The sequence below is a fragment of the Staurois parvus genome, unplaced genomic scaffold (assembly GCF_062004578.1).
Source record: "Staurois parvus isolate SC_StPar_1 unplaced genomic scaffold, SC_StPar_1.0 ptg000229l, whole genome shotgun sequence".
NCBI classification, from domain to species: Eukaryota; Metazoa; Chordata; class Amphibia; order Anura; family Ranidae; genus Staurois; species Staurois parvus.
This window is the reverse complement of record NW_028318025.1, coordinates 6,036,531-7,189,963: the sequence shown is the minus strand read 5'-3', so window position 1 is coordinate 7,189,963 and position 1,153,433 is coordinate 6,036,531. Positions and strand designations below refer to the sequence as shown.

Here is a 1,153,433-nt window from a genome sequence, read left to right as displayed (position 1 = left end):
TATATATAGCGGCCATTTTGGAAATCTTCATTTGCCTGCAGTCATTGAACAGAGGCAGACCGCTCTGTACTAGGGACAGGGACAGAGTTAGGGCCACAGAAACAATACTTGGGGACAGAGAGAAGTTACTTAGGGACAGAGAACCATTACTCAGGGACACAGACTTGTTAATGAGGGCCACAGAATCGTTCTTTAGGGACAAAGAAACGCTAGTTAGGGCCACAGAATTCATACTCAGGGACAGACAGAATTGTTACTCAGTGCCAGAGAATTGTTACTTAGGGCCACAGAAACGTTATTAGGGCCACAGAATTTTTACTCAGGGACAGACAGAATTGTTACTGAGTGCCAGAGAATTGTTACTCAGGGACAGACAGAATTGTTACTGAGTGCCAGAGAATTCTTACTCAGGGCCACAGAATTCATTCTCAGGGACAGACAGAATTGTTACTCAGGGACAGACAGAATTGTTACTGAGTGCCAGAGAATTGTTACTCAGGGACAGACAGAATTGTTACTGAGTGCCAGAGAATTGTTACTCAGGGACAGACAGAATTGTTACTGAGTGCCAGAGAATTGTTACTCTCACAGACACAAAATTGTTACTTGCACAGACACAGAATTGTTACTTGCACAGACACACAATTGTTACTCAGGGCCACAGAATTCATACTCAGGGACAGACAGAATTGTTACTGAGTGCCAGAGAATTCTTACTCAGGTCCACAGAATTCATACTCAGGGACAGACAGAATTGTTACTCAGGGACAGACAGAATTGTTACTGAGTGCCAGAGAATTGTTACTCAGGGACAGACAGAATTGTTACTGAGTGCCAGAGAATTGTTACTCTCACAGACACAAAATTGTTACTTGCACAGACACAGAATTGTTACTTGCACAGACACACAATTGTTACTCAGGGCCACAGAATTCATACTCAGGGACAGACAGAATTGTTACTGAGTGCCAGAGAATTGTTACTCAGGGACAGACAGAATTGTTACTGAGTGCCAGAGAATTGTTACTCTCACAGACACAAAATTGTTACTTGCACAGACACAGAATTGTTACTTGCACAGACACACAATTGTTACTGAGTGCCAGAGAATTGTTACTCAGGGACAGACAGAATTGTTACTGAGTGCCAGAGAATTGTTACTCAGGGACAGACAGAATTGTTACTGAGTGCCAGAGAATTGTTACTCAGGGACAGACAGAATTGTTACTGAGTGCCAGAGAATTGTTACTCTCACAGACACAAAATTGTTACTTGCACAGACACAGAATTGTTACTCGCACAGAGACAGAATTGTTACTCAGGGCCACAGAATTCATACTCAGGGACAGACAGAATTGTTACTGAGTGCCAGAGAATTGTTACTCAGGGACAGACAGAATTGTTACTGAGTGCCAGAGAATTGTTACTCTCACAGACACAAAATTGTTACTTGCACAGACACAGAATTGTTACTTGCACAGACACACAATTGTTACTGAGTGCCAGAGAATTGTTACTCAGGGACAGACAGAATTGTTACTGAGTGCCAGAGAATTGTTACTCAGGGACAGACAGAATTGTTACTGAGTGCCAGAGAATTGTTACTCTCACAGACACAAAATTGTTACTTGCACAGACACAGAATTGTTACTCGCACAGAGACAGAATTGTTACTCAGGGCCACAGAATTCATACTCAGGGACAGACAGAATTGTTACTGAGTGCCAGAGAATTGTTACTCAGGGAAGACAGAATTGTTACTGAGTGCCATAGAATTGTTACTCAGGGACAGACAGAATTGTTACTGAGTGCCAGAGAATTGTTACTCTCACAGACACAAAATTGTTACTTGCACAGACACAGAATTGTTACTCGCACAGAGACAGAATTGTTACTCAGGGCCACAGAATTCATACTCAGGGACAGACAGAATTGTTACTGAGTGCCAGAGAATTGTTACTCAGGGACAGACAGAATTGTTACTGAGTGCCAGAGAATTGTTACTCTCACAGACACAAAATTGTTACTTGCACAGACACAGAATTGTTACTTGCACAGACACACAATTGTTACTGAGTGCCAGAGAATTGTTACTCAGGGACAGACAGAATTGTTACTGAGTGCCAGAGAATTGTTACTCAGGGACAGACAGAATTGTTACTGAGTGCCAGAGAATTGTTACTCAGGGACAGACAGAATTGTTACTGAGTGCCAGAGAATTGTTACTCTCACAGACACAAAATTGTTACTTGCACAGACACAGAATTGTTACTCGCACAGAGACAGAATTGTTACTCAGGGCCACAGAATTCATACTCAGGGACAGACAGAATTGTTACTGAGTGCCAGAGAATTGTTACTCAGGGACAGACAGAATTGTTACTGAGTGCCAGAGAATTGTTACTCTCACAGACACAAAATTGTTACTTGCACAGACACAGAATTGTTACTTGCACAGACACACAATTGTTACTGAGTGCCAGAGAATTGTTACTCAGGGACAGACAGAATTGTTACTGAGTGCCAGAGAATTGTTACTCAGGGACAGACAGAATTGTTACTGAGTGCCAGAGAATTGTTACTCAGGGACAGACAGAATTGTTACTGAGTGCCAGAGAATTGTTACTCTCACAGACACAAAATTGTTACTTGCACAGACACAGAATTGTTACTCGCACAGAGACAGAATTGTTACTCAGGGCCACAGAATTCATACTCAGGGACAGACAGAATTGTTACTGAGTGCCAGAGAATTGTTACTCAGGGACAGACAGAATTGTTACTGAGTGCCAGAGAATTGTTACTCTCACAGACACAAAATTGTTACTTGCACAGACACAGAATTGTTACTTGCACAGACACACAATTGTTACTGAGTGCCAGAGAATTGTTACTCAGGGACAGACAGAATTGTTACTGAGTGCCAGAGAATTGTTACTCAGGGACAGACAGAATTGTTACTGAGTGCCAGAGAATTGTTACTCAGGGACAGACAGAATTGTTACTGAGTGCCAGAGAATTGTTACTCTCACAGACACAAAATTGTTACTTGCACAGACACAGAATTGTTACTCGCACAGAGACAGAATTGTTACTCAGGGCCACAGAATTCATACTCAGGGACAGACAGAATTGTTACTGAGTGCCAGAGAATTGTTACTCAGGGACAGACAGAATTGTTACTGAGTGCCAGAGAATTGTTACTCTCACAGACACAAAATTGTTACTTGCACAGACACAGAATTGTTACTTGCACAGACACACAATTGTTACTCAGGGCCACAGAATTCATACTCAGGGACAGACAGAATTGTTACTGAGTGCCAGAGAATTCTTACTCAGGGCCACAGAATTCATACTCAGGGACAGACAGAATTGTTACTCAGGGACAGACAGAATTGTTACTGAGTGCCAGAGAATTGTTACTCAGGGACAGACAGAATTGTTACTGAGTGCCAGAGAATTGTTACTCTCACAGACACAAAATTGTTACTTGCACAGACACAGAATTGTTACTTGCACAGACACACAATTGTTACTCAGGGCCACAGAATTCATACTCAGGGACAGACAGAATTGTTACTGAGTGCCAGAGAATTGTTACTCAGGGACACCTAATCGTTGAATTAAATAGTATGTCAGACAACATGCAGAGGAGTGGCAGAGGAGGCAATGTTTTAGGAGCGAGCAGACGTGGCAGCAGAGGAAGGGGTCGAGGCAGCAGTATTCGCAGCCAGAGGCCAGTGCTCCCGGTGTCATCCAGCGGTCGTGTCTCCACCGACAACCCTGCCGTCATTGATTGGTTGGCTCGGTCGTCTTCCTCTTCCCAGGTCACCTCTGACACCTACAGCCAACGGTCGGTGGGTACGTCAGACACAACCGTTAGTTGGCATGGCCCGGGACCAAGCCCACTGAAATCACGTGTCCTCTACCTGCCCCTGTCCTTTGCTGTTCCCTCACCAAGCGAAGTATCGCATGCTGTGGGCTCAGCCCCACTGTACAGTGAGGAAGAGCTAACAGAGGGCGGTCAGGAACGGGGGGAGACATCGGCCTTTTCAGCAGCCAAGCGAACAAGTACTGGCGAGGAGAGTGGCTCGGTAGCCGGTCTAGAGACAGGTCTGTCTCCTGACCCAGACGCAGCCGAGGGGGCTAGTAGTGAGGCGGAGACCCTACTTGATGATGAGGAGGTTGATCGCACTTGGCAGCCTCGTCGTCATCAGGCAATTTCTTCCGCATCATCAGGAGAAGAGGGTGGCAGCTTGGCAGCGAGCAAAACAGTCGGTGGGTTGCCCAGGAGACAGCAGCAGGGTCGCATCAGTGTCAGTGGAGCCAAACGTCCACGGAGTAGAGCACCAGCTCCACTGCAGCCTACCACCACGGCCAGTAGTGGTGCCGGTGCGCACGGAGGAAGTAGCAGTCAGCCAGTGAAGAGTAGCGGGGGCAAAGTTTCCTACTCGGTGGTGTGGCAATTTTTCCTCAAGCCGCCCGAGGAAGTAAACGTAGCCGTATGTCGACTATGTGGCCAGAAATGCAAGCGTGGCCAGGGGGCCCATGTTGGGACTACAGCGTTGCGTCAGCATATGCAGCGTCACCATTCGGTGGCCTGGGAAAACCGTGATAAACATACGGCGGTTCTGCCTGCCCCAGCCCCCGCTCCATCACCCGCTCCGTTACTTGCTCCGTCACCCGACGTCGTCAATCGCCCTCTATCAGCCAGTCAAGGCTCCAACACCTCTGCTGAGGGGAGTTGTCGCTCATTGGCATCTTCCGCTCGTTCAGATGCTCCTTCTCCTGCTACTCCTCTTCTCGGATTCCGTCAACAGTCTTTCTTGGAATCCGTATCCAAGAGACAACAGTTTGCGAGCACGCACCCGACGGTGCAAAAGCTGAACGTCCTCCTGTCCAAGTTGCTGGTGCTGCAGTCCCTCCCTTTCCAACTGGTGGACTCAGCACCTTTCCGAGAAATGATGGCTTGTGCCGCGCCGCGGTGGAGAGTGCCAAGCCGTCATTTCTTTGCCCAAAAGGCAGTGCCAGCCCTGCATTCACATGTAGAAGAGATGGTGGGCCAGTCTTTGAGCATGTCGGTCTCTGCCAAAGTGCACGGCAGCGCCGACGTGTGGAGCTGTAACTACGGTCAGGGACAGTACATGTCATTTACGGCCCACTGGGTGAACGTGGTGCCGGCACAGCCGCACCAGCAACTTGGACAGGTCACGACGCTTTTGCCTCCACGTTTGCACGTCCTTGGTCCAGCAAGCATGTCCGCCTCTACCACCTCTTTTTCCGCCGTGTCCTCAGCCGCCACCCCCGTGCCAAGTCCCATTACCCGACCGGCATATCACATGTGCAGGGCGCAACGGTGTCACGCTGTGCTGCACCTGGTATGCCTTGGCGAACGTAGTCACACAGGGGAGGAACTGCTGAGTGTAATGAACAGAGAAATCGACAGATGGCTGTCTCCGCGCAAACTAAAAATCGGAACCATGTTGACTGACAACGGAAAGAACATGGTGTCTGCTCTGCGTCAAGGAAGGTTGTGCCATGCGCCATGCATGGCTCACGTGTTCAATCTGGTTGTCAAGCGGTTCCTAAAATCCACCATCCCACTGCAAGACATCCTTAAAATGTCACGTAAACTGTGCATGCATTTCAGCCATTCCTACACCGCAAAGAACACCCTCATTGAGCTGCAGCGGCAGAACGGAATTCCACAGCATCGCCTGATCTGCGACGTTGCAACAAGGTGGAATTCAACCCTACACATGTTAGACCGCCTTTACGAGCAGCGAAAGGCCATCACCGATTTCCTGATGTTACAAGCGGATAAAGGTACTCCCCTGTGTAACTTAGATGTCAGCCATTGGCAGCTCATGCGTGACACCTGCCGCTTGCTCAGGCCCTTTGAGGAGGCCACGCTATTCGTGAGTCGGCAGGACTATGGGATGAACGACGTCATTCCTCTGTTGCACGTCCTGGAACAAATGCTGTTAACAATGGCTGGTCAGGGTGCGGTAGACGTGGCGCACAGATCTCAACGCCACATGACCCCTGTGGGGGCAGGACAGGAAGAAGAGGAGGAGGTAGAGGAGGACATTTGTGCTCAGGAATTATTGAGTGAAATGGGTGGTTTTTCCACTCAGCGGACAGGAGTGGAGGAGCAGGAGCATCTGGTAGAGGAGGAGGAGGAGGAGACAGAGGACCCAGACGCACCGTGGCAGTATGCTGTGGAGATGGAGGCAGGGAGTCCCTCGCATTCCTTGGCACAAATGGCCCATAGCATGCTCGGTTGCTTGCGTAGCGACAGCCGAATAATAACCATCAGACAGAGGGATGACTTTTGGCTGTCCACCTTGTTGGACCCTCGCTACCGGTCCAAAATGGTGGCCTTTTTCACACCTGCTGAGAGGGAGGCCAAAATTACGTACTATAAAAACCACCTATGTAGTCAGTTGGTCTCTGCCTTTGTGCGCCAACGTCCATCCTCAGACACTGTGGGCCCTGTGCGCTCGCGTTCCGCTGGCATGGCAGCAGGGGAGGGGTGGGGTGGTAGGAGCAGTGGCAGCTCCACCAGCAGCGGCTGCCTCAGTCTGCAGTCGATGATGAGTAGCTTTCTTCACCAGCGCAGTGAGGAAACTACTAACCAGCCGCAGCAGCAGCAGCAGCATCAGGTGGACCTGGAGCAGGAGCTCAAACAACAGGCTTGGGCCTACTTGGACAGCACCCTGCCAACCGAGGTAGACAATCCCCTTGACTACTGGGCAACGAAACTTGACCTTTGGCCCCAACTAGCTGAATTTGCCCTTGAAAGGCTGTCATGCCCGGCCAGTAGCGTGGCATCGGAGCGCGTGTTTAGTGCGGCAGGAGGTATTGTAACTCCGCGGAGGACACGACTGTCCACCCAAAGTGTGGAGAGACTCACGTTTGTGAAAATGAATCAGGCGTGGATTAGTCTGGATTTCAAACCACCAGTTCCTGACACAACTGACTAAATCCGCCATGAATCATGCCTCAAACATGTGCCACTTTCAGGTCTCCTCACACTGCTGGTGTGTTGAATTTTTTGACATAGGGTGCTGGCAGATTACGGGCCTCCTATAGCTGCTGCCAGGCCCCTAATCTGCCATAGGCCCCTATATACCGCCTCCTCCTGCTGCTGCCAGGTCCAGAGTCTCTCATGGGTCCCTGTACGGCCTCCCATTGCTGCTGTCTCCATCGCCACACTCTGCTGCCATGTGCCACTTTCAGGTCTCTTCACACTGCTGGTGTGTTAAATTTTTTGACATAGGGTGCAGGCAGATTACGGGCCTCACATAGCTGCTGCCAGGCCCCTAATCTGCCATGGGCCCCTATATACCACCTCCTCCTGCTGCTGCCAGGTCCAGAGTCTCTCATGGGTCCCTGTACGGCCTCCCATTGCTGCTGTCTCCATCGCCACACTCTGCTGCCATGTGCCACTTTCAGGTCTCTTCACACTGCTGGTGTGTAAAATTTTTTGACATAGGGTGCTGCAAGATAACGGGCCTCACATAGCTGCTGCCAGGCCCCTAATCTGCCATGGGCCCCAATATACCGCCTCCTCATGCTGCTGCCAGGTCCAGAGTCTCTCATGGGTCCCTGTACGGCCTCCCATTGCTGCTGTCTCCATCGCCACACTCTGCTGCCATGTGCCACTTTCAGGTCTCTTCACACTGCTGGTGTGTTAAATTTTTTGACATAGGGTGCTGCAAGATAACGGGCCTCACATAGCTGCTGCCAGGCCCCTAATCTGCCATGGGCCCCTATATACCACCTCCTCCTGCTGCTGCCAGGTCCAGAGTCTCTCATGGGTCCCTGTACGGCCTCCCATTGCTGCTGTCTCCATCGCCACACTCTGCTGCCATGTGCCACTTTCAGGTCTCTTCACACTGCTGGTGTGTAAAATTTTTTGACATAGGGTGCTGCAAGATAACGGGCCTCACATAGCTGCTGCCAGGCCCCTAATCTGCCATGGGCCCCAATATACCGCCTCCTCATGCTGCTGCCAGGTCCAGAGTCTCTCATGGGTCCCTGTACGGCCTCCCATTGCTGCTGTCTCCATCGCCACACTCTGCTGCCATGTGCCACTTTCAGGTCTCTTCACACTGCTGGTGTGTTAAATTTTTTGACATAGGGTGCTGCAAGATAACGGGCCTCACATAGCTGCTGCCAGGCCCCTAATCTGCCATGGGCCCCTATATACCGCCTCCTCATGCTGCTGCCAAGTCCAGAGTCTGTCATGGTCCCTGTACGGCCTCCCATTGCTGCTGTCTCCATCGCCACACTCTGCTGCCATGTGCCACTTTCAGGTCTCTTCACACTGCTGGTGTGTTAAATTTTTTGACATAGGGTGCAGGCAGATTACGGGCCTCACATAGCTGCTGCCAGGCCCCTAATCTGCCATGGGCCCCTATATACCACCTCCTCCTGCTGCTGCCAGGTCCAGAGTCTCTCATGGGTCCCTGTACGGCCTCCCATTGCTGCTGTCTCCATCGCCACACTCTGCTGCCATGTGCCACTTTCAGGTCTCTTCACACTGCTGGTGTGTTAAATTTTTTGACATAGGGTGCAGGCAGATTACGGGCCTCACATAGCTGCTGCCAGGCCCCTAATCTGCCATGGGCCCCTATATACCACCTCCTCCTGCTGCTGCCAGGTCCAGAGTCTCTCATGGGTCCCTGTACGGCCTCCCATTGCTGCTGTCTCCATCGCCACACTCTGCTGCCATGTGCCACTTTCAGGTCTCTTCACACTGCTGGTGTGTAAAATTTTTTGACATAGGGTGCTGCAAGATAACGGGCCTCACATAGCTGCTGCCAGGCCCCTAATCTGCCATGGGCCCCTATATACCGCCTCCTCATGCTGCTGCCAAGTCCAGAGTCTGTCATGGTCCCTGTACGGCCTCCCATTGCTGCTGTCTCCATCGCCACACTCTGCTGCCATGTGCCACTTTCAGGTCTCTTCACACTGCTGGTGTGTTAAATTTTTTGACATAGGGTGCTGGCAGATTACGGGCCTCCTATAGCTGCTGCCAGGCCCCTAATCTGCCATGGGCCCCTATATACCGCCTCCTCATGCTGCTGCCAAGTTCAGAGTCTGTCATGGGTCCCTGTACGGCCTCCCATTGCTGCTGTCTCCATCGCCACACTCTGCTGCCATGTGCCACTTTCAGGTCTCTTCACACTGCTGGTGTGTTAAATTTTTTGACATAGGGTGCAGGCAGATTACGGGCCTCACATAGCTGCTGCCAGGCCCCTAATCTGCCATGGGCCCCTATATACCACCTCCTCCTGCTGCTGCCAGGTCCAGAGTCTCTCATGGGTCCCTGTACGGCCTCCCATTGCTGCTGTCTCCATCGCCACACTCTGCTGCCATGTGCCACTTTCAGGTCTCTTCACACTGCTGGTGTGTAAAATTTTTTGACATAGGGTGCTGCAAGATAACGGGCCTCACATAGCTGCTGCCAGGCCCCTAATCTGCCATGGGCCCCTATATACCGCCTCCTCATGCTGCTGCCAAGTCCAGAGTCTGTCATGGTCCCTGTACGGCCTCCCATTGCTGCTGTCTCCATCGCCACACTCTGCTGCCATGTGCCACTTTCAGGTCTCTTCACACTGCTGGTGTGTTAAATTTTTTGACATAGGGTGCTGGCAGATTACGGGCCTCCTATAGCTGCTGCCAGGCCCCTAATCTGCCATGGGCCCCTATATACCGCCTCCTCATGCTGCTGCCAAGTTCAGAGTCTGTCATGGGTCCCTGTACGGCCTCCCATTGCTGCTGTCTCCATCGCCACACTCTGCTGCCATGTGCCACTTTCAGGTCTCTTCACACTGCTGGTGTGTTAAATTTTTTGACATAGGGTGCAGGCAGATTACGGGCCTCACATAGCTGCTGCCAGGCCCCTAATCTGCCATGGGCCCCTATATACCGCCTCCTCCTGCTGCTGCCAGGTCCAGAGTCTCTCATGGGTCCCTGTACGGCCTCCCATTGCTGCTGTCTCCATCGCCACACTCTGCTGCCATGTGCCACTTTCAGGTCTCTTCACACTGCTGGTGTGTTAAATTTTTTGACATAGGGTGCAGGCAGATTACGGGCCTCACATAGCTGCTGCCAGGCCCCTAATCTGCCATGGGCCCCTATATACCGCCTCCTCCTGCTGCTGCCAGGTCCAGAGTCTCTCATGGGTCCCTGTACGGCCTCCCATTGCTGCTGTCTCCATCGCCACACTCTGCTGCCATGTGCCACTTTCAGGTCTCTTCACACTGCTGGTGTGTTAAATTTTTTGACATAGGGTGCTGCAAGATAACGGGCCTCACATAGCTGCTGCCAGGCCCCTAATCTGCCATGGGCCCCTATATACCGCCTCCTCATGCTGCTGCCAAGTCCAGAGTCTGTCATGGTCCCTGTACGGCCTCCCATTGCTGCTGTCTCCATCGCCACACTCTGCTGCCATGTGCCACTTTCAGGTCTCTTCACACTGCTGGTGTGTTAAATTTTTTGACATAGGGTGCAGGCAGATTACGGGCCTCACATAGCTGCTGCCAGGCCCCTAATCTGCCATGGGCCCCTATATACCGCCTCCTCCTGCTGCTGCCAGGTCCAGAGTCTCTCATGGGTCCCTGTACGGCCTCCCATTGCTGCTGTCTCCATCGCCACACTCTGCTGCCATGTGCCACTTTCAGGTCTCTTCACACTGCTGGTGTGTTAAATTTTTTGACATAGGGTGCAGGCAGATTACGGGCCTCACATAGCTGCTGCCAGGCCCCTAATCTGCCATGGGCCCCTATATACCGCCTCCTCCTGCTGCTGCCAGGTCCAGAGTCTCTCATGGGTCCCTGTACGGCCTCCCATTGCTGCTGTCTCCATCGCCACACTCTGCTGCCATGTGCCACTTTCAGGTCTCTTCACACTGCTGGTGTGTTAAATTTTTTGACATAGGGTGCTGGCAGATTACGGGCCTCACATAGCTGCTGCCAGGCCCCTAATCTGCCATGGGCCCCTATATACCGCCTCCTCATGCTGCTGCCAAGTCCAGAGTCTGTCATGGTCCCTGTACGGCCTCCCATTGCTGCTGTCTCCATCGCCACACTCTGCTGCCATGTGCCACTTTCAGGTCTCTTCACACTGCTGGTGTGTTAAATTTTTTGACATAGGGTGCAGGCAGATTACGGGCCTCACATAGCTGCTGCCAGGCCCCTAATCTGCCATGGGCCCCTATATACCGCCTCCTCATGCTGCTGCCAAGTTCAGAGTCTGTCATGGGTCCCTGTACGGCCTCCCATTGCTGCTGTCTCCATCGCCACACTCTGCTGCCATGTGCCACTTTCAGGTCTCTTCACACTGCTGGTGTGTTAAATTTTTTGACATAGGGTGCAGGCAGATTACGGGCCTCACATAGCTGCTGCCAGGCCCCTAATCTGCCATGGGCCCCTATATACCGCCTCCTCCTGCTGCTGCCAGGTCCAGAGTCTCTCATGGGTCCCTGTACGGCCTCCCATTGCTGCTGTCTCCATCGCCACACTCTGCTGCCATGTGCCACTTTCAGGTCTCTTCACACTGCTGGTGTGTTAAATTTTTTGACATAGGGTGCAGGCAGATTACGGGCCTCACATAGCTGCTGCCAGGCCCCTAATCTGCCATGGGCCCCTATATACCGCCTCCTCCTGCTGCTGCCAGGTCCAGAGTCTCTCATGGGTCCCTGTACGGCCTCCCATTGCTGCTGTCTCCATCGCCACACTCTGCTGCCATGTGCCACTTTCAGGTCTCTTCACACTGCTGGTGTGTTAAATTTTTTGACATAGGGTGCTGGCAGATTACGGGCCTCACATAGCTGCTGCCAGGCCCCTAATCTGCCATGGGCCCCTATATACCGCCTCCTCATGCTGCTGCCAAGTCCAGAGTCTGTCATGGTCCCTGTACGGCCTCCCATTGCTGCTGTCTCCATCGCCACACTCTGCTGCCATGTGCCACTTTCAGGTCTCTTCACACTGCTGGTGTGTTAAATTTTTTGACATAGGGTGCAGGCAGATTACGGGCCTCACATAGCTGCTGCCAGGCCCCTAATCTGCCATGGGCCCCTATATACCGCCTCCTCCTGCTGCTGCCAGGTCCAGAGTCTCTCATGGGTCCCTGTACGGCCTCCCATTGCTGCTGTCTCCATCGCCACACTCTGCTGCCATGTGCCACTTTCAGGTCTCTTCACACTGCTGGTGTGTTAAATTTTTTGACATAGGGTGCTGGCAGATTACGGGCCTCACATAGCTGCTGCCAGGCCCCTAATCTGCCATGGGCCCCTATATACCGCCTCCTCCTGCTGCTGCCAGGTCCAGAGTCTCTCATGGGTCCCTGTACGGCCTCCCATTGCTGCTGTCTCCATCGCCACACTCTGCTGCCATGTGCCACTTTCAGGTCTCTTCACACTGCTGGTGTGTTAAATTTTTTGACATAGGGTGCTGGCAGATTACGGGCCTCACATAGCTGCTGCCAGGCCCCTAATCTGCCATGGGCCCCTATATACCGCCTCCTCATGCTGCTGCCAAGTCCAGAGTCTGTCATGGTCCCTGTACGGCCTCCCATTGCTGCTGTCTCCATCGCCACACTCTGCTGCCATGTGCCACTTTCAGGTCTCTTCACACTGCTGGTGTGTTAAATTTTTTGACATAGGGTGCAGGCAGATTACGGGCCTCACATAGCTGCTGCCAGGCCCCTAATCTGCCATGGGCCCCTATATACCGCCTCCTCCTGCTGCTGCCAGGTCCAGAGTCTCTCATGGGTCCCTGTACGGCCTCCCATTGCTGCTGTCTCCATCGCCACACTCTGCTGCCATGTGCCACTTTCAGGTCTCTTCACACTGCTGGTGTGTAAAATTTTTTGACATAGGGTGCTGCAAGATAACGGGCCTCACATAGCTGCTGCCAGGCCCCTAATCTGCCATGGGCCCCTATATACCGCCTCCTCATGCTGCTGCCAAGTCCAGAGTCTGTCATGGTCCCTGTACGGCCTCCCATTGCTGCTGTCTCCATCGCCACACTCTGCTGCCATGTGCCACTTTCAGGTCTCTTCACACTGCTGGTGTGTTAAATTTTTTGACATAGGGTGCTGGCAGATTACGGGCCTCCTATAGCTGCTGCCAGGCCCCTAATCTGCCATGGGCCCCTATATACCGCCTCCTCATGCTGCTGCCAAGTTCAGAGTCTGTCATGGGTCCCTGTACGGCCTCCCATTGCTGCTGTCTCCATCGCCACACTCTGCTGCCATGTGCCACTTTCAGGTCTCTTCACACTGCTGGTGTGTTAAATTTTTTGACATAGGGTGCAGGCAGATTACGGGCCTCACATAGCTGCTGCCAGGCCCCTAATCTGCCATGGGCCCCTATATACCGCCTCCTCCTGCTGCTGCCAGGTCCAGAGTCTCTCATGGGTCCCTGTACGGCCTCCCATTGCTGCTGTCTCCATCGCCACACTCTGCTGCCATGTGCCACTTTCAGGTCTCTTCACACTGCTGGTGTGTTAAATTTTTTGACATAGGGTGCTGCAAGATAACGGGCCTCACATAGCTGCTGCCAGGCCCCTAATCTGCCATGGGCCCCTATATACCGCCTCCTCATGCTGCTGCCAAGTCCAGAGTCTGTCATGGTCCCTGTACGGCCTCCCATTGCTGCTGTCTCCATCGCCACACTCTGCTGCCATGTGCCACTTTCAGGTCTCTTCACACTGCTGGTGTGTTAAATTTTTTGACATAGGGTGCAGGCAGATTACGGGCCTCACATAGCTGCTGCCAGGCCCCTAATCTGCCATGGGCCCCTATATAACGCCTCCTCATGCTGCTGCCAAGTTCAGAGTCTGTCATGGGTCCCTGTACGGCCTCCCATTGCTGCTGTCTCCATCGCCACACTCTGCCATGTGCCACTTTCAGGTCTCCTCACACTGCTGGTGTGTTGAATTTTTTGACATAGGGTGCTGGCAGATTACGGGCCTCCTATAGCTGCTGCCAGGCCCCTAATCTGCCATAAGCCCCTATATACCGCCTCCTCATGCTGCTGCCAAGTCCAGAGTCTGTCATGGGTCCCTGTACGGCCTCCCATTGCTGCTGTCTCCATCGCCACACTCTGCCATGTGCCACTTTCAGGTCTCCTCACACACTGCTGGTGTGTTGAATTTTTTGACATAGGGTGCTGGCAGATTACGGGCCTCCTATAGCTGCTGCCAGGCCCCTAATCTGCCGTAGGCCCCTATATACCGCCTCCTCATGCTGCTGCCAGGTCCAGAGTCTCTCATGGGTCCCTGTACGGCCTCCCATTGCTGCTGTCTCCATCGCCACACTCTGCCATGTGCCACTTTCAGGTCTCCTCACACTGCTGGTGTGTTCCATTTTTTGTCATAGGGTGCTGGCAGATTATGGGCCTCCCATAACTGCTGCCAGGCCCCTAATCTGCCATGGGCCCCTATACCGACTCCTCATGCTGTGACGTTGCAACAAGGTGGAATTCAACCCTACATATGTTAGACCGCCTTTACGAACAGCAAAAGGCCATCACAGATTTCCTGATGTTAAAAGCAGATAAAGGTACTCCCTGTGTAACTTAGATGTCAGCCATTGGCAGCTCATGCGTGACACCTGCGCTTGCTCAGGCCCTTTGAGGAGGCCACGCTATTCGTGAGTCGGCAGGACTATGGGATGAACGACGTCATTCCTCTGTTGCACGTCCTGGAACAAATGCTGTTAACAATGGCTGGTCAGGGTGCGGTAGACGTGGCGCACAGATCTCAACGCCACATGGCCCCTGTGGGGGCAGGACTGGAAGAAGAGGAGGAGGTAGAGGAGGACATTGGTGCTCAGGAATTATTGAGTGAAATGGGTGGTTTTTCCACTCAGCGGACAGGAGTGGAGGAGCAGGAGCATCTGGTAGAGGAGGAGGAAGAGGAGACAGAGGACCTAGACGCACCGTGGCAGTATGCTGTGGAGATGGAGGCAGGGAGTCCCTCGCATTCCTTGGCACAAATGGCCCATAGCATGCTCGGTTGCTTGCGTAGCGACAGCCGAATAATAACCATCAGACAGAGGGATGACTTTTGGCTGTCCACCTTGTTGGACCCTCGCTACCGTTCAAAAATGGTGGCCTTTTTCACACCTGCTGAGAGGGAGGCCAAAATAACGTACTATAAAAAACACCTATGTAGTCAGCTGGTCTCTGCCTGTCTGCGCCAACGTCCATCCTCAGACACTGTGGGCCCTGTGCGCTCGTGTTCCGCTGCCATGGCAGCAGGGGAGGGGTGGGGTGGTAGGAGCAGTGGCAGCTCCACCAGCAGCGGCTGCCTCAGTCTGCAGTCGATGATGAGTAGCTTTCTTCACCAGCGCAGTGAGGAAACTACTAACCAGCCGCAGCAGCAGCAGCAGCATCAGGTGGACCTGGAGCAGGACCTCAAACAACAGGCTTAGGCCTACTTGGACAGCACCCTGCCAACCGAGGTAGACAATCCCCTTGACTACTGGGCAACGAAACTTGACCTTTGGCCCCAACTAGCTGAATTTGCCCTTGAAAGGCTGTCATGCCCGGCCAGTAGCGTGGCATCGGAGCGCGTGTTTAGTGCGGCAGGAGGTATTGCAACTCCGCGGAGGACACGACTGTCCACCCAAAGTGTGGAGAGACTGACGTTTGTGAAAATGAATCAGGCGTGGATTAGTCTGGATTTCAAACCACCAGTTCCTGACACAACTGACTAAATCCGCCATGAATCATGCCCCAAACATGTGCCACTTTCAGGTCTCCTCACACTGCTGGTGTGTTCCATTTTTTGTCATAGGGTGCTGGCAGATTACGGGCCTCCCATAGCTGCTGCCAGGCCCCTAATCTGCCATGGGCCCCTATACCGCCTCCTCATGCTGCTGCCAAGTCCAGAGTCTCTCATGGGTCCCTGTACGGCCTCCCATTGCTGCTGCCTCCATCGCCACACTCTGCCATGTGCCACTTTCAGGTCTCCTCACACTGCTGGTGTGTTCCATTTTTTGTCATAGGGTGCTGGCAGATTACGGGCCTCCCATAGCTGCTGCCAGGCCCCTAATCTGCCATGGGCCCCTATACCGCCTCCTCATGCTGCTGCCAGGTCCAGAGTCTCTCATGGGTCCCTGTACGGCCTCCCATTGCTGCTGTCTCCATCGCCACACTCTGCCATGTGCCACTTTCAGGTCTCCTCACACTGCTGGTGGGTTCCATTTTTTGTCATAGGGTGCTGGCAGATTACGGGCCTCCCATAGCTGCTGCCAGGCCCGTAATCTGCCATGGGCCCCCGTACCGACTCCTCATGCTGCTGCCAGGCCCGTAATCTGTCATGGGCCACTGTTGTCGCTTGTTGGCATATTCCGCTCGTTCAGATGCTCCTTCTCCTGCTACTCCTCTTCACGGATTCCGTCAGCAGTCTTTCTTGGAATCCGTTTCCAAGAGACAACAGTTTGCGAGCACGCACCCGACGGTGCAGAAGCTGAACGTCCTCCTGTCCAAGTTGCTGCTGCCAGGCTCGTAATCTGTCATGCGCCCCTGTACCGCCTCCTCATGCTGCTGCCAGGTCCAGAGTGTGTCATGGGCCCCCGTACCGACTCCTCATGCTGCTGCCAGGCCCGTAATCTGTCATGGGCCCCTGTACCGCCTCCCCATGCTGCTGCCAGGTCCAGAGTGTGTCATGGGTCCCTGTACGGCCTCCCATTGCTGCTGCCAGGCCCGTAATCTGCCATGGGCCCCTGTACCGACTCCTCATGCTGCTGCCAGGCCCGTAATCTGTCATGGGCCCCTGTACCGCCTCCTCATGCTGCTGCCAGGTCCAGAGTGTGTCATGGGTCCCTGTACGGCCTCCCATTGCTGCTGTCTCTATCGCCACACTCTGCCATGTGCCACTTTCAGGTCTCCTCACACTGCTGGTGGTTTCCATTTTTGTCATAGGGTGCTGTATGGCCTCCCATTGCTGCTGCCTCCACCGCCACACTGTGGCTCCACACTCTGGTTTTGGCCCCGTGACTGCCCAAATGAGTGAAGTGTGCGGTGATTCTAAGATCGACGGCACTCATCTGCATGTCATACTGACTGACAGTATTATTTCTCTTCCCCAGCAGACTCCAAGGGCATTTAAATTAAAGGTACAGTGTTCTGCACTAATATTAAGTCTCTCTGAAGCCTAGAAACACCCTTTTTTAAGTTAAATTCACAGCGAATTTATTCGACTCGAATCGAATATTGTCCACGAATTCGCCGAATCAGTCGAATCGAATTTTTCATTTCTTCGCTCATCTCTAGTTGTCACACCACCTTCTCAAATTCAGTCTTTCAAAAAGTGAGCTCATAATATTCCTCTTCCTGATGTCCCCTCCCCCAAACGGTTCATGAAGATTTATAGCACAATTATCAATCCTTCTACTCATTCTCCCCTTCTTAATAGACAACACCTCAATGCTAACTTCCTTGTTATTTATTGCCTCGACTTTTAAAGTTACCTTCTCATTGACCTGTGTTTACACTGGATATCCCCCCTTCAGTTCATCATGAATGCTGCTGTTAGACTAGTAAATCTTTCCAATCAGTCATCTGCTTTGCTCCTCCCTGGACCTCTTGGTCTCTTGACAAATCCTCCAATACTTGTCCTTGGGACTTCTTTAGAGCTTCTCCCATCTTCTGGAACTCCCTATTACATTATTTTCAGCTATCTTCTACTCTATTTGCCTTTAGGCAATTCCTGAAAATTAATCTCTTCTAGGAAGCCTATCCAACCTCCATCTAAAAACTGTATCTCTACTGTCACATACCTGGTTAGTGAGCCTGATGTGAAGAGGAAGGCCTCTTGTACATTTTAGGCTCAGGGGCCACTGATGGTGAGACAATAACCACAAGAGCACGGCAAGGTGTAAGTGCCTGTGGTCAGTCCAGTAGTCTGCATACGTAGAAGCAGGACACCAGGAAATGGAGCAGTTGTCAGTAGGCAGATGTGGCAGCAGGGCAGGCTGGCAGCAGATGAGCTGGCAATGTGCTTGGATGTGCGGAAAGGAGCTGGAGCCAGACATGTATGTACTGGACTGAAGAAACTGTAGCAGGCTGGATGAGCAGGATGCAGTCAGACAAGGTTGGTAACAGTCAGGGAGATCAAGCATAAATGGCAGGCAGAGGAGTAGTTGGGTTACAGGCCAGTGTCAGCAACAGAGGGGCAGATCAGGCATAAATGGCAGGCAGAAGCACAATCTTGGGACAAGTTAAGGTCTGGGCAGGCAGCAGACAATCATGGTCAGGAACAAGCTGGGTCAATATCAAAAGTCAAGCACAGAAATCGGGAGCAAAGCACACAGAAGCTGTAGACCAAACAGCAATTAGCCAGTGTTGCAGCCTTGTTTAAATAGCCCATTTGGCACCAGTATTGGTGACAGGCATGAACGCATGCATATGTGAACATCTGTGGCAGTCTGCCCGGCCAGAACTCAAGCACAGAAAACAGGAGCAAAGCACATAGAAGTTGTAGACCAAACAGCAATTGGCCAGTGTTGCAGCCTTGTTTAAATAGCTCATTTGGCACCAGTATTGGTGCACATCTGTGGCAGTCTGCCCGGCCAGTTACCAGCCTGCGCATGTGCATACGAGTGCTCCCGAAACTTCATCTGTGTTATGGGCAAGCCTTCCTTGACATCTACTTTCTCATCAGCTCCTCCACCATAGGTTTTTCCTTTTGCATCGTTTACCGTTTAGATTGTAAACACTCACAAGAAGGTTCCTCTTAATTTCCCTGTTTTGAATTGAAACTGAGCTGTCTTCCTTTACTTTGTAAAGGGCCATGCAACCTATGGGTGCAATGTAAATCCTGAATAATAATAATAATAATCATCAAAATATTAAAGTGGTAGTAAACACTGTATCCTAAATTGTACCTACAGGTAAGCTTAAGATCATAGATACCTGTAGGTAATATCTCTTAAACGGTGCAAGTTTAGGAGATATCCTTATCAGCAATAGCCGATTACATCACCTGTGCATGCACAGTGATGCTCTGCATTTGGGGCATACAGTATGCCATTGAATGCAGAGCACTGTGCCGCGGCCGTGGCTCCCTCGTGCATGCACAGGAGTGAAGTCCTCATGGCCCCAGTCATTCAGATGGTCGGAGTCTACAAACCCAGAAGGAAGATCTGGTGAAGATGGACATCCTGGCAGCAATGACAGTGTGCTGCTGGAGGGCTTAGTTTGAAAGTTAAGTATGTCATAATGTGCTAGTATGTGGTGCATCATAGCACATTATTGCATAAACCTGCAGGGTATATTTTGTACAATTTACTACCACATTATTAAATAGCTAGCATATGCTTGTTGGACATGCTGTAGACCCCCAGGGGTTCTTCGGGCTATGCCAGGCAGTGGTTGCAGGGTCAGTCACCCTGCACAATGGGGTACATTCTTCTGTCTGCTCATCAATGAGCTCGAAGGCAAAGGCCACATTCAACTGAAATTAACCTTAAGGTTGGTCCCCAACCTTGAGATGAGCACTAGAGAAATAAATGTGTGTACCCAGTAAAACATGTTGTCCCATGCTACTACACACCTTGACTGGGAACTGTTGCATTTAGGAGGAACACCAGAGAGCCAATGCCCACTCCACTCATCCAGCATACTTCTGCCATCTCATTCCCAGTGACAGAATAGGGTCCTGCCCTGCCACTAGCGTGGACCTCATGTGTGCACTTCGTTAACTCCTTCCGTAACACAGGCTCGGCTATGGTGGCTATGGGAAACCGACTGCTGATGAGGGAATCCGATCACTAACGCCCTCGCTACTGGAGGACGCTCCACCTTATCCAGGTACCGCACTTCACAATAGGGTGCTATTCACTTGACTCCAGTCCCTGCTTACCCTTTGCAAATGCTGACTTCCTTCACTCCTGGTGCCGAGTTAACCTCTTTAGACTGATTTTCTTCATATCCCGTATGTGCTTTAACTGACCCAAGTTCATTTAATTGCCATTGACCTTCATGTTTCCCTTTAGTAATTTCAGACCAAGCTTATGAAATGTTTAACAAACTTTACTAAAAATCTTTGCAGCATAACATCTCAAAGTACAATTCACAGTTCAGAAAGTCTTGACTCTAACTAACTATACTGCTTAGTGGCTGCTCGGGTATACCTTATAAGGTGATAGTCCATTACTTGGTGGTTCTCCAGAAAAGTCCTATCTTTCAATGGACTGCAGAGCCCAGCAGTCCCCCTCCTTAGAATGGTGTCACAACATTCCTAGCCACCACACAGTGACCAAGGACCAGGTAACGGCTTCTGGAGCAAAGAGCGAAAATCTCTGCAAAGCAGCTGGAGATTACATTTTTATGACTTGTCTCTATCTTCTTCCCATGCATACCACACTGTATGCAGAGCCCTTCCCCTTTTAATAACAGCACAGGGGAGAGGACAGAGCCCAGAAAGAGTGGGAACTGCAGAGACAGTTTTAACTCCTTCTCAGCATTGGCAGCCTGTCTCACTTGCTAACAGAAAAAAATCCACTATGTAGGCAACCTGCCTACAAGTGGATGTTTTCATTTAACGAGTTTGCGTTTTTTGGCTTGTAGAAAGAGTACTCAAGCTTACATTAAGCTATCTTTTTTTAGTATTTGTTTTTCCTCCCTTTTTTCTGAGGCTGTTTTTGGCACAAGAACTGGTCTAAGCTTACCTTTTATGAGCAGGTAAGTCCATAGAAACGTAAAAAATATTGTATTTTGCCTTCCCTATTGACACCACTATAATTTGCCTAAATATTTCCAAAATGTCTACATTTTTGCCAAAATTTCTAGTAACAAAACTATTGTCTACATTCATCCCTATTTTCTCCATAGTTTACTCCTAAAAAAATAAAGCTAAAGCCTCCAAACTTCCTACAATTTGTTTGGTTGGAAAAGTTTATTAGAATGGTTAATGCTTTTTTTGCAATACCACACTACATTGTCTTAAAAATTTAAAACTGAAGTTTAGAATGTTTTATATAGCACCATCCCCATTAAATACTGTATGTATAATGGTTTGTATCCCACCTCTGACAGGCTGCTGAATCTTGTAACAATCCTCCCTTCATATGGTTTTTATAGCAGTTGGATATTGCCCTCATCAGCTATGTTCAGTTGGTGTATGGGATAACAGCAGCTACTGCCAATGTGAATAGTTGTGCCTCTTGCCACCTACTTCAGCCCTTTCTGCCATTTAGAAACCTTGTACTATTATTCTCCTACAATGCATCCTGTTCTGTGAATGGGAAATAGAGATCCTGTAATTCATCCACCCCTCCTCCATTCAAAGAATGCATTACAATGTGGGATAATAGTAGTAGGAGGTCTCTGAGTGGAGAAAAGGGCAGAAAGGGGATGATGAGTAACTCTCTCCATTAACAGTAGCTGCTGTTAACCCCTACAGCACTGGAAGATAACCATTCAAGACAAAATTCAGTGGCTATGACAGCTGCATTCAGGGAGGATTTTTACAGGTCATGCAGGATGTGGGATACACACCATTAGATATAACTTACTGTATGTGTTTGGTATCTTCCAAAAATGTGCTAAACTTCAGCTTTAATGAAATATCAAAACAGCGTGCATCAAATCAGACCACAATTCCCTGAAACCCCTCTTATCACTGTATCCATAGTTGTTTGCAAAAAATTCAGAATATAGACTTCAGGTATGTGTTTGATAGAAATAACACAAAAACAAACGCAAACACAAAAATTGGTGTGGCGCTATAACTGTAATCTATTGCAATGACAAGAAAACAAATGTGCACACTAGGACTATAGTGCACCTCTCTCTAAAACCAAACAGCTCTAGTGCATAGACTGCAGTGTAAATAAAAAAATCTATATGGTTAGTGCTCCACTAAAACCTCAAACATATGATGAAGGAAGTATATGTGATTTGTTGCAATAGTAAAATATCGGTAATGGCACTGAATGTCATATGTCTAAGCATATACTGTGATGATTAGATACCAGATTGGATTACATTTATTCACAAGACTCAAAGACTTTTCTGTGGATTTAACACATGTTTATTTACTCACTATGATATGTACCCTATGGTGATTTATTTATGTGGCATATATTTTTCAAAGAATTGTATGTTTAGGGGGAGATGCACTATAGTTCATGTTTTTTTACATAACTGGTGTGCCCCTGGGATTTTTAATTTGGTTATGCTTTGATATTTTTTGTATAAATTGCAGAGCTAGTTTGTAGGCATTTTTCTTTAAGTAGAAAACATGAAAGTTTTAAAGTTGAACTCAAGAACCTTACAAGTCCTTCTTTGCAATGGGGCTGCACATGCACTGCAAGGGTTAGGTACTTGTTTAGTCTAGGGGAAGGGAAAAGCACTTTTACTTACCTGAACCCTTGAACCTGCACTGCACAGGTTAACTGCTTATTTAGTCTAGGGAAAGGAAAAAGCACTTTTACTTACCTGAACCCTTGAACCTGCACTGCACAGGTTAACTGCTTATTTAGTCTAGGGAAAGGAAAAAGCACTTTTACTTACCTGAACCCTTGAACCTGCACTGCACAGGTTAACTGCTTATTTAGTCTAGGGAAAGGAAAAAGCACTTTTACTTACCTGAAGATCTACTCCCCTACAGTCCAACAGGGGAACCATCCAATTACATCCTTATGTCCAGTGCAGAGCTATGGTCTTGATGATGTCAGAAGACCTTAGGCTGCAGGGAAGAAGAGGCTTCAGGAATCGGTCTAGGAGCCTATTGGAGCAGAGGATCAGGTAAGTAAAACTGCTATACCTGGTCCCTTAGGTATAACTGAGCTGTCAATTCTTGTAGTGCGGGTGTGGCCCCATTGCAAGGGAGGGCTTTTTAGTTTCCAAGAGTTTAACTTTAAAGAATTGATGCGTATTGTTATGTCCCCATATGTTTCTTTGTTTGTTTATTTTGAGGGGCATAAACTATGCATTTTTGAAAGACACTTCAGTAGCAGAGCCTTCCTATGGCCTCATGCACAATGCTGCTCCTAAACTCCCGTTTAGGAGCTTTTTGGTGTTTTTTTGCCAAAGCCCCTGAACTCAACTCAATAGAAGCCCATGGGGTTGATTTACTAAAACTGGAGAGTGCAAAATCTTGTGCAGCTGTGCATGGTAGCCAATCAGCTTCTAACTTCAGCTTGTTCAATTAAACTTTGACAAAAAAAATGGAAGCTGATTGGTTTCTATGTAGAGTTGCACCAGATTATGCACTCTCCAGTTGTAGTAAATCAGCTCCTATGTGTCCATGTACACATAGGCTTTTACCAACGGTTAGGAGCAGCAGAGTTTACAGGAAGTTAAATGTTCCTCTCCTGAACACAGACGAATCTCATTCAGGAGACGAACATTTGGGAAAACAAGGCAAAAGTGAGCAACACAAAACGTGTGTAAATGCTCCTAAGTGGCAGCTGAGTTTAGGGCTTAGGCATTTATTAATTTTATTGTCAAGTACTGTAGCCAATTAAATAAATAAACATTCAAGCACTAAATGCGCAATACCATATTTACGTGCATTTTTGTAGCATTTTGCGTTTTTCTGCCGCCAGGAGAGTTAATGTCTACGGGTGTTCCAGTGTGCATGTAGCTTAACCCTATAGCATTGGGCCAGAATATGAAATGAAGCAGGGGCAGACATGAAGTGTTGTACACCTGGACTGCCAAGATACCAGCAACCAGTCAGTGCAGCTGTATTTCCATCCTTTTCTGGCTCTAAGTGCACCATAAACAGTGGAGGCCAAATGAAGAATCCCATGTCAGGCATATTCTGATAGTTAATATATCATAGCATATACAGATAGTTTTTTTAAGAGGGTTAAAGTGGTTCTGAAGGTTTAAGGTTTTTTATCTTCAGTGTGCATTGGTCCCCCCAGACCCCCCTATACTCACTTGAGCTTGATCTCTGTCCAGAAATTTGCACAGGAGACTCGGCTTTCCCAGGTCTCATTCTCCTCATTGGCTAAGACACAACAGCAGGAGCAACTGGCTCCCGATGCTGTCAATCACAGCCTGTGAGGAGAGCCAAATTCTACTTTGCTGTGTCTTATAGGCACAGGGAGCAGGGCTCGTGAACAAGCACGGACCAGTGCCCCCATGCCAAGCAGCTTGCTATGGGGGCACTGCTCGAGGGGAAGGGGCCAGAATCGCCAGCAGGGGACCTGAGAAGAGAAGGATTGCGGGGCTGCTCTGTGCAAAACTACTGAGCAGGTATGACATGTTTGTTATTGAAAAAAACCGGCTTTAGTATAACTTTATGTATCTAAATGTATCAAAGATTTGCTTTTTTTGTATCATGTTTTATACTTACAGTATATGGTACTTTCTTTGTGTTTGCTGTTCAACACCACACTTTGAAAACAACAAAAACAAACTTGATAATACATGACACAATGACAATATCCATTTAACTGTGACTATCTTATGATGCCGATCAAAATATATTTGATGTTATAGAATTAGCATCAGTATCAGCAAACATGCCATAGTTACATTAATTCAGATACTTTGCCAGGCAGCTTTCCTGAGGTAATTTCATACACAGGTGCGGTTCCGTTACATGTAGAATGACAAAACCTTACACTCCATCACTGGAGCATGACGTCTCAAAATTCTAATATAATGAGAGCCTTGGCAGCTTGCATTGAAGGGAGACAGTGATTAACAAAACACTTCAGAGTACAAGACACAGCAGTACTCAAACAAAACAGTGATGATCTCCACTTAATCGAAGAAAAGCCCACAGCATCTGCTAGAAAGGATGATCTAGAGCCATACGGTGCTATTGCTCAGATAGACTGTCATCTCCAGAGATCAAGAACCATATGCTCTACTCAAGCACAAACTCCATAGAAGTTAATTTTCTGACAAAATGCTGGGATAAATATGACATTCAAACAAGTGTGCTCACTCATCCTAAACATGCGCTCATCTACATGCATCAGATTTATGCAACGTTTAAAGGCAAGCAAATATAATTTGTCTGGAACACAAACACTGTCATACAGGCTCAGGTATAATTAATCTTTGTCCTCTCTGCAGGTTTATGTGTTCTACTGATTAACAATTGCAGCAGTAAACTTTTGAAAAAACAAGTACTCTGTTGTTAAGTCTACCAAGCGTTGTATAGAGTAGTCACAATTAAATTGATGGTATGCAGGGTGAAGCAGATCAAGATCTAATAGAAGCATCATAGAATAAATTTAGTAGTTAACTTTAAGAACTGCATTTAGGAAAAAAGTATACATAATTTCAGATAATATGCACATTGAATTCTGTTTTGTGTTTAGCTGATTGTTCACAAGGCTTGTTTATGGGAAAAGATTTTATTGGTGTAGCACAGGATTATAAAAAGTTAATTAATCTGAAATGTATATATCTACACAGAAGATAGATATAGGATTCACAGTAACTGATTTAGTTAATTATGTGTTAAGCAGTAATCAGCATTACTGTGATAACCAGATTTTAAAATGCTTCTAAAGCCCCACATACACGATGAGAACATTGGGTGAATATCATCCGTTTTTTTCTTTTGTATGCTAGTCTCATGTCAAAAACGAAGAGGTTACTCAAGTTACAACAGAATAAAAATTCAAAAGTGATATAATATATTGTATTTTCACAGGAAAATTGTACTGATTAAACTAAAATTGTACGATCAGGTATCGTACGAGAAAAATGTTTGTGTTTGTCCCTTCGAATAATTTCAGACAAAATCTGTGTACTAACGATCTGATTATCGTATGATAGCTTTGTACAATTTTCTGACCGGGTTTATTTGGCTTAAACTTAGGAAGTAGAGAAGTGTAGTATTTACTCTATTAGAGTGAATCTATCACTAGTTAGAAAAGTTGCAAAAAATGGCACCTTGTAAAGAAAGCAGTTAAAACTCTCTTGTCCCTCCAGCATTGATCTTTAGGTCCCATAAACACTTGGGGATTTGGAATCGCAGGCAGAATCGCCACAATTCTGCCTGTGATTCTAAATCATGCAGCATCCACCCAAAATGAGTGGTGCGCATTTGGGTGTCATTCATTCATTCTGCAATGATTGGGACTCCGCAGAATCCCACTGCAATTGCAGCAAAACATGCCTTTTAGAATCACATGAAGCTTTTCATCCAAACAGGAATTCTATGCATGACATACAAAGTGTGAACGTGGCCTTACTCTTTTGTGAGAGCTACACTAGCTGAAAGATGTTTAGCATCCTTCACTTGTAGATAGGGAACAGTATCTAGCACACCCAAAGAGTCAGTGTCAAATGCAGACAATTCTTCAGAGGCAGGAATCTCTTAAAGAGAGAAAATGTTGACATTGGGGACAGGTAAGTAATAACAATTTTCTATGCAGGGTGACATTTTGTACATCATTTTTCAACCGGCAATAGAAACACTTTAGAGCTCATTCTCACGTGAGTGCTTGCTAACCCTTTGATCGGATCTCCAATGGTCACCTCAACGCACACAAGCGGGGTCGCTTTTCATCTCCTGCTCCATCTCCACAAGATTCTATGGATTGAATCCTGTCGACCACTTCTGATTCTCCATCCTGCTCCTCATGTGGTGAACCGTTGCCACCCACACAGTCGCTATTTGCAGGGTTTAGTCAGTTGACCCTCTACCTGACTGTTGATGTTGCACACTTGTATCCTTATGCTTGTCAGTTGGGCCCCCTCTGTTTTCCTTTTACCTTCGTTTGACCAGTTCAGGATACATGCTGCTCTAGATGGGAATTTTATTGGTTCGCTACTTGGTTTGTTGTTTGTCATGTTTGAGCTGTTGTTGAGCCACTATCTCACCTGGGCGACTCTCGGTCCCGGCGACTCAGATGGTTTGGGTCCGGCCTCTCGGAGGCTGTGCCCGATTTGCCGAGGCCGCCGACACCGAGGTTCTCTAGGTACATTGCTCGCTGATTTTACTACTCTCTTTCTCACCAGGTTCGCTTTAACATGCCTTTGTCCACATGCTGTCTGCCTAGCTGCCTGCGTACCTGCGCACTCACCACTAGCCCTTTTGGTGCCCTGTTTTTTGACACCACTTGGGCTACACCTGCTCACCGGGCCACCTGGGTTCTGGGTGTTCCCGGGGACCGTTTTCTTTTTCTTTTTTTTCTTGGCCTCTTTATGGTCTGCTTTGTTTACCCTAGAACACCCCTCCGTTTCCCCATCCCCACCCTTGCTCTCACGTACGACTCCACGTTAATGCCTAGTTCCAGTATCCGCATATTCTCCCTATGCCTAACCCGCAAGTTATCTCTCCTGATGGTGCCCCATTATTTATCTAATCAGTGCCTGCTCTATCCATGGGTTCCCTGAATATTCTCACCCTGAATGTTCAGGGTCTTAACGTTCCACAGAAGCGCAACAAAGCCTTCCGCTCTTTTGCGTCTCGTAATGCCCATATAGTCTGCCTTCAGGAGACACACTTCACTTCTACCTCTATTCACAAATTTTTTGGCCCTCGCTACCCATAGGTCTACGCGGCCTCTGCTGCTACTAAGTCTAGGAGGGTTTTAATTGCCCTTCACCGTACTACACCTTTTAAGTTACATACTGAGGTAAAGGATCCAGTGGGTCGCTATCTCCTGCTTGTTGGGCATTTACTGGACTTTGAGGTTACCATTGCCACTTATTATGCTCCGAACCAGAGTCCTCTGCCTTTTCTTTCCCATCTCTTCTTGGTTATCGATCATCATAAACGAGACACGCTCATAGTCTGTGGAGACTCTAACTATATAATAAACCCCTTTCTAGACAAATCCCCGCAGTCCCCCGCACCGCACACCCCCAAACACTCCTTCCAATCCATACTGCAACATTACTCACTGGTCGATTCTTGGAGGGAAATCAATCCTATTAAACGCCAATATACTTTTTACTCCCACCCACATAAGGTTTTTTCAAGAATTGATCATATTTTTATGACCGCTAGTTCTTCTCCCCGTATTTTGGCTTCCGACATCCTACCGATTCCCTGGTCAGATCACTGTGCAGTGACTACCACCATTGCCTCTTTGGCTCCATCTCCCCCTGATCCCTCTTGGACCATTAACGAAAGCCTGCTGGCTGACCCAGCTCATTGCTCGGAGATAGCAGCTGCGCTTAAGGATTATCTTTCCTTAAATCAAACCCCTGAGACCTCCCCCCTCCTACTATGGGAAGCTCACAAACCTGTACTTCGCGGACTCTGTATCAGTAAAGCCTCCTTCCTGAACAGAGAAAGAAGACAGAAACACCTCCTCCTTGAACAAGCTTACGACCAATCTCATACCACCTTCCAAGCATCCCTCACCCCCACTAACAAAGAAGCCCTTGAGCACTCTCGACTAGCCCTGGATCTTTTCCTTACGGACCAAGATCTCGACACAAATTCTACACAAATTCTACACTAAAGCCAATAAACCTGGCACTTTTCTTGCTCTCTCTCTCCGTAAACTAGACCAAACTGTTAAGCCTATTCAGTTACGGACCTCATCTGCAAATTTCACCAGCAACCCCAAATGGATTCTGCAAACCTTCCATAAGCATCTCTCATGTCTTTATTCTGCCTCCACACCCTTTGACTCTTCCTAGGCCGAAGCCCTTTTTGCTTCCCTTCCTTTCACGAAATTGGCCTAAAATCACCTTGCAGCACTGGAACGACCTATCTCAGCAGTCGAAACCTTAAATGCTATTAATTCCTTAAAGCCCCGTAAATGTCCAGGACCAGACGGCTTTTCTGCCACGTATTATAAAAAGTTTGCCCCCATACTCACACCTGTTATGACAAATGCGTTTAACGCCATACTTTCGGTTCATACATACCTTTAGCTCAGATACAGTGCAAGCCAACATATATATGATTCCCAAGCCGAACTCAGATGACACGCACTGGTCCAATTACAGACCAATCTCCCTCCTTAACGTAGATGTTAAGCTGTTAGCCAAAATCCTATCTACTCGTCTCAACACATGCATTGGATCCCTAATCCACAATGATCAGGTTGGTTTCATACCAACCCAGCAAGCAGGGGACAACATCAGGCGTGTATCCCTCTTAGCACATTTAGCCAAATCTCGCAATATTCCTGCCTGCTTCTTGTCTTTGGACATACAGAAAGCGTTTGACACTGTCTCGTGGCCTTACTTACGCTACATTCTGTGCCGGTGGGGTTTTGGCCCGCATTTCTTAACCTGGATCTTTTCACTCTACCAGGGCCCCTCGGCCAGAATTAAATACTTAGGGCATTGATCTGCTCATTTCCCAATTTTGCGTGGCACCAGACAAGGCTGTCCCCAATCCCCCCTGCTTTTCGCGCTAGCTATAGAACCGCTGGCTCTTTTGATTAGGTCTGACCCGGATGTTCGTGGACTTGAGATAGGAGGCACCTCACATAAACTGTGCTTATTCGCGGATGACGTCCTACTTTTCCTCACCTCTCCCTTAATATGCACACCTACCCTTCTTCGCCTACTTGATAGGTTTGGCACGCTCTCTGGCCTTCAAATTAATCCCCAGAAGTCATTGGCGCTCAATATCTCGCTCCTACCCAACGAACTTACTCACCTAAAACTGATACTGCCGCTCTCATGGTCGCAAGGCTAGTTTGGCTAGGCAGGATAGCTGTTGTGAAGATGTCAATCCTTAGCAAAATCCTCTACCTCTTCAGAGTTCTCCCTATCCCAGTACCCGCCCACTATGCTCACGTCTTGCAGCGCCGCATTTCCACCTATGTTTGGGGCAAAGTCCGCCCCCATGTTCCTTGCTCTACTCTATACCGATCCAAACTCTATAGAGGTCTGGGCCTCCCTGAAATTAGCAAGTATTACCAAGCGGCACATATGGCATAACTGCCAAAGTACCACGCCACCCGCGAAATCCCGCAGTGGGTTATTCTTGAATCTTCTATTCTTGCATCGAGTGCAACCCTTTTTCTATAGCAAACCTTCTTTGGCTGAGACGCGTTGACCGCCGCACGATTGCGAATCCCATCACCTCACATTTCTTGTTCCTTTGGGATACACTGAAGTCTCGCTATCTTCTACAATCACCCCATAATCCCCTCCTTTCATACCTTCGAAATCCAGCCTTTCCCCCAGCCTGATCCGCATCACATATCTTTACTCATTGGTCTACGGCTGGTCTCACCCAGACCCGACACTTCGTGTTCGGGAATACATTTAAAACCTTTGCCTCTTTATGTGAGTCCCATAACCTCCCTGTCTCTGAGTTATTCAGGTATCTGCAATTGAAACATTACTTTGCTCCATACACAATGGCCACCAACCCAGTATCTACTTTGTCTCCATTTGAGCGAGCATGCCTCAGGGACCCCCATAGACGGGGCCTCATTTCCTATTTATATTCCCTCTTCACAACCTCAACCGTGTCTTCGTTACCCCCGTACACAAACAAATGGGAAGTGGATTTAGGCCGGCAAATTGACCCTTCAGATTGGGACCTCATTTGGTCCAATACCAAAGAGTCGTCGCAGAATATTGTAGCCCTGGAGACCAACTACAAAGTCCTGACCCGCTGGTATCTGGTCCCAGCTAGAATTGCTAAATTTACCCTTGACTACCCCCCAGCTTGTTTCAGGGGCAGTGTTAATCACTCTTCCACTGTCCACACTCCCCCACACCAGACACACCACAAATGGTAGCTTGCCACCACCCAACAGTTTATCCGCAGAACGGTCTGTTGGGACACCACACACACACAGATCTCCGTCTGGCAGATCTGCTACCTTTACAATCTGCACTCAATCTGCCAGCACACAGTGCAATTGCATACAGATTGGCAATGAACTTGACCGAGCATTTAAAGACACTAAAATACAATACAATCTAATCTCTCAGGAGATATGAGCCCGTGCTTAAATACCAAGAAGTCACTTATTAATTTTATGATTTAATATCCCAAAGTGGGCAGTGCATAAAATATGTACAAAGTATAAAAAGTTACAGAAAATACAAGAAATACAAGAAGACACACAATTGACTATTCACTATAAAATAAAAGGGAATAAAAAACAGATATAAAACTTTTATCAAGATTTATCCTGCGACTGGAGCAAGTCAGGGAAAGTCAGCAATGCCTTAGTCGATCGAACTAGCTCCATACGAATCACAACGTCTATACCTCAAGTCCTCAATTTATGGGAATATGGACGTAGGCTGGACATGAACCCTTGGCCAATCAACCCTGGGGGGTGTTCCTGTACCAGCCCACATGACGTTCTGGGTGCTGAAATGCCCAAAGTCGATTGGATCAGGACCGGTTTGAATCACCAAGTCAGGGATTGAATTTCCAACACCAGCGCATCAGTACCAATCACTGTTCAGCTGTCGCAATCCGGCACCACATAACCATTTCCTGCATTTTTCTGGCATGCTACGTAGACCACAAATACGGTTTTTACATGCAGATGTAGCCCACAGAATGACCAATCAGAAGGAAGTATTTTCATCTCTCTGCAACTAATATTTTAGCTTTTATGAGAGATGAAATCTATTCCTTTGAGCTGTGATATACTTTAAAGATCCCCAGACACAAAACGTAGCCCCCTGGTGTCATGAAGCCGAAAAGTCTGAGTTCCTCTTTTAAACTTCAGAAAGGTGGCAAAATCTGATTATAGACAAATCTTATTGGCACCCAGGTATCACTTCCAGCCTGGAAGCTGCTCTTTCTTTTCAGATGCTAATGAATGAGCACATGTCTCTGAATACCTATGACTGAATATTTCTTTAATGACAAGGAATGAAACTAAATCTACAGTGTCATATTTTCTACAGGTCACATCTCAGCAATTCAAATCTTACATGTATGTTACACATACCCATTGTAAATGTTCAGCCTTTCTTCCCCAGTTGTTTGGATTTGTGAAACATGTCCCAACACATTTGCTGTGTTGTTGATTGATATGGTTTAGAACAGGAAAACTAAATAAGCACAAACTACATTTAGGGCCAATTCGGATCAACGGAAGTTTATCTGGAAAACAATCATTTCCAGAGTGTCCTATTCACAATATAATGCTGCGCTGACCTGCGTTGAGCTAAAATGCAAAATGTATGCATTTTAGCGCAACACAATGGATGTAAGCAGATGTAAGTGGATGTCAATGCAATGCACAGGATATCTTGTGAAAATGCAGTAATGGATGTCAATGGTTGCTAAAATGGATGGAAATGTACATCCATTTTCCATACATTTTAGCGCACATCAGTTTGAATTGGCCCTACATTTTACCATGATTTTTACACTTTTTACAGCTCCAAACATCCAACTTTGAGGCAGACTTATCAACACCAGAGGTACATATACTGTATACTGTACATGCTAATGTATTACATTTGTTGTTTGTTCTCTTCGCTGTCAACATACATTTCAATTCAACCATTTTAAAATGTTTTTTTACCTCGTTCTTCATTGTTCTTGAGATGGTTTATCTGCTCCTTCTAAGCATTGTATTATTTCCTTTTCAATGGTATGTAAAAATGGAACAGAAGTGACCTGCTGCATCCTTAAAGCATCCATGGTCAAATGTAAGTATGTATTTATTAATCATACCTACATATGCATATGTTCATATTTTGCTACTAATGTTTTTATTGTGCCCAATAGATGGTACATCTCAAACTGAGCCAGGAGCAAGAGGGGAACAAGAAAAAATGTTCTGGAAGTAAGTTATGATAGCTTCCTTCCAATCCTAAACCTCGTCTCTTTAAATGCTCTCAAACGTACAATGTGACTAGTTAGCTTCAAATTTGCATCTAGTGTTTTTTGAAGGAATATTAAATTAGGTGTCTTTAATTATTTTCCTTTTTTTTTTTAGGCACCCAAAATAATCATCCAGAAAATACAAAGGGGAAAAACACCTCAGAATGGCAAATTCCCAAAGTAAGTGCCATACTGCATTATAGTGAAGGATTGTAGTTGAAGGATGCATTCCCAAAAAGGAGGATGGGATTTTTAAAAGCAGTCAAGTTTATGGTAAACACTAGATTGTATTTTTACATCACAAATGTAAAGTGAAATACTCAGCAAGCTAAAAGTATCTTTGTGCTTTTCATAGTGCCCCAAAGGCAATGCTGTCATAGAAGAAACCAATCCTTAAATCAGCAGATCGCCCTCAATGTCTCGCTTAGTCTAAATTAGTCTAAACCTCTGAGAATGCTTAAATCAAACAAGTAAACATGTTATTAATGTCATGTAAATCTCTCTGCAGATCTTCCACCATCTTGGCAAGTGGCAAGAAGAGTCACAAAGGACCACTACTCAAGAGAGAAGAAAACAGCATTTAAGTCAAATCAAGTCAATTATATAGATAGAAGTACAGAAGTGGATTATGAGGCTGCAAACCAAACATACATGCCCTGTGGTGAGGAACGTTCAAGTGACAGCAATGCCAGTTGCAGGAAGATACCTCTCTCAAGACCCAAGAAAAGCAGACAGAAGGAAAGTTTGAGTGACAGCAGTATCAAGCAAATATCAACTACCCCTAACAAGAAGAGGAAACGATCAGATGGTCGACAATGCAATATGAAGTATACACATGCAGAAAATGTGGCATTGATAGAGAATCTGGTTAGTGTGTATGACAAGTTGCAGGGTCCCAACATGCTTAAGACAAATCAATCTTGGAAAAGCAAACAGTGGAACAAAATTACAAGAGCTGTCAATTCAGTGGGAATAGCACCCTGTAGTGATGAGAATGTGAAAAAGTTGTACCAAGATTTCAAGGGCAATATCAAGAGGAAAATGGCCTTGGACAGGAAGGAAAGATAGTCTGACAATGTGTACTAACATTAGAAAGCATGACTACAAATGTCTAGATTTTTTATCTAGTAAATGGCACTTCATCTTTCTAATGTACATCTTAGATGTCTAACTTGTTTGCTTGATTGCTTATCTCATTTCTTCTAGGTAAAAAACTGGTGGTGGATTACCAATTTCTGTTCTTATGCTAGACTATGAAGAAAAGCTGATACCATTTATCCATAAGAGACTGTGACAGGACTGTGCAAAGGTTTAGATACCTTATTCAACAAGAGCGGTAAGTACATTGTATTAGTGAATATTCTATATTTTAACTTTTCATGTTCAATGTTGATGCTGGGTTTTTCCTTGCAGCCATATTGTACGCTATCAGGAGGATCTGCCCCCTCCTTCGAAATACAATGCCGGTTTGGCAAACTTTTCTTAGAGGTGACCATGTTGCATCTTTGTCCAGTGCTGGATTTATCCTGGATTTGGGTGAGTTTTCAAGAAGGGGAGGAGATGGGCCAACTTTGAGGTAATCAGTGTCTGTTCTCTTGCAGATGACCCCACAGAGGAAGAAACCCTCCTACTATATTCTGAGCCAGCAGATGGTCCTGATCTAGGCTTCACCACATCTGATAAAAATGACGACAACTTCAGCCAGTCTCCAGAACAGCAGCCTAGTGTTAGTGTTGAGGTAATCAACTTTCTGCCAGCATGTGCAGGTTCCCAAACAAAAGATGACAATTTAACACACAGTTCAGCAGATGTTAACATAGTTATATAGTTAGTCTGGCTGAAAAAAGACAAAAGTCCATACAGTTCAACTAAAAAAAAAAAGTTATAATCCTATACCCACAGTTGATCCAGAGAAAGGCACAAAAGCCAGCAAAGCATAATCCAATTTGCTCCTGCAGGGAAAAAAATTCCTTCCTGATCCCCCGAGAGGCAATCAGATATTCCCTGGATCAACTTACCTATAAATTTTAGTAGTTCAGTTATATTATGTGTATCTCGGAAAGAATCTAGGCCTTTTTTAAAGCAATCAACTGAGCTTGCGAGAGCCAATTCTTGAGGAAGTCTATTCAACATTTTCATAGCTCTTACTGTGAAGAAACCTTTCTGTACTTGGAGATTAAATCTCTTTTCCTCCAGACATAAAGAGTGCTCTCTTGTCCTCTGTGATGACGTAAGAGTGACTAACTCTACACTGAATTCACTATATGAACCACTGATGTATTTATACATGATGATCATATCCCACTTAATTTCCTCTTTTCAAGAGAGAATGAATGCAGTTCCTTTAATCTTTCCTCATAGCTGAGCTCCTCCATGCCTCTTATCAGTTTGGTTGCCCTTCTCTGTACTTTCTCCAGTTCCCCAACGTTCTATTTGTGAATTGGTGCCCAAAACTGAACTGCATATTCCAGATGATGTGTACTGCATATTCTTACTAATGATTTGTACAGGGGTAAAATTATCTCTCTCTCTTTCTGGAGTCTATACCTCTTTTAATACAAGAGAGGATTTTGCTCACTTTGGAAACTGCAGCTTGGAATTGCATGCCATTATTAAGCTTATGATCTATCAGAACTCCCAGATCCTTCCCTATCATTGATTCCCCCAGTTGTACTCCCCCTAGTATGTATGATGCATGCATATTCTTAGCCTTCAAGTGCATAACCTTACATTTATCAACATTAAACCTCATTTGCCATGTAGCTGCCCAATTAAACAGTGCATTGAGGTTGGCTTTTAAGTTTGAAAGGACGTTATCCCACTGCACAGCTTGGTGACATCTGAAAGACTGAAACCTTTAATCCCAGACCCTATATCGCTTATAAATATATTAAAAAAGTAAGGGTCCCAACATTGAACCTTGACAACCCTAGACCATTCAGAGTATGAATCATTAACCACTACTCTCTGAATTCAGTTTTTCAGCCAGTTTTCTATCCATTTACAAACTGAATTTTCCGAGCCTGTAGACTTTACCTTACACATTAGTCATGTGTGGGGAATTGTATAAAACGCTTTTGCAAAATCCAAGTATACCACGTCCCCAGCCACCCCTCTGTCCAAGGTTTTGCTCACCTCCTCATAAAAAGAAATCAGATTTGTTTGACAACTTCTGTCTTTCATGAATTCATGCTGTTTGTTGCTTAAAATATTTTTTTCCAGCAGGAACTCATCTATGTGGTCTTTCATTAAACTCTCCAGTATCTTCACAACTATAGATGTTAACCTCCCTAGCGGTATGATTATGTCCATATTTCTGTGCTGAAAGCGGTACATTTTTTTGCATGGAAATATGTATTTTTTTTATTGTAGGCCTGTAATTTTTAGGAATAACTCACTGAAATCTGTCCGAACAAGAGTCTAGTAAACATTCCGGGTAGGATAAAACTTGAAACACAAAATCATAAATTATAATTTAATAAATAATCATAAAAATAATAATATAATATAATAATAAATTTAATTCAATAATATAATCAAACCAAAAACACTGAAATTTGAAATATAGCGAAAAGTTCGCACATCGCTGAGCAAAGTCGCAGAATCGTTTTCAGTGTCTGATGATGAATTTCCCCACGAATCGTTATCACTCAATTCTGCAAGTGGTTCTGATTTACTATCGCTGTTCTCTAGCTGGTCTAAAACCGCTTTTGACCTAAAGGGACGCTTTTTGGACGCCATGGACTTTTCTAAGTTTCCAGGCAGAAAGAACAGTCAAAATGCAGGCAGGACGCAGGACAAAGCAGTAGGGACAAAACGTATGTGAAATGGTTTGAAACAGTAATGTTTTACTATGTCATATTCGTTTATTAGAAAATTACATTTTCTAAAATGTTTAAATTTGGCGCCGGTTCTGGCCCCCGTACGTACCGACGCTCGCAGGGACCAAAACACGGAAGCCGGATACCGGCATCGGCCGGAGGAGATGGCCGGGGACGCATTGCGGGAGCGAAGGACAAGGTAAGCGCTGCAGGGAATCCCTGAGCAACGCCGCATGGTAAGCCCGAGTGTAGCTCAGGGATAGCGCTTTTGGTACTGAAACTTTACCCCGAGTTACACTCGGGAATACCGCTAGGGAGGTTAAACTAACAGGTGTATAATTACTTGGTAAAGATTTTGATCCCTTTTTAAATATAGGCACCACATTGGCCTTACGCCAATCCAGTGGTACTATGCCATTCATTAAACAGTCTCTAAAAATTAGGAAACAACAATGGCTCTGAAATGACAGAGCTCAATTCTTTAAGGGTCCTTGGGTGTGTGCCATCTGGTCCAGGTGCTTTATTCACCTTTTTTCTGTCTAAATATTTCTGGATCATATCAATTGTGAGGCAATATGGATCATCTGGAGCTGTGTCAATACCATGCCCATTATGGACAAGAGGTCCCCCATGCTCCTTTGTATACACAGAGCTGAAGAAGGCATTTAATAACTTTGACTTCTTTTTGCCCCCAGTCTCCCACTCTAAATTATTTTGTAAAGGGCCTACATGCTCTGATCTGACCTTTTTACTACTAATATATTTGAAGAAATTTTGGGGGTTTGTTCTGTGTATCTTTTGCAATCTGTCGTTCGTTTTCAACTTTTGCTGTCTTGATTTCCTTTTTACAAATTCTGTTATATTCTTTGTAATGTTGAAACAATAATAGTGTTCGTTCATTATTATATTTAAAACAAGCTCTTTTCTTATTATTGATAGCTTTTTTAACTTTGGCCTTAAGCCACATAGGATTGATTTATAGCCTTTTAAACTTGTTGCCCATGGGAATATATTTTGCAGTGTGTTCAGATACAGTCTTTTTGAAGACCTCCCATTTCTGTGTTGTGTTCATCGATGCCAATATTCCCTCCCAGTCTAAGTCTTTGAGAGCAGCTCTCAGCCTTGGAAAATTAGCTGTCTAAAATTTGAGCATTTTTATTTTTCCAGTATGTGCTTGTTGTTTACAGCCAACAATAAATTAAATCATGTTATGGTCATTGCTACCCAGATGTTCTTTTATATGGACATTAGTAATAAGCTCTGAATGGTTTGAGATTACCAGGTCCAGCAGAGCATCATTTCTAGTTGGGGCCTCTATGAACTGTACCATAAAATTGTCCTGTAGTAGGTTTATACATTTTTGCCCTTTAACTGTTCATGCAGTGCCATTACTCCAGTAAATTTCCGGGTAGTTAAAATCCCCCATTATTATCACTGTCTCAGCCTTTGCAGCTCTTTCAATCTGTGCAAGGGGCTGAGTCTCCACCTCCTCATTAACACCGAGTGGGCTATAACAAACTCCAATGATTACCTTTGTAGTATGCACCACCATGTGCAGTTCCACCCATAATGCTTCAGCCCCATCACACTTTCCATCAACTCCATCATGCTATCGTACTATATCGTACTATATACACTAAATCTTGACCGAAACCAACAGCAGAGTGAGAGGTTCCACCGAGCTCAAACAGAACATTGTGAAATGTTAGAGAGTCATTAGAGGGTCATTTAAATACCATTGAAGTAGAAGTTAAGGGCATGAACGCATATAATGCAGTACAAAAGACACTTGATTTACTCAGTCAGTGGCTTAACAAGTCTTCGGGCATTAATGCACCGCCTGATTTTGCCTCTCCCTCTGCTATTGCTTTTTCATTATGTTAAACTACAGCCACCAGTTTTTTGTTTAATGACTCTTTTTTATGTGACTCTTGTATTGTACTGCAAGAAAGTGTAACTAAAGGCAACATTTTTTTGTTCTGGATACAGCAGAGAGGGGTTAGAACATCAGTCAGTTTTTTTTTTTGCTGTCAGTGCCCTTTTAGGGAGATGCACTCCCTCTATTTCTACTGTTTCTCCTTATCAGTGAAAATGAAAGGACTAGAAAAACCCACATTTTGTCTGGTCATACAAACAATAATAGAAGGTGATTCTCACCAATGGAACACAGATGGTGAAAACAGACTGATGGGGGTTCTCACACTTCCTTCTGTCTCCAGAATGAGAAAAAAAACAGTTTTGCCCCTAGTTACACTTTCAAGTCCTTTTGGATGTTCTGTTTGGCAAAGTAATTGCTATATCTTGGCACATGTGTGCTTTTTCATGATGGAGAATAGGCATTTGGTGCTATTTACTAAAACTGGAGCCCAGCTGTTCATACTAACCAAACAACTTCTATATTCAGCTTGTTCTATGAAGCTTGGACATAAACAGCTAGTAGCTGTTTATGTCCAAGCTAGGCACAACTGGGCACAGATATGCCAGATTGTATATGCTCCAGTTTTAGTACATCTCTCCACCATTGTCACTCTAGACTTTAAACCTAGTTCTTTGAGCCTAAACATAGTGGGATAGGACACCAAAGTACTTTTGGCATATACCTCAAGACATGTAAATACAGTGGATTTGCACAGCATTGGACATATTGGTTTTATGGGTTTTTTTTATTTCTTTTAATGAAGGTTTTTGCAAGCAAACATACTAGAATGGTTTTGTGTGGCAAAAACATTATTTGCCTAAGATAACTCCAAAGATTTTTGTGTAAAATTAAAGTATTATCACTACATGTGAAATATGTTTAACCAAGGGCTCTGAGCTTCAACAGAAGCTACTGACAAGATCAGCTTGTGTTGAAGTGAGAGGGTTACAGACAGCTAGAAAACAACATGGTAAGATTTACAAAGTTTATGCATATCTTAAAAAATAGCTTTGTATAAAGCTCTGTCAGACTTCATTGCCATGCTCATTGTGATAGGAATTAGAGATTGGTGAATTAGGGTCCTCCTCAGTGTCTTGAACCTCAATATCCAGAAGTAATCCTGCAAGATGGGCTAAGTTATGAAGGACGCAGTAGGGCAAAAACATGTCAGCAATTTTTTCTGGGCTTCAGTGTAGAAAATCACCAGATATTGAGATACGGCGGAATCTGCTTTTAAGGACCCCAAAGGTATGCTCAATGACACATCTGTAGCTGTTGAGCACCTAAAGAGTGGTTCAACCACTCCTAGTAACCATCACAGACAAAGATAGCCAGAATCACTTAAGTATACAGTTTGAAAATGCAATTTTTGAACAACAACAACATTATATCATGATGAGTGGGTAATAACAGCAAGATTTCTTCCAAAAAATGATGTAACTGCAATAATGGTATTTAGGCAATTTTTCTAGGCCACATTTTCATAAGTAAGAGTCCAGAGAGGTATTCAGGTCTGCATATTTGGATATGCAGTGCATCAGGCCAAACCTTTAAAACAATCCAAAAACAGACAGATCAAGGAGCCAGATTTTAACATTCATGGGTAGCTTTATTTTGATAATGGCAAAAATATAAGAATATATTTTGCCAGATCAATGCAAAATTGAAAAAACCTTCCTATTCTCACTAACAAATCTATCAGCAGGTATCTGACAGCATAAACTATCACCACATACCAACAGTAGCAGTAAGCTGCTATTTGCATATGAAGAAACATAACAATACCTGAGCTAGCTTATAGGTAGCTCAGGCAACAGACATTTTATTAGGGAATATGGCTGGGGCGTACCTAATCTCTACTACCAAGAAGTGGATAAAACTGCAGGTGACTTGGAGAAATTCTGAGGTAAGGCTTTCGGAAGCAGCAGGAAGAACGTCTATACTCCATGCTGCTGCTGTTAGCTCTGTTATTTTGTTTTAGCTGCAGGTTTGCTTTCAACTCCCATTGTTCTACTAAATTATGAAAGCACTTGTTAACCCTGAACACTTCACAGCTTTTTATAGCTAAGGACAAAGCAAATAGAAAGTCTTCAAAAACCCCATACCCTATCTTTTCAAAAATGTTGACTAAAACTGAACAGATAAGGATAACTTGATAAATAAAATCAATTAGGCCTCTTGCAATCTGCAGTGGAGGTAAAATATAACCCATTTTTTACAATGTGCCTTTGCACAAAGGCACGTAAACAAGAGCCATGTATTCCTCAGTTAAAAAAAACTAGGAAAATCAGCATTTTTGGTGAGTAATTTATGCCACAGGCACGCAAATGCAAACAAATACATGCAAAATGTCTGAAATTGTGTCCAAAAAGCAGATGCTCAAACATCAATACCGTGTGCAAGAGGCCTTAGAACAGTGGTTCTCAACCTTTCTAATGCCGCGACCCCTAATACAGTTCCTCATGTTGTGGTGACCCCCAACCATAAAATTATTTTCGTTGCTACTTCATAACTGTAATTTTGCAGTGGGAGGACTAGCGCCCCATCACTGATGTCAGTGGGATGAATAGTGTCCCATTGTTGGTATCAGTGGGAGGAATAGTGTCCCATCATTGGTGTCAGTGGGAGGAATAGTGCCCCATCATTGTTATCAGTGGGAGGACTAGCGCCCCATCACTGATGTCAGTGGGATGAATAGTGTCCCATCGTTGGTATCAGTGGGAGGAATAGTGCCCCATCATTGGTGTCAGTGGGAGGAATAGTGTCCCATCATTGGTGTCAGTGGGAGGAATAGTGCCCCATCATTGGTGTCAGTGGGAGGAATAGTGCCCCATCATTGGTGTCAGTGGGAGGAATAGTGCTCCATCATTGGTGTCAGTGGGAGGAATAGTGCCCAATCATTGGCGTCAGTGGGAGGAATAGTGCCCAATCATTGGCGTCAGTGGGAGGAATAGTGCCTCATCATTGGCGTCAGTGGGAGGAATAGTGCCCCATCATTGGCGTCAGTGGGAGGAATAGTGTCCCATCATTGGTGTCAGTGGGAGGAATAGTGTCCCATCATTGGTGTCAGTGGGAGGAATAGTGTCCCATCATTGGTGGCAGTGGGAGGAATAGTGTCCCATCATTGGTGTCAGTGGGGGGAATAGTGCCCCATCATTGGTATCAGTGGGGGGAATAGTGCCCCATCATTGGTATGAGTGGGAGGAATAGTACCCCATAATTGGTATCAGTGGGAGGAATAGTGCCCCATCATTGGTGTCAGTGGGAGGAATAGTGCCCCATCATTAGTATCAGTGGGAGAAATAGTGCCCCATCATTGGTGTCAGTGGAAGGAATAGTGCCCCATCATTGGTATGAGTGGGAGGAATAGTGCCCCATCATTGGTATGAGTGGGAGGAATAGTGCCCCATCATTGGTATGAGTGGGAGGAATAGTGCCCCATCATTGGTGTCAGTGGGAGGAATAGTGCCCCATCATTGGTGTCAGTGGGAGGAATAGTGCCCCATCATTGGTGTCAGTGGGAGGAATAGTGCCCCATCATTGGTGTCAGTGGGAGGAATAGTGCCCCATCATTGGTGTCAGTGGGAGGAATAGTGCCCCATCATTAGTATCAGTGGGAGGAATAGTGCCCCATCATTGGTGTCAGTGGAAGGAATAGTGCCCCATCATTGGTATGAGTGGGAGGAATAGTGCCCCATCATTGGTGTCAGTGGAAGGAATAGTGCCCCATCATTGGTATGAGTGGGAGGAATAGTGCCCCATCATTGGTATGAGTGGGAGGAATAGTGCCCCATCATTGGTATGAGTGGGAGGAATAGTGCCCCATCATTGGTATGAGTGGGAGGAATAGTGCCCCATCATTGGTGTCAGTGGGAGGAATAGTGCCCCATCATTGGTATCAGTTGGAGGAATAGTGCCCCATCATTGGCGTTAGTGGGAGGAATAGTGCCCCATCGTTGGTGTCAGTGGGGGGAGGAATAGTGCCCCATCGTTGGTGTCAGTGGGGGGAGGAATAGTGCCCCATCGTTGGTGTCAGTGGGGGGAGGAATAGTGCCCCATCGTTGGTGTCAGTGGGGGGAGGAATAGTGCCCCATCGTTGGTGTCAGTGAGGGGAGGAATACTGTCTCATCGTTGGTGTCAGTGGGGGGAGGAATAGTGCCCCATCGTTGGTGTCAGTGGGGGGAGGAATAGTGCCCCATCATTGGTGTCAGTGAGGGGAGGAATAGTGCCCCATCGTTGGTGTCAGTGAGGGGAGGAATAGTGCCCCATCGTTGGTGTCAGTGGGGGGAGGAATAGTGCCCCATCGTTGGTATTAGTGACACAAACGATGGGGCACTATCCCTTCCACTGACACCAATGATACTTACCTTGCTGACTCCTGCTCCAGCCTGGGCTCGCTCTCTCCCTCTCCCATCTACAGCCTGCATACCTGGCTGCAGCAGCAAAATTTGCACTTACCTGTCAGCTGTCTTCCTTCTCTGGCCTCTCTCTTCACTCGTTCCTGCAGCTCCCTCGATCTTCTTCGATCTCCGCGCGCTGCCGCTCGGCTCCTCCTCTCCAAGCTCCACCTTCTCGCCGGTGATTGGCCGCCTGTGTGCCTCTCCTGAGCTACAGTTCCGGTGGCCAATCTGTGGCGAGGAGGCGGTGACAGGGGCAGCATATCATCCCGCCCACACATCGCCGGAGACAGCAGCGGTGTCTCGGTTCCTAAGACCATCGGAAATATGTGTTTTCCGATGGTCTTAGGCGACCCCTGGGAAATGGTCGTTCGACCCCCAAAGGGGTCGCGACCCCCAGGTTGAGAACCGCTGCCTTAGAAGGTTTTACCCCTTTGTGACCAGGGCAATGTTTTGCAAATCAACCCAGTGTTAATTTAACTGGCAGTTGCATGGTCATGCAACACTGTACGCAAATGAAATTTATATAATTTTTTTCACACAAATAGAGCTTTCGGAAAAAAATATATTTTCTACTTTCTCTTATAAAACATGTCCAATAGAAAAATCGAATTTCTTCATAAATTTAGGACAAAATGTATTCTGTTACATGTCTTTTGGTAAAAAAAAATCTTATAAGTGTATATTAATTGGTTTGTGTAGTTACAGTGTCTACAAACTGTGGTATATAGCAGGGGTGTCAAACTCAATTTCATTGCGGGCTCTACCAGCATTATGGTTGTCCTCAATGAGCCAGATATATCTGTAAAACTCAAAGTCTAGAGCACTCCAACCCCCCCGCTTCAGACATCAAGAGACCCCCCCCCTCCACCACCACCACCACCATCAGAAGTCCAGAATCTGCTGCTGAATGTTGAGATGAGGAGGAGAGGCAGAGATGAGCCTCCCATGGCTGCACAAGGGAGGTGACGTAGCTTCAGGAGAGGTGCAAGGGCCACAAGAAATGGCCTGCAGGCCTTGTGTTTGACATATGTGGTATATAGACTGGAATTTACTCAGCTATGATGCTATACTGGTAATGGCAGTGATCAGAAACTTATATTGGGACTGTGATAGGGTGGCGGGCAATCTGGCACTAACAGACACTATCTGGGAGGGTCACTAACTGACAGTTATTTCAATAATACAGTGATAATACTTAACACTGACACTGGCTAGGAAGGGGTTAACATCTAGGGGCAATCAAGGGTCTAACAATCTGTAGTGTGTGCATTGTGTGTAATATGTGCTGGTTTTACTTTACTATTTGGCTGTTTTTTTCTCTTCCTGCTTTCAGGGAGAATAAACAGCCAGTTCATAGTACACAGATTTCTGTAATTTTGTAAACACAATATCATTACCTGAAGTCAGCTGCCAAACTTTGTGTGTGTTTGGACATAGCACGGGTCGGCAGGGAGTGCTTTCTCGTGTGCCCCAAACCCAGAAGCAGGCCAACCATGAACATGTATGTGATTGCGCCTGTATTCGCTGCCCCCTCAGTATATTTACTGAGCCCTGAGGTGGGTTTTAATAATGCCTGTGCCTGTGCTTTTTTGGGGACAGAGACAAGTATTTCAACTTTTATAGAGATTTTGGCCCTTGCCTATTCTTTCCAAAAATAAAAAAATGTAAAAAATAAGAAAAAACATGTCTGGTGTTGGGCTGTATGGGTTATATTCCTGCTTCTTATGGATTTGAGACAGACAGGCACAGCACTGAATCAATACTGGTTTCAAGTAAGAATAAGGGGGTGACGGGGCGATACACATCCTGAAACCTTTTTTCAAAGGGACACAGACAGCAAAAAGCTGATGGGGACTTTAGCCTACGCTAGTGAAAAGTGTTTTTACTTCTTTCTGTGTTGCTGCTGGAGATTAATGCAGGCCATAGACGGATCATTTATCGGCTGAATTTTCGTCCGCACAAAAAATTGGCCGATATACACGCCATTAGTGGGGCTCGCCCGTCGGCTGTTTTTTCGTGGATTGTCTCATTTACTTTTATCGGTCATGCTGGAAAATCCAAGAAAAACGACGATGGTGGCAGCATCGGCAACGGCGCTGACTGATTTTTTGTTTATCGGCGAAAATTCGGCTGATAAACTATACGTCTATGGCCTGCATAACCCTATTTTTCTGTCAGGTAAGATAATTGTCCCCAGAATAGGAAGTGAGGGGGAAACCTCTGTAACCTAGCCATAAACAGCAGTAAACACTCCCCAACCAAAATATAACAAATGTTTCAGCTGGACATACACTTTAAAGTGTATACATAATCGACAGATCTGGTACCTATACAGTCAATGTTTGCTATTTAAGTGGATACCTGCCATCCACCCATAGTCATAAGAGGTCAATTATCAACAGATTAGGCCTAAAACCAATTAGTTTGCCCAGTACTGGGCCATACATGGATACCGTTAAATACAGTCCTGTGTGTTTTATATTTCCTTGCCTAATAAACATGTTGATTAGTGATGACTTAGTAGAGACTTTTAATGATTGTAAAGAGGTCAACTTTTTGATTCACCTGGACAAGGACCAGATTAAAAAAGTTACATACTTTGTAGTATTCATAAGCACTGTAAAAACTAATAAAAACAATTAACAAAACAAAATGGCTTGCAAGTATGTGTTAAAGAATATAAGAAAATGTGCAAACTATAGAACTGTCATTTTGCAAATATTCAGAGTGTAAGAAACTTAAAAAAGACATTAAAAATCATATTATTATTATGAATATTATTATTATTATTATTATTATTATTAATAATAATAATATTAATAATAATAACAATAATCATCATCATAATAAGATGAATAAATAATCACAATAAAAAGAAAAATGGGTCAGGGCATTCTTACATTTTCCCTTGTGTTATGACATTCAGTGGGATGCTTGTGACATAAGTCCACCAGGAGAGCGGAACCTTTATAAATGTAACACTTCACTAAGAAGTATCACTACAGTTTCTGAAAGGAAAAAAAAATCTATTACCTGCATAATTGCTTGTGTCCTCCTCCTGTACTACCTCAGTGCCACAAGCTAAATTAAAAATAGCATTCCTGCAATTAATGGCTTGGCCGGTATGACCTGGTATGCATATTTTCCTCAGTTGTTAGGAAATCATATTTTAACAGCCTTCATGGAATATTGTAATTGCATAATTAATATGAATACTGATGAGTACCCCCTAGTGTATGTCATTAGCAAAACTTGAACAGAACTAAAGAAGTGAGAGCTCATTTTAGTGCTTCCAATATACATGTTGTGATGAGTCCTACTTTATTAGTTTTATTTTAGACCATGTTAAAAAAAAATCCACTTAGTTATAGAAAAATACCATTAAAAAAAGAAGAAAAAATCTGATTAAAGCAAAATGTTAAAAAAACACAGAGACCTCCTTCTGAGGGAATATAATTTTATTTAGTCTCAACAGCTTTAATTGCTTGCAGGGTCAAAGTTACAAGTTCCATAAATCTACCATCGGACATTAATATTTGGAAAGATATAAAAAACTCTGTTTCTTGAGAACATATCAAATTAGAGAGCTGTTAATGATGTTACAGATTAAAATACATATTTACCATACTACCATTTAATAAAGAAATACATTTTTCCACTGGCAGATGCAGTAGATTTTGTTATATTTATTAAGCAAATTGTTTCATGTGAAATTGCGATTGTTTATCATTTAGAAGGGAATCTAGCTCTGTACCTAACTTTAAGATTAATGTATGTGCCTTTTTCTGCTGTCCAGGTGGACCATTTAATGAAAGTGCAGGAATAGATGCAATTGCATCTAGATATGGGAGGGGTGTAGTGACCTGGATGCCTTTGTGCCTTATATAGGTTAAAGAAAAATCAAATGAGGAAATATATATAAGCTGCCATTGCTGACCTCGTCTGTTTAGAGAAATGGTAGCTACCTGGTTATTACCCTAATTCCATGGCTTTAATTAATTCTAAGGCATAGCTTTTTAATAAGCATGCAGATCAGGAGTCCAGGCTTCCCTTTGGCTTTCTGAAATCTGCATGCTACTCTCAGGTCAGTGACTAAAAAAATATTGAAACCAGATACAGCCATGGAAATAAAGAAAATAGAGGTCACCAATAGAGACAAGTGAATCTGCATGGGTTCGGTTTGCAAACTTCTTGAATCTTGCTTGCAGTTCACAAACTTTGTAGCAAACCCCACTGAAGTCTATGGTGGGAGAATCTTCTTCTTTAATTCTAAGAATGATATTGTCAAACAAAAGACTTGGGAAGCTGGGCACTCCCATGGAGAACACATACCAATGCCAAAAGTAAAATAAAGAAGTAAATAAACAGTATCTTTCCCTATAAAGATTTTTCAGCTCTGTCTAACAGTTCCAACATGCAGGGAATATAGAAAGGGGCCTGTGTTAATCATTCTTTCAATTTACTGGCTCTTGTAAGTCAGCTGACCTGGGGCAAATGCACTGCATTATACAGGTTGTCCCTAAAATATGGACACATAGGCAAAATGCATATTTTCAATAAATGTCAATACATTTTTCAACAACATATTATTTAATTAGAATATTAATCAATAACATTTTCAGTGTGATTTCCACCATTTGTGATGCAAAGTTCCATGAACATGAACCCAATGCAGTAACTCCACATGTCTGTCAATTTGAGCACATTCATTCATGATGCATTACTTTAGGTGATTCATATCTGTGATTTTCATTGAGTACCCCAAAAATGAAGTCAAGGGAGTTAAGGTCTGGTGAGCTTATGCAGTGATATATTATACACATACTGTATATACACATATAGTGAAATTTCCTATGTGTTTAGACTTCAGGGACACCCTGTAGATTGTTTTGTATTTCTGGCAGTGAACCTGTAAACTTTGCATCCAAATGTTTGTGATTTGCCCCAAGCCCATGGTAGCTGGTTCCCTTGTCAGCAATAGCAGCACAGAGATTCCCCTCAGTTCACTTTAAAGAACTGTGGGATAGGCAAAAAATCACCCTTTAGTACACCCCCTACACTAAACAGTTCATGAAATTTTGAAAAATCCTTACCATTTAGGAGAAAGGTCTAATTGAATTTGCATTACCTCATCTCTGTAATTCAAAAGATAACAGCATCTGCTCTGCCAAGGAGGAGATGTAACAGCAGGGATTACAACATATCCTCTCTTCTCTAGCAGTAAAAGGAAACTACAGTTCCCATTAACCACAGGGAATTGTAGTGGATGTGGGTGGGTACACTTGACCTGTACATGTGTCTGAGAGTTTCGGTCCATGCTCCACGGGGGCTGAATTACATCAACGCTTCCTGGAGAAAAAACTACAGAAGGGATGTGCCAAGACCAGAGGCTGGGGGAATAGGAGTCATAGCAGCCATTGGTTTTACAAACAGGAAACCAAAGCAAATTAACGGTTTGATTTGAAAATTAATAGGTTATTTCAGAGCAACTGCTGAGTGAACCAGAAGATTGATGGCATATTTAGTGAAGGTAGGAACTCTCCAACAAGGACATGTAAAGAATCTTTTGCCTGGAGTTCTGCTTTAACACTGTTTCCAGCAGTCACTTTAATTTTGCCCCTTTGACCCTCCAGGAGTGAAGAGAGAAAGTCCTGTGTAAGCTCCAAGTCAAATTACACAGGGCTGAGGACTCTCTCCTCTGAGCATATATCACCAAGAACCAGCGCTATCACATGGGAAGTAAAGAACTGATTTCCATGTTCCCCTATATGTGAAAGTACCTGGTAATTTTTATTCCCATTTGGTGGCCAAACGGAGTAGAGGAAAGGAAAGTACTGTATGTTCTACTGGTGGGGTAAATCTGTTGCTCTGACCTGCATGGGCAAAGCACAGGTTTAAAAAATAAAAATAGTTATGTCAATCATCCAATCTTAGCACTTTTAAATGCTCATGAATAACTGTGATATCAATAACTGATCTCAAATTTCCATATATGCCACTGACATAAAAAAAAAATGTTACTTGGTTTATAGAATATACAGGTAATGATGTTTTCAGTAGTGTCTGCTACACATGTATGAGCATCAGACAGCATATAGGTATTAGGCAACTTATAGAAGTTGTTTGTTGAGCATAAAGACATGCACATACTCTATGGGTTTTGGGAGTAATGTTACCTTTGCTGTTAAGGTCAGTAGTTTTCAAGCTAATATAATCATTTATTTCATGTATAAGGTTTAATTTTCTTACGTCTTTTTCAGATATATTTTTAAGACACTGTTAAAGTCAAAGGAAAAACTGCAGCACCATGTCCATGAAAAATGCATTTATAGGAAGATAGGAGAGAACCTCACTCCTTCAAATTAAGGACTTTATAGGTGCAAGGTCATTCAAGCACTACACAATTGTCAAGATAAAACCACTGAAGTGGTTTTAGCTTGACAATTGTGTAGTGCTTGAATGACCTTGCACCTATAAAGTCCTTAATTTGAAGGAGTAAGGTTCTCTCCTATCTTTCTATATTTATTTTTAAGAGTGATATTTCTGACTCGTAGTACTGCATTGACCCAAATAAAATGTTTCTGTCTATATATAATTCACTGCATGGCCTTCACTCAGATTAACTCAAATTTGATTAAGGTCCACAAAGAGCTGTAGGATTCCCCATGTTCTAATTGACCTGGTAAAGACTTTTGGTTATATATTGATGCCTCTGCTAGGAATCACTGAACATTTTTTGCTCAACTTTGTTCTCGTCTGTTTTGGTAGAGTGGGGTTTGTTTGAGCCAAATCATCTCTTAACCAGCCCATAGATGACTTGATTTTCTTTCCTTCCACCATGAGTGGAAAAAAGAAAATTGCTCAATTCCCCCATCAACACAGTGAGTGTTGATGGGGGAATGCCTCCCACAGAGCTATGTGTTCTGCTAGCAGGGGGCACAGGGAGACTTCCTGACTGGCAGAACACAATGATTACTGCTAGCAGCTATAGTCAGCAGCAGTAATTGCATGTATAAAACCCAACGGGCTGGTTGTACCCAAGTTGATTGATGAATCAACTTGGGTACAATCAGCCTGCCCATACATGCCTGCTGAACCGGACGAATTTCAACCCAAGTATTGGCCGGCTTTAGACTGTTGACACAAGTTGTAGCAAGTGTTTTCACTGAAAGATTTCCTCTCTATTCTTGTCCCAGTGACAACTCAAAATTTTAGTTTGGCCATCACTTTCATTCTCAATAATAGTGACCCTCCAGACAAATTGGTAGGGGTTCTAATCTTTCCTCGCTCTATCTGAGATGTCTTTAGATACAATTTGAAGTGTATAATAAAAAAATGTATGCCAGATCTTTCTTAATGGTATGTTCTATACTGAATTTCATATTTGAAATAAAAGGGCATAGTGAAAATGAATCTTTTGTAATGAAAATCTAGCAGGTGTGAAATATGAAGGAATTAAGTACAGTAAATATGAAGAAATTTGGTAAAGTCGACATGCTCACTTGTTCATGGGTCTTCTACGTTTTGAAAAAGTTGGACAAGCCATTTTATACAGTATGTTAACTGTGAAAACAGCATTCTAAACTTTGTGTTTGATCACCTGCCAAACAACACAACCCCCAAACTGCCAAATTAAAATAAAGCTGAATATAAATGATATAATATGTATTAAGTATACTTTAGTAAATAAAACAACAAACAGGCAGTAAAGTATTACTCTTCGTGGATATGTAACCTCTTAATGTTAATGAAGTGATCTGCAGGGGAAGTGGAGTCACAGGAGCAGTCAGCCCCTAGCACACAGGTCACCCGTGAAAACCAGAGTTCCATTTTTCTTCCTACTCCCTAGAGGACATCAGGTCTCTTGCATCATTAGCGGGACTAAATCTGACTTTCCCCGGCTCTCCTAATTTCCTCTTTGTAATTATAGGTCAAGCTCTCCCTTTTTTTTAAATTATCAAACCTTTGTTCTTATCAAAAATGAATAGCTAAGAATAAAATTATGAAAAGAGTTCTGAGGAAGAAAAAAAATTTCAATTAGAAACTCAAGCTAATTTGGTATGACCATAGACTGTCAGGCACACTGACAGTCCTCTATTATGCAGTCATTTGGGCTTTTTTAAATTAGTTATGTTAATGTCCTGTGAGTGAATGTAACACTTGGATAGGACAAGATTTCTGCAATTAATTTCTGCAGTCAGTGGAGAGACACGCAAATTTATTTTCCCCCTCTCTGGGAATTGGTAGCGGAGGGTGTGAGGTGGTGAAAGTGCATTTAGGAATGAAGTACAAGCTAAACACTAGCTCTAAATAAAGCAGAAACAATGGGAGCCACTGCCTCCTCATTCATTCAACTGACAATGTTTTGCAGCTTAAACCTGTTTTATTAATTATGTTTGACATTTCCTTAATTAGTTTCATTTACACCAAATCAATCCCTACTGCTGTATGGCACCATTCATCATTTTGAAAAATTTGCATACTGAGTGCTGACTTTTTCTACTTAATTATACATTAAAAGTGTCAAGCGTGCTTGCTGCCTGGCATTATCTGCAGCAGAAAGGTTTGTGGCTGGACTGTGATGGCATTAATCATTAACAATCCTCAAGTGCTTCTGGGTAATATCTGGAGAATAGAATGACTATGGGTTTAATGCTAGAGAGCATAAGTGTTTCTTCTAATGACCCAGGGCAAACCAAAATAAATGACCTAAAGCACATAGTCTAATGGAATTCTGGAATTTTGCATTTTCTTTATTTATTTTGGGTGATTACACCACTGCTGTTGTCTTGATAATTTTTTTGCATTATTTTATACAAGGTATTGGAAAAAGAAAATCTGCCAATTATTTAAACTTTAGCATGACTATGATTAGTTTATTTACAAGAGTATGATCAAGATACTACATAACCAAGATGAAATAGAAAATAAATACTGAACATTGCAACAAATATTATTTTCAAGAGATCGATATCGCATGCTGTGGGTTAATAACAAGACATTACTTATTAACTGTACAATTTTAAAGATGTGTATAAATATATATACATACATACATACAGTGTGTGTATATATATATATATATATATATATATATATATATATAGTATGTGTGTATAAATATATATATATATATATAGCTTATACAAGGAGAATACAAAATAACACATACATAATACATACAGTGTGTGTGTGTACATATATATATATATATATATATATATATATATATATATATATATATACAGTCTGGTCCATAAATATTGGGACATCGACACAATTCTAACATTTTTGGCTCTATACACTACCACAATGGATTTGAAATGAACAAGATGTGCTTTAACTGCAGACTGTCTGCTTTAATTTGAGGGTATTTACATCCAAATCAGGTGAACGGTGTAGGAATTACAACAGTTTGCATATGTGCCTCCCACTTGTTAAGGGACCAAAAGTAATGGGACAATTGGCTTCTCAGCTGTTCCATGGCCAGGTGTGTGTTATTCCCTCATTATCCCAATTACAATGAGCAATGAGCAAAACAAACCCATCAGAGAGATAGCAAAAACATTAGGCGTGGCCAAAACAACTGTTTGGAACATTCTTAAAAAGAAGGAACGTATCGGTGAGCTCAGCAAACGCAAAAGACCCGGAAGACCACGGAAAACAACTGTGGTGGATGACCAAAGAATTCTTTCCCTGGCGAAGAAAACACCCTTCACAACAGTTGGCCAGATCAAGAACACTCTCCAGGAGGTAGGTGTATATGTGTCAAAGTCAACAATTTCAACAATGTCAACAATGCGTTCCTTCTTTCTAATGTTTTTGCTATCTCTCTGATGGGTTTGTTTTGTTTTTTCAGCCTAATGATGGCTTGCTTCACTGATAGTGACAGCACTTTGGATCTCATCTTGAGAGTTGACAGCAACAGATTCCAAATGCAAATAGCACACTTGAAATGAACTCTGGACCTTTTATCTGCTCATTGTAATTGGGATAATGAGGGAATAACACACAGCTGGCCATGGAACAGCTGAAAAGCCAATTGTCCCATTACTTTTGGTCCCTTAACAAGTGGGAGGCACATATGCAAACTGTTGTCATTTCACTTCAAATCCATTGTGGTGGTGTATAGAGCCAAAAATGTTAGAATTGTGTCAATGTCCCAATATTTATGGACCTGACTGTATATCGTGTGTGTGTGTATAAATATATATATATATATATATATATATATATATATATATAGCTTATACAAGGAGAATACAAAATAACATGCTTGTATTTTTTTCCTGCAGTTTGTTCGTCAGAAGTTTATCCTCAGGTTCAGCTTAGACAAGTCTGCTTATGTTAATTTGTCATGAAATTGTCTAAATAAGCTCTAGCTGCCAGGAAACTTTTAAAATATATACCAAGCAAGATTGGCTTACTTTAGGCATCAGATATATACTATCCTGTTAAGTGCATGCATGCTAAGTAATGTGTAATTGTAATATTTAAAGGTATTTATTACCTCTCGCAGAAATTACAGTACTCCCCCTGACAATGCCCTCCCCTGCTTTTCTCTCCACAGGGACGGCACCATCTTTGCTTAGTGGGCTGAGATGCTGCCTCAGAAATGACACAATCATGTGAATCCTAGTGCCTGTGCCATGCTTGGCTGAGTTCACAAATCTCTGACATAGATCAGATTGCTGCTGAAGTCTCTACTACAAAGTTATAAAGATGCAGTTTGCACAGTGGAGGGAAAAAGGAAATATTTCTACTACTTGCAGCAGAATGAAGGCATCATCTCAGCCTAGGCACAGCCACTGGACTGGAGCTCAAGGATAGGATAACAGGATAGCAGAATTTTAATGATAACAGATGGAGCTTTTCTAGGAACATATACAATTGCTCTATTTTGTGACAGGTCAGGAATTTCTTCATGAAATGTGTAAGGTTATTGAGAGCTCCACTGTAAGCTAAACTTTAGCTGCTAAAGGAATTCTGAAAGCAGGCTAGTGGTGGTTGTAAGGTAGAAGTCAGTAAAATGTAAATCCAATAAATAGTAATTGAAAAAAAACTTGTTATTGATTACATCAAAAAATAAACTTGTCATTACCTGGTATCATTGTGTAACAAGTGTATTATTCTACTGGTTCATGTCATGCCACCATTGATTTAGGCCCTGTTCACACCTAGCTAAGCAAGGGCATCACATTTTGCACGCCCTTTTTGTGCATTTTTTGCTGCGTTTTAACTTTACTAGGCTGGCCTCTACTCCAAAAACATTCCAGAGTAGTTCCTGTACCATGTTTTGGAGTTAACATTGGCACATTTTTGGACAGCATGATTTTATATGGTTTTTACATGCAAGGACAAAGAGGAATACTATAGAGCACTGGTCTCCAAACTGCGGCCCGGGGGCCGGAAGCAACCCTTTGCTTGGTTTTATCTGGCCCCTGGGGCACTTTTCCTCCCACTGACACAAGACACTATTCCTCCCACTGATACCAACAATGGGGCATAATAGTTGCTACTAAAATCAACAACTGGGCACTATTCCTCTCATTGACACCAACAAGAAAGCACTTTTCCTCCCACTGACATCAATGATGGGGCACTATTCCTCCCATTGACACCATTCATGGAGCGCTATTCCTTCCACTGACACTAATGATAGAGCACTATTCCTCTCACTGACATCAATGATAGGTCACTATTCCTCCCACCGACACCTATGATAGGGCACTATTCCTCCCACTGACACCAATGATGGGGCTCTATTCCTCCCATTGACACGAATCATGGAGCACTATTCCTTCTACTGACAGCAACGATAAAGCAATATTCCTCCCACTGACACCAATGAAAGGGCATAATTCCTTCTGCTGACACCAATGATAGGGCACTATTCCTCCCACTGACAACAACAATGGGGCACTATTCCTCCCACTGATACCAATGATGGGATGCTATTTCTCCTAGTGACACCAATGATGGGGTGCTATTCCTCCCCCTAAAACCAAAGATGCATTGTTTACTCCATCTGATGCCAGGACAATTTCTATTTCCGATGACCACAGTCCGGCCCCCCTAAAACCTGAAGGACAGTAAAAAGTTTGGAGACCCCTGCTATAGAATATCACTTGAGTGACAGTTCCGAGTCTGCAGGAGCTGTTGACATCCATAATGGTGGTGTACAGCAGATGTGTTATGGATTTTGGATCTGGAGAGGTTTTACAAGTAAATTATGTGCCTAAAATATATTAAATGCACATATAATTCTATAGGAAGATTTTTTGTTAAAAATCATGTTCTGATGGCAAGGTTTAGGCAGTCACACAACAAAAAGTATTATTAAAAATGTAAACTGCATACAAAAGTTCAGAACACATTAAAGTCAAGTACATAACAAATTATACAAACTCACTGATATTTTAACTGGATTGTGAAATAGAACCTATATCAGGTTATTATTAAAGTCTAAAACTTTCACAAATTTACATTGGGACTCAATAAACTGTGTTTTTTTAATATTGCAATTGTTAATTACTGTATATCATCAACAATAAATTCCAGAAAAGAAGTTCACCATATTTATTATATTGCAGTTTACCAACTCATGGATGTCGTCTGCATTAGATTTTTTAGGCTTTCTTTCTCATGTTTTAATCTGGTGATCCAGCACGTACGTCTGTTGTTTTACAAAAGAACAAGCTCTCTTACAAATTCATCAGTTAAGAGTGTTGAGACAAATCCTTTACCATTAACAAGGATGCTGACAATGATCAAATTTTATTTATTTATACAAAAACCTTTATCCCAAAAGGAAAAAAAATCAGTTTGCTGTACCTGATTTTAAAGTGTGAGCTGAAGTTTGGATTCAATTTGTTAGTGTATTTAAATCTGCTAGTACATGTAACCCTACCCTTTCCCCGAGACTGACAATGCTGCTGTCTGCTGTGCCCCTTGTACTTATTCATCCAAAGTGGGGGAATTCTAATAGAGGAGGTGAGTTACTGGCCAGATAATACCTTTTTATTTTTCCTTTTGAATAGAGTAATAGAGTAGAGGGCTATAACCTCTGTCAGGGTTTTTTGTTTACTATACAGTATGTACCCCATTGGGGAGATTTCTCTTCACTTTCTGTGCCATAGCCAATACAGTAAGTGAGACTAAATCCCTCCAAAGTGAGGGAACCCTGGTGTGTCACCAGGGTCACCAGAATTACTGTCCCCACTGGAAGATTTCCCCTCTATTAGTGTTCTGTGTCAACTCAAAATGTGGGATTTTCTTTTACTTTCACTTTCAGTGATAATGGTATACAGGACAAATAGAGTGGGTGAATCTCCATAAAGGGGGCGCAGACAGAAAAAAAAATTGACAGGTGTTCTGATCCACCTCCAGTCTATCCAAAACTAAAAGAAAAAAAAAGATTTTTAGTTACACTTTAATACTTTATTACAGACTACTTCAATGCAATCTTATCCCTGACATCATCTACAATTGCCACACTTACATCCCACAAATACTAACTGCTATATTATAATTAGGAAAGATTATTATCTGTATCATTATTATTGATCATATATATAGTCATTATCATTAGGGATGAGTGAATATGTTTGGGTCCAGCTCACACAGTGTTCGTCGAACCCATAAAGTCCAAAAATGACAAACCTAAACCAAACCTCATTGAAATTTAGTTTCCAATAGTTTTATTCAATAATTTTACAAAAAAAAAACCAAGAAGTATTATTGAACAATGTTCCATCATATATATGGATATAAAACACCAATAACGACAAATTCTGCCACAACAATTGGCAGTTAAGGCAAGACATAAATTACAGCCAGTTCGAGGTGTATCTCACCTAACCAACATAGAAAGTACAATAGAAAATAGAAAAAAGAAGAATAAAGAGGACAAAGGAAACAGTAGAAGGAAAATCAAGAGGAGGGTCATTAAGGCACAGAGAGGTATTGAATCTACGGGTTCCATGTGTTATCAAATTTTTTCGAATTATTGTGCAGGATACAGGTAGATTTGTCATTAACCATAATCCAGTTAAGTTTCTTTTTAACATAATCAAGTGGAATCACCGATTGCCTCCAATGTCTAGCTATAGTAGTTCTCACTTCCAGAAGTATATAGGAGATCAATTAATGGGATTTCTTGGAATTATCTGGCAATTTGTGAAAGAGCACCATCTCCAGGGATCTGTTAATATTTATTCCTGTCACCAAATTTACCAAATTGAACATGTGAATCCAAAATCTAGTTACAAGCAGACATTGCCACCAGATGTGATGCATAGACCCCACCTGGCCACAATGCCGGAAATACATTGCAGAAGCAGACAGATGCAACCTTGAAATCCCGGTAGGAACCAAATACCATCTCAACAAAGTTTTATAATTTGCTTCAATTAAGGTAGTATTGATAGAAGTTTTGGACAGTGCCAAGGGGATGTCCTGCCGACTAGGACAAGGAAGTCAGCCCAACGATGGAGATTGCTCTTGAGTGTTTTAAAGAGGGGAGGGTAATTAGCCTGATAAAGCATCTTGATGGAAGCAAAAGAGGTGTATTCCTAAGCAGGGTAACAATTTACTCGCCCATTGAAAATCGTAGGAAGTTCTAAGATGCCGTTCTTCAGATATGGGTAAGGAAACATTAGAGCTGTCGTTTTTTGGGAATTAAGGGAAACCCAGGTTAGAACAGAAAAGTGGTGTAATAATGACAGTAAATTAGGGACAGTTATCAAAGGGGAAGTAATATACATAAGAACGTGATCGGCAAATAGGGCACATTTATGTTCCTGTTGTGCACAATGGATGCCATGGACTTTGGGATGAGACCAAATTGCCATAGCCAAGGGTTCAATTGCAAGCGCAAAAAGCAGTGGAGAAATCGGACAGCCCTGTCTAGTACCTCTTCGGAATGGGAACAAGCAGGATTTGTAGCCTTTAATGGAGACCTGGGCCAAGGAATGCAACAAAGCAAGAAATTTCAGGCCAAATCCAAAGGCCTGCAGGGTAGTAAATAAATATTCCCACTTCAAACTATCAAAGGCCTTATGAAGGTCCAGGGAAAGGACTAAGAGTGCCATAGAAAGAGGAGCATCCCAATGGGAACGGGCAGCTGATATCAGGGTAACAGATCTACGAATCTGGTCCAATGTTTGACCACCCGATATGCATCCCGACTGGTCTTTACCAATATATTGTGCCAGAAAGGAGTTAAGGCGTGCGGCCAGAAGTTTCGTTAAAATTTTCAGATCGCAATTTAGTAATGAAATAGGGCAATAATTATGGATATCAGTGGAATCTTTATTGGGTTTCGGAATGACACTAATATATGCCTTATTCTCATCTAAAGGGACCATACTCTCTCACAATGAATTAAACTATAGTGTCATATGAGGAAATAAATTATCATAAAAGGTTTTATAACATTTGTTAGAAAGGCCGTCGGGGCCCAGGGATTTATGTGATGGTAGTAATTTAATAACTATTTTGAGCTCCTCAGAAGTAATGGGTTGTTCCATAAGCTCTTTATGGGCTTCAGTAAGGAAAGGAATAGACAAGGATTCCAAGAAGGATCGAATGGAAGAGGGTTCTGCTGGCTGCGGTGAACCATATAAAGAAGCATAAAAATTCCTGAAGGATCTCCTAAGGATACTGTGTGATAGTATCCCCCGTTAGCAGGAACTTGGGCAGTGCTGAGTGAGTAAATTTGGGGATAAGCTTACGAAGAGAACCTTGTCTATCCCGCCATGTAAAAAATCTATGATTCATCCAGCATAGTTGTCTTTCCGCCCTTGGGATCAGGCAGAGGTTAAGCTCCAGCCGGGCGTGTTCCACCTTAGATAAAAGATCCGAGGTCGGGGAAATTTTATGTTGGGCAGCTAACGATTCATATTCTCTAGATTTGACTGAAATCAACTCTTCATGGGTTTTTTTTAATTCTGGAGGACAGTAGGATAAAGAAACCTCTAACAGAGGCTTTATGGGCTGCCCAATTAATAGAGGGATTTATATCCTCCACTTAGTAAGGACTCGTTCAGTCACCAGTGTGGTTTAATCATTTTAACCGTCAAATTAGAGAAAGTTAAAATCACAGGGTTGTGATCCGACCAAGGAGTCGATATAATTTTAGCTGAGTGTAGCTTAGCTATCATGTCCAAGGGAACTGAAAAACAAGGCCACCTGGTTCGTATTAGGAACATAGTAAATAAGAAAAGACACCATATTACCTTCCAAATTTCAGAGGCATTGGCGAAAAAACAAGTCAGAAAATCCCTATGAATATATCTGGTGGTAAAAGAAGGGGAAAAATGTGTTTCCTGTAAGGCCACTATGTCGACTCCCAAAGACTTATAATGGGAGAATATTTTGAATCGTTTAGAAAGGGAGCCCAACCGTTGGGCATTGTGAGAAAGCAAGCAGATCATGACAGTGTATTGTTTTAGACATGGGAAGCAAATGGCATGGCTATCATCAGACAAACTTACCCGTCCGTATGGAGTATCAAGTATCCAGAGGTAGTTCAAGATTCCCGGGTTGATCATCAAACAGAAAAAGTGGAAAGGGTTAAAAAAAGTAAGAAAGTAAAAAGAGAGAAACCAAGGACGCCAAGGGGAAGAATGACCCACATCAAACTACAGACTAACTGATAATAGGCAATGTGAGATAGTAAGATACCAATATCCTATACACTAGGTCAAGGACCGAAAGAGTCTCCAGAAAGTCAAACAATGGGGAGGGTCTTTTAAATAGGGAGAGCCCGTAGACTTTTCCCGGCACCCCGGGGTCCACCTGTAACAACAATAAGACACCAGAGCATTTTACCAAAATATAACAAACAGAACCATAAAACAGTTTGCACACTGAGAGGCCAATGCCCCTCAATGGGGCCACTGAGAGGTCTCCATTAGAATTTAACAAACATTAGCAAACAGAGACGTCAAGGCACCTGATGTGGTGTTGCAGTTGAGGATTTCTTCCTGGAGGCCAGGGACCACAGAGGTGTGAGAGTGGGGGGCTTCCATTAATTTTAGGCTGGTTCCGGGAGGAGGGACTAAGGGAAATAAAACCCAAGTTCAACAAGAGTCATTTCCCCCTCAGGAAATGTAGAGAAGGAGTAGGATTTGCCATTATAGGATTTGCCATTGCTTGTGTTCCTATGTGCTCTGTTCCTGTACTTGTGATCTGTAACCCTGATCCTGCCTGCTTGTACGTCCTGCACACTTGTATCTTCTCCTCCTTGCGGCTTATTCCTGACCCACTATTCCTTGCTCCTCAGTCTGATGCCATGTTTATCCTGCTGCCTGTACACAACTGAGTTTTTGGTGTGTTTGGATGTTTGTATTGATTGCTTGTCACTGTTTTCCTGATAAATGTTCAGCATCCTTACAGGATAACAGCACTTAGTATCCTGCTCTTAAAAATTTAAAAAACATGTCAAAGTAAACAGGATTTCAAATCCACAACCCCACATTTCCCTAAACCCCCTCTCATCACTGTATCCCCGATTCCCAAAATATTCAAATATAGAATTATAGTATGTATTTGCTAGAAATTGTCTTGGTTTAGGATAGTACTTGAGAACTTGAATAGGCAGCAAATAGAAAGCGCTCTGCAGCATGGGTCTTTTTAAAGGCAAATTTGTCTTTATTGCTTTATATAAATTTAACAAGCAGAGCACAGAAAAAATAAAAAAACAAGTACAAAGCTAGTATCAAAAGAAAAATGTCAGTGAGGTAGTTATGATCCATGGGGATAAATAAAAATAGTGCAATATAACAGCGTGAGGGACGGACCGATAACCGATATCACGTAGATATAACATAACAAATTGCCGGGGGGGGGGGTATCCCCTGTCACAGTGTATGGACCAATGTGAAAGAACTCTGCATAACCAAGATGGTAAATTGTAATTGAGGAGAAAGAGAAAAGGAAGGAGAAAGAAGAGAGGAAAGAGAGAGAGAGAGAGAAAGAAAAAAAAGGGGGGGGGGAGAAGGAACCAGAATGAAAAAGAAAAAGGGGGGGGCAGTGTAAATGGCATTGGAGGAGAAAAAAAGAAGGGGATGGGGAGAGGGGACGGCAGTAAGTAGCAGCGAAATAGCTGTGCATGAGTGTCACGTGGAAGCAACCTTGAAATATATAGCACGGCATGAGCCATAGAGTCCAAATGGCGGAAAAGCCAAAATAAGATCGAGTTGGTGGAACAAGGCACAGCTCCACTAGAGCTTAGCAGGGGCACACATATCACGGAGAGTCGTAGAGGAGGAGAAATGAATCCAGACCAACCACAACAGCTTATGTTTATCATAAGTATCATTAGTAAACTCCAGCATCTCCTCCATACGCCTGATATCATTAAGCACGGAGACCCACATCGGAAGGGGGGGGGGGCAGCCGATTTCCAAAAAAGAGGTATTAATTGGCAGGCTGCAGACAGGAAGAAACGCAACAGACATTTCTTCTGTGAAGCCTGGGAGCCCGGCAATATAGAAAGAAGAGCAATTTCCAGAGAAAAGGTCAAGGACTCCCCGTAGATCACGGTATACACAGCAAAGACCTGCCGCCAAAAGGGCTGTATTCGATCACAATCCCACCAAATGTGGAGTTGCGTACCAACAGCTCTCTCACAGCGCCAACAAAGATCAGGTGTAGAAGGAAAAATTTTGTGTAGGGAGAGGGGATCCCTGTACCATCTTGTGAGTAGCAAGAAATAAATGATTTGTGGGTGAAGTGAAACGCCGTGGACCATTCCTCCTCTGACACCTCTCTACCCAGGTCCTGCGCCCAAGCCTTAGTGTAGGAAGGGAGTTCAGAGTAAAGAGCGTTATGGAGCAATTTGTAAAGGGAGGCAAGGCCATGTCTCGGCGGTTCAGAGAGGGAGCACAGTCGCTCAATCTCAGAAAGCGGACGGTGAATATTGGAGGAAGAGTGTAAGGACTTGCAAAATTAAGATAGGTGTAAAGTGGTCAACCAATCTCTAGACCCACCTTGAAGGAGCGGAAGACCCGATTGGGGACAAATAAAGTCCAGAGCTACGGGCCAGGAAGCATGTGTAAAGGGTCCAATAATAGAGGAGCCCAACCCTTGGGGAAGGGTGGGGTTATCAAATAGGGATGACAAAGGAGAGCGATCGGAAGATAAGAGAGCAATTATGCCTCGTTTATACCACAGCCGTAGCACGGCTAAGGTCAAGGGAGACAAGGCAGAGAAACGCTGATAGTCCCGATCGTAACCCCATGGTAATGCTCGAAGATCCACCTGAGAGAGATCTTGTTCAATCATGCAAGAGGCCTTACGAAAAAGTCTAGTAAACATAATTTGTACGTACTTTCCATGGTGCCTATACATTTACCTTCTCTATTTTTCCAAAGATTGTGTCAGATGTTTACCACCTTGATTTGGCAAGGGAAACATCGTAGACTGGCATACTGTATTCTCCTCAGACGTAAGGAAGCTGGGGGACTGGGTTACCAGGTGTGTCTTTATACTACAAGGCCGTGGAGTTAGTTCACATCCTAAATTGGTGCCATCACTCCAAGGAGAAGATATGGGTCTCTCTGGAGAAATATATGACTGGTAGAAAACTTGCTGGAGCACCTTGGATACCTTCTGAAGCCAGGGGTCTCTCCAGTTGGATGACTCCACTTATATTGAACACCCTGAGAGTTTGGGACCTGGTTAATAGAATGGGGGAACTTTCTCCTCCAATTTCACCTCAAACACCGTTGGGAGGATTCTCATAGTTCTTCCTCAGGGAAGATATTTCCTTTTTTAAGACTTGGGTTGGAGATGCCTGCCTGAAATTGGCCCTGGGGGGGAGCCTTCTACCCCTTGACAGGCTGCGGAGCTCTTATGGTACATTCCCCTTGGACTTCTGGTTCCATAGGCAACTAACTGACTTCTTTTGGAAGTTGGCTCCTAAAGCACACCCACATGATACACTAACACACTTCAAATCTTTTTGTAAAACTTCTGGGGACTTTAAACTCCTACTTTCACATATGTATAAAGGCCTGTTGGCTCTCCACTCTCAGACCACTCCTTATTTCATACAGGAATTGGGAAGCAGAACTAGGGCTAGCTTTCACACTGCACCAGCTACAGAAAATTGCTAAACTATCTCATGTATCCTTAATTAGCTCTAAGACCCAGGACGTATGTTACAAATCTTTATCCCATTGGTACAGGATGCCTTCTTGCCTGGCTAAGATCTTCTTGGGAACTGATAGTAATTACTGGAGAGGCTGTACTTTTATGCATATTTGGTGGCATTGCCCCAAAATCCCAAAATTTTGGAGGAATATCCTGCCCTGGATCCAAAGGACCACTTTTAAACCCATACAACTCACCCCCTCCGCTGTCTTTTTCACACTACCCCCTCCTTTTTTAAATCATATAAACATAGTGTTACCCCGCATCTCCTGAATGCGGCCTAGAGCCTTATACCAAAATTTTGGGAACAACCTCATTGTCCCACCTTAAAGGACTGGAGGTGGGACGTGGATAGGAGGCTGAGTGCTGGGTCTATACTGTTAACAATACCCTTGACAAATTCCATGACATATGGTCTGGCTGGCTGTACTTCTCTCTAGAACTGGATAGTCCAGATGGTACTGACTCTTGACTGCTGCTACCCTCAGGTTGCCTTTTGATAACATCACAACTGCTTGGAGATGCCTGACCAACCAGGTATTTAGTTTCATGTTGCTTGTATATGCATAGACCTATGGTCCTCGGATCTTTTTATATGTAACATGTATGCTCATCCCAACCTTAGCCTGCTAATACCCAGTGATAGGTGTTTTTCCTCTCCTTTTTATGGTTTTGTTTTTAATGGCTCCAGCCACATTTTTTTATATGTCTGTGTTTCGTACTTCATTTCATGCTTGTACAAGGGACAATACTTATGTCATATTTTCTCCAATGGCCTGTATCTGGTTACAATTTAGTTGCTCGTTCAGAACCCAGTGGTCATGTGCAGAGAGGTAGCTCCTGCACGACCACTGAGCTATCATGTACTAACTGCACCTATCCCTGCAGCCCATAGCAGCGTGCAGTTGCAGCGGGAATGGTGCTCAGGCTTGTCATCACAGAATCTCTAATTTTGTAAACTATATTGTCCTTGACTATTCATAATGTTTTTGCAATTTTGTTTTGTTTTATATCAATAAAACAGAGATTATACAAAAATAGAAAAACTCTTTCTGGGAAATATGGAAGAATATTGGCGCAGCACCCAGGAAAAACAACCTCCACATCCAAAATGACGACATCTGGCTCAACTACTTCAAGAATCTCTACAAAGATATTTTAGAAGAGGTACTAACTGTGGAACAAAAAAGACATCATCAAAAGACTAAATGACATGGAGGAAAAAATCAAGGCCTTCCAAAACCTGTAGATGTACCGATTACAATAGAAGAAATAACAAAATAAATCCAACACTACAAAGCTTGTGGGATGGATGCAATTCTGCTAAAGATAATTAAATACAACTCCCCAGATGTACATTCTGCAATACGTAAAGTGTTCAACCTAGTTCTGAGTGCTGGTTAGTACCCTAAACTATAGAACCAAGGCCTGATAACACCCGTCCATAAGAGTGGAGACCAGTATGATCCAGCCAACTACAGAATGATATATGTCAGCAGCACACTAGAAAAACCATTCAACAGTATCTTGAATAAAAGGATTCCGAACCTCCTGACACAACACAATGTCCTCAGCAGAAGTCAGGGAGGGTTCATGCCAAACCACAGACTGCATCTACACCCTGCACAGTCTCATCAAGAAGCATGTCCACAATACAAAAGATGGAAAGGCATTCACCTATTTTGTAGACTTTAAGAAGACCTTTGATTGAGTGTGGCACCCAGGCCTGTTCCTCAAACTATTGGAGAGTGGAATAAGAGGGAAAACATATGCTGTTCAAGAGTTCATATACAGAGAACAGCTGCAGCGTAATGGTGAATGGGAAAAACGCAGAGCACTTTTGACAGGCCCGTGGAGTCAGACAGGGCTGCAGCCTAAATCCAACCCTCTTCAACATCTACATCAATGAACTGGCTGCAGCTATAGAATCCTCCCCAGCACCTGGGCTAACTTTACATGACACTGGCAGATGATCTCCTACTATTGTCACCAACAGAGAGATACCTACAAGACAGTGTGGAAGTGCTGAAAAATACAGTGAAAAATAGATACTACCTCTCAGTTTACAGAAATAAAAATCATGGTGTTCCAAAGGAAGAACAAAAGCAAAGAGCCCTGCCTTTACATTAAACAACTGCTCTCTTGATGAAACTAACAGCTACACATACCTCGGCCTAGAAATTAACCAATCAGGAAGTTTCAAGCCAGCCATAGAGGCCCAAACAAACAGGGCATGCAGAGCATTCTATGTCATTTGGGGAAAATTGTACCACCTAAAACCACCAGTAAGAGTCTGGCTTAGAATATTTGATAGCGTCATCACCCCAATCGTTCTTTATGGCAGTGAAGTTTGGGGTCCTGTCACCTTCCCAGACCAATCCAAAGGGGACTCCAGCCCGACATAAATATTTCATCTGGAAATCTGCAACCATCTCCATTGAGTCCATTGGAGCACCCCCAACAGTGCTTGCAGGTCTGAGCAGGGCAGATTTCCCTTAGTTCTCACAGTACAGTAGAGGGCGCTATCATACTGGTACCGTCTACAAAACAGCAGTCATAACTCATACCACCACAAAGCCTTACTGACCATTAAGGACCAACCCAAGCCAAGGGGCCTGCAGCAACTCAATAACGCCTTGTCTATCCCAAACAATTCCAACAATTTAGCCTGACAAAATCTCAAATAAAAATATAAAGAATGATTCCAAAGAAAAATATGTTTGAGGATAGAGAAATAAAATAACACACTACAGCAAATAAAGAAACTGTTTACCAGTTACTGCAGAAAGACTACAAACTGGCACTATACCTGGAGGTGCTACAAGGCCCCAAAGATAGACAGACCCTGAGCCTGTACAGACTGAGTGTCCACAATCTGAAAGTCAAATTAGGATGGTACAGACAGACCTACAATCCTACAGAAAGAAGACTGCCAGGAATGTGACCAGGTGTTCCTGGACGATGAGGTCCATTTCCTGCTACATTGCCACAAGTACTCATCAGAGAGAGAGAGAGAGATGTGCTGCTCTTTGAAGATCATATGCATTGGTATTTATGCTGAATCACACTAATTCGGACCGCACCTGCTGAAAGAATAGCACTAGAAAAGTCAACAAATTTACACTGCTTATGTGTGAACCTAGCCCGAGTGGATTCAAACATTCAAACACAGATCTATACTCAGACAAAAAAGATAAAAACAGAAAACAAGAAAGACAAAATAAGAAAAACCCAAAACACATAAATAAGCACAAAATTGGGAAGAATCGATTAATTACTTGGTCTTTGTCTGTCATCACTGTTTCTATGTACATATTACAATTAGGCCAAGCTGGCCCAAGTGAAATAAAATTTTTCATTTACTAATAGGTGTGCCTGTTGTCAACACTGTATAAACTGCAGGTAGCATAAACTACACACAGTGTACAGCTCTGTGTTCTGTCACCATCACGGGGGGGGGGTTCCTCACTGTTGCTGAAACAAAAACGGGGCACTGCTCAGCCACTCACATGAAGCCTTGTATTTATCATTGAATATAGTGCTTCCTCTGATTACAGGTCATAACATCATCCACCTAACTCTTCACTTCAGTCAATCAATGTAAGCCTTGTATTCATAGATAGAAATCCAAGGCTTCCTGTGAATGGCTGAACAGCACACAGCCTGACTAGATTTTGTTCCAGCAGAAGATGGGAAATCCCCATACTGCTGCCAGATCACAGTGCTGTATACTGTATGTAGCTAATGCTACGTACAGTTTATAAAATGCTGATAGTGGGCACATGTATTATTAAAGAAATAGTTCATTTGGACCAGCTTAGTCCAACAAACTATTTAAAGTGAGAGTTACATAGTTATTCTGGCTGAAAAAAGACAAAAGTCCATCCAGTTCACCATAAAAAAAAAACAAAAAAATCAAGTTATAATTCTATACTCACAGTTGATCAAGAAGGCAAAAAAACAGCAAAGCATGATCCAATTTGCTTCTGCAGGGGAAAAAGTTCCTTCCTGATGCCACGAAAGGAAATCGGATATTCCTTGGATCAACTTTACCTATAAATGTTAGTGTCCAGTTATATTCTGTGTATCTGGTAAAGAATCCAGGCCTTTTTTAAAGCAATCCTCTGAGCTGGCCAGAACCAACTCTTGAGGGAGTCTATTCCACTTTTTCACAGCTCTCACTGTGAAGAAATGTTTCTGTATTTGGAGATTAAACCTAATAACATATAATCAAGCGAGCGCTTCTTAAAATAGGAATAAAAGCAGCTTGCATAAGGAAAAAACCTCTAGATCCTTTGAAACATATATATCAAAAATGCAGCGCTAAAACATATATATATACTGTATAACATTAAATAAATTGTAAAGTGACAAGTGATAAATTCAAATTAAACCTCTTTTCCTCCAGATGTAAAGAGTGCCCCCTTGTCCTCTGTGATGACCTCAGGGTGAACAACTCTACACCGAGTTCACTATATGAACCACTGATGTATTTATACATGTTGATCATATCCCCCCTTAATCTCCTCTTCTCAAGAGAGAATAAATTCAGTTCCTCTAATATTTCCTCATAGCTGAGCTTCTCCTCTTATCAGTTTGGTTGCCCTTCACTGCACTTTTTCCAGTTCCCCTATGTTCTTTTTGTGAATTGGTGCCCGAAACTGAACTGCATATTTTAGATAAGGGATTACTAATGATTTGTACAGGGGTAATATGATATCTCTCTCTCTGGAGTCTATACCTCTTTTAATACAAGAGAGGATTTTGCTCGCTTCAGAAACCGCAGCTTGGCATTGCATGCCATTATTAAGCTTATGATCTACCAGAACTCCCCGATCCTTCTCCGCCATTGATTCCCCCAGTTGTACTCCCCTTAGTATGTATGATGCATGCATATTCTTAGCCTCCAAGCACATACCTTTATCAACATCATTTGCCACATAGTTGCCCAATTAAACAGTGCATTGAGGTCGGCTTGTGAGTTGGAGACATCCTGTAAGGACGTTATTCCACTCGACAGCTTGGTGTCATCTGCAAAGACTGAAAAAGGTATTTTAATCCCAGACCCTATATCATTTATAAATCTATTAAAAAGTAAGGGTGGTGTACACCACTAACAACCCTAGACCATTCAGAGTATGAATCATTAACCAATACTCTCTGAATAGGAGCTTTTAGCCATTTTTCTACCCATTTACATACTGATTTCTCCAAACCTGTAGACTTTACCTTACTTACACATTAGCCGTGTGTGGAGAACACTTTTGCAAAATCCAAGTAAACCACATCCACAGCCACCCCTCTGTCCAAGGTTTTGCTCACCTCCTCATAAAAGAAATCAGATTTGTTTGATAACTTCTGTCTTTCATAATTCCATGCTGTCTGTTGCTTAAAATATTTTTTCCCAGCAAGGACTTATCTAATGTGGTCCTTTGCTAAGCTCTCCAGTATCTTCCCAACTATAGAATAAACTAGCATCTCTATAAATATTTGGTAAGGATTTTGATACTTTTTTAAATATAGGCAACACATTGCCCTTACACCAATCCAGTGGTACTATGCCAGTCCCTAAAATTAGAAACAATGGCTTTGAAATGATAGAGCTCAATTCTTTAAGGACCCTTGGGTGTATGCCATCCCGTCCAGGTGCTTTATTCACCTTTATTCTGTCTAAATATTTCCTGACCATATCAGTTGTGAGTCAAAGTGGATCATCTGGGGCTGTGTCAATACCATGCCCATTATGGACAAGAGCTCCCCCATGCTCCTTTGTATACACAGAGCTGAAGAAGGTATTTAATAAATTAGCCTTCTCTTTGTCCCCAGTCACCCACTCTAGATTATTTTGTAAATGGCCTACATGCTTGAACCTGATCTTTTTGCTATTAACCATTTGACGCCCAGCCAATAGCCGTATCGCGTCCTGAAAAATGCGCTAGCTTTCCAGGAGGCCGCCATATGGCGTACTCCCGCACATGCGCAGTTCGCGCACTTGCAGAGTACCTCGGACACGGCCGATGACAGATCTGAGTATAGGCCCAGTTGCCGGTACCATGTGACCTGCTGTGATCAATCACAGCAGGTCACATGACAGTTGTATACAATGGATGGCTTCATTCATGCCATCCATTGTATACTAGTGTCTAGCTGTGAATGGTCACAGCTAATCACATGCACATGTCATGTGATTAGCTGTGGCCAAATCACAGCTAAGCACAAAAAAAAAAACCCTGAATGAATCGATGTCATTCAGGTAAATGCTTGCTTATAGCAATGTAATTCTTTGCTATAAGCAAATTGTGTAAAAAAAAAAAAAAATACTGATCACTTCCCCAAAGTAGTACAATGTTACTATGGTAACATTGTACTACTTTGGACATAGTGAAATAGGAAAAAAAATCTTTAAAAAAAGAAAAAAAATGTAATAAACAATTTAAAATAATAAAAAAATAATTTTTTTTTAAAAAAAATTATATTTTTTTTTCACACTGTCACCAGTCAGTGTCCCTGATCAACGCCATGCCAGTTATATGATGATGCTGTACTGCACTGGTGACAGTATGTAAAAAAACAATAGTGAAAATAATTTTTTTTATTTTTTCATTTTCCAAAAAATTATGACAAAAAAATACAGCTTCAAAAAACTCGCCATGCCTCTAATGAAGTACGTCGGACTGTCTACTTTACAAAAAGGGGTCATTTGGGGGATATCTGTACTATTCTGACATTCTTGGACCTCACGAAATTAGATTGGCTGTCAGTACTTCAGGATTGATCAATATTCAGATCTATACCATAGTTTGTGAACTCTATAACTTTCCTACAAACTAAAAAATACATCCTAATTTGGGTTATTTTCACCAAAGACATGTAGTAGAATACATCTTGGCCTAAATTTATGAAGAACAATTATTTATTTGCAAACTTTTATAACAGAAACAAAGAAAAATGTGGGGTTTTTTTTCAAAATTTTCGGTCTTTTTTTGGTAATTTAGCAAAAAATAAAAACCCCGGCGGTGATTAAATACCACCAAAAGAAATCTCTAGTTGTGTGAAGAAAATGATAAAATTTTAGTTTGGGTACAATGTTGTATGACCGCGCAATTGTCATTCAAAGTGTGAGAGCGCTGAAACCTGAAAAATGGCCTGGGCAGGAAGGGGATAAAATGCCCGGTATTAAATTGGTTAATATATCTGAAGAACTTTTGGGGGGGTTTGTCCTGCTATCTTTTGCAATCTGTCATTCGTTTTCAATTTTTGCGGCCTTGATTTCCTTTTTGCATATTCTGTTATATTCTTTGTAATGTTTAAATGATGATAGTGTTCCTTCATTTTTATATTAATAAAAGCTCTTTTCTTATTATTTATAGCTTTGTTAACTTTGGCTGTAAACCACATAGGTTTCATTTGTAGCCTTTTAAAGTTGTTGCCCATGGGAATATATTTTGCAGTGTGTTCACATACAGTCTTTTTGAAGAACTCCCATTTCTGTGTTGTGTTCATTGATGCCAATATTCCCTCACCGTCTAAGTCTTGGATAGCAGCTCTCAGCCTTGGAAAATTAGCTCTCTTAAAGTTGAGTGTTTTATTTTTCCTGTATGTGTTTGTTGTTTACAGCTAACAATAAATGAAATCATGTTATGGTCACTGCTATCCATAAATCTGGATAGATAAAGAGTAAATCTGGAGTTAGGCTTTAACATAGTTCACCAATATATTCAGCATGATTAAAATACATTATTAACTTCCCTATTGAATTTATTTTCTTACTTTTAATAGTATGGATATAATTGATGTAGGGATAACTCCATCTCAGCAGTAGGTCAAAAAGTACTAAATTACATAGATTTTTGTACGTAGATTTTGTTGCAGAGAAAAAAAAGTTTAAAAACTTTTTTTCTCCTTTTCTTCTGATGTCCTCTTCCACGCTCCTTTCATCCACTATTCCCCACCCAGGTTTTTCCGGCACCCACAAGGGTGTTACAAAGAGCACAAGAGGTTGAGTGTCTACTGAAATCTAGCCATAGTCACAGCCAACAGAAAGAAGAATGGGCACATTTTCCTTGAAAATTGTTTTGTCTTCCCAAAAGTAGGAAACATTTGAGTATTAGATAGGATTTTTATTGAATTTTACAAAAATACTGCTCTCCAACTAACACTGTACCTTCTCAATCTGCATCTTTATTCTAAACACCATAGTCTACATCTAGTGGTGCTGCATATGTAAATATGTATATTTTAATATTTGAAAAAACATCCAATAACTCAAGCAGATTTCTTCAGTCAGCTATTAGATAATAGCAATGAAGGTATATGAACAAGGAGCATCGTGGCTAATGAGTTAATTGGATGTTATAATGCCTTTATAAATCACAAGCAGTTGCCTGCAGTTTTTATGTTCACCGTACCTCATTAAAATTGCACTACACTCCTTTAGATCTTAGATGATTATGAATGCTATAGCTCAGAATAGCTTTTAATTTAGAAAAGACTGACCTGACCTTGTACCTTGTATATATCTGTTTTGAACATGCAGTAGTTTAGATTTTAATAATGTTGCCCCTGCTTTTTTTAGACTAACAAGATGCTCCTTAAAAGTATGTTATTAATTTGGGAAAACCATCTCATTTTTTGTACATGTAAATTACCACTGTGTGTGAAAAGAACATAGTAAATTCAAAGTTCTCAGTTTCTCCTAAAGAGTTATTCTACTCAGAATTGATATTTGGGTTTTTAACAGATGCTACAGGATTACAGGAGTAATTATTATTATTATACAGGATTTATATAGCGCAACAGTTTGCTCAACGCTTTACAATATAAAGGGAGACAATACCGCAACAATACAGTTCAATACAAGAGGGTTAAGAGGGCTCTGCTCCTTGGAGCTTACAATCTAAGAGGGAGGGGCTAGTGGTACAAAAGGTAATAACTGTGGGGGATGGACTGGTAGGAGGAGTAGAAGATTTGATTATTAGTTGAAGGCAGGATAGGCTTCCCTGAAGAGATAGGTTTTCAGAGATCGCCTAAAAGTGAGTAGAGTCAGCGATAGTCTGACAAATTGGGGTAGAGAGTTCCAGAGGATGGGAGATGCTCTGGAGAAGTCCTGGAGACTAGCATGGGAGGAGGGGACAAGGGAGCTAGAGAGTAGAAGGTCGTGCGAGAGTGTACGGTTTGGGTGATATTTGGAGACAAGTTTGGTGATGTAATTTTTGGCAGAGTTATAAATGGCTTTATATGTTATTGTTAATGTTTTGAAATGTATTTGTTGGGCAATGGGAAGCCAGTGGAGGGATTGGCAGAGAGGGGTGGCAGCCATGGAATGGTTAGTAAGGTGGATGAGTCTGGCAGCAGCATTCAAAATAGACTGAAGAGGGGATAGCCTGAGATGAGGTAGGCCAATGAGGAGGGAGTTACAATAGTCAAGGCGAGAGATAACCAGGGAGTGAATAAGTTGCTTAGTGGTTTCAGAGGTTAGGAATGGTCGTATCTTGGAGATGTTGCGGAGGTGAAGTCTACTAGACTAATAACAAAATGTTAACTGTGTACATCCCAAATGTAACAGTTGCAAACACTGGAACCAGAAATCCCCCTGGGACTTCTAAGACAGAAGCAAAATATTATGTATCATCTATTCTAAAGCATGTCATACTTTATTACAAATACATCAAATTGACATTAAAATAGACTGATAGGTCAATAAAACCATCTGACCTTTAAATAAGGGGGGTATATCCTCCTGCGCTTAATATGGGTAGGTCCCTATCTACTAGCTGCAATCACTCAAACTCAACCAACAAGTCAAAAAATACCGTGCATTAAAATAGTGAAGCGCTCCCAAATTATCTAAAAAATTATTCAATAAGTGAAGAATTACATAAACACTTCTAATAAATACCCATATACTATTAACTCATAATAGATCTGTGATAAAAATACCAAAATATACAATTCATAATATATACCCAAATAACAGTGATAAAACCAATTAACATAATACTGCTAATTCATAAAAATGTGACAAATCGTGATACTTGTGACACAACTGAATATCAAAAAAAGATATATAGTGATACTGCGATAAGTAAATACATATGTCTGTGGTGAACCCTATAACAAATTAGAAAAAATTGCTTCTTAAATCAAAAAAAAAATTTTTTTATAAATAAATAAACTCAGTGTTTCAAAAAAACTCAAATAATCCATGCAAAAAAATTCAAATAATCCATGCAAAAGGCATGTTTGTGCCCTATATGACGTGGTGAGAGGAGGTGGAGTGGAAGTCCTGAGGTTCCTGCCTGAGTTGCCTGGAGGAAAGGATTGCCTTTAAGGAGAGCCTTTTTGCCTTTTGGCCCTGTGTGGGTCGAGGAGGGGAGGTGAGCAGGCACATCTGACCTTTGCATTCAATACAATGTAGGACTTTGCTGGCGATACATAGTAAGTGTACCCAACAATATAAATATACACTGAACATAGACTGATAAGCATCTAACATGACTTGGTCAGTTGAAGTATATTCTTCTGGTACATCCCAACATGTTTTGGAAAGTAATTCTGTGACAGGCCCAACCAGCGAGGAAGCCGTTCTCTGATGGAATCACCCATTCAGGGTAACAGGCGTTACATCACAAATTTCTTCTTCAGGGGGAAGAAATGGGTACATCAGTTCTATAATGTAACATACATATCAATGACTGATTTCTATATGTTACATTATAGAAATGATGTACCCTTTTCTTTCCCCTGAAGAAGGAATTTGTGATGTAACGAAAGTCACCTAATGGAAAATTGTTTGGAACATGAACATAGGGTCAGGCTGGAAAAAAAATAATGTGCAGAAAAACTTAACCAGGCCTTGTTGATTTTGGTGCTTGTATACTTTTCATAACAATGGCACAAAAAATCTTCCATTAGATTGGGTGCTGAGTCAAAGGCAAGGTAACACTCATATGACAAATTAGAATAGTTAAGGCCAGTGGACCAGTCATCAATTATGATTCAAATACCATGGAACTGTCTAGAGAAGTAAATTGACACCTGTTGTGATCCAACACATCTGTTTTTGGCCTTGGCAGCATACAACTGACAGATATTCTACAGACTGTATCATTAAGTACCACTGAAGGTTTCCTCAATGATGATGCTGGTGGAGAAACAAAGATGTGCTGCAGTACAATTCTAGGGTGCCTGAAGGGAGTAATCTGTTTTTATAAGATTGGAAAAGCAAAAAAATGGTATTTTAGGCATAAAAGCATAACAGGACTAACAATGTTGCAAAAGAATAAACTGGTTTGCAATTCTAGAGTGCCCCAAGAGAGTAAGACTGAACACCACAACGAAACTAGCAATAATGCAAAAGAATAAACTTATTTTTCATATACTGTATATATATATATATATATATATTTATTTAATTTTTCATGCAGCAAAATAATTCAGGCTGATGAAGGGAGAATGCTGTCTCCCAAAACCCGTGCCCAGCATCCTTTGTGACCACATGGGGTCCATGGTGGTGTTTCAGTGCAGAGTTCCTCTCATCTCTATAGATTACAGTGGCTTAGGTGGCTCCTATTCCAGTGACACTTGTCAGCTCTTTGTACAATGAAGCTTGATCCATCCAACCTTCCTAACCGACTCATCCATCCATACTCTGGACGCTGAGATATGCCCTGACACATGAACACTTGTGAGTGCATCTACTTTGCTTTTATCCAAATTTCTAAAAAAAAATCTAACTTACTACACCATATGGCTACTTGGTGCCACTCCCCCCTCCTCACATTTTGTCTCTGTTTTCATGACTTTACAGTAGACACAAAATTCAAATTTCCATGGATTTTAAAAATAGAAAGAAATTATAAAAAATATGACAAAAATTAAAAAAGAAGTTAAGTCTTTAGTAATTTAATTTGAAAGGTGCAATCTCTGAACCCGTCAGTTCTATCACTATTTGTTGACTCACTGACCTAGAACAAGCATGTAGCCATTGAAGCCTTGAGACACCTAGTAAGTACTTGTTCCAGGACAGTGACTCTCCAGGCAGTGAAACACGTATAAGGATGATTACCCAGAGCTTGCACCTTAAAAACAATGCTGACTCTCATATTTCTACTGTGACAGATCCCCTTTAAGGAAAATGGATACTGTATATTCCTTCCTATTATTTTTAGCTTATTTTCTATGTGACAGGAGAGGTGAAATAAGAGTACTGGGAGATGAAATCCAAGCATAAAATCACTTCAATATATTGCACTCTCTCTGGGTATACTGTGACATGGTACTCTTGAGCCTTTTACTTTTTCTCATGTCACAAATTTCATCCATGCTTGAAATTCTGGCATGAAATCTTTCTACTCATGGTTAATATAAAGCACTATATAAATATTTTTTTATTAAAAACGCTGGATATGCAAAATAAATATAGATTCATAAAATGGCAACTCCACTAATTTATAACGAATTTAACAGCATACCATCTTTTGTTGTCCGGCCTGTTATAAGCCATATAAATTGAATATAAATGATATGATTAAGTATGCTGGTAGTTGTGAGTTAATGTATATGTTCTCTGCATCACTTTATTAAAGGGAATCTTGTATTTTTTTATATTTTTAATGATAAAAAAAGCATTTAAAGAATATGTGTTATAATGAGTACAATATATATTAAATAATACCGTACGTCACAATTATCACCTGCAGCCAGTATATAGTAACCTCCAAGCAACAGCTTATCGGAGCTAAGATAACAGCTGTACCTAAATGTGAAATAGAACTGAATTGCAGGAAGATAGCAGCAGATTACATATTATTCAGTGCAGTGAATGATAGAAGACCATACAGCTTTATTCTTTTTGTAGAAAGGGCAGCAATAATTTTGCAGGTTGTTATAAATAGAACAGCATGCTTGGCCATGTCTCTGTGTCATTCAGCTGTGTATTATTTTGACTTTAGTTTAAGTACAGTAAATGCAGCATAAGGAATTTTTTATATTTTACATTGCAAAAGTATCTGTAACAGGTACTCATTGCAAACTGATATAGGAGGTGATGACTGGTTGACCTGGTGGCAGGCCTTTCCTCCTTAAAGGTTCAGCAACACAGTGGGGGAGGGGGACTCCCTTTACTGTTTTGTATATTGCCCTGCCTATGCACATCTTTACCTTTTAGCTGTGTCAAGGAGATCAGAGCAGCAGCCATTATTGATTTTTTTGCATTTGGTACAATGATATCCTGGAAGTCTTCTCCTGCTTTGTACCTTTAGGGAGGAAAAGGCTGCCTCTAGGTGCGTCAGTCCTTTAGTCATTTGATTGGCTGAGCTCTCCTCTCCCCACCCGAGTCACATATATGTGGTTGATATCATATTCCATTTCCCAGCCCACCCATGTTGTTGTGTGGTCCTCATGTACAATCATTAATTCTTTTGTCCAGGTGCCCCATTGATGTTTCATGAGTTCATGTGTCACCTGTAGGGGGCTTGCAATATGGGTTCATTTTGGTTTGGCCTATCTAGTTAAACAGGTTAGAAAAGTAGGCTTAACTTTGGGAGGATAAACAAATAACAAAGATGTTGCTGTCAGTCCGAGGAAGAGTGGAGCATGGAAAGTATTAGTGATGTGTCCTTGCTGTGAGGTTCACATGAATAAATGTTTTTGCTCACACTATCTAGTGTACTTCTCTTTTTCTTTTTGTGTTTTGTAATTACAATTTTGGCAGTTCCCAAGTGTATTATATGCAGGGTTACAAGGATGGTGTGGATTATTCAATACTATTTGTGAATTGAAACTCCATACAGACTGTTCTTTGATTTTTTTTGTGTTTGGAGGGATCGGTGGGTTGAGGGTCACCAGCCTGATGAATGCACACCATATTGTTTTTGTTTGCCTCTAGGTGAGCCTGCTCTCTGTAGTATTATTATATATATATATATATAGTAAATATAATATGTCTCATAGCTGGGAACTTAGATAGTTTAAAGTTAGGGGCTACACTTATCAGTGCAGCCTTGATATGGCAACATGGCTTCCATGTGTATCTACGAATGAATGCAACTAAAGTCTCTGTTTTTATTGTCAGTAGTAGTAGAAAGAGATTTGGGGTTTTTTGCTGGTTAGCTTGGAAATGTTCTGGGGACCCCTTTGTGTTATTTTGTATATTGCCCTGCCCATGTGCACCTTTCTCTTTTTTCTACTTTCAAAAAGGTGAGAGTGGCTGCTATTGTTGTCTTTATATACACTATATCAGCAAAAGTATTGGGATGCCTGCCTTTACACGCACATGAACTTTAATGGCACCCCAGTCTTAGTCCGTAGGGTTCAATAATGAGTTGGCCCACCCTTTGCAACCATAGGAGCTTCAACTCTTTTGGGAAGGCTGTCCACAAGGTTTAGGAGTATGTCTATGGGACTGTTTCACCATTTGTGAGTTCAGCCACTGATGTCAGATGAGAAGGCATGGCTCACAGTCTCCACTCTAATTCATCCCAAAGGTATTCTATTGGGTTGAGGTCAGGACTCTTTGCAGGCCAGTCAAGTTCCCCCACCCCAAACTCGCTCATGTCTATATGGACCTTGCTTTGTGCACTGGTGTGCAGTCATGTTGGAACAGGAAGGGGCCATCCCCAAACTGTTCCCACAAAGTCGGGAGCATGAAATTGTCCAAAATGTCTTGGCATGCTGACGCCTTAAGAGTTCTCTTCACTGGAACTAAGGGGCCAAGCCCAACCCCTGAAAAGCAACCCTACACCATAATCCCCCCTCCACCAAACTTTGCACTTGGCAAAATGCAGTCTAGAGTCCAGTGGTGGCGTGCTTTACACCACTGCATCTGATGCTTTGCTGTGTACTTGGTGATGTAAGGCTTGGATGCAGCTGCTCGGCCATGGAAACCCATTCCATGAAGTTCTCTATGCAGTGTTATTGTGCTAATCTAAAGGCCACATGAAGTTTGAAGGTCTTTAGCTATCGACTCTGCTTACAGTTGGCAACTTCTGTGCACTGTGTGCTTCAGCATGCTCTGTCCCCGCTCGATAATTTAAGTGGCTTACCACCTTGTGGCTGAGTTTCTGTTGTTCCCAGTTGCTTTCACTTTGTTATAATACCACAAACAGTTGACCGTGGAATATTCATTAGCAAGGAAATTTCACGGATGGACTTATTGCACAGGTGGAAACCTATCACGGTACCACGTTTGAATCCACTGAGCTCCTGAGTGAGACCAGTTATTTTACAAATATTTGTAGAAGCAGTCTGCATGCCTAGGTGCTTGATTTTACACACCTGTGGCCATGGAGATGATTGGAACACCTGAATCGAATGATTTTGAAGAGTGTTCTAATAATTTTGGCAATATAGTGTATTTACCATATAGACCTACAAACAGGATAATGTATATGATCTACCTAGCTACTAGTCTTCATTCCACACTTTGTTCTCTTTAACCCAATCATATTTCACCCTTATGTTTAGTTAATTACATGAATCTGTCCTTTATGATCAAGGGAAAACAGTAACTGACTGACCCGTGTTGTTTTATTAGAGCCATGATTGACTGAGGCTTGCAGTAAATGAACGTTAACTACATCCAGTATCGTGGTGTCTTATTTGGTCAAATAATTAAAATAAACAGTGTAGCGCTAACAATACTAAAAATAAGTGAATAGGTGATAGAAATACACAAACTTAATACATATTAAACCATCCCCTTAATGTGCACATCGGGGAAATTTACAAAAATAAATCAATAAATAGTGTCATGCATGAATTCCCTCTCATAGGGAATATTGGTACGTGGGGAGGAACTTCCGGTAACGCGGTGATGTCATTTCCGGCGTGGAGGCCATATTGGATCACCCTTTTCAGATACCCATGCAGTACACCCATAGCATGTGGTAGAAAACTGGAGACAAGACATTTTAAATGTGAGTGGAATACTTTTTATTTAAATGCTTATCTAGTAAACCAGTTACACTATGGAGGGTCTCTGCTTGTATTTAATTATGACCCTGGGAGGAGCTTGCTGCTAGTTTGGTGAAGGCTGGAGATGCTTACCATCAGTGAGGGGAATCCTGAGAGGAGTCTGTTCTTACAGGATCGGTTGATCCCTAAAGCAAGCTGGCCCTATGGTGTCTAAGTAAGGAGGTGAGGGGGCATTTCGGATACTGAAGGATTGGCACGTGTGAATCACGTACACAGCACGATATTTGCATGAAGAGTGAAGTGGGAGGACCACTATAAGCATCGTGTTTTTTTGGAAATTTTGGAACTAATTATTTGTTCACAGTTGATGTGCACTATTGTTTTTTTCACATTATTCAATTAGGGTTTTTTATTTCACCATGTGCACTGGATATTCCCTATGAGAGGGAATTCACGCATGACACTATTTATTGATTTATTTTTGTAAATTTCCCCGATGTGCACATTAAGGGGATGGTTTAATATGTATTAAGTTTGTGTATTTCTATCACCTATTCACTTATTTTTAGTACTGTTAGCGCTACACTGTTTATTTTAATTGTTTCATCTACTTATTGGGTATAAGGTTAGTGTCAGCAGCTTTGAGGGCAGGACTCCATTTAAGCGCAGGAGGTTTTTTCATCTTATTTGGTCAAATGCCGCTCTGAAGAGTGTGAGTGTGAGTTCTACTGGTGTCCCCTGGCTGTCGCCCTGGAGAAGGTACCCAGTGTCTGGAACCCCTGGGAGTGAGGGGGTGAAGCACACAGCCAGGAGAGTGGATTGAGAGTTGGTCTCCGCCCACCATCCACACACCAGGGAGAGACAATGGGCAAAGTCCTGTATTGCCCAGAAGGTCAGTGTTCTGTTAGGGGATTTGGCTTGCCTGCTTGTTTAGGGCATGCGCAACACAGCCTGCCACCTGACAACATATTGCAGGGTGTCCCTAAAGTCTGGACACATAGTAAATATTACCCGCCTGCGCAGGTTTTTCTATAAATACTTTCAACTGGCTAGTGCACGCTCCCTTTGACGACGTGCTCGTCCGCACGAAACACGTCAGGGTGGAGCCTAGCCGGTGACGTCACGCCATCCGAGACGCGTGGAGGCCGGTGGCCATCTCTGTTCCTGGTATACGATATGTGAGTGTGTTCTTTCATTGCTTTAATAAAAGTCTTCAAACATACTACACTATCAGAGTTTTTTTGGGGATGGCTGCACCAATTGAGCCCCCTCTTTCAAGGTGGATTTGGAGTGTGAGTTTAGGCGCCCTGCATTGATGGTGCATTACTGCATGCTTGATGACCCCCTGCTGGTTGGATGAAGGACCTAAGTTGCCTGAATTGGTTTGCTGATTACCTGCCGTGCTGACGGTCTGTCAGATGATCCCCATACCCTCAGTTCCTGAGCACCAGGAGTGGTCTGATAACACAAATGCGCAGTCTTATGCGCTTTCTGGTTAGTGCATATTATATATCCACCTAAGAGCACGGAATCCACATTATTTTGCACCTATCATTGAAACTTTTTGTTGCGTCGTAGGAGACGGCACTATCAATCACTATAAGCACTTTATTCAACACCATTGTTTTATTATTTATTATTGCATATTTTTCGTGTTCATATTAGTTTATGTAATTTACCTGCATTTTTTATATTATTATACTGTGAAGGTCTGGTTTTATACCTTTATGCTAGCTGCTTACGCTTATTTTCTTTCCAAGTGCTCGTAATATTTTCCCCTTCCTATATATATATATATATATATATATATATATATATATATATATATATATATATATCACTATGTAAGCTCACCAGATCTTAACCCCCTTGACTTCTTTTTTTTGGGTATGCTAAAGGAGAATGCGTAAATCACATACTGTATATGAATCACCTGAAGGAATATATCATGAACGAATGTGCTCAAATTGATGGGAATATGGAGTTACTGCATTGGGTTCATGTGAATCTTGCAAAGCGCATGGAACTTTGCATCACAAATAGTGGAGATCACATTGAAGAAGTTATTGATTAATATTCCAATGTAATAAAATGTTGTTGAAAAATGTATTGAAATTTATTGAAAATATGCATTTTGCCTATGTGCCCAGACTTTAGGGACATCCTGTAATTTGCTTAATAATGACTACAGTATTACACAATACTATGAGGTACATGCAAACCCTAGGTTATGAATAACATTACATAGGTTTGTTCTTAAGTTGACTTTGTATGCAAGTTGGAACAGGTACATATTTTTAAGAGTAACTCCAGCCAATAAATTATCTTTAAGTTTTGGATAGCATAGTGAAGGGTTATCTGGTCATGCAATGATGTGGGATTGCTGACAGGTCTGCTGGATAGTAAGTGGCAGCATGTGATGCGACGTAAAATGAATAGACTCCAGCTTCTGGCCCATTTGCAAAGATGCAGAGACATATTGTTGTTAGATTTGGGATCCTCACATTTTTTAAGGAGACTGGAAAGTTTAACGATATTACTGACATTAGACAAGATGTCAGGGTCTGCAGTAACTTTTAGCATTTACTGCTAATATTTCTAATTTTTCACATTTTTGGTTGGTTCTACATGGGGGGGCCTACAGATAAAGGCTAAAGTTTGGTGAACAGTTCCCTTTATGGAGTAATATTTTGCCCGAGAACTGATTGACTTCAGCAGGTAATACTTTTAATGTCACATGTGCATTTACTAGAAATCCTCTAACTACTGTATTTAGAATTGGAAATTGTCATTCATCCAAGCAGTTTGTTACTGTTACCAGCCATCATCAATGCAAAGAAATAAAAATTAAAAGTGACTATAAAAGAGTTATGAAGCCTTTGTTTGATGTCCCATTGGTGCTGAAAAATTTCTGCAGTTTTAGTTAGGATCCTAATTTGCTGCTGTATAGTTTGTTTTGTTTTCGAAAGCTAAAGGAAATTGTTCGCCTTGCTTGATAACAGCATGGCTAACTAAATATTATTTTCAAAACATAATCTGTCAAACAGCCAGTATATTCAACCCTGTTGTGACAAACCCCCACAGATTATTTGTCAAGTGATTCTGAAAACCAAATATTTGTTTTTATTTAATTTGTATGCAAATCGGCACAAATGGGAGAGCTGAACAGCATCTGAGCTTGATACAGTTGTCATTTTAAATTCTACTAACACTCATTATTATGCATGCAGATGTTTCCTTTACACCTAACATCTGCCAATATTATCTAAACCCCAGGAAGTGGACAAATCTGTGAAAGTTTCCCTCTTTCAGGCTGTTATCTATTTCATGCACACTAATTTTGCACATCTGAGTCCGGCAGCTTCTTTACAGTTTTGTCTCAAGAGCTTTCGGCTAGAATGGAACACAAAGAGAGCCAATTTATAAAAGGATGACATGTGTCATGTTCAAGGTATGACTAGAGGGACCAAGAGAATGTTCCGCACATTGCTATTGTGAGCACAGGTGGAGCAGTCTGCTCTCCTATGAACGTACATTTGAAATTGAATGGATGACCTCTGTAAATAAGTACACATTCATTACACTTACTGTGTTTTTGGACATTTTAAAAATGGGCGTTGGGCTTAATTACCAGACATGCATTTGTAACAAAATTCAATCCTGTGGTGGACACAAGCTAAAAATGTCTCCTCTGTAAAGATACTGTTTTTGTTCCCCCTGACACTCTTTATTGTTGTTACACATATGTACATGCCCTCTTTCCATGGTGCCAAATGGACAGTCTGCTTACATTAAAAGGTACAGTATGTTGAACCCTACAAAAACAGATGGCTATTTTTCCTCTGTTTTGATTCAGATGCTTCATCTCTGTTATCAACAGAACTACTGGCTTTGCTGTGCTCTAATCAGTACCTGCAGTTCTAATGCCATTTCACAGACCTTAAAACAGAACTAAACTGTATGTGGGCACCAGAAAACAAAAACACTTTAATTATCAAAGCAAATTTCTCCCATCCATCCTTGTCTCCATGCTTTATTTTGTTGAGAAATTACTTTGAAAAACACCCCCTAGCAATTATAGCCATGGCCATCTTGAATAAGGGAAGATGATTCATGTAATACAGGGGTGCTCTACTTGTGGCCCTCAGTGCCCTCTGATGTGGCCCTCAACCTTAAAAAGAATGCAGGAGTTTTGGTGCGCTTTCAGAATGTGCACCACACCCACAAGATATAATAGAAGTCTATGGCAAAGCACAGCTAACCCTCAGGAAAGCCACAGGTGCACTGTGCTGCACCCACAGTGCGCATAAACCGCAGTGCATCAGTGTGAAAAAAGCCCTTTAGGGGGCTCAGGACAGTAAGAGCTCACTTACATTTGCTGTTTGGGAGGTGGTTGTTTTTTTACCAGACCCCCCCAACCACTAGTGTAGCATCAGGGGTTGTAATGTTAACCCCACCCCATGCTCCAGGGGGCCCGTCACATGCTGTTTTACACTTCAACAGGAGGGGGTGGCAGGAGTGGTATATACAGAAACTAATCTCAATTTTCCCCCTGCAACCGCTAAAATCTGGCTTCTCCTCCTCTCTATCCACAGGCATTCAGCAGGAGTAAAATGTTATACTATTCAAAATTTCATTTATTTGTGGCCCATGACTGATTACCAAATCACTTATGTGGCCCTTACTCTTCAAAAGGTTGAGCACACTTGATGTAACAGCTACTTTCCAGAATCAATCTGCCCTTAACTTAGGCATGCAGACAGGAGGATTTGCTTAGCTGGGAACCCCCCCCCCCCCCTCCTCCAGGTAAAGACTCCTGGGATGTATGACATCATTTTGGCCCAGGCCAGGAAACAGAAAGCGACTGAAGAAATGCACAAAGAAAAGTTTAAAAAAAGTAAATATAATATACTGTACCTTTCTATCTAATTATTAAGGCTAGCAGCATAAGGATTAAAATAGCTAATGCTGATTAAGACAGTAAACTTCTGCTTTAAACAGTTAAAGTGTGATTGAAGTCAAATAAATAGATATGATCAATGCACTAAGATCTTTGCATGATTTCTGTAAATAATATGCTATGGAATTGACCACACTTTACTAAAATGTTTGTTTTAATAAACACTGCTCAAAAAAATAAAGGAACACTTTGAAAATACATCAGATCTCAATGGGGAAAAATATCATGCTGGATATGTATACTTATATGGACTGGGTAATGTGTTAGGAATGTAAGGATACCCCATTGTTTGATGAAAATGAAAATGATCAACCTACAGAGGACTGAATTCAAAGACACCCCAAAAATCAAATTGAAAAAATGATGCAGCAGTCTAGTCCATTTTCCTGAAATTTCATTGCAGCAACTCAAAATGGTAGTTCGTATGGCCCCCATGTGCTTGTATGCATACCTGACAACACATGCTCCTAATGAGATGATGTATGGTGTCCTGTGTATTTCCTCCTAGATCTGGACCAGGGCATCACTGAGCTACTGGACAATCTGAGGTGCAACCTGGCTGTGTCGGATGGACCGAAATATGATATCCCATATTATTTGGATTTAGGTCAGGTGAGCATGAGGGCCATTCAATGGTTTCAATCCCTTCATCCTCCAGGAACTGGCTGCATACTCTCGCCACATGAGGCTGGCCATTGTCGTGCACCAGGAAGAACCCAGGACCCACTGCACCAACGTAGGGTATGACATTGGGTTGATTTTCGAGGGGTAAAAAGTCGTCTTATACTCCGGAAAAAACGGTAATTTGTAAATAACTTTGTACAGTAACTAAAATCATTTTTACATAACATTATCCCAAAAAGGAAACCTATTTGTCTAGAAAATAAGATATACTGTATGTATTATTTTTTTATCTTAAAACCCAAATGAACCCTCTTCATTTATTACCTTTAGACCTTTACTACCAGTACTATTAGAACTTTCTGCTGCCTTGGTTATGTGCTTCTCTTCAAAAACCTCCACTCCCTTGGCCTCCAAGACTCTGCACCTTGCTGGTTGTCTTTCTACCTATCTCAGCACATCTTCATTGTCACCTACAACTCTACCTCTTCCTCTCCATTTCTTCTTTCTGTAGGGCTCCCCCTACAGTCATTTCCTCCGACACCTTCTATTTTCTATCCACAACTCTTCCCTAGGTCAGTTAATAGCCTTCCAGAGTTTCATTACTAGCTCTACGCTGTTGACACCCAAATCTATCTCTAAATCCCTCAGCTTACCCCTTTAGCCCCATTGCACATCACTAATTTACTAACTGATGTATCAGTATGGATATCACACAACTAAACCCTTCCAAACCCAACTCATGACATTTATTTCCCTGATTTTTCCATCAAAATCAAACACACAATTATCAGTCCCTCCCCTCATGCAGGTTGCTAGGTGTAAACTTAAACTCTAACCTCTATTTTTAGCCCATATCCAATCACTGTCCAAATGCCTTTGCTTCAGTAACAGCCCCACAATACACCTCTTCCCAAGAAATGACATAGTAAAGCTAATAATCCACCTACGTTTTATCTCTCACCTTGACTATTGCAATTTCCTTCTTGTTGGCCTTCCACTAGACAATCTATCCCCCCTTCAGTCCATCATGAATGCTTCTGCCAGAGTTATCCATCTAACCAACAATTCAGTGTATGCTGCCCCTCTCTGACAATCAAGAAACATAATTTAAACTACTATTATTAACATACAAAGTCATCTACATCTGTGCACCAAGCTATATCACCAACGTTGTCTCAAAATATCACCCAAACTGTCCTCTTTGATCCTAGCACAGCCTCCTACTCTTTAGCAACCACATCACCTTCTCCCATGCCATGATTTCCTCAGAGTCTCGTCTACCCTCTGGAACTTCCTACCCTAATCTGACCAGCTACATCCTACTGTGGCTGCCTTTAAGCAATCCCTAAAAACTCTTCTCTTTTGCATCACTTGCCCCTCCTTTTTATATTATGATGAGCTCTAACAAGTAGGGCCCTCCTAACCAGTGTTAATTTTGATGTCTAATTTCTATTCAGTTTCAGTCATAGTCCTTTGACTAAAATGCCATTTTAGTTTTAGTTGTATTTTAGTCATCTGAATTGTTTTTGTTTTAGTCATATTTTAGTCGACTAAAATCTCAAGTACATTTTAGTCAACTAAAATTTAATGGGTTTAGATAAAGTGTAATGCATTATTTAGGTATTTCTGTAGAATTTCCAAACTCATTATATACTCCTGGAGTAAAGATCTAATAACATTTATGGTATTAAGTTTTGAATATGCACTACAGACACAGATTTAGCCATTGTGATTGTGACGAACTAGGAGTGCAGAGAGAGAGTACACAGAGGCAGATCACACAAAACCCGACTTGTGCACGTTTATTGGGTAAACTTGGGGTACAGACAATAGAAAAACTAGTCCACAGAACAACAAAAGACACAGCAATGAAGAATGATTCTAAGGGTGACAATATGGGGCAGCAGAGGGAAAGTAGTCCAGAGGGCAAACAAGGCAGAGCAGTGAGGGCACAGCCTGGTGGTAAGTCCTCAGCACAGGCACGGTGCAGAGGTTTAAGTCCTTGGGCAAAGGTTTTAGGCAGAACAAGGTTAAGTCCAACACACAGTGCAAAGGGTTCTGGGCAGAGCAGGGTTAAGTCCAGCACACAGGGCAAAGGGATCCAGGCAGAAAACGGTTAAGTCCGACATGCAGGGCAAAGGGTTCCAGGCAGAACAGGGTTAAGTCCAGCACACAGGGCAAAGGGTTCCAGGCAGAACAGAGTGAAGCCCAGCATGCACAGCAAAGGGTCCAGGCAGAACAGGGTTACTCCAGCACACAGGGCAAGTCTACTTCAGGGCAAAGATCTGGAAAGGAGAGGGTTAAATCCAGCACACAGGGCATGGCCAGAGGTATGGTCTCCGTGACAGGGTTATGGGGTCTGGCCGCAGCTCAGAAACACCCCAGTACAGGAAGGAGGACAGGAGGCACAGAGTCCACACACAGCAGGGTTGGCAGAGTTCTGGCAGGGAAAGGGTTAATCCGCAGAAGGAACTGGGTACACAGTGGGGATGGACAGGTATCCAGTACAACATGGGCAAAGTCCTTGGCACAGGGTGGCACTCTTGTACAGCAAAGATTAGTCAGAGTCAAAAGCAACAATCCAGGCCCAGTGAGTAGTGGTGAGCAAACTGGTACAGCACAGTCCAGGGGTACACGCAGCAATTCAAGGACTCACCAGCCAAAAGTGGCCTCAGCAGAAAAAGTCTAGGCAGGGGGGCACGGAGAAGGAGGTCCCAAGGGCAAAGGTCCTTCACCAACTCATCATGTGGAGGGCTGTGTGCCCTGGCCATAGCTTCAAGGCCACACAGGCAACAGTTAACAGAAGAGCAGAGGGTAAAGTCCCAGTGTCCAGAAAGCCACACAGACAATGCAGAACTACAAATCACAGTAGTGCAGAAAGCAATGAACAGCCCATAAAGAACTATCTGTCTCAGTTGTTCACTGCATCTTCTAGTGGGACCTGCAGCCATGGGCTCCTCTGTCCATCACTGACATAAACTCTGATCATTCTGACCCTTTCTGCCAGCATAGGGACATTATATTGTCCTTTCAATTCAACCAAACCTTAAGCACCCGGTGCCACCATGTCTGGCTTTTTCCAGCTGCAGGACACCCTGCTGTCTGTGCCTCCCGCTGAGATCAACCTCATCTCCCACCCCCTGTGGGGCAGAGGAACTCATAGATTTAATTAAGCAGACAAGCTGCCTGCTTGTAACACTGTTGATTTCAACAACACAACTGGAAAAAAACTAATATTTCTGATTTCCGTCACAGTAATATATAACCAGTGTTAATTTTTGCATCAAATTTTGATTTAGCTTTAGTCATAGTCTTTTGACTAAAATGCCATTTTAGTTTTAGTGATATTTTAGCAATCTGAATTCCTTTAGTTTTAGTGTTAATTTAGTCAACTAAAATATTTTCGTCGACAAAATTAACACTGCTCATAATCCTCTTTTGTTGAGTTATATTAAAACTGTATTGTCTCTCTTAATTTTGTAAAGTGTTGGTGCTATATAAACCCTGCACAATAATACTCTAATAATAATGCTCTAACACAGTCAGGCCGTATAAGCAGTAATACATGTTTCTTTTCTGCAACTTTTTTTAATTTAAGTGCTGCAGCAAGGTATAAAAAAAACCTGAGCTACTGGTACAGTACATAGAAGAATCTCATGCTCAAGAAGCAGCCCAATTCTCGGACACACAGCCCTAAACACTGCCTAATAAACAGCACTGCTCATAAAGCAAGACCAATGTTGATTAGACCCATGTTCAGTGGGGTGTACCATAACACAGGAGAGCTTGTGAGTGGGAGATGTGGTCCAACATTCCAATGTGCAGGCAGTACATGGTTTTTTAGGGTTTTACAATTGCTGCAGGACTTAGCTGATAAAGAAAAAAAAAGTCTGACGGCATTACAGTAATAATTTAGAGGGTTCAATTTGGCTTTAAGTAATGACAAATTTATCGCCAAATCAATAGGCCCACAGCAGAAATGTAAAAGCTGCTCTGATCCATAAGAGATATATATGTACGAAAGCTGAACTATTTAAGGAAATAAAAGTAGTTACTGTTATTTGTTTTTTAGTCTTACAAATTAAAAAAAAACTGCAATTGCAGCTTTTGTAATCTTTGGTAAAGAGGGCCTGTATATGACAGTGTTTAATGAGCAGTAATTTTAATTTTAACCTAACACATGGTAGACAAGAAGAAAATCTGTAAAATTTAAATCATGCCATATGGAAAACATTAACTAAAATCATCGTTTAAACCTGAATGCATTTAACTTTTTCATAGATTGAATTTTTAATATAAAATGTTAGTATCCCTGATTGTTCCTCTGAAATGTCATTTTAAGATCGGCTTTATATAATGAAAAAAGTTCAAATGTCACAAGAAAAGTGGTGTGAGAAGAATTAATGAGTAGTAGAGTCAATGGAAATATCTAATATGGTTCCCTGTAATATACTGCTAAATGATAATTTTAACAATAAATTAATAAAATAAAATAGAAATCTGTATAATTTACTGGAGACTTCCCAGCAGCTTCACTGGAAAGATATTGGATTACTTAATTGTACTTCATTTATGCCTATCAATATGCATAGTCTTTTATAATTTTAGATTTACATGCTATATGTATAGATCACTCAATCATCACACTTTTAGAGTTTAAAAAGTATATTTAGATATCAATATATACAGAAAATGCTTGGTCTGTACAAGGGTTATGCTCTTCAAACACTTGTAACATTACTGAGCATACAAGCCTTCAAGCACATTTGCTCAGGCCATGTGCAACTAAGACCATTCCAACCACACTACCTGAGTTTATATGTTCTCCCTGTGCCTGCATGGGTTTCCTCTGGGTATTCTGGTTTCCTCTCACACTTCAAAAACATGTTGGAAGGTTAATTGGCTCCTGTCTAAATTGGTCCTAGTATGTGTAGGTACGAATGTGAGTTAGGGACCTTAGATTGCAAGCTCCTTGAGGGCAGGGACCAAGGTGAATGTACTATAAATATATACAGTATATATATATATATATGTACAGTGTTGTGTAAATTGACAGCGCTATATAAATACCTGTAATAAATAAACAAAATCAAGAAAGAGCTGACTATGGATGTGCATTACACCTGAAGAGTAAATGTGGTCAAGGACCATAATGAGGACAGTATAGAAATATAGTAGTAAGTTCAAGTATCCATGAACTGGTGTATATATACTGTATCGTTGGATTCATTAGTACAGAGTGAAGAGTGATTAAGACAGGATTCACACTATACCGGAGCATTTACCACTCTGGCAGCTGTCTGTTTCTTGCTGCAGTAAAGGGCAGTGTGGTACATGATATAGCACAGGCCTTGAAATTTCCACTCGCCAGCTTGCATTAGTGAGTGGAAATTATGGTGGGGGCGAGTGTGTCCCCAGGGCCAGCTTGCTGAGCAGGCTCGGAACTCAGGGCCGGATCTGTCATTAGCACTGGGAGCCGTCAGCCTGCTCAATAGTTGAGCAAAGTGAAAGCAAAGGAAGGAGTGTGTGCTGTGCTCTCTGCCTCCCCCTAGAGTGCAGTACCCGGCTCTGTGAGTGAAGGTAATGAAATACTGCAACTTTTTATAGGGCTGTGTGTGTGCGTATTTGTATGTGTGTGTGTGTGTAAATGTGTGTGTGTGTATTTTTATGTGTGTGTGTGCATGTGTGTGTGTGTGTGTTTTTGTAAGTGTGTGTGTGTATTTGTACGTGTGTGTATGTACATGTATCTGTGTGTGTGTTTGTGTGTGTCTGTGTATGCATGTACATGTGCCTGTGTGTATGTACATGTGTGTATCTGTACTTGGCTGTGTGTATTTACATGTATGCGTGTGTGTGTGTACATGTGTCTGTGTGTGTGTGTGTGTGTGTGTGTACATGTGTCTGTGTGCATGTACATATGTGTGTGCATGTACGTGTGTGTGTGTGTTTGTACGTACATGTGTCTGTGTATGTATGTACATGTGTCTGTGTGTATGTACATGTGTCTGTGCATGTGTATTTCTGTTTATGTACATGTGTCTGTGTGTATGTACATGTATGTTTGTCTGTATATGTGTCTGTGTGTGTCTACATGTGTCTATATGTGTGTTTGCATACATGTGTCTCTTGTGTGTAAATGTTTCTGTGTGTGTATGTATGTACATGTCTGAGTGTGTGTACAGGTGTCTCTGTTTGTGTGTGTGTATGTACATGTGTCTGTATGTAAACCTACATGTATGGGTGGTTTGGTCAGGTTCAGGATTATGTGGTTATTATGGGTTGTAGAGTATGGGGCAGTTGAGGTACTGCTGGGTTGGATAGTAGGTAGGATATGCTTGGTAGAGTTATGGATTTGTGAGTGAAAGATTATGGGGAGTTATGGTTGATGCGGTGCATGGTCTAAGTATGATGGAGTGTTTAGAGGGACATTGGAGGCCCTAATGTAATGTGGGGGGACTCTGGGGACCCTGATGTAATGTGGGTAACATTTAACTGTGTAATTTCATGAAATAACTTATGAGGGCGTGTTTAGGGGTGGAATTAGGGGTGTAGCAGGGTAGGGGTTGGGTGGGGCAACTGGTGGTGAGTAATTCTTAAGGCCTGGCTAGTAGCTCAGGACTTGAAATGTTAAGCCCTGATTTAGCACATCACATGGCTCCCCTTTATTTAGTTTTTTACAAACTTTTTTTGAAGTGTACAAAACGTACACTTCATTCATGGTTCTGTAAAGCAGCTCGATGTGCTGCACTGCCATACAGTGAATGCAATTCTGTACAGTGCACTGTAATAAAATACAGCATGTCTGCATTTTATTGCAGCATACTGCAGTGCAGCACCTATGCCCTAATAGGATACATAGGAAACAACAGTTTCAGTAAACTATCCGTCACCACGCACTGTGTGAACTAGCCCTAAGGCTGCATTCACACTTGAGCATTTTATAGCTTGAAGCTCAAAGCTGGAAGTCCCAAAAGCTCTCAAACTTAAAAGATCACTTGTTCTTTATGGGGCCTGTTCGTGTGATCAGGTGTGACCAGGCACCATAGAGAATGATTCATTTTTTAAGTTTGAGCTTTTCTGGAGCTTCGAGCTTCAAGCTACAAAATTCTCAAGTGTGAATGGAGCCTTAGTGGTAAATCAGAACAAATGGCAATATGGCTGGGTTAAAATTTCAAGCTCTAACACATTTCTTTTATTTTACAAACTCTTAACTTCTTTACAATTAAATAAGACCAGTACTTCTATGTTTAGTGTTATTTATGCTCGGCTGACCAGTAAGAGAGCACAGCTGTTGCATTGCATCTTTTTGCTACTAATACATACTGAAAATCTACCATGTGCCCTTTCATAAGAGATGAGGAGGAGGTATGTCTTTCTTCTGAACCATTTAGCAGTGTGTATAATCAGAGCTCCCTTTGTTTTGTTCTGTTCACATCACAGCAATAAACCAGGAATTTTGGAATTACAGACTTGTCGTGTCACTTTTTGGCTGAAAACAGAAACATAAAAAAATGAATGAATAATGTTTCAGATTTACCTGACTAAAAAGAAATATAACACATTTCTGAAAACAATAAATAAAGAAAATACAAAAAAAATGTACATTAACCACTTGAGCTCCAGAGGATTTACCCCCCTTAATTACAAGGCCTCTTTTTTCTACTCGGCGCTGCACTAATTCAACTGATAATTGCGCGGTCATGCAATGCTGCACCCAAACGAAATTTACGTCCTTTTTTTCACACAAATAGAGCTTTCTTATGGTGGTATTTGATCATCTGTGCGCCTTTTATTTTTCACGCTATAAACAAAAAAAGGCCAAAAATTTTGAAGAAAAACAATATTTTTTACTTTCAGCTATAAAAAATATATAGTAAACTCAAAGTTGGTTATAAATGTAGGCCAAAATGTATTCTGCTACTTGTTTTTGGTAAAAAAAATCCCAATGAGTGCATATTGATTGCTTTGTGTGGAAATTATAGTGTCTACAAACTATGGTATAAATACTGCAATTTACGCCATTTTTCTGCTATACAGCGCTGCGCTAGTTTAATGGACAATTGCGCGGTCATGCAATATGGTACATAAATGAAATTTACATCCTTTTTTTCCCCACAAATTGAGCTTTCTTTTGGTGGTATTTGATTGCCTGTGCAGTTTTTATTTTTTGCGCTATAAAAAAAAAAGTCTGACAATTTTGAGGAAAAAAAAACAATATTTTGGACTTTTTGCTATAAAACATGTCCAGTAAAAAAAAATGCAAAAATCAAATTTAGTCATAAATTTCTGCCAAAATACATTCTGCGACATGTCTTTGCTAAAAAAAAACCCAACACGTGTAAATTAATTAGTTTACGTGAAAGTTATAGCATTTACAAATGGCAGGAAAGATACTGGGATTTTTAGGTTTTTTTTTGTACTAATAATGGCGGCGATCAGCGAATTATGGCAGCAATCAGTGACTTATGGCAGCGACCAGCGACTTATGGCGGGACTGCGGCGGACATTCTGACATTGGGGGGTACAGACTTGGGGTCACTGACATCCCCAAAAACACTAATACGGTGATCAGTGCAAAAAAAAAAACACTGACACTGTACTAATGGCACTGGGGAGGAAGGGGTTAACTTTATTTTGCAGGGAAGGGTTATCTGTGTGAGGGGGAGTGTTTTACTAGGGGTCGGGGGTGTGCACTGCACAAGACACCGCTGATCAAGAGAGAGACACTCTTCTTTCTCGATCAGCTCATCCTCGAGCTGTCAGGGAAGTGACAGACAGCACAGCTACTGCAGCTGTGCTGTCTGTCACTGTTTGCCGCCGATCGCCGGGAAACAGCCGGTAAGGACCGGCTGTGACCCGGCGACTGACATCCGCGGCGGTGATCGGCGGGACAGATAGGGCGGCGGTGCGCCTCACACGCGCCCCCTATCTGTTTACAAAATACACGTTTTAAAACGTGGTTTTGCCTGCCCGTGCCGCCCTGCCGCCGTATTTCTACAGTGGCAGGGCGGCAAGTGGTTAACATTAAAGAGCCAATAAAACAAGTGGCAAGCTAGTTTCTATAAAAGAACTCTATTTGGCTTTTTCCTGGATTCTCTTTCTTCCTTTTGCCTCTTTTCCTACTTAACCTCTTCCTCTTTCCCTTCTCTGACCCTTTTCTTTCCCTCTCCTTTTCTCCTCCCATACCCTCTATGAAGCTCTGAGATATATCTCTGGCAGTTTCTGTAGTTATCCAGCCATTGCACTTTGTCCATTAGGTTGTATGCCTTGATTGGGTTACTGTGGTCTCTGGGGCCCCTCTGACCCCTCTTTCCTATTAAACATAGTTGCACTCCTATGTTGCAATTCATCTGTATATGTTGGAGGTTCTCCCCACTGCCTCTTTCTGAAATGTCTATGTTTTTGCAGTAAGTCCCATGATATGCAGTCTGTTATTTCCTGTATAGTCACTGATTTTGATATTTGCCTACTTTTGTGATCAGATGCACTACTCCTACATATGACTGAATAATGCAACTTCTTGTTAAATAAAGGAATAACAAAAAAAAACCTTATTTTGTAAAGATATAACATTTCTAGTTTCATAGATTACAAAACATGCAAACCTATGGGTGACTTTCTAAGCAGTAACTCTGTTAGAAAAATCACTATTTGTTATTTTGGTATCTCCACTGCTCAAAAACTGTATTTAACATAGAGGAGTGTTTTTTTCAGCAAAAGGTATGTAACTGTCAAATATTTCAGCTCTTGTCTCTTTCTCAGAGACATTTAGGAAATACATAGTTGATGTGGTTGTAAAAATACATAAGTCCATTGCAGTGTGTTCACATACAACGGTTTTAAAGAATTCCCATTTCTGTTCTGTGTTGTTCGATGCTAATATTCCTTCCCAGTCAAAGTCTTGAAGAGCAGCCTTGAACAATTTGCTGTCTTAGTACTTTAGCAATGAATGTGCCTACACCTTTTGATGCAGTACACATTATATCGTCATGCTTTTTTATTACTTAATTTTAGCTGACTGAGAATATATTGTACCTTTTTCAGTTATGGTATATAGGAGAGTCACTGGCGGAGATTCATTAAAACTGGAGCATGCCAATCTGGTGCAGCTGTGTAAAGAAACCAATCAGCTTGCAGGTTTTATTGTCAAAGCTTCAATGAACAAGCTAAAGTTAGAAGCTGATTGGCTACCATCCACAGCTGTATCAGATTCTGAGTACACTAGTTTTAGTAAGTCTCCCCTACTGTGTTGACCTACTCAGCTCCATTTCAGGACTGCTGTACCTATTACACTTGCTTGTAGTTATCATTGCTGAGCAATGCAAGAATGGTGGGGCTCCTCAGCTCCTCAGCCAGAATGGAACTTCTGTACACAACTGCCAAATGCCTACAGGTTATTATATTGCAAGGAATCAACATCTGAATTTTTGATAGTTAAAAAAAAATCACAACAGTATAGATTGAAATGGAAAGGTAATCAATATTAACAATGAATTACAAAAAAGCTTGTGTAGTGATAGTAGCTTGTGTAGCTTGTGTTTTTTCTCTTTTGCAAAGTACAATTTTTCTTTAAGAAGCTAATACACATTCAAATAATATTATGTAATATACTGTATATAATAATATATACTTATAAAATAATTTATATAATAATATATATGTTATAGCTAGAGATGAGCGAATCGAACATGGCGAAGTGGAATTCGTTTCGAAGATTAGGAAAAATTCGATTCGCGCCGAATCCGAAAATTAGCAAACTTTGGATGCACGAATCGAATTTTTCCAAAAATGGCGGCGACATGTGTGGCGATGGAGCGGGGATCTCTGGGAAGGCGCGCAGACAAGGCGCGCTGACCCATAATGCATTCATTCATGACATGTGATCGCATTAGCCAATCAGCAGCCAGCCAGCCAGCACGGTGTAATGGTGGAGCTATAAATTGCGGCCATCTTACAATTCTCCATTAGCCTCCGGTCATTCAAGAGAGACAGACCTGTCTGTATTAGGGACAGAGTTAGGGCCAGAGAGACTTTAGGGCCACAGAATCGTTACTTAGGGACACAGAATCGTTACTTAGGGACACAGAATCGTTACTCAGGGACACAGAATTGTTACTCAGGGACACAGAATTGTTACTCAGGGACAGACACAGAATTGTTACTCAGGGACACAGAATTTTTACTCAGGGACACAGAATTGTTACTGAGGGACACAGAATCGTTACTGAGGGACACAGAATCGTTACTGAGGGACACAGAATTGTTACTCAGGGACACAGAATTGTTACTCAGGGACACAGAATTGTTACTCAGGGACACAGAATTGTTACTCAGGGACAGACACAGAATTGTTACTCAGGGACACAGAATTGTTACTGAGGGACACAGAATTGTTACTCAGGGACACAGAATTGTTACTCAGGGACACAGAATTGTTACTCAGGGACAGACACAGAATTGTTACTCAGGGACACAGAATTGTTACTCAGGGACACAGAATTGTTACTGAGGGACACAGAATTGTTACTCAGGGACACAGAATTGTTACTCTGGGACACAGAATCGTTACTGAGGGACACAGAATCGTTACTCAGGGAAACAGAATTTTTACTCAGGGACACAGAATTGTTACTCAGGGACACAGAATTGTTACTGAGGGACACAGAATCGTTACTCAGGGACACAGAATCGTTACTCAGGGACAGAGAATTGTTACTCAGGGACAAAGAATCGTTACTCAGGGACACAGAACTGTTACTCAGGGACACAGAATTGTTACTCAGGGACACAGAATTGTTACTGAGGGACACAGAATCGTTACTGAGGGACACAGAATTGTTACTGAGGGACACAGAATTGTTACTCAGGGACACAGAATTGTTACTGAGGGACACAGAATCGTTACTCAGGGACACAGAATCGTTACTCAGGGACACAGAATCGTTACTCAGGGACACAGAATCGTTACTGAGGGACACAGAATCGTTACTGAGGGACACAGAATTGTTACTCAGGGACACAGAATTGTTACTCAGGGACACAGAATCGTTACTCAGGGACACATAATTGTTACTCAGGGACACAGAATCGTTGAATTAAAGAGTATGTCAGACAACACGCAGAGGAGTGGCAGAGGAGGCAATGTTTCAGGAGCGAGCAGACGTGGCAGCAGAGGAAGGGGTCGAGGCAGCACTAGTCGCAGCCAGAGGCCAGTGCTCCCGGTGTCATCCAGCGGTCGTGTCTCCACCGACAACCCTGCCGTCATCGATTGGTTGGCTCGGTCGTCTTCCTCTTCCCAGGTCACCTCTGACACCTACAGCCAACGGTCGGTGGGTACGTCAGACACAACCGTTAGTTGGCATGGCCCGGGAGCAAGCCCACTGAAATCACGTGTCCTCTACCTGCCCCTGTCCTTTGGTGTTCCCTCACCAAGCGAAGTATCGCATGCTGTGGGCTCAGCCCCACTGTACAGTGAGGAAGAGCAAACAGAGGGCGGTCAGGAACGGGGGGAGACATCCGCCTCTTCAGCAGCCAGGCGAAGAAGTAATGGCGAGGAGAGTGGCTCGGTAGCCGGTCTAGAGACAGGTCTGTCTCCTGACCCACACGCAGCCGAGGGGGCTAGTAGTGAGGCGGAGACCCTAATTGATGATGATGAGGCTGATCGCACTTGGCAGCCTCGTCGTCATCTGCCAGGCCCGTAATCTGCCATGGGCCCCCGTACCGACTCCTCATGCTGCTGCCAGTTCCAGAGTGTGTCATGGGTCCCTGTACGGCCTCCCATTGCTGCTGTCTCCATCGCCACACTCTGCCATGTGCCACTTTCAGGTCTCCTCACACTGTTGGTGGGTTCCATTTTGTCATAGGGTGCTGGCAGATTACGGGCCTCCCATTGCTGCTGCCAGGCCCGTAATCTGTCATGGGCCCCTGTACCGCCTCCTCATGCTGCTGCCAGGTCCAGAGTGTGTCATGGGTCCCTGTACGGCCTCCCATTGCTGCTGTCTCCATCGCCACACTCTGCCATGTGCCACTTTCAGGTCTCCTCACACTGCTGGTGGGTTCCATTTTGTCATAGGGTGCTGGCAGATTACGGGCCTCCCATTGCTGCTGCCAGGCCCGTAATCTGCCATGGGCCCCCGTACCGACTCCTCATGCTGCTGCCAGGTCCAGAGTGTGTCATGGGTCCCTGTTCGGCCTCCCATTGCTGCTGTCTCCATCGTCACACTCTGCCATGTGCCACTTTCAGGTCTCCTCACACTGCTGGTGGGTTCCATTTTGTCATAGAGTGCTGGAAGATTACGGGCCTCCCATTGCTGCTGCCAGGCCCGTAATCTGTCATGGGCCCCTGTACCGCCTCCTCATGCTGCTGCCAGGTCCAGAGTGTGTCATGGGTCCCTGTACGGCCTCCCATTGCTGCTGTCTCCATCGCCACACTCTGCCATGTGCTACTTTCAGGTCTCCTCACACTGCTGGTGGGTGCCATTTTGTCATAGGGTGCTGGCAGATTACGGGCCTCCCATTGCTGCTGCCAGGCCCGTAATCTGCCATGGGCCCCCGTACCGACTCCTCATGCTGCTGCCAGGCCCGTAATCTGTCATGGGCCCCTGTACCGCCTCCTCATGCTGCTGCCAGGTCCAGAGTGTGTCATGGGTCCCTGTACGGCCTCCCATTGCTGCTGTCTCCATCGCCACACTCTGCCATGTGCCACTTTCAGGTCTCCTCACACTGCTGGTGGGTTCCATTTTGTCATAGGGTGCTGGCAGATTACAGGCCTCCCATTGCTGCTGCCAGGCCCGTAATCTGCCATGGGCCCCCGTACCGACTCCTCATGCTGCTGCCAGGTCCAGAGTGTGTCATGGGTCCCTGTACGGCCTCCCATTGCTGCTGTCTCCATCGCCACACTCTGCCATGTGCCACTTTCAGGTCTCCTCACACTGCTGGTGGGTTCCATTTTGTCATAGGGTGCTGGCAGATTACGGGCCTCCCATTGCTGCTGCCAGGCCCGTAATCTGTCATGGGCCCCTGTACCGCCTCCTCATGCTGCTGCCAGGTCCAGAGTGTGTCATGGGTCCCTGTACGGCCTCCCATTGCTGCTGTCTCCATCGCCACACTCTGCCATGTGCCACTTTCAGGTCTCCTCACACTGCTGGTGGGTTCCATTTTGTCATAGGGTGCTGGCAGATTACGGGCCTCCCATTGCTGCTGCCAGGCCCGTAATCTGCCATGGGCCCCCGTACCGACTCCTCATGCTGCTGCCAGGTCCAGAGTGTGTCATGGGTCCCTGTACGGCCTCCCATTGCTGCTGTCTCCATCGCCACACTCTGCCATGTGCCACTTTCAGGTCTCCTCACACTGCTGGTGGGTTCCATTTTGTCATAGGGTGCTGGCAGATTACGGGCCTCCCATTGCTGCTGCCAGGCCCGTAATCTGTCATGGGCCCCTGTACCGCCTCCTCATGCTGCTGCCAGGTCCAGAGTGTGTCATGGGTCCCTGTACGGCCTCCCATTGCTGCTGTCTCCATCGCCACACTCTGCCATGTGCCACTTTCAGGTCTCCTCACACTGCCGGTGGGTTCCATTTTGTCATAGGGTGCTGGCAGATTACGGGCCTCCCATTGCTGCTGCCAGGCCCATAATCTGCCATGGGCCCCCGTACCGACTCCTCATGCTGCTGCCAGGCCCGTAATCTGTCATGGGCCCCTGTACCGCCTCCTCATGCTGCTGCCAGGTCCAGAGTGTGTCATGGGTCCCTGTACGGCCTCCCATTGCTGCTGTCTCCATCGCCACACTCTGCCATGTGCCACTTTCAGGTCTCCTCACACTGCTGGTGGGTTCCATTTTGTCATAGGGTGCTGGCAGATTACGGGCCTCCCATTGCTGCTGCCAGGCCCGTAATCTGCCATGTGCCCCTGTACCGCCTCCTCATGCTGCTGCCAGGTCCAGAGTGTGTCATGGGTCCCTGTACGGCCTCCCATTGCTGCTGTCTCCATCGCCACACTCTGCCATGTGCCACTTTCAGGTCTCCTCACACTGCTGGTGGGTTCCATTTTGTCATAGGGTGCTGGCAGATTACGGGCCTCCCATTGCTGCTGCCAGGCCCGTAATCTGCCATGGGCCCCCGTACCGACTCCTCATTCTGTGACGTTGCAACAAGGTGGAATTCAACCCTACATATGTTAGACCGCCTTTACGAACAGTGAAAGGCCATCACCGATTTCCTGATGTTACAAGCGGATAAAGGTACTCCCCTCTGTAACTTAGATGTCAGCCATTGGCAGCTCATGCGTGACACCTGCCGCTTGCTCAGGCCCTTTGAGGAGGCCACGCTATTCGTGAGTCGGCAGGACTATGGGATGAACGACGTCATTCCTCTGTTGCACGTCCTGGAACAAATGCTGTTAACAATGGCTGGTCAGGGTACGGTAGACGTGGTGCACAGATCTCAACGCCACATGACCCCTGTGGGGGCAGGACAGGAAGAAGAGGAGGAGGTAGAGGAGGACATTGGTGCTCAGGAATTATTGAGTGAAATGGGTGGTTTTTCCACTCAGCGGACAGGAGTGGAGGAGCAGGAGCATCTGGTAGAGGAGGAGGAGGAGGAGACAGAGGACCCAGACGCACCGTGGCAGTATGCTGTGGAGATGGAGGCAGGGAGTCCCTCGCATTCCTTGGCACAAATGGCCCATAGCATGCTCGGTTGCTTGCGTAGCGACAGCCGAATAATAACCATCAGACAGAGGGATGACTTTTGGCTGTCCACCTTGTTGGACCCTCGCTACCGTTCAAAAATGGTGGCCTTTTTCACACCTGCTGAGAGGGAGGCCAAAATAACGTACTATAAAAACCACCTATGTAGTCAGTTGGTCTCTGCCTTTCTGCGCCAACGTCCATCCTCAGACACTGTGGGCCCTGTGCGCTCGCGTTCCGCTGCCATGGCAGCAGGGGAGGGGTGGGGTGGTAGGAGCAGTGGCAGCTCCACCAGCAGCGGCTGCCTCAGTCTGCAGTCGATGATGAGTAGCTTTCTTCACCAGCGCAGTGAGGAAACTACTAACCAGCCGCAGCAGCAGCAGCATCAGGTGGACCTGGAGCAGGACCTCAAACAACAGGCTTGGGCCTACTTGGACAGCACCCTGCCAACCGAGGTAGACAATCCCCTTGACTACTGGGCAACGAAACTTGACCTTTGGCCCCAACTAGCTGAATTTGCCCTTGAAAGGCTGTCATGCCCGGCCAGTAGCGTGGCATCGGAGCACGTGTTTAGTGCGGCAGGAGGTATTGTAACTCCGCGGAGGACACGACTGTCCACCCAAAGTGTGGAGAGACTCACGTTTGTGAAAATGAATCAGGCGTGGATTAGTCTGGATTTCAAACCACCAGTTCCTGACACAACTGACTAAATCCGCCATGAATCATGCCCCAAACATGTTATTATTTTTAACATAGGCCTCTGTATGGCCTTCAATTTAAGCTGCTTACGCTTCGCCACTCTGCCATGGGCCCCTGTACCGCCTCCTCTTGCTGCTGCCAGGTCCAGAGTGTGTCATGGGTCCCTGTACGGCCTCCCATTGCTGCTGTCTCCATCGCCACACTCTGCCATGTGCCACTTTCAGGTCTCCTCACACTGCTGGTGGGTTCCATTTTGTCATAGGGTGCTGGCAGATTACGGGCCTCCCATTGCTGCTGCCAGGCCCGTAATCTGCCATGGGCCCCCGTACCGACTCCTCATGCTGATGCCAGGCCGTAACCTGTCATGGGCCCCTGTACCGCCTCCTCATGCTGCTGCCAGGTCCAGAGTGTGTCATGGGTCCCTGTACGGCCTCCCATTGCTGCTGCCAGGCCCGTAATCTGCCATGGGCCCCCGTACCGACTCCTCATGCTGCTGCCAGGCCCGTAATCTGTCATGGGCCCCTGTACCACCTCCTCATGCTGCTGCCAGGTCCAGAATGTGTCATGGGTCCCTGTACGGCCTCCCATTGCTGCTGTCTCCATCGCCACACTCTGCCATGTGCCACTTTTAGGTCTCCTCACACTACTGGTGGGTTCCATTTTGTCATAGGGTGCTGGCAGATTATGGGCCTCCCATTGCTGCTGCCAGGCCCGTAATCTGCCATGGGCCCCCGTACCGACTCCTCATGCTGCTGCCAGGCCCGTAATCTGTCATGGGCCCCTGTACCGCCTCCTCATGCTGCTGCCAGGTCCAGAGTGTGTCATGGGTCCCTGTACGGCCTCCCATTGCTGCTGTCTCCATCGCCACACTCTGCCATGTGCCACTTTCAGGTCTCCTGACACTGCTGGTGGGTTCCATTTTGTCATAGGGTGCTGGCAGATTACGGGCCTCCCATTGCTGCTGCCAGGCCCGTAATCTGCCATGGGCCCCTGTACCGACTCCTCATGCTGCTGCCAGGTCCAGAGTGTGTCATGGGTCCCTGTACGGCCTCCCATTGCTGCTGTCTCCATCGTCACACTCTGCCATGTGCCACTTTCAGGTCTCCTCACACTGCTGGTGGGTTCCATTTTGTCATAGGGTGCTGGCAGATTACGGGCCTCCCATTGCTGCTGCCAGGCCCGTAATCTGCCATGGGCCCCTGTACCGACTCCTCATGCTGCTGCCAGGCCCGTAATCTGTCATGGGCCCCTGTACCGCCTCCTCATGCTGCTGCCAGGTCCAGAGTGTGTCATGGGTCCCTGTACGGCCTCCCATTGCTGCTGTCTCCATCGCCACACTCTGCCATGTGCCACTTTCAGATCTCCTCACACTGCTGGTGGGTTCCATTTTTTCATAGGGTGCTGTATGGCCTCCCATTGCTGCTGCCTCCACCGCCACACTGTGGCTCCACACTCTGGTTTTGGCCCCGTGACTGCCCAAATGAGTGAAGTGTGCGGTGATTCTAAGATCGACGGCACTCATCTGCATGTCATACTGACTGACAGTATTATTTCTCTTCCCCAGCAGACTCCAAGGGCATTTAAATTAAAGGTACAGTATTCTGCACTAATATAAAGGCTCTCTGAAGCCTAGAAACACCCTTTTTATATGTTAAATTCGCAGCGAATATATTCGACTCGAATCGAATTTATTCTGCGAATTCGCCGAATCAGCCGAATCAAATTTTTGAATAATTCGCTCATCTCTAGTTATAGCTAATAAAGCGAACTAATAGTTGTCAAGTGTAGCCATATTTGGCCTTTCTGGGCTTGGATGCCAAATCTCTGGTGACCTATAGATGTCCTCTGGCAGACAGCTCTCTGGGAAAACATTAAACAGACAAGTTATGAAGCCTTGTCCTTGTCATCGTTCTGCTCTGAGAAAAATTACATCTGCATTCGCCTCTGCCACTGGCCTCACCCTTGATTGCATTTTGGTAAACTTGTAAGGTCTGCAGTGCCAGCCTCAAAAAGTTATGAAGTGATGCACAAGACTCAGGAGATCTGTTGCCCTGCACATCTAACAGTCTATTGGCAGCCTCATGTTATTTAAAATAGAAAGATATAAGAACTCCCCATTAATATGCAGCGTGGTTTCATAGCTAGCAAATTGATCAAATGAAAGAATAAATAGATGATGCAGTGAAAGCATCAGAAGTAAAAAATGTATTTAGCAAGCAAATATAAAGAAACAGAAAGGGTGACAACACACAAAGGCTTCTTGAAAAAGAAACCAAGAGTGTCCTAGTTAGTGTAATATAGTTCTTCTTTAGCTCACAGCCCATCTTGAGGCGGGACAAACTTGTAGGTCCACTTTTTAAACAGAAGAGATGTTTGCTTTAATTTTCAAAATATAGGAATATTGTTCACCTACCTTGTTGAAAAATAGGACCTTGGGACTCAAGTTCCAAATCAAAAATGTAAAGAAAACCATTCATGACTGCACATGGTCAATAAAGACATGGTCAATAAATTCACTTTCACAAAAAATAGTATAATTACTGTCTACAAACCAAAGAAAGACTGTTATTAATATATCTTTTATTGCTGCTTTATGAAAATGTGAGAATGGAACCATTATGTGTGTAACTATTAGTTTTGTTTAATGCATATGCCTTTATAAAACTGAAAAGTCTAATTGCAGCATAAAGACTTTTAATGTTCTTATCAACAAGTCTTTTTAAGAGATGATTGATAGTTCTAACAAATTTTAAAAAATGAATTAAGGGCTCTTTGTGTTCCCGGTATCTTAACTGTTGGCAGTTGGTTATGCGGCTTTCGGCTTCACAGCTGGCTGCCCACTTTCTTAATGGTCGAGGAGGGGTAGAGGAGAACATTCACTCGGATTGCCTAGGTCAGGGGTAGGCAACCTTTTAGAAGTTGAGATCTACCTAGATATCATGGAAGAAGGAAAAGATCCCCTTGGGGGGGATTACTAGGCGACGCCCTGAAAACAGAAAAAACTATCAAGCCCCCCAAAAAAGATAAAAAGATGGCATGAAGAACACATAGTGTGTCACATTAGTGTCCTCTGACCCCTTCACATCAACCCCCACAGTAGTGTCTTCTGCCCCCCTTCACATCACCCCCCACAGTAGTGTCTTCTGCCCCCCTTTACATCATTTCACCCCAACAGTAGTGTTCTCTGTCCACTTCAAATTGCCCTCCCACTGTAGTGTTCTTTGCCCCCCATAGAAATGTCCTCTGCCCCCCACAGTAGTGTTTTGTACCCCCCCACACATGCAGTGTCCTCTGCTCCTTCACATCACCCCTTAACTGTTGTGTCCTTGCCCCCACAGTAATATCCTGTACCCCTCTATGTTATGTCCTCTGCCCCCCTTCACATCACCCCCCTCACTGTAGTGTCCTCTGCCCCGTTCCACTCCAGTAGTGTCCAGTACCCCACAAAACAGTGTCTTCTGCCCCTTCACATCATCCATCATCCTCCCCCACTGTAGTGTCCACTGCACCTCAAAGCAGTGTCCTCTGCCCCCTTCAAATCACACCCCACTATAGTGTACTCTGCCCCCTTCCCCCCCAGTAGTGTCCTGTTCTCCCCCTCCAAAACAGTGTCCTTCTGCCACCCTTCACAACACCTCCCACCCCACTGTAGTGCCCTCTACCCCCCACCCCCATCCCCATAGCAGTGTCCTCTGTCCTCCACAAAGTGACCTCTGCCCCCTGAAAGCAGTGTCCTTTGCCTTCCCATCCCCCAAAGCAGTGTCCTCTGTCCAACCTCTAACAGTGTCTCCTCTGTCCTTTCACATCATCCTCTACCCAACATACACAAAGTTCTGTGTAGGTAGCACTTCCTACCTGCCAGCATCTGTACAGCAGAGCGGAGATCAGGAGACAGCATAGTGCTGGGTGGAAGGTGGGAGGGGGAGCTGCCGAAGCTCATAATAACAAGCTGATGATTGGTTGCTAGGACTGCCTAGCAACCAATCACTGAGGCAGTGTCCGCCCTCCATCCAGCAATATGCTGCCTCCCTCTCTCCACTCTTCAGTTAACATGAGAGCAGAGCCGTGGTCACGATCCACCTGTTGGCTCCCTACAGTCAAGCGGTCAATCGCGATCAACGGCTTGCCGACCCCAGGCCTAGGTGATCCAAGCAGAAGTGGCAGTGGGTACCCTCCCAAAAAATGAAATGCCAAACATGACATGGGAGAAGAGGAGGAGGACCTAAAGCAGATCTTCCCTTTTTGATTGGAGTTCCGCTTTAAGTGAGCCAACCTGGTTTGCTGCAAATTAATTTATTTTTATTAAACTGACTTTAATTTAAGCTCCATAGCACTGAGTTACAGGAACATGTTCTAGCTTGCATGAAAAGACAGTCTGATTTATAAACATTTTTTAGTTTTTGCCCATAGCATCCAATCAGAATCCTTGCTAAATGTTTCCATAAAATAAAGGGTGAAACTTGACTGGTTGCTATTATCAACAACTCCACTTTTATTTATTGTCTTTTCTCTAGATTTTTCTTCTTTTTTTTTAACAGTTGAACTCTAGATTTTTTAATCGTGTTTTTGTACCGTAGGAACATTATTATGTTTGGCTTATGAAACGCTCACATTACACATTACCAATGGTAATGAAATCTGTGATATTTCACTTACGCATAAAACAAATCAATTATTTGATTAATTTAGATGACCTTCTAATATTGTACAGCAACATGGAATTCATTATTCAGACAGATTATGCTGTGTCAAGCCATGCAGCCACAATTTGTTTGAGTCAGTTTTGAAGCAAACCTTGAAGTTTCACTTTCAAGGATTTGTTTGACTGACACAGTATCACAGATACAACATGACAAGAAATGAGATATGGCTTCCAGTTCTCACAAAACATTTACAAAAATAACACATAAAACTGGTGTAAACCTTTTAGATTGTTCTACTGTTGGTAATGGTAATTTAGTCCTGGCTTGGAGATCAACTACAAAGGGGCACGCATTGATCACAGGTAGTTTAAATCCCAATTTCCCAAGCAACTGAAACAAATACAGTGTCTCGATTTTAGCACAATAGCTGATTCAGGGTTGAACCTCTTGTGGGCCCTAGATTATTTTCTTGCTTCTCAGCCCACATCCACCAGTAGTTCCTCCTTCTAAATTCTCACCAGTGAAAGACAGTGACATAATTTCCACTCTCAAGTTTGTACCAGTGCAAGATCAGCCTTACATGCCATGAGCAACCAACCTAAACCCAGTGCCTCAGTCCCTTTTTGTCATCAACTGTCTCTTTTCTTGGTCTTGCATTAATGCTTATGTCAGTACAAGTAAAGAGAACCATTTTGGAGATTATTAAACTCAGCTACCCACAAAGAGAACACATGTTGTTCTTATGAATGTGGAATCTGGCAGCCAGTTTGGGAAAGCCTGCATTCGGAAAAGGTTAGATCATGCAAAGAACCGCACATTTTGTAAAAACACCCAAATTCAAGCTTAGGCTGTTAGGTTTATTATCTTTTGTTCACTAGGTCAGTAGATAAAGTTAATTGCATTGACAACCTGATATAATTTTGTGTGCCAGTTATACATCTATTTTAATATAGAGAACAGCATGACCATTACCTTTTTGCCTTATGATTTTACTAACATAGTCACACACCTTTATCATAAAACAAATGATTATCTCATTGTCTAGGATAACTGGGTCAAGAGGGCACATTTCCTAGTCATAACTTATTCTGATTTTCTATTTCCTTTACAGCATCAAAAATATACAATGGAATAATGAACTAATAATTGTTCTTAACACTAAATAAACACATTAAAGGCAAAACCAACAGTATATACTGTAATTATATTAATATATAGAAAGATTATTTTTATAAAGCAATTTTGTCTGTTGTCAAAGAAGTGAGAGTTCTTTTCACAACTGGTATGAAGAATTGTGAGCTCCCTATAGAGGAAGAACAATTTCTTTGAGAGAAGAGAGGGCAAGAAGTGTGTAGGTAAATGTTCATTCACACAGCATAGACCACCTTTGTAAACTATAGTGAAATGGTAAAGCATCTAAAGGTCTTCTCTATCAGCACTTACTTTTGCTCTTCTTTGTAGGCCCCAAATTATTTATGAGCCTTAGGTACAATGCTGACATTTGCCTAATGTTAAGTTTAGATAGTTTGATCATTTATTGCTTATATTAATGTCAGATACAATCCAGGTAAAATTGGTTTGATCATTAAATGAAAGGATGAGTGGATAAAAGTCTGAAGAGTGGCCCTTTACATTCATTTACTGTAACTCAGAGCAGGATCAAAAATAGAAAAAGTTTAGAAAAAGGGCTAATTGGTACATTTGAACTAACTTGTGTGTCTATGTCTTTTAAATATGATTGCCTTTTCTAGTATTTAAAGCAAATGAAGCTTAAAGGTCATGGTTTCTTGTAAACTTTTTTTTTTTAATGGGGACATCAATTCCTAATAGTGTAGCAAATGGGCCAAGCCATTAATGTGGATGTGGCCCTTGCGAGCTGCTATGATCAAGCTACTATTAACATTTGTACCAGCTGCCTACACCTACCAACACTCCCTTATAAACATGCTATACAATAGTTACTAGTGCTACTGCTACACCACTTTTTAGTAAATATTGTATAAGTGCTACACCCCTTGGGCCAGTGGTAAGTATTGCATTTTTCATTTCAAGGTTCACTCTCTTCCCCCTTCCACATCTTCTGACATGACACACAGCTCAGATCGATTCTCTTACAGATAGCCTTATCGGCACACTGTGTAGCTGCCTGCAACATATCATCCAGCTACAGAGTGTGCAGTTAGAGGCTGTCTGCAAAAGAATCTGATCTGAACTGTGTGCTGTGTGAGAGGAGGAAGGATGTGGAGGAACAGGAGAGGGGCTGTGCTTCAGGAAAGGAGCAGGCCATTAATCAAACACAGGGGGAGGAACAGGGTGGATCCCTACCAGATTGCCGGCATGAGAATCCAGTGGAGACTGTAGTCCCTCCCACAGGTATTAACCTTGATTTTAACAGAAAGTGTGCACTTCTCAGAGGGCTGGAAAGATTTGTATGTACTAGCAGCTTACAAGCAATAAGATGAAGCTACAAAACGTAAACCAACACTTCTCTTTTAAAGACGTCCCAGATCAGATATAAGGAGCAACAAACTGTTTAAGTTGTAGGTAGTGGAAAATTTCAGAGTTGGGCAACCTGGATGATTCCTGTAGGGAGGAGAATGATTTGAAAGTTGTAGAAGTAGTACATTTGTAAATTCTAATCAGGTTCACTTCTGTCCAAGCCTGGAAGAAGAACAAGGAGACCCATGCCAGGAAAACTGATGGGTTCTTAAGGATAGATAATAATGGTACATGAGGGGAAAGGAGGTCATATCATGATTTAAGCCTGTCCCAGAGAGTGAGAAAATGCTTTTTTGTTGAATTTGTGATTGTTTACCAGTCACAAGGATTTAGCCATAAGAGATTTTATATTGAAAGTGGATTACAGTCAACTGTCCCTAGGCTCACCCAGAGAAGGATTTCATGAACAGAATGGTATGTTGGTAGGTGTGCTAGGTGGGCTGCATAGTAGTATTTTGTAAAGTTGGGAATCCCTAAGCTGCTACCAAGTTCAAGAGTTTCTAGGGTACTTCTGGGAAGTCCTGCTTTCACTGGGCTCCAGATAAATTATGACACACACAACACTATAAGATCTGCAAGTAATGGGCCAGAAAAGGAATGGGTGGTTGTATTTTTTTTAATACAGCATTGCTCTTATTTGTAAAGCGCAAAAACTTTGTAATGAGAAGTCTGATTTACTTGACTTCAGGAAGTTATTACTAAATTTTTATGCTACCTGGTTATCCTGAATCTGCATCTCTAGAAATCTGAAAGTATTCTGCAGTATTCTATAATTAAGCTCATTGAATGAAGCATATTAGAGGAGTGGTCTTTGGGGTGGTACCATTTGCTGAAGCTTGTCAGCTATTAAAGTTTTGTCTGTGCAACTTTTCCTGATTATACTGAGCTATGTGTGGAGGAGTGAGTGACTCCAAGCCAGCACCTTGGGCCAGGAAATGAGGAGAGCATTTGGAAGGTTGGACCGGTGCACTTTTCTTTGAATCTACAAACTATGAAGGGTGTGATTACAATATTCTGGCCTACATCCTAACATATGGAAAACTTGCAGAAGGGAACCTATCACTACTTATGTGAGCACAAATACTAATGCTGAGCACTGAAAGCAGTAAAAACACAGAGAGTGAGCAGTAATAAATGCACTGTAAAAAAGGTGACCAATTTGTTATAGATGCTCTTTATACCGCTAATTGATAACACTAACCCATGTGATTCGCTGTAAAAAAGAGAGCCAAGCAGAGGACACCCTGGAGGCAGCAAGCAACATCAGCAAACAAAAGCAGGACAAACTGTTTTAGCGCAAACGACCAAAGGTTCACTGATACCCAAGTGTGAATTGGTGCAATCAGTCAGATCCAGGTCCACAAAGATCGATTTACTCATATTAAGCAATAGCTTGCAGTTCTTTAACCACCACTATTTTTCTAGAACTCTTTATAGGACAATAAAAGTTTGTTGATAAAAAGAATATTTGCCCAATTACTGATGGGGTGGAGGCCGAAGAACAGGACTTCAAATACCAAATTTCAACCCCATAATTCAGGTCTATTTTAAATTACATATTGAAAAAGCACTATTTTTCATATAGAAAAGTTATATGCCAGAATTTCTCTTGAGCAAGTTTTCCAAGTCTTAGATCTAAAAATTCTGCAAAGCTTTTGAACTGAAGGCTGAAAAAAGAGAAGGAAAATAAAAAGTGAACATGAAAACAGTTCGAAGCAAAAAAGAGTCTTGTATTAACAATTCTGGAACTGAATAGACTCAGTGGTACAATAATCTTGTAAGAAAAGAATAAAGGGAAAAGTAATATGAATGATCTGTAAGTAAAAGATGTAATGGTTTACCGAGAAGGAAGAGACTGCAAGATTTTAGGACAGTAAGGTCACTTATTCATTGAAAAGTGGACCAATTTACAGCATTGTCTGAAAATAACACCTTAAAAGACAACCTGGCTAGTAGAAATTTAGTAAAGTTCTCTCTACTTTCCTGCCATTATAGCATGCAGAAATATAGAGTGGGAACCTACTCATGTATATTAACTGCCTTTTTGGAATACAATTTTGCAAACAGGCGAAGGAGGATAACAAAAGGTGGGCTGAAATGCGTTCCTGTACTAGGCAAAATAAGAAAAGAGAAAAACAAAAGGTATAAAATGAGGAAGTATTATCAGTGGTGGAAGCATTCCTCTCAAAACCTGCAGATCAGCCTTTTTTTGGTCAAAAATGTATACTTTATTGAAGTATCAGCCAAGTGGGTCTGCAGCATGACTATAGACTTTGAGTGGTTTGAGTAAAAGTTACACGCATGTAGCAGGATGCTGCAACCAGTAGTCCGAAATTTTGTTATATTTGGATGGATAGATCCTATGAGTATAAATACGTTTTTTCAGGGTAGGTGGTGTTTATTTCCAGGATCCAGGCATTAACTGTAGGAGGTAGAGCTTGCATTTAGCCCTGTGCAATCAACTTCTTTGCATTGAACAAAGTTTTGTGTAGAAATGTCATCATGAAGTTATCTGCATCAGGGTTAGGATATAGCCCTAAAAAGCACTGCTTGGGGTGGAAAGTGAGTGGAGAGCCCATGTTGTCATGAAGGAACCTCACCACCTGTGCCCAGAAGCCTTGGATAATGTGCAGGCCCATACTAAGCAAAAAAAGTGCTTGGAATGAGCAAACAAAGTGGACATTGCGGAATGCAGTTAGGTAAAATCTTTGGATGGACAAAAAGGAGTTAAGTAGGCTCCATGTAGTATGTATAATTGTGTGAAGCAATGGGACAGTTTAGGAGATTCTAGTTTGCATTTATTGAAGACTTCACTCCAATCGTCATCATCTTCTAGGTCCTCAATATCTGCGTCCCAACTTTTTTCGATCTGGTAGGCAAAATTTTGCAGCAGGAGGGAAGAGTAGCATGTTGTAAAATGTGGAGATCAGTTTCTGAGGCTCATTGCCACAGATTACTTCTATTAAATGGATGGACACAAGCAGTGGGTAGGTGGTGGGGACTTGGGTCTGTAGGGCATGTCTTAGTTGTAAGTAACAAAAGAGCATGTTATTAGGAAGTGAAAATTCTTCCTTAAGTAATTCAAAAGGTTTGAGGCCCCCTGCAGTAAACAAATGGTGCAAATGCTAAACACCTTTAACCTCCCTGGAGGTATTCCCGAGTGTAGCTTGGGGTTAACTTTCAGTACCAAAAGCGGTATCCCCAAGCTACACTCGGGATTACACTGCAGTGTTGCTCAGGGATTCCCTCCAGCACTTACCTTATCCTGCGCTGCCGTGATGTCCCCCCTGCAGCGTATCCTGGACATCTCCTCCGGCCGATGCTGGCATCCGTCTTCCGGGTTCTGTTCCCTGCGAGCGCCGGGACGTATGGGACAAATGGGGGACGCAACCGGCGGGAAATTCAAAAATTTTAAAAGTGACATTCACTCAATACACTAAAATCACATAGTATAACATTACTGTATGAAATCATTTCACATACATTTTGTCCCTAGTGCTTTGTCCTGTGCCCTGCCTGCATTTTTACAGTTCTTTCTGCCTGGAAACTGAGAAATGGCATGGCGTCCAAAAAGCGTCCCTTTAGGTCAAAAGCGATTTTAGACCAGCTAGAGAACAGCGATAGTAAATTAGAACTACTTGCAGAATTGAGTAATAATGATTTGTGGCAAAATTTGTCATCAGACACTGAAAACGATTTTGCGACTAAGCTCAGTGATGTGCGAACTTGGCGCTCTGTTTCAAATTTCAGCATTTTTGGTTTGATTACATTATTGAATTAAATTTATTATTATAGTATTATTATTTTTTATGATTATTTATTATATTATAATTTATGATTTCGTGTTTCAAGTTTTATCATACCCGGGATGTTTACTTGTCTCTTGTTCGGACAGATTTCAGTGAGTTATTCCTAAGAATTACAGGGCGACAATAAAAAAACAACATGTTTCCATGCAAAAAATGTACCGCTTTGAGCACAGAAATACTGACATAATCAGAACGCTAGGGAGGTTAAAGGCCAATAACTCAGCATGGGGGATAGAGAGGAGTTGGAATAGGTGCTTGTTCTGCCATAGGGTGGTAAAATCATGGAGCATGGGGATATTCAGTTTGGTCAAGGCCAGGTCCCAGATCTGTTTCTAATAGTATAAGAGGCCTGCTTGAGCGTCAGCCAAGGTAGAACTCTGTAAGCCATGAATTATTGCACATATGGGTGTAATATGCCCCAGCAGAGTGCATATAAGAGTTTGGAACCGATGTCTATGTGGTAGAAGTGGGATAATTGAGCTGTAAGGTAATACGAGTTAAAGTCAGGTAGAGCAGCACCCCCAAGGCTAATCAGGTTTTTTAGGGTACTCCAGTGGAGTATATGCCTGCCACTTCTCCAGAAAATAAATTAAGGATAGACTCTAACAGTTTGAAATACCTCAGTGGTATGCACATGGGGGAGTGCCAAAGGATATATAAGATTTTGGGTAATAGGAACATTTTTATTAGGTTAATTCTACCCATGACACCCACTATGTTTGGCCAAACCCTCAGCCCTAGCCTTGACACGGTGTAAATTGGTTAAAATTTTAAAGAGCTGTAGTCTGAAAGTAGCACAGATACTCAAATACGTTATTGAGCTGTCTCTAGCTATGAAAACAGATGCCTGCTCAACCGTGGATGGGAAACTATCAATGGGGAGTACTTGGGACTTGTTCCAATTGATTTTGAGAGTTAAACATTCCCCAAATTGTTCAATGGTTTGTAAGGCGGCCTGTAAGCTGGCTCCTCTAGATAAAGGAGCATTTCAAGAGTATACATTCCAACAGTCTTGACAAGAGTACCCACACACAATCTCCATATAAAGGAGTTCTCAGGATCTGAGAGAGAGTGTGAGTGGTTCCGCTGTCAGAGCATATAGCATCGGGAATAATGGCAGCCCTGATTCATTCCTCTAAAGAGAGAAAACAGATAAGAAATCCAATTATAATAATAAGCACATCTCATATTAAGGCTAGGTTTCAAAAATAGTGTTACACATGTCTAGAAGTCTTGTAAGCAAAGTTTCACTCTAGTGTGCATAAAATTTTAGTCGAAGGCTATATGTACCTGGTGCCTTATTCTGGGAAATATGATCTATGGCCTCAGCTGTTTCATCAGTGGCAAGTGGTGCATCCAGGAGTGACACCTGTCTTGTAGCCAACTGAGGGAACACTATGCCCATTAAAAAAGAGAAAGCTGACTCTTCATTGTGTGGTACTGTTGAATAGTATAGCTCTATGTAAAAGTCACAAAACTTTGAAGTGATCAGTTTGGGGTCAGTGATGCAACTTCCATTAGGAGACTGTAAGGTAATAGCAACAGGCAATTGGAGTCTTGATGAACTAGATAAGCCAGGAGCTTTCCAGAACATTCACCATGTTCAAAAATACATTGTTTACAGAGAAAGAGTTTCTGTTTGGCCTTTTCATATTAGAGTTGCTCCACCACCCTGGTTTGCATTTTTAGGTGAATTTCACGGTCTAGAATAGGGTCAGTGACATACAACTATTCTAGGGATGTGTAGGAGTAGGTCTGACAATGCCTGTGTAAGAGCATTATGGATGTTAAACAGGCCATGCTTGGATTGAAATTTGGCAGGTTCAGCAGGATATGGGCACCATGGTTGTACAAAAAATTAATCTATCAATCAACCAAAATGGGTTAAGACACACCGGTTGATGTGCGGGAATGTGCATAGTGACCCAGTGGGGTAGTGGTCAAAAAAAAAAAACAGAATCCCACATCTAGTAATTGGGCAGTAAAACCTTGGATAGTAAGATAAAATCAGTTTGAGACATTTGGGTTGATTTACTAAAATTGGAGATTGCAAAATCTGGCGCAGCTGTGCATGGTACCCAATCAGCTTCTAACCTCAGCTTGTTCAAATAAGCTATGAAAAAAAAATTGGAAGCTGATTGGTTTCTACGCAGAGCTGCACCAGATTTTGCATTTCTCAGTTTTGGTAAATCAACACCAGTGTGTTGTATGAGGTGGAGAAGCATGAATAGGCTCTAGTGGTTGGGTATTTATACCTCTACATGTCATCTATGTCAAAGTCTGTAGAAACGAGAAAATATTGTCTCATGATATGGGGTTGGATGCATTGGTGAAGGGCCTAGTTTAACTAGGCTGGGGCTAAGGATCATGTTAAAGTCTTCCAGCCAGGAACAGTTGGGTGGTGTGCCATAAAGGAAAACCCCTCGATGCGCACCACAGAGTTATAGGGGGGAGATATATAGTAGGCTAGTATGAGTAATGGTTGCACAGAGAGTAAAGCATACAAAAACACGTATCTGCCCTGTGGATCTAGGACTGACCCACAAAGTAGACTGACTTGGCTATAAGGACTGATACTTCCCCCGGAGTGCATGGTGTAGGTGGAATAAAACTCAAAACTTACCCATGGTCTCTTCAGGGCCTTTGTAGTTGACCCACCACATGGGCTTCCACTAGTACAATGATGTCAGTGCATTGGTCTTTAAAAAAGGACTACTTTATCTTGTCAAGGATATCACATATATTGCATATGATGAATTTCAAGGAGCCCATGAGAAAATAAGTGTGTTATGAGTGCAATCCAGGAGTCATTCCACAGCAAGACCAGATTATCCTACAACCTGTTAAATACTGTAAACCTTCTTAAAATCAAGACATAATTTACATGAGAGCTGCTGAGAAAAAAGTACATCACAGAAAACTTGGAAATCCCATCCAAGGCAAGAGGAATGGAGCCTGCCACCACCATCCACGGTGGTCATATGTAGCATGAGTGCTTGATGAAGGCATGAGGGGAGTGGCTCTGATCTGATTACTTCCAGTTTGAGAAGGGTTGGAGATGTCATTAGTTGACAGTGGCTCTTGACAAATTGTTCTGTTCCAGTCAAGTGATAGCAACTTCAGGATGGTCAAAAAAGTACACTTTATCTTCACTTACCACCCAGGGACGTGCAGGATACAACATAGTGTATTTGAAGTATTGCACTCAGAGGCATCATTTGGTTTCCAGAAAACTTGTACACTGGCACTGTATTTCAGACAAAAAGTCCGGAGAAGCCATTATCTTAACATTTCGGAAAGGGTTATTGCTCTTTTCCCTGGATAGATGAAGAACTGTGTCTCAGTCTTTGTAGTTGAGAAGCTTTGCAATAAAGATGCGAGGTGGTGCCCTAATAGGTGTCCATGCGGTGAGAGAGTGCCACCACAAATGAGTAGGAGAACGCCCTGCCAAATGTAGTGATCAGGAGGTGTTCCAGAAATGCAGGTGGGTCAGAGCCCTCAGCTCCCTCTGGAAACCTGATAAACCTGAGGTTGCTTGGACACAGCCTATTCTCCATGTCAACTTGTTTCTGTATATTCTGGTGTACTTGGTGCTGCAAGAGCTTCTTATTGGAGATCTTGTTTAACTAGAAATATGTCCACCTTTATCTCAATCTTGGAGATGAGAGTCATTTGGCAGGAAGAGATGGCATCCAGGACTTTTGCTGTATTGGCTGCTGTCTGGTCAGGATCAGAGGAGAATGGCCCACCATCTTCCCCAGACATCTCCTTTTCTTGCAGCTGGAATTTATCTAGTTTAGAGCTGGCATCCGGCATATGGTAAGCAGTATCAAGAGGTCCCTAAGAGGTAGTAGAGTGTGCAAAAACAGTGCGTGGGATGAGGGAGAAAAGGATGTACAGTATTGCGAGCGAAGCTCTCCTCACCAGCATCCTACTCCATGCTGCTCCAGGCCACACCCCCAGATCAGTTTTTTTACAGTGTTACACAGTTCAAACCTTGAAAATAAAGACATTTCTGATGTTGAATTATGCCAAAGAAATTGATCAGTCATGAGCTGTTTCAGGGGCCCTTGCTACCTTGGAGTGGATGTCTAACCATTCAGATTCTGGTGCTCTACTGTCTTTATTACTCAGAAAAAGAGGTTTTGTAAAATTTGCTTTAAAGACAGTTTACCCAAGCTATTTCTGCAATCCATTTTGCTTTTTTGGAAATATGGGAAATATGTAGTACCGCTATGTACAGTATATTGAGGTTTTATCTAACAATCTGCCTCTTTTTTTAAAGTGTAGAGGAGTGTATAGGATGGTATTCTCAAGGATGGCAATCATGCAGAACCCACCATAGCTGATCCTAGCATGCCTGACTTTCTGTATCAGAGTGATTGAAAAACAGTCCAAAAAAAAAAAAGGTTTTCATGTACTTGGACCAGGACTTTTGACACCAAAACCAAGTGAAAAATAAAGTATATACTTATGTCTCTGGCTTAGGAACTCTATTACTCTTAAAAGAACCATTTGCACTTGAGCCTATGCAAGAGCCTGCATGTTCAGTCTTAAAGTGGAACTTTGCCCATAACAACTTGATAAAAAATAATGTTCTTTAGCAAGGAGCATACATTTAGCACTAATAATTATGCTTCCAAAATTAGTGTATCTTGCTGAAGGCTTCCATTTTTCGAAAGCCCAGAGCCCTTGAGCAGTGGTAAATCTTTAGGCTGTCAGCAAACAACTCTCTACATTTTATGGCAAAAGTGCCAAAAAATAAAGAGCAACTGAGCATGTGCAGAGTAGGGCGAGACAGTGTTTTACTGGTTTTAAATAGCATAGACACTTATTTTTAACATTTTACTTAGCTATACCTGCAAAAGGGGCCAGCCTGAAGTGACTAAAATTCCACTTTAAGTTAACACAAATCTGTAGTCATGCATATTAAAGATATTCATTTTCCATTTATCTGACAAGGGCTCATGTAGTCAAGCATTCGTGTCAAATACAGCTTTCTTTGTTCTAACTCAGCACTGCTCAAATGCATGTATTCAAACCCAAAATGCAGAGAAAAGCCTGGTACACACATTGAGTTTTGTTTTGTTCAAACCAGTGGGCTGAACGAAAAAAAAAACAGAGATATTGCTGTACTAACTAAGCAATGTTAGTGCAGTGATCTCTCCTGCTGTGCCTTTGTGTTCTGAGAGGACCCCCCCTATTCCCCCCATCCCCCTCACACTATTCAGTGATTGCAGCCATTGGCTCCGAGCGCTGGTCGGATGTTGGTTTTCCAGCATTTCCCTTCAACAAAAGCTGGTCCTTAGACCGGCCTCTGTCAGAAGGACAGATGTACATGCGGTTCAAATGTTGCTTGGTTCCTGCTGAACTGGCTGATATTTCGACCATGTGTACCCAGCTTTAGACAGGAAAAGTATGAATTTCCCCTGCTTTGCCTGCAATAAAATGCACCTCAATACGACCTGCTTTGTCTGAAGAAACACAAAGAAAAGCAGGCCAAATGCAGCCTCTGAATTGTCATCTACACTACTTGATTAAATCAAATGCTCTGCTGACTTGTGTACGACGTGCAATTTAAACACATGTGACATTCAGGAAAACAATGTTTGTGTACAAAAGCTCTTACTTTTACATTTACAGGATGACTGTTTCTGTATAGCTAAGAGTCAGAGATGAAAGGCTGCATGAGATCTGACAGCTGCCCTGTCAACTACTTGAGCTAATTATAACAGACTGTCTTCAAGCTCCAAAGTAATCATTACAGTTATGTTACTAGCTTGTCTTGCCAGCTTGATGAAACCAGTCAGTTTTACTTATGATGACCACCTCTCTAATATTCAGGACCATGAGACATCCTCAGACACTTAAAGTTCACCATGGCATACTTCCCAACAAAGCAGTATGTGAGCACATAACACAGAGACAGTCATTCCTAGTAACTTTACTTGCCCACTATGCTCAGATTGTTTTCTTTTTGTTTTCTTTACCTCACCTATTTTTTTTTTTTTAATCTAATGAACCTCATTTCTTGTTTTCCTCTTGATTCACCCCAAGTTCAGCAATGTGATCCAAAACTTCACCCAAGTAGCAAAGCCATGGATCACTGACACTATTCACATTGAAGAGGTTAAATCTAGATTGCAATTGATACTGATTAATGAGAAACAGATGGCCAAACTGCAAGGCATGATGGCAAAATTTCTGAAAATCTGGGATTTGTGGGTCACTCATTTCCTGCCTGCATACTTTTGCCATTGTCTTTTGGAACAATAATATGCATGTCCCATTCTAACATCTTCTTGTGGCCCTATGGCTGCGAAATACCCTGGCCAAGCCCCTTCTCAACCCTCTCCTATGTCAGTCTTCCCTCCTCTGCTATCCTTACTTTACCTTCTTCTGCTTCTGGTTCTCTCTTTGGATCACTCTTTATATTTTTGGGGAATTGCACTGAAGTCACCAATTGTAGCCCCTTAAACATGACACAAGCAACTTTTCTACTAAATTTAGTTTCAGCTTTCAAATATGGTTGTGTAAAAATTAGCCTGTGGAACACAGTCTTTCAGCAGGTAAAACAGGCAGCTTTTTCTCTTTTAAAATTGCCCAAAAGCTTGCAGTTATATTTGTTGCTGACACTGATAGTAATCATATTAAGGACTTTTAGGAAACAAAGACCTGTTAATATGATAGCGAGTGGCATGCAACAGAATTAATTTCACCACTGCAATTCACAGAAATAAAGCACAAGGAGTTAACCGATCCTACTCTTCCCTTATAATCAGTGTTCTTTTTCTGTCCTTTCCCTTCAGCAGCTCATATACATTGACAAAAGCTGTGATTAAACCATCCTTTTACAGTGAGGGGCTGTGTTATGCTTCTCACCACCATTTGAGGAAAATTAAAGTCCTGGAAATTCAACAGGTAAGGAGGTAAGGAGTTAACCGTATCTCATGGGCCTGTTTTTGGCAAGCTTTTGCTGGGCTCTGCCCCCTCACTGTGCATATAAAATCAGGAAGGAGCTCTGCTCCGAGGAGACCAGCCATGTGGGAAGAAGGACAGGCTGATAGCTGCTATATAACCCAATCCTCCAGCACACCACCAGCCCAGAGGGGCTCTGCTCACTCCTACTTCAGCTATCTTCTCTTCCATCTGTCCTCACTGGAGATTGCCTGCCTGAGGAGCCTGCCGATATGCCTGGGGCTGCTGAGCCTTGTGGTCCCACAACACACAGCCTACTGCATGGGAAGAAAAGACAAAGACAGTCAGCAAGATGTCGGAGAGTGCTTCTTTTTCTGTTTCCAACAAAGCTGCTACAAACCTGTGTCCTGGAGCCTTCCAGATGTAGAAGGATTGCTTGGACTTGCTGTCCTCCTGTAACAGGGGTCCTCAAACTGCGGCCCGCCAAGGACATTTATCCGGCCCGCCAGCAGGGGCGTATTTGCCACGAGGGAGGGACACTAAGTACAGGGGCAGGCAGGGGGGCTGCTGTATCTTACCTGGCTCCGTGTCCCAGTCCCATGACGATCCAGTCCAGGAAGCGCTGCTCCTTCATTCACTCCGGCCACTCCCTCACTCGATGTTCGCACTGCCGCTCAGCTCCGCCTCCTCACCTGTGATTGGGCACCAGAACTGTAGCTCAGGAAAGGCACACAGGTGGCCAATCACCTGCGAGGAGGCAGAGCCGAGCGGCTCCGCAAACATCGAGTGAGGGAGAGGCTGGAGTGAAGAAGGACAGCTGACAGGTAAGTGTGCCGTGCAGATGGTGCCGCTGCAACCAGGTATGCTGGCTGCAGCACCACCATGCTGGAACATGGGTCAGCAAGTTAAGTGTCATTGGTGTCAGTGGGAGGAATAGTGCCCCATCATTGGTGTCACTGATACTAATGATGGGGCATTATTCCTCCCACTGACACCAGCGATGGGGGACTATTCCTTCCACCACTGACACCAACGATGGGGCACTATACCTCCCCCCCACTAACACCAACGATGGGGCACTATTCCACCCCCCACTGACACCAACGATGGAACACTATTCCTTCCCCAACTGACACCAATGATGGGGTACTATTCCTCCCACTGACACCAATGTTGGGACACTATCCCCCCCCCACTGACACCAATGACGGGCACTATTCCCCCCGCTGACACCAATGACGTACTATTCTTCCCACCGACACCAAAGATGGGGCACTATTCTTCCCACTGACACCAATGATGGGACACTATTCCTCCCACTGACACCAATGATAGAACACTGTTCCTCCCACTGACACCAATGTTCGGACACTATCCCATTCCCCCACTGACACCAATGATGGAGCACTATTCCCCCCCCACACTGACACCAACGATGGGGCACTATTCCTCCCCCCACTGACACCAACAATGGGGCACTATTCCTCCCCCCACTGACACTAATGATGGGGCACTATTCCTCCCACTGACACCAATGATAGGGCACTATTCCTCCCACTGACACCAATGATGGGGCACGATTCTTCCCACTGACACCAATGATGGGGCACGATTCTTCCCACTGACACCAATGATGGGGCACTATTCCTCCCACTGACACCAATGATGGGGCACGTTTCTTCCCACTGACACCAATGATGGGGCACTATTCCTCCCACTGACGCTAATGATGGGTCACGATTCTTCCCACTGACATCAATGATGGGGCACTATTCCTCCCACTGACACCAATGATGGGGCACTATTTCGCTCCATAAGACACACTTGGGGGGAAATGTCTGTGCGTCTTATGGATCGGCCAGCCCAGTATTACCGCCACCTTTGTATGTCCGCAGTCTCTGGTCATCTCCTGTACTGTGTCCGCATTTGTTCATAGTTTTTTTTTTTTAAACTATAGTCCGGCCCTCCAACAGTCTGAGGGACAGTGAACTGGCCCCCTGTTTAAAAAGTTTGAGGACCCCTGTCCTAGAACATACCTGTCATGGACTCTTTCCTGAGCAGGTATGCTGGGACAGCCATTGGCCTGTAATTAGGGCCTTGGGATGTTAGAAAAAGACTGCACTCTATGTTGAACTGTTATCTCACGTTATTCCAGTAATGCTTCTGAAACGTCATGCCTGGGCTGAAGTTACTTAAAGGGGTGCATAGGGATAATGGCATATAGAAGAACAAGACTGCAATGCACACACATGGGGTGAAGTGGTGACATGCCATTTCTAGGGGGAATAAGCACAAGTTAAGGATGTTATAACAGCCAGACTCTGGGAGATAGGGGTAATGGATCTCAGATAGAGTGAGGGGAACAGTTCAGAGCTTACCTCCCAAGTGCTCAATGCCCCAGCAACACACAGATGGTAAAAGACTGTCATAACCCTCCCATACTCTGTGTCCCAAATGAAAATATAAAAGTTATGGCTTTAGTTCAACTTAAAAGCAGAAGTGTAGGAAGATAAAAAACAGTCTTTTTTATATATATATATATATATATATATATTTATATATATATATATATATATTGTGACAGTGTGGCGATCTGTCACCCTGGATTCTCAACAAGGCAGGTTGAGGGGCTCCAGGGTAAAGGTTTGATACAGAGGAAAGTGGCTTTTCACTTTCCTCCTTTGTTTGTAAGGTCTGTTTTGGGATCTGGAGCCTGGAGATTTCAAAGAGATCTGGGAGGGATGAAATCTCCAATCCTGGGACCAGGTTTTGGGATAGGCCAGGAGACTGATTGCACAGGTGTGTGCAGGCCTTTAGAGAGAGTCAGGACCAGGGTTCTGGGCTCCACCCCGGCAGCTAGGAGTCAGCAGGCCTCCACCCCGGCAGCTAGGAGTCAGCAGGGCTCCACCCTGGCAGACGGGTGGTCTCTGCCTTGGAGTCAGGTGGAAGCCAGACTAGCTGTGTGCTAGTGGCCATAATTTGGGAAGAGTCTGCAGGAGACAGACATTGAACGGTGTGTAAGCCAGGAGGCTGAATCTTTGTTTTGTTGGTGGATACCCCTGCGTGGGAAGCATTATGTTATGGGACATTTTCATTTAAATAAAAGTGGGCTAAAAAGGCCCTGAAAAAGAAAGCGAGTAGCTGTGTGCGTCTACCACGTTGAAGCGAGTTCCCACAATATATATTTACATTATCTTTATATCTGCCTACTGTATTCGCTTTTATAGAAATATGCAGATGGAAAAAGATAGGAGCAGTACCATGAAGCGGGTTTTACTATGCTGCACAAGGTAAAAGGGGCTGCCTGTTGGGAGAGATGTTTACAGACATGTTCTCCCACTATCCAATCACAGGCTGGGAAGTCCTTAACCACATCTGAATAGTTTGTGTGTTATTATGTTTATCAGTCCTGGGGTGTTGTGATGTGTCTATTAGGCTAGATTCACACATGTGCAGCTGTGGGGGGTGTAATTTGCGCGGGCATGAAGACCCATTCATTTGTACATGCAGGAAAGACGTCCCTGCACTATTTTGTAAATTGCAGCCCACATGGGAACTGAGGTTCCCAGTACAGTTGCAATTTCCACTGAGGGCGGCATGCCTTTAGGGTTAATGGCACCCACTCGCAGGTCCTGCATGGGTGGTTGCGGCTGCTGGCATTTGTTAGGGTCCCGCAGCAGCACCACCCGCACAGATGTGAATCTAGTCTTAGTGTGAGGAATGTTTTTAGAATTTGATGGAATTTGAAGCTGAAATTCAGTTGGACATAAAAGGCAGAAATTATTGCAGCTAAATATTAAATAATAAATCATTTAATGTATTTTAATGCAATTAATGTAAGTACCACAATTTGACTTAAACACAAATTCTTGCAATCCCCTTTACAGCAGCACTCAGACTGCAATAAGGTGGTTCAGGACTGAAGACCAATCAGGAGTGATACATGTAAAGGTGCTGACAAGGAACATACTAACAGAATAAAGCAGATAGAGCAGATAGATGAATTTATAAGCATCCTGCTGCTACTGCTGCTGCTGCTCTTTCAATATCCAGTTAGCAGACGGGGGTGGAGAGGGGACTCAAATATATCAATTCCACAATATATAATTGTAAATTAGGATTCACGGTCAGTCAAATACATTTAGAAAACATGAAACGGTTTTAGTAACCCAACGTACCACCAAAAATCAGCAATAGCATCTCTACTAAAAAGTCTCAAATATTAATGTTTATTTCACAATACAAGAATTATAACAGCAAAGAATGACCGTCCCAAATCCCAGTAAGCCAATAGTCAAAAACATCTAAAAACAAAATACAGGAACTATCTTCACCCTGCCAAAAAATTGTGTCTCTAAGCATGAACTCAGTATTTTCCAAATGTGTGCAAACCTGGGTCTGCAGCAAATTAGGCTCCATGTACACGGGGCACTTCTGAACAATGGAAACTGACTGCTGGAAAATGTAGGTTAAAAAACGTCTATTTAGCCGCGTTTGCATACCGCGTTTATGCGAGTTTATGTGCATTTATGAGCATTTGCGTTTAGAAGCATTTTTTAAAGATAACCTCAGAAGACCTTCCAAAATGTCCAGAATGCACTTAAAAACAGTAAAAAAATTTACTATTTCAGACATTTTGAGAGAAATAGAGAGAGTAGTATTTGTTGAAATTAGCTGGTTTTTTTGTGGTGTTTGGATGTGTTGCAGCTCATTTCTGTGCAGAATGTTTTGCAGCAGTGTCTAACATATTTTCTTTCATGCGAAACCTCAAAGTATGGTGTAGCAGGTCCATTTGAGTATCGGGAAAATGCTTTGCATGCAGTTTTCATGATTAAAAAAGGCTCTGGACATCATCTGGAAATGGAAGAGTTAAACAATTTTCCAAACACAAATGCTTATAAATGCGGTTAGCCGCGTTTACAAGTGTTGGCATTTGAAACACTGATAAAATCTACTCCTGAACGTAAGTTTGGTGCTTTCAAAAAAACAACTGTAAACTCAACTGCCTGTAAAAGACTGTAAATGACATAGTGTACATGGACACATAGGAAAACATTAGGGTGAGTTCAGGAACACTTTTTAATCAGAGTATAGCATTAAGGACATTAAACTTCTGGGATATTGATCTGGTCAGTTAAGTAGCAGAGGGGGTTATTAATCAGTTTCAGCTGCTTTGGTATTAATGAATTTAACAACCGGTGTACTAGATGGGCAACAATTAGACGGCCCCCATGACAGTTATGGTTTTACAGGTGGATGTGGAGTTTACTGACATTTTTTCCCTACTCATCTTTTCTGACTGTTTTTTACTAGTTTTGCATTTGGCTAGGGTGAATGTCATTACTGGTAACATGAGGCGATACCTGGACCCTATAGAGGTTGCACAGGCAGTCCAACTAATCCAGGATGGCACATAAAAATGTGCCATTGCCAGAAGGTCTACTGTGTCTCTCAGCACAGTCTCAAGAGCATGGAGGAGATTCCAGGAGACAGGCAGTTACTCTAGGAGAGCTGGACAGGGCCATCCTTAACCCATCAGCAGGACCAGTATCTGCTCCTTTGTGCAAGGAGGAACAGGATGAGCACTGCCAGAGCCCTACAAAATGACCTCCAGCAGGCCACTGGTATGAATGCCCCTGACTAAACAATCAGAAACAAACTTCATGAGGGTGGCCTGAGGGCCCGACGTTCTCCAGTGGGCCCTGTGCTCACTGCCCGGCACCAAGTAGCTTGACTGGCATTTGCCATTGAACACCAGAATTGGCAGGTCCGCCACTGGCACCCTGTACTTTTCACAGATGAGAACAGGTTCACCCTGAGCACATGTGACAGACATGAAAGGGTCTGGAGAAGCCATGGAGAATGTTATGCTGCCTGTAACATCATTCAGCATGACCGTTACGGTGGTGGGTCAGTGATGGTCTGGGGAGGCATATCCATGGAGGGATGCACAAACCTTTACAGGCTGGACAATGGTACCCTAGCTGTCATTAGGTATCAGGATGAAATCCTTGGACCCATTGTCAGACCCTACCCTGGTGCAGTGTGTCCTGGGTTTCTCCTGGTGCACGACAATGGCCGGCCTCATGTGGCGAGAGTATGTAGGCAGTTCCTGAAGGATGAAGGAACTGATACCATTGAATAGCCCCCACGGCTGACCGAAATCCAATAGAATCATGTTTCGGTCCATTCAACGCCACCAGGTTGCACCTCAGACTGCCCAGGAGCTCAGTGATGCCCTGGTCCAGATGTGGGAGGAAATACCCCAGGACACCATCCATAGTCTCATTAGGAGCATGCCCCGAAGTTGTCAGGCACTTCATACAAGCACATGGGGGCCATACAAGCTACTGAGTATCATTTTGAGTTGCTGCAATGAAATTTCAGTAAAATGGACTAGCCTGCTGCATCATTTTTTTCACTTTGATTGTCGGGATGTCTTTGAATTCAGTCCTCTGTAGGTTGATCATTTTCATTTCCATCAAACGATGGGGCATCCTTACATTCCTAACACATTACCCAGTCCATACCAGTATAGATATCCAGCATGATATTTTTCCTCATTGAGATCTGATGTGTTTTCAAAGTGTTCCTTTAATTTTTTTGAGCAGTATATTATAAACAATACAAAAAATATTAAATAAAAAATAAATAATACAATTAAAATGTAAATAAATATGTAATAATAAAAAATTACTTTATTTTATTAAATGTATTTTGAAAAGCAATATTTTGCCTGCCATCATCTGTTAAAGTTTTTACTCTGGACTGGTATATCAGTTTTTAAAAATGAACTTTGGCAGCTCAAGCAAACCACACATAGGAGTTGATTTACTAATGGCAAATAGACTGTGCACTTTGAAAGTGCAGTTGCACTCTTTTTTCTTAGCAAATGTAAATGTGGTAAAGCTTCACTTCGTAAAGAATACCCAATCAAGTGCAAGGAAGATAAAAAAAAATTTCGCTTGCACACGATTAGATGATGGAAATAAGCAGAGCTTTACCGTATTTACTAAGCTCTGGAGAAAATCAGTGCAACTCCACTTGCAAAGTGCACAGTCTATTTACGTTTAAATCAACCCCATAGAGTGCTTAAGCTTTTAAGGAAGGTGACCTATGATTGAATGCGTGTTTGCAAGCGTGACCTCAGAATGATGTCATGTCATGCATTTTAAAAATGTGTGGTTGTCAATGAAAATGTAAACCAACTCTGTGTATGAAGGTATTGCATATAAAAACTAAATGATGTAGCGCTGCTTACTCAAACATATAAACATAACACTAAATATATAACGTCTGTGCAATAAAAAATGAATATATTTTAACAACAAAAATGCAAAAGTGAGGCTTCAATAAATCAGTCCATATATCACATAAGTGTCCAACGCCACTGATAGTCAAAGTGCTCGTGCTTAAAATCCACTTCGTGCAATATTGTGCCACCTAAGTACTCCCAGAACTCTCACCTCCAGTTCTCTTTCAAATAACATATATGAATATATCTTCATTGTTCTCTTCCACTCCTTATGGATACTACATATACCTCTTTTCCTCTTAGATAAATGCTTGCTTATATCAGAAGCACTCCTTCTACCTTTGATGAGCCATATCAACTCATTCATACATGCAAAAAATAATGCTTCATATGGTGCATTAAACTTTTAAAACCAATATCATTTATCACAAATATTTCACACACATAAAAACTGCATTAAAATGCATTTCCAATCCCATATAGCACTTCTGCGTGTGTCACTTCCTATTGCAGTCTTCCTCCAACTACGCCCGACGCGTTTTGTCACCATCATGTGACTTCATCAGGGGATCAATATATAACAGACGTTATATATTTAGTTTTATGTTTATATGTTTGAGTAAGCAGTGTTACATCATTTATTTTTGATATATTTTGCATAATTATGTGGGAACACATATGGATGTCAGCAGCAGCATTCCTTCACTGACACTTGTATGCACTTTATTTAGTTGGCGCAGGAGTTTTTTCACCATTCTCTTTCTGTGTATGAAGGACCCTCTGAACCTTAAGTGCCCCCGGCCTCCAAGGTCTAAATCTAGCCCTACATACAGGACACCCACAAAGCTAGGAGAAAAATCACAGGACATGTTGAAATTGGAAAGAGAGGAACCAGGGGGACTTGTTGGGATCTACAGGCTCAACAAAACGTGGCAAAGAAAATGAGATATGCTAGAATTTATAATTGGATAAGGATGGGAAAGGGCAGTGGACAATGCAAGCAGCTGCAATTCTAAAAAGCCAAAGCAGTGGGTAATTGCTGGCAATAAAATTAAGAATTGCTAACTATGTCTGCTTCTCCATTCACTTAGGACCTGTTGGCATCTGCATGCTGTGAATACAGTGCATTGAAAATAGTCTTACTTACTAAAAACACACCTGCAGTTTCCTTTCATTTTGGTGGATCCGGAGCCTCTTCATCCTTAACCGCTTCACTTACTACCTACATCCAAGAACAGTGAAATGGTGGACATGTATTTTGGAAGTGCCTTTTTTACACAGGACTTCAGAACACACAAATAGGTAGCCAGTACGTTCATGAATTACTGAGATCAACATTAGATTGCTCTGATCACAGACAGAGGAAGTGAAGATTTGCAAATAAGGATTTATGTATGAGTGGATCAGCAGGAAATTTTGGTAAGGGGTTGTAATTGATTGTGGGATAGTTTTTTAACCCTTTAACCCCCCTCATCAACTGCACAACTCATCTGTGTCTTGCAAAGTTCTTTACTCTGAGCTGTGCATGCACTGAAGTTCTGTTTTTCACTTTTACATAAAACTCAGTTGAACAAAGCTGAAACAAGCTTATGGCTGCTACTACAACTGTAGGATAATGTTCACTCATAGCCCAAACAGCAAGCAAAATAAATGACAGCCATACAACATTTGTAGAATCACAGGCAAAATGTCATATAAAAGTGTCTTCATCCTTTGGTATTTTAGTCATCCACTTGGGTTGGATGGATTGCAAGGGTATACCTATTACTTTGTAGATACAATGGGGTTGATTTACTAAAACTGTGCAAAATCTGGTGCAGCTCTGCACAGAAACCAATCAGCTTCCAGGTTTTTTTTGCCAAAGCTTAATTGAACAAGCTGAAGTTAGAAGATGATTGGCTACCGTGCACAGCTGCACCAGATTTTGCACTCTTAATTTTAGTAAATCAATCCCAATGTCACTTTTAATTCCCATCCCCACCTATACTCACCTTCATTGTCCATGTCCAACCCCAGAACCCCCATCCCTTCTGTTGGCACAAAATTCACATTGCTTGCTTGATGCAGTGATGATGCATGATGCAGTGATCAGGCCTCAGCAGCCATTCTTCAGTGTTGAACACAGTTGTGTATATTAAAGGGGTGACATCATTAGCCCTATATAAGCTCCAACACTATTGTGAAGGAGCAAAGTGAAAGTCTGATGTTAAACAAGATTATATAACAGCTTCTTCAGTTATGACTCTTTCTGTATGTTTAAATAATATACTGTATGTATACATAAAAAATATATATATTTAACACAATAGGATCTATTTTTCTGCCTAGATTAAGAGCGAGAAATTAAACAGTTGGACATACAGCAATTCAATTGATAGTTTCCATTCTGTTTATCATACACAGTTCTTCCAAGGCCATAGCTGAATTGGTTAGCAAAGTTTTTTTGCTGCTGAAAGCACAGTTTGCTACTTAGTTAGGAGCTAGAACTGGAAGACAACATCTGTGCAGCAGATAGAGTTTCTGGTTGTGAATCCCTCATTACAAGTGTCCAAAATAGCTAGGACACAGTACATTTTAAATTGCTGAACTAGTATTATATTTGTGCAATCAGATGGGTTATGTAGGTCTTAATCTCTTATTGCAGAAAATTACTTGACTTTTAGACACAGAGACATTTTCCTATATCTTAAACTTGTATATAAGCTGGGTTAGATATCAAAAGTTCTGATATGGGGAATAAGGGTCTATCAGGTGAAAATAGATGATTCCTCCAGTAAAGGTTCTCTTAGATCTTTTGGGCTTATCAGCACAATATAAACAAACCTTCACCTGAAACTGATACTGAATGGGGATAGAATTGCAGAAAATTATGAATATTTTCATTGAGGCTGTCTGTAAAGTATGGGGGGAACCTTCAATATGTTTTGTTTTTTTGCATTGAAAGTTTAACTAAAAATAAAAGCAAAATCTGCTTTTTATATATATAAAAAAACAATGGTTTTAACCTTCACCTACTCTATCCAACATGAAAAAAGTTTTAGCCTTAGATATACTTCATTAGCTAACAAAAGTGCTTTTATCATATGTTAATGTTGTGCAGATTATTAAATATTGTCATTCCAAAATCTGCTTTCAAAATAGGGATGGTTCTTTGTATGTCAAATAGACCACACCATCTTTATTAAAATGTTACACATTTAGCACTAGCTTTGTAAATTAGGACTCACAGTCAGTCAAATAAATTTAGAAAACATGAAACGGTTCTAGTAATACACCATACCACCAAAAATTAGCAATAGCATCTCTACTAAAAAGTCTCAAATATTATTGTATATTTCATAATACAAGAATTATAACGGCAAAGAATGACCATCCCAAATCCCAGTAAGGCAATTGTCAAAAACATCTAAAAACAAAATATGGGAACTATCTGCAGCCTGCCAAAAAAACGTGTCTCTAAACATGAACTCAGCATTTTCCAAATGTGTGCAAACCTGGGTCTGCAACAAATAAACCACAATTATGACTGACAATACCTGCAAAATCAAAACTCTTGTGAACAAATCCCTTAACAAGTTTTCTAAGAAAACAATTATGGATTACATTTTTGTGCTAATGCTAAACTGAAAGAAAAAAATAGCCCTTTAAAGTATATGCATTTTGAAGACATTAACTAAAAAGCTCTTACAATAAATATTGCCCATGAACAGCTAAAAGCCTCTTGAATATGCAATAAAGATACCTAGTGACCTTACTTTTTACTTTGCTGTGCCTTGTGAATTTTTTCCGTAATAAATTTCTTACAATCTAATTTTCCGTACCGACAGGCATAGAGGAAAAAAGGAATCCAGTCTAGTTCACAGAATGCTGCCCTTGAAAGAGGGACTTTCAGTTCATAATTCAGCCCCTACATCCAATTTTTATATATTTCCTGGTAAATTCATTGACTTACAATTTCCTGCATGGCTTGAAATGTAACGTAAAATTTCTATTTAAAATCATATAATATTATAGGGTAACATATAAAACAAGCGTATCTATTTCAGTCAAAGTCTCATACTTAATTTTTATTTTGTATTACTAAATTAATAAATCATTTATAACGCTCTTAGCTTGGTCTAAATCAGGTAGCATTTCTACAAGTTTTAGAGTATATACATATAAAGATAGCAAATGTAACATAAATATTAAATAAAGCAAGATTTTCTTTATAGCTTTCATTAGTTTTTAGGGTGTTTGCACTTTAAAAAAATAAAAATGTTAAATTCTGTATAGGAAATTATAGTATTTCATATAATAGCTTAATGTCCATTTCTTTTTTGTATTTCATTACTATATAATTGTCTAGCTTGATATTACTGTGCAGATGTTTGTTACAACAAACTTCATGAGAATAGCAGTATCTCATAATTTGCGACAGATAATAATACTTGCATGCTGTTCTGGAAATGATAAAACAATGATAGCTGTTAAAATCAAATACATATGTATTTGTATAAAGAGCACACATAATTATGGCCTGGATTTCTGATTTTACTATAGCCTTTATATTTTGTGAAAAACCATATGCAAGGTCTAGTGATATGTGCAAAAGATTTAAGGGTGCAGCACTATATACATTTAAAATGAAAACCCTATAACAAAACACACACTAACTAAATAAATAACCTGTAATTGTACCGTAGTGCAAATAGTTTAAAACTATACAGCATATACTGTTAATTCTCTTTGTAAACAAGCTGTTATTTTCCATAAGTAAACAAGAACGCACCCAATCATTGACCTCTCGTTTAAAGAGTAGATCATATGAGCTTACAAATGTAAATCAAATTCCTAGTGATTCACATAACTATTTATTTATTACAGGTACTTATATAGCGCCATCAATTTACACAGCGCTTTACATATATATTGTACATTCACATCAGTCCCTAACCCTCAAGGGGTGTACAATCTAAGGTCCCTAACTCACATACATATACTAAGACCAACTTAGACAAGATCCAATTAACTTACCAGCATGTCTTTGGAGTGTGGGAGGAAATCAGGGTACCCAGAGGAAACCCATACAGGCACAGGGAGAACATGCAAACTGCAGGCAGGTGGTGCCGTAGTTGGGATTTGAACCAACGACGCTAGTACTGCCAGGTGGAAGTGCTAACCATATAGCCACTAAGAAGCAAACAAGATGTTAAAAGATGTGCTAGAACACAAACCAATAATGAACACCTCATACCGTCAAAAGTGTTTACTATTACAGAAACCAGACTTTATCACTTGTTGGGAAACACTTTGTGAGATCCACATAGGGCCTATTGTTATTAAGCATGAAGTGAGGTAAAGTAAAGTCAACCTATTTTAACTTTCAACATTCAATCTATTTTTTTTCATTCTCCTCTCCTCTACATGCTTGGATGTTTGAATTGAATACAGGTTGAGTTCACTGCACTTAACCTCACTGTACACTTTTGGGTTGATTTACCACGATGTGCATCTCACATCAAAAGACCATCATAAATTGTGCAATCCTGAAATCCTGGGAGTTAACCCTTTAATACATGAAGAAATCCATGGAAGAAGTCTCAAAGTGTAGATAAACACCAACCACCGGCAAACATTTAGGTTGCACACTTAACTCGCCAAACAGTAGGACCTTGCATGGACAGGGGTCAATACACGTTTGCTACCATCAGAAAAAAACCTCCTGCACTCTTAGGTCTTCCACTGTTTGTAATACCAAAGGATAGCAGATGTTCTCCCAATCTGCAGAAAACGTTCTTCAAATAGAGTAACATTGTTGGTAAAAATTATTGAACAAACTGGATAAAAACAAGCCATGTAAAATGTACAGTAGACACTGTTGGTAAATTTCCTGACAGCATGTGACATCAGTCTGCTAGCTCCACCCAACATGTTTTGTCTATGGAAAGTCCTCAGGGCCTCTGGCAAATTTTTCTCTTCTCTTTACATTCAGGGTTTGAGTTTATCTCTTTCACCAACATTTTACTTAAGTTGCCCAAAAGAGACCATCACTAGAAATACAATGTCTATAATAAATGTTGAAGGTCTTGCAGGCAAAAGTATTTAATACATGAAATAACTAAGGATGTCTGTCGTAGTTTATTTTATTATATACTTCATAATAACCTATAAAGGTTACATTTTTGTATTAACTAGTATGCATATAGCATATATCAACCAGCAAATTCTGATGGAGAGCTTCTGATTGTATTGCTTCAAGTATATAAAGGTATGTCAAAAATATTTCTCATTGATAGTAGTAATGGTGAGCTATTTCAGAAACAAAGAAATCTTAATATGCATAAGTAGCTCTTGCTCAGCATGACTATGAATAATAATAAGAGTATATACAGTATCTTTCAAGCTACTGTTAAAGGCTAAGGGATAAGACTGGACTTGCTTTTTCACATATGCAGAAGATATAAAACGCAATCTTAACAACTCTGTTCTTAAATTACAATAAACAATATAACCTAAACAATATTTGTGCTGTCATTTTTATTAATATTTGTATTTGTTAACTGATATGAATCTGTGTGCTGTATCTTTTTTTCTTACCTTTTCCAACCTTGTATGGTAGCTCTATGGACAGTGTTATCTCCAGCTATGGCTTTGACCATGTGTTTTTGTTTTTTTTTAATTAATAAAATGGATTGTAATAACTGTATAAGTTTGTACATATTGTTGTATGCAGTGCACATAAACCCTCCTCGAGGGGCTGCTGTTTTTCTGTATATTGCTTGAAATTTCATAAATGCACAGCACCTGTAGATTTGATGAAGCCAGACCCATACTGACAACCAGTCATAGTACAAAAACCTCACACTTTCATAATTCATAGATAATATTATATATTTAATAGATTACTGTTAGTGGCAACGCTGTTTTATAAATAGAACATAATTAAAAAATAATATCATGCAATTTCAACATGCAAAGGTGAATAGCAAATGAGAAGAAGAACAATACACTAAGGTGATTAATTGTTTCTTAACCCATAGATGAATACAATCTGTAGATTAACATTCCCTGGCACAGGTCCCCTTGCTGAGATAATGTAGCTGATTTACAAAATGGGAAAAACTTTTTTGCTTTGCAAAGTGAATTTTCACTTTCCTTAGTGAATGTGGTGTAAATTCACAAAGAATATCCAATCATATGCAAGAAAAAAAAATGTTTTTGCCTTCACATGATTGGTTGATAGAAATCAGTACAGCTTCACTTCATTTAACCACTTGGCCTCCAGAGGATTTACCCCCCTTCCTGACCAGGCCATGTTTTGCGATACGGTGCTGCGTTACTTTAACTGACAAATGCGTGGTCATGCAACACTGTACATAAATGACATTTATATAATTTTTGCCCACAAATAGAGCTTTCCTTTGGTGGTGTTTGATCACCTCTGGGTTTTTTATTTTTTGTGCTATAAACATAAAAAGACTAACAATTTTGAAAAAAAACAATATGTTTGACTTTTTGCTATAAAACATATCCAATAAAGAATTTTAAAAATCTTCATAAATGTAGGCAAACATATATTCTGCTACATGTCTTTGCTAAAAAAAAATCCCAATAAGTGTATATTAATTGGTATACGTGAAAGTTATAGCATCTACAAATGGTGGTATATATAATGGAATTTTAATTTTTATTATACTAGTAATGGCGGTGATCAGCGATTTATAGCAGGACTGCGGGACTGCGCAGGGCATTCTGACACTGGGGGGGAACTGACTAACTGTCACTGACATCCCCAGTGACACTAATACAGTGATCAGTGCTAATAAAAAGCACTGACACTGTACTAATGACACTGGGCAGGAAGGGGTTATCATCTTGGGCAATCAAAGGGTTAACCATGTGCTGTGTGTGTTTTACATTGTGTGCTGTGCGCTGTTTTACTTGGGAGACATGCTACTTTATATCTCTCTGCTGTGCAGAGAGATACAAAGCAGCGTGTTCATGCTGACAGGAGAAAGATCTGTGTTGTTTACACACAGGTCTCTCCCCTGTCAACTTTACTGATGATCACTGATACCCAGCCGGGAATCCCTGGCCAGGGCCTGGTGATTGGACCCCCAGCAGCCAATAGCGGTGTGGGTAGGGCACATGCACGCCCCCTACCTGAAAATGCAAATCACATATATATACGTGATTTTGCGCAGCCGTACCGCCCTGTAGCAGTACTTCTGCTATACAGCAGAGGACAACTGGTATTAATAAAACAATTAGAAAAATTACTTTGCAAAGGGCTTTACTCCTTTAATAAATTACCCACAATGTTAATCTTTCTGCGTTTGAACAGCTTGCATGTGCATGACCCAGACTAAGTATCAGGTACAAATCATTGTGATTCCCAATCATGTCATTGCCATGACAGCTGCTTATGGTGCTCATGTGAAAGCAAGGGGTTTGTTTACAAACAAACCTCTGCAGTCTGCAGGTGGCACACTCTCTTCTCTCTCTCTCTCTCTCTCTCTCTCTCTCTCTCTCTCTCTCTCTCTCTCTCACTCTCTTTTTTTCTCTCTCTCTCTCCTTTTGTTGTATAGAAGTATATTGCTAGAAATAATTACAATATGTGTAAGAAACTGTTATGTGTAAAATAATTTCTGTAGGTCTAGTCTGATTTTAGGAAGATCTAACATATTTTCTTTGAATATACGTACTAAATAGAAGTAATCTATGTACCAATTTATTTGGAAATCATTTATAAACAATAATTTAAAAAAAATGTTATAATACAAACAAGTATTTAGCATATGGAGCAAAAGTCTAAAAGAGATTTGCTACTCGTCAAAACACAAATGATCATTATAAAAGGGAAAATTACGCTGAAATCATTGCAGTCACATATAATAATGACAAAATATGTTCCTTTTGTTTGTTCACAATCATTTTAATAAAGAGTATTCTTTAAAAATTCAAATATCTATATCTATACCGACACTAGACATCATGAGGCTGATTTTTAACAGGAGTTCAGAAATTATACTTATTAAATTGAGTGAAAATGCACTTAAATTATCCAAAATTTCTATTTATTTTAACTGCACATGATTGAGTATTTAAAGCAAACACAATTACAATCTTTTAAGTAAAGATCCACAATAATGTATTAACGTATTTTCATTCCCTTTCTGCTAAGAGACTGCATCCTAATTAAGCTAGCTACTGAGTTAGTTAGTTATGCATACGGAACCAGATTTGTAAAAATGTATGCTTGGTTTGTGTTCTGTTTTGCCAACCTCCCCATGTGGTTATGTGGAACAGAACACAGAGGTTTAAAGCCTCTTTGGTAAGGTGTGCTTTTATTGAAGGGTTCAAAAACAAGTGTTTTGAACAAAAGAATAAATCTGTAAGGCAGCAATCACAGATCGAAATTTGAAAACAAGAACAGAATAGAAAATAAAGGAAAAGAAAAGAATAAAATAGAAAAAAATGAATAGAATCGAAAAGAATAGTGTATAACACAACAGAATAGAATAGAAAATAAAATAATAGATCAGAAAATAAAGAAATAGAATAGAAAATAATAGAATAATAGAAAATAAAATAATAGAATAGAAAAAAACAAAAGAATAGAATAGAAATTTAATAAAAAAAAATTAAAATAAAAGAATAGAAGCAAAATAGACAGATTAGAATAGAATAACAAAGAATAAAATAGAACAAAAATTTCTGAATGACAATAGTAACGAATTTAAACAAATCTATAATAAACAAAATTACGGCAGAAATTCAAATAGAATTTGAAGGCAAGAATAGAATAAAATAGAATAGAAAATAAAAGAAAGAAAATAATGGAGTAAAACAGAACAGAATGAGATCTGGGTACAGCAGGGGCAAACAGCGGTAGGATACAGCAAGAATTGATTCACATGGTAGGGATCTAAGCAGAACAAGGGGTGGACAAAAACACTGTACAACAAGGGTTCTACTAGTGGCATCTAGGCCCAGGATTGGGATCACAACAGGAAGGTCTTGTGTGGTCCAGCTACAACTCCTATTGCAGGAGGGCAACACAGCAAGAAGGTACTCATAGTGCACAGATTACAGAGCAATAGATCACAGGGTACCAGGTCAGAGGCCAGTAGATCACAGAGCAGCAAAAAAACAGGGCACAGATCGCAGGACAGTGGATCATAGGGCACAGATCACAGTGCAGCAGATCACTGGGCACAGATCACAGGGCACAGGGCTCATAGGGCACAGTGATCAGGGCACAGATCACAGGACAGCAGATCACAGGGTACCAGGTCACAGGGCCCAGGTCATAGGGCAGCAGATCAAAGAGCAGTAAAAAACAGGGCACAGATCACAGGACAGCAGATCACAAGGAAGAGCAGGACAGTGCTCTGAGGACAGAAGAAGACATGGTCCTTGTGTGCCCTGACCTCAACTCAAGTCCACGCATGTGGCAACAGCTTTGGGGGATGGGTAAGGAAGTAACAGGGAGCCTCTGGCAATAAAGCACGGGATCTTGGGGTTGACGGAGGTCCTGTGTTGCCTGGCTTCAGCTCAGATCCACATAGACAGCATCAGTATCCAGAGGGGGAGTAGTAATAATTCAGCAGGTCTGGGTGAGGTGGAGGACATCTGTGGCCTGCCTGCAGCCCTGGAAAGGAGGAAATAAAACCAAAGGAGAAGGAAACCCTGTTGGGTTCACACATGCAGTGTCATATTCTCGAAGGGAGCAGGGAAGATGAGAACTCCCCGGTGAACCAGGACATGATCTCACAGTCAGGACTTAAAGCTGAGTGACAGATTGTCCTGACAACAGGATCCATTTCCACTTCAGCCACATCAGGAGCATAGTTGGGGATGAGCACTTTGTATCTGGGCAGTGCAGAGTGCGGGAACCTCTCGGGCATGTCTATTTGATAATATTAGGGACATGAGACTGATAGATTAATGGGACATCTAACAGCCAGGATGAAGGATAGAGCAGATAAGTTCCTACAGATTTGGACCTTGTGGGATCTATCAGAGTATGCCCTCATTATCTCTCCTTCACTACTGATATAAGCCAACTGTAGAATTTACTATTAAATATACACTCCACAGACTCATGATTTTATATTTGTTATGATACTCTGTAAATATGTGTTGTTTTCCTGCTGTCCCTTTCTCTTGCCTTCCACAACTTTTTTTGTACACAATTCCCAGTGTACATGGTCACACAATGCTTATTTTGGAGACTCCATGGAAGATTTGCTGGATCTTCTAACACCCTCATTCAGAATCTGCATACTACTCCAAAACAGTTTACTTTTATATTTTAAAGTGTACCATAGAATACAACACCATAAAAGGAAAATAGATGTAATGGAAAAAGTGACGTGAGCACAAAAATACAATAAAATATGAGCATACATAAGTCAGCTGGTGTGACTTTTTCCTGACAGTAGTCGAGCAAGACAATAACATAATACCACCAACAAAAGCGTAACTCAAGCTTTAGTAATCAGCTAGAGCAGTGCTCCAATATGGTTTCATGTGTTGCTTTCAGTGGAACCATACTCTCTCAGTCAACATTAACTATGTATAATCCTTGTGCTGCTAGTCTTAGTAAATAGGTATATTATAGTTATATTATTATTCAATGTGGTCTAATATGTGTAAATATACATTAATTTATAGTTGTATGATGATGTCATAATGCTTCATTTATTTGTGAAACAGCAGTTACTTTTTGCCATATAAGTTTCCAGGAGTCCCAAATGCACCTCTCATTATTAAATTCATCTTAAATGCAGAACAATCAGTAGTTAGAGTTATGCTTCAAGCTGCTGCTAATGCTGCTAGCATTCGGAGACAGATAGGAAGGCATATGATATTTACTTGTATTAAACTTTGTTTTTTATTCCTTAAGTTGCTCCCTGGTTTCTGGCCAAGGCCAAAATTATGCAATAGGAGTCTTTATGGGTTTGCTCTGAATATTACAAATTACTTAATAGCATTTTTGGTTTATGGAGCTGAGATACAGTTTAGTTCCACTTTAACTGCTTATGTAAAGATCTATTCTAAAAATATGACTACATAAGAATATTTTACTCTTACTTTTCATGTATTATAGACTGTTTTTGTATATCTGTATCTTTGTTAAATTTTGAAATAATTAAGTTCAATCACAAACAAAATTGTATGTTTGTGTTACTATAACATTCTGTACTTACATGAGAAAAATAGCTATAATTTAAATGTCATACCTTTCCAAAAAGTTCTGATAATTCGTATAAACACATAGCAAACCTTCATGACAATTGTAGAAAATCCACAATTCATTCTGCTAAAGGAAGACATTCAAACCTTCGCATTCCTACTGTCAGTAAGCATGGGTACATGTGAGTTCATTCCTACTCATCTTGCCATTGTACTGTAGATGTAAACTGGAAAAAAAGAAGATTGACTCCCATGACTCAATGCAATCTTTTAATGCATTATCAAGAAAGGCACCCTGCATAAAAAAACATAGTTGCGATTTATTAGGGTTATCAAGAATCAATAAAAGCTTGCTTGAAGAGTTTTGTTTGACCGTGTCTCAGTTTATCTGTATCATGTAATATATATGCAGGTAATAGAAATCTGCAGACATTTTCCCTGATATTCACTCAATATTAAACCAAAATTTGTTTCTCAACATTCACCTTATGTAACAAGCCAAACTAGTGAAAAGTTCCCTCTTTTTTATCTAGTAAAAATGACATTCCCTGATATTTGACAACATCTGCCCTTTATTAGTACGGTAAGTTGTCCATACTGTAATATTCACTTGTCACACAGGGCAAATGTTATCTTCTCTACAAATTCATTTGACATTCCTGCTTTCTACCTTCACTTGCCTTAATATAAATATGGGCCATGATGTTACAGGGAGTGGCACCCCCAGAGTCCCCTAAGCACATGCCAACTGTAGGGAGCAGTGAGGAAGGAGGACCCTACCTGGCCTTCTTCTCACCTGCCTATGCTGGATGGTTACTGTGGGACATCTTTAGACATTTCTGAAACCTGGTAAAGTAAATATTAGTTAAAATACAATAATAAATAAAATTTTAAATATGTCTCAATGTATATGGATCTTCTTTTTCATACCTGCACCAATGGAAAATGGGTTGTGGTCTAAGTATAGCAGGGCGGCTGCATGCTTACAACTCCCTTGCTATAGGTATACTTGCCAGGATGTCTGGCATGCTGGAATAGTTAGCTCTAGGAAAGAGGCACACAAAAAAGACGTTTAAAGCAAAACTAAAGGCAAAACTTTTCTTTTTAGTTTTGGATAGATTGGAGAGGGATTACCTGTCAGTTTTTATTGCTGTCCATGATCCGTTAGGGAGAATTACCACCTCTATTAGTCCTATCATTGAAAGTGAAAATCCCAGATTTTGGGTTGTCCCCAGAAAAGTAATAGAGGGAAATCATCCAATGGGGACACTAGTTTTGGTGACCTGGGGGTTCCCAAGGAATTCTCTTAATTTGTAGGTATTTCCTTTCACTTCTGACAGGGGTTATAGCACTGCAAAATATGTATCTGGTCCTGAGAACCCTACCAAGTAGGACAACCTAGTGGTGCTTCCAAATAATTAGCAGGTGGGTGTCACCAAATAATTTGCATATCAAAAAAAAGAAAGATAAAAGAATACAAACACCCAGGCCGCTACCACTAAAAATATATTTTAAAAAATACACCTTCCTCCTACCAAACCAAACCCTGTTTTTTCTAGGAGGGTTGGGTTTGCATGGAGATGACCTGGGGTTTTTTGGGTGGGGCAGTTGTTTTGGGGGGTTAGGTTTTGCAGGTGAAGGAACGGGAACTGCAATGCTTGCTGTTTTGGGGGGTTAGGTTTTGCAGGGGAAGGAACGGGAACTGCAATGCTTGCTGTTTTTTGTATTTTGATTCAATAAATTCATTTTTATTCATTTTTCTTTCTTTTCCTTTTTTTGATATGCAAAGGGGTTATAATCTTCCCTTACTCTAACCAAAATGAAAAATATAGTTTTGCCTATAGTTCCATTTTAACCCTCCTAACAGCAATAATTTGTCATGGCACTGAAACTGTGTTTATGCACATTTTCAGAACCATGGAGAGCTATTGCCAGCAGATTCTATGTAGAGCTATCATCTGCAGGGTAACAAAATCTTCATTGCTAATCTGCATATCAGATTTTTTGGCTGTTGCTCACTGGCCTCTACTTTCACCTGGTGCAAATTCATTCTACTGTAAAAAGAATGTATTTGATTGTGGACTTTCTAAGCTTCCAATGATGGCTGTTCTCATTGGAGAATCCAAATTGACAATTTTGCATAGTGCAAAAACCAGGCAAATCCATTTTATTGGATGCACCATTATTGTTCCTATATCTGTAAACTAATCATAGACTGAGATATTAAATCTGACACACAGATGTTAATACCTTTGCAAATAACACAGCAGTTTAAAGAATAGAATACAATTTCAGGGTTAACACATTGCATTTTGTCCTCTTTCCAACTACAGTAACCTATTCTTCAATTAAAGTCTTTACATGCGGAAATATAAATTTAGCTATAATCCCATTGCACCAAGCTATTCACATATTTGACATCAGCTTGTCAGTTGTACCACTTGCTACAGTATATAGGTAGTATATATGTATTTTTAAGTAACCTGTCTGTATTTATCATGCAAATTGACATCATGGTAAGTCCAAGTCTACTTATTAATAGATCTGATTTGAATTACATTAATCAGTGTTGAAGAAAGAGAGACCTATTGAACTCTCGGATTAATATTTAAGATTGTTCCTGATTAAAAATAGAAATTTAAAAAAGAAAACAAAGACATGAATGTGAATATAAATATAATATATTGTATATAATATAATTAGCCTGCCCATAACATGGGAAGAAAAAATGACCCTCACTCACTTTGGGAAAAATAGTTAACAATAATTATGGAAAGGAGATAAAGGAGAACTGAGAAGGATTAATATATGTTGCCTTTTTCTCTTGAATATCTTGTGACAATTAATTAATCCAATATGCTTGCACATAAAAAAGCCTACAGGCTGAGGCAAAAAATAACCTCCTCTCAACTAAACTCTAAAATATAAAGGGAGCAATACTTAAGTATAAAATAAAATGGACAGACAGAATACAAAAAAGTTCCAGTCTGTAGTACATACCAATATATACTAATATTATATATTTATATTTTAATATGGTTATGTACAGTACATCATATTTAATATGTACATTTATTGGGGAGTCAAAGACAGCTCTGGTACTCAGATGTCCTTCTTTAGTTAAAGTTTTTTAAATTATTTTTGTAGCCAGTAAGAGAGATTTCCCCTACATTTATCCCTTAATAACACCAATGATCACTCTAAGACAGGGGTTAAAATTTCGAATGCAGACCTACTAGCCTGTCACAGAAGTTACTCTCCACCAGTTGCCCCACCCAACCTTGCCCAGGTCCGCCCCCAACCCCACCCCCGGCCCGCCCCAAACCCCACCCCTGGCCTGCCCCCAACCACGCCCCCATTAAAGCTTATGCAATTACATTTTTCTTTAGAATAAAGAGTCCAAAATATAAAACTGTACACAGTAATGTATATCCCAGCTCCCCTGTACTCCATTATAGTGATATGACATGTAGACAGTAATGTATATCCCAGCTCCCCTGTACTCCATTATAGTGATATGACATGTATACAGTAATGTATATCCCAGCTCCCCTGTACTCCATTATAGTGATATGACATGTATACAGTAATGTATATCCCAGCTCTCCTGTACTCCATTATAGTGATATGACGTGTACACAGTAATGTATATCCCAGCTCCCCTGTACTCCATTATAGTGATATGACATGTAGACAGTAATGTATATCCCAGCTCCCCTGTATTCCATTATAGTGATATGACATGTATACAGTAATGTATATCCCAGCTCCCCTGTACTCCATTATAGTGATATGACATGTACACAGTAATGTATATCCCAGCTCCCCTGTACTCCATTATAGTGATATGACATGTATACAGTAATGTATATCCCAGCTCCCCTGTACTCCATTATAGTGATATGACATGTATACAGTAATGTATATCCCAGCTCCCCTGTATTCCATTATAGTGATATGACATGTATACAGTAATGTATATCCCAGCTCCCCTGTACTCCATTATAGTGATATGACATGTATACAGTAATGTATATCCCAGCTCCCCTGTACTCCATTATAGTGATATGACATGTACACAGTAATGTATATCCCAGCTCCCCTGTATTCCATTATAGTGATATGACATGTATACAGTAATGTATATCCCAGCTCCCCTGTACTCCATTATAGTGATATGACATGTATACAGTAATGTATATCCCAGCTCCCCTGTATTCCATTATAGTGATATGACATGTATACAGTAATGTATATCCCAGCTCCCCTGTATTTCATTATAGTGATATGACATGTATACAGTAATGTATATCCCAGCTCCCCTGTACTCCATTATAGTGATAGGACATGTATACAGTAATGTATATCCCAGCTCCCCTGTACTCCATTATAGTGATATGACATGTATACAGTAATGTATATCCCAGCTCCCCTGTACTCCATTATAGTGATATGACATGTATACAGTAATGTATATCCCAGCTCCCCTGTACTCCATTATAGTGATATGACATGTATACAGTAATATATATCCCAGCTCCCCTGTACTCCATTATAGTGATATGACATGTATACAGTAATGTATATCCCCCCTACCCTGTACTCCATTATAGTGATATGACTTGTATACAGTAATGTATATCCCAGCTCCCCTGTACTCCATTATAGTGATGACATGTGTACAGTAATGTATATCCCAGCTCCCCTGTACTCCATTATAGTGATATGACATGTATACAGTAATGTATATCCCAGCTCCCCTGTACTCCATTATAGTGATATGACATGTATACAGTAATATATATCCCAGCTCCCCTGTACTCCATTATAGTGATATGACATGTATACAGTAATGTATATCCCCCCTACCCTGTACTCCATTATAGTGATATGACATGTATACAGTAATGTATATCCCAGCTCCCCTGTACTCCATTATAGTGATGACATGTATACAGTAATGTATATCCCAGCTCCCCTGTACTCCATTATAGTGATATGAAATGTTGTATACAGTACTTACTCCTAGTCCCTCCGAGTCCCCCGCGTCGGTGGAGAGGGTGTCTCCTCTCAGTGGAGCAGCGCGGACCTCTTCTGCACCTGTCCCCTCAGCGTGAGGGAAATGTCCTCTTGGTCAGTTGTCATTGGAAAAAGTGTCCCCTTTGAAATATTTCCCCTCTAATCCTGTTCTGGTGACAACTGAGAATGTTGTTTTTTTCCTCTTACCTTCAGTCCTGGTTATAATGGTCTCCAGGACATATGAAAAGAGCGAACCCCCCCAATTGGTGACACATACAGCAATAACAACCTGACGTGGGTTCTAACTCTTCATCACTTTCTATACTGAAAAAAAGGCTTTAGGCTTTAGATACACTTCCAGAAACAGCACTCCCCCACATCCACCGGTGGACTGATCCTGCCATCCTTGCTTCCAGAGCTGGTCTATGGACGTGATGACATCAGAAATAGACCATTCACAAGACTGCTAACGTGAGGGGGGGCTGGAGTGATAGAGACCGGTATTGCTTTCGGAGGATCAGCGGATTAGGTAAGTATATCTCCGCTCTCCTCACCACTAGACAAAAATGAGCAGTTGACCCATACAGTGTGAGCACAGCCCCACTGCATGGGAAATTAAAAAATTTGCCTGGAGTTCTTCTTTAAAAAAATCTCAGGCTCTGTTTATCAAACTGTGAGAAGATAGAACGCTCACCATTCATATTCTGCTCTTCATTTTCTTGCATGTCTCTTGGAGAACAGAAGGAAATATATGGAAGGATGCTGATGGCAATAAGCACAGTTCTTTCACCTAGATATTTTGATAAATAAGGCCCTCAGTGTATTGCATAATTAAACACACAGTAATAAAATATTCCTAGAAAACCTGGCAATGGTGTGTTAGACTCTAAAAAGAAAACCATAGAATAGAGGTTAGAGGTGCACAACGAAAGAGAACATTTATGAATCTTGTCATATAAAGTTCAGTATCAATTAAATGTTCCCAAAAACTTGAAGAAGCACTGGAATATTGCAGTTTTATGGAGATACATCTGTTTTCTTGGTCATTCATTTTTATGCTTGAAGCTTAGGAAAATAGTTTTATGAAATTGAATGTACTGTATCACTGACATTTTTAAAATCTCATTTAGATCTCAAACAAATTCGGTAAGAAAATTTAAGATGATTTCAGTACAAAACCAGAAAGCTTGCATTCTTTTTACAACATTAATCTTATTTTTACTTTTACTGTATGTTCTGCTCCTAATGCTCTTTTATCTTACCTTTAGAGTCACATAATTTAACACATTTTCTGTACTACACTGGCATCTTGTGTTAAAAATGAATCACTACAAAAATACTGGCATCAGATTTTTTAAATAAAAGATGGATAGATAGATAGATAGATAGATAGATAGATAGATAGATAGATAGATAGATAGATAAACAGACAGTATTCTAGCAGGCCAGAAATAAAGAAAAATACTTTATCAGATCAGTTAAAGTGGTTATAAACTATATATTTTTTTAATAATAAATGTGGTATACTTGCTTGCTCTGTGCACGCTCTATAGCATGTATTATTAAACACAATTAATAAATATATATAGTTTATGTAAAAAAGTCTACACACCCCTGTTAAAATGTCAGGTTTCTGTGATGGAAAAAAATGTGACAAAGATAAATCATTTGACAACTTTTTCCACCTTTAATGTAATCTATAAACTGTACAACTCAGTTGAAAAACAAACTGAAATCTTTTAGGTGAAGGGAAGTAAAAATAAAAAACTAAAACAATATGGTTGCATAAGTGTGCACACCCCTAACCACTAGCCTACAGGGCACTTATATCCCCTTCCTGCCCAGGCCAATTTCCAGCTATCAGCGCTGTCGCACTTTGAATGACAATTGCGCGGTCATGCAACACTGTAACCATATGAAATTTTTATCATTTTTTTGAGACAGATAGAGCTTTATTTTGGTGGTATTTAATCACCTCTGGGATTTTTATTTTTTCTTAAACAAACCAAAAACCACTGAAAATTTTGAAAAAAAGTTTTTTTTTCTTAGTTTTTGTTATACAATTTTGTAAATAAGTGATTTTTCTCCTTCACTGATGTGCGCTAATGAGGCTGCAGTGATGGGCACTGATAGGCTGCACTGATGGACACTGATAGGTGGCACTGATGGGCACTGATGAGGAGGCACTGGTAGGTGGCACTGATGGGCATTGACAGGCATCACTGATGGGCACTGAAAGGCAGCACTGATACATGGCACTGATATATGGCACTGATAGGCAGCACTGATAGGCGGCACTGACTGGCACTAATAGGTGGCACTGACTGGCACTGATAGGTGGAACTGACTGACACTGTTAGACGGCACTGACTGGCACTGTTAGGCGGCACTGACAGGCACTGATAGGCGGCACTGATGCGCACTGATAGGCAGCACTGACTGGCACTGATAGGCGGCACTGACTGGCACAGATAGGTGGCACTGATTGGAAGCACTGATAGGTGGCACTGATTGGCATTGATAGGTGGCACTGACTGGCACTGATGGGTGACACTGAAAGACAGCTCAGATGGGCACTGATATGTGGCATTGATGTGCACTGGTAGGCACTGATGTGGCACTGATGGGCACTGACACGAGGCACTGATGGACACTGACAGGTGGCACTGCTGGGGCTACACTGATCACCAGGGCACACTGATCATCAGTGCCCTGATGATCAGTGTACATGTCAGCTCCGCGGAAAGCCGATTACCGGCATTTCCCTGTTTACATGTGATCAGCTGTGATTGGACACAGCTGATCACATAACCGAGCCGACATCTTCAGCTCTTTCCATGATTGGTGATCCGCTGTGTCCGAGGGACACAGCACACCGCCGATTGCCGCACTGCGCGCTCCCTGAGCCACGCATGCACAGTGAGAATGGGAGGACATCATATTACGTCCTCCCAGAACGAGAGAACCACCTTGCACCCGTCATATTACTATATGGCGGGCGGGAGGTGGCTAAACTAATACTTTGTTGAAGCACCTTTTGATTTTATATCAGCACTCAGTCTTTTTGGGTAAGAGTCTATCAGCATGGCACATCTTGACTTGGCAATATTTTCCCACTCTTCCTTGCAAAAACACTCCAAATCTTTCAGATTGCAAGGGCATCTCCTGTGCACAGCCCTCTTCAGATCACCTCACAGATTTTCGATCTGATTCAGGTCTGGACTCTGGCTGGGCCATTCTAAAACTTTCATCTTCTTCTGGTGAAGCCATTCCTTTATTGATTTGGATGTATGCTTTGGGTCGTTGTCATGCTGGAAGATGAAGTTCCTCTTCATGTTCTGCTTTCTAGCAGAAGACTGAATGTTTTGTGCCAATATTGACTAGTATTTGGAACTGTTCATAATTCCCTCTACCTTGACTAAGGCCCCAGTTCCAGTTGAAGAAAACAGCCCCAAAGCTTGATGCTGCCACCACCATGCTTCACTGTGGGTATGGTGTTCTTTTGGTGATGTGCAGTGTTATTTTTGCGCCAAACATATCTTTTGGAATTATGGACAAAAAGTTCAACCTTGGTTTCATCAGACCATCACACAGTTTCCCACATATTTTTGGGAGACTTCAGATGTGTTTTTGCAAAATGTAGCCAGGCTTGGATGTTGTCCTTCATAAGAAAAGGCTTCTGTCTTGCATCTCTACCCTATAGCCCAGACATATGAAGAATATGGGAGATTGTTGTCACATGTGCCACACAGCCAGTACTTGCCAGATATTCCTGTAGGAAGTACAGTCAGGTCCATAAATATTGGGACATGGACACAATTCTAACATTTTTGGCTCTATACACCACCACAATGGATTTGAAATGAAACGAACAAGATGTACTTTAACTGCAGACTGTCAGCTTTAATTTGAGGGTATTTACATCCAAATCAGCTGAATGCTGTAGGAATTACAACAGTTTGCATATGTGCCTCCCACTTGTTAAGGGACCAAAAGTAATGGGACAGAATAATAATCATAAATCAAACTTTCACTTTTTAATACTTGGTTGTAAATCCTTGGCAGTCAATTACAGCCTGAAGTCTGGAACGCATAGACATCACCAGACGCTGGGTTTCATCCCTGGTGATGCTCTGCCAGGCCTCTACTGCAACTGTCTTCAGTTCCTGCTTGTTCTTGGGGCATTTTCCCTTCAGTTTTGTCTTCAGCAAGTGAAATGCATGCTCAATCGGATTCAGGTCAGGTGATTGACTTGGCCATTGCATAACATTCCACTTCTTTCCCTTAAAAAACTCTGGTTGCTTTTGCAGTATGCTTTGGGTCATTGTCCATCTGCACTGTGAAGCGGCGTCCAATGAGTTGTGAAGCATTTGGCTGAATATGAGCAGATAATATTGCCCGAAACACTTTAGAATTCATCCTGCTGCTTTTGTCAGCAGTCACATCATCAATAAATACAAGAGAAGCAGTTCCATTGGCAGCCATACATGCCCACGCCATGACACTACCACCACCATGCTTCACTGATGAGGTGGTATGATTAGGATCATGAGCAGTTCCTTTCCTTCTCCATACTCTTCTCTTCCCATCACTCTGGTACAAGTTGATCTTGGTCTCATCTGTCCATAGGATGTTGTTCCAGAACTGTGAAGGCTTTTTTAGATGTCGTTTGGCAAACTCTAATCTGGCCTTCTTGTTTTTGAGGCTCACCAATGGTTTACATCTTGTGGTGAACCCTCTGTATTCACTCTGGTGAAGTCTTCTCTTGATTGTTGACTTTGACACACATACACCTACCTCCTGGAGAGTGTTCTTGATCTGGCTAACTGTTGTGAAGGGTGTTTTCTTCACCAGGGAAAGAATTCTTCGGTCATCCACCACAGTTGTTTTCCGTGGTCTTCCGGGTCTTTTGGTGTTGCTGAGCTCACCAGTGCATTCTCTCTTTTTAAGAATGTTCCAAACAGTTGTTTTGGCCACGCCTAATGTTTTTGCTATCTCTCTGATGGGTTTGTTTTGTTTTTTCAGCCTAATGATGGCTTGCTTCACTGATAGTGACAGCTCTTTGGATCTCATCTTGAGAGTTGACAGCAACAGATTCCAAATGCAAATAGCACACTTGAAATGAACTCTGGACCTTTTATCTGCTCATTGTAATTGGGATAATGAGGGAATAACACACACCTGGCCATGGAACAGCTGAGAAGCCAATTGTCCCATTACTTTTGGTCCCTTAACAAATGGGAGGCACATATGCAAACTGTTGTAATTCCTACACCGTTCACCTGATTTGGATGTAAATACCCTCAAATTAAAGCTGACAGTCTGCAGTTAAAGCACATCTTGTTTGTTTCATTTCAAATCCATTGTGGTGGTGTATAGAGCCAAAAAGGTTAGAATTGTGTCGATGTCCCAATATTTATGGACCTGACTGTAGGTCTTTCTTGACATTTTCTTAGTCACATCCTACAGCAAAAGCCATGGTCTGCAGAGAGCTTCCAAAGCATCAGAGGGATCTCATTGTTAAAAGGTATCAATCAGGAGAAGGGTACAAAAGAATTTCCAAGACATTAGATATACCATGGAACACAGTGAAGACAGTCATCATCAAGTGGAGAAAATATGGTGCTAAAGTGACATTAATAAGAACTGGAAGTCCCTCCAAAATTGATGAAAAGACAAGAAGAAAACTGATCTGGGAGGCTGCCAACCTACAGCAACATTAATGGAGCTGCAGGAATATCTGGCAAGTACTGGTTGTGTGGTACATGTGACAACAATCTCCCGTATTCTTCATATGTCTGGGTTATGGGGTAGAGTGGCAAGACGGAAGCCTTTTCTTATGAAGAATAACATTCTAAGTCAAGATGTGCCATGCTGATAGACTCATACCCAAAAAGACTGAGTGCTGTAATAAAATCAAAAGGTGCTTCAACAAAGTATTAGTTTAGCCACCTCCCGCCCGCCACTAATGCAACCATATTATTTTAGTTTTTGTATTTTTACTTCCCTCCACCTAAAAGATTTCAGTTTGTTGTTCAACTGAGTTGTACAGTTTATAGGTTACATTAACAGAGGAAAAAGTTCTAAAATTATTTATTTTTGTCTAATTTTTTTTTTAACATCACAGAAACCTGACATTTTAACAGGGGTGTGTAGACTTTTTATATCCACTGTAATAAAAGATTACTTGACATAGTGCTCTTTACCTACTGCCAGAACTCCACGTCTTGACACATCAGTACTATTACTACGCTCATGATGATTGGGCACATCAGAGGAGTTAGAGTGATGTGAGATACAATTAAGTAGATAGAGGACACTATTCTCTTTATCAACATAGCAGAAATAGTAGTCTATCTCTCACAAATGGGTACTAAAAAGAAGTTGTTGGAGACTGAAGCAGTCTGTAATCTTACAGTGAAGATCATGAGATAGTTCATAGCAAAAATATTGTTGATGATTGCAGTACAGGTAATGATGATGACTGCAGTACAGTACAGGTACAGTACACTCAAACAGTCTGTAGGTCCGCGTTTGAAGATCATGAAGCTGTAGGCGCACAAATAAAGAGGCTCTACTCAACATTACGTCCAAAGGGCTCCAGAGACAAACAGTCCGCCTCCTCTCAGCTCACAGTTCCATCCCCCCAGGGGAAAAAAAAAGACAATCTCCTCAGGGCTCCAGACCATTTAATAGCAGCCCAAACACCAACTGGACACACCTCCCCAGGGATTGGCTAGGCCCTTCTGATTGTACAGGCTGAATATTTGAATTCTTCCACTCTAAGCTCTAGAAAATTGTTCTAGAGCCAGGAGGAAGTAATCACACTCTTAGCCTATGAAGCTTCAGGCAGACCAAACCAAACAATCACGCTAGTTACAGCAGAAGCCAAAAACTAAATTTGCCAACAGCCCGGCTAGGAGGGAGCTACTGAAATTTCTTTTAAAAGGTCAGAACTGCAACAGTGAATGCTGTGAATGGTGCGTGCATAGCTCCCAACTGTCCCTGATTTCGAGGGACTGTCCCTAAATTGGAAAAAAGTCCTTCTGTCCCTCTTTCCTCCTAATTTGTCCCTCATTTTGGTCTGATCTATGTTGTTATATATAAAATGTATTACTTATCTATCAAAAAGTGTTTCCCAGTGATAAACCTTTCATCCAATTTCTAAACTGCTGCATTTGTAAATTCCAAAGCTAATATAAAGGAATAGTAGTGGTAAAAAAAGCACTTGTGCGTTTAACCAATAAGTTTTTTGTACAATTCCCTTTTAAAGGGGGTGTGGATGGGGGTGTGTCCTAGGCCTACATACTTTTGCTAATAGGTGTCCCTCATCCCCATCTCTGAAAGTTGGGAGGTATGGGTGCGTGTTTCTGTAAAAACACATGGTGGCAGCTACCGTTTCTATGTGTAAAGGGTTAACTGTAGATTTACCTGCCCTAGTAAAGACTCCCTTCCAGTCTGCTAGTGCTTACAATGTTGTCCCAAGAGTTGTGTGCAGAGTGAGACTCAGAGTGTAAAGTGCTGCAGAGAAATGCAGCCAGGAAACTTAAACAAAGCCATGGTTTCTGGTAGGCCTTGGCTTTACTCCTGAGATAAGTAAGCAGACAGGATGGGAGGTTATAGAATAGAAAAAGGAAGGCTGAAGGATGGTAGGGAAGTTTTACTGCAAGCACACTTACCATATATTTTTACTTTGCAAACTAATAAACAAATTATATAATCAATGCTCGTTAAAACGTACATAAAATGGATGGAAATGTACATCCATTTTCCCTGCATTGTATCTCAAGTCAGTGTGAATTCAGCCTTACAGTTCATCAGTTTAAAATTAACTAGGAACTCTTGCATTAGAATTATTGATCTCACACTGACATTCGTAGTGATACGTCAAACGAGTGGCGAGACCATGGTTTTCATATGCGTGTGCACCCTGGGTGTACATTTGCATTCGTGCATGTGTGAGGGGCAACAGAGGTTACCGCATAGATTAGAACAAAGGATGTCTGATCAGCTGCACTATATTGAACAAAGATAAAATCAATACAGACTGGAAATACAGTGGGGTACTAGCAGGTAAACGCGTTTCACGCTAAAGACAGCGCTTATTTAATACCCTAGGGTAATGAATATGCACTGTCTTTAGCGTGAAACGCATTTACCTGCCAGTCCCCCACTGTATTTCCACTGTCTGTAATGGTTTTATCTTTGTTCAATAAAATGGATTGTTTGGAGTGCAGCTGATCGGACATCCTTTGTTTTCATCTATGCAGCACATGAGCTGGGCTGGCACCTACAGGAGGAGTTGTGCTTGGAGATTAGGAGTCTCTCTACCTTGAGCAGCGGTTAACTATTTGCCGAATGGAGGCTGGCAAATGTCATCAGCGTTCTGGGTGGACGCCATATGCGCAGATTGCGCTCTTGCAGAGCCGCACAGCGGCGCAATCTGTCACCGGCCGCATACCTCGGACACGGCCGATGACAGATCTGAGTATCGGCCCCCGTTGCTGGTACCATGTGACCTGCTGTGACCAATCACAGCAGGTCACATGACAGTTGTATACAATGGATGGCTTCATTCATGCCATCCATTGTATACTAGTGTCTAGCTGTGAATGGTCACAGCTAATCACATGCACATGTCATGTGATTAGCTGTGGCCGAATCACAGCTAAGCACAAAAAAAAAAAACCCTGAATGAATCGATGTCATTCAGGTAAATGCTTGCTTATAGCAAAGTAATTCTTTGCTATAAGCAAATTGTGTAAAAAATAAAAAAATACTGATCACTTTCCCAAAGTAGTACAATGTTACTATGGTAACATTGTACTACTTTGGTCATAGTGAAATATGAAAAAAAAATCTTAAAAAAAAGAAAAAAAATTAATAAAAAATAATAAAAAAATAAAACAATATATATATATTTTTTTTTCATACTGTCACCAGTCAGTGTCCCTGATCACCGCCATGCCAGTTATATGATGACGCTGTACTGCACTGGTGACAGTATGTACAAAAAAATAGTGAAAATAATTTTTTAAATTTTTTAATTTTCCAAAAAATTATGACAAAAAAAATACAACTTCAAAAAACTCGCAATGCCTCTTATGAAGTACGTTGAACTGTCTACTTTCCAAAAAGGGGTCATTTAGGGGATATCTGTACTCTTCTGACATTCTTGGACCTCAAGAAATTAGATTGGCTGTCAGTACTTCACGATTGATCAATATTCAGATCTATACCATAGTTTGTGAACTCTATACCTTTCCTACAAACTAAAAAATACATCCTAATTTGGGTTATTTTCACCAAAGACATGTAGTAGAATACATCTCGGCCTAAATTTATGAAGAACAATTATTTATTTGCAAACCTTTATAACAGAAACAAAGAAAAACGTGTTTTTTTCAAAAGTTTTGGTCTTTTTTTGTTAATTTAGCAAAAAATAAAAACCCCAGCGGTGATTAAATACCACAAAAAGAAAGCTCTAGTTGTGTGAAGAAAATGATAAAAGTTTAGTTTGGGTACAATGTTGTATGACCGCGCAATTGTCATTCAAAGTGTGAGAGTGCTGAAACCTGAAAACTGGCCTGGGCAGGAAGGTGTAAAATTGCCCGGTATTGAATTGGTTAACATATAGGAGTTACAGTAGTTTTAAAAAAAATACATTTTATTATACATTTTTTAAACTTTTTTCTTTTATTCATTTATTTGTTTCTAATAGATTCCTATCACAAAGGGTTAATAAATCCCCATGTAACAGCATTGGTCAGGAGACATTAGAGACATCTAATAGACCCCAATGTCTCCCCTGCTCTTCACAGCATCTAACCAAGCACAGATCGGCTTGGTTAGATGTGATCCCTGTGATCCCTGTATTAGCCAGGAAATGGTGGATCTGAAAGCAGAAGTGACAATATTATTATTACAGGTACTTATATAGCGCCATCAATTTACGCAGTGCTTTACATATAAATTGTACATTCACATCAGTCCCTAACCCTCAAGGGGTGTATGATCTAAGGTACCTAACTTACATTCACACATGCTAGAGCCAATTTAGACAGGATCCAATTAACCTACCAGCATGTCTTTGGAGTGTGGGTGGAAAATGTAGTACCTAGAGGAAACCCATGCAGGCATGAGAGAACATGCAAACTTCAGGCAGGTGATGCTGTGGCTGGGATTCAAAACAATGCCTAGTACTGCCAGGCAGAGGTGCTAACCATTTAGCCACTGTGCTGCCCCATATTATTGTCACTTCTGGTTCTTTGTTTAAATTAACAACTTATTGGGACAGAACCTTCCAGAAACCTACCACACCCTAAATATAACTATAACCGTATTTAAAGGGCAAACCCGCAAAATCAAACGACCAGGATTTTTAAGGTGGGTAGTCTTGCAGATTGAAACAACAGATTAAAAATACATAGGGGTTTATTTACTAAAGCTGGAGAGTGCAAAATCAGGTTCACTTCTGCATAGAAACCAGTTAGCTTCTAAACTCAACCTGTTCAGCTCAGCTTTGGCAATAAAACCTTGAAGCTGATTTGTGTTTAGCTCGAATGGGCTTAGTAAGTTCATATTACAAAACAAACTGGGAAACAATGTTTCCCACCATAGACTAGGATGGGCTAGTTTTTAGTGGGAAGAAACCACAATCCCAGAATTTACAGGTGGTGTCAGCAAGGGTTCTCACATTCTCTGAGGTGCAGTCGGCTGCATTGAATACAGGGGCATCAAAAGTTCATTGGCTGGTGAACCACTTCCTCCAAGCTTTTGCCCAGGTTATCATAGGTCAATCTCTTGGGCAGTTTTATAGCCCACTTCCCTCTGAGCTTTAAGCTTGAGTCAGTGTTGTCTTCAGCCTCTGAGTCCATTTCCTCATGCCCTGAATGGCTATCTATTGCCTCAGGAACTGCAGGCTCAGTGAAGTCCTTTACTTCCTCTAAGTTTGAGATGTTAGGCTCAGGTTCAGGTGACTCAGAATCACTAGACTCTGGATCCAAGTAGGGAACCGGCATGCGTTTGTTAGAAAGGGGTGACAATGCACTTTCCCCAAGGGCTGATAGGAGCTGTCTCCAATTTCTTCTTCCTCTACCTCTTCCATTGTCTCCTCATCAGAAGCCTGCATGGTGTCGAGGAGGGGTATTGAGTGTTTGGGCCTAGGGGCATCCCCGTTGAAAGGCACATCAACTGGAGCTGAGCATCAGCATCAGTGATGGGTAAAAGGTGATTCCAATGCCATGACTTCACCTGTCCCCTCTTTCCCCCCAGGCAGTTCTGGTATACTGGAAGTCCCAGCAACTTTTAACAAACTACATAAGGCAGAGATTTCAATCAGGCGGCTATCTTGTGTTTCCCCGGGACCCCAAGGTTTCTTAAAAATACTCAGTCTCCCAGCTGTAGGTCATGCGCTTTTATTCTGGAATCAAAATTTCTCTTGTTCCTTTGCTCTATGACCCTTGAAGCTTGATGGCATTTTCTGACTGCTGCTTCCACCTTTCCACATACGCTCAATGTGATGTAGAGGAAATGGAATCAGGGGCAGTGCTGAAGTCTAGATCAAATGGTAGCCTTGCTTCCTGTCCTAACATTAACAGGTATTAAGAGTAGCCTGTAGAGTCATTTTCATTGCTATTGTGTCAGGAATGGAATATCCAGATACACAGATTCCCTGGATTGAGGAACTCTGCCTGTGGCCAGATCACAGGTACACGCGAATTAACTTTTGTTCACGAATGAACTTTCATGTAGGAATGAATACACAATGCGCAAATGAATGCACTTGCACATTCGTGAGTGCTAATTGGTGCCAGGAGAGCTATATAAGCTGCACTAGAGCATGGAGTCCTTGCCACTTGGTCTACTACATTCCCTGAAGCATCTGATACTTTTTCCTGTGTTGACTTTCTGCTACCAACTTGATCTGACTCTGACCCTGCCTGAACGCTGCCTGTACTGACCCTGGCTTGTCTCTGGATATCATCATTGCCTGCTCCTTCTGTTTATCCACCCATCTGCCTAATATTACTGACACTGGCCTGACCTTGACTATTCGTCTGCCTTCTGTATTTACTCTAATTTACCTGTCAGTTGCTGACCCGGATTGCCTGACCCTGCTCTCCTGCATCTAACCCTGCTCTCTTGTGCCTGCCTTCTGTTCCGGTCTTCCACCAGCACAGCCTGCTCTACAGCAATGCACAGCGTGCTCTATAGCCACGCACAGCCTGCTCTACAGCTACGCAACACCTGCAGGGTCTCCTGTGCCCCTGTGTCCAGCAGGACTTTGGTGTAGACTCCCTCCACTTGTATGGAGATGACAGGTGATGTGCCTACCATATTGTCTGGAAGTCTGTGTGCATGGGGCTTGGCGGTTCAAATTCAAGCTTTTCCCAATTGCAGGACCTTTTTCGGAGGAGGATTCCGCCTAGATTTTGAAATTTTGTCCAACCTTCTAACATAGTCAGGCAGTTTATCACTCTCATGTTGGTATGTGTACTCAAATAGGTACATCGGAACGGTGCAGTTCTCAACTCTGCCAAGCAACCTTCATAATGCTTCTAGACATCGTGAACAGTACATCCTGGTTTCTCTCGTTTCATATTCAGAAAAATGTCAGAAGCCAGGGACAGTAGATGGCTCTTTACAGTATTAGCTACCTCCTACTCCTCTACTGCCTGGACAGTCTGATCAATCCATGTATCAAAGTCATCCTCAGCAGAAGGGGTGGGGGTTTTACTGGAAAAGAATCTCAGCTTTCGATAACTGTGGCTAGTGGTTGAGTGGAATTTTTTATTAAAGTCTCTATAAATTTTCAAGATTGGTTAGGTTTATTGCCGATATGCTCTCAGAGGCTGCAGCTGAAGGACATGCCTTTGGGTCTGGCGTGGACCTCCCTGAACTTTCTGGGTTTGGCTCTGGTCAGCCAGACAATATGAGCTGTGCTGTGACTGTCTCAACTAGACAGAAGCTCTCTCTTTGAAGTGTGGAGGGAACCCTTTCTTCCATTTAGTCAGGACGTAGGTGTGAGTTGCACCTGGACTGCCCTTCAGGTCTAGGATACACACTCGCTGGTCTGGGAATCATGTGGCTAACATCTGCTTGACCTGGAAGGTTCAAGACCGCACACAAGTTGGGTCACCCATTCTCTTCTTAGAACCACTCAACAACAGCCTTGGGTTCCATTTTCTCTTCTGGTAATTTGCGGGCTTGCTGAACAGAGGAATCTTGGACTAACCCCCACATGTAGCTCTACCCCCTCATGAGCTGCTAGTATAATTGTGTCCTCTGATCATCACTAAGACAGAACCAAACTCCTGGGGACACCACCAAAATACCTTCGCCAGGGATTCTCCTGGTTCCCACAAGGAAAATACTTGTACACTCTTGTAAAATAAATGAATAAGTTGTATTAAGATCAATAAAAAAGGAAGGTAGTCAATTTAATGGTTAACAAATGAAACAAGGTGATTCTGCACATAAACCCATAAACACAGGACAAATATACTTTTTAGCGTGGCCACTTGTCCTGCAGGACTGAGAAGATAAACCTTAACCCTCTGACTGAGAGATTACTGCCCAATTGAGAAAATTAGGAGTAGCAAGAGATTCAGGCTAGCTCATTTATAGACCCTTAATCGGGAGAGTTCATGCTTAAGCTCTAGGAAATGTGTCAAATCTACTGCACACCAGCACTTTGAAAAAAAGTCCCTGATCACACATAATCTAATCAAGGTTGATTCTTCTGCCGAATTAGTTGGGGTCCTTACATTAATGAGCAGCAAAAGGTGCTATCCTCTCAAGATCTCGATAAACAGGGTGATTTCCTTTAAGGGGAAAAGTGATTAGTGGAGTTCTCTTTAATAGGTGAAGTTGGTGAGAAAGGTCACTTTAAGGTATTGAATTGTAAGCAAGAGTCACTTTAGTAGTTGGATCACGGGTAATGGTCACTTTTAGTGTAGACGGGGGGGCCCGACAGGCGCCCTTTAAAGAGTAAAATTGAACCTAAAGTGATATTAAAGGCATTTTTTTAAAATAAAAAACATGTTATACTTACCTGTCTGTGCAGTGGTTTTGCACAGAGCAGCCCTGATCCTCCTGTGCTCGGGTCCCCAACTGGCACTCTTGGCCCCTCCCTCCTGCCAAGTACCCCCCAGAGCAAGAATCCTGCTATTAGAGCACCTAAACAGGCTCACTCCTGAGCCGCTGCTCTGCATGTCTTCACACACAGAGCCACGGCTTGGCCCCACCCTCTCTCTCCTCATTGGCTCACTGGCTGTGATTAACAGGCTCTCATGCACATTGTTGGATCATGATTAGGCTCAGGTAAGTATTGGGGGGGGGGGCTGCTGCACACAGAAGGTTTTTTTTACCTTCACACATAGAATGCATGAAGGTAACAACCCTTGAGTCTTTACAACCATTTTAAGGAGCTAGATTATTTCTTTAGATAGATCACTTTCATTTAGATGTATGTAGATACAGGGTTCCGCCTTGTAAACGGCCAAATAGTAAACTCAGTTCAGTATCCTGCAGGTTGTGACCATGATAACAGTATAAGGGTGGCAGTCTACAACAGCAAACGATAATACAGCATGTATCACTAGTAGCAGCCTATGCTGAAGAGTGTCTGAAAACTTGAAGAACTTGACTGGCAGCAACAGTTTGTAATTGCAAGTGTCAATAAATAGGTTAGAACCCTCCCACCCAGCCCTGTTGTAAACAATCATTGTGGCGGTGAGCGTCCAACGAAGAGGGGCCCCTCTTTTCTCTTGAAGATGCGGCTATGATGCCAGTGGCTCTCACTTTTCTATAGTGAACAGGTCTCCAGCAGTCTGCTGCTTCCCCTTGAATGCTTGGATGAACAGTGTTCTGCGGCTTCTCGGCCTAACCCAGCCTAGTCCAAATCTACGTAGCTTGACACAGCTCTCAACACACACGATCCATACACCAGCCAAGTCTCTCTCCAACTCTCCATTGTATTCCCGGGCATTCACTTTTATATCCCCCCATCCCCTGGTGAGTGTTATTGGACTCTGTAGTTCAGTCCCAGCTTCACTGTAAGGGAAGTTCTATTTTCAGCATACAAGTCCCACCAGTCTCTGTTCAGCTGTATTGTGACTATGATGAGAACAAAAATGCTACATGCTGCCATCTTGTGACCAAATATAAATCTGCATTACAGTAACAGTGCACAGTGTTACATAATTGTAATCGTTGCACTGAAACAGCTTTTTTGACCATCTATGTATACAAAGAGGACAGTGGCCAGACCCAGAAGCTGGCAGCAAGAAAGTTAGGACTTGGTGATCAGTTCTCAGGGTAAACTCCACCATAAATACGTGACACATACCCAAACACAGATCAATGCCTCACATTCTCCTGCAGAATATTTTTGCCCAGCTGGGGAAAAAGCCCAGGAAGCAAAAGCAACAGGATGTTCCTCTTGCTGGTAAATTTGTGAATAAGGGCTCATGTACACTGCAGCTCCTAAATTGACGTTCAGGAGCTTTTCTGCGTTTTTTTCAGCAGCCCCTGAACTCTCCCTAATGTTTTCCTATGTGTCTATGTACACATAGTCGTTTATAGTCGTTAACAGGCAGTTGAGTTTACAGTAATTTTTTTTTTAACGCACCAAACTCGCATTCAGGAGTAGTTTTTACCGGCGTTTCAAATGAAAAATGCTTGTAAATGCTTGTAAATGCAGTTAACCATGTTTATAAGTGTTTGCGTTTAGAAGCGTTTACTGTTCCATGTCCAGATGTTGTCCAGAGCCTTTTTTCACCAACAGAAATGCATGCAAAGGGTTTTCCATGTATTCAAATGGACCCGGTACACCAGCGCAGTCAGTTCCAAGTTTCGTGTGAAGAAAAAAACGGTAGAACCAGAAAAGACAGGTAATCTCAACAAATACTGCTCTCTCTGCTTCTGCTCTCTCTATTCCTCTCAAAATGTCTGAAATAGTAATTTTTTTCAGTGCATTCTGGGCATTTGGGAAGGTCTCCTGAGGTTATCTTTTAAAATCGCTTCTAAACGCAAACGCACATAAATGCGCATAAACACGGTATGGAAACGTGGCTACACTGGCTTTTTTTAACCTACCTCTTCCAGCAGTCAGTTTCCATCGTTCAGAAGAGTTTTCCAAACGCCCTAAGAAAACAACTTTGCAAAAGTGACTGCAGAGCTCAATCTCAGTCCCATGAAGAATTTTAGTCACTTTTGCAGCAGTTGTTTTCTTATTCCGGGTCACAATCCTGTGCAATGTCTTTTTGTCTCTTTCAATCAGTTGACCATGTCGACTGCACTCATGCTTATCAGACAACGTTTTCCTTGAAAGTGAACCTTGATACTGTACCTTGCAACATGGAAAATAAATTGGCAGCTTCAGTCACAGAGGCACCAGCTAAACGGCACCAACAATTTGCTATCTTTGAAGCTCATTAACCACTTGCCGCCCAGCCATCGCATATAAACGGTGGCAGGGCGGCGCTTGTAGGCAAAAGCATGTTTTAAAACGGCTGCCTTTAAAACAGGTAGGGGGCACACGCAAGGCGCGCGCCCGCCCTACTTGTCCTGCGGGTGTCAGCAGCGGGTTTCCCACGATGAGTGGTGATCACTAACACAGAGCAGGGCTGCATTGTTTACACACAGCCCTGCTCTGTGACAGTTCGCCGACAAGCTGAAGAGGGAGAGAATAGTTTCTCTCCCTCGATCAGCTCCCCCTCCCTCCCCCCCGTCCAGTACACTCCCCGCCCCCTAGTAAAACACTCCCCTTACACAGCAAATTCTAAAAATGTTAACCCCTTCCTCCCCAGTGACATTAGTACAGTTTCAGTGGTTTTTTTTCACTGATCACTGTATTGGTGTCACTGGGGATGTCAGTGACCCCAAGTCAGTTCCCCCCCCAGTGTCAAAGTGTCCGCCGCAGTCCCGCAGTCCCGCCATAAGTCGCTGGTCGCCGTCATATGTCGCTGATTGCCGCCATAAGTCGCTGATCGGCGCTATTATTAGTATAAATAAAAATTAAAAATCCCAGTATCTTTCCCGCCATTTGTAAACGCTATAACTTTCACGTAAACCAATTAATTTACACGTATTGTTTTTTTTTTTTAGCAAAGACATGTCGCAGAATGCATTTTGGCAGAAATTTATGACTAAATTTGATTTTTGCATTTTTTTTTACTGGACATGTTTTATAGCAAAAAGTCCAAAATATTGTTTTTTTTTCCTCAAAATTGTCAGCCTTTTTTTTTATAGCGCAAAAAATAAAAACCGCACAGGCAATCAAATACCACCAAAAGAAAGTTCAATTTGTGGGGAAAAAAAGGATGTAAATTTCATTTATGTACCGTATTGCATGACCGCACAGTTGTCTGTTAAACTAGCGCAGCGCTGTATAGCAGAAAAATGGCGTAAATTGCATTTTTTTAACAAAAACATGTAGCAGAATACATTTTGGCCTAAATTTATAACCAACTTTGAGTTTACTATATATTTTTTATAACTGAAAGTAAAAAATATTGTTTTTCTTCAAAATCTTTGGCCTTTTTTGTTTATAGCGTGAAAAATAAAAAGCGCACAGGTGATCAAATTACACCGAAAGAAAGCTCTATTTGTGTGAAAAAAAGGACGTAAATTTAATTTGGGTGCAGCATTGCATGACCGCGCAATTATTAGTTGAATTAGTGCAGCGCCGAGTAGCAAAAAGAGGCCTGGTCATTAAGGGGGGTAAATCCTCAGGAGCTCAAGTGGTTAAGCTCTGAGATGGCTCTGTATTACTAGCAGAACACACAGTGAATGACGAAAGTAAGGCTCCCCAACTGTTAACTAGGTGTTTCACCACACAGCAGAAGCAAAAGAATGCTATATCACTTCGGCTTTCAACTCGAAACATGTCGTCACTTTCACGCTGGCAAATCATGTAGCGTTTTGTTAAAGAAACAAAAGGGGGGGATTGGAAACATGCATCTCTATGTCTTTTCTCGTTTTTATTCTGCAATAATGGTGGATCACTTGGTAATACTCAGCAGGTATATTGGCCATCCAGTCACTATTTTTCTTTGTTTAGGATGAGGTTGTTTTCCATCAGACTGAGAAAAACTTGAGTAAGGATTGAATTGCTCTGTTGAAAAAAACAATCTCTATATTGGATCTGAAGAATCATGACAACCAGGCAGATAGTATGCTAACCTACAGAGGTCCTTATGAAAGTGATTCCTTTAAATGTTTAGTTTGCTACATTTGGTTGGCTGACTAATAAAAATTGCTACTCTGCAACAATGCATTATACAAAATGAAAACATACAGCATGTACATCTACCTGTATAATGAGAATACACTGCTAATAAAACCATTGCAAAAATGTCAGTCTTGTCACAGTGCAGTTAACATTAAGATAAAAAAAAAATAACTATAATATTTTAATCTGAGTAGAGCAGAATAATAAAACACAAAAGAAATTAAATTTGACATTAACATGTAAATGTCAGATAAATCCTGAAGCTCCATTGTTTGCATTACCGCATTAGCCAATTGATGCATCTTAATAAGGAACCTTTTTATGTTTATTTTCCTTAGAAACTGAACTAAAAGAAATCAGGAGAAGCAGGAAAGGCAATATTACAAAACCGAATATAAATGATAATATTATTCACACGTGAATTCATTTTTACAATTGTAATAAAAAAATGCAAAAAATAAAGACACCAGAAAAAAAATTAATGACAGGTAGTGCCATATTAAATAAAAAGAATTGTAAATTCTGACACCATTATGGTTTTACAATAGTATTTTTCCTTGTGAACATTGTAGTGCTAGTAAACATGGTGAGATGCTGGTTCTGTGTTAAGATCAGTCCTTCATGAAAGAGTTATTAGCGTTAAAGAAATATTTTAATTTATTTCAGCATGGTTTACAGTGATTCTAAATTATTAAGGTTTTTTACCTTCATGCATTCCATGTATCTTTATTCCACAATGCCTAATCCTATTTGCCATGCAGTACATTCCCTACTCCACAATGCCTCATTCCATATGCCATGCTCTGCATTTCCTGATCCACAATTACTCATTCCATATGCCATGTTGTACTTTCCTATTTCATCATCTCCTCATTCTGTATGCCATGCTGTACATTCTGTATTCCGCACCACATTAATCCATATGCCATGATCTATGTTCCTTATTCTACACATTCTATAATCCCTGTTTTATATTTTTTATATTTCACACTGCATCATTCTGTAAATTCCACACTTGCACATACTTGACACTGTATAGTTTATATCCTACACTGCCCCATTTGGTACACTGAGCTACAAAACTTTTTTTTTTTATAGTTTTGGAGTAAAGAGGGATTTAAACACCTGTCATGTTTTTATTGTAGTCCGTGTTGCTGTTAAATAGATTCATCCTCTCTACCTGTTTGCCATTATCATTCAATGTGAAATTAAAAGAAAATGCCAAATTTTGGGTTGTCCCCAGAAAAGCAATAGATGGGAAATATTCCAATGGAGACACTGGTTCTGGTGGGGAATTCCCTTCATTTGCAGTGATTTCTTCTCACTTTCTGTTTGGCTAGGGGACAGGAAGTGAAGGGAAATCTCTGCAATGGGACACAGATGGTGAAAAAAAAGAAATCTGACGGGCTATAAGCCTCCCTTGCTCTAACCAAAGTGAAAAAAAAGTTTTGCCTATAATTCTACTATAATGATTCTAAACACTTCACTGTAGACACCTTTCTCCTCCACAGATTCATACTTATCTCAATATCTTCATTGTGTCCTCTTCAGTTCTTTGTAACCTGCTATGGTAATTAGGGTGTTGCACCATGGTTTCTTTTCCTGTTGAGGGGCACATTGACATTTTTGCTATAGGACCCTGTGATTCCTAGTTGCATCCCTAATATAACCGTATCCTCTGGTGTAATTTACAGAGTTCATCTTTAACCTTTCTGTCCAAAAAAGGCAATGCGTGCTTACAAAGCAGAATTGACGATTTCCTACAAACAATATGTTTTCTAATATTTTGAAAAATAACAACCACTGAAGATGCTGAAGCAAATATTTCATATGTGAGGTAAGAATACAGAATTTCGCAGCTTCCATTGCCTTGAGTAATCATCAGTGGAAATGTCAATGTTGGTGCTTTTGCATAAGGCTTCATAGATGTTATTGCAGATGAAAGATGGAAGGAAAGGTGGAAATTATGTTTGCCAGGCACCTCTTCAATTTAAAGCATAAGTGTGGGAATATAAAAAAACATACTATATACTCTTCTTCATGCTGCAGAAGCTGTCTGGTGCTGCAGCTCCCCCCCCCCCCCAGCTCTAAGCCAGAGAACGGAGCAATCACATGATCGCTGAGCACTCAGTTCCTAGTCTGCTCTGAGCAGAGAGTGGTGACGGTCAGTCACCGCTCTGTGCTCTGCCCCTCCAGCTCTTAATGGAGTGCCGGGTAGGAGAGGCGACTGAAGCAGCTTGTTCAGGCTTTCAGTGGCACACTGAGAGGCTGAGCCAGCTGCTGATTAGGCATTTGGGTGGATCTCCACATTATTGTCGGCATCCTTCCAGAGCTTTGTGCAACTCAATGACATTAACCAGCAGCAGGCTTTAGCCCACCGTTGGCTGATTCTGGATCACAGGAGAGCACAAGTAAGGGATCTACAAGAGAACTAACCAAGTATGATGAAAAAAGCCATAGAAATACCTCTCCTTTAAATCATGCTGTTATTACCTTCTCTGAAGTTAACTCCCTGCTCTTCTAAACAGTTACAAAAAATAAATAAATAAAGCAGCAAGCTTTTGAGTAGAGTTGTGTCAAAATTCAAAATATCTGTTCAAAAGCCATTGATGGGAACTGTCATTCTTTGACTCCTAGAGTGTAATGTAGTTTTGGAACATCTACTTGATCTATTATAAAGCCTGGGAGTCTGACATTTGCAGCTTCTGTGGTAGGTTTAATACACAGCTTTTAGGTTTTGACAGATTTCATGCATTAGCTTATGCAAGTGCTTGCTAATCATTCCCCCTTGGTTAAACCATCCATTACATGACAATGTATGTATTTTTAGGGGGTGGATGTTTTCTATGGCACAGCAAATTGTCTGCCCACATTTACACAATCCTCCTTGTTTAGAACTTGCCTTAAAGTGGAATGTCAGTTAAAACTTTATTTTTTCTAGTTTTTGATATAATAAGGAAAGTTAAGACCCTGTGTGTTCGTTTTATGTATGTGTAAACTTTGTGGAGTTTTGCCAGTCCCCTCGGTGGTGGCAAGTAGCTGGCTAAAGATATATATATAAAATGAACTCTTTTTTTTAGTTGTTATATATGCAGCACTATTGCCTTAGGAGTAGCTGATGTTTTGGGTCCCCCTATAGTCCTGCGCAGCCAGGCAACAAGCATTTTCACATCCACTTGCATTCAGAAACCACTCTTTGAGCTTGTTTTAAAGCTTTATTAGGGGATTTAGAACTTGGATGGTGCAAGGGGTGTACGGGATACTCAAGGGAACTGATAAACTCAGGATAACTTCCTGAACTATGTACAAGTCTTTACATAAAAATCCTCTACGTGGAGAGCTAGCCAGCATCTCCTGTTTTACCACCCCAGGTCCTAGATATTCCTCTAACCAGCTGCCTGGAGGAATCCCTGAGCAGGGGATCCAGTGCCTTTCACTTCAAGAGATAAGACAGTCCTGGGTGGTTTCTAATCTGGTTTCCCACCAGAGTGCTTCCTTCCCCTATCTGGCCCAGGGGGTGCAGGTCTACTCACTTAGTCCTTCTCGTGTGCCGCTGGTGGGTTGGTGGCTGCTACCAAGCCTTTCCCTGCCTCACAGGTGCTCCTCTCTCAGAGGGCCGGTGAAGTCCCAAGCTTTCCTCTTTGTGTGGTCCTCTGCCTGTAGATGAGCCCCTCTCCATCTGGGCCCCCTCACAAGCTCCTGCTCGTCAACTTTCATATCCTCCTCTTCCACCCGAACTATGTTGCAGCTAAGCAGGCTCTGTCACATTTAAGAGCAGTCTTGACCCCATGCCAAGCTTCCTGTTGAGAATTGGTCAGGATACCTCAAGAGTGCAGACCAGCAACTCCTTACTTCCGCCCACTGCTTGTAGAACTTTCTCCAAAGTTCTAGGGCAGGGGGAAGTCTCAGAGAGCTTGCCTGCAGAGCCTCTCAGTTATGACCAAAATGTAACCTCCCTCTGACTGTTGCACCTGGGCAACAGTCTCTATCTAACAATTTGAGTCTAGCTCCCCCTAGCTACCTAGGAAAGTGCTACATTAATCCCCCACTGAAAACAGCCATGTCCTCATTGGCTGGGGGACAAAAAAAATGACTTCTGAGCCCAGGAGCAGGGCATCCCACAAAAAAAAGAAAAGGGGAAAAGGATACAAAACTGGGATGTTCTTTGAAACACAGTAGCAATCACAATTTCAGCTGCACAGCACAGCTTTCCCGCCAATTCCATGACACTTTTCTCTGCTGCAGCACTCTTTTTCCTGACTCGTTGGTTGCCAGTTGCTAGGGGCAATAGCCATACAGGTTGCTCTAGGAGATCCCGGAATAGCAAGCCCCCACATGTAGCACTACCCCCTTAGACGTTTCTGAACCTTTGGGTCCCCCTATAGTCCTGCACAGCCAGGCAACATGCATTTGTACATCCACTTGCATTCAGGAGTCAGTGACCAGTCCTTGAGCTTGTTTTGAAGTTTTATCAGGGGATTTAGAATTTGGATGGGGTAAGGGGTGTACAAGATGCCCAAGGGAACAAAAAACCAAGAACACCTTCCTGAACTATGTTCAAATCTTTACACACAGATATTCCTCTATCCAGTTGCCTGGAGGTATCCCTGAGCAGGGGATCTAGTGCATGCCTGTCACTTTAAGAGATAAGACAGTCCTGGGTGGTTGCTAATGTGGTTTCCCACTAGAGTGCTTCCTTCCCCTGTCTGGCCCAGGGGGTGCAGGTCTACTCACTTAGTCCTTCTCCTGTGCTGCTGCTACTAGGCCTATAAGCTGGGCTGCTTCTTCCCTGCCTCACAGGTGGTCCTCTCTCAGGGGGCCAGTGAAGTCCTGAGCTTTCCTCCTTCCAAGGTCCTCTGCCTGTAGGTGAGCCTCACTCCATCTGGGCCCCCTCACAGGCTCCTGCTCTCCAACCTTCACATCCTCCTCTTCTAGGGTTGCCACCTCATCCCTTTAAAAGCGAACACATATTAATTACACAGGTTTTGATGCTAATTTAATGCAGATAAAGCACTAGGTGAGTTTAATTACCACCTAAAACAGCCACAGAACTTGTGTAATTAATACGTGTTTGGTTTTAATGAGGTGAGGTGGCAATCCTATCCTCTTCCATCTGAACTCTCCTACAGCTGAGCAGGCCCTGTCACTTTTAAGGGCAGTCCTGACCCAAGCCAATCCTTCTGTTGGGAGAGTGGTCAGGATCCCTCAAGATTGCAGACCAGCAACTCCTTACCTCCGCCCACTGCTTCAAGAACATTCTCCAATGTTCTAGGGCAGGGGGAAGTCTCAGAGAGCTGGCCTGCAGAGCCTCTCAGCTCTGACTCAAATTTAACCTCCCTCTGACAGTTGCATCTGGGCTGCTTTTCAGCCCCTATCTAGCAATTTGAGTTTAGCTTCCCATAGCTACCTGGGAGGTTGCTACATATATAATAGGGAAAGATAAGATCCTCTGTCTTCTTATTTTTGTATGTGTACTCTTTGTGGAGGATTACTGGCCTGCTGGATTGTGGCAAATGGTTGATTTAAAATGTATATGAAGTCAAACTTTTTTTTTTTAGTTTTGGATGAAGTGTTAATGATTAAGACCTATGTTATTTTTTTTTTTACAATCTGTGACCCATTGGGAAGATTTCCCTTCACTTCCTGCCCCAAGGAACAGTTATAAGAAATATCTTTAAAGTGATTCAATATGCCCTCTTGCAGCTCTTTGAACAGGCAGAACAGAACAGAACAGGCCTATCCATAGGAATTACAGACAATTGTATACTGTATGTAGCATTAAAGACATTGTAAATATAGCATCCTTCAAATGTTTTTGTTGTTTTAACTAGGCATTAGTGTGGTTATATTCCCTGTATGTTTGGCTTACCTTGTAATGATGAGATCACATGTTGCTGCTGCAGTTTGTAGTACCATGGCTGATTGATATGTTGCTGCTGCAGTTTGCAGTACCATGGCTGATCGATAACCCTATGTCCACGTATTTATTCACCTGCCTTGTCCCTATTCACCAAAGGGACAGGCAACATCTTGTCAATGTCCTGCCATTTCTCTGTGATGCATCACTATTGTGAAAGTGCTAATGCACTTGCAGAACACTAGACTGAGGAACCCAGGGATTGTGGGATTTGTATTTTCTTTCACAGGAAGTATCAGTTCTTAGACTACAGACAGAGGCCACACATTAACCTGTGCAGTGGCATGTTGCATGCCTCATTTTTTTACACAAACAGACATTAATTACACTGGAATGTGATGATTTTCTCTACTATATACAGTACTGTGCTTGCAGGGCAACAAATGACATCATGAAACCACATTATCAATGCCCATCGTATGTGAGTGAAGGTGCAGGTAGGAAGGTTTACAATGTATTTAAACTAACTTTCTGTTTCTTTGACAACTTTAACATTTTGGATTTCCCATTCCTTTATGTATTGGAGAAAACAGGTCCAATAATGATGGTGAATCTCTCAGCAGGGATACAGACAGCAATACAAACCACGTTAGGGGTTCTAACCTTTCCACATTCTTTAGATAGTCTGGCTGGTAGCTACTTTAAACTAAGTGACAGAACATTACTTCCTGCTACAGATCTTTGCTTTCTCCTTCCAATATGGACAGTGAAGATGTCCCCAGTCATTGCAGAGCATGCTTGTGGAGACAAGGAGTCTGGAAAGGACCTTGATTCCAGTGTTGCTCCTATGCTACTGAGAGAAATGATTACAGGGCAGTTGCTGTAACCACCAGAGATGGTGTTAGTATTCCTGTGTTGCTGCAAGGAAAGCTACCATATTGCACTGGCCAGAGATTGTGCTGTTGTGAGTCAAGGGTTGTGTTGTGCCTACCAGTGACTGAGCTACTGTAGGTACTGCACAGTGTAGATACTGAAGACTCCCAGAAAGAGGAAGACTACTGCTGAGGATGTGCTTGGATCACCCAGGTTGGTAAAAGGCCTACTGGTCATTTGTCCAGTACTGCCCGCTCTTTCTCCTTTTTTCACTGGAGGATGACTGGCAGTGACACAGACAAAAAAAGACGGAGGCAAACACAGCAGGAGAGGATGGTTCAGTGCCTGTCAACACTTCAGAAACAGCCAACACTCCAGGCAGGGTACAATGGATGCAATACTGTCCTGTCACTGGCTAATTTTTACACTTCAGAATCTGAGGGTTTAAGTTCTAACATTTGTCAAAAAAGCTGCTTGTGACTTGTCTGTGCATATTTTGATTTTTGTTTTTGTTGCTGTTGCCAAACTGCCCAGCCACTAGCAAATTTTTTTCAAACTTTGTCAAAACAGGCCTAGTAATGCTAGAAATACCACAAAAAAACACTTTTTTTAACTGATATGGAACAAGTGTTATCATATTGGGGTGAAGCTGTTGATTTATGTAAGCAAAGTTAATTGTCGATAAAAAAAAAATTAATTCCACAGCCAAAAATATACTACCAAAATATGCGGTCGCTGTGGCTATCCCAGAAACTGTGCTAGTCCTGTAACATGTAAAGATGTAAGGTATTCCCCAAAACCTGTAATTTAAAGTATTTTGTGTATTTTTACTGTCACCCTCAAAGCCATATGAGAAAGTCCCTAACATCTCTTTTTTTTAACTTCTCGCCACCCACGTAATGCATTTGTGCTGTGCACGTGCTTTTTTCACTTGAATGCCCACCTGCCGCACATACTTTGTCCATGGATGGCTGAGGTTTTTATGCTGAGAGCCTGCTCCCAGCACAGTGACTGAGCTCTCATAGATGGCTTTCAGCCTCTAGCCATGATGGGGAGCTTGCCCAGCAGCTCCCACAAGGGGCCACAGTTGTCCGTCAATTCCTGAAGCTGTGGGCGAATTTCACTCATCACTATAAACTACAACCATTAGATGTTTGGTGACTATATCATTTCACAAACCCTTTCAGAATGTATAGAGAGAAGGAAGAAATGTAAAGCCATATTATGTGACCACTGTTAGTGGCAGGTATCAAACATTTAAAATACAATGTTTTGTGCATTGCTTTTGAGTTTTTCTACAAAGCTACAAAACTAAAACTTATGTTAAGTAAATTCACTTTTTCTTTCAAATATTTGCAGAGAAACTGTAGTTTCTACAAGATATGCAAACATTTATTTTAATTATTCTCGAGGCAGCTTTGCTTCATTGTTAGCTGAATTCAGGTATCTTTTAAACCAATGCACACAACAACTTGTGCCTAATTCACTGAGTAGGTTTGTGCTATGCATTAGCCATTTTTTTATTTATTTTATTTTATTTATTACAGGTACTTATAGAGTGCCCTCAATTTACGTAGTGATTTACATATATGTATATATTGTACATTCACATCAGTCCCTAACCCGCAAGAAGTGTAAAATCTAAGGTCCCTAACTCACATTCATAAATACACATACTAGGGCCAATTTACCTACCACTATGTCTTTGGAATGTGGGAGGAAACTGGAGTACCCATAGGAAACCCATGCAGGCACAGGTAGAACATGCAGACTCCAGGCAGGTAGTGCCGTGGTTGGGAATTGAACCAATGATCCTAGTGCTGCTACTGCCACTTAGCCACTGTGCTGCCCTCTATGTTTAGTATTGTAACTTAAAATTTTTGGCTGGTGCACAACTTGTCGAGTCTTGCCTTGTCCTCTGTGTCTGAGATGGAGCGACTTTGGCTACATGTAGAGGGTAAGCCAGTCTATGAGGAGTGGCATGTGGAAGTGTTGCGAAAAGGACCAGTTGAGATATGATTCCTGCTGTTGCCATTTTCCTCTTAAAAGAGACCATTCTTCAGAGGCCAGGAGCTATGGACTTTAAAGCAATGACTGTTCTCCCATTCCTGGTATTGGCAGCACCTGTTCTCCTACTTGCACTATACTCTATCTACCACTAAGGGCAGGATACATAGTTAATGCACCGCCAAAGATCTCAGTAATTTACCTGTATTGCTTTGTACATACTGTATGTTTGAAGAATAATGTGAGATGTTTATGAACACCATGAATATTCCAGTAAACAGATACTTTTTTGGGTAAGAAGCTGATGTGTCTTAATAACAGACGTGCCTCTAATCCAGCGGTTCTCAACCTGGGGGTCGCGACCCCTTTGGGGGTCGAACGACCATTTCCCAGGGGTCGCCTAAGACCATCGGAAAACACATATTTCCGATGGTCTTAGGAACCGAGACGCCGCTCCTGTCTCCGGCGATGTGTGGGCGGGATGATATGCTGCCCCTGTCACCACCTCCTCGCCGCTGATTGGCCACCGGAACTGTAGCTCAGGAGAGGCACACAGGCGGCCAATCACCGGCGAGAAGGTGGAGCTTGGAGAGGAGGAGCCGGGCGGCAGCGCGCGGAGATCGAAGAAGATCGAGGGAGCTGCAGGAACGAGTGAAGAGAGAGGCCAGAGAAGGAAGACAGCTGACAGGTAAGTGTAAATTTTGCTGCTGCAGCCAGGTATGCAGGCTGTAGATGGGAGAGGGAGAGAGCGAGCCCAGGCTGGAGCAGGAGTCAGCAAGGTAAGTATCATTGGTGTCAGTGGGAGGGATAGTGCCCCATCATTTGTGTCACTAATACCAACGATGGGGCACTATTCCTCCCCCCACTGACACCAACGATGGGGCACTATTCCTCCCCCCACTGACACCAACGATGGGGCACTATTCCTCCCCCCACTGACACCAACGATGGGGCACTATTCCTCCCCCCACTGACACCAACGATGGGGCACTATTCCTCCCCCCACTGACACCAACGATGGGGCACTATTCCTCCCACTGACACCCACAATGGGGCACTATTCCTCCCACTGACACCCACAATGGGGCACTATTCCTCCCACTGACACCAATGATGGGGCACTATTCCTCCCACTGACGCCAATGATGGGGCACTATTCTTCCCACTGATACCAATGATGGGGCACTATTCCTCCCACTGACACCAATGATGGGGCACTATTCCTCCCACTGATACCAATGATGGGGCACTATTCCTCCCACTGACACCAATGATGGGGCACTATTCCTCCCACTGACACTAATGATGGGGCACTATTCCTCCCACTGACACCAATGATGGAGCACTATTCCTCCCACTGACACCAATGATGGAGCACTATTCCTCCCACTGACACCAATGATGGGGCACTATTCCTCCCACTGACACCAATGATGGGGCACTATTCCTCCCACTGATACTAATGATGGGGCACTATTCCTCCCACTGACACCAATGATGGGGCACTATTCCTCCCACTGATACCAATGATGGGGCACTATTCCTCCCACTGACACCAATGATGGGGCACTATTCCTCCCACTAACACCAATGATGGGGTACTATTCCTCCCACTGACACCAATGATGGGGCACTATTCCTCCCACTGATACCAATGATGGGGCACCATTTCTCCCACTGATACCAATGATGGGGCACTATTCCTCCCACTGACACCAATGATGGGACACTATTCCTCCCACTGACACCAATGATGGGACACTATTCCTCCCACTGATACCAATGATGGGACACTATTCCTCCCACTGACGCCAATGATGGGGCACTATTCCTCCCACTGACACCAATGATGGGACACTATTCCTCCCACTGACGCCAATGATTGGGCACTATTCCTCCCACTGACGCCAATGATTGGGCACTATTCCTCCCACTGACGCCAATGATTGGGCACTATTCCTCCCACTGACACCAATGATGGAACACTATTCCTCCCACTGACACCAATGATGGGGCACTATTCCTCCCACTGACACCAATGATGGGACACTATTCCTCCCACTGACACCAATGATGGGACACTATTCCTCCCACTGACACCAATGATGGGGCACTATTCCTCCCACTGACACCAATGATGGGACACTATTCCTCCCACTGACACCAATGATGGGACACTATTCCTCCCACTGATACCAACGATGGGACACTATTCATCCCACTGACATCAGTGATGGGGCGCTAGTCCTCCCACTGCAAAATTACAGTTATGAAGTAGCAACGAAAATAATTTTATGGTTGGGGGTCACCAGAACATGAGGAACTGTATTAAGGGGTCGCGGCATTAGAAAGGTTGAGAACCACTGCTCTAATCAGTCAAAATTTAACCTTGGTATATCAAAAGTGTCCTCGTATGGGGAAGTTAAACCATTCAACCCCTTGGGTTGAACAGCCTTGGGCTGTGACGGAACAGTTGCACCAGGAGATCCTTTGGGGACAAGTACATCTCAATACAGGCACACTTTTACCTTCAAGGTTGGGGCACACTTTCCAGTTATGGCGGCCAATCTGCAGTGGAAGTGAGTGACCCTAGCAGATGACAGTGGCTCTGTGGGGTGGGTGGACAGGTGCGCTTTGTTTCCCTCACTTCACAGCTGGATACTCATCTTGGGACCCACTGTGGCCCATGGTCAACCTAAGGACCTGGCTGGGTGGTCAAGGGAGCAATGCCTTGCAACAAATACAAAGAAGTGGCTTCCTGAGATTTGTGTTATGGGGTTAACTGAATTCAGTATACAAGCATCAATGGAATTCATGTGCTATGAGTTAATTATGAGACACAAGAGACTGGGGGGGCATGGGATAATCATGCATCACCTGGTGAGAGAGGAAGAGGAGATAGAAGTGTCTGTGTTTCCAGTCAGAATAGTACCCTGGGAAATGAAGTGTGAAGAGTTAATTCAATGGTTGGTGGTTGATAACCTGTCCTCTAGGTGGTGAACTCCCTGACCCTGTAGACCAGTCCACAAATTTCCAAACATTTTGCTGAAAAGAAAAAGAATGCCGTTAACATTTTGTGAGTAACAGAAAGTGTGGAAGATCTCATAAACTATATGCTCTATTACCAAGATGTTATATTGTTGTATGTTTTAAAATGATGTTGTAGCTCATATCAGTTATTTTATATATGTATGTATATGGGTGTTAGGACTCCCCTTTATGCTGCAGAGGTGGGAATTCTACAGCATGGGAGAGACTCCCCAACTTGATAGGTTAACATTACTGGTGACATGTGTTAGGTAGGTGCAGTGTGGTGTGCGGCAATGAAAACACAGAGTCCTGGATAGCAGCAAGCTTTCAAAACATTAGAACAACCCGGCTGGGAGCTCTTACTCAACAGTCAGGACGGAGAGTCAGCAATGAATAGGTCCAAGCTGGAGACAGTGCCTGTCAAGGGTAGCCAAAGGGAGTTTGCTACGATGTAGATGTAGGCCCTAAGCTTTCCCTCCTCTGGAACCTCTCCCTGCAAATAGTGTTGTCCCTCACAGATGAGTATTATTATAATTATACAGTATTTATATAGCGCCACAAAGGTTTGCTCAGCGCTGTACATTATAGTGGGGGACACAATATGAGACAATACAATAACAAAACAATACACGAGGGGTTCGAGGGCCCTGCTCTTTTGAGCTTACAATCTAGGAGGGAGGGGAAAGTGGTACAGGAGGAAGTGGCTGTGGGGGATGGAGTGGTAGGAGGAGTGGAGGAGATCGGCTGTTAGGTGAGGGTGGGGTAAGCTTCCCTGAAGACATGGGTTTTCAGGGTGCACCTAAAGGTGAGGAGGGTAGGTGACAGTCTGATGGATTGGGGTAGTGAGTTCCAGAGGATGGGGGAAGTTCTGGAGAAGTCCTGCAGTCGGACGTGGGAGGTGGAGACCAGGGAGCAAGAAAGTAGGAGGTCTTATGAGGAGCGAAGATTACGGGTTGGGTGGTATTTGGGTATCAGGTCGGTGAGGTAGTTTGGGGCTGCATTGTATGTCAGTGTTAGTAGTTTGAATTTAATGCATTGGGCAATCGGGAGCCAGTGAAGGGAATGACAGAGGGGGGTGGCAGAAGAGGAGTGGTTGGTAAGGTGGATGAGTCTGGCCGCTGAGTTCAGGATAGACTGAAGCGGGGATAGTCTGTGATGAGGTAGGCCGGTGAGAAGGGAGTTGCAGTAGTCCAAACGTAAAATAATGAGGGAGTGAACGAGTTGTTTAGTAGTGTCTCGGGTTAGGAACGTAAGTATTTTGGAGATGTTGTGAAGGTGGAGTCTGCATGAGTTTGCCAACGATTGGACATGGGGTTGGAAGGACAGGTTTGAGTCTAGAGTGACACCTAGGACTTTGGCTTGCGGGGTGGGACTGATGGTGGCGTTGTTGGTCATGATGGAGAGGGTGGGGGGGTGCGAGCTGGGGGGAAGATTAGGAGCTCGGTTTTGGAAAGGTTCAGTTTGAGGAAATGGAGCGACATCCAGTCTGATATGTCGTTCAGCAGGTGGGTGATACGGGCGGAGACTGAAGAGGTGAGGTGAGGGGTGGAGAGGTATATTTGCGTGTCATCGGCGTAGAGATGATAGTTGAAGCCGTGGGAGTGTATCAGTTTGCCGAGGGAGGAGGTGTAGATGGAGAAGAGAAGGGGCCCGAGGACAGAGCCTTGGGGGACCCCAACAGAGACGGGGAGGTGGTAGCGTTATAGGTAACGCTGTAGGAGTGTTGGGATAGGTAGGAGGAGAGCCAGGAGAAATTGGAGTCTCTGATGCCGAGGGAGTGTAGTTTATTAAGGAAGAGGGGGTGGTCAACTGTGCCGAAGGCTGCGGAAAGGTCAAGGAGTAAAAGGACTGAGTAGTGGCCATTAGCTTTGGCGGTTAGTAGGTCATTAGTGATTTTGAGTAGGGCAGTTTCAGTGGAGTGTAGGGGACGGAAGCCAGACTGTAGTGGATCGAGGAGGTTGTTGTCAGTGAGGTGGGTGCTTAGGCGATTGCAGACTAAGCGCTCAAGGAGCTTGTAAGTAAATGGCAGCAGGGAGATGGGTCTAAGGTTGTTCAGGTCGGTGGGGTCCAGGGAGGGTTTTTTGAGTATGGGGGTGATGTGTGCGTGCTTTAGGGGGGAGGGGAATGCGCCAGTAGAGAGGGAGGGATTGAAGATGTGGGTGAGGGAGCGTAGGATGGAGGAGGAGGTTGCCCAGAGGAGTTGTGTGGGGACAGGGTCAAGTGGTGAGGCGGGCTTCTGAGAAGACCTTGGTGACCTCCTCAGTGGTGGCAAGGCTGAAGAAGCGGAGTGTTGGGGAGGTGATATTGCGCGGGATGTTAGATGTGGTGGGGGGCAGGGCGGTTGTGAGGTCAGAGGAGGGGAGAGTTGGTGGGGTTATGGTGTGAGGGAGGCTAGGTGGGGAGGTAGGTTGAGCATTGGCGATGTCCTTACGGTTTGCGTCGATCTTATTTTGGAAGTGATTGGCAATCTCGTGGGAGGTGAGTGAGGTACAGGGTGAGGGTGGGGGGGGGAGTAGGGAGTTGAAAGTGGAGAAGAGTTCGCGAAGACTGGAGGAGAGGGTGTTGATGAGGGTTACGAAGTAGGCTTGTTTGGCGGCGTGGAGGGAGGAGGTGTAGGTGAGGAAGGCGGATTTGTAGAGGGAGAACGCTCGAGGGGATCTGGTTTTGCACCATAGTCGCTCCAGCGCGCAACTGCGTCATTTAAGATTTTTAGTGTGGTCGTTCTGCCAGGGTTGAAGCGGTTGGGGGCGAATGCTACATGTGGTTAGGGGTGCTAAGGAGTCTAAGGCAGCTGACAGCGAGTTGTTATACGCAGTAGTGGCCAGGTCGGGGCAGGACAGTGGAAGGATACTGTCGTGCAGACGGTCAGCTGCTGAGTGGAGAGGGGCTGGATTCAGGTTGCAGAGGTTATGGCTGGTGATGGTTTGACATTTGGGGGGGAGGTGTTAGAGGACGGGGAGATGGAGAACGTAATGAGGTTGTGGTCAGAGAGAGGGAAAGGGGTGTTAGTGAGGTTGTGGGGGGTGCAGAGATGGGAGAAAACGAGGTCCAGGGTGTTCCCGTCGGTGTAGGTGGAGGACTGTGTGCACTGTGTGAGTGCAAAAGAAGAGGTTAAGTGGAGGAGTTGGGATGTAGCTGGGTTGTTGACATTGATAGGGATATTGAAGTCACCAAGGATGATGATGGGTAGCTCAGAGGAGAGGAAAAAGGGCAACCAGGCAGAAAAGTCATCAAGGAAGCAGGATACGGGTCCAGGAGGCCGATAGATTACTGCAATCCTCAGACGGGTGGGGGAGAAGAGTCGGATGCAGTGGGCCTTGAAGGAGGAGAAGGATAGAGAGGGGGGGTTTGGAAGGACCTGGAAGGTGCTCAGCAGTGACAAGAGCATGCCAATCCCACCACCTCTGCGACCGCTCGGTCTGGGTCAATGGGACCAGACAAGACCTCCATAGGAGAGTGCCGCAGGGGAGGTGGAGTCAGTGGCTTGGATCCAGGTTTCGGTGACCGCTAGGAGGTTGAGGGAGCGGGAGATAAAGAGTTCATAGATGGCGGTGAGCTTGTTGCAAACTGATCGGGTGTTCAGGAGTGGAGGGGTGGATGCTGGGGGGAGGGGGACAGGTATAAGGTTGAGGGGGTTGCGGCGGTTTGTGGGAGTAGGAGGGTGCCTAGTGGGTGAGTGAGGCAGTGAGGGGCCAGGGTTTGGGGAGATATCCCCGGCGGTAAGGAGGAGAAGTTGGGTGAGAAAGGTGGCATGGGAGCGGGATGTGCAAGAGCGCGAGGGTCTGTTAGTGGTGGCGTGTGGGTCGGTGGGAGAGTGGAGTATCAGGAGGAGGTGGTGAGAGCCGAAGTGGGGAGAGGGAAGTAGTGAGGGTCCAATGTATAGTTGTTTTGGGGGAGTAGGGGGGTAGAGGGAGGAGATTTTGTGAATGGAGGAGAGGAGTACAAGGAGGAGGAGTACAGGTGGCATATTAGGAGGGTGAGTGGAGTGCTGATCAGTTGAGGGAGGTGAAAGGTTTCACATCAGGGCATATAGATGCGGAGAGTCTGTCGTGCAGTGGCGGAGGAGTTCATCTGTGGGAGGGGAGGGAAAGGGGTAGACAGCTGGGTCTGCTGCTGGCTAGTCACGGCAGTCTGTGGGTGCTGTAAGCCGACATCTGGAGGTGCTGAGGGGCACGGTGTCTGGAGGTGCTGAAGTGCACGGCGTCTGGAGGTGTTGTAGGGCCCGACGTCTGGGGGTGCTTTAGGGCCCGGCGTCTGGGGGTGCTGTAGGGCCCAGCGTCTGGAGGTGCTGTAGGGCCCAGCGTCTTGAGATTCTGTAGGGCCTAGCATCTGTAGGCCGACGTCTGTAGGTGCTGTAGGCTAGGCGTCAGTAGGTGCAGTAGGGCCAGGCGTCTGTGGGTGTTGTGGGCCGGTGCTTGTAGGTGCTGTGGACCGGCGCTTGTAGGTGCTGTGGGCCAGCGCTTGTGGGTGCTATAGGGCCCGGCATCCCTACACTAGCCAGCTCACAATTGTGATCCAAAACCCAGGAACAGGGACTTAAAAAGAGTCTGCATGACCCAAGATGGCTTTCCAATGTCACTTGGATGCAGTGTAGCCAACAGGAACGCTGCCCCACGGGACCAAGAAAATCATATAAAAACCTAGTTGCTCCTGACTTCCTCCGAAAGCTGCATTGTCTTTCCAGATGAGTGCCACCTGCAGTGGAGAATGTAGACTGCATCTGCCTACACATGATTTGTAGTTCACTTAAACAGGCTGCTAGGTGTCGATTTTCTGAGAGGGCAAAACACTGCAAGAGCTGCATGCAATTTATCAGACCTTGAGTGATCACCTATATTAGACTGTTGTGGCAGGGAATGTGTGATTCCAAGCTGCAGTGTATCAGACTAGTCAAGCTGTAAGCAGATGATTTCTTACAATGTGTGTCACTTATCTTACATCAAACCTAGTCTCCCTCTGAGGAAGTGTTATTCACACGAAACGCGTTAGATGGGTGCCCCTGACCTGTGTACTTATACTACAAGGCTACCCTGACTGACACCTTGGTGGCCAGATCTTATCCTGGATGTAAGTTTTATTTGTTATCTGTACATGCTGAATTTTTGCCAATTAAAGAAATACTACACTATTAGAAGCTTCTCTGGGTCTCATCTATTTGCATGGGAGCCCGCTTTTGAAGGTTCCTGCTGGTTTGGAGTGATATGTGATTCCCCCCTCCCCCGCAGATGATTTTCCTGGTGGATGACTTACCTGGATTGATGACATCTTGTGGCTAAACCTGTAGATGACATCTTCCGGATATCACAAGTCCAGAGTACCGGGAGCGGGTCTTAATTACTCCACGCGCACCACATGCGCTATCTGGTTAGTGCATTATTTGTACGTTCACAAGAACACAAGAGTCACGAATATTTCTGACCATGGTTTGCTTGGACAATTGCACCTTATCACTTTATCTCACCATTTAATATGGACTGAGTCTTTTTCGCTTATACCATTGTGCAACTTTTGTATCTGATTTTATTAACTTTATTAGCGCTGCATACTCTTGTTTACATACTAGAATAGTAGACCAATCAGCAAATGTGTTGTAGCAGTGTTATAGGATAAATAAATAAATTATAGACACACCATAAATATCTTGTATGCAAAGGACACCGCAGTTACAATATATGTTGACTGCACATGCTATGATGGGTGGGCACCATTATTATGGAAGAAATAAACATAAACTATTGCCCTAAATGAATTTCCAATAGAATAAACTGAGGAAATGGAAATGCTAATCATTTTAGAACATTACCATTACTTACATAATATCCATATAAACAGACATTTATTATAGGGTGTAGCCACTGAATCCATAGAACATTTTGGATTTTCTAAAGTGAAAGAGCCATGCTGCATGCCTTCAGACAATCGTTCTCTGACACACAGCCATGGAGGGAGGGGGGTAAGTCACTCTTTCAACTGTGTGTAAATATGAGCTTGAACTGCTGAGCTCTGTAAACAGTACATACATGGAGATGATTTGGCACAAGTTAGATGTCCACTGTTGGGTCCAAATCCCACTATGGGTGGAGGGTAGGAGAAAGTGAAGAGGGAGGGTAAAAAAGACCACTGCTACGTCCAGCAGAAGATGGGGCACCAGGATGGTTAGTACTTCAAGCCACCCGTAAGAGTAGAGCAGCGGGGACCCCATACTTCTACCATATACCAAAAATCCACAAAGACCTAGATAACACTCCAGCCTGCCTTATCATTGTGGCCATGGACAGCATCATGACAGGTTTTTTCATTATACATAGATGAATCTCTTCAGCCCCTGGCTAGGGGATTACAATCCTATATTAGAGATTGTGCCCATCTGCTTGAGTTGCTAAAACCATACATATGGAATTAAGTTTGGTTATCCCTAGATGTGAACTGATTGTACCAGGGGTGGACTGACAACTCATGGGGCCCCCGGGCAATAGGGGATCATGGGGCCCCTGTGTCCTTTCCCAAACTCAAAAAAGCCTATGAAAAAAGTACCAGGAGCATCTCATGGGGCCCCCTACTGACCCCGGGCCCTCGGGCACTGCCCGAGTTTCCAAATGGTCAGTCTGCCCCTGCCTCCAACCACCCCATAGTTACCCATTGTCCAGGCATTAAAAAACTTTTAATTTTATATTATCCAACAATATATTTATCCATAGCAGTTCTACAGACAAGCATGGTCTATATGTTTTTATCTTTATGTTTTTTATTTTTATATGGTCTTTTAATGTAATTAAAGGTGTTCCTCTTGTATACGTTTTTACATACTTGGCCCCCCTCTTTTATTCAGCTTTATTATTTGTGTGCTAAATTATTTGTAGCATTCGTAACGTTTTAGACAGCATAACATAGTACCATAGTATCATTTCATTGTATTTCATATATCAACCACTAGATGGCATTTATTTTATGTGTTCTCAGTGCATGTCCTATTGTACCAATTATTTAGTCCATCTGGGGCCGGTCACAGCATCCCACAGAGTATAATAGTCAGCACTGCTGTTTGTCTAGTTAGCTCAGTGTTTCTCAACCTTTTTCTAGTCGGGGCGCCCTTGAAAAATATTTTCAGTCTTGAGGCACCCATTTAAGGCTTGGTTCACGTTACTGCGTGTCGCAGAATGCATAAAAAATTGTGCTCATTCATCACACTGTTTGGGAGTGCCATGAATTTTTAATGGTACTCCACACATTGGCAAACGCGGGGTGTTTTGGTGTGGCACCATTTAAAAAAAAAAGCGTAGGGGACTTCTTTCCCTGCATTTCTGAGGATAGGGCAATTCACTGAAATGAATGGGCAGCGCTACACGCAGCATGCAGCCACAAAGATGTGAACCAAGGGCTTGTTCACATGTGTGGTTGAGGTTGGTAAAAACATGCGGTTGAGCCATTTTTACCACCACCCCCCAATTGGTCCCCTTTAGCTGCAGAGACAGCAGGAGGGAGTGTACACATGATGTTGCCATGGCTGGAAGTATACCACCAGGTGAATGGACTGCACTGCAACCACCATGCAACTGTGTGCATTACACACGGTTGTGGTGTGGTGATGCTGCATTTATGAGGTTAAAACAGGTGGTGAGGAAGCAACACATTGCCTCTTTACCTGTCAAATGCCTCTGAAAAGCAATCTGAGCATGGACTGCTTTTCAGAGGAGCAACAGTCCATGTTGTTATGGACAAGCCCTAAAAAAATCAGTTCTGTTAGTACAGGAATAGGGGGTCAGGATTAAAAGTAATGTGCATGCACACGTACAAATAAACACACACGTCATCACACATACAGACACGTATACACACACATGTGCACATACATATACACACACAGACACATGTACACACAGACACACTCTCACCCACACTTTGACCAAACTGCAGCAGGGCAATGTGCATGAAGCATACAAAATAAATAAAAAGAAATGCCGCACAACATTAGAAAGCAATGAAAACCTCATAGCAAACAAACAAAAAAAAATATTTTTTTTCACCTGCTACAGTGCTACTATCATAGTGTGTACCTCCTAGAGCTCATATGCAGCACAACTGTGTCTTTTTCTGTCCTCTCACACACCAGCATGTGCCACCAGAAGGGCGCCGTCCACCACCGCAGCTAGAGCAGGTGGCTTACCACACTCTCAGAAAGCCACGTGGACCGTGATGATGTCATTGGTTGCAAGGACGTGGGTGGGTTGCCCACAGAGCTTCCTGAGTGCCGGTGACATCTGCATGCGCTTTTTACTCAGCGGACCGGCACCGCTGTAAAGAAAAAACATTGCTGGTGTTGAGAAATCAATTCTGCATAGATTGGGGGATATTTTGGCAATTTTCCTGAGGCACCCCTGGGGACTCCTCGTGGCACCCTGGTTGAGAAACGCTGAGTTAGCTTGATAAGGAGCGCTCCCCCTAGCTGATGAGCATGCTCCGAAACATTGTCACGTCACTTCTGGTGATGAGGGTATGCCATATGCTGCGTTCCACCGCATACCACAGCAGTCTTTCAGTCCCACTCCATCTGTCAGCCAGCCCCTGGACCTAGGAATCAGACGCCCTGACTTGCAGCAGATTCCAACCGCTCCCAGAGGATCTTATTGGACTCCAGATGTGCCTGTATTTATTTTTCACAATGTGAGTGCAAATTCACAGTATTGTTTGTAATAAAGTGTTAATGGTCTGCACTCAGTGGTACCTTCTTGATCTTTTTTTCACATGAGCTCTGTAAACAGGCTGTAAAACAGCAATCAATAAACATGTGTGAATAACATCCTAGCGCTCCACCTGCTGGCTGCATATGAAAACACATGACTTTTTTTTTCAACTAGAGAACATTTTGCATTTCTTAAAAATAAAAAAAAACACCACAGGATTTGCCTAGTGATTGATCAATTGAATTGAGCAAAGCATCGCTTTTGTTAACTGGACTTTCACTTTGCTACGCGAATATTCACTTTGCTAAGCAGTTCTACTCCATTAGTAAGTCAGTATCATAATCTTCAATTTTTCAAACAGAAAAAGAGACCTTTGTTTTAGTCTAACCCACGGGTCTTCAAACTTTCTACGCAAAGGGCAGTTTACTGTCCCTCAGACTTTAGGGGGACCGGACTGTAGCCAGTGGGAGTATAAAATTCCCTGGCATCAGTGCCCCATCCTTGATTGTAAAGGGAGGAATAGTGCCCCATTGTTGATATCAGTGAGAAGAAAGTGCTCCATTGTTGATATCAGTGAGAAGTATAATTCCCCATTGATGGTGTCAGTAGGAGGAATGGTGCTCCATCATTGGTGACAGTTGGTGGAATAGAGCCCCAAGGACCAGATAAACTCAAGCAAAGGGCCACACCTGGCCCCCGTGACGGGACTTCCAACAACAGAAGAAACAAGAAACAGTTTTATTAGCAGTGCAATATATGACAAATCTTAAAAGTGACCACTAGATGGCAATAAATACCAATCTATTTCAGGTTGCAATGATAATGTCCAGTTAAAAAAGAGGAACATACAATGAATATTAAAGCTGAATTCTTAATAAATCATAAAATGTTTGTTTTTTGCTTTTTGTGGTAAATATATATTTGTTATATATTTATTATTTATTAAAGCAGAAGGAACCCAGCAGCAAAAAATAAAATATGAACCCCAGTAGCTTTTTGTCATATTGTGCACAGTACGCCTGTACATGGTGTTGGGAGGCCTGGAGTTACACCTCACACATCGCCTCCTGGGGCACCTGTTAGCACTAAAAGCCTTTAAATTAGCACTCTTCCTCACTGTACAGTACAGGTATTAGCTCTTTAAGGCCAGAAGCCGGTTGCCACTACTGCCCTAATCACACACTCATAGAAGGTCAGAGTTCCTTCTCTTCTGCAGGTGATGGCTACTTCTGCTCCTGCCTGCCCTGACACTGGACTCCGTAGAATTTTAAGTAAAGAATGCTGAGCATGTCCTCTTTTTCACCAGTCCTCTCATGTCTCCACACTGTAATCTGTGCTCACAGTCTCAGTTCTGTACCTTGGTTTAATCTGGGCACACACAGGGAAGCCACCATACTTTTATTATGCAGGGCCTTGCTCTTGTGATCCCAGGCCAGGTCTCTCACTGCACGCCAATATCTCAAAACAAAAAAGAATGACACCGGAAGTCATGAAAAGGCGGCAGCCTTTAGGACTCCGAGCACGGAACCGAGCAATTAAGGGAAGGTCATACTATCTCCAACTGACAGAGTAGGTGGTGTTGTTACACATTCTACTCACACCTGGTGGACACGCTGGATATACATGAAGGCAGGGTTTTGCCAACAGAAGTCTCTACATAGCGGCTGCTTTACGGACTTCCTACTATTTATTTATCAATTAGGATAATGACTTTACACTTTATATCCAGCTGGCAGTGAGCTGCAATTTTTTCTTTGAGGATACAGCACTCATTTTCAAGGACTTTATTTGCCTATGTCCACTGTCCTACTGTGGGCCTACAAGTCTACCACTGCATGATACACTCTGAGGCTGTACCTATCGATCCCAGGAATTGGCCTTATAGGCTACATCTGGATTGCAGTTAGTTCTTCACTCACTGCTACTTTGACATACGTATTCACATGTGGACTGTCTCTACCCACATGGGTATCACGTTTTTCTCCAAATAGTGACCTTTCCCTGGTTGGGTTTCTGTTTCCATGACAGTAGAGGCTATATCAGCTCATTTTTATGATTGGTCAAAAGCATCGTTATTGTGTTTGTTTTATGATACATGTATCCCCACCACGGTGGTGCACCCCGATGTGTTTTCCTGCATGAGCATTCAAATCAGTGCATCATTTGTTAGACATGCATTTCTTTTGAATTTTTTGTTGCTATTCTGTCTCTCAGTGTTACAATACACCTACCATTCGATTTTTAGACTGATTATTTCTTTGTGAGTGGGCAAACATTCAAAATCAGCAGGGGATCAAATACTTATTTCCTTCAATGTATTTATGGCCCAGCCATGATGTCTCTATTTTTTATTTTTTGGTTTTAGGTCATTTTTTGTGCTGTCTAATATTGAGGTGATGGCTACCTTGCAGTCTTAACTCAATTGTCTCATATTGCAATTTTGCTAATAAAAGAGTATTCTGATTACATTTTTTTGAGTTTTGCTTTGTCCTTCATGTAACCGCTTTTCTCTTGTGAATTCTCTGTTCACATTGTTTTTTTACTGTCTTCACCACTTCTTCTTTTGTATTTGGAATCTTCAGCTATCTTAGTCGGCCAAGCCAACATAATGTACTGTAACTGCTGCACATGTACACAAAAGTTATTTCATTCTGGTACAGAATTACGCATGCACGGATGTACATTCAGAAAGAATAAACTGCTGACAGGCAGGAATAAGCTTTTTCGTTAATGTTACTTCAGCTTTAAGTAAGAGGAGTAAAAAGGAAACACAGAAATAAAACAAGATAGAAAAATCTAACATGTACAGAGTATTCATAACCATTAATTAATTTACTTATTTCAGATACTTATATAGTGCCATTAATTTACACAGCGCTTTATATATATATTGTATATTCACATTAGTCCCTGACCCTCAAAGCATACAATCTAAGGTTAATAAAACAGTATGTGGATATGTGCCTATTCAGTTTAAAAAGTAGTGTGTCTTTTAACAAATTGTCATTTTTACTGCAATTATTGTAAATGTAGCACCCTCCTAGGAAGGTTCTAGGTTTACATAGATAAGATTTAGTTTGGATTTTGATAGATAATTGTAGTTGCCCCACTGTAGTCAGTGTGGTTGTAATTGTTGCTAGGTAAAAGCATAACTTGCACACTGTAATCAGTGCTGCTGTGTTCTGCTAGTTATGTCTGCTCATTGTGATCAACTGTAGCCAGGCTGATAGCTCCCTCTACATCCAGAAAGCTTGAGAAGCTTCTGGATCATAGGTGTGGAGCTATGCAGATGGCAGTATGAATATTGATACAGCCCCAGCCTATTCCACAAAGAGAGGCTCTGATGGCATGCTGGGTAATTGTATATACTGTATGCTATGTCTTTTCTGCATTACAGTTACCTACCTGCCTGTCCGCCCCTTTACAGTGAGCTGCGCATGTGCAGTTAATTGTACAAGTTTGGCTATGCCCATCTAACTGAACCACCCATGCATGTGCGGAAGTGCCACCAATGAAAGTGGCCAGTGATCAATACATGGAAGCCAGCCCCCCGAATATGTCAGCAGCCAGCAGGGATCTCCTGGATTTTGCATTGCTGGACCGAAGGTGAGTATAGTTCTGCTTTATGGACGAATTCCAAGTATGGATATTTTATGTATGTAAGATCAAACCACGCAATTCCCCAATCAACTGAAGTCACAAAGCTGCAAGTATATAAGAGGATATTGTCTCTTAAAAGGCTAATTAAAAATGGATACTGCGCTAGGTGAACCCTTAAAACTTTATGAGCACTATGGAAACCTTCACACCTCTGAAAAATTATCAAAATTTGAAAATAAAACACTGTACTAGTTAAACTAAATAAGTGCATACATATGCCCTATGAAGACCCTCACCCCTCTGAAGAGTGATCAAAATTTGAAAAAAAATGGATTGAATAAACTGAGTGAGTACAGTAATCATAAATATGTGTAAGAAACTGTGATATGTGGTCAAATTAACCTAAAATATCATGCATTAACCATGAGCCCTATGAAGACCCTCACACCTCTAAAGAGTAATCGAGGTTGAGGATAGGTTAAATCTCAATGTGCAAAAAATTTACCTCAAATATACATAAAGGTTTGTAGAAAAATTTCAAAATCAAAAAAACAATAGCAAAAAGTCCCTATGGACATAAACCATAGTCCATAAGTATGAGAAGAAAATTCCACAATTGATGGTCTTATAGTAGACAATGCTATAGGTGCAAATGTAGATAAACTTGCTCAGGGGCGGACTGACAACTCATGGGGCCCCCGGGCAATAGGGGATCATGGGGCCCCTGTGTCCTTGCCCAAACTCAAAAAAGCCTATGAAAAAGGTACCAGGAGCATCTCATGGGGCCCCCTACTGACCCCGGGCCCTCGGGTAGTGCCTGAGTTTCCAAATGGTCAGTCCGCCCCTGAACTTGCTTCACCTGGTAACAGAGTGTACACCACCACCAAAGTAACGAATGGAGGCTTACCAGAAATGGAGACCCCCTTAATTACAGGGGGTCCCAACTAGCTTTATAATGTAGGGCACTGGCATGCTTCCCGTATCACTCCCCAAAACATGGAACTTTCCGGACTCCAACTCGAAAGAAAACTCAAAGTGTAGTGCCAGACAAGGTCATGAAAGAAAAAAGCATGCCTCTCATATAATTATAATTCTTTATTTGTGCAAATAGGATCGTACTTACAAGCTGTACAACAATTAAAAGCATTCACATGAACCGTATCCAAGATGGCCGACAGCGCAATAATGTCAGAGGGAGGCTCTATTTTATACATAGTTACACTGATCTAGCTTGGGCCTATGTAACTATGTATATACCATTACAAAAATTGGCCACTGCCCCAGTCTATAACTGGCTTTTGCAGCAAGGACAAATGAACAGGCAACGCATGTCAAAAGAATGTGCCTCTACTATGGGGGCTCTCAAAATTTGTAGAGTTAGGACCACAGATTATCGGGGTTCCGTGATGTGGCTCTGTGGCTTACGTATGTATTTGCAAATGTGTGCTAACTAAACCCCAGTTTTTAATGTATACTGTTAGACAGGTTAATTCGGTTGTTGGCAAGCTGGCTGGCAAGCAGACCAGGAACTTTCTTTTCTCTTTTTTCTTATGTATATACCACACCTGGCTGATGTCCCTGGAAACTGGAAATCATTAAAGTAAACACCACCACTTCAATGATCTCAATTTGCTTCTGGGTCCATGCTAAGCAGCCAACCTGATGCACTGTGAATGTAGGAGGTCAGCTGCTCAGCACGGGTGGCATTCATAGAATGCTTTGAAATTTATTAATGCAAAGCATCCTCTGGTTGGATGAGATGAAGAGGCAGGCCTGGACCAATGGGACTATGTAAAAATATACTGTACCATATCTGAAATTCTAGCACAGAGGGCTATTTTTTACAATATCTGTGTAAACCCCAGTATTACATTTTTTTATCTGAAATTCTAGCATATGGGGCTATATTTTACAATATCTGTGTAAACCCCAGTATTACATTTTTTTATCTGAAATTCTAGCATATGGGGCTATATTTTACAATATCTGTGTAAACCCCAGTATTACATTTTTAAGTGAAATTCCAGCACAGAGGGCTATATTTTACAATATCTATGTAAACCCCAGTATTACATTTTTTTATCTGAAATTCTAGCATATGGGGCTATATTTTACAATATCTGTGTAAACCCCAGTATTACATTTTTTTATCTGAAATTCTAGCATATTGGGCTATATTTTACAATATCTGTGTAAACCCCAGTATTACATTTTTAAGTGAAATTCCAGCACAGAGGGCTATATTTTACAATATCTATGTAAACCCCAGTATTACATTTTTATCTGAAATTCCAGCACAGAGGGCTATATTTTACAATATCTGTGTAAACCCCAGTATTACATTTTTATCTGAAATTCTAGTATTTAGGGCTATATTTTACAATATCTGTGTAAACCCCAGTATTACATTTTTATCTGAAATTCTAGTATTTAGGGCTATATTTTACAATATCTGTGTAAACCCCAGTATTACATTTTTAAGTGAAATTCCAGCACATAGGGCGATATTTTACAATATCTATGTAAACCCCAGTATTACATTTTTTTATCTGAAGTTCTAGCATATGGGGCTATAATTTACAATATCTGTGTAAACCCCAGTATTACATTTTTATCTGAAACTCTAGCACATAGGGCGATATTTTACAATATCTGTGTAAACCCCAGTATTACATTTTTATCTGAAACTCTAGCACATAGGGCGATATTTTACAATATCTGTGTAAACCCCAGTATTACATTTTTATCTGAAATTCTAGCACATAGGGATATATTTTACAATATCTGTGTAAACCCCAGTATTACATTTTTTTTATCTGAAGTTCTAGCATATGGGGCTATATTTTACAATATCTGTGTAAACCCCAGTATTACATTTTTTATATGAAATTCTAGTATATAGAGCTATAATTTACAATTTTTGTGTAAACCCCAGTATTACATTTTTTAGTTTGTAATGAGTGTTGGAGAATTAAATACATAACTGTCAGTACACTTACATAGCCTCCAGTACTGTTGCATACATTTTTAATAAAACAGTACAGTATTTATCTTTAAAAGTCAGACAAAACATCCAACACAGGCCAATACCTGCTTTCAATTATAAAGTTTGAATGGTATGTACCAGGGGTGGACTGACAACTCATGGGGCCCCCAGGCAATAGGGGATCATGGGGCCCCTGTGTCCTCATCCACACTCAAACTACACCCAAAAAAGCCTATGAAAGGTACCAGGGGCATCTCATTGGGCCCCCTACTGACCCCAGGCCCTCGGGCAGTGCCCAAATGGTCAGTCCGCCCCAGTATGTACATAATCGGATATACTGTGACACATGGTACTTAAAGAGAACATAGTATGCCACTCTGGCATAGGAGTCACAGCAGGACACTGGTGCAGAAAAGAAGACATTGCTAAACCAACATGCATAAGAACAAAAACCATCCATACTCGGTGTCTCTGGTTGCTGGAATTTTATTAAAGTGGTTCTAAAGTATGAAGGTTTTTTACCTTCATGTATTCTATGCCTGAAAATAAAACTTTCTGTGTGCAGCTCCCCCCTCAGCCCCCCTTATACGTACTTGAGCCCGAACACGATCCAGCGCTGTGCACGAGAGTAGCAGCTCTCCTAGGTCTCCCTCCTTATTGGCTCCCACTGCTGTCAGTCACAGCCAGTGAGGAGGGAGAGGGGAACAGGGTCGAGCTGTGCTCTGTGTGTTTCAGACACACAGAGGCAGTTCAGGAGTGAGCATGCACGAGTGCCCCAGAGCAAGCAGCTTGCGCTAGGGGCACTTAGCAGGGGGAGGAGCCAGGAGAGCTGGCAGGGGACCCAGAGAAGAGGAGAATTAGGACTGCTATTTGCAAACCATTACACAGAGCAAGTAAGTATGACGTGTCTACAATCTTTTTTTTAAATTGGAACCTTTAAAATCACTTTAAAGCAGTCCCTTGCTGCAGGTAACTGGTGATTCTGGCCTATTTCACCAAGAGGACTCATTCACATGCAATGTGTGTAACTCACACGTTGATACACAATATATTGCACATTAATGTGTGCACCGCAACTGAACAAAACTTATTCCAGCATTTTGGGCACAGCACTGTGTAACTACTCATTACAGTGCAACTCCAAAGCATCAGGAAGGTGAGTTGAGGTCCCATCGAGAGAGGAGGTGGTGGTGCGGGGGGGGGGTGTTAGTGGGGTGTTTTTTAACTTTATACAGGGAATTAGCCTTTACAACTACTTTGTCAGCTGCCAAAATATCCTGTTTTTACATAAAACCAAATCTTTAGTTTTTTTATGTAAAACGTTTAGTAATGGTTCAAACACCCTGAGAGTAAATCTCTCTAAGGGGGACACAGACAACATTGAAAACATGACAGGAGGGTTCTAACTTTCCCAACTTTAGCAAAAAAAAACAAAAAACATTCCCTCTAGATACACTTTAATTGTTTATCAGTTGATCACAAGCAGACTGCTTTCTGTGTCAAAACCAGGATTGTCTTGAAAACAATAATTCAAAACTTCAGGCCCTCAAATAAAAAATCTTTTTAATCATGTCACACATTTTTATGTGTTTCTATTTATTCCAATGGAACATTTGGCACAGAAAAAAAGCCAAATGTTTGAACCAGCGTTTAAAGTCAAACAGATGGTGAAATACTAGAAAACACCACAAGATGTCAGTCATGGTTTAAATAGGTCTCAGTTAACCCAGAGTGGGGAAGAGAGGCTTTCATTCATAAAATACCATATGTCCCTCTCTGGGTTTCACCATAAAGGGGACTTTGTATGAGGAATGTAAATCCATTATTCACACTAAAAAAGACATAGTTGGTGCAGCAGAAGAGCCTGGTGAATTAGATAATGTTGACAAAGCTAATGCCTGCCTATTCACTCATGCAGATGAAAAAGAGCCAGTGATCATTCATCCTGATCGATAGATTAAGACCGATCACATACTTAATTTGTAGCCTAATCTTTTCTTCCAGCTGTCAATAATTCACCTGAATGGAATAATTCTATCAAAGACTGCTTAGTCTTTTCAGGCTCCTCACCACCACTGTTGATTTTAGATTGGTGTTCAATGTGGTAATCGGTTAAACCAGGGGTGGACTGCCAACTCATGGGGCCCCCAAACAATAGGGGATCATGGGGCTCCTGTGTCCTCGCCCACATTCAAACCACATCCAAAAAAGCTTATGAAAGGTACCAGGGGCAGCTCATTGGGCCCCCTACTGACCCCGGGCCCTCAAGCAGTGCCCAACAAGTGCCCGAATGGTCAGTCCGCCCCTTGGTTTAAACTTAACTGTGAGTGTGGTCAAATTCCTGGAGCATTTATCTAATATAGAAGCAAACTTGGTTCTGAACTTATCATTGTTTGTAGATATTGTTGGAGTAATTCATACTGGCGCTCGTAAATTGTATCCAAAATAGAGATCAATATCTGGCTATCTGTACAATTAAACTGTAAAACCAGGCACAGGAAGTTCAAATGTGTGTCAAACACTTCTAGGGATCACCTGTCACCTTACCATGGGCGGACTGACCATTTGGAAACTCAGGCACTGCCCGAGGGCCCGGGGTCAGTAGGGGGCCCCATGAGATGCCCTTGGTACCTTTTTCATAGGCTTTTTTGAGTGTGGGCATTGACACAGGGGCCCCATGATCCCCTATTGCCCGGGGGCCCCATGAGTTGTCAGTCTGCCCCTGCACCTTACCATATGAAAGATATCATTTATGAAACAATACCATCCTATAGTTTATCAGGGATGAAACTTGAATTTCTAATATGTAGCCATTTTACACAGAATTTCCACACAACAGCTCAATTAAAATACATTGATCCTGTACCCCATCTGAGATAAGGAGGAGACAGGGAGTTAAGGTTCTGCCATGATCGTTGGATGATAAACCGAACTGCAATCGCAGCAAACCACTTCATGCGAAGCGTGTCATTCAAAAGAAGCTCCTTCTCTTTTATGGATGTGGCTTGCAATGACTGTAGCGCAATTTATCACAAGACATGTGCGGCATGTCATTGAAAATGCATGGCGTCCAAACATGCGTGGTGCATTTTGCCACAATTGCAGAAGAATTTGAGATTACAGACAGAGTCACAGCAATTCTGTCTGAGACCCGAAAAAATGCCTCCCACCCCTCCTGCCATTGCCAATTCGACAACACCTTTGAAGGCTGATTCATAAGTGAAGCTTGACTCGGCTGTGAGCACTTTCTTGAGACAAGGATTGACAAAAGGAACGCAAAGCCTGACCCACCTCCATCCCTCCACAGTGCTCTTGCCGTTGCTTCTATTGGAAAGGTGTTCACAGCCAAGACAAGCTGCAGTTATGAATCAACCATCTCCTTCATAGCTGTTGTGAGATCAGCTGCAGCAAGAGGGGAGAAGGGCAGATCTGACCTCATGATTAGGGTTAGAAAGCACTTGGGACAAAATACTACCTGCACTTTGTCCCATGAAGGCATACCTCCCAACTTTCTCAGATGGGAAAGAAGGACACCTATTAGCAAAAGTATATAGGCATAGGACATGCCCCACCACACCCCCTTAAAGGAGAACTACATTTTTAAAAATTGTTGGCTAAACCCATAAGTAATTTTTTGACTGCTTCTATTCCTTCATATTGGCTTTGGAAACATCCAAATGCAGCAATTTAGAAATTAGCTGAAAGGTTTAGCACTGTAAAATACATTTTTATAGATAAACTATATAGATCAGACCAAAATGAGGGACAAATGAGGAGGAAAGAGGGACAGAGGAGCTTTGTTCCAAATGAGGAACAGTCCCTTGAAATCAGGGATAGTTGGGAGCTGTGCATGAAGGGGGTAGGGAGTGGGTGGAGCTGGAACAAAAATTATAATAATAGATCTTATTTCAATTTTAATCAGCATTTCCCAGCATCTTACTGTTTCGTAACCTTTTAAACAAACATTAAAGAAGTAGAGTAACAAAAACCTGGCTCCTGGCAATGGACTTTCCTTTCTGATCTTGTTGGAATATAATGTTCAGTGAACAAAAAAAAGAGTTGCGCAAAGAAATTTCACGCATAGAAATGTAAGTTTAACTCATTAACCACTTGCCCTCCAGAGGATTTCCCCCCCCCCTTCCTGACCAGGCCATTTTTTGCGTTACAGCCCTGCGTGGTCATGCAAAACTGCACCCAAATTAAATGTACATCCTTTCTTCCCGACTTGAGCTTTCTTTTGGTGGTATTTTATCACCTGTGCATAATTTTTTGCACTATAAAAAAAAAGACCGACAATTTTGAGAAAAAAAACTATATTTTTGACTTTTTGCTATTAAACATGTACAGTAAAAAAATTACAAATCAAATTTCTTCATAAATTTAGGCCAAAATGTATTTTGCTACATGTCTTTGCTAAAAAAAATCCCAATACGTGTAAATTAATTGGCTTACATGAAAGTTATAGCGTTTACAAATAGCAGTATATATACTGGGATTTTTTTTTTAATTTTTACTAGTAATGGCAGCGATCAATTTATAGTGGGACTGCAGGATTGCAGCGGGCATTCTGACACTGGGGTGAACTGACTTGGTGTCAATGATATTCCCAGTGACACCAATACAGTGATCAGTGCTAATAAAAAGAACTGACACTGTACTAATGGCACTGGGCAGGAAGGGGTTAACATGTGGGGCAATCAAAAGGTTAACTGTGTGCTGTATGCTGTTTTACTATGGGCTGTGTTAGTGCTTTCAACTGTAAACACACTGCTTTGTATGGCTCTGCTATGCAGAGCCATACAAAGCTGTGTGCAGGAGCTGACAGTTCCCTTCCTTTGTCAGTAATGCTCCGTGATCACAGGGTGCCAGCGAGAAATCACCGGCCAAGACCCAGTGATTGACGGCCAAGGCATGTGCCCCCTACCAAAAAATGCAAAATCACGTATAAATACGTGATTTTGCGCACCCCTGCCGCCCTGTAGCAGTATATCTGCTAATGGGGTGGCAGGAACTGTAAACACTGTGTGCTATTACATGTAATGCAAATTATCATCATTCAAACAATAAGTACACTGAATTATGATCTTTGAATGGTCTCTGCACTGTTCAAAATTTTTAAATCAATAAATAAAACCTACGTTAGAAGAAGGTTAAGGAATTATACCCCCTGTGGTGCTCGGCGGGCGTTCCTACCCGCCAAGTGTGACCCTTTCAAGTGAATGGGGCCTCACTACTGAAAAGCAGAAGTCTGTCATTGAGGGGATTAAAACAGGAGGTGGGGTGGCGATAGTACACCTCCAGTTAGTGAAGATGGAGTAACTCCACTTTTGTTGAGAAAAATATATTCTCCTTTGGGTGATCATAGTACTTTGCAGGGATTCTAACAAACTATGTTGCAGATTCCTACCTTTTGTTATTCTAAAGAAATAGCTGTTTATTTGTCTGTGTCTATGTGCTGCGTGAATCTGTATGGGAGTGACTTCATAATTATCAATCAGCTGCTGTACCTGCAGGGCTCTAATGAGGAAAACTGTAGGGTCTGCATTCTTTCAGACATGATTTCCCTTTGTGATTATCTCACCGAAAATGACATTTTAGTTGCAGGCAGGGGCGTATCTGCCTCGAGGCAAACTAGGAGTTTGCCTTGGGCAGCAGTTTCCAGGGGGTGGCGCCATCCTCCAGGCAGAAGGAACTCTGTGTGTGTCAGCGACAGGGAAGCCATGGGTGGGGGTACAGCCAAGCCAAGCCGACACACAAGTAGGGTCACCTGGGCCAAGGGACCGGCTGCAGGGGAGGGCGGAGTGGTAGGCGGATCCCCGATGTGCACTGGGAACACATGAGGGCTGGGGGCCAGCTGGCAGTGTGCGCCGGGATGTGCAGGATGGTCAGGAGGTGCCAGTGGAGGACCTGTGGAGAAGGAAGAAGAAGAGGATGAGGTCAGGGTGGAAAAGCCCCCCACTCTTTTGCAGCTGCCACCGGAGATCCTGGGGGAGATGGACACAGGCACCCCTCCTGGAGTGATCCTGACACCATCTGGAGGAGCCACTGCTGGACAGGTAAGAGGTTGGAGAACTGGTACTTCCCCACTCCTGTCTCACTGTCCCCCTGACACACTGCCCCCCACCTATCCCACTTCCCTCCCCCTGTCCCGTTGTCCCCTATCTGTCAAACTGCCCCCTGTCACGCTGCCCCCACCCGCCACCCTGCTCCACACCTGTTCCGCTGCCCCCACCTTTCCTACTGCCCCACACCTGTTCCACTTCCCCCCTATCCCGCTGTCCCCTACATGTTCCCCTACTCCCCATCTCTCCCACTGCCCCTCACCTGTCCTGTTGCACTCTTCCTGTCCCACTGCCCCTCACCTGTCCTGCTGCACTTCTCCTGTCCCGTTGCTCCCCTCCTATCCCACTGCAACCCCTCCTATCCCATTGCCCCCCTCCTGTCCCATGCCCCCATCACACTGCCCTCCACCTGTCCCCCTGCCTCACCACCCACCACGTTGCCCCCCATCATGCTGCCCTCCCCCTGTCACGCTGTCTCCCTCTTGTCCTGTTACTCCCCACCTGTCCCAATGGCCTACTCCTGTCCCGATGCCCCCCCCCCTGTCATGCTACCCCCTCCAGTCCCGCTGCCCCCCTCCTGTCCTGTAGCCCCCCATTACGCTGCCCCCCTCCTGTCCCACGCCCCCCCCCCCCTTTCCTTTGCCTGATTAGGTATTTTTTTCTTTTACTCATTTACTAAGCTCTGGAGCAACTGCACTTGCAGAGTGCAAATGCACTTTACAAAGTGCACTGTCTACTTGCCTCCAGTATATCAACCCCAGTATGTCACATTTGGCCAAACATGACCCTTTCAAGTAAACAGGACCACTATGCAATGCATAGTTTGTGGCTCGATAGATCAGTAATTTAAGAGTTAAAGCAGGAAGTGAGGGGGCAACATGCACCTCCTCGATGCATGTCAAACACCCTCTGAAAAGCTATCAACCACAAATTGCTTTTCAGAAGAGGCAGCAGCCCTTAGAACAAGCCCCCAGAGTTGGACTTTTGACACTAAAGAGTGAATTAAAATATTTTCACCCCTACAACCAATCCTAAAAGCACCTAAATCCTAAAACCACCCTTATTTTTCTCATTCCCTTATATAACTCTCTACCTGCGCTTTTAACTGCTTGCACGCCACCCTATAGCAGATGTACTGCTACAGGGTGGATGACTGTGCAAATCATGTACTGTATATACAGTATACGTGAATTGCATTTCTGCGTAGACGCCGCATGCCGCCCTAAACGCGCTGCAGTTGGCTGCTGGGGATGTGAATCACTGGATCCGGCCAGGGATTCCTGGCTAGGACTCAGTGATTGTCGGCAAAGCTGACAGGAGGGAAACCTTTGTGTAAACAACACAGGTCTTTCTCCTGTCAGCATGGACATGCTGCTCTGTATCTCTCTGCCCAGCAGAGAGATACAAAGCAGCATGTCTCCCAAGTAAAACAGCATACAGCACACAATGTAAAACACACACAGCACACTGTTAACCCTTTGATCGCCTCAGATGCTAACCCCTTCCTGCCCAGTGTCATTAGTACAGTATCAGTGCTTTTTATTAGCACTGACAGTTGTATTAGTGTCACTGGGGATGTCAGCAGCAGTCAGTTCCCACCCAGTGTCAGAATGCCCAACGCCATTACTAGTAAAAAAAAAATTAAACTAAAATTCCAGTATATATACTGCCATTCGTAGACGCTCTAACATTCACGTAAACCAATTAATATACACTTATTGGGATTTTTATTTTAGCAAAGACGTAGCAGAATACATTTTGGCCTAAATTTATGAAGAAATTTTATTTTTAAATTTTTCACTGGATATGTTTTATAGGAAAAAGTCAAAAATATTGTTTTTTTTCCAAAATTGTTGGTCTTTTTTTGTGTGTAGCGCAAAAAATAAAAAACACAGAGGTGATCAAATGCCACCAAAAGAAAGCTCTATTTTTGGGGAAAATAAATGTAATTTATGTACAGCATTGCATGACCGCACAACTAACAGTTAAAGTAGCGCAGCGCCATATCGCAAAAAATGGCTTGGTCAGGAAGGGGGGTAAATTGTCTGGAGGCCAAGTGGTTAACGGAATTGCATGTATATCTTTAGCTCACTTTTTTGTAAATCCTGTTTTTTATTGAGGTTTGTGGGCACTCCCTTCAGTTTTCACATACTGAAAACAATCTACCACAAATTAGGAGTTTGCCATAATGTGGTTATACTACTCCATAGAAAAAGATTATAATGGCTCATGGCGTGTAAAAAGAAAAGTCAACACAAAGGGAATCTAGTGTGAATTTACAAATGTGAGGGATTTACTGTTCACGGATTCCTAGATCAACAGCTGGGGATTTTGTAACTTCCTGTCTCATAGAGAAATGACTAACCTCTTGCAGAGAAGTCTTTGCGCAAGCAGTATGGAAATGTGGTAATACTTCTTCATCAGAGTGCTGTCACCGTTTTATGGTAGCAACTTAACAAGCAGTCTGTCTGCCTCACTAAACTTTTCTAAATGCTTTGCCTGAACAGTAACATCTTTCAGAATGATAAGAACATCATCTCACAGCTGGCCACTTGGTGGCAATATTTCCTGCTTTTGCTTACCAGATGTACCAATAATTTGGAGTTTTTCCCACTTAAAGAACTGAAATTGCCTGTAAATGGACTATGAAAAAATGATGTGCACTTTAAATTGTTTTTTGTTTTTTTGTTTTTTTTTAATGGAAGCTGGGTTAATTACAGCTTACTATTCAGGTGGATGAACTGCATTTCTTTCACATAATTTCATACAATAAGGCATTTCCAGCACATTTCTCTGTATGTGTAACACTACTCCCTTAGAGGTCGCTGAGTTTTGGGTCCCCCTAAAGCTCTGCATGGCCAGGCAGCACGCATTTTCTTCAACACTTCACACACTGGGGTCAGTAAACAGTCCTCGAGCTTGGTTTTGTGATTATATTTAGGGGCTTAAAACTTGGAATGGGTTGAGGGGTGTATGGGATGCCCAAGGAACTGTAGAAAATTGAGGACAAACTCCTTAGCAACTATGTACAGATGTGGACAAAAATAGCCTCTCCTTTAAGAGCGTTCAGCTCTCTGGTGTACCTTCTCAGACCCCAGATGAATCCTCCTCTTTACCCAGCTTGCTGGGGGTATTCCCTGGGCAAGGGGGGCCGTGAAGCTGCCAATCTAATGCAGCAGTCCTGGATGAGAAGCTAGTTGGGTTTTCCACCTGACTGCCCTCTCCTCTCTAGCCCACGTTGTCCTCTCCTGATAGCTTAATGGGTTGGTGGCTGCCTTCAGGTCTTTCGCTGGGCTGGCTCCTTCCCTGCTGCTCAGGATGTCCTCTCTTGGAGAAGGTGGCAGAGTGGACATCCTCTTCTCCAGCACCAGCTTGTAGGTAGTCCCCTTCCCTGGGCTCCCTCCCAGGCTTCACACTCCAGACTCACTCCATCTTCCACCGAACACAGGCTCTGCGATACTTAAAGGTTGCCTTGGGCACCATGCCCAGCCTTCTGCCAGGGGATCTGAGCTTCCTCCCCTCCTCCATCCCTCCTCTAGAAAGCTCTCATGTTTCCAGGGAGGTGGCAGGGCCCCAGAAGCTCCAACCTTCAGAACCTCCCTAGCTTGTCCTCAGGTGAACTCTTGCCTCACTCACAGGCTGAATCATCCCAGGCTGCTACTCGGCCTCTGCCTAGAAAAATAACACAGACTGCTATCTTACTAACCTGTAGAGTGTTAAATGTTTTTAGAAGCCTTGCTCTAAATTCATGAAAACCTTAATTTTCATTTTTAACCATGTGACCTCTGGAAGGTTTTATCCCTATCATGACCAGGGCTTTTTTTTCTGCTATTCAGCACTGCACTACTTTAACTTGCAATCACTTGGTCATGCAGCACTGTACTCAAACAAAATTTATATTTTTTTCACACAAATAGAGCTTTCTTTTGCTGATATTTAATCACCACTGGGTTTCTATTTTCTGCTATAAAAAAAAAATCTAGATGTTTTTGAAAAAAAACACGTTTTTCTTACTATCTGTTAATAATAGTTAATAGTTTCTTAATAAATTAAGGCCAAAATGTATTCTGCTACATTTCTTTGGTAAAAATCATTATACACATTAGTGTATATTAATTAGTATGTTTGAAAGTTATAGAGTCTACAAACTATGGTACTGTAGCACCCTCTAGTGTACATAGGTAAATTTAGTTTTCACCCACAAGTAGTAAAGTGAGCATGTCTGTGGGGTTCAAGCTTTGGTCATGACTGGAGGGCTCTGAAGGTCAAGCTTCTTTCACCTCCCCCTAGTTCTGGAAGTATCCAGAAACTTCTAGAAGCTAGTGGGCAGAGGTACAGGAACAAAGATCTGAATATTCATGGGAGTTTGACAACATTTCCAGGCAGGAGATCTGGCATGGTGGTAAGATGTGTCCATAATTATTGAAGAGCCTGGCCAGCAGGTGTTTGTTGCTGGTTGGAGGATGGAGTGCTGAGTCGAAGTTTGTGAGGCCTGGAGGGGACCCTGGAGCTAAGGGCTCTGCCTCCAGGCAGGAGCTGAGAAGCAATTTGATCAGAGGGATCTTCACATCTCTTCAGTCTCATCCCAGAGACACCCTGTATTGCAAGGGAAGGACTTGTACAGCGAGAGGCCTGAACAGCAGTCTTTACTGAGCAGTAGGATTTCAAGGGACAGTGTGAGTACTTTTACTTTCACCACCCAAAGCCTATAGGGGAGAGGCAGTCAGGAGCAATACCCAACTATCCATTTGGGAGGGACAGCTACTGCCAACCTTCATCCCTGCTTTGGATAATCTTTTGCTAATGTGCTAGTGCTGGAATCAGTATTGGAAGTGCTTTGCCAGTCTGTTGAAAGTAATTTCTTCTGGAAACACAGTCTGGAGTTTGTGTTAAAAGACAGTGTAGTCTCAATAGTGCTCAAAGTTTTTCTACACTTTTCACCCCCCAAAGCCTACAAATGAGATTGCAGCCGAGTGTAAAATTCAGCTGTCAGAGGGACAGCATACTATTATCCTTCACCCTTGCTTTGGCAATTCTCAGTTGAAGCCAGGTAGAGCTCCTGCATAGAGTTGGGACTTTGCTATTTCCTACAAAGGGGACATAGAGCTCCTAAAAAAATGGGATATTTGCTACTGATCCATTAAGGACTAACATTATTCCAGAGGGAGTATAGTCTAGGATCTATTTTGCTACAATTTGTACATAGAGAAGTTGTTGTTGAATTCACTTTGGGAATCCCATAACCCCTTATCCCTATCCAAGGTATATTCCCCCCAAAAAATATAAAAATAAGCCCAATGGCTGTTTTTTTTTGCCTACTGAAAATGCGTGTTGCCTGCCTGTGCAGCCAAAGGGAGACCCAAGATCCAGCGGCTCCTTAGGGGGTAGCGAAAAGTATACCTTATAGAGCTGCTCCAAGCTATGGATGGAAGGAAAAGGATCACCCCACCAGCAAGTGAGAAGAGGGGAGCATAAGTGATTCCAGTATCAGCCAATACAAGTGAAAGGATGGATGCTTCTCAATCGGCCCCAGGAGTCCAATGTTGAAGACTGGCCTCAGTCACCTTACTGGCCCCGCCCTCTGATGCATTTTTCCCTGCCCACCAGGAGCTTGGTCACAGAGGGGGTAGCGCTATAGTATACAGTATATATTTGAAAATTGATCAATCCTGATGTACTGATAGCCTAATCTAATTTCTTGAGGCCCTAAAATGCCAGTACAAATACCCCCAATGACCCATTTTTGGACAGTAGGCAGTAAGTAAGTTGTAATCTTTTGTCACAATTTTTTGGAAAAAGGAGAAATGAAATAAAATTTGTTTTCGCAAACTTTTTTTACATACTGTCACCAGTGCAGTACAACATCATCATATGACTGGTGTGGTGATGATCAGTGACAGTATGTAGAAAATAAATAAACACATAAACGTTTATTCAATTTTTTTTTTTTTACAATTTTTTTCTTCTATAATTCTTTTTTACATACTATCATCAGAGCAGTTCGGTGTCACTATAGTAACACTGAACTACTCTGGAGGGTGATCAGGGATTTTTTTTTCACACCGTGATTGCTTGTTACAGTGATGATCACTGTAACAACAATCATTTAAACTGTCATGAATGATTTTCATTCATAATGTATTGTTTATTATGGTGATGCTGTGATTGGCCCACAGCTAACACATGGTACAGGCTGCTGTGATTGGGCTGGGTACCATGTGATCACTGGTGACCAATCACACACAGTAGTAAACAATGATGTCATGAATGAATTCCATTCATGACTCTTGTTTACTAGGTGACATGTAATCGCACAGCAATCACATGGTATCTGGGCCACTCACAGCGGCCTGATACCAAGCATTGTAATCGGCTGTGCCTGGTGGAGTGTCCATGAGTGCCTCAATGTACTGGTAAGTCATGATGCCTGAGGAAGCTGCTGGCCAGCGGTAAAATTACTGTTGGTAAGTGGTTAATAATATTGTGCACAATAAATTCAAGTAGCTCTTATTTACGCTTTTACTGTATGGCGTTATTGTTGCAGCAAATTTCTAAAGATAAACCAGCCAGTGATAAGTAAAGTGGAGGTAAATAAGACATCTTCCATGTTGGAGTAAATTGTTGAGTGTGTTACAAGTGTAATTATTGTATTACATCTTTGAGACAAATCTGTGACAAAACTTTTCTTTATGTTTCTCTGGAACTGACTTTTGATGAATTTCCATTACTCTCCTAACTACTCCACATAGCTTCTCTCTGTCTGTAAAACTCCACCTCTTTGCAGATGAGATGCTTGCAACAGTTTGGTCTGAGTTGTGACAGATTCATATACACCTTATCGACAAGCATATTAATCTGTTGCAAGTTCCGCCATTTGTCGAAGTACCGCAACACAGATTGCTATGACCGTTTTTATGAATTCCAGGGATTGTTGTCTCAGACAAATTTATTTCCACAGGATCAGAGTATTGTGGAACTATCCGGCAAAAACAAATATTGTTTCAAACCATCCGGAAAAAACATATATTGCAGATTTATTGCAAAATGTTATTTTGTATAGAGTTTTATCATTTGTGATTAGAGATTTTGGGGTCAATTCACTAAAGGTTGCCGCATGCAATAACACTGTCACGTGAATAATTTGCATAAATTATCACATGTGGTAACAAAATGTCCAATTCACAAAAAAAAGCTAACGATTCTGTGGTATTTAACGCAAAATTAAAAATGTGTCGGTAAAAAATGCAACAAAAAATGCAGTAAACTGTTAAGTCCAATTTTTTTTCAGATGCAGCGAAGGGGTCCCCACAACCCCTAGGAGTCTGGTATGAATATTAAGGGAAACCCCATGCCAATTTTTTTTTTTTAAATGTTGTGGGGTCGCCCCCCAGATCCATATCCATGGGCAACACAGTGGTTAAATGGTTAGCACTTCCACATGGCAGTACTAGGGTCGTTGGTTCGAATTCCAACCACGGAATCACCTGCCTGGAGTTTGCATGTTCTCCCTGTGCCTGCGTGGGTTTCCTCGGGGTACTCCGGTTTCCTTCCACACTCCATAGACGTGCTGGTAGGTTAATTGGATCCTGTCTAAATTGGCCCTAGTATGTGTATGTATGAATGGGAGTTAGGGACCTTAGATTGTATGCCCCTTGAGGGTTAGGGACTGATGTGAATGTACAATATATATGTAAAGCACTGCATAACCTGACAGCGCTATATACCTGAAATAAATAAATAAATAGCAGACCCAAAATCCCTTATGATTGTGACGGGAACCACACACCATTTTTTTTTATTTTGGTTTGGGGTTATCCCTCATCCATACCAGACCTAAAGGCCATTTTTTTTTGTGAGTGTGTGGGGTATTCCTTAAAATCCATACCAGACCCAAAGGGCTTGGTATGGATAAGGGGGAAGCCCCCACACTGTTTTTTTCATCATTTGTAACTGCTGGCATGTTTATGTTTTCATTCAGCTGTCCGTGGGACACCCGCTGACAGCTGATGAGTTATCCGTTGTTAACCACTTTCCCGCTGCCCTATAGCAGATATACTGCTACAGGGCAGCCAGGGTGCGCAAAATCACGTGTACATATACTTGATTTTGCATTTATGGGTAGGGGGCGCGCACGCCCTACCCACGCCGCTATTCACAGCCTCGGCTGTCAATCACTGGGTCCTGTATGTAAACAATACAGTTCTCTCCCCTGTCAGCTCTTGCACACTGCTTTACAGTGGAAAGCACTAACACAGCCCACAGTAAAACAGCACACAGTTAACCCTTTGATCACCCCCCACATGTTAACCCCTTCCTGCCCAGTACCATTAGTATAGTGTCAGTGCTTTTTATTAGCACTGATCACTGTATTGGTATTACTGGGGATGTCAATCCCCTCCCCCAGTGCCAGAATGCCCACCGCAGTCCCGCTATAAGCAGCTGATTGCCGCCATTACTAGTAAAAATAAAAATAAAAATCCCTGTATCAAATGCAATTTGTAAACATTATAACTTTAACGTAAATCAATTAATTTACACGTATTGGGATTTTTTTTAGCAAAGACATGTAGCAGAACACATTTTGGACTAAATTTATGATGAAATTTTATTTTTTTCATTTTTTTACTGGACATGTTTAATAGCAAAAAGTCAAAAATGTTGTTTCTTTCTCAAAATTGTCGGTCTTGTTTCTTTTATAGCGCAAAATATAAAAATACACAGGCGATCAAATACCAGCAAAAGAAAGCTCTATCTGTGGGGAAAAAAGGACGTAAATTTCATTTGGGTGCAGTGTTGCATGAACGCACAATTGTCAGTTAAAGTATTGCAAAAAAAATGGCCTGGTCAGGAAGGGAGGTAAATCCCATGGAGGGCAAGTGGTTAAGGACACCGCGTCTGGCTTCCTTAACAATCAGCTAACGTACGATAAATTACCGTATGAAAATATGAGGTAATTACCGCAGTACAGATATTTTCCCGCAAGACTTATTTACCGCAAAATTATTAGTGAATTGCACATTTGCAAAAACTTTACCGCATGCGTTATTTTTACGCATATTTTTTAGTCGTTATTTAACTCTTAGTAAATTGACTCCTAAGTCTGCCTTCTCTTAGTGAGGTAGAGTAAAAAACATTCAGTTGCTATCTGTTTCACCATTTGGGATATTTCTCTTGTTAGTAATATGGGTGCCAGACAGAACAGAAAATTAGGGAAAAGTCCTTTCTGCATGAGGAACGTCAGACAAAACACGAAGCCATTAGAAAGCCCCTGAACATGGGGAATTTCTAGTAGAAAGGGAGGGTTCAGGAAATGTTATTGCTGTCTGTGTCTCTGTGTGAAAGATTTCCTCACTTCCTGCTAAAGTGTCAGAACAAGCCGTAAAGAGGAATCTCCTGAATGGGGAAACAGCCAGCATTTACTGTATACCCTGACAGAAGTTCCCACTCACTTTATCCAAAATTTTTTTTTTTTAAATGTTTTGTTTAGCGCCGTGTTTCACTGTTTTCCGTCAGTTGTAGAAAGTTGTCAAAAATATCCACATATTATATTCAGCTGACAACCCGGAAGAGGTCCTATTTTAAATGGAGTGTGCTTCCCCTTTGAATGTGTTCTAAGTAATGATTGCCATGCCTGAGGTATAATAAAAGATGACATTATATATGTAATGAAATGATCACATGTTTCAAAATTTCCTAGAAGAAAAAGCAGCTGGCTAAACATTGAAGTAAAAAGTGTTTGTGTAAGTTACTGTAATGAGCACACATTCACAATGATCTTTTATGAGCCCAGACTTTGTATTGTATGGTATTTTATTATAATATTTGGACTACTGAGTAGCCTATTTACAGTCATTCTGTTTTAAAGCGATATAATCACTCAGTGTTTAATCACTTACCGCCCGCCCACAGTATTTGTACTGCAGGCTGGCGTCAGCTCCAGTCCGGACAATGTACCTGTACGCTGAGATCTTTCTCCCAGGTTTGGGGGTGCGCATGCACGTGCCCACTGCCAGCCCATGCTGTGATTGGAGTTTGGCAGCTGATTTCAGCCAATGATGTTGACTGAAGTGAGCTGATCAGCTGTGTCCAATTACACAAAACACAGAACTCTGTGTACAAGGAACAATGATCTGGCTGTTTATTCCTCCTGCAAAGCAGGGGGAATAAACAGCCATACAGTAAAGAAAAATCAGCACATATTACACACATTACACACTGTTAGGCACACAAAAGACCCTTTTACTGTCCCTAGATCTGGCTGTTTTCCCCTCTGCAAAGCAGGGGGAATAAACAGCCATACAGTAAAGAAAAAACAGCACATATTACACAAACTACACAGTGTTAGGCACACAAAAAAAACTTTTATTTTCCCTAGATGTTAGCCCCAGTGTCATTAGTACAGTCACAGTGTACAGTGTTAGCACTGATCACTGTATTAGTGTCGATTAGCAAGTTAGCGTACCTTCCAGCCAATATCAGCTAGCTCCAGATTGCCCGCCACACTATCACAGTCCCACTATAAGTCACCAATCACGGCCAATACTAGTATAGTGTTGTAGCTGCATACATTCCAGTATATATACACCATAATTTGTAGGAGCTATAACTTTCACACAAACCAATTAATGTACACTTAATGAGATTTATTTTACCAAAGACATGTAGCAGAATACATTTTGTCTAAATTTATGAAGAAAATTGATTTTTTTTCATTGTTGTTATTGGATGTTTTATAACAGAAAGTAGAAATACTGGGGTTTCTTTTTACATTTTCATTTTTTTTATATATCGCAAAAAATAAAAAAAAGTTGTGATCAAATACCATCAAAAGAAAGCTATATTTGTATGAAAAAAAATAAGAATTTAATTTGCTTACAGTGTTGGTGCGACATTCATATGACCAAGGATAATTGTTTCTGCTGTACAAAGTCGCACACAAGTCACATGTATAACATTCATGTGTGACTTTCGTGCAACTTTGGAGAGTTCACATTGAAGTCTGTGGCCCTCAAGTCACATGAAAGTCAGACCAAAGTAGTGCAGGAACTACTTTTGAGTTGCTGCAACTTGAAGTCACACAGATATGAATGATACTCATTGAGAAACATGAGGTATGACTTGTCATGTGACTTTGGACTCCAATGTAGCATGACAAGTGTGAATGGGCTCTTAAAGTAGCATAATGCTGAATAGCAAAAAATGTTCTGGTCATGAAGGGAGTAAAACCTTAAGGGGCTCAAGTGGTTAAGGACTTTGATTAGCTCAGTCACTTACAGAATATGCTGCTTCTTTATCTATTAGTCCTTGATATGTTCCAGTTTCATTTGTTCCCATGACTGCTGCCCCAAGTTTCCTGTTTCAGTTTGGTTCCTTTCTTTCGCAGGGTCCTATGGAGCCACCACTGCAAGCAGGGACTACAGTTGTGCCTCCCTACACTTTGAACATTATTTGAAACACACAGCCCTCTACAGCTTAGCATAGCAAGGTACTCCCCTGCTCCCTTCCCCCCACCACCACCACCTCCACCTTCTTCGAGCTAATAGAGTGACTGGAGACTGCACTGTCCACTGGTAACCCTTTCTTGTGGAGGCTAAAAGTTCAGGGAAGCAGCAAGAGAGAGAAGGAAACACTAGCATTGAAAGTTGTAAACTGCAAATTCTGGGGTAACTAATTTAATCAATAGTTTACTGGGGAATGTTCATTTTATTGTATACAATGGGGCTGATTTACTAAAACTGGTGCACACAGAATCTGGTGAAACTGTGCATAGTACTCAGTCAGCCTCTAACTTCAGCTTGTTCAATTAAGCTTTCACAATAAAACCTCCCATATGGAAGAAAAATATATTTGAAATATATTTTAAACACATTCTTCCCAAATATATTGACATATATTTGAAATGCTACAATTTTGGCCATATTCAATATATTTCAAAATATATTTCAATATATATATATACTGTATATTGAAATGTGTTTTTGTTACAAAATATATGAAAAATATTTTTAAAAATACAATTCAAATATACTGTATGTCTTTAAAAGTACAAATCTGCATTTTTGGAATGCATTTACAAATGTAAAAATTTATGTTAAAATTACTTCTTTATATGTTAAACAAATCTGAAGAATATATTTAAAAATATATATATTTTTTAAATATATTCTTCAGATTTTGTTTTGTTGGAGAGCTAGCCAGCATCTCCTTGATGTACCACCCCAGACCCTAGATGACCCTAGCAATCTGGAGGTATCCCTGAGCAGGGGATCTGGTTTCTGTCCCTTTAAATAGGTGATATGTCAATAGTAGGGGGATAATCTGGTTTCCCACCAGAGTGCTCCTTTCCCTATCCATCTAGAGGGTGCAAGCAACTCAGATCCTCTCCTGTAAAGCTTGTGGGTTGGCTGCTGCTACCCGGCCTATCAGCTGGGCTGTTCCTACCCTGCCATACCGGTGGTCCTCTCTCAGGGGGCCAGTGAGTTCCAAGCTTTCCACCTTTCCATATCTAGGCTCACAGGCAAGCCCCATCCTACTAGGCCTCCTGGGAGGCTCCTTCCTCACCGCCTCACATCCTCACATCTTCCTCTCTCCTTCTTCCACCCGACTCCCCCACTCTTGCCACTGAGCAGGCTCCAACACTTGGGGATTTTCTAGGACCACTCAAGAGTACAGCCAGCCACTCCTCAGATCCACCCACTGCATCTAAGGCCTTCCTCCAAAAGCCCTAGAGCAGGGGGAAATTCCAGAGGGGCTGGCCTGCAGACTTTCTTAGCCCTGACCACAATTTGACCCCTCTCTGGCTATTACACCTGGACTGTTGCTCAGCCCCTGTCTAACTATTGGAGTCTAGCTCCCCCTAGCTAAACTAGGAGGGTGCTACATTTCATTGATCATTTATATATGACAGTCTGGCAAATGGCAAGGACATATCTCTGAATAAATTAAAAGCCAGTTACCAATCCCTTCTGTACTGCTATACAATAAACCTCTCCTGGCACAGGAGTACATAGATTCTACCAAGCACAGTAGCAGAGAACAAAGACCTAATCAAGCACAAGGTAGTTATGAGCGAGCATCACTGTGTTTTGAACTCACGTGGAGTAGCTTTGTAGTGAAGGATGCTTTGGTGCAGAAAGGAGGGAGAGGGCTTCAGATGGGAATGGGGTTGTTTGGTTTCAATAGCACACTTTAAACCTTACCTCCACAGTTACACCATTGGGAACAATACTGTACCTTCACAATAGGGGGCATTTACTAAAACTGGAGCTCAAAGTGTGGTGCAGCTGTGCATGGTAGCCAATTGGCTTCTAGCTTCAGCTTGTTCAATTAAGCTTTGAAAATAAAACCTGGAATCTGTTTTTTTATGCAGTTTCCCCAGATTTTGCATGCACCAGTATTAGTAAATCAATCCCAGTGTTTATGTCACATCTGAAAAAGGTGGAGCCACGGTGTAAATAGGCTCAGGCACATGTCTTACTGTCATGTATGTGTTTATGCTCAAAAAGGGTTTTGCTGCCCTACTCTACCCAAAACTTGCCCATATTTATTATTTTGGCCTGTTTTGTAACAGATTTGGCCATCCAAGGTGGTGGACAAATCTGATTCCATCTACACAGAAGTTTCTGACTGCAGAGGAGACAGCAGAAGTGCTCATACCAATGAGGCTCACTGCATAAAGGATTCTGGACATTTGAAATCTGAGAGTATATTTATCACTTTCAAATCTTAGCAGCATATCATACACCAGCTGTTACGTGTTGAAGTGATCTAAACACTAATAGAGGTATGAGTATCCTTTCTCGCTTTAGGCACTACAGACAAAAAGACTGGACTGTACACAAGTACAGTGATACAAGTGATACAAAAGGTAATAACTGTGAGGGATGATCTAAAGGAGAAAGTAAAGGTGGTTAGAAAAGGAGAAGGATTAACCACATGCCGCCCAGCCACCGCATATAAACGGTAGCAGGGCGGCGCTCGTAGGCAAAAGCACGTTTTAAAACGTGTGCCTACAAAACAGGCAGGGGGCGCGCGCGAGGCACGCGCCCACCCTATCTGTCCCGCGTGTGTCAGCAGCGGGTCCCCGCCGCCGGGTCACGGCCGGTTTTTACCGTCCGTTTTCCCGCGATGAGCGGTGAACACTGAAACAGAGCAGGGTTGCATTGTTTACACACAGCCTGCTCTGTGACAGTTCACTGCCAAGCTGCAGAGGGAGAATACAGTTTCTCTCCCTCGATCAGCTCCCCCCTCCCTCCCCCGTTCAGTACACACCCCCGCCCCTTAGTAAAACACTCCCCTCACACAGTGAACACTAAAAATGTTAACCCCTTCCTCCCCAGTGACATTAGTACAGTTTCAGTGGGTTTTTTTCACTGATCACTGTATTGGTGTCACTGGGGATGTCAGTGACCCCAAGTCAGCTCCCTCCCAGTGTCAAAATGTCCGCCTCAGTCCCGCAGTCCCGCCATAAGTCGCTGGTCGCCGTCATATGTCGCTGATTGCCGCTATATGTCGCTGATCGGCGCCATTATTAGTATAAATAAAAATTAAAAATCCCAGTATCTTTCCCGCCATTTGTAAACGCTATAACTTTCACGTAAACCAATTAATTTACACGTTTTGGGGTTTTTTTTAGCAAAGACATGTCGCAGAATGCATTTTGGCAGAAATTTATGACTAAATTTGATTTTTGCAATTTTTTTTTACTGGACATGTTTTATAGCAAAAAGTCCAAAATATTGTTTTCTTTTTCCTCAAAATTGTCAGCCTTTTTTTTTATAGCGCAAAATATAAAAACCGCACAGGCGATCAAATACCACCGAAAGAAAGCTCAATTTGTGGGGGAAAAAAGGATGTAAATTTAATTTATGTACCGTATTGCATGACCGCGCAATTGTCCGTTAAACTAGCGCAGCGCTGTATAGCAGAAAAATGGCGTAAATTGCAGTATTTATACCATAGTTTGTAGACGCTATAACTTTCATACAAAGCAATCAATATACACTTATTGGGATTTTTTTTACCAAAAACATGTAGCAGAATACATTTTGGCCTAAATTTATAACCAACTTTGAGTTTACTAAATATTTTTTATAGCTGAAAGTAAAAAATATTGTTTTTCTTCAAAATTTTTGGCCTTTTTTTGTTTATAGCGTGAAAAATAAAAAGCGCACAGGTGATCAAATACCACCGAAAGAAAGCTCTATTTGTGTGAAAAAAAGGACGTAAATTTCGTTTGGGTGCAGCATTGCATGACTGCGCAATTATCAGTTCAATTAGTGCAGCGCCGAGTAGCAAAAAGAAGCCTGGTCATTAAGGGGGGTAAATCCTCTGGAGCTCAAGTGGTTAAGGTAGAGGGTTCTCGATCGGCTCTAGAGAAGTCCTAGAGGTGAGTGTGGGAGGAGGTGAGAAGGGAAGTAGAAAGCAGGAGGTCTTTGAAGGAGCAAAGTGAATAGCTTGGGTGATATTTTAAGGCAAGGTTGGTGATGTAGCTCAGGTCAGAGTTGTGGACTGCTTTGTATGTTGTTAGAATTAACGTACAGTTGATAAGATATGTACAGTACCTTGTCAAGATCCTTCTGCTTTCAGTAGAAATCTTGCTGTGTCCTACTCCCTCACGCTCGCAATCTTCAGGTACGAAGGTGTTAATGCAACTAGTGGGTTGTCAGAAGCTCTCATCAAGAGAGTTTGACTATGCCTACCCTTTCCTGCCTGATCTACCATTCATAGAAGCTTCTATCAAGGACACAGGATCTTTGAATGGAGGGGTTATCCATCATCATCCATCATCCACCCATCCCCCATTCAGAGATCATGTTCCATTCATAAAAGCAATAGTATGGTTTCTATGAATGGCAGACCAGACAGGAAAGCGTGGGCATAGTCAAGCTCTCTTGATGGGAGCTACTGACAGCCCACTAGTTGTATTAAGCCCCCACCATAATGGAAGATTACAGTGGGGTGGGGTAGGACACAATAAGATTTCTAATCAGAGAAAAAGAAAATAGATAAAGGACATATCCTACCAACTTTAAGTTATGTTCCTTGTGCTGATTCTTCTGTTTTTAGTTTTAATTAAACTTAAGATACAAGAAGAAGTGTATTTTAGTGATTAAGGCACAAGATTTGAACAGTCATTGGATGTACGGCAGAAAGCAAAGGTCAGCATTCAGAATTACACTTATCACCCTGGCATGAGGAGAGGGACTGATAGTTGTGCTATTGATTTTAATGGAAAAGTTGGAGGAGGCAGCATGGGGGGAGATGGTGGGTGTGGGGGGAATATGGAGAGTTAATATTATGGCTTCAGTTTAGGAATCAATGAGTATGAGGAAGTGCTGTGACATGATAAATGATACACATACACACATTATGTACAGTATATATACTGTATATGAACTTGATGACCAAGCCTTTTCTGGCACTTTTTGTTTACATGTAACAATCAGTAAGAAAATTTCTTAGAACCCCCAAACATTATATATATTTTTCAAAGCAGAGGCCCTAGAGAATAAATTGGTGGGTGTTAAAATTTTTTATATCACATGATATTTGCGCAGCGGTTTATCAAACACACTTTTCCTGGTAAAAATACACTTTTTTTTTCATTTTACTGCACCACAATACATAACCCATTTTTTGATAAAATATAAAAGAAGATGTTACACCGAATTATAGATACCAAACATGTCAAACTTCAAATTTGCTCACGCCAGAGCAACAGCGACGAATGATGAACATTTTACTATCCATAGGATTTAAAAGCCTTTACAGGTTACCACTTTAGATTTACAGAGGAGGTCTGGTGTTAGAATCACTGCCCATTACCTGATGTTTGTGGTGATACCCCATGTGTGGGACAATCGCAGCTTATGTGAATGTGGGACCAATGCATGCCCTCACCTTTGCATGTGAGCACGGGGGGACAAGAGCACTTTACTTTTTTTTTAACACCGTCGCTTTCATTTTTTTTTTATCACTTTCATTGCTGTCACAAGGAATGTATACATCCCTTGTGACAGCAATAGGCATGTGACAAGTACTCTTTATAGAAAGATCTAGGGTCAAAAATTCCTCCTCTGCCCTTAAAAACATTTGAGTACATGAAGATCAGAAGTAAATTGGAAGTGATGTAAGGTCATCTCTTCTGGTTCCCTATATCATAGAGCTGAACGGAGCAGTTCCACTCTTTGTTTGGCTCTATGATCAGCCAGCTGGTGGATTGGGTGTCCCGGTGGGATGGGGCAGCCTGTTAAAGCCGGGGAAGGCAGTGAGAAGGGGGGAAACATTCCCTTCCACTGCTTGTAATAGCAATCCAGCAGCTAGTTAGCCAGTACTGGGATGATGCCTGCAGTTATGGATATCATTCCAGTATAACCACATGAAGTCCAGCAATGTACAGGTACATAGCTGGTTAACAAGTAGATATATATATATAAAAATGCTTGAATAGATTTATAAAATTTGCAGTAAAGAAAAGCATTTAAATTGACCATTGAGAGCATGAGACCAGTCAAGCTACTATTCTTCTAGTGCAGTTAAAGGAGAAGTACAGGCAAAGCTCGTTTGGCTGTGCTTCTCCTGTGGATCATGAGTACAGTTCGTTCTGCACTCCTATGACCCGTTTTCAGCCAACAGTAGGCTAAAGTCCTCTGTCTGCTGATGCCACTCAGCTGTTCCAAGCTGGGAAAATATCAGGACCATATGGTTGGGATCCACCCAGTAGCCTGGACCACCACCTTGCTCAGCCTCTCAGCAAGCTTGAACCAGCTGCTCCTGCCCCCTTCACAGCCCAGTGCTCCAGTGAGCACTGGGGGGCAGAGTAGAGGGCCAGAGACTAACAGCCCCAGCTCTCTGCTCAGAGTGGCAGGGAGAACTGCAATGTCTAATCGCTCAGTTCTCACCCTTAGAACCAGCAGTGGACAGATGCAGCATCAGATCAATTCTACTGTCAGGGATCGCGGCTCCAGGGTCAGGGATCGCAGCTTCTCTCCCCGCGCATGCGCACTGGCGGCAGATCACGCCGGGACACAGGCACTAGGTCCCGGCGAGCCGCGGCTGACAGGACGCCGCGCATGCGCAGTAGGAGCCGCGGGCACGCCTCAGGCGTCCAATGACAGCCGGGGGCGCGTCCTGGCCGGCCAATGACAGTGCAGGGCGCACTATTTAAAGATGCCCTGCACTGTCACAGATTGCCGCAAGGTCTATCTGTGATCCTGAGTTCCTGTATCCGTTCTAGTGACCCTGATTGCCCTGACTACGCTGCCTTCTCCTGTGATTTGACCCGGATTGCCCTGACTACTCTGCCTTCTCCTATTCTGACCCACGGCTTGTCTGACCATTCTGCGGACTGACTTACCCTGCTGATCCTGCGTGTGACCTGACTACTCTTTGCCCGCCGATTCGGTACCCCGCTTACCCCCACGGGACCACGGTCCGTTACCATCCTGCTAGGGCCGCCATCCTCTTCACATCTGGCTCTCCCGGTACCTGCATACGTCCCCGGAGGCTTCCTCTGCCACTGGTGGGCCCGCTCAGAGGTCGTGACCTGGCCCGGGTCTGTTACAAGTCCATCCCCACCATCAAGGGCCCTGGTGAAAGCACAGCCCGGGCTTAGACCCCACGCTCTGGGTAGGTCTGTCAGTTGGCAGCCTGAGGCACCACCTGGCGGATCATAACAGTACCTTGCTGCCATGACAGAGCCAGGAAGTGGAACGGCGTCCCTAGAGGATATTTGCCAGCACCTGGCAACTTTGACCCAAGCTTTCCAGAATTTCCACAGTCGCTGCGCCCGACTTGAGGACCGCATGGAGTCGTTAGCCACCCTGACTCCCCCTGCTCAGAGTCCTCCAACTGAGGAATCTCTCGCTACCCTGGCATCCGGAGCAGTTGCCGCGCCCCTAGCTCCTGAACCCCGCGTTCCCCTGCCAGAACGATTCCGTGGAGACCGAAGCCGCTTCCGAGCCTTCCGGAATGCCTGCACCCTGTATTTTGACTTGCAGCCCCGCACGTTCACCACTGAGACCGTCAAGGTAGGGTTTATAGTCTCTCTCCTTCAGGATGGGCCCCAGGATTGGGCTCACCGTCTGATGGAGAAGCACGATCCCCATCTTGATTCCGTGACCGAGTTCTTTCAGGCCATGGCTGTGTTGTATGACGACCCTCAGCGGGCTGCTTCCGCAGAGGCTACCCTATACTCTCTACGGCAAGGCCGCCGGGCAGCCGAAGAGTACGCGTCCGATTTTAGGCGTTGCATGGGAGATACCAGATGGAACGATGCGGCATTATGTCACCAGTTCCGCATTGGGCTGTCTGAGTCTCTCAAAGATGAACTAGCATGAGTAGGCCTACCTGACTCCCTGGAAAAACTGATTGAGTTGGCCATTCAAATTGACCGTAGACTAAGGGAACGTCGGCTGGAAAGGAGCAGCCAGGGTCAAAGGGTGGCATGGATTCCACCGAGAGAAACAGCTCCAGCCCCAGGGAACCATACCCGAGGCGTGGAACCAGTGGACACCCCGGAACCCATGCAACTGGGACTGGCCCGTTCCCACTTATCGGTCGAGGAACGTCAGAGGAGACGATCACAGAACCTATGTCTGTACTGCGGGGAAGCTGGTCACCAGGTGCGCTCCTGTCCTGCAAAAACGAGTAAGTCCGCTTCCTTTTCTTTTACTTTACCTGCAGGAAGGGGTGATCAGTCACGTTACCTGGCCATACCTGTGTCTTTACAGCTCCCCGGAGGAACATTGTCGGTGACCGCAATCGTTGACTCAGGAGCATGTAGTTGTTTCATCGATCTGACTTTTGCCCACCGGCAAAAAATCCCTCTCCAGACCAAAGAAAGGGGGTTCAACATCTTCTTGGCAGATGGGTCCAGTATAAAATCAGGGGTGGTGGACCAGGAGACACCTCCCATTTTTACCACGATGGCAGACCATCACCAAGAGTTCCTCCGTTTGGATGCCATCGCATCCCCCCTTTTTCCAGTTATTCAGGGGCTCCCTTGGCTGCGGGCCCATAACCCCCAGATTGACTGGGAAAAGGGAACAGTTCAATTTCGGTCACCTTACTGTCTGAGTCACTGCCATGTCACAGGATCCGTGGTTCCCCGGTTCCTCCTGTGCTTGGATGGCGATACCGATCTATCCCAGGTTATTCCTCCGGCCTACCATGACTTCTTAGACGTTTTCAGTAAGCGAGGAGCTGACATTCTTCCTCCGCACCATTCATATGATTGCCCCATAGACCTCCTACCTGGATTTGAAATCTCGTTTGGCCGTATCTTTCCTTTATCAGAAATGGAATCGGGAGTACTGAGGGAATATATTGACGAAAACCTTCGGAAGGGATTTATTCGCCCATTCACATCCCCAGCCGGGGCCGGGTTGTTCTTCGTAGAAAAGAAGGACAAATCGTTACGGCTCTGCATAGACTACCGTGATCTGAATAAGATAACGGTAAAGAATCGCTATCCCTTACCCCTAGTCCCCGAGCTCCTCTAGAGATTAAGGTCCGCAATGATATTTACTAAATTAGACCTGCGGGGGGGCATATAACCTTGTTCGTATCAGGGAGGGGGATGAGTGGAAGACGGCTTTTCATACGAGATTCGGTCACTTTGAGTATTTGGTGATGCCGTTCGGGCTCTGTAACGCACCGGCCACCTTCCAACATTTTATCAACGATGTCTTTCGTGATTTCCTCGATGTTTTCGTGGTGGTTTATTTGGATGACATCCTAATTTTTTCTCCCTCACTGGAGGTTCATCGAAGTCACGTGTTACGGGTGTTAGAACGGTTGCGTCAACACGGGCTATACACCAAGGCAGAAAAGTGCTGTTTCGAACAGCGCAAAATCACGTTCTTGGGACTGGTTCTCTCTTCCACGGGGGTCGCGATGGATCCCCAGAAAGTCACGGCGATCTTAGATTGGCCAATACCCGCCGATAAAAAGGGGGTACAGCGTTTCATCGGCTTTTCTAACTTTTATAGAAAGTTTGTTAGGAACTTCTCCAGTCTGGTCTCCCCAATCACGCAACTGACGAAACAAGGGGTCCGCTTTAAATGGACTCCCGAAGCTCAGACGGCATTCGAAAAGCTCAAGAAATTGTTCACCTCTGCTCCCATTCTCTGCCATCCGGATTCTTCTCTCCCATATGTTTTGGAAGTGGACGCCTCCGAAAACGCGGTAGGAGCGGTTCTGTCCCAAAGGAATGGTACCAAGGAACTACTGCATCCTGTGGCGTTCTTCTCCAGGAAGTTGACGCCGGCGGAACGAAACTATGACATTGGAGATCGGGAGCTCCTGGCTATTAAATCCGCTCTAGAAGAATGGAGGTATTTACTGGAAGGAGCCACACACCCAATCCTAATATTCACAGATCACAAAAACCTCGAATATTTAAGAACGGCAAAACGACTGAGACCTCGCCAGGCGAGATGGGCTCTTTTCTTTTGTCGGTTTATATTCCATATAACGTACCGACCCGGTTCTAAGAATACAAAACCAGACGCTCTGTCCCGCATGTTTGAGGACCCCGATGATGCAGTGGTAAGACCTGACACCATCTTACCTTCCGGAAGCTTCCTCGCTCTACAAACGGAACTTCGCTCCAGACTTCTCGATGCTTCTGTAAGACTGCCAGTTCCGTCTGGGTCACCTCTCCAGAACCGCGGTGGGCTGTTTTGGAAGGAAGACCGGATCATGGTCCCAGAAGAAGTTCGAACCTTGGTCCTGGGGCACTGCCACGACCATCCAATGGCGGGTCACTTCGGGGTTACGAAAACTCTGGAACTACTACAGCGCTCGTTCTGGTGGCCAGACATGATCAAGGACTGCGAGCGTTACGTCCAAACCTGTCCCACCTGCCAAAGGAACAAGCCCTCCAGGAGCAGGGCATGGGGATTGTTACGTCCATTGCCTATACCCAAGCGGGCCTGGCAAATGATAGCCATGGATTTTGTGGTCGAACTCCCACCATCCCAAGGCTACACAGCAATAATGGTGATCGTCGACCGCTTCTCAAAGATGGCACATTTCGTACCCCTGGAAAAGACCCCATCGGCACCAGAAACGGCACGGATCTTCATTAAGGAAGTAGTGAGGCTTCATGGGGTCCCCGAAGATATAGTGTCAGATCGGGGAGTCCAGTTCACCTCCAGGTTCTGGAACGCCTTATGTAAAGCGCTGGGAATCAAGCTGTCGCTTTCATCCACTTACCATCCTCAGACCAACGGCCAAACAGAGAGGACCAACCAAACGTTAGAACAGTACCTAAGATGCTACACATCCTACCTTCAGGATGACTGGCTGACGTTGTTGCCTTCCGCGGAGTTTTCGTACAACAACACGAATCACTCAGCTACGGGACAATCCCCGTTCTTTTCCACTTAAGGTTATCATCCCACATTCCTCCCTGATCTGATGCCTGAAAATCCGGTACCTGCGTCTCAAGACATCTTGAACTTCTTTTTTGTCAATAACAAGACGATTCAGGAGGCCATCGCAAAAGCCCAAGAGGACAGTAAAAGGGCGTTCGACAGGAAAAGAAGAGGAGAGTTACTGCTTCAACCGGGGGATCAGGTTTGGCTGGCTACGACCAACTTGAAGATGCTGTGTCCTTCGAGGAAGCTAGGACCCAAGTACATTGGCCCGTTTCCGGTTAAACGAGTAGTCAACGAGGTGGCCTATGAACTCGAGCTTCCGCGAACCTTCAAGATACATCCTGTGTTCCATGTGTCTCTCCTGAAACCATCCAGACCAGATCCCTTCCCGGACCATGAATCCAGACCTCCCGAGGCAGTCACCATAGGTGAACAGAAGGAATATGAAGTGGAGACTATCCTCAGTTGCCAAAAGAGGGGGGGCCAGACACAGTTCCTGATAAAATGGAAGGGTTATGGCCCTGAGGAGAACTCATGGGAACCCACCCAGAACATTCACGCACCCAGGCTCATCCGGGAATTCTTTCGTAGTCACCCGCGGTGGAGAGATCAGTGGGGCTCCCGGAGGGTGCCCATAGGGGGGGGCAATGTCAGGGATCGCGGCTCCAGGGTCAGGGATCGCGGCTTCTCTCCCCGCGCATGCGCACTGGCGGCAGATCACGCCGGGACACAGGCACTAGGTCCCGGCGAGCCGCGGCTGACAGGACGCCGCGCATGCGCAGTAGGAGCCGCGGGCACGCCTCAGGCGTCCAATGACAGTGCAGGGCGCACTATTTAAAGATGCCCTGCACTGTCACAGATTGCCGCAAGGTCTATCTGTGATCCTGAATTCCTGTATCCGTTCTAGTGACCCTGATTGCCCTGACTACGATGCCTTCTCCTGTGATTTGACCTGGATTGCCCTGACTACGCTGCCTTCGCCTGTGATTTGACCCGGATTGCCCTGACTACTCTGCCTTCTCCTATTCTGACCCCCGGCTTGTCTGACCATTCTGCGGACTGACTTACCCTGCTGATCCTGCGTGTGACCTGACTACTCTTTGCCTGCCGATTCGGTACCCCGCTTACCCCCACGGGACCACGGTCCGTTACCATCCTGCTAGGGCCGCCATCCTCTTCACATCTGGCTCTCCCGGTACCTGCATACGTCCCCGGAGGCTTCCTCTGCCACTGGTGGGCCCGCTCGGAGGTCGTGACCTGGCCCGGGTCTGTTACAAGTCCATCCCCACCATCAGGGGCCCTGGTGAAAGCACAGCCCGGGCTTAGACCCCACGCTCTGGGTAGGTCTGTCAGTTGGCAGCCTGAGGCACCACCTGGCGGATCATAACATCTACATCCACCTAGGTAAGTATATATATTTTTTTAAATCCCATACTTCTCTTTTGAGAAAAAGGAAAGAATGATCTGACCGGCTACACAGAGAACAATAATGTCTTTCTCTTTTATCATTTTTAATAAATCAGCCCACACTGTGTGCTTTGAGTGTGTACCACCAGAGACCTCACTGAGAGTAGTCTTTGCCCTTGGGTAACGCTTCATTTGGCTTTCTGTCTCAAAGGAAGAGGATGCAAGTCACTACAAGACTGCTAGAGTATTATTTACACTCCAGAGAATAGAACAAGGAATAATGAAAGTTTTAAATCGAAAACTTAGAAATGGATATAGAAAGAGCTGTTGATGTTTTTGCTTCTGACTTGCAGGCCTCATTTCTAACAAGGGTACGCTTAATGTATACTGAGCAACTTTACAGTTCCCACAGTCAGCGGGGTATTGACCACGAGGCAAACAAGGTGTTTGCCTTGGTGGCAGTTTTCAGAGGGACAGCACTGCCCCATGCTGGGAGGCACTGCCAAGGAACCTGGGGAGGGTGTGGGGATGGTTGGCTGCTCTTCTATAATTCTGGGGAGATAAGGTTAGTGAATTGGGAGGTGGCAGCCGGGGTGGTGGCAGAAGGTGGTGGCAGCAGGGGGAGTGGTTGGAGGTCAGGGGGGTTGCGTATGGCATAACATAAAGCTCTTATGATCTCACCTCCAGCTACATTCAGCCAGATCCAGCTGCATGCTCCCACTCTCTGCATTCTGCATTCAGTGCTGCTATATGCAGGATGTCACCTCCTGTTCTCTGCTCCCCTTCTCCGCATTCTGCATTCACCCCTTCTGCACACAAGTTCTCACCTCCTGATCCAGCCATGTGCTCCTTTTCTCTGCTTCCTCCTTCCACGGTGAGTATCACTGCTTCCATTCAGACAGGATCTCACCTCCTGATCCAGCCACTTGCGTGCACTCTTGCACTCACTCTTGCACTCACTCTGTTCTCCCTGCCTTCATAATCTTCATTCACAGCTCCTGCTCTGTTTTTCCCACCTCCATAATCTTCATTCACAGCTCCTGCTCTGTGTTTCCCACCTCCATAATCTTCATTCACAGCTCCTACTCTGTGTTTCCCACCTCCATGATCTTCCTTTACAGCTCCCGCTCTGTGCTCCCCAACTCCATGGTCTGAATTCAGCTCTCCTGTTCTCTGCATTCCTTCCGGCAACATCCTCTTAGTTTACAGAGAAGGCATTGAATGTCAACCCTGGGACTTCTCACGGAACCCCTGTTGAGAAACACTACTTTAGCTGGACTGAAAGTGATTCCATTTGGAGCTGGCAAGAAGAACCAGTGGTAAATCCCACTTCTTGAGTTTTGGCTCTCTCTAGAGTTTAAGGCTGGCCATAGATTATGCAATTTTCTTTCCTTCAACTACCAATTTGAATTAAATAAAATCACTTGATTCCCCCATCAACACAGTCAGTGTTGATGGGGGAATCCCTCCCAGTGTGCTATTGTATTCTGACGGTGAGGTTTTACGACTATAGCCACAACCAGTGATTGTACAAAAAAATGACAGGCTGGCTGGGCTGAAGTTGATCGATTGATTGACTTCAGCATAACCAACCTGTCCATAGATGGATTAGGGAATCAAAGTGTAGTAAATTGAGTAAACTGTTTTTAATAGAATAAAAACATGCTTACAGTGTGCAGGGATGCAAAGATGTGTAATTTGGAAATTTAAAGATGGCAGAAACCCCACTTCCAATTTTGGTCCTGTATGTCTGACATCACTTCCTCAACGCATTTCATCACCTGACTTTTTCCAGAAGGATACTCTTGAAAAAATTAGTGAAAAGTCAGGTGACAAAATGCATCTTTGGATCCCTACACACTGTAAGCACGTTTTGACTCAATTTACTACACTATGAGCTTTACGTTTCCTATTACATTGTCTAGATTAATGTAACTGCCTCCCGTGCGCCATATAAGGAAATGATGGATGGTCAGCAGCTCTCTCATTCTGGGAGGATGTCTTATGACATCCTCTCACTCTATCTGCGAATGCGTGCCGATCGGTGGTGCGCTGTGTCCCTGGGACACAGCGGATCACAGTAAATAGCTGATAACACAGGCTCTGTCATGTGACCAACTGTGTCCAATCACAGCTGATCGCATGTAAACAGGAAATGCTGGTTATCAGCAGTCCTTTCCTCATCAGTGTAGCCCTATCAGTGCCACCAGTCAGTGCCCATCAATGCCACATACCAGTGCCCATCAATGCACATCAATGCCACATATCAGTGCCAATCAATGCCACATATCAGTGCCCATCAGAGCTGCCTTTCAGTGCCAGCTATCAGTGCCAGTCAGTGTCGCCTATCAGTGCCAATCAGTGCTGCCTATCAGTGCCCATCAGTGCCACCAACAGTTCCAATTAGTGCCGTCTATCAGTGCCAGTTGGTGCCACCTATCAGTGCCACCTACCAGTGCCCATCACTGCTGATTATCAATGCCATATATGAGTGCTGCCTTTCAATGTCCATCAGTGATGCCTGTCAATGCCCACCAGTGATGCCTGTCAATGCCCATCAGGTCCACCTACCAGTGCCTCCTCATCAGTGCCACCTATCAGTGCCCATCATTGCAGCTTATCAGTGCTCATCACTGCAGTCTCATTAGTGCACATCAGTGAAGGAGAAAAATTACTTATTTACAAAACAGAAACTAAGAAAAAACTTTATTTTTAGTCTTTTTTAGTTTGTTTAGCAAAAAGTAAAGAACCCCAGTGGTGATTAAATACCACCAAAAGAAAGCTCTATATATCTCAAAAAAAGATAAACATTTTGTTTGGGTACAGTGTTGCATGACAACGCAATTGTCATTCAAAGTGCGACAGCGCTGAAAGCTGAAAATTCACCTGGGCAAGAAGGGAGTAAAAGTGCCCGGTAGGCAAGTGGTTTACATCCCGGTCACATCAGGTGCGACTTGGCATGCAATTTGCAAATTGTATGCCAAGTTGCACCCTACTGTTCGCAATTAGAGCAGTCAAATAGGTGCGGTTTCGACTTAGTCAGAGCCACACCACTTTTTAAAGTAATACATGCACTACTTTTGGTGCAATTTGCATAGACATCTGTGTCAGATGTCTTGCAAATCACACCTGAAATCTGCATCTCACCCGACTTTGAAATCGTGTGACTTCACTGTAAGTTGCACTATTTCAAAGTCGGGCTTGATGTGACCTTTGGAAAGCAGGAGGAGAGCTCAGAACAGTGTTGATGGCACATATTATGTGTGGTTTTCGCTATGAAACAGAAACACATACACTCACTTTCACTGGTTTGGTGTTTTTATGTGATGTAAGCACATATGCACACTTTATCCAGTTTGTAGTAAATACTGTACTACAGAGGTTTTTTGCGGGGGTTTTTTTTCCCCAATGAAACACCCTCTGGAGGATTGCACAATTGGAGAAGAGCCTAAAGGGTGGATCTAGAGGAAGGAAGGAGACCTCTGGAGGCTGCAGCCATTGTTTATCAAGCTCATTCTGACCCATTAATATACATGGGTCAAAACAATTGGTCTATAGTCTATATTTTTATAGACTATAGGAGAATGTTTAATGAAGATTTACTTTGGGAAGTTGAATACTCTAAATAATATGGACACTAGGAATTTGTTGATTAATAATAAGGGATTTGTATGATTAATAGTTTTTATAGCACAGGTATTTTTCTGTATATTTCTATGTTTATACAAGGGGATAAAGAGTTCCAGGAGCTGGGAGAATTATATTTAATTTTTTTGCCTGGGTGCTGGATGTTATATGGTACAGGTGTACCTCGGTTTAACACAATTTTCGGTTTACGAATGAAAATCCATTGAAAATAATGCTTCGGTTTACAAATTTTTTAGGAATTTTTTTCGCAATATGAAGTGTATGTCAGTGCTGATTTTTAAATGTAATTGCCAGATTTTTTTTTCTCACTATACCTCACAGAATTAGCTGTCACTTTCCCTGAGCTAAAGGATACTTTGTTTCTTTTATCTGGGGAAACAAACTAAAAGGAAACATTGTTTCTTTTATCTCAGGGAAATAATCTCAGGGAAATAAACTAAAAGGAAACTTGCTTTCTTTTAGCTGGGGGGAAAGTGACAGCTAATTCTCTGAGCTATAGTAAAGAAAAAAAAAAGTGGGAATTACATTTAAAAACCGGCACTGACCTATAGTGACAGAAACTTTTTTTTAACTTTTTTCTGACCTCCGGAATGGATTAATTGGTTATAAATGCATTCCTATGGGAAAGTTTGTTTAATTTTACTAATTTTTCCCAATACAAAACATCCCGGAGAACACATTAAATTCTAAAAAACCGAGGTACACCTATTATATAAATAAGAGGGAGCTGCTTCCACTTCTTATATGGTGAGGAGGACAAAATAGAAACAAGTGTAGTGGATCAGCCTCAGAATGTATGGGACAGGGGTCCTATGGGGTAGGAGTGAGGGCAGAGTCCACCCATTTGTATGCTTCCATGGAGTTAGTTAGGAAAAGTATGTGTGCATAAGACTGTATTTCACATACAATAGTGGGTTCAATGCCAAGTGTGTATTACTCATATACCTTAGTGCTGCAGTTCAAGTATTTTACCACAAGGTGGTACTGTAAAATCTAAAATAAAAGCTCAGCTCTGTCCAGTAGTTAGAATTTATTGAGCCAAGCAGCTGGTTAAACATTTTCCAAAAAAGGAACATTTATTTTGGAAACTTCTTAGGAAACTTCACTCTAACCAATGTTCCTCTCTTCATATATTTTTTAGATCTCACAAGTGACCTTATAGGAGTTATGGATGTACTATTTTCTGTTTGTAAGTGAATCTCAAAGTGATATTCTAAAATGTACAGATATAATTTAGTATTGTTTTTGTTGTGATAGCCCCAGTGAGCTTGTGTGCTCTTCGAATATTCTACTCCTACTGTTTTAGTTAGATAATAATGAGTACTGAACTAGTAGAAAGCAGAACAAAAAAAATCACTCTACCAAACCAAAACTGTTAAATAGTTATAGTTTATGCATTTATATAACACCAACAATGTTTGCAGAGCTTTACATTCTGTAAATTTAGTCTGTGCTGTTGACTTTACAATCTATAGTCGCTACCTTACATGCATACATATATATACTGGGACCAATCTGAACACTTGAAAATTTGCCTACCAGCATACCTTATGGGAGGAAACTGGACTACCCGGAGGAAACCCATGCAATGCACAAGGAGAACATGCAAATTCCATACAGATAGTGTTCTGGCAGGGATATAGAACAAGCACCTCAGGTTACACTGGCTTGGTGGGTCCCAAACTCTACTCTATAGAAGCAATGGTTTCATACACTGCACTGATGATTAGCCCAAAGCCTGAGTGCCGGTTCACATATTTGCAGATTGGATGCATTTTGAACTGCATCCAATCTGCATGGCATGTGAAATAACATTGCTTCCTGTGGTGCCTGTTCACATATGTCCAGTGCATGGCTGGTGCAGATTGAGCCTGGGTTCACACTGATGTGGTGCAGAATTCGCACCGGTTTCTGTGTGATTTCCGCACCACATCATAATCGCATACTGTTCATACGAACCACTGTGGGTGTGTATTTTAAGTTAACGACACCTCAAAATCAGTTTGCAAAACACAGTGCGATGTGGAGAATCGGATCACGTGGGTGTGAACACCCATGCAATCCAATTTTGGTGTGGACTAAAAAAAGATTCCTGCACTTTCTTGGTGCAGATGCGGTGTGATTTGAGCCATACAAAATGTATGGCTCAAATTGCACCACACAGAAATCACATGTAATTTGCACAGAAATGTGGTGCGGTTCCTGTGCAAATCACATGCGATGTGCCGCACCACATCAGTGTGAACCCAGGCTCAGTGAGGATTCAGTGCGGTTTTAAAAAGAGCCATGTCCGATTTTTGAGCAGTGTGGTCCCATTCAGGTGTGGATTACAAGTTATTGACGTATATGGGAACCATTCCTAAACCGCATATTTGTGAACAGGATAAGTCCTGAGCTGATCCTGTCCTGAACCTGATGTAAACCTGACATGAACCACTGAACAACTACTGTATCAGTTAGCTGTGAAACCTGAGCTTCAATCCGCACCACATATCTGTGAATCAGCACTGAAACAGCTGTATGTAGTTTGCAATAAATAGCTCTACAATATTGAGCTACGGTATAATTTGCATTATATGTCAGCAGCTCTTGATGTGCATTTGGCTGATGGGACAAAAAGAAATGATTTGCATGGCTCCACCCATTGTCCTCAAATGAGGAATATTCCTTTTACTTTTCGGATATGTGATGGCCTGAGACATGTGAATACCTTCTGTTCTTAGAAGGCTTTTCTGTGGTACGCGCTTCACATACCATCATCATCACATCTGCAACATGTTAGAACGATTGAAAAGTAATGTTGTATTTCTTATATACTACCACAAGGTGGCATTGTAATGTTTGAAATGAGGGTTAATGGCTGGAAAAGTTAGGCCCATTCAGAAAACTAAGCAGTGTCTGTTAAAGGGGAACTCCAAGGAAAATACACAGCTGGAATAGTTTTATCTGATAAACCCTGTGATTGCACAGCTTTGTGACACTGCACAGCCACACAGGTGATACATGTAGGTCTCGACAAAGCAATTTGTCCACTTGCTTCTTTTCTTCTGACCTCCTCATTGGATAGAGGACAAACACCATAACCTCAGTCCTCATTAGATAGAGGACAAACACCATAACCTCAGTCCTCATTAGATAGAGGACAACCACCATAACCTCAGTCCTCATTAGATAGAGGACAAACACCATAACCTCAGTCCTCATTAGATAGAGGACAACCACCATAACCTCAGTCCTCATTGGATAGAGGACAACCACCATAACCTCAGTCCTCATTGGATAGAGGACAACCACCATAACCTCAGTCCTCATTGGATAGAGGATAAAACACCATAACCTCAGTCCTCATTGGATAGAGGACAAACACCATAACCTCAGTCCTCATTGGATAGAGGATAAAACACCATAACCTCAATCCTCATTGGATAGAGGATAAAACACCATAACCTCAGACCTCATTGGATAGAGGACAAACACCATAACCTCAGTCCTCATTGGATAGAGGACAAACACCATAACCTCAGTCCTCATTGGATAGAGGATAAAACACCATAACCTCAGTCCTCATTAGATAGAGGAAAAAACACCATAACCTCAGTCCTCATTAGACAGAGGACAAACACCATAACCTCAGTCCTCATTAGATAGAGGAAAAAACACCATAACCTCAGTCCTCATTGGATAGAGGATAAAACACCATAACCTCAGTCCTCATTAGATAGAGGAAAAAACACCATAACCTCAGTCCTCATTGGATAGAGGACAAACACCATAACCTCAGTCCTCATGGGATAGAGGATAAAACACCATAACCTCAGTCCTCATTGGATAGAGGATAAAACACCATAACCTCAGTCCTCATTAGATAGAGGAAAAAACACCATAACCTCAGTCCTCATTGGATAGAGGACAAACACCATAACCTCAGTCCTCATTGGATAGAGGACAAACACCATAACCTCAGTCCTCATTGGATAGAGGACAAACACCATAACCTCAGTCCTCATTGGATAGAGGATAAAACACCATAACCTCATTCCTCATTAGATAGAGGACAAACACCATAACCTCAGTCCTCATTAGATAGAGGACAACCACCATAACCTCAGTCCTCATTGGATAGAGGACAACCACCATAACCTCAGTCCTCATTAGATAGAGGACAACCACCATAACCTCAGTCCTCATTGGATAGAGGACAACCACCATAACCTCAGTCCTCATTAGATAGAGGACAACCACCATAACCTCAGTCCTCATTGGATAGAGGATAAAACACCATAACCTCAGTCCTCATTGGATAGAGGACAAACACCATAACCTCAGTCCTCATTGGATAGAGGATAAAACACCATAACCTCAATCCTCATTGGATAGAGGATAAAACACCATAACCTCAGACCTCATTGGATAGAGGACAAACACCATAACCTCAGTCCTCATTGGATAGAGGACAAACACCATAACCTCAGTCCTCATTGGATAGAGGATAAAACACCATAACCTCAGTCCTCATTAGATAGAGGAAAAAACACCATAACCTCAGTCCTCATTAGACAGAGGACAAACACCATAACCTCAGTCCTCATTAGATAGAGGAAAAAACACCATAACCTCAGTCCTCATTGGATAGAGGATAAAACACCATAACCTCAGTCCTCATTAGATAGAGGAAAAAACACCATAACCTCAGTCCTCATTGGATAGAGGACAAACACCATAACCTCAGTCCTCATTGGATAGAGGATAAAACACCATAACCTCAGTCCTCATTGGATAGAGGATAAAACACCATAACCTCAGTCCTCATTAGATAGAGGAAAAAACACCATAACCTCAGTCCTCATTGGATAGAGGACAAACACCATAACCTCAGTCCTCATTGGATAGAGGACAAACACCATAACCTCAGTCCTCATTGGATAGAGGACAAACACCATAACCTCAGTCCTCATTGGATAGAGGATAAAACACCATAACCTCATTCCTCGTTAGATAGAGGAAAAAACACCATAACCTCAGTCCTCATTAGACAGAGGACAAACACCATAACCTCAGTCCTCATTGGATAGAGGATAAAACACCATAACCTCATTCCTCGTTAGATAGAGGAAAAAACACCATAACCTCAGTCCTCATTGGATAGAGGATAAAACACCATAACCTCAGTCCTCATTAGATAGAGGAAAAAACACCATAACCTCAGTATTCATTGGATAGAGGACAAACACCATAACCTCAGTCCTCATTGGATAGAGGACAAACACCATAACCTCAGTCCTCATTGGATAGAGGACAAACACCAAAACCTCAGTCCTCATTGGATAGAGGACAAACACCATAACCTCAGTCCAATGACAACCCACCTACCACCCCATCCCTGCCCCACACTTGATTTGCCCACCTTATGGGTGGTCACAGCCAGATTTCTTCTGACCTCCTAATTGGATATAGAACAAACACCATAACCTCAGTCCAATGACAACAGACTTCCACCTCCATCCCTGCCCCACACTTGATTTGCCCACCTTATGGGTGGTCACAGCCACATCTCGCCTACTTCCAGGTGGCCCACAACTCCTTTCTGGGTGTCCCTATACCTAATTACTCAGGAACTCCCCACTCTCAATCCTTTCAGCTTTTGAGTTACTGTGCATGCTCTGTAACTCAAATTTGCTGTGATCTTGGGACACAACCCAGGACACAGCATCACCAAGACAGAGGACAAAGATGTGGGACTGCCCGGCAAATTTGGGACAGTTGGCATCTACGTGACCAAGGAGTTGACCCAAGAAACCGTCCAGGAAGAGCAATGTCTTTTTCACTAGGAGAGGTGTGTTTCTTACAAGAATAGTTTTGCCTAGGAGAGTTGTGCATATCACAAGAATGGCTGGATAAAGTCACACATATAGATTTCATTGTCTCCCAGGAAATCCACTATACCTTGTTCCCTTAATGTAGTTGTAAACCTCAGACATGAAATATGAACAAAGCATATCCCTCTACAGTGTAAGACCACACATGCTCAGAAACAAAGGAATGCAATCCAATCCAATCCAATGCAATCCAATCCAATACAATACAATACATGACATCACTTCTAAAGTTGTATTCTGTCGTACGAGAATATTCATTACTTTAGTAACCTCTTCATTTTCTATGAGACTAGCATGCAAAAAAAACACAGAGGATCATTTGTCCAATATTCTCATTGTGTGTACCAGGCTTAAGTGTCATTTTTGTCTGCAGCTGTGTTCCTCTGCTATCAGCATGAATCACATCTGATAAGTTTTTCTTACACCAAGAAATAAAAAGATGGCTGGGGAAGGAACTCCACAACATAACCTGTGATTGCCTGTGTGTGTGTGGAGGGGTGTGTGTCCCTTTCCTCCAATCAGCTCTCAGAACTCTCCTCACTGAGCTCTCCATTGTGTAATTTCAGCTTTCCGCCCCCCCCCCCCCCCCCCCGTTTTCTGAAAGCTCAGACAAGCTGTATAAAGTCTGGATTGGAACAGATGTTGAGAAGAGAATAGTGCAGATAGACAGGTACAACTTATGTAGGAGGATTTGTTTCAGCTCTGTGTATCACCTGAGGACAGTCACTTCATATGTAAGGGTTTACAACCACTTTAAGGGCTTATTAACACCTATGTGTGCATTGGCAAATAATTTTTGAGGTAAGGTGCCTTTTTTTATTGGGCCCCCAATAAACATCCATGCCCCAAACACAGTTGCCTCCAGGGGCGGACTGACCATTTGGAAACTCGGGCACTGCCCGAGGGCCTGGGGTCAGTAGGGGGCCCCATGAGATGCCCCTGGTACCTTTTTCATAGGCTTTTTTGAGTTTAGGCAAGGACACAGGGGCCCTATGATCCCCTATTGCCCAGGGGCCCCATGAGTTGTCAGTCCTCCCCTGGTTGCCTCATTTTATTTTCAGCAAGGCAAGGCTTTATTCTATGTGTTGCATTGCATTTAGAGGCAGGTGTGTTTATTCCATGTATGCAAGTTGGGGTGGCTGCAAACTGCAAGACACATACTGTACACAATGCACCAGATAACATATTAACATGTGCTGCAATGCACATACAAATGTGTGATGGACTCCTATGGATAAAAAGCATATTTCTAGCAGCATACAGTCACCTTGTTGTTGTGGAATTATTCTGGGTAGCTAACAGGGAGTTAGCTAGCAATGGATGCATTTGACTTTTATTTCAGGTGCTGCAGGCATATTTCTAAGTGGATGTAATTAAAAATAGACAAATATGAGAAAGCCAAAGAAATGTCCAATGCTTCAGGTCAGAACAACACAGAACAGACATACAGTGCCTTGAAAAAGTATTCATACCCCTTGAAATTGTCCACATTTCGTCATGTTACAAACAAAAATGTAAATGTATTTTATTGGGATTTTATGTGATAGACCAACACAAAGTGGAATGTAATTGTGAAGTGGAAGGAAAATGATAAATGGTTTTCAAATTGTTTTTACAAACGAATATCTGAAAAGTGTGGCGTGCATTTGTATTCAGCCCCCTTTACTCTAAAATCTAGTGAAACCAGTTGCCTTGAGAAGTCCCCTAATTAGTAAATAGAGTCCACCTGTGTGTAATTTAATCTCAGTATAAATACAGCTGTTTTGCGAAGCCCTCAGGGGTTTGTTAGAGAACATTAGTGAACAAACAGCATCAGAAAGCCAAGAAACACACCAGACAGGTCATGGATAAAGTTGTGGAGAAGTTTAACGCTGGGTTAGGTTATAAAAGAAATATCCCAAGCTTTGAACATCTCACGGAGTACTGTTCAATCCATCATCCGAAAATGGAAAGAGTATGACACAACTGCAAACCTATCCAGACATGGCCGTCCACCTAAACTGACAGGCTGGGCAAGGAGAGCATTAATCAGAAAAGCAGCCAAGAGGCCCATGATAACTCTGTCTGGAGGAGCTGCAGAGATCCACAACTCAGGTGGGAGAATCTGTCCACAGGACAACTATTACTCATGCACTCCACAAATCTGGCCCTTATGGAAAAGTAGCAAGAAGAAAGCCATTGTTGAAAGAAAGCCATAAGAAATCCCATTTTCAGTTTGAGAGAAGCCATGCGGGGGACACAGCAAACATGTGGAAGAAGGTGCTCTGGTCAGATGAGACCAAAATTTAACTTTTTGGCCTAAAAACAAAACGTGTGGGGAAAACGAACACTGCACATCACCCTGAACACACCATGCCCACCGTGAAACATGGTGGTGGCAGCATCATGTTGTGGGGATGCTTTTCTTCAGCAGGGACAAGGAAGCTGGTCAGAATTGATGGAAAGATGGATGGAGCCAAATACAGACCAATCTTACACTCTGCAAAAGACTTGAGACTGGGGTGGAAGTTCACCTTCCAGCAGGACAACGACCCTAAACATACAGCCAGAGCTACAATGGAATGGTTTAGATCAAAGCATATTCATGTGTTAGAATGGCCCTGTCAAAGTCCAAACCTAAATCCAATTGAAAATCTGTGGCAAGGCTTGAAAATTGCTGTTCACAGATGCCCTCCATCCAATATTTTTCAAAGAAAAATGGGCAAAAAATTCACTCTCTAGATGTGCAAAGCTGGTGGAGACATCCCCAAAACGACTTGCAGCGAAAGGTGGCTCTACAAAGTATTAACTCAGGGGGACTGAATACAAATGCATGCCACACTTTTCACATATTTATTTGTAAAAAATGTTGAAAGCCATTTATCATTTTCCTTCCACTTCACAATATTGTACCACTTTCTGTTGGTCTATAACATAAGATCCCAATGATATACATTTACATTTTTGGTTGTAACATGACAAAATGTGGAAAATTTCAAGGGGTATGTATACTTTTTCAAGGCACTGTAATAGGAAATGAAGATGGGAGTTGTCACCATTTAGGAACAGAAGAGAATTCTCACTTCCCATTTCTGAAAATCATTTTAGGTCTAGTTTACACTTTCGGTTGAAGGGCAGCAAAAATTGATAGCTGAGCCTTTGTTTTTTTGCCCCCATAAGCTGCAAAGGTAGCCAGATAGTGTTGTAAATATGCCACAACTGCAATGCTTTGCTGATCCAGAGCAGATATGTAGATCAGAGCTTCTAAATGTCATCTGACTTGACTTGCCAGAGACTAGAAACAGCCAGGCAGCTAGCATTTAAAGCCAAGATCAATGGTGGAGTTCCTCTAAATTCTCAGTTGCTGGTGAATGTAGAATGGAAGGTGGAGAAAGGCTTTCCTATTAAAAATCCAAACAATAGTGGTTCCTTTCTCTGATCCCTATATCACTGGTGAATCCTGTAATGAATCCTGTATCTAAGAATCCCAAGCCTTGGTATTTAGAAGCACTTGTAGTTTCACACACAATGCAGGGCAATAGGGGAATATCTGTGACCACTGTGTGCAGAAACCCCTCTAAGACAGAACAGTGTAGTCACTGACACACCCTCCTCTCTTATGAACAGCAACATTACACCTGCAGACCAAGCAGTGGGTGGTTCTAAGAGGGTGGAGCATGCCCAGTATGTTCTTCTGAATCTCTCACCTGGAGCAGTGTCTGTATTGTGCTTCAGTATCTTAGCAGGCATCAATTCTTGAAGTGAAATGCGATTCAGTAAAATGTAAATGGGATAACATTTTTAGATAAAAAAAACAGGACAGCTGTACTACGTGGTATTTTCTAGAGGGTCACAGGTCAGTTTTAGTGCTTTAATGATCAGAAATCATTTAAGCCTAGATGTGTAGTCCACATTTTAGCAATGTCAGTATGAGTCAGTTAAATTAACACATTATATATGACTAATATGTTTATTAAAATTATTTTTTCTTTAGGGACATGTAATGCTTTTATTCTGTGTACTGTTATAATAAAAACCAATGTTCTCTTTGTTATTCCTTTTTTATTAAAAGAGAAGTTCAGGATAAAAAAAAACAGTCATAATCACCTAGGTTGAGGCTGCATCTGTCCCCCAATGCCTCTAAAACTGAGAAGTGAGCAATCAAAGACCGCTGATCCCTCGGTTCTCTGTCTTCAGCCACTGGCTCTCTGCTTTGCCCCTACAGCACTCACTGGAGCACTGGGCTGTGCAAGGGGTAAGAGGTTGAGCCAGCTGCTGGTTAGGCATCTGGGTCGATCCTGACATTAACCACTTGTCTATCGGGTACATGTTGTTGTGATGCCTTAGTGCAGTAGTGGGCAACCTTTTTTTTCAACTGAGCCAAATCTCGCCAAAACCACGATTAAAATTTATTTTGAGAGCCACATTTTTAAAACTGAAAATACATAGGATGGTACACTGTTTTTAGTTTCAATAAGTTTTTATAGTAATTCATCCCCCATAGTAATTCATCCCCCATAGTAATTCATCCCCCATATAGTAATTCATCCTCCATATAGTAATTCATCCCCCATAGTAATTCATCCCCCATATAGTAATTCATCCCCCATATAGTAATTCATCCCCCATAGTAATTCATCCCCCATATAGTAATTCATCCCCCATAGTAATTCATCCCCCATAGTAATTCATCCCCCATATAGTAATTCAACCCCCATATAGTAATTCATCCCCCATAGTAATTCATCCCCCATATAGTAATTCATCCCCCATAGTAATTCATCCCCCATATAGTAATTCAACCCCCATATAGTAATTAATCCCCCATATAGTAATTCATCCCCCATATAGTAATTAATCCCCCATATAGTAATTCATCCCCCATATAGTAATTCATCCCCCATATAGTAATTCAACCCCCATATAGTAATTAATCCCCCATAGTAATTCATCCCCCATATAGTAATTAATCCCCCATATAGTAATTTATCCCCCATATAGTAATTCATCCCCCATAGTAATTCATCCCCCATATAGTAATTCATCCCCCATAGTAATTCATCCCCCATAGTAATTCATCCCCCATAGTAATTCATCCCCCATATAGTAATTCAACCCCCATATAGTAATTAATCCCCCATATAGTAATTCATCCCCCATAGTAATTCATCCCCCATATAGTAATTCATCCCCCATAGTAATTCATCCCCCATAGTAATTCATCCCCCATATAGTAATTCATCCCCCATAGTAATTCATCCCCCATAGTAATTCATCCCCCATATAGTAATTCATCCCCCATAGTAATTCATCCCCCATATAGTAATTTATCCCCCATATAGTAATTCATCCCCCATAGTAATTCATCCCCCATAGTAATTCATCCCCCATATAGTAATTCATCCCCCATATTAATTCATCCCCCATATAGTAATTAATCCCCCATATAGTAATTCATCCCCCATAGTAATTCATCCCCCATATAGTAATTCATCCCCCATAGTAATTGATCCCCCATATAGTAATTCATCCCCCATAGTAATTCATCCCCCCTATAGTAATTCATCCCCCATAGTAATTCATCCCCCATATAGTAATTCATCCCCCCTATAGTAATTCATCCCCCATAGTAATTCATCCCCCCTATAGTAATTCATCCCCCATATTAATTCATCCCTCATATAGTAGTAGTAAGTAAGTAGCAAGTAGTAAGCCAAGTCCCCCCTGTGTCAATTCACTTACCTTTGCTCCGCGCGTTCCTCTCGCCGTGTTCCCGCGCCGTTCCGGTCTTCAGGGCGGACTGTGAGAGGAGCCTAGCTCCTCTCACGTTCGTCACGCTGCCCCGCCTACACACATCCTGACAGCCAATCACTGGCTATCAGGATGTGAGTGGCAGCGAGACTGGCCAATCATTGCATTTGAGCGCGCTGCCCTGGCTGTTTTTTTTTTGGATCACGCTGCAGAGTCCCTGCCGCCCAAGAGGAGGGAGGGGAGCGGGCGCCCGGCACACAAGAGCCGCATTAAAGCGTGTAAAGAGCCGCATGTGGCTCGCGAGCCGCGGCTTGCCGACCACTGCCTTAGTGTATCCACGTGGATTATACCTTGTTTTTTTCCAGGACAAATTGGACTTTCATTTGGTGTTAAATGGTAAAGGATATTGTCTTATTTTTTAACCACTTGCCTACTGGGCACTTTTACCCCCTTCCTGCCTAGGCCAATTTTTAGCTTTCAGCACTGTCACACTTTGAATGACAATTGCGCGGTCATGCAAAACTGTACCCATATGAAATTTTTATCATGTTTTTGAGACAGATAGAGTTTTTTGGTGGTATTTAATCACCTCTGGGTTTTTATTTTTTGCTAAACAAACCAAAAACAACTGAAAATGTTTTCATTTTAAAGTTTTTTTCTTAGTTTCTGTTATAAAATTTTGTAAATGAATAATTTTTCACCTTCATTGATGTGCGCTGATGAGGCTGCACTGATGGGCACTGATAGGTGGCATTGATAAGGAGGCACTGATGGGCATTGACAGGCATCACTTGTGAGCATTGACAGATATTACTGATAGGCACTGAAAGGCAGTACTCATATATGGCACTGATAGGCGGCACTGACTGGCACTGATAGACGGTACTGACTGGCACTGTTAGGTGGCACTGACTGGAACTGTTAGGCGGCACTGACAGGCACTAATAGGCAGCACTGACTGGCACTGATAGGTGGCACTGATTGTCAGCACTTATAGGCGACACTGACTGGCACTGATAGGTGGCACTGAAAGGCAGCTCAGATGGGCACTAATATGTGGCATTGATGTGCACTGGTAGGCACTGATATGCAGCATTGGTGTGGCACTGATAGACACTGACAGGGAGCATTGATGAGCACTGACGGGTGGCACTGAGGGGGCTACACTGATCATCTGGGCACTGATCATCAGTGCCCTGCTGATCAGTGTAGATGTCCCCTCTGAGGAATGCCGATTACCGATTCTCCTCTCCTCACGAGCTGTCAGCATGACAGCTCGTGAGGAGAGAAGTGCTGATAACTGGCATTTCCCTATTTTCATGCAATCAGCTGTGAATGGATACAGCTGATTACATGACAGAGCCGAAGTCATCGGCTCTTTCCACTGATCAGTGATCCGCTGTGTCCCAGGGACACAGCGCATCAATTGCCACGCTGCGCATCCCCGGGGGGGTGCACACGTCATATGAAAAACTCCCAGAACGAGAGAACCGCCACCCGTCCATCATTTATATACTTACATGGCGGGCGGGAGGCGGTTAAAGTCAGGACTACAGAGTCTGGATCGTCTCTGTGACATCAGCCAACAGCGGACTTTAGTCAGAGCACAGGAGTGCAGAACGAAGTGATCCCCAGGAGATCCCCAGGCAAAGTATGGACAAAAGAGCTTTGGTCCTACTTCTCCTTTAACACATTTATTTAAAATCTCCTAAACTCAAGAAGCTCCAGTTGAATCTTCTATATATCATAACAATATATCCAATATAAGTGCATGAATACATTGTATGTAGCAGTGCCCTGGTGGTGGCAGCCAGCATATTTCTCTGTTCAGGTTTACTTTGATGATTTGCAAGTCAAGTTGTTGTTCTTTTTTAAACATATAGTTGCATTCTTCCAAGTAATTTAAAAACTTTCCTTAACCACTTTAAGAACTAAGCTATGTCCTAACTAGCATTATACAACTACACAATGTTTCACAAACTTTCCCCTTGTAATCTACAGTCACATCAAATGATTTGCAGTAATTTGTGGTGCTGTAGAACATTAAGGCACCATGGAAGCTTTTCAGCTATCCCATGTGTACCATAGCAGTCTGCTCTCCAATACCTTAGGTAAAAGGATGATTATAATGCACTGCAATTACTTGAAGGGGACCTTTTAGCTACTTCTACAAAGGTGAGTAATTTGCCTGATGTAATGTCTTCATTCAGTGGGGAACTTGCTAGTCATAAAAGGCAGATACTCTTTTGACAAATGCAGACATTACAATGGCACTTTTGCATACAGGGTACATAATCATGAATGATGAGGAGCCACAGGAAAATGATTACAGGAATGTCTGCTGAGACCAATGTCATTCTGATCTTAAATAAAAGAACGAAGTCTGTAACAATCTATTGAAAGATGCCAGAATTAGATGAACATTTACCATGACAATGTTGCACCTTATTGTCAGAAGAGTTAGGTGTCATCCAGGATTCTCACCCATGCAAGCTGAGGGGCTCCAGGATGTTTGTTCTGGGCAGAGAAACCTGTCTTTGTAGTTTTCTAAAGAATTGGGTCCTGGAGCCTGGAGGCTTTGTGGAGACGTGGAAAGCCTTTCAATGGCAACAATAGTCCTTAAGCGCAGGCATCTTCTAATGCCCACAGGTTAGGCCTCCCTGAGCCCTTCTGGTGCCCCTCTGTATCTCTGATATGGACAGAGAACTCTCTCCCTGCACCATGTGACAGGGCTGGGCCAATCACCAGCACTGTAACATACACTTACTAGCCACTTTATTAGGTACACCTTGCTAGTACCGGGTTGGACCCCTTTTGCATTTTGAACTGCCTTAATTCTTCATGGCATAGTTTCAACAAAGAGATTTTGATCCATATTAACATGAATTACTGTTGCCTTTCTATCACCTGGAACCAGTCTATCCATTCTTCTCTAACCTCTGACATCAACAAGGCAATTTCATCCACATAACTGCCACTCACTGGATATTTTCTCTTTTTCAGACTATTCTCTGTAAATCCTAGAGAAGGTTGTGCATGAAAATCCCAGTAGATCATCCGTTTTTTAAATATTCAGATCAGCCCATTCAGCACCAACAACCATGCCATGTTCAAATTCACTTAAATCCCCTTTCTTCCCCATTCTGATGCTCAGTTTGAACTTCAGAAAGTCATCATCACCATTTCTACATGCCTAAATGCATTCAGTTGCTGCCATGTTATTGGCTGATTAGCAATGTGTGTTACTAACCAATTGAACAGAAGTACATAATAAATAGTGCTGGGCCGAACACCCCCCTGTTTGGTTCACGGTCGAACATTTGAACTTACCAAACGTTCGACCACGAACTTCGAACAGGGACAATTTACTGAGCTGTATCTAAGTCCATCTGCTACTAAAATACCACAAGTTATATTATTAAGTCATGTGATAGTTTAGTAGCGAAACACAGTGTACCCCGCTGACAGCTGAATGTCAAAAAAATTGTTGGCATTGCCCAACAATTAAAACATTTTTAAAAACGTCATGAGTTCCCCCTCCCATCCCATCCATACCAAGTCCTTTGAGTCTGGTATGGATTTTGAGGGGAACCCCCATGCCAAAATTTGTATTTAAATGGTGAGGGGGTCCCCCCCAAAATCCATACCAGACCCTTATCTGAGCATGCAGCCTGGCAGGTCAGGAAAGGGGGGGGGGATAAAGTGCCACCCCCCCCTCCTGAACCATACCAAGACGCATGCACTCAACATGGGGGGCACTTTGGGGACAAGGGCCTCTTCCCCACAACCCTGGCCAGTGGTTAAGGGGGTCTGTGGTTGGAGAGCTTATTTAAATTTGGAAACCCCCTTTAACAAGGGGGTCCCCAGATCCTGCCCCTGTGAATAAGTATGCGGTACATGGTAACTCTACCCATTCATAAAAAAAAGTGTAGAAAAAAATGACAGGAGACAGTCTTTGACAAGTCCTCTATTAAAAACAATTTTAAAAAATTTCCTCCGCAGTAGATTCAACATCAATCATGATACCCGCTGCCACCACCGACCCAAAAAAAAAAAATGTTCCGTCTTGTCACTGGCACCCGGCCGTCTGACAGCTGCACCGCAATGACAGTTCTTAAGTACTGTGATGACATCACAAGGGGGTGGGGTTGCCACCACCCCCTTGTGACATCATCATGTGCTGTGATTGGCCAAAGCATTGCACCTGACCTGTGGTCAGGTGCATTGCTTTGGCCAATCATGGTGCACTGTCAGGGCACAATGCATTGCGGGACGCACATACATGGCCCATGTTCGATTCAAACATAAGCCCATCGTAAGTCGAACATGAGGCCCATCACTACTGATAAAGTGGCCGGTGAGTGTATTAGGAACAGAACTGAATCTTGACTCCCATACTTTGAAGTACTGAGTATTGTTTTACTCTCAGCAGCTGAACAGGGTAGTGGGGAAATAAGGTAAAGGTAAGTAAATGCTCCTAGGGAAGGGAGCATTAAGGCAAACATGTTGCTTTGTAATGTGTATATTAAGTAACAACAGGTTTGCTTTACTATGTATATACTGTACAGTAGTTTGACTGGAGTTGCCCCTCACAGAGGAAAGTGTACTATGTCCTTCATTTTATTTTTAAGCCTATTGCTTTTCCCTGCATGGGGTTTGGTTTACAGAACACCTGTCAGGAGAAATACTGTATATGTATGCTGCCATTGAGCCGCATTTTAAAATGATAGCCTTGAGGCTGTCCCTGGCTTGAATACATCATCGGCCCAGAACAAGAATGCAGCACATATCTGTCAGAGAAGTGTCCAATTAACTTATTTGTCCAGTGTCCATGATTTACAAAGCATTGTAACATTGGACCAGCATGACAGTCAGGAAGTGAACATTTTTAGGAGAACTATCATCCTACACATGATAGGTGTATTTTAAATACAGCAGCAGGTTAACGGGTTTGTGTGTTTGATGGTAGGATTATTAGAGAGCCTCAAACATCAAGATGGAAAAGAAATCTTCGGCATACAACTAGAGGGAGTGACCCTTAGCATACTGTACATACATTGACTGTGTACAGACTGAATATGAAGAAAGAATGTTCTGAGTGATATGACATTTACTAAATCTGACCCATTCAAATTACTCAAAGCAAAGTTATGAGTCACGTCCTACAAACAGTTACCCTACTATGCACACTTGCTAATGCTTGATCTGAGGTGCCACTTTCGTGTGTAATGTGTGAGTCATTAAGCGGCCTCTGAAAAACTCTTAATTACAATAAATTATTAATCATACAAAATGATACAAGAGTAATTCAGAAAATACAAATGTTAAATCAAACAAGCACATTTTCTTTTAAGTCTATCAACATGCCAATTAGAGTGGAAGTATCTGCTGAGCTCCTTCCCAGAGGTCCCTATTCACGCACATGAGCAAGTCTGTCTGTCTAACTAGACAAAACTGATGATCAGTTCTCTGACAGTTGTCAGCTCACACCCTTTGACCTCTATAACTAATGTGGGTTGTCAAAAATGAAGGCAAAGCAATGGTTCACTTCAAAGCTCATACTGTGGCTCCCTTCATGCACAAAACAGAGATACTGTATGTCATAGCAGTGATTATCCCTTGATAGCAATGTTTTAGCAGCGTTTCATGCAGTAACTTCCTCTACTGATTACAGATGTGGAAGTTCAGTGATGCTTGTGAATAGATTTGACATGGCTGTAGCTGGTGCTCAATGTGTGGCAGAGTTTAGAATGGAATAGGCAACACAATGTCTACTTTAAAATGGTTGTAAACCTTAGACATGAAATATGAAAAAGGCATATCCCTCTGTAGTGTGCACTTTTCTCAATCCAGAGCACTAAGTGTAATTTCTGTCTGCTGCCTCATTCCTCTGCTATAAGCATGAGTCACTTCTGACAAGTTTTCTTGACACCAAGAGAATGCTGGATCTCAGGGAATCAGGAAGGATTTTTTCCCCTGCAGGAGCAAATTGGATCATGCTTTCCTGGTGTTTTTTTGCCTTCCTCTGGATCAGCTATGGATATAGGATTATATTTTTTTTTTTGTGGTTGAAGTGGATGAACGTTTGTCTTTTTTCAGCCAGACTAACTACAGTATGTAACTATGTAACAAAAATGGTGACAGGGGAGGGCACAGCCTGTGATTGAAAGCATCAGTTCTACTCATGTGTGCTGTGTGAAGAGGGGTGTGTCCAGGGGCGGACTGACCATTTAGAAACTCGGGCACTGCCTGAGGGCCAGAGTCAGTAGGGGCCCCATGAGATGCCCCTGGTACCTTTTTCATAGGCTTTTTTGAGTTTGGGCAAGGACACAGGGGCCCCATGATCCCCTATTGCCCGGGGGCCCCATGAGTTGTCAGTCCACCCCTGGGTGTGTCTCTTTCTTCCTTCCAATAAGCTCTCAGAGCTCTCCTCACTAAGTGTAACTTCAGCTCCTCCACCCCCCACCTTTTTGGAGCTGAGAGATCCTGTGTAAATTCTGCACTTTGAATGCATGTAGGGGAATGATGGCTTTAGATAAACAGGTAAAATGTATTCAGGAGGATTTGTTTCATCTCTCTGTATCAACTGAGGTCATTCACTTAACTGCTAACCACTTTAAAGTGGAGTTCCACCTGGAAAAAAAAAGAATAGAAGTCAACCGCTGCAAAAACTGTAGCTGCTGACTTTTAAAATACAGCCACTTACCTGTTTCTCGGTCCAGCGGTGTCCTCACCACCGCTGGTTTCACTGGCCATCTTCTCTCCCTGGCACCGGCATCTTCAGTGTGGGCACCGGGCTGTGACAGCTTTCGGCTTTACAGTCGGGTGGCCACTGCGCATGCGAGAGAAGTGCTGCGCTTTGTGAATGGCCCCATAGTCTTCTGAGACCTGTCACGTGTGTCCCAGAAAACTACAGGGAGGGAGGGGGTAGGACGACTTCCGTTTCCGATCGCCTAGGCTAGTGTTTCTCAACCTTTTTTCAGGCAAGGCACTATTTAAAATTATGTACAGTCCCGAGGCACCCTTTAAAATTATGGACAGTCTTGAGGCACTCCATTCTAAAATGTGAAAAACTATTCTAATAGTTTTATATAACACAGCAACTTCCACACATGTAGGGCACCCAACATTAGAGGGGATTTATTCTTCCAAAGCAAATACACTTTTGCACACTGGTACTGACTAGTATTCCAGTGTTTCTCTTCTCCCACAGTTTTTCTCCATCACTCAGCTAATGTGCCAAGGCACCCCTGAAGAAACCTCAAGGCACCCCAGCGTGCCTGGGCACCCTGGTTGAGAAAAGCTGGCATAGGTGATAGCAGTGGAAATGGGAGCTGGTACCTGTCAAATTAGGGTACTCCCCCCCCCTCCCCAAATTTGCATTCCTTAATGGAGAGCGGGGACAAAGGCTTAAAGCAGAACTTCCCCTTTTGGGTGGAGCGCCGCTTTAAGCATTTTATAATCAGCCATTACAATCTCACAGTATTGCTCTTTTTTTCTCTCCAGAAAAACAAGGCTCATATAATGAACAACACAATGCAGAGCATGAATGCAGGGCTTGTTCACAGGAGGTTGTACTGGGGCATGCTTCCTTAAGCTTCTAAATAGACTGAATCCTCTTACAATGGGAACCTTTCCAGCAGCTGCTTCAGATGTGCAACCTCAGATCCCCACGTTCTCTATGGAATTCACCAGATCGTTCCCAAGTTCAGGGCTCCTATCTTGTCTGACTGAGGATTGAGGCCTATCTGTTCTAAAAAGTGGGTTGTTGTCCTTATCTCCACACTCCTTGCATCAAGGAGCCCCTTTGGAATGAGAGCTATATATACTGTATATAGCCCCTCTGTGTCCAAGATAGCCAACAAAATTGTGGAAGAATTCCATGTCCAATTAGATATGAACTCTCCAAAGATGGTGCCTGGAGTCCAGAGGACACGTTGGTCTTATGTTGGGCTCTCCCTAGTGCCAGCTGTAAACAGCAGTCATGTGACTGCTCTGTTTAGTGCTGTAACACAATGAAGTAATTTAGTGACCAGCAGATTGCTGCCTCACTTCTTACCAGGCTAGTTTGACAGAGTCTCAGTACTGCTCCGCAGACTAGCAACAGCCACCACACTCCCTTCCTACCAGTCTACATGGCCTTTAGGACCATGGCACACTAGATATCCTGTAGATGATGATAATTCACCAGCAAGAGGATCTCTATACATGGTAGAGATATATACGTTTTATCTTATTTATTTATTACAGGTACTTATATAGTGCCGTCAATTTATGCAGCACTTTACACATATATATATATATATATATATATATATATATACATACACACAGGTGAAACTCGAAAAATTAGAAGCAAGATAGTTCAAGCCGTGATTTGTCATAATTGTGATGATTATGACTTACAGCTCATGAAAACCCCAAATCCACAATCTCAGAAAATTAGAATATTGTGAAAAGGTGCAATATTCTAGGCTCAAAGTGTCCCACTCTAATCAGATAATTAAGCCATAACAGCTGCAAAGGGTTCCTGAGCCTTTAAATGGTCTCTCAGTCAGGTTCAGTAGGAATCACAATCATGGGAAAGACTGCTGACCTGACAGTTGTGCAGAAAACCATCATTGACACCCTCTATTAGGAGGGAAAGCCTCAAAAGGTAATTTCAAAAAAAGTTGGATGTTCCCAAAGTGCTGTATCAAAGCACATTAATAGAAAATTATGTGGAAGGGAAAAGTGTGGAAGAAAAAGGTGCACAAGCAGCAGGGATGACCGCAGATTGGAGAGGATTGTCAGGAAAAGGCCATTCAAAAGTGTTGGGGACTTTCACAAGGAGTGGACTGAGGCTGGAGTCAGTGCATCAAGAGCCACCACACGCAGACGGATCCTGGACATGGGCTTCAAATGTTGTATTCCTCTTGTCAAGCCGCTCCTGAACAACAAACAACGTCAGAAGCGTCTTACCTGGGCTAAAGAAAAACAGACCCGGTCTGTTGCTCAGTGGTCCAAAGTCCTCTTTTCTGATGAGAGCAACTTTTGCATCTCATTTAGAAACCAAGGACCCAGAGTATGGAGGAACAATGGAGAGGCACACACTGCAAGATGCTTGAAGTCCAGTGTGAAGTTTCCACAGTCTGTGTTGATTTGGGGAGCCATGTCATCTGCTGGTGTTGGTCCACTGTGCTTCATTAAGTCCAGGGTTAACGCAGCTGTCTACCAGGAGATTTTGGAGCACTTCATGCTTCCTTCTGCAGACGAGCTTTATGGGGATGCTGACTTCATTTTCCAGCAGGACTTGGCACCTGCCCACACTGCCAAAAGCACCAAAACCTGGTTCAATGACCATAGGATTACTGTGCTTGATTGGCCAGCAAACTCGCCTGACCTGAACCCCATAGAGAATCTATGGGGCATTGCCAAGAGAAAGATGAGAGACATTAGACTTACCAATGCAGAAGAGCTGAAGGCCGCTATTGAAGCATCCTGGTCTTCCATAACACCTCAGCAGTGCCACAGGCTGATAGCTTCCATGCCACGCCGCATTGAGGCAGTAATTGCTGCAAAAGGGGCCCAAACCAAGTACTGAGTACATATGCATGCTTATACTTTTCAGGGGTCCGATATTGTCCTATGTACAATCCCTGTTTTATTGATTGCATGTAATATTCTAATTTTCTGAGATTGTGGTTTTGGGGTTTTCATGAGCTGTAAGCCATAATCATCACAATTATGACAAATCACAGCTTGAACTGTCTTGCTTTGTATGTAATGAGTCTATCTCATATATTAGTTTCACCTTTTAAGTTGCATTACTGAAATAAATGAACTTTTGCACGATATTCTAATTTTTTCGAGTTTCACCTATATACAGTCATGGCCGAAATTGTTGGCACCCTTGATATTTTTCCTGAAAATCAAGTATTTCACACAAAAAAGGTATTGCATTAACACATGTTTTGCTATACACATGTTTATTCCCTTTGTATGTATTGGAACAAATATAAAACAGAGGCAGAAAAGCAAATATGACATAATGTCACACAAAACCCCAAAAATGGGCTGGACAAAAGTATTGGCACCCTTAACTTAATATTTGGTTGCACACCCTTTGGAAAACATAACTGAAATCAGTCGCTTCCTATAACCATCAATAAGCTTCTGACACCTCTCACCCGGAATTTTGGACCACTCTTCCTTTGCAAACAGCTCCAGGTCTCTCTTATTGGAAGGACACCTTTTCCCAACAGCAATTTTAAGATCTCTCCACAGGTGTTCAATGGGATTTAGATCTGGGCTCATTGCTGGCCACTTCAGAACTCTCCAGCGCTTCTTTGCCATCCATTTCTGAGTGCTTTTTGACGTATGTTTGGGGTCATTGTCCTGCTGGAAGACCCAGGATCTTGGACGCAAACCCAGCTTTCTGACACTGGGCCCTACAGTGCGACCCAAAATCCTTTGGTAATCCTCAGATTTCATGATGCCTTGCACACAGTCAAGGCACCCAGTGCCAGAGGCAGCAAAACAACCCCAAAACATCATTGAACCTCCACCATATTTTACCGTAGGTACTGTGTTTTGTTCTTTGTAGGCCTCATTCCGTTTTCGGTAAACAGTAGAATGATGTGCTTTACCGAAAAGCTCTATCTTGGTCTCATCTGTCCACAAGACGTTTTCCCAGAAGGCTTTTGGCTTACTCAAGTACATTTTGGCAAACTGTAGTCTTGCTTTTTTATGTCTCTGTGTCAGCAGTGGGGTCCTCCTGGGTCTCCTGCCATAGCGTTTCATTTCATTTAAATGTCGACGGATAGTTCGCGCTGACACTGATGCTCCCTGAGCCTGCAGGACAGCTTGAATGTCTTTGGAACATGTTTGGGGCTGCTTATCCACCATCCGGACTATTCTGCGTTGCAATCTTTCATCAATTTTCCTCATCCGTCCACGACCAGGGAGATTAGCTACAGTGCCATGGGTTGCAAACTTCTTGATAATGTTGCGCACTGTGGACAAAGGCAAATCTAGTTCTCTGGAGATGGACTTGTAACCTTGAGATTGTTGATATTTTGCCACAATTTTGGTTCTCAGGTCCTCAGACAGTTCTCGTCTCCTCTTTCTGTTGTCCATGCTTAGTGTGGCACAGACAGACACACAATGCAAAGGTTAAGTGAACGTCTCTCCTTTTTATCTGCTTTCAGGTGTGATTTCTATATTGCCCACACCTGTTACTTGCCCCAGGTGAGTTTACAGGAGCATCACATGCTTGTAACATTCTTATTTATCCGCAGTTGTGAAAGGGTGCCAATACTTTTGTCCAGCCCATTTTTGGAGGTTTGTGTGACATTATGTCGAATTTGCTTTCTTTCCTCCCTTTTTTTGTTTTGTCCCAATACACACAAAGGGAATAAACATGTGTATAGCAAAACATGTGTTAATGCAATACGTTTCGTGAGAAATACATGATTTCCTGGAGAAATATCAAGGGTGCCAACAATTTCGGCCATGACTGTATATATTGTACATTCACATCAGTCCATAACCCTCAAGGGTTGTACAATCTAAGGTCCCTAATCTACATTCATATATACACATACTAGGGTCAATTTAAACAGGATCCAATTAACCTACCAGCATGTTTTTGGAGTGTGGGAAGAAACCGGAGTACCTCGAGGAAACCCATGCAGACACAGGGAGAACATGCAAACTCCAAGTAGGTGGTGCCATGGTTGGGATTCCAACCAACAACCCTATTACTGCCAGGTAGAAGCGCTAACCATTTAGCCACTGTGCTGCCCACACTTACTTGTTTCCATGTGTTGCCTTCTCAACCAGATTCTGCTCCATCCCTCGGGAATGATATGCCGTCATGGAGAGAATGACGTCTCACTCACCTGGCCTGTTAGATAGCCACACATAAGAAACAGGTGATCCATTTGTGTACGCTTTTCAGCGATTCTAGTGATGTTGTCTCCAGCGACAGGATTATTGTAGATACAAACAGTGCTTAAAGTGACAATAAACCCTGGTTTAAAACAAAATCTATTCAAGTATGTGTTCTTAATTCCCTTAAAGGCTAAGTTCACCTTTTGACCAAAAATTATAAATGCACATTTTTTTCAGGTGTGCATTTATTATTCTTGGTTGCCTGTAAGCATTGCACCAATGATCAGCAGATCGCTGGTGACATGCAGGTCTCCTGCAGACCTGTCAGTATATTTTCTTGCCTGTACAGGATGTACGAGCAAGCAGATATACTGACAGGAAGAATCAATGAACAATCGCGGCGGTCCACAGTGCCATGGTAGTGCATTGAGAACTACAAGCTGACAGTCGGTAAGGATGTTGGGACTTGCAGTTCATTAATTCCCATGAATGATGCGGCTGTGTGGGCGGAGCCCCGACCAGCTACACTGCTTTTAAAAAGTGACAGCTAGTACAGGGAACTTCTCTCATACCTCTGTCACATGGAGGGGGGGCAGCAGCTGCAGTATTAGGAACCTGTTACATGTTCCACCCTAAAAATGGGTTGAACATGTAGCATGTTCCCAAAAGTGAACTTATCCTTTAAGCCCCTTCTATTGCTCTCAACCTTCTCCAATTTCCTTTTTTTGTGTTTTTTGTTTTTTTTGCTGCTGTTGCTGTAATCCGATTTCCTGATGGAGAGCAGCCACCCTCTCTTGATCACTCCTAAAATGGACTATGGAAATTGAAATGTGCATAGAGCAGGGCATATGACCACAACTGATGTGCACTGCTTGTTCCAAGAAATGGAAGTGAGAGAGAAAAGGAGAGGTTTGGGAACTCACAGAAGAGGTTAGAAGAAGGCAGAAAAATGCATCAGGAAAAAAAAATCATAAAAATAGATTACAGAACCACTAAGTAGTGGATGTGTAGATTATTTTAGGGGGAATACAAGTATTCTTTGGTGCCATTTTAATGGAGTTCTTCATTTGCATAAACCTTCAGGATCTGCAGTCATGTGAAATCAACATGTAACAATGTTATATATCAGATATCACACTCAAGTGGTCTACAATATGTAACTATGTGGCCTCATAAACCACTTGCAACTATTGTTACACCCCTTCAAACACTTCTCACATTCACTTAGGAATCTGTGTTGGTATTTTAAATAAACCACAGACAAGTTTTCAGATGTTTGTTCTGTACAGCCAGTAAATCATTTGACACCACCACTCATCACGATTTATCTGTTCCATAATATAACAATGCTAGAGTCATAGGGCAGACCTTGTGGAACTGTGTGTACTGCATAGTTACTGAATTATTGAATTGTGTGTTTTATTAATATGTCTAGCAATGAAGAGCCAACATGCCCACCGTGTAAGAAATGGTAGAAGATTCAGGTAAACCAAAATCTCCAGGAGCAAAATAAGTTAAAGCAATCTGTGGACCAGGGGCAGACTGACCATTTGGAAACTCGGGCACTGCCCGAGGGCCCGGAGTCAGTAGGGGACCCCATGAGATGCCCCTGGTACCTTTTTCATAGGCTCTTTTGAGTTTGGGCAAGGACACAGGGGCCCCATGATCCCCTATTGCCCGGGGCCCCATGAGTTGTCAGTCCGCCCCTGCTGTGGACTGCCAATGATGTCTATCAAACACTAAAGCTGGCCATACATGGCTCAGTTTTTTTTTATTATCAGCCAGCAGGTTGATTGAAACAGAATGGATTCCCCCATCCACACAAGGGAGGTGCATGAGAGAAACCTCTTTTCTGTGCTATTGTCTTCTGACAGCGGGGACTCCTCTACTGTCAGAATACATTGATCAATGCAGTGCTCATTGAACACAAATTTTCCAACAAACCCATCCATGAAAAGTCAATCATTTGATTGACTGGAGTTCTGCAGGGGATGTGTTCAGGAGTTTCTCTCCTGCATGAAATACAGGGATTCTTGGATCACAGCTTTATCACCAAAAGGAACTACTAAGTGGGTTTTGTTTCAATTTGCAATCTGCAGATTTTATGGAAAATCTACGTTCCCACAAGTAAGTACAGTTTGCCTACTGAGGAATAAACTATTGGATTTTCCATAATGTATGTAAACCTAACATTTCATATTCCTAATATGCAGTGGCGTTGTTATGGGGGTGCGGACCGCACCCAGGGTGACACCTGCCAGAGGAATGACACCAACCGCATAATTTACACCACCTCCTCCTCCCCAACGGTCTCCATGGTGATACTGACCGAGTGCGCAGAAAGACCATAATGGATGGGCACCACTGATTGGTGGAGGTGGATGTCAGTGAAGAGGAAGCGGTGGGCGGGGTCCAGGAGGCAGTGGCGTCCCTAGGGTTGGTGTCACCTGGTGCGGTAACACTTGGTGACACCCCCTCCGATGATCCCCGCAGGATGGATCGGATCTGCAGATTGAGCATAATGGATCGGAGTCTGATCCATTATGCTCCCCAATCCGCAGATCCGATCCATCTTGCAGGGATCATCGGCTTGCAACCTATTCAGGGTTAACTGATCTCTCCACGAGCTCCACAAAAAGGTAAGTTTTAAAGCAAGTCTCTCTCTCCTCCCCCTCTCTCTCTCCCCCTCTCTCTCTCCCCCCTACCTACTACATGACCTGCAGCGCTGTCACCAGGGTCCAGGGATTAGACACTGGAGCCCCTCCAGCTCTCCGACTTCAGAACCTGTGGCAGGGATGTGGACCCCACATGGGCCCCTCTGCTGAAACTCTGAGGAGAAGAGGTGTCCGAAGTGCCTGCCTCACTGTCCATCCCCTCAATGCTTGCTTATTTCAGAAGTGGCACATACAGGGATGGACTGAGCATCTCATGGGGCCCTGTAGTGACCCTGGGCCCTCGGGCAGTGCCGGACTGGTCATTCCACCCCAGGTGGAGTGGGTGTAGTGTCACCCCGTAGAAAAGGTGTCACCCGGTGCGGCGCACACCCCCCGCACCTGCCTAGGGATGCCCCTGACAGGAGGTCTGTCTTCTGATTCTGCAAGTGAGGAGAGCAGCAGGCCAAAGATGGAGCAGACCTAGGAGGACACCGAGAGCTGAACCGAATGTCACCATGGGGGAGGTGTGTGTCACCAAATGTCACCTGGGGAGGGGTGTCACCTGGTGTTTTTTCACACCGGGTGACACCAACCCTGGTGACACCACTGCTAATATGTGCCTGCTGTACCATGTACTTATATATCCTGTTTTGTTTCTATTGCTTCCTTTGTATGAAATCCCTGGTGTTCCTGCCAGTCCCCCTGCTTTCCTATTAAAAACTGACTACACTAGGCATGCGAGCATAGCGTGGTGAATTAGCTGGTTGTGCTGAGAACTAAGTGTGCTCTCCTCTAATGATCAGACTTCTGCTCAGACACCCCCGAACCCCCCTCCCCCCCACACAGCCATACACTGGGAAGTCCAATGTACTACTGTTCTGCCACCTTTCTGTGCTGCTGAAAACAGAGATTATGTGATCTCGTAAAAAATGAGAAAAAAAGGTATTTATAATGTTATATATATATATACAGTATATATATATATAGTGAAAGAAATAAGTATTTGATCCCCTGCTGATTTTGAATGTTTGCCCACTTACAAAGAAATGATTGGTCTAAAAATCGAATGGTAGGTGTATTGTAAACACTTAGAGACTGAATATCAACAAAAATTTCAAAAGAAATGCATGTCTAACAAATTATGCACTGATTTGCATGTTCATGAGGGAAATAAGTATTTGATCCCCTTCACAAAACATGACTTAGTACTTGGTGACAAATCTCTTGTTGGCAATCACAGAGGTCAGACGTTTCCTGTAGTTGGCCACCAGGTTTTCACACATCTCAGGAGGGATTTTGGCCCATTCCTCTTGGCAGATCCTCTCCAAGTCTAAGGTTTGGTGGTTGACGTTTGGCAACTCAAACTTTCAGCTCCCTCCACAGATTTTCAATTGGACTAAGGACTGGAGACTGGCTAGGCCACTCCAGGACCTTAATGTACTTCTTCTTGAGCCAGTCCTTTGTTGCCTTGCCGTGTGTTTTGGGTCATTGTCATGCTGGAACACCTATCCACAACCCATTTTCAATGCCCTGGCTGAGGGAAAAAGGTTCTCACCCAAGATTTGGCGGTACATTGCCCTTTGATGCAGTGCAGTTGTCCTGTCCCCTTAGCAGAAAAACAACCCCAAAGCAGAATGTTTCCACCACCATGTTTGACAGTTGGGATGGTGTTCTTGGGGTCATAGGCAGCATTTCTCCTCCTCCAAACACGGCAAGTTGAGTTGATGAAAAGAGCTTGACTTTGGTCTCATCTGACCACAACACGTTTAACCAGTCCTCCTCTGCATCATTCAGATGTTCAGTGGCAAACTCCAGATGGGCCTGGACATGTGCTTTCTTGAGCAGAAGGACCTTACGGGCACTGCAGGATTTCAGTTCTTGTCGGCGTAGTGTGTTACCAATTGTTTTCTTGGTGACTGTTGTCCCAGCTGTCTGGAGATCATTGACAAGCTCCTCATGAGTATTTCTGAGATGATTCCTCACTGTTCTCATGATCATTGATACTCCACGAGGTGAGATCTTGCATCAGCGGGGAGACCCCCTACTGAGCAAGCAGATCTGCTAAACGGGTCCGCCCCATGTGAAAGAGCCCAAAAAGTAGGAGATGGATAGAGACGGGATCACTTCAGCAAAAAGACAGCACATCACAAGACAGAAGACAAGGGACAACAAATGGACATAAACACACCCTGAAGCAGGGGTGGACTGACCATTTGGGAACTCGGGCACTGCCCGAGGGCCCAGGGTCAGTAGGGGGCCCCATGAGATCCCCCTGGTACCTTTCATAGGCTTTTTTGAGTGTGGTGTGACTGTGGGCGAGGACACGGGGCCCCATGATCCCCTATTGCCCGGGGGCCCCATGAGTTGTCAGTCCGCCCCTGCCCTGAAGTAAGCTGACTGAAAGCTGACATCACTGACGCCATAGAATCCATATTGGTAACTATAACTTTCATTTTCTTCAGCTAACTTATACTAGCCTTATATCTCCAGCTAAATTGTTTAGTCCAATACCGGTTATGGTTAGCACAGGTGTTGAAGTGAAGTAATTTTAACTGCAGTATATATTATTTTCATTTCAATCCTCTGGGGGAAATTCTATTTTAAATATCCCTTAAGCTAATGTTAGTTTCTAGTCAATGGTTTAGCTGGATATATATTTATGACAAGGTAGACAACTTATGCAGGCCATATACGGGTCAAACATCATAAACGAAAAATCGGTCGTTCGATGTTACCACCAACGGTTTAAAAAATCGGCCAACTAAATCATAAAGTTCACCCCATAACTTCTGTCCCTTGCAGGTCACTGCTCATGTGCCGATTTTTTATCGTTAAAACGATCGGCCGATTTAGCCATCATTGCCGGGAAAATTGGCCGATCGTTCAAATCGGACGTAAATTTTCCAACATGACTGATAATCTCAAAGTGCAAAAAACCCGAAAAATGGCCGACCAATTAACCCACTCACAGTACGAAAATCGGCCGATTTTTTTTCCGGCCAAGAAATCAGCTGATTTTCGAACCGTCTATAGCCGGCATTAGTGTAACATTAGATCTTGATCTCAGTTAGATTCTAAGCTGATTGGATTGACCTGTGTATGGTATTCTTAATCAATTCATGCCAAGGTACACGTTGAGCTTTGAATATCTGGTTGTAGAAAGATCACGTAATTAATTTGCATAGCTGTTGACACGTGTTGCTGAGTTACTGATAATTTCTTAAACTTCATTTCCAGACAGTTGGTTCTAATTCATTAATATTTGAATGTAATTGCTGATTTGAATTTCTAACCATTATTTTGAGTTAGATCATTGTAATGTTATTTTGAATTGTTTATTATTTATCATCACCTATTATATTTTATTACCATTTTGTACTGATTTTTATTATTAATAAATATATATTTTTGCTGGTAGTCAGTGTAAATTCCCCTTTACATTGGTGTATTGGTTTTTGGTGTAAAATCCCCCATTACATTGGACATTAGTGTAAATTCTTCATTACATTGGTGGCCAGAGTAAATTTCCCTTACATTGGTCATCAGTTGTAATCCCCCTTAACATTGGTGGTCGGTGTAAAAATGTCACCCCCCCATCCCCATTCAGCACTGCCACTGATCCCATCCACACCAAGCACTGCCATTGATCTCATCCCCCCCAAAAGCACTGTCACTGATCCCATACCCCCAGCACTACCACTTATCCTATTCTCCCCACCACTGCCAGTGATCCCATTCCACCACTACTGCCACTGATCCCATCAACCCCCTCCCCCCCCCCCCCACAACTGCCACTAATCACACCCTCCCGCCCAGCCCTGCCATTGATCCTTTGGAGTTTTCTGTCTATTGGTGGGTCCCCTAACCTTTTCAGTCCGTGGTGTACAGGCAGTGAGGAGATGATGTGTCGTAACCTTCAGCAACCAATCAGTGAGATGTAATTAAATGCTGTAACCTCTAGCAACCAATCAGTGAGTGGTAAGGATGTGCAGTAACCTCTAGCAACCAATGGTTGAGCTCTAATGATGTGCAGTAACCTCTAACAACCAATTAGTGAGCGGTAATAATGTGCAAAAACCTCTAGTAACCAACCGGTGACCAGTAATGATGTGCAGTAACCTCTAGCAACCAATCAGTGAGCGGTAAGGATGCGCAGAAACCTGTAGCAACTAATCAGTGAACTGTAATGTGTGCTGTAACCTCTGACAATCAATTGCAATTGCTGCCTGATCTGCTGCAGTAGACTGATTTTGAGTTTAGCTACTAAACTCAGAGCAGACGAAATTTCATGGGGGGGGGGGGGGGGCAAGAAAATGTTTACCCAGGGTTCAATCAATATTAAAGACGGCCCTGACAGTAGGTAAAGGCAAACTTCCATTCCTGCACAAGAGGGACACTGGAGATGGCTGGCTGCTTTCATTCCAGAGGGGTGCTGGAAGAGCGGCTCTCTCTGTCTGTTACTCTGGGGATGGACAGCTGCTTTCTCTCTCCCCCCCCCCCCAACTTTTTTTTATTCTATTTATTTGGGGCACGGTGGGGGGGGGGGGAGTGGTCCAATTTATGTGTTGCCTAGGGCAGCACAAAAACAAAATACACCACTGGTCTCCAACTTTAGTAAATAATCCCCACTGTGTTTTTAATTTTCCTTACACGAGTCTTTGAAAAGTGAAACTTCCCCACTTTCACTAAGCTCTGGGGCAAAATCCCTTGCAATGTGCAACTTCCCTTGCAACGTTAGTCTATTTACCTTTAATAAATCAACCCCATAGTCCCTTATGATGTATGCAGTGTACTTTCCTCTTACAAGTCTCCATTCATTTCTGCAGGGTTGCTGGCAGGTCTTTCTGACCCTGCCTTATATTGAACAAGAAACTTCAGCTAGACTTATTGGTAACAAGATTTCCATGAGTTGACCACAGGAAGACTGCTTCCACCTAAAAGAGACCAGAGCACGCAAATATTTAACCAGCCACCACTGTGATTTTATTAGGTATTTATGCATTACTGACATTTTACACAGTGCTTTACATTTTTTATATTCACAAGGAGCCTCAAGGAGTTTACAATCTAAAGTTCCTAACTCACATTCATATATACACATACTAGGGCTAATTTAGGCAGGGGCTAATTTAGACAGGAGCCAATTAATCTACCAGCATGTCTTTTAGAGTGTGGTAGGAAACCCACACAAGCACAGGAAGACTTATGGAAACTCAGTGTGGGTAGTATACTGGTTGTAATTCGAGGATCCTAGTGCTGTGCTGCATGATTGCTAACCACTAAACCACTGTGTTGCTAGTGAGCTCTGTGTAGCATAGATGTCTTTATTGGGTGAACAAAATGGTGAGAATAGAGCTCTGATGTGGAGTGCATCTGAACATCTGATTGCCAGTTAATACAGTGGGGATCGAAAGTTTGGGCACCCCAGCTAAAAATTTGTATTAATGTGCATAAAAAAGCCAAGGAAAGATGGAAAAATCTCCAAAAGGCATCAGATTACAGATTAGACATTCTTATAATATGTCAACAAAAGTTAGATTTTATTGCCATCATTTACACTTTCAAAATAACAGAAAAAAAAAATGGCGTCTGCAAACGTTTGGGCACCCTGCAGAGTTAATATCTTGTACTGCCCCCTTTGGCAAGTATCACAGCTTGTAAACGCTTTTTGTAGCCAGCCAAGAGTCTTTCAATTCTTGTTTGAGGTATCTTTGCCCATTCTTCCTTACAAAAGTCTTCCAGTTCTTTGAGATTTCTGGGCTGTCTGTCATGCACTGCTCTTTTAAGGTCTATCCATAGATTTTCAATTATGTTGAGGTCAGGAGATTGTGAAGGCCATGGCAAAACCTTCAGTTTACGCCTCTTGATGTAATCCCCCGTGGATATCGAGGTGTGTTTAGGATCATTATGCATTTGTAGAAGCCATCCTCTCTTTAACTTCAGCTTTTTCACAGATGGCATCAAGTTACCATCCAAAATTTGCTGAAATTTTATTGAATCCATTTTTCCTTCTACTCGTGAGATGTTCCCTGTGCCACTGGCTGCAACACAACCCCAAAGCATGATTGATCCAACCCCATGCTTAACAGTTGGACAGAGGTTCTTTTCATTAAATTCTGTGCCCTTCTTCTCCAAACGTACCTTTGCTCATTCCGGCCAAAAAGTTCAATTTTAACCTCATCGGTCCACAGAACTTGTTTCCAAAATGCATCAGGCTTGTCTATATGTTCATTTGCAAAGTTCAAACAATGATTTTTGTGGTGAGGATGTAGAAGAGGTTTTCTTCTGATGACTCTTCCATGAAGACCATATTTGTACAAGTATCTCTTTATAGTTGAATAGTGTACCACAACTCCAGTGTCTGCCAGATATTTCTGGAGGGATCGTGCAGCCAAACGTGGGTTTTGAATTGTTTTTCTCACAATCCTGCGAGCTGTTCTGTCTGATATTTTACTTGGTCTTCCAGATCTTGCTTTAACTTCCACTGTTCCTGATGACTGCCATTTCTTAATTACATTCCGAACAGAGGATATTGACATCTGAAAACGCTTTGCTATCTTCTTATAGCCTTCTCCAGCTTTGTGAGCGTCAACTATTTTCAGTTTCAGTTTCCTAGACAACTGCTTAGAAGAACCCATGGTGCTGATTGTTGGGGCAAGGTCAGATGAGTCTGGGCATTTAAAACCTTTGAGATTGACATCGTCTGGTCTTCCCAGACGATGATTGAGAACAATCCATGACACTGGCAGGTCTCAGCTTTGCAAAGGGGGCAGTGCATGCTATACATTCTGCAGGGTGCCCAAACTTTTGCAGATGCCATTTTTTTGTTTTCTGTTATTTTGAAAGTGTAAATGATGGAAATAAAATCTAACTTTTGATGACATATTATAAGAATATCTAATCTGTAATTTGATGCCTTTTGGAGATTTTTCCATCTTTCCTTGGCTTCTTTATGCACATTAATACAAATTTTTAGCTGGGGTGCCCAAACTTTCGATCCCCATTGTATATACAGTTGTGTTCAAAATAATAGCAGCGTGTTGAAAAAAGTGAATAAAACTCAAAATCCTTCTAATAGCTTTTATTTCCATACACACAAATGCATTGGGAACACTACACATTCTATTTCAAATCAAAACATGAAGAAAAATATATAAAATTTGTGTTGTTCCTCTAAAAAAAATGAAGAAAAGTGAATATTAGACTGTTCAAAAAAGTAGCAGTGTTTGTATTCTTCTTTACAAACTCAAACATTCACTATATAAACTGAAAAATGTTTGAAGATTTTGCGTTCCTTTGAATCACTTAATTAATATTTAGTTGTATAAGCACTGTTTCTGAGAACTGCTGTACATCTGTGTTGCATGGAGTCAACCAACTTCTGGCACCTGTGAACAGGTATTCCAGCCCAGGATGATTGGACTACATTCCACAGTTCTTCTCTATTTCTTGGTTTTGCCTCAGAAACTGCATTTTTGATGTCACCCCACAAGTTTTCTATTGGATTAAGATCCGGGGATTGGGCTGGCCACTCCATAACGTCAATCTTGTTGGTCTGGAAACACCGTAGTATGAGAAACATCCCCATATCATGATGCTTGCGCAACCATGCTTCACTGTCTTCACAGTATACTGTGGCTTGAATTCAGTGTTTGGGGGTCGTCTGACAAACTGTCTCCGGCCACTAGACCCAAAAAGAACAATCTTACTTTCATCAGTCCACAAAATGTTGCGCCTTTTCTCTTTAGGCCAGTCAATGTGCTCTTTGGCAAATTGTAACCTCTTCAGCACGTCTTTTTTTCAACAGTGGGACTTTGCGGGGGCTTCTTACAGATAGCTTGGCTTCACATAGGCGTCTTCTAATTGTAACAGTACTCACAGGTAACTATAGACCTTCTTTGATCTTCCTGGAGCTGATTGTTGGCTGAGTCCTTGCCATTTTGGCTATTCTTCTATCCATTCGAATGGTAGTTTTTCGCTTTCTTCCACGTCTTTCAGGTTTTGGTTGCCATTTTAAGGCATTTGCGATCATTTTAGCTGAGCAGCCTATCATTTTCTGCACTTCTTTATATGTTTTCCCCTCTCCAATCAACTTTTTAATCAAGGTACGCTGTTCTTCTGAACAATGTCTGAAACGACCCATTTTCCTCAGAATTTCAGAGAGAAATGCACTGTAACCAGCATGTACAACATTTGCTGCCTTCCTTCCTTAAATAAGGGCAATAATTGCCACCTGTTTTTCAAAGAATGAATGAACTCACTAATAGAACTCCACACTGCTTTTATTTTGAACATGCCCCTTTCAATTAGTGATTCAATTACACAGAATCAGCAGCATGCATGTCATGACTGTTGGGTCTGTTGGATTTCTATTATTCTACTACACCTGCTAGTAAATTATTTGCCATGTAGAAATATCATTTCTACCAAAAACAGTGATTGATCAGGTTAGTGATGTCTGACTGCTATTATTTTGAACACAACTGTATATATATAATTATTATACAGGATTTATATAGTGCCAACAGTTTGCTCAGCGCTTTACAATATAACTTTCTGAGTTCAGTAATCAGCAGGACAGCTGGTCGGTAAAGGACCTGGAAGCTAGCGACAATCGCTGTATGAGTGTTTCCTAGTACAGAGATTTCCAGCTACTATAGGGATCCCACAGGTATGACACATATATATTTACATTAGTCCACACTGGACCATGGTAACTATGCAAAAATACCCAAATCTAAACTTCAGCTTTAACTCAGAAATTACCTTTCTATTGTTCTCAGCTTCCTCCAAATCTCCAAATGCCTTTTTTTTTTTTTGCTGCGATCTTTGTGTTAGAGCAGGGGTTAAAATTTCGAGTCCAGACCTACTAGCCAGGCACAAACCTTACTTGTGTCCCCCAAGGCGGTGTAGAGCGGGCCTCGTGTCCCCAAAGGCGGTGTAGAGCGGTCCTTGTGTCCCCAAAGGCAGTGGAGAGCGGGCCTCGTGTCCCCCAAGGCGGTGGAGAACGAGCCTCGTGTCCCCCAAGGCGGTGGAGAGCGAGCCTCGTGTCCCCCAAGGCGGTGGAGAGTGGGCCTCGTGTCCCCCGAGGTGGTGGAGAGCGGGCCTCGTGTCCCCCAAGGCGGTGTAGAGCGGGCCTCGTGTCCCCAAAGGCGGTGTAGAGCGGTCCTTGTGTCCCCAAAGGCAGTGGAGAGCGGGCCTCGTGTCCCCCAAGGCGGTGGAGAACGAGCCTCGTGTCCCCCAAGGCGGTGGAGAGCGAGCCTCGTGTCCCCCAAGGCGGTGGAGAGTGGGCCTCGTGTCCCCCGAGGTGGTGGAGAGCGGGCCTCGTGTCCCCCAAGGCGGTGGAGAGCGGGCCTCATGTCCCCCAAGGCGGTGGAGAGCGGGCCTCGTGTCCCCCAAGGAGGTGTAGAGCGGGTCTCGTGTCCCCCAAGGCAGTTGAGAGTGGGCCTCGTGTCCCCCACGGCGGTGGAGAGCGGGCCTCGAATCCCCCGCGGCGGTGGAGAGGGTGTCTCCTCTCAGCATAGGAGAGCGGACTTCTCCTGCATGTGTCCCCTCAGCGGCGCTGCCACTGTAATGGCGATGCTGTGGAAACCGGAACTTGTAAACCAGAACTCGGATTCACAATGAGGTTTGGAGAGCATATGCAGTCGCTCCATGCTTCTTCATCTGTGCTCGCCGCTCGCCACAGAGGAATTTCTCCTCGCATATGGCGAGCAGCTTTTTCAAGCCCTGTGTTAGAGAGTAGCTATGTTTGTTCTCCATGGTCCAGCAGTGTCTACTACAATGTTTTTCAGCTTCCGTAGAGATCCTACACGTATGGCATATACGTTCTTATTTTGGTCCAAGCTGAACCAATGAAATTATATAACTAAAGCCATGGCTAAACTTCAGCTTTAAAGAGGAACTCCAAGAGAGTATATTGGTGCAGGAGAGGTGCTTATGGATATTATAGTCCCATGGGTAATAGGCAAAACAAGGAAGTTAAGCTATGGAGATATATAGAGTCTTTCCATAGAAGGGTAAAAATGTTGGAGATTATAGCAATTAGCTTTTTGCTGGAGAGATGGGGATAATACAGTACAATCACATAGGTAGTTTGGGGGGGGGGGGTGCTGTTAGAGCTGTAAGGTATGGCACCGTCGTGAGGCAGCACCCTCTGGAGTTAAGCGGAACTCGGCAATGGGAAATAAGAGGAGAGAGAGGTGCGCCAGACTAAGTGCAGTATAAATTCATAAATTTATTGCACACAATATATAGTAATTCACAGGAGGTAAGTAGTATTCAGGCATCAATGCAAAAGGGACGTCATCCGGGCGTGGTACCAGAGGCAGGATGGAGGAACTGGATGGGTTCCAGGGGCCACAGCTAACGTGATGACCAGGTCTCTATCACCGATCTCAGAGGAGGAGCAGGGAGGGCAGGTGGGTATCCAAGGGGCCACGGTGCAGATGAGAGCCGGGTCTCCTGGTAAGCGTTTGCACCTCTCCAGCCAGCATGGGCTGTCACACGTCAATGGAACCAGCCTGGAACGCAAAGATGGCCACCAGGCGGAAGTGACATCAGAACGGAATGTGGAGCTGCAGGAAGGGGGCGGTAACGCGTTTCAAAGCTTTAGGTTTCTTCATCAGACCTAATTGGCCACTAAGGCAGGCTGTCAGGGATCCCGGCCGCTCAGCGTCGCGCGCATGCGCAGATCGCCGACTCTTCCTGGCCGGCGAATACAGAGATCGCGGCGGCGGCCGCGCATGCGCAGTAGCGATCGCGGCCGCACCAATGGAAACTCAGGGCGCCCTATTTAAATCTGCCCTGTGCATTTCCAAAGTGCCGCAAGGTCTTGTTCCTGTTCCTGTGTTCCTGCTAGTACGTTTCCTTGTTGCCAAACTCTGCCTGTTCTGATTACGCTGACCCTCTCCTGCTCTGACCCCAGCTCGTTCCTGACCATCCCTCTGACTGACTCTCTGTACCACGCTGCCCGCTACCTGCTGAACCTGGCTTGTGACCCCGACCATCCTCCGCTTGCTCCCTCTGTACCACGCTGCCCGCACGATACCGACCCGGCTAGTCTGACCTCGCTCACTCCTAGCAGTCGTCCATCCATCCCGCTCGGATCGGGATCTGTCATCCCATCCATCCCGCTCGGATCAGGGTCTGTCATCCCCTTCACAGCAGACTCATCCCGGGCACATACCCTCAGCGGGACCCCTCTGCCACCGTCGGGGGTGCCCAGGGACGCGACCTGGTTCCAGTCTTGCACCAAGTCCATCCCCACCATCAGGGGCTCTGGTGAAAAGGCAGACTGGGACTTAGACTCCGCGTCCTGGGAAACCCCGTGCCGTGGACCACTAGAGATCCCGCTGGGCGGAGCCTGACAGTACCTTGCGGCCATGACTGAGTCTGGAAGGGGAACCTTCCCCCTGGACGATCTGTGCCAACACATTGCCACCCTCACAGAGGGGGTTAGGCTCCTCCAGGAGGGCTATACAGAATTAGGTGACCGTTTGCAGACCTTAGCCACCCCTACCGGGCAGGTTAAAGAGCGCCCTGGGGAAACACTAGTTTTGACATCTGCACCGGAGCCCCGAGTTCCCTTACCGGAACATTTTTTCGGGGATCGAGGTAGATTCAGGAGGTTTCGTATTTCCTGCCAGTTATACTTCGACCTCCAGCCTCGAACGTTCTCATCAGAAACCATAAGGGTCGGGTTCATTATTTCTTTATTACAAGAGGAACCCCAAGCCTGGGCCCACCGACTACTAGAAAACCGAGACCCTCAGTTGGGTTCAGTAACAGCATTTTTTAAAGCGATGGCGCTCTTATATGACGACCCAGATACGGCCACGACGGCCGAAATGTCCCTACGTACCCTAAGGCAAGGTAATCGGGCAGTGGAGGAATACGCCGCCGAATTCAGGCGTTGGGGTGGTGACACCAAATGGAATGAGGCGGCCCTGTCTCACCAATTTCGCATGGGGTTAACCGAACCACTGAAGGACGAGCTGGCCCGAGTTGACATGCCTGAAACTCTTGAGGGCCTAATAACCTTATCTATCCAGATTGACCGCCGGTTGCGGGAACGTAGGAGGGAAAGGTCCAGCCAAGAGCAGAGATCAGCCAGGCGACTTCCAGTCCAGACCAAGTCTCCACGGGTCAACCGGAACCAGGAATTCACGAATACGTCAAATCTCAGGTCAGCAGGAGGGGTTCGGTCTCCACTAACGTCTGAGGAGCGCCAGAGGCGTCAGGTAAACCGGCTTTGTTTTTATTGTGGGGAGGCGGGCCATATAGTACATACCTGCCCTGCCAAGAGGAGGAGGTTTCCTGCGATATTTTCCACGGTTACTCCTAAGGTTAAGAACGACACCAGTTATCTAGCAGTATCTATCTCCTTGCAGCTGCCAGGGAGAACTGTGGTAACTACCGCAATTATAGACTCTGGAGCATGTAGTTGCTTCATAGATCTGGATTTCGCAGCTCAGCAGCAGATTCCTTTACAGTCAAAGGAGACAGGGTTAAATATCTTCTTAGCTGACGGGTCCCAAATTAGGTCAGGGGTAGTGGACCGTGAAACTCCACCTATTTTTACTACAGTGGCCAACCATCACCAGGAGCTTCTCCGCCTGGATGCCATCGCATCCCCCCTGTTTCCGGTGATCTTGGGCCTCCCTTGGTTACAAGCCCATGACCCGCAGATTAATTGGAAGTCTGGATCAGTTCACTTCACGTCATCCTATTGCCAGCAGCATTGCCTCCCTAGTGCGTCTCCGGCACCGCAGGCTTTGCTCTGTCTGGATATGGAGGCAGAATTGGCTCAAGCCATTCCTTTAGCCTACCATAGTTATTTAGATGTATTCAGTAAGCGGGGGGCAGAGGTCCTGCCCCCGCACCGAACATATGACTGCCCGATTGATTTGCTCCCAGGCTCGGAGATACCTTTTGGGCGAATATTTCCGTTAACTGAACGGGAATTAGGGGTTCTAAAGGAGTATATTGACGAAAGTCTCCGCAAGGGGTTTATTCGGCCCTCCACTTCACCAGCTGGGGCTGGTATCTTTTTTGTGGAAAAAAAAGACAAATCCCTACGACCCTGTGTAGACTACCGAGACCTGAACAAAGTAACTGTCAAGAATCGTTACCCGCTACCTCTAGTCCCTGAGCTCTTTCAGAGATTAAAGTCAGCTTCTATCTTTACTAAACTGGACCTGAGGGGAGCATACAATCTAGTCCGCATCAGAGAGGGGGATGAGTGGAAAACAGCATTCCGCACTAGATTCGGGCATTTTGAATACTTGGTCATGCCCTTCGGCCTATGCAACGCGCCCGCCACTTTCCAACACTTCATTAATGATGTATTTAGGGACTATCTGGACATCTTTGTTGTCGTATACCTAGACGACATCTTGATCTTTTCCCCATCCTTAGAGGTCCATAGGGGGCATGTGAGGTACGTTTTGGAACGACTCCGCCAACACGGTCTATATGCTAAGGCAGACAAGTGCTGCTTTGAGCAGCATAGCATTTCCTTTTTGGGTCTGACCATTTCCACTACAGGTATAGCCATGGATCCCCAAAAGGTGTCAGCTATCTTAGATTGGCCTATACCCACTGACAAGAAGGCGGTCCAACGGTTCATAGGCTTCGCAAACTTCTATAGAAAGTTCATTAAGAACTTTTCAGGTTTAGTTTCCCCGATTACTCAGTTAACCAGACAGGGGGTCTGTTTCCAGTGGACACCAGAAGCGCAGGAAGCGTTTACCACTTTAAAGAGGTTATTCACTGAGGCCCCTATCCTGAGCCATCCTGACTCATCTATGCCCTATATCCTGGAGGTGGATGCGTCTGAAAACGCAGTGGGGGCGATTTTGTCGCAGAGGAAGGGCGTTAAAGAGCTCATGCACCCAGTGGCCTTTTTCTCTAGAAAACTGACTTCCGCAGAAAGGAATTACGATATTGGGGACCGGGAGCTTCTAGCAATCAAGGTGGCACTAGAGGAATGGAGGTATTTATTAGAAGGGGCAGTACACCCAATATTGATATTCACAGATCACAAAAACCTGGAATATTTGAGGACAGCAAAGCGCTTGAGACCACGTCAGGCTAGGTGGGCACTTTTTTTTTCGCGATTTGCTTTTCACATTACCTATAGACCAGGATCAAAGAATACTAAGCCCGACGCGCTTTCCCGTATGTTTGGGGACCCTGAAGAGACGCCCCGACCCGACACAATCTTGTCCTCAGGGAACTTTTTGATCCTACAATCTGAGCTCCGCTCCAGACTGCAGACCGCATCCATAGGCATGCCAGGCACACCCGGTATTTCCTTAGTGAATCGGGAGGGGCTTCTTTGGAAAGAAGGCCAGATTGTAGTTCCCGAGGAGACCCGTACCTTGGTACTTGGATACTGCCACGACCACCCGTTAGCGGGACATTTTGGAATACGCAAGACCCTGGAACTATTGCAACGCACCTTTTGGTGGCCCACTATGGCCAGGGATTGCGAGAAATATGTTAAGACTTGCACCGTGTGCCAGAGGAATAAAACTACCAGAAACAAGGCCTGGGGCCTATTACGCCCACTACCAATACCTGACAGACCTTGGAGCATGATCTCCGTTGACTTTATTGTAGAGCTTCCCCCCTCCCAGGAACACACAGCAATCTTTGTGATTGTAGACCGGTTGTCCAAGATGGCTCATTTTGTACCCTTAAAGGACACACCGACAGCCCATGAGACCGCACAGGTTTTTATCAGGGAGGTGGTAAGACTCCACGGAATCCCCAAGGATATTGTGTCAGATAGGGGGGTTCAGTTTACGTCTAGATTTTGGAAAGCTCTATGTGAGACTCTTGGGATTAAACTGTCATTGTCCTCTGCATATCACCCACAAACAAACGGCCAGACAGAACGAACGAATCAGACACTTGAACAGTACCTCAGATGCTACACTACCTTCCTCCAAGACGACTGGTTGACCCTCCTGCCGCTAGCGGAGTTCGCCTATAATAACGCGAGTCATTCTGCTACAGGCCAGGCTCCTTTTTTCGCAAATTATGGGTTCCACCCCACTTTTTTGCCGGATTTGATTCCGGAAGTCACGGTTCCGGCCACGCAGGACATGCTGAGCTTTTTATCCTCTAATAGCAAATTGCTCCAAGAGGCGATGGCAAAGGCCCAGGAGAGCAATAAGAGGGCTTTTGATAAAAAGAGAAGAGGGGAGTTGAGTTTGCGGCCGGAGGACCAGGTTTGGTTGTCCACCACAAATTTAAAGATGTCCTGCCCATCGAAGAAATTGGCTCCCAAATTCCTGGGTCCATTTCGGGTCAAACGCAGGATCAATGAGGTAGCATACGAGCTCGCTCTGCCTGAATCTATGAAGATTCATCCGGTCTTCCACGTATCCCTACTGAAACCAGCAACTCCAGACCCCTTCCCGGACCGAAGGTCTAAACCACCGGAGGCAGTAAACGTGGATGGGGAGGAGGAATTTGAAGTTGAGGCTATCCTGGATTGTAGGAAAAGGGGAGGCCAGACTCAGTTTCTGGTGAAATGGAAAGGGTATGGGGCGGAAGAAAATTCGTGGGAGCCGGCCCAAAATGTGCACGCCCCAAGACTTGTGCAGAGATTTTTTCAGAACCAGGCATTAGGAAGGGGTCGGTTGGGCATCCGGAGGCTGCCCGTAGGAGGGGGGCAATGTCAGGGATCCCGGCCGCTCAGCGTCGCGCGCATGCGCAGATCGCCGACTCTTCCTGGCCGGCGAATACAGAGATCGCGGCGGCGGCCGCGCATGCGCAGTAGCGATCGCGGCCGCACCAATGGAAACTCAGGGCGCCCTATTTAAATCTGCCCTGTGCATTTCCAAAGTGCCGCAAGGTCTTGTTCCTGTTCCTGCTAGTACGTTTCCTTGTTGCCAAACTCTGCCTGTTCTGATTACGCTGACCCTCTCCTGCTCTGACCCCGGCTCGTTCCTGACCATCCCTCTGACTGACTCTCTGTACCACGCTGCCCGCTACCTGCTGAACCTGGCTTGTGACCCCGACCATCCTCCGCTTGCTCCCTCTGTACCACGCTGCCCGCACGATACCGACCCGGCTAGTCTGACCTCGCTCACTCCTAGCAGTCGTCCATCCATCCCGCTCGGATCGGGATCTGTCATCCCATCCATCCCGCTCGGATCAGGGTCTGTCATCCCCTTCACAGCAGACTCATCCCGGGCACATACCCTCAGCGGGACCCCTTTGCCACCGTCGGGGGTGCCCAGGGACGCGACCTGGTTCCAGTCTTGCACCAAGTCCATCCCCACCATCAGGGGCTCTGGTGAAAAGGCAGACTGGGACTTAGACTCCGCGTCCTGGGAAACCCCGTGCCGTGGACCACTAGAGATCCCGCTGGGCGGAGCCTGACACAGGCCATTTAAATAGGGGACAAAGGGTGCGGGAAGCGGCTGTGTGGGGCGGGTCAGTAATGCTCCTTTCGGAGCATGAAAAACAGGAATACATACAAAGTACAGTAAACAAAAACGGGGAAAAAAAGGAGGAATGGAGAATAATAATAAATTAACAAAACAAACAGTATTAGTGGAAGAACAATGTGGATTGACAGTGAATGCTGCGATATGAGGAATGAAGGAGGAGGTACTATACAACAACAGTGTGTGATGCTGAGACTATGCAATGGCAATTGATCAGTATGGAAAAAGTTACATATATATAAAATGCATATTAAATATATACACATATATAGATATATATCTTTTATTATAATATAGTATATATATTTGTTTTTTCCTCCCTATAAATTTTTTTATATATATAATTTCAATCTTTTCTTTTTATATATATATATATATATATATAATTTCAATTCCTTCCCTCTATATATATATTTTTTTTTTCCCTTGTTCTTTAATTTATTATTTTATATTCTCATAATGTTTTATTATTATTTTTCTTAATATTTTATCCAGTTATCTTTATATATATATGTGTATATATATAGTATGCATTTTATACTGTATATATGCAACTTTTTCCATACTGATCAATTGCCATTGCATAGGCTCAGCACCACACACTGTTGTTGTATAGTATCTCCTCCTCCTTCGTTCCTCATATCGCAGCATTCACTGTCACTGTCACAGTGGTGTGGGGGCTCAGGGGCCACATTTGGCAGGGGGGATTGCAGGTGGGGGGGGATGCATGGGCCACATTTGGCAGGGGGGATTGCAGGTGGGGGTAGCGCATGTGCTTGGGGGTTTGCAGGTAAGGGGATCAGGAGTCAGGAAGGATTGCAGATGGGGGGCTCAGTGGTCATATGGGCCAAGGGAGTTGCAAATGGGGCAAGGGGGATTGCAGGTGGGGCGGGAGGGGGGGCTCAGGAGCTGCATTGGCCAGGGGAGATTGCAGGTGGAGGACTCATAAGCCAAAAGGGTCAGGGGGAGTTGCTTGTAGGGGGCTCAGGGGCTGCATGTGCCAGGGGTGATTGCAGGTGGTGGGCTCAGTGGCCACATGGGCCGGGGGGATGACAGGTGGGGCAGGGGGGATTACAGGTGAGAGGTGCAGGGGCTGCATGGGCAAGGGGAGATTTCAAGTGGGATATTCATGGGCCACAAGGGTCAAGGGAGATTGCAGGTGAGGGGCTCAGGGGCTGCATGGGCCAGGGAGAATTGCAGGAAGGGGGCTCAATGGTAACATGCGCTGGGATGATTGCAGGTGGGGGGATCAGGGATTGCATGGGCCAGGGTGGATTACAATTGGGGAAGGCTCAGTGGCCACAAGGGCCAGGACAGTTACAGGTGGGGGGCTCAGGGGTCACATGGGGGATTGCCGGTGGGGTAACTCATGGACCACATCGGCCAGGGGGGATTGCAGGTGGGGTAACTCAGGGGCCGCATGGACCAGGGAAATTGCAGGTGGGGTGCTCAGGGGCCACATGGGCCAGGGAGGATTGCAGGTGGGGTGCTCAGGGGCCACATGGGCCAGGGAGGATTGCAGGTGGGGTATCTCAGGGGCTACATGGGTCGGGAGAATTGCAGGTGGGGTAACTCAGGGGTCACATGGGCTGGGGGTATTGAAGGTGGGATGCTCAGGGACCACATCGGCCAGGGGGGGTTGCAGATGGGGTAACTCAAGGGCCACATGGACCAGGGGCATTGGAGGTGGGATGCTCAAGAGCCACATTGGGGGGGGGGTTGCAGGTGAGGTAATTCAGGGGCCACATGGGCCGAGGGGGTTGCAGGTGGGGTGCTCAGTGGCCCTGTCATCTGAGACCGTAGCACCAGGACGTTCCCAGGGACATATGTGAACACACATCATACAAAGGCTTCATTCTCCCCATCCTCTCTGCTGCATTCTAAGCCTCTCCCTTCCTCCACAGACATGAAGCCATGTATGACCGTGCAGCCAGCCTCAGGAATCTGCAATTGCTAGATAAACAGCAGCAGAAAGCAGGGCACGTCCTATAAAGTTTTCTGGAAGAAGGGGCACTACAGCAGGCTAGGAGGAGTGAGGGAGAGGTGTCAGAGGGAGGGGCGCATGCGCAGTCGGCTTGTTTTTCACAAAGCTGTTGATAAAGTGAGCCGGCACACTGCAGACAGCCGTCTTTGTAGAGAGACCAGAGAGCAGAGCACAGCTCCCACCATAGCTCCCCTCATCCCCCATGACCGGCCTGCACTGACCCTGCCTTGCTGCAAGGCTCCCCCACCTTCCCCCCCGATCAGTGCAATACTCTGTATGAGATCGGCGCCCGATCATCGTCACCTCACACATTTTTATACATCGTTCCAATCATGGTGCTGGGGAAGGTGAAGAGTCTGACCATAAGCTATGACTGTCTGAACGGCAGCCATGTCCCCGTCTATTCCAGCGGGGACACCGTCTCAGGAAAGGTGAATCTGGAGGTGACCGGGGAGATCAGGGTGAAGTCTCTGAAGATCCATGCCCGGGGACATGCCAAAGTCCGGTGGACGGAGTCCAGGAATGCCGGATCTAATACTGCCTACACCCAGAACTACACCGAGGAGGTGGAATACTTCAACCACAAGGACATTCTCATCGGCCATGAGAGAGGTCAGTGTCTGCACCCCAATACTGATTACTGGGGGGGCAATATGAGCCCCAATGATCGCTGGCTGCTATGCTGCTGAATGGGGTGCAATGTCTACATGTCATTATTCCAGGATAGCATGTCAAGGGTAGGGAGCACAGCTCCTCTGATCACCTCCAGCACAACTTTTCTATGGTAGGTGTGTGCTGCAGAATGGTAGATGACCCCCCCCCCCCCCCCCCCCCCCGATACTGATGGGTGCAGGGTGGATTGGTGACATGTTATTGCAGCATGGCATGCAGATCTTTGTGTCCAGGAGCACTGCTGATCTCTATCTGTAGGTAGGTGATCCCTCATACTGCTGGGGTGATATGGTTCCAGTGTGTACATCGGATTGCAGCATGTCCTCTAGCTATGTGCCCATAGGAGCAGTGCTGATCTCCAGCATAACTTTTGTGGGTGTGTGCAGCATAATGGTAGAAGATCCCCTACACTGCTGGGGGGGGGGGACTAGTTACAATGTATCTATATTACTGTTGCAGCATGATATGTATCTGTGTGTCCAGATCAGACTACAAGGAGCACATCTGAGCATATCTATTGTAACTTTTGTAGTCGGTGTGTGCTGCAGAATGGTAGATGCCCCCTCCCCCCTAATAAATTGGATGAATTGGTTATATGTTGTAGCATGATCTATGTGTCCAGGTGATCAGAACATAAGAATCACATCTGGTCTCATCATCTCCATCATAACTTGTGTAGATGGAGGTTATATAATAGTAGATGCCCCCCCCCCCAACTTGTGCAGAATCAATTGGGTATTATTATAATAGATGATATGACAGATCTGTGATGATCAGACTGTATGGAGCACATCAAATCTGATCATCTACATCACAGGTTTTGTAGGTGGGGGTTGTATAATGGTAGATGCCCCCCCCCATTTGTGCAGGATCATTTGGTTACATTGTATAGATGTTATTGCAGCAATGCAATCTAAGAAGCACATCTGATCATCTCCATCATAACTTATGTAGATGAAGTGTATATATCAGTACATGCCCCCCAGGATGACTTAGTTACCATGTATAGATGTTGGCATACAGATCTTTGTGTCCAAGTGATCAGGATATAAGCAGCACATTTGGGCACAACTTTTGTAGGTGGGGGTTGTATAATGGTAGCTGACCCCCCCCCCCCCCCCCCCCGGGTGCAGGCTGCATGTTACAGCAATGCATAGAGATCTGTGTCCAGGTGATCAGTGACTGTGGATCACATCTGATGTCCATGCTAAGTTTTGTAGGTGGGGTGGGGGTTGTATAATGGTAGATGGTGGTGTGTGCAGGCTGGTATCCCATAGCCCCCAGTCATTAGATGGGAAGGAAGGAGGGGGTGGGGGTGCAGGAATCATCTTGTTTTTCTGAAGTTTCAGGCTGCCTTTGTTAGAAGCGGTTCAATCCTGTTTTGGGCTAGTGGTGTCAGTGGAGAGAGAGCTGTGAGTGGGAGGGGGAGCCTCCTCTGCACGCCGCCCATTGGCTGCTCTGCTGTCAGGTGGTGCCGATGACTTCATATCTTCCAGAAGAGAATGGCACACACACTCATACATAGGATCGGAGAAGTGCGGCCACATATACCGTCTATACACTGCCAGCTAGACCTGATCATTGCCTGGGCATGTACTGATTAATAACCAATCAGGGAGTCTGCCCTGCACTGCAGTCTGATGTATGGGGCAGATTGTGTGTGCGCCGATCTAAAACCACGTCTGTGTATGAGCATCATGTATTGGATTACAGATCGGTGATCATTGGCTCTAGGCAGGCTGACACTGAATCCATAGACAAGTTGTCGGCTGTAGCAGTGACGGGGTTAATTCTGATCCTCTCCTGTTACGTGCAGCTCAGTAGGCGACTCTCACACAAGCTTGGTGATGTGTTGGGATGGGGAGAGCCAAGCTGCGCCCAGCACTCTGCTCATTGGTGTCTGAGCTTTTGTTAGGCTGTTGCCAAGGTGATGGCAGCGTTTTCTGATTGGCTTGCTCCTGTTGCTTAGGGCACCCGGGGAACAGGTGGAAGGAGGTGGGCGTGGTCCGTGTAGGCTGATTAACCCGTACTGCTGCTGGGCAGAGTGTGTTCTAGAAGCAGCGCGTACTGTAATGGGAAGAAGAGACCTATTTATGGGACAGCGGGGCTGGGGGATGTGCAGTCACCAACATGGCACTTCCTGTCCTGGGGGGAGGGGGCACACCGAATCTTCCTCAGTTATATCATATTTGACGATAAAGTCACCTTTAGTACAGCAACAGGTCCCCATGAGCAGAGCTAGTCCAGCCGGTGATCAGGAGCCCCCTGCATGTGGTGACCGTGTACACGGCGCTTCATTCTTAGTGCCGAATATTAAACATTCAAACGGCCATGGAACTGTGTGTGCGGATCCTGTGATCGCTAATGAGAAAACTGCAGCAAACACGGCTTTTCAGTAGGCGAGGAACTACAAGTTCCAGCAAGTCCTGGCGGGACATTTCCCTGTGCCTGCCGTATACCATGTACACAGGGGACTAGTGCTTCTCTTACCGGGGAGCCCAGCTTGTGCCCCCCCCCCAAAGTTAGATATCATGTAGGGGAATGGAGTGCCCCCACAAAGTTAAATATGGAATGGGGTGCCCCCCTAATTTTGCTATATAGGGAATGAGGTCCCCCCAAACTTGGGTATGTTAGAGAATGAGGTGTCCCCCAAAAGTTAGATATGGAAAGGGGTGTCCCCCTAAGATATATTGAGGGAATTAGGTGCCCCCCAAAAGTCAGATATGGAAAGTGGTGTCCCCTAAGTTAGATATATCGTGAGGGAATGAGGTGCCCATCAAAAGTTAGATATGCAATGGGGTGCCCCCAAAAAATTATAAATGGAGTTGGGTGTCCCCCCTAAATTAGATATCTTCTAAGGAAATTAAGTGCCCCCCCCAAACTGATATGTTGTAAGAGAATGAGGTGCCCCCAAATGTCAGACATGGAGTGGAGTGTCCCCCTAAGACATGTAAGAGAATGGGGTGCCCCCAAATGTCAGACATGGAGTGGAGTGTCCCCCCTAAGAAATGTAAGAGAATGGGGTGCCCCCAAATTTCAGATATGGAATGGGGTGTCCCTCTCTAATTGTAAGGGAATGGGGTGCACCCCAAAAGTTAGAAATGGAGTGAGGTGTCCCTCCAAGTTAGATAACTTCTAAGGAAATTAAGTGCCTCCCCCCCAAACTTACATATGTTGTAAGAGAATGAGGTGCCCCCCAAAAGTTCGATATGGAATGTGGTGTCCTCCTAAGACCTATATTGTAAGGGAATGGGGTGGCCCCAAAAAGTTAGAAATGGAGTGGGGTCTCCCCCGAAGTTAGATATCTTCTAAGGAAATGAAGTGCCCCCCCAACTTGGATATGTAAGAGAATGAGGTGCCCCACAAAAGTTAGATATGGAATCGGGTGTCCCCCTAAGTTATATTTTAAGGGAATGGGGTGCCCTCCAAAGTTAAATGTCTAAGTAAATGAGGTGCCCCCAAAAGTTAGATATCCTGGAATGGGGTGCCCCCCAAAGTTAGGCATCTTGTAAGGGAATGGTGTGCCCCCCAAAGTTAGACATCTTGCACCCCTTTTATTATGAGCATCTGCAGATCAGCAATGAGCAGTGAACACATGGCGAACTAGAGAATCCAACAACATGAAGCCTGTCGATAATGTAGCAATGTATATTCTGTAAAGGAATAAATATCTGTAATAGACCTTCTATGTAAGTGGTAAGGTGCAAGCTCCTCTGACTACAGTCCGTCACCCGATTCCTAGTCTGCCAGCATAGACACAGCCTGACCGTTTCAAGGGGCAACATTCTAGAAAGTCTATAAATAGCCCCCCAGCCAGGGCTCGTCTGGGCTGATTTGCTAAAATGAAATGGAATAAAAATGACTTTCGTTTGTCCGTGAAAGGTGACGCTGCTCTGACTTTAATCATCCAATCACCTGCGAGCAAAAATCTTTATTCTTTATGTGATTAGGTATTCCTTGCAATGTAAATTTTCAGTTTGGTGAACTTGTGCTGACTGTTCATCCAATCATGAGCAAGCAAAAATCCTTTTTTCTTTGGCCATGTCTTTGCAACGTGACGTTTCCCTTGCCTTCGCCTTAGTAAATCACCCCCGTCTGTTAAAATGTCTGATGTCCCTCGGATTTCCCGGGGCAGCAGACAAAAGCGTGGCGAATTTCGAGGAATTTGCAGCCATGGGGCTAACAGCACATTGCCTACGGCTGTGCACCCAGCGTGGTCCCCACTACACCCGGAAGAAGGGGGCGGAAAGCCTAGAAAGGAGTAGGCGGCAGCAGGCTAGGCTGTGCTCCGCCATCTCTCCATCCAGCTACGTCATGTCTATGCATATGAGGGACTGGCTGAGGATCTGCTTGCACCGGTTCAGGCCGGTCCTCTCCTGCTAGAGTCTGTCTGTGATTGACAGCTCAGCACTTGTTTACCACACTGTACAGCCGCTAGTGCTCTTTTCCAGGAGATTGCTGAGCTGGCATGAAGAAAAAAAAACTTTGCAGCGGAGAAGGAGAAAAAAAAAGTATCTGGGTTTTAAAATAAAGAACGTGTAGTTTTATAGAGACAAATAAAATGTGAAAAATCTTCTGTGTCGTTCTACATTCCTTCACTACGTGGTCTTTGTAGTCAGATCATGAGCCTGATCTATGGTGATCCAAATAACAGCCATTGTTTGTTTCCACTCGATATATAGTTATCTAAATTGAAAATAATAGAGGATTTGTACATTTTATTATTTTTAGATATTTTTCCTCGGTTTTTTTTCTTGATTTGCCAGGCTTGCCCCTGTTCTTCACACACCCAAAATGAGATGAAAGCTGTGCCCTGAATTGACCAAGATAAAATGGGAAGGTCATGTTGTTTACTGCAAATAGATCCGTAATATCTCCATTCCATGGGTGGGGTGTGACCTCAAAGCCATGGACTGGGGTTTATTGTTGGCTGGTTAATTGCATTGTTCTTTCTACCAGTTTAGCTCGTTAGTTAAGCAATGAAATCTGGATCGGGAGGTTTTATGATTGGGAAATAATGGAATAGTTTTCATAGTACTTCATGCAGACATGTCATGTATGTTGCTTCATATTCCTGAGAAACATGTCCGCAAACCGTTCTGTGCAGAATCCCTGGCATTCATAAAGCACATCAAAGGAATTAATAAAGCACATCGAAGACATTCATTTGAGATGTGTCCACTGTCTGTGCAATAAATGGTGTAAGTTTGCAACAGATTCATGTTGGTAAGGTGCATATGAATCTGTTGCAGATTTACCTCAAACAAAATTTGTCTGTGACATAGTTCACTCCAACATGGAAGAGGCCCTGTATACCTCCATTTTGTTTCTCCAACATGGTGGTATTTCTTGACTTTGTCACAGTAAGGTGTGTATGAATCTGTTGAAGGTTTACTGCAGACAAATGTTTTCTTGTGTCTCGGTACCTGCACATGCAACACAATTTACTCCAACATGGAAGAGGCCCTATGTACCTCCATTTTGTATCATGACATGGCGGTATTTCTTAATGACTTTGGCCCCATAAGGTGTATATTAATCCTTTGCAGATTTGTGTCTCAGATGAAATCTTGAGGTAATACTTCCACATTATTATACAGGATTTATATAGCGCCAACAGTTTGCGCATCACTTTACAAAATGAAGGTAGACCTTACACATGTAATATAATGTACCCCCAGCATGGAAGTGGTCCTGTGTACCTCCATCTTGTATCACCGACATGGTGGTATTTCTTAGTGGCTCTGTCCCCATAAGGTATATATGAATCCACTGAAGATTTGTGTCTCAGATGAAATCTTGAGGTAATACTTCCACATGTAACACAATGTATCAACAAAATAGAAGAGGTCCTGTGTACCTCCATCTTGTATCATCAATATGGTGTTATGTTATAGTGGCTTTGTCCACATAAGGTGTATATGAATCCACTTCAGGTTTACCTCATGATTTCATCTGAGACACCATACTTCCACATGTGACACAATGTACCCCCAACATGGAAGAGGTCATGTGTACCACCATCTTGTATCTTCGACATGGCTGTATTTCTTTGTCCACATAAGGTGTATATGAATCCATTTCAGATTTACCTCAAGATTTCATCTGAGACACAATACTTACACATGTGACACAATGTACGCCCAACATGGAAGAGGTCATGTGTACATCCACTTTTCTTACATCCAACATGGCAATAATTCTTAATGAATCTGTCACAGCCATAGCACCAGAATGTAAAAGTCTCACACATATGAAGCAGCCTTATTGGTCGCACATGTTGGAAACCACAAGAAAATGGCTATCATGAATCTGGCCCAGGACTATCTTGATACAATCATAATGTGTTGCGAATGCTTTGAGTCATCCCCCCTTTGTGATGTTACTATAATCTCATAGCTTGTTGCCTCTGGTAAATTTGCAGGATATGTTGTAAAACTGAACTGAACAGACACATCTGAGGTAAATGGGAACATTGAAGGCATTTTTTCTATTCTTTCAGACGATGATAACTCAGAAGAAGGACTGACCACTATTACTTCAGGACGCCATGAATATGCATTTAGTTTCGAGCTTCCACAGACGTAAGTATCTCCTAACAGTCTTTTGTTAGACTACACCACTCCCTAGCCATAGTATATTGACATGTCCTACACATACTAAGAGAGATAATGCCACCACATTTTAGTTTAAGGACAAAGGTCTACTCCTGCCTTTTTGTCCTATATCTTTTTAGAAGCCCTGCTTTTGTCAGTTCAATGTACATTCTAATGTACACAATTCAGAGCCTTCTACATAAAACACCTGCCTATGTGGCTTTGTCTACTAAACATGCTTTGCATGAACCAGCACCAAGCTGGATTTAATGTTCCCTGACTGAAGCACCGTCACTAATTTTGCCTTCCTCTTTTGTACAGACCACTTGCTACCTCATTTGAAGGGAGACACGGTAGTGTACGGTATTGGGTGAAAGCAGAATTGCACAGAGCCTGGCTGCTACCAGTAAAATTAAAGAAGGAATTCACCGTGTTTGAACATATAGATATCAACACTCCTTTATTATTGGTAAGACATATTGTTTTTATTCATAAAAGGAGATATTTTTTTAACAGTAATAGAGATCAATGAACGTTTAGATTTTTTTTTTTTTTTTTTTTTTTAATTGTCAGACATTTACTTCAGCTAGAAATTTGTTTTCTGACTGTACAATTTGCACTAATTCCAGCAGCCGTTATAACAAATATTTGCAATTTTAACTAATCTGCATACTGCTTTCATGACCATAGCAAACATGGCATCTGCTGTACGTTTTGGCTGGCCAGTTATTAATTACTTGACCATTTGTGTGAACTGGATGAATAAAATATACATTGGAAACCTCCAGCTCAGAGAATTTTGAGCATGTTATGAATATTCATTATCTGTAGGCTGTGGCGGTAGCTGTTTTCTAAATTTTTTCCAAGACTGATGAAATGCAGCTTTATAAACTCACAAGTTCCTCATAAATCTTAGTCAGGCTTCATGGACAATTTAGCTGGCCTGTGTCACAGAGATTGCAGTTTCTTAAAAAAAAAAAAAAAAAAAACCATGGCAGACTGCATTCTACATCGGTTCAGCTAACAATATGGCTACTCAGGCTTTATAGGCCACAAGCACTAGATAGGTCAGCTTAAGTCATCTTTTATTTATTTATTTTTTTTTTTAGCCTCTGCTTTATGCATTTAGGATTTATAATAATGGGCTTTTTTCTTTCTTTCTTTTTCAGTCACCACAAGCAGGCACAAAAGAGAAAACGCTGTGTTGTTGGTTTTGTACCTCAGGTCCAATATCCTTAAGTGCCAAAATTGAAAGGAAGGGCTATACACCAGGTAAATATATTTACCTTTTACATAAAAATTAATTTTATTTTTGCTGGGCATAGTCTCTCTGATTAGCTAAAAGCGGTGGTCTCCAAACTGTGGCCTGGAGGCTGGATGCAGCCCTTTGCTTGCCTTTTTCTGGCCCTTTGGGCACGATTCCTCGCACAGACATTAAACATGAGGCAGAATTCCTGCCCACTGACATCAACACTCGATTACTATTCCTGCCACTGACACCAACACTCGAGCATTATTCCTGCCACTGACACCAGTAATGGGGCATTGTTACTGACACCAGGACATTTTCTACTCTGGCTTCAGTCCAGCCCATCTGAAGAATAATGAACTGGCCCCTTGTTTGGAAAGTTTGGAGCCTCTTGGCTTAAAGAAAAGACACACAGAAAATATTAAATTATGCATTGGTTTTAGATTTGATTTTTCTCCCAGGCTTGTACTGCATTTTCCTTACAGCCCATTTCTATCTTCTTCCTGAAGGTGAATCCATTCAAATCTTTGCAGAGATTGAGAATTGTTCTTCCCGAATGGTTGTACCTAAGGCAGCCATATATCAGACACAGACTTTCTATGCCAAAGGGAAAATGAAGGAGGTGAAACAACTTGTCGCCAATTTACGAGGAGAGTCCCTGTCTTCTGGGAAAACAGAGACCTGGAATGGCAAGCAGCTAAAGATCCCTCCAGTGTCCCCTTCCATCCTCGACTGCAGCATAATCCGCGTGGAATATTCCCTCATGGTATGTCTTGATGAAATGTTGCTTATGGCTTCCAAATGCCTGATACTATTTATTGTGACTGTAGTGGCCCACCTTGTCAGAATCCAATCATTATTGCAGGAAATCGTCTTTTAAAATAAAAATGGTGCATTTATATTGGACATTTAATTGTGACATTACATTTACTAATCTAGCCACGTTTTGGCCAAATATTATTGCTAGGGAAAACAAAACACAATAAAAATGATTGCTGTATTAACACTGTTGGACTATGTAGGTTCTTTTTCATGGATCTGTGTGCCCATCTGCTTTCTGATATAAAGATATACAATAGAAATTCAGAATAACTGCTTTACAACAGTCCAAAAACTTGGGCATTAACTTGCAGATCTAGTCTAACTTGCTGATCATTGGCCTGTGTATGTGGTGGAAATGATTCCCATGGTGTTTCTATACTGGGATATTTCAAAGACATGGACTGAAAAATCAAAGAGAACATTAACCATGTGTAGCTTAGGGGCCTATGAACAAGTATGAATGTTTTAGTTTACAAGGTACAAGAGAAGCTATAAAATATATGCATAGAAAGAAAGCTAAAAGTATAAATAATAACATGTTTTCTTGTTTATTAAGCAAGTTGATTTTATCTTTTTATTTTAATTTTTTTTTTAGGTATATGTGGATATTCCAGGCGCAATGGACTTATTCCTTAATTTACCGCTAGTCATTGGAACAATCCCCTTGCATCCATTTGGCAGCCGGACATCAAGTGTTAGCAGTCAGTACAGCATGAACACTTGGCTTGGCTTTGTCCTACCTGAACGACCTGAAGGTAATTTCCCAATTCTGTACCTTTTACTCTTCTGACAGATGTTGCAATCCAGCACATTCTCCCACGTGCTAGTCATTGTCCACAAGTATGTACATAGTCATGCAATATTATTGCATAGGGACCATAATGTAAATACAAATGTTCTTTGCACGTGCTTAGTTCAGCGATGAGATTTAAAATTAACAAACACATATAGCTAGCTTCCTTGGTTGCTCTTCATTATGAATTCTGTTTACATTTATATATATTTTTTTTTTTTTTTGCTTTTCTTAACATATTCTTTGTTCTTTTGTTTCAGCACCTCCCAGCTATGCTGAAATTGTCACAGAAGAGCAGAGACAAAATCTTATATCATCAAATATTTGTGACAATTTCGAGTTGGCACTTCAAGGACCACTTTTTGCATATATCCAAGAATTTCGTTACTTGCCTCCTCCTCTCTACTCAGAGGTAAGCCTATTCTTCTTGGAAGCAATAAATGTGTTCATTCTTATTGTATATGCCACCAGTTCTTTTGTTCTGAGGTTGTGAATCATGCTTTTGTCAAGTCCCACCAGCCCACTAAAATTAAGCTGGTCTTCCTTGCATTAAGAGCAGATTAAAAATACATTTATTTTAATTCCATAAAATGATTGTTAATAAAGCCCTTGTTCAAGGGGGCTATCAATTGACAGTAGTTTTGTTGATTTTCATATCACATGACAGACATCCCACTAGCTCTGTGACCGTAATGAGAATGTCACAATCCAAATTGCACAATACAAGTAGCTTTGTGTTTGTAAGCATAGAGGAATGCCAGCACAATGCTCAGTTCAAAAGAGCCAGCTCCCCTTCATGTGTTACAGAGAGATCATGGTAATTCAATACCAAATAATACAACTGAACAGCATCATCTGTATGAGGGTATTTTATAACTAACCCAAATTTACCCATTCATAAAATAAAAATGTTTGAAAGGATGGTGGATGTTTTCTGATGTTCAAATCTATTCAATGATGTATGTGAAGGCACACAATTCATAAGCACTTTAGTTCAGCTCACAGGGATAAAGTTGTACAATATCCAGTGTTGTCATTATAAGAGAAAAAAAGACTTAAGCATTGCAAACATTTTTTCCATCATCTGCCACAAAGTCATAAAATGCACAGCGAAGAGTGCTGAGTAACTGAGGGCAAAAATAAATCTAAATAGTAAGCGTAATGGAAGTTGAAATGTACATACACTATATGGCCAAACGTTGGAGGACAGTAAACTTTTCACGTATCTTAGTCTAAATGAACAATAAACTTAGTTTCCCCTGCAAGAGTGTTTTCTGTGGCAATTTGTGCCCATTCAGCTAAAAGAGCTTTTGTGAGGTCAAGTACTAATGCTGGATGAGAAGACCTGGCTTGCAATCGCAAAGAGTTTTAGTTAATCCTAAATGTGTTCAGTAGTGTTGAGGTCGGAGCTATGTGCAGGATGCTTGATTTTCTCTACTCCAGGTTCCTCAATCCATGTCTTTATAGACATGACTATGGGTACAAGGGTGCAGTCATGTGGGAACAGAAAAGGACTTTCCCCAAATTGTTGCCATAAAGATGGAAGCAAGCATTTGTCTAAAAAAAACTTTGTATGCTGTAGCAGGAGCAATACCCTTCACTGGAAATGCCTACATTTAAAGATTTGATCTGTGATGGCTCATGTTCACATTGTATCCCATTTATTATGCTGAATATATGCCATTTAGTCTTGTATTCAGCTCTTGCATTTGCTTACTCTACTTTTACTAGTAAAAATATATTGAAACTAAACATTTGGAGGGTGTCCGTACTTTTGATTTATATAGTGGATGTACTTGGAGCATTGCATTAGCTGTGAACTCTTAGTTGGAAATTATCCATTTTTAGTAAGGAAATAAAAGATCAATATAGACAAAGCTTTTTTTTGGCTCTACTTCTCCTGTAGGTCACAGGAGGGCAGTTCGTTCCGCACTCTTGTGACCCATTTTCATCTGACAGCAGGCTAAAGACCGCTCAGCCGATCCAGACTCTGAAAAGATCCACGCAGATGATTGGACCAGCACCTGGCTCAGCCTCTCACAGAGAGCTTGAGCCAGCTCTAGTGAGTAGTGGTAGGGTAGAGCAGAGAGCCAGAGACTGACAAGTCACGGCTCTGTGTTCAGAGCAGAGGGGAGAATTGAGCAGTCAGTGTTTGCTTAATTCTCACCACAGAGCCTTGGCAAGAAAAAAAAACACATACATTTCTAAAGTACATTCCTCCCTTAAAACAATCCATTCCTCCAGAAACAATCCATTGAAAGACAATAAAACATGGACTTGTAGAAAAGATACGTACACATATATATTAGCATTCAGATATATAGATGGGAAAAAAATGTAAATGATTGCAGATTTATTTTATTATGTCGGGTAGACCTTACAGATTCAGGTGAATCTTACCGACTTAAAGCGGAATTAAAGTGATCAAATTAAAATTTGTGAGCAGGCATGATCACTCAGGATGCCCCATTACCAAATGAATTAACTCGCATGTGCATGTGGGGGAGTTAAGTTATTCCCCTTGCCAGCCAATCAAGATGTTGAGATCAGCAAGGGACATTACTAACTTTTTTTTTTTTCTTTTCATTGGAGCAAAGTTTTTTTTCTTAATATAATAAGTCATAAACACGGCTTGACTCAACCATTTTACTCCTTCCCCCAGACATCAATCTCAAAAGGTATTACAATACTTATGTATACATAAAGTGCGACAAACCAATACAACTGTTTTTTTATATAACATTTGCATCTTCACCTTAGAAAATAATATGCAAGTCAAAGTTTAGTAAGTAGGTTACTTCATAAGAACAGAACATGGGCCTTATTTTTGAAGAGTGGGCTGTAGGAAACATATCTTGATGCCCAGTCATTTTACAACCATGCTTGTAAAATATACAAAGATTCTGATTGGTTGCTATGAGTAGCAACACATTTCCTTGTTAGCTCGCTATTAATTTTCCTTTGCATTGTGCTTTTTTGCTAATGAAATGCAAAGCTCTGTAAAGCAGCCTGTATGAATGTTTTATTGCTTCTTCACTATTTGCTAATTTTTTTTTTTTTTACTAATTGATACATGAAATTCCATAGTATGTTGATCCAAATGGATTCTTGTTTTCTATAGGTTGACCCAAACCCAGATCAGCCCATTGAAGATCATCCTTCCTGTCCATCTCGCTGAAGGGATTTGATATAGTCAGCTGATGGGACTAACTGAACTGCCAACAGTGAGAATTGGCAACCATTATGGAGATGCACTTTCCCAGAAACACAGTCTGAGTCTCGCCATGGAAGTTGCAGACTGAATCAACCTGTGGTCATGATTTTGGCGCTTACAGCTTTGTAACACGTTTGTGCTCCATACTTAACAGAAGTTGGACTGCCTTGCTGTCAGCACAATGAAGACGCTGCGCTCCTAAAGCACGCGGTCAAGCAACAAGATGCTCAGCACGCAGTGAAAGAGGTTCAGGATTCCTCTCTCACGCTGAAAATTTGCACACCTTCAGTGTGTATGTAGAGCAGCTTGGAATCACTACAGCTTTCCTTTTTCTCCTCTGCTTGGTTGTGTTGTTCACACCATGAAGCACATGAAAGCTTTGAGAGACTATACAATGACAAATGCACTATTTTTTTTTTTTTTAATCTTTTTGTTTTGTTTTGTTTTTTTTTTTTTTGGTTGTAGCCTGGGCTCTACCTGCATATTGACATGCTTAGTACTGTCCTGTATGGCTGCATGTGCATCACCGTCAGCTTGCATACAGCAATGGATTTCTTTACACACATCTAATGCCTTCACGCCAATCCTTATTGCTGTTATGTTTTGCGGCCTACTGTTCTAGAATAGCAACAATTCCAGTGGGTTAGAGAAAGAAGGAGAAAAGGTGCAAGTACACGAGACTGTCATCAAGATTGTACACCTTAGTTTCTTTCAAAGACATTGTTGCCTTTTATACTGTCACCCCAAGCAGGATTTTGTTACAGACTTCCTACAAATCACTTAATCTCAGGAGATATCATCACTTGCCAAAATTTGGAATGCTATTTGTGTCTTTTATGTTGCACTGTACCTTGTAGGGAGTTTATGGAGTGGCGTTCGCTGATAACATGCACAGAAAAAGCAAAATGTCTTTTTGCTGTCTAGTCCTTCATGTGCTCTCATTCTAGCAGCCCCCAACTGGTTTAAATGCGATTGATGCACAAGAAAACAGTAGTGTTCTGCACAAGCACCCGAATGGTCAAAAGTACATTGGTGTTTTATTAGCGGGAATGGGCACCCAGGCTTGTAATTCCTTTTTATGCAATTTTGTGAGCAGTGTTAATGGACTTTGTGCTGTAGGACACATCGAAGAGCCGAAACATGAGCACTCAAAGCCTTCACTGAGAGAATTTAAAATTTAGGCACATGTACAATGAGTGCTGACGTATGACATTTGTTTTTACTTTGCATCACTTTAAGGTCTAATAGCAGACTAACATCAGCTCATTCGCACAAGTTGTACTTGAAAGATCAAATCTGGCAATGTTAACATACAGCCTAGATTGTACCATCGCCCTTAGGCTAGCAGCTGAGGAACTTAACCATGTATTGTGTTAAAGTAACATCGGTTTATTGATCCATGCTTTTTGCAAGTGTCCTTTTTAAAACTAATTTAGTAGGTAGTTCCTTTTTGATTAAAATAAATAAAAACTTCCAAAGTGAAGACAACTTTAATTAGTCACGTTTTAAGTGATTCATCCGACGTTTGGTTTTCTCTATCTGACATAATACTGATTTTTAAGAGGAAGTGACAGTAGTTTTGACAATTTCCCATTCCCCCACCCCCAAACACACACACACGCCCCCACCTTCCTTCTTCCTTTTTTTTTTTTTTTTTTTTTCTTTAACCTCCACTGGTCAAGTGCAGATCAGTTTGCATTAAAGCATTATGCATTTTTTTCCTGTATTCATTTAATCAAAACTATTGTTCCATTTTTTTTTTTTTTTTTTTTTTCCATGATTTAGAAAAGTGGGAACAATCCCTACTTGCCTGCAGATCAGTAGGCAAAGGTTATGTCTGTATAGGGTAGACCAATATTAATAGCCACTGCAAATGTATGTGAGATTTAGCATTGTTGAGGCCACTGGCACTGTATCGCATGAAATGTGGTAAATCAAAAAAAGCTTCAAACTTCTGCAAAGTTTGTGGAAATATTTATTTACTCTGTTGTTTAGAGGCATTATTTTTCTCTTTTTATTACTTTTTTTTTTTTTTTTTTTTTTTTATAATGTACTGGTCAGTTTTCATGTGTAGTCCAGTATTCAAGATGGTTTCCTAACTAGGAACAAAATGATTGAAATCCAGATTTCTAGAAAAGAAAAAAAACAAAGTGCAATATTTCATGTATGCTTATAGATACTAATCTATGGCTATTTGTATGTTTATTTTTTGTTTTTACTTGTTTTTGTTTTGGTGCTGAAAAATGTTATTGTAGGCTCCAGTTCAAAGCAGACTTTATGTGGAAAATGTTAAATTTTCCTAATGTTCTTCCTTGTTTAAAAGAAATAAAAACATGTTCATTTTTTAATAACATTGTCTGGGTTTATTTAGTTTCTTATGGTATTACTAATGCTGATCTAAACTATCAAGTGGATTCTAAAAATAATTCATTAAGGTATTTGTCAGTGGTACAGACCTCCTTTTTGTTAGTTCACCACTGCCAGCCTTCATGAATAGAAGGTTGAAGATGATAAATGCAAAGAGTGATTGTGATCTTTTCGTAACTGGCAATTAAACTGTAGAAATTAAAAAATAAATTTTAATGGATGGCTAGGCAACCTTTTTTAAAATTGAGTAGCCATGACTCAGCAGGAAGTAAGCATATGGAAAAGAAATGGTGCTAGGACATCCATCAAACTATTGGATCCAGACCATATCAGGGAGCATTTTGCAGTAGAACCACAATAGTAGCTCTTTCAGGGTCTTTCACCAGCAGGAAAGGCTGAGCCTGGGTGGGCTTATGGTAGGGGAGGGTGTTCTGCCATGGTGTCTTGGAGTGAGGACCAATGAAAAGGAACAATAGAGGGGTGTTATTCTCTCTTACATGAAACACTTAGAAGGCGGTCCTGTGTACATAGTTACATAGTCTGACTGAAAAAAGACAAAAGTCCATCCAGTTCAACCATTAACAAAGTTTTAGTCCTACAGCCACAGTTGATCCAGTGGAAGTAAAAAAAAAAAAACCCAGCAAAGCATGATCCCATTTGCTCCTGAAGGGAAAAAAATTCCTTCCTGATCCCCGAGAGACAATCGGATATTCCCTGGATCAACTATACCTATAAATGTTAGTATCCAGTTATATTCGGTGTATCCAAGAGAGAATCGAGGCCTTTTTTAAAGCAATCCGCTGAGCTGGCCAGAACCAACTCTTGAGGGAGTCTATTCCACATTTTCACAGCTCTTACTGTGAAGAAATCTTTCCCTCTTTGGAGATTACATTTATTTTCCTGCAGACATAAAGAGTGCCCCCGTGTCCTCTGTGATGATCTCAGGGTGAATAGTTCTACACAGTTCACTGTATAAACCACTGATGTATTTATACATGTTGATCATATCCCCCTTGATCTCCTCTTCTCAAGAGAGAATAAATTCAGTTCCTCTAATCTTTCCTCATAGCTGAGCTCCTCCATGCCTCTTATCAGTTTTGTTGCCCTTCTCTGTACTTTCTCAAGTTCCACAATGTTCTTTTTGTGAATTGGTGCCCAAAATTGAACTGCATATTCCAGATGAGGTTTTACTAATTTGTACAGGGGAAAAATAATCTATCTCTCTCTGGAGTCTATACCTCTTTTAATACAAGAGAATTTTGCTCACTTTAGAAACCCCAGCTTGGCATTGCATGCCATTATTAAGTGTGTAGTCAGGGAGCAGAGATGACCCATCATATGCCGACAAGAGGAGGGCTAGGAAAATTCCTTTAACTGGATGATTATGCAACCTTTTTGAAACAGAACTGCTTTAAACAGGTGGCATGGTATAATAAATAATATAGTGCAGCGCTGTAATACTGATATACAAATAGATAAATAAGTAAATAAAGGTTCATAGAGTTCTTTATACAGTGAAAAATGGTTGCAAGCAAGAGTGCTGTGAAGACCTCCTCAGCATTAGATAAGTGACTGGAACCATATAGATAAAATGCGCACTCACCGACCATGCATTAAAAATGCGCATGTATGCAATTATTTATCCAGGTAATCGGCCAGGCATATGGATCAGCCAAACGTGTAGGTCATCCCTCTCAGGTAAAACATCAGCCTTGGGTGCAGTGATATGCTTCTAGGTCCAGAGAGCCTTCTTGCCCAGTGTGTTAAGGTAGGATAAGCTCCCTCTCCTGGTTGCAAGGTGCCCTAAGAATTGGCTGCTGTGAATCTGGAACCCTCCAAGAAGAGGGTCAAAAACATAGAGGGAATGCCGATAGTGTAGTAGGTTCAAACTTGATTTATTTGGTCAAAAGTAACATACTAACCAGGGTTATGTGCATATACAAACACTGTCAGCATTCAAGCGGACAGGTAAGAGATAAAGATATATAAAAAATATACATGCACTAACCCGGCAAGTTAAAAAAGAGAGACCGCCGGACCTCCTCGTGGTCCCGGCGGTACAGGAAGTCACACGTGCTGCTGGCTCCTCCTATCTCTCTCTGGAGCCAGCAGCACGTGTGACTTCCTGTACGAGGAGGTGCGGTGGTCTCTCTTTTTTAACTTGCCGGGTTAGTGCATGTACTGTATATTATGTATATTCCCTCTCTGTTCTTGACCCTCTTCTTGGAGGGTTCCAGATTCACAGCAGCCAATTCCTAGGGCACCTTGCAACCAGGAGAGGGAGCTTATCCTACCTTAACACACTGGGCAAGAAGGCTCTCTGGACCTAGAAGCATATCACTGCACCCAAGGCTGATGTTTTACCTGAGAGGGATGACCTACACGTTTGGCTGATCCATATGCCTGGCCGATTACCTGGATAAATAATTGCATACATGCGCATTTTTAATGCACGGTCGGTGAGTGCGCATTTTATCTATATGGTTCCAGTCACTTATCTAATGCTGAGGAGGTCTTCACAGCACTCTTGCTTGCAACCATTTTTCACTGTATAAAGAACTCTATGAACTTTTATTTACTTAATTATCTATTTGTATATCAGTATTACAGCGCTGCACTATATTATTTATTCATGTTATGAGGTCTAGTGATTCCTTGGAGTGTTCCAGCAGCTGATTTATGAGCGCTCGCTTTACCCATCCCATAGGTGGCATGGTATGATGGTGGAAGGAGCCCTAATGGTTGTGTTGGAAATGAGATAGATTCGTGAAAGTTTTGAGTTCATGCTTTATCAGTTTTATTGCATGACTACAACTTTTAACCAAAGATTTTCTAATAGCTGCTGTTGAACACTGTACCTAGTACTACCACTAGCCAAATGGCACCAAATGGACAATAGCACAATTTTGATCTTGTTCTACTTAAAACCAAAAAGATAGTCAGGGAGACTTGCTAAAACTGGTGCAGCTGTAAGTAGTAACCAATCTGCTTCTTATTTCAGCTTGTTCAGTTAAGCTTTGAAAGTAAATAACACCTGGAAGCTGATTGGTTAGTATGCAAAGCTGCACCAGATTGTGCATGTGCTCCAGTTGTAGTAAATCTCCCCCAAAGAATCAATAATGCTTTTTTGTGTGTGTATAATACATTCCATAATAATTTCAAAAATTTTGACAAAACTGAGTTTTATAGAACATTTGTTTAGCTCAGTGCATGAAAGTAAGGTTAATATAACTTGGATTACGAAATCTTCAGTTTTACTCAAATTAGTTGATGCAAAAATGAATACACTCCACAACAAAAACTACGACTTCTAGTATTTTCTATGACTTCCATGATTTGTAAGGACAGCACAAAGTGTCCTAGGCATGGAATGAACAAGTTGGTGACATATTGCAACATTATCTTTTTCCATTCTTCAAGAACGATCTCTTTTAGAGCCTGGATGCTGGATGCTGGATGGAGAGTGATGCTCAACTTGTCTCTTCAGAATTCCCCATAGGTGTTTGATTGGGTTCAGATCAGGAGACATACTTGGCCAGTGAATCACTTTCACCCTGTTCAGAAATGCAACAGTGGCCTGTGTTTTGTATCATTACCATGTTGGAAAAGTCAGACAACCAAGGGCACAAAGTCTTCTCTTTCAATATAGAGCAGTACATCTCTGAATTCATGATACCATTAATGAAATGCAGCTCCTTGCCACCAGCAGCACTCATACATCCCCACAGAAGAATACTGCCACCACCATGTTTCACTGTAGGCACCATGCATTTTTCTTTGTACTCCTCGCCTTTGTGACGCTGTACAGTTTTGAAGCTAAAAAAGCCTTTTACAGTATCTTGGTCTCATCACTCCAGAGTACAGTCCCAGTAGTCGTCTCTTTTTCAACTTGGGCCCTGGCAAATTCTAGGCAGGCTTTTTTTGTGCATGGGCTTTAGGAGAGCCTTCTTTTGTGGACAACACCCATGCATGCCATTCCTCTGCAGTGTATGCCGTATTGTGTCACGGGAAACAATCACCCCTGCTAAATTTTGCAAAAACACATCTGAAGTCTCCCAAAAGCACTGGGGAAATGTGTTCTGGTCTGATGAAACCAAGGTTGAACTTTTTGGCCAGAATTCCAAAACATATGTTTAGCGCAAAAACACAACTGCACATCACCAAAAGAACACCATACCAACAGTAAAGCATGGTGGTGGCAGTATCATGCTTAAGGACTGTTTTTCTTCAGCTGGAACTGTGGCCTTAGTCAAGGTAGAGGGAATTATGAACAGTTCCAAACACCAGTCAATATTGGCACAAAAGCTTCAGGCTTCTGCTAGAAAGCTGAATGTAAAGAGGAAATTCATTTTTCAGCATGACAACGACCCAAAGTATACATTCAAATCAACAAAGAAATGGCTTCACCAGAAGAAGATGAAAGTTTTAGAATGGCCCAGCCAGAGCCCTGACCTGAATCCAATGAAAAGTCTGTGGGGTGATCTGAAGAGGGCTGTGCACAGGAGATGCCCTCACAATCTGACAGATTTGGAGTGTTTTTGCAAGAACGAGTGGGCAAATATTGCCAAGTCAAGATGTGCCATGCTGATAGACTCCTACCCAAAAGGCTGAATGCTGTAATAAAATCAAAAGGTGCTTCAACAAAGAGTTTAAGGGTGTGCACACTTATGCAACCATATTATTTTAGTCTTTTATTTTTACTTCCCTCCACCTAAAAGATTTAAGTTTGTTGTTCAACTGAGTTGCACAATTTATAGATTACATTAAAGGTGGAAAAATTTCTGAAATGATTTATCTTTGTCTAATTTTTTTGCATCACAGAAACCTGACATTTTAACAGGGTTGTGTAGATTTTTTTATATCTATAGTGTATATATATATATATATATATATATATATACACACATACATACACACAACTGTTCAATTACTTGGTAGCACAAATTGCTAATCAGCCAATCACAAGGCAGCATTTAGGCATCTGGACGTGGTGAAGACGACTTGCTGAAGTTTAAACTGAACATCCGAATGAGGAAGTGATGGGATTTAAGTGACTTTGAACAGGGCATGGTTGTTGGTGCCAGACAAGCTGGTCTGAGTAATAAAAAAAAACTGCTGATCTACTGGGATTTTCATGCACAACCAGCTCTAGATTTTACAGAGAATGGTCCGAAAAGGAGAAAATATCCAGTGAGATGCAGTTGTGTGGATAAAAATGCCTTGTTGATGTCAGAGGTCAGCAGAGAATGGGCAGACTGGTTCAAGATGATAGAAAGGAAATAGTAACTCAAATAACCAACCAAACTATGCAGAATAGCATTCCTGAACACAAAAAACTTCGAACCTTGGAGCAGATGGGCTACAGCAGCAGAAGACCACTCCGGGTGCCACTCCTGTCATCTAAGAACAGAAAACACAGGCTACACATCGCACAGGCACACCAAGATTGGACAATAGAAGATTGGAAAAGCGCTGCCTGGTCTGATGAGTCTCGATTTCAGCTGAAAAATTCAGATGGTAGGGCCAGAATTTTACCACTTGCCAAACAGGCACTTATACCCCCTTCCTGCCCAGGCCAATTCTCAGCTTTCAGCACTGTCGCACTTTGAGTGACAATTGCGCGGTCATGCAACACTACACCCATATGAAATTTGTATCAGTTTTTTTCACACAAATAGAGCTTTCTTTTGGTGGTAAGTACTTGTCTTTTTGTTTGTATTATGAAATTTTGCAGACAGGTAATGTTTCTCCTTCACTGATGTGCGTTGATGAGGCTGCACTGATAGGCAGCACTGACGGGCACTGATAGGCAGCACTTTTGAGGTGGCACTGATATGCAACAATGATGGGCACTGATAGGCAGCACTGATAGGTGGAACTGATGAGCTGGCACTGATATGCAACAATAATGGGCACTGATGGGCACTGATAAGCTGCACTGATGGGTGGCACTGACTGGCGGCACTGACTGGCGGCACTGTGATTGGTCTTTTACCACTAGGACACAGCAATCATGGAGATTGCCGGGTGCACGGGAGGGCACACTCCCAGAACTTGCCAGGCCTCAGTGAAGCCGTCATTTGGCAATCTGCAGTCGGCAAGTGGTTAAACATGAAAGCATGGATCCATCCTGCCTTGTATCAATGGTTCAGGCTGGTGGTGGTGTATTGGTGTGGGGGATATTTTCTTGGCACATTTTGGGCCCCTTAGTACCAATTGAGCATTGCTTAAATGCCACAGCCTACCTGAGTATTGTTGCTGACCATGTCCATCCTTTTAGGACTACGGTGTACCCATCTTCTGATGGCTACTTCCAGCAGGATAATGCACCATGTCACAAAGCTCAAATCATCTCAAATTGGTTTCTTGAACATGACAATGAGTTCACTGTACTCCAATGACCTCCACAGTAACCAGATCTCAATCTAATAGACCACATTTGGGATGTGGTGGAACCGGAGATTTTCATCATGGATGTGCAGCTGACAAATCTGTAGCAAATGCATGATGCTATTATGTCAACGGAATAAAATCTCTGTGTAATGTTTCCAACACCTTGTTGAATCTATGCCACGAAGAATTAAAGCAGTTCTAAAGGGAAAAGTGGGTCCAATCCTGTACTAACAAGGTGTGCCTAATAAAGTGGCCGGTGAGTGTGTATATATATATATATATATATATATATATATATATATATATATAAAATTTTATGAAATATTAAGTAGCTTTAGTAAAGAAACAATACAATAAAACATTACAGTATGTACTGCAAGTAAATTGTATTTCTCTAATCAAAGAGGTTTCAAGTGACTATTAACCATAATAATAATAACAAAAAATAGCAATGCCCCCATGCTTTTTTATTGACATGGTGTCCTTAATGTAGGTCAAATAATTTCCAATCTACCTTATGATCTTCAATTACATCTCATGTTCTCCCTTGGGTGTGACCATTTCACTGACTAAAACTTTCCATTCCCTCCAGTGCCCAAGTAGCAAGTTTATAATGTGTTACCAGGGTTGCAGATAACTGAATCTCATCAAGCCTGCTGAAAAGTGTTGATTATCATTCCTTCCTGGCATTATACATCAATCCTTTTAAGGGTGACAGACATGTTAATAACCTATGTCACATTCTAGTTTTCACAGAACCTTCCTAGATCAGCACCTATGACGGAAGGGAAGAAAGAAGTACCTTAGCACAAGCTAATTTAGTCCAGTTCCTACTTCTTTTGCCCTATCTGACCACCCTTGGATGGTCACGAGTAGACTAGAGACGGGATCACCAGCACATGCCTTTACAGACAGATCAACTTTACATAAATGCTGTCGCAAAATATATTTTCTAAGTATCTGCATTAAATTGGCCACAGAATCTGTGCTGTGTACAGTATCAGTGGCGTCCCTAGGGGGGTGCAGGAGCACCCCTATCACAGGAGGTGCAAGAGCAGGATGCCAGCAGACCTTCTGGGCTCTGTGAAGGGCCTGGCCAGCTAATGGGGTTATCCCAGATTTCTGGCTCAGTGACAGCTGCCCCCGGTGTAGCGGTAAAATGAGTATTCCGTGAAGATATGTATCCCCTGAAGTAACTGCGCATGTGCCGGTTTCAGGCTAAAGAAGCCGATCACTATGGGTTGCAAGATCAGTTAACCCCGTATAGGTTCAACCTATATGGGGTTAACTGATCTTGCAACCCATAGTGATCCGGGGGATCAGCTTCAGCGGTTTGCAGCCTGCAAGGGGTTAACTGTGGCAGCTCTGTGCTAAAGTCGGAGATTGGCTTCTTCGGCCTGAAACAGCACATGCGCAGTTGCTTCAGGGGATACATATCTCCACAGGAAACTCATTTTACTGCTACACCGGCACCGCTCCTTCCTCTCTGGAGGGGTGACACCACGTGTTACCGCATCGGGTGACACCAACCCTAGGGACGCCTCTGTACAGTATATGTTAAATTTAGAGCTAGATTAAAGCCAACTCATGCCATAAGCAGAGGCCAGCAATGGTGGCCCCCCTTGGTTACCACCCTAGCCTTCCATAGATTTTACTAACTGAGATCTGACTCCTGTGGCCTCCAATGCCTCAAGCATTGCAGATCCGTAGAAGCCTATGGGGCACATCTACCTTTGACTTACAGCTGGGAAACAAAGGTAGAAGAGCCCCAGAGAAGTACTGTAAACATGTGCTTGCTTTTAATCATTATTTCAGCCCTTGTCACATTAAAGGACTGAGCTGTCAACCTTGCTCCACAGTCTTTGTAGAGAAATTAAAATACTTATGGGTCTTCTTTGCACCAGTGACCAGGCTAATAACTGGTACATTTGTTCAGTGCTGTATGTAGAGCAGAAAGACCGCAAAAATAAGTGAATGTGATAGCAACCTGAATTGTATTGTTCTGATGGATAACTGACAAAAAATAATGTATTCTTAAAGACATGTCACTGAATTGTAAGAAGGATAGTATAATCTAGTTTATGGCCTTCATAACAATATACTTATGATATTATAAAAAAACTGTTGAGTGTATATTGCCTAGGCAGACTGACATCACGCTGTGCACTATTTATCAGTTGACCCACAAAACACATTTGGAACCAGCTGAGGTCATTGTTCGCATGCACCACTTCCGCATGAATGACTCATTCATCATTCAGAGGATATAAACATCAAAAGCGCAAACATTACATGTTCACTATGTTCCAACAATTGTTTTTACGCAGGATCTTGCTGCCAGAAAGATCCTGCGTAAATAGTACACAGTCATGAGCATGAGCCCTTATGTACATTGTAATACACTGTATTACTCCCTCACTAAAATACTTAAGTTTCAAAGGAACTATTATGGGCACATTTAAACATACTGTAACATGAAAACTATTCATGGATGAAATATTCACTATTACATTCTTAAACAAATTAGGGGAATCTTTTCCAATACAACTGTTAGAAGTCTTGGGTGGAAGCTCATACATCATAACTTTAAAGTGGTTGTAAACCCTTCCTTATACCCAGTGAAGTGACAGGTCTCAGGTGATACACAAATATGAAACAAATCTTCCTACATAAGTTGTACCTGTCTGCAGTCCTCTCTTCTCTACATCTGTTCAAAGTGCTGAATTATTAAGCTTGTCTAAGAGATCAGAAAAAAAGGGTTGGAGAGCTGAAATTATACTCTGCAGAGTTCAATGGGGAGAGTTCTGACAGCTGTTTGGAGGGAATGGACACATCCCCCTCCACACAGCTTACATGAGTAGAGCTGAGGCTGTCAATCAGTTGGAGCTCCCTCCCCTGTCACCTTTTTTTTTCTTAGTGTCAGGAAAACTTGTCAGAAGAGATTTATGCAGAGGAACAAAGCAACCGATAACAGTTACACTTAGTGCTCCTAACTGAGACAAGTACACAATATAGAGGGATATGCTTTGTTCAAATTTAATGTCTGAGTTTTACAAATACTTTAACCTCTTGGTGCCGGCCGTATGCAAATGTGCGGGACTTGACGCCAAGCGGCCGCACATTTACATGCAATTAAGAAAAACATATGTGCTGAGAGCGTGAACCCTGCGCGCTCAAAACACACATGTCCGGTACTCACGGAAAGGTCCCAATCTCCTCTTGCGATCGGGACCTTTCCTGACCATGTGACCACGTGACAGTGAATCACGGCTGCCACATGTCCCTAAAACCCTGCCCCACCTCCCAGCTTCTGAAACCCTTAAAGGGCCAGGAGGCACTGGCGCCAAGGGGTTAAGGTTATGTACTAATTCTGGGGATGAGAAGATGAATTGGTTCAACTTTGGATGACCATGGATCAGTATGCATGGCAGGAATAAGTGAATGGCAGCTTCCCAGCTGAGGATTCCCACACTGGCATCTTACTTCATATAAGATTCCCTTTAAAATGAAAAGCTATGATCTGATCTTGTGCAGGATAGTTGTAGAAGCAGGTAAGGACTAACAACTGGGGGAACTGGGTTGGATCCATCGAGTCAGTATGGATTTTTCCTCTCCCAATAGATTTCCCATCTAGCAATTCCTTCTGTGATACCATGATAAATCCCAGGACATAGTGTAGTAGGCATGTAGATGAGCATAGAGGTCTAGTACACCTTGTTATTCAATTCATATATTGAATGGATGTTTGCCTTGTTACTGCTGTCTGCAAGATTTCCCCTCACTTCATATGACCACTGTCACTGGTATCAAAAGTTAGGCAAATTTGCCCAATAAACAATCCCTTTGTCTGACAATTATGATAGGTATTAGTTTTAGTTGGATCACTTGGATTGCTGAGGCAGAATTGTAAGGCGATAGTACTGTAGGTTTTGATCTGGAAACATATTTTTAATGATGATACTCAGTATGTGCTTCTATGTGAATTACATTTTCCATTTATTTTTTCCCATAATAGCCTTTTACCGAGTGCATCTGAAGTATGCTTGACTAATCTGTATCTGACAATGAATCGCTTGTTTTTAAGCTGTGCTTTATATTCTATACTTGGAAATGGCCATACGCTGATCATTCCTAGAATTTGTTGTTGGGAACAATATTCCATTAAGAGTCATATCATATATCAGTTTTGTCTCTCTGCAGAGTATCCTATAATACAGTGGTTCCCAACTTTTTTAACTTATGTAAACCTTCACAATCTATTTCCATAAATTGTACCCCTCAATGGGGGTGCGACAGACAGAGTAACATGCAGAGTTCTGGGAGTGCATAATGCACATAATGCAGGGGCAGGAGTCCAAAATGCACAGAGTGCAGGGGTCCGGAGTGCATAATACACAGAGTGCAGGAGTCATAGAGTGCAGGGGACAGGAGTGCATAATCCACAGAGAGCAGAGGACAGGAGTAAGTAAGTGCAGGAGTCAGTAGTGCAAAAAGTACAGAGTGCAGGGGACAAGAACATGAAATGCACAGAGTGCAGGGAACAGGAGTGTGTAATTCCTGTGGCATGCGTAATACACAGAGTACAAGAGCGTGTAATGAACAAAGTACAGGAGTCAGGAGTGTATAATGCACAAAGTGCAGGGGTCAGGAGTGTGTAAGGCAGGGGACAAGAACACATAATGCTTAGCGTTCAGGGGACAGGTGTGAATAAAGCCCAGAGTACAGGGATCAACAGTAAACCACCTCTAGCTCAAATTAACTCCTCCCTCCCTCAATTAAAAGTGAAATGTATGAGTGTGAATATGAATGAAAAAAAGCAAAAATGAAAGTATAAATGTATGAAAGTGCATGTTTTTTGAGCACGGGGTGCTATGGTCTTTCACTCGCCTGCCTTTTTGTTCCCTCAGACTTCTGGTCCTACACTCCACTGCCCTCACACTCCACTGTCCTCACTACCAGCTTGCAAGCTGTCCTGCATTTCCACATCCCCACCCCCTGCCATGCCGCAGATTGACCTCCTGAGTGCTATGTGTGCTGAGCAGCCACTGATAGAGGAGTAGAAAGATCCTGCCCTCCCTGCTAACCCAATGGAGCTCTGGTTTTTAGGGCAAGAGGAGAAAAGAGCATAGTCCTCACTTACTCCCTACTCTCCCCTCCTCCCCAGCTCTGGCTCTCCACTCCAGTGACTCCATTGGTGTCTACACAGTAACACTGTTTCTGCTGCCAATATTCAATTTTTTCCCCGTACCCTTAAAAGTCCTGGCACAAACCCCTGAGAGTGCGCATACACCAGGTTTGGAACAGCTGCTTTATTATATGAAACATATTATACTGTCTCCTAGTCACACAATTTAAGTTTTGTTTTTTTTTAAGATATATTTATGAAAGGTTTTTCAATTTTCCATACCATACAACAGATAGCACAAAAAGACTCACAAGGTCCCCCCCAAAAAAACCAATGTCCACACAGGTCATATGAAAGAAGGAACATAATATTAACCACTTCAAGTCCAGACACTTTCACGCTCTTCCTGTCCAGGCCAATTTTCAGCTTTCAGCGCTATCACACTTTGAATGCCAATTGCGCGGTCATGCTACACTGTACCCATAACACTGTACCCATATAAAATTTTTAGCATTTTTTTTGAGACAGATAAAACTTTCTTTTGGTGGTATTTATTCACCACTAGGATTTTTATTTTTTTGCTACATAAATGAAAATGACCAAAAAGTTTTTTAAAAAAGTATTTTTCTCATAACATTTTGCAAATAAATAATCTTTCTTCATAAGTCATGGCTAAAATGTATTCAGCTATCTTTCTGATTAAAAAGAAAATAACCAAAATTAGTTTATAAAAAAAATTATAATTTTTCAAAAAAAGTTTTTACATTTTTATTTTATTTATTCTATATTATTTATGTATTAATTTTTTTTTACTTTTTTTTTTATTTTTTTCACACTGATTGGTTTTACACCCAAAAAGGTTGTAAAAGCAATAATTTCTCCTTCTCTCTGGCTACATTCCTGCAGCCATTGAGAAATACTGTGAGAGATGTGATTGGTCACATCTTGCTACATGGAACAAGGCTGTTGTGAATAGCCTTGTACCATGTGACATGTGTGTATGGACAAATAAGCTAACCTGCAGGGGCATTTAGAGGAAGAAAAAAATAATGCCAGACACTCCTGACAGCCATGGTAAAAACGTCCAATGTGCATGAGGCCTAAAACAACAAACCACACACAAACATCTTACAATGTTATATATTTACTGTATAAATTCTTTAGATACTGAAAGGTTACTGATACAAAAAATCAGCCAAATACTTTTAGAACTGCTATTCAAATCTGTATAGCATTTAGGAAGCATTTTGACCTACTGCTGTTTGCAAAACTATTCCAGTTCATGTATAGTTTAAGGTTTGTTTTCTCCAACTATAGTACTGTACCAGAGCTGTAAAAACCCATCTGCTAATCCTTCGCCACTGTATCCAAACTAGAAAAAAGGTACACTTTAAACTGAAACCTATATGAGTTTCTGAACACAGAATATTAAAATAGTCAGGGACTCTTTAGCAACAGGCAACTCTTAAAACAAAGAACACTTTAGTCAGGAGTATGTAATGACAACATACATATATAAAGTAGAGGTCGGGTGTATATAACGGGAGGACTGACCATTTGGAAACTCGGCACTGCCCGAGGGCCCGGGGTCAGTAGGGGGCCCCATGAGATGCCCCTGGTACCTTTTTCATAGGCTTTTTTGAGTTTGGGCAAGGACACAGGGGCCCCATGATCCCCTATTGCCCGTGGGCCCCATGAGTTGTCAGTCCGCCCCTGGTATATAATGTACAGAATGCAGTAGTCAGAAAGATGTTATGTATAAGCCAGACATTGGATGCATGTTTGGAGTCATTGTCTTGCTGCAGAAAAAATTTGGAGCCAGTCTGATATGATATACTTGCTAGGCATTTTCAGCAAACATGTTACGCTACTATAATGCCTCCCTGATGGTATGGCATAATAAATACATATCTGCCTGTTTTTTCAACATTGAGAACACCATTGATCCTGACCAAATCTCCAATTCTATTTGAAAAAATGCAGCATGAAATTTACAAGGAAACCTTTGGCGAACTACCTCCTCCTACATCCAAACATTTAAAATTTTGGCTCAAATTTTGAATCATCGGTCCAAAGTGCCTGCTTCTCAGTTCCTAGGTTTTTGTGCATAGTCGAGTCACTTAGCCTTGTTTTCACGCCTGAAGTATGGATGTTTGGCCACAATTCTTCCAAGAAGACCACTTCTGCCCAGACTTATGTGGACAGTAGATGGGTGTACCTTGGTGTCCCTGGTTTCCACCAGTTCTGTGCTTATGGCACTGCTGGACATCTTGTTGAAGGGAAGTAAACAGATTTCATTTCTTTTATCTGCTGCATTAAGGTTCCTTGGCTGACCACTGCATGTAAGGTCCTCAGTGTTGCCCCTTTTTTTTGTGCTTCTTCAAAAAAGCTTGAACAGCACATCTCGAAAAAACCCAGTTTGCCCTGAAGTCTATGCCTGGGAGAGACAGTGCTGATGCAGTAAAACTACCTTGTGTCTTGTTGCTGTGCTCAGTCTTGCCACGGCAGTTATTTACCCTCAACTGGTGAAAATAGGATAAATAAAGAGGGTGAATCTACCTAGCTGGGACAAAAACAGTGTAGAGGAAGTCAGGGATGGGTCCTTGGATGGGAGATATGTGTCCCCTTTATTTGGCTTGTGGTCCCTTTAAGGGGAATAACAAAAAGTACTCTAGAGTTCACACCCAAGCAAGATGAGGGGTTCTGGTAAGAAAGCATAAAACTGATTTACAGTTTTCTCAGGATTGGTAAGTCCTGAAATGGGACCCAGAATTCAGAGGCTCAGAGAGATTTTTAGATGGGAAAGAGCCTCCAACACTGACTACCAAGTAATTTGGGGGTTAATCTGCCTGTGAGAGAGGGCTTAAAAGGGCAGAAAGCAGTCAGCAGGTGTCAATGAGGTGTGAGCTGGAGAAGGACAGCTAGTGAGGAAGAACTGTATGCTGTTCCTTGTTGAGACACTGCTGGCCGTGGTGACCTTTTCTGTGGATCCCTGAAGCAGGCTAGGACTTTATAGCCCTGTTAAAGGGCAAGTTTTGCTGGTGGTAAGCCATTTGTTTATTTTGGTCCAGGGTTAATGAACTGTTTTTCTTTTTGTATGCTGAAGAAAACCCAATTTTGTTTACTTGATTTGGAAAAATAAAAGACACTTTTCTTTTACAAAGTTAACTGGCTGGCCATCTGGAACCTAAGACTATCACAAGAACTACAATATAAACCAACTAACAATTGCCACAGATAAAAACACTATTTTTCAGTACAGTAAGGGAAGACTCAACCCACGTCAATTTTTTTTCGCACTGTTGTAGATTTTTGCTGACTTCCTGGCAAAATTTTGTGATAGGAAATCTCCCTAACTAAAAAACAAAACAAAAAAAAAACTTTTGGCTTGATTTACAATTTAATCCAACAAAATTAGTTGTCCATTCTACAATACTAAAATAATTTGATGACAATATCAGACGTTAGGCACTATCGGCATATATTTTCTGTTATAAACACCTGTCACATAGGGAATTATACAATCTGACCACTTAAGGACCACCTGCCAGCAATGTACTGCGGACGGGTGGCCCATATAGGCACAGTGACCTACCTGTACATCCTTGGTCTCTTCTGGGTACAAGGCTCGCCGACTTGATGATTCATGGCCAGGACCCGCTGATCGGCTGTGTCCAATCACAGCCCAGAGCCCTGTGTTGAAAATCGACACAGGGCTCTGTACAGAGGAAACAATCTTTTGTTTCTTCTCCCTGCAATGTAGTAAAAAGCAGCATATAATACACACATTAACACTTGTTAGGCACATACTTACAGTACGTGATTACTCCAAAATGGTAACTCTTTCCCAGCCAGTGTTCTTTAGTAGTGTGAGAGTGTATATTATCACTGATCACTGTATTAGTGTTACTAGTAATATCACAGTTCCACTATAAGTCGCTGATCACAGCCATTAGTAGTACAAAAAAAACATTACAGTATATATACCAGTTTGCAGGCACTATAACGTTCACACAAACCAATCAATATACACCATTTGGGATTTTGTTTTATCAAAGACATGTAGCAGAGTACATTTTTTTAAAATACGGCAATATCCTTTACCAGTTAACACCAAACGAAAGTCCAATTTATCCTGGAAAAAAAACAAGGTATAATTCACGTGGATACACTAAGGCGTCACAACAACATGTACAGTTTTACTAACACATATCAAAGTTGCAAAACTGTGTTCGGGCATTAGGATTTGTTTTATCCTCTGCCATGAAGGGGTTCAAGGATAACTATTTGTTTATATTAATGAGTTCCAATTAAAATCCCAGTTATAGATCGTTTAAATGTTAGTGATTAATTTAACATTCTAAATATATAATAATCCATTTTTTATAACAGTGACCATCAAAACAACTATAATGTGTATTTCTGCTCTCTTGGACCCACTCACCTTCTGTTTCATTGAATGTCGCTGTATATTACTCATCATTGTACTGTATGTTGCATTTGACTTCCTGGAAATACATCAATGCAGAATGTGCTGCCATTAAATATTCTGTTCATGCTGGTGAAATGTTTTAGTAGTGTAACAATTATGTTTGCTGTAAATGCCTAGCAAGTATATCTCATCATTTATCTTACTGGTAGCTTAGTGGCTAGCAATTTGCCTTACAGTACTGAGGCCCTGGGTTAATTTTACACCAAGGTAACTGTCAGAATGGAGTTCCTTGTATGTCTTCCCCCATTGTTTGCATTGCTTTTTATTGATGTTCTTATTTCCTCTCACAATCTAAAAACTGCTACGTTATTTGGGTTCTAAACCTTAGAGTGGTTGTATGACTATAATAGAAGCTCATTTTGGGGACACGGACGTATGTAGATGGGTTGGTGTTATCTGTAAAGTATAGTGAAATATATAGGTGGTATATAAATGAAAAATGTTAATAAATAACAAAAACTTCATGGAAATTGAGAAGAACCTTACATTCACTCCCTTGTCCTTAAACCAACTAGTGTTTTTATTAAGCATTTGGGTTTTGTGTGTTTGTTTTTGTGCATTCCTGTGTAATTGTCCTGCAAATTTCTATTGGTTTTGTTGTTTATTTTCTGTATACATTGTCCTGGTGAAGGGTATTTCTTGCATTGCATGTGCAGCTTCATACATAGGGGTTCTTTTACTAAAAGCAAATAGACTGTGAAGTTGCACAGTTGCAAATGTGGTAAAGCTCTGCTGATTTTCGTCATCCAATCATGCACAAGCAAAATTTTTTTTTTTTCCAATTTTCCTTGCACCTGATTGGGTATCCTTTAAAAATTCAAACTTTACTACATTACATTTACTAAGAAAAATGAGTGCAACTGTGCTTGCAAAGTGCAGAGTCTGTTTGCCTTTAGTAAATCAGCACTATAGATAGAGAGGAAATAGTGTGCTAGTTCTGGTAATAAGTATCAGGCACCAGTGTGCTAGCGGTGGTAATAAGTATCAAGCAATTAGCAGAGAATATGTTTGCAAGAAAATGCATGCCAAGCATCCCAAGGATCCTTGGCAGGTGGCAGGATGTTGAGTAATGGGACAGTGACAGTTGAGATGTCTTTCTTCTATTAGAGGTGGCCATATTGATGTGACTCTTTTATTTGTTTGACACTACCCCTTCTGAGACACATATAAATATTAGGCAATATAATCCTAGATGTGGATGTACATTGCTCAATCAATTTAAAGTGTTACTAAAGTCCGTCTTTTTTTTTTAAAATTAAAATAAAAAACATGTGTAGTGCCCCTCTAGTTAGCTAGGGGGAGCTAAATAGGTTTTGTAGATAGAGGCTGGAATGCAGCCTGGTACGAGTTAGCATGAAATGAGACAGCTGAGGGCTCTGCAGGCCAGTTCTCTGATATCCCCCCCCCCACTCTAGAAGCTTGAGAAGTTTGTTGAAGGCAGTGGGTGTGGGTGAGGAGGGGCTGATATTCATACTCAGGGGACTTGGCATGGGGCCAGGGCAGCCTTTAAGTATGATTGAGCCTGCTCAGAAGGGGAGCAGTGTTGGATGGAAGATGGAGTGTAGGCTGGAGTGTGGAGCCTGGGAATGGGCCTAGGAGAGGGGTCTACCTGCAGGCAGGAGCTGGAAGGGAGAATCTCTCAGCCTCAACCATCCCCAGAGAGAGGGCAGCCTGAGAAGAAGGGAAGGAGCCAGCCAAGCATAAGGCCTGAAGGCAGCCACCAACCCACAAGCTTGCATGAGAGGACTGAGTAATCCCACCCACTCTGGGCCAGATAAGGGGAGAGAGCGTTCTGGTGGGAAATCTGGCTAGCCCTCATCTGGGACTGTTGATTTAAAAGTCGTAGTTTCTGGGTCCCCTTGCCCACACATTCCTTCAGGCAGCTGGGTGAAGAGGAGATTTCATCTGGGGTCTGAGGTGGTTCCAAGAAGAGAATCTTTGTGGACTTGTACATAGTTACTAAGGAGTTGTCCTCAAGTTGCTGTTTCCTTGGGCATCTCATGCACCCCTCAACCCTATCTATGGTCAATATCCTTTAGTAAAACAAAAACAAAACAAGCTCAAGGACTGTTTACTGTCTCCAGTGTGCAAGATCTGAAGAAAATGTGTCTTTGACTGTGCAGGACTATAGGGGGACCCAAAACTCAGCAACTCCTATGGGTGTAGTGCTACACGTTATACTCACCTGCTCTGTGCAATGGTATTGCAAAGAGCGTCCCTGATCCTCCTCTTCTCTGGTCCCCCAATCTTGGCTCCTCCTCTTCTTTGTGCTTGTTCTCGACCTGTGTGTCTACAGAGCCGCACTCCATAGACATACACACATCGGGATTTAGTACCCCCCCACTTCCTCTTCACGGCATTTGATTGACAGCAGCAAGAGCCAATGGCTCCTGCTGCTGTTTGAGTGCTATGTGAAGAGGAAGAGAGGGGAGAAGAGATGCAGCCATGATCAGCGGTGATCTCGTCTCCTCTCTTCCCTTTTACAGGGAAGGATAAGCACAGGGAATCTGAAACATGTTTTACTGTACCCTACTGCAAGCAATGCATTAAGGTAAAAAACGTTTTTAGGTTTGGTATCAGTTCAATATTAGCTGCTGTCAATCAAATTATGTGAGCAGAGAGTAGGGGGGTGAGGCTGAGCATGCATCAATAGACGCATGACACAAATAGTGCTTCTTGGGATCGAGCTGCTTACTATGGGGCACTCAGAAGGGGATAGGAACCAAGAGCGCTGGCAGGGGACCCCAGGAGAGGGGGATTGGGGTTGCTAAATACAGAACCGTTGCACAAAGCTGGTAAGTATGACATGTTTGTTATTTTAGAAAACAAATTAAACCTTGACAATTATTTTAAAGTCTCATTCTTTACGTGTTTTGTCTATTTCTTTCAAAACTCATTGATATGTTCATTTGACTTGCAGTTGACCTCCTTTCAACCTGTATTTGACTTTCTTCTAAACTAAATCAACCTATTTCAGGTTTTTTTTTTTCCGTGTTCCCATTGTATAGTAAGAGAAGCAGTTCTGACGTGAACAAAAGCCCATCAGCATAGGCCTTTCTCCACTAGGCTACCTCCACAGCCATCCCTCACTGACATTCTAGTTGTATCTCTTCCAGCTATGGGCTGACTAGTTTTCTTGTTATCGGCTGTTCACTACTCTTCAAGAGGATCACCCAGTGCTTTGATCTTGATATGCCACTCACACATTGACAGAAACCACACTTTGTATATATTTTAGGAGTTTTTGCTGACTAGCTCCTATTATAGATCTCTTGCCCATCAAACAGGCTTCTCACACTTACCAGGACTAAGTCTTGTCATGTGTGCAGGGATACAGAATCCTATCTATGTCTCTGTAGTGCAGGGTGACACCAGTTATATGATGATGCTGTACTGCAGAGGTGACAGTATGTAAAAAAAAAAAAAAAAAAAAAGTGAATTTTTTTTTTCATTTCTTAATTTCCTACAAAATAAGGACATAAAAATTACAACTTCAAAAAAACTCACCATGCCTCTTACTAAATACCTCAGCCTGTCTACTTTCCAAAAAGCGGTCATTTGGGGGGTAAATTTGTACTGTCCTGGCATTTTTGGGCCACAAGAAATGAAATTGGCTGTCAGTACATCAGGATTTATAAATTTTTTAGAAATTTACCATAGTTTGTGGACTCTATAACTTCCCTACCAACTAAATAATAAACAGTAATTTGGGGTTATTTTCATCAAAGAATACATTTTGGCCTAAATTTGTTTAAAACGAAGAAAAATGCATTTTTTTCAAAATTCTTTTTTTTTGTTTATAGCGCAAAAAATAAAAAAAACCCAGTGGTGATTAAATACCACCAAAAGAAATCTTTGTGTGAAAACAAATTTCATATGGGAACAGTGTTGCATGACCACGCAACTGTCATTCAAAGTGTGACAGCGCTGAAAGGTGAAAATTGGCCTGGGTATGAAGAGGGTAAAGGTGCCCGGCAGGCAAGACCACCTAGGAACCAAACACCTGCTGGTAAGCTTGGAAAGTCAACTCCAGCAGGTCCCACTCCCACCCTGTATTCAGCGCTGCTCTGCATGCAGAACTGTTCTGCCTCTTGCCCTGCTCTGCTGTGATAGTGACAGTGGTAGAGACATAGAGAAACCAGCTACTAAATGGTGGGACCATGGTCTGCATCCAGACCACGGTCCGCCATTTAGAGATAATATAGATAATATAAAAGTGCAGCGCTAAAAGGTATACACTCTAGTGGAAGTACTCCAATAAAATATTCCAATAAAATCCAATAAAGAACTCCAATAGGATATGTTATAATCAATGTATACTCCAGTACGGATAAAAGTAAAATGATGCATTAAAAAATGGTGACAATTCGTGACAAGTGATTCTATACAGGAGTTGATTGTGACTTCTTGATCCAGTGGTCTGGTGAAAAATAGAAGAAATACGCACTCACCAGATGCGTATTTGTAATACGCATGTAATTGATAAGCCAGAGGTCCCCCTCATGGAATGGGATGGACGAGCTGGACCGTCTTAAAGACTATCCTTCCTCTGGGTATAGGTAGCCACAATGTTGTCTCCCTCTGGACAAGGTACTGGGCAGCTTACATCAGGGCATACGTCATCCTTAGGGTTGGTTTCACGTATCACAAACTCCTGATACTTGGGCTCTGGAACGGATGTTTGGCTCACCAAAGAGCCAGCAAGAAATAGCCCATAGTGTAGTAGTTTTTAAAAATTGGCGTTTATTAATCCACGTGGTAATCAATTATAGATAAAAGCAAAATATAACAAATACTGACCAAAGTGCAATGTGCAATGGACTTCACGGCGTGCAGGCCCCTTTAAAGATGCCTGCTGTAGTGGCATCAGCTATCACTCTCAATTATTCAATCAGCACCAGCAGCCAAGTGGCTGCAGCACTGATCAGTGTATTCTGATAGTGGAGGAGTCCTAACTGTCAGGATACAATTCTGCAGCAAAGAGTATTCCTGGCCAGTTGATCATAAAAAGAAAAAAATGATCTTTGTATGGCCAGTCTTCCTTCACTATCTAGTGATTTGCTGACTTGGAAGCATGCACCCAGAAAAGTCAAACCTGCCATTGTGTATACTTGACAATGACAATTGAGATATGGTGCTCAATATAGGTTACCTTTAATGAAGGTAATCACAAAGAACCTTTTTAGGTAATTATGTCTGAAAGTAGGTAGGTGGTCTTTTTCCTTTTCCTTGGGGGCCCCCTCAAGATACCAACGGTCACACCTGGACACAGCTACGAGATCTCGGAAAGTGAATGCACTCAAATCACCTCAGTTGCGATTGCAAACACTTCAGTTTTATTGGCATAATATCAGGGTTATTATACTGTAGTCTTTAGGCAAACACACCCTCAGACCATCCAATCAGATACATGTACATTGTTTTACCTTAACTCAACAATTATTTGTATGAGGTTTGCATTTTCACTCTTCTGCTTTATCTATCATACCATATCTGCTCTATCGCCCAGGCCATGGCTGTAATCTGACCCAACGCCCAGACCATGGCTTTAATCTGACCTAACACCCAATTTGTGGTTAAAACTTTTCAGAGATGAGAGTAAACCTTATCTGCTTTTTTGTAAGGGTTTGCAAAAACACTCATTTCTACATGAAGCTGACATAGACAGTTTTGTTAGTGTGCACATATCTCATATATGTATATTAAACTAGTATCTTGTATTAGTGTATACAAAATGGATTCAGTTATATTCCATTTAATCCTTTCAATGTCATAATTGGCAATATTTCTGCTTTATAACTGGGGCCTTAGTGTTTGTAGTCCCATCATGGTTTCAATAGCCAGCCATATATGAACCATCTACCCTTAGTGAGAATGGGAACTTTTCTTATTTTGCTCTATGTAAAATGGAGTTGCGGTCAGTATGATGTAGTGAGAAGGTAGGCTTAAGTGCAAAATTTGCAAGAATATCAAATCCTTAGCTCCATATTGACTATTTTAAGACAAAGTTGCAGCAAGTACAGGTTGTATTAAGTAATTCCAACATTATTTTCAGAAAGTAGAATTTTTTTATTTAAAGGTGTATGGTCCATTCTATTTCCAGGACAGTGTACATAGACTTATGTAAGACAAAATGAGTCATGTCTGGATATAAAAGTTTCTGTTTCATGCCGTGAGTCATCACAGTCCTGCCAAGACCGTCCGGTGCCATCACTGCTAGAAGCAGCTGTTTGAAATGATAATCATTGCAACTAGCAAGCTTGTGCTGCCTGTAGCTTCTATTCCCTGAACAGAGGGCTCGACTTGCCCTTAAAAGACCTTTAAATAGCAACTAAAGATTACAGCTTTTGCAATACCTTCTACTTTTATTTCCTTTATGGTGTATCATCTACAAAGTCTACCGTTCTTTTCATCTTCGGAGCTGCTATTTTACAGCAAATGTCTGGGATTGATGCTATATTTTACCCACTTTAGCTCTTACATGTTTATACTCCTTATGGACCAGAGCAAGTTTTACATTTCCACTATGGGCCTATTTATTTGGTAATGACTTTACCATTACTTAAGAGAACAAAGTAATACACACTTTTTTTTTTTTTTGGGGGGGAGACTAACTAGACCTTCAGTTAACAATTTTATCCTGCAAAATATTATTTTATTTTCCATGTAACCTTTAGACAAAAATATGTAAAAAAAATCCTATTTAAATGACAATAAAATGTTTCTGATTCAATTTAGGTTATTTAAAAAAATCCTTTAATTTTTCACATTATTCCAACTTCCTGGACTCCCTGCATGCTTTACAGCTTCTCCTCTGTTGTATACTTTCAGTTTCTAAGGACTACATATCCCATGGAACCTTGCTTCTTGCAAGCTGTGATTCCTGTACCTGAGTGAGAGAAGGACACAGGAGATATACCATAAAAACTTAGTGGATTTTTTTTAGGACATACGTATTACCTCCATCTAAAATCCTCAAGTAATTGACAAATTAAAGCAGTAATAAACCCAAAATCAAAAAAATTATATCTTGCAGCTTAACACTCATTAGATGTGGTAGCTGTATTAGTTTTCTTTCTTTTAGGCTTTTTTCCCTCTGTTTTCCTCTTTGTGACCTGACCAGTAACACTCCGCCTATATTATATAGGCTTTGCACTCAATGAAGGGGCACAGGAGGAAGATTTGGACAGCAGCATTGTCAGTCTGGGAGTGTTAGAAGTACTAGCAGATTTAAATACACTAACAAATTAAAGCTGACCTTCAGCTAATACTTTACAACTTTATCAGTTACAACAAATATTTTTTTTCCTTTTGGGATAAAGGTTTTACATAAATAAATAATGTTAGTGTGAAATGTTGTGTTTGAATGGGCAAACCTTTGTTTAAGAAGGAGGTAGCCCAGTTCAGCTAGTCAGTCTGAGGAAAGGGAGGTCCACCCTGTAACACGTACCAATCACCACCTTTTGGCCTAAAGATCTCAAATGGCTTTGGACAGTATTCTTTATCATTCCCTGAGATGGGTGGCACTGATCTTTGGCATGGCTTCTGTCTTTAGCCGACCATACGTGGATCGAAATTCAGGCAATTCAATAGGGACTGGAAGAGATTCAATCCATGTATGGGCAGGATGATTGTACAAAAGTTGATCTATCTATTCACCCCAAGGTGGAAGGAAAGAAAATCAAGTAATCTGTGGGCTGCTTTTAGAGCTGAGGGACACTGACCGTTCCTCCTGCTGGGATGGAGCTTAGAGGACCAGACTCTCCCAGAGCCTTGTTTATGTGAGCTTCATGATTCCCCACTTGTGAGTACAATCCCTACAGTTGCTTTTTAACATATGAATAAATGGTGTTTTTATATACTACACTATGTGGACATTTGCAGTGCTTTCTTCATGCTTTCTTTACATAGCCAAACCTCTTTTGTGGGCTAGAGTTTTGGATAAAGTGGAGGAGAGGTAAAACCACTATCATTTTCTTTACTGCCATCTGTGCAACCTCATGTAAGTGAAAATTTGAAGCCAAAAGTACTGCCACACTAATGTTGTCTCATCAAAGCTGTATTATGGACAATGGTCCTTCACATACAGGTGCTAAAAGAAAATCTATCCTTGTAAAATATCATGTAAAGAATAACATTAGTTGCTGTCAATGTAATTAAATTAATTCAGCAAGGCTTCCCTAGATAGAGTTATGTTTCAAGGCAAATATGCAATAACACATATCCAGAAGCACTTGTAATATACAGTATCTCACAGAAGTGAGTACACCCCTCACATTTTTGTAAATATTTTATTATATCTTTTCATGTCACATTGAAGAAATGAAACTTTGTTACAATGTAAAGTAGTGAGTGTACAGCTTGTATAACAGTGTAAATTTGATGTCCCCTCAAAATAACTCAACACACAGTCATTAATGTCTAAATCGCTGACAACAAAAGCGAGTACACCCCTAAGTGAAAATGTCCAAATTGGGCCCAAAGTTTCAATATTTTTTGTAGCCACCATTATTTTCCAGCACTGCTTTAACCCTCTTGGGCATGGAGTTCACCAGAGCTTCACAGGTTGCCACTGGAGTCCTCTTTCACTCCTCCATGATGACATCATGGAGCTGGTGGATGTTAGAGACGTTGCGCTCCTCCACCTTCCATTTGAGGATGCCCCACAGATGCTCAATAGGGTTTAGATCTGGAGACATGCTTGACCAGTCCATCACCTTTACCCTCAGATTCTTTAGCAAGGCAGTGGTCATCTTGGAGGTGTGTTTGGGGTCGTTATCATGTTGGAATACTGCCCTGTGGCCCAGTCTCTGAAGGTAGCGGATTATGCTCTGCTTCAGTATGTCACAGTACATGTTGACATTCAAGGTTCCCTCAATGAACTCCCCTGTGCCAGTAGCAATCATGCAGCTCCAGACCATGACACTTCCACCACCATGCTTGACTGTAGGCAAGACACACTAGTTTTTGTACTCCTCACCTGGTTGCTGCCATACAAGCTTGACACCATCTGAACCAAATCAGTTTATCTTGGTCTCATCAGACCACAGGACATGGTTCCAGTAATCCATGTCCCTAGTCTGCTTGTCTTCAGCAAACCGTTTCTGGGCTTTCTTGTGCATGATCTTTAGAAGAAGCTTCCTTCTGGGACTACAGCCATGCAGACCAATTTGATGCAGTGTGCGGCGTATGGTCTGAGCACTGACAGACTGACCCCCCCACCCCTTCAACCTCTGCAGCAATGCTGGCAGCACTCCTACGTCTATTTCCCAAAGACAACCTCTGGATATGATGCTGTCATGTACCTGATAGGCGAACGAAATGATGAGGTTGGCCTCACTTGTGTCACTAGCCCTGACCCTGCTGGAAGTGGAACAGAGAGTGCCGAGGGACCAGGGGAACAAGAGTGACAGCAAGTGTTGCCTAAAGAGCTTGCAGTTGGAGTCCTCAAGAGACTGGCGAACCACCGGTTCAGGAACGGTAGCAATGTTTCGGAATCCCACCTGGGTTAAAAGGGCACTCCGCTTGCCCAACAGGATCAGGATAAGTGACATGTCAGATCTCCCAGCTGCCTTGAAGCAGGAACAGTTTATGGTGTGCAGAGCTGGTATAATAGGCAGCCATGTGGGCACTTGAGCAGGACAGGAAGCTGGGATTGGAGACAGGAGCAAGGTCACAGGAATAGCCAAGGTCATCAACGGACGGGCAGCAAGGTACCAAATCATAAGCAAGCCGAAGTCAGGTCAGGAACAAACCGGGTCATCAACAAGGGGATCATACAAGAATACAGCAGGACACAGGGAAACAGCTGAAGACCAGTCAGCACTAAGCACAGGCAGAAGCATCCTTTAAATAGTCCGTCTGGTGCCAATATTCACTGTGCGTGTGCTTGTGCGCAATCGCGTATTTCTGTGCACATGTGCACGTCTGGTCATTATTCTGCGGAGATTGCTGTGCGAATGCACATTTCTATTAGCCAGCTGTCTCACAGGAGTTCAGACACTGAGCACAGGCACTCAACTTCTTTGGTTGACCATGGTGAGGCCTGTTCTGAGTGGAACCTGTCCTATTAAACTGCTGTATGGTCTTGGCCACTGTGCTGCAGCTCAGTTTCAGGGTCTTGGCAATCTTCTTATAACCTAGGCCATCTTTATGTACAGTAACAATTCTTTTTTTCAGATCCTCAGAGAGTTCTTTGCCATGAGGTGCCATGTTGAACTTCCAGTGACCAGTATGAGAGAGTGAGAGCGATAACACCAAACACCTGCTCCCCATTCACACCTGAGACCTTGTAACACTAACGAGTCACATAACACAGAGGAGGAAAAATGTCTAATTGGGCCCAATTTGGACATTTTCACTTAGAGGTGTACTCACTTTTGTTGCCAGCGGTTTAGACATTAATGGCTGTGTGTTGAGTTATTTTGAGGGGACAGCAAATTTACACTGTTATACAAGCTGTACACTCACTACTTTACATTGTAGCAAAGTGTCATTTCTTCAGTGTTGTCACATGAAAAGATATAATACAAAATACAAAAACTTGAGGGGTGTACTCACTTCTGTGAGATACTGTAGCATCATTGTTCTATGTACAGGCCATTCACTTCGATGCAGGTGCCCTGCCCTTAGGACCCATTACATTAACACTCCATATAACCCTCTCTGTAACCCCAACATTAAAACCTCCCTGTAGCCACCATGCCAACCCTCCCTGTAATATTAAAGCTAACTCTTCCTTTCCACACTATCACTAATCCTCCCTGTAACCCTAGCATTAACCTTCTCCCAAATTCAGTACTAACCCTCACCCTAAGTTCCTGTAACTTTCACACTAAACTTCCCTGTAATCCTAACACTAATCTCGCTCTAATCCTTACAAAATCCTCACCTGCAAACCTAAAACAACCCTCCCTGTAACCCTGACTCTAACTTTCCCTGTAACATTCAATCCAACTCTCCCTGTACCTTAGCACACTAACCGTACCTGCAATCTTAAAGGCTCGTTTACACTATATGTGCATAAAAACTGCAAAGCTCCTAACGGTCCCTGATTTCAAAGGACTATCCCTGATTTGGAACAAAGTCCCTCATTCCTCCTCATTTGTCCCCCATTTTGGTCTGATCTCTATAGCTGTATATAAAATCTTTCAAAAAGTGTTTTCCAGTGCTAAACCTTTCATGCAAATTCTAAATTACTGCATCTGTAAATTTCAAAAGTCAGTAAAAAGAAATTTTATATACCTTGCAGATTCCTGCGCAGAAAATCTTCACGTGATGCTAGTGTTGTGGTGTGAACAGGGCACATAGAGAACAATTGATTTTGTTGTACCCTTGCAAAATGCGTGCAGAAAATCTGACATCTCTGCAGCATGGTCCTAGCCCTAGAACTAACCCACACTAACCCTCCCTTTAGCCCTAATACCAACCTACCGTTTGTGACGGAAGTCACTTTGGGTGGGGGGCCCATGGAACCCAGCTCACTTTGGAGAGGTGGGGAGACCCCTGTCTCAGCTCCCCATATCCCTCTTATGTGTAAATCACCCTGTGCCTGTTAGGAGTACAGGGTGATCTGTCCTAATATTGTGTGGGGGTTGTTGATTGTTTAATGTCATGTGATTGCATCCCATTGTTCTATTGAGTGTCTGGTTTGGGAGCAAACTATTATGGGATGTATGTGTTTATGTGTATTAGCTTAGTATGTGTGTGTATGTGTGTGTGTGGGGGGGGGGTGTCTCTAGCAGCCCTCCCTCCTGATGGGACTGCCTGCTGGTGTGAAGTTTGAATACCTGTGTGTCTCTTGTTACTAAATGTAGATTGCCTCGCCCTGTGTCATTATGCAAGGAAGGGGGATTGTCCCCTGAGTGTATATATCTTGTATCTGTGTTCAAATAAAGTAGTCTACCTCCTGGTTTACTTCAAGACTGGTGTCGTCTTGTTTTGTATGGTCGGCTGTGGTGTCTGTTGTTGGTGTTCGGATGGGGAAGCGGTAGCCGAAGTACTCAAGCGCAGTCTGGGTTAGTTCCGTTACACCGTTACTAGCAACTTACAGTCCTGTTTGAGAGAAGTTGATCATTGACTTCTCTCGAAAAGGAACCACCATGTATGGATCGAAATTCAGCTGGTCCCTGCTGAACTGGCTGAATTTCAATCCATCTATGGCTAGCTTTACTCTATGTTTGTTTACTTGTCTCTCAAAAAACAGGATTCTCCTCTCCAAAATCAACACTTCTTATAAGGGGCAGTGATGGGCAACTTAGACTCTAAGGTCTTCAGGTCTGGATGACAGGATAGACAACCCTATCACTTGAAGGGTTTGCGTAATGGCAGACCACTTTTCCTATCATTGTAATTTTTATTTTGTGTATACCTGGTGTTCTATTGCCACTAATCCCCTCACTGCACAAAAAGAAAAGTACACTTGTTCATATATCTCACTTCACTTTATATTCAAACTGGCTAGTTAAAGCTGACTTCATTAGAAGACTAAGATATAAGACGTGTCATTGAGCAGATAAGAATGTGAGGCTTAAAATTAGAAACGGTGAGGAACATGCTATTCTTGTGAGATATCTTTCTTATCTTGGCGTGTGTTAGCTCTGTGAAAAGTTTAAAATGAGTCATGTGACATGGGTGGAACATTACTTAGGGTAAGTCCATCACTCCCATTCAGCCCAGCACACTGCTAGGTGCTAAGTTATACATTGAACTTCAATGTCAGAGTTATAGTTTATGATTTTTTGGAAAACTTGTGATCGTTTTCATAAAATAAGCTGAACAACATCATGTAAATTTGATTAAGCAAGGTCATATGCCTTACAACTATTATATTTAAACCATCAACATTCATATAAATATGCCTAAAGTAATGGCTACATTAGTTTTCTTTTTTAAGATTTTTTCTTTTCTTTTCACCTGTTGATCGAGCCAGAAATTATATTATTTTTCAACTTTCTTTAACAGACCAAGCTGTCTAACTTTTATTTATTTATGTAAAACCTTCATCCAAAAAGGAACAAGAAATGTTTTGCTGTAACAGCTTGAAAAGTGCTAGGTGGAGTTCTGGGAGCCCTATGAAGGCTACCAGTTGCTGAATAAGGCACAGACTCCTTGACAAGAACTGGTGAACATTTTTTGATATCTGCACATAGCAATTTAGTGTGACTTAGGCCATACAAATCATTTTGCTTCTTTAATTTAAACTTCATCCATTTCCATATTTGTGACCCACCATGATAATATGCATTTTGCTGTTAACCCCTTTCCACTGACCATACGCATATATGTGGCCTCACAGAACTGGGATTTTTGTCCATGAGGCCGCAAAAAATGTGTACCTGTCTTTGTGCTGGGAGTGCGCCACACAGCGCCAGCACAAAAACCGGCTTCACAGGGTCACAGGTCACATACTAATGATCACAGGTCACATACTCACCCAGGTCACATACTAACGATCGGAACCCGGAACTTCTGGTTCCAAGTGACCTGATCTCTCTGATCAGACACTGTACAGCCCGCCCCTGTGTTTATTTTTTTTCTCCGAATTGGAGAAAGACACATTGTATCTCTCTCTCATTGCAGAGAGAAAGTGAACAAATGTGTGTGAAAAAAATAAAGAAAGAAAAAATACCTGGATTAACCACTTGCCCTTCTGAGTATTTACTTCCCTTCCTGACCAGGCCATTTTTTGCGTTACAGCGCTGCGTTACTTTAACCGACAATTGCACAGTCATGCAACGCTGCACCCAAATGAAATTTACATCCTTTTTTCCCCACAAATTGCTTTCTTTCTGTGGTATTTGATCGCCTGTGCATTTTTTATTTTTTTGCGCTTTGAAAAAAAAAATGACCGACAATTGTGAGAAAAAAACAATATTTTTGAATTTTTGCTATTAAACATGTCCAGTAAAAAAATTTAAAAGATCTAATTTCATCATAAATATAGGCCTAAATCTATTCTGCCACATGTCTGTGCCAAGAAAAAATCCCAATACGTGTAAATTAATTGGTTTACGTAAAAGTTATAGTGTTTACAAATGGCGGTTTAGATACTGGAATTTTTTTGTTCATTTTTCATTTTTACTACTAATGGCAGTGATCAGCGACTTATAGTGGGACTGCAGGAGGCATTCTGACACTGAGGGGAACTGACTTGGTGTCACTGACATCCCCAGTGACACCAATACAGTGATCAGTGCTAAAAAAAAAGAACTGACACTGTACTAAGGGCACTGGGCAGGAAGGAGTTAACAGGAGGGACGATAAAAGGGTTAACTGTGTGCTGTTTTACTTTGGGCTGTGTGTCTGTGCTTTACTGTAAGCACACTGCTTTGCATGGCTGTGCTATATACAGCCATACAAAGCAGTGTGCACGAGCTGACAGGGAAGAGAACTGTATTGTTTACATATAGTTCTCCTCCCTGTTGGAGATCCTCGGCAATCACTGGGCGACAGCGATTAATCATCGGGCGAGACCCGGTGATTGACAGCCGCGGCCGCGAATATATATATTCATGATTTTGCACACCCGTGCCGCCCTGTAGCAGTATACGTATCTGCTATAGGGCAGTCGGGAAGTGGTTAATGTTAGATCTATGTCAGTCCCAGGGTTAGTGTTAGGGTCAATTAAGAGTCAAAAGTCATGGTCAGTAAATTTTGGGCAGGATTTTTTTAAGCATTTTTTAAATTATTATCATTGTCAGTTAGTGTCAGTGTGTTTTAGGTAGAATTAAAAAAAAGCAAAATGTGCACTATTGTTTCTGGGCCTTACTATGTGTACAAGCAACAAATAACATACACATATGTGGTATCGCTGCGATTGTCAGGAGTAGGAAAATTTATTTTGGGTTGTTCTTTGGTGGTAGGTTTTGGTAGGAACAAGAAACATACAGCTAAATTTAAAAAAAAGATTTTTTTTTTTACTATTTTGGCCAGTTTTCCTTTGATAATAAAAAAAAATCAGGAGATATCTATTACCATTTACCACCAAATGAAAGTCCAATTTGTCCCAAAAAAAGGGTATAATTACCTAGATGCACAAAATAGTTGCAATGGTATGTGTTTTAGGTAGGATTATAAAAAAGCAAAATGCGCGCTATTGTTTCTAGGCCTTACTATGGTGTCACGGTTTGTTGCTCTCCCGCCTCCGCTGGCCCGCTCAGGAATGACCCCCTGCTGTTTCTCGTCCTACCGCGGCTCTTTGAAGCTGAGCTGCGCAGGATGAGAGGCGCGGCTCCTCTCACCTCTGCTACTATCTCATCCCCATCCGGCGAGGCTGGAGGAGACATGATAGCGAGGTTCACACCTCCCTGTGGAGACGTGCGAACCTCCTGTAGAGATGTTCCGGACCGCGGCATCAGGCTGACTCCGCACGGTCCCGGCATCCGCAGCGTGGACACGAGGAGTTCCCGCGCTTGCGGATGCCTCCGGACAAAGGCCGCGTTCACGAGAGCGCAACCCATGTCCAGAGGGGCGTGCCTCGTTTCCGAGCAGCGAGGCCCGCTGCCCACGGCCCGCCCACCGTTGCCAGGACGACCGGGAAGCATCCTGCACCGTTTTAAGAGACCGATGCCGGGCTCTTCCCGATTATTCTCTTCCGCTGCCAAGCCACTGAGGGATCCCAGCTGCGACAGGACCCTCGTGGCCCACTCTGCAAGCCCTGAGACCCCCAAGGATAGGGGGAGAGCGGAGCAAGCTGCAATAGCCCTGAGACCCCCAAGGATAGGGGGAGAACGGAGCAAGCTGCCAAAGCCCTGAGACCCCCAAGGATAAGGGAGAGCCTCTGCAAGCTGCCTAAGCCCTGAGACCCCCAAGGATAGGGGGAGAGCCTCCGCTAGCTACCAAAGCCCTGAGACCTAAAAGGATAGGGGGAGAGCCTCCGCAAGCTGCCAAAGACCTGAGACCCCCAAGGATAGGGGGAGAGCCTCCGCAAGCTGCCACATAAGCCCCAAGACCCCTCAAGGATAAGGGGGAGCCTCTGCACACTGCCACACAAGCCCCAAGACCCCTCAAGGATAAGGGGGAGCCTCTGCACGCTGCCACTCTGTACAGCCCCAAGCTAAGGGGGAGAACCACACCAGCTGCCCTTTGCAGGCACCCAGGACTCGGGGGGAATACTACCACGGACTACGCCATGCATACTTTGGACTCCGGGCAGGTACTTGTGTCACACTATCTCGTTTCCCTGTGGACCCGTGCCCCCCTGTTTCCCCTGAACTGTTCTTGTACTCCCCCTCCCCCTCTCTGTTTGGATTACAAACTGCTGTAGAGACTTTAACTTTGCCCCTGGGGCTGGACTACAAGTATTTGGGCCCTCTCCTTGCTATTTCCATACTGGGCCCTGTCCCACTCCCTGCAATCCCCCTATTGTGTGACTGTCATTTGTCTCAATAAAGCTTTGTGTGTTTGCCATCCACCTTGTGTGTTCTGTCCTGCCTACCCTCCATCACATATGGGTACAAAAAAAACAAATAACATACACATATGTGGTATCACTGCAATCGTCAGGAGTAGAAGAATTTATTTTGGGTTGTTCTTTGGTGGTAGGTTATGGTAGTGGTATAAAATATACAGCTAAATGAAATAAAAATGATTTTTTTACTATTGTGGGCCAGTTATCCTTTGATAATAAAAAAAAATCAGGAGATGTCTGTTACCATTTATCACCAAAAGAAAGTCCAATTTGTCCCCGCCCAAAAAAAGGTATAATTATCTGGATGCACAAAGTAGTTGCGATAATATGAACGATTTTACTAACATGTCAAAGTTGCAAAATTGTGTTCAGATATTAAGATTTGTCACTAAGGGGTTAAAATGGTAGGAGGTCACATTTTGTAGGTAATAGCCTTCACTAGCACTATCATCCTAATGGACTGAAGAGAAGAATAAACATATACATATAGTAAATATTAAAGGAAAGACATTGTTCAAATATTATTGCATAAATTGTACAATCGTATTTATTTTCATACAACCTAAATAAAAACTCTAGAAAGCATTTGACATGGCTTACATTTCTTTATCTCTCAAGCTATATTTCTGCAGCTCCCCAGAAAAAAGGCTGTTTTTTTTCCATAAAAATGTTTCAGAATATCTTGCCAATACCATGGTAACATGGAGACAGATAAAACTTACACAACACTTCAGTCTTTAACCTTCAAAATGATTTACCTTACACTCTATCTTTGTAGAATTATGCACATCACATCATCAATTCACCCACTGCCCTTTCACCTGTTTAACCCTCTTTATACAGAAATATTGGCAGGAACATATCATCAGCTGTTCTTTACACGTTATCAGAATCATGTGCAAGAAAAATGGGGAAAAAACTAGATTTTGGCTAGAACACGACTGATTGATTAAAGAAAACACAGCTACATCTTACTAAGATCACATTGCAAAGTGCGAATTTACTTTGCTAAGTTGAAGTAGAGTTAAAGGATATTTTTTTATTTTGGATAGAGTAATAGACAGTTAGAGACCCTGTCAATGTTTTTGCCATCTTTGTTCCAATGGGAAGATTCTTCTTCACTTCTTGTCCCATAGCCAAAAATAGAAAAGGGGAGGAAATTTCTCCAAAGTGAGGGAATCCCTGGTCGTCACCAGGGTCACCAGCCCTAATAACCCATATGGAAGATTTATCTCCTATTCCTATTCTGGTGACAGCCCTAAATTTTGGAATTTCTTTACTTTTTGCTCTTGGTGATAGTGGTAAACATGAGAGCGTGAATCTCCCTAAGGTGGGCATAGACTAGACATGTGCAATTCGGTTTGTTTACGCTTTCATTTTTCGGATGCATCAGAATTTCCAAATGAGCATAGATAGCGGGTAATTCATCTGACAGCAGATGTGTCATGGTTGTTAAAGTAGAACTATAGGCAACACTTTTTTTTTCATTTTGGATAGAGTACTGGAGGGTTATAACCCCTGTCACTGTGTCATCTGTGTCCCATTGGAGAGATTTACCTGCACTTCTTGTTCCTTAGCCAAAACAGGAAGTGAGAAAATCTCTGTAAATTAAGGGAATTCCTTGGGGACCCCCAAGTTATCATAACTAGTGTCCTCATGGGAAAATTTCCTCTATATTACTTTTCTGGAGACAATCCAAAATTCAGGGCTTTCTGTTACTTTCACTTTTGATGATAATGGTAAACAGGTCAAATAGAGAGGGTCAACCTCCCTAACAAGGGCAAAGACAGCAATAAAAACATGACAGGTGTTCTAATCTCTCCCCACTCTGTCCAAAAATAAAGGAAAAGTATTGTCCTTAGTTATACTTTAACCCCTAGGTGCCGAGCTCAAGCAAATATGCGGCCTCTCGGCATTTGGGTCTTGACGCCGAGCGGCCACATATTTGCATTCCATTAGAAAATACATAAGTGCAGAGAGCATGCGCCCTGCATGCTCCCAGCACATGTGTCCGTGACTCACGGAAAGGTTCCCTTGCCATCGGGACCTTTTCCGATCATGTGACCACCATGACAGCGAATCACAGCAGTCACATGACCCTAAAACCCGCCCGCCTCCTGGCTTCTGAAACTCTTTTTTTTTTTTAAACAAAGCTTTATTTGAATTTTTCAAATTACATAAACTCAGCGGATGAAACACTCCAAAGATGCTTCTTGGCAACAAAGTAACCTTTTTTTTTTAACAGTACTGATAGATTGACCAATATGAGCAATACAAGATTTTGCATAGAAAACTGATCAGAAAGATTCACGATATGTCAGCAGTTAGAACCTCTGAACAGAAACTCTGAAGGCAAATGAGACAAAAGATGGGAGGCATTGTAAGTCAGTATAGAGTGTAGGGAATGTGTAATGGTAAGCTATGATATATATCCAAAGATAAGAAGGTCAGGCAATACCACTGAACTTTGAATGAGAACTGGGGTGCTTAGAGTATGTCAGTTATCATGCGTAAGACATGAATGTTGAAGTAGGAAAGAAGCGTATGTAGAGGAGATAATCAAAAAAGAAGGATCAGGGAGATAGGTAGATCTATTCAGAAGGAGAAAAAGGTTGAGAAGGAAGCTAGTATGGAGAAAAGATGGAGAAAAAGATGGAGAAAAAGAAAAAAAAAAGAAAGAGGTGGGAAAATTATGTTGGAACGGGCCAGAGGATCCCCTCCCAAGAAGTCGTTAAGAATATTTGGTAATGAGCCAAGCGCTGTGGTTTGAGAGAAAAATAGAAAAATAGAGCTAGAGGCGACTCCCTGTAACAAAAAGTGATATACGTGTTGTGAGCCCTCGCTGATTAAGGGTGGGGGGGAGAAGTTATAAAAGAATGTGCGATGAAGATGAAGTATAAAGAAAATGATAAAGGAAGTAGATGAAAGGAAATGTGGCTTGGTTGCCTAGGTTGGCTAGAAGCGGTGTGAGAGCAGCAACAAATGAGTATTGTAAATGTTTTAGATATAGTCATGCACACCTTAAATCCTCATAAATCAAAACAATAAGTCCGGGTTTACTGGATCATGTTTCCAGATTGGGGCATCACAGAAGAGCCATGAAGGAAAAACTGAAGCTCTGTGGTTGGAAAGGATTTTTGAACATAGAGTCTCCATTTTCGATTATATTGATCCTCACTGTGCTGGAGGGATGAGGTGAGGAAGTTAAGCTGGTCCAGACGAAGAAGTGCAATTAACAGCTGACTTGACATCCGAGATATTAGGAGGACTGTTGGAGACCCACTTTTTCAATATGGCTCTCCTCGCGACCATCAGGCAAGAGGACAGCCACGGTTTTGTGGCTCGGAGAATGGCAAGCTGAAGTGGATGAGCCCCTGTGGAGACTGATTCCAAGTTGCCGAAGAGAAGAGGTAAAGGGTCCCTTGGTAGTTGTAGAGAAGTGATGAAGGCGATATAGCTGAGTAGTTGGGACCAAAAAGTAGATATTAGTTGGCAATCCCAAAATCTGTGTTTTAGCGAAGGTTTATAGTGTCCACACAAAGGGCAAGTAGAGACCGAGGGATTCCCACGGACATATAGGCATGGCATATACAGTTGCAAGAAAAAGTATGTGAACCCCTTGGGATTACGTGGAGTTTTGCATGAATTGGGCATAAAATGTGCTCTGAACGTCATCTAAGTCACAACAATAGAAGAACACAGTCTGCTGAACATAATACTACACAAACATTAGATGTTGCCATGGTTTAATTGCACATAACATGTAAACATTCACAGTGCAGGGAGGAAAAAGTATGTGAACCTTTGGACTTAATAACTGGTTGACCCTCCTTTGGCAGCAACAACCTCAACCAAACATTTCCTGTAGTTGCAGATCAGACCTGCACAACGATCTGGAATAATTTTGGACCACTCCTCTTCACAAAACTGTTTCAGTGTAGCAATATTCTTGGGATGTCTGTGTGAATCGCTCTCTTAAGGTCATGCCACAGCATTTCAATCGGGTTGAGGTCAGGACTCTGACTGGACCACTCCATAAGACGTATTCTGTGCGGTTGCAGCCATTGTTTTGTTGAATTACTTGTATGCTTTGGGTCATTGTCCTGTTGCATCACCCATCCTCTGCGGAGCTTCAGTTGGTGGACAGATGGTCGTACGTTTTCCTGCAAAATGTCTTGATAAACTCTGGAATTCATTTTCCCAGCAATGACAACAATCCGTCCAGGCCCTGAGGCAGAAAAGCAGCCCCAAACCATGATGCTCCCTCCACCATGTTTTACAGTGGGGATGAGGTTTTGATGTTTGTGTGCTGTGCCTTTTTTTCTCCACACATAGTATTGTGTGTTCTTCCCAAAGAACTCAATCTTGGTTTCATCTGTCCACAGTATATTTTGCCAGTAGTGCTGTGGAACATCCAGGTGCTCTTTTGCAAACTTCAAACGTGCTGCAATATTCTTTTTGGACAGCAATGGCTTCCTCCGTGGTGTCCTCCTATGTACTCCATTCTTGTTTAATGTTTTCCTTATTGTAGATGTGTCAACAAAAATGTTAGCATGTGCCAGAGATTTCTGTAGGTCCTTAGCTGACACTCTGGGATTCTTCTTTACCTCCTGCAGCATTCTGTGCTGTGCTCTTGCAGTCATTTTTACAGGATGACCACGCCTAGGGAGAGTAGCAACAGTGCTAAACTTTCTCCATTTGTAGACAGTCTGTCTTACCGTGGACACATGAACATCAAGGCTTTTGGAGATACTTTTGTAACCCTTTCCAGCTTCATGCAAGTCAACAATTCTTGATCGTAGGTCTTCTGAGAGCTCTTTTCTGTGAGGCATGGTTCACATCAGACAGTGCTTCTTGAAACCAGTAAACCCAAAACAGGTGTGTGTTTTTTAAGGGCAGCACAGCTGTCAGCAACACATCCAATATCATCACACTGATTGGAGTTAAGGTTGGCTCACTCCTGGCTCCAATTAGCTCTGGGAGAAGTCATTAAGCTAGGGCCTCACATACTTTTTCCTCACTGCACTGTGAATGTTTACATGTTATGTGCAATTAAACCATGGTAACATCTAATGTTTGTGTAGTATTATGTTCAGCAGACTGTGTTCTTCTATTGTTGTGACTTAGATGACGTTCAGAGCACATTTTATGCCCAATTCATGCAAAACGCCACGTAATCCCAAGGGGTTCACATACTTTTTCTTGCAACTGTAGGCATGGTGCATTAACTTTAATTGTTGCTCCCGCCAGAACTCATTGGAGTTGAAGGCACAGGTATTGTTGAAACCAGTGAGGATTTGATCCATTGAGAGTGTATTGTCAAAGTCTCTGATCCAAGGAGAAGTAGGAGTGGAGGCCTCTAGAGGGTGCACATAGTGTAGGTTTAATGGTCCATAAATGTGGGATATCTTGTATTTCCGATTTCTAACTAAGATATCTATGAATGAGGAACGGAAGCGACTAGATTTAACCAATGTTATCTTGTTCACATAATTACAAACTTGCAAAACATACAGAAAATGATGAGGCGGTAGATTGAAAGAAGTTGAAATCTGAGAAAAAGATAAAGGAAAGCCAGAGGCCGTATCGTATAATTGGCTAACTAGTTTGAGGTCCCTTTCCAACCATAGATCATATGCTGCGTTTTGTTGAGGGACAGAAAAAGCAGGATTATGATGTATGGGGAGGAAACGGGAAACCCATGGGGATACGCCTAATTTACGTCTGATCTCCCTCCATGTGATAAGGGTATCACGGATGAGTGGATTATATTTTAAGTGTGGAGGGAGTGAGTTAGGGTTTGAATGTAAAAGGGCTGCAAGATCGAAAGGATGGGCCATGGCAGATTCTATTTGCAGATTAGAATAGTTGGAGGATTTGGTCAGCCAATCTATACACACCCGTAAGATGCATGAGAGATTATATACTCTGATATTTGGAAGACCAATTCCCCCCTCACATCTAGGCAGATATAGCTTATGCAGGGCAATGCGTGACCGACGTCCTTTCCAAATAAATGTAGAGAGCGCTTTGTTTAGTCTAAGAATGTCCATATGCTTAAGTAGTAGAGGGATGGTCTGAAGAGGGTATAACAATTTCGGGAAGCTCACCATCTTGAAGAGGTGGGCTCTCCCTACAAGTGACAGTGGTAACTCTTTCCATACCTCTAGTTCGCCTATAATTTTTTGAATTGTTGGTGAAAAATTGAGCGAGTAGAGGGAAGAGGCAAGTTTTCCAATTTTGATTCCTAAGTATGTAATATGATGAGGAGCAATTTTGAAATGAGAATTATGAGCCCATGAGGGAGTGCGTGCATGGAATAAGGGAAGGACTTCGCTTTTCGTGAAGTTAATACAAAGACCCGAACAGTGCCTGAAGGCTGTGAAAATATCCTGTATATAAGGCAGGTCATGAGTTGGGTTGGCAGTGAAAATTAAAATGTCATCGGCAAACAAGGCTAAACGTAGATCTTGTTGAGCTATTTGGACTCCGTGCAGCTGTGAGTGGAACAGAAGGAAGCGGGCTAAGGGTTCTAGGGCCAAATTGAAGAGCAAGGGGGATAAGGGGCACCCTTGTCTTGTTCCTTTATGCAGTTTAATAGGGGTAGATGTGTGTCCTGCAGCAACCACCTGTGCTGTAAGAGCTGAGTACATAGCTTGGACTACATGAGTGAAGGGGCCTGAGAAGCCAAATCTATGTAAAACCATCTGCAGCCACTGAAAGTTAACATTATCGAAGGCCTTTTCAGCATCAAGAGAGATTATCGCTAGATCTAGGTGAGGATTGATTTTAGCATGATTTAACACTGCTAGTACTTTGCGGATGTTTGAGGCAGCAGAGCGTCCTTGTATGAAGCCCGCTTGAGAGGGATGAATGATGGAAGGTAAAACAATAGCTAAACGATTTGCGATAATTTTCGATAGAATTTTGGCATCTAAATTTAGAAGGGAGATCGGCCTATAGGAACCTGGGTCAGACGGATCTTTGTCTTTCTTTGCTATCAATTTTATATGTGCCTGAAAGGCAGACGGAAGATAGGCACCCCCTTCTTGTATAGAGCAGTAAACTGATTGCAGGGTAGGAGAAAGGGTTGCAGCCATGAGTTTATAGAACTCAGAAGTGTATCCGTCTGGGCCAGGGGCTTTACCATTAGCTAGAGTTTTTATAGCGGATTGAATATCGGATTGAGATATAGGAGCATTAAGAGATTGGAGTGCTACGAGATCGATTTGAGGAAGAGCAATGCCGTCTAGAAAAGACAAAGCCTTTGATTGGTCAATAGGGTCGGGGCCGTATAGTTTAGTGTAGAAACTTTCCAATATGGAAACAATTTCTTCAGGGGAGTGTTTCAATATACCCTGAGAGTCTTTGAGGGAGGTAAATTGTGTAGGAGTAAACGGTTTACGGCACAAGCGAGCCAGGAGTCTGCCCGGCTTGTTGCCAAACTTATGATACTGTAAGTCGAGATGTGATTGGTGCATGGATTCTTGTGCTGATGCCCATGTTTCGAATTGGTGTTTTGCCTCTAGCCAAGCTTTCCTATGTTCATGTGTGTTGGAGTCAGCCAAATTTTTTTGCGTCTGTCGGAGTCGGTTACTAGCTTCTGTGTATTTTAGAGCGACCTTTTTCTTATACGCAGATGTAAAGGCGATGATTTTACCACGTAAAAGCGCCTTTCCTGTTTCCCAAAATAGGTTAGGATTGGATAAGTGAGCTGCATTGGTGATCTGGAAGTCTGCCCAAGTATCTTGGAGTTGACGTAACACCTCCTGGTTATTTGCTAAGAAAGAAGGAAAGCGCCACGTTTTGTGAGATTGTGTGTTGTGGAGATAGTTGAAGGTTATGGATATGGGAGAATGGTCCGAAATAACTATGTCATGTATATCTGAGGAAGATGCGTATTGCAAAGCAATAGAATTGCAAAAAAAATAGTCTATTCTGGAAAGCGAATGGTGCACCGGAGAAAAGAAGGTGAATTCCTTCCCATCTGGGTGGGCTAAACGCCAAATGTCTGTTAGTTGCATTGCTTCCGCAAATGTAGACAGTAGTGTGAGTGTTGATTGGGACTCTGCAAGTGGGCGGTGATTGTGTTCTAGTGATTTTGACTTATCTTCATAGGCATTCATAAGTGAGTTGAAGTCCCCTCCGACTACTAAAGGTAGATGTATGTAGGCGGACAGCTTTGATGACAGGTCCTGAAAAAACTGTTTTGACGGTGAGTTTGGAGCATAAATATTGGTGAGGACCAATGATTGAGAGCCTACTTTGAGGTGTACCGCTAGGAATCTGCCTGCCTCATCAGTGTTTACCGAGATTATGTCAGGTGCGAGCTTTTTGTGTATCAGAATGAGCACACCTGCTTTATTATTGAGTGAGGGAGAACCTATAACGTGTCCTACCCAAAGTTTCTTCATACGAACAAAGTCAGATTGGCCTAAATGTGTTTCTTGGAGTAGTGCTACATCTGCTCTAAGTCGGCGGAGATGGCGGAGAATAGCCATTCGTTTATGAGGTGATCTTAAGCCCTTGACATTCCAAGAATAAATACGAATCATTAGGTCACATGATATGAGGTGAATACAGAGGTAGTGGACTTACAGTTTTGTAGGGTGGAGCCAGCTATCCGCCCATTACCGCCCAATCTCTGATGAAGTATGGTCGACTCCCAAGGAAGGGGTGATTCTCCAGAAAAATGTAAGGAAGGAGAGCAGAAGAAGGGAGAAAGAGAGTGGAACATGGTGGCCCAACCGGGGCCTATCAGAAGAGCAAAACAAACAAAAAACCATAACAGTGTATTGGACTTCACATAAATCTGCATGCTGTCCCTGTACTGCGACCAACGTGTCCGGGAAATAGCAGAGTAGTGATCTGCAGCAGTGACTCATTGGAGTTGTTGAGAGGGCAGGGGAGCATGACCCCCTTGCCTAAATGGCATCGCCAAAGGGAGAAGAGGCTCAACAAATCGAATGACCAGAGCGGAACTGTGGTCGAGGCAAGGCACAGAAAAGGGATGACACAGTCAGTATATGTATATGCTATCAAGCAAAATGAGAGGAAAGTACCACAGGACCAACTAAATTATTGCTTTCTAACAACTGGTATAGCTATCTGTGGACTGAAGATGATAGCTAAAGGCACAAGAAATTTAAATTCAGTTAAACAAGGCAGGTGGTCCAAGTCGTGGAGTAAACCGTATAGCGCCTGAGAGAGTGCGCCAGCTCAGGATTGGCGAGATTTAGAGGGAGCAAAGTTAGTACGTGGGCGTTTCGGTGGATCTTTGCGAGGGCTTCGCTGATCTCTAGGGCCCGAGTTGCGAGGGTGAGGAGACGGCACACCATCCGTAGCCATCAAAGAATCTTGTAAATATTGAGCGGCTTCTTCAGGGTGGACGAAAGACTTTGTATCGCCAGAAGGTGTAGTAAAGCGGAGAGTAGCCGGATAAGCCAGGGTGAATTTGTAGCCCCTTTGGTGGAGCGTGGCACATATTTCCTGAAAGGCCTTACGTTTGCGGGATACTTCTTGCGAGTAATCGGCAAATAGGAGTAATTTGTGACCGTCTACTTGTAGGGATCGAGAATTGCGGAAAGAAGTAAGAATAGCCACTCGATCAGCGTAGTTGAGATACTTGACTATCACCGATCGCGGTGTACGGCGGTCATTCGAAGGCGGCCCCAGGCGATGAGCTCTCTCGACCTGACACAAAGTGGTTAGACCTAGAGCTGAGGGTATACGTGTGGAGCATAATTCTGGAAGCACCCCGGTGGAAAATGATTCTGGAAGGCCCACTATGCGCAGATTATTTCTGCGTGAGCGATTTTCTAAATCATCCAGCTTGTCTAGGATGGATTGGTGCGTACGATTGGTTTGAAGTGCACCTGAGCGCAGCGAGTGAACATCATCCTCCAAATCTGACAGACGCTGTTCCACTTCAGTTAAACGTTTACTATGATCACCTATGTCTTTTCTGATCTGTTCAATGCCTGTGGCTACTGCATGATCCACGGCTTGTGTGATTGTGGGCAGTAGAATGGCAGCAACTGCTTGTGCAATCTGGTCATATATTTCTGTGGGACTACAGGTGCCAGGAGTAGAGGTCAGGGCTGGTATAGTATTATCACTGTGTGCAGGGAGGGTGTGTACATCTGCACCAGCTTGTGTAACAGCCTCTGTGCCTGTGTCCATTGAGATATTATGGGCGGCGGCCATCTTGGCTGCAGGAGGGGGAGAGCCGCATCCCTCTCCCCTCGTGGTGGGACCTGAGCTCTGCGGATTCGGCAGGAGGAATCGCTCCATGCCGAAGGGACCGAGGATCGTGCGGGGGGGCCAGTGGGGAGCTCCTGAAGCAGCTGACAGGAGTCCCCTGCGCAGAATGCCGGCTTTATATGCGGGGATCCCGGGAGCCGCGGGTCTCACCTCCTCACAGCATCAGCGCCGGAACCGGAAGTCTGGCTTCTGAAACTCTTAAAGGGCTGGGAGGTGCCGGCGCAAAGGGGTTAAGGATGTGACGGCCTTCCGCTCCTTAAGCTGGAAATACACTGCATCTGAGCATCACAAACCAAAAATGCTATTTAATTCATTGTTAATATTCAATATTCAATATTCCCATCCGTCCATGTCTCCATGCTTTATTTTGCTAAGAAATCACTTTGAAAAACACCCTCAAGCATTTCTGGCTGTGGCCATCTTGAGTAGGGGAGATGATTCATGTAGCATTTACTTCCTGGAATCCATCTGCTTTTAGCTCAGACAATGACTGAGCCAAGAACCCTCCCTCCCCTACTGAAGACTCTGGGATGTATGACATCATTTGCCTAAACATGGAAACCAGGAACTAACTGAAGAAATGTAAAAAAAAGTTCAAAACACGTAAATATTTTATACTTTCCTATCTATTTACTAATGCTAGCAGCATAAAGATTAAAAATAGTCCATTCTGATTGAGAGAATGGAGTTCTATTTTAACAACCACTGCTTTTCACATTGAATTCAGATCCATCTGAAGTTATATTGGGTGGATTAGAAAACGTTTTCGAATCCACCTGGTATAACGAATAAATGAAACAAATCCAGAAGAAACAAAACAAATCCGAAAACAAACTGGCCAAACACAACAAAAATAAATAAAAAAAATTATCAAACTAACGAATGCATAGGAAATAAAACTGAATATTCCGCCATGCACATGTCTAGCATAGACAGGATATAGCACACTGCGCTTGCGCTGGTGACATCACCGGCACTACTACTGTAAATACCTTGTAAACGGTGCATGTTTAGGAGATATTTACTGTGCGTACAGGTAAGCCTTGTTATTGGCTTACCTGTAGTTATAAATCAATAAAGGAGTTTACTATTGATGTAATATATTAAAGACTAAGTTCACTTGCATGTTACAGCTGTGTTTAGAGTGTAACATGTTCCAAAGCACTACCCGCCTCACCCCTTGACTCCCCCCAATGGTTCCTCTCCCCTGCAGCCCCCATTACATCCACTTACTTCATTCACAGAATTTTTGAATAAATAAACTACAAGTTCTGTCTGCCACCAAGGCAGACAGACTTGTAGTTTTCAATGGACTTCAAGTGTACTGATCAACATGCTCGTAGTCCATTCACCCTTCCTTTGGCTCTCTAACTGAAAGACCAGTGAGAATGCTGGAGGAAGAGTGTGCAGGAATATGACATTGCACACGATCCACTCACACTGCTGGTGCAGTTCTTTGCTGGCTCCTGTAAAAAAAAAAATTATGCACATTTTGTTCCTGCAAAATCATGAGCATGCAGGGGCGGACTGACCATTTGGGTACTCGGGCACTGCCCAAGGGCCCAGGGTCAGTAGGGGGCCCCATGAGATGCCCCTGGTACCTTTCATAGGCTTTTTTGGGTGTGGTTTGAGTGTGGGCGAGGACACAGGGGCCCCATGATCCCCTACAGCCCGGGGCCCCATGAGTTGTCCGTCTGCCCCTGTGTGCATGTATATATACACATATATATACTGTATAAGCAAAAAAGTGGGGGCGCCACCTACAATTCAATCCCATAAATGAGGAAAAGCTGCCTTGAAGAAAGGCGCTACTCATATCGATATTGAAGTGATTAATGCCTCCATTAACAATAAACACATATCATACAATAATACCACAGTGTCAAATCAAATTATAACGTGCCCTTGTGAAATAACCAATATGACTATAAAGTGTCCAAAGAATAAAGTCCATAAAATAATTCCACAAAGACTTTGCCTTCCACACCCAGTGTCCAAAAAAAACAAACTGATTCACTTGTGCAAATCTCCACTGCATGCAGTGAGATTAATAACTCACCAGGTATAGAATGTTACAGTAAAAGGCGAATCATGGTCCGCTATATCAAAATGGCTGACTCAACCCAAATTTTCACAGTCTTCAACATAGTAGGTTTTTGGAGTCAGGATGAAACAGTACAACACTCAAAAGAGAAAGATGCTCTATAGTGTAGGAAGTTTATCAAAGTTTATTAAAATCCAGATGAATATAAAAGTATATAGTATCATCACATATTTCGGTGTCAATTTCAGCGTGCATTCTACGACTCGAATCTTTCAATGGAAGTGATGCACAGAAGGACCGGAAGTGACAACAAACAGCTGGGCCTCAATGCATTTCACAAATCGTGTCATCAGGAAGCTTCCTGCTGATCAGGTAGAAAGAGCGGTGGTACGGAGCATCTGCTTCTGCCTTTTGCAGGTGCCGTTTGTGTGTGAGTGTACTATATACTTTTATATTCATCTGGATTGTAATAAACTTGCTACATGATAGAGCATCTTTCTCGTTTCAATGTTTGTACTGTTTCATCCTGACTTTAAAAGCCTACTGTGTGTGGGTTGAGTTGGCTATTTTGATATAGCGGACCACAATTCATCTTTTAACATTCTATATCTGGTGAGTTATTACTCTCAAACTGGCAAAGCAGCATGGCTGCAGCATGCATATTGCATTGTCCTTATGCATTGTTAGGATTTAGGTCAGTAGTTGCCATCAGTGTAAAATTGCCCTAACACACAGAATGCAAGGCACCTGGATGTGTAATACACCAAGAGCATAGGTCAGGAGTATGACACGCACAGAGTTCAGGGGTTTGGCGTATATAAGCACACAGTGCAGAGGTCAGGAGTATGACATGCACAGAGTTCAGGGGTCTGGTGTATATAAAGCACACAGTGCAGGGGTCAGCAGTATGACACACACAGAGTTCAGGGGTCTGGCGTATATAAAGCACACAGTGCAGGGTCAGGAGTATGACACACAGTGTTTTGTGGTCTGGCGTATATAAAGCACACAGTGCAAGGGTCAGAAGTATGACACACACAGAGTTCAAGGGTCTGGCGTATATAAAGCACACAGTGCAGGGGTCAGGAGAACATAAAGCAAAGTATTGTAGCCAAAACTGCAGTTCTGGTAGACAAAGGACTGTGCTGCAGAGGCAATTTTTACACAGGCATGCCTGCAGCAAAGGTTGCTGTCACAGAAAATAGAGCCGCCAGTGTTAAGCCACCCACAACTGAAGATGTTGGCTGCTAGAAACTCTGAGGAGAAATGTGGAAGACTATGAGAGATGTAATTACCAAAGAGATTTAGCCTGTACTACAGTTTTATTCTTGAACATCACCTCCTGGAGGCACTGAGGAAGAAGAGGCGGAGTATTGTAACTTTCCCAGGCTGAGGAGAGGAAGAGGGGACAATTTTAAGAGAGACTGAGGTTGTGACCGGACCCCTGCATGTGACTGAAAGATAGACACAATGGCAGCCATATCAGAGCATAAGAGGACGCCCTGAATGCTAGTTGAGGCTGTCTCAATTAAGGAGCCAGATGCTGTGGACACTGACTAGGGTACACCTTACCAATGAGCATAAGGAGATCCCCCATAGACAAAGAGTGATGAGAGGCTGCTAGTCAACCCTGCATTACGTCTTACAAAAGAGAAATTGAGTTGTCTCCAAGAAATACAGCCGGCGAGCGCAGAGTCCTCGGCGATCGCGGTGGCCGCGCATGCGCAGTAGCGATCGCGGCCGCACCAATGGGAGAGCAGGGCGCTCTATTTAAAGCTGCCCTGTGCATCTCCAAGTTGCCGCAAGGTCTTGTTCCTGTCCTGTAAGTACGCTTCCTTGTTGCCAAACTCTGCCTGTTCTGTTTATGCTGACCCTCTCCTGCTCTGACCCCGGCTCGTTCCTGATCATCCCTCTGCCTGACCCTCTGTACCACGCTGCCCGCTACCTGCTGAACCTGGCTTGTGACCCCGACCATTCTCCGCTTACTCCCCCTGTACCACGCTGCCCGCACAATACCGACCCGGCTAGTCTGACCTCGTCTACTCCTGACAGTCGCCCATCCATCCCGCTCGGATCGGGATCTGTCATCCCATCCATCCCGCTCGGATCGGGATCGGTCATTCCCTTCACAGCAGGCTCAACCCGGGCACATACCCTCAGCGGGACCCCTCTGCCACCTCCGGGGGTGCCCAGGGACGCGACCAGGTTTCAGTCTTGCACCAAGTCCATCCCCACCATCAGGGGCCCTGGTGAAAAGGCAGACTGGGACTTAGACTCCGCGTCCTGGGAAACCCCGTGCCGTGGACCACTAGAGATCCCGTTGGGCGGAGCCTGACAGTACCTTGCGGCCATGACTGAGCCTGGAAGGGAAACTTCCCCTCTGGACGACATCTGCCAACAGATGGAGACCCTTACACTGGGAATTAGGGGCCTACAGGAAGGTTATACGGTATTGGACAGTCGCATGTAGACCTTAGCTACCTCTACCAGGGGGTCTGGGGAACCCACTAGGGAGACTCCGGGGTTGTTAACCGCACCAGAACCCCGTGTCCCCACACCGGAACGTTTTTCCGGAGACCGAAGTAGATTCAGGGCCTTTCGTAACTCCTGTCAGCTATACTTTGACCTCCAGCCTCGGACCTTTTCCTCCGAATCGGTTAGGGTAGGGTTCATTATTTCCCTACTACAGGGGGGACCCCAAGACTGGGCCCACCGGCTTCAAGAGAATCGAGACCCACTGTTGAAGTCAGTGACGGTATTTTTTGAAGCTATGGCCCTCTTGTATGACGACCCGCTGCGCACCGCAACGGCCGAGAGGGCCCTATATACACTCAGGCAGGGTCACCGGACAGTGGAGGACTATGCCGCCGAATTCAGGCGTTGGCATAGTGACAGCCAATGGAACGAGGCGGCTCTGCACCACCAGTTCCGCGTAGGGTTAGCTGAATCCCTGAAGGACGAATTGGCCCGAATAGACATACCTAGCACTTTGAAGGCCTTGATAGCTTTGACTATTCGAATTGACCGCCGGTTACGGGAGCGCAGGCAGGAAAGGTGCAACCAAGGACAAGGACCAACTGGAACACCCCCTCAGGCCTCAACCCAGTTACAGCCGGCAAGCCAGAATCAGGATGCTATGGATACACCCGAGACCGGGCCATCGGGAAGGATCCGGCCAACACTTACGCCTGAGGAATGCCAGAGGCGTCTTACCAACCATCTCTGCCTCTACTGTGGGGGAGCAGGCCATGTGGTACGTACCTGTCCAGCCAAGAGGGGTAAGTGTTCCGCTGTTTTCTCTACGGTCACTTCTAACAGTGTGGGCAAAACTAGTTATCTAGCGGTACCTGTGTCACTTCAGCTGCCGGGGAGAACAGTGGTGACCACGGCAATTGTGGATTCTGGGGCGTGTAGTTGCTTCATAGATTTAGACTTTGCAGTTCAGCAACAAATTCCCCTACAAACCAAGGAGGTGGGATTGAATATTTTTCTAGCAGATGGTTCACGTATTAAGTCAGGGGTGGTGGACCACGAGACCCCACCTATCCGTACTACCGTATCGACCCATCATGAAGAACTCCTTCGGTTGGACGCCATAGCATCCCCACTATTTCCAATTATTTTGGGGCTCCCGTGGTTACGAGCCCATAATCCCCAGGTGGACTGGAAGGCGGGTTCTATGCAGTTCCTCTCCCCATACTGCCAGCAGCATTGCCTCCCTAAGGTCTCCCCGATTCCACCGACCTTGTTGTGTCTAGAGACAGATGCGGAGCTGGCGCAAGTCATTCCGTCAGTCTACCATAGTTTTCTGGATGTGTTTAGCAAGCGGGGGGCGGACACTCTCCCCCCGCACCGAGCTTATGACTGCCCAATTGATCTCCTCCCAGGGTCGGAAATCCCATTTGGGCGGATATTCCCCTTATCCGAGCGGGAGTTAGGAGTATTAAAAGAATATATTGATGAAAACCTCCATAAGGGGTTTATTAGACCCTCCACGTCACCAGCCGTGGCGGGCATTTTCTTTGTGGAAAAAAGGACAAGTCCCTCCGGCCCTGCGTAGATTACCGGGACTTGAATAAGGTCACAGTAAAGAACCGTTACCCGCTACCACTAGTCCCCGAGCTTTTTCAGAGACTGAAGTCAGCATCTGTCTTCACTAAACTAGACTTGAGAGGTGCCTATAATTTAGTTCGTATCAGAGAGGGGGACGAGTGGAAGACAGCATTCCGTACCAGATTCGGACAATGCAACGCCCCTGCCACCTTCCAGCATTTCATAAACGATGTGTTCAGGGACTACCTAGATATCTTCGTCATCGTATACCTGGACGATATCCTTGTCTTTTCCCCAACCTTGGAGGACCATAGAGGTCACGTGAGGCGCGTGTTAGAACGGCTCCGCCAACACAGCTTATATGCCAAGGCAGACAAGTGCTGCTTTGAACAGAGTAGCATTTCATTTCTGGGTCTAACCATCTCTCCCACGGGAATAGCCATGGATCCCCAAAAGGTTTCGGCCATTTTAGATTGGCCAGCCCCCACCGATAAGAAAGCGGTCCAACGCTTCATCGGCTTCGCGAACTTCTACAGAAAGTTCATTAAGAACTTTTCGGGCCTAGTGTCCCCTATCACCCAGCTGACCAGGCAGGGGGTTCGCTTCCAATGGACACCTGAGGCACAGAGGGCTTTCGAAGCCTTAAAGGAATTGTTTACGGCAGCTCCTATTCTGAGCCACCCTGATTCGTCCTTGCCATATATCTTGGAGGTGGACGCATCCGAAAATGCGGTCGGGGCCTGTCCCAGAGGAAGGGCATCAAAGAACTCATGCACCCGGTGGCTTTCTTCTCCAGGAAACTAACTCCTGCGGAAAGGAATTATGATATCGGGGATCGGGAGCTCTTGGCGATTAAGGTGGCACTAGAGGAATGGAGATACTTGTTAGAGGGGGCGGTACACCCAATATTGATTTTTACGGATCATAAGAACCTAGAATATCTGAGGACAGCTAAACGTCTGAGGCCACGTCAAGCCAGGTGGGCGCTGTTCTTTTCACGGTTCTTTTTCCATATAACCTATAGGCCAGGGTCTAAGAACACAAAACCAGATGCGCTCTCCCGCATGTTTGGGGATCCCGAAGAGAATCCCAAGCCAGACACTATCCTGTCCCCAGGAAATTTCTTAGTTCTCCAATCGGAGCTCCATCCTCAACTGCAGACTGCGTCCGTAGGAATGCAAGGTCCACCCGGTGTCCCCTTACTAAATAGGGAAGGACTTTTTTGGAAGGAGGATCCCCGATTCCACCGACCTTGTTGTGTCTAGAGACAGATGCGGAGCTGGCGCAAGTCATTCCGTCAGTCTACCATAGTTTTCTGGATGTGTTTAGCAAGCGGGGGGCGGACACTCTCCCCCCGCACCGAGCTTATGACTGCCCAATTGATCTCCTCCCAGGGTCGGAAATCCCATTTGGGCGGATATTCCCCTTATCCGAGCGGGAGTTAGGAGTATTAAAAGAATATATTGATGAAAACCTCCATAAGGGGTTTATTAGACCCTCCACGTCACCAGCCGTGGCGGGCATTTTCTTTGTGGAAAAAAGGACAAGTCCCTCCGGCCCTGCGTAGATTACCGGGACTTGAATAAGGTCACAGTAAAGAACCGTTACCCGCTACCACTAGTCCCCGAGCTTTTTCAGAGGCTGAAGTCAGCATCTGTCTTCACTAAACTAGACTTGAGAGGTGCCTATAATTTAGTTCGTATCAGAGAGGGGGGCGAGTGGAAGACAGCATTCCGTACCAGATTCGGACAATGCAACGCCCCTGCCACCTTCCAGCATTTCATAAACGATGTGTTCAGGGACTACCTAGATATCTTCGTCATCGTATACCTGGACGATATCCTTGTCTTTTCCCCAACCTTGGAGGACCATAGAGGTCACGTGAGGCGCGTGTTAGAACGGCTCCGCCAACACAGCTTATATGCCAAGGCAGACAAGTGCTGCTTTGAACAGAGTAGCATTTCGTTTCTGGGTCTAACCATCTCTCCCACGGGAATAGCCATGGATCCCCAAAAGGTTTCGGCCATTTTAGATTGGCCAGCCCCCACCGATAAGAAAGCGGTCCAACGCTTCATCGGCTTCGCGAACTTCTACAGAAAGTTCATTAAGAACTTTTCGGGCCTAGTGTCCCCTATCACCCAGCTGACCAGGCAGGGGGTTCGCTTCCAATGGACACCTGAGGCACAGAGGGCTTTCGAAGCCTTAAAGGAATTGTTTACGGCAGCTCCTATTCTGAGCCACCCTGATTCGTCCTTGCCATATATCTTGGAGGTGGACGCATCCGAAAATGCGGTCGGGGCCTGTCCCAGAGGAAGGGCATCAAAGAACTCATGCACCCGGTGGCTTTCTTCTCCAGGAAACTAACTCCTGCGGAAAGGAATTATGATATCGGGGATCGGGAGCTCTTGGCGATTAAGGTGGCACTAGAGGAATGGAGATACTTGTTAGAGGGGGCGGTACACCCAATATTGATTTTTACGGATCATAAGAACCTAGAATATCTGAGGACAGCTAAACGTCTGAGGCCACGTCAAGCCAGGTGGGCGCTGTTCTTTTCACGGTTCTTTTTCCATATAACCTATAGGCCAGGGTCTAAGAACACAAAACCAGATGCGCTCTCCCGCATGTTTGGGGATCCCGAAGAGAATCCCAAGCCAGACACTATCCTGTCCCCAGGAAATTTCTTAGTTCTCCAATCGGAGCTCCATTCTCAACTGCAGACTGCGTCCGTAGGAATGCAAGGTCCACCCGGTGTCCCCTTACTAAATAGGGAAGGAATTTTTTGGAAGGAGGATCAGATTGTGGTCCCTGAGGAGGCCCGTACATTGGTATTAGGATACTGCCACGATCACCCACTGGCCGGGCACTTTGGGGTACGTAAGACCTTGGAGCTGCTGCAGCGTACTTTCTGGTGGCCTAATATGGCCAGAGAGTGAGAAACCTACATACAGACCTGTCCTGTTTGTCAGAGAAACAAACCCACTAGGAATAAAGCTTGGGGTCTCTTGCGCCCATTACCCATACCCGACAGGACATGGACCATGATTTCCATTGACTTTATCGTGGAACTTCCACCCTCTCAGGACCACACAGCAATCTTCGTGATTGTAGACCGCCTGTCCAAGATGGCCCATTTTGTACCTCTAAAGGACACACCTACGGCCCTTGAGACAGCACGTGTGTTTATTAAGGAAGTGGTAAGACTCCACGGAATTCCCAGGGACATTGTATCTGACAGAGGGGTTCAGTTTACGTCCAGGTTCTGGAAAGCTCTATGTGAAACCCTGGGAATTAAGTTATCGTTCTCCTCAGCTTATCACCCACAGACCAATGGCCAGACGGAGCGTACAAACTAGACCCTAGAGCAGTACCTCAGGTGCTATACCACCTTCCTCCAAGATGACTGGGTTACTCTCCTGCCGCTTGCGGAATTTGCATATAATAATGCAAGTCACTCTGCTACTAGACAGTCCCCGTTTTTCGCGAACTACGGGTTCCACCCTGTATTCCTGCCAGATCTAATCCCGGAGGTCGCAGTCCCAGCCACGCAGGATATGTTGACCTTTCTGTCAACCAATAGCAAGGTGTTGCAGGAAGCAATGGCAAAGGCCCAGGATGACAATAAGAGGGCATTTGATAGGAAAAGAAGAGGGGAATTGAGTTTGCGGCCAGAGGACCAGGTTCTGTTGTCCACCGCAAATTTAAAAATGTTCTGCCCTTCGAAGAAATTGGCTCCCAAGTTCTTGGGGCCTTTCCGGGTCAAACGTAAGATTAACGAGGTGGCATACGAGCTGGCACTGCCCGAATCTATGAAGGTTCATTCGGTCTTCCATGTGTCCCTGTTGAAACCAGCAACTCCAGACCCCTTTCCGGATTGAAGGTCTAAACCACCGGAGGCAGTAGATGTGGATGGGGAGGAGGAATTTGAAGTTGAAGCTATCTTAGATTGCAGGAAGAGGGGAGTTCAAACTCAGTTTCTGGTTAAATGGAAAGGATATGGGGCGGAGGAAAATTCATGGGAGCCGGCCCAAAATGTGCACGCCCCAAGGCTTGTGCGGGAATTTTTTCGGAACCAGCCGTGGAGTAGGGGTCGGTTGGGCATTCGGAGGTTGCCCGTAGGGGGGGGGCAATGTCAGGGATCCCGGGTCCTCGTGGCGCGCGCATGCGCAGACCGCCGATCCGTCCCAGCCGGCGAGCGCAGAGTCCTCGGCGATCGCGGCGGCCGCGCATGCGCAGTAGCGATCGCGGCCGCACTAATGGGAGAGCAGGGCGCTCTATTTAAAGCTGCCCTGTGCATCTCCAAGTTGCCGCAAGGTCTTGTTCCTGTCCTGTAAGTATGCTTCCTTGTTGCCAAACTCTGCCTGTTCTGTTTATGCTGACCTTCTCCTGCTCTGACCCCGGCTCGTTCCTGACCATCCCTCTGCCTGACCCTCTGTACCACGCTGCCCGCTGTACTACAGTTTTATTCTTGAACATCACCTCCTGGAGGCACTGAGGAAGAAGAGGCGGAGTATTGTAACTTTCCCAGGCTGAGGAGAGGAAGAGGGGACAATTTTAAGAGAGACTGAGGTTGTGACCGGACCCCTGCATGTGACTGAAAGATAGACACAATGGCAGCCATATCAGAGCATAAGAGGACGCCCTGAATGCTAGTTGAGGCTGTCTCAATTAAGGAGCCAGATGCTGTGGACACTGACTAGGGTACACCTTACCAATGAGCATAAGGAGATCCCCCATAGACAAAGAGTGATGAGAGGCTGCTAGTCAACCCTGCATTACGTCTTACAAAAGAGAAATTGAGTTGTCTCCAAGAAATACAGCCGGCGAGCACAGAGTCCTCGGCGATCGCGGCGGCCGCGCATGCGCAGTAGCGATCGCGGCCGCACCAATGGGAGAGCAGGGCGCTCTATTTAAAGCTGCCCTGTGCATCTCCAAGTTGCCGCAAGGTCTTGTTCCTGTCCTGTAAGTACGCTTCCTTGTTGCCAAACTCTGCCTGTTCTGTTTATGCTGACCCTCTCCTGCTCTGACCCCGGCTCGTTCCTGACCATCCCTCTGCCTGACCCTCTGTACCACGCTGCCCGCTACCTGCTGAACCTGGCTTGTGACCCCGACCATTCTCCGCTTACTCCCCCTGTACCACGCTGCCCGCACAATACCGACCCGGCTAGTCTGACCTCGTCTACTCCTGACAGTCGCCCATCCATCCCGCTCGGATCGGGATCTGTCATCCCATCCATCCCGCTCGGATCGGGATCGGTCATCCCCTTCACAGCAGGCTCAACCCGGGCACATACCCTCAGCGGGACCCCTCTGCCGCCGCCGGGGGTGCCCAGGGACGCGACCTGGTTTCAGTCTTGCACCAAGTCCATCCCCACCATCAGGGGCCCTGGTGAAAAGGCAGACTGGGACTTAGACTCCGCGTACTGGGAAACCCCGTGCCGTGGACCACTAGAGATCCCGTTGGGCGGAGCCTGACAACTACCTTGAATATTCCATCATAACGGTTGGGCTCTGGAAGAAATAAAGTAGCAAATTACTGACTGCTGAATTGTTATTACAGTTCCTTGAAAAAAGTATTTATACCCCTTGAAATTTTCCACATTTTGGCATGTTACGACCAAAAACGTAAATGTATTTTATTGGGATTTTATGTGATAGACCAACACAAAGTGGCAACACAAAGTGGCACATAATTGCAAAGTCTCTACCAGCTTTGCACATCTAGAGAGTGACATTTTTGCCCATTCTCCTTTGCAAAATAGCTCAAGCTTTGTCAGATTGGATGGAGAGCATCTGTGAACAGCAATTTTCAAACCTTGCTACAGATTCTCAATTGGATTTAGGTCTGGACTTTGACTGGGCCATTCTAGCACATGAATATGCTTTGATCTAAACCATTCCATTGTAGTTCTGGCTGTATGTTTAGGGTCGTTGTCCTACTGGAAGATGAACCTCCGCCCCAGTCTCAAGTCTTTTGCAGACTCTAACAGGTTTTCTTCTAGGATCGCCCTGTCAGGGGCGGACTGACCATTTGGAAACTCAGGCACTGCCCGAGGGCCCGGGGTCAGTAGGGGGCCCCATGAGATACCCCTGGTACCTTTTTCATAGGCTTTTTTGAGTTTGGGCAAGGACACAGGGGCTCCATGATCCCCTATTGCCCGGGGGCCCCATGAGTTGTCAGTCCGCCCCTGTGCCCTGTATTTGGCTCCATCCATCTTCCCATTAACTCCCACTGACCAGCTTCCCTGTTCCTGCTGAAGAAAAGCATCCCCACAACATGATGCTGCCACCACCATGTTTCACAGTGGGGATGGTGTGTTCCGAGTGATGTGCAGTGTTAGTTTTCCTCCACAGATAGCATTTTGATTTTAGGCCAAAAAGTTAAATTTTGGTCTCATCTGACCAGAGCACCTGCTTCCACATGTTTGCTGTGTTCCCCAAATTTCCCGCAAACTGAAAATGGGACTACTTATGGCTTTCATTCAACAATGGCTTTCTTCTTGCCACTCTTCTATAAAGACCAGATTTGTGGACTGCATGACTAATAGTTGTCCTATGGACAGATTCTCCCGCCTGAGCTGTGGATCTCTGCAACTCCTCCAGAGTTACCATATGCCTCTTGGCTGCTTTTCTGATTAATGCTCTCCTTGCTTGGCCTATCAGTTTAGGTGGACGACCATGTCTTGGTAGGTTTGCAGTTAAGCTTTTCTATTTCAATTTTTGAATGATGGATTTAACAGTGCTCCGTGAGATGTTCAAAGCTTGGGATTTATTTTTATAACCTAACCCTGCTTCAAACTTCTCCACAGCTTTATCCATGGCCTGCCTGGTGTTTTCCTTGGCCTTCATGGTGTTGTTTGTTCACTACTGTGCTCTAACAAACCTCTTCACAGAACAGCTGTATTTATGTTGAGATTAAATTGCACACAGGTGGACTCTATTTACTTGTTAGGTGACTTCTGAAGGCAATTGTTTCCACTAGATTTTAGTTATGGGTGTTAGTGTAAAGGGGACTGAATGCAAATGCACATGCATGTCACACTTTTCAGGTATTTATTTGTAAAAAAAAATTAAAACCGTTTATCATTTTTCTTCTACTTCACAATTATGTACCACTTTGTGTTGGTCTATCACATAAAATCCCAATAAAATACATTTACATTTTTTTCTGTTTACCCTGTTGCAATATACTTTTTGTATTACTTAAAGTATAATTAAAGGCACATTTTTATTTTAGTTTTGGACAGAGTGGAGAGGGATTAGAACATTTCTCAGTTTTTACTGCTGTTTGTGCCTCCCGTAGCGAGATTCACCCTATTTGTCCTGTTTACCATTATTATTGAAAGTGAAAGTAAAAGAAAATCCCACATTTTGGATTGTCCCCAGAAAAGTAATAGAGGGGAAATCTTCCAATGGGGGTGCTAGTTCTGGTGACCTGGGGGTCCAAAGGAAATTCCCTTAATTTGCAGGGGTTTCCTTTCACTTCTTGTTTGGGTATGGAACAGGAAGTAAAGGAAAATCTTCCCAATGAGACCTAGATGGCGAAAAAAAATCTGACAGGGGTTATCATCCTCTCTTACTCTATTCAAAATGAAATAAAAAAATGTTTTTCCTATAGTTCTACTAACCAGTTGCTGTGTCATTCCTGGTTTATATGTACCTTGAGCCATTGGGGTTAATATACAGATATCTGCAATAAACATTTCCTACCCAGCTAGGTATGTCAGTGTGCATGGTGCTGTTTGCAGAGCCATGGGCATAGGAACAGGGGACCCAATACATCCAGTGGCTCCTTCAGGGAAAGCGCTACAGAGTACAAGGGTCACAAAGTGCAGGGATCTGGAGTACATAATGCACAGAGTGAAGAGGTCAGGAGTGTGTGACACAGCATGCATGAGTTAGGGATGTTTATTGCACAAAATGCAGTTGTCAGGGGATTGTAATACACACAGTGCAAGGGTCAAGAGTATGTAACACATAGAGCACAGGGATCCTGGGTGTGTAAATCCAAAATCTCTCCTCCCAGTAAAAATCTTGATTTCCTAACCAAAAACATATCCTTCCAGCACACATCTTTATCCCTCCTCCTGAATCCCCCCCTCCCAATACAAATCTTGATCCCTCCTCCACAATCCCCCTTCCAGCACAAATCTTCATCCCTCTTCCTAAATACCCCTCCTAGTACAAATCTTCACATCCCCCCAAATCTATCCTCTCAGCACAATAACTTACTCTTCAAAAATTCTGTTCCAAACACAAATCTTCATCCCCTCTACCAAAATCTCTCCTCCAAGCACAAATATTCATTTTCATTAATTTCCAATCTTGTAATTGTAATGGTAAATCTATCAACAATACGATCAAATAAAATAATTCCATCTATAGCCACCATTAGACTGCCCTATCCACAGGGTTCCAACTCTGCTGTGTAACTTCAATGCAGAATAAACAGCATTGTTACCTTATTAAAGGAAGTGGGAAATAATAGATCTAATGGCAGGATCAGCAGGTAATAAAACTATGATATGAGTGACTCAGAGAAACAAAAATTGCTGCTAGTGACAGAGTGCATTATATATATTTTTTTTAATTTTGCCCATCTTTATACTGTCTCTACTAATAAAATGACAGGGTCCCCAGCGTTAAGCGTGACCCACATGGGATTGCACAAAGGGACAAGGCTTCTCTCTCCTTCCCGCCCTTTTAGGTTGCTAGTGGAATGATTGGCCCATTTTGGCGGGCGTCCGCAGCCCATGCTTTTCACCTATAAAAGCTACTACTTACAAGCTCCAGCAGCTGCTGAGGGACAGGACTGCGGCTCCCCCCGCCCTTTTAGTTCATCATTATTGTCATGGTGCCTGTTTAAGTTGGGGTTTAGTTGTCCAGTTTATCTGGACGGACATCGTGGCAGAATTTTTGTTTATTCTTGATGGTTTAGCCAAAATGGGCTATATATATATATATATATAGATAGATAGATAGATAGATAGATAGATAGATAGATAGATAGATAGATAAATATATGTTAAGTATTGAAGCAATATAAGAATATGTTAATATTTCACTTAATAAATGCAGCTAAAGGGTTGATTTCGAAATATTGGCAAAGTAAGGAAACCCCTACAATAAAAGATTGGTTTAGCAGAGTGGAATATGTGTATAGGATGGAGGAAGTTTACCATATTGGAGAAGATAAAACCAAAGAATTTAGAAAAACATGGGAGGAGCGGATACTTTATAAAACTAAGAGTCATGCAGAATTGACAGTAATGTGAAGGAAAGAGAAAGGAAAATCAGAAGGGGAAGAAGAAGAAGGAAGAGGAAGGAAGATGAAAGAGAAGGGGAAGTTTGCGGTAAAGGAAGGAATGAGGTTTATTGAGGGTTAAGGTGCCTGGGGTGGGGAGGGGTGTGTGTAGGGTTTTTTATTTGTTTGTTTAGTGTAAAAAAATTTTATATGGAAAAAATATTGTTGTATAATGTTAAATAATGTATGTTAATTAAAATTAATAAAATATATAACAAAAATAAAAAAATATATTAAAAAAAATATATATGTTAAGTAATTTGTTTAATTGAGGTTACCCTTTAACCACTTGCCTACAGGCCACTTATACCCCCTTCCTTCCCAGGCCAATTTTCAGCTTTCAGTACTGTCACACTTTGAATGACAATTGCGCGGTCATGCAACACTGTACTCATATGACATTTTTATGATTTTTTGAGACAGATAGAGCTTTCTTTTGGTGGTATTTAATCACCTCTGGTTTTTTAATTCTTTGCTAAACAAACCAAAAACAACTGAACATTTTGAAAAAAACCTTTTCTTAGTTTCTGTTATAAAATTTTGTAAATAAGTGATTTTTCTCCTTCACTGATGTACGCTAATGAGGCTGTACTGATGGGCACTGATAGGCTGCATTGATTAGCAATGATAGGCAGCACTAATGGGCACTGATGAGGAGGCACTGGTAGGTGACATTGATGGGCATTGACAGGCATCACTGATAGGTACTGAAAGGCAGCACTCATATATGGCACTGATAGGCAGCACTGACTGGCACTGATAGGCGGCACTGACTGGCACTGGTAGGTGGCACTGACTGGCACTGGTAGGTGGCACTGATAGGTGGCATTGATGGGCACTGAGAGGCGGCACTGACTGGCACTGATAGGCGGCACTGACTGGCACTGGTAGGTGGCACTGACTGGCACTGGTAGGTGCCACTGATAGGCAGCATTGATGGGCGATAGGCGGCACTGACTGGCACTGATAGGCGGCACTGATTTGCACTGATAGCTGGTACTGATTGGCAGCACTGATAGGTGGCACTGACTGGCATTGATAGGTGGAGCTGACTGGCACTGATAGTTGGCACTGAAAGGCAGCTCAGATGGGCACTGATGTGGCATTGATGTGCACTGGTAGGCACTGATATGTGGCATTGGTGTGGCATTGATGGGCACTGGCAGGTGGCATTGATGGGCACTGACAGGTGGCACTGCTGGGGCTACACTGATCATAGGGGCACACTGATCATCAGTGCCCTGATGATCTGTGTACATGTCCTCTCTGTGGAATGCCGATTACTGACTCTCCTCTCCTCACGAGCTGGCAGCGTGACAGCTCGTGAGGAAAGAAATGCCGATAACTGGCATTTCCTTATTTACATGTGATCAGCTGTGATTGGACACAGCTGATCACATAACCGAGCGGACGCCTTTGTCTCTTTCCATTGATCGGTGATCCGCTGTGTCCCAGAGAACCGCCTTGCGCCCATCATTTCCTTATATGGTGGGTGGGAGGCGGTTAAATAGCACAAATATTTTCCAATAAAGAACATTGTATTGGAATATTTTTGTATGGTGTCTTTATTATTGTATATAAAACTCCTTTGCGCTATTCCATGTACAATAGAAAACGAATAAAAACCACCCTTCAGTATCCCCAGAATTACTGTAATGTGTATGCTGTGTTTATTATTAATAGCTGAGGGATATGCAGCTAGTAATGTGTATTAATGTATATAAGGAAAGGCGGTGTAGGGGATTCCTATTGCTTATCCTATTGCTATAATCAACTACATGATTATAGTTATTGTTACTACTACAGTTTGAAATTGGAGCTTACAGTATGTGGAAAAGCAGGCTCACCATCATACATGGCTATACAATAGCAAATATTTGCTTATGTATAAATACTCAGACATCTGACAACATATAGGCAGCAAACTTAAGGGTCAGAGGTCACAGTAGGCAGCAAAGTTTAATATGTGAGTGTTGTCAGAGGTTAGACAGTGCAATGTGAGCATGACCAGCCAAGTCAGAGGTCAAACAAGATAGTTTGCATTTGGACTGTTAACAGAAGTTAGAGGTCACAGATCTGGTACTGTAAGGTAGGTCAAAAGGCCATTGCTGGCTAGACATGCTGAAATAAGTCATGCTTGAACAGCAGCCAATCAGGTTAGCTAGAACTGGCTCCCCAAAAATCACTGGCTGAAATGTGTTGTAAGATTAGTTATCCTGGTTAACACATTAGTATATAACAGGTTCCAGGGTGAATGCTGTATATGTAGAAATAAAGGGACTAATTTACTAAAGGAATTGAGAATCTTCATATAATCAATTGTGTAAATTTTCACTTCAATTATCCAATCATGTGCAGATGAAAAAGGTAAACAGAGATTTTCTTTTCACATGATTGGATCACTGAAGTGGCTCTTCACACAGTTTATTGTGTGTTGCTTTTCAAATCTTTTATTAAATCAACTTCAATATATTGTATGAAGATTCCCAAATATTTTAGTAAATTGTCCTCTAGCTCACTAGTTCTTATTATTGAGCTTGGGAGCAAATCAGTTGGTGCTATGCATGTACACTTACAGTATGTGAAAAAGTAAGTACACTCCATGGAATTTGTTCACCTTTTCAAGATATTTGAAAAGGCAGCCATTAGATGTTCATTTACACAATGCCTACAGATAAAGTTGATATAGATGAATAAAAGCACAAAGAAAATAAGTGCATTTGTATTAATTTACTCAGCAAGAATAAACATTACTTGATGTAATGTTGCCCACCAATCTCTTACACCAACATAAATGATGAAAACTGCTTCAGTTGCAATATGTTTGTGGGTTTCCTTGCATGAGCTGCCTGTTCAAAATTCCTCCCACAACATTTTAACGGGGTTCTTATTAGGGCTCTGACCAGTCCATTCCATAACCCTCTATCTCTTTATTTTGAGCGGTTTCTTGGTAGATTTGCTACTGTGTTTTAGATCATTATTGTTTGGAAAGATCTATGGCTCACATTCAGTTTTCTGACAGATAGTCTCACATTCATATCAAGTACACTTTGATAGGATGTAGAATTCATAGTTGGCTCAATGGCTGCAAGTTTCCCAGGCTCTGAAGCAGCAAAGCAACCTCAAATTATAACAGATCCATTCACAATGCTTCATAGTAGTGGTCTTCAAACTGCAGTCCGAGGGCCAAATGCAGCCCTTTGCTTGCCTTTACCTGGCCCTTGGACATTAACAATTAACATAATTCCTGCCACTGATACCAATGATGGGGCACTATTCCTTACACTGACACCAACGATGGAACACAATTCCTCCCAATGATACCTATGATGAACCACTAGTACTCTCACTGGCACCAACAATGAGGCACTGTTCCTCCCACTGACATTAATGATTGGGGAACTATTACTCCCACTGATACCAATGATGGCGCATTATTCCTTCCACTGACACCACTGATGGGACACTATTCCTCCCACAGATAACAAAGATGAGGCACTATTCCTCCCACTGACACCAATGATAGGGCATGTGACAGACCTCCTGGCACCCCCCTCTGGGTGCCTCTTTCAGAGAATTGCTTCCTCACTGCTGGAACACAGGAACAAGGTATTATAGCTGGGTATTGCACCCACATGCTGGATGACACTAGCTTAGGTGCAAAACATGAACTCCTTTATTGAACATAAATATGAGGTTTTATACACTTCACAAATAGGGCAGTCCCTACATGAACAATAAAAACAAATATTACACATGGGAATAAACATCCCACAATGATTAGGTAACGGGGTAAAGTTGACACAAGACTAATCCCATCATGTAGGAACCTCCTAAAGGTTTAGCCAACAGACAGAAATAATAGGTGACTCAATTAACAATGGGGAAAAGGTACAAAGTAAACACATAACACCCTAATAAACAGATTACAGCAGGAGACCTCAGCATAAGGTTGTTTTTGAGCTGATTATATTGAAATCTGCTCTGAGTCTAGGAGGGGGTTGAATCAGTCCATGTTGGTTTGGGCACAGAGACCCCAAATTCGTGTCAGGGTCCTCCAGTTCTCAGAGTCTGTGTCTTTCAAGGAGACATGGACTTAAACCCAAAGTAAAACTACTCCAAAGGTCCCCCCCAGGCTCACACCTTCCAAAGAATAGAGCCCCCTCTGTGAAGCAGAGGTCGTGGACCCTCTGTCCAGCTGCCAGCACTTCACCTGAGTGTTTGCGCTTCTCTGCTTTGGCTTGTCACTGGGGAGAGGGGCAATCTGAGGTGCTAGGCAGAGGCCAGTGGCACTCTGCCCTGTTGCCAGCGATTCAGCTGGGAGGTCTTTGCCATTTCAGGGCTTGGTGTGCTGGTGGGGAGAGGGGCCAACTGCCCCAACTCCCTGGAGCTGTGAAGACACTGTAGGTGCTAGACAGAGGCCAATGACACTCTGCTCTTTTGCCAGTACTTCAGCTGGGGACCCCACATCCTCAGCTCTAACAGTTGGGGACAGCTTCCTCCTCTCCCAGACTGTGAATATGCTGCTGGGGAGTGAGGACTGCTTCTTCCTCTCTCGAGTCCTTGAACTGCTGCTGGGGAGATGAGTTGGCTGATCCATTTCCCATACTCTCATCCGGCTGACAAGATGACATTTCTTTGGTACTGTCTCCCAGGTGCATGGATCCTTTCCTGGGAGGAAGGATGATCACCTCCTCTCCAGGATTGTGGAACTGCTGCAGGGGAGATGAGCTAGTTGCTTTATCTCCTGGACTCCCGGACTCCCGCTGAGGAGCAAGGATGACTTTCTTCACTCCCAAGTCCCTACACTGCTGCTGTGGAGGGAGGATGACCACCTCCTTTCCCGGACTGTTAATCTGCTGTTGGAGGGGGGGAACCACCTTCTCTCCCAGACTGTGGATCAGCAGCTGGGGGAGAAGAGCTGGCTACTCCACCTCCTGTACTCTCTTCTGCTGGAATGACTTTCTCTGTCTGTCTCCCAGATGCATGGATCCTTGCTGGGGAGGGAAGTGTCATTAACCAGACAGAGACAGAAAGTGCAATTAAAATCACACCTTTATTGAAATAGCAAAAATAATATAGTCAAAACAGAAGTCAGGGTATGGATACCAGAGCGGGTAATCAGATGAGCCAGGATCAGAAAACCAGAAGTCAGTGTAGTCAGGAGCCAAAAATCAGGCACAGGAATCAGACGAGATGTCAGCCAGACCAAGCTGCACACAGGAACACAGAAAGGAACACACTGGAGATCATAGACCACACAATGGCAAGGAGGAAATTAGTTAATCTGCTAAAATAGCAAAGAGGGCTGGCTGTAGGCTGGACTAATGAGGCAGATAATGGTATCCAGGTGAATCACTGTGGAGACAACGAGTGCCTGGTAATTAACCAACAGCTGAGCAGCTTCTGAGAACTGAAAGAAAAGATCTGCTTATTAAGTAGCAGGAGCCCAGCCCTGACAGGAAGACAGTTTCCTCCACTCTGGATGACTGTTGGGGAGGGAGGACAGCTTCCTCCATTCCAAGACTGTGGATCTGCCACTGGGAAGATGAGCTGCTTGCTCCTTCTACTGGACTCCTGGACTCCCAGACTCCCAATTTGGAGTTAGGATGACTTCCTTCTCTCCCTGAACTGCCGCTGGGGAAATGAGCCGGCTGCTCCATCTCCAGTACCCTCATCTGGCTGCTGGGATGACATTTCTCTGGTACTGTCTCCCAGGTGCATGGATCCTTGCTGGGTAAGGAAGACAGTTTACTCCGCTCTTGGGTCATCGTACTGCCACTGGCGATTTGGACCGACTGCCCAATCTCCCAAAGCCCCCTCCAGCCAAAGGGGAGGAATGCCAGCCGCATACCCTCCCTGCTCCTTACACTGCCGCTGAGGAGAAGAAATGCTCACTACTTCTCCCTAAGGTTCCTGTGTCACTGTAGGGGTTGGTCAGAGGTAGTAGACCCTCTGTCCTGCTGCTAGTGCTTCTGCTGGGACTGTGTATGGGCAGAGACTGGCAGTACTCTGGCCCGCTTCCAGCACTTCAGCTGGGGTTAGGAGTTCCACTGTATCAGCCTGCTGCAGGGAGCCAGGGCTGCCCGCCCTGGCTCCCTGGAGGTCCAGAAGTGCTGTTGGTGCTGGGCAGAGGTCAGTGGTGCTCTACCCTGATGCCAGCTCTACCGCTGGGAAGTAAATTAAAATTTGGTGGCCTTGCACAAATCCTCCAGGACCACCAATTGTTGCAGGCAGAGGTCAGCAGCGCTTTGCCTTGATGCCAACTCTTCTGCTGGAGGCTCACTGTGTTGTTCCTCCTCTGCAGAATAGTCTACTAAATCCCCAGTCTCTAGAGCTGGTGGCAGGGGATAGAGGTTCCCCAACTCCTCTCCCTGGATCCCTGGAGCCGCTAAAGGTGCTGGGCAGAGGTTGGCAATGCTCTGTCCCAATGCCAGTGCTTCTGCTGGGGACCCCACATCCTCCACTTTGGCTGGCTGTTGGGGTGGGAGGACGACTTACTCTTCTCCCTGTTGCTCCAGAATTGCTGAAAATCCAGGGCACAGGCTGGCGGGACTCGAGCACGGTTCCAGCGCTTTGGCAGGTGACTCAAAATCCACAACATCTATGGGTGCTGGATCATACTGTTGAGCTTCGTCGACCAGTCTTCAATATGCTTGTTCCAGCTCCCATTCTTGTGTGACTATAAAGACCAAGTCACTGCTCAATCCGAGCTCACTGGGAAATTCCAACTCCCTAAAATCTCGGATGTCCTCCCATCTCCACTCCGCTGCACTACAAAACTGTGGATTCTCCTGAAGCAGCTCAATTATCAATCCTGAGCCACCGAAGTCATAGCCTTCCATAGGATTGCTGTTTTCAACCATGGACACACTTGGGTGGCATATTATTGCAGCACCTAATACCCATCGTCTGCCCCCATTTCCATCAGGACTTTTCCAGCTCCGTCAGCCAGTCCTCCCAAGGATGCTCACCTATGAACGTTATACGCAAGTCCAGCTGCAGCCAGTACCGATCCATGGTCACAAGGGGTAGCTTTCCATAACAGTCTTCCTCCACTTAGAGGGCCTCCCTCCAGAGCTCCCAGTTGAATGCATCTCTCAATTCCAGCACATCCCGGGCAGAACCAGGCTGTCCGTACAGGGCAAACGTCTCTTCCAATCATCACTGTAACTCCACTTCCATGGTGACCATCTCCTGGAACACTTCTCCAATATCACCTGACACTGGGTCCTGATGGTGGTTTTGCTCTGCTCCTTAGGAAAGAAGAAGATCTCATTACTGCCACCAAATGTGACAGACCGACTGGCACCCCGCCTGGGTTTGGAGAACTGGTCCCTCACTGCTGGAACACAGGAACAAGGTTTTGTTCCCAAGAATTGCACCCAAGAACTAGATGACACTAGCTTAGTTGCAAACAGGAAGTCCTTTATTGAACAGAAGTACAGGTTTTTATAAACTTCAAAAATACAGCAGTTCCCACATGAACAACTAAAACAAGTATTACACATTAATATAAATATCCCACAATGATTAGGTAATGAGGTACAGTTGACACAAGACTAATCCCATTATGAAGGAATTTCCAGGAGGACTAAAAACAGACAGAAATGATAGGTGACTCTATTAACTCAATTTACAAGGAGAAAGACACAACAGTAAACACGTAACACCTTAATAAACGGATCAGCAGGAGGCATCACCATCAGGTTGTTTTGAGCTGATTATATTAATTTAATGCTACCCTCATGAGGGCTGCTGTGTTTCCAGATCCCCTAAGCTACACACAGCCAGGCAACATGCATTTTTCACACTTGCATCTACAGTCAGTGAACAGTCCATGAGCTTGGTTTTTGTTATTTTTTTACGGGAATGTAACTTCAGTCGGGTAATAGGGATTATGGGATGCTAAGCTGAACTGAATCAAAACTTTCCTTCCTATTTACTGAAACAGATCCTGGACTGTTCTTTTCCTTGAAAGCGGTTAGTCTTTGCGGATCAGTAGCAACTGCCCCTTACAGGCCAGGGACTTTGAAAGTTAGCATAGCTTGTTGCAAATTACATACAGAGACATCTCCTTTCCCCCGTAGAACTGCTCCCAGCTCCATAGCCTGCAGAGACCACCAGCCCTCCTGATAAAGGATTTAGCAAAGCAGTGTTCTTTGAAAGCTTGCTACACATGGCAATCCCCACCTTGTTGTAAATCCCTGGGTGTGCTGATATACTCACACTAAATTCCTTGCTCCCACTGCTTGCTGGCCCCCCTAAATCAAACATGTGCTCACTGGCTTCTAAAAGTTTCCAATGGTCCTCCAGAACCAGGTGGAGGCAATAGAGTCCTGTTAAGCCACCTAGCTTGACCTGCAGAAACCCCACCTCAGTCACAGACTCACACAGCCACCATCAGTCATACACAATAGATTTGTCTACATTATTCCAGTAGCACACCAGAGGGTGCCCCCCCCCAAAAAAAAAAACACAAAACGGCCATGTCTCTATTGGCTGGGAAAATTTATACAAAAATGGCTCCTGAGCCCAGGGCAAGGGTGTCCCGTAAGAAAAATAAAGGGGAAAATGGTACAAACTTGCAATGGGGATATATACAAATAAATAATCCATAACAAACATAGATAAATGTACACAAGAATATAATTTTTTTTCAAAATGTATATATATATATAAAAACAGCTTTAACTCTTCTGGGAAGGCTGCCCACAAGGTTTAGGAGTGTGTCTATGGGAATATTTTACCATTCTTCCAGAAGCACATTTGTGATGTCAGATACTGATGTCGAACGAGAAGGCCTGGCTCGCAGTCTCCACTCTAATTCATCCCAAAGGTGTTCTATCGGGTTGAGGTGCAGGCCTGTCAAGTTCCTCCACCCCAAACTCGCTCATCCATGTCTTTACGGACCTTGCTTTGTGCACTGGTGTGCAGTTATGTTGGAACAGGAAAGGGCCATCCCCAAACTGTTCCCACAAAGCTGTCTTGATGTCTTGGTATGCCAATGCCTTAAGAGTTCCCTTCATTGGAACTAAGGGGCCAAGCCCAACCCTGAAAAACAACTCCACACCTTAATTCCCCCTTCACTAAACTCTACACTTGGAACAATACAGTCAGCCAAGTACGTTCTCTTGGCAACCGCCAAACCCACACACGTCCATCAGATTGCCAGACAGAGAAGCATGATTCGTCACTCCAGAGAACACGTCTGATCTTGACGATAACTACCTGGTCCTTGTAGATGGCCCTTCCTTGACTTCACTCAAGTCGAAGCCAACACATCCGAATTGTGAGGCCCCTTTGAGATTTCCAAGTAGTCCCAGATCATTTCCTCTTCCCAATGGGGGCGGGAGGCCTCAATGATGTCCATAACATCTTTAGGGACATACAGGAAGTCCAATCCCCACTCCAGTGTGGTTCTTCTCAGCACATCTTGCTGGAACTTGGGGAACTCCCTACACTTGCCCAGTCCAGGCAGAACACAAGCCTGTGGAGAATGGGTAATCCACAGCTTGTAGCCCAAGTCCCGGGCTCCTTTCCTGCCCTTATTATTATTATACAGTATTTATAAAGCGCCAATGGTTCTCTCAGCGCTGTACATTACAAAGGGGGACAGAACATGTGACAGAACAATAACAATACAATGCAAAACATGAGGGGATCGAGGGCCCTGCTCTTTCGAGCTTACAATCTAGGAGGGAGGGGATAGTGGTACAGGAGAAGATAACTGTGGGGGATGGAGTGGTAGGAAGAGTGGAGGAGGTCGGCAGGTTAGCAGGGGGTGGGGTAGGCTTCCCTGAAGAGATGGGTTTTCAGGGTGCGCCTAAAGGAGAGATGAGTAGGTGATAATCTGATGGGTTGGGGCAGGGAGTTCCAGAGGATGGGTGACACCCTGGAGAAGTCCTGGAGGCGGGCATGGGAGGAGGAGACCAGGGAACTAGAGAGAAGGAGGTCTTGTGAGGAGCGGAGTGTGCGTGCTGGGCGGTACTTGGATATTAGGTCAGTGATGTAGTACGGGGCAGTGTGGTGGACAGCTTTGTACGTCAGTGTTAGGATTTTGAATTTGATTTGTTGCGCAATCAGAAGCCAGTGGAGGGATTGGCAGAGGGGGGTGAGATGGAGCGGTTGGAAAAGTGAATGAGTCTGGCAGCCGTATTCAGGATCGACTGAAGCGGGGATAGCCAGCGGCGAGGCAGGCCAGTGAGGAGGGAGTTGCAGTAGTCGAGTCGCAATATGATGAGGGAGTGGATGAGCTGTTTAGTGGTTTCTGGGGTTAGGAACGTGCGTATTTTGGCGATGTTGTGGAGGTGGAGTCTGCAAGACACCAAGTACTCTGGCCTGCGGGGCGGGTTTGATGGTGGCGTTGTTGGATGTGACAGAGAAGTCAATGGGGGGTGGTGTCCGGGCTGGGGGGAAGACAAGAAACTCGGTTTTGGAGAGGTTCAGTTTAAGGAAGTGGAGCGACATCCAGTCTGATATTTCGCTCAGTAGGTGTGTGATTCAGGCGGAGATCGAGGGGGTGAGGTGGGGGGTTGAGAGATAGATTTGTGTGTCGTCAGCATAGAGGTGGTAGTTGAAGCCGTGAGAGTGTATGAGTTGGCCAAGGGAGGAGGTGTAGATGGAGAAAAGAAGGGGCCCAAGGACAGAGCCCTGAGGGACCCCAACAGAGAGGGGGAGTGAGGGGGAGGTGGTAGCATTATAGGTAACGCTGAAAGAGCATTGTGACAGGTAGGATGAGAGCCAGGAGACAGCAGAATCTCTGAGGCCCGAGGGAGTGTAGTTTTTTGAGGAGGAGGGGGTGTTCGACTGTGTCGAAGGCCGCAGAGATGTCAAGGAGTAGGAGCACTGAATAATGGCCATTAGCTTTGGTGGTTAGCAGGTCGTTGGAGAGTTTGAGTAAGGTAGTTTCGGTGGAGTGTAGGGGACGGAAGCCGGACTGTAGGGGATCGAGGAGGTTGTTGTCGTTGAGGTGAGAGCTTAGGCGGGTGTAGACTAGGCGCTCGAGGAGTTTAGATGTAAATGGGAGCAGGGAGATGGGTCTGAGGTTGTTTGGGTCATTGGGGTCCAGGGAGGGCTTTTTAAGTATGGGGGTGATGTGTGCATGTTTCAGAGGGGTATATCTGCTTGCTTGTACATCCCATACAGGCAAGCAGATATACTCACAGGTCTGAGGGAGACCTGCATGGCTTTACAGGCCCCTGCAACAAAAAGTAAATGCAATAAAAAATGTGTATTTATTATTTTTTATCAAATGGTGAACTTATTCTGTAGTATCTGATCTGAGCCTCTGTCTCTAGGAAGGGGTTGAAGCAGTCAATGCTGGTTTGGGCACAGAGATCCCAAATCTATATCCAGGTTCTCCAGTTCCAAGAGTCTTTGTCTTTTAGGGACACATAAACTTTAATCCGAAGTAAAACTACTCCAAAAATCCCCCCAGGCACACACCTCCAAAAGAATAGAGCCCTTTCAGATGGCAGGGCCCATGGTCAGTAGGGAAGAGACATATATAGAATGCATTAAAGCAGAGTTCCACCCTCCTTTTGAGTTTTGCCCCCCCCCCCCTCCGCATTGCTGATCACATTGGCATTTTTTATCGGAGTGTTTTTTTTTTTCAAAGTTTACCTTATTTGGCCATTAGAAAGGTCCACTTCCACTGTACCTTACCGTGGCAAAGTATTTCATATTCAGCTACCCGTTTGCTCCTGGGATATAAGTGTCATCAATCCCAGGAGTCAGTGGGCAGCCTCCGCTTCTAGCATTGTGTTATTTCCAAACTGGAAATGACGCAATGCCAGGCAGAGATAAGCGCCGTTTTTAAATAGGAAAACCAGAAACTAGCTATGCTAACTTTCTTACAGGTTTCAACATTGATTGATAGGTTGCCAAAACAATGGGGTGGGAACTTCCTCTGAAGCCAACATTGATATGATAACCTGCAATACAATGAGTGGGCCACACTTTGTATGCAATGCACATGCGCGAGATCGGGAGATGCATGCTGGGTAGCTACCAGCACCATATCCCGGAAGGAGCTACAAGTGGGCTTCAGATGCCCACAATGAAGATGGGAGCACGTTTGCTAAGGAGGTGACAGTGAGTAATTTTCAGAACTATCTAACAAGAAAGACTGCATTTACTACATGTGTCAGAATGTTTTACATAAGATGCATCCATCAGAGGAGGTGTTTTTTAAGGGAAAAAAAATGGAACTCCGCTTTAAGGTAAAAAGCAAACCTTCTGCCCTTAGAAGCACTTTAAAGTTTTCACCTGAACTCTGAGTGAAAATCTTGTAATAAGGCCATCTGATCTAGTGACTGTTGTCTAAGAAGTGATTTCCCCTCACTTTATAGAGTTTATTTTCAGTTCCTGTTGTGTCTGCAAAACAGGAAGTAAAGCGAAAACTCCTAAGCTGTACACAGACAGCAAAAAAAAGAAAAAAAACTGAACGGTTTTAGCCATTGCCTACTATATTCAAAATTACAAATACTTTATTCGGGCTGCAGAAGCTATGTCATTTATTGACAGTTCTATTTTAAAAGCTAGGAGAGGCCTGATTCACTGCTGCAGTGCAATAATACATACACCTTATCTTGTGTTATTTTGCATGTTAACTAGCATTATAACAAGGTGGCCTATCCATTTTGAAAGGGCTACCAAGGCATCACAACAGACATTTCAATGCACCCTCAACCACAGATGATTCACATTTTTGCAGTGTGGTGCACAGAAACACATGCGAGTTGATGTGTGTTGGCTTGGTGCATTGGGGTGCCATTCAAAATGAATGGCACCATACTGTCTGCTTTATGCCTTACTGTACATTGGGGTAACACGTAATGTTTTATTGCACGTTATGGCAATGTGAAACTGATATAAGTCAAAAGTCGGAAAGGGGAGATTCTGTGCTAGTCTGAGCATGTGATATCAATGAAATATGCATTTAAGCATGATGTGAGTATGGCAACCATATACCAAATACCGTTGTAGCAGCTCAAGGGGGACAGGGGCCTTGTAGCTGTATTCTTTTTATTGGGTGCACCCATTTTCTAACTCAATTTTTGGAGTATTTCCTTATGATCCATATACCCTAAAGCCTAAAGGTTCAAATGAGTTCAATGTCTAGGTTCAGGCCCCCTTTGCCCCCTCTCTTTTGAATGGTTATAGAGTTTTCCTGGAAAGGGTTGTCTGGAATTTTCTGGTCAGTTAAATCATGGGCCCTTCTAATCCAGTTGCTGCTACTCTATGCATTCAGCTGTCACGTAGCCCAAAAGATGACTCAGCTCTGACTTACTCAATTCTTTGCCAATGGATTTCCCAGTATGTCAGCTCAGCTGCTGCACACAGCCTATCCCTGACAAGCAAGTATAATACACACGCACATCTCACTATAAAATCCTCTTCAGCTGGGTTCAGGGCAGGATAACATTCACTCAGTTCAGGCAGTTATTCTCTATTGCTGTAAAGGGCCCTTTCTTTATTTTACATGTCTCTATTCTTCTGGAACACTGGCTCTCAATGGGCTGACTAAGACATTCAGTGTTATTTTTTATTGGTAAATTAACATTTCTGCTAGACCTGTTGCTCTACGTGGCTTGATCTTTTAAAGGGGCTCATATGCCACATGTTTGTTCAGGGGCAATAAAGCTAAATGTTTTCACCAAGTCTATACCCTATAATAACTGCTTGCCATCCAACGTATGTATATAAATGTTCCAGTTGGCAAAGGGTTACACCAGGATCATGGCTGCAGCTTGTATTGTTTTTTACAGCTGGCAATCTGCTTTCCAGTAAAAGTGATTCCGATTGGCTGATAATTTTTACAGGACGCAGTAGTGCACGATTTGTGTTTGATCAAATACTTTTAATAGGCCCGATGTCGCATTATAAAGTACCTGTCATTACCCAAAACTATCACAAGGGGTCATGTTCACCCCAATAGTTAAATGAAAAGAGTAAAAAAATAAATTTTAAATAATATAATTTTTAATAATATAATAAAATAATATAAGCCCCCCACTCACCCATGGTCATGCGCAACTGCAACGTGCACGTACATCTGGCATGCATATGTAAACAGTGATTGCACAACACATGAGGTATAGCCATGAACATTGGAGTGAGATCAATAATTCTATTGCCATACCTCAGAGTTAACTCTAAACTGTTAATCTGTTAAGGCTTTCAAAATGTTGCCTAAGGACAATATTAGGTATCACAGTTTGTCGCCATTTCACAGGTGTGCACAATTTTAAACCTTGACATGTTTGGTATCTAATTACTTGATGCAACATCATCTTTTATATTTTACTAAAACAATTGGGTATTATAAAGTGTTTGTGTGCACTAAAATTCATTTAGGTGTATTTTCTTCCTGAAAATTTGGGTTTGATAATCAGCTGCACAAATATTGCACGACATAAAAAATTGCAACAACAACCAGTTTATTCTCCAGGGACTCTGCTTTTAGAAAAAACGTATAATGTTTTGGAGTTCTAAATAATCTTACAGCAAAAAATATGCTAATTTTAACATGTATGTGAAAGTGTCAAAATTGCCTGGGACCATAAGTGATTAAAGTGGTTGTAAAGGCTCAAGGTTTTTTACCTTCATGTATTCTATGAATGAAGGTAAAAAACCTTATGTGTACAGCCCCCCCAGGCCCTCCTAATCCTTACCTTACCTGAGCCCCTTCCAATCCAGCGACTTTCTCGACAGCCTCTGCTGTCTTCTTCCTCATTAGCTGAGACAGCAGTGGGAGCCCATTGGCTCCTGCTGCTGTCAATCACAGCCAGTGAGCCAATGAAGAAACAGCGTGGTAGATGGGTTCAACCTGTGGCTCTGTATGTCTTATGGATGCATAGAGCAGAGGCTTGGGGATGAGCATGCAGTGATGCCCACAGGGCGAGCAGCTTTCCCTGGGAGCACTCCTTGAGGGGAAGGAACCAGGAGCGCCGGCGGGGACCTGAAAAGAAGAGGATTGGGGCTGCTCAGTTCAAAATCACCGCACAGAGAAGGTAAGTATAGACATGTTTGTTATTTAAAAAAAAAAAAAAATGAAGCTTTAGTGTCACTTTAATATCTAAAATTTTACACAGTAGGGTGTTTTCACTAAGAGAATAGTGACGGTTAATTCTCTTAGCACAGTGAATGTTCACTGCGCTTAGTAAATATGGTAAAGCTGTGTTTATTTCAGTCAACTAATCACACTATGTATTTTTTATTTCCTTTATGTGATTGGGTAGTCAAAGTCTCCTTTGTAGTCAAACACTCCCTTTGTTAAGTAAACATAAACTTTCCCAAAATATTAGTATCTACTCCACTAAAGCCAAACTTTTATTTGTTTTTGATAGAGTGGTGAGGGGGTTAAAACTTCATTTAGGTTTGTATTTCTGTGTGTGCCCCCATGGACAGAATTTGTTCTGGTGACTATTGTCCAGAAACAGAAAGTCCCAAATTTTAAGCTATCACCAGAACCAGAATTGAGGAACAGACTTTGGACAGGGACATTTTTCAGATGATAATTGCCTAACAAGGGAATTCCCTGTCTTTCTGTTGTGTATGCAGGATGGAAAAGGAAGGGAAACCTCCCAATGAGACACAGCAAAAAAGCAAAAAAACAACAACAAACTAACAGGAATTAACCACTTTCGACCCACTCGCCCGCAATGTACTGTGGACAGCCGCCACCAGCAGGTCCAGTGACGTACCTTTACATCCCTGTTTTCTTCCTGGTGTGAAGCATGCATGCGCACATCCCCCCGATGACCCCCGCTGTCATTCGCTGTAGGAGATGCATGTCAATGGATCTCGGCCAGTGATTTTGGCCGGGACTCTCCAGATCTCCTACAGAAAATGGAGAAGCCTGTATTTGTAAATGTTCTATTGTTACTTTGTTTTATTGTTAACCATTGTTTGCTTTGCAGTAACACTATTCAGTTATTGTTTTACTGAGTTAACGTTATATTGTTACTGTGTTTTATTGTAAACCATTGTTGTTTGCTTTGCAGGCACACTATTCAGCTGCAGCACCGATCTGTTTATTCTGACAGCAACATGGTCTTGCTCTCAGAATATATGTCAGTGCGTGCATCGCTGTTGGTTGAGATTTTTCATTCACAGTTAAAAAAAAAGAACATATATGCCCAAGCATGGGGGCCTGGGGTGGCCAGTGGGTCAATTGCCCCTATGCTTCATCATATATTTTTTTCATTTTTTCTGGCAGAGATTTCTTCATCCACATTGATCAATGTGAATGGAGAAATCTCTGTTGGTCTTTTTTTCATTCAGCCTACAGACTAAACGAAAAAAAAAAGGAGATTACATGTATGCCAACATTAGAAGTGGGTGGATGCAGGGTGGTATATTCTAAGGGTGGGCATACCACACACTTTTTATGGCAGAGATTTCTTCATCCACATCGATCGATGTGAATGGAGGAATCTGTTAGGGTCTCTTTTTTCATTCAGCCCACAGGTTGCATGAAAAAAAAAGAACATTACATATATGTCCAACAAGGACCAGTGGTGTACTAGTATGTTGCTGGATTTTGAGTGGTTATATGATTCCTGCAGGCTACAGGCATCAGCCTGGTATCGTTTTTTTTCAGCTGAAGGTCGGCTTTTTATATAAAAGCAATCATAGTGGCTAATTATTCACTGGATTGCTTTTACAAGCAGTGGGAGGGGATGCCTTCCATGGCTTTCTCAGGCTCTCCCGTCCCACTGGGGAACCTGGGAATGCATCAGGTGGTTCTGCCTGCTGGCCATAGAGCTGATCAGAGACCAGAATGGCTCTAATCATCCCAATAGTCTAATTAACCGGAAGTTCCAAGCATTTCATCACTTCATTTCAACCTGATATTAGCAGCGCCATTTTAAATCTTGGTGTGATCAGATGCTTTTAAGGGCAGAGGAAAGTCTAATAGACCCCAGATTTCTCAGAAAAGAATGCTGCCACAAGTTTTTGAAAAATTAAGAAAGTAAGCAAAAATGTAATTTTTTTTTCTTTTCAAAACCTTGCGACAAAAAATTAGATCAGAAAAATACCCATCATGACTCTTATTAAATTCCTTGGAATGTCTACTTTCCAAAAAGGGGTCATTGTGTGTGTGTGTGGGGGGGGGGAGTTGTGCTATCCTGGCATTTCAGGGCCTCTGAAACTGTGATAGGTAGTGAGGAAGTGAGATGAGGAAGTTACGCACCTTCAGGCTTTCAAAGGGGGCATTGGATTTTTAGCTCCTGTATACGGCTAGGCTGCCAGAAGTCTCACACATGTGGTATCCCCCCAGATTATATTTTGGGGTGTAATTCCACATATACCCATGGCATGCATGAGGAATATATCATTTAAATGACAACTTTGTGTACAAAAAAAAAATTTCTGTCATAATCCAAAGACTTAAAAACAAACAATCTTCCATTGACTCAACATGCCTCTCAGCAAATAGTTTGGGGTGTCTACTTTCCAAAAAGGGTAATTTAGGGGGCTTTTGTGTTATCATAGAATTTCAGAGCCTCTGAAACTGTGATAAGTAGTGAGGAAGTGAAATTAGGAAATTACACACCTTCAGGCTTTGAAAGGGTCATTGTATTTTGGGCTCCGGTATGCAGCTAGGCTCCCAAAAAGTCTCACACATGTGGTATCCCCATCCTTGGGAGAAGTAGCAGAATATATTTTGGGGTGTAGTTCCACATATACCCATGGCATGTTTGAACAATATATAATTTAATTGAATAATTTGTGTAAAAAAAAAAATATATTTGTTGGCATATTCCAAAAACTTGTGGTAAAAAAAAGAAAATCTTCCATTGACTCAACATGCCTCTCAGCAAATAGCTTAGGGTGTCTACTTTCCAAAAGGGTCAATTGGTGGGGAGGTTGTGCTGTCCTGGAAGTTTAGAGCCTTTGAAACTGTGATAGGTAGTGAGGAAGTGAAATGAGGATTTTACACACCATCAGACATTCACAGGGGTTATTGGATTTTGGGCTTCTGTATGTAGTTAGGCTGACAAAAAGTCTCTCACATGTGGTATCCCCATACTCAGGAGAAGTAGCAGAATATATTTTGGGGTGTAATTCCACATATATCCATGGCATGTGTGAACAATATAGCATTTAACTGACTACTCTGTGTAAAAACAAAAATATATATCTTTTGTCATTGTCAAACTTGTAGAAAAAAAAAATTCCATGGACTCAACATGTCTCTCAGCAGATAGCTTAGGGTGTCTACTTCCAGAAAAGGGGTCATTTGGGGGATGTTTGTACTGCCCTGGCATTTTAGCGCCTCAAGAAATGTGATAGGCAGCCAGAAAGTAAAAGCTGCATAAATTCCAATATATAGACCATAAATTGTAGATGCAATAACTTTCACACAAACCAATGAATATACACTTATTGGTGATCAAAAACCACCAAAAGAAAGCTCTGTTTGTGTGAAAAAGGACATAAATTATGTCTGGGTACAGTGTTGCATGACCACGCAATTACAAGTTGAAATAGCGCATTGCCGAATAGCAAAAAATGGCCTGGTCATTAAGGGGGGTAAATCTTCCAGAGGGCAATTGGTAAAGCTATAAATAAATTACCCAAGTGAATGGCTAAGTAAATAACCATGGCAGTGTCATTTAACCTCCCTGGCTGTATGATTATTTCAGATTTTTGGTGCTGAAAGCGGTACCATTTTTTTGCATGGAAATATGTTTTTTTTTTATTGTAGGCCTGTAATTTTTAGGAATAACTGACTGAAATCTGTCCGAACAAGAGTCTAGTAAACATCCCGGGTATGATAAAATTTGAAACACAAAATCATAAATTATAATTTAATAAATAATCATAAAAATAATAATATAATAATAATACATTTAATTCAATAATATAATCAAACCAAAAACACTGGAATTTGAAATATATATAAATATATATTTGTGCAGAAAAACTCATGTCTTTGTTCATAGTGTGAATAAAGCCTAAAGGTTTTTTGTTGTGACTTTATTAATATTATTATTATACAGGATTTATATAGCGCCAACAATTTGCGCAGCGCTTTACAATATAAGGGAGACAGTACAATTACAATACATTTCAGTACAGAAGGAATATGAGGGCCCTACTCGTGGAGCTTACAATCTAAAGGCAGGGGGAGGTGATACAAAAGTTGATAGCTGCGGGGGAAGATCTGGTGGAGGTGATTCAAGTACAGTTCTTCGGTGGAGGTAGGGCTTCCCTGAGTAAGAGAGTTTTCAAAGATCGCCTAAAGGCAGACAGGGTTGGGGCTGACCGGAAATACTGTGGTAGGGAGTTCCAGAGGATGGGGGAGGCTCTGGAGAAGTCCTGGAGGTGAGAGTGGGAGCAGGTGATGAGGGAGCTGAAGAGGAAGATATCTTAGGCGGAGCTGGCGATTTGGGCGGTATCTGTGGATGAGGTTGGCGATGTAGCTAGGGGCAGTGTTGTGGATGGCTTTGTAAGCTGTGGTTAGTATTTAGAATTTTATACGTTGGGTTAGTGGAAGCCAGGGGAGGGATTGGCAGAGAGGGGCAGCAGTAACTGATCGGTTGGTAAGGTTATGAGTCTAGCAGCAGCATTCATAATAGACTAAAGGGGGGATAGCCTGTGTAAAGGTAGACCAGTGAGGAGGGAGTTGCAGTAGTCAAGGCGGGATAAAACCAAGGCGTGGATTAGTTGTTTTGTGGTGTCATTGGTCAGAAAGGGGCAGATTTTGGAAATGTTCCGGAGGTTGAGGCGGCAGGATTTAGCCAGTGATTGGATGTGGGGTGCACTAGGTATGAGTCTAGGATTTCGCCTAGCACCCTGGCATGTGGGGAAGGACCAATGGTTGTGCTGTTGATCTTAATGGTAAAGTCGTGAGTGGGGGATTGGGGAGGAGGAAATATTACAAGCTCGTTTTTGGAAAGATTGAGTTTAAGGTAGTGATGTGACATCCATGCTGATATGTCGCTTAGTAGATTTGTGATACGTGGGGAGATTGAGGGGGTGAGCTGGGGAGTGGAGAGATAGATCTGGGTGTCATCAGCATGGAGGTGGTATTGGTCCAGTTGGCCCAGGGAGGCGGTGTAGAGAGAGAAAAGGAGAGGCCCAAGGAGAGAACCTTGGGGTACCCCAACAGAAAGAGGAAGAGGAGCGGAGGAGGAGGAGGTGTATGTGACACTGAAAGTACGCTGAGAAGAACCAGGAGAGAGCAGAGTCATGGAGGCCGATGGAGTGGAGTTTACTGAGGAGGAGCGGGTGGTCGAATGTGTCAAAGGCAGCAGAAAGGTCAAGGAGTATGAGTATGGAGTAGTGGCCATTGGTTTTAGCGGTTAGTAGGTCGTTAGTGAGTTTTAGTAGGGCAGTTTTTGTGTAATGTTGTGGGCGGAAGCCAGACTGTCGGGGATCAAGAAGGTTGTTGTCAGTGTGGTAACAGTTTATACGGTTGTGAACAAGGTGCTCGAGAAGCTTGGAGGGAAAGGGGAGCGGGGAGATGGGTCTTTAGTTATTCAAACAGGTGGGGTAACAGGGTCGAAGGAGGAGAGTGTTGAGTGTGGAGTTGGGCCTGGTATGTTGGTTAGAGGAGGAAGCTTGACACTAGAGATCTCATCACAAATTGTGTCGATCTTGTTCTTGAAATGACTAGCAATCTCCTGTGCAGTAAGTAAGTTACCATTGTAGCGCACCCCAACTTTAGCTAGGGAGAGCTAGTTCGTTTTTATTAGGTAGAGGCTGAGTAGCAGCCTATTATGAGTTAGCCTGGGTGTGAGTCAGCCAGGTTATTTTAGGTCAGGGCTGGGGGCTCTGCAGGTCAGTTCCCTGATACCTTCCCCTGCTCTAGAAGCTGGATAAGTTTCTAGAAGACAGCAGGTCCCCTTGCCCAGGGAATACCCTCAGTGCAGCTGGGTGAAGAGGAGGATTCATCTAGGGTCTAAGGAGGTATACCAGAGAGCTAGAGTACTCTCAGAGGAGAGACTATTCTGTCCATATCTGTATTTAGTTGCTACAGAGTTGTCCTCGAGTTTGCAGTTTCCTTGGGCATCCAATGCATACCTAAACCCCATCCCAGATCAAAACCCCTTAAAAAAACATCAAACCCAAGCTCATGGACTTTTTTTTTTTACTCTGAATGCAACATGTGAAAAAAAATGTGTGCTGCCTGGCTGTACAGAGGTGTAGGTGGACCCAAAGCTCAGCAACTCCTAAGGGGGTAGTGCTACACCATTAACACATGTAAATGCACAGCTTTATGAACAGTGCTTTTCCAGTGCCAGTTATTTGAAATATCACTCCAATACACTGTGTGATATTGACCAATACAGAACACAAAGCACCACACGCCAATGTACTTAACATGAGTTGCAAAGCCCTGTGGCATAAAAAGGTGCATGTGTGTGTTTTAGCCCATTATGGTGCATTGGCAAGCCATTCATAATGAATCTGCTGATCCATTGCAGTGCATATTAATTTGCAACATAATGCAGGCAAACACACCTGCATTAATGCACTGCAAATTACCATTTAAGTCTGACCTTAGGGTTAGGTTGAGGGTTAAAGATTGCAGTTGAAAGTAAGGTGAAGGTTAAAAATCTGTATTAAATATTGTGGTTGAAATGAGAGTTGGGAGTTGAGTTTAGGGTTTCTGAAGGTTCTTATTTAGAACTTGATTTGAGGGATAGGGAAGAAGTTTGGGCCAATTTCTCAGTTTCAAGTTTTTGTTTTGCTTATTGCTTTACCAAAACATCATATATACCATAATCACCAAATACATATCAGGAAAGTAATTATAATTTTAATTAATTATAACTTATGGGTGCTGAAATGTCATGAAATTTACTTTTTTCGCCAAAAATAGGCATATCGATTTTTATCAGCTTAAGATCATCATAGCATCCCTCTTCACCAGTACTTCTGTGTCATAAGGTTATCTCTGGCAAAGACCCCGTGGCAGACATGAGAAACTACCACACTAGCAATGACTAGCAATGACGCACGCTAAGCATGACCTTGGCACACTCTGTTGGCAATCTATGACATTTTAAAGAAGAACATTTTCCTGCTGCTATGTGAAATGTGACTTCCCTTTGAAGCTGACATCTGATTAAAAGTCATTTCTGCTGTCCCTTTGCCCTTAGGATCTTGTGCTGGTTGGCACAGGGCATAGTTGACTTAATTTTCGAAACATTTCCCAATTATTGTAAATATTTCTACAATTGTTATCTGTACCCTGTTAGGGTAGGCTGATATATCAATTGTGTCCAAATGGCATGGCATTTACCATGTGCTTGTGATGGACATTTTAATGGATGTATTAAAAGGTCTCTTTTAATGGAGCATTCACTTCAGCACCTGTATGTACACCAATTGAGGGTTTTTGGGCCTAAAAAAAAAAGTAACTTTCTTTAATGTGCTTTTCTTACTTCTGCCAACATATTTAAATGCCCATTCCATGTAGAAACAAACCCACACTAAGGGTACACATCTGTCATTAAAGGTGATCAGAGAGAATTCTAATATGCAAAATGTCTTCCTAAAGCATACATGAGAGGGGAGTACTCTTATGCACATATGTTTGTGTGCACATGCAAAAGTTCAAGCTCTAGCCAGCATACTAGATTCCATGTGTTTGTGCTTGAAACACATATTATAGTGTTACATATGCAACATGCACAAATGCGCCTTGTATTTCACTTGCTTTGGGCCTCAAAGCAGTAAAATGAATGAGTACAAAAGAAAGCCAGAGGATCACAATCACATGACCTGTCAAAATCATGTGACCAGCCTCTCCTCCAATCACTAACGTCTCTGCAGCAATTCAACCCTTCCTGCCACCTCCCAATAGCCCTCTAAGTGGGCTCTACGTAGGAAGGCAGAGTGGATTCCCGATTACATGTGTAGCCAGGTACTTAGCTAGGCAGCAGTAAACCATTGTAGATATAGTTTGGAAAAGAAACTCTGCTATGACAGTTAATGGACTATTGGACTACAATTCCCAATGCGAGCAGGGTATAAGGAGGAGAGAGCTATATTTTTCCTCAGTTTGAATGCCAAGTGACTTCCTCTTTGCTGCAAGGAGACAGAGGTGCATATTGCTACTCCTGTTTGCACATAATCTTGCCACAAGCCTGTGGCCTGAACCAGATATCAGAGTGCTGTTAACCAGGGTTCTGAGGACCAGAGTCACCCCAGGCAATCCAGGAAGATATGTGAAATCTGAACAGCAGGATCAACACAGCTGTATTGCTGGGATTGGTCAGAGGACACTGCTGCGATTAACCTGTTGCTGCTAGCAGTGTCTGAGCACATATGGATTGACCATCTAACTAGCATCATAATTTGCTGTATGCAGACTTTACTGGGACTGTACTCATGTGCACCACTTTACAGACTAGGCCCCAGCACTAGCCAACTAAAGAACTAAGGACTGCTCAGTCAGATACCTGCTTCAGAAGAGCTTTGACTGTTGTCCATAGTAAAAAGTACCTTATTAAATGTCTTAAATGCCGTTGCTATCATTCGTATAGATTACACTCTAATTTGGTTATAGCCCATTCTTTATGAGTTTTAGGAGTTATTGCAGTTTTGTTTATCATTGCTGTTAGTGTTCTCTAATGCCATTGCTTATTGCTGATTTTGTGGATCACCAAGTTTACTTTAATCTAGTTGCCTAAAACTCCATGCTATGCTACCATAACGTAGTGATCATTTTGTCTATGATTGACCTAATCCTTTTACTTACCAATTTATACACATACTTCTATTTAAAGTGACAATTTATTGGCTAATTTACCACTAACCAGTCTGGTGTTTGATTTTTGTGCAGGTTATCTATATCTGTGCTCCCAATCACAGTGTATGATCTATTTACTTAACCTGGTGTGTCAGAGGGGACAAGGTTATTCACAGAGTTGAAGCAAAAGAACAGGGAACTCAATCTACCATGCAGCTCCTGGGGAGTAGCGCTAAACATGACTACTGTGATTGGCTCTCACATGATTGGGAGCCCATCCCCCTGGACTTCCAGTCAGAAGCTGTCACCAAGAACTTGGTGAAATTCTTGAAACCATCTGTCTGCCACCTTTACAGTTGTGATCACTCTTCAAATAGTGTAATCAAAGGTCCACGACCACCACCTCGTGAATTACAAACTCACCAGAACCGACGGCTGCCATTACAACAGCATATGTTGTCATATAGTATCTCCACAGCCATCACTGTATGTCAGGTATCTCCCAATAACTGCACCAGAAGGGACCTCTCAGCAGGGACCAAGCTGTGATAAATAAAGCTCCACCAGAGCAACACCAATCTCCAGTAGTGTAGTATTTATTTTTAAAATATAGCATAAAATCAGGTCAAAAACAAGACATTCAACTTACTTACATGAAAAGTTGCTGCTGACATGTTCCCGCCCGCCCCCACCAAGAATACCTGAGTCCACTTGGCTTCGGAACTGTGCATGTGCAGTTCCAAAGCTGGCAGCCATATTTTTTACAGGTGGCCACTGTCCGTAACAAACACAGACAGTTAGCAAACCGCCCAAAATGTACAAACTGTCCATAAATTTACGATCGGTTGGCAACCCTGGTGCATAGTATACACACAGACTGTGCAGAAATAAGAGCTGGAATGAGCCATCCAGTATAGAACACTGCTTGGATGCAAAGGATTTATTATAATCCCTGAACAGTCCCACAGAACAGGTATGTCAGAGGGCGCATGCACTCTCCATCGATGTACACTCATGTCCTCAGCACCACTGCACTAATGTGGTCTCCAACACTCACTGACACTTCACTGACAGACTCTCCTGTGCTTCCCATATATGTATCATGAAACCGGGAGGCACTTGTATGATAGCTTCAGATTATGATACAGAGACACTGGGGTGTACAGCTCACTTCTACGTTGGGGTAGTGCCATAATGTTGATGTCACATGAATACGGTCCCCACCTGGCTCATAAACCGGAGTGACTGGAGGAAGGAAAAGAGTGAGAGAGCAAAAGGCCCTGTATGCACCGGGCGTGTCGGTTCCACCCACGTACACTCACCTTCTCTGCAATAACACACACTGCTGCACTTCATACTTTTGGAGAAAGTCTATTCCTATATCATGGGAATGACCAACTGTAAAAGCAAACTTATAAACAAGTGAACCAACTATGTGCTGCCCATTACTTTTCTTGTAGGTCCACTTTTTTCACTTGAAGCTATTTTCTTTCACATGTACAGTATCTAAAATCATTAAAAAGACTACAGTTCCTCTAAAAACAATAACAAAGGGTTGGCTCTCATCTGATGTCCACCTCTTTGTGAGCTATGACCTTATTCAACTCTTAGTGTCCTCTAGGACAAGTTCAAACTGCAGTGTTTATTCCTAGTAAAAGAATTTATAGGGAAAAGGCACATTTATTAGAAGGTTGCTTCACCAGTCCTCAAACTTAGACTTTGGCATGTTCATCCCACTATTTTAACATTTACCTACTCTCAAATGACACGTGTATTTTTGTTGTCATTTCACCTATTTCTTCTTTTATTATCTCTTTCTTTCAAAATCTAATGGGATATTTAACCACTTTGCATCCAGGACAATTTTTTCAAATTTTCACACAGATGTTATAATCTGCATTTCTTTGCTAGATAGTTACAAAAACTCTCAGACAAGTATTTATTTTTGGAAAGCAAAAGTACTGTAGAATAAATGACGGCAGTAGCAATTTTTTACTTACACAATATTTGCGCAGCTGTCTATCAAACACGTTTTCAGTAAAAATTGCACTAAAATGTATTTTAATGCACACAAACACACTATAAAACTGATTTGGGTAAAATATATACAAATGAGGTTGTGTTGAGTAAATACAGTAGATAGCAAACATGTACAGCTTTAAAACTCTGTGCCACCGGAAATGGCAAAACCATGACAGCCTTTACAGCTTAGGGGATTTTTTTTTTGTTATAAAGGACTTGTCAAAATCTGTGTGTTTTAGTTACTATTTACTTTTTCTTGTGAATGAGCAGGGGTACCTCTTATTTATTTACATTGGGGGGTATCTGGAGCCCCTCTTTTTATAACAGGGGCTTTCAGATTCAATAATCCCCTGCCTGCAGACCCCCACAGCAGGCCATGATTGAGGGGAAGAAACCTTGTCCTCATCAACATGGGGACAAGCAGTTCTGTCAGGTGAGTCCCCCCTAGCAAGGTCCCACCCCCGTGGTGAAGGCATGCAGCCTGGCATGTTTCAGGAATGTGGGGGAACGTTCTTGTTCCCCCCTTTCAGGGTCTACCAGGCAGCATCTCAGATAAAGTGTGGATTAAGGTGTGGTGTAAAACAATGATTTGCATATCTCTGCCTATTCTCCTTAAATAAGCAATATTCCTATTAATTTTGAGACGTGATAGAATGAGGCATGTGAAGATGTAAATCAGAAGTGTGGTAATATATAAAAAAATAAACACACATACTTACCAACTTGCTGCAGCATCGTGCCGATGCTGTAAGCTGTTCCCCACTAGTGAGCCTGTCTCTGAAGCCTTGGAGTAGAGAGGAGATTGAAGGAGAAATCCAGTTGTTCCAGTGTCTGGGAGGCGCCAGGGATGCTGTGCCCGCAGTTGCTTGCATCTTTAGAGGTCTTCTCCTTCCTTGGCTATTGGTCCTTGCTGTTCTCGCTGCTCACCTTCACTGTGGCCTCTGTCTCCAAGGCACCACCCATTCGCTGTCTGGAAATGGTACCTGGAGCCGGGTGCTGTCATCCTGCCCACACCCGAGGCCTTTGTTCCCCGTACCTGCTGCCACTGCACCAAGACTCTGCGTGACCAGGCCCCTATAGGCCCTGTGCCCTTGTGCATTACCAGATTGGTCATTCTGCCGGTAGGGGCCTGGAGCTGCAGCTCCTTGAGCCCCTATGTAAATCCAGCCCTTGTGAAAGGGCATTTTACTGCCCCTCCCAGCTTGGTGCCCTAAGAAGGCTGCTGTGCTGTCTTATAGTGGTGCTTGCCCTAAGTGGGAGGCAGATGTGGATGGCTAACAAAAGTCGAGGTGCCAGGACACAATTTATAGTTGCCATGGCAACCTGGCGCCTGGAATTTGTCGAGCCCTGGCAAAAATTTCTTTGTCCATACTTCTCTTTTTAAGGAGGCTTTACTGTTTTACACACTGATTAGAGTGTGGGCTATAGTACCATTTCTCCATAACCTGCAAGGTTATACTGTCATATATATTGTGCTCAAATCACACCACATTTGCACCAATATCATGCAAGACCTTTTTCTTGTCCGCACCAGAATTGGATTGCATGGGTCTTCACACCAATGCGGTGCGATTCTGCAAATTGCACCACGTTTTGCAAACCAATTTGGGGGGGTCCCTTAATATACACAACCACAACGGTTCGCATGAAACAGGGTGTGATTTTGATGCAGTATGGGAATCGCACAGAAACCTGTGTGAATTCTGCACCGCATCAGTGTGAACCGGCGCTAAACCAGCCACCAGAACCGGCAGGTCCATGTAATGTATTGCCACTTCAGGAAGCCAGAATCCTCTCCATGGCAGCAAAGGTGAGACTTCCAGAAGTGATTGGTGATTAGTATAATTTGTATGGGGCCTTTTTTAAACAAGGTGGCTTGCTGGAACTTTCAGTATGCTCCCACAACAGGAGTATGTCTACTTTCCGAAATGGTCATTTTTATGGCTGTTTTTTCTCCCTTTTATTCCATAGCCAATCTATATGTCGTATTATGTCTTTTGTACTCTCTTTTGTAATTTTTTCATCTGTACATACATCTATGTAGTGCCCACCTAAGGATATTAAATTATAAATTTATAAGGTGCCCACTGTGTACTAATATAAGAATTTATACGCCTGGAGAGATTGGTGCATTGTGTTACTAGTGTCTGTATGCTCGGTTTAATAATTATTGTGTTGGGCAGCACAGTGGCTAAGTGGTTAGCACTTCCACCTGGCAGTACTAGGGTTGTTGGGTCGAATCCCAACCACAGCACCACCTGCCTGGAGTTTGCATGTTCTCCCTGTGCCTGCGTGGGTTTCCTCCGGGTACTCCGGTTTCCTTCCCACACTCCAAAGACATGCTGGTAGGTTCATTGGATCCTGTCTAAATTGGCCCTAGTATGTGTATATATGAATGTGATTTAGGGCCCTTTGTATGCACCTTGCGGGTTAGGGACTGATGTGAATGTACAGTATATGTATGTAAAGCGCTGCGTAAATTGACAGCACTATAGACGTACCTGAAATAAATAAATAAATTGTTAATTTGTATAAAATTGAATCATGTCACTGCTAATTGCATACAGATTAGTGTCAATGTGTGTAAACTGGCAGATCCGCTGGATAGGGATGTGTGTATATGTTTTCTTACCAGTCCGATGACAAACTGCAGGTTGTGACAAGCTACCATAAATTGTGTGTTTGGTATGAGTGGCAGTGGGAAAAGTAATGAAGAAAGGATTCCAGCTTACAGGATAGTTTGAAGAATCTCATAAATGTGTGATAATCTGCTGCACAGCCTTTAGAGTGCACCAGATTGTATGATAAGATTTGTATCTGCCTATGTGTCCAGCTAACTAGATTTGGGTGATTTGCCTTCCATTGGCAGCAAGTGATACCGTAGGTGTTGATAACTGATTTAAGGTACTGTTTTATCTGCCAAAGTAAGCTCTCCCCTCATTACTACACTCCAGAAAACAAGGATCTCACTCTGGTTAGCATGATACGGACATAACTCCTTGACTGCAATGACTGTGTTTGTTGTTATCGGAATCCCACTGTGATAGATATGCTCAGGTCTGCGACACATCTATCACTGTAGGGGATCAAGGTGATTGTAGCTGTAAAAGTGTGCTATTGCAGCAGCACAGCTGTGTACTGTCCATGATATTTATTAAATTGTGCTAATTCACAATTTTAGGGCAGGGCCTTCTCCTATTTTCTAAGGTCTACATACGACTGATAAACAGATAAACAAAATGTTTTTCGAGGAAATCTGCAACACAACAACCTTTGAACTATATTTAATCATTTTCTTTGATAGATATGACTAAATGAGCATCTAGGTTATCTAAATCACTATCAAATAGTTTTATGACCATTGACTATTTTTATTTATTTATTTGCAAGATTGTTGACTTGCAGATTTCTTCTTAAACAAGAAGTATAGCCAAAGCCCAAAGCTCTTTTGGCCATACTTCTCTTCTGGGCCAAAAAAGTGACCCAGAGTCACCTAATAACAGTCTAAAGCCTGCTGTCACAAAGCTGCTCCAGGCTCTGGAAGGATTCTGACCATATTGCCAGGATTCACCGGGCCTCCTGATTGACAGCTGACTATGGCTGAGAGCCAAAGCCAGCTGCTCACAGCCTGGCGCTCCAGTAAGCGCTGGAGGGGCAGAGCAGAGAGTGGTGACTGAGCTCAGAGCAGGCCAAGAACTAAGAGTGATCAGCAGTAATGACATTGCTCAGTTCTTGGGTTTAGAGTAAGCGGGGGACAGCTGCAGCATTGAATTGAGTATGTTTATTATTTTGAAAACCCCAAACTTCTCCTTTAACTTTTTGCTACACTTTTTAAAAGCAGTACTGTTTGGACCTTAGGTGTGGTAGGGGGAAGCAGTGAAATTTTTTCTTGAAAATGTAACTGTTAACACAAATAAAAAAGTAACGCAGTCAGTACCTAACTGTGTTACTGCTGTAAATGAGACAGATTTTTCACTGTTAAAAGTTGTTCAGTTAGAAATTAAACTCTGGCCAGGATTAGAACAGGCCCAAGGTAACTTGATGCTCTGTCGCCTGCCCTGGTGTTTTGGGGAGGTGTCATCATCTTCCTTGGTGGGCACCACTGCTCGAATTTGCCTCCAATTATTCTCTACCACGAACTTGTCTTCCTTGCACTCCCCATTGTTCCCAATTTTGGGTAATTCCGGCTTTGCACCGGATGTACGAGATGGTACTTTTCGCCTGCTGGCTTCAAATGGGCATTTTCTGGCCTCCCACTGTTTAATTGGCCTTCTATTTCATGCCTAACTGATCCTATGGGAGCTTTTAGGTTGGACCTTTGGAAAGCGATGCAACTGTGGCATTATTTATGCTCCTTGCCTCCCTCCTTCACCTTCAGACATGACTTGACTTCTTTTGAGGATATCTGTTTGGAAAAAGAGACCTTACCCCATACACTTTCTTAAAATTATGCTCTTTTGATGCCCCTAGCAGATTATGTCCTCCCTTTTTGGACAAATGGGAAGTGGACATGAGTCGTTCCTTTACCTACTCTCAGAGGACAAACGTAATTCGTTTTGCGTTGAAATCTGTATGTACAAAGTTTCAAGAAACAAATTTTAAGATTCTCACTAGATGGTAACGTACCCCGGTCCTCTTTTCCCAAACACAATTGATAAATGTTGGCTCTGCCGAAGGGAACGAGGTACATTGTTACATATTTTTTGGTTCTGCCCTAAGCTGACTGGTTTTTGGACAGAAATTTACCGCTTGACCCAAACATTCACTGACTATGTGGTGCTGGATGAGCCAGCCTTTTTTCTTCTACACACGTCCAGTATCCCACCCAAAGTACACAAAAAAAATTGATCCTTTGCCATCTTTTTAATGCTGTCAAAATCTTGTATTCCCCTCAAATGGAAAAGCCCTCCATCCATCCGACTATGGCTCATGAAAGTGGAAGAATTGAATCAGAGAATACTCTGAATTGCCTAGGGTTGTCAGTAGTGTACCCCAAGTTCAATGTTGAGACTCTTACTTTTTTATATATTTATAAACGATATAATGTCTGGGATTAAAAATACCATTTCAGTCTTTGCAGATGACACCGAGCTGTGCAGTGGAATAACGTCCTTACAGGATGTCTCCAATTTACAAGCTGACCTCAATGCACTGTTTAATTGGGCAACTATGTGGCAAATTATTATTATTATTATTATACAGGATTTATATAGAGCCAACAGTTTGCTCAGCGCTTTACAATATAACGGGAGACAATACAGCAACAATACAGTTCAATACAAGAGGGATAGGAGGGCCCTGCTCCTTGGAGCTTACAATCTAGGAGGGAGGGGCTAGTGGTACAAAAGGTAGTAACTATGGGGGATGGACTGGTTGGAAGAGTAGAAGATTCCAGTATTAGCTGAGGGCAGGATAGGCTTCCCTGAAGAGAAAGGTTTTCAGAGATCACCTAAACGTGAGCAGAGTAGGCGATAGTCTGATAAATTGGGGTAGAGAGTTCCAGAGGATGGGGGAAGCTCTGGAGAAGTCCTGGAGATGAGCATGGGAGGAGGAGACAAGGGAGCTAGAGAGTAGGAGGTCTTGTGAGGAGTAGAGAGTACGGTTTGGGTGATATTTAGAGACAAGATCGGTGATATAATTTGGGGCAGAGTTATAAATGGCTTTATACGTTATTGTTAGTGTTTTGAATTTTATCCGTTGGGCAACGGGAATCCAGTGGAGGGATTGGCAGAGAGTCGTGGCAGATACAGAACGGTTAGTAAGGTGGATGATTCTGGCAGCAGCATTCATGATAGGCTGAAGAGAGGATAGCCTGCGATGAGGTAAGCCAATGAGGAGGGAGTTACAATAGTCAAGGCGAGCTATAACAAGGGAGTGAATAAGTTGCTTAGTGGTTTCCGAGGTTAAGAACGGGTGTATCTTGGAGATGTTGCGGAGGTAAAGTCTACAAGATTTGGACAGTGATTGGATTTGGGGCTGAAAGGACAGATGGGAGTCTAGGATTACACCTAGTACCCTGTCATGAGGGGAGGGAATGATGATTGTGTTATTGATATTGATGGAGAAGTCAGGGGAGGGGACATGGGCTGGAGGGAATACTAAGAGCACAGTTTTGTAAAGATTGAGTTTGAGGAAGTGGAGTGACATCCATGCCGATATGTCACTTAGTAGGTTAGTAATGTGAGAGGAGACTGAAGGGGTGAGGTGAGGGGTAGAAAGATAGATTTGTATGTCATCAGCATAGAGATGGTACTTAAAGCCATGGGAGTTTATCAAGTGACCAAGGGAGGAGGTGTAGATGGAGAAGAGAAGGAGTCCAAGGACAGAACCTTGAGGGACCCCTACAGAAAGAGGGAGTGAAGAGGAAGTGGCAGCATTATAGGTAACACTGAAGGGGCGCTGCGATAGGTAGGATGACAAACAGGAGAGAGCAGAGTCTCTGAGGCCAAGAGAGTGGAGTTTTTGAAGAGGAGGGGATGGTCAACAGTATCAAAAGCCACAGAGAGGTCAAGTAGTAAGAGTACAGAGTAGTGGCCATTGGTTTTAGCAGTTAGTAGATCATTAGTGAGTTTTAGTAGGGCAGTTTCAGTGGAGTGTAGTGAGCGAAAGCCAGACTGTAAAGGGTCAAGAAGGTTGTTGTTGGTGAAGTGGGAGCTCAGGCGATTGTAGACTAAGCGTTCTAGGAGTTTAGATGTATATGGCAGCAGCAAGATGGGTCTTAAGTTGTTCAGGTTGGTGGGGTCCAGGGAGGGCTTTCTAAGTATAGGAGTGATGTGCGCATGCTTTAGAGGGGAGGGGAAGGCACCAGTAAAGAGGGAAAGATTGAAGATGTAAGTGAGGTAGCATAGGATGGAAGAAGAGGGCGACCGTAGTAGTTGTGAGGGGACAGGATCCAGGGGGCAAATGAGGTTTAATGTTGATAAATGTAAGGTTCTGCACTTGGGGGCTAAGAATATGCATGCATCACACATACTAGGGTGGGGGGGGGGTACAACTGGGGGAATCAATGGTGGAGAAGGATCTGGGAGTTCTGGTAGATCATAAGTTCAATAAAAAAAAATTGATAAGAGGCATGGAGGAGTTCAGTATGAGGAAAGATTAGAGGAACTGAATGTATTCTCTCTTGAGAAGAGGAGATTAATGGGGGATATGATCAACATGTATAAATACATCAGTGGTTCATATAGTGAGCTCGGTGTAGAGCTATTCACCCTGAGGTCATCACAGAGGACAAGGAGGCACTCTTTACGTCTGGAGGAAAAGAAATTTAATCTCCAAACACAGAAAGGTTTCTTCACAGTAAGAACTGTGAAAATGTGGAATAGACTCCCTCAAGAATTGGTTCTGGCCAGCTCAGTGGATTGCTTTAAAAAAAGCCTGGATACTTTCTTGGATACACAGAATATAACTGGATACTAACATTTATAGGTAAAGTTGATCCAGGGAATATCCAATTGCCTCTCGGGGGATCAGGAAGGAATTTTTTCCCCTGTAGGAGCAAATTAGGTCATGCTTTGCTGGGTTTTTTTTCCTTCCTCTGGATCAACTGTGGGTGTAGGGTTATAACTTTTTTTTTAATGGTTGAACTGGATGGACTTTTGTCTTTTTTCAGCCAGACTAACTATGTAACTACACTGAAGGAAATACGTATTTGATCCCCTGCTGATTTTGAATGATCAGTCTAAAAATTGAATGGTAGGTGTATTGTAACACTGAGAGACAGAACAGCAACAAAAAATTCAAAAGAAATGCATGTCTAACAAATTATGCACTGATTTGCATGTTCATGAGGGAAATAAGTATTTGATCCCCTATCATTCAGCAGGATTTCTGGCTATCAGGTGTCTTTCATACAGGTAACAAGCTGAGATTAGAAGTAGTCTCTTAAAGGGAGTGCTGCTGATCTCATTTTGTTACCTGTATAAAGGACACCTGTCCACAGGAGCAATCAAACTAAATAAGATTCCAAACTCTCCACCATGGCAAAAACCAAAGAGGTGTCCAAGGACTAGATTGTAGACCTACACAAGGCTGGACTGGGCTACAAAACTATCGCCAAGCGTCTATCAGGCTTTCTTGTTTTTTTAAAAGACTTGCTCTTGGGATTGGTATTTTGGCCCTGTTGGTCTTACTGTGGATGTTCTATTTTGTTTTTTGCCTTTTATATCCCGAAGTTGCACTGATTCTAGCCTTTGTATCTGGATACATTTCTGTTAATTGTCATGGTTGCTGCCTTGTGTTAATAAACTTAAATTTGCAAAAAAAAAGATGCTCAGTTGAGAAATGGTCATGAGAGCAGCTGAGGGAGGAATTTATGACTCAAGTTGTACCCCTGTAGTAAATCTGTTGCATATACTTTCTCACTGTTCCTTTTTAGCATTGCTTACTTTGTAACTCAATTGATAAATGTCCCCCAAAGTATTTTTAGAAGGAGGTCAGCAATGGTCCCCATATGGCAGGGGCAGACTTCTGCTGGCTTAAGAAAGTACATTACACAACAGGTGACACAATGCAGCTATGATTGAAAGTTTTAGTGAAAGATGGGTATTGTCATAAAGGATATGGTTTAGTGCGATACATCTTTATGTATATACATGCTGTATTGCTGTATGTAGCTGCACAAGATGACAGCTGCCATTGAAAATGAAACAGAGTCACCAAAATAAAATAATAAGTAAATTACTATATCATTTTCACAAATAGTTTGTCACAGTCTGCTTTTCCCACTGTGACTGAAGTTTGAATCAGGGCCCACTGGCCCAAAATAACTTATTTGTATTGGCCTTGGTGACAACTGTCCCAGGCCTCAGTTTGTTTACATCATTTTGAGTACATGAGTGTAAACATACCATACCAACTTTATTTGTAGAATGTCTTGAACTACTAGTGTGATTTAATCTAAGTGGGGATGGAATACGTGGTTGCAAGGTAGGACTAAGGTGTCTGCGAACTAGGCTAGGGAAAGTTGACCTTGGAATAATTCTGGAATTGTAGAAAGACCTGAGCTACTCGGACAGTGGTTTAATTTACTTGAGGATGAAATTTATGAGTGTAAGGCCCCTTTCACATGAGGCGGACTCCATTGAGATCAGCAGGGGATCTGCTCACTGATTCCCTGCTGATTGGAGCAGAGTTGGCAGATGACAGTTCCAGGTCTGCTCAGTTTATGCAGAGCAGACACAGACAGAGCCCACTCTGCTCTATGGGTAGCCGGGAGTAAACGGACTCTGCTTACCATTTATACCCAAATGCCCTCTGATCCCATCCACATAGATGGAAGGGGATGGATCCCCTTCAGTTTATTTTTTTAGTGGACTGGATTTGAACAGAGGTAGGGAGGTTTATAGGGGTGAATGGACCATCTGATCAGTTCTGCCTGAACAACTGACAGACAGACCTGATCAGACCATTCGTGTGAAAGGGGCGTAAAGGAGGAGTGATGTGTTCTTGGACTCAAGGCAAGCTGTTCCTAAAATTCACTATATAATTTAGGCAGCTGCAAATGAGTGTATTGATCCTAAACAATATGTTACCCCAACACTTCATATTCCTGATGTGTGTATGTTGTACTATGTACATGTGTTAAAAAGTATCCTGTTCTGTTTTATGAAATTCCTGGTGATCCTGCCATTCCCACAAGGCATCATTTGAAACTCATCAATCTGATATCAACAGCATCATTTGTTACCCCCGTGGAGATTCTTTTATGTTTGACTCTGAGGATATCATAACACTTCTTCATAATCTCCAAAAATATCTTACTATATACTATTCTACTGCTTTGCTCATTAGATGGTCTGTGTTTGCATACAGCTAAGATCCAGGTTTTACCTTCAGTGAGAATGATATTCCCCTTACAAGGGATTCTGCTGCTCAGAAACTTGAAACCGATGCACAACGGTGTATAGTGATAATAGGGAATTGTTTTGTTTATGCTGTTCTAAGCAAACTGAATGCATTTTGTCCTTATGTGAATACATGTAAAATAAACTTTTATTAAATCTTAAGTGCCAAAATAAAAAAACACACAAATTATCACAAAGAACATAACTCACAGTCAGTAGGCTATGTTCATTGTGCTGATGTCTCCTCTGATAAGTGAATCCCTCTTCATCCATGCCCCCCCTCCTTAACCTTGCAACCATAATCTCCCGGCACAGCAGGGGTTAACAGCTGTCAAGAGAGCCCAACTATATCCAACCTCTCCATCATTCATAGAATACATAATAGAGCTTCTATGAATGGAACAGAATCTATGAATGGAGGACAGGCAGATGATTGAAAGGTTCCCCTGTCCTCCATTCATAGATTACATTTCATTCAATAAAGCTGTAGTGCAGCTTGGATGGCGGAGCTGGGAAGAAGAGAAGAAGAGGTGGACAGGTGACAGATCCCAGAAGACTACAGGACCATTTTGAAAGCACAGCGCTACTCACGCATGTGCAGTGGGCACCCGGCTGTGAAGCCTCAAGCTGTCACAGCCGGGTGCCCACACTGAAGATGCCGGCGCCGTGAACACTGTGGCCGGTGAAATGGACGGATCGAGGGACAGGTGAGTGGCTGTTTTTTAAAAATCAGCAGCTACAGTTTTTGTAGTTTTTGTTTTTGCTACTTTTATTTTTTTTTTATTTTCACTGGAACTCCGCTTTAAATATCACTAATGTATAGACAGAAATACAAACCCTTTGACAGGTGAAACATTTTGAATGTATGCATTTCTTCTGACTATTTAGCATTTTGCCTGGCGTTCAGCTTTATTGCCAATCTTCCGGCACTAAAAGCTGAATATGATATGCATAGGGAATCACACTACCTCCAGGAGACAGGTTTTATTATTTATCATGATAACCACATACCATGCCCACACAAATCCATGAATACAGCCCTGGCTCCATGCCCAGATTGATAGGGTGGGCCGTTATATCTATAGAGGTAGTGCTGAGAGTGATGTCCATGTGCACCATCCATCAGTTCTTCCTTTCATTCTTTGCGCCTATGCACTACTACACTAAAATCAGCTTTAGTGTTCTTTTTTTTGTATGCAATCTCATCTCCTCATTATCCTGTGCCATTGTTCATCACCAAGTCATCCTACCTTTTGCAATTACGTAGGCTTAAAAAGAGTATTTCTCTCTTGGTCTGTAATTTGTGCAAAGAACATGACTTCAACTGTCAGAACATCAATTCCTTGTATTATTTCAGCACTTTCCACCAGATAGTCCTGCAGTAATTAACCCATAGAGTGAAACTGCACTTTAATTAAAGTTCTGTCTTTGTCATAATACAGACAATCACCAGAGTCTGAGTGCACATCTCTTAACACCATTAATTAAGCACAGGCTATACTAGTATAATCTATATGTAATTTATTCTCTCTGAGCTAACAAGAGCATCAATAGTTTCTATGGAGAAGAAGAGAGACATAAGAAAAAGAGGAAATTCACTGACCTAGATCATGGGGGAACTTAACACTTGCTAAATGAAATGTACTTAACCACAGAGGGAGAGATATAAGTGGCTAATGAATGGGAGTATATGTTAAACTCTTTCTGTGTCTGTGTGTGTGTGTATATATATGAGTGTGTATCTATCTATATACAGTGATGGCCAAAAATATTGGCACCCCTTCATTTCAGATAATGTGCCACTCCACCCAGAAAGTTGTTGCAATTACAAATGTTTAGGCATTCTCATGTTTATTTCTTTTGTTTGTATTGGTATGATATAAGAAAGGGGAGAAAAAAAAGCTAAATCTGACTCATTCCACCCAAAACCCCAAAAATGGACTGGACAAAATTATTGGCATCCCCAATTTAATATTTGGTAGCACAAAATAACTGAAATCAGTCACTTCCTGTAGCCATCAATGAGTTTCTTACACCTCTATACTGAAATTCTTTTGCCACCAGCTCCAGGTCTCTCAGATTGGAAGGGTTCCTTTTCTCAACTGCTGTTTTGAGATCTGTCCACAGGTGCCTAATAATTTGTCATTGCAACAAATTTCTGGGCAAAGTGGTGCATTATCTGACAGAAATGCAGGGGTGCCAATATTTTTGCCCATGATTGTATATATATATATATACATTTTTTCAATTACAACCCATCTCATGTGCTGCACAGTAGTCCTGAAAAGAATCAAGGTATGGCTACCTCCCTCTGAGCCTAAGCACACAAGTGTTATCTCTTGAGCAATATAGTATAATATACTGACTTTGCTCACTTTTTTTTGAGGGTTCAAACTGTAAGGCTGTCATTTATATCCTTCTTTAAATGCTTGGTGAGCCGCTGACCTAGGTCCAACATGCAAATTAGTTGTCTGCAAAACTGATTGACACCTACTTGTCAGTGACTCACTAAGGCCACACTGGTGGCAGTTTCCACCATTCTTTAAAAAAGCAATCTACAGTGAAGCAGCAGCTTCTAGGCATTCAGGAAGTGATTGTGCTGCTTCTTGAATGTGTATGTGTTTTTTAACAGTGCCAAACGTGGCATGTCAAGTTAAATTTGCATACAGTACATGTGTACAGTCTTCTGCTGTTGCATTTATGTTTTAGATGAGCAGTTGTGGGACAGTAAAACTGCAGCTCAACTGCTGGATAGATACTAGAATGTGGCTGTAAATGAGGTGAACATAGAACAGTCACTAGTGGTGTACCACAAGGCTCTGCACTAATTCCTCTTCTATTTAATCTATATGTAAGTGATATAAGTAAAGGTTTGTTGGGTAAGGTATGTCTTTTTACTAATGATACAAAGATGTGCAATAGGGTTGAGATCCCTGGAGGTGTCTTTAACATGTAACATGATCTGGCATTGTTGGAATATTGGTTAAAGCAGTCCAATGTTTCAAAATGTTGAATGATGCACCTAGTTTAAAAGAATCCCTTGACAGAGTACAACATTGGGGGTACAGTGTTGGCTAGCACTACACAGGAAAAGGATTTGGAGGTACCTATTTCAGATGATTGCAAAATGAGCAAACAGTGTGGCCAGGCAGTGGGGAAAGCAAATAGAATTCTAGGATGCATCACTAGAGGGATCACCAACAGAAGTAAGGAAGTTCTTATTCCCCTCTATAGATCTTTACTGAGACCTCATTTAGAATACTGTGTCCAGTTTTGGAGACCTCACTTACAAAAATATATTGATAAGATAGAACTAGTCCTGAGACTGGTAACAAGATACTACAATAGTTAAAGGGGGCACAAAGGAACCAAATTATAGGGGACGAAGCAGCAATGGAATAGAGAATAAAACTGAGCTTTATTTACCCTAAAATTTAATCAGCAAAATGTTGCCATTTCATGAAAGCGGAGTTCCAGCCTTTTTTTTCCTAAAAGAAGAGGAGTCTTCCCATTGATTCCTGGGATTGATGAGACATATCCCAGGAGCCAACAGGTGTCTGAATATGACGTACCTTGCTGCAGAAGGGGACCTCTTTAATGGACAAAAAAGGTAATATGCTTTGAAAAAAAATTCCAAACGTTACTTGCACTGTGATCAGCAATGCGGGGGGCACAACTTGGGTGGAATTACGCTTTAAGGTCAACGTGGAAGGTAAAATTAAGGTTGTTTTGGTGGTATTATAGGATCCAGTTGCTTTAAATGGGAGCTGAGAGTTACAGTAAGTTTTTTTTTTAACTATCCTGGACCTGTTCTTATGCCCAAAAAAAATGGCTGCTAGTGGTCTTCATTATTTTACCTTTTTTCACATAAAGAAAAAAGGTAAAATAATGAGGCCAACCAGCAATTATACTTTTTTGGAATAAAAACAGGTTCAGGTTAGTTAAAAAAAACTCTCAGCTGCCATTTAAAGCCAACTGGACGCTTGAATACCACCTAAAATCTTAATTTTACCTTCCTCCAATTACCTTAAGGACTTTTTCCAAAATGGCAAAATTTTGCAGATTAAATTTTAGGGCAAATAAAGCTCAGTTTTACTACTTATTTCATAGAAATGAATGAGACATTCTGTGAGACTATTAGCAGGCTGCATAGAGGGGATCTGGCAGGGGCTAAAATAGGTGAGTGCAAGACTTTGGGGTGTTCTGTGGGAGGGAGGTCATGTAAAGGTATAGCTGAGTTAAATTGAATCTACACTTTAGTGACCTGATGGCCATGCAGATTGTTACAGCAAGGCTGTACTATAATAGGGACCCAGCAGCACCATGTCAGCACCCATTGCTTGGAAGGAGATTGATTGAACAAATTATCAATAAAAGTTGAAATCCCATCCTGAGAAGGGCACTGTGTGGTTTGTAATTGATATGAATATTTTGGAAAGATCATCAAATCTGTCAACACTCAGCTTTTATAAATGGTACTTAAATGTTAACCGATACCAACACATGTGTCTCATTTCATTATCAGTTTCAGGTTGTAAGTCATTTACACAGAAAGTCAATACAACACTGATGCATAGGCTGAAGACACTCTCAGATTAATTTTCTGTACTTTTAGTATGTATGTACAGCTGTGCTTGTTCATATAGGAAACACATAGATCTAAATGATAACCAGTATATCAGCTCGTAATTTAAAGTGATCCTTCAGACAAAGTGTGAAAATGTATCCAAGTTTGAATAAGCAATTGCAGCAGCTCTGTTCTCAAGGAAAAATATGTGCAGATCACCTGAACTAAAGCAGCTCTGCCTTTTGGGTGCCAGGGTCAGCTAATTTTTAGTTCCCAGTACATGCCGCCATGACCTTGGCACATGCAATCTCAAAAAAGGAGAGTCTTGCCAAAATAACAAATAGAAAACTCTCATTCAAAATTCTCTGTTAAGTAAACTCAGAAACAAAAAATATAAATCGATATACTTGTAGGTAAAATAGCTTTCCTAAGTAATCCATGCAAACAGAATCATGGGTCTGTATGTCTGTAGTAGGGAAAGTCCAATGTAAGCTCCTCATGGGCGGGACTGATGTGAAAAGCTCTGAGTATTCTGTATATAGTATATATATATATATATATATATATATATATATATATACACAGTATATTCATATTTGATCTAAATAAATATGTATGCCAAAGGCTACCACAGAGGTATACTGTATATACATGGTATTTATTATTTGTGCTAAGTTTAAATAAAACTTTCAGAAGAACTAATCTCTGAACAATTTGTATCTAAATTATCTATCACATATAATGCTTTCTTTAAACTAAATTTGTCATTATGGGGTCCTCGTGCCTTTACAGTGACACTAAATTCTGGTTAAAAAAATGTAAGTACCTTCTTTGTTCCCAGCTTCCTCCAAATCACCAAATTAATTTTTTTGCTCTCTCCTCTTCCTCAGAGCCAGCAGCTGGCTGGCACGTTTTTTATGGAAATCCCCAATCAAATCCCCCTGATGAAGCCACGTGACCAGTGGCGTAACGCGTAGGGGTGGGACTGCAACGTCACTCGGAGGGAGTCAGTTCGTGTGCCAGACCACGGGTGCATGCTTCTTACAGTCAGCGGAGGACTCGGTCTACATTGTGATACGCTTATATTTGAATACAACACATGTGAGTGTAATACTTGGAGTCAATAAAGCCTATTTTTAAAAAGGATAAAACACCATGTTTAGATTTTTTTCCCATATGTGGAGAGACGTATGGAGATGAGAGTATAGAGGAGTTGGATCCTCTTGAGAAGGGATCAATCCCAGAGCACATAGCAGTGACAACGGATATCCACTATTCCAAAGGAAAGAGTCTTAATCAAGCAGGTTCCATAGGAGGAGAACCAAAAGCGCATATAGCCTAATTATAGGCAGATAAGGAGGTGAGCGTACATCTGCACTAATGGGAGGATTCACAATCAGTCACGGATTCACATGCAATCATGGATTGAAGATTAATTAAAGCACAAAGTCACTTTTATATTTTTTTATTATATGGGACACTGTCTTCACAGATATATTAATTAATTCATTTATGTATATTTATTTAAATCATTTGAGTAATATATTTCCTTTTTATTACAAGTGAAGTAATATTAATTTAGGTACTCTTAATCACAGATTTTATTTTAGTATAATCACGGATATTAATTATAATTTTGTATGTCATCTGGTTAAAGTATTTATTATATGATTTTTTCACTTTTTTGCATATGATTTTAGGATATGGATAAGTGATTATATATATATACTGGAGTGTTTTGGGAGCGCAACATTATAGGATTATATTCACAAAAACGTTTTTATGGAATCCCTCTTCCTCAGAGCCAGCAGTAGACTCTGAGGAAGGGGGGTTTCCATCGAAACGTGTCAGCCATCCAGTTTTGGGTTCCTGGGTGACACCTGTCTAGCATCGGAGGGTCCACTGGGTCTAATTTACCACTGTACCGTTACTTGATTATGCAAGCTTTTATACACTGTTTGTGAGTATATATTTCATCAGCTTTTTAATAAACTTTCCTTGGGATAATGCGCTAGGCCGGTGCGTTCTCTGTCTGTCTTTTTTACAGCTATGGTTGGAACCATAGAGAGAGAGAAGCAAGGCCTATACTTATTCGATGCATGATTTTGCTTTTTCCAATACCCACATAGGAGAATGGTTTTGGATCCACCTTACCTATGCACAGAAGAATTTGACATTTTCACCATTTATATAGCCTTATCCAGGGTTATATATGCCCATTTAATTGATATTGATGAACAGAAGGCACACGCCAATATCTGCTCTTTCAAGAAGTTTTTTTCTGCTATTAGTGATCCAACCTGCATCCATTTGATCAAGCCAGTATTGATGAAATGCATCAAGAAGGGCCAGTCCCTGGGCAGGAACATTACAGATATCACTGACAGATGAATTATATTGGTGAAGTGGACATTGGCATGTGGCTTCTATTCATCAGTGTCCTTTGATGGCGATGGAGACGGGTTTCTTCATTTGGCACCCTGGGTGGCCCAGTGAGTGACAGGCACAGGTCTGGAGTGGTGCTGTGTTTGGGAAGTTTTAACTACAGATAAATGATATATCATGACAACTGTTGCTTACAAGCATTGAAGATTAAGCAAGAATGTATCGAACAGTAGCAAAGCAGGTTAAAACCGGATGGGGCAGTCTGCTTGCCAGTAAAACTACATGCCTAGAACTTTGGAGCAAACAAATAAAGGTATAATCATCTTTATTTACATGTACACGTGAACACAAACAGGAATAATGTGTATTATATCAGATAATAGCATGCTGTGGCATCATACAGAGCCATGTGAATGAAAACAACATAATCATTATTCTTTAAGATAAGCAAAAGACAGCGATGACTTGCAGACATTAATCAATAATCTTTATGAGTGGAGTAGACACCATATAATACTTGGAAGGCATTGCAGACAATCCTCAACATTATATGAAGACATAAGCAATAAACCATTTGATGGCTTTACTTACCAGTGATTATAGTCATTTGTGATCTCCATTACTACAACTAAACACAAACAACAGGTTTTTTTTACAAAGTCAAAAGCTATTTAGATAATACTCTGAATGCTGAGCCAGTCATTAACCAATTTTTCTGAGATACAGTGGGGTTGATTTACTAAAGGCAAATAGACTGTGCACTTTGCAAAATGCAGTTGCTCCAGATAGTAAATGAGGTAAAGTTGCACTTTACAAAGATTATCCAATCACGGAAAATTAAAAAAAAAAGCATTTTTGCTTACACATGATTGGATGATGGAAGTCAGCAGAGCATCTGCTCATTTAACCACTTGCCTACCGGGCACTTATACCTCCTTCTTTACCAGGCCAATTTTCAGCTTTCAGCGCTGTCGCACTTTGAATGACAATTGCGCGGTCATGCAACATTGTACCCATATGAATTTTTTATCTTTTTTTTCTCACAAATAGAGCTTTCTTTTGGTGGTATTTTATCGCACTGGGCACTTTACTTTTTGCACTATAAACAAAAATTGTAAAAAATTAGAAAAAAAAGTTTCTTTGTTTCTATTATAAAATTTTTCAAACAGGTAATTTTTATCCTTCACTGATGTGCGTTGAGGAGGCAGCACCGATGGACACTAATAGGCGGCACTGATGGGCACTAATAGGCGGCACTAATGGGCACTGATAGGCAGCACTGATGGGCACTGATAGGCAGCACTGATAGGCAGCACTAATGAGGTGGCAGGGATAGGCGCCACTGATAGGCAGCACTAATGAGGTGTCACGGATAGGCAGCACTGATAAGTGGCACTGATAGACAGCACTGATAGGTGGCCCTGACTGGCATCACTGCTGGGCACTGGCGACACTGCTAGGCATTGACTGGCACAACTGCTGGGCACTGACTGGCACAACCACTGGGCACTGACTGGTGGTACTGACTGGCAGCACTGCTGGGCTGCACTGATTGGTCACAGCAGGTCTCATGGTACCGGATCTGTCATCGGCCGTGTTCTAGGTACACGGCTGGTGACAGATCGCACCGCTGCGCCGCTCTGCAGGAGCGCAATCTGCGCATGTGCGGGAGGACGCCATATGGCGTCCACCCGGAATGCTGATGACATTTGCCACCCGCCATTCGGCCATAGGGCAGGCAGCAAATGGTTAACATTTTCCTTGCATGTGACTGGGTATTTTTTATAAAGTGAAGATTTATTAAGCTCTGGACCAACTGCACTAGCAGAGTGTACAGTCTAATTGCCTTTCCCACATGGAAGAAAAATATATTTGAAATATATTTTAAAAATATTCTTCCCAAATATATTGAAATACTACAATTTTGACCATATTCAATATATTTCAAAATATATTTTCAATAAATATATATATATATATTTATTATTATTATTATTATACAGTATTTATATAGCGCCAAAGGGTTTGCTCAGCTATATGTGTACTGCATGTTGAAATGCTTTTTTATTACAAAATATATGAAAAATATTTTTTTAAATACTTTTCAAATATACTGTCTGTCTTTAAAAATACAAATCTACATTTTTGGAATGCACTTACAAATATATTTAAAAATATATGTTAAAATTACTTTTTTATATGTTAAAAAAATCTGAAGAATATATTTAAAAAAATATTTTTTTAACATATAAAAAAGTAATTTTAACATTTTTTTGCATATATTTGTGAATGCATACCAAGAATGTAGATTTGTATTTTTAAAGACATACAGTATATTTGAAATGTATTTTTAAAAATATTTTTCATATATTTTGTAAAAAAAATACATTTCAACATGCAGTATACATATAGCTGAGCAAAACCTTTGGCGCTATATAAATAAATATATATATATATATTTATTGAAATATATTTTGAAATATATTGAATATGGCAAAAATTGTAGTATATCAAATATATAGCAATATATTTGGGAAGAATATTTTTAATATTTTTCTTCCATATAGGTTAGTAAATCAACCACTCAATGCAGATGTCTGGGGAAATCAGTAATCCAATTACACAAGCAGGAAATTAAATTTCTTGGGTGTACAGGATACCTCCATGCCTCCATCCTGTACACCCCAGGATATTTTTTCCATGAAAGCGAAGTTACCCTTTAAAGTGAACTTCCCCAACTCTCCTTCCTCCTCCACAGCCTCCCCATATGTAACCTCCCCCTGCGACAGGGCTGAAATCTCTCAACTATCAAGTAGACCTATGTCAGCAATTTCTAGCTCCAAGGAGCAGGGCCCTCTAATCCCTCGTGTATTGAACTGTATTGTTACTGTACTGTCTCCCTCCATAATGTAAAGTGCTGAGCAAACTGTCAGCACTATCTAAGTCCTGTATAATAATAATAATACAGGTATCCTGTACAGTAAAGTAGATCGATGAATATTCCTGTAAATATATGTGCATGAATAGGGTAATTAGGGCACATCTATGTAAAGATTTAAAAAAAGAACCTTTACAGTAGTTGTGCATACTGCAACGTTTTAGATATGGGTGATATAGTCTACTAAACATTTAGGAATTGTGGTATCAAGGGATCTACTTACTTGCTGTCATCAAACCTTTTCTGCGGGTAAAATAAAATTGTCCTTCAAATGTTGGGCATGTGACCTTCTCAATAATTAGACACCATGGGGTTGATTTACTAAAGGCAAATAGACTGTTAACTTTGCAAGGAAATTTTCCCTTAGTTTAGTGAATGAGCTGAAGATTTATTGGCTTCCACCATCTAAAAATTTGCAAACAAATTACAGTTTGTTTTATTTTCCTTCAACAGGAATGGATATTCCTTACAAAGTTAATTTTCAGCGCATTCACTAAGACACTAAGATATAGGAAATTTCCTTTCAAAGTGAAAAATTATTTTGCTAAGTGAACAACTTATTTGCCTTTAGTAAATCATCCTCTATATCTGAAATATATTTCACATTTTTAGACATACAAGTCCCTAAAGAGCAGCATGGAGTAGTCTTAAAGAGGAGCTCCAGGCTCTCCCCCAAAAAATTAAGTCAGCAGCTACAAATACTGTAGCTGCTGATTTTGAATACAAGGACACTTACCTGTCCAGGGATGCAGTGATGACCTCACCCGAGCCGATTCTTCAATCAGCTTCGGGTGTAGGCGCCGGCATCTTCTGGTTTCACAGCTGGCTTCCTACTGCGCATGCGCGATCCGCGCTGCACTTTGTGTATAATCCTGCAGTTTGTGGGACCTGTAATGTGTCCCAGAAGGCTGCGGGGGAAAGGAAGAGGGGCTGAACATTGCCACAGTGATCTGACCAGAAGTGGGAGTGGGTACTTGGCAAAACCATATTCCTGCTCCCCCACAAAAATGACAGTGGGGGAGGATGCAAACAAGCAGAGCTTCCCCTTTTGGGTGAATTCCACTATAAAAATATAAGTGCATGACAAAAAGAAAAGTACCAGGGCTAACTTATGTTATCGTTTCATCTCATTTGGGGTTGCTGAAAGTTTTCTGATCAATTTTTATCATGATCACTGATAAAATATGTCTTAAAAATGTAAAAGAATATGGTTTTCAGTTACTTTATTTATTCTTATATGTGTAAAAACTGCATCACTGACATGATTATATTTTATTTATGGTCTGTGTGTTTGCTTTTTTTCTCTTTGTATTGCAGATGGTTCACCTTGGTAATGCCATTTCGGTGTTCTGTGAGTTGACATCTTTAGCCACTCTTCCTTTGGTGAAGTCAGCATGGACAACTAACATTTGCTTATCCCTCAACTGTTAATGTTCTATTCTGGACCCACATGTCACCTCTCCACATTTAGCTATTATTACTTGATGGTCCCTGCATCCTCTACTCATTGAGAACATTTTGGTAATTTTTACTGGCTATAGATTGGATATTGTAGCCTCTACTTCTGTACCCACCAAATTCCTAGGAGATCATTGCCTGAGAAACTACGAAATGGTTATGGATGGCATGTTATACTGGAAGAACATGCCAGGCATCTTCTAATTACATGTTTCCCATTAAAATGTGAACAGTTAAGGATCTGTTTATGTTGTTCATAAAAGAGAGATCCATTCTATACATGGACCAGGGACATGAAGAGAATTCTTCAAGTGCAGGTTTTAAAACTAAAAAAAGGTGAAATGTCAAACTATCTATAGTCAGTGTGTCATACACCTGTCAAGGAAACTATAAACTACAGTCAATAGCTGATTTTAAAATAGGAACATTAGCCAAGGCTATAAATATAAAGTAATCAGAATACGTTAAAAATAAAATATACTAAATTCACTAGTAACCATGGTAATTAAGTATGCTAGATAACAATCAAAGTGAATAATTTAAAATATCACTAAACACGCAGAGGTTTTGTTTGCAGAAATATAGCTACAGCAGCTTGTCCTCACAATAATAATTTTCTATTAGGGGCCATGTTTTGAAGATTTAAATGTCTCCCTCTTTAGGAAAGTCCTTCTGTGTTCCAATCAAACAACTATTGTTGTTCAGAAAGACTCCTGAATTGAGGCTTTAGTAATGTTTCCAGGGTGGTCAGTGATAATGTAAGAATGTCATAGACTTTCATTAATTTAAAGCAGGATGACAAATCTCCAGCATTTTGATTTTGCTTTAATTGTATATATGTTTCGCATATCATTTGGATTTAATGGCTGAGCCAGTTTTTTGTTTTTTTATTTATTATTGACTTTATTTGTTTCACAGATTTATTCTATTACACATTGGGTTTGATGCTCAGGAAGGTGTTTATTTATTATTAATGATGTATTTTTTGGGTCACTAGAGGGCAGCGCAGCACTATTCTAGGGGAGTTTTATTGATATGGGAACACATTTAGGTGCAGCAGCTGATCATTTAGTTGTGGCAGCGCATGAGTATTATATCCTTAAATCTCCAGCATATAACATTTGTACTGTTCTCAAAACATATATATGCTGAGCAAAACACTCTCAGCAGCTGATCTTATTCCTCACTTCTGTAAAACTGTAAAATTGTACAAAATAATGTCAATTGATGTACCAAGGACCTGTTCCTTTGTCTTCCTCATTCTTTTCAGCTTGATCAGCTAAATCTAATCCTGTGTTAAAGTGGTTGTAAACCCCTACAAATTCCTAGTGGAGTGACTGGCCTTGTATGTTACATCAGTTGTACCTGTTTACCTTCAGTCTGCTCTTCTCTAGTGCCATTCAATTGCTGAATTTATAAAGTTTGTCTGACAGTTCAGAAAAAGAGAGGACAGAGAGCTGAAATTCCACACTACAGAGCGTAGTGAGGAGAGTTCTGAAAGCTGATCGGAGGAAAGAGACACACCTCCTCCACACATCTCACAGGAACAGAGCTGAGGTTGTCACTCTGCTGGAGGTCCCTTCCCTGTAACCATTTTTCTCTTGGTGTCAAGAAAACTTGTCAAATGCAATTCATGCTGATAGCAGAGGAGAGAAACTGCAGACATAAAGGACACTTATTGCTCTAGATATAGACAAGTACACAGTATAGAGGGATATGCTTTGTTTATATTTAATGTGTGAAGTTTACAACCACTTTAACTACAGTGCATCCAGAAAGTATTCACAACGCCTAATTTTTGACACATTTTGTTATGTTACAGCCTAATTCCAAAATGGATTAAATTCAATTTTTTCCTCAACATTCTACAAACAATATAAAGACAACATGAAAGAAGTTTTTTTGAAATCTTTGCAATTTATTAAAAAAAAAAACAAAACAAAAAAAAAACCACATGCACATAAGTATTCACACCCTTTGCTCAAAACTTTGTTGAAGCACCTTTAGCACCAGTTACAGCCTCAAGTCATTTTGAATATGATGCTACAAGCTTGGCACACCTATTTTTGGGCAATTTCTCCCATTCTTCTTTGCAGTACCTCTCAAACTCCATCAGGTTGGATGGGTAGCGTCGGTGCACAGCCATTTACAGATCTCTCCAGAGATGTTCAATAGGGTTCAAGTCTGGGCTCTGGCTGGGCCACTCCAGGACATTCAGAGAGTTGGCCCGTAGCCACTCCTTTGTTATGTGGGCTGTGTGCTTAGGGTGGTTGTCCTGTTGAAAGATGAACCGCCACCCCAGTCTAAGGTCCAGAGCATTCTGGAACAGATTTTCATCACGGATGTCTCTGTACATTGCTGCATTAATCTTCCTTTCGATCCTGACTAGTCTCCCAGTTCCTGCCGCTGAAAAACTTCCCCACAGCATGATGCTGCCACCACCATGCTTCACTGTAGGGATGGTATTGGCCAGGTGGTGAGTGGTGCCTGGTTTCCTCCAGACATGACACTTGGCATTCAGGACAAAGAGCTTAATCTTTATTTCATCAGACCAGAGAGTTTTCTTTTTAGTCATGGCCATACAGAGGAACCTCCCGTGCTCTAGAAGGCAAGTTTGGGCCTACAAGTCTAAAGGAACATGAGGAATTTGCACAATAGACATTGATAAATGAATATCTGTCTGCCAAAAATAGGGTACATATTGGAACGGGCTGATTTATTTTCAAACCTAACTACACTGATGGAATCATTTGTCACAAATGCAAGCAGTACCATCAGGAACATTATGTTAATGCTGCAATGGAAAGCCATTTATCTCAGAAATGGGTCACAAGAAAAAAAATGTCTGAAGAATTGTCAGAGGACGAACCCCTCTCCAACCCCTTTGTTGGGTTTCAAAATTAGGTGAAAATACTATATCCTGTGGCACAATACTTTATTTGTGGGTCAGCTGCTCACATCTAGAATAGCACTGAGATTTGTGGGATTTGGGTGGCCATCTTCTTTAGTAGGAGTAACTAAAAAATTAACAAATATACAAATAAAGATTGCTGCACTATATACTAACAAGTGCCAAAAAATGCAAAATAAACTCACCCATCTACACTCTGATACAAGTAGAGATCCACCCAAAAGTGGAAGCTCTGCTTGTTTGCTTCCTCCCCCCTCCACTGCCATATTTGGCACCTTTTGGGGGGAGGGGGGAGCAGGTACCTGGTTTTAACAGGAACCCACTCCCACTTCCGGCTCAGCTCGCGTGACGAAGTGAGCTGGAAGTTTGGCCCCCTCTTTCCTCCCGTAGTCTCCTGGGAACCTTCACAGGTCCCAGAAGACTGCCAGACCAATCAGGGCTCGCGCATGCGCAAGCCGGGCACCCGGCTGTGAAGCCACAAGCTGTGAAAGCCTGGTGCCCACATTTGAGATTCTGGCACCATGGAGAGAAGGGAGAAGGCGTGGGTGAGCACATCCCTGGACCCTGGGACATGTAAGTGTGTGTTTATTAAAAGTCAGCAGCTACAGTTTTTATAGCTGCTGACTTTTAATAAACACAAAAACGGATGGAACTCTGCTTTAGGATGACCAAATAATAAATACGCGACAAAACATTGCTCAGAAGGTTATAAACACAATATTTCACCAGTGTAAATAGTGTGCAATCAATAGGAACTGTGTTCAAACCATAAGTATATAAAATTATATAATAAAATCATTAAGGGTAAAAAAACAATAAATAATCACCTGGCCGACCTGTTAGTCTCAGCTGTGTGAACAGATCGCAATATTGTGCCTTGCATAAAGAATAAATATACAATAATATTCAATAAATTTAAAGTGAATAAAATAACACATTGATTAGTACAAAGTGACAGTACCATGTGATAGTGAAAAGTCCAACTAAACATTCAATCACATAAACGTGATTAGCTATCCTTCCCTTAGTGCAGCGCTATGTCACCACTACCAGGCATGCACGCTCACCTCCACAAATTGACCAATAGGTCAAAAGAGCACTCAATCCAAATCCTCAATCTTCAATGTGTCAGGGCTGGTGGGCATCAGCTCCTCTGCATATCAGGACTGGCAGGCATCTACTCCAGAAGGTATCCGACTATGTGCTCAAACATAAAGAAAGGAGACTCTCATAGTGCAACCAATTTTTATTTTTCCCATAGACAAACAAATGATAAAACCGCACTCACATACAAACTCAGGGCTAAAATAAAAACCCTCATAGAGTATATCACATAGGGTAAACAAAGATGTCGGTGATTGTTGCCGTACCGGAAATTACATCACCACGTTTCTGTCTGATGCATTGCATCACGTGTCACGTGTCAGGTAACAAACTGTATCCTGTGGCACAGTAAGAATGGTATAATTTATTTGGGGATCAGTAACTTACCTGAACTGCTAATGCTGAAATTTGCAAGATTTGGGCATCCATTGTTTTTAGTATGTGAACCATAAAAATCTAAAGTAATCTCAATAAATTACTTAAACCAGCAAACATTACCCAGTGAAACTGTAAGAATAGTATAATTATAGTATTTAATAAATCTGAATAGTAGATGAACACCTAACACATTCCTTTCCTTTGGTCCTCTGCCCATCCCAGTTTGTTGATTGGACATTGAAGGAGCAAGAGCCCATCTCTGGCAGATCATCTTTCTGCTCTCCTTATTTTTTGATCAGCAGATTTCCATTCAGCTTGTAAAACACACAATTCTGATACTGGAATGTGATGTTTCATTGTCAATTATATGTGATATTGTGTATTGATAAAATTGTATGAAGCTTTGCTTGAAAACTGTATTAAGCCGGACATAGATATATCGAATCTTGGCCGGGTTCAGCAGGGACCAGCCAAGATTTGAACCATCTATGAGCAGGCTGATTGTACCCAAGTCGATCCATCCATCAACTTGGGTACAACCAGCATGTCAGACTTTTAGCATGCGATTATTTCCAGCGGCTATAGCTGCTAGCAACAATCATTGTGTTCTCCCTGCAGAGACGGCTCCCTGTGCCCCCATCCCCAGCAGGAGAACATTGATTATATTTCCTGTGGTTGCAGGAAAGAAAATTGCATAATCTTTGTCCTGCCTTACTGATATAACAGCTTTGCAGCTATTCAGTATAAACATCACACCTAGTCACCAATACTAATCCCTTTTAGTGTGTCCAGTGCCTAGGTTCAACTCCTTGTCTCTCTGCAATCTGGCTACCAGGCTGATATCACCCACTCAACAACAACACAACAGGTAACCAAAAAAAGCTGTAAATTATTAACATTCACAGGCAGTCGCATATAGGGGATGATTTACAAAAACAAAAGAGTGCAAAATCTGTTGTAGCTGTGCATGGTAGAAAAACATCTTCAGTTTGTTCAATTACATTTTGACAAAAAATCTGGAAGCTAATTGGTTTCTATGCAGAGCTGCACCAGATTTTGCACGCTCCAGTTTTAGTAAATGAACCCCATAGCCTTTATCCTCTAGCTCTGGGGAGGGTTTGTTACAATTGGGAATTAAAACAGACTTTACTGGGATTTTATATTACTAAATAGTACATTACCAAAAAGAAGAAAAGGTGCCACTCACCAACCCAGCCAGTGCCACTCCAGCCATGCTCCCCTGACATGTTTTGCCCCACTCACTGGGACTTGGTTGGTTGCTGTGCACAGCTGCACCAAATTCTGTGTCAACCAGTTTTAGTAAATCTCCCCAGGAACAATTGAGTACTGTCCGTGATACTTTTTTTATTTGCACTAACATACAATTTTGAGGACAAGCTTTCGGGGAATGTCCCCTTCTTCAGGTCTAAGCAGTTCTGAAACAATTTAGACAGAATGTTGGAAGAGATGTAGGGGATGATCTCCTCCAACATTCTGCTAAATCTTTGTTTCAGTACTGCTTAGACCTGAAGAAGGGGACATTCCCCGAAAGCTTGTCCTCAAAATTGTATGTTAGTGCAAATAAAAAAAGTATCACGGACAGTATTCAATTGTTCCTTTCACAAATGCACTAATACGGCTACAATCACCTCAAGTAAATCTCCCCCAATGACTTTCCTAAGCCTCTGTGAATTTCTATTTCTCTGTGAATAGCTAACACTGACTGAACCGATCATGGAAGAAGTAGAGAGGGTCTAGCTAGGACTAAACCAACCTGCACTAAACAGGAGGGAAAGACAAAGGAAGATAGCAAAATTACATTAGTAAACAGGTTGCAGTGGTCCAAAACCACCACTAGATGTCAGCGTACTACATAACAAAATGATAACCTCATGACATTCAATGCGAGACTTAAAAAACACATGAAAGTGGACAGAACAAACACCTACTCCTCTGGTATTCACCTAAGTGTTATTTATCATTATTTGAGAGTTTGTCGGCGTGTTGTTGGTCTTTTTTAGTCCATGCTTTGCACATCACTTCGTAAGGTGTTTTCCAGGGTAATATTTATTTTGCAGGAAGTGATCTGCATTGATCACTTTGTACTTATATATCTTTGAGAGTGTTTTATTGCATATTATGGGATAGATTGTATTTTTAAATTGAGCAGATGATAAACAGCTATTTATAATTTAGATTGCATGACAATTTGTTGCTTGTGTAGTAAAAAAATTAACCTTTGATTTGGTCATCCTGCAAAAGGCTCACTTAAATGCCTGCATGGCCCCTGCAAATACTTACCTTCTCTTGGCTACCCTACAACCTGGAATGAAGAGAAAACTATAGAAAGCATCTTACTGTCTCCTCTTCTCTCTGCAGCACAGCTTCACTTTGAGGCCCAACTTTGTATGGATCTGCATTGCGGATATGCATAGATAGTGTGATTGTGTTGGCTTTTGATTGGCCAACAATGGACTTTAGACTTTTAGGCTGATAATTGTGTACTAATGTGGGCAGCAAAGTGACTGCAATTGATTCTGTAGTCATATTTCCTTTTCTATCATTTCTTCATTGTTCAGGTGTCATAGCAAGTACGGGTGGAATGCCTATGTGGGATCCTGTGAGACAGAGAATGGCAACTTACATAGTATATGGGGCCCCAAATATCACCGGAGAGCTGCATACAATATTTATTATATCTGTTTTTATAAAAGACTGCCAAAGACTGAAGACTTTCAAGAGAAGATAGTCCTAGACTATGCTACAGGAGTTGTCCCACTGCTGACTGCTGGGTCTGAGGGCCACACTGCAAACACCAAAGATCCGCATGTGGCCCTTGGCGGCAGGTTGGGCACCAGGGCTGTAAGATAACTATAAAGATACTAATAGCAATTTTTGGGTCAAATAAATGCTAGCCTACATTTTTCATGTACAAATTCACTGGCTTACTGTATTTTATGCATTTCCAGTGTAGAAGGTACACATATGATGAAAGATAATCATGACAACTGCTTGCCTCTCTGTTCCCTCGAAGGTTAGCTGGCCAATACTGCCAAAACCTAATATTGTTGGTATTTGTTTGGAATGTCCCCTGTGACAGAGATTGGGCCTGGTGATTGACCATTCAGTCCCTAAGCACTGTATTGTGGGAGGGGAATGTTTTCAAGTGTTCCCCCATATCAGGAAGTACAAGGATTTATACTGGGTTGTCACTTGGATAAAGATGGTTGGCATTAGCGCTAAGCAGGGGCGGACTGACCATTCGAGCACTCGGGCACTGCCCGAGGGCCCGGGGTGAGTAGGGGGCCCCATGAAATGTCCCTGGTACCTTTTTATAGGCTTTTTTGGGTGTGCTTTGAGTGTGGGCAAGGACACAGGGGCCCCATGATCCCCTATTGCTCGGGGGCCCCATGAGTTGTCAGTCCGCCCCTGGCGCTAAGAGTACATTTATGTACTAGGCGGTGCCTACCGTGCACTGAAAAAGTCAGGTGTAGGGTTATATTTTGATGACAGGTTTGTTTTAAGTCTTTCTAGGCCAAATCTATTGACAGAAGATCAACATATTTTCATAATTGCACAATTTAAATGCTTTCTCATGGATGTTTGGCTACTGGTGACAATCAAATCTTAAAGAATGTGGAATTTCTTTTCGCCTGCCTGCTGTCATTTAACTCTGTTAAAATAATAATATTAAGAAAAAGCACAAATAAAAGATATTTATGATACAGCAGGTCAGCCTTGAGATCAAGGGAGAAATCCAAATCTCTAACCTGTGGGCTTGTACTTTGAACTAAACAAAGTTGGCAGTACTGTATCACTTTAATGTCTTTTATTCTATTGGCCTTCTGTAATAATCGTGTTATTGCTATATTTGTTACTTATGACTCATTAAATTTTACAGCTTATCTGAACTGACTGCACTGTGCCTTTTATAGCTTCCATAGTACTTAATCTCCAATGAGGTTTACTTTGTACAGAACCTTGGACTTAAAGTGCAACAAAAGTTTGTTACCGTGTCATAAAAACAGAGTAAAATATATGAGCCAAGCACGGCTGTCTGCACACACCAAGCTGTCATTTGTACTAGTTATTTCTGTGTTATAAATATGAGGGGGTTTACAATGTCTTTAAGGATGAACCTCTAAAGGAGATTCTTAGAACATGGCAATGTGTAGTTATGACAACGTTATCTTTAATGTTATCAAGGCAAGCAGAAAATGACCACGGTGAAAGAAGTGTTTGGGAGCTGTACTGTGCACACAGTCTTGTATATCACTTGTATAGTGATTACACTTAATGTACTTTTTACATTTTTCTTTTGAAACATACAGTACATACCCATCTACAGTATATAACCTCAATGAATATAGAAAAGCATTCAGACCAGCAAATGCTCTGGATGGAGCTTAAAATTATTTTTTCTCTGGCATTCAGACCCCTATATGCAAGCAATGTCAGATTTATACTTCCTGCCCTCCTTGTCATATCCATGCCTAGGTGGAAGGCAGGAAGGTTTAAAGAGACAATCTACCCACTTTGCATCAGCATATCTAGAATGGATGACTAGGAGAGTAGTTCTAACTTTAGCTCATAGTTCTGTCTGTACAGACCCAAAGTGGATGAGCTGTAAGTTGGGTTGCCATTTTGGAATGGAGTATACGATCTCCGCACTGAGCTATTGTGTTCTACCTGCCCCACAAGAACACACCAGTCAGTGTTCGCAGGCATTGTCTGAGAGTGCTGATCGGATGAGGATCAGATGCTGATTTTCCAGCTTCTGTTGGACAAGCTGGTGTACACACGGGCCGAATGGTTTCTGTTGATCCAGCTGATACCGCCTGATATTCAGCCCATGCGTACAAAAGTGGAAGTAAAATCTATTTTGCATCTTTTACCTACAGGTAAGCCTTTAAATGTAAGTTTAGGAGACATTTACTGTAGAGGCGTCGGTGATGTCACCGGCTCATGCGCATTGTGCTCCCAATGGACAGCGTGCCATCCATTGAGAGAGCTGTGCCATGGCCCGAAACTCCTTTCGTGAATGTGCAGGCGTGACAACACTGCAGCTCAGCCAATCAGATAGCCACAGCTCGTGAACCCAGAAGGAAGACCGGGTGAAGATGGAAGCTTTGGGGAGCCATGACAGCACTCCACTGGAGGGCTTTGCTTTCAGGTACGTTTTTCATAATATGCTAGTATGCAGTGCATACTAGCACATTATGCTCTTAACTTGCAGGGAGAAGTTTTTTTAGAATTTTCTTTTTCACAGTTTACTACCGATTTAAGGAAGACATGGGGTTAGTCAAATGTTTGGTTGCTGAGTAAGCAGTCAAAAGAGGCCTTTATATCTGAGGAGGACATACTGTGCACTTGATTTGGGTGGCTTGAGGTTGGATGGTAGCCATAAACAGATAATGGTATTGTTTTTATATTTTTCTGTGTAGGTCTATGTATATACAAGAGGTTCTGATAACAAAGATCTACAAGCCGTACATAAAGAATATTCAATTCATTGTATATAATAAAGGTGTGGATCCTGATGAAGCGAGCTCTATGTGAAACGCGTTGATGCTAGCTGTCAAAGACAACAAAATTGATTATATACATGGATTCGCTACTATTTAACTATGTCTGTGTCTCATCTTGGTTTTTATGATTTTATGACATATGTAATAAAAAAATTTAGATTTTATTACCTGTGTGATTTCTTGGTGGCACATATAGTATAAAGTCCCATTGCCTGTTCCTGCCTTTGCCAGTAAAGGTGTTTTTTGTATTTGAATTTTCACAGGCTGTAAGTCACGGTGGCACTTTAAGCAAGCATTTCCAAGAATTTAAAACAATACTTTTGCTCTCTAACAATGCTTAAATCTTGTTAAATGCTCACTAAGAGCTCATGTACGCTGCAGCGGATAAACTTACGTTTAGGAGCTGTTCAGCGTTTTTTTCAGCAGCCTCTGAACTCACTCGAATGTTTTCCTATGTGTCCATGTACACACCTTCATTTACAGTCCTTTACAGGCATTTGAGTTTACAGTCTTTTTTTTGAGGGCAGAAAACTTGCGTTCAGCAGTCGATTTTATCAGCGTTTCAAACTTAAAACGCTTGTAAATGTGGCTAAATGTGGCAAATCGCATTTATAAGTGTTTGGGTTTGAAAATTTTTTTTTAACTCTTCCAGTTCCCGATGCTGTCCAGAGCCTTTTTTCATCATGAAAAATGCATGCAAAGTGTTTTCAAGGTACTCAGATGGACAAAACACTGACCGCAGGATGTTCCTACCAAGCTTGTCTCACATTGTAATGGGCAATTCACACCTCAGACCTCTCCCACCCTTGGAAACAAAAGATATGTTAATGACCATTAACACCTCAAATAACTCGCACAGACCCCATGCCAGGTGGCCTTAATGACTCACTCTACCAGACACCTTTCCCACCCTTGGAAACAAAAGAAATGTTAATGAGCAACTCACACCTAAGCTAATTTCAACACATACTGCTCTCTCTGCTTCTGCTCTCTGTGTTTCTCTGAAACAGTCTGAAATAGTTAATAATTTACCACTTTTCAGTGCATTCTGCGCATTTGGGAGGTTCTCCTGTGGTTATCTTTAAAAAACACACATAAACGCAAACGCACATAAATGCGCATAAACGCATTATGCAAAAGCGGCTAAACAGACGTTTTTTAACCTACGTTTTCCAACAGTCAGTTTCCATCATTCAGAAGTGTCCCATGTACATGGGGTCTAAATCATGCTAAAAGCTTGCTTACAGCTACAGCCAGTATTCCAATTGAGATGTGAATTTAGTACTTCCAAAGTAGGGCCAAAGACAGTGTACTAAAGTACTACTTTTTAATCTGCTCATACAAATAAATGTTTGAAATTGACGATTACTGATGCTGCCCATGCTATAACAATCTTTTATGCCGTTTGTTAGTAACAGCGATGACCTCCAACTCTTCTGTGAGTGAAGTGTCAGAGGTCAGTGTCAGAGGTCAGCACTACTATCTGCAGCGGACAGTTCAGTATGCCCTCCCATTCCCCCACTCACAGTCCTGATGATAAAGTAGGAGTTAATGAATACGTTTTGGAACTTTTCTGTAATTTTTGTATATATGCCTTGCCACCATTCGGGATATTAATAAAAAAAATAAATTTTTATTCTCACAGCTCTAACATAGGCATGATTTTGACGATATGATATAAGCATTTACCTGTTGTACAAAGTGTCTCCACTACTTCTGTAGGTGAGATTGACTGTTTTGACTTACCTTTTTAACACAGACGAATATAAGCATTGAGGAGTGACTGCAGAAAAAGACCAAGTGACCCATTAGGTCTTTCCATTTATTTTATATTTATTGTTTTTTTCATTCCTTTCTGTCTGAGCAGAGATCTATATTTGTCAGAAGCATATTTAAATGTATTTTCTGTTAACTGATATATTACCTCTGCCAGAAGTCTGTTCTAAGCAGCAACTACTCTTTCAGTAAAATAATGCTTTCCGAGATTTAGATTTGAACTTTGAAGGCATGTGCCTGTGTTCTTGACCTTCATATTGAAAAAAATAAATTAGTTAAAGGTTTCAGTCATGCCATATTAGGTTCCTGCAGTCTCTTATGATATTTTATTTATCTCTCAGACTTTTCACCATTGTTGTTGCCTGTCTCCTTCTGTCAATATCTTTTGTAAGTGAGGTCTCCAGAACTTGACACAGTATTCTAAATGAGGTCTAACTAAAGATCTATATAGGGGAATCATGACCCCTTTCCTCCTGCCGTAGATCTCTGTAGTCATGCATCCTAGAATTCTATTCACGTTCCCCACTGCTTGTACACACTCATTTTGCAATCACCTGAAATAACCACCCCCAAATATTTTACCTCTGTAGTTCTAGGCAACATTGAACCCCCAATATTGTTCTCTTTCAGATTCCTCTTCCTTAAACCATGGTTCACACTAGCCTGCAGGCTATGGGCTGGATGTGGGTGAAGGAATTGCCCCTGTTCCTGCACTCTTAACCACCAGCAGCTGAATCACGCCGCTTTTGTGAGACGTGCATGGCTGCCATTCATTCTGAATGGCACCCCAATGCATCTCAGCCAACAGCAAGATCTTGGGTGCGGGAACCGCAGCGAAACCACATGGCAGAAAAGACCATGTGGTTTCCATCCAGATGTGTTTTCGAAAAGGAGCAAGCACTTTTTTTTTTTCGTGAAAAGCGAGCACAGCAGCCTATTCAAATGAATGGGCTGCCTTGCCCCTACAAACGTAGGCCGCATGGCCCGCACTAGTGTGAACCTATCCTAAATGTGTTATTTTGAATTTAGGAACTTTGAACTGCAGTTTCCACTACTTTGACTGATCTTCCAGCAATGCCAAATAATGTCCCAATTACAAATATCTCCAGGAATATCAAACCCACTGCACACCTTTGTGTCATGAGCAAAAAAAGACATACCTTGTCCACCAAACCTTCAGTTATGTCAACAGATTAAATATAAAAGGACCTAGTACAGAGCCTTATGGTACACCATTAGTCACCTGTCTCTGTTCTGAATGAACCCTACTTACAACCACAATCTGATATCTATCCTTTATCCAACTGTGTATCCACAGAACCACCCAAGGGTTAAAAAGATTGGAAACCTCAGTCATGAAATCTGAACAAAGCACATCTGTCTGTAGTGTTTACTTGTATCTCTCCAAAGCTCCCAGTGGTATTTCTCTCTGATGCTTCCTTCCTCTGTTATCAGCAGGTGTTGCTTCTGAGAAGTTTTTCTGACACCTAAGATATAATTGTGATGGGGAAAGTGTATGGAGGGAGGTGTGTCCCTTTCCACCAATCAGCTCGGACACAGTTTAAAAGAGCTCTAACTGCAGCTCCCTGTCCCCCTCTTCTGTGATACTGACAGACGGAGAAGGATTTGATCACATTTCTGCACTTTTTAAGGGATGTAAAAAAGAGAAGACTGCAGATAATCAAGTAAAACGTATGTAGGGGGAATTGTTTCACCTTTGTGTATCACCTAAGGCCAGTCACATCACTGGTTATATATAAGGGTTCACAACAGGGTGGATTTGATTTAAATCAAACTGATTTAAATCACGATTTAAATCACGATTTAAATCACTAGTCAGTAAGGCTTGATTTAAATCCTAGTTTTCTACATAGACTAATTCTTGCTGGTATAAATTTAATATGCAAGTAGATGAAGATTTTTAGAATAACTTTTCGTATTAGTTTTTTTATCCCCAGTTTAATAGGTTATTCATTCATATTTGGACAACTTTTCTGTCGTACTTAGGAATGAGAAAAATAATCATTACCTTAATAATAACAATTTAAATAGATTTATTCAACTGAAACAATAACATTACAGCATATGTTATTTGCTTAAACAAACATCCATGTTTGTTAACTAATTTGGCTAAACAAAATATATATATTTTAAGAAACTTAGACTGTCAGCCCCTTCCTCCTCACACTTAGTTTCACTTTCTTCTTGTGCAGATCTATTCCACTCCAAACAATCAGAAAAATATTGTTTCTATTCTATTCACTGAACTTCTTGAAACTTAGCACTGAAGGGGTTTATTCTGTATTCATAGGTTTGTAGAAGTTAGGATTAAGGTCTTTTTCTTAACTCTGTTCATGTTATAACATTTTTGCTGTGAAGAAGAGGCATGTGATCTCCGCTGAATCAAATTCAGTTTTGAGAACTGCAAAAGTAAACCAATCATCTGTGATAATATCTTGTAGGCAGAGAAACTGCCCAATAGTCTTACAAAACCCTCTGGAAGAGCATGACATTGTGAATGGATTAATGGAATGTATTTACCAAAAAAATTAAACATATACAGCCTTATTCTACATAATTAAAAAACTAATCTTTATTTCATGATGGCTAATCTTGATTTCATGACCTTTGGATGGTAATATATTTTCCTCAAAAAGCATTTTATTCAAAAAAAATCCGATTTAAATAAAAAACACGATTTAAATCAAAAAAATCCGATTTTTTTGATTTTTTTTTAAAAAATCATTGATTTTTATCCACCCTGGTTCACAACCACTTTAGGTCCTAGTTTGTAGAATGTTTTTATGAGATCATTATGTGCCTTCACCCTCCTATGTTTTTCTGAACTTCATCAAATGCTCTGGTGAAATCAAGGTAGGCTATCATGTTCATTGGCCAACATTCTTGTACACATTTAAGCATATTCACATTTCTTTTTTTTCTTCATCTGCCCCTCTCTGTGACACTGCTTTAAGAAAGCTGCTCGTACTCAGAGCTTGTTAAATTCTTTGTAAATTCTTGCTGAAACTGATGTTTCTCAGACAAGTTAAGATTAAATTATTGCCTTGCATTTCAATAAAAAAGTTGAAATGAATTTATCAAGCTGCTTTATGTCAACAATTTTATAATGATTATAAAGGTTATTACCAAATTAAAGATCATGAAGTAGCCATTGCCAAGCTTGGCATAGATATAATTCACAAAGTGCTTTGCATCATCACTCTATCATTTCTTTGTAAGATTTGCATTTCCCTCGGCTGACTTATGACACATAGGATAATTTGCCACAAGTAACCTTATAATTAAGGTGTACAATTTACTGACTCACAAACATTTGTTCTCACTTGTTTGCTGTCTATTTCAGTTAATGTGTATAAATGTCATATACGTCAGTATACTTTATATCTTATATGTGTAAGTAATAATTAAAAAATCAAGCCCTCGAATACACAATCAGTAGAAAATGTTGTCTATGCCAGAACCATTAATATATTTACTGCTTTATCATAATGATGTCTCTCCATTGGTTTGTACGTTGCTATATTTGAGTCTGTATTGGATACTTGTTAATTAAAGCTGACTTCTTTACAGGCTTCAATGTTCTAACAATTTTAACTCTCCAATGCTTGAAAAGAGATTTAAAAATAATTTTTATATTGCATGTCTCCATTCTTGTTATGTTCTGCCTTGTGATGTCATCACACAGGCTCTATTCCTGTAGTAATTAGTAGAAGTTAGAAGTGATGGGTGGCTGGATAGGCAGCACTTGTACTTGCCATCAAAGGTTGAAGACTTCATTAGCTGAGTGGGAGGTGGTGCAAGGTTAGGATTAGCAACCACCTACATCTGTTCTCTGCTCCTTAAAGTCATCAATGTTGAAAGGAATTACAGAGGGGTGTTGAGAAGATCATCGATTCTGCCCACAGGAAGCAAGCAAATGTGGCCAATCTTGAGAACCGGAAATAGGGGCCTGACAAACAGATTAGGGCAGTGGTGGGCAACCTTTTATTTCAACTGAGCCAAATCTCGCCAAAACCACGATTGAAATTTATTTTGAGAGCCACATTTTTAAAACTGAAAATACATAGGATGGTACACTGTTTTTAGTTTCAATAAGTTTTTATAGTAATTCATCCTCCATAGTAATTCATCCCCCATATAGTAATTCATCCCCCATAGTAATTAATCCCCCATAGTAATTCATCCCCCATAGTAATTAATCCCCCATATAGTAATTAATCCCCATATAGTAATTCATCCCCCATATAGTAATTCATCCCCCATAGTAATTCATCCCCCATAGTAATTCATCCCCCATATAGTAATTCATCCCCCATAGTAATTCATCCCCCACAGTAATTCATCCCCCATATAGTAATTCATCCCCCATAGTAATTCATCCCCCATATAGTAATTCATCCCCCATAGTAATTCATCCCCCATAGTAATTCATCCCCCATATAGCAATTCATCCCCCATAGTAATTCATCCCCCATATAGTAATTCATCCCCCATAGTAATTCATCCCCCATATAGCAATTCATCCCCCATATAGTAATTCATCCCCCTATAGTAATTCATCCCCCCCTATAGTAATTCATCTCCCATAGTAATTCATCCCCCCTATAGTAATTCATCCCCCATAGTAATTCATCCCTCATATAGTAATTCATCCCCCATATAGTAATTCATCCCCCCTATAGTAATTCATCCCCCCTATAGTAATTCATCCCCCATATAGTAATTCATCCCCCATATAGTAATTCATCCCCCCTATAGTAATTCATCCCCCATATAGTAATTCATCCCCCATAGTAATTCATCCCCCATATAGTAATTCATCCCCCCTATAGTAATTCATCCCCCCTATAGTAATTCATCCCCTATAGTAATTCATCCCCCCTATAGTAATTCATCCCCCATAGTAATTCATCCCCCACATAGTAATTCATCCCCCATATTAATTCATCCCTCATATAGTAGTAGTAAGTAAGTAGCAAGTAGTAAGCCAAGTCCCCACTGTGTCAATTCACTTACCTTTGCTCCGCGCGTTCCTCTCGTCGTGTTCCCGCGCCGTTCCGGTCTTCAGGGCGGACTGTGAGAGGAGCCTAGCTCCTCTCACGTTCGGCACGCTGCCCCCCCTACACACATCCTGACAGCCAATCACTGGCTATCAGGATGTGAGTGGCAGCGAGACTGGCCAATCACTGCATTTGAGCGCGCTGCCCTGGCTGTTTTTTTTTTGGATCACGCTGCAGAGTCCCTGCCGCCCGAGAGGAGGGAGGGGAGCGGGCGCCCGGCACACAAGAGCCGCAATAAAGCGTGTAAAGAGCCGCATGTGGCTCGCGAGCCGCGGCTTGCCGACCACTGGATTAGGGTATGTATTAAGGACGAATATGGGACACAGCCATGCTGTAAAACACGAGTTCCCAAATTCTTCAGCTCATCAACTTCTTTAAAAAGTTTTTATATTGTTTATTGACCCCTAAACATTTATTTTATGAAAATATTGTAATTTATAAGACACTACTTTAAATAATAGCACAGTTAAAAATAATTATTTTAAATAATATAGTCTTTTGCATACTGAATACATTTCTTCTTGGTAACAACAGTTGTCATTATGGTTGTTACAATGCTGAATGTTTAACAAATGAACAGTAATCAGTTTATTTTGCTCCACTCTCTCTTTGAGTATACTCACAGGCTGCCCATCTCCAGCAGAGTTTGAGGTTGGTGTATTTACTCTGTGACAGACCCAACCAGGTCAGGGGCTTTTAGAGGGGTCTGCAGGCTAGCCTCTTGCCTACTGACCATGGGCCCTGGCATCTAAGGGGGCTCTATGCTTTGGGTGGTGTGTGCCTTGGGGGACCTTTGGAGTCATTTTACTTCAGATTCAAGTCCATGCCTCCCTGAAACACACAGACCCTGAGATCTGGAGGACCCAGATACAGATCCAAACCAGCACTGACTGCTTCAACCCTCCTCCTAGACTTAGAGTTTCTAAGCAGATGTTAATATATTCAGCTCAGAACAACCTGATACTGAGGTCTCTTGCTGTAATTTGTTTATTAAGGTGTGATGTACTTACAGTGTCTTTGTCCCATTGTTAATTTAGTTAATTGAGTCACCTATTGTTTCTGTCTGTTGGCTAGTCCTCTTGGAGGTTCCCATGATGGGAATTGTCTTGTGTAAACTTTATCCTGTTACCTAATCAGTGGGGGATGTTTATGCCAATGGATAATATTTGTTTTTATAGTTCATGTGGGGACTGTCCCCATTTCTGAAGTGTATAAAAACCTGTATTTCTGTTCAATAAAATAGTTCTGGGTTGCATCTGAACTAGTGTCATCTAGTTCTTGGGTGCAATGCCCAGCTATATTATCTTGTTCCTGTGTCCCAGCAGTGAGGAAGCAGTTCTCTGATGAAAGCACCTAGGCAGGGTGCCAGGTGGTCCATCACACACTCGTTCTCCAACACAGTGTGCGGTTGGTATATTTATTGGTTCTTCAACAGAGTTTGAGGTTGGTATACTCACTGGTTCTCCAGCAGAGTTTGAGGTTGGTACACTTACTGGTTCTTCAACAAAGTTTGAGGTTGGTATATTTACTGGCTCTCCAGCAGAGTTTGAGGTTGGTACTGTGACGGGCGCGGCTTCAGACCCCAGCCCTTCTCACCAAACTCGTGACCGAAGAACTAGCCAATCTAAAACCGCGCTGTCATGTGCGTAACAATGCCACATCAAGCTGCACCCTGCACAACTATTTTCCAGCTAATTGGACCACAATATATGTACCGGCAGCCTGGGAGCGATTGTTACTGGGTCAGGTTAATTACGCAATTAACCCTTCACACTGCCACCACCTCCTTTTTATACAGAGAAAGAGGAAACTCAGCAATACACTAGGATGAATAGTTAACCGTCAGTATCCCGCTATCTCTACAGACCGGTTATACAGAGGGTTAAATACTCATAGTAGCGCTCTTCAGTGGCAGGGATGCGTATAGCTATAGAAACAGTTCAGCACTTTTAGAAAGTAAGATGTATTACCAAAAGGTCGAAAGGGTGCAGTAAGAATATTTACAGACAGAAGATGTAACCAATATAAATATATATGTATATAAATATACAGAGCACAACAGCACAGCAAACAGATAACAGAAAGAAGTTTAGGTAAGTAAGTACTTGACAAATAAATGCCTGGGGTTAAGCAGTTTCAAGTCTGATGAGCTAAAAAGGGATTTTTGGTCTTGCACTCGGTTTCGTTATTGCAGCGAGATTCTCCAAAATGTAGAAGTTTGGGGTAAAATGGAGAACCGCACCTCTCCCTGTGGGCATGATTGTGACAGGTACACTCACTTGTTCTCCAGCAGAGTTTGAGGTTGGTATATATACTGGTTCTTCAACAGAGTTTGAGGTTGGCATACTCACTGGCTCTCCAGCAGAGTGTGAGGTTGGTACACCCACTGGTTTTCCAACAAGGTTTGAGGTTGGTATATTTACTGGTTCTTCAAAAGAGTTTGAGATGAGGGAATATGCTCAATACAGGAAGTGAACATGCAAGTACTGAATATCATTCCTGGAAGAGGCTCGTTTCAATGGCTGTCTTGTGTTCCCGGCTCCGGCATCTTCAGTGTGGGCACCTGGCTGTAACAGCTGGGTGACCACTGCGCATGTGTGAGTAGCGTTGCACATTCTGAATGGTCCTGTAGTCTTTGGGGACCTGTCACATGTGCCAGAAGACTATGAGGAAAGAAGAAGGGAGGACAACTTTCACTTCCGATCGCCTAGGCAATTGCAGCGGAAATGGGAGCAGGTACCTGTCAGTTTTGCATACCCACTCCCCAATGGTGCCAATCCTTAACGGGGAGTGGGGGAGCAGTCATTAAAATGGAACTTCCCCTTTTGGGTGGAGCACCGCTTTAAGGAAGGTTTAATCTGCGAGCAGGTTTTCGCTGCTGTCTTTGCAGGCAAGGTATCAGATCTAATCTAAAGGAACATTTATGTTATTTATGTAGAGCTTCACTGTAAATTGTAGCATTTGTCTGAGATAAAATAATTTCAAAAGAAAAGGGGATTTTTAACAGTGCAATATTCTTAGATATAAATGTTCACTAATGACATCATTCTGGGCCAAACAGACAGGCTGATAAAAAGTGTGTGATATTTACATTTGTAAAGTTATTAATTTATACATTATGTGTTCATTGCTTATAAAAAAGTAAATATAGTGCATGTTTATCCCTGTGCTGCATCTTCCCCATGTGTATGTATTTGCTTCTAATAAAGCAAATCTATTTTAGCAATATGTCTGTAGAGCAGACACTCTGAGAATGTTAGCAAAACCATGTATTTTTCTGTATGAAGTGGATCGTACGAGACTGGCCCTAATGAAAGCTCTTATTTATTCTTTATGAGTCATGAAAACGTTTATTCAAAACTGTTTTTTTCATTATAAAAAACTGATGCCGCATCATCACACTGCAGATGAAATGCTAAAATCAGTCTTGTATTGGGAGTGCATGCTGTGCAGGAAGGTATTTGGGTGGATTTAAGGAAGCAACTTGCAGCTTACACAGGACCAGTGCTGAATTTTTAATTGGTCATAATTGCTCAGGCGCCTGGCCAGAAGGGACCTCCCTCTATACAAAAATATAATTAAACAATTAGTTTTATAAAACATTTTGCCTGCAGTCATCTGGAAACACTTTTACTCTGGTCTGGTCTTAGCCACTTACCTGCCAGGGAAATTTAAAAAACGTTTTTTCCAATGTTAAAATCTACATTTTTTGCTAGAAATTACTTGCAACCATTCCCCCTCCAAAAAAAGAGTATATATTTTCTTTGAAAGTGGAGAACCTAGAGAATAAAAGGGTTATAGTTGCAATTTCTCATATGCACAGCTATTTATGAAACTCATATTTTCAGGAAAAAATACACTAAAACGAATTTTAGTGCAAACAAACACAATATTATACCAGTTTTTTGGTAAAATATAAAGGATAGGGTTGAGTCAAAAAAATAGATACCAAACATGTCAAGCTTTAAAATTGTGCATACATATGAAATTGAAAAAAAAAAACATGATACACAAAATTCTCCATAGATGACGTTTTAAAAGCCTTTACAGGTAAATGCTACCTTCTTCACAGGTTGATGATGTTCTCTAAGAGTGGCTTTACTGTTCCTCCATGGACAAACAGGCATGAGCATAGTGATTTTATAACTGGAACTATGAAAGCAGCCTTATAAGAGGCCTATGATAGTAAGGGCTTGTTTACATTTGCGGTTTGGGGGGGGGGGCCTCTGTGTCTTATTCTGTTATATAATTGGACAGGAGGGGCCACATATATACAGGAACTGATCCTCTCCATTTTCCTCCTGCAACCACTGAAAGCTGGCTTCTCCTCTTCTTCCTCCCACTGCCATTCAGCGGCTGAAGGAGGAAAATGTTCATTATGCTATTTAACCACTTGTCCAGTTCTGGGAGGGTGTCATATGACATCCTACCAGAATGCTCTTGTGCTCCCCCAGCGGCGCGCACCTGATGATTAGTGCCCTGATGATCAGTGCCCAGCAGTGTCAACCACCTATGCTCAGCAGAGCCACCCACAAGTGCCAAGCAGTGCCACCCACCTGTGCCCAGCAGTGCCACCCACCTGTGCCCATCAGTGCCACCCACCTGTGCCAAGCAGTGCCACCCACCTGTGCCCACCAGTGCCACCCACCTGTGCCCATCAGTGCCTAGCAGTGCTACCCACCTGTGCCCAGCAGTGCCCCCATCAGTGCCACCCATCAGTGCTGCCCAGCAGTGCCACCCATCTGTGCCCAGCAGTGCTGCCAGTCAGTGCCCAGCAGTGCCGCCAGTCAGTGCCATCAGTCAGTGCCACCCATCAGGGCAACATCATCAGTGCCACCTATCAGTGCTGCCTATCAGTGCCCATCAGTGTTGCCTATCCGTGCCACCTCATCAGTGCTGCCTATCAGTGCGCATCAGTGCCGCCTATCAGTGCCCATCAGTGCTGCCTATCAGTGCAGCCTCATCAATGCACATCAGTGAAGGAGAAAAATTTCCTGTTTGCAAAATTGTATAATAGAAACAATGAAAACTTTTTTTTTTCAAATTTTGTGCTCTTTTTTTTCTTTTTTTTAGAAGAAAAACACCTTTTTTAAAAATTTTTGGACATTTTCATTTACATAGCAAAAAAAATAAAAATCCCAGCAGTGAATAAATACCACCAAAAAACTTTTATCTGTCTCAAAAAAATGCTAAAAATTTCATATGGGTACAGTGTTGCATGACTGCGCAATTGTCATTAAAAGTACGACAGCCCTGAAAATTGGCCTGGGCAGGAAGGGGATATAAGTGCCCGCTAGGCAAGTGGTTAAATAACAAATTCTAAATTCTGAACCATTTAATTCATTTAATTTCATTGTATCCCTTGCTTTTCAAAAGGTTGAGCACTCCTGCTATAAAGCAACTCTTGTGAAGTGTGTCATGCATGTCAAACTGTATTTTATCCACATACAGCCATCTTCTTTGTTGCCCTTAACCAGTTAAGGATTTAAATTAAATAAACCCCATCTGTTCTAATTTGCAACTTAATAGCTCATAACAAGTTTTATGGGCCTTTTCCCAAAAATAGATTCTGGGTTGCAGTTAACACAATTATGTTAATTACCAAATTGCAGTCATCTTTGTCTGAAATGTTTTTGTGGTCCTACAAAGACAAGATGTGGCCTACTGCAGAATGATTTTACTCAGTTTGGCCCGCTGTCTCTTTGGAGTTAGTCACACCTGCCACAGGCCAGCATTTAATAGAAACTTAAATGGAGGTTTCTGAAGTCTCTGTATATAACAATTCAGTGCAGCAAAATGCGTTGTCAAGACACCTAAGTGTAATTGACACCGCTTTGCCTTAATGTGATCCTCCAATCCCTACTTGATGGTTGGTAGAATTTCCTCTTAAATGGTGTCATACTGATTTGTTACCTTAGTCATGTATTTGTCTGGTAAACACAGCCACAAATTCCTAAAACTGCGGCAACTGAACCAACAGCCTGCATAAGCAGCGGGAAGCCCGATCTGTCCATATACTGACAAATTATCACAAAACCATTAAATGGATCGATGTGCCCTACGCTGCCGAATTTATAAAGAAAAAGTCAAAATCTATTTTAGAGTTATATATTTACCCCAAATAAATACATACAAATAAATACAATCAGTCATATGATAAATAAAAATGATTTTATTATTTTGCTACAGTAAACGGTTAATAAAATGTTAATTGTCTACATTTCTCATTCTTTTGTCTGTTGAGCTTATTTTCAAGACCAGCTTCTTCACTTAAAAATACATTACAATACTTTATTCAATTACAAAAGGTTTCCCTTTAGGATGTAAATTATAATAACTACAGCTGTTATCTGGCTGCTAGCTTACACCATGGAACAGTCTAGTGCAAATAAAAGAACATATATAAAAATGTGTATTAAAAAAAAAACTATAGATGAGTGTCAGCTATGGGAATTCTCCGCAGTTCCACAATCTGTGAGTTAGCCATACCACTTCCATCTTGACTTCCATGGCAGGACTCCGTGTCGCTGATGTTCATACCTGACCCTAAGGACAATATGTCAAACATTAGTGCTTGAGTTATTCTAATAAGCATTTATTAATAAATAGAAATCCTACAAAAATGTTTTCACTATTAAAAGTATCATTCAATGTTTCCAGGCTATGGACATTTAAGCCAGTCAGCTTCTAACTTCAACTTGTTCAATCAAGCTTTGAGAAAAAAAAACCTGGAAGCTAAATGGTTTCTATGCAGAACTGTACCAGATTTTGCACTCTCAAGTTTTAGTAAATCAACCCTTAAAATCTGGTTTCAGACAATTTCTAATAGCTTAGAAACACCTGCTGTGGCTGTACAGCTGAGGGCTGGCAGGCTGCTAAGATTCTGCTATGCTAGAAAGTGTACTATAGTAAAAATCTGTGATTTCAGTATGAAATCTAAAAATTGAAGACACATTTTTCCACAATGCTTAGAGCTACAGAGGTGAATGTAAGTTTGTTTTAAAGTGCTTTTACTGCCTATTCAAAATATGGAAATATTTTGTATTTATAGTCTGGGCACAGGTTCGTTTTAAATGTAAAATTTAATACTCATAACTTTAGAATATAGACTTGAGAGTGGATAAGGCAGACGTTGAATTCAAGTGGTTGTAAAGGCTCAAGTTTTTTTTACCTTATTACCTTTATCTATAAAACCTTCTGTGTGCAGCAGCCCCCTCAATACATACTTGAGCACTATCACGATCCAGCAATGTGCATGAGAGCCTCAGCTCTCTGGGGGTTCTCCCTCCTCATTGGCTGAGACAGCAGCGGGAGGCATTGGCTCCTGCTGCTGTTAATCACAACAGTGAGTCAATGAGGAAAGAGAGGTGATGGGGCTGAGCCATGGCTCAGTGTGTGAATGAACACATGGAGCAGCGGCTCGGTAGCAGGCCTGCTTGGATGCCCCCATAGCAAGCTGCTTGCTCTGGGGGTCCTTACAGCCACAGTTGATCCAGAGGAAGGCAAAAACAAAACAGCAATGCATGATCCAATTTTCTCCTGTTGGGAAAAAAATTCCTTTCCCCGAGAGGCAATCGAATATTCCCTGGATCAACTTCACCTATAAATGTTAGTATCCAGTTATATTCTGTGTATCTAAGAAACAATCCAGGCCTTCTGTGAAGCAATCCACTGAGCTGAAGGGGATGATCAGCGCAAAAACTGTACAAAGTCCTGGGCTATCCTGGTGTGGGGTGCTGGTGATGTGGATAAACTTGGGTTGGCCCGTATGGCACTAAGGGCAATGCTTCCGAAAGTGCTGTAGCAGACTCTGTGGGTGAGACAAGGAGAAGAAGCACCTCTAAGTGCAGCATACCAATTTATTAAGGTTGAAAGGTAGAAACACTCACATGGTTGAGGTTAATATAAGCATTTAAAAACCGTAGTAGGTTGTAACATTGGTCAGATGGGTGTACAGGGTGAAGAGCTGTCATCAGAATGGAGGATGATGTAGTCAGCGTGCCGCTGGAACAGCGTGGTGGCTGGAGGGAAACAGCTGAGGAGCCGGTCGGCGTGCACGTCCTCCCTTCAGAACTGGGTGGAACGCACGCTGGAACGCAGTGGCGGCGTGGCCGTGATGATGTCAGACACCCAGAATACACTGCGCCGAGTTTCAGAGCATGCGCTGGCCTGCGAAGGCAGAAGTGCGCTCCTTTATCAAGCAGCCTGCATCCTGGGTGTCTGATGTCATCACGGCCATGCCGCCGCTGCGTTCCAGCGTGCGTTCCACCTGGTTCTGAAGGGAGGACGTGCACACCGGCCGGCTCCTCAGCTGTTCCCCTCCAGCCACCATGCTGTTCCAGCGGCACACTGACTACATCATCCTCCATTCTGAGGACAGCTCTTCACCCTGTACATCCATCTGACCGATATTACAACCTACTACGGTTTTTTAAATGCTTATATTAACCTCAACCATGTGAGTGTTTCTACCTTTCAACCTTAATAAAGTGGTATGCTGCACTTAGAGGCGCTTCTTCTCCTTCTCAATCCACTGAGCTGGCCAGAACCAACTCTTGAGGGAGTCTATTCCACATTTTCACAGCTCTCACTGTGAAGAAACCTTTTTGTGTTTGGAGATTAAATTTCTTTTCCTCCAGATGTAAAGAGTGCCCCCTTGTCCTCTGTGATGACCTCAGGGTGAATAGCTCTACACCGAGTTCACTATATGAACCACTGACGTATTTATACATGTTGATCATATCCCCTTTAATCTCCTCTTCTCAAGAGAGAATACATTCAGTTCCTCTAATCTTTCATTATAGCTGAGCTCCTCCATGCCTCTTATCAGCTTGGTTGCCCTTCTCTGCACTTTCTCAAGTTCCGCAATGTTCTTTTTGTGAATTGGTGCCCAAAACTGAACTGCATATTCCAGATGAAGTCTTACTTATGATTTGTACAGGGGTAATATGATATCTCTCTCTCTGGAGTCTATACCTCTTTTAATACAAGAGAGGATTTTGCTTGCTTTATTTAATAATATATTAAAAAGTAAGGGTCCCAACACTGAACCATGGGGTACACCACTGACAACCGTAGACCATTCGGAGTATGAATTATTAACCACTACTCTCTGAATACGATCTTTTAGCCAGTTTTCTATCGATTTACATACAGTTTTTCCAAGCCTGTAGACTTTACCTTACACATTAGCTGTGTATGGGGAACTGTGTCAAACGCTTTTGCAAAATCCAAGTATACCACGTCCACAGCCACCCCTCTGTCCAAGGTTTTGCCCACCTCCTTATAAAAAAAAATTGGACTTGTTTGACAACTTCTGTCTTCCATGAATCCTTGCTGTCTGTTGCTTAAAATATTTTTTTCCAGCAAGAACTCATCTATGTGGTCTTTTATTAAACTCTCCAGTATCTTCCCAACTATAGAAGTTAAACTAACAGGTCTATAATAACTTGGTAAAGATTTTGACCCAATTTTAAAAATATTGGCACCACATTGGCCTTACACCAATCCAGTGGCACTATGCCAGTCATTAAAGAGTCCCTAAAAATGAGAAACAATGGCTTTGAAATGACAGAGCTCAATTCTTTACGGACCCGTGTGTGTATGCCATCCGGTCCAGGTGCTTTATTCACCTTTATTCTGTCTAAATATTTTTGGATCATATCAATTGTGAGCCAATGTGGATCATCTGGAGCTGTGTCAATACCATGCCCATTATGGACAAGAGCTCCCCCATGTTCCTTTGTATACACAGAGCTGAAGAAGGTATTTAATAAATTTGCCTTCTCTTTGTCCCCAGTCACTCCAATGGCCAGTCATTAAAGAGTCCCTAAAAATTACAAACATGACATATTTGTTATATTTTTAAAATCAACCTTTCATATCACTTTCAATGCTATGACTTGCACCTTATAAAGTTTGCCATTTAGGTGTGGTGGCTGCACTACTTTGCTTTTTTCAGGCTTCTTTTCTGTATTTGCACCTGGTGATTCTGCTAAGACATTTTTTGTCCTAGGGTGACAACACCCATTCACTGTACTGTTCTATGGCGGTGCTGAAATTTCACCTTAGTACAGAACACCTCCCCCACCACATCTCTATAACACAGAGAGGAGGTGTTTTGTAGCATTAATACACTTTCTGATAACAGTTTGGGATAACATTGCAGAGATCACAAGACACAAGATATCACTGGATTTTTAGCAGAATGAAGAGGTATGTTTTTGCACTTATTGAACAGATGTATCAAAACACTTGGTATAAATAACAGACCAAAAAAGAGAAGTTCGTGGTTAGGGTTTAAATGCAAGTCAACATTTTATGTATTTTAGTTTCTCTAGTTGCAAAATCTGCACTGCAGCCTCCAGGACTGGCTAGCTGCATTCCTTCCTGTAAGAGGTTCAGAGCCAGAGATAGGTGACAAATCGTTGTTTTAAATATATGCAGAAAAAAAAAAAGCTAACAATTGATTTAACCCGTTTTCTGTTCATAACCCAAATAAAAGTTCAGACCAGTGCGATCCTTTGAGGTAAATTCATTTCATGCTACAGTATTGTTCTCTAACATGATCACAGCCCTGTACTAGACATAAAAAAAGACAAAAGCAATAGGCTACACATAGAAATACTTCCAATCACATTTTGACTACCCTTTTTATCTTTAACCATTGAGGACAAAACCATTTTACACAGCAGCCAGATAATGTGTTTTATATTTCATGTACTGTATAATGAGAGATTGGTTCATGTATTTTACTACATTTGCCTGTCTTAGCAAATATCTCTATTTTTTTTCTTTCCATATATTTTTGCCAGATTGTTTTTAAGGTATATGCTTGAAAAGCAAATTAAACCCCAAAATGGACAATTTAATTTGAATAAGGTATAAATTTAGTTTAGGCCTTTCTGTACATTTTGGTACTTTTCTGCTTTAGTGGATATGCCAAAGAAAGGTCTGGTCTAAATTACAATTGCAGCTTTCTAATAAAGGAAACATCTACAACATCTGAATCCTATAAGGGAATTTTGTATTCAGAAAGTCAGATCTGATGAAATCTTACTCTGTGGACTCACACAGATGCGTCCTTTATTATAATTGTATACAAAGTAACAAAATTCAAAGGAAAAGTTTTACTCGTGTAATTCCAATCTGCTGTCATTTTCTGACGGAGGTACAAAATAGTCAGCCGTTTATTTTTTAATCCTGAAGTGGCTCTCAGGGTAAGTAGCTGAAACCATGCTACTTGAACTTGTATTATTTGACTATAGGCTGTACCAGGCAATGAAGGGATAATTATAAGTCATGCAAATAAAATGATTATGTAACCTAAAGGGTCGAGTGTGGTGTCTGTTCCTTGTATGATGTAAGCCTGGTTTAACATACCTGTCGAGATCTGAATTGTGGAACTTAGCTTATTCTATAATGAGTACCTTCTGTATGACCTGTGGTTGTCATAAAACAAATATTGTATTTTATATGGCATTAATATACATGAAAAGTTGTAGAATTTTTAGATAAATGAATGCTGTGATTACGAAAAATTTTAGAAGTAAACAGCTCTTTAACAACTTGACCTTGGAAGGTTTTACCTTCATGACTAGGGCATTTTTTTGTTGCTATTTAGTACTGCACTACTTTATTTGGCAATTGCTTGCTCATGCAACACTAAACACTGTATATGAAATATAATTTTTTTCACACAAATAAAGCTTTTTTGGTGGTATTTGTTCACCACTGAGTTTTAATTTTTTTATTATATAAACAAAGAAAATCATTTTTTTTTTATCTTTTCATAAATGTAGGCCAAAATGTATTCTTCTACATGTCTTTGGAAAAAAAAATCCCAATATGTGTATATTAATTGGTTTATGTGAAAGTTATAGTGTCTACAAACTATGGTATATATACCATACGCAGCTATAAATGCTATACTTGTAATGGTGGTTATCAGCGTCTTATAGTGTGACTGTAATACTCTGGTGGGCAATCTGGCACTAACTGACAGTGGCTGGAAGGGAAACTGACAGTGGTCAGAGATAATACTGTACATTGTACTAATGACACTTGCTGGGAAGGGGTTAACGGCAAGGGAAAATTAGGGGGTTAAGTGTGTGCCTAACAAATGTAATGTGTGCTGCCTTTACTCACAGATCTGGGTAATTTTGTCCCTGCTTTTTAGGGAGACGAAACAGCCAGATCACTGTTTTGAGTTCTGTGTGATTAGCCACAGGGTATTAGCAGATTGTAGCCAAAATCATTGGCTGAACCTGCTGACAAACTCACGCTCGAAAACCAGGAAGTTCACCGCAATGTGTGGGTATGCTACGGTGCCAGGTTGTGCCACCCGCTCGCAGTAAATGTACTGTGGATGGGTAACAAGTGGTTAAATCAAGCCAGTGCTTTTCCAATGCAGAAGACTTAAAGTCACACTAAAATCTGGTTTTAAAAAAAGTTCTATTCAAATATGCATTCTTAACTCGTAAATATAACTTCTATTTCTCTCAGCCTTCTCCAAATATCCAAATTCATTTGTTATTTTTTTTTTCTGCTGTGATCTGACTTTCTGTTAGCAGGGTGGCAAGGTTCATCATCTGTGGTACCACTGTATGTAGGAATGTAGCCACCCTCTCTTGTTCAAAATATTTTTTGGATAACAACGATATTGTTCAGTTCTCTTTAATAAAGGAAAGTAGAAAAAAAGAAAACCATTTGATAGCAAACTGGTTAAAACACACTAATTATTATTATTATTATAATACAGGACTTATATAGCACCGACAGTTTGCTCAGCGCTTTACATTATGAAGGGGCACATTCATAAAACATTTGCTTTGTGAATGTTTCATAATTTGTGCAAGCGTAACAAATAATTCCCATAATGTTTGTAATTCATGTGGGATAGTTTCTTTGTTGCCTTTCACCAGGTGAATGTAACAACCCTTAATATTTGATCCTAAGAGAAAAATAGCTTAAGAACATTCGGCCATGAAAGCTCATAGGTAAAGAATATTAAACCAGCAGGGGAAACACTATGAGGGAGACTTCAGAACTGTGTGCAATCTATGGAGAATCTTGTGCAAATGGTCTAATGAACCTCCAGCTGCAGATTGAAGTGAAACATTTAGCAGTGATATTATTATCACTGCTAAATGTGACAGCTTCCTCCTGGTTGTTAAGGAGCTGGCACCCGCTGGAGTCCCAACAACCGGTGACTCATCCCCACCTGGCAATCTCAACTGTCAGCTTAGAACTCCAGAATGTAAACAAACAACAGGGATAGAGTATAAAAAAACTGCTAAAGGTCCTCCCAAAATTCATACTACGCCTTTTAGGTCTGGATTGGATTTTCAGGGGGACACCATTAAAAAAAATAACATGGGGTCCCCCCAATTTCCATACCAGACCTTTATCTGAGCATGCAGGTTAATACAAAGTCCAATTTAGGTAATCAAATCACTTAAATTAAAAAAATGCATTTAATGATGTATTATTGAATTAAGACTTTGATCCATTTGTGTCTTTTAGATCTGCCTAGAGTTCAGCTTTAACAACAGCTGCTAAATATTTTGGAAACCATTTATTCAGAGCATTTCTTTGTCAAACATAGATAATCACTTTTTGATTAAATTCTGCCTTCTGGTAACACAAGTTCCATTATTTGTTGTCATGTTCTGTGACAGGTGCTTTGTGAATCTAGCACATTGTTTATATACAGGTTTTGCTGTCCCTGGTGGATCTCGAACACAATATTAGTCATATACTGAGAACATCGGACTCATCAGTTTAATAATGAGAACACCAGATCCCTCTCTCAAATAGCTCAAAAGTGCGTGGGTGGAAAACATGACATCTAAATGTCTATGTGAATAAGTTGTAGGGTATATTTTTGTCTGCTTGGTGAAATTATCATTTCTATCTGTGCACTGCTGGGTAGGTTATATCATTTCTATCTGTGCACTGCTGGGTAGGTTAAAGTGTGACGCTAGCTACAAGCAAAATCCTGAAAACCACTCATCCTCATCCTCCTGCTAGAATTTATAAATAAAAATGACAGAACTCAGGTAGACTTTTCACTACAGCAGCTGACCCAGGGCTGGAAGTGTTTACATTTGTTGCACCCCAAACTTCTGAAGCCCATTCCCATTATTTCCCATGGCTGTGCCCCATGCAGTGTGGACCTTAGGAGTAAAGTGAGCAGCAAGTAAACAATTCTGCAACATGTGTCTGTCTCTGAAATCTGTCATTTAATTAAAGCGAAACTTAACTCAATAACTCTAAGCACGATAAACCGAAAACGCTATTTAATTTATATTAAGGGTTAAGCTCAGAAACCAGAAAGCAACTAAAAACTTAAAAAAAAACCGCTTAAAACAAGTAAATATAATACACCACCCTAACTATTTACTAAGGCTGGAAGAATACAGATTAGAAATAGTCAATGTTGCCTGAGAGAGTTCAGTTCCGCTTTAAGAAAAGCTAACTGAAGATTGATGAGGCATACTTACACTTAAAAAAGTAAATGTTGTATAAAGATATAGCCAGTATTTAATAGACTAGCCTGTAGAAATGGGAAAATGTTATAAGATCAGTATTGTTTCCTAAAAAAGATAGCAGCCTACAAACAAAAAACAGGCCAGTCAAGTCAGTATTATAACAACTGTAGGAGAAGGTCATATGTTGGAATAAGGCGGCTATTGCATGCTCCTGCACATGCTCATAATTCCAAGCAAAGGCTAACTTCACAATGGGCACTGGCATACACACAAACGAAAGGTGGTGGTGTCTGTCTCTATGTGAGAAGTGATCTCAGAGCGAGTGTGAAAGAGGACCTAGTTGATGGAGAGTGTGATGAGGCTGAAGTATTATGGGTGGAACTGCACATAGGGGTGCGTACTACAAAGGTATTTTTTGGAGTTTGTTATAGGCCTCCCAGTGTTAATGAGCAGGTGGAAACTCAGCTCCTTGCACAGATCGAAAGGGCTGCAAGGGTTGGAACAGTGATAATAATGAGGGATTTTAACTACTCGGAATTTGACTAGAGTAATGGTACTGCAGGAACAGTTAAAGGGCAAACATTTTTAAACCTACTACAGGACAATTTTATGGTACAGTTCATAGAGGCCCCTACTAGGAATGATACTCTGCTGGACCTGGTAATATCAAACCATGCAGAGCTTATTACAAATGCCATATAAAAGAACATCTGGGTAGCAGTGACCATAACATCATGTCATTTATTGTTAGCTGTAAACAGCGAGCACATACGGGAAAAATAAAAAAACTCAATTTTAAGAGAACTAATTTTCCAAGGCTGAGAGCTGCTCTCCAAGACTTAGACTGGGAGGGAATATTGGCATTTATGAAAACAACAAAGTTAAAAAAAGCTATAAATAATAAGAAAAGAGCTTTTATTAAATATACAAATAAAGGAACGCTATCATCGTTTAAACATTACAAAGAATATAACAGAATATGCAAAAAGGAAATAAAGGCCGCAAAAATTTAAAATGAACGACAGATTGCAAAAGAAAGCAGGACCAACCCCCAAAAAATTCTTCAGATATATTAATAGTAAAAAGGTCCGGTCCGAGCATGTAGGCCCTTTACAAAAATAATCTAGAGTGGAAGACTGGGGACAAAGAGAAGGTAAATGTATTAAATACCTTCTTCAGCTCTGTGTACACAAAGGAGCATGGGGGAGCTCTTGTCCATAATGGGCATGATATTGACACAGCCCCAGATGATCCACATTGGCTCACAATTGATATGATTCAATAATATTTAGACAGAATAAAGGTGAATAAAGCACATGGACCGGGTAGCATACACCCACGGGTCCTTAAAGAATTGAGATCTGTCATTTCAAATCCATTGTTTCTAATTTTTAGGGAATCTTTAATGACTGGCATAGTACAACCGGATTGGAGTAAGGCCAATGTGGTGCCAATATTTAAAAAGGGGTCAAAATCTTTACCAAGTAATTATAGACCTCTTAGTTTAACTTCTATAGTTGGGAGAGTTTAATAAAAGACCACATAGATGAGTTCTTGCTGGAAAAAAATATTTTAACCTCCCTAGCGGTATGATTATGTCCATATTTCTGTGCTCAAAGCGGTACATTTTTTTGCATGGAAATATGTTTTTTTTTTGTAGGCCTGTAATTTTTAGGAATAACTCACTGAAATCTGTCCGAACAAGAGTATAGTAAACATACCGGGTAGGATAAAACTTGAAACGCAAAATCATACATTTTAATTCAATAAATTATCATAAAAAATAATAATATAATAATAAATTTAATTCAATATAATCAAACCAAAAACACTGAAATTTGAAATATAGCGCCAAGTTCGCACATCACTGAGCAGAATCGCAAAATCGTTTTCAGTGTCTGATGCCGAATTTTCCCACGAATCATTATCACACAATTCTGCAAGTGGTTCTAATTTACTATCACTGTTCTCTAGCTGGTCTAAAACCGCTTTTGACCTAAAGGGACGCTTTTTGGACACCATGGACGTTTCTCAGTTTCCAGGCAGAAAGAACAGTAAAAATGCAGGCAGGGCACAGGACAAAGCACTAGGGACAAAATGTATGTGAAATGGTTTGATGCAGTAATGTTTTACTATGTGATTTTAGTGAATGTCACTTTTTGTCATTTTCAAATTTCCCGTCATTCTGTCCCCCCGTACGTCCTGACGCTCGCAGGAGACGGAACCCAGATGACAGATGCCGGCATCCGCCGGATTACATTGCCGGGGACACTGCAGGAGGGACATCGCGGGAGCGCAGGACAAGGTAAGTGATCGAGGGATCCCAGAGCAGCGCCGCATGGTAAGCCCGAGTGTAGCTCAGGGTTACCGCTTGTGGTACTGAAACTTTACCCCGAGCTACACTCGGGAATACCGCCAGGGAGGTTAAGCAACATACAGCATAGATTCATGAAAGACAGAAGTTGTCAAACAAATCTGATTTCTTTTTATGAGAAGGTGAGCAAAACCTTGGACAGAGGGGTGGCGGTGGACGTGGTATACTTGGATTTTGCAAAAGCGTTTGACACAGTTCCCCACACATGGCTAATGTGTAAGGTAAAGTCTACAGGCTTGGAAAAATCTGTATGTAATTAGATAGAAAACTGGCTAAAAGATCGTATTCAGAGAGTAGTGGTTAATGATTCATACTCTGAATGGTCTAGGGTTGTCAGTGGTGTACCCCAGGGTTCAGTGTTGGGACCCTTACTTTTTAAAATATTTATAAACAATATAGGGTCTGGGATTATAAATACCATTTCAGTCTTTGCAGATGACACCAAGCTGTACAGTGGAATAACGTCCTTACAGGATGTCTCCAACTTACGATCTCAATGCACTGTTTAATTGGGCAACTCTATGGCAAATAAGGTTTAATGTTGATAAATGTAAGGTTATGCACTTGGGGACTAAGAATATGCATGCATCATACATACTAGGGGGGGGGGTACAACTTGGGGAATCAATGGTGGAGAAGGATCAGGGAGTTCTGGTAGATCACAAGCTTAATAATGGCATGCAATGCCAAGCTGCGGTTTCTAAAGCGAGCAAAATCCTCTCGTATTAAAAGAGGTATAGACTCCAGAGAGAGAGATATCATAGTACCCCTGTACAAATCATTAGTAACACCTCATCTGGAATATGCAGTTCAATTTTGGGCACCAATTCACAAAAAGAATATTGGGGAACTGGAAAAAGTACAGAGAAGGGCAACCAAACTGATAAGAGGCATGAAGGAGCTCAGCTATGAGGAAAGATTAGAGGAACTGAATTTATTCTCTTTTGAGAAGAGGAGATTAAGGGGGGATATGATCAACATGTATAAATACATCAGTGGTTCATATAGTGAACTCGGTGTAGACTCCCTCAAGAGTTGGTTCTGGCCAACTCAGTGGATTGCTTAAAAAAAGCCTAAAAAAAGAATTCTTTCTTGGATGCACAGCATATAACCGTTAACTATTTATAGGTAAAGTTGATCCAGGGAATATCCGATTGCCTCTCCGGGGATCAGGAAGGAATTTTTTCCCCTGCAGGAGCAAGTTGGATCATGCTTTGCTGGTTTTTTGCCTTCCTCTAGATCAACTGTGGATGTAGAATTATTATTTTTTTTTATGGTTGAACTGGATGGACTTTTGTCTTTTTTCAGCCAGACTAACTATGTAACTATGTTATGGTAACCGATTCTGTCGTTACATGTATGGCCAACACAGTGTGTGCTGGGTGTAAACACTGCCCATGTTAGTTTAAACAATGTGAATTAATTTGTACAGACTGCATAACAATTTAACTACATACCAGCTTTTAGCACAAATATTAAGTCATCAAATTCTTGGAGTTCCTCATCAGCGACCAGTGAACCATTACTGTACCCCCCTGATGGGGTGTAAGCTGTACCATTTTGAGGGCTATGCTTTTCCTGACTGCCAGACCGCTCCCAGTCTGAGGAAATCTGAAATATAGGCAAAGTAACTGCAAATCAGCATGACACCATGGAAAAAATATACTTGCATGATAAAACCAGGGAGGCCTTTAAATGTTTGCCTTTCTATAAAAAAAATGAACACCTACTTTAATTCTCTTATCTGGATGGTGCATGCTCAGCAATCCTAAAATCATCATTTCTAATACCCAGCCTATAAACCCCTATAAAATATAAGGAGGGAGGGAACATGCAGTCTAAAGTTTAAAGATGGCCTGATCAGCAATCAGCCAGCAAAACTGACTTCACCAGTACCTCAAAAATGGACTAGATGGACCTAGACCTTTGTACATGGACATATAGGAAAACATTAGGGTGAGTTCAGGGGCTGCTGAAAAAACGCTGAACAGCTCCTAAACATGTGTTTATGAGCTGCAGCAGTCCCTGAACTCACCCTAATGTTTTCCTATGTGTCCATGTACACATCTTCATTTACAGTCGTTTACAGGCATTTGAGTTTACAGTCGTTTTTTTTAATGCAGAAAACTTGCGTTCAGCAGTCAATTTTACCAGCGTTTCAAATGCAAAACGCTTGTAAATGTGGCTAAATGCGGAAAATCGCGTTTATAAGCGTTTGCAAATTTTTTTTATTCTTCCAGTTCCCAATGCTGATCAGAGCCTTCATCATGAAAAATTCATGCAAAGCGCTTTCAAGGTACTCAGATGAACAAAACACTGAATACAGGATGTTCCTACCAAGCTTGTCACACATTGTAATGACCTATTCACACCTCAGACCTCTCCCACCTTTGGAAACAAAAGATATGTTAATGACCATTCACACCTCAAATTCCTCTTGGAAGACCCCCTGCCAGATGACTTTAATGACTCACTCCCCCTAGACACCTTCCCACCCCTGGAAAAAAAAGAAATGTTAATGAGCAACTCACACTTATCTCAACACATACTGCTGTCTCTGCTTCTACTCTCTGTATTCCTCAGAAACAGTTTGAAATAGTTAATAATTTATCACTTTTCATTGCATTCTGGGTATTTGGGAGGTTCTCCTGTACTTAAACGTGGCTAAACAGCCTTTTTTTAACCTACATTTTCAGTTTCCATCATTCAGAAGTGTCTCATGTACATGTAGCCTTAAAGTTAAATTGCTGCTTAAAAACAAATACCACATTACTGTCACATTACTTTCTAATTAGTGTGCTGATCACAGTGACAGTCTCATTGGACACTGGTATATCAGCTGGCAGAAGTTTGCCCTGAAGAAAAGAATAGTCTGGTTCCAATAAGGAAGTGAAACTAAATTTAGAGAAAAACACTTTTTTTTCTCAGACATCTTGTGCTGTCAGCTCATATGCAGAACCTTCAAAAGTCTAAAATGTACTTAGCAACTTGCGTTGAAAGACATACAGGGACCCCCACTGCTCTACTAATTAAAAAGCTAGTTTATTAGTCAAGCTGATCCTCCGGCTTCAATACTTTCTCATTTACTGGCCTAGAACAAGCATGCAACAAATAATATCAAAGTGCGGTTACAAGTGACAGACAGAATCACCAAGGGGTCCAAATGCTGGTCAGAATGTGCATAATTTTTACAGGTTAGTGGCTGAGAGAGTAATGAAACCATGCCATCTAAAAAACTAGCATTTTCTGAGCAAGGTTAGTAATAGCACCACCCATATTCTTTCAGCACAGGTCCCAGTATGTATTTAACATCTATTCACCCAAATTAACATCTATTCACCCAAATTTAAAACCAGGGAGCTATAGAGCAGAGTTGTCTTGAACATCATATAATCCATATTACCTCCTCCATTGCACTAATGAGGTTCTGAGTGGATTTACTGATTTCAGCTCCAGCTGGTGGCATCCCACTGCTGGGTGTAAAGAAGGCAGAAGTGGGGCTTCTGGGTCCATCCGTCTCAAGGCTGTAACTGGCTTTAACTGGGCAGCACAGCTGATTGTGCATAATAAAGTAAACTGCAAAGGCATAGAGACCCTGTGAAAGAAAGTAAAGCAATCATCAAAATATATTTCACAATAGTGTGCGTGTGTGCATGTGTGTGCGTGTGTAGGGGGAAGGGGGTTCTTTGTTAAAAAAAACATAGAGGGTAGGACCTCAATTTCTTTAATGCTCTTGAAATCAGAATAATTTTGTTTAGCCACATGACTAGGGGGTATAGTCAAAAAACATTTGCATAGTAATCTGTCCAGTGCAAGTGCATGTACATTCATTCTGTGCAAATGGGGCAAAAAACAAATGCTATCAGGCTATTTACTGTACTGATTGAATGTTTTTCATTGATTTAGAATATAAATAAACACATTTGGCCATTAGATGGCACTAAGTATCTTAGGAAATTCCTATACTTAATGTCATCTAGTGGCCAAATACTGTATTTTGAGTTTTAAATTAATGAAAAACACTTGACTAGCACATGAGACCTAATATCATTTGTTTTGGTTTTTTTGCCCTGTACGCACAGAACAAATTGCCATGCGCTTTCACTGGGTAAATTACTAGGCAAAACTTTTAAAATACACTCCTCTGTGTTCTTCAAATGCTTACAATACAGCTTCAGAGGTGCTTTCAAACTACATAGATTAACATTCTCATTGACAAAACAATATACCTAAATGGTATATAGAAGAAATATTGAATTAAAATTCAAGAAGATGTGTAAAATTTTCTTCCAGTAGAGGTCTGAATTTCATGTTTGTGCTATGAGTCAGAACCTAGTATTGGAGTAGTATTTTTTTATGGCTAGCAAACAATAAGCAATCAGAATCCCTCCTTACATCAGGTGTCCTCATTAGACTATCCACTTTTATCAGTTGTCCACATCAGAGTCCCCCTTAGATCAGGTGTCCCCATCAGAGGCCCCCCGATACATCAGGTGTCCCCATCAGAATGCCCCTTAACATCAGTTGTCCACATCATAGTCCCCCCTTACATCAGGTGTCCCCATCAGTGGGCCCGATACATCAGATGTCTCCATCAGAATGCCCCCTTACATTAGGTGACCCCACCAGAATGCCCCCCCCTTATCAGGTGTCCCCATCAGAATGCTCCCCCCTTATCAGGTGTCCCCATCGGAGTGCTCCTTACATCAGGTGTCCCCATCAGAGGGCCCCCGATACATCAGGTATTCCCATCAAAATACCCCTTTACATCAGTTGTCCACATTATAGTCCCCCCTTACATCAGGTGTCCCCATCAGTGGGCCCTGATACATCAGATGTCTCTATCAGAATGCCCCCTTACATCAGGTGTCCCCATCAGAATGCCCCCCAACCCCCCTTATCAGGTATCTCCATTGAGTAACCCTTACATCAGGTGTCCCCATCTGAGTGCCCCTTACATCAGGTATCCCCATCAGAATACCCACTTACATTAGGTGTCCCCATCAGTGTGCCCCCTTACATCAGGTGTCTCCATTAGAATGCCGCCTTACAGCAGGTGTCCCCATCAGAGTGCCACTTACATCAGGTGTCCCCATCAGAATGCCCCCTTACATCAGGTGTCCCCATCAGAATGCCCCCCAACCCCCCTTATCAGGTATCTCCATTGAGTAACCCTTACATCAGGTGTCCCCATCAGAATGTCCCTTACATCAGGTGTCCCCATCAGAATACCCCCTTACATTAGGTGTCCCCATCAGAGTACCCCCCCTTAGATCAGGTGTCCCCATTAGAGGGCTCCGATAAATCAGGTGTCCCCATCAGAATGCCCCCTTACATCAGGTGTCCCCATCAGAATGCCCCCCCTTATCAGGTGTCCCCATCTGAGTGCCCCTTACATCAGGTATCCCCATCAGAATACCCACTTACATTAGGTGTCCCCATCAGTGTGCCCCCTTAAATCAGGTGTCTCCATTAGAATGCCCCCTTACAGCAGGTGTCCCCATCAGAGTGCCACTTACATCAGGTGTCCCCATCAGAATGCCCTGTTACATCAGATGTCCACATCAGAATGCCCCCTTAGATAAGGTGTCCCCATCAGAATGCCCCCCTTATCAGGTGTCCTCATCAGAATGCCCCCTTACATTAGGTGTCCCCATCAGTGTGCCCACTTATATCAGGTGTTCCCTTCAGAGTGCCCCTACATCAGGTGTCCCCATCAGAATGCCCCCTTACATTAAGGTGTCCCCTTCAGTGTGCCCACTTACATCAGGTGTTCCCATCAGAGTGCCCCTACATTAGGTGTCCACATCAGAGTACCCCCTTACACCAGGCAGGCAGAGGGCAGAAACCGGTAGACATAGCAGGCTACAGATCTGAATGGAGGAAGCCTTGTTTCCAAGCAGGACTTAGTAAAAAGCTTTCCATGCATTTGCCCCTGCACAGCCAACCTATGAGTACAAGAGAAGCACAGCTCTCACAGAGCCATACCTTAGCTTGGGTTTGTTAAGCCTGCACAATGCAATAGCTGTATGGCAGTATGCGAATATAAGAGACATCTTTCAGTTTCTTGCATTTAGATACACTAGGAAAATAAACAAAATTCCTACTTTACTCTGAAACCATAAACCGAACATTATAATAAATCTACTGTATCTCTGCAGTGATAAATACACCGATCTTAGTTTAATGTGTTTACTATAACTACATAATAAGTACCAGTATTGGCATAATATATGTTTATGGTATATCAGAAATGTTGTCTGTGGGAAAAAACAGACGCTCTCTACTTAGAGTTACTACTAAATAACATTTAGTAACAGCTAAGCTGGAGAATCCCCGACTATGATTTCCCTGTAGGCGATAATGTTAAGGGTGTGATTGTTTCACAGGTACTTTCCAAAGAGTAACATAATAAGGACATAGGTAAAAGATTACAAGGTTATATTTGGATACACTGAGACAGCTCTTGCAATAAAGGAAAGTTACGGGAAACCAAGTACTTTCCTTACAGGCAAATTACAAGCACTGTAAATACCTTGTCTGTATATAGACAAATCTACCGTACTCTATCAAGCATTATCTACCAGGCTACAAGGAGGAGTCATTTATTCTATTAACTGAATCATGCATGATATAATGCAGAGATTGGATTATAGACAGGGGTGGACTGACCATTCGGACATTGTCTGAGGGCCCGGGGTCAGTAGGAGGCCCGGTGAGAGGCTCACTGGGCACAATTCACTAAGCGGTATCTTACTGCATCCGAGTATGCGGTAGGATAACGCATAGCATTTAAAAATAAAAAAGTTATTTTATCAAGCCATGTAGTATTTTAATAGTGAAAACAATGCTTTAATGTTTCAGCTGTCAGCGGGGTTCCCCACTGACAGCTGAATGTAAAAGAAAGAATTGCTGGCAATTCAAAAAATAATTTAAAAAAACGGCGTGGGGTCCCCCCTACATCTATACCAAGCCCTTCTGATCTGGTATGGATTTTGAGGAGAACCCCCATGCCAGGAAAGGGGGGGGGGACAAGCCCGTATGTGAATGAGTATGGGGTACATGGTACCGCTATCCATTCACAAAAAAAAAAAGTTTAGTGTGAAAAAAGACAGGAGACAGGCTTTGGCAAGTCCTTTATTAAAAGAAGGAAAATAAAAGAATGTCCCCCCGAAGTAGATCCAACGTCAATCACGTTGGCCGCCATGGCAACTACACAAAAAAAGAAAGAAAAAAAAAGGCTCTGCTCCCGACGCTGGCACCCGGCCATCTGCCTGTTCCGCTGGCTGGACAGTTCTTAAATATGTAAGAGGCGGGGCCATCCGGGGACATCACGTGTGTGTGACCCCGCCAATTGTGGTGTCATCAACGGGGCATGCTGGGTCAATGATGTCACAAGGAGGTGGGGGCCACACACATGATGTCACTGGGAGGCCCCGCCTCTTACATATTTAAGAACTGTCAAGCCAGCGGAGCGGGCAGATGACCGGGAGCCAGTTTTGGGAGAAGAGCTTTTTTTCCCGAGTAACAGCAGCAGTGGTGGGCATCGTGACTGATATTGTATCTACTTTGAAGAACATTCTTTTATTTTTCATCTTTTAATAAAGGACTTGTCAAAGAATGTCTCCTGTCTTTTTTCACACTACACTTTTTTTTTGTGAATGGGTAACGGTACCATGTACCCCATACTCATTCACATGGGGGGGGGATGAGATCTGGGGGCTTACTAAAGGGGGCTTCCAGATTCTGATAAGCCCCCCACCCGCAGACCCCACAACCACAGCCCAGGGTTGTGGGGAAGAGACCCTTGTCCCCATCAACATGGGGACAAGATGCTTTTGGGGGGACCCCTCCAAAGCACCCCCTCATGTTGAGGGCATGTGGCCTGGTATGGTTCAGGAGTGGGGGGCGCTCACTCATCCCCCCCCTTTCCTGACTTGCCGGGCTGCATGCTCGGATAAGGGTCTGGTATGGATCTTGGGAGGGGACCCCATGCCATGTTTTCTTAATTTTGGCATGGGGGGTTCCCCTCAAGACCCATTCCAGACCCGAAGGGCTTGGTATGAACGGAGGGGGGACCCCACAACATTGTTTTATTATTTTTAAATTCTTTTCAATGCCCTTTATATGCAGTTGTGCTGCAATATGTAGGCGGGGTGTTGTGTGGGTGTGGCTTTGGCTTTAGTGTAGGCAGAGACACAGGGGCTCCATTATCTTTTATTGTCTGGGGGCCCATGAGTTGTCAGTCCGCCCTTGTTTATAGATAACTTTTTTTGCACAGTTAATATAGTAGATAGATGTACTAAGTGTTTACAGGACTGAGCTTTCTTTAAAGGGTCAGATTCAGGTGGACATTGGTTTGCCAGATTACCTTTGAGCATTTTATATACTGTAATTAAGCGGTGAGAAGTCAGGAGGATGTAGCTCTGTCCCTGCATCCCCTACTTTTGCTGCATTCTGTACTATGTTGGCTAAAGGTCTTCAGGAGGAGCCTTAAATGGCTATTATAGGCAAGTGGAAAAGTAAGATGCACATATGTCTTTATCAGCTAAGGGATATAAAAAGATAGGGGGTGTTTTAACAGTTTAAAAAACTAACATATTTTCTTACAGCAGTTTTTGTTTTGAATTAAAAAAAAAATGGCAAAGCTTGGCTCCTGCAGAAGACACTTATAACCCATCTCTGGTGAAAAGAAAAATGTTCATTTATAGATGGGCTGCCCCCACACTGCAAGATTTAAATCCTCCTTTAGGTGTAGGGGACCAGAAACAACAGTTTTACTTACCTGATCCTCCACTCTTATGGCAGCCAGTGCTCTCCTCTACAACCCTTTATGGTCTGACAGTGGACTGTTCCTCAGCGTCCTCATGTTCAGTACAGGGGTATGAGTTCTTCATTGGACTTGATGTTGCCCGGGGTCCTGTGACCTCTGGAATATAGGAAGAGACTGTGGGGACTGGTCCCACAGCCTGAAGGTATCCTGAGCAAGTGGAGGATGGAAGTAAAATTGCTTTTTTTGCTCTCCTACACCTAAAGAAGCACTTATACTTGTTGCAGTGTTGAGGTAGTTTCACTGAAAGGAGCATTTTCCTTTCCCTGGAGCTCAGTTTTAATACTTACCTCTCAGGAGGCAAGACAAACTGTTCTTAAACAGTACAGTCTCCAGTAAACTCTTCAGCATTTGACATGTCCAGGAGTGTTAAATACCTATAGGGTCCCGTAGTGATATAGGGGCCAGCAGGAGAAGGCCCTAACAACAGTGGGGTTCTGACCTGGCACCCATCAGGAAGATAAATATTTAGAATCAATGCTTATACTTCCAGTTGTGCAGGTATCACGTGTATAAGGGAAGCCTTGTCACACCCAGTCACAAACAAGATGACTCTAAATCCCATTAATGTTATGTACCAAGCATATGCTGCCCATTCATATATCACCCCAATCACTCTGTGAGTACCTTATGATAATTATGACCTTGGGTATGGTATTGTTAATGGAAAGCAGCATGGCATTGGACAACTTTGTTAAGTCAGAAATTTGTCCTACATATTCTATTTGTTTTTGAGAGGCAGCTATAGGTATACTATATTCTTTGATTTCTTTATTTGATTGAACTCTTACCTGAAGGCTGTTGAAAATGATGAAGAGAACCAACATCCAAAGGTGTCTGTAAGCCACATGTAACCCACCCCAAAGCCACGTTATCGATATAAGAGCAAACAGGTACAAGATCAAGGGTATCTCTGCAAAGTAAGCACACATATTTACTAGTCCTCCAATGCATGTTTGTCTAGTATGAGCAAAACATCATATTTAAATAATACAGTCACTGCGTTCTGTGTTACCAGAACGTCAAGGACAGTCTAGACTTTTAGAGATGTGTCCCTAAAAATAGTAGAGTGACACGTCAGAGTGACACTCAGCTAAAATTAAAAATTTATATTACTGTTCATAAATTTAATTCCAAAATGTAAAATATTCTAATCTGTGCCATTATCTAGATTTCTCATACTGAACAATCCCATTCCTACCGAGAATAGTGACCCTGCAACACAAAAGATAATGAGATATTGGTCTTAATAAGGGACATGACAAGCCAGACCTTTCTAACAATCTTCATGGGATAAGGAGATTCAATTATAGGATCATTATTATTGGCATTCCTTTCCTGAATGCCCTGTCTATTAGGAACATCTTTGTATTCTTAATTGGTAAGAAAGATATGTAACCTTGCCTGCACAGAATAGATCATATTTTTTCCTGTGTAGGATAGGTGGGTGACACTCCCTCCATACTCCCCTTAGTATTGGGCGCCAAGTGTGGGTAACATAGAAGGCCTACCCCAGGGTGGGTTCTTCTGGGCTATGCTGGGCACCTACAACAGGGTCACTCTTCTTGTACATAGAGTACTTTTACTTGTGCCAGTTCCATCAATGCCCAGAGACAAGGCTGAGACTGCCATTGGGGAAAACTCAACCTTAAGGTGAGCTCACTGACATTAGAGATGGCCATGCACCACACTTACACAATAACTGTCCCCCAGGTAACTCTTGGGTTCCCGTATCAATGACTGTAACTTTCAGTTAGGAGGGACATGCTGAGCTCATGTTCACATTCACCTGTCCAGGGTTCTCCACTACCTCTCTCCCAGTAGTGAATAGGAACCCTGACGTTCACCTAGTGCAGGCTTTGCACATGCTCTTGACTTAACTCTTGATCTCCCATACCTCTGTACCAGGGGCGGACTGACAACTCATGGGGCCCCCGGGAAATAGGGGATCATGGGGCCCCTGTGTCCTGGCCCAAACTCAAAAAAGCCTATGAAAAAGGTACCAGGGGCATCTCGTGGGGCCCCCTACTGACCCCAGGCCCCGGGCAGTGCCCGAGTTTCCAAATGGTCAGTCCGCCCCTGCTCTGTACAGGATAGGGACCTTTGCAGCATGATTCTGCTACTGTTGCTATGGGAGGCAAAAGGAGTGCTGATATCTCCCTCGCTGATAGATGCTGTCCCACCTGACACAGGCACACTCTTAACGACAGGTTGCTTGACTGACTGTGGACTCCCATTACCCTTAGTAACCATGTGCTGTCTTCATACTCCAATCTCCTATTGACCCAAATGGGACACTATGGGGTTGATTTACTAAAGGCAAGTAGACTGTGCACTTTTCAAAGTGCAGTAGCACTCTGCATGTGCATTTGCTCCTGAGCTTAGTGAATGAGGTAAAGCTCCACTATGCAGAAGAATACCCACGTTCAAAGAAAATTAAAAAATTAAAAACAGCATTTTTGTTTGCACATGATTAGTGGATGGAAGTCAGCAGAGCTTCTGCTCATTTACTAAGTAATGGAACAACTGCACTTGCAGATCACAGTTGCACTTTGCAAAGTGCACAGTCTATTTTCCTTTAGTAAATCAACCCCTATGAGTGGTGCCGGTTACTTGCACTACTACTTTAATGACTTCAGACCAGGCAAAAGGCAAAGTTTCAATGCTTTACTTAGAAAAAAGTGTCAAAAACATTACAGCGTCCAACAGACATAACCAGTTCCTTTATGCTATGTCCCTAATCCCTACCTCAGGCTTGTGTGCTGCCCCGGCATACCTGTATAGTCAAAGTCCCTCTGTGACAGAGTCCATTGTATGGCAGTTTCCAATAGCTGGTATCTTTGGAGTGAATCCCGGGTTTTAGAAACTCCTCTATATGGTGGCAGGCTTCAAGAATGTAAGCAAGATGTAGCACTACGCCACTTTCTCTCTCTCAGGGCTCCCAAATCCAGACCACTAGCCAATTTTTATAGTGCACAGGAGCGGTAAGTTGAACGCAAAAAAATCCACCAAAGAAAAACCAGGAAACAGAGTTAAACCTCACCCACCTGTCCGGGGCAGCACTTAACTAGCTAAAAATGTACCCTGCTTACATATGTTCTAGTAAAGGTCTTAGGGATTGTTCACATCAGATGCATTAGTACTGCACTGGTTAGCACAGTCCAACACAGAGACAAGGCAAATTGCCTTGTTTCCTATTGTGCCAGTGCATACCACTGCATTGTGATGGTGTGCGCTGAAAAATGTACTAAAGCAAATGTCATTTTGACATTTCAATAAAGTTAAGACAGAAAAAGGTAAACAGGGCAATGATCACATTGCATTACATTGCCCTTGGCTGACAGATTTCAGGAGCCAAAAATCCGTTACCAACCATTCTCAAAAGAGTAAGTCCAGCCTACACAGTTCCTAAACATGCATACTTGTTTTTACTGTGGCCCTAGGATACATTTGTGTGTACAGGTACCTCTCTGATAATATAAATTCATTTACTACCCAATAATATACACATTTGCTATTAATACAAATATACTTATAATACAAATGATATATTAATAAAGAATATTCCAGACATTGGCATGTTATACATACTGTAGTTACATTGGTCCAGTTTGGATTATGTACATGATATACCTAACCAATGCTGCTGGAAGCTGGAAATCACTGAACTAGACACTGCTACACCAGTGATCTCCACTTGCCTCCGGGTCTCGTGCTGAGTTGGCTGCCTGATACATTGTGAACACAGATGCTCGGCCACTGAGCGTGGGCACCATTCAAAGAATACTTTGCATTTCTTAAATGAATGCAAAGCATTCTCTGATTGGACGAGGTGGAGAGATGTTAATAAACTATTGGTTACTCTGGCTTAATTCAAATTTTAATTATGGTTTACTTCAAATTGAGATATCCTGAACACACCTCAGAATTATAAAGAATATACCATGATGGACAAATGACTTGCTTGTAGAAATATATAAGATTGATATACATCACAAACAGACTTTGCACTTAAACAGTAAAATTTAGGCTTGGAGCTGAATATGAACGTGTTGTTATTATTAGGACGTTCAGCTGTCTGACTTCCATTCTTAAACTATTTCTGATCAGGAAGAGCTTAGCAAGCCAGCAATAAAATCCCCGGCAAGTGTGGGCTGGACATTTGAGAATGTAGTCAACAAAACTAAAACATTTCCTGCTTATAGAGGTAATGCTGACCATGTGAGACATAACATACATAATAGGATTATATAAGAAGTAAACAGCACTTGGACACTTCCTTGTATACAGTGCCTTGAAAAAGTATTCATACCCCTTCAAAGTTTCCACATTTTGTCATGTTACAACCAAAAACGTAAATGTATTTTACTGGGATTTTATGTGATAGACCAACACAAAGTGGCACACAATTGCAAAATGGAAAGAAAATTATAAATGGTTTTCAAAATGTTTTACAAATAAATATCTGAAATGTGTGGCGTGCATTTGTATTCAGCCCTCTTTACGCTGATACCCCTAACTAAAATGTAGTGGAACCAATTGTCTTAAAAAGTCACCTAATTAGTAAATAGAGTCCACCTGTGTGTAATTTAATCTCAGTATACATACAGCTGTTCTGTAAAGCCCTCAGAGATTTGTTAGAGAACATTAGTGAACAAACAGCATCATGAAGGTCAAGAAACATGCCAGACAAGTCAGGGATAAAGTTGTGGAAAAGTTTAAAGCAGGGTTAGGTTATCAAATACTATCCCAAGCTTTGAACATCTCATGGAGCACTGTTCTATCCATCATCCGAAAATGGAAAGAGTATAGCACAACTGCAAACCTACCAAGACATGGCTGTCCACCTAAACTGACAGGCCGGGCAAGGAGAGCATTAATCAGAGAAACAGCCAAGAGGCCCATGGTAACTCTGGAGGAGATGCAGAAATCCACAGCTCAGGTGGGAGAATCTGTCCACAGGACAACTATTAGTTGTGCACTCCACAAATCTGGCCTTTATATAAGAGTGACAAGAAGAGAGACATTGTTGAAAGTAAGCCATCAGAAGACCCATTTGCAGTTTGGGAGGAGCCATGTGGGGGACACAGCAAACATGTGGAAAAAGGTGCAGCATTATGTTGTGGTTATGCTTTTCTTCAGCAGGGACAAGGAAGCTGGTCAGAGTTGATGGAAAGATGGATGGAGCCAATATAATCTTAGAAGAAATCCTGTTAGAGTCTGCAAAAGACTTGAGACTGGGTCGGAGGTTTACCTTCCAGCAGTACAACGACCCTAAACATACAGCCAAAGCTACAATGGAATGGTTTAGATCAAAGCATATTCATGTGTTAGAATGGCCCAGTCAAAGTCCAGATCTTAATCCAATTGAGAATCTGTGGCAAGGCTTGAAAATTGCTGTTCACAGATGCTCTCCATCCAATCTGGCAGAGCCTGAGCTACCTTGCAAAGAAGAATGGGTAAACATTTTGCTCTCTAGATGTGCAAAGCTGGTAGAGCCATATCCAAAAAGACTTGCAGCTATAATTGCAGAGAAAGGTGGTTCTACAGTATTGACTCAGGGGGGCTGAATACAAATGCACACCACACTTTACAGATAATTATTTGTATAACATTTTGAAAACCATTTATCATTTTCTTTCAACTTTTGAAATTTTTGAACTTTTGACAATTATGAGCCACTTTGTGTTGGTCTATCACATAAAATCCCAATAAAATACATTTACGTTTTTGATTGTAACATGACAAAATGTGGAAAATTTCAAAGGGTATGAATACTTTTTCAAGGCACTGTACTTCAGGTATATGCTCCATGTAATAAAAACTTGCAGGAGAAGCACTGTGTAGGCAACATAGCCTTACTGAATGTTTGTATAAAGTGTCCTTTCTTGCTAGATTAATTCAGAAATATATCCATTAGTCACTATTTTCTCTCAGTTCTGAATCCCTGTCTTGCTATATATTGCAGTGTGCAATACATTATAACAATGAATCAAAATGAATCTTTAAGCAATCTGATTCCAGTAAATGTAAAGCAATACCTGAGGTTAATAGTGTCAAATGTACAGTATGTAATAGCAGGTACCGACATGTACCTTTGTTTTAGGCTAGCTTCTCTACTGAGCACCTTGTGGTGCTGTGGTAACCAGATATTGACCATGTGTCTTGGATGAGGTCATACCCCACCCCTCCCAAATTTTGGTATTCAATACTGACCAATTACTGTGATGGCTATCCTCAATGACAGCAATCACAGTAATGGCTCAGGTAGCCAGACGAGGTAAAGCCAAGTTCTCCACCAAAATAACTGTGCAAAGCACACATACCAGATTTGGGTTAAGTTAAACTGATGTACAGGAAAGTTGAGGTGCCTGTTCCAAGACTTGAGTGGTTTCACCAGTCTTACTGTGAGAATAGGTATGCTTTAATTCCAACTGACTACTATGAGTTACGGCACTTTACACATAATCTTAGTTTTTAGCATTATTGTACTTTTATCTGTAACATTAATGCAGGCTAAGGTTGGATAGGGCTTGAACAATTAAGATAGGCATGGAATGCTTACATACGCAAGAGAAAGAAAAACCATACACAAGCGCTCAAGTCCCTAAGCCTCCCAGGACCACAGTAACAGTCACTTGTTGGGGTGCAGCCCTCTAAAGATTGGGGAATCTTGATGGTACTGGAAGAAAGCAAAGAAGGGGCGCACTCTCCTCATGCATTCCCGTGTTAACGCGTTTCGGGAGATATACTGAAGAAGTGAGTACATCTCCTTAAATGCGTTAGAACATCCTGCTGTCAGATTACCATTTTTTCAGACTGTCACACTGGTTTCCAGCTTGTATTATGAGTCTTAGTTTGTGAGTATACACTTTTGTCATTTTAAATAAATTCCTTTTTATCGCGGTAATTCACGAGGAGAGTGCACCCCTTATTTGCTTTCTTCCATGGAATGCTGGACATTAAAAATGGTGTGGTCAACTAGGGGACAGCAATAAGCTGGTTACTGAAATTACCATTAAAAAAAGAATCTACATTGTTTACCATGTTATTAAAAAGGATGGATATTTATATTCTCAGAATACTGTACCTGTGGCATTGGGTCTTCCTCTAAACACATCATCATATGCTTTCCATTGTTGGGTGACTTGATAGGCATGAATGAAAACTACAAGCACAACCACAAGGCAAACCAATGGCACAAGTGCTGCAGTAAAAAGAGCTGCATAGATATTTGGAATGAAACACCTGGAAAATATATAATGTGAATACAAGTTATTGCTTCCATGTCTACAAGAAATACTTCCCATAGCAAAACAAATGGTTTGGCAACTCAGTCATATTAACCTACACTATATAAAGACATACATGAAGGTACTTGGCCTACCTTTCACATCTTCAATCAGTTCAACAGAAGTCCAGCTTTGTACAACATTAAAGTGGTTGTAAAGGCTGAAGTTTTTTTACCTTCATGAATTCTATGCATGAAGATAAAAAACCTTCTCTGTGCTGCTCCACCCACAGTCCCCCTAATACTCACCTGAGCTCCATCTGGGAGATGTGCATGTGAGCCTTGGCTGTCCTGGGTATTTCTCTCCTCATTGGCTGAGACACAGCAGTGGGAGCCATTGGCTGTCAACCACAGCCAGTGAGGCAATGAGGAGAGAGTGGGGACCGGGCCGAGCCACGGCTATTTGTGACTTATGGAACACTCATATGTTGGGCTTTACCTGGGGTAGAGCTGACAGCCAGCACAAACAAATAAAGATTTGTGTTTAATGCACAATGCGGACATGGGACAGATCAGGACAAAGAACAACATGCATATGGTCTCCTGAGGTTTCCACAAGGATTTTAGGTTATTGTGATATTTCTTTAATAAACATGTACTGTATAATTGCTGCACAAGCCATGTTGCAATTTAATGTCATAGAGAAATACCTTTCTGTTTTTCAACAGCCAGTTGTGATTTTTTGCCACTATCAGAATGTATGTTTCTTTATCTCACAGCCATGGCTAATGTGTAAACAAGATTTTTCCAGAATCCTCAGACTCCCATTACTATAACCGGCTCAGCCCTTCACCCTGAGGTCTATACAGAGCAAAAAGGGCAATTTACAAGCAACCTGTTTCTTGGTCTATGGCAATTGTGGCATGTAGCTACGCTACAGTGATTCATTCATTTTTAGTGAGATGGTTGCAAGTCTAAAGGGACTAAAGCAATATCTTATATATTTCTTAATACAATGGGATAGATCACAATATTATAGTAAAGGCAGGCACTTTATACTTAGCATTTATTTTGAAAGTTACCTTGCGGTCTTTAGGCAAATTTTCTCTTTTGAGCAAATGTTGCTTTATTACAGGCAGTAGTAAAATACTGTATAAATTCCACTAGATGGAACTGAGGAGCAAAGGAAATACATATAATGTAACAATTCTAAAGAATACTAGAGAGAATTATAAAATAAATGTAACCATCTATCTGTTAATTCCCTAGCAGTCTCTGGAACTGTTACATTGTATCACTTGTTACAAAGACATATGCATTTCCTATGCTCCTCAGCTCCATCTAGTGGCCATAATGTGGTATGTTAGTACTGCCTATAATAAATGCATATTTGCATAGAATGAATGTGCATGCAGATTCAATGGACGAATGGCTATAAGAATTGTTTTTTCTTAAACAGACCTTTTTTTATTTAGTGCACATTTTCAAAGACTGCAGCAAGTGTGATGCATTGGTCTGTCCCAATAGCTGCAAAGCAGAAGCATATACATTTGATCAAATGCTTGCAATGCAAACTTTTGATTTAGACTAGTTGTTTTTATTTATGTATATATTTTTTGTTCAATAAGAGAATAGTTGCACTTTAAAGCAGAGCTCCACCCAAAAGGGGAAGTTCCACTTTAAGGCTTTGTCCCCCGCTCCCCGTTAAGGATTGGCATCTTTGGGGGGGGGGGGGAGCGGGTACCCAAATTTGACAGGTACCTGCTCCCACTTCCAGTATGATCACCTAAGGCGAACGGAAGCATAAGTTGTCCTCCCCCCTCCCTCCCCATAGTCGTGTGGGACACGTGACAGGTCCCAGAAGACTACGGGACCATTCACAAAGTGCCGCGCTACTCGCACATGCACAGTGGGCACCCAGCTGTGAAGCCGCAAGCTGTCACAGCCAAGTGCCCACACTGAAGATGCCAGAACCAGGGAGAGAAGATGACCAGTGAAACCAGCCATGGTGAGGACACCGCTGGACCGAGGAACAGGTAAGTGTCTGTATTTTAAAAGTCAGCAGCTACAGATTTTGTAGCTGCTGACTTTTGTTTATTTTTTTATTCAACTGGAAAGCAGGTAATGCATTTGCATGTGACAAATTCAGATTCTACATTCTACATTCTATCTTTCCTAGCGTCTGCATTGATGGGGAAGTAAGTCATGCAACAGATGCACATTTGACATCGACATACAGTGGGGATCGAAAGTTTGGGCACCCCAGCTAAAAATTTGTATTAATGTGCATAAAGAAGCCAAGGAAAGATGGAAAAATCTCCAAAAGGCATCAAATTACAGATTAGATATTCTTATAATATGTCATCAAAAGTTAGATTTTATTTCCATCATTTACACTTTCAAAATAACAGAAAACAAAAAAATGGCATCTGCAAAAGTTTGGGCACCCTGCAGAATGTATAGCATGCACTGCCCCCTTTGCAAAGCTGAGACCTGCCAGTGTCATGGATTGTTCTCAATCATCGTCTGGGAAAACCAGACAATGTCAATCTCAAAGGTTTTAAATGCCCAGACTCATCTGACCTTGCCCCAACAATCAGCACCATGGGTTCTTCTAAGCAGTTGTCTAGAAAGCTGAAACTGAAAATAGTTGACGCTCACAAAGCTGGAGAAGGCTATAAGAAGATAGCAAAGCGTTTTCAGATGTCACTATCCTCTGTTCGGAATGTAATTAAGAAATGGCAGTCACCAGGAACAGTGAAAGTTAAAGCAAGATCTGGAAGACCAAGAAAAATATCAGACAGAACGGCTCGCAGGATTGTGAGAAAAACAATTCAAAACCCACGTTTGACTGCACGATCCCTCCAGAAAGATCTGGCGGACACTGGAGTTGTGGTACACTATTCCACTATAAAGAGATACTTGTACAAATATGGTCTTCATGGAAGAGTCATCAGAAGAAAACATCTTCTACGTCCTCACCACAAAAATCATCGTTTGAACTTTGCAAATGAACATATAGACAAGCCTGATGCATTTTGGAAACAAGTTCTGTGGACCGATGAGGATAAAATTGAACTTTTTGGCCGGAATGAGCAAAGGTACGTTTGGAGAAGAAGGGGCACATAATTTAATGAAAAGAACCTCTGTCCAACTGTTAAGCATGGGGTTGGATCAATCATGCTTTGGGGTTGTGTTGCAGCCAGTGGCACAGGGAACATCTCACGAGTAGAAGGAAAAATGGATTCAATAAAATTGCAGCAAATTTTGGATGGTAACTTGATGCCATCTGTCAAAAAGCTGAAGTTAAAGAGAGGATGGCTTCTACAAATGGATAATGATCCTAAACACACCTCGAAATCCACAGGGGATTACATCAAGAGGCGTAAACTGAAGGTTTTGCCATGGCCTTCACAATCTCCTGACCTCAACATAATTGAAAATCTATGGATAGACCTTAAAAGAGCAGTGCGTGACAGACAGCCAAGAAATCTCAAAGAACTGGAAGACTTTTGTAAGGAAGAATGGGCAAAGATACCTCAAACAAGAATTGAAAGACTCTTGGCTGGCTACAAAAAGCGTTTACAAGCTGTGATACTTGCCAAAGGGGGCAGTACAAGATATTAACTCTGCAGGGTGCCCAAACTTTTGCAGACGCCATTTTTTTGTTTTCTGTTATTTTGAAAGTGTAAATGATGGAAATAAAATCTAACTTTTGTTGACATATTATAAGAATGTCTAATCTGTAATTTGATGCCTTTTGGAGATTTTTCCATCTTTCCTTGGCTTTTTTATGCACATTAATACAAATTTTTAGCTGGGGTGCCCAAACTTTCGATCCCCACTGTATAGGAACTGTTTTATTTTCTGAAAGATTTGTGATTTTGTGCACCCAGCTTTGTAACACAAGTATCCCATCATATAGCACAGCTACAGCCTTCACCATCTTGCAGCAGCAACAGCACAATTGGGTCAAGAATATCCTCAGCCTACTGATTGGACAAGGGGCAGCACAGTGGCTAAATGGTTAGCACTTCCGCCTAACAGTACTAGGGTCGTTGATTGGATTCCCAACCGTGGCACCACCTGCCTGGAGTTTGCATGTCCTCCCTGTACCTGTTTGGGTTTCCTCTGGGTACTTCGGTTTCCTCCAACACTCCAAAAGACATGCTGATAGGTTAATTGGATCCTGTCTAAATTGGCCCTAGTATGTATGAATGTGAGTTAGGGACCTTATATTGTAAGCTCCTTGAGGGTTGGGGACTGATGTGAATGTACAATATATATGTAAAGTGCTGCATAAATTGACAGCCTATATAAGTGCATAAAATAAATAAAAACATGAAGAGTCAATGGGTGTACAGCTGTATGATGCCTCCTGTAGAGGCGTTACTAGCAAGCTGATATTAATGCAAATTCAGTACTTACATTAGTTACAAACTGCAATAACTGTTATGTTTTGTGGGTGTCCTTGGGGTAAGTCATCAGCAGATCTCTCCATTGTCCAGGTCTGTCCCCATGTTACAGCCATAACAAAGCTGAACAAAGGCAGGCTAAACATTTTCTCTTGTGTACAATACGCAGATATACCAGGAAATGATCATGAGAGTTACAAATGTTTATATTGCCAAAAATGCACAGCTGTGAACTGTCAAAATCCTTGACAGAAATAAGAAGCCAATGGTAGATTCAATCAACTTGGGCAAATCTTGACAAATATCCACAACCCTGTTACATTAACTAATAAAAACAAGCACTCAACATCAATATGAACTTTTAAATAAATGGGAGGCATGCTTTACAGAAATTCTGTCCTCCAGGCTGTGGAAAACAAGTATTGCTTCATATTCCCACTAACTCCCCATCTGCATGTCCTCATTTTCCCATCCCAGTATTATTATTTTTCTGCTTATTATGAAATTTCGGAGCAGGTAAACGATGTGTTATTAATGGCATGTGCCAGCACAGATTTGTTTTGGCTAGGCATGTTTGATTGTTCTACTAACTGGCAATAATAGATCTTATTAATTTTTTTTCTCTCACATGAGGGTCATCCAAAGTTCCCGCTGGCTTATATAAAAGATTTCAGATACTGACAGATGTACATGAAACACAATGGAAAAACCCAGTTTTAAAGGAAGTGTACACCCACATTTGCTCTTCCATTAAAGTAGGAGTCATTAAAACAAATCTATAGCCACACCAATAAAGTTATATCTATATTTCTGATGCCCAATTATGTTTTGAAAACATAGTAGCTGTGCAATAACATTTTTGCTATTTAACCCTTGTTACTTGCCCCAGCATCCCTTTAAACAGTTCTGATTATCCTGGAGAGTGAGAAGGATTGTCAATCATGTGACTGTAGTAGTCACATGACAAGGTCCTTTGAACTATCAATCATTAGTCTGGGCAGAGGGGGTGCCTGGTACTGGGAGTGCACAGTGGGAAAGCATTCAGCATATAAAAACGCCCACTCAGCAACACATATGTGCAGTGTATGGGTGTAAAAGTCTACCCTTTTGCCACTGCACATATGTGTTAGGCCATCGTAAAGAGGTTAAATCACATGAAATTTCCCATCAGCAATGTAGGTCAGCCTGTCTGTGGATGAAATGTGAAGAAGCCCTTCTGAGTTAAAGTAGTATTAAACACAAAAGCCAACATTTATTATATTGCAACTTACCAATTTTTTGATGTGATAGCTGCTTTAGTTTTCTTTTTCGGGCTTTCTTTCTTTCTTTTATTTTACCCTGGTGATCTGGCCAGTATGTCTGTTATTTTTCAAAAGAACAAGCTGTCTTGCAGATGTATCAGTTGCAGAAACAGGACAGACCATTTAACACTGGCAGGGGTGCTTACAGTGATCAGCTTTTATTTATTTATGTAAATTCCCTTATCCCAAAAGAAGAAAAAATGTTGCTGTAACCGCTGATATAACCTAATCTCCATACAGCTTCTGGGGAAAACCATTTCTAAGCCATCATAGATTCCAAGGCTTGTAGCTGCTTTGTGGATTCCTCATTCGCTATTAAACATGAACTGCCTCTCTGTGCTAGACAGCTTCTCAGTTCATCTGGCAGATGGCTTAGGCATCACGTTTGGCTATGCTACCCAAGAGTCTGTTCCTAGTCCATGCTGCACTTCATCAGGTCACCAAGACCTGGGCTAGTCTCAACTAAGAGCTCATAATCCTTGCATTGACTGGTCTACCAGGAAATTGACATTCACATCCAGTTACTGCCAGAAGTTCTCTCTTTCACCTACTTCCAATGAGAGGAATCTTCTCCTCAGTATTAATATGGACTCTGAAGCAGTTAAGTTACTGCCCATGTTGTACCATGAATACCTAGATGTCATTAAAAAGAAGAAAGCTGACATACGATTGTCCTACTGAACTGTTACCAGGTTCTGAAATTACCTTCAGTTGGATTTACCCCCTCTCAGAACCAGCATTGGAGGTGCTCCATAAAAACATAGATGAAAACCTTGAAAAAAGGATGCATCAGGCCTTCTACTTCTCCAGCAGAGGCTGGTATCTTTTTGGTGCAAAAAAAGATCATGCTCTTCAGCCTTCTGTGGACTACCAGGATCTTAATAGGGTTACCATAAAGAATTGATATCCCTTACCACTCATCCCTGAATTTTTCCAAAGACTGAGGGATGCACAAATGTTTTCCAAACTATGGGAAGTCATCACTAGAGCTTAAGCAGGCAACAAGAATTTTTTTTATAAAAAGAAAAGGAGAAATCTGAATTTGAGACTGGAAAGTAAAGTAAGTTTAAAATTAGCTTGCGCTCAAAGAAACTTAGGCCTAGTTACACTGGACCATTTCCAATTATAAGGATCAAAACAGTGGCTTTAGAATTAGTTCTGCCCAAGAATCTCAGGATATAATCAGTGTTTCATGTATCGTTATTGAAACAAAGTGCATCCAAACCCTTTCCTGATCGAGAGCCGGAGACTCCAGCTTTACTGCTCATTGAAGAAAATGCAGAATATGAGGTGGAGACCATCCTGGATTATAGAAAGAGGGGAGGTCAGACCAAGTTCCTCATTAAACGGATGGGTTACGGCCTGGAGGGTAATGCCTGGGAACCATCCTCTAATGTTCGCGTTTCACAGTTGGTGCAATTCTGTTTCCAGATTCACTCTAAAAAGTTAGCTCTGGTGGACATACAGAGGCTGCCCTTGGAGGGGGGGGGGGGGCAATGTCAGGGAATTTGTGTGAGATGGCAGGCTCAGAGATATGCGCAAGTGCATGGTATTGCACATAGAACTGTGATCATGCGTGGACATGGAAGCACATGCACAGTCAATGTTGGTGCCAGATACATTATTTAAAGGATGCTTTATTCTAGTTTCAGTGCTGTCTGGTCTTCAGCTGTATGCTGTGCCCTGATTATGTACTGCATATGACTTCTGTTACTGACCTGGCCTGCCTCTAACCTGATCCTGATTCTGCTCATATTTCTACCCTCCTGTTACTGACCTCTGCTCTGTTCACAACTCTGATCTTGCTTGCTTATGCCTCTGTATCTCTCTACCCACCCGCTGCTGACCTCAGCTATCCATATGACCACACTTCTGTCTCAGATTCAGATCTACATTCTTACTGAGTGCCTGCCCTGGCTGTCTCCAGCATCTGCTCAAACCACAGAAGTGTGTTTCGCCACAAGCTCACTGGGAGCTCTGACAAGCTACACCTCTTGAATCTGCAGTATATTTTGAGTTCCTCTTTAAACCCAGCTGGTCCATCCTGCAGTGCTTGTGTTCCTGACCCAATGTTCTGCCAAATGTCCCCCATCTGCATTACCAGCTCGAGGGTCTACTATCAACATCCGCTGGAACTTTTGTTCCTCTTGTTTCTAGAAACTGTCTGTTTCACTGAAAGTGGTGCATGGACTGAAGATACAAGAAAGGCCAACCTTGTTACTTCGGTTTCCTATCAGGTATGGGACATTGTGAAAGTAAAAAATAAATTTCACAGCCAAATATATGCTGTCAGTGTTTGCTGATGACATTTAAAAAAAAATACTAGTCCAAGTGAAATACATAAATAGGTACAGTCATGGCCAAAAATATCGGCACCCCTGCATTTGTGTCAGATAATGCACCACTTCGCCCAGGAAAATTGTTGCAATTACGAATGTTTAGGCATTCTCATGTTTATTTCTTTTGTTTGTATTGGTATTACACAAAAAAGTGGAGACACAAAAAGTCAAATCTGACACATTCCACACAAAACCCCAAAAATGGACTAGACAAAGTTATTGGCACTTTCTCAAAATTGTAAGAAGTAATTGCATTCCAAGTTTGTGATGCTCCTGTAATTTGTAACTAAACTTGCCAGTATCAATTAACAGGTGCTGACAACATACAAACCACACTGGCAACCAGTTAAAATTGTGAAAAATGTACTCAACTGTGTGCCACATGGAGCATGGAGAAGAGAAAGAGCAGCTAATAATTGTCTGAGGATGTGAGAACAAAAATTGTGGAAAAGCACGGACAAGCTGAAGGTTACAAGTCCATCTCCAGAAATCTTAATGTTCCTGTCCACTCTGCGCAACATTGTCAAGAAGTTCACAGCCCATGGCACTGTAGCTAATGTCCCAGGATGTGGACGAAAGAGAAAACTTGACCAAAGATTGCAACGAAGAAATGTTCGAATGGTGGATAAAGAACCTCAATCAACTTCCAGACAAATTCAAGCTGACCTTCAGGCACAGGGTACAACTGTGTCAGCTTGCACTAAACGTCACCATCTAAATGAAAAGGAACGATATGGTAGGAGACCCAGGAGGACCCAAATGCTAACACAGAAACATAAAAAAGCCAGATTAGAGTTTGTAAAATCTTACCTGAGGAAGCCAAAATCCTTTTAGGAGAATGTGCTGTGGACAGACCAAACAAAATTACAGCTTTTGGTAAAGCTCATCATTCTACTGTTTTCAGAAAAAGCAATGAGGCCTTTAAAGAAAAGAATACAGTCCCTACAATCAAACATGGTGGAGGTTCACTGATGTTTTGGGGTTGCTTTGCTGCTTCAGGCACTGGATGTCTTGATTGTGTGCATGACATTATGAAATCTGAAGACTACCAAGAATTCTGGGGTGCAATTTTCGGCCCAGTGTCAGAAAGTTGAGTTTCCATCAGAGGTCATGGGTCTTACAGCAGGACAATGACTCAAAGCACATGTCAAAAAGCACCCAGAAATGGTTTCAGACAAAGAGCTGGAAAGTACCGAACTGGTCAGCAATGAGTCCAGATTTAAATCCCATAGAGCACCCGTGGAGAGGTCTCAGAACGGCAGTTGGGAAAAGGAACCTTTCTAATCTGAGAGACCTGGAGCAGCTGGCAAAAAAAGAGTGGTCTAAAATTCCTGTAGAGAGGTGTAAGAAACTCATTAATGGTTACAGGAAGTGCTTGATTTCAGTTATTTTTTCCAAGGGGTGTGCTACCAAATGATAAATTGAGGGTGCCAATAATTTTGGCCAGTTCATCTTTGGAGTTTTGGGTGGAATGTGTCAGATCTGGCTTTTTGTTTCTCCATTTTTTTTTGTGTCATATCAATACAAACAAAAGAAATAACCTAGAGAATGCCTAAACATTTGTAATTGCAACAATTTTCTGTGCGAAGTGGTGCATTATATGACAGAAATACAGTAGTACCAATATTTGTGGCCATGATGTATGTATAAAATGTAAAGCTGACTTCCAGAGAAACACGTAAATACACAGATTACCTACATAAATAAGAGTCATTGTACCTGGCAAATGATTTGCACTTCTATCCACCCAGTTCTGATATTTACACATCTCAACCACACATTCCTGCCTGCCTGACTTGATTTTTCTCTTCTACAATTCCACTTTCACTTACAGGTTTCTTTTCCCTGTGACTAGAAAGTGAAAGGAGAAGCATTCTGTCTCTATCATTCTGATCTCTCCTCCTAGCAGCAAGCTACTTGTCCTGCAGCACATTTAAGCTACTTACTCCCAACTCCTGAGCCCTGCAGTACAGTAGACTGCAAGGGGCTGATGCCAAGATAAAATTTAGAGACTTAAGCCGCCTATGCATAGATAAAAATTTGACTGGCCGAATTTTGATCCATGTATGAGCAGGTCGATCTATTGCTTGACTTCTGTACAACTGCCCTGTTGGATTTTAGTGGCTCAATCAGCAACATAGTCTCCCCACTGTCAGAATACAATAGCTCAGCAGAGAGGATTTCCCCATCCACATCGAGTGTGAGGATGGGGAAATCTAGTCAGTTTTATTCTTTAAACCTGCTGGTTGAATGAAAAAAACGGACTCATCTATGGCTTACCTTACATTGCTTGCATTAAAAAAAATATATTTAATGGCGTATTATTAAAAATCTGTATTCATTTGTGTTTTTTAATATTTGTCTGCAGTTCAGATTTAAAGATGTCATTTGCATTAGTGCTCAACAACTCAAAGATGCTTTCAAAATTATTTAAAGGTGAACTTCCCTTCTTTTCTATAGAGTCTAATTATAGAGCTGTTATTAAACAAGAACTCAATGAAGTCACAAATGAAAATAGTGCAGGAGGTAGTGGATAATATATACGTGTTGCACCCTCCAAGATTAGGTGCTAGAAGTGAGGCAAATTTCGTTTTTTGGCTCTGCTGTTAGAAGTAGAGACAAATTGTGTTTTGCCTTCTCTGGGTTCTGCAGCTGCAAGCTTGCCTCTCTCCCCAAGTTTCCAGAATCTTCTGTGAGTGATGGAGAGGGTAGAGTCTGAGCTGGCTCTGTATACACTTGCCAATTCCTGGTCAGAACAAGTGACCACCATAAGGCTGACCGTGGTGTATAAGGTTGAGAGCAGACAGTAGCAGGGTCGTTTGCTGGCAGGAGATTGACTCAGTCTGGAAATGCTGTCAAACCTTCCTAGGCTTAGGAGAGGCCTAAAGAAACCCCAGATATCTCTCGTTCACCAAGGAGCATTAGAGTCATCCTAATGAAGGTGCAGGAATGCCGAAGCAAAGTCTGAAGCAGATTTTCTGGGATACCCTGTGACACGGATCACAGATGCACCATTTCTGGATAAAGGGATCGTTCCAGACCTAGCTCCTAGGACTGCACCGTAGATGAAGCCCCCCCCTTCATGCTGAAAGCTGTTGGTACCCTTTTGTGGAGGAGAACTCTGCCTTGTGTTGTTCCTTTATTTCAAGATAGTGTCCTCAGCAAGTTCCTTAGTTCTGGGCATCCCAAAGCTTTTCTTTCCAATCCCTATCCCAGTTCTACTAAAAGGAATAAAACAACAAAAAAAGAGTAACCTCTGGCTGGTTACTGTCTGAAGACAGAGTGAGATTTGATACCCCTAGATGGAAATACCTTGTGCCTAGCTACAGTATTTGTACACTTAAGAGATCAGAATATGGAATCAAATATAGCGGGACCAATCTGGTCGGTCCGCTACATACGCTTACTTCTGTGTTGTTTTAGCTGTCAAAATATGGTTCTTAGCATTCCATAACGATTACGGTACCTGTCTAGTTCCAGTTCTTTGTATGATTGGCAGTAGGTAGCCATTGAGCACTCTTGAAACTGAATACTTCATTCAAAATGCTTGGAATGGAAGCACAAATTAGAGGTATTGCATTGCCATTGTTGCATTTCTGGTAAAGGATGTAACAGGGGCAAGTGTACACTATCCATTACACTTAATTCCAAAACTACTTTCATTTGTGGCATAATAGAGTACTTATTTAATATTTGTTTCTGTTTTCTAAAGCTGAAAAAACAGCGATTATTCAAATAATGTTAACTAGTGAATTGCGCATAACATAATTGTGTAGATGCCTAGGAAGCCCTGCTGTGTCAATGTCCATCCCACCATTCCATCATCATTAAAGACATAACAGGAAGAGCAGTAGAAATTTCTTGTTCTGAGATGTAATATTTTTAGATGGAAAATTTTCCATTTTTATTTTCAAATTATTCCATATATTAGTGAGTGATAGATAAGCTATGTAAAAAGATAGATGATATGCAGTAACCCTTATAAACAAGTCACATTTTCCAAAGTAAAATCAGTGTGAGCTGCCTTTGTCTCCCAAAAGCTATAACATTTGCATGTTCTTTTTAATGTAACGTAAGTAAACTGGTGACAGACCAGAAGCAATAGCTAGGCCCAAATTAATCCAAACATGGTTTACTTAAGTTACAAAGGGTCTTGAAGGAATATTAATTGATTAAATGATGTGCTTTCTGTTTTCCCCTTACAACCTAGGACCTGGGTGGCTTTCAGAAAATTCATTTTTAAACGTTAAAGAATTGTCAAAAGCCCACACATGGAAAAGCAAGATTTAATAAAAGCAAGTATCAATTTGGATTTAGGGTGGAACTGTGAGGTGAGATGACAGTATGGAACAGTTTGAAAATCATCAACAGCACACCCTAACTAGACAAAGACAGTCACTGAGGACTGAAATATGTCAGACAGACTACTATGAAGTGTCCTGTTGTCCAAAAAAGTATTTGAAGCTGTCCAGTTGCCATGTCTGCACGAACACTGATTGCTTATATTAAGATGGCCATTAATGGGTATATGTTTCCCAAAGAAAGTTCAGAAATGATCATACATTACCAGTTGTGTATGCTAGCTCTAGTCTCCAGGAATCATTTGGTCTTCTTCAGGGGCGGACTGACAACTCATGGGGCCCCCGGGCAATAGGGGATCATAGGGCCCATGTCCTCACCCACACTCAAACCACACCCAAAAAAGCCTATGAAAGGTACTAGGGGCATCTCATGGGGCCCCCTACTGACCCTAGGCCCTCGGGCAGTGCCCAAGTGCCCGAATGGTCAGTCCACCCCTGGTCTTCTGTTATTCACACTGACCCTATACGTTTAACTATTATGAAAATCTCCATCCTGCTTAAAGGATATGTTTACCTTTCGTACCATGTTACATGTTACACCCATATTCAGGGTGTAACATGTACCATGCTATGAATGGACCAGCCCCCGCTCCTCCCCGCTCCCCATTGTGACAGCTAGCAGGGGATTTCCTCCTCCCCGCTAGCTATCACAATTGAAAAAAAAAAGCCCACACAGCCGCTTCATTCATTAACGGTGTTCTGTGAATGAATGAGCTACAAGTCCCAACAGCCTTTGTGGCTGTCGGCTTGTAGTTCTCAATGACCTACCACTGTGGTGTGCCATGGTAGTTCACTGATTTTTCCTGTCAGTATATCTGCTTGTATGCAAGCAGATATACTAACAGGTCGGGCAGGAGACCTGCATGGCACCAGCGATCTCCTGATCACTGAAGCAATGCTTTAGAGGCTCCAGAAACAAAAAATAATAAATGCACATTTCTTTTGACCTGCAAAAAAAGTGCCTTTATTATTTTTTGTAAAAAAGTGAACTTATCCTTTAAGCCTATTAAAACTGATTCTATAAATATTGATTACTTTCTTGTTCTCTCTGTTGCCCATACATTGCTTGATTATTGCAAGTCAAGCCTTAATCTGTGAGAGTGAGAAAGCACATGAAGCACAGACAGCGAAAATGTAGCATTATAATTTTGTGTGTTTTTTTACATACTGTTATATGTGTTGAGGTTTACATGTTATTATTGCTAAGTATTTCATAACGCTCCTCTGTCATTTGTGCTTGTGTTGTAGCATGTTGCATTTACCTGGAATGACTCTAGCTTGGCAAACAGACAGCTAGTGTCTAAACATGCAGAGAAAGCAATCTTCCTTCTTCCCTAACCCTGGATTCCACCCAGCTGGCACCTTCTGTCAACTAAAACCAGCACTGAATTAAAGGCCTTAAATTATATAATCGATGTAGGATGACTGACAGCAGGTTACACAACACATAATAATACAGGTGAATTCTACTGACGAAGATATAAGAAATAAAACAGGACACCTGCAAATGTCCTTATTTTACATGACTAGACATAAAATTAAATTAAAGTGACATTAGCAACCATTCCCATTTTATAAATTTGAAATGACTTAATTCTCTTAATTCACATTGTTGCACGTTACCCTCATCTGCAGAATTTTCTATAGCCCATTACAAACATGCTCCACCATTCTTACCCTCCATAAACACATGTAGTCACCCTCTTAGGTATTATATTTATACATTTTATATATAGTGTGGGAAATGTCAGTTTATTAGCACTGTATACATATGTTGTACATAGGTGATACATGGATAAATTGGCACAATATATAGCTCCATAGACAGGACTATCCCTGCCATGGGAAAATATTTTCTCAGGTTACACCATCTTGTTCTGGTAGTTTTTGGGCAGAACCTCAGCACTGACAGCAATACCCTACTCTAACATGTCTTTCACACCAGCTTTTCCTGTAATCATACATTAACTTTCCATGTAATCAGCTCCTAAACACTAGTCATTATTGCAACCCTCCCGGTATCCCTTAAACTTGCCCTACCTGTAATCCTAGCATTAACTCTATTCTCTAGCCCTTGCTATAATGCTACCACTAAATTTTCCTGTAACCCTCTCACCAAATCTGGATACGCACGGTCTGAATATCAACCCATCCTGTAGGAATTGGCTAACATTCAGACCATGAGTACAGCTGTCCTAATAGAAGCTGGTCAAAGGACAGCTTTTGTTGAAGGGACATGCTGGAAAACCATAATCTGATTGCTGATTAGTGTGTTTTGGGGGAGGGGGGCCCCTTGTCAGAACATAAAGGCACAGCAGGAGAAATTGCTATGCTAACATCTCTCAGTTAGTATGGCAATCTTTCAGGTTTTTTTACGTTCAACCCACTGGGTTGAATGAAAAAAAAACCTCAATGCGTGTGCCAGGCTTAACCTTCACTGAAATCCTATTACCCTCATGCTAAACTTCTCTGTAACCCCAACCCTACCTAATGAAATATAACATTTTACATACTCCAGGGTGTTAAGATCCTCTGCACCAAAGACCAACCTTTCCTGTGATTAAATATTCCAGCATTGGGATCTCTGAATCTATTCTTTCATCTACCAGCCCCAGTTTCACTGCTCTCAGTGCACTTATGCATTGTCAACCTGTCTCATGCCCTTTCAGAATATAAGTGGCCTTACTGACGATCATTGCTCAGGTATGTTCTTCTTTTTTTCACAGTCAGGAAGCCCAGCCTGAGCAACAACATTAATCTGCCATTGGAGTGGCTAAAGAGGCAGGATTACATCAATAAAATATTCTTAGGGTAATGCAGAAAACCCAGCAGAACCCAAAAAATTAACAGGGAGCAAAGTTAAAATCCAATACCACACCAAAATAGGGTGTGAGTCACAGTACCAAAATATAACTAGAAAACAAAAAAGAGGGAAAGAGGCCCTGAAAAAGAAGGTAACTGCCGTGATCCAAGTAGTTTGACTAACAAATTTTATTGCAGAACCATAAAAAAAAAATCAACAAAATGAAAAAGATTTTTTTCAATACAAAAATATGCACCTCCACCCATCACCATTAAAAGATTGACAACATTGTCAATAAAACCAAAGAGTCCTGACTGAAAGTCCGACCCTCCAGCTATGTCATGTCTTATATCATGAACCTCCACTCATAAACTGAACATAAAAAGATTCGACAATGTATCAACTTGAAAACATGAAAATGATAAGACCTAATGCTGACGAAAACAACGCCTTTGCAACACTGTATAAACCTATTTTACATAGATGCAAAACAGCTGATATAAATGTATCCAAACAGTAATAGTGAAGCAAAGGAAAAACTTAAGAATGGCCAAAGCAGGATGAAAAGCTGGATAGAAGCGCTTGACATTTAGCTGCTTGCTGATGGAAGTATCAAGCCAACCAGGGGCATCTGTAGGCAGGTGTGGGGCGTGTGCGCCGCACCGGGTGACATCTTTTGCAGGGGGTGACACCGGACCCACTCCACCAGGGGCGGACTGACTGAGGGTCCAGGGTCACTACAGGGCCCCATGAGAGGCTCAATCCATCCCTGTATGTGCCACTCCTGAAATAAGCAAGCATTGAGGGGACAGACAGTGAGGCAGGCAATTCAGACACCTCTCCTCCACAGAGTTTCAGCGGAAGGGCCCATGTGGGGTCCACATCCCTGCCACGGGTGCTGAAGTCAGAGAGCTGGAGGGGCGGGCAGAGAATGCAGCAGGTCAGTGTGTAATCCCCAGACCCTGGTGACAGCACTGCAGCTTCAAGTAGTAGGTACGGGGGAGAGAGAGAGAGGGGAGAGAGAGAGGGGGGGGAGAAAGAGGGCAGAGAGAGGGGGGAGAAAGAGGGCAGAGAGAGAGAGGGGGGGAGAAAGAGGGCAGAGAGAGAGAGAGGGGGGGAGAAAGAGGGCAGAGAGGGGAGGAGAAAAAGGGCAGAGAGAGGGGGGGGGGAGGGCAGAGAGAGGGGGGGAAGAGAGAGGGGGAGTCACCAAGTGTTCCGGCACCGGGTGGTGCCAACCCTAGGGACGCCCCTGAAGCCAACACATATATTATGGCAGTTAGCTTAGCCCATATGCAGCGCAGTACATGGCTTTTATCATGTAGAGCACATGCATAGGATGGCCCTTAAATCCAATATAAGGTAAAGACAGTCCTGCTGATGATTTGGAGGTGTCAGACTCTCAACAATATGGACCCAGATGTAGAAGACTAAGGAGAGACTTAAAAAGATAATATCCACACAATGGCATACTGATTGCAAGTTCACTCAGAGTCACACACTGAAAGTTACCGAGGCTTAACATTGCCTCCCCGTGAGTATGGAGCAGCTCCTAGACTGTTTAAACAGTACTTATCACCTGTCAGATGTAGCCTTCTATTTCCAGTTCTCATGCAGGTAGTTTCTGTGACCCTGGGTTTGCATACTGCCAGGTGGATACAGCGCCTGTCCATGGCCAAACAGAGCTCTGCTCTGTTTGAGGAAGCCTGCTTCTAAACAAGCGGGTGAAACGCGTTGACAGTAGCTTCCACAATCATGGGGTTCTTGGTACTGTGACTTGATGTCTGGCAAGTTCTGTTATGAATGGCGGTGAAGTGGAGCTGAGTACTGGCCCTCACACTGTAACAGAGGAAGCGATGTGAGACTGGGAAGGAGAGTGGAGGTCTCTTTGGCCATGGAAAGACGCTGTATCCACCTGGCGGTATCCGAACCCAGGGTCACAGAGGCTACCTGCACAAGAGCTGGAGACACAGACCCTGTAATGCCAGAAGGCTACATCTGACAGTGATAAGTACTGTTTAAACAGTCTAGGAGCTTCTCCATGCTCACGGGGAGGCAGTGTTAAGCTTCGGTTACTTTCAGTGTGTGGCTCTGAGTGAACTTGCAATCAGTATGCCATTGTGTGGATATTATCTTAAGTCTTTTCTTAGTCTTCTACATCTGGGTCCATATTGTTGAGAGTGTGACACCTCAAAATCATCAGCAAGACCGTCTTTACCTTATATTGGATTTAAGGGCCATCCGATGCATGTGCTCTACATCATAAAAGCCATTTACTGTGATGCATATGGGCTAAGCTAATTGCCATAATATATATGTTGGCTTGTTACTTCCAGCAGCAAGCAGCTGCATGTCAGGCGCTTCTATCCAGCTTTTCACCCTGCTCCAGCCATTCTCGTTTTTCCTTTGCTTCACTATTACTGTTTGGATACATTCTATCAGTTGTTTTGCATCTATGTAAAATATGTTTATACAGTGTTGCAAAGGCGTTGTTATCCTCAGCATTAGGTCTTATCATTTTCCTCCTTTCATTTTTTGACCGGAGGTTCATGATATAAAACATGATATAGACGAGGGTCAGACATTGCTCTTAAGTCACTTTCAGTCCAGAATCTTTGGTTTTAATTGACAATGTTGTCAAACTTTTAATGGTGATTGGTGGAGGTGCATGTTTTTGTACTGAAAAATCCTTTCCATTTGGTTGATTTTTTTATGGTTCTGCAATAAAATTTGTTACTTAGTCAAACTACTTGGATCACGACAGTTACCTTCTTTTTTAGGGCCTCTTTCCCTTTATTTTATTTTCTAAAAGAGGCAGGAGGAGATCAATGGCACTGTGATTCCAAAAGGATGGAAAAAGTGATGACAGTGTTAAATAACTAAAATAAATCAACAGGGCAATTGTTTAGGATACACTGTGATTTACCAAATTAGAAGTCATATGGTTTCCATCCTCTTGAAATATACCAATATATTGAATGCTGTATACAACACTCGCCATTTATAATTTTTGAAAAGTTATTCATGTGCAGCATATGTGCCCAAGACAAAATCAATAACATTTTTAAAGACATTGCTAACGATGAGGCTTGTAATAAATTCTGTTGCAAAGATTAAATCATCTTTGTAGTTCAGTTGTTGTGAAAACAAGTGTTCTTTACTAAGAAATTAAGGTGTGACGGTTGGGAAAACAGGGAAGGACTACTGAATGACCATATAACTTCCAACATGAACACACTCTTCACATTCTTTCAAATAATTTAACAAGGTTTAAAAGCATTCTTTCATCATTGTACTCATGTAAGGGAAAGGTGTTTTCCATTCATCAGAACACCTTTTACTTTAAGTGCATCCCACTCCACCTGTTAAACACCTATTCTGATATTCAGGAACCCTAATGGCCAGCCAGTGAGACAACTTGCCCCCCAGATAAGGCGGTAGGCTGAACTTATTGAACTGGGAAAAGGCAATTATCCTGCTATATCTGACATCAGCTCCCCTTTTTGCTCTAGTGTTCATAAATAGGCTTCTCTGGATAATCTTGCTTATTTATAAATATAGACTGAATGGGCATTTGTACCTCCTGGTGGAAGGCATTCTAACTGATATACTCAACCCTAATTAACCCCTTCACGCCTAAGGGTAAAACAAATCTTAAAGCCTAAATAAAATTTTACAACTTCGACATGTGTTAATAAAACCGTACATATCATCACAACTAATTTGTATATCCAGGTGAATTACTGTATAACTTGTTTTTTCAGAACAAATTGGGCTTTCATTTGCTGGTAAATGGTAATGGATATATCCTGATTTTTTTTCATTATCAAAAGAAAACTGGCCCAAAATAGTAAGAAATTTTTTTTTTTTTTAATTTAGTTGTGTGTTTTTTGTTACTACCATAAGCTATTACCAAATAATAACCCAAAATAAATTTTCCAGAGCTTGACGAATGCAGCGATACCATATATGTGTATGTTATTTGTTGTTTGTACCTGTACTACAGCCCAGAAACAATAGTACGCATTTTGTTTTTTGGGGTTTTTTTTTTTACCTAAAACACATTGACACTGACACTAACTGACACTGATACCAATTACAAAAAAAATCCTGACCTTTGACTCTGACCTTTGACCTTGATGTTTGACCCTGACCTTGACCCAAACACTAACCCTGGCACTGAACTAGATTAAACCTTGATCTAGTTATTTTTTCTTTATTTTTTATTTTATTTGGTAATATTTATTTATTTATCTTTTTGTTTTTACAAATAGTTTTTTTTTCTCTCTGTAAAGAAAAAAACAAGGGGGCCGGGCTTCACAGTGACTGATCACTGTGATAGCCAATCAGAGGCTATCACAGCAATCATGTGACCCGTAATCGGGAGTTCTGGGTCCCAATCGTCAGTGACACCCCAGTCTTTGAACTGGGAGCGCAAATATGCGGCCCCACAGAAAAAGCCCAGTGCTGTGAGGCCACATATTTGTGTTACGTCAGCATGAAGGGGTTAAAATACAACCGGCAAATTTTTGCACATGCATCGACAGCTCAAGAAAATGGGCAGACTCATTTGAAAGCATAAAATGTGACATCAAGACTTTTATAAAATAACAGTTGACATCCCATATATTTACTTTTGGCCATGGCTTCATTATGGTGGCCATAAGCTGCTGTAGCAACACGTATTAGAAGTATTATGGTGTAAACCTCCTGTGCTCCTAACTGAAAAAGTGATAATATAAATAACAGAGAGAAACTGCTAACATATAATAATATACCCAATGATCGAATGAACAAGATGAGAAAAAATGATGTAGCGCTACTCAAATGACCAATAAATCAATAAATAAATCACATACCATAAACTCACATAACTACATATATAAATAAATGTGATAAATATAAAGTGACACAAAGTGCAAATATCATAAACGTGACCTGATCCACATGGGATGTTTGAACTAAAGGTGTCTAACCGTCACCTGATCCTCTGGGGATCCTTTGTGAACAAAGTGAATTATAATCCACCAAAGTGATGGTAATAACTGAAGTGTGTATACCAATACTTTCACCAAGTATGGTATATAAGTGAATTGATCCTAAATTGGATCTATAGTGATGGTGGACACTCAAACAAAAAAGATAGAATAGTCCAAAATGGGACTAATAGTGAATATTGTCCAAAAGAGGACAAGTGAACACTAGTAATATTGAATGTGCACACTCACTTAATATCAGAAAAAAAAGGAAATAAAATCCCCCCATAAAACATATATTAACCCAAACACATAACTTGTGTTTATAAAACAAACCAAAATAAATGCCACGTGACAATGAAAAATAAATAATAATAAACACAGAAGTGAAAATGTCTGTGTCACACTACATAGAAATAAACATGCAAAATAAACACATGACACTAAAATATATGTGAAGAAAGTCCAAATTTGGTTTGTTTTATAAACACAAGTTATGTGTTTGGGTTGATATATGTTTTATGGGGGTATTTTATTTCCTTTTTTTTCTGATATTAAGTGAGTGTGCACATTCGATATTAGGAGTGTTCACCTGTATGTATGTATGTGCGTTTTTCCTTGATTTGGAGTCCTCTTTTGGACAATATTCACTATTAGTCCCATTTTTGACTGTTCTATCTTTTTTGTTTGAGTGTCCACCATCACTATAGATCCAATTTAGGATCAAATTAGAATTCACTTTGTTCACAAAGGATCCCCAGAGGATCAGGTCACGGTTAGACACCATTAGTTCATAGATCCCATGTGGATCAGGTCACATTTATAATATTTGCACTTTGTGTCACTTTATATTTATCACATTTATTTATATATGTATTTATATGAGTTTATGGTATGTGATTTATTTATTGATTTATTGGTCATTTGAGTAGCGCTACATCATTTTTTCTCATCTTGTATTAGAAGTATTGGTCAGTGTGTCACAGAAGCTCTGTGTTGTTTAGGTTCAGGATGAAATATGCAAGATTTTCATGTGAGAGCCCTGTCTTTCAACTTCCAATAGGGCAATCTCAATAAAAGCTCTGAGTGTGGATGCTAGTGTTCACTTCAGTTAAATCAGTTCTAAATCTAAATTCCCCCACTGTCTAGAAGTTACTCCAGGGCCGTACAGGATGGCTCCACTTCCTTAAAAAGCTCTTTATGCAGCTTTCACAGAAATTACCAATCCTTTGTCCTCGCAGAAACTTTTAAGATGATCTAAATATATTGATTACAGTATGTCACATTTGAATATTCTAATTTTGCTCCAGCTTGGGTTGTTTTTGCATATCTACTTATTTTTAGTTTTTAAAGAAATAGCAGACACTTTTTAATACTCCGGTAAAAAGAATGCAGATATTAAGGTGTCCATACAAAGGTAAATTATTTTCACACAGTAGCCTGTTTACTTAACCGCTTCCCGTCCGCCCTATAGCTCTACAGGGTGGCACGGGTGCACAAAATTACGTATATATACGTGATTTTGCAGTTTCAGGTAGGGTTTACGTGCTAGGCATGTGTGCACTCTACCCGTGCCACTATTCGCGGCCTCGGATGTCAATCACCAGTTCCCGGCTGGTGATTACTCGCCGGCGCCAGGTGATTGCCAAACATCTTCGACGGGGGGGAGAACTGTTTGTAAACAATACAGTTCTCTCCCCTGTCAGCTCCTGCACACTGGTTTGCATGGCTCTGCATAGCACAGCCATACAAAGCAGTTTGCTTACAGTGAAGCACACACACACAGCATGCTATGTAAAATGGTACACAGCACACAGTTAACCCTTTGATCGCCCCACATGTTAACCCCTTCCTGTCCAGTTTGTTGGTGTCACTGGGGATGTCAGTGACAAAAATCAATCCCCCCTCCAGTGTTAGAATGCCCGCCGCAGTCCCGCTATAAGTCTCTGATCGCCGCCATTACTAGTGAAAAGAAAAAAGAAAAGTCCCAGTATATATACCGCCATTTGTAAACACTATAACTTTCACGCAAACCAATTAATTTACATGTATTGGGATTTTATTTTAGCAAAGACATGTAGCAGAATACATTTCGGCCTAAATTATGACAAAATTAGATTTTTAAAATTGTTTTGCTGGATATGTTTAATAGCAAAAAGGTTTTTGTTTTATTTTAATACCGCAAAAATAAAAAACGCACAGGCGATCAAATACCACTGAAAGAAAGCTCTGGTCATGGAAAAAAAAGGACGTAAATTTAATTTGGGTGCAGCGTTGCATGACCACGCAATTGTCAGTTAAAATAACGCAGCGTCATAATGCAAAAAATGGCCTGGTCAAGAAGGGGGTAATCCTCTGGAGGGCAAGTGGTTAACCACCTCAATACCGGACACTTTTACTCCCTTCATGCCCAGGCTAATTTCCAGCTTTCAGCGCTGTAGCACTTTGAATGACAATTGAGTAGCCAAGCAACACTGTACCCATATTAATTTTTTTTGACACAAATAGAGATTTCTTTTGATGGTACATATTAGACACTGGTTTTTTTGCACCATGAACAAATAAAACCCCCAGTTTTCTTAGTTTCTGTCATAAAATTATGCAAATAAATAATCTTTCTTCACATATCTAGGCCAAAAATGTATTCTGCTAAATTTTTTTTGGTGAAAATAACCCAAATCAATGCTTGCTATTTAGCCGGTAGGAAAGTCCACAAACTATGGTATCTATCTGTTAGGCCCCTTTCACATGGGGTGGACCCATCAGCAGATCAGCTTGCTCAGCGGGGGATCTCTCTGCTGATCCCCGCTGAGCAAGCGGATGACAGGTTCGTGTCCGCTCCTGTGCAGCAGAGTGGACACAGACACAGCTTGCTGTCCTTTATGGACAGGTGGAAAGAAACGGACTGCCTGTCCATTTCCATCCAATCCAATGGACAGAAAGGGAATGGATACCCATGCGTCTCTTTTTGGCCGATTGGATCGGTTTGGATGTCAGCAGGTGTAGAAGGACACATGTCTGTTTACACCTGCTGTTCTATAGAGGAGAAGAGAAGTTCTGATCGGATCCGTCTCAAAAAAAGGCAAATGGACCCGATCAGAATGTCCACGTGAAAGGGACCAAAATTCTTCAATCCTGATGTACTGACTACCTATCTCATCTCTTGAGGCCCAGAAATGCCAGGGCAGTACAAATACCCTCCAAATGACCGCTTTTTGTAAAGTTGACAGTCCGAGGTATTTAGTAAGAGGTATGGCAAGTTTTTTGAAGTTGCCATTTATTGTCATAATTTTGTAGAAAATGAAGACATTAAAAAAAGGTCACATTTTTTTTTACATACTGTCACTAATGCAGTACAGCATCATCATATAACTGGTTTGGCGGTGATTAGGGCCACTGACTGGTAATAGTATGTACAAAAAAAAAATATAATAATAATTTTTTTTCATTGTTTTATTTTTTTTTATGTTTTATTACATTTCTTTTAATGATTTTTCTTTTTTACTCCTGTGACCAGAGCAATACATTGTTACCACAGTAACATTGTACTACTCTGGGCAAGTGATCAGGATTTTTTATACCAGTGAATTCATTGGTATAAACAACCATTTTTACTGAATGAACCTGATTCATTCAGTAGTTATTGTTGTGATTATCTGCAGAATGAAGAAAAAGCAACAAAAAATATGGGGTCCTACCTAAATTCAGCAACCCCTTAAACCTTTATCCAAGTCTACAGCCTGGCTTGTCAGGAAATGGAAGGGCCGCAAGCATGCAGCCCCCTCTTCAGAATCCTAACAGGTCACAAGCCCTCAACACGGGGAGGGTACCATGCCAAGAGGGCCCCCTTACAAGCGCCTTGTCCTCTTGCTTATGGGGACAAGGGTCTCTTCCCCAGGGGTTCAGACATACATTACCTGCTGCTTTTCCTTCTTCTAATGCTTTCCTTTCATACTTCTCTGGTCCCATCATTGTTGCTCCATTTCCTGTTGTCATGTCTCTGTTCTAGCACCCATGGAGAGACTCATTCATGCACAACCCATGTTCAGACTACAGCCTGATGTGAAAGTGCTACCTGAGCCAATATGCACAGGAAGTAGTAGGGGCAAACGGAATGAAGACGTCACTGCTCCTGCTCCAAGGTGGAGACTGAGGCAGTGCCCAGACCCTGGGCAATAAATTATGGGACATGTAATTCCAATGAGTGCTTGCTTGATGACTGGAAGTTTAGGGAAGAGGCACACAGACGCACTATACTGAGGCTGCAGTCTAGTGAATTTATACGTTTAAAAAGGACTGTGTTATAATATACAATAATATACTGCAATGCACTTTTTCGGGGTAGACTGGTTGTTTCCTAAAGAAAACAAGGTGTCTTAAGTACATTAATGAATTTGGATGGGGTGAAACAGGATTCATTCCTTGTCCGTTTGCTTGCCACCACTCTCTGTCCAGATATGACAGTTGGGGGATTACTTTAACTGAACTTCCTTGCAGTGGATTCTTCAAAAATAAACACATTAAAAGGTGATATAATTTTGCTCTAAGTATGAAGTGAACCATTGAAGAGACCATAAAAAATGTCTGCCTTAGTTTTACCTAAATAAAGTCCTGTACAAGCCCCTATGATTTTGCTGTGTGCAGACAACCAGAAGAGCCTTTAAATTTAAGTAAAAATACTACCCAGGTTGTATAAGCCACTACCTATGCCAAAAATCTCTTTTCTTTCACATTTTTACTTTTACTTAGACATTACCCAGTCCCAGTGATCCCAGTCATTAAACCACCAGGCTCTTTATACAGAGTTGGCTTTGGATGGATGGTAGAGCTCCAGGATACCCGCTTTAAAGCCCAACTCCGGGCATAAGAAAATAATTTCCTTTGCAGTGAGCCCCACCAAACTGCAAGGGCTACTTGCTTGTTAAGTCGATGTGTATGGGGATGAGGAGTAATACTTACCTTACTCCTTGTCCTCGTAGGCTCCTTCCATCCATGCAAGGTGGCATTGTGGGTGCACCTGTTTTCTGCAGCCTAAAAATTCTGGCGTGCATTGGTAGATATTCAGAGCATTGCACTTGCAGAAACATCCATAGAAATGCTATACACATGAAGGCATTACCCTGCATATGTGTACACAATATAAATGTTAAGGAGCAACCAGAGGAACACTGATCCATTTGACGTAGACATAGAGACCAGAAATGAAAAGCAGTCATGATCGTACAGGGAAATCGTACACATTTTGTACAGTAACCAATAAGCAAAGACAGGCAATAACACAACTATTATGGACTTTTCCCAAAAAAGGGCTTTGCAAACAAGGAGGCACTAAGATGAATGTATTATATTACCCTTTTAGATAGTTAAACTAAATGCTATATTACATATTTAAACAGCAAAACCGGAATTATCCTTTAGAGTTTTGTAATATGTCACAGAACATAAGCATTACATAACCTGGAACCATCTGCATATCTGATGTGGGTAAGCACAGGATATTGACACAGGGCAACCTGTGTGTGACTGTCTCTTGCAAGGTGTGACAGCTCTAAAGTTTATTTCTCAAATTTAAAAAGGAATTGCCATTTAAAAGGGAGATCTGGGGACTCAGGATCCACCCTCCACACCCACCCACGTAGTTATTCACATCTATAGGACTTTTTCACAATACTGCAATAACTGCAGAAAAAACACTCTATTGTTTATGTGCTGTTTTTAGGAAGAAACTCAGACACCACTATACAAACAGCAATATAAAGATTAAACCAGTTAGAATTCCAGGCATTACCTGTCATGCTGTGTATTTTGTGTTGTAGTTCCAGAGCTGAAATGTAGGAAAAAGCAGCTGGATAAGGTCAGATCTGCATGGGATCAGTTGTGGAATGAGACCAGTCATTCCTAGAACAGCTCTGGATACAGAATAGGGTTTCTGGGAATGAGTAAAGCTTAGTATAGCTATGATTTGGGCTCTGGGCCCAGTGCTGAAGCTGTTAACAGTGCACAGTTAGCATTTGTTTTTTTCTATTTATACGGGGTATACCTTTTTACTTCTGCATTTACAGAATCCCTGCATCTAAGGTGAAAGCATGACAATCTTTTATAAAAGAATGCAGTCTGCTATGTCTTCGGGTCAAATATGTAGCTCAAAAGTATCTCAGTAACTGTCTGATTCTAGGTCCCCCCCCTCATCAAAAAAAAAAAATATATATATATATAAAACAAAACTTTAGCCATTAATGTTGATGCTATATAACCATTGAGCTGAGTTTACTATACAGGCGTACCTCGGTTTATAAACGCCTTGGTTAACATAATTTTCGGTTTACGAATGAAAATCTATTGAATAATGCCTTGGTTTACAAATTTTTTTCACAATACGAAGAAAGTTTCCCCAGGATGCATTGCACCTGGGAGGTTTATTGAACCGGCCCCGTGCATGCTGGAGTCTGTGGGTAGAACGTGGCGTCAAGTGTAGAGGTGTTGGAGCAGTTTTTGCATCAAGTTTTGGAGCCATTCTGGAAATTTTTAATCATGTCCCTGTACAGTATTTATGCCTTTAAAGTGCACTTGATAAAGAGTTTTGAACAGATAAAATACTTTTTTCTGACCTCCGGAAAGGATTAATTGGTTTTCAATGCATTTTTATGGGAAACTGTATTTCGGTTTATGAATTTTTTGTAATACGAAACATCCCAGAGATCGCATTGAATTTGTAAGCCAAGGTACACCTGTACAGTGAAACTAAATCAGTTCAAGCCCAACTCCAGGATTTAGAAGAAAATCTACTCTTCTAGTGGAGCCTCCTGCACTACAAAGGACAAAAGCTTGTTATGTTTAGGGGGTACAGGAATAGGCAGGATTACTTGCCCTAAACCCCCCGGGGGCTCTGGAGCTTTACTCAGCTCCGGTTTGTTGGGGGTACTTAGGTGTCATCATGTACTGTATAATGCAGGCTATTAATCCTGCAATGTACATGGTGGGAGTGAGTGAGACACTATGTTCTGGATCACCTTAGACAGGAGGCTGCAGAGACCAGCCACACCTGTAGAAGCACCCTGTTGGAGTGCTGGATAGGGTAAGTATTTGCTCCTTATTCCAGCTCCCCTAGACATAATGAGAATTTATCCCTTGAAGCAGGGGTGGGCTGACAACTCATGGGACCCCCGGGCAATAGGGGAACACGGGGCCCCTGTGTGCTCATTCACACTCAAACCACACCCCAAAATGCCTATGAAAGGTACTAGGGGCATCTCATGGAGCCCACTACTGACCCAGGGCCCTCAGGCAGTGCCCGAGTGCCCAAATGGTCAGTCCGCCCCTGCCTTGAAGTAAGGAAGGGAACCTGCTGCATGCGTTGATTGTTCTCTAATTCCTTGGGCTTTATAAATGTCTAATCCATCTTGACGGAGTGTTTCATTATCAATGACCAGATTGGTGGTGGCCCTTAACTGATTATTAGGAGAAATTATTATACGGAAAGGAAAATCAAGAGTGGGAAAATTCTCCAATCTTAAAATGCAAAGTAGGGAGATATACACAACCTTTTCAAATATAATCGGGCATGCCTTAGCAAGTAATAGTCTAGTATTGCAATCTACTTGCTTCATCATGTCAAGTACATGATCATTTCTCACACGGTAGATGTTTACTAGATCCTTACAATCAGCCCTAGGATCTGGAGTTACTAAACTGCATATGGCTTCCCAGACAGTAAACAGGAAGTTGCCTAAACTGAATTCCACTGAGAGCCGGTCTTGGAGAGGCTTGTATTGGCTGTTGCAGCTGCTGCTTATGCTGTTGCTGGGTGAATGTAGATGGAAATGTTAGAGGTGATCTAGGTCTATTCATTCCGAGACTTGTTTACTCCCACTGACATTTAACCAGATGCACAAGTTATTGTGCAATTCACAGTCTCTGTTTACACACTGGATGATATATTGTGCAAAGCAAATATCAGTTTCAGCTGCAGCTAGGTGTGCCAAAGCTGTTTTAATTTTTTGTTTCTATTTTAATCTTGTTTTGTCTTTTATGAAAGTCTAGTTTTTGTAGCAAGCACCTGATAAAGAAAATGAAAGTTTTGCTCTTGCAACATAAATGAAAAGGTTTCCACTGTCATCAATAATGTAAGAAAAACCTTCTGCAATTGCTCCCAGATACAGACCAACCAGTGGTGTATGCTCTTAGCAATGACATGGATTTGGAACCAATTAGAGCAATGAGTTTTATATCCAAAACTGCACTACACGAAAAAAGGGCCAATCACATCCAAGCATTACAGCTGTCTTGGAGCTTTCTATAAGAAAACACAGCAAACTCTGTACTGGGCAGCACAGTGGCTAAATGGTTAGCACTCCTGCCTGGCAGTACTAGGGTTGTTGGTTCAAATCCCAACCACGGCACCACCTGCCTGGAGTTTGCATGTTCTCCCTGTGCCTGCGTGGGTTTCCCCTGGGTACTCTGGTTTCCTCCCACACTCCAAAGACATGCTGGTAGGTTAATTGGATCCTGTCTAAATTGGCCCTAGTATGTGTATGTATGAATGTGAGTTAGGGACCTTAGATTGTATGCCCCTTGAGGGTTAGGGACTGATGTGAATGTACAATATATATGTAAAAAGCTGTGTAAATTGACTGCACTATATAAGTACCGGAAATTAAATAAAAATAAATAAAATAAATACTCCTGCGCTTCGGGATGGACTTGACTAGTGTTATGGTAACATCACAGATATCCTGGAAAATGTACTCCTTGCTGCTCTCAACAAACCAGGGTAGCCCAATGTCACACGATGCAAAGAAAAACAAACAGAGGGTGCACCGGCCTAGTGCATTATCATAAAATATGTATTGGAAGGAACCCTGGACTTCCACCAGGCTAAAGCATTTTGAGGTCTCAACCTCTTCCTTAGAGCCGTCAGTGTTTGGTGGCTCTGAGGAAGAGGTTGAGACCTCAAAACGTGTTAGCCTGTTGAAAGTCCAGGGTTCAATTTTTTTGGACTTGTATGCAATGTGGATTGGACACCGCTGTTTAGTGTGATGTGCCTTTGACCTATTTGCGAGTACGATACTTACTTTTTATCCTTCCAATACATTTTTTACGATAATGCACTAGGCCGGTGCAAGCTCTGTTTGTTTTTCTTTGTATCCTTTCTATAAGAGTAGGGACTGCTGATGGGTTCAGACTGAGAATGGACACATCTAGCAGTGCTCAATATGGGGCAAATAAAAGGCTATTTGCTTTCATTTTAAACATCAAGTTCCCATTTGCCACTTTTGCTACCTCTTTATTTTTATTTTTCATGGTAAAATGTACATTTTTGGTTTGAAATAACTAAAACATCCAACATGTTATGGGACATATTATAAAGAATGTCACAGACACCCTTTAGATTTCTGTCACCCTCCACACGAAGAGTGTTTTCACCAGATTCATGTGCCTGTTGGAAACCTGTACATGAATCTGTTGGAGTTCAGCACTGGGCTCCTCCTTCAATGCTGTAGGGGTGATCAGAGACAATGACTGGCGGAACTGCCATACCAGAGCAGTCAGCCATTGTACATGAGCACTGCCACAGCAGTTTTATGTCACCATAGTGACACTGCGCTTTTCTGATGACAGTACATGTGAAAAAATGGGACGTCATATCTCACAACCAGACCACACTATGGAAGACTTGAAAGTTTTAGTTCTTAAAGGGAACGTCAAAACTACTCAGGAAAGGAAAACTTTTGAACTAAGAATGATAATTCTATTTTACACACTGGAATCCCCCAGTCCATAGCCCTCTCTCTGTCTTACATCACTAACTATCCCAGTTTAATTACCATTGCTGTGTACATTTGTCTTACCTAACATTCTGCTAGACCTTTGTGTATTAGTACTGCTTGCACTTTGAAGAAGGGGGCATACCCTAAAAGCTTGTCCTGAAAATGTGGATGTTGGTGCAATAAAAAAGTATCATGGACAGTAATCAATTGTTCTGCCTGTCAATACCATGTACTCACTGGGGTTGATTTAGTAAAACTGGAGAATGCAAAGGCTGGTGCAGTTGTGCATGGTAGCCAAACAGCTTCTAACTTCAGCTTTTTCAATTAACCAGTTTCCTACTGTGCTATAGCAGAAAGACAGCTACAGCATGGTCAGCTAGCTTTGGGAGGGCGTCCATGGACGTCCTCCCAGAACCGCGACCCCCACGCACTTCCTGAGGCAGTCACTTCGTGACTTCGGACACAGCTGATCACATGGCTATGGAACGGGCCAATCACATCCGCTTTTACCATGTGACCCACTGTGTCCAATCATAGCTCATCACCGGGTAGATAGGAAATGCCAGTTATCAGCATTTCATAGGGGGACATCTACACTGATCATCAGGGCACTGATCATCAGTGTCCTGGTGATCAGTGTAACCCCATCAGTACAGCCAATAGTGCCAATCTCTGCTGGCAATCAGTGCTCCTCAGTTAATCAGTGCCGCCTATCAGTGCCGTCCATCAGTACTGCCCATCAATGCCACCTAACAGTGCCTATCTGTGCCACCTATCAATAACCACAGTGCCGCCTATCAGTGCCCATCAGTGCCACCTAACAGTGCTCATAAGTGCTGCCCATCACTGCTGCTAACAGTACCCATCAGTGCCGCCCATCAGTGCTGCTTAACAGTGCCCATCAGTGGCACCTATCAGTGTCGCCTAACAGTGCCCATCAGTGCCACCTAACAGTGCCCATCAGTGCCACATATCAGTGCAGCCTCATCAGTGCCCATAAGTGCAGCCTATCAGTGCCCATTAGTGACTCCTCATCAGTGCTGCTAACAGTACCCATCAGTGCCGCCCATCAGTGCTGCTTAACAGTGCCCATCAGTGGCACCTATCAGTGTCGCCTAACAGTGCCCATCAGTGCCACCTAACAGTGCCCATCAGTGCCACATATCAGTGCAGCCTCATCAGTGCCCATAAGTGCAGCCTATCAGTGCCCATTAGTGACTCCTCATCAGTGCCCATCAGTGCAGCCTATCAGTGGCCATCAGTGAAGTAGAAAAATTACTTATTTACAAAACTTTTTGACAGAAACTAAGAAAAGCCTTTTTTCCCCCAAATTTTTAGTCTTTTTTAGTTTGTTTAGCAAAAAATAAAAACCCCAGTGGTGATCAAATACCACCAAAAGAAAGCTCTATTTGTCTCAAAAAAATGATAAAAATTTAGTATTTTTTGTATGAGAGTAAAGTATGAGAGCGCTGAAAGCTGAAAATTGGTCTGGGCAGGAAGGGGGTAAAAGTGCCCGGTAGGCAGGATTGGTTTCTATGCACAGCTGCACAAGATTTTGCACTCTCCAGTTTTAGTAAATCAACCCCAATGTCTGATGTGAAACATTATGTAACCAATGATATACTTCTTTTTTGCCAAAGTGACTTACAGTATTTCTTGATAAATACTTCTTTATCTTCAAGACGTTTGTTTCCTTCCCGCTCACACAAATGACTCAGCCCAGCGTATTCCTATTTTATTTGGACTTGCTTAAGTCAATAGTTCCACTGGTCTTCCCAGTTTTTCAGATGGACATTCTTAGTCACAAAAGGTGTTTGCTGTGGCTGCTGCAATAATTTGCTTTTCCATGTTTGTGCTGTTGCACAAGCTGAACCCTCTTTGTCTAATTTTTGAAATCGCAACACACATTTTAATTTGATCTCATAACTGATTTCCTGTTTTTTTACAGTAAGTCTTTAAAGTCGATCTCAAATGTTGACTAAAAGCTGTGCTAAAGGTTTATAGCAGTCACTCTAAGGTGTTTCCACCTAACTACTCTCCCTAATCCCCTCTCCAGAGGACCCCCCCCCTCCAAAATGTTTTCTTCTGGCTACAGGAATATGTCCTACCTCCCATAATTCAGTGCTGTATGACCGGGCTGAGCATGCTTAGTTCTATGCAAATACCAACTCCTAGAAAGCCTTAGACCCAGATCCAGGACCAATAGCCCATGAAAGAAGCATCTTTATAATTGGCTATATGGTGGCTGGCAGCTAAAACGTTTTTCTCTTGAAGAATTCCCAGTGTTCAAACTGTTCCATCCTTTTTTAGGTGCACAGGATAGCATGTACCTGGTGGTCCCTATGGTTCCTTCTGCTAACCACTACATCAGTATGGTGTACTTACTGTGGAAAGTAATGGGTTAATCCTCTGCATTTTGTAAAAAGGATGTTTGATCTTGTCTTCTCTGATCCTCCCCTTCTTCCAGTGTCTCCTAAATATCTCCTGATAGAAAAAAGGCTTGGGGGCAAGCTGCACATGCTCAGATTGGTGTGTATTGCTAGAGAGCTTTTCTTTTCTTGGGAGAGTACATGTAATCAGCACAGGGCCAATCAGCACTGTCCAGTCAGAGGTCAGGGGTTCTTCATCCTCCTACAGGAGAATGAAAACTCCTCCTACAAGCCGTAACCAGTGCTTGGCTGGACACTAATAGAAGTCACAAGACTGCTCTAACTGCTGATGAGAAAAGGTATTTAACAGTTTGTATTTACTAAAATAATTGCATTTCCATGTTGTGTGTACTGTGAGAGCCCAGATATAGTGAATGCAGGGTCCTGGGTTTAGTAACACTTTAAGTATAAAATTACTTTTTTTTCACAAGCTATTGCTGCTGGATTGTTTTCTCTTGACAAGGTTGCTTTCTTCTTACTTTACACATTTTGCTTAACCCAGGTACACTTTAAGCTATATTATAAACTATCATAGAGGAGGATTGCGTTCCTTATTCTCTGACCATGCAACTATTTGGTCATTTGAGCAGCATTGGGGAGAGCAGCATTTACTTTCTTTCCACTCTTTCCAAATTACATTTAGTTATAATAAAAAGAATTGCTTTCATTTTTTTCATAATTTGTTGCATCTCAGTCTTGCTGATCTCCTGCAGCTCCATTGTAGCCACATCCTGTCTACATGCAATCACCACCTTGGTTGGTTGCATGGTGATTTGACAACAGTGAATCATGTTTGTGTAACGTGTTGAAATGGCCACTTGTAGCCTCTTTCAGGAGCCAGTTTTACAGGATAACAACTCAAGAGCACAAATGTGAAATGAGGATGGAGTGTTGTCACAGGAAGTTCCTGAAAAAATACCTTTAGGGTAGGATCACCGGGTATTATTTTAATGAAAGCTGCAAATTATTTATTGTAGATTACTTAAATGGAAATAGCATGGTAAACTCGAAATACAATCTGTGCATGAAGGTAAAAAACCTTCTGTGTGCAACAGACCCATAAGGCCCCCTAATACTTGACTGAGCCTCATCATGATCCAGCGCAAGATATGCACAAGAGCCTCGGCTGTCCAGGGACTCTTCCTCTTCATTAGCTGAGACAGCAGCAGGAGCCACTGACTGTCAATCACAGCCAGTGAGCCAATGAGGAAAGAGAGAGGGTGGGGTTGAGCCACAGCTCTACATGTGATTGAACACGCAGAGCAGTGACTTGAGAGCGAGCTTTCGTGTGTGCCCTGGGGGCTCTCAGCAGGAGGGAGGGGCCAAAATCACCGATGGAATCCAAACCACTGCATAGAGCGGGTAAGTATAACATGTTTGTTATTTTTTTTTTTTAAAATGCCTTTATTATAACTTTAATATGTGAGAACAGATCCTCTTTAATAACTGTCATTGAGCTCAAATTATAATTGCAAGAGAATCTAACATCTTTATTTTAATAGCAAAATAAAATCTGTTTGTGGCTTTGCATCTACAGTTTTTTTCACAATATAAGCTTACTTATTTGAGGTTTTTGGATGCATACTATATATACTGTCCACTTTTTTACTCATTTACTGTAAATGAAATAATAAGCATAGGCACGGGTTAATAAATCAGAGGATTTTGGTTGAAAAAATATGTTAAATTCAAATATTGCCTAAATTTTCGCTTTTGCTACAAATAACCCCAATATGCCTCTACTATGCACATTTATAATAAGTGTTTTAATTCCTTTGTTTTATTTTAACTAAAAAAGCTGCGTTTCTATATTCTGATAAATCTATAACTTCCAGTCTGTTATGAACCTGTACTAAAACTACGCTGCTTAGTCAGACTACTATTAATACTAAGCAGGAGCTATAAATAGCAGCATTCTGTGCCCGCTCCATGCAGACTATTTCATTGTCTCACATGTGAATACTCTTGCACCAGGGCTTTCCCTATTCCATGACCTGACATAACCCCGTCATATTAAATGGGGATCTTCAGCTGTCTACATCATTACACAGGTAATCTCTGGAATCCTTCTAAGCTTCTATGGTTTGGATATAAACCTTTTGACCAAGATACATTTAAAAGCTTGTTAAAACAAGGAAGCAGGATTTGCAGACACACCTTAAAATCCAGAACAAAAAGCCAACATTGCCAGCCCAGCACGCTAGATGATATTTTTCCACTAAACTGGCATGGTCTTGTTTCTGCAACTCATACTGTGCTATTTATGTTACTTTAAATATGAAGGCAAACAGAACTTTTCTTATGTCAGCCAGACTTCACAGCAGGCAGGATTCAGTGACAGTTTGTGGTTAGAATGGTACCTGCCATTGCTTTCAGTGGTGTTGACAGATTGCAGTGATGTCATTCCCTTAAAATAGCTGTGGTTAGTAGGAGCTTCTGCTGATGAAATATCCAGACTATTTTTAGACCACTATATAACTATGAGTTTTTGAAATGAGAGAGTTGGAAATGATTTACACACTCCTAGGTAAAGTAAGCCTTTTGTCGAATTTCATTTAGCATTGAAAAGAAACTGGTCGTTAAGAAAAGGCCAATTGGATGTGTTCATAATTTCTGCCAAGTCTGGTAATGTTTGGAATAAAGTGTCAGTCCACTCGAAAACTGATATAATACTTTTAGGCGAGGCACAGTTGTTAGTTCTTGATAGTGTAGGAAAGACACATACCACATTATTTCAGTAAAATGCACTTTACTGAAACCAGAGACAGCATGTAGGCAGGCGCAGTTTACCCTTCCCTCTGTAAATGGTGCTGCGTTGCTGGCCATTGCCAGAGTGAAGGGAGGATGAGAGGAACTTTGTTCCTCTGGAGCCTCCATAGGTGTCACCAGGGGATCAGTGGTTCAACTGGATGCTGCAACATTGGATGACCTCAGCGGTCATCTTTAGTGAGAGCAATACTAATAAATAGCACTGCAGTTGGTGCACATTTGCGAAGTCAATAGTGTAGGGCCAGGATCCATGCTGGATAGGGACATTGTAGTTAGCCCTAGGGAAAGGTTCCTGATGAGGAGAGGCAGAATAGGGAAATTTTCTGCTGGCTACATTACCAATGGGACTCTAGAGCTGCAACATAGGCCTGTTCATCAGGCTTCTAAGTGTTTCATATACCGATGCCCTGCCTAATAGTCACCCCACTATTCAGATGATGCTCCGGTAACATAAGCCTTGTTCAGCCACAAGTTAAGTGCTGGAACTACTCCAATGTGCCGCTAATATTGCTGAGAGCCCTTGCACCTATTTTACCTGTATTATAGAAACCCTGATACTGCAGTACTTTGAGACTGAGAAACCAACACCTTGCCACTGTTTTCAGATGTAAATTGTAGTGTGCACTGAACCAAATAAAAATTGTGCCATTTTCATGTGCCTTTCCTACATATATATATATATACACACTATATTTTCAAAAGTATTGGGACATCATTGGATTCAGGTGTTCCAATCACCTCTATTGCCACAGGTGTATAAAATCAAGCACTTAGGCATTCATACTGCTTCTACAAACATTTGCAAAAGAATGGGCCGCTTTCAGGAGCTCAGTGAATTCAAGCGTGGTATGGTGATAGGTTGCCACCTATGCAATAAGTCCATCTGTAAAATTTCCTTATTACCAAATGTTTCACAGTCAATTGTTAGTGGTATTATAACAAAGTAGAAGCAACTGGGAACAACAGCAACTCAGCCACGAAGTAGTAGGCCACGTAAAATGACAGAGTGGGGTCAGCACATGCTGAAGCGCACAGTGCGCAGAAGTTGCCAACTGTCTGCAGAGTCAATAGCTAAAGACCTCCAAACTTCATGTGGCCTTCAGATTAGCACAACAGTGCGTAGAGAGCTTCATGAAATGGTTTTCAATGGCCGAACAGCTGCATCCAAGCCTTACATCACCAAGTGCAATGCAAAGAATCGGATGCAGTAGCGTAAAGTAAGCCACCACTGGACTCTAGAGCAGTGGAGACATGTTCTCTGGAGTGACTAATTATGCTTGTCTGTCTGGAAATCCAATGGATGTGTCTGGGTTTGGTGGTTGCCAGGAGAACGGTATTTGCCTGACTGCATTGTGCCAAGTGTTAAGTTTGGTGGAAGGGGGATTATGGTGTGGGGTTTTATTTCAGGGATTTGGGTTGGCCCCTTAAATCCACTGAAGGGAATTCTTAAGGTGTCAGCATACCAAGACATTTTGGACAATTTCATGCTCCCAACTTTGTGGGAACAGTTTGGGGATGGCCCCTTCCTGTTCCAACATGACTGCGCACCAGTGCATGAAGCAAGGTCAATAAAACATGGATGAGCAAGTTTGGAGTGGAAGAACTTGACTGGCCTGCACAGAGTCCTGACCTCAACCTGATAGAACACCTTTGGGATGAATTAGAGCAGAGACTGCGAGCCAGGCCTTCTCGTCTGACATCAGTTCCTGACCTCACAAACGCACTTCTGGAAGAATGGTCAAACATTCCCATAGACACACTCCTAAACCTTGTTGACAGCCTTCCCAGAAGAGTTCAAACTGTTATAGCTGCAAAGGGTGGGCCAACTCAATATTGAAACCTACAGACTAAGACCGGGATGTCATTAATGTTCATGTGCGTGTAAAGGCAGGGGTCCCAATACTTTTGGCAATATAGTGTATATATATTGCTTTTGATGTGTTTTTAAAGGAACACTTTAAAACACATCAGATCTCAATGGGGAAAAATATCATGCTGGATATCTATACTGATATGGACTGAGTAATGTGTTAGGAACGTAAGGATGCCCCATCGTTTGATGGAAATGAAAATTACCGACTTACAGAGGACTGAATTCAAAGATACCCTGAAAATCAAAGTGAAAAAGTGATGCAGCAGGCTTGTCCATTTGGCTGAAATTTCATTGCAGCAACTCAAAATGGTACTCAATGGTAGTTTGCATGGGCCCCACGTGCTTGTATGCATGCCTGACAACGTCAGGGCATGCTCCTAATGAGATGATGGATGGTGTCCTGGGGTATTTCCTCCCAGATCTGGACTAGGGCATCCCTGAGCTCCTGGACAGTCTGAGGTGGAAACTGGCAGTGTCTGATGGAGTGAAACATGATATCCCCGAGGTGTTCTACTGGATTTAGGTCAGGCGAGTGCGGGGGCCATTCAATGGTATCAATTCCTTTATTCTCAAAGAACTGCCTGCATACTCTCATCACATGAGGCCTGGCATTGTCATGCACCAGGAGGAACACAGGACCCACTGCACCAGTGTAGGGTATGACAATGGGTCCAAAGATTTCATCCCAATACCCAGTGGAGGTCTGTGCATCCCTCCATGGATATGCCTCCTCAGACCATCACTGACCTACCACCAAAATGGTAATGCTGAACGATGTTACAGGCAGCATAACATTCTCCATGGCTTCTCCAGACCCTTTCATGTCTGTCAAATGTGCTCAGGGTGAACCTGCTCTCATCTGTTAAAAGCACAGGGTGCTAGTAGAGGACCTGCCAGTTCCAGTGTGCAATGGCAACTGCCAATTGAGCTCTATCTGCCAGGCAGTGAGCACAGAGCCCACTAGAGGATGTCGGGCCCTCAGGCCACCCTCATGAAGTCTGTTTGTCATTGTTTGGTCAAAGAGATTCACACCAGTGGCCTGCTGGAGGTCATTTTGTAGGGCTCTAGCAGTGCTCATCCTGCTCCTCTTTGCACAAAGGAGCAGATACCAGTTCTGCTGATGGGTTAAGGACCTTCTATGGCCCTGTCCAGCTCTCCTAGAGTAACTGCCTGTCTCCTGGAATCTCTTCCATGCTCTTGAGACTGTGCTGGGAGACACAGAAAACCTTCTGGCAATGGCACATATTTTTTCTGCGGGTTGTACGCGGCTGTTTATTTTATTTTTCTTGAGGGTCAGTGATCAATGTTCATCACGATGGATGATGGATTTACATTGCGGGCAGCATACTCGGATAAGGGTCTGGTATAGATTTTGACGGGGACCCCACGCCATTTTTTGGGGCTTGCCTTAACCACTTGCCCCCATCCTGGCCAGGCCATTTTTTGCTATACTAAACTGCATTATTTTAACTAGCAATTGTACTTTCATGCAACACTGTACCTACATGAAATTTATAAAAAAAATTCACACAAATAAAGCTTTCTTTTGGTTGTATTTGATTGCCACTGGGGTTTTACTTTTTGCACTATAAATGAAAAAAGACCAACAATTTTGTATAATATAATATATATATTTTTTACTTTCTGTTATAAAACATATCCAATAAAAAAAATGAAAAAAATCTAATTTCTTCTTAAATGTAGGCCAAAATGTATTCTGGTATATATTTTTGGTTAAAACAATCCCAATAAGTGTATATTGATTGTTTTTTGTAAAAGTTATAGCGTCTTCAAACTATGGGATATATACTGGGATCTTTTGTTATTTTTTTATTTTTTATATTAGTATGGCGGCAATCAGTGACTTGTAGCAGGACTGTATTAGTACGGGGGTCAAAAACGGAGATTCTAAATATAAATATTTTAAAAAATGAAAAAGAAAAGATACAAAAGGAATTTCCCTTTAAATGGAAAGATAGAGATATAAAATATTTAGGAGTAAAACTTACAGCTTCATATAAACATCTATATAAACTAAACTATATTTCATTGATAAATGAGATTAGAGAGGAATTAAAAATATTGGAAGGAGGAGGCCCGACATGGATAGGGCGTATAAATCTGGTAAAAATGGTAATAGTACCTAAAATTTTATATAGATATCAAATGATCCCAATTAAACTCCCAGAAGCCTTTTTTAAAGTAATTAAGAAAATGATAACAAGATACATATGGAGGAATAAAAAGCCAAGAGTATCATATGAGTTGTTGAGTAGGAGAAAAGAGAGAGGTGGACTGGGGCTCCCAGACTTTAAAAGATACTATAAAGCAGTAATACTGGCAAGAATTATAGATTGGATGTATAACCATAAAAAAAGTTGGGTGAGAATTGAGAACAAACTCAGCGGAACAAATTTAGGTAGAGTGATATGGGTGCCAACACAGTACAGGGGTTTAAAAGATAATGTAAATACATACACTTTAAATGTTTTAAGGACCTGGGATAATTTGCATAAAAGTATGAAATGGGCTTTTAATTCAACATTGATGCCACTGAGTAACACAGAGTTTTTTCCCCCAGGTAGAGAAGAGATAGGAGGTAGGTGGTTTAAAAAAAGATGAGGTCCAATTGAGAGATATTTTGGTGGAGGGTAAACTAGGATCACTTAAGGATTTGGAAAAAAAAGGGAGAAATTTTCACTAAATTAGATGAATGGCGGTATTTTCAATTAAGATGTTTTGTTGGGAACCTTTCAAAACCTCTAAGGACAAGAGATAACTGGAACTTGTATGAAAAGCTGTTGGGGACACGAGGTGATGGGAAACATGGGAATGCTAAAGTTTATAAAGTACTCACTGAACTGGACACAAACACAAAGCCAACATATATAGCAAAATGGGAAACTGATATGGGAGTTGTGATAGATGAGGAAAAACAGAGGAGAATATATAGATTAACTCACGAAAATATTTCTATGAGGGAAGTAGAAATGAATTATAAGTGTTTGATAAGATGGCACATTACACCAAATGTAGAAAATAGGATGTGTGGAGAGAATTCACCGTTGTGTTGGAGGGGATGCGGAGAGATAGGTACGATATACCATATATGGTGGGGATGCCCAAAAATCCAAGTATTTTGGAAGACAATAATCCATTTGATAGAAATGATAACTGAAATAGACATAGGTCTAGACCCAGAAGTATGTATCTTGCACAATATAGATATAACAGTAAATAAATATAAAGAATCAGGCATATGGTACTATCTAAACGCTGCAAAAGGTCTGATACCCAAGTTTTGGTGGAAAGTGGAGGTGCCGAAGGAAGAGGACTGGATAGAAAGAGTGGAGCAGATTAGAAAGATGGAAAAACTCTGCCATATTCAGAAAGATAAGATGGAGGCCTACTATGGGAAATGGGAGAATTGGGAAAAAGTCAGATTATACATAAAATATAGGAAAGAATAAAGAGTAAGATAGGAAAAAAATTAACTTGCTTTTATAAGAAGATGGGGAGAAAATGCAGGGAAGGGAGATGGGGATGGGGGGGGGGGGGGGGGGAGGAGGTGGGGGGGGATAGAGAAATATTCCTGGAAAGGGAAAATAAAGTATGATGTTATATCTTTTTTATATATATAATGTGATGATGATATGTATTTAAACTGGAAAATCAATAAATATTTAAATTAAAAAAAAATAAATAAAAAAAAAACAAAACAAGTGACACTTATACAGTTATCAGTGTTAATAATATACACTGACACTGTACTAATGACACTTGTTGGGAAGGGGTTAACATCCAGGGACGATCAAAGGATTAAGTGTATGCCTACAATGTGTGTACTGTGAGGTGCTTTTAATAGGGGATGAGCCAGGTTTTATTAGGGAAACAAAAACTGACACATCCCCACTGACAGGGCATTGCTCTATATTGTTTACATACAGTACACTGAACTCTGCTCTGTCTTACTCCTGGCTGATCAGCATGTCCTAGACGTCAATAATTGACTGAGACCTGCTGATCAGCTTGTGCTGTATCTAATCACAACACATCTGGGGGGGGACCCCACGCTTTTTCCCCCTCATGTTTTTGGGGTGGGGTTAGTCTTAAAAGTCCTACCAGGTCTAAAGGGCCTGGTATGGCTTTTAGTGGGAACCCCACGCTTTAAAAAAAAAACATTACTGTGGGGTCCCTCCTAGCCTTCCTACCAGACCTAAAGGGGACCCACACTGTTTCTTTTTTTTTATGTATTTTTTGTTTTATTTTTATTTGTTTTTTTATATTATTTTATTTTTATTTTTTTTGGGGGGGGGGGAGTAAGCAGCCTTATACAGTGTGGGGCGTGGACTTAGCCATGAGCCATGATTGGCCAAAGTCACCGTGACTTTGGCCAATCATGGCTCTCACAGTGCATTGTGCTGTGATAGGCCAAAGCCAAACATAGCTCTCACAAGAGAGCACAGTGCATTGTAGGGCGCTTGGTGGGTGAACGGCCTGCTGAACGCCTTTGTGTTTGTGTAATCGTTTGTGTAATCGGCGAACACATGAACGCCCGAGGTTTGAGTCAAACTTACATTCGACTCAAACATCAAGCCCAACACTATTTACCAAGTGTATCAGTAACACATACTCAGAAGGAATATCACAGTGGTCTTGATCTACTAATGTTCAGTAAGCACTACAGTCAAATTCTATGTTGAATGTTCTTTTTTCCTACACATTATTCCTATAGTTCAAGAAAGCTTGGAATGGGATGTTAGTGTTAATAATGTCTTCATTTATTTGTAGATAAAGTACTTATTATATCGTATTATTTTTTCAACAGGGGAAAGAGCTATTTTAAGCTGAAATTTGGTTTCAATTAACACCACCAGAAAACACAGAGCTGCTTGATGAGGTCTCATAGGAGTTAAGTGTACCAACTATAGCTCCCCAAGAGTTTACTTTAAGTGACAAAAGGATTTCATTGTAAAATGTTCCAACAACTACTTAAAAACAACTAAACGGTTATATATACATACAGTATATATATATATATATATATATATATATATATATATATTTGATCAAATATATATTTAGTTGAAAAAGATAAAACAAAGATGTTACACGGGGAGCCTCCACAGCTTTAGCAACAGTATTCAGGTGATCATGTCTAAAGACTTTTAGTCCAATATCATTCTTATTTAAGGAACTCCAATTTTTAATTAAAAAGCATGGTTCTCTCGATTGAAAAAGCTGTATTTCATCACTCCAGAGTGATGAAATTGAATAAGAAATAGCAACATTCTTGTTAGACTCTTTGATAAATTTTGTGATAAGTAATTTGTTAAAGTGCAAATTCTGTAATTTGTCTTTATATAAATATGTTCCAATATTTTAAGAGCAACATTTTCAGAATAAATAAATACTAGAATAATATATAAAGTTCCATATAAAACTTAGTACTTTGAAAAATACTTTTGGTCAATGAAAGGCAATGATCCTCAAGGATGACTATGAACCAGCTAGAAGGAATGCAGACACAGTATATCATAACCCTCAACTAGTCATAGTGTTCATAGGACATCTGATGAGGTCTGGTCATAAATAGTCAAGTCGGAAATAGTCTGGGGTGCATTTTAAGGAATACTCCTCTGTGAACTGGGGTAGTGACCTATATTGACCTAAACTGAACTCCATGAAGTGAAGTTTTAATTACATTATATTCCCTAACTTCTACTGTAACAGAGTTAATTTCCTAAAAAATGGCTACCCCAATGTTGAGGAATACTACTCGCCAATATTACAAGGTTCATAAGGCTTATAAGACACATTAGACTTCCTAGGAAAAAGATACAACAGCTTTATTATATTTGGCATAAACTAAATTTTAATGTCATTCTGCTAAATACTATACTGGTTTTCTGATTGTAGAGCATTGGAAATATACAGTATATGTACTCAGGATAATTGACATTAAGGGTGTATTGACTGGGTATTTTAAAACACGCAGCACACCTACAACACACCCAACAGAGTGGAGCTAGTTCTGTAACACCCTCTCCAGGAACAAGAAAAAGCTGGTACGCTAGCAGGTAAAGGTTCTGATTTTACCATCTGAACTATTAAAGAATACTAATAGTCATTTATGAGGGCCAGTGACTCTTTCAACATCAGACTGGACTTAAAGTATATGTAAACCCAGTAAACAAACTCTTACATAAGGTTTAATGTGTCTATATAATTTCAAAAGTAATTTTCAATCATTTCAAAACTTTGTGCACTTTGTACAGGCACTTCCTGTTATACAGTGACAACTCTCTGTCGTTGTCTCCTAGTTGTGCTCCTGCCTTGTCACCCTGTCACACTGACATCTGATATAGACTATAAGTGACTGTTTCAGCACATATTAAGCAGACATGGCCACTTTTTTCACCATCAGTAAACCAATCCTGAGAGATGCTATTTAACCATCCCTGGATTGCATGTAGACAGGAATTGGCTCCAGGAGATCATTAGCACTGAGGTGCAAAAAGGATGATAAACATCGAACACAAGTATTTTATGAAAAACTAAACATGGCAAATATATATGGCACAAAGTGGCCAGAGAAAAGATATAAATGTCATTCAGTTAAGGTTTACATCTACTTTAATCCTCAAACGTTCTGGACTTTGCGCTGTACCGAAGACCAGGCAAATTCCACTTAAGTATGTTTTCAATTTTAAACCCTTATATGTTACTTATTGTTATCTGTTTTTGTTAACTGCTCAGTTGACCTGCTTCAGTGATCACTCTTCTTCTGCTGATGCTTAGATTGCTGTCCAATGAGCTGAAAATTTTCTGAACAGAATAAGGCTAAGTGCATGTATCTCACAATAGGGATCAGTTTGCAGATAGTGCTTTCATATATTTGTGTGATCTGTAATAATGCTGTAGCTATCTTAAGTGCTCCTTCTTTAGTGTGTGATTCTAAGTTCAAGTTCTTTTCTGCTTCAGAAGAGGTAACTTCTAAGTTATGAATACTTAGCAGCCCAGCTAATCACTAGGATGCATTATCTAGTATCAGCTGGAGAGGTGATAGATATTTGAGAAAACTTTGGTTCCTTGACCTCTTGCTTAGGCCTAAGTGGCTGCTGGTGAATGATGCTGGCATTCTGAAGGAAGCAAAGTAGTTTGGCTTTGAGGAAATATTTGCAGCTGTCCCCAACTTGGTGTATAACTGGGTGAGGGAAAATTTACAGAAGAATGTTTTCAGCTCATCCGCGTTAGTATCTGTTGTCACTAGAATCTTGGTTCCTCAGGAGCAAAGGATCCATGATTTGTACATGTGCTCCACATTAGTCATTCCACTGTATCAAAAAAATGGTTCAAGTTTATTGAGAGAACAACTGATGCTCATCTTTTGTATTACTACCTGGAGAAGAACAGCCCTAAAGTGGATGGTACTGCAGCACTTTACTATCTTTTACTATCTGGCTGTCATAAGATGTCACACACAGGGTAAAGAGTGTTGTACTAATTATTACATTTAGGAAAACTTGCATGTCTTCATGGACAATTCCATAAATGTCAATCATACTTTTATGACAAAGGCTTTTAAAAATGACCAAGTGCAGGACAACAACGTTTTGTATGACCTCTTTTACTATCTGGTGGTCTTTAGCTGTTACACACAGCATAAAAAGCATTGTACTAATATTTACATCTAGGAATACTTACATGTCTCCGTGGACCAATCCATAAATGTCAGTCATATTTTTGTGATAAAGGCTTTTAAGGATGACCAAGTGCAGGACAACAACTACAGCAGGAAGTCCCCATCCAAGTATAAAGAAGATCAAATGACGCTTCTCTGCATGTTCATCATTCATCACCAGAATATACCAGAAATTAACTGCCTGAAAAATAATGCAGATATTACATTTTTATTTCAAGATTAAACTCTAAAACTTTGCAATACATTTATGTAACCATTTTATCAGAGTATTTGTCATCTTTACACAAATACAAATCACCAGAAAATTATCTTTACATATGAATATATAAAAATCAATATTGTATAATAAATCTGAAAGTCAGTGATGGGAGTGAAACTGTACTGAAACTTTGAAGTCTTCATAGTACAAGCCCTGTGTCAACACAACTGTTCCAGTTATCCATCCTGTTGCTTTGTTTTATATTTCTTGGCTTACCAGAATGTCCCTCTATAAAAACTGAGGCATATATAAATAAAACAAAAAAAGTTTTGGGTGGATTTAAGGAAGTAAAAGTACAGAGTTTGCTTTTATTTACCTTGGTCATTCTCACAGTCTCCACCTTTACCGGTACTGGTCCTACAGCATTCTCACTCATACTATTCTGCACTATCTAAACAGAAGAGCTTCTACAGGCATCCTGATTTTTCTACTCTGCAAAAATAAGCAGCAGTTCATAGATTACTGTACAGAAGATAACAGACAGGATTGCACCTGAACTCAAGAGTGACCTAGGACAGCCTTTTACAACCAAGGTGCCCAGGCACCCTGGGGTGCTTTCAGGTTACTTCAGGGGTGCCTTTGCAAAATGCCTACAAATTTCTCAAAAATTGTATACCAGCCAGGAGGTGGGTCAAACCTGGCTTTTAGTTGCCCAAAGCCACAGGTGTTCATTGTGCACCACTACAGCCTTCTAGTTTCTGACATCCTAACAACCAATTATGTAATCAGTTGATAAGGAGGACCTTATCAACTGATTATCAGCATTCTTGTTTGCCCCTCCCCTACCCCTCTCCATCATCACTGGTGGTCACATTACCTGAGTGAAGGAGAGTAACTGAGGAAGAAGAAAAACTAGTCAGTACCAGTGTGCAAAGATGTATTTGCTTTGAAAGAATAAATCACTTCTAACTTCATAAATTGTATGGCTACCCTAATTCATGCAAATTGAAAGTAGCTTGGATGACTTTTAAAGTAAATATCTAAAAATAAAGGATTTAATGTGAATTCATTAAGACTGTGGAAGTCACTCAGCCTTGTATGTACTTGCCATATGTTGTATACACACTAAAGATATGACAAATAATTCACAGTTTCAACAATCAAACATTTTGCTGCAGATTTCATTCCACATCCCACGGAAACTCTGCTAAACAATCTTACGTAATACGAAACATCCCCATTTCAGCAGCACACAGTAAAACATATTTTAATCTTGATTAACATTGTCCTAGTTGTTCTGGTTTTTAAAAATGTGCTTCACGTACTTCTAATAAGATTGACCTGAACTCAAAATGTGAAGATTGCTGTAAGGAATATTAATAAATGTTAATTGTTCTTAGGCAGTACCCTGAAAAAAAATCTCACTTTTAACGTAAATTCCCCCTGAAAAATAGAGTGTACTTCCAGTGCTTAGATACTCCTGTTACTTGAGCCAGCTGTATATCTGTAGTGTGAGATCTAATGCACTGCTGCCTCTGACTGCGAGTCTAAGGTGATTTGGAGTGAGACTTGGTGATGCCACTGTGCTGCTCACAGTTCTCCTTGCTGGAGAGAAAGCTGAACGTGAAGACCTAGAGTCCAAGGATGTCCCTGCTTCTACTCCATTAATTTTGTTAATTTGTGTCCACTAGTGTTTCTTTATTATTACCCCACCAGTCATGAGGTGACAGCTCTGACATGAGGAAGTAAAGCCATGCTCCTCCATGATTCCACTTCACACAGACAGAGTGCAGAACAAAGCATGGAGGGTCAGTAATGAGAAAAATATGAGCGGCAGGACTCCTAAAAGCAATGCTGGTGACCAGTTCTTTATCATCATCTTCTTGCTTTATTTGGGAACAGCTTTCTCAGTTCTGTTGTTCTCTAAAACAAACGTGTCCAGATAGAAACATGGAGGTTACCATTGCTGTAAAAACCCAGGCACAGATGAAAAGGTTGAAGTGTGAAAATACAGCCTATGTACAGTATGTATATCTTGCATAGTTGGTTTGTTATGTACCTTAAAGTATATTTCCATTTTTGCATCTAAATCGGGATAGCACCTACTTCTTAATTGTCCCCATTCGCATTCAGTATACCTATAACATATTTCAAAATGCAGCTCACCTGTTTGATTCTCTTTTTTGCAAACTCTAGCTATATAAAATCCTATTAGTTCTTTTTTTTATGTGGGTGCCTGGGAGCTTGTAGGCAGGAGTGAATTGACTGCCCCTTTAAAATAGGAGTACTTCCTAAATCCCTCCAGGGTGAGGTGCGTTCATTTCTTTTCTGGCAGGATCCTTTATAAAATCTGGGTGGAACTTAGGGGGCATAGGCTGAAGGAAATGGACCTACCTGGTCATGAAAATGCACTAAGAGAGTAAAGTAATTTCTGCTGCCCCAGGATGGGAACCCCAGTATTCTGGATATGACAGAGGAACATTGCCACTTAAAGAGGACCTGTTGTTCATTGCTGAGATGGAAAACATTTATTATTAAGACTGTTACTAATGGACCTCAATTACAAACAAAATGGGGTTGTGCCAGTTCTTTTGCTGAATATTAGTGATTGGGCATGGATGCCTATTATTGCTGAGATTGTGAATTGGGACAGCACATCATTAGGCCATAGCGCTTGACAGGTACATCTCACGGAGGAAGCACACTGTGGGGACCAGGATCCCAAGCAGATTTACACAACTGCAAACCTGGTTGGGTTGGGGTAGTGGTGGATAGGGGACAAAGTGACCATCTTGTCAGTGAGGAGCTGACCCCCTCCAGTGACCTGGGCTCCCATGTTACATGGGGCCCAGATGTTCAGAGGACTATCAAAGTCCTATTCTGTAAACACGGAGCAGACGCAGGGCCCTGTGCATGGTCTGTCCCCAGCCATTGATGGGTCATTGCTATGGTGACCAGAAGAATGGTGACTGAAAGTTTTATAACCTGCTATTTCTGTACACTAGGCAGACACAGAGTTCTTCATGGGCTGTGGACTGTCAGTGGCCTGTCTGTTTAGGTCTTCGTTAGTCCTGTTTTGAAGCAGGTCCTCTAGTGGAGTGTTTTGGTGACTTAGTCAAGGTTGGCCCTACTTTTGTTTGCCATAATTAACCCTGTTTGACCTGTGCTGGCAGATATCATCCCATCAGTTGTGAACTAGATTTGAACACTCTGTCCTAATAAAGGGTACAACATTTAAAAGCTGGGTTTCTCCACTATATGTTAATGAGAGCTAGGTATCATTTTTTTTATATTTTTATCTAGGTGTGCTGTGTGAATGGGAACACTTAAAAAACATATAGGGGGATTTTCTAAAACTTGACTGGAAAAGTAGAAATACACTTAATATAGATAGAATAGAATTAGGGAAATACAATGTTTGCTACTTAAACTTTCCATATTTGAATGGTCGTAAATATTTGGGTCTGGGTTGCACTTATGTTACATTGCTTAGTCCACCCAAAAAAGTCAGTTTAGCCAATTTATTTGATCATAGGCTGATGCTGCAGATTTGATGAATTTACCTTTTATATTTCTCAGGGACTTCAGCTACAAGAATTTAATACCAGAGTAACCACTTGTGTCTCTCATGGAAAGGGACATCCTTATGATGCCTATGGCAAGGGGTCAGAAATGGAAAATCAGACACCACATGAGTACACAAGGTAACTGAGAAACTGGTGGTTAATTCAACCTGTTTGCTGCAAACTAAAACACCAGTTCAGGGTGGAATAATTCTTGCAGGCTTACTTTTTCACATCTTAACAGGAAGTTTCTGTCATATAAGAAAATGTATACATGTAACATGAAAATACCCTTTAAAGCAAACCTTTGCTTTGTCTACAGTGCTCAGCATACAGTAAATGAGAACACCCCTTTGAAAAGTAAAAATTGAATCAATATCTTAATGAACACAAGAACAATTTCCAAAATTTTGACAAAACTGAGTTTTATAGAACATTTATGTAGCTCATTACATGAAAGTAAGGTTAATGATATAACTTAGATTACAAAATTGTCACTTTTACTCAAATTAGTTGATACAAAAATGAATACGCCCCACAACAAAACCTACTACATCTAGTATTTGGTAGGACCTCCATGATTTGTAAGGACAGCACCAAGTCTTCTAGGCATGGAATGAACAAGTTGGTAACAAACTGCAACATCTATCTTTTCCATTCTTCAAGAACAACCTCTTTTAGAGCCTGGATGCTGGAGAGTGATGCTCAATTTGTCTCTTCAAAATTCCCTGTAAGTATTCGATTGGGTTCAGATCAGGAGACATACTTGGCCACTGAATAACTTTCACCCTGTTCTTCTTCAGAAATGCAACAGTGGCCTTAGATGTGTGTTTTGGATCATTGTCATGTTGTAAAAGTGCACAACAACCAAGGGCATGGAGTGATGGTAGCATCTTCTTTTTCAATATAGAGCAGTACATCTGTGAAATCATGATACCATCAATGAAATGCAGCTCCCCACCACCAGCAGCACTCATGCAGCCCCACAGAAGGACACTGTCATCACCATGTTTCACTCTAGACACCATGCATTTTTCTTTGTACTTCTCGCTTTCATGATGCTAAACAGTTTTAAAGCCATCAGTTCCAAAAACATTTATCTTGGTTTCATCACTCCAGAGTACAGAGTCCCAGTAGTCTTCTTCTTTTTCAGCATGGGCCCTGGCATTTTTATGGATGGGCTTTAGGAGAGGCTTCCTTCGTGAACGACACCCATACATGCCATTCCTCTGCAGTGTACACCGTATTGTGTTACAAGAAACAATCACCACAGTTTGGCTTTCTACTTCTTCAGCTAACTGCAGTGTGGACGTCTCTGTGAGATAGTTGCTGTTCCATCTTTGTTACATTTTTGTAATACTTTTGCTACAGTATTCTGACTGATAAGTAAAGCTTTGCTGATCCTCTTGTAGCCTTTACCTTTCTTGTGTAAAGACATTTTTTTCTTTCTCAGGCCTTGTGACATTTCTTTTCCATGTGGTGCCATTGCTGACAGCATGAAATAGAAAGGGGTTTTCTTTGTTAAGTAACGCCCTTCTATAATCCACTGTCTGCTGGACACCTGTTTAATGAATAATTAGACTCACCAGTAGTTGAATTCTTGCTAATTAGGATTTTGTTGTCTAAAATTTACCTTTGCTCCTCAGACTTTCATTGGGGTGTATTCATTTTTGCAACATGGTCTTGAATTAATTTGTTAGGAAAAATACTTTTTTGTGTGTGCAAATTAACAAATCCTGATTGCAATCAATGTCCCACATTTGTGGAAAGTAAAGGTGTTCTTACACATCTGTTGGGGTGTACTCATTTATGCTGTGCACTGTACGTCAAAGCAACAGGTTTTTTGCCCTCTCTGGCCACTTTATTCACTGGCAGGAACTATAGGATATAACTGGTGTTTCTACATATGGAGGAGCATATGTCACACCTACAAGTTTATAGTCCTGTGTGAGTAATGACTTCAGCAACTCATAATTTCCACAGGACTTTCCTTTTACCTCTGTAGCTGAACAAAGTAGTGTTTAATGCAAATGACCTGCTAGCAATTATTTTGTGTTTTTGGTCTGAAGTGTTTCTAACCTAAATATAAAAAACCCTGACAATGACAACCCTTTAATGTTTTTGTACTTGATTTTTCATATTGCTATTGTATTAGTGCCTGTTTTTATTCTCTATTACCTGACTGATCCTGCCTGTGCCCCTCCTCCTGTTAGTAAACTGACCACGATAAGCATGGCAGCTGATCTATGCTATTGTGGTCAATTTCCGTCCTCTGCCATCCCGCACTTAGATACAGGCATGCTGTGTAATCATACAGCATGACTGTATCTTCGGTAGTCAGTGCAAACCATGCCCCCCCATCCCTCGGGACTTGACTGACAGCGACTTGCCCTACAGTAGCTCCACCTCTCCACTTTGTGAAACTGCCTCCCAGACATGTCAGACATGTCTGCCCCGCTCTATACACAACCACAAGCAGGCCATATGATCACTGTTGATTCCCAAGCGATTCACATACCTACTGGTGGGTGTGTTTAGAGCAGGGCAGACACATTTGGCATCAAAGGGAGGAGGAGCGTCTGGAGCCGCTGTATACACCCACTAGCAGGTCTCGGGAATCAGCAGCGATCATGCGACCTGCACTTTAGAAGACAAAAAATGTATTAAAGACAACTTTTTTTAATCTAAACATGCAATGAATAAAGGGTTATATTTAGATATTTAAAAATGTTTTTATTATCACTGACGTTTACAACAGCTTTAGGTGAAAAAAAATCCAACCGTATCCAACACTTTTTAAACTATATCAACAAGCACAGCTTTGAAGTACATTTTCTGAGAAAGTTCTATTTATAGGATTCCAAAGACTTCTTATTTAGTTTGGTTCTTAATCAAATGTTGACTTTATTAACTTCCCTTATTTATACAAAAAGAAAAGGTTGTGAGCTCACACTGCAATAAAGCTTTAAGAATTTTGAGAGTTTTCTCCAGTGGAACCTCAGAAAAAGCTGCTGAAATTCACTACTGCCACAGAGAAAATCCCAAGTCCACCCTAGCACATTTATTTTAGTTTACCTAGCTGTACATTGAATAGGTATCTTCTCTAACAGAGGGGGGCTCTCACAGCAGTGAGTACTTCTACTTTATCTGAAGAACTAGTTATTGGAGGTGAACCATATGGCCAACAACTTTTGGACACATGATCATCACACCTATCTATACAACCAAAGGTGTGTGGACACACTTCCAAATTATTTATTTATGAATTCAAACATTTATATAGTACCAACAATTACACAGCACTTTACATACTATACAATCACATCAGTCCCTGCCCTCAAGGAGCCAGTTAACCTACCAACACGTCTTTGGAGTGTGGTAGGAGACCAGAGAATATGCAGATCTGAAAATTCAGAGGTGCTCCTTTACATAATTATGTTGGATCAGTAACTCAAAGTATTGAAGCCAGAGGGTCAGCTGGACTGATAAGCAGGCAAATAATTTTTTGAAGGAAAGCAATGGTAGCTTTCGTTTCACTCAGAAAGTTTCCTTTAACTTGTACATAACACAGTTTAGTTCATCAGAATATTTTTATGCTTGTGGCTGCAGAAAATTTAAAATGCTATTACTTCATAAAATTCTTTTGTACAGGAAACTCATACGGTTTTTTCTTTTATAATTTACCTGTCGCCCATACACAAAGTAAGCATCCTTATTTATATGATGATCCAATATCTAAGGAAATGCATCCCATTAATTCACCAAGCAATAGTGACATTACTGCAGCATCAGCCACTTGTTTTATCTACTCGGAGAATATGTTACCATTCTGAGAGAATTATTTACGGATTTCAAAAACATTCACTATATTTAGTGAATTACACTCTTGCTGGATATCATTGTAGCAATCGTACCCACAGAGATGGACGTGGTTCAACCATTTTGCTCCAACCTCCATCTTGGCAAAGGATCGTCCATCTTGTACAATTATATCTTTCCTCATCCCCCTCCCTTGCTGTGGGGTGACTTGTGGCCTGAGTGATGACAGAGGTCACAGGCAGCCAAAGCACAGCAGAGGGCTCCGAGCTATAAACCCCCCAAGGGAACTGGGGCCTAGCTGTCTGTTGGCTGTGCAATCTGGGACATCGTAAAAGCGTAAACCAATCCTTCACTGAGGTCAAAGACATTCCAGAGAAGTAATAAACTAGACACCACATTCAAAATCCATTTTCCCCCTATGATTTCATATCTTGGAATATGAGAGACTTACATAAAAACCAGGCATATCATCAGATTGATTATGTTAATACAAACCGTTTGATATATTATATTCCCTAGCTGGAATATATAGGAGGGCAGGAAAATATATCTCCTGAACCATTCAAGTGTATATAATATGTTTCATCTCTAACCATTCCGCAGATGCGGCTGAGTATTAATATACTAGTGACTAGGCCGGCAAATGCCCCTAGAATAAGTTATGAATCCTAAAATAAGTTATGAGGGATTTTTGTTCTAGCTTGGGTCTCCACCTACACCTCCCTTCCCAAAAGGAGACCATTGGTTCTCTGTTGTAAGGAGACACCCTGCGGAGATCCTAGAAAAGGGCTGTTATGCTTGGAGTGTGGGTAGGAGAAAGAAGAGTCTCCCATTTAACATCGAAACTGAGTGAGAGACCAGAAATCCTTTTTGAGCTCATAAGACTTGAAACTGCTTAAACCAAGGCTGATTGGCAAGTACTTTAACCCTTTAAACTCCTTTCTGTTATCTCTTTGCTGTGCTATTGTTCTCTGTATATTTATATATATATATTAGTTACATCTTTTTTCTGTAAATATTTTTATCGCACCCTTTTGACCTTTTAGTAATAAATCTTACTTTCTGAAAGTGTTGAACTGTTTCTAAAGCTGTTTAATGCAAATTACGAATTCCTGCCGCTGAAGAGCGCTACTATGTGTGTTTAACCGCCTGTATAACCTGCCTGCGGTGACAGTGGTATACAGATGATTATTTCAACCATCCTAGTGTTATTGCTGATATTGCCGAGTTTCCTCTTTCTCTGTACAGAAAGGAGGTGGTAGAAGTGTGAAGGGTTAATTGCGTAATTAACCTGACCCAGTAACAATCGCTCCCAGGCTGCCGGTACTTCTACTGTGGTCCAGTGAGCTGGAAAATCTTTGTGCAGCTGGGAGTGGCATTGTTACTCAAGTGACATCGCGGTTTTTAGATTGGCTAGTCCTTCGGTCACGAGTTTGGTGAGAAGGGCAGGGGTCTGATGCCCCAATCGTCACAATCATAACTTATGTCTTGAGGGGATTCTGTCATAAAGCAAAACAACACAGAAGCCTCAAATGGTTATTCCCAAATTTATAAAAGGGTATGGAATGGAGACTCCGTATTCACTGTTGATTCACATACACAGTATGAAGTGGACAAGGTACTGTTGGGCCTGCTTAGACCTCTGGCTAGCTGACTCACGGGGATGGGGGGTATCAATTACCCAGGGCCTTCACACTCTCCATGTCAGCTGACAGAATGGCAGCGGGTATAAAAAACTGAAATGCTGTGCATACAGGACTCTCACTTTATATATATGCCCAGGACTCTATTTTGTCCAGAAATGGCTCTGGATACAGGCCAGGACTTTGTACTGAATTTGTGAAAGAACGTGAAAGAAAACCTTACCTGTAGCTATTCTTAAAAATAATCCATTCACCCTCCTCCTAGCTAATCTGCCTGACCTGTATTAAAAAAATCTTCATACTTCCTATTTTAATCTGGTCTGGTCCAGTCATGTGATCCTGCAGCTCTGTGTAAGGGAGAGTGTGGGGAGGTACAGTGCGGTGCGGTGGCAGTAAACAGAACTTGTAGTAGCTTTAAAGTTTGAACTTCACAACAGCCCAGCGGGAAGATGCCCAACCAGGAACACTAAAAGAATGCAACAGCCATGTATAGCAGAGCAGAGCAGGTATCGGATGTGCCAACAGCATCTGTCTTAAGGGGAGGAATGCGGCACGGCCGCTATGTGTTCAAATTGGAAGATTCCAGGAAGGATGGCGTGGAGGATAGGATGTTCCCTACTCATCTGGAATATTTCCTGATCCTGTAGTGACCTGTCCCTACACTACCCACATGCAAAATACACACCAAGTTCAAGATCCAAGATGTTCGCCAGAGTCACATGGGGAGGCAACATCCAACTGGATGGCTTTTCCAGTGACCCAGGAAACTATAAAGGAACCATATACCTCCTGACTTCCTCTCCCTCTGCAATGCTGGTGTGGATGAGCGTCACCTGCAGTGGAGAAAGCAGACTGCACCTGCCTGCAAGCGCTCGTCAACGGCTGTGAAATCTGGGAGCTGTACCATCACCCATAGCCCAGCCCTTGTCGGTGATACCTCCTTTTCCCATGAAGCAGCTGCTCACTGACACAGGGAAGCTGGACCTGAAGGATCACACGACCAGAGCAGATTAAACATAGGCAACTTTACACAGGTTAGGTGGGACAAGAGGGCTGAGAGGGAAGGGAACATTTTTAAGAATAGTTACAGTTAGACTTTTCTTCCACTTAAAAAACCTTGACAGTGGAAGAAGGAAGCTGTTCTATATAGTAGCAGGAGAAAAACCTGTTACTATATATGATATTCAGCTGCTGCTAAACAGACTGAAAGTCCAGCGTTCAAACGATCACTCAAAAAAAGTCCAACTTGTTATGTATGTGACATGACATATAACGAGGACACGTGTAATCTACAGTCCTGATGGCTGCAACATTATTTTAGATCTTTAACATTTTCCGATTAAGTAGTAGTATAGTGGTATAAGTATAAGTAGTATAAATAATTTGTGATCTGTACTATAAATAAATCTTTTTCAAGGGAACATTTTTCGGAGTCACAAAGGCTGTATATTTATGTGCTTAATGTAGACTTTGGGGTTGATATACTAATGGAATAGAGACTGATCTTTCACTAACACTGTGCCATTTATTTGCAAAGCTGATCAATTATTTTCCTATGCAAAGCAAAGCAACAGGTTCAGTTAATGCATACCTCCAGAAAGGCATATATTTACCTTTACTTTTGTTCCAATGTTTTCTATTCACCCACTAGAAGTAAAAGGAAAGCCCTGTGTAAATTCTAAATTGCTAAAGTCAAAGTTTACACAAGGCTATGGCTTTCCATGTGCCTATCCTATTTGGCTCAGCACTGTCATATGGATGGAGTTGCAAGCTTCTCTATACATGGAAGCAGGTGCTGGAGGGAATAGCAGGGAGTAAAAGAAAAAGCATAGTATAGTATACGCAGCTGGGGGGATCAAAGCAAAACTGTTACCTGTTTTCTAAATGGGCAAAGAAAAGGTCTGTTTTAAGGTCAAGATCTAATGACTAAATATAGGGTATGAAAACATATTTGACGAGTTAATTTTAATTGAAGTTCATTATTTTATCTCATGATAATTTTCTCCTAAAAATGTTTAGTTCTCAGACATGACTCAAACATGTTATCTAGATGTGGAATGATTTGTATGAAATAGACATTTAGGTTAAGCACATGCTACTGCGTGTCAAGAACACATGCACAATTGTGTGTCTTCTGGACACGCGAGATTCCATGTGACATGATTTTCAAAAATGGTCCAGAGCTTAGTTACCCGAGTTTCAAAGCAGCCCAATAAAAATGAATAGGCTACCCCACCCACAGAAAGCAGCCCGCACAAGTGTGAACTTGACTTCAAGCATCCAAGCCTTCTTTTCATATCCAATCTTTATTGTATCTCCACCTCTAACTGCTCTTTTTCCTGCTCTCCTCAGTAGACAATACAGCCTGAAACTAATGGTATTTTAAGAAATGATAACCTGTGCAGTAATCTTTGTGAAACTATAGATACATACATAAAAATATATAGATAAAATTCTGGTCCTGCAGTAAATTCAACTGACCTTTGTGACAATCTATGGAAAATGTAAATACTACATGTATTAAACATTTCTAATTCAGCTTTGTGTATCTTTAATTATTACTCATGTAGCTAAAGAGAATGTATTTTTCTAACAAGTATAACAAACATATGGTATGCTTACCTACTCTGTGCAATGTTTTGCACAGAGCAGCCCTGGTGCAACCCTTCAGAGTGGCCCATAGCAAGCCTCTTGCTATAGAGTGGAGAAAATTGTACTGTCCACTGACACAGAGCGTGGCTTGGCCTCTGTGGCCCCTTTTCTCCTCACAGGCTGTGATTAACAGCAGCAGCCACCAATGGCTGCCTTACTGTAGAGAATGTATTAATGTAAAAAATGAAATAAAGTATTATTGTCTCCACGTTACCCAGTGACAGTGCAACTGATCGACACAAAAAAGAATAATAAATTAAAAAATTTAATCACCACAAGGGATCTCCACACTCTCCAGAAAGCAATGATCAGTACCTCCAGTGAAATGATGCTCAAAAAGAATTAAGAATCCCCATTGTGCAGTATTTAAACCACAATACATTTATTAAAACATTAAAAAATCCAGAGAAAATATACTCACATCTTCCAGTGCACAAATCCTGTGCAATGGATCCGACTGTCTCTTTAAAACAATGCCAGCATGGTTTTCCTGATTTCCATTAATTTTAGTTAGTATGATTTTTGTTACATTTTACGGCTTGTCATTTGTTTGCACATGAATTCATATTCCACTCTAAATTGTTAGGTCATACTGCACTGAAGGTGGATTTGCACATTAACGCATGCCAGTAGTGTATTTTTTAAGTATATCTTGCTAGTATTGGGTTGGACCCCTTTTTGCCTTCAGAACTGCCTTCATTCTTCATGGCATAGATTCAACAAGGTGTTGAAAACATTCCTTAGAGATTTTGGTCCATATTGACATGTGTTACTGTTGCCTTTCTATCATCTCGAACCAGTCTGCCCATTTTCCTCTGACATCAACCAGGCATTTTTGTCCACACAACTCCTGCTCACTGGGTATTTTCTCTTTTTCGGACCATTCTCTTTAAACTCTAGAGATGGTTGTATGTGAAAATCCCAATAGATCAGCAGTTTTTGAAATACTCAGGCCAGACTGTCTGGCACCAAGAACCATGCCATGTTCAAAGTCACTTAAATCCCCTTTCTTACCAATTCTGATGCTCGTTTTGAACTTCAGCAAGCCATCTTCACCACGTCTAGATGTCCAAATGCATTGAGTTGCTGCCATGTGATTGGCTGAATAGCAATTTGTGTTACCAAGCAATTAAACAGGTGTACCTAATAAAGTGGCCGGTGAGCGTATATTGTAATTGCACTGCACTTTTTCAAAGAATAATAATAATGTAAAAAGCCTTCTGCCTTTACAACCACTTTAATGTTGGACTCCAGGCAAACAACTGACATGCACATATGTGAACTATTTTTTGTGTTAAATGATTTCTAACTCAACCAGTTCTAAAACTAGTCTTCTGACAGACAGCACAGCCAAGCCCTGTTCTGTACTCCCTGGCCTTTTGTATAATACACTGAAATTGAGCAATACAGCATGGTCTAGGATCATAGATCTATGCATTATCTAAAAAAAACATTTTATAGTCTGTATCATGTATACCACGAGAGAGGGAAGCAACATAGTTTCCAACTCTCGTTTAGCACACCCTCCTATTAGGTACAATACACGAACAATGTTCTATAACTAAGCAGCAGGTAGGAGTGAGAAGCGTGAGTGTGGGTGTGAGGAGAACACCTCTTCCTGTGCCAAGGTTCAATTTTTTTTTCCATATTTATAACTGAAGATAAGATTAGCACAGTAGATATCACAGCCAATAACACAAGACATGGTGCTGAAAGTAATTCAGTGGCATGACCCTCCTTGAGTATTAAAATAATGTATTTTGAGTTCTATGCGGGTACATAAAATATCAGCAAACTTGAAATGTCTGCAAATAATACTTTACAGGAACCCACGTCATTAAGCCTTGTTCTGCTTGGTACTGCTTGGTCTTATCTGAATTCCACCATGCAAGGTGAGATAACATACTCAAGCAAATCAAATATGTTTATGGTTGGGGATAAATAAGTACTATAAATAAAAGGTAAACTCCTTAGTAAACCTTAGGGCTACATTGTCCCATTTGGAAATCAAACGCAGAACCTCAGGTCTGGGACAAACATCTTATACATACATATAAAGCATACTGTACACATTGTACATTCATCCACACAGCCAATGTCAATTTTCAAATCAATGTGTCTTTGTATATCCACTAGACGCCCCCCCCCCCCAACTGCCCTCCATGGCTCTCCTTGTCTCTCCCATCCAACTGAGAGACCAGCCAGAGCTTCTGACATCTGACTATAGAGGTAATCAGAGACCAGAATGGTCCTGATCACCTCCATGCTAAGGAAACTGGCAGCGATGAGCATTAATCACCTCTGGTTTCCCCACATGTAAACGTCGCTATTTTTAAATTTTTAAAGCATCTGATCACACTGATCTTGGTATGATCAGATGCTTTTAGGTCCAGAGGAGACCCCAGATCTCTCCATAAAGAGTTCCTGTCACTGCCTATTGTTATCACAGAGGCTATTTACTGTATTCCCTGTAATAACAATGAAAGTGATTAAAAAAACTTAAAGTGACTGTGTAAAAATAAATAAAAAGGCTAAAGCATGAGCCTGTCCCACACACATCATGCTTTGCTGGGGGGGGGGGGGGTTGCCTTCCTCTGGATCAACTGTGGGTATAGGATTGTAACTTTTTTTTTTTATTGTTGAACTAGATGGACTTTTGTCTTTTTTTCAGCCAGACTAACTGCGTGATATATCACCATGAACGTCAGATCAAGGGAAGTAATTCTAGCACTAGGCCTCCTGTGTAATCTAAAGTGGTAAACTGTAAAGGCTTTTAAAGTGTCGTTGCAACACCCACCATTTTATTCCCTAGGGCCTCTGCTTTAAAAAATATATATAATGTTTGGGAGTTCTAAGCAATTTTCTAGTCACAAAATACTGATTTTTGAATGTAAAAAAAGTGTGAGAAAGCGCTTGGTCTTCAAGTGGATATGGTAAATGACCATTTACGTAGGCAAAATGTGTATGTTTTATTTTGGCCTGGGTTCGAATATCTGCTGGGTATCACTGCTGTGATGCAGTTGTCCAGGAAAGGCAGTAAAGGGAAAATGTTTTAATGGAGATACAGAAATCATTAAAACACTTTTTTATTATTAAAGGTGGGATAGGACTAGAACCTGGCCAGGTTATTTTGCCACTAGGAAGATGTTCCTGCATGCGCTTGCTTGAGGTGTTCTTCAGAACAGGAAGTGAGGGTAAAGTTCCACAGACAGAGACCAATAAATATCTGGTGTAAAACTTTTCACACTCTACCCAACATGAAAGAAAAGAGTTGAAAGTGGAGCTCAAGGCAAAGCTTTTGGGTAGAGGGGGAAAGGGCTAGGCCATCTGTCAGGTTTTTATTGCATTCTGAAATTCTATCTAATGGGACAAAGAAGACAATAAAAATATTGCAGCAATGGGAAGGGTTAGAATCCTTACATGGCTTTTTACACCTAAGAGTGTAGAATTAAGATGTCCAGCTCCTCCTAACAGCCACAGCCATTGTATAGCCAAAGTTGAATCACACTCCCCAGTAGAGTCTCTATAAAATTGAATGATTAAATAAGTGGGAATTCTACCTGTCGGTGGTGACACCTTTCTCTTGGCTTGTTAGGAGAGGACAGAGACACAAACCAGTGTAAGGAAATCTCCCTGGTGTGTGTCTAACCTTCTGAAGTCAACTAAAAATGATAATATTGGTATAAGGTGAAGCTGGTGTTTTAAGGAAATATTAATAAAACATATGTATTGAAAAGTTATTACAGCTGGATAAGGAGTTAAGTTAATTTGGCTTGCTTACCTGAATAAACATCCAAAAGAATTGGCTAAGGTAAAAATAGTGTGTGATAGCTGCCAGACCAGCACAGCTTTCATAGGAGAGCTCTCGGCTAATGTATGCAGAGGCGAGGAAGGAGATCTGTAACAGAACATAGGATTTTATTAAAGCAACCAATATTTCAGTAGTAAAAGTTCATGCAGTTAAACAGACCATGGTGTGCATTTGATTACAGGACTGTGATGACAACTGTTACCTATGGGTCTTGGCCATTGGAGAGTAAAGAGCCTAAATATGAATTTAATGAATTCTGCAGCCTAAAAGTCTAAGACCCCTTTCAAATCCGAATGATCAGTGCGGGATCTCTCAGCTGATCTGGCGGATAACAGGTCTGTGTCCACTCTGCTACTGCAGAGCTGCTGGACGGATGGGGATCCGTCTGTTTTTGGCATACAGGATCAGATGCCAACAGGTGTCAGTGGATACTTGTCCACTGACACCCGCTAGTTCATGCATTGCTTGCATTAAGGTAAAAAATGTTTAGGTAGCACTATCCCTCCTCACCCCCCCCCCCCCCACACACACACACACACACTTACCTGAGCCCTCATTCGATCCAGCACTGTGCCCAACTGCAATTTCTCTCTCCCCTTACTTCCTGGTCTCACAGGCTTTGTTGATGGATTGGTGAATTTAATTCGATGTTTGGGGTCATTGTACTGCTGCATCATCCAACCACCCAGCTTCACGGACAACCACCCTGACACTACCTCATAGGATATTTTGGTAAACTTGGGAATTAATTTTTCCCTCGATGATGGCAGTGGTCCAGGCCCTGAGGTGGAGAAGCACGCCAAATCATGGTGTTCCTTTTACCACACTGTTGGGATCATGTTTAGATGTTGGTAAGCTGTGCTCTTTTTGCACCATACAAAATGCTGAGCATTCTTCCTGAACAATTCTACTTTTGTTTCACCAATCACAAAACATTTCCCAGTAGTGCTGCAGTTTGCCAAGGTGCTCCTTGGAAAATGTCAGGTGTGCAGCAATATTTTTTTTTCTAAGAGAGCAGCAGCTTCCTCCACGGTGTTCTACCATAGAGATGAGAATTGAGCATTCTGCATTGTGCTTTGGAACTGTCTCCATTTACAGACAATATGTCTAACTGTTGTCTAAGGGATGCTTTGTATCCCTTCCAAGCCTTGTGCAGATTAACTACTGTTGATCGTATGTCTTCAGAAAGCTCCTTTTTGCAAGGCATGGTTCACATCAGCTGATGCTTCTTATGAACAACGATCTTAAAATGTTTAAGTGTTGTTTATTAATCAAAGTAGCTCTAAACTACACCGCCAAACTAATTTCATTAATTGGACTAATCATTCATTTCATTAATTGAATTAATCCAGATGTGCAAACTACTGACTCTAATTAGCTGAAGTAATTAATCTATTGGTTCACTTACTTTTTTACTCCAGCACAGCAAATGTTTAATAGGTGTATTCAATAAAGAAATTAGTTTGTCTATTGTTGTAACTTAGATGAGGATCAGATCATATTATATAGAAAATTACTACAGAAAGCCAGATAATTCCAAAAGGTTCTTATACTACTTTGCAACTGTACATCAGTTTAGACAGATGACACCTTTACCCTGACATATTGTATAAATCTCTAAAAGATACTGAAAAGATCAAACTATTATCACGTCAACCAAGGTTATTTTAATAAAATTATAAAGTGTGCATTTGGCCTATGTCCCAACCAGCACTGGGAACCAGTAAAGCACTTGTGTATAATGGAGCATGAATTGTGAAGTTGTAAATATTAGCAACATTTTTCGCTAGTGATGATATAAAATGTAATTATACAAAATCATTGTAATCTTCCTGGGTTAATATAAAATTATACTTTATTATACCCCAATGCTGATTCCAACACACAAATTATGTTTTAAAATTTCCTGGAGGCAAGAATCTGACTGGTAGTTTTATAGGAGAACATCAGCTGGGAGAACCCAAGCTTTAGCAGGTACAATATCTGTGTTTGAATTTAAAAGAGTTTGGGTGCTATTTTTCTACAAGGCATCCTTGTAAAATCAACTGTACGAATCAAGAGAGAACTGGTTTTCCTTGATCAGTAGATCATGATTGGAAAGCACAGAGACCTGAATGTAAAATGCCATGAGCTTGCTAACCCAGAGCTAATGGGATTAATGTAGTCTTACGTTTGGTTTGATAAGCCCAGTAACATGCCACGGCATGGTTGTTTTTCAGCTTTCAAAAGTATTCAAGTTCATGTACAGTATAAACAAAATATGGCAAGTTTGGACATAACAGGCGTATTACTGCACAACTGGGGGTCTCTTGCAAAATGTATTTACACGGGCATGAAAACAGTTAGCTTAAACATATGAATGAAGGCATTAGACTGTCTCCTCTTGAAATGTAATAACAAACTATCTTGTCATGCAAAACCTTATTCAAAACAACTTGAGATTAACATTCTTTTATAAGAAAACTAAAACCTGAGTTCAGCAATTTCTAAATGCTACTTATTGATGCTGTAAATACAAGCTTATGTCCTAGAAAAATATAGTTGTTTTTCTTAAATATCCAATCCACTGGATTATTTTCCAACATGTTTTAATTTGGAAAAATGGCCATGGGGACTAAACAGGACACTAAAAAGTGGAGCAACTCTCCCACAAAACTACTTTTCCCAGATACCTTCTACCTTTGCAATGCTTTATCAACACTTAGGTAGACCAATCATTTGATTTTCATTTGATTTAGCATGCTTATTGCAACAGTCAATATTGAAAATGAATGAATGAACAAACATTTTGGAACACTTTTTTTTTTAAATTATTTTCCAATCATTTGCAGGTCAGACGTAAGGAAAAAAATGTTGAGTGAAATGCGTATGATCGGTAGGGGTAGTAGCAGAAATCAATCCTAAAAAATGATCGGAAAAAAGTCGCTGGAAATATTTCTAATACAATGATTGGACTAATGAATGTTAGATTTTGTTTGAATCTTCATTCTTTTTTTTTTTACTCATCTATGGCCAGCTTTACATCATTTACTTTGCCAGGTCTCTCTACTTTTGTATCACTTATCTATACACTGAAAAGTTTCCTTTTGTCCCACCCATGTTCACCATTAATGCTGACCATAGATTACTCATTTTTTTTGAGTGAAAAAAAATGCAGATTCCTCCATCCACACAAGCAAGGAGGATGGAGGATTCCTCCCTTATGAAATATTGCATTGTGACAGCAGAACTCTCCATTGTCAGAATACATTGATCAGTATGTTAAAAAAATTGGCTGCAGCCAGCTGATGGAGAGAAATTCTCCAACAAGCCAATTCGACAAAAGCTGATCTCACAATTGTCTTCGGTCCAACAGGAATGAACAGACATGGATTGAAATTTGACTTGTCCATGCTGAAGCTGCCAAATTTAGATTCATGTATGATCAGCCTAAAGGGTTTATTTGTTAGTCAAGACACTAAGTGCGTGGAATCTGTATGTTCTCCCTGTGCTTGTGATGGTTTTCTCTGGGTACTCTAGTTTACAGGTTAAATGGTTCCTGTCCAAATTGGCCATAGTTTGTGTGTGTGTGTGTGTGTGTGTGTGTAAGTGGAATTGGGATACAGTGGAATACAGTGTTCATGTATTTTATGCGACAACTACATCAGTATTCAGTAGAGATACAGTATATCCTCCAATCAGTAGATGGCAGTGTTTATAAGTTTGTAGCTGCATCTATGATATACTCTAAGGCAGGGGTCTCCAAACTTTCTAAGCAAAGGGCCAGTTTACTGTCCTACAGACTTTAGGGGGGCCGGAAAGCAAAAATGTTCTGGCATCAGTGGGAGTAAACAATGGCCCGTCTTTTGTGTTAGTGAGAGGAATTGTGCCCCATCGATGGTGTCATTGGGAGAAATTGGGCCCCATCATTGGACCCCATTTGTAGTATAATTGGGATGAACTGTGCTCCATCGTTGGTGTAATTGGTGGGAATTGTGCCCCACCATTTGTATCATTGGAAGGAATCTGTTGGTATCAGCAGATTAAATAGTGCCAGAAGGGCCAGATAAAAGCAAGCAAAGGGCGGCATCCGGCCCCTAGGCCGCAGTTTGGAAACCGCTGCTCTAAGGCTTTTCTCTGAATAATAAAGTTTCCTGTTTGCAGTAAAGCACAAGCAGAAAAACACATATGAACTGTGTACTGTCTATTCTTTAGGGCTATATACAGAATTTCTAACAGGTTATGGGCCCAGGCCCAGTCATAGCCTGCTACAGCAATTAAATGCAAGACACAGCAACAGAAAGAAGACTGCAACAGAATAAAAGAAAATTGCCAGTAACACAGCTGCAACAAAGCTTTCATTTGCAAATTTGACAAACTAGAACTACCAGTCTTAGAAATTCAAGATGAAAATTCTGCTAATGAGAAGGTTATTTGAAAATGTATGAATTAAGTCAGGTTATAACCCTTCAAATGAGTGGATAGAAAAAGATCAGAAAGCTCAGAGCACAATCTCTCTTAGCATAGAAGATGATCAAATCACACATATATGTAAGTGTGAAACTGCTAAAGAAATGTTGGAAGGATTACAGCTATCAGTCCCTCCCCTCATGCCAGGGAGCTAGGTGTACTTCTGGACTCTGACCTGTCCTTTCAGCCCCAAATCAAATCACTGTCCAAATCTTGTAGACTTCACCTCTGTAACATCCATCTCCAAAGTACGTCCCTTTTTAACCACTGAAACCACTAAGCAACTTACTCACTTGTTATCTCTCACCTTGACTATTGTAACTCCCTCCTCATTGGCCTACCTAATCGCAGGCTATCCCCTCTTCAGTATATCATGAATGCTGCTGCCAGACTCATCCACCTTATCAACCGTTCCATGCCTGCCACCCCTCTCCGCCAATCTCTCCACTGGCTTCCCATTGCCCAACGAATAAAATTAAAAAAATTACCAAAAACATATAAAGCCATTTACAACTCCTCCCCAAACTACATCACCAATCTTGTCAAATAGCAGCCAAACCGTCCTCTACACTCCTCCCGAGGACTCCTGCTTACTAGCTTCATTGTCTCCTCCTCTCATGCCCATCTCCAGGACTTCTCCAGAGCCTCTCTCATCCTCTGGAACTCTCTACCCCAATCTGTCCGACTATCTCCTACTCTGTTCACTTTTAGGCAATCCCTGAAAACCTCTCTCTTTAGGGCTATCCTGCCTTCAGCTAATAACTAATCTTCTATTTCTCCCATCAGTTCATCCCCCACAGTGCCTTGAAAAAGTTTTCATACCCCTTGAAATTTTCCACATTTTGTGACAACCAAAAACGTAAATGTATTTTATTGGGATTTTATGTGATTGACCAACACAAAGTGGCACATAATTGTGAAGTGGAAAGAAAATGATAAATGGTTTTCAAAATGTTTTACAAATAAATATCTAAAAAGTGTGGTGTACATTTGTATTCAGCCCCCTTGAATCAATACTTTGTAGAACCACCTTTTTGCTGCAATTACAGCTGCAAGTCTTTTTGGGGATGTCTTTACCAGCTTTGCACACCTAGAAAGTGAAATTTTTGCTCATTATTCTTTGCCAAATAGCTCAAGCTCTGTCAGATTGGATGGAGAGCATCTGTGAATGAACATGTTGGAACACTGTTTTTTTATTTTATTATTTTCTAATCATTTGCAATTCAGACGTAAGGAAAACAAATGTTAAGTGAAATGCGTATGATCAGTAGGGGTAGTAGCAGAAATCAATCTTAAAACAGCTTGAAAGCTTTGCCATAGATTCTCAATTGGATTTAGTTCTGGACTTTGACTGGGCCATTCTAACACATGAATATGCTTTGATCTAAACCATTCCATTTTAGCTCTGGCTGTATGTTTAGGGTCGTTGTCCTGTTGGAAGGTGAACCTCCGCCCCAGTCTCAAGTCTTTTGCAGACTCTAACAGGTTTTCTTCTAAGATTGTATTGGCCCCATCCATCTTCCCATCAACTCTGACCAGCTTCCCTGTCCCTGCTGAAGAAAAGCATAACCACAACATGATGCTGCCACCACCATGTTTCACAGTGGGGATGGTGTGTTCAGGGAGATGTGCAGTGTTAGTTTTCCGCCACACATAGCATTTTGCTTTTAGACCAAAAAGTTAAATTTTGGTCTCATCTGACCAGAGCACCCTCTTCAACATTTTTGCTGTGTCTCCCACATGGCTTCTCGCAAACTGCAAATGGGACTCCCTATGGCTTTCTTTCAACAATGGCTTTCTACTTGCCAGTCTTCCATAAAGGCCAGATTTGTGTAGTGCACGACTAACAGTTGTTCTGTGGACAGATTCTCCCACCTGAGCTGTGGATCTCTGCATCTCTTCCAGAGTTGCCATGAGCCTCTTGGCTACTTCTCTGATTAATGCTCTCCTTGCTCGGCCTGTCAGTTTAGTTAGACGGCCATGTCTTGGGAGGTTTGCAGTTGTGCCATACTCTTTTCATTTTGATGATAGATTGAACAGTGCTCCGTGAGATGTTCAAAGCTTGATTTTTTATATAACCTAACCCTGCTTTATATGTCTCCACACTTTATCCCCGACCTGTCTCGTGTGTTCCTTGGCCTTGATGATGCTGTTTGTTCACTAATGTTCTCTAACAAACCTCTGAGGGCTTCACAGAACAGCTGTATGTATACCCAGGTGGACTCTGTTTACTAATTAGGTGACTTCTGAATTGGTTCCACTAGATTTTAGTAAGGTTTATCAGAGTAAAGGGGGCTGAATATGAATGCATACCACACATTTCAGATATTTATTTGTAAAAAAAATTTAGAAAATCATTTATCATTTTCCTTCCCCTTCACAATTATATGCCACTTTGTGTTGGTCTATCACATAAAATCCCAGTAAAATATATTTATGTTTTTGATTGTAACATGACAAAATGTGGAAACTTTCAAGGGGTATAAATACTTTTTCAAGGCACTGTAATTACCTTTTGTTAAACCAACCCCTCCCTATTAGATTGTAAGCTCCCAGGAGCAAGGCCCTCCTACCTCTGTTGTATTGAATTGTATTGTTGCTGTGTTGTCTCCCTTTATATTGTAAAGCACTGAGCAAACTATTGGCACTATATAAATCCTGAATAATAATAACAATAATAATAATAATACTAGAGCTAATCTCAGCAATAAACTGTACTTGATTAGAAAGCTATACCAAACCAAGCTGATGAAAGACCAGGATATGCAGGATTACATAAGGCACATGTTGGAATTGGTTGAACGAGAGGTATAGGAGAAGAAATAAAAGATTTTCATGTTGCAGCACTATTACTTAGTGGTTTACCAGAAAGTTATGACACGCTTGTCACAGTACTTGATGCATGTCCAGATGGTGAACTGACATTGAAATATGTTAAGGGCAAGCTTATGACAACTCGTGATAAAGGACTGGCCAATCTCACACCGCGCTGTCACTTACGTGACAATGATAATAATGGGGGATTTTAACTACTCGGAAATTGACTGGAGTAATGGCACTGCAGAAACAGTTAAAGGGCAAACAATTATAAACCTACTACAGGACAATTTTATGGTACAGTTCATAGAGGCCCCAACTAGGAATGATGCTCTGCTGGACCTGGTAATCTCAAACCATGCAGAGCTTATTACTAATGTCCATATAAAAGAACATCTGGGTAGCAGTGACCAAAACATGATTTCATTTACTGTTAGCTGTAAACAACAAGCACATACGGGAAAAAAAACATTCAACTTTAAGAGAGCTAATTTTACAAGACTGAGAGCTGCTCTCCAAGACTTAGACTTGGAGGGAATATTGGCATCGATGAACACAACACCGAAATGGGAGTTCTTCAAAAAGCCTGAATATGAACACTCTGCAAAATATATTCCCATGGGCAACAAGTTTAAAAGGCTAAAAATCAAACCTATGTGGCTTACGGCCAAAGTTAAAAAAGCTATAAATAATAGGAAAATAGCTTTTATTAAATATAAAAATGAAGGAATGCTATCATTGTTTAAACATTACAAAAAATATAACAGAATATGTAAAGAGGAAATCAAAGCTGCAAAAATTGAAAACGAACGACAGGTTGCAAAAGATAGCAGGACAAACCCCAACAAATTCTTCAAATATATTAATAGTAAAAAGGTCCGGTCCAAGCATGTAGGCCCTTTACAAAATAATCTAGAGTGGGTGACTGGGGACAAAGAGAAGGCAAATTTATTAAATATCTTCTTCAGCTCTGTGCATAAAAAAGAGCATGGGGGACCTCTTGTACATAATGGGCATGGTATTGACACAGCCCGAGATGATCCACATTGGCTCACAATTGATATTATCCAGAAATATTTAGACAGAATAAAGGTAAATAAAGCACCTGGACCGGATGGCATACACCCATGGGTCCTCAAAGAATTGAGCTCTGTCATTTCAAAGCCATTGCTTCTAATTTTTAGGGACTCTTTAATGACTGGCATAGTGGCTCTGGATTGGCATAAGGCCAATGTGGTGCCTATATTTAAAAAGGGGTCAAAAATCTTTACCAAGTAATTATAGACCTGTTATATAATTTCTATAGCTGGGAAGATACTGGAGACTTTAATAAAAGACCACATAGATGAATTCTTGCTGGAAAAAAATATTTTATGCAACAGACAGCATGGATTCATGAAAGACAGAAGTTGTCAAAGAAATCTGGTTTCTTTTCATGAGGTGAGCGAAACCTTGGACAGAGGGGTGGCTGTGGATGTGGTATACTTGGATATTGCAAAAGTTTTTGACACAGTTCCCAACGCATGGCTAATGTGTAAGGTAAAGTCTACAGACTTGGAAAAATCGGTATGTAAGCGTAGAGAAAACTGGCTAAAAGATCATATTCAGAGAGTAGTGGTTAATGATTCATACTCTGAATGGTCTAGGGTTGTCAGTGGTGTACCCCAAGGTTCAGTGTTGTGTATAATATATTTATAAATTATATAGGGTCTGGGATTAAAAATACTGTTTCAGCGTTTGCAGATGACACCAAGCTGTGCAGTGGAATAACGTCCTTACAGGATGTCTCCAACTTACAAGCCGACCTCAATGCACTGTTTATTTGGGCAACTATGTGGCAAATGAGGTTTAATGTTGATAAATGTAAAGTTATGCACTTGGGGACATCTTACATACTAAGGGGGTACAACTGGGGGAATCAATGGTTGAGAAGGATCTGGGAGCCCTGGTAGATCATAAGCTTAATGGCATGCAATGCCAAGCTCAGGAAAGATTAGAGGAACTGAATGTATTCTCTCTTGGGAAGAGGAGATTAAGGGGGGGATATGATCAATATGTACATCAGTGTTTCATCTAGTGAACTCGGTGGAGAGTTATTCACCCTGAGGTCATCACAGAGGACAAGGGTGCACTCTTCACGTCTGGAGGAAAAAGAGATTAATCTCCAAATATGGAAAGGTTTATTCACAGTAAGAGCTATGAAAATGTGGAATAGACTCCCTCAAAAGTTGCTTCTGGCCAGCTCAGTGGATTGCTATAAAAAAGGCCTGGATTATTTCCTAGATACACAGAATATAACTGGATACTAACATTTATAGGTAAAGTTGATCCAAGGAATATCCGATTACCTCTCAGGGGATCAGGAAGGAATTGTTTCCTCTGCAGGAGCAAATTGGATCATGCTTTTCTGGGGGGGGGGTTACCTTCCTCTGGATCAATTGTGGGTTTAGGATCATAACTTTTTTTTTTGGTTGAACTGGATGGACTTTTGTCTTTTTTCAGCCAGACTAACTATGTAACTATATAACAATACCACTCTCAGCTGCACCCTGCACAAAGATTTTCCAGCTTGTGGGACCACAATCTAGGTGCCAGCAGCCTGAGATTTATTGTCATTGGTTTAATTAATTAAGCAATAACCCTTTAAACTACTATGATTTTAGAATAAACGTCTGTAACAAGCAGTGTCACTACAGACAGGTACGGTCAGAGATTTGTATTACAGCAGCACTCTTAAAAAGACAGGGATTATTTTAGTTTGCATTAAAAGCCTTAGAGACAATTTAAACACTTTTCAAAATAGGGTTTAATAATGAAAAAGGTCAAAATGGTGCAAATGGCATTTTTACAGAAAAAGGGTGTTACACAGAAACAAAGAGAACAAGCCACAGCGAGACAATAAGGTGAAAAAGGTAAATATTTGCAAAGTCCTTGGTTTTAGCAGAGTCCATTCAATTAAGCAAAATGGTACATATGACTTAACAGTTGTTCCTGGCACGGGCGGACTGACCATTTGGAAACTCAGGCACTGCCCGAGGGCCCAGGGTCAGTAGGGGGCCCCATGAGATGCCCCTGGTACCTTTTTCATAGGCTTTTTTGAGTTTGGGCAAGGACACAGGGGCCCCATGATCCCCTATTGCCCGGGGGCCCCATGAGTTGTCAGTCCTTGGTTTGATGTTCAAACAAGAGCTGACAAAATATCCTGAAATTTCCCTTTTCTGTGGTATTAAAGGAGTGTTGCCAGAGGCCATCTGACCAACTAAGCATCTGAAGAGTGGTTTCTGGGATGTCACTAGTTTATGACTATGTCCCAGAAACAGTTTTCTATTGGTACTCATATCTCTGGATAGCCTGAATTTAGCTACGAAACAAATATACATTTGACAGGTTTTGGATGCCCTGTTTGCGTAAGAGAGGAGTTGGGCTGGTTCTGCTCCCAGTACTCCTAGGGATGTGGTGTTTGGGCTCAAAACACTACACATTAACCGAGGGAGGTAAATATGTCCTTACTATGACTGTGCTGTTTGTATTTCATGAGTTATGAAATATACTGAGGTTTTAGAGTGTTGACTGATAACAAGTCTATCAGGGAGGTATACTGGCCATTCCCTTCAGCTGAGCTGAGACCGGATATCTGTTAGTTCTCTGGATTGCTCAAACATGCAAGGGTTTCCCAGATTGGAGTGTGCATTTGGCTAATAGGCATGAGAGGGTCTGTATATGTCCTGTTCTGATAAGAAGGTTCTGGCATCAGTTAACAGTTTGTGTATTGTATACATTGAAGGAAGGGGGAGGGTCAAAGTGCTATGCCTTCTTATGATGAAAGGGCATAGGAAACTTGTAATGTGAACAAGATAGCTGCTATAAAAAGGAAATAGCTGCTGTATAACAGGAAAAATGACAAGAAAAGCCTTTCCAAAGCAGAGTAACAGCACAGCTAAAAAAAAAAAAAAACCTCTGGACTCAATTCATTGAGATCTTTGCAGTCCAATAGAAAAAATGACTCCAGGAAAGAAGAGGCATTTTCTCACTTTTATGGATGATTAATCCAGGTATACTACACTATAGGGTTGATTTACTAAAGACAGATAGGCTGTGCACTGCAGTTGTACTCTCCAAGTGCACTTGGAAGTGCACTGCAAGTGCACTGAAAGTGCAGTTGCTCTAGATCTGAGGGGAACATGTAAATAAAATTTAAAAAAAACGCATTTTTGCTTGCACATGTTTGGATGAAAGAAATCAGCAGTGCTTTGCCTAATTTCAGAGCTTCCCCTCGGATCTAAAGCAACTGCACTTACAGGTGCACTTGCAGTGCACAGTATGTTAACCTATAGTAAATCAACCCCTATATCTGCTACACAACAAAAGTGAACCAGAGAAATACCAGAGAAATTTTAACAGTATTTGGCTCAAGTAAGCAACAAATTTGGGAAAATGCCAAATGTATAGTGCACAGACAATGGAACTGAATATACAGGTGATAACAAGCAGTGAAATCTCAGAAAGCATGGCATAATTCAATGTACTGTACCATACAATCCAGAACAAAACGGAGTTGCAGAAAGAATGAAGCATACTCTATGTGAGAGTGGAAGAACCAGGCTGTTTGATGCAGATATGCCAACCACATACTGGGGGGAGGCAATCATGACCGCATGCTACCCCAAAATCGGCTACCAGGAAAATCAACTGAGAAAACTCCATATGAACTGTGGAATGAAAAGACCCCAACATTGAACCATCTAAAAATTTTGGGAAGCAAAGTCTATGTGCATATCCCAAAAGAAAAACATACAAATGGGATGCTCAAGCAAACGAAGGTGTACTTGTGGGGTGAATCTCAAAAGGGATACATAATTCTAATCTAAGACACAAACAAAGTAACCATCAGTAGAAGTGTAATTGTCAATGCAACTTCAGCGTTCAAAATTTCATGAACTAACACAAACACTTCAAACTGATGGAAATTCCACATCAGTGTCACATGAAGATAAGCAACAAAGTGACACAGAAATAGAATTGAACTCTCTCTCTCTCCTTTCCTTCTCCTCTCCCCTCCCTCTCTCTTCTGCCTCTCCCCCCTCTCCCTCTCCCCCCCCTCTCCCCGCCCCCTCAATGCCTCCCCCTTTCCCCCCTCTCAATCCCTCCGCCTCTCTGCGCCCCCTCAATCCCTCCCCCTCTCCCCACCCCTTCTCCTTCCCTAGCTACCTCCTTCCTGCCCTCCTCCCCTTTTCCTCCTCTTCTTGCTAATTTCCTGATTTTATTTCATTCCCCATAAGAAACACTAACACTCTCCCACTCACATATTGCAGATCTTCTTCAGATGATACTGATAGGCTCACATATTCCTATTTCGTAACCTCTGACTTAACAAGTGGCTATTATAGATCCCGATCCGCAATTCTTTCATATGTAGATTCACTTGATTTCGTTCCATGCCTCATCTCTCACTGAACTTCCAATGAATTCAGGACATATTGCTTCTCGATCAGATATACATCCATGCCCATATGCAGAGACCTATGCAAAGTCCGTGAATATGAATAGCCTATCCTCTACTTTTGATGTAATCCCTTGCAGTCCGCATTCTCTTCTCACAATGTGTATTGATTGTGTATTTTGGACAAACTGTATCATCTAAACCACTGTGCCTTCCTACCTGCCTTGCTCACTGTGATCCTTTTGATACACTCTCTTTGTTGTACCTGTTGACTTGTATTGTCTCTTTGAACCTCAGGGGATACGCCTACGTCAGAGAATCCTGTGTACCTTTTAGCTATGTTTCCACAGTGGCAGGGCCCTGCACAGTTACACCACATTAAGAATAACATTGTAGTACATTTCACTACCACTTAGAGGTGTATTATGAGTGTGGGATAAATAATGTTGGATTGATTTTGCCACATTCCAGGGATACTAGATGGCCAGACTAGGCCTAAAGTGAACCCTGCATTAAAATGCAAGGACCACATACTTAACTCACCCCCCCCCCCCGCCAGTAACAAAGCACTACATTACAAATGAGTAATGTGAAAAAAAAATCTTGGGAAAGCTACAGGAGCCTGTTCTTGCAGGATTTGAGTTCCTCAACTTTCCAAGGATCCCAAGAGAAGACTAACTGATGTCAACATTGTCTTGTTGAACCCACCAGAACCCAAGTATATGGTATTTTTTACATCTTTCTCTTCAAGGTTATTTTAGTTTCTGCAATGCAGTGTTTTTAATGTATATATATCCCCTAGATTGTAAGCTCCAAGGAGCAGGGCCCTCCTATCTCTCTTGTACTGAACTGTATAGTTGCTGTATTGCCTCCCATTATATTGTAAAGAACTGAGCAAACTGTTTGCGCTATATAAATCCTGTATAATAATAATAAAATTCAGATCCATTATCTTTCTTCTCAGCAGCCTAGGCGTTAACTAATTTTTACTGGAAACAAAAACATAAATGAAACAGGATGTACGGGGTCAGCATATGACTGCTATTCAGACTCAGAGTGTGCTAAGCATTTGTCAACAATTCCTAATTATTCAGCAGAACAGAAGAACAAAGGATACAACTGATCCCATCTCCCACTTGTACAGATCCCCCTTTGCTAGGAAAAAAAGTTATGTGAGAGTATTTCGCAGTTTTAATTCTAGCTTTCCTTCCAGTTGATTTTAACTAATTATGTAACTGCTAACATTATTAGGTTATTTCAACCAGGGGAGCAACATATAATTCCAACCCATAAGATCTTATAAAGTATCTCATCAAATGTGAAGAAATAGCCACAAGACATCCCAACTTTCCAGGGTCCCTTAGTTAAGCTATGAGAACACAACCCCACTGTTATCCACTACTGGATCCACAGTTGGGCTGGTTGTTTGACCAAATGAGCTATTTTCCTGACTCTTGAGCAGCTGTGGATCCCTACTCAGAACTAAGGCCCCATTCACACTTGGCGATCTGGAATTGTGGGTGGAATCACTGCGAATCTGCCCACGATTACAAATAGCATGGAAGTCACTGCAAAATGCACATTTGGTTGCCATTCATTCTAAATGGCACCCCAAACATGGTGCAATTTTTCCGCAAGTGTTGCATGGCAGAACTGTACAGCAAAACATGTCTTAAAAAATTGTGTGACACTTGTTGCCCAAAATGAAGTAGGAGCTTCTTTCAGGTGACAAACACACATAGGACAGCCCATTGAAGTGAATGGGCTGCCCTATGTGCAACATGCAAAATTGTGTAAAAATCGCCCACACAAACTCCTCCTTTTTCTGTGGGACCCCTTCCTTATGTTACTAATAAGAAAGTATGCTAATTTCTGAAAATATTCATACAGATAAAGTACTGAAACTATTTATTGCAGCTTTTACCTGCATAATGAAATTAATTCCTTAATTTTTCCATGAAAGTTGTAATAACTATAGCACTCTGATGGTGTAACATGTGTAAATAAGCATACAGTGAGAAACAGAAGTATTTGAACACCCTGCGATTTTGCAAGTTCTCCCACTTAGAAATCATGGAGGGGTCTGAAATTCACATTGTAGGTGCATTTCCACTCTGAGAGACAGAATTAAAAAAAAAAAAATCAGGAAATCACATTGTATGATTTTTAAAGAATTTATTTGTCTTGCACTGCTGAACATAAGTATTTGAACACCTAAGAAACAGCAAGAATTCTGGCTCTCAAAGACCTGTTACTGTGCCTTTAAAAAGTCCACCTCTACTCCACTCATTAATCTAACTTAATAGCACCTGTCTGAGCTCTTTAAAGACACCTGTCCACCCCACAGTCAGTCAGACGCCAACTACTACCATGGGCAAGACCAAAGAGCTGTCAAAAGACACCAGAGACAAAATTGTGGACCTCCACAAGGCTGGAAAGAGCTATGGGGCAATTGCCAAGCAGCTTGGTGAAAATAGATCAACTGTTGGAGCAATTGTTAGAAAATGGAAGAGGCTAAAGACGACTGTCAGTCTCCCTCAGACTGGGGCTCCATGCAAGATCTCACCTCGTGGGGTATCACTGATGATAAGAAAGATAAGGAATCAGCCCAGAACTACAAGGAAGGAGCTGGTCAATGACATGAAGAGAGCTGGGACCACAGTTTCAAAGGTCACTGTCGGTAGAACACTACGCCGTCATCTTTTAAAATCATGCATTGCACGGAAGGTTCCCCTGCTCAAGTCATCACATGTCCAGGCCCATCTAAAGTTTGCCAATGACCATCTGGATGATCCAGAGGAGGCATGGGAGAAAGTCAAGTGGTCAGATGAGACCAAAGTAGAACTTTTTGGTCTAAACTTCACTTGTCCTGTTTGGAGAAAAAAGGATGAGTTACATCCCAAGAACACCATCCCTGCTGTGAAGCATGGGGGTGGTAACATCATGTTTTGGGGGTGCTTTTCTGCGAAGGGGACAGGACGACTGCACTGTATTAAGGAGAGGATGAATGGGGCCATTTATTGTGAGATTTTGAGCAACAACCTCCTTCCCTCAGTCAGAGCATTGAAGATGGGTCATGGCTGGGTCTTCCAACATGACAACGACCTGAAGCACACAGCCAGGATAACCAAGGAGTGGCTCCGTAAGAAGCATATCAAGGTTCTGGAGTGGCCTAGCCAGTCTCCAGACTTAAATCCAATAGAATATCTTCGGAGGGAGTTCAAACTCTGTGTTGCTCAGCAACAGCCCAGAAACCTGACAGATATAGAGGAGATCTGTGTGGAGGAGTGGGCCAAAATCCCTGTTGCAGTGTGTGCAAACCTGGTCAAGAACTACAGGAAACGTTTGACCTCTGTAATTGCAAACAAAGGCTTCTGTACCAAATATTAACACTGATTTCCTCAGGTGTTCAAATACTTATGTTCAGCAGTGCAAGACAAATAAATTCTTTAAAAATCATACAATGTGATTTCCTGAATTTTTTTTTTTAATTCTGTCTCTCAGAGTGGGAATGCACCTACAATGTGAAATTCAGACCCCTCCATGATTTCTAAGTGGGAGAACTTGCAAAATCGCAGGGTGTTCAAATACTTCTGTTCCTCACTGTATATACCATATACAAGATGTTTAGCACAAAAAGATTCTAATTTGATGGTGCCAAAGAGTCAACACCTATCTAAAACACATATGATCTATCAGATTATGGACAGACTGGGATGCAATAAGTTCAGGAAAGGTCTTAATGTGTATATTTCTTATTTAAAATGGTTAAAGGTATGAGAGAAAACAGGTGCAAGAGGGTCCCTAGGTGTTTGAGCTGATAATGATATCTACATTGCAGCGTGTATCTGCAGAACCCCTTAGTTTCATCCTATGCTTGCAAAAGTCTTTAAAGGCCCAACTGTGAAGACTGTTGGAGTCTGGAACAACACATAAAGGTTACTGGTAAACAGTGTGATACAGATGGAGCATGGTTATTATATTTTGTCTTAAATTGTATTGTACTATAATAATACAGTTTAAAGTACTTGTTAACCCTTGCATAAACCCAGTTAAGTGACTAGCCTCAGGTAATGCACAAGTTGTACCTGTTTATCTGCTGTACTCTTTTCTCTACATCTTTCTAAACCACACAGATCAAAAGCTATTTCTCAGCAGCAGAAACAGGAGGCAGAAATCTGACATTACACACACTTCACAGCTAGAGCACGGAACTCTGTGAAACCTGAGTGTCAGGTTTGAGCACATCCCCTCTACATAGAATCATAGGAAAATACAGCATACAAAGCTGAGGCTATGAGTCAGCTGCTGTGTGCTGAAGGAGGGAGCAGGCAATCACCCTGGATGTTGTGGAGTCAGCTTGGACAATTGTCAGTGACTCAGGCAGACAGCAAGAAAGAAATGTCACTTGATGCTTTGGACTGAGGCAAGTACATACTATAAAATGATATGCGATGTTAATTTTTTATGTTAGAAGTTTACAAACACTTTAAAACAAAAGTCCACATTTAGATTATTATTTCCTTTACAACACCCCTCACCCTTTGCTCTCATTAACATATTGGCGCCTTCCGGCCCTTTAAGAGTTTCAGAAGCCAGGAGGTGGGTAGGGTTTTAGGGTCATGTGACCGCTGTGATTCGCTGTCATGGTGGTCACATAATCGGAAAAGGTCCTGATCGCAGGACATATGTATTTTCTAATGGCACGCAAATATGCGGCTGCTCGGCGTGAAGGCCCAGACACCGAGAGGCCGCATATTTGCATACGCTCGGCATCAAGGTGTTAAATACAAACTAATGCCTGGCTGACTACAAATAAAACTACTGAAAGCTCTGACAATTATTAGAATAATGTTCCTGATTGTAATAACAAGAAAATAACATGCATGCACACAATTCTCAACCTTGATCAATACATATTGGCCTTTTTTCTGTAAAGATATTATTAAAATGTGAAATCTAGACAGTGATAAGGGAATAGATTGGCAGTGTTTACTTTAGATTAGATATGGGGGGAGGGGGGTTTGTAAGTTCTAATGAGCAAGACCCTCCTAACACTATTGTCTTGATATGTATTGTAATGCTACTGTCTCCCATATTATGTAAAGTGCTGCACAAAATGTTGCCATTATATAAATCCTGAATAATAATAATACAGTTATCCGCAAAGAGAAAAAAACAAAATTATAAAATAAAAAGATTAAATAGAAATAAAAGAAAGCAATAAGCAAAACACACACTCAAAAAAGAAACTGGGTGTGGAGATCACAGGTTAAAGTAGAAAACAGGATAGGGTAAAACCTATGAAAAAAAGCTTGAGGAGAGCCAATTCACCAACAAAATATGGCACAAAAAGAAGAGAGACTATGGGGTTGATTTACTAAATGCAAATATGCTTTTCACTTTGGAAGGGAATTTTCCCTTACCTTTGTTAATGAGTTGAAGGTCTGCTGACTTCCATCATCCAATGCTTATTTTCCTTGTGCTTGATTGGATATGATTTATTTTTTTTAATATAATAAAGAGTCATGCGGTGGGTAGAGTTACAGAGTCCCCATTTACATGCAGTTACACAGCTTTAGGTAAAGTTGCTGGGCTACATACAACATGTATGCTACCACATAAGGTGCTCAGTATTGAAATACGCTTTAAATATCTTGAAATACCGCTGCCTTAGTCAGGAGTGGCAAAGGCTACATTTGGAGAGCATCAGAGAAATCATATTCATCAGTTACCACTGTATGATACGTTTTAGAGGATAATAGGGAAGAGGGAAGGGAAAGCAGTTAAGATAAAAATACCATGACTACAGTGAACAGGGGAGGCATCCCTCTCCCATAGCAAAGAAACCAAAGATACATTTTTTTTCATGAATGAGAGTCAATACACATAAAAGCTTGTGACTGGGTATTCTTTTCATAGTGAGTTTTCACTACATTCACTAAACTAAGGTTAAATTCCCTTGCAAAGTGAAAATTAATTTGCAAAGTGAAGAGCCTATTTGCCTTTATTAAATGAACCCCCCCCGTCCCTTCTGGGAATTGTAGTACTCTGGAAGCAATGGGTCGAGGCTTCCCACAGTTGCTGGATTGTCTACCACAGTAGCTGGATTGTCTATAGATGTTAATAAAACATTTCTTCCAAGTGCTGCTGAAATTCACAAATGTTACTATGTGTAAATATAGCTATCACGAACCAGGTAAACAATAGAAACACAAGACAAAAAATGGTAATAAGGAATAGATACAACATTACAAAAGTTTATTAAAGCACATGATACATAATAGAATAAGTGCTTGAATGAAATGAAATGTGACATTGTCTCCCCCCTTGTCTCTCCCCTAGTCTCTTCCCTAAAGTATCAAAAACAAACCCCCACATAATCAAAAAAATATAGCATAACATGACCTAGTGTAAATTCATACAATACATACTATAAACCAAACAACATGTCATCATGCAACATTACTAAGAATGTAATACAAGTAGTCCATGTAAGAATAGATGATCAGCAGAAACTGAAGCTTAGAAAATAATCATCCAAAATGGAAGCGATGCATTGGTCTTGATGTACTAAAATAAAATATACTGTGCACTGCAAGTGCAGTTGATTTACTGTAGGTCCGAAGGGAAGCTTTGAAATAAGGCAAAGCTCTCCTGATTTCTTTCACCCAATCATGTGCAAGCAAATCTGCTGTTTTTTTATTTTCCTTGCATGTTCCCCTCAAATCTAGACTGCAACTTCACTTTCAGTGCACTTGCAGTGCACTTCCAAGTGCACTTGGAGTGTACTAGCAGTGCACAACCTATTTGCCTTTAGTAAATCCACCCCAATGTGTTCTGGAGACTTTGCATTATATAGCTACCTGTTCCCTATTCAGACCTGCAATCACAACATTGGACAGAGACAAGTAACTCCAACTTATTTTGCTGCTCTAAGCTGTCATATGAACCGGTAGCTGATGTTGGAAGATGTGAAGAAGATGTACACCCATCTTTCACCATGGGTACCAATCAAGGCAGCATCAGGGCATACTTTGCATGGTATGCTTTCTTTAGTCCACAGAAATCTGTCCCTGTCATAAATAAGGCTTGTTAACTGTGCTTGTCCCTGAGGCTAAGGAATAAACTCAGAGGCCATACCTTGTTCTCTCAACTATTTGAGCAATATTCTGTAGGTCCCTCTGGTATGCAGCTCTTGATGAAAATTACCAAGCAACAAAATTAATAAAAAACAAACTAGTGATCATCTACACAGTAAGATCTATCATGGTTTATTAAATATCCCTAATGCTTAGTTTTCATCATTCAGGTTGACCTCTGCAGATTTCTTATTTTAGAATCTAATGACAATAAACACAAACTAACTGACCTCCTACCTGCCCATTATTTGCAATTAAATGTGGATTATTATCAAAATAATAAACTAACCTTCCTAGACAAATTATGTTTCTGTATGAGATCATATCGAGTCCGGAAAAGAGGACAGTCTCTGATTATACAAATAAAATAATTTATTAGGAGACAGACTTTTATTATCTACCAACAAGCTTTGTTTATTTTTTTTAGAAAATGATAGAACAATTTTTAAAAGAGAAGTATAGCCAAAGCATAGTGGTGAGCATGGATGTTTGTTTTTTCAGAACCCCATACTTCTTTTTTAAGATTTCCTATTTATCATCTCATGTAGCTCTACTATATGTTATTGCATGGGCTGCAATATAATTTTTTCCTTCATAGGTTCTTTAGGTGAAATCTAACAATAGCAGTCGCAGTGACGGTTTACTGGGTGCTTAATGCATAGGTGGAATGATGGGCAAAATAAAAAATGACATACAGTATATGATACAGATAATTACTAAAACTGGGGCATTCAGAATCTGGTGCAGCTGTGCATGGTAGCCAATCATCTTGTAACTTCAGCTTGTTCAATTAAGGTTTGAGAATAAAATCTGATTGGTTTGTATGCAAAGTTGCACCAGATTTTGCACCATGCAGTTTTAGTAAATAACTCCCACAGTCTGTTACTAGCATTAACACAACTGTATTTCCTCATCCTAACATCACTGTAACAACAGTTTTATTAGCTGTAGGTACTTCAAGTAAGTCTTTTATTTTTAAACTTCCTTAAACTTAGATCAAGCTGTCCAGCAAAAGTGGCACTGTACCATTGACAAGGGTGCTTACAATGGTCAAATCTTTATTCATATAGGTAAAGAGGAACAAACCCCCAGAAATACTCCTGCACCGGTTGCATCCTATCTTATCCTCAGCTACTTCTTGGTACTTGGTTTCTGACCTCTTGATCGACACATGTATACGGGAGTCAGTCATTCCAGCACAGCTGGAGTATGCTGTAACTGCCTAAAAAGTATTAGATGGAGTTAAGTGACTAATAATTTAGAACCTACATAAAGTCCATCTATATTTACTAGTCCATGGGCAGACTGACAACTCATGGGGCCCCCCGGGCAATAGGGGATCATGGGGCCCCTGTGTCCTTGCCCAAACTCAATAAAGCCTATGAAAAAGGTACCAGGGGCATCTCATGGGGCCCCCTACTGACCCCGGGCCCTTGGCATTGCCCGAGTTTCCAAATGGTCAGTCCACCCCTGTACTAGTCCATCCAAAACCCTCTCCATACGTTGACAATGCTGCTGTCTAAGGATGGCAAAGTTACACCTCGATAGAAACAGTGGACAGGAAGTGTGTTTTTACTGGCCATATCACCAGATGAAAATAAAGAAAAGGACTTGAAAGCTACATCAAAGTTTTGTCCTTGGGTTAAATACACTTTAGCCCTATTACCTCCACCTATGTACCCCATTGCGGCGGTGACAGTGGGGGGTTTTACACACACTCACAAGCACACTTCACAAGTCAACTTTTTGTTTTCTCTGACCCCTGGAGTGTGTCCAATTCTCCCTCCCCTCTGCTGCAACCCCCACTCCCGCTATCCTTCTCAGACTCTGCTGTTCCACCTGTGGGCTCTGAACCTACATGGTGGATGCCGCTATTCGTGGGGAAAAAAGGATGTAAATTTAATTTGGGTGCAGCATTGCATGATCGCGCAATTTTCAGTTAAATTAATACAACGCCGTACCGCAAAAAAATGGCCTTGTCAGGAAGGGGAGCAAATCCTCTGGAGGGCATTGGTTAAAATGAAGCCCTCCAGTGGCACGCTGTCACTGCTAACAGGGCTTCCATCTTCACCTAGTCCTTTTTCTGGGTTCATGGGCTTCGGCAGCTTGAATGACTGAGCTGTGATGATGTCACCTCTCCGCACGGACATGCTGTTCCTTCAGAGTGCATGCGCCAGTGTTCAACACAGGTTAATATCTCCTAAACGGTGCACATTTAGACATTTAGGAGATATATACAGTACCTACAGGTAAACGTTATTATAGGCTTACCTGTAGCTACAAGTACAAATACTGACATTATTACCACTTTAATGTAGGAATCCACCTAGATGCCAGGATTGGAATCTGGCTTAGTCTCTCAGCAAGCCTCTGAAAGCCTGAGCCAGCCACTCCCGTCCCCTTCAAAGCCCAGCACTCCAGTGAGTGCTGGAGGGTCAGAGCAGAGAACTGAGTGATCAGTGGTCTTTGCTCAGTTCTCGGTTTTAGAGGCAACAGATGCAGCATCGGATCAATGATGCATCCACCTAGGTGAGTATGTATGTTTGTATTTTTTCAGTCCTGAACTTCTGTTTTAAATTACATAAAAGTAGAAGTTACCTATACTTGTCCGTGGTTTGTTTATCTAGTGAATTGACTTGAATACCAACTCGAGCCACTGGAAAAAAAGGTTTTATTGCAGTATGCTTGAGAACTGAAGAGAGTTGCTATCACTTTCAGTTCTGACAGGAAATGAGGGGAAATCTCTCTTATGGGATCTTAGGTCACAATAAAAATAGACAGAAGGTCTATCTCTACTTGAGCTCATTGCATCACTTATTTTCTGTCAAAACAAGAGGTGTGTCAACTAATAACCCAAATAATTAATTAAATATTTTTAAGTGGGGGTCTATTTTGCCTTCTAACCTACCTGTTCCCAAACTACTTTAAAAATGTACACTCGGCATACCTCGTTGCTTGGATGAATTGACTTGTGTGCACATGAAAGTTACATCAGCTCAGACTAGTAAATCAAGAAGAACCTGGAAGAAGACTGGTGGTCTTAATAGGTGGACTTTATTTCCACTTTAACTACAGCTATTGACTAATACTGCTACTCTCCCTCCACCATAACACAACCCAGAAAGCTGTATCAGCTGCAGCAATTCTACTGGTTGGTAGAACTTCTAAGTTCAGTTGAAGCTGAAGCCAAATTCTTCATTTAAAAGGGGTTTTCCTCCTCCGTTAGAAAATATGATCTATGAAGCCTCTTTCCATACAACTCCTCCCAGTTTGCCTCCTACCAGGGCCATAGTGTAAGATTTGTACTGTAGCACTACTACAAATAGAACCTGGTAATGCTGCAAATCCCTGTCCGCTGCTGTTCACAAAGGTTGTGTGGGAACCCTATGGATTTAATATAAGGCCTTCTTCCACATGGGGCAGATACCTTTTTGATCAACAGGTTATCTTTCCACTGATCCCCTGCTGATCAGAACAGAACGGGCGGATTGCAGGTCTGTGTCAGCTCAGTTTATGCACAGAGGACACGGACAGGGGCCACTCTACTCTGTGGGTGGTTGGGTGTAAACGAACTCCACTGTCTGTTTATACCCAACTGCCTTCCAATCTGATCCACCTAGATGGTGGAGGACAGCTCCCCTTCCATTTTTTATTTAATTCACTGGATTTGATCAGAGGTAGGATGTAAATGGACTTGTGTCCATTTACACCCACCAGCCCATAGAAGTGAATGGACCATATGATCAGGTCCGCCAGAAAAAATGACAGGTGGACCTGATCGAACCCTTCGTGTGATAGGAGGCCACTTGTTGATTAATGAAAAACACTACAAAACAAGAATCCAATGATCATCATTAAACTAGTAGAGGTACCTTTGTTTCTATATGGTTTTCAGATAATGCAATAACACAATTCCTGCTTCTTTGTGACTACGCTCACTGTATGTATTTCTTCCTCTCTTCATCTTCATTATATGGGGGATTGCTAATTTACTGAAGATAAGATGGTAAAGAGGACATCGCTTTTCTGGATGGATCAATAGATTTATTCTGTACTAGCTGAACATGTTCTTAGCCTGAAAAAGAAAACTTTTGGGTTTAGATATAAAACACTGTTATTTCCAGGGGAATGGGGGGGGGTACTGGTTTTGTGCCATTAGGGTGTGCATTGCCCTCTTATTACCTAAAGGTTCACCTCATCTGGTAAGTATTATCCTCTCTGAAAAAAGGTGTATATGTGTGTGTGGGATTGGGTGAGGGGGTTGAAGTTGGTGGAGCATGTTGCTGTTTTTGGAGTATTAGATTATTGTTTACTAGGATACTACTGATTATTATGCTATACTTTATACAGCATTTCATGATGGCTAGCTTTCTATTTACTATCTTTCTGATACATCTGAGGCTGTGATTCTTTGCTCTAAAATTGGAAAAACATGCTGAAAAATAGCCATGACTCCAAATAAAAGGTATGGTGAAAAGGGCATACAGTTACTCATAAAGAATTACTAACAAATCACCTTTAAATTACTGGCAAACTAAAAAAGAATATTAGGCAAGCAACTCTCTACAGACTATCACAGACTGCTAGAAATAGAATAACCCAGTCCTCAAATCTATGTACAAAACATATTTACAGATCAATAAAAATGCTATCATGTCAACAATAAAGGCATATTCTAATGATTATGATCATGTATTAAAATATTTGTTTGCATAATCTCAGAAATGCATGTTGATTTTGTTTTTTTGAACGCTGCTGCTGCTTTCTTTAGATTCTTTCGCTCTCCTTCATCCCACCTCTATTCTGCCTTCCGCTGACAGCTGCTTCTGGTTCAAACTGGCTGGCTCTAGACATAGCAGCATCCTCTTTGTGGTCTGTGCTCGCCTTCAAAGCTTTTGTTTCCACTAGGAGTGCACAAAAAAAAATCCCAGGAAAAAATAGCCTAAAATGACTCCTACTGCACTGCTGATTCTGCATTATGGCAGACATCACATATGAAATATACACCAGAAAACATCCTGAAATGGTTATTTTCCACAAAGTAAATGACAAGTAGGAGTTTTGTGAGCACTGGGTTCTAATCATACTTGTGAATAAAGTCAAATATGTTTTATTTAACAACCTGTAAACAATATACTGTACTATAATAACATTACTAGGCGGACTACTTTAAATTTAGCTAGAATCTGTATATACAACATACTGACTGTGGTGCATCCATCTTTAAATCCTGCAACAACTTAAAATTATGCTGTCAGCACTTTTTAAATACAAATTTAAAAAATGTAATTACTTCTATATTCTGCTACCGAAATGCAACTGATTCAGAAAACTCTCTGTGCCACCCACTTCCCCTCACTGGTTCCTAGCACCGAACCCCAAGACTTTACTATGTTTTGTAGTTTAGTGATAGTCAGAAGGAGAAACCAGTGAGTGCTGCAGGGGACATAGGAGATTGACACTTCCAGAAATGTTGGTTTCCTCTCGGACTTAGGCCCCTTTCACATAGGGCGGATTCCGTTCTGATCAGCAAAGGATCCGCTCACAGGTTCCCTGATCGGAGCCGAGCAAGCAGATGACACATGGAGAAAGACACGGTCCGCTGTCCGTTTACACCCTACTACCCTCTGATCTGATCCGCCTAAAAATGGAAGAAGTTGGATCCTCATCCATTTTTTTTTTTTCAGCAGACTGGATCAGGCCTGGAGGTAGGCAGATGTAAACAGACACAAAAGTGTATACATTAACCCAGGCCTTGAAATTTCCACTTGTCTGCTCGCATTGGCGATTGGAAATTATGGTAGGGGCGAGTGTGTCCCCAGGGCAGTCTTGCTGGTCAGACTCAGAACTCAGGGCCGAATCTGTCACTCTCACTGGGAGCCCTCAGACTGCTCAATAGTTGAGCAAAGTGAAAGCAAAGGAAGGAGTGTGTGCTGTGCTCTCTGCCTCCCCCTACAGTGCAGTACCTGGATCTGTGAGTGAAGGCAACAAGTACTGCACCTTTTTATAGGGCTGTGTATGTGTGTGTATTTGTATGTGTGTGTACATGCGTGTGTGTGTATTTGTATGTGTGTGTGTACATGTATCTGTGTGTGTGTTTGTGTGTGTCTGTGTATGCATGTACATGTGTCTGTGTGTATGTATATGTGTGTATCTGTATATGTGTCTGCGTGTATGCACATGTATGTGTGTGTACATGTGTCTGTGTGTATGTGTGTGTACATGTGTCTGTGTGTGTACATGTGTCTGTGTGCATGTGTGTGTATGTGTGTGTACATACATGTGTCTGTGTGTAACGGGGGCGGGCTGGCAACTCATGGGGCCCCTGGGCAATAGGGGATCATGGAGCCCCCATGTCCTTGCCCAAACTCAAAAAAGCCTATGAAAAAGGTACCAGGGGCATCTCATGGGGCCCCCTACTGACCCCGGGCCCTCGGGCAGTGCCCGAGTTTCCAAATGCTCAGTCCGCTCCTGGTGTGTACATGTGTCTGTGTGTGTATGTACATGTGTCTGTACATGTGTCTTTGTGTGTATATATATGTGTCTGTATGTGTGTATGTGTGTACGTCTGTGTGTGAGTACAGGTGTCTCTGTTTGTGTGTGTGTATGTACATGTGTCTTTATGTAAACCTACATGTATGGGTGGTTTGGTCAGGTTCAGGATTATGTGGTTATTATGGGTTGTAGAGTATGGGACATTTGAGGTACTGCTGGGTTGGATAGTAGGTAGGATATGCTTGGTAGAGTTATGGTTTTGTGAGTGAAAGATTATGGGGAGTTATGGTTGATGCGGTGCATGGTCTAAGTATGATGGAGTGTTTAGAGGGACATTGGAGGCCCTGATGTAATGTGGGGGAGACTCTGGGGACCCTGATATAATGTGGGTAACATTTAACAGTGTCATTTCATGAAATAACTTATGAGGACGTATTTAGGGGTGGAATTAGGGGTGTAGCAGGGTAAGGGTTGAGTGGGGAAACTGGTGGTGAGTAACTCTTAAGGCCTGGCTAGTAGCTCAGGACTTGAAATTTTAAGCCCTGCATTAACCTTTTGATCAGGTCCACTTGAGAAACTGACAGGCGGAACTTATCAGATCACCCATTAGAAAGGAGCCTATGGGGCATACACATGATAAGAATATCAGACAAATGATTGTCCATTTTTTTGGCATGATATTCTCATATCGAAAGTGAAGAGGTTACTTAAGTTATGAAAATTCTATCATGACAGAATAAAAATTTGAAAGTGATGTAAAGTACTGTATTGATATTGTATTTTCAGACTAAAACTGTGCTGATTAAACGAAAATCCTACAATCTGGTATCGTACAGGAAAATATTTAGTGCTTGTCCCTTCAAATAATTTTGGACGAAAGCTGTGTACTAACAATCAGAAAATTGTACGATCACTTAGAAAGCGGTATTTTTCATCCAATTTTCAGATTCTGTGTACTAGGCTTAAAGCTGGCCATGCATGGTACAGTTTTTTTCATTTAGCCAGTGGGTCGAATGGAAAAAACTGGCCTGACTCCCCCACTGTCAGAATACACTGATCAGAGCTGCAGCCAATTGGCTGCAAGGGCAGATTGAACAGAAATTTTCCAGACCGTTCATGAGAAGTCAATCGATAGATCGACTTCTAATGAACAGGAACGGCCATAGATATGTCGGAATTCGGGTGGTTTCTGCTGAACAGGCTGAATTTCAACCCATATATGGCCAGCTTTAGGCTGGGGATTCTTGTTGACCAAAGCCAGATTCAGAGGCCGGAGAAGCTAGAATTTACATTCTTTTTAACAAGGCGCTGTGTTACTTTGATCTGTAAAATGACAGGTTCACTTTATAATAAATTTGTGCCCATGTTAGCTGGAGAGCACTCTGCAAAACATAATAAAATCGAACTGACACCACTATTTTTACTTCACTTAGGAAGGTGGAGAGCAAGGGCTTCTTAACAATTATTGCTATCCAAAGAGTATATCTGTTCTGCAGCATGCTCCCAACACAAGCTCTGTCACTGCTTGCATATTACTACAGGAGCAGATTGCTCAGCTGAGACAAATGAAAATTTGCAAAGCAATACTGTTACTTTAATTCTCAACTCCCGAGTTTGAAAATTCTCCCTTGCAGTGAGCTGCACCCATTATGCAAGGGTTGACCACTTATTTATTCTATGGGAGTGTAAACACACTTTTACTTACCTGATCCTTTGCTCCCCCAGAACATGGCACCCCCCCATGATCTGATTGAGGACTGTCCCTCAGCATCATCATGCCCAGTTCAGGGCTATGGACCCTGCAATTAGTCTTGAAGATGTCAGAATCAAGCTACCAGAGTGAAGGAGTGGAGGACTTGGTAAGCAAATCTAGTTTCTCACTGCAGGGGAAAATTTCCAAGTTTTCTGGAGTTTAGCTTTAAGCAGGGGCAGACTGACCATTTGGAAACTCGGGCACTGCCCGAGGGCCCGGGGTCAGTAGGGGGCCCCATGAGATGCCCTTGGTACCTTTTTCATAGGCTTTTTTGAGTTTGGGCACACAGGGGCCCCATGAATCCCTATTGCCCGGGGGCCCCATGAGTTGTCAGTCTGCCCCTGGCTTTAAGTTACTTAACTTTGCACCAGGCTTGCTTTTAAAAATAAAACTGGCATTTTTAAAGTCATGCTCAGAATTAAAATAGACATTTGGTCAAATACTATATATACTTAAACCTGTTCCTAACCTGTAAAGGAAAGATGTCTATACTTACCTATTCTGAGGGCACTCGGGTCTGGTCACATGATCTCTCCAGTGGTCAGCTTCAGTAAAGAGGACAGAATGGCGACAACAACTATGTGGTGACACCACCTACAGGCTAACTATGGGGCACCCGTTGTCAGCTGCCCTCCTGTACACTGAAGCCTGTGCTGGAAGCCGATCATGTGATTAGACAAGAGAGGCCTCATAAAAGGTAAGTATAAGCATCTTTTTTTACAGAGTAGTTAGACCATGGGGGTGGGAGCAGATTTAAGTATAGTTCATATTTGACTGGACTTCTACTTTAACCACTTCCCATCCAGCCCATGTACAAAAACAGCCGGGCAAGAGCAGTGCAGGAGTGGGTGGCCGTTTATAAACGGCCTCCGCATTCACTGCCTGTGCACGCTCCATGGGAGGACACAGTGGAACACCGATCGCTGTACGAGACCTCTGTGTGTGGTCCTGATCATGTGATCACTGATTGGCCAATCAGTGATCACATGAACAGTAGTAAACAAGATGTCACTTCCTGACACCATTGCTTACTACTTGTGAAATCTCTGAATGATCACAGAGATCACATGGTACAAGACTATTCACAACAGCCTTGTACCATGTGACAAGCTGTGACCAATCACAGCTCTCACAGTATTTCTCAATGTCTGTACGAATGCAGACAGAGAGAAGGAGAAATTATTGCTTTTACGGCCTTTATGGGTGTAAAAGAAATCAGTGTAAAAAAAAAGAAAGAAAAAATCTTCATCATCCTCCACAAGCAGTACAGTGTCACTATGGTGACACTGTACTGCTAGGGTGACAGTATGTTAACAAAAAAAATAATATAATATAATATAAAAAAATAAAAATGTAAAAAAGTTTTTTTAAAATTATAATTTTTGGTTATAAACTAATTTGGGTTATTTTTTTTTACTAAAAAGATAACTGAATACATTTTGGCCAAGATTTATGAAGAAAGATTGTTTATTTGCAAAATGTTATAAGAAAAACACTTTTTTTTTTAAATGTTTGGATTTTTCATTTATATAGCAAAAAAAGTAAAATACCAGTAGTGAATAAATACCACCAAAATAAAGTTTTATCTGTCTAAAAACAACGCTAAAAAATTCATATGGGTACAGTGTTGCATGACCGCGCAATTGTCATTCAAAGTATGATAGCACTGAAAGCTGAAAATTGGCCTGGACAGGAAGGGGGTGAAAGTGTCCGGACTTGAAGTGGTTAACTTGCAGATCTCAGAAGGCCAGACTGCAATCACTAACATTTTATATAATTTTTACTATGATAATGTACTTTAAATATTTTGATATTTTTAAAATTAAAATTACATTTATTGATCAGGCCATGAATTTCCTTGTTCTGACACTTCCTGTTTTAAGGTGACAGTTCTCTTTTATTGCCCTGAGATAAAATTTCATACACGCTGCTGATGGGTATTCCAGTTGGCATGGTCCACTGTTGTCACCATTGGGAAACCCGCACTAAGTGAAACCATGCGGCCATTGTTTGCGTGCAGGAATTTAGTCAGGAAGTGGCACAAGAGTTCGCAGGAGATTAGAAGTGCTGACATGCAACAGAGGAAGATGTCTAAACAAGTATTTGATTACAAAAATGGCATTTATTTATGATACACAGTGCATTACCTCTCTGCTGATCCCCGCTGACCAGGCAGATGACAGGTCTGTGTCCACTCCGCTGCTGCAGAATGGACACAGACACAGCCCACTGTCTTCTATTGGGCGATCGGATGGAAACGGACCGCCTATCCATTTCCACCCAACTGTCATCCAATCCGCCAGACGAATGGGGAACAGATCCCCATCTGTCTGTTTTTGGCGTACAGGATCAGATCTGATGCCGGCCGGTGTCAGCGGACACTTGTCCACTGACACCCGCTGGTCCATAGAGGTCTATGGATGGTATGATCAGGCCCAGCTGAAAAACTGACAGGCGGACCCAATCAGACAGTCAGTGTGAAAGAGGCCAAAAGCATACCATTCAGTTAGGGTTGATATCTAAAACAGTTGGTAGGTAGCAGGGGCAGACTGTCAACTCATGGGGCAATAGGGGATCATGGGGCCTCTGTGTCCTTGCCCAAACTCCAAAAAGCCTATTAAAAAGGTACCAGGGGTATCTCATGGGGCCCCCTACTGACCCCGGCCCTCGGGCAGTGCCCGAGTTTACAAATGGTCAGTCCACCCCTGGTAGGTAGCCACTTTCATTAAGCCATGTCGCTTCACTCTGTTAAAGGCTCAGGGTAACCAAGTATAAATGTATAATTACTATGCAGCTTCCTTGTTATATAGCCAGAGCTGGATAACCATTAGGCAGAGTAGGCCTATGCCTATAGGCGGAAGAGACAAAAAGGCACCCTCTACTGGTATGGTTTTTAGTCACGCATTTTTCTGCCCCACTATCAGTAGAAATCTGTCATATATTCTAAGCCACGTTAGGACCAGAAAGCAAGAAAATATTTTGTGTAAAAGAGGTTATCCTAACAGACAGATGTTTCTTTGGGTGCCCCTATTTCATACCAGGAGGATCCAGTGATGGAAATGATGCCCTTTACATGGTACAAAACCTGCTGCTGTTTTCCATTTAAACATTATGACAGCTTTACTATCTTTTCACCAGGGATTCATCATCACACCAACAAGATCCTACCTGCAGCTCTGGACAAGATTTCTCAATTTTACAGATGAGGTTTTGCAACAGCAGAAATTGTGTAAATGAAAACTGTAAAAGCAATAACACCTGTCTTCCAGAGAAAAACCAGATGCAGCAGGCCATACATCATTGACTATATGTAAAATCTACACATCCAGCCATCATTTCTATGCATTATACAAAGCACCCCATACTGGCTAACTTTCCTGCAGGGATATAGTCTGGATTATTTTAGAATGTTACTCTTGAATAATTGTATAGGTTTAGAGTGATCCATTTTTTTGTCCTATTAAAGGATAACTACACCCAAGAAAAATTATTTAATCAAGATAAAAACATTTTCAGCAAATACAGAAACTACCTGTTGATCTTCAGTGTCCTTGTCACTTCCTGTGAGCTGCACCAAAGAATATCTCCCTTCCTAGCTGCCTTTTGTAAACTACCAATTGCCCTGCCCCCAGTGTAATGAATATGAAAAGATACAGACATGTTTGTAGTTCACATCAAGAGAATGGCCTAGAGTGACAGCCATGTTTCCCTCCATAGATCAGTGGAAGAGAGACTTAGCCTCCTAGGGACAGGTAATAAGTTATTTTCTGGATAACCAGGTGAAAATAAAGAAAAAGAAGCTAGAAACAAGAAAACAAATGCAGCCACCACATAATTGTGTGTGTTTAAACCTTTGGAGGCAGGTTGGGAGGCTCACTGTAGACACCTCTGGATCTCACTTGTTGGAGGAAAACAGTAGCAATGGGACAAGGCTTTTCCGTTCTACCCAATTGCCTCTCTGCCAGTTTTATGGCTAGTTCACACCACAAGCATTTCAGTGTGCTTTTTTTTTGCATTCAAAAGGCATAGAAAGTAGGTTACATGGTTTTTAATGATATAGTTCACCCAGTTCCAGTGCTCCAGGAAAAAAGTAGAACATGCTGCATTTTTCCTGCACAGAACTGTACTGGAAAACAAATCAACAAATGCAATGGAACGCACCTACACACATCGAAAATACACTGGACCCCAGTCAGTGAAAAAAAAAACAGGAAAAAGAAGAAAAAAAGCATACAAAATGCACCAGAACACATCAAAAACTTGTTAAAAAAGCACATGCAGAAACACATCCACAACGTATCTGGAGTGCGTTTTTGTGGTGTGTACTGAAGTCTGTGGGTGCCTAAGGCTCAGTTCACACTAGCTTTGTCAGCAGGCGTCAGACAGGCATTTGGGAAGCGTTTTTAACCCTTCTCAAACGCCTATGAAAATTCTGCACATGGCAGCACACAGTGCTGTTCACATTGAAGCATTAGCGTCGCGGCAAAACTGACGCCTCTTGTTTTGTCAGGAGCAGGTGAAGACTGACAACTCATGGGGCCCCCGGGCAATAGGGGATCATGGGGCCCCTGTGTCCTTGCCCAAACTCAAAAAAGCCTATGAAAAAGGTACCAGGGGCATCTCATGGGGCCCCCTACTGACCCCGGGCCCTCGGGCAGTGCCCGAGTTTCCAAATGGTCAGTCTGCCCCTGGTCAGGAGGAGTTGAAGCCTCCCATTCAAGTCTATGGTGCCGCTCCTCAAATGCCTGGCAGGCATTTGCGATATGGTTGCGACGCGGTTGTGAGGCGGTTGCGAGGCATTTGCGAAGCGTTAATACCATTTAACTTCATTATAGGCATTTGTGGTGCGGTTTTAACGCTTGGCAAACACCTATCAACTGCCTCAAAATGTGAATAGGGCGTTTGGGGAGCTTTTGAGGAGCATTAAAAACACTTCCCAAACACCTGTCTAATGCCTGTCAAACACTATAGGGGCATTTGGCAAGAGTTAGAAATAAAGTCAAGTGTGAACGAGCCCTTAGAGATATTAGATTGTCTTCTGGATCAGTCCTGCCTATCCTGTTACCTACAGGCACCTTTATTTTGGATAAACTCTTGCCAGATTTGGGTATTATTAACTGTCCAAATCTAAAAGTCCTGGCTGCATCTACCTACAAAAACTTGACACACAGCACATACATTGTTCTAAAATGACCACATATGCACATACAGAGAGGGTTGTTTGCAGCAAACAGCTTCCACTGTTCTCTTGCTGAGCACCCTCTGTGTCCCTCTGCTTTTAAGGATGAGTAGGCTCCCTCCAGGCAAACCTGTCTTTAATTAATCCACTGCTAAATGTGCTCCAACTTGGAGACTCTCAAAAATATAGAATTAGGACCGCAATATATAGAGGTGCCTTGACATGGGCACTGCAGCTTCCACAGATATTTGCAAATGTATGGAACAAAACCCTCTGTTTTAACATGAATTGTTAGACAGGGTCAATTTGGTTTGTTTGCAGGCTGTCTGGTAAGTGTGCTGGGAAATCTTTTTGTTTGTGATGTGTTGCCCTTCCATCTATATCCTAATGCAATGGTTTGTTATAAATTGGGGTGGTTGCCATCTTTTTGTATAGCTTGTTCGCTCTCAGAGAATACCCTTACCCAATGCTTTGATTGTATGCAGTAACATTGCTGACAAAATAACCCAATTCTAATTCACTGTCATTCTAACCAAGGTTATGTATGTTACAGGGGCCGACTGACCATTTGGAAACTCGGGCACTACCCGAGGGCCAGGGTCAGTAGGGGGCCCCATGAGATGCCCCTGGTATCTTTTTCATAGGCTTTTTTGAGTTTGGGCAAGTACACAGGGGCCCCATGATCCCCTATTGCCCGGGGGCCCCATGAGTTGTCAGTCCGCCCCTGGTATGTTACAACACATGAAAAACTCTTTTTATAAAATAAGGACTACATTGTATAGACCGGAGGTCAGCAACCCGTAGATCGCGATCTACCAGTACATCGCAGCTAGGTGACTGGTAGATTGCAGTCTGGGCTTGCTAGCCCACCATTCCATGGCATCAAACAGAGTGCAATACTTGTAAAGTTGGAGCTGTAGTATGGAGCAAGAGCCGCATAAGCAGATGCCTCTTCTGTAGTGCTGGCTCCTGTCCAATGCAGAGTGATACCAACGCACTCCACCTCTTATTCAAGCTAGCGGTCCCCACAGTGGTGCCAGCAGCAAGAAAGAAGAGATCTTCAGGTCAGTGTGAAGCAATACACTGGGTATAATAGTATAGGGCTGTGGGTTTGCTGCACTTAGTCATAGACTTCTTTTATATCCTGTGGGTTTGGTGCACTTTCTGAAAGCACACCAAAACTCCTGAGTGCTTTTGGAAAGTGCACCACACCTGCAGGATATAATAGAAGTCTATGGCAAAGCGCAGCTAACCTAGGAAGGTCGCAAATGCACTGTGTTGCACCCACAGTGCGCATAAACCGCATCAGTGTGAATGCAGCCTTATAAGGGGCTCAGAACAGTAAGGGATCATTTACATTTGCAGTTTGAGGAGTGGTAAAACCCCATAATTAAGATGTGTTTTTAACACCCCTGCCCCAAGCACACCTGCTTTAGCTGCAGTGGCCAGGAGTGCACATATGCCGCAGCCACAGCAGGAGTTATATGCCCTGTCATGGTTGGTGGGGTAGCACTTGCCAAGTATGACCCATTCAAGCGAATGAGGCCACTCTGCAAGTGCCTTGCAACCTTGTGCAGTACAGCAAACAAGGGGTTAAATCAGGCAGCATTGTGTTGCTTTCTCACCACCTGCTTTAACCCGTTAGACCCCGCAGAAGCTTGCCGTTATGGGGCACTTGCAGAGCGGCCATATTTACTTGAATGGGTCACAATTGGCAGGAGGTAACACCCACCAAAAGCAACAAGGGGTGTAATTCCTGCCCCATCATGTGTACACCTTTGGCTGCTGCCTCAGCAGCTAATGAGGGGTAGGGATTGGGGGCAGTAAAATCATGACTCAAGTGCAGGGTTTTATAACCCCCCCCCCAACTTTACGTGTGAACTTTATGTGTGTTTACAGTGCCGCTGCCTAGTGCAACTAAGGGCTCATTCACAAGTGCAGCAGGCACTGCTGCTCATTTGAAAAGCAATCTAAGTGTTCAACAGGTGGGGAGAAGGCAATATATGTTGCCTCATCACCACTTGATTTAAACCCATGATTGCCATGCAATGCGCGTGATTGCGACATGGTAGTACGGCAATTAGAAGTTTAAATCAGGTGTGTGGAGATGACACTGTGCCCGGTGATCTTTGACTTCTCCAATGTTGTTCAGTTAGATCTCCACCTTTTTAAGGTTGCCTACCCCTGGTATAGACTTTTCTTCTAATCTAGTTTCCTTGTTTTAATGATCGTAAGATACATTCCTGCAGTATTGAACCAAACACCAAAAAGTGGATAATCTGAAACTTATGTGCTACAGAGTACATTATATACAAATGAACAATTACGATCATATCACACCACATACTTTACAATCTAATTAAATCCATTTGTTTTCAGGTTATCCAATCACTTTTCCCAACAGTCTCCTCTCAACAGAGGGCTGGATCTGCTTTAGTGACTGCATAGACATTAAAATCTCTGTTCAATTCAACTTTAACTAACTGCAGCATGTGGCCACCTTCGATCTAGACCCTTAAACTGGTTCTAATGGCTCAAGGTGCTACAAAGAACTTTGTCTGTGCAGCATCCCCTCCAGCCCCCCCCCCCCCCCAAATAATCACCTAAGCCACCTCTCGATCCAGTGATGTGCACTGGAGTCTCGGCTATCCCAGGACTCCTTCTCCTCGTTGGCTGAGACAAAAAAGCCATTGGCTCACACTGCTGTCAATCACAGCCAGTAAGCCAATGAAAAGAGAGGGGTAGGACTGAGCTGTGGCTCTGTGTGTGAATAGACACATGGAGTAGTGGGTGCCCCCATAGCAAGCTGCTTGCTGTGGGGGCCCGGACAGGAGGGAGGGGCCAGGAGCACCGGCAGGGGACCAGAGAAGAGGAGGATCAGGGCTTCTCTGTGCAAAACCACTGCACACAGCAGGTAAGTATTGACATGTTTGTCATTTAAAAAAAAAAAGCCTTTAGAATCACTTTAACTTGGTTGTAAACCCTCAGCTTGTAAAACAACCCATTCAGTTTAAAATAGAAATGAAAGAGAAAACATTTGTAAATAGAAATAAATAACATTATATACATAGTTTTCCCTTTTTTAAGAAGTTATCCCATTGCCACTGTTCTCAGCTGCATAAGAGTTAGGGGAAGAGATCACACTGATCTTCCCAGGGAAAGGCTGTGGGACTGGGGGTGGGGGGGGGGGGCATTTCAGGAAAAGTCTGATCGTTGGAGAAGAGCACACTGAGATCCCTGCACAGTTAGAGAACAGACCACCCTGTGCTCTCATGCCTAGTGTGGCCAGTTTTTAATAGGAAAGCAGAGGGACTGTCAGGATCACCAGGGATTCCCACAAAGGAAGCAATACAAAGAGAACAGGACACTGTTTCATACAGCAGGCACATATCAGGAATATAAAATGTTGGGTTTACATATTAATTACATTTCTTCAAAATTAAATTTGAATTATTGTACCATTTTATTTTGAGTGATGAATTTGATTTATACACAAGGTTGTGAAATCCTTTCCGTCTATTTCTGACAATGAGATGGCACTCTGGTCTTCCAAACTGATCTGCGATTCATAACTGAAAATGTGTACAGAGCTCCCCCATGTGGTAAGATTTTTAAATGTGCCAAAGCAAAAAAAGTTGGCCTATTTCTGCAGATGAGACATAGTTCAAGTATGAAGTGCGTAACTTCCTTCTCTTTATGGGATTATGAAGCACTAGAGAATATTCATCATGCGTCATTATATTTAAAAAAAGAAAACAGAAGTAACACGAAGATGATGTGAATTAATGAGAATTTTAGACAAAATACAAATATAATAAATATTCAGAAAATGTTCCCATGCAGGGGCGGACTGACCATTTGGAAACTTGGGCACTGCCCGAGGGCCCGGGTCAGTAGGGGGCCCCATGAGGTGCCCCTGGTACCTTTTTCCTAGGCGTTTTTGAGTTTGAGCAAGGACACGGGCCCCATGATCCCCTATTGTCCAGGGGCCCCATGAGTTCATAGTCTGCCCCTGTTCCCATGAGCAAAATACAATCCATAATAAGTAACCTATGTCTAATTTTGTTTGTTAGTTTATTTATTATACATAGTTTCAAAAAGATAATTGGTCTTATGAAGTATTGTGTCTGACACAAACAGGAGCCTGCCTGTGGCACAATATTACTGTGGTGTGATAGGGATCATGTACAAAAATCACAGCGTTTTTATCCATTCAGCCTTTTTTTATGGATCTGATCATCACTGTATCATTTTCTATGGGTCCATACACTTAAAGTGTGTAAAGGTAAGTGAGCTTACGGTATGTTCAGATCCATTAAAAAATAAATATCCTGTATAAGAACCTACAGTATATTAGGCAACATGCACAAATGCACTCTATTGGAGCCACCTGTGACCTGCTAGTATTTCTGCTGTAAAGCTGTATAAATGTAAATGTCGCTCAAACATAGGATGCTTTACTGTAAAATACCTTAACGGTACACATTTTTTTAAATAACAAACAAATCACACTTACCTGCTCTGTTCAGTGGTTTTACACAGAGCAGCCCCGATCTTCCTCTTCTTGGGTCCCCCACCAGCGCTCCTGACCCCTCCCTCCTGCTGATTGCCCCTGGAAAAAGCTGCTTGCTCTGGGGGCACTCATGCTTGCTTGCTCCGGAGCCACCTATGTGCATCTATGAGACACACAGAGCGCAGCCTCAGCCCTGCCCCCCACTCCCTCCTCACTGTCACATAGACAGCAGTGGGAGCCAATGGCTATGTCTCAGCCAGTGAGGAGGGAGAGTTGGGAAAGCTGGTGCTCTCATGCACAGCACTGGATCGCAAAAGGGCTGGATGAGTATTGGGGGGGGGGGGCGCTGATGGAGAAGTGAATCACTGATGGTTTTCTCTTCTCCAGCAGGTGGAGCCAGTCTAAGTGCAGTAAGGAGGTGCTGTATTTAATAATAGAGGATTAGAAACACTCAGGTGGCATTGGACCTGCTCTGCTGCACCCCATGACATCCAGGTAGTCTCCAAACCGCATATCCAGCTCCACACTGTCCCAGCTTACATCCATGGCACCCTAGGTGTATGACCAGAGGTACCTGCAGGACGGAAAGAAATGGCCTCATCCCCCTACACAGATGAGCTTGTCATTTGCTTGCCTCTTGTCAGTGTTTTTAATCCTATATTATTAAATACAGCACCTTATTACTGCACTTAGACTGGCGCCTCCTGTTTTTTTTCTCTTTTTTGTCTTTGCATGTAGAGCTGGCTTTGCTCTATGGCGGTGGTCTCCAAACTGCGGCCTAGGGGCCGGATGCCCTTGGGGAATTATTCCCTTCACCATCAGCAACAGTGGGGCATAGTTCCCACCACTGACACCAACAATGGGGCACTATTCCTTCCACTGACACCAATGATGGGGCACTATTCCTTCCACAGACAACAATAATAGGGCATTATTCCTCCTACTGACACTAATGATAAGGTACTATTCCTCCCACTCACACTAATGATGGGGTACTATTCCTCCCACTGACACCAATGATGGGGCACTATTCCTCCCACTCACACTAATGATGGGGTACTATTCCTCCCACTGACACCAATGATGGGGCACTATTCCTCCTTTTGACACCAATGAGGGGGCACTATTCCTCTCACTGACATCTATGATGGGGCACTATTCCTCCCACTGACACCTATGATGGGGCACTATTCCTCCTACTGACACTAATGATAAGGCACTATTCCTCCCACTGACACCAATGAGGGGGCACTATTCCTCCCACTGACACCTATGATGGGGCACTATTCCTCCTACTGACACCTATGATGGGGCACTATTCCTCCTATTGACACCTATGATGGGGCACTATTCCTCCCACTGACACCTATGATGGGGCACTATTCCTCCTATTTACACCAATGATGGGGCACTATTCCTCCCACTGACACCTATGATGGGGCACTATTCCTCCTACTGACACTAATGATACGGCAATATTCTTCCCATTCACAAATGATGGGGCACTATTCCTCCCACTGGCACCAATGATGGGACACTATAACTTCCACTGACGCCAATAATGGGGCATTATTCATCCTATTGACACCAATGAGGGGGCACTATTCTTCCCATTGACGCCAACAATGAGAAACTATTCCTCCTATTGATGCCAGTGATAGGGCACTACATCTCCCATTAATACCAATGATAAGGCATTGTTTAGTCCCACTGATGCCAAGACATTTTCTTCTCTCACTGGCCACAGTCCGGCCCCCCTAAAGTCTGAAGGACAGTAAACTGGCCTTTCATTTATAAAGTTTGGAGACCCCTGCTCTATAGGATGGCTGCCGCTATTTGACACTCAAGTGTCCCAGAGACTTTTTAAAGACTTGATTATGTCTATGGACATTATATGATTGATTTTTTTAACAGTATTAATTTATATGTAACCCATGCCTGTCTCCAGCACAGAGTTATACGTTTAAAAGTACATATACATACGTCTTGCTTTCAGGCATCTGACACTTTGTTCATAATCCATACTGTATTATTTTGGAATAACCTCACCTCTGTGCGCCAGAATTTCTCCTTTATTTAAAAAAAAAAAAACTTCAGCCTTTAATACCATTTAAATGCTTTAACACTATTTAAAGTAATGGTTGAGCCTCTTGGGTGATGCAGAGTCAGTTAACATCAGTGAACACTGCGATGCCAGCCACTGCACCTGTAACAGGCTCAGCATCACTAATCGGACTGCCTGCATGTGCACGTACCTACCATAGGGTAGTAACATTTAGCATGTCACATAATGCTAGATACTCCTTTTTGCCAGCAGACAGGGTGCCCATTCAGGCTTCTACTTCTACAACACAAGCACTAGGCTCCAGGTCACATCACTCCGGCCTTGCAATGGAGGTTTGCTGCATGTGCTGTGAAATATGAACTTGACAAATCAGCAGAAATTTTCTCTGACCAAGCAAATGTTCTATCACGAAACAGGATGTGGAATGTAAACACAAAACTCTATGAACTGTTAGCTATTATAATAGAGTGTGACATTTGACCCATACTGATATGGTGTGGTTAAAATATAAACACTATAACAGTTTGTATAATCCCAGGGACTCCAAAGGGCAAATGCCGAGGAACATTTCACAGAACTTTTGCAGCAAAAAAAAAAAAAAAAAGGGTAACTCCACTTTTGTGGGAAAAAAATTAGCAAATAAAAAAAATAATATAGTGTAATAATTTAATAATTTAAGTCATATTAAAATTGAATGTTATTACAAATTACCTTTCCCATTCAATCTGCAGCACTGTAAAATTCAGTAAAATGAAATGCAAGATACAGGTCAGATTGTGGGCATCCCCTGCAACAAAAATATCCTTTATGGTGCAATGCTCCGAAAGGAAAATCACATCTAAAGGGGCACAGACCCTGCAATGTTCCTCATTAGAGCCCTGCAGGTACAGGAGCTGATTGATAATTATAAAATCACTCCCATACAGATCCACTCAACAAACATGGAGTGACTCTTTAAACATAAGATATCTTGTAAAGTGGTTATAAAGCCTGAACATTTTTTTTTACCTTAATGAATTCCTTGCATTAAAGTAAAAAAATGTTTAGGTAAAAGTATCCCTCCCCCTTATACTTACCTGACTCGATCCAGTACTGTGCCTGTCTGCAGCAGCTCTCTTTTCTCACATCCTGGCAGTGACGAGAGAGCATGGGGCAGAGCCAAGATCCGCTGTCTATGTCCACAGACGCAGGCAGTGGGGCCCAGGGGCAAGCCTGTATGAGTACCCCCATAGAAAGCATGTTCCTATAGGGCACTTGCTGGGGAGCAGGAGCCAGAAGCACAAGCGGTGGACCCAAGAAAAGTAGATTTGGGGCTTCTCTGTGCAATTCCAAAAACTTGTCTGTTATTTTTTAAACTAATTGCATTTAGAATCACTTTAAAGTAGAGTTTGAGAAAAATAAAATGTTAGTCACTGTGCAGAATAAACAGTACCTAAAAGGTGAAACACTTCAATATATTGTAATATATTCCCTATTCCCAGAGCTATCCAATGCCAGTACCAAGTACAGGCTGTGGGCTCAGCGCCAGGCACCATGGTTTACTGCCATACTTTTATTACTTCCAAAACATTATAGTGAATATTTCATTTTTATTGTTTCGCTAACTTTTGCATTATGGCTGCACAGTTAAAATAATGCTGTGCATTACAATGAAATAAAATGAGGCTTGCTATTACTGACCTCCAATTGGGAATGCTGGTTTTCTGCCAGTTATGCTTACCACCTCACTTCAGTACTTTGACCCGGAACAATCATGAAACTGGTAAAAGTGAAGTCAGAGCTTTCAATCCACATACTTGTTCCAAGACAGTGACTCAAAGTAATGGAGCCATTTGATCACTTTGGCATCCAGGCATCTGTCATTTTCCAAAGTAGATATCAGCAGTGGCTGCCTCTATATTTCTCTCACCACTGGTTTCATTAAAAGCCCAACTCTGGAAATGTTTTTTTGTAATTAAATTGCCAACCCCCTATCCCAGCTAGTGAACAAAATAAAAAAGCATCTCAGGCTGCATTACCTGGAGCTGCACCCCAAAGGATTTCAGACTGAATGCAGGGACATCCACATGCATGAGGCCATATTGCTGTAAAAGCTGCAACTGATTCTTTCATGGTAGTGCATTGCTACATGTTTATAGCCAAACGTCTGGATTATGCAAGATAAATAGCAATGGAATAAAGTGAAGACACACAATAACAGACTGAAGACATACAACCACCTCTACTACCCTTGCTTAATTTCTAAATGGCTACTGGTTGGCAAGAAGAAACCTTACAGTATATTGCTTCAATTTATGTAGAAACAGGTTATGTATAGAGATACCTTTCCTACGAAGCATAGTAGAACTCTGCTTGCCATCAACCCAAAAATGAAAGTACCAGCTTTTTTATGGTAGCCCTTTTTTAAGAGGTAGTCTAAGTAAACTACTTCCACATACTTATGGAGGGTTTTTTCTTTTTCACAGTAAAACTGAGGGCTGGGTAATACCCGAATCTTAACAGAAATCAACCATGCTGAGAAGGAATAGTTGTCAAGAGATAAGCTATTATAAATATCTAATCTCATCTATCCCTATCTATCTGTCTATCTATCTATCTGTTCTATCGTCCCTTTCAGGTAAGGGCTCAAACGTCACAGAGACTTGAGCCTCAGCCCCTCGGCAGATCATAGGGTGAGGGCTATAAATCACTAAACAACTTCCCTCAGCGGTTTTTGAAAAGAGTTTTAAGCCCAATTACAACTACAAATTAAAAATAAAAAAAGAAATTACCAGAAATAGTAATTGCAGTTTTGGAGGCAAAGCCCACCTCCTCCCCTTTCTTGCTGCTGCCATTTCTCTTTGAAGACAAAGTACACCCAGGGTTTGATTCACTAAGGCGAAGCTCACACCTGTGCGGGTGGTGCTGCTGTGGGACCCGTACAAATTCCCGGAGCTGCAACCACCCACACAGTTAAACATGGGACCCGTGAGTGGATGCCATTAATCCTAATGGCACGCTGCCCACACTGGAAATCACACCCACACTGGGATCCTCGGTTCCCATGCGGGTTGCAATTTACAAAGCAGTGCAGGGACTTCTTTTTTGCATTTCATGGGGCATGGCAGCCCATTCAAATGAGTGGTTTGTTGTGCTTGTGCAAACAGTGGCCCGCACGGCCACGTAGATATACCTAGCCTAAAACTGGAGAGTGCAAAATGTGGTGCAGCTATGCATGGTAGCCAATCAAATTCTAACTTCAGCTTGTTCAATTAAGCTTTGACAATAAAACCTGAAAGCTGATTGGTTTTAAGGCAGAGCTGCACCATGTTTTGCAATCTCCAGTTTTAGTAAATCAACCCCCTAGTGTCATTTAGTCCACTTTTTGTGAACCCAGGGCACTATGGTCACACCAGCTAGCAACACCATAACACCTCCATAGGCTCATGATCAGGGGCGGATTGACATCTCATGGGGCCCCCGGGCAATAAGGGATCATGAGGCCCCTTGCCCACACCCAAAAAAGCCTATGAAAAAGCCAATGAAAGGTACCAGGGGCATCTCATGGGGCCCCCTACTGACCCCGGGCCCTCAGGCAGTGCCCGAGTTTCCAAATGGTCAGTCCGCCCCTGCTCACGATACTAATACATGGAACATCGCTCACACTTTGCTATGTGAGCAACAATTTTTGAAAGTACAATGCATGTATACAAAAAAAATGTGGGGAAGCTTACTGGCCAAACTGGAGTTGAGCTATAACTCTCCAGAAAATACTAAATAAATATGATCACCAGTAACCATGAAGTGGTGAAGTAAATGACCTAGCAGTTTTCCAAGATGCACAGTTTCCAGGAGCACAAGTAACTGTCATGTTGTAGCCAAATTCAATTATCAATTGACCTACAAACAATAAAATGAACATGTAAAATGGCACCCAAATTAAAATGTTAATAGTTTGTAAGAAAAGAGGCACCACACTGCTTATTGTATGACTGACACCATATGTTAGTCATAGTGACCTTTGTGAGGCCTAAATCATTCTTCTTTGTGGTCTGATGGATTCCCTATCTCTACCCTTTGCACAGTTGGATAGAGGACAACAATCAAACTGATTTTGCAAGATACTGTTTGCTCTTCCAATGCCAGATTGGCCATGCACCTTGACTCTGGGAAAGTTTACCAACATTTAGATAAAGTGAGCTAGTCATCAAATATAAGCATGAGGAGATCAGCCTGGTAATTTTCCTTTTAAATTTTACACATTTTTAAATTACAATATTACATTTTACAATATTTAATACTTAAAATATTAAAAATACAACAGTTACGATTCAATAAAACATGAAGGCACTAAAGTGTGTGTAAACCCTAAAAAAATAATTTTTTTATTTGGTCCTTTTTGGTTTGTTTACGCTTTTCCTGCCAGCTCTCACCGGCGATTTAGAGGTTATCTAAAGCTGGAGGCATTTTCTGGGTTCTCCAATCATGTGGTCATTGAGATTGTCTGTCACAGTGATCACGTGATAGGGAAATATTGAACTCATCCTATCAGTTCCAGTAATTGCTAAGTGACCAAGATCTGTCGGTGGTCACAGTGCCAGGCAGGGGTGTAAGTTTGAACACTCTCCCAGCTCAACACAACCGGTTGTATGTATATACTGTATATGGTAGCATAAAGCCCACTGTTATTCTGCCACATAGATGCATACAGATGGTCGCAATAGGTTAATTTACTTTTGGAATCATTTTGTCATACTTGATAAGAAACGGAAAAAAAATCTGATTTTGTCTGAAATGCAGAGCCGTTCTGTGTCGTCTACACAAATCCAGTGTTATTTCATGAAATCCTAATAGGTTTTAATCTCAGACTACAGAATAATCAGTCTTTATGTTTTAGAGATCAGAGAGTGGGAGTAGTTAGGTAGTTTAGCAAAAGATACTGAACAGGGCTGACAATACTCAGTCCATAAAATAGTCTTTTGTCAGCCCACAACAGGGCATGGAAGTAAAGTATACAGACCTCTATGTCTAGAGATTTCCCATCCGGCGAAAAGGAGATGGGGCAATGTTGCACCTTGTGAGGCAGTTTAGGTGCCTTGTGATCCTGGTCATAGGTATTGGAAAGAGGAAATGTGAGTCTGTTAATCAGTGGCTGCAGCTTTGTGGACACTGTTATGAGCCCACAGTGGGTAAGCATGATTGGGACAAAACATGCAATTTGCTCTTGATATGTCTAGAGGGCTGCACAGTAAGCTTAGTTTTGTTTACCTTTATTTTATATAAATATTTTATGTATTTTAAAGGACAACCCCTAGATCCTTCCACTGCTATAGGACAATTTGACAAACCACATACAAACACTGATGCAATTAAACATTGGCATTTATGTGAGTACAAGGGCATTCAGCCATTTACTTTTAAGACAGGCTGTACGCCCCACCTGTGACTCCCCAGTTGTGATTTTTTTTATGCCAGGCATATTGTATGGCATTAGAAGTCCACTTGCTGGAGGTCATATTGCTGCAAAAGCTGCAGCTGACTCTTTCATGGTAGTGCATTGCCATATGTTTCAGGGCAGGGTGAACTGCACTGTAGCACAAATTGGAATAACAGCCAAGTGATATTTGCAATCTCCTCGTTCACATAAAATCACTTAAAAAATAAGTAAATACATAAATAAAGATTGCAGCTTACCTTTTTTTAAATTTCCCCTTTCTGAAAATTCTACCAAGGATGAAATTCTACTTAGTTCCCTTTGTTTATGAAGGGACTAGGGAGCTGTGTTTGCTATAATTAACCCTGTCTGCACTGTGCTGGCAGATAAAATCACATTAGTTTTAAACAAGATTTGAACAATCTTTTTCCTAACAAATGATTAAACATTTGAAATCTGGGCTTCTCCATTGTTTGTAAATGAGAACTGATTCAGACAGTCCCCAGATCTCTGAACTTCTTGAGAAATTCTTGGGTCAGATCTCTGAACTTCTTAAGAAATTCTTGGGTCAGATCTGTGAAGTTCTTGAGAAATTCTTGCAGTCAGCCATGACATCTTCTCCTACAACATGACTAGAATGTAAGATTTTTTTTCTGGTTATGCCATGTAAATGGAAACAAACTTATAGTGTTTTTATTTTTTTTTTTTCAAATTTGAGGGATTTCAAAATTGGGAATGCACTTTAAAATGTATTGAGGGAAAACATGCAATTAAATCCAAGGCAACTAATAAAATTATTTAAAAATTATTTTTAAAAATGGTCAAAATTCATATATGGACTGTAGAGAAAAATATCTGCTTTGAAAGAGTTAACTTAAAATCAAGAAACAGTGTGCTCTTTCCACGTATACAAAAAAAGGGCCATCGGTCAGAACTGAACTCATTGACACCTCAGCCAGGTCACTCTATCAGTAGAATGTGTCCTTGTACCTCCGAGTTCACTGGACTATATTCACCACATATGAACACAAACATTACCACTCATCTCCTTTTTCTGTGCTGAAAACAACAATCCTTTTATAAACTCATCTGCACTGAATTCAGCGATTCAATAATTTATGGTCACCAGCCAACCTTGTCATTTTCAATTTATACTGTAAATGGGTAAACTGTAGATCTTTATTGCACAAATAAAAAAAAATAAATACATATACATGGGTCTGTGAACAGGTCAGATCTATTTACTGCTGTCTCTGGAATATGGGTCAAAGGTACACTATCATGATACAAGAACCTAGGGAGGTATTTTTAACTTTACATGGCTGGCAATTATAAATATATTGAATGTGATTCCTTACATGGCTATACATTAAGACTATGGAGTTTGGGCACATACCCACCCTGTACTAATATGAATAGATTATAAAGTACCGCTTAGAAGACAGGCTGCCAATAAATTAGATTTAACCAAGGTTGCAAGAACATTCATACAGATATTCTCATCAATACATTAGATATGCCGATGAATATTATCCAAAAGTTCTTTAAAAACGCTTACTTTTACTATTCGATTTTGGAATCAATGGACTTTCCCAAACAAAAAACACATTTACTGTCAGAAATTCATTCATTTGAGAAAGTTTTTCCATCCTGCTACTTTAAATTGTCTTCTCACTTCCGTCAAAAACAAACATCTATTTGACCTCACTAATGATTAGAAAATCGAACAACATTCTTAAAACAAACATTTTTGAATTAACCACTTGCCGCCCAGCCACCGCATATAAACGGTGGCAGGGCGGCGCTCGTAGGCAAAAGCACGTTTTAAAACGGCTGCCTTCAAAACAGGTAGGGGGCGCGGGCGAGGCGCGCGCCCGCCCTACCTGTCCCGCGGGTGTCAGCAGCGGGTCTCCGCCGCCGGGTCATGGCCGGTTTTTACCGGCCGTTTTCCCGCGATGAGCGGTGATCACTAACACAAAGCAGGGCTGCATTGTTTACACACAGCCCTGCTCTGTGACAGTTCACCGACAAGCTGAAGATGGAGAGAAGAGTTTCTCTCCATCAATCAGCTCCTCCCTCACTCCCCCGTCCAGTACACACCCCCGCCCCCTAGTAAAACACTCCCCTTACACAGCAAATTCTAAAAATGTTAACCCCTTCCTCCCCAGTGACATTAGAACAGTTTCAGTGGTTTTTTTTCACTGATCACTGTATTGGTGTCACTGGGGATGTCAGTGACCCCAAGTCAGTTCCCCCCCAGTGTCAAAATGGCCGCCGTAGTCCCGCCATAAGTCGCTGGTCGCCGTCATATGTCGCTGATCGGCGCCATTATTAGTATAAATAAAAATTAAAAATCCCAGTATCTTTCCCGCCATTTGTAAGTGCTATAACTTTCACGTAAACCAATTAATTTACACGTATTGGGTTTTTTTTTTAGCAAAGACATGTCGCAGAATGCATTTTGGCAGAAATTTATGACTAAATTTGATTTTTGCATTTTTTTTTTACTGGACATGTTTTATAGCAAAAAGTCCAAAATATTGTTTTTTTTTCCTCAAACTTGTCAGCCTTTTTTTTTATAGAGCAAAAAAAGGCGATAAAATACCACCGAAAGAAAGCTCAATTTGTGGGGAAAAAAAGGATGTAAATTTAATTTATGTACCGTATTGCATGACCGCGCAATTGTCCATTAAACTAGTGCAGTGCTGTATAGCAGAAAAATGGCGTAAATTGCAGTATTTATACCATAGATTGTAGACGCTATAACTTCCACACAAAGCAATCAATATACACTTATTGGGATTTATTTTACCAAAAACATGTAGCAGAATATATTTTGGCCTAAATTTATAACCAACTTTGAGTTTACTATATATTTTTTATAGCTGAAAGTAAAAAATATTGTTTTTCTTCAAAAATTTTGGCCTTTTTTTGTTTATAGCGTGAAAAATAAAAAGCGCACAGGTGATCAAATTACACCGAAAGAAAGCTCTATTTGTGTGAAAAAAAGGACGTAACTTTCGTTTGGGTGCAGCATTGCATGATCGCGCAATTATCAGTTGAATTAGTGCAGCGCCGAGTAGCAAAAAGAGGCCTTGTCATTAAGGGGGGTAAATCCTCAGGAGCTCAAATGGTTAAATGCCACTAGTGTATGGCCAGCTTAAGAGTTCTGGCACACAAATATGTATTCCTTAGCGCTCATTTATATGGACATCTGACATCATTTAAAGAAAAGCTTTCTGGCCATACTTGTAGGTCACATGAGTGCACTCTCTCCTGTGACCCCAAATCAGCCGATAACAGGCTATTGCCGGCTATCAGTTGATGTAGACGCAGATTAAAGCAGGAACCAGCTGTGCCTGCCTCCTCCCCTGCCTGGCGCTCCAGTATGAGCTGCAGGAGCAGAGGGGAGACTGGTAAATGGCAGTCACTGCTCTCCGCTTTGAGCGGACCAAGAACTGAGCGATCAGCGATCACGTGATCTCCTAATTTTGGACTTTTAGGTGACATGGGATAGCTGCAGCATCACACCGATGCTGCAGCATAGGGGAGAGTATGTAGGTTTACTTTTTAGAAATCCCAAATTTCTCCTTTAAGATGAGTTTGCAATGGCAAATGTATTTCAAAGATATGCATACACTTTCCTCTGAAAGATGTAAGCTGGGATATGCCTTTTTTCAGAAGTGCAAAAAAAAATTCCCAAAGAATCTACGCATTTAAAATCACAGTATGACATTCAAAAGGCATCTATTCTCACACAAAAATAAACCAGAGCTACACAGCATCTTCTTGGTAACTGCACGTGCTATATACATAACGTCCCTGCACAGTACAACATAATGTATGTTATTGCTAGATTTTTTTTTCTAGCTGGAAATCATTCCACAATGAGGTTTACATGGGTGTAGTGAAAAGAAAAAACAGGATCATAGTTGGAACCCCAGGGGCCCAGAGAGCCTGGGCCCACTTTCTGCTTATACATTTCCTCCCTGTATTTACACCAATGACACCAATGTAAGTGGGCCACATTCTGACAGCAAGGGATACATTTATAAATATTTTCAGGTTTTACACATCTTTCACCAAAAATTCACACATTTTTCTAATTGGGACAATGTTGGAATCCTAAGTGAATATGGGATCACGCTGTGCCCTTCAGGTGATAGTAAAGTCCATTTTTAAGGTTTTACCTACAGATAGGCCTATATTAAGTCTTACCTGTAGATGCTTTAAATACAGTATTTCCTAAACCTGCACTGTTTAAGAGATATGTGATGCACACTAGCATATTATAACTTTTCCTTGCAGGGGAATTTTTTTTTCCTTTTTTCTTGTCAGTTTACTACCAACTTAACCACTTCCCGTCTGGCCCATCTACATAAATGGGCAGACGGGAGCAGTGCCAAAGCGGGTGGCTATTTATAAACGGCACCCGCATTCACTGCCTGTGCGCGCTCCTTGGGAGCGGGCGGAACCACGATCCAGTGCCCTCCGGACACAGCGGAACACCGAACACTGTACAGGATCTCTGTGTGAGGTCCTGATTTATGTGATCACTGATTGGCCAATCAATGATCTCATGAATAGTAATAAACAAGATGTCACTTCATGACATCATTGCTTACTACTTGGGAAATCATTGAACAATCACAGAGGTCACATGGTACAAGGCGATTCACAACAGCCTTGTACCATGTGACAAGCTGTGACCAATCACAGCTCTCACAGTATTTCTCAATGACTGTGAGAATGCAGCCAGAGAGAAGGAGAAATGATTGCTTTTGTAAAAGCAACCAGTGTAAAAAAAGAAAAAAAAAATCTTCATCACCCCCCACAAGTAGTACAGTGTCACTATGGTGACATTGTACAGCTAGGGTGATGGTATGTTAAAAAAAAACCCAAAAAAACATGAATAATAATATAATAAAAAAAAATTCAGAAAAAGTATAATTTTTGGTTATAAACTAATTTGGGTTTTTTTTTTTTTTTTACTAAAAAGATAGCTGAATATATTTTGGTCAATAATTATGAAGAACGATTATTTATTTGCAAAATAAAAAAAAAAAGAAAAACACTTTTTTTTCAAAATAAATACCAGCAAAATAAAGTTTTTATCTGTCTCAGCATTGCCTGATGGGAAGTGATGGAAAATCTCTAGATATAGATGTCTATATACTTTACTCCCATGCCCTGTTGTGGGCTGCCAACAAACTATTTTATGGACATTGTCAGCCCTGTTCAGTATCTTTTGTCATTCAAAGTGTGATAGCACTGAAAGCTGAAAATTGGCCTGGACAGGAAGGGGGTGAAAGTGTTCGGACTTGAAGTGGTTAAGCACAGTGTGACATAACTGGAGAGGGTGAAGAGGAATCAATGTGTCCTATGGAGGGAGGAGGGGGGTGGGTCGTAGCTGCAATCCCAGGAAAACAATGGATGTTGCTGCAGTCCACATTTAGAACATTGATAAGGTACCCTTCTGCCCTTCCCCCTTTTTTCTTCACTTGTTGTGTTTACTTTATCCTTTACTTGTGTATGTGCATTTGTATGTGTACATGTTTTCTACTTGACTCTAAAATAAATAAACAACAATTTTGCCTTTCTATTTGTCTTTTCATTTTCACATGTGATTGTATGCGCTTGGATTTTTTCTTGTAAATGCATGGGATTGTATTCTTTATCTGCTGTTGGTACTACTGTCATGGTGTCCCTTGGCTGACTGAGATGGCACTAAAAAGGCTCGTAGAATGGTGCAGCTCAGAGGTTATTGATGGCTAGAATCGGGACAAAAACTGGTCGGCCTATCAGTCCCACTAACACCAAGGGAAATGAAAAATGTTGTCTTTTAAACATGTCAGTTATGTTTTAACATTTATTGCAGGTTTTTGGAATGGCTGAAACTCTGGTAAGCTCCCGAACCAGAATAAGTGGTTGGGGGGCAGTACTGGCTGCACGTATAAATACTTTTATGTGGTTTTCATAGAATCAAGACATGTTTTGGTTTGTTAAATCTCAGATCAGCAGAAAAGGGATTGTTTTTTGATGTTCGTTTTTGACATCAATGTCTATAGTGTGTTATCTTTTGAAGTTGTGGCCGATATTTACATTTACTAAAATATATATATCATTCCAATGTAAAAACTGTGTATCAGGGTGTAAGGTCAATGGGAGGGATTTGTGGTTATTGGGGGAGTAAAGATGACCGCTGCACCAGTCATGTATAGAAACTTTTATAAATAAGCAACAGCACACAACATAACAGTGGTATAATGAAGAGAAATCTCATAATGCCAATAATTTTACTATGAGATGCCCCATCACCTCTCCCTACCCCCCCCCCCCCCCCCAAATCATAATTTATCAATCTGTACTATCTTTATTATGATTCTAACTGTTATAGCCTCACTTTTTTTGTAGATTAAATGTGTCCAATATATCGTAAGCAACCAGCAGTTGCAGCCGTAAAGATATGAAAGGTAAAGCCTAGCTCTAGCCTAAATTTTTTTTAATTTGGTTAGAGTCGGGAAGGGTTAAATTCATTGTCTACAGTTTTAGGTTTTTTTCCATCTTAAAGAGATTTGCTTTCACTTTTTACCAGGACAGTAAGGGATATAAAATCTTTCCAATGGAGATAGTAATTATATACTGTATGTAAATGAAGGCAGACATATTTGAACATTAGAAAAGCAGACTCTACATCCTGCTTTGCAAATGCCAGGGCAAAAATAAGCAAAACAAAAAAAACATTCAGTACATCTCTCCACTACATATACATTTCCACTATGTTCCTGATTTCCTGTACATTTTGCCTTTGCTGTATTGAACTGAAAAGCAGCAGCATCAGCCTTGCCCAATCTTTTTTATAGAGCATCTCATCCATATGTTATGAAGATGAATAAAGGGGGAGGTGTTCTGTGACCCTAACATACTTACTGTACTAGGGTGACAATTCTTTTACTCCATAGGTACAGTGCCTTGTCACCTTAGAACATGAAGTGTTTTCTTGGTAGGATCACCAGGTGAAAATAAAAATCTTTATATTTCAAGAATAATGAAAGGTTGGAAAAAAAGTCTTGTAAAAGTGTAAATGTGAAAGTAAATCCTTCTTGTGTAAGCCAAATGCCTATGCACACCCAGATATGACCTTACCCATGGCAACTCTCTTCTATGCTCTTGATGCCGAGTTAACTCCTTGTAACTGATTTGCTTCATACCCCGTATGTGCTTTACCTGACCCAAATGCTTGTAATTGCCATTAACCTTCATGCACCCCTTTGAGTAACTTCAGAGCTCACGGTTCAAGGAACAAATTTTTCTGAACTTTGTAGTGCAATTACATAACATGAACATTACAGTCCAATGCATCTGTACCTAGCTAACTATTCTAGGCTGTGGCTGTCCAGGCATACCTTAAGCAGGTAAGAGTGCATAAGCTGGTGAAAGTTCATAGTTGGCAGTACTCCAGTAAGCCTTTGCCTTTGGGAAGACTGCAGGACCCCGCAGACCCCCTCCATAGAACAGTGTCACAGGCACAGCATCTTTGCCGGCAGGTCTGAGACAGGAAAATACAGCCACGATACCCATTTTTCACCCCTTATATACAAATCACAGGGTGGGTAGGCTGGGTCCCAAAAAGCCCGGTAAACAGAGAAGAACAAGTTGACCCCTTCCCTTGCCTGAGTCAGCCACTGCTACCTAACTACTGTAGGCAACCTGCCTATATGCTTAAAGTGTCATTTCATACAATATTACAGGCAGTGATGTAAACAGGGAAGTCCAGTGATTTACCTCCTCTGCATTCTTTGTGCCCTTAAATAATTGTGAACATTCCTCTAAGCAGACCTTCACCTTCCCCACCCACTTCCTATCATCCTATCCCCCAACAATTTTTTTTCAATACCTTTCTAGAGGGTCCCAACCTGTACTCACTTGATTCCTGCCTACAGTGACTTTTCTTTGTCCACTGTATCCTGGGACACCTCTGTCACTCATTCCAGGAGGCCTCAGGCTACTCCATGGTGCATGTGCCTCAGTCTTCATCAGGGGACCAGCTATCTCTTTCTGGTTCTTAGACTGAAGCAAATGCATCAAGCTGAAAGAACCTGGAACAGGTAGCCAGCCCCTGGATGATGTCAGAGAAGAAGATGATGGTGCGGGACTGGGTGTGCAGCGGTGGCTCCATACAGAACACTGTTAGAATACTGGGTGCGTGAGTCTGTTTTTTGTTCATAACGCAGCTCTATATTTTTTTTGGCACTTCAATTTTTCACCACATGTGCGGCAAACGGGTCATTTGTGTATCTTTAGCCAAACAGTTTACCACTTTAAATCATTTATGCAATTCACTATAGATGGAGTTTGGTACCTACCCACAGAGCAAAAGATGTATCTAGCCATTCACCAACATTTTTAGTCTGACTGCCCAATCTAGTGAAGCTATACCAAGGTCCAATGCCAGTAAATGAAAGTTTATATATAATGTAACCCTCCAACTCAACAAAATGAGTCATCCACAATAAATCCTTTTATGTAGCCACTTGAGTGTATGTAAACCTAAACAATAAATTCCTTCTATTTGCTTCCCTTTGGTCTGTTAAAATACTATTGACAGTATTTACGGTAGTTACAGTATATATGTTTTCTAAGTGCAAAAAATTACCTAATTTTTCCAGAAGTCCTTTGCACTCTGAAGTCTTATCTTAAGCAATCTAACTTTCTCTGCTTAGCTTATTTCCCTGAACTACAAAATACTTTCTCTCTTTATTGTGGACATGAGAAGAAGGGGAGCTAATCCATAATTTAGCAAAAGTCAATTCTGTATAACTCAAACATTTCCTTGCAATTTTAGCCCAGAAAAGGCACTATGTTGTCAGCCAACAACAGGAATTAGGAATTGAGTGCATCAGCAGTTATTCTTCTTAAAAGGAATACAGCATGGGAATATGTTTATATACTACACAAATATTGCATATTTTTTGTTTTAGTTGACATACCCTTTATTATGTCCATCTACAGAACTGGGAATGGAGACTCTTCAATATCTACCATTCCTGACTTCCTGGCCTATTAGAGTAAACCTGAGAGCTATAGAGTACATCTCTCTATCTTCACTATCCTTCCTCTCTTCTCTCCATCCTGCAATCTTTACAGACAGGTGCCTGTCATGTCACCATCCTACAGTACTCCATTCTCTGTGAAGAGTCTGGGGCAAAGAATGTATTGCCCTTCTCCAGTAAAGAAGAAGCCATGTGAGTATACAACATTGTTATTCTCGTCCATGCCACATTTGCACCCAGTTACCTGCGATTCATACTTTTATAGTCTCTGATTACTGTTTTGCTTTTTTGTTCTATGAAAACAATGATAAGAGAAAAGAAAAGTTCTCTGTGTGTTAAGGCTCTTAGATGCTTCCTACTCACCACAAAAACTGAAATACTGAATTAAAGGGTAACTCCACTTTTGTTGGGACAAAAAAAGAACAAATAAAAAATAATATTACATATACAATTGCTACACAAGCCATTATGCAATTTACTTGTATTAAAAATTACCTTTGCTTTTCAAGCTGCAGCTGCTGTACTTTGCTGCAAAATGCAATGCTACCCAGAGGCTTTCTGCACATTATTTATTTATTATTTATTTCAGGTACTTATATAGCGCCGTCAATTTACACAGGGCTTTACATATATATTGTACATTCACATCAGTCCCTAACTCTCAAGAGTTGTACAATCTAAAGTTCCGTAACTTACATTCATACATACACATACTAGGGACAATTTACCTACCAGCATGTCTTTGGAGTGTGGGAGGAAACCAGAGTACCTGGAGGAAACCCACGCAGGCACAGGGAGAACATGCAAACTCCAGGCAGGTGGTGCTGTGGTTAAGATTGAAACCAATGACCCTAGTACTGCCAGGTGGAAGTGCTAACCATTTAGCCACTGTGCTGCCCTTACTAAAGGAATATAGACTATGCAATTGCACTCTGAAATGGCATTTGCCCCAGAGCTTAGTAAATAAGGAGATGCTCTGTTGACTTTCATCATCCAATCATGTGCAAGCAAAAATACAGTAGTTGGCGCACAGAACTAAAACCGTAATTTCCTGCTTATGTAATTGGCTGACTGATTTTCCCATACATCTGCTCTAAGATACAGTCACATTTTAGGCATCCCTGCAACTTACAATAAGTTTAATTTTTTGTGAGATACTCCCAAAAAGTTAAAAGTAATTCTAAAGGTTTGTTTATTAAAAAACAAAATAACAAACATGTCATACTTACCTGCTTTGTGCAATGGTTTTGCACAGAGCAGCCCTGATCCTCCTCTTCTCGGGCCCCCCCACCAACGCTCCTGACTTCTCCTCCTTGACCAGTGCCCCCAAAAACAAGCTGCTTGCTATGGGGGTACTGGTGCATGCTTGCTCCTGAGCCCTGCTCTATATGTTTATAAGACACAAAGAGCCCTGGCTCCGCCCCACCCTCTCATCATTGCAGCAGTGGGAACCAATGGCTCTCGCTGCTCTATCTCAGTCAATGAGGAGAGAGAGACCCAAGACAGCTGAGGCTCCTGTGCACATTACTAGGTCGAGAGGGGGCTTAGGTAAGTATTATAGGGGGCTGTGGAGGGGGAGCAACAAACAGAAAGTTTTTTACCTTCGTGCATAGAATGCACGAAGGTAAAAAAACCTTCAGCCTTTACAACCACTTTAATCACTTCTATAAGGGATGCAACATTCCTCATTAGAACACTGCACGTGCATCAGCTGATTAGTAATGAAAACAGCACTCCCATTCAGATTCACTCTGCAAATTGAAGCAATCAAACAAAGCTATTCCTTCATATCAGAAACAGGTGGGAGTCTGCAACAAAGTTGTTAAAGTCCTTGCAATGTACATGGATCCCCCAGAGGGGATTTTTTTCTCTTTAAGGTTTTCATAACCCTATTTCTTGCATATGTGATATGTACTGTGTTTATATAAGTGATAGTGCTTTGTGGAAGTCTGCAAGCTGATACCTGGAAAAAGAACAAGAAAAAGTACAAAGTGTACTTTGCTCTTTGATATTTTGAACTGCAAAGTAAATTCTTACTGGTCTGAACAGCTGTTTCCCTGGAAACACTTGGGGAATGAACACTGAAAAGACCCGAGCATGAACTTTATGGAGAATATAAAGGTGACTGTGATTGCACCCTGCACGCAGCAGGAGTGTGATCATTGTTTGGGTTTGGAAAGGTTGGCATACTTGTCTGTTTACATAGCAAAAAAAAAGATAAAGTTGAACAGGACATGGACATGCAAAGTTAAAGTTAAACAGAACATGAACATATACATAGAAATGATTAATGCTACTAACAAAATAAAATAGCTAGAATTATTTATTAAAATTGTCTGCATTAATGGATAACTGTAATTTTAGTTATTTTTAGTTTGGTACTACAGTTTTTGACACGATTATCTATGTGACAGTGATCAGCCAGCATAACCCACGCTGGTTTATAAATTCTTTCCCTAAGGCAGGGGTTTCCAAACTTTTTAAACAAAGGGGCAGTTTACTGGCTTTCAGAATTTAGGAGGGCCAGCCTGTGGCCATTTGGAGTAGAAATTGTCCTGCTTCATTGGGAGTAAACAACGCATCTTTGGCATTAGGGGAGGAATAGCGCCCTATTCTTGGTGTAAGTTGGAGAGATAGTGGCCCATCGTTGGTGTCAGTGGGTAGAATACTTCCCATTGTTGGTGTCAGTGGGAAGAATAGTGCCACATGGTTTGTTTCAGTGAGAGGAATAGCGCCCACTTGTTGGTGTGAATGGGAAAAATAGCGACTTGTTGATGTCAGTAGCAGGAATTATGCCCCCTTGTTGGTGTCAGTGGGAGGAATAGTGTCTTGTATATGTGAGAGAAAAAAGTGCCCCAAGGGCCAGATAAGGGCAAGCAAAGGGCCGCAACCGGCCCCCGGGCCATAGTTTGGAGACCACTGTCCTAAGGGGATGTCTGCAGATAACATACGATTGCTTCCTCCTTCACAAGAACAGCACACAACTTAAAGGATATGTAAACTCGACATTTCATATTCCTCATACAATATGTGCCTACCATGTACTTGTATATAAAAGTATCCTGTTCTCTTTGTATTGCTTCCTTTCTGTGAAATCCCTAGTGCTCCTGCCAGTCCCTCTGCTTTGCTATTAAAAACTGACCACACTAGGCATGAGAGCACAGCGTGATCCATTTTCTCGCTGACTTCTGCTGACACACCTCTGCACAGCCATTCACTGGGAAGATCAGTGTACTGCTGCTTCTCCTTTCCCAGCTCTCTGAGCCTCTTAGGCAGCTGTGAACAGAGGAAATGTGATCACTTATAAAAAAAAATTAGAAATTCCTTTATTACCCATTTTTACATGTGTACACAAATATTTTGTCCTTCATTTTTATTTTAAATGTAACAGGTTGTTTCACAAGTCGAGAGTTCACATATATTTTAATGCAAAATGTGCTAAATGTAATGTAAAGTCTGAACTCTGGGGAAATAAAAATCTTCCCTTGCAGTGGGGCCACCCCCACAGTGTAGGGGTTAAATGCTTGTGTGATTCTAGGGGATCTAGTAGGTTCCTATACCTGGGTGTAAAACATATAGGAATAGAGAGCCACACACACTATCATTCCTGATGGGGTGGTGAGGATTTCCGGCCTATTTTTTTAATGCACTGTTTGTGTTTTTATTATATGTGAATGTTTTTATACCACTTTTGCATTAAAATTGAATATATACAGAGAGCATTATTTGTCTTCTGTTTTTGCTTTACATATGCCACCAACACTTTATGAGGAGTGAGCCAAGTGATACCTGATGAATACTGTTTGTGTACCACAGACCATCAGACGTTTCTAACCTCAACAAGAGATAATCTAAAGTACTATTTGACCTCAGTCTAATAGTGAGGTCAGTAAGGAGGTGAGCGGCCATTTTTGCATGTAGTGTTTGCATGCTTTGGTTAAACTCAGGAAGTGAATATGCATTTTATTGCACACTGGTTATAGCAGCATAGTAAAAAGGACATTATGACGGACACTTGTTTTCTTTAAATGTTGCGCTGCACTATTGTTTTTACTAAGCCGAGATCGCCAAACAGGACGTTTTTTTTTTCAGCCAACGTCTAGACTTGCATTGTACAAATTAGCAATAATTAGCATCATATTGCCAAATGTCTTTCGCTACCACTCGTGTGGTATAGTCTGTGATGCAACCAAATATGTCTGCTCTAGCAGGTGTATGCACAACGACATGTTCATATTAATGGAGTAATAGTTATATCATAATCGATACTGCACACGCATGGTTACAAAGCAATCACCACCTTGCCAGTTTATTTCCTGCCACTTTCAAGTGTTCACCTGTTAAAAATACTGCGTATGCACTGTACAACAGCCCACCCACCTCACCATTACTACTGAGCCCCATCTAATTTGCCACTATCTTGCATGCACCAGCTGTTTCCACCATATTGTTGCCCTCTTGTAGAAGTCCAAGTAAAGAATTTCTATTTTCTCATATTTTTTCCTTCAAGGTATATTAAAACACTTCACATGCAACATAATTTACCTATACCTACCCAAGCTTGTGAACACTCTATATCAGTGATGGCAAACCTTTTGGAGACAGAATGCCCAAACTGCAACCCAAACCCACGTATTTATCGCAAAGTGCCAACACTGTAATTCAACCTGAATACTGAGGTTTTATTTTAGAAAAAACAACACATACATAACCATCTTTTGTTGTAAAAGAAACACAATAACAGAGCTTCTACTGACCACCAGCACAATGGGGCAAAGTTCCACTGATCACCAAGACAAGGGGGCAAAGTTCCACTGACCACCAGCACAAGGGCGTAAAGTTCCACTGACTACCAGCACAAGGGGGCAAAGTTCCACTGACCACCAGCACAAGAGGTTAAAGTTCTACTGACCACCAGCACAAGGGGGCAAAGTTCCACTGACCACCAGCACAAGGGGGCAAAGTTCCACTGACCACCAGCACAAGGGGTCAAAGTTCCACTGACAACCAGCACAAGGGGACAAAGCTCCACTGACCACCAGCACAAGGGGGCAAAGTTTCACTGACCACCAGCACAAGCTAAAATCTTGTGTTAATAAAAACAAATATATTAAAATTCACAGACAGCCCAAATTGTATATCATTGGCAGTGCACTGACCGGCCATGTGAAAAGTTGGATGAGTCGTGGCTAATGAGTCACGGCTCGTAATGTCATCACCTGGCGCCACTAGGACAGAACATACGCATGGACCCTATGTGTGCTGTTATCTGATGCTTGGCTGCGGGGGCGATGCTGGGGCGACTTGGCTCACGTGCTGACAGAGAGGGCTCTGCGTGCCTGCTGGGGTAAGTGTGCCATAGGTTCGCCACCACTGCTCTATATGATTATTTTGAGCATGACAATATCATTTGACTTCTTGTATTTCTCTTTTACAATAACTAAAGAAATTTAGTATTGAAAAGACTACCTATTCCATTTAAAAAATTGTACACTTCACAGTCAATACCTTCCTGCTTTTACCTGCATTTTGCAAAGTTTGAAAGAGGAATGGCTATTTTTACAGAAAACATATTAAAGGAAGTACAGAATACATAAAATAAAATATAGACTGAAATACTGATGCTGCCATTGCCAACTTCATTCAGAAAATGAAAGTTGCTCCTCCTGTTCTGTGTCAGTTGCATCAAAAGTATTAGGCCAGATTCACATTGTAATAGTATGTTAATGTTACAGGATTATTATTGATCTGATTGTGAGGTATAACATATGCAGCCTTCAGTATTTGTATCAAAGAGGAGAGCACAAAACATGTGTTGCCCACTTGCATTCTGAGTTTAATGTGTTAAACAGAAACGGATCACGTTATACAGATAATTACTTTCTTTATAGTAGCAGCACAGGCCACATGGAAAAGTGCATCAATTTGTATTAAAGAATTACCATTACTAACATGTAGGATACTAAACAGAGAAAGCGAATGTCAGAACATACACAAAACTAAACAAAGATAGCATTAACCAAGTGTGACTAACATGTATCAAAGAGGAAAGCACAACCATGTGTTGCTCACTTGCATTTCAAGTTTAATGTGAGCTTGTTGGTGTTAGTCTCCTGAAGTCACATCATTAGAGCTCCTTCTAGCTGCAGCCTAGTAATAGCATCACTGGGAGGTTTATTTATTTACTTGCTACATAAACACAAGTATTTATTATTTTGAACGAGCTGTCAATGCGTCACAATGCAGTTTTTAATGCACCTACACCTTTATTTTAGATGCACATGTTCACATCTGTCACAGTGAACAGTGTACAGTCTAACAGTCTATGGTCACTGCAGTGCCATACAAAAGGAATGGTAAACTGAATGGCACCATTCAAAATAAAAAGCAAAGCAGCGCAAATCACATCCATGTGTTAAAATGTGTTGCACAGACAAAATGCATGGATGTTAATCTGCCCTCAAACATTGCAGGGATTAACCTTTTGTTATTCTGAAGAAATAGCTGTTTGTTTGTGTCCATGTGGAAAGTGAATGTAAATGGGAGTGACCTTTTCATTAGTGATCAGCTGCTGAATTTGCAGGATTCTAATGTGGAAAATGACAGGGTCAAAATTCCGTTAAACATGATTTCCCTTTGAGAGTATCTCACCAATACTGAAACGTTTGTTGCAGAGGATGCGAGGATGCCCAAAATCTGACTTGTATCTTAGTGCAGACTTCTAAGAAAATCAGTAAGGCAATCACACAAGCAGAAAATGACATTTCTGGGGGGTGATCTGTACACCATCTGTGTACAGAACACCTCTTGGTTGCCATATTGCATTTCATTTTACATAAAAATACAGGGCTACAGATTGAAAAGGAAAGGATGTTTTTTTTAATAATGTTGTATTACAATATGGCTTGTGTCACAATTATATATGCTTTATTGTTTTTTCTTTTTATTTGCAATATTTTTTTTCCATGAAAGTGGACTTTAAATCCCAAAAGGACGTTGAATCTGTTCAAATCCTCCCCTCCACAATTACAATGCCATTTTTTCCTATTTTTTTATATTTTATTTTCTCTGTCGCAATCATGGCCTAGGCCTGGCCTACTCATGTCACATCTCCCAAGAGGCAGCAGGACCAGGCACACAGAGCAATCAAACCATAGGGAGGGCACAGTGTATCATTGGGAGCTAGCTGAACCTGGAAGAGGCATGCAGCTGAATTGGACCAACATTTTGACATGGGACCCAAGATATGTCACTCAAACAGGGGATCACAGCAGGACAATGCTGGATTCACTGTATGGAGGTGTGTATGTGTTTGAAGGTTATTATTATTATAATACAGGATTTATATAGCACCAACAGTTTGCGCAGCGCTTTACAAAATGAAGGTAGACATTACAGTTACAATACAATTTGGTACAAGAGTAAACAGAGGGCCCTGCTCCTTAGAGCTTACGATCTAGGAGATAACTCAGCAACATAGGTAAGAAGGGGACAAAAACATGGGGGAGTTAAGTTGTTCCACTTTAAGTTAAAATCACCTTTTTTTTTACTGCTTTTCTCATTCTGCCACTTATATAAATGATGCTGGACTACAAAAGAAAAAAAAAAAGCAAACTAAACAAGGTAATAATTAATGGTATTGCCTTATCACAGTAGTTCCATAGCCATTAATGTACATCAGATACTAGTAAATAAAGGCCAGTTGCAAACAATGTCTATGCCTAGGTATCTGTTCTTCTGGCTGAGTGGGTATGTGCATTTAAGGACAAGCGGATGTTTTTCTCCAGTGTTGAGTACTTTGATCCTTGATCAGAGGCATTAGAAAAGAACTGGTAGGATCCTGGGTTCTGCCAGGAAGCCCCAATGTTTATATTTGAAGTGGACTGAACAATGAAAGTAAATAAGGCTATGTCAATTTGAACTTGCTCACTGAATATGATGAATGCCAGCAGAACAGGTAGAAAAGCATTGCGCTGCTGTGGTTAGCACCAATAACATGCAGTGATGAAGTACTAGATTCGGATCCTACCGAGGACCTGCATACTGTAAAGTTTGTATGATATCTTGTACTTGTGGGAGTTTATGTCTTCTTCTAGTCAAAAAACATACTAGTGAATGCATTGACATCTGTCACCTACAGAGTATGTAAGTGCTTTCTAAAACTCTCCAAAGTCCAATGTCCTTTCTTTTTATGGAGGCTAACAGGTTAGCACTGGGGTTCTGGATAGAATTCCTGTTTGAGAGACTATCTGCAGGGAGTTTGTATGTTCTCCCTCTATTTTTGCTTGTTTTGCATGCTTTACTTTCCCTCACAATCCAGAAATATAAAGATAGTCAAACTATCCCGTGCACTTTATGTGCGTGACAGTAATAGCGACATAAGATTATAGACCAATTCAAGTCAGGTATTAATGTGAATGTCCTGTGTATAATGCTGTAGAATATGCCTGTTATATATAAAGGAAACTTCCCTTTAAGCAGTAAATCCAAAACAGCAGAGTCAGAGAATAAGGCCTCATGCACACTCAGCTCTTCTGCGCACTTTTCTCCTGACAAAGAGAAACGAGGCGTTAAAAGTGTGCCTAAAGTAATGTTTTTCAAATGCATTTAAGAGCATTTAGACATGTTCAGGTGCATCAACCATTTTGTCGTTGATTCATTTCATTGGCAGAATATTAATAGCAATAAGGTAGTACCATTTTCTTTAACTATCGATCTGCTTCCCTTTTCAGTTGTGCAGTGTGTTGTGAGACCAGAATGGCTTGGCAGAGCTGGTTTGCAGACCACTTCATTAAACTCAATTACGGTTTCAAAGATGAGACAACGGGGGTGATTTTAGTCTCCTGCAGACTCACAAATGCTTGCACAAATAAGGATTTACCACATAATTTAGGAGAAAACAGAAGAATTACGAGGACGGGAAATGCATGGCTTTTATAATTTGAAGGGTCCAACATAAGCCTCATTTCCTCTTATAAGTGACAGAATTAAAAAAAATTATTCCTGGTAAAGTTACACTCTTTCGAGCCCACTCCACAACACAAGGGCCCATTGACACAACTGTGCTGTGGTATCCCCAATGCACCTTCCCAAACACAACTGTATTGCAGTGCATTGCAATATGTGGCAATTAGGCTGCTCATTCAAATTAACACACCACATTGGACCACCCCCATGTGAATAGGCCCTCACATTCACCTTCCTCATGATTTCTGCCACTGACATCCTTCAGGTGTAAATTTTGTATAATTCCTCCACATCAGGTGACAGTATTTGAGAGTAGCACTTAACAGATCATGCCCAAGGCCAATAGAGGAAGAGGCATGCTTCCCCATATCCAGAAGCACAAGGTATATTTGATGGCTCTGACGAAGAAACAGAGGGTCGTTTCTAAGGTGGATTTGGGGGAGGACTAGCATGAGACTCATGAGAGTCTATGTTTTTTAACATCATTAAATTCATTCGAAAGGGTCTTCCACATATTACTCTCATGGCAAGTACTCACAAACATTTGCATTTGCTCCCAGATGTCTACCCTATTACAGAGGAATGAGTACTAAACATACCAACACTTTAAACAAAGTCCTTTAATAAAAAAAATCCTCCCCTCCAAAGAAAAGCCCAGAAAACAATGTCCAGCAATGGCCCACCGCCATGAAGACCTGCCGCTCGATGATGTTGTGCCACAATACCAATGCTTCTCTCGCATTATTGCCACAAACAAACAAATCGGCTGAGGATCCTAGGTGACGTCATAGTCTAAATATAGTAATGCTTATGGAATCACTTAGGATCTCCTGCTGGTTTGTTTAAAACCACCAGTTTGCCAAAGTTCTGTCACCTTGCTGCCACCACTGCTAATTTACAGTTTCCTGGCTGGTTTGTTTACAAACAGTTGCTGGCTGGAGATTTGTAATTTTGCGGTGGTAGTGCTACCACCATTAAATGACAGATAACCTGCTGGCTGTTGTTTGCAAACAAACTAGTCAGGAATGCTGGGAGACATCATGGCTAAATATGCTTATGATCACATTTTGTTATTGACGTCAGCCAGCACCCCCAGCCAGCTGGGATTAATCATTTTGCGATGGTAGTGCGGCATGTCAACATTGTCAGGTAGTGGGTCATCATAGCACTGTGGAAACATTGTGCAAACGAGGACCTACGTATATTCCTGGACAAACTGACACATTTTGGGTTTTGCCAAAAAAAGGACTTCAAGGTGCCTGTGTTTATATGTACATGTAACTTTTTTGCACAATTAGTAATAATGTACTGGATATCTCAGACTGCATAGACCATGGATTTAAAGACTACACTAGATCTTCCTGCAGACTTCACTGCAAAGCATGGATCTCCCTAACATAAGTTCGACTCGAACATCGGCCATTCATGTGTTCGGTGAACACTCGAACGGTAAGGGTGTTCAGCGGCCTGTTCGCCTGCCATGCCCCACAATGCACTGCGCCCAAAGCAATGCACCTGATCAAAGGTCAGGTGCATTGCTTTTGCCAATCACAGCACATGCTGACTTCACAAGGGTGTGGGGTCACCCCAGTTCTTAGATATTTAAGAACTGTCAGGCCAACGGAGCTGTCAGACAGTGGGAGGGAGCCAGCATCGAGAATGGAGCGTTTTTTTTTTTTCGGGGTGGTGGTGTTGGCGGGCATCTTGATTGATGTTGGATCTACTTTGGGCAACATTTTTGTTTGTTGTTGTTTTTAATAAAGGACTTGTCAAAGACTGTCTTCTGTAATTTTTTACACCACAATTTTTTTTGTGTGTGAATGAGTAGCAGTACCATGTACCCCATACTCATTCACATAGGGTGGGGCCAGGATCTAGGGGCCCCCATGTTAAAAGCCCCCTGCACGTAGACCCCCACAACCACCGGCCATGGTTGTGGGGAAGAGGCCCTTGTCCCCATCAACATTTTTTTTTTTTTTTTAATCGTCAACAATTGTTTTTACATTCACAGCTGAAACATTAAAGAATGTTTTCACTACTAAAATACCACATGACTTAATAATATAATCCATGCTGTATTTTAATAGCTGTGTGGTATTTTATCGCATATTCGGATGCGGTAAGATACCGCTTAGTGAACTGTCCCGGATCGAAGTTCGCGGTGGAACTTTCATTAGGTTAGAATATTCGACCGTGAACCAAACAGGGGGGTGTTTGGGCCATTACTGATTTGGACAGTCCAACCCGAAACCGAAGCTCATTTCTATTGGGAACCCAGAAATGATAAGGCAGACAATAGCTAAACCAAACATATACCATTGAGGAGCCAACTGTCTACATAATGTATAACTTACTTAGTGGAAATCATTCAGAAAGGATAAGTGCTTAATATACAAAAACAGAGCATGAGAAACAACAAACTGATCACCATGGAAACACTGAAAAGTCTGGCCTTGAAGGTTAGTTGTGGCTTACCGGTAATTTTTATACATGAATGGCAAGGTTTGTAATTGTTTCCACAGAAATACAAAAACCTTCAACTTTCTTATTATTAATGTAATGCATCTGTGGCTGTGCATCTGATCTTTGGTAGCAATACACCCTTGCAGCAATCAGGCAAGGATTGTGCAATGTCAAATCCTCATGAAGGTGATAAGGGTTCCAAGCTTCCTGCAAGTACTAATTATCCCAATTTTTTTTATCATAATCTTTGCATGCGCTTCTGCTGATTTTTTACTATAGAGGAAAAAGGAAACAGGGTTTCACTCTCACCATATGCATCTGCTGACTACATTGGAAATAATGCGCCAGGTGTGAGTGGTGCAGTCATAAATTAGAGGATGGGCAGATGTTTTCCACTAATCATTCTTGGTGAGATATCAGCTCACCAAGAGTCAAAGCTTTATATTGAATTGCTGAAGACTATATTAATTTTACCATAAGGAACATTTCATGATCATCATCAACATTTGGCTACAGATTTGAAAGAATGCCTATATCAGACACTCCGGCATGATGTTAAAAGACATACACAGGTAACCTTTTGGATTAATTTTTTAAATAAGAAAACTGTTGACCTTAACAATTTAGCAGGGATGTAGTCAGATGCACCAGATGAATGCCAGGGTGAAATCTAAAGGACTCTGTTTTTTAAAAAGGAGGGGTGGATCTCTGGGTAAACTATTCTGCAGATTCTAGACCTCTATAGACTGCACTGTATACCCTAAATCTCTTTGCAGACATCATGGCAGATACTGGATCTCTCTACAGACCACGCTGCAGACCATCAATCTCTCTACAAACTAAACTGGATCTGTCTGAAAACCTCATTGCAAACCATGGGTTTCTCAGCAGACTACACAGCATACCATGGATCTCGCTTCAAACTATGCTGTAAACACTAATTTGTTTTGGAAACTATAGGGATTAAGTCATTTAGCAGGTATGTAGGCTATGTCTAAATTACTGAGAAGTACAGTACCTGCGGACCTGAAGTGAAATAACAAGTCTTTTATTCAGAACACTCTGACTGCTTAAAAAATTATAAAAAAGAAAAGCCTTTTAATACAATCTTAGATGTTTGGTTATATAATATAAACTCAAGCAGCTTTGGGAAAGGTGTTGTCTAGTTAGTAAATCTACACTCATGAAATACCTAGCCATATGGTCATAAGACCAGCTGCCATAGAACCCTAAATCAGCATTTTTTGCATCTTGGGTAAGTAGTAGAAGGATTTTATTCTCATTTTGTATTATTTTAAGGGGGAAGGGTAGTTAAGGTGTATAAAACAGGGCAAAAATATCCCCCTATTGTGGTTCTAAGAACTAATTAATACTTAAAGGGTCAGTCTACCCAAAACAGATTGTTCAGCTTTTCGGGATACTGGATAACTAAACCATCAGAAAGATTTCTATGTCTCTGTAGGATGCAGTTGGTGAGATATCAGTGCTTGAGGATCTGGGTGTGAATGCTTACTCTATTTTATGGAGAATGTACAGGAGGCACTGGAAATTGGAGGTAACATCCAAAACACCCAGGTGGACAGGAACAGAGTCAGGAAATATGACATATGATAGCATTTTTGGGTTATCCAAGACTCACAAAATGCTATTGAGAGGCATTCAGTGTAAGTGCTTTATGGATTCTTTTTTTCAGATATATTGTTCACTTAAATACCCACAAGGAGGGTTGACAGAATTTACTTTAAATAAGGTTAAATTCTGACAGGTTGCAGGCTAATTATGTTTAAATGATGACAAGAACAAGAAAAAGCTTTGTACTAAATCCATCAAAATAATATTTGATTCTTGTTATGAGTCACAAAAATGTCTAATTTGGGGAAATCTGGTTGAAATGAGTCAGAAGCGGATCAGAATTAAATTATTCTGTAACTTGAGTCACAATACTAAACACTATCCTTTCCTAGGAAGAACAAGGCAGACACGCACTAAAGCCGGTATAAAGCCCTAGCAAAAAGCTCACATTAGACTACAAGCTAAAGTTATTCATCCTTGGTCTATGCTTAGCACATGTAAGGATATAAGAGATTATCATCTGTAAGGATATAACGTGGAATACTTTTTTGACTTTAGTACCGTGCATTTTATAATGATAGCATTAGTCAGCTTACTGATTAATTTCTTTTGTTGCCTAGAATTGTTGAAGCCTATCTCCAGGCAAATTTGTTACAACTGAAATACAGTGTTAATGTATTTTTGTGTGACAGCTACAGTAGAGATGTATTCCTCAGCCAGTAGATGGCAGTGTTTAAAAGTTTGTACCTCTTTATATGGTATACTCTACATCTTTCCTCGAAATAAAGTTTCCTGTTTCCTTGTTACAGTCTGTTCTGTAGGGCTTTACACCGAATTTCTAATGGCGACACCTGCCTCTCTTCCTAAGCCCTTTTTTACTCACCCAAGCCTACTTAAAGCGGAACTTTACCCATAACAACTTGATAAAAAATAATGTTCTTTAGCAAGAATACATTCCATAATAATTATACTACTACAACTAGTCTGTGCTGTAAATTGCCTCCAACATTGCTCCTGTTCCTTCTTGCTGGAGGCTGCCATTTTGCTGAAGCCAAGAGCCAATGAACAGCAGCAGTAAACAATAAAGCCGAACCAAACCCATTGATTTAACAGTTTCAAAAAACAGTTGCATTCTTGGAATACCGTGATTGGTAACTGTCACATTTGTTTGAGTCATCAAACAAATGGTCAAATCATCAAATGACTAGTTTCATAACTGATCACATGTGCAGGCAACATGACAGTTGCAGGTCAAATAAAGGATAGGAGGGTTTAATTCTGCTCTAAGGCTGTCAGCAGATCGGCCTCTACAGAATCAGCAGTGCCTAAAAATACTTAAAAATAGAGAACAACTGAGCATGTGCAAAGCAGGGTGATACAGTGTATTATTGGATTTTAAACAGTATAAACACTTATTTTTTTATGTTTTACATAGTTCCACTTTAAGGTATATGTAAACATTCACCTTGTAAAACAACCCATTCAGTTTAAAATAGAAATGAAAGACAAAACATTTACAGGATGTATACATATGAAAAAACACTATAAAAACTAGTTTGTCCCTTTTTATACATGATCATATACTCTCTGTTCTCAGTTGCATAAAGAGCTGGAGGAGGAGAAACAGCTGCATAACGGTCTTCCCAGTGATTGGCTGTGCAAAGGGGGGGGTATGTCAGAAAACTGACCAAGCTGTGCTCTCCTGCCTAGTGTGGTCAGTGTTTAGCAGAGAGACTGGCAGGAAAACCAGGTATTTTACACAAAGCAATCAATACAACAAGAACAGAGTACTTTTTCATACAAGTACGTGATATAGCAGTCACATATCAGGCCGCCAGATCACATGGTACTGCAGTATGTGTGATTTGGCGCAAAGCATTTTTTAAAAGTAGTGTATGCACTACTTTTTGTGCAGTCTGGTGTGATTTGCAGCCAATTCAAATGAATAGGCTGCCAAATCACATTGCAGGGGAACGTGCAGGAATTCTGGTGTGAACCAGCCCTAAAGAATAACAAAGGCCAAGAACAAACATTTAATGTACTGCAACTCACTAGTCCTTAAATGTGAGGGCTATATTTGTTTTGCTTGTCACATCCTATGAGCTGACCAGTAAGCATAAAACAATGTTCCTCTGTAAATTAGAATTAAACAAAACAATCTTCCTCCCTTTCGGAGATGCCAGGTAATCACTGGGCGCCGGCGGGTAATTACCGACCAGGACCCGGTGATTGACATCCGTGGCCACGAATGGAGCAGGTAGGGTGCACGCGCCCCCCTACCTGGAGATGCAGGATGACATATATATACGTGATCCTGCGCACAGGTTCCGCCCTGTATCAGTATATCTTTAGGCGGTTAAGAAAAGTAGCCAAACCTGGAGAAGGTGCTACTAAATAGAGGCCATCTATAATATAGAAATATATTATATACCAGTGATCCTTTATGCTTTACATGAAACACAATTAAAAGCTATTGTTGGAAGCAAAGCTTCAAAGTGGAGCTCCAGTCACAAAATAAAAAAATAAAAGTCAGCAGCTACAAAAACTATAGCTGCTGACTTAAATAACAGACACTCACCTGTCCCTTGATCCCGCAGCGTCCTCACTGCAGCAAGTTTCACGGACCGTCCTTTCTCCCCAGCGCCGGCACCTTACGTGTGGGCACATGGCTGAGCTTTCTGAATGTATGTCAAATGAAAAATTATATAACAGGATCTGAGAATGGAGGACGAGAGGATGATTCATAGCTCTGTGAACGGGGACATTCAAGTATAAAGTAGGTATTATCTCAATTTGGCTGTAAAAGTTAAAATGCTCTTTAAAGCATAGAACTCCTGTTGGGTGCTTCTATCTGGAAATACATTAGGGATTTTTCCCCATACATCCTTCCATGTTGACAACATTTTACTTGACAGGAAGTGAAAGGATACAAAGAACCTGCTTCTACTGTGTGCAGGAAATGAGCACTATCTCTTACATACAGCGGGAGACTTACCTGCTTAATATGCGCTAGGATAAGGTCATATTCACTAGGATAAGGACCCATGCACTAGGATAAGGTCATATTCACTAGGATAAGGACATATTCACTAGGATAAGGTCATATTCACTAGGATAAGGACCCATGCACTAGGATAAGGTCATATTCACTAGGATAAGGACATATTCACTAGGATAAGGTCATATTCACTAGGATAAGGACATATTCACTAGGATAAGGTCATATTCACTAGGATAAGGACACATGCACTAGGATAAGGTCATATTCACTAGGATAAGGACACATGCACTAGGATAAGGACATATTCACTAGGATAAGGACACATGCACTAGGATAAGGTCATATTCACTAGGATAAGGACACATGCACTAGGATAAGGACATATTCACTAGGATAAGGACACATGCACTAGGATAAGGACATATTCACTAGGATAAGGACATATTCACTAGGATAAGGACATATTCACTAGGATAAGGTCATATTCACTAGGATAAGGTCATATTCACTAGGATAAGGACATATTCACTAGGATAAGGACATATTCACTAGGATAAGGACATATTCACTAGGATAAGGTCATATTCACTAGGATAAGGACATATTCACTAGGATAAGGTCATATTCACTAGGATAAGGACACATGCACTAGGATAAGGACATATTCACTAGGATAAGGACACATGTGCTAGGATAAGGACACATGCACTAGGATAAGGACATATTCACTAGGATAAGGACATATTCACTAGGATAAGGACACATGTGCTAGGATAAGGACACATGCACTAGGATAAGGATAAGGTCACATACACAAGGATAAGGACAAAAAAGCACACTTGGTTAGGACATCATCATGATCAGTTCATGGATCAGGCAGATGCTTGGATGTGACTAATGACTTGTCATATCTGCACTCTGCCTATAAGTAGACATTCATACTATGAAACTCAGAACAGAAGTCAGAAAGACCTAGATAACTGAGTCATAGTACAGAACATGAAGAAATCACACCACAGCTTGCACAGACAGTCGATATTCCCATCAGCGCTGTACAATCAGCAATGACTCGGAGAGATGAATGAGTTACATTACTAATGATAATGTGCTTACACGGAAACCAGCAATTCATTCAGTACAGCTGATGTCCACAGGTGTAAATTCCCATTATATATTCCATTTCAGAGCTATTACAGGAGTAGGATTCAATAAAATAACGAAAATGTTGTGTGATATTTGGATATTTGAGCTGGGCTAAAGTATATGCACAGCCAAAACATTTGTACAGACCAGGGAAAGATCAGAACCCCTGTCAAGTTTATATTACTGTCCTAGTCCCAGCTATGTAGATCTATCCTCTCTGTTTGTTAGGATAATCATTGTCACTCAGGGCGCGTTCACACTTGACTTTTTTTCCAACTCTTGCCAAACGCCCCTATAGCGTTTGACAAGCGTTGGTCCAGCATTTGCGAAGCGTTTTTAACACTCCGCAAACGCTGTATGAGCGGTTTAGAGGCAGATGCTAGGCGTTTTGCCAAGCGTTAAAATGCCACACAAATGCCTATAATGAAGTTTGAATGGTGTTAACGCTCTGCAAATGCCTTGCAACTGCACCGTTTGTGGAGCAGCACTATAGACTTGAATAGGAGGCTTCAACTCCTCCTGACTGGACCAGAGGCGTCTGTTTTGCCGCGATGCTAACACTCCCGTTTTTACAGCAGTTTGTGCTGCAACGGTAAAAACGCTTCCCAAACGCCGGACTGTCGCTTGCTAACAAGGCTAGTGTGAACTTAGCCTAAGACAGAAATTGATAGGAAGGAAGTGTGAAATGTTTGTTTAAGCCTTCCACTGGACACACCTCTTGCAGTGACAACTGTCTAAAAGGAGATTTTCCCTCACATTGTAGAGACTTCCTTTCACTTCCTGTTGTGTCCACAAAAGGAAATTAAGGTAAATCTCGCTAAGAGAACTTAGTAAACAAAAAAAAAAGACAGGGTTTGCACCATTCCCTACACTATCCAAAACTAAATAAAGGTTTTGGCTATCAACACTTTTAAAGGAAAACTACAGTGAGGAACAATGGAGGCTGTCATTGCTAAGCTCTCCTCTAAAAATAATTGCTGGCTGATCCACGTGGTTGCGTTTTCAGAACTCACCTGGAAAAATGATGTGGATCAGGAGTTCTACTGTCTCTCTTACTTTACTGATCTGCATGCTTGTCAGAGAGGCCATGTGGATACTAACATTGATAGGTAAAGTTGATCCAGGGAATATCCGATTGGCTCTCGGGGGGATCAGGAAGGATTTTTTTTCCCTGCAGGAGAAAATTGGATCGTGCTTTGCTGGGGGTTTTTTTTGCCTTCCTCTGGATCAACTGTGGGTATAGGATTATAACTTTTTTTTTTTAATGGTTGAACTGGATGGACTTTTGTCTTTTTTCAGCTAGACTATGTAACTATGTAACTATGTTATATCAATTAGGATTTTTAGAAGGTTGTCAGGAATGGCAACTTCTAGTTTTTAAAGTGTTTCTTTCCTTTAACTATGTAATAATTGTAGAATGCCTGACAACATGAGCTTATTCATATTTATATTACATTTATTTTGGTCCTGCTTTCTTTCCATTAAATCTGACAAGGTACATTCTGATCTTTGCACTTGCTCTACTCAAATGTGCAAGGAGTTTGGATTTTTTTACTACATAGACTTTTTATAGATAAAATAGCATCCAGGTGTCTCAGAGATCACTATATCATGTACAAGTTAAAGGATAAGTTCACCTTTCATAACATGTTACTTGTTACACCCATATTCAGCCCAGCCGGCCACCTCACTCATTCACTGTGTTCTGTGAATGAGAAACTACAAGTCCCGACCACCTTAGGTTTGTAGTTCTCAATGAAGTACCATGATGCTGTGAAGCGCCGTGGTAGTTTATTGAGTCTTCCTATCAGTATATCTGCTTGCCTGTACATCCCGTACAGGTAAGCAGATATACTGACAGATCTGCAGGAGACCTACATGGCCTCATCAGCTGATCGCTGGTGCAATGGTTTAAAGGCTTCTGCAACAAAAAAATGCACATTTTTGCCTGCAAAAATAGTGCATTAATTTTTTTTTTTGTATAAAGGTGAACTTATCCTTTAATCTCTTGCTGACCACAACACACACGTGTATATATTGCTCAAAAGAATTAAAGGGACACTTTTTAATCAGAGTGTAGCATCAAGTCAATTAAATTACTGGGATATTGATCTGGTCCAGAGGATTTACCCCCCTTCCTGACCAGGCCATTTTTTGCGATATGGCATTGCATCATTTTAACTGACAATTGTGCAGTCATGCAACACTGTACAAAAATAAAATTTATGTCATTTTTTTTCACCACAAATAGAGCTTTCTTTTGGTGGTATTTGATCCCCTCTATGTTTTTTAATTTGTGCACTATAAACAAAAAAAGACCGACAACTTTGAAAAAAAAAAAACTATATTTTTTACTTTTTGCTATAAAACATATCCAATAAAAAAATTTAAAAAATCAAATTTCTTCATAGATTTAGGCCAAAATGTATTCTACTACATGTGTTTGCTAAAACAAAAATCCCAATACGTGTAAATTAATTGGGTTACGTGAAAGTTATAGTGTCTACAAATGGCAGTATATACAGTATACTGGAATTTTTATTTACATTTTTTTTATACTAGTAATGGCGGCGATCAGCGACTTATAGTGGGACTGCGGCGGGCATTCTGACACTGGGTGGCAACTTACTAACTGCCACTGACATCCCCAGTTACACTAGTACAGTGATCAGTGCTAAAAAAAAAAAAAAGCACTGACACTGTACTAATGACACTGGGCAGGAAGGAGTTAACATCTGGGGCGATCAAAGGGTTAACTGTGTGCTGTGTGTTTTACTGTGTGCTGTGTGCTGTGTTTTACCTGGGAGATGTGCTGTTTTGTATCTCTCTGCTGTGTAGAGAGATATAAAACAGCATGTCCGTGCTGACAGGAGAGAGGCCTGTGTTGTTTACACAAAGGTCTCTCCCTTGTCAGCTTTACCAGATGATCACTGAGTGCCGGCCAGGAATTGTTGGCCGGGACCCAGTAATTGAAATTCTAAGTTGCCAATAGTGGCACGGGTAGGGTGGAGTGCACACAGTGCTTAAGTAGCAGAGGGGTTGTTAATCAGTTTCAGATGGTGGTGTTAATGAAATTAATAACAAGTGCATTAGATGGGCAACAATGAGACAACCCCCAAAACAGGATGGTTTTACAGGTGGAGGCCACTGACATGTGTCAGTGTCACTACTGGTAGCATGAGGCGATACCTGGACCCTACAGAAGTTGCACAGTCAGTCCAACTCCTGCAGAATGGCACATCAATACGTGCCATTACCAGAAGGTTTGCTGTGTCTCCCAGCAGTCTCAAGGGCATGGAGGAGATTCCAGGAGACAAGCAGTTACTCTAGGAGAGCTGGACAGGGCCATAGAAGGTCCTTAACCCATCAGCAGGACCAGTATCTGCTCCTTTGTGCAACAGGATGAGGAACAGGATGAGCACTACCAAAGCCCTACAAAATGACATCCAGCAGGCCACTGGTGTGAATGTCTGTGACCAAACAATGAGACTTCATGAGGGTGGTCTGAGGGCCTGACATCCTCTAGTGGGCCCTGTGCTCACTGCCTGGCACCATGGAGCTCGATTGACATTTGCCATTGAACACCAGAATTGGCAGGTCCACCCCTGGTGCCCTGTGCTTTTCACAGATGGGAGCAGATTCACCCTGAGCACATGTGACAGATGTGAAAGGGTCTGGTGAAGCTGTGGAGAACGTTATGCCTCCTGTAACATCGTTCAGCATGGCCGTTTTGGTGGTGGGTCAGTGATGGTCGGGGGAGACATATCCATGGAGGGACAAACAGACCTCTACAGGCTAGACAATGGCACCCCGACTGCCATTAGGTACCGGGATTAAATCTTTGGACCCATTGTCAGACCCCACGTGCAGTGGGTCCTAGGTTCCTCCTGGTATACGATAATGCCCGGCCTCATGTGGCAGGAGTATGCAGGCAGTTCCTGGAAGATGAAGGAATTGATACCTTTGAATGGTCCTCATGCTCGCCTTTGCCAGGCATGCACACAAGCACATGGGGGTCATACAAACTACCATTTTGAGTTGCTGCAATTAAATTTCAGCAAAATGGAAGAGCCTGCTGCACCATTTTTTCACTTTGACTTTCAGGGTGTCTTTGAATTTTGTCCTCTGTAGGTTGATAATTTTTAGTTCCATCAAACAATGGGGTATCCTTACGTTCCCAACACATTACCCAGTCCATATTAGTATAGATATCCAGCATGATATTTTTCCCCTTTGTGTTTTCAAAAAGTGTTCCTTTATTTTTTTTTAGCAATATATATATATATATATATATATATACACATACACACACATATATATAAAATGGCAAGAAAGGTGGTCTTTAATACCCAGTCACAACACATATTCAAGCACACTGACTGAGCTCCCAATCACTGGGATGGAGAGGGCTCCTGACCATGTGACCACTGACTGTGAGAGCCAGACACAACAGTCACAAGATACAGAAGTCACCATGCTCCTTGTCCTTATAGGCTGCCTAAAGGACCGCTGAAAGGAGTTAACATATACAACAGATTACTTTTATGGCATTATGAGGTTCTGCTGTGATAAGGTTTAGAAAAGCAGTTCTTGCTGATGGCGGTCTAAATCACAGCAGTTTCCCCAAGAAGAATCTGCAAATATATTACGTAAATCAATAATCCATAAAATAGAACTAGATTATTCCTCCTCAGATCTGTCAACAAGAAAGTGGTTTAACCACTTATTCCCCGGCAGATTTTACCCCTTTCATGACCAGGGCATTGTAACAGATCCAACCGGGACAAGGGCTTTTGGAGAGACTTCAGGCTAGCCTATTGCTTACTGACTATGGGCCCTGGCATTTGAGGTGGCTATATTCTTTTTGAGGTGTGTTCCTAGAGGACCTTTGGAGTAGTTTTACTTCAGATTCAAATCCATGTCTTCCTGAAATACGCAGACTCTAAGAACTGGAGGACCTGGATACAGATCTTGGGCCTCTGTGTTTTGTTGGGGTATACAATTAACAGCCCCAACCAGCATTGACTGCTTCAACCACCTCCTAGACTTAAGAGCCTCAAAGCAGAAGATTATAATCAGCTCAATACAACCTGATGTTGTTATGTGTAATCTGTTTATTAAGGTGTTATGTGTTCACTGCTATAATGTGTTTCTTTTTTCCATTGTGTATCTTCCCTATTGTGTGCATCTTAGGTGTCAATTCCCATTTTTAATTGAGTAACCTATTGTCTCTGTCTGGACGTGATTAGACTTGTCTCAATTTTACATCCTTACCTAACCATTGTGGGATGTTTACCCCAATGCGTAATATTTGTATTTATTGTTCATGTGGGGACTGCCCCTATTTTCGAAGAGTATAAAAACCTGTATTTCTGTTCAAGAAAGATATTCCTTGGTTTTTACCTCAACATCTTGTCTGTGTATGATGCTTGGGGTAAAGGGCTGGTATTAGCAATTGGTATGTTGGAAGGTTTTGAGGGCAGGAGGGACTGTTTGGTGGTGGCACCCAGGTGGGGTGCCAGGTGGTCTGGCAATTTTTGTTATTTGGCACTGCCCTACTTTAACTGGCAATTGCATGGTTATGCAACATTGTACCCAAACAAAATGTATATAATGTTTTTTATTCATACAAATAGAGCTTTCTTTGGTGGTGTTTGATCACCACTGTTCTTTTTTATTGTATAATAATTTTTGAAAAAAAAAACATTTTATTCTACTTTTTGCTACAAAACATATCCAACAAAAATAATGTAATTTCTTCTTAAATTTAGACCAAAATGTATTCTGCTAGATGTCTTTGGTGAACCAAAATCACAAAAAGTATATATTGATTGGTTTGTGTGAAAGTTATAGCATCTACAAACTATGGTATATACCAACATTTTTAATCATTTATTTATTTTTTTATAGTAGTAATGGCGGTGATCAGCTACTTATAGTGGGAATGTGCGAAATGCGGTGGGCAATCTGACACTGACTAAGAAGGTGTTAACAGCTAGGGGCAATCAAAGGGTTAACTGTGTGCCTAACAAAGTCTAAATTGTGTAATGGGTGATGCTTTTACTATTAGATGTGTTTGTTTTTTCTCCCAGCTTTGCAGGGAGAAAAAGCAGGCACGTTGCTGCTCCCATGTAGAGACCTATGTTCTTAGCAAAACACAAGGCTCTGTACTGTGCTAAGCTGATAAGCAGATCCTGGTCATAAATCATTGGCCAACTGCTGACCGACTTGTGCATGTAATGTGTTGCATGCTCTTGTACACCCACTATGTGATCCAGTGCAGCAGGGACACTCTGCCGCAGTAAAACTGCGGTAGGCGGTCTGCAAATTGTTAATAGTGTGCTTAAAAGTTTGGGGTCATCTTAATATAAAAGACCGAAACCTCAGACAGAGCTGATTGATAAGTTCTAAGTCAATATTTGTGTGTACATTTCAGCTACTAAGTTTTGTAAGCAATAGGCTTTTTTGGCAATGCAACTAACAAAGGAGGGCATGTAAAACATATGAAAAAGGCAGACAGCTCCACCTGTGCACTAAAAGAATATAACAATAGTATAGAAAATATATAGAGAAAAACACTAAACATTCACTTTAACACATTGTTACATTAATGTGCTAACAGTACCAACTAATGGTGATCATATAATACAACTCTAACCTGGTGGCAGTATTTAGGGACTGTTTGCACTGAGATTAATCTTTGGAAAACATTTCTAAAAAAGTAAAATCAAACATGTTAATTATATGTCAATTAGAGATAAGCGAATTGATTTGCATTCCTGTAGTAGATCAACCAATGAGTAAGTGCAGAAGAGGTTCCTTGTGCAAATTTACCTTAATATGTACACGACATAGCAGTTATCACTAATTAGAAAATTCAGAGACTCTTCTCATATTTACACACATCAACATGCTCATATTTAAGCAAAGTAGATAGAACACGGCAAACCTTTTTCATTTAATGTTATCTTCTTGTCTATGATATCAATAGTATGAGATGTAATACAGTAAGGTACAGCTTGTTCCAACTATATCATTACTAGTGCTTGGAGCTATAATATAGATACTTTTATGGGTACTCACGATGCCACTCATAATAACACTTGACAATATGTAAAATCCCAGAGAATTTTATCAGGAATAATGTGATAGGTGTTGCACTGAAAAAGTGATCAGTAGAACAGAAAGCCTAACAACAGGACCAACACAGTCTGTGCTGCATAAATCAGCTCAATCATTTTAGATGCTCTTTTTTTCTGTTGATTCTACAGCTAGCCATACATGGATCAAAATTGGTTGGTGCAGCAGGGATTGGACAGATTTTGATCCATGCATGGGCACTGTGGTTGTACAGAAGTTGATCTACCGATTGCCTTCTGTACAACTGCTCTGTCAGATTTTCCCCCCTCGATTATCCCTGCAGGCTACTGCCTGCAATGCTGATCAGAGTATTCTGACGGCAGGGAAGTCTTCTTGCTGACAGAATACATTAGCTCAGCAGGGAAGATTTACTTTTGATGTGGATGGGGGAATCAAGTCTGTTTTTTTTTGTTCAACCCGCTGGTTAAATGAAAAAAAGTGACTCATCTATGGGCTGCTTAAGTGTAGCTCATTTAACATTTATTAAAAAGGATGTTGTGTCTACTTTATAGCTAATCCAACATCAGGCTTAATTGACAAAATATTAACACAAGGATAAGGATCTTAATGTTATCCACATGACTTTAATTTTCAAATCTCATGGGACACAACTTTAAATGACTCTTTTAAAAACAAAATAAGGATCCTTATCCTAATGTTGTAATACTGTGAGCTGAGTCTATAGTCTGCTTTAATTTTTGCCTTATAATGTGGTAACACTGAAAAGGAAAATAAACGTTGCTTCCAGAAAAAACTAAAAATTATAAAAGTCACATGCACATGAGTTATTAAAGGGTATGTAAAGCCTAACATTTAAAGCTGAACTGCAGGAATTCTACCACTTTGCAAAATGTGCTGGATTACTATTTGCTACGTACAACAAGGTGCATGCCACTTCCTGGATTTATCTCTTTAATTAACAACTTACATTTTTACTGAGTGCTGGAAATATGGCTATCACTATATTACCAGCACTCCGATGCTGGACCTTCTGGTCTCAGCCTCTGCAGTTGCAGAGTCCCATGCAGCCCCTGTGCCCATCCCTCCTGCTCAGTCACAGAGTGCTTTGTGGAAGGGGGGGGAAGTAGGCCAATATGCTATGTGTTAGAAGACAACATCTGTCCAGCAAGAGCCCCAGAGTGTGACAAAAGCTGTACTCCTGGAGCTCCTTAAAACTATCACATTTAAATTAAAAAGACAGGTCCACAAGGTGGTATGCATCTCTTTGGACAAATATGCCACCAATGGCAAGTTCCTGGAGTTCAACTTTAATTTTTGTTAACTTTTGGTCTATTAAACATGTACTTTGTTATATCTGTTTCAAAGGTGCAAAAGAAAACCCTGCTGATCTTGACAGCTGGAGCAGCCCAAAATTACTGTAGAAGCTGCACTTCTACCCACTTGTAAACAAATACATTTTTGGGGTGAAAAGAAAATGTACTTTATGGCAGGTGGCTTTAGAGGAAATAGAGTGTTTAATTTAAGTCCAGTAAACTTATTGTGCCAGGAGTTGGGTTTTAAGGATTGTAAGGTAGCATAGAGGTTGTTACTGCATCAACAGCAGGTGAGTTCTATTAGATAGGCTCAAGGTTATCTTTTCAATGTTGATTGGATTGTACTTCAAATGATTTGTCTTTTCTTTTTCTGTATCTGAAATTTTGAAAGTATGACAAGAGGTTTGGCAAGGACTTGTCTTTTGCTTGCACATTTGTATTACTAAAAGGTATCCCTACTCAACATATAATCCCAGCCAATGGCCATTTGTAACATTAATGCCCAGAAAGAATACTATTACAATGATCTGTATGTCCTGGGGTTTAGGCATTAGGGTGGCCAATGACAACACACGTCAAAGGAAATCATATGATAACATTCTATATTTCCACCTATTGTTAGCAGTGCTCGACGAAATACATGACCTTTACAAACCATATAAATATAAACTTATTAAACACATTTCCTGTGTTTAAAACAATAGTTATATAATGCATGGTGATGCCCATTACAAAAGGAACTTGGACAAACATAGCCATTGGAGGGTATTGTTGACGTAATGGATAAAGTGAAAAAGGAGCCCCCGAGGAGATGCACAGTATACTTTTAGGAACTTGGCAGCTACATATAAACTGAAAGGATTGGATATCTGATAAAACTGATGGATTGCAGGGCTGGATTGTTTCCCCTTCTACTAGTTTCTCACAACACTGTTTACATTTTACTTCCCCTCTCTGTGTGGTGGACAGTTCTTGTTTTCGTAGCCTTCTCAGAACTGCATATAATACTGTGATGCTATTAATATAGATTTGTATCATGAGCACTTAAATGGCTGAGGAGTGGGAACCAGAAAAAGGTGCCATCTGAGAATTAGTGATGAAATTACCATTCTCTCCCTGAATGTGTTTCAGAGGAATCCTACTGGTGCCAACAGGACAGACAGCAAAATAAAAACCTCAAATAAAAATTAATTCTCCTGGTGGGATGCTGTGGTTTTAAAAATTGTCTGTAGAACGTCTACCATTAATTGCTGATTATTATACTTATAATGGAGCTCTTTTATATACTAAATATACAGACATTGATCACACATGTTGATCTATACAAAGAGTATTTTTCTTCAACCATCATACATAAAATGGTAATGTCTGCATGAATAAAGTCCTAACATCTCATTCTGACTAAAACCTCTTTCAACATGTGGCTGTATTTCTAGTTGTAGCCTCTACTACAGTGTTTCCAGTGTTACCTTGCCCACCCTACCTATAACAACTCTAAAAGCACCTCCCACACATCCACGCATATTCTTCCCATCTGTCCTCTGCTTTTCCTGGTGACCCTTGTTAACACCAAGGTGCACCCTATAGTCATCATCCCTTGCAGCCTCAGCCCCACTGAAAGTAAGCTGAGGAAAAAGGAGCAACACTGTTGCGGTATGACCAAGGGATAAAGTCCTGATAAAGAGATGAAGATGATCAGGACCAATGCAGCAGCAACAGGCAGGGTGCTGCATTTAGGATGCCAAAGGAAGGAACTACATTGCATAGCAGAAGACCTAACATCTGACACTTCTGAAAGTGTGTTGGATGCTTAAGAATCTTTGACTTTCATAGTTCTGTAACAGAGCAAAAGCTGGAGACACAGGCATAAGGATAGGTAAGTCACTTAAAAATGCAGTTCCTATGCTTCAAGCAAGTCACCATGTCTAGACTGGGAAGATATAATAAGCCTGTTGCAAACTGTTGTAGTGTGGAGATGACCATTCATTTTACCATATAATTGCACAATCTTCTTTAGATGTACCAATAACTATGCAGTGTGAGGGCCTATCCATTCGGATATAAATTAAATGCAGTTAATGAAACTGTTTAGATAAGTCTGCACGTTATATAGATATAGGTGTTGGTAGATGGTTGGTAGATTTACTGGAGATGGTGTAAAGACTGCACTCTCCAATTGTAACCAGAGTGGCCTTCTTCATATTACACAGCTGCCTGTACATATCTGACATATCAAATTTGAGGCAACGTTTGTATAGCTAGCTTTGTTTACCTTGAGATGGCAAGCATCAATAGAATGCACATCAAAGTTACATACTGTTTATCTGTGTCTAGATCTCCCCTAGCTGCAATAACCCCTGAAGAGCTTAGCTCTGGGCACTTCCAGGCTCAAAGCTGTCAGATCGTTGCTGGTACGTTCAGAAATATTGTCCTTGGTTTCTCAGTTCCATTGGGCATCCCATACACCCCTTACCCCATGCAAGTTTGAAATCCCCTAATAAAACTTCAAAACAAGCTCAAGGGCTGGTTACTAACTCCTGAATGAAAGTCTAGGTGGAAATGCGTGTTGCCTGGCTGTGCAGGACTATAGGGGGGGACCCAAAACTTTATGAACTCCTAAAGGGGCAATGCTACATAAGTAAAATGTTAAAAGTTTGCCTGTTGCCTGTAATGAAAGAAGCTAGCAGCACACAGTCTCCCGCTTGGGTCAATAGCATATTGGGGTATGAAGACAGCACATGGTTGTAAGGGGTAATGGAAACCAACAGCCTTCCATAGCGGTCTGTCTCTCATAGCAACGTGAGCGGATCAGAACTGACAAGGGCCCCAGCCTGTACAGAAGAACATGCATGGAGCTTGCGCTAGGTGCATGGCGGGATTCCATTCCACTACTGGAAGTGAGGTAGTGGAGATACTCTGGACAGATGTAGTGAGCATGTGCTGGCCGTGTCTCTCCTAATTGTTACAAATTACAGTGAAAATGTACATTGACACGGGAACCTGAGAGTTAACTGGAGGACAGATATTACTCAAGTGTACACAGTGTACAGCCATCTCTAAGTGGAAGGCCTGCCTTAAGGTCGAGTATTCCATGATGGTGGCCTGAGCCTTGTCCCTGGGTATGAAAAGAATCCACACAAGTAGAGGTACCCCATGTGCATGAACCTGTTACAGGGGCCTAGCGTGGCCCAGAAGAACCCACCCCAGGGGCAGCCCTATTATGTGACCCAGATATGGCACCCAACGAGTTAATTGGAAAAGTTAACCTCTAAAAAAGAGGAGCTGTCACTCCGCAAATGCTGTTACATAGATGGTTCCTTCTTCTAGCAATAAATTTAAGTAAAAAATATATTTTTTCTCCCTCTCTCTATTATATATATATATATATATATATATATATATATATATATATATATATATATACACGTATACACACACTCAAATGTGACCTTAAGGCGAACACATGTGCGTAATAGGAATAATTCTAAGGATATTATTTATGGATAACTACAATTTCATGAGCTTTTTTGGTAGCATAGTTTGTCGCAATTATGTGGCTTCATATTTGCCATCTATTTACTTAACACAGTCTCATCTTTTATATTTTGAAGAAAATTTGGAGATGAATGTTTGTGTGCAAATTTGAGCGTATGTTTTACTTAAAATTGATAATCGGTTGCACTAATACAGTATATCGTGATATAAAAAATGCAACTCATTTTAATCTATGGGTTTTCTGCTTTCAGAAATTGTATGTTTTGGGGTTTTAAGTGCTTTTGTCTTGCAAAAACAATGTGCGACTTAGCATGTGTATAAAAAAGATAAGAAAATAAGAACACAGTGTCGCACTCTACCATGTTGTTTCGTCTTGTATTTTGGTTTAAGCTGTGTCTATGGCCTGATTGATGCTGTGTGTGCATTTCTTTATATTTTCCTGTAACATGTTGTCACTTCTAAATAAACTTTTATGGAATAAAAAAAAAAAGAAAATAAGAAAGAAGGCTGTGGCAGATAAAGGGTTACATATTCACTCAGTAAAGGTTCATGTTCTGCTGATTCCTTTTTTATTGTGGGCTCATTCTTGCTAACAAAACCATTGATACCTTAGAAAGGAAATTACTTCTATCATATGCAAATAGTGAGGTTCTAAGCCATCAATGTATTTTTGGTATATTCTGATGCATAACTACAGCAAAACAATAAAATCCATAAATATTATATAAACTGTTCCATTTTTAAGTTAAGGTTAAAAAATGGCAGAATGTCCAAGTGGCAAACTGATGATCCATTCAGCTGTTGGATGAGTTATAGTTTGGAATTCACTAAGCTGCAAGGCTTTTGCATTGACCTCAGAGCTCACATAACATCCTGGGAATACCAGAGATAGACATACCCTGCTATGCAGAGGAGTAATGTGAACAAGGAAAGAGGCTTTGTTGACAGTTTCTCTGAGCAGTAACTTGGCAGCCTTGTGAAGGACAATAACCTGGCCATCAATGAACATTCTGAAAATGAATTAAAATAATAAATAACTCATCCTTCTTCTTCTGACAAGGATTTAGCAGTTCAGCAGAGTATAGCTCTAAAAACAGCATGCAGCTTCATAATTCACTGCTGGAGGCAGCACTGACCTGTACTTCACTTACACATCCAGATTTTTAATATCTTTTTTCATGTGTACAGTACATACTTACCATACACAGAGGAATAAATCAATGGTCATTTATTATTAATATTATTATTATACAATAACACATCTTCAAGTATGTTGTCGATAGCTGCCAGTCCAGTGTTCCTTTTATAAGTTGAACATGAAATGGATGGGATTGGCTATCACAAGTAAAAATATGCATTGTATGATAAGAACTGGAATAGGATTTGCTATCACAAAGAAATAAATATGCTTAGTATGATGGGTCCTCTGTTCTCTGCCATGACTCTGCATTGTCCCCTCTGACACACCTGGATACAATATATCTCAGCATGCTGCAAAGACTTATGTTTGCTTAGGCATTAGTGTGCTACCACACCTACTAACATATCAAAAATAAAAACCAAGCTAGTAGATTGTAAATAAAGTAGGCATATTGTCAAAAAGGCAACATAAATGGCAGTATGCCAGCATCAATGAACAGGTGAAGAATCAGTAAACTGCAGTAAAGTAAATCACATGAGTGGATTTAACCACTTGTTGGCAGTCATATGATCTACAGGAAACCAAAATCAATGCACTGTTAATGAGAAAAGATTTAATTGCCTAAGTAGGCCTAACAAAGTATTGTGATTGCCACCACATTAACTTTCCAAGGCAGAAGTTATAATAAGATGTTTTACATTTTGTTCTAGTTCTCTTCTTCTGTTTACAGCTTTGTGATAATTATCTTCTTTTTTTTTCATTCTTCCAGCACAGTTCTGTACAGTATGTCCATAGACACATCAGTATACAGTATGTCCATAGAGGCCTGGCATGATATTCTTTCTATTGCAAAGTCCAACCACCTCAAATAAAGATAGTAACCACCCCTGAAGTTTAATGTTGCAAATTGCTAATGGGGTATTAATGGAGTGATAACGCTTTGTGAGTGCTCAGCATTTCAATGCAAAGTGTGAAAACTCTGCCACTTGAACCTAGCTTACATAAGTGATAAAAGTATACACTCAACTTAACTGTCTGGCCACATCAAACCACTGCTCTGTCTGTTAGAAAACTTAACCAATAAACCAACACTTGGCATACTTGCTAATATCACAGAACTGAGTCTTCTGACACGGTTTACCAATTCTTTCATCTTATTCTTGTATCATTACTTTTAAAAACATTTTTTTTTTGCCGTTTTCCGCATGAGTTGGGAGTGGATTTTGGATGAAGAAAAACATAAGTGCTGATATCAGCAAGGTAAAATTAGATGTTAGATTCATCTTAAAGCTGAACTCCAGGCAGATAAGAAGACAAGCATTAAATCAGCTCTGTAAACATTAATACTAAATGTATTTTTAAAATGTAAGAACTGTTAATAGCTGAATTTGACTTGGTATCAGCCTCTTCCAGGCTACTGTATAGCAGAGCTCAGAGAAAGGCAGAGAGAAGCAGCACAAGAAGTCAATCAGTTGTGGTGCAGTGCAAGAAACATGCTGATAACAGAAGAAAGCAGAGTGACAGGGATAAGCTTTCAATCTGCTGCTGTTTTTCATTGTCCAGCCACAGAATGGGTGGGAAGTAGGGATGAGCCACCAGTTTGGAAGTTCAGCAAACAGCCAAACTAAAAGGGTGTTACATGTTGAGGGCATGTGGCCTTGTATAGTTCAAGGAGGGACACATGCTCATCCATTCCATTTCCTGGCCTGCCAGGCTTCATGCACCAAAAAGGGTCTGGTATAGATATTAAATGGGGGGGGGGGGGGTGCCCTACACTTTGTTTTCTTGTTTTTTGCTTGTGGTTCCCATAAAGTTCATGCAAAACCCTCATCAATTATTAAGCTGACCATATATGGTTACATCTTTTGTTTTTGTTCAGCCAGCAGGCTGAATGCAAAAACTGAACCGATTTTCCCATCCACACATTTGAGGTAGATGAGGGAATCCTCCCAGCTGCACTATTGCGCTATAGGTAGATTTATCTATGGCTACCTTAAGGGTCTGATATGTATTGCTAGGGAGAATCACATAACATTTTTTCTTGTTTTTTGTGGGATCCCACTTCAACATTTACACCAGACCCTCCTGAAGCAAGGTAGAAACAAACAAGGGTGCAGGGAGAGTGTTAAAACTTGAGAAATTTATTACAAACAACAATAATATTACACTTACATGTGGATAAGCATTTAGCTTCAGAGCCATCCACAGAGCCAAGATGAAAAGACACCGGGATCTCCCTATCCCAGCCAAGATGTCAGTTACAAGCACCGGTACTTACCTGCTAAAAGAACTGTTAAGAGCAGCTTTGGCAGCTGCTCTGCAGACTTGCGTGAGACAAGCAGTGCATGTGAGCAGAGCGGCAGCGAGTTTCAGGGCTACACCCCCTTTGTCAAGCCTAAACACTGTGTGATACACAGCACTTTTGTACAGAAGCACTGGGGGGCTACAAGGAACAGAGAAACTAAACTACACGAATTAAACAAATTAGAATACAATTATTAGCAGAAGTTGTTTAGTTCCTCCGCACCTTGTAAGAATGCAGCTTTCATTGTGGTAGCACTGACTTCTACAGTGATTTTCAGCTTCCCCAGCAGCTCAACCAAGCTGGACCAATGTAAGTATGCAATACAGATAACTCCTGGAGCTCAACTTTAATGGGGATAACATGTGTTTGAATGTAATAATTTTTTCATAGTTTTTTTATCACTTCTTTATTTTTTGGGGAGTAAATGTTTTTGGTGCCTGCAAGTGATGTGCCCAAACCTATATGTCACTTTTTTTTAATGTAAAACTGATGTGCCATCTGAACATGATTGGCTTCAACTACTTTGTAGTATTTCAAAAAAAGTCAGAAAAGAAAAAAGAAAAAACGTTTTACACATTTGGTTACCCATAACTTTAGTCCCCTGGTTGATAGATACTTCAACCAGCACTTTGATATTTGCGTGAGATATACAGTATATGTTTTTTGCAATTATAGAAAAATGTCAATAAACCACAGAAACTGATAATAATGGATTTATGTCTCTTACCTGAGTTCCTAAACAGGCCACCATCATATGTGTTAGGAGCTTAGCTGCAAACATAAAGGTCCTAGTACAGAATAACTGGGAGAGGATGGCTAGCGTAAACCCTGCCAAGAACAATAAAACATACACAAGTTGTGACATTTTATAGATTAGCGATAATAACAATACATGTTATATAGACTGACGGCACCATTAGTCACAATCAGTAAAGACAAGGAATGTTTCATGAACATTTTAACTTTCTAGAACTCCTACAAGAAGCCTTCACTGATTTTTAAACAATCACTGTAATGTAAAACACATGTACCAGGATAAACTGATGTGTAACTATGCCTCTTACAGCTGTGGTTCATTGCTTCCCAATGATATTGATGCATGATGTATATTTTGCTTGTTTCTGGCCACTGACTCACATTGGTTCAGCATGGGCCCTAAATCCTCTCCTGCATCCAACCCCTCTGTAGACTAATGCTGGGAATACAAACATACAATAATTTTGTTTAATCTGCAAGCTCTTCAAGATTAATCTGCCAGATTTCTCCATCCACATTATACAGCCTGAATGGAGGAATCTCCTGCTGAGACTATTGTCAGAATAGTTGAACTGCAGCTGTATCCAATCAGATGGCTGGCTGTCAATTTTATGCATGGCTCCTTCAATTTTTCAGTTAGCAAATTTCCATGGAATCTGTCAAAGTTTGCATAGTGCGTACCTAGCTTAACCACTTGTTTACTAAGGTACGTTTATAAATGGCATGGTAGACAAGTGGTTAAATCAAACTCATAGCTGTTGCTGCTCGTGTGACCTTGGTACCGGCTTTAAGAGCCATCAAAGGGCTTGGAGATAAAAATGATCAGGCGGCTCTACAGCCACCTGATTACTTTGTAGGCTGACGTTCATGAGGTATCTTTACGAATGTTGGAGTGAGAGCAATAATTCTGACCGTAATTGGTGGTTAACTCTAAACTGATGACCTGTAATTGTGGGTACCATAGTTTTTTCACGATTTCATAGGCATGTGGAATTTTAAGACTTGGCATGTCTGGTATCTATTTATTCTACACAACCCCATGTTATATAATTTACAAAAATTCGGTACAATATTGTGTTTGTTTGCACTAAAATTCATTTTAGTGCATGTTTGTCCTGAAAATTTGCATTTGATTAATAACTGCACGAATGTCATTCCACATTAAAAAAATGCAGCTACCACCATTTTATTCTCCAGGGTCCATGTTTTCTGAAAAATAAATATTTTTGGGGGTGTTTACAGTAATTTCTAGCAAAAAATGCATAATTTAACATGTGCAAAAAGAATTTACGTGTGCCATAATGTAACACAAATTTTACAGGTAAGCACTATACATTTTCAATGAAAACCACTAACCAGAAATGCAAATAAATCCAGCAAAAAAAAAGGCTTCATTGTAGGATGAAAGGTTGTCCGTGTGAGCAAACACAGCATAGGAGGACATGTGAGAGCAGGCACACTCCACATACTCTGTTGTGTCTGACACCACTCTGCACAAGGGACCATTTGGCAGCCATCTACAAAAACAAAATACAGAGAATTGCTTTCACATTTCAACAAAATGACTGCTATTACTAAGAAAAACATTAACACAAATTCTAGAAAGCAATTAACACCTGTAAACAAGAGTGCTAAATATGTGCACCACTCTGTACAGTTCCCTGAAACTTCATTCCAAGTACAATGAAGAAGCCTAGACCATGATCAAAATATACCTTAAGCTTTTTGGACCCAATGAACTTAACACATTTCTAGCAGTACACAAATAGTGACCAATTGACGACAGTGACATGAAGGGATGAAGACCCTGCTGAAAGGCCTCATGCTCATTGAGCGTGTCACTGAGTTTGCATAGCTGGAAGGTATAGACTATTTTGGTTCACACTAGCTGCTAAGGAATAGCTATGTCTGAGCAAACTTATTGTGAATGTAAAACACAGGAATGGAAAGTTGACCACAAAACTGAAATAAATTACTGGTCAATAACTGGGACATGGATGTGGAAACGTACTGGGCCTCCTTGTACATTTGTAGTGGACGAAAGAGAAGTAATTTCACAGAAAGATATGCAAACATATGGACTTAGCTGGTAGGGCAGCTCTGTGCAAGGTGAATGCCAGGATGAAAATTAGAGGCATTCAACATGCAATATATATCATCTCAATGTATGTATAGGGACCAGGGGCAGACTGACAACTCATGGGGCCCCCGGGCAATAGGGGATCATGGGGCCCCTGTGTCCTTGCCCAAACTCAAAAAAGCCTATGAAAAGGTACCAGGGGCATCTCCTGGGGCCCCCTACTGACTCCAGGCCCTCGGGCAGTGCCTGAGTTTCCAAATGGTCAGTCCGCTCCTGATAGGGACACTACTAGCACAAAAGTCAGCAAAGCAAAGGCAGAGGATACCTGAAATGGTGTTGCGGTCCTTTTCTAAGCCTGGCTAGAGCCTCTGAATAATCTCCATATCTGGGGTAAAGAAAGTGTAAGCTCCCCTCCGCAACATAGCAGTTGACAGTTCCTGAAAATCCAATTTCCAAACAAAGTCTTGTGGGCCATATCTATGTTTATGTAAATGTGAACTTTCAGAACTTTAGCATTTTGGAGGATCTTCTGGAGGCCTTGTGACTCTTTACAAAGGTTAACATTAACACGTACAGGTATGCTCTGACACCTTAGGGCATTTACTATACAGAATTACATTAGTTTAATTACATTATTCCAGCATAAAGTGGTTTAAATGTAAAGTCCTTTGAGAGGATTTCTGCACATTGGGCAACCACTGATGCTGGCCATAGAAATTTGGCTGTTTCAGCAATGACTGATAATTAGATAAATTTTTGTTGAACAGGCTTGCTGGAATTTTTTTCAATCAGCTGCAGTTGCTCTATTCTCACAATGGATTGTCACACTGTTAGAATACAAAGGATTTCTCTATCCACCTTGTTTGTGTGGATGGAGGCACCTGTTCACTTTTTTTTGTTTAGCCTGCTGGCTGATCAGCAAAATACGAGTAATCAATGGCCAGCTTTAAATCCACAGTTCTAATATATATATATATATATATATATATTTATTTATTTCAGGTACTTATATAGCGCTGTCAATTTACGCAGTGCTTTACACATATATATTGAACATTCACATCAGTCCCTAAACCTCAAGGGGTGTACAATCTAAAGTCCCTAACTTACATTTATACATACACATACTAGGGCCAATTTAGACAGGATCCAATTAACCTACCAGCATGTCTTTGGAGTATATATATATAACCTGTTTGCCTACTTAAAGATTAGAAATTCTGCTAAGAAAGTCTTGTAATTTATACATCTACGCTACAAGGCGTAGCAAGAATGATCACTCTGCTATTCTCTAGTTCAGTGGTCTCCAAACTGCGGCCCGAGGACCAGATGTGGTCCTTTGCTAGCCTTTATCTGGCCCTTGGGGCACTATTCCTCCGAGTGATATCAGGCACTATTCCTCCAACTGACACCAACAGTAGGGCATTATTCCTGACACCTATGATGGGGCACTATTCCTTCGACTAGTATCAATGATGGGGCACTATTCCTTCAACTAACTCCAATCATCGGGCACTATTCCTCCCACTAACTCCACTCATCGGGCACTATTCATCCCACTAACTCCAATCATCGGGCACTAATCCTCCCACTGACGCCAATTATGGGACACTATTTCTTCCACTGATACCATTGATGTGGCACTAGTCCTCCTCCTACTGACCACCAGCCCTGGGGCCATGTTTGTTCTCACTAATGTTTGGCATGGGACATTTTCTACCCCCACTGACCTCAATCCGGCCCCCCTAAAGTGTGAAGGACATTAAACTGGCCCTTTGTTTGAAATGTTTGGAGACTCCTGCTCTGGTACATCTTTACAGTTTCTGGGATCACCACCCTGCTCATTGGACACAGGTGATGATGCTGACAGACTGTCCAATGAGCAGGCTAGAGGGGGCAAAATGACACTGCTTAAAAATGAATCTAGGCAATAAGGTATCTCCTGTCTGGCTAAAGATTTGTTAACCAAGATTACAATAACAGTTCACAAATATAGCATGAAGATTACTTCCTTATTTTCGTTGTGCTTGCCAAATACAGTATATAGCTCTGATATGTGAATTTCTATTTAACTTGATGTTTCCACAAATCTGTAACCTGAGATAAACTATTCACAGGAAGTGGAACAGGAACAAAGAACCCAATTATTCATATCTGGTACCTTTCTGATGCCTGATTCCACAAAAGACATTGTGACGTGTCTGGTACAATGCGGCCTCCAGCTGCCTTAATCCTATACACTACCTCATTGTCTTCAGCCAATTGGTAGGAGATGTTACCTTTCATGCTCACTGATAAAATCTAGAATCAAATGAATGACAGACAATATAAAATGCTATTCAAAATTAACACTAAATTCAAATTCATATAAATTACACAGAAATATCCTTGTTCATTGTAAGCCACATATTTCATATACAGTTGTGTTCAAAATAATAGCAGTCAGACATCACTAACCTGATCAATCACTGTTTTTGGTAGAAATGATATTTCTACATGGCAAATAATTTACTAGCAGGTGTAGTAGAGTAATAGAAATCCAACAGACCCAGCAGTCATGACATGCATGCTGCTGATTCTGTGTAATTGAATCACTAATTAAAAGGGGGATGTTCAAAATAATAGCAGTGTGGAGTTCTATTAGTGAGGTCATTCATTCTTTGAAAAACAGGTGGCAATTATTGCCCTTATTTAAGGAAGGAAGGCAGCAAATGTTGTACATGCTGGTTACAGTGCATTTCTCTCTGAAATTCTGAGGAAAATGGGTCGTTCCAGACATTGTTCAGAAGAACAGCGTACCTTGATTAAAAAGTTGATTGGAGAAGGGAAACATATAAAGAAGTGCAGAAAATGATAGGCTGCTCAGCTAAAATGATCGCAAATGCTTTAAAATGGCAACCAAAACCTGAAAGACGTGGAAGAAAGCAAAAAACTACCATTCGAATGGATAGAAGAATAGCCGAAATGGCAAGGACTCAGCCAACAATCAGCTCCAGGAAGATCAAAGAAAGTCTAAAGTTACCTGTGAGTACTGTTACAATTAGAAGATGCATATGTGAAGCCAAGCTATCTGCAAGAAGGCCCCGCAAAGTCCCACTGTTGAAAAAAAGACGTGCTGAAGAGGTTACAATTTGCCAAAGAGCACATTGACTGGCCTAAAGAGAAATGGCGCAACATTTTGTGGACTGATGAAAGCAAGATTGTTCTTTTTGGGTCTAGTGGCTGGAGACAGTTTGTCAGATGACCCCCAAACACTGAATTCAAGTCACAGTACACTGTGAAGACAGTGAAGCATGGTTGCGCAAGCATCGTGATATGGGGATGTTTCTCATACTACAGTGTTGGGCCTATTTATCGCATACCAGGGATCATGGATCAGTTTGAATACATCAGAATACTTGAAGAGGTCATGCTGCCTTATGCTGAAGAGGAAATGCCCTTGAAATAGGTGTTCCAAATGTGCAACATCTTGGTTCCAGACCAACAAGATTGACGTTATGGAGTGGCCAGCCCAATCAACTGATCTTAATCCAATAGAAAACTTGTGGGGTGACATAAAAAATGAAGTTTCTGAGGCAAAACCAAGAAATAGAGAAGAACTGTGGAATGTAGTCCATTCATCCTGGACTGGAATACCTGTTCACAGGTGCCAGAAGTTGGTTGACTCCATGCAACACAGATGTACAGCAGTTCTCAGAAACAGTGGTTATACAACTAAATATTAATTAAGTGATTCAAAGGAAAGCAAAATCTTCAAACATTTTTCAGTTTATATAGTGAATGTTTGAGTTTGTAAAGAAGAATACAAACACTGCTATTTTTTTGAACAGTCTAATATTCACTTTTCTTCAATTTTTTTAGAGGAACAACACAAATTTGATATATTTTTCTTTATGTTTTGATTTGGAATAGAATGTGTAGTGTTCCCAATGCATTTGTGTGTATGGAAATAAAAGCTATTAGAAGGATTTTGAGCTTTATTCACTTTTTTCAACACACTGCTATTATTTTGAGCACAACTGTATATTTTAACAATAATCATGGCATTTGTTTGGTTTTTCTTTTTTTTTGTAAACAATGTCCAGTTAGAGTGACCATGTCTGGAGAAGGTGCTGTGTGGTGCGGCAGCAAAAATCAAACTGACACCCAAAGTGCAGTAAATGGCGTACTGAACAACTTACAGACAAATACAACACCCTGGTGGCGTAAAAAGCCCATCCACGAACTCAATGTCAATGCAGCAGAGAGTCAGTGGTGGTAGGCCCGAGCTAAAGAGAGTGCTTGTCAAGGGAGGTGGAGTGCAGTGCGGCCAGTCCAATCCCAGAGGGAGCTTGCAGAAGTGTAGGCATAGTTCCTACTCTTTCTTTACTCCTCTGGAACCTTTCCCTACCACTAGTGATGTCCCTGGCAGACAGGTGAGCTCTCCCTACACTAGCCACTTCACATGCCAAAAAAGCATGCCAAAACATGGGGGCAACACATGTTTGACCCAAAATGGCTGCCAGGGTCACCTGAAAGCAGTGTAGCCGGCCAGAATGCTGCTCCAGGAAATCATAGGTTTTTACTGACTTCCTCTCCAGCTGCAATACCACTCTAGTTGAGAGCTACCTACAGTGGAGAAAACATACTGTACCCACTAACATGTCACTATGCAAATGTTCAGCAAAGATACACCTGTAAGAGTAGACTGCAAATACACACCTTCTCACTGCCAATGCCCCAATCTCCCCCAGAAGTTGTTAGGGAACCAATATTTCAGGGGGTATTGATCTCCTTAGTACTCCACAGTTATCATTGGTTCCTCCTGCCAAACTCAATTTCACTGCAAGGAATAGTGACTAGAGGTCTGTAAGAGGAACCTCTCACAACTGCCAGAGATGCTAAAGATAGACAAAGGCAGTGTAGCAGGGGTGTGTAGATCCCAAAACTGACCAAACAGATTTGTAGATCATGACATGTAAACCGGTACATTCTGGTTGATTCCAACTATTAGTTTAGTTATTGTGTCTTATTTTAATTTTGAGTTCCTCTAATGCAAGCTATACATGTATTGATAACTAAACATTACAATATTTTGTAAATGAAGCACATAACAATGTATTTAAACGCAAATCAATCATTTTTAACACTATTTCAATCCTAATGTATCAGCACTGCATCAAGGATGAAAATGAGATATAGAATCTAAAAATTCCGGTCTATCTAGCAAAAATCACTCAAAAAAGTAATTGCAGCTTCATTTTGGTTGAGAGGAAGTGCTTTCCGTAATTTCCATTTGGCGCACCCAATCGATCCAAGCACAAAACAATAATTTTCACAGTAGGCTTACAACTTTTGGTTGACTTTTGGTTATGAAAAGTGTTTGGATCATTATGGAAATTCTCTTGAGAGAAAAATTTTGTTACATGCCAAAAGGTGACTTTCTGCGGCAGAATACAACCACAGCCAGTGGGGATTTTAGAACTGACCATAGGAGATTTAATTTACAGTATATTCCTATTGCTTTTTTAGGGCTAGTTCACACTACATGCATTTCAGTGTGCTTTTTTTCTGCATCCAAAATGCACAGAAAGTAAGTTCTGGTTGTCAATGTCTTAGTTAACATCAGTGCTTGAAGTTCCAGTGTGCTGCATAAAAAAGTAGAACAGTAAAATGCAACAAAAATGCACTGGAACACAAGTGTCCCTATTTAAATTGAAGAAAAAGAGAGAGAAAAAAAGAACCGGAACACACCAAAAACAGGTCAAAAAAGCACATGCAGAAATGCATCCAGAATGCATCTGGGCTGCGTTTCCATGGTGTGAACTAGCCCTTATTTATTTTCGTTTAGGAAGTGTTAGTGCTATACCGTAGAATAGTGATTTAATTTTTTAGATAAAAAAACATTTTTAGATAAAATATCCACTACAGAAACAGAGCTATTGAAGCATTCTCACCTAAGTAGCTTTTTGACTCTCAAGTCAGGTGACACAGCACATACTTTGGAACCCACCTAAGTCCAAAAGTGGGTGGCATCTTCCATATACTTCCAACCATTTAAATGAGTTTCCCACATTTTAGTTAAAAGTAAAATAAACTACAACAATAATTATATTAACTGTTCGTGCTCTCATCTACTTCTGCTGATCCCATGCTATTCTGCCAAGTTCTTGACCAGGGTTCCTCCAGAAGTTACTAGGTTTTCCTTGAGCTGTGACTGACTTCCCATTTAATGGTGCTTGCTTAGGTATGGGGCCAACATCACTTGGAATAGCCAGCTAAATAACACCAATGATCTTTTTAGCAGTCTGTATTGAGGCATTCTTCTCACTGTCTGACGATGCAAGGAGCATTTTTTCCCACTCATGCCCAATTAATTGGCTTAATGAGGAATTTCAGCTCCCCCCATTTATTTTGTTTAGTCCCTGCTTACCTGATGCTGGGTTGTGCACAATTCACAACCCCCCCCCCCCTCCCAACCTGCTGAGATCCACTTCTCTTCTGCCATCACTTGTGTCTCACCCTGCCATGATCTTCTGTGATGTCATAACACTAGGCCTATCCCCCTCTTGCTTTTATGAATGGAAGACTATGCCTCCTGGGATATGTGACTACATATTCCAGGAGGCACCAAGCAAGTGGCACGTCATTCGTCTGGGCAAGAAGGGAGGATGTGGGCATGTTCGATAAAAAAGATATCTATGTAGTGGAGCAGGGCGAGGGTTGGAGAGGAGGAATATTTATTTAAAGGGTGAAGATCCATTTTAAGCAGGACCTGAAAATTATTTCAATAGTTGCTCTGGGGTAAAACATTTGAGAAAGGCAGTTTTAGAGGGACACAGGAGTCACTACCCTGCCTTTAATGTAATCATTAGAATCTCTATAGAAATCAGGAGGAGTAGTGACCCCATATCTGGCATGATTCTGAACAGAAAGGCTGTACCGCCAATGGTTCAGCATGAGAGATACTGTCACAGGAACAGTTGGGATAAATAAAAGCAATGTGACAGTTTTTACTGTTGCCAACAATACTGAATTTTCAGTCATGGGTGGAGTTCTCTAATTCTTCATAGAAAAAAAAATCCAAATTTTTAATATCTTCCCATCTGTGATTACAGACAGGCTCATCCAAACAACTACATTTAAACAGTTAAGCACATCACTATAAATATCACTTGTAACCAATTACTCTACTGAAACCGGTAAAGTTAATTGTATCTCCATTCCAGGAAGAACGCAATGAATCTCGCCTGAGAGTAAAAATAAACAAGCAAAGCATTGCTAGATTCTGCTGGGGAGAAGCGATTAAAGCTTGAAGGCTTCACAGAGAAAGGAGAGCACGCTTTTCTTATGTAATGCTCTAAATTACCTTGTTATTTAAAGCACTTTCTTCCCCTCCTGTAAGGAACCACTGCTGGCTGCTGTACTCAATAAACTGCACAAATCTGCAGCTTCCTTCTGAAGTAGCATTCTCTGGAAAAACCGTCAACAGTCTTTCAGGGAGTTGGATTGTATCTCCGCTCTTCCCATCAAACCTATGTCTATTGATTTGCTGCGGGTACCAGTGATAAGCATGTATAGAAATGTGGGGGCAAGTGTCAAAAACAGTCTTCCCTCTGTTGAAACAAAATACAGAGAAATTATAAACCCTGAACACGCCAGCATTGCATAGGAAAGGCACACTGAACAAAATAATGAAGAGAAAAATGCGACAGGGACTTGTTTGTTGCATTATACATTTTGGTTATATGCTAACTTCATAATATATCTTGCAATTCAAATACCTGTTGTGTGAGCAGTTTAACCATTTCAATACCATGCAATTTTACACCTTCCTGTCCAGGCCATTTTTCAGGTTTCAGCGCTCTCACACTTTGAATGACAATTGCGCGGTCATACAACACTGTACCCAAACTAAAATTTTATCATTTTCTTCACACAACTAGAGCTTTCTTTTGGTGGTATTTAATCACCGCTGGGGTTTTTATTTTTTGCTAAATTAACAAAAAAAGACCAAAAATTTTGAAAAAAAACACATTTTTCTTTGTTTCTGTTATAAAAGTTTTCAAATAAATAATTGTTCTTCATAAATTTAGGCCGAGATGTATTCTGCTACATGTCTTTGGTGAAAATAACCCAAATTAGGATGTATTTTTTAGTTTGTAGGAAAGTTATAGAGTTCACAAACTATGGTATAGATCTGAATATTGATCAATCCTGAAGTACTGACAGCCAATCTAATTCTTGAGGTCCAAGAATGTCAGAACAGTACAGATATCCCACAAATGACCATTTTTTGCAGAGTAGACAGTCCGACGTACTTCATAAGAGGCATGGCGAGTTTTTTGAAGTTGTATTTTTATGTCATAATTTTTCGGAAAATGAAAAAATTAAAAAAATTATTTTCACTATTTTTTTTTTTACATACTGTCACCAGTGCAGTACAGCGTCATCATATAACTGGCATGGCGGTTAACAGGGACACTGACTGGTGACAGTATGAAAAAAAAATATATATATATATTTTTTTTAATTTTTTTTAATTTTGTTTTTATATTTAATTTTTTATTACATTTTTTTTAATTTTTTTTTTTAAAAATTTTTCATATTTTACTATGACCAAAGTAGTACAATGTTACCATAGTAACACTGTACTACTTTGGGGAAGTGATCAGTATTTTTTTTTTTTTTTACACAATTTGCTTATAGCCAAGAATTACTTTGCTATAAGCAAGCATTTACCTGAATGAAATCGATTCATTCAGCTTTTTTTTTTTCTTTTTTGTGCTTAGCTGTGATTTGGTCACAGCTAATCACATGACATGTGCATGTGATTAGCTGTGACCATTCACAGCTAGGCACTAGTATACAATGGATGGCATCATGAATGAAGCCATCCATTGTATACAACTGTGACCTGCTGTGATTGGTCACAGCAGGTCACATGGTACCAGCAACGGGAGCCGGTACTTGGATCTGTCATCGGCCGTGTCCGAGGTGCACGGCCCGTGACAGATCCCGCTGCTGCGCCGCTCTGCATTACCGCAAACAGCGCATGTGCGGGAGCACGCCAAATGGCGTGCACCCGGAATGAAGAGGCACATCTGAAGCCGCCAAACGGCCATTGGCCGGGCGGCTAATGGTTAAAAAGCAACCTGAGAAATAAGAAAAATTCATATTGCAATCTAGAAAAAAATGTTGACACTTGAACTGTTAATACATAGACTAGTTTTTGTTGCAGACTCAGATACAGGACTACTTAGAACAGGGTTTCTCAACTTAGGTTCCTTCAGGGGTTACTACCACCCTGTTCCAAATTATTATGCAAATTATATTTTTCTCATTTACCTAAATAATTGATGTAAATAACAGTCAGCATATTTCTCATGTTATCAACTATTAAGAGAGCAATTCAAATTTTATTGAACAAACCTCCTAATGATAACAGTATTTGTTTTAAACATAAAAAACGTACAATGCACTGTTCCAAATTATTACGCACAGTAAGTTTCAAAACATTTTATAGGTTGTAAAGAACTGAAAATTGTCATTTGTTGTGTTTGCAGCATATTTACTGAAATCAAAAGCTATTTCAATCAAACTTTTAACAACATTTTAACTTTTTAAACATTTTAACAGGTCACATTACATTTTAACATAGGACCCCTTATTTGATAGCAGCTTCACAAGTCTTGCATCCATTGAACTTGTGAGCTTTTGGACAGTTTCTGCTTGATTTGTTTGCAAGATGTCAGAATAGCCTCCCAGAGCTGCTGTTTGGATGTAAACTGCCTCTCACCCTCATAGATCTTTTGCTTGAGGATGCTCCAAAGGTTGTCAATCAGATTGAGGTCAGGGGAGGATGGAGGCCACACCATGACATTCTCTCCTTTTATCCCCATAGCAGCCATTGATGCAGAGGTATTCTTTGCAGCATGAGATGGTGCATTGTCATGCATGAAGATGATTTTATTACGGAAAGCATAGTTCTTCCTTCTGTACCAGGGAAGAAAGTGGTCAGTCATAAACTCCACATACTTTGCAGAGGTCATCTTTACACCTTCGGGGACCCTAAAGGGGCCGATCAGCTCTGTTCCCATGATTCCGGCCCAAAACATGACTCCACCACCGCCTTGCTGACGTTGCAGCCTTGTTGGAAGAGGGTGGCCGTCCACTACTCCATCCATCTGGACCATCCAGGGTTGCACGGCACTCATCAGTGAACAGGACTGTTTGAAAAGTAGTCTTCATGTATTTTTCTGCCCAATGCAGCTGTTTCTGCTTGTGAGCATTGGTTAGTGGTGGCCGAATAGAAGGTTTATGCACAGTTGCAAGACTCTGAAGGACTCTACACCTTGATGTCCATGGGACTCCAGAGGCACCAGCAGCTTCATATATCTGTTTGCTGCTATGTAATGGTATTTTAGTAGCTGCTCTTTTGATCCGATGCATGGATCTGGCAGAAATCTTTCTCAATGTGCCTTTATCTGCACAAACCCATCCATGCTCTGAATCAGCCACAAATCTCTTAATAGTGCGATGATCACGCTTAAGTTTTCGTGAAATATCTAATGTTTTCATACCTCGTCCAAGGCATTGAACTATTTCACTCTCTTCGGCAGCAGAGAGATCCTTTTTCTTCCCCATAATGCTTGAAAATGGTGCTCTGCTTAATAATGTGGAACACCCTCCTTTAGTAGTTTTTCCTTAAATTGGGCTCACCTGCCAATCTAATTATCACAGGTGTCTGAGATTGTTTTCAGTGATCAAAAGAGCCCTGAGACACAATGCCATTGATGAGTTAAACTGAAAACAAAATATTTAATCTTTGTGACAATAAATAGAATTTGCTTAATAATTTGGAACAGGGTGTAGATGTTCCTTCAGCAATGAGCAGTTTCTGCCTCTCTGATAAGTTCTCATTGACAACATTGATCTTTTTAGCTATCTATAAGGGGGTAATTCTTCCCAGTGACCACAAGTGTAAGGGGCATTCTTCACTGAGAACAATGACCATCACACTAATGTATTATGAGTTGTAGATATAGTAACTTTTAGCAGGGGTTCCCTGAGACCGGAATGTTTTTTCAAGGGTTCCTCCATGTTGAAAAAGTTGAGAAAGGCTGACTTAGAAGATAAGAATTTTGACAACTAGAAATATTAACTGTAGTAGGGAAGCCATGTGTAGACAATGAATGCCAGGGTGAACTATTTTAGCATTTCCTGAGTTTGTTCCGAAAAAAAAAAATCTGCTCTTGCTGCTCTCAGACTTGCTTAAACCTGGCCATACATGGTTTCAATTTCAGCCAGTTCAGCGGGAACCAGCTGAATTTCAATCCATATGCGGACAGGCTGGTTGTTCAGAAATCGATCTTCTGTACAGCCACCCTGTTGGGTTTTCCCTGTTTGATCAGTGTCTCAGGCTACAGCCAGCAGTGCTGATCAGTGTATTCTGATGGTGGGGAAGTCAGAATACAAAAGCTCAGTTGGGAAGATTTCCCCATCCACCTTGAATGTGAGTATACGGAATCGAGCTGATTTAGCGAGCTTGTTTGGCCAAACAAGTGTACAAAATGTATTTCTTTATACTGTAGAAATAAAATTATCACTACCCAATTCAGAGTTCAATAAATATCTGAAGTAAATAAATCCAATATCCTTTTTGGCTAGGTTCCAGCCACACTAGCTATTGCATGAAATGTAATTATATTCAGAAGACAAAATCTTCCAGTCAACAGTTAGAAGCTTACCTTGAGCTGCAAGAAAGTGTTCTGCAGCTTTAAATATATATGTATATATATATATATATATATACACATATATATATATATATATATATATATATATATACATACATATACACACACATACCTACAAATATATAGAAAGATGAGTTGCGACTCTCTGTAATGTTGGTGCAATAGAGCTATTATATGGCCCTCCTTGTTCACCTGTGAAAGCCCTTTGAGTGCTTACAATACCTGTTGCTACATTATTAATATTCTGTGGAGCACCAAGTAATACGTTGTATCGTGGATTAAGTACTGATACAATGATACCACTTCTCCTAGCTTATATTTACATATACAAACACATATATACACAGTGGACCATGGATATCTGCAGTTAGCATGGGCAGCACAATGACAGTAAACTAAAACAACCCCATCCTATCGGCACTCTATTATATGCAGCTGAAAAAAACATGTTTTATTAATCCCCTCGAATGACTTTCTTACTTTAAAGACAGAGTTCACATTTTACAAAAGAAACTGCCTATGCAGATAAGGGGTGTCTGTTGATAAAAAACAAATTGTGCAGCTTTTACTAAAGTTGAATAATGCCCTTGCTATAGGTGTAAGCCTTTTTTGTACCTCCCAAAGCCTGAGTGGAAAACTTTCAGAGATGTCATCACCCCATTCTGCCTTGTTACTAGGGCATTGCTAAGAGATTTCTAGCTATTACTGTTCACCCCCAGCATGAGAAGAGCAAGCTCTCAAACGGTAAGCTCAGAGCTACTGCGGTAGACAAAAAGAAAGCACATGTGAGGGGGTATGAATCAGGGGAAGAGCTCTCTCCTGTGTGGTGGAAGTGAACAGAAACAGCTGAGATTCTCTTAGCAACATTCTAGCAACAAGGCAGGGTGAGATGATGCCTTAGTTTTTCAGTCAGGCTTCAGAAGGTATGTAAACGGCCTACACCTATAGCAAGGACATTATCCAACTTTTATCTACAAACACCCCTTAGCTGCATAGACAGTTTTTTGGTAAAGCTGAACTAACCCTTTAATGGATCCCTAAACGTAGCCTGATCTTCTGCAAAGGTATCTAGAAAATCAAAGAAACTATTCAGCGGCTGCTGATCAGAATTACAGAATAATCATGAGGAATGTTTCTTCCTTGCAAAACTATTTGGGTTCATTGATACTTCGTAGCTTCCTTGCAGGATGGCTGCAAATTATATAAAACTGCTAGATGGACCTTATTTAGACCTTGGAGGATTTATGGCAGTTCAGGTTTGGTGCTCCTTCTACTCAACAATTACAATACAAGAAAAATCACCAAACTTACATATCAAAGATTATTTATAGCATGGCATTGGACCAGACCATTTTTAATGAGTTATACTCTATATATAAAGTAAATACATGTTTACATGTAAAATGCCAACAAAACTCTAAGTAGATTAGTAGATTTAATAACAGAGTTTAACAGAATAGAATTGCTTTATTTTATCAATAACAGTCATACTCTTTAAAAATGTTTGACATACACACATGCAATTGAAAACTACTTTCCTTAAGGATGTAGGCACTGTGCCTGGTCCTACAGACAGTGTGTGGTTCTACCTGGGACGATCATGGCGTCAGACCCCAGCTCTTCTCACCAAACTCGTGACCGAAGGACTAGCCAATCTAAAACCGCGCTGTCACGTGAGTAACAATGCCATGCTCAGCTGCACTCTGCACAAAGATTTTCCAGCTAATGGACCACAATCTGTGTACTTGCAGCCTGGGAGCGATTGTTACTGGGTCAGGTTAATTAGCATTTAACCTTTCACACTTCCACCATCTCCTTTTTTGTACAGAGAAAGAAGAAACTCGGCAATATCAGCAATAACACTATGATGGTTGAATAATCGTCTGTATACCACTGTCACTGTAGGCAGGTTATACAGAGGTTTAAACACACACAGTAGCGCTCTTCAGAGACAGGGGTTCTTAGTTTGCATTAAAGAGCTTTAGAAACAGTTCAACACTTTCAGAAAGTAAGATTTATTACTAAAAGGTCAAAAGGGTCCAATAAAAATATTTACAGAAAAAGATGTACACAATATATATACTGTATATATAAATATACAGAGAGCAATAACACAGCAAAGAGATAACAGAAAGGAATTTAGGGAGGTAAAGTACTAGCCAAACGTCCTGGTTTACGCAGATCAAGTTTCAGAGCAGAAGGGCGCCTTATCTCCCAAAGTTGGTTCCTGATGTTAAAAGGGAGATTTCTGCAACTTAGCTCAACTCAGCTTAGCTTAACTCCAAGCATAACAGCCTTTTTCTAGGTACTCAGCAAGGTGTCTCCTTACAGCAGAGAACCAATCGCCTCATTTGTGGAGGGGTGTTGGGGTGGAGACCCAAGCTAGAACCAAAAACCCTCTCAGATGATGTCCTGGTTCATAACTTACTCTTGGTGCATTTAGCAGCCTTGCCACTAGTAGATTAAAACGCAAAATCATCTGCTGAACGTCTAGACATGAAATATGACATACCTGCTGGGATGGTTAAGAAGATATCATTTTCTGCTCTCCTGTTGATGCCAGCTAGGGGATGTAATATATCAGACGACTTGTATTAATGAGACCAATCTGAATATATGCCCGGTTTTTATGTACGTCTTTCATAGTCCAGGATATGTAATCATAGGGGAAAATGGATGTTGAATGTGATGTCTGCTTTATGGCTTATCTGGAATGTCTTTGAGGCTCAGCGAAGGACTGGTTTATGGTTTTATGATCCTTCTCCAAGCAGAGTCTCGCAGACATCTGGGGGCCAGGCTAATTGGGGTTTATAGCCATGAGCTCTCCCGCTGGGCCTTGATGCTTTTTTGAACTCAACATCCAGGGACCAGGTATCACTCACCAGAGAGAGAGGGGGGATGAGGGAAAAGGGAGAGAGAGATACAAGATGGAGGATTTGGAGCAAAATGGATGACCGTGTCCATCTCTGTGTGCACGATTGCTACACTACCGAGCCACCTAAACTTGGTTAAATATACAATATACAAGAGCAAAAACGTTTACTAATGATTGCAAACAAAATATTGCTGCCCAAGACAAATTCTATTAAAAGAAACTGTTTAACTATTATGTTTTTGCATAGAAGAGACCCCTTCTGACAGGGAGTCTGGGGCAATTGCCCCTTTTCCACTCTTATAAACCCAGCACTGACTGTTAGAAATCACTGCCACTATAACCCACTTCAAATCCATGGTCCCACACGTGTGCTCCCTACAACTCCCTAAAATTTACAGTTGCCATGCCACATTTGAAATTTCACTATAAAAATACCTTAAAAGAGAATGAACAGCACAGAAAGCAAGAATGGGTGAAATACAGTAACCCAAACCATTTGACTAGTAGAAGTAATAGAAGTCAACCTAATGAATATAAGCACCAATCCAGGAAAAGCACTGAGCACTAACTGAGGCCCAAGACTAGGTACCTGGACTCTATTGCCCTCAAAAACCTAGCAACGTCTCCTTTTATCATCAAAAATAATGAACTTCAGAATTTGAGTGGAGTGGAATAATAAAATGCCGGAGACAATTATTTCTTCAGGCATGTTCCTATACTGTATAGGAGATTAACTGTTAATGTTAAGCAAAATCTTTAAACACAATATTAAAAAATGTTTTCATATCATAACCAGTGATTAAAAATGTGATTGCCTTGTATGTCTCCCCTAACACAGACATATGGCACAAAGAAATACAGCAAAGGAATTAAAGTGGTACTAAACCCAAAAGAAAAATATGATTATATTGCAACTTACCAATCTTTTTTAGTCTTTCTTTCTTTGATTTTCATCCAGTGATTTGGCCAGTAAGTCTGTTGTTTTTCAAAAGAACAAGCTCTCCAGCAGAATGTATAGGTTACAGAGATGAGACAATCCATTTAACACTGGCAGGGGTGTTTATAATGATCAGCTATTTTTTATTTAAAACCTTTATCGCAAAAGGAAAAAAATGTTTGCTGTACCTCCCTATAAAATATGGAGTTTGGCTTCAATTTGTTAGTTTATTTATATCCTTTTCCTCCAGCCTGATAATACTGCTGTCCAAAGGTGCCCCCTGTGCTCCTTCATCCAGAGTAGGGGCACTCTAATAACTCTAATAGGCTTGTTACTGGCCAGATCATCAGGTGAAAACAGAGGGAGAAAAGCCTAAAAAAGAAAGCAAATGCAGCCACCACAACTGATGATTGATAAGCTGCAATATAATACATTTTTGGCTTTGGGTTTAATACTACGTTGAGCTGGATAATAGACCCACTGGGACCCCATAACTTTGTTGCCCTCTTGCCTCTTCTGTTCTGCACCCCATTTCCCTTCTGCTTTTGTGTTTTGTAGACCTCATTGCTCTCTGCATGACGGTCACTGAAACTTCCTTATGTACAGTAGTCTTGTCATATGCACCAACATTATAGGCTACACAGGAAAGTTTTACATACATAGGGTGTGGAGGTGTGACGGCAGTAAAGACACTGAGTCGGTTGCAAAAAAACTTGGAACTTGTACTGAGGAGAATGCCAAATACAAACATCCCAGCAGGAGAATGAAGCTTGGGGAAAACACTCACAATTCAGTTAAAGGCAGAGATGCAGCGGGAAGAGATGCATCATCTGTTTCAGAGGGTGAAGTGCAGCCTTGCTGGTTCAGTCCCAAAAAGGGGAGGTTTCCTTGAGGATAGTGAATCCTTAGCATGTCCCTACTTATCAGGAACCTTTCCCTGCTGCTAATCACTTTCCCTAACAGACTATCAGGGTCTCTCTCCCTACGCAACCCACTTCACAAAGTGCGTGCCGGGGGGGAAGGTACTGATAAAGGCCCTGTTGACCCAAGTCCCAACTGGAATGTTGCTCCATGACCCACAAAACCATAGAGAAACCAGGTTTCCCTTGACTTCCTTTCCGGGCTGCAGTACCGCTCGGCTCTACCTACAGTGGAGAAAACAGACTGCACCTGCCTACACTCCTGTGATGTATAAGCTTTTATGTCTTGACTATGCTCATTTAGAGGCTTATTGGTTATATTACCTGTCATTGTGTTAACCTGTTTATACCTTTTGTACAACACAATATGTTTAAATCTGATAAGTTGTCTTAATGTAAAATGGATGTGAATCCTTCTGCTTCTGCTAATAATCCCTTTTGCAAAAGAAATACAGCAAAGGAGACCAACACATTCATAACACACAGCCAATACTTTCTCCCTTGCTAATGTACATTAAGAAATCAATGGGTATGTGCCTAATGCGAGCTCTAGCTGGATATTTGATCAACAGGACAAAATGTCAATGTGTACATAGCCTTGAAAATGTTTTGCTTCAAAGGTATGTAACATGTTTGATATGCATCACTAATATAAGCTTTTATAAAACACAAATACAATAAAATGAAAAAAAAAACCCCACCAGTTTATCTTAAAAGATAAGCAAATTAAATTGCACTTTTTTTGGCAGATAACTGACATGTGTTCCATCAACTTTAGAAGGTCAAACCAAAATTGTGGTGAAACAGCCCCCCAAGCCCATTATCCTGTCTGTGTTATTTTCTTACTGTTCTTACATTCATACACATACTGTATATTAGCACTTGCAGGTATTACTGATCTGGAATCCCAAAGAGGTCAGTCCTGTAACCACATAGGCTTTCAGTCACGTCATTTGAAGAAGAGTAATAGCCAATCTGAACTCTGATCCGCCTCTTTGGCATAAATCAAATAAGCAATTCCAAGTCATTTGGTCATATTATTACCTGCCACTGAATACTGTATTAAGGTCCTTTCATGTGGGTGATTCGATCAGATCTGCCTGTCAGTTTTTCAGGCGGACCTGAATAGATGGTCCATGTATCCCTAAGTAACTTATGTCCGTTTACACCCGCCTACCTCCCATAAGATCTAGTCCACTAAAAAAACAGATGGTGATCCGTTCCCCTCCAACTAGGCAGATTGGATTGGAGGGCAGCCAGGTCTGGCTGTCCATTTACACCCAACTGCCCATAGAGCAAAGCTGGATAGGTCCATGTCCATTCTGCACAAACGGAGCAGACATAGACCTGTCATCCGCCCAGTCTGCTCTGGTCAGCAGGGGATCAGCAGACAGATACCTTGCTGAGCAAAGAGCATTTCACCCCTTCTGAAAGGAGCCTTAATAACACGTATCTAATGCATTTTGTTACCTTTTATAACCCTAATGGAACAATGTAGGAGGGATTTACTTGACTATAGTTCTGCTTGAACAGTTTCCTTCAATAGGTGTGATACAGTCAGGTCCATAAATATTGGGACATCGACACAATTCTAACATTTTTGGCTCTTGGTTTTGGAGCTAACAGGCTGTCATAATTGCCTCTTCCTATCATGCTGTCACCATATTGTATCTGCATGCTTCTGCCACTTTTACATAAAGTGTGGTTCACTCTTTCTGCAACACCATTGTCTTCTGGCTTGTATGGTATAGTAGTCTAGAAAACAATCTCATTCTCCTTCAGAATAACTTGTGTTTTACCACTTGTATAATCTGTGCCGTTATCTGTTCATCGTATTTTAGGCACTTTGCCAAATTTGTTGCTTACTTGGGCAAGATATTCAAGTTCATCTTAAACTCCATCTTTGCTGTGTAACAGACAAAGTATAGTATAGGGGCTGTTCTGTCACTACTTTTCCTGGTCAGTTTTCCCTTTTTGCAACTGGTATGTCATACGTAGAATGTAGGCACTTCCTTTTCCTCTTTTCCTCAATAAAGGATACTGTTAATGCTGTTCCACTACAGTTCAAAATGCAGCTCATGCTGCTAATTTACACTTCTGTAGTCCCAGATCCTCCAGTTGCATGTCTGCAAACATGTTGTTTGCAGCCTCATAAGAACGGTTGTGTCAGGGACCCCAGTGGCTGCCGCGTTTGCGTGCGTGTCTGCCCGGCCGCACTAGCGTGCGAGCATTGGGACCAGGGCACCCGCGATTGCAACGGCGCGGGCGCGAGCCTGGCACCAATCAGGGCGCAGGGCACCCTATTTAAAACAGGATCAGACTGCAATGAATTGCCGTATGGTCTTACCTGTTTTCCTGAAGTTCCTGATTGTAGATTGCTTTGTTGCCGACCCTGCCTGACCCTGATTTGCTGTCCGTCTCCTGCTCTGATCCCTGGCTTGTCTGACCATTCTCCTGCTTTACCCTGTATGTTCTGACCTCCTGTTAACGAACCCGGCTTGTGACCTGTTTACCCCTCTGCCTGCTGATTTTGTACTATGCCGCCACCACTGTTACCAACCCGGCCTGCCCGACGCTGCTCCTGTTACCTCCTCACATCAGACTCTCACCTGCTATACACCTCCAACGGTGCTTCTACCACAGCTGGGTGAACCCAGGGGCCGCGACCTGGTCTCGGCCTGCTCCAAGTCCATCCCCACCATCAGGGGCCCTGGTGAACAAGCAGGTCGGAGCTTAGATTCCGCGCCTTGGGGGAACCCGGTCTGTGGAGTGCTAGAGGCTACTGCGGTTGGATCCCTGACAGAACCTTACGGCCATGTCAGAGTCTGGAGGAGGACCTTCACCCTGGGAAGAGATGTGCCAACACCTGGCGGCACTCACATGAGCAGTAAAGACCCTGGAAGAGGGATACAAGCACCTGGAGGGACAGGTCCAGAGCTTGGCCGCACCGGCACCCACAACGTCAGGCACAGTGGGTACGCCTCCAGCCACGGGTTCAGCAGGGTCTGCCGCTGGAGCAGCATTTACATTCCCTCCGCCAGAGCCAAGAGTACCGACCCCTGAACGGTTCAATGGGGACTGAGGGAAGTTCAGGGCCTTCCAAAGCTCCTGCCAGCTGTACTTTGACCTGCAACCCCGGACCTTCTCTTCCGAATCAGCGAAGGTGGGATTTGTTATATCCTTGCTGCAGGGTGAACCCCAGGGATGGGCTCATCGCCTGATGGAGGCCCACCACCCGCACTTGAGTACTGTCGCCACCTTCTTTGAGGCAATGGCACAGTTGTACGATGACCCGCACCGAGCTGCCTCGGCTGAGGCAGCTCTCTATTCCTTACAACAGGGACGTCGGGCAGCGGAGGACTATGCCGCTGAGTTCAGGCGATAGAGTGGAGATACACAGTGGAGCGATGCAGCCTTACGCCACCAGTTCCGGTTGGGACTGTCAGAACCGCTGAAGGACGAGTTAGCGAGAATAGGAGTCCCAGACTCCTTGGAGGGTCTAATCGATCGGGCCATCCAAATCGATCGCTGACTGCGGGAAAGGAGACAGGAGAGGTCCAGCCAGGGGCAGAGAACATCATGGATGCTGCCAAGAGTACCAGTCATGCCAAGGGTCAGTGTCGGCAATCGGAGCCCAGAGCCATCAGAGGGGGCCGAGCCTATGCAACTCAGCTTGATGTGGCCTACTCTTTCTACCGAGGAACGTCAGAGGCGTCCGGCAAATAACCTGTGTCTGTACTGCGGTGCGTTCCTGTCCGGAGAAATACTGTAAGTCCTCCTCTATTTCATCTAATATGTCTACTGTGTGCGCAGGCAACCCCACTCACTTGGCTGTACCTGTGTCTTTTCAGCTCCCCGGAGGAAGCATACAGGTGATGGCTATTATTGACTCCGGGCCTGTAGTTGCTTTGTCGATCTCGGTTTCGCTACCCAGCATCAGATACCGTTACTCGCAAAAGAACATGGGGTGAATATTTTCCTGGCGGATGGGTCTCAAATAAAATTGGGGATGGTACATCGGGAGACTCCTCCTATATACACCACGGTGGCGGGATATCACCAGGAGCTTCTCCACTTGGATGCCATCACGCCCCCCCTATTTCCAGTTATTCTGGGGCTCCCATGGCTACGAGCTCATGACCCCCAAATTGACTGGAAGACCGGGTCAGTCCAGTTCCACTCACGATACTGTCAGGAACATTGTCTATCTAGGGCATCACTAGATACACCAGCCCTGTTAGCTGTAAGCCCTGAGGCCGAGTTAGCTCAAATGGTGCCTGCGGCCTACCACCAATTCCTGGATGTGTTTAGTCCACGGGGGGCAGAGGTTCTTCCCCCACATCGGGCATATGATTGCCCCATCGATCTGCTCCCAGGCTCCGAGATCCCTTTCGGCTGCATTTTCCCACTATCTGAACGGGAACTAGGGGCACTAAAAGAGTACATAGACGAGAGCCTCCGGAAGGGATTTATCCGCCTTTCCACATCACCGGCCGGGGAAGGTCCCTGAGATCTTGTGTTGACTACAGGGACCTTAATAAGATTACGGTCAAGAACCGCAACCCCCTTCCTTTGATCCCAGAGTTGTTTCAGAGGTTGAGGATGGCATCCATCTTTTCCAAGTTGGACCTCAGAGGTGCCTATAATTTGGTTCGGATACGTGAGGGGGACGAGTGGAAAACGGCGTTCTGCACTCGGTTTGGACATTTTGAGTGTCTAGTCATGCCTTTTGGGCTATGTAATGCACCAGCTACATTCCAGCACTTTGTCAATGACATTTTTAGGGATTTCCTGGATATTTTTGTCATTGTCTATTTGGATGATATCTTGATATTTTCCTCATCTCTGGAAGCACATCGGACGCATGTTAAGAGTGTACTGGAATGTCTCCATCAGCATGGCCTCTATGCTAAAGCCTAGAAATGCTGCTTTGAGCAGGAAAGCATTTCATTTCTTGGTCTAATAATCTCCACCACGGGGATCGCTATGGACCCACAAAAAATCTCGGCCATCCTGGAATGGCCTGCCCCCACGAATAAGAAGGGAGTTCAGAGATTCATTGGGTTTGCAAATTTTTATAGAAAATTCATAAAGAACTTTTCAGGCCTGGTAGCGCCCATTACCCAGCTCACCAAGGTAGGAGTATGTTTTCAGTGAACTTCAGCTGCACAGGCAGCTTTTGAGGCATTGAAAAAGCTGTTCACAACAGCTCCCATTCTGAGCCACCCTGATGCATCCCTGCCCTACATACTAGAGGTAGATGCATCGGAAGTGGCTGTAGGAGCGGTATTGTCACAGAGGGTAGGGGCCAAGGAGCTAATGCATCCGGTGGCTTTCTTTTCCAGGAAGCTATCCCCTTCAAAAAGGAATTACGATATTGGGGATAGGGAGTTACTGGCCATTAAGACTGCTCTGGAGGAATGGCGATATCTGCTAGAGGGGGCCCTACACCCCATTCTGGTCTATACTGACCACAAAAACCTTGAGTATTTGAAAGCAGTCAAACGCCTCCGTCCACGCCAGGCCAGATGGGCACTGTTTTTCACGAGATTTAATCTCCACATAACATATTGCCCTTGGTCAAAGAACACTAAGCCTGATGCTCTTTCTCGAATGTTTGAGGATCCTAGAGAGATGCCCCAGCCAGACACCATCCTGCCGGCAGGTAGCTTTCTATTGCTGCAGTTGGAACTATTGTCTAAATTGCAGGCTACTTCCAACCGGGTTCCTGACCTGCCTGGAGTCTCCCTGCTGAACAAGGCGGGTCTGGCACCAATCAGGGCACCCTATTTAAAACAGGATCAGACTGCAATGAATTGCCGTATGGTCTTACCTATTTTCCTGAAGTTCCTGATTGTAGATTGCTTTGTTGCCGACCCTGCCTGACCCTGATTTTCTGTTTGTCTCCTGCTCTGATCCCTGGCTTGTCTGACCATTCTCCTGCTTTACCCTGTACGTTCTGACCTCCTGTTAATGAACCCGGCTTGTGACCTGTTTACCCCTCTGCCTGCTGATTTTGTACTACGCCGCCCCCACTGTTACCGACCCGGCCTGCCTGACGCTGCTCCTGTTACCTCTTCACATCAGACTCTCACCTGCTATACACCTCCAACGGTGCTTCTACCACAGCTGGGTGAACCCAGGGGCCGCGACCTTGTCTCGGCCTGCTCCAAGTCCATCCCTACCATCAGGGGCCCTGGTGAGCAAGCAGGTCGGAGCTTAGATTCCGCGCCTTGGGGGTACCCGGTCTGTGGAGTGCTAGAGGCTACCGCAGTTGGATCCCTGACAGGTTGCTACCCATGCAAACTGCAGACACCTGTAGTAGAGCAGCATCAACAGTATCCATTATTGAGGTTATTGGGGGAAACTGAGTGCTTACAGTCTGAGAACAGGCTAATTAAGCATATGTTGATATGACTATGGTGGCAGTTCCCTATAGGGTATAGTGAGATTTATCATTTCCTGTTTATTATGCAACCAATACACTTCATTACTTGACTACATGGGTTAACTTTTATATAACTGGCATGCTAGTCTTCAGCTAGCTTCATAATAGCAGGATTCCTGTGTTCAAGGTGTGAATACAATTTAAAGTGGTTGTAAAGGCTGAAGTTTTTTTTTAACCTTCATGCATTCTAGGCATGAAGGAAAAAAACCTTCAGCATGCAGCAACCCCCTCAGTCCCCCCTTTTACTCACCTGAGCTCAAAACCTTTTTGATAATACAGTTGTTACCTCTGAATGTCACTACATATTTGTGCTCGTGAGCTTCTTCAGGACTTACTTTTCTATTTCAATATTTTTGTTAAAGTTTTTGGAATACAACAGGCTCATGATATGCCCATGCAGGGGCAGAGTGGAACAAAAGCATACAAAAGCAGATACAAATCAGCAGGGTGTATTAGCCAAGTAATGGAACGTCCAATGGCACCAAGGGGGGAATGGCAAAAAGCCGAACCAAGAAATATCAGCAGCATTCCATCATCTTACCAAAACAGAACAAAGAGGAAAAACCCCTACTGAGAAGTATCAGCTGAGGGCAAATGGGTGAGAAGCACAAACTAATGAAAAGAAGAAAGTATAGGAAAGTAGAAAGAAATAAGGAAGGGAGAAAAGATTCAGAGAGAAAGAAAGGAAGAATGGAAGAATCACGGATCCAGGGCCAGCACAAGCAATGACTACAAGAGGCCATAACTAGTAGGAGACAAGGATGGCAACGAATAATGTATCCAAGGTTCCCAAACCTTAAGGAATCTCAGATAAGAATCCTGAAGAATGCTAGACATCTGTTCATTGATCATCATAGCATTCGGCCGGGTCTTCACACCCTGGAAGGCAACTGAAGGTGCTCTCCAGGCTTGAGCTATAGCATGTTTGGCCAAAATGAATAGGTAGGATGCCAATTTCTGCTGAGACATGGACAGACTCAAAATTGGACAATGCAGGAGGGCCACTCTTGCATCCTTATGGACCACAATATGAAATAACGTTTGCAGCAAACCAAGGACCCTAGACCAAAAGCCTATCAATTGGGGGGCACGACCACCAGATATTCAGGATGTCCCCACTTAGACCACAGTTCCTCAAACACTTATCTCCACCAATCAGATTAAAGTGAACAGTCTGAGCCGAGACCCAGTACCACCGCAGGAGAACTTTGTAGGCTGCCTCAAGAGTGACAGTATTGAAAGAACATTTCACCACTATCTTCCAGGCCTTGTGCCAATCCTCCGCTGCAATCAAGGAACCTATATCTCGCTCCCATTGAGAGACATAGGACAGGGGCGGTCAGGAGAATCTACTGTTAATAGAGGCATAAATTACAGAAATGAGACCAGGGGACCCTGGGGAATGTTGAAAAATGTGTTCAAAGGACGTTTTGCGGTAAGGATATGTGGAAGTAGGGACATAATCCAGTGGCGTAATTGCAAATAACGATAATATTCCCATAGTGGAACCCCTCATGATTCTCAAAGAGTCTCCCAAGATGGAAACAAATGAGTGTTCAGGAAGTTATGTACAGTAACAAGGTCAAGGGAGGTCCACCAAGAGAAAGAAGGGGATAGTCTAAGCCGGGTGAAAATAGAGGATTATGCGTAATCAGCAAAAGAGGTAGAAAAGGTGATATTAAATTACCCGAATATTTAACAGAATCACAGGTTCGTAGACTGTGAAGCATGATGGGGCTCAGGTCCAGGGGGCGCAACTTATGTGGGAGCCAAAGCAATGTCGTTAAGGAAAGCGGAGCACAGTTGGGTAATTCCAAGAGTACCCATAATGGGATATCTGTTGTGGCATGAAGCATGGACAACTGGGAAATTTGAGCTGCCAAATAATATCTACAAACATGTGGGACTCCCAGACCTCCCTGCAGTCTATGGGTATACAGAGTGGATCTAGACACTCTGGGATGCTTATGAGCCCAAATAAAATGAAGAATCTGGCTTTTCAGCACAGGATCTTTGGCAAGATAGTCATCTTGACAGCATGTATCAGGCCAATCCATGACAAAGAAGAAAACTGCCAGGAATGCTTCAGGAGGTTACTTTTAAAGTGGTAGTAAAAAAAAAATCTAAAAAACCTTCTCCCTGCAAGTCAAGAGCATAATGTGCTAGAATGTATGAAAGACTTACCTGAAAATGAAGCCCTCCAGCAGAGCACTGTCACAGTTCCCCGAGGTTTCCTTCTTCACCAGGTCTTCCTTCCAGGTTTGCAAGCTGCAGCCAACTGATTGGCGAAGCCGAAATGTCACCACTCCCAGACATGCACACGGACGTTTCTGCTGCAGCATGGCTCTCTCAATGGACGGCACGCCATCCATTGAGAGCGCAGTGTGCATGCCCCGGTGACATCATCACCACTTCTACTGTAAGTATCTCATAAACGGTGCACGTTTAGGATATATTTACAGTACCTACAGGTATGTCTTATTATTGGCTTAACTGTAGGTAAAAAATACAAAATTGGGTTTAATTCCACTTTAAGAGCATGAACATATAGTACATCTTTGCTAGATATCTTTTTGGTGACTGTTTGGCATAGAGGGGAGTGTAGATAATGTTCCATTATTTCCTCTGTGATCATATACTGTGCATTAGCTGTTGTAATTATTTCTTTTTTGCTTTGCTCAAGCTGAGTGAAGACATTTGTATCATTGGTCATATAAGTCAGTGCACCATGTGAAAAGTATGTGCTTCGGAGTGAAAGGAATCTGAATTGTCAACTACTTCTTCTTTAATGCTTTTGGCCTTTTGTTATGCAACTTGACTTTTTCGCTAATTCATTCTAGCTTTACAAATTCTGCAATTTAGGTGGCCTGTCTTTTGCATACAATACATTCCCATGTTTCACGCGGCGTATCAGCATTATTGCAGTTCTTAGTGTAGACCCTGCCATGGGGGGATTTTGTATTGTTTGCACTTTTTGTTTTTCACTTATATTCATCTATAGACCTGCCTTTAACCAGAGGCATAACAAGAACTTTCAGGACCCCGGGGCAAGAAATCATGAAGGGCCTCCCTGGCACCATCCCCTCCCTTTCTATCAGTCCTGTGGCCCTTTCCTCTAATCCTGGGCCCCTTCCCTCTGAGGCTAGGGCCCTTCCCTCCAGACCTGGAGCCCTTCCCACTGATTCTGGGCCATTTAATCCCATTGCAGGACCCTTTATTATGATTCCGCAACGGAACCCTTTCACCTGTTCTGTATGTTCTCTTCCTGCCATTTTGGGGACCCCCCGCATTGGCAGAAATTAAGAAATATGTCTCCAGCACACCAGGGAACTCCATACAAGGGACATAAACACAGTATTTATTAGAATCAAGAGTACAATCACATATGCAGTACAGTATATAGTAGTATATCAACAATATGTTCAGCAGCCATGTGTGCTCCATGGCAGTAGGGTGAGGGCTCAATAAAATCACTATGATTTTTAATATTAGATCTGATCAGCAGAATCGCCTGGATCACAAGCAATAGTGTCAACCCTCCCGGCCATGCATCAATCAGCCCCAGAATGTAACTGGCACCGGGTCCTAATGAGCTTCTGACATGGAGACAGAGACACTGTCAGACTGGCGCTATCAATAGTAGGGGCAGGACAGCAAAAGGACGCTGAGAACAACAAAGGTGGAATGCCAGGGCCCGGTTGTAAGTACTACTTTTGCGACCATGGTAGTTCCATCACTGCTTATAACTCCTTCACCCTGCTTCAATGCCCTCTCTATTATGTGACTGCTGTGGTTGGCTGTTACAGCAGTCACATGATCAGGCACGCATCCCGCTGATTCCCAAATAGAAGCCATGTTCAAGAGCTTACCAGTGACAGTTTGGTCAGTGTGCCTGAAAATCACAGTGAGTGTGCTCTCAACATACAACCGCAGGCTGCCATGGAAGCATATGTGCTGTGGATGGGCCCCTATTCCTGCTAATGCATATATGCGTTATGCAGTCAGTAAGAGGTTACATATTTCAGGATCAAATCACTATCTGAGCAAACAGAAAATGCTTTAAAAAGTCTCTGGGAGACCACTGAGTAGAGGTGCTGTTATATGAAAGTCTATTTTTCTACTCCTATAGATCACAGGTTTTTCACCATTAAAGTACTGTATATCCTATATAATCTTGCATTTGCACGTCTTTCTTTAGTTTAGCTCCTGCTGCTGTGTCTGAGCCAATGAAGAGGGAGAGCAGCTGCTCTCATGCACATGGCTGCATCACGATTGGGCTCAGGTAAGCATTAGGGGGGAGGGGGGAGTTACACCCAGAAGGTTTTTTCACCTTCATGCATAGATTTAAGTACAGTTTATTCCTAAGATTTACCCTCTCATGAACTCTCTCACATTTCATTTGCAGATTCACACTTGTGTATGTGCATAATTCGATCATCGTCTATGCTCATGGATATGGTACTCTGAACTTTTTGATCTTTGTTCACTAATCTTTATGCGTGTTTGGTCTAGCCTCTTTTATACATTTGCATGTACCCCTTCTTATCAGCGGCAACTTTATTTTAAATCTGTAGGATTGGTAGTTTGTCAGATTAGCAACGGAAAACGTTGATGAAGCACTATTAGTATTCACCATATTCTGACCTTTTTTCTTTTGCAGGGATTGTTCTGCTGTAATTCTTATCTGTATCTGTATCTGCAGCAGTATTTAGAAGTTGGACACATGGGTGAACCCTTTCTTGTTTTATTGGAAAACAGCAGCAATACAGAGACAAGAAATTACATTATAATTTCCTAATGGGAATTTCTGACCTAATCTTCTTCATTCTAATGAGTTTATATTTAAAGCCGAAGAAGGCTTTATTTATGGAATGTGCAGCCACCATATGGGAGTTATCGTGTCTAATCACTGTTCTGGACATGTCTGCAATAGATTAGAAAAAATAGGCCAGGGGAGCAAATGGTACAAATTACTACAAGACAGTATGACAGTGCATCATTTATGTTTTCATGTTGAATGTTTGCGTGTGAAAGCTGGCTATATACTGATCAATTTTCAACCAGTTCAGCAAACCACCTCTCAAATGTTGCCTACCCCTGCTCCAGGATATTCAAAAGAATTAGAGATGTATGTCAAAATGTGGACAGTTTCTCCAAAATCGTTTGAATTACCCGTTCAATATGTAAATAAAAATGTGAAATAACCCTTTAGGTCTTGGTGCACGGTGGGAGTTTATTGGAGGACGGTGGAAGTGATGGGTGGTAGTGGGGGGGCCCCAGTTGACTTATGCATTGGAGCCCGTAAGCTTCAGGGTACACCTCTGATTGCATATGAAAGTTTATTTTAGAAACAGTGTGTACTTCAGTTTGAAAGGCCTGAATGAAAACTCAGTGAACAAATGTTTGACCAAAAAAAAACAACTACACAGTTCACATGGGCAAGAAATACAGCATTTTGGATAACCATTACTTTACCTTACACCTGGAGAGCCACAGGTCACACCGGTAAGTAGGGAGAAGGCATACACCTCAGTAACTTCAATCAATGGACTATATCCATGTGTATCCAAGCGGTCTGGGCTAATGAGGCTGCACAGTATGTCATAAAATAAAATGCGGCTGTCCTCAGTTAGAACCTTAGTTCCACCATCACTTACTATCTGAAAATCAGAAGAGGAGGATAGTAGGTTATGTTAGAATTTGCTGTGGAATGTTTGCATTGATAGGTTATTATTTCAGATTCACACTTGAACTTTTTACCCAAAACACCTCATCACGAATGCCTTGATTTCTCTATTGAGCAGTCAGCATGGTGAGAGTTAACAAGCCTGAAACAACTATAGGCAAAGATGGATAAATAGCCTATATTTTATTCTGTATCTGTGCTATTAGATTAGTACTGAGCTATTATGATTAGTACCAGTGCACCATATTGCTAGGATGAAGCATTGTTACATGGTGGGCAGGAGAAGCAGAGCTAGCCATGGTATTGGAGATATCTCAATATCAAAAGTTCTATGCCTGAAGGGGTGTTATAATAAAAGATGAGAATATCATTTTTTCTTAATTCTCCTGTATTCTAATTATTACACTGTCTGAAAGTTCAGCTCTTCAACCAGATATTTATAGTTTGTTCTTCCTGTGCCATGTATGATTTACCCATTAAAGCTAAATTTGATCTGAGAAACAGAAAGCAACTGACAGGAGGATTAAGCTTAATTTAGGTCTTGAGCAGGGGTGTCCAACCTTTTGACTTTCCTGGGCCACACTGAAAAACGAGGAATGGTTTTGGGCCGCGCATAAATGATACACTAACAATAAGGATAGCTGATGAGTAGAAAAAGTCGAGCAGATCACAAGTTAACAATCACTGATATAGATAATGCACCTATCTTAGTAATAAACATAATTTTTTTGTAATATTTTTTATTATAAAAGGTAAAAAGGGCAACATGAAACTAGTGCAATATTTGACACTGTATTTGATGATAAACTAATACATCAATATTTGCCCTCACTTTGTAAAGCGCTGTGAAAACTGTTGTCATTATATAAATCCTGTATAATATTAATAATGGATGTAGTAGCAATTCTCAGTCAATTTTCAAGGTGCTCATTAGATATATTGTTTCTAATTTTGTCCATCATATGCTTAATCCTTGAAAATAGTTGCTTACAAATATAGGCGCTGCTGAAAACGGATGACATTAATAAGGTGTGATTGTGAAGAGTTGTAAATTTTTCTTTGGGAAGATAAGACTTATAAAAGTTCACCATTTTGAGTTAGGCCGCATGGGCTGCGGGTTGGACAATCCTAGTCTAGTGTGTATTTATATTAGGTATCACCATAAAGGAGAGATATGATGCTGTGATGATGCTGTGGTGAAGAAGAGCTTGGAGAAATTTTTCAACCTGCAGGGAAATCTCCATGTGACCTGGGCAAACTACAAGGTGTTAACCATATGTTGCTGTAGTCAATTAGTAACATGGGATACAATAAGAGCTGCATGGGGTTGCACCAAAGCTACAGTTAATTGACAGGTATTTTCCTGCTCTTTATTCGAGGGAGGACATATGCCCATCTGTGGCTAACCATGAGCAATCTATGCCTTTACCCTTAAAAGGAAACCCCAGGAGTGCTCAAATTCAATAAATCATGATACTTGTTTTGTCGTTTATATTTCTTGTTTTTTTTCTAGACTTTTTTAATATTGCTTTGCAAGTTTCGTAGAAGAGGATAAACAAACGCAAGCAAAGAAGTTAGGGGTCATGGGCAATGGCCAGGGTGGCATCAACTGGGTGGCACAGTGGCTTAGTGGTTAGCACGTCTGCCTTGCAGGAAATGGGTCATGGGTTCAATTCCCAACCATGGCGCCTCCTGCATGGAGTTTGCATGTTCTCTCTGTGCTTGTGTGGGTTTGCTCCAGGTGTTCTGGTTTCCTCCCACACTCCAAAGACATGCTGGTAGGTTAACTGGATCCTGTCTAAATTGGCCCTAATATGTGTATGTATGAATGTAAGTTAGGGACCTTAGATTGTACACCCCTTGAGGGTTAGGGACTGATGTGAATGTACAATATATATGTGTTAAGTGCTGCGTAAATTGACAGTGCTATATAAGTACCTGAAATAAATAAATAACTCAAAGAATAGCAATGCATAGAATAATTAAATACATTTCTACAGTGATAAGCTTAAAAACCTACAGACCATTCCATGTACAAAAAATGGCCAAGGAATTCTGAATAGCTATATGTAGTGTTAGTGTTGATATTGTATTAATATTAACACTAATATTGTATTATTAAAATACATATCAACTTCACAAAGAAAAGCAAAATCCATTGATTTTAACTGTAACAAAAAAAATGTGAAATTGTGATTATACCTTTTCCATGATAGCAATCGTTGCACCAAGTTGCTCTTGTGAGAATTCAGAGCCAGCCTTATTGTTAAGAGTCTGCAGAACTCTACTCAGTATGCTCTCATCATAGGGTTGAATGAGCTGGTCAAGTAATCCCCAGGTAGACTGGGATGAGGGGTCTGACACAATAGTAATGTTGGCTGTTCCATACAGTGGATCTATTTTGGCACCTCCTGAGGGGTTCACAAGTAAGACTTGGAAACGCTTTGGGTACGGGTTGAGTGAGGCAATCTCTGGAGTGAGGGTAATATCCAGTACAAGAGTCCTTTGCCCAGACTCAAATGTGAGTCTACCTTCAGAGCTGACAAAATCCTGGCCTGCAACAGCTGGATAAATTACTGTATGGCCAATCACTTCGGATCGTTTTAGTTCCTTAAGAAAAAAAAAAATCAAAGTTTAATTCCTAGTATACTACAATGGTTTCTCCTTCAAATGGTGAATATCTAAACCCTACTAGTTTAAAAATCAGTACAAAATATATCATATGTTTCAACAACTGCTGGAAAAGTGACTGCAGAGCTCAGTCTCAGTCCCGTAAAGACTGAGCTCTGCAGTCACTTTTGCAGCAGTTGTTTTTTTATTCTGAGTCACAATCCTGCTCAATGTCCTCATGTCTTTTTCAGTCAGTTGACCATGCATATGCTTATCAGTTGTTTTTCCTGGAAACTGTATATGTCATCATCAGGGCTGCTGTTAGAAACCACGAGACCCCATACAGCCAAGCTGATAGGGCCCCCCCTTAAAATAAAGCACAGTTGACTACACTTCATTTATGAATGAACACAGAGTGTGATCAGCACCGATCACTCATTGTGTTCATTCAGGAAAGGAAGGGCTGGTAAATGTGACATATTAATTCGAACCTTCCCCACTCTACATCCTATTGTCTTAGTGCCTGCAGCTGCTGGTGGGAAGGAAAGGAGGGTAGCCGGCAGCACTGTGGGGGTGGGGGGGGCTTGGGCAGAAGGGGGAAACATATGGTGCACAGGGAGAGTGATGAGGGGCAATTACTGGAACTGATCCCCTGTATGGCTCTCTTTGCAGAAGCTGAAAGCCAATGGGAGGGAGAGAATAAACTTTCAGCTGCTAAAGAAATACAGGGGATCAGTTCCAGTAATCACCCCTCCGCTGTTCTGATCAACCTCCCTGCATGCAGTGAATGACGAAAGTGAGACTTCCCACCTGTTAGCTAGGTGTCTCATCACACAGCGGAAGCAAAGGAATGGTACATCACTTCTGCTTTTAATGTTAAACATTTCATCACTTTCACACCTGCAAATCATGTAGTGTTTCCATTTTTTGTCTAACCTCTGTATGTGTGTGTATATATATATCCAACTTACCATTATAACATACTCCACAGAAATGATCTGGGATGTGTTGGGGTTTCGGGAAATCTGAAGGCTGATTAAAGTTGTCTTTTTATGTGCAATAGCCACTCGAGACCCCAGTGCAAATGATACCAGACCGCGAGGAGAGTCACTTTCCAGGATGATTACTTTGGCAAATCGAATACTGCTGTTTATTGATGCACCAGCACTAACATCGTATACTTCAACAAAAAAATAGGTCTCGAATTCAGGAACCTGTAGTAGCACAAACAAGTATTCAGTTTTCATTTTATTTGCAGATTGACCAACATATATTAATTTGAGGGCAAATGTAACATTTGGCAAATTTCTGAAACTTTTGTCAGTTATGTACCATCCTCATGCCTTTTTCTGTGTCCCAGTATGATGCTGTTTATAGCGTGGGCAGGATTTGCCATACTACTTCCATTAGAGGTTCTGATGTCTCTCTTTCCTGTGTCTAAGATCCAAGAGCACATATTTGTTACTAAACTCCCTCACAAATGCAACATTGGAACTGCAGCCTGCAAACCCAGAATCTGAGAACATGTTCTTCTACTCTGCAGTAAATCAGCATGTTTCTTCTGAAAATTTCACTAAAATGTGCAGAACATTATTTACCACAGAGCATCCTCATGCTGGGGACAGAAGCACCAGGAGACACCTTATGGGTTTTTCCCAAACCTCCAGTTAAATCCCAAAGACTGCTACATACAGTATCACCTGCAATGAAGGATTACCATCAGCGGTACATGCCATTCACTATATAGTGGTACATGCCACTGTACAGTATTGAGATTTCTGATGTAGAAGAGTGGCAAAATATTTACTTATCCTTTAACACATGTAAATGAGTTGTATAACAAGCCTTTACTGACTTTTGTAGCTGCAGGCACTGTGAAGTAATTTATCCTTACATTTAACAACATAAATCTTACTTCAGCAGTGGCATACATTTAATTTTATTTTCTCACCTCACCATGCCCCCCCCTCAAAGCAGTGACTTGCCAGCTTGCCAGTCTACTAATCTGTAATGCAAATGCATTTAACAAGTGGCTTGGAGGGAATATTTCCCTTTGTAACCACCTTTTCAAATGCAATGAGAGCAGACAGATTATAAGTGACCAGGAGTGATGAGTCTAAGTGAAAAAACACATCTCTGGCAACTCTTTAGACCAGCATGTTTGTCCCTGCTGGCGACTGGAAGGTGCAGACTTTGCTGTGCTATGATGATCAGTTTGATTATTGTTCCAGAACCAAGTTTGATAGAATAGAATCAATCAACTGACAGGAAGACTGCATAGTTAAAGTTTACACCCTCCGAGGAATATGCACATATTTTAAAAGTAAAAAAAAAACCAATATTAATAGCATAATGTTTTGAGTCAGTGATTAACACTCTTTAATAATGCTTAATGTAATGAATGTGAATTTAGTACTCCTTTAAAAAGGAATCTAAGTAGGTCAATGAGGGCTTGTTTTAGTTACCGGTCACACCGCCGAGATTTAAACTTGCATGATTTGTGTGCAATTTCAGTGCGATTTCTGAAGACTTTATTGCTACTTGTGAAGATTTTCAACAATTTCTTGCAATTTGCAGTACGATTCCCATTATATTCTATGTATGGTAAATCGCAACAAAACTGCAGAAAAAGTAATGCAAGAACTTCTTTAGAAATTGTGCTACAGCAAATCACACGTTAAGACACTGACTTTCACATTCATTAGATGCGATTTCAGGTGCGATATAAATTCGCAAATTGCACCTAAAACTGCACCGGTGTGACCGGGCACTTAAAGCTGATTTACTGCATAAAGTGGAATTGAACCTGAAAAAAAAGCTGACAGTTAGGATTTTTATGAAGGAAGAGACCCTACTGGTCTCTGATAATTCAAAGCAAATTGAATGATTGTAAATATAAAGCTCTGGCTCAAAGGTCATTTTTTTCAAACCATGCTGCAGACATTTCTGGACAGGCAAGCCTAGATTAAACTTCCTAAAATGGAAATTTTCACATCACAGGGCCCCATTGAAAGGTATGTGCAGTCAGCTAAAGGAGCCTGATTATCTATAACACTGCAGAGTAACAACATGATTCCTATGGAAAAAGTTAGTTTAATTGTCAACATACATTATATACATTTTCTAATACAGTTATAACTATTCAGGTACCATAACTGCTTTTGCTTAGGTTCAGAAATGATCTCTCTTACCTATCTCTCTTACAAGGTTAAAGTTCTGTTATTAGACCATGCATTTCTTTTTCCTAATAGAGGAGGGTGGGGTTACAGGACACTGTGCAGACCACAGTGTGCCTGTATTCAATAGTCTGTTCAGCATGAAGCAAGATGCAGGCTGTGCTTGAGGAGAGGGCATATTTAAGAGGCAGGCTGATTGGGATGGGGTGTGGGCCAGAGACAGGCTATGATTGGTAGAAACACAGAAAAGTGACAGCAGAAAAAGACCACATGGTCCATCGAGTCAACCCGTTGCTTTTTTAGGGGGGGGTTTGTTTTCTTTGTGTTTTTTGTTTTGGGGGGGGCATTTTGTTGGATTGGTGGCTGACCAAACTACCTAATACAGGCATGCTGTGTGTCTGCACAGTACCCTGTAACTCTGAATGACCAGCCAAATGATGAAAACTGACCATGATAACACAGATCAGCATCTGTGCTTTGTTTGGTCTGTTTAGAACAAGGAAGAAAGATGATTGGCAGGATCAGCCAGATGATCGAAACGCGTCGAGGTTTGATGTCAGAACTTCCGCTGACGTCACTTCCGCCCTTTGGAACACATGCTGGAATGCGGTGCCCATTTTTTCTTCCATTCACAAGCAACAAAGCTGAATAGACTTAGTGCCAGGTCATGGCCACTTTTTTTGTGAGTTGTATTTTTACTATTTGTCCCCAATATTAAAGGTTTACAGTTTTACGCTATGGAATGTCTGTTTTTGTTTTCATTTTTATGCTGAATACTTGCATTACTGCCTGTGGAGGAGAAAAGGATTTCTGGCATTAATTTAACCCCTGGAAAGGATCACTGGTTACCATTAGCAGTACCATCTAGCCCCTGTGAAGATATATCAGTTACCATTAGCAACGCTGTGGAGTACTTGTGAAGGAACATCGTCACCAAAATAACGCTGTTATTGGGCTAGTCCTAACAAAGCACAAGTGACTATCCTAGAGATAGGTGGTCATGGGATGATGGTGAGTGCAAATCCATGTGGGGCACCAGTTTGAGCAGAGTGGAGCACCTGTCACTTTAATACGGAGTTCACAATCAAGAATCTAGCACGTTTGCACTTTATTTTTCACATACTGGGACTGTTTGCTAAAATCAGTTTATAGATGTTTTACTGCTATCGCTCATTATATATGGATTGTTATTAAATTTATATTGTTTGCATGATTAATGCATGGTCCAAATGCTATTTATTCCAATGCTGTACAGCACAGATGAAGCCACACAGTCAATATCGGGGACAGGAAATATAAAACCAAGAGTGGAGGCTGGGGTCAGGGACAACGAATTAAGCATAACTACCCTTAAGGTGCAGTGACACTTTAAAATATTTTACTAGATACAGTAGTTGGGGAAAGTGCATGCATGTGGAGGTGGAGGTCAGATTTCTCAGTATTCAGAGAAAATGAAAGACCCGATCGTATAGTGCAGCTGGGTTTAGAAATCACAGACTGCAGACAAAACAGTTTGGAGAAATTAAAATACTAATATTAAATTATATCAGTTAACTTATAAAAAAAATGAGTTTGCTTCAATTATTTTGGAATGGTACTTGTAGCTTTTACCACTATGAGAATTAGGAACATTTCCAGGAATACAGGCTCGTTGTGCTGAACACTTGCTCCCATGAAATTAGCCTTCACCAGTTTCTCAGCACTGACCTTGTCGTCTTTTATTTCCACAGTAATTAGGCACACTGTTTGGCCAGCAGTACAGATGGTATATCCAGATACCGCCTGCAGTTCATTAACCAAGCTTACTTCACCCCTGTAAAGTTCAACTGAAGTTTTATTAAAGGTTGCACGCCAGTAGATCTTCACATCTTCAAATGCCCTGAAGAACAAAAAATAAATAAGAGTTTAAAGGAAAACAGTGTTGCTGTTGTTACTGGAAATTATTTTTAGCATCTACTTTATAACAACATCAAGGAAGAAAAATGAAAAATATTGGCTCCTGATAGATTTAAAGTGAACTACCAGGCAAATGTCAATGCACAGGAAAGGTAATTAAATAACATTGAGAAAATGAAAAATGTCACAGGCAGAAATGCGGGAAAGGCGAACTTCAGCTTTATATAATATGCAAATATGTATCAGTGATACCTGACCAGCGGGGATAAGGAAGGAGGTTCTTGTGATCCTCCTAGATTTAAATCATATCTTCAGAATAAGAAAACATTTTCAAATGTAAAGAAATAGTAATGTGAAAACCTGAATTTCAGCAAGGAACATTAATGCTATTACTTGGTATGAGCAAATGTTTGGTTTGAAGGAGGTTTCAGCAAACCCAGGAAAAAATCTGCTAAACCCGAACCCCACTGAAGTCTCTGACAGATAAATCCTGTTATTTTTTTCTAGCCTTTTCAAGGCCAATTTAAATTTTAGTAAATAAGTAACAAGAGGGACTGTGTACTGATTCAGATAGTTGGGGGTGGATATCTGGGGGCTTCCAATATTTGATACACCTCCCCACATACCCCCACTTCCCCACAGGATGTGGGGATTATTATTATTAATATTATACAGTATTTATAAAGCGCCAATAGTTCGCTCAGCGCTGTACATTACAAAGGGGGACAGAACATGTGACAGAACAATACCAATACAATGCAAAACATGAGGGGATCGAGGGCCCTGCTCTTTCAAACTTACAATCTAGGAATGACCATTAGCCTTGTGTCCTTTATGACCACAAAGGCTGGATACCTTTAAAAGGGTATGGTCTGAATTGCAAACAGAACCTCACCATATTTTATGTTTTTCTTTTCCCTTTAGCAGGGACAGTACACATTTTTGTAAACAAAGTGTACTGTCCCATTAGGGAAAAAAACATGGAATCCCTATAAAAATTTACAAAACACAAGGAGGGGAAAGGGCCTCTCATAAAAGAAAAGAGAGTCTGTAGGGGTAGGGAGACTTATGGGAATCTGGAAGCCCCCTTTGAAATAAGGGGTCCCCCAGATATTTACAGTGGGGATCGAAAGTTTGGACACCCCAGCTAAAAATTTGTATTAATGTGCATAAAGAAGCCAAGGAAAGATGGAAAAATCTCCAAAATGCATCAAATTACAGATTAGACATTCTTATAATATGTCAACAAAAGTTAGATTTTATTTCCATCATTTACACTTTCAAAATAACAGAAAACAAAAAAATGGCATCTGCAAAAGTTTGGGCACCCTGCAGAATTTATAGCATGCACTGCCCCCTTTGCAAAGCTGAGACCTGCCAGTGTCATGGATTGTTCTCAATCATCGTCTGGGAAGACCAGGTTATGTCAATCTCAAAGGTTTTAAATGCCCAGAATCATCTGACCTTGCCCCAACAATCAGCACCATGGGTTCTTCTAAGCAGTTGTCTAGAAAACTGAAACTGAAAATAGTTGACGCTCACAAAGCTGGAGAAGGCTATAAGAAGATAGCAAAGCGTTTTGAGATGTCAATATCCTCTGTTCGGAATGTAATTAAGAAATGGCAGTCATCAGGAACAGTGGAAGTTAAAGCAAGATCTGGAAGACCAAGAAAAATATCAGACAGAACAGCTCGCAGGATTGTGAGAAAAACAATTCAAAACCCACGTTTGACTGCACGATCCCTCCAGAAAGATCTGGCAGACACTGGAGTTGTGGTACACTATTCCACTATAAAGAGATACTTGTACAAATATGGTCTTCATGGAAGAGTCATCAGAAGAAAACCTCTTCTACGTCCTCACCACAAAAATCATCGTTTGAACTTTGCAAATGAACATATAGACAAGCCTGATGCATTTTGGAAACAAGTTCTGTGGACCGCTGAGGTTAAAATTGAACTTTTTGGCAGGAATGAGCAAAGGTACGTTTGGAGAAGAAGGGGCACAGAATTTAATGAAAAAAACCTCTGTCCAACTGTTAAGCATGGGGTTGGATCAATCATGCTTTGGAGTTGTGTTGCAGCCAGTGGCACAGGGAACATCTCACGAGTAGAAGGAAAAATGGATTCAATAAAATTTCAGCAAATTTTGGATGGTAACTTGATGCCATCTGTGAAAAAGCTGAAGTTAAAGAAAGGATGGCTTCTACAAATGGATAATGATCCTAAACACACCTCGAAATCCACGGGGGATTACATCAAGAGGCATAAACTGAAGGTTTTGCCATGGCCTTCACAATCTCCTACCTCAACATAATTGAAAATCTATGGATAGACCTTAAAAGAGCAGTGCGTGACAGACAGCCCAGAAATCTCAAAGAACGGGAAGACTTTTGTAAGGAAGAATGGGCAAAGATACCTCAAACAAGAATTGAAAGACTCTTGGCTGGCTACAAAAAGCGTTTACAAGCTGTGATACTTGCCAAAGGGGGCAGTACAAGATATTAACTCTGCAGGGTGCCCAAACTTTTGCAGACGCCATTTTTTTGTTTTCTGTTATTTTGAAAGTGTAAATGATGGAAATAAAATCTAACTTTTGTTGACATATTATAAGAATGTCTAATCTGTAATTTGATGCCTTTTGGAGATTTTTCCATCTTTCCTTGGCTTCTTTATGCACATTAATACAAATTTTTAGCTGGGGTGCCCAAACTTTCGATCCCCACTGTATCTCCAATACCTGAATGAGTACAGGGTACATATTACTCCTTGTTACTCAGTCACAAAAAAGTTGGAAATAGTAAAAAGAGAACACCAACGTAAAAAAGTTCTTCATTAGAAAACAAATATACAAACAAACATCCCCCTCCCCCCAAAAGTGCTACTAAACCCAGGACCCTGCATTCACTATATCTGGTCTCCCAGAGTACACACTACATAGAGATTATTATTTTAGTAAATATAAACTGCTAAATACCTTTTCTCATCTGCAGTATATAGCAGTCATGTGACTTCTATCAGTGTCCAGCTGAGCACTAGTTAAAGCTTGTAGGAAGAGTTTTCATTCTCCTCTGACTGTCCTATGAGGCTGCATGACCCAGACCCTCTGTCTTGAATGTGCTGATTGGCCCTGTGCCGATCACATGCACCCTCCCAAAAGAAAAGAAAAATAAACCTCTCTAGCAATACACACTAAACTGAGCATGTGCAGAGTGCCTCCTAGGGCTCTGTATTATCAGCAGATGGATTGGGGACTGTGGAAGTAGGGGAGGATCAGAGAAGTCAGGATCAAACAGCCTTTTTACATAATGTGAAGGATTAACCCCTTAGGTTCCACAGTGAGTATAACAAGCATGCTTTACTGCATATACAGACTGATTTTACTGTTGTGGGTTTAGTAACACTTTAAGCAACATCTGTGATTTTACTCAACATCAATGCTCTAGGCAAAATCTAAACTATTAAATGTAGACATTGGGAGTCAGCATAGCATACAGCAGCAAGTGAAACTGTTGTTACCTAAGGCTATTTGAAAGCCAGGTAAGCTTAATTTAAAAGAAAAAACAAAGGTCAGCCATCGCTATGCTGTAAAATGTGTTGCTGTGTGTTATCATGCCCTGCCTATGGCAGCCTGTGCTTTACAGTATAGAACAATTTTCCTGCACTGTAGCAGCACAGTGATCTGAACAGCTTATATAGACAACAACTCTGTTTAAAGTTCCCCTGTGTTCTGCAGTAAAATAAACATCTGTGGAGTGAGCGGATCCCTCAAGTACAGTATGTAGAGCAACAGAAAAATACATGCAATAGTCAGAAGATTAAATGATCAATTGTTCCTTTGTCTGAGAACAAACAAGGGCTACGATCTACACCTAAGCACTAACTAAGTCAAGAAAATAGCTTGATTCCCCCATCAGCACAGTTATTGTTGATGAGGGAATCCCTCCCACAGCACAGTAATCGCATGCAAAAAATCTGACGGCCTTGTTGTACTAAAGTCGATCCATGTATCAGCTTCAGTACAACCAGTCTGCCATAGGTGGATTGAATCTCAGCCAGTCCCTGCTAAACCTCGTGAGATTAGATCCATCTATGGTTGGCTTAAGATCGGTCATCAAAGATTTTAAAATGCAGTACAAATACTGGAAACATAGACACAATCTTCCCTTGTTTTGCAATAATGTACAAACAGTATTATTTAATACTCAGAGTTAAATATTCAGTATATGAAAATGTACTAATGTACTGGGTTTGTAGACCCATGTTTGGTCATGCACATAAATTGTAGCTGTACCTTAGGGGCTCCAACAAAAAAGCACAATCGACCTTTTGTAAAATTCAGGTGAAATCATAAGGCAATTTTTACAATTATTTATATTACCAGCAAAAATCAAATTAGCACTGCTAGTAAAAAAGAGACTGTAAATTAAAGCAAGCCACAAAAGTTGATATTGAGGCAGAATCAATATTCTTTTGCACTGCTGGATTGTAAAGAAAGCACTTCTTGAAGGATTCAGATTAAAAGGCACTGGGGTATGATTTCTGAATGCCATTTCCAAAGTGGGAGAAATCAGGGCAATATCTAGCAATGTATGTTTCCCCAACCTGTTGGCTTGTCGTAACACTTTGAGTTGCGTAGTCCTCTGGATGGAATCTTCATCAAGTGTTAGACCGTCCAAAGACTCCACAGCAAATCCCAATATGCCATTCTGTAAATCATTACCTTCAAAATAAAGCATCTTTTCAGCCACATATCAAAATAATATATTGAGCAAAATACCAAACTCTTCATTCAGTTTTTAAAAGCTGAAACATTAAGAAAAAAACTGACTGACTAGTGGGTGAATAAAGAACAATAATAATTGAGTGGTTAAGAACTGTGAGGTGGGGTCAGCTTAAAAAGATAGGATAACCTTTATCCCAAAAGAAAAGCTGTTGCTATAAGTGCTTAAAAGTGTTAGACAGGCAGGGGCAGACTGACCATTTGGAAACTGGGGCACTGCCCGAGGGCCCGGAGTCAGTAGGTGGCCCCATGAGATGCCCCTGGTACCTTTTTCATAGGCTTTTTTGAGTTTGGGCAAGGATACAGGGGCCCCATGATCCCCTATTGCCCGGGGGCCCCATGAGTTGTCAGTCCGCCCCTGTAGATAGGGTTTGGTTTTAATTTGTTAGTCAAGTCTAACTAAATTTGCTAGAGCATCTAGTACTACCCTCTCCCCAGATTGACAATGCTGAAGTCCAGAGGTGTCTCCTTTGCTCCTCCAGTGGAGTGGAGAATATGATAATGGTTGGATCACCAGGTGTAAATAAAGGGAAAAAAGCCTAAAAAAAGAAAATGCAGCCACTACATTTAATGATTGGTAGGCTGTAATATACTGTTTTGTTTTTTTTGGGAAGGTTAATACCACTTTAAAGCATTGCCTAAAGAATGAGAAATGGTGCAAGGATCTTCCATCTAGGAATATCTTTATTGTAGCAAAGGCAAAACCACATATCCACCATTACACGTCTAGGTAACCAACTACTGTTTTGTGCGTATGTGAAGATTCAAAAAATTTGGAGAACTCAAGGGCACACGCATGGGCTGGGACATGTAATAAAAGCTGTAATAAAGGACATATTTCCCTGATGCAAGTAACCCACAGTTGTTCTTTGATGTGAAGTTTGTTTATGGATTTTGTAATTAGCAGAGAACATTTCATTGAAGTGTGGACTGCCCTTTTAAATTTGGGGGGGGGGGGGAGTAGCAGTGACAGACCTCCCAGGGGAACCCTCTTTTTTGTACGAACTGTTTGATATGTAGCAGTAGAGGGAATGAGTACATACTGTATATCATATAAAATGACATCACTACCCATCTCAGTCTGTTGTTCTTACAAAAAAGTCCCAGCATGCTCACGGTTCACAGGTTATTGCTATAAGCAACCAAGTTATTTTTGATAACACCCTGTCCTGTTTTGCTCAGACTATGAATACTTGGTCCACATGGGATTCCAAGTTCAAATAGATTACGGTTTATATAACATACGGTATTGTATGTAGGAGTAGGATAGTGATTCCCTTATTCCAAAAGGAAGGGAAATCTGCTATCCTTGAATGGCGCTTGTTGCTGTGGAGAGATCTCTCAGCGTTCTCCTGGCTGAAACATCTGACTACAGACTGACAGGGGTAATGGTGTTATTTTATAATAGTTCACATTCAAGGGGATTACTGATACCTCCTTTTTTGTTACCTCGTTTTAATCCTGAATCACCTGTGTTATCCTTTTTTTCTGTTTATGTATAATAGCATGAAAAAATTTTAACAGAAATATGAAATTTTAAGAAAAAAAAGGTTTTCTGTAGATTTTTCCACGTTATTTCAAAGAGATAAACAGATTCTTTAATCTGTATGAAATAAAGGGATATTGCAGGAAGCAAGCAGTGCAACAACTGTAGATGTATGCTGTGCTATGAGCAGGGCAAAATGCAGTTCCCATGGTGTGCTCTACAGAGGACATCTACAGAGGTGCCTTACATTTACACATGATTGTCAACTACCTTATCAATTTCACCTCTGAAAGGCAAACCTGATTCAGAGAAACTGAAAGGGCAATGAAGAATTAAGGTAGAAGAAATTGTGGAATTGCAGAAAGCACACATACACGCACGCAAAAAGAAATCAAAGAATGCTGATAGGCAGTCATGAAAACAAGAGCTTACATCCACTACACAGGGCTAATTTGTTTATGAAACAATCCAGATATTAAATGTTTTTACCTGGCCATCAGGAGCAATAGGGTTCAATAGCAAAATCACTATTCTCCACTGTAAATGTAATTTCATTTGTCATAGAAAATAAAAATGGCATTTTTTGGAAATAAAATATGGATTTCCAAATAAACGTAATTTAACTTTATCCAACTTTACTTCGCATTTGCTATTACTACCTGCCTAAATCAACGTGTAACCAGAAAGTGTTAGCCTCCCCTGTGCTTCCATGCCTCCTAACAGCTGCACAGTCTTTTATAGCTACAGTTACACCCTTGATGGCCATCAGCTTAAAGAAACTGTATACACAGTCCACAAGCTTTAATGGTACAAGCCTTTTAGCCACTTAGTGTATGTTACCCCAACATTTCATATTTCTGATATTGTTGCACCGTGTACATGTATTAAAATGTATCCTGTTCTCTTTGTATTGCCTCTTTTGTGTGAAATACATGGTGATCCTGCCATTCCTCCTGCTTTTGTATTTCAAACTGACCATGCTAGGCATGGAAGCACATCCATCCCAGGGTGGTCAGTTTTCTTCTTTGAAATCTAATGATCAGACTTGTGCTGACTCCCCCCCCCCCTGCACTTCACTGAAAAGATCAGTGTACCGCTGTTTTTCTGATCCATTCTGACAAACCCTCCCTCTCCCCTGCAGTCTCTACCCACCTGTCTTAGCCCCTTATGCAGCTAAGAACAGTGACCATATAAAAAAATAAAAAATATATATATATATATATACATACATTTCTGTTTTAAACTGGATTGTTTTACAAGGTAAAGGTTAACATATTCTTTAATAGCACATTGGCTCAGCACTTTCTTTCATCACTATGACTATGCAGTGTTGGTGTCCTAGGTTTTATTCCTTAAAGATCGCTATCTGCATGGTGTACTCTATATGGTCAAAAGTTTGTGGACACCTGCCTATTACACCTATATGAGCTTGTTTGTTGGATATCCAATTCCAAAACCATAGGCATTAATTTAGAGGTACCTCCCCCCCCCTCCTCTGTGGCAATAACACCCTCCTTCTGGGACAGTTTCAACAATATTTTGGAGTGTGTCTGTGGGAATTTGTGCCCATTTAACCAAAAGTGCACTTGTGGGATCAGATACTAAAGTTGGGTGACAGGACCTGACTTGCAATCGGCATTATAATTCCCAGTGGTTTTCAGTGGGTGGGTTAAGGTCAGGGCTGTGTTCAGGCCGCTTGACTTTCTCCACACCAAACTTGTCAAACCACGTCTTTATGGACCTGGTTTGCACACAGGGGCCAGTCATGTTGAAACACAGAAAGACCTCCCTTAAGTTATTTACACAGGGTTGGAGGTGCACAATTGTCCAAATTGTCTTGGTATGCTTTTGAATTAACAGTATTTTTCACTGCAAACACCTGAACTTGCAAACGTTTGACCATATAGGGTGGTGTGATGATCAGGTATCCACAAACTTTTTGACCTATAGAATATGCTCCCTCCCCTCCCCTGCTACCAAAGGTTTTCTCTGGGTGATCCTGTTTATTTCCAAAATCCAAAAAGACACTTGTTGGTTATTCCATCAGGTCCTAGGGAATATATGCATCTGTATAAATGTGGCAAATGCATTAGGCAATAAAGTCTCAGCGGGACAACCATTAAAGTGAGAACACATACAGTATAATGAGGAATATTTAAAATAAAGTACTGTACCTTGAATAATAATGGTTGAAAAAACTGAAAATCCAGCATCATCCCTGCCATCCATTATCTGAGCTCCTCCTTGAGGATGTGTGAGGAAGACATAGAAGACCTCCAAACCCTCAGGATCATCGTCATCTATAATTTTAATAGACACCTGAGTTTCACTCTGGCCATCCAGCATGGTAATCAGAATAGCTTGTGCTTCAAAGTCCAAATCTTCAGTTGCCCAAGAAATATTTCTGGACATGTGACTTTGCTCAAAAGGTAGTCCCTGCAATCCATTCTTGGCCTTTCGAGACCCAAAGGTAGTAAGTGTGACATGAACAATCCCACTAGAACCTTGAGTCCGCTTTACTTGGATAGTCACGGAATTTAGTGCACTATTGTTTGAATCTTCATTGATAAATGTTATGGCAGGCCCAACGCTTAGCAACCCAGACATGAAATCATTTGCCAATATTGTTATAGATGAAAGACTGTAATCAAAATGTAGTCTTGGCCTCTGGTGGTAGACATCAGTACTTTCTAAAGATGTTAAGTTAACATAAAATAATTCATCTAGTTCATATATTTTATCATTAATTATTGAAATAATTATTACTGAGGAGGTTTGACCTTTCTCAAAAATCAGTTCTCCATTTAAAATGGGCACAAAATCTTCTTTTTCTTTGGCACTTCCTGATATGGTTGTGAAAGTAAGTTTTGTGTTGTTGCCATGGAAACCAAACAAGCGTTGAATATGGAGTGACACAGTCTGGTTGTCTTCCTGCACTACAATGTACCTTGAATTGGGGAAAAACTGGAATACTCCCATTGGTTCAAATTCTGCATAAGTAAATCCTGATCTGTAAGGCAGAATGGAGAAATACATTTTATTCTGTGGGTTGCAACATAATTGATCATTGCCCTAAAAAATAATGCTATAATCTTCCATTAATTAATCGAGAAAAGTGGATTTTGAATGCAAAATTTAAAATAATAACTATACAGTTTAGGACACAGTAGGAACTCTTTGACACTAATTTTTTCTGAATCTCTGTTCTGTTTAATAGGTAAGACAGCTAGAAATTTTGATGAAAAAGTCAGTGTATCAAACAAATATGCATTTTAATATATATCTGTGCTAGGAGGCATTATAAGCCCATCAGGATTTAAAAAAAAAACTGGTTGATTTGTGGTAGCACTGAACCAGTAACAAGAGAATCTGTTTTGATATAAATCAAACAAGGGGGGGGGGGAGTGCTCCTTGGGGGAGGTAAATTGTTATCACAGCGGTGTGTGCGGACCTGGTTGGAGTCCTTGGCTTCTGTGTCTCAGGTTCTGATAAGTAGATCACTTATCAGAAGATTAAATCCTTGAGGAGTGGTTAGGAGCACCTAGTGAAAAACAGTCGTATTGCTTGGAGGTTCATTTGAATTGTTTTAAAAGAAAACCAACGCATTGCGTCACGTTGCCACGTGACTTCATCAGGGTATCCTGATAGATACCCTGATCAAATCACGTGGCAACATGACGCAACTCGTTGGTACGCAGTGACGAGTTTCTGGTGATGTGGTGACGCACTTCCAGGCGTGGGCGCCATTTTGGTACACCCAACAAAACCCATGCAGTACACACATAGCAAGAGGTTTAGATGCTGTTTACCTATGGAGTAAATGTGAGTGGGCAATTGGCATTTTTATTTGTTCTGTGGATTAATAAACGTTACTACACCATGGAGGATCTCTTTCTGTTTTACTAATATGATCCTGAGTGGGGAGTGAGCTGTATTGCGGTACCTGTGCCTGGAGGGAACCTGAGAGGAGTAAGTGGTATTGCTGTAGGGATTTCATGTGGCATCTTTCTCCTGTGACGAGATAATATCTACAAGGATCGTGGGGTGATCCAGTAAGGCGAGCTGGCCCTTGTGGTCACGGTTTGGAGGTGAGGGGGCATTTCTGCTATTTCAGGATATTTCACAAGTGTGGAGATCACCTATTCACCTCATCACCTGCATGAATTGTGTTTGAAGATCATGGCTATATGTTTTCTGTTTATTGGACATTATTTGTGGATTGATTGATTTGCATTTGAGATATTTTATAACCTTATATGTGGTTGTCTTTGAGAGTGGGTATGTGTATTTAATTAATTATGGTTGGCACAAATCACCATATTTGATTGTTTTCCCCCTGATAGGGGGTTTCCATTTTTTACAGTGTGTATTGAAACAGGAAGACTCCTGTATTTTCACCAGTTTTCACATATATATTTCACTATTTGGATTCCTGATTGGATCAGAGCACTTTAGTTGGTAATTGTTATTTAAGTTAAATTGTTTATATTTATTATTTATTGTTTAGCGCTTCACCGCTTTTAGTAATTTTAAGTGTAAATGAGGCCACTTCTTTAGGCTGTCAAATATCACATTTCTTTTTCACTGCAGTAACAAAATGATATTACTGCTTGTAGTAGTCTATACTGTAAGCACCTATGCATTTACAAATAGAGTTATTGTATAATATATTCAATCAGACAATCCAAATATCATTTACCAATATTGATGCATCCATATACTAGTGATATCTTTAAAATTATTTGGAGCCATTCAGCTCATTTTGTGATTCGTTTTATATATATATTACCATAAGGTTTTAGAGGTTAACAAGCTTAATAGACTTAATTAGAGTAGTTACTATGGGGGGGGGGGGGCAAGCCTGACAGCCAGTGCATCTGTCTGTCTATGCAAACACTTCAGTACAACCTGCCGCCATCACAGCCTGAGGTCAATGATGTGAATGCGAAGGAATGAGGCTGCTTGCTGATTAAGACAATGAATTGAATGTCATTAGAAGTAACAGAGAGAAAAAACATTGTAGAACAAAATATTATTAGTTGCCCAACAAGTCATTTTTATTATGTAGTATGCCTGTAGTTGTTCTTCAAGTTTTTCCAGTTTCCCTTTCAGGAAATACAGAATATGAAATGCTGCAGATAATCTTTATCCTCTAATTTGTACGACAAAATTCTAAAACAATATCAGAGAAATAAGATCTGAATGAACATTTTAATGCAGTACGGAAGAAACTACATCAGAATGAACAAATGCTGCTCTTACTTTAGACGGGCACCACTGGGCACACTGCTACTGAGACCAATCAGCTGTAATCCAAAGCCCTCAGGCCCACTAGTATTTGCCTCCAGGTAAAGTGGGATTGATTTTCTGTCTTCTCCATGTGGAAAGACAACAACACCTAGCAAAGAAAAGAATCACATCAAAACTTACTGAATGTATTCACCGTGCTTCTTACCTGTCTATCAAGAGATACTCAAAACCTGAAAGAATAGTATTAATTTCTCATATTAGCGTAAGCTAAACAGCTGATGAATAAACCCTACTAGAAGTCTGCAATTTCTTTCGTTACGAATCAAAATTTGGATAAAATTTGTGATTCAGAGATTAGGATGTATCTGAATCTCCGAATCACAATAATAACAAATATCAAATAATACGAAATAAATTATAATGAAACAACAAATTAATTCACATTCATTTGCTTCATCTGGATGACATGATGTGATCGCTTGAATCTTTTGTTAATGTTTGAAGCATCCAAAATAATGTAATGACATAACAAATGATCCACACTGATTCAGATCCATTTGTTCCTATTCTAGTGAGCATAGCGTGAATATTCTAATAAGATATTTTTTTGTATTGGGCTTGAACTTAACAGACCGTTTGTTTAATTTACATGTGCACGGCCCAACAAACTAAGTCAGTTGGGAATGGAGAAATGATTATATCAACTTAATACCATATAAGCACAGCCAATCTTCCAAAATAACAGAAAAAGAACATAACTTCCGAAAATACAAATTGATTCAGAACTACAAATATATACTCTCCCAAAATAACAAATCATTCAGAAAATAAATGCTGCACTACCCCCTTGGGGTTGCTGTTGATTTGGGTCTCCCTATAGTCCGGCACAGCCAGGCATTCAGCATTTTCCACACAAGCTTGCTTCAGAGTCAGAAACCAGTCCTTGAGCTTTTGTTTTGTTGTTTATTGAGGGGATTTAGAACTGAGAGAAGGTTAAGGGGGTATAGGATGCCCAAGGTAACCGATATCTGAGTACAAACTTCCTGGAACTAGTCACAAGCTTTTCTTCTGCAACAAAGTCTCTGTTGGAGAGCTAGCCAGTGTTTCCTTCTTGTACCATCCCAGACCCTAGATTAATTCCTCTTCACCCAGCAATATGGAGACTTTTCCTGAGCAGGGGATCTGACTCCTGTCCCTTTGAATAGCAGAACAGTCACTAGTAGGGGGATAATCTGGTTTCCCACCAGAGTGCTCCTTCCTCTATCCACCCAGGGGGTGCAGGTGTACTCACTCAGATCTTCTCTTGCACCGCTTGCAGGTTGGCTGCTGCTACCAGGCCTATTAGCTGGGCTGCTCCGTCCCTGCCATAAAGGTAGTTCTCACTCAGTGGCCAGTGAGCTCCGAGTTTTCTGCCTCTCCAGCTCTAAGCTCACAGGCAGGCCCCATCCCACTAGGCCTCCTGGCAGCCTCCCTTCTCACAGCCTTAAATCTTCCTCTCTCACTCTTCTACCCGAATCTCTTCCGCTCCTCTACTGAGCAGGCTCCTACACTTTTAAGGGAGTCCCAGCCCTTCACAAGCTTTCTGCTGGGGATTGGCTGAGGTCCCTCAAGAGTGCAGCCAGCCATTCCTCAGCTCCACCCACTGTCACCAAGGCTCACCACCAAAAACCTCAGAGGAGGGAGGAAATTCCAGAGGGGCTGGCCCGCAGAGTCTTTCAGCCCTGATCACAATTTGACCCTTCTGGCTATTACATTTGAGATGCTAACCAGCTCCTGTCTAACCATTAGGATCTAGCTCCCCCTAGATAAACTACTACACAGGTACTACTAGGGTGTACTACTAGGGTGCTACACAAATCCCTCTAACATAACGACTATTAGGAAATTATTTACTTAACAAATAAAACTGAAACAAAACACATTTTTCCCATCGTGCACATCTCTGAAACCCCATTATTAGCTTCAAGTGGAAAGAACTATTTAATGAGTATGCAGCAATATATCATGTTTTAAATGAGAGGCTAACATATTCTACTTTCTTTGGAGATTTGCTCATTAGACCAAACAGGCCTTCTTCCATTGGAATTTCTGTGTGATAACAGGACTAAGGATGAGCTTGGGTTCAGTTTGAACACAGAATTTAGTTGTCATTGCTGGGGCAATGGGCCATGGGCTGGAGAATCTATGCACTGAAGCTGCATGTATACAAACGGGTGGGGATGTTGGGACACCATTGACCTAATTTGGTTACATGGTTAAATTAGGTCAGTGACCTAAGTATTGATCTAAGCAGTGACCTAAGTATTACTAATTTTGTGGGTCTCTTTTTATTTTTGCTTTTGGACTTTAGTGGGGAAGGGTTTAGAATGTCTGTCATGTTATTCCTGCATTCTGTTTCCTGTCAAAGTGACCACTGTGGGGCAGGAGGTAAAAAAAAAGAATGTTCCCAAAAGATGATACAGACAGGCACAAAGAGAGAGGTTCTAACCCCATTCCACTTTGTTGCTGCCTTTGTCCCCATAGGAGATGTTTCCACTAAGTTACTGGTTTAGTGACCACTATCACTTGGGTGAAGGAAATTCTAGTCAGCAAGGACACAGACATCAATAGGAACCTGGAAGAGGTTTTATATCTTGCCCTCTATTCAAAATAACTACAAACATTTTTGCTAGATTACACTTTATGCTACCCAGCCAGGTTCATTTTAAGGGCCTGTTCATACCTGAGCATTCTGAAGTGGGATTTGAAGCTTTACTAGAAGCACCTTAATGCCTGATACTAGGATTTCCATTATATTCAATAGTGTCCATTCACACCTAAATGTCATTTCAAACTGAATCCCAAAAAAGTACATGAGCTTATGGGGCATGGGAAGAATGCATTTTGGCTCCAATAAACTTCAATAGGAGTTTAGAAACAGTTCCCATAGAAGTCAATAGCCTGTAATCCACACCTGAACTGAACCGCACTGCTCAGAAATCATACATGACTCTTTTTCAAACCGCAGTGAATCCGTACTGAATCCGCACCACCAGTGCACTGGACATATGTGAACAGGCACCATAGGAAACAATATTTATTTCACATGTCATTCAGGTTGGATCCACGTCAAACCGCATCCAATCCGCACATATGTGAACTGGCACTAAATTAGACATCCCTGGCAGTACATAATTTCCTTTTGCTCGCCCACTGCTCTCTGGGAGAGAAAAAAAATACCTGTGTAAGCTATGAGTTGCCAGAATTGTAGTTTACATGGGATTATAACATCCTCAATTGACAGGGCAGCTAAGTCTAGCATTGTGGCATGGCTAGACTGTATGCTCCCTTAGACCCAGAAGCACTAGGAATTTCCTTTAGTTCCCAGTACTGAACAGAGCAGTTGAGTGAAGGAAAGGTGAGTATATAAAGAATAGGATGGGGGGATTACAGCAAACCTGTAGCTTTGACCTCAGTGGCTTTTCTGCCTGTAAATGCACCACTATGTTAGCCTATGTGTCCATGCACACATAGGTGTTTACAAGCATTTTAGAAGAGGAAGCAGAAATAAAAAACATCACTAGTGTATGGGCAGAAACATGTAGAACTCTAGACGTGTATGGGCAGAAACATGCAGAACTCTAGAGTGTTTGTCCGTAAATGCATTCTAACAGCTACAGTCAGGTCCATAAATATTGGGACATCTACACAATTCTAACATTTTTGGCTCTATACACCACCACAATGGATTTGAAATGAAATGACCAAGATGTGCTTTAACTGCAGACTGTCAGCTTTAATTTGAGGGTATTTACATCCAAATCAAGTGAACGGTGTAGGAATTACAACAGTTTGCATATGTGCCTCCCACTTGTTAAGGGACCAAAAATAATGGGACAGAATAATAATCATAAATCAAACTTTCACTTTTTAATACTTGGTTGCAAATCCTTTGCAGTCAATTACAGCCTGAAGTCTGGAACGCATAGACATCACCAGACGCTGGGTTTCATCCCTGGTGATGCTCTGCCAGGCCTCTACTGCAACTGTCTTCAGTTCCTGCTTGTTCTTGGGGCATTTTCCCTTCAGTTTTGTCTTCAGCAAGTGAAATGCATGCTCAATCGGATTCAGGTCAGGTGATTGACTTGGCCATTGCATAATATTCCACTTCTTTCCCTTAAAAACTCTTTGGTTGCTTTTGCAGTATGCTTTGGATCATTGTCCATCTGCACTGTGAAGCGGTGTCCAATGAGTTCTGAAGCATTTGGCTGAATATGAGCAGATAATATTGCCCGAAACACTTCAGAATTAATCCTGCTGCTTTTGTCAGCAGTCACATCATCAATAAATACAAGAGAAGCAGTTCCATTGGCAGCCATACATGTCCACCCCATGACACTACCACCACCATGCTTCACTGATTAGGTGGTATGCTTAGGATCATGAGCAGTTCCTTTCCTTCTCCATACTCTTCTCTTCCCATCACTCTGGTACAAGTTGATCTTGGTCTCATCTGTCCATAGGATGTTGTTCCAGAACTGTGAAGGCTTTTTTAGATGTCGTTTGGCAAACTCTAATCTGGCCTTCCTGTTTTGAGGCTCACCAATGGTTTACATCTTGTGGTGAACCCTCTGTATTCACTCTGGTGAAGTCTTCTCTTGATTGTTGACTTTGACACACATACGCCTACCTCCTGGAGAGTGTTCTTGATCTGGCCAACTGTTGTGAAGGGTGTTTTCTTCACCAGGGAAAGAATTCTTCTGTCATCCACCACAGTTGTTTTCCGTGGTCTTCCAGGTCTTTTGGTGTTGCTGAGCTCACTGGTGCGTTCCTTCTTTTTAAGAATGTTCCAAACAGTTGTTTTGGCCACGCCTAATGTTTTTGCTATCTCTCTGATGGGTTTGTTTTGTTTTTTCAGCCTAATGATGGCTTGCTTCACTGATGGTAACAGCTCTTTGGATCTCATCTTGAGAGTTGACAGCAACAGATTCCAAATGCAAATAGCACACTTGAAATTAACTCTGGACCTTTTATCTGCTCATTGTAATTGGGATAATGAGGGAATAACACACACCTGGCCATGGAACAACTGAGAAGCCAATTGTCCCATTACTTTTGGTCCCTTAACAAGTGGGAGGCACATATGCAAACTGTTGTAATTCCTACACCGTTCACCTGATATGGATGTAAATACCCTCAAATTAAAGCTGAGAGTCTGCAGTTAAAGCACATCTTGTTCATTTCATTTACAATCTATTGTGGTGGTGTATAGAGCCAAAAATGTTAGAATTGTGTCGATGTCCCAATATTTACGGACCTGACTGTATAATAAATTAATATTCTGGTTAATAGAATGCAATAATGTGCATACATGCAAACATGCATAAACACGTGTGCAGTATGTGGCTTTTACTGTGTTTTTAAAGCAGCTTTTCTCCTGCCAGGAGAAATGGCATTCAGAGGAGCCGAGCAAACACTCAGTGTGCATAAGGCCTAAAGTATATCCCTAGCTATAGATTTTAGTTCTGGAGAGAAGGGGGAAGGATTAGAATCCCTGTCAGGTTTTTATTGCAATCTGTTCCTATCTGCACTTGTTTTACAGCTGTCAGTGCAAATGAAGGTTTGAAGAAATCTATCAGTAGGGACACTCTTGGTGACAACTGTCAGAGGAAAATTTTCCTACTTTTTCTTCTCACTTTGTCTTCCAATAACAACAGGTTCAACAAAAAAGAAAAGGGGCAGGCATTTTATCTATTTCCTACTCTATTCAAGGCAAAAAAGGAAGCAGTAACATTTATATTGTAGGTACCCCCAGCCCTGCCCAGACCTCACCATCCCACTCACCTGTCCTTGATCCAGATAGAGTGTTCTCCATTCAGTTCCATAGAGAATTCATATTCTGCAAGAACATAAAGTACATACCCTCCATAGAGCTAAATGTAGAGTGCACAGCCCGTGGCCTGGGTCAGAAGATGTTTGACAAGCAGCCCTGTGGCTTTGTGGACAATATCTCCCTAGATTGGAGACAGGTGATTGTAAGAAAGATGTCTCTTTGACGGGATGAGGGGGGAGGCAAGGCAGTCTATAATTTAAGTGCAACTGTATCTACATTATTTTTAAGTGCATGTTCACATAATTACCGGTAAATGTCCACCCATTCCCAAGTAGGTCAGCACATTTGAATTCTATTTTATGACTTGGTCATTTAAAAGACATACATATACTCACAAGCTGATGCAGAAAAATAAATCACATGCAAGCTTATGCATTCAAAAATAAAAAAATAAAAGCAACAACTACAAATTCTAATACAAAACTGCACATTAAAATTAAAATACACAAATAATTATGTTATTTACCAAGGTGTTTAATCAGATTTAGTATATCAATAAATATTAAATAATTGCTTGTATCAGGAAGAAAAATTCTGTTTTATCAACTCTATATATTAAAAAAAATAGAATAATTTATAGCTACAATCAAGTAGCTGTCTGTAATTAGGGTAAGGTATGGAAATGGTAATTTTGTCCTTGGTGAAACTAAAATGAAATGCAGAATCTGTAACTATGGTATAAACTTTATTTTCCCTATAACCAGACTGCAGATTGTGATAAAATCTATTGTGTACATCATGTTTAATGTTTATTCTGAGTGAATACTATTGCTAACTAGTTGGAATTGCATTTTATTTAGCAGGAATAGAAATACAAATATAGCATAAAATGTCAGGTTTTCTCACTAATATGTTTTTCTTGTAAATAATTTTATAGACAAATAGGTACATGATAGGGATTTCTAAAAACAATGCGTCCAGAGAAAAGAAAAGTGAATAGAAACAATACTAGAGAAAAGCAGTGATTGGTGAAAGCAGTCATATGAGTACTAATATGAACAAAAAGTACAATACACCACAGATGGAATAACAGACATTACGTAAACTCTCAAATTAGAGTTCAAAATATTACATAATAACATAAGCTGTTCATTTTTCCCTTTCAGTCTTACAAAATAAAATAGCGGCTTATACACACTTATTTCAAAGACACCAGAAGCCAGCCTACAATTTTCTGAGACATTAGCGTATTCCATTTTCTATGTAGGGGAAACTATTATACTGCATCTGTTATGCAAAATCAGGTAATGACTACCATTTTGTAAGGTATGTCCTATGCTTGCAGAGTAGGGTCATCAGCAGATCATCGATTACATTATAAATCATACTTATCACAGCTAATGACACAAGATATGGCTATGTAAGTATATTGTGCACATATATACCCAAAAAATTAATGTAGACCCTAAAGTTTACCTGTGCCCAGGCTATGGGCATTAAAGTGTTTGCATATTTTTAACAAGCAGTAAAAAGAGCTTAGAAACAAGCCATTCCAGACCCGTCTAGCTACTTGTATTGTGAACTAATTAATTCTAAAAGATCCTCAAAGAACACAACAAAGTCTATAAAATTGGTTTCAGTTGGTTTTAAACAGCCTAGAAACACTTGCTGGCTGTCTTGATTACAGGGCTGGCAATCTACTAAGATTCTGTTGTATTAAAAAGTAATAAAGAAAGAGCTAATATTTTTGCTCCTCTATTGTGATGTTTGAAGACCAATTTCTTCACAATACCTATAGCTACATAGATGAATGAAGGCTAGTATTAAAGTGTTTTTACGGTTTGTTTACAATATGTAAATGCTTTAGTTTGGTCAATGGTTCACTTTAAAAGACCAACACTAACAAAACAAAGGTCTCGGATAATAGTTACAGAAACCTATGCAAGCACTTTAGGGGATTTTCAGCACTGAAACAAGCAGTGAATGAAACCTAACACCGGTTCCATACATCACCACTATACTAAAAAAAAGTGTTTTTATTGCTGTCAACATCCCGATTAGGATGAATGAAATTGAGAGTTTTCATTTTCCTGAAAATTTTTCCATTTCCATAACATATATTGCAGTCAATGGCAAAGTTGGTTTTGGTGGTTTAAGGAGAGAAATTGATTATTAATGGCTTCTGAGGGTTATGGAAACTCCTTTTAACTAACCTGGAACTGTTCTGGTGCCAGTCTCAGGAAACACCTGCTAAAAATTACTATATCTACAATTCATGATACATAGGTGTTATGGTCAGTGGGAAGAATTCTCTTAAAACTTGTGGACATTGTGAAGAATTATCCCCTTTCAGATAGCTATAAAGATCAATGGTGCCAGTGGGAACATATCCTAGAGGCAGAAACTGCTCATTGCTCAAGGAACCCTAGCAACCTCTGGAGCAACCCTAGGGTTCTGTAGGACCCTGGTTGAGAAACCCTGTACTATACATATTATCATCTAACAAAGATGATGTCAAGCATCTGTGGTAATGAGCCATTGTAAGTAGCCAACTCAGGGTTCCGCAGGGCATGGAGTGTAAGCCCCAGCCTGTTTCGCCGCCAGAGTCCCTGATGGTGGGGATGGGCTTGTAGCAAGCTGGAACCAGGTGGCAGGCCTCCAGGTATGACCAGCTGAGGATGTGGAGATCACTCGCGTGTGCAGGGTGCAGACAGCAGGATACAAGAGGAAATCCAAAAGACAAGCTGAGGTCAGGACGGGTAGCAAACAAGCACAGATGGTAAACGAAGCCTGGTTCGGTACACAGGTAGTCAGGCACAGGATACACAAGTAACAAGCAACTAGGAGCTCAGAGAACTGTGAAGTTGCTCAGTCAATGTAGGCTAGACTAAGCATGTCTTATATAGGCAAGCAAACTAGGAGGAAAGTGAGGAAGTGATGAAAAGGAAGGAAATAAAAAGTAGAGAATAGTAGGCGACACCCAAAGGTAAGCACAACCAAACCACACGTGAAAGGAATCAGGGTAGGAAAAGCACTTCAGCAAGGAGGTAAGAATACACGAGCAAGAAACTGCAGGCTAACTTGTGACAGATGAGAACTATTTCAGCTGCAATTTACAGGCACTCATGTATGTACAGAAACCACAGTCAGTTGGGCAACAGTTTCTTCTAAGCTTGCAATACCAAGAAGCTATAGACTCTTCTTAGTTATCCACTTCCTCTTAGATTGTAAGCTCCAAGGAGCAGGGCCATCCTAACCCTCTTGTATTGAACTGTATTGTTGCTGTATTGTCTCCTTTTATTTTGTAAAGTGCTGAGCAAACTGTTTGCGCTATATAAATCCTGTATAATAATAAAAATAATAATAATAATATAGTAAATGTAAACTGAATGAGTAAAGACGTATGTTCTGGATTCCAGGATGGAATGGAACACAATTCTGTCTCTTTAGTTCTAAAATAGGCAGCAAGGCCTAGTTCATACTACTGTGCTGCATTAGCTCATGTGCCTTAAGGTAAAATGCGCTAAGGCAGCCCTTTTATTTAAATGGACTGCCTAATGCACCAAAAAACATAAAAAAGGTACATTTTGTGCAGTGCTGAGCAGATCAATGTACACTAGTGCAACACAAGTTGTTTGAGAAGGTACATTGGAGTACCATTCAGAATAAATGGCACTGTATCACATCAACACATGCAAATTGCATTGCTGTGCAATAGCACAATGCAATATTGTGAATGGGCCTTTAATGGCATGGGTGGAGTGTGCAGCTACAGTAAGATGTAGGAACTGTGGAAGACAAGGATCCCTTAATGTAACTACACAGTACAGTCACAAGAAATCTTGTAGATTTCCATTGGAATACAAAACACAAAAGACAGTTCTGCTGTAAACCAGAATGGATCTAAACACGCAGGTATTACAATGCAGGTTGAGGTTGAAAAAAAACAAATATGACAAATAAATATAAAACATATGGTCAATAATAATAGCTCAGCATACAATATAGAAAAAATATTTTATTTAATTTTAAATTAAATACACTAAAATAAAAAAATAAAACATCCCTGCACCTATAACCATAGTGTATCCCAAGCTCACTCAGACTCAACAGAGAGTAGTTAGCACAAACATTTTACATGCACATACATAGTACGCATTATCATTCCGCCAACATTTTATTAATATGATATGATAATGTGCTATCTATAATTATGTGTACATTGTGTTTAGCTCTGTAATCGAGCATTATTGTTCATGTATTATTAGGCTTTTTAATCACAGATTCCCCATTTGGTCAGTTGATGTACTTTGCTATTTTAAGCGCCCTCAAAATTTAGAACGATGAATGTTTTTAACAGGTGATTTGTGTATTCGAGTTTTTGTTTTAATTTGAAAGGACATTTCATTGATTATTATTCTGAGAAAGCACATTACTTACCAGATTCAGGTAAGAGTTTGCCAAGGCGGATGTCCTTTGGCATGAAACCAGGGGGATATCCAGAGCGCCAGCTAACAGTGACGGAGCCATAAGACCCTTCTCTGTAAACAACAGCATGACCCATCCCTGATGTGATATTTGTAAGGCGGAATGCAACTGATTCAAAACCAACCTGAAAGAAGAAAAGATATTTTTAATATTTGCTATTAATGGTCAAAGAATAGTTCAACATATCTGAAAAAGCATACACAGAAACAGGGGCGGACTGACAACTCATGGGGCCCCCGGGCAATAGGGGATCATGGGGCCCCTGTGTCCTTGCCCAAACTCAAAAAAGCCTATGAAAAAGGTACCAGGGGCATCTCATGGGGCCCACTACTGACTCCGGGCCCTCAGGCAGTGCCCGAGTTTCCAAATGGTCAGTCCGCCCCTGCACAGAAATTATTCTGAACACTGAAAGCTATCATACACTTGCCTAATAAAGCATTTAAATATAACACAACAGGAATGCTGCTAAGTTCCTCAAATCTGTGAAGAATACCTGGACACTTTACACTGAATGTAGTGCTTGTATAAAAAAAGGCATTGAGACTTTTTCTTGTTCCTCAGTTCCTTGACTATACATTATCCTTCCCTTTTTTAAAAAAAATTATCTCTATTTAGTCTATTTACCTTTTCCTACTCCACTTTTCTCCCATTGGTTTCCTGGCAATTTGCTCTAAGGAAACCCAAGGATAAGAAGACGAAAAAAAACCCCATGAACCAAAGCTTAGTAAGTATTGAGGTTCTAAAGCCCTGGTGTACCCTTGCAGTGGATTGTCATGCATTGAGGCGTATTTCAGGCCATTCATTTTGAATGGGCTATGAAATGCAGCAAGGTCCAATGCATGACAGTGCGTACATTTCAGTGGACTGCCTTATGGTGTAATTTGGCCCTAACATAAAATTTGTTCCATTCTGGACATGTCAGGGGCTACACTTGAGGCCCTCTCTAATTACCCACTTGATTACCACTGATCTAGAGGACCATTCTTGGGATACAAGTAACAATTATGGCAAGAAGACCTGGCACACTCAGTAGAGGACATGAGCCACGTGCTTTAGGTGGCAGGGTCTAGCAGTGCCTCTGTAACCAAAGCTTCAAATATATTGCTTTAATAGCTGCTTATTATGTTATACATGGATTGCTGTTTGTTTGCCTTTAAATATTTTTGTCCTTTCCTCACTCCTTAGCTAGCAGATGCTCTATATAGTAAACCCTGCCCTTCATTTTCATGCTTAGCCTCCATTCACCTCATCTACTGTATTGGAGTGGAGCTAGACACACTGTTTTTGGATTAAAGCTTTCTATGATCAGCAGGATGTCAATGGGATAGAGTAACTGTCTGCCAAGCTACTAGACTTTAAGTAACTCGATTAGGTATCGAAATCACACGTTCAGTGCTTAGATTCCTGAAACAGGACACTGCTAATAAAGTTCAAGGCCAATCTGATATAAATTGATATATCAATAAAGAACTTGGTGATGAGACCCCCTACAACAAATAGCAACTAGGCCATAATGTTACTGTCCTCCCTAAGTACAATCCGGTGTTTAGAAATATTATTTAAAGGATAAGTTCACCTTTTGTAACATAGTACATGTTACACCGATATTCAGGGTGTAACATGTAACATGTTCTGATCAGACCGGCCCCCACTCCCTGCTTTGACAGCTAATGAGGGATCTTCTCCCCCCTCGCTAGCTGTCAGCTTTAAAAAAAAACATGGCCATGCAGGACTCTGCCCACACAGCCGTGTCACTCATTCACAGTCATCTGTGAATGAGAGACTACAAGTCCTGACAGCCTTAGCAGCTGTCAGCTTGTAGTCCTCAATTAACTACCATGGCACTGTGAAGTTCATTAATGCTTCCTGTCAGTATATCTGCTTGCTCGTACACCCCATACAGGCAAGTAGATATACTGACAGATCTTCAGGATACCTGTGTAGCATCAGTGATCTGCTGATCGCTGGTGCAATGGTTTACAGGCTCCTGCAGACAAAAATAATAAATGCATATTTTTTTACCTGCAACAAATTGTGGATTTATTATTTTTTTCTAAAAGGTGAACTTGTCCTTTAAAGTAAAAAAAAAAATACACTAAAAAAGATTTCCTTATGATAGAGAAAAATCTAAACACTTCATTGGTAGGTGTGGGTTTGCTATAGGAAGAACGCCAATATTATGAAAATAATATAAAAAAAAATATGTGTGCTGTGCACTTTCAGAATGGTTGAAGTGTTTTTCTTTTCAAGTGGATAAGAAACTACATGATCTTAGGCACACAGGAATAAAACTGCATCACCTAGTGCATGACTGTCAAATAACCAGAAAGAATTAAATTGGAATGATGATTCATATTTTAATTCCCGTTGCATAACAGGGGACATATTTTATCTACAGTTACATTTAGACAGGAACGCTGTGTGAGCTCATACATGCAACTTTTCAGAAATGCTAATTAAAATTACAGGACCTAAACTTCAAAAGTATCTAAAGAAAAACAGTTAATTTATATAGGAATATATATATAAGAATACAATTCTTTTTTTCATACTGCTAAAATTGAGACATTTATTATCAAGCTTATAGTGACTAATGACACATTCACCACATCCATGTCCTAATCATAATTAAAACTGTAAAGACATTTAACAAAAAACCCTATAGAATACGCACCCTCAAAATGTAAAATATATTTTAATATACAATTCACTGCAAGGATAGTGAAATAAGCATTCACGTGAATGGCTGCTAAAATACAATATTTTATATTTATAATTGTTTATATTTGTTGTTGCTTTTCTATAACTATCCTTTATTAAATAATCATTGACTCAACAATACTGAATTACAAATCCTAGCAATCCATGACTGTAATAAACTTCTGTAAAGTGGATATTTTGATCAAAGCTTTTTGATATTGTAGAGAGTGGGACTTGTTTTCCCTCTGCTGGTCACCATGGAGTAGTGCAGTACATGCTATTACTATACCTCTGAATTGGCAGCTTCCTTAGGTACTGTTACTGAACTTGGCTTTTGTCCTTTATGTATGTAAGGCTTTCCAGAAATGCTTTCACCCATCAAAGTGACATTTGTCAACTCAAGAGAAAAATTAAAGCCGGGTAAGAGGAAGACCTGTGGATACAAAATATAGGAAATCAAGACAGAGCGAATTACACCTTGAGATTAGAAAAGATAAGAACTTTCATAAAATAATTCCAATATAAGAGAAAAGGCAACACTTTCACAGAGGGATAAAAATGCTTACAAGTTTGGTGCCACATGCTGCAAACAGGCATTAGCTGGATTGAAAATATAGACCAACTAATTTATTTGAGGTGATAATAATCTTTGGTTTGTTTGGGGTGCTACTAAAAATGTTATCTTTAGCTGGAATAATAAAAAAATGGAAATCTCTTAACAGACCACCCAGGCAGTAACACAGAGAAGGAGATATACCAAACCTGGAGGGTGCAAAATCTGGCACATTTCTGCAAAGAAACCAATCAGCTTCTAACTTCAGCTTGTCCCTTTGGGTATTGGCAATAAAACCTGGAAGCTGATTGGTTTCTATGCAGAACTGCATCATATTTTGCACCCTCCAGTTTTAGCAAATAACCCCCTGCACATACCTCACCAATTACAGGCCAAAGCTTCCCTTATTGTGTCCCCCCGCCTCTCCCCATCAGTCTCACTTTATGCAGTATCACTTAAGCAGACGTAACACCCTTTAACAATTTTATGCCTGACGCCAGATTGATATTATTGTATCAAAGTTAGTCAATCAACAAATTGATGTCACAAATCAAAAATAAATGGGGGTCATTATCTAATGTATGATCTGCTCTCCCCCCTCCATTTTACATTTTTTTGCAAAGTTTGCCTTGTTTCCTTAACCACTTGCTCTCCAGAAGATTTACCCCCCTTTCTGACCAGGCCATTTTTTGCAATACGGCGCTAAGTTACTTTAACTGACCATTGCACGGTCATGCAGCGCTGTACATAAATTAAATGTATGTCCTTTTTTCCCACACATTAAGCTTTCTTTTGGTGGTATTTGATCACCTCTGTGTTTTTTGATTTTTGCGCTATAAACAAAAAAAGACCAACAATTTTGAAATAAAAAAAACAATATTTTTCGCTATAAAACATATCCAGTAAGAAATGTTCAAAAATCCAATTTCTTCATAAATTTAGGCCAAAATGTATTCTGCTACGTCTTTGCTACAAAAAAAAATTCCAATACATGTAAATTAATTGGTTTATGTGAAAGTTATAGTGTCTACAAATGGAGGTATATATAATTGAATTTTTATCTTATTTTTTTTATACTAGTAATGGTGGCGATCAACGACTTATAGTGAGACTGCAGGACTGTGACACTGGGTGGGAACTGAATAACAGCCACTGACATCCCAATGACACTAATACAGTGATTAGTGCTAATAAAAAACACTGACACTATACTAATGACACTGGGCAGGAAGGGGTTAACATATGGGGCAATCAAATGGTTAACTGTGTGCTGTGTGTTTTACATTGTATGCTGTTTTATTTGGGAGACATGCTGCTTTGTATCTTTCAGCTGTGCAGAGTGATACAAAGCAGCATGTCAATGCTGACAGGAGAGAGATCTGTGTTGTTTACACACAGATCTCTCCCCTCTCAGCCCTGCTGATGATCACAGAGTCCTGGCCAGGAATCGCTGGCCGGGAACTGGTAATTGACATCCCCAGCAGCCAACAGCGGTGCAGGAAGGGGTTAACATCTGTGGTGATCAAAGAGTTAAGTGTTTGCTGTGTGCTGGTTTACATTATGATCTGTGTGTGTTTTACTAGGGAAACATGCTGCTTTGTATTTCTCTGCTGTGCAGAGAAATACAAAGCAGTATGTCCTTGCCGGCAGGAGAGAGATCTGCGTTGTTTACACACAGGTCTCTCCCGTCAGCTTTACCCGACGATCGCCAGGTGCTGGGGGGGAATCTCCAGCTGGGACTTAGTGATTGATATCCCTAGCTGCCAATGGTGGCGCTGGTAGGGCGGCATGTGCACGTACCCCCTATCCGGAAATCAGGCCTGGACTGGCCATAGGGCACACCGGGAATTTAGAAGAGTGGTCTGTTTATGACCGCCCGCACAGCAGGAGGTAAGTGGCGACCGGGGCCTGGAAAGAGCTAACACAGACCGCGGCCGCCGCTCACCTCCTGCTGTGCGGCTATGCCTAAAGCAGGGCCGACAGGAGGAGCGGAAGTGATGGCTCCAGTGAAGAGCAGGAAGCAGCCCCTGAGGACACGCAGACACCTCCTCGGCTGGCTGCTAAACACAGCTGCACTGTAGGGACAACGGCAGCCTCTCTCCTTCACTGGTGGGCACACTGTGACAGGCCTGCAGCGGCTGTGGATTGGGCTGTCTCTTTGCTGGGTGAGCTGTCTCTTTGCTGGATGGGCTGTCTTTTTGCTGGATGAGCTGTCTCTTTGGACGGGCTGTCTCTTTGCTGGATGGGCTGTCTCTTTCCTGGTTGAGCTGTCTCTTTGCTGGACAGCTGTCTCTTTGTTGGTCAGGCTTCTCCTTGCTGGGTGGGCTGTCTCTTTGCTGGATGGGGATGTCTCTTTGCTGGACTGGGCTATCTCTTTGCTCAGTTGGGTCCAGCAAAGAGACATCCCAATCCAGCAAAGAGACAACCCAGTCCAAGAAGGGGCATCCCCATCCAGCAAAGAGACATTCCTGTCCAGCAAAGAGACATCCCATCTCTTTGTGGATTGAGATGTCTCTTTGCTGTATGGTGATGTCTCTTTGCTGGATGGGGTTGTCTCTTATGTCTCCTTGCTGAATGGGGATGTCTCTTTACTCTATTGGGCCATCTCTTTGAATATATAGGGGCCACTGTGATTAGATTTCTAGGGGCACTGTGATATAAAGGGGACTGCGTTGTAAAGGGGCACTGTAATCAATCAATATTCCATCACCAACTGCCCCCGCTAATGCCCTTGCACCACCCCCCCCCCTCCCGAAATTTGCTGTTCCGTCTAAAATGCCTGGGCCTAATTTTTGTCCCAGTCCGGGCCTGCCGGAAATGCGTGATTTTGTGCAGCCCTGTCTCCCTGTAGCAGTAGTTCTATTATAGGGCGGTAGGAAAGCGGTTAAAAGCTTGTTAAATGATGGGACAGTAGTTTCTGGCAAAGATTCATGTCTCCTGAAACACAAGGCCAAACTCTCATAAAACAGGGAGGGAAATTCACTAAATATGTGGTAGACAATAACAACTAATAAGATTTATTTTTTTAGTTGGAGATATTTATTTGAATGGTTGCTGACAGAATTGCTTCAGCTTTTGCAACTCAGCCCAGGTATTTTTTATCCTCTGCTGACTTCTGACTTGCCATTGCTGGTTGTCGTACAGAAACTAACAGTATGCAAAACTAGAGGGGATTACTAGAAGTTTGACTATTGTATACTGTATGTCATATTCATTTGTAAACCCCAAGTTAAATGAGCTGAAATGTAATCTGTGCACCGCCCCCTTCACAAAATAGCAGACAGGTGGCACTTACTGTAGGCCAGCTAAGCTAAAGCACATCTGTAAACTACAGTGGAAACCTCATTGGCCAAAGTTCAAAACTGATGTCAAATGGTTTAAAAGTTTTGCTGCAAAAAACAGATTTTCCCAATAGGTGGTGCTGCAGGTAACAGATATAAGTGCAGCTTTTGGTTCCCGTAAAACTCTGAAAGGTGATGTTGTTCTGGTCAGAGAAGGGAAAACAGAGTTTCTAAACAGATAAATCAAAACCATTAAAATGTCTGTAGACCCAGAAGCAAAAACATTTACATACTGCAGCCTATTAATTCTAATAATTTGAATTACATACATTTTCTTCCCATTATTTTCAGTTAGTGATCCAGCCAGTAATCCAGTAATTTTTCAACTTCCTATAAAAGATCAAGCTGTCCTGCAAAAGTGACAGTTTGCGGATTGAAGCGGGCCATTTACCACTGACATGGGAGCTTACAATGGTCAGCTTTTGTTTAGAAAAAAAGAAGCAAATACCTCTTCACAAATAGTCTGATGTCTGCGACATGCCTCATCTGTGACAGCATTTTCTCCCTGGATTTTGCTGAATGCAGGATCTTTGGCCATTTTGACTGGTCATTGCAGAAAGATATAACTCATTCATCCTTGCAAACATGCACCATGCTGAAAATGTACTCTGAGATGAGCATGCACAGCTCAGTGTACAGAGTAAACAAGACTGTGAACAGTCAGTTTATTTTATCACAGAAGAGACACATCATGTCTCTTCTCCTATATGTAGCCTGCCTACTCACAGTTTGTTGTTTTGTACTTTAAAAAGTGTTAGCTGGAGTTTGCCTTTAATTTGTTAGTCCATTTAAAGTGTTACTAAACCCAGGACCCTGCATTCACTGAATCCAGTCTCCCACAGAACACAGAACATGGAAATGCAATTATTTTAGTAAATAAATACCTCATCAGTGTATACAGCAGTCTTGTGACTTCTATCAGTGCTCAGCAGAGCACTGGCTAAAGCTTGTAGGAGGAACTGTATATTGTCCTTTGAGGATGCATAACTCCCAACCCTGTGTCTGGACAGTGCTGATCGGCCCTGTGCTGATCACATGCACTCTCCCAAGAAAAAAAAGTTTTTTAGCAATACACACCAAACTGAGCATGTACAGAGTGCCCCCAAGGCTCTATCAGCAGATGGATTGCGGACATTAGAAGAAGGGGAGGGTCAGAGACGACAGGATTAAACATCCTTTTTACACAATGCAGAATAAAAACCCCTTAGGGTCCACAGTGAGTATAACAAGCATGCTTTACTGCATATACAGACTGAATTTACTGTTGTGGGTTTAGTCACACTTTAAATTTGCTAGTGCATCTAACATTACCCTTTCCACAGATTAATTCTGCTGTCCAAAGGTATAGAGTGGAGCCACCCTTACGCAGGAAGCACGAAGGGCTGATAAACCCATATCCCCTTTTCTGGAGATCTGTCTGGAACAATGAGTCTGCCAGCTGAAACATTACAGTGAACATCATTTTAGTGGGATGACCCTGGTCATCACCAGTGCCACACAACATTTTGATATCAGCAAGCAAAGCTGCATTCTAATGTGATATTTAGTGAAATGGTAGACAGATCCACTTTATGGATTGGTGACCTGCAATAAATTACATTTTTGTTTTTGAGTTTGTATTTGGCTTGGGTAAACTGCACCCCTATAAGGAAATAAATGCCTTTCACAGACCAAGACTTGTAGCCCTTGTTTACCTAATAGCTGCAGATTACAAGGATCTGATGAAAACTGACCTGGTTACTGATTGGCACATTGCTAATACCATAGCTTGCACCATCTTGAATAAACACACTTCCGGTAATTATTCCGGTCAGATTTTCTCGTGCTGTGTTTTCATACGATACTTGGTACTCCACGGTGACATTGCCAAATGTTCCTCCAAGCCTTGTCACATTAGTTTGGATGAAGCGTTCCAAGTCATTGTTTACAATGACAGTCTGTCTTGCTGGGTCCAAATAGAACACACCGTGAGGGTCATCATTTGCCAGGACAGTGAACCACAACACACTTCTCACACTATCTAAATCAGCTCCCCCTTCTACTGAGGTTAGTTGGAGCATACAATGCTCATCTATTTCTGGCACATCATCCGGTAAAAGCTGAATTACAATCTCTGCAATATTTTGTTTATCAGGAATGACAACCCAACCAGAAGTAGCTGAGAAGTCACTGTTAATGTCTGATAAACTGGTCAATCTCCAATAGACCTTGAAAGAGAGAAAAAAACTTTAGTTAATTCATATCCAATGAGAGGTTTTATTAAGATCTGTCTCGGTAAACATTTTTCTACAAATTGACAACACAGATTGAGATGCACACTGTTTTAAATGTACATTTAAAGTGAACCTTGCAAGCTATGATAGGTAAATGTATAAGTTCTTACAATTATTTTCAAATCTGTTCCTCAAGAAAACCATGGATTTAGACCTCGTTAGAGATTAGGGCATGCCACCTCCTGACACTAAGCCTCATATCCTGCTTCACAGTCCAACCTCAGACCCTCAGCCACCAGTAGAGCCCTTGGCATTTGATAGCTGAAATACAGGGGATGGGGTTTAGTGTCAGGAGGGGAGAGCTTATTATTTACTTTGAGAAAAGTTGAGGCCTATGTACAGCCTTTAGCCTACAACCCATGGACATGGTATTGGAACAGGAGCCCAGGAAAAACTACTGGTTGTGTCTAGGATGGGAGGTATATTTGTCCCGGGTTCAATCAGTATGTAAACTGTTCTTCTTTTTTGCTGTATAGTGAACATACTTGGCTCGCTGAGGGGTTCAGCTAAAGCAGGTCTGAGTACTCTAGGCTATATAAAACTCTCAGTTTGCACCCCCTGGAACCGAGTCTCTGTGCATAACAGCTTGGGGAGCTGCAAACTCCCTGTGTGGTGAGATTAGGTCTGTGTGACTAAAAACTGTGGATTGCCTGGGCAGTATTAAATTGCTGCATGACAGTTAGCCAGGATCCAATGTTTTGAGTAGGTCGCCCAATGGGGCAAGGCTTTATTTTCTGTTTTTGTTTTATTTTGCTGTTTGTTGCCTGTACAAGTGAAACAGACACAGACTATTTAAATAAACCGCACTTGTGTTTCCTCCTGCTGTCTGCTGTGCCTTTTAACAGTGCTGTGGACTCATCCAGGGAGTCATGCACAACCCACTACTGCGCTAATTCCTCACAGTAGGTGCACAGGGACTAAGTAGGAGATCAGGATGGAACCCACATGGTATCTGGAGATATATCGGGAACATTTATAAAGAAGGGATGTACTAAATTTTGTATGCCAATATGGGACCCTGTATGCCAGACACTTTCTAGTACATTTATAAAGGATTGACCTCATCCTTAAAATTGTCAGGTGACCATACCTGTTGAACAAGCACAAACATGCCAAACTTAGAGGAAGAGGGAGTTTCTGCGTTACGTAGTTTTTGTTTACTGCTGTCATAGTGCCATACTAATTATCTAAATTTTCTATTCTCAAAATCCACGCATGCTTCGTTATTAACGTATATTACAATTACCGTGATATCACCTAGAGTTCCTTGCACTCTCCTGATAAGAAAAGTTATATTCAACGGTCCATCATTGGTTTGAGGTTCAGTGTAATTTTTCTTTAGCAGAGATTCTGCTGAAAACTGAACAATTCCATTGGGATCACCAAATTTCTGTATCTAGAATATAAAAGTCCAAAGATTGCCGTTAATACAGTATATGCTTAAGAGATGTTTTAGAAGACATGTCTGGTTTCCCTGGTTAGCCAGGTGATTTTAAAATATACACCAGGATACCAAACAAATACATGTAACATATATTCTGTGAAACCTATTCTATGTGAGAGGAGAGATCACTATACTATTTCTGCTGCTAAACTAACACCACACTGTGATCTGCATTTTGAGGCTTACCTAATGGAGTTCTCTTTGTCTAAGGCTCCTTTCACATGGGGCGGACCCATCAGCGGATTCGCCTGCTCAGTCGGGGATCTCCCTGCTGATTCTTGCAGAGCAGGAGAATGACAGGTCTATGTCCACTCCGCTGCTGCAGAGCGGACACAGACATAGCCCGCTGTTTTCTATGGTCAGATGGAAATGGACCGTCTGTCCGTTTCCACCTGACTGTCATCCAACCCGATCCACCGGATGGAGAGAAAAAGCTCCAGTTAATTCATATCCAATGCAATGTTTTACAAAGATCTGTCTTGGTAAACATTTCTCTACAAACTGATAACACAGATTGAGATGCACACTGTTTGAAATGTATGTTTAAAGTGAACCTTGCAAGCTATGATAGGTAAATGTGTTCTTGCAATTGTTTTCAAACCTGTTCCTCAAGAAAACCTCAAGAAAACTAACGCCACACTGTGATCTGCACTTTGAGGCTTACGTAACGGAGTTCTCTTTGTCTAAGGCCCCTTTCAGATGGGTCCTCCTGCTCAGGTGGGGAATCTCTTTGCTGATCCCTGCAGAGCAAGAGAATGACAGGTCTGTTTCCACTCCACTGCTGCAGAGCGGACACAGACATAGCCTGCTGTTTTCTATGGGGCAGTCAGATGGAAACGGACCACCTGTCCGTTTCCACCTGACTGTCATCCAATCTGATCTGCCGCATGGATGGAGAACAGATCCCTATCTGTCAGTTTTTAGCGTACAGGATCAGATTTGATGCCAGCAGGTGTCAGTAGACACATGTCTGCTGACACCCATCACTTCATTGTCTGATCGGGTCCACCTGAAAAATTGACAGGTGGACCCGATCGGACCGTCAGTGTGAAAGGGGCCTAACGCAGCAAACACCTCACCTCCCTCTATAATTGGAAACACGTCTGGCAGGTCACAAGACCGGCTCTCTTACCTCTTTTATATATATTTATGTAGCACCCTCCTAGGTAGCTAGAGTGAGCTCTAGCTCAAATTGCTAGTCAGGAGTCTGCCTGGGTGTGATAGCTAGGTGGGTCAAATTTAGGTCAGAGCTGAGAGGCTCTGTAGACCAGCTCTCTGGGATTTTCCCCTGCCCTAGAAGTTGAGAAATATCTACAAGCAGTGGGCGAAGTAAGTAGTGGCTGGTCTGTACTCTTAGAGGATCCTGGCCAATCCCCAACAGGAGGCTTCGCAAGGGGCCAGGACAGCCTTTAAGAATAACTGAGCCTGCTCAGCAGCAGGAGGGTTGGAGAAGAATTCGGGTAGAAGATGAGGAAGTGAGGCTGAGGAGCAGGAGCCTGGGAGGTGGCCCATATGGGAGAGGGGCTCACCTCCAGGCAGGCATCTTGGAAGAAGAAAAGCTTGGGGTTTCACCAGCCCCCTGAGAGAAGACCACCTGTGCGGCAGGGAATGAGCAGCCCAGCTAGAAGGCCTGGTAGAAGCCACCAACCCACCAGCAACGGAGGAAAAGGACTAAGTGAGTAAACCTGCACCCCCTGGGCCAGATAGGTAAAGGAGCACTCTGCTGGGAAATCAGATTAGCGACTACCTGGGACTGTCTTACTTTAAAGTGACAGGCACTGGATCCCCTGCTCAGGGATTCACCCAGATTGGGTGGAATAGGAGAATCTAGGGTCTGCGGTGATACCAGGGATGGACTGACAACTCATGGGGCCACCGGACAATAGGGGATCATGGGGCCCCTGTGTCCTTGCCCAAACTCAAAAAAGCCTATGAAAAAGGTACCAGGGGCATCTCATGGGGCCCCCTACTGACCCCGGGCCCTCGGGCAGTGCCCGAGTTTCCAAATGGTCAGTCCGCCCCTGGGTGATACAACCAGAGATGCTGGCTAGCTCTCCAAAAAGAGGACTTTGCTATATAAACATGTATATAGTTCCAGGAAATTGTTCTCGGTTTCACAGTTCCAAGAAGCATCCTGTAAACCCCTAACCCTATCCCAGTTTAAATCTCATTATAATACTTCAAAACAAAGCTCAAGGACTTTTTACTGACTCCTGGATGCAAGTTATTGTGCAAATGTGTGTTGCCTGGCTGTGCAGGACTATAGGGGGACCCAAAACTTCAGCAAAGTCTAAGAGGGTAGTGCTACATTTATTTAAATACTCTTAAAGGATTAGTTCTCCGTTACCAATTACTCTCTATGCAGATAAAGGGAGCCTGTAGATAAAAACTAAAGTTGAATAATGCCCTTGCGGTGGTGGCCATTTACATACCTCATGAAGCCTGACTGGAAAACTTCCAGGATGTTGCTAAGAGAATCCCGGGTGTTACTGTTCACCTTCACCATCACAGGAGCAAACTCTCAAATGCTGAGCTCAGAGCTACTGCATCAGAGAAGTGAAAGTGCATGTGAGGGGGTTTGAATCAGAAAAAGATGCTTCTGTGATGGTGAAGGTAAACAATAACACCTGGGCCCTTCTTGACAACATCCTAGGAGTTTTCCAGTCAGGCTTCATGAGGTATGTAAATGAGAGAGCGAATCGGCGTCTTGGAGAGTTGGGATTTGAAGGGGCAATCAATTCGAGGAGCGGATTACCTCCCGATCGATAACAATGGGGCAGTTGTTTACTAAACTCATGAGCATCTTCGGTAACAAAGAGGGCATATGCATATGAAAAAAGCAGGGCAGAAGTAGCAGGAGAGTAAGATCTCAGTAGGGATAGGAGACGGGGAGCCGGCAGAGAAGGATCCACCATTCCTAATATGGTGCAACACACATCACTATAGTTCCTTTAAAGTGAACAAAAGCGCTATTAGCCTATCATAGGCTATCTTGGAGGTGAGCGTACATCCTAATCTCACTAAGGAAGTCACCTGGAATTATTTATTAATTTGAATCACTGGGAATTGTCACGATTTTTTCAAAGAGACTTATTATCCGCACATGTTGAGCACTGGATGTCACTTTTCATCTATTTTTCACTATTTATTCACAGAGATTTATCATTTGTATATGTTTATTACTGGATTTCACAATTTATTTTTTTATTTTTTGATCATATTTATTTTATTTTATTTTTGACCACATTTGCTTGTAATTGTTTTTCATTACAGTTTATTGGAAATATGAAATATTACTTTATTTAATGAAAACTTTTTTAGATTGTTTCACTAAGAGGAGGAGCGCGGCATAAATGTATATATTTTATAGGAATTTATTACACATATAAAGAGGATGTGTTGTATGTCAGCACAACTTTATTAATTGTAGTAGGTGGCTCGCAAGTTATACTCTTGTTTTTTATATGTAAATAGGCTACACCTATAGGAAGGGCATTATTCAATTTTGGGCAAAGCTGCACAGCTTGTTTTTATACACAGATGTTGCTTATCTGCATAGGAAGTTTAAGGTGAACTATGCCTTTAAATTCACAAAAATAGCACTTCCCTGGTTTCATTTTCCTAAAGTCAGCACAGCCCTATGCACATTTGTAAAACACATTGCCATGCTTTAAAAATGTGCGATATAGTTACATAGTTACATAGTTAGTCTGGCTGAAAAAAGACAAAAGTCCATCCAGTTCAACCATTAATCTTATACTTTACAGCAGAGTTATGGCCACATAGCTGCTTTATAATTGGACCCCTATGTTTCCTATTTCTTGCTTTCCATCCTGACCTTGTTAATCTGGCCTCATCTGTCCATGATAATGAATAGTGTTCACCTAATTGCCTCATCTAATGCCTTCCTGCACACATCTGTTCTCAGTCTAGCATCTTCTACGTGCAGATGAAAAGCACCTTTTAAATCCACTGGAGTTTACCTTGCTTGTCATGTTTCTATCCATTATACATGGAAAAAGATTTAAAACAAAAAAAAAATAGGATACATTTCACATAACAGGCATGACATAATATTATAATTATTATTATTATACAGGATTTATATAGTGCCATCAGTTTGCTCAGCGCTTTACAAAATAAAGGGAGACAATACAGCTCAATACAAGAGGGTTAGGAGGGCCCTGCTCCTTGGAGCTTACAATCTAAGAGGAAGGGGCTGGTGGTACAAAAGGTAATAAATGTGGGGGATGGACTGGTAGGAGGAATAGAAGATTCGGTTATTAGCTGAAGGCAGGATAGGCTTCCCTGAAGAGATAGGTTTTCAGAGATCGCCTAAACGTGGGCAGAGTAGGCAATAGTCTGATAGATTGAGGTAGAGAGTTCCAGAGGATGGGGGAGGCTCTGGAGAAGTTGTGGAGAAGAGCATGGGAGGAGGAGACAAGGAAGCTAGAGAGCCAGAGGTCATGGGAGGAGCGGAGAGTACGGTTTGGGTGATATTTGGAGACAAGATTGGTGATGTAATTTGGGGCAGAGTTATAAATGGTTTTATATGTGATTGTTATATATTTTGAATTTTATCCGTTGGGCAATGGGAAGCCAGTGGAGGGCTTGGCAGAGAAGGGTGGCAGATATAGAATAGTTAGTAAGGTGGATGAGTCTGGCAGCAGCATTCATGATAGTCTGAAAAGGGGATAGCCTGTGATAAGGTAGGTCAATGAGGAGGGAGCTATAATAGTCAAAGCGAGATATAACCAGGGAGTGAATAAGTTGCTTAGTAGTGTCAGTGGTTAAGAACGGGTGTATCTTGGAGATGTTGCAGAGGTGAAGTCTACAAGATTTTGGCAGTGATTGGATTTGGGGCTGAAAGGACAGATGGGAGTCTAGGATTACACCTAGTACCCTGGCATGAGGGGAGGGACTGATGGTTGTGTTGTTGATCTTGATCAAGAAGACAGGGGAGGGGGCACGGGCTGGAGGGAATAGCATGAGCTCAGTTTTAGAAAGATTGAGTTTGAGGAAGTGGAGTGACATCCACGCCGATATGTCACTTATAATGTGAGAGGAGACTGAAGGGATGAGGTGATGAGTAGAAAGATAGATTTGTGTGTCATCAGCATAGAGATGGTACTTAAAGCTGTGGGAATTTATCAAGTGACCAAGAGAGGAGGTGTAGATGGAGAAGAGAAGGGGTCCAAAGACAGAACCTTGAGGAACCCCTACAGAAAGAGGAGGAAAACCAGGAGAGAGCAGAGTCTCGGAGGCCAAGAGAGCGGAGTTTTTTGAGGAGGAGGGGATGGTCAACAGTATCAAAAGCCGCAGAGAGGTCAAGTAGTAAAAGAGTACAGAGTAGTGGCCATTGGTTTTAGCAGTTAATAAATCATTAGTGAGTTTTAGTAGGGCAGTTTCAGTGGAGTGTAGTGAGCGAAAGCCAGACTGTAAAGGGTCAAGAAGGTTGTTGTCAGTGAGGTAAGAGCTCAGGCGATTGTAGACTAAGCATTCTAAAAGTTTAGAGGTAAACAGGAGCAGGGAGATGGGTCCTAAGTTGTTCAGGTTGGTGGGGTCCATGGAGGGTTTTTTAAGTATGGGAGTGATGTGTGTATGCTTTACAGGAGTGGGGAAGGCAACATTGGAGAGGGAGAGATTGACTATGTGAGTAAGGCAGCATAGGATAGAAGAAGAGGGTGACTGTAGTAGTTGTGAGGGACAGGATCCAAGGGGCAGGTGGTGAGACGGGCTTCTGAGAAAACTTTAGTGACCTCTTCAGTAGTAGCAAGGTCAAGAGAGGAAAGTGTTGAGGGATGTTTAGTACAAGGTAAGCTAAGTGGGATAGATGTCTGTGTAGTGGAAATGCCCCTACGAATTGCATCAATCTTGTTTTTTAAATGATTTGCAATCTCGTAAGCAGTGAGTGAGGTACTGGGTGGAGGTGGATTAAATATGTATTTATTCAATTCTCCTGATCATAGGCACAGCAAATACAAAACTCTATTGTAGAAGTAGCACCCTCCTAGGTAGGGTGCTAGGATGTTAGGCACATTTAGTTCTTTCTGGCTCCTCTGTAGTCATTGGAGCAGCTGTTGACGTCTTTGGGTTGTTCTGGATTTCACAGTCTGCAGATTTGATTGCTTCACTCTGCCATTATTATTATTATAATACAGGATTTATATTTTGCCAACAGTGTATGCAGCACTTTACAACATATAGGCAGACAGTACAATTACTATACAAATGAATACAGGAGGGATCAGAGGGTCTTGCTCTTTAGAGCTTACAATCTAAGCAATCTAGAGGCTTCTAGAACATAGGGGGCTGGAAGAGTCAAATGGGCAGCTTGAATATTTATTTTGCTGCAGCCAATCCCTGGGGAGGTGTAGGTGGGGGCATAAATAATTTGGGGTCTGGGGCAGCCCTGCTCTTGTCCTTCTGGGGAAGTTCCTAGCCTCAGGGGCTATTGCCCCTTTCAGGCAATTTGCTGGAGTTGCTGAAGTTCCTCAAGGTCCTAGCTGTGGCAGAGCTGGGGGCCTATTCCTGATAAACTTTAGGGCTAGCCAGCAGTCCAAGCTAAGGATTTGGTCTGGAGGACTCACTGAAGAGTGCCAGGTGGAAGCTGGAAAGTGCATAGCTGTCCTGTGGCACTGTGAGTATTATCTACTCCCTCATTGAAGAGTGTTTGGTGGAAGTTAGGAACTGAGCAGTTGTACTAAAGCATAGAGGTACCTGAACTGGAGGAGTTCAGCTGTCCTAGTGAGACATTGTGAGAATAGACCTGAGCTCAAGGTCCAAGTAACTGTGTGCTGCTTTTGAAGGATAAATTCCAGCAGTAGCTCTTTTTAAGACAGCTCCTACAGGGTCTCGGTTCGGGCCATAACTATTACCCTTGGCAGATAGTCTCTTTAGAGAAGCCTAGCCTAGTTAAGAGTGTCCTCCAGACACTATTCAGCATAACTTGAGTATCCCATACCACCCTCATCCATTCCCCATCGCAAGTTCTACAGGCAATAAATACTAAAAAGACAACCCCTAGATTGTTGTTTTGTAGCCAGAGTGAATGGACTGTTGCTTGTGTGACTGGTGGTTCTGTACTGTCGGGGAATAAACTAAATAAATATCAGAGGCTTCTACGGGAGTAGCGCTACATATATATTTTCACTTTTTCTCTTTTGAGAAATGTGGCAATGTCAATATTCTCAATGTATGGACAACTGTGCATAATGCATAGCAAACCAGACATACTTACTGTAAGAGTCACATTTCCAGATTTTGGGTCAACTTCAGTGCTGCCACTTCCAATGCTTAGGACAACTATGAATTTTTCTTGAACTTCGATCTCTCCATGAGGCAGAATAGTTAGGGTAATAACCCTTATTCCCCCTTCTCCATCATCATAATGAAAAGATCCATTCAAAGGTCCACTAAAATCATCGCTGCCAGGTGACAGGATGGTCTTGGAATTAGGTCCCAATATATGCCATAATACCTGAAGAATAATATTGCAAAGAAGTAGTATCGATGGGTTATAATGCACACATATACATATATAAAAAAAATAAGCATTGCAGTTTAACAAACACAGTAGCAGTCAAATGACTGCCATTGTTTTTCCTTAATCACTGAGCAATGTACTTATAGTTACTGCAGTGAAACAGGTTGTATTACTGCTTTGGAGACTATCAACCTAACTTTTGAATTGATTGATGAAGCATTAAAGATACATTAGGTTTTGTATTGATGTCCGTGCCCCCACTGGGCAGATTTCCCCTCAGACAGAAAAACAGTGATAAAAACAATTTTTTTTATGTTTTCTTAATAATGCATGCCTGGGCAATAGAAGAAAAACATATCTGGCACATTCCTGCAATACATTTTCCTATGCTTCATGTCTTGAAAAACACTACAAGTATAGGAAAAACCCATTGATCTGCCACATATTCAGTGTGTTCTTGACTCCTTGTTTTGGAAGACAACACAGTAAACTCCCCAGCAGTGTTGTCAGCCCTACCCAGTTCTCTTTTGCTGGTCTACAGAACACTTCCCCCACTACTTATTGCCAAAATATATAGGGGTAAGTGTTCAGTAGTGCACAGAGGTGAACTGATAATACTGCTTGAGATTTTAGAGCAGAGGAAGAGGAAGAGGAGGTTAGGTGCTTACTGGATTTCTGGCAGATCAACGGGTATTTTTCTGTACTTGCAGCTTTTAAAGAAATAAAACATAGGGAATGTCAAGGTATGTATTATTTTCTGTGTAAACACTGGGAAAATTTCCTATTATCATCACTTTCTATTTGAGGACTTTGTTTTATTAGCTCTGGTTCACATTGGTGCGACTTGTCGAGCGATTCGACCATTTCAAATCGCATGACAAGTTGCATCCTATTTGTGCATATGGAACCATTCAAATTGATGCAACTCCGACTTTGCCTTGCCTCATTGATTTGGAAAAAAGGTTCCTGCCCTATTTTTTGCAATTTCATGTGCAATCAGCAAAGACATCTGTGCATAAAGTCGTCCCATCCAATCACTTTCTTTTCCCCTGACAGTGATCACTGGGACAAACAGAGCTGTTAGATCCTGACACTGGACAGGTTGCCCACAGGACAGGTAGGAAGACCCAATTATTTCCAGTGACTCCCTGAAGAGACATCGCTACACTTGATTTTTTCGTCATAGCTTTTAAACTAAAAAAGGGTCAACCGGCTTCCTTAGAATGCAGTAATGAAAAATGTCAAAATGATGAAGTTTTTAGAAAAAAAAATACAGAAATTAGAACCCAGTTTTATTTCATTAAATTATTTCCCTGTTTACTTTCCAACTTAAAAAAATTAGCACTTTTCACCTCCAAGTGTGAATATACATAACACTTCTGAGAAGATTAACACATAAACACAAGGCGGGAAGTGTGATGCTGAGTCTGGCCATTTGCGGAAAGAACCATGTGTTTGCACTGTAGTCATTAGTGGTACTACACAACATACTATGTACATAGTGTTCACATAAAGAAGACATTATCAGCTGAGTCAATAGCAGGAAATTAGACCTCTGCAGAAAATGTACCATGCAACATGATATATGGAAACAGAGGCAGATATGCTATATATGCAGTATGGACAGTTGTACTTATAGCAATATGTACCCTGCAGGGTTGCTACTTCTCAAAACAAATCCTTCAAAAGTTATTTTAGATTACAGTTATTAATGTAGGTTTGTTGTCTCAATTGAACAATTAATATAACGCAACCTGTTATTATTTAGGCTATAGCCCAAGTTGGACAGTGCACCAAGCTGTACTTACAATTAGTGCAGTATGTGTGCAGGGACAATTCCCCAAAACACAGACTGCTTTTCACACCTCCCAATATGTAGTCAGTGGCATTAATGGCTCAGGCAGTATGCTGTAAATAGCAAACATGTACAGATAAGAATGCAGATAGGGAAATACTCTTGGTGACTTAAGTCATCCCATACTGTTCATCATCTTGATGGGCTACAGCAATATGGTGAAGAAGATATTGCCTTTTTTTCATCTCTCCATCTACTGAGATACTGATGTTATGCTGCACCATTCTCCTCTGACCAGCAGGAGGAGAGCTAAAGCCAAGTTAGTCCATAGACTTCTATACAGTGTGTTGAGAATGCTGGAAGTTGTAGTTTTAAGATGGCAGCCATATAATGGGATGAATAGGCTCATAACATTACAGATACCAATAGGTAATGTGCAGTAGGAGGAGTGGAGGGATTATTTTTATTAACCTGCCCGGGAATGTTCTTCGTCTTGGCACCAAGGGAAATCATCCTTATCTGGTTATGCACCTGCCAGTGGGAGACCATATCAGCAGAGATCTGAGCCTGAGACCGGGAGTGAGGACACCCAGGGGTATTGTAGCCATGTCCACATCACAGTACCTGCACCACTGCTGCAGGGAGACTGGAGCATCCACTCACCCTCTTCCTCCCACCACTGATCACCAGGGGCTTTCAGGGAGAAACCAAAGGCAACCTCCCTTTTACAGTGAGAGGTCACTGCAGCATCCTGGGGACTGGTGAGAGGGCTGTTCGTTCATTGCTGATACGGCTAGCGGCACTGAACCACTGAGAGCAGGACACCAAGTATACTGCACCTATTTCAAACCTAGGCTGCACCTAAACCAACCCTACTGTGTATTATACTGAACCTTTACTGCATCTGAACCACCCCTACCTTGCACCTGTGCTGAGACTATACAGTACCTACAGTATCTCACAGAAGTAAGTGCACCCCTCACATTTTTGTAAATATTGTATTATACCTTATCATGTGACAGCACTGAAGAAATGACACTTTGCTACAATGTAAAGTAGTGAGTGTACAGCTTGTATAACTGTAAATTTGATCTTCCCTCAAAATAACTCAACACACAGCCATTAATTTCTAAACCGCTGGCAACAAAAGTGAGTACACCCGTAAGTGAAAATGTCCAAATTGGGCCCAAAGTGTCAATATTTTGTGTGGCCACCATTATTTTCCAGCACTGCCTTAACCCTCTTGGGCATGGAGTTCACCAGAGCTTCACAAGTTTCTACTGGAGTCCTCTTCCACTCCTCCATGACAACATCATGGAGCTGGTGGATGTTAGAGACCTTGCGCTCCTCCACATTCAGTCTGAGGATGCCCCACAGTTGCTCAATAGGGTTTAGGTCTGGAGACATGCTTGGCAAGTCCATCACCTTTACCCTCAACTTCTTTAACAAGGCAGTGGTCGCCTTGGAGGTGTGTTTGGGGTCTTTATCATGTTGGAATACTGCCCTGTGGCCCAGTCTCCGAAGGTAGAGGATAATGCTCTGCTTCAGTATGTCACAGTACATGTGGGGGGGCCCAAGTCTGGAGATAGTCTGCACCCACTGTGGGGGAGCCTACCGCTTATTCTTAGGGGAGACTGGAGTCCGGGAGATAGCACTCTGAGGCAGAGCGCTCACACTGTCACTGCCATTACAACACAGCGATTCCCCAGCCCATTGCTGCAGATGACTGGAGGAGAAAGTCAGCTGATGGGCAGTAGACATGAAGAGGAGAAGCTTGCCACTGTGCTCAGAGACCCAAGAGTGAGAGAGGCATCAATGGAGGCACATGAGGGGAGCAAGAATCCAGAGACAGATGGATACACTGACACACTAAGAATAAGTGAATGCCAGTGCCACTGATCTCAGCAACCCTGCTGCCTCAGACTGATCCCAAACCTCCCCTAGGGCCCCCACCACTGCATCTGACTGATCCAACCCCCCCCCCAGGGCCCCCACCAAATCTGATTGATTCCATCCCTCCCCCAAGACCCCGACCACCGCCGCTGAATGATCCTATCCCCCCCCCCAGGCCCCCCACCATCACCTCTGACTGATCCCTTCCCTCCCCCCAGGGTCTCCACCACCACCTCTGACTGATCACACCCCCGCAGGGCCCCCACCACCACCTATAACTGATCCCACCCCTCCCAGGGCCCCCACCACTGCCTCTGACTGATCCCATCCTCCTAGGGCCCCCACTACCACCTCTGACTGATCACATCCCCCCCAGGGCCTCCACCACTGCATCTGACTGATCCTACCCCCCAAGGACCCTATCACCACCTCTGACTGATCCAACCCCCCCAGAGCCCCCACCCTCCACCGCATCTGAGTAATCCCACCCAGGGCCTCCACCACTGCTTCTGACTGATCCTATCCCCCTAGGGCCCCCACCACTGCCTCTGACTGATCCAACCCCCAAGAGCCCCTAACCACCACCACATCTGACTGATCCCATCCCCCCCAGGGCCCCTACCAACACCTCTGACTGATCCCATTCCCCCCAGGGCCTCTACCACCACCTCTGACTGATCCCATCCCCCCAGGGGTCCCCCACAGCCTTTGACTTGTCCCATTTCCTCAGGGCCCCCACCACTGCATCTGACTGATCCCAACCCACCCCCACTACTGCCCCTAACTGATCCCATTTTCCCCCTACCACCACCGCTGCCTCTGACTGATCCCATCCCCTCTCCCATAGCTGCCTTTGACTGATCCCATCCTCCCACCACCACTGCTGCATCTGACTGATCCCATCCCCCCACCATCACCGCTGCCTCTGACTGATCCCATCCCCCCACAATCACTGCTGCATCTGACTGATCCTCCCACAACCATCACCCTACCTCCATTGCCTCTGACTGATCCCATCCCCCCCACCATCACCACTGCCTCTGACTGATCCCATCCCCCCCACCAATTGCATCACTTCCACTGATCCCTTCCCTATCCCCCTTCCCCAATCACCTCTGCCATTGACCCCCCCCCACCAGCATCACTGCTGCCACTGAACCACCCACCAACAATGAAACTGATACCATCACCCACCACCACCACTGCTGCCACTGATCCTATTTCCCCCCACCATCATCACCACCACCACTGCTGCCACTGGTCCCATCCCCCCAAAACCCTCAGTGGACTGATCCCATCCCCACCACCACTACTGCCGCTGATCCTGCCTCAACCTGCCTTCCCTCACCACCACCACCACCGCTGCCACTGATCCCATCTACCCACCATCATCACTGCCAATGATCTCATCTCCCCCTCTCCCCCAGCACTGCCACTGATCCCATTTCCCACACAGCACTGCCACTGCTTTTTTTAAAAAAGAGTCCTAAAAAGGACAGTTAGGTCTGTGAAGCTGTGCACACTAGGGAATACACAAGGGGATGTATCTTACCGCTCTGCAATCTACAATACAGTACTCAGTCAAACAGATGTTAGGACAAACATGTTTTTGAGTGAGGAATTACAAAAAGGATTGGAATTTTGTGAGTTCAAACAAAAAAGGAATCAAAATAGTGGTATAAACAACAAATATTTCTTATATTTAACTGTAATATTAAAAAGATTGGTTCATCAAATGCATAAACCAATTGTTTCGATATTTCAGTTAATTCTAAGAATTATTAATAAATGTATGATAAGCATATGGTTGGGAGCTGCTGTCAACCGGTATTCTGCATTTCTGCATTTGCTAAAGTAATTTTTAATATCAAAACAAACTGAGTATCAATATGATCAGGATCTTGCTGAAGACGCTGCCATCTTTTACTTTATGCTGTGTACATATGTACCTATTTCCAGGTACATCTGGGATTTCACATACGCAGCCATGACACTCTTCCACGTAGATCAAGCATGTCAGTAATTTCTCCTTTTTGACTGATGACAGGTGTAAAGTATCCCACTTCCTGAGCAACGTGTATATTTATAGGACAGACTTACACTCACAAGGTATTTATTTCCCGCTCATGTTCTTGGCACTACTTACACTTCACAACCTTCACATTGTATAAAGAGGCAGTTTAAAACAATACACTCAGTACTAGCCTTCCTATTTAGACATGTATTTGTTAAAGAAAACAATACATTATGTACTAATTCTTCTATACACAAACACTTTTAGAAATATGCTCCAAGGCGGAAATGACTAAGATAGTAAGGACGTATTATACTCACAACAGCATGTTCCTTCTACATTTACAACCTGTTATGCTAAATGACAAAAAATGAGCTGGCTGCTAGACTAAGTGGACGATATATATATATATATATATATATATATATAGAGTATTCTTTTTTTTTTATATAGTATACACTTCTTTAGGATATATACTTATATGCAAATGATAAGTACAAACAATAATTTCAAAGACAACACATCAAGGGTGAATTAACCAAACAAATGCTATATTTACTCTAAACATCAAATCATTATATATGAAATGCTTATTTTTTTTATCTCCTCTGCATGTAAGTGGGTGTTCAAAGTGAAATGAAAAGTGAATTATGTAGTTTTAATGAATTTTCCCCTGTGGCAATTATATCAACCAAACAGCTAACAAAAAACTTTTTTTTGCTGTTTTACTATGCTATTAGTAGTCACCAGCTATCAGTGTTATCTTGGCTTTATAGCAAAACTCCATACAGTTTATTACATGGTTACATCAACCTGTATTTGACCCATGCTAGGCAAAGTAACTATTCATTTATAGGAAGAACTTTTAGCAGGTTCTGTTTTCCTTCTCAGAGCTCCTTCATTTCCCCAATGAAAACTAGATTTACATCATGGGAGCCTGTAGGTCTAACACCCCTCTGCTATGATCACCTCTTGTACACGGAACAGTTCTTTGTTTTTCTGGTATTGAATAATATGATAAGGAGTAAATAACCTTATATGAGAAGACAGTTCCTACTGATGATGGGAATAAATGTGTAGCCAGTAATTATAAAGGGAAAAGTGGCCTCACTATACCAAATGGTAAACCCAGCCTTGACCTAATGCACCATCCCATAGAGAGATTCTTTTATAGGTTTAAGCAAGGTAAAGCATACAAAAAGCTATGCCTGTTACCTTCCAACAAACAACATGATGGCAGTCAGGGCTGGCTATTGTCCACTCAGGTCTTAAATTTAAATTAAACATTGAGAGGAGGTAGGGAAGCATCAATTGCTCCCCTACATCCAGGAATACCAGATATTTCTCATGTGGTCTGATGATATAACAGGTTGCAGGGAAGTGTTGGATACATAAGAGCAACCTGTTTAAATTTCCTTCTGTAAGGTGAACCTGTCATTTTGCCCAGTACAAGGAAAGGGCATGTTCCTTTTAAAAACACTGCTCATTACCCTATTCAGTAAAGCAAATGTAAGTGCATTAATGCATTATTTGGACCTTTGTACACACAAAATGTATGCAACTGATATCATTACCTGGGCTTCTCCCATGTGTCCGCCTGTCCTCTCAAGCGCTAGCGATATAGTGATGGTCACATTGGGATTTGGAAGGGTTATTTGACTTTTGTTAAGAAATTTCACAGCTCCATTTGGGGAGTCACTTTTTGCTATTGTAATGAATGTCAGGAGGTGTGCACCCAAAACAGCGCCTCCACTTGCTCCCACAAGGCGAATCTCAAATTGCTCTGCAAATTCACTAAAACAACAAAAAAATATGTACAGTGATATTTACTAATGCGTATGATGGTGTGAAGCTTCTTGATAATATTAAAAGGGCTAGTTATTAAAAAAAAACTGTAAAATGAGTTGTCCACAATTATCAGATTCCTTGGTTCTTGTGCCCAGAGGATAAAAGATAAAACTTGATTAGTTGCTATTTCCAAAAAGTATTGTGCTTTCTGTTTTCTTTTCACACGTTTGGTATCACTAACCTCCTATATATCCTAGAGTATAGTCCCAAGTGGAACTTATAGAGGTTTCTTCAAATTTGCAGTGTAACGTGCACTAACCTATCATAGCTAACTGGAATTAATTTCTTTAATCATGTGGATACAGCAAACTCAGATTTGATGGTTTGTTGTCAGTTACTGTATTCTACATTTACTGGGGCCAATCATTTCCCACCTTTTTTTCTCTACATTGCACTTGCTGCCAAAAGATGCCAAACATGAAATTCAATACATATAGCTATGGTAAACATACACTGTTGGGTCTATTTTTAAATGTCTTTACACAAGATTATACAACGTTCACCCAACATTCACATATTATTCTTTTTGATTCACTTGGACAAGTGTACAAATTTTGGTTGAAAGTTATAAATCTTTGTGAAAATATATATAAAAATAAACCCCTAAATGTATAGCACACAGTCCTACAGTCTTTACGTGTCCTATTAATGAAGGCTGCCACAAAGTACTTTTATATCTAAACTGGAAACTTTACAAAATGAAACATTTAAACAATCTACTGCTCTTTGTTTACCCACTAGCCTACAGGGAACTTATACCCCCTTCCTGCCCAGGCCAATTTCCAGCTTTCAGCGCTGTTGCACTTTGAATGACAATTGCGCGGTCATGCAACACTGTACTCATATGAAATTGTTATCATTTTTTTATGACAGATAGAGCTTTATTTTGGTGGTATTTAATCACCTCTGAGTTTTTTATTTTTTCTTAAACAAACCAAAAACCACAGAAAATTTTGAAAAAAAAAGTTTTTTCTTAGTTTTTGTTATAAAATTTTGTAAATAAGTGATTATTCTCCTTCACTGATATGCGCTAATGAGGCTGCAGTGATGGGCACTGATAGGCTGCATTGATGGACACTGATAGGTGGCACTGATGGGCGCTGATGAGGCACTGTTAGGTGGCACTGATGGGCATTGACAGGCATCACTGATGGGCACCGAAAGGCAGCACTCATATATGGCACTGATAGGCGGCACTGATAGGTGGCACTGATAGGCGGCACTAACTGGCACTGATAGACGGCACTGACTGGCACTGACTGGCACTGTTAGGCGGCACTGATAGGCAGCATTGACGGGCACTGATAGGCAGCACTGACAGGCACTGATAGGCGGCACTGATGCACACTGATAGGCGGCACTGATTGGCAGCACTGATAAGTGGCACTGACTGACATTGATAGGTGGCACTGACTGGCACTGATGGGTGACACTGAAAGGCAGCTCAGATGGGCACTGATATGTGGCATTGATGTGGCACTGAAATGTGGCACTGATGGGCACTGGCAGGTGGCATGGATGAGCACTGAGAGCTGGCACTGATGGACACTGACTGGTGGCGCTGCTGGGGCTACACAGATCATCAGGGCACACTGATCATCAGTGCTCTGATGATCTGTGTACATGTCCCCTCCGAGGAATGCCGATTACCGGCTTTCCTCTCCTCACGAGCTGTCAGCATGACAGCTCGTGGGGAGAGAGATGCCAATAACTGGCATTTCCCTGTTTACATGTGATCAGCTGTGATTGGACACAGCTGTTCACATGACCGAGCCGACATCTTCGGCTCTTTCCATGGATCGGTGATCCGCTGTGTCCGAGGGACACAGCGCACCGCCGATCGTCGTGCTGTGCGCTCTGGGAGCCACGAATTCGCGGTTAGAATGGGAGGAGAGAACCACCTTGCGTCCGTCATATTACTATATGGTGGGCGGGAGGCGGTTAAAGCTTGTCTAAACCCTAATCAAAAATTAAATATAATGCAGCTTTTTAGTGCCATTTTAGTGGCACTTGGCAGGAACGTGCCGACACTTTTGAGCGCCCCCGTTTAATAAAATATTACAATAATATAGCTACTGCAATGTTTGACTTACTATTTTAAATTTCAGGAACCATTACATATTTCCAGAAGTGTTGCTGGTGGTTGCAAATTTCCCAAAACCCAAGTTAGACTGAAGAAAATGTGTTTAGTGCCATGCATTTGTATTTGTGTTTTTGTACTATTGTTTTTTGCATCTCTGTTTTCTATGCCTCTATCTAGGCTTCCTTAAATATCTTCTCCTAATCTATATCTATTTTACATCTTTACACATGCAAAAGGCCCAAGACCAGACTCTGGGGTTGATTCACTAAAACTGGAGAGTGCAAAATCTGGTGCAGCTCTGCATAGAGACCAATCAGCTTCCAGTTTTTTTGTCAAAGCTAAATTGAACAAACTGAATATAGAAGCTGATTAGCTACCATGCAAAGCTGAAGAAAATGTGTTTAATGCCATGCATTTGTATCTGTGTTTTCTATGCTTCTATCTATGCTTCCTTAAATATCTTCTCCTAATCTTCTATATCTATTTTATCTCTACACACAGAGAGTGCAAAATCTGTTGCAGCTCTGCTGCAATCAGCTTCTAGTTTGTTTTTGTCAAAGCTTAATTGAAGAAACTGAAGATAAAAGCTGATTGAGTACCATGCAAAGCTGCACCAGATTTTGCACTCTCCATTTTTAGTAAATCAAACCCTTTGTTTAAATAAAAAAAAAACATGATAATATATATTATCATTCAGAATTTATTATTTACCTTTCCTCATCATCAATAATACTGATGTTGATAAAGCTCTGATTTTGCCCATGCAGGAACACTACTGTAGTATTAAAGTCTGCAAAGTCTATACCAGCAGTGGCAGAAATGCTGTGGAAGATCAAATCAGCTGTGACATAGCCATATGTTCCACGTGTTCTTAGCACAGGAATCAACATCACTCCAACATCTTCTTCCACTACAAAATAAAGCACGATAAACATTGTATGCTTACACACTGGTCAATCAGTTAATATTATGATTTTTTTTGGACATTGTAGGAGTGGTGAATGAAGAAGAAATGAAGAAGGAAAAAAGTAAAACAGCACCCCCACATCTAGACCTTGATAAAAAAAAAACATCTGGTGCACCCTACATATTTAATTTGTGTGATCTTCAGCATTCAAAGCTATAATATATGAATCACATGCCTGTTCCTACTGGAGCAACATTATATCATGTTATATCAGGCCATTTAGGAATTTTCTTACTTTCTGACAGGCAGACAAGCATGTTGTAGTACACTACATGTATCATAAAAGCCAATAGAGTGCTCATGAGCTATAGAAGCTGAAAACAGTAAGGAGTTATTTACAAAACTATGCAATGACACATAAATGATAAATTACCTTGGATTACAGTAAACTGTGGATCAAACTCGATAACTCCTTCTGCATTGTCGTTAGGAAGAATAATGATTCGTACCACTGAATTGTTTCCTATAAGAGGAGGCTGATCTATCTGTAGCCCATTTTCTCTAATTGTATGGTCATAGCTCCTGTACAAAGAAAAATATTACTATATACATATTCTACTAACGATAACATAAAATAAGATAAAAATACCAAGTGTCGGTTAGATTGATCAGGTATTTGGCACCTATGTCCCTGTAGTTTTCACAGAAAACTCTACTTTTGTAAAAACAATGTTCCAATATACAGTATAATTGCTCAACACACTAATTTTTTATTTATGTTAAATAAAAATTACCCTTTTTTTGCAGGCAGAAAAGCCCAAAATTTGAATGCTGCTTTCTTACAACCAAGGAAACCACTGCAACATTGGAGGAGAACCATCCCTAGATTGTACAGCAGTGAGTCTGTGGTGGACAGCACTGGAAACAGTGCAAAAAGTGTAAACAGCTTCTTTTATTTAAATTTAGGAGTTAAAAAATTATTAATTATTTCTTAAATTGTTCTGTCTGTTGGCTGATATATAGAATTGTATGTCCATGTCCAAAGTTTACATAGGGAAAATAAAGAGAGAATATAGACATAGGATAGGAGAACACCTTGCCAGTATAACAGGCAAGGATGATGAGTTCTCAATAGCAGTTCATTTCGAACACAATCACAGTTCATCCCTGAAAGAGATAAAATTTGCCGCCATTTATCAGTTATCACTGTCAGAAAGAAGGGGGGACAAGGACAAAGTCCCTGCAAAAAGATGCAAGATGGATGTTTTGACTTACAATGAGCCCCCATGGATTTATAAATGAGTTATCATTGCAGCCATTCTTATGAAGATAGAGGTCTTGATACATATTTCTCAATAGATGGGCACAAATAGGGGTGATGTTTAAATATTCCCCAATTTAGGGGTATAGTTGATATGGATTTGGCGAGATTCGCCTTTAACCTCAACTTTGGGTTGCCTGACAGGTTGGCCACTTTTTGTAGAGTGGCACCCACACTGAGCCCATCTAGAGCATAATGTACTCGGGGAGGTGGCTTTAAGAGGCACAATATAGCCCTGACAGTGGAGATATATAGTGTTAGCCATGGACCAATCCCTGACTAAGCCCTGAAGAAGTCCCTGTCAGTGTGAGGGGCGAAACATGTAGGCGTCGGGGATTACGCTCTCTCCCTCTCCAGGAACCAGACCCACAGAGATGCTGGAGTACACGCCGACTCCCATGATACACTCTTATCAGCAGCAAGATACAAAGACACCTCATCCAAGCAGTACATGAATACTACAATTGATGGCCACATTAAGGAAGAGGAGCTTTAGAGCACTGAAGAACAACTGGTAAGATCGCTTCAGTTATCATTTCATTGCCATGGTGCAGTCTTTAATGATATCCACCCGTATTGAGCAGCTTGCACACTGTGGGTAAATCAGCTGTCATACAAAGGAGGACTAGTCACATGATAGGCTGGATCCAGTGGTCTCCTTTCGGGTGTTTGTATAGACTGTCGGCTGCTACATTGCTGTGATTTAAGTTCAGGCAACAGTATTGAAGTGGTACAGTGCTCACCTACACTGCGTATACACTGATACCCCACCACTATTACCTGGGATTTACATCTGCCATCAAGCTTCATTACATTGGAGAGCTATACAGGTGGGACCTAGATGAAGGACTATAGGCATTGAGTACAGCAAGAGATATTATACAGTTGCAAGAAAAAGTATGTGAACCCCTTGGGATTACGTGGAGTTTTGCATGAATTGGGCATAAAATGTGCTCTGAACGTCATCTAAGTCACAACAATAGAAGAACACAGTCTGCTGAACATAATACTACACAAACATTAGATGTTGCCATGGTTTAATTGCACATAACATGTAAACATTCACAGTCCAGGGAGGAAAAAGTATGTGAGGCCCTAGCTTAATGACTTCTCCCAGAGCTAATTGGAGCCAGGAGTGAGCCAACCTTGACTCCAATCAGTGTGATGATATTGGATGTGTTGCTGACAGCTGTCCTGCCCCTAAAAAACACACACCTGTTTTGGGTTTACTGGTTTCAAGAAGCACTGTCTGATGTGAACCATGCCTCGCAGAAAAGAGCTCTCAGAAGACCTATGATCAAATATTGTTGACTTGCATGAAGCTGGAAAGGGTTACAAAAGTACCTCCAAAAGCCTTGATGTTCATGAGTCCACGGCAAGACAGACTGTCTACAAATGGAGAAAGTTTAGCACTGTTGCTACTCTCCCTAGGCGTGGTCGGCCTGTAAAAATGACTGCAAGAGCACAGCGCAGAATGCTGCATGCGGTAAAGAAGAATCCCAGAGTGTCAGCTAAAGACCTACAGAAATCTCTGGCACATGCTAACATTTTTGTTGACACATCTACAATAAGGAAAACATTAAACAAGAATGGAGTACATGGGAGAATACCACGGAGGAAGCCATTGCTGTCCAAAAAGAATATTGCAGCACGTTTGAAGTTTGCAAAAGAGCACCTGGATGTTCCACAGCACTACTGGCAAAATATACTGTGGACAGATGAAACCAAGATTGAGTTGTTTGGGAAGAACACACAACACTATGTGTGGAGAAAAAAAAGGCACAGCACACCAACATCAAAACCTCATCCCCACTGTAAAACATGGCAGAGGGAGCATCATGGTTTGGGGCTGCTTTGCTGCCTCAGGGCCTGGACGGATTGTTGTCATTGATAGGAAAATGAATTCCAGAGTTTATCAAGACATTTTGCAGGAAAACGTACGACCATCTATCCGCCAACTGAAGCTCCGCAGAGGATGGGTGATGCAACAGGACAATGACCCAAAGCATACAAGTAATTCAAGAAAACAATGGCTGCAACAGCACAGAATACGCCTTCTGGAGTGGCCCAGTTAGAGTCCTGACCTCAACCCGATTGAAATGCTGTGGCATGACCTTAAGAGAGCGATTCACACCAGACATCCCAAGAATATTGCTACACTGAAACAGTTCACATACTTTTTCTTGCAACTTTAGTGCACATGCTCCATGGGCTTGTACACATCTTTGTATTAGTTGGACAGCTAATATCCATACGTGGACTTGCGATGTCTACCCCAGTTTGGGATCCTTTTTGCGGTTCCGTTCCACTATACCACAGGAGGGGGGAACTAAGGATTATAGGGTGGTATGGACGGTCAGTTTTTTGGAGTAGATAGGGGGGTTCTGTGTGAAGGGGCCTTTTGGGGGGGATTCTTAGGCAGGTGGTCGTGAGTATACATTGAGATGTTTGTCACTTTTATTTTTACATCTAATTTAATAAACACTGCCTTTTTGTAGCCTGTGAGGTGCTTTATCCTTGTGGTGTTTGTTATATGTATACAATATTTTCTGGATGCATCTCCCCTTAATCAGGGTTAAGCACTGGCAGGGTTACCAATCCCAGAGTATGGCATTTTTGCAGGGATTTCTTTAATACTGGAAGTATTCATTGCCAAAGAGGGCAGCTAGGTTTAGCGGGTGGCTTGACTATTCAAGTTCCATAAATGCACAGATCATTGATCTGGATTTAGACTTGGGCATTAAATCTCTCAATGGCAAAGAGGTTTTATCACTAGAATAGTTTGAACCTTAATTTTCATTAATTATCTGTGTGAGTGCTAAATAAAGTACTCATGTTTACATTCATTTTCTAATTTCCAAGCTTCATGATTAGCAAACTCAGATGCCATTCCGATATATTTCAACTTGACCAATGGATCTTATTCTTCCAGCTGTAGCCCTTGATCACCCACTTATACACTGCCTTGGATTCCAGGAGGATCGTGCCTATGAGTAACTTAATACAGCCACGCACAAGTAAAGTGCCAAGTGAGTACCTGCTATGATTACTGTGTTAGAAAGCAACGGTAAGCAAGTAGGTGAAAAGGATGTAGGAGATTATGAAGATGCCTCTTTTCGATAGGCAAAATAAATTGTAAGTTTGTAACTCCTTTTTTAGGTATAAACAATTTGGCATTGTGCTAAATGTCTTACCTTCCTACAAGTTTCACCTCTGTGATGATAGCAAAAAAATCCTCTGGACCTTCTGGTAGAACATCATTTTTTATCTCTATTGAAAGAACTTTCATTGTTTCATTTGGTCTAAACAGGAGTTCTCCAGAAGTAATTGTATAATCCAAGCCACTTAGTGCTGACCCATTCTTGGTTTGATATTTCAGCTGAACATCTCCATATCTTCCACCTATTCGGGAGATTGTTGTGTTTACCTAGTTATAATACAAATAAATAATTAGGGGCTGATTCATTAAACATGAATAAAAGAAATTAAGAACAAAATTGGAGCTGTTGTCAAAAGCTACCAATCAGATTTTGCCTTTGATTTCATGAAAAATTGAAACAACAATTCGTATTGACAACAATTCCATTTTTAAGATCTTTTTGTTTTTCGATGTGATGAGTCATCTCCTGCGCATGAAACACATCGGATGGAGCCACTTGCTGACGTCACGCCACAGTTGCCGGAACGACGGCCGGAACGAGGTCGGAACGACGGCCATCTTGGTACATGATTTATATTCAATTATACTCTAGTTCCACGTTGATTGTCTTTTATTCATGATACAATAAAATACTACACTATATACAATTCTTGGCTCGTGTGGTGAGCTATCCCTCATAGGAGAGGGTCCATCTGCGTTTTGTGCCCTTGGCGGAGCATCCCCTGCAGAGGCTTCACTGCTGTTACCTGTTGTCCAGATGAGATGTGCTTACATGCTGTTTACCACTAGATATCTGGTGAGTGTACATCTGACAGGGGTAGTGGATTCCTGTTTGGATCGCTTCATAGTATTTCACCGTGATTGCCGTACCTATATTCTTACGTACAATTTTATTACTGATATTTATTGGGCTATATTTTCACCTTCATGCTGCACTTTATTGTTCACACATTGATCGAATGACTCTTTGAACAAATTTAAACATTTATTAATATAATATGTTATATATTTTTTTATACGCTGTACATGACTGTTCCATTGAGCAGTTTTATTTTTCAGATTGATATTTGCACTTTACTTTCACATTAGTATTCACTTATTTTAGCGCTGCACTTTCTATACATTTATCTATAAGGAATTGTTACCTATACCTTTGTGCTAGCTGCTTATATAGTTCCAGCGCTTGCCTATGCTTGATTATATTTAGGTGTTATGTTTAGGTTTACAGCCAGAATATTTGAAAATTACCTTTTTGGATGTGATCATATGGTTTTTAGGGTCTTATCACGTATTGCAGATATAACGTTTATTGGCAATGACTACAACTGTATCAGCGTTATGACTAAAATGAACTTGTCAATCAAATGCAGAGATAACAATATCCTTTATTCAAAAAATTACACTTTGGCTATAATAATATGATATAAAAATGGGAATGTCTTCCTGAGCTTAACTGTGTGAACACCTAATATAAATAAGCAAGCTGCTGTCACCTGTTCCCTAAACCCCAGGATATGCAAACATAAAACCAAAAAATGGTGAAGCGCTAAGCGAATGCGATAAACCAATAAATCCTGAGGAAGCCACGTGTTGGATCATGGTGTAACGCGTAGAGCGCATGTGCGGTGACGCACTTCCGGTAGCAGCGGAGACGCACGTCCAGTTCCTAACACCATCGTGGTACACCCGAGTCCTCTAGTATACCCATAGCACATGGGAACTGCTGTACTGTCAAGATAACTATGTGATTGTCCATTTTATTTGGCGATTTGTCAGATTAAAAGCAGTATTACACTATGGAGATCTTTTTATTTTACCCCTTTCATGCATGCCTGAGTCCAATTGTGTGAAAGGGCAGCTAAAGGTGCGCTGAGTTAGGAGCGGAGCCCGATTGGAATCTGTGGAGTCGGTGGAGCCAGATTGTGGGACGCCTTCTGGTGTGGGAATACTTAAGGTGCTGTGACCCTGAGGGGTTGATGTTGGGAGGGGAGGAGGCACTTTAGCTACTGTGGGATAAGTCACACAAGAGTGTCACTGAGAGCACAAGAAAGTGTACATTGAAAATTGAAGCACTGTTGTGTTGGACTGATAACTATTGATATTTGCACTGAATGATTTATTTAAGAGATTGCTGATTATTTACTATTTGTGTTTAAGCACTTATCACTTTTTATATAAATTTTCAACATTATTTTGGTTCATATGTCACTTTACCTGGTGTGCCTTTATTGATTGGCGGACCAGGCACCTGGATTTTTACACAGTTTACTGTTGTTTTGCATTTTGAGCACGTGTCACTTTACAATTTTTATGTGTTGCAGTCTCATGTTTATATATTGATTAATGATTTTTATCAATTCAGATATATTTGCATTTTGAGCACGTGTCACTTTACGTTTTTCATAGGTTGGAGTCTCACATTTATTGATTAATTATATTTATGATTTTAGTTTTATTTATTTTTGTTTATTTACACTGATTTATTGGTTTATCGCATTCGCTTAGCGCTTCACCATTTCTTGGTTTTATAACAAAATGATCATTAAAATCTCTAGTAAAAATATATCAGTATTTTTATTTACCCATTGTGATTCTTCTGAAATTTGTAACAACGTCTGTGAAAACTGAAACAATCCATATGGTAGATCGCTGGAAGCCATGGTGACATTTGCTAATCGTGTGGATTCATTTATAATTCCTCCTTCACTGATTTTGCTGAGATACAACTCGTAGAAGCTTTTTTCTTCAGGTACATTGTCATCAACAGCCTACATGAAACCAAGACAGTGCAAGAAATAACAGTTTCAAATGCACTAAATATTAATATTTTTATACTTTGATGCAGCAATAATATTTTAATAGAAGTAATGCAGTATAGCATAATAGCATTTTTGCCTTCTACACTTGTTAAAATTGTTAATGACAAGGGAAAAGAACAATGGAAGGGCAGAACTCGTTGGCAATTATGTTTTAGCAGGGAAGATTTGTTTTCTATTTACAGACCTTTAAGGAATGAATTCGTTTTTTTTTTTGTTTTTTTTTTAGTATGGTAAGAGCCATAAAAAAGTTAAAAATACATATTTTTTTCTTGACAGGTAAATATGAAATGTTAAATATCAGCAATATATCGTGTTACTGGCCATCAGGTTGAGCTTTAGGGGCCTTCTTTTTCACATATTTTACTCTACCACCTTACTATCTTCTTTTAAAATCCTGTTTAACCATGTCAACAGCTCAAACATAAATGTACACACAAGTACTAAATGATTAATCGCAGTAGACCATTCATTATCAGACACTCCATCCAAGCCTTAAGTTGGACAAGGTGAACATACAGAAAGGTAGCTTCTGCTGTGCTGACTATGTACATAACCCTTAGGGTTTGGTCTACTAAAACTGGAAAGTGCACGATGTGGTGCAGCTCTGCATAGAAATCAATGAGCTTCCAGGTTTTTTGTCAAAGTTTAATCGAACAAGCTGAAGTTAGAAGCTGATTGGACACTGTGCACAGCTACACCAGATTTCACACTCTGCAGTTTTAGTAAATCACCCCCTTAGTGTTCTAGGAATTCTTTTCATATTTTAGGCCCCTTTCACACGGGGCGGACCCATCAGCGGATCAGTTTGCTTAGTGGAGGATCTGCCCACTGAGCAAGCAGATGATAGGACACAGCCCACTGTCCTCTACGGGCTGTCAGATGGAAATGGACAGCCTGTCCATTTCCATTCGACTGTCATCGGACCAGCCAGACAGATGGAGAATGGATCCCCATCCATCTGTTTTTAGTGGACAGGATCAGATCAGATGCAGTCAGGTATCCGTTTACACTCGCTGCTCCATAGAGAACAATGAAGCGTCCGATTGGCTCTGCTTAAAAAACGGACAGGCGGACCCAATCTGTCCGCTCATGTGAAAGGGGCCTTAAGTGTCAATTTGCAATTCAAAAACTTTATACATACAATAAAAAATATATATATAAAATACAGGTTTAAAAAATGTATTAAACAAGCTTTATATTTATTCTTTATAATAACATACAATCGTTTTTGGAAAGAAACAAAAAAAACTAGCACTCCTAAAACTAGGCAAATAGATCAATCTTAATATATAACTTATACACTAAACATTTCTCTACACACACCTGTATAATGATAACAGCAGCAGATTGCCTGTCTCTCAGTGTCACCATTCCTGATGTCTCAACAAATTCACTTGTATAAACAGGAGTTATATTCCAATAAACAGTAACTTCACCGTAAATCCCAGGTCCTCGAATAAGACTAAAGAATAAAAAATATCATCAGAAAAAAAGTCTCTGTTGATGCTTCTCAAACTTCTACTTATCATGGACAATCATAAAAACTTTTCACATGTTCTTATATCATCTAAAGTCTAGTACACACGATCAGAAAATCGTACAAAAAAATCTGATAGTTAATAGAAAGCTTTTGTCCAAAATCATTAGAAGTGACAAGCACAAATAATTTTCTCGTACGATACCAGATCGTACGATTTTCATTTAACCAGTACAGTTTTCATCCAAAAATACAAAAATGCAATATAATAAATTATATCATTTTCAAATTTTTATTCTGTTGTACAAGAATTTTCATAACTTTAGTAAACTCTTCACTTTTAATATGACACTAGTATTAAAAAAAAACAAAAAAAAGGATGATCATTCATCGGATATTTTCATCGTGTGTATGGACCTAAGTCTACAGGATTACTAATACACCAGAGATAACACTAATTTGCTTCTACAGCAGCGCTGGGGTATGTTCCTGACAAAGCAGTGACTTAGATAAGCAGCAAAATTTCTTCACCATTACAGAACAAGCCCTTTTGAATGTGAATAACTGTTTCTAGCTAGTGTCAGAAAACTCAGAATTCCTTATGTCTACACTTGTTCCAGCAACAAAAAGAATATTGAAACCAATGTGTCAGCAGACGGCCATGAAACTAGTATTCTCAAAAGGAGAGTTCAGCAATGGCAACCTCCATAATTTTCTCATGATAGAGTCGCCTTCAAGATGTACATTAGTTCTCAAAGTGATGGTTGAGGTTTGTTTGAGGAAGACAGCTTAGGTTTGGTCTTCATGACACATCACAACATTTTTTTAAATTATTCACAGGAGTTTGGGGGTCAGCTGAAAAACATTCGTTGGGTGAATTTGTTCCACCATGTGCTGTCACCTTGCTACATGTTACTTAGCCTCTTCAGCTGTAGTACCACATTCTTGACTTTTCTGCATATGTAACAACTGAAGAAAAATGTAGACACAAGCTGTGGGAACCATATGTATATAACAGAGAAAAATGGAAAGAAGGCAATAGTGCTCCATTAGGGAGATGATAATTCAAGCAAGATGCTTTGAGCTTTGGTAACAGGGTCTTAGATTCACCAAAGGCAAGTAGGCTGTTTACTTTGAAAGGTAATTTTCCCTTAACTTAGTTAATGTGGTGAAAAAACACCAACATGTCTTAAAAAAATTAATAAAAACAGAATCACTGAGTTGGAAAAAGGATCACTCCCTTCCTAAAAATGACTTGTAAACTCAATCAGGTGTAGCTCATCTTCTCAGTGGCACACAAATCCATTTGACTTTCAACTGTGATCAGCTGTGGTCATTTTGCTCAGATTAGCTCAGCATGAAGAGAGCTTTCCTGCAGCATTTCAGTCCCTGATGGTGCAACTGAAGCAAACAATCAACTATGAGTGGCAAGGCACTTCAAAAGATTTCTGGGATAAAGTTGTGGACAGGCACAAGTCAGGAGGTGGATACAAAAAAATTCAAAGGCTTTATCAATGCCTAGAAGCACAGTGAAGTCTATTATTAGGTAGCGGAAGGTATTTGGTGCAACACAGACCCTCCCTTGATCAGGACATCACTCCAAATTGGATGAAAGATCCAGGAGGAAACTGATCAAAGAGTTTGGGGATGCCCGCTTCCTGTTCCAAGAGGACTGCGCACCAGTGCACAAAGCAAGGTTCCTGACCTCAACCCGATAGAACACCCATGGGATGAATTAGAGTGGAGACTGCGAGCCAGAATATTTCATCAGACATCAGTGCCTGACCTCACAAGTGCACTTCTGGAAGAATGGTCAAACATTCCCATAGTTGCATACATAGTTACATAGTAAGTCTGGCTGAAAAAAGACAAAAGTCCATCTATAAAGTCCATAGACACACTCCTAAACCTTGTGGACAGCCTTCCCATAAGAGTTGAAGCTGTAATAGTTGCAAAGGGTGGGCTAACTCAATATTGAATCCTACAGACTAAGACTGGGATGCCATTGAAGTTCATGTGTGTGTAAAGGCAAGCGTCCCAATACTTTTGGCAATATACCGTAGTATATATTTATATATATGAGATCTCGTATAAAAAAGGTTAGTAGTGGCACAATGTAGCATCATAAGAAGTTACTCTGCTGCATGGAAAGTCATACTCCCTGTCATTGTTGAGAAGACACGGTCATCTATTTTTGGCTGTGTTTAAAGACAAGGAATAATTCTAAAGGTACAGAGTGTTTTCTTTACAGTAAACTAACATGAAGACATTTTTAGAGCTCTTTCTAGAACAATGAACTTCAATTTTACAAGGTGTCAGTTAACCTTTAAACACATAAATTGTTATGTTCTAGACAGACATGCACTAGAGATTATTTCTATCTGCTCACAGAAACACAAAATATCCTTTTGGGGCTATTAAAGTAGAAATACTCAGGCTTACTAAAAAAGAAGTTCAAACAGGAATTCAAATTTTGCAAGATGGTTCTATTAGTTGCTATGGACGGCATTTAGCACATTGTACTTTACCATATTACATACCGACCAATATATGATTAGGAAATTATAGTATATGTACTATATGCTATAATCACTGGATTAAGAAGAAGCTCTAAACAAATTATATTGATTACAGTGAATGAAATACCTGATATGGGCTGTTCCATTATAGTTCCCAGAGGGCTCACCAATGAGAACATTAAGGGATGATGGGGCTAATCCAACTATACCAGCTGCCCCTACATCCCCAGCAATAACAACTGTGGCTGTACCTGGAAAGCAATAAGATGGAAGTCAGAAATATACTGTTCATCTATATATACAACAATACTGTTTATGGATTATTTATATAAGATACATGGCACCACCTTCTTCTCCCTGTCTTCCCGTGAATGATTCACCACTTGAAAACTGAAGAATCACATTGGAGTGAATGTTAGTATTTTGTAGATATGTGGGAAATATTTGAGATATGTGGGAAATTGTATGGATTCACCATGTTTCAATTTGTACATGCCTTAAACAGTGAACTTGTATAATGTTACTTAGCAGCAAGTGACTTGGATTTGCTGCTGAGGTAGGGTTTCATTTTAGGCTTTTTTAGGCTATTTTAGACAGTGTGCGTATATTCATATGTGTGTGTGTTATTGTTTTTATGTTTACAGATGTCAGGAGTCTTTATAGAATTTAATTGTGCAATGACAATAAAGTATTTATATTTACAGTATATCACGAAGCATGGTCAGAGTCTGCAGCTCTCCCACCCTTAAATTGCCTTCATTCTTACAGGATTTGGGGGTTCTTCTCCCTGTTAGCTCCTGTCAAAGTTAAAATTGGCATGGATCTGCCTGCACAGCCACATCAGGTGCAATGAATAAAACCCAATCAGCTTCCAGGTTTTATTGCCAAAGCTTACATGAACAAGCTGAAGTTAGAAGCTGATTGCCCACCATTCACAGTGGCACAAGATTCTGAATGCTCCAGTTTTAGTAAATCCCCCCCTATGTGTCCTGCCTGCCACCACGACAGAGGAACTTGTGGTTCTTAATGGAAGTTAAGTGTGGTGACATTTATACATTCATGGTCTTTTGACACTTCAAGCAGCCCTGTAACCAGAGGTCGTATTCATGAAATACTGATTGCAGGTGCAATGTTTTCCAGGAACCTATGAAAAAAAAATAATAAATGCTCATTTCAAGTAAAATACCATGCCCTCTTTACAAATAATCCCTATCTTTCATTATTCATCTTCTCAGAACTGCAAAGGAAGTGGTTTTTGAAATACTTCACTTTTTCAGGTGATGTAATTGCAGGTCTGAACAAGGAGTAAATAGCTATATATTACCCAGCAGTTATCACTGAGTGGGTGGCAGTCCCACACTGTTTGAAGTATGAATAGAAGAGTATCTCAATTTAGGACCACTATCCCAACATATATTATTTGTACAGGACCAGGTGGCAAATGTCCTCCCTGCCTGTAGGAAATCATGAGCCCCATCCTACTTTTTATCTGGAATGCACCTTCATACCACTGTCTTTGAGTGTATAAGAAGCCTCCCCAAGATTCTCACACTAGGGGACAATTTCAGAAGCGTTTATATCTTATTACAATATGCTTTGCACATGTAACTGGACAAGAATTTGCTAAAACATCTACAATGTCAAGCACTATTTAGTATAACTGGCTCCTGACACATGTTGAACGGGTACAAGAGGGAAGTGTTCAGCACTGTCAGTATACACTACAGCTCCCCCCTGCTATCTAGTAACAAGCAATTAATTTGTGTATATCAATTTGAATCCTAGCAATCAGTGTTAGAATGCTATTCTGTGGTGCCCTCTGATCCCCTAGGAGAACTCCCAGACCAGTACCCCCATGTTGAGGGCTTTTGTGATATTGACAAACCCTTGTGAGTACAAGACCTTGGAAGAATGAGATTCATGTACACAGCATGTTGCTATTAACGTGTAGACATAGTCAGCATGGGATTTACCATCTACAGGAGAGATGACTGAATAGTCGACTGACACCAACTGAATAGTGAATGATTCCATTCCTTCCAGAAGGCCATCTTGAATTGCTTTCAGAGTAAATGATTTTCTAGTGTCAGTCTGAAAATGCAAATAAGACATTGATTTATAAACTTCAAAGAATGTATACTGTTGGAGCATTTTACACATCATATAAATAGGAACTTTTATGCCTCTTGGAAGATTTAGAATTTTCATGGTCACCGCCAAAAGAATCTCAGACAGAGCTCTTGGGACAATGATAAGCAGGGTTTTTTTTCTCAGAGAATAGGTACTGGAACTCTCTCTTTCCAAATCACCCCTTGTCTCTGCCCCTTACTCACCTCCCAGTACAGCCCTTTTAAAGAATGCAGAACCAAGTATCATGTTGTGGTCCTAAGTAATTTGTATGGAATTTGTTAATGATAACAAGAAAATCAGTAAAATAGATCTCCTGCAGCCAGCAACAATGGACACCCCCCAGCAAAAACAGATCTCCACAGCAACAATGAGCCACCTACAAAAAATTACCCCTCCAGCAACAATAGACCACTGGCAATAAATTAATAAAAATAAAGTGCAGCACTACAAATCTAGCTAATTTATAAATAATAGTGAATACTATAAGTGATGATAATATAAAAGTCCAAAAAAGATGCTTCTATATAGAATTTCCTTCTTCCTGCGATCACTGAGTGCTCCAACCAAAGAAATGTGCACAATTCCTCCACCAGATGTCTGCTCACCTGCTCAATATCAATAGACCCTCCTGCAGTTAGCAACAATAGACTTGTCCCTCTACAGTAGATCCCTCCCAGCAAAAATTGACCTCAAAGCAACATAAAACCCACCCCTAGCAACAATAGATCACCCACCAGCAACAATAGTCCTCCCCGTTAACAATAGACCCCCCACAAAAATATATCCCCTCAAACAACAATAGCAGTCAGCATCAACAGACCATCCAGCACACTCCAGCACCCTGTGCCATTACATACATTCAGTGCATGAGGTGTAGGAATTGCATTACACCACATTTCGGCTGAAAAAAAGCCCTAATGAGAAGAATCTGGGAACCTTAATATCTTTTTACTGTGTATAAAGACACTTAACCACAAATCATATGGCACAGGAAGCCTCCACAAACATTGAAGCAACATTTGTAGACTTTCAATCACTGTCATTGGTACTACAATGGCTGCCTTAGATCTAGGTCAAGTTGTACATTGTATTTCTAATTTCTCTTTGTCACAGGTTTCCAACCTTCTCAAATTAAATCAGCCAAAAGACGACTATTGCAGTCTGTCTAAGTCTCACATAGGTTTATCCAGGTAAGCCTGATGGAATCCATACACTTTTAGGACAAATTACTGTCATTTCATCCATAAATTCTCTGAAAGCACCGTGAAAACTCTGGCAGTGACATAAGACGTACAGATTGCATAATAGCATCAGCTTCCAAGTGGAATAGGTACTTATTGCAAAGATCTTTCAAAATATTTATCAACAATAGAAAATGATAGGCTAATTCCAAGGATGTCCAACGTACATATTTAGCAGAGAGTGGGATAGCCAGAAATAAAACAAATCTCTGGCTGGAGTCCTGATCAACAATATATTGTCACTGTTGTTACATAAGAATTGCTACATGGCAAAGAGCAGTATAACAGCTTTCATTTATAAAATGAATGCCGTATTTGTTATATAAGCCACTCCAATAGCACTGCACAGGTAAGGACCCATATAATTACCTATTACGACATTTCATACAATGCAATGTTTTTTTTTTTTATAAAGGAAGCTTTTTTATCCATTCAACTGAAATACTTTGTCTTCAGAATATAAAAAGCATAAATGCTTTATTGAAAATATATCCAATACAATAAAAGGACTTCATGTGTACCTCGTTGAAGATTAGAGTTCCATTTAATGGGCTTAGGTCATATTGTCCAGACTCCTCCACTATCCAGATAATTTTCACTGCACCTCGACCACCTTGACTTCGCACGACTGTCAGAGTCACTTCTCCAGCTGGGTCGCCTATTCTCTGAGGTTCAGAAATCACAACCTAAAAAAACAGTGATGTAATGTGATCACATTTAAAACCAATTCAGCAATAAATACAAAATATCAACTCCTTATTGTCACATTAAGGGAAGTCATTCTCCACTGTATTTTAACATTATTCATTACTTGGGCAGCAAGATGGCCCAAGTGATTATCACTTTTGCCTAGCAGTATTGTAATCTTTGGTCCTTTCCCAAGGTCACAGTCTGCATTGAGTTTGTATGTTCTTTTTCTGTCCATTTGCTATGAAGCAGCCAAAAACTTAGGGGACTATGCATGCTCTTTGAGAAAGAACATTAGAGCAGACGGTGGACATAATATGATGGATAATTCTGCACTGTGTACGCAGGCCTTTGCAATTCTCTGAATGAATGGGTGTTTGGCCAAGCAAAGCACCAGCTATAGGGTTCTTGGAAGTTAGGAGCCTGCACCTGTCGGTTTCCTACCAACCAGTGACTAACACCAACCTGGCAAATTCCGCTGTTAGCTGGGGATCCCCAGCTGACAGGTGAATATAAACAAATGGATAGTGGAAAAAAAATAAAAATAAATAATGGCCCCCAGCGTAAGAGTGAGTAGTGACTTCAGGTGTCACCAGGGAATAATAGCCACACCATATGTAACAGGGAAGTAGCATGAGTAGTCATGATGGGAAACCACAAGTGGATTTGTTACTGGAGTGCTGAACTACAGTTGGATGTATTTACTGAGGTTTTATTTTTGTGGCTTTCCCTTAGGGAAGAAGCAAGGTAGGGAGATGCAAGACTTGTTTTGGGACTACTTGCATCCGCTTTGCATGGGATGCTGGACACAGGGCAACCCCCCTTGTAGTTGTGGGCTTCTCCTCAACTATTCTCTCTTTTGATTCTCTCTCTCTGTATCATTTGCAATCAAATATTCCCTGTCAAGGGATGACTAAAGTATATACATATTTAATTATCTGTATTCAGTAAATAGTTAAAAGGCTTTTGTTGTGTGGAATCTTCCTTCTCCTATCTATACGATGGGGACATCCTCTGGAAACAGCCATTGCTGGCAAAAGCTACAACCGGAGTTCATTGTGGAAGGTCTGAAGCATATATAAAGCAGACTGCTGGGGATGATGGTCAGGCCTGGCTGAGGGTTTCCCAGAATGACCCTTAGAGGGGTGTCCATAGTATCTCAGTAGGTCTAGAGAATCTCCCCTGGGTCCAGGCAGGAATGGGTTAATGAGACCTTTGGGGATGTCCTTCCCCAAAACATTGCAGTTAAACATGGGGAGGTCATGCAGCCTGGCATAAGGCCCCTGTTATATTACACTAGGATAAGTGGTTTGCATCCAGGTTATATTGTGTCTGCTATCACAAATAATGCATTTTACTCACATCACTTCCATTACGTATGCAAAAAAACAAGGGGCTAATTCCTAATTTAAAAATACAATTATCTCTATATGAGAAATAAATACAGTAAATGGCAAAACTTACTGAATTAGTCTTTCGGTATTATAAAAAATATTTTTACACTTACGCATATAGTGCAAATCTATGACATACTTACCCTATTGGTCTCAAATCCAAACAATCCAAGAGGAGAATCATTTGGTGGAATGCTGACCACAACGGTGACTTCATTTCCTAGACTGGCATTATTTGTCACCCGCTTTAGCGAAACATTGAATGTTTCTAAATACTCCACAAACGTATCATCCACAATTACAATTTCTATTACTCCTGCCGACTGAAGAAAAACAAAATATGCATTATTTAATATTTATAAGACTGTATAAAAAAATATAAAACAAAATGACTGCAAAGCATCATATTATGATCTATTGTATGTAACAGGCCAATGGCCATGTGTAGTCTGTTTCCTTGTTTTCATGTTATGTGGTTTCCACTGCCCTCCAGTGGACAATGCATGTCTTAACACAGTCACCTACAGTCTACTACTGTAATTCACAGATGGTTTTGCAGGTTGTGCATCTACTGTCTTCTTTGGTTAAATATTATTGATGCTAAAATCATGTTTTTTCAGTGGAAAAAACAAATGTGATTTTCACTACAACCACCCTTGTGTTTCCAACTAACACCTATCCTTACTACTTATTGCTGCTATAACACAGTTTTGCATATGGTACCCTGAGGTGCTGTCAGGGTTTCCCCTGAGGTGCCATGGGCACGGGACTCAATTTTCCCTTTACCAGTGTCATGAGTTGTCATGGTTTGGGCAGGCTGAATGTCAGTACCATAACAATCAATGACACTCTAGGACCAAGACTCATGGCATGATTCATTGCTATGGTGATTAAAACTGGCTCACCAGCACCATGGCAACATATGACTCTGATCTAGGGCAGGCGGCATGCAGGGCCACTCTCAGAATTCAGTTTGCCTCCTCCAGACCATCTCCACCTCCTACCCTCTGCTGCGCTGCTGGAGCCAAAAAGTAGGGTTCTGTTCTGAAAAGGGGGCTCTGTGATGGGGTGACTGTGTGATTGGGGGGCTCAGTGATGGGAGGTCTCATGTGTAGGGGACCTTTAATGTATAGGGATGACTTTGATGTGCTGAGGGACTCTCATGTGAGGGCAGGGGGCTCTTATGTGAAGAGAGGACCTTGGACCTGATGGAGAGCTTTTGATGTTATGGGGGCCTCTGATGTAATGGGGGACTTCTGGGGAGTCATGGGCAATCTCTGCTGTGATGGGAGGTCTCTGATGTATAAAGGGGCCTATGATATGATGGGGGGGACTTCTGATGTGAAGGGCGGCTTTTGATGCAAAGTTATTTTCATCACGTCGGTTGTATGCATTGTCCTAGGTTTCCCACTGATAAGTAACATTTAGGTTTTTTACACTTTATACTGGGGTTCCTTGAGATTTTGCATACGTTTAAAGGGTTCCAGTTAAGAAAAGCTGTGCTAACACTTCATCTGCCCCCTAAAATTAAGCCTGATCACAATTCTCTCTCTCTTCACATGCAGAACACTACTATTATTTTTAATATACTGTGTGGATGAACTGTGTGACCGTATAGAGATATGGATAGTACAGATATGGATAGTACACAGAAATGTGTGTAGTGAACACAAAATTAAATCTGGTCTCAGCTACCCTTTAAACTATCCTACCCTTGCAGCTACTCTTAAAGCTCACCACACATACTACAATCTGACTGTACACTCTCCTTTATATCTACCTAAAGCTACATAGTATAAGGACCTGCATTTTTATATAGTTTTGGCACATCTAAAGTTGATTGTCCAAATATTATACCATCAGATTGTACTGTGTATGGTAAGCTTTCCTGTAGTCCTACAAATCATACAGAAAATGGTTTTATTTTAAAAATGTGTTTATAAAACATGCCAATTTTGTTTTTATATTTGCACAGCTATAAAAGAATGTCTGAGAAATCATTTACATTTTTTAGAGCGTTAAACTGCACAGCAGCAAGTCCTGAAGAGGATGTGATTTCATCACTATAGTTTATGTATAACAGTTGTACAGACCTGTCCATCAGAAAATGAGAGATTCCCTGAAGAAGGCATGAAGTCATCACGACTCGCTGTGATTGGCAGAGCTTCCCAGTAAACAGTGATAATGCCAAAGTTTCCAGCTTGTCTGACAACAGGAAGCCTGAGTACATTCTGTGGAGGTGGAACTTCGTAAGCCAGCACAGCTCCATTTACAGTCTGAAAAATACACAACCTCATGTTTACAGCACAAAACAATAGCAAGATTATTTTATGATGTTGAACAGTTCTACTAAGGAGAAGGGAACGGGGCACTTTTAGCATTTCATCACCTCCTTGACTTTTTACAAGTCCAAATGGCCAATCATTCATGATATACGGTGTACATAGGGAAACAAAATGCAGTAGAATTATGCACAGTATGATTACACACAATATGATCAATTAGTGCCATGTTTACAAGAAAAATAATTGGAACATTTAAGGCTACTGGGGACTACAAAAGAGTTCTGTTAGAACAGGGCTGGTGGGGGAATGTAAAGAAGAGGACAGTCCTGTTTCAAACCCCTAGGCAACTGCTATCCCTACATCTGAACTTCAAACCTGACACAGAGCTCCTTTAGTACTGGATTTAGTCAATGTTACCAGTTATTGATTGATACATTATATGGTTAAAATACAAAGTTTCATTCCCAGATAACATGTCCCTGAGATCAATAAGAGACAGTCATCACGGTCTATTGTAGGTTTGGCTGGTGTTTACACTGCAGCATCTGAAATCTGATTTTCTGCTCTTAAAGAAGCAAGGCCTTGTTTACACGGACCGCAGAGGAGTGTTGAGCTATGTTTTCACCAACCCCTGACTGCAGAGTTGTAAGCCAACATGGCCGGTGCCCATGTAAGTAATGCTGCAATTGTGACAAAGTGCCACAATGTGGTAGGAAACTGACATTGTCATCACTCCTCTCTGCAGTACTGTACTGTGAGCACAGGCTTATATGGTGACAAACCCCTACAATGTGTGTCCATGATGATGGTTGAGATTCAACTTTGAAGAAGGCTAGCAATTGAAAATGGTTTATGCGGAAGACATCACTGGATATAAGAGGAATTTTGCAGTGAGAGCTGTTTTTTTTTATTCTAACATGTTTGGATATACTATTTAGCAGCTGGAAACATGTAGAGGGTGCTGTGTATGAATACAACTATCCTATATTATTGTTAATATACAGGATTTATATAGCACCGACAGTTTAAGGAGCACTTTACAGGCAATACATTTACAATACAATTTAGTACAGTAGGAATCAGAGGGCCCTGCTCGTTAGAGCTTACGATCTAAGAGGGTGGGTCAAGAAATACAAAAGGTAATATCTGTGGACGATGGGCTGATGGAGAGAATAAATGTACAGATATTAGGTGGGGGCAGGATAAGCCTCTGGGAAGAGATTGATTTTTAGGGTTCATCTAAAAGTGGACAGAGTAGGAGATAGTTGAATAAATTTGGGTAGGAAGTTGCAGAGGATGGGAGACGACAAAGGAGCTAGAGAGCAGGAGGTCTTGGGAGGAACAAAGAGAAAGATTTGGTTGGTATTTTGGGACAAGGTTAGTGATGTAGCTGGGGGCAGAGTTGTGGATGGCTTTATAAGTTGTTGTTAGTATCTTAAATTTAATTTGTTGGCTGAGCGGAAGCCAGTGGAGGGATAAGCAGAGAGGGGTAGCAGACACTGAGCAGTTTTTAATGTGGATGAGTCTGGCAGCAGCATTCATGATGGACTGAAGGGGGGATAGCCTATGTAAATGTAAGCCAATGAGGAGGGAATTGCAGTAGTTGAGCTATGACCAGGGAGAGAATTAAAAGTTTTGTGATGTCGTTGTTTAGGAAGGGGCGTATCTTTGGAGTTGTTTCGGAGGCTGACGTGGCAAGCTTTGGACAGTGGTTGGATGTGGGGTTGAAAGGATGGATCAGAATCCAGGACCACACCTAGCACCCTCTCATGTGGGGACAGGTTGCTAGTTGAGCCATTGATTGTGACAGAGAAGTCAGGGAAAGAGGCACATAGGGGAGGGAATATTATGAGTTTGGTTTTGGATAGATTGAGTTTCAGGAAGTGGTGTGACATCCGGTCTGATATGCCTGTTAGTAGATTAGTGATGCATGAGAAGACTGATGGAGTGAGTTAAGGGGTACAGAAATAGATTTGGGCATCATCAGCATAGAAATGGTATTCTAAGCCATGGGAGGCTATCAACTGACCAAGGGAGGAGGTGTAGATAGAGAATAGGAGAGGTCCAAGAACAGAACCTTGGGGAACCCCGATGGAGAAAGGAGGAGGAGGAGAGGAAGTAGAATTTTAAGTGACACTGAAGGTGTGGCGGGATAAGTAGAATGAGAACCAGCGAAGCGTACAGTAGTGAACACCAAAGAAGTAGAGTTTTTTGATGAGTGGGGAGTGGTCCACCATGTCAAAGACAGCAGAAAGGTCCAGGGGTAGGAGTACATAATGGTGTCCATTGGTTTTAGCCGTTAATAGATTGTTTGTGAGTTTTAAAGTTTTTTAGTGTTGAGGGTGAAATCCAGACTGAAGGGGATCAAGAAGGTCAATCTTGGTGAGATGGTCACTCAGTAAACTAGATGTTCAAGGAGCTTGGAGGAAAAGGAGAGTAAGGAGATGGAGCGTAGGTTGTTAAGATTGGTGAGGTCCAGTGAGGGCTTTTTACGTAAGGAGGTGGCTAGTGCATGTTTTAAGAGTTGGAGAAGATGCCAGAAGAGAGGGAGACATTGAAAATGTGAGTCAGAGAGCGTAGGATAGAGCCAAAGGGTGACTGTAGCATATGAGATGGAACAGGGACCAGGGGCAGGTGATTATATTGACATTAGAAAAAAGTTTAGCAACCTTGTCTATAGTAGTGTGGTTGAATGAGGAAAGTAGTTATTAGTACCTGTGGACATGAAGTGTTAAGTGAGGGAAGTACCTGCGCATTGGAGATCTCCTCACAAACTGTATCAATCTTATATTTGAAGTGATTGGCGTTCTGCTGGGCATTGAGTGAGTTAGTGGGTGGAGGCAGTGCATGATGAAGAACAGAGCTGAAGAGAGAAGAGTTGACGGGGACTGGATAAGAAGGTGTTAATGAGAGTGATAAAATAGGTCTGTTTGGCAGTGAGGAGGCAAGAATAGTATTTTTGGAGGGCAGATTTATATCGGTTGAAGTCTTTCTGAGTGTTGGCTGTTTGCTGTAAGGATCAGGGCCTGATTCTGTGTGTAGTGAAGGCTTGTCTCGGAAGGATGACAGTGAACTGTTGTAGACAGAAGTGGCTAGACTGGGGAAGAACAGGGATTATATTTTGTCATAGAGGTGGTCAGTAGCAGAGTAGAGCAGAGAAGGGTTGAGGTGGTGAAGGTTTCTACGGGGAACTGATAGGCTGTTTTAGGAAGAGGAGGTGTAAGACAGAACAGGGTGAAACTAAAAAGGTGGTGATCCAATAGTGGGAGAGGAATGTTGGAGAGGTTGCACAGAGTGAGTGGTTGCACGAGAATGATTGCAGGGATTTCAGAAGAGAAAAAGTAGGGTAGTCATCAAGGAAGCTTGATACCTGTGCAGGGGGCCAAAAGATCACAGCAATTCTTGCAGAAATGGAAGAAAATAGACAAATACAATGTGCCTCAAAAGAGGAGAATGTCAGAGAGAGGGGTGGATGAAGTACATGCTGTGTGGGTGCTGTGTGGGGCTAAAAGAAATTCTCCTATAGGAGAATAAAGCTGCTAAACCATAGTACACTACCTTCACAATTTTTTCCCCACCATATCCAAAGCTCTTGTAGAATGGATTATTATTGTATTGCTCATAGTCTTACAGGATTAAAAAAGCTAACCTGATAGCTTTTATGACCATTAGAAAACCAAGGTCTGGGTGACTACAAACAGGCTGACCTCTATTAACCTTGAATGTTGTAAGAAAACCTCAGTACATGTTGGAACGAGAGGGCTGGCACATGCTCATACTTATATACATGCTCATAATACTCAGCAAGCATTGTCACACTCGCGCAAACTATTAGGCATTAGGCAAAATGTGTTTAAGCTGCACTCTGACATGGATGATGAACTGAGTGGTCTTCATCTAGTTCCTGCTTTACCTGAACCTTGGCTTGCCATACCTGCTTACCTGTATGCAACTCGGCTTGCCCCTGACCTGTCCTTGGATTTCTGTTTACCAACTGTGACCTTGGCTTGTATTCTGACTCTGCTTCTGTCTTGCATTCCTGTACCTCGTTGTCTGGCTGTGCACTGATTCAAGCTTGTATCCTGACTCTGTCTCTGCCTAATGTTCTTGTACCTTGCTGCGCAACTGTTGATGAATTTTGGGTTGTGTCCTGGCTACCCTCCTGTCTGCCAAGCAAGTGTCACTGTATTCCAGTTCCTGCCTGGTGATCTAGGGTCATCTGGTTCCTGCAAACCCAGCTGGGACTACCTGCTACACTGGCCCTCTGTCAGTGATGGCCAGTGACTGGCCCCCCCGTCATCACTATCAGCTCGATCTCCACCAGGTGCATGACAAATGTAAAGCACAGCAGCCGGTTCCTTCACTGTACACTCATCATGTATCTATCATATACTGTAAGTGTAATTAATATTTCCGTACTGCAGCTTTAGTTTAATAAAAGACTTCGTGGGGAAGAAAAATCATTGTGGTTGCCCAACTGGTCATTGAAGTTATTATAAACATTCCTCCAGTGTTATATATCAGCTATTATGCTCCCACCTTGGTAACGTTAAACTGGAATACTCCTCTGGGATCATCATTCTCCAGGATTGTTATTTCACAGATTTCCTCCCCAGGCCTTTTAAGCATTGGTGATCCACTTGATACAGAAGTATTCACAAACTGGACATCAGTAATGTTCAAGAGAAAACCTTCATTTAACTCAGGGATGTTATCCTATAATGAGAGGGCTAAGAATGAGATAGGAAATACTGCAAATGCATGGTAAATATAAGAATTGCATTTAATGAAAGCTGCAGCACTTCAAGTATAACTAAGGGTAAACTTTTTTTTAAGTTTTGGACAGGGTGGAGAGGAATTAGAACACATGTCAAGTTTTCACTGCTGTCTGTGCCTGTTAGGGAGATTTACCCTCCCTGCGTGTCATATGTACTGTTATCACTAAAAGTGAAATTGAAAGAAAATCCAAAATTATGGGTTGCCCCTGAACAGTAATGGCAGAGAAATCTTTCAGTGGGGTCATGGGGACAACTGTTGTGGTGACCCTGGTGACAACAAATGATTCCCCCACTGTGGAGGGATATCCTCTCAATTTCTGTTTGGCTATGGGATTGGAAGTGAAGATAAATCTCCCCAAAGGGACACACATGGCAAAAAAACTGACATATGTTTTAACCCCCCGTTCTCTATCCAACATGAAAAAAAATTGCCTTTAGTTCTACTTTAAATTGACATCCTTTCATGAGAAGATTAAGTTTAAAATAATGCAGGAGGTTGCCCATTGTCTGCCTGTCCAAAGCTGTAATTACAACTAACAGACAAGGAGGAAACACAACATAACGACAGCATATTTTGTTATACATGAATATTTACCCCTAATGTAGCAGCTAGCAAAGCAATTAAATTCACAGTTCCACGAACGGTATAATACACTACATTTGTGGTGTCATGGCTTTATATGGTAAAGGACTTTGTTTATAAAGTGCATAAAGAAGTGTATAAAGCTGTGTTTTTTAAATAATTTGCCATTGCAACTGTTGAATTAGCAGAATTCAGAATTCCCCAAAAGTGCCAAAAAAATATAAGATCTCTGTGTAGATTTTTTATTTCATACACTCCTGATCCTATTGTCTTTTGTCAAACCTCCTACCCTATTTCACAGGAAGACCTTAGAACACTACCAAAATAAGACATCATTGCCTTTACACAAGTCAGACCAAGACTAGGGGTGGAGAAACTGAAAGACTACTTGCCCACTGTGCATTAGTACACCCAGCACTGATGACTAGTGTAGCTCTATCCCCTTATGGGTTGCTGAGTTTTGGGTCCCCCTAAAGCTCTGCATAGCTAGGGAACACGCATTTTCTTTCACAGTTTGCACACTGGAATCAGTAAATAGTCCTTGAGCTTGTTTTTGTTGTTTTTTTAAGGGTCAACATCTTGGATGGGGTCTAGGTGTATACGGGATGCTCAAGGAGACTGTAAACTCGAGGACAACGTAGAGCAACTGTGAACAAAAATGTGGACAAAAATAGTGTCTCCTCTAAAAGCATCCAAAGCTCTTTGGTGTACTTCCTCAGGCCCTAGATGAATCCTCCTCTTCACCCTTCTGCCTGAGGGTAATCCCTGGGCAAGGGGGCCCAAGAACTGTAGGTTTAGAACAGTACTGGATGTGGACTAGTTGGGTATTGCATCTGACCACCCTCTCCTCTTATCTGGCTCAAGGGGCGTAGGAGTACTCACTCTGTCTTTCCCTGTTTGCCTAGTAGGTTGGTGGCTGCCTTCAGGCCTTATGCTGGGATGGATCCTTCTCTGCTTCACAGGCCATCCTCCCAAGAAGACGATGGGACAGAGGAGATCCTCTCTTCCAGCAAATGCCAACAGGTAGGCCCCCTCCCTGTGGCTCCTTCCCAGGCCCCTCACTCCAGCCTTCCTCTCAGTCCATCTGCCACCTGACACTGACCTGCTGCACAGGCTCTGCTGCTTTTAAGGATTGCCTTGGTCACCATGCCTGGCCTCCTGCCAGGGGATTGGCCAAGGTCCCTCAAACATGCATATCTGGCCTTACTCCACCCCTCTTTTAGAAAGTTCTCTAAGTTTCTGAAAGAGTGGGAGGGCTCCAGAAGTCCTAACCTGTCAGAGCCTCCCAGCTTTTCCTGAGGTGAACTCCTGCCTCACTCACAGGCTGACTCATCCCAGGCTGCTACTCAGCTTCTGCCTAAAAAAAAAAAAAAAAAACAGCCTATCTAGCTAACCTGGAGGGTGTTCAACTAGCAAAGAAGAGCAAATTGTCACCCTATTCTTCTGTCAGTTTAGTTCCAAGAGAAACAATGTAAACCAGTGGCCAGAAGTGGCCATTGAATCCAAGTCATGGCCACTGCATATGTTTATGTTTACTAAACTGTTCAATCCAGTACATTATCTCAGACCAAGAGTTTGGTAGGCACCTAAAGGGGGTCAGACATCTTGTCCAGCAACACCTTTAATGCACCTTTTTTGCACATTAACAAGTATTTAACACACATTTACTTACAGGTAAGATGATGAGTTTTACTTGAGCAAACATGCTGTTCTCCCTGATAATAATGATCCTATCTTTAATTGCATAATCTTCATTTTCTGTGGCTCTGTTAACAGGTGGCAGGGAGATGTTTTGTAGAGGTTGCAAGTAAACAGCAATATCACCCACCAATCCTTGTTCTCTAGTCACTTGCAAAGTGATGATGGTAGAATTTCCTGTTTGGATAAAAAAAATATCATATTAGATGTCATACCCTTAAAAGGCACCTGCCAGTGAGCTACATATACAATGATATTCTCAAATTCCAGAACTGTTTACCAGGAACAGTGCCATCACACATAATAAAAATCAATGGATTTGGTTTTAGGACTCTGCAGCTAGTATGCACACCTGGCATTAGTGAAAAAATCAAAACCTTGCAAATGTATTCATCTGGATAACAAGAACAGAGAGTCCTCATCTGGGACCTCCTCCTCTGACATGTTTCACTCACAAGGTTGGCCTTAATCATAGACCTTTACAAATATGAAATAAAGTCAGAGTGTTGTAGAGCAGAATTCCTTAGACAACTTTAGGTCTGCCAGAGTACCTTGCCACTGGCTCACTTTGACTCACAACTGTTCGTCACAGTCAGTTGAGTTCTGCATAAGGTGGAGGCTTTAACTGGATGCTGGGAACATGGGGGAGTTGCATAGTCATTCTTAAATGCAAATTGCCCCTTCCTAAATCCTGAAGACTTGGACCTACTCTGTTTTTATAAAGAGGTAAAGCGCTGACATTTCTTATTAAACACTTTGGGGCTTAATTACTAAAACTGCAGAGTGTAAAATCTTCTGCAGCTCTGCATAGAAACTAATCAGCTTTCAGGTTTTTTTGTCAAAGCTAAATTGAACAAGTTGAAGTTAGAAGCTGATTGGCTACCATGCACAGCTGCACCAGATTTTGCACTCTCCAGTAAACCAACCCCATTGCATCTGGCCAGGGTCAGTGCTAGACTATTTTGTCCTGGCAAGACCAGCTACTTGCCCCTCCCACCAAAAAAAAATAAATTTCAAAATAAACTCCACACTGAGCTAATCCTTGCCAATGTTAGCTCTGTTTGGAGACTGACTCGGGAGAACTTGAAGTGATGTTGTGTGAAGCTGTTCGCTGATCTCCCTCCTTTCTACCGGTGGCATCCACCATGCAGGTCCCAGGACTGTTGATGGGAGCACAGGGCCTGGGAAGCATGGCAGGGAACATGGGGGAAGTGATCTGGAGGCTGCACAGCTATTGGATCATTTCCACCTGACAGTCAGCCTGTTAGATTTACACACAGTCTCAATGAGATGCTTCTTGTTAGTTTTTATTTACACTGAGCCACACTTTTACTGTCCCCTAACCACTCCCCATTATGCTGCAAAGGTACTGCCACCATTATATGGCAGCAGGGGGTTTTACACAACAAACCACCACTATTGCCATACTATGGTGGCAGTGCCTTTGCAGCATAATGAGGAGTGGTTGCGGGACAATAAAAGTGTGGCTCATCCATACATTTTTAATGTCCCTCAAACACATGTGTAAATAAGAACTAACAGGAAGAATCTTACTGTGCTTATGTGATCGTCATCATAATCATGTTGATGATCTCACAGTACAGAAGGCGCAGTATTTATGTCTGTTTACAGTGTATGGCTGTATCTCTGTCTGTGCCTCAGAAAACAGAAATTGTTTGCTTGCCTGTGCATCGGGTTCCCATTGCTGCCTGTGCCCTCGGCCACCTCTCTGTTGAATCACCTCCTGCCGCCGGGCTAAAGTCTCACCTTCCGCCCTCCGCAGCGGAGGAAGGGATAATCACTCTGCCAGTGAAAGAATCACTAATGACAGTGAAAGGCTGTGAGCAGCCGTGGCCGGTTGTCACATTGATCAGCACTGCAAAATGTAGCGTGGCTTTAGCCACCTGCAACCAACATGAAAAAAAAAGAGTCCCTCTCTACTCTTCGCCTCCTGGGCCCTTCTGATGAACTGATGAGAAAATATAATTAATGTTACAGCAGGGCCGACTGTGATCAGTGGTCCTGGCCATGGCTACACCCTGGGTAGCTGCCAAGTTTGCCTAGTGGTAGCACCAGCCCTGTGTCTGACCTCCCCTTATTTATAATTTTTCCCAGGGTGTATAGATGTTGCACAAACCTTCTGGTTCAGTCACTTTAACTGATGATGAATTGACATTCCACCCAATTATTCCATGTGGTGAGTCATTGGGAAGGATGGTCAGCAAAGCCTTTGACCTGCTTGGGTCCAGTATTGCTCCTTTATTTGGATCCTTGATATTCATGGTAGTCGCTTTTGTCAGGATAACCATGACTGTCTCTGCCATCTCAGCAACGCTGTCTGCTAGAACTGTGACAGTGATTGTAGTGAGTGTCTGGCCCTCTGAAAATGTGACCTATGAACAAAAACATAAAAGGAATTATATGTTGTATGTCGGTAATACACAAAAAAACACATGCTCTCTTTTCCCATGTTTAGTGATATGAATCATGTTGTATACTGTTTTGTATACAGTACTAATTAATAACCACCAATTATCTACATTTTATTTGCTGACATCAAATATAAAATGGTTTAGTTCCACAATAAAGTAGTATTTCTTTGATATTTACCATATGAACTGTACGTGTTTGCCATCTTTTCATAGCACCAACTGGCTAAAAGTTTATGGGCAATTCAGGAGATCTCTCCTGTCTATTTTACCTGTTACTTCCAACATCTCTAGTACCATTTAATATTCATCACCAGGTTCTGTGTTTCCAATTTTGGAGAAATTACCAGCACCAATGGAATCTTATGTCACAGTCTTTAAACACTCTACATCTGCTTTGCAGCAGGAACTTCAATAACTGCATCCCACCCGACCACTTGTGATTATATGGATATTCTTTTATCCAGGGTTCCAATAGGTTCCCTTGGCAACTGTGCAGCAGCATAGGCTTCATGAGCATTATATCTTCCTGAGTCTACGCTTCGTGTGTCTTACAGGAGATGTAAATGCCAAATTCTACAAAATGAAAATTATTAAGGGACAAGAGCAAGAAAATTTGATTTTCCAACTTTAATTTATCATTGGGCTTACAATTATCTAGTAACCTTTGCCATCTTGAAGTTAAGGCAGATTTTCATCTGTATTGCATCTCACCGTCAGTTAACATCTAAATGCAATAAGTTACTTTTTTTAATCTTTCATATCATTTTACAGTGCAGTCATGCAACATCTAAAAACCCAAGCAGTATTTCATGGCAACTCTCTAAAAGTGTCTGTTAACTAAGATAGTGACTGACTAGAGTGGTAGCACGACTGTATCATACATTTCATTATGGTTAAGGTCTGTATGAAAAAATACTTCGTATTAAGTAGTGATTTACCATTCCTGATGTAGGAAAAATATCAGCTACACTGCCATTGGCAAACCACTCCACCACCACCAGTCCATATGTTCCATAGAGACGCTCAATACTGAAGCTGATCAGATTGTCCTGTTCCATCTCCTCTGCTTGTTTCATCAAAGAATTCTGCCATTAGAAGATATTAAATTGAAGACATTTGAAGATATTAAAAAATAGATCACCGTTGCCCAAAACAGTGTGATGTTCATTACAAATCATTACAAAACAAGATAATAATCATCACCTGAGAAAACCCGATGATCCCATGGGCATAATCATTGGATGGAATGATGACAGTCACATAGGAATGGACACCAATCTCTGCACCTCCTTTTGCATTTTTAAGTCTTACTCTGAAAGATTCATTTTCTTCTGGGATTGAGTCATCAAGAATATTAATTGCTATAGTGGCTTCACTTTGTCCAGGCTCAAACTTCAGCTCACCTGAACTAGCAGAAAGGCAGACACAGCATAACTTTAATACAATACCATGAATGACAGAAGATGGGCTCCAGAAATAATCACAGAGACAGGTCTGTCTTTGAAAGTTATTAGTATAAAAAAAAACTCTTTGGCTCCATTTTATGAATGTGCTGGATTACATATGCAGGGATTACCTGTGCCAAGAGAATACTGCATTGGCTTTTAAAACTCTATTTTAGGATCTGAACTCAGTTGGAATTGCTGAAAGTTTTGCACAGACCCCCTATATGAAATGCATCTTCCAATATGCAATTCCTATGAGACACAGACAGCAACAAAACTTTACCCCCCATTCACACTAAGCCTTCGTTCACACCAATACAATTTGTCATGTGGTTTGACAGTTCAAAAACGCATGACAAGTCGCACCCTATTTTCAGAAATGGAATCATTCAAATTGTTGCGACTCAAGTTGCAGTGCTTTTCTGCAATTTCATTGTGGATTGCATTGACTTCTGTTGAATGAAGTTGCAAGCTGTAATGATCCAAATAGTACTTATCTGCAGTTTTGCAGTTGCGCCGAAGTAGCGTGATTTAAAAGCTGCACTGGTGTGAACCAGGGCTTAAGCATTTTTTAGCTTGTTTCCCTATGCCTAATTATACTGAACATGTAGAATCCCATTCTTTCTAACTGCACCTCTTCACAGTTGTAGGCTCAGTTGCCCTATGCTCTACACCTTATGCGCAAAAAAAGTACACAAGATTTTTGAAAGTATTCAGGCTTAATTTGCCCTCTAGACTTCAATGGATGTGCATGCAAACAGGTGAAAAATGTTTTTACACACATTTTACACCTGAAAACACCCTCTCCTCCTCTAGAACTGATCACCTCCCCTTGCCCAGCCAAGAAAATAAGCACCTGAAGCTTCCACAAACAAAGATGATTCGAGGAATGAGCATTAAACACACAGAGTATAGAATCAGAGATCTCTGTAGACAAAATTGCTCCTAGAGGTAAAAAGCACAATAAAAATTTGTCAGAATGCTCAGAAGCACAGTTCTTTGCCTACAGTAGTTTGATATCTTAAAAGAGGAGTATCTGCATATTTTTGGACAACAAAGTGGATTACAGTATCTATGGTCAAAATGCCTTCTTGTCTGCAGTGAGTCAGATATTCCTTTTTGAGTTAGCAATATAAAAGTTACATTTTAGTCCTTTGAACATTCAGTCTTGGCTTTAAAATTCTGAGTTCCCTGGCTTTCAAAAGCCAATGGGTGGACAAATACTTCAACATCCATCCAAAATTGTGTACATTTGGCCTTTAAACCAAACAAGATACTTGTAGAATGTCATATAAACACACTAATACGTTTTCTATGACATAAAGTAGGTAGAAGGCATTAATAAACCAGTGTCACATCATCACTGTGCAATTTGCACACGCCATCCCACATTGCTCACCTAATCCATAGCTTGCTGCTATCAGGTTTGTTCCTCAATCTCCCCAGGGAATTTAGGGGTTTTGTACATATTTTATATATTTACTTACTATGGTCACTGCTACATGTTACTGTACTACAGTAAATATCATAGAGCTATAGCCCCTATTCTAAACGTAGTGCTACTGGGTTGTACTCAGCCTAGGCCTGATTGATGGTTCTGCTTTCTGTAGGTTTTCCTCTCAATTCAACTTACTGTTTGCCTGCTGTTGAGGAGTATCCCTTTCAATAGTATAAGAAGATCCAATAGACTGAATTATGAGTATGTTTATCTCTTTGACCAACCACTAGGACATTTATTGCCAGTGGTGCAGGCTAGGGGAATGTTTAAATATCCTGGGTAACCTTCTAAAAGCTCTCCTGCCTCCCAGGCTTTACCTGGGGTGCAAGTGGCTTCAACTGTTGTTTAACCTCCCAGGTTTCCTACCTGAGGAGGAAACATGCTTGAAAAAGAAAGGGCTGAGGTCAGTGCATACTTGCACTGTCTTGCTGGAGGGTTTACCAAGGAGGAGTGAAGATGGATCAGAGCACCAGGTAGGAATTACGTCTGCTGGAAGAGTGTCAGGAGAAGCTGGGTAAGAACTTGGACCAAGCAGGAGCCTGGTGGCTAATCCAGAAGGTTCATGTGCTGCAACTGCTCTACCGCAAGAAAAATACAGAGTGCCAGTCTGGCTTAAATGTCCCTTTCTTTATTGCCCTTAAATAAGCTGGGAATTCTGTGTATGGTTCCAGTTTCCTATGCCATAATGTCTCTCTCCCAGGTTTTCTGAGAGGAATAAATAAAAGATACATTCTGTTAACCCTTTCAAAAAGCAGAGGCTTCTAGTTCTTCCCATCCCACAAAAAGTCAAGAATCCAATCCTGAGGTGAAATGTCATACCACCAGACCACTAGAGGGCTCTAGCAGCCTCAAGGCGGTAAGGAGTGCTACAAGGCTTTTTATCACTTCACAATTTTAACCACTTGAACTACTGAGGATTTACCCCCCCTTAATGACCAGGCCTTTATTTGCTGTTTGGCGCTGCACTAATTCAACTGATAATTGCGCAGTCATGCAATGCTGTACCCAAACGAAATTTATGTCCTTTTTTTCACACAAATAGAGCTTTCTTTTGGTGGTATTTTATCACCTGTGCACTTTTTATTTTTTGGGCTATCAACAAAAAAACCACGAAAACTGAAAAAAAATGATATTTTCTACTTTCAGCTATAAAAAATATATCTTAAACTCAAAATTAGTTATAAATTTAAGACAAAATGTATTCTGCTACATTTCTTTAGTAAAAGTTATAGCGTCTACAAACTATGGCATAGATATTGTAATTTATGCCTTTTTTTGCTATACAGCGCTGCATTAGTTTAACTGACAATTGCGCGGTCATGCAATGCTGTACAAAAAATAATTTTATGTCCTTTTTTCACACAAATCGAGCTTTCTTTTGGTGGTATTTAAACACCTTTGCGCTTTTTATTTTTTGCGCTATAAACAAAAAACCCACGAAAATTTTGAAAAAAACTGTATATTTTAATTTCAGCTATAAAAAATATATCGTAAACTCAAAGTTAGTCATAAATTTAAGCCAAAATGTATTCTGCTCCATGTTTTTGGTAAAAACAATCCCAATAAGTGTATATTAATTGCTTTGTGTGAAAGTTATAGTGTCTACAAACTATGGTATAGATACTGTAATTTATGCCATTTTTTGCTATACAGAGCTGCATTAGTTTAATTGACAATTGTGCGGTCATGCAGTGCTGTACATAAATGAAATTTATGTCCTTTTTTTCACACAAATCAAGCTTTCTTTTGGTGGTATTTGATCACCTGTGCGCTTTTTATTTTTTGCGCTATAAACAAAGAATCCTATAGGCCTCTTCACTAGTGTACCTTTGGGTGGACATTTTGACCACTAAATTTACAGGTACCTAGTGCGACTCATGGGAAAAAGAGCGCCTGGCTGTCAGGGACTGCTTGAACCGCTACAAAAAATTTACCGACAACTGCTAACAGAGATCAGGCCTGATTCTGTGAACACTGCAGTTTTGTGTGTAATGTATCAAGTGACAGTTATCTACTGACACTGCACTTGCTGGGGGAGAAGGGGGGCGTATGGGCTAAACGCATGTGCTGGCAGGTGTCGGAGCTGATCCCGCTAACACTGCTTTTTTGGGGAAACTATAGTAATGTGAACGTTGGTATTATGCTGATCTGATCAAAGATACTGATCCAATCAGACACTATACTAGCAATGGAGGTTTAGCGTGCAAGTGAGTGTGTTCCTGGCAATCAAGGGGTCAAATGTGATTAATGGTGTACTAGCGGCAATCTGGCGCTATCTGGGAGGGGCGTTAACTGACGCTAACACTATCGGACGTAAAAAGTGACACTAATACAGTGATCAGTAAAAATCTGTTCACTGTAATCAATGACACTGGTGACAGGGCAGTGAAGGGGTTAACTGGGGGGGGAGATCAAGGGGTTAAATGGGATTACTGGTGTACTAGCGGGCAAACTGGCGCTATCTGGGAGGGGTGCTAACACTATTGGAAGTCGCCAGCGACACTGATACAGTGATCAGTAAAAATCTGTTTACTGTGATCAATGACACTGGTGACATGGCAGTGAAGGGGTTAACTGGGGGGCGATCAGGCGGTTAAATGTGACCTAGGTGTGTTCTAACTGTAAATGTGTAGTGTTTTACTCACGTTTACTGTGTCTTCTCTCTCTGGGATGGAATGTGCCCAGGCAGAGAAGAATGACATCATGCCCTGTCCTGTGTAAATGTCAACACAGGACAGGATAGGACTGGGACTGATCATCTGATTTCACGCGGATATCACTGGCTGAAACTGAATGATTGATCCCTCGGGGATCAAATGGTAAAAGCCGTGCCCCCCCTGCCTGCGAAAACCTCAGGAGTGCGGAGCACGTTTAAACGTGCTTTTGCGCAGCCGTGCCGCCGTTATAATACAGTGGCTGGGCGGCAAGAGGTTAAGAAGTTCTCAAATGACAAGCTTCATGAATACAATATTTACCTCAATCTTACTATTAAACTTCAACTTGCACTTTAGCTACAAGATCACTGACAATTAAGTGCTTCACCTTCTTGTTGTGTTTAAGAGATGCTACAATCTTTTCTGATGATCTAACAGTCAGATAACATAGTAAATTACATTTATTTTATTGCTACCGGAAAGTAAATCTATGTGGGGAATTTATCAGGACTGGAACAGACAGAATCTGGAGCAGCTGTGTATAACAACCAACGAGCTTCTATCTTCAGCTTGTTCATTTAAAGTGGCTGTAAACCCTTACATATACTCAGTGAAGTGACTAGCCCCAGGTGATACACAGAGTTGAATCAAATCATCCTGAATAAGTTGTACCTGTTTATCTGTACCCATATCTGTACACCCATTCAGAGTGCAGAATTTACATAGACATTCTCAGCTCTGAAAAGCAGGAGGCAGGGAGCTGAGATTACATCAGTGAGGAGAGTTGAGATCTGATTGGAGGGAATGGACACAACCCCTTTGACACAGTACACAGAAAGAGAGCTGAAGCTGTCAATATACTGGAGGTCCCTCCCTGTCATCATTTTTCTTTTGGTGTCAGGAAAACTTGTCAGCAGTAATTCATAGTGGTAGCATAGGAACCAGGCAGCAGACAGAAATGACACTTAGAATACACTATAGAGGAGTATGCTTTGTTCATGTTTCATATCTGAGGTTTACAGCCACTTTAAGCTTTGAAAATGAAAGATAGATGATGATTGGTTGCTGTGCACAGCTGCTCCAGATTCTAGCTGATCCAGTTTTGATAAGCTCTCCTCTATGTCTTTACAGCCACTCTGTCCTGCTTGTTTGGTCTGCCATTGACATCAACCTTCCCTACTCCATCTTGACAGGCTCCCCATAGCAGTAATGCTCTAAACTGACCTGATCTTGGCGCTGAAATAAATAGTATGCTTTACAACAGCTAGCATTCACCTGGGTATGAAATCAGACTGATTAGAGACTGATGTTAGCTCATAGATTTGAGAGTTGAAATCTCCTGCCAGAGCAATTACTGTTTTAGATACATTTAGTGACATCATTGTGGTGAATATTAGCTGCTTTGAAGGAGGAGCCAATAGCAAAGATGAAAACTGTCCATTTTCAAAGTTCATGCGATACAATTCTGATCCATTACCACCCGAAACTAATAGATGAGCTGCAACAAGAAAGAGCAACATTAAAAAAAATCCACTTCATAAAACATTAAAGTATACATACACATATGGTGTGATTTGTAGAATTGGATCAGACCACCTGTATTTAGTTTGCATTTTCTGTCATTGTTTATTGTAAGCTATTTATTGAAGCCCGTTTCTACATTATTTTTTTTTAATTATACTTGTTATGATGGAAAGTGTGCATGTAACAAAGCAAGTAAAATAATTCAATGAATATTTCATTTTAAGGTTGATAGGCTATGTTATTTTATTAGACAGAGGTTGGGTATCAGCCTGGGATGAGTCAGCCTGGGAGTGAGGTAGTGAGTTCACCTCAGGACACGCTGCAAGGCTCTACAGGTCAGGGCTTCTGGAGCCCTACCATCCTTCCAGAAACTCTGAGAATTTTCTGGAAGAGGGGCAGAGGAGAGGAGGAGGCCCAGAATTGCATGTTTAAGGGAACTTGGCCAATCCCCAGGCAGGAGGCTGGGCATGGTGACCAAAGAAAACCCTTAAATGTGGCAGAGCCTGTGCACTATTTAGAGTCAGGCAGACGATGGATTGAGAGGAAGGCTGGAGTGTGAAGCCTGGGAGGGGGTCCCAGGGAGGGGAGCCTACCTACAGGCTAGTTGATGGACAGTAGGATCTCCACTGTCCCCTGGTCTCCTAGGGAGGACAACCTGTGAGCTAGGAAGGAGTTAGCCCAGTGGAAGGCATGAAAGCTGTTTTAACCCACCAAGCTAACAGGACAGGACAGTGTGAATACTTCTACACACCCTGGGCCAGAAAAAGGGAGAGGGCTGTGAGGTGCAAGACCCAACTAGTTCTCATCTGGGACTGCTTAATTGGTAGCTCTTGGATTCCCTTGACCATAGATACCCTCAGTGCATCTAAATGAAGAGGAGGATTCATCTGGGGTCTGAGGAGGTACACCAAGGGAACTTCAGTGCTCCTTAACAAGGCAGTTTCTACTTTTTGGGATCCACATTTTTGTACAGTGTACAGGCTGTTAAGAAGTTTGTCCTCAGGTTCTGCAGTTCTCTGGGCATCTCATATACCCCTAAACCCCATCCATGTTGTTAACTCCTAAATAAAAACAACTAAAAACCAGCTCAAGGACTATATTACTGACTCTGTGCATGTGAAGATGTGGGAAAATGCATGTTGCCAAGCCGTGCAAAGCTTAGGGTAACCCAAAACTCAGCGACCCTTAAGGGGGTAGTGCTACAATGGAATGAACTGTAAACATGAAATGAGCTAGTACTGGTCATATTTTATCAAAATATACACTGATCAGCCATAACATTAAGATCACTGACAGGTAAAGTGAATAAAATTGAATATCTCATTACAATGGCATCTGAAAGTTGGAGGATATATTAGGCAGCAAGTAAACCTGTTGTTCCTGAAGCTAATGTGTTGAAAGCAGAAGAAATGGGCCTCACAGTTTGTTGTCTATGGGGCTGCATAGCTGAAGACTGTTCAGGGTGCTGGCCTGTGTTCACAGCCCCTACAATGGGCACATGAGCATTAAAACTGGACCACAGAGCAATGGAAGAAGGTGGCCTGTTCTTAAGAATCATGTTTCCTTTTACATCATGTGGATGTCAGGGTGCATGTGCATTGCATGGTGAAGAGATGGCATCAGTATACACTATGGGAAGAAGGCAAGCCAGTGGAGGCAATGTGATGTTTTGGGCAATGTTCTGCTGGGAAACCTTGGGTCCTTCCATTCATATGGGTGTTACTTGACATATACCACCTACCTAAACTAGTTGCTGATCAAGTACATTTCTTCAGGAAAACAGTATTCCCTGATGGCATTGGCTTCTTTCAGAAGGATACTGCCACACTGAATAAATGGTTCAAGATGGTTTGGAGACAACAACAAGTTTGAGGTGCTGACATAGCCTCCAATTTCTCCAGATCTCAGTCCATCAAGCATTTGTGGGATGTGTTGGAAAAACAAGTCAAATCCATGGAAACCCTGTCTCACAATTTACAGGACTTAAAGGATCTGCTTCTGTAGGCTTGGTGCCAGATACCACAACATACCTTCAGAGGGCTAGTTGGGTCCATGCCGTGATAAGTCAGGGCTCCTTTGGAGGCAAAAGGGGCTGTCATGGCAGCAAAAGGGTGACCTACTTAATATTAGGTGACTCAAGACAATGTTATGGCTCATAAGTACATATTCCTTTTACAATTAACTTGTAAAAAGAAATTTAAATTTGTGTTTAACAGAATATGTTACCTTCCAAATGGGTGATATACGAATGCAATATAAAAACACTCAGAGAGCATATCTTATTCATTCCAAGTGTGCAGGGATCTGTTGCCATCTACTGTCTGTATTTGTGAGTACCAGTTCTTGCAATAAACACAGAAAATTAGGTATGCACTTCCTGTCTCTGGGAGGTGGAGTTATAAAAGCAGATGGAGAGGTTTTCAAGACCACATGTTCACATACAGCAGCTGCTCTTTTATTTTATCCAGAAGCAAAGACTGTTAGGTAATTGTTCCTATGTTATAGTTGTTTGATTGTAGTGGTCACCTTCCAGTATATTAGTAGGTGAACCTGTTTATTGAAATAGAGTTTATATGAAGCTCTTGTTCCTTTAGTTTGCCATGTCCTCTCTGATTTGGGATTATATAGCTAGTTTTAGCTCAGGGCTTATAAACCAGCATAAACTGGTTAGGTATTTGGTAGTTAGAGGTCCGGTTGCATGACATATTAGAAACTGCTAGGGACTATGATGCAGGGTAGATAGGCTGACTCTGAGTTCCAGTGCCACACCGCAGTTTATGTTGGTAAAAAGCTGCATTTCAGATTGGTTGGACAACAGGTGGATAATCATCCCATCACCACAGATCTTGTCTTCAGGTCTCTGACATAAAGACAGATGCTGCATCATGATGATCCTCAGGGGTCCCTGCAACTGACCTGTGCTGCAACATTCACCTGGAAGTATGTTTATTAATATCTATATATATACCAGGGTATATGTATGAATGTAAGTTAGGGACCGTAGATTGTACACCCCTTGAGGGTTAGGGACTGATGTGAATGTACAATATATATGTGTAAAGCGCTGCGTAAATTGACGGCGCTATATAAGTACCTGAAATAAATAAATTTGTGCACAATTCCACCTAGGCTTTTGTTGGGCCCTTTGTTAATAATATCTATCTGTATGCATATTGGATGAATGTACTCTTATTTATCTGTACTTATATAATGCTTGTATTATTTCTATACTGGTGTGCATCTATATACATATGAAGCGCTTCCCCCGGAGGAGCCACTTGTATTTTTGCCCATGTTTCTGCTTGCTTTACCCCGCAGCCAGGCACAAAGTATTTTCCGCAGCCAGGTACACACTCCCTTTCACTCGTTGCCTTCAATGGCCAGTCTAGGGGATGTTTGTTTTGGAGTTTTATTGTAGAACTGGGGATAGGGATGGAGAATTTAGTAGGATACTCAAAAATTAGAACTATTCACACTGAGGACATCTAACTGATCTCTTAGTTGAACACTTTTGAAGTCCTGGCTGAAAGCAGATAGCAGACTTCTCTTTAAATGGTAGCAACAAGAACTTTAGGAATGAGCAAAGTCCTTTTAGCAGTAGCAACAGTTGGAAAAGCTCTTCAGAACACCAACCAGTGTTCCCTTTTCTCAGACCCACGCTGACTACCAAGTACCAGAGGGGTAGCAAATCAGACAGAGTCGCCAAGATCTCTCGGTGTCTATACTCCCAAGTCCAAGGACAGAATGGCAGTCTCCTACCAATCTTTCAAGCGACTCTCTCCAGTGATACCAGACAGATCTTTGGTAGACAGCTCTCCTCAGTCAGCTTACTGTAAAACAAAGGTCACTCTTCCCTCTTCAGGCCCTTAGGTCGCCCATCTGAAGCCCGCAAGTGCCAGGCGAGGCAAGCCTGCCTCCAGCCTGGCTTGGTGCAATCCTCTCCAGGGAAAGACACTGAACCCATGTGCTACCAGAACATAAATACCACTCCAAGCATGCAATGGGGCTACCTTCCCCTGCAATTGGCCAGGGATGTATCCATATTCATGCTGCTCATTTGCTTAGTTCCCTCCCAGGTTCTGGAAGGCTCTAATTGCTTTCAGAAGGCAGAACTCAAGACAAACTCAGTATCACCAGAGCATCATGAGCAGACCTTACTAATCCATCACAGCACTCTGTTAAGCAGAGAGCCCAATTAGATTTTTCTAACAGTCTCTCTGTTAAGCAGAGAAACACAGCTATACTTATCCTAACTATACAAATCCTAGCATCTAACTAGCAGGGTGTTACACTTTTCTACTTAGCAAAGGTTCTGGTTCTTTCATTTACCTTCAGGTTAAGCACACCATCCTCTTTGGGCACTTCCCATAACTCCTCCAAAACAAGTCTACAAATGGTTCTCTATAAACAGATCAGTGTGTTCATATATACTGTAGCTATATACCATGAGAAGTGCATTTGGAACAGACAAAACTACTTACCCAACCCTGAAGGGGGCATGAAAGCATGAACCATATTTGCAGCCCTGAAAGAGATAGTCTGGATTTTCCTCATCCATGTCTGTCCTGACTCCCATAAGAAAATAGCAATAGAGTCATTTTTTCCTGCAAGGTAATACAAACAGTTTTTGACATACTAAAAATCAGTTATAGTATTGTGAATATGTTTCGATAATATATAGCACCAATGCTCTAAAGAGTCCATACTAGTCAGCCCCTGCCCTGAAGAAAGGTAAAATTTAAGTCCTGTATCAGGGGCGGACTGAGCATTTGGAAACTCGGGCACTGCCCGAGGACCCGGGGTCAGTAGGGGGCCCCATGAGATGCCCCTGGTACCTTTTTCATAGGCTTTTTTGAGTTTGGGCAAGGACACAGGGGCCCCATGATCCTCTATTGCCCAGGGGCCCCATGAGTTGTCAGCCCGCCCCTGTCCTGGTGTGATGTGTCTCCCAAGTTGATGAAGTTCACATTCTAGACCCAATTGTTCTATTTTGCTCTCTATATTCAGTCCTACAATAACTACAAATTTAAAATCTCCTACATGGACAAAATATATTTTGATAAGTTCTCACAATTACCAAGACATACCATAAAACCCATGTTAATCAGCTGACTCTTTTCAAGAGTTCATTCAGATGGGAGCTGGCAAATTTACTGCATCCATGAAATGTTTGTTTTTGCATCTGCATCCACCCTGAGCTATGTGCAGGCAGCCTTTAGAAGTGGATGCAAAAACAGTGGGTACACAGATTTTGACATCCAGCTGTCAGATTTTGACATCCAGCTGTGCCTGTGCAGCGTTATGTTTACTGTGGGTACTTGATGTTATGTTGCTCTGAAATTTAGGGCTCTTGTACATGAACCTACCCTTGGTCTATCCATTAAATACATGTGCCTTTACTATGGGGGCTCTCAAAATTTGTAGAGTTAGGAACTACAGAATATTGGGTGCCGTGACGAGGCTCTGTAGCTTACGCATGTATTTACAAATGTGTGCTAACTAAACCCCCTGTTTTTAATGCATACTGTTAGACAGGGTAATTTAGATTGTTTGCAGGCTGGTTGGCAACTTGAGCTGGGAATTTTTCTGTTTTGTTGTTTGACATGCATCGCCCTTCCATGTGCTCCTTGCTGTGAAGGCCAGTTATAGACTGGGGCAGTCGCCAGTTTTTGTTCTCATTCACATGAACCCTTCCTGCTTTCTTGCATTTGTGTTTACATGTGCATGCGCATACCATGATCTGACCTCAGTAAAGCCATGCTGCTTTGTATCCAGCAAGTTTTTAAGTGATCAATGATCCTTCTTTTCAGGAGTGGTTCCATTAACTTGACTACAATAGAATTTAAGCTCACTGGCCTGTAATAGTAATTGCTAGCTTCTACCTTGCTGCCCTTCTTGTGGATAGGTACAGTATTAGCTGTCCACCAGTCATGGGGAACTTCTCTTAAAAAGATCACACAAAAAATAATCCAATATTCATACCTTGAAAAAATACAATGTAGATATCAGCACCAGAAACCAAGGAATCCACGCTTGTAGTTCCAGCGACTGCAATATCTTGTGAATTCCCAAACTTGTTATTGGACCAGGAGTACATTAGAGAAGTGTGGTTAGAGGCTCCAAGGCACAAGACCATGTAGAGAGTTCCTCCCCGAGGGAACACTGACAGCCCTGTAACTCCTTGGACTGGGAAGTCTTGATGCAACACAAACATACCACTGCTCCATTTAAACACCTAATTCAAACCCATAACAATAATAAAATGTGGTTAAATTTACATTTTGACAATCTGGTATTTCAAATTCTATTGTTTTCAACGTTTATCCCAACAACCTTGATCACAGTCACGTACTAATCTCATTTTTTCTTGTAACATTCCAATTACCAGTCACTAGGATCAAATCAATTGTACTTTATGTGGTATTTTCATTTGCTTGATGTTATTTGATATTTTAGGTTTCAAGACTTTGTTTTTTTCCTATTAAAGGCACAGAGCAGCTGAATTATCTGCACATGCATTACAGGATTATTTGTGTGGTATTTTATATGGTCAAATCAGAGCATACAATTTTAAAATAACAGACCTTTGAGAACTGCAGAATATTTAACCCACCACCAATTTACAATAAAATATTGATTCATCAGAAAAAATAACGGTGTAAAATATGTTTAAGAGAAACACGTTTTAAAATATCTGATTGAGTACAGAAGGGTTAAAACTCCTGACAGATTTTTTTTTTTTGCCACGTGCGTCCCTATGGGGAGATTTCCCTTCTGTTCCAGGAAGTGTTTTGCCTCAATTTTATGTATTTTTATGTGTTGTATTGAACTGCACTGGGTAATTGTTGTTCTGTAGAATTCTGACATTTAGTGGTGATTTTGGACCACTATAACTTGTTTACTATGTGATTTGGTGTCTTCCTCTGTCCCATTTAGTTCTAGTTCAGTACTAGCTAGACCCTCTGTGTTTCTTCCAAGTTTCCTCAGTCAATGTTAGTACTTTGCAGAGGCAAGACTTAAAGGGGACCTTCAGTGGCTCCCACAAATAAAAAGTCACCAGCTACAAGAACTGTAGCTGCTTACGTTTAATATAAGGACACTTATCCAGGGATCCAGCGCTGTCCTTACCTGGCCGGTTTCTTTACCAGTCCTTGGGTCCCCAGCTCCAGCATCTCTACTATGGGAGGTCTGCTGTGAGTCCTAGAGGCTTCACAGCCAGCTTCCTACTGTGCATGCGTAAGCTGCTCTGCACTTTGTGAATCAACATGCAGCTTTCTGAGACCTGTGACATGTCCCAAAAAGCTGTGGGGAAAGAAAAGAGGGCTGAACTTTCAAAGTTGTCAAAACTAGGTACCCGCTCCCCAAAATAAAATAAATGTGTCTAAAGATGTTATAGGAGGGGAGGAGGAGGTGAAAAAGCAGAACCTCCCCTTTTGGGTGAAGTTCCACTTTAATAAAGTCATTGTCTTCTTACACTTCAAAAGACTGGATTCAAATTCTGTGTGGTATTGAAGAGTTAAACTGTCTGTGGCTACTGCCAAGTCAGCTGGTGGCTATACTGTCCAGACATTGTGAGACTAAGGAAATATGTCAATGCATAAAGTGGCATTTGAAACAGAGGAAAGCAAGAGAAAATCACTCCAACTTAATGGAAATATCCTCTTAGACAGCTCTCACTTCAGCTGGTGTCCCCAATGAAACATTTTCCCTCTATGCTGTTTTGTGGCAACTCAAAATTTTGGATACTTTCCCACTTTCAGTCTTAGTGACAGTAGTAATGGGAAAGATCGAGAGAGAGTGAATTTCCTCAACCTGACAGAGGCTTTCAACTGTCAGAAAGGTTTCTTTGACTTTAAATGCACTTTAAGGGCCCATTCACACCACTTCCCTCCAGTGACACTCGTGTGACATGCGTTGGTGCGCCGCAGTGTCATTCATTATAAACAGAATCCCAGTGCACCTTCACTATGCACCTGCTGGGTAGAGCACTTCTGTGCATTGGGTTGTGCCTTGCTAGAGATTTGTGGTGTACTAGACAGCCCAACAGATCTGACTGTTGAACAGGCCCTAAAAGAAATATGGGCCTTTACCCACTTCAAGCCGGACACTTTCACCCCCTTCAATTTTCAGCTTTCAGCGCTATCACACTTTGAATGACAATTGCACGGTCATGCAACACTGTACCCATATGAAATTTTTAGCATTTTTTTGAGACAGATTAAACTTTTTTTTTGTGGTATTTATTCACCACTGGGATTTTTATTTTTTTGCTATATAAATGAAAAAATCCAAATATTTTGAAAAAAAAGTGTTTTTCTTATAACATTTTGCAAATAAATAATCTTTCTTCATAAATCTTGGCCAAAATGTATTCAGCTATCTTTTTAGTAAAAAAAAAATAACCCAAATTAGTTTATAACCAAAAATTTATTTTTTAGCTTTTTATTTTATTTCTTTATATTATTATTTATGTTTTTTTTTTTTACATACTGTCACCCTATCACTACAGTGTCACCATAGTGACACTGTACTACTTGTGGGGGGTGATGAAGATTTTTTTTTTTTCACACTGATTGCTTTTTCACCCATAAAGACTGTAACGCAATCACTTCACTCTGCCTGCATTCTTGAAGCCTTTGAGAAATACTGTGTGAGCAGTGATTGGTCACAGCTTGTCACATGGTACAAGGCTGTTGTGAATCGCCTTGTACCATGTGACCTCTGTGACCATTCACAGATTTCACTATTAGTAAGCAATGATGTCAGAAGTGACATCTTGCTTACTACTATTCATGTGATCACTGATTGGCCAATCAGTGATCACATGATCGGGACCTCACACAGAGGTCCCGTACAGCTATCGGTGTTCCGCTGTGTCCTCCGGACACAGAGGGCACCAGATTGCGGTGCTGCGCGCTCCCAGGGAGCATGTATAGGTAGGGAAGAGGAGAGGATGTTTATAAACAGCCACCCGCTCCTGCAATGCTCCCGTCCAGCCGTTGATATACATGGGCCGGATGGGAAGTGGTTAATAGTTAAATAACTGATGCACTATTGCAAAGAAATAATAATTGCACACCTGTGTAACTCTGACACCCTTTAGGCATCTCTTCAGGGAAGCCTCTCCTGCTTCCACCTAACAACTGAACTTTATTACTTCTATTAGCTCATCCCTCATAGTTAATAGCTTTTGTATCACTTGCTCCACCCTATTAGATCACAAGCTCTTATGGGTAAGGCCCTCTTAACCCTCTTCTATTGTACTGTAACTGTATTGTCTCCCTCTATTGTGTAAAGTACTGCGCAAAACTGAAGATGGACGAAAGAAGAAGGAAGAAAGGAGGAAGAGGAGATACTATGGGTAGATTTACTAAAACTAGTGCAGCTGTGCATGATAACCTTCAACTTGTTCAATTAAGCATTGGCAATAAAACTTGAAAGCTGATTGGTTTCTATTCAGAATTGCACCAGATGTTGCACTCTCCAGTTTTAGTAAATAACCCCCTATGAAACAAAGTAACAAATGTTGAGTGTTCCAGAGCTATTTAGAGCAAATAGAGTCCTAGTTATGTGTTTAGGATGAGTTAGAGGTACCTACACTTCAAGAATGTATGCCATAATTCCAAACTATAGCAGATCAAAAAGGAGTATGTTCAGTGCAATCTATATTGTAGAAAACACATCAGCATGGTCCATTTCATTTCATGTTATGTTTTAGTGCATATTAAAGACAACTATCATACACATACTGTAGATTAAACTTCGATTTTGAAAATGCATTTCATATATTTAAATGTAAATCAACGCTTGCACTTTAATACAATCACCATTCAGAGCTGACAATAGCCCACCTGAGAAGTACTTGTATAGCTTCCGATGATCAAATAATGGTCATGATCGCCAACTGGGAAATGTTTGGCAGTGCTTGTTCCTGGGACTAATAAGGTCTGTCTCTGGAATGACAACAAATAAGGTTCACCTCTAAGGCTTCTAAGGTAGGCTCTGAAATGCATACATATTACCAAGCAGGTACTTTAGTAAAAAAAAAAAAATAAATAAAAGGCTGAATGTGTTTCTAAATGCACAAAATATTGCTAGCTATTAATATTGATAATAGATAGCACTGTACAATGTTGATTTAGGAATTATCTGATTTCTTTGAGTAATTCAGAAGGTTTTTTTTTTGGTGTACTGTAAGAGCAACCTTGATCACATTATAAAGGGGTTTTTTTTGCTTTACATTGAATCCGTTGCAAGTTTATGATTCTAACCATGCAGGTTTTTTAATGTATTTTTGTCTTTTGGTTAAACTCAATAGACTTGTGTTTTTTTCAACCTACTGTATGTCATTATGTAAATGAATACAAGTAATGACAGCTATCTGTGTTCAACAAGTACCTTACCAGTGATAATCCATTCCTTGTGAAAGTATACACTGTGTTATTAGAGGATTGACTGGCAATAACAATGTATGAAGAGTCATTTACTGTAAAGGCCATACAATGCCAAGGGTTTTCTATTGACACATCCTGTGAAAGAAAGAACAAGGTAACCATAATTTTTATTGACGGATATAAAATTTCTCCCATTATCTCCACTCTGACTTGTAGAGAAACATACCTGGATAGGGACTAGTACCCCACGCCACTCATAGATTGTAGAAGTGGGATGTGCAGTCAGTACACCATATTGTGCACCATCATGGGAGAAGAAACACCAGCTGCTAGCTGACACATTTAAGAAGCCTTGCAGAACAGATAAAACACTGTAGGGTCCCTCTGAAATAATAATAGGGGTATTGTTAGTATGGAATATAAATTGTATCACTGAAGCTGAAAAAGTGTATTTACAAAAAATGCACTTTAATTTCTCTTGCTTAACTCATATATAAACACAACAATTTTATATTTTGCAACCTTTAAATGGGGCAGCTGCATTTGTTCTTTTTAGGTCTTTCTTATTGTAGCTGGTTAATCCTGACAAAAACATATCCCCTATCACTTTATTCTTAATATCTCATCCTCTATGGGGGCGACCATTGTTGACATGCATCAAACACGTCTGCCTTTGCTCATTTCCATTACATGGTGAAATGATGAGACTAGTAGTTTACAAAATAAGGTAAGGTAATAAAAGTAAAGTTAAAGTTCTCTGTGCTCTATTTTAAGCTCACAGGAAATAGCAGGAACAATGCATTTCTGGAAAGATCAATCGGTATTTTCTGAACATGCTGAAAATGTTTTTTGCCTGAAACATGAAAATTAATTCAGCTACCACATCTAAGGAATGGTAAGCTAAAATATATAAAATAAATGTTTTGGGGTTTTTATGTTTTATCTTATGGACATAAGGCACCAATATCACTGAGCACCAGTAAGGAGCTCTCCAATTCAGGGTGAGTGAACTGCTGGTTATTATGGAGCATTTTAATAACTCAGTTTTATAGATACAAAGGATCCCTTAACTGGTGAAGAATCAAAACAATGATGTGTCTTACTTATGCCAAAGGCTGTCCCATATACGGTCTCCCACTCCACACTGACAGACATGTTTAGTCCATTGCTGCGGGATACTCTCAGATAGACTGTTACATTGTTCTCTTCGACTGTCACAGAGCTCGTCCTAAACTCCCAAAATTACAAACATGAAGTTAATTATCGGCAGTTCTTAAAACAAGGAAAAGAAGAATTCTTTTTTAAAAGATGAGTTTTTCAAATCACGAAAATGAAGATTATCACTTATAAGCCCTTTCTTGTAAAGGAAGAGATAACTCTTGGTCCTGGATGCACCTGACAAGCAGGCATAACACTGTGCCTGAGCCTAGCTACTTCCTAAATAATACTGATGGATAATGTAGGCTACACAGGCACTTTTTCCAGACCAACTCAGTCAATGCATTTCCCACATACATCAAGTGCTTTGTCAAACATGAACTTGGTATCATCACTAAGGGGATATCCTACTCATAAATCAGGGATTTGAGTCAGAATTACACAGATATATCTTAAAGGTACACAGTCTTTAAGATTCTAGATCCTAAGTGCACTATTTCTATCTCCGAACCCCACATAGGGTCCCCACAATCTATTTTTTGGGCCAAGTTGTTAGAAATTATATTCCTTTAATAGTTATATACTGAGAAGCACATATTTTGGAGTTCCGTAGAAATGACAGACCACAGTTGAGATCAAAAAATTGGAATGGACTCTTGGAGCCCCAGTAGCTAGGAGTGGAGTACTGCTACCTTACATTTCCTATAATCTGATTATCTACTAAGTATATCTACTGTACACATATAAATATGTAGCTTTCTTGACCTTACATAGTACAGAGTATCTTGACGCTTCATTTACAGTGCAATGCTGATGAAGGAAAAATAATTAAAATGTAACCTACAGAGTGAAAGGGCCAAACTAAGGTGCTGCATATGTTCCATCTATGTCATATGTGTGAGTGCCCCCCAGTTTTACCTGTTATGTGTGGGGAAAATGCTGAAAAGTCCTTGTGGAGCCTGGTTCTGTAGCACAGTTATTGAAGTTTGCAGATTTGTGCCCAGTGTAGCTCCTCCAGTAGGGTTAAACAATGTGATGGTAAAATTTTCATCCATCTCTGGTTCTTCATCCAGAACTGCAGAAATTTCCAAAGTCTGTCAAGACACCAATAACCAGGATTAGCACCAAACAATCACCATCACCAATCATACATGCTGGAGTTAAATGGAACAAATAAAAATATCTTGGTTTTAGCAGAGCAGACTCTGCCCATCTGTCTGTGAACCAGCCTTGGGGGAGATTTGCTCAAATTGGTGCAAACAGAATCTGGTGCAGTTGTACATAGTAACAAATGAGCTTCCAGGTTTTATTGTCAATGCTTAATTAAACAAGCTGAAGTGAGAAGCTGATTGCTTACTATGCACAGCTGCACCTGATTCTGTGTGCACCCGTTTTAGTAAATTGCTCCCATGTGTCTATTTTCCTTGTTCAATATTTTTGTAGAGTTTAAAGAACTGGATATAACATCTGCATTGTGTTAATCGAGTCGTAGGGCCATGCAAAAGTTTGACCATGAAGATGACATAAAACGGTTTATGAATAAATACAGCACAGAGATACCATACAAATTAGAGCTGAATGTCAAAATACATATACATACAGTATGTGTAGCACCCCAGACTCATGGGGACCTACGGTATGTGTCTATTTTAAAGGGTGAGGTACGTCTGAACCAATCAATGGTCTACTAAGCAGGTGTAGGTTGACCTCCCTACACAGGTGGCACTGTTGCAACCACCATGCAGGGAGAGTGGAGGAAAAGGGGAATGTACATTTCTCTAGGCCTCTATCTGTGTCATCGAGTGGGCTGCTGTCTGAATGGACGCTACTGCCCTGATAACCCCTGCAGCCATTTTTAGTGAAGGCAGTGCTTATAAAAATCACTGGCTTACTGTAATTGGTGCGCATTGTGCGCATGGATAGGTCAGGCACAGGAACCCAGGAGAGTGTGCCTAGCGTACGCAGAGGTTCTAGAGTAGGAAGAACAGCATAAGGACTGTTGTCAAAGCTACTTTGGGGGTCTTCTCCGCTACTAGTTCTTTGCTGCTTACTGTCTTGCAGCCGCCCAAGGTACTGTTGGTCTCTGTGCATTGCTCCCTACAAGTAGTTTATTATCTTCTGTAAGTGTTGTGGCCAGCTGCATAGCTGCATAGACTCTGTTACTGTATGTTGTCATATTCTAGATAATACATTTCCTTCTCTTTGGTGTGCCTAACAACCCTTCCCCTTTCCCACAGCCTACAGTCTCATCTGACTGAGCAGGACAAATGACTCCAATTACCTTTTTCACAAACACCTTTATCCCAGAGGTTTGCATATTTTTTCCCATCTATGACCTTAGTTGTTTAAAAAAAATTATATAAAAATATGACAATGTCATGTTGTGTGTTTGTTGAATAAGTCTGTCTTTATTTATTATTATGACACACTACTTTTAGAAGCCATTCATACCAGAAACCCAGGATTAACAATTATTTCTTCTTGCAATTGTACACGAAGTGCTATAGCTAATTATTAACTTTATTAACTATGAGCCCAAAATGTCATAGTCAAGATGCATAAAAGACTGTAATGAAAAAACGCGGTAACCTCCATTTTCCAGAATCATTATTATTTATTTCAGGAAGAGCACATTTGAAATACTAAAAATGATTAATACAAAGTGTGAATGGAAACATTACTGAACATTAGCATTACCTTAAACCTCTCCCCTTCCTCCAGTACAACATATCCTTCTACTGGGCTTAGGTCACCAGATGCATCAGAACCATTTTCTCCAGTGATGAGATACTGGACACTCACAGTCCCAAATATCCCTTGTGGAGGTTCTCTGATAATATATAACACTGCAACACTCTCCGTCAGGTACATTGCTGTGGGTTCCCTCAGGAAGAAGTGATCGCTGTTATTAAATGATATAACTCCATGACCATCATCACTGGCCAAGATAGTGACAGAAGCTGTAAAAACAAAGCACAAGTAGGACAATAAATTAAAGCAATGGATTTTACTGAAAAAGGTCATCATTCACATATTTCAATATTATTAGGGTCATCAAACATCAGTTAAGACTGAAAAATATAAAATTTTTAGATGCATCTACAATCCTCCATACTATGCTAAACGGCAGTGCTGAACCTGGTGCCAAAATATTGAGCTTACAAAATTCTGAGTAGTTACAGGCTGAGGCATTTGTCAACTAATTTAAATTTTTTAAGACAATGAAAACAGTTGATGCTTCTAAAGCTGACTACACGTGGCAGTTAAATGCCTACACACAGTTTGATTGTTTTGTGGATATAATAGGATTATTGAAAAGGGTTGATATGAATTTAGAGGAGCTCTACCAAAAAACTTGGAGGGGAATGAGGAGAAATCTAACCAAAGGGGATGCAGCAAGATCTCCATGTTTGCCACTCTATCCAAATTCAAGGATTTGGGGTTCTGGCTTTTTAATTACCTGAATGCAGGTTAAATTAAATTTGTAATGTATTTGTTATATTTAATATATTTATTAAGAGTTTCAAATAAAAAAAACACTTGAATTCCATTTACCAAGACTTACTATGAAAACCATCACTTAAAATTTTTATTAATAACTTACTAACCTACTAATAAAGAGACAAAGCCATATAATACAAAGATGTACTTATCCTTTGTCTTACCTGTAGTGTTATGGCCTAACTCAAGACCACGAGATGGATTTGCAAGTATGAGCTGGAACATTTCATCTCCTTCTGGGATATTATCATCAATAATTGTTACATCAACAAATTTATATTTTTCTCCATCAGCAAATGTTAAAATCTAAAAAAAGAATAGAGCATTTTAGAACTTCCAGATACCTGCTGTCATTGTCTAGCTGTAGAAACAGCCCCTTAAAGCTCAGCCTAAGGCAGAACTGAAGAGAAACTATACAATACATATTATATCTTAATACATATCGGTGACAGAGTGAGAAGAATTTAGCAAAGATACCCTCTGGTCAAAAGCAAAGGTTTTCTAATTTGTTGTAAAAAAAAAATGCTATGCAAAATCTTTTCCGATTTGGAATTAATATAAGACAATTTATCTGAATAAGTAATCATGAAGCATTGTCAGCATGCATATAACCATGTTAGTCCGATTATATTTTATGGCTGCATTGTAACTTTTGTATTTAAGGTGTACAATAAAGGTCAATATTTGACGTGGGCTAAAAGTTGTAGCTTTTGCAGGAATGAAAGTCAAACGTAGTATACTAACACACTGATGCTGTTGTGTTGCACATGTTTGAACTGTAAAATATCTGAGCAGCAATTTCTTACCGTTGATGTAACATTGTAATCCATTCCCAGCTGGGCTCCAATATTCTGTGCATAGAAGAACAATGACACATTACCATAGGTCCCCTTATTCCGATATGCCACCAGTGTTAAAACACCATGAGTTTCATTGACTTCATAGCTGGAAGGTAAATAAGAAAACATTATTGTGCTAAAGTACTTGCATCACATATGAACATTCGTAAGAATTCTTTTAGTCATCCAAATGTATTTATATACATGTATCTACACTGCCAGATGTGATACTGCAGGCACTGGTTGTCTGTGTGTGTATATGTAGATATGCTACTTTGCACTACTGATTTGTGAAGTTGTGCTGTCCCTAGGAGCTGCAATACAACTTGGAACTGTGATTTGTTAATTGCCCCACCCATTGGACATCTGGATTCAATAGGCTCAGAGAGCTTTTAAAGGGGCAGATTTTTAAAAACATTTATTTATTTATTTATCGAGTTTATATAGCGCCAAAGGGTTTGCTCAGCGCTGTACAATAGAGGGGGGACAATACATGAAACAGAACAGTAACATCAAACAGCACACGAGGGGTTAGAGGGCCCTACTCTTTCGAGCTTACAATCTAGGAGGGAGGGGGTAGAGGCACAGGAGGACATCATCTATGTTGTTGGACAACAGGATACAGCTTTGGTTATCCCTTACATGCTGTAAAGGATAAATAGGGATATGGCCTTTGCAAGGCATAGAGCCTGATTTATTAAGGGCTCGTTTACACCAGCACCTGCCATGTATTTAATTGTCAGTAGAAGAAGTTGAAAGTCTGAAGAATCTAACTAATGGAGCCTTGGATAGCAGGCAAAACCTAAAATAGATTCTAACCCTTCCCCACTCTAGTCAATACTAAGTGAGTAAAAATGTTATTGGTGCACATAACTTTAAATTTACCAGGAAGGTGGAGACACCCTTTAACTTTTGAGACATTCAAATGTTTCTAACATGGCTAAGAAGTGGCAAGTTAGGAAATACAGTATGTCACACCAACCTTGTCCTCTGCCATTCTATAACTCCTTGAACTCCATCATTTGCGTCAATAATGATCTGAGCGGTCATCCCTTCAACATCTGTGAAAATAATAAATAACAATTGAAGCAGGCTATGAAATAAATGTAAATAAAATAAATAAATAATATATTAATTAATTAATTGAAAGAAAAGACAAACACCAATTCATAAGCTAACAATATACTGAAAAATTGATTTTGGGCTTACATGGATTTTAAGATATTACTAAACCCAAGAGCAAAAATTTACAGCATAGCACTCATAAAACTGGTTTCTGGTATCCTTTAAACTGAAACTTCACCCTGAAGGGGAAGTTCCACTTTATGTAATCCTCCTCCCTTCCTCTTCTACATTTGGCACATTATATTTTCTTTGGGGGGTGAGGGTACCTAGTTTCATAGGTACCTGTTCACACTTCTGCTTGGATTTCCTAGGTGATCTGAGCAGAAGTTCAGCCCCTGTCTCCTTGCCCTCAGCCTTCTGGAACATGTCACTTGTCCCAGAAGGCTGCAGGATCATTCACAAAGTTCAGAGCAGCTCACGCATGTGCAGTGGTAGGCCAGCTGTGAAGCCACAAGGATTCACAACAATCTTCCCCTAGTAAATACATTGGCACCAGGGACCTGAAGACCAGCAAAAAACCAGCCCAGGTAAGGACAATGTTGGATCCATGGACAGGTAAGTGTCCGTTTATTAAAAGTCAGCAGCTACAGTATTTGTATCTGTGGATTTTTAATATTTTTTTACTAGTATGAAGAACTGCTTTAAATTCATCTAGTGATGCTAAAAGTAAAACACCTTCCAGGGTGAAAATGCTTACTCACCAGGGCCAGATATAGCCTGTCTACTGTGGGGGTGCAGTAAAAAATGTCAGGGAGGCAGAGGATGTGAGGTCAGCAGGGCAGAGGATAGGGTCAGCAGTTTGTAGGGCAGTGTACAGGTGGTTATCAAAACAGTGTATAAGAGGTAGCAGGGCAGTGTACAGTGGGTGAGAAGGGCAGAGGATGAGATGTAGGGCAGTGTACAAGAGTCAGTAGCACAGAGCACAGGCAGTCATTAGGGCAGAGGATAGGGGTCAGCAGGGTAGAAGACAGGGGTCAGTAAGACAGAGGACAAGGGTCAGCAGGGTAGAAGACAGGGGTCAGTAAGACAGAGGACAAGGGTCAGCAGGGTAGAAGACAGGGGTCAGTAAGACAGAGGACAAGGGTCAGCAGGGTAGAAGACAGGGGTCAGTAAGACAGAGGACAAGGGTCAGCAGGGTAGAAGACAGGTGTCAGTAAGACAGAGGACAAGGGTCAGCAGGGTAGAAGACAGGGGTCAGTAAGACAGAGGACAAGGGTCAGCAGGGTAGAAGACAGGGGTCAGTAAGACAGAGGACAAGGGTCAGCAGGGTAGAAGACAGGGGTCAGTAAGACAGAGGACAAGGGTCAGCAGGGTAGAAGACAGGGGTCAGTAAGACAGAGGACAAGGGTCAGCAGGGTAGAAGACAGGGGTCAGTAAGACAGAGGACAAGGGTCAGCAGGGTAGAAGACAGGGGTCAGTAAGACAGAGGACAAGGGTCAGCAGGGCAGGTTACAGGGGGTTAGCAGTTAAGAGAACAGGTAAAGGCAGAAAGTAAGGATAGGACCACGTCTGGTAGAGCACTCAGCAGAGCTACACCTTCCCTACACTGCTCACAGCCTGGGCACTCAGCAGATCTCCTCCATAGACACCACACAGCATATAGCGGAGATCAGATTCTCTTACAGACTGATCTTCTCCATGTGTAGCTTGCTAGTACAGCTACACTGCCATTCTAATCAGGGAATTTCACAGGTTAGAACTGTAATATAGCAGCCAGTTATACACTGTGTAGATGGAGGCTGTGTCTGTAAAGGTTGTCTTGTGCTTGAACAAAGACAACAAACTGCACCCCCCCCATGTGTGAGCATCATGTCTCAGCATAAAAAAACAGCACTTATCAGCACGCTCACCCCCTAAGCAAAAATTACCTCTGCAAGCTATAATTCTCCCCAAACATAAAATGCAAAAATTCCTCCTCCTACCCCTCTACACCCCCCCTCAGCACAAATCTTGCCCCCCATCCCACCTCTTAGCTCAAATCCCCCCAATTTCCGCCAAGCACTAATCTACCCAACCCAAAAAAATCACCCCCCCCCCCACACACACACACACCCATCCTCTTTCTACTCAAATTTCTCATCCTAGCAAAAAATCCTTACCCACAAATCCATCCTCCCAGCACAAATCCCCCCCCCCAAATTCCCCCTCCGAGCATAAATCTCCCCTTCCTAGCTCAAATCCCCCCTCTTAACCCAAATCCCCCACCCCTTCTTAGCTCAACCCCCCAATCCTCCTCTTAAACCAATTCCTCCTCATCCCCCCTTCCAGCAGAAATCCTCACCTTAAAATCAATTTCTCTCTTAGCACAAGTCCTCTCTCAAAATCTCCCCTCCCAGCACAAATCCTCTCCCACATATCTCCCCTCCTAGCATAAATCCCCCAAATCCCTCCTCTTAGCCCCAATCCCCCCATCCCTTCCTAACTCAACTCCCCCATTCCCCTTCTTAGACCAATTCCCCCTCATCCCCCCTCCCAGCAAACAATCCTCACCCCCAAATCAATCACCCTCACAGCACGTGTCCTCTCTAAACCCACCCCCTCCCAGAACAAATCATCTCCCACAAATCACCCCTCCCAGCATAAATTCCTTGAATCCCTGGTCTTAGCACAAATCCCTCTCCTGGCATACATCCTTCCAATCCCTGCTTTTAGCACAAATCCCCCCTCCTAGCATAAATCCATCCAATCCCCCCTCCTAGCATAAATCCCCCCAATCCCTGCTCTTAGCACAAATCATCCCTCCTAGCATAAATCCCTCCATTCCCTCCTCTTAGCACAAATCCCCCTCCTAGCATAAATCCCTCCAAACCTTGCTCTTAGCACAAATCCCTCCTCCTAGCAGAAACTACCCCCCCTCCATTGCCCCTTATAGCACAAATCTTTCCCTCCTAGCACAAATTCCCCCTCCAAGCTAAAACACCCCTCTTAGTCTAAATCCCCCCCAATCTCCCCTTCTAGCATAAATCCCCCCCCCCATTGTATACCATTCCCCTGCCATGAGGTCCACTCCCCAACCCTCGAGGAGCTGTGCGGAGATGTGAGCCATGCTATGCTCTCCCATCTTGTCATTAGAGTTTTCCTCTATACAGCAGATGAGAATGGATCACTCTTACATTAGATCGTTCACACACTCTTTCCTTACCTGCAAACTATCTCCCAGCAGCAGAACACGGGGGTAGGGGGTGAGTACAGTCAGTGTACAGCTGATGTAAGAGCGATTCCTTCTCATCTGGTGTCTTAGGACAGGAAGCAAGAGCATAGCACAGCTTGCACCTCCTCCCTGCTCTCTGCCGCTTTCATTTGTCCTGTAGCCTTCACTACACTGTACCACGTTGCCTTCTGCTTCTCCCGGCCCTGAGTGCGGGGATGGGGAGAGGGGCATATCAGCTGGACACAACATCTGCAAGAAGGCCAGCTGGGGGGGGCAATTGAATTCTTTGGGGGTGCAACCCACCCCAGCACCCCCCTAGATCTGGCCATGCTACTCACTGTACTGAAATTATGGAGTAGCATCATTGTTTCCCTCGGAAAAGAAGCATGTTAGGAATAGAGAAAATCTCCCCATCATTTTCATACCATAGGTGGAAGTGTTCTGCTGCCCTAACACACCAAAAACCATGACACTGTTTAAGATAAAGCTGTAGAGTGTACTGAATACAAGATAGAACTGAATTTCTGGTAGGAAAGCTTTAGTAAATTGAGCCCATTACACGAATACCAAGGTCATGAATAAACTGATTATCTGTAGAAAATGTGTTACCTTTCATCCTGTAATAGATTAGTTCTATAAGCATGCAGGAAAGGAAAGGAGAACAGAATCAAAAGTTAAAGATTTTTATAGAACAGTATATTGCTAAATATTTCAAAAAGGATTGCTAGCTAGTGACATAGGGGAACTCAGTGATAGAAGCACTTTTAAGTAAAATCATGCCAGTCTGAACTTCATTTAGGGCTTGCCAGCCTACTTTCATTAAACATAATGAAAGTAAAGTTCACAAAATCTGCCCACACTGGGGTTTCAGTTTCACAAAGCAAAATAGATTCACAAAAATGCCAAGCCACCAAAGCTCCCTCTTTAGCAGCACTGCTGCTCTTTACACTGGTCCACCAGACCATCTCACCAGCTCTCCTTGCTCTCTGAACTTACTACTGTCTCACTCAGCCTTTAGTCACAGGCCCCCGCTGTACGGGCCCACTCCAAACCTCTCAATAGGGGTTCTCCTGAAACGCCAGGCTCTCTCAGTCCTCTGAGACTTACAGATTCTCTCAGTTCCCTAGGCTCATCTAGTTGTCCCAGTCTTCTCAGTCTCTTTCTCTTAGTCTCCCAGACTCAAGTACCCGCCTCAGCTCTATCAGCCCAGTGGACATGGAATCTCTCCATCATGGAGTGCTATCGCTACAGTAGAGCACCTATGTCTTCAAACAGGAACACACTTCCCTCCTGACTGGAGCTCTAAGCTTACCCAAGCTTATGAGGCATGTAAGACCAAGACACAGGATTGAAGGCTCCGTTCCACCCAAGACTCTTTGAAGCCTTCAAGATCCAGACCCCGATTGGATTACAAAACCTCCAGAAAGCTGCAATCACAATTTTTTCCGCTCACAATACACACGCCAGAGCCCTGCACTCTGCATTAGTGCGAACTCTGTGTCTATACCTTGCAGTGTTATAGTACATACATACATACTGTACATACTGTATAACAGTCCAAACTGAGTATACATCTAATACAGGATAACATAAGAATACCCAGCCGTGGAGGTGAGGAGGTTGGTAACTTCACCAACAGTTCAACTGATATTAGTGTCACAAGAATGTACTCTTGAAGTTCTGGTATGTCATCCTGTTAATAAAGCACACATTATTATATTACAAATTGATAAGAAAATAAAAATGCAGCAAATATTTTATTTTAAAGTATAATTTTATCAAGAGAAACATAGGGGCAGCCACTGATAAATTTCCTGTCTCAGTGATAAGGTAGACACATTCCAAGTGGCCTAATCAAGTAGGACTTTCATGCACTAACAAACAAAATTCTGGAACAATATCACATTTATTTAACATCAAAACAGTAGACTGTAAATATGATAATAAATAAGTGAGATCCTGGATGGAAGAAAACCCCAAATTTTGCTCATTTAAGAAAACAAAAGCAGGTGCACAGGGGTGGACTGACAACTCATGGGGCCCCTGGACAATAGGGGATCATGGGGCCCCTGGGTCCTTGCCCAAACTCAAAAAAGCCTATGAAAAAGGTACCCAGGGCATCTCATGGGGCCCCCTACTGACCCCGGGCTCTCGGGCAGTGCCCGAGTTTCCAAATGGTCAGTCTGCCCATGCAGGTGGGAAATCAGCTTTAGTGAGTATACTTCTGTATAAACTGCATTCTGAAGAGTATAAAATTTAGATTTATTTAGTGAGGGGTTTGAGCTGAAACTGAATAAACCTACAGGCAAAAGTAAAAATAATGCTATTAGAATTGAATACAATCCACACATGTTGGAACACCAATATACTTGTTATTTATTAAGGTATTTAAATAAACTACACTTATGGCCTTATGTATCAGGGGGTTTCAAACATGTTTGAATATGATTGGTGGAATTGGATAATAACTCCATTTCTAAATAACAACATAATGATACATAACATAGGGTTGATCTACTAAAGGAAGAATAGGCTGAACGTTTCCCTTAGCTTTGTGAATGAGGTGAAGCTCTGCTCTCTTCCATCATTCAATCAATTGCAAGAAAAATACTGTTGTTTTTTTTTTCCTTGCAAACTGAATTTTCATCGCATTCACTAAACAATGGGAAACTTCCCTTGCAATGTGAACAGTATAAATCAGCCCTTTAGTTTGTATCCCCATTTAATGGCTGAAATAGTATTCCTACTTAATTCATATAAAGAAGGCAGAACATTTGTGTTTTTCTTCTCTTTTTGTGAATGTTGTAGATCAAAGGTTTTGGGGGCTCCTCCTGTATACACTTAAACAAACATAAGAAAACATACAGTTTGTTTGGTGTGGTAGAAACTTTGTAAGTGAAAGGATTTTACCTCCAGTATAGGTACATCAATGACAGCAGTTGTCTGGCCATTCTTCAGTATCAGTGATCCAGATGTAGCAATGTAGTCTAGGCCTGGCTCTGCATGGTGAATATCAGTCTTATTCAGCTGATGCATCAAATCCCATGTTGTGTACGTGATATTAATATCCCCTGAAATGTGCACAAAGGCATAAAGATGTTGAGACTCCATGCACATGAACTTAAAAAAACACCAGTGCTCTTGGAGGAAAAAAATGCTAATTTTGAGCGTATTTTGTTTTTCATAATAGTGTTTAAGAGCATTTAAGAGCTTTTAGCATTCATTTCTGCCAGAAAAACACTCTCAAAAACACAAAACAGAAGGGTTTTAATTTCTGCCTCTAAACTCTGAGCTTAAGAACGCCTCTAGACTACCTAACATGCATGGACACCTAAGATAGCATTGGTTGCTTCTAAAGTCAAAATGCTAAACCAGTCTAGGAGCATAGTTCTTTTTAACCACTTGCCTACTGGACAATTTTAGCCCCGTCGTGCCAAGGCCACGTTTTAGCTTTCAGTGCTGTTGCTCTTTGAATGACAATTGCGTGGTCATGCAACTCTGTACCCATTAAATTGTTATCATTTTTTCACACAAATAGAGCTTTCTTTTGATGGTATTTGATTACCACTGGGTGTTTTATTTTTGCACTATAAACAAAAAAAAAAGCAAAAAATTTGCAAAAAAAAAGTTTTTCTTTGTTTCTATTATAACATTTTGCAAACAGGTAATTTTTCTCCTTCACTGATGTGTGTGGATGAGGCTGCAGTAATAGTTAGAATTGATAGGCACTAATAGGCAGCACTGATGGGCACTGAAGAGGTGGCACAGATAGGCAGCACTGATGGGCACTGACAGGCTGCACTGATAAGGTGGCACTGATGAAGAGGCATTGGTGGGCATTGATCAGGAGGCACTGATGATGCTGTACTTTTATGCAGCAATGATGGGCACTGATAGGTGGCACTGACAGATGGCACTAAAGGGCACTGATAGGCAGGCACTTATGGGCACTGATGGGTGGCACTGACTAGTGGCAGTGACTGACAGCACTGACTGGCAGCACTGACTGATGGCACTGCTGGGCACTGATGGGCACAACTGCTTGGTGGCACTGCTGGGCAGCACTGATGGGTGGCACTGCTGGGCACTGATGAGTGGCACTGCTGGGCACTGGTGGGTGGCACTGGTGGGCGGCACTGATGATCAGTGCGGGTGTCCTCTGTGACATTTGCTGGTAATTGGCAGTACTTTCCTCACACTGCAACAGAGTGAGGAAAGTGCTGCTGATAACCGACAACTGTATTTACTTTCTGATCTGCTGTGTCATTGGACACAGCTGATCATGTGGTAAAAGGCTGCTGTGATTGGCCTTTTCCCATGTCATGTGATCAGCTGTGTACGTAGGATACAGCGATCACTGACAGTGACGGGTGCGCCCCACTGGGGGCACGTTCTGGGAGGATGTCATATGTTGCCCTCCCACAACTGGACAAGCACGCTGTAGCTGTCATTCGGCTATAATGCGGTTGTAAAGTGGTTAAGCCAGTGTGCGTTGAGTCTAAATGTTTCATGACTGAGTTTACAGTATTGTAACAGAAACCATTAGAAACAATTACAAAAAATGTGAACGTTATTAATAGTGTATCAGTAATTGGACCAATAAAAGAACTTACCTAAGGAACCATATTCACGGTTTATATATAACTGAATGGTTTTATTGGTTTCTTGTGTTATGACAAGCCGGGAAGAAGGTGCAAAATTTAGCATCCCATGGGGTTCATCACTGGCTTCTACAGTCAGAACAGCTTCATATCCCTGATTATCAAGAACAGCTTCCCCAGGTCCAGAAATTCCTGAAAAATATATACAAGTGCATGACAGCAGAAATCAGCACAAGGGAGAATACTTAGTATCAACTTGAAGTGTTCCATGTGCTTCTGGATTCTGTTTTAGTTGAAATCTGAAGTCCTTTGACCCCCTCCTCCCCCCATACATCTGCAGCCATAGTTTTCTGGTGCTAAGGGGATTAATAGAGCTGAGGGACCGCTCATCGAGATTGCTGACTATGCTTACCCTTTCGTCCCCCTCCTCCATTCCTAGAAGCTGTACTATAGCTTCCACTAATGGAAAGTGATCTATGAATGGAGAACAGTCGGATGAATGAAAGGTCTGCCTCCTATAATATATCACTTTTAGTTTTAAGACAATAACATGGAATGTACAATAAATTCATTTTAAAGGGGCAACCAATATTAGCAGGTTTGTTGGCTTCATGTGAAGCAGAAGTACTTCTGTGGCTACTTTGCACTTTAGTTTACACACAGGGAGCTGTACCAGAAACATCAGACATGCTTTAAATGAGTTTCCAGGAACAAATCAAGCCTGATGGATCTGTCTGCAAACCATTTTGTGCTATGCTAAATAACCTGGATGTAGTGCTCCAATATATGCGTATATATATATATATATATATATATATATATATATATATATATATCATATTTATTACAGATACTTATATAGCACCATCAATTTATGTACTGCCTTACATATAATGTACATTCACATCAGTCCCTGCCCTCAAGATGCTTACAATGTAAGGTCCCTAACTCACAATTATATACTAGGGCGAGTACCCATAAGAAACACATACAGGCACAGGGAGAACATGAAAACTCCTGGCATGTTGTGCCGTGGCTGGGACTCAAACCGACAACCCTAGTGGTGCTAAGTGGAAGTGCTAACCACTTTGCCACTAGGCATATAGAAAGGATTAAAACTTTGACAACTTTCTGTTCTCTATTTCTGTTGGAAGGATACTCTACTAAATGGTCCCAGCAAGACAATCACATTACCACAATATTAGGTGAGAGGAAGGAAACTTCTCTTTCACTCCCTAGAGCATGGGGATTAGGCTTGAGACCATTGCTCTGATCCTCTGAGAGGCCCTGGGTATCAAAACTCTTTGCACTTTAAGTTAAATAGCATAGTTTACATCTATGGCAGGTTGCACCATTGATGTAGGGACTGATGCAAATGTTGCTACATTATATATTTACATTAAACCATTACGCATTAAACCATTAAATAAATGATAATGAAATAAAAATATATATGTTCATACTATATGATAACTAGAACAAAGACCCATTATGTACACCTGTTTCCATATATCAGACAGAAAAAATGGGTTTGATTATATATGTCATGGAGTGAACAGGCGAAGTTCATAGCCAAAATAAATGAACAGCATGTGTATCAGAAAAGCATGACTGATTAGAACCAAATATCTATGACATGAACAAGCTACACAAGCAGAATGCAGAACAGAGCTCTGTAAACGTCATGCTGGAGGTGCATTCTCATATCATCCCCACCTTCAGTTAGCACATTGTACAGGAGGAGCCGATATTCCTCTTTTTCCTCAGGGATTTGGTCATCCAGCAAATGCAGAGTAATACTTGAATTCAGGGACCCCTATTAATGATAAAGAAATGCAAATAGTCTATGCAGCTGCATTTTGAAAATAATATTGCTTTCATTTATTTATTTTTAGTAAAGCACTTATTCATTTTTTTTACGTTAATTAACATATATCTAAATGCCTAAAACAATCCTAACTGCAGTGCAACTATTTAGAAAACTATAATATTTAGAGAAAATTAATTAACAGTTTTTTATATACTGTTGTGTTCAAAATAATAGCAGTCAGACATCACTAACCTGATCAATCACTGTTTTTGGTAGAAATTATATTTCTACATGGCAAATAATTTACTAGCAGGTGTAGTAGAGTAATAGAAATGCATGCTGCTGATTCTGTGTAATTGAATCACTAACTGAAAGGGACATGTTCAAAATAATAGCAGTGTGGAGTTCTATTAGTGAGGTCATTCATTCTTTGAAAAACAGGTGGCAATTATTGCCCTTATTTAAGGAAGGAAGGCAGCACATGTTGTACATGCTGGTTACAGTGCATTTCTCTCTGAAATTCTGAGGAAAATGGGTCATTCCAGACATTGTTCAGAAGAACAGCATACCTTGATTAAAAAGTTGGTTGGAGAGGGGAAAACATATAAAGAAGTGCAGAAAATGATAGGATGCTCAGCTAAAATGATCGCAAATGCTTTAAAATGGCAACCAAAACCTGAAAGACGTGGAAGAAAGCGAAAAACTACCATTCGAATGGATTATTATTATTATATTATTATACAGTATTTATAAAGCGCCAATAGTTCGCTCAGCGCTGTACATTACAAAGGGGGACAGAACATGTGACAGAACAATACCAATACAATGTGATACACGAGGGGTTCGAGGGCCCTGCTCTTTCGAGCTTACAATCTAGGAGGGAGGGGATGGTGGCACAGGAGGAGATAGCTGTGGGGGATGGAGTGGTAGGAAGAGTGGAGGAGGTCGGCAAGTTAGCAGGGGGTGGGGTAGGCTTCCCTGAAGAGATGGGTTTTCAGGGTGCGCCTAAAGGAGAGGAGAGTAGGTGATAATCTGATGGGTTGGGGCAGGGAGTTCCAGAGGATGGGTGACACCCTGGAGAAGTCCTGGAGGCGGGCATGGGAGGAGGAGACCAGGGAACTAGAGAGAAGGAGGTCTTGTGAGGAGCGGAGTGTGCCTGCTGGGCGGTACTTGGATATTAGGTCAGTGATGTAGTTCGGGGCAGTATGGTGGACAGCTTTGTACGTCAGCGTTAGGATTTTGAATTTGATCCGTTGCGCAATCGGAAGCCAGTGGAGGGATTGGCAGAGGGGGGTGGCGGAGACAGAGCGGTTGGAAAGGTGAATGAGTCTGGCAGCCGTATTCAGGATCGACTGAAGCGGGGATAGCCAGCGGCGAGGCAGGCCAGTGAGGAGGGAGTTGCAGTAGTCGAGTCGTGATATGATGAGAGAGTGGATGAGCTGTTTAGTGGTTTCTGGGGTTAGGAACGTGCGGATTTTGGCGATGTTGCGGAGGTGGAGTCTGCATGAGTTTGTTAAAGATTGGACTTGGGGCTGGAAGGATAGGTTGGAGTCCAGAATGACACCCAGTACTCTGGCCTGCAGGGTGGGTTTGATGGTAGCGTTGTTGGATGTGACGGAGAAATCAATGGGGGGTGGTGTCCGGGCTGGGGGGAAGACAAGAAACTCGGTTTTGGAGAGGTTCAATTTAAGGAAGTGGAGCAACATCCAGTCTGATATGTCGCTCAGTAGGTGTGTGATTCGGGCTGAGACCAAGGGGGTGAGGTGGGGGGTTGAGAGATAGATTTGTGTGTCGTCGGCATAGAGGTGGTAGTTGAAGCCGTGAGAGTGTATGAGTTGGCCAAGGGAGGAGGTATAGATGGAGAAGAGAAGGGGCCCAAGGACAGAGCCTTGAGGGACCCCAACAGAGAGGGGGAGTGAGGGGGAGGTGGTAGCATTATAGGTAACGCTGAAGGAGCGTTGTGACAGGTAGGATGAGAGCCAGGAGAGAGCAGAATCTCTAAGGCCGAGGGAGTGTAGTTTTTTGAGGAGGAGGGGGTGGTCGACTGTGTCGAAGGCCGCAGAGAGGTCAAGGAGTAGGAGCACTGAATAGTGGCCATTAGCTTTGGCGGTTAGCAGGTCGTTGGAGAGTTTGAGTAAGGCAGTTTCGGTGGAGTGTAGGGGTCATGCTGCCTTATGCTGAAGAGGAAATGCCCTTGAAATTGGTGTTCCAACAAGACAACGACCCCAAACACATCAGTAAAGGTGCAACATCTTGGTTCCAGACCAACAAGATTGACGTTATGGAGTGGCCAGCCCAATCCCCGGATCTTAATCCAATAGAAAACTTGTGGGATGACATAAAAAATGCAGTTTCTGAGGCAAAACCAAAAAATAGAGAAGAACTGTGGAATGTAGTCCAATCATCCTGGGCTGGAATACCTGTTCACAGGTGCCAGAAGTTGGTTGACTCCATGCAACACAGATGTACAGCAGTTCTCAGAAACAGTGCTTATACAACTAAATATTAATTAAGTGATTCAAAGGAAAGCAAAATCTTCAAACATTTTTCAGTTTATATAGTGAATGTCTGAGTTTGTAAAGAAGAATACAAACACTGCTATTTTTTTGAACAGTCTAATATTCACTTTTCTTCAATTTTTTTAGAGGAACAACACAAATTTTATATATTTTTCTTCATGTTTTGATTTGGAATATAATGTGTAGTGTTCCCAATGCATTTGTGTGTATGGAAATAAAAGCTATTAGAAGGATTTTGAGCTTTATTCACTTTTTGCAACACACTGCTATTATTTTGAACACAACTGTATATACACACACTATATTGCCAAAAGTATTCAGACACCCCTCCAAATCATTGGATTCAGGTGTTCCAATCCCCTCCATGGCCACAGGTGTATACAATCAAGCACCTAGGCATGCAGACTACTTCTACAAACATTTGTGAACAAATGGGTCGCTCTCAAGAACTCAGTGAATTCAAGCGTGGTACCATGATAGGTTGTCACCTGTGCAATAAGTTCATCTGTGAAATTTCCTTGCTACTAAATATTCCACGGTCAACTGTTAGTGGTATTATAACAAAGTGGAAACAACTGGGAACAACAGCGAACAACAGCAACTCAGCCATGAAGTGGTCGGCCACATAAAATGACAGCAGGGTCAGCACATGGTGAAGCACACAGTGCGCAGAAGTCACCAACTGTCTGCAGAGTCAATAGCTAAAGACCTCCAAACTTTGTGTGACCTTCAGATTATCACAACAACAGTGCGTAGAGAGCTTCATGGAATGGGTTTCCATGGTCAAGTAGCTGTATCCAAGCCTTACATCACCAAGTGCAATGCAAAGTGTTGGTTGCAGTGGTGTAAAGCACGCTGCCACTGGACTCTAGAGCAATGGAGAAGTGTTCTCTGGAGTGACCAATCACGCTTCTCTGTCTGGCAATCCGATGGACGTGTCTGGGTTTGCTGGTTGTGAGGAGAACAGTACTTGCCTGACTGCATTGTGCCAAGTGTAAAGTTTGGTGGAGAGGGGATTATGGTGTGGGGTTGTTTTTCAGGGGTTGGGCTTGGTCTCTTATTTCCAGTGAAGGGAACTCTTAAGGTGTCAGCTACCCAGACATTTTGGACAATTTTATTCTCCAAACTTTGTTGAAACAGTTTGGGTATGGCCCCTTCCTGTTCTAACATGACTGCGCACCAGTGCATAAAGCAAGGTCCATAAAGACACACATTAGCAAGTTTGTGCAGGCCAGTCAAGTTCCTTCACCCCAGAGTCCTGACCTCAACCCGACAGAACACCTTTGGGATGAATAAGAGTGGAGACTGCGAGCCAGGCCTTCTCGTCCGACATCAGTGCCTGACCTCACAAATGCGCTTCTGGAAGAATGATCAAACATTCCCATAGACACACTCCTAAACCTTGTGGACAGCCTTCCCAGAAGAGCTGAAGCTGTTATAGCTGCAAAGAGTGGGCCATTTCAATATTGAACCCTACGAACTAAGACTGGGATGCCATTAATGTTCATGTGCGTTTAAAGGCAGGCATCCCAATACTTTTGGCAATATAGTGTATGTATATATATGTATATATATATATATAGAGAGAGAGAGAGTTATCATAAAGTAAAAAATGGATACATAAAGTATAATAAAACGCCTTTCTAAAATGTTGCTCTAGTTTCCCTCCTCTGCTCTAAGGATTTGGTCCTGTGGGATAGATTTACTAAAACTGGTGCACTCAGAATCTGGTGCACCTGTGCATGGTAGCCAATCAGTTTCTAATTTCAGCTTGTTCAGTTAAGCTTTGCCAATAAAACCTGGAAGCTGATTCGTTTCTATGTAGAGCTGCACCAGATTTTGCACTCTCCAGTTTAGTAAATAACACCGTGTTCTCTGATGAGAGACAGAATCAGAGATCAGATTTGTGATCATTCCCTGCTGATCCTTCCCTGTATCAGAGCTTAATTGACCAAAGACCTAGACTTCTGGTTATGTGACAGCACTAGATAGTGTCTAAAGCAATATTTTCAGTTAGAATTGAGTCTTGTCTATGGAGAGAATGGGGCAGATTTACTAAAAGCAAATAGGCTCTGCACTTTGCAAGGGAGTTTTCACTTAATTTTGTAAATGTGCTGAAAATTCGCTGTGCAAAGAAATCACAATCATGTGCAAAGGGAAAAAGAAAACAACAGAACAGTATTTTTGCTTGCACACGATTGGATGATAGAAGTCAGCAGAGCTTCACTTCAATACTTAAGCTAAATTAAAATTTCCTTGCAAAGTAAGCAGGCTATTTGCCTTTATTAAATCAACCCCAATAGTTGTATCAGAATTCATCTCCACTAAACCAAATGTAGAAGGTCTAATGCAGGCCATAGACGGTTCGTTTATTGGCCGATTTTTCGTTTGAAAAACAGAACATGGTTCGTTCTGTAAACTGATGTTGCCACCAATGATTGCGAAAATCTGCAGTTTTTCATGAATTTTCCAGCATGACCGATAAACGAAATGAGGAGGAACCGCGAAAATCGGCCGATGCCATTTCCCCACTAACAGTGCGAAAATCGGCCGGTTATTCTTTCGGACGAAAAAAAAAGGCCGATAAACGAACCGTCTATGGCCTGCATTACACAAATGAACTGATTTGGAAATGGAATGCAGCTGGTAGAAAACACCGGGATGAAAGTTATTTTTTATATTTTTATTGAAACACAAAACATACCTTTACGGGATATTAGCACACATAATTCCATGAGCAGATTCAGAATTTTTTTGTTTTTGGGCATTTACCTCTGGAAAGAAAATAATTCCTGTACTGTTTCCAAAGTTTTGGTCTACGCGGTTTCCCACAATTCTCCAGTGGACTGTGACATTTCCACGGCCAGGGAAAGTGCGTACGACATAAAAGTGCAGTTTTTCTCCTACAATAATACAGATACATGAAATCTGGAGCAAATTAAGTGTTATCAGTCACTGGATTTATTCACATGCATATTGTGTAAAGAAAGTGTACAATGTTGAGCATTGTTATTGTATGCACAATTGGGTATATTTCACAACATTCCCTAAAAGCAGTGATCAGAGAGTACGTCCAGTTTGCGTCTCTCCTTGATATACACCCTGTTCCAAATTATTATGCAAATTATATTTTTCTCATTTACCTAAATAATTGATGTAAATAACAGTCAGCATAATTCTCATGTTATCAACTATTAAGAGTACAATTCAAATTTTATTGAACAAACCTCCTAATGATAACAGTATTTTTTTTAAACATAAAAACTTACAATGCACTGTTCCAAATTATTACGCACAGAAGGTTTCAAAACACTTTATAGGTTGTAAAGAACTGAAAATTGTCATTTGTTGTGTTTGCAGCATATTTACTGAAATCAAAAGCAATTTCAATCAAACTTTTAACAACATTTTAACTTTTTAAACATTTTAACAGGTTACGTTACATTTTAACATAGGACCCCTTATTTAAATAGCAGCTTCACAAGTCTTGCTTCCATTGAACTTGTGAGTTTTCGGACAGTTTCTGCTTGAATTTGTTTGCAAGATGTCAGAATAGCCTCCCAGAGCTGCTGTTTGGATGTAAACTGCCTCCCACCCTCATAGATCTTTTGCTTGAGGATGCTCCAAAGGTTCTCAATCAGATTGAGGTCAGGGGAGGATGGAGGCCACACCATGACTTTCTCTCCTTTTATCCCCATAGCAGCCATTGATGCAGATGTATTCTTTGCAGCATGAGATGGTGCATTGTCATGCATGAAGATGATTTTATTACGGAAAGCATAGTTCCTCCTTCTGTACCAGGGAAGAAAGTGGTCAGTCATGAACTCCACATACTTTGCAGAGGTCATCTTTACACCTTCGGGGACCTTAAACGGGCCAACCAGCTCTGTTCCCATGATTCCGGCCCAAAACATGACTCCACCACCGCCTTGCTAATGTCGCAACCTTGTTGGAATAGGGTGGCCGTCGACCAACCATCCACTACTCCATCCATCTGGACCATCCAAGGTTGCACGGCACTCATCAGTGAACAGGACTGTTTGAAAATTAGTCTTCATGTATTTTTCTGCCCAATGCAGCCGTTTCTGCTTGTGAGCATTGGTTATTGGTGGCCGAATAGAAGGTTTATGCACAGTTGCAAGACTCTGGAGGACTCTACACCTTGATGTCCATGGGACTCCAGAGGCACCAGCAGCTTCAAATATCTGTTTGCTGCTATGTAATGGTATTTTAGCAGCTGCTCTCTTGATCCGATGCATGGAGCTGGCAGAAATCTTCCTCAATGTGCCTTTATTTGCACGAACCCGTCTGTGCTCTGAATCAGCCACAAATCTCTTAATAGTGCGATGATCACGCTTAAGTTTTCATGAAATATCTAATGTTTTCATATCTCGTCCAAGGCATTGAACTATTTCACTCTTTTCGGCAGCAGAGAGATCCTTTTTCTTCCCCATATTGCTTGAAAATGGTGCTCTGCTTAATAATGTGGAACACCGTCCTTTAGTAGTTTTTCCTTTAATTGGGCTCACCGGCCAATCTATTTATCCCAGGTGTCCGAGATTGTTTTCAGTGATCAAAAGAGCCCTGAGACACAATGCTATCCATGAGTTAAACTGAAAAACAAAATATTTAATCTTTGTGACACTTAAATAGAATTTGCATAATAATTTGGAACAGGGTGTAATGTAGCATAATATTGGATCAATAGCTGTGGTTTATAAAAGAAAGAGACACAGAAAAGAGCTAACAGCACATGAAGCAGATAGCAGAGGCTTGCTCTAAGATTATGAGTGGCCAGCTATTAAGTGTTGGGCAGTTCTACAGTCAATACATTATTTAATACTATCCATCATATAAAATAATGGTATTCGGATTTCTAACAAAACTCCCTGTTCACTGCTAAAAAAATACTGAGAGTCACTGCTTGGTATAATCACGCATAAAATTAGAGTGCTACATTTTTAACATTTGTACGTCAATACAAAGAGTCAGCATTATGGCCAGAAACATTTGTTTCACTCATCAGTGAAAGACACATATCATTAATGCACTAGGCATATATCTGGCTTGCTGTCAGTAATTTAACACAATTAAGGAGAAGACAAGGGAGAGACTGCAGAGGTCTTTAGTAAAGCTTTAAACACAAGGAGCCACAGTAGATTCACATTATATGCAGTCTGTCTATTTTGAGGTTATCACTCATTTAATGCAGCATCTACTAAATAGAAAAGCAATACAAATATTTTTATACTAAGGATCCTGTACATTCTGCCAATGGCATTAAAACAACATCCTGCCAGAAAAAAATTTTAAAGTTGAAATTGTGCTATCAACCTGTTTCAGTCAGTTTAAGGTGAAAATTACAATAGCAAAAAGGTGCTCACCTTCTCGACCAATCACTGATCTTGAGGCTGTGTGGAAGCCAATTATACCAGCAACATTATCATTGGCCAAAATTACTATAGTAACTGTGTTGGAACTAGGAAGGATGCGGCTTCCTCCTTCTGTATATGTCAATGCAACTTCAATGCTTTCATTGTCTTCGGGGTCTGAATCATCCAGTATCATCAATGTGACCACTTTATTTGTTTCACCTATCAAACAAATAAATCTGCAATAAGCTTGAAATAACATCAGTGAAAAAAGAACAAAGTGATTGCTTTTTCTATCACATACCTCATAAACTGCATTGCTGCATAGTACTAATCTGAACTATTTTTTAACACTTAATATTGAGCATTAAGATTAGTTTTGTTTGTTGTTGCAGAATTCATATTATTATTATTATTATGTGCATTAAGACTGTAAACTATTGTTCTCTATTTATTTTCAATTTCTAGCTCTGTGAGCTTGGACAATGCCTAATTTGTTACTGATACAGTGCTGTAGTACCGCCATTCTACCATCTTTGTTTGGACCATAGGCACTTCCATGTGCACTTTAGCGCACATTACAATAACAGGTATACAAAGTGATCATGTAACAGAAGCTCAGCCAGTTTTCAAAGACTGAGCGCAGGAATAAAAACTGGAACAAAAATGAAGCTGCTTTTTCTGAGCAACCAGATTCTATGATTTACTAATTTTTGAGACTGCATTTTATTCAGTTCAAATGGTCTTAGTTGAATTTTTGCATGCAGCCTTTTCTTTTTCAATTGCTAGTCAGGCTCGTCAATGCCTTCAGCCTCACAGAGCCCCTGCTGACCAACGCAGAGCGGACAGGTGACACATCCATGTCTGCTCAGTTTCCATATAGCACAGCCCACTTTGCTCTATAGACGGCCGGGAGTCAGCAGACTCTGCTGTCTGTTTACACCCGACTGCCCTCTGATCTTCCAAAATGAAAAGAACATTTCCCCTTCCATTTTTTTTTAGCGGGCCGGGCTGGATTTGGAGGTAGGTGAGTGTAAACAGACTTGTGCCTGTCCATAGAGATGAATGGAACTTCTGATCTGTCTCTAAGGCTGTCCATACATTATACAATTATCTGGAGATTTTTGGTTTAGATTTACCAAAAACCATATAATAGGAGGACAAACCAAAACAACACTTTCAGTTGTATCCAATTAGGCAGGCCCTTGCACTACACAGTTGAAGGTAAATCTAAAGGAAATTGGGCAGAAAATTGGAAGATAATTGTATAATGTATGGCCAGCCTAAGTCTGTCTGATAAACTGACAGGTGGATTTGATCGAATGGCCCATGTGAAAGTGGCCTGAGGCTGGCCATACACTATACAATTTTCTGTCAAATTTCTGCCGAATTTCCTTTAGATTTACCTTCAACTATGTAGTGCAAGGGCCTGACTAATTGGATACAACTGAAAGTGTTATTTAAGTTTGACCTCCTATTGTATGGTTTTTGGTAAATCTAAAGCAAAAATCTCAAGAAAAATGTATAATGTATGGCCAGCCTTAGTCTGCTTCATGAATCATAGCATTGCATTGCAAGTTATAACATTATAGAAATAATTGGATTAATTGCTATAAGATCCATTTTCTAAAACACTGTGAAGGCTGTTGCCACTATACTGTATAAATCCTGTATTATAATATCAATAATATTGATAAGATGCACAGTTTTTATTTCAAACATTTTGATACACTGGGACAAAATGTCATTACTTATCTGCAATATGTAAATGTCCATGTCACATTCAGACTACATATGAGAGTACAACTCTCTTACCCAGAAATTCTTGCACATCCACATTTCAAAACTATGTTTAACCACTTGCCCTTCTCAGGATTTACTTTCTTTTGGTGGTATTTGATCGCCTGTGTGTTTTTAATTTTTAAGACTGGCAATTTCGAGACAAAAACAATATTTTTTTACTTTTTGCTATTAAACATGTCCAGTAAAAAAATGTAAAAAAAAAATGTATGTCTTTGCTAAAAAAAATCCCAATACGTGTAAATTAATTGGTTTACATGAACGTTATAGCGTTTACAAATGGCTGTATAGATACTGGAATTTTCTTTTTATTTTACTAGTAAGGGCGGCAATCAGCGACTTATAGCGGGACTGCGGCGGGCATTCTGACACTGGGGGGAACTGACTTGGTGTCCCTGACATCCCCAGTGACACCAATACAGTGAGCAGTGCTAAAAAAAAGTACTGACACTGTACTAAGGGCACTGGGCAAATAAGGGGCGATCAAAGGGTTAACTGTGTGCTGAGTACTGCTTCACTGTAATCACACTGCTTTGCATGGCTGTGCTGTGCACAGTCATGCAAAGCAGTGTGCATGAGCTAACAGGGAGGAGGACTGTATTGTTTACATACAGTTCTCCTCCCCGTCGGAGATGTTCGGCAATCACTGGGCACCAGCAAGTAATCACCGGCCGGGACCCGGTGATTAACAGCCACGGCTGCGAATGGCGGCCCCTACCCAGGAATGCAAAATCACATATATACGTTATTTTACCCACCTGTGCCCCCCTGTAGCAGTACATCTGCTATAGGGCGGTCGGGAAGCAGTTAAAGCGACATCAAACAATATACGTATTCTCCAAAAATAATCCATACACATCCACTACTTAATGGCTGTAATCATGGTTTTTAATTAGATTGTTTTTACATTGTTTTTCTGCCTTTTTGCAACATCCTCTGTAACCTCTTCTCCTTTTCCCCCTCCTTTTCATTTGTTTGAAATTAGTAGTGCATTTTAGTTGTAGTCATGTGCACTGCTCTATGCGCACTACAAATCCTATAGTCCATCTCAGGAGTGAGTAAGAGAGGGCGCCTATGTTTCTACATACATGGGGACCATGGATAAGGAACATAGCCACTCTCAGCCTAGGTTCACACTGTGAGCCACATGTGAATCACAGAGGAATCACACCGTATCCCTGTGCAAATCACATGCGATTCTGTGCTGTGCGATTTGAGGCCATTTTTTGGCACTGGAATCGGATCGCATGAGTGTTCAATGTCACTTTAAGTTTAAGGTATTTAAAACAATATTCTCACTGTCATATGTACCACTACAATTCTCAGTCTGTCATGCCCAATATTGTGTATTCTTATACTGTAAACATTATTGTACCTTCAGCAAATATTAAAACATCTGCATCGGCTATAAAATCAACATTTCTGGTAGCTGTTCCTCCAATAATGCCCCATTCCACTGTCACTTGTCCCAGACTTCCTTCACGGCGCTCTATAACCAGCTGTACAGTTGTCTGTGGCTGTTCCAGGACCTCTATATGGTGGCCTCCCACCGTTGCATTGGGACTTCGGGTATAAATCACAAATACTCCAAAAGCATCTCCATTCATCCTGATTACGACCACTGATTTGTTTAGCTGTCCTATAGTTGGCGGATCCTTTAAGCTGGCTGAAGCGTTCAGCAGTCTGACATCAAGAAGAGACACAATGAATTGCTCATCTAATTCTGGGAAACTGTCAGTAAGAATAGAAACAGTAAGATTTGCAAACTCTTCTCCTTCCGGCATGGTGAACCATTGCCCTGTGACAGATTCATAATCACTGCCAGCCGTGGCCTGGGAGCTAAACAGTATAGAAGCAGTGGTGCTATTTTTCCTATAGGTCCAGAACTGTGTGCTGTTGGAGAGCTGAAACTGTAGTATTGTTACCCAGAAACACTGAAGAGAGCCAGAGCTTCTGCTATAGGAAAATGCCGAACATACTTGATTTTTCAGACAGGCAATAGCACAAGCCTGGAGGGGGTTTTCAGCTAATGAAACATTGACTGAAGTCCTAGAGGATGTCAAAGGGATACCAGGCACTGGAGCTTCAAAGTACAAGAGTATATCCTGGCCTCCTTCAACCGCAAGGGTGACTACATCTATCTCAGAGGTGCTGTACAATACTTGCAAACGGCCAAATCTCCCTGCGCTGAAGAAAAAGAATACAAAAATAATTAAACATGGAAAAACTGACATACTCATTGATTACTAGATTTTCTATTATTCTGATAATTCAAGTAATAAACAGTAAATTAATATAAAGAAAGGATTAGCTTTTCTTTTCTTGTTATTGAATTGTTTTTTCCCCCAAGACACACTTAACTTATTTTATGATGGCCATTGGTTTGGAATATGGTATTAGCTATGGCATTCATGGAAACTGTAGCGATGAAATGTTGTTTAGCTGATACTGATTCCTTGTACTTCAGATACCTACTGGTGTCTGCAAGTCAGGTCAATATGTCTATTCAATGCTCCCGGGCTCCCAGAATGGGAGGGGGCAGTGGGACAGGTGGGGGGGGAGTGGGACAGAAGGGGTGCAGCAGGACAGGTGGGGGGCTGCTGGACAGATGGGGGACAGCGGAGCAGGAGGGGGGGGCAGCTGGACAGGTTGGGGCAGTGGGACAGGTGGGGGGTAGTGGGACAGGAAGGAGCAGCAGGATTAGGGGGCAGGGGGACAGGTGGGGGCAGTGGTACAGGAGGGGGGCAGCATGACATGGGGCAGCAGTGTGAAGGGGGGCAGCATGACAGGAGTGGGAAAACACCAGTCCACCTAGCTTTTACCTGTCCAGCACCGGCTCCTCCAGATGGTGTCAGGAGTGGAAGCTGAGCTTGTGTTCCACCTCCACCAGGATCTCCAGCGGCAGCTGCAACAAATAGTGAAGGGACTCCTCCACCCTGACCTTGTTCTCTTCTTCCCCCTTCTCCAAAGGCCCTCCGCTGGCACCCCATGGCCTCACCCACCCCACATAGCCCTATGCACACTGCAGTCTGCAGATCCTAACTAGAGCCTACCTGACAGCCCCGGTCCCCGACCACTCCCTGTCCACCACTCTGCTCTCCTCTCTAGCTGATCCTACCTCTGTGTCAGATGCCCCCCCACCCCCATCCCAGATGGTAGACCACACCCACGTGTGTGCCTTCTGCCTAGGGGTGGTGCCACCCCCCTATAACATGCCAGCCAAGGCAAATGCCTTGCTTGCTTCATGGTAGATATACTCCTGGGTGAGGGTAGGGGTTGGGGGAAGTGTGGGTTGGACAGATGTGCAGAAGCCTGGAAAGTGGCTAACCTATTATGAAAGAAAATCTGTAAGCTATCATTACTGATCATCTACTGAAAATGTAATTTGCCAACCTGTCCTGCTGATTCCTTGGCCTTAATACTTCTGGTTCACTTACCTGGAAAAAATAGACCTGCATGTGCCCTGGGTCAGTGATTGATAAAAGGAGAACACAGATAAACAAAAACTGCTAAGATAATGCTAGTGACATAATGCATCATAAATGTCATGTTGGATTTTGCCCATAGTTACACTTTTGGGGAACAAACCTCAGATCAAAAACTTATCAGAGCTTATCAGGCATTTCCTAGATAAAGTAAACAAACCTTCTTTTGATTGTAATATTTGCATAAGAACTCTTCTCCAGTGGTTCCTGAACTTTGTAAATGGGCCGAAGGAAGGAAACAGTTCCATAAGGATTGTCATTGGCTGGAATGGTAATTCTAGCTTTCCCTTCTGTTCCTATTGATCCTCCATTTGAAGCGCCAGTAAGCTGTACTATGATGATCTAAATGGATATTCGAGAGTTAGGCAATCATTCCAGATATTTAAACTTGTATGGTGCAAAAAGAGGTGTGCAGTGTGGAGTAACCCAAAAAGCAAATTAATGAATTGTACATTTGATCTGTTTATATCATTCTGCTAAAACTATGGTAACAGTGGACTATATCAGAATAGTAAAAAACTCAGCAAATAACACACAGCTATACAGTTTTACATATTCTCCTATAAAGACACATATGCAACCAGATCAAATAACAGAGAACACTATGCTGTAAGATAATAGGTATAAAATGTAAAAAAAAAATATTAGAGTAAAAAAAGTTAATAAATGCTTAAAGGTTAAATCACAACTGTAGCATGAACATAATGAATAAAATGAACTAAGGTGGCAAGGAATAATTAAAGCAAATGCAATGCAAAGGGAGGTGGGGGGCATGTAAACTAGAGTACATCATTATTAGGAGATTGACCTTCTATATTCCTATCATTCTAAAGGTCTAGTGAATACCTTTCAGAGATATTCTGGGAAAAGGTCACAAAAATCTAGAACCACCCTTAACAACCCCAGATATTTCATTGTTTCATTCTTGCCATTCTGCTCACCTCTTCAATTTCAGGAATATTGTCAGCCATGACTTCTATTGGAAGAGTCCGTACTGTTTCTCCAGCTGCAAAGCTCACATTTCCAGAAGTAAATAGCAGGTCCCCTGCAGCAAGTTCCCCATTGATTGTAGCCATCCACTGGACAACAACATTGCCAAGTGTTCCAGCATTTCGAATTATTGGCAGATATACATTGACTGTATTGAAATCTGGTTCATCTATTGTGACTGATGTCACCTGGAATACTGATGCACAGATTATCATTAGACTGGTATATATCACACTGATATACTTTATTAAGGCCTCAGAGATATTTTACTAAATACAATTTATGATTGTAGCCTAGTATTACAGAGAGGGTTTGCAGCAGTGTATACTCCCAGTTTTTCAGTATACGGCCAAAAACTATGGAAAAGTATGACACATATTCTTGAATTACCCTCTATATATCTTACACAAAAAATGCTAAACTCCTGCTGACTCCTAAATTCTTACTGTGCCCTGTGGTGACTTAGAGATGATATGTTACTAGGACGCCATGGATCTTTTTATTGAAAAGATCACATCACGATGCAAATAGTGCAATATTTTGGAACCACAAGGGACCCCTTCATCAGGCACATGATGTCATCACATACCTAATGAAGGGGTCCTGCATGGCCCTGAATTATGGTACTATTTGCACTGTGATTTTATGTTAATAGTAGGTTAAAGAAGTCTCATTAACATTTTCTTCACTATTCTGTCCCCTGTGGGACAAAGTACATGTAGTACCACCACCACCAGACTCCCCCCCCCCTTCCCTTCCCATATGGCTGGTATAACAACATGGCATGGAAAGAGTTAGTCGCTTAGGAGCTTTCTAAGTATAGCTATGAGGTCAGACTGGGCAAAACGTGTCGGAGATGTGACAGCACCACAAGCTTTGCCCAGTCTGACCTCATAGCTACACTTACTTGTACTTTTTTCCATAGGGGACAGAATAGTGAAAAAATGAATGATACTGCTTCTTTAAAAGGACACAAATTTAATTTAATAAAAAATATTTTTTTTCTTCTCAGGTTGCTTTAACTGACATATGCAGATCAAAGTTCATCCCTTTAATTTGCAGATGAATGAAAGACAGTAGATACAAAATCTCAAATATCAATGTTATTTTGTGTTTTCATCTCTCTGAACAGTGTTTAGATATTATAGCTGTTCTATTTCCACATCAACTCCTTTCTGTCATTTTGACAGCTGGGAATGGCTGGCAAGTGCAAGTGCAGGAGAGGGAAAGCAGTTGGGCAGAATGATAGGACATACTATACATGCCCTGTGTAATATGATAATGTTTTTGGGAGTGTTGTCAGGTTGTCACTGTTGCCTATGTACCCTCTGGATAGATTTCACCTAATTTCCTGTGCCAGTTAATTTATTTAGCTTTTTTATAGCTGTTTATGCCTTCCTGTACTGGGACAAATTTTCCAATAATTTCTGGTCATGATATCACATTAAAATGTGAGGTGCCAACTCTCCAGTTAGGTCACTGACAGCAAAACAAACCTGACAGAGGTCCTACTTATTCTTCTCTCTTCTACTGGAAAAAAATAACAGAGGTGGAGCTTTGAACATATTATAAGGATAATCTGTTTTGATCAACTAACTCACTACAGTAAATACAAGTTGACAGGAGGAACCACAGCACCACCGGGACAACAGGTATTCGACCCACTTGCTGAATACCTGCTGCAACCAGGGAGATGTGAAACAGTGGCATTTCAACACACAGGAAAGCTAAGTATAGAGCCTGTTGTTTTACAGGGTGTTTTTCATGTACCAGTGACCCTATAGTGACAGGGTTATTTTAAATAATTTATATTAAAAATGTCTACGTAATTTCAAGATTTTCTATTTTTAAGTGAGCATACACTTCCATAAATGAAGGCAAGCAAAAAACCCCAAACAAGCAATGAATTAATAAGCAAAGAAAAATGTATTTTACTTACCAAATGATCCATATGGATCATCAGATGCTTCAATAACAATAGTTGCTTCAGTTATGTCCCCAACCATGGCTCCTCCTGTTGTCTGGTTTAACAGCAACACCTGAAATGACTCCTCCACTTCAGGACTGATATCATTAATAATGTAGATTGGCACTGCTTTGCTAGTTTCTCCTTCAAGTAACACAACATCTGATGAGGCTACAGTGTAATCTTCACCTGAACAATAAAATACATAATAAGAGTTTATTAATATGAAAAATCAAATTTAGAAAATATACTATGACCAACTCTGATTATTTGAAAATCTACACAGAATTCTTATATTTCAACAAGAGAACAAGAATAGTTGTACCATAAAGCTGCTAACTAGAGACTACTGTCTGGTTCCGCATTGACTACAAAAATAGGAATGATGAAGTCTGAAAGAGGGGTGGAAAAAAGACTGGTTGAAGTACGCACAGTCAAACTAAAAAAAAACCCAGCGCCAATCAAAGAAAGTATACAATTATGCAGCTGTGCACCAGTGAAAACCACCAATAATAAATAACACAAAAAACAGCGCAAAAATTAAATAAATAAAAATAATCACAAATAAATAAATATCCGTGCAAAAATATATATATAATATTTCAAACATAAGTCCTTATTTTCCCAAAAGGATTTTCAAAACAATGTTCCAAAATGTGCTTCCACCTAATCACCACGTGAAAAATAATATTGACCGCACTCACCAGATGGAGGTGAGTAATAAGCCTCATAGGATATAAGGGATCCTATAGCCCCTCAGGAGGAACTCAAATCGCCTTCACCCTGCTTAGAAACAGATTCAAGACCTGAAAACGCCCTGTGGGTGGGGCGAAACGTGTTGACGCACTTCCGGTCTGCCATCTTCTTGGCCTACGTCACTTCCAGTATTTGGAATGCACACCGACGTTTGCGGTTCAAGCAGCCATTTTTGAGGTGGAAAGCTGGTCATCCTCTACAGTGATCCTTAAAGCGTGAGATCCCTATATTTACAATTTGGAAACTTGTTCCTTTGAAGCCTTTGAGGCTATTAAACAAGGCCTGTTATTTTATTGAAACATGTGAGTGTCCTTATTCTATGGATTTATATGGTATTGAGTGGCAGTATTACACTATGTAGCCTTTCTTTCCTTGCACATTATTGAGGATTCCATGGAGAAGTAGAGTGGAGTCGATTGCTGTATCTAAGCAGGGTGAAGGCGATTTGAGTTCCTCCTGACGGGGTATAGGATCCCTTATATCCTATGAGGCTTATTACTCACCTCCATCTGGTGAGTGCGGTCAATATTATTTTTCACGTGGTGATTAGGTGGAAGCACATTTTGGAACATTGTTTTGAAAATCCTTTTGGGAAAATAAGGACTTATGTTTGAAATATTATATATATATTTTTGCACGGATATTTATTTATTTGTGATTATTTTTATTTATTTAATTTTTGCGCTGTTTTTTGTGTAATGAAGAATGCACAGTGACTTCAGCAGGCTGGTCATCACAACTGGAGCAGGTGGCGCGCTGAAAACGTAAAGTGGTTTTAAAGGCAAGACAGGTTTTACCTTAATGCATTCCCTGCGTTAAGGTAAAAAATGTCCCCGTAATTGTATCACCATCTCCCTACTCCCACAATACTTACCTGAGGTATCAGTGTCTCAATCCAGTGCTGTGTGCATCTTCAGTGGCACTGGTCTCTTTTCCTCTCCTCATAGATCATAGAAGCAGTAGCAGGAGTCATTGACTCCTGTTGCTGCCAATCAAATTCTGTGAAGAGAGAACGAGGAGCTGGGCTAAACCAGGATGTGTGCGTCTATGGAAGCAAACATCCCAGCTTGGGAGCACGCCCGCATGTGTGCTCAATAGCACATAACTTGCTATGGAGGCACAAGCAGGGAAGGTAGAGTGGAGATCTCCAGCGGGGGACCCCAAAAGAGGAGGTTTGGGTCTGCACAGGGCAATACCATTGCACATAGCAGTTACTATAAGTATACCATGTTTGTTATTTTAATAAAATAAAAAGTAAGCCTCTACAACCGCTTTAAGGGAATTTTGTATGATGACTGAAATGTTAGTTCTAGTTCTGTGCAGAGTCCTGGGAAAAGCAGAGAATCAATAACACATTTCGTAGGGAGGATTCAAGCACTGTTGTCAGTTTCAAAGAAGCAACACTTACATTATGGCATTATGTTGACAAAATTGTGGAATGAAATTGTAAGGTAGTTTGTAATAGCATTAAATAAGAAAAAATCCTTTTGTGTGAATGGCACTATAGCCTGCACTTACCAGCTGTTGCAGTTATTGGCACAGCTTTGAATTTCACCGAAACATCACCAAACATTCCACCAATTCTAGTAACATTAATTATTGGGCCAATATAACTTTCTGCAATGCGCACTAATGTAGTAGACAGCTGTAGAACACCAAATGCATCATCACTTGCATTTATAATGACGTGTGCCACTGCCTCACTTCTCAAACCAAGACGTGGAGAGTTCAGTACTGTAAAGAAAAGGTTACAGTTTCAGTAAGAGATCAAAAAGAGCTAATTACTCTAAAATTTCAGTGGTGTGTGAGCAAAAAATATATTGGTATTGCTTTATTTAATACGTAGGAAAACTAGTGATCTGTTTAAGACAAACGTTTTCAGAAAGCTGTGCAGAAATGTTATGACAATTTCCTTTTGTTTCTTTGACATACTCTACCAATTAATAGTAGTGTTGGGAAAATACAAAAAATTGAGATGTATACAAATTACTATCTCAGAGAAGATTGCTGCTAAGCATTATTTATATTATTTAACAAGGCAACATAATCTCAGTGGACTTAAAATAAATGATCCATATTATGAAATATAGAAAAATAACTTTTACTACTGTGGTACCAAGACCTTCGAAAAAGTCAAACATATCGACATTTATTTATAAATGCATAAGCTAAGCTATGAATGCCCATTCCATGCTTGGATGTCACTCCACTTCCTCAAGCTCAACCCCTGCCCGTGCCACCTCCACTGACTTAAATATCGATAACACAATCATCAGTCCATCCCCTCATGCCCGGGTACTAGGTGTAATCCTAGACTCCCATCTGTCCTTCCAGCGCCAGATCCAATCGCTGACAAAATCATGGAGACTTCACCTCTGCAACATCTCCAAGATACGACCATTCCTAACCTCGGAAACCACTAAGCAACTTATTCACTCCCTTGTCATATCACGCCTCTATTATTGCAACTCCTTCCTCATTGGCCTACCTCATCGCAGGCTATCCCCCCTTCAGTCTATCATGAACGCTGCTGCCAGACTCATCCACCTCACTAACCACTCTGTATCTGCCTCCCCTCTCTGCCAATCCCTCCACTGGCTCCCAGTTGCCCAACGGATAAAATTCAGAACACTAACTATGACATACAAAGCCATCCACAACACTGCCCCAATTTACATATCCGATCTCATCTCTAAATATCACCCAAACCGTACACCCTGCTCCTCGCAAGACCTTCTACTCTCTAGCTCACTTATCTCCTCCCATGCTCGTCTCCAAGACTTCTCCAGGGCGTCACCCATCCTCTGGAACGCCCTACCCCAATCTATCAGACTATCACCTACTGTACTTACCTTTGGACGATCATTGAAAACCTATCTCTTCAGGGAAGCCTATACTGGAATCCTCTACTCTTCCAACCACTCCATCCCCCCAGTTTTTACCTATTGTACCACTCACCCCTCCCTCCTAGATTGTAAGCTCCAAGGAGCAGGGCCCTCAATTCCCTCTTGTATTGAACTGTATTGTTACTGTATTGTCTCCCACTATAATGTAAAGCGCTGAGTAAACCGTTGGCGCTATTCAAATCCAGTATAATAATAATAATAATTCCTCCTTAACAGGTCACAGGTGTGAGTGGTAGAGAAATCAATGGACACAAAATGGCTTCCATTACTTCTAATGATCAAGTAGCAGGATGAGCACAAAAAGTAGTCATGCCATCTTGAGAGACAAAACCTATATATGTATAGATCTAAACAGACTAGGCACTTTGAGACAAATAAATGCCTTCATTGATACAAGAATTCCTATGTAAAGCATTTCCCATATAGACAAACAGTTTTTCTGCAACGCAGGTTTGCTTTTGATGACTAAACTTGCTCCTCCATCATTCCAATCAGTCAGCAGAGCCCCAAAAAGTAGCTGCTATCTCCAGTAAGACATGTGACACCACTCTGCCACCCCATAAGGGCTTGAGTGGCTAAACGCCATTCCTCACTACAGAAAGGCTGGCAATATTATTAACATTGGCAATCCTGGTAATGTATATATACACGTGGAGCACTAGGAGATATATTTTAAAATGGGGGGATAGAGATGAGCAGAAGATGTTTACACAGAAAATGATGATAGGACTCATAAGGTTTAGTTAAAGTTCTTTTGAGTTAAAGCAATGAACATATGTACATACCAGGCTGTCTCTGTGCTCTTTCCACTAACGTGACGTTGAATAATTCAACAAACAAAGACTCAGACCTCTCCGGTTCATTGTCATCCAATATTGGAAGAAGAATTTTGATTTCACTAATATTTGCCATGAAAAGGACATTTCCAGAGATAGGCCAATAGTCTTTCCCTTGAGTGGCTCTTGCAATACTTGGAGAAATAACTGAAAGTTTTTCAGAGTCCGGAAGTGTTTGATAAGAAACCATGACGGTCCCCATCAGGCCATTCAACCGTTTGACTGTTAAAGATATATTCTGAAATTTTTCCTCAACTCTAATTGGCCGGTTTGACTCAGAGAACACAAAAAGCCCATAGGGATCATCATTAGCAGAAAGTGTCAGTGAAGCATTAGTCAAATCACCCAAACGACCATTGGAAACATTTGTGATTATAAGTGAAAATACTTTATCCAGTTCCGGAACATCATCTGGAGATACTAGAATTGTTATGTTGCTGCTTTTCTGTCCAATTTTAAAAGTTACATTCCCAGAGGTGAAAACTAAGTCTTCAAAAGGATCAGATTCTATCTTCCAAAAAACAGACACCATGGATAAGGTACCTTGATAACGCAAAACCTACAAAATATCAAGTACAATGTAATAAATAGTCAGAATATGTAAATGAAAATATCACAAATAGGTTCCTCGTCTATCCTTAAACAACAATATAGTCTCAAAATGTCCTTGCTCAAAGGTCTGATTGGCCATTTTCTGAAACATTTACTCCCCTCTCATGTATGGCTACTTTCAGATATACTGGCCTTGTATACAGATGACTGGGAATTTTTGGGCTGGCGGGGGATATAAACTCACCTAAATAAAATATTTAAAAAATAGTTTGCTATTATCACAAATAATCTAGTTCTCTGCAATCAGTCACTTCTCAGAGCTAGAAAGGGGGTCATTGCTAAAAGACATCCCTCTGATAGGCAATGTAATCACAGGACTAAACAAAGAACAAACAATTATTTAATACTCAACAGTTGTCCTACTCTGAATGAGGTCTGAATAACTATGTATCTTAAAGCAGGGTCATCAGCACAATATACACCCCCCACTCTAGTCCTTCTCCTGTATAGAACACTCTGTTGTGGTCACCATATGGAGACCAATGTTCCTTCTGATTCCCAATAGTTGTTGCTAATAAATCAATGATGGCAAAGGATTATTTTATTAGTGTTCACACAAACAGGTGTTAATGTCACCATAAAAGTAGGTCAGGAATGTACTGGCTACTGCATATAGGTAAGGCATGCAGTACATTTCAACGTAAAAAACTGAAAGAGTCAAGAAATGTAAAATGCAAATACATTTACCTGGAATATTACAGGGCTGTATCCGGCATCTGGTTCAGCTGCATTCATATAGAGAGAATCACGGCTGAATTCAAAAACTCCATGAGCATCATCAGAGTCTTCTATAATCACAGTTATATTTGAGGCTATACCCAAGCTGGCTGTGCAATTACCAAACAATACAAATATTATTAGAATAAGGCACTAAATTTGAAAAATATGAGTGTGCATATCTAATACAATATGCTTAGGTTATCTAATTTAAAGCTGGACTACAAGCAAATGTAAAAGGCACACATTAATATAGCCCTGTATTTTTTTATACATAATTAAATGTATTTTGTTTAAGACCTCATGTACACTGCTGCTCCTAAACATGAGTTTAGGAGCTTTTGGCGTTTTTTGCCAAAGCTCCTGAACTTAACTCAATAAAAACCTATGTGTCCATGTACATATAGGCTTTTACCAGAGTTTAGGAGCAGCAGTTTAGGGGCAGGTAAATGTTCCTCTCTTGAACATTTTGGCCAAAAAATACTAAACACATCTAAACATTAGCCACGTTTAGTGCTTGGGTATTTATTCATGTCAATTGAAAATACTGTGGCTAAACAAACGAATAAACATCCAAGCGCTAAATGCAGGCAAATGTGGCTAAAAGCAGTACCTATCCTACACGTGTTTTTGCCGCTTTTAGCGTTTTTCTGCTGCCAGGAGAGCTAAACGTCTGGGGGAGTTCATGTGTACATGAGGCCTAATACAAGCAGTGTAAGTACTTGAATTTAACTTAGTGTCAGCTTCTTGCAGTCCCCTACGCAGCAGAGCTCAGACTAGGAAATGGAAAGGCAGCACGAGAAGCCAGAGAGTTGTGCTGCCATGTTTATATGCTAACAAGGAACATACTGATAGAAGGAGAGAGTAGAGTAACAGAGAGATAAGCTCACCAATTTTTCATTCACTATCTAGTCAAGGCTTAAAGGAAGGGATAAGACTTGTAAGTGTTATTTAACTATCGAATAGAAAAGTAAGGTCTCTGGCCTGTTCAAACAAGGCTGTGCTGTGTGGTAGAAATATGTAAATCTCTGGAGGATGGAAATTCTTTGTCAAAAGAGACAGTCCTCTTATATGACTTTATGGTGGATTTAGCTGTTTGTTTGGAGTTCAGCTTTAACATAATTGTTATTACAACCATTACATGTTCATATCTGTCAATAATATAAAAAGTTATGTAATGTTAGCATTTCTCTAATTAAACTTAGAAAACAAATTAACAAAAATCATCTAGGTACCTAAGACATAGCTGTATGGGGCTAAAACCTATTGTGCATGTAAAACTGTTTACTGCTGGCCTTTAAAAAAAGGTTTCTTAAAGGTTTCTTTACTAACTATTGACTGTTGCAACTTCCTTCTTGTTGGTCTACCTTTACAAATGCTATCTCCTATTCAGTCTATCATGAATACTACTATACTCATCCGCTTTACTAACTGATCTGTGGTTGTTCACCCTCTCTGCCAATCTCTGCACTGGCTTCTGCTAGCCCAATGAATAATATTGAAAATACTAACAACAATATACAAAACCATCCACAACTCTCCCCTGAGCTACATGACTAACCTCATCTCAAACTAGTAGCCAAACTCTCCATTCCACTCCTCACAAGATCTCTTGCTCTCTAGATCCCTCATCTCCCCCTCCATTGCTCTCCTCCAGGACTTCTCCAGAGTCTCTTCCATCCTCTGGAACTCCCTATCCCAATCTATCTGGCTATCTTCTACTCTGTTTACCTTTTGGCCATCCATGAAAAATCATCTTCTCAGGGAAGCCTCCACCTAAAAACTGCACTTCAGCCTTCTCCACCAGCTTATCCCTTACAGTTATTACCTTTTGTACCACTTGCCCCTACCATTTAGATTGTAAGCTCCTACAAGCAGGGCCCTCCTAATCCTTTAGTACTGAATTGCATGTTTTTAAATAAAATACTTTTCACCTTTTTGATAAATTTTTTCATTGCATCTCGGTGCTGCTAAACTGCTGCAGCCTATTTGCAACCATTGTCTACATGCATGTAATCTAGCGATGGCTGCATGGCATTTCTCAAGGTGGGTTTCCTAAAGGTGACAATAGTGGACTCTGTCTACCAGGGGCGGACTGACAACTCATGGGTCCCCCAGGCAATAGGGGATCATGGGGCCCCTGTGTCCTTGTCCAAACTCAAAAAAGCCTATGAAAAAGGTACCAAGAGCATCTCATGGGGCCCCCTACTGACCCCGGGCCCTCGGGCAGTGCCCGAGTTTCCAAATGGTCAGTCCGCCCCTGCTGCCTACAAAATGTGCTGTGGGACAGTCACTGTAGTCTCCAATAAACAATGCCGGAGCCCAACTGGATAGGACAGTTCATTGTTTGCCCATTTTAGACAGCGCCTGAACAAAGACGTTCAAGGTAGGATCACCAGGTTTTATTTAGAAGCTGCATATTAAAAATATTGAACAATGCCTCTGAAATGTCATTAAGGCTTAGTTTACACTGGATGCGATTTAAAATCTCGCATTTTGTTTGCGATTTCACTGCATTTTCTGAAGATTTCCTAACGATTTCTTGCGGTTTCCATTGCGTTTTGCAGTGCGATGTCTATTGAAGTCTATATGTGAAATCGCAACAAACTGCAGAAAAAGTAATACAAGAACTACTTTTGAAATTGCGCTGCAGCAAATCACGTATGTTAAGACACTCACATTCACACTCATTAGATCCAATTTCAGGTATGATTTCAATTCCCAAATTCGCACCTGAAATCGCAGTGGTGTGAACCAGGGCTAATGTTTTAAAGCGTATTTGACATTTAATGAGTGAGTTTCCACAACCAGAAATCAGAAATCACTGCATTGATAGTAGTCTCGGTTATTGAAGTTAAAGTGACAGTCCAACCAAAATTTTTGTGGACAGAGTAGGACAGGATTAGAACCTTTTTTGGGGTTTTTACTACTGTCCTCCACTACAGAGGATATTCATGACTTCCAGAGGCAATCATGTTAACTCCTTGGCGCCGACAGTACGCAAATATGCGGCCTCTGGGTGGCTGGGCCCTGATGGCAAGAGGCCGTATATATGTGTACCAATGTAAACAAGCATGTGCCGAGAGTGCGCACCCTGCACGCTTCTGGTACATTTACCGGCGCCTAACGGAAAGGTCCCGATGCTATCTGTGATTGGGAGCTTTGTAATCATGTGATCGCTGTGACAGCCAATCATGGCGGTCACATGAGCCTAAACCCCGCCCCCCCGGTGTCACAATACCCTTAAAGGGCCAGGAGGCGCCAGCGCAAAGGGGTTAATCTCCAGGACATTACCAAGTCCGTAATATAAACAGTAATAAAAACCTAGAAGAGGTTCTTACCTTAGACACTTTATTGAAAACTAAGAAAGTATTTTTGGTTAGAGCAACAACAATGGTTACTAAATAAGACCAGAAATATGTGTTTAGTCTTGTGGATGTCAAATTGGCACTTATTGTCATGTTTTTGTGTAGAATTCTATTACTTTATTTGCTATCACTGTAATCTACCAGCAATTTTTCAGATTAGCATGCTGACAGATTATAAATATATATATATATACACTGTATATATATTTTCTATAATATGTCAATATGTCTAATACATATATATATATATATATATATATACAGTGGGGATCGAAAGTTTGGGCACCCCAGCTAAAAATTTGTATTAATGTGCATAAAGAAGCCAAGGAAAGATGGAAAAAGCTCCAAAAGGCATCAAATTACAGATTAGACATTCTTATAATATGTCAACAAAAATTAGATTTTATTTCCATCATTTACACTTTCAAAATAACAGAAAACAAAAAAATGGCGTCTGCAAAAGTTTGGGCACCCTGCAGAGTTAATATCTTGTACTGCCCCCTTTGGCAAGTATCACAGCTTGTAAACGCTTTTTGTAGCCAGCCAAGAGTCTTTCAATTCTTGTTTGAGGTATCTTTGCCCATTCTTCCTTACAAAAGTCTTCCAGTTCTTTGAGATATCTGGGCTGTCTGTCATGCACTGCTCTTTTAAGGTCTATCCATAGATTTTCAATTATGTTGAGGTCAGGAGATTGTGAAGGCCATGGCAAAACCTTCAGTTTACGCCTCTTGATGTAATCCCCCGTGGATTTCGAGGTGTGTTTAGGATCATTATCCATTTGTAGAAGCCATCCTCTCTTTATCTTCAGCTTTTTCACAGATGGCATCAAGTTACCATCCAAAATTTGCTGAAATTTTATTGAATCCATTTTTCCTTCTACTCGTGAGATGTTCCCTGTGCCACTGGCTGCAACACAACCCCGAAGCATGATTGATCCAACCCCATGCTTAACAGTTGGACAGAGGTTCTTTTCATTAAATTCTGTGCCCCTTCTTCTCCAAACGTACCTTTGCTCATTCCGGCCAAAAAGTTCAATTTTAACCTCATCGGTCCACAGAACTTGTTTCCAAAATGCATCAGGCTTGTCTATATGTTCATTTGCAAAGTTCAAACGATGATTTTTGTGGTGAGGACGTAGAAGAGGTTTTCTTCTGATGACTCTTCCATGAAGACCATATTTGTACAAGTATCTCTTTATAGTGGAATAGTGTACCACAACTCCAGTGTCTGCCAGATCTTTCTGGAGGGATCGTGCAGTCAAACGTGGGTTTTGAATTGTTTTTCTCACAATCCTGCGAGCTGTTCTGTCTGATATTTTTTTTGGTCTTCCAGATCTTGCTTTAACTTCCACTGTTCCTGATGACTGCCATTTCTTAATTACATTCCGAACAGAGGATATTGACATCTGAAAACGCTTTGCTATCTTCTTATAGCCTTCTCCAGCTTTGTGAGTGTCAACTATTTTCAGTTTCAGTTTTCTAGACAACTGCTTAGGAGAACCCATGGTGCTGATTGTTGGGGCAAGGTCAGATGAGTCTGGGCATTTAAAACCTTTGAGATTGACATAACCTGGTCTTCCCAGATGATGATTGAGAACAATCCATGACACTGGCAGGTCTCAGCTTTGCAAAGGGGGCAGTGCATGCTATAAATTCTGCAGGGTGCCCAAACTTTTGCAGACACCATTTTTTTGTTTTCTGTTATTTTGAAAGTGTTGGTGGGGTGCCCAAACTTTCGAACCCCACTGTATATAAACACACACACAAAGTATATACATTAATTGTAGCTCTATGACAAACAGAGGACAAGGAAAGGACAGCAAGTGTGGTGCTTACCCCTCTGGTGCACGGCGGGAAGGAAGAATTCCATGTCACCATCACCACTAGCAAAGCCATCATCCCTAAAGAGTTCAGCCACTTCAGGAAGAGACATACAGAACACACATATACATGTATATACATATAGGAAACAGAAAAGGAGACAGGCAGTATGTTTAACACCAAGATGAGCAGAATAAGATGTTTTATACTTTAACAAGAAGGAAGCCACATATTAAGGGACAGACAACTTTCAGATCATACAGCTATAGGTACTACTACCCTCTGGAGTGATAAAGATGTTCATCATGAAAATAGTTAGGCCTCATTCACACCATACATGCAGAAAAACTGATGGAAACTGACATGCAGATTTCACTTACAGAGACACAAGTTTACATCAGTTCTCATGCGTGTTTTGATGCATTATATGCACGTTGCAGATTCCTGCGCAGAAAGAAAAATCTGCAGGTGATATTAGTGTTGGGGTGTGAACAGGGCACATAGAGAACAATTGTTTTTTTTGTGCCCTTGCAAAACATGAGCAGAAAAACTCACATCTCTACACATGGTGTGAATAAGGCCTAAAAGGTAAAAAAAATCACAAAAAATCGGAATATGCTTTCTTTTGGCCCTGGTTATCCCCATTGTGATCACACCATACAAAAGGTGAAACCTCAAAAATAGAACATACCGTATATATATATTGCTCCTGATACTTTTGTAGGTATGATCAGAGCCTGAAAATCCCTTTTCCACCTGAACGCACACCCACTCTTGAGTGTATGTCAGTTTAGTCCAGTATCTTTCTTGAGTATAGTACACTCCTTATGGGGATTGGCAACATTACAGTATAAACACATAGGGACATATTTAAAAGCACCCAGGCTAACATTCACCAAACCCTCAGGTTAATCTTCTTGGTGCATGTTTTAAATGAGATTTATTCATCAACAGTGAATGCTTGGTTGAAATTAAATTCACTCCTCCCCTTGGAGCTTCCAAGTCCGAGATACCACGCTCCCTTCCTTCCCCTTCTCTTGCCCATGATCCTCTTTTCTTTTTCCCCTACTTTCTCTTTCCAGTTCTTTTCTGTTCTTGCTCATGCAATTACTGACCTATGGGGCTGGTTGCAGAAGAGCCTCCCCTTTGGTGACAGTGAGTAAAATTTTGGGACATGGCTTCCTTACATTTTCAACTTATTGGTATCATCCTAATGTTTCAGAATCCTTTCATTTCGGTATTCATTACTGTAACTTTTATTGATCAGTCTGTAATGATTATTCCTTACTTAGCCCCTGCGTGGGCGATTCGTATGCTTGTCTTAGATTTTCTATATTCATTTTCACAACCAATAAACACATTAAAACAGACGTTAAATTCACTGCTTTATAAAAAGGCCCCATAAAATCTATAATGATGACAGGGGGTATTAGGACGCCTTATAGCAAAGGCGTATCTATGTTTTAGCTGGTATCAGTCAGGAGCCAGCTGTGAAGCCGCAAGGAGACACCTGCCAGCCCAGGGACTCAAAGACCGGTGAAGAATTGGCCTACGTGAGGACAGTGCTAGTGCTGGATCCCTGGATAAGTATTTATTAAAAGTCAGCAGCTACAGTATTTGTGAAGCGAAAACAAACAAAAAGCGCACAAACCTTGCGCATTACCTCAGTAAACCAAAATTTATTAGATAGAGAATAATACTCACAAACAACAAAGAATATCAAGCATGTAAGTCCTCAAGGGGACTAAGGATTAAAGCAGCCTGCGCGAGTCCCATCATAGGAGTGGACACTCAGGGAACCACTGACGCGTTTCGAAGGGCATCCCTTCTTCATCAGAGCTCTGGTTTACTGAGGTAATGCGCAAGGTTTGTGCGCTTTTTGTTTGTTTTCGCTTCGCTGTATTGGTCGGGCTTCCTCAGCCTTGTTTGGAGCTGCACAACCCCATATGCACTGGTGGTAGAAACGTTCAAATCCTGGTTCCATCTATCTACCCCTGGTTGGGTCATAGAGCGCAAGAGAGTTCGTTTCCTTCCTTATTTGGCTACAGTATTTGTAACTGATGATTTTTAATTTTTTAAGACTGAAGAACCTCTTTAATGTATTTTAGAACAGTATTTCCATCATGGGAGGATTCCAAAATAACATTCTGAATAACATTAGACTCAGTTCATAAACTCAACATCCTTGGGTTAAAACCTTATATATGTAACCTATTATGTTTATTACATTACTACTATAATGTGTTCAAGGGAATCACTTATATTGCTTGTGTCTAGAGATGAGCGAATCGAAGTATCCGAAGTGGAATTCGAGTCGAATATCGGAAAAATTTCGATTCGTGCCGAATCCGAAAAACAGCCTAATTCGGACGCGCGAATCGAAATTTTTCAGAAAATGGCGGCTGACATGTGCGGCGACGGAGCGGGGATGTCGGGGAAGGCGCGCAGACAAGGCGCGCTGCCCCATAATGCATTCCTCAACGACATGTGATCGCATCAGCCAATCAGCAGCCAGCCAGCCAGCACTGTGTAATGGTCGAGGTATATATAGCGGCCATTTTGGAAATCTTCATTTGCCTGCAGTCATTGAACAGAGGCAGACCGCTCTGTACTAGGGACAGGGACAGAGTTAGGGCCACAGAAACGAGAATTGGGGACAGAGAGAAGTTACTTAGGGACAGAGAACCATTACTCAGGGACACAGACTTGTTAATGAGGGCCACAGAATCGTTATTTAGGGACAAAGAAACGCTAGTTAGGGCCACAGAATTCATACTCAGGGACAGACAGAATTGTTACTCAGTGCCAGAGAATTGTTACTTAGGGCCACAGAAACGTTATTAGGGCCACAGAATTTTTACTCAGGGACAGACAGAATTGTTACTGAGTGCCAGAGAATTGTTACTCAGGGACAGACAGAATTGTTACTGAGTGCCAGAGAATTCTTACTCAGGGCCACAGAATTCATTCTCAGGGACAGACAGAATTGTTACTCAGGGACAGACAGAATTGTTACTGAGTGCCAGAGAATTGTTACTCAGGGACAGACAGAATTGTTACTGAGTGCCAGAGAATTGTTACTCAGGGACAGACAGAATTGTTACTGAGTGCCAGAGAATTGTTACTCAGGGACAGACAGAATTGTTACTGAGTGCCAGAGAATTGTTACTCAGGGACAGACAGAATTGTTACTGAGTGCCAGAGAATTGTTACTCAGGGACAGACAGAATTGTTACTGAGTGCCAGAGAATTGTTACTCGCACAGACACAAAATTGTTACTTGCACAGACACAGAATTGTTACTCGCACAGACACAGAATTGTTACTCAGGGCCACAGAATTCATACTCAGGGACAGACAGAATTGTTACTGAGTGCCAGAGAATTGTTACTCAGGGACAGACAGAATTGTTACTGAGTGCCAGAGAATTCTTACTCAGGGACAGACAGAATTGTTACTGAGTGCCAGAGAATTGTTACTCTCACAGACACAAAATTGTTACTTGCACAGACACAGAATTGTTACTCGCACAGAGACAGAATTGTTACTCAGGGCCACAGAATTCATACTCAGGGACAGACAGAATTGTTACTGAGTGCCAGAGAATTGTTACTCAGGGACAGACAGAATTGTTACTGAGTGCCAGAGAATTGTTACTCTCACAGACACAAAATTGTTACTTGCACAGACACAGAATTGTTACTTGCACAGACACACAATTGTTACTCAGGGCCACAGAATTCATACTCAGGGACAGACAGAATTGTTACTGAGTGCCAGAGAATTCTTACTCAGGGCCACAGAATTCATACTCAGGGACAGACAGAATTGTTACTCAGGGACAGACAGAATTGTTACTGAGTGCCAGAGAATTGTTACTCAGGGACAGACAGAATTGTTACTGAGTGCCAGAGAATTCTTACTCAGGGACAGACAGAATTGTTACTGAGTGCCAGAGAATTGTTACTCTCACAGACACAAAATTGTTACTTGCACAGACACAGAATTGTTACTCGCACAGAGACAGAATTGTTACTCAGGGCCACAGAATTCATACTCAGGGACAGACAGAATTGTTACTGAGTGCCAGAGAATTGTTACTCAGGGACAGACAGAATTGTTACTGAGTGCCAGAGAATTGTTACTCTCACAGACACAAAATTGTTACTTGCACAGACACAGAATTGTTACTTGCACAGACACACAATTGTTACTCAGGGCCACAGAATTCATACTCAGGGACAGACAGAATTGTTACTGAGTGCCAGAGAATTCTTACTCAGGGCCACAGAATTCATACTCAGGGACAGACAGAATTGTTACTCAGGGACAGACAGAATTGTTACTGAGTGCCAGAGAATTGTTACTCAGGGACAGACAGAATTGTTACTGAGTGCCAGAGAATTCTTACTCAGGGACAGACAGAATTGTTACTGAGTGCCAGAGAATTGTTACTCTCACAGACACAAAATTGTTACTTGCACAGACACAGAATTGTTACTCGCACAGAGACAGAATTGTTACTCAGGGCCACAGAATTCATACTCAGGGACAGACAGAATTGTTACTGAGTGCCAGAGAATTGTTACTCAGGGACAGACAGAATTGTTACTGAGTGCCAGAGAATTGTTACTCTCACAGACACAAAATTGTTACTTGCACAGACACAGAATTGTTACTTGCACAGACACACAATTGTTACTCAGGGCCACAGAATTCATACTCAGGGACAGACAGAATTGTTACTGAGTGCCAGAGAATTCTTACTCAGGGCCACAGAATTCATACTCAGGGACAGACAGAATTGTTACTCAGGGACAGACAGAATTGTTACTGAGTGCCAGAGAATTGTTACTCAGGGACAGACAGAATTGTTACTGAGTGCCAGAGAATTCTTACTCAGGGACAGACAGAATTGTTACTGAGTGCCAGAGAATTGTTACTCTCACAGACACAAAATTGTTACTTGCACAGACACAGAATTGTTACTCGCACAGAGACAGAATTGTTACTCAGGGCCACAGAATTCATACTCAGGGACAGACAGAATTGTTACTGAGTGCCAGAGAATTGTTACTCAGGGACAGACAGAATTGTTACTGAGTGCCAGAGAATTGTTACTCTCACAGACACAAAATTGTTACTTGCACAGACACAGAATTGTTACTTGCACAGACACACAATTGTTACTCAGGGCCACAGAATTCATACTCAGGGACAGACAGAATTGTTACTGAGTGCCAGAGAATTCTTACTCAGGGCCACAGAATTCATACTCAGGGACAGACAGAATTGTTACTCAGGGACAGACAGAATTGTTACTGAGTGCCAGAGAATTGTTACTCAGGGACAGACAGAATTGTTACTGAGTGCCAGAGAATTCTTACTCAGGGACAGACAGAATTGTTACTGAGTGCCAGAGAATTGTTACTCTCACAGACACAAAATTGTTACTTGCACAGACACAGAATTGTTACTCGCACAGAGACAGAATTGTTACTCAGGGCCACAGAATTCATACTCAGGGACAGACAGAATTGTTACTGAGTGCCAGAGAATTGTTACTCAGGGACAGACAGAATTGTTACTGAGTGCCAGAGAATTGTTACTCTCACAGACACAAAATTGTTACTTGCACAGACACAGAATTGTTACTTGCACAGACACACAATTGTTACTCAGGGCCACAGAATTCATACTCAGGGACAGACAGAATTGTTACTGAGTGCCAGAGAATTCTTACTCAGGGACAGACAGAATTGTTACTGAGTGCCAGAGAATTGTTACTCTCACAGACACAAAATTGTTACTTGCACAGACACAGAATTGTTACTCGCACAGAGACAGAATTGTTACTCAGGGCCACAGAATTCATACTCAGGGACAGACAGAATTGTTACTGAGTGCCAGAGAATTGTTACTCGCACAGACACAAAATTGTTACTTGCACAGACACAGAATTGTTACTCGCGCAGACACAGAATTGTTACTCAGGGCCACAGAATTCATACTCAGGGACAGACAGAATTGTTACTGAGTGCCAGAGAATTGTTACTCAGGGACAGACAGAATTGTTACTGAGTGCCAGAGAATTGTTACTCAGGGACAGACAGAATTGTTACTGAGTGCCAGAGAATTGTTACTCAGGGACAGACAGAATTGTTACTGAGTGCCAGAGAATTGTTACTCAGGGACAGACAGAATTGTTACTGAGTGCCAGAGAATTGTTACTCAGGGACAGACAGAATTGTTACTGAGTGCCAGAGAATTGTTACTCAGGGACAGACAGAATTGTTACTGAGTGCCAGAGAATTGTTACTCGCACAGACACAAAATTGTTACTTGCACAGACACAGAATTGTTACTCGCACAGACACAGAATTGTTACTCGCACAGACACAGAATTGTTACTCAGGGCCACAGAATTCATACTCAGGGACAGACAGAATTGTTACTGCGTGCCAGAGAATTGTTACTCAGGGACACCTAATCGTTGAATTAAATAGTATGTCAGACAACATGCAGAGGAGTGGCAGAGGAGGCAATGTTTTAGGAGCGAGCAGACGTGGCAGCAGAGGAAGGGGTCGAGGCAGCAGTATTCGCAGCCAGAGGCCAGTGCTCCCGGTGTCATCCAGCGGTCGTGTCTCCACCGACAACCCTGCCGTCATTGATTGGTTGGCTCGGTCGTCTTCCTCTTCCCAGGTCACCTCTGACACCTACAGCCAACGGTCGGTGGGTACGTCAGACACAACCGTTAGTTGGCATGGCCCGGGACCAAGCCCACTGAAATCACGTGTCCTCTACCTGCCCCTGTCCTTTGCTGTTCCCTCACCAAGCGAAGTATCGCATGCTGTGGGCTCAGCCCCACTGTACAGTGAGGAAGAGCTAACAGAGGGCGGTCAGGAACGGGGGGAGACATCGGCCTTTTCAGCAGCCAAGCGAACAAGTACTGGCGAGGAGAGTGGCTCGGTAGCCGGTCTAGAGACAGGTCTGTCTCCTGACCCAGACGCAGCCGAGGGGGCTAGTAGTGAGGCGGAGACCCTACTTGATGATGAGGAGGTTGATCGCACTTGGCAGCCTCGTCGTCATCAGGCAATTTCTTCCGCATCATCAGGAGAAGAGGGTGGCAGCTTGGCAGCGAGCAAAACAGTCGGTGGGTTGCCCAGGAGACAGCAGCAGGGTCGCATCAGTGTCAGTGGAGCCAAACGTCCACGGAGTAGAGCACCAGCTCCACTGCAGCCTACCACCACGGCCAGTAGTGGTGCCGGTGCGCACGGAGGAAGTAGCAGTCAGCCAGTGAAGAGTAGCGGGGGCAAAGTTTCCTACTCGGTGGTGTGGCAATTTTTCCTCAAGCCGCCCGAGGAAGTAAACGTAGCCGTATGTCGACTATGTGGCCAGAAATGCAAGCGTGGCCAGGGGGCCCATGTTGGGACTACAGCGTTGCGTCAGCATATGCAGCGTCACCATTCGGTGGCCTGGGAAAACCGTGATAAACATACGGCGGTTCTGCCTGCCCCAGCCCCCGCTCCATCACCCGCTCCGTTACTTGCTCCGTCACCCGACGTCGTCAATCGCCCTCTATCAGCCAGTCAAGGCTCCAACACCTCTGCTGAGGGGAGTTGTCGCTCATTGGCATCTTCCGCTCGTTCAGATGCTCCTTCTCCTGCTACTCCTCTTCTCGGATTCCGTCAACAGTCTTTCTTGGAATCCGTATCCAAGAGACAACAGTTTGCGAGCACGCACCCGACGGTGCAAAAGCTGAACGTCCTCCTGTCCAAGTTGCTGGTGCTGCAGTCCCTCCCTTTCCAACTGGTGGACTCAGCACCTTTCCGAGAAATGATGGCTTGTGCCGCGCCGCGGTGGAGAGTGCCAAGCCGTCATTTCTTTGCCCAAAAGGCAGTGCCAGCCCTGCATTCACATGTAGAAGAGATGGTGGGCCAGTCTTTGAGCATGTCGGTCTCTGCCAAAGTGCACGGCAGCGCCGACGTGTGGAGCTGTAACTACGGTCAGGGACAGTACATGTCATTTACGGCCCACTGGGTGAACGTGGTGCCGGCACAGCCGCACCAGCAACTTGGACAGGTCACGACGCTTTTGCCTCCACGTTTGCACGTCCTTGGTCCAGCAAGCATGTCCGCCTCTACCACCTCTTTTTCCGCCGTGTCCTCAGCCGCCACCCCCGTGCCAAGTCCCATTACCCGACCGGCATATCACATGTGCAGGGCGCAACGGTGTCACGCTGTGCTGCACCTGGTATGCCTTGGCGAACGTAGTCACACAGGGGAGGAACTGCTGAGTGTAATGAACAGAGAAATCGACAGATGGCTGTCTCCGCGCAAACTAAAAATCGGAACCATGTTGACTGACAACGGAAAGAACATGGTGTCTGCTCTGCGTCAAGGAAGGTTGTGCCATGCGCCATGCATGGCTCACGTGTTCAATCTGGTTGTCAAGCGGTTCCTAAAATCCACCATCCCACTGCAAGACATCCTTAAAATGTCACGTAAACTGTGCATGCATTTCAGCCATTCCTACACCGCAAAGAACACCCTCATTGAGCTGCAGCGGCAGAACGGAATTCCACAGCATCGCCTGATCTGCGACGTTGCAACAAGGTGGAATTCAACCCTACACATGTTAGACCGCCTTTACGAGCAGCGAAAGGCCATCACCGATTTCCTGATGTTACAAGCGGATAAAGGTACTCCCCTGTGTAACTTAGATGTCAGCCATTGGCAGCTCATGCGTGACACCTGCCGCTTGCTCAGGCCCTTTGAGGAGGCCACGCTATTCGTGAGTCGGCAGGACTATGGGATGAACGACGTCATTCCTCTGTTGCACGTCCTGGAACAAATGCTGTTAACAATGGCTGGTCAGGGTGCGGTAGACGTGGCGCACAGATCTCAACGCCACATGACCCCTGTGGGGGCAGGACAGGAAGAAGAGGAGGAGGTAGAGGAGGACATTTGTGCTCAGGAATTATTGAGTGAAATGGGTGGTTTTTCCACTCAGCGGACAGGAGTGGAGGAGCAGGAGCATCTGGTAGAGGAGGAGGAGGAGGAGACAGAGGACCCAGACGCACCGTGGCAGTATGCTGTGGAGATGGAGGCAGGGAGTCCCTCGCATTCCTTGGCACAAATGGCCCATAGCATGCTCGGTTGCTTGCGTAGCGACAGCCGAATAATAACCATCAGACAGAGGGATGACTTTTGGCTGTCCACCTTGTTGGACCCTCGCTACCGGTCCAAAATGGTGGCCTTTTTCACACCTGCTGAGAGGGAGGCCAAAATTACGTACTATAAAAACCACCTATGTAGTCAGTTGGTCTCTGCCTTTGTGCGCCATCGTCCATCCTCAGACACTGTGGGCCCTGTGCGCTCGCGTTCCGCTGGCATGGCAGCAGGGGAGGGGTGGGGTGGTAGGAGCAGTGGCAGCTCCACCAGCAGCGGCTGCCTCAGTCTGCAGTCGATGATGAGTAGCTTTCTTCACCAGCGCAGTGAGGAAACTACTAACCAGCCGCAGCAGCAGCAGCAGCATCAGGTGGACCTGGAGCAGGAGCTCAAACAACAGGCTTGGGCCTACTTGGACAGCACCCTGCCAACCGAGGTAGACAATCCCCTTGACTACTGGGCAACGAAACTTGACCTTTGGCCCCAACTAGCTGAATTTGCCCTTGAAAGGCTGTCATGCCCGGCCAGTAGCGTGGCATCGGAGCGCGTGTTTAGTGCGGCAGGAGGTATTGTAACTCCGCGGAGGACACGACTGTCCACCCAAAGTGTGGAGAGACTCACGTTTGTGAAAATGAATCAGGCGTGGATTAGTCTGGATTTCAAACCACCAGTTCCTGACACAACTGACTAAATCCGCCATGAATCATGCCTCAAACATGTGCCACTTTCAGGTCTCCTCACACTGCTGGTGTGTTGAATTTTTTGACATAGGGTGCTGGCAGATTACGGGCCTCCTATAGCTGCTGCCAGGCCCCTAATCTGCCATAGGCCCCTATATACCACCTCCTCCTGCTGCTGCCAGGTCCAGAGTCTCTCATGGGTCCCTGTACGGCCTCCCATTGCTGCTGTCTCCATCGCCACACTCTGCTGCCATGTGCCACTTTCAGGTCTCTTCACACTGCTGGTGTGTTAAATTTTTTGACATAGGGTGCAGGCAGATTACGGGCCTCACATAGCTGCTGCCAGGCCCCTAATCTGCCATGGGCCCCTATATACCACCTCCTCCTGCTGCTGCCAGGTCCAGAGTCTCTCATGGGTCCCTGTACGGCCTCCCATTGCTGCTGTCTCCATCGCCACACTCTGCTGCCATGTGCCACTTTCAGGTCTCTTCACACTGCTGGTGTGTTAAATTTTTTGACATAGGGTGCTGCAAGATAACGGGCCTCACATAGCTGCTGCCAGGCCCCTAATCAGCCATGGGCCCCTATACCGCCTCCTCCTGCTGCTGCCAGGTCCAGAGTCTCTCATGCCATGTGCCACTTTCAGGTCTCTTCACACTGCTGGTGTGTTAAATTTTTTGACATAGGGTGCTGGCAGATTACGGGCCTCACATAGCTGCTGCCAGGCCCCTAATCTGCCATGGGCCCCTATATACCGCCTCCTCATGCTGCTGCCAAGTCTAGAGTCTCTCATGGGTCCCTGTACGGCCTCCCATTGCTGCTGTCTCCATCGCCACACTCTGCTGCCATGTGCCACTTTCAGGTCTCTTCACACTGCTGGTGTGTTAAATTTTTTGACATAGGGTGCAGGCAGATTACGGGCCTCACATAGCTGCTGCCAGGCCCCTAATCTGCCATGGGCCCCTATATACCACCTCCTCCTGCTGCTGCCAGGTCCAGAGTCTCTCATGGGTCCCTGTACGGCCTCCCATTGCTGCTGTCTCCATCGCCACACTCTGCTGCCATGTGCCACTTTCAGGTCTCTTCACACTGCTGGTGTGTTAAATTTTTTGACATAGGGTGCTGCAAGATAACGGGCCTCACATAGCTGCTGCCAGGCCCCTAATCAGCCATGGGCCCCTATACCGCCTCCTCCTGCTGCTGCCAGGTCCAGAGTCTCTCATGCCATGTGCCACTTTCAGGTCTCTTCACACTGCTGGTGTGTTAAATTTTTTGACATAGGGTGCTGGCAGATTACGGGCCTCACATAGCTGCTGCCAGGCCCCTAATCTGCCATGGGCCCCTATATACCGCCTCCTCATGCTGCTGCCAAGTCTAGAGTCTCTCATGGTCCCTGTACGGCCTCCCATTGCTGCTGTCTCCATCGCCACACTCTGCTGCCATGTGCCACTTTCAGGTCTCTTCACACTGCTGGTGTGTTTAATTTTTTGACATAGGGTGCAGGCAGATTACGGGCCTCACATAGCTGCTGCCAGGCCCCTAATCTGCCATGGGCCCCTATATACCGCCTCCTCATGCTGCTGCCAAGTCTAGAGTCTCTCATGGGTCCCTGTACGGCCTCCCATTGCTGCTGTCTCCATCGCCACACTCTGCTGCCATGTGCCACTTTCAGGTCTCTTCACACTGCTGGTGTGTTTAATTTTTTGACATAGGGTGCAGGCAGATTACGGGCCTCACATAGCTGCTGCCAGGCCCCTAATCTGCCATAGGCCCCTATATACCGCCTCCTCATGCTGCTGCCAGGTCCAGAGTCTCTCATGGGTCCCTGTACGGCCTCCCATTGCTGCTTTCTCCATCGCCACACTCTGCCATGTGCCACTTTCAGGTCTCCTCACACACTGCTGGTGTGTTGAATTTTTTGACATAGGGTGCTGGCAGATTACGGGCCTCCCATAGCTGCTGCCAGGCCCCTAATCTGCCATGGGCCCCTATATACCGCCTCCTCATGCTGCTGCCAAGTCCAGAGTCTGTCATGGTCCCTGTACGGCCTCCCATTGCTGCTGTCTCCATCGCCACACTCTGCTGCCATGTGCCACTTTCAGGTCTCTTCACACTGCTGGTGTGTTTAATTTTTTGACATAGGGTGCAGGCAGATTACGGGCCTCACATAGCTGCTGCCAGGCCCCTAATCTGCCATGGGCCCCTATATACCGCCTCCTCATGCTGCTGCCAAGTCTAGAGTCTCTCATGGGTCCCTGTACGGCCTCCCATTGCTGCTGTCTCCATCGCCACACTCTGCTGCCATGTGCCACTTTCAGGTCTCTTCACACTGCTGGTGTGTTTAATTTTTTGACATAGGGTGCAGGCAGATTACGGGCCTCACATAGCTGCTGCCAGGCCCCTAATCTGCCATGGGCCCCTATATACCGCCTCCTCATGCTGCTGCCAAGTCTAGAGTCTCTCATGGGTCCCTGTACGGCCTCCCATTGCTGCTGTCTCCATCGCCACACTCTGCTGCCATGTGCCACTTTCAGGTCTCTTCACACTGCTGGTGTGTTTAATTTTTTGACATAGGGTGCAGGCAGATTACGGGCCTCACATAGCTGCTGCCAGGCCCCTAATCTGCCATGGGCCCCTATATACCGCCTCCTCATGCTGCTGCCAAGTCTAGAGTCTCTCATGGGTCCCTGTACGGCCTCCCATTGCTGCTGTCTCCATCGCCACACTCTGCTGCCATGTGCCACTTTCAGGTCTCTTCACACTGCTGGTGTGTTAAATTTTTTGACATAGGGTGCAGGCAGATTACGGGCCTCACATAGCTGCTGCCAGGCCCCTAATCTGCCATGGGCCCCTATATACCGCCTCCTCATGCTGCTGCCAAGTCCAGAGTCTGTCATGGTCCCTGTACGGCCTCCCATTGCTGCTGTCTCCATCGCCACACTCTGCTGCCATGTGCCACTTTCAGGTCTCTTCACACTGCTGGTGTGTTAAATTTTTTGACATAGGGTGCAGGCAGATTACGGGCCTCCCATAGCTGCTGCCAGGCCCCTAATCTGCCATGGGCCCCTATATACCGCCTCCTCATGCTGCTGCCAAGTCCAGAGTCTGTCATGGTCCCTGTACGGCCTCCCATTGCTGCTGTCTCCATCGCCACACTCTGCTGCCATGTGCCACTTTCAGGTCTCTTCACACTGCTGGTGTGTTAAATTTTTTGACATAGGGTGCAGGCAGATTACGGGCCTCACATAGCTGCTGCCAGGCCCCTAATCTGCCATGGGCCCCTATATACCGCCTCCTCATGCTGCTGCCAAGTCCAGAGTCTGTCATGGTCCCTGTACGGCCTCCCATTGCTGCTGTCTCCATCGCCACACTCTGCTGCCATGTGCCACTTTCAGGTCTCTTCACACTGCTGGTGTGTTTAATTTTTTGACATAGGGTGCAGGCAGATTACGGGCCTCACATAGCTGCTGCCAGGCCCCTAATCTGCCATGGGCCCCTATATACCGCCTCCTCATGCTGCTGCCAAGTCTAGAGTCTCTCATGGGTCCCTGTACGGCCTCCCATTGCTGCTGTCTCCATCGCCACACTCTGCTGCCATGTGCCACTTTCAGGTCTCTTCACACTGCTGGTGTGTTTAATTTTTTGACATAGGGTGCAGGCAGATTACGGGCCTCCCATAGCTGCTGCCAGGCCCCTAATCTGCCATGGGCCCCTATATACCGCCTCCTCATGCTGCTGCCAAGTCCAGAGTCTGTCATGGTCCCTGTACGGCCTCCCATTGCTGCTGTCTCCATCGCCACACTCTGCTGCCATGTGCCACTTTCAGGTCTCTTCACACTGCTGGTGTGTTAAATTTTTTGACATAGGGTGCAGGCAGATTACGGGCCTCACATAGCTGCTGCCAGGCCCCTAATCTGCCATGGGCCCCTATATACCGCCTCCTCATGCTGCTGCCAAGTCCAGAGTCTGTCATGGTCCCTGTACGGCCTCCCATTGCTGCTGTCTCCATCGCCACACTCTGCTGCCATGTGCCACTTTCAGGTCTCTTCACACTGCTGGTGTGTTTAATTTTTTGACATAGGGTGCAGGCAGATTACGGGCCTCACATAGCTGCTGCCAGGCCCCTAATCTGCCATGGGCCCCTATATACCGCCTCCTCATGCTGCTGCCAAGTCTAGAGTCTCTCATGGGTCCCTGTACGGCCTCCCATTGCTGCTGTCTCCATCGCCACACTCTGCTGCCATGTGCCACTTTCAGGTCTCTTCACACTGCTGGTGTGTTTAATTTTTTGACATAGGGTGCAGGCAGATTACGGGCCTCACATAGCTGCTGCCAGGCCCCTAATCTGCCATGGGCCCCTATATACCGCCTCCTCATGCTGCTGCCAGGTCCAGAGTCTCTCATGGGTCCCTGTACGGCCTCCCATTGCTGCTTTCTCCATCGCCACACTCTGCCATGTGCCACTTTCAGGTCTCCTCACACACTGCTGGTGTGTTGAATTTTTTGACATAGGGTGCTGGCAGATTACGGGCCTCACATAGCTGCTGCCAGGCCCCTAATCTGCCATGGGCCCCTATATACCGCCTCCTCATGCTGCTGCCAAGTTCAGAGTCTGTCATGGGTCCCTGTACGGCCTCCCATTGCTGCTGTCTCCATCGCCACACTCTGCCATGTGCCACTTTCAGGTCTCCTCACACTGCTGGTGTGTTGAATTTTTTGACATAGGGTGCTGGCAGATTACGGGCCTCCTATAGCTGCTGCCAGGCCCCTAATCTGCCATAAGCCCCTATATACCGCCTCCTCATGCTGCTGCCAAGTCCAGAGTCTGTCATGGGTCCCTGTACGGCCTCCCATTGCTGCTGTCTCCATCGCCACACTCTGCCATGTGCCACTTTCAGGTCTCCTCACACACTGCTGGTGTGTTGAATTTTTTGACATAGGGTGCTGGCAGATTACGGGCCTCCTATAGCTGCTGCCAGGCCCCTAATCTGCCGTAGGCCCCTATATACCGCCTCCTCATGCTGCTGCCAGGTCCAGAGTCTCTCATGGGTCCCTGTACGGCCTCCCATTGCTGCTGTCTCCATCGCCACACTCTGCCATGTGCCACTTTCAGGTCTCCTCACACTGCTGGTGTGTTCCATTTTTTGTCATAGGGTGCTGGCAGATTATGGGCCTCCCATAACTGCTGCCAGGCCCCTAATCTGCCATGGGCCCCTATACCGACTCCTCATGCTGTGACGTTGCAACAAGGTGGAATTCAACCCTACATATGTTAGACCGCCTTTACGAACAGCAAAAGGCCATCACAGATTTCCTGATGTTAAAAGCAGATAAAGGTACTCCCTGTGTAACTTAGATGTCAGCCATTGGCAGCTCATGCGTGACACCTGCGCTTGCTCAGGCCCTTTGAGGAGGCCACGCTATTCGTGAGTCGGCAGGACTATGGGATGAACGACGTCATTCCTCTGTTGCACGTCCTGGAACAAATGCTGTTAACAATGGCTGGTCAGGGTGCGGTAGACGTGGCGCACAGATCTCAACGCCACATGGCCCCTGTGGGGGCAGGACTGGAAGAAGAGGAGGAGGTAGAGGAGGACATTGGTGCTCAGGAATTATTGAGTGAAATGGGTGGTTTTTCCACTCAGCGGACAGGAGTGGAGGAGCAGGAGCATCTGGTAGAGGAGGAGGAAGAGGAGACAGAGGACCTAGACGCACCGTGGCAGTATGCTGTGGAGATGGAGGCAGGGAGTCCCTCGCATTCCTTGGCACAAATGGCCCATAGCATGCTCGGTTGCTTGCGTAGCGACAGCCGAATAATAACCATCAGACAGAGGGATGACTTTTGGCTGTCCACCTTGTTGGACCCTCGCTACCGTTCAAAAATGGTGGCCTTTTTCACACCTGCTGAGAGGGAGGCCAAAATAACGTACTATAAAAAACACCTATGTAGTCAGCTGGTCTCTGCCTGTCTGCGCCAACGTCCATCCTCAGACACTGTGGGCCCTGTGCGCTCGTGTTCCGCTGCCATGGCAGCAGGGGAGGGGTGGGGTGGTAGGAGCAGTGGCAGCTCCACCAGCAGCGGCTGCCTCAGTCTGCAGTCGATGATGAGTAGCTTTCTTCACCAGCGCAGTGAGGAAACTACTAACCAGCCGCAGCAGCAGCAGCAGCATCAGGTGGACCTGGAGCAGGACCTCAAACAACAGGCTTAGGCCTACTTGGACAGCACCCTGCCAACCGAGGTAGACAATCCCCTTGACTACTGGGCAACGAAACTTGACCTTTGGCCCCAACTAGCTGAATTTGCCCTTGAAAGGCTGTCATGCCCGGCCAGTAGCGTGGCATCGGAGCGCGTGTTTAGTGCGGCAGGAGGTATTGCAACTCCGCGGAGGACACGACTGTCCACCCAAAGTGTGGAGAGACTCACGTTTGTGAAAATGAATCAGGCGTGGATTAGTCTGGATTTCAAACCACCAGTTCCTGACACAACTGACTAAATCCGCCATGAATCATGCCCCAAACATGTGCCACTTTCAGGTCTCCTCACACTGCTGGTGTGTTCCATTTTTTGTCATAGGGTGCTGGCAGATTACGGGCCTCCCATAGCTGCTGCCAGGCCCCTAATCTGCCATGGGCCCCTATACCGCCTCCTCATGCTGCTGCCAAGTCCAGAGTCTCTCATGGGTCCCTGTACGGCCTCCCATTGCTGCTGCCTCCATCGCCACACTCTGCCATGTGCCACTTTCAGGTCTCCTCACACTGCTGGTGTGTTCCATTTTTTGTCATAGGGTGCTGGCAGATTACGGGCCTCCCATAGCTGCTGCCAGGCCCCTAATCTGCCATGGGCCCCTATACCGCCTCCTCATGCTGCTGCCAGGTCCAGAGTCTCTCATGGGTCCCTGTACGGCCTCCCATTGCTGCTGTCTCCATCGCCACACTCTGCCATGTGCCACTTTCAGGTCTCCTCACACTGCTGGTGGGTTCCATTTTTTGTCATAGGGTGCTGGCAGATTACGGGCCTCCCATAGCTGCTGCCAGGCCTGTAATCTGCCATGGGCCCCCGTACCGACTCCTCATGCTGCTGCCAGGCCCGTAATCTGTCATGGGCCACTGTTGTCGCTTGTTGGCATATTCCGCTCGTTCAGATGCTCCTTCTCCTGCTACTCCTCTTCACGGATTCCGTCAGCAGTCTTTCTTGGAATCCGTTTCCAAGAGACAACAGTTTACGAGCACGCACCCGACGGTGCAGAAGCTGAACGTCCTCCTGTCCAAGTTGCTGCTGCCAGGCTCGTAATCTGTCATGCGCCCCTGTACCGCCTCCTCATGCTGCTGCCAGGTCCAGAGTGTGTCATGGGCCCCCGTACCGACTCCTCATGCTGCTGCCAGGCCCGTAATCTGTCATGGGCCCCTGTACCGCCTCCCCATGCTGCTGCCAGGTCCAGAGTGTGTCATGGGTCCCTGTACGGCCTCCCATTGCTGCTGCCAGGCCCGTAATCTGCCATGGGCCCCTGTACCGACTCCTCATGCTGCTGCCAGGCCCGTAATCTGTCATGGGCCCCTGTACCGCCTCCTCATGCTGCTGCCAGGTCCAGAGTGTGTCATGGGTCCCTGTACGGCCTCCCATTGCTGCTGTCTCTATCGCCACACTCTGCCATGTGCCACTTTCAGGTCTCCTCACACTGCTGGTGGTTTCCATTTTTGTCATAGGGTGCTGTATGGCCTCCCATTGCTGCTGCCTCCACCGCCACACTGTGGCTCCACACTCTGGTTTTGGCCCCGTGACTGCCCAAATGAGTGAAGTGTGCGGTGATTCTAAGATCGACGGCACTCATCTGCATGTCATACTGACTGACAGTATTATTTCTCTTCCCCAGCAGACTCCAAGGGCATTTAAATTAAAGGTACAGTGTTCTGCACTAATATTAAGTCTCTCTGAAGCCTAGAAACACCCTTTTTTAAGTTAAATTCACAGCGAATTTATTCGACTCGAATCGAATATTGTCCACGAATTCGCCGAATCAGTCGAATCGAATTTTTCATTTCTTCGCTCATCTCTACTTGTGTCTATACTTAGTAAAGACTCTTATACACATACAAGGGCTGTTCAAGTCAAACCGGGACTTTTAAATTTTACAGATATAAAAAGGGATGCTAGTGTGGTGGTACTACATGTAGTAGTAAGTGGCAAGTATGTCCTAAAACTGATAGAGAGTGCACATGTCACAGGCCAGTCCAGAAACTGTTACTCAAGATGGCAGACAACAGTGCTTGTGTGTGCATGGAACAGTATGTGATGATGAAGTTTCTTGGGATCGAAGGCATTAAACCCACGGATATCTACAGAAGATTTTAAGTTCAGTAGGTGATGAGACGCTCAGCCACAGTAAGACATTTCAATGGTTGTTTCAAAGATGGCTGTATGTCCATCAGTGACAATCCCGGCTGTGGTGGTTCCCAGTCCACAGCAGTCATTTCTGTGAACATTCAGCGTGTGGATACTTTATAATCAACGCATAACCTGTTGTCACTGTCACCACTGTAGAGACTTGGTCTTCCTTCCAGGTTCGCATGATGCATCTGCTTGAATGGCCAATACGCTGATTACGTCACTTCCGCGCATGTGCAAGGATTTCGGCCATGGCACACAGCTCTGAAGGAACAGCTCAGGTATGCTGTTCCTTCAGAGAGTATGTGCCAGTGATGTCACCGGCTGCTGCTCTGTAGAATATCTCCTAAAAGGTGAATGTTTATGAGATATTCATTTTTTCTACAAGTAAACTTTATTATAAGCTTACTTGTAGGTAAAAGTGAACAAAGTGACTGTATTACCACTTTAAATGCTGGGATAAGTGTATAAATGTAGCAGGAGAGTATATTGAAAAATAAATTCAGTTTCCACTCCTTGAAATTTGTTCTTTTGTTATATAAATTCAAAAGCCCCGATTGGACTTGAATGCACCTCGTATAATGCATATTTGCACAGTAAAGATATCTTGGGCTACTTATTCAGATTGTCTGCCTTTACTTCCTCATGACTTAAATAAAAATCAGGTTCCTGCTAAGACCTCTCCATGTAAGAAATTGAACCTCTGCATACCTAATAAATAGTCTTTATAAACATTTTCTACATTTATTCCAAATGGAAAATTAATGTTATACTGGGGTAAGGGCCTATTTGTAGATTGAGGAGTTTGGTTTTGTACTGAGTATTTTGAGCCATTTGATTGTGGAATATGTAGTAACCTGATATATAGCAACCAAACATTTTTCATATCTACATGTGCCTGCAAATTATTTTGTTGAAAATTGACTTACAAATAACAATAACCTTTAGGTGTATGCAGACACCTCTGAAATTTGAAATGTATGTACCAACCAGCTTCCTGGTCCCTAGCTCCAACCCTGCCCACTTCAACCTCATGTGCCCTATTATTGAATATTAGGGCCACCAGTTATGTATCAATTTTAAAATTCATGGGATTGGACAAAGTGAAGATATGGCCACCAAACAGGAGGCTGATTAGTATTTGCACATCAGGTTTGGGGAATGCAGTGGCACTATACAATGTTGTATGAAAGATCCTGGAGGTTCCCGCTATACATAATACGGCTATAACATAAAAAAAATCCACACAGTCACACAGCGTATCTAAACCCCGCAAAAATGTAATATATTACAGCTTACTAATCCTTAAATGTGGGTGCTGCATTCATTTTCTTTTTTTTGGCTTTTCACCTAGTAATATTGCTCGTACTACACTTCCTGTTTTAGGGTGGCTCCATTCTATGGCGGAGCAAAGGATACACCCTTGGACAGCAGTATTGGCAACCTGTGGAGAGGGTAGTGTTGGATGCACTAGCAAATTTTGATGGACTGACTGAAGCTGGCTATACACTAACTTTTCTTTTCTTCAGGTCCCTTCCTGAAGATGTCAGTGTGATGAAACTTGTCAGACAGGGTTTACAACGTCAGTTCTGCTTTCATTCTTTCAGTCTGCAGAGAGCAGGTGGCTCTAGGACAGTGGTTCTCAACCTTTCTAATGCCGCGACCCCTTAATACAGTTCCTCATGTTGTGGTGACCCCCAACCATAAAATTATTTTCGTTGCTACTTCATAACTGTAATTTTGCAGTGGGAGGAGTAGTGCCACGTCATTGGTGTCAGTGGGAGGAATAGTGTCCCATCACTGATGTCAATGGGAGGAATAGTACCCCATCATTGGTATCAGTGGTAGGAATAGTGCCCCATCATTGGTGTCAGTGGTAGGAATAGTGCCCCATCATTGGTGTCCGTGGGAGGAATAGTGCCCCATCATAGGTGTCAGTGGGAGGAATAGTGCCCCATCATTGGTATCAGTGGGAGGAATAGTGCCCCATCATAGGTGTCAGTGGGAGGAATAGTGCCCCATCATAGGTGTCAGTGGGAGGAATAGTGCCCCATCATAGGTGTCAGTGGGAGGAATAGTGCCCCATCATTGGTGTCAGTGGGAGGAATAGTGCCCCATCATTGGTGTCAGTGGGAGGAATAGTGCCCCATCATTGGTGTCAGTGGGGGGAATAGTGCCCCATCATTGGTGTCAGTGGGAGGAATAGTGCCCCATCATAGGTGTCAGTGGGGGGAATAGTGCCCCATCATTGGTGTCAGTGGGGGGAATAGTGCCCCATCATTGGTGTCAGTGGGAGGAATAGTGCCCCATCATAGGTGTCAGTGGGGGGAATAGTGCCCCATCATTGGTGTCAGTGGGAGGAATAATGCCCCATCATTGGTGTCAGTGGGGGGAATAGTGCCCCATCATTGATGTCAGTGGGAGGAATAGTGCCCCATCACTGGTGTCAGTGGGAGGAATAGTGTCCCATCACTGGTGTCAGTGGGAGGAATAGTGTCCCATCACTGGTGTCAGTGGGAGGAATAGTGCCCCAACACTGGTATCAGTGGGAGGAATAGTGCCCCAACACTGGTGTCAGTGGGAGGAATAGTGCCCCATCATTGGTGTCAGTGGGAGGAATAGTGCCCCATCATTGGTGTCAGTGGGAGGAATAGTGCCCCATCATAGGTGTCAGTGGGGGGAATAGTGCTCCATCATTGGTGTCAGTGGGAGGAATAGTGCCCCATCACTGGTGTCAGTGGGAGGAATAGTGTCCCATCACTGATGTCAGTGGGAGGAAAAGTGCCCCATCATTGGTATCAGTGGGAGGAATAGTGCCCCATCACTGGTGTCAGTGGGAGGAATAGTGCCCCATCATTGGTGTCAGTGGGAGGAATAGTGCCCCATCGTTGGTATCAGTGGGAGGAATAGTGCCCCATCATTGGTGTCAGTGGGAGTAATAGTGCCCCATCATTGGTGTCAGTGGGGGGAATAGTGCCCCATCATTGGTGTCAGTGGGAGTAATAGTGCCCCATCATTGGTGTCAGTGGGGGGAATAGTGCCCCATCATTGGTGTCAGTGGGAGGAATAGTGCCCCATCATTGGTGTCAGTGGGAGGAATAGTGCCCCATCACTGGTGTCAGTGGGAGGAATAGTGTCCCATCACTGATGTCAGTGGGAGGAAAAGTGCCCCATCATTGGTATCAGTGGGAGGAATAGTGCCCCATCACTGGTATCAGTGGGAGGAATAGTGCCCCCATCATTGGTGTCAGTGGGAGGAATAGTGCCCCATCATTGGTGTCAGTGGGAGGAATAGTGCCCCATCGTTGGTATCAGGGGGAGCAATAGTGCCCCAACGTTGGTGTCAGTGGGAGGAACAGTGCCCCACCGTTGGTATCAGTGGGAGGAATAGTGCCCCATCGTTGGTGTCAGTGGGATGAATAGTGCCCCATCGTTGGTGTCAGTGGGGAGAGGAATAGTGCCCCATCGTTGGTGTCAGTGGGGGGAGGAATAGTGCCCCATCGTTGGTGTTAGTGGGGGGAGGAATAGTGCCCCATCATTGGTATTAGTGACACCAATGATGGGGCACTATTCCTCCCACTGACACCAATGATACTTACCTTGCTGACCCCTGCTCCAGCCTGGGCTCGCTCGCTCCCTCCCTCTCCCATGGTACAGACACTTACCGGGCAGATGTCTTCCTTCTCCGGCCGCTCTCCTCCTCTTCACTCGCTCGATCTTCGCGGTGCCGCTCGGCTCCTCCTCTCCAAGCTCCACCTCCTCGCCGGTGATTGGCCGCCTGTGTGCCTCTCCTGAGCTACAGTTCCGACGGCCAATCACCGGCAAAGGATTGATCCCGGGGGTGTGTCCAGATGACAGGGACGGCATGTCATCCCGCCCACACCTGGAGACGGATAGAGGAGTGGTGTCTCGGTTCCTAAGGCCATCGGAAATATGTGTTTTCCGATGGTCTTAGGCGACCCCTGTGAAAGTGTCATTCGACCCCCAAAGGGGTCGCGACCCCCAGGTTGAGAACCGCTGCTCTAGGAAGTGCTTTACATGCACTGTAGCTTATGTATACACAAGCACTGTTGTGGAGTAAGTGTATTTTATTTGTTTTAAATAAATGCGGAATTACACAATTAGAGGCTGCCTCCTGTTTTTTCCCTTCACATATACATCTGGAAGAAAGTTTATGAAGAAATGGTCCTGGGGAGCAAATCTGGATAAAGCTGCTGGGGGTAAAATACACTCTTAAAGTCTTAAAGCACCAAAGACCCAATTATAGGGGGTCACAGAGATCTGGTGAGTGTGGCGTTCACAAGGGGAGCACATATTGGTCACAATAAGTGAAGATACTGGATTTTCTACCTCTGGACACAAGACACTTTTTAAAGAGCACTTTATGAAGACTGAATCTCAACACTGTTTATTGGATATATGTACCTCACATGGAGATTTGTGTTGCTGACTTTTGCACAGAATTTATATGGTTTACAGTAAGTATGCACAGTGATTGTTTTATCTGAATTAGTGTATGTTATTGATTTATGCACTTTACTGTTACATGAACTCTACTTTAATTAAGGATACTACTGAGGGAGGTGCATTGTAGTTCAGTTCCATGTGTATGGTGTCACTGAAGGGAATTTATTTATATATTATTGTTTAGGGGAGTTGCTGTGTTGTAGTATTGCAAGCACCACACCATATTGTTTTTATTTTTGTTGGACAGCTTGGCCTGTAAACACAATTTGAAGAATAACAAACTTACTGGCCAGATCAATAGGTGAAAACAAAGAAAAAAGCCTAAAAAAGAAAAATTTATGTTTCCACCACATTTAAAATTTTGTAAGGTGAAATATATCAACATTTTGCTTTTGGGTTTAGATTTAATGCAGTCAACTCAACAAACTGAACTCTGGGTTGCTGCAGGTTGCACTTAGTTTTTACTGCTTAATCAATAAGCCTTTCTAGCTGTATTTTTTTTTCTTTTTGTAAAAGATCAATCAAAACAATACAAACTGAATAAATATCTATAGGGGATAATCACTCTTACCTCCTCCTTCAGCATTCCGTAATTCAACTCTAAATGATTTGGCCAGTTCAGGCACAGAATTATCAGTGATATTAACATAAATATACTTGTATTGTTCACCAGGCTGGAATTCCATGGAATCTGCTGTTTCCTAGAAGAAAAAAGATCAACATATCTTTGTCTCAGTTTTTGAGACTGACTGATGATACTGACCATCGAAGATCTTAAATCAGTCACCTGATAGTCTTGGGGACTGAACGCTGTCAAAGAAACTGTCCTGTATTGAACTCTTATTGTTCCCAAGAGACCTTGCGCTCTGACGAGCAGCAACTTTACTTGTCCTACTTCTTCCTTCACTTTAATTGTGGGTGCAAACTTTGCTGGAGTAATCATACCATCACCTGGTTTTGGTGGAGGATCCACAGAGAACTGAAGCAGCCCTGTAAGAACGCATTAATACACCTTTTATATATTTGTTTACCTTTTTACAAACAATCATACACAAAATATTTTACGTAGATAGAACATATAGATTGAAAAACTGATTAAAATCCTTCAGTAGCACAATCAGGGGCAGACTGACCACTTGGAAACATGGGCACCGCCCGAGGGCCCGGGGTCAGTAGGGGGCCCCATGAGATGCCCCTGGTACCTTTTTGCATAGGCTTTATTGAGTTTGGGCAAGGACACAGGGGCCCCATGATCCCCTATTGCCCGGGGGCCCCATGAGTTGTCAGTCCTCCCCTGAGCACAACTGAATAAACCATAAGGTTCGTCACGTAAAGTCTACCCTACATTTTTAGAACATCTAGTAGGTGTGTTTGGACAAGCAGAGAAAAAATTTTGTTACTACTCAGATATAAAAAACATACAATGCCTGGCTTAACCCTTTGACTATGGATAGATTACACATGTCATGGCTGTACCCCTTTTAGGTAGCCATTGATGCATGGTGTATTGTATGTCATGGCAAAGTATTAAAGTATTTTACAGAAGATATTATTTGATAAATAATTGCACACACATCAGAGGGCATATAAAATTATCAGTACTGTATATATCCAGGGCTCTCAATAAATATATGGTTCCAGGAGATCCCTTGAAAACATGCAATTCTGTAATGTGCATGTAAATTGTAGCAAAATTGTTCCAGCCATCTGAAGTACAAAATAATGAGAAAAGACTGGCAAAAAAATGGGTTTCCTTACAAGTTCTTCATTGAAGAAGAGAAAAAAGTTGCTGTATCTAACCTTGTACAGGTAGAGGTCACTATGGTGCAGTGTACAGAGCTTATCGCATAGAGAATATTATTGTTTTCCTTTCATCTGTATTTCTCTCTGCTCTCTTCAATGCCAAATCCTTACTTTCAGATTGCTGTCAGGTAGAATACTGTTACATGTTTTTTTTTTTCGCAAAACAAATTGACTTACCATAAGGGTGATCACTTGCATTGATTGTTATATCTTCAGAATTCTTGGATGGATCTATACTGGCTCCACTGGTCGGAGTAGACCCAACTTTTCCATCCGCAGACAAAGCATTTGTAAGGATAACTCGGAAATGTTCTGCAAGTTCCGGAATGTCATCATCTAGAACATGCAGATTTAAAACCTACACCAAACAAGATCCAAATAGCACAAATATATATGGACGTTTGGTATCACATAAAGATTGCTAATAAAAGAAACATTTATTGCAGCACAATTACCACTGGGCTGTATCTAGACTTCTTTTTCTATAATACCCCTTGTTCTTAAAGTGGAACTTCACTCTCTCAGTCAACACGAACCATTTTTAATCTTTATATTGCAAGCATTAGTAAATAGATAGAAAGGTATATTATATTTACTTGTTTTAAACTTTTATTTTAATGTATTTTTTTAGTTACTTCCTTGTTTTCAGGTATAGGCAACTGATGCCATAAATTCAGGGGGAGGAAGGGTTTTCTCATGCCTAAGCTAAGAGCAAATGGATTCCCAGAAGTAAGTGCTACATTGATATTCTGCCCTTACTCAAGACGGCCATGGGTGGAAATGCTGGTGGTGTTTCTCAGCAAAATAAAGCATAGAGACATGGATGGGTGGAGGAGTTTGCTTTTGAAAGTTAAAAATGAATTGAATAGTGATTTTGGTTTGTGGTGCTTAGATGCAGTGTACTTCTGCTTTAAATCAGTGCTACACAAGTAATAGTATCTTACCTAGAGCTGGATTGTTATTACTGGAACGTGCAGGCACATGTCTTTGGCATCCCTTTTAACATCCCTCAGCTGGATCAATCTATTGTTTTTCGTGTGCTGATGTGATTTAGAATATTGTGATAACATGTAAATAATTTTATATCAGAAGTCTGTTTTCATAGAGGAAAAAAATTGCAGACAATGACTATACTGGGAAGCTTCTCTACCACCTATACACATGTGCCTATTGTGCCTAATTGTAAATCTGGGTCTGATCTTAGAATTGTACATTTTTGAGGGCCCTGAAGATCTCAAGTCTTCAATGCAATAAAATTTTCACAAGTCACAGCTCTATAGGACAGGAGTTATGCATTTATTAGTTTTTACAAACAATTGAAAGAGGCACTGTTAATTTTGACATCAAATTTCAATTTAGTTTTAGTCATAGTTTTTAGACTAAAATGCCGTTTTAGATTTAATTGTATTTTAGTCAATTAAAATCTTCAGTACATTTTAGTCGACTAAAATCTCCATTACTCTAACGGAAAGCTGTATTGGCTGAGAGATGCAGGCTCCCTCTGTCTGCCTGCTGCCTGGGAGTTCTGGAACAATGCCACAAACCACAGAAGAGGAACTCCTCCATCGGATTCATGTCTGTCTGGATGTGACGTGTTGAGTGCTTCCCTCTCAGCAAGGTATCAGTGCTTAGCACTGTGTAAATTAAAAGCCTCCCCAGACTGTCCAGTTCTCTGCCCTGTGCACTCCCTCACTCCCATTTACTTCCCAATCCCCACTCACAGCCTGGTATTACAGCCAATAGAGTTTACAGTTTTTTTGTTTTTTTGTTTTGAACATCTATTTGTAAAAAAGCAATATTTTAGTTTGTTTATGAAACTTGGTTTTATTTATAAAGATGTTATATATATATCACAATGGCTAAATCTGTGTCTGTAGTGCATTTTCAAACCTTAATACCATAAATAATAACATGTATTAGATTTTTACTCCAAAAGTATATAATGAGTTTGGAAATTCTAGAGAAATGCTTAAATAATGCTTTACAATTTAACCAAACCCATTAGATTTTAGTCATCTAAAATGTACTGGAGATTTTAGTGAACTAAGTGAAAAGTGGAATTGATTTTCGTCATAGTTTTTGTCAACTGATGTAATTCTAATTTGATTTTGTTTAGTTTTCATCACTAAAAACATGCAGCTAATGAAAACTTTGACAATAATATTTTTTTTTACAAAATTAACACTGGACAGATGTACTTTACACTACCTACATATTCACCTCCTATCAACACCTGAATAGCAGCACTCAAACTAGGAAGGGCATCACTTTAGGCCTGTATTTTACTGTATTTTACAATGCTGTCAATCTTTCATAGACAGCTTCCTGATAAGGGAAGAGAGTGTAGTGATGATCTCATCAGTGTGCTGCTGCTCTTATATTGCCAGTCACAGGAAGGGGCTGACCCAAAAACAAACTATATTGCTAGGTGGACTGTAGTCTGCAGTGAGGTCTTATGGAGTTTATGTTATCTAACAGGGTATCTGGACCAGAGGTCTGGAGTTTAGCTTAAAAAAGTGAAAAAAAGATTTTCTCCTTATCTTAAATTCAGAGACTTCATTCTGATACTTGTCTCTGTTGTCTAACTGATGTTTTTTCAACAAGAAAGATTTAAACATTAGCAGCTTTTTTTCTTTTTTTTTTGCTTTCTGTACTTGAGTAACTAGAGAAAAGTACAGAGAGGACCAATATGATTGTACTGTGCTAATAAAGATGTTTAATGGTGCCATAAACATGTAATCAGCTTTATGCATCCGGAAACATATAAGCCAGTTATGAATTACAACCATAGATATAAAGACATTCTTAAAGTATAACTAAAGGCAAAACAATTGTTTTAATTTTGGATAAAGTAAAGAAGGATTGGAACACCTGTCAGGTTTTTAATGCTGTCTGTTTCCCCATTAGGGAAATTATTATAATTATTATTATTATTATTATTATACAGGATTTATATAGCGCCAACAGTTTGCTCACTGCTTTACCATATAAAGGGAGACAATACAGCAATGATACCGTTCAATACAAGAGGGTTAGGAGGGCCCTGCTCTTTGGAGCTTACAATCTAAGAATTTCACCTTTTCTGTTCTTGCTGTTTACCATTATCACCAAAAGTGATAGAAAACCACAGATTTGGGATTGCGGGTTGGGGAACAGGAATAGAGGTGAAATCTTCCAAAGGGAACACTAATTCTGTTGACCCTGTTGATAACCAGAGATTCCCTCACTTTCTAAGGATTTCCTCCCACTTCCTGTTTTTTGCTGTGGTACAGGGAGTGAAGGGAAAACTCCCCAATTGGACACAGATCGCAATAAAAAACTGAAAGAGGTTATACCCCCATGTACTACATCCAAAATGTTGTCTCTTTAGTTCTGCATTAAAAGTTTTTTCTATAACTGCAAGGGCATCATCGGTTTTCACTGTCTTCTTATTACGATCAGTTGTACACTCACCTTTGAACTCTGGGAGGGAAGAAATGTAATGTTTCCACGTCTGTTAGTGAAGTCCCCAACTGAATCATTAGTGATACCAGGGTCAGTTTGAATGATAGTGTAGAAGAGATACACAGTATCCAGTACTCCTCTGGTACGCTCCACAACACAGGAAATGGTAGAATCTTCTTCTGATGACTGGAAAGAATATGTCAGGGTATCATTTATTTAACACCTTTATACCATCACTGAATGCATCTGTAGACAGTTGTTTTTTTCTCCTTTACTATATTTAATACTGTACTAATGACATTTACTGATTCATACACACTGAATTGTGAAACACATGCCAGTTACAAAACAAAACAGACTGCCTTTGCATGGCTGTAATTGCAGATTAGCTAAGACTGGTAGTTATACAGTATCTTGTACAAATCTTAATTGGATGTACTGAGGTTCCAAAAGACACGACACCCACTGTTCACACAATCAGTGCTCACAAGCCACTAATTATTATATTTTTATCAACTGAACCAAAAAAAGCTAATGATACTAAAATAACTAATGCTTTGGATGCAATCAGACAATAGAACTCGGCAATCCCTTTGGTTTGAAGCTGGACTCCAGGTGGATGTAAAAAAAATGCATTCCTATATTCATTAAAAGCATTACAATTTATCTGAAAGTGCAACTACTGTAAGTGCCTTTTTGTATCTTTACATTAGTTACCTGCAATCCGTGCAATGGAGTACTTAACAGGCCCATCCAGACCATAGAGTGTTAAAGCGGTATTAAATCCAAAACCAAAAATGCAATTTTAATATCACTTTAAAGTATGGCATATGTTGTAACAGGCTTTATTTTGCATCGTAATGCACTGTGTTGCTGCATCCAAAACATTTTGGAAGGACCACAAGGCAGGAAAAATCACTCTTGTGATATACATTTTGTAGATGCATTTGGGTGCCATTCAAATCATTGTCACCATAACCCAATGAACTGTGCTTCCTGAGTTACCGTCTGCTACTGCAATGTGATAGTGTTAACAGACCCTAAGAGAGGGAAGGCCAGCACAGGGAGCCAATCAGGGTTGCCTGGATTTCAACTTTCAGTTCCTCACTTCTAGGTAATATAAATATCACCCTATAAGCCAAAGATCAGTTTTCTTTCCTACCTGAGGAATACATGGTCCCGTAAAACCAAACAAACCATTGGCATTATCACTCTTCTGTATTCTAATGGTTGCTGTTGTGTTTTCCTCTGGAATCCTGGCTCCCCCATACACAGACACTAGTTTTAATACATATAACTCCTCTCCCTCTTCCTCAGTGTCATTCCGTGCAGCTATAACAAATGACTTGTGTATTTCTCCTTGTCTGTATTCCAGATAGCCGGATATAGGATGCAGGTCACTCTTTGCTGGGGTGGCATGTAACTCACTGATCTCTGCCCGAGATAATCTTTGTTCATATAGACGGACATCTTGCAGTAAGCCAGTGTATGTGCCGCTTCCATTAACTCCTGCACCAATACGTACGGTCCCTGGACCTGATGGGGAAGATAAACATAACATAAACATCAATTTCTATTACAGGTTTTCAAAGCATAAGCCATAACGAAAGCCACAAACAAGCATTTTTAAGATGCTGTCTACCCAGTTTCTGCTGCACCGACTAAACAATTAGAATACAAATGGTAGAACATTGGGAGAAGCCCTTATTTCTTTTAATAGCTGTCATGTCTGTGATCAGGGCAGATTCCCATTATACAATTTTAGGCCAGTCCTATAATTCCTTTTCTAGGACCAACCAAATTTTTGTGATATCTCAGTTTCTAAAACCTAATCTGAAACAATTTTAGAGAACATGTAGGCATACAGAATATACATTACAGGAGAAACATATTTTTTTTTTTCATGAATGCTCAAAATGGAATAATGTTTGTTAAGTCAAAACCATTTACAACACACTTCAATACAGTTTTGAATAATTTAAAAATCATTACTGAATCTTCCTCTCCTCCCAATATAAGCCTTATACCCCAGTCAGGGAAGGCTTGCCCATAGTGCAGATGAAAGTTCTCAGCTCATAAATATGCGCATGTGCAGACCAGCAACAAGCCAGACAGATGTGAATGGCCATGGGCAAAGGCGCTTGCATACGCACTCACACACACAGGTGTGCAGCTGTCACTAATGCTGGCACCAAACGGGCTATTTAAACAGGCTGCAGTATTTTCTCATTGCTGTTTGGTCTACAGCTTCTGTGTGTTTATTCCTGATTCCTGTGCCTGACCTCTGATCCTGAACTGGCTTGTTCCTGACCTCCGGGCTTGTCTGCTACCTGCCCTGACCTCAGCTTGCCTTTGAATTCTGCTTTTTCCTCTTTTTCTTGCCTGATTGATCCTCCACTGCTGACCTGGCCTGAGACCCGATCAATTCTGCTGTCTATGCCTGATCTACCTGACTGTTACTGACCCGGCTCGTCTGACCCTACATCTTGCTCACCCAACCTGCTACAGCTCTACAGTCCAGCAAGTCCACACCTGGGTCCTGGTTCCTACTGTACTTCCACAGTCTGCTGCCAGCCAAACCTCCATGTCAGCTTATCTGCCCCAGCCGGTCTGGCTGCTACACCTACCTTCTGACTACTGTCACCACGCAGACTACTGCACTGATCACAGGCACTCATACCTCACCATGCTCCTGTGGCTGCTGCGTCACTACCAGCCCTCGAGTCGAAACTGTACGAGAGGCTTTCCTCTTCACGACAGTCTCACCATCCAGGTATGTGACAACCCCTGTGTAAGTTCCTTCCTGATACATGCTGTGCAGGCCATGGGGAGCCACACAGCCACCACTTTATGCTCTTATAACCAGCCCCTGTGTTTTTCTGTGCAAGCATTCATCAGATGTACTGTATTCTGCTGAAGCTACATGTTCTATGATTTTTGATGTTCATCTGTTATGATCTGCACAAGTTTTGGGATTGAAGCTTTTTACAACCTGCATGATGGCATTTGGATCGTGTCTGCTAAGCTACTGAGACTGTAAGTTTTGCTATCTCACTTTCAGTACTTAGATTACAGAAGCAGAACAGTCAAAAAGTAGTTTAGCTCTAGTCAAATCATTTAGCTCCAGTCAAAACATCATTTAGCCCAAGTCAAAAAGTTCCTATAGCCATGGAAAAAACGAAGTGATGTGAAATGGACTCTGAGTATAAAGCAGCATAGGATAGCACAGTCATTGTCATAAATGCCTGTACATGCCTGCAAGCTAATCACAGCACACCATCTTAAAGCCTACAATACCAATACTACAGTGATTGCCTAATGGGACTGGTATACAAGTCAATGTGTGCATCATACATGTGTACAGTAGAAGGTGCTTGTATTGCCAAATGCCATTCTCATTTCTGCTTATAACAGAACAAACAAGTGAGACAGAAATCGGTTTGCGCTCCACAAACACACACAGAACTGCGCAACTTATACATTTCTCTAGGACTGCCAGTTAACTCTTTTATTGTCACAGCACAGTGTCACAGAAAAACACAAAATTTTCTGTGGGAGCTGAAACACAGCAAGAACCAGTGTTCCTGCCTTCAATTTACGCAATCCTTTACACACACATATATATATATATATATATATTGTACATTCACATCAGTCCCTAACCCTCAAGGGGTGGACAATCTAAGCTCCCTAACTTACATTCATACATACACATAAATGCTTTGGCAAACCAACTTGCAAGGTTCAACAGATTTATGAGTCTGACAAAGAAGAACTGCTGATTAATGTTAATCGCTTATGGTACAAAACGGTTGATTGCATTAATATTCACATTTTTGCATAGAATGAACATTTCTGCTGTAGTTTCCAGCAGATGAATAGTCTGTATGCAAAGCACACTATGCATGCTTCTACAGTATATTAACCTTAATGCGTGTAGATGCATTAAAAAAGGAAGCATTTCCCTCATTAGAATGCACATACTGACAACTTGTGGTAAAATGCATGTTCTCCAATGTGTGGAATAAACTGGAACTAGCATGCTACACATGACTTAAAAAATTGTTTCCGAAAAGCTAACCACACAGGTCTGGAACAACACAGAAGTCTTTACTTATGCAGAATCAACAGCCTGTTGTTAAACATTCAGAGATGGCAGTGGTGTGTTCAAAGAACAGGAGATGTTGGTGGCGATCAATACATACCAATACATTTAGGAAATATTCATCGGGTGCTATAAAGGTGTGTCAGAGGATATCATGCATAATACAGCCTAGTTTACACTGATCAGTTATCCCAGTATTCACAGATTTTATCAACTTGATGCATATGAGTGGCATTGGGTGCTAAAAAGCAGAAGATACATATGTAGATAGGGATCAGCATCTCAGTGAGACAAAGGATCTGTCCTTTCACACCAAAGTGGAAAATGGGCATAGTGTGACACTTTGCAAAGGAAACCTTAGTGGCACATCAAATTTCTGTCTCTGTTTAAGCCATGTTCCAGGATTCAGAATTTTTCTGAAATCCTGAAAACATCCCTGAAATTTGCACTCCAATGTCTGCTTTTGTGGTTTAAATTCCCTCTAGTACTGTAACATGGAGGTCATTTAAGCTGTGGTCAGTGTGCCACTACAGGAATGTCAATTTTGTCATGATTAATAGTGAATCTATGTGGATTCATTTGCTGGTATGTTTGTCCAGTTTCACTTACATAGAGATCTATAATATATAAAAAGTTTGTTCTAGAATTTAGATATCTTTAACTTCTCTGGCATGACAGAAAAGCAGGGGTAGAAAAAAAATATTACTCTTTATCATACTAATTAAATCAATAATTCCTGCCTAATTCATGTCATGCATGCACATGCTATCTGACACTTAAAAGAGACACTTAAAAGCTCTTTTGGCTGTATTTCTCCTGTGGATTACACAAGTGCAGTTCGTTCTGTACTCTTGTGACCCGTTTTCAGCTGACAGCGGGCTGAAGCCAGTTCAGGCTGGGGAAAGAACTTTAAAGCATTGGACTGATGCTGCATAAGTATAATTTGGGGGAAAAAAACAAACCCATACTTATTTTATAATCACAAGGTCATCTAATTTATATTGGTAAAAAGAACATTAACTTGACTCACCATTTAATATTCCTTCTCCTTTTAGACTCTTCACTCCCCCAGGCACAGGAATTCCATCAATATAAAACTCAATAAATCCATCATCCAATGTTATCAGAAGGTGTATCCAAACATTTTGCTCCATAAATTTTGGAACTCCAGCTTTAGCAAAATAAGTAGTGTTAGATCCATATGTTACATAATAAAGAAGGACTATAATGTAGGAGTTGTTCGTCTCCACTTTGACACCAAAATACATTGTGCCATTATCATTGTCCTTTGATAAAATAAATCCATTGGTGCTCTCAAGTGGTATGGTCCATGCAGAGAAAGTAAAGTTTGTCAATGTGTTATTGATATTATCAAAATGTTGAGGATCAATAACACCAAAATCACCTTTATCACCATGGAAAAACAATGCATCTGTTCCACTTTGGTGTCGTCGCATATGAGCCTGCAGCTGTACTGAAGGTGGGAAAGAAGCCAGCAGTATGAGGTCCAACATCGGAGGTAGACCAGCCTTAAAGAATTCAGAAAGAATTTCCCAGCCAACTCGAACATCTCCAAAAGTGCCTTGATGTCTCCAGACTGAAAGGTTAGTTACATATCGCATGTCATCCACTGACAGTACATCTTCCGCTACTTCCCGATCCTGACTTTCAGAGCCAATCACAAACACTCCAAAAGGGTCATCATTGAAGGGGATCATAACTGTAACACTAAGGTTTGTTTCTGCCAGCTGCCCCCCAGGACCTGGAAATCCACCTGTTAAAGAACAAATTTATTCAAAGGAGAAGACAAAAATAGTCATGTGCAGTGTTAATTAACATATTAAAATTTGTTGTGCCTGAAACCACAGCTGTCACTTCGTCAGTCAGCCCTCTGATAACTCACAAACTCTGATAACTCTCATATGCAGCCCTGGATTTTTTTTTTTTTAAATGGCATGCAGCAACAGCCCTAAAGAAGGGGGAGTTCCAAGTCTACATGTGGAAATGACCATAAGGCCATACCAAAAAGGCAGCAGCTCAAACCCCATGAGGTTTCATTGTCATTACCTGATACTGGGCACAACAAGCTGGAAGAATTCCTTCCTACTTGCCCACACAACCACCCATCCATGGCCAGTGATTGATCCAGTCAGTCTAGTGCAGTCTCCAGCACAAACAAGATGCATTAAAATTTAAGAATTCTTCACATAGACACTTTTCCATCATTTCAAAAGACAGGTCTGATTTCTAAACTTAAAGTGATACTAAACCTAAAAAAATGTTTTTTTTTACCTGAAAGCATTGCTTGCATTAAGGTAAAAAACATTTTTAAGTTTCGGATGTTAATCAAGTGTGGTGAAGAGGAAGTGGAGGGGGGCTATGTTCCACTGTGTGTGTCTATGGAGCACGGCTCCGTAGAAACACAGGTCGTGAGCGAGCACACAGTGTTTATCCCCATAGCACACAGTTTGCTATGGGGACACACAAAGAAGAGGAGGAGCCAGGGTTGTCAGAGGGGAACCCAAGAAGAGGAGGATCGGGTCACTCTGTGCCATACCACTGCACAGAGCAGGTGATTATAACATGTTTGTTTCTTTAATTAAAAAAAACAAATCTGCCTTTAGTGAAACTTTAAGAGCATTCACAGATGTCTGAGGCTGGTCATATGTGCATGCATGATCCCACCACCCTCAGGCACTTTTGGCAAATGGTGGTGCTACAAAAAAACAACTTATGGTTTGGAAGAACATACATGTTCATGTCAGGAGTCTAGGTACAGGGAGATAAATATCCAGGGTCAGCAGATGCTGCTACTGCCTCTTGAATTGGAGAGAACATAAAAAATTTTCAAGTTAGAAATATCCAGGGCTGTCTTTAATAGTGATTGGGCCATGGGCAAAAATTTTCTTGACCCCCCCCCTTCCCCCCCCCCCCCCTTCACACACACACTCTGAGACATACCATAAAACAGCAGGCAGCGATTACAACTGGTTGCCGGAGGTTAAAGCCTATCATTACCACTCACTGACTGTTTACTAAAGGTTACAACACATAATTTCTGCTTGCTGATTCATTGCTAGAGGTTACTTTACATTATTACTGCTAACTGATTGGTTGCTAGAGACTACAGCAAATCATTACTGTTCACTGACTGGTTGCTAGAGGTTATTGCACACCATTGATGTTCACTGATCAGTGCAGCAATCCCAAATAATTGAGAAAGGTGGCACATTAATACACATACTACAAGAGATAGTCAGAAACTGTAGACATACTACAGGAGACAGTCAGAGACTGTAGACATACTACAGAAGACAGTCAGAGACTGTAGACATACTACAGGAGATGATTTGAGACTGCAGACATACTACGGGAGATGTGCAGAGACTGCGGATGTACTACAAGAGATAATCAGAGACTGCGGATGTACTACAGGAGATGACCAGAGCCTGCAGACATACAACAAGAGATGTGCAGAGACTGCAGATGTATTACAAGAGGTAATCAGAGACTGTGGATGTACTACAGGAAATGGCCAGAGACTGTGTATGTACCACAGCAGATGATCATAGACTGTGGATGTAGTACAAGAGATGACCAGAGACTGTGGATTTACTACAGGAGATGACCAGAGACTGCAGATGTACTACAAGAGATGACCAGAGACTGCATACATACTACAGGAGATGGCCAGTGACTGCAGATGTACTACACGAGATGATCAAAGACTGCGGATGTACTATAAAAGATGACCAGAGCCTGCAGACATACTACAGCAGATGACCAGAGACTGAGAATGCACTACAGGAGATGACCAGAGACTGTGGATATACTACAGGAGATGACCAGAGACTGCAGATATACTACAGGAGATGACCAGAGACAGCGGATGTACTACAGGAGATGACCAGAGACTGCATACATACTACAGGAGATGACCAGAGACTGCAGATGTACTACAGGAGATGACCAGAGACTGCGGACATAGTACAGGAGATGACCAGAGACTGCGGATGTACTACAGAAGATGACCAGAGACAGCGGATGTACTATAGGAGATGACCAGAGACTGCACACATACTACAGGAGATGACCAGAGACTGCATACATACTACAGGAGATGACCAGAGACTGCGGATCTACTACAGGACATGACCAGAGACTGCGGATCTACTATAGGAGATGACCAGAGACTGCATACATACTACAGGAGATGACCAGAGACTGCATACATACTACAGGAGATGACCAGAGACTGCAGATGTACTACAGGAGATGACCAGAGACTGCGGACATAGTACAGGAGATGACCAGAGACTGCGGATGTACTACAGGAGATGACCAGAGACTGCGGACATAGTACAGGAGATGACCAGAGACTGCAGATGTACTACAGGAGATGACCAGAGACTGCGGACATAGTACAGGAGATGACCAGAGACTGCGGATGTACTACAAGAGATGACCAGAGACTGCAGATGTACTACAGGAGATGACCAGAGACTGCGGATGTACTACAGGAGATGACCAGAGACTGCGAACGTACTACAGGAGATGACCAGAGACTGCGGACATAGTACAGGAGATAACCAGAGACTGCGGATGTACTACATGAGATGACCAGAGACTGCAGATGTACTACAGAAGATGACCAGAGACAGCGGATGTACTATAGGAGACGACCAGAGACTGCAAACATACTACAGGAGATGACCAGAGACTGCAGATGTTCTACAGGAGATGACCAGAGACTGCGGACATAGTACAGGAGATGACCAGAGACTGCGGATGTACTACAGGAGATGACCAGAGACTGCGAACGTACTACAGGAGATGACCAGAGACTGCGGATGTACTACAGGAGATGACCAGAGACTGCGAACGTACTACAGGAGATGACCAGAGACTGCGGATGTACTACAGGAGATGACCAGAGACTGCGAACGTACTACAGGAGATGACCAGAGACTGTGGACATAGTACAGGAGATAACCAGAGACTGCGGATGTACTACAGGAGATGACCAGAGACTGCGAACGTACTACAGGAGATGACCAGAGACAGCGGATGTACTACAGGAGATGACCAGAGACTGCAGATGTACTACAGGAGATGACCAGGGACTGCAGACATATTACTGGGGATGACCAGAGACCTTTCAGCAATGCATAGATGTACATTTGTGAAAAATGGCTCAGGGTTTGAAATAACAGTCCACAGGCAGTCTAGGGGGGGAGAACATACATGGCCAGCCGAGCTCAGCATCCTCTCTGAGGTCCGGGGGGCGGGGCTCCTGCTCACATCACAGCTTCTACTACAGCAGCTCCCTCCTGAACATACAGGCTGCATGGGGTCAGAGGAGCTCCCGGACCTGGCCTCGCCCCCTCTCTGCTGGTTGGGGAATACAGCGATGTTTCCAGTGTACCCTGTGTGCTCTGCAGTGCAGTCATTGGGGCCCCAATTAACAGGTCGCGTGGGCTTAAGGGGCAGCTGCTATGGGTCCCACAACAAAGACTGGGCCCTGGGCAGCTGCCCTGTTTGTCCCGCGTTAAAGATGGCCCTGAAAATACCTATCCCATTACTGTTGTCCCCGCCAGCACTAGGTATCACCTGTCTAGTTCACCCTTCTCCCATCTTCAATGGATCCGCTTGAAAAAACAGCTATATGCATATTTTTAGTAAATAACCATTAATAATCAATAGTGCACACCCAAAAGTTGACTACACTTAACTGAGAAAGTGAATAAAAAGGCTGCTGCTTCTATAAGGTATAACCTTCTCAAATAAACAACACACATATGAAAAGCGCTGCCCAGATACAACAGTAAAAAAAATGGCATAAACTTAAATAGCCAGTATGCATGAATACAATAAACCAACAGAGTCCTTAGTGTGAAAATAAAGATTAGTGTAAGTGCTTTCTTTCACAGCCAATAAGTGATGCGTGCTCTGTGCTCCCCGCCAGTGTGCCCCCTAACTCATCAGCTGTAATGGACTTTTATAGTGATACAAGAGTCATTCACCCTTTTGGTGAGGCATGTATAGTTATGCTGGATCTTGTAGTCCTCCTAAATTAAGTGATGCTTGTCATCCTCAATCATCCTGACGTGGTGCCATAGTGTGGAATATGTGCATATAAGGAATGGAGAAAGGCATCCAAATAGTTTAATTACATTTATTAAATTGAAGTAGATACACTTATATTGCACTCACATGTTTCCAGAGAAAAAAATGACATAAAAACGCCGGCTAGGAAGGCAGTATACCACTAGTGCACTCCATATACCGGTAATGATGTCACCACAGTCTGTAACTAACGCATTTCGCCACTCCCACTGGGCAAAGGGCCATGGTGATAGGCAAACTGATTTATATGCTGCTGCTCCACCCACTACATCCAGCCATTACATTGTCCCAATGGATGTGTGGCGTCAGCCATCTTGCTACTTTCAACAGGAAGTAATGGGGACCGGAAAAATGACCTCCACCATCTTGGTACCCCATTTTTTATTATAGTATCTGGGCAGCACTTTTCCTATATGTGTGTTGTTTATATGCATATTTTTGTGTAAAATACAGCTAAAATAATGGGGGGGGGGGGGGTTTCTAATAAAACACTAATAAAGTTAACATTGTATTTGGTGAAACATGCATAAACACATTTCTGGTCTTATCCTGAGTCCTTACAGTGTACAGCCCCCTCCCACCTTTTGCATCTTACTATAGGTAAGGACACTCATCACAAGAATGGACCAACAGTTAAGTGTGGGGGGCAGGTCAGAGCCTAAGACAATAGTTTGATCAGTACTTGCATTATAAAATACTCTAAAAGAAATCAGGGGGTTATGAAATCCCCTAGAATTGCCTTTATATTTATGTAAATATCTTTTTACTTAGTCTCCATTCAATTAGCGCATCTCCAAGTATGCACGATTTCCAGTGTGACTTTGGAGAGCAACTTTGATCCGACTTTACATTATATTCTGGACTAAAGTCGCATCAAAAGCCGTACCATAGTAGTGCAGGAACTACTTTCAAGTCACTGCTTGAAGTCGCACAGATTTGAATAGTTCTCATTGGGAAACGTGAGTTGTGAATTGTCATGCAACTTGGGACCCCAAAGTCACACAGCAAGTCGCACAAGTGTGACTTTACATTATATTCTGGACTAAAGTCGCATCAAAAGCCGTACCATAGTAGTGCAGGAACTACTTTCAAGTCACTGCTTGAAGTCGCACAGATTTGAATAGTTCTCATTGGGAAACGTGAGTTATGAATTGTCATGCAACTTGGGACCCCAAAGTCACACAGCAAGTCGCACAAGTGTGAATGGACTCTAATTGTTTTTTGTTAATTTTTTTTAATATTATTATTTCTTAAACTGTTTAGAGTGTTAATATACATACCTGAAATATTCACCAACTGTAAAATGTAAAACTCATTGAACTCTGGAATTTGATCAGGAACAGCATGGAGTGTTATATATTTGAACTCTTCTCTATCATTAAACATCAGAGAGCCCCATGTTTCATGAAATTCTTGGCCTGGTTGTAAGATGGAACCATTCTGAAAGATCTGCCAGCGCAGAAGCACACTGCCAAAATGGCCTCGGTCTCTCAACACCCTGCAAACATGACATGGTAAATACAATATAACACAAGTCATTAAAAACAAAGTGCAATATATTACAACTCTTACCACTTTAAATGGGAATGATTTTGGGTCAGTTTTGATGTGTTTTATTTTATTAGTTTTTAAATTGTTGAATATATGGAGATAGTCTTGTATATTCCTTCTACATGGTTTCTGCTGTGTCCACTTAAGAGGTTACCTTCCCTGTTCCAGTCTTCTTTGCCCAGCTACCCAGTGAGAGTGTCTTCAGCATCTTTTGGTGTGACCTGATTTACTATTAGAGGGGTATTCCTGATGATATGCCACATTATTTAACCATTTTTTATTTATGAAAATAAGTGTTTTTATGCATGATCCGGCGAGCTCTGTATTTTGTTTCTATATACGGTATATATATATCTTTTTTTTTACAAAGGCAAAGGATTCCCAGCACAGCAGAAGCTACCTGCTTTGAGAATGGCTTTGCTTGGCTGAAACCTTTGGCACAGCAGTATAGTAAAAAAGATAACAAAATAATTTAAAAAACTTACGAACATTTAAAAAATTACACAATTGTGACCCTTAAATTATTACTTTCAAATGTTTTCTACAAAGTTCAACTCCAGGAAACCTTAAACCTTTTTTTCTTGCAGTGAGGGCTGTGCAGGGTTAATTGCAGGTTTAGGTTGAGGGGAAACAAAAGAGTTACCCAATGCTCCATTCCTCCACTAGACTGGTCCCCAAAATGTCTTCTTCCCCATGCCCCAAGGGTGTACGGTCCTGACGTCATCAAGACCAATGCAGGGTCCATAGCCTTGCCCTGGACATGATGACGTTGAGCGACATTCCACCACTGCAGTCAGTAAAAAGCAGAGGTAGGCTTTAAATAGTTTAGGTGTAAAAAAAAAAAACATTTCACCTATTACTGTATATATATATATATATATATATATCACATGCTATTAAACTTATTTGTGTGTCTGTTATATTTTTATTCTGTCTTTTATGTTTATGATAAATACTAAATATTTAAAATATTAAATGTTAATGTGCTTGCTGATAAAAGTTCAATGGACTTACTTGAACTGGTTTGTTGCACCTTCTTCTACAGTCTTGTCAACAGGTTCAATGTGAAATATTCCATTAGGGTCATCGTTGGCTTTGATAACCACTGTCGCATTTCCATTTCCACTGACCACGGTGTCTCCTTATGAACAAATACATATATTTTATCTATATTACAGTATATTTCTGTATAACAAGACATTTTTCATTTAACTTTATGCATTGTATCAGAGGAATCAGAGGAAAACATTGTAGTTGATTTACTATAACTGCAGCGTGCAAAATTTGGATCAGCTGTGCATGATAGCCAATCAGCTTCTAACTTCAGCTTGTTCAATTAAGCTTTGACGATAAAACCTGAAAGCCGATTGGATTCTCTGCAGAGCTTTACCAGGCTTTGCACTCTCCAGTTTTAGTAAATCAACCTCACTGTATTTTTTTAGAAGTTTAGATTTGACTTCAGATGTCACTGAAAATGCAAAGTCACACGTATGACAATGACCTACCTCCTGAATAACTGTGCCAAGTAAGCTCCTAATTTTCAGTATACTTATTTATTTATTTACTAGTAACCCAATCTGCCTATGTTTGAGTTTTGAAACAAAAATTATTATTGGCATAGGAGGGTGGTGGTGAATGGATTGATTTCAATAACAATACCACGCAGTAAGGGCCACAAAGCTTAAGCTTTATTGCAATTAAATCCAAAAACAAAAATTAATTTAGTCTGGAATCCATTTATCGTGTATCCATTACCTACTTGTAGACCAGTGATGAACCTGGATGTCGCTGGACTTCAAGTGGTACTGGGATGAAGCCTGCAGCTGCAAACATCAACCTGGTACCGTTTTTGGAGAGCAGTTGGCTCTCTTGTACAAGCAATCGAAGCGGTTAATTAGCCTCTTAATTACTTTTACAAGCAGCAGGGGATGTCCACCCCCTCCCACCGCCCTCTCGGGATCTCCTGTCCCACTGGGAGACCCAAACGACTAGCCAACATGTCCACCGGCTGGCTGGACAGCTGAACAAAGCCGAACAAAGCTTATAGTAAACCAGAATCAATGACCCGACACCACTTCTGGTTTACTCTGAAACAATCTGCGCTATTTTTAAAGAATGAAAGCATTCAAAAAAAGCATTCAAAAACAATGATCATGGAGTTTTGAGTGCTTTTAAGTGCAGAGGAGGTCTTATAGACCCCAGATTCCTCCATAAAGAGTACCTGTCACGTGTCTATTGCTGTCACGAGGGATGTTCACATTCCTTGTGACAGCAATAAAAGTGATTAAAAAAAATTGAAGCAACAGTGTAAGAAAAAAATAAATAAAGTGCCTCCGTCACCCTGTCCTCATGTACAAAGGTGAACACACGCATTTGTCCACACAAACAGCGATCGTCCCACACATGTGAGGTATCATGGGCAGTAATTCTATCACTAGACCTCCTCTTTAACTCTAAAGTGGTAACTTGTAAAGGCTTTTAAAGCATCGCCTATGGATAGTAAAATTTACATCATATGTCACTGCTGCGCAATTTTAAAGCAGGATAAGTTTGGCATCTATTTAGTCAGCATAACATCATCTTTTATGTTTTACTAGAAATTGAGTTATGTGTTGTGTTTTTTTTTAATTAAAATGTTTTTAATACTTTTAATTCAAAAAAGTGTACTTTTTTCCCAAAAAATTGCTTTTGAAAAATTGTGGTGCAATTACCGTGTGATATAAAAAATTGCAAAACCCACCATTTTATTCTCTAGGGTCTCTGCTTTAAAAATATATAATGTTTGGGGTTCTAACTAATTTTCTAGCAAAAAAATATTGATTTTTACATGTAAACAAAAATGTCAGAAAATGCCCTGGAGCTCAAGTGGGTATTACTTTTGCATTGATTTTGATTATGTATGTATTAATGTCTTGATGCTGACATCTAGTGTCATTACTTGTAACTACAACTTGTTATTTTATGTCTACAAATGGTATAATCCAGTTTCCCTGTATGTTGGGGTTAGTTAGTTTAGTCCCTAGATAGATCTCTCCTTCTTCATGTATTGTCAATAAGCTACCAGCCTTCATAGTATGCATAAGGCTAAGAAATACGTTCCCTCTTTATAGTCCAAATGACTGGGGAACATCCCATGTATTGCATTTTAACAAGGAAAACTACGTTGGATTAACCTGGTGTGTCTTATTGGAGAATTGAGCTGTGAAAGGTCTATATTCAGTAGGTGACCATACTGGCCAGATGGACTGAGTTAGGTAATTGGTTAGCACTTCCACCTAGCAGCACTATGACTGTTTCAAATACCAACCACGACCCTGCCTGCTTGGAGTTTGCATGTTCTCCCTGTGCCTGTGTGGGTTTCCTCCCACACTCTAAAGACATGCTGGTAGGTTAATTGGTTCCTATCTAAATTGGCCCTAGTTTATGTATGTAAGTTAGGGAACTTAGACTGTAATCTCCTTGAGTTCAGGCACTAATGTGAATTTGCAATACTGTATGGAAAGCGCTGTGTAAATTGACGGTGCTATATAGGTATCTGTAATAAATAAACTGTGTTAATGTTGTAGCTTACCAGTTTTTTATTTTATTTTCACCTGGTGGTTTGGTCATTGCCACACTTTCTGTTTTAGGGTGGCTCCTCTATCTATGGAGGAGTACCTGAGACACCCTTGTTCAACAGCATTGTCTGAAGTCGGCAGCGTTAAATGGACTAGCAGATTTAGATGTAAACATAAGTACACTAAAAAACAAACAAAACTTGAAATCTTGGCGCATAGATAATCTAGCTTGTTTCGCAAATTTTACTGGCTATTGTTCAACCCGGATTGGATGTTGGCAGCCTTGCATTCCTTTTCAGATTGGGGAATATTTATTTCCAAAAATACTTTATTGTTTTAAGAGAAGTCAAAAGCATTTAGAGCATGTACAGCCATAGATCACAGTCAAAACATAGACATGACATGTTGCTTTCTATTTCGCAAACGAGACAAATTGTAAACAGCTGTGCAAGACGAAATCATGTAGAACAGTACATCCATCATAAAAAGTCAAATGGTGGATACCAAGAAGAAAATGGATAAGATGCTGATAGTGAATGTTATCTTGTCCTGACTCTCATCAACTTTTCAATGGTAAAGTAGTGTGATGATAGGGGTAAGTGTAGGGAAAGCGTTGGGTACTGTGACGGTCATTGTTTACATATTTATAGCTAGCGTATGTGTTATGGTTGAAGTTAGTCATATCTGTGTGCAGGTAAATGCTCTATTTGGTTGGTAGAGAAGAAATGATACAGGGAAATAACAGGTGTGAAGACAAGAGGTTAAGAAAGAAAGACAATAGCAGAAAGAATTATAGGGTGAGATATTGGGGAGGAGAGAAGAAAAAAAAAAGGGGGGGGGGAGAGAAGGCATTACATCCTCATGTATTAGCCCAGCGAGGCAGGTATTGATAGAGCTTAAAATATGATGTGTGAAGGATCGGTCAGTGTGGTAACGCAGGTATCAAAAACCCCAGAAGGCATGTTGAGATATAGATGAACATACCATCCTTGTGTATGAGAGAAGTGTCTTCGGTTATCAGAATATATCCCCCTAAAGCATTGTAGTTAGACATTCAGCCAAATGGTCTTGGTTGATCGTGTACTATTAGGTGATAGTTAGGGGTGGATTTGAAATGACTCCAGCATGCCCATGTTTACCTTGGGGAATATTTAATTGTGTAGACAACAAAAGGAACAAAGGGCGCAAACGCCTAGTGCATTATTCAAGACACTTTGATGTAGAAGTAAACAATAAAAACATACTCACAAACCACATAAAAAGATAGCGATGGCAGCCTTTCAGATCCACGGGGTTCGAGGGCTGGCATCTGGGTCCAAGTTTGTGATACGTTATTTTTTATGTAGTCTGTGAGTATGTTTTTATCTTTTACTTCTATTAAAGTGTTTTAGTTAATGCACTAGGTGTTTTCACCCTTTGTTCCTTTGTTGTTGACTTTACATAAGTCCAATAAGGAGAAGAGGTACCGCTCAAGTGAAACAATGATCTCGAACCTCATGCAGGAGCAGACCCTGGCTCACCACCATTCTGATATGGAAAAGAAGAAAATTTGGTCGCACACCAGAGGCTTGATGAAAAATACGAAAATTGGTTATTGGTCCAGAAAACCAGGACATACAGCACCAGGACTATGCTGGCTGTTAACGCGTTTCACATGGTCATGTGCGTAATCATAACCAAATATGATCAATTATGGTTATAATTAACCACGTGACCATGTGAACGCAATAACAGCCTCTGGTGTGTGACCAAATTTTCAACTTTACATAAGTGACTAACAAAGCAGAACTGCACACAACAATTTTTAAGCAGTTACAGCATAATTTTTTTTTTGTGTGTGAGAAAGATTTTAACTGATTGACTAAAAGTGACCATTTCTAAGTACCCCTGTCAGTGATAAATGTTCTTCTCAACCCTCTAACTTGCACTTTTATTGGACAACTTGGTCTAAGGGAAGTTGAAAAATAACAGCAGAATCAACTGATAAAATAGATACAGGGAGAACTCTTTGTTAATGCTAGTGACAGACTGCATTATATATGTCATATTTGACTTTGTCTTTAATAACACTTTAAACTGGTTATACACTATTAGAATTTCATTAAATAAATTTCATTTTAAGAACATTTATTTCATTTTCTGATCTTTAGTGGGGTCAAATTTATGTTTATTTTGGACTACAGTGATTAGAAAAATTAAAGGGGAAGGATGGAAAAATTTTCTCGAACAAAGAATTTTTAAAAGTGTACGTGATTTTTGTTTAGCAAAGTCCATTTGTTTCAAAATCAAATGTTAAAAGCAAATTAAATTTTGAACTACTTTCCAAACAACATTCATCAAGCTGTCAAATGTACTGAGAATTTTCCTACAAATTTTTGTAGGAATAAGTGAGCTTGACCTGGTTTAAAGCATTACTAAGGCAGCTCCTGTGCTAAATGGAAAGTGCCTTATGCAGCCTGCATGGAGTTTTCTTACACTTAGAGGTTGATTTACTAAAACTGCTGCAAAGTCGGGTGGACCTGTGCATGGTAACCAATCAGCTTCTAGCTTCAATTTGATCAAAACTTCAGTTTTGAAAAGAAAAACGGAAGCTGGTTAGTTTCTATGCAGAGCTGCACCAGATTTTGCACTTTCCACTTTTAGTAAATGAACCCCTTAGTGTTGCTACCTGAATTTCAGTGGGGTTACCTTGGATCCTAGGCCCGAGCTGCACAAGAAGCCAAGCAAACTTTTCCCTATAATAGGTTCACTTTAATGTCTAGACCCCAAAAGCACCTACTTCAATCCAATCCTGACCAGTGCATTTATCTGCTGAGAACAAAGAAAATACCTGTTACTGCCTTGATTCTTGATGATTGACCTAGTGCTGTCACATGGGGGGTGGGGAGACAGGCAGCATTGTGTGAGCTCCAAGTGGAGCTAGGACTTGAGTATACACAACGATTTTTTCCTCCCCTCCTGAAGGATGAATGGAGTGGTAGACGAGTGAAAGAAGTGTAAGTATGTGTAGCTAGGGAGCAGGGCAAATAAAATGAACATTCTACTTTGCTTTGCACTGTATGGGAAAGGCACAAGCAAGAAACTTTATAACCCACTGAGGTTCTGGCATTTGAATTTTGAATTGTAAGGATTTCGCTTAGAGCATAGAGGATGAGGGATGCAATCTCAATTTCTGAAAAAGTGGCAGTTCCCTTAAAGGTTGGGTCTAGGGTTAAAACAGGCTCCACAAACAAACTAAAGACAGATTTGAAGACTAAGGCTCCATTCACACTTGTGCGTCTCCAAAGTCGCACAATTTAATTGTGCAACTTTGATGCAACTTTAAGTGCAACTTTGGTCTGACTTTACACTCTTTGGACCTGAGTTGCATCAAAAGTCACATCAAAGTAGTGCAGGCACCTTTTCAAAATCCAAAGTCACACAGATCGGAACAGGTGCCATTAAAAAGAATGAGCTGCTAGTTGTCATGTCCAAAGTCGCATGACAAGTCACACAAATGTGAATGGAGCCTAAAATGTTTGCTTAAGCTCTTTTGCTATTGGAAAGGTTTTAGGCCAAGTCAGAGACAGTGGGTTGATTTGCTAAAGCTGGAGAGTGCAAAATCAGGCTCACATCTGCATAGAAACCAATCAGCTTCTAACATCAGCTTGTTCAGTTAAGCTTCGGTAATAAAACCTGGAAGATGACTGTTTTCTATACAGAAGTGAGCCTGATTTTGCACTCTAGAGTTTTAGTAAATAAACCCCAGTGCATCACAGAACAGCATCTAGCCCCACCATTAATACCATTAAACTGACCTGTAGCATTGAGAAGCTGCAGATAAAAGAATTCATCTGTCTCTGGAATATCATCTTCATTTGTATGAACAGATACATTTTGCATTCTCTCCCCAATACCAAACACCAGGATGCCACCAGTAATATAAGGAAAATCTCCATCTTTAGCACTGGCTGTACCACTGACAGTGATATAAGCAACAGAAGAGACAAAATCTGCAGATCCATTACGTATTATGGTGAAGTTTGCTATTTGGCCTTCTTCAATCCATACCACGACTGGTTCTGGAAAGCAGAGTTTGTAGTTAGGTGCTAATAAAATATACTGTATGTTACACATATTACAAACAAGTCCTGTATATCCTTTTATACCTGAGTGAGTAAAAAGTATCAACAAATATCTATTTGATCTCAAATTGAAATAAATCAGTATTAGTTTAATCATAAAGTCCTAATTCATCAAGGCACAGGGTCACTTAAAGTGTTACTAACCCCATGATCCTGCATTCACTATACCTGGTCTCCCACAACACAGAACATGGAAATGCAATTATTGCAGTAAATATAAACTGCTAAATACTTTTTCTCATCAGCAGTTAGAGCAGTCTTGTGACTTCTATCAGTGTCCAGCTGAGCACTGGTTAAAGCTTGTAGGAGGAGGTTTCACTCTCCTCTCACTGCCCTATGAGATTGCATAACCTAGTTCCATGCTGATCGTTAAATCACAAGTGAATATTAGTAATACAGTAAATATATATTGTAAATAATAATACTGGGGTATTCCTTTAATAGTTAATATAATCAGCATCTTTAATAGGAATTTACCATCATTAGTGCCTATAGTAACTCCCCTGGCCAATCCCACTTAGTGATATCACGCTGGTGATCCTATCCTGTGGGCTGTTTTTTTCTGTACCCTGAGGTTGGTACATATAAAGACACTTCTGATCTATACACTTTAAATGGTAGTGCATACGGAAATGTGCAATCAATTTACTTGCACTAGTCAAGTAAAAAAAATAGAGGTGGCATTCAAAAACTACGTAATGAGAAAAAGCCTTTACATACAGGTGAAACTCGAAAAATTAGAATATCGTGCAAAAGTTCATTTATTTCAGTAATGCAACTTAAAAGGTGAAACTAATATATGAGATAGACTCATTACATGCAAAGCAAGATAGTTCAAGCTGTGATTTGTCATAATTGTTATGATCATGGCTTACAGCTCATGAAAACCCCAAATCCACAATCTCAGAAAATTTGAATATTGTGAAAAGGTGCAATATTCTCATCTCAAAGTGTCCCACTCTAATCAGCTAATTAAGCCAGAACACCTGCAAAGGGTTCCTGAGCCTTTAAATGGTCTCTCAGTCAGGTTCAGTAGGAATCACAATCATGGGAAAGACTGCTGACCTGACAGTTGTGCAGAAAACCATCATTGACACCCTCCACAAGGAGGGAAAGCCTCAAAAGGTAATTGCAAAAGAAGTTGGATGTTCCCAAAGTTCTGTATCAAAGCACATTAATAGAAAGTTATGTGAAAGGGAAAAGTGTGGAAGAAAAAGGTGCACAAGCAGCAGGGATGACTGCAGCCTGGAGAGGATTGTCAGGAAAAGGCCATTCAAAAGTGTTGGGGAACTTCACAAGGAGTGGACTGAGGCTGGAGTCAGTGCATCAAGAGCCACCACACACAGACGGATCCTGGACATGGGCTTCAAATGTCGTATTCCTCTTGTCAAGCCACTCCTGAACAACAAACAACGTCAGAAGCGTCTTACCTGGGCTAAAGAAAAACAGACCTGGTCTGTTGCTCAGTGGTCCAAAGTCCTTTTTTCTGATGAGAGCAACTTTTGCATCTCATTTGAAAACCAAGGACCCAGAGTATGGAGGAAAAATCGAGAGGCACACACTGCAAGATGCCTGAAGTCCAGTGTGAAGTTTCCGCAGTCTGTGTTGATTTTGGGAGCCATGTCATCTGCTGATGTTGGTCCACTGTGCTTCATTACGCCCAGGGTCAACGCAGCCATCTACCAGGAGATGTTGGAGCACTTCATGCTTCCTTTTGAAGATAAGCTTTATGGGGATGCAGAATTCATTTTCCAGCAGGACTTGGCACCTGCCCACACTGCCAAAAGCACCAAAACCTGGTTCAATGACCGTGGGATTACTGTGCTTGATTGGCCAGCAAACTCGCCTGACCTGAACCCCATAGAGAATCTATGGGGCATTGCCAAGAGAAAGATGAGAGACATGGGACCGAACAATGCAGAAGAGCTGAAGGCCACTATTGAAGCATCCTGGTCTTCCATAACACCTCAGCAGTGCCACAGGCTGATAGCTTCCATGCCACACCGCATTGAGGCAGTAATTGCTGCAAAAGGGGCCCAAACCAAGTACTGAGTACATATGCATGGTTATACTTTTCAGAGGTGCGATATTGTTCTATGTACAATCCTTGTTTTATTGATTGCATGTAATATTCAAATTTTCTGAGATTGTGGATTTGGGGTTTTCATGAGCTATAAGCCATAATCATCACAATTAGGACAAATCACGGCTTGAACTATCTTGCTTTACATGTAATGAGTCTATCTCATTTGGTCTGTTTTTCTTTAGCCCAGGTAAGATGCTTCTGACATTGTTTGTTGTTCAGGAGTGGCTTGACAAGAGGAATACGACATTTGAAGCCCATGTCCAGGATCCGTCTGTGTGTAGTGGCTCTTGATGCACTGACTCCAGCCTCAGTCCACTCTTTGTGAAGTTCCCCAACACTTTTGAATGGCCTTTTCCTGACAATCCTCTCCAGGCTGCAGTCATCCCTGCTGCTTGTGCACCTTTTTCTTCCACACTTTTCCCTTTCACATAACTTTCTATTAATGTGCTTTGATACAGAACTTTGGGAACATCCAACTTCTTTTGCAATTACCTTTTGAGGCTTTCCCTCCTTGTGGAGGGTGTCAATGATGGTTTTCTGCACAACTGTCAGGTCAGCAGTCTTTCCCATGATTGTGATTCCTACTGAACCTGACTGAGAGACCATTTAAAGGCTCAGGAACCCTTTGCAGGTGTTCTGGCTTAATTAGCTGATTAGAGTGGGACACTTTGAGACGAGAATATTGCACCTTTTCACAATATTCAAATTTTCTGAGATTGTGGATTTGGGGTTTTCATGAGCTATAAGCCATAATCATCACAATTAGGACAAATCACGGCTTGAACTATCTTGCTTTACATGTAATGAGTCTATCTCATATATTAGTTTCACCTTTTAAGTTGCATTACTGAAATTAATGAACTTTTGCACGATATTCTAATTTTTCGAGTTTCACCTGTACATTTGTACATGTATTTTTCAGCACATCTAATGACCAAGTATTATGGTCCCATACATTCATGTAAGGTTTTAGTGTCTCTCACAGTCATTGAGTAGTGAGTAGAGTTATGTAGCTTTAAATCTATACACCTCAATGACATGTCTTATTTTGCAAGGATCAGTTTTATAAATGAGGAACACAAAATACCTGTAAAGAAAACTGCATCATCGTTTTTATTTATCACCAAGGTGGCAGTGGTAACATCCCCTATCCTTGCACCACCAGTTGGATTAAAGATCATTACTGTGAATATTTCTGTCTCCTCCGGAATCTGGAAATGTGGAAAGAAAATAACAAAATAACATTTCTCCTAAAATCACACCAGAAGCTTAAAGCTGGAGTTTAGTGATTTTTTTTAAACAGCACCAGAGATGCTACTTTCCAGCAACAAAGAGTCTGTACCATGTGCTGGTGGCTTCTTTTTACAGTAGAAGTCCTCTGCCACCAGACACCCCTCAAACAATAATCTAGTGCTTTGGGAGTTAAAGCTGAACTCGAGGAAACCTAAAAATCCTCCCTTGAAGTGGGGCTGTGCCTGCATTGCAACAGTTAACTGCTCATTTAGAACTAGGGGACTTGGTAAAGCAGATTTAGTTACCAAAACCTCTGCTCCTGCAGCCTCCTCTGTGCTGCTAGAGCAGTCCCCGTAGCCTCCCCAACCCCAGGTCCCTACTCCCCTCAACTCTGGTCCACTGATGACATCAAAAAAAATGCAGGATCTATAGACCTGCTTTGGATGTGAGGACACATTCACTGCCGGAGCATTGGTGCAAGCACTGGGGGACTCCTGGGGAAGCAGAGAATTAGATAAGTAAAATGCTTTTTGCAACCTTAGTTATTCTTTGCAGTGCAGGTGCAACCCATCTGCAAGGCAGGGTTTTAGGTATCATAGAGTTGGGCTTTAATATCAGTGGCTGTGCTGACTAAGCCTGCTCATTCCACCTTGTGCGCTATTCACAGCACCCTTACTATAGGATCCCACAAAGCAACGTGTTCCATGATTAAAGGGAGGCAGATTGTGATGGACTGCCTGACACCTGAACTGGGTATCTCTGCCAAACTACAGCTTCTTCCACTCTGGAACCAGAATATAGCAAATTTACCCCAAGCATCAGACAGAACCAATGTTGGAGTAAAACAGGACTGACTTTATTGACAAACATTTATACACAAAAACCTTCCACCTAGACAGATATGGTTCCAGGAGAAAATTCCATTATATAAACAAACAATCAAACACAAGAAAACAATGGATTCCTTCCCGGCACCAAGCAGTCTGGACTCTGGAGGTGATTAAACAATATGAAACCTAACTACAACAAACAATAGTTGATGCCAGGAAACTTGTAACAGAAAATAAAATTTCTTAACCCCACATATGCTGGAATTCATCCCTGCACATAACACATCGCTCCAGGGTAATATTTCCACTATGCACAGTATGCCACAGGGTCCCCAAAACAGTCCATTTAGCCCTAATTGTATGGAAAGGGTAGTTGCTATAATTCAGCCAGGTCAGCCAGGTATCAGGGAAGTGATATAACCCTCATGGGGAAAACGTTCATTGTAATTCCAAGAGGGGTTGGAGTCTCCTTAGTCCTGGGTCCATAGTCCATGGGAAGGAGGCTGACCCCCAGGCTACTCTAAGAGCCCAAGTCAAGGTGGTTTCCGTGACACAGATGAATGAAAGGCTGCCTCCTCTAATCACTGAATGCATTGCATTGTGGGAATCTGCAGTACTGTGTTAGGAATATAGCACAGAGGTAGAAAGTCTGCGCATAGTCAGCACTTTTGGTGAAGATCCCAAATGCAGGGGTATTCAGGAGCAGAGCACTAATGATTTCTACATTAAACTGCATCTACCAGCACACGAAACACACTTTACTACTGGCATAGGTGTGCGCAGCCTATAGCATTAGGGTGTGCATCCCAAAGCTCAAACACGCATTTGTGTGCATAAATAAACAATAAAAAAATGTAAATGTTTTAAAACATGGACGATAGCAGTAGGGCAGTGGCACGTGTCAATAGAGCAGTGCACATGTCAGTAGGGTAAAGGTTGGTGTCAGTTAGTAGAGCAGTGGATGGTGGCAGTCAGTAGGGCAGTGGATGGTATCAGTCAGTAGGGTAGAGTACAGTGTCAGTAGGGCAGTGGATGGTGGCAGTAGATTTTTATTTTTATAATTTTATTTTTTTTAATTATTTTTTTCAATTTTTAAAAAATATATTTTTTACAATATTATTTTTTTCCACAGTTTTTTTAGGAGCCCCATTGGGGGTGGGGGCTTTGGTTAAATATCAGGGGTCTAAACAGAGCCCTAATGTTTCACTTTTGAGACAAAGGGACTAAGGACAAAGATTACCCAGTCCCTTTCTCTGCAGCCTCAGCTGCACTGGACAGTGAATGAATGGGAAGTGCTCTGTGCTGAGCGGCTTCCTGTTCAGTCACAAAATGAAGCATAGTAACACGGTTCACTATGCTTCAGTTATGAATTAACACAGTGAGTGACTGGTACGATCACTCATTGTGTTCATTCAGAAAAGGAAGGATCAGTTAAATGACATATTTACTGGCCCATTTCCTACTCTCCATCCTAAAACATCCCCCTGTGTGCCTGCAGCAGCAGCATGCAGGAGAACAGAGAAGAGGAGCGAAGCAGGGAGGCAGGCAGCAGGGGGAATCTGCGCCTCATGAGGTGATTAGGCTGGGCTCAGGCACACCCTGTTCGCACACCTATGATTGCTGGTAGGTAACATCTCCAGTGCTGTTTAAAGAAAAAAAATCACCAAACTTCAGCTTCAAAGTATATTTTTTGGGGCTAAAGTGGAGAATAATTAACACCCCTTTTGTGCCATCGGTGTCACACTGTGGAGATCTCCCCTTTCTTTCTCTCCTGTAGACAAACAGGAGTTGAGAACAATCCACCTAAAGTGAAAATAAAATCCCTATTATACCGTTCTTATTGATTCAAACATCCCTATTCTGGAGACCACTCAAAGTTTTGGATGTTCTCTCACCTTTAGTTCCAGTGACAGTGGTCACCAGCACCAATAAATCTGCCTAACAGGGACTACTCACCAGTGACAGAATAGCTAAGAGAACACTCATTGCTTCTTCGTTGGCTGAGCCAGCACAATGTCCCCCCATTGCTGCGTCCTTACTAGCCATTAAGACATTGTAACATTTTGGCAAGCAAGGACGTAGTTTTCATTGGATAGAGTGGTGAGAGTTGCACATTAATTTGAATGTCACATGGGCCTCAGCCAGGATTCACTATTCTCTATTCAGTAGTATGGATAATTCAACATGGGTAGAGTGGCCTTGACCACCACACAAAACCAAGCAGGTCAATATTGGCAATGACCTGGAGAGATAGATATAATCAACCAGTGGATGTATAGACCCACCAGAATCTACCCAATACAAAAAAATCAGTTTTTGAATAAGACTTAACTTTAGGACTACATTATATTTTTATTTGGTAGCTGAAAACTCACAGCCAGTAGCAAATCTCAGAAAAAATTGTTCAGTTATTCCAGACTATGAATAAAATTGCTAAACACATGCATACACTTAAAATATGCAATTTACTATATCCATATAGACTTACCTCATCTGGTGTGGATGAAATAGATATGGTTTTCAATTTTTCCTGATCTTTAAACTGAACTATGCCATATGTAAGAGATACATCACTCGTAGAACTGGGGTTTATCATCCAGCTCACGTTAATGTTGCCAAAATTTCCTTGTCTTCTTATTAAGTCAAATGTAGCTATAAATATATATATACACATGATAGATAGATAGATAGATAGATAGATAGATAGATAGATAGATAGATAGATAGATATACAATACAGTCACATCCTTGTATTTCATGGTGCACATAAAGAAAAATAGTGATAAAAACATCCATCATGAGTAAAACATGCAAGATCTTGAATTCTTTTACCTTAAAGTATCCATATATATACTGTATATCACCTTCACTCTCCTGACAGACCTAAGGTCCATGGTAACCCCCCTTTTCCTCCACATAATAAAATGGCATTATGGCAATTTTTTTTCTGGCCCCTGGGTGAGAATGACACTGCTCTGTAGCCCACTTGGGTTACCCCATCACATACTCCAGTAGGCTGCAGGAGTGGGGACACACATAGGTCATGGGTGGAGCTAGCATATGCCATTGTGAGCCGGCTGCTTCAACAAGGAGGGCAGCCAAGGAGTGCCAAGATGGCAGCATAAGACCTGGCTGTGACTTCTGAGCAGCAAATCACAGCAGGACAACACTGGATCCACTAGGCAGGAGATTATGTGAGATTATGTGAGTTGAGGACATCTCTGCACAACAGGTAAGAGGCAACTAGGGATGTGCATTTAGCATCTGATATAGAAAAGTTATTTATTACACAAGTAAACCATTATATAATTGTGATTAACTGATTACACTGTTGAATTTATTCTATAATTGAAGCAATGTTGTGCTGGAGCTTGTAGTGTTGCAGCAGTTATAGCGTTTACATAGAAGTGTGCAATTACTCTGGAATGTGGAGCAATAACTATCACTAACAGTGCAGGTATACAAGAGATTCTGCATCACATCCAGGGACCACCTTAGTCCTAAAGTGGTAGTAAAGTCTTTTTTCATGTTTTACCTACAGGTAAGCCTTATTAAAGGCTTTTCTGTATGTACTGAAAATATCTTCTAAATGTGCACCGGCACCGGTGATGTCACTACCACGTTAAAGTGGTTGTAAACCCTTAGCAGATCCTACATTGATCTTTTTTTTTTCCTTCAACTAGCAGGTTGAAGAAAAAAAAAATACATATGATTCCCTCTGCTGTGGTATTGTGTTCTGACAGTGGGGAGCCTTCTTTGTCATCAGAATACAATGATCAGTGTTGCCAGCTATTTGCCGGCAGCATTGATTGTTCAGGAACAGCCCAACAGGTTGGTTATAGAAGTAGTAGATCAATAGATGGACATGTGTATAACCAGCCTGCCAATACATGGATTGAAATTTGCGCAGTCTTTGCTGAACTGGCTGAATTTTGATCTTTGTATGTCTAGCCTTACATATACCCAGTGCGGTGCCTAGCCTCAGGTGATACAGAGGGACATAAGCTGTACCGGTTTATCTGCAGTCAGGCTCTTCTCTACAGCCTTTTCAAGTTCAGAATTTACACAGCATCTCTGGGCTTCCAGAGGCAGAGGGTGAAGATCTGATGTCACACACTGCACAGCTCAGAGAGGAGAGCTCAGTGTAATCTGAGATATGAGTGGCGGGAATGGACACCCCCCCGCTACACAATCTCATATGGAAACACGCACAGCTGAGAGTGCTAATCACAGGCTGTGTTCTGGAGGCCATCACCCCTGTTCCCCTCAATCCCTTGGAGGCAGCACAACCTGGCAGAAATGAGTCATGCAGATAGCAGAGGAATGAGACTTGGAATGCTTTGGACTATGGTGAATACACACTAGAGAAATATATGCTTTGTTCATTTTTCATGTAAGATGTTTACAACTAATTTAATGGAAGCCATATAGACCCTCTAAGCTGCATAATTTAAAGGTCATTGAACTCTGTAAGGCTGATTTACTAATGGATATGAGAATATTGAAGATGCACTTTGATTATGCAATCACCTGAAAAGAGAATACCTGTTTACTTACAGTATTTCATCTGCACATGACTAGATAATTATGGTGGGAACAGTGTTATGACACACATCTGAAGCAGACACGTTGTTCATTTTTATGAACTCTCCTTTCTATAACTGGTAGGGGTGAATGCCAGTTTATACAACTGATGTGAAATCTGCCTTTATAAATACTATTTTACACTGAACATTCATCCTCAATTCGAAACAGGTTGCTGAGTAACTTAGCAAAGTTAACCCCAAGCAATGCTGATAAGTGCAACCCTATAAAAAGCTGTTTCTACAAATGATTCATAAATACAGACAGTATCCCAGATTGGCCTTAATAAATGCAAGAACAAATGTGAAAATGACATCATTCAAACTGATATTGAGGACTGCCAGGACTCCTTAGTCACAGCTTGTTATGCTTAACAAAATGAATCAACAAGCTAAACAAAAAGAAATAGGCAGATCAGGCATAAGACATATAAGCATCAAAAGCCGCTAAGTCTGTTGCAGATTTCATTGTCCATATAGCCTGTTTTATCCCTCCCAAACTTGATTTAGTCCTGAAATTGCAAAATAAAATATTGCTACTTTCAATATGAAACTCAATTAAAATATAAATGGTTACCATAGTTAACGTATTCTCCTTTGCTTTCATTTATGATTTGCACTATTCCCGCGTTAAAAAATTCAATAACTCCATGGGGATCGTCATTTTTTAAAATAGTAATGTTAACTCTTGTAGCATCTCCCAGTGTGATAGGAAACTCCCCATGAGGGCTGAGCACCACTGAGTACATCTCATCCAGCTGAAACAAAACAAAAACTTTTTAGTAAGTGAATATCACTATTTTTTTTATATATTACAGGTATTTTTATAGTGCCAATTATTTACACATAACTTTACATACTATACATTCACATAAATCCCTGCGCAGGGGCGGACTGACCATTTGGAAACTCGGGCACTGCCCGAGGGCCCGGGGTCAGTAGGGGGCCCCATGAGATGCCCCTGGTACCTTTTTCATAGGCTTTTTTGAGTTTGGGCAAGGACTCCGGGGCCCCATGATCCCCTATTGCCCGGGGGCCCCATGAGTTGTCAGTTCGCCCCTGTCCCTGCCGTTAAGGAGCTCACAGTATTCAAATGTTTGCGTTGCCCTTGTTCTAGAGATGAACAAGAAGGGTTCAAATACCATTAGGCTCCATTTACATCACCACAATTCTGCCCACAATCCCAAAACTGACAAATCACCCCACACTTGTTCAGGTGCCATTTATTTTCTGCCTGGATTGTCGTGTGATAGATCACACTGCAATCGCGGTAAACTGCATCGCGCAAAGCTTGTCACTCATAAAGGAGCAGGAGTTTCCTTTGGGTGACAAACTTCACGTGATGAGGTTTGCCGTAGATGCAGCATGACCAGTTTTGCAGAGCATTTTGGGATTGTGAACAGAATTGCCATGATTCGGCCCGTGATACAAAATGACTAAATGTGAATGAAGCCTTAAAGCCTTGTAGAATCCAAAATAAAAATCTGAAAAATCAGCACAAGGGACATAATGCTCAGTTCCTAGGATGTGTCTCTTCGAGAGAGCTTGACTATGCCTGCCCTTTCCACCCAGATCCATCATTCATAGAAGCTGCGCTATAGCTCCTATGAATGAAACGCGATCTATAAATGGAGGGGGCAGACCTATCAAACATCCACCTGTCCACCATTCCTAGATCACCTTCCATTCACAGAAGTTGTAGTACAGCTCCTATGAATGAAGCAGCTCCATGGAAATGGCTGGCATAGTTGAGCACTCTTAATGAGAGCCTGTAACCAATGGCTGCCCTAGGCAACACTAAAATTGGGCGCCCCCCCACCACCAGCACCCCTCCTCTGATCCCCACTCCCCTCCCCTGTCCCGCCCACAGAGAGAGTGTTATTCAAGCAGTAACCTTAACCTCTCCAGGAAGCAGCAGGCCATCCCCGGAGCCAAGCCCAGTGTCTTCCTTCTGTAAGAACTCTGCTTACAACCTCAGCAATGCGCTGCCACGTGTGTCCCTTCTTCCAGGGAGCGGTTGCGCCCCCCCCCCCCGAAAATTGCTGCCCAAGGCAAATGCCTTTTTTGTCTCATGGTAAATATGCCACTGCCTATGACATCCCCTTAGTTCTAATAAAAAATATGTAAACCCAACATTTCATATTCTTATTGAAACTGTATTGGTTGTTTTATAAGTTATGGCTCTGTGCTGATTTTTCATTTTTTTTTTTTGGCTGCAGTTAGGATTTAAAGCATAGGTTAACATCTAAATCTACAACCTAAATACAAATGTGTGAGCTGTCTTTTGTGAAGCAGGTTCATTTATCTGGAAAACATCCTACCAAATCAGGAAATGTTATGGAATTTCGACATTGCTACATCTCTAAAGTAATGGGACTTTAAAGTATAACTAAAGGCAAAACATTTTTTTTAGTTTTGGATAGAGGGGAGATGGATCAGAAACCTGTCAGTTTTTATTGCTGTCTGTGCCCCCATTAGGGAGATTTCCCCTCTGTATTTGTTCTGTTTGGCATTACCATTGAAAGTGAAAGTAAAAGAGAACCTCAATTTTTGGGTTGTGTGAAGGGAGTGACTTTTGGGGGTGGGGGGACCCTGTTGTTCCTCTTGTGTGTAGCCCACTCTGTGCCTGTTAGGGGTACAGGGTGGTCTGTCATGATATTGTGTAAACATGTATAGGTGGGGTGTGGGGGTTGCTCATTGTTTACTACCATGTGGTCCCATTGTTCTATTATATGTTTGTATATAGACTTGGTGGGGGGTGTTTCCAGCAGCCCTCCTGATGGGACTGTCTGTTGGGATGTGTCTCTGGTTGCTAAATTTGTTTTGCCCCGCCCTGTGTCCTTATGCAGGGAGGTGGGTTGTTCCCTTGAATGTTTATATCTTGTGTCTGTGGTAAAATAAAGCAATTGACTTCCCGTCTTAAGAAGAGTCTGGTGCTGTCTCATTTTCTGCATGATCGGCGGTGGTGTCTGGGGATTTTGTGTTCGGACAGGGAAGCTGGAGTCTAATGGAAATACCCAAGCACGGTTTGGGTCCGGTTCTGTGACATTGGTGGCAGTGGTGGGATTGTGCTTCCAAGCAGTGAACACGTCCAAACCACCTCCGGGATTCAAGATCAGGAAAGGAAACGTCGGTCACCCCAGTGGAGATATGAACTTGGCATCAGAGTTCCCAGTGCTGCTGCAGACTGTTCTTGCAACATACCCCAGGACTGTGTCTACGGATCAGTACCTGGAGCTCAGGCAGCAGATTTGGGAGGTCCTTTGAAGAGGAGCCCTCCAGGCTGCTGTTATGGACAAAGGCAAGTGCTATCCAACACCAGGGGAAAGGGCCAGGGATCATCGGACGTTACGGATGCCATTCCTGGGAGAGCGACCCCAGGAGCAATGGGTGACTGAGTTGGACAGGCTGGTCCAGCAGCAGATACAACTGGCAACAGATATCGGGCTTTGCGATGATACGCAGAGCAGGAATATTTAGGGGTGTCAACAGAGTGCTCTCCTGAGGGATATGACTTACGTGGCCCTGGATTGCTGTGGGAGAGCCTTACAGATCATTTTGTGTTTGGCGATGAAGGAGAACCTACCCTGGAGGAGTTGTGAGAAGGCAGAGAGGCTATGTTCGGTGTCACAGGGGTCTCAGAGCTTGAACCAGATCTGGAATACCTGCTGAAGAAAGAACTGCATCTGGAAAGGGCATATAGGCAACTGCTACAACATGTTCGGCAGCATGCCCAAGAATCGGCAGTGGAAATTCCAGAGACTGGGGATTTGATAGACTTCGCTGCTGAGGAGGAACCAGCAGGGGAGCTGGCAACAGGGCCAAACATTAGTGAACTCTGCCCAGCACTGGTAACATCTTCTGAGTTCCACGGACAGGAGATGGTGAACTCCTATCCCCAGACACCAGTTCCAGAGACTGGGGATTTGATTGACTTTTCTGCTGAGGAGGAACCAGCTGGCACGCCTTCCGCAGAAGAGCTGTCATCAGGGCATGGCGTGATTGACCTCTGCCCACAACAATCAGCACCGCAGGAGCTACAGTAAGAGGATGCAATCGGCACCTCACAAAAGCAGCTTGAGCTGATGTCCGTGGATGGGAGAATACAGTTGCCACCTGGATACCCCAGGGATGCTGTGCAGTCGGCCCAGATCCCCCACCGCATGATAGAGTCGGCCCAGCCACTTTATCTTCTCCCCAGCAGCTGAGAGGACTTCAGGGAGAAGGACCAGTCCGTACTTCTCCCCAGCGGCGGGTATGTTCTACAGGAGAGGCAGAGGTTGGCTGGGTGAGTAATGCTTTGTGTGGAACAATTTGTTTGGGGTACTGTGTGGGTGCTGGCATTGGGGGACTGGAAGTACATACTAACTTAGGAGTCCATCCATCTGGGATTTACTCCTGCATTAGTCTCCTGTCGAAAGGGGAGATATGTGACGGGAGTGACTTTTGGGGATGGGGGGACCCCTGTTGTTCCTCTTGTGTGTAGCCCACCCTGTGCCTGTTAGGGGTACAGGGTGGTCTGTCCTGATATTGTGTAAACATGTACAGGTGGGGTGTGGGGGTTGTTCGTTGTTTACTGCCATGTGGTCCCATTGTTCTATTATGTGTTTGTGTATTGACTTGGTGGGGGGTGTTTCCAGCAGCCCTCCTGATGGGACTGTCTGTTGGGATGTGTCTCTGGTTGCTAAATTTGTTTTGCCCCGCCCTGTGTCCTTATGCAGGGAGGTGGGTTGTTCCCTTGACTGTTTATATCTTGTGTCTGTGGTAAAATAAAGCAGTTGACTTCCTGTCTTAAAAAGAGTCTGGTGCTGTCTTATTTCCTGCATGATCGGCGGTGGTGTCCGGGGATTTTGTGTTCGGACAGGGAAGCTGGAGTCTAACGGAAATACCCAAGCACGGTCTGGGTCTGGTTCCATGACAGGTAGTCATCAGAAAAGTAATAGAGGTGAAATCTTCCAACACTAGTTCTGCTGACTTGGGGGTCCCCAAGAGCTTCCCTTAATTTTCAGGGATTTCCTGTTTGGTTATGGAACATGAAGTGAAAGTAAATCTCCCCAATGAGTCAAAGATGGCAGAAATATACCTTGCAGGGGTTATAACCCTCCCTTACTCTATCCAGAATGAAAAAAAATGTCTATAGTTCTACTTTAATTATAGATATTCTTGAATTAAAAAAATATTACAGTTCAAACAATGCAAAAACATACTGGTTGGTTAACTGTCTTCCACTTAAATTGGCCCTACTGTGTCTGCATGTCTATGGCTACGATGAGTACATGAATTTTTAAACTTGTTTGAGGCCAAGATTGATGTACATGGTTCAATGTTCCTTCTCTAAATAAAAAAAAATGTGTATAACAGCATCCTTAAATGCACTATTATTTATTTCACAAATTTGAATAATGTGCTATACATTTGAACATAGACAACGTCCATAAAGTTTCATTTCTAACAACAAAGACAGTGAAATACACTATGGCTAGAATTCACATGCATCTCACATGTTCTAGGAGAAGCCAGCAACAAAAGGGCCTGGAGTCTCAGCCTCAGCTCTGTGCATTGCAAAGTGGTGTAATTGGCAAATGATTGGTGCTTTATGCTAAATAGGTGTCAGAGGATTTTCACACCATTATCAATCCTCTGTGATCTGAATAGTGGTTCACAGCTTCTTAATAACCACTTAATCATGTATTGCTCCCTTTGTAGAACATGGCAGTGTATACAACCATTCCTTCAGCTCTTTAAGTGTTAGTTGTGCACAAAGTTAACCCCAGCACAAAGCCTTCAGAAAGAAGTGCAGTCAGTGAGTAAAAACGTCTAATACCTCTGGTATCCCATCCATCCTTGTTAACAATGTAATTACAATCTCCTTTTCACCAGTCTGGAACTCCAGGATGCCTGTATTTCCATAGAATTCATTGCTGTCCTTTGGCTCGATGGTGTAGCGCAGAAACTGTTTGACAAGAGCACCTCTGGATCGAGAAATTCTAAGCTCAACGGAATCTCCTTCCTAGGGATCACAGATGCACAATCTTACAAGTCAGAAGGAAAGAACTGAACAATATGATACAACATGAACACCCTGAAGCTAATGTTATGTCACAGTTATTGTTCTTTATCTCCCATGAGGCGAGTCTCCATACTCTTAGCTCAGATAGTGCTGATTTTGTCATGAAATACATGAGAGCTGTTTGCATGCTATTTACTGCATCCCTTCTCTTATATTCTTCCATGTGCTGGAACACAACAAGCCGCATCAGCACCTGGAATTTTGCTGAAGAAATTGCAATATAATATCCCTGGAGAGGTGTATGATTTCTCGATTACACCAGTGGGCTGGGGGCAGTGGAAACAGGCGGTCTGGCTGCAGGAAATGTGGCCAGTGGCCAGTGGCCAAGTTAGTACACACTGCCACAGCCATCATGCAGCAAAGTTTATATAACAGGTCCAATCTATCAGGTGGTTCCACTGCCAAATGTGACCTGCAACTGTGTGTAATGCACATAGTGCAGCTGATTTTCAATGGGTACCACAGGTGGTGAGGAGTTGGCATATCACCACCATGGATCACTTTTCAGAAGAGCAGCAATGATAGCCACACATGTATACAAGTCCTAAAGATCAAAAGAATATTAGGCCCCTTTCACACAGGGCAGACTCAACCTGCGATCCGTTTGCTCAACGGGGGATCTGTCCACTGATCCCCGCTGAGCAGGTGGATGACAGGTCTGTGTCCACTCCACTTACAGTTGCAAGAAAAAGTATGTGAACCCCTTGGGATTACGTGGAGTTTTGCATGAATTGGGCATAAAATGTGCTCTGAACGTCATCTAAGTCACAACAATAGAAGAACACAGTCTGCTGAACATAATACTACACAAGCATTAGATGTTGCCATGGTTTAATTGCACATAACATGTAAACATTCACAGTGCAGAGAGGAAAAAGTATGTGAAACTTTGGACTTAATAACTGGTTGACCCTCCTTTGGCAGCAATAACCTCAACCAAACGTTTCCTGTAGTTGCAGATCAGACCTGCACAACGATCTGGAGTAATTTTGGACCACTCCTCTTCACAAAACTGTTTCAGTGTAGCAATATTCTTGGGATGTCTGGTGTGAATCGCTCTCTTAAGGTCATGCCACAGCATTTCAATCAGGTTGAGGTCAGAACTCTGACTGGGCCACTCCAGAAGGCGTATTCTGTGCTGTTGCAGCCATTGTTTTGTTGAATTACTTGTATGCTTTGGGTCATTGTCCTGTTGCATCACCAATCCTCTGTGGAGCTTCAGTTGGCGGACAGATGGTCGTACGTTTTCCTGCAAAATGTCTTGATAAACTCTGGAATTCATTTTCCCATCAATGACAACAATCCGTCCAGGCCCTGAGGCAGCAAAGCAGCCCCAAACCATGATGCTCCCTCCGCCATGTTTTACAGTGGGGATGGGGTTTTGATGTTGGTGTGCTGTGCCTTTTTTTCTTCACACATAGTGTTGTGTGTTCTTCCCAAACAACTCAATCTTGGTTTCATCTGCCCACAGTATATTTTGCCAGTAGTGCTGTGGAACATCCAGGTGCTCTTTTGCAAGCTTCAAACGTGCTGCAATATTCTTTTTGGACAGCAATGGCTTCCTCCGTGGTGTCCTCCCATGTACGCCATTCTTGTTTAATGTTTTCCTTATTGTAGATGTGTCAACAAAAATGTTAGCATGTGCCAGAGATTTCTGTAGGTCTTTAGCCGACACTCTGGGATTCTTCTTTACCTCATGCAGCATTCTGCGCTGTGCTCTTGCAGTCATTTTTACAGGATGACCACGCCTAGGGAGAGTAGCAACAGTGCTAAACTTTCTCCATTTGTAGACAGTCTGTCTTTCCATGGACACATGAACATCAAGGCTTTTGGAGATACTTTTGTAACCCTTTCCAGCTTCATGCAAGTCAACAATTCTTGATCGTAGGTCTTCTGAGAGCTCTTTTCTGCGAGGCATGGTTCACATCAGACAGTGCTTCTTGAAACCAGTAAACCCAAAACAGGTGTGTGTTTTTTAAGGGCAGGACAGCTGTCAGCAACACATCCAATATCATCACACTGATTGGAGTCAAGGTTGGCTCACTCCTGGCTCCAATTAGCTCTGGGAGAAGTCATTAAGCTAGGGCCTCACATACTTTTTCCTCCCTGCACTGTGAATGTTTACATGTTATGTGCAATTAAACCATGGCAACATCTAATGTTTGTGTAGTATTATGTTCAGCAGACTGTGTTCTTCTATTGTTGTGACTTAGATGACGTTCAGAGCACATTTTATGCCCAATTCATGCAAAACTCCACGTAATCCCAAGGGGTTCACATACTTTTTCTTGCAACTGTATATAGAGTGGACACAGACACAGCCCGCTTTCCTCTATAGGTGCTCAGATGTAAACAGACCACCTGTCTGTTTATACCCACCTGCCATTCGATCCAATCCACCCAGACAGAAAGGAGCTTATCCCCTTCTGTTTGTTTTTAGCAGATTGGATTGGATGTAGGCAGTTGTAAATGGACACATGTCCGTTACATTCACAGCTCCATAGAGGAGAATAGAGGGTGCGTTCGGGTCCACCTAAAAAAAATTGACACACAGACCCGATTGGAACGTTCGATTTCTAGGTGTACAAAACTGTGTGTTGTGCTAAAAGATAAGTACACCTTTCATAACATGTTACATGTTATACCTTCAGGGTAAATCAGCAGCCCCCCCGAGCCCCCATTGTGACAGCGGGTGGGGGATCGTTTCCCTGCACTTGCTGTCACATTGTAAACAGAGCGCTGCTGTGTGGGGCTCTGCCTACCTGGCCACAGCATTCATTTACAGAGTTATATGAATGAATGAACTACAACTACCTTGAACCATTGCAGTAGATGGCTTGTAGTTCTAAATTAAACTACAAGGGTGCTGATGAGCACTCTGGTAGTTCATTTATTCTTCCTGCAGTTCAGTAAGTGCCTGCCCGTGCAAGGTACAAGCAGACAGCTACACTTGCACTCTGCAGGAGCCTGACACTGCACCCGTGATCTGCTGATTGTGGGTGCAATGCTTTATAGGCTCCTAATAAAATAAAATAATAAAAAAGATGTGCATTTATTTTATTTTTTTTTAAAGGTGAACTTAGCCTTTAATAAAGTAGATGTAAACCCTAACCGAACAATATTTATTTTTTAAAGCACTGTCCTGAACAGCTGCCATAGTTTTAATAATAAAATACTTATTTTAACCTTTCTTTATTCTTTGTTGCATTGCAGGGCTACTGATCTCCTCTAGCCTCTATGTAGCCATTTCCTGTCTTCCAAAGATGGTTGTATGTCTTTTCTCAGGGTGGATTTCCTGATAGTAACAACAATGGACTATGTGCATGCAATGTGTGGCGGTATAGCTGTTTGTGGTCTCCATCGAAAGCTTGTGTTACAGAGTGACAATGCAGGAACACAACTGAGTGACAGGGACAAAGCATTGTAAGAGAAAGTGTCTGGAAAAGTTCTTCACAGCAGGATTACCAGGTATTACTTAATAAAAGTTGTGGAATTACAAATATTGAAATATTTGCTGATTACATGCTGATTCCTTGTTGTACCTTGCTGATCCTCTTAACTCACTATCAGACAGGGTCAAGCTTACTGTAAATAGACCCACCTGGAATGTTCTGCATCCCTCTGAAAACACAATGGTCCTGATAGCCAAGGGCCAGGTGATCCTTGCCTAGGCTTTAGGTAACATGTCAGCCCAGAACAGTGTTATTTTAATTGATGGTAAGAAAAGGGTAAATTATTTTACTCCAAATGTACTCTAGCAATGCGTGGGAAGTTCCGCTTTAAAGACTGGTACCCTGCTCCCCATTAAGGATTGTCATTTGGGGAGCGCGGGGGGGGAGCGGGTACCCAAAATTGACAGGTACCCGCTCCCACTTCCGCTGTGATCGCATAGGTGATCGGAAGCAAAAGTTGTCCTCCTACCTTCCCTCCCCGTAGTCTTCTGGGACACGTGACAGGTCTTAGAAGCAGAAGACGACGGGGCCATTCAGGAAGGGCAGTGCTACTCGCACATGCGCAGTGGGCACCCGGCTGTGAAGCCGCAAGCTGTCACAGCCAAGTGCCCACACTGAAGATGCCAGGGCCTGGAACACAGGACAGCTGTCGAAACGGTCTGCATTGAGAACACCATGGGATCGTGGGACAGGTGAGTGGCTGTTTTTTAAAAGTCAGCAGCCACAGTTTTTGTAGCTTCTGACTTTTTTACAGTATGAGTGGAACTCCGCTTTAAGTAACTACTATACTTACCTTCACATAATAAGGGCCTCTGAAAAATGGGGAAAATCCAAACACTCCACCAGGATCATCATTCCCAAGTACAGTGAGTTCACAGCTGGTGAATCCAGACTTGATAACCTGATTCTCTGCACTGACCCTTGAAAGTATATAGAATGAATACAGTTAGTTCTAAAGAAATATGGAAAACGATATTACATTCCATTATTATAGAGAAGGAAATAGCAAATTAATGACAAACAAAATAACCATGAACTAGCAAAGGTTTCTTCCTGAGCCCTTAAAACAATCAAGAATTGACAGTTTTTTTTTTTTACTTGAAAAAGATGCCAAATGCCATTTTGTCTGGGTGTCCTAAATCAGCCAACAATGGGCGTACCCCATCTCAGACTTTTATTTGCCAGAATGTTAATTTTGTTTTTTCTTAACCACTTGCCCTCCAGAGGATTTACCCCCTTCCTGACCAGGCCATTTTTTGCGATATGGCACTGCGTTACTTTAACTGCCAATTGCAGTGACATGCAACGCTGCACCCAAATGAAATTTATGTCCTGTTTTTCCCACAAATAGAGCTTTTTTCAGTGGTATTTGATCACTTATTTTTTGCGCTATAAACAATATAAGACCGTCAATTTTGAAAAAAAAAATATTTTTGACTTTTTGCTATAAAACATATCCAGTAAAAAAATTTTAAAAATCAAATTTCGTCATAAATTTAGGACAAAATGTATTCTGCTACGTGTTTGCTAAAAAAAAAATCTTGTGCTAAAAAAAATTTACGTGTATATTAATAGGTTTACATGAAAGTTATAGCATCTACAAATTTTTTATACTAGTAATGGCTGCGATCAGTGACTTATAATGGGACTATGGGACTGCGAGACTGCGGGACTTTGGGTGGGAACTGACTAACTGCCACTGACATCCCAATGACACTGACACAGCGATCAGAGCTAATAAAAAGCATTGACACTGTACTAATGACACTGGACAGAAAGAGGTTAACATCTGGGGTGAATAAAGGGTTAACTGTGTGCTGTTTTACAACATGTGCTGTGTGTGTTTTACTTGGGAAATATGCTGCTGTGTTTTTGTCTGCTGTGCTGTTTACACACAGGTCTCTCCTCTGTCAGTGTCACTTGGCGATCACCGGTTGCCAGCGGAGAACCTACGGCTTGGACCCAGTGATTGACATCCGTAGCCACCAATGGAAATGCAGATAACGCATATACACGTGAGTTTGCCCCCTGTAGTAGTATTTCTGCTATAGAGCGGTGGGCAACTTGAAGTGGAACTAAAGTCTAAATTTAGAAAATTCTGAATTTCCGAATTATATCAGTAATGAATCCGAAAGAACGAAATGAAATCCAGCTGAAATTCAAATTTGAATTGAATTTGAATCAAATTTGAATACAAAAGAAGAGAATAGAATTGAATAGAAAATAATAGCATAGACAATAAAAGAATAGCCTACAATACAACATAATGTAAAAGAATGGAATAGATTAGCATAGAAAATAATATAATATAATAGAAAAAAACAGAATAGAGAAGAATAGAATAGAAAAAACAATAGAACAGAATCAAATAGAAAGAATATAACTATCTTCTGAAATTCGAATTTCGAATAGAATAAATTTGAATAGAAAAGAAAAGAATAGAACAGAAAAAAATAGAATAGATTAGAATAGAATAGAATAGACAATAAAAGAATAGTGTTCAATAGAATAGAAAAGAATAGAATAAAACAGAAAGAATATAACTGTCTTCCGAAATTTGAATTTCAAGTAGATAATAGAATAGAATGAAATATGAAAGAATAGAATACAATAGAATAGAATAGAATAGAATAGAATAGAAAATAATAGAATAGAATAGAATAAAACAGAAATAATATAACTGTCTTCTGAAATTTGAATTTCAAATAGAATAAATTTGAATTCAAATAGAATAGAATGGAAAAGAAAAGAATAGAAAAAATAGAATAGAAAAGAATAGAATAGAATAGAAAAAAACAACAGAATAGAATAAAATAGAAAGAATATAACTGTCTTCCGAAATTCAAATTTCAAATAGAATAAACTAGAATTTTGAATAGATTACAATAGAATAGAAAAGAACAGGCAGAACAGAACAGAGCAGAAAATAATAGAATAAACAATAGAATACAATAAAATAGAATGCATTCGAATTTGAATAGAATAGAAAAAACAATAGAATACAACCGACTTCCGAAATTTGAATAGAACAAATTTGAATTCAAATAGATTAGAAAAGTATAGCATAAAAAAGAATAGAAAATAAGAGAATAGAATAGAATAGAAAGAATATAACTATCTTCCAAAATTTGATTTTCGAATAGAATAAATTAGAATTTGAATGCCAATTCGAATTCAGTCAAATTGAATTCAAATCAAATTTAAAACCACAATGAATTCCAAAAACTAATTAAATGAACTAAATTAATTTAACAAAATGAAATGATTTAAATAATGAATTGAAACAAAACAAATGTTTTTGTTCTGTACATGTCTAGGCCATGCAAATGGCTGGTTTCACATTATTATGTAACGTTGTGTTTCCTCCTGCCTTATGTCTTAAGTTGTTATGTTTTGATTGTGAAACCATCAAATGTGTGAACCTGTACTGCCCACTGAAGTTTTGACACTGGACAATGAAATTAGCAGAGGTAAAATGTAATATCAATTTGGACAGAAGTTGAGCCTCTACATACAGCGTGATCCTAAGATCCAAAGGTCCCCAAGGGAAAGATGAAGACTAAGACCTGGTTCACACTGATGCGAATTGTCATGTGATTTGACCGTTCAAATCGCACAACAAATGGCATCCAATTTATTTATTTATTTCAGGTACTTATATAGCGCCATCAATTTACGCAGCGCTTTACATATATATTGTACATTCACATCAGTCCCTAACCCTCAAGGGGTGTACAATCTAAAGTCCCTAACTCACATTCAGACATACACATACTAGGGCCAATTTAGACAGGAGCCAATTAACCTACAAGCATGTCTTTGGAGTGTAGGAGGAAACCAGAGTACCTGGAGGGAACCCAGGTAGGAGGGAGTCACAGGGAGAAAATGCAAACTCCAGGTAGCCAATGATCGATAATGGAACTGTTTTAATCAAGGCCACTGAGACTTGCACCGATTAGTTCCTGCACAAATTTTGCTGATTTAGGGTGTGACTTGCATAGACATCTGTGCATGAAGTCGCACAGATGTCTATTAAGTTACACCCGAAGTTACACTGACATCCTACTTTGAAATTGTGCAACTTCAAGTGAAGTATCACGATTTCAAAGTGGGATCCGGTGTGACCTGGGGCTAAAACTAGTATTTGCAAGCACTTCAGTGTTGTTGTTACTTCAGGAATATTTCAGGACATGTCAGGTTTGTTTTAACAACAAGCTACGAAAATACATAAAACCAGTTCTGCAACAACACTAATATATTTTCTATCACTACGCGATATTTTGTATTACAATACAGTTTGCAGTTCCGTATTGTGCAGTATGTTGTACGTAAACAGACTTTGTTGTTATTCATACATAGGATTGCTGGTTGACTATACTGAAAATATAGATTATCAGAAAAAGGAATGTAATCTTTTTCAAGGACAACCTTCTTGTAAAACTCCTTCTAGAAGGAACACCTATCATTTTATATTGAACATTTCAAATTATATTTTTTACAGCTAAAGTAGAAGTGATAAGAAATACTGCATTGTTGTAGAAAGCAAGAAAATATGTATAAAATACACAATAAATTGGGAGCTTTCATTTCTAAGCAATGTCAAGGTATTTGTATCTCCTGTGTCAACCTGCTACAATACAATACACCTGAAAGCCACATTCACCGGCCATTTATTAGGTACACCTTGCTAGTGCCAAGGATATATGCTCCACATCATTACACCATCACCAGCAGCCTGAACCTTTGATACAAGGCAGGATGGATCCGTGCTTTCATGTTGTTTACGCCAAAATCTGACCTTACCATCTGAATGTTGCAGTCTGCCCATTCTCCTCTGACATCAACAAGGCATTTCCATCCACACAACTGCTGCTCACTGGATATTTTCTCTTTTTTTGACCATTCTTTGTAAACCCTGGAGATGGTTGTGCATGAAACTCTCAGTAGATCAGCAGTTATTTAAATACTCAGACCAGCCCATCTGGCACCAACAAGCATGCCATGTTCAAAGTCACTTAAATCCCCTTTCTTCCCCATTCTGATACTCGGTTTGAACTTCAGCAAGTTGTCTTCAACATGTCTACATGCCTAAATGCATTGAGTTGCTGCCATGTGATTGGCTGATTAGCAATTTGTTTTACCAAGCAATTGAAGAGGTGTACCTAATAAAGTGCCAGGTCAGTTTATATTTATGAAAATATGTTTAGGAAAATGAAAGTGTAACTATTCTTTAGTAGGGGAGGGTTACCCTGTACCACCTGCCCTCATCATGAGTGTCATTGATACAGGAAGTAATGGGAAATCCTCCCAAAAGTTACAGAATTAGAATAAATGGGAAAAGTGACAGAAACAGTAATCATGACCTAAAACGAGGTCCCAAAACTTACCTACTCTACTAATAATAGACATGTTTTTGTGTGTGCCCTTACTGGAAAGACTTCCCCTAATTCTCTGTCTTCTTGACAGGGATCCTACACTTTCCCAGCCCTTCATAAATAAAATAAATGTTTTAGCTAGAGTTGGGATTGAACAAAAGCACATTATTTATTTTACTCATTCACACAGATATGGCCTGTTTTTGCAGCACTTTAGAGAACATTTACCGTTTTCTTCAACCCTTGTCTCTAAATGGGCCTAAAAAGTATATCATTAGGCCATGCAATGCCAAGCTGCAGTTTTGTAAAGCGCGCAAAATCCTCTCTTGTATTAAAAGAGGTATAGACTCCAGAGAGAGAGAGATATCATAGTACCCCTGTACAAATCATTAGTAAGACCTCATCTGGAATATGCAGTTCAGTTTTGGGCAGAGAAGAGGAGATTAAGGGGGGATATGATCAACATTTATAAATACATCAGTGGATCATATAGTGAACTCGGTGTAGATTTATTCACCCTAAGGTCAACAGAGAGGACAAGGGGGCACTCTTTACGTCTGGAAGAAAATACATTTAATCTCCAAACACAGAAAGGTTTCTTCACAGTGAGAGCTTTGAAAATGTGGAATAGACTCCCTCAAGAGTTAGTTCTGGCCAGCTCAGTGGATTGCTTCAAAAAAGGCCTGGATTCTTTCCTAGATACACAGAATATAACTGGATACTAACATTTACAGGTAAAGTTGATACAGGGAATATCCGATTGCCTCTTGGGGGATCAGGAAGGAATTTTTTCTCCTGCAGGAGCAAATTGGATCATGACTTGCTGGGTTTTTCCTTCCTCTTGATCAACTGTGGGTGTAGGATTACAATTTATTTTTTTTATGGTTGAACTGGATGGACTTTTGCGTTTTTTCAGCCAGACTAACTATGTAACTATGTAATGTGGATGTAAGCTTTTCAAATTACTGGTTTGTTTTTGAATTGCATGAAGAGCATGGAGCGACTAAAGGAAACCCATGCAAAGGTAGGAAATTATTATTATTATTAGTATACAGGATTTATATAGCGCCAATGTTTTGCACAACGCTTTACAATATACAGTTGTGACCAAAATTATTCAACCCCCACTGAAATTGAGTGTTTTGGCCAGTTTGACATTGCTTTTGATCATTCAGTCATCTTGCTTACATTTACATTAAAGAGGCACTTGTAGGTCAGACAAATATAACATAACAGTTATAATGAAATAACCACAAATGTCTTTTCTGTGCTCACAGCATTATCAGTTTTATTCAACCCCCAAGTGACATTCAATCTTAGTACTTAGTACAGCATCCTTTTACAGTTATAACAGCTTTTAAACGTGAAGCATAGCTTGACACAAGTGTCTTGCAGCGATCTACGGGTATCTTCGCCCATTCTTCATGGGCAAAGGCCTCCAGTTCAGTCACATTCTTAGGCTTGCGCACTGCAACTGCTTTCTTTAAGTCCCACCAGAGGTTCTCAATCGGATTTAAGTCTGGTGACTGCGATGGCCACTCCAAAATGTTCCAGCCTTTCCTCTGCAACCATGCTCTAGTGGACTTGGAGGTATGCTTGGGATCATTGTCCTGTTGAAAGGTCCAACGTCTCCCAAGCCTCAGGTGTGTGACGGACTGCATCACGTTTCCATCCAATATCTCCTGGTACTGAAGAGAATTCATGGTACCTTGCACACGCTGAAGCTTCCCTGTACCTGCAGAAGCAAAACAGCCCCAAAGCATGATTGACCCTCCACCATGCTTCACAGTAGGCAAGGTGTTCTTTTCATCATAGGCCTTGTTCTTCCTCCTCCAAACATAGCGTTGATCCATGGGCCCAAACAGTTCTAATTTTGTTTCATCAGTCCACAGAACACTATCCCACAACTTTTGTGGTTTGTCCACATGGCTTTTGGCATACTGCAGTCGACTCTTCTTATTCTTTGGAGACAGCAAGGGGGTACGCCTGGGAGTTCTGGCACGGAGGCCTTCATTACGCAGTGTGCGTCTTATTGTCTGGGCTGAAACTTCTGTACCCACATCTGACAAATCTTTTCTCAGTTCCTCAGCAGTCACACGGGGACTTCTCTCCACTCTACGCTTCAGGTAGCGCACAGCAGTCGAAGTCAGCATCTTCTTTCTGCCACGACCAGGTAGCGTTTCAACAGTGCCCTTTGCCTTGAATTTGCGAATGATGCTTCCTAAGGTGTCTCTTGGTATGTTTAACATCTTTGCAATCTTCTTATAGCCATTGCCCTTCCTGTGAAGAGAAATCACCTCTTCTCTTGTCTTCCTGGACCATTCTCTTGCCTTCACCATGTTTGTAACCACACCAGTAAATGTCTAGAAGGAGCTGAGTATCACAGTCATTTTAAAGCTGCCTAATTGGTGCTTATTATGCTTGATTGCTGCTCGGTGACATCCACAGGTGTTTTCAATACCTGATGGAAAGCACCTGTATGAACCTCTGTTCTTCAGAGTGGTAGTCTTTAAGGGGTTGAATAATTGTGGCAATGAAGAAACCACATAAGAACCATTTACTACTGTATTACATAAACAATTGATGTCATTTTAGTTGCATTTGGGTAGTTACAACGTCCTTGTAGGATTTGATTCTGAATACAATTCCAAATGTACACTATAGTCCCTAAACCCCTTTACAGCATTGGGGGTTGAATAATTTTGGTCACAACTGTAAAGGGAGACAGTACGATTACAATACATTTCAGTACAGAAGGAATAGAAGGGCCGTGCTTGTGGAGCTTACAATCTAAAGGAAGGGGGAGGTGATACAAAAGGTGATAGCTGCAGGGGATGATTTGATGGAGGTGGCTCATGTACAGTTCTTAGGTGGGGGTTCTGAAGGCTTTCCTGAATAAATTAGTTTTCAAAAGTCGCCTAAAGGCAGACAGAGTGGGGACTGACCAGACATACTGCGGTAGGGAGTTCCAGAGGATGGGAGAGGCTCTGGGGAAGTCCTGGAGGTGAGCGTGGGAGGAGATGAGGGAGATAGAGAGCAAGATGTCTTGGAAGGAGCGGAGCAGGCGATTTGGACGAAATTTGCGGATGAGGTTGGTGATGTAGCTAGGGGCAGTGTTGTGGATGGCTTTGTATGTTGTGGTTAGTATTTTGAATATAGGATATGTAAAATTACTGTGAAAAAGAAGAACTATTTCAGATCAATCTGACTATAACCGTACAAACAGAAACACACTAATATATAACCCATAAAGAACTTACATGTTCCACAAACAGATCTCTTCAGGATCTATTGAATAGAACACCAATGATTTGAATACCATGGTAGCCAACTACAACTCACCATTACAGTCAATTAAAGAAAGAGTCATTTTATGTCATTCACATAGATTTATGTATTGTGCACTTTATGTTTTTTCTTACTGAACAATATATATCACAATTAACAGACCATGCAAGTAAGTGATTACACTGATAGACATGCAAAGGGGTGCATTTCATCTTCATGCGTAAATATTGTCCATCAGAAGTCAATACATAATGAACATAGAATGAGGCTCAGTCATTCTTCACTCATTTCACACAGGTTGTTACACTTACCCAATGTAAACCACAAATCTTTCTGTTTCTACCCTGGCAAAACAGGAAAGGAGTCGGGAGGAAAAGTAAGGGATTGAGGGAACATTCTGCCAAAACCTCAATAAACAGGCTAAGACTAAAAGAGAAACTTTTATTCTTTCAGCACACATAACACTGCTGACTTTATGGGAGCCCTATTTGTTGGGTGCTGCCCTGTTTACAAAGCCTTTAAAAAGAAATGTCAGTCCTCTATAATGAGGGATGACCCCTCGACCAAACACTATGTCAGGATTCATTTACAACATCTCCTGCCAGCTCTCTTCCTGTACGTCTGCTGCCAAGCTCCAATCTGTGGATGCTGAGCAAATTCTGTACCGCTTTGCATGAAGCCAGACCAAGCATTACTTCTTTGGTTTTATTTTTGTATGTGTGAAAAGGCCTATTCTGTTTGTAGCAACCATACTGCATGTGATCACCAACCTAAACAAAACGAGTGGTTATTAATGTATAGATGAGATATTTCTGTAAAGGTGCACCACTCAAATCATTTTTGTCTGCCACCCACATTGCTTTAAAATATAAAGAAAACACTTTACTTTGGATATGGATTTGGTTTAAGCAGGAAAGGTTTAAACCCTATGAGATTTTTTTTTGCTCTGTTTAAGAAGTTTTACTCTCTGGTAGACACAACAGGAAGTTACAAAAACCCTGTGAAGAATTCCCCTCTTATACATTTGTCCCTAAAACAGGTGACCCTCATTTTAGGATTTCACTTTGATTCCTGTTCTGGTGATAACTAGGTATAAAACCCAAATTTAGTTTGAACACAGGTTTGGACCAAACCTTCTTGTTCAAGCATTCATCTGAATGCTTGACTTTTAGCCAAAAAAATCATGGGGTCCTCCCCAAAAATCCAAACCAAGTCCTTATCTGAGCATGCAGCCTAACAGACCAGGAAAGGTGGGAGATTAACATAGAACCCCCCTCTCCCCCTTCCTGAACCACAGCAGGCCACATGGTGAGAGGGAACCTTATAAAACATTGGGGTACCTTGCCAGGTTGTCATGTAGATGAGGACAAGGGTTGCCTTCTCACAACCTTGGCCTGGGTCTTGTGGGGTTCTGTGGGCAGGGGGGGTTATCGGAATCTGGAAGCAAAGGCTAAGTAAGGGGTATATAATAAAAAGTTAGTAAATAAAAACGCATGCAGTTTTTGACAGGCCCTTTAAAAAAACTCAAAAAAGCCCCAGGATGTAAATCCACTGTCAAACAAATCATCATTTGATGCACATTCACATCAATCATGATGAACTATGCCTACCAAAAGAAAAAACCCACTGACCGCTGACAAGATCCTCTCCAACAACTGCTCATCCACAAAGGAAGGCTCCAGCAACTACGTAGAAACAAACAGGCAGGGTCTCCCGGGTGACATCACTGACCAATTATGGACATGACCACATTTGGTCAATGACATCACAGGAATTTCTAATTAACATCTATATCCACAAATATTGTCTGGGACAGGTCTAGGGCTTGTATTGATTTCCGTAATATTGAATGACTTGAAAATCTGACTTGAAGCATAATGAAACACCTTTGTTAAAGAAATTTACTGAGTTTGTTAGAAGTATAATAACAGTATTTTATGGACCAGAAAATTAAAGTCGGGTGACAAAATAATTCTCAAGTCTTAAGACTTTAAAGTTTCTAATATTATTATTATTATACAGGATTTATATAGCGCCAACAGTTTGTGCAGTGCTTTACAATATAAGGGAGACAATACAATTACAATACATTTCAGTACTAATATAGTGTATGTTGAATGAGCTATAGCCTGTCACCCAGCTACCCACACATGTGCAGGCTATGGTCAAAGTCAAATGTTACACCACAATAGAGGACAAATGTGCCAGAGAGCAAAGTGTATGCCAGCCAGAGGAGTAAAACATTTGAAGGTTGAAGGATTATTAAGCTGGGCATACACGGTTAGTTTTTTTTTGTTCAGCCAATGAGCTGAATGAAAAAATGTACAGATTCCCCCATCCACACAAGCGAGGTGCATGGAGGAATCCTCCCCATTGTGCTATTGCATTCTGACAGTGGGGATTCCTCCGCTGTCAGAATACACTGACCTGTGCTGCAGCTGATTGGATCCAGCACCTGATCAAATTAAAGTCTTCCAACAGTTTAAAACAGAAGTCAACCTACCAATCGACTTCTGGTGCCACACATAGATCAAAATTGGCTTGTCCTTTCTAAACCGAGTATATTTCGATCCATGTGTACCCACCTTTATACTCCCTTTAACACTGAGATGACCTTGATTTAGACCAAGTCATGAGTGATTTGTTGAAGAATAGAAAATTGTCTTATACATCAATGCAGACAGCACACCCATGCAGACAATAGCTGACATGGTGTAACATAGTACAAGGGTAAACTAGACAACTGTGAAGCACAGATCAAGTCCCATTCCTGTCTGAGTATTAACAAACACACAAATCGAGAGAAGAGCAGGGAAAAAGGCAAATATACCAATGATTTCAAACTTTAATAAATAGGACACTGATAAAGATTTACTTGGGAGCCTTTTTCCCAAGTGAAAAAGTATTTTTCCCTAAGCTAAAGTCCTATTTAAAGTGGTTCTTCAGTACCTTTTAAAAAATTAAAAGTTAGTAGCCAAAAAAAACTGTGGCTGCTGACTTTTAATAAATAGACACTCACCTGTCCCAGGATCCAGCGCTGTCCTCACCTGGCTGGTTTCTTCACCGGGCTTTGGTCTACAAGTTAGAAGCTGCCATGGCTATTGGCTACCATGAACAGCTGCACCAAATTTTGCTCTTTCCAATTTTTATAAATCAACTCCATTGTGTTTAAAACAGTGTAGTGTTTGCCTAGCTTTTGTGATCCCTTTCCTACCATTTTCATTTGAAATAAATCTTGGTTGCCCTAACTACTTGCTGGTTCCTAGATTTTACAGGCTCCTGAACTTTTATAGGCTCCTGAACTTTGTGTAATGTATACTCACAACCCTTTAAAAAAATGTGAGTTAGAAGATTCAAGCTCGCTAATCACATTGGGGGGAATTGATCAAAACTGGAACAGACAGAATCTGGAGCAGCTGTGCATGGCAGCCAAGCTTCTATCTTCAGCTTGTCCAGTTAAAGCTTGAAAATGAAAGATAGAAGCTTATTGGTTGCTACACACATCTGCTTCAGATTCTGGCTGCTCCAGTTTTGTTAAATTCCCTTTGTTGTGTTTTTTAATCTGCAAATACTGGAACAGTTATACAGTATGAAACATCCTTTATTGTCTAAACAATTTTCCCTCAGATAGGTAAGCAGTGTCTCAGAGACTTTAGATGGACATTTATCATCAACATGACCTTTGACAAGTTCTCTGCACCTGATCTCATTTCACTTTGTATTCATTTTTTATAATTCTATGTTCCCTAGAGCTGCTGATACTTTTTACCATTGTATTAATGTTCTCATTTATGTGATGGCTGTCAGTCAAGGGAGCAGGTTTTTGAACTATCGATTAAGTGTCCTACTCAGTGGGCTTTCTCCTTTTGGATACAAAGTGTTTGAAATCTACCACTCAGTAGAAATACAGGTACCACTAGCAGCTCCTATATTTTGGTTAACACTAATCAATTTCTATACCTAATGTATGTTTGTTCCTACAGATTTGTAAATGACACATTTAATAACTGTATTATTTAATAAAAAATATACCTGTCCAAAGATATGATGACAGTTTCATTAAGTTCAGGTATGTCATCACCTTTAATCGTGATATTTATTACTGTGTCGCTTTGTCCAGAAAGAAAGATCACAGAACCATTGAAAGGACTTAAGTCTCCAAATGTGATGTCATTTGCATTGGGGCCAGAAGGTTTCAGACTCCAATAGACAACTGCATCTTCTCCCGTTCCATCACGATGAAGAGCTATTGATACCTGAAAGGAACATGGGTTCATGAGTAATAAAAATTGAAAAGGCAAATGGAAGAACACATATTAAAGTTAAAATGTATTTAAAACCAATATTTGTTTTAGCTTTGGACACAGCAAAGAATGGTTAAACATCCCTCTTTTTTGCTGTCTGTGTCCTGTTGCAAAGATTTTCCTGCTTTTAGAGAGACAGTTGTCATTAGAACAGGTGTCCCCACTGGAAGATTTCCCCTCTATTTCTGTTCTGATAACTGTAAAATCTTTACTCTCCCCTCCACTTTCTATTCAAAACATTTTAGCTTTAACCTCCGTAGCGGTCTGATTATGTCCATATTTCTGTGCTCAAAGCGGTAAATTTTTTTGCATGGAAATATATATATTTTTTGTTGTAGTCCTGTAATTTTTAGGAATAACTCACTGAAATCTGTCCGAACAATAATCTAGTAAACATCCCGGGTATGTTAAAATTTGAAACACGAAATCATAAATTATATTTTAATAAATAATCATAAAAAATAATAATATAATAATAATAAATTTAATTAAATAATATAATCAAACCAAAAACACTGAAATTTGAAATATAGTGCCAAGTTCGCACATCACTGAGCAAAGTTGCAAAATCGTTTTCAGTGTCTGATGACGAATTTCCCCACGAATCATTATCACTCAATTCTGCAAGTAGTTCTAATTTACTATCACTGTTCTCTAGCTGGTCTAAAACCGCTTTTGACCTAAAGGGACGCTTTTTGGATGCCATGGACGATTCTCAGTTTCCAGGCAGGAAGAACAGTAAAAATGCAGGCAGGGCACAGGACAAAGCACTAGGGACAAAATGTATGTGAAATGGTTTGATACAGTAATGTTTTACTATGTGATTTTAGTGAATTTAGTGAATGTCACTTTTACAACTTTCAAATTTCCCGCCAGTTCCGTCCCCCGTACGTCCCGATGTCGCAGGGAACGAAACCCAGAAGACAGATGCCGGCATCCGCCGGAGGACATTGCAGGGGACACTGCAGGAGGGACATCGCAGCAGCGCAGGACACGGTAAGTGGAGAAGAGATCCCAGGGCTGCGCTGCAGGGTATTCCCGAGTGTAGCTCGGGGTTACCGCTTTTGGTGCTGAAACGAGCTACACTCGTAATACCGCCAGGGAGGTTAAATACACTGATCAGCCATAACACTATGACCACCTACCATAACATATGAACACCCACCTAATACTGAGTAGTTCCCCCTTTTACCATCAAAACAACCCTGAGCCATTGAGGCATGGATGCCACTAGACCTCTGAAGCTATGCTGTGGTATGTGGCAACAGGCCATCAGTAGCAGATCCTTTAAGTTGTGAGATTGGGACTCCATGGATCGGACTTGTTTTACAAGCACATCCCATAGATGCTTGAGTTCTGGAGAATTTGGAAGCCAAGTTAAAACCTGAAATTCCTTAATGTGATCCTAAAACCATTCTTGAACCATTTTGCAGTGTGGCAGGGAGCATTATCCTGATGAAAGAAGCCACTAAAATGAGGGAATACCAACTCAATGACGGGGTGTACTTGGTCAGCAACAATGTTTAGGTAGGCAGTATATGTCAAAGTAGCATCCACATGATTGGCAGGACTCAAGGTTTCCCAACAGAACATTGGCCAAAGTATCACACTGCTTCTGTGGCCTGCCTTCTTCCCATAGTGCATCCTGGTGCCATCTCTTCCCCAAGCAAGGAAAGCACATTCACTTGGATATCAACATGGTGTAAAGAATCAGACCAGACCACCTTCTTCTATTGCTCCGTGGTCCAGTTCTGATGCTCACCTGCCCATTGCAGGTACTTTTGGCTGTGGACATGGATCAGCATGAGCACCCTGACTGAGTTATACAGCCCCATACACATCAAACTGTAATTTTCTAACACCTTTCTATCAGAGCCAGAATTAAAGAGGAGCTCCAGTCTCCTGAGTATAAATTAAAAGTCAGCAGCTACAAAAACTGCTGCTGCCTTTTACTAAATGGTCACTCCCCTGTCCAATGATCCAGCAATATGCTCACCCCAGTCACTTGCACCTCTCGTCTTCTGTCCCCGATGCTGGCATTTTATCTGTGGGCACACAGCTTGCAAATTCACAGCGGGGTGCCCACTGCACATTGTGAATGGACCTGTCATGTGTTCCAGAAGACTTCAGGGAGAGAGGGGGAGGAAAACTTCCACTTCTGTAAAAATCAGGAACCCACTCCACCCTCCCCAAAAGTGCCATTACTGAAAGAGGTTTAACTATTTCACCAATTTGATCTACAGTATCTCTTCTATTGGTTTGGAATACAAAGAGCAGCCTTTGCTCTCCATGTGCATCAAAGAGCCTTGGCCACCATTACCCTATCGCTGGTTCACCTGTTTTCCTTCCATGGACCACTTTTGGTTGGTCTTGACCACTGCAGACAGGGAACATCCCACAAGAGCTGCAGTTTTGGAATTGCTCTTGCCCAGTCATTTAGCCATTACAATTTGGCCTTTGTCAGTCACTCAAATCCTTATGCTTGTCCATTTTTTCAGCTTTTAACACACCAACTTCAGGGACAACATGCTCTCTTACTGCCTATTATATCACACCCACTATATATTTCTTTTAAGAAGCAAGCAGCTTTATTTGGGGATGTATCGTTTAAGGAGTTGGAGTGTTTATCTTATATAAATAAAAATAGATAGGCTTGGTAAGTTTATTTTGAAAAGCACTGCAGAGGTCATGTGAAAGATATGTTAAGAATAAAAGATATCAAAATAAAGAACTGTATGATGTGCCTTTTGCCCTTACAACTGTGCAAGCAGCAAGGCAACAGTTGCATTGACTTGAAGAGAAAACAAGTCATCCTCAAACTAACATACTATAAACGTGAACATTTGCTTACCACTTCAGAAGAAACATTCTCAGGTTCTGACACAATGATTGGGCGATTAGTTGTGAAACCAATTTCTCCATTTGCAATGTCTGAAGTAACTTTCAATGTCACATTCTGGAGAGAACCAAGTCTAGGACTTATGGGTGGCACTAAGAGGATGGGTCTCAGTAATTCGCAGGACTCAAGCTAAAATATGAAACACAGTGTATCAGATACAGAATTCAATGTAACCATCAAGTGAAAAGTACAAATGCCATTTCTATTGCATCTTTAAATAAAGTTTAACAATAGATGTGACACAAGTATAATCAAATAACATTTTTAAAGTATAATACATTTTTATACACAGTTAATATTTAGTAAATTTAACAGAAACTTGAAATGTAGCATGGACAAAAAATGTTTAGTTCTTCGTAATAATCACTTTCCATCAATCCCTTTGGTAGAGATCACAGCCTCCAAAAAGTTATTTTAACCAATCTTTGTCCTACGCTTCCTTGGTTTATGATTCTAGTTTAGAAACATTATTGGGTTTTGGTTGCCTGCCAGCATCTTGTATGTCTAATATATATATATATATATATATATATATATATTTTTTTTTTTTTTATATATATATATATATATATATATATATATATATTTATTTATTTATTTTGCATTAATGTTGTCTAGGGACTATCAAGGACCTTACACAACCTCATTCAAAGGTTGACTTTGAGGTGTTTTGTTGATCATTGTCTTGTTAAAATATCTATCATTACGTACAGTTTCTAAACCATTATATTAATTCTATACTGACTGTGGGATATTAGCATCTGCAATTTGTTGGTATATTTGGTTAGAATAGTCTTTTCCCTACAAAGAACTTTCTGTGCCACTGGCTGATACTCTACATAATCCCAAAACATAAAAAATCCATCCCCAAGCAAGGTGCTCTTATAGTTTAACCAATTAGCGACCACCTGTGCTTGAAATGTACTGCGTCGTACTACTGCCTACTATGTACCTACTTCCGGGTTTTGAGCACGTGCCCCCTGGCCGGCACCCGCTGTGATTTATACAGCAGGAGCCTGTCAGCAAGTCCCAGCAAATAATTCATGGACAGGATCTGCTAATCGGCTATATACAATCACAGTCCAGAGCTCTGTGTTCACATTCAACACAGAGCTCTGTACAGAGAGAATGATATCTGTCTCTCATCCCTGAAAAAGACCACACTATTGCAGTAGTTGATCACCACCATTAGCAGTATAAAAAAAAATTCCATTATATATACCATAGTTTGTAGGTGCTATACCTTTCATGCAAACCAATCAATATACACTTATTGGGATTATTTTACTCAAACACATGTAGCAGAATACATTTTGGCCAAAATTCATGAAGAAATTTGATTTTTAAGATTCTTTATTGGATATGTTTTATAGCAGAAATAAATATTGTTTTCTTTTTCAAAATGTTCAGTCTTTTTTTGTATCAAAAAAATAAAAAAAACAGCAGTGATTAAATAGAACCAAAAGAAAGCTCTATTTGTGTGAAAACAATATTATATAAATCTCATTTGGGTACAGCGTCTATATTTTTAGATCATTATATTGCTGGTTAGAGAAGGCCATAGCTGCTAGCAGTAGACTCTACACCTTGGAAGGTTCCAAGGGTCAGATAATTATTAAGCTCTGGGACTGCATTCCCTACACTCAAATTGGAGTCTGACAAGTCTATTAAAGTGTTACTAAACCTACATCAGTAAAATTAGTACTATGCATTAAAGCATGCTTGTTATACTCACTGTGGAACCTAAGGGGTTAATCCTCTGCATTGTGTAAAAAGGATGTTTGATCCTGTCTTCTCTGATCCTCCCCTTCTTCTACTGTCCCCAATCCATCTCCTGATAAAACAGAGACTTGGGGGAAAGCTGCACCTGCTCAGTTTGGGGTGTATTGCTAGACTTTGTTTTCTTATGAGAGTGCATATGATCAGAACTGGGCCAACCAGCACTGTCCAGACAGAGGGTCAGGGGTCATGCAGTCTCATAGGACAATCTGGGGAGAATGAAAACTCCTACAAACTTTAACCAGTGCCCTGCTGGAAACTAAACCACTCCAACTGCTGATGAGAAAAGGAATTTAGCAGTTTTGTATTTACTAAAATAATTGCATTCCATGTTCTGGGTACTGCGGGAAACCAGATATAACGAATGCAGGGTCCTGGGTTTACTAACACTTTAACTTCTTGGAGTGTACAGAAATGAACACTAATGGATTAACTAGAGGAGAGCCCAAATGGCACTATGAAACGTTTAGATTTATTAAATTCAGCAAATAACAGCTGTGCTTTACAATCTACAGAACCAGGTCACATTTGTTTCCTACAGATGAAGTGTTAACCTCTTTATGAAGCCTGCATAGGGATTTACACTGCAACAATACTAGGCAGAAAGGGTCAGTCCACATACAACTGGAACGTCCCTCTCTGGGGTTGATTTACTAAAGGCAAACAGGCTGTTCACTTTCCAAGTGAAATTACACTGTGCAAGAGAGAGCGAATGTGGTGGCATTTCACTTTGTAAAGATTACCTAATCATGTGCAAAGAAAATAAAAAAAGTGCATTTTTGCTTGCATATGAAAGAATTGATGGAAGTCAGCAGTGCTTCATCTCATTTACAAAGCACTGGGGAACATTCCATTGCAAAGTGCAACTTCCCTTGCAAACAGGACAGTCTATTTACCTTTACTGAATGAGTCCCAGAGGGCCCACTGCACTTTGTGACATTCTTCAACCCAGGGGTGGACTGACCATTTGGAAACTCGGGCACTGCCCGAGGGCCTGGGGTCAGTAGGGGGCCCCATGAGATGCCACTGGTACCTTTTTCATAGGCTTTTTTGAGCTTGGGCAAGGACACAGGGCCCCATGATCCCCTATTGCCCGGGGGCCCCATTAGTTGTCCGTCCGCCCCTGCTTTAACAGGTGAAGGTAAAACATTTAAAAGTAAAATGGCGGGTTCACTTCCAAGCTTTCTTTTTCTTTTTTTTTTAAACAGCACGGGTTTATTATATTATAGTTGGGATGATCTACTCATAATTTCACTCTAGCATGTCAAGGATTTTACCTTCAATAGAGTATCTTGGGTATTACGTAATACATCCTTGGAATGAACAATGGCTCATTCTATGTTGTTCTTTGTGTAAAATATATTGGACGTTTTTCAAAATCTCTTGTACTAAGCTGTGTAATACAACAAAGGTCTGCGTCTGCTTGTTAACACTTTGGCTGTTTTTTTCCCTGTGCATTGATCTTTTGGCTCATTTGTCCGAGCAAGACGGGTTGGTGGATAAAAAAGACTTCTAATATAAGTAAAGGGTCACTTTTCTCTGTACAAGTTAAAGTAAGTTGTTTCTGGGAATGTAGCCAGCCACCTACCAGAAGAATCACACATTAAGAAATACTCAAAAGATGCCAACCTGCTCTTTCTTCAGGAAATGTTTTTCCTTTTCGTAAGGGGAAGCATTCTGTAAAAGCTTTTTGTTTCAGACAAACTGCTTTGGGTTTATTGTCGGTTAGTTCTTCTACATTTTTGTATTACTTGTGGATCAACTTGAATGTTTAAAGACATAAATGGCTGCTGGATATTAGGAAATAATCTGGACAGCAAAACCTTTCCCCACCTTTCCCAAACTAATGCTCTATGGTATGAAAGGGAAAACAATTTGGAAATATTTAATTTAGCTAACACCCAATTGTGGTAATCCAATTTTGTCATCTCTGTTCTAGCAACAGCTTATTTTTTGTCATCTCTATTCTAGCAACAGCTTAAAGTGGAGCTCCACCCAAAAGGGGAAGTTCTGCTTTAAAGACTGGTCCCCCACTCCCCATTAAGAATTGGCACCTTTGGGGGGTGAAGGGGGAGCGGGTACCCAAATTTGACAGGTTCCCGCTCCCACTTGCGCTCCGATCGCCTAGGCGATTGGAAGTGGAAGGTGTCCTCACTTCCTCCCTTCCTGTAGTCTTTTGGGATATGTGACAGGTCCCAGAAGACTACAGAAACATTCAGGAAGCGCAGCGCTACTCGAGCATGCGCAGTGGGTACCCGGCTGTGAAGCTGCAAACTGACACAGCCGGGTGCCCACACTGAACATGTCAGCGCCCAGGCAGAGAAGACGGCCGGTAAAACGGGCTGCAGGGGACACACCACGGGACCGCGAGACAGGTGAGTGTGTGTTTTTTAAAAGTCAGCAGCTACAGTTTTTGTAGCTGCTGACTTTTATTTTTTGACAGCGTAAGTGGAACTTCGCTTTAACATCCTCTTATCTAAATGCAATGGTCACCTAATATATAAGGATTTCTGTATAGCACTAAGTTAAACATTTTGCTACAGGGACAGTAAACTTTGTGAGTTTGTAAGCTCCAAGGAGTAGGGCCCTTCTAACCCTCTTGTATTGTCGCTGATTTGTCTCCCTTTATATTGTAAAGCACTGAGCAAACTGTTGGTGCTATATAAATCCTGTATAATAATAATAAAAAATATCAGAGAACATTTATAAGGGTGCCCTAGGTCAGAAATGTACCTCCACAACTGTTAAAAAGTCAGCAAAACACTGCAAAAGATATACCACTCAGAGCCTTTACACTAACCAAGCACTTCTTCCACCTTAATGTTTATTTCTTACTTATTGGGTCTGATTCATCAAGCTTTAGTTGCAGTTAAGGTAAGCTAAATTGATCTTTCAAGCAATATACACACACATAATAATAATAAGGTTTGAGAGGCCACTTTAGCATGCCAAAAGTGTTACTGAAGCGTGATGCATCAAGGCCTATATCTTAAAAGACGGGGCTTTTTTTCCATTGATCAAGCTATAAATTGAATATTATTGATGCATTTTATTGATAGTGTTTCTAATCTCCTACTGTACAGTGCTGCTAAACATAAAGGTTGATCATAATCTGGATTTTTTAAATTCCTATTCTATATCTAATTGCCATAAATCTGTATCTATAAAATGTGAGAACAAATGTGTGAATTTAGCATGACATTTAAATTTGAATTACAATCTTGCTATATTACTATGTTTAAAAGCTGAATAAGTCTAAATTAATAGTAATAATAATGACTTGACATAAACTATGGGACAGGCAAGGATATGCTGTCCACGGGAACAACATAATAGGGGTTGCCTCCTGGTTTTGTCAAGTCTAGTGGCAATTATGATAAAAACAATAGTTTAGCTGAATACATTGGCATGCTTTTTTTGTAGTACTGGTGGATCTGTAAATAAACTACAGTTACTCTTTCATGTCATTTAAATCTGTTCCTTAAAATATGTTTATTAAAACCTTTCAGTTAAATAAAAAAATTAAAATATGACTGTTATATAACTTTGGGGTTTGTGTTTTTGATTGACAAACATGTAACAGGTTACTAAGAGAAAGATCAAATTTTGTCATCACATCGTACCTGTATATAAAAATGAGCTCCGTTTTGAAGAAAAGCGTCATTCCTTATGGACACATTTACAGTAATCAGTGAATTATTTTCCAGAAAAGTAACACTGTTTTTCAATGACACATTGAGAACTCCTTCTTTAACTCTCTCAGGATCCACTGGACCAGCTGGGATATACATTGTGGTATAAATCAATTTCACGTCTCCTTTGGTTCCACCTTGCCTCATAAAACTCAAGGTCAGATATCGCCCTTGCCGAGTGCTCACGATTTTCTGCTTTTCTATAGCATGAAATTGAATTAACCCATATACATCATCACTGTCTTGAATGTAGAACAGAAGCTGCAAAACAAATATTGTACAGTGAGGCCAGCATGCAATGGTTATATGATACTACCTTTCAAAGCCTCAAAATAAAAATGATTGCAATCTGCTCCATCTTAAAGGAGATCTCCAGGCAACTCACATTAGACCCTTTATGTTCAAATGTAAAATAATTACATATAATTTAAAATACTGTTAGTATAACTGTGAACATTTTGAACTTTGTATTATCTTTGCACAATCTTCACAGAAGATTTTAGGTAGAGTGGAAGACGGTGGCTACTATGGGGCCCAAGTATGGGAAAGGGTCCTAATAGGGAGGTTTTTGATGTCTCCATTTCAGTAGAGCTGACGTCAGCTGCATAGGATCATGCTTTGGGATTTTGCTGTTACTAGTCAAAGACCCCCTTTGCATCTCCCCATTCTGTGCGTAGATTTATTGCCTTCAGAATTTCTGGTCATCTTAGCTAGAATTTTGCCTGCAGTTGAAATATACCTACTTTATGTTAGGATCACTGGCACGACTGTCCCAAATGATATTGCCATGTGTCACAGAGAGCAGTCACTGAGGGACCCCATCAACATTTTCCTATGGTGCCCTGTGATATTTAGTCACATGGTGGGTGGTTATGCACTATTAGACAATCAGATTTTACTGTATTGCATACGAAATGTCCATTAAATATATTTAGAGCACCGGGAGCTGCAGGAGATGGTGTTTAGGCAGTTTACAGGAGAAAGAGATTGTGGGGAAAACCTTGACAGTGAGATGATCATTTACAATCCAATGAATATGATGGAGATGCAGAAAGCTGCAAATATTTTGCCAATCAAACTTATCATATACATATATTGTACTGAACAATTGCTTTTTTCCTTTAGTTCTACTTTCAATTGACATAGTTCAAAAACGACAAAGTCAGTATCAAGTGAACACTGCTGCATTAGGTATCGGGATGAAATCCTTGGACCCATTGTCAGATCCTATGCTGGTGCAGTGGGTCCTGGGTTCTGCCTGGTGCACGACAATGCCCAGCCTCATGTGGCGACAGTATGCAGGCAGTTTCTGGAGGATGAAGGAATTGATAACATTGAATAGTCCTCACGCTCGCCTGACCTAAATCCAATAGAACACCTCTGTGATATCATTTTTCAGTCCATCCAATGCCGCCAGCTTGCACCTCAGACTGTCCAGGAGCTCAGTGATGCACTGGTCCAGATCTGGGAGGAAATACCCCAGGACACCATCCGTCATCTCAATAGGAGCATGCCCTGATGTTGTCAGGCATGCATACAAGCACGTGAGGGCCATACAAACTATTGAGTACCATTTTGAGTTGCTGCAGTGAAATTTCAGCAAAATTTTTTCACTTTGATTTTTGGGGTATGTTTCAATTCAGGTTAATAATTTTCATTTCCATCAATTGATGGGGCATCCTTACATTTTTAACACATTACCCAGCCCATATCAGTATAGATATTTAGCATGCAATTTTTCCCCATGAGATCTGATGTGTTTTCAAAGTATTCCTTTAATTTTTTTGAGCAGTGTGATAATTGTGTGCACAGATATGGACAATGACCATCATAATTTGGATCATACTCTGCAAATATCATTCTCACCCCAAATCAGTCCCCCTCCCTTTTTTTTGAATAGCATGTGGTGTGTGTGTATGCTGGGGGTCACAAGAGCATCAGGCACAGCTGGATACACTTCATGGTTGTAAACCCAATTAGCTGGTACCATGATGTCTGTCAGACCCTTGCCTTGGCCTGATCGTAAAGCTATACACCAGTCAGTCACTGGACATGAAGCATTCCAGAGTGGCAGTAAAACAGACATCCCACTTGAGACCACTTTTTCATACAATTTCATAAATCTCGGGAGGAACAATGTACAATAAAACAAAGCATATGTTCAGATAGGTCATTTTAATACAAGTCACCTGATACCTTACACCCCTAGATAACGTCTACCAGAGAGCAGAAAGCGATATGTCTGGACATTCAGAATATGGTTCTGCATATTAACCTGCCAGTGGCTAGGCTGCTGCATGCACCTATGGAAGGTTATTGACCATGGTATAAACTTGGGAGGGATTTGGGTCACCACCTTGTTCTCCGCCTAACCCCCCCTCCCCAAATGAGGCTATTGGCCCTTGGCTTCAGTAGACACCCCCTGCTGGGACACTAGAAAAGCTGTCATGCCTGGAGAGAGAGAGATGAAGAGATTCTCCCTTTTAACATCAGGAACCAACTTTGGGAGAAAAGGTACCCTTTTGTTCAGGGCACTGCTTAAACCAGGACTTCTCCAAGTATTCTACCTTCTTAAACGTCTTTCTTTTATCTCTCTGTTGTGTTATTGCTCTCTCAATTTATATATATATATTGGTTACATCTTTTCTGTAAATATTTTTATTGCACTATTTTGACCTTTTTAGTAATAAATCCTATTTTCTGAAAAGTGTTGAACTGTTTCTAAAGCTCTTTAATGCAAACTAAGAATCCCTGTCTCTGAAGAGAGCTACTGTGTGTTTTAAAACCTCTGGATACATCTATCTGCGGTGACAGTGTGTATTCAGATGCTTATTCAAACATCATAGTGTTACTGCTAAGATTTGTGAGTTTCCTCCTTCTCTGTAAAAAAAGTGGTGGTGGCAGTGTGAAGGGTTAATTGCGTAATTAACCTGACCCAGTAACAATTGCTCTCAGGCTGTTGGCACCTAGATTGAGGTCCAGTGAGCTGGAAAATCTTTGTGCAGGGTGCAGCTGAGAGTGGCATTGTTACGCAAGTGGCAGCATGGTTTTAGCTTGGCTTGTCCTTCAGTCACAAGTTGGTGAGAAGGACTGGGGTCTGACGCCGCACCCGCCACAAGCAGTATATATATATATATATATATATATATATATATATATAAACATCTGAATGAGGACATTTTTATATTGGTGTTTATTTTTGTTTACTTTGCTTAGATCAGCTTCTGGGGGTTTTGAATATATCATTTAGTGTATCGTTTTGAAATATGGTGAATGGAGGCTGGATACACTGTTCAACAAATTTTTATTTTTTGCCAGTTTTGGAAACAAAAGGATCCATTTCTTAATGAATTTCACATTCTGAGTTCAAATATACCAATGAAATTTGTCAATTGGCTCTAGTTTTTCTGTAAACGGAAAGTTTTCTACTATAGGCGTAATGACTACATAATGCACAATAATTATATAGATAGATGTCTTTCCACAAATATAAAGCAAGTGATATTGACTACATAACAAAGCCTAAATGGCATAATATATTGCATAGGATTACCAAGAAAAATTATAGCCATAAGCTAAGTTGAATCATTTTAATACTTAGGATTCTCACTAGTTTTGTCTTCAGTTTGTGTCGGTTTTGCTTCTCTTGGCTTTTCTCTTGTATTCGAGGATTTTGAATGGCTTACGTCATTAGATGGGTGAATATATCATGGAAACTAGAGCCAATCAACATTTTTTAGGGTCATTTTCATTTTCAGCACCCCAAAATTATGTAAGATTAGCTAATTTTATGCCCAAAACTTTTTACCTGTTGAACAGTGATATCTTTACCCATCTGATGACTACTGTTCCCCATGTGGCTTACCTAATTCTTATGTAAGTGGGCAGAACCTTTGTTCTGTTATATTGCATGGGTGGTATACATGATAGTCTATTGTTTGGGATTATTTTTTTTAGGGATATTTTCTAACATGTGGATGCTTGTCCTCTCTGACCCCCTTCTTTTATCCCTACTTACGCTGGTTCTGCTACACTAGGTAATGTAGAGATTTTGGCATATGTGATACCACATAGTATTCTTGTGCTAGTAGGTTGTATAAATATTAGAAGATATGTTATGTACTTAAAACTATAGGACATTATCCTTTGTATGGGTCTCTACTTCCCTGTGGGTTGGTTGCATCTAGGTCCTCTGGGTCCACCCCCAAGACAGGTTACTTTGAGCCCCAGGGATCACCGCCATTTTATGTGAGCAATGCAGTCTTTGTATATTGACTATTATGAAATATGTATATAAATGTAATTTTATTTATGTGTTTAATGATAGTAGTAGCTGCTCCCTCTATTCACGCGGTCCTGAAGAAGCTACAATACAAGCAAAACACGTTGACTGTGAGAACTGGACAAAGAGTATCTTGACTATACAGATGGCTGTTGTACTATTGTCATCATCAACTATTTAGGATGAATACTTCTAGAGGGAATATCTTTAGAATGGATCTCCATGGGGATATATCCCGTGTCTGTTAATCAACAGCTTTTAATATAGCATGTTTTTAAATTTTATGTAATAAAGTGTATTTCTTAGTACATGTTTTGTCTCATGCTGTGCCCCTAAAGTCCACTATTTACCGTACAGGTTTCTGGTCAGAGTTTTTGTTTTTTGTATATAGTAGTAGTTGGTCACATTTAATTTCTAAAATGCTGGTGCTGTCTGAATGGATGACTATAGGGTTTTACAGACAAGGATCTTTGGTTTGTTGCCCATTGTTCCTCTCAAGCTTTGAGACATCTTACCATCCTCCTTCAACCTACTTTCTTTACCTGTGTAATATTTCACCTACATGTTTCATCTTAAAATAATAAAGACAATTGGAATAAAAAGTAAAGAACTAACCTCTGTGGGCGTGCCAACCTCAGCTCCACCTTGTACGGTATTTGTTAAAATCTGTAAAAGAAAAGCTTCAGCCTCTTCAGGCTCATCATCTGCTATTACTGTAAGGGGAATAACTGCCATCATCTGCCCCTGGGAGAATCTAAGCACTCCGGAGTCTGGCGTGATATCAGTAGTAACATGAGAAGAATCGTTGCTGTTACGTTTAATGATCCAGTTCACGGAGACATTGCCATGTGTTCCTCCATTTCTCACAATGGTTATTCCTTCATATCTAACCAGAAACAAAAACCTATTTCAACTGCACAGTTAATATCATTCATAATATATACTGTCTCAAATTGCTGCCCTGAGCTGACCAGAGCAACGTTCAAGTTGGACAGGCAGCTAAAGTGTACAGTGTAGTAAAAAAGTATTTGCCCAATTCCTGATTTGTTTGCATATTTGTCACAACTAAATGATTCAGATCATCAAACAAATTTTAATATTATACAAAGATAGCTGGAGTAAATACAAAATGCAGTTTTTAAATAATGATTTAATTTATTAAGAGAAAAATGCTCTCCAAACCTGCATGGACCTATGTGAAAAAGTAATTCCACATGGTAAACCACATTTTTTGGAAAGCTAAGTTAAATTTCACTTGCCACACCCAAGCCTGATTACTGCCAGACGTGTTGAATCCAGAAATCACTTAAATAGAAGCTGTCTGATAAAGTGAAGCATGCTAAAAGATCTGTAAAAGCAACACATAATCTCTAAAATAATTAAAGAACAGATGAAAATCAAAGCAATTGACATGTATCAGTCTGGAAAAGGTTACAAAGCCATTTTTAAGGCTTTGGGACTCCAGTGAACCACGGTGAAAGCCATTATCCACAAATGGAGAAAAATTGGAACAGTAGTGAACCTTTCCAGGAGTGGCCAGCCTACCAAAATTACTCCAAGAGCGCAATGACAATGCATCCAGGAGGTCATAAAAAAAACCCAGAACAACATTTAAAGAACTGCAGGCCTCACTTGCCCCAGTTAAGGTCAGTGTTCATGATTCAACAATAAGAAAGAGACTGGAAAAAAATGGCATCCATGGGAGAATTCCAAGGCGAAAGCCACAGCTGACCAAAAATAACACAAAGGCTCATCTCACATTTGCGAAAAACATCTTAATTATCTCCAAGACTTTTGGGCAAATATTCTGTGAACTGATCAGAAAAAAGTTTAACTTTTTTGGAAGGTGTACATTCTCCCACATCTGGCATAAAACTAACACAGCATTTCACAAAAAGAACATCATACCAACATCCAAATATGGTGGTGGTAGGGTGATGGTCTGGGGCTGCTTTATAGGACCTGGACAACTTTCTATAATTGATAGAACCATGAATTATGTGCTCTATCAAAAAATCCTGAAGGAGAATGTCCGCCCATCAGTTTGTAATTTCAAGTGCAAACACATTTGGGTTATACAGCAGGGGGTTTAGAAGACAATTAACTTTTCACATTGGGCTAAGCAAGTGTGAACAGCTTTCTTCCCTTAATAAATTGTATCATCATTTAAAAACTGTATATTGTATTTATCAGGTTACCTTTGTGTAATATTAAAATTTGCTTGATGATCTGAATCATTTAAGTGTGACAAATATGCAAAAAAAAAAAAAATCAGTAAGGGGGCAAATACTTTTTGACAGCCCTGTATATAAACCCTAACAACTTCTCTTTTTTGCTTCATTTTGCTCTGTTAAATATGCAATGGAAAGTATTTTGTTATATCTGTTCAATAAGTGAAAAATGTATCTGTTGATTCTGCCAGTCACCCGATGCTGAAATCCACAAGAATTAAGATAGCCTACCAGCCTATTCACCTTTTGGAACAAGCCACATGTTCTAACCGTTTTTAGAGTGGAACATGTAACATGTTCCCAATTCTGCAACTGCCACCCAATCCCCCCTTCCTGTGATAGCAGTACGGGGAGAAGTTCCCAGTACTAGCTGTCACTTTTAAAAAACAGCGGCTATGGGCTTGTAGTTTGAAAATAACTATCACGTTGCTGCCAGCTGTGTCAGAAGTGTCGGCTTGCCCATTGCTCGTGCAATGCTTTACAAGAGCCTACTACAAAAAATAATAAATGTACTTTTTTTACATGCAAAATTTTTTGTAGAAAGGTGAAATTTTCCTTTAAGGCCTTTTTCAATATAAAGATCTTAAGTGCTAATTCTGAAGCATAGTAGCCCATATACAGTCATGACCAAAAACATTGGCACCCCTGCATTTGTGTCAGATAATGCACCACTTCACCCAGAAAATTGTTGCAATTACAAATGTTTACGCATTCTCATGTTTATTTCTTTTTTTTGTATTGGTATGACATAAAAAAGTGGAGAAACAAAAAGCCTAATCTGACACATTCCAAGAAAAACCCTAAAAAATGGACTGGACAAAATTATTGGCACCTTTTCAAAATTGTTAGAAATAATTGCATTCCAAGTTTGTGCTGCTCCTGTAATTTGTAATTAAACTCACCTGTAGCAATTAACAGATGCTGACAATATAGAAATCACACTGGAAACTAGTTAAAATGGTGAAAAATTGAGAAAGAGAAAGAGCAGCAAAGAATTGTCTGAGGATTTGAAAACAAAAGTTGTGGAAAAGCATAGACAATCTAAAGGTGACAAGTCCATCTCCAGAGATCTTAATGTTACTGTTTCAACTGTGCATAACATTGTCAAAAAGTTTAGTGTGTACAATAGCTAATCTCCCTGGACCTGGATAAAAGAGAAAAATTGATCAAAAATTGCAACAAAGGATTGTTCGAATGGTGGATAAAGAACCTCGATCAACTTGCAAACAAATTCAAGCTGACCTTCAGGCACAGGGTACAACTGTGTCAGCTTGCACTATATGACATCATCTGAATGAAAAGGGACACTATGGTAGGAGACCCAGGAGGACTCCATTGCTGACACAGAAACATAAAAAAGCTAGATCGAAGTTTGCCAAAACTTAGCTGAGAAAGCCAAAATTCTTTTGGGAGAATGTGCTGTGGACAGACAAAACAAAATTATAGCTTTTTGGTAAAGCCCATCATTCTACTGTCTTCAGAAAAAGAAATGAGGCCTTTAAAGAAAAGAATACAATCCCTACAGTCAAACATGGTGGAGGTTTGCTGATGTTTTTGGGTTGCTTTGCTGCTTCAGGCACTGGAGATCTTGACCAAGTGCATGGCATTAGGAAATCTGAAGACTACCAAAGACTTCTAGGGTGCAATGTAGAGCCCAGTGTCAGAAAGTTGGATCTCCGTCAGAGGTCATGGATCTTACAGCAGGACAATGACCCAAAGCACATATCAAAAATCACCCAGAAATGGTGTTAGACAAAACGCTGGAGAATACTGAACTGGCCAGCAATCCAGATCTGAATCCCATAGAACACCTGTGGAGAGATCTCAAAACTGCAGTTGGGAGAAAAACCCCTTCCAATCTGCGTGACCTGGAGCAGTTGGTGAAAGAAGAGTGGTCCAAAATTCCAATAGAGAGGTGTAAGAAACTGATTGATGGTTACAGGAAGCAATTGATTTCAGTTATTTTTTCCAAGGGGTGTGGTACCAAATATTAAATTGAAGGTGCCAATAATTTTTTCCGGTCCATTTTTGGAGTTTTGCATGGAATGTGTCAGATTTGGCCTTTTGTTTCTCCACTTTTTTGTGGCATACCAATACAAACAAAAGAAACATAGGAATCCCTAAACATTTGTAATTGCAATAATTTATTGGGCAAAATGGTACATTATCTGACAGAAATGCACGTATGCCAATATTTTTGACCATGACTGTATAAATCCGCCTAACTCCATCAGAATTCACTTGCTAAAAACAGACTATGGCCAAATGAATTCTGATTGGCTGCTATAGGCTACTTTACTCAACATATTGATTAACGTTGTCAATTTCTAACTAATGTCTTTAGTTTTTGGCACTCTACAGAATATGGCTAGCTCTTACTTAAGGGAATAATAAGGGCATACACACTCACCAAGGTCTAGCATCTACTTAACCAAGTGCCATAGAGCAATCATTAGTATAATGACAACTTCCCTTATTATTGTTTTTGACAGGCAAACTAAACTAGGCATTATATCTAACCAACTTAATCACCTTTGAGGGGAAAAAGGGGGGTCGCTGGAAATACGCCAATGGGTTCATGATATTGTTTTATATTTAAATTAAAGTTTATTTTATTTCACCTGTAAACCATAATTATATATTTTACAGAAGGATTCCAATAGAAAAAGTGGCCTGGGCCAGCAGAGAAGATAAGGTTCTGTAGGTGCAACATGCTGGTTTAAATTCATGGAATATTCAGGAATCTTTATTCCCCAGTGACTTTTGGGTGGATATTTGTGTGAGTCTACAACTGGCCATATACTAGTAGATTTGTGTTCAAAATTTTTCATTTAAAGAGCATTTGTTCAATTTTCTAATTGTTGATGTGGTAAAAACATTGTTCGTTTTCAACCAGTGACAAGAAATTTCCAAGGAGCAGGATTAAAAATGTTCCTTGAACGAGGAAGAGCGAGTGAGAGTGTGTGCTACAGATATTTAAATACATGCTCATAAATAATTCCCCATGAGACATGCAAGACAGAGAAACCCACTGTATGAACTTACAATCTACTTCAGTCATCTCACCTTACCATACATATTCTCAAAAAGAGGAGGCACCCTTGAAAAAAGTGATCTATGAGTGCATCTGTTAAAGGAACACAGTAAACAGAGTTCCCTGGAGGTTGAAGATTAGTTTACTGTATCTCTCATTTATTCTGAACCCTTACCAAGCCTTACCGTGATACTCGATCTTCATCAATAACTAGCATCTCATTATATATGGCACTATTAATGGATAAAACTCCGTAGGGTTTATCATTAGGTTCAATGATAACATAGACAATACTTGGATGTTGTAACACAGCATCGCCTTGTAAGGTATCTTCCATTAACACAATATGAAAAGACTCTGCTATTTCTGGACTTTGATCATCGATGATTTGGAATTTCAGAGCTATTTCTTGGACTTTTGGAGGAAAGACAATAGTATTGTTTTGTTGACAATCTAGGAAATCACTCTGAAGTTGAGCACTAGATGTTGTGTTTCCTGTTACAATCCTATAAGTGACCAACACTTCAGAGTCATCAGAACCAACAACTATGCCGGATGTAGTCTTTCCTCGGAGGACTGGAATGGTAATCACATCATTTGTCTCTGGCACCATGTATGAGCTCTGAACAAAGCGAATTGGACTATCATTTTTCTTTATAGTCAGCTGAAGCGTGTCCATTGTGGCATTGATCTCTGCACCTCCATAGACTTTTGTAAGTTTCAGGGTAAAGTTTTCGTCATTTTCAGGAATCTTAAGAAAACAAAAGGTAGTCATAATTTTAATATGAGCTGAACATATATTTATGGGTGCCCTAATATGTATGCGATTTTAAGGATTTTTCACTCACCTGATCATCTAATACTGTCAAATTGTAAACCAAGATAGACTTGCCAGCAGAAAAAGTAATGTTTCCCGTAGCTGGATATATGTCTTCTTCAGCTGGATTTGGCCCTCCATCTATCTGCAAGATCACAGACACATTATAAAATGTACTAAATAGCACTAGGATAAATGTCTTTATAAGCCTGTTTAACATGTTCTGTTTAGTCACTATGTACCATTCAGCTTGTTTTTTTTTATCAGAACCTTCACACTGTATTTTACAGGTTACTAACTTACTAGAGGTTGATTTCAAAATAATTTGCATGGCTATTGACCCTGTTTAAGTGCATGTACATTTGTTCTGCTTGACTGAGTCAAAAAAGATTTGTAAAATGTGAATAGGCTATATGCTGTGCTGTTCGAATGCAGATAAGTAATTTAAAACAGAAAATACTGCATTTGGTGCTTAGATGGAGGTAAGTATCATTGGAAATACCTATGATATATATATATATATATATATATATATATATATATATATATATATATATATATATATATATATAGCTCTATCTAGTGGCCAAATACCCAAAAACACAGATAATACCTCATGTTGAAGATATCAACTGGATTGTGCAATGTTCCATCTAGTGGACCATGCATAATAATATTACCATGCATAATAATGTATAGAGTGTATAACTGTTGGAGTGCACAACATGTTGATATTTCAGAGAGAATAATGACATCAGAGCAAGGGGTGAAGATGTGATTAGGTGATTGTGGTAATTTGTATTATGAAAAAACTGGGGCTAGCAATCACATCTCTGTCTTTTCATAGTTACATAGTTAGTCTGGCTGAAAAAAAAGACAAAAGTCCATCCAGTTCAACCATTGAAAAAAAAAAAGTTATAATCCTACACCCACAGTTGATCCAGAGGAAGGCAAAAAAAACCAGCACAGCATGATCTAATTTGCTCCTGCAGGGGAAAAAAATCCTTTTCAGCCCAATTAATAAACAGATCTTAGAGAAGGACCTTCTTCATAACCTGACATCTTTTTAATTTATTGTAATTGTTTTGTAACATTCAATTTGTTTGATTATACAATTGTTATTGATTTTTCTTCCTTTATAAATAAATGTATCTTTTCTTGATTTAGTGCTTTTGTTATTACTATTATGATCATTATTGTTGTTGTTATCAAAGCTCCAAAAAACGGAACTTTTTGAAAAAAAAATGTGTATCTCTGTAGCCTGAAAGAATATATACAGTATAGGGAAAATGCCGCATGGACTGTTTTTCTTCAGGTGCTAATTTTTCTTGCCCAAGCGAGTAACTGGAGAGTGTCAGATGGGTGGAGTTTGTAATCCCGGACAAAGAGAATCACAGTCTTTGCATTAAATGTTCTCAGAACACTCAGAAACTCAGAAATGAATTGCTGACTAGGGGTTTTACAAAGCATGGTGCACTCAAGCAAAGAAAAACAAAAAACACAATATGTGTTTTGTTTGCTTCAAAATTCAGCACATAGAACAGAGCTCACCTCAAAAGTCACAGTCACACTTTCGTAGGTGCCTTTCTCTCTGAGCAGAAGGAGGGCCAGTGTCTGGTTTCTACCCCGTGGCTCATTCACTGTCATATAGGATGTCTAAAGAAAGACAGAATAAAGACTCAGTCAGAAACTGCTCCAACATCACAAGGAAGATAGAGAACAATGAAGCTAAAGGATCTCCCATAGAGAGAGCAATCCAGTGTCCAAGCTGGCTTTTCATGTTACAGTTCAAAGAAACTAATTGGCTCAGAAACTAAAATAAAATCAGAGAAATACTTTGAGAAAAATATTTCATATGTATACCCACTAATGCTTCTCATATCAGTTACAGAAATGATTCACAAATATAAGGCCTATGTGAAAACCATTATGCTGTTCTTACATTTCTTTTAAATAACTGAAAAAAGGATACTACTAGTGCTTGTAAATGAGGCATATAAGTAAGTAGGATACATTGATTGCCTCTTTAAGACAGCACGTCACAAGATACAATGCCTGTGTAAGAGAGAGTGATGGTAGCTAACATTCCCTGGCTGATTCACTGTAAAGCATATTAGTCCGCTAGCAATGACATTTACAAGAAAGCTGAACACATTCAACTTCACTGTTTTAGAGCTTTCTTTGACAAAATGGCAAGATAATGATTGCTTCCGTTAGAGACTTCTTACACAGGTGTTTTGCTCCATAATGGATACATTCTCATCTAATCCTAATAAGCACATTCATGATGCCCTAAGTGAAGTGTGGGCCGAGTCACTGGCATCCATTGGCAGATGGAGAGGAGAGCACACAACCAGGGGTATGTTATTAACTGCATGGCCTATTAAGATTGCTCAGGAGAAAGCCCAGAGCACATCCACCCAAGCAACTTCTTATTGGCCTCCAATAGAGAAGAATATTAGCAGATTGTGTAATATTTTTGGTATCAGGCTACACTGTTATGTCAGATAAGGAGAGAGAAGTCTCTCTAGTTTTGAAGGAGACATCTTATTGGGTAAATGGGTCTTGTCACGCCACTAGAAAACAACATTTAGTTTCAAATTACTTATAATATACTTATATAATTAAAAATAAATATTGTACGAAAAGGGAAAAAAGAATGCAGTTTTTACATCAAAGTTCCCCTTTTTATCAGGTGTCCCACTTTACATCAGGTGTTCCAATCAGAGGACTCTTAACATCAGGTGTCCCATCAGCGTATTCTGTTACATCAGGTGTACCCATCAGAGTCCCCTTTGCATCAGGTGTCCCCATCAGAGTTCTCCTTTTACATCAGGTCTCTCCATCAGAGTCCCCCTTCACATCAGATGTCCCCTTCAGAGTCTACCTTTACATCATGTGTCCCCCTTTGCATCAGGTGTCTCCCTTCACATCAGGCGTCCACCCTTACATCAGGTGCCCCCCTTTGCATCAGGTGTTCCCATCACAATGCTCCCTTACATTAGTTGTAACCCCCCCTTCCCCCTTGTACTCACAGATCTTCACACTCGCCTAACGTTATTTCCACTAGCCAAATGCAAGCAGGAGAGTGGAAATTTTGCGCTCTTTTGTCTTTTATTAAGAGCAACTCCTACCTATAATTGATCAGTAAAAGACTAATGCTGTCTTGAAAAAAAATCAGACACAATAACCCTCAGCTTTATCTGTTGCCAGATTCATCAGGCCTTTCATAAATACAGTATATTGGATGAGACTTCAGCCATAGTTCTCACAGCTAGGAAACATACAGTCTGCCATTAATAAAATAAAGAACTGCCAGCAATAGGAAGCCAGACAGCCAATAGCACAGAACACATATCAGGATAAAAAAAATCACCTGAACTAGTAACATCTGAGTATAATATGTGGCTTAGATGCAAAAAGGAAGCAGAGGGCTGCTTGTCCTCAAGTGAGAGGTGGGTCAAAAGAAACAGAAACCCCTTTATTACAGTGCTAAGAATGCAATTCTGTATTAAAGGGGGTGTACAGTAAGTATAATGAAACAGCAGAGTGCTTATGAGAAGGAAATGGTGTAGTGCTGGTAAGAAAATCTAATATATACTGTACCATGTTTAGTGATATAATTCCAAATGCATTATCATTTGAAAGTATAGTGACCGAGACTATTTTCTGTACTCCAAGACTTGTATTGGGTGGCGGGTTCTGTAAACAAAGAAAACAATTGTTACATACCGTATAGAAGATTTTCTTTTTCCTAAGACATAATAAAAGCTTAGCTACAACACAGACAGTCCAAAGTGAGCACTGTAATGGACTAATGTCATGTTGTCTGGCCAGACCTGTAGGAGGACAGTCAAGGGAGCATTATTTATAGGCTGAAAGTATATTAATAACACCACAGAAATAGGAAATAAAATATTCAAAGGATGTATGGCATTAAAGGTTTCTAGCAATGAGCTTAGTGTATCATCTGTGGTTCTCTTTTGTTCTTATACGCTGTTCTCATGGAGTGAAAAGTCATGCATAGAAATCTTATATGCCAACATAAACATCACATGTAATACACTAAAAAGCTAATCCGACTACATACTGACCTAACCACAGTGAAAGAAATTTTTATAAAAGGCCAAAAATATCAGTGTCAGTCACAGGCCACACAGAAAGTCCCAATTTGAAAGACTGAGCTTTGGTATCTCCTACAATTAAGTAGGAAAAATGAAAGATAGATAGATAGATAGATAGATAGATAGATAGATAGATAGATAGATAGATAGAGAATGATTAACTCCACAAAAAAGAAACCCAGTGAGAAGATCAAGTGGTATGGAAAGATCTTGGTTAGAATCAAACCATACATTTATGAATATAATAGTTTTTCAGTGAATCACAGTTCACCATACCCTAGATGATGGAGCAAAAAAAAATACATATTATTAATAATAACAATATGCAGTACTGAGGAAGAAATATAGTATGCACCACATTGAAAAAGCTTATTTAATGATAAAACTATAACTAGACTTGTGCAATTCGTTTTGGTCCGAATTTTTGGTTATTCAGAGATTCGTATGCATCCGAATTTTGGAATAACAATCCGTTATGATAATGTGTGTATATATATATATATATATATATATATATATATATATATGTATAATTGTTAAAGTGCTCAACATGTTGATATTTCAGACAGAGGAATGACAGCAGAGTCAGTGTGATTAAGTGATAGTGGTCTTTTGTATTATGAAAAAATTGGGGCCAGCAATTTAATTAAAATTCCTTTTCTTTCATTTATTCATTTTCTAATGAATTTCAGATTTTCAGAACAATTCGAATCAGTCAAAAATGTATCAACCAATCCGATTTCTGTGAGAAAAATAGCAGCTTGTTAGGGAGAGGGCCAGGAAGCTAGCCATCGTGGCCTTACCAACCGATGAGTCATCAGCTGACCCTTATCCGAGCATGCAGCCCAACAGGTCAGGAAAAGGGAGGGACAAGCAAGAACAAGCCCCGAACCATACCAGGACACATTCTCTAAACATGGGGGGTTGCTGTGGGTGATTGACGCTGGATCTACTTTGGGGGACATTTATTGTTTGTTTTTTAATACAGCACATATCACAAACTAGTGTTGTTTTTTCTAAGCTTTGACATTTTTTTTGGTGAATGAGTAGGGGTACTATGTACCCCATACTCATTCACATGGGGTGGACTGGATTTGGGGGAACCCCCCATGTTGAGGGCATGTGGCCTGTTATGGTTTGGGGGAGGGGGGGTATGTAGTTTTTTTCTTAATTTTTCATTACTGGCAATTCTTTTTTTTACATTCAGGTGTGAGTGGGGAAACTACTGAAAGCTGATGAATCATCGGTTGCTGAGGATGAGGCAGCTGGCTTCCCGACCCTCTCCTTAACAACCAGCTATACTTCACACAGAATTCAAATCAGGCGATACATTTTTGACCATTTCAAATTCAGTTTGGAATTCGTTAGAAATTGAATAAACAAAATGAAACTAAATGAATTCCGCAAAAAATCTACAAAATGAAATTAGTAACCTAATGAATTTATCCAAAACAAAACAAATTTTTCCATTCTGCACATGTCTAACTATAACCATTTTTTGCACCACCTACCTGCAGCCATTGCCCTACACATACCTCCCAACCAGGGGCGGACTGACCATTTGGAAACTCGGGCACTGCCAGAGGGCCCGGGGTCAGTAGGGGGCCCCATGAAATGCCCCTGGTACCTTTTTCATAGGCTTTTTTGAGTTTGGGCAAGGACACAGGGGCCCCATGATCCCCTATTGCCCAGGGGCCACATGAGTTGTCAGTCCGCCCCTGCTCCCAACTTTCTGGGATGGAAAAGAGGGACACCTATTAGCATGTAAGCAAAGGACACACCCCCATTACATGGAAAATTAATTCACACAAAAAAATCCATTAAACCCACATGTATTTTTTTACTGCTACTATTCCCGTATATTGGCATTTGAAATCAAGATGTCAGGGATACATGCATCCAGCAGCAGGGATGGTCAGATCTGCGTAGCTGAACTAAGGGAACTAATACCATACTATATGTGATTTAAGTACGTTTATTTACAGTGAAACAAAATCCATCCAAACACCAGCAAACACAGCACACATGAAGATATACATGAACCAGAAACTGAGTGACAAAATACCTAGATAAAAACCTAACTATAATACAATATGAGGAACACAGATAAACGGTTAAACTGGAGGTATAATGAAAAGTCAGGAAGGGGGAACCAAGACTGGGATCAGGAACAAGTGGGTGTAGTTACAGGGTATAGGTACAAAGCAAGATTGGGCTAGGGCAGGAATCAGGCTACGGAACAATTTGCAAGCAGTATCTGGCTAGCAGGGCAAAACACTGAAGCAAAAGGTACTAGTAAATAAATACACTCCCAGCAGCCAGAATCAGGTGTAGACTGATTATTAGGATCTGCTAGCTGCTGGGAAACACCCACTGGTGGACACCGGCACTACAACTTTCTGCCCTTGGAACCACCGTGCCAGCAGCAGGTGATCCGGGTCCTGGACAAGAAATGCAATAATTTTGAAATCAGATGAAAGGTTTAGGCCACATTCACACTGGTGAGTAGGGCCAGTGTGAACTGGGGTAGGAGGAATCAGAGATTCCTGCTGTGGCTCTTAGTGGCTAGGTGTGGCTGCCAGCCCATTCACTATAATGACAGGTTGCCAGCGGCCACAGCTATTTGCGCCTCTTTGCACAACCAGCAATTACTGGCAGTGATCACTGCTGGACACACACAAAGTGCATCCAGCAGCGATCACTGTAGGTAAATGGTGGCTGTGTGGACACCTTTGAGTAGCTGCAGCCGTGGCTGACCTGTGACTATAGTGAATAGGGCCAGCGACCACACATAGCCGCTGAGAGCTACAGCAGGAATTTCTGGATTCTGATTTCGGCCCTAATCGCAGGTGTGAATGTAGCCATAGCATTGTAAAACAAGGTTTGATAGATAAACAGTGCATTTTTATACAGTAAAAAAAATAAACAGCACTGCCTAAATAATGAGAGGATAAAGTAATAAAATTGTGTTCCCACAATAAAAGCAAGAATTTGTAGTTACTTTATAGCAGCGCAACATCACTTGTTTATTTTTATTTTTTATACAGTATTAGACATCAGATCAAACTGAGGGACGCATGAGAAGGAAAGAAGGACAGAGGGATGTTCATCCAAAAGAAGGACAGTCCCTCCAACTCATGGATAGTTGGGATCTATGTTCTAAGAACTCCATGCAAATATTGGTTGGAATCTACCACAGGTCCCAAAGAGTGTTAATCACCTAGACTCTTTTGCAAGTAAAGTGTACTGCCTGTGTGACAACATGCAATATAATGTTCCTCTGTGTGTGTGTAGCAATATTTATTAAACAGAGGCACACATTCTATAGAACATATCAGCCACTATTTGCTCTGTCATTAAGACTCCTTGAATCAAGGTAGAAACAAAAGATTCAAATCAGAGAGATACATAATCAAGATATATGAAAGTTGTATTATATCTCACCTTTAGTTTTAGGATGAAATGAAATGTCTCATCAGCCTCTGGGAAATCATCATCACACACAGAGATGTAGACAGTACGGTTGGTCTCCCAGTCGGGTATGAAAGCAGCAGTAGCAGTAGCTATAAAATCTCCTGTGTCACTTTCCACCAACTAGAACAACACAATCAATATTATCAAGATGTGAATGGTTTTAAGATTTGGTAATTTGGGGACTAATAATTTCCCATGCTACTTGTACTGTGCCAAATTTGGGGCGTGCATAAAATACTGGATTTTAGGTGGTGGATCTTTTATAGGGTTAGTTCAGTTATGAAAAGTAAATGATAGTAAATGTTATGATAGTAAATATTTTTTAGTGCAGCGTTCCCATACATATACAATAAATATAATACATCACAACAAATCTATAAACATACAGTACATCTAACTTGCATACATTCATACGACAAAATAAATAGAATCCAATTGATCAATAGGTGAATATATACAGTACATGTACTGTACATATAAACACGGTGTATATCACTGCAACTGCATAGTGTATCCGGGTGAGTTATATCTTGTTTTTTTCATGGTGTTGGATATCTTTTTTATTATCAAAGGAAAACTGGCACAAAAGTAGTACATTTTGTTTTATAAAATTAAGCTGTATATTTCTTGCTAATACCATAATCCAGCACCAAAGAGCAGCCCAAAATAAATTCTCCTGTTTCTAACGATCACAGCGATACCACATATGTGTGTTATTTGCTGTTTGTACCTGTAGTAGGGCCCAGAAAAAATAGTGCATTAGTGAACGTGTATTTTGCTTTTATTTCCTACCTAACACACACTGACACTAATACTAATTTCTGTTTTTAACCCCACCTAAAAATACACCGACCCTGACTTTGGACCCCAGCCTTTGATTCCTATGACTCTGATCTAGCTACTTTTTCTTTCTTTATTATTATTTTTTTTTTTTCAACACATACATCTTTGTTTACTTTTTGCCTCTTCTATAGCAGGGAGAAAAAGATCCAATGTATCTTTTGCTCCATTCAAGAGAAGAAACAAAAAAATGGGTGGGCTATATAGTGACTGATCAATGTGATAGCCTACCACAGTAATCAGATGATCGGGAACCAGATTTCCCAGTTCCCAACAAGGCGGGATCTAGGGGGGCGCTGATGTGGGCTATGCCTTCCAGATTTCATTTGTGCATCCCTCAGGCCAGCTTCCCCTTGTGCATTTTGCCTGACCCTCTGAGCTCCTCTCCCCATCCCTGCACTCAGGGCTGGGACAAGGGGGGCGGACTGGTGCAGATAAGTTCAGACAGGAGATGCGGGCTGTGTTGTGCTCTCTTCCATTCTGTCAATGGAGTAGCCCTTTATACAGCAGATGACACAGGCTTGCTCTTAGTTCAGACCATGCGTGCTTTAATTACCTGCTCCCTATCAAGGACCGCTTATCTCCTGGCACCAGGAAATGTGGGCAGGGGGCGGCAAGCAAACTGTGTACAGTCTGATGTAAGATCAATCCTGTGTCATCTTCTGTATGGAAGAGCACCGTTTTGACAGGAGGGGGGAAAGCACAGCTTTACTCACCCTACAATATATAAACTTCCAAAAGTGCAGTGCAACAGTGTTTTTTTTTTTTTTTCTATTTTGTCCTCCTGTATCTAGGAAAGTGCCTGAACATCACTACTTGAATTATCTTATGTGTATATCTGTGTTGAGTCAACATATTTACCATGTCCGTATCACACTTGACTTTTCATAAATAAAAAAAACAACAACATTCCAAAACAACTTTATATTTGTATTCCAAAATATACTGTGTATATATAAATATAAAGTTATTTTGGAATGTTTTTAGTTTTTTTATATATGAGAAGTCAAATGTGATATGGATATGGTAAACAGATTGATTTAACACACATATACACACAATACACCCGAATAAAGTAGTGTTATTCATGCACATTGTTTAACCACTAGCCTACAGGGCACTTATACCCCCTTCCTACCCAGGCCAGTTTTCAGCGTTCAGTGCTGTCGCACTTTGAATGACAATTGCGCGGTAATGCAACACTGTACCAATATTACATTTTTATCAATTTTTTGTGATAGATAGAGCTTTATTTTGGTGGTATTTAATCACCTCTGGGTTTTTTATTTTTTGCTAAACAAACCAAAAACAACTGAAATGTTGAAATGTTGTAAACTTTTGTAAATAAGTGATTTTCTCCTTCACTGATGTGCACTAATGAGGCTGCAGTGATGGGCACTGATAGGCTGCACTAATGGGCACTGATAGGTGGCACTGATGGGCACTGATGAGGAGGCACTGGTAGGTGGCACTGATGGGCACTGAAAGGCAGCACTCATACAGTATATGGCACTAATAGGCGGCACTGATAGGTGGCACTGATAGGTGGCACTGACTGGCACTGATAGGCGGCACTGACTGGCACTGATAGGTGGCACTGACTGGCACTGTTAGGCGGCACTGATAGGTGGCACTGATGCTTACTGATAGGTGGCACTGACTGGCACTGATAGGTGGCACTGATAGGTGGCACTGACTGGCATTAATAGGTGGCATTGACTGGCACTGATAGGTGACACTGAAAGGCAGCTCAGATGGGCACTGATATGTGGCATTGATGTGCACTGGTAGGCACTGATATGTGGCATTGATGAGGCACTGATGGGCACTGGCAGGTGGCATTAATGAGCACTGATAGCTGACATTGATGGGTACTAACAGGTGGCACTGCTGGGGCTACACTGATCATCAGGGCACACTGATCATCAGTACCCTGATGATCAGTGTACATGTCCTCTCTGTGGAATGCCGATTACCGGCTCTCCACTCCTCACGAGCTGTCAACGTGTAAGGAGAGAAATGCAGATAACCAGCATTTCCTTATTTGCATGTGATCAGCTGTGATTGGATACAGATGATCACATGACCGAGCTGACATCTTCGACTCTTTCCGTTGATCGGTGATCCGCTGTGTCCGAGGGACACAGCGCACCACCGATCGCCGCGCTGCATGGTTAGAGTGGGAAGACGTCATATGACGTCCTCCCAGAATGAGAGAACTGCCTTGCGCCCGTCATTACCTTATATGGTGGGCGGGAGGCGGATAAATAAGGATGGAAATTTAAAAAAAATGTACCTTGTTGTGCTATATTTTTGAGGGATTTGTGCTAGCAGGGAGGATTTGGGGGAGAGGATTTGTGCTAGGAGGGGTGGGGGAATTTGGGCTAAAAGAGGGGACTGGGGGTGGGGGGTTGTGCTAGGAGGGAGGATTTAGAGGGAGAGGACTTGTGCTGGAAAGGATCATTTGGATAGGGTTGTGCTAGGAGGAGGGATTAGGTGGGAGGATTTGTGCTGGGAGGGGAAAATGAGGGAAGGATTTGAGCTGGAAAGAAGGATTTGTGCTTTCGGCTTGCAGAGGGACTTTATGCTTAGGGCTTGAGCATGCAGATTAGTGCTGTGGGGTTTTTTTTTTGGGAGGGGGGGAGATTTCTGATTGGACATGATGCTTACACATCATCAGCAGTTTATCATCTTCTCCCTGGGAGCTAGATGACCTTGTCCCAGCACTGCCCACACTGCACACAGGGCACTCAACAGATTTCCTCCTCCTTACACATCATTGAGAACAGATTCCCTTACAGAAATAACTTCAGTCTGCACAGTGATTAGCTAGCTGCTATGTTGCAGTTTTGAACTGTGAAATTCCTGGACTGGCATGGCAGCCCAGCTGTAGTAGCCAGCAACCCACTGTACAGATTGATGCTGTGTCTGTGAGGGAATCCAATTTCAGCTATGAACTGTGTGGGGAAGAAGACGTCTGCTGGGTGCTCAGGCTATGTGCAGTGCAGGGATGGAACGAGGAGCTCTGCTGAGTGCCATGCCAGCAGTGGCCCTGTAACCTTCTCTGCTGACCATTGTTCTGTTTTCTGCTGAGCCCTGTACCCTGCCCTGCTGATTCCTGTCCACTACCCTGCTGACCCCTGTCCGTTGCCTTGCTGACCCCTGTACAGTACCCTGCTGACCCTCTGTCCTCTGCCCTGCTGACCCCCGTCCTCTACCATGATAACCTCTGTCTTCCACCCTGCTGGCCCACTGCACACTGTCCTGCTGCCCTCTGTCGTCTGTCCTACTAATCCCTGAACACTGCCTTGATAACCCACTGTACACTGCCCTACAATCTAATTCCCCCTGTACAGTGCCCTACAAACTGCTGATCCTATCCTCTGCCCTACGGACTCCAATACACTGCCCTGCTGACTTTTCACCCTCTGTTCCCTGATGAAGTCACGAGGGACGTGACGTAATGCAATTGGAGAAGCTGGGTGTCGGAGTACTGAATCGTGGTGTACACATAGTTTTGTTTTAAAGAAGCTTTGACCTCAGATGTATTTTATGTAAGTGCAATACTTTAAATAAATTGCCTTATTCTAAATACTACACTATGAGAGGCTGTTCTGTGTTTATCTGAGCATTGGCACAACAGAAGAGAAAGGAAGAGTGAGTGTCTATAAGTCCGGGGAGGAAAAGATTGTCCACTTTCCTAAGAAGGAGAGACCATTTACCTCATATTTATCCCTCAAGGTAAGATAATAACTTATGTTCTTGGGTCTAATTACAGAGGTAAGTGCAGTATCATTCAGGTGATGGGGGTCACATTTGCATGAAGGTGACTAATATAGATTCAATTAATCACATATGGCAAGAAGATGCACGTGCTGCACCAAGGAGGATTTGTTTGGACTGTCCCAGATTGATTGAATTGAACTATTTACTGTTACTTATTGATTACTATTTATTGTATTATATAAAACTTGGAGTTGTATTTCCAATATATTAGCACATGTGTTTGTGTTACATGCATTTATTATGATTTAGTTTAGACGTGAAGGGAGCACCGCATTTATGTTTTTAATTTTAATCTGTATTAAGTGTGGGAATTTACATTGATGTTAGCTGTACCTGATCAGGAGTTTTTCACCAGTTTTCTAGCACATTTACACTTTAGATATATTAGGTAGCGCAAACATCACATTGCACTATAAATTTGACATTACTCAAGATGGCCACAGCCAGACATGCTTGGTTTTATAGTACGAGGTATGTTCACCCTAAGAATCAGGATCAGATATGGTGCTAAACATTATATTACCAGGATCAGATATGGTGCTAAACATTATATTACCAGGATCAGATATGGTGCTAAACATTATATTACCAGGATCAGATATGGTGCTAAACATTATATTACCAGGATCAGATATGGTGCTAAACACTATATTACATGTCTAAAAACTCAGCAAACTAATGAGACACTCATTTTCTTACCTCAACAACTGCAGTGATGTTCACAGGCACTCCTGTCCGTTCTATCATGAAGCGTATCACTGTGGTGGCAGTTTCATTTACAAAAAAGTCAGTTTGACCTGCAAACTGCACTTGTGTTTCTCCACATATGCCAGTAACTAATAATGCAAACAAAATAAGGGTAGGGGAGGAAACAGAGGGCATCCCTGTGAAAAAGAAGCAAGAGTTATTAGGCATACTGAGACAGTGAGGGATTACTTACAATTAATAAATGAATGGCAAACAGTGACATACAGTATGAGTAACTTGAGGCAGAGTGATGCATTGTAAACCAAAGGTAAACCAGTCGTGATAGATGACCCCTCTTCATACAGAGTACTATTTTTGTTTGTTTTTTTGCATAATTCTCTTTTTACAAGAAAATATGTTTTTTTTTTATCCAATAGTTTTTCGCTTAAAGTACATCAGCCATGAGAAAATATGGCGGCTGCTGTGTGAAAATGTTACTTCCCATATGGAAGAAAAATATATTTGAAATATATTTTTAAAATAATCTTCCGGAATATATTGACATATATTTGTAATGCTACAATTTTGGCCATATTCAAAAACATATTTAAATCTATATATTGTATATATATATATATATATATATATATATATATACATACAGTGTATACTGCATGTTGAAATACGTTTTTATTACAAAATATATGAAAAATATTTTTAAAAATACATTTCAAATATACTGCATGCCTTTAAAAATACAAATCTACATTTTTGGAATACATTTACAAATATATGTAAAAATATATGTTAAAATTACTTTTTTATATGTTAAAAAAAATCTGAAGAATGTATTTAACTACATGCCGCCCAGCCACTGTACATATATGGAGGCAGGGCGGCACTCGCAGGCAAAACCACGTTTTAAAACGTGTGTTTTGTAAACAAATAGGGGGCGTGCGCGAGGCGCGCCGCCGCCCTATCTGTCCTGCGGATCACCGCCGTAGATGTCAGTCGCCGGTCACAGCCGCTCCTTAGCGGCTGTTTCCTGGAGATCGGCGGCAAACAGTGACAAAGAGCACAGCTGCAGTAGCTGTGCTGTCTGTCACTTCCCTGTCAGCTCGAGGATGAGCTGATCGAGAAAGAACAGTTTCTCTTTCTCGATCAGCCTTGTCCCGTCCAGTACATACCCCCGCCCCCTAGTAAAACACTCCCCTCACTCCTATAACCCTTCCCTGCTAAAAAAAGTTAACCCCTTCCTCCCCATTGCCATTAGTACAGTGTCAGTTTGTTTTTTTTGCACTGATCATTGTATAAGTGTTTTTGGGGATGTCAGTGACCCCAAGTCAGTACCCCCCAATGTCAGAATGTCCGCCGCAGTCCCGCAGTCCCGCCATAAGTCGCTGGTCGCTGCCATACATCCCTGATCGCCGCCATAATTCGCTGATCGCCGCCATTATTAGTATAAAAAAAAACTAAAAATCCCAGTATCTTTCCTGCCATTTGTAAATGCTATAACTTTCACGTAAACCAATTAATTTACACGTATTTGGGTTTTTTTTTAGCAAAGACATGTCGCAGAATGCATTTTGGCAGAAATTTATGACTAAATTTGATTTTTGCATTTTTTTTTTACTGGACATGTTTTATAGCAAAAAGTCCAAAATATTGTTTTTTTTTTTCTCAAAATTGTCAGACTTTTTTTTTTATAGCGCAAAAAATAAAAACCGCACAGGCGATCAAATACCACTGAAAGAAAGCTCAATTTGTGGGGAAAAAAAGGATGTAAATTTCATTTATGTAGCATATTGCATGACCGCACAATTGTCCGTTAAACTAGCGCAGCGCTGTATAGCAGAAACATGGCGTAAATTTCAGTATTTATACCATAGTTTGTAGACGCTATAACTTCCACACAAAGCAATCAATATACACTTATTGGGATTTTTTTTACCAAAAACATGTAGCAGAATACATTTTGGCCTAAATTTATAACCAACTTTGAGTTTACTATATATTTTTTATAGTTGAAAGTAAAAAATATTGTTTTTCTTCAAAATTTTTGGCTTTTTTTTGTTTATAGCGTGAAAAAAAAAAAGCGCACAGGTGATCAAATTACACCGAAAGAAAGCTCTATTTGTGTGAAAAAAAGGACGTAAATTTTGTTTGGGTTCAGCATTGTATGACCGCGCAATTATCAGTTGAATTAGTGCAGCGCCGAGTAGCAAAAAGAGGCCTGGTCATTAAGGGGGGTAAATCCTCTGGAGCTCAAGTGGTTAAAAAATATATTTTTAAAAATATACCTTTTTTAATGTGGTTTGCCTGGCTGTCATGCTGCCCCTCTGGCTTCAATATATTGAGACAGTGCCAAAAGCAAGTATACTGATATACTGATTTGTATACTGGCCTAGAGTAGTTGTTCCATGGTGCTTTGGAAATCCTTTATCATACATAAAAAGTTTGTATATATATACTAAAAATAGACATACAACCATAGTTTAAAATTACAAGCCCCAAAAATGGCAATACAAATATTTTGCCTTATATAAAAGGAAACCTATATGTGATAGATGATAAAAAAGGAAATCTCATAATTTTACACTGGAGTCCCTCCCTGTGACAACTTTGTGTAAACTCAATCTGGCAGGGACGAGAGAATACAGCCTCTTAAAGTTTTCCAGTTCATCTAAGAAAACAGAACAAAAAGCAGCCAGAAGGTAAGCATAGGTTCTACAAATAGATTTGTTTGTGATTGTGGCATGCCACTGATAGTGTTCCATGTAAAAATAGAAAATGTACTGAGCTGCTGCAATCACTAATATGTGTTCATCACATATAAATAATAAAAATTGTGTTGCGCTGCTGAAAATTCAAATAACGTGTTACCATATCTATAAATGTGACATCCAAAACTACACCACTCTAGAAAAATTATAAATAGTCCAACATAAAGTGTATGTAGTCTTTTATAACTGCAAAGAAAACAGTTCCATAAATTCTCTTCCACTCCAACATAAATAATCAAAATCTCCTCCCGCTGGTGAGTAAGCCCACTACCTCAGTAATTATTAGGGATAGTGGGCTCCCTCACCAGCAGGAGGAGATTTTGATAGCCTTGGGACCAAAACAGCGAGCCATTTAGGGGGTGAGTGCTACATGTCAAGACCCGCATTATGCTCCAATATTGTTACTGTTTTTAAAATTAATACAAGTGTTAACCGCTTTCCCGCCACCCTATAGCTGAAATACTGCTATAGGGTGGCAAGGCTGTGCAAAATCATGTATATATGCGTGATTTTACTATTCCGGGTATGCATTTTTCTGCCATTGGCTGCTTCAGCTGTCGATCACCGGGTCCTGGCCGGTGATTCCTCGACTGCACCTGGTGATCGCAGCGTATCACTGATGGGGCAGACATCTGTATATAAACAATACAAATGCAGAGCAATACAAAGCAATGTACACACACACACAGCACACAGTTAACCCTTTGATTGCCTCAGATGTTAATGCCTTTCTGCCCATTGTCATTAATACAGAGTCAGTGCTTTTTATTAGCACTCATCACTGTATTAGTGTCACTGGGGATGTCAGTGACAGTTAGTCAGTCCCCCCCAGTGTCAGAATGCCCACCGCTGTCTCACAGTCCCACAATAAATCACTGATCACCAGCATTACTAGTATAAAAAAAATTTCCAGTATATATACCGCCATTTGTTAACGCTATAACTTTCATGTAAACCACTTAATTTACACACATTGGAATTTTCTTTAGCAAAGACATGTAGCAGAATACATTTTGGCCTACATTTATGACGAAATTTGATTTTTTCAATTTTGTTACTGGATATGTTTAATAGCAAAAAATAAAACAAATATTGTTTTTTTCTCAAAATTGTCAGTCTTTTTTTGTTTATAGCACAAAAAAATAAAAAATGCACAGGTGATCAAATACATTGAAAGAAAGCTCCATTTGTGGGAAAAAAGGACATGAATTTATTTTGGGTGCACTGTTGCATGACCGCGCAATTGTAAGTTAAATTAACGCAGCGCCGTATCAAGAAAAATGGACTGGTCAGGAAGGGGGTAAATCCTCTGGAGGGCAAGTGGTTAAAAAAGATTAAACATGGAAGTAAAAAATTTTTTGTGTGCGTACACTGGTTCAAAAAGATTCTGATTACATTCTTCATAGGAAGACATTTTTATTTTCTGGCTTCAAAAAATATGGCAGCTTCAGGTATATACATATAAAATAAACTTATATATAAAATCTATATATAAAATCGAGCGCAGTGCATAGGTGTAAGTACGGTAGCTGCTTGCACAAAAAGGCACCTCGGGAACCTCCAAAGTAATTGATAAAGAATGAGAGTGCAGCGCTAACCCAAATAGCGATTAAACATATGATAGACCACATATGATAGTGGATCAGTAAAATGTCAGTGTAAGTTCATCAGATGTGCTGAAAATGCATACAGTCTCCAATATGTAAAGAACCAAAAGTAGTGACTTTCAGAAATGATAATAGCCAAATAATGCACTAACCAGATAGCGCATATTAAAGCGCATGGAGCATTTAAGACCTGCCCCTGGTGCTCAGCCACTGTATCACTGGAGCCAGGAGATGTCATCTATAGGGTGACCACTAGATGTCATCTATCCGGATGGAAGCTGAGTCCAGCCACTGTATTAGAGGATCAGGCGGATGTCATCTATAGGGCGACCACTAGATGTCATCCGTTCCAGGAGGAGCTGTGTCATGGATCCAGGGATGTCACTTGCAGATGTGTCCTTTGCTAAGCACAGCCCCAGGACCTTCAGAATTACAGGCTCCCCAGAAATAAAGAGCCCGTGGAAAAAGGCCTCAAATAGTGTGATATCGTTTATTAAAGTAGGTAAATAATCAGAAAAGAACTTACTAACAACGGTTCAGCTGCTCATAAACGGCCAGACCAGAGGTACATGTACACAGGATATAAATAGCTTGGCACTTCCCTAACGCGTATCGTGTGAGTACACATCATCAGAGGGGATACTGATGATGATTTCCACGGGCTCTTTATTTCTGGGGAGCCTGTAATTCTGAAGGTCCTGGGGCTGTGCTTAGCAAAGGACACATCTGCAAGTGACATCCCTGGATCCATGACACAGCTCCTCCTGGAACGGATGACATCTAGTGGTCGCCCTATAGATGACATCCGCCTGATCCTCTAATACAGTGGCTGGACTCAGCTTCCATCCGGATAGATGACATCTAGTGGTCGCCCTATAGATGACATCTCCTGGCTCCAGTGATACAGTGGCTGAGCACCAGGGGCAGGTCTTAAATGCTCCATGCGCTTTAATATGCGCTATCTGGTTAGTGCATTATTTGGCTATTATCATTTCTGAAAGTCACTACTTTTGGTTCTTTACATATTGGAGACTGTATGCATTTTCAGCACATCTGATGAACTTACACTGACATTTTACTGATCCACTATCATATGTGGTCTATCATATGTTTAATCGCTATTTGGGTTAGCGCTGCACTCTCATTCTTTATCAGGTATATACATATATATATATTGTGACAGTAGGGCGATCTGTCACCCAGGATTCTCAACGAGGCAGGTTGAGGGGCTCCAGGGTAAGTGTTTGATACGGAGGAAAGTGGCTTTTCACTTTCCTTCCTTTGTAAGGTCTGTTTTGGGATCTGGAGCCTGGAGATTTCAAAGAGATCTGGGAGGGATGAAATCTCCAATCCTGGGGCCAGGGTTTGGAAATGGCCAGGAGACTAATTGCACAGGTGTGTGTGGGCCTTTAGATAGAATCAAGATCAGGGTTCTGGGCTCCACCCTGGCAGATAGGAGTCAGGAGGGCTCCACCCCGGCAGGCAGGAGGTCTCTGCCGTGGAGTCAGGTGGGCTACACCTAGTAGAGGTGGGAGCCAGCATAGCTGTGTGCAAAAACAACCTTGTGGAAGGAGTCTGTAGGAGACAGATATAAAGCTGTGTAGCTGAAAGAGCCAGAAGGCTGAATTGGTTTGATGTTGGATACCCCTGTATGGGAAGCATTTGTTATTTGAACTTTCTTTTAAATAAAATTGGGCAAAAAGGCCCTTAAGAAGAAGCGAGTTGCTGTGTGCTTTAACAAGAAGAGCTCTACCATTTGAAGCGAGTTCACACAAAATATATATATATATATATATATATATATATAAAATAAACATTATATAATAAACATGCAATCTTTTCGGTAAAGTAGTACAGCTTTTTGTGAAATAAAGAATTTCATTAAAATCCACAGAGCAGATGCATAGTCTGATCAATGAGAAATGAATTGCATTTGATATACTGTACATGCATTCATACATACATACAAAGATACACACACATTCATAAACAGTTTGTTACATTTACATTTTAGGCAATATTATTTATAATTTTAAAGACAAAATAATATAACAATAGAAAAATATGTAAGTAAAATATGCAAACAACTTCCAGAATATGTAATTAAGTTACATAGTGATGCTTAAAAATGTTTGTTTTTTTAATTATCATTGGCAGAAGGCATTGGAAAGACAGTCATTATTTATCAATATTTTTTTTTAAATGCAGTGCAAGTCCTTTTTTAAAAACAACAATAAGACATGTAGAGAAATGTAGAATATACTTACTCTATACAGGTGTCTTCCTTTAGTGTGCACAGAAAGTAATTAATACCAGCAATAGGACCCTTTCCAAGCATGCTTGCAGGGGCTCATGTTACCAGTCTTGTATTTCGAAGACTAATGGATGTTTCAGACTATGCAATTACTCTTGTGGACCAAGAGCAGTTTCATAATATTATTATCAATAATTAAATATAACCTTCTCATGCAGATTAGCCACCATGATTTTAACATGTGAAGACTTTGTAATTGCTAAGAGAATTTCCAATAATAAAAGGTGAAGTAAATCATAGTACACATTTTTATTCTATGTTCTAAAAATTAAAAACAGTTTAAATTAATATGGATTGGCTGCTAAAGATTATATCACATTCCACATAATTTTTTGCTTTCATCCGCTCAGTGGCTTTAGAAGGTAGACAGTCAAATAGCTGTGATCAGAATTCTCTTATTGCAAGCTCTCAGCACAATGCCGCAGGTTGTTCTGTTAAATAAGAGCTCCAGCTTCACCTGCTTTGGTCCCATATGCCTCTGGTGCTTGGTTATATACTGTTATGTGCTTTCATTTTCTCCCCCTCCGCACCGTAGGGTTTATTTACTAAAGCTGGGGAGTACAAAATCAGGCTCACTTCTTCACAGAAATCAATCAGCTTCCAAGTTTTATTGCTGAAGATTAACTGAACAAGCTGAAGTTAGAAGCTGATTGATTTCTATGCAGAAGTGAGCCTGATTTTGTACTCTCCAGCTTTAGTAAATAAACCCTACGGCGCCTTTTTGGTGCGGATGTGGTGCGATTTGAGCCATACATAATGTTTGGCTCAAATCGCACCGCACACAATTCGCATGTGATTTGCACAGGAATGCGGTGCGGTTCCTGTGCAAATCATATACAATATACCACACCGCATGAGTGTGAACCTAGCCTTACTCTCCAGCTTTAGTAAATAAACCCCTTTGTGCCTGAATTTTAGTTAAATGACTTTGTATCAAGCATGCTTCTGGTTTGTCTCCTACTAGACTTCAAAATTGTCTTAGATTGTGTTGAAAGGTTAATCCCCCCCCCCCCCTCATCTTCAGGAGGTATCTAACACAGTTGTATCCTTTGTGGTGCATACAACTTCCATAGAGCAAGTTTCATCTGAATATCTGGGTTATGATAGTTTACTTTAGAGTCTGACCCCTGTGCACACTGAATCCTAGGACTCAGAAACTGCAGTGCACAGTACTGTACTGTAAGCTGTTCTACTGCTCTCTCTGTGTGAATGCACTGTTGTTGCTTAGTGAGTAGAACTGACTTGCTGTGTTCCTTACAGTATTAGATGATATTATATGCTGTATGGTCCACTTATACAGGAGCAGTAAGATGTATGGAAGGGGAGCTCAGACTAGTTTCATGGTGTGCAGCGTGATCTGGACTGCAAACACATGTAACACACAGAATATGGTTTACTGTCTACTTATCTTTACATTTAGGTAGCACTATGTGCAGTAATTAAAAAAGCCATAATGAGCATACCCGGGAACTTGCTGAAATTGACCTGAAAATGCCTGAATTTTCATCCTGTTGCCTGGCCTAGGCATGCGCAGGGTGTGTGCCGGGTGTGCCTGGGCACACCCTAATCACGCTGTGCGCATTAGCATTATCGCTCTGTGTGCCAGCAGGGAGATGGGAAATATCTCGCACTGACTGGTTCTGCCAAAAGAGTGTGTGTTTAAATATATACAGTATATATATCATTACAATTATAGGTTGCTGAAGAGCAGTGTTATGCTTGAAACTGTACAGTCATGCAAATTTTTGTATGAATATACTCCTTAAAGAATTTTTGCAACTTGGAAATCTCGCTTGTTCTCATTTGTTTTTGTATATATATATATATATATATATATATATATATATATATACATACATACATACACTATTATTATTATTATACAGGATTTATATAGCGCCAACAGTTTGCTCAGCGCTGTACATTATAAAGGGAGACAGTACACGAGACAGTACAGTAACAATACGATTCAATACACGAGGGGTTCGAGGGCCCTGCTCCTTGGAGCTTACAATCTAGGAGGGAGGGGATAGTGGTACAGGAGGAAATAGCTGTGGGGGATGGAGTGGTAGGAAGAGAGGAGAAGTTCAGTAATTAGCTGAGGGCGGGGTAGGCTTCCCTGAAGAGATAGGTTTTCAGAGTGCGCCTAAAGGTGAGGAGAGTAGGTGACAGTCTGATGGATTGGGGTAGGGAATGGGGGAAGCCCTGGAGAAGTCCTGGAGATGAGCATGGGAGGAGGAGACCAGGGAACTAGAGAGTAGGAGGTCTTGTGAGGAGCGGAGAGTGCGTTTTGGGTGGTATTTGGATACCAGATCGGTGATGTAGTTTGGGGCAGTATTATGAACAGCTTTATAAGTCAATGTTAGCATTTTGAATTTTATCCGTTGGGAAATCAGAAGCCAGTGGAGGGATTGGCAGAGAGGGGTGGCGGATACGGAGCGGTTAGTAAGGTGGATGAAGCGCTCTGCTATAATAATGCTAAAAAAACAAAATTTTATACACAAATGTAAAAGTGACTAATACTTAAATAATATATGTGCTAAAATTATATAAAAAAATTTCATATAAGACCAGTCTGCCCCCAAATGGCTAAAACTGGTTATACATGTGCACACACAGAAAAAATAGAAAGTGACCAGGTGCTTGGGTACATAAATAGTGTCTTAATAAATACAAAGGTTTTAAAATCACAGTGAAAGGTGCCAAGTGTTTAAATAACAATAAATATACATATAATATAATCATGTGCAAAAAACATGCTATCACTCTTCTGTGAAGAAAATATATATATATTAAAGTGCTTTTGCATTCAGATAGTGCTCAGACCAAAGTGTCACTCCAGTGAATCAATCCTAAATATCCAGAGTGCCTCCTCACCTCCAACATTCGACCCCTAGAGGTCACAAATCATTTATTTAAATGATATTCCAAAAAAGCGACATCAGGATATAACTTGCCCCACGACTCAAAATCTCAATATATACGATGCCTCAGCCATATGTCCATGGACCATGGAAGATTTAAGCACAAAGAGAGATCTCCATAGCGCAATATGTAGTTTTATTATAAAGAAAAGCAGATAGAAAACTCACATGTTCTCAGAAGTGTACAAGCAGTTTCCCCATATCCTATGGGTGTAATAGGAAATCGTGTTTGCCGAAAACCGGAAATACGTCACCGGAAGTGCATCACCGAGCTCCACCCGGAAATGACGTCAATGAGCTCCACGCGTTACACCACTGTCACGTGGCTTCTTCAGGATAGCTCATTGGTCTACAAGGCTTCCTATTTATATGACTGCTAAGGGGGAGTGACTTACTCCTCCATTTTCCCGGAGCCAGTTTCAGATACATGTAGTGTTACTAATACCAATTGTGGTCACTTACACATGTATACCAATCCCTAAAACATACCAGGAATAAATATATTCTAAAAGAATACATATATACCACCTTCCCCCCAATATATTCACCAACATAAATACTCCATAGAAAATTATTATTTAATAAACATTTTAAATGATTAAAAAAATAATTAAAAAATATATATGTATAATTTATTATTTACTCAAAAATATATATCCACATATAACCAACCACTAATTACCCAAAATATTCTTGTTTTCTAAAATGTTTATTTATATCTATTGCAAAAAATATTTTGTATACATATATATACATTTCTTGAGAAAGAAATAGATGATATAAAGAAAAAAATAGAACCTCATAAGGAAACATCACAGATGATTAATCTTACGAAACGATTAAATAAAGATCTTGAGAAAGTAGATTCAGAGGTTAAATTTAGAAAAACTAAAAAATATCATAGGGATACAAATGATTTTTCAAAGAATTTGGTGTTCAAGTGGCAATCTTCAGCCTCTAATGAAGAGGTTGGGTCTGCTAATTCTACACCAGTTAAACCTATTGTAAATAAAAAAGGCTCTACTCCGCATGTACCCTGTAGAGAGCCAGCTCAAGGTCCCTATAAAGAGAACCAGCCTCGGAATAATGCTTACAATTATCCCATCCCTTCCAATAGGGGTAGACCCTGGAGGGGAAGGGGATACCAATATGGACCATCAGGGAGAGGAATGAGAGGTAGACCATATCAGCCCTATAGGCCGTATCCTGATTCCGGACCAGGATTCTTTCAACAAAGGAATTACTATCCACCTCAAAAGGGGAATTATCCACCCCAATATGTAAGAAGTCCGATGAATAATGATTATTCCTCTGGATATGAGGAGCAGAATTCTGTCTCGACCTATAATAGGTTTGGACCCTTGGAAAATCTCCCTTCGGATAGAGATTTTTTAGGGGGGAACAATGGCGAGAAAACTCCACCAATAGGGAGAAAGTCAAACCCCGTACACGAAGGGGGTGCAGAGGAAGTAAAAAACAAAAGGAAAAGAGATCAGTAGGAGAAGGAATTTTTAATATCAGTGGGCTTCCTTTGTCAGAGGAAGAGATCCTTGTTCTGGACAAAGGTTTAAAGTTTGCTCCACCTAAAAATATGGATAAATTTAGTACTTTTATTGATGCTCAAAAATATATTAGGAAGTTGAATATTAAAAAATACTTTCTAGGATTATCTGGGACAAAGAATAATGTTTCTAATGTTCCCAAGAGTTCATTCACCCATACTGCACTTAAAAATAAATCGGTTTTTAATCCATGTATTAGTAATAATAACCAAGTAGAAGTTTTTAAGAAAATGATCAATAAGGATATAGAGAGGTTACAGATTTCACACAAGAAGCTAAACAGAGGAATGCAAATAGGGGTTAATAAATTGAGTAAAAGAAATGATATAGTAGTAAGACCCGCAGATAAAGGAGGGGGCATTGTTATCCTTTCCAAAGACTATTATAATAATGAATTACAAACTCAACTAGATGATATATGTACATATGAGAAATTAAAGAAAGATCCTACAAGAATATATAAAAAAGAACTGGAACACGTTATCAAAATAGGAGTTGATAATAAAATATTGAACATTAAGGAGGGGAGATACTTGGTTCCAGAAATGTGTCGTATACCTATTATATACACTATCCCAAAAATACATAAAGATCCAGTGAATCCCCCTGGAAGACCCATTGTAAATGGGATTCAATCATTAATGGCGAGATTAGGACAATATGTAGATATTTTTTTACAACCACTTGTCCAACAAACGGTGTCCTATCTGCGAGACACCAAACATTTGATTCAATTATTAGAAGATATTAAAGGAGGTGATAATATTATTCTGGCTAGTGCAGACGTGTCATCTTTGTATACCATTATCAATCATGGAGATGCAATAGAAGCCACTAGTTGGGGTCTACGGGAGTTTAGTGATCTTAAATGGGCTCAAAGGAAATATATATTAAAGTGTCTTGAATTTTGTTTAGATCACAATTATTTCTGGTACAATAACACATTTTATAAACAAATCAAGGGAGTTGCCATGGGAGCCCGTTTTGCTCCCAGTGTAGCCAATCTATTTATGGCTCACTGGGAGCAAGAAGCTGTATATTTGGAGAAACCATTGGAGCTTGTTTTATATAAGAGATTCATAGATGATGTGATTATTGTGTGGAAAGGAGAAGAAAGTAAATTAATTGAATTTTTAAATAAATTAAATTTGAATGGTAGAAATATTAAGTTTGTGTGGGACTTTAGCCCACTGTCTATCCAATTCTTGGATCTAAATATTGAGATTATAGGAACTAATATTGTTACCAAAACACATTTTAAAAATGTGGATAGAAACGGATATATTCCCATGGACAGCTGTCACTTTCCACCATGGCTGTGTAATATCCCTAAGGGTCAATATGTTCGGATTAGGAGGAATTGTACCACTTTAAAAGATTATGATACTCAGGCAAAAATGTTGGAAGGGAGATTTTTATGTAAAGGCTATTCTGGAATGGATTTAGAAATAAAGAGAGAAGAAGTGGCTCATTTGAGCAGGGAAACACTTCTTAGGAATGAGAATAAAAAGAAAAATTTAGTGAAAGATGGGGTCGATCAATTAGCTGTCATTATGGATTTCAATATACAATATAAGGAAATACAAAATATATATAAAAAATATTGGCCGATTTTGCAAATGGATCCGATTTTGGGGGGTATATTACCCGATCAACCCAAGTTCATATACAGAAGAGCCCCAACTCTGAGAAATAAAATTGTGAAAAATGTGTTAGATCCGCCTAATGTTAATAAGAAAGGCGTTCTCTTTGATCTTAAAGGTTTTTATCCCTGTAGAAAATGCGCAGTTTGTAAAATCACTAGAGGACAAAATCTCAAGAAATATTCCTTTGAGTCTACTAGTAATGGAAAGACATTTGATATATTAGATTTTATCACTTGTAAAACAGAAGGAGTTGTGTATGTTTTGGAATGCAGTTGTGGTCTGCAGTATGTGGGGCGTACAAAGAGACCCCTATGGGTAAGACTACAAGAGCATGTTAATAACATTAAAAAAGGTAACCCCAAACATAATGTTTCTAAACATTTTGCCAGTCACCACAATAAAGACCCCTCGTGTTTAAAATTTTGGGGAATAGAACGTTTTAAGAAACATTGGAGAGGGAGTCATAAGGTCAGAACCATTAGTCAGGCAGAATCAAAGTGGATTTTTTATATGCATACGCTGACCCCTAGTGGATTAAATGTTGAGTTTGATCTTAATTGTTTTATTAGTGATTTTTAATATTATTGTTTTATTCTACTTGGTTATTTAGGGATTTTATATTACATTTATATTTTTATATTCTTATATATTTATTAAATTTTAAAATGTGACTGGGATTCAGTGTTTATGGTTTTTGTAAACCTGTGCTATGGGTGAAATAGGATTATCTAGTGTGTGTATGTATATATATATATATATATATGTGTATGAGGTGTGTATATGTATATATATGTATACAAAATATTTTTTGCAATAGATATAAATAAACATTTTAGAAAACAAGAATATTTTGGGTAATTAGTGGTTGGTTATATGTGGATATATATTTTTGAGTAAATAATAAATTATACATATATATTTTTTAATTATTTTTTTAATCATTTAAAATGTTTATTAAATAATAATTTTCTATGGAGTATTTATGTTGGTGAATATATTGGGGGGAAGGTGGTATATATGTATTCTTTTAGAATATATTTATTCCTGGTATGTTTTAGGGATTGGTATACATGTGTAAGTGACCACAATTGGTATTAGTAACACTACATGTATCTGAAACTGGCTCCGGGAAAATGGAGGAGTAAGTCACTCCCCCTTAGCAGTCATATAAATAGGAAGCCTTGTAGACCAATGAGCTATCCTGAAGAAGCCACGTGACAGTGGTGTAACGCGTGGAGCTCATTGACGTCATTTCCGGGTGGAGCTCGGTGATGCACTTCCGGTGACGTATTTCCGGTTTTCGGCAAACACGATTTCCTATTACACCCATAGGATATGGGGAAACTGCTTGTACACTTCTGAGAACATGTGAGTTTTCTATCTGCTTTTCTTTATAATAAAACTACATATTGCGCTATGGAGATCTCTCTTTGTGCTTAAATCTTCCATGGTCCATGGACATATGGCTGAGGCATCGTATATATTGAGATTTTGAGTCGTGGGGCAAGTTATATCCTGATGTCGCTTTTTTGGAATATCATTTAAATAAATGATTTGTGACCTCTAGGGGTCGAATGTTGGAGGTGAGGAGGCACTCTGGATATTTAGGATTGATTCACTGGAGTGACACTTTGGTCTGAGCACTATCTGAATGCAAAAGCACTTTAATATATATATATTTTCTTCACAGAAGAGTGATAGCATGTTTTTTGCACATGATTATATTATATGTATATTTATTGTTATTTAAACACTTGGCACCTTTCACTGTGATTTTAAAACCTTTGTATTTATTAAGACACTATTTATGTACCCAAGCACCTGGTCACTTTCTATTTTTTCTGTGTGTGCACATGTATAACCAGTTTTAGCCATTTGGGGGCAGACTGGTCTTATATGAAATTTTTTTATATAATTTTAGCACATATATTATTTAAGTATTAGTCACTTTTACATTTGTGTATAAAATTTTGTTTTTTTAGCATTATTATAGCAGAGCGCTTCATCCAATATCTTGATATTTAATTTATGTGTCCCATGGTATAGGGTGTAGATGATAGCAGCTAGTTATATATAAGGAGTCTGTGGAGCGCAGGTGGATATATATATTTTTTATTTAGTAAGGTGGATGAGTCTGGCCGCAGCATTCAAGATAGACTGAAGCGGGGATAGCCTGCGGTGGGGATATTGACTATATTGGGAGACCCCTCCAAATCATTGGATTCAGGTGTTCCAATCCCCTCCATGGCCACAGGTGTATAAAATCAAGCACCTAGGCATGCAGACTGCTTCTACAAACATTTGTGAAAGAATGGGTCACTCTCAAGAGCTCAGTGAATTCAAGTGTGGTACCATGATAGGTTTCCACCTGTGCAATAAGTCCATCTGTGAAATTTCCTTGCTACTAAATATTCCACAGTCAACTGTTAGTGGTATTATAACAAAGTGGAAGCAGCTGGGAACAACAGCAACTCAGCCACGAAGTGGTAGGCCACGTAAAATGATAGAGCGGGGTCAGCACATGCTGAAACGCACAGTGCACAGAAGTCACCAACTGTCTGCAGAGTCAATAGCTAAAGACCTCCAAACTCCATGTGGCCTTCAGATTAGCACAACAACAGTGTGTACAGAGCTACATGGAATAGGTTTCCATGGCCAAGTAGCTGCATCCAAGCCTTACATTACCAAGGGCAATGCAAAGCTATGTATACAGCGGTGTAAAGCACGCAGACACTGCACTCTAGAGCAGTGGAGATGTGTTCTCTGGAGTGACAAATCACGCTTCTCTTTCTGACAATCCGATGGACGTGTCCTGGTTTGGTGGTTGGAAGGAGAACGGTACTTGCCTGACTGCATTGTGCAAAGTGTAAAGTTTGGTGGAAGGGGGATTATGGTGTGGGGTTGTTTTTCAGGGGTTGGGCTTGGCCCCTTAGTTCCAGTGAAGAGAACTCTTAAGGCATCAGCATACCAAGACATTTTGGACAATTTCATGCTCCCAACTTTGTGGGAATAATTTAGGGATGGCCCCTTTCTGTTTCAAAATGACTGCGCACCAGTGCACAAAACAAGGTCCATAAAGACATGGATGAGTGAGTTTGGGTGTAGGAACTTGACTGGCCTGAACACAGTCCTGACCTCAACACGACAGAATACCTATGGGATGAATTAGAGTGGAGATTGCGAGCCAAGCCTTCTTGTCCTTCTTGTCAGTGCCTGACCTCACAAATGCGCTTCTGGAAGAATGGTCAAACATTCCCATAGACACACTCCTAAACATTGTGGACAGCCTTCCCAGAAGAGTTGAAGCTGTTATAGCTGCAAAGCATGGGCTGAATCAGTATTGATACCTATGGACTAAGACTGGGATGTCATTAAAGTTCATGTGCGTGTAAAAGCATGCGTCCCAATACTTTTGCCAATATAGTGTATGTATATATATATATATATATATATATATATATACATACACACACGTGTGTTGGAGTTTTGGGGTGCACACCCTAATGCAACAGGCTGCACACACCTATGTTGCCTGGTCATTACAGTAATCATTATAATCTCTGGAAATCTTATTCCAAAAATGTAACAAAGAGCAGCATGTGTGATGTCATTTCTCTGAATCATCTACACTGCACTGAGCTGACAGACCGCCACACAGAGAGGAGGAGGGTCCATAATGTGCAGGCGAAGATGAGGATTCAAGAGCAGGAAGAGAGAGGTGGGTGGGCACAATGACCTTGTGACTGAAAGAGAGGATGGAGTCAGTAAGCCTTTTTGGTTTATAGATACTTTATATTATGCATAGTAAGGGAGGTCTGATGTAATGTGTAAAACACTACTGTGTTTTTTATATTGATTTGTATTTTACTCTAGACTCCAGACCCTAACCTTTTAAGCCCCTCCCACTTTTAGCACAATTTGTCCACACCTACAATTTGGCTTCAGTGGTGGATACTTTAAGGGGAACCCATGAGATCAGAAATTTTGTGGTGAAGATATAGGCCCAGTGTTAATAACCATTGTCAATATGTCATGTGTTGGCCTGAGAGATGGGTTAAATGTACCCTCCATTTAAAATGGCAAATCAGATCTTGTGATCTGGATACCCCTTGGACTTGCTTGCTAGCAAAACAGGAGAGGTATTCCAAAATACATCCACTGTAAAAAAAAATCTTGACACATTGAAGTATTACTACTAAGCTAAGATGTTTCATTACAGCCATCAATGAGACCCAAACCTGCCACAGAAGTTTGAAAGTTCAGTCACAGGCTTTGTAACCTACATCTGTCAATTTGAACATCTCAATAGGTTGTGTAACACAGAAAGGTTTGGAAGGTATGATTTGAGAGTAATTAAATTATGGTTTTAAAAGGAAAAGTTTCCGAGTTGTGTAGGAACTTTCACTAAGTACCCCTCCACACACTCTTATTGGCCCATCACTTTTATGGGGCAGCCTCACTGGTTAATAGGAATGTGCAGGAGGCAGAAAGGGGAGAGCAAACTTAGGCACTATTAAGAGTACTGATGTTTTTCCTGTCAATACTGAAGACCCATTTGAAATTGTATGCATCAAATACATGTCCATCAAAAATGTTTTGCAAACTGGGGTCAGTAGTAAACCACTAATCTCTGCTTACACTATCCCTAACGTATATTTAAAGCAGATTTCCAGTCATTTTTGTGTTTATTAAAAGCCAGCAGCTACAAAAACTTTAGCTGCTGACTTTTAATAAACACACAGTCACCTGTCCCAGGATCCAGCGATTAGCTCACCCGCGCCGTCCCTTCTCTCCGTCTTCTCCCCTTGGCGTAGGCATCTCAATTGTGGGCACCTGGCTGTGACAGCTTGCGGCTTCACAGCCAGGTGCCCACTGCACATGTGCGCATTGCCCTGCATCTCCTGAATGATCCAGCAGTCTTTTGGGAACTGTGAAGAGTACCAGAGGACTGTGGGGGGAAGGAGAGGGCCAAACTTCCAGCTTAGTTAGCCGTGGCAAACTGAGCTGGAAGTGGGAGTGGGCACCTGTCAAAACCAAGTACCGCTCCCCCCCAAAAAGTGCCAAATGTGGCAGTGGGGGGGGGGGAGGCATACAAGCGGAGCTTTCCGTTTTGGGTGGAACTCTACTTTAACCTGGTGTTAGACCAGAAAATACCAGATGCAAAGTCTAATGCAAGCTAAGGTCAATAAAAATAATGGATTTAGGAAAACTGCACCAACTGAGGCATAACTATAAGAGGTGAACAAGGTACAGTGGATCGTGAGCATATAAAATCAGGTATAAAATTATACCTGTACCTACCCTTCATTTACTCATTGTGTGCCCATTTTACATTTTGTACAGAATAATGCCGACTCAGATTGTGCTTGAGTACTTCCGTTAGAATACCGCTTCCCCATCCAAACGCTGACAACAGACACCACAGCCGACCATACAAGACAAGAAAACACCAGTCTTGAAGTAAACCAAGAGGTAGACTAGTTTATTTGAACAGATACAAGATATATACACTCAGGGGACAATCCCCCCTCCCTGCATAATGACATAGGGTGAGGCAATCTTCATTTAGTAACAAGAGATACACAGGTATTCAAACTTCACACCAGCAGACAGTCACATCAGGAGGGAGGGCTGCTAGAGACACCACCCCACTAAGCTAATACACATAAACACATACATCCCATAATAGTTTTCTCCCAAACCAGACACACAATAGTACAATGGGATGCAAGCACATGACATTAATCAATCAACAACCCCCACATAATATTAGGACAGATCACTCTGTACCCCTAACAGGCACAGGTGATTTACACATAAGAGGGTGTCAGGAATGGACTCGCCAATAGTGGTGGGACTCACCTGCCTTGTGGGTTGCAGTACCAGGACTGGCCAGTGGGTGCTCTCAGCAACCAGAGGCTCACTCCTGCAGTCAGTCAAAACACCTGAGGCTGATTGCAGGAGGTGCATATAAGGAATGGCCAGACTTGCAATCAGGGCCTTGGTGTATGTTTCCCAAGAGCCCCTGTACCTGCATCCTGTCTGCTTCCTGTCTGATCCTGCTTGATCCCTGACTCTGATTGAACTCCGCCTGTCCTGACCTCTGCTATTCCTGACCACTCTCCAGTCTGCTCCTTTGGTACCTTGTCTGCCTGCTTGTTCCTGACCCGGCCCGCCTGACTATGCTCTGCCTGCTCCTTTGTACCTTGCCTGCCCGTTTGCTACCGACCCGGCCTGCCCGACTACGCTTAGTATTGTTCTTTTGTTATCTGTTGGGGGTTTTGGTTTGGTTTGTTTGCACTGTGTTTATGTTTAGTCTTGCACTGCGTTTATGTATTGTTTAGTCTTAAATAAATTATATTGTTTATACTATATCTGAAGCCTGCGTTTCCCTGTGTCAGTCCACACACCTCTGGTCATACCCGGAGCCCTGACAGAGGGATAGGGGGAGCTGAGACAGGGGTCTCCCCACCTCTCCAAAGTGAGCTTGGTTCCATGGGCCCCCCACCCAAAGTGACTCCCATCATATGCAGCATATAGAGAAGTGCATGATTTCTGAAGGACACCAACTATATCTCATTTTAACAAAGCTATACTCCATGCAAACAGCTAAATACACAGATGATATACAGTACATATATGAGAGCCATTTTACCTGCCAAAACAGATTTAATTTTTGTAAATCCAGTTTTGAGATTTACCCAGCTCTGCCAGCAGTTCAGCCCTGCCTGGCAGTGAAGGGGACCTAAGCATTCCCTGCTGCAGTTTCACTGTTACTTACTGTATATTACTTACAGGTCAACTGTCCAACTCCACCTTTTGGCTGGGCAATGAAAAGAAATGTACAGTGATACTTCGGTTCACAAACTTAATTAGTTCCATGACTCAAATTGGTCACGAACCGAGGCAAATTTTCCCACAGGGTTCAATGTAAATTAGGTTAATCCGTTCTGACCCCTACGAATGTGGTCGCAAACCAAATTCGGAGCTTACAATCTAAGAATTTTTACCTTCATTACCGGTGCACACTTTCTTTTTACCACCATGCTTGCTTTGAATTTTCTTTGGAGCCATACTGGATGTCCGGTACAGTATGTGCTAAAAAGCACACAAAAGAGCATTACAGCAAGTGTGCATAGGGATGTACAGTACAGTATGTGCTAAAAAGCACATTAAAAAGCTTCTCAGTACTGTAAGTGTCTTCACAGTACACTTTCAGTGTCTGTCTGACCACGATCTCACCTACAGGAAGTCACGACCACGTGTCACAGCAGGGAAGAAGGCTGCAGCTCCGGTTTGTCAATCAAAGCGGAGTTTGCGAACCAAAGCAAATTTTTGTGAACTCTTCTGTTTGCAAACCAATTTGTTCGTGAACAGAAGCGTTCGTGAACCGAGGTATCACTGTACACTGATGAGCTCATCTTTCTGCCACTCATATATCACCACCTATCAATGTGAATCTTAAACTGCAACACATTTGATTGGCTCATTGTGCTGCTTCACCCTCCCCATCTCTGAGCTCTGTTGTATAGGGGAAGGTACTTTACAGTTTTTGAATTAAAAAAAAAATACATTTAAGATTGTATTAATAATCATATAGCTGTGTTATCTTTGTGTTGTTTATATTGGCTTGGGGTCCAGCTTTAAACATTGTAACATAAACCTCTATGAGGTATTTGTAGGATCATGTCAAGATGCTTTGAGGCATTTAATTACGCCTTTGTGCACAATGAATTCAATAGTTCACTGAACACATCTGTTTCCAGTTGCTTCAAAAACAACCTCATAGGCTGAAACTGTTATATGTAAAGTACGAAACATTTAACTCACTACAGAGGTTGCAGAGATGACCTCCTCATTCAATTATTCAGTAGAACATTGCCATAATTGAAATGAAATAACTGTAATAATTTCCTTACAAAACGTTATTGCATCCCATCCCCTGGTTCCCTGTAGCTTGATGTACAGCGATGTCTTTGTTGATTCATTCTGTAGGATCACAAACAATAGTGGCTGTGCTGGAAATGGAGCTACGGTGGCAGAAACACACAATAGCCAGTTCTCAGCAGCACCAAGCAGAGAGCAGCAAATTACACACCCATGCACTTCATTGCATCTAACCAAATTGGCCAGTTGAAATGCTAATTGCCTTTCAGGCATGGGGATAGACGGCCAGGAGATCTTGTGCTTCAGAGAATGACGCATTTTTTATTCCACTCCTGGTCCATTGTCTTGATGAGAATTATTCAAAATCCATTCAGAAAGGTAGCTCCTTGTGTAACCTTTAAAAATGTGGGAAATTTCTAAAGACCAGACGGGCATCACAAATCGGATGGCCTAAGCATGTCCAAACCAGATGGCTGGATTAAGGCCATGTTAATTCTTTAATAAAATAATGCTTGAAGCTAGTAAAAAAGAAGGCTTCTTTAGGAGCACAGGCAAGTAGTATAAGCTTTGTCTGGAGAAAATATTCCTCAAACACTGCTAGAGAAAGGACTTAAGATGTGTTTATGTGGTTTGTTAAGCTGTTAATGATCATGCATATGTTCTATTGATGCCTGTAAATAAAGAATTGAACTTTTCTTTACTTGTACAAATACGTTTGATTTGCAGCGAATGTAAACAGCCTGGTGTCTGAAAACTCTTTTAAGAGATTAGTGTGAATGAAAATCTCATTGCTTTTGTTTAAGAGTATAAAAAAAAATGTAACCACTTTTAATGAGTTTTATTTTCTTGTTAGATGTATACACAAATATACAAGAACAAAGCACTTTAAAGAGGATCATCAGTCTCTCGCAAAAAAATAAAATAAATTAAAAGTCAGTAACTATAAACTCTGTAGCTGCAGCCTTTTAATAAGAGGACACTTACCTGTCCAGGGACCTAGCACCGTCCCCACCGGGTCGGGCTCTGGGGCACTGGCACCAGCATGTTTAGTGTGGGAATCTGGCGACTTTACAGCTGTTTTCCAACTACACATGTGCAGGTCCCGCTGTGCTTTGTGAATGGTCCAGCAGCCTCTTGGGTCCTGTGATGTGTCCCAACAGGTTGTGGGCAGGGAGGCGATTACAGCCGAAGTGGGTTCAGGTACCTGCCAGAACTGGGTACCTGCTCTGCACCCCCCAAAAAATAAACCTCCAATAATGTTGGGGGGGATTCTTAAAAGTGGATCTTTGCATTTAGGGTTAAGTTCTGCATTAAGGAATAGATACTGCTGGCCACAGACATAAGAATACAGGTAAGCTTGTATGTCTAAAAATATCACCCGGTCTAAATGTTACATGGAGGCTGACTCTGTTGACCTTTCCTTTTGACAATGTTGGTTTCCTGGTTGTCATACTGATACTTCCGTTTTAATACTTTCTGAGTCACCATTGCAGACAAGATAAAGAGATAAGGAGTTCTGTCACTTTTCTGATACTCATATCCCTGTTCTGGGTTTTTTGATGCAGAAGCATTGAAGCCAGACACAGGTGGGATTGTCTGAAGGTTTGTACATTTGAGTCTCAGATTTAAAAAATTGCATTGGTAGTTTTTGTCATGGGAAATTTTTTGCTAGAACTTTTGATGCACACATTTTCAGGAAAAGTAATGTTTGTTGCATGTGACCACACCCAAGAAAGTAATAGTCACTTACTAACCTTTAAGCCCAGACTATACCTAAACTAAAAACCCAAGCAATAAAAGTGTAAGCATCAATAAGCACCAATAAGAAATGTCGAAAAGTCTAAAACTTGACGCCAAAAAAAAACTCCACCACACTTTGTGTTCTAAGGCCCCATTTAGTTCTTGTGATTTGGGATCGCGGGCAGACTCACTGCAATTCTGCACATGATTCCAATTTACATGGCAATCGAAGCACAGCGTGCTGCATGCATTTGGGTGCCAGTATCCTTCAATGGCACCCCAAAGGCGATGCAATTCTGTCACAAATGTAGTGCGACAGGATTGCATGGCAAACAGCGCCTTTACAAACTACATGAAGTTTGTTGCCCAAAAAGGAGCAGGAGCTTTTTTTACAGGTGACAAACGTGCACAGGGAAACCCTTTCAAGCGAATGGGAAAGCACGTTCCCCCTACTACACAATAATGTGAACAGGGCCTAAATGAAGTGATCTGTCTAAAGCTGAGCATACATCTTATGTTACAGTCCCATCCTTGTGTTCTAGGGACAAATCTAAAATTTAGGATTTCCCCTCACTTTATATTTGGGGCTTCTGGTAGTGCAGCTAATACAATAGTAGTAGTGGTACAGAAGGAGTACAAAATAGGTTCACAGCTACACTGATGGACAGGGAAAAATTTGCTGATTCTTAGGTACTTGACACTGTAGGCCTGGCCTTTGTTGCCTCCCAATATCAAAGATTCCAAAGGCTTTGTACAAAAACCTATATAATGACTTATTCAAGCTCCAGTGCTCATCTTTCCATTGAAACTTTGCATTTGAGCTGCCTTACTGAATGCTCCTGATAGACACTATGCCTAAAACGATGTGTTGATTGTTGCTTTTCTGGGGTAAAATGTAAATGGACTGTTTAGGTTGCAAATATGCCACATTTATGTTAGATTAAATATTGTCATAGTGTTTTTTCTATTAAATATTTGTTTTAAACACACAAATGCACAAGTGGTGTTTTATAGACAGCAAACTATGAAAGGTACTCAGACATACAGTGGCAGTTCAAGTAACCCAAACAAAGCTAGTAATATCTTTCGTAAGCATACGGACACCCGTAACCAACAGACATTAGCTTGTATGGTAGTAAGTTGGATAACACTGCAATAACATAAAATTATATCCATCAATTCACTTACAGAACCCAAATAAAGGGGGTACATTGTATGAACATGAACCTGTACCTACACAATAACCTAAACTTGCAAAATTAGACCAAAGCACTGGTCTTGTATTACTGTAAGACCCAGGGGCGGACTGACAACTCATGGGGCCCCCGGGCAATAGGGGATCATGGGGCCCCTGTGTCCTTGCCCAAACTCAAAAAAGCCTATGAAAAAGGTACCAGGGACATCTCATGGGGCCCCCTACTGACCCCGGGCCCTCGGGCAGTGCCCGAGTTTCCAAATGGTCAGTCCGCCTCTGGTAAGATCTCTCTATTGTAGTAAAAGGGAGACTTTAAGTGCACATAGCGACTCCGTATTCAAAGGGACAGTAGCCTGTCTGAAATCATATGGAATGGGGCTAGACCAGTCACTTCCAGCCAAGGGTTCCATAATCTCTCACATTTCCTGGTACAATTTCTAGGCTGATATATTATCTTTTCCTGGGAAAGAACAGTGTTAATATGTTTTTTCCACTACACAGTTGTTGGAGGGCTAGAAGGTATTGTTTTTTGGGCAACTAATTTCCATGCTCTCATATTCATTTTTAGAAAATAGAAAACACTGGATGTGCAAAAGATCTTACAACGATCTTATATCATTTACACAACAGAAACAATCTCTGTAAGGCCACCATTGGGTCAATTTTTGGATACTCTTTTTGCTTTTTGGCCTCATGGGTTAAACAAGGATGAGAGGTAAGAATAAGTCTCAGTAATAAGCAACAAACATAAGGTAGGTATATGGCACTGTGTAATAAACAACTAAGTGTGAAAAATATATATAATTTGTTTTTGTGCAATCATCCTAAAGAAGATCTATAGTAAAAGCATATACTTTCGTTTAGTAATATCACTATTGTAATAGCAATACAACTAATTGCTATTTATGATAATCCAATATAAACTCATTTGAAAAATCTCCTTTCAGGTTGTGAGTGCTGCCTGTCTGCTGGCCGCCGCTTTCCACAACTTCCTGGACTCCCTGCATGCTTTGTGGCTTCTCTTCTGCTTTGGTTTATTTTTTATTTTTAAGGTCTGTATAGCACATGGTACCCTGCTGCCTGCAAGCTAATATGACGTGTTGTGATTCCTGTACTGACTCATTCTCCTGAAACTCCTCCTGTGTATATCAGAAGGCAGGCTCTGTGAAATGTGTGACACAGCAGTGCATATCTGCAAGGCATAGTGAAAATGGGTCCTTGTATTCAGGGAAGTAAATGTGTGAGATTCTTCAAAAAAGTATGTTTTCAAACTTTATTCAGAATAAAGCAGTAGTTTAGTCTTTAAAAAAAAAATCTCTCTGCAAGGTAACAACACGCAGTATGCACTGCATACTAGCACAATATGAAAGACCTACCTACAACATGAATCCCTCCAGTGGCTCCCTGTCACCGCTGACAGCGATTCCATCTTCTTTCCGAGTTCACAGGCTCCGGCCCTTTGAATGGCCAAGCCGCAATGACGGCACTTCCAAGCATGCATGTGGAAGACATTGCCGCGGCACAGCTCTCAATGGATGGCATGTCATCCACTGAGAGAGCAGTGCGCATGCGCCGGTGACATCACTGTCTGCTAAAGATGTGAATATCATCTAAACAGTTCACGTTTAGGAGATATTCACTGTACCTACAGGTAAGCTTTATTGTAACTGACCAAGCGGTCTATACTACCACTTTAATAGGAGTAGCCTAGAAATAACTGAACTTCAATGTGCAAATAAATATATGATTTAAAATATAAAGAATAGATAAACTTTAACTTGACAACATTTCGGAGAACACAATTTGTTTTAAATCATAGCTATATTGTCTACAATAAAATTAACCATTATCTGTAAACCTGACCTTGTGTCTGAGTTTCCCAAATGAAATTACATATTGCTAACACGAAACATGAAATTATTATCTTCTGGAAAAGCAGAAATTTGCTTAAAATGCATCTTTCTGCCCAAGGCTTTATAACACTGACACAGCAAGAAGCCCTTTTCCTTTATCCCAGCGACCACTAATTCAGCCAATTATTTTTTAGAATGTTCAGTATTTCAGCCAATTTGTGTTCCTTCTGGTTAAAAGTGAATAGGCAGTGCACAGCAAGAAGGTATAACAATGACCCCACCTGGATCATTCTGAATGATCAGACACAACACAGCTCACTATTTATCCTCAGACTACAGTCTCTATTCATCAGAACTAACTCAAGTTGCCATGACCAAAGGGAAACCTTTCCAATTTCCCCACCCTAGTCCTGCATGCTGGAGCTGAAGTCCACTAAGCCGAGTACTGACTATGAAAAAGAGTTGTCACATGAAAGCGTTGCCCCAGCTACTTCAATAAGGAGAGAAGCCAACTAATTCTCAAGGGGCAAAGTCTCCTGCAGTAGTCATACAGCTGAGAAAGCCAAAGACAAGCAAAAATGTGAATTGCCAACTCAATTTAGCAAAAGTATAATTAAAAAAAAAAAAATCTTAATTAAAGAACAAGCTTTTCAGCCTTTAAAAATCAGACATCATTAGTCCATAATAACACATCTTTTTTATTAGGGTAACCCCTGTAAACTGCTAAAAATTAAGTTCTGTAGATTTAAATAATGCAATCCTTTTACGTTAAATTAATTTTTTGTTCGAATGCATACAAAGGGAAGTGGCCTTTTTACAGATGGATGCACTTCACACAGCTTTTTACGATATAGAACTGTTATATTTAAGAATAAGTGGTTTGTTTACAGCCAGCCTCGCACACCTCACATATAAACTATAAGGGTGATTTTCATGCATTGACACATATATTTTACTAATTTTATAGTGATAACAAAACTTTTGCCACAGCATTTTAAAAAGCTTTTAACTATTAGCATGCATGTACACATTAGGGTCAATCTGAACAGGAGCCAACAAACCTGCTCTTATGTTTTCTGATTGTGGGAAAGTACTCAGAAGACGCCTATGCAAATATGGGGGGAGCATCCAAATTCCATATTAAAAGTTGCCTTTGCAGAAATTAAATCAGGAACCCAAGGTGAAAGTGTCAAGTACCTAAAGTGTATGCATATGTCAGAGATGCAACGGGAGTGGACAGTTGTCATCGGAACATGCATCCCTTTCTTGGAAGACTTATACTCTTCTCTTTTTCTGGTAACAACTGTAAAATTTTGGATTTCCTACTATTCTATTCTGTCTTAGTGACTGGTCACAGAGCTTATAGCTATCCAACAGGCTAATCAAAATAGCCAGCACTGAAATAGGTATACAAGTATTTACCAGGGAATTATACAGTATATCTATACATCCAACATTTTAGTAACATGGAAGTCATCTTCTCAAAGTAACAGCCACTGTGCCCTTGAAACTTTGGATGTATGGCAGTGTAATTCATGAGTAAATACTCATATAGCAATTTTTATTAGCCTGTCGTCTGCAATGCCACCGATACAGACAAGAAAAAAATTGGCAGGGGTTCTAATCCTACCCCAAAATTGAAAAGAAAAGTTCAAGCTTTATATACACTTTAATCTTGTGCTGCCCTGAAAGCATGTACTAATCAAACATGTCCATTGCTTCCTCTCAAATTTAAATAAAAGCACTGGCACTGGTGTGTAAACCTGCCAAACATCGTTGAATTTAACATAGTTGTCACAATGTGAGTGGATACATGGTTGCCCCTGCACCATTTTGTTATCCTTTTACTGCTGCCACAAATTTAAAGTAGAAGTCAAAGTTTTTTTCTTCATCTATAGAAATATTTACAACCAATGTGCCTATTATTTTAAATAATTGCTCTTCAGCCATTATTCTCAATATATGAAGCATTATCTGTCTTGATTTATATATAGAGGTTGTATAGGTACTACTATAGAGGTTGTATAGGTACTACAGCATAAAAATGTTTTTACACTTCTCTCCTCTTGCACCTGTCATGTACTGAAGGTTGAACCTTTCGGTAAAATCAGAATTTCCCCATCAATAAAATATGAAAGGACAGGGGTCTTCTCTTGTCCTTGTGGCAAATCAGGAGAGCTGAAACACATCAAGGAAGGTTGGTTCTCAGGTGGAGAAATTGTTGTAAGCACCTATTGACTATTAAAAAAATATGGTAAGAGGAGCCAAGAGTGGAGTGGGGCTGATGCATGCTTTCATATTTTTGATGGAGACTGGAGATGCAATATAGTAGCAAGTGCCAGAATTGTCCATCTATAAGAAGCACAAGTTTTGAGCAGAGCTACAGATCTGTGTATGTTATGGAATTTCCCCATGTCATCTTATGTCCATTCAGGCTTATTGACAGTATATTAGCTCTGTACTGTATTTAATGCTTATTCAGAGTTTTACATAGTTAATCCCCCACTCCCGTGTCACGTGACTTAATTATTAACATATGTTAATAATTAAGATGTCAGCAACAATCCCTCCATTTAAGATGCTTGAAGCAAAACTATACTGCATCTGAGCAACCACAATACCAAAACATTATTTAATAAATTTTGTAATATTCAAAGCAAACTCCATCATCCATCTATATCTCTGTGCTTTAATTTACAGAAAAATCACTCTGAAAAACACTCCCTAGCATTTATAGCCACAGCTATCTTGAGTAAGTGCAGATAAGTCATGTAGAATCTGCTTCCTGGAATCCATCTGTACTTAGCACAGGCATGCATGCAGGAGGGTGAACACCTCTCTTCCCTTCCTGAAGACTCCTGGGATATATGACATAATTTGCCTAGGCTGCAGAACAGGAAGTAAGTGAAGAAATATAGTAAAAAAGTTTAACACAAGTAAATATCATATACTTTTTTTATCTATTTACTAATGCTAGCAGCATAAGGATTAAAAATAATCAATGTTGAGTGGTGGGGGACCTGATGCTATGTCAGGACTACCCACTAATGTGGTTTGGATGGGTTAACATGCTCAAAATGACTGTCCTGCAAATTATTTATCTTCTGTATACGATCCCCATTTTCTTACCACAGACTTTCTTTAAACAGTTGAGAAGGGTCTTTTTGACCTTTGTATTGCACAGGAAATGACAGAGACTGGCCTACAATATATTGTATCAACATAAATTAGATTGTGGGGTGGGTCTCCCAAATGTTGCCTTCTATTATAAGGCTATGGCTTTGGTGTGGATTGTAAACTAGTACCATGATCCCTCGATTAAGCTTTGGGTTCCTCTGGAGAAGTTGATGGCAGGTAGGAATTTAGCAGGGCTCCTTGGATCCCAATGGCAATGATAGAGGACTCTCGGACTGGACAGCCCCTTTGTCATAGACTACGCTGACAATATGCAATAGGCTGAATGCAGGTGGCAAGTTTACTTCAGAAGAGTACTCCCTGGATCAAAGGGACTACTCTCAGGCCAATCACCAGTACTCCATTACAGTTTCAATTCCATGACAACCCGTCTTCTGTTAAACTATATAAGAATAGTGTCATTCCTCATTTGTTGAATGCAGTGAAAAGCTTGATTCCACATTATTGGAGGCAGGCTGCCTGCCCCATGGCAGCAGATTGGAAATGAGGGGTGGACACTATTATAGATGCAGAATGCTGGGTATTTGTTAAATTTGTATTAAATTATGTTTTAACTTGTACATTGGTTTGCTTCTATGTGTTACATTTAAAGTCACATCCTACATACTGTGTGTATCCCCCCTTTTTAAAGCTGAGAGTTGTTTCCAGCTATGATACCAGTTAATGTTATCAGAAGTGACACTATAAGGCTCCATACACACTAGCGGTTTTTTTAAGCTCCTAGAAGCTATTACCAGAATATTTTTTTCTGCTCCTAGAAGCTAGTGTTATCCTATGTGTCCAAGTATACTACTTTAGGCTATTAGCATTTTTTGAGCTTCAGCATCTAGGAGCAGAAAAAAAATGTTTTTTTGTAGAGTTTTTTGAAGCGTTTTTTCCAGAAAAAAAATGCTAAACACTCCTAAATTCTGCTAACCGCTACTAAAGCACTCCTAACAGCTTTTTTTCTAGCTTTTTTTTCCCCTCTACAAAAACGCTAATAAAATGCTAACTCTTCTGAATGCCACTGGTTTTTATCCAGCGCTTTTCCCAGGGTTTTTTTTATATAAAAAAAAACCCGCTAGTGTGCATGGAGCCTAAAAGTATACATGCTTCACTGCAGTGGTACTGGAAACCTCTTCAAAGCATTGCAACCAGCCGTCAGTGGCATCATGTCTTTCAAGCACTATGCATGTGTTGCCTTGTGAGATAGGACATTCTACTCTCCCCCAATCCCAAAACTTTTGTGCACAGACCAAGACAGTGCTTTCAAGGGGTTTACTGAAATGTTGCAGGTTTGTTTGTGTTAGTGTTTAATATACAGCTTTACTGTTGGCTGCCAAGGTTAATGATAAGTGTGAGCCTGCTTTAATGAACCACTATACTGAGAAATATTTCATTGTGGTAATTGCCTGAGGTTGATTACTGTAATCATAGTATTCAGTATATGGATTCATTTATCTTTTCATTTTACAGGCCTTTATTTTTATTTTTCTCTACAATCGCATGTAGACCAAGCTGTCCAGCAGAATTGACAGTTATAGAGGTTGGGACAAACCATACAACACTGCTGCATGAAAATGTAGAAATCTCAATCTTTCCTCTGTGGCTGCTTTACATCTATGTGTGCAGCTTACTTAAAATGGAACTAAACTCTCCTATCTTTTATAGACAAGGAAGCTGCCATATTAGACTCTTTTTGATATGCAGTTACCATAGTGCTTAACATGTGATATATGACAGCAGTCATTTGATAGCTTGACAGTTTTCTTGAGAGTACAGAATGCCTTAGGTTAACTGTTTTGATAAGCAGATAAATTGAAGGGTTTAGATTTGCTTTAAAGTATATCTAAATTCAATAAAATTCCAGAAATTCAGCATCCTTATAACATTTTACACAAAAAGGCTTTGCATTTACACACATGTTCACTACTGATACCCTAACAAGACTGGATAAGTGATTTTGTTTTACAAACAAGAGAATGTCTTAAAGATCAGGGGAATAAATTGTTATTATAAAAATTGACATTTCACCAGCAGCCCCTAGGCTTGTTTTTACGAATCGTAAAGGTAACATGATCTAAATGCCTCTAGCTACATCCTATTGAGAGCTGTAGAATGAATGACAGCCATGTAGAGAGCAGTGACATGAGGGTTCCTAGTGCGTAACCATTTGTTGCACTAAGAAGTTAATATCTCAAACAATTAAACAACTTTGAATTATTCAATATTAACACCTGTTAGAACAACATATATCAAAGAACAAAGGAATGCTGAAATTTTGTAACATAATCCAAGTCTGCAGTAGCTTTGCGGCTCACTTCTACATAGACAGGTCATAACAGATATCAGGTGAACGACACGTCTCGAGAGTAGTATAAACTATCTGCAGGAAACTTCAGCCACTTCCACTCACAATTCATTCTTTTGTATTATGGAATTTTTCTGGTAATGCCTCACATTTACAATTATTACATAAAATAATATATAACGCTCAATCCACTGTTATTCATTGATGTAAAAAAACACTTCATACTTATATTTAATATCTGCTCAAACTGTTGTGCTACAATGAGATGGGAATGACTCTCATTCTATCGTAAACAAAAGACACCCCATGTCTCTTATTGGTGTTGTACTAGCAAATAAAGATCTCTACTTAATAGTCAGTAGCAAGATGGTTTTTCAGCAACAGGTAGTTGTTCTGTACTGTCAATGGTTCTGGCCAGTGTAGAGTAGTGTTCTCTCTCTGACTTTCTGAATTAGACTTTTCCTTTGCAGTGCACATTGGGATCATTTGGAATTAGTATTAAACCCATTGCTAATCCTGTCTGTTATAAAGCTTTGTGTCTCTATGTAAAGTTAGTAAAGCAGACTTGGGTGAATAGATCAACAAAGAGAGCCACTCACCTAAACCATGGGGCTGAGAGCCTAGACAGGCAAGCAGGATGATGGTCAGTGTGACATGTCTTGCAATCTTCAGCTTCTGAGATGTATCACTCTGTCATTCTCTCTATAGTCTCGGTGCATGTGGGGGAGGGGCTGTGCTGTCTGGTACTAATCCAGACCACATCATTGAAACCTGTCACCTAGCAAAGCACTACTGTCATACTAAGCTAGACACCAAGCAGAAGGGACAGATAGTGACAGAAGGCTTGATTCACAAAGTTGTAGTACAATGATAAGAATCTACATTGCAGCCTAGTGACAATAATTTTCAAATCTAATTGGCTGAAAATAACTGCAATTTAAAATATATATATATATATATATATATTTCTATAGTCTGTGTGTTAGTTTTGTGAACAGAACCTAGAGTCTCCTAAAAGCTCACCTCCTCCCTAACCAACCTACCCTCATCCTTTCTGTATGCCATCTAATGACAACTTGGTTTACAGCCTGGGAGTGCTTTATTTAGTGCAGTAAATAACTGTCCACAAGCGGTGAGCTAAGGTCCAGCCGCAACCCAGTTCAGCTCAAACCCATGAGAAGCTGTCACATGATAGCAGGCTGCTAGCCCAATCAGATGCAGCCAGGGAATTCCCCAGCCCACAGCCACACTTAACAAATAGATGGGGATGCTGGTGACATAATTTACCTAATATGGCCACATGGCATAGTTCATCACTGCAGTCCTCCGCTTAAGCTGGGTGCACACGGTCCGAATATCGTTCAGCAGAAACTGGCTGACAATCGGATCATAGCTGTTTCTCAAAGAGACATGCTGGAAAACCAGCATCCCCCTGTCAGAACACAATAGCACAGCGGGAGAGATCGCAGCACTAACATCGCATAGTTAGTACGATGATCTCTCAAACCTGAATGTGTGTACTAGGCATTAGCAGCTGAAAAATGTACCATGGTAGACATGCGGTTAAAGCATGTAAAAAGTTAAATTAAAAGTGAAAACTATATTTAAAGAGGGCTCCCTGCCGTGGGTCAGCTTTTCTCAGATACAGTGTGATATGCATGTTTATTCCCAGAATATCCTAATTGTGTTTAAAAGTTTTACAAACAATTAATTTTGTTATAAACTGACAAACCTCCTCCTTCTCCTCCTTCAACCCTGTTACCACTGAGGAAGTTGCCAAAACTCCTTTCTGATATCCACCTCACCACCTGTCCCCTGGACCCTGTCCCCTCACAATTACCATGACCACCTTCCTGCTTCATCCTAAACTCGCTAACCCACATCCTTAACTTCTCCCTCTCCTCTGGCACCTTTCCCTCTCTGCTCAAACATGCACTGGTCACCCCCATACTTAAAAAGCCATCACTGGACCCCACCTGTTTGAATAACTTGAGACCCATCTCCCTGCTCCCATTTGCCTCCAAGCTTTTTCAATGTCTTTTCCACAACCATATGAGTTGCTATCTCACTGACAACAACCTTCTTGATCCCCTACAGTCCGGCTTTCGCCCGCAAAATTAAACTGAAACTGCCCTGTTAAAACTCACCAATGACCCACTTACTGCTAAAACCAATGTCCAATACTCCATATTAATACTCTTAGACCTTTCTGCTGCCTTTGACACAGTTGATCACCCACTCCTCCTCAACAAACTCCACTACCTTGGCCTCCATGACTCTGCTCTTTCCTGGTTCTCCTCCTACTTATCTAAGTGCACTTTCACTGACACATACAATACCATCTCCTCTGCTCGTCTTCCTCTGTCTGTGGGGGTACCCCAAGGCTCTGTCTTCAGGTCCCTCCTCTTCTCTCTCTATACTTATTCCCTGGGCCAGTTGATAACATCCCATGGCTTCCAATACCACCTCTATGCTGATGACACTCTCATCTCTTGACTCCTCAACTCACCCCCTCAATCTCCTTACGCATCACAAATTTACTGAGTGACATATCAGTATGGATGTCACACCACTTCCTCAAACTCAACCTTTCTAAAACTGAGGTTGTAATATTTCCTCCTCCCCTATCCCCTCCCCATAACTTTACCATTGAGATCAATGGCACAACCATTAGTCCCTCCGCACATGCCATGGTGCTAGGTGTAGTCCTAGACTCTGACCTCTCCTTCAGTCCCTACATCCAGTCACTAACTAAATCTTGCCACATTAACCTCTGCAACATTTCCAGAATTTGCCCCTTCCTGACTAACAACACCACAAAACAGCTTATTCACTCCTTGGTTTTTTTCTGCCTTGACTACTGCAACTCCCTCTTCACTGGCCTACCCCTACACAGGCTATCCCCTGTTCAGTTAATTGTGAATGCTAGACTAATACAGCTTACCAACCAGTCTGTGACTACTGCCCCTCTCTTCACTGGCTTTCACAAGCCCAACATATAAATTTCAAAATACTAACCACAACATACAAAGCGATCCTCTACATCACCCCCAGCTACATCACGAAGCTCATCTGCAGATATTGCCCAAACTGTCCTCTCTGCTCCGCTAAAAGAGGCAAAAAAAAGCAGAAGTAGCCCATGAACCGATGTGAAGTACCCCTTGGATTACACATACAGTTGCAAGAAAAAGTATGTGAACCCCTTGGGATTACGTGGAGTTTTGCATGAATTGGGCATAAAATGTGCTCTGAACGTCATCTAAGTCACAACAATAGAAGAACACAGTCTGCTGAACATAATACTACACAAACATTAGATGTTGCCATGGTTTAATTGCACATAACATGTAAACGTTCACAGTGCAGAGAGGAAAAAGTATGTGAACCTTTGGACATAATAACTGGTTGACCCTCCTTTGGCAGCAATAACCTCAACCAAACGTTTCCTGTAGATGCAGATCAGACCTGCACAACGATCTGGAGTCATTTTGGAGCACTCCTCTTCACAAAACTGTTTCAGTGTAGCAATATTCTTGGGATGTCTGGTGTGAATCGCTCTCTTAAGGTCATGCCACAGCATTTCCATCGGGTTGAGGTCAGGACTCTGACTGGGCCACTCCAGAAGGCGTATTCTGTGCTGTTGCAGCCATTGTTTTGTTGAATTACTTGTATGCTTTGGGTCATTGTCCTGTTGCATCACCCATCCTCTGCGGAGCTTCAGTTGGCGGACAGATGGTCGTACGTTTTCCTGCAAAATGTCTTGATAAACTCTGGAATTCATTTTCCCATCAATGACAACAATCTGTCCAGGCCCTGAGGCAGCAAAGCAGCCCCAAATCATGATGCTCCCTCCGCCATGTTTCACAGTGGGGATGAGGTTTTGATGTTGGTGTGGTGTGCCTTTTTTTCTCCACACATAGTGTTGTGTGTTCTTCCCAAACAACTCAATCTTGGTTTCATCTGTCCACAGTATATTTTGCCAGTAGTGCTGTGGAACATCCAGGTGCTCTTTTGTGAACTTCAAACGTGCTGCAATATTCTTTTTGGACAGCAATGGCTTCCTCCGTGGTGTCCTCCCATGTACTCCATTCTTGTTTAATGTTTTCCTTATTGTAGATGTGTCAACAAAAATGTTAGCATGTGCCAGAGATTTCTGTAGGTCTTTAGCTGACACTCTGGGATTCTTCTTTACCTCATGCAGCATTCTGCGCTGTGCTCTTGCAGTCATTTTTACAGGACGACCACGCCTAGGAGAGTAGCAACAGTGCTAAACTTTCTCCATTTGTAGACAGTCTGTCTTACCGTGGACACATGAACATCAAGGCTTTTGGAGATACTTTTGTAACCCTTTCCAGCTTCATGCAAGTCAACAATTCTTGATCGTAGGTCTTCTGAGAGCTCTTTTCTGCGAGGCATGGTTCACATCAGACAGTGCTTCTTGAAACCAGTAAACCCAAAACAGGTGTGTGTTTTTTAAGGGCAGGACAGCTGTCAGCAACACATCCAATATCATCACACTGATTGGAGTCAAGGTTGGCTCACTCCTGGCTCCAATTAGCTCTGGGAGAAGTCATTAAGCTAGGGCCTCACATACTTTTTCCTCCCTGCACTGTGAATGTTTACATGTTATGTGCAATTAAACCATGGCAACATCTAATGTTTGTGTAGTATTATGTTCAGCAGACTGTGTTCTTCTATTGTTGTGACTTAGATGACGTTCAGAGCACATTTTATGCCCAATTCATGCAAAACTCCACGTAATCCCAAGGGGTTCACATACTTTTTCTTGCAACTGTACATCTAGTTGAGAAGCTAGAGTAGCAACATCTAGTTGAGAAGCTAGAGTAGCAACATCTAGTTGAGAAGCTAGAGTAGCAACATCTAGTTGAGAAGCTAGAGTAGCAGAACTCTGGGGAAAAATAACAATAAAACCAGCTTTTCCTCTGACAGTATTTTTTATGATGCATCAGAATTTCCTCAGTCTGATTGTCAGCACCATTCCACTCACTTCCTCTAAGCCCAGATTGTCCTGAACCTACCCCAGCAACAACTGAATAGTGAAAGGAGAGCAGCACCGTGATGAGCTCATCTCTGGATCTAAACTGATCAACTCTTTGTACTGCTACTTAAAGTGGAATTTCACTCTTTCAAGCAACACTGACCATTTCTAATCATCTTTATGCTGCTAGCATTAGTAAATAGATAAGAAAGCACATCATATTTATTTGTTTTAAACTTTTTTTTACATTCTTCAGTCACTTCCTGGTTTCCAGGCCTAGGAAAATTACATCACACATCCCAGATGCCTTCAGAAGGGAAGGAGGGGGTTTTCTCAGCTATGCACACCTTCTGGCCTTAAATGCCTGAGCTAAGGGAAAATGGATTTCAGGAAGTAAATGCTACATGAATCATTTGCCTTTACTCAAGATGGCCCCAGCCAAAAATGCTAGGAAGTGTTTTTCAAAGTAATTTCTAGACAAAATAAAGCATGGAGACATGGGTGGATGGGGGAGTTTGATTTGAATATTAAAAATGAATTAGATAATGTTTTTGGTTTGTGGTGCTGAGGTGCAGTGTAGTTCCATTGTAAGCCAGCCATACATGGATTGAAATTCACCGATTCCACGGGGACCAACCAAATTTCGATCCATGTATAGGCAGAGAGGTTGTATCGACTTCTGTACAACCACCCTGTTGGATTTTCCCCACTCAACTGGTGCTGCAGGATATAGCCTGCAATGCTGATCGGTGTATTCTAATGGGGGGGGACATCTCAGCACTGTCAGAACACAATAGCTCAGTGGGGAGGATTCCCTCATCCACATTGAGTGTGTGGAGGGGGAAATCAACTCAGTTTTTTTTTTTTCATTCAACCCGCTGGTTGAATGAAAAAAATAAAAGACTAATCTAAGGGCTGCCTTACTTTCACACTCCAGCTCTGTTACAAAGGGGCTGGGAGTGTCAGGAGGCAGGTGACATTCAGATATAATAATGTTTGCAGATCTGCATTTTTAGCATCTGAAAATTCTGTTTAATTTATTTCAAAGCAAACTCAGGCATCCATCCATGTCTCTATGCTTTATTTTGTTGAGAAATCACTTTGAAAAACACCCCCCTAGCATTTCTAGCCGCAGCCATTTTGAGTAAAATCAGATGTTTCATGTAGTAGTTACCTGGAATCCATCTTCCCATAGCTCAGTCATGCAGGCAAAAGGGTGCGCTTATCTGCAAAATGCCTTTCCCACAAATGAAAGGAAATAAACAGCGCAGACTACAGAGATGTATGACATAATTTTGGCTTAGGCCAGGAACCAGGAAGCAACTGAACAAATGTAATAAATAAATAAATCAAGTAAATATAATATACCTTCCTATCTATTTATTAATGCTAGCAGCATTGACTGAAATACTTTAGTTGCGCTTTAAATATGTATGATGTACATAAACTATAGCTACCGCAAAAAACGTTATTTTTTCTATGCAATTAAATGTACCTAAAGTAAAATCGAATGTCAAACAGGACATTTAAACTGTTTAGGTCAAAACAATATTGAAATTTCTGCAAAGTTTTTTTTTGTGGGATTGCTATGGCATCAGTGATCATATAAACATAAAAGAATGAAAAAAATCATTGGGGGGTATTTGTGGTCACTGCCGTTCCAAAGCTGACACAGCTGTCAGCAGTGGGGTGGGCATAAACACAGCATGAATTCTACCAATACAGACACAAATTATTCTGGTTGACTGGATTAGGAAGGCATTTAATTTACATGTTAGGACCCCCATCCATTGTTAATAGCCAGGTTATATTTTTAGATTGAAGTAGTATTAGAATCTTTAGAAAATTATTCATTAAGGATTTCCATTACAAATGTAGGCTTCACATTAAAATTAATGGAAAGTTCAAGCAGTTTGATTATAAGAACTAGTTTTCCTCAAGATCTCAGATCTAAAATTGGCAGGGAAACTTAAATGCTGGAATATGTTATATAAAATGTAAGTAATTCCAGCACGGCACAGAATTATATTTTACATAATTGTTAACAGTGTACCTAAATAAGTTTAAATTAGAAGTCCAGCCAAAGTGTTTTTTTTGTTTTGTTTTAGCTTTGAGTGGAGATGTTCTAATGGGTAGGATTTCTTACAAAACCAGGGGGAAATTTCACACCTACACAGGTTTAGCCATTAAACGATATCCCTCTACCACATTGTAGATATATAACGGTAAAGTTCCCCTCATTTTCTCCAATTTATCCACTGCTATTGGTGGAGACTAGAGGATGACAAACACCCCTGGTCCTTCCTCTTGCTGTGCATCAGTGGAATGCTCTCTAGCAATGCAGGGCAGGCTGTGTGTTGGTATGGTGGCTTAAAGGTCTGCAGCAGGAGCACACAGGGAGGGGTGACACTGCCACTGCTCATTGGAAGAGAGAATGTGAGTGTTGTCACAACTGACGAGCAGTTCACCAAACAAGCAAACAAATGGCCAGATTTAGCCAGTTCACCTGCCTGCATGCCCATTGATTGTTATTAATTTAGTGGCCGTATCATTACGGCCACAGAATGACAAGTTCCCAGCTTCCCAGGAATATAATTGACCATATGTGGGATTTTTTTTGCATTGATATATGTCCACTATGCCATGCCTTTTTATGCCAAAAACTGGCCTTGAAAAATACTGGCAAAAAATTACAACATTAAGCTCACATAGATTTAATACGGTTCAGGCAATATGTTCGGGGTTTTTTTGTTTTTGCAGTTTGCTACAACTAAAATTAAAAACAGTACCTGGCCGAACATCAATTTAAATTTTGATTTCAGGGCGCCATTCACTTTGAAATCAGTAATACAGAAGGCATGTAGTAAGTTACGATGATGGCTTTTTGCTTTTACAGGATAACAATGGAAGTTCTAAAGGGGCTGTTTAGAAAGCAGCTGACACTTCATTTTTCATTTTTGTTATTTTTACTATTTTGGGCCAGTTTTCTTTTGATAATAAAAAAATAAAATCAGGAGATATCCATTACCATTTACCACCAAGTGGAAGTTGAATTTGTCCTGAAAAAAACAAGGTATAATCCACCTGGATGCAAAAAGTAGTTGTGATGCTATGTACAGTTTTGCTAACACATGTCAAAGTTGCAAAATTGTATTTAGGCATTAAGATTTGTTTTACCCTTAGGCACAAAGGGGTTAAATTGAAGCCCTGATGAAGGGGGAGTATTATTCCAACCCATGAAATGCATTTGCTGTTTTTTAGTATAAAATAATACATTTATTTGGACTTTTATCCTTTGCGCTATTTCCATTAGTGCATTTTTTTTCAGATTAATTGTGAGACACCCAGGTTGTCTTTTGCAAACCAGGGGCACACAGCAATGATTTTTTTAAATGCCCTAATATGAATGATAACTTTCAGTATTTTTCTCACAGTGGACACAAAGATTAGCAAGAAAATTTTTGCAGGCCCTTTGCTGTTTCCTTTTCACCTTCTTTTGTAGACAGCTTGTCCTGTTGTTTATTGATGGATACCCAGGAATGATTCTATAGACTTTTACAGTGCTATGTATAATTAATGCCCAACTTTGGGCTCATCAGACTCCAACACATTACTCCCTCTTTTCATTAGAACATCCCCTGCACCTTAAATAACACTTATGCTTAACTTTTTTTCCAAGTGACTTTGGTTGGGTCTAATGTCACAGACTTCGCCAACTTCTTTTTCAGGTGGTGGATGGATCCTAAATGCTACAGAGAGCAAAACCATATAATGATGTGGCTCCAGTCCATGCAGAATTACTACCCTGATGTTGGGCATCATTCAGCGTAGAAGAGCAGTGGTAGCCAGAAGTCTCTGGAGAACAGCTTTTTAGGGGCTGCTGTGAAAGGCAAGGTCTTCAAACTAGAATTGGGCATTAAAAGTACATCTCTGACAACAGTGGCCATTTTATAGACTGAAATAGCTATGAATGGTTAAACTGCTAAGTCCCCTCCCCTGTCCCCATCTCTGTAACATACAGAGTAATTGTTCTGTATCGCAATTTAACGTAAGAACCGGAAGGGCTTCTTAAGATAACACAGAAAATGAGCACAAGACAGCTCTGAATTTTTGGCACAATCAACATATACATATGTAGTGCTACCCCCGTAAGGGCCACTGGATATTACTTGTCCTCTTCTGCTGCCCTGACCCAGGGAATTTCCCAACCCTTCTGGCATTCTAGGTTCGAACATGTTGTATACCCCTTTAAATGACCCACAGACACAATGTAACTGAACACAGCAGACTTCTGTATTAATTAAAGCAAACAATGAATTTGAAGGTGTCAGTCAGCCAAACTCTGGGATAGCATCCAAGACTGGCTGGGTGGAACACCGGATAATTAGACATTTTAAGACAAAGCAAACAATAATGAACAATAGCACTTTAGTATGCATATGCAAAGAATGTTAGACACTAAATATTTGAATGTACCCGGGGGACTCACTGGTGGAAAAGAAGGTTGGAAGGGAGTTATCACTGGAGAGGGGCTCGACTGTAGGGGAACCTAAACTTATGGTGGATAGTCAATTTGGGCCAACTCACACCCTGCAGATGAAAGATTAAGGGTAGTAAGTGTCAGGCCTGAACACAGTCTTCACCAGCACGCTGGAGCTCAGTAGGTTTAAGGAAATATCCTCGGCAGGAAAAAAGGACTGAAGCAATTAGTAAACAAATAATGGGTGCATCTAGCAAAATTCCTTTATGAGCCGGATTATGGTGTCTGCATGCAGTGTCCATGTGCTAAGTGTTACTGAAGAGAGAAGGATTTGGGTTCAAGTCCGCTTACCAGATCCTGGAAGTAGTCGGCACACATAGGAAGCAATGTAGGGTCTGCAATCCAGCCAGTGTAAGGATGGATGCGATAGGTTGGATGTGAACTCATTGACATAGGTTGGCACCCGCAGCACGGTGACAGGGAGTCCTCTAAAGCTGTGCAGCAGGGTAGTCTCACCCTTGCAGGAACAGAAATGGTTCACAGGCTCTGGGTAGGCCACGGTAACAGTAGGACAGCAGCCCTGGTGCACGCTGATGGATCCCCAGGGAGAAAGAGAAAGCCCACTGAACCCAGATATTAAATAGCCTTTCCTATCATCTCCCTGCAGAATAAGCAGCTTGCTGTGAGATGTATTCTAAGGGAAGCTCATATGGCTGAACACCACATATGGCTGAACACAAGACTACAAGTCTCACTGTCCTTTGCTTCTGGGCTCAGGAATACAATGCAAGAGAGAGGGAGAACTGAACAATCTGCAGAAATTAAAGTAATGTCCACTGCATTCATTTTATCGTAGCTGCCACCTGGCTACACATATTAAACAATTGTATATTTAGGAGAAGTCCATTGTAAGGGTTGACATACATTTTAAGGGTCACCATCTTCAGCTGTGTATACAATAGGAAATGGTGAAGCTCAAGTCCGTAATGGGGATAGTACTGCCATAGACTCAAATTAGCCTAAATGTCTCATAATTAATACAGTCCAGAAACAGTTAAACAAATTGAAGGTGAATAAAACACTTGGACCAGATGGCTTACACCTATGTGCCATCAAAGACTAGAGTTATGGCATTTTCAAAACCATTGTTTCTAATTTGTAGAGTCTTTTTAATGTTTCGGAAATGGGATCAATGGATTGGCACAGGGCCAATGTGGTGCCTATATTTTAAAAGGGACTATCGTCTTTACCAAGATGTTCCTGGTCGTGCTATTACATAGTTACATAGTTAGTCTGACAAAAAGACAAAAGTCCATCCAGTTCAACAATTAAAAAAAAAAAAGTTATAATCCTATACCCACAGTTTATCCAGAGGAAGGCAAAAAAACCCCAGCAAAGCATGATCCAATTTGCTCCTGCAGGGAAAAAAAATCCTTCCTGATCCCCCGAGAGGCAATCGGATATTCCCTGGATCAACTTTACCTATAAATGTTAGTATCCAGTTATACTGTATTCTGTGTATCTAAGAAAGAATCCAGGCCTTTTTTTAAAGCAATCCACTGAGCTGGCTAGAGCCAACTCTTGAGGGAGTCTATTCCACATTTTCACAGCTCTCACTATGAAGAAACCTTTCCGTGTTTGGAGATTAAATTTATTTTCCTCCAGACGTAAAGAGTGCCCCCTTGCCCTCTGTGATGACCTCAGGGTGAATAACTCTACACCGAGTTCACTATATGAACCACTGATGTAGTTATACATGTTTACCATATCCCCCCTTCCTTTCCTCTTCTCAAGAAAGAATACATTCAGTTCCTCTAATCTTTCCTCATAGCTGAGCTCCTCCATGCCTCTTATCAGTTTGGTTGCCCTTCTCTGTACTTTCTCCAGTTCCCCAATGTTCTTTTTGTGAATTGGTGCCCAAAACTGAACTGCATATTCCAGATGAGGTATTACTAATGATCTGTACAGGGGTAATATGATATTTCTCTCTCTGGAGTCTATACCTCTTTTAGTACAAGTGAGGATTTTGCTCACTTTTGCTCGCTTTAGAAACCGCAGCTTGGCATTGCATGCTATTATTAAGCTTGTGATCTACCAGAACTCCCAGATCCTTCTCCACCATTGATTCTCACAGTTGTACTCCCCCTACTATGAATGATCCATGCATATTCCTAGCCCCCAAGTGCATAACCTTACATTTATCAACATTAAACCTCATTTGCCACATAGTTGCCCAATTAAACAGTGCATTAAGATCGGCTTGTTAAGTTGAAGACATCCTGTAAAGACGTTATTCCACTGCACAGCTTGGTGTCATTGGCAAAGACTGAAATGGGATTTTTAATCCCAGACCCTATATCGTTTATAAATATATTAAAAAGTAAGGGTCCCAACACTGAACCTTGGGGTACACCACTGACAACCCTAGACCATTCAGAGTATGAATCATTAACCACTACTCTTTGAACACGATCTTTTAGCCAGTTTTCTATCCATTTAAATACAGATTTTTCCAAGCCTGTAGACTTTACCTTACACATTAGCCGTGTGTGGGGAACTGTGTCAAACGCTTTTGCAAAATCCAAGTATACCACATCCACCGCCACCCCTATTGACCATATATAGATATATTCACCATATATAGATATTTTATTAATTTATTTTGCAATTGGTGCATGTTTGCTAAAGTTTGAAAATTGGCCTTGATAAAGACCAGAAAAAAACTGCAACATTCAGGTCACATAGACTTCACAGGGGTTTGGGTGAAATGTTCAGGGTTTGCAATTTTTTTTAAGTGTTCTATTGACATTAGACTGACTAGCAGCATCAATTTTGCAGCTTGCTATAAGTAAAATTAAAAAGAGCATGCTATTGTACTGTACATGGGCAAACATCAATTTAAGATATTTGAGAATTTGATAAAGGACCATATGGAAGAGTTTTTGCCAGAAAACAATGTTAGAAGTGATAATCAGCATAGATTCACAAAAGACAAACGGTTTCAAATGGATCTACTTTCTTTTTATGAGACAGTATTCAAACATTTAAACAAATGAGTGGCTGTAGATATGGTCAACTTAAACTTTTCAAAAATGTTTGACATGATAGGATGCATGGAGGTGTGGCCCCCATACAGCCTACCTGACAGGGTCCCCTCTCCCTCCCTCCTCTTGGCGTGACTGTAGTGTCAGTGCAGAGCAGTACATAGAAAAGTGCAATGAACAGTATGCAGTGCAGGTCAGTAAGAAATATGTAGCAGTCAGTGAGCAGCATGTAGTGGCAGGACAGTCAGTGAGCAGCATGCAGTGGCAGGGCAGTTAGTGAGTAGCACGCAGTTGCAGGACAGTCATTGAGCAGTACATAGTGATAGGATGGTCAGTGAGCAGCATGTAGTGGCAAGGCAGTCAGTGAGCAGCATGTAGTGGCAGGGCAGTTAGTGAGTAGCACGCAGTTGCAGGACTTTCAGTGAGCACTACATAGAGATAGGATGGTCAGTGAGAAGTATGTAGTGGCAAGGCAGTTAGTGGAAAGCATGTAGTGGCAGGGTGATCAGTGACAGGTATGTTGTGATAGGGCAGTAAGTGAGCAGCATTTAGTGGCAGTGCAGCCAGTGAACAGCGTGTAGTGGCAGGGCAGTCAGTGAGCAGTATGTAGGGGCAGGGTAGTAAGTGTGCAATATAGTGATAGAAAAGTTAGTGAGCAGTATGCAGTGGCAGGGCAGTCATTGAACAGTATGTAGTGGCAAGGCAGTCAGTGAGTAGTATGTAGTGGCAGGGTGATCAGTGAGCAGTATGTAGTGGTAGGGCAGTCAGTAAGCTGTATGTAATGGCAGGGCAGTCAGTCAGCAGCATGTAGTGACAAGGCAGACAGCGAGCAGTACATAGTGATAGAGCGGTCAGTGAGCAGTATGTAGTGTCAGGGCAATCAGTGAGCAGTATGCAGTAGTAGGGCAATGAGCAAAATGCACTGGCAGGGCAGTCAGTGAGCAGTATGTAATGGCAGGATAGAGCAGTATGTAATGGTAGAGCAGTCAGTGAGAAAGATGTAGAGCAGGGCAGTCAGTAAGCAGTATGTAGGGTTGGGCAATCAGCAAGCAGTATATAGTGGAAGGGTAGTCAGTGAGCAATATGTAGGGGCAGGGCAGTCAGAGAGCAGTATGTAGTGGCAAAATAGGGCAGTATGTAGTGGTACAGCAGTCAGTGAGCAGTATGTAGTGGCAGGAAAGTCAATAAGCAGTAAGTAGTGATAGGATGGTAATTGAGCAGTGTGTAGTGGCAAGGCAGCCAGAAATCAGTATGTAGCGGCAGGGTGATCAGTGACCGATATGTTGTGATAGGGCAGTCAGTGAGCAGCATGTAGTGGCAGGTTAGTCAGTGAGCAGCATGTAGTGGCAGGGCAGTCAGTGAGCAATATGTAGGGGCAGGGCAGTCAGAGAGCAGTATGTAGTGGTAAAATAGGGCAGTATGTAGTGGTACAGCAGTCAGTGAGCAGCATGTAGTGGCAGGAAAGTCAATTAGCAGTATGTAGTGATAGGATGGTAATTGAGCAGTAAGTAGTGGCAAGGCAGTCAGAAATCAGTATGTAGCGGCAGGGTGATCAGTGACCAGTATGTTGTGATAGGGCAGTCAGTGAGCAGCATGTAGTGGCAGGGTAGTCAGTGAGCACATGTAGTGGCAGGGCAGTCAGTGAGCAGCATGTAGGGGCAGGGTGGTCAGTGTGCAATATGTAGTGATAGAAAGGTCAGTGAGCAGTATGTAGGGGCAGGGTAGTAAGTGTGCAATATAGTGATAGAAAGGTCAGTGAGCAGTATGTAGGGGAAGGGCAGTCAGTGAGCAGTAGATAGTGATAGGACAGTCAGTGAGCAGTATTTAGTGGAAGGGCAGTCAGTGAGCAGTATGTAGTGGTAGAACAGTCAGTGGACATTATGTAGCAGCAGGGCAGTCAGTGGGAAGAATGTAGCAGCAGGATAGGGCAGTATGTAGTGGCAGACCAGTGAGTAGCATGCAGTGGCAGGGTGGTTATTAAGCAGTATTGACAGGCTAGGGCAGTACGTAGTAGCGATGCAGTCAGTAAGCGGTATGTATGAGCAGGGCAGTCAGGATGCAGAGGCAGGGCAGGGGTCCAGAGCAGAAAACATCGTTAGGTTTCTGAGTACAAGTGTCCATTAACAGCAGGGGTGACCAGCAAACAGTATACAAGGCCAAGTAACATAATACCTAACTATCAACCTAACTTTAATACAATATATACAAAAGGGGAAACTCGGATAAACAGGGTAAGTCAAGATATACAAGGAACAACCAGGAACATGGATCAGGAAGGGGCCAGAACAAGGATCAGGAACAAATGAAGCAGATATGAAGTAGCACATTATAGGATGCAGGTAATAGAACAGAAACAGGATCATGATTGCAAATAGGATCAAGATCAAGAGCAGGATCAGGAACACAGCATCATTAAGTAAATGGCCAAGAGGCAAAACACTGAGGTGCTGAGGAAAGCTACAGGAGGGGTTATCCTCCTTCTCAACAGCCAGCATGAGGTGGAGATTGCTTACTAAGATCTGCCAGATACTGGGAGACTTTTTTCAGCATACCTTTGTAACGGTAGTGTTAACTGGCTAGGAGAGGTATTTGTAAGAGTTTCCAGCAGTCCGGTGGGGGGGGGGGGGTTGTTGAGGTAGCAGTTTTGAGTTGCATGCAATCTCTAACACCCAGGAAACCCTGAGACACATGGCCTAAGAGGTATGGAAGTCTTTGAAACTTCTCCGGGCTGGTGAGCTCTGTACATTTTGTTCTACTAATCTGGTTAGTGAATTGTATGGAAAAGTAATAAATGTGCTGAACAGATGTCCAGTTAGGTTGAAGTTTGCTTGTACGGAGTTGAAACACTTTTTTGTGTTGAAGTTTTGGTTGTGCTGAACAATACCTTAAATTGTAAAGTTTTGATTATTTGAGCAAACTGAGCAAAATCAATAATATATCACAGTTGTAATATAAATACCTGTGGTGCCACTTTGGAAGCCAAACCAGGTTTCTTTGCTCATGTCTCTGCCTTTGGGCCGTTCTCAGAGTCCTACATTGCAAATAGCTGCAAGAAGAATATTCAAAAAATTCATTTGTTTGCACATTAAGAGCAAAGTGAAAACACAGATCAAGTTAACCAAAAATACTTTTATATTTTTTTTAATATTTTATACATTTTGTTGAAATGAAGTGTGATGTGACAGTTTAGAGGAGACTCTCAAATCAAAGCATGAATATTGACCACGGACTGCTTGTAAGCCCTTTTCATTCTCTGTGCATGCAGCCCTTGATTCTGTAAATGCCCCAAATGCAGATTAACTGTTTTACTTTGAACTATGAGATTCCTTTCTCTTCAGGCTACATCTGTCTCTATAGAAAATCCTGTGCTCTGCCTCCTGAACCATTGTGGCTTGTATATGAACTCTCAAAAATCAAAATCTCTTAAAATAATTTTATCTACACATAAGATATATACTGTATTTTATATTTTAATTTGTGTCAATCCCCCCTGCTCTGATCCCTGTCTCTTTTTTAGCAGTTGGTGCAGCTGCCATATGTAAATGGAGATCATTATATTTTTGTCTCTTTTTAAATAAAATATAAATTACTTATGAAGTTTACATTCCATTAAAAGGTGTGGTGCTTTCCTCTTTATTATTAATATATATCAATGTGTTATATTTGTTTAGTTTTCTTAAAGTGTTCTTGTTGTTTAAATATTGTGGAGGCAGACATTTTGTGAGGGTAGCCAGTAATCAGTCTGTATGTTTTCAGTTGAGCTACTGAAAAAATTATGGAAGAAGGCATGCTAAATCTAATTAACCACCTCAACACCAGCATGTTTCCTATTTTCAAAGAAATTGCTGCAAAATTAAAAAAATAAAAAATGTGTTATTTTGGGAGTGTCTGTATTGCCCTACACAGAAAGTGAAGGATATTTTTTGTTACATTTTGGCTTGTATTTATTTTTACAGCAAAAAATAACTATAAAGTAGGTGTTTGATACCTCTAAAGAAAAACTCTATATATCTTAAAAAGTATATAAAATTAATTTGGGTATATTGTTGTGTGAGACCAAGTAATTGTCAGTCAATGTATCAAAGCACTGATAACTGAAAAATGACCTGGTAATGAATGGGGTGTAACTTGCTGCTATTGAGGTGGTTTGGGAAGTAAAGGCAGCAGAGCCAACAAATAGACAAATTACACATTGAAAAAAGGTAATGATCTTCAAATTACATATGTGAAACCAACCAACAAACCATTTTCACATGCACAACAATACGCAACAAAGTATATACACGTGACAATTTAAACAAAAGTAGTGCAAGGTATTCACTATATGCAAAGTCCAGTAATTCAATGTGTCCAGAATAATTTTAACTTACTTTACTATAATTGCATTTGTGATTGACTTCTATGGGTTATTGCTAAGTTTTTAAAATGTAATTTCTCTGTATTGAGAAGTAGTGGAGGCTGAATATTTTCCACGTAAGCCAAAATCTACACAAAAGATCAAAACTCTAAAAGCTCAGCCAAAACAGACTCAGCGTTTAGCCAAGTCAAACAAGGGAGCACTCAGTTCGAACAACTAGCAAACAAATAATGTTTATTTACTTAACTAAATAAAAATCAGCGGTGATGGCCCCTGCTTAACAATCAGAGACATGCTTTAAGAAATTAATCACATTCTTTTGTATAGAAGATTATACTGTATATACTATATATATATATATATATATATACACTCACCAGCCACTTTATTAGGTACACCTTGCTAAGCCAAGAAAATATCCCCCACACCATTACACCACCAGCACGAAGCGTTGATATGAGGCAGGATGGATCCATGCTTTCGTGTTGTTTACGCCACATTCTGACCCTATCATCTGAATTTTGCAGCAACCAGTCTGCCCATTGTCCTCTGACCTCTGGCAAACAAGGCATTTTCGTTCACACAACTGCCACTCACTGGATATTTTCCCCTTTTCGGACCGTTCTCCATAAACCCTAGTGATGGTTGTGCATGAAAATCGCAGTAGATAATCAGTTTTTGAAATGTTCAGACCAGCCCATCTGGCACCAACAAGCAAGCCACTTTTAAAGTCACTTAAATCCCCTTTCTTACCCATTCTGATGCTCTATTTGAACTTCAGCAAGTCGTCTTCACCACGTCTAGATGCCTAAATGCACTGAGTTGCTGCCATGTGATTGGCTGATTAGCAATTAGTACTACCAAGCAATTGAACAGGTGCACCTAATAAAGTGGCCAGTGAGTATATATATATATATATATATATATAGAGAGAGAGAGAGAGAGAGAGAGAGAGGAACAATTAGCAGAATGAATATTAATAACAGTAAGTTGTCAATTAAAAACCTTTCTTCAAACCCTCTTCTACACCATATATAGGAATCCTCATTACACATTAAAACATGACAATATGCAAAACAACAAACAGTTGAAATCATGTCCACTTGACTGGACTATAGCCATGTACTTGTTCTGTACAATATGCACAGCTGCCTTGGGGGTTATCACAAGCTTTTATAAGGTGTACTCAGTATCACATGTGCAAGTCTTTAAAATAGTTGGAATATCTCTGAATAGTGGATACAGATCCTGATCTTTTTGTGCATCTACTATACAATGTTAGCTGGGTACCAGTGAGTTTGAAGACATATAGATGTGTCACCTCCACCTTCATCTAATGCTGCTTGGGAGAGGATCTTAAACTACTGCCAGGTGAGGATAAGTGCCTGTCTCTTTTTGCTTATCAATTTTGACACTTGTGAATTTAATAAAAAAAACTACCAAATTTTAATCTTTTCTGTGTTTTGTACAGACTAAGCTAAAGTAGCATCCAAGTAAACTATCCTAAATAGAATCAAAAGTGTTTTCTATCAATAAGGCTAAAACAGTAACAGTGGGGGGAAGGGCATTAGTATATTATACCTTCTTGAGCGGTTGCTGAATGGTCAAACTCAGAGTATTGTCCTTAATTTAATTTAAAAAGCAAAGCATATTCTGGCTATAAGGCAAATTTATGGATAAAAAATTTATCAGATAACCATAAATTTGAAACTGCCAACAAACACTTTTCGGGGTACACTTTTAAATTGGGGTACATTTTAAATTAGATCTTTCTTCCTGATTTAAAAGATCCTTCTGAAATAATATACAGTAGTCCCTATGAAACCATTTTATAGCTGAACTGTTAAAAGCTTACAAGCAGTCTTTAAAAGTCAATTAGTCTCTAAAGTGAAAGCAACATGTTTTCCTTTGCCTAGGTCCCCTAAGCTCAGTATTTCATTCAATACTTGGTTTAATTAGTTTGTATGTGAGGCTAATGGAGTTACATTGGTTGCTAGTGAATCCAAGAATAGGTTTGCATTTTGCAAAAGGAAATTGAAGAGAACACATTTATAAGATAGCTAGGAGCTTTAAAATAAAAAAAAGAGTGTCTTTCAAACAAAAATGATACTGCTTAAGGCTCAGAAGTTATTAATATTTTGTATTAAATGTCTATAGTCTGATTATTAGGTATACAGCAAGGGACAGAAGCAAGTTTATTATCTCAAAATACTTTACACTAACAATTTATTTTTAATAGGTATTTAAATTGTATTTTATATGGTCAAGTTTTACTTATGAGAAGACTTTTGAAAATCTTTCATTTTAATTAATAGGTTAGAATATAAAATGAACACTATTGATACAAAATGTTCTTATATCTAAAGTGTGGCAACCATGGTTACTTAATAGTACTGAAAAACAATTGTTACAAACATTAATGTTTAATAATACAATTATTATAATATATCAGATTATATTAATCTGTTTTCTGTTCTAGTCATTTTATAAAACTGTACCTCTGAGTAGTCTTTGAAAAAAATATATAATTTTTAACAGGAGATACTGTACATGCTTACAGTACATGCAGCTTATAACACTCCAATAAAAAATATTATTTTGTCCATCCCAAAGAGAACCATTGCTATGTTCCTACTGAACTTAATTATCAAGCCAAAGCAAATGCAGTAACCCACAGCAACCAGTTTTCATTTTTCATCAGTTTAGACTATCCAGAACAATTAACAATTATACCTAACTTGTTGCTACAGACTCCTACATGACACAGGATGGAATGCACTGGATAAGGTACATATCAAGGAGTAAAGTGCTGAAACCAGAAGAAAAAAGAAGATATTTTCTTCCATTAGTTTAACACATAGAAGATGAAAGCAGATTTTTCCTTTGGCTCATGTATTAAGAATATCTTGTCACTATAGTGCACTTATGTATTACTGTATATTGTAAGACCCAGCTGGAAAGTCTGACACATCAGATATGTGAGGACAACAGGGATGTAACATGCATTACAATTGTTTCTTGAAGCAATGTTTCAAATGCCAAGGCATCTGAGCATTTGTATTGAGGCATGGGAGAAAAGAAAAGACTTTTGTATAAACCATTTATTTTTCTTTTTAAAATGTTGCTCATCTGGTGGTAAACATACTCCTGCAATTCCTGTGTTCAAGACTAGATATATATATATATATATATATATATATATATTGTACAGTTGGTTATAATCACCTAATCATTGACCAACTTTTTCTCCTCTGCTGGTTCCTTAAGTTTACAAACCTCTAAATCTCAACAAATGGACTGATCTTACATCACAGTTCTTTGCTAACCTGAAAAACTATCGCATCATCAGACAGAACAACAGGACAGAAGAGAATTCAAATTATAGCCAGACACTAAATCTTAACAAAGAAACGGATGAACTCAAAGTCAGACAGTTGTCAGCTAAACTTATTTTACTTTTCTAAAGATCACATATATCATATGTAGGTAAGGACTGTCTGTTTAATTTTTTGAAGAAGCCTATTAAGTTTCTATTAGATTTTACACATTTTATATCTTTATATAAATCATTTCAAAGTAAGAGAAAATAAGAATGGATAAATACCTCAGTCAGATGTTTAATGAGTACAAAGAAAGTGAAGATATGGACAACGCAGGCAGCGTAAAAAAACAATTGATGCAAAGTCGTCCCACTTGTTACCCTTCCACTTCTCCTGTCTAGAAAGAGCTGCAGGAACATGAAATGCTTGCTACAGCTTTATTCGGGTGCATGATAAAATGTGTCTATCCATCAAAACCTGATGTGCGCGACAAGATTTTTTTTTGAAGCTCTTTTGAAGCATAAAGTCTGAGTCTGGAGCAAGACTTGTTCCTGACCAGTCAGCTTGGTCCTTTAAAGTTGCTCCTGGATGATGCTCACCATGTGTGGTAGGGTCTCCTGTGGTTTGTTATTTTACTTCAATGGAGGGGGGAGGAACCCAACAAAGCACACTGACCACACTGCATATCAAAATGTAACCATGGAAGCAATTGTCCACTTGTCAGAGCCTCCCAGAAATGATCCAGCCATTCACTGCATTGAATCAATATTGAAGCTTTTAAGATTTATTAGGCTAGGGAATGCTAAATGCAATGCTTTCCACTGAGGAGTTTATAGCCAGGTATTGAACAAGACGTTTACTATTCATGTAATATTAATTCATTTAACTCCCTTAATGTTATTTTATTTACAACATGAAATATTTGCATTGAAAAGCTCCCTAAACAACAGATTATGGTTCAACTTAAAAGAATCACAATAAGATTACAAAAGTTGTTTCGTAAAGATGCTTTTCCCTTAAATTTGCTGACAAAATACATTAAAAGCTGCAGAATGCATTTGTTTTAGAGAACTAATGCTTTGAATACTGTATGTGTGTATTTAGTCACTCTCCACACATTAGAACATCTTTTTGGCAGTTGTTTTTTAGCAGACCTGAAAGTAAACCTGTTTCTAGAAAGAATGGAGTATGCCATTGTGAATTTGATCTTTCTAAAAAATCTAGTTACCTGGTTGTTATAGGAAATTTAAAAAAAGATACAATGCTTATAAATTTAGTGTGCACATTTTTCCATTTACCAATATTGTAAAAACAAATAAATTATTATCATAGATTAATTACTTTATATTTCATATATAATATCGTATATAGTGTCCATCTTATAAAACATTTTTGTGTCCTTTCACCGCATGCAGCACTCGTGCTACTGTTTTTACTCAATTGTTGTCCAACTTCAGTGACATATGTTACTAGAGCTCACTAGAGTTCCACAGGTTGTGTTCTCTTTAACGTCACAATCTACTGAAAAGGCTTTTTAAAATTCAAATCAAAGATGTACCTCTAGGGCCTTTACTTGAATATGGAGGTACGGAAAACACATTGTGAAACACTGTCAGCTATATGGCTTTTACAATGGAAAAGAAAAATCATTTTGGGTTTGGGAACCTGGAGCTAATTGAAGGCTGTTTTACATTTTTGTATGGCACAATATTGTTACAGGTATGTGTCATTCCTTTCCAAGGAAATAAACTATGTCTACTATATCTACTAAAGATATATACTGTACTTGAGCTGCCATAACTGAAATCCTTTTAAAATTCTACCAGCTTTAGTGTTTTCTAAATCACAAACCTGGAACAAGCACGCAGTAAATAAAGTCTTCTCCCCTGCTTTGCATATTACTAAAGTCAGAGGGTTCGCTTGACAGCCAGGCAACTGTATTTTTAGAGGGAATTCGACAGCGGAGAATTCTGCTGACTGGCATCTCAATTGTTATATTTCTTTGTAAAGTTTATTTTTTTGGATTACACAAACTGATCTCTGGATATAACTCATATTAAATGGTGTTGCTGAATGACTGCTATGGGCTATGCACTTCCCTATTCCTTGCTATAGTAAGTTTTTGATAAAATGAACCCATAGTGCATTCAACAAAACTGCATAATATGAAACCAGTTTGAATTTATTTAAGAAGACACTAAGGCTGATTACAATTGCAGGCAGATCTCTCACCAGCGATGGCAACCATTAGGACCTCTGTGCTCAGAATTGTACAATGTGTTCCAGGGGCATGCGTACAGGGGTCACGGGGGTTGCATTTGTGACTTGACCCCATAATCTGGGAGGCCCTTGCGGCTCCCCTGTACACCTGGTTAGGAGGGGCTGTAAGGGTGCCATATAGAGGAACCAATTCCCTCCATTTTCCTTCTGCAGTCTTTCAGCAGCTGCAGGAGGAAAATGGAGGAGAACAGTTCCTCTACATGCTGCCTCGCTGCCCCTCCTATTCACCTTCTGCTGTGTGCAGGCCCTGTGTGATCCCCTGGCTTCTGCACATCCCCCATAATGCTGCAAGGTTCCTCCTTCCCCTCTCTGTTGCTTTGAGGGGGGGGGGTCAGGATGGAGAGCAGGGAAGGGCCGGTAAATGTGTAATTTACCGGCCCCTTCCTTATCTTAATGAATAGAGTCAGTGATCAGTGTTTACTATGCTTCAGTTTATGAATGAACGAGAAGCTCTGTATAGAGCTATTCCTTTCCATTGATTCTGTGCTGCTGAGAAAAAAAAAAAAAATAAAATTGTAAAAATAAAAAAAAATAAACTACTGACACCAGTGGTGGAACTACCAGGGTTCCAAAGGTTGCATTTTTGACCGGGTCCTGGCGTTCTGCGACCGTGGGGGGGGGGGGCCAAGACTGCACAAAGGGGGCCCAGTGCAGAACATATGAAAAGGTCCTGGTGCCAGTCCGTAATAAAGGCCCTTTATGGTTTCTTGCAGCAGGGCCCTGAAGGCTCCCTAGGATGCATTTCCAGGCCCAACTCCAGGATGCATTTCATTTTTATATGGAAAACAGAGAATGGTCATAGAGATTCAACAATTGCATTCAACAGTCAAAAGCGCTTGTTATTGAATGGGAATTAACTCATTGCATGGGCCTGTTTTCACACGACGCTCATACTGATTGAACTGCATAAGTACTATTGGCACCCTGACAAGTATACTCCAGAATGAAGAGGAGGCATTCATAAAAAGGTATGGTATGTGGGATTCGTTTACTACAAGAAAACAGTCTCCAAGGGTTTCTGGGGTCTGGGGACATTTCTTTTGTTATTTATTAAAAGATCAGGGAAACCTGTGCTGAGGAAAATATGTGAGATACCACTCCAGACTTTTGAAATTTCTTGTTGCTTTGCTGTAGTGGCCCTCTGGTTTCAACACTTTCTGGATTACTGACCCAGAACATGTATGCAAATCCAGAGTTCTGACTTTACTCTCTGCATACTTTTCAAGGTCTGGGACTTTGCCTAGGTTCACGCCAGTGTTCTTGCATAATCATGCATTTTTCAGTGCATTCTTGTAGAGTTTTTTGTGTGTTTTCATGCATTTTTTTTGTAGGAGGAAGAAACTGAATTTTATACACAAAAACACAAAAGAAATGCATGTATATGCATTTTACATGTAATTTCCATGCTTTCCCATTGAAGTATATGAGGCTAAAAATGCACTATGCTACACCAAAGAAACACCTGGACCTTTTCAGAATTTGCACTGTACCATGTTGTATTGCTCTGAATGAACACCATAGAGTATAATGTGATTTTGATTGTTGTGCAATTGCACTAGTGTAGAGGCACTAGTAAAGCCAGAGACAGCCCAGTAACTAGCATTTTAAAGTGGTTTGTTTTGGAAGAGCCCATGTTTCTCTCAATATATGTTCCCTTTAAGACATTTAGCAATGTGGTTTTAAGAGTAAAAGCACTTGATTTCGATGGTGCACTCTAAAGACTGTTACTAAACCCATTTACTTTTTTTGTTTGCTTTTTTAAAAAAAACCATACTTCTCCTTTAAAGTGGTTGTAAAGCTCTACATTGAGCTAGTGAAGTGACTAGCCTCAGGTGATAAACAGAGAGTAAACAAATCCTCATACTAAGTTGTACCTGTTTATCTGCAACCATCTCTTCTCTACTTAAGTTCAGAGTACAGAACTTACACAGCTTGTCTGAACTTCCAGAGGAAGGGTGCAGTCGATCTGATGTCACACACTGCACAGTTTAGAAAGAAGAGCCAAGTGTAATCTGAGACCTGAGTGAAGGGTAGGGACACCCTTCCCCTTTACACAGCACACAGGGAAATATACACAGCTGAGGCTATCGATCACAGCCTGTGTGCTAGAGCTCCCCTCCCCTGTCCCCCTACATCTCTTGGAGTATGAAAACCTTTCAGCAGCGACTCATGCAGATAGCAAAGGAGCAAGACAGCAGAGAGAAATAACACACAGTGCTTTAGACTGAGGCAAGTACACTCTATAGAAGGATATGTTTTGATTATTTTTCACATCTGATGTTTCCAACCGTATTAACCACTTTAGCTAGTCTTTTTAGATGGAAGTGTATTCTGCTACGTCTTGGTTAAAAAAACAAAAATCCAAATAAGTGTATATTAATTGGTTTGATTGAAAGTGTCTATAGTGTCTACACATTATAGTGTATATACTGGAATTTACGCAGCTATGACACTATACTGATAATGGCAGGGACCAGCAACTTATAGTGGGAGTGTGATAGTGTGGAAGGCAATCTGGCGCTAGCTGATGCTGGCTGGGAGGGACACTAACTGACACTGACATCAATAGTGACACTAATACAGTGATCAGTTCTAATACTGTACATTGTCACTGTACTAATGACACTGGCTGGGAAGAGGTTAACATCTGGGGGCTATCAAAGGGTTAACTGTGTGCCTAATAATGTAATGCAATGTGTAATATGTGCTGCTTTTACTAATAGATTTGGCAGTTTTTTTAAAACAGCCACATTGCTGCTCTGTTTACAGGGCTCTGTGTTGTTAGTAAACACAGGGCTCTGTGCTGTGATTCACTAAGCCGTTCAGCAGGTCCCAGCCATAAATCATTGGTTGGGACCTGCTGACCGACTTGTGACCAACTTGTGCTGTACAGAATCATGGGCATATGTGCCCTATAGTAGGAAATGCTGGATCACATATATGTATGTAATCCAGCGCAGCCGGGTCACAGTAAAAATACAGTGGCTGGTCCTTAGGTGGTTAAGCTTCTTTGGGCTGCAAATGAAGCATGCTATCAATTTGATATGCTGAGATCATTCTTAATTCATTGACTGGTGCAGTTGACATGTAGCTGACCTCTCTCTCTGACCTGCATTTGATATACTCCATATAAAATATGGCAATTGTTTAAGATTAGCAAACTGAAGAGATCAAATTATGTTCTAAAATGCTTTCAGCAAAGGACATGGCTGAAAGAAGGAGGCTGGATACTTACTGACAGGAGACAGTAATGACATGAGGCTAAAGGAATGACTAAAAGCTGCAGAGGATCTGGGAGATTGCCACTCCTGCAAATGTAGTTTTCCCAGCAGGTTTTTTTTTTTTGGGGGGGGGGCAGTTCTCTGTACTGGATCAATGTTGAGTTAGGAAGGAGGGTAGGACAGGTAAGTACTCATTGCTTTCTTTACAGGTTTGTCGTTTGCTAAGAGCATTTTAGTACATAACAGGGTCTCTTTAATGTAATAATGTAGGAAATGTATGAAAATTAGCATTACTGTACTTGAATGTTTGCAGAATAGGATAGCACCCAAAAAGGGTCCCCTCCTAAAGGAGACATATGGTCAAAGCTTTTCTGACTATACTTCTCCTAAGGAGTGTAGTATGTTCTGCACTCCTGTGGCCCACTTTCAGACCACAGCGTGCTTAAGTCTGCTGTCAGCTGACGTCACTGAGCCCGTCTAGGCTTGGAAAAGATCCCGACCATATGGTTGGGATCTATCCAGATGCCTGTACCAGCACCTGGATCAGCCTCTCAGTGATCCGCTGAGAGCCTGAGCCAGCCTCTTCCACCCCTTCCACAGTCCTGAGCTGTGAGTGCTGGAGGGGCAGAGCAGAGAGTCAGTGAATGATAGTCATGGCACTCTGCTCAGAAGAGAATTGGAGAACTGAGGTATCAGCGGTGTTTAATTGCTCAGTTCTCACCCTTAGAGCCGATGGGGCACAAATGCAACATCGGATTGATGCTACATCCACCTAAGAGAGTATAAATGTTTTTTTTTTTTAAAGTCCATACTTCTCTTTTAAAATCTCACATTTAATATACATGTCTACATTTTACTCAGTATAACACCTGCAAAGTACTATTTGAATGGCTGTTATAATGATCAAATGGCTTTACTACTAAGATTTAAAAAAACCCGATAACTTCATCTGCATACTTCTTCCAGGACAACTCAAAGTGAGTAGGCATGAGAGCGTAGCAACTATCATTTTCAGAATGAGAGTCACCATTAAGAAACTCCATGTTAAAGATAAAAAAAAATATATAGCAAATGATTAAATGATGATGAGCTGTTTTCTCTTTCATACATATATATTAAGAAACACATACCGGATGACATATTTGCACAGCTTGCCCTGCAGAGTTGTGTTCCAGAGCAGCATTGGGATGGTGATGAAAGGAATGCCACAATGGATTAGTCCAATTAGCAGACAAGCTGCTGCTTTCAAAATAATGAAAGGAGATCTGCAATCACTTCAATAATACAAACAAGTATTATAACATCTAATATTATCTACCATTACATGCAATTCTTTTTTGAGAGCAATGCAGATTTCATACTGCTGTTAGGTCTTGATGTGTCATTGTTCAAAGATTTGGTAATAGGTACAGATTCAGGACATGGCTACTCAGATTCAGGTAGTATACACCCATATCAAGAGAGATTGCAACTTGTTAATAATATAAGCAAAAGTGCGTAATGTGAGTTGTTTGAACAAAACAGCAGTAAGTAACATTTTGGAGTTTCTACCTTGGTCACACTGGTCAACTCAATGCCTATGCTTGTAAAGCTATATGTCTGAAAGGAAAAGACTCCAGCAATTTGAACTCCTTATAAAAGGTAACAGAGTTGATTTACTAAATGCAAATATACTGTGCACTGTCAGCGCAGTTGCTCTGAAATGAGGGGAAACTCTGCTGATTTCTGTCATCCAATCATCTGCAAGCAAAAATGCTGTTTTTTTATTTTCGTTGCATATGTTTGGGTATTTGCAAAGTTAAGCTTTACCTTATTTACTAAGCTTTGGAGCAAGTGCACAGTGCATTTATCTTTAGTAAATCAACTTCTATGGTTGCTTACCAAAGTACAAGTGTTTGTATATACAGTTGTGCTCAAAGGTTTTCATACTCTGCCAGAAATTGTGACATTTTGGCATTGATACTGAAAATATGACTGATCATGCCTTTTATTTAAAGATAGTGATCATATGAAGCCATCTATTATCACGTAGTTGCTTGGCTCCTTCTGAAATCAGAATGATACTATAAATCACCAAATGGCCATGATCAAAAGTTTACATACCCTGGAATGTTTGGCCTTGGTACAGATGCACAAGGTGACACACACGAGTTAAAATGCCAATTAAAGGTTAATTTCACACATCTGTGACTTTTTAAATTGCACTTAGTGTGTATGTATAACTTGTCAATGAGTTTGTTAGCTCTCGCAAAAGACCTGTGTAACAAGAAAATAGAACTTTGGCTGGTCATACACTATACAATTTTCTGCCCAATTTCCTTTAGATTTACCTTCAACTATGTAGTGCAAAGGCCTGACTAATTGGATGCAATTGAAAGTGTTGTTTAGGTTTGACCTTGTATTATATGATTTGTAGTAAATCTAAAGCAAAATTCTCAAGAGAATTGTATAATGTATGGCCAGCCTTAATAAAGATGGAAATGATGTAAAAAGATATCCAAAGCCTTGAATATGCGAGTCAGTACTGTTCAATCACTTATTAAGAAATGGAAAGTTTGGGCATCTCTTGATACCAAGCCAAGGCCAGGTAGACCAAAAAAGATTGCAGCCACAACTTCCAGAAGAATTGTTTAGGATACAAAGAAAAACCCACAGGCAACCTAAAGAGAGGTTACCTGTGGGTTTTTTGAGCAAAATAGTATATACAAGAAGTCCCTGTCACAAAAATTCAATAGGATTTTGTCTTCGTTGGCACTCATATGTAAGTTTTTTACATTATTTAGCTATATGTACTGACCCTGCCCTATGCAGTTGTGTTCCTAATAAATTCTAAAAAATTAATTGCTGGTGGGCTGTGGGTTTCGCTAAGCCTGGTGGGTTGATTGTGTCAGCCTGTTGTTGGAAGGAAGTTTCAGTAAGGAAATAAGTTCCAGAAATCAATGTGGGAATGATGAAATATGAATATTTATCTGACACAGCCAATCCCCTGTGGTGTTGTTCAGAGGTATGGTCTACGGTAATGATAAATATTTGGGAGTACCTTTCCGGAACTCCCTCTCCCTTAAGGCTTTTCCCTGGAAGGAAGCCTGTGTGAAGATATGTCAGGGCCTGGGCTCTACATGGGCCTCTACATGGGCCATGTGCTGAAGGCCCCGGATACCTAGCCACTCACTGAAGTGTATGCCTGAAGGTAGCTGGGCTGAACAGAAATACTCCTGCCTGAAAAGTGTTGAAAGAGCTGGTTAGGAGCTGTCGCCTGGCAGGAAGAGGCATCTTTATCCTATATACTCAGGTACTTTTTTCTGCTTACAGAAGTCAGAATCAGGACCACCCCACCTATCTCCTAAACATGTCTACACAGTCTGAGACAAAGCCCACATAATATTAGGACAGATCACCCTGTACCCCTAACAAGCACAGGGTGATTTACACATAAGAGGGATATGGGAAGCTGAGACAGGGGTCTCCCCACCTCTCCAAAGTGAGCTGGGTTCCATGGGCCCCCCCACCCAAAGTGACTCCTGTCACAGTTGGATCCAAATACAGGACATGTAGCTGTAGTTCTTACCAGGAGCCGCTGGTGAGGATGGGTTGTTTGTTGTTCCACGTCTCAGTAAACAGCTCATAACCCACCTGGTTGTGACTTGAGCCTCGCTCCTACCTGTGTGACTAAAGTGTTAATAAGCTACCAGTTTAAGACAATGCACAGAAATTTAGATTAAGTGACTGTATTATAGTGAAGCAAGTAAACAGTGCGTAAATTGGCATCAAACAATAGAACTCTTTAGATATGCAGAATTAGATCAATTGAACTTTGGCCTAAGACAGGATTAGAAAATGAACTGTAAAAATGTTAGATCAAGTTTGATCTAAAGTAACTAGTAATGAGCGTGGTTAGACCCAGTTAATGCAAAAAGAACGTTCTTGAATGCACTCTAAATGGATACCCCAGCTGTGGGTATCTGTAAGTATTCCTAAATGGAGTATCCCTAGATGGTGGTGTCTCAAGTACCTGTCGTATTAATGTTAGTGTTGGCAGCTTGGGGTGGGGCCCTTCTGTCGGTGATACACATGAATCTGTCTCTTTAGGAGTATGTGGTGTATAGCTGCAGGGCTGCTATGTAACGAGCAATCTTTATGGGACTGTGTGCAGCTAAGGGTTAAGTGTTATGTCTTCTCTCAGCACTCCTGGCAGGCGACATGTCGGATTCCACACACTTGGACATTAACAGTTCCAGATGTCAGGTCCTGAAGGCTCAGTCTCTGGCAAACTTCGGTAGGAGGTCTGACCTCTCTCTGATGCCGGCAGAGGCTCAGGCAGCAAGTCCACTCTGTGTCACGCTTTCTCTCTGGTGTAGCTTAATCATTGCCAGTGGCTCTATAGGGAGTCATTGCTACATGTACTGTATACTTGGGCTTGAATTATTTACAGAAAGTGGTGGAGCTGAAGTTGCCCAGATTCCAACTCTTTTTTGCCTAGTACAAAATAAAAATAAAGCAGATATCTAATTAGTTGCTATGAAAAATGAGGACATATTTATCTTCAAGTTTATAAAAATCAAGACAAACAGAGGGTTGGGCATATTTATCAAGCTGAGAAATAAAAACACAATTTTGCTTCACTGAACTGAGCTGAAATGTCTTTTTCACTCTTAAGCCTGGAACACACTAGAAGTTTTTTTTTCGTTCAACCCAGTGGGCTGAATGAAAAAAAAAAACCTGAAAGATTGCCACAATAACACAGGCAATAGTGTGTCAATTTCCCCAGCTGTGCCTTTGTGTTCTGCAATCTCCCCCGCTGTGCGTAATCCCCCCTCTCCCTGCCACAACACACTGATCAGCGCTGGCAGTCATTGGCTGCCAGCTCTGATCGCATGCAAGTCAGATGATGAGACTTGCAATTTTGTGCACTTTTTTGGGGCTAGGTCCAGTGTTTATAAATCAGGATTGTGAAATGAAAGTGGCAGTGCACTGCTCCTTTAAAATTTTAATAACGTACATGTAATATATAAAAAAAAACATAATCAGTATAACAATGACTATCTGTGTTAAATACTGTATACACATATACCTGTATATGACCAGTGCAAGGATAAGTGATATATACTTTATTACATCCAAAAAAAAATTTTAATTAAACCAATAAAATGTTCACCCAATAACCCCTTAAAACAGTGCTATATATCTTGTGAAGTCCAAACATTCATAACGGTTCTGTGAGAGTTCCATACATTTATTCCTTCAAATATGAGTATTTCTAATGTATAATTTAGTGTTTCTGTGCCAGCACGTCAGAGAACAACCAATACATTTCACCACTAGGTGCAATACGCAGTCACCTTAATGTTAGACCCAAATGTACTATCGGTCAACAGAGCTTTTAAAAAGTAATCCTTGCAGATCCACTCTCTGGCTGTTTGTACCCACTTCATGTGTGGGGTTCCTTTAATGGACTAAACGTCCAAGCCTCCAGTGTTGACTTACACTCAAACACAAAAGACAAATATTCTCATTGTGCAACAAGATGAATGCTCCTAAAACCCTTTATTATCCAATATATGAACTCGCAGATTACAACTAATAACAGGCAGTGATAGTTTCCAACAAAACAGAGTGCTTCTCACCACACTTCCGATTTCGCACCCAAACCCTAAGTGATGTCACTGACTCCATCCAATGCATTGCCTCACTGGTCATCTGACTTCTTCAGGGTAGCTATTAAGCTAATAAGGTGTATATATATGTGTGTGTATTTAACACATGCAGTCAATATTATACACCACATTCATTTAACAATTTTTGGTTTAGTAAGTGTACGAGTACACTTTTAGGAAGTAGCAGCAGTTCCACATACACTATATTGCTAAAAGTATTGGGACGCCTGCCTTTACAAGCATATTAACTTTAATGGCATCCCAGTCTTAGTCCATAGGGTTCAATATTGAGTTGGCTCACCCTTTGCAGCTCCAATTCTTCTGGGAAGGCTGTCTACAAGGTTTAGGAGTGTGTCTATGGCAGGGGTGGGCAAACTTTTTGACTTGAGGGCCGCAATGGGTTCATATATTGGACCCGGGGGGCCGGACCAAGAGTAGATGAATGATGTGTATGTGTCATCCATAGTAAGTATAGTAATATTCCCCCTAGTAAGCATAGTAATTTATCCCCCATATAGTAATTCATCCCCCATAGTAATTCATCCCCCATAGTAATTCATCCCCCATAGTAATTCATCCCCCATATAGTAATTCATCCCCCATATAGTAATTCATCCCCCATAGTAATTCATCCCCCATATAGTAATTCATCCCCCATAGTAATTCATCGCCCATAGTACTTCATCCCCATAGTAATTCATCCCCCATAGTAATTCATCCCCCATATAGTAATTCATCCCCCATAGTAATTCATCCCCCATATAGTAATGTATCCCCCATAGTAATTTATCCCCCATAGTAATTCATCCCCCATAGTAATTCATCCCCCATATTAAGTCCCCAAGTCCCCCCTGTGTCAATTCACTTACCTTTGCTCCGCGCCTTCCTCTCGCCGTTCCGGTGTAGCATGAAAATCTGTCTCCTATGAGGATCTGTCCCCCTCGACGTATCTGCGCATGTGCCAGTTTCAGGCATTAGCATCCGATCGGCGATCTCCTGCACATGCGCAGATACGTCGAGGGGGACAGATCCTCATAGGAGACAGATTTTCATGCTACACCGGTCTTCAGGGCGGACTGTGAGAGGAGCATAGTGGGAGCCTAGCTCCGCGGGCCGGATTAAAAGGTCCGCCGGGCCGTAGTTTGCCCATTGCTGGTCTATGGGAATGTTTGACCATCCTTCCAGAAGCCCATTTGTGAGGCCAGGCACTGATGTCAGACGAGAAGGCCTGGCTCATAGTATCCGTTCTACTTCATCACAAAGGTGTTCTATTGGGTTGAGGTCAGGACTCCAGGACTGCTTTGTGCACTGATGTGTAGTCATGTTGGAAAAGGAAGGGGCCATCCCCAAACTGTTCCCACAAAGTTGGGAGCATGAAATTGTCTAAAATGTCTTGGTATACTGACACTTTAAGTGTTCCCTTCACTGGAGCTAAGGGACCAAACCAAACCCCTGAAAGACAATACCACACCATAATCCCCCTTCCACCAAACTTTGCACTTAGCACAATGCAGTCAGGCAAGTACTGCTCTCCTGGTAATCACCAAACCCAGACAGGTCCATTGGATTGCCAGACAGAGAAGCGTGATTCATCACTCCAGAGAACACATCTCCACTGCTCTAGAGTGCAGTGTCTGTGTGCTTTACACCGCTGTATCCAAAGCTTTGCATTGCCCTTGGTGATGTAAGGCTTGGATGCAGCTGCTCAGCCATGGAAACCCATTCCATGAAGCTCTCTACGCACTGTTATTGTACTAATCTGAAGGCCACATGAAGTTTGGAGGTCTTTAGCTATTGACTCTGCAGACAGGTGACAACTTCTGTGCACTGTGCGTTTCAGCATGCCCTGACCCCGCTCTGCCAGTTTACGTGGCCTACCACTTCGTGGCTGAGTTTCTGTTGTTCCCATTTGCTTCTACTTTGTTATAATACCACTAACAGTTGACCATTAAATATTTAGTAGCAAGGAAATTTATGAATGGACTTATTGCACAGGTGGTAACCTATCATGGTACCACGCTTGAATTCACTAAGTTCTTGAGAGCGACCCATTTGTTCACAAATGTTTGTAGAAGCCGTCTGCATGCCTAGGTGCTTGATTTTATACACCTGTGGTAATGGAGGTGATTGAAACACCTGAATCCAATGATTTGAGGGGTGGCCCAATACTTTTGGCAATATAGTGTATATCTACAGTACAGACTACGTAGGTGTGGTAGTGCAGGATTAATTCTTTCTTTATGAATCAGAATTTCTCTAGTATCACATTTAAAGCAGAAATCCGGGGTATACCTAACTAATCTTAGAAACACTCCCTTCCATCTTCTAACACCTACGCTAATTAATGTGTATAAGAAATATCTCTATATTAGTGATGGGTTGAACACCCCTCTGTTCGGTTCGTGGTCAAAAATTCGAACCTACCGAAAGTTCAACCGCGAACTTCAAAAATGGACAATTTACTGAGCGGTATCTTACTGCATCTGAGTATGCAGTATTTTAGTAGTGAAACATTCATGTTTCAGCTGTCAGTGGGGTTCCCTGCCGACAGCTGAATGTCAAAAGAATTGTCAGCATTGCCCGACAATTAAAAAAATGTAAAAAAAAACGGCATGGGGTCCCCCCTCCCATCCATACCAAGCCCTTCGGGTCTGGTATGGATTATGAGGGGAACCCCCCACGCCAAAATTACAAAAAAAATGGCTTGTGGGTCCCCCCCCAAAAATCCATACCAGACCCTTATCTGAGCATGCAGCTCAGCAGGTCAGGAAACAGGGTGGGACAAGCGAGTGCCCCCCCCCCCATTCTGAATCATACCAGACCACATGCCCTCAACATGGCAAGCTGCTTTGGGGCAGGAGGGCACCCACCATCTGACAGCTGCATCATGATGACAGTTCTTAAATAGGGTGATGATGTCACAAGGGGGTTGAATCACTCAACCCCCGTGTGACATAATCATTCTCTGTGATTGGCCAAAGCATTGCACCTGACCACAGGGCGCAGTGCATTAGGGGCGCAGTGGGCAAAGAGCCTGCTGAACGCCTGTACCGTTCATGTGTTCAACAAAGACACGAACGGCCCATGTTTGAGTCAAACTTACATTCGACTCGAACATGCAGCCCATCATTAATCTATACAAGCCTATTTTCAGACTGCTCTGGTCTGACTCCCTTTTGTCAGCCAGTGGCAGCTACAGGGGAAAGGAGGAAGAGCTGACAACATATGGACCATAGTAAGCCTATGGGTGACAACTGCTCCCATGTATAACCAGCCATTGCTGAGTGCTCTCTCTTCTTCCCCACAGCTGGCGCTGGCTGACAAAAGGGAGCCAGAACAGAGCAGGCTGAAAAGGAGAGATCAGACCAAATGCAGATCTTTCTTTCACAGGTTAGCTAGAATAGGTGTTTGGGTGGTGGACATTTTTAAAACTAGTTAGGTAAAGCCCCGAATTCTACTTTAAAACTCTTTTTAATCAGAATTGCCCTGTTCTAGCTAATCCATGAGTGAATGCCTTCATCAGTTACTGGTTTTACTTGTTCGTAATTACTTCTATAAAATGTCAGAAGTCATCTCATACTTCCTGACTGCAGTAAACTGTATACTGTGCTTGTGTTTTTTATGTAGCCAAGCATAACAGTCATAAAACTCACTAATGACCTACTAACTGCTAAAACTAGTGGCCATTACTCCATACTCATACTCCTTGACCTTTCCGCTGCCTTTGACACAGTCGACCACCCACTCCTCCTCAGTAAACCCCACTCCATCGGCCTCCATGACTCTGCTCTCTCCTGGTTCTCCTCTTACCTTTCTCAGCGCACTTTCAGTGTCACATACAACTCCTCCTCCTCCGCTCCGCTTCCTCTTTCTGTTGGGGTACCCCAAGGTTCTGTTCTTGGGCCCCTCCTTTTCTCTCTCTATACCTCCTCCCTGGGCCAACTGATAACCTCCCATAGCTTCCAACACCACCTCTATCCTGATGACACCCAGATCTATCTCTCCACTCCCCAGCTCACCCCCTCAATCTCCTCACGTGTCTCAAATCTACTAAGCAACATATCAGCACGGATGTCACATCACTACCTTAAATTCAATCTTTCAAAAACTTAGCTTGTAATATTTCCTCCTCCCCGATCCCCCACTCACGACTTTACCATTAAGATCAACAGCACAACCATTGGTCCTTCCCCTCATCTCAGGGTGCTAGGCGTAATCCTAGACTCTGACCTCTCCTTTGGGCCCCACATCCTCTCACTGGCTAAATTCTGCCACCTCAACCTCTGGAACATTTCCAAAATCCGCCCCTTCCTGACCAATGACACCACAAAACAACTCATCCATGCATTGGTTATATCCCACCTCGATTACTGCAACTCCCTCCTCACTGGTCTACCGTTACACAGGCTATCCCCCCTTTAGTCTATTTTGAATGCTGCTGCTAGACTCATACACCTTACCAACTGATCAGCGACTGCTGCCCCTCTCTGCCAATACCTCCACTGGCTTCCACTAACCCAATGTATAAAATTCAAAATACTAACCACAGCTTACAAAGCCATCCACAACACTGCCTCTAGCTACATCACAGACCTCATCCACAGATACCGCCAAATCGCCCACTCCGCTCCTCCCATGATATCTTCCTCTTTAGCTCCCTCATCACCTCCTCCCACGCTTGCCTCCAGGACTTCTCCAGAGCCTCTCCCATCCTCTGGAACTCCCTACCACAGCATGTCCGGTCAGCCCCCACCCTGTCTGCCTTTGAAAACTCACTTCTTCAGGGAAGCCTACACCACCTCCACCTAAGAACTGTACATGAATCACCTCCGCCAGATCATCCCCTGCAGCTATCACCTTTTGTATCACCTCCCCCTTCCTTTAGATTGTAAGCTCCATGAGCAGGGCCCTCCTATTCCCTGTGTACTGAAATGTATTGTAATTGTACTGTCTCCCTTACATTGCAAAGCACCGCGCAAACTGTTGGCGCTATATAAATCCTCTATAATAATAATGATACTTAGTTCTACAAACAATTCTGCATCAGACTTATTTTTCTGATGGCTTTCACAACACTTAAATGGATTTATGTAACATAGTAAAGAAGAACCATGTTGTTAATATGTGCAAATATGAAGTAGTGTTCTGTATCTGCTCAGATAAGACCAAGTCCTTGATTTGCAAATTAGTTCCTGAAGCAAACTGAAAAAACAAGAATGAGTACATATGAAATGAAAACATGTGAGTCACAGTTACTCTGCAGAAATGCAAAGACGTAAACTTGGGAACACAGTTTATAAGGCTGTAGGCAATTTGCCTATTGCAGTTGAATTTGGTGCTGCCCCGGCTGGGAGAGTTAGAGTTAACCGTACTTCCTGAGTTATGCTTGGCAGGCTTCTTGGGTTCCATCCACTGATCCTGTGGCATTATAGAAGGGACAGGGGTCTGGATCTTGCGGGTTCTTGCTTGCTGCCGCACTGCTGATGTCGTTGCTGGTCTGCTGTGCCATGCTGAGTACAGAGTTCCTGATAAAGATGCCACAATGTAGAGGGGCTGCTGGGACCTGCATGTCCTGAAGAACACCAGTAGCTGGATACTGTCAAAATGGACTTTTACCTATGCAGGTACGCCAGGACAGCCACAAACCTAGTTAGGTATTAAGAATGTTAGGAACAGGGCCGGACTGACAACTCATGGGGCCCTCAGGCAATAGGGGATCATGGGGCCCCTGTGTCCTTGCCCAAACTCAAAAAAGCCTATGAAAAGGGTACCAGGGGCATCTCATGGGGCCCCCTACTGACCCCTGCCCTCGGGCAGCGCCCGAGTTTCCAAATGGTCAGTCCGCCCCTGGTTAGGAAAAAACTGTTTTGTTCTGTCTGAAACTTTGCGTATGCCTGGTCTGAAGTTACTAAAGAGGTGTAATGTAAGTAACTCACACAACAATACAGCGTTGGTCAATAAACACATTGTGGTATGAAGACAAGTGGTTACCAAGGGTAACAAAGGTTTCACAAGCAGCCTGCTAAGTGGTGGGACCCCATTCCGTTATTAGTAGTGAGGTAGTGGAGATACCCTGGACAGGTGGAGTGGGCATCGGCTCAGCATGTACCTCCTAAATACAACAACTGTATTGAGAAGGGGACAAGAGAGTCCAGTTTATTGCTCAAGTGTACACGTTGTATGGTCATCTCTGAAGTTAGAGGTTTGTCTTAAGGTAGAGTAGTCCCTGAAAGTAGTCATAGCCTTGTCCCTGGGCTTTCATGGAAACAAGTAAAGGTACCCCATGTGCAAGGCAAGTGACCCTGTCCACGGTGCGTAGTATAGCTGAAAAGAACCCACCCCAGGGTAGGTCTTCCATGTGACGCACACTTGCTGCCCAATGAAGAGGAGAACGTGATGGGAGTGTCACCCACCTACCCCCAGAGCTTACAAGCTGATAAGGAAATGGTACATGCTGCTATGAAAACTGGGCATAGCTAAATTGTTTAACGGACACAACTTAAAATGTTTTGAAGTAAAAAAGATTTATAATACATACAGTTAAAGTGTTACTTAACCCACAACAACAAAATCAGTCTGTATATGCAGTAAAGCATGCTTGTTATACTTACTATGAAACCTAAGGGGTTAATCCTCCGCATTGTGAAAAAAAGTCTGTATTCTCTGATTTTCCCATTCTTTTACTGTCCCTAATCCATCTGCCATAGTACAGAGCAGTAGTGGCAAGTCTGCACATGCTCTGTTTGCTGTTTATTGCTAGAAAGTTTTTGTTTGTTTTTTTTGGGGGGGGGGCATGTGATCAGCACAGGGGCCAATCAGCGCTTTCCATGCACCGAGGGTCAAGGGTCATGCAGCCTCATAGAACAGTCAGAGGAGAATGAGAACTCCTCCTTCAAGATTAACCAGTGCTTAGCAGGACACTGATAGAAGCCACATGACTGCTTTATTCTGCTGATGAGAAAAGGTATTTATCAGTTTATATTTACTAAAATAATTACACTTTCATGTTGTGTGTACTGTGGAAGACCAGATATAGTGAATGCAGGGTCATGGGTTTAGTATCACTTTAAAAAAGGAGGCAGTAAGCAGATGTAGAAGTTGTACATTACACTTATGTAGCATATAAGAACAAATATGATAATAAAAATGCAGTGCTAGGTTGTAATTCACAGTTGGTAATGATAAAGAGTCATAAGTATAAAGCGAGCGCTACTGAGGAGCGTATAAGGTGATGTGATAAGTACGTCTTATGGTGACGCATCAATATAAAAAGGACCTAAAATAATGTGACAAAAGTGGATAGTTCATTAAAACTGTAACGTAGGTCCAGATGACACGGTGATCTGTGCTCCGTGCTGGTAACTTCAAATGACGAAGACCAGTAAAATTGTGCCCTTACCAGAAGCGCATAACAAGTGTGGAAGCTCCAGATAAAGAATGCATTTGTTTGCTTTATTCTTTTGCTTTATTCTTCTTTCCAAACAATGATATCTACTGTGGAGATCTTTCTGTATCTGTAGCTTCCGTGTTTGCTGATATCTTGGAGCTGTTTCTGATGGGTACAAGAGCAGAGTGTGACCTGTGTGTGAGCAGTATCATCCTATGAGTCCACATTGAGCTTGATGACCCTGCAGCCCTTGACCAGACCCAGATGACCCCCTAAAGGATATATCATTTTCATACGCACTTGTTATGCGCTTCTGGTAAGTGCACAATTTTACTGGTCCTCATCATTTGAAGTTACCAGCACGGAGCACAGATCACCGTTTCATCTGGACCTACAGTACGTTACAGTTTTAATGAACTATCCACTTTTGTCACATTATTTTATGTCCTTTTTATAGTGATGCGTCACCATAAGACGTGCTTATCACATCACCTTATATGCGCCTCAGAAGCGCTCACTTTATACTTATGACTGTTTATCATTACCAACTGTGAAATACAACCTAGCGCTGCATATTTATTATCATATACTGTTTTTTCAGAGGTGTAGAGGTTTACCTTTTTTATGCTGGCTGCTTATTTGTTTGTTGCGCTCGCAATTACCCAAATTTACAATATAAGAACAAATGCAAAGAATCTTTTCCTGGATGCTAGAGAATCGGTAATACAAAATAGGAACAATTACTGAAAATTACACACAGCATACATATTTACGTACTACTGTGCAGCATCTATAAACTGTGTACAGAAGTAAAGGGAAACAAAAATTACACCTAGCATACAGAACAAGAGAAACACTACTGTGCAGTGTCCATTATGAGAGTGTAAGACCCTTTCACAGTGTGAGTTTAGGAAATGGATATAGAAATGACACAGGATTCTCAAAGTTTGAGAAGCTCCGGAGTGTTTATTCTGAGTGCAGAAAACTTTAGTTTAACCACCTCCCACCCGCCATATAAGGAAATGACGGGCGCAAGGTGGTTCTCTCGTTCTGGGAGTACGTCATATGTCCCTCGGACACAGCGGATCACCGATCAATGTAAAGAGCTGAATATGTCGGCTCGGTCATGTGATCAGCTATGTCCAATAACAGCTGATCGCATGTAAATAGGGAAATGCCAGTTATCGGCATTTCTCTCCTTACGAGCGGTCATGCTGACAGCTCGTGAGGAGAGGAGAGCCTGTAATCGACTTTACTCAGAGGAGACATGTGCACTGATCATCAGGGCACTGATGATCAGTGTGCCTGATGATCTGTGTAGCCCCAGCAGTGCCCCCTGTCAGTGTCTATCAGTGCCAGCTGTCAGTGCTCATCCATTCCACCTGCCAGTGCCCATCAGTGCCACATCAATGCCACATATCAGTGCCTACCAGTGCACATCAATGCCACATATCAGTGCCCATCTGAGCTGCCTTTCAGTGCTACCTATCAGTGCCAGTCAGTGCTACCTATCAGTGCCAGTCAGTGCTGCCTATCAGTGCGCATCAGTGCTGCCTATCAATGCCCGTCAGTGCTGCCTGTCAGTGCCGCCTAACAGTGCCAGTCAGTGCCACCTGTAGCAATTGTACCCACAGAGATGGACGTGGTTCAACCATTTTGCTCCAACCTCCATCTTGGCAAAGGATCATCCATCTTGTACAAATATATCTTTCCTCATCCTCCCCCCTCTCTGAGATCCACAGTGACATGTGGTCAGTGTGTGTTGGAAGTGTCGCAGGCAGACCAGAGCACAGCAGATAGCTCCGAGCTATAAAACCTCTCTGAGCTGGGTGCCGGGCGTTCTAAGAAACTGTGCAATCTGGCACCTCGTAAAAGGATAAACCAAGCCTTCCCGAGTTCAAAGACATTCCAGAGGAGTAATAAACAGATACCACTTCTAAAATCCATCTTCCCCCTCTGTCTCATATCTTGGAATATGAGACTTACATAAAAACTAGGCATATCTTCAGACTGGTCACGAGAAGACAAACTGTTTGATATGTCACACTCCTTGGCTGGAATATATAGGAAAGCAGAAAGTTACATCTCTTGAACCATTCAAGTATGTATTTCATATCTAACCGTTCCGCAGATGCATCTGCATATTAATCTACCCGCGGGTGGAATGTTACTTGTGCCTAGGAAACGTTGTGAGCCAAAATATAAGCTATGAGAGATTTTGGTTCAAGCCTGTCCGCCTAGACACCCCCTCCCCAAATGAGGCATTGGTCCTTGGCTTCAGAGTCACCCCCTGCTGGGGGATTACAAAATAGACTGCCAGGCCTAAGAGTTGAAGTTGAAGAAATATCCCTTTTAACATCAGAACCAACTTAGGAGACGGGCCCTTTTGCTCTGAATCTTGATCTGCTTAACCAAGGACTTTTGGCAAGTACTCTACCTTTCTAAACTTCTTTCTGTTACCTTTTTGCTGTGTTATTGCTCTGTATATTTATATATATATTGGTTACATTTTTTTTCTGTAAATATTTTTATTGCACCCTTTTGACCTTTTAGCAATAAATCTTACTTTCTGAAAGTGTTGAACTGTTTCTAAAACTCCTTAATGCAATTTTTGAATTCCTGCTGCTGAAGGGTGCTATGTGTGTTTAACCCTCTGTATAACCTGTCTGCGGTGACAGTGGTATACAGACGTTTATTTCAACCATCCTAGTGTTATTGCTGATATTGCCAAGTTTCCTCTTTCTCTGTACAAAAAGGAGGTGGTGGCAGTGTGAAGGGTTAATTGCGTTATTAACCTTACCCAGTATCAATCGCACTCAGGCTGCCGGTACATCAATTTGTGGTCCATTAGCTGGAAAATCGTTGTGCAGGGTGCAGCTGGGCGTGGCATTGTTACGCAGGTGACATCACGGTTTTGGATTGGCTAGTCCTTCAGTCACGAGTTTGGTGAGAAGGGCTGGGGTCTGACTCGTGATCGTCACACCACCTGACAGCGCCTATCAGTGCCGCCTATCAGTGCTGCCTATCAGTGCCATATATGAGTGCTGCCTTTCAGTGTCCATCAGTGATGCCTGTCAATGCCCATCAGTGCCACCTACCAGTGCCTCCTCATCAGTGCCCATCAGTGCCACCTATCAGTGTCCATCACTTCAGCCTCATTAGTGATAATCACTTATTTACAAAATTTTATAACAAAAACTAAGAAAAACCTTTTTTTTTTTTCAAAAATTTCAGTGGTTTTTGGTTTGTTTAGCAAAAAATAAAAACCCAGAGGTGATTAAATACCACCAAAAGAAAGCTCTATCTGTCTCAAAATAATGATAAAAATTTTCATATGGGTACAGGGTTGCATGACCGCGCAATTGTCAAAGTGTGACAGTGCTGAAAGCTGAAAATTGGCCTGGGCAGGAAGGGGGTATAAGTGCCCTGTAGGTGAGTGGTTAAAGTGGTAGTAAACCTCCCAAAAAAATTCTACAAAAATCTTCCCTCTGCATGTTAAGAGCATAATGTGCAATGCATTGCATACTAGCACATTATGAAAGACTTACCTGAAAATGAAGACCTCCAGCAGAGCACTGTCACTGCTCCCTGAGACTTCCATCTCCACCGTTCTTCCTTCCAGGCTCACGAGCTGCAGACATCTGATTGGCTGAGCCGCGATCTTGTCACTTCCACGCATGCGCGAAGGGAGTTTTGCCGGCGCTTCTACAGTAGATATGTCCTAAACCAGTGGGTTTAATTTCACTTTAAGCTTTCGCTGTGTTTTGTAATCCCAGATTGGGGCATGGAGTTTGAAGGTCCCAAAGTGTCTTGGGTGGGACAGAATCCTTCAATCTCGTGTCCAGCAGCATAGCATAGGGCTTCCTTGGCCTTCATGATGCTGTTTGTTCACTAATGTTCTCTAACAAACCTCTGAGGGCTTCACAGTACAGCTATATTTATACTGAGATTACACTACACACAGGTGGACTCTATTTACTAATTAGGTGACTTCTGAAGGCAGTTGGTTCCATTAGATTTTAGTTAGGGGTATCAACGAAAGGTGGCTGAATGCAAATGCACACCATACCACTATTCAGATATTTATTTTTAAAACATTTTGAAAACCCATTTATCATTTTCCTTCCACTTCACAATTTTGTGCCACTTTGTGTTGGTTTATCACATAAAAATATATATATATATAAAAGTGAATGGTATGTGAAAACAACATAAGTGATCAAAATAAATTAAAGGGAAAGCGTAAAAATAAAAAAAGGTCATAGATTGTATGAATAAAATAAAAATGTTTTTAAAATGCCCCCCGTGTTTGTGTGCAGTGGCAACCCACATATGTAAATAATGTTTGCACATGTGAAGTATCTTGATAAACGTGCGACTGAGAGTGTCACCCATGGAGATTAAGTACCGTAGTTTAGGGCCATTCCATGAGCGTGAACAATATTAAAGCATGACATGTTACGTATCTATTTACTTGCCGTAACAACATCTTTCAAATTTTACAACACAAATTGGGTTATATATTGGGTTTTTATTTATTCAGTAAAGTGTATTTTTTCCCAAAAAAATTGCGTTTGAAAAACCGCTGCGCAAATACCATGTGACATAGAAAATTGCATCGATCTTCATTATAATCTCTAGGATTTCTGCTAAAAAAAAATTACATATACACTATATTGCCAAAAGTATTGGGACGCCTGCCTTTATACGCACATGAACTTTAATGGCACCCCAGTTTTAGTCTGTAGGGTTCGATACTGAGATGGCCCTCCCTTTACAGCTATAACAGCTTCAACTCTTCTGTGAAGGCTGTCCACAAGGTTTAGGAGTGTGAGAATGTTTGACCATTCTTCCAGAAGCACACAAAGTTGGGAGCATGAAATTGTCCAAAATGTCTTGGTATACTGATGCCTTAAGAGTTCCCTTCACTAGAACTAAGGGGCCAAGCCCAACCCCTGAAAAACAGTGCTTTACACTGCTGTATCCAACGCTTTGCATTGCCCTTGGTGATGTAAGGCTTAATGCAGCTGCTCAGCTATGGAAACCCATTCCATGAGGCTCTCTGTTGTGCTAATCTGAAGGCCACACTAAGTTTGAAAGTCTTTTTAGCTATTGACTCTGCACACAATTGGCGACTTCTGCACACTGTGTGCTTCAACATGTGCTGACACCGCTCTGTCATTTTACGTGGCCTACCACTTCATGGCTGAGTTGTTGTTGTTCCCAGTTGCTTCCACTTTGTTATAATACCACTAACAGTTGACCGTGGAATATTTAGTAGCAAGGAAATTTCACGGATGGACTTATGGCACAGGTAGCAACCTATCATGGTACCACACTTGAATTCACTGAGCTCCTGAGAGCGACCCATTCTTTCACAAATGTTTGTAGATGTAGTCTGCATGCCTAGGTGCTTGGGTTTATGCAACTATGGCCATGGAGGTGATTGGAACACCTGAATCCAATGATTTGGGGGGGTGGGGTTTTAAGTAATTTCCAAGCAAAAAAATACTGACTTTTAGATGTGAACAAAAAGTGCTTGGTCTTTTAGTCACTGTCACGGTCACTGTGCTAATGACACTGGCTGGGAAGGGGTTAAGATCTCAGGGTCATGAAGGGGTTAAAAAGTGTTAACGTGTATATTATGTGCTGCTTTTTACTAAAAATCTTTTTTCCTTCTCCCTTTGCAGGGAGGAGAAACAGAGAGATCATTCCCTTTGTACAGAGCCCATCAACAGTGGGATTTTGTGATTCATTGCCAAGACCTGCTGACAAAATCCTGCTGTGTCTAGTCATGGCAGAAGCCAGCGGGCGGGGGCGCATGCATGCGCCCTGTACCCGGAAGAGGCCAGCAATGTACAGGTATGTCGTTGTGCCTGTACAGGCCACCCGTCCAGAGTACATTGCAGTTGTGCGGCCCTTAAAGCAGAACTCCACCCAAAAGGGGAAGTTCAACTTGTTTGCACCCTCCCTTCTCCACGGCCACATTTGCCACTTTTTTGGGGGAGGGGGGTTTGACAGGTACCCGCTGCAGCAAACTGAGCCGGAGGTTCAGCCCCCATCCAGTCTTCTGGGACACGTCACAGGTCCCAGAAGACTATGGGACCAATCACAAGATGCAGCGTGACCCACGCATGCGCAGTAGGAAACGGGCTGTGAAGCTGCCAGACTTCACTTACTTGGAATGCCGGCGCCAGGAATCCGATGCCAATGAAGAACTAGCCTGGGTGATGACGGCGTTGGACCCCTGGACAGGTGAGTGTCCTTATATTAAAAGTCAGCAGCTACAGTATTTGTAGCTGCTGACTTTTCATTTTTTTGGGCCCTTGTGATCTGCTGTTGTGGTCAGTTAAAGTTAACAACACCCTAAACACAGGTTGCAAATGCAATATGTTTGCTTGCACCGGCCCGCACCAAACAGCATGGTACAAAGTTTCATGCAATGCGGTTGCTGTGCATTTAAACAAAGTAGTGCACGCACTACTTTTAGTAAGCTGCGGTGCAATTACATCCCATTCAAATGAAATTGCACTGCATAGACCCACATATAATTGCACAGCGTGTTCCTGTGTGATTCAGATCATGGCATAGTGTGAACTGGCCCTAAGTGTCAAATTCAAAATGTGGCATAGGCACACATTTTGGCATTCGTAAATTGCATGGTGCCAGTTGTGATGCATCGGTCAGTTGTGAATGATGGATTACCAATCAGCTGCACATTACCCAAAAAGCAGTGACATGATTCAGCCCTACCGCGGCCCACAAATGTAGGAGATTGAGAGCTGCTCTCCTCACATATCACAACACAGAACCAGACGCACCTGCTGAACAAGTACTGCAATAAAATCAACTTCACGATAAATCACATTCCTGCCAACCAATCTGGACAGAGACACACTTACACTGGTAAACAATATAAAGGAACAACAGAGAAAACATAAACATAATGTTTCAAGCACACTGGGCGTTTTAATAATGCTGGGAATGTTAGCTGCCTAAAGTCACATTAAAAATGTGAGTTTTTCAGCATTTTTTAGAGTTTTTGCATTAGCTGCAATTTTTCGTGTTTGCGGTTTTTAGCGTTTTTTTTTTTTACCATGCACACATAGACTGTAATCAACGTTTTTTGGCAGGGGAGTATTTTGGCTGGAAAATACCCTAGAACTAGTGCGTTTCTAGAGTTTTTTAGCTGAAAAAAACACTCTAACGCAGCAAAACATGGTAAATCTCATCAAACCAGCGTTTTTTGGACTTTTTTTTGACAGAAAATTTTTTTTTCACTCAAAAAAACCTTTAAAAACGCAAATGTGAAACCCACAAAAAAAGCGGCAAAACGTGACTTTACACAGCTAACGTTACCAGTGTGATTAAAACGCCTAGTGTGCATGGAGCCTCAGGCTTCATGCACACTGCGTGTTCTGACAACACCGGTAACATTAGCTGTGCAAATCATGTTAAAAACATTAGTTTTTCAGCTTTTTGCATTAGTGTTTTGCCGCGTTTAGCAGCATTTTCCCACGTTTGCGTTTTTTACACCCAAAAAAAATTTTTTTTTGCTCAAAAAAACGTCCTCATGCACACTGGACATTTTTACAGCTGCTGTTTTTGGCTTTTGACATTTTTTTCTACAGCCAGTAAACCCCCCAGCATGTTATCCTATGTGTCCATGCACACATAGACTGTAATCAACATTTCTTGGCTGGGATGTTTTTTGGCTGGAAAAAACCCCCAGAACTAGTGGGTTTCTAGAGGAGTTTTTTAGCTGTAAAAACACTCTAACGTTGAGAAACGCAGTAAATCGCTGTAAATCAGCGGTTTTGGACTGTTTTTTACTAGAAAAAAAAAAATTGGGGGGGGTTAATAAAAAACGAAAAAACACAAGCACGAAAAAAAGCAGGAAAACGCCGCTAAATGCTAATACAAAAACGCTGAAAAACGCACGTTTTTAACATGACTTTACACAGCTAACGTTACCAGCGTTATTAAAACGTCCCGTGTGCATGGAGCCTTACAGCTAAAAAAAACTCCTCTAGAAACCCACTAGTTCTGGGCTTTTTTTCCAGCCAAAAAACGCTGATAACAGTCTATGGGTTCATGTACACTGCAGCTGATGAACTCAGGTGTAGGAGCTTTTCTGCGTTTTTTTTCAGCAGCCCCTGAACTCTCCCTAATGTTTTCCTATGTGTCCATGTACACTATGTCGTTTACAGGCAGTTGAGTTTACAGTCATTTTTTTTAAGGCACCAAACTTGCGTTCAGAAGATTTTATCAGCGTTTCAAACGCTTGTAAACATGGCTAACTGTGTTTAGAAGCGTTTTTTAACTGTTCCATATCCAAATGCTTTCCAGAGCCTTTTTTCATCATCAGAAATGCATGCAAAGCGTTTTCCATGTATTCAAATGGACCCGGTACACCAGTGCAGTCAGTTCCAGGTTTTGCGTGAAGGAAAAAAATGGTAGAACGTGCTGCATTATGCTCATGATGGGATCCATAGTGAATACAATCAGAAAAGACAAGTAATCTCAGCACATACTGCTCTCTCTGCTTCTGCTCTCTCTATTTCTCTCAAAATGTCTGAAATAGTTAATTTTTTTACTGTTTTTCAGTGCATTCTAGGCATTTTGGAAGGTCTCCCGAGGTTATCTTAACCACCTTTTGCCCGCCCTATAGTAAAAGGACAGGCGCAAGGTGGTTCTCTCGTTCTGATAGGACGTCATATGACATCCTACCAGACTCACTGCGCATGCACAGCTCAGGAAGCACACAGCGTGGCGATCGCCGGTGCGCTGTGTCCCTCGGACACAGCGGATCACGGAAAGAGCCGAAGATGTCGGCTCGTTCATGTGATCAGTGGAGTGAATTAATGGGTAGTGTTGATCCGTTCCCCCGGGATGGAGATAATGATATTTTTCATATGGACATGGTTAAAGGTCTCTGTTTAGGAGATAAACAGGCTTTTCCATGGTATGAGGGAGATCCTGCGTGGGACCAGAAATACATGACCAAAGGTGGACAAAATTGGTTAGAGTTTGCTCCTCTTTGGTTTCATAGACAAAATGGGAAACAAAAGAAAGCCAAAGTTAGAAATATAAATGCAACAAAAATACATGCATTGGAGTCAGAAATAGACAGACCCACACACCCTCTCATGCCATCTCCTCCCCCATATGTCCCACAGCCCACGAAACTCTATCCATCTCTTACTGAGGAGGACATTGATTTTCTAGCCGGACAATATGCAGTCCACAATCCCACTGCACCTCCACTCACTTGTTGAAAAATCCACTAGTCCAGGCTCTCTGCTGTTTAGAGTAGCTAATGGTCTAGGTATAACAGACATCCTAAGTCCATCACACACCCGTAAAAATACCCAATATGGTATTGATTCCAATACACAACAGATGCCCTTCATGACAATAGGAGACAATCTATTAAAGAAACCAATTGAGATAGAAGACATAAATAGGATTGTCAAACACTGTCCAAGACCTACTGTTTCTTCATTGGCTACAGTGAGCTATTTGAAGAAAGCATGTAAAGGTAAAAATTACACACAAGAGGACATGCGTCTTATCCTCGATGGAATATTGGGACAAACTTCCCCTTGGAATTGGGGTAATGTTAGGACCATATCCAATGTTAGAAGCAGGTGGCACTACTGCCACAAATTATCAATTAAACACAGAAGATGGAAGAAACAATATGTGGAGAGAGATCACTGAAGAAATGGAAAGAGCTTTCCAATCTAGATCCTCCCTCCCTACCGCAGTAGCCTGCAAGCAAAAATCAGGAGAAACTGTGTTAGATTTTTGGAAAAGGTTTAATGAGACATGGACACAAGAGGCAAGACTGACATTGCAAGACACCATGCATAGTCTACTGATTCAGACTTTCCTGTCCAATCTAAAACCCAGTGTCATGTTAACTGTAAAACAGATGATTTCTGAATGGCCCACTTGTACCAGAGAACAATTTCAATTGAAATTGACTGAGAAAGATGCTGCCGGATGTCTCGAGATACCCAAGGCGGTTGCCACTCATTTTCAGGAAGGTCCCTTTCCCCGGATAAACCCACAGTACAAGAGAAGGGGTGGTTTTAATGACCGAGGTAGAGGCCGGGTTAGGGGACGAAGAGGGGATAATAGGGGACGGGACACGGGTTGTTTCAATCGTGGAGCTGAGAATCATTGGAGAAGTCAGTGTCCATATGAAACTCAGGACCGCGCCCAACATAACCCCTCCCAAGGCCAACCACAAAGGGACCTGCCACAGCAGAATGTGAGGTTTCCTATCTCTTAGCAGACGCAATCACAAAACAAATTAAGGTGCCCAGAAGGTGGTATCCCAGCATTCCCACTTGTCTCTCACTCTTATAAGGAACAACCGCTTGTATCCTTACATGTACACGGAAGACTCCTCCCATTTTTACTGGACTCCGGCGCGACTCGCTCGAGTCTGAGTGAGGATTATTATAAGGGAGAGATAATGAATGCTGAACCTTCTATGGGAATAAATGGGATACTTACCAAAACTTTTAAAACACCGCCTCTTCCAATTTTTGATCCCATACACGGGACCACTCTGCTAGACCACTCATTTAGAATCATACCCAATTGTCCAGTTAACTTGTTAGGGAGAGACCTCCTGGGAGAGTTGAACATCAACCTAAAATCCACAAGGAGAGGTGGAATTGTGGCCCAATCTGCCAAAATACCCATTATCCCTGCCATGACAATGATTACTAAAGATGACCCCTTATTTCCTGCTGGAACAATCAATGATAAAGTTTGGGCAGAAAGTTCCTTGGATGTGGGATTCATTTCCTGCACTCCATACAAGGCCACACTGAAACCATGGGCTCAACCTGTGTTTCACAAACAATACCCTTTGTCAAAAGAAAAGGAGGAAGGAATAGCGCCCATGGTGGAGCACTTTCTCAAGGAAGGAGTCCCTGAAGAGGTGATTTCACCATACAACAGCCCAATAAATCCAGTTAAGAAGCCGGACGGCTCTTACAGATTTGTGCAGGACCTGAGGGCCATAAATGATCTTGTGACTCCCATTGCCCCAATAGTGCCTGACGTACCGACACTCATTTCCTCCATCCCAGCTGATGCTGAGTTTTTCACAGTGATTGATTTAACAAATGCATTTTTTGCAATGCCTGTTGCTAAGGAGACACGCCCAATTTTTGCTTTCAATTTCAGAAATAAGCCTTACCTGCTGTAGGTTACCGCAAGGGTATGTAGATTCGCCTGTGGTCTACTCTGTTGTCCTCCAGGCCACCCTCAAGCCATGGACTCCTCGCCATGGTTCAGTTTTGGTTCAATGCGCAGACGATCTGCTTCTTTGTAGTGTTAGTCGGGCAGCCAGCCAGGTGGACAGTGTAGATCTCATGAACTGGTTATGTGAATGTGGTCATAAAGTGTCTAAGAAAAAGTTACAATGGTGTCAGGAAACTGTTGAATACCTTGGTTTTGTTCTCACAAAAGGTGAAAGGAAAGTCAGTCACAAAAGAGCTGCGGCTCTTATGGGTCTGCCCCGCCCATTGACCAAGAAAGACATGCTCACCTTTCTTGGCATGATTGGTTACTGCCGCCAATGGATACCTGACTGTTCCTACTATGACAATATTTTGAGACAAGCCACAAGTTCAGAAATGTCAGATCTTGTGAAATGGTCAGATGAAATGTGCAATGCTTTTGTGTACCTGAAAAATGCTATGGTAATAGCCCCTGGTCTTATTCTGCCCGTATATGATCAAATGTTTCATCTGTATGCTAGGGAAAATTGTAAAACTATGGCAGGAGTCCTGGCTCAGGAGCATGGAGGTAAACTCCGCCCTGTTGCTTTTTTCTCAAAAATGGTTCCGGTACAGGTTCAAGGCATGCCTGCGTGTCTCAGGGCGCTAGCATCATGCGCGATGGTGGTCCAAATGGCTACGTCACTCACTCTGGGACATGAGACCACCTTACATACCACCCACAATGTGTCTATTCTACTCAAGAATATACATACCCAACACATGTCAGCCCAAAGACTTAGTGGATATGAGGTTATACTGTTGTCAAACCCCAAGTTGAGAATAAAATATACCTCTCCCACTTCAGGTCCAGCTCCAATTTTAAATGCCTTATTAGGCTTAAAAGGAGAGCAGGATGAAGTTGTTCCACAGCATGATTGCCTGGAATTGATTCATCAGGACACCTCCCCAAGGCAGGATATGTCTTCTGTGGCTCTTCCAGAGGCACAAAATGTTTTTGTAGATGGCTCTTGCTCGAGACCTAATAACAATGTTTACCAGGCAGGATATGCGGTGGTGCAGTTGCCAGATAAAGTACTTGATGCAAAACCCATCCCATATCAGTCAGCTCAGGCCGCTGAGCTGCTTGCCCTCACTAGAGCATGTCAGCTCTTTGAGGGACAGGATGTAAATATTTACACAGATTCCAGATACACATTTGGCGTGTGCCACGATTTTGGAATAATTTGGGAAAAGAGAGGATTTATAGCAGCAGATGGAAAATCCATCTCACATTCATCTCTGGTGAAGGCTTTACTCAAAGCCATACAACTGCCAAGATCCCTTGCCATCCTACACTGTAAGGAACACACAAATGAACAAACTGATATTGCAAAGGGAAATGCTCTAGCTGACAAAATAGCAAAAGAGACGGCCCTTACCCAACCTTCCATGATCCAGATGCCAATGCTCATCCCTGAAATGCCACTGTTGGATCAAACATTGCAGGATTTACAGACATATGCAACCTCCAAAGATATTAAGCAGTGGAATGCAGCTGGTGTGACCAAAGATCCACAAACTGGACTTTGTGTCACAGAGGGGAGACCATGTATTCCAGAAGCTAGTGCACCTCTGTTCATCTCACAGTATCATGGAGTAGGTCACAGGGGATGGCAGGTTACATGTGAACTGCTGGACAATGATTTTTTCATCCCTGGCCTCCCCTCTTTGGTAAAGTCATATGTGTCTAGATGCATTACATGCATAAGGAACAACCCAAACAATCCTCACAAGGCAGGACATGAACACCTGACATACCCATCAACACCTTTTACCCACCTACAGGTAGACTTTACACACATGCCAAAGGTAGGGAAAAGACAGGAATATCTTTTGGTAATTGTGGACATGTTTAGCCGCTGGGTAGAGATCTTTGTAACCACAAAAGAAGATGCCCAAACGGTAGTGAAGATCCTCACACAGGAAATTATTCCCAGGTGGGGATGTCCCCTCCAGATTAACTCTGACAACGGCCCAGCATTTGTGGCCAAAGTATGCCAGGGTTTGGTGAAAACACTCAAGATTGAGTGGAAGTTTCACATTCCTTACCACCCCCAGAGCTCAGGTATAGTGGAAAGGATGAATAGGACCATTAAGGATAAAATTAGAAAAGCTACTGAAGGTACCTATGCAAACTGGAAGAAAGTACTGCCTGCAGTTTTGGCAGCGATAAGGATGACTCCTTCTACGAAGACAGGTTATTCCCCCTTTGAGGTTCTAATGGGTAGGCCCTTTCCCACTCCCTAGGCCAGACAGCCACTCATGGTGGAAAGAGGGGACTTAGAATTGATTCAGGAGGAATATGTGAGAAAACTTATTGAAACTTTGGATAAAGTTGAAAGAAATGTTGCTCGCACTTTTCCTCTTTCTTCACAGGAACCAACTCACTCTTTCCAAGTCGGGGACCATGTGGTGATACAAGCCCTCCATAGGAATCGGAAGCAAGAGTATCCCTTTGGACCCCCCAATTCTGTGATCGCTGTCACCAGGACCGCTGTCCTGACTGAGGATTCCAAGGCCTGGATCCATGCCAGTCGTGTGAAAAAGGTGAATCAAGTCCTTAAGAAGCAAGACAAAGACACAGATACAGAAGAAGAAAAAGGAAGTGAAGCCGGTGTAAAAGTCTTTGAAGAAGATGACCTTTCTTATGCTCTCACAGAACTCTGGGCAGACATTTTGCTTCCTCATACTAGCAACCCTGATTGTGTTCCTCCCAGTATGGACAATACAGTGGGGATCGAAAGTTTGGGCACCCCAGCTAAAAATTTGCATTAATGTGCATAAAGAAGCCAAGGAAAGATGGAAAAATCTCCAAAAGGCATCAAATTACAGATTAGACATTCTTATAATATGTCAACAAAAGTTAGATTTTATTTCCATCATTTACACTTATAAAATAACAGAAAACAAAAAAATGGCGTCTGCAAAAGTTTGGGCACCCAGCAGAGTTAATATCTTATACTTCCCCCTTTGGCAAGTATCCCTGCTTGTAAACGCTTTTTGTAGCCAGCCAAGAGTCTTTCAATTCTTGTTTGAGGTATCTTTGCCCATTCTTCCTTACAAAAGTCTTCGAGTTCTTTGAGATTTCTGGGCTGTCTGTCACGCACTGCTCTTTTAAGGTCTATCCATAGATTTTCAATTATGTTGAGGTCAGGAGATTGTGAAGGCCATGGCAAAACCTTCAGTTTTGGCCTCTTGATGTAATCCCCCGTGGATTTCGAGGTGTGTTTAGGATCATTATCCATTTGTAGAAGCCATCCTCTCTTTAAATTCAGCTTTTTGACAGATGGCATCAAGTTACCATCCAAAATTTGCTGAAATTTTATTGAATCCATTTTTCCTTCTACTCGTGAGATGTTCCCTGTGCCACTGGCTGCAACACAACCCCAAAGCATGATTGATCCAACCCCATGCTGCCTATCAGTGCCATATATCAGTGTCATGTATCAGTGCTGCCTTTCAGTGCCCATCAGTGATGCCTGTCAATGCCCATCAGTGCAACCTACCAGTGCCTCCTCATTAGTGCCCATCACTGCAGCCTCATTAGCGCACATCAGTGAAGTAGAAAAATCACTTATTTACAAAATTTTATAACAAAAACTAAGAAAAAACTTTTTTTTTCAAAATTTTCAGTGGTTTTTGGTTTGTTGAAGAAAAAATAAAAATCCCAGAGGTGATTAAATACCACCAAAAGAAAGCTCTATCTGTCTCAAAAAAATGTTAAAAATTTCATATGGATAAAGTGTTGCATGACCGCGCAATTGTCATTCAAATGTGACAGCGCTGAAAGCTGGAAATTGGCCTGGGCAGGAAGGGGGTATAAGTGCCTTGTAGGCTAGCGGTTAATAAAACGCTTATAAACGCAAATGTGCATAAACACGATATGCAAACGTGGCTAAACAGACGTTTTTTAACCTCCGTTTCCCAGCAGTTTCCATCATTCAGAAGTATTTTCCAAATGTCCCGTGTACATGGAGCCTGTGTGTGCATGGACACATAACATGCTGGGGAGTTTACTAGCAGTAGAAAAAACGTCAAAAGCCCAAAACAGCTGCTGTAAAAACATCCAGTGAGCATGAGGACTATAGAAGAGAACATAAATAAAAGAAAACATAACAACATAAAGAAAACATAACAAAAAGAACAACAGAAAGCATAACAATACAAAGAAAACTCAACAACATAAACAAAAACACCATAAAAGGCTATACTACACTACAGAGAGTAAAGACTCCTTTTGTCGGTAATAAGAAGACATTTCCTCATACAGATCGCTCAGAACAAAGTCCTGGCACTGAGGTGCTCTGAGAACATACGGGCTGCCCACAGCAAACATGGCTCCAGCAAAATCCTTGCGTGATGAAGTAATCACTTAAGGGAGGGCGTGGCCTTGCGCTGAGCTTGCGGACGTGGCTTTTGATCGGAGCGCGCTTCCTGGAGAGGCGGGAGCGCGCATTTTGGTCAGCTGTGGGGACGGTGGCCGAGATGACCCGTGCGGAGAGAAGGTGAGAGTCGGGCAGGATGAGCAGATTATGGTGGTCAGGGTGAGGGGGGCCCGCCTTGGTCTGCGGATAAGTGACTGCTGTGCCTGGAGGACATAGAAGACGTAGAGAGGAGGCAGAGCTATCCCTATGACAGATGAGTCCGTCCATTACAATAGAATTGTGTTCTTGTAGTGGTCAGTGCCGGCTAGGCATGTCATAGAGGGGCTCATCTCTGACATTTGATTGGACCAGAGTTAAAGAGACAGTCCAATGAAAATGTTTGAAAAAACTCTGTGCCTGAGTTCCAATTTGTGCTGGAATTCATTGGTCAGTAAAAGATGCTAAGCACAGGATTGGCCTGAACTTGGTGAGGAGCTGTCAGTGCCGTCCAATCAGCTGTGGTCAGGACATTCTCTGCCCCACAGCTGTATGTACACAAAGGGGTGGGGAGGTCTGTGACATTTATTTATTTATCATTGAACTAATAAAGACCCATGGCCTTGTTAGGTCAGTGTCATTAGCTATGTGACCATTTTGGGCCAATGATGTCATGAGCATCTCCCAGTTGATTGGGTGGTAATGACCATTTCCATTTGGGTTCAAGCCAAAAAAAAGTTCATCCTTAAAGTGTTACTAAACCCACAACAGTAAAATCAGTCTGTATATTCAGTAAAGCATGCTTGTTATACTCAGTGTGGAACCTAAAGGGTTAATCCTCTGCATTTCCGTGTAAAAAATGATCTTGATTGTAAGCTCCAAGGAGCAGGGCTCTCTAATCCCTCTTGTATTGAACTGTGTTGTTACTGTACTATCTCCCTCCATAATGTAAAGCTCTGAGCAAACTGTTGGCGCTATATAAGTCCTGTATAATAATATTTGATCCTGACTTCTCTGATCCTCCCCTTTTTCCAGTGCCTTCCTCTTATCTCCTAATAAGACATATCGTGTGGAGACACTTTGCACATGCTTAGTTTGGTGTGTGTTGCTAGAGACTTTTTTTTTTTTTTTTTCTTCCTTGGGAGAGTGGATGTTATCACAGGACCAATCAGCACTGTCCAGACAGAGGGCAGGGGTTCTACATTTTCCTAGAGTAGAAAGAAAGCTCCTCCTACAATCCTACAAGCTTTAACCAGTTCTCTGCTGGTCACTGATAGAAATCATAAGACTGCTCTAACTGCTGATGAGAAAAGGTATTTAGCGGTTTATATTTACTAAAATAATTGCATTTCCATGTTGTGTGTACTGTGGGAGATCTGGTATAGTGAATGCAGGGTCCTGGGTTTAGTAACACTTTAAGCTCCATTCACACCTGTGTATTCTGAACATGCATGCAATATTGCACTTTTTTTGTGTGTTTACAAATTGTGGCTAAAACATGCGTTGTGTTTGTGGTGCCTTTCATTGTTATGGGTACTCCAAATGCCTCAAGAAAATTTAGTATTTTTCCTCGCAGAAAAAAGCACAGTAAACAAACTTGCAAGGCTTAACACAGCAAAAAATGATCTACTTTGCTGTGTTTGTCATGTGTAGGGCGGCCCATTGAAAGGACTCACAAAAAAAGGACCATGTTTAACCTCTTCGTGCTGAGAGTATGCATACATTCAGCCTCTCGGCAGGTGAGCCTGGATGGAAAAGGCCCCATATATGGATACCAAAATGTAAACAAACTTGTGCCGAGAGCACGCACTCCCAGCACATTTACCAGCGCCTAATGGAAAGCTCCTGATCGCTACTTGTGATCAGGAGCTTTCCGATCATGTGACTGCTGTGACAGCCAATCACGGGTGGTCACATGATCATAAATCCTGCCCCAACTTCCGGCATCAGAAACCCTTTAAAGGGCCATGAGGCACCTGTGTTAAGGGGTTCAAAAAGCTAGGGGTGAATGCCGTCTTGTTCCCTCACTACACAGCGGTGTTTGTTTAACCTCTTGGCGCCGGCAGCATGCAAATGTGCGGCCGTCTGGGCCTTGATGCCGAGTGGTGTGCAATTAAGAAAAACATATGTGCTGAGAGCGTGCGCTCCCAGCACACATGTCTGGTACTCATGGAAAGGTTCCGATCTCCTCTTTTGATTGGGATCTTTTCCGATCATGTGACGGCGAATCACGGTGGTCACATGACCCTAAAACCCCGCCCCACATCCCGCTTTCTGAAACCATAAAGGACCGGGAGGTGCCAGTGCCAAGGGGTTAAGCTGACCACACACCTTACAATCTGATTGTACAATCATCTTTAGATTTACCAACAAGTATGTGGTGTAAAGTTGACCACACACCATACAATTACCATGCAGTTAGATCTCCCATAAACTCTGTAGTGGAAGGGCCTGCCTGATTTGATACTAATTTAAGGTTTGATCTCATACAGGTTTTAATCAGTCCAAAGGAGATTGTACAATCAGATTGTATAGTGTATGGCCAGCCTAAGGATCTCCCTGATTGGATAGATTAGGTAGGTCCCTGTGTTACGTAGGTTTGGTAAATCTAAACTTGATTGTACAAATATTGAATGGTCAGATTGCAGTATTTAGTGACCTTTAGGCTACATTCACACCGGCTTCCTGTGTTTGGTTCAGTTTGTACTCAAGCACACAGGTGACTATGGACATTAATCACCCGGATCAGCATGTTTCAGCAGTGGGGGCATCCAGGTGTTTCTGATCAGTTTTATGCAGGCCATACATGGATCGAATTCCAAACAAATTTTCTTTAGAAAATTGGAAATTCCGTGAGTTTTGTAATCTGATGGTGCCACCATTGATTTTGAAATTCAAACAACCAAGCCTTCAATTTCACCTCACGTTGTTACAGAAAAATAATTTTTGTGGCCAAGAATTTTCTTTTCTTTCCAGATCACGGCTCATGCTCATTACTTTTTCATTTACATTTCTCTCACAATTCTCCCATCATTGATTCGAAATTCATTCATTTATGAAAAAAATTTCCAACTTGCCCGATCACTCAAATACGATGGTCACAGGAAAATCTGCTGTTTCTGTGACCCACTAATGGTGCGAAATTCTAATGAAAATTCTTAGAAAAGATTTTCAAAAGAAAATTCTTTCAGAATTCGACCTGTGTATGGCCGGCTTTAGACAGGAAACTGAATCAGTGACAAGCTGACACTGTCCATGGTTGTCCACATGTAATCACACATGGAGTTTGTATCTGTAGCTGGGGACAGATGTGCACCCCTGGATACAATAACACCCTGTTGCATTTCCGCCATGCTCCGTGCTTATGACTGTGGTTACCAGGAGAAATAGACAGGTGAATTACATTCCCGACACTCACAGGAATGTAACTGCCACATTTACTTGTGCTCTCAGCCAAACTGTCAAACCATGAAATGGCTGGAGGCATAACTAATCACATGTGCAGCATGATGGCAGTTGAAGATCAGAGGCCAAGATAGCGACATCTTTGGCTGAAAAGTATTGGAAAGTTTAGTTCTGCTTTAGGCCTTGTTCACACCATACTTGCAGAAAAACGGATGGAAGCTGACATGCATCCTCGTGCTCGCTCCAATGAGTTTTATACACATTGCAGATTTCTGCACAGACAAAATCCGTCCATGATACTAGAACAGGGCACATAGAGAATAATTGATTTTGTTGTGCCCCTGCAGAATGTGTGCAGAAAAACTGGCGTCTCCGCACCATGGTGTGAACCAGCCCTTAAAGATAAATAAAAGGTTTGTTTTGGATACTTTACATTGTTATTCCACATTCCCAAAACAGTTGTAAATCCCAGATTCCACTCTGTTGGTCACAAATACCGAAGTGTGGTACACCTACTGTAAGGGCTCATTTACACCAGCCTGCACTGTAAAACGTGTGCTCAGTGGTGCGGTGCTGTGCATGCATACTTGCTATTTTTTTATACACTGCACCTCAATGCAGCCTTCTGATATTACCAGAGCTAGTAGAAAGCCATTTTTTTATCTATGTGCCCTGGGGTAAGCCTGTGTTGGTCTATGCCAATCGAAGGACATGTGAGTGAGCTCTAAAAGATCGTTCGGTCTGTAGGACAAGTTATCGCTGTGTTTCCTTCTTATGTGCAGTTTTCTAAAATATATTGATAGTTTTATGAGGAACCTGCCTCCCCTCTTTTTGTTTGTTTCTTGTCTCACACAACCACATGATCAGTTTACCAGGATGGTAGATTTCTGGGAGGGATATGGGAGGTTTTTATTGCTGCTCATTATATTGTTACTCATACATTCCAATAATATAACAATATACAGAAAAATTAGAATATCGTGCAAAAGTTCATTTATTTCAGTAAGGCAACTTAAAATGTGAAACTAATATACGAGAGACTCATTACATGCAAAGCAAGATAGTTCAAGCCGTGATTTTTCATAATTGTGATGATTATGGCTTACAGCTCATGAAAACCCCAAATCCACAATCTCAGAAAATTAGAATATTACATGCAATCAATAAAACAAGGGTTGTACATAGAGCAATATCGGACCTCTGAAAAGTATAAGCATGCATATCTAGTCAGTACTTGGTTTGGGCCCCTTTTGCAGCAATTACTGCCTCAATGCGGCGTGGCATGGAAGCTTTCAGCCTGTGGCACTGCTGAGGTGTTATGGAAGACCAGGATGCTTCAATAGCGGCCTTCAGCTCTTCTGCATTGTTCGGTCTCATGTCTCTCATTTTTCTCTTGGCAATGCCCTATAGATTCTCTATGGAGTTCAGGTCAGGCGAGTTTGCTGGTCAATCAAGCACAGTAATCCCACGGTCATTGAACCAGGTTTGGGTGCTTTTGGCAGTGTGGGCAGGTGCCAAGTCCTACTGGAAAATGAAGTCAGCATCCCCATAAAGCTTGTCTGCGGAAGGAAGCATGAAGTGCTCCAAAATCTCCTGGTAGACGGCTGCGTTGACCCTGGACTTAATGAAGCACAGTGGACCAACATCAGCAGGTGACATGACTCCCCAAATCAAAACAGACTGTGGAAACTTCACATTGGACTTCAAGCATCTTGCAGTGTGTTCCTCTCCATTCTTCCTCCATACCCTGGGTCTTTGGTTTCCAAATGAGATGCGAAAGTTGCTCTCATCAGAAAAGAGGACTTTGGACCACTGAGCAACAGACCAGGTCTCTTTTTCTTTAGCCCAGGTAAGACGCTTCTGACGTTGTTTGTTCAGGTGCGGCTTGACAAGAGGAATGCGACATTTGAAGCCCATGTCCAGGATCCGTCTATGTGTGGTGGCTCTTGATGCACTGACTCCAGCCTCAGTCCACTCCTTGTGAAAGTCCCCAACGCTTTTGAATGTCCTTTTCCTGACAATCCTCTCCAGGCTGCGGTTATCCCTGCTGCTTGTGCACCTTTTTCTTCCACACTTTTCCGTTCCACATAACTTTCTATTAATGTGCTTTGATACAGCACTTTGGGAACATCCAACTTCTTTTGCAATTACCTTTTGAGGCTTTCCCTCCTTATGGAGGGTGTCCGTGATGGTTTTCTGCACAACTGTCAGGTCAGCAGTCTTTCCCATGATTGTGATTCCTACTGAACCAGACTGAGAGACCATTTAAAGGCTTAGAAACCTTTTGCAGGTGTTATGGTTTAATTAGCTGATTAGAGTGGGACACGTTGAGCCTAGAATATTGCACCTTTTCACAATATTCTAATTTTCTGAGATTGTGGATTTGGGGTTTTCATGAGCTGTAAGCCATAATCATCTCAATTATGACAAATCACAGCTTGAACTATCTTGCTTTGCATTTAATGAGTCTATCTCATCTATTAGTTTCACCTTTTAAGTTGCATTAGTAAAATAAATGAACTTTTGCACGATATTTTAAATTTTTGAGTTTCACCTGTATGTTCAGGTAATTATTATAGTTTTGGAATATGCACATACTGTTTAATAATCTGTAGAATAGGCATACAATTTGGCCTACTTTACCTAACATCGGTAAAATAGTCATACACTTTGGCCTACCTTACATGACATCTGTAGAATAGTTGCACAGTTTGGCCTACGTTACATAACATCTGTAGAATAGTTGCACAGTTTGGCCTACCTTGCATGTTATCTGTAGAATAGTTGCACAGTTTGACCTACCTTACATAACATCTGTAGAATAGTTGCACAGTTTGGCCTACCTTACATGTTATCTGTAGAATAGTTGCACAGTTTGGCTTGCCTTACATAACATCTGTAGTACAGTTGCACAGTTTGGCCTGCCTTACATGTTATCTGTAGAATAGTTGCACAGTTTGGCCTGCCTTACATGTTATCTGTAGAATAGTTGCACAGTTTGGCCTGCCTTACATGTTATCTGTAGAATAGTTGCACAGTTTGGCCTGTCTTACATGTTATCTGTAGAATAGTTGCACAGTTTGGCCTACTTTACATAACATCTGTAGAATAGTTGCACAGTTTGGCCTATTTTACATAACATCTGTAGAATAGTTGCACAGTTTGGCCTACCTTGCATGTTATCTGTAGAATAGTTGCACAGTTTGGCCTACCTTACATAACATCTGTAGAATAGTTGCACAGTTTGGCCTACCTTACATAACATCTGTAGAATAGTTGCACAGTTTGACCTACCTTACATAACATCTGTAGAATAGTTGCACAGTTTGGCCTACATTACATAACATCTGTAGAATAGTTGCACAGTTTGGCCTACATTACATAACATCTGTAGAATAGTTGCACAGTTTGGCCTACATTACATAACATCTGTAGAATAGTTGCACAGTTTGGCCTACTTTACATAACATCTGTAGAATAGTTGCACAGTTTGGCCTATTTTACATAACATCTGTAGAATAGTTGCACAGTTTGGCCTACCTTGCATGTTATCTGTAGAATAGTTGCACAGTTTGACCTACCTTACATAACATCTGTAGAATAGTTGCACAGTTTGGCCTACCTTACATAACTTCTGTAGAATAGTCATACAGTTTGGAGGAAGAGGGAGGGGAGACAAGAGGAGGTGAAGGCAGAGGAGAGGAGAAGGGAGAAGATGGGGTGGGGGGAGTCAAAGAGAGGAGGAGGGGGAATGAGTAGAAGAGAGGGAAGGGTGGAGGAGGAGGGAGGGGAGAAGAGAGGACGTGAAGGTAGAGGAGAGAAGGAGAAGAGAGGTAGAGGGAGGGGAAAGAGGAGGAGGGATGAGAAGAGAGGAAGGGGAGGAGGTAAAGGGAGGGGAGAATAGAGGAGTTGAAGGGAGAGGAGGAGGGAGTGGAGAAGAGAGGAAGTGAAAGGAAGGGGAGAGGATCAGGGAGGCAAAGGGGTGGGAGGATGAAGGACAAGAGGAAGATGAGGGTAAAAGAAGGAGAGGAGGATGAGGAACGGGGGGCAGTCTAGAGGAGGAAGGAGAATAGAGAAGCAGGAGGATGAGGAGGGATAGATAAGAGAGGAGGGGGTGAGGGCTGAGGCATGGGAACAGAGCCCAGGATGGCAGTGGACAGAGTCAGATGAGGGAAGTGTGACTGTCCTGTTCTGTAATGTAAATATCTGTTAAAATAAGGAGGACTCCCCAAGCGCTCACCCAGTGTGTGTATATACAGCTTGTCAGATGTGGGTGATGCTTGAGGTGAGTCCTGGTGCTCCTGTGGCCCTAATTTTAGGTACGCTTATATTGCATTTAAAGGAACAAAAGTATAGAGTTTGAGATGATTCTTGCAGTACTGACTGATTTTTTTCTATATTGGGGGATCAGTACAATATATGGAAATGTTTTTTCATTTGTGTTGTGCTTGTTCCGTTAACGCAGATGTGTAGTGAGTGATAGGACAAGCTTGGTCTATCTGGTATTGAATTGTATTGTAATTGTACCGTCTGTCCTTATATTGTAAAGCACTGCATAAACTGTTGGTGCTAACAATAATAATAGTCTGCACTGCACCATTTTGCCTGTTTATATTATTCGTTTTCTGTAAACATGACCACGGTAGAGTTCAGAACATTGCATTTCTGTTTATACCAGTGTATATAGATAATTCATTGCATGATTCAAGTCTGTAATTGTGCTTCTTTGTCATATCATGACTGTGAACTATTAAAAAGACTGGTTCTTCACCAGTTGGTGCTGTCCTTAGTGCAGACAGTGAACCTGTTTACAGGAGGAGGGGGAGGAGTGAGCAGAGGGTTGACCTGTTCTGCTGTTTCTTCATTGTATGGGCTGGATATGTGGCCAGGCTGTACTGCTGTTGCCTGTGGACATCAGAGGCAAGGCTGTGCTATCTGATGGGGTTGTCTCAATCACAAGACTGGCTGAACAGGAATCATTTGGCAGGTAAAAAAGCTCCTAGAAATAGACTTCATCTGCATGCTGTTTGCCTGGTTATCGTTTTTTAAAGGAAACCAGTTTAAAGTAACTTTTTACTCAGTAGCCTCTTTGTAAAGGAATCATGAATATACTCACCTGACTGGATATTGAAAAGTGTATTGAAAGACTCCACTCCACAAGGTCACTTTAAGGAAAAAAGGAAACTAAAATAAACCTGCTATTGTTGATGTCCCCTTTATGTTGATAACAGTGATTTCTGAGTCATTGATCCAAAGCAGGTATGTCACAAGTGAAGCCAAGAGCAGAGAGCACCCCCTAACAAATGTCATGTTTATCTAGGTTTATTAATACTCCCGTCTCGGATTTTCCAAGAGGGAAATGAAAAGTAGAATCAATATTGTTGTTGGCTTGAAGGGACTTTGTACATGTCACATACCAGTTACAATTTGACAAACCAATGAAGGAAGATCGAAACCTACACTGGTTAGCATTCCATTTACTAAATCACAGTGTGTTATAAACAATTTCCGTATTCCTTTTCAGAACATTTTTTATTTTTATGTTCATCCTTTATTGCACCTCATTACTGATGATCTTGAGCCTCTCCATGTACATTCTCTTCAGTGTCGGTTGTAAACTATTGTTCTGGATTGGATTACTGATAGTGAACACTGGACTGTGCCTGTGCAATGTGTTGCCATTTGTAGTGTCCGTATGAGACACATGTGACAAGGAGACAAGGCAGGAGCACAATTGGAGACAGCTGTCACCCTTTAACAGGAAGTGCCTGAACAAGGACCTTCATGGCAGGATCACCAGGTGAAATGACATTAGCATGTTATAATGACAGGGTTTTGATGTACTTGAACTAAAAGAAACAATAACCAAATCTTTAATCTACAAGTTTCAGTGGTGCCAGTTTATACAATTGTCCTGCAAGGGATACCCATTTCGATTTTTTTTTTGTTTGTTCAACCAAGGAGTTGAGCAATAAAAAAACAAACAAACTGTAAGATCCTCGCATTCACACAAGCAGTGTAGATACAGGGATCTCCCCCACTGTGTCAGTGTATTCTGACAGTAGGGTCTCCACACCACTCTTCTCTCCCTTCCACCAGGGAGCCCGGGATCCGTACCGGCAGTTGCGTCGGCTGGCTATAGAGGTTACCAGAGATCAGATTGTCTCTGATGGCCTCTATGATCTAGTAGGTCAGAAGCAACGTCATGATGTCACTTCGGTTTAGGGCAGATTTAAACACTGCCGTTTATTTTTTTTTTAATCTGATTCTTTCTAGGGTAGAGGAAAGATTTTTCCATAAAGAGGGCCTGTCATGCTTTGTTATCAAAAGAGATGTTTACATTTCTTGTGACAGCAATAAAAGTGATCAAAAAATTTACAGGGACAGTATAAAAAAGTAATAAAATAAATTTAAAAAAATAAAAATTTTAAAGCGCCCCCCCCCCCCCGCCCTTTCCCCATGCTTGTACGCAGTGGTGAACGCGTACATAGATCGTGTCTACATTTGTAAACTAAGTTTGCACCACACATGTGAGGTATTGCTGTGAATGCTATAGCGAGAGCAATAATTCTAGCACTAGACCTCCTCTGTAACTCTAAACTGGAAACCTATAAACATTTTTAAAATGTCTTCTATAGAGATTTTTAAGTACCGTCGTTTGGTGCCATTTCACAAGCGTGCACAGTTTTAAAGTGTGACATGTTTGGTGTCTATTTACTCAGCGTAAAATCACCTTTTATATTGTATAAAATATTGGGTTATATGTTGTATATTCTTGAATTAAAATGTATTTATTTACTTTAAATTGCATTTGAAAAACCACTGCACAAATACTACGTGACATAAAAATTTCAAGGGCCACCATCTTATTCTCTAGGGCCTCTACAAAAAATATTTATATAATGTTTGTGGGTTCTAGCTAATTTTCTAGCAAAAAATATTGATTTTACATGTTAACAAAGTGTCAGAAACGGCCTGGTCAAATGGCAAGCTTACATTGGGTTGTCAGAGATAACTATTTTGCTATGCTATAAAATGAAAATGTATGCTTTGACCATAGAATTCCTTTTTTTTTTTTTTTTTTTGTTGTTACTGCTTTAAACCTAGGTGAAATGTGGCATGTTATTAAGGGCACTCATTTTTGAGCAAATTAGTTTGTGTTATCTTGTGTGTAGAATTGTCTAATGAATTGTGAGTAATCACTCTGTACCTTTTTAATTCTCTTCAGCAGATACTGTAACGATGACTGGCAAGCACCCTTCCCGCAGTTACCTGAAACCAGCAGCTGTGTCATCCACAACACTAGGTCATAGCTATCACTTTGCACCTATGGGCAATTCAGAGAATGACTTATCAGAAGAGGATCCTGAAGAATATGAACTACGGCCCCGAGGGAGAGAGAAGACTAGAAGGAGCACTTCCAAAGAACGTCTTGATGACATCATTTTTATCAGCAAGGACATTGCGGAAGGGGACACCCTAAATTCAATAGCCCTCCAACATTGCTGTACTGTAAGTACTTCCTTGTTTTGCTACTTCAGCATACATTTTAACAGCTTGAGTTCTGGCCTGTATATACCACTTTGTTACCAGGCCATATTTAAGTTTTCAGGTCTGGGAATTTTTTTTTGTACTTAAATTAATTGTATACCATTTTATGAGACATAGCTTTATTCGATGGTATTTATTAACTACTGTTTTTTTTATTCTTTAAAAAGTCAACATTTTTGAAAATAAGTTTTTGAAAGTAGACACCCCAAGGTGATCCTATTCTTTTATGTGACATTTTTTAAAAATATTAAGAAACAGGCTTGGTATTGACGTGGTTAAATAATGGAAATTGGTAATGGTGCACCAGATACAGTGCATTATTAATGTACAGGTAATACACAAATGGAAGAGGAGGTGAAGGGGTTAAAGTGGAAAAGGCTGAAGGTTTTTTCTTTCATGCGTTCTATGAATGAAGGTAAAAAACCTTCAGTGTGCAGCTTCCCCCAATACCTACCTGAGCCCAATCTCACACCAGTGCTGTGGATGAAAACAGCAGCTCTCGCTCCTCATTGGCAGAGTCACAGCAGTGGGAACCATTGGCTCCCGATGCTGACAATCACAACCAGTGAGGAAGGGGCATGGCCAAGTTGTGATCTGTGTATCTCTGGACACACAGAGGTAGCTCGGGAGCAAGCATGTAGGGAGGCATGGGCTAGGAGTGTCTACTAGGGTGGACCTGAGAAGAGAAGGATTGGGGCTGCTCTGTGCAAAACCATTGAACAGAGCAAATAAGAGTAACATGTTTGTTATTTTAAAGAAAACGGAACCCTTAGTATCACTTTAAAATACAGAGACAGGACGAAGATGGGATATATACAGAGGGGTAAAGGGGTTAAAAATGTTCCCCTATAAAATAAACTTAAAGGATAAGTTCACCTTTTCACAAAAGTTCACAAAATTAATAAATGCACATTTTTTTGCAGATAAAAAAATGTGCCTTCATTATTTTGGTCTGCAGGAGCCTGTAAAGCAATTGCACCAATGATCAGCAGATCACTGGTGCCATAAAGGTCTCCTGCAGATATACTGACATGAAGAATCAATGAACTGCCACGGTGCTTCACAGCTCCGTGGTAGTTCATTGAGAACTACAAGCTGGTAGCTGCTAAAGCTGTCGGGACTTGCAGTTCATTCACAGAACTCTGGAAATGAGTGATGTGGCCATGTGGGTGGAGCCCCACACGGCCGCGCTGTTTTCAAATCTGACAGTACGGGGAACTCCCCCTCCCGTAATTCTCTTGCAGCATTGGTAACATGTTCTACAGGTGAACCTAAAAACGGGTAACCTGTCCCACAGGTGCACTTATCCTTTAAAGTGTTACTAATCCCAGGACCCTGCATTCACTATATCTGGTCTCCCACAGTACACAGAACAAGGAAATGCAATTATTTTAGTAAATATAAACTGCTAAATACCTTTTCTCATCAACAGTTAGAGCAGTCTTGTGACTTCTATCAGTGTCCAGCCAAGCACTGGTTTAAAGCTTGTAGCAAGAGTTTTCATTTTGCTCTAGGAGGATGCAGAACCCCTGACCTCTATCTGGAAAGTGCTGATAGGCCCTGTGATCACATGCACACTCCCAAGGAAAAAGAAAACTCTAGCAATACACACCAAATTTAGCATGTGCAGAGTGACTCCACATGATCTGTCTTATCAGAAGATAAGAGGGGGGGCACTGGAAGAAGGGGGGAAGATCAGAGAAGTCAGGATCAAACAGCATATTTACACAATTCAGAGGATTAACCCGTTGGGTTCCACAGTGAGTATAACAAGCATGTTTACTGCATATACAGACTGATTTTACTGTTGCGGATTTAGTAACACTTGAATAACATTTTTTGCTTCCTACCCTTCAATCATTAAATCTTTTTTTCATGAAATCATTTGTCCCTTCCCTTCCTCCAATGTTAGAAAAAGGGAGGGGGCTCTGTAATGTACAGTATCGCTTTTGTGTACATTTGTGATTGACTGCCACAGTGATCACAAAGAACAGAGCCACTGTGATTGGCTCAGTGCTTTTTGTCTATGATCAGTGCTAATGACAGTGACACTACTGCTTTAAAGCATACAGTGCTAGAAAAGTGGTGAAAGGTCAAATGTTGCAAAAAAAATTGTGTTTTGAAAAATAAGGTATGTGCCTACAGGATAAATTTAGTTTTTTAGGACAGTTATAATTTGTATGTGCAACCTCTGCAACCCCACCATGTTTTACAATTGTCTGTCTCCACCGCTCTGAGATGTTCGCTGGGCGCTACACAGCCTCTTCTCCAAAAGTCTCCTGGCAGGGCTCTGCATCTTCTGCACATATGCATCAAAGTCTTGGCCAACTGGCCAAGCACTGTCCAGTCAAAAAAAAGTGGCCTGTCCACAGAAATGAAAGCTGGTTGTGGTGTCTGTGCATGGAAGAAGCAGAGCCAAGCTGCAAGACTCTTGGAGAAAAGGCTTTGCGAATCTTGACAGGCTTCACAGCATAAAATCTCAGAAGAGTGGGGACAGGTGGCCTGTTCCAGCCATGTTCAGTTTAGACATAAAGAGAGGCTGCTCTAACAAAGTTTTATTTTTTTCCTTATATGCCTGACTGGTAGAGTGCTTGTTGCTTTGCTGTATGCAGAAAGCTAAGTTGGAGTAAAGTCAGAAGTCTGCAAATGTATTCTGATCCACTGGTTTTACTTGGAGCAACAGCTGTGCAACTGACATTTTTCAAAAGAAGAGGACAGCAAGGGTAGCCTCTATATTTGCTCTCTACAGGTTCTCCTTCGACATCAGGGCCAAAGAAAAATTGACAAAGTATATATGCCTCTTGTAATTAAACTTGAATCATGTTATCCTTTTGAGTATTTCTTCCAGATCTGTACAGAAATCCACCATGAAATAACTCCTGTACTTTGCCTCTATGTAGGAGTTTCCTGTACTAAAGACCAATCACTGCTGCTTTCCTTCCTTTTGCTGGATGCCTGGTATTTGTCCACTACTCTGTAGTTTTTGGCAGGGAGCCTGTAGTGAGTGGACCTGATTTGTCCCTCTTACAGCTTTGTTCTGTGCACATACTATGTACAGCATATTGCTGATGTCTCTGCAACTTTTAAAAGGTAGTATCTGGATTTGCAAAGGCATTTGGCACACAAAAGTGAATTATGTCCTTTAATGCTAGTGAGGAATATATTTAGAGAAACACCTGTGTGTCTAGAGTGCAGCCACGCTGTGGGAGTCCCATAGACCTTTCTAAATAAAGCTTTTTTTAATTGTTTTTTCTGCGGTTACATTGAGGTACAGTGAAGGAAATAAGTATTTGATCCCCTGCTGATTTTGAATGTTTTCTCAATCACAAAGGAATGATCAATCTAAAAATAGAATGGTAAAAAAAAAAAAGAATGGTAGGTGTATTGTAACACTGAGAGACAGAATAGCAACAAAAAATTCAAAAGAAATGCATGTCTAACAAATGATGTACTGATTTGCATGTTCATGAGGGAAATAAGTATTTGATCCCCTATCATTCAGCAGGATTTATGGCTACCAGGTGTCTTTCATACAGGTAACAAGTTGAGATTAGAAGCAGTCTCTTAAAGGGAGTGTTGCTAATCTCATTTTGTTACCTGTATAAAAGACACCTATCCACAGGAGCAATCAAACAATAAGATTCCAAACTCTCCACCATGGCAAAAACCAAAGAGGTGTCCAAGGATATCAGGGCCAAGATTGTAGACCTACACAAGGCTGGACTGGGCTACCAAACTATCGCCAAGCAGCTTGGTGAGAAGGTGACAATTTCTCAGGTGAAGGTGCAATCATTCTCAAATGGAAGAAACACAAAACAACTGTCAGTCTCCCTAAGTCTGATGCACCATGTAAGATCTCACCTCTTGGAGTGTAAGTGATCATGAGAACAGTGAGGAATCATCCCAGAACTACACATGAGGATCTTGTCAATGATCTCCAGGCAGCTGGGACCACAGTCACCAAGAAAACAATTGGTAACACCAACAAGGATTGAAATCCTGCAGTGCCCGCAAGGTCCCTCTGCTCATCAAAGCACATGTCCAGGCCCTTCTGAAGTTTGCCACTGAACATCTGAATGATGCAGAGGAGGACTGGTTGAAAGTGTTGTGGTCAGATGAGATTTGCCACCAAGTATTATGTCATGTTTTGTGAAGGGGATTAAATACTTATTTCCCTCATGAACATGCAAATCAGTGCATCATTTGTTAGACATGCATTTTTTTTTTAACTTTTTGTTGCTGTTCTGTCTCTGTGTTACAATACACCTACCATTCAATTTTTAGACTGATCATTTCTTTGTGAGTGGGCAAACATTCAAAATCAGCAGTGGATCAAACACTTATTTCCATAACTGTATATGTCTAGCAGAATTTTGTTTAAAAAAAAAAATTGTTTCCCTAAAGGCTGAGTAAGGATCTTTTGTAATTTTATAGAGAAAAATTACAGATGTCACTATTTATCTTAAATATATTAACTTATATGCTGTGTATCTCTACAGGTTGCAGATCTGAAAAGAGCCAACAACCTCATTAATGAACAGGACTTTTTTGCATTGAGGACAATAAAAATTCCTGTGAAGCGTTTCAGTTTATTGGCTGACCCACAGTTTTCCCCAAAGGGTAAACAATCCAGGACTCTGCCTGGCCAGCCTTCAGAAGACCAGCAACACAGTTTATTTCTTGAGGCACTACCTTTAGAGACAGCGGACAGTTTTCTACAAGAAGTAGATCGAGATATCAAGCACATAGTGATGTCCACCGACGTGACAAAAGAAAACCTTCATGAAGTTGTTTCTGCTTTAAGCCAAGATCTCCAATTTGAATCTGATTACAAAGCGGCCAAACCAAAAGACCCATATTATGGAGCAGACTGGGGATTGGGTTGGTGGACAGCTGTTGTCATCATGGTAATCGTTGGAGTGGTCACACCAGTATTTTATTTTCTCTATTATGAGGTTCTAGACAAGGAACCGCATTTAAACTCATCACGTGTTGCCAGTCCTTCAAAGGTAGACTCAACTCCTGGAAATAGTTAACAGGTGCAGCCTTCCTGTGGAACTAAATTTGTGCTCTTACCTGCACCTAGATAAACCAGGATGGGTATCCTAGCAGGAAACAATGCACTGACGTTTGGCAGAGCAATACAGAGTCGGAAGATAGAGATTGTATTTTATGTGAGGATGCTGCTTTAGTATTACAATGCAACTGGTTCTTGTGTGAACATAAATCTATTTTTGTATATGGTTGCAGGTATTGAAATCCTTTGGACACAGAATAACCACATATTTTTATATTTATTATCCTGATAAATTTTAGCGCTCTAAAAGTAAACCTGTTATTTCTCAGAGCCCACACAACTAGCCTTTTGAATGTAAACTTGATTTAAATGACTTCTCAGCCTGTTAATTCAAGGTAGCCTAACAACCCACTCAGCACACCCTGTAGTGTAGTGTAGAGCATGACTCAATAGGTTGTTGAAGGTTCCACATTGTATTATGGGATGCTCCGAGGGCTGTCCTCATTGCTGACTTTTTTCCAAAAGTTAGGGTTCACCGCAGCAACAGATTGCACAGCTACTTGTGTAGCTCTCCACTGGGCAGGGTATAGTCTACATTTTTAAAGCCTAACTGAAGTCACAGAAATGCAGTCTGTAAGTTGTGTTACAACCTGCATTATATATTCTTGCCTCCCCTTTACTGATACAGCATGTGTAATGTGTCTGAATGTGAGCCCACTAGGCACCCAGTGCACCCAGTAATCAGCACTTAGTAACAGGCCTAGTCTGACACACTCCGTCTTTCTTTGCAGTACAAGTCCGTACGGACAAATGTGTTGATGGATGATGTTGTTACTTAGCCCTGACAGCACAGAGTACTGGAATATTTATATATTTTATGGAGTGAAAGTCTTTCAAAGCAATGTGTGGCTACAGACCTATGAAGGGATAAAGAGCTGTGGTACGTGGGCTTTAAAATTAGATGTGAGAGTTAAATTTTTGTGTTAATTGCTACATTATTTGTCTGACAGCATTAAGAGCAACTGTTTAACAAGCATCTCAATATGCAGATTGTGTCATGCAAGTTTGAAGCATAGCAATTTTTTTAAAAGCATCAAGAACTTCTTCATGGTGTTTCCATGCTTTTAACAGTCATAAGCTTGTGGAAAATTAAAAGATTAAAATTTGAACATATCATAGCTCAGTAGGTCTAAATTAAGAACTTTGATCCCATGATGAATTGTGAGTTTTGCATATTCTGCCCACAGACACTGATTAAATTCCTGCAATAGGAGCTATTACTAGAAGAAAAGAACCTGTTACCCCCCCCCCCCCCACCCCCCATCTAAATCCATACAGGGGTTGCTGAGCTGTGTCGTAGGATAGCAAGTCCCACCCAGCTGCCTACCTATCCGACAACACAAATCAACAGAGATGGATTTCTGAGTGACCGCTCCAGATTAGAGGGGGTGTAACAGGCAATGCACACAAAGCCTGCACAGCTCCCCCCCCCCCCCCCCCCCAAGCTGCTAGACAGAGCATTGCTGTGCTGCCTGCTCATCTACGCTGTTCAGTTTACACTGAGCCTGGAGCTCTGCAGCCTGCTATTCAGGAGCACAGAGAGTGGAAATTATGAGCCTGCGTTGTGAATGATCGCATCTAGAGAAAAGAGCTTTCCTTCATGAAAACAAAAGCTGACAATAGCTTGAATCAGGTACTGTAGGTTTGGACTAGTGTAGTAGCCGATGTGTGCTGTTGTCATCTTGTGTTTTTTGTGAATTAACGTGCTCGTCTCCGGCTGCCGTCATTTAAAACACAAGCTCACAGTTTCCACTCTCTCTGCTCCTGTGAATAGCAGACTGGAGTTCTGGACTCTGTGTAATCTAAACCGCAGAGATGAGGAGACAGCACTTCAGAATGGAGAGGGACGGGACTCTGTACTGGATGTAACTCTACCCTTCCTCTCCATGGGAACAGATTTAACAATCGGTGTAGCATATTTTAGTAATATACTGCCTCTTTGTACATGGTATACTATGGTAAACCTTATTGTTCTATCATTACTTCGTCGCAGATTGGGAACAAGCATCCAGTCAGTGAAATGTCAGTATGTAGTCAGTGAGGCACAAGCATGTTCTGTAGCAGGTTGTGATGGCAGGATAAGGAGGACAACCCTAGAACTTGTACATTTTTAAAAAGAAGTTGGCATGGCAGCTTTTTTGTTTACACTTTTAGGATTATTTTATTGTTTTAATAATTGTAGTTGGTAAGGCTGATTTAAAACCCAACTCAAATTTTTACCAAAAACATAAAAATACATAGCCCTGCAGTAAGTAAAGTAAAAAAAAAAACAGCTCTTACTGCAATACTTGCCTCCTTGTCAATGCTTTACTGCATGGACTCTCTAATGTACCATCCAGTGCTGTTCCTCTGCTGGATTGAGTGGGCTTTCATTTTCTTAGAGATCCTGTTGCCAGACTATTCCTTTCAGCACTAACCTTCCCATCAAATTATGTAGGGAATGGGGAAGGTAGCAGTGCGTGGGTGCTTGGCCAACACAGACAGTATTTAGACACTTCCAAAAGAGGAGATAGCTATGAGACGCAAGGAATGAGTAGGGCGATGCTGGGGAGTGAACTGTTCTTAGAGAAGTCAAGATTTCTAGCAAGTTTAAAGGCAAATTGCAAATGAATAAAAGTAATTTATGGAAAGGAAAAACACTTCAAATGTGTTCATATTTGTGAATAGTATGTAGGTATGTACTTTCATGTTCTACCTTTTCTGCTTCTACACTCATTTGTAGTGCTGTCTTTCATGGCTGTTACATTTTAAACAGAGAAGAGTATTTTGGAATGAAACACATAAATGCATTTTCATACATGTTTTATTCATATCTGAAAACCAATAAATGTATGTGAATGTCTTGGTTATGGTATCCTAAGCACCGATACAGTGTAGTAAAATGTACTTATTGAAAAAGCTCCTAAAATATAAGGTAGATGTGAGGCTGGCAATCCAACCCTCTCTGCTTTACTTAAAGTAAACCCATTTGGATTCACAATCTCCTTGATCTACAAACCTAGTTCCAAAAAAGTTGACAGCAACATGCTTCAAAAAAGTTGGGACAGGGCCATGTTTGCACGGTGTAGCATCCTCTTCTTTCAACAACACTCTAAACAACTGGGAAGGCCAATTACTGGAGTTTTTAAAGAATGTTGCCCCATTCCTGCTTGCTATAGCAGTCTAACGTCTTAAAGTGGTTGAAAAGGCTGAAGGATTTTTTCTATCTCTATGCATGAAGGTAAAAAAAAAACCTTTTGTTTGCTGCCCCCCCAATTGCAATCCAGTGCCATGCACGAGAGCCTTGGCTCTCCGGGACTCTCCCGCCTCATTGGTTGAGACAGCAGCAGAAGCTATTGGCTCCCGCTGCTGTCAATTGCAGCCAGTAAACCAATGATGAGAGAGAGGTGGGGCCGAGCCACGGCTCTGTGTGTGAATGGACACACAGAGCAGCAGCCTGACAGCAAGCCTGCTTTGGTAGCTTCATAGCCTCATTGGGGGCACTTGGCAGGAGGGAGGAGCCAGGAGCGCCAGTGCGGGACCTGAGAAGAGGAGGACATGTTTGTTTTTTTTTTTTAAATGCCTTTAATATCACTTTAACACTCTTGCGTCGTCTTTGTTGTATTTTTTGTTTCAAGAGGCGCCAAATATTTTTAATTGGTGAGATGTCTGGACTGCAGATGGGCCAGTTAAGCACCTGGACTATTCTACTATGAAGCCATGCTGTTGTCATAGATGCAGTACGCGGTTGAAATATGCAAAGGCCTTCTCTAAAAAAGATGTCATCTGGATGGGAATATATGCTGCTCTAAAACCTGGATATATCTTTCAGCATTGATGAGGTCTTTCCACATGTGCAAGCTGCCCATTCCATATGCAGTAAGGCACCACCATACCATCAGAGATGCAGGTTTTTGAACAGTGCTGATCACAAGCTGGAAGGTCTCTCTCCGCTTTAGTCTGGAGGATGCGGCGTCCATGGTTGCCAAAAAAGAAAGTCACATTTTGATTCGTCTGACCACAGAACAATTTTATACTTTGCAACAGACCATTTTAAATGAGCTTTGGCCCAGAGAAGACAGCAGCATTTCTGTATCATAATCAGATATGGCTTCTTTTTTGCATGATAAAGCCTTACCCTGCATTTTTGGATGGCACAGAGAACTGTGTTCACAGACAGTAATTTTTGGAAGTCTTATTGAGCCTATGCAGTGATGTCCATCACAGAATAATACCTGTTTTTAATGCAGTGACGTCTGAGTGCCTGAAGAGCACAAGCATCAAGTATTTCGTTTTTTGGTCTTTTGCCTTGCACACATAGAATGCTCCAGATTCTCAGAATCTTTTGATGGTATTATGCACTGTAGATGATGGTATATTTAAAGTCATTGCAATTTTTCTCTTAGGAATTTTATTCTGAAATTATTTGAAAATTTTTCACAGATTGGTGAACTTCTACCCATCTTTACTTATGAGGCATGCCTTTTTTACCCAGACATGAAACTGGCCGGCAGGGGCGGACTGACCATTTGGGAACTCGGGCACTGCCTGAGGGCCCGGGGTCAGTAGGGGCCCCATGAGATGCCCCTGGTACCTTTCATAGGCTTTCTTGGGTGTGGTGTGAGTGTAGGCAAGGACACAGGGGCCCCATGATCTCCTATTGCCCGGGGGCCCCTTGAGTTGTCAGTCTGCCCCTGCTGGCCTGTTGCCAAGTAATCTAATTAGTTGCAGAATGTTCTTCTAGCTCTTCTTTGTTAGTATCACTTACTTTGCCAACTTATTGTTGCCCTATCCCAACTCTTTTGAGACATGGTGCTGCCATCAATTTTAATTTAAATTGTTTTTTTTTTTCTTAAAATGGTACATTTTCTCAATTTAAACATTTGATATTTTTTCTTTTTACAAAGTGTCCCAGCTTTTTTGTAATAGGGTTTGTAAGACTGATAGGATGACACGTGTGTTTCCTCTTTGCTGATTTGTATACATTCATTGAAGACATATATGTGGATCTGTCCCTCTCCTTGTGATGAAACTTCGTGTTCAGTTGTGTGCATAGTTGGCGCTTCTCACTATGAGTAAACGGGCCAACTAAGCGATGATTCGGATTGGCCCTCTGACATCATCTTAGGATGGCCAGTTTCATGGTGAAAAAAATCTGTGTATTAACCCTAAAGGTGACAAACACTATCCACTTTAGGACAGGCACATTGAAGATTTACTGCTACAATGCAGCCACTCTGCGCAGGATCGTGTGTGTGTGTGCGCGTGTATATATATATATGTGTATATATATATATATCTCTATCAATCAGTGAGTCCCCGCCAATGATTCATTGCCATTACCCGGTGAGCGGTGGAACGGATGACAGAGAGAGATCCGTGTGGGTAAACGACACAGATCTCTCTGACAGTGGTGATGTGTTGGTTTTTGTCTCCCTGCAAAGCAGGAAATAAAAACTGGCACATTGCTTAGTAAAAGCACCACGCAGTTAGCACATTAACACTTTTTAGGCACACAGCCCTTTGATTGCTCCATATGTTAACCCCTTTGTACCCAGTACAGTGTCAGTGTATTTTATTAGCACTGATCACTGAGTTAGTGTCAGCCAGTGTCAGATTGCCTGCCACGGTATCACAGCCCCGTTATAAGCCGCTGATCTCCGCCATTACTAGTATTACAAAAAAAAAATTCTAGTATATTTATGGTCATTTGTAGACTCAATAACTTTTGCGTAAACCAATTAATATACACTTATTGGGATTTTTTTTTTTTTACCAAAGACATGTAGTAGAATTCATTTAGGCCTAAATTTATGAAGAAATATTTTTTTTTTTTTCTCAAAATGTTTGGTCTTTTTTTCCGTGTATAGCGCAAAGAATAAAAAAAACCCAGTAGTGATAAAATACCACCAAAATAAAGCTCTATTTAATTTGTTTACAGTGTTGCATGACCGCTCCATCTGCTATGTAGTGCAAGGGCCTTACTGATGTGATAAAAATGTTATGAAATGTTTATGGTTGCCCTCATAGTATTTCTTCCCACACTCCAAATACATGCTGGTAGGTTAATTGGTTCTTGTCTAAATTGGCACTAGTATGTGTTTGAATGTGAGTTAGGGATCTTAGATTGTAAGCTCTTTGAGGGCAGGGATTGTAAATGTACAATATATATGTAAAGGGCTGTGTAATTTGACGGCACGATATAAGTACTGTACCTATAATAAAATAAATAATATCTATGTCTATAGGAGATTGTACAGAGATTGTATAATGTATGGCCAGCTTAACTGCTGCAGGCTCTCTACAGAATGTCCAGTGTTAAACTTTAACTTTGCCACCTGTTCTTGAAGTGACATGCATTTCTTTTAGAATCTGAAGAAACCATCACTTTATATACATTGACACAAGTAGTCCTGGAAACCAGCCAATGTATTAAATCTTTGCTCATGTACCTATTCTAGTACTTGTTTTAAAGTCACATGAAAGATGTGTCACTATAGCAATAGTGACACAAATCCTGCATTGCGTTATGTTCACGGTGGGACTTTATGGCTTTGAATAGTCTGATGGAATACATTCTATTGTTTTTGAGGAGCTCTTCAGCCATGGAGATGTGTTCATTGCTGTACTCCTACTGCCACCAAGTGGTGAGCTGTTCTATTGCAATGAATATAACCTCATTGCTAGTTTGAATGTTTTAGCTAGGAGAGATAGAAGGCAACAAAATGCAGAATTAAGGAACCAATTACTGTAATTTAGGAGCCATTAGGCATTTTAAGGAGTCAGAGGATTTTTGCCTCAAAGTAAGTGCCAGCTGTAATTTTTTTTTTTTTTTTTTGCACACTTTAGGGTTACCTGGCTCCTGGGAATGTTTCAGTCTTAGAATAGACTATTGAGTGTATGCTGCACATTTAGACGCACATCTGTAAGATGCAAGCCTGCATATCTGCAATTAAAGAGAAATTATGAGATCGTTGCTTAATAAATATACAAAGTGTACACCCAAATTCTTTCTTGTCCATTTGAAGTATACAGGAAGTCTTTCGCCTTTGGGTTATATTGCCGCAAACAGGAGGATTGGATATTGGCAAACAAACTGTACACAAGCCCAAGATTGCCCCCCCCCCCCCCCATCTACCACCAGTATATTTTAAGTTCTTTTTGCTAGTGTCTTAGGAGAGTGGACATCTTATCTTCAGTTCTGCTGTGGTAAAGACTAACCATTTTTTTTGCTAAAACTTGTTTTCTTTGATTTTATATTCACTGAGGACAGATCTGTACACCACTGCTGGAGTGTTGTCTTTTCAGTTGCTGCTATCTAGCATTGTCTTTCTGAGTCTGGCTTTTGGAGTACAGTGTTTGGACCCCGCTGGACTGAATGTTGCAGGAATAACCTGGAGATGACCTTCGGGCTCTATTCTGGAGAGTGGTCCAACTTGACCCTAGATTACTTTCCACTAAGATCTCCAGGGCATCTGATGGTGCTGTATCTGCAGCCTAGAGTCACATTGCGCTCTACTCTTGGAGTCTGTTCCATCCTCGGAATCCACTTTAGATAGGCAGAGGAATCGGTCACACCTGACTATTTGGCTGAGACCTTCACCATGGTCATGCAAGACTTTATGGACTACAGAACAATTTGATTCTTATTGCATTTGCCAGACAACGTCTCATTTGACTGGCTCTTGATAATATCAAGGATACTGCAAGAACACCCATCTTCCTCAGTGTAGGAAGCCTAGCAAACAAATTCTCACTCTGACTGTTAATAAATGCCCCTTTAATTTCTAAACCCCCTCAATATCAGTTTTTAACCCCCCCAAGCTTTGATGCCAGTCCACCCATAGGGTCTAGATCTTAGTCTTCCAAACAGTCTGATAATTCTTGCTTGGCAAGGTCCATTCTTTCTGGAGGGGGGGCCGTTTGTTAGTTTTTGGGGATGCTTGGACCTCAGATGCTCTGGTGTAGGAGGAGGTATACCAGGGCTACGAGCTGGAGTTTTTCTCTCTTCCCTCCAGTTTCGCATATCCACCCTGTACCACAGTAAAGAACAGATCTCAACTGAGCCGTGTTGGGACTTCTGAATCAAGTTTTCAGGGGGTTCCCAAATGCAAAATAGGCATCTGGATCATATAACTGAATGTCTTCATTCAGGGTAAAAACATGTTTCACCTATATCAAATGCCAGCTTTAGGCGCAAGGTCCTTCAGGCAGCTCTTGGAGTTGTTTTCCTGGGCCTTTTGGTGATTTGCAGTATTGACTGTGGCTTTTTAGATATCCAGAAGGTAACAGAATACCAGTGTCCCTCAATGGACAAGAAAGAAAACAGAATTCTAATAAAAATACCAAAGTAACCCTTTTCTGCTTTGCTACAAAATTGAGGCATGTAGGTAGTAAGATGGGTTATTCTGGGCTGGCCTACAGTAATTCTGTTTTACCAGTGTTAAATCATCTTATATGCAGCAGGATAACCTGACCGTTTAAAGATTTCCTATGTCCCTCAACAGACTCCAAGAAAAGGATTTTCAAATGGAGTAATGTAAAGGGTTATTTCACCTTTTCTGAAAAAAAATTAAAAGGTGAACTAACACCACATCCCTCACCATTCCCCTGATCTCCACTGTATTTACCTCCCATGAGTGCTGAGCTTTCAATGCCAATGCTGCTTGTGCAGTAGGGCAAGGATTTGCCTACCTACCTACCCTGCCTACCGTAACCCCCCCATCACTGCACTCCTTCAGCCCTACTACCACTGAGGAAGTCAGCAGAGTCTTCTCAGAAGCCCGCCTCACTACCTGCCCCCTGGACCCTATCCCCTCTCAACTCCTCCGGTCACCCCCCTCTTCCCTCATCCGCTCCCTTACCCACATCTTTGTCGCTCCATTTCCTCAAACTCAACCTCTCCAAAACCGAGCTTCTCATCTTCCCCCCAGCCTGCGCCCCCCCCCCCATCCTTTCCATCACTACCAACAACAGCACCATCAATCCCGCCCAGCAAGCCAAGGTCCTTGGCGTCATTCTGGACTCAAACCTTTCCTTTCAACCTCATATCAAATCTCTCACAAACACATGCAGGCTCCACCTCCGGAACATCTCCAAGATACGCTCCTTCCTTACCCCAGACACCACTAAACTACTAGTACACTCCCTGATTATCTCACGCCTGGACTCCTGCAACTCCCTCCTCACCGGCCTACCCCAGTGCAGGCTCTCCCCGCTTCAGACCATCCTGAACTCAGCGGCCAGACTCATCCACCTCACCAGCTGCTCCACCTCTGCCACCCCCCTCTGCCTCTCCCTCCACTGGCTCCCCATTGCCCAACGCATTAAATTCAAATTGCTCACCCTGACCTATAAGGCCATTCACAACACTGCCCCTAACTACCTCACCGACCTGATTCCCAGGTACCACCCTACCCGTACCCTTCGCTCTTCACAGGACCTCCTTCTATCTTGCTCCCTGGTCTCCTCCTCCCACGCACGACTGCAAGACTTCTCCAGGTCCTCCCCCTTCCTCTGGAACTCACTACCCCAATCCATCAGACTGTCACCTTCCCTCCTCACCTTCAGGCGCTCCCTGAAAACCCACCTCTTCAGGGAAGCCTACCCCACCCTCACCTAACAGCCGCTGCCCTTCCCTCCTCCTACCACTCCATCCCCCACAGCCGTTTCCTCCTGTGCCTCTACCCCCTCCCTCCTAGATTGTAAGCTCGAAAGAGTAGGGCCCTCTTACCCCTTGTGTACTGTTTGATGTTACTGTTCTGTTTCATGTATTGTCCCCCCTCTATTGTACAGCGCTGAGCAAACCCTTTGGCGCTATATAAACTCGATAAATAAATAATTTGAAATCCCTGCTCTTCTCACTGCAGTGTTTCTGGGACCAACCAGAGCAATGCTCTGTGTTGGCACTTACAATCAGAGTCACTGATCCATCCCAGATGCATTTCATAGAGAAGAGCAGGAATTTCAAATCCCCAGACCACTGTACAGGCACTGACAGCTCATCACCTACAGTTACAGACAGTTGTGTTCAAAATAATAGCAGTCAGACATCACTAACCTGATCAATCACTGTTTTTGGTAGAAATGATATTTCTACATGGCAAATAATTTACTAGCAGGTGTAGTAGAGTAATAGAAATCCAACAGACCCAACAGTCATGACATGCATGCTGCTGATTCTGTGTAATTGAATCACTAATTGAAAGGGGCATGTTCAAAATAATAGCAGTGTGGAGTTCTATTAGTGAGGTCATTCATTCTTTGAAAAACAGGTGGCAATTATTGCCCTTATTTAAGGAAGGAAGGCAGCAAATGTTGTACATGCTGGTTACAGTGCATTTCTCTCTGAACTTCTGAGGAAAATGGGTCATTCCAGACATTGTTCAGAAGAACAGTGTACCTTGATTAAAAAGTTGATTGGAGAGGGGAAAACATATAAAGAAGTGCAGAAAATGATAGGCTGCTCAGCTAAAAGGATCGCAAATGCTTTAAAATGGCAAACAAAACCTGAAAGACAGTGAAAAACTGCCATTGGAATGGGTAGAAGAATAGCCAAAATGGCAAGGACTCAGCCAACAATCAGCTCCAGGAAGATCAAAGAAGGTCTAAAGTTACCTGTGAGTACTGTTACAATTAGAAGACGCCTATGTGAAGCCAAGCTATCTGCAAGAAGCCCCCGCAAAGTCCCACTGTTGAAAAAAAGACATGCTGAAGAGGTTACAATTTGCCAAAGAGCACATTGACTGGCCTAAAGAGAAATGACGCAACATTTTGTGGACTGATGAAAGTAAGATTGTTCTTTTTGGGTTTAGTGGCTGGAGACAGTTTGTCAGACGACCCCCAAACACTGAATTCAAGCCACAGTACACTGAAGACAGTGAAGCATGGTTGCGCAATTATCATGATATGGGGATGTTTCTCATACTACGGTGTTGAGCCTATTTATCGCATACCAGGGATCATGGATCAGTTTGAATACATTAGAATACTTGAAGAGGTCATGCTGCCTTATGCTGAAGAGGAAATGCCCTTGAATTGGGTGTTCCAACAAGACAACGACCCCAAACACACCAGTAAACGTGCAACATCTTGGTTCCAGACCAACAAGATTGACGTTATGGAGTGGCCAGCCCAATCCCCGGATCTTAATCCAATAGAAAACTTGCGGGGTGACATCAAAAATGCAGTTTCTGAGGCAAAACCAAGAAATAGAGAACTGTGGAATGTAGTCCAATCATACTGGGCTGGAATACCTGTTCACAGGTGCCAGAAGTTGGTTGACTCCATGCAACACAGATGTACAGCAGTTCTCAGAAACAGTGCTTATACAACTAAATATTAATTAAGTGATTCAAAGGAAATCAAAATCTTCAAACATTTTTCAGTTTATATAATGAATGTTTGAGTTTGTAAAGAATACAAACACTGCTACTTTTTTGAACAGTCTAATATTCACTTTTCTTCAATTTTTTTAGAGGAACAACACAAATTTGATATATTTTTCTTCATGTTTTGATTTGGAATAGAATGTGTAGTGTTCCCAATGCATTTGTGTGTATGGAAATAAAAGCTATTAGAAGGATTTTGAGCTTTTACTTTTTTCAACACTGCTATTTTGAACACAACTGTATGTGTACAGTGTTCACCTTTTCAATTTTCGGGAAAAGATGAGTTTGCATTTTTTAGAATAAAACTTTACTTTGGTTAGAACATTGACCTATCTCTAAACCCACCAACTAATTTTTAAATGGCCGTAATAAGAGTGACCTTCTGTTTTTAATCTTGTCCAGTATGATTTTCTAAAACTGGCAACAATTAAAATTTTGTTGCAGAATACAAAATGTCCCCAGAAGTCTTATCCCCTACTTATTGTGCTTCCTAGAACTACACAGAGCTTGAGCTCAACTTTCAGGCATCCCCTGAATTGGCCTTAGGATTGCAGCCAGAGTTCTTTCATTTTTTTGGTGAGGTAGTAGCCAAGGTTACTGTATATCTAGAGACCCAGTATCCAGATGGTTCTGTTTATAACTTGGGGGTTGTTCGTGTGATTAGTAATAATCATAAGCAAACTTATAATAAGTGACTACCCAAAAAAAATTCAAAAGAATATATCCAAAAAAAATATATATCCAAAATATATATGAAGTCCCATACACCTAAAGTCCAAAATAAAGTTCACGTATCCAAAATCTTTACAAGTGATCTCTCAATTTGTCTTTATCCCCGGATCAGATTGGTGATATATTCCAGAAAATCTTCAAGTGCCTCAAAAGAAAAAACTCAACATAGTGTATTACCCTAAAAAATATATATATATTTTGTGCCACACGTGTAACATGCAAAATGTAAAACTAAAAGTGTCAGCAATCATGATTCAAGGGTATAAATTGAGTTAATAACTTCACTGCACACAATAAACGAAGTGCATAATTACCCCCATCAAAGATAAAATCAGCATAAAATCCATACTCCAGATGAAAGTGTCTCCACACATGGATCTATTATCTTCTCCTGCCTTTGCCCACAGACCTCATAAGCAGACCAGGGATCAGTATATGTATTAAAATTTCAACAATTTTATTGTAGCAACTTACATTCAAGTTAGATGAGCACAGCTTCCATGCACTGGGAACGTCCCAAAAAAAAAAAAGAGCCCACTCCTTAGCGGTGACTGCTTACAGCCCCTTATTCTTAAGACAGAGAGAGCCAGGCAACCATGGGAGTCTCCAGGGTTTGAACACCGCGTGTTCCCGAATCCAAAATGGCCGCCCCGGCACTTCCGGAAAAACGTCAGTACGTCACAACGTCACGTGCCCGTCATGGGGCACGTGATGTTCTGACGTTTTTCCGGAAGTGCCGGGCGGCCATTTTGGATTTGGGAACACGCGGTGTTCCAACCCTGGAGACTCCCATGGTTGCCTGGCTCTCTCTGTCTTAAGAATAAGGGGCTGTAAGCAGTCACCGCTAAGGAGTGGGCTCTTTTTTTTTTGGGACGTTCCCAGTGCATGGAAGCTGTGCTCATCTAACTTGAATGTAAGTTGCTACAATAAAATTGTTGAAATTTTAATACATATACTGATCCCTGGTCTGCTTATGAGGTCTGTGGGCAAAGGCAGGAGAAGATAATAGATCCATGTGTGGAGACACTTTCATCTGGAGTATGGATTTTATCTTTGATGGGGGTAATTATGCACTTCGTTTATTGTGTGCAGTGAAGTTATTAACTCAATTTATACCCTTGAATCACGATTGCTGTGACACTTTTAGTTTTACATTTTGCATGTTACACGTGTGGCACAAAATATATATATATTTTTTAGGGTAATACACTATGTTGAGTTTTTTCTTTTGAGGCACTTGAAGATTTTCTGGAATATATCACCAATCTGATCCGGGGATAAAGACAAATTGAGAGATCACTTGTAAAGGTTTTGGATACGTGAACTTTATTTTGGACTTTAGGTGTATGGGACTTCATATATATATTTTTTTGGATATATTCTTTTGAATTTTTTTGGGTAGTCACTTATTATAAGTTTGCTTATGATTATTACTATGTTTGTACTTCAGGGGAAGGAATGTTAAGCAATCTATTGGGATTTTGGTAGAGGAAGGAAGTGCTATTTATTTTGTATTGTTCGTGTGATTATAGCACCTCTACCCCTCAGCTGTCAGCTTGAGGTAGTGTGATGGCTTTTCTCAATATGTACAGAACATAAGTAGGTTAGAGATCTGCAATAAAGTTTGCTAACATATATAAGTGGGTTGGAAATTGTTTTCCCAAAATAATAGTGCAATTTCAGAAAAGAATGGGTGTTATCCATTACCATGTTCCTTATCAGCAGTATTGCTGACTCAAATGAATGGGAATAATCCAACAAATCAATTTTACCCCCTATCCCAACAAAGCATTTATACATGATCATCAGCTGCAGTAAACCGGCAGTATTATGTCCAAGTACCTTTTGCTTAAATTTTGTATTTACTTTTACAGATTAATTTTAAAGATTTTTGGGTACCTGCCACTGGCTTCCATAAGTGTAATATTTGTCTTGTTTAAGTTAAATAATGGCAATTCTCTCTATTATTATTTCTGTTTTAATACAAATAAAGGAGCACAAACAAGAAACATAACAGTCCATTTGTCAGTAATTAGTCTGAAGTGTACCAGAATAATCAAACAAACATTCACTCCTCTTGTTTGCTTCCAGTTGGCACTTCTTAAAGCATATCCAGATGGGAGATTTTCGACAACTTTCCTCTGATGTGTTCAGCACACACAGGAGTCCTCCAGATGGAGACTGCAGCAAGCATAGGAAATATCTGCTCTATCCAGACAGGCCAGCATGGTACATTTATTAATGGTTAATACAAAATGTTGTTTTAATAGAGAACCTATGGAACTTAGGGCAAAGCTATGGTCTTAGGATCCCCTACTTCTGCACATAGTAGCCAATAGACATGAACAGTTGGAAGGTGACTATACCCAGCCAGGTGCTGTTAATTGCATAAAGTGGTGCATAAGCTCAGACATAGGAGTTGATCTACTAAAGACAAATACATTGTGCACTTTGTAAGGACTAGTTCATACTATGTGCAGTGTAAAACATCTGTCACGGCAGGGACACACGGGAAACAATTGTTTCCTATGTGTCCCATTCACAGACTGCAACGCAGCCAAGTGTTGCAGTAAAATGTAGACATGCTGCGTACTCTGCCAAATCACACTGCCCTACATTGCAGTGAATGTGTTGTTTGTACACTTCATAAAGTTTATTCAAACAAAAAAAAAAAAGTGTGTGACGTGCTAAATTGTGCACCACACTGCCCTTCCGGCAGCTCAATGTTGTGGGAATATGCCCTCCATGCAGTTGCTCCAGAGCCTAGAAAATAAGGTGAGGCTTCACTTTGCATAGAATCACATGAAAGGGAAAAAAAAAAAAAACACCACAGCAATTTTGCTTGCACACAATTGGATGATGAAAGTCAACAGAGCTTCACATTTACTAAGTGCTTGAGCAAATGCCCTTTTCAGAGTGCAATTGCACAGTCTATATGGCTTTCAGTAAGGGCAGCACAGTGGCTAAATGGCTAGCACTTTCACCTGTTAGCACTAGGGTCATTGGTTCGAATTCTGACCACCGCATTACCTGCCTGGAGTTTGCATGTTCTCCCTGTGCCTGCGTGGGTTTCCTCCCACACTCCAAAGAAATGCTTGTAGGTTAATTGGCCCCTGTCTAAACTGGCTCTATGTTGTGTATGTATGAATGTAAGTTTGGGACCTGAGATTGTAAGCTCCTTGAGGGGTTGGGACAGATGTGAATGTTTATATATACACACACATATATACATACGTCTCAAAATTTCAAGCCCTGATCTAGCTTGGATGTAAAATTACTGGCCGCCAGTTGCACCACCCAACCTGCCCTGCCCCTAAAGACACCCTCAAATTATCTCATGACATGGCACTGTTAATTTATGCAGAAGGGAGGGAGGGGTGAAAGGAAGGGGAGGAGTGGGGGAAGAAGGGAAGGAAGAAAGAAAGGAGGGGGGAAGGGAGGAACAAAGAGTGGGAGTGAAGGAAGGGGGAGGGAAGGAACGGGGGGGTGGGGGTGGAAGGAAGGTAGGACGGTTGGACTCACATGCTCCTTCAGAAGCATCAGAGCTTTCTGCTGCTCTGTGTTCAGTTTCCCGCCCGCACATCCTCTGAAGCTGCACAAGCTGGAGAGTGGGTGGGCACAGGGGAGGGGGAGGCAGAACAGATCCAGCCTCTCCTTCTCCTCCCTCTTTCTTCAATGAAGCCGCTGAAAGTCGAGGAGGAGAAGCTGCTTCATTTAAAAGACATGTAGGAGATCATTGCTTGTCACTGCTGCACAGATCATACTGGATCGTTCCATTTCTTTCCTACCCCTCACTCGCTGTGTGCACCTCAGTGCTTAGCCCCTCCCTCTATCCACTGCACCAATAGGAGACTGGACACTGAGGAGCACACGGGGTGGGGGGGCAGGTAAGAAACAGAACAATCAGATATGATTTGTGCAGCAGTAACAAGCCATGATCTCCTGTAGGTCTTTCAATAAAGCAGCTGGAAGCTTTCAGCTGCTTCATTGAAAGCCATACAGGAGATCGCTGCATGTCACCGCCACCCCTCCCACAGACCCCTAGTCCCATAGCTGTTCACCCCCACTTTATTTCCCCTCACCCAATGCGAGCAGAAATTTCGAGGGATATATATATATTATATATATCTATATCTCTGCATGAGTTGACAGCACTGTAGAATATAGATAAATAAACCCCATGATATCCTATATCTAGAAAGTCTGCTTCAGGACATTGTCTGTGCGCATGCACCACTTTATGCAAGTTGCAGCAAATAGCTGTGTATATTCCATAGACATGAATGGTTGAAGGTGGCTGTACATAGCACCAGGGACTCCTGGGCACTTAAATTCATCCATATGTTTACCCTGTATGGACGAATACGCCCATGAACATTATCCCTTTCTTCCGGTTGCAGTGGCTTTTGCTATGGTTATAGCTTATGTATATAACCTAAAAACTTGCTGCAACTGCTCAATGTTTGTGTAGACATCTAGTGGTCGGTCTTTGTCATGGTCTTCTGTATATTGCAGATCTAAACTAGGGAATGCTTTCTTTACTACTGAGCTTGTGGATGGAGACTGCAATCCTTAATCATGCCAACACGAGCACTGCAATAAAAACCCAGCAGCGTTGATAAGCCTTCCCAATTGTATTAAAAAAAAAAATATATATATTTTTTTTTTTTTGAAGGCCAATAATAAAGTGGTAGTACTTTTTTTTTTTTTTTACATCCTTTTACCTACAGGTAAGCTTATAATAGAGTAAAATTAATGCACTGTTTAGGAGATATTTGCTCTTTGAGAACAGTCGCATGCGCTGTGAAGGAACAACATAACCCCAGTGGCCCAGGACTCCCACATGCATGCACAGGAGTGACATCAACGTGGCTCGGCCAGAGCTCAAAAACCCAGATGGAAGACTGGGTGAAGATGGAAGCCTCTGCAGTGGTGAAAGCGCATCGCTGGAGGGCTTTCTTTTAAGGCAAGTCCTTCATAATGTGCTAGTATTCAATGTATACTAGCACATTATGACAGTACCTTACAGGGGATTTCTTTTAAGCTGCAGTTTACTACTGCTTTAACTTCATGTATGGGCAGAACATTGACCCAAATACAGAAATAGTTATGTTCCAGTTACCTTACTTTTCTCCACAACCCTTCCCAAGGCCCCTTTAACATGAGACAGGCTCTGTTTTGATCAGCAGGGGATCTGTCAGCTCTTCTTCTGCTGAGCAGAGCAGATGGAGGACAGGTCTCTCCGTGCTCAGGTTTTTATGTAAAGCAGCCAAGAGTAAACAGACTTTGCTGTCGGTTTACACTAAACCTAGATGAAGGGTGACAGATCCCCAGTCTTTTATTCCTCAGGCAGTAACAAAGCAACATTACTGAACACATTGTTGCAGATTTGCAAGCAATTTGAGGCTATTCACCAACTTTAAAACATTTATCTGCTATTCTGATTTTCATTAGTTTGCCCATTGTGTGTGGTTTTTTTTTTTTTGTTATGACAATATAAAAAGTGTGATGTAAGCCTAACAAAGCAACTACAGTTCTAGAAGATTATTTTTCACTTTCACAATAGTTTTGATCATCATGACATTTTGGGAAGGTTTTTAACCCATGCATAACACATCGCTGCTAATGACCCAAACCACCTAACAAGTGTATGGAAAATATTAAAGAGACTCTATTGTTAAAGCAGTATTAAACCCACAACCAAAATCGTAATATTGCAGCTTTCCAGTCAAGTCTTTTACTTTTTTTTTTTTGGGGGGGGGGGGTTCTCCCCTGTTTTTACCTGGTGATCTGGCCAGTAACACACTTCATGTATTGTGGTCCCACTCTGGAGGAAGGAGCACCTTTTGGGCAGCAGCATTGTCAGACCTGGGGGGGGACTGGTAGATATAATCAATAAATCACACTAACAAGTAAAACCAAGCTCCAGCTCTCACACGCTTTCAACCTGAGGAGCGAGGGCCACTTAAGTAATTTGGTAACCAAGCACAGGTCACAATTTAATGAAATGGTTTAGAATTTTTTTTATTGAATCACAGTGTACTTCCCTTCCACCAGCCCAGGCCCAAGAATCCTGCTCTGTTGAAGGGAATTCTTCCACTGAGGTCTAAAGTATAACAGATACTTCTAGGTGGGTTGATCTCCCTGCAGAATTCAGGTGTTTGTCCCTCTTACCCCACTCCACTAGTGTACGGACTAGATCTTGGTCCAAAAGGGAGGCATTACTAAAGATACAAATTTTTTGGGGTTGCTTTAGGATAAACTGTTTTCTCAACTACAAAAGTCAAAACAATAACTCTCTTCCCATCAGCGTGCACCTCCTCAGCACTAATTGGCTCTTTGTGCTGCTGCTTCCTCTCACACACCAGCCCTGCTGTAAAGGAACTGCCAGAGACTGATACTCAGTCCATGAACAACAACACCTCTTCTTTGCTCCTCTGCTGTTCAATTTGGCTACTGGGAGTGAAGGGAAATACATGGAACTTTCAGGCATGGATGAACTTGGCTGCTCAGGCAGCCAACACGAATTGGATAGAGTCCATACACAGGTCCGTTTCTTCTTTGTCCTGGCTGCTTCTCTTCACTTCCGACTGAATACAATACAACAAGAAAGCAAATGAATGGCAAGTATATGCAGCCCCAATCCTCCTTTTCTGGGACCCCATGCTGATGCTCTTGGCTCCACCTGCCTTCTGAGTGCAGGAGGCCTTGATCCTGAGCCGCATTGTGCATCTACTGCCACACACAGTGCAGCTTGGCCCCTCCCCCAATCATTGGATTTGATGACAGCAGCAGGAGCCAATGGCTCCTACTGCTTTCAGAGAGTCCAGTAAGGAGGGAGAGAGTGCAGTGTGGGGTCAAGATTAGGCTCAGGTTAAAAAAACCTTTAGCTTTACAACTGCTGTGAACTGGCCACATGCAAATTAATATCGGTTAGCCAGTAATTTTGTTGACCTATAGATGAAGGCTTGCTTAAATACATCTGATCAGGTGAACCCTTATACTATATAATTTGTAATTTTTAGGATCTGACATATCTGATTTGCATTTTGTGCATTTAAAAAAAAAAAGAAAAGATAGATGGCTCTCTCTATCAATCACTCTATGCCTAAGCCCCTTATGGCTTAAAAGTTATCTGCAGCAAGCATACAGAGTGAAATACTGGTTCTTAGCGTACCCTTTTTTAGCAAACAAAAAAAACAAAGAGTGCATAACACTTTAAATTCATATTACATATATTTCTGACTTGTATTGTATCAGTTTATAAAAATACAGGTCTAGTAGGTAGCTTCATCCATATTATCATCACTGTTCCCAAAATCATCTCCATCTTCAAAGTAGGAGGCAATGTAGTCATTTCCCTAGAAGATATAAAAGCAAAGATTTCAAAAAACTAGAACAGTTTCAAGGAGTTTAGTGTAGTAATTCCAGGAAAAGATTAGGAATATTGGCTGTCTGCTAAGTTAAAAAAAAAGGGAAAAGAAAGGCAATAAAAATGGGAGATTTATAATCCAAATAGCAAGTACAACATAGTAAGTTCTTAAAAAAGTCTTGGCGCGTTCAGAAAAGATCATAATAAAAGGAGATCTACCTTGCAGCGATTTTCTTCAACTACCATGTACCATAGTTCATTACGGTGATTTGGGGTGGGCTGCAAAGCATGTGTGTATGAGGTTTACTGCCTTGATGAAAATGAATGGCACCACAGTGTGTTAAAACATACCCGAATCCACGGCACTGCTCTGCACTCACCTCTTAGCATGCACAGACAATCTGGGTGCGGCCTCATGTAGCCCATCTCTGCCCCATCTAAGATGAGAACAGTCATATTCCAGTATTAGCTTATCCTGGTGTGTTATTACCATGATTGACAAAGCAGCTACATACATAATGTCTCCACCCAGGGGAACCACACTTATCTAACATGTTTCACCACAATGGGCTTGTTCACAAGGATAAAGGCTTTACTTACCCCTATCCTTGTGAGCAAGCCCATTGTGGTGAATTGTGTTAAGTGTGGTTTTCCTGGGTGGATACATTATGTATGCAGTTGCTTTGTCGATAATGGAATAAAACACCAGGATGAGCCAACACGGGAGTGGGACTCTACCTACCACAGGGTGTTAGCACATGTAAAGTCCACCACAAAGTACCAGAATTAATACGCTTAAAAAGGTCATGGTGGTGAACTAATGGTTTACTTTTTTTTTACTTTATAGTGTCTGGTGTCAACTGAATGTGAAATTCTACCAGCCTCCAGCTCCCACCCTCTCTCACCTTTCATAGCATAAGGCTTGTCTTTTAGCCAATCCCCTTCCTATGGTTTGACAAAGAGGCGGTCCTGTTGCCCTGAACAATGTAGCCACGCTCCCTCCACATCCTGACGTCATCACCCACCAAAGAAAGGTGCTGATTGAAGTTGCAGCCATCTTGCTACACCCGGAAGCCAATGCTGCCCAAGTTCCAGCCTGACAGCTGTATTTCCACCAGCAGCTACCTGGCCAAACTGCTTCAGCCAGCCGCTTGCCTGCCGAGCTCTAAAGCCTAGGGATCCTAGGGAGGTCTTTATGGGTTTATGACAAGCCTTGATCTTCTTTTAAAATTAGTGAGTGCATTTTTATTTCCCTTTATTCTTTTTAGTAAATCTCTACACCTAGACGAAGGTGCCTTTTTGTATATCCCCAAAATTACCATGCCTATCATGTTGACCAATCGGTGACACTGCCTGCCATTCCACCGATCGCCATCAGTGGATATGGGCTCATGGCTGAAAGGAGGAGTCCTTATTAAAACATATCTACTTCTAACTGTTAAGATAATTAAGTTTTAAAAAAAAAAAAAAATCTATACATTACTTCTTCATATTCCTCCTCATCTTCAATCTCTGCCTCAACTTCCTCCCCTTCTTCATCACCACTACCTTTTTTCTTTTCACTTTCTTCATCCGATTTTTCTTCATCACCTTTTTTCTCTAGTTCCTGTATCAATAAGTTTAGAAGATGTCAGAAGGATGAGCAAGTTAGATATAAAAAGGAAACTTAAGAATTCTCAGGCATGTAAACATTCTTCACTCTCCCCTGTTGTGCAGTAAATCAGATATTTTTCCACATCTTTCAGGAGGGACATCCAATAGAGAAAACTGTTCTCAGTTAGTGCTCAGGCCAATTTGAAGTAGTGCCCCACAGGGTTTGGAATTAAAAGGAAAAACTTAAAAAAAAACCACTCTGAATAACCGTTTCACTGCCATTTAATTTCTATTCAATGCTTTAAATAGCACGTCTGTCTGCTGTGGCATTTTCTTGTTAGTCTTGATTATCAGAAATCAAGAATGCAAGGAATAAAGAGGGTCCAGCTCCTTGCTAGTTTAATAATGTGCAAGTCCAGGTGAAATTTAAATTTTTTAAAGTTTTAACTGCTGTTATACATACAAGATGGGAGAGCCTGCTTGTTCAGGTGCTCCAAAATATAAGATGGTCATACAAGGTCAATGATCAATACAGTACTATAGAAAACAAATGCCAGAAATGCACTACCTTCCAAGATGCATTGCTCGCTGACGTATGTAGAATATGTAACAGCTACAATTACTGAAGCTGAAATGCATTTGTTTAGTGCAAATATTTTAAATAGCATTAACATAGGAGGTTGTTTTGTGACATAAAAGGAACAAAGCCTGTAGATGATATTGTAAATGTCAAATCACATTCTGCCTAGCTGTCTGTCTATCTCAGGGCAAAACTTTATTACAAGCTCTCTGATCTGAGAATTTAATGTATGGGTTGCCCTACCTGCCGCACATGCATAGGTGTGAATCAAGTTATAGATTTACTTGTGCTTTACTTTAGAACATTAGCATAGAGCTGCTCTTTTTGTTCACCAAATTCCTTTTTTATAAATAAAAGGTTAGCTTAACAAGATACATTGAAATAGTAAAGCTTCATGTGGCACACAAACCAGAGGAAGAGAGAAATGTGGTGTATAGGTCATCCTGTGGCTATGAAGATATGTAGTGGTTCTTTCTAGCCACGTCCTCTCTGGTCAAAATGATTCTTTACAACTGAGAACAAAGCTTTTCATTAAGACCTGTGTGTGTGGTATATTACGTACCATAAGTTTATTGTTCAGGGAGTCCTAAAGTTATGGTCAATAGGTGTCAGGACAGGAATGCTGGAATGGGCAGCAGGCCTATTAACAATGTAACGCACTGGCTGACGACAACCACCACCCACAGACCGAAGTCCCTCAGGGCGTGGAGTCTAAGTCCCAGGCTGCCCTTCACCAGGGCCCCTGATGGTGGGGATGGACTTGACGCAGCCAGGAACCAGGTCGCGGCCCCCCGAGACACCCCAGTTGCGCTAATGGCCGCCGCCAATGGCATGTAGCTGGTGGAAAGGACAATAGAGTAGTCGGGCAGGCCGGGTCGACAACGGGACAAAACGGTACAGGACAGCAGACGAGAATCACAGGTCACGGACCGGGTTCAGCAACGGAGGGTCAGATCAAAGGAGAACACAAAGAATGGTCGAGTCAGATTCCAGGAGAGTCACAAGAGTCAGAACAGAGCTGTAGCAACACAAAGACAAGACACAAGTGCAAAGAGCATGTGCGGACCACAGGCTTATATGTAATCAGCCACACCCCTCTGGGGGATGGACCTCCGAGACCTGAAGGCATAAAAGATTCCCACCATGCTCTGCAGAAATCCAAGATGGATGCCAGCACATGGAGTAACATAACCTCTGGGAAAAGGTAGGACCTTGACAATAGGGAAGAGAACCCCCCCCCAATAACATCCCACAGTGTATGAACGTCAACTGGTAACTCGGATGCACATTCTGGTCAGGCAATGTGCACCCTAGGGACTGTTGTAACATCTAGTTTTCTTCTGGCCTTTTCAACTGGTTCTGTCTACTCCTTTAGCTCTTGCCTCTGCTGACCTTCTAGTTACACCTAGCCCTTTTTTTCCCCTACAGTTACTAAATGAGCCTCATAAATGAATATTGCAACTTACCTCAATTTTCTTTAGGACATCTACGTTGGCAATGACCTTTTTACTTTCTGCTTTTTTCACACCTGGTAAAAAATAAGTAGCAGTATAAACATGGATCCAGTCTTTTTAAACTTATGAAATATTGTAGCCAATGATAGATTTAAACACTTGACGTTAACGGTTATAGAGATTTCATTCTATATGGCTTGTAGTCAGGATGAGTTTCCTGTTACTGGAGCCCAACAAAACTCTACTAGATCACCACTTTTACACAAAACTTTATATTGCAGGTTACCAGTCCTTAGATGTGGTGGCGGCAGTAGTTCTTTTCCAGACAAGGAACAATCTAGCAAGCACAAATTCAAATCATAATTTTTTTGTCCTTCTTTAGACCACAGTGTATAGTTTTGGGTTTTTGTAAAAATGTACAATTCCATTACAACTTCTGTGACTTGAGGTTTCTCATTGGCAAATGAATGTTGAGATTACTTATGTTGTGGCTTCTGCTTGCAGAAATTGGGCAGAAAATTTGTTTTATTGCAAATCCGTGTAGAACGGCTTCACACTCCTCCACATCATAGAGAGATATGTAGGATATTGTACACACATTACCAGGTTTACCACATTTAAAGTGTATCTATAGTCAAAACCTTTTTTAAATTTTTGGTTACAGCGGAGAAGGATTAGATCTCCTGGCATGTTTTTACTGTTCCATTGGAGAGAATACATCAGCTCCTGCATGGGGAGAAAAAAAAAATGTCCCTAGAACAGAAAGTGAGGGGAATCTCTAGATCAGCAACAGTTTTGCAACGACAGAACTTTTTTTTTTATGTTAAACCCTTGTCACCGCTGTACACATACTGTATATGCATCTTTACTGAAGAGGGTCTTCTTCGGGGAGGTTGCACAGTGCGCTCCCTGCACAGGGACTGGGCTCTCACCAAGAGCTATGGGTCCTGTATGAACGATCAGGAACAGGGAAGCCCTACCATTCAATTTTTAGACTGCTCATTTCTTTGTGAAATCAAATACTTACCGTATTTCCTTCACTGTAGATCAAGGTCAGTGTATTTTAGGTAGGAAACTTTTTTTTTTAAATTAGTAGCAATGTGTTTTAGGTAGGATAAAAATGCAAAATGAGCACAATTGTTTCTGGACCCTACCACAGGTACAAAGAATATACACATGTGTGGTATCACTGTGATCATTAGGAGCAGGAGAAATGTATTTTGCATTGTTCTTTTGGTGGTAGGTTATAGTAGTAGCAAGAAAAAAAAAAAAATACAACCAAAATAAAAAATTGTTTTTCTTGTTTACTATTTTAAGCCAGTTGCCCTTTGATAATGTTTTGAAAAATAAAAGGGAAGGGGGGGGGGGGGAGGAGATATCCATTACCATTTACTACCAAATGAAAAAACAACAAAGAAAAAATTCCAGGCTCAACTTACCAGCCAGCCTGCAAAAAAAACAAATTGTCCTGTCTAACAGTTCACGTTACAACCAGGGGTTTAGTTTGCACACTTTTGCAAATACACGTGTAAGCTGCAGAGGCCATGTCGCACTGTGGCACTCCAGTATTATTTACAGTCCTAGCTCTATAAATTTTCAGAGATTTAATAGCAGGAGCACATATATATTAATGGATAGATTGGTATCAGGTATGCCTGGAGGGAGCCTCCCCTACTTAAAAAGGCACAGAGGCACACTGAACTCCAACCTATAAAAGCCCAATTTGTCTAGAAGAAAGAAAAAAAAAAAAAAAAAAGTTATAATTCACTTGAATACATTAAGTAGTTGTGATGATATATACAGTTTTACAAACACGTTAAAGTTGCAAAATTGTGTTCTGGTGTTAACATCTGTTTTACCCTCCGTCATGAGGGAGTAAAGAGGAATTTTTTTTTTTTTTTTTTAATCTTGCTTCCAGTCTCGTCAAATGTTCCCAGAATGGAAAGCTATGGGAAATCTCTCTAAGGAAGCCACAGCAGTAATACCCAACAGTTGGGCTCCCTGCACAGTTGTTGGGGGTGCCTGAATTTCAGCTTTTCCCAGTGCAAGTTATGAAAATTCAGTCATTCCATAGCAGATTTTGTTTTATAGTTTGAGCATTGTATTTAAAAATAATCCCATCTTCAATATCATCCATACTGGTACATGCATTGATTATATTTAAAAAAAAGAATACAAGCTTTTTGGTCAATTTACTTTATGTTTTTAGTGAATACTGAAGCCTCCATTGCCGTTGTACCTTCATCCTGCAGATGTAACATTACATTGGGAGATGCACTTGTAAAATTCACCAGCCATTGCTTTCTAAGAGGGAGGAATCCTAGGATTTCCACTTAAACAAAAAAACCCCTTTCAATAGTAACCCAAAAGCAAAGATTCTTTTGAGAACACTAACATTTTAGCATCATATGAATATAATCACAACAGCATTTTTTACATTGCTTTTTAACTTTTCTACACAACCATCCCAGGCACGTGCCATCAGTTACAAAATAAATTGTTGTTACGTTTCTTAGCCTTCTTCTTCACTGCTTTCATCTCCTTTGGAAGTGTTCGCCAATCTATAAATGAAAAATAAAACAGATGTGAACATTTCTAACCTACAAATAGGAAGGCCAAACAAGTACCAGATTCCACTCTTACTAGATTATAAAACTAATTACCTTTTTAGTGTGGGCCTGCCTCTCCCAAGTGTACCATCACCTTTCTTCATTTATTGCCAGCTTTAATGCTTAGAACGGCTTACGCTTTTAAATAACTCATAGTTAAAAACATTTTTAGTTATGATGTACTGTTTAAAATGTTAACATATTAAAAATGTACCTCAACTGGCAAAAGCACCCCCTAGTATAAACAGACCACTGAATGAGAAGCTTTGCTTGATCATACAGGTTCACCCATTTCCTTTGTTATGATAAATACAATGCCTTTGCTGAGGATGACCAGTCTATGGCTTGCCCCTTTGGATGGTCCCAGTAATTTCTGTTTTACCTACCAGGTTGCCTTCCCAGTGGTAACCAGCAGGTGGCTGTGCTTTGGGATAACATCTGCTTTATATTTGTTATATGCCCTCATTCACATACTTCACCCTTTCAGTGTATTTTATTTTTTGGCTTTCCTCTTTTTCGCTTGGGGTAATCCTTCGCATATGTTAAAACTCAGTAATTTCTGCTGTGATCTAGATGCTTTGCTGCTACAGTGTCCCATGCCACCATCTTCTTTTCTAATGTCATCAGGAGCAGACTATTTCTGGTTCAGGCTGCTGGCCCCCTGATGATGCTCCATCGAGTCTGCTCTCCTCTGGCCACTGTTGAATCTGATGCTCCTTGGGATAGGTAACTTGCATATCCCAACAGGCTTCAGGAGCTAAAGGAGACATTTTCCCATAGGCAAGAATGGAGGCAGAAAACAGGGAAGGGAGCATTTTGCCAGTGTTCTAGTCTACTTCATCTCACCTTTGCCAAATCCTTTTATGCCTCATAACGTTCACTTTTAGAATTCTGCCATACCTGAGAAATAGAGTCTAAATGTGATACAAACAAAAGCTTGCCAAAGACAGGTTCTTACACTAGTTCAAACTAGGCCAACAGTGACAGCTTCCATATTTCTGTTCTCATAAGTTATTTAAAGAGATGCTATCAACTTACCCATGCATCAGTATAACAAGGGCTCTCTCAGTGCCTGCACAGATGCTCATTTGATTTCAGTATTGGCCTTAAACTCCCTATTGGCCTATGTAGTAAGGTGAGCGATCTAAAAGGCCTAAAAAGACAAGAGTGGCACAGAAGACACAGACAACATCATGGACAGATCGGCTCTAATCACCCTTTAGTTCATAAAATAAAGTAGGTTTTTAGAGTTTTGAGTTGCTGAGCAAACTAAACAGATATGTAAGCACCAAAAGCCAAGTTCTACCGACTCTAGAGTCCACAGGTTTTCTCTATAGGAAAGTGATTACAAAACACTTACCTGGCACCCATTCCTCATGGAGTTTTTTTTCGGCTTCTATTTCATACTTTGTGATATACTTCTCAATTCCTGCAATGCAAAATGTAACATTGCACTTGGAAATGGTTTGGGCTTGTTACCTATGAAAAGCACTATGAATAGAACTTTTAAAATCAGTATTGTGACTGGGAATACAGTATGTCCTGTTAAATGAGAATTTGGAAGCCAAAACAGGTAATGTTCAATTTACTTTATACAAATACTGGTAAACAGAGCAGGCAGGGGAGTCACTCTTTTTGCTGCCTGTGTAAAGTGAAAGTGATGCTTGAGTTACTGAATTCTATAAATAAAGCAACTAAACAATGGCAGGATAACACTGTTTAGTCATTTTTTTTTTTGATGAATGAATGAAAAGTCCACCTCCTCCATTCATAGAAAAATCTTCAGATAGAAGCTATAGTACTTCTTTTATGAATGCAGGAGGCCAAAAAGGGCAGGCATAATTGGCACTCTTGGCGAGTGCCTGTGACAGGCCTAGCTGATCATGATAACCCCCACAGCACCAGAAGATTAAGGCTGCAAGGGAACAGGAATGTGGAGTGCAGGGAGCAGCCAACAGCACAAGGGTCAGGTCTCACTGAAAGTAAGCATTGTCCCTTGTGCTGATTTTTTTTTTTAATTTTCACTAAACATGGGCTTTAAAGTGAGCCAAGAGTTCTGCCTGCTCTCTGGAAATGAATAAAAATATTGATTTTCAATGTCTCAAATTTTCCAGACAACATATTTCTAGCCCGGACTTTAAACACAAAAAAACCCCAAAAAGAATATCATACTTTGCTTCACAACTCCTTGACTTATGTAATATGGCAGTCTTTTCAGGTTTCCTCGTAGTTCTTGTTTTAATGCTAATAAATAATCCTGATCTTCTCCTTCTATCAGAGAAGCAGTTTTGTATTCTATAATCTGGGAAAAGAAACAAAAAGTTAGCACAGGCAACATAGGATGGAACGAATGATGACATAGCAGTAAGAACTTAAAGAAAAATATTTTTTTGGATGGAGCTGGGCAGCCAGTGCAGAGTTATAGAAAAGTTAACCTGTATACAGTCATGACCAAAAATTTTGGCACCCCTGCAATGCTATTAGATTATGCACCACGTTGCCCAAAACAATTGTTGCAATTACAAATGTTTAGGCATTCCCATGTTTGTTTCTTTTGTTTGTATTGCTATGACACAAAAATGTAGAGAAACAAAAAAAGGCAAACCTGACACATTCCATGCAAAACCCAAAAATCGACTGAACAAAAATTATTGGCACCCTCAATTTGATATTTGGTAGCACACCCCTTGGAAAAAAATAACTGAAATCAGTCACTTTCTGTAACCATCAATGAGCTTCTTACACCTCTCTGCTGGAATTTTGGACCACTCTTTTGCTGACTGCTCCAGATCTCTCAGATTGGAAGGGTTCCTTTTCCAAACAGCTGTTTTGAGACCTCTCCACAGGTGCTCTATGGGATAGAGATCTGGACTGATTGCTGGCCAGTTCAGTACCCTCCAGCACTTTGTCTTAAACCATTTCTGGGTGAGTTTTGACTTGTGCTTTGGGTCATTGTCCTGCTGTAAGACCCATGACCTCTGACAGAGACCCAACTTTCTGACACTGGGCCCTATATTGCACACCAGAATTCTTCGGTAGTCTTCAGGTTTCATAATGTCATGCACATGGTCAAGACATCCAGTGCATGAAACTGCAAAGCAACCCAAAAACATCAGTGAACCTCCACTGACTGTATTCTTTTCTTTAAAAAGGTCTTTAAAGGCTTTTTTCTGAAAAGAGTAGAATGATGGGATTTCCAAAAACCTTGTAATTTTGTTTTGTCTGTCCACAGCACATTCTCCCAAATGGATTTTGGCTTCTTCAGGTAAGTTTTAGCAAACTCTGTGTCAGCAGTTCGATCCTCCCGAGTCTCCTACCATAATCTCTTTTCATTCAGATGGCGACGTATAATGCGAGCTAACGAGTTGTACCCTGTGCCTGAAGGTCAGCTTGAATTTGTCTGAAAGTTGATCAAGGTTCTTTATCCACCAGTTGAACAATCCTTCCTTCAAATCTTTGATCAAGTTTTCTCTTTTGTTCACTCCAGGGAGATTAACTATGCCATGGGCTGTAAACCTCTTGACAATGTTGTGCACAGTGGACACAGCAGCATTAAGATCTCTGGAGACTAACTTGTAACCTTGAGATTGTCCATGCTTTTCCACAATTTTTGTTTTTAAATCAGACAATTTTGCACTGTCTTCTCCATGCGGCAGACAGAGACACATAACAGAAAGGTTAAGGAAATTTTTCACCATTTTAACTGGTTGCCAGAGTGGTTTCTATATTGTCAGCACCTGTTAATTAATACAGGCTAGTTGAATTACAAATTACAGGAGCATCACAAACTTGGAATTCAATTAGTTCTTACAATTTTGAGAAGGTGCCAATAATTTTGTCCAATCAATTTTTGTGGTTTTGCATGGAATGTGTCAGATTTGGCTTTTTGTTTCTCCACTTTGTGTCACACCAATATAAACAAAACAAACATGATATGTCTAACATTTGTAATTGCAACAATTTTCTGGACGAAGTGGTGCATTATCTGACAAATGCAGGGGTGGCAATTTTTTTTGGCCATAATTGTATATCTACAAATAGGCATAGCAAGATGCCCACTATTACCACTATAGGGCAGAAAGGCCTCATGCATGTTCCTTTCTGATTTAGTTTCACTTTTCTCAGACCTGCTCTTGATTTCTGTTTCAATATTTTTTATTAAGAAAGTTTTGTTTTTAAGAATATAACAAGCTCAAAATACGCCCTTGCAGGGGCAGAGCAGAACAATAACATATAAACAGAGACATCCTGCTAACTTGTATTAGTCAAATAACGAAATGTCCAATGACATCAAGAAGGGACGGCAAAAAACCGAGCCAAATAGCAGCAGTAATCCAACATATCGGAAAAAAGAAGAAAAAGGTTAGAAGAAAAATAAAATAAAACAAAAAGGGAATCAGAAAGAAAACATGAAAGAAGAGAAACTAGAGGGATCACGGATCCAGGGCTATCACAGGCAGCGACTATAGGAGGCCATTACTAGTAGGAGGCAGGGATGGTAAGGACTAATGTTTCTAAGGTTTCGAAACCTTAAGGAATCTCAGATGAGAGTCATGAAGAATGCTAGACATCTGTTCATTGAACAACATTGCATTCATCCGGGTCTTTACCCCCCTGGAAGGCTACCGAAGAGGTTCGCCAAGCTTGAGCTATAGCACGTTTGGCCGAAATGAATAGGTAGGATGCCAATTTCTGTTGAGACCTAGACAGACCCAAAATTGGGCAATGCAGGAGGGCCACCTTTGCATCCCTACGGACTGTAATATGAAATAGCGTTTGTAGCAAACCAAAAACCCTAGACCAGAAGCCTATCAATCGTGGGCATGACCACCAAAATGTGCAAGACGTCCCCGCGTAGACCACAGTTCCAGAAACACCTATCTCCACAAGTTGGATGAAAGTGAGCAGTCTGAGCCGGGACCCAGTACCACTGCAGTAGAACTTTGTAGGCTGACTCAAGAGTGACTGTATTGAATGAACATTTTGCCACCATCCCCCAGGCCCTACGCTAATCCTCCACCGCAATCAAAACACTCAGATCTCGCTCCCATTGAGAGACAAAAGACAGGGGTGATGAGGAAGACCTACTGTTAAGGGAGGCATAAATTACAGAAATGAGACCAGGGGACCCTGGGGAATGCTGACAAGTGTGCTCAAAGGGCGTTTTGTGGTAAGGATATGTAGAGGTATGATTGAGGGATAGGACCCAGTGGTGCAATTGCAAATACCAATAATATTCCCGTGCCAGGACCCCCCTTGATTCTCAAAGAGACTCCCAAGATGGAAGCATATGAGCGCTCAGAAAATCATGTACAATTACAAAGCCATGGAAGGTCCACCAAGAGAAAGAAGGGGGATGTTCTAGGCCTGGCGGAAATAAAGGATTATGCGTAATCGGCATAAGAGGTAGGAATGACGAAATCAAATTACCCGAATATTTTACAGAATCCCAGGTTCTTAAACTGTGAAGCATGATAAGGCTCAAAGCCGGAGGGCGCAACTTAGGCAAGAGCCAAAGCAATGTAGTTAGGGAAAGCGAAGCACAGTTGGGTAATTCTAAGAGTACCCATAACGGGATATCTGTCGTGGCATGAAGCATAGACAAATGGGAAATCTGAGCCGCCAAATAGTAACTAGAAACGTGTGGAACTCCCAAACCTCCCTGTAGTCTATGAGTATACAGAGTGGCTCTAGGCACTCTGGGACGTTTATGAGCCCAAATAAAAAAACTGAGAATCTGGCTCTGTAGTACATGAAGAAAAGACGCATCGACATGAATAGGGAGAGTACAGAAAAAGTACAGGATCTTCGGCAGGATAGTCATCTTAACAGCATGTATCCGGCCAATACATGATCAAGAAGGAAACTGCCAAGAATGAAACAGGGACGTAACAGAGCGCAATAAGGGATAATAAGCTGAAAATAAGGCAGAGTAGGAGGAAGCAAGTGTAAGCCAGAGAATGGGATGCCCAACGGTAGGGAAATTGTGTCTGCAACCGTTCAACCAGGTCGGCAGGGAGCAGAATATTCAATGCCGTGGTTTTAGACAAATTGATGCGAAGGCCAGATATAGTCGAAAAACGGTCCAATATGACCTGGAGGTTGGGGAGAGTGATGAGAGGATTGGTTAAAACCAAAAGGGCATCATCTGCATAAAAGTTGGCCTTATATTGAGTGCCAGCATAGGGGACACCAGAAATATCCGGGTGACTTCGAATGGCTGCAGCTAAAGTTTCAAGAGCGAGAACAAAAAGAGCAGGTGATAATGGGCATCCCTGTCTTGTGCCCCTGAAAATAGAGAAGGATGAGGAAAAGAAACCTGCAAATTTAACAGAGGCCGTGGGAGACTAATATAAAACCGAGATCCAAGCCAGAAATGCGTCACCAAACCCCCATCTAGACAGCGTATATGCCAAATATTCCCAAGAAAGTGAATTGAACGCTTTATAAATGTCTAGGGATAAAAGGAACGGCGATGTAAAATATGAATGAGATGGATGACTTTACAGATGTTATCAGCAGCTTGTCGCCCCAGGAACGAAGCCAACCTGATCTCGATGAATAAGTGAGAGTAAATACTTATTAATTTCGGGTGCTCAGAATCTTTCCCAGAATCTTAAAGTCCACGTTTAGCAGCGAGATCGGTCTGAAAGCTTGCGGTTCAAAGGCATCTTCAGCTTTCTTAGGGATCAAAGTAATATGCGCCTGAAGAGTCTCCAAAGAAAGCCAGGAACCCTGCTTCAAAGAATTGAATAAAAGGCTGTCAAATGAGGAACCATTTTTTATAGTAGAGCCCAGAAAACCCATCTGGGCCTGGAGCCTTGGAGGCCTTCAAAGATTTGATGGCTTGGTAGAGTTCAGATTCAGATATCCGCATTCAGGGCATCTCGGGCTGCATCGGATAAAGAGGGTAGGTGTAGCTCAGCAAAAAAGCTATCAGCATGTTCAGTGACACAGGTGTTCAGTTTTTGGTAAAGAGAGGACAAAAAAAATCCACAAATCTAGGAGTAATCTTCACAGGGTCTGAGGTAAGGCCACCGCCCCTCATGCGGAGTTTAACAGGTTTATGCGTGCGACCAAGCGAATTAAGTTTCTTGGCCAACATTGGCCCCAGTTTATTGGCGCAAGTACAAAATCTATATCCAGCCCAACGTAAGGCTTTCTCAGCTCGTATAGTGGAGAAAAGATCAAGTTTAGCAGCCACCACATCTTGAGCTTTCCTATTGGCCGTAGTCCGGCAGGCTTTCCAAGTAGCCAATCTCGAGGTCAATTCCAACATACTCTTCTCTCTGGCCCATTTCCTGGACGAGGCAATTTGAATCAAATGACCCCTAACAGTGGCTTTGTGAGCCTCCCACAGAGAAACGGCCGAGGATACAGAACCCACATTGTCCGTAAAATAGGATTGAATGTGTGAAAGAACCTGGGAGCAAGAAGCCCGAGTGGTGAGCAGGGATTCACTGAGTCTCCACAGAAAAGAGGGCCGAGCCATGCCAGAAAGACACAGTGAAAAGACCAATGGGTCATGATCAGACCAGTGTGAGGTCGAGATGACAATCTTTTGAATTAAAGATAAATGTTGGGAGCAAATGAAAACGTGATCTATTCTACAAAAGCTCAAGTGTGGGGCCGAATAAAAAGTGTATTCCCGTGTTGTAGGATGAATTTCTCGCTAGACATCAACCAAACAATAAGCTTGCAGCATAGCACGCAATTTAGATTCCTGAGAAAGGTCGTGGCTAGGGGTCCCTACCGTCGGGTCATGGCAATCGACAGAGGAATTAAGAGCAACATTTGAATCTCCCAACAATAAGAAGACACCGCGTTGGTGGTGCGAAATCACCTTCGGCAAGTGAGAAAAAAAATTTGTGTTGAAATCTATTTGGCGCGTAATAACCCACCAGGGTCACCTCCTGATCCCAAAGGGTACCCCGGAGGAGCAAATACCTACCGGTGGGGTCAGCTACTTCCAGGTTGCAGGTAAACAGCAGATTGCATCTAAAAGCGATCACCACGCCCCTATGCTTCTCAAGGGCCGAAGCAGAGAAAAAGGTCGGATAATGGTGGGAGAGGTAGCGTGGCGCGGAGGATTGAGAAAACCTTGTCTCCTGTAGGCAGACTACGTCCACGTCTTGGGACTTTAGATGATGGAACATTTTAGAACACTTGGTCAGAGAATTAAAACCATGGATATTTTGAGAAAATCTTCAAAGGTTTTAAAGCCATACTGAGTCAAGGGAATTCAGCTGCCAAAGTACGGTAGGAATAACGGTCCAATCCTCAAATGCAACCTTACCCAGGGCTGCCCCGGATCCGTGAGAAAAAAAAAAAAAAACACACACACACGTGACAGAAGAAGAAACTGTACACTCTAAGGTAGTGCAATGAAACTACACTCAGTGCAAATTGCGTCCCAACCGTAAGGACACACATAGGGGGTGGCTCTACCACCGGGCACATGGGTGCGTCATAAACATAATACAAAACGAACCTTCATGGGGAGGGGAAGGAAGGGGGAAGGGGTAGAAAAAGGAAAGAGAAAAAAGGGGAAGGGAAGGGAGGAGGGAAAAAAAAGGGAACAAAACAGGCAAAAAAAACAACATCAAGTACATTACCTTAATAATGCATAATATGACACCATAATACATAAAAGAAAATGTAAACAGGTACACAGACATATCAATATATAAATGAGGCATTCCTGGGTCACGGCCCCGTTAGATAGGAAGCCGGCACCAATCATATAAGGCATAGGACCATGAGCCACGGAGGCCCCCGATATATATTAAAAAAAAAAAAAAAAAAAAAGAAATTAGCAGGAAATACAAAAAAGAAAAAAATTCAACTTAAAAAAAATTGGACCCCAAGGAGCTGGCGGGGAACGAGGGTCACCACCAGTACAGACCAGTATTACATAGAAGAATATTTCAAACTTAAACTCAAACTAAAATTAAAAATAAGCAACATCAAAAACATACAAAACGTTCACCCAACAAGGGCCAGTCAAGGTCTCAGCCCCATCAGAAATGCGGAGAGTCACGGCAGTGGATTAAGCCATCTGAAAAGTCTTACCCATCCAACCGTACTCAACCTGGATTGGAGCGGGAGGATCCGGACAACAGAGGAGTACTAGAGAGGGAGCGTTTACGGCTACCAACTTTCTCCCATATACACCCCAGCTGAGATGAAGGAGGATGGGAACCGGAAGGCCGCACTGGGCTGTCGGAGGTAACCCGCGAGGGCAGAAGGTGTAGCGCCTCCAGGGTCGACTTGGCCTCTTATGGATTGTGGACAACATGGTTCCGGCCTTGGTACGCAAACGTAAGCTTAAATGGAAAGCCCCATTGGTACTTGATATGATGGTTCAGGAGGACTGACGTAAAGGGTTTCATCTGTCAACGTTTCTGGATGGTGCCAGATCCGCGAACAGCTGGTACGGATGACCTTGAAAGCAAAGATCCTGCTTGTCTCATGCAAAGCGAAGGAGCGATTCTTTTGTACGGTGATAGGTGAATTTAATTATGATGTCCCTAGGAGGACCCTCAGACCTCCTCGGACCCAAGGCGCGATGAATGTAATTGAACTCCAGATGGTCTATCGGTATCGCCGGATCCAGCTCTTGAAAAAGCGCAGTATCAGCAGACCTGAGGTCAACTATGGCTTCGGCCAGGTGAAGAATACCCTGATAGGACCTATTCTCAAAATCTTCCAAGCACAAGAGAGCCGCGTCAAGCTCTCTTCTCAGATCTGAAAGGTCCTGTTCATGATTTTCAATCACCGTAGCCGCGGCATCCATCTCATCTTCAAGAACATCAGTGCGGCTTCCCAATTCACAAATTTCCTTGGTGAGATGATTCGCTAGTCTGGAGGTAGCGGTGTGAAGCTCCTGCTGCAGCATGGTCTTAAACCTGGCCAGGAGGTCTGCGGCCCGCGAGGGGGGCTGTGCGTGGCCTGCGGCCTGCGAGGAGGGCTGTGCGTGGCCTGCGGCCCGCGAGGAGGGCTGTGCGTGGCCTGCGGCCCGCGAGGAGGGCTGTGCGTGGCCTGCGGCCCGCGAGGAGGGCTGTGGGAGGTCTACAGAGTTGTTTGGCAGGCTCTCCCTGTCCGAGAAGGCGTCTGGGCAGCCCGAGGGTAGCTGCGGGGATGCAGCCAAAATCAAGGCCGAGGCGCATCGGCGGGCCGGCTCTGAAATCGAGCGCTGGAGGCTGCGTTTTTTTCCCCCATGGCAGCGGGGGGGGGGGGGGGGGCAGGGGTGGGGGATGGAACCAGCTCCCCAGGAGGCCGATTGAGGAGAAAATGTGCCCGACGGTGGAGGAGCGCAGAGGTCAGCCATTCCCTATGCTCGCCTGCTCTTGATTTCTTGCCATAAATCCCTTAGCACACAATATCAATATATCAGAATTTTGCATGTCCAAAGATAGTTTACATTGGTCATCACCAAAAGGATTACAAAAACACCATTTAATGTCAGAACTGGTAATAAATGCTACAATCTATAAACCCATACACTCCTCTCAGCTACATTTGGTCCTCCATGAAGTACAGTTATCTACAAATACAAGTGCCCTTTAAAGTTTATCAAAACGGACTTACGGGGAATAGAGGCAAAGGCTGTGCTTGAGTTTCAGGAAGAGAATCACCTCTTGAGAAACCAATGGCTTGTAGGTCAAATGTAAAGTTAGCCCCTCTTCCTCTTCCCTTACCTGCCATTTCTATAGAAGTAAACAAATATACAGAGTAATTTATGGGAAACAAAGCTTTGCTATTGTTGAATTATATAAATGTACATTTATAGACGAGAAGAAAAGTTGGTATTATGTACAATACAAACATCCAGCATGCACTGGAAGGCATTGGAGAGGAACAAACCATTGCTACTTGTCAAAGCCCTTTTCCTAACAATCACAAGTAGCAATGGATTGTCGCTCTCCAATGCCTTCCAGTGTGTGCTGGAAGGAGAGTGGACAATCTGCCAGGAGGTGGAGGTGTCAGCTTCATCAATTCCTAGTGAGTCATGCAGAGAGAGGAGGCATTGGAGAAGAACAAACCATTGCTACGTGTGATTCTATTAGGAAAAGGACTTTGACGTCACGATGCTCGCAGAACAGGATTGAGGATGTAGCCGGCTGTAGGCTTGAGGTTAGAGGATCTACATTCACAGCATTGTATTTCACTGGAGATATATTATATGAAGCTCATTATTACTTTATAAATGTGAGTGGAAAACGTTTTTTAAATAAAACGTTTTATCAGAATAAAACACTATGTTTTGGTCATCTCTTCCCAATGTAAACATGATGGTGGAAGGGTGTTGAGAAGGAGGAGGAAGAGGGATACTCAATGGAAGAACTTACCCGTTCCCATTGAACAACAGACATCAGTCCATAATAAGGGACACATGCCATTTATGACCTCACCTAGTGGTTTGGCCATATAGATCAGGTGAGAGCACAGCTGGTGGAAGTGGACACACTTGAAAGTTTTTGGAAACATATTATTGAAGCACTGGGTGTCAAAGAAGCACTTTGGAACTAAAGCATGTTACATCTGTGACAATGCACTATATTGCAATTTGGGACTATTTCATATACAGAGGTTTATGCAATATCTGTTTTTGTGCAAATTAAGTTTTTTGTTTTATTTTGATGTCTTTATATGGTGATGTATATTGGTGAAGCACAACACTGGATTGTTTAAAAAAACTTGTAGCTTTCCTATTCACAGAATACTGTGAATGAGTGACGCAGCCAGGTGGGCTGAGCCCCACACAGCCACTTTTCTAAAATAAATTGTGACAGCTAGCGAGAGGAGAAGATCCCCCTTAGCTGTCACAAAAGGTGAACTTATCCTTTAACCTCCCAGCCCCTTCTATTTTCAGTTGAAAGGATGTCAGGCAGGAGGGTGCCATTGTTCCATTCTATATTGGATAAGAATCCTTAGCATAATTAGGTTGAAAAGGCAAAAAAAAAAAAAAAAAAAAAAGGGGAGGAGGAAAGTCTATCTAGTGCAGCCAATAAAGCCTGCCAATAACTGAAATGCTTGAGACACTATAGACTCTCATCCTATAGCCACAGTGTTCAGTAATGGCCATTTAAATGGAATTCCCAGTTGCAATTAGTGATAGTTTGATAGGCAGTATTGCTTGCAAAACAAAACAAAAAAAAAAGGCAGAGACTGCGCAGTCTAGCAAGGTGAAGCTAGGACTATGCGAGGAGACCTGCTACACATGGGAATTCAGAAACCTGATATGGTAATAATCACACAACATTTTTTACAGATCGTGGAAAAGTTAATCTGGAGCTGCTACGCAGAGCAACAGTTTTAAATGTGCTCCAGTTTTTATTCACTTCTCTGCGTGACCAAATTTTATCAAGAATCACTAGATAAACAATATCAAGAGCATTGAAATGAAGTGACAGACTAGAAAAAAATATATATATTTCTGCATTTTTGTGTAGAATGATGTAAACAAGACTACAATAGACATTAAAAAAGGCTAAAAATCATGGCGAGTCCCCATGATAGTGAAATAAAAAAAAAAAAAGGATTTGATGCAATATAGAGAATATGGATGAGAGAATACACAGTGGCCGCTCCTATACAGTACATGTCTGTAAACCAATCACATCTGCTCTCTCATCTTCTGTCTTATGTCACTGAGGAGTATGAACACCCTTGAGAGTATAGCACATACAGTATCCATAAGATTAGGGGAAGAGTTAGAGCGTCTAAATCCACCGCTCCTCTGAAGAACAATCCCCATTCTGACTTTTTTTCAAGGGCAACTGATAAGTGATGTGACACCTCCTTACCACATGTTTTAACCCCATTTTGCAACTATGCACAATGACGATCGTGACGCGGTGGATAGGCATCACAACCATGTAAACACTCTCTTCCGCTGCCATTTGCAGCTTCTAGGGAGCACTAAAAATCCATCTCAGCTGTATATTTTTACTTTCCCACAACCACAGATCTAAATTTAGCCTAATGTAGTAAAAGACAGAAGCTTGTGCTAGTACAATCCTATGGTGGGACGAACTGTTAGTATAGGGATTTACCAGGACTGTAAATACTAAACATGCATTTTTATACTGACAGCTTTTCCCAAGCTCTACAAGATGGGCAGTGTTGGCTTGGTATCTTTAGTCTTTGCAGTAACAGAAATATTCATAAAGTAACAGACGCAAGGTCAACATCATAATCCACAGTGCTACAGACTCATAAATGATTACATAGACACAACACTTACTGCCACACTTTGAAGCTATTTTATCATAGAAGAGAAATGCCTCATCTCTTTTGCAATGAAGAAAAAAAAAACAAAAAAAAAAAACAAAAACAAAAAAAAAAAAACGTACCTGGCTGATAGCAATCTTATTTATTTCAGGTACTTATATAGCGCCGTCAATTTATGCAGCACTTATATATATATATATATATTTTGTACATTCGCATCAGTCCCTAACCCTCAAGGGGTGTACAATCTAATGGTCCCTAACTCACATTCATGCATACACATACTAGGGCCAATTTATACAGGATCCAATTAACCCACCAGCATGTCTTTGATCTTTAAGGGCTCGTTCACACTAGGCTGTTTTGCCAACGCTTGCCAAACGCCCCTATAGCATTTGGCAAGCGTTGGTCCGGCATTTGCGGAGCCTTATTAACGCTCCGCATGTGCGGTTTAGCGGCGGTTGCTAGGCGTTTGCCGAGCGTTAATAACGCCCCACAAACGCCTATAATGCAGTTTGAGTGGTGTTACCGCTCCGCAAACACTCCGCAACCGCGTCGCAACCGCACCGCAAACGCCGGCCGGGCGTTTGCGGAGCGGCACCATAGACGAGAATAGGAGGCTTCAAAGCCTCCTGACTCGTCCAGAGGCGTCCGTTTTGCCGCGACGCAACGCTCCCGTTAGAACAGCACCATGTGCTGTAATGTGCAGAATTGGCAGAGGCGTTTGGGAAGCGGTAAAAACGCTTACCAAACGCCTCTCTGCCGCCTGCACACAAGGCTAGTGTGAACATAGCCTAAATTGCACATTGAGCTGTGTATGCACAGCACAGGGTACATTCTTGGCATGGCGCCTGTATGCCAGGATGAATGTACTCTTGCACATGCGTAGAAGTTGTGTCATCCCACACCAGACGGGCCAAAGGGACCTCATGGGCCCCAGAGATCTTTGGAGATAAAGTAACAGACGCAAGGTCAACATCATAATCCACAGTGCCCCAGACTCATAAATGATTACATACACACAACACTTACTGCCACACCTGGTTGGCGTTCAAAGAAAGAAGCTCTTCAAAGGAGTTCTGTTTTTTCTACTAAACAAGTACTGTGTCCTGCAGAGGATCAGAGGCTTCATTACCAACAGGTGAGCCCATCTCAGCATGTGAGTATACTTTTAAAGGGAAACTTCATTCCCCTTCTCTCAGTTTGTTTTTAAAACAGAACTAAAGTGTCAAAAAAACCCCCAAAACTTTAAAACTATTTTATCATAGAAGAGAAATGCCTCGTCTCCTCTGCAATGAAAGAAGCGTACCTGGCTGATAGCAATCGTATTTATTTCAGGTACTTATATAGCACCATCAATTTATGCACCACTTTACATATATATTGTACATTCACATCAGTCCCTAACCCTCAAGGAGCTTACAGTCTAGGGTCCCCAACTTACATTCATACATACACATAATAGATCCAATTTAGACAGGATCCAGTTAACCTACCAGCATGTCTTTGATCTCCCCTTCCTGCTCATGTACATAAATGGCCGGATGGGAACAGTGCAGGAGCTGGTGACTGTTTATAAAAAGGCCTCCGCATTCCGTGCCTGTGTGTGCTCCCTGGGAGCACGCATCACCGTGATCGGAACACCGATCGCTGTACGGGACCTCTGTGTGAGGTCCCGATCATGTGATCACTGATTGTTGGCCAATCAGTGATCACATGAATAGTAGTAAACAAGATGTCACATCCTGGCATCATTGCTTACTGCTTGTGAAATCTGTGAATGATCAGAGGTCACATGGTACAAGGCTATTCACAACAGCCTTGTACCATGTGACAAGCTGTGACCAATCACAGCTCTCACAGTATTTCACAATTGCTGCAAGAATGCAGCCAGAGAGGAGAAATGATTGCTTTTACAGCCTTTATGGGTATAAAAGCAATCAGTGTAAGAAGAAAAAATCTTCATCACCCCCCACAAGTAGTACAGTGTCACCATGGTGACACTGTACTGCTAGGGTGACAGTATGTAAAAAAGTAAAAAACAAATAAAAATATGAAAAAATTAGATAAAGATGTAAAAGATTGTTTAAATAAATTATCATTTTTGGTTATGAACTAATTTGGGTTATTTTTTCTTACTAAAAAGATAGCTGAATACATTTTGGCCAAGATTTATGAAGAAAATATTTATTTGCAAAATGTTATACGAAAAACACTTTTTTTTTCAAAATGTTTGGACTTTTTCATTTATATAGCAAAAGTGGTGAATAAATACCACCAGAATAAAGTTTTAGCTGTCTCAAAAAAATGCTAAAAAATGAATATGGGTACAGTGTTGCATGACCACGCAATTGTCATTCAAAGTGTGATAGCACTGAAAGCTGAAAATTGGCCTGGGCAAGAAGGGGGTGAAAGTGTCCGGACTGGAAGTGGTTAAATTGCACATTGAGCTGTGTATGTGCAGTACAGGGTACATTCTTGGTATGGCACCTGTATGCCAGGATGAATGCACATGCGTAGAAGTTGTGTCATCCCACACCAGACGATCAGAATGGCCAAAGGGACCTCATGGGCCCCATAGATCTTTGGAGTTAAGGTGAATATCCTCAGCTTTAATTGCCTTTGAGTTTGCCTTTTATCCTGAATTCACATACAGAACTTACCAACACAGTGAATCCAGCGTTGTCCTGCTGTGATCCTCTTCTCAGTTGCCACAAATTTTCTTCTCAAAATCACAAGGAGCAGGCAGTCTCTGCCAGGTTCAGACAGCCAGCCCCCCTGATGGCACGTCAGGTTCACCCTGCTCCAGCTGTGGAAGACAATGCATCTATGTATACAATCAGCCCAGGGGTGGACTGACAACTCATGGGGCCCCCGGGCAATAGGGGATCATGGGGCCCCTGTGTCCTTGCCCACACTCAAAGCACACCCAAAAAAGCCTATAAAAAGGTGCCAGGGGCATTTCATGGGGCCCCCTACTGACCCAGGGCCCTCGGGCAATGCCCGAGTTCCCAAATGGTCAGTCCGCCATAATCAGCCATAACTTTATGACCACCCACCTAATAATAAGTAGGTCTTCCTTTTGCCACCAAAACAACCCTGACCTGTCGAAGCATGGATGCCACTAGACCTCTGAAGGTATGCTGTGGTCAGGCTGCTGTTAGAAACCATGGGGCCCCATACAGCCAACCTGACAGGGCCCCTTAAAAAAAAACAAAAAAAACCCCACAGTTTACTATGCTTCAGTTATGAATGATCGGTACCGATCACTTATTGTGTTCATTCAAGAAAGGAGGTAGCTGGTAAATGTGACATGTTTTCCGGACCCTTCCCCCACTCTCCATCCTGAAGGACCCTTTTGCGTGACTGCAGTTGCTGGTGGAAAGGAGAGGAGGGAAGCTGGCAGCACTGTGGGAGTGGGGGCACACGGGGGCCTGGGGAGCAGAGGGAAATGTATGGTGCAGAGGGTGATGGGTGCAGCGGGGAAAGGGGGGGGGGATTACTGGATCCAATCCTATTTACGTGTGGCAAACAGGGGGATTACTGGAACCGACCCCTTGTATGGCTCTCTCTGCAGCAGATGAAAGCAAGTGGGAGGGAGAGAAGAAGAAGCTGGTTTTCAGCTGCTGCAGAGAGCCATTCAGGGCATTGGTTCCAGTAATTGCCCCCTGCCATGCCAATCACCCTCCCAACCCACAAATATTATTCACCCAGCTGCCTGGGCCCCCCATCTAATGCTTGGTAAGCTGCAATATATTACATTTTTGGTTTTGGGTTTAATACCGCTTTAAGGTCTCCTGCATGTTGGATCTCAGTATATTTTAGTTCCGTGAACTTGCTGTGTGATTATGTTTCTATGGATACAGGGAATTCCATTTGTTTTTTTATTTTTTATGTGTTTCTAGTTCCTTACACCCACGATAACAAATAACCAATTATTATATGATATTACTGTGTTACAAGAGCAAGAAACAAATACAGTTTAATATTGATAATGAGTTGTCATTGTCCTCATTCTTACTAAGCACTGGGGAAAATGTCCTTGTATAGTGCAACTTCCCTTCAAAATGAACAGTCTATTTGCCTTTGATAAATCAACCCCAGAGTCTCTTGATAGGATGTGTGCTGCTAAGTGACAAAGACTATGGCAGGCCATAGACGGGCCGTTTATCGGTCGAATTGTCGGCCGATAAACAAAAAATTGGTCGGCCCCGTTGCCGATGCTGCCACCAATGTCCACAAAAAACGTCCGTTTTTCGTGGATTTTCCAGCATGACTGATAACAATAAATGGGAGATCCGCGAAAAATGGTCGACGGGCTGGCCCCACTAACAACGTGAATATCGGCCGATTTTACATGCGGACAAAAATTCAGCCGATAAACAACCCGTCTATGGCCTGCATATAGCATAAACTGTAAATGTCATTAGTTCAAAAATGACTGCTTCTGTATGGAAGCTCCAACTTGCAGTAGATCTAAACTCTGTGTCTTTAAGTGATTGGAAGCCTTGATGTTTTTAAATTTACCTGCTCTGTGCAATGGCTTTGCACAGAGAAGCCCCAATCCACCTGTGCACACAGAGCATGGCTCACCTCCACCCCTGCAACCCCCCTCCCCCCGCTTCTGCTCACTGGCTGTGATAGACAGCAGGAGCCTATGACTCCCGCTGCTGCCTCTCGGCCAATGAGGAGGTAGAGAGCTGAGAGAGCCACTGCTCTCATGCACATTTGGATTGAAATTGGCAGGATTTACATAAATTTACAGACAATTTAAAATCAACTAATCTTTACACTGTCCGTAAATGTCTGTTACGGACCGCAGCTGTCCATAAAAAAATGGTTTCCAAACGACTTTAGAACTGCAAATGCGCAGTTCCGAACTTGACAAGGCTCAGGCAGGCTCAGATGGGGGGCGGGCACACAGTGATGTCTTGGCGCCGCTTGGCACCTGTTATGAATTACTAGATGGAAAGCCAGGACATGGGAGCTGGTACACCACCTGCCCACCATCTGCAGTGCTGCCTGACTTGAGTTGTCATTGTCAGTGTCACCTGTCATCAGGACAAATGAGCATGGAAGGGGAAGCAGGTTGGAGCTAACAAGACACTAGTGGTGGTGAAAGGGCTGGGGGTCAGACTTGATATTGACTCAAGAGGCAGAGGAGGAGCAAGCAAGCCACCCAGAGGACTGTCTGACTGAGCTGCACCCAGGGGCGGACTGACAACTCATGGGGCCCCCGGGCAATAAGGGATCATGGGGCCCCTGTGTCCTTGCCCAAACTCAAAAAAGCCTATGAAAAAGCTACCAGGGGTATCTCATGGGGCCCCCTACTGACCCCGGGCCCTCGGGCAGTGCCCGAGTTTCCAAATGGTCAGTCCGCCCCTGGCTGCATCTGAAGCCAAGCAAGCAAGCATTATGGTGGAAGTCAGTGAAACATTACTTCATCCTCCAGCCAAGCCACACAGTCTCTGTGGGGGGTCACTGATGTAAGAGGGGAGTGAATACACTAGGTAAGGGGGGACACTGATATAAAAGTTCCCCATTATATCAGTAACCTCCCTCTACCTTATAGTGTATTCACTATGCAGAAGGTGGCCTGTAGTCACCAGAGCCCCCCACCACACAGACACACATGCACACACTCACACACACACATCAGAGTTCCTAGCATTCCCCTAAATCTGATGTAAAGGAGGTCTCCTTTACATCAGAGCCTGCAGGTTTCTCCCTTACAGTGCAAGGGGGAACTCTGAGGACCCTGATGTAAAGCGGAGGTTTTATGTATAAGGGAACGCTGTGGACTCTGATATAAGGGGGCTCTGGTGACCAGAGACCACCTTACATCAGAGTTCCCCTTAACACCAGAGTCCGCAGCATGCCCCCCTACATCGTGGTCTGCAGCGATCCCATTTACACTAGGCTCTGCAGAGTGGCGCTGTAAGGGGGAATCCTGTGGATGTAAGAAGGAACTCTGTGGAATTATGTGTAAGGCATGAGGGGCTCTGGTAACCAGAGACACCCCTTTACATCACAGATGGTCTGCAGAGTTTCCCTTTATATCAGGCTCCACAGTGTTCTTTTTTACATCAGGATCCGCAGAGTTCCCCCTTACCCTGTAGACTCTGACGTAAGGGAGAACTTTGTGAACTGTAATGTAAAGGGGAACTCTGTGGACTATTATGTAAAGTGGAGCTCTGTGGATGCTTGTGTGTGTGTGGGTGGAGGGGGGGTAGGGGGGCTCTGGTGACCAGAGACCCGTTACATCAGAGTTTCCCTTTATACCAGAGACTGCAGCATTCCCCCTTACATCAGACTCCACAGATTTCTCCTTTACATCACAGTCCACAATGTTCCCTTCACGGTCTGCAGAGTCCCCCCTTGTACTGTAAAAGGGAACCCTGCAAACTCTGATGTAAGGTGGAACTCTGTACTGGGTTATATTAACCTGACCTTCATGTAAATGGACAAATATATTTTTTGCCTATTACCTTAAACACATTGCTAATAGCAACAGCTACATGTTTGTAGCTTAAATATTGATATTTGCACTGAAAATGGTCATTTTATGTACTTTTTTTTGAAATGTCAGTTAAATAGTTGGCCCTGTCTGTAAATTCCATGTGTTGTGCCAGTAAAAAAAAATGTTGTTGTTAGTAAAATTTGGGTGTCCTGTCAGTAAATTTCACTTCAGGAGGTTGGCAACACTGGAGGTAGAGCTCAGGTAAGTATGGGCAGGGGGTGGGTGGAGAGAGCAGACCACAAAAGGTTTTTACCTTAATGCAGGGAATGCATTGGTCCTCATGCACACTGGACATTTTGAAAACGCTGGTAACATTAGCTGTGTAAAGTCACATTAAAAACTTGAGTTGTTCAGCTTTTTTTTTGCATTAGTGTATAGCAACGTTTTGCCGCATTAAGCTGCATTTTCCTGCGTTTATCCGCTTTTGCGCTTTTTAGCGGCTTTTTTTACCCCAAAAAACTTGGGGGGGAAAAAAAATGTCCAAAAAACGCCGGTTTGCTGCGTTTTACTGCATTTTGTTGCGTTTTTCAGCGTTAGAGTACTTTTACAGCTAAAAAACTCCTCCAGAAACCCACTAGTCCTGAGGTTTTTTTCCAGCCAAAAAACATGGACACATAGGATAACATGCTGGGGGGTTTACTAGCTGTAGAAAAAAATGTCAAAAGCCAAAAACAGCCGCTGTAAAAATGTCCAGTGTGCATGAGGACTTAAGGTAAAAAAAACCTTTCAGCTTTACAACCACATTAATTACACTTATGATCACAATGCAGCAACTCTTGGAACTTCCAGATGAAAAACACATTTTCATATTTCTGGATTCTGCAACTTTAGACAATGTGCAATGCACAAGATGATTTTTCAGAATCCGATGGCCCAGTGATCTCATGATTACATTGCTCTGTACTTCCTGGCAATAAGGATGCTGTAATCCTTTTATGTGATTATATTTTCTCATGTTCTATTTCCATAAAGCAACAAAATCCCGCAATCAACAATATTCAGGGTCATAGCCTTAAATAGCTGCATGAGTAAAGTCATTTATAAGGAACCAGCCAGGACAGAAATATGGTAGGTGTCATTGATGACTGGCTTTTAAAGGTGCAAGCTCTGGAGCAGTTCTAACTTTAGTAATGCAGGCCATACATGGTTTGAATTCCGAACGATTTTTTGTTCGAAAATCGAAAATGTCGTTTGCTCGATAATCCGATGATGCCATCATTGATTTTGAAAATCGGCTAACCAAGTCATAAAGTTCACCTCACATAACAGGCGAAGCTTCTGTTCCTTCCAGGTCACGGCTCATGCGCATATTCTTTTCGGAAAAATGATCGTATGATTTGACCATCACTGAGTCAAAAATCGGTAATTTTTCACAAATTTTCTAACATGCCCGACCACCGAAAATGGGAGGAACCACAAAAATCGTCCAGTGCCAATGACCCACTAACAGAGCAAAAATTGTCCGATTAGTCTTAGGTCTGATTTTTGGATGCAAAATCAGCTGAATTTCGACCAATGTATGGCTGGCCTAAGTCACTAGTAACAAGTCGTAAATCATACCAGTATGTGTTACCAGCAACTCGGGAGCATGAAAATGATCTTAACCTCTTCATGCCGGCCGCACACAAATGTACGGCCTCCCGGCTTCTGGGCCTAGACGCCGAGCGGCCGCACATTTGTGTGCAGTTAAAAAAAACATATGTGCTGAGAGCACGCGCCCTGCGCGCTCCCAGCACACATGTCCAGTACTCACGGAAAGGTCCTGATCTCCTCTTTCGATCGGGACCTTTCCCGATCATGGGTCATGTGACATGTCACATGACCCTAAAACCCTGCCCCGCCTCCTGGCTTCTGAAATACTTCAAGGGCCGGGAGGCGCTGGTGCCAAGGGGTTAAACTACTGATTATTGTTCATCTTCTCCTCAATCTTCCATATTGTTCATTTTAAAGTTAGAGTTATTTAGGAATAGTAATTGTCAAAGCAGGACTATGTTTAGAGGAAAAAGTGACAAATGTAATGCAGTCTATCACAAGTTCTAGCATAGCATTTATTGTTCATATTAGCCCCCTTTAACCAGGCTTTGATCCTGCCAGTAAAACCACCGCAGTGTTACCACCCTGTAGGCATGTAGTTTAAGGGTCAGTTCACACTACATGCATTTCAGTGGCTTTTTTTCTGTGTCCAAAATGCACAGAAAGTAGGTTATATGGTTGTCAATGTCACAGTTCACATCAGTGCTTGCAGTTCCAGTTACAGAAACAAAAGAAGAACATGTTGCATTTTTCCTGCACTGAACTATACTTGAACATGGAAAAACGCATCAAAAATGCACCGGAACGCAAAAAAATGCACCAAAACGCAACAAAAACACACTGGAATGCACATGTCCGTATTTAAATTAAAGAGGAAGAGAGGGGAAAAAATTTACTGGAATGCATAAAAAAACACGCTGGAACGCATCAAAAATCACCGGAACTCGCCAAGAAGAGTGAAAAATGCGCATGCAAAATGTATCCAGAACATATCTGGACTGTGTTTCTATAGTGTGAAACGGCCCTAAGGCTACATTCACACCAGCCTGCATGGTGAAATGTACAGAGCTTTTTTTCAGTGGGAACGCGGGAGGATCAGTTCACAGATCCCCTGCTGATTGGAGCAGAGCAGGCAGATCCATTTCTCCTCAGTTTCTGTGGACACCGGCTGATCCCTCTCAGCCCTAAAGCAGCTCGGTGTAAACTACAATTGCATGCAAATACTAAGGCTTCTTTCAGACTTACAGTACTGCTTACTGGCCTCTGAAAAGCAATCTGTGGTGGATTGCTTTTCAGAGGGCAGTATAGCAGTGGCTGACAGGTGCGCTACTGCCTCCTCCCAAATGCTTTTTTTTTCCAACTTTTATTTACATAATTATTTTTGCAAGTTGAGTGTTAGGCTTGAGGTTGAGGTGCAGCCTATTGAACTCAATGGTGAAGGCGGTGCTGCCTTTCAAACTCTACACCCTGAGTTGAAAACACCTTGGCTGTGAAGCAAAGCATGGCATGTACAGCGTTCTGTCTGGTTGTAGTGTCACAATTTGGGTGGGCAGCAAGACTGTGGCTCAACTGTCTGTTTTTACCACTCCACCCACCCTCCATTCCCCAGCCGCACATCTGAAAGAGCCCTAATAAAAACACCATAAATAATGTCAAAAATGCAATGTAAACGTGATAAAAACGCACTGCAAGACATTACACATGCATGCAAGACTTCACACTGAACTCGAGGATTGTGCTGTAAGGCTGCTTGGCTGCATTCACACGTAGTCTCAGTTCACACTATGAGTCCTTGTTGAATCGCACAGGAATGCACGCCCCATACCTGTGCAATTTAGATGGGATTCAGTGCGGTGTGATTTGAGGCCGTTTATTTTTAATGTGTTCAAAGCGCACCGCATCGCACCAGAGCCATGCCTGCACCAATTTTAGAACCGGATTGCATGGTCATTTGGTACCATGAGATCTGGTGCGGGCAAATGCACTGCATTTGTGACCTGCATTTGGGGTGACATTGGCTAAGTTCACACCTATACGTTTTTTCAGTGCTTTTTCAGTTTTGTAGAAATGCACTACAGTCCATTTAACATGATTTCCTGTGGGTTATGGTCACGTCTGTGCGTTTTCAACCGCTGTGTTTTTTGGAAAGGGTCAGGGACTTTTTTTGCAGACTGCATTCTTGGTTCCATAAACTTTGATGGAACTGCAGCGGAAACACACCAAAAACGCAGTGCTTGTGTTTTTTTTATGTGTTTTTGTGGGTTGCTCCTGCATGACAACAGACACCTCCCAAAAAAAGCAAAATGCATCAAAAACACATAAAAAATGCAAAAATGCATCAACCACAACCTGCATAGGTGTGAACCTAGCCTGACACCCGCTGCAGATTTCGAGGGCAGAGCGGTTCGAATGCGGTGCAGGGAAACGTGCATCACAGGTTTCCTGCACCGCATTCTAGTGTGAACTGAGGCTTAACATATTTGTGTCACACTTTTTCAGCACATTTTTTGTATAGGCTGCATAGAGCAGACTTTTGATTTCACTGCGCTGCCCTATGAGTGACAAACGCAGGTCAAGGAGCTTTTTGATTTGCATTTTTTTACTACAGAGACTGAAAACGATTTTGCGACTTTGCTCAGTGATGTGCGAACTTGGAGCTATATTTCAAATTTCTGTGTTTTTGGTTTGATTATATTATTGAATTAAATGTATTATTATTATATTATTATTTTTATGATTATTTATTAAATTATAATTTATGATTTCGTGTTTCAAGTTTTATCATACCTGGGATGTTTACTAGACTCTTGTTCGGACAGATTTCAGTGAGTTATTCCTAAAAATTACAGCCTACAATAAAAAAATACATATTTCCATGCAAAAAAATGTACCCCTTTGAGCACAGAAATATGGACATAATCAGACCGCTAGGGAGGCTACGGTTCTAGAACTGCTTATGGACTGCCCCACCTATATATACACCGGCAGCCGCTCTGCGCTGGATCAAGTACCTAGTATGTGATCCAATCTTCCAGATTGGGGTGTGTACATGCACGCCGCCCCGACTGTGCTGTGATTCGGCACAGCAGAAACTGATCAGCTGATCGCAGCCAAAGATTGATGGCTGGGACCTGCTGATTGGCTCAGCGAATCACAGAACAGTGCTAACAAACAATACTGGGACTTTACACAGAAGCGATGTTGTTTTTTTTTAATCCCTGCAAAGCAAAAGCAACACACAATTCACACTATAAACATTGTTAGGCACACAGTTAACCCCTTGATCGCCCCTAGATGTTAACCCCTTCCCAGCCAGTGTCATTAGTACAGTGACAGTGTATAGTATTACCACTGATTGCTAATACTGTATCACTATCGATGTCAGTGTCAGTCAGTTAGTGTAACCCCCCCAGCCATCGTCAGGTAGTGTCAGATTGCCCTCCACACTATCACAGTTCTACTATAAGTCACTGATTACACCCATCACTAGTATAAAAAAAAAATCCAGTATATATACACCATAGTTTGTAGATACTATAACTTTCACACAAGCCAAATAATATACACTAAGGCTAGGTTCACACTAATGCAGTGCGGTACATCACGTGATTCGCACAGGAACCGCACCGCATTCCTGTACAAATCACATGCGATTTTGTAATTTTGTGTGGCTCTAATCACACCACACCCGTACCAAACCCAACAACACGTAGCAGAATACACTTTGACCTAAATTTATGAAGAAATTTCTTTTTTTTATTGCCAATGTTTTATAGCCTAAAGTTAAAAAAAAAATCGAACTTTTTGTCTTTTTTTGTTTATATATATTAAAAAAATTCAAACTTTTTTGTCTTTTGTTTATATATTAAAAAAATAAAACAAGTGATCAAATACCACCAAACCCAAGCTCTATCTGTGAGAAAACAATACGTTTAATTTGGGTACAGTGTTGCATGACCAATTGTCAAAGTAGCGCAGTGCTGAATAGAAAAAACCCGCCCTAGTCATGAAGGGGGTAAAACCTTCAGGCGGGCACGTGGATAAAGTGTGGCGTCCCCGCTCTCCGGTATACACAAGGCACGCCGTCCCCGCTCTCCGGTATAAACAAGGCACGCCGTCCCCGCTCTCCGGTATACACGGGGCACGCCGACCCCGCTCTCCGGTATACACGGGGCACGCCGTCCCCGCTCTCAGACACACTCAAAACAATTGGGCGTGTCTTTGTAGAAGCTGAAGTTTCCCATGACATCTCCTCCTGATTGGATGCCCAGGCGGTGACGCCCTGTCCTCCTCTCTCCGATTGGAAGAGGCGCGCCTTGAAGCCCGGACTCCGGTGACAGGTCTGTGGGTGCTGCCCTAGGTGCTGGCAACAGGACTCTCGGCAACAGGCAGTGCGGGGCTCCGGGAGGGCGGCCATGGCGGCTCTGGAGTGGTACGCACACAAGGCCCTGGGGGACGGCGTGTACTGGATCCAGGAGCGCTTCTACGAGTCCGGGAACCGAGCCAACATCTGGCTGGTGCAGGGCTCCCACCAAGACCTGGTCATCGACACTGGGTTGGGGCTCCGCAGCCTTCCGGACTACCTGAGCTCCTCCGGGCTGCTGCCGCACGGCAAGGACGGGGGATCGGGGCGCCGGCCGCTGATGGCGGTGGCCACACACATCCACTTTGACCACGCTGGGGGCCTGCACCAGTTCGAGCAGGTGGCCGTACACCGGGAGGAGGCGGAGGCTCTGATCCGGGGGGACAACTTCGAGACGGTGACCTGGCTGTCCGACAGTGAGGTGGTGAGAGCCCCGATCCCGGGCTGGAGTGCCAGCCAGTTCAAGGTGGAGGCGGTGAAGCCCAGCCATATCCTGGAGGACGGTGAGAGACACCTGGAGGATGTGTGTGGGGGAGACCAGACTACTGACTGAACTGTCACTGATCTACAGGGAGATGGTGGGGGCTGGAGGTGTGACATTGGGGGGATCCACCAAGACTGGAGCAACTATGCTTACCAATCAGCTTCTAGCTCCAGTTTGTTCAGTTAAGCTTTGAGAATGAAAGCTAGAAGCTGATTGGTTGCCATACATGGCTGTTCCAGATTCTGCCTGAGGATTGTGTTAGAAGGACGGGGTGGTCAGTTACTACACCGATCAGCCATAACGTTATGACATATTAGGTGAATTACATTGATTATCTCATGGCAATGGCACCCAAAAGTGGTCAGGATATATTAGGAAGCAAGTGAACATGTTGTCCCTGAGGTTGATGTGTTGAAAGCAGAAAAATGGGCAAGTGTAAGGGTTGAGTGACTTTGACAAGGACCAGATTGTAATGGCTAGATGACTGGGTCAGAGAGCCTCCAGAACTGCATTTCCTTTGGGAAGATCCTGGTCTGTAATGGTCAGGACCACCCAACAGTGGCCCAAGGAAGGAAAACCAGTGGGCGGCCAAGGCTCACTGATACAGGTGGGGAGGGAAGGCTGTCCCATGTAGTTTGATTTAGAAGGTCTACTGTAGACAGGGGCGGACTGACCATTCGAGCACTCGGGCACTGCCCAAGGGTCCGGGGTCAGTAGGGGGCCCCATGAAATGCCCCTGGTACCTTTTTCATAGGCTTTTTTGAGTGTGGGCAAAGACACAGGGGCCCCATGATCCCCTATTGGCTGGGGGCCCCATGAGTTGTCGGTCCGCCCCTGACTGTAGACCAGATATCTGAAAAAGTTTATGCTGGTTCCCATAGAAAGGTTTCATCGTGGTGTGTTGCGTATGAGGCCGCGTAGCTGCAGACCAGTCAAGGTGCCCATGCTAACCCGTGTCCACAGCCAAAAGTGCCTACAATGGGCAAATAAGCATCACAACTGGATCACAGAGTAATGGAAGAAGGTGACCTGTTCTGATGAATCCAAGGATGGTTTGAGGAACACGAAGATGAGTTGTGTTCTAGATTCTCCAGATCTCGATACAATCGAGAATCTGTGGGATGTGCTGGGAAAAAAAGTTTGATCCTTGAAGGCCCCACTCCACAGCTTATGGAACTGAAAGGATCTGCTACTGAGGCCTTGGTGTCAGATACCACAGCATACATTCCCAGGTCTAGTGGACCACACTGTGAAAGTGATTGGCCGGCTGACTGGATCATTATCACTTTAAAACTGTGAGCTTAATCCTGGGCATACCATGTACAGTCAGGTCCATAAATATTGGGACATCGACACAATTCTAACATTTGTGGCTCTATACACCACCACAATGGATTTGAAATGAAACGAACAAGATGTGATTTAACTGCAGACTGTCAGCTTTAATTTGAGGGTATTTACATCCAAATCAGGTGAACGGTGTAGGAATTACAACAGTTTGCATATGTGCCTCCCACTTGTTAAGGAACCAAAAGTAATGGGACAGAATAATAATCATAAACCAAAATTTCACTTTTTAATACTTGGTTGCAAATCCTTTGCAGTCAATTACAGCCTGAAGTCTGGAACGCATAGACATCACCAGACGCTGGGTTTCATCCCTGGTGATGCTCTGCCAGGCCTCTACTGCAACTGTCTTCAGTTCCTGCTTGTTCTTGGGGCATTTTCCCTTCAGTTTTGTCTTCAGCAAGTGAAATGCATGCTCAATCGGATTCAGGTCAGGTGATTGACTTGGCCATTGCATAACATTCCACTTCTTTCCCTTAAAAAACTCTTTGGTTGCTTTTGCAGTATGCTTTGGGTCATTGTCCATCTGTACTGTGAAGCGGCGTCCAATGAGTTGTGAAGCATTTGGCTGAATATGAGCAGATAATATTGCCCGAAACACTTCAGAATCCATCCTGCTGCTTTTGTCAGCAGTCACATCATCAATAAATACAAGAGAACCAGTTCCATTGGCAGCCATACATGCCCACGCCATGACACTACCACCACCATGCTTCACTGATGAGGTGGTATGCTTAGGATCATGAGCAGTTCCTTTCCTTCTCCATACTCTTCTCATCACTCTGGTACAAGTTGATCTTGGTCTCATCTGTCCATAGGATGTTGTTCCAGAACTGTGAAGGCTTTTTTAGATGTCGTTTGGCAAACTCTAATCTGGCCTTCCTGTTTTTGAGGCTCACCAATGGCTTCCATCTTGTGGTGAACCCTCTGTATTCACTCTGGTGAAGTCTTCTCTTGCTTGTTGACTTTGACACACATACACCTACCTCCTGGAGAGTGTTCTTGATCTGGCCAACTGTTGTGAAGGGTGTTTTCTTCACCAGGGAAAGAATTCTTCGGTCATCCACCACAGTTGTTTTCCGTGGTCTTCCAGGTCTTTTGGTGTTGCTGAGCTCACCGGTGCGTTCCTTCTTTTTAAGAATGTTCCAAACAGTTGTTTTGGCCACGCCTAATGTTTTTGCTATCTCTCTGATGGGTTTGTTTTGTTTTTTCAGCCTAATGATGGCTTGCTTCACTGATAGTGACAGCTCTTCGGATCTCATCTTGAGAGTTGACAGCAACAGATTCCAAATGCAAATAGCACACTTGAAATGAACTCTGGACCTTTTATCTGCTCATTGTAATTGGGATAATGAAGGAATAACACACACCTGGCCATGGAACAGCTGAGAAGCCAATTGTCCCATTACTTTTGGTCCCTTAACAAGTGGGAGGCACATATGCAAACTGTTGTAATTCCTACACCGTTCACCTGATTTGGATGTAAATACCCTCAAATTAAAGCTGACAGTCTGCAAATAAAGCACATCTTGTTTGTTTCATTTCAAATCCTTTGTGGTGGTGTATAGAGCCACAAATGTTAGAATTGTGTCGATGTCCCAATATTTATGGACTGTACATTGAAGGAGCAGAAGTGTTTTTTGTAGTCACATTCTTTAGTTGTCCTCTAAGAGATCATGTACATGGGGCGTTTGGAAAACGTCTGAATGATGGAAACTGACTGCTGGAAAACGGAGGTTAAAAAATGTCAGTTTAGCCACATTTGCATACCGCATTTATGCGCGTTTGTGTTTAGAAGCGTTTTTAAAAGATAACCCCAGGAGACCTTCCCAAATGCCCAGAATGTATTGAAAAATAGTAAAAAATTAACTATTTCAAAGAAATAGAGCAGAAGCAGAGAGAGCAGTATTTGTTGAGATTACTTGTCTTTTCTGGTTGTATTCACTATGGATCCCATCATGAGCATAATGCAGCAACTTCTACCATTTTTTCCTTCATGCGAAACCTGGAACTGACTGTGCTGGTGTACCGGGTCCATTTGACTACATGGAAAACGCTTTGCATGCATTTCTGATGATGAAAAAAGGCTCGGGACAGCATCTGGACATGGAACAGTTAAAAAACGCTTCTAAACGCGGTTACACGCATTTACAAGCGTTTGAAATGCCGGTAAAATCTACTCCTGAACGCAAGTTTGGTGCGTTCAAAAAAACGACTGTAAACTCAACTGACTGTAAATGACTATATGTACATGGACACATAGGAAAACATTGGGGAGAGTTCACGGGCTGCTGAAAAAAACACTGAACAGCTCCTGAACGTCAGTTTATCAGCTGCAGTGTACATGAGCTCTAAAAAGGAGGCTTAGCAGCCATAGCCCATGTCCTGGAAATAGGTCAAGAAGTAGGAATGTAAACTTTGGGAGTATTTCAGCCAGGCTTCATGGGTGACAGCAAGGCCTACATTTGCATTAAAGTAGAACTATAGGAAAAACTGTTTTTTTATTTTGGATAGAGCAAGAGAGGGTTATAACCCCTGTCAGTTTATTTTTTGCCATCTGCATCCCATTGCAGAGATTTCACTTTACTTCCTGTCCCATAGCCTAAACAGGAAGTGAGAGGAAATCCCTAAAAATTTAGGGAATTCCTCGGAACTCCCCAGGTCAACAGAACTAGTGTCCCCATTGGACGATTTCTTCTCTTTTACTTTTCTGGGGACAACCCACAATTTGGGATTTACTTTTATTTATTTATTTCAGGTACTTCTATAATGCTGTCAATTTATGCAGCGCTATATATATATATATATATATATATATATATATATATATATATATATATATATATATATATATAGTACATTCACATCAGTCTCTAACCCTCAAGTGGCGCACAAATGAAGGTTTTTCTTTACTTTTACTGACAATTAAATGCTGTCCCATGGGTGCAGGGTCAAGCCACCTGCTCTGTGTCAATGGACGCAGATAGGGCGGCTTGAGAGCAAGCCCACACGGGTGCCCTTTGAAAAACTGCTTTCCATGGGGGCACCTGCTGAAGAGGAGGGGCCTGGAGTGGTGAGTGGTGGTGGGGGACCCCAGAAGAGGAGGACCGGGACTGCTCTGTGCAAAGGCATTGCACAGAGCAGGTAAGTATAGACATGTTACAGATCAATTTAACCACCTCCCGTCCGGCCGTTGAATATAAACGGCTGGACAGTGGCAGTGCAGGGGTGGGTGGCCGTTTATAAACGTCCTCCCCACCCCCTACTTGTGCACGCTCCCTGGGAGCACGCAGCACCACAATACGGTGCCCGCTGTGTCCTCCGGACACAGTGGAACACCGATCATCGTACGGGACCTCTGTGCAAGGTCCAGATCATGTGATCACTGATTGGCCAATCAGTGATCACATGCAGAATAGTAAGCAAGATGTCACTTCTGACATCATTGCTTACTACGTGTGAAATCTGTGAATGATCACAGAGGTCACATGGTACAAGGCTATTCACAACAGCCTTGTATCATGTGACAAGCTCTGACCAATCACAGCTCACACAGTATTTCTCAATGGCTGCAAGAATGCAGCCACAGGGAAGGATAAATTATTGCTTTTACAGCCTTTATGGGTGTAAAAGCAATCAGTGAAAAAAAAAAAAATCTTCCATCACCCCCCACAAGTAGTACAGTACTGCTAGGGTGACAGTATGTAAAAAAAAAAAAAAAAAAAAAAATAATATAAAAATGTAAAAAAGTTTTTTTTTTAATTATAATTTTTGCTTAAACTAATTTGGATTATTTTTTTTTACTAAAAAGATAACTGAATAAATTTTGGCCAAGATTTATGATGAAATATTTATTTGCAAAATTTTATTTAAAAAAACACTTTTTTTCAAAATTTTTGGACTTTTTCATTTATATAGCAAAAAAAAAAAATCCCAGTGGTGAATAAATACCACCAAAATAAAGCTTTATCTGTCTCAAAAAAAATGCTAAAAAAATTCATATGGGTACAGTGTTGCATGACCATGCAATTGTCATTCAAAGTGTGATAGCGCTGAAATCTGAAAATTGGCCTGGACAGGAAGGGGGTGAAAGTGTCCGGACTTGGAGTGGTTAAATATCGGTGAAAATTAATATTTAAAAAAAAGTGAACCTGGCATTTGTTTGATATGCAGTGTTTTAGAAAATGTAATGTTATTTATTTAGGATCTACATCTATTGGCTTATATGTGCCTGTTCTGTATAGGTGCCCCCCCCCCCCCCCCAGGAGAATTTTTTTTTTTAGTGGCATGCTTCCGCCATTTAACAAGTAATTACACTGTGAGATATGCTGTGCTTATATGATGAAGAAAGCTGAATGCAAAGGACTCGTGATAATGGCGTGGTGTTTTATGTAGGTGATTGCATATCATTTTCACAGAGCCACATTTCTCTTGTTTATCTCATAAAATACTTCAGGTTTACAGTGTGTCTTTCTTTTTTTCTTTAGCCTAGTCAACTTGCATATGTAAAAGAATATTTTTCCTCGGCCGTTCTAATCAGATCCGCCTGTCAGTTTTTCAGGCAGATCTAAACGGAAGCTCAGTGTCAGTCTATGGGCAAGTGGATGCAAACATGCATCAATTTATATTTGGTTACTTTCGAGTTTATCTAGGTCCAAAAAAAAATTATAAATGCTTGCGTCCTTTTTCTGGTTTTCAGATCTATATGTAATGGGTTGGAGGTTAAAGAATGTAAACATCCATTTTTAGTTCAACTTACTGGTCGAAGAAAAAAGCATTTATCTATGGGCTGCTGCATGTCTTTTTGCTCTGGTTCACACTGCTGGGACTTATCATGTGACATGCGACACATGACAAGTCAAAACACATTCATTTCCAAGGGTGCCGTCTTAATCATTGTTCCTCAAGTTGCAGCAACAAAACAAAAAAAATCATTCACTACTTTTTTTGTGACTTTGGTGCAACTTGAGTGCCATAGACTGCTATGTTAAATTAAAAGTCACATAACTTTGGGGTTGCAGCAGTGTGAACGTAGTCTGAGATCAACATGCATAATTTTCTATGCCCACCAGCCACTGCGGTACCATGGTCCACTTTGTGTGGTGCACTCTTGTTCACAAAAATATGTTCCTGCACCCCAGGATGGAAGTTCCCAGCCTCCCTCTGGACTTTCAGTGTCATGTAGGGGTTTTCAATGTGATAGTACAGTGTTGGTCTATGCAGGAACCAGCTGCAAAGACAGCAAGACGTCTGTAACATTGTATCCAGCTGTACATTCCCTATCTATATGTTTCTGTGGTTTGTATTCTGCTTGTGGATTATTCCCTCTGGTTGTCAGAATATGCATACTCATTGTTTCCAGCATACAAACAAGAATCAAAGTGTGTATGTGTTTAGAACTGCAGCAGTGAAAGGGGTTTAAAGTGTTACTAAACCCAGGACCCTGCATTCACTATATCTAGTCTCCCACAGTACACAGAACATGGAAATGCAACTTGCTTTGAATCTAATAGCCAGCTAAAAAAGTTAGTAGTAGCCAGGTGTGTGTGTGTGTGTGGGGGGGGGGGGGTCAGCATGACAGGTGGGGGGTATCGGGACAGCTAGGGGGCAGCAAGGAAAAATGTCACCAGCACACCGAGGATCACCAATATGGGTCCAAAGGTTTTAATGAACGATCACATAGTTATAGCAAGGCAACGTTTCGGAGTCTAGAAGGACCCCTTCATCAGGCATGTGACAAATTGTGATAGAAACTTTGGTTCCAGCCGACGATCGCTGCAGCACCCACTTATACACACAGCCCTTTTTAACGCAGGAACGTGTGCATTTGGATTGTACACTTGCAGGTAGGGGGCAGCATCACAATAGGGGGCAGCAGGACCGGTGGGGGGCAGTGTCATACATACCTTGGGAAGCACCAGTCCCTCGAGCTTTCACCTGTCCAGCAGCGGCTCCTCCAGATGGTGTCTGTGGAGAGGATCTGATGCCAGGAGCGGTAGCTGAGCCTGTGTCTGCTGTGTCGTGTCTGGTTGTTGAGGTCGGTGGGGGGTGGTGAGCGGTGTGGTGCAGTTGAGGTTGTCCTCTGTGGCGCAGGTGGGACTAGATGGCCCCAGCCCGCATGTGGTGCTCCTCTGGGAAGAAGGTAGCCACCGCCATCATGTTGAAGGCAGTATTGACAGCCTTCGGCATGCAGTGCTGCGGCCGTCCACCCCCATGAGTACTCATCCATGACCACATAAGTGGTGTGGACGGTTGGTCGGTGCAGGTGGCTGTGTCCTACGCTCCATGAGCTCCCTGGGGAAGGTGGCTGTGTGGTGGGGGATGGGCCTGTGGTGTCCTCCGGGAGGGGGGTCCAGCTCTCATGGGGCTGTGCGGAGAGTTCGGCGGGGTTCTTTGCTCAGGAGAGGTGTGTATTGGGGGGCTCCGCCTGGACTCCAGAGGTCCCGTGACACTAGGCTGGGCTTTACTCTGTGGGGCAGGGGAGAGGAGCAAGCCGAGGATGTGGGGTGGGAGAGTGCAGGGCAGTGTGGGCTGACTAGGGCTTTCTGGTCCCCGTGGGATTTGTCGAGCCCTGCTTTATGGTAAATCCAGCTCTAGCGGTGCGTTCATGTTAAAGGTTAGGTTTGGCTTTAGAAATACGCGTAAGAGATTAATTAGTTTCAATTGTAAATTTGATGGTTACAGATTAGGTTTCAAGGTCAGGTCATGGATTGGATGGATGGAAGAGTAAATCTTGCACAAAATGCTTTTTTGTGTTTTTCATGTGAAAATGTCATTAATGCTGTAAATCAGTCCTCCAAAAAATACAACACTTAATTTATATCCCCCAATAGTCATATATAAAACTGGTCATGCACTATACATCCTGATGATACAGTCTCCTTTTTGCTCACAATGCATGTTACTATCTGACTCTACAATGTTTGTTCAATCAACCTTAGGTCAATCAAAGGCCCTAATTCCACTTTCCAAATAGTGTGTATCCAGTGAGCCGGGCCCTTCACTACATACTTGTTTGTAGATCCAACCCTAGGTTCACACCTAAGAGTTTTCCGCAGTGTTTTGCAGAAATGCACTACAGTCCATTTAACATGATTTCCTATGGGACACGTTCACATCTCCGCATTTTCACCCAGTGCATTTTTTGGAAAGGGTCAGGGACTTTTTTAAATGCAAAAAGTTGCATTTTTGGTTCTATAGACTTCAATGGAAATGCTGCAGAAAAGCATGTAGTGCATTTTGATGTGTTTTTGCTGCGTTTTAAATATGCCTAGTAACAAGAAAAACAACCCAAAATGCAAAAAGTACCACAAAATGCACTGCAGAAGTGGATTGAATGCAAACTGCATAGGTGTAAACCAAGCCTTAAGGAGCTTGTACATGCAGATTGTAACGTGGGTGAGGAGCTACAGATCTACCAGCAACTCTGCTGTGGACGGGCCAGCCTTTGTTAGGTTAGGCAGGTCCTCACATTACACAGATTTGGTAACACAAATGCTGATTGTACTAAGATTGTAATGTAGGGTTGCCACCTCATCCCTTTAAAACGGAACATGTATTAATTACACAGGTTCCGAGGCTAATTTATTGCAGATAAGGCACTAAGTGAGTTTAGCCAGTTGCTGACCGCAGATAGCCGAATGACTGCTGCACTGCGGCCGGCCAGTTCTGGGAGGGTGTCATATGACGTCCTCCCAGAACGCGCTCTCCTGCGCGCCCCCGGCGATCTCCATGATCGCTGTGTCCTACGGACACAGCTGATCACGTGATGTGGTAAAAGGCCAATCAAAGCGGCCTTTTACCATGTGATCAGCCGTGTCCAATGACACGCTGATCACTGGGAAATGCAATTGCTGGTTCTCGGCTGCACTTTCCTCACGCTGTCAGAGCTTGAGGAAAGTACTGCAGAGAACCGGCAGTTGTCAGAGCACGGATCAGCACTGATCATCAGGGCACAGATGATCGGTGCCCAGCAGTGCCACCCACCTCTGCCCAGCAGTGCCGCCCACCTGTGCCCATCACTGCAGCCCATCAGTGCCCCCAGTCAGTGCCACCAGTCAGTGCCCAGCAGTTGCGCCAGTCAGTGCTGACTATCAGTACCCATCAGTGCCAGCTCATCAGTACCGCCTATCAGTGCCACCCATCATTGCTGCCTATCAGTGCCGCCTATCCATGCCACCTCATTAGTGCCGGCTATCAGTGCCGCCTATCCGTGCCACCTCATTAGTGCTGCCTATCAGTGTAGCCTCATTAATGCATATCAGTGAAGGAGAAAAATTAACTGTTTGCAAAATTTTATAATAGAAACAAAGAAACTTTTTTTTTTTTTCAAATTTTTTGCTCTTTTTTTGTTTATAGCGCAAAAAGTAAAACACCCGGCAACAAATAAATACCACCAAAAGAAAGCTCTATTTGTGAGAAAAAAAATGATAAAAATTTCATATGGGTATAATGTTGCATGACCGCACAATTGTCATTCAGAGTGCGACAGCGCTAAGAGCTGAAGATTGGCTTGGTAAGGAAGGAGGTATATTTGCCCGGTAGACAAGTGGTTAATTACCATTTCAATCAGCCACAGAACCCGTGTAATTAATATGTGTTGGGTTTTAAAGGGATGAGGTGGCAACGCTATTGTAATGTGTATGGTGATCTTCAGTCCTAATAATACATTCTAATAATAACAATAAATACTATTCCAGTGGTGATACGTAAATGGAGCTATTACAAGATAACAGCTGAATTACAGACAAAAGACCTATTTGTTATTGTTCTGGGATCTGTGCAGCCCTGAGATTGAACCAGGTGATCTCTGCCTCGTGTTTATTCTGACCTCTGTCATTACATTTTCTAGAGCTACACAAAGCTGCAATAATAGTTAAAGGGTAACCACTTTTGGGGAAGAAAAAGCAAATAAATAATATAATAAATGCATTTGCCACACGAGTCGTATTGCAATCGAATTTTATTAAAAATGACCCGTAATGCAGTGCAATATGACAACCCAGAGGAGCTCTGTACACAGATGTACAGAAGGCCCCCCCTCCCAGAAATGTCATTCCCTGCTTGTATGATTGGCTTACTGATTTTCCCAGAAGTCTGCACTAAGATACAAGTCAGATTGTGGGCATCCCCTGTAGTAAGATATTCCCAAAGGGTTATTCATGTCTACAGGGATTCAGACCCTGACATTTTACTCATTAGAACTCTGCAAGTGCAGAAGCCGAACAATAATAAAAAAGTCACTCCTGTTCACATTCACACAAACAGCTATTTCTTCAGAGTGACAAAAGGTAGGAATCTGTAAGAAAGTTTGTTAAAATATTTGCAATGTATAGTGGATTTAAAAAGTACACACCGCTGTTAAAATTTCAGTGGCCGAAACGTTTCGTCCAAAAACACCCCTTTTTGGCTGTCGGATGATATGGAAAAAAAAGCACAGACACAGGTGCTGAAAAAAACCCCGCCCATCGCCGCCGCCGCCCTTCTGCCTGTCACTCGGTAGTTCTCAGCCTTACCTGAAAAACCATCGAATGATCCCAATGCTGGGCATAGAGATTAGTGAAGGAAAGATGGTCTCCACTCATTGCTATGCCCTTGGAGGACCGGAGCAATGTCACTTCCGGTTCCGGCCATTTTTTTTTTAAAGCACTAGATCAATGCTTTTTATTTATTTATTTTTTGATCCAATGCTTTACATTGCAGAGGAGAGATGTGGGGTCTTTTTGACCCTATATCTCTACGTAAAGAGGACCTGTCACTAATTATTTCTATCAAAAGGGATGAATGCATTTTTTGTGATAAGAATAAAAGTGATTAAATTTTTTTTTAAAGGGACAGTGCAAAAAACCCCCCCCAAAAAACAATTAAATAATAAAAAAAGTTTAACGTGCCCCCCGTCCCCCCGTGCTCGCACGTAGTGGTGAACACATACGTAGGCTATGCCCACATATGTAAATGGTGTTCAAACCACACACGTGAGGTATCGCCACGAAAGTCAGAGCAAGAGAAATCATTTTCGCACTAGCCCGCCTCTTTAACTTTGCACTGCTAACCTGTAGAAATTTTTAAAGCATACCCCATGGAGATTTTTAAGTACCGTAGTTTCACGCCATTCCACGAGCGTGCGCAATTTTAAAGCATGACATGTTAGGTATGTATTTACTCGCCGTGATATCCTCTTATATTTTACAAACAAATTTGGGGTATATATTGTTTTTTTTTTTTTTTTTTAATTGTAATTTTTTCCAAAAAATATATGTTAATTTTTAAAAACTGCGCATTTCGGTTTTCGGCCACGTGCATTTTGGATTTTTGTTTTCAGTGCGCACACCCTTAAACTAATACTTTGTTGAAGCACCTTTTGATTTTATTACAGCACGTCAGCCTTTTTGGGGATGAGTCTATCAGCATGGCACATCTTGACTTGGCAATATTTTCCCACTCTTCCTTGCAAAAACACTCCAAATCTGTCAGATTGTGAGGGCATCTCATGTGCACGGCCCTCTTCAGATCACCTCACAGATTTTCGATCAGATTCAGGTCTGGGCTCTGGCTGGGCCATTCCAAAACTTTAATCTTCTTATGATGAAGCCATTCCTTTGTTGATTGGGATGTATGCTTTGGGTCGTTGTCATACTGAACAATGAAGTTCCTCTTCATGTTCAGTTTTCTAGCAGAAGCTTGAAGGTTTTATGCCAATATTGACTGGTATTTAGAACTGTTCATAATTCCCTCTACCTTGACTAAGGCCCCAGTTCCAGCTGAAGAAAAACAGCCCCAAAGCATGATGCTGCCACCACCATGCTTCACGGTGGGTATGGTGTTCATTTGGTGATGTGCACTGTTGTTTTTGCCCCAAACATATCTTTTGGAATTATGACCAAAAAGTTAAACTTTGGTTTCATCAGACCATAACACATTTTCCCATATGCTTTTGGGAGACTTCAAATGTGTTTCTGCAAAATTTAGCAAGGCTTGGATGTTTTTCTTGGTAAGAAAAGGCTTGCCACTCTACCCCATAGCCCAGGCATATGAAGAATCCGGGAGATTGTTGTCACATGTACCACACAGCCAGTACTTGCCAGATATTCCTGCAGCTCCTTTAATGTTGCTGTAGGCCTCTTGGCAGCCTCCCAGATCAGTTTTCTTCTCGTTTCTTCATCAATTTTGGAGGGATGTCCAGTCCTTGGTAATGTCATTGTTGCGCCATATTTTCTTCACTTAATGACTGTCTTCACTGTGTTCCATGGTATACCTAATGCCTTGGAAATTCTTCCAAGGCACTGACTGATACCTTTTAACAATGAGATCCCTCTGATGCTTTGGAAGCTTTCTGTGGACCATGGCTTTTGCTGTAGATTGCGACTAAGAAAATGTCAGGAAAGACCTACTAGAACAGCAGAAATTTTATTTGGGGTTAATCAGAGGCACTTTAAATGATGGCAGGTGTGTACTGACTCCTATTTAACATGATTTTGAATGTGATTGCTTAATTCTGAACACAGCTACATCCCCAGTTATAAGAGGGTGTGCACACTTTTGCAACCACATTATTTTAGTATTTTTATGTGTCCTACGCCCCCCTCAAAAGATTTCAATTTGTTTATCAATTGAGTTGTACAGTTTATAGGTCATATTAAAAGTGGAAAAAAAAAGTTGTGAAATTATTTATCTTTATCTCATTTTTTACATCACAGACACCTGACATTTTAACAGGGTTGTGTAGACTTTATATATCCACTGTACATAGATCACCCAGAGGGGGTTGTTTTTTTTCCTAACAAACGTGGAGTTGCTCTTTAATGTAACTTTGCAATTTAGCAACAGTGCAGATTCTCTTGTAACAAGGAGAGACAGGCCTCTTGACAGCTATAATCTAGTAGGTGCTAAGCTCAGCCTACCCACCCACCACTGACATATAAATAGATTCCAGGCTGGAAGGAGGTGCTCCATGTACACTAGAGAAGGAAAGATTGAAAAAGCTATTTTAACCTCTTCTGATATGTTTCAGCTGTCAAAGGATTCAAGAAAATCTCTCATAGTGTAAACCGAAAACCACTATGTATGGACAAACCTTTTTGCTTAAACTTTTCTTTTGGGTCACAAGAGTACATATATTTTTGTTCTCCTGAATCCGGACTTTTGCCCACTATCTGCTGACAGGGCAGAGCAGCATCAGGTTTGAGAAGGATCCCGGCAATATTGTCAGGATCCACCCTTCTGCTTGATTGACAGGTGGCTCTGCCTTTTAATCCATGGCTCAGAGCTAGAGCACAGCCATGCCTACTCCCTTCCCCAGCCTGGCACTCCAGTGAGAACTGGAGAAGCAGAGCCGGGTGCAGTAACTTAGCGGGGTGCAGTAACTTGCAGTCACTGCCCTCAGCTGTGAACAAGCCGAGAGTTGACCGATCAAAGGTCGTGTGATCACTCAATCTTAGAGCTGGCCTTAGAGCCGGTGTGGGACAGTCCATTCATCTTGTCACAACCTGGTGCCTTCTTGTGTTTGTCTGCAAAAAATAAGCTGTAACGTTCTGAGACACAGTGTAGCTGTTGGTTTTAAAAAGTTTAGGCGCAGTGTAGCTGTATGTCAGGGCTGGCTTACACCATATGCTTTCAGGCTCAGCACTATGGCACACAGTATCTGGTCCCTCCTGCACCTTCTGTTATGGGGTGACAAATCTCTCCCAGTTGTCCTCCTATGTTGTCACCCATTTAAATGCACTTCCAGTGAAGGTTACAAGGGGCTGGGTGGATGCACATTGTACAGGCATTATCTACTATTGTTACTATCAAGAACAATGATGGAGAGAGTGAATATAGACAGGATAAAGGAGGCTGTAGATCAGCAGTGCTGAGATGAGTGAAAACAGGGGAAAGCTCCGGGGTCCCCTGGTCTCATTTCTGCACTTTATGACTCTCAACAGCAGGACTTTCTTAACATCCCTTTTTTATGTGACTCAATGGGAGCGAGATCTTGGCTCATCTCTTGAGGGTGAGGACTGGAGCAAGGCCTGGAAGATGATAGCGAAATGTTCTTTCAATACCGCTACTCTTGAGGCCACCTACAAAGTTTTCCTGTGGTGGTATTGGGTCCCGGCTCAGATTGCTTACACCTATCCAGGTGGTAGCAATAGGTGTTTTAGGAACGCCCTGCATACTTGGTGGTCCTGCCCACATTTGATAGGCTTCTGGTCTAGGGTTTTTGGCCTGCTGCAAGAATGGCAGGTTGGCCCTATTCTGAGCCTTTTCACTCCCCAGCAGAAATTGGTTTCCTACCTATTTCATCTCCTCCAAACGTACTATAGCTCAAGCCTGGAAGATCTCTTCAGTTGCCTTCCAGGGTGTGAAAATGTGAATGACTGCCATGATGATTAATGAACAGATATCCAGCATCCTCAGATTCACATCCGAAGTTCCTTAAAGTTTGGGAACCCTGAATAAAAACTATTCCAGTTATGGCCTCTTCTATCCACTGCCTGTGCTAGCCTTGGATCTGTGATATCTTTTCCTCTCTGACTTTTCCTGTTTCCCTATATTTCCCTTTCCTCCTATTTCATTCTCTTTTTCCCCTTTCAGGGTTGATACTAGTGGGGATTACTGCCCTTTATAGAGGACAAGGTGTGACGGGAAGAAGCAGCAGCAGGAGCCAATCAGATCATTTGATAACAAGAAGCATGCTGATAGGAGGAGACAGCACAGTGAACTATGAGTCATGTCCAGGATGACCTGGGTTCAGAGGAAATAAATTGAAAGATGCTGGCAGTCACACTGAGGACATCTAGGGGCAGAAAAAAGTACTGCAGAGGGAAATGTTTGGATTAAAGCTGAATATTGCAGGAAAAGCTTTATTTTATCTTTTAGTAAGCTGTTCATTCTTTTCTTGCTGTTTTTGGCTAAACTACTGCTTTAGGAGGTCATTCAAACCAAAAATTAAAATTGCAGGTAAAGGAGGAGCCAAATGGGCTAAGGCGGTCCCTGTATTCTTATATGTCTTGGAAACTGCCTTGCCATGTTTTCTGAAGCTGGTCCTGTCTGAAAGTGACTTTTGGATGCTATTGTCTACCTCTCTGTGCTGCAACTGCTGCTCCAGTTTTCTCCATTAATTAATACCATGGCATATTAAACTCTCTCAAATAGACTACAACAGGTGATAAGACCCCGGGACTTGCTAAAAGAATCCCTGTGAGATGAGGGAGGTAAGACAAGGTAAGGCAGACAGGTAAATGTGTGTTATTGCAGACAAGACATGTCTCTTCTGCAAAAAGGAGCTGCCTCTTCACAATTTTTATAAATGATATGTTAAGTTCTGTTTTAAAATTAAGGAAAAGGTAATTAAAAAGAAAATAAAACGGCATAACCTACCTACAGGGGGCCCCAAAAAGGGGGAAGGGAAGAGATTGCGGGCAAATCCTGGAGTTGGACTTTAGGTTTAGGGAGTGTTTAATGTTCTTCTAAAGCCAAAAGGTTTTATTTTACCTTAATGTATTATCTGCATTAAGGTAAAAAAAAAATTCCATTAGTTGTTCCCCCACCCCCCCCTCCCTAAATCCTTACCTAAATCCTTATTGATCCAGCTCTGTGCCCATCTCCAGCCATGCTGGTTTCCTCTCTCCCCTCTCACAGGCTTAGAGATAGCAGTGGGAGACATTAGCTCTAGCTAGTGGTGCACCAAAATAAAAATTCTGGACCAAAACCGAAAATTTAGGATGCGTTTGAACAAAAACCTAAACCGAAATGGACAGTTTAATAAAAAAAAAAAAAAAATATATATATATATATATTTTTTTTAATAAAGAATTGTATTCGACTTTTTAATATCATGAATTTAAATGAATATAAAGTTATTTTCAGCACCTTTTCAGCCAATAGGCTGTTTTTGCATATAAAAAAAAAAAAAAGCTCAAGAAAAATGCATCCCTTTAAATTCAATGTATGCCTTCATTCTTGTCTGTTGCGCTTCCCTTGCGGTGTTAAAAATTCTGCTTGTTGCATTTTTGTTGAGTTAAAAAAAACAAAACGCATCAAAAATTTACCTCCCCATCAAGGCTTGATTCACACTAATGCTTTTTTTTACTGCTTTTTGCAGAAACACACTGCAGCCCTATTTCCTATGGGCCACGTTCAGATCTCTGCTTTTTTGAGCTGCTGCGGTTTTGGAAAGGGTCAGGGACTTTTTTAAATGCAAAAAGTTGCATTTTTGGTTCAATAGACTTCAATAGAAACACTGCAGAAGCCGCTGCATGTAGTGTATTTTGATGTGTTTTGATTCTTTTTGTGTTTTTAATCTGCCCAGCAACAAGTTGGCCAAATAAATAAATAAGCACATTACAAAATGTGCAAAAATGCAAAATGCACTGCAAAACAGACAAAAAGCAAACTGCATTGGTGTGAAATGCATTGACAAAACTTAAAAAATGCACACTTTGCGTTTTTGATGAATTTTTTGAGTTGCATGACCTTTGAAAAATGCACCCTAAATGTGGTAAATTACGCGGTTTTGGTCGCCATTATTTGGACCTTTTTTCCTATCTGCAAAATGCCGATAACACTATTTTCACCAGATACATTTTGGCTGCCAATATATCCATGCATTCCTATCTCCAGTTGCTGTCAATCAAATGCCCTGAGGGAGTGGGGGGCAGGGCCAATCCATACTATGCATGTCTACAGCCCAGCTTGGGAACGAGCCCACAGGTGTGCCACCATTGGGAGTGGCTTCCTATGTGGCTGCAAAGAGAAGAGGAGGAACTGAGAAGATGGGGAACCCCAGAAGAGGAGGTCTGGGGCAGCTCTGTGCAATACAGTAGCACAGAGCTGGTAAGTATAATATATTTGTTGTAAAAAAAAAATACAGCCTTTACAACTACTATTAAAGCTGAACACTGGGATATGCAAATATTGTCCAAATAAAAGAGGCACATGTATTATTGAATCTTGGTGTGCTTTGTGTATTTCTTCAGGATCTATGCAGTAATCCAGTGTGACACTTTCTCTCTATGTAGCAGCTTCCCGTAATAAAGACCGGTCACTGCTGCTCTCTCTCCTTGTGCAGGATGACTGGTCTTGTGTCCACCCTTCATGTAGTTTTTTGCAGGCAGCCTGTAGTGGGTGGAGCCTGTTGGGCCCCTCACACAACTCTGCTTTTTGCCCAGACTATGTGCAGTACAGTGATGATGTCACTGCTACTTTTGCGAGGTAATACCTAGGTCTGCAAAGGCATTTGGTGCTCACAGCATGGATTTATAACCTTTTTACAGTAGTTTGAGGATTGTAATTAAATGAAAGTTTTTAGTCTGGAGCTTTAACCACTTGGTAACTGTGCTATAGCTGAATGACGGCTACAACGCGATTCTCCAGTTCTGGGAGGGCGTCATATAATGTCCTCCCAGAATGCGCCCCCAGCGGCGCACACCCAGCGATCTCTGTGATCACATGATGTGGTAAAAGGCCAATCACAGCAGATCACTGGATAAATGCGGTTGCTGGTTATTGGCTGCACTTTCCTCGCGCTGTCAGAGAACAGATCGGCGCTGATCATCAGGGCCCTGATGATCTGTGCCACCCACCTGTGCCCAACAGTGCCGCCAGTCAATGCCACACATCAGTGCCCATCATTGCTGCATATCAGTGCCACCTATCAGTGCTGCCTATCCATGCTACCTCATCAGTACCTATCAGTGCAGCCTCATCAATGCACATTAGTGAAGGAGAAAAATTACCTGTTTGCAACATTTTATAATAGAAACAAAGAAAAACGTTTTTTTTTCAAAATTTTTTGCTTATTTTTTTTTGTAGCGCAAAAAATAAAACACCCGGCAGCGATTAAATACCACCAAAAGAAAGCTCTATTTGTGTGAAAAAAATTATAAAAATTTCATATGAGTACAGTGTTGCATGACCACGCAATTGTCATTCAAAGTGCGACTGCGCTGAAAGCTGAAAATTGTCCTGGGCAGGAAGGGGGTAGAAGTGCCCGGTAATAGTTAATAGTCAGGTGAGGGGGGTAGGGATAAAGTTTAGGTTAAACTGCCACTAAACAAAACCTTTCTCCAAAAATAATCCATACATATTCACTACTTAATGGCCCTGTAATCTATTTTTGTGAAATTGTTTCTAAAGCTGGCCATACACGAACAGATTTTTGTTTGGGAATTTTAATTTCAAGAATATTTGTTTGATTTTCTAATCGTTAGTGGGGTCAAATCAATGTTCGTTTCTGACAGCAGTGATGGGAAAATTCAAAGGAGCAAGAAGGAAAATTGTTCTCGATCAAACTAATTTTCATCCAGTGTATGCAGTTATCGTTCAGACATTATATTCATTTTGAAATCGAATGCTAAAAGCAAAAGACCATTTTTGAATGACATTCGTCCATTCATTGAATGTTTAAAGAATTTTCATACCACTTTTCTTATGAATATTCTTGTCTGAAAATCTACAAATGTATGGCCAGCTTTACTGTGTTATTCTGTCTCTGTGCTCTTGAATATCTCCTTTTCCCCACTCACTTCCACTTGTTTGGAATGAGCGGCACACTTTGGTTGTGGTCATATGCACTGCTCTATGCACATTACACATTTCATAGTCCAGTGGTCTCCAAACTGTGGCCCATGGGCTGGATGAGATCCTTTACTTGCCTCTATCTGGCCCTTGGGGCACTATTCATCCCACTGAAACAAGACCTGATTCTTCCCATTGACACCAACAGTGGGGCATAATTCCCACCACTAACATCAGTAATGGGGTACCATTCCTCCCCCTAATACCATAGATGGGGCACTGTTTACACCCAAAGATGCCAGAAACATTTCTATTTCTGCTTGCCACAGTCCGGCCCTTTTATAGGCTAAAGGACAGTAAACTGGCCCTTTTTGTTTAGAAAGTTTGGAGACCCCTGCCATAGTGTATAGTTCATAGCCCAACCTTGTAGCGAGCATGAAGAGGGTGGCTACATTCCTACATATAGTGAGACCATGGAGAACGAATGTAGCCACCCTCTAACAGAAAGTTGGATCACAACAGCAAATAAATAAAAAGACCAAAAAAAGGAAATGAGAGATTTGGAGGCTGAGAGCAATATAAGGTATTTTTTGAGCTAGGAATACATACTTGAACAGTTTTTTTTTTTTTTTTTTTTTTTTTAAACCAGAGTTTAGTGTCACCTAAGGTTGGTTCAAAATTTCCGTTTTTAAGTTCTAAATGTAGAAAACCAATAACAAATCCATTGCATGTACTTTAAAGTGTAAGATGAGACTTATTTGTTTGTTAATTTCCTTCCACTGACAGTGCTGAGAAAGTACCAACAAGATCCTGAAGATGAGATTACGCTTTTTTTTTTTTTCCCCATGACTGCATAATGGAAGCCTTTACTTCTTTGAATCGATTCACCATAATACAAATTGAGGTGGTCACCCCTTTTAGCCGTGTGTTTAGCAGGCACATGAAAACGAATGTGCTGGATGGTGTTATAAATACAGGCCAGCGGTTTATGTCTTGCATAATAGCTTTTAAATGTTTGTTCACACTGAAATAATCATGAAATAGATGATCATGCATTATGTATGCAGTGTTGTTTGGAGCTTGCTTGTGCATATTATATCTGTGACCCATAATTACTCACAACGGCAGAGAGATGATGACATTGTTTCCTGGAAGCATGCACGTTACAAGTATTTCACCGGGGACCATTTAGCGGTCACGGTACAACACATTAGCTTTTGTAGTGAAGCCTTTTAAACGTGGAAAGAATAATTCACCAAAGTTATTGCAGTGTTTTGCCATGTAGTGGAAATATAGGATGTGATTTTGCAACAAAACTTTGTTTCAATACTAATGATCATAACATCTAGATGTCCATTAGACTGACAGTCCATCCAGAAGTCATCTGTCAATGTTGGGTAGAGCAGATGCGATTTCTCCTGCGCTCTAGGGCCCAGACCGGTGGCAAATAGATGGAACCAACACCAGAGCAAGCGACCACTAGTATATTTCAAGGTTGTGCAGCTCCAAAACAGGGCTGGGGAAGCCCGATCGATACTGCAAAGTGAAACAAAAAACAAGAAGCGCACCAACCTTGCGCATTACCTCAGTAACAGAATTTATTAATAGAAGATAGGTACTCGCAAACCGTGAATAAAATCAGGAATGTAGTCCTCAAAGGGACTTCAAAGATAAGAAGCCAGCGCGAATCCCATCAGTATAGCTGACGCGTTTCGAAGGCTATGCCTTCTTCCTTAGAGCGCTGAGGAAGAAGGCATAGCCTTCGAAACGCATCAGCTATACTGAGTGTCTACCCCCATGATGGGATTCGCGCTGGCTTCTTATCTTTGAAGTCCCTTTGAGGACTACATGCCTGATTTTATTCGCTGTTTGTGAGTACCTATCTTCTATTAATAAATTCTGTTACTGAGGTAATGCGCTTCTTGTTTTTTGTTTCACTTTGCAATGTTGGGTAGAGGCCAGTGGGTTGAATGGCGTCCCATGTGGCAGAAATGTGTAACCTGTCTACCTTGTAGGCTTACATGTGCGATGGTGTCTTATTTTTACAATACAGGGATTTCCGCTTCAGATGTGAAGCTGGCCATAGATTACCTGTTTGCGAACAGCCAGGAGGCAAGCGAGGTGCATGGAGGAATCCTTATACCTAAAGAAAAAATGCCATAAAAAGCTGGGTGTAATCACCCTTTCATAAATATTCCCCAACTTACCAATTTATAAGGTGTGGATTCTTAAACCAAAAAACATATAAATAAATATTAGCATATATAGTTGACAAGAGCAAACCTGCCATAAAGTGGTGCATTACGAATCCTGTGCGGAGTAATAATCACTAAATTAGTGAATGCAAATTGTATTTATTAAGATCACATGGATCATGAAAAGGTAGACATTATATCATGGTGAACACATGTCATTCATAAAAACAGAATAAAAAAATAAAAACAAAAAAATGTTTTGCGTTTTTCACTTAGCTGCATATATGAAAAATAAGCCAGATAAAATAGGTGAAGACTACGTCTGTATTCATTATGGAAAGTCCATGTAGAAAATCCAGGTATATGTAAATCTTCCGTATTTTCAATCTGTATCTTTGATCTTTAGATTACACTGTTCAACAAATTTTTATTTTTTGCCAGTTTTGGAAACAAAAGGATCCATTTCTTAATGAATTTCACATTCTGAGTTCAAATATAACAATGAAATTTGTCAATTTGCTCTAGTTTTTCTGTAAACGGAAAGTTTTCTACTATAGGCGTAATGACTACATAATGCACAATAATTATATAGATAGATGTCTTTCCACAAATATAAAGCAAGTGATATTGACTACATAACAAAGCCTAAATGGCATAATATATTGCATAGGATTACCAAGAAAAATTATAGCCATAAGCTAAGTTGAATCATTTTAATACTTAGGATTCTCACTAGTTTTGTCTTCAGTTTGTGTCGGTTTTGCTTCTCTTGGCTTTTCTCTTGTATTCGAGGAAAGGGCTATCTCTTACAACTGTCCAGCAATAGTCAGCAAGCATTGATGGGCTCCATTTACCTTGATATCTTCTTTCCATAGCTGCAATGTCTTGATGGAAGCGTACGAACATCACTTGCTAGGAGATTCCACTGTTGTAGTCTTGACCCCAAAAGCTCTGCCTTGTTCTTCGGAAGATCCAGGTCTCTGATAAGATCGCTCAATTCCACTTGTGTAATGAGGTGTGGTTCAGTGGGTGTGGATGGAAGAAAGTCTGGGTCATGTGAGGTTGACGGTTGATGACTACACGCTTCAGGTTCTTCCTCACTTGACTCAACCACGAAGGATTCTGGTGCTTTAGGAATTGGTAGCCCCTCTCCATGAGGAACTGGACGTATTGCCGATGGAATATTTGGATAGTGCACAGATAACTTTTTCTTCTTATTTAGCCCTTTTACAATTGGAGGCACCATACAAAAGTAACAATTACTAACATGATCTGTTGGCTCTCTCCAAATCATTGGCACAGCGAAAGGCATAGATGCCTTTTTTCCATTCAACCATTGCTCCAGTGCCGTCCCACAAGAATTGCAGCATATATGTGGTGCCCAGCTCTTGTCCTGGTCTCCTATCTTGCAGCCAAAATACAAGTTGTAGGCTTTCTTAATCATTCCTGTTATCCTCCTTTTTTGTGAGATAAAAGTTATTTCCCCGCAGATATAGCAGAAATTATCTGCTTTATTCACACAAGTTCGAGGCATTACTGAGTAGCCTATATAAGCATAAAACGAAATGTAAAGACGCTGTCGAACTACAATCAGCTACAGATACTGCAGCTTTTATGCAGTGAAGTGATGCAATTAAAGGCTAATATTGCATCATCTCAGTATACATGCAATTTTCTATTGGTCACCAGTATCAATTGCGCAATATGCAGCTGAAGTTGCATCATAATTTTGAATGGCTTACGTCATTAGATGGGTGAATATATCATGGAAACTAGAACCAATCAACATTTTTTTAGGGTCATTTTCGTTTTCAGCACCCCAAAATTATGTAAGATTAGCTAATTTTATGCCCAAAACTTTTTACCTGTTGAACAGTGTTATCTGAAATTCCTTCCAATGCCTCTAATGTAATAATGAAGGTATGAGCATCAAAACTCCTGGAGAAAAAATGGATAATGAATACATAAAGTCCTAGAATAGGCTAAACTACTGTCATTGGCTTGCTAAATCAAGATGAATCCTAAATAGCCACAAAGGCATATAATGAATGATGTATAGGAATATTACCTTCTTGAGGAATCATCAACATCATACAGATAAATTATGGTTGATTCACAGTGTATGGCCAATCTCAATCAGCCGATATTCTTTAACCACTAGCCTACAGGGCACTTCTACCCCCTTCCTGCCCAGGCCAATTTCCAGCTTTCAGCAATGTCACACTTTGAATGACAATTGCGCGGTCATGCAACACTGTACCCATATGAAATTTTTATCATTTTTTTGAGACAGATAGAGATTTCTTTTGGTGGTATTTAATCACCTTTTGGGATTTTATTTTTTTCTTAAACAAACCAATAACCACTGAAAATTTTGAAAAAAAAAAACTTTTTTTCTTAGTTTTTGTTATACAATTTTGTAAATAAGTGATTTTTCTCCTTCACTGATGTGCGCTAATGAGGCTGCAGTGATGGGCACTGATAGGCTGCACTGATGGACACTGATGAGGAGGCACTGGTAGGTTGCACTGATGGGCATTGACAGGCATCACTGATGGGCACTGAAAGGCAGCACTGATACATGACACTGTTAGGCGGCACTGACTGGCACTGTTAGGCGGCAATGACTGGCACTGATGTGCACTGATAGGCGACACTGACTGGCACTGATAGGTGGCACTGATTGGCAGCACTGATAGGTGGCACTGACTGGCACTGATGGGTGACATTGAAAGGCAGCTCAGATGGGCACTGATATGTGGCATTGATGTGCACTGGTATGCACTGATATGTGGCATTGATGTGGCACTGATGGGCACTGGCACGTGGCACTGATGAGCACTGACAGGTGGCACTTCTGGGGCCACACTAATCATCAGGGCACACTGATAATCAGTGCCCTGATAATCAGTGTATATGTCCCCTCCGCGGAAAGCCGATTACCGGCTCTCCTCTCCTCTCGAGCTGTCAGCGTGATAGCTCGAGAGGAGAGAAATGCCGATAACCGACATTTCCGTGTTTACATGTGATCAGCTGTGATTGGACACAGCTGATCACATGACCGAGCCGAGATCTTTGGCTCTTTCCGTGATCCGCTGTGTCCGAGGGACACAGCGCACCGGTGATCGCCGCACTGCATGCTCCCTGAGCCGCGCATGTGCAGTGAGAATGGTAGGACGTCATATGACGTCCTATCAGAATGAGAGAACCACCTTGCGCCCGTCATTGTACAATAGGGCGGGCGGAAAGTGGTTAAATGAAGTTTTGTCATAGAGTTGCAGTGATAAGGTTTCTAAAATGAACAAACATTTGTTAATGTACCAATTGCTAGAAAGACCATAGAAATAACCAACTCATTATATAATTACCATAATAGAGACCATGTTGTTGTCACTGATGAAATCTAAATCTGTATAAATTCTTGAGTTGAAGAATGGTATATTCTCCTTTTATATCAAAAAAAAAGTAGTTGGAGTCTGTTAGGACAGTCCTGATTGTGCATGATAGCACTAAAACATTCAAGTGATTTGCCAGCAAAGGCTCCAAAAATTTCTCTTTTATGAAACGATATCCATCCTGTAAAAATAGACCAGGATTCTCTGTTAGAAAAGATGATGATGATGATAATATTACTAAGAAAACAGGGAGTTTTTTAGAAAAGTAAAAAACCAATATGGAAAATATAGCGACCCCAAAACAAGGGAACAAACATACGAAATCACCAAAAGACTAAATAAATACTCCAAATACCCCCAAAATCACCAATCAAAACCGAACAAGGAGTCACAAGAAATAGATTCAAACATAAATTCTACAACTAATGAAAACGTTAAAGATCTTAAAGTAATAAATCTATCAAATTTTAATCTTGAGGAGAGACATTATGCCCTATAACAGAAAGGTTTATCTTTTTCCCCCTCTATTGGAATGGAACTTTTTGAAGTATTTAAAAGACCTACATTTATTTTTGAGAAAAATATTAAGGATTCCATTTATTGCTGAAAATGAATCTAATCAATTTGGATTTAATTCTGAGGCTGAAAAACAAGCAATTAAAGATTTATTAGGCCTTTTAGACAAAGGGATAATGGAGGAAGAAATAAAAGAGAGAACAATTTCCAATAAGTGGAAGAGACACACCAGATTAAAAGTATCCTCAAAAAGAATGCCAAATATTAACGAGAATAAATGGCTTAGTCTTTTTTTGGATTTAGTTCACAATGACCTACGTAAAATTGATTTGGTTTAAAAAGAACTCAGATAATCTTACTAAAGAGGAAAGAATAGCCCTGGATGAATTACATAATGCTAAAGGTATAGTGATTAAAAGAAGCGATAAAGGTGGAAATGTGGTTATCATGGAAAGTGAGGACTATAAAAAAGAAATAAAGAGGCAATTAAACGATCTAAATACATATCATTGATTATATGAAAATCCATTTCCTAAAATAGTTAACATTCTAAATAGGAAAATTGTCTGGGCCTATGAAGCAAACCTCTTGACTAAACAAGAATATGATATGCTCAACAATAAATGCCCTCTTGAAAAAATTGGTTAACTTTTGTAGATAATCTTATTAAAGATTTAGTAATTGGGCTGCAATCATACGTTAAAGATACAAGAGATGTTCTATCTAAAATAGAAGATATTGTGGTCCCCAGATGATCACTGCTGGTTGGTATAGATGTTGAATCTCTTTACACTTCAATCCCCCATAAATGGGGATTGAGAGAAATAGCTTATTTTTTGGAGGCACAATTTCCAGGAATGGGAGCACAAAATGAACTGATTCTTGACTTTCTAGAATTTCTGTTACCACACAACTGTTTTCAATTTTTGGGTATATTTTATCAACAAATATGTGGTACATCTATGGGAGCCCCATGGGCCCCAGCCTATACCTGCCTTCACTTAGGACTATGGGAGGAGGACCTAGTTTATACATCACCTATGTTTACAAATCATGTTGTTCTGTGGCTTAGATATATTGATGATATTCTAGTGGTCTGGGATGGAGAGATCGAACAATTGCAAAATTTCTAAATAAATTTGAATCTAAATGATAGAAATATTAAATTAACATATATCTTTGATCATGAAGAGATTCCTTTTTTGGATTTATCCATCTCAGTCCTTGAGAATAAATTGATAACAAAGACATTTAGAAAAGAGCAGCAAACTCACTCCTACATGCCACCAGTCATCGCCATGAAACATTGATACAAGGTATTCCAGTAGGCCAATTCCTCAGGATTAAAAGGAACTGTACAGATGAAATTCAATTTCAAACAGAAGCAATACAAATCTAGCAAAGATTTAGAGAAAGAGGCTATGAAAAAAATATGAAAAAGACTGACAAAAACAATTAAATGAACCAGTAAAATTCATAACTAAATTTGGACTACAGTGGAAAGAAGTGAAGAAAGTATTAGACTCTCATTGGCATTTACTAACTATGAATCCAGGGATAGCACAAATTGTAGGAGAAAAGCCACAGATGGTCGCTAAAAGAACTTCTAATCTGAATGACATTTTGGTTCAATCAGAATTCAGAAAGATTCCTAGAGAAAACTGGTTAACTAAAATGAACAAGACCACAGGAATGTATCCATGTGGCCATTGTCAGATATGTCCTTATGTGCATAAAACCAACACATTCCACAATGTAGATGACTCTAAAACTTTTGAAATTAAAAATGTTATAAACTGCTCTATTAGTAGAGTAATTTATATGTTTGAATGCCAATATAAAAAATTCTAAATAGGAAAAACTAAAAGATCACTAAAAATTCATATTGGTGAACATATAAGGGATATTAAAAACTAATCTAGGAATAAAAATGATAAGGAAAGAGAAAATCCCTGGCTCAACATTTTAAGGAGGTACATCAAGATAAAACTGATGGCTTAAAGGTAAAAGGTATTTTTCTTTTAAATATTCCTTCTAGGAGAGGAGATTTTGACAATATACTCCTACAGAAGGAGAAGTTTTGGATCTATACACTGGGGACTCTAATACCATATGGTTTAAATACCGAATTACATTTTAAAATATTCTTGAAATAAACCCCTAATGATCATTGCAATATGAAGTAAAGAATTTAAACAATTTTTTGGAAAATTAAATAATTGTTTAAAAATATTAAAAATGAATAACTCTAAGTCTAGTGTCAACTGATGTAATTTATCTATTTAAAAACACTATCTGAACTTTATTCCATTATTATGGCCATTTTCTAATGCTCAATGTCAATCATATTGATTTTTTAATTTAATTTGGATTAACAATGTGATAAATTTTCAACACGAGGGTGAAAAAGTGATGGAAATGTGCAAATACCGCACTATAAAAGGAAATAGACAAGTTATCCCCTCCCAATTCTGACGAAGTCCTCGATGATTGACGAACGAAATGTGTGAACGTAGTGACATCATCACGCTCTGCGTCCTTCCATGTTGCGGAGTCCATGAGAGGAAAGAAGCAAGTTATGCATCTCCATCTTGGATAAACATGAGGCAAGATGGAAAACCACCAATATACAAAACTCCCAGGAGTTTTTCTTGCAAATTATAGTGGCTTAGTTCACTTCCATTGGTGGCAAGTACCCCTGAATACAGCTAAGTCATACCTTGCTATTTATAGTGATACAGAGTTGGTATATCTCATGCTGCAACTGGGAATTCAAGTATTCTCATATTAGAGACATTTTTGGGCCTCATATAGGTGAATTCTGAGTATTATCTGACAAGCATTTTACGCAAAATGGGACATCGGTCCTATCTATCCCTATAAGGAACCACATTTGCTCTCATAAAAGAGCCATTTTTGGAGCATTTGCTGGCAAATCACTTGACTGTTTTAGTTCTATCATGCACAATCAAGACTTTCCTTACATACTCAAACTAATTTTTTTTATATAAAGAGGAAAATATACCATTCCTCAACTCAAGAATTTATACAGATTTCATCAGTGACAACAACATGATCTCTATTATGGTAATTATATAATGAGTTGGTTATTTCCACGGTCTTTCTAGCAATTGGTACATTAACAAATGTTCATTTTAGAAACCTTATCACTGCAGTTCTATGACAATACTTCATTTAAAGAATATCGGCCGATTGAGATTGGCCATACACTGTGAATCAACCATAATTCATCTGTATGATGTTGATAATTCCTCAAGAAGGTAATATTCCTATACATCATTCATTATATGCCTTTGTGGCTATTTAGGATTCATCTTGATTTAGCAAGCCAATGACAGTAGTTTAGCCTATTCTAGGACTTTATGTATTCATTATCCATTTTTTCTCCAGGAGTTTTGATGCTCATACCTTCATTATTAAGTTAGAGGCATTGGAAGGAATTTCTGATAATCTAAAGATTAAAGATACAGATTGAAAATACGGAAGATTTACATATACCTGGATTTTCTACATGGACTTTCCATAATGAATACAGACGTAGTCTTCACCTATTTTATCTGGCTTATTTTTCATATATGCAGCTAAGTGGAAAACCCAGAACGTTTTTTTGTTTTTATTTTTTTATTTTATTTTTATGAATGACATATGTTCACCATGATATAATGTCTACCTTTTCATGATCCATGTGATCTTAATAAATACAATTTGCATTCACTAATTTAGTGATTATTACTCCGCACAGGATTCGTAATGCACCACTTTATGGCAGGTTTGCTCTTATCAACCGCTAATATTTATTTACATGGAGGAATCCTCCCCGCTACAACATTGTATTCTGACAGCAAGACTCTCTGCTGTCGGAATACACTGATCAATGACTGCTGCTGATTGGCTGCAGCTGCTGATCGACAAGTTTTTCCAAAATTTCCAGTTCAATAGAAATCAGTTGGAAATGGCCATACATGGATTGAAATTTGGCCTATCCCTGCTGAACTGGTCAAATTTCGATTTATTTATGGCCAGCTTGAGACTGCATGGGATGTGGGAGCAGAACTGGGACCTGGAACTGGGCAGAACTGGGAATGAATTGCACAGTTAAATGACCTCCCCCTTCTCTGCTTTCCTTTATTATGGCACCCATCTGATAGGTAACAGTGGCTGCCGATGTGCTGCTTCCTTCATTGCTTCTTCTCCAGTTTACTGATTCAGCAATAATTTTGTTGTAGCACACTGATGATGTCATCCCTGTGCTCTCCCCACTTACATAGACTGAGGCTTGGGCAGTACAAAACCAGAGGGTAGATGCCATCTGAGGCAGCCATTTTCAATTCCGTCATCTTTGGTTGCTAGGACGCTGGCAGCTGGGCCAAACAGCATCATTGGTTGCTAGGACAATGGTTGCAGTGCCATACAGTATAATTTTTTGTTACTAAGTTCATCTTCATTTATTGCTATGGTCCAACCAGTGATGCTGTGCAGTCTGGGGGCTTGAACATACATGGTGCTGAACATGAACTAAGGACAAAGTGTTCAGTATGGACACTCTGGCCTCAGTGTCATTCCCCCCCCCCCCCGTACCTCTACGACTGGAGTTGGCAAACCATCGAACGTGAGCGACCACGAGCAGCCTACAGGTAGATCACGATTATAGCTTCGCTGATCCTTCCCCCAGCCTCCATCGCTCTCATCTGAACAGCAGAGCAGAGAGTGGGAGCCAGAAGAGCAATGGATGGAGGGTGGGAGTGGGCAGGGGCAGCGCCAGGTAGGTGCATACCCATTAATAGTCGCCCTGGGTGCCTTGGAGAAGATATTCACAGTTTGGAGTCTTGATCTCCAGCTTGTCATGGTGACTGTGGGTAGACCTGGCTCCTGATAGAGCTGACAAGACCCCCCCCCCCCCCCCTTGTAGACATCGGGAGACATACACGGCAGTCAGATGTAAGGCTTGATAGTGAATAATGTCCTCTTAGTGCCTTGGCCAGCATAGGGAGGAATCACTTGGCCAGCATAGGAATCACTTGCTGCTTAGCCAATCAGGCTGTGTCCATGCTGCAACTCCTCCGCCTTCCCCTCCTGGCACATTTGACTTTGTGTAGTGCCAGATGAGGAAGAAGCCAAAGTAGCTCCCCAGCTCCTCTAACTCCCACAGGAGTTTTGTGTTCTTTATGTCTGCTTCAGGCAGGGGGACAAAATAGCAAAAGAGGCCACTTCCGTGGGGGGAGTGATGTGAAGGAGGAAAGGGATATTACTGTGGTGGGGGGGGGGGGGGGTGGGAAGGGGGCAGAGGACACTGCTGTGACACACTATGGGGGTTGATTTACTAAAGATAAATATACTGTGCACTGCAAATGCAGTTGCTTCATATCCAAAGGGAAGCTCTAAAATGAGGTGAAGCTCCTGTGCAAGCACATATGCTGTCTTTTTTATTTTCTTTGCATGTTCCCCTCAGATCTGGAGTAACTGCACTTTCAGTGCACTTGCAGTACACCTCCAGCTCACAGTCTATTTGCTTTTAGTAAATAAACCCCTATGTGTTCTTTATGCTGTCTTGATAGTTAGGTTTTTTTTTTTTATGTTTTTAAAAAAAAGGGTGCTGCTCCTCCAGGGATCTTTTGATTTCCTCCATGTTGTCTAGGTACATCTCAACCTATGAAAGGTTGCCTATGCCTGCTCTACGAGAACCACCTGAACCAGCCATCCAACTAGCCTCATGGGCAGCATGGCCCTGAGCACAGGAGATTTCAGGGCCATGGAGGCTGGCACAGAGAGCATCTGACATTCCTAGAACTTTTACAAGTTGTTAAAATGATTAGCATGGTTTGCAGGACAACAGCAAAATGAAAATACAAAAGGGAGACAGTATCAGTTATCGCTATGTGAGTACATTTGTATGTTGTATCAAAGCAGCACTAAACCCATTGGTTTAACCATTTCCCAAAGCAGTTACATTCCGACCGTGAAAACTGTCACAGTTGCTTGTGCTTTCAACAGAACTGTCAAACAATCAAATAGCTGGTGTCATAAGTGATTACATGTGCAGCACCATGGCAACTCTCAAACAGAGGGTAAGATGGCAGCTTCTTTGGCTGTAAAGGATCGGAGGGTGAAGTTCCACTTTAAGCCCTATGTGTATGTGGTGGAAGCAGGGCTGGTTAAAGTCAAAATTCACTGGTCCTTGTTGCTGCTCCCATTAAAATAAAAAAAAAAATTGTTACAGCCCGGAAATGCCTACTCAATAACTGGAATGAGCTTTTCTCTAGATCTATCCAGTTGTTGCTTCTCTCGCAATTCTGCTTCTTTGCCAAGTTCGATGGAAGGTCTTGCATGCAAACCAACTGCTCTGCTCAAGATTTGCTTCTTCTGTACATGGTCAGTCTGGGTACTGACCAGTATAGGCTGTCTCTACTCCCCATCAGAATTAGGAAAAAATGTATCAGCCACACTCCACTCGTAGCTTCTCTTGCCATATTTATTAGTTGTGAACAGAATTACTTCATACAACAATGTCTACACCTGGGAACCAACCTTCCTTGATGCGTTTCACTGCTCCTGGCTTGCTCATAAGGATATCCCAATACCAGGGGCGGACTGACCATTTAGGCATTCGGGCACTGCCCGAGGGCCCAGGGTCAGTAGGGGACCCCATGAGATTCCCCTGGTACCTTTCATAGTCTTTTTTTGAGTGTGGGTGAGGACACGGGCCCCATGATTCCCTATTCCCCAGTGGCCCCATGAGTTGTCAGTCCGCTCTTGCCCTATATGCTATCCTTTTGAATAGGGCCAGTAGCAGTGAAACACGTCAAGAAAACTTGCTTCCTAGGTGGAGACATTGTTGTATGCAGTCGTTTTGTTGATAACTAATAAATACGGCAAGAGGAGCTAACACTTCAGTGCGACTTATACATTTTTTTTCCTAATTCCAAAGGTTTTGTTTCAAGCAAACTCTGACTACTGAAACAAAGTAACATTTTATTAACCTTTTTAATAGCTACTGTGTTCTCTTCTCTCTCTCCTATTTGCTGAAGCTTCTTAGTAATACTGCAGAACTAAGCAACAAATAAGCAGCTTTTAATATGATAGATGATGACCTACTCCATGGCACAAAAAATAGACAAAAAAGTAAATTTTTGGAAATTTTATTTATTTGTTCCCAGTTTTCATTTGTGAATTATACTAATCAATGTGGCAATTTCTGTCTTTGTCAGGTGACATCATTAGCCTTGGTGACAGGCAGTTGACGGTGATGCATATGCCGGGACACTCACGAGGAAGTATCTGCTTACATGACAGAGATCGGAAGATCCTTTTCAGTGGAGATGTAGTGTATGATGGATCCATGATCGACTGGTTGCCTTACAGTAATATCTCTGAATATGTTGGGTCCTGTGAGCGTCTCAAGGGTTTGGTGGACAGGGGTTTGGTGGATAGAGTGCTGCCAGGGCACTTCAACACATTTGGAGGAGAAAGACTACACCGCTTGGCCTCCAACTACATTATGAATGCTGGAGTGTGCCACAAGGTGTCTACCTGTGCAGTGAGGTCTGTGGCAGGAATAGCACTTCGTGTAACTAATTCCCGGAGAACAACCTAAATCACTGAATGTACTGTGCCAATAACAAACTAAACAGAAGGATTTCTATGCAAACATCTAATACCAAACAAGATAGCCTAGCATTACTACAAGTATTTAGATGCCATTAATGTTGCCCATAATGAGCTTATATTATAATCAAACTGCAAGCATACCTGGAAAATAAAGTGTATACATGTATTAATCAAATAACTTTCTCATTAGGAGAAACTGGTCCTGACAGTAACTAATTACTAAATGGAATAGATTGATGTTTTATTCATTCAGAGTAATATTTTTTGGGGATAAAATACATAGACACTTATGTACTGAGCAGTAATTATACTGAAATGGTATCCAGATAATCCTGTAAAGCAAAGTATGCTATCGTTTTCTTGTTGATGTCTGTAGAAGCTTAGTTCTTACAGTATAAATTGATTGTTGAAATATTACACTTTCTATGCATAAATTGCCTGATGGAAAGCGATTCTGTACTTTGCATCAGTACTTGGTACCACTTAGGGTTTATACTGCTCTGCATTCTGCCTTTGTTCCAATCTCCCACTGCATCCTGGATAATTTACCTTTTCTTTGGACCATGCAACCCGCCAGTGGTTGGATCTGACAATTTAAGAGTGTAAACCAAGAAACACGGTGAATCCTAAAGTGGACACCCCCCCCCCCCCTCCGCCCACCACCACCAGAAAAGAAAGTGTTGCACACCACTCTACCTGCTGATATGAAATTATCTTTAAGTGATTGTAAACCAATGTGTTTTTTTTTAAATAAAGAACATTGTTATACTTACCTGCTCTGTGCAATGGTTTTGCACAGGACAGCACCAATCCTCCTCTTCTGGGGTCCTCCACTGGTGCTCCTCCCCTCTGCCCACCATAGCAAGGCACTTAGTATTGGGGCACTCATGTGGGCTCACTCCCAAGCTGGCTATGTGTGTCCATAGACACAGAGCATGGCTCGGCCTGCCCTCTACTCCCTCCTTACTGGCTGTGATTGACAGCAGCAGGAATCAATGGCTACCGCTGTCGTCTCTGAGCCTATGAGGAGAGAGAGCGCAGAGAGAGTCGCTTTTCTCATGCACATTGCTGAATTGAAATTGGGCTCAGGTAAGTATAAGGGGGGCTGGGAGGGGAAGCTGCGCTCAGAATATTTTTTACTGTAATGCAGAGAATGCAATAAGATGAAAAAAAAAAAACCTTCAGCCTTTAGGACCACTTTATTTTTGTTTTAAAAAAGTCATTCAGCTGTTGTGTAAATTGCACTTCCTGCTTTCTAGAGGCACTGGTGATGTAGCCAGGGTCTCACAGATGCATCCTGGGAAGGCTACCTCACACAGTGCCTTGCTGGAAAATCTTATGTATATGCTGCAAAATCTTGCAAGATTTATGCCAAAGACATTCTTTTCTTTTACTAAATGATTTCTAGTGTCACATGGGCAAGGGGGCAGGAGGAAATTCAAGGAAGCAAGGGGAGCTTGAGATAAGAAGAAAAGCCTGAAGTGTCAAGGAAGAGTAAATATATCTTTTTTTGTTATGTCTTTTTACAAACTTTTTCATGGTGGCTTTACTTGTGACGGTCTGGAGGAAAGGCTGTCTTATGGCCTTTCACACAGACACTGTGGCCTGTACAGTGTGAATGCACCTTGCGTCTTGGCCTCCCCAGCCATCCCTACTCAGCTGTCAAAATAGGACCAGTGGCTGTGTCTGTACAGATGCTACATGCCCATAGAGTTACATAGGCTTCCTGCATGCAGCTCCTGGCAGCTCCAAGCGCATAAACAAATGGACAATTTGCACTGTATGGGCCATAGCACCTGAGTAAATGAGGCCTAGAATGGCAGCTTGTCTTAAAGGTTGCCTCCATTTCAGTCACAGGACCACTTTGAATGAGGTCACATGGAAAGTATTGCTGCCCACAGCATTTCATTTATTCCGCATCGTTGAGGATGCATCAGAGAACACCAGTATTCCCAGTAGGAAAATGCCATCACTGGAGTCCCCAAATTAAAATTCCAGCATGTGTTTCATCTTAGCAGCGACTGTACAAAACTAAAATATTACTTTTGAGTAGAGATGGTGATTTCTCATTAAATGTACTGTATGTTAGTGGCAGCTTCAAGCAGTAAATGGGTTGTAAATGTTTATTTCATTTCTGGTGGGCTGCTCTGCTGTGGTCATATTGATGAACATTTCAGTGCAGGAATAAACTGCCTGTTTTTTGCTGGACCAATAATATTTGCACATTTTCAAATTATTGTATTTTGATAGGCATTCTCTCATTGTTCTTAAGAAAATCATTAATGTTTGTGGAAAGATCTTTTGGATGAAAAGTTGATCATTCAGAGAATTATTCACAAGACTGGTGAGCACTGTGGGTAACTTAACAGTAAATGTGACTTGTATAGCATCCTGCCATCCTCCCCCACCAGCCATGATCTGCCTGCATTGTATAGAGAAGCACAGAAGCCCAGTGATGACATAACTCAGTCTAAAATAATGTACCGTATTTTTCGCCGTATAAGACGCACCTGACCATAAGATGCACCTAGGTTTTAGAGGCAGAAAACAGGAAAAAAAAAATTCTGAACTAATGGACTGCAGACACAGTGCAGGAGATGACCAGAGACTGTGGACAGCACAGGGATGACCAGAGGCTGCGGACAGCACAGGGATGACCAGAGACTGCGGACAGCACAGGGATGACCAGAGACTGCAGACAGCACAGGGATGACCAGAGACTGCGGACAGCACAGGGATGACCAGAGACTGCGGACAGCACAGGGATGACCAGAGACTGCGGACAGCACAGGGATGACCAGAGACTGCGGACAGCACAGGGATGACCAGAGACTGCGGACAGCACAGGGATGACCAGAGACTGCGGACAGCACAGGGATGACCAGAGACTGCGGACAGCACAGGGATGACCAGAGACTGCGGACAGCACAGTGATGACCAGAGAGCACAGGGATGACCAGAGAGCACAGGGATGACCAGAGAGCCCAGGGATGACCAGAGACTGCGGACAGCCCAGGGATGACCAGAGACTGCGGACAGCCCAGGGATGACCAGAGACTGCGGACAGCCCAGGGATGACCAGAGACTGCGGACAGCCCAGGGATGACCAGAGACTGCAGACAGCCCAGGGATGACCAGAGACTGCGGACAGTACAGATGACTGCTGACCTTTGGGGAGGTGGGGAGCGGGTACCTGAATTTGACAGGTACCCGCTCTTACTTCCGCAGAGTTTTTGATTGTAAGCTCATAAGAGTAGGGCCCTCTTACCCCTCGTACGCTGTCTGTCTTTGTTGTACTGTGCCATGTATTGTCCCCCCCTATTGTACAGCGCTGAGCAAACCCTTTGGCGCTATATAAACTCTTAGTAATAATAATAATAATAATAATCTTACCTGTTCCTCTATCCAGCCGCGCGCTGTCTTCCCGGCTTCTGTAATGGTGCTCGACATGACAGCCGGGTGCCCAGTGCGCATGAGCGAGAAGCACTTGCGCTTTGTGATTGGTCCGGCGGCTTCTGGGATCTGTCATGTGTCCCAGGTACCGCCTTACCATTCACAAAAAGCACCGCTTCTTGCGCATGCGCACTTGGCACCCGGCTGTCATGCCCAGTGCCCACACTACAGAAGCCGGGAAGACCGCACGCCGTTGGATAGAGGAACAGGTAAGGTCCCGCTGCAGAGCTGATCGGCCGGCCCGGTATTCTGACACGGCCGCGGTGGAAATACCGGACTGGCCGCTCCATATTCGCTCCATAAGACGCACTGACATTTCCCCCCCAGTTTTGGGGAAGAAAAAATGCGTCTTATACGGCGAAAAATACGGTAATATAAAATGTTTTTTTTAAAAAGCTTTATTAGCATGCTGATGAGCATGTGAGGGAGGAACCAAGGAAATCAAAGTACAGTGCCTTGAAAAAGTATTCATACCCCTAGAAATTTTCCACAGTTTGTCATGTTACAGCAAAAAACGTCATTGTATTTTATTGGGATTTTATGTAATAGACCAACACAAAGTGGCACATAATTGTGAAATGGAAGGAAAATGATAAATGGATTTCAACATTTTTCACAAATAAATATGTGAAAAGTGTAACGTGCATTTGTATTCAGCCCCCCTGAGTCTATACTTTGTAGAACCACCTTTCTCTGCAATTACACCTGCAAGTCCTTTTGGGGATGTCTCTACCAGCTTGGCAAAAATGTCACTCTCTAAATGTACAAAGCTGGTAGAGACATTCCCAAAAGGACTTGCAGCTGTAATTGCAGAGAAAGGTGGTTCTACAAAGTATTGACTCAGGGGGGCTAAATACAAATGCATGCCACACTTTTCAGATATTTATTTGTGAAAAATGTTGAAAACCATTTAGCATTTTCCTTCCACTTCACAATTATGTGCCACTTTCTGTTGGTCTATCACATAAAATCCCAATAACATACATTTAGGTTTTGGTTGTAACATGACAGAATGTGGAAAATTTCAAGGGGTATGAATACTTTTTCAAGGCATTGTATAAGCAGATTAAACTTTAACTTTAAGAAGGTAGTGTGGGGCTTGAACATGTAACTAGTTGAAGGCTGTCTAAAATTATTAAGGCTCTGTAAGGCAATTTATGCGTGAGGCTTGGTATAGGTTAAAGTGGAGCTCCACCCAAAAGGGGAAGTTCCACTTTAAGGACTGCTCCCCTTTAAGGATTGGCACCTTTGGGGGGCGGGGGTGGGGGAGCGGGTACCCGAATTTGACAGGTACCCATTCCCACTTCTGGTCCGATTGCCTAGGCGATTGAAAGCGGAAGGTGTCCGCCCTCCCTCCCTCCCTGTATTCTTTTAGGACACATGACAGGTCCCAGAAGAATACAGGACCATTCATGAAGTGCAGTGCTACTCGCGCATGTGCAGTGGGTACCCGGCTGTGTAGCCGCAAGCTATCACAGGCGTGTGCCCATACTGAAGCTGCCGGCTTCCTGAAACGGACTGCGAAGGACACACCACAGGACCAAGGGACAGGTAAGTAGCTGTTTTTTTAAAAGTCAGCAGCTACTGTTTTTGTAGCTGCTGACATTTATTTTTTGAAAGGGTGAGTGGAACTCTGCTTTTAAAGATCACCTTTAAAAAAAAATAGCCTGCAAAATATTGCTCCAAACATCTGTGAATCAGAGGTGCAATGCCAGGCTCCTGCAGACTCTTCCTCCAGCTCTCTGCCTGTACCTCCATATGGGTTGTGCATTGGGGAGCTGAAGAGTGTCCATGGACCATGAGTGCGTTGACTATTCTTATTGCGTGGCGCAGGGCACTAACAATCATTAGTACAGTGGAAGCATTGACTTGTGAAGGAGCTGTAAAGGCAGTCTTGTAAAACAAGTCCCTAGCCCTTAGGTCCTATTCACACTGGCAGTAAATGCAGGAGTTTGAGGTGCATTTTTAACACTCTTCAAACTCCTAGCAAATCAGTCTGTAATTGATAATATGGACAGCACACAGTGCTATTCACATCATCAAAACATCAAGCAGTTTCGCCATGTTGCTGCGCTAAAAAACAAAAACTGAAGCTACATGGGGAGTCTATGGTAATGCACCACATATGCAGCGGCATGCATTTGTAGTGTGTTTGTGATGCACTTGTGGCACATTAGACCTTGTTCACAACAGCCAAAAAAAAAAATAGGTGCCTGGAGTAAGTTTTGTAATGCGCATCGATAGGGCGATTTGGGGAGCATTTCTAATGTGCATTAAGCGCACATCAAGCGCAATGAACAGTGTGTATTACCACTATAGGTGTGTTCTTTGTTCAGTGTCAGTATTTTGAGCAAATATGAACAAGGCCTTACTCTCTCCTACAGTCTGTCTCCAGTATCCAATCACACATGTAGCATGGAAGCATTCTGTGACCGTTTACTGTAACATTACATATACTGAATGTTATGTGTGATGTCTGGGGCTGCAGGTGAAACCACATTTATCTAATAGGATGAAAACCACTGTTTTAAGGGCAAGAGTAGGAATCCTACTAAGGTGTGAATAGAAATCCCTAATCCCGCAACCATTTAAAAATACTAGATTGTGGCATTTGTCCGTGTATCTAGTATAAAATATTACATGAAGAAGTTACAGGAAGAGTAACTTTTATCAAAATGATATGGGCCACTCCGAAGCTGTAACAAAATGTAATGATAAAAGAATTCTGTACTTAAAGTGTTACTAAACCCACAGCAGTAAAATCAGTCTGTATATGCAGTAAAGCATATTTGTTAAACTCACTGTGGAACCTAAGGGGTTAATCCTCTGCACAGTGTAGAAAGGATGTTTGACCCTCTCTTCTCTGATCCTCCCCTTCTTCCAGTGTCTCCCAAATATCTCCTGATAGAACAGAGGCTAGGGACAAGCTGCACATGCTCAGTTTGGTGTATATTGCTAGAGAGTTTTTTTTTCCTGGGAGAGTGCATGTGATCAGCACAGGACCAATCGGCACTCTCCACACAGAGGTCAGAGGTCCTGCATCCTTCTACAGGAGAATTAAAACTCCTCCTACAAGCTGTAACCAGTACTCTGCTGGACACTGATAGAAGCCACAAGACTACTCCAACTGCTGATGAGAAAAGGTATTTAGCAGTTTATATTTACTAAAATAGTTGCATTTCCATATTCTGTGTACTTTGTGAGACCAGACATAATGAATGCAGGGTCCTGGGTTTAGTAACACTTTAATGTAAAATTTATTTCTGGAAGTTCAATAAGGAGGTATTTCCAAGAATGACTATTATCACTGTCCCGTGATGAATAATAAAAAAAAATAATTTCTTATAATTTCTATTAAATCTTTTTCTTGAAGTCCACTAAGGGACACAAAATAGTAGTTAATCTTGGAATTAATCCTGTAGGCAGCAATATAACCCAATTGTCTTATAATATCTGAATCCTGTATGTCCCTTGGGCTCCATGCACAGTGGCTTAAAAAATCAGTGCTCTTGGCAGAAAAAAAACCTGCTGATTTTGAGCATTTTTTGTACTAGCATTCAGGAGTATTTAGAGGTTTTTTTTCTGCTAGAAAAACATTCTCAGAAACGCAAAACAAAAGGGGTTATTTTTCTGCCTCTAAACCAAGCTTAAAAAAATGCCTCTAGACTACCTAATGTGCACGGACACATAGGTTGACATTAGTTTCTTCTACAGGCGAACCGCTAAACTCCTCTAGGAGCAGCATTTTTTAAGCCAGTGTGCATGGTGCCTTAGTTACTGGTCATACCAGAGCGACTTGTCATTTGATTTTATAGCTTCACGTTGCATGACAAATCGCAGCCTAGTGTCTGCAATTGAAGCGGTTATATCAGACTTAGTCGGAGTCGCACCAATTTTGAAAGTAGTGCATGCACTACTTTTTGCAAGTTCATGTGCGACTTGCATAGACATCTATGTCCTGCAAGCACAGATGTCTTGCAAGTCGCACCTGAAGTTAGACTGACATCCGGCTTTGAAATCGTGGGATTTCCAGTGAATTCGCACAATTTCAAAGTCGGATTGGTGTGACCGAAGACTAATTGATAGAAATTTTCACTTCCATTCTGTGGCCAATCTGTTTAATCAAGCACGCTTGAATCATGTAGAAATAACTGCTAGGGCACAATTTGCCTTTTTTGTGTGAGTAATATGAGTGTATATTTTGCTGCTGCTCATGTAATAGTAAAAAGCAAAAGTCTAATTTTTTTTCAATGTTTTATATTTATTAAAAATATATATATTCTTTATAACGTGTGAAATACAATGTGTGAAAATATTTTTGGAGGTTATAATCAAATATTATGAGCTACGGTTATTAAAGTCATAATAAAGTATTTGTATTCCTGAGCTAAATCTATATACAGTAGATCTATCTAATATATACCATAACATACTTTTAAGAATGTATTTTATACAGATGCAGAGAATAAAATTGCAGAATGATGTGATGTGCATTAATTTTTCCAAAGTATATTTGTAAAGCTTTGCTATAATATAAATACAAATAAAATAAACTCGCTGTATCAGAGATATTTAGTTTGTGATATTTATGCTGGAGGACCTATAAAATGTGGTTACATCCAGTTTAGCATGGCATGCATTTGTTAGCAGTTGAATGGGCAAGATTTATAATTTAAGACAGTCAGAAGTTCAAACAGGTCGCAAGTGATTTTGTGTGTTGATTTCCTGAAGCTCATCACACACGTTACAATCTGACACAATTTATACAGATTTGTACAATCTTTAGATTTGCCAATAACAATGTAGTACAAGGGCCTGGATACAAACTGATTGGTTTGTTTAGGTAGCTCCTTATAGTTACATTTAGGATCCATTCACACTTCTGCTTTCATGTGCAGTGCATTAACATGCGTTGTCCTATAGCTGTGAGGTAAGGCAGCCCATTCATTTTAAATGGAAGCAGTATTGCAGTCATTGACACAAATGGTGGGGTTATTATTTTGTCCACTGACACCAATGCTGGAGATTATTATTGCAGTCACTGATGCCAATGCTAAGGGTTATTTTTGCAGACGCTGACACCAATGCCGGGGGTAAATAATACAGTTGCTTACATCAGTGCTGAAGGTTATTACTGTGGTCATTGTCAGCAATGCTGGGAGGTAATACTTTCATTATTGACACCAATGTTCGGGATTATTATTGTGTCCACTGACAACAATACTGGGGATTATTATTACAGTCATTGACACCATTGCTGGGGGCTATTATTGTGTCCACTGACAACAATGCTGGGGATTACTATCCCAGTAATTGACACCAATGCTGGAGGTTAGTATTGCGGTTACTGACACTGGTGCTGAGGTTTAATAATACAATCATAGACACTAGTGCTTGGGGTTATTGTAGTTGTTGACACTAATGCTGGGGGGTATTACTGTGTCCACTCACACCAATTCCGGGGGTTGTTATTGTGTTTACTAACACCAATCCTGTGGGTTATTACTCAGTCCACTGACACCAGTGCTGTTGATGTATTAATGCTTTCACTGACACCGATGTTGATTTCTATTATTGCGGTCAATGACATGAATGCTTGAGATTATTATTGCTGTCACTGACATCAGTGCTGTTTGGTTATTATCGTAGTTATGAACACCAATGTTTGGGTTGTTATTTCAGTCGCTGACACTACTGTGTCCACTGATGCCAATTTTGCCAGTTATTATGTTCACTGACACCAATGCTGAGGTTATGATTGTGTCCAATGACATCAGGGATTATTAGTGCTGTCACTAACACCAACGCTTGGGGTTATGGTGTCCACTGTCACCAGTGCTGGGAGTTATTGCTGTCACTGACACCAGTTCTGGGGGATATTATTGCTCTCACTGACACCAATGCTGGGGTTTATTGTGTCCAAGGGCCCAGTCACACCTATGTGTTAACACAGTTCAAGCCATGCAAAAGGTTAACTATGGTTTTAAATTTATTTATTTCAGGTACTTATAAAGTGCTGCGTAAATTGACGGCGCTATATATTATATATATTGTACATTCACATCAGTCCATAACCCTCAAGGGGTGTACAATCTAAAGTCCCTAACTTACATTCATACATACACATACTAGGGCCAATTCAGACAGGATCCAATTAACCTACCAGCATGTCTTTGGAGAGTGATAGGAAACCGGAGCACCTGGAGGAAACCCACGCAGGCATAGGGAAAACATACAAACTCCAGGCAGGTGGTGCCATGGTTGGGATTTGAACCAACGACCCTAGTACTGCCAGGTTGAAGTTAAATGGCTCTAGTTCATGTGTTGATGTGTATTGTCCATTTTGTGATGCATCCATGTATGTTATAGGACTTGCTGGTGACAATGGCAGCCCATGAAAACACCTGATTGTTGATCTAGCATGTAAAAACATGTGAAACTACAGTATGCAAGAAATGTCAATCCAGCCTAAGGATGAAAACACTGAGAAGTGAATAAATCTGGTTGATAAAATGTACCCCTGTTGGCTGCTATTTGGCTACCAGCAGACCATCTGCCACTCCCTTATATAGAATTCATATAAATGATAGCAAAAGGTGTATAGCTGTAACAGTGATACAGATGGAGAGCAGATTATCCTGCTGTCAAATGAGATTAAGAACAGATAAGACACCAGCCTTCAAGCAGCTCTCATCCTAGGGCTTATTAATCAGGAAAAAACTAGCATAAAGGTCTGTGAGTACCTTACCCAAACAACCACTTAGATTCCATTTGGAAGAGCAGAAAAGAAAAAAGTGAGAATCTGCTACAGGCAACAGTCACATTTCCTTTTCTTGAATCAAAGAAGTTCACATAGACATCAACGGACCTGGCCTGATGGAGGGCCCTGGTCCTGAACACACAAAGCAATATGCTGCCAGTGTAAGCTTGTCTCATTACTTTGATCCGTTTTATTCTCCTTGTTTCACTAGATAATGTGTGAACTGTCATTTCTCCCACCTGTACACAGGAACAACAGTGCATACAATCCCCCCATGTGTGAAGTGGATGTGCGTCTTCCTGCTTCAGGCGTGTCAGAGACAAATAACAAGGGCTCAGTGTTAAGATGGTGGAGCTTTGCACTGTCATTATTATTATACAGGATTTATATAGCGCCAACATGTTTGCTCAGCGCATTACAATATAAAGGTCACCACTTTACCTCTTTAATATTCTCTTCCCACTCATAGGACGTACCCGTATGTCCTTGGGTTTCAGCGGTTATACTAGGGCCATGGCTGCAGCTGTAGCCAAGACTCTGGTATCTTTTATTTCAGTTGGTGGTGCTGAACAAAGTAAAAGCAATTTGAGCTGCTAAATCACTGGATTGCTTTTACAAGCATCAGAAAGGGGTCCCCTTCCTGTCGCCCTTCCTGAGCTCTCCCTTTCTGCCGGGGAGTGTGGGACTGAAGCTGGTGGTTGTGTTGGCTTACAATAAAGATGACGAAGGACCGGACCTTCCCCAATCACCTACATGGTGTAAGTAACAGGAAAAGATGAGTATTTCGTCACCTTTTGGTTTCAGTCTGATGTAAACAGGTCATTACTGACCTGTGAAAGCATCTGCTAAAACTGATCTCGGTTTGATCAGATTATTTTAAAGGCAGAAGAGATCTGGGGTCTGATAGACCCCAGATCTCTCAGTAAAGAGGACCTGGCATGGCCTATGCCATCACAAGGGATGTTGTTTATCCCTGGTGTTGGCAATAAAGTTGATAAAAAAAAGACTGTAAAAATGTTTTAAATAATAATGATTTAAAGGATCTGCCAAGAAGAGTGGGCCAAAGTCCCTCCTGAGATGTGTGCAAACCTGGTGGCCAATTACAGGAAACGTCTGTCCTCTGTGATTGCAAACAAGGGATTTGCCACCAAGTACTAAGTCATGTTTTGTGAAGGGGATCAAACACTTATTTACCTCATGAACATGAAAATCACTGCAGAATTTGTTAGACATGCATTTCTTTTGAATTTTTTGTTGCTATTCTGTCTCTCAGTGTTACAGTACACCTTCCATTCGATTTTTAGACAGATCATTTCTTTGTGAGTGGGCAAACATTCAAAATCAGCAGGGAATCAAATACTTATTTCCTTATATATATATATATATATATATATAAAAAATGCTTGGGGGTTCGAAATAATTTTCAGCAAAAAAAAGCTGATTTTTACATTTATGTGAGAAGTGTCAGAATTTGATTGGGAAGCAAGTGGATATTTTATGTGTCCTGGGGGTTTGGCTGCTAGGTGCTGCCATAGAGGAGCTCTGACCTAAGCCATAATCATGCCAATCACATAGCTGTGCCTGCTGCAGCCCCTGTGTGTCAAAGGTCCAGTATTGGTAAATAACAGTCTTCTGTTCCTTTTGATAGATTTTTCATATGTAGAATAAACCAGTAGTTGGGCAGTCCAGCTGCATAATCTTGACCTTTTGGGAGAGCACAGAAATCTCCAACTGGAAACCTTTGAGGGCCCATTTGTTTGCATGTGTTTGTGTAGTAGTGCTTTCTTTTTTCGTGTTAGGCAGGTGTGTTGACATGTATCAAGGTACATTTCCTTTGGTTTGCCATGTGTTTTTTATGTATGTTTCCAATACAATTCAAAGAATGTGTAGAATATGGAGTAGATAAGGTTAACAGCCAAGGCTAGTTAATACCCGTTGCCTGCTAATGACTTCTGTGGGCCTCCTAATGCACTAAAATGCAGATGGTAACAGATATTATTTCTTATTATGGGGAAATCAGACATATTCCATGCTCCACAATCACATCTCAGGTTCTGGCCTGGTTCCTCTACACCGAAGCAATCAATTGTATCCGCAACAGGAACGTCGCACACTGAAAAAAAAAAATAATCTTCCTTTATTAAAATAGGCAGCAGGGATAAATTCTGCTCTGACATGTTTTCTGCGAGCCACAGCGCCTTTTATAGACTCTTCTTCTATAAGAAAGGGTTGTATCTAGCTTGTCAGAGTAGAATTTGTTCCTGCTGTCTTTTTTTTTTTTATTAAAGGAAGATTATTTTTCATCTCGGTGTGTGGCAATCTTGTTGCTGTTGTAAAATTGGATTTTTTTTCGACATACTTATCTGTAAAATCTTTTTCTTGGAGTACATCATGGGACACAGAGCAGGCTATAATCATTACAATCTGGGTTTTGCGCCACCTTTAGGTGAATGGACACTGGCAAATCAATTAAACAGGAAGTCCTCCCCTATTTAACCCCTCTTATACAGAAAGTACTTCAGTTTTGTAGCAAGCAATTCTGAAAAGAGCAGAGGGATTTCTGTGTCCCCTGATGTACTCCAAGAAATGGATTTTACACAGAGCAGGCTATAATCTTTACAATCTGGGATGTCCCAAAGCAATGCAATTGAGGGGAGGGAGACACAAATCCCAGACACCATCATCAGTCCAAGGACCTTTTCTGCTGTCCGCAACACACTGAGTCCAGGGGCACAGGGGCAGCATCCTCTATAGCTCTAACATCCATTTGGTAGAACCTTGTCAATATATGAACCAAAGGTCATGTAGTGGCCTTGCAAACCTGAATCATTGACATGTATGGCAAATAGCCCAAGATGCCCCCACACACTTGGTGGAGTGCACGTGCACACAAAAGGGTGGGACTTTACCCTTCAAACCATGGCTTGAATGATTAGATAGAAGATCCAATGAGAAACAGTTGACCTGGATGCTGCCTGTCTTTCCTGGGCCATTCCTGACTTGCGCTGCCAAACTCAAGTAAATCCTGACCACCAAAACTACATTCAGAGTATGCAGCGATCCTCCCCCCCCCCCCCCCCCGCTGACTAGGAAAAAAGGCAAAATATTGTCCTGATTCAAATGAAAACTAGAAACCACTCTAGGAAAGAAAGATGGATGAGTATGCAACATTACCTTATCATGATGCAAAACCAAGAACAGCTCCTTACATGAAAGCTGCCAGCTCTTACACTGTTCTTGCCAAAGTGATAGTAACCAAAGAAGCCACCTTTTGAGTCAAAGGACTAATGAAGTTTCTTGAATTGGTTGAAAAGGTGGCTTCTGTAAGGATAGCCAAGACCAAGTTAAAGTCCCAAAACAAAAATGGTGTTTCTTTACTGCAAATCGCAGAAAAAAAAAAAAGTTGACACACAAAGATATGTGTCATTGAGGACTATGGACACCTGAAATCTATCTCTTGCAGAGATCGCACCACTGATCGGACCAATCCCATCCAAAACAGAAGGGCATCTAGACTTATGTCTAGTGGCTTGAGATCTAAGATAGACCTCATGTCCCCATGTTTTGGGCTTGTGAACCTGTTGAGTGTCTTACAGTAGTGGCCCTGTCTATTCACTATGGATGAGATGAAAACATATGTCAGTGCTCATAAAAATGCAACAAACACACTGCAATGCACATGAAAATACATGTTAAAGGGTTAGTTCACTTTTACCACCACCATTACAAGAAGGATCTCTCAAAAGCTGAGCTCAGAGATACTGCATTAGGGGAGAAAGTGCATGTGAGGGGGTTTGAATCAGAGAAAGAGCTCACTCCTGTTATGCCTAGTTAAAGAGGTACCTCTTTGGAGACTATGCACCATACCCCAACCAATCTATTAGACTGCCCTCTAAATCAGTGTAGTATTATTATCATTCATAGTGCATTTAACATTTATTTGAATTGTTTATTACTGTTTGCTAATTCATGCATTAATTTCAGTTAGTGGTACAGAACCTGATCTTAGTGACTTTGGCATAGTTATTAACCACTTGCCAACTGTGCTATAGCTGAATGACAGCTACAATGCGGTTGTCCAGTTCTGGGAGGGTGTCACATGATGCCCTTCCAGAACGTGCCCTCCTGCGTGCCCCCAGGGGCGTGCACCCGGCAATCTCCGTGATCGTTGTGTCCTATGGGCACAGCTGATCACATGATGTGATAAAAGGCCAATCACAGCGGCCTTTTATCACGTGATCAGCTGTGTCCAATGAAACAGCAGATCACCGGGTAAATGCAGTTACCGGTTATCGATTGCACTTTCCTCACGCTGTCAAGCGCATTTGTGAGATCAGGCACTGATGTCGGACAAAAAGGCCTGGCTCGCAGTCTCAACTCTAATTCATCCCAAAGGTGTTCTATTGGGTTGAGGCCAGGACTCTGCAGGCCAGTAAAGTTCTTCCACTCCAAACTTGCTCATCCATGTCTTTATGGACCTTGCTTTGTGCACTGGTGCAAGATGCCATCCCCAAACTATTCCCAAAAAGTTGGGAGCATGAAATTGTCCAAAATGTTTTGGTATGCTGACGCCTTAAGAGTTCCCTTCCCTGGAACTAAGGGGCCAAGCCCAACCCCTGAAAAACAACCCCACACAATAATCCCCCCTCCACCAAACTTTACACTTGGCACAATGCAGGTAGGCAAGTACTGCTCTCCTGGCAATTGCCAAACACAGACACATCCATCGGATTGCCAGACAGAGAATCGTGATTGGTCACTCTAGAGTCCAGGGGCGGCGTGCTTTACACTACTGCACCTGACGCTTTGCAGTGCACTTGGTGATGTAAGGCTAGGATGCAGCTGCTCGGCAATTGGAACCCATTCCATGAAGCTCTCTATGCAATGTTGATCTGAGGGCGACACAAAGTTTGGAGGTCTTTAGCTATTGACTCTGCAGACAGTTGGCAACTTCTGCGCACTGTGCGCTTCAGCATGCACCAACCTCGCTCTGTTATTTTAAGTGTACCACTTTGTGGCTGAGTTGCTGTTGTTTCCAGTTGCTTCCACTTTTTTATAATACCACTAACAGTTGACTGTGGAATAGTTAGTATCAAGGAGCTTTCAGCGATGGACTTATTGAACAGGTGGTAACCTATCTCGGTACCACGCTTGAATTCACTGAGCTCCTGAGAGCGACCCATTCTTTCACAAATGTTTGTAGAAGCAGTCTGCATGTCTAGGTGCTTGATTTTATACACCTGTGGCAATATATAGTAAGTCTGCTTTTCTGGTAGCAACCAATAGCCAGGCAAAGGGTATTTTATATTGGTGTCTTTATAGGTGTTTGCAATGATTTACAGCCCTGGCCAAAGGTTTTTAGAATGACACAAATATTAATTTACCTGCAAGGAAACACGTGCAGTCACCATTGCTTTGCACAAAAAAGGGATTCGCACGCAAGGATATTGCTACTGCTAAGATTGCACCTTAATCAACCATTTATCGGATCATCAAGAACTTCAAGGAGAGAGATTCAAAAGCTCCATTTTCTCTAACGAATCCCCTTTCCGATTGTTTGGGGCATCTGGAAAAAACCTTGTCCGGAGAAGAAAAGGTGAGCGCTACCATCAGCCCGTGTCTTGCCAACAGTAAAGCATCCTGAGACCTTTCATGTGTGGGGTTGCTTCTCAGCCAAGGGAGTGGGCTCACTCACAATGTTGCTAAGAACACAGCCATGAATAAAGAATGGTACAAAAACATCCTCCGAGAGCAACTTCTCCCAACCATCCAAGAACAGTTTGGTGACGAACAATGCCTTTTCCAGCATGACAGAGCACCTTGCCATAGGGCAAAAGTGATAACTAAGCGGCTTGGGGAACAAAACATTAACATTTTGGGTCAATGGCCAGAAAACTTCCCAGACCTTAATCCCTCCAGCCTGTGCCCCCTCCCCTGACTTCTCCATCAAGACCAATAATACAACCATCAGTCCCTCCCCTCATGCCAGGGTACTAGGTGTAATCCTAGACTCCCATCTGTCCTTTCAGCCCCAAATCCAATCACTGTCCAAATCTTGTAGACTTCACCTCTGCAACATCTCCAAGATACGGCCGTTCCTAACCTCAGAAACCACTAAGCAACTTATTCACTCCCTTGTTATCTCTCGCCTTGACTATTGTAACTCCCTCCTCATTGGCTTACCTCATCGCAGGCTATCCCCTCTTCAGTCTATCATGAATGCTGCTGCCAGACTCATCCACCTTACTAACCATTCTGTATCTGCCACCCCTCTCTGCCAATCCCTCCACTGGCTTTCCATTGCCCAACAAATAAAATTCAAAACATTAACAATAACATATAAAGCCATTTATAACTCTGCTCCAAATTACATCACCGATCTTGTCTCTAAATATCACCCAAACCGTACTCTCCGCTCCTCGCACGACCTCCTGCTCTCTAGCTCCTTCGTCTCCTCCTCCCATGCTCGTCTCCAGGACTTCTCCAGAGCTTCCCCCATCCTCTGGAACTCTCTACCCCAATTTATCAGACTATCGCCTACTCTGCTCACTTTTAAGCGATCTCTGAAAACCTATCTCTTCAGGGAAGCCTATCCAGCCCTCAGCTAATAATGGAATCTTCTACTCCTCCTACCAGTCCATCCCCTACAGTTACTACCTTTTGTACCACTAGCCCTTCCCTCTTAGATTGTAAGCTCCAAGGAGCAGGGCCCTCCTATCCCTCTTGTATTGAACTGTATTGTCTCCCATTATATTGTAAGCACTGAGCAAACTGTTGGCGCTATATAAATCCTGTATAATAATAATAATCCCATTGAGAACTTGTGATCAATCAAGTAGCGGGTGAAAAAAAAACCCCCATGAATTCTGACAAGCTCCAAGCATTGACTATGCAAGAATGGGTTGCAATCAGTCATGGTTGTGACCAAGAAGTCGACTGACAACATGCCAGGGAGAATTGCAGAGGCTTGAAAAAGAAGGGTCAACACTGCAAATATTGAGTCTGTATAGAGGTAATGTAATCAGGGGCCGACTGACCATTCGAGCATGGCCTGAGGGCCCAGGGTCAGTAGGGGGCCCCATGAGATGCCCCTGGTACCTTTCATAGACTTTTTTGGGTGTGGGCGATGACACAGGGGCCCCATGATCCCCTCTTGCCCAGGGGCCCCATGAGTTGTCAGTTGGCCCCTGAATGTAATTGTAAAGTTTGGGCCAGGGCTGTATACTCAACCAAGTGTGCCAGAGGGGCTGAAGCTGTCCTTGCAGTTGAGGCTCAGAGAACCCAAATTATCAAGTGGGAGTGGTGCTACAGTTCTTTGGAAAAGATGAACCATGCCTTTAAATGCACATCAACACACATATTTTCGATGTGCTGTGACAAATTTTCAGGTCCAGTATTGTGTAAAAGGTCCCATACATTGGGATGAAGAAGCCCCTACAGGCGCATTAAGCGTCTAGACACTTTAGGTGATACATAATGTATACCCGTTCAGTCCCTGTATGATTTGCCTCCATGAAGAAGGCCATTGCACATTATTCACACAACTGACAGACTCTATCCACTCCGCCTCTGCACTGTCCTTCCCGCCCATTCGCTCTCCCTTCGCGCCAGACGCTGTATGAACGGCGTGGAGCTATAAGCACAACGCCGAACACTTGAGAAGGCGGAGCTTTTCCGTGTTGTTGCTTATCCACTCCGCGCACAGAATGTAGAGCTCCGCCCTCTTTGCGCTCTAGAAACTGGTAACGCTCCATACCCCAGTAACTGTCCCAGTTTTCTACAAAACGGGAGGATCGAGGAAGTTCGCCGAATCAGAATTCTAGGTGGCACATGACTGCTGTAGGAGCCAATCATGTTACGTTATTACTTCCAAGCCGGTCTGGTTACTAAGGGGAAGTGACGAGTTCTCCGCCAATCACATGGAGAGTACCTTGTTTACTGTACGCTCTCGGGCCCGTCTGTAACTGAGTGTGGCTTGTCTGTTAGAGCGGGCCGGTGTGAGCGGACGGGGAAGACATGAACGTGCCTGTGAGGTGAGGAGGTGGTCTGTGTGGGGGACGCTCTGTAATTGTAGTCCAGGATGTGTTGTTACTGCGGCCGTCTCCACTCGTTTCCAGTGACTGCCATATGATACACAGGAGGTGAGCCAGGGCACACAGACTTCTATTGGCAGCAATGAAGGCTCAGCTGAACATCGTTCTTTAGGGAAAAGGTTGTCTTTTGGGATTTGTGATAGCTTGGTCCCAGAATGATTGCCAAATGTCTGCCCTGTGAGATCTTCCAAACGAAACCCATCAATTTAACCCCATCCCACCCAGGACAATTATGACATTCCTCTCCTACATACAAAAATCATTTATTTTGCAAAAAAAAATAAATAATCAGAACCCCCAAACATTATATATACTTTTTTTTAGCAGAGATCATAGAGAAAACAGCAGTTATTGAAATTGTTTTATGTCACACGATATTTGCGCAGCAATCTTTCAACGCAATACACGTTAATGTGTTAGAGAAAAAACAAAACACAATATATAACAATTGTTGGTAAAATATAAAAGATGTTAATCGAGTAAATAGATCCCTAACATGTCACGCTTTAAAATTGTGCACACTTGGAATGGCGCCAGATTATGGTGCTTGAAAATCTCCATAGACCAGGGCTGGGCAACTGTGGCCCTCCAGCTGCTGGTGAACTACAAGTACCATCATGCCTCTGCCTTTGGCAGTCATGCTTGTAACTGTCAGTTTTGCAATGCCTTATGGGACTTGTAGTTCTACAACAGCTGGAGGGCCACAGTTGCCCACCTCTGCCATAGACGATGCTTTAAAAATGTTTACAGGTTTCTAGTTTGGAGTTACAGAGGAGGTTTAGAATTATTGCTCTCGCTGTAACGTTCGTGGCGATACCTTACTTGTGTGGTTTGAACGCTGTTCACATATGCGGGCGTAACCTACGTATACACTCACTTCACGAGGGGACGGGGCAGTTTAATTTTTTTTTTTTCCTCGTAATTATCATTTATTTTATTTTAACACTTTTTTTAATCACTTTTATAGCTATTACAAGAAATGTAAACAGCCCTTGTAATTGGAATAAAGCATGACATGTCCTCTTTATAGAGAGATGTGGCATTTATAAGACACCACATCTCTCCTCTATGCTGAAAAGCATGAGATCTATATTAAAAAAATAAAATAAAAATCAAGCTTTCCAGCAAAAAACGGCATTGTTTATATCTGCTAGTGCCAGAAGTGATGTCATGACGTTGCTTCTGGCCTCTCAGGGTCAGAGATGGCCAGGGACCATTTAGTTCTTGGCAGCTCTATGGTAAACTGGTGACGGATCAGTTCTCTGGCTCACCAATCGCACAGGAGAGCACGGAGAAGCGCCGGTGGGTTGCTGGAGGAGGGACGTCCCCTTCTGCCACCTGTAAAAGCAATCCAGTGGCTAATAAGCTGCCAGGATGGCTTTTACATTGCAGGGAATTGCCAGATGAAAAACAAGATATCGGGATGACACTTGAAGCTGCAAGCATCATCCAGATATTTCCACTCAAAGTTCACAACATCATAAGTGTGGGAAGTGGTTAACGTGGACACATCGCTAGAAGGTGGAGGTGAGCATTTTTGGGCGTTAAGTTCCACTTTAAAGCAGAACTTAACTTATGGGTTTAGGTCCCACCCAACCTATAGACAAATGACGATCACTGGACAGAGCGAATTACAAATTGGTGTACCAGGCCGGTCCCAGTACCATGTGCCTGCTGTGACCAATCAGCAATCACTTTACAAATGTACTCAATGAATGGCTTTCATAGCTATTCATTGTGTAATATTGTGATCTGTGATTAATCACAGTGATCACATGATACAGATAGGACCAGTCACAGCCCATCTGTACCATGTGATAGCTGTGGCCAATCACAGCTCTCACAATAGTACATACTGGCTGTGAATGAATGCCATTCTTGCTTATAACAGTGATCATCATAATGTGAAAAAAATCCTTACCACCCTCACAGAGTAGTACAGTGTTACTTTGGTAACACCTTCCTGCTCTAGTCACAGCAAGTTAAAAATAATAAATTAAAGAGTGAAAAAATGTATTCTTTTTTTTTTTATCATACTGTCACCAGTGTCCCTGATCACCATTACACTAGTCAAAGGATGTCACTACTGTACTGGTGACATTATATACAAAAATTGTATATAATTTATTTAGTTTCTTAATTTTCCAAAAAATTGTGACAAAATATTACAACTTAAAACACCTCACAATACATTGGACTGTCTACTTTCCAAAAAGGGGGTCATTTGGGGGTATTTGTACTGTCCTGGCATTTTAGGGCCTCAAGAAATGAGATAAACCACATGTACATCAGGATTGATCAATTTTCAAATATATATACCATGTTATTTTAATATTGTACAGGATTTATAGAGCGCCAACAGTTTGTGCAGTGCTTTACAAATTGAAGGTAGACATTACATTTCCAATACAACATGGTACAAGAGGAAACAGGTCCCTGCTCGTGAGCGCTTACCATAGTTTGTAGACTGTATAGCCTTTACATAAACTAAATAATATACACTGATTTGGGTTTTTTCCTACCAAAGAAATGTAGCAGAATACATTTTGGATTCAATTTATGAGGAAAGATTATTTTTTTGCCAAATTTTATAACAGAAATGAAGAAAAATGTGTTTTTATTCAGAATTTTCTGTATTTTTTCATTTATATAGCCAAAAAAAACCCCACTGGTGATTAAATACCACCAAAAGAAATATATATTTGTCTCAAAAAATAGGCATAGTGTTGCATGACTGAATAATTGGCATTTAAAGTGTGACGGATCTGAAACCTGAAAATTGGCTGGGGGAGGAAGGGGGTGAACGTGCCCAGTATTGAAGCGGTTAAAGAAGAACTAACCCTCCTATACATTTCAGCCAAGGAAGCTGCCATCTTAGCCTCTGTTGGATCTGCAACTGCCATGGTGCTGCACATGTAATCTGTTATGAATGCAGCCATTTGATGGTTTGACGGTTTGGTTTGGGACACAAGCAGATGTGACGGTTATCATTTCCGGCATGCCAGGAATGTAACTGTTTTTTGAAACCGTTAAATCAATGGGTTTAGTTCCGCTTCCGTTTCCAAAATAGTTACATTCCTGTCATGCTGTGAATGTTAACTGTCACTTTTTACTTGTGCTCTCAACCAAACTGTGAAGCCATCAAATGGGTGCTGACATAATTTATCACATGCAGCACCATGGCAGTTGCAGATCAAACAGAAGCTACGATGGCAGCCTCCTTGTGCGGAAAGGATAGGAGGCTTATTTCCGCTTTAGCTGCTTTCCAAAACAGTTACATTACAGCAAACTAAAGTTCCACATTTAACTAGTTCCAAACCACGCTATAGCCAAAGGACAGCTACAGCGCGGTTGTCTAGTTCTGGGACGACATCCATTGACATCATTCCAGGCCGCGCCCCCAGCGGTGCGCACCCGGCGCCGCTGGTGATCACTGTATCCTACGGACACAGCTGATCATGTGATACGGTAAACTGCCAATCATGGCGGCCTTTTACCACATGATCATGTACACCCCTTGAGAGTTAGGGACTGATGTGAATGTACAAAATATATGTACAGCACTGCATAAATTGACGGCGCTATATAAGTGACTGTAATAATAAATAAATGATCAGCTGTGTCCAATGATACAGCAGATCACTGGTAAATACAGTTGTCGGTTATCGGCTGCACTTTCCTCACGCTGTCACAGTGTGAGGAAAGTACTGCAGAAAACCAGCAATTGTCAGCAAAGGGATCGACACTGATGATCAGTGCCCATCAGTGCTGCCCAGTAGTGCCACCCTCCAGTGGTGCCCAGTAGTGCAGCATCATCAGTGCCAGCTCATCAGTGCTGCCTATCCATGCCACCTCATCAGTGCTGCCTATCAGTGCAGTCTCATCAATGCACATCAGTGTAGGAGAAAAATTACCTGTTTGCTAAATTTTATAATAGAAACAAAGAAAAACTTCTTTTCAAATTTTTTGCTCTCTCTTTTTGTTTTTAGCGCAAAAAATAAAACACCCAGCGGTGAGTAAATACCACCAAAAGGAAGCTCTATTTGTGTGAAAAAATGATAAAAATGTCATATGGGTACAATGTTGCTTGACCGCGCAATTGTCATTCAAAGTGTGACAGTGCTGAAAGCTGAAAATTGGCCTGGGCAGGAAGGGGGTAGACGTTCCCGGTAGGAAAGTGGTTAACAAACAGTGAGCAGGCTGGATTTTTATTATAGAAGAGACATTAAATGTGTATTCTGCAATAAAATACACCTACCTGCCTGATCACTGTCTTCTCCATCTGAGCTGCAAATGTGAAGCTCAGCTTACAGCGCCAGAATTTTCTCTATCGGACTGAGGGTGGAGGAGTGATATCATCCCATGCTAGCCAGTGAAGAGGCTCAAAGACCACCACCCAGAAGAAAATGCTGACAAGGGATGGAAACTGTTGAAGGAACATTAAAGTGGAACTATACTCTCCTCCAATCCCACGATGTGCTGTCCTGGAGCTCCCCGCCTGACCGCTGACACCTTGGGGCGACTGGCTTCTGGGTCCTGAATGCCCAGCCGCTGTCATTGGCCGGGCAGGGAAGACATCACTCCGTGCATGCTCAGGAGTTCCACAAATTTAGCATTGCCAAACTTGTACAGCAAGCTGCACCTGCGCGGCTCAGTGTACAGGGGTGGACTGGCAGGTAAGTATCTTTCATGTAGAAGAGACAAAGCATTCTGCATCAAAAATCCTGTCTGTCCGCCCATGTTTAATTTTTTACCTAAAGTTATACTTTAAGTAACACTCCCTTTTAGTTCTGATTTAAAGGCTGGTTCACACTAGAACATGAAAAAGGTGCATGTAGATACACAGCCCTTGCGAGACCGGCGCCCCTAATTGCTAACGACATCTCAAACTCATCTTGCAAATGCAGCGTGTTTGAGACCACCAAACCACATGGTACCTCAGTACTGTGCAGTTTTGTGTAGCGCAATTTGCAAAAGCAGTAGGTAAAGGAAAGGAAAAAAAATTCCAACTTCAAAAACTCTCCATACCTCTTACTAAATACCTTGGGCTGTCTACTTTCCAAAAACGGGTCATTTAGGGGATATTTGTACTGTCCTGGCATTTAGGGCCTCAAGAAATTAGATAGGCCGTCAGTACATCAGGTTTGATCGATTTTCATCTCTCTATCGATCTATCTATCTCATAGTTTGTAGACTATAGGTTTCATACAGACTAAATAATATACACTGATGTGGTTTATTTTTACCGGGGGTGTGGAAATTAAAAAAAGAAGAAAACTATTTGTTTAAGGACTAAATCGGGGTCCCAATCTACTTGTCCCTCATGACAATCTACTTGTCCTGATAAAAAAAATAATAATTTTAACCAAAATTTTAAATAAGTTCTTATTTGTTATAATACTACTGAATGAGACAGATTTATCATTTGGAATTTTCAATGATAGTATGTCCCTTTTAAATCTTGAAATGGCTTTGCCAGGATGGAAAATACAAAGTGTTCTTTTTTCGGCAGAGCTGCTTTTAGGAATGTATGGGGCTTTTAAAAATTAAAGTGACTTTATGGTGACCTAAACTTTTATTATTTTTAACATTGCACTGTGCATATTCTACTCGCCTCCCTGCCTGTCTCCAGCACCGAACCTGGGGACTTGCAGGGAGGGGAGAGACCTTGCAGTGTAATGGGCACCGATTGGGTGCTCATCAGGAAAGGGGAGTGTTGGTCTTTCTTAACGCTCAGCAGAGGCTCATCTGCTGAGCTAGTAAATTAACCTTGCACACGGAAGCACTTGGGTGCTCAGTAGAAGTGCATGCTGAGCAGAGAAATTAAGCTTCGGTGTCCATCAGGGTTGGATCATTTTTTTTGTTCAGCCTACTGGTTGAATGAAAAATATGACTAATGTATGGTGTGCTTACTGAGCCTACATAAAGAAGAATTTCATTAATACCAGCACCTATTGGGACAATGAATGTGTTAGTCAGGTCTATGTACAGTATAATATATAGAGAACAGGGGTCAGGAGTAAGTAAAAAACAAAACAACATATGTAGGGCAACGGTCAGGATGAGAACCATGTTCACATTAGAGTACTCCCTTGCATCAAAGTCCCCAGCATAACTTCCATACATTGGAGTGCGCCCTCACATCAGGCCGTGGCGGAGTGCGCCCTCACATCAGGCCGTGGCGGAGTGCGCCCTCACATCAGGCCGTGGCGGAGTGCGCCCTCACATCAGGCCGTGGCGGAGTGCGCCCTCACATCATAGTTCAGTTGCTAACTGGACATGTAATAGTTGTGACGCTCCTAAAAGAAGAGAAGGAGATAGATGGGGAAGGAAAAAAGGGAGGGAGATGGGTAAGCTCTATTAGAGCAGAGGTCATTCACTCCAGGCTGCTCTCTGCAGAATCAGACAGCGGCATTAATGTTACAGCCAGATGGATCTTCAAATTTTCCACCCACACATCCCCTTCCTCAAGCAATTCCTGGTCGGGGTTGGAGTGTGAGGGGGCAAACACAGAGGAGAGGGGCGGGAGGAGGTAGAGCAAAACCAGACATCTCTCCTCTCTTGTCTGTGCAGGAAGGGAGGGATTGTGTGTGCTGGATGAGTGTTACACTCACTGTGCACAGCTGCAGCCATACTGCCCACGTTTAATGACAGCCTTGTTGCTTGCCCGCAGCAGGGCTAAGCGAAAGTAAGTACATCCTGCACGGTGCCCGGAACTACATGGTTTTGCACATCCCTGTTTACCCAAGAAATAGAGCATTTTTAGACTACATTTTGACCTACATTTATGAAGAGAGATTACCGTATTTTTCTCTCCATAAGACGCACCTGACCATAAGACGCACCTAGGTTTTAGAGGGGAAAAACAAGAAAAAAAAATATTCTGAACCAATGGACTGCAGACACAGTGCAGGAGATGACCAGAGACTGCGGACACAGTGCAGGGGATGACCAGAGACTGCGGACACAGTGCAGGGGATGACCAGAGACTGCGGACACAGTGCAGGGGATGACCAGAGACTGCGGACACAGTGCAGGGGATGACCAGAGACTGCGGACACAGTGCAGGGGATGACCAGAGACTGCGGACACAGTGCAGGGGATGACCAGAGACTGCGGACACAGTGCAGGGGATGACCAGAGACTGCGGACACAGTGCAGGGGATGACCAGAGACTGCGGACACAGTGCAGGGGATGACCAGAGACTGCGGACACAGTGCAGGGGATGATCAGAGACTGCGGACACAGTACAGGAGATGACCAGAGACTGCGGACACAGTACAGGGGATGACCAGAGACTGCGGACACAGTGCAGGGGATGACCAGAGACTGCGGACACAGTACAAGAGATGACCGGAGACTGCAGACAGTGCAGGGAATGACCAGAGACTGCAGACAGTGCAGGGAATGACCAGAGACTGCAGACAGTGCAGGGGAATGACCAGAGACTGCAGACAGTGCAGGGGAATGACCAGAGACTGCAGACAGTGCAGGGGAATGACCAGAGACTGCAGACAGTGCAGGGGAATGACCAGAGACTGCAGGCAGTGCAGGGGAATGACCAGAGACTGCAGGCAGTGCAGGGGAATGACCAGAGACTGCAGGCAGTGCAGGGGAATGACCAGAGACTGCAGGCAGTGCAGGGGAATGACCAGAGACTGCAGGCAGTGCAGGGGAATGACCAGAGACTGCAGGCAGTGCAGGGGAATGACCAGAGACTGCAGGCAGTGCAGGGGAATGACCAGAGACTGCAGGCAGTGCAGGGGAATGACCAGAGACTGCAGACAGTGCAGGGGAATGACCAGAGACTGCAGACAGTGCAGGGGAATGACCAGAGACTGCTGACCTTTGGGGAGGGAGGGGGAGCGGGTACTTGAATTTGACAGGTACCCGCTCCCACTTCCGTGGAGTGGTCCTTCCTTCCTTCTTCCCGGGCCGGCTTCTGTGACAGCCGGGTGCCCACTGTGCATGCGCGAGAAGCGCTGCGCTTTGTGAATGGCCCGGCGCCTTCTGGGACCTGTCATGTGTCCCAGAAGACACCGGACCATTCACAAAGCACAGCACATGCGCAGTGGGCACCCGGCTGTCACAGAAGCCAGTGCGGGAAGACTGTGCAGCTCTGGAGCGAGGAACAGGTAAGGCCCTGCAGGAGAGAACAGCTGAGCGGCCGGCCCGGTATTCTGACATGGTGGCGGCAGAAATACCGGACTGGCCGCTTTATATTCGCTCCATAAGACGCACTGACATTTTCCCCCCTTTTTTTGGGGGAAAAAAGTGCGTCTTATGGAGCGAAAAATACGGTACTTGCAAAATGTTATACCAGAAAAGTATTTTTCCAAATGTATCATTGAGCTGGATATGTGCAGCTTAGAGTACAATCTCAGCATTCCCTAGGTATAAGGAAAAAGATGCTCTTGTATGCACACAAAATGCAAACATTCTCTTAATTTCTGTAAGTCATACCCCACATATTGTGGGGTCCTGCATCGGAAGAAGAATTGTGCAAGTCCATTTTTGGCTGCTTTGTGATCCCTATGCAGCCCATTCAAAATTGATGGGTTACCTTAACCTCCCTGGCGGTATGATTATTTCAGATTTTTGGTGCTGAAAGCGGTACCATTTTTTTGCATGGAAATATGTATTTTTTTAATTGTAGGCTGTAATTTTTAGGAAAAACTCACTGAAATCTGTCCGAACAAGAGTCTAGTAAACATCCCGGGTATGATAAAATTTGAAACACAAAATCATAAATTTTATAATTTAATAAATAATCATAAAAATAATATAAAAATAATAAAAAATTTAATTCAATAATATAATCAAACCAAAAACACTGAAATTTGAAATATAGCGCCAAGTTCGCACATTGCTGAGCTCAGTCGCAGAATCGTTTTCAGTGTCTGATGACGAATTTCCCCCACGAATCATTATCACTCAATTCTGCAAGTGGTTCTGATTTACTATCGCTGTTCTCTAGCTGATCTAAACCGCTTTTGACCTAAAGGGACACTTTTTGGACACCATGGACATTTCTCAGTTTCCAGGCAGAAAGAACAGACAAAATGCAGGCAGGGTGCCGGACAAAGCACTTGGGACAAAATGTATGTGAAATTGGTTGAGACAGCAATGTTTTACTATGTAAAATGTAAAAAAAAAAGACATTTTTTAAAATTTTTAAATTTTCCTCCGCCGCCGGCGCCCGTACGTCCCGACGTCACAGGGACAGGACACAGAAGCCGGATGCCGGCATCGGCCGGAGGAGATGGCCGGGGATGCTGCAGGGGACACATCGTGGGAGCGCAGGGTAAGGTAAGTGAAGAACAAATGCCGGAGCAGTGCCGCATGGTATTCCCGAGTGTAGCTCGGGGTTACCGCTCTTGGTACTGAAATGTTACCCCGAGCTACACTCGGGAATACCGCCAAGGAGGTTAATGCAACATGAATTAATGTGTGTCCCTTAAAGTGCAACTTCACTCTCTCAGTCAACATTGACTATTTCAAAAACCTATGCTTCTAGCATTAGTAAATAGATAGTTTTAAACTATTTGTTTTTTATGTTTCTTCACTTCCTGATTTATTGTCTAGGCAACTGATGTCATACTTTGCAGGTGTCATCTGAAGGGGAGGAGGGGTTTTCTCAGCTAAGCATGCCTTCCTGCTTGTATGCCTGAACTAAGGGCAGATGGATTCTAGGAAGTTACTACATGAATCATCTTCCTTTACTCAAGATGGCCATGGTCAGAAATGCTAGGGGGTTGTTTTTCAAAGTGATTTCCCAGCAAAATAAAGCATGGAGACATGTATGGATGGGGTGTGGTTGCTTTGAATAATAAAGTTTGAGTTATATAGCTTTTTTGGTTTGTGGTGCTCAGATTCAGTATAGTTCCGCTTTAAGGCGAAGCAGCCCTAAAGTTTGAATGGGCCTGTATGGTTTACATCTACTTTAAGGGTATATTTCAGTTCAGGTTTTGCTCTTAATTGTGTTTTACCACTTGTCACAGAATGCATGGTAATGCATGACCTGTTTGTGCTGCAATTCATTTAGAATGGCACCCCAACACGATTGTACAGTAGCTGGCAACACACCTGTAGCACAGAGCACTACAAAACTGCTACTAGTTTTGTTACAAAATAGCGCTTGAGAGTACACTTTTACCTCTATGAATCTTTTTTAAAATATTTGTTTTCTTTTTTTTATAGGACAGATTTGGCAGTTGACAAAATGAAAAAGAAGAAAAAAAGAGAACTAACAGAAGAACAGAAACAAGAAATTAAAGATGCCTTTGATCTGTTTGATACAGACAAAGACAAATCCATAGATTACCATGAATTAAAGGTAAGATATTGAAACAATAGGTGAATTGATTAAAATTCGAGCTAAACCCAGTTCCAAACATAGTACTCAATTGGGGTGGTTCCACAATATAATCCACATCCTAATATAGCTAAAGTGTATGTAAAGTCAAAACTCTGCTTTTTAGTTTTGATTATTGTAGAAAAGAGTTAAAACCCATATGAGGTAATTTGTTTGCAGTCTTTAACCTGCTAGACAAATTTCCCTTCACTTCTGTCTTGGGGAGACATCAAAGACACCAAAGTGAAGGGAGTTTTCATCTTTGTCACTGTCTAACCCTTCCCCATTCTATGTAAAACATCTGAGCTCCATAGAGATATAGTGGCCAGGTGTTGCTCTGCTCCCAGTGTGTCTGCCCCATCTGACCCTGGAGGCTCCGGAACTATAGGTGTGTATCCCACCACAACCTTGCTCCTATAGGAAAGGAGGGACTGTGTCAGGTGTGGAGGGGAAAGGGGGCTGCACACAGGTCTCCACTCCCTGTCCTCCTCAATTCTTCCGGCCCTGCCCCCTCCAGCTTGGATAAAAATGCCACCTCTTAGAGCTCAGTTAAGTCATATATCAGCCTTCCACCCCGTTTCTTATCCACTCCCCTCTTTTGTGTTGTGTATGGATACAGATATCAATGTGACATCATTGATTGTTAGGATGCAGGCAGTCCTAGCAGCCAGAGACTGCAGAGGAGGTAATTTGCTCTGGGGACTGGCTGACTGACAGTCTGGATAGGACTGTTGCTCTGTCAGGCTGGCCTTGAGCTTTTATATGTGGCCTTATGCTGCTGTGTGATTGCAACAGGTAAAATCTCTAGGTTTGGTGGATACACTTTGCCAAATCACAAGGATGAGCCTTCCCTTATCCATATGCAGAGGATGCTAGGGCTCAAATGTTTGTTAGTGGAACTCCAAGCCCTTTTCCCAATGAAGGGGCGCCCTTTTCATGTTAGAGTGGCGGGATGTCTGTCGGCTGAAAAAAATATGACGTTTGTGTATAGAGTGTTATTTCCAAAGTGCAAACTGGAATTTTGGATTCCACCTTCTGCACCCTGCATGCTCACATGCTGTGGGCATGCTTACTACAAAACGGAGGCATGCTGGGAGTGGGAGGGGTAATGTTCCTGCAGAGTTTTTGGGAGCGTCATCTAACCCCTTTGTTAACCGCTTGCCATCCGCCTCAGTTATAAGTACGGCAGCAAAACGTCTTCTATGCGCAGGCTCACGTAGTCCAGCTCTTCCAGGTAGGTGGTGCTCGCCTGCCGCCCTGGCTGTGCTGTGATTACTTACAGCGCATGCCGAGCAGTGGGTCTTGGCCAATGATTTATGGCTGGGACTTGGCGAACGAATGACAGGATAGAGCTCTGTGACTGTAAACAACACAGAACTCTGCCCTGCCAGTTTTTGTTTCCTTGCAAAGCAGGTAATAAAAACCAGCACATCCCTTAGTAAACACTTAACATATTGTTAGGCACACAGTTAACCCTTTGATTGCCCCTAGATGTTAACCCCTTCCCATCCAGTGTGATTAGTACAGTGTCAGTGTATATTATTAGCATTGATCACTGTAATAATATCACTGGTGGGGTCAGGTAGTCGGTTCCCACAAGTGTCATTGTCAAATTGCCTGTCGTACTATCACAGTCCCGCTATATGTCGCTGATCACCGCCATTGCTAGTATAAATAAATAAAAATTCTAGTATTTATCCCATAGTTTGTAGATGCTCTAACTTTTATGCAAACCAATTAATAGGGCTGTAATTCATGATTTTTTTCATAATCGATTAGTTGGCCGATTTATTGTTTCTATTAATTGGATAAAAACCTCAAAAAAAGTTTGGTGTTTAATTTAGCTAATACAGTATGTAAAGTAATTTAGTCTTCTGTATGCAGTGGTAAATATAAATAACCAGCTATATGGTTGGGGAACATATTATCCTATCCAATCCACTCTGAGAATACCAGACAGAAGAGATGTACCGTATTTTCCGGCGTATAAGACGACTGGGCGTATAAGACGACCCCCTACTTTTCCTGTTAAAATATAGGGTTTGAGCTATACTCGCCGTATAAGACTACCCCTCTTCCAACGCACACCAAATAAAAATGAAAAAACATCAGATTTGATTTCAATATGGTATGCTATTTCAGTATGGTATTCCAATGATGGGGTGCTATTTCATCCACTGACACCAATGATGGGGCACTATTTCATCCACTGACACCAATGATGGGGCACTATTCCTCCCACTGATACCAATGATGGGACACTATTCCTCCCACTGACACCAATGATGGTGCCCCATCATTAGTGTAGGTGTGTGAGGAATAGTGCCCCATCATTAGTCAGTGGGAGGAATAGTGCCCCATCATTGGTGTCAGTGGGAAGAATCGTGCCCCATTATTGGTGTCAGTGGGAGGAATAGTGTCCCATCATTAGTGTCAGTGGGAGGAATAGTGTCCCATCATTGGTGTCAGTGGGAGGAATAGCGGCCCATCATTGGTATCAGTGGGAGGAATAGCACCCCATCATTGGTATCAGTGGGAGGAATAGCACCCCATCATTGGTGTCAGTAGGAGGAATAGCGCCCCATCATTGGTATCAGTGGCAGGAATTGCGCCCCATCATTGGTATCAGTGGCAGGAATTGCGCCCCATCATTGGTATCAGTGGCAGGAATTGCGCCCCATCATTGGTGTCAGTGGGAGGAATAGCGCCCCATCATTGGTATCAGTGGCAGGAATTGCGCCCCATCATTGGTGTCAGTGGAAGGAATAGCGCCCCATCATTGGTATCAGTGGCAGGAATTGCGCCCCATCATTGGTGTCAGTGGGAGGAATTGCGCCCCATCATTGGTGTCAGTGGGAGGAATAGTGCCCCATCATTGGTATCAGTGGGAGGAATTGCGCCCCATCATTGGTGTCAGTGGGGAGGAGGAATAGTGCCCCATCGTTGGTGTCAGTGGGGAGGAGAATAGTGCCCCATCGTTGGTATCAGTGGGGAGAATAGTGCCCCATCGTTGGTATCAGTGGGAGGAATAGTGCCCCATCATTGGTGTCAGTGGGGGAGGAATAGTGCCCCATCATTGGTATCAGTGGTGAGAATAGTGCCCCATCATTGGTGTCAGTGAGGAGAACAGTGCCTCATCATTGGTGTCAGTGGGGGAGGAACAGTGCCTTATCATTGGTGTCAGTGGGGGAGGAACAGTGCCTCATCGTTGGTGTCAGTGGGGGAGGAACAGTGCCTCATCGTTGGTGTCAGTGGGGGAGGAACAGTGCCTCATCGTTGGTGTCAGTGGGGGAGGAACAGTGCCTCATCGTTGGTGTCAGTGGGGGAGGAACAGTGCCTCATCGTTGGCGTCAGTGGGGGAGGAACAGTGCCTCGTCGTTGGTGTCAGTGTGGAGGAGGAATAGTGCCCCATCGTTAGTGTCAGTGGGGGAGAGGAGCTGCTGCTCCTTCTTCCAGTTCGGCCGCTCGATTTTCGCGGGGCCGCTCGGCTCCGCCTCCTCGCCGGTGATTGGTCACCTGTGTGCCTTTCCAGTGCTGGCGCCCAATCACCGGTGAGGAGGCGGAGCCGAGTGGCCGTGTGACCATCGAGCTGCCGAACTGAAAGAAGGAGCAGCCGCGCTTCCTGGACCGGATCGTTGTGGGACCGGAGCCAGGTAAGGTACAGCAGCCCCTCTGCCCACCCCTGTACTTAGTGTCTGTTGGAGGAGGAGGGGGGGCGGCGCCCCTCGAAAAAGTGCCACCCTGACACCGGCTCGCACCGGCGTATAAGACGACCCCCGACTTTTCAGAAGATTTTCAGGGGTTGAAAAGTCGTCTTATACGCCGGAAAATACGGTATATACTATTGGAGGTTGAGTCTTACACATATCCTCAAACTCAAAATTATTATTTTTAAAATGTATTTAAAGGAAAAAAAAAAACCCTAAAATGCTGTTTTTTGTAGATTTTCAGACAGGATTGTAATATAATACTCTCTTGTCATAGGCAGGTAACTTGATACAAGCTACTTGTGCTTGCTGTCACTTACGCTGGCTATACACGAACGCATTTTTTGTTCAAAAATTTTTATTTTAAGAATGTTCATTCGAATTTCTAATAGTGGGATCAAATTTACGTTCGTTTTTGACCACAGTGACAGGAATATTCAAAAGAACAGAATATAAAACGTTAAAGAAGAACTCTTTTGTATTGTATGGGTAAACTGCTTGTTTTTGTCTATGGGATTGTACAGCGGAGACATACCGTACTTGCCTAATCCACTGATCCTTCGAGTGCTAGACCAGTCCCTGCTGCTTCTGGCTCTTTCCACCTACAGAGTGCCCCTATAGCAAGCAGCAAAGTGCAGTATAGAGTGCCCCTATAGCAAGGTAAAAAAAAAACTTGCCTTTTAGAATCGCTTTAAATCGCTTTCTGCTCCTGTTATCCCACAAAGCATTTCTCCTCACACATTCACAAGTTCTCAGGCAATTAATGATATGTATAAACGGTGTACTGAGCTGTATTTGTGCTGCACTGTATATACTTACATATATGGATGGTTTACTGAGCTGTATGTGTGGGGCACTGTATTTTATCATATGTAAACATATAATACATTCTGTATGCAGGTCAACTAATTGGCTGACTAGCTAATTGATTATGAAAATACAGGTGAAACTCAAAAAATTTGAATATCGTGCAAAAGTTCATTTATTTCAGTAATGCAACTTAAAAGGTGAAACTAATATATGAGATAGACTCATTACATGCAAAGCAAGATAGTTCAAGCTGTGATTTGTCATAATTGTGATGATTATGGCTTACAGCTCATGAAAACCCCAAATCCACAATCTCAGAAAATTAGAATATTACATGCAGTCAATAAAACAAGGATTGTACATAGAACAATATCGGACCCCTGAAAAGTATAAGCATACATATGTACTCAGTACTTTGTTTGGGCCCCTTTTGCAGCAATTACTGCCTCAATGCAGCGTGGCATGGAAGCTATCAGCCTGTGGCACTGCTGAGGTGTTATGGAAGACCAGGATGCTTCAATAGCGGCCTTCAGCTCTTCTGCATTGTTCGGTCTCATGTCTCTCATCTTTCTCTTGGCAATGCCCCATAGATTCTCTATGGGGTTCAGGTCAGGCAAGTTTGCTAGCCAATCAAGCACAGTAATCCCACGGTCATTGAACCAGGTTTTGGTGGTTTTGGCAGTGTGGGCAGGTGCCAAGTCCTGCTGGAAAATGAAGTCCGCATCCCCATAAAGCTCTTCTGTGGAGGGAAATGCTCCAAAATCTCCTCGTAGATGGCTGCGTTGACCCTGGACTTCATGAAGCACAGTGGACCAACACCAGCAGATGACATGGATCCCCAAATCAACACAGACTGTGGAAACTTCACACTGGACTTCAAGCATCTTGCAGTGTGTTCCTCTCCATTCTTCCTCCATACTCTGGGTCCTTGGTTTTCAAATGAGATGCAAAAGTTGCTCTCATCAGAAAAGAGGACTTTGGACCACTGAGCAACAGGTAAGATGCTTCTGACGTTGTTTGTTGTTTAGGAGCGGCTTGACAAGAGGAATACAACATTTGAAGCCCATGTCCAGGATCCGTCTGTGTGTGGTGGGTCTTGATGCACTGACTCCAGCCTCAGTCCACTCCTTGTGAAAGTCCCCAACACTTTTGAATGGCCTTTTCCTGACAATCCTCTCCAGGCTGCGGTCATCCATCCTGCTTGTGCACCTTTTTCTTCCACACTTTTCCCTTCCACAGAACTTTCTATTAATGTGCTTTGATACAGCACTTTGGGAACATCCAACTTCTTTTTCAATTACCTTTTGAAGCTTTCCCTCCTTATGGAGAGTGTCAATGATGGTTTTCTGCACAACTGTCAGGTCAGCAGTCTTTCCCATGATTGTGATTCCTACTGAACCAGACTGAGAGACCATTTAAAGGCTCAGGAACCCTTTGCAGGTGTTATGGCTTAATTAGCTGATTAGAGTGGGACACTTTGAGTACCTTTTCACAATATTCTAATCATCTGAGATTGTGGATTTGGGGTTTTCATGAGCTGTAAGCCATAATCATCACAATTATGACAAATCACGGCTTGAACTATCTTGCTTTGCATGTAATGAGTCTATTTCATATATTAGTTTCACCTTTTAAGTTGCATTACTGAAATAAATGAACTTTTGCCTGATATTCTAATTTCTTCGAGTTTCACCTGTAGTTGACAACTATGTTGATTAGTTGTTTTAGCCCTATATACACTTATTGGTATTTTTTATTTACCAAAAATACGTAGCAGAATACATTTTGGCCTAAATTTTATGAAGACATTTTTTTTCTACTAAATTTTTCAGGTTTTTTCGTTTATCTAATAAAAAATAAAAACCCCAATGGTGATCAAATACCACCAAAATAAAGCTCTGTTTGTGTGGAAAAAATTATATAAATTTCATATGGAAACAGCATCGCATGACAGCTCAATAGTCAGTTAAATTAGCGCAGTGCCGAATAAAAAATGGTCTGGTCATGAAGGGGGTAAAACCTTCATGGCGGCAAGTGGTTAAAGACCAAAGATTCTGTGTCCTGTGCTTCAAGAAATTGTTTTTTTTAATTGTATAGTACAGGACACAGGTTGCTTTAAATCTTGAGTCCAACCAAAATGGTACATATATGTAAATCAGCAACTCCACAAATCAGTATAAATGTGAAAAAATCCAATATTTGATACATGAATTCCAAGTCACCGCCGCCACACAGACACACTGAGAGGTTTACCAAGAGTACATGACTCTCAGATTATAGAGAAGTCAATAAAAAGCTTGATATGGTTATCCCCGTTCTCATACCAGGTCATAGGCACTCCTTGGAAGCATAGCAACCTCAGAGGGGTATCATCTCCCAGGATCTTTTTTTTTTTTTTTTTTTTCCCCAAAAATACTTTTATTAGAAGAAAAAAGGCATATCAAAGCATATACAACAATGGGTCGCAGTCCAAACATAGACACAGCACGTTGCCTAGGATCTTAATCATTAGAAATGGAATGAGGGTTGTTACAGAAGTTAATTATTTTCTGGTAAGAAGCACTGCACTGATTTTTTGGATGGTATATTTATCTGTATTTTTAGCGAATTCACAGGAGTGTTTCAGCTGCTCATTTTAATAAATAAATTCTGTATAATAGTTTTATTTAGGAAGGTTTTTTTCAGTTTTTTTTAAAGCTTGATGAAATACGTTGAAAGCACAGGAGTATTAATTTATTTGTATTCACTATATGGGTTTTATGCTGCCACCTTCTGGCGAGGACACTGGCAAACAATGTTGTTAGGACAGCCCATGTAGCCCCTCCAGTTCAAGTCAGTCCTCAGTTTCCTTAGATGACGGATGACCTCTGTCTACTGAAAGCAGGTTACTGGCTTATGATTCCAATTTATATTGGAAGATTGAAGACTTAGTTTGGACCTTCTCATGAAGAAATCCCATCTCCCCCTTGCTGCATTAATGCCACCATGGCAATAGGATTGCAACTTTCAGATCAATTGCCTCTTGGTGGTGTTTTGGGGGAACCTTACCTGGAACGTGGAGGACATGGGGTCAGTCTGTAATATTGCCTCTGGCAGTCAACTGTGCACTTATCCTTGGTACAGCAGTACAACACAGTGTATGTAGCTGCATAGTGCTATACAGGTCCAGGGCAGTGGCGACCTGAACCCCAGTAGTTCCATTTCTTAAAAGCTTTTTCCTGAAAATAGGTGAATCAGGAAATTTCCACATAGTGGTCTTTTCCCTGGGAGGGTGCTTGTACCTTGGTGTGGTGTGGGGACTTTGCCCCTTCCCCTGTGGTGTTCCCCTCAACCCTCTCACACCCATTCCCCTCATCCATCCAACCTTGGGTAAAGGGGAATGGGCGGAAAGAGCGCCTTAGGCCAAAAGAAAACTTTTAAGTAGTTTGTCGCAGCCATGGCTTAGCGAGTGCAATTTAAATGGTCTATTGCAGCACAACGTGCACCGTTTTGTAGACCTGAGATTCATTTTGGTGCTAGTCCTGAGATACATTTTGACACACAGTGGGCCATTCTCTGTAGGAGGTAAACTGCCCTCTCCCTGACTCTGAAAAGCAGCAGACAGACACACTGGAGCTCCAGCCTATACTCTGGTATAGTTTGTGGCTCAGGCATGAGCCTTCTCTGAATTATTCAGAAGCCTCAGTTGTGGGACACAGGATGGCTGCACCCTCCTGATCTACATCAACAGGGGATCCCCACACCCTCATGGCAGACGATAGAAGGGAAATGGGACAAGATCACAGACTAGTGATTCCCCTGTCCAATTTGAATGTGTGGATGGGAAAATAGGCTAATTTATTTTTTGTTTGTTTGTTCAACCTCCTGGTTAAACAGTGAAAAAAAAGAATGAATCGTATACGGTCAGCATATGTTTCCGGTTGAGAATGTCCCAGACTTCAAGGACCCAGTGGACAAGAGGTTAGAGGCCCCCCATAAAGCCAATTTTCATGTAGTTGCCTATGAATTCATAATGCACATAGCACTGGCCTTATTTCAGCAGGACTTAATTTATTTTACAGCTTGATCCTGCAGTAATTACAGGGGATGTTTCAGCTCCCGTGTCACACAACCCTTGCAGCCCCCACACAGCCGTGCTCAGTAGAGGAGCAGCAGTCTGTCTCTTTTCTTTTGCTTCCCCATTCCAGCTCTTTGTGCCCTCACTGATCAGATGTATTTCTGTGTTTTTATTTTTTTAGGACTGCACTTATGGAAGTACAGTGCTCCTGTATTGACATTCTGTTTTATGTCCTTGCTAGTCTTGCAAATCAGACGTGGGAGGTTTCTACCTCCCGATTACAGCACAAGAAGCCACCTACAAAGTTATGTCTCATAGGAGCTGTATGTGTGGTTACAGAATGTCATTCTTATTCTTCCTTGCCACTTGGTTACTGACCTTGAATGGGTATCTCAGCGGCCAGCTGTTGATATGTGCATGCTTGGTCTGGCTCAAGTGAGATAAGGGGGAATAAGGGCAACCACAGATTTTCTAACTGGACAGGTTTCTCTTATAGCTTTGGACATCTGTAGAAAATTCTGTAGGAGGTTTCAGTTGAAGGTGAATTGCTTAGCCCATCCTGAAGCTGACCAAAAAAAGAATAGTTTTCCAGACCACAATAGGGATCTAAAGGTGCATGTGAACCCTGTTATCAACTCAAATTCATAAAATCTGTTTGGGTGGGCTTTTTCTTTAAAGTTCTAGAACGTAGATTATCTTTGTAGATTTAAGTGCATAGTACATCTAGAACATTTTATAAAATGACATTCTGAATGTAGAGGTGTTTATCTGGTTGATTTTGCTTCTAGATAGATATGTTTAAAGTCTTAATTAACAGATGGTTTTAAGGACTTCTGATATTGGCAGGTGGCAATGCGAGCTCTGGGGTTTGATGTGAAGAAAGCAGATGTTCTAAAAATCCTAAAGGATTACGACAGTGAAGCAACAGGAAAAATTACTTTTGATGACTTTAATGAAGTTGGTAAGTCATGTTTTACATTATGATTTATTTAAGCAAATGTGTTTTTTTTCTTTGTTGTTTCTTCTTTTTTTTTTTTTTTCTTTTTTTTTGTACAATGAATAAACTGCTCCTTCAATTAATTTTCTGGTTGTATAATGTCAGCTGAATTCCAGTCAAAGAGCTAAATACACATACAAAATATGACAGCTGTTTTCCTTATCTAAAAGGATTTGTATTTTTATCTATTCAGTACTGAGATTAATGTAGCTCTACAACACAGCACAGTTCTGGCCTTTTAAGGAAGGGGACCTGATCTTTCTCTGCTGCAGTGTCACTTGTACTTACAGGTGTCCTCCCCATCTCCATTCTGTGACATTGAAAGTGGGAGGAGAATCAGCAAACTGTTGAGCTCATCTGTCACTCCCATTTTATCATCATGTTCCTTGCAGTGCAACCCACCTGATTTGGCTCTTTTGTGCTGCTTTTCCCTCCCCCTCTGTAAGCTTTGTTGTACAGGGACTGCAAGAAGCTGATACCAAGCCAAATAAGGTACTTGCACTGCTTGTATTTAAAACAAAAATATATATATATATTTTCATTTATGGATGTATAAACAAATACAGAGTTGCATTAATTTGTGTCTTTTATATCTGTCTGGAATTCAGCTTTAAAGTCAACCTTTAGCGGAAAAAAAATAATTGGACATATATTTGCAGAAAAAAATGTGCATTTAAATATTTTTTTTTGCAAATCTTTGCAACCCCAATTAGTGGTTCATGGGTGCAGTGCCAGGTTCCAGCAGACTCAGCCCCTGTCCGTACAGAGGTGTAACACATGCAGTTAGCCTATGACCCTTTAGCAAAATTTCAGTAAAAATACACAAAAGTTAATTTTAAGGCTGTTACTGGGATGTTTAGAAGCAATTGGATGACTGTCACTTGGTCGCTTCCATCTGGCAGTTGGCTTATCAGATATACAAACAGCTGCTGGCAGGAGTGTATAAAACCCCCTGCTACCACCGACTCCAGTGGCAGTGAATTGGTTAAAATCATAAAATTTTGTCTTTATTTTGGTTATTATTTTTGCTGTCTGGATATTGTAAGATGCTTTATTTAAACTATTCAGACATTTTTGTGTCAAGGTGGTTTCCAGTATTCCATTATTTAACACCTCTGTGACTCCCTACTTTGCCCAGGGAGAGACTAATTAATGTGGTGTTATGTCTGACCCAGTGCCAATAAGACAGCATACGTTAGCAATTTTTTTTTTTCCGTTCAACCAGCGGGTTGAAGGAAAAATATTGACCTGATTCCCCCATACACACATTCAAAGTGGACTGGGGAATAACTCCTACTGAGCTTTTGCTTTCTTCCTGCCGGTAGACTTCTCCACCGTCGGAATACACTGATCGTGTGTAGGTTTTCCAACAGACTGATTGTACAGAAGTCAATCTGTAAATCTAAACAGAGCCTCCTGCGCTGCCACTAACCCCCCAACATGACAAAATCCCAAGACTCAGGAATGGCTGCTAGCACCTAAATATATAACCAGATCATGAAAAGGAGACAAAAAAATGTGCTGCGCTAATCCTATATAATGAAAACAACCAAATAATATCAATCCACACAACCAAGGACTGTGTTAACACATCATATATAGTAAGACTGCTAAGTGGGATGGAAAGAAAAAGGGGAAACTCCCAACTGGGCAATAGTGAAAACCTAAATCTGTGAAAGTGCTGCACTATTCATATGTATATGATGCAACCAAAGAAAAAAGAATATAGCACTAGTGAACAAATAAATGTGAAATGACATAAAACCATAAATGAAAACGTAACAGCAAAAACGTGATCACAAATGCATAAAAAAACACATAGGAAGAAAACCAACGATGATAAGCAATAGAGTGAGTGAATCACAACAAAAAAAAAAAGTTCAAAAATGACATACAGTGAAGGAAATAAGTATTTGATCCCCTGCTGATTTTGAATGTTGGCCCACTCACAAAGAAATGATCGGTTTAAAAATCGAATGGTAGGTGTATTATAACACTGAGAGACAGAATAGCAACAAAAAATTCAGCAGAAATGCATGTCTAACAAATGATACACTGATTTGCATGTTCATGTGGGAAATAAGTATTTGATTCCCTTCACAAAACATGACTTAATACTTGGTGGAAAATCCCTTATTGGCAATCACAGAGGTCAGATGTTTCCTGTAGTTGGCCACCAGGTTTGCACACATCTCAGAAGGGATTTTGTCCCACTCCTCTTGGTAGATCCTCTCCAAGTCATTAAGGTTTGGTGGCTGACATTTGGCAACTCAAACTTTCAGCTCCCTCCACAGATTTTCAATCGGATTAAGGTCTGTAGACTGGCTAGGCCTCTCCAGGACCTTAGTGAGCTTCTTCTTGAGCCAATCCTTTGTTGCCTTGGCTATGTGTTTTGGGTCATTGTCATGTTGGAACACTCATCCTCGACCCATTTTCAGTGCCCTGGCTGAGGGAAGAAGATTCTCACCCACGATTTGACGGTACATTGCTCTGTCCATTGTCCCTTTGATGCAGTGCAGTTGTCCTGTCCCCTTAGCAGAAAAACACCCCCAAAGCTTAATGTTTCCACCACCATGTTTGACAGTTGGGATGGTGTTCTTGGGGTCATAGGCAGCATTTCTCCTCCTCCAAACACGGCGAGTTGAGTTGATGCCAAAGAGCTTGACTTTGGTCTCATCTGACCACAACACTTTCAACCAGTCCTCCTCTGCATCATTCAGATGTTCAGTGGCCAACTTCAGACAGGCCTGGACATGTGCTTTCTTGAGCAGGATTTGAATCCTTGTCGGCATAGCGTGTTACCAATTGTTTTCTTGGTGACTGTGGTCCAAGCTGCCGGGGGATCATTGACAAGATTCTCACGTGTAGTTCTGGTATGATTCCTCACTGTTCTCATGATCACTGACACTCCACGAGGTGAGATCTTGCATGGTGCACCAGACCTAGGGAGACTGACAGTAGTTTTGTGTTTCTTTCATTTGCGAATGATTGCACCAGCTGTTGCCACCTTCTCACCAAACTGCATGGCAATCGTTTTGTAGCCCAGTCCAGCCTTGTATAGGTCTACAATCTTGTCCCTGACATTGCTCCTGTGGACAGGTGTCTTTTACACAGGTAACAAAATGAGATTAGCAGCACTCCCTTTAAGAGACTGCCGGTAATCTCAGCTTGTTACCTGTATGAAAGACACCTGGTAGCCAGAAATCCTGAATGATAGGGGATCAAATACTTATTTCCCTCATGAACATGCAAATCAGTGCATCATTTGTTAGACATGCATGAATTTGTTGTTGCTATTCTGTCTCTCAGTGTTACAATATATCTACCATTCGATTTTTAGACTGATCATTTCTTTGTGAGTGGGCAAACATTCAAAATCAGCAGGGGATCAAATGCTTATTTCCTTCACTGTATAGTGGCATACAAAGAAGTGACAAAATCTGCCACAAAAACTAACATAAAAGGGATGAGTCCAAAATATCTCCGTGAACGTTCCAGTAATATGATTCCGTGCACAATTTTGATAGGTGACAGATATGGTGATCAACTTAACAAGTGTATCCACCACCGGCTAGCATGCCCACTCACCTCCACTCTGCGACCCCTAAGGGCCAAAACCCTTCAAGCAAGCGCTTAGCGGAGTGATCTACATCCTGTTGGGGCTTTTAGCAGCAATCCGGAAACCGTTAGCAATAGTGGTGGTATCCCCCTCTAGCGATGGTAAATCAAATAGCCTCTCCAGCGATCACCATTAAGAGGTAAGAGAAATAGACTTCCATAGTGCAGTAAGTTTAACAATTTAATGCCGATAACGCACGTCAAAAACGCACTGACAATGAATAAAAAGGGTCTGCAGACCCACAGGCTTTAAAATCAGCACAAAACACTTCTGGGTGTACTTGCAGGGGTGTAGCAAGATGGCGGCTGCCGTCCATGCTGGAACTGACGTCACCACGCTTTCGTCCTACGTGTTGCGTCACGGGTCACAAGACTTCCTCAGGGAAATCTGTAATGCATAGCATGGGTTGTCAGTGCACGGGGCAATGCAGGTAATTTGTGCCCCCTTACCCCTGGTTTTTAGCTTGCTCCAGTCTAGTCACATGATCCCCCCCCCCGTGTCAGTCAGCAGTGGCTGCAGGCAAGAGGAGAGAGAGCCTAACAATGGCTGGTAAAGCCTGAAATGGTGACATCACCCATAGGTTCCCATGTCCCATCTGTTGTTGACGCTCCCTCCTCTCCCCTGCATACACCACTGGCTCACACAGGGAATAACTCGATTGGACTGGAGCATAGTAAGGGTTTGATGGCATTGGTGCTGCCTGCCTTCACTGTGGGGCTGATTTACACAACTTGCAGCAAATGATGCAGTTTAGCATAGCAACCAACCAGGTTTAATCTTTGAAATTAACCTAGAAATATGGTTATAAAAAATACCTGATTCATTTTAGGATGGATTCAAATTATTGCACTGTGCTAACTTGCTCATTACCAAAACACTCGGTAACGCATGTTGGTTCAGTGATGTTCACCCCAGTGCACCTTGCTGATAGACGTGTGTTGTGCTGTGCTGGCCCTTTCAAGTGATTCGGCTTCCCTAATCCAATACATGTTAACCACTTGCCCTCCTGAGGATTTACCCCCCCCCTTCATGGCCAGGCACTGCGTTACTTTAACTGACAATTGCGCGTTCATGCAACGCTGCACCCAAATTAATTTTACGTCCTTTTTTCCCCACGAATTGAACTTTCTTTCGGTGGTAATTGATCACATGCACGTTTTTTTTTTATTTTTTGCGCTATAGGCAAAAAAAGACCGACAATTTTGATAAAACAATATTTTTGACTTTTTGCTATTAAACATGTCCAGTAAAAAAAATTTTAAAAATAAAATTTGGTCATAAATTTAGGTAAAAATGTATTGTGACATGTCTTTGCTAAATAGAAATCCCAATACGTGTAAATTAATTGGTTTACGTGAAATTTATAGCGTTTATAAATGGCGGTATTGATAATGGGTTTTTTTTTCTACTAGTAATGGCAGCTCTGTGAGTTCTAGCAGCCTTGGACCTGCTTCTTTCCACGTCAGCGACATTTTGCGGGACTGTGGCAGACATTCTGACACTGGGGGAACTAACTTGGTGTCACTGACGCCCCAGTGACACACATACAGTGATCAGTGCTAAAAATAAGCACTGACCCTGTACTAATGGCACTGGGCAGGAAGGGGTTAATGTGAGGGGCGATCAAAGGGTTAACCGTGTGCTGGGAGTGTTTTTACTAGGGGGGGGGGGGTAAACAAAAGAATCTTTCTCCCCGTCGGAGATGCTTGGTAATCACCGGGCGCCGGTGGATAATTACCAGCAGGGATCCGGTGATTTACATCAGCAGCCGCGAATGGCAGCTCGGGTAGGACACGCGCACTGCTCACACGCGCGCCCCCTACCTGGAAATGCAAAATTACATATAATATGTGATTCTACGCACAGGTGCCACCCTGTAGCAGTATATCTGCTATAGGGCAGTCCTTAAGCGGGTTAATGGGCATGTACCAACACAGTGCAATTGTGTGCACTGGCCCTTTTTGTTGTACTTTTTTTTTTTTTTTTTTCTCCTCTGCTCCAAATTTGCTTAATCAGTATGTGGTACTTGGTGCGGCTCAGGTCTACCTTATAGTAAAATGAAGTGAGATGTGCTGGTTTATAATGGATCAGAGGTTCCCACTCCTGATCAGATGTAGGCTTTCTACAAAAACTGTTCTCCCATCAAGAGAAAAGAGTGTGGAAAGTACCAGAAAGAGATTGTTGGAACTGCCAATAAAGTGGTGTCACTAGGTGGAAGCACATGTGGTAGCCATTGTTCGTTCACGTTCTAGGAGCACACTGCTAGGAATGTGATGTAGTTTAAGTCTGGCAGTCAGTTCACATTTACCCCTTTTGGTTATATGAACAAGTTAAATTGGGCAGTTGTAGGAGTCCTTGTTGGGAGGGACTTGTTGCATTGATTAGCTGTTATGCAAGTGAAAAGAAGCAGGTCCAAGGCTGCTAGAAGTCACAGAGCTGCTTTTATTTTGTTTTTTGCAGCCAATAATACATCAGAATATTATTTTCTTTAACAAGAATCAGAATTGGCAAAGTTTTGTGAAGGCTGCTGACAAGATTAATTTGGTATGCTTCATATTAACCATTAATTTGGCTGCTTGTGATTGTTTGTATTTGAATTCTGTTTTCGCTGGATTAATATTGTGTTATGCAGTAAGAATTTATAATACTTTTTCTAATAACACAGTTACAGATTTGATATTGGACCGTGATCCCCAGGAAGAGATGCTCAAAGCTTTTAAACTGTTTGACGATGATGACTCAGGAAAAATTAGCTTGAGAAATCTACGTCGGGTTGCTCGTGAACTTGGGGAAAACATGACGGATGAAGAGCTGCGGGCTATGATTGATGAATTTGACAAAGATGGTGATGGAGAAAGTGAGTTATAAATGTTAAATAGGGTGTTTTTATTTTAGTTATTGGGATGTGTTTATCAAAAGATGAAACGGAAATGTTTTTATCACTTGTTGGAGTTATGATTTTGAAAGCTTTTCAGAATATGTTTTTAGAGTGTATGTGCTATAGTGATTTCAATATTAGGAATTTTACACTAGCTTCAAAAGCAGGCACCTAGTGTGCATTGCTGTGCCCTGCGCTGTTCACATGGTTGCATTAGCGTCGCATTACATAACTTCAAAATGGACCCAGCATGTGTCATTTGCCAGCCTTTGCCACTTCCCAACTGCTTCCATTGATGTCAATGTAAACGCTCGGCAAACGCATCACAAATGCATCACAAACACTTTTATGGCATTTACGGTGCATTTTGCGTTTAGATGCGTTTAGAAAGTGTTATTAGCTGGGAAGATAATACAAAAATCCATACAATAAAAAAACAGATGGGGCATCTGGCAGTGATTTTTCTTTTTTTTTTTTTTTATTTTTTATAAAGCGACACAAACACATCGAAAACGTGCAGTTAACACATTTCTTTACATATCTAAATGAGTCTTAATGCTGATTCCAGATGTTTCTTGAATGGCTATTTATTGTAAATATAGTGAATGTGGAATTGTATCACTGATTTTGATGTAGTGTGTGTGTGCGCCTTTCCTTGCAAACGTTTGCAAGTCACCATAGAGATCAACTAACTGCAGTTCATAGTGCAGTCCCTGTGACATTTGCCTAAAAACCATATTACTCCCATCTGTGTAAATTAACTTATTCATGTTGCATATGACTAAATATTACTGGATCTATGTCTAAAAAATACCTTTGTTTTATGTGTACAGTAAATATAGAAGAATTCATTTCCATAATGACTGGGGATACTTAACGTGAATCTGAAGACCCGGTTTTCTGCGTGTTGTAACTTGCCAGCAGTAGGAATCATTGAAAACACTTTTATTATGGACCAACTCTGATGCTGAAGTCAGTATTTTGTAGCATATTTATGTTATGTTATGTTGAATTTATCTCAATTTTGAGTATAGTTCTATTTGTAAAATATTTTTTTTTAATGCAGCTGTAATTAAATTGCACAATACTTTGTAAACTGGAGTGCGGGTGTTTTTCTTTTATCACAGTTCAGTTACTGTACAATTTCTTTTACACTCATATACATCCACATTCATACTATATTGCTGTACAACACATTACCATCAAATCACAAAAGCGGAACACCTACAATATATTCATTTCCATGCATTTTTTAATTAATTTTATTCACTTCTTTTATTTTACTGATAAGAGTTTTCTTCTAATTTACTTCATACACATTATGTTTATTGTTTTATATTGGTATTGTCTATGAAAAAAGTAAACTCAAACGGATTAAATTCACTGCAATTTTGTAACACTATTTCTGCTACCATCGACCTAGCATTGAAGCATATTTAAATAAAAGTACAAACATTTTTTATATTGCAGTTTACCTATCCTTAGAAGTGGTGGTTGCAATTGTTTCTTTTTTTTTTTTTTCAGGCTTTGTTTCTTTATCCTGTCCTATCTTTTAACCTACCTATCTTGGGGCGAGAACACTTTCTCAAACTGTGTTCAATGCGAACATGTTTAGGACTAAAGATTTTCTCCTTTTTGTACTTCTTTACAACATAAGAACGTGTTCTGTAGTCTACAGAGGGATTGGAGAACAACACTAAGACTGGGATTCTTACCTATAGAACTGTGTAACACAACACAAAATAGAGCTAGGACTAAGTAAGAACTAAAGTTTTCTGTATATGCAGAGCATGGAAAACATTGGGGCCACAATTTAAGCTGAAGTTTAGCTAAACTTTAGCTAGTACCTGTAATGAACGCTTTCCCACCTTATGCAAGCAGCTGGATCCTGTGCAGTGATGCCCCACCCTCTTCCGATCTCTAAACTTTTGGCGCTGCAGTGGTTAATAGCTTTGGGTCTTCTGTGAAGCTGCAGTGAAAACGTTCCTGATGAGTTGAGTCCTCAGTGGGAAATTTATCAAAGTAGCTTCACAGAGGACCCAAAGCTATTAACCGCTACAGTGCCAGAAGTTCAGAGAAAGGAAGAGAACAGGTCACCCTGAAGTTAAGATGTCTATAGGATCCAGTTGCCCGGACAGCACAGGACAACCTTCATTACAGGTCAGTTAGCTCACTTTAAAGTATAACTAAAGGCAAAACCTTTTTTTTAACTTTTGGATAGAGTGGAGAGGGATTAGAGCACCTGTCAGTTTTTATTGCTGTCTGTGCCCCGTTAGAGAGTCACACCCTATCTATTTGTCCTGTTTTTCCATTATTAACAAAAGTGAAAGTAAAAGAAACCCAAAATTTTGGGTTGTCCGTAGAAACGTAATAGAGGAAACGTTTTCCAAAGGGGACACCAGTTCTTAAGACCTGGTCCCCAAGGAATTCCCTTAATTTGCAGGGAATTCCTCTTACTTCCTGTTTTGCTATAGGACAGGAAGTCAAGGTAAATCTCCCCAACAGGACGCAGATGGCAAAAAATAAACTGTTGGGTTATAACCCTCCCTTACTGTATGCAAAGTGAAAAAAAGGTTTTGCCTAAAGTTCTTCTTTAAGTTACAGAAAAGGTGTTGTTTTTTGTTTTTTTTTTGACTAAACTTCAGCTTTATATATAGGGAAATGTTTCCACAACAAATAAGAAAAAAATAACCAGAATAAAAGAAGAAAATTACAGAAAGCTGGAAAAGGAGGTATGTGAATCTGGCAACATGGTACAATAATTCTGTAGTACTAGCATATTACACAGAGTTTTAGTGTGAGTATTTTTACACTTAGTCGTTGTGCAAACAATCCAGTTGGCCTACTGTATTTTTGTCAGCACATTGGTATTTAAGGCTGAGAGCTCCTGCTCTGATTGTATTCAATGTTAAATTCAAGTTCTCCAACATGTCCATGAGTCAGTTTTTTCCCATGTAGTCTGTGTCTTGTTGGGAGGTTTCCTATACTGCCTGTCCTAGAGACTCAACATTAATTGAGAGGAAATGGCTTTAAATTGAAAGGATGTCCTCGTCTAAGCAGTTGTCATCAGGACAGGTGTCAACATTGCAAGATTTCCCCTCTCTTCCTGGTTTGGTGACAACTGTAAAACTTTCGATTTTTCTATTACTTGCTGTCTTAGTGACAATGGTAATCAGGACATATAGAGAAGGTGAATCTACCTGCAGACACAAACTGAGATAGAAACAGGCGTTTTACCCTTCATTATTCTTTCCAATACTAAATTTAAAATGTTCACCTGCATAGGATGTGCATTAATCGTAATATTATGGTGTCGTTTGTTACCCTGTATGCACAGCCAATTGTAGGGTAAATCTTGACATTTCTGTTTGGGTGTAAACATGAGGCGTATGGCATAACTTTGCACAGGTTATTGTATGATCTTTGTCTTTAGTGGGAGAGCAGCTTTCCCACACCCAGTGATCCCTCCTTGACAAAGATCAGTTACTGTTTGAAACATGTTGTATTAGGTCACTGGTGAGGTCACAAAAGGCAGGGGAGCCTCACTGAGAGATAAAGTGCTCCTTCCCTCCCTATTCCCACACACAGAGACACTGGACTTGAGTATAGCTGCAGTGGTTGAAAGGGAAATTAAACCCATGCAGCCTGAAGTGAAGCAGGAAGACTGACAGTTTACAAACATTAACTCCTAGCTACTGACAGGTATGATCCAGCACCTATTGCTTAGGAATCATACTTGTTGAACAATTGCTTATCTACTTCTGAGGCAGATGACATAAGCCTGTTCAAACTATTTATGCTATCTGGACTGCAGTTGTAAAGTGTGGCACATTGTGATCAAATATTAGTTTACTGTATACAAAATGCTTTGGCTTGGGAACAAACTTATGCTGAAAGGCAAGAACCATACATGCTATTAATATTATTGCAAAACTGTGGCTAAATAATTTATTTCAATGCAAGTGTCATTATCTGATGATCATTTTGCATTATATACTGTAAGGTAGGTACTCCATTGATTACACCTTTTTCTATACTGTAAGGAAGGTACACTGACTTGTGAGAGTTCCGCTGTATGGTGGAAAGATGTACGGTGTTCACCTTTTCATTTTTTCTGTAAGGCCCTTTTTCAAATGTGAGCTGATCCTCTGCTGCTTGGAGCAGAGTGGGCAGATGACACATCTATATCTGCTCGGTATCTGCTGAGCGGACACAGACAGAGCCTACTCTGCTCTATTGGTGGTTGGGCATAAATGGACTATGCTGTCCAGCTACCATCAATTTGCTTCGTCTAAATGGAAGAGGATAGAGTCCTCTCCTGTGGTGTGTGTGGTTTTTTTTTTTCGGAGGTCCTGAACAAGTTTTTTTTTTACCCCCACCTCTGATTAGGGATGGATTGGTCTGCCTATCAGGTCTGCCTGAAAAACTGGCAGGCTGAATGACTGACCAGAACACACCTGTCTGGAAGGGGCCTAAAAGTAAAATATTACTTTAGATGGAAAGAGATGGAACCATTGATGAATGGTACCAGGCACTGGAATTTTGGTGAAAGATTACTGCTTTTGTTTAGGTGCCTTATGTAGCCAGGTTGGCACCATGACCCTTTAAGTTGCACAGCTAAGAAACTGTATGGCCCTTCATTTTCCTATCTCCTGCTGCTAGATAGGACAGAGGGCTGGGATATACAGAGGGGCAGTTTTAAGGAACTTGAGCTGGCTGCAGAAAAGTCTTTGTAAGGAAGCCCAGCCAACTGCACCTGGAGAATGGGCAGTGATTGCCATGAGTAAAAAGACTCATGGGGAATGTAGTCAATGGGAGAGCAGCCTTAATCAAAACAGAGTCAGAGTAGGACTTTAAGTCCTAGAAACTGGAAGATGGGCACAAATCAAGAGGACTAAAAGCCCAGGCTTAGCTGGTGGGGGGGGGGGGGGGGACAGAACACATAAGCTGGCCGCTAAAGTGGGACTGCTACTGCCAGTGAATCTTGTGCTGTGAGACTACAGAGCCTAGTGTACCTGCTGAATCCAGACCCCGTGGTTTGAGATATACAATCTGCAAGGTTGCCAAGATTTTTCTGAAATCTTACTAAAACAACCCCCCCCCCCCCCCCCCATACCGCCAACTTTAACAAGGAGATGAAAGCCACTCAGGGTTGTGCACAGCAAAGCATCACAGCTGCGGCAAATCTAAATCAGCATGCCACATTTGTTGGGTGGTACCGTCACCAAACTCGCTAAAGATAAATGGGGCCAGGCTGTAGCTGCTCTTCAACTGAATTCTTTTGTGGTGGCATATTACCTCCTTACTGCCTGTCAAATGCCCTCTGAATATTATCCACCACTCCACAGCACCAATGATAGTTGCATGTATGAATGTGCCCTTACATTGATGGTCAGTGCATAGTGTAAAAAGAGGAGGGCCCATATAGTGAAATACCGTTTCTATAAAATTAGCTTTAAAATCATGTTCCACTAACATGTAATAACAAATAGAAAAGCATACAAGTACCGGAGCGGAAGTAGCGCACTGGCGTGCATTCCACCTCCCGGAAATTACATCACCAGCAGCTCTCACCTGACACATTTTGCCCCTCCCACTGGGTGTTCTGAAAGTATGTTCTTTTACAAACATTACAATGTGCTCCTCTCCAATCCAGAGTATACTTACAATGTAATTTGACATCGGTGGCAGTGAGCAGATGGGCTGGTCAGCCAGCAAGCAGGCACGTAGGCTAATGGTTGCATGGCTAGAGGAAGCACCTCTTTAGTTCTTGAGCACCTGTACACAGGGCTGGGAGCACTACATGCGTCAGAAAGCAGGGTCTGCCCAAAGTCATGCTCAAGGCCAGGCAGGAGACCCAGGCTGCACACTATGAACCTCTTCCCTGAGGCACCCAGCGTGGCTCCTGATTGGGTTGCTGTTGGCAGGCTTTGAGAATTTTTGGGGTGCTAAAGCATACCCAAGCACCCCCCTGGAGCAGCATCTGGAAAAGCCCAATTATCAGTGTCTCTTTTGGGGGGTGAGTACTACACTTATAAGGTAGGTATGTTCCTATTATATGTCAATCCGCGTAAGGGATTTAGTTAAACTGTATGTTAACCCTAACAATGAACTTTTCTTACTTGCTTCCTTTTGTTAAATACACTGTTAAAGTAATTTAGTTATATCTGTTAGACAAATGCCAAAAATACCTATTGATCCTGCCAGAAATCCATGAGCTTATAATTTCCTTTACACTCTCTTTGTACCTAATTCTCAAGCAATGTTCATCTATAGATGCAGTATAGTGAGCAAGCATTGTCACCCTTGGAAAGGAAATGTGTTAATGGCAGGATCACAGATGAAAATATAATGAAGTCTGAAAAATATGACACCACATCTAAGGATGGGTAAACTGCAAAATATTACATTTTTGTTTTGATGTTTAAATATACTTTCAATTTCTATACTCTGACTTTTCTCAATGTTCCTTGATTACCTGATCTGAAGGGCGAATATTTTCATTTGCTATCATACACTGTAGCTGAAAAGCTGATCTGTAGCTGAAAAGCTGAATACATTTGTGTTCTCCTGACTTGACTACTGCAATGCTCTACTCGCTGGTGTAGCTAAATCCACTATTTATCGACTTCAATATGTACAGTTCAATATGTACATGTTCAATTCTGCAGCTAGAATCCTCACTAGGTCTGGTACAAGTGATCATATTACCCCTATCATGGAGTCCTTGCGCTGGTTACCCATCAGGGTTTGCATAGACTTTAACCCGTAGACGCCGAGCTTACGCAAAATGGAGCCTCTCGGTGTCTGCGCCTTGACGCCGAGCGGCCGCATATTTTGCTTACCATTTGAAAATACATACAGTTGTGTTCAAAATAATAGCAGTCAGACATCACTAACCTGATCAATCACTGTTTTGGGTAGAAATGATATTTCTACATAGCAAATAATTTACTAGCAGGTGTAGTAGAGTAATAGAAATCCAACAGACCCAACAGTCATGACATGCATGCTGCTGATTCTGTGTAATTGAATCACTAATTGAAAGGGGCATTTTTAAAATAATAGCAGTGTGGAGTTCTATTAGTGAGGTCATTCATTCTTTGAAAAACAGGTGCCAATTATTGCCCTTATTTAAGGAAGGAAGGCAGCAAATGTTGTACATGCTGGTTACAGTGCATTTCTCTCTGAAATTCTCAGGAAAATGGGTCGTTCCAGACATTGTTCAGAAGAACAGTGTACCTTGATTAAAAAGTTGATTGGAGAGGGGAAAACTTATAAAGAAGTGCAGAAAATGATAGCCTGCTCAGCTAAAATGATTGCAAATGCTTTAAAATGGCAACCAAAACCTGAAAGACGTGGAAGAAAGTGAAAAACTACCATTCAAATGGATAGAAGAATAGCCAAAATGGCAAGGACTCAGCCAACAATCAGCTCCAGGAAGATCAAAGAAGGTCTAAAGTTACCTGTGAGTACTGTTACAATTAGAAGACGCCTATGTGAAGCCAAGCTATCTGCAAGAATCCCCCGCAAAGTCCCACTGTTGAAAAAATGACGTGCTGAAGAGGTTACAATTTGCCAAAGAGCACATTGACTAGCCTAAAGAGAAATGGCGCAACATTTTGTGGACTGATGAAAGTAAGATTGTTCTTTTTGGGTCTAGTGGCCGGAGACATTTGTCAGATGACCCCCAAACACTGAATTCAATCCACAGTACACTGTGAAGACAGTGAAGCATGGTTGGGCAAGCATCATGATATGGGGATGTTTCTCATACTACGGTGTTGGGCCTATTTATCGCATACCAGGGATCATGGATCAGTTTGAATACATCAGAATACTTGAAGAGGTCATGCTGCCTTATGCTGAAGAGGAAATGCCCTTGAAATGAGTGTTCCAACAAGACAACGACCCCAAACACACCAGTAAACGTGCAACATCTTGATTCCAGACCAACAAGATTGACGTTATAGAGTGACTATCCTAATCCCCGGATCCTAATCCAATAGAAAACTTGTGGGGTGCGGTCACATGACCCTAAAACCCATTCCGCTTCCCGGCTTCTGAAACTCTTAAAGGTCCGGGAGGCACTGGCAAAAAGGGGATAAGATGCTCTTGCTTCTAAGGCTCTTCATGGCTTGGCATCCCATTATCTATGTGAACTTATCAAATTGCTCCCCCCGCCGTAACCCCCTCATCTCAAATTCTGGTCTTCTTTGTGTCTTATAGCCATCTCCTGTTATGCACCAAAACTCTGGAATTCACTTTCAAAGAACATCAAAGAGTCATCGCTAAACTCATTTAAACCAAATCTAAAAACTTTTTTCTTTGGACAAGCTTTCATGTAATTATTCCTTTTCTTCTTTTTTATTTTATCCTGTGTTTTCCTTGTAATGTGCTTTTAAAGGCAATAAAGTTTATTCTTATTAGAATTTCAATTAAAGCAAAACTAAACTCTAGCTTAAAAAAAAAATACAATTGCTAGCTATCATTCAGCCCAAAAAAGGAGTGGTATTTTTAGAGTGGTAACTTTGCAAGGGACAGCCTTGTAGAGGATGGGAGCGTTGCGACAAGAGCTTTTTTTTTATTATTTCACTTTCTAGGCTGCATCATTTTTATTTATTTTTCCAAAATGTTATTTTGCTTTTATCTTTTCTGAAGGCTGAAGAGGGCCACCACACTCCTTTTCAGCTTAACTATTCTCTGTATATCATACCCAAATCTGAACATCCTATTTAATATGCTGCAATGCTGATGCTTTTATATAGTTGTAAAATGTCTTTTTTCTCAAATTTCTGTAATATAATATTTCTGTGTCTATCTGTCTTTAGAAGTTGTGGTTTGGCACTGCATGCTTTTATCAAGTCTGTGATCCACAAGGACACCCAGATCCCTTTTCATCATTGATTCACCCAGCCCCCACCAACCTTTCCCAGATTGTACATTGCATGCATATTTTTAGCTAGGTTACCTTTTCTATGATGCCTTTATTGAAGTATCTCCAACCTGAAAACCTTTACAGGGTCTATGTTTTTTCTACATATTGTCTTCTTAAAGCAGAAGGTGGATACTTGTTATAATATCTTCAGAAAACTGAAAAAAGGCCAGGCTTACTCTTTAATCTATAATAAGAGTGCACCCATGAAAGTCATTCCTTTTTCACCTGTGACCAACTATGTCTACAGAACCCTGGGTCTATAGCACAGATACATCCTTTTATAGAGCCATTTATCCATCTTGCATGCAGTTGTTTCAAGCTTGTTATCGTTCTAAAATATGCTAACTATGGCTTCTACTGTATAGAGTTTTGGTACCAAAACACAATGCAATCATGAAGATTCTGGGAAAGTGGGCCATCATAATTGTACTGTCATTGTTCTGCAAGACCTTTTGGAACAGCAGCTTTGCATTTTGCATCTTGTATGCAAGAGAGTGAGCAATCTTAAAACCAATTACTATGGATTTAGAAAATATCTGTGTTATAAACCAGTGCTCTATTTTAAGTTATGTTGGTAAGAAAAGTTCATAATAGAAAGTCCTTCCAGTTCTTGTGCAAAAACTCAAAATTGATTTAATAATGAAATTGTATAAAATTACAAGTAAAATATTAGACTACAGAAAGTAATATAATCTCAAAAAATATAGTTAAAGTCTTAAGATAAAAATTGTGTGTGTAGCTGTGGCCACATCTGCCCCGCTTGTAGTCTCATGCAAGTCTGCTTAAAAAAGGTCTTTGTTCTGCTATTTCAAGCAGCTTCAAGACTCCATGCTCCCTCCCTCACAGAGCTGGGTGGAGTAGATTTACCCACTAATGAAAAACAAGTAATCTGAAATCCTCAAGAAGGGACTTCTAGTCAGAGCTGCGCTGGCATTTCATAAGAGTCAGAGGCGATGGGGAGTGTTACGCATACACTCTAAACCAGGCCTTGAAATTTCCACTCGCCTGCTCGCCAAGGGTGAGTGGAAATTATGGTGGGGGCGAGTGTTTCCCCCAGGGCTGTCTTGCTGAGCAGGCTCTGAGCTCAGGCCAGATCTGTCATTGGCACTGCTCAATAGCTGAGCGCAGTGAAAGCAAAGGAAGGAGTGTGTGCTGTGCTTTCTGCCTCCCCCTAGAGTGCAGTACCCGGCTCTGTCAGTGAACAACGAAGTACTGCAACTTCTTATAGGGATGTGTGTGTGTGCGCGCCTACATAATTTCAGCTCACTCTGGTCACATGATCCTCTAGACAGCCAGTGGTGGCTTCAGGGGAGAGCAGAGAGCACTTAACAGCATGCGTGCGTGCGTGTGTGTGTGTACATGTGTATGTGTGTCTGTATATGCATGTACATGTGTCTGTGTGTATGTGTATGTACGTACATGTGTCTGTGTGTATGTACATGTGTCTGTGCATGTGTATTTCTGTGTATGTACATGTATCTGTGTGTATGCGTGTCTGTACATGCCTGTGCATGTGTGTATGTACATGTCTGTGTGTGTACAGGTGTCTCTGTGTGTGTTTGTTGGTGGCGAGTAACTCTGAAGACCTGGCTAGTAGCTCAGGGCTTGAAATTTTAAGCCCTGCTCTAAACATATTTTTGTATATAATGCTCCTAAAAGTTTATATAGCAATTACCTAATGTAAAGTTATATCTTATATAAATATCCTAATCAAGATATATTACATGACTTCCAGTTCCAGCGCCGCATGAGCTAGGAGCGGGACCCGCGGCTCCAGGCACTCCAGCATATAAAATCAGCTCCCTGCACCTGGGGCTTGTATCAAAAGGCACAAAAGTGCCTCCCAATCCCCACCCAATCCACCCTGCATGGATCGGTATCTGCTACCGGCTCCACCTGGCTCCAGTCCCGCTGCACGGCCTCAGGGAAGCAGCTCTCCCCCTACTGCAGCCAAGATGGCCGAATCATGCAGCAGCAGCAGCATGGGGAGCAGCATGGACACAGGACCAGGTATAGTAGAGACACAGGCACTGACTACAGTCACACTGGGGCATGCTGATACTCTTAGTCCCACAGATCAATATGACAAAATAGCACAAGCTGTTGATTCCCTACTGTTACCCACTATTACTCAGACTGTGGACAGAGCAGTATCATTGGGAATAGAGCAACTTAGAAAGGACCTGGGAGACAACGCGAAACGTATAACTGAAGTGGAACAGCGCCTTTCTGACTTAAAAGACGAATTTCAGGCTATGCAAGCAGGCGCTTTACACTCCAAACGCACGCAGCGAAGTATTTTGGAAAAAATTGATGACTGAGAATCGTGCACGCAGGAACAATCTGCGGGTCATAGGCCTCCGAGAATCCTACAATTCAGGCTCCCTATCCGAAATATGCTCTACGCACATTCCCACGGTACTTGGCATCCCGACACCTTGTCAAGTTGAACGTGTGCACCCCCTTGGGGCGCCTTCAAATGACAGACGCACACCATGCTCTAAAATTGTCAAATATCTTAATGACGCTGACTGTGTGGCCATCCTAAACTCATTTCACAACTCTCGCTTCCTACAACTAGAGGGCCATAAACTATTGCTATTCGCTGACTACTCTCAAGAAGTCTCCCGTAACTAAAAGTGTTCCAGCAAATATGTGCTACGTTATACCAAAAAGGGGTCAAATTCACCCTTGCATACCCTGCTACATTGCATTTCACCACGCCTACAGGGGACTCTAAATCATTTACTCACCCGGAGGAAGCCCTTCAATACCTGCAAGCCAATCTCTCTGATATCGTGGGAATTCCCAACATGCTCCCCGAGACCAAGGCCCGAGAGACCAACGTAGTCCGCACAAGGATCCACCTAAATGTCCACATTTCTATGGAGGGGTAGATGCCCACGCATAGCATTACATAAAATGTTTCTTCTGCGGAGTGAGGGGGGATCTGGCCTTCCTAACGCACAAATTTATAATCTTTCTTGCCTGCTACGTATATGCCTAGACTGGCTTACCCAATCCTCCAGATACTCCAACTACCATCTTGAGTCCACTATGGTCCATCCATTTAGCCTCATGGCCCTCTTAGATCAAATGTAAACTCTCTCCCACCCCACCTAAAACATAACTCACTCATTCATGACACTCTTATCACATGGAGGGAAGTCAGACGTAAGTTGGGGGTTTCTCCGTGGCTCTCGTTTCCTTCCTATTCATAATCCCTCTTTTCCTCCCCCACAACTGTATGCAGTTTATGAAACCTGGGTTACTCGTGACCTCACTCTTGTTCAGCACCTGTTTGATACCTCTACTGGCTCTCCAAAGCTTCTCCATATTATTCAACAAACGTTTAACTTACTCTCTCATCATTTCCTTTACATTCTACAAGCGAGGAATTATGTCAACTTGGTTGCTCCACTCAAATCCACTAGATTCCGCACGACAATAATAGATGTACTGGCAAAATCCCAAAAATACAAAATATCAAACATTTATGGACCGTTAAATCTTCATTACATGAAACCCCTGGAATCATCTACACCAGTGAATTCTTGGGTAAAGGACTTTGATAATGCTTTCACAGTTGAACAACTATTATCAGGTTTCATCACCACCTGTGCCTTTAACCTTAACGAGTTCTGGCGTGAACAACAGTTCAAGATCATGCATCGTGCCTATATGCCCTGTCTCTATTCGAAAACCAATCCGGCGCTGTCCACATGTCCGCTTTGCGGTTGTCTCAAACCTTCATTACACCACAGATTTTGGCTCTGCCTGCCCATATCTGTCTTCTGGAAGCAAGTGAACAACCCAGCTACTTCCCAACTCCTTCACCTAACCTCCTCTTTCGCGCTCACACAGTGCACACAGTCCTCCACCCACACCGATGGGAACACCCTGGACCTCGTTTTCTCCCACCTCTGTACCCTCCACCACTTCACTAACACCCCCTTCCCTCTCTCTGACCACCACCTCCTCACGTTCTCAGTCTCTCCATCCTCTAACTCCTTCCCCCCCCAAAGCATCAAACCATCAGCAGCCGTAACCTCCGCAAGCTGAACCCGGCCCCTCCACTCGGCAGCTGACCGTCTGTTCGACAGTATCCTTCCACTGTCATGCCCTGACCTGGCCACTACTGCGTACAACGACTCACTGTCAGCTGCCCTAGACTCCCTGGCACCCCTAACCACACGTAACATCAGACCCAGACCGCTTCAACCCTGGCAGAATGACCATACTAAATGTTTCAAATGACGCAGTCGTGCGCTGGAGCGATTAGCAAAACCAGGAGCGTTCTCCCTCTACAAATCCACCTTCCTCACTTACACCTCCTCCCTCCACGCCGCCAAGCAGGCCTACTTCATAACTCTCATTAACGCCCTCTCCACCTGTCCTCGCCAGCTCTTCTCCACTTTCAACTCCCTGGTCTCTCCCCCCCACCTCCACTCAGTACCTCACTCACCACCCACGAGATTGCCAATCATTTCCAAAACAAGATTGAGGCAATCCGTAAGGACATTGTCAATTCACAATCTACCTCTCCACCTAGCCTCCCGCCCTCCATCACCCCCTCAACTCTCCCCTCCTCTGACCTCACAACCGCAGTGCCCCCCACCACACCTAACGTCCCGCACACTATAACCTCCCCAGCACTCCGCTCCTTCAGCCCTGCTACCACCGAGGAGGTCACTAAGGTCTTTCATAGAAGCCCACCTCACCACTTGCCCCCTGGACCCTATCCCCTCTCAACTCCTCCGGTCACTCCCCTCCTCCATAATCCGCTCCCTCACCCACATCTTCAATCTCTCCCTCTCTACTGACACATTCCCCTCCCCCCTAAAGCACGCGCACATCACCCCCATACTCAAAAAACCCTCCCTGGACCCCACTGACCTGAACAACCTTAGACCCATCTCCCTGCTGCCACTCACTTCCAAGCTCCTTGAGCGCTTAGTTTACAATCGCCTAAGCACCCACCTTACTGACAACAACCTCCTTGATCCATTACAGTCCGGCTTCCGTCCCCTACACTCCACTGAAACCTCCCTCCTCAAAATCACTAACGACCTGCTAACCGCCAAAGCTAACGGCCACTAAGTCCTCCTACTCCTCGACCTCTCCGCGGCCTTCGACACAGTCGCCCACCCCCTCCTCCTTAATAAACTACACTCTCTTGGCATCAGGGACTCTGCTCTCTCCTGGTTCTCCTCTTACCTATCCCAACGCTCCTTCAGCGTTACCTATAACGCTGCCACCCCCCCTCACTCCCCCTCTCTGTTGGGTTCTTGCAAGGCTCTGTCCTCGGACCCCTTCTCTTCTCCATCTACCCCTCCTCCCTTGGCAAACTTATACACTCCCAGGGCTTCAACTATCACCTGTACGCCGATGACATTAAAATTTACCTCTCCACCCCTCACCTCACCCCCTCAGTCTCCACCTGCATCATCCACCTCCTAAACGACATATCAGACTGGATATCGCTCCATTTCCTCAAGTTAAACCTTTCCAAAACCAAGCTCCCAAGTTTCCCCCCCAGCCCGCGCCCCCCCCCATCCTCTCCATCACGACCAACAATGCCACCATCAATGCCACCCTGCAAGCCAAAGTCCTAGGTGTCACCCTGGACTCAAACCTTTCCTTCCAACCTCATGTCCAATCACTAGCAAATTCATGCAGGCTCCACCTCCGCAACATCTCCAAGATACGTATTTTCCTAACCCCAGACACCACTAAACAACTCGTACACTCCCTTATTATCTCACGCCTAGACTACTGCAACTCCCTTCTCACCGGCCTACCCCAACGCAGGCTATCCCCGCTTTAGTCTATCCTGAACTCAGCGGCTAGACTCATCCACCTCACCAACCGCTCCACTTCTGCCACCCCCCTCTGCCTATCCCTTCACTGGCTCCCGATTGCCCAACGCATTAAATTCAAATTACTAACTCTGACATACAAAGCCATTCATAACGCTGCCCCAAACTACCTCACTGACCTGATACCCAAATACCACCTTACCCGCACCCTTCGCTCCTCACAAGACCTCCTACTTTCTAGCTCCCTGGTCTCCTCCTCCCACACCTGACTGCAGGACTTCTCCAGGACTTACCCCATCCTCTGGAACTCCCTACCCCAATCCATCAGACTGTCACCTACCCTCCTCACCTTCAGGCGCTCCCTGAAAACCCACCTCTTCAGGGAAGCCTACCCCACCCTCACCTAACAGCCGTTCTCCTCCACTCCTCCTACCACTCCATCCCCCACAGCCACTTCCTCCTGTACTTCTACCCCCTCCCTCCTAGATTGTAAGCTCGAAAGAGCAGGGCCCTCGAACCCCTTGTGTATTGTATTGTTACTGTATTGTCTCATGTACAGTCCCCCCACTTTATTGTACTGTGCTGAGCAAACCTATTGGTGCTATATAAACACTATATAATAATAATAATATCTTTCGTCACCACTTTCCAACTGACCAGAGATCCACTGCTTCTTCTCTTCGGCAACATGGAACAATCAGCTACAGGAATTTCCTCTCCTCAGCAATTAATTCTCAGAAATAACAAACCATGGATATCTACCTGTCTCTTGATAGCGAGAAGGGCCATAATGAGGAAATGGGTCTGACTTTAACGGACCTAAAACAAGACCTCAACTCTCTCCTTCGCCTAGACAGGCTCAACCTAGTCTCCTCACCATCCTAATACAGATCTGATCAATACTTCTGGAAGTGGAGGCTATATATCACCGGGTCACTCTCTGTACAGGAGCAACTGTTCTTCCTCCAGGACTCCAGAATCTTGGGCCATTTTACAAACCCTCTCCATGGATGCAATGTTACTCTACCTACAGTATGCATTTGTTGTTTATAAGTCATGCTATTTAATTTACGTGTTACATTTTCCGTTAGCATCTGCCTTCTTCCCCATTCCTAACCCTCCTCTTTCCTTCCCTAAAAGAGGTTTGAACCCTCGATATGATATGATATATGACACCATGTTATTTATACATCTGCTGTCAGAATGCATCACGTGATTACATCAAGCAACTGGAATTGAGCACGCCTTCTCCTTTATCCTTGGCGGAACTCAGAGTCAAGAGACACCCTCCTCTCTGACCCCCACTTATCCTACTATTTTCACTCGAGCTCAGATCCAGGTCAACTACTCATCTGTTCCCTCAGGCTACATGGTTCCCTGGGTAGTGTTTGCTTATCTATCTTTCACCCCCCCTGCCTTATTCCTATAATTTTCCCTACTCTACAACATGGGCCTTAGCCATCTCATCTGCTTTTTCTCTCTCTCCTCATACCTTCTTTTCCTACTTTAACCCTCCTTTATTCCTTTTGTTTTCTTCCCCGTGTATCCTCCTCTAGCTTTTAACTTCTCTTTTTTTTGTCTCCATTTTTAACTTTCTGTCTTTTTTCTTTGTTTTTGGTGGACATCTCTATGCACCCTGCTTATCCAGAAACAGATCCCACACCATACATTTTGTAGCCTTCACTCACTTCATCATTTTTTGTTTCTAACTTTTAGATCTTTTTTTTTTCTTTTCACTCACCTTTTATCACAACACCCCTCAGTTACTGGTCTACATCTGCTCTGGTTTGGGGATACTCTAATCCGAATGCACTATACTGTTCTCATGCAATGTTCTTTTTTTTGTAGAATGTAATTGGAGATTCCTATATCTCTATATTGACATGATATCACTTATATGTCGCTTATTTGTTCGCTATAATGTATGTCTCAAAAACCCAATAAATATTTAAAAAAAAAAATATTACACTAAACTTGTATTCTTAACTTTTATGAAATAGATTTTTACACTCTTATTAGTCACTCCACAAGGAAACTAGCCTCCTACCAACAGAGATGGGGGAAGGAAAGCTAGAAAATTAATGACTAATTATTACCACATGTTGCTAGAGTGTACAGAAAAAAAACAACCATATATATTTAAATACATAAAAAAACTAAAAATGAAAAGGAACACTTTGAAACCACATCAGAGCTCAATGGGGTAAAATATGCTGGATATCTCTACTGATATGGACTGGGTAATGTGTTAGGAACATAAGGATGTCCCATCATTTGATCACAATGAAAATTATCAACCTACAGAGGACTGAATTCAAAGACACCCCAAAAATCAAAGTGAAATAATGATGCAGCAGGCTAGTCCATTATGAATAAATTTCATTGCAGCAACTCAAAATGGTACTCAGTAGTTGGTATGGCCCCCACGTGCTTGTATGCATGCCTGACAACTACGGGGCATGCTCCTAATGAGATGACGGATAGTGTCCTAAGGCACTGAAGGCGAACCTTTTAGAGACTGAGTGCCCAAATTGCAGCCCAAAACCCACTTATTTATCGCAAAGTGCCGACACTGCACTTAAACCTGAATATTGAGGTTCTAGTTTAGAAAAAACAACCCATACATTAACATCTTTTGTCTTTAAAGAAAAACAACAACAGAGCTTTGATCACCAGCACAAGGGGGAAAATTTCCACTGACCACCAGCACAAGGGGGAAAATTTCCACTGACCACCAGCACAAGGGGGAAAATTTCCACTGACCACCAGCACAAGGGGGAAAATTTCCACTGACCACCAGCACAAGCTAAAATCTTGTGTTAATATAAATGAATGTGTTAAAACTCGCAGCCAGTCCACTCTATATATCCTTGGCAGTGCACTGACCCGCCATGCAAAAGCTCAGGCGTGTCACGGCTTGTGACATCATTGCCTGGCGCTGCTCCTCCTTGACTTGATGCCATACTCTGATTAAAAAGTGTTCCTTTAATTTTTTTGAACAGTGTATACATTCGCATAGATGATAAAAGTCTGTTTATCTTACTTTTCCCAATCTAGAACAAATAGAAATATAACAACTCAATTATTATATTAAGATCCAACACATTCATACATATGTTAGTAATGTTGATTAGTAGATATTAGATTAAGGATGGCTTCTAAAGTCTAACAAACCATAAATTGCAGTCACTAATATCGATAGTCACCTCAGACTCCTTGCTGCCTTACACACTGAACACTTGCAAAACATTTGAAAGAAATAAAATTTTTCCTAATGCCACGAATATGACTCAGAACTGCCTTGGATGTTTGGTGATGCAAGAAGCAGGCAGAGGAGGTTATACGTATAATGTAGACTTCAATTCCATTGTTGACCTTCCCTGCACCTGGACCCAGAGGCCACTCATCTGACATATGGCAGTTTAAATGGTCAGTGTCTGGGTTCTCAGAGTGTCAAACGCAAGAAGTACCACTCTGCGCAAAAGAGACTCAGTGATTGGCAGATTGACACATACACAGGAATGACTTTCTCCTCTGCCAGCACTGTTGGCAGCAGCATATACACTTTGCCAGCCTCAGGGTTTAGTGCTCAGTCCCTCTTCCAGTATCCCCACTTATCTTACTCTGGTCCAGTAGATCTTCTTAGTAGCCACCTTGGATGCTCTTCTGAATTCTACTGAGTGGTTAGTGAGTTCCCTCCTGGTCTTAAGTCTCAGGCTCCTCTCTGCAGACCTAATTTCCTTCTTTCTGTGCTGCATTCCATACTCTTCTTCATCTCTGTGCCAAGGGATGGGGCTTAGTCTGGCTATGGAAGAGCTCAAATACATCTCTCCCCTCTCCCTGTGGCCTGTTAAGCACTAGGGTTGTTGGTTCAAATCCAACCATGGCACTACCTGTACGTAGGTTTGCATGTTCTCCCAGGGCCTGCATGGGTTTCCTCCGGGTACTCAGTTTCTTCTCGCACTGCAAAGAAATGCTGATAAGTTAATTGGCTTCTGTCTAAATTGGCCCTGGTATGTGAATGTATGAATGTGAGTTCAGGACCTTAGATATAAAGCGCTGCATAAATTGATGGCGCTATATAAATACCTATAATAATAAGTTGTACCTGTATATTTTCAGTCTTCTCTAAATCCTTTCAAAGTTCAGAATGTACACAGCTTGTCTGATCTGCCAGAAAAAGGGGGTGGAAAGCTGAAATAACACCCTGCATGGCTCAGTGAGGAAAGCCCTGAGAGCTGATTGGAGGAAAACATCACAGCACATAGGAACAAAGCTGAGGCTATTAATCTGCTGGGGTCCCTCCCTGTCACCATTTTTTTCTCAGGACAACTTGTCAGAAGTGACTCATGCTGATAGCAGACGAACGAAACGGCAGACAGAAATGACACTTAGTGTTCTTAATTGAAACAAGTACACACCATAGAGGAGTATGCTCTATTCATATTTCATCTCAGAGGTTTACAACTACTTTAAACTATGATATAAACTAAATTTAAAAATAGCATTCCTTATGCTTAGGGAGAAAAAAGATGTTCTACTGATGAAAAGAAAAAGAAACACTCTCATATACCCTCAGGATTTTGCTTCGATGTTGTGTAGAACCAGTTGTTCCAGAAAAGTAAAAACAACCCTGAATGTTCATATATATATATATATATATATATATATATATATAAAATCTTTCAATTTGTAGTCAATACCCCACCAATGCACAGTATAATATGCAAGGTTTCATAAAAGGCAATATCTAGGATAGCCACTAGATGTCCCTATCTTACAATACTTGATGAAGAATGTGCAACTTTAATTTCAAATATTTTTATTGAAAGATTTTGATACAATACAAAATAATATATATCAGTACGGTTCACAATCAGGTGCATACATACTTATATGAAAGAGAAAAAGAAAATCCCCACCATTTGGCTGGGGGTATATGAACAAATATCTAGTGTTTCAGAAAGTGTTATTTATTTAGTGTGAGCCGTTAGGTGTAAAAACATTGTATAAGGTGGAACGGGATAGGGGAGGGGGACACCAGTCTAGGATATAAGGTTGCAGTGTTGTTTATTTATGAATATACTATCATCTTATGGAGCAGTTGGGGTTTTGTAGCCATAGAGACCATTGGCTATTGAATTTGTGATGGGAAGAGTTATTATTAAGGGCTGATCTTCTTTCCATGTCACATTGGAAGTTCAGGTCCGCTATAAGGGCAGAGAGAGAAGGGGTTTTGGAAGAGTTCCATAGTTTAGTGATGTTAAGTTTTGCGGCTGCTAATATGTGGATAATGATGGTGTGGGTTGTGTTGCTGAATTTGTCGATTCCTATATGGAGGAGAGCGAGAGCAGGATTTGGAGCCACTTGGGCTCCAACAACTGTAGAGATCAGTTGGAAGATACTATTCCAGAACGATCTTAGAGATTTGCAGGTCCAATGAATATGTAGGGTTGATCCTGTTTCTCCACATTGTCTCCAGCAAGCGGATGAGTGGTGGCGGTAAAATAAAGGTATAAAGTACCACTGGTGTAAAATTTTCATGTATGATTCCCAATGGGAGGAATATGCAACTTTAAAACATGGCTCCATACATTATACTGTATATCCATTCTACTCTATAGAATAAATGTATGTATAATGTTTTATCTTTTAATATGGGGTCTTTGATAAATCTTGTTGTATTGTTACTTGTTTACTGGGTAACCCTCTAAAGTCACGAATTTTTAAAAACACTTATAGTGTTTTTTTTTTTTTAAATAAAGCTTTACGCTTTACTTTTTTTTCTTAAAAAATACTGATTTTAAAATATGAAGTTTGATATACACAAGAAAATGCTTTGGTGGTATCCTCAATATTTGGAAAATGTTATATTTTTGATAAACATGTACATATATCTATTAGTACAAAACTTTTTTCTGTCATATTCTGGGAGCAAAATATCCAATGAACAGAAAATGGTATATATTCTGTATATTTAAACCTTTCTACCTATCAAACACTGTGCAATAATTCAATCCTAAAATGTGCACAGTGTAAATTATTTTTATAATACTTTTATGTTCTTGGTCTTTCCTGTGTTCACAGTGAGTGGGTATTCATGGAAATCATATGACTATCAGTCTCACAGCTAAATCATGAACAAATGTGATCATTGTCTAAATCTAGTGACCTACCTGTTAGGACTTGTCAATGCCTGGAGGCCACATTATACTGCAGCCGCTGGTATACACTGTGAAGTGAGCAAGGCAATACGCTGATTATGAAACATCACACTGTTTACCTTTTTTTTCTAACTTTATTGAAATGTCACAAACTGACAAGTGCACGCACAATCATACATAAATACATGCACTGGGTGTGGCTACATACAAAAATTATGATTGCTTTTCACAAGTTACATATTAGAGTGAGAACAATAATTCTATGATCTTCATTCCAAGTTAACTTTAAACTGATGACCCATATGTGCCGGTTCACATATTAGCGTATTGGATGCGGTTTGAACTGCATCCAATCCGCATGACATGAAATAACATTGCTTCCTATGGTGCCTGTTCACATATGTTGGATTCAGTGCGGTTTGAAAAAGAGTCCTGTACAATTTGTGAGCAGTGCCTTCAGGATCAGGTGCGGATTACAGGCTATTGACTTCTATGGGAACCATTTCTAAACTGCATATGTGTAAACAGGATAAAATCCTGAACTAATCCTGTCCTGAACCTGATGTAAACCTGACATGAACCACTGTAGCAGTTAGCTGTGAAACCTGAGCATTAATCCGCACTGCACATGTGTGAATCCGCTCTAAAGGCTTTTAAAAAGTCACCTATTGACAATTTTGGGTACCACAGTGTTGTCGGCATTTTAAAAGGAATGTGCAGTTTAAAGGTTTGACATGTTTGGTATCTATTTCCTTGATGCATCCTCATCTTTTACATATTTTTTAAAGTTGGGTAACATATTGGGGTTTATTTACTAAAGCTGGAGAGTGCAAAATCAGGTTTCATTGCCAAAGCTTAATTGAACAAGCTGAGGTTAGAAGCTGATTGGCTACCATGCACAGGTGCACCATATTCTGAGTGAACCAGTTTTAGTAAATCTCCCCCCATTGTGTTTTTTGCCCTAACACTAGCTTTAGTCTATTTTGTACTGAAAATGTGTGTTTGATAAACAGTTGTTACAATATTCTTTTGCTACAACTGCTAGCGCCATTTTGTTCTCCATTTTTCCTGTTTTCAGAAAATATATACAATTTTGGGGTTTTAACTATTCTTCAAGCCAAATCTGCTTCTTTTTTCTCATGTGTAAAAAGATGCAAAATGGCTCTGGCAGCAATAGGGTTAAAGCTCTTTCACAGCATGTTAAGGAAAAATACAGTACATTAAGTCCTTAACTTACGAACATTCGAGTTGAGAACTTTCACAGATATGAACGGACCTCGCATTTCAAACATTCATAGATGCGAACAAATTGTGGAAGTAGCGCACGTGTCTGCCAGACATTGCCACAGTTGTGCTGCTGTATGCTTACTGTACAGTGTGAGAGTGTGCAGTAGTACAGTGCTCAATCAGAGCCCAGGATGTCCGGAAGCAAGAGGAAAAGCAGTGGTGATGTAGAGGGGACTGATAGGAAACGCAAAGCAATAACCATGGAAACAAAAGTGAAAATAATTTGAGAGATTAGACCGAGGCGAAAAGATGGTAGACATTGCTCGTTCTTATAACATGAATCGTTCCACCATTGGCATAATTCTAAAGAACAAAGACAAGATCATGGAACACTTGAAGTCTGCTGTGCCAATGAAGTCAACAATAATATCCGAAAAGTGTGGTAAAGTGATAGGGGAGATGGAAAAACGTCTCAGTGTGTGGATGCAGGATCAGCGTCGAGTTCCACTCAGCTTAATGCTTATTCAAGAAAATGCTAAAAGCTTATTTGAAGACTTAAAGAAAAAATGGGGTGAATAGTGTGCATATTTTACTGCCAGCCATGGATGGTTTAACAGATTCAAGGCAACAGCCAACTTTTACAATGTAAAAGTAAGTGCTGAGGCTGCAAGTGCAGGTACCATAGCTGCCCAAGAATTTCCAGCAACACTTAGATAAATTGATGAAGGTGATTATTTACCCCAACAGGTTTTAACGTCGATCAGACAGGACTGTACTGGATGCCAGAACATAGTTACATCAGTAAAGAGGAAAAGGTGTTTCCAGGCTTCAAAGCAGCAAAGGACAGACCTACTCTGTTGTTTGGTGACAATGCTTCCGGTGATATGAAGCTAAAGCCTCTCTTAGTTTACTATTTAGAGAACCTAAGAGCCCTCAAAAACATAGCCAAGGGCTCTCTACCTGTTGTGTGGAAGAGTAACTCCAAAGCCCGGATTACACAAGTCATTTTCCAGTACTGATTTTTCAACCACTTTATCCCAGAGATAGAGAATTATTGTTTGGAAAAAGATATCCCTTAAAGAGGCACTGTTAGTTTTTGAGGCACAGGACCCCACGTAGAACGATACGCAAAGGTTGCAGAAGCCATACAGAATGCCATCCAGTGCTACAGAGTCATCTATGATGAGAAAAAAAAGAGCTACTACTCAGACATCACTGGATCATTTTTTCCCGAGGGTAGACTGAATTGAATCCATCAAAAACTTGTGTCATCAAAATCAAGTGTGAGCGAAATTCCTTCTTGCCCTCCATCTCTTATTGTTGATGATCCTTGAGCTCCATCAACATCAGGTGTGGTCCAAATTCCATATTGCCCTCCATCTCATATTGATGAGGATCCTTCAGCTCTATCAACATTAGGTGTGGGCTAAATTCCACCTTGCCCTCCATCTCCTATTGCTGATGTTCCTTAAGCTCCAACATCAGCTGTGGGCCAAATTCCATCTTGCCCTCTATCTCATATTGCTGAGGATCCTTCAGATCCACCATCTCCCACCTACCCTCCCTCCTCCAGTTAGTAACTCTCTTCTAGTCAGTTCACTCCATGCTCACTCCCCTATATGCTAGTTGTGGTACTGTACTGTACCGCCATTTTAAGGTAACTGTAAAAGTAAAAATTGTTTATTTACAGTATTTGTGTGTGTTTGGTTTTTTTATGCTTTACATTTTATATTTGTGTCGAAGGTGCATGAGACTCACTTTGTCAGACTGATGAATGAATGCGATTTATGAACGTTCTCCCAGAACGGAACTTGTTTGTATGTCTGGGACTTACTGTATATGAATATGTAATAGTTTAATATCCATAATATGGGCACAAGTGCCCTCTGTTGGCAAACCTACAAACCTGTCCAATGAAATAAAATAAAATGGAAGAGCCAGCATACAGAAAAGGAAGAGACATAAATACATTTTTTATGGAAAACACTGCCTTAATAGCTCAAAATACATTTCCCTTTCTTTTAATGATGATTTTCTAATCATGGTTATCACAGGACTGTAATTGGTTTCCAGCACATTAACCATGAACTTAGGCTATCAGCAGCTTCTCTTCCCAAAGCTGAGAGCGTATATAGGAGCCTGCTGCTGCAAAGTATGGACACGTAGCACAGGAAGCTTCCTAGTAGCAGATCAATTTAGAGATAGATATTAAAGGGTTAACATAACCTGTTCTGCCAATAAAGATTTATAAAACCTTTTAGGGAGACAGCAGGCACCATTAGTTACTTGTAAAACTGCATGCAACAATGTGCCTCAAATGCACCTCAGAGCCCCTGAATATTTACAGCATGTTTCCTGGGATCTAAAATACACTGCAAGCATGGATTTAGTGCTTGGGTCTCAATGATACATTGAGATGCACCTGCATTGCACTGTAGAATGTGAAAAGGGGTGCTCAAGGCTGTATCTTATATTTTTAATGTTTACAAAGTCAAAACCTGCATAGAACTACTTAAGTACATGTTTTGTGGGTACCAAATGCCATTTGCTATCCCCAAACAGGGTAAGTTTAAAAGCTAAGTTCACATTTTCCAGAAAATAGTCTATGCAAACAAGGGGCCCCAGTAGATAGTAAAAAGCGGTGTAGCTTTGCAAAATGTTCATTAATTATATTGTCATACCTGTAAGCCATTTGGGCCCCTCTGGAAGCCTGGTCAAAAACCTCGAAGTTAGCAATCCCCACGTTCTGCCTTGCTGCTAGGATGTGAAAACCATAGAATGCTCACTCCCAGCATTACAAAAGAGACCATCAAGGCTTTTCATGTCCTAACAACAGAGCAGAATGTGGGGATTGCTCTGGGGGGTGGGAGGAGGGGGGCACATTTTCTATAGGTATAACAATATAATTAAAGAACATTTTACAAAGCTGAAGTTTTCTAATATTTACTGGGGCCCTTTAACTGCATCTGGAAACTACAGGTATATTTCAAAGATTAACCTGTCCTGGAAATATTATTTGCTTGACTGTGTTTATCATCCGTAAGTAGGCGAGGCTTACATGTGGTTATGGTGCAGAGGGGTCAGGCGACACAAGCTTTCCTTAAAACTTCTTTTACTGTGCTGAGTAATCAGCGGTGGATAAATATTAATGTTAAATGTTCCTCCAGAATCAACTTTAGCAACTAGGCACTTATCCACATCAAACATAAGGCAGTTTTAGAAGTGTAGTAGGCATACAGTGCTTACATTCAGTAGGTTGCCAGAGGCTCTCTTCCTTAAGCAGATTTGCTTGTGGCTGATCACTGTGACCTGCGGTACAGGCTCATGCCAGGCTGGTATGCTGTTAACATGCAGAGAAGTTCCTTCTTTTCAACACTTTACACAAACAGTAGGGGTCCAGGGTGTCCCTAAATTGTCTCTTCTTCACAGGAACCTGTCCTTAGACTCATCCTTTTTCTCCATCACAAGTGGGTCCCTGTCCCTATCCATTTTCCTTACACTGCAGAGCTCTGTCCAAAAAAACAGACCAGCGTGGTCTATAGCTGTTCCAATGATGACTGCCCAAATTGCGAGGCAGCTCTTTGTCCAGTCAGACCCAGGCTAAAGAACTCTATGCCTAGCACCCTGCTACATTCCCCTCTCCCCACTTATAGGATGCTGTCTTCTGCACTGCAGTATGGCAAACAGACAGCATATAACATAAGATTAGCAACACAAGGAACAGAGCCTAAACAAAGAACTAACATTTCAAACAGCATAATCTGAGTACTTTACATGCATCAGTCCTCTGTTAGTTTCCATGAGGAATCCTGATTCTTCTTTTGAGGATGGACAGTTTAAAGATTTTGGGCCTCAACATAAAGTGTCCATCCTCAACAGGATAATCAGGATGCTGTTTATTTTCAACACAATGGTCAGGGCCTCTTTGACAAGACTTCTAATGCATTTCCACAAGGTTTCAGTCGCAGAGGGCATATCTTCTGAACCTGGGTGATTGGTAACCTCTGCAGCCACAAAAAAATCTATAGAACAGGTCAGAGCAGATCTTGGATCAAGAGCTTCCAAAGTCCACTTTGGTCCTCGGACACTAAATCACTCAAGGGAAAGCTGCTGTCCACCCCAATATGGGATTGACACCAATCCAGGTTCTAGGTTACTGCCTGTAGGGGTTTTTTTTCTTAGTTTCATGTTCTAATCTGGTAAACCTGGAGAAATTCCTTGCTGTTTGTCAGTGTGCTGTGGAGTAATGTTGGAAACACTATCTGCACAAAAATTTGGATGAAGGGAGTGCAACCAGATCTTTTTGAGTGCTTCTACTGCTTTGCGTGGTTTAGATATCATGGTCATCACATCTGATCTTTTTTTTTTTACCAGTTGCCTCTCAAAACCATCCACCTTCTAATCTACACTGCATATATGGGCATTAGCTGCAGGAAGATTTGGCCCAAGGCCTGCAATTGGCATGGAGCCTCTTGCTTGCATTCCATAAGCGATTCCAGCATTTGGATTCTGATTCTGTTTACACTGAGTGCTTCAATCTCAAAGAGGAATCCTCCAGAAGTTGAAATATATTTAGATACTGTAGCACATTTATGCCTAAAACAATAGGGACATCTGAAAAGGCAGAGTCACAGATCACCACCACTCCAATTTGATTGTACAGTTGATTTCTCATTCAGGCAACACCTCCCACAGGAAAGGGTAATTTATTGGAAGCCCCCCACACTATCTAGAGAGTCCAAAGTCTGAAAAGAAAAGACTGGCCTGTCATTCATAACTGCTATCATTAGTGGAAAGGAACCAACCACCTTAGCTTCAGTTGGGGACTGAACAAATTACTCCCTGCAGCTTGTCCCCCTGCCCTGTGATTCTTCAGTTTGAGGGGTGAATGTTTTTTAAGGCAAAGCTGTCTTTTACCTACAATTCCTAGCAAAATGACCAGGGAGGCCACAATGCAAATAGGGTTGATCCACGGCACCTCTAACAGGAACTATATTTTTGCATTGACTGGGTGACTTCCTGTTGAACAGTCTTCACCTCCTGCCTAATAGTGGTTATGGACTCTTTCAGTTCTTTGATAGCCTCCTTCTCACACAGACAAGGGACAGGGTGTTGAAGCTATTTTGTAATTGTCACAGATTTCACAGTCCTTTGGGCAGTCCCTACCCAAGCTCACTCATCCCCTTGATCTTGTTCTACGGCCTCCTGGAGGATGGCGAGAAATTTCATTGCATTTTTGATCCTCACTCAGTCTTTCAGAGCTTGTTTTAACAGGCCAGATCAGACCTCACAAGTAAATTGATTACACACAACCTGGGTATAGTTGCACAGCCAGGCCCATGTTTATCTTACAGGTGGTCCCACATTCCCTGTATAAAGCAAAGGGGTAGTGGGCGCAACGAGGGGAAACAAAGATGGAATAAGTAGTCCACTATGATGCCAAACTATTAGTCCAGTTCAAGTCCATAAAGTGAGTATGCTGACTTTTGTGGCAGCTTGATCACAAGAATAAGAAGCAGCTCTAAAGCAGAAACACGGGAGGGGGAAGAGACAAGCGCCAGCTAAGTGTAGCAGTTAAGTTAACTTTCAATATGTTAAAATGGATTGCGTTCACAAAAGGAGTAAAAGTAAATGCATATAGCACTACTGTGAATCCTTGCCATCAAAGGTCTCGGGTCAGTTTGGTGGTGGAGTACTGCAGTCTTGCTGATTGGCAGCACCAGAGGCTCCCAAGACTTTTTGATTCCTATGGAACACTGTCTCAGGCGGAAGTGACTTCACAAATGAACGTGGTGGAGGAACATGGTGACATCTTCGTGGAGCATGCACTCCTTCCTCAGGCCATCTTGGCAAGGATTCACAACAGTGCTATATGCTTTTACTTTTACTCCTTTTGTGAGTGCAATTTCCCATATTAAAAGTTAACTTAACTTCTACACTTAGCTGGCACTTGTCTCTTCCCCCTCCCATATTCCCTGTATAGCCACCACAAACTGCGGGATGACCTCTGTTTCTAACTGGCAACAGGTGAAATATTTCTTGCTGTGCTCCACCAAAGAAATTATTTCTCTATACGGACTCTCTAGGTGGGCTACTATGGCTGATGTAGTGTCTTACTCAGTGCTCTTTTTTCTCAGAACATTGGTGCAGGAACTCAACCAAGTTTAATGCCATTGCAGCTACTTAGTGTGCCATAGCCCTGCCATGATGCCACTTTCACCACTGTGGTTGGTGGTTCTGATATCCTGCTAACTATTGCGTGAGGGATCAAGTGGCTTCCTTAAAAATTAATTTTACTGTATGAAGTAATCAGCAGTGGATTCTTTCAGAATCAACGTTATGGGCTTATCAATATCAAGCAGTTTCAGTAGTATAGTAAGCATACACTGTGTACATAGCTCAGTAGGTTGCCTTAGGTTTTCTTCCTTATGCAAATTTGCTTGTGGCCAATTACTGTGATCTGCTGAGAGTGATAGTATGACCAGTAGACCAGTATGCTGAAGTCCCTTCTTTCCTAGTGCAAACAATAGGGATCTGTCCCTAAACCAGAGTTTCCCAACTTTTTTTCAGTCATGGCACCCTTTAAAATTCCACACAATCATGAGGCACCCCAGTCTAAAATGTAAAGAACTAAATGAATAGTTTCACATAACGCAACAACATACACACCTGTAGGACACCCAACATTAAAGGTGGCTTATTCTTACAAAGCCGATACACCTCTGAACATTGGTACTGACTGGTATTCCAGCATTCCTCTTCTCCCTCACGAAAGTGACCCCAATGCTGATGGGGGGTGGGGGCAGGAGAGGGCCAAACAAGGATGTAGGTGCCTGATGTCCTTCTTATCAACCAATTACATCATCAGTTCTAGAATACCAGTGGCTGGCCCTCACAGTAGTCACTGTTGTAATGCTGCACAATAAAAACCTGTGGTTTATGCAACAAAAATACAGTATTGATCCACTTGCTGGCTTGTTGGCAATTGTTGGGCAATTTGAGGCAGTTTTTAGACATTTTGCTAAGGTACCCCTGAAGGCACCCTGGTTGAAAAAGGTTGCCCTAAACTGTTCTTTCTCCACAAGAACCTGTCCCTAGGCTCAGCTCAGCTCTCTCCCTTACAAGCAAGTCTCTGCATCTACCAATTTTCCCTAAACTGCAGAGGTCTTTCAAAAAAAATTACACAGCAGGGCTATATCTCTGTTTTAAAATGACTGCCTAAATCTCGAGAGAGATGTGTGTCCAATCAAGCTCAAGAACTACAAACCTAAGTGTTTTCTGGGACCCTGTCTTGGAACAAGCATGCAGATAAACTAGTCAGGATAGACAAAGGTATCTCACCTGCTAGTAATTTGGTTGGCTGCAGTCACTGTTAAGCTGGGAATTTTACACTTGGCTACTTTGATTTTCAAATAAAAGTTTGTCAAACCAGGTGGTGCCTAACAGGGCCACCCATCACACAAAGTTTGGGTGTATGGCTAACTTAAAGGCATTAGAAAACCTTCGAACCTGCACAAGATGTCTATTGATCTTGTAGTTTCATGACTCATTTGTTACCCTGAACACATAATAGAGTAAATCTTCACATTCCAGTGTCTCAGAAATTTCTGTTTGTTTGAAACATGTGGCATGGCAATCCACAGGTTAATGCATGATGACCTCTGGCTGTAGTCTAAGAACTGACACTTACAGTGTCAGGCAGAAATAGCTAGGCATGCATGTGACCTGGGACAAGAAGTTGTTTGTCCTTCTGATGACTAGGAACAAGTTAGGTGGATTAATGGATAGACATAGGGGAATTGATCAGCCATGACCTTACAAACTGTAGCCACAACATGTGATCTCATTCTTAGAAGGTAAGGCAAACCAATGACACAGAGAATATAACTACACTAATACCCGGTTAAAATAACAAAAACATATAAAAATGTATAATGGCTTGTCATGTCATGCATTTTTCTTTGTGTTTATATGTTCTTTAAAGTGCGTTTTTACATGTTTTTTAACCTTTTTCATGAACTTCCATATACTTCGATGGGCCAGAAAAACGCAGGTAAATGCATTAAATATCAAACATGCCTCATTTTACAACGCAGTACACAGATGTGAATGGCTTTATTGGAAACAATGTATTATTATGACACATGCATTTTTATGTCGTGCAAAATGCACAGGTGTAAACCAGGCTTAAGGCTCCATTCACATCTGTGCATTCTCTGAACACGTGAAAAAAGGTGTGTCGCGCTTGCGGTGCCATTTATTGTTAATGACACCTCAAACAAAGCCAGGAGACGCAAAAAAATGCGACACTCTATGCTCAAAATGGTGCAGGGGCTTCTTTGCATGTGAAGGGCAGTATATTCAAATGAATGGGCCGCCCTATGCATGTTGCAACACCTACATATAAATGAAGCCTTCAGAGAAACCAGAGCTGTGCACACTGGTGTCAGGTCAGTGACTCACTGAAACCATGGGATCAACATGTCAGCTCGGGAAGCCGCATTGTCCATGGCAGCAGCCATACTTGCTCACTAAATTTCCTTTTACTCATATAGAGCATGCTCTCATGGGACAAAAGTGAACTGTTGCCTATTGTAACAAATAAAATTTCTGCTTGATTTTCACAGTGGATAAAACTTAATAATGTAATTACTTTGGCAACATCTCTACTAACTGCTCCTATTTGCAGTGATAACCTGTTTGCATACAGTATATCCATATTGTATGTATATCTCCTAATGCAAAATATAGTATATATCCATGGAAATGTATTGTGGTGACAAGGATCTTCATGCAAGCAAGTGGCAAATCTAAGACTTGTGACAAAAGGAAGCATTTTTTTTTTATAAACCGTAAATGCTACCTTGTGTGTGAAGCCTGCTGTTTGCATGTCCCGAAGGTATGAAGTCTGTATTGTGGGTTTTTTTCCCGTCTTTCGACAAAGAAGATAAATATATCTGTGTTAAACTAAAAGACATATGATTAACCATAACTACACATGACTTTCATTTGATAAAGGTGTAAGGCAAATGTGTGAATTTATAAAAATAGCTTCAGCCTTGTTATTAGAAGAGCATTACGTAAGGCAATATCAGAATATCAAAAATTATTTGTTGGCTGTTATTTTAAAGCTGAACTCAAGTTTTACCTTCAGCCATGCAGAATTGTGCGGGCTCCTGTCCTGTTCTGAATTTGCTTACTCCCTGTACACTGTGAGTTTTTCACAGTGTGCATTTGAAGGTGCAAGTCAGAAAGAACCCCCCTCATTTCTTGGTTGGTGAATGTCCATCATCATTTAACCCAGTCTTTTTCAAGGTTCCGTTCCAAAGGTTGCTAGAAGTTCCTTGAGCAACGAGAAATTTCTGCCACTCAGATGAGTAACTGCTGAAAATGATCGCTATCTGTAAGTTGGGGATACACGCCCAAGACTAATGACCACGAGTGAATAGAATATACTGTATCTCGCAGTGACCATCATACTATAGTACCATGAGCTTCTCTAACCACCTCCAGCCTGAATCATTTCTGGCACTTTTTGTTCACATGTAACAATCAGTATTTTTTGCTAGAAAAGTATTTAGACTCCTCAAATATTATATATTTTTTTTAAAGCAGAGGCCCTAGAGAAAAAATTGGTGGGTTTTGCAAATTCTTATGTCACGCACTATTTTCACAGCGGTTTTGAAAAGGTAATTTTTTGGGAACAAATTCACTTTTTATGAATCTTATTGCAAAAAAACACAATACATAACAATACATCAAAGATGATGTTACGCCGAGTAAATAGATACCAAATATGCCACGGCTGGAAACTGCGCATGCCCGTGCAACAGCGACAAATAGCATACATTTTACTATCCACAGGTGACGCTTTAAAAGCCTTTACAGGTTACCACTTTAGATGTACAGAGGAGGTCTGGTGCTAGAATTACTGCCCATGATGATGGTGGTGCCCACAAGCAAACAGCGATCGAACCACATATGTGAGGACTGACACGTGCATTCATCTTTGCACAAGAGGACGGAAGGATGGGGGCACTTTTAATTTTTTTAATTATTAAATTTTTTTTCATTTTTACACTGTTTTAATTTTTTTGATCATTTTTATTGCTGTCACAAGGAATGTAAACATCCCTTGTGACCGCAATAGGCACGTGACAGCTGCTCTTTATAGAGAGATCTGGAGTTTATAAGACCCCAAATCCCACCTCTGCACTTAAAAGCATTCAAAACACCAAGATCAGTGTTTTTTAATGCTTTTATTTATTTGAAAATGGTGCCATTTACTTCCGAGTAAACTGTAAGTGATGTCAGGTCATCACTTCTGGTTAACTATAATGGAAAGCTGATAAAAGCCGATCCTGGGCTCACAGGCATTTGAGGCATGAGAGTAATTCCCCTGGAAAAACTGGATGGGCTCAGTTCCTCCTGATTTGAATGGGTCCACCTTGTCTGGCCAAGGCCCGAGGAGGCAGAAAGTCTGTGGAGCAGTGTCCCCTGGGAGTTGGTTTTAGTAACCTGTGGCAGTGGGAACCCCATAATGTTTTAACAGGCTCATGGTCACAGCACTTAATTTTTTCTGCATAAGGTCTCTTTGGGATAGGCCTTTTGGTTAAGTCAATATTTAATTACCAAGCCTCAGGGCATAGCCCATGCACCTGCACAGGTACTATTTATTCAATTTATTTTTTCTTCTCACATTTTGTCACTTTTGCACTTTTGTCTGTGTCTTTTTAATTTGGATGGAGGATGTGGGTTCTTTCCTACCTTGAAGTTTAGGGGAAGGATGTGTAGCTATTGGGTTCCTTACTTCCCTGAACCAGGGGGGTTTCTCTTTGGGGAGGCCCTCACCTAGTACTGGTTTTGGTTGGCCTTGGCTGAAGGCCTTTCAGCTAGGTGGACCATGCTCGAACCTTGCCCCTGTCAGGAGCTTTGCGCTCTGGGGGGTCAGGGTAAGGTCCTACCCCTTCAGGGTGGACAAAAGGCATACCCTTAAGTGCACTTTTTGCATGTGTGTTTCACGTGCACTTTTTTCTGTACAAACTTATGGGTTTTTGTTTTTCGCAGCACCAAGGATTAAAAAAAAAACAAAATCTGTTCTTATCAGTTGTTTGGAGGAAGAAAGGTGGTGCCTTCAGACTGGGGAGCACTGGTTAGCATTTTCCTGATGTAATAAGGTGGGAATGGTGGGAGGGGTCCTTTTCCTGCCAGATTGAGTTTGGTCTGGTTTTGCAGGCTTGTCCCTGGTTGATGGCAGGGCTCTCCCTAAGTTCTCATTCTTTTCTGATTTGAATGGGGCTGCATTTGTCTGGCCTGGTGCTGGGAGGTTCAAGAAGCTCCCAGTGATATCCCTTTGGGGGGGGGGGGGGGGCGATCTAGGGTGTGCTGGAAAAAACACTTTTGGGCTGCACCACACAGTTGATATTTTCATCTACATTACGTCTTTACCACCCTAAGCTTTTTTGCACTACGTCTCTGGGTGGATCTTATGGCTATCCAGGGCAATTTTTTTATACTGTCTGAAAGGTTCACTGTGTATTGCACATGGCACTTTTGTTGAGTCTGTCACATATTTATTCACGAGCACTTACACTGCACGTGTCTTTTTTGTGTTTTTGAACAGAGACGGAGGGTGCAGGTCATTGGGGGGCCTGTCCTGGTGTTCTGTGGCCTAAGTGGTGTCATGCCTTTCCCCATATGGAAAGCTCTCTCTTCGGTAGAGCCCATCACCGAGTACTTGGTAGACCAGCTTCAGCTGGTCCCTAAGGAGTTGGGTCCGCTTGGCTTAGACCTAGGTAGACCATGGTGTACCCTGCTTCTGTTAGGAGCCTTGTGCCCCAGGAGGTTTACGATTAGAAGAGGATTTGCGCACTGGTCTGTGGAGCTAAAAAAAAAAAGGTAACATATTGATGGGGAAAGCAAAATATATGCAGAGTAAACTTCATCTTTAAATTGCTGGAAAAACACTTTTGGGCTGTTGGTATTTTCATTTACACTAGGTCTTGTCACCCTATGCTTCTCTTGCACTACGTTTCTGGGTGGGTCTGATGGCTATCCAGGGCAAAGTGTATTGCACATATATTTCTGATAAATGTTTTATCCTATCTGTGAGATCTCTGATGGCTTAAAATGTATGTAAAGCAAAATATTTTTTTTTTTTTCAGTTTTGGATAGAGTGGGGATGTGTTAGAATCCCTGTCTTGTTTTTACTTTTTGTCAGTGACAGCAGTTTAACTAGACAGGAAGTGCAGGGAAAAACTGTTACATAGACATTGACATTAACATTGGTAGGTGAAGGTAAGGGTACTGTTCATATGTGCCTTATCTAAAAGTGGCAGGTTTTTAAACAGGGATGCAGTACGGATCACTGGACAGGAGTGATGCTGGCAATGTATGGTACCAGAGGGTGTATGCTATGTAGCGGAACGTTGTTTTTTGTTTGATAACAAAATCTATGCGTCCATTTTCATGTGCCTCTGTTTACTCTTGCCTAGCTGTGGACATAATTATTAAATGTCCCCACTGTATTTCCTCTTTTGCCATGGCCAAAGCCTTCAAAAATTATTATGAACAGCTCTACAATTTAAATGGGGAGTTCCCATTGTCATCCCCTGGAAGGAAATGATCCTTGATCCTCCGTTACCTGAGGAAGCCAATCTTGACCTAGAATGACCGATTACAAGTTTAGAGTTTCCTTAAGCCCTCAAAGCTATGAAGTCTGGTAATGCCCGTGGCCCAGATGGTTACACATTTTCTTACTATAATACTTTTCAGGACACGTTAGCTAACAAATTGTTTACTGCATTCAATTCAGTGTAATCAGAACATTTGATCCGCAGAGAATCTCTACAGACTCACATCTCTGTGACCCCTAAAAAAGGGAAAGATCCACAATTATGTCACAGCTATCGCCTGATATCTCTACTAAACGTTGACCTAAACATTTTTATAAAAATATTATCCTTGAAGCTACTACCCCATATTGCTAACTTAATTCACCCTGACCACTCCCGGTAGAGAGGGCAGGGACAATACACTGACAGTCCTCAATACGATTCATTAGGCCCAAAGGAACACACTCCCTAGTCCTCTTGTCCACTGAAAAAAATTGACAGAGTGGACTGGTAGCTTCTATATATATTGGTTTGGGGTGTAAGAGTTAACAAGGCCCTCTCTGAAGCATTCAATATATGTAATGGGACTTGTCAAGGCTGCCCACTGTCCCCCCTGTTATTTATCTGGGCCTTAGGGCCCTTCCTGAGAACAATCATATCGAGAGTGAACATACATGGTCTTCACACTAATCGTGGCAGTGGCAGCCTATGTGGACAATCTGATTTTCTATTTAACTTTGCCTTTATCGTTCCTTCCCAGTCTTCTAGAAGAACTTACTCAATATGAGTCATTGCCTAATTTTTATGGTAAATTACTCTAAGTCTACTGTGTTAGCGATTGAAGTGGACGATGTGACACGTAGGCGGATTAATGATCATTTTCCATTCAAATGGTCTACATCACAGATATGCTACCTGGGTACAAACATCCCCATTATTCTCCAGCAAATTTTTTTAATTAAATTTCAGCCATTTAGCAAAATCTATCACACAAGATTTACGATGTTGGAACAGAGAAACATTTACATGGTTCGGTCAATATAGTATTATTAAAATGAATACTCTCCCACTGCAAGCTTCTGCTGCAGCAAGTTCTCTGCTGCAACCCCTTTCAATTCCTCTTCCGTTTGGCTTTTAGGAGGTCTGAGAGCCAAATGTCTTCAGTTTTTAAATGGGCAGGCAAACCCGCCTGCATCAAAGGTACCATTCTAACTCTACCGAAAAGAAGGGGAGGCATGAGCTTCCCTGATCTGATCAAATATAGTTACATAGTTGCATAGCTGAAAAAAGACAAAAGGCCATCCAGTTCAACCATAAAAAAAAAAAAAAAAAGTTATAAACCTATACCCACAGTTGATCCAGAGGAAGGCACAAAACCCAGCAAAGCATGATCCAATTTGCTCCTGCAGGGAAAAAAATTCCTTCCTGATCCCCCGAGAGGCGATTGAATATTCCCTGGATCAACTTTACCTATAAATGTTTGCATCCAGTTATATTCTGTGTATTTAAGAAATAATCCAGGCCTATTTTGAAGCAATCCGCTGAGCTGGCCAGAACCAACTCTTGAGGGAGTCTATTTCACATTTTCACAGCTCTTACTGTGAAGAAACTTTTCTGTGTTTGGAGATTACATTTCTTTTCCTCCAGACGTAAAGAGTGCCCCCTTGTCCTCTGTGATGACCTCAGGGTGAATAGCTCTATACCAAGTTCACTATATGAACCACTGATGTATTTATACATGTTGATCATATCCCCCCTTAATCTCCTCTTCTCAAGAGAAAATACATTTAATTCCTCTAACCTTTCCTCAAGCAAAGCACTTAATGAGACTGCTCGACTGGTGCACTTGATTAGAGCACAAACCCTGGGTAAACTTGGAACAGTCTGTGATAAATTTCCCACTGGTAGGACTCCCATGACTCCCCAACCTGCCACACTCCACATCAGTTACTAAACATCCCTTAATCATTGCAATGCTTTGAATACTATGTGCAATATTTTGCACTACATCAGAATCACCTTCTGCTAGCCCTATGCTTTCTATTTTAGGGTGCAGGGAATTAATACACACTAGACGAAACTTGGAGACAAGAGTTGCAGACTAAATTCTCATCCCACTTAGACTTCATAGGCCTGGTTCAATCAAACAGCTTCTTGAACAATCTCCCTAAGTTTCATAAGCACATTTGTACTCCTACTTATTTTGAACAACTTTGCCTTGTTGGAAGCCCCATTAGACACGCACGATCTTCTACACTTTCTTGACTGATAACAACATACAGAGTAAACCACAGTTTATTAAATGTAGGGAAGCAGACCTGGAACTGAAATTTTCTCATAATCCTTTTCACACACAAGGCATCTATTGCCTGTAAACATCAAGAAATAACTACAAATTTTTTCCCAGATGGTACAAAACCCCCAGCATACACCTTTTGAATGTTTCCACAGGTATACAACTGTTGTTGGAGATGCTTGGAGGCAGAGGGCACCCTCTTACACATTTTCTGGGAGTGCTTAAGTTACGAGATTTCTGGAATGAGGTAGAGGTAACAATTAACAGATGTGTCTCTGGAAAAAATGCCATCGGCTTATTGGCTGCATGTCACCCCGCTTTCTGTTAAACTCCTCCTTAATGCTAAAAAAGGGTTGTATACCGGCATTGTGGAAGCAAAATTCACCCCCCACTGTTGGACAGTGGCAGGCTAGAATCCCAGACGTTCAACAGATGAAATAGCTTACCATGGCATTACGAGAGCAAGATGAGATGTGACCAAACTCCTCTAGCTCCTTCACTTGCAGCCTCACTCCGAACGTGACTCATCAGCAGTACTTATGGAATTGGCTTTTTGTAGGTTGCGAAGCAACGGGAGTATCTGTACAACCCCTTCCCCCTCCCTCTCCCCCCCCCCTTTTTTTTGTCTTTCCCTAAAAGTTTTGGTTACCCTTCCTCCTGCTGCCTTTCTCTTTCTTTTTCTATGTACTTTTCTAAACTTATGGTGTATCCTTATCTCACATTTTGGGGTTTTGGTTTATCTTGTAAAATTGATAAAAAGTGTTTCTTGAGAGGAAAGACAATGGTCATCAGGTCACATCACATGCATCCTGTAATAATTTTGTGCATTGATGTTGTGATTGCTAACTCTACCTCGTTCATCCAAATGTTTTGGACTGTACTTTTCTCCCAAATAAAGACTGGAAGAAAAATATATCAGGGGGGTGGTTGCAGATAAATATTTACCCACTGGGATTTCAATATGGGTCATAAGGGACCAACTTGCTAAAATTCCATCTTATTGTAAACATAGACAAAATTGTTCTATGTACACAAAATGTTGTCTTTATATACTGGATAAAATATTGGATAACAATTGTTGATGTGTGTATTGTATCACAGTAAATAGGGCATTAAATTCTCATTATTTGACTGTTTTTATCTGTTAATGAATTACCACAAAATACTTGATTTAAAAAGATCACATTAAACACCTACTGGTGTTTATGGCCAAACCACATGTCATAAGGGAATTGACTGACTGACAAGTGACATTTTGTACTTTAACCTGCCTCGAACTTCACACATTTTTCATCTTCCTGTGAGCCTGCCAGATCTGAACTGTCAATTAATAGCTAATGTGAAAGCACTTGGAAGCCATGTAATGCTGTTATCCATGTAGAAATACTTCAAATGCAAGTCCACTCTCAAGGCTATCATGCCTAGTAAAAGTCGCTTCCCTGGGGAAGACTACAATTGACAAAAGCTCAAGGATTATACATTGAAAAGCTATCTTAATGATACAAAATGACACAGTCATTGACTTTTACCTAAATCTCTCTACAGACTGTATTATTTAGACATACAGTGCGTCTAGTGTTCTCACATGACAGAAGATATGCTCTGACAATATCTGTTACAGGCAGTCATGGTTATCGTAGCCTTTCCTTTGTATGTGCTGTAATGGATGGCAGTAGATGTGTGCACTGCATTGTATCTGATCTGGTATTATAATGGTTTAACTTTTCTGGACAGGATAAGGATATTAAAAATGTTTATTTTTATTTGCTGGTGAAATGATTTATGATCATAAAAAGACTATACAGTATATGTACTGTATCTGTTTTGGCCTCAGAGTTGGAAAAAGTATTCAAATGCAGAGTAGCGTTCTGCTTTTAGGGTTTCCACTTTCTATCGTGGCTTTCTACTAACTGACACACAGGTCCGTGCCAACCCTGTCAGGCCATTGTTATTTGACTTTCCTAAAAGTACAAATCTAGGTGTAGCCATACATCACCTAAGACTTTGTATAAGTATAGTGCTACCCTCTTGAGGGCCGCTGTGTTTCCTGATCCCTCTAAGCTTTGCTCAGCCAGGCAAAACGCATTTTCCACACTTGCATCCACAGTCAGTGAACAGTCCATGAGCTTGGTTTTTGTTATTTTATTAGGGAATGTAACTTAGATAGGATAGTAGGGATTATGGGATGCCCAACTTGACTGAAACAATGCACAGGGACAACTTCCTTCCTATTAACAGAAACAGATCCTGAACCGTTCTCTTCCTTGAAAGGGGTCAGTCATTTCTGATCAGTAGCCACTGCCCCTTACAGGCCAGGGATTCGCAGCCCCTCTGAAAGTTAGCTTAGTTTGTTGCAAACTACATGCAGAGATGTCTCCTATCCACTGTAGATCTTCTTCCAACTCCACAGCCTGCCGACACTACCAGTCTTCCAGTTCCTCCTCCAACGAACACACTGAGCCTTTATCCTGAAAGAATATGTTACCCTAACATTTCATATTCATGATATGTGTCTGTTGTATCATGTACTTGGGTTAAAAAGTATCCTTTTCTCTTTGTAGTTCTCCCTCTGTGTGAGATACCTAGTGTTTCTGCCAGTCCCACTGCTTTCCTATTTCAAACTGACCGCACTAGGCATGAATGCTTCCCAGCATCAGCATGGTCAGTTTTCTAGCTGTGCTGGGAGTACAGCCTGCCTGTCTTCAAATGATAAGACTTGTGCTGACATGCTGCTGCACAGCCATTCACTGGGAGGATCAGTATACTGCTGTTTCTCCACCCCCCCCACCTCTCTAAGCCCTTTAATGTATATTATACACTTCTCAAAAAAATTAAAGGAATACTTTGAAAATGCATCAGATCTCAATGGGGAAAAATATCATGTTGGATATCTATACTGATATGGACTGGATAGAGTGTTAGGAACGTAAGGATGCCCCATCCTTTGATGGATATGAAAATTATCAACATACAGAGGACTAAAATCAAAGACACTCTGAAAAGTGAAAAATGATACAGCAAGCTAGTCCATTTTGCTGAAATTTCATTGCAGCAGCTCAAAATGGTACTCAGCATATGACTGGTAACTCACACGAGAGGGGAGGACCCTGGTCATGGTGATGAGGGAGAGCGTGATGTAACGCGCTCTCCGTAAGGCCAGCGCCTGTCCCTCATTAAGCCCTGCAATGAAGGTAGAGGTGCCCGTTAAGCCCTACCTGTGAGTGGGTGCCTGCTGGAGACGTAGAGCATGGGGAGACGTGTTGGAGAGGGTCGGTTGGAGCGGAGGACGGGGTGGCTGGGGACCACTGCTGCGGGACGGCTGGAGGTTTCCGTCCGGGGCAGCAGGTTGCTAGGAGCCCAGAGGAAGAGAAGCGGCCACGTGACCTCCCGCAGGGGAGTACTGGGAGGAAGAGACGCCGGCTCTCCCACCGACAAGCTGGAGTACAGAACCCCAAGAAAGGAACCTCGCAGGGGAATCTCCCCCTAAAAATAAAAGTAAAGGAGCAATACAGATGGAGGGGCTGGAGAGACCAAGCTCACAGCCCATGGAAGGAAGACCTGGAAGCCACCCCATGTGGCAGGAGGGTTAGAGCTGAAGGAGCAATGAAATGTATTGCGTGAAATAAATGAATGAACTATACTATATATGAATGTATAGGGGGGGATTACCTAGGGGAGTAGAAGTAAGGAAGAAAAAGTAATAAGAGACTGGTAGTGGAGAATTTAAAGTGATATTTGGGACTGTACAATAACTAACCCTCCCCACAGAGTTTGGATAAGAGATTTAAATTTCTGATGGCATGAAAAACAAAATACCCAAAGGAGGTGGACACAAGAGTTCCCAAGCACGTACAATTAAAAAATAAATACCCTCACAGGGGAACCTGACCACAGAAAGACAACAAGGATTAAGTGAAAGGAGTGTGTTAGAAATCAGTATGGAAGAAAGTCTTAGACTATCCCTGGAAATGGCTAATAGTAGTCAAAAAATGGAGAGAAAGAGTGGTAGAACAAGAAAAGGAACTACAAATGCCAAACAAAAGAGAAATAGCAGAAATGTTGCAAAATCTTGAAAAATCAATAAAACAAGAGATGGCGATAATACAGAAAGATCTGGGGCAAATGATAGCAAGAGTAGAAGAAACAGAGGGAAAAGTGGAAGAACAGGCCCAAATTATTTTGAAACTAGAAAAGCGGACGATAGACATGAGAAAACAAAGAAAGCTGCTTTATAGGATAGAGGAACAAGAAAATAGGGATAGGAGATGTAATCTAAGGATAAGAGGAGTACCAGAGATCTCACACGGTGAAGACCTAATGGGAATAATATGTAAAATCTTGAATACAATAATGAACAGATCGATATCAGAGACGCTTAAATTGGACAATGTGTATAGAATAGGAAAGCTCCAACAAGAAAGGGGTAAAGAAAAATCAAGAGATATAATTGTGCAATTCCATAATTTTGCGGATAAAGAAGAGATATGGAAGAAAATAAAAGGAAGAGCATCAATTAAATATGGAGAAATAAATATTCAGATTTTTGCGGACCTAGCAGTAGAGACACTGACATGAAGGAGATCTCTGAGGCCATTGTTGGAGCAGATGAGGAAGTGGGATGTGCAGTATAGAGGGGCTTCCCAGCGTGTTTGATCAGATGGAAAAACGGACGTTTTCCTGAAGACACTAAGATTTCCTGAAGACATGAGAGACTTTTGTGAGAGACTTGAATTAGAGAAAATGGTGATACTTGGGTGGGAAGAGGAGGAAGGAGAGATAGGGGCTATGGGAAAAGAAAATTGGCAGCTAGTTGGAGGGAGGGGTAGAGGGTAGAGAGGAGGAGGAGGGGAAAAGGGTTTTTTTTCCCTTTCTCCCTCTCTTCTCCTCTCCTCTTCTTTCTTTTGTTCCAGCCCTGCCATATAGATGGATCATCAAAGACGCATTAGATATAGCGAGAAACAGGGCACAGATGAGGATAGGTGGCTGGCGAACTGTTCGTGGTCAGAGCTCCACCTTAAACTTGAATCAAGGGTGATATAGGGACCACAAATGATTTGTAGGCAAAAAGGTAGCCTAAGGGATGGGGAGGGTGGTGGGAGGGGAGGGAAGGGGAAATTGAGGGGGGGAGGGAGGGTAAAGGGATTAGGGTGATACTCAGCAAAAAGAAAGGAGATAAAAGAATTAGGGAGAATCCTGAGGAAAGAATGCAAAATATATATAGTAATGGAGGAGGTTAACTTTATGACTTATAATGTTAAAGGGCTAAATAGTTGGGAGAAAAGATTTAAAATATTTAGAGAAATAAAAAAAAGATTTATGGAGGTAGTGTTTATACAGGAAACTCATCTAATAGAAGAAACAAATGTGAAACTGCATTCTAAGAATTACCCATTATGGTACTATGTAGACTCCCCAATTAAACGTGCTAAAGGGGTGGCAATTGGGTTTGCGAAAAATGTAAGGTTTTGTTTGGAAGATAAAATGGAGGATCCAGAGGGGAGATTTTTATTTTTAAAGGGGAAATTGCAAGAGGTAGAATGTACATTGGCAAATATATACTGCCCCAATAAAAAATAAGAGGCCTACCTAAAGAACATACTGAAGAAGCTATTAGATTTTAAAAAAGGTAAACTAATTGTGGAAGTAGATTTTAATTGTTGCATGGAACCACAGATCGACTGGACGTCTCATGTGTTGAGAGAGGGTAACAAACATTTGAAAGAACTAAAGAAAACAATACAATATTGTCAGTTGGTGGACAGCTGGAGAATTAAAAATCCAAGGGATAGAGATTATACATTCTACTCTCACGCACATGAGACGTATTCAAGGTTGCATTATATATTGCTAGATCATAGACTTGCTAGATCATAGACTTATTTACTAAAGCTGGAGAGTGCAAAGTCAGGTGCACTCCTGCATAGAAACCAATCAGCTTCCAGGTTTTATTGCCAAAGCTTTACTGAACAAGCTGAGATTACAGGCTGATTGGCTACTATGCACATTTGCACCAGATTCTGAGTGAACCAGCTTTAGTAAATCTCCCCCCACAGAGTCTTTGGTGAAAGCAAAGATAGAAACTATAATGCTTTCCGATCATGCACCTGTCACAATGAGGATAAAATGGGGAAGAGAACAAAAAAAGGTAAATACGTAGAGATTAAATGAGACACTTGTTCAGAACCAGGAAACGGAACAGATAATCAAAAGAGAAATAGAACTATATTTAGAAAGAAATGAGACTGAGGAGGTGTCGGTGGCGACTGTATGGGAAGCCCACAAGGCATATATTAAAGGAATCTTAATAGCGATTGGGGTAAAAAAGAAAATGGAAAGAGAGAATAAACACACTTCATCGAGAATTATTTGAATTAGAACAGGTGCATAAACAGAATATAACAGAATAAGCAGAAGATATGGGAAAAAATTAGAAGAACTAAATAAATTAATGGAGGAAGAAAAAAGGAGAGTGTTTAATAAGATGAGTAGTGAAAGATATCGGTGGGGAGATAGACCAGGAAAATTCCTAATGAGAGATCAAAGAAAAAAGAAAGGTAGGAATTATATAGAGAAAATAAGAGATAACAAAGGAGAACTAAAATATTCTACCAAAAATATCACAAAAGTGTTTAAAGTTTATTATAGTAAATTATATAATATCAATCCCCAACAGTCCATAAGAGATAAGGAAGAAAGAAGTAAAAAAAGACAGACATATCTAAAAGAGGCGGGATTACCGAAATTGAGAGAAGAGTAATTAATATCCCTAGAAAGAGCAATAACAGAAGAAGAAATCGATAGTGCATTAAAGAGTACTATGGCAGGGAAAAGTCCAGGACCGGATGGATATACTGTGAGATACTATAAGAAATTTAAAGATCAGTTGATACCTAAATTAACTACATATATGAACGCACTAGGAGGGGAGATGGAAATATTCCAATAATACCAAAAGAAGGGAAAGATAGTACACAGTGTTCTAGCTATAGGCCGATATCCCTATTAAACATAGATACCAAATTGTATGCAAAAGTGTTGGCAAGTAGGCTGAAGGAGTTAATGCCGGAGTGGATCCATATGGATCAAGTGGGGTTTGTCCCTGGGAGAGAGGGTAGGGATAATGGATTAAGAACAATAATGCTCATACAAAAAAGTAAAAGAGAAAAATTCCCTGTATTGTTACTGTCGGTAGACGCTGAAAAAGCATTTGATAGAGTTGACTGGGGGTATATGTTGGATACATTGAAAGTTCTGCGGATGGGTCCTAAAATGAGAATATGGATAGGGAAATTGTACAGTAAACCATCAGCTGCAATAAAGGTTGAAGGAGAAATTTCAGAGAGTTTTAAGATGTATAATGGGACACGTCAGGGATGCCCTTTGTCAATGCTGCTGTTTGTCCTGTCCTTAGAATCCCTTTTAGAGAAAATAAGGAAAAATACAGATATCAAGGGAATTAGGATAGGAGAGACAGAACATAAAGTTGCGGCGTTTGCCGACGACATGCTCTTCTATGTAGGTAACCCAAGGATAACATTACCCAATTTAATGAAAATATTGAAGGAATATGGGGAGTTGCCTAACTTGAAAATTAACCCAACTAAACAGAAATATTGAATATAAATCTTACAAGAAGAGAGAGAAAGGCTTTGCAAAGGGAATTTTCTTTCTCTTGGAAGGAAAAAGAACTAAAATACATAGGAATAAAGTTAGCAGTCTCCTTGAAGAATCTATACAAAGTAAATTATATTCCATTATTAAATGAAATTAAAGACAAAATGAGAAAACTTGGGATAGGTGGTATATCGTGGATAGGACGAATAAATTTAATTAAAACGGTAATCGTTCCAAAAATTTTATATAAATTCTAGATGATCCCAATAAAGCTGCCTGGATTGTATATTAGGATAATAAAAAAAATTATACTAAAGTTCATATGGAGAAATAAAAAACCCAGAATAAGCTATGAAGTGCTAACTAGAGACAAAGAAAATGGGGGTTTAGGTGTACCTGATTTTAGAAGATATTATAATGCAGTCTTGATAGCACAAATTTTTGATTGGACACATAACTCACAGGGAAAAAGTTGGATAAATATAGAAAACACTTTAAAACACATTTGGATAGGATAATATGGTTGCCACCTCATATTTGTGGAGTGATAGAAAGTACAAGTATATTCACAAGAATTATTTTGGGAGCTTGGGACACAATGCACAAACAGATGGGATGGGAATTTAACTCTATGTTGATGCCTATTGTAGACACAGTGTCAGGGACCATCGCGACGCATGGGTCTGCACATGCGTAGGTGTCTGTCAAGACATGCAGGCAGCAGGGCACTAGGACCCAGGCGCACCCGTCGTCTATGACAGTGCTGGGCAGGCACTAGGACCTAGGCTGCGCCTGTCAGGTGCAGGGGCGGGCTACTTAAACCAGCCCTGCACAGACACTTGTTGCCGAATGGTCTTTCTGCATATCCTGTTACCTGTTTTGTGAGTACTTTGATCCAGATTGTCTGACCTAGCTGCCTTCTCCTGTCCTGACCCCTCACTCTGCTCCTGGATGTTCCCCTTTAGATTTGATCTCCTGTTATTGACCCAGCGTGTGACCCGACCATTCTTTGCCTACTGTGTTGTATCGCACCGACCCCACCGGCTACCGACACGGCTTGTTTGACTCTGCCCTTGCTCATTCCTCCATCCATCCATCCCTCAGGGATCCCCGGGTCCCCTCACATCAGACTCTCACCCTGCAGGAGCCTCCGGCAGACTCCTCTACCACTGATAGAGATATCCGGTAGCTGCGACCTGGTCCCGGGGTGCTCCAAGTCCATCCCCACCATCAGGGGCCCTGGTGAACAAGTGCTCCGGAACTTAGACTCCGCACTCTGGAGAGGCTCTATCAGGGGACTGATAGAGGTGCTGTTGGGTGGTCCGTTACACACAGGTTTTTTTCCACCGGGGAATGAAAAGATAGCAGGGAGATGGATAAGGAAGGGAGATGCTCAATTAAGAGATCTAACGAAAGATGTGGAAATTTGCCCCTTAGTGGAATTGAAGAAAAAGAGAGAGCTTTTCATTAAAGTAGATGAGTGGCGGTATCTACAAATAAAACATTTCATAGAAAAACTTCCTAGGCCCCTAAGGAAAAAAGAACAACGGAACCCATTTGAAAATTTGTTTAGTACATGGGGAGATAGGAAACATGGAACTAAGAAAATACAGGTGAAACTCAAAAAATTAGAATATCGTGCAAAAGTTCATTTATTTCAGTAATGCAACTTAAAAGGTGAAACTAATATATGAGATATACTCATTACATGCAAAGCAAGATAGTTCAAGCCGTGATTTGTCATAATTGAGATGATTATGGCTTACAGCTCATGAAAACCCTAAATCCACAATCTCAGAAAATTAAAATATTGTGAAAAGGTGCAATATTCTAGGCTCAAAGTGTCCCAATCTAATCAGCTAATTAAGCCACAACACCTGCAAAGGGTTCCTGAGCCTTTAAATGGTCTCTCAGTCTGGTTCAGTAGGAATCACAATCATGGGAAAGACTGCTGACCTGACAGTTGAGCAAAAAACCATCATTGACACCCTCCATAAGGAGGGAAAGCTTCAAAAGGTAATTGCAAAAGAAGTTGGATGTTCCCAAAGTGCTGTATCAAAGCACATTAATAGAAAGTTATGTGGAAGGGAAAAGTGTGGAAGAAAAAGGTGCACAAGCAGCAGGGATGACTGAAGCCTGGAGAAGATTGTCAGGAAAAGGCCATTCAAAAGTGTTGGGGACTTTCACAAGGAGTGGACTGAGGCTGGAACTAGTGCATCAAGAGCCACCATACACAGGACGGATCCTGGACATGGGCTTCAAATGTCGTATTCCTCTTGTCAAGCCGCTCCTGAACAACAACTAACATCAGAAGCGTCTTACCTGGGCTAAAGAAAAACAGACCTGGTCTGTTGCTCAGTGGTCCAAAGTCCTCTTTTCTGATGAGAGCAACTTTTGCATCTCATTTGGAAACCAAGGACCCAGATTATGGAGGAAGAATAGAGAGGCACACACTGCAAGATGCTTGAAGTTCAGTGTGAAGTTTCCACACTCTGTGTTGGTTTGGGGAGCCATGTCATTTGCTGGTGTTGGTCCACTGTGCTTCATTAAGTCCAGGGTCAATGCAGCCGTCTACCAGGAGATTTTGGAGCACTCCATGCTTCCTTCCACAGACGAGCTTTATGGGGATGCTGACTTCATTTTCCAGCAGGACTTGGCACCGCCCACACTGCCAAATGCACCAAAACCTGGTTTAATGACCGTGGGATTACTGTGCTTTATTGGCCAGCAAACTTGCCTGACCTGAACCCCATAGAGAATCTATGGGGCATTGCCAAGAGAAAGATGAGAGACATGAGACCAAACAATGCAGAAGAGCTGAAGGCCGCTATTGAAGCGTCCTGGTCTTCCATAACACCTCAGCAGTGCCACAGGCTGATAGCTTCCATGCCACGCCGCATTGAGACAGTAATTTGTGCAAAAGAGGCCCAAACCAAGTACTGAGTACATATGCATGCTTATACTTTTCAGAGGTGCGATATTGTTCTATGTACAATCCTTGTTTTATTGATTGCATGTAATATTCTAATTTTCTGAGATTGTGGATTTGGGGTTTTCATGAGCTGTAAGCCATAATCATCACAATTATGACAAATCACGGCTTGAACTATCTTGCTTTGCATGTAATGAGTCTATCTCATATATTAGTTTCACCTTTTACGTTGCATTACTGAAATAGATGAACTTTTGCACGATATTCTAATTTTTCGAGTTTCACCTGTATATAAAATTCTTACTAAGTTAGCAACAGATACGGTACAGGCATATATGGAGAGATGGGAAAGAGAATTAGGAATAACAATAGGGGAATATAAACAAAAAAAGATTTACAAGTTAACACACAGTAATGTGAGCATGAAAGAGGTGGATATGAATTATAAATGCTTGGCGAGGTGGTATATGACACTAAACATAGTACACAAACAAAATAGGGATAAATCATCTTTTTGTTGGAGGGGTTGCGGGGAAAAGGGCACAGTAGAAATTCTGCAGGACCCTCTGCACACTGGTATATACCCTTTCAAGCAGACTATGCATTAAGTAGGGCACAGTAGGTCACATTTTGTCACAAAATCCAAAAATATTGGGAAGAAGTACTTCACTTGACACAAGAAATAACTGGGATAAAAATTTTAAAGGAACCAGGGGTATGTCTCTTTCATAGAACAGAGTTAATGGTTGAAAGGTATAAAAATTCTGGGTTATTGCACTATATTAATGCAGCAAAGCAGAATGCAAAATTCTGGATGGAACAGGAAGCGCCAACTTGGATTAAAAAGGTAGACACGATATATAAAGGATGGAAGAATCATACCATATAGATGAGGATAAAGTGGAGTGTTTTCATGAGAAATGGTAACAGTGGGAGGAGTTCAAGAAGGTTAAACTAACTGAAATTGTATAAGATAGAAGAATGTATGAATACCCTAGGATTCCAAAAGAGAGAGAAATGTTGCTGAGAGGTGGAGGTGGGGGGTGGGGGGAGGGAGGGGAAGGCAAGGGGTGGGATAGAGAGGGGGGAAGGGAGAGTTTGTATTTTTTGTATGTTGGGTAAAATATTGGAATAAGTTATGTCGAAATTTTAATTGATGGAAGAGATAAAATGTAAAACTTAATAAAATATTATTAATAAAAAAAAATGGTACTCAGTAGTTTGTATGGTCCCCATGTGCTTGTATTCAGAGGTGTTCTATTGGATTTAGGTCAGGTGAACGTGGGTGCCATTCAATGGTATTAATTCCTTCATCTTCCAGGAACTGCCTGCATACTCTCACCACATGAGGCCAGGCATTGTTGTGCACCAGGAGGAACCCAGGACCCACTGCACCAGTGTAAGGTCTTACAGTGGGTCTATGGATTTCATCCCGATACCTAATGGCAGCCAGGGTGCCATTGTCTAGCCTGTAGAGGTGTATGCGTCCGTCCATGGATATGCCTCCCTAAATCATCCCTGACCCACCACCAAAACGGTCATGGTGAATGATGTTACAGGCAGCATAACATTCTCCAAGGCTTCTCCAGACCCTTTCACGTCTGTCACATGTGCTCAAGGAGAGCCTGCTCTCATCTGTGAAAAGCATAGGGTGCCAGTGGAAGGCCTGCCAATTTTGGAGTTCACTGGCAAATTCCAATCGAGCACTGGTGCCTGGCAGTAAGCACAGGGCCCACTAGAGGATGTTGGGCCCTCAGTCCACCCTCATGAAGTCTGTTTCTGATTGTTTGGTCAGAGACATTCACACCAGTGGCCTGCTGGAGGTCATTTTGTAAGGCTCTGACAGTGCTCATCCTGTCCCTCCTTGCACAAAGGAGCAGATACCGGTCCTGCTGATGGGTTAAGGACCTTCTATGGCCCTGTCCAACTCTCCCAGAGTAACTGCCTGTCTCCTGGAATCTCCTCCATGCGCTTGAGAATGTGCTGGGAGAGACAGCAAACTTTCTGGCAATGGCAATGGCATGTATTGATGTGCCATCC

The 1,153,433-nt window shown here is 41.8% G+C and overlaps 6 protein-coding genes across 8 annotated transcripts; 4 read left to right on the top strand and 2 right to left on the bottom strand.

The window, feature by feature from the left end:
* The first annotated feature begins 266,728 nt into the window (after positions 1–266,728).
* On the top strand, positions 266,729–282,293 carry ARRDC3 (arrestin domain containing 3). Of its 2 annotated transcripts, XM_089679653.1 has the most exons (8): positions 266,729–267,208; positions 273,771–273,852; positions 274,186–274,333; positions 275,034–275,136; positions 275,623–275,879; positions 276,531–276,690; positions 276,989–277,140; positions 279,850–282,293. In XM_089679653.1, exons 1-8 carry the CDS (start codon positions 266,929–266,931, stop codon positions 279,904–279,906), a joined length of 1,239 nt encoding a protein of 412 aa, XP_089535779.1. In that variant the 5' UTR covers positions 266,729–266,928; the 3' UTR covers positions 279,907–282,293. The 2 variants fall into 2 exon arrangements, with proteins under 2 accessions (XP_089535779.1, XP_089535780.1); XM_089679654.1 differs by lacking the exon at positions 274,186–274,333 and having other exon boundaries at positions 267,191–267,208.
* Positions 282,294–410,258: 127,965 nt separating this feature from the next.
* ADGRV1 (adhesion G protein-coupled receptor V1) lies at positions 410,259–910,398 on the bottom strand. The gene is made up of 92 exons (XM_089679659.1): positions 910,369–910,398; positions 908,976–909,104; positions 895,317–895,518; positions 873,212–873,396; positions 867,857–868,006; positions 863,895–863,990; positions 861,840–861,944; positions 860,320–860,433; positions 859,657–860,222; positions 854,822–855,092; positions 849,856–850,185; positions 844,406–844,582; positions 841,283–841,506; positions 829,381–829,507; positions 824,890–825,075; positions 819,643–819,823; positions 816,971–817,134; positions 813,507–813,630; positions 810,007–810,270; positions 803,667–803,793; positions 802,382–802,599; positions 796,006–796,749; positions 792,033–792,406; positions 790,880–791,056; positions 787,604–787,784; positions 786,411–786,613; positions 786,195–786,324; positions 762,939–763,019; positions 757,706–757,845; positions 756,356–756,965; positions 754,183–754,398; positions 751,882–752,097; positions 749,894–750,138; positions 749,113–749,294; positions 746,843–747,654; positions 743,680–743,889; positions 741,068–741,198; positions 735,683–735,782; positions 733,979–734,158; positions 732,276–732,436; positions 730,965–731,058; positions 726,072–726,150; positions 725,057–725,195; positions 724,415–724,556; positions 723,447–723,709; positions 721,668–721,843; positions 720,695–720,819; positions 719,818–719,975; positions 719,601–719,726; positions 719,049–719,150; positions 715,180–715,432; positions 713,679–713,801; positions 708,949–709,171; positions 703,280–703,484; positions 703,015–703,161; positions 701,782–702,037; positions 699,619–699,821; positions 697,125–697,301; positions 692,394–692,576; positions 690,444–690,623; positions 688,741–688,905; positions 686,822–686,939; positions 684,976–685,099; positions 682,176–682,314; positions 680,616–680,801; positions 678,068–678,300; positions 673,986–674,134; positions 673,357–673,555; positions 670,289–670,508; positions 662,767–663,006; positions 655,329–655,478; positions 653,543–654,016; positions 648,205–648,348; positions 645,168–645,339; positions 634,928–635,063; positions 631,840–632,675; positions 628,002–628,119; positions 623,209–623,380; positions 619,297–619,539; positions 617,918–618,325; positions 615,505–615,689; positions 594,460–594,706; positions 589,273–589,412; positions 586,388–586,548; positions 585,003–585,103; positions 497,426–497,542; positions 481,771–481,949; positions 436,893–437,050; positions 430,594–430,715; positions 424,376–424,567; positions 422,430–422,583; positions 410,259–410,652 (listed from the first exon to the last, which is right to left on the bottom strand). The coding sequence occupies exons 1-92, from the start codon at positions 910,396–910,398 to the stop codon at positions 410,534–410,536; spliced, it is 18,918 nt and encodes a 6,305-aa protein (XP_089535785.1). The 3' UTR covers positions 410,259–410,533.
* Positions 910,399–958,606: 48,208 nt separating this feature from the next.
* On the top strand, positions 958,607–981,067 carry LYSMD3 (LysM domain containing 3). 2 transcript variants are annotated; one of them, XM_089679652.1, is made up of 3 exons: positions 958,607–958,748; positions 969,241–969,521; positions 974,060–981,067. In XM_089679652.1, exons 2-3 carry the CDS (start codon positions 969,252–969,254, stop codon positions 974,594–974,596), a joined length of 807 nt encoding a protein of 268 aa, XP_089535778.1. In that variant the 5' UTR covers positions 958,607–958,748; positions 969,241–969,251; the 3' UTR covers positions 974,597–981,067. The 2 variants fall into 2 exon arrangements, with proteins under 2 accessions (XP_089535778.1, XP_089535777.1); XM_089679651.1 differs by having other exon boundaries at positions 958,608–958,748; positions 969,238–969,521.
* Positions 981,068–993,914: 12,847 nt separating this feature from the next.
* On the bottom strand, positions 993,915–1,011,053 carry POLR3G (RNA polymerase III subunit G). Its single transcript, XM_089679656.1, has 7 exons — positions 1,010,937–1,011,053; positions 1,002,519–1,002,648; positions 1,001,707–1,001,775; positions 1,000,245–1,000,298; positions 997,750–997,811; positions 995,594–995,716; positions 993,915–994,099 (listed from the first exon to the last, which is right to left on the bottom strand). The coding sequence occupies exons 1-7, from the start codon at positions 1,011,051–1,011,053 to the stop codon at positions 994,016–994,018; spliced, it is 639 nt and encodes a 212-aa protein (XP_089535782.1). The 3' UTR covers positions 993,915–994,015.
* Positions 1,011,054–1,025,936: 14,883 nt separating this feature from the next.
* On the top strand, positions 1,025,937–1,061,275 carry MBLAC2 (metallo-beta-lactamase domain containing 2). Its single transcript, XM_089679650.1, has 2 exons — positions 1,025,937–1,026,501; positions 1,058,661–1,061,275. The coding sequence occupies exons 1-2, from the start codon at positions 1,026,051–1,026,053 to the stop codon at positions 1,059,044–1,059,046; spliced, it is 837 nt and encodes a 278-aa protein (XP_089535776.1). The 5' UTR covers positions 1,025,937–1,026,050; the 3' UTR covers positions 1,059,047–1,061,275.
* A 15,873-nt stretch (positions 1,061,276–1,077,148) lies between these two features.
* On the top strand, positions 1,077,149–1,104,885 carry CETN3 (centrin 3). Its single transcript, XM_089679649.1, has 5 exons — positions 1,077,149–1,077,306; positions 1,087,568–1,087,703; positions 1,097,142–1,097,256; positions 1,103,577–1,103,768; positions 1,104,623–1,104,885. The coding sequence occupies exons 1-5, from the start codon at positions 1,077,290–1,077,292 to the stop codon at positions 1,104,664–1,104,666; spliced, it is 504 nt and encodes a 167-aa protein (XP_089535775.1). The 5' UTR covers positions 1,077,149–1,077,289; the 3' UTR covers positions 1,104,667–1,104,885.
* The last annotated feature ends 48,548 nt before the right edge of the window (positions 1,104,886–1,153,433 follow it).

Coding starts and splice junctions, on each gene's coding strand:
- ARRDC3 (XM_089679653.1), top strand. CDS start 266,929: ATGGTGCTGGGGAAGGTGAAGAGTCTGACCATAAGCTATGACTGTCTG. Junction 274,334..275,033: donor TCAACACTCCTTTATTATTG/GTAAGACATATT, acceptor TTTCTTTTTCAG/TCACCACAAGCAGGCACAAA. Junction 275,880..276,530: donor GCGTGGAATATTCCCTCATG/GTATGTCTTGAT, acceptor TTTTTTTTTTAG/GTATATGTGGATATTCCAGG.
- ADGRV1 (XM_089679659.1), bottom strand. CDS start 910,398: ATGACTGAGCTATGGGAAGATGGATTCCAG. Junction 725,196..726,071: donor ATAGAATGGCAGAGGACAAG/GTTGGTGTGACA, acceptor TTTACCTTCCAG/CTATGAAGTCAATGAAACTC. Junction 721,844..723,446: donor AGGAAGGGGAGAGGTTTAAG/GTAATGCTAATG, acceptor GTGTCTTGACAG/ACTTTGGAAATTTCTGCAGT.
- LYSMD3 (XM_089679652.1), top strand. CDS start 969,252: ATGACTGGCAAGCACCCTTCCCGCAGTTACCTGAAACCAGCAGCTGTG. Junction 969,522..974,059: donor CCCTCCAACATTGCTGTACT/GTAAGTACTTCC, acceptor GTATCTCTACAG/GTTGCAGATCTGAAAAGAGC.
- POLR3G (XM_089679656.1), bottom strand. CDS start 1,011,053: ATGGCAGGTAAGGGAAGAGGAAGAGGGGCTAACTTTACATTTGACCTA. Junction 1,000,299..1,001,706: donor CCATGAGGAATGGGTGCCAG/GTAAGTGTTTTG, acceptor TTTCATTTATAG/ATTGGCGAACACTTCCAAAG. Junction 994,100..995,593: donor ATGAGGAGGAATATGAAGAA/GTAATGTATAGA, acceptor TATATCTTCTAG/GGAAATGACTACATTGCCTC.
- MBLAC2 (XM_089679650.1), top strand. CDS start 1,026,051: ATGGCGGCTCTGGAGTGGTACGCACACAAGGCCCTGGGGGACGGCGTG. Junction 1,026,502..1,058,660: donor CAGCCATATCCTGGAGGACG/GTGAGAGACACC, acceptor TGTCTTTGTCAG/GTGACATCATTAGCCTTGGT.
- CETN3 (XM_089679649.1), top strand. Junction 1,087,704..1,097,141: donor TAGATTACCATGAATTAAAG/GTAAGATATTGA, acceptor TGATATTGGCAG/GTGGCAATGCGAGCTCTGGG. Junction 1,097,257..1,103,576: donor TGATGACTTTAATGAAGTTG/GTAAGTCATGTT, acceptor CTAATAACACAG/TTACAGATTTGATATTGGAC.